This window comes from Vulpes lagopus, chromosome 18, assembly GCF_018345385.1.
Source record: "Vulpes lagopus strain Blue_001 chromosome 18, ASM1834538v1, whole genome shotgun sequence".
NCBI classification, from domain to species: domain Eukaryota; kingdom Metazoa; phylum Chordata; class Mammalia; order Carnivora; family Canidae; genus Vulpes; species Vulpes lagopus.
Window position 1 is genome coordinate 43,357,805 of NC_054841.1, and position 1,098,740 is coordinate 44,456,544.

The 1,098,740-nt window shown below is 43.3% G+C and overlaps 7 protein-coding genes and 1 long non-coding RNA gene across 20 annotated transcripts in view; 6 read left to right on the forward strand and 2 right to left on the reverse strand.

Annotated features, from left to right (window-relative positions):
• Positions 1-7,245, forward strand: part of SCP2D1 (SCP2 sterol binding domain containing 1) — a 13,509-nt gene extending 6,264 nt beyond the window's left edge. For both annotated transcript variants that reach the window (XM_041732344.1, XM_041732345.1), the window contains exon 2: positions 6,439-7,245. In XM_041732344.1, the coding sequence (XP_041588278.1) occupies positions 6,485-6,955 (471 nt within the window). In that variant the 5' untranslated portion in view covers positions 6,439-6,484 and the 3' untranslated portion in view covers positions 6,956-7,245. The remainder of the gene's footprint in view (positions 1-6,438) is intronic.
• A 148,707-nt stretch (positions 7,246-155,952) lies between these two features.
• On the forward strand, positions 155,953-156,974 carry LOC121477874 (cyclin-dependent kinase 16-like). The gene has a single exon (XM_041732399.1). It carries the CDS (start codon positions 155,953-155,955, stop codon positions 156,739-156,741), a length of 789 nt encoding a protein of 262 aa, XP_041588333.1. The 3' UTR covers positions 156,742-156,974.
• A 54,949-nt stretch (positions 156,975-211,923) lies between these two features.
• Positions 211,924-213,145, reverse strand: LOC121478103 (26S proteasome regulatory subunit 10B-like). Its single transcript, XM_041732937.1, is given in 2 exon segments — positions 211,924-213,094; positions 213,097-213,145. Coding segments are annotated over 2 exon segments (1,167 nt in total). The 5' UTR covers positions 213,116-213,145; the 3' UTR covers positions 211,924-211,946.
• A 112,692-nt stretch (positions 213,146-325,837) lies between these two features.
• On the forward strand, positions 325,838-807,902 carry SLC24A3 (solute carrier family 24 member 3). The gene is made up of 17 exons (XM_041732814.1): positions 325,838-326,492; positions 390,150-390,278; positions 615,933-616,009; positions 677,486-677,560; positions 680,753-680,837; positions 681,215-681,318; positions 746,047-746,121; positions 756,098-756,123; positions 762,542-762,595; positions 767,251-767,384; positions 769,189-769,349; positions 770,128-770,398; positions 777,239-777,405; positions 778,560-778,674; positions 779,995-780,107; positions 802,578-802,643; positions 805,987-807,902. The coding sequence occupies exons 1-17, from the start codon at positions 326,048-326,050 to the stop codon at positions 806,134-806,136; spliced, it is 2,247 nt and encodes a 748-aa protein (XP_041588748.1). The 5' UTR covers positions 325,838-326,047; the 3' UTR covers positions 806,137-807,902.
• On the reverse strand, positions 760,670-762,531 carry LOC121478049. The gene is made up of 3 exons (XR_005984408.1): positions 762,377-762,531; positions 761,572-761,719; positions 760,670-761,158 (listed from the first exon to the last, which is right to left on the reverse strand). It is a non-coding gene; the product is annotated as an uncharacterized LOC121478049 (long non-coding RNA).
• Positions 807,903-836,319: 28,417 nt separating the features above from the next.
• RIN2 (Ras and Rab interactor 2) lies at positions 836,320-1,066,200 on the forward strand. Of its 9 annotated transcripts, none has more exons than XM_041732119.1 (14): positions 837,499-837,576; positions 889,114-889,240; positions 936,685-936,770; positions 959,055-959,147; positions 1,001,025-1,001,125; positions 1,022,780-1,022,972; positions 1,026,175-1,026,286; positions 1,029,688-1,029,760; positions 1,035,599-1,035,690; positions 1,038,941-1,040,140; positions 1,052,999-1,053,304; positions 1,055,138-1,055,269; positions 1,060,868-1,061,031; positions 1,064,323-1,066,200. In XM_041732119.1, the coding sequence occupies exons 3-14, from the start codon at positions 936,714-936,716 to the stop codon at positions 1,064,644-1,064,646; spliced, it is 2,847 nt and encodes a 948-aa protein (XP_041588053.1). In that variant the 5' UTR covers positions 837,499-837,576; positions 889,114-889,240; positions 936,685-936,713; the 3' UTR covers positions 1,064,647-1,066,200. The 9 variants fall into 9 exon arrangements, with proteins under 9 accessions (XP_041588059.1, XP_041588053.1, XP_041588060.1 ...); XM_041732120.1 differs by lacking the exon at positions 837,499-837,576 and adding an exon at positions 845,575-845,680; XM_041732123.1 differs by lacking the exons at positions 837,499-837,576; positions 936,685-936,770 and adding exons at positions 845,575-845,680; positions 1,001,405-1,001,527.
• A 12,560-nt stretch (positions 1,066,201-1,078,760) lies between these two features.
• LOC121478355 (proline-rich protein 3-like) lies at positions 1,078,761-1,079,859 on the forward strand. Its single transcript, XM_041733370.1, has one exon. It carries the CDS (start codon positions 1,078,801-1,078,803, stop codon positions 1,079,380-1,079,382), a length of 582 nt encoding a protein of 193 aa, XP_041589304.1. The 5' UTR covers positions 1,078,761-1,078,800; the 3' UTR covers positions 1,079,383-1,079,859.
• Positions 1,079,860-1,081,764: 1,905 nt separating this feature from the next.
• NAA20 (N-alpha-acetyltransferase 20, NatB catalytic subunit) lies at positions 1,081,765-1,097,084 on the forward strand. 4 transcript variants are annotated; one of them, XM_041732563.1, is made up of 7 exons: positions 1,081,768-1,081,967; positions 1,086,796-1,086,820; positions 1,087,160-1,087,249; positions 1,089,529-1,089,595; positions 1,090,428-1,090,563; positions 1,095,921-1,096,066; positions 1,096,564-1,097,084. In XM_041732563.1, exons 1-7 carry the CDS (start codon positions 1,081,777-1,081,779, stop codon positions 1,096,647-1,096,649), a joined length of 741 nt encoding a protein of 246 aa, XP_041588497.1. In that variant the 5' UTR covers positions 1,081,768-1,081,776; the 3' UTR covers positions 1,096,650-1,097,084. The 4 variants fall into 4 exon arrangements, with proteins under 4 accessions (XP_041588498.1, XP_041588497.1, XP_041588499.1 ...); XM_041732566.1 differs by having other exon boundaries at positions 1,081,829-1,081,967; positions 1,087,150-1,087,249; XM_041732564.1 differs by lacking the exon at positions 1,089,529-1,089,595 and having other exon boundaries at positions 1,081,765-1,081,967; positions 1,087,150-1,087,249.
• The last annotated feature ends 1,656 nt before the right edge of the window (positions 1,097,085-1,098,740 follow it).

The window sequence follows — 1,098,740 nt, forward strand, 5'->3', positions numbered from 1 at the left end:
TTTTTGGGTGGTCAATCTGGGAAGGATAAGCTGAACTCCTTCATGTCCAGAACTTTCCCTTAATGGGCCCCTCACTACCAGCCTCATAGGCAGAGGCCCCCCAGGATGGGGGCTGATAGGTAGTTGGATAACTCTGCCTTGTATTGTGGGACGTAGTTGGCAAGTTCACTGGGGCCTCATATTAAGTACTTTCATTCAACTATGCTTCCTTTAGTTATCACTTAAGTTTTATTTTTTTAATCTGTACACCCAACATGAGACTCAAACTCACAACCCCAAGATTATGAGTCCAGTGGTCTTCCAACTGAGCCAGCTAGGTGCCCCTCCCCCTCAGTTATTACTTAAAGGGAGAATTTTGGTTTCCATCTGCCATTCCTTGTCTTGGTTCTCAATTTTGTTATAATTCAGAGGGGGAAGAGAAATGATTTATTGGATTTCCCACTGACCCCGTAGTCTTAGTAAAATGTTTTCTGGTTCTTTCCATGCTTGATTTGGGCTAAATCTGTGCACCTGTCCCCCATTTAGCATGTGTCTGACCCCCAAAACCTGACATATATCTAGCTAGTTGTGCAGATTTTACTGCACAGGGGGTGGGGCTCGATAGAGGCTGATGTGGTTTAAACAGGCGTGAAGGAAAGACAGAATTTTGATGGAAATAGAGGGCAGATTGCACAAACCTAGAGGCAGGAAGTTCAAGGAATGTTCAGGAGGGAAGTGTAAAACCATCTGGTCTCCAGGGCTTCTATAGGTACATGATGAAAGAAAAGTCTGGAGAGATAGACAGGGATCATCAACTGGTGATATTTCTCTTCATCTCAAAGTCATCAGTATCTTTGCTCATTTTCCTTTGCTTGCTCTTTGTTGGACAGGAGCAAGGATCCTCTATGCCTCTTTGAGGCCCACCTTCCCTTTCCCACTAGTTCCTGCAGGATCTTGTTTCCTTTTGTATCTCATCTCCTGAGAAGAGCTAACCTTGAAAAGCATTTATCTGTGCCAGACACTTTCTACGGATTATCTCACTTCATCCTTACAGCAAAAGCCTTGGCACTTGTATGCTGTTGTCCTTACTTTGTGGTGGAGAGACAGAAATACCACATGGATGGGCAGCTTGCCCAGGGTCCTACTGCTGGGATCAAAACCCAGGCTGGAGGGAAGTTCCTAGCTGCACTATAGCTTCCTCCCATTTCCCTTGCATTTTCCTGCTCATTTTCTACTTCCCTTCTGCATATTAGTGTGTTCATGCTTCCCTTCTCCTAAGAAACACTTCTTTCCATTGTCCTGTCTCCTTACTTTCCTTCCTGATTCTCTCCCACCCTTTCCAGTGGAACCTTTTGAAGGGTCTGCTTAGGGCCAATGCTTTGCTGCCATCGCTGACACTTTGCTTCTGAAAGATACAGCACACATTAATGGCATTTGTCTGGATTCCCACTTTGGCAGTTATTCTGAAGCTCAGACTCTTTTGACCATTCCTCTTCCTTCCATTCCATCTTAGAGTCTGTCTTGGGATTGCAATTGAGATGTTGGCCAAGGGCCAGTCATCTGAAGGTTTGAGTAGGTCTGGAGGATCTGCTTACAAGACGTCTCACTCATGTGGCCATAGGCAGGAGGCCTGAGTCCCTCAACTCATAAACCTGTCTGTAGAACTGCTGGGGTGTCCTCACAATATGGCAGTGGTCTCACCTAGAGTGAGCAATTCCAGAGAGAGCAGATTGGAAGTTGTAATGTGTTTTGACTGTGTGAACATATTGTAAAACCACTACATGTCTCTTTCTTGGGCAGTTTCAATAGTTTGCATTGTATATTTATGTGTATGTTTTTCTCTCCTAAGCTAAACTGCTTTCTAGACATACTTATTTTTCTTTGTGTGTTCTTTTTTATGTGGTAAAAAATAAATGACATAAAATTTACCATTTTAACCATTTTTAAATGTGCAGTTAAGGGCCATTAAGTATGTTCGCATTGTTCTGCAACCATCACCACCGTCCAGTCTTCAGCACTTTTTTTTATCTTCTTGGGTGCCTGGGTGGCTCCATCGGTTAAGTGTCTAGCTGTTGGTTTCAGCTCCGGTTGTGATCTCATGGGTCGTGGGATTGAGCCTTGCATTGGGCTCTGCACTCAGTGGGGAGTCTGCTTAAAGATTTTCTCCCTCTGCCCCTTCCACCTGCCTGCACACTTCCTTTCTCTCTAAAATAAATAAATGAATCTTTAAAAAAAAAAAAAAAGAACTTTTTATCTTCCTACACTGAAACTATGCGCCCATTAAACAGGAATTCTCTATTTCTTTCCTCCTTTCAGCCCCTGGCAACCACTATTCTTTTTTTCTGTTTCTGTGGATTTGACTATTTTAGGTACTTAATATAAGTGGAATCATACACTATTTGTCCTTTTGTGTCTAGCTGATTTCACTTAGCATAGTGTCTTCTTTTTTTAAAAAATTTTTTATTTATTTATGATAGTCACAGAGAGAGAGAGAGGCAGAGACACAGGCAGAGGGAGAAGCAGGCTCCATGCACCGGGAGCCCGACATGGGACTTGATCCCAGGTCTCCAGGATCGTGCCCTGGGCCAAAGGCAGGCGCCAAACTGCTGCGCCACCCAGGGATCCCAGCATAGTGTCCTCTATATTGTAGCATGTAGGGGGATCCCTGGGTGGCGCAGCGGTTTAGTACCTGTCTTTGGCCCAGGGCGCGATCCTGGAGACCCAGGATCGAGTCCCGCGTCAGTCCCGCGTCAGGCTCCCGGTGCATGGAGCCTGCTTCTCCCTCTGCCTGTGTTGTGTCTCTGCCTCTCTCTCTCTCTCTCTCTGTGACTATCATAAGTAAATAAAAAAATTTTAAATATATTGTAGCATGTATAGGAATTTCATTCCTTTCTAAGACTGAATAATATTCCATTGTGGGTTTACCACATTTTAGAAAACATATAAGTGTTTTTATTATTTTTAAAAATTTAATTCCAGTAGAGTTAACATACAGTGTTATATTAGTTTCAGGTGTACAATATAGTAATTCAACAAGTCTATATATCACCCAGTACTCACAATGACAAGTACACTCCTTAGTCCCCATCACCTATTTCCGCCATCTCTCCACCTACCTCCTCTCTGGTAACCATCAACTTTTTTTCTATAGTTAAGAGTCTATTTCTTGATTTATCTCTGTCTTTTTTCCTTTGCTTCTTTTATACCACATTTTCTTTATCTGTTAATATGTTGATAGACACTTGAGTTGTTTCCATCTCTTGGCTGTTGTGAAGAATGATGCTATGAACATGGATGTCCCAATATCTGTACAAGTGCCTGCTTTCACTTATTTCGGGTATGTACCCAGGAGTGTTACTGCTGAATCATATAGTAATCCTATGGCTAATTTTTAGAGGAGCTGCCATACTGTTTCCTACAATAATGTACCATTCTCCACTCCCGCCAGCAGTACACAAGGGTTTGGCTCTCTCCACATCCTCCTCAGCACCTGTTTTCCATCTGTGTGTATTGTTAACAATGCCAGCCCAGGGCTTTCCATGATCGATGCTCAGCAAATATGTTGAGGGGATGGATATGATGGCAAACTTGAGGATCCTTGATACTCACATTGTCCAAATTCTTGTAGAACTTTTGGTGAAATTTACTGAGGAAAAGATCTCAGGAATTCTGGAACATTTCCTCAGAACACCTGGCACCTAGAAAAGTGTTATCCTGATGATAATGCTGATGGTGAATTGTGGGGAGCCCTTCCTGCCTGTGGTGAGCTGCCTCTCCTTTCTACAATGATGGCTAATTGTTGCCAGATAAAGATGTGGATCCAAGGTTGTGGATTCTTCCATGCAAACAAAAAGCCACAAATCTGGATTTTAAAATGTGAACGTGTACGTCAGTAGCTGTGGCAGATTGCATTATCAGTCCCAGTTTTTCTTGTCTCCCTGCCTCTTGCCCTGTCATGGCCTCTTCAGGGGTAGAGCGTGCTTCCCCAACCTTTGACTTTGCGCCTAGCTCTGAAGAGTTGCTTTTGCTGCTGGTTCATGGACAACAGTGGCATTGAGTCAGGGCCAAGTCTGGGCCTTTCTAACTTGCTGCTCTTGTACTTCTGCCATTACCACAGGAGGGACATGCCTGGCTGGCCCATTGGTTGCAGACAGAAGGTGGGAGATATGTGTCTAGTAGAGCAGCCTAGCCAGTCTCAGCCCAGGGCAGCACACCCCAGCCACCCAAAAGACATTTGAGAAATAACCATTTAATGTTATATGCTGCTAAAATTTTGAGGTGGTTTATTTTGACACATAATATAGCAAGAGTTAATGGATATAAGAACTAATTAAAGCTTAAAGTTATGTATTATAGTGCAGTAATAGCAACTGATAGATATAGGAACTAATAAAAGAAAAAAGATGCAGTATTTCAGGTTTGGCTTGTGCCCTCTGCTTTAGACAGAGCTCATACCAGTAGCAATGTGGATCTGCCCATGCCTCTTTTTTTTTTTTTTTTTTACATCTTTTTGTTTTTAAAGCCAGACTTATTGAGGTATAATTTACACATTTAAATGCATCCCTTTTAGTACATAGTTCTGGATTTTGACAAATGTATACAATTGTGTAACTACCACCATTCTCCCATCATTCTCCTGTACCCCCACAAAAAAAAATTATTCCCTTTGTAGACAAACTCACTTTCTACCCCCAATCCACTGGTCATTTTTTTTTTTTTTTTTTGCAGTTTTGCCATTTTTAGAAGGTCATATGAGTAGAATCATACAGTATGTCATCCTTTGAATCTGGCTTACCATAATGCATCTGAAGTTCATTTGTGTTGTGGAGTGATTCAGGAGATTATTCCTTTGGGTTGCCAAATAGTGTTCCATTCTATAATTATGCCAATTAGGTTATCTAATCTTCAGTTGATGAACAGAAGATAAAGACCTAAGAAAAGATTTGGATTTTCTCCTGTGTTTTTGCTTTAATGGACAATGCTTCTGGGAATACTTATTATATATTCTTCTATTTCTCTTGCATAAATACCCAAGAGGAGAACCTATGAGTTGTGTGCTGAGTGTATGTTTGACTTTTACCACCCTACTAAGCAGTCTTCCACAGCAATGGCAGCATTTTGCACTCCCACCAATCCTGCCACAGGAGCTCCAGTTGCTCCACAGCCTTGCCAACACTTGCCATTGTCAGTCATTCCAGTATTAGTGAGTTTGATGGGTGGGAAGTGTTGTCTCATTGTGTTTAAATTTGCATGTCCTTGGAGACTCATGATGTTGAGCACCTTTCCATGTGTATGTTGGCCATTCATACTGGACTTCCTTTAATGGTAGAAATACTTATAAAAGATCGAATCACATAAAAAGGACACATGTGGACTTAGAACTGTTTTCCCATTCGACATGCTGAGGCAGGAGTGGCAACCTAGTTGGGGAGCTGTGTGAATAATTCAGAAGGAACAACCCTGCCCTGAGGAAAAGCAGATATGGGTAGTTGGTGATAATGGGGCTCAGTTTGCTTTTGGTGACTCACAGCAATTTTATCAAGGATTTCTCACCTCTTCATTTAAAATTCTTCATGCAGATGTCTATACCAGGTGGCCTCAGGGTAAAGTCTTGGTAGTGGGAGCCACTGGATTTTGTTTAACTGCTCCATGTTGATCATACCAGCTCATCCATCAGGTACCAAAGGAAATATACCATACCAGATCTTTTTTTTTTTTTTTAAACCTGACTACACTGCTTACTAGTTGTGTGACTTTGGGTAAGTCACTCCATTTCTCCTTGCCTCGGTTTCCCCATCTGTAAAATGGGAATAAAAAGAGTACCTACTTCAGCGGGTTATAATAAAGGTTAAAAGTGTTAACACATGTACAATGCCTTCAACAGTACCTCGGCTCAGAATAAGGGCCATGTTATTATATACAATTATCATGTGAGGCTAGCAGCATTTTCTATTGATCTTAGGGATATTCCTTTCCCCCTACTCTCTCACTGTGTCTCTGAAGCTTTCTGATGCAAGTCCTGGTGCTGATTCTTTTTCCAGTAAGCATTTTTTTCCAAAAGCATTTCCTGTTCCACCAGCAGCCAGGTAATGCCAAATCTAGCATCAGGATTTGTGCCTTAAGGATTATCCACTTTTAAAGGAATCAGAATAGCTGCTCTGAGTTAGGATTATTACTGGGATAGACAGAGTTCATATCACCAAAGAACCTTTTGGAGCCATTTTCTCTTATTCCCAACATGGGGACCAGAACTTTCTGGGCTTATGAGACCAACAGCCCTGATTGGTTTGGGGTGGTGGTGGTGTGGATCTGCCTCACAATTACCTGAGACCTCATCCTATGTCACATTTTAGTATCTGTTTGGCCAATAAGACTGCAGCACACACACCAGCCTCATTACCTATTTGGGCCTTACCTTTGATGTCACAATCTGACTTGTGGATATTAATCTGGCTACAGCTGCTCACAAACCAGACGGCAAGGTCAAGAGGACCAGCACAGTAAGATGTGGAAGAGAATCGACCATCAACACAAGATCAAAGCAGGGGATGGACCTCAGGCAGGCCAGTTCAAGGAACTGGGTGCAGCTCGGGAACCTGCTGTGCCACACCCTCTAGAGCTGTCAGAATTCCAGAGCTTCCCTGTGTTTGAGGACATTAGCCATCACATCAAAGAGGTGGGGGCCCAACTGGTAAAGAAAGTCAATGCCATCTTTCAGCTAGACATCACCAAAGATGGGAAGATCATTCTGCAGTGGACCATTGATCTGAAGAATGGTTCTGGAGACATGTATCCAGGATCTGCCAGGCTCCCAGCAGACACTGTCTTCACAATCCCAGAACCTGTCTTTATGGAGTTGGTTTTGGGCAAGATGAACCCTCAGAAGGCTTTCCTTGCCGGCAAGTTCAAAGTGAGTGGCAAAGTTCTGCTTGGCCAGAAGCTGGAGAGGGTTTTCAAAGACTGGGCTAAATTTTAAGCATGTAAAATACCAAGGAAATGATCAGAACTTCTCTCCGATTATAATGTTGATTGGAAATCATGCTTAAGCTGAAGATTAAAACAAAAAATACCCAATATTTTTACTCAAATTCTTCCTGTTCAAGTTTGATTAATTTTCCTGCTGATGTGTTAATTTTCAGTAAGGGTTCTAGAGCAGTAAAGAGTGTTGGAGTGTATCACCTAAAATCTTTGTCTTTTTCTTTTTTTTTAGATTCATGTATACTATAACATGCTAGTTTGAAAGCCACACATAGAGAAATGGGTGGTTTTGACATTCATATTTAAATGCTTTCATGATTGAGTTCCTAAGATTTTTTTTTTTTTTTTTTTTTTTTTTGTGCTTTGGGAAAGAAGTGCCAACCATTATTGTGTTGGTTTGCATTCCATTTGGTAACTTGGTTCTTTGAAGAGATTTTACATTTGCAGAGCTCTAACAGGGTGGGCTCCACAGCTATGTGGGTGGAACAAGGCCTAGAGGGGATGAGTTCTTTGTGTATCATGACTTTGGATGGATTTAATTCCAAGAGAATCCAAAGGCTTAGAAGATGTTCTAGGCTACTGGATCATAAACTAGAGCATGCATCACAACACCTGTAAGGATAGTGAAAGCTCAGGTTGCTGGGCTCCACCTCAGGGTTTCAATGCTATAGGTCTGGGCTGGGGAGAACGTGCATTTCTAACAAGTTCCCAGGTGATGCTGATGGGATCACCCCTGCCGAGCACCTGCCCTAGTTCATGTTGCAGCTTTCAGTATTGGTCAAAAGTATTCTGTTCTAGACAAATGAGATGTCACCATTATTTAAATGATATGTTGCTATCATTTAAAGGATCTCCTGGAATCTCATCCTCGCATGGGCCCTTTCTGAAGTGTCAGGAGCTTGTGCTCTGAGCGTGTTACAAAACAATAGGTCATCCTGGGAGATACTCCCTTCTGGGAGCCCTGTTCATACATTAGGAGGACTTAAATGAAGCCAGCTGCAGCCTGATGTGACCTCTGTGGGTGAGTGTGATGCTTGTTCCCGTGTGACCTGTGCATACCTTTACCTTGTATACCTTTATACTCTGAAACCCACATGGAAGGGATTCCTTAAAACAGCCATACTCAAAACACATACCTACCAAATGATCCAGCTATTCCATTCTCAGGTATTTTCCCAGGAAGAAAGCAGGCATAGGTACAAGTACAAAAATTTGTACGTGAGTATTCACAGTAGCTGTATTTGTGATAGTTCCAGACCGTAAATAAACCAAATGTCCATCAATAGGTGAATGGATGAACCAATGGTGCTGTGTCATACTCTGGAGTACTACTTGGCAATAAAAGGGAAGGAATTATTGTACATACAACAGCATAGGCAAATGTCAGATTATGCTGAGCGGAAGAAACCAGGGAAAACCAAGTATGGACTGTGTGGTTCTATTTATGTAAACTAGAAAACCCACACACGGGACTGAAAGATCAGTGGTTGCCAAGAGACAGGGATGGGGAGTGGGGAGGGTTGGGAGGAGGGATTATAATTGACTATGAGGAAGCTTAGGGGTGATGGATACATTTCATTATCTTGATTGTAGTGATGGTTTCATAGGTGTATGTATAGGTAAAACATCAAGTTGTATACTTTACATACCCATGGGCAGCTCATTATGTGTCAATCACTCAGCATCACTGGAAAACCTGCCACATAGTGCAGACTTTATAAAGAAGATTTAAAGCTCTATGTCTTTCTCAGCATGAATCCTCTGACCTCATCGTGTGCCTACCTGTCCAAGCTGTTACTGATTTCGATAGCTCTGCAGAGGCCTTCCTAAGTTCCCCCTGTCAGAAAAAGGTAGAGTCGAGGCTTGTTGCTAACAAAATCTCTCTCAGAGGAAAACAAAGAGGCCCTTTGTTTAGTCCATGTTCAATTCTGTGGGAAGGGACTGAGGGTCCCTTACTGGGGGTTTATGAGTGGGGACATGGAGCACTCCCTGGTATCTTTCCTCATCTGGTCATTAGATGTATGATATGTGTGGTGCTCCTGCTAATGTCCCTGCCCAGGGGAGCAGTGGGCATCTCAGAATCTTCAGATTGATGCTGAGTACTCTTTTTTTTTTAATTTATTATTTTTTAATTGGAGTTCAATTTGCCAACATATAGCATAACACCCAGTGCTCATCCCGCCAAGTGCCCCCCTCAGTGCCCATCACCCAGTCACCCCAACCCCCCGCCCACTTCCCCTTCCACTACTCCTTGTTCATTTCCCAGAATTAAGTGTCTCTTATGTTTTGTCACCCTCACTGATATTTTCACTCATTTTCTCTCCTTTCCCTTTATTCCCTTTCACTAATTTTTATATTCTCCAAATGAATGAGACCATATAATGTTTGTCCTTCTCCAATTGACTTATTTCACTCAGCATAATACCCTCCAGGTCCCTCCACATTGAAGCAAATAGTGGGTATTTGTCGTTTCTAATGGCTGAGGAATATTCCATTGTATACATAAACCACATCTTCTTTATCCATTCATCTTTCGATGGACACCGAGGCTCCTTCCATAGTTTGGCTATTGTGGACATTGCTGCTAGAAACATCGGGCTGCAGGTGTCCCGGCGTTTCACTGCATCTGTATCTTTGGGGTAAATCCCCAGAAGTGCAATTGCTGGGTCGTAGGGCAGGTCTATTTTTAACTCTTTGAGGAACCTCCACACAGTTTTCCAGAGTGGCTGCACCAGTTCACATTCCCATCAACAGTGCAAGAGGGTTCCCCTTTCTCCACATCCTTTCCAACATTTGTTGTTTCCTGTCTTGTTAATTTTCACCATTCTCACTGGTGTGAGGTGGGATCTCATTGTGGTTTTGATGTGTATTTCCCTGATGGCAAGTGAAGCGGAGCATTTTCTCATGTGCTTGTTGGCCATGTCCATGTCTTCCTCTGTGAGATTTCTGCTCATGTCTTTTGCCTATTTCATGATTGGATTGTTTGTTTCTTTGCTGTTGAGTTTAATAAGTTCTTTATAGATCTTGGAAACTAGCCTTTTATCTGATACGTCATTTGCAAAGATCCCCCATTCTGTAGGTTGTTTCTGTAGGTTGTCTTTTAGTTTTGTTGTCTGTTTCTTTTGCTGTGCAGAAGCTTCTTAACTTGGTGAAGTCCCAATAATTCATTTTTGCTTTTGTTTCTCTTGCCTTCATGGATGTATCTTGCAAGAAGTTGCTGTGGCCAAGTTCAAAAAGGGTGTTGCCTATGTTCTCCTCTAGGATTCTGATGGATTCTTGACTCACATTCAGATCTTTCATCCATTTTGAGTTTATCTTTGTGTCTGGTGCAAGAGAGTGGTCTAGTTTCATTCTTCTGCATGTGGATGTCCAATTTTCCCAGCACCATTTATTGAAGAGACTGTCTTTCTTCCAGTGGATAGTCTTTCTTCCTTTATCGAGTATTAGTTGACCATAAAGTTGAGGGTCCACTTCTGGATTCTCTATTCTGTTCCATTGATCTATGTGTCTGTTTTTGTGCCAGTACCACACTGTCTTGATGACCACAGCTTTGTAGTACAACCTGAAATCTGGCATTGTGATGCCCCCAGATATGGTTTTCTTTTTTAATATTCCCCTGGCTATTGGAGGTCTTTTTTGATTCCACACAAATCTTAAGATTATTTGTTCCAACTCTCTGAAGAAAGTCCATGGTATTTTGACAGGGATTGCATTAAACGTGTAAATTGCCCTGGGTAACATTGACATTTTCACAATATTAATTCTTCTAATCCATGAGCATGGACAATTTTTCCATCTCTTTGTGTCTTCCTCAATTTCTTTCCGAAGCGTTCTGTAGTTTTTAGGGTATAGGTCCTTTACCTCTTTGGTTAGATTTATTCCTAGGTATCCTAAGCTTTGGGTGCAATTGTAAATGGGATTGACTCCTTAATTTCTCTTTCTCAGTCTCATTGTTAGTGTATAGAAATGCCACTGATTTCTGGGCATTAATGTTGAGTACTCTTGTGAGCACTTACCTTGCCTGGTCCAGGCACCTCCTTTACAGCCATATTTACAAGCGTCAGGCATAGTTGGGCAGGTGTTTGGGATGTTGTGTTTACGGAAATGGCTTGCCCAAGCACCTTTCCTGAATTGGTCCTAGCCTCTGGGGATTGGCCTTGAGGTGGCAGTTGCTCAGAGACGGGTTGGAGGTGAAAAGGGGTGTGAGGCAGGGAGGGGTTGCAGAGGGTCACATCTAGGCTGCCATCTGATCAAAGGGAGGCCATCCAGATAGGCTGGCCAGTGACATGACCCTTTATGGCTTGTGACAAAAACATGACCAGAGCCAGTTAGATCCTTTTCTCAGGAATTTGGACCTGGGGGGCAGAGAGAATGAGCTACAAGTGAGCAGTGGGAACAGAATCTGTCTGAAAGTCTGGGATGTGCTGTGTGTGGGGGGTGGGTGAGGGAGGTGCTGTGGGGTTGGGCAGCCACCCTGGTAGGAGGTGGAGTGGAAAGAGCCAAAGCTTGAATAAGGAGAGAGATCTGGTTCACATCTGAGAGAAGATTCCAGACCTTGGGAAATAACAGCAAACTCTTTTCAAAAGGAACAAAATTGCTTGGTGCTGGGATGCCATGTGGAGCAGCTGAAAGGACTCAGATTTTGGAATCAGAAACAGAGTTTTGAGCCCTGGGTTATAAGCACAGGGAATTAGCACACCACTCTGTACCTCAGCTGCCTTACCCAGGAATGAGGCCAGTAGCTCTTATGATATCAGGTTGTTGGGAGGCTTCTAGTAGGTCATGCCCAGTCTAGTCCCTGGCCCAGGGGCTTTCCATGCATATGAGTGAGCTCCTTATCTCTTCTGGATGAGAAGGAACAGGGGACTCTCCTTGGCTCCCTACTGCCTCCCAAGAAAGTCCACTCTTGGGGCTTTTGTGTTTTCCTCTGGGGACCTTCTTTCTGCCTTTTCATTGACACTCAGTTGGGGCCCCAGCGGGTCCATCTGGTTCAAAACACACATCTGCATGTTGCTTAGTCTGCACGTGTTTGGTCAGTTTGAGTGAAGATATTTTATATAAAATTGGATTTCTGGATTTTCTTGAAAAATTGGATTATTTGGTCACAGTGAGCCTGTACTCCAGACAATAGCTCGGAAAGCAGGGAATGGGGTGGACTCTCTGGCAACCTGGGGCCTCATCCTCCACACTGCCTCCTTGACTCCCAAGCTAAATTTGGGGGCCCTCTATCCTTGAGCCTGCACTATTGTCTCTTTCAGTAGGCCCTGCTTTGCTGGGGCCCCAGCAGATGTTTGCCTTCATGACTGCACAATACACGGTCTTACTCTTCCCCCAACAGAAATACCCTGTGTTCATTTTCTATCACTGTGTGACAGATTACCACAATTTAGTGGCTTAAAACAACACCCATTTATGATCTCACAATTTCTGCAGGTCAGAAGTCTGGGTGGGCTCAGCTGGGTTCTCTGCTCTGGTCTTGTCTCACAAGGGCTAAAATCAAGGTGTTGGCCAGGCTGGACTCTCACCTGGGTACTTGGGGGAAGAATTGGCTCCAAGCTTATATCGTTGTGGCCTTATACAGTTCTGTGTGGTTGTAGGACTGAGGCCCAGCTCCAGGCACCCAAGAAAGCTCTCCAACTGGCAGCTGTAGTAGACAGTGATAGTGAGACCCGAACATGGACCATAGCAGGTGCTGAGTTTGGCCACTCCAGGAAGGCTCTAATTTGTTTGAGCTTGGACTGTGGGACCAGACTGCCTGGGTTTGGGTCTTGTCCCAGCCTCTTCCTAACTGTGGGAACTTGGGCATGTTGCTTTTATTTTCTTTTCTCCTTTCTTTTCTTATCTATTTGCCAGCATATAGTATAACACCCAGTGCTCATCACATCACGTGCTGTCCTTAATGCCCATTGTCCAGTTATCCCATCCCCCCCCCCACCTCCCTTCTGCAACCTTTCGTTTCTTTCTCAGATTCAAGAGTCTCTCATGGTTTGTCTTCCTCTAATTTTTCCCTCAGTATATATTTATTTTTTAAAATACACTTTTTATAGAGGAAAGCCTACACCTAGGAAACCCTAGGTGTGCACCTGGCTTGGGAAATAGGACATGACCAGCACCCAGGAACCCCCCTCTCATGCCTCTTCCTCCCTCCTCACAGGTGCTCACCATTCTGGCTTCTAACATCATAGGTTTCAGTGTTGCCTATTTTTGTGTTTATATAAATGACTTCTTCCACAGCATTTTGTGTCTGAGACTCATGTCCTGTCATGTGTAGTTACAGTTCATTCACCTTTGAGTGGTGTTTTGTGGTATTTGAATTGTTTCCAGTTGAAGGTATTTCGAACAGCGCTGCTGTGAGCCTTCTTGTAGGTCTGCGTGCCCGGAAGCTCCTTTCTGTCACTTAGTATCTGGGTTTGCCCTGACAGATAGCCATGGCATAGCATCTTGCATGCAGTAGGTGCCTTGAGGAATGTTTGCGGTGAGAATCAGGAGGCAGGACGAGTCCAGAGGTAAGGTAACAGCCCATGTTGGGGTTGGGTGTGTGATTCCCCCAGCGTCTGACCTGCTCCATGGTCACAGACTTTGGACCCTGCTTGCTGGTTTTCTTTCTTTCTTTTTTTTTTTTTTGCTTGCTGGGTTTTGAAGGGAGACCCTCACAGCTGGAAGGAATTCTTCTGAGGCCTATGCTGTCCCACCTCACCAAGAACCCACAAACAGCTACCAAAGATTGTTTTTCTTATTTTTCTTTGGCAGAAAAAATTCTTCCAGACCTGTGACTTGGCTAATCACAAGAAACATCTGTGACCTCCTAAAAATATCTGCTTTGTACCATTTTGTGGAGCACAATATCTATATAGCCCAGCAGTATAATTAAGTTGATGTTTAGTCAACTCTTGAAAACAGTTGGGGGCTCCTAAAGCCCAGCACTAGATTTGCAGGCAGCCAGTGAAACAGGCTGGGAAGGAGGCCCCTGGGGATGCGCCCATGACTTTGGTGGGAGAGGAACCTGGAGTGGCCCTGGACATGGGGGCAGGGTGAGGAGTCATGGGAAATATTGTGATGGAGGGCTGTCGGGCCCACTGGGGCGCATTGAATAATGCTTATTTCCATGTCTCTGTCTGGCAGCCTCTGGAACATTTCCTGCTGAGGAAGATTTCCCTTAAAGAACTAATCAGAAAGTGTCCCATCCCAACATACCTTTTTTTGTCCTTTTGTAGCCAGAGTAGATTAAATGGGGGTACTCGTAGATTTTTCTGGAGATGTTCATGCTTTTTTTTTTCTCCAGGAAACCACATATTTTAATCAGGATTTTAGCCAATAAGGGGGAGGAGTTGTGTGTACTCTCTTTCTCCTCTCACTGATAAAGAAAAGAACATGGCTGAAGAAATTTTTTAAACAAAGGAATCCCCCAGCTTTTCAAGTTTCTTTGAGTCCCTGGTGCCCTCCAAGGCAAGATTGGAAACTGTATGGGCAAGTGATCTCAAAAGTTCTCTGAAACCTGGAGGACCCCTTTCAAACATGGGTGTTTTCAGGAATGCCTTCAAAGCAGAAGCTGATTTGAGGCATGGCATTCAAAGGGCCTCTAGGGAGTTTGATGAGAAGTCTGGAGCTAGGAAGACAGCCCAGAGACTGCACCTCTCCCTTTGACCACCTCCTTTCTTTGGAATCCTGATATTTGCATGAGGAAAAGGGACAACTCATTGATATTGTCAGCCCCTAAGCATGTATTCATTCATTCAGTGATAATTACTGAGCATCTACTGTGTAATGTGTTTACTCAGCCTTGTACTGAGTGTAAAGGATACAGTGGTAAGCACTGGATGGACACCTCCTGTCTTCAGGAACTTCCAATATGGCCCCTGACTACACATTGTGGTGAGGGCTCATAAGGAAAAGCCAAGGGGGTTCTCATAGACTGATTGGGGGCCAGGGCAGGCTTCCTGAAGAATGAGATCAGAGGAGTGAGTGGAAGGTAACTTGAGGTGGGGCAGAGATGAGGTTATTCCAGGCAGAGGAAACGTGCAAATGCTCTGTGGCTAGCAGAATAGGATACATTCCATGAACAGAAGACCAGGCCCAGTGGGCCAGAACATGATGGTCAGTGATGGTTATTGTGAGAAGGCTGGTCAGGCACAAGAGCTATCCAGAGCACTGCCTTCTAGTCTGGGGACAGGACTTTGCTTGTCCTCCTCACATAATCTGAGTCTGAGAAATGCCTGGAAAGATCTGGACACCATGTTGGCTGGCTCTATTGATTGGAAGAGTAGTTTCAGGTGGGGGTGATTCTCCAGGTTGGGTCCAAAGACTGACAAAGCTGGGATTTCCAGAGGATTTAGTTTCTTCCCCTGTCTTAAGATCTGTGACCCCAGACTCCTCTAGGCTCTGTAGTCAACCCTCATGATGGAGGTGGTTCTGTGATATCACTGAAAGGACAGTGATCAAAGACCTAAATATAAGACTCTGCTCCAGGAAACTGAGGGTTTCCTATCAGTGTCTGTAGTCTAATGAATCAGTAAATAGATTCAAGAGGAGAAACAGCTGAAGGAAGAAGGAAATCTACCCACTCTACCCACTTGTATTCCCAGTGGCACCATCTTTTCTCCTAAGTCCAAAGGAATCCCGAGGCCATGAATCTGTGGCCATCCAGTGGTGTGCAGTGGGCAGGCCAGGGAATATGGGCAGTGGAAAGCTGTTGGAGGCTCAGAGAATGCTGAGGATTCCTGGTTCTATGGCTAACCAGGTGTATGATGTCATCCTTTCTTCACCAGTGGGCTTCTTTCTCTTCAAACCGACCATGGGAGCAATGACCCAGAAAATCCCCATTTGCCTTGGATATTTATCATTCTTAAAAAAAAGAGTTGATATTTGAAAATTAACTGGAAAAGGGGAGGTCAGCTCAGTGATAAGAGTGAGGTGTCATCTTGTGAACATTTATCTAGGTGCCAGACACTGCATTAAGTACTTAACGTGTAACATCTTAGGTCCTTGTCACCCCCACTGGGAGACATCCTGAAATTATTCCCATTTCTACTGGGAGGGTGAAGATCTGACAAGGTCTAGGCCTCAGAGACTTGATGGTGCTTCCCCCCACCACTTCCACCACATGTGATTAGAAATAACGTGCTACTGTTGGTGGGAATGTGAACTGGTGCAGCCACTCTGGAAAACTGTGGAGGTTCCTCAAAGAGTTAAAAATAGACCTGCCCTACGACCCAGCAATTGCACTTCTGGGGATTTACCCCAAAGATACAGATGTAGTGAAACACCGGGACACCTGCACCCCGATGTTTCTAACAGCAATGGCCACAATAGCCAAACTGTGGAAGGAGCCTCGGTGTCCATCGAAAGATGAATGGATAAAGAAGATGTGGTCTGTGTATACAATGGAATATTCCTCAGCCATTAGAAACGACAAATACCCACCATTTGCTTCAACGTGGATGGAACTGGAGGGTATTATGCTGAGTGAAATGAGTCAATCGGAGGACAAACATTATATGGCCTCATTCATTTGGGGAATATAAAAAATAGTGAAAGGGAATAAAAGGGAAAGGAGAGAAAATGAGTGGGAAATATCAGAAAGGGAGACAGAACATGGAAGACTCCTAACTCTGGGAAACGAACAAGGGGTGGTGGAAAGGGAGGTGGGTGGGGGGTGGGGGTGACTGGGTGACAGGCAGTGAAGGGGGCACTTGGTGAGATGAGCACTGGGTGTTATGCTATATGTTGGCAAATTGAACTCCAATAAAAAAAAAAGTAAAAAAAAATAATGTGCTAAACCATGAATCAAGTGCAAGATAAACTGACCAAGTTCTGGGTTTTTCTCCATGATGAGTAGTTTGATGTCTTTTGAAATGTTATTATATATAATCTTAGTTATATTTTTTAATTTTTTAAATTTATTTATGATAGAGAGAGAGAGAGAGAGAGAGAGAGAGAGAGAGGCAGAGGGAGAAGCAGGCTCTATGCACCAGGAGCCTGACGTGGGATTCGATCCTGGGTCTCCAGGATCGCGCCCTGGGCCAAAGGCAGGCGCTAAACTGCTGCACTACCCAGGGATCTCAATCTTAGTTATATTTTTAAAGATATTTATTTATTTTAGAAAGAGAGCATGCAAGTGTGGGGGAGGGCAGAGGGAGAATCCTTAAGCAGACCCCCAGCTGACGTGAAGCCCAATTAGGGGCACGGTCCCACTATCCTGAGATCATGACCTGAGCCAAAATCAAGTCAGCCACTTAACTGACTAAACCACCCAAGAGTCCCTAATTTTAATTAATTTTTAAAAAAGATTTTATTTATTTATTTATTTGGGGAGGGGAGAGGCAGAGAGAGAAGGAGAGATTCTTGAGCAGACTTCGTGCCAAGTGCAAGGCTCGATTTCACAGCCCTGAGATCATGACCTGAGCCAAAAGTAAGAGTTGGATGCTTAACTGGACTCAGCCATCCAGGTGCCCTTAATTTTAGTTAATTTTTATGAGAATTTGAGTGATGTGATTCTGAAATCATTTAATATTAAATAATAAATTCTTAGTTTATGATACAAATATAAAATAGAGTATCAATAAATTAAAATTGGTTGGGAATTGCAAAATTTGAAAGCTGCCAAGATAGAAAGGTTTGTAAGTTGTGTTTAAGATACTGCCCATGGCAGGGGTCAGGTTGAGCTGGTAAAGGGAAAACCCACCATCCTTTGTGAGGGTCTTGCCTTATGTGAGCTGGGATTTACATGGGGTCTTCAGGAAAGCATCTTTCCAATAAATACAACTTTCATGTAGCAAATTATTTTTAGGGAAAAAAAGAACCCAAGTGCCTGCCTCTGAACTGCATGTGGCCATGCTAGGGACTCACTTTGCCTGCTGGATCATCTAGGGGAAGAGAAACTGAGTAGGGGTATAAGGCTATATAAGATCAGTGTGGGGCCAGAATTTGAAAACAGAGTTATTTGATTCCAAGTGCCTTGTCGAGATTGGTTTAGGGTTCTTGACTTCCTCCCATAGAATTGTTTAAAAAATAGTGGTGCCAGGTGGACCAATTGGTTAAGCCTCGGACTCTTGGTTTTGGCTCAGGTCAGGATTTCAGAGTTATGAGATTGAACCCCATGTCAGGTGTGGAGTCTGCTTGACATTCTTTCCCTGTCCTCCCTCTCCCTCCCTCTTTACTCCTCCCCATGCACCCATACTCACTCTCTCAAATTAAATCAATCAATCAATCAATCAATCAATCTTTAAAAACAAATTGTTTAAAAAAACGAAAATCAAAGAGCTAGACAGGACTTTGAAATTTACCTGGGCTTACCTTTTGGAATGGAATAAATTGAGATCCAGAGAACTGAAAGGAAGCAAGGTCATGGGGTAATTCCAAGGGGTTTGCCATTCTTCCAGGGAGTCTTCTGAAAGTGGACCTAAGTTCTATTTAAAGCTGGTTCCCAGCCTCTCTGTGTGCCATTAGGAGGAAACTTGCCCTCTCTGGGATTCAGTCTTGCCTTTCTCAGGGAATCAGATGAGTTGGATTAGGTGGACCCCCATTTTCCAGGCAGCCTCAGAGTTCTTTAACTCCAATCCAGGTGCTTCTTCATTGAGCTACTTCCTGTGTCTCTTGGGAAGAAAACTAGGGTGGTGGAAAAAGGCAGGCCCCGTAAATGATGAAGTGGTGTACACAGTAATGCACAGGTGATCACTTTTTAAAGGGAAGTTTAATAAAGTTCCAATAAATATTTCTTTCACCTCTTATTTTAAAAAATAGCCAGTGTCCGAGCTCAAGAAAATGGACTAGTGACTGATGAATTTGTTCCTCATTACAAAGAATCACCCAAAGATGCTGTCTCATTTTCTTTTATTAATAATAAATTTATTTTTTATTGGTGTTCAATTTGCCAACATACAGAATAACACCCAGTGCTCATCCCGTCAAGTGCCCCCCTCAGTTCCCGTCACCTATTCACCCCCACCCCCCGCCTTCCTCCCCTTCCACCACTCCTAGTTCGTTTCCCAGAGTTAGGAGTCTTTATGTCTCATTTTCATATCCAACATACAGAACACAAAATGGACTTGCACGGACCGATGCATCCCACACCCTCTGGGGCTCAGGCATCACGGTTGGTGGTATTAGTGAACTGGTTCAAGGCATCCAGTTCTGAGCAGGACTCAGGCAGTGGCTTTGATGGGAGCCTCTGGACAAATCCATCCTGTGAGTTCATGGGCACAGGACCTTGGAAAACATTCTAGAATGTCATTGACCAGCTTGGCTGACATATTAATTTGTCTTCTATTTATGTTTTCTTCATCCTGAGCAGTGTTGTAGTATACCATTAGTCATAGAGCTTTCTCACATCTCCTAAATATTCTTTCTGAAATGAGTCCAATGTTTTTGCATGGCAGTGCACCCTTTACTTATAGCCATGAAAGCACAGTGTTACAAGGCATCTCAACATTCTGTGGCTTGAGAGATGCTGAATTATTCTGCTCAATCTGCAGGTTGGCTGTTGGCCCTCTAATCTAGGGTGGGAATGGCTGGGGTGACTTGACTCTGCCTCTTTGGTCCCTATCCCTTCTTCCTCCTCTGACCAGGGGGAGGGGGGCTGCTCCTGCCAGGTGTGTTTCTCCCATGGTGATGGCAAGGAAAGCAAGCCAGCTTTTATAAGCCCGTTCTGATCTCACATGCACATCACTGTGCTAACAGTCCACTGGTCAGAGCAAGTTGCATGGGCCTACCCAGAACCAGAAGGTAGGGAAGTATAATCCCCTATTGGAAGTGGGGGAAAGAGAGTGAAATATTAGGACAAAGATTGTTGTCAATATTCACTATTATAATGTACAGGTTGTGTTTTTTTTTTTTAAACCATGCCTACAAATTCTTCAACATTCCTCCCATCTAAGAGGTGGGATCTAGGTCCCCTGTCTTTGAACCTGTTTGCGGGGGTGGGGGGCTGGTGACAGCCTTGATGGATAGAAAATAGCAAAAGTGATGCTGCATGCTTTTGCCAGTGTCTTGAGAACATATACTCAGCCCGTGTGAGAGGTGCTCCCACCCAATGTTGCTACATAGAGACACCACATGGGGAGACCAGGGAGACCTGCCTGAGGACTCCGGACCCCCAGCAAGGAGTCTGTGGAGATGAACGCAATCACGTTGCATCTCTCTGCAAACGCGTGGGAGACCTGGAGCAAAGACTGTTTGGCAGAGCCAGTTAACCTCCAGACTCTGAGCAAAACAAATGACTGTTCCTGTTTTAGCTGCTGTTTTGTGGTGGGTCATTATGCAGCATTAGACAACCGGAAAATCACGGTTATAATTCACAACAAGGAATGGAACTCGGGAGGAATTGCAGTTCTTCCACTTGCCACCTAGTCTATGCTTGGATAAGGTCTGCGAACCCTCTGTGACTCAGTTTCTCCATCTGTAAAATGGTTGTGTTTCCAGCCTCACGTGCTTGCCGTCAGATTACATCAAACACCTAGCACAGGCCTGCATCATAGCAGGTGTCAGTTCATGTTGACCAAATAAATAACTACTTGCTGTTAAATTTGGCTCACTGGAAGGAGGGAGAAGTAAACACTGCCTGGAAAGAAGATTGGGAGCCACAAAATGGACAAATGGAATGACTATAAAAGAGCTATGATTATGGCTACCAGAGGTTGTGAGTGCATTATGTGTGTGCGCATGTGTGCATGCATATGCTTCAAGTCTTTAACAAGGAAGCTAATAACAGTAGATCTTAAAAGTTCTCATCACAAGAGAAAACTTCATAACCATGTGAGGTAATGGGTGTTAACTTACTGTGGTAACCATTTCAAATATATACATACATCAAATTATCATGTTGAACACCTGAAGCTAATAAAATGTTATATGTCAATTACAGCTCACTACAACTGGGGTCTGGGGGAAGGAAGCTGACACCTTTCAAAGCCTTGAGTGACACATGTGAAATGTGTTTCCCAGGGCTGTCAAGGGAGCTCTTTTTTGTTTGCTGAGCCTGGTTTCATTAAGTTGTGGTGACATACAATATATAATTTGAGCATTGATGCTTTAGTTTCGATGCAGTCTGATGAAGGTGGAAGCCAATGAGTCGGGATTGTCTCCTTTCTCTAGATCCTATAGTCAGCCTGTTTGGGTTTCTCTCTAGTCTCAGCAACCAAAGGAATCTTCCCTTTAAAAAAACTTTTTATTTAAAACTAAGACGACCAACCATGAGACTCCTAACTCTGGGAAACAAAGGGTTGCAGAAGGAGAGGAGGGTGGGGAAAGGTGTAACTGGGTGATGGACACTAAGGAGGGCTCTTGATGGGGTGAGCACTGGGTGTTATATGTTGGCAAATTGAATTTAAATAAAATATTTAAAAAATAAAAATAAATAAAACTAAGTTTTAAGACTTAAAAAATACCTTTAAACATACATGCAGAAGGTGCATACATTGTAAATGTAGAGCTCAATGAATTTTCACAAACTGAATGTATCCATGTAACTGCACCCAGGTCAAGAAACAGAGTATTCACAGCATCCTGGATGTCCTGCTTATGCCCCCTCCCAGTCCCTACCTGATTTCCTCACCAAGAGAAACCCAAATCTCAACTTAAAACAGCATTGTTTAGTCTCCCCAGTTTTTGCTTTTTATATAAGCAAAATCATGCACTCTTATGCTTTTGTATCTGGATTTTTTTTAACTCAGTGTGCTATCTGTGCAGTTCATGAGTTTCTTGCACATTCTTTGGCTTGCCTTTCCCGCGTGCTGCACCATATTTCATTTTATGACTATACTGCAATCTGTTTATCCAGTCCACTGTTGGTGGGTAATTTCCAGGTTTGCTTCCTATCTACCTATCTCCCTAAACAGCATGCAGATTATTTAACATTTTCTGAAACACCTACAACATTTACTTGGAACCTGAGGGTAAGAAGGAAGGTTTTTTTGTAAATTCAAATCCATTCACCACCTCCCCTTGCCCACGCTGCCCACGTGTCTTCATTGGCTCACTTGCTTGGCCAGATTTTAAGGAGTGGTATGTAAGATTCATTTCCTCACCTCTCCCAGCTTTCCCTTCTGACTGCTGACTGGCAGTACCTGAATCCCATTCATAGAGGCTCTTTTTGCCCCCCCTGCAAAAATGCAAGGATGCTATAGGGAAGGCATGTTCTCACAAGAACATGTGAAGGCATGTTCTTCTGTGTCATCTGTCCGCCAGGGAGGAGAAAGGAACTGTGCTTTTCCTGAGAACTGACCCAGGTGAGGGACCCAATGGCGCTTGATATCTGAGGGAAGAGGTTTTTCATTTAAGAAGGAAGAGAGAGGGAAAGTACCATAAAGTGAGGGTAGGGATGTGGACTACGAACTCAGTCTGGCTCATGATTCTGCCTGTGTCTGGCCCATTTTGGGGCACTGCAACTGGGATGAGAGATTAGATCTGGGATCTGGTAAAGCCCAGTACGAGAGATTAGATCTGGGATCTGGTAAAGCCCAGTACAAAATACTGTCTGGGGACGCCTGGGTGGCTCAGTGGTTTAGCACCTGCCTTTGGCCCAGGGTGTGATCCTGGAGACCCAGGATCGAGTCCCATGTCGGGCTCCCTGCATGGAGTCTGCTTCTCACATTGCCTGTGTCTCTGCCATTCTCTCTCTCTGTCTCTCAAGAATAAATAAATAAAATCTTAAAAGCAAAAACGAACAAACAAACAAAATCCAAAATACTGTCTGTAGCCCCACCTGGTCTTAAACTGTACTTTTACTACTGTCTCACCAAGGAGGAAAAGCATTGCAATTAAAACTGTGGCATCCTACTTTCTTATCATTTGGAATTAATCTTTAACTTATTGAAGGAGCTCTTTCAGTCTTAATTACATGAAGATTTTATCATCTATTCCTCTTGAGTGAACATAAAAAAAATGCAAGCACAACAAATTGGTTAACATATTCTAGATTTCTCAACATTAGAGGCTGATGATTCTGGCTCACTTTTGACTACAAGTTGATTCCTGTGGTTCCCTCTACCTGCCTAGCAGTACTGTCCTCAGTATCATCAAGAGCTATGTTGGTGTAGCAGTTCTAGGTGTAATCCAGACAAGGATTAAGAGCCCTTGGCTTTACACTCATAAACTGGCTTTGCCATTATGGAAGGCTAACCTGCTTTCAATTCTTGCTTTGCAGGGGCTGATACACCCAAATTTTACCTTCTCCCCATCCCCACCCCAATCAGGTGCTCTGCTGTCAGCTGCCACTGCTCTGTCAGTTTCGATGCTGGTACTTTTGATAGTCAAGCATGTGCAGACCACAGTTACTACATGACTACTTGCTAGAGGAGGTGGTTTCCAGGAACCTTTGATGATAAGATGAATCCCATCCTCAGGGCTGTTAGAATGGGAAAACAAGTCTGTCTCAGAATCAGTGCTTCTCATGGCTGCCTCCAGGCTGGCTCCCTGGCCCCCCAATCCGAGACCTTCCAGAAGTCTGCTGCCTTGTCATGATCACAGCCTGTGTCTGCACCCTTGACTTTTCTACATCTTCTGAAAATATCATCCATAGACAGATTATGTCACTCCAGTCACCACACTCTTCCAAAGTGAGCCTAGTAACATAACTCAGTGATTGTTCTGGAGCAAAATAGAAAGGCAATGCCAGCCTTCAGACCCAGGGGAGCTGTGGGTGTGTTCATTATCTAGCTGTGAAATGAGTCAGCATCATTTCACAATCAGAAGAGCCTCTGGAGGGTCAAGGGCAGCACCGCTTCCCACTCCCCTCCTAGCGTTCAACACACTGACCCTCCTTGTGGGGTGAGCCCAGTGTGCACTGATGAGGGATGGAGCCTGGGAGAGGAGCTAGAGCCCAGGCTGAATTTTCTGCTTAATTTTCCAGTTTGCCCGGAGATATGCTTTAGGACTGGCAGATGGAGGTTCTATTCTTCAGTGCTGCTCCATTAAAGCATTGCCCCTGAGACTCCTGTAAAAACAGTTTGTGTTGTTTGTATTTTTGGACAGAGGTTCATTCAGGAACAGACTCAGGCAACTCCCCAGGGGAACTTGACTCTTTATTTTGAATGGCTTGGGAGCCTGGAAATTCGATATTCATCTCCCTGACTTCAGAGCTTGCCAGAGAAAGGGTTTGGAGGGTGGAAAGGTGATAGCTTATTTTTCTTTGTAGAGTTTTGTAGTTGATAGCTCGGCAGCATCAGAGCCACAGATGGAGAGGGGCCTGCCTATGCTACGTGTACATTTTAGGCAAATTTAGTTTCTGAGCAAGCTTTCTGGAGGCGTGTGGGAGAGGTCCACTTTCACTAAGGAGAGGCACTGAGCTTCTGGTCCCATTGAAAGGGAAACCATCCTGCAGAGATGAAGAGAAGGCTTTTCCTGGAGCCCTGGAGAGACATAAGTGCAGAGAGGAAAGAAGGAGATGATATGAGGCTGGGGGATGGCGGGAGACTCCACAGTGGGAGTTTGAATAACTGATCTCAGTTCTCCCCTCTGGAGAGATACCCATACCCTTGCAGTGGCCTCATGGATTAGGGGGCTGAGTATTTGCCCTACCCCTTGACTTTAGGCTTGCTCACTTAACTTGATTTGGTTGTTGAGATGTTAGCAGATATGACATGAATGGCTTAAAATGCTCGTGGGCAGGGATTTTGCTCTGTTGCACTCCTCCTGTTCACCATGGTAAAAACATGCCCAGATATTTGCAAGATCAAAGGAACATGCGGAACAGACCTGGACCCAATCTACAATATGTGCCACACCCACCCAAAGTCTACACTCAGTCAGCCAAATCCCAGGCAATCCACTGATATGTCATCAGGGAATAAATTCTTATTGTATGCTGCTGTGTTTTGGGATTGTCTGTTAGACAGCATGTTGTGACAATAGCTGACTAATATGAAAATTCATTTTTATCCTCTCAAAACTTTAGTAAAGTCAATAAACTCATGAAGGGCTTGAGACAAATTATTTTTTAATGGAAACCAGGGAGGGGTTGGGCTTAAATATGAATTACAAGACAGTATTAAAGGAGAAAGAAGCATTTGGAAAAAAGCTCTAGATGAAGAGAGGCCTTAGGGAGAGCTTTGGAACCTCACATGGGCATGGAAATTGGGGCTGAGCAAAGTTTTGCCAGCTCCCCAAGAGGCATAGACCACTCAGCTGTCATCCAGTTTAATAAGAAAGAACACAAGGTAGGCACCAAAAATATGGGTGTATTAGTTAGGGTTCTCCTTTTTTTTTATTTTTAAAGATTTTACTTATTTATTCATGAGAGACAGAGAGATATATATAGAGGCAGAGACACAGGTAGAGGCAGAAGCAGGCTCCTTGCAGGAAGCCTGAGGTGGGATTCTATCCCCAAAATCACGCCCTGAGCTGATCACGCTAAACCGCTGAGCCATCCAGGCTGCCCAGTTAGGGTTCTCCTGAGAAACAAAATGAATAAAATGTGTATATGGAGACGGGGGGGGGGGGGGGGGAGAAAGGAAGAGAGAAAGAGAGAAAGAGAGAAAGAGAGAAAGAGAGAAAGAGAGAGAGAGAGAGAGAATATTAAGGAATTAGCTCACATGATTATGGAGGCTGATGAGTCCAAAATCTGCAGGGTGGGCCAACAGGCTAGGGACTCAAGGAAGAGCTAAGGTAGTTCATGTCCAAAGGCTTTCTACTGGTGACATTCTCTCTTGCTTGGGGGACATCTGTCTTTTTTCTATCTAGGCTTTCAACTGATTGGATGAGGCCCACCCACATAGAGACCAATCGGCTTTACTCAAAGCGCACCAATTTAAATGTTAATTGTATTAAATGTTAATCTTATCCAACAACACTCTCACAGAAACATCCAGAATAATGTTTGACCATATATCTGGGCACTGTGGCCCAGCCAAGTTGATACATAATTTTAACCATCACAGTGGGCTTTAATCTTTTTCTGGTACTGAGGAAAAAAAATCCCATTGGCTCCATGCTGACAAGTTGTAAGTTAGTGATAAGAGGGCCAGCATCCAACCACAGTGCTTTTATTCACCTTAGGATCATATATTCCAGTAGAAGTGACGGGTTATTTTTGAGGAAGCTTTGGATTGGACCCATTGAATTTACCAAGCTTTGTCAAAATACCATTCCTTACATTCTTAAAAATATCTCTTACTGAATTATAGTATACATCCACAAAGTGCACGAATTATGTAGCTTGATGGATTTTCACAAAATGAACCAGGGCTGGATAAAAAAATAAAACATATGAACACCCTGGCACCTCCTCTCATGTTCCTGTCTAGTTACTGCTCTCTTCCTAAGGGTAACAACTGTCTTTCCTTTTAAAACCTCAGATTCATTTTGCCTGTTTTGTACTTTATGGCAGGTGTATTTTTCAAAGATGTCTATACTAATAATGTATCCCATCTTACCTCTTCTGAAAAGGTGATGCTGACCTTTGTCCATTGAGAGGTGGAGTCTCCATTCCCTCCTTTTGAATATGTGTGGACCTGTAACTATGGTAGAACCATGTGGCTTCTGGAATAAAGTTGTAAAAGGCAATATGACTACATTTCTGATTCTTTTGGGATACTTACCCTTGGAACCCAGCGACTCACAAGGCTATGTGTATATGTTCCAACCACAGCCCCAGTTGAAGTTCCATCATCAACCACCACACATATGAGCAAGGAGCCTTCAGATGGTACAGGTTTCAGCTTTCCAGTGTCCCCTTTGCCTCAGAGTGGAGCAGAGATGAGCTGCCTTATGGAGCCCAGCCCAAATTCATGAGCAAACAAATGTTGTTTAAAGCCACTATGGTATCATTTGTTACACAGCAAGGCATAATTACAACGTGATTTATGCATATGGCATCATACAGTATGAATACTTACATTCAACATTATGTCTGTGAGACTCTTCCATGTTGTTGCATGTAGTTGTAGGTTGTTTATTCCTATTGCTTTATAGTATGTGATATTATATGAATACGGTGCAATGTATATATTCACTGTGCTGTTGCCAGACACGAGTTGTTTCTAGTTTGGGGGCTACTAACAAAAGCCAAATATTATAGTACATGTCTTTTGGTAAACGTAAGTATGTATTTCTGTTTGGGTATGTACTTGGAGTTGGGATCATTGTGTCCTAGAGTATGTGTATCTTCTACTTTAGTGGTTACTGCTAAAAGGTTTACTAATACTTTTTCTGAACAAAATATTAAAAACAATTTTCTGCGCTTGTTTATAGACCAACCTGAAGTTTCATCCACTGTAGGGAGGGAGGTCAGATCAGAGGTGTCCTTGTTATCACTAGAAAAGGCTCTGGCTCAAGACTGTTTGATTTATTCACTCTGAAACACCAGGGCCTGGTAGACTTGAAGGAACATAAACTTTAATAGCATCGATTTGCAGAATGGGAACCTCCCTGTGTAGCATGACCTTGGGGTAGCCCTTTCTGATATTCCTTCTTTGCCTTCCCTTTAACATATCTGTGAAGACACAGAAAGTCAAAATGTTGTCTCATCTTTGGAAACTGTCATTGATGCAGTCCAAGGAAGTTAGTTGTGGGTGTTTCATGATTAAGAAGATTTCTGAACCACATACCACAGGCTCTGCTCTCTAAAGCAGATTAGTCCAGAGAGATCCTATTGAAGTAGAAAAGTCTACATTGATCTTCTATGTGCCCCTTAGTGTGCATTTTAAATGCAAATTATACTGGGGGTCTCTGGCTGGCTCAGTCAGTAGTGCATGAGACTCCTGATCTTGGGGTTGTAGGTTCAAGTCTCATATTGGGTGTAGACATTACATTTAAAAAAATCTAACTAGTAAAAAAATAAAAATAGATGAAAATTATAACCAGCTGGCATTGAACCCTCAATGCACAATTGAAGTGATGGCAATGGGAACCCTGACCAAGATCACACAGGCACAGGCAATGACAACTATTAACACTATTGCCATCTGGCCAGTAACAATTGTGAAGATGCCCCAGAATGGTGGCTTTGATTTCAGGGGTGATGAAATGTGAAAAGAATGTGCATGTTAGAAGTGGTACAACATAGCCCTTTCAATATCACTCCCAGCCACAGCTCCTTGCTAGGAGGGCAACTTACCTGTTGTACATGTTGGTTTTTACCTTGATCAGCTTATGATGATTAAAGATTAACTTGAACCTTATTTATGATTCTATTAATGGCTTAGAAAAAGTACCAGACCTTCTTAATGTCTCTGTGTCTGAATTCGTCAAATTGGCAGATAGGGATTTTCCTGAAAAGTAACAGGAAGAAGCATTCCTTGTTCCTTACCACCACCAAAGAGCCTTTGGGATGTTACCAGCAGGGGCTATACCCTTGGGTTTTAGATTTAGGTTATTTGGGCCTGGATATCAAGGTCTGGTACTTTTTCTAAGCCATTAATAGAATCATAAATAAGGTTCAAGTTAATCTTTAATCATCATAAGCTGATCAAGGTAAAAACCAACATGTACAACAGGTAAGTTGCCCTCCTAGCAAGGAGCTGTGGCTGGGAGTGATATTGAAAGGGCTATGTTGTACCACTTCTAACATGCACATTCTTTTCACATTTCATCACCCCTGAAATCAAAGCCACCATTCTGGGGCATCTTCACAATTGTTACTGGCCAGGGAATAATAATGCCCAGGGAATTTCCCAAGAGATGTGAGATATGGACAGGAGAGACAGTAGGACCAGGAAGTGAGAGGGAGATAAAGATTGAGAAGAGAGAAGGTGTGAGAAAGCAGTAGGCCAGGATGGAAGGAAAGAGGAGAGAAGCTATCTATGATAAAGATTGGTGGAGGCCTCAATGGCCACATAGCACAAAATAATGAACTTAAAAGATTCCTGTGAGCTTATAAAATGGGATGATGATGATGATCATCATCATCAACATCCTCCTCCTCCTTGTGTTATTATGAGGATTCATTGAGGTAACAACTATAAGGTTCTTACCTCAGCATCCCAGATGTGGGGTAGAGGGCTAGGGAGACAAATGCTTAATTAATGTAGTGAATGTTAAAATTCTACACAGACAGTGATCTAGGTAATAAAGAACAAATATTCCTCTGATAAATGAACAATAAGTGTTTTCCTCTGGGAAATATTCTGGCTAATTTTTCCATACTACCACATATAAATGATCATTTTTCAAAATAGACTATCATCAGGTAAATGTAATTGAAGCAAATACAATGACATATAAACCACCTTAGAATCTTGCAACACCCCAGGGCACTGTTAGGACTTCCATTTGCGTGGGTAGTACAGTCTGTTGCTCAGAAGCTTGTGCTCTGCCTGGGTTTGAATCCCAGCTCTGCTACTTACTATCTGTGTGCCCTTGGATAAGTCCTTAACCCCTCTGAGCCTCTGTTTCTTATCTGTAAAAGGAAAATAATGGTTGTGTCCATTTTACAGAGTTGGTGTAAAAGCTAAATATGGTTAGATAGGTAAAAACTTAAGCAGGCCTTGGGCACATAGTTAGCACTCAGTACTTACCAGCTATTACATTTGTAGTGGAGGGGTAGGTCAGGGTCAGCTTCCTAAGGCATCCTGGCTAAATGAGTGCTAAAAACCATTTATTCCAGTTCAGACTAAAGGGGATGGAATGCAGATTCTAAATTAGCCCTCAGAGTCAGCCCTCATTGCTGATGCCACGTGTCAGGATGAGGCAGGGGACACATGGCTCATCTCGGAGAAGTTGTAATGAGCACTGAACACAGTTGGCAGGCAGCAGGAAGCAAGTTGTCATGCCAGGATTTGGTCGACAGAAGCAGCAGCTTTCTGAATAGCCACATCAGGCAAAAGATGAACATGTTCTGGTTTCCCAAGGGCCGTGTCACTCTAGCAGAGTGTTACATAATTACTTTTATTTCCTTAGCTTTCCTATCAAGAGACTATTTGTATTTCCTTTGAAGGGCAGCAGCTGCCTCCTGCCTGCAGCCCTGCTCTCACTAGTGCAGCCAAGTGACTTACAGATGGTAAGGAAGTGGGTGTCTGCATATGGGCTTGACCAAGGAGCCACCATCCCAGGCTCCATTGTCCATGTGAGACCTCAAGGTTGAGGTGAAGGGAAAAGGTGGGACTGGCCTACTACACACAGCAGACATGCAGCTAGCTGCTCAAGGGAATTGTATAGAGGCCTTTCTTGTCTGTCCAGCATTAGAGTGACTTCTTTTCTGGGTTTGCAGAATATTCCACCTGCTTCCTCTGTCCTGATGGCTCTATTGCTTTTTCAATGGAAGCAGCTGCTCCTGTGCTTATGGTATGTCTGCATTTCAAAGCTAGTGCTGAGCTAGTGCACAAAAGGCAGATTCCAGAAGCAAAGACTTTCCATGTCTTGACTGTTCAGCTGTCTTCTGAGCCATCCAGGAAGTAGTGGGAACCTGCCTCCGTGTTGCTCTAAATGGGAAATTAGCAAACACAATATGATAAAATTGGCTTAAATTGGGAGGATTAATGTTGAGGATATGAGATGGACTGGAGCAAAAACTGTAATCAGGAACAATGGCAGGCAATGAATGGAGGGACATGAGAACCCCCTGGTGGTGCCCAGAGCCCAGTCCTGCTGGTCTTCCCCCACAGATTCCTCTTCTCCAGGCTTTGAAGCTGATTTTCTTTATCAAACACTTGCTGCTGGCTTCCTTGCACCAGACTCTCAGCCACAGGACTGGGTAAACTTGCGGGGGCAATCAGTCCCACTGGGCTCTGGGTGGCCCAGACCCATGATCCTCCATGAAAGGATGGTGCAAACCCAGTCTGACTGCCCACTGGTCCCCACCTCTTCCCCCAGATGACCTGACTGCTCTTGAAATACACCATCTGTGCCCGTAGGTATCTTTAGGATGGATGCAAGGTTGGTGTGCCTGTGTTGTCTGTGAGATTGGTGAACTGGCAAACTAGCAGACTCAACTGAGAGGGAGGGAGAGGGGAGAATGAGTCTGCAGAAAACAGTGGGATTGGAGCAAACAATGAAGAGTTCTCTTTTTGGCAAGTTTCTATACTTGGGGAGTCCTGAACTCAATGATTGCCTCTGGTCAGAAAGATCCCCGAGAAGCCAGGCCTCACCTCAAAAGTAGTATCATCACATGAGAAACTGCCTTATAAGGAATCTAGTTACAACTCTGAAAAGTCATTGAGCTCAGTACTCCCTGCCTTGAGTCAAACACCTCATTGTGGGCAGTTAAAAAAAATACCCTTCTGATTGAATCAGAATAAGTAGGACAATGTTGTTTAGTCAATTGACCAGGAAGTGGAAGTGGGTAGAGAGGTTAGCTTTGCTGCCCTCTGATACACTATTCAGGGTTTACTACTTGCTTCAACAGGTATAATTGGAAAGAAAACACTATATAAAGAGGTACTAGCTCCGTGAAGAATAGAGTTCTTATTGGTTTTCTATGGGTTCTGTGAAAAATCTTCACAACCAGAGTAGCTGAAAATAACACAAAGTGATTCTCTTAGATTTTTGGAGGTCAGAAGTCTGAAGTCAGCCTTACTAGGCTAACATCAAAGTGTCAGCGGTGCTGGTTCCTTCTGGAGGCTCTGAGGGGAAAATCTGTTTTCTTGCCCTTTCAGCTTCCAGTGGCTGCCTATCTTCCTTGGCTTACAGCTCTTCTGTCTTCAGAGCAAATCACTCCAGTTTCTGCTTTCATCATCATATCACCTTCTTGGACTCTGGCTCTCCTGCTTCCCTCTTACAAGGACCATTGTGATTACATCTGGATCCATGCAGGCAGTCTAATCTCCCCATTTCACACATTTGCTAAATCCCCTTTGTCATGGAGGGTAACACACACAGCTGGACACATTAGGGGGTAATTATTCAGTCAACTATAGGATCACTTGATCAGCCTTTTGGAAAATGAATTCTACATTCAGTTAAGGCTAATGGTTCCAAATAGACCATTTCTCTCAGGACAGTGGTGATGTCTTTAAATTTGACAATACATTTCCTGATTTATGAGGGAGAAATGGAAAGCAGCAAGGTCCTGAAACAATGTCTTTTGGCAGCTCCTTATAGGTTGCACATTTTAAAAGCCAGTGGACATATTGGTGGAGGTAGAGGTCATGCACCCAAGCAGATGGCACCATGGGGTAACATATGTGCAGAAAGAAAAACAAGTTCTCCAAAGTCAGATAAGTCACAGGTCACAAAAAAAGCAGTAGAAGACAGGCCCCATGTCATTGTGGGTAGCCCAAGGTGAGCAGCCAGATGGAGGCCCTCAGAGCTCCTGGAGGAGACTTTCTGCTTCTCCTTGAACACAGCTGGTGGGGTTTTCAGAGGTCCAGACTGATTTGTTTTCTCTCCTAGCTTTAGAGCACTAGTTTTTCTTCTTGTGTTCTGTCACTTGCTCTACTGTCTGCAAATATGTAGGAGGTTTTGTATAATCCATGTCAGAGGGAATTTCACAGCTGTCTGTGCTTAGTCAACAGCCAGCAGACTGGAGAGGAGTGACACAACTGGCTCCTTCCACACTAACAATGCTTTCATGTGCATGACAGCAGAGTTAGCAGATGGCCAAGGAGGGACAGTGCAGATCTGCTTCCTTAATGGGGAGGACCTGGAGGACCTGCTGATTCAGGGTGGGACGGGGAAAGCCCAGAGCCTGCCCAGATAGATTAAAAATAGAAAATGCAACCACTATGGAAAACAGTATGGAGGTTCCTCAAAGATTGAAAATAGAGCTATCACAGAAACAGACCCATAAATACAGAGAACAAACTGGTGGTTGCCAGAAGCAAGGGAGGTGAGGGGGAATGAGCACAATGGATGAGGGGGAGTGGGAGGTACAGGCTTCCAGTTATGGAATGAATAAGTCATGAGGATAAAAGGTTCAGCACAGGGAATACAGTTAATGATATTGTAGTAGTGTTGCATGGTGACAGATGGTAACTACATTTGTGGTAAGCATAGCATAACATGCAGGCTTGTTGAATCACTATGTAGTACCCCTGAAACTAGTGTAACATTGTGTGTCAATGTCACACATGAATAAAAAAAAGAGCTACCATATGATACAATTCTACCCCTGGATATATCCAAAGGAAATGAAATCACTATCTTGAAGAGACAGACACTCCCATATTCACTGCAGCGTTATTCACAGTAGCCAACATATGGAAACAACCTAGGTGTCCATTAATGGATGAATGGATAAGGTGGTATATATATATACAATGGAGTATTATCTAGCCATAAAAAAGGAAATTCTGCTATTTTTGACAGCATGGATGGATCTTGAGGGCATTAGACTAAGTGAAATCAGTCAGAGAAAGATAAATACTGTAGGATCTCACTTTTATGTGGAATCTTCAAAAAAAAAAAAAACCCTTATAGATATGGAGAACAGATTAGTGGTTGTCAGAGGTAGGAGGTGGCAGGTGGGCAAAATGGGTGAAAGTAGTTAAAGGCACAAACTTCCAGCCATAAAATAAGTAAGTCCTGGGGATGTCATGTGCAGCAGGATGACTATTGTTAACAGTACTGTACTGTGTATTTGAAAGTTGCCAAGAGAGCAGATCTTAAAAGTTCTCATTACAAGAAAATAAATTAGTAACTATGGGGTGATGGATGTTAACAAGACTTATTGTGGTGGTCATTTTGCAATATATGCATGTATTAAATCATTACATTGTGACTTGAAACTGATACTATGCTGAATGTTAATTATATCTCAGTTAAAAAATATATGCTTTGGGTAGGAAGTGAAGCTCCCAAGACTCCATTTGGGGCATAAAAAAGAAAATCCTGGGGGAACTGACCAAGTGGATGGTCTCCTCTCTTGTTCTGTGCCCCCACCAAAATCACACACACACACACACACATACACACAACCCTTTTGACCATGCAGGTGGATTCACGGCCATGATTCAACATACGGCATCAGGAAACTATTACTTTCCAAGTGGCCAATATGAGAGAGTGAAGGTCTAGGAGATACTATTTCTGGTCTGAATTGCCCTTATTAAGACCCCAAGCTTTAAGGACCATCTCTGAAATGAAAGCTTTATCTAAATCAGTGGGTTTTGATATTTTTGGGTGTCAGGACCTCCTCAGGAATCCCATTCTCATAGCTGCAGTGTTCAATGGAAAGGGTGTATAAAACCATGATGTTCTGCTTATATCCCACCAAAAGCAGACACTCCAAGACAAGGACTTGAATGCTGGGGGTTTAATTGGGAGGTGAGTCAAAGGAAGTCCAAATAAGGGAATGGGGAAAATTAGACTAAAAAAGAGAGAGAAGCCACGGAAGTGTGTGCTAATGAGCAGGGGTGCCTCTGTGGCAGAAAGGGGCTCTATGCCCCTGGAGACCCCTAAAGAACTGCTTCTCGTGGTGTGATCACTGGACCAGCAGCATGGGCATCATCTGGGAGCTTGTTAGAAATGCAGATTCTCCAGTACCCACCCAAGACCTACCAAACAGTCCCAGTGGTGGGGCTCAGCAATTCATGTTATGAAGCCTTCCAGGTAATTCTGATGTATATTGAAGTTTGAGAACCATTAGTATAGGACATTGTCCTATGGAGAGGTTGAAGGGTGGGGAAGCTGGCATGATCATCCACCAACCTCTCTGCTCTTACTGGTTGAGGTTGCTTGGTGACCTGGATCCCTTACCACTCTGAGTCGCCCTGTGCATGACCTGAGCAAAGTCCCCTGATGCTTTCTCTAGCTCTCAGGTACAGAAAGATACAGATGCTTCAGGTGTATGCTGCTAGTGTACACAGGAGCTCTGCACCACAACTGCAGTTAAACTCTAGAGGTTAGCCAAGGGGCTCTGGATCTACCCCACATACTAAGAATTCAGTGGCATTATACATGTTTGCAAATAGAGGTGCAGGTAGTGTGCACATACATATATAAATTAGATTCATGGTAAGGGCCTAGCTAGATGTCGAGAGGATACTTATGCTCCTTGCTTATTGAAATTATTATAGAGTGTACCCATCCATGGATTTGCCAGTCTCATGCTGTATCATAACATCATTTTACCTCATCATCCATGCAATAATTTGTGTAGAGAGACATACATTTTATTTTTCTGTGAAAAATGGCTCAAGAAGGAGTCATCAGCTAATGTTTGTCATGTAAGTGGAAACAAGGCGAAATTTATTTTTTTAAAAAAAGAAGAGAGACACAAAGAGAGAGAGAGAAAGAGAGAGAGTGAGAGAGAGAGAGAGAGAGAGAGAGAGGCAGAGACACAGGCAGAGGGAGAAGCAGGCTCCATGCAGGGAGCCCGATGTAGGACTCAATCTCGGGACTCCGGGATCACGACCTGAGCCAAAGACAGGTGCTAAACTGCTGAGCCACCCAGGGATTCCCAAGGTGAAAGTTATTAGCTAGACAAGAGAAATACTATCAAGAAATGGTAAGTAATGGTGTCATCTGTGTGTTATTTGGGGTGTTGGGTATAGAAAGGTGTTGCACTGTGGCTTTCCCACAGCGTCAAAATATGCTGCACTGTATCCTTGATGGTTCTCATTTATTCTTCCTATCTAGCATAAGGAGGGAGGTTGGTAAGAATTAGGCAGGGTGCTGGCTCAGAGAACTGGCATACAAGGCACAGTAATTGTCTCAATAGAATTGAGTCACTAAAAAAGAAGCTGAGGCAAAACCCTGCTGTCTGGTCTGAGCCACATGACAAAGACTAGGTGAAGGCTGGTGGACATGGAGATCTGGATGGTTCTCCCAGTAGGACACCTTCCAGGCTTACAATTCCACAACAAATTGCTAGCCCCCTTGGTAGATGGTGGGGCAGGAGTTTCCCAAAGGCTAGATGGTAGCAGAAGTGACCCATACAATGTTTCTTGTTGCCTCACATCAATCTTCATGCCAACCTTTGTCTTCCACTATGGTGGCATTTTGCCTTCTCTGGGAAGCAGGTACTGGGCCTGAGGTAGGAGTGCAGAAGGTTTACTGCAGAGTAACAACTTAGAAAGGAAAAGGAAGGAAGCAAGATTGAATAGGGAGCCATTGGGATCCCCGGGTGGCGCAACGGTTTGGCGCCTGCCTTTGGCCCAGGGCACGATCCTGGAGACCTGGGATCGAATCCCACATAGGGCTCCCGGTGCATGGAGCCTGCTTCTCCCTCTGCCTGTGTCTCTGCCTCTCTCTCTCTCTCTGTGACTATCGTAAATAAATAAAAATTAAAAAAAAAAAAAAAGAATAGGGAGCCGTTAGACCCCAGTGCAGACCTGGAAAAGTCTATACCAGCCAAGACTGCCCATCAGAGGAGTCCCATATTGGATGGAAATGTCTAGGCCCTTCCTTGTATCACTGCCTTGCTCAGTCATTGGCTGGGCATTGACCCAAGAAGAATGTGAATTTGACTTGATAGTCAAGATGGACCCCTGAGGAGTTAAAGCTTGAGGCTGTTAGTAGGACCAGGGACATACTTTGCAGGGCCTGTAAAGTGTAAAATGATAATGTGTAAAATGATAATGAAGGCCCCTTGTTCAAAAACTACTAAGAATGTCAAAATGGTGGTAGCATGGCATTAAGCCAAGGGTTGAACCCTTCCTTCTAACTATGGGATCCTGTGCAACTATGGCGTCACACACCCATGAAATGAGCTCTGGCTGTAGCTGACCATGCTGCTTGCACCTGCATAACATGTCCTACTTTCAAGGGGATCTGACCCTCACTTTGTTGCAGATCAAGACTTTCTGTGAAGTCAGGAGAGGTAACTCAGCCTGTCCCCGGGTGCTACCCACTACACTACAAAGGCAGCCCTCAATCTGTAAAGGGACAGTTCTGCAGTATGTTCTAGGTGGTTCCTCAGAGGGATCCCAGCAAGGCTGGTCTGCAGTTACCCCACAGCAATAATCAACTCAATAAAATGCATTTTATGGGCTTCCTCTTCTTCCATGTTCTATTCTGTCCACTCGATCACCCTGGTGTCCTAAGATCACCTCCCTGATAAACCCCTTGCACCCAAGTCCTTGTCTCTGGTTCTAAAATATATGCCCTTGTTCAGGACTAACTCAGGAATTAATGCTCCTGGCTGAATGTAGCTAGAGAAGAAAGAAGCTGACGTAATTCATAGAATAAGTGATGTTTTTTCAAATATGTGAAGGAAGAAACTAAGAGAAGTAAGTTTTTTTTTTTTTTTTTTTTGAGAAGTAAGTTTTGATTAATAGACTACACTCATTGCTGGGAGCAACAAGGCCTCTCATTTGCTTTGGCTACCACGAGTTTCCTCGTGCCTTCTGAAAGACCCACATTCTCATGGCCAGTCGTCCTTGAGACCATGGGACAACCTTGAATTGAGGCTTTATTGCCAAGTATTGACTATCCCCTTTATGTGATGGGAGAATAACATTTTCTTTAGAGAATGGAAATTGAAATGGGAAATTGAGTAATTTGCAGAATGAAGGAGGGTATTTCCAAAAAGCTCTTAAAATTAGGACTATTGTGGATTAATTTTCTCCTAATCTTATTGAAATATAATTGACATATAATATACTAGTTCTAGGTATATTACATAATGATTTGATATATGTGTATATTGCAGAATGACATAGTATGTCTAGGTAACATCCCTCAGCTCACATGGTTACAAATTTGTTTCTTGTAATGATATATATATATATTTTTAAGAAGTGGAGAGGATTAGAGAGAGACAGAGAGAATCCCAAGCAGGCTTCATGCCCAGTGCATAGCTTGACACAGGGCTCAGTTTCACAACCCTGAGATCATGACCTAAGCCAAAAATCAAGAGTCAGATGTTTAACTGAGTGACCTGCCCAGGTGCTCCATGATGAGAATTTTAAAGAACTACTATCTTAATAACTTTACAATATACAATACATTTTGCTACCTATAGTTACATGCTCTATATGACATCCAAAAAACTTATTTACTTTATAACTAGAAGTTGGTATCTTTTGACCACCTTCACCTATTTTGCCCACCCCCTCATCTCTAGCAACCACTATTCTGTTGTTTGTTTCCATGAATTTGTTTCTTAGGATTCCACAGGTAAGTGTGATCATACAGTATTTGTTTTTCTCTGACAGATTTCACTTAGCATAATGCCCTCAAGGTTCATCCATATTGTCACAAACAGCAGGAGTTCCTTCTTTTTTATGGCCAAATAATATTCCTTCGTGTGTATGTATGTGTGTATATATCACATTTTCCTAATCTACTCATCAATGGACAGGTTATTTCCATGCCTTGGCTATTGTAGAAATGCTGCAAATGAACATGGGGACACGGATATCTCTTCAAGATAATGATTTTGTTTCCTTTGGATATAGTCCTAGAAGTAGAATTGCTGGGTCACATGGTAGTTTAATTTTAATTTTTTAAGGAATATACATACTGTTTTCCACAGTGACTGTACCAATTTGCATTCCTACCATTGGTGTATGATGGTTCCCTTTCCTTTATATCCTCACCAACATTTGTTACCTCTTGTCTTTTTGATGACAGCCATTCTAACAGGTGTGAGATAACATCTCTGATTCTAATTTGCATGTCCCTGATGGTTGATCTGGGTTTGTTATTTTCAATGTGTGTGTATACATTGATCATTCATGTCAGAGTGAATACTATTATTCATAACAAGAATATAGGTTAAGGAGAGTGGGGCTGGGATCATGCTAAAGAAATGAGGTAATTATTGTTATAAATGAATTTTTGAGACTGTGGTGGGTTCTCTGATGAGCTGTCCAGATCCATCTTGTGAAAAGCTAATTCTCCCAGCTTCTGGGCGTGCTGCTGGCCAATAGCCCTTAGCTGTCAGCCCTTGTGGGGACTGGCTGATTCAAAGTCAGTCCTCCTGCCAGGGCCAGACTTCATCCAGTGATTGTTCAATGTAGGGTATGAATGCCTGGCCCTCTGGTTCCTGAGGAGTCAGCTCTGAAGGCCACTTGAGCACTAGAGTTCCCCATGGGATTGGCTGAATGTGAAGACTGTATTACAGCTCAGCTTTTCCCTCTGCCCCATCCTGCTTCCATCTCTTTTCTATAAACATTGACCTCAAGATCCCTCCCTAGAAAGCCTCCTGCAAGCTAATATTCATTCCAGAGTCTGCTTTCCAGGAAACCCAACCCTTAACAGTGACATTATCCATGACATCATGTGTTAATAGCAACTTTCAGCTAGAGAAGTGCTCTGTTTCATTTGCAAATTGGGTTTGTCCTAGGGTCAAACTTTGCTGTTCAACAGCCTTTCTTCAGTGGAAATTCCAAGAAACCTTGATGTTTAGAACACTGCTCTTCTTAAGTTTTCAGAGAGAGGGCTGACGTACACTTCCCAGTGACACATCTGTTCTGCAGCTAGGGAGAGAGTTTGTTTTCTTTTAAATTGAGGTAGAAATTATATACAGTAAATGCAGATTTTAAATGAATAGTTTAATGAGTTTTGACAAATGTTTATGCCTGTGTAACCAATACCATCATGATAGGAAACATCCCCCTTGCCGCCTCCCCCCACAAAGTTTACTTGTGCCCCTTTCCAGTCAATAACTTTACCACCCCTTTCAGAGGCAACCCCTATACTGATTCTATCACCATAGCTTTGTATGTCCCCTTATGCAATTTTATGTGAATGAAATCATATGGAGTGTACTCTTTTGTATCTGGTTTCTTTCACTTAACATAATGATTTTGAGATTCATTGTCTCAGTCAGTTTGGGCTGCTTTGCAAAAATTCCTTTGACTGGGTGCCTAAGTAACAGACAGTTATTTCTCACAGTTCTGGAGGCTAGAAGCCTCAGATCAAGGTGCCAGGGTGGTGAGTTCTGGTGAGAGCCCTCTTCCTGGGTTGTAGCTGGCTGTCTTCCTGCTGGGTCTTCATATGGCAGAGAGAGAGAGGAAACAATGCTCTTTCTCATGTCTCTTCCAGCAAGGGCACTAATCCCGTTATGAGGGCTTTATCCTCAGGAACTAATTACCTCTCACAAGTTCCATTTCCAAGTACCATTACATTGGTCATTAGAATTTCAACATAGGAACTTTTAGGGGACATCAACATTCAGTCACTAGCATTCAAGTCATTGCATATATTATTAGTGCCATCCTTTTACTGCTGTGGAGTATTCATTGTTGGGATGTCCTGTAGCTTATCCATTTTCCTGCTGATGAACATTTGGGATATTTCTAGCCTTTGTTTATTTAAGCACTCCTGTACAAGTATTTGCGCAGGCATGTTTTCATTTCCTTTGGGTAACAAGGAGAGGAATTGGTGAGTTATAGGCAAATGAATGGTTGACTTACAAGAAACTGCTGAACAGTATTTGAAAGTGGTTGCATTTATTTACCCTTCCCAGAGTCAGTTTGGCTATTTGATCATCTCTTGTTTTATAGACTCCATTTAATGCTGGAATAAATGGTGATCTTGTTGTTTGGTTGCACTTTTCTGTCAGGCCCCTCTAATGGTTAGAAGAGAAAGTCGTACTTTGGAAATGGAGAGTGGCCTGAAGTAGCTCACCAAGCACTGGTGAGTCTCATGGTTTATCCTAAAGGGTTCATGGAAACTTGAATTCTACTCCGTGGTGTATCTGTATTTTTTTTTAAAAGATTTTAATTTATTTATTCATGAGAGATACAGAGAGGACAGATACACAGACAGAGGGAGAAGCAGGCTCCCTGGGGGGAGCCTGATGTGGGACACCATCCCAGGACCCCTGGATCATGACCTGAGCCAAAGGCAGACACTCAACCACTGAGCCACCCAGGTGCCCCTTCATTTTAAGCAAAAGTATTGGAGCTACATTCCCTGTCCCCCCCCAGATCCTCTGAGGTATACTCTGGGAATTTAACCTGTTCTTGAGAAGCACCCATCTAGCCACCTCCTTTGTTTTACAAATTGCAACTTACTTGCAGGAAGGTCAGGTAGTTTCTCTAAGGTCACACAGCCATCTAATGAAAGAGCCAATTACTAGAACCTAATTTTCTTAACCAGCAGCCAAGAAAAATGAACTTCTACAGAGCTGGGTCACTCCTTATACCCTTGTCACTCCTTCTTCCTCAAGTAGAGGCAGTGAGAGATTCGGCTGAATGTTCTCTTCTTTGCCAAGGAAAGTTTTGTAGTGTTTTAGATCCATTCTCCAAACTGATGAGGTCATTGCCCCAGTTCCTCTGAAGGGAGAAAGGGCTTTAGTTCTCCAAGCAAATAAAACTCACCTTTCCCTTTAAGTAGCTTCAGGATGCAAGCACATATGAAATTCATATGGAATTCATGTTAATACACCAAAGAGGATGCCCGCAAGTGGCAATAGTGATTAGAAACACAAGCATCAAACTATGGGAAACTGCCCAGAAATAGCAGCTTCGTCCAACCCCCTGATGGGGAGATTAGCATGTAAGCAGGAGGTAACAGTGAAGTGGGAAACATCTGGCTCTGTGTTCTATCTACTGTCGGAGCAAGTGTCTCTTCTTCCCATTGTATACAAGAGTTTAGCGGGAGCTAGCCAGACTCACACCTTGGATGGATTCATATCATGGCAGCTCTGCCGATAGGACTGTGCTGTTTAAGTAAGGGCTCTAAGCTGGACAGTAGGTGTCCCTGGCAGACCCAGTGTACGGAGGGGTGAGTGCCATGCCACGATGCTTTCATCATGAAGCATCTTGTGATGATGGAGAAGATGGGAATTCTATTTGTGAGTCTGCCATGAATCGTATGACTTTGGGCAAGTCATTCTACCTCCCTGGAAGGGTTTCCTCATCTATAAAATAAGAGTTATTTATTTACCCATTCATTCTTCCTCTTCTGAACTCAAAAGACAGTGATTAAGCACATGCTGTGTACCTGGCACAATGATAAGCTCTGGGGACACAAAATAAGTAAGACAGGGCTCATAACCACGGGAACCTCATTACATTACATTATATTAATGCCCTAATTCTTCATCCCACCCTGTATCTAATCTATCTCCTTCATGTTTGTATTTTTAGCTCCTCCCACCTCCCTCTTTAGAGATGGAGCCTATTTCCTCAACCATTGACTTTGGCTAGATCATGGGACTTGCTTGGGGTCACAGAATGTGGTAGAAGTAACAGTGTGCCAATTCAGAGCTTAGGCCTTAAGATGCCTTGGCATCTTTCCTTCTTGCCTCTGCTATTGCCATGAGAAGTACATGCCCAGGCTAGCCCACTGGTTCCAGGAGGAGGATGAGAGACACATGGAGCAAAGCCATACCAGCTGAGGCCAATCTGATCAGCTGACCCTCAGCTTACAAAGAAGCAAGCCAAGCCAGGATCAGTAGAGCCCCTCAGCCCAGATCAGCACAATATGCCTACCTGTTGGTGGCCATAGTTAGCTGTGCAGAGCTCTTGGGCCGTCAGACATGCTCATACAGTGAGATAGTTCTCTGATAGAGGGAAATGGAATGGTGAGGAGGTGGAGGTGGGCTATGTAGGTACAGAGGGGCACTAAGCCCTAGGTGGGACTCAAGGAAGGGCCAAGGAGAAGATACAGCCTTTACTCAGTCCTGGATATAATAAGTAGAACTTAGATGGAGTGGAGGGAGGGGGAACTGGACTAAAGATCAAAAACTGGTTGCTTGAAGTGTGAATACAGTTCAGTTGTATTTTATTTGACCTGCACTGCATTTTGGAATTTTTAAATTTGTTGCCAACATTTAAAAATAGGAAGGTTTCTTATTAAAATACACATTTTAGGGCAGCTCGGGTGGCTGAGTGGTTTGGCGCTGCCTTCGGCCCAGGGCATGATCCTGGAGACTGAGGATCGAGTCCCACGTCAGGCTCCCTGCCTAGAGCCTGCTTCTCCCTCTGCCTCTCTCTCTCTCTCTCTCTCTCTGTCTCTCAAGAATGAATAAATAAATAAAATCTAAAAAAAAAATACAGATTTTACCTTTTCTAGAAAAATGGAAAAATCTGGTGGCCCTGAGCCTGCTTCCTTGCTTGGCAAAAATGTCTTGGAGGGGAGTACTGAATGCCTCTTTAGAAAGGTTGTGTCCCCTCTCATTCTATAGTCCCTTGGTCATCCCACTTCACTCATTTATGAGACTTCCTACTCCTGTAGATATCTGAGTCTGCATATCCTTGACATGATCATCTTCATGGTCCCTGCTGGTTCAAAGTCACTTATTTCCTTGACTCTGTCCATTTGAGGCTATCTTTGTGCTTTTTGCCATGGGTTTATCTTTTTTTTTTTTTATTTCCAAGATTTTGAATCAGTCTTTTTACATGTGTCTGTTCTTTTTTCATATCTTTTTAAAATTAAAATTTTGAAGTAAGTATATATTCACATGCCATTGTAAGAAATAATACAGAGAAAGTTTGTGTACACTTAATCCAGTTTCCAACAATAATAATGCCTTGCAAAAATATTACAATCAAGATTTTGATACTGATACCCACTCACCCATCTTGTTTAGATTTTCCCTGTTTTGCTTGTACTCATTTGTGTGTGTGTGTGTATGTAGTTCTATGTAATTTTATCACATGTGTAGGTCTGTGTATTTACCACTGCCATAGTGATACGGAGCATTTCCATCTCCACAAAAACTCCTCATGTTGCCTTTTACAGCTATACCTATTTTCCTTCTGTTCCCTGGCCCCACCCCTCCATCCTTACCTCCTGGCAAACATTAGTCTGTTCTTCATTTCTATAATGGGATTTTATAGTATGTAATCTTTAGGACAGACTTTTTTCACTCAGTATGGTTTCCTGGAGACTTGTACAAGTTGAGGTGCATATCAATAGCTCATTCTTCTTTACTGTGAGTAAAGAAGCTTAACTGTTCATGTTGAGGACATCTGGGCTATTTTCAGCTTTTGGTCATTATAAATAAAGCTGCTGTGAGCATTCATGTGCAGATTTTTGTATGAACATATATTTTCATTTCTCTGGGAGAAATGCTCACGAGTACCGTTTCTGGATCATATCAGTAATTGCATACTTAGTTTTATATGAAGCTATCAAACTGTTTTCCAGAATGGATGTGCCATTTCACATTCCCACCTGCAACATGATCCAGTTTCTCCATGTCATTGACAACATTTGATGTTGTAACTCTTTTTCATTTTAGTAATTCTAGGTTTGTAATGATATACCATGTGGTTTTGATTTATGTTTCTCTGATTGCTAATGATGTTGAACATCTTTCAACATGTGCTTTTCAATGTGTGCTTTCTTTGATCTGTGTATGCTCTCTGGTGAACTGTCTGCTTTTTAAGGAAGCAAGTGACTTGATTTGGCTCCTGGAGTCAAGGTGGATTCAAATTTTTCTACCTTCTTCAGCCCTAAAAGCCATAATCCCACGCAGCAGCAGGCTGCTTTCTTTTGGGCAGTCTGCTTGGAAGCCCCATTCTTGCTCCTGGCTTCAAGCTATGAACCTGGAATCTTGTCTCTGAACACCTTTGTTCCAATTACCCTAGCTGGAAAGTCCCAAACTGTGCCTGGGAAAGCCCGTACTGAAAACACTTCCTCTGCATTCATCAGGGCTCCTCAATTCTTCATTCCATAGCATGTGCATCCTTGTTTTCCAGCAGAACATAGATATCATGTTCTCAACTCAAAATCGTGCTTAAGTGTGTTTTTTTGGTTCTGTGCCCGACAGCCCTTTGGGTGATAAAAGGTTGGGTGGGGATGCTCTGCATGGAGAGTGGGAGTTAGGTTGGGTTACTCTAATGGACACTGTAAGTACCTCATGTCCATATTTTCTCATCCCATCCCAGAGATCACTTGCAGGTAGTTCTTGTACATAACATGGCTTCTTGTGTCTCTCTGCCTCAGGACTTCTGGGTGCAGGTGTTTATCTATTCATGAACAAGGCAGACTGAAAGTGTTGGGGAGTTTATGCTCACAAGCAACTCTCAACCAAAGAGCAAATGTTGGTGAATTAGTACCCCCTACTTCTTCCCCTCTCAGTAGTACAAGTTTGAGGAATGTTCTTCACAGACACTGAGGTTCCCTAGCAGGACTGTAATGATATACCATGTTTATACACAAAGGCCCAATGTCCCAAATGTATATATCAGTATACATTTCCCATAAAAACAAGAAAATCCTCTTACATAACCACAGTAAAATTTTCTAAATCAGGAATTAATATGGTTATAATATTGTTGGCTAATCTGCAGATCTTTTTCTTTAAGATTTTATTTATTTATTCACTCATGAGAAACACAGAAAGAGAGGCAGAGACATATAGGTAGAGGGAGAAGCAGACTCCCTACAGGGAGCCTGATATGGGATTCGATCCCAGTACCCTGGGATCATGACCTGAGCCAAAGGCAGACGCTCAACCCCTGAGCCACCCAGGTGCCCCTAATCTGCAGATCTTTTTTTTTTTCAATCTGCAGATCTTATTCAAATTTCTCAATTTTCAATAGTATGCTTTACATCAAAAGAAACATTTTATTTTTTTTAAATAAATTAATTTTTATTGGTGTTCAATTTACCGACATACAGAAAACACCCAGTGCTCATCCCGTCAAGTGTCCCCCTCAGTGCCCGTCACCCATTCTCCCCCACACCCCGCCCTCCTCCCCTTCCACCACCCCTAGTTCGTTTCCCAGAGTTAGGAGTCTCTCATGTTCTGTCTCCCTTCCTGATATTTCCCACACATTTCTTCTCCCTTCCCTTATATTCCCTTTCACTATTATTTATATTCCCCAAATGAATGAGAACATACACTGTTTGTCCTTTTCCGATTGACTTACTTCACTCAGCATAATACCCTCCAGTTCCATCCACGTTGAAACAAATGGTGGGTATTTGTCGTTTCTAATGGCTGAGGAATATTCCATTGTATACATAGACCACATCTTCTAAAAGAAACATTTTCTGATTCGGGTTCCATCCAGGATAATGCATTGTGTGTAATTGCTGTGTCTCTTTAGTCTCCTTTAATCTGAAACAGTTCTTCAGTCTTTCTTTGGCTTTCACAGATGAACTTGATCTTTTCTTTCTTTCTTTCTTTCTTTCTTTCTTTCTTTCTTTCTTTCTTTCTTTTTTCTTTCTTTCTTTCTTTTTCTTTCTTTCTTTCCTTTCTTCTTTTTCTCTTGACATTTTTAAGAATATAGGCCAGTTATTTTGTAGAATGTCCCTCAATTTGGGTTTGTTTGATGTTTCTCATGATTAGATTCAGTTGATGTGCTTTTGGGGGGAACACCCCAGAAATGATGTATGTCCTTCCACTGCATCCTATCAAGAAGGAGATGATATCCATTATTTCTATAATTTTAATGTTAAAACTGATTGTTTTATAGAGTAGGATCTTATAAGGGAGTTACCAAGTAGGACCTCTGTATTTTCTTTTGAGTGAGGATTCAGGTGCTGTAGCCTGGTGGAATCAGATTTCCTTTAGAAATTCTCTCATTCTCTCATGCATAGCATGCAGATTATTTGTGCCTTGAGGGCAGGTCTATGCACATGGAAGGTGATGGCTATGCCCACGTATTAGGCCTGAGCTCTGGTCTCAGGAATTGTGTAGAATAAGAATTCTGCTCTCTTCCTCAGCCTCTTGGATTCAGAGCAGCTGGGGAAAGAGGTGATGGGGTAGAGACAGTAATGCTATGTCCCTAAGGCAATTTCTGTTCCACTCAGCTCTGGTCTAGGCATATTAGGCTCACAAATTTGATTGGAACTATGCCTCTCCATGTAGGTTTTAGCTTCTTTGACTATAGACCAGGCATTCCTGCTGCTATGTCTCAGTGGTTTTCTTTTCTTCTTCTTCTTCTTTTTTTTTTTAAAGATTTTATTTATTAAAGAGAGAGAGAGAGAGAGAGAGAAGGAGAGAGAGAAAACAAGCAGGGGGAGGGGCAGAAGGAGAGGGAGAAGTGGACTTCCCACTGTGCAGAGAGCCTGATGTGAGACTCCATCACAGGACCCTGGGATAAGGACCTGTGCTGAAGGCAGATGCCCAACCGACTGAGCCACCCAAGCACCCCTGTTTGTGGTTTACTAATGCAGTGTTGGGTGTAGCCATTCTTAGCAGAATATCATGTGAGTTTGGACAATTTACTTAAACCCTTAAAATTCAGTTTCTTCATCCGTAAAATGATAATTCTAATATATACCTTCTAGAGTAATGAGGTAAAGATGATATAATTGATATAAAATGCAGCATAGATCTGGAACACATAAATGCCCAATAAATGCTATCTATTATTGCTAATGATGATAAATTAAAAAAGCCCACACTGGGAGTTAGGGAATCTGGGTTTGAATCCCAACTCAACTTTTTCCCAACTTTGTGACCTTGCATGTCTCCTACCCTCTGAGCTTTGATTTTCTTGTCTGTAAACTGAGGATAATCCTATCTTTCCTGGTTGCCTCATTGGGCTACTGGAAGGATGAAGTGGGCCACTGTGTGTGAAAGCCATTTATCCAATGAAGAACTAGGTAAACTGAGTAGACCCTGGAATTTCCTCTTCTACACCAGTCTAGGCTCTATACCCATGAGGAGGTGCTGGGCTGTGTTATAACTAGGTATGATTGTTGGTCTAAGGCCCATCAGTGAAGCCACTGAAAATCTTGCCTTGTCCCTTCCCTGAGCCCTGATTCTCCCTAAGTTTGGCCCCAAATGGGGTCCTTGGCCCCTTGGTCACTGGCTAGTTGCTTACTCTGGCATTGTGTCTCGGTAGGCTCATTTCCTATGTGGGTGGCTGCTAGATCATGGGGGGCCTTGGGCCATACAACTGAAACTGTTCTGGCCATTTGGCTGCCCCTGGAGTAAAGCAGACTCCTCCTTTCATCTCTGTAATTGATACTGTTAAGCTTCTTCACAGTTTTTTACAGATCATTATATCAGTTGTTCTTAGACTCCACTACACATTGCTATCACCTGGGAACTAAAAAAAAAACCACTGGGTAAAACCCAGACATGAGTCTTTAAAGCTATCCCAGTGCTTAAAAATGGAGGACTACTGCTTTAGACTAAATTTTTCTCCAAACCAGAATTTTAAGGCTGTGGGGACTCAGAGGCAAACTGCCCCACATGGATTTGGACCTTCCTCTAGTCCAGCTGCAGTTATATATTATCTGGGTAGCCAAGGGACCAGCATATAGTGGAGTGGGACATCCCCTTAAGGGCATTGCAAAACAGTTTGCAAGGATATTGCAAAACAATAACTACTATTTATCAGCCTTTTGCCAGTTTTGACTCTACATGATTTGGGCCTGATGGCTTGAACTGGGAATCTTTCATGTATAAAAAGTATGACTCTGATCTGCAAAGTGATTTCATAATTCATTCAATCCCCCGTGTGATTCTGTGAGTTGGGGAACTCATATAAAACTAGCTTAGCAACTGGAAAGACAGATTCGGGTGATGGTGACTCGATGAACAGCATTAATTGCTGAGTGGTGTTGTGTCCTAATCTAGGTCCTGTTATTATAGTTTTTACTCAGCTACTTGTGTCTCCAACTTTTGTCACATTTTCTATAATTTCTAGCACAAGACTGGGCATATAGTGGGTATCTATTGTGACTGTTAAAATAATTTTTATCAAAATGACCAACATTTGTAAAGCATCTTATGGATTGCAAAGAACATTCATATCCATCCTCTTTCTATTAAAATGCTTGCTGACAGGGTGCCTGGGTGGCTCAGTTGGTTAACTGTCTGCCTTTGGCTCAGGTCATGGTCCTAGGGTCCTAAGATAGAGCCCTACATTAGGCTCCCTGCTCAGTGAGGAGCCTGCTTCCCCCTCTCTCTCTACCCTTCCCCCTCAGCTTGTGCATGCTCTTGCTCTCTCTCTTAATAAATAAATAAATAAATAAATAAATAAATAAATAAATAAAATCTTAAAAAAAGATAAAATGCTTACTGAGGAGTTATGAATAACTGAATGGATATATGGTTTGAAACAGTGGTTAGATGTTTGTACCAGCATCTTTTCTAACTCCTTGAATATTCAGAAGGGCAGTTTCATGGTTCTTGCCCATGGATGGCCTGCATCTCTAGTCCAGTTAAGTTCATGCCTTGGTTCTTCCTTCTTAATTCTCATTCTTCCCAGCATTCATCCTGTAACATCTCATGGAGTGGTAAACCTACATCCTAACTGGCTGCTCAGAAAACACTTAGGTTTAATCATGCCTCTGCCTCTGACTACCAGCATGAAGTTAGGCAAGTAATTTCTCTGGGCTTCAGTATCTGCATGTGAAAAAGAGGAGAGCTGGACTAGATTGGTGGCAAATACAAGGGAATTATATGCATCTCTCCTCACCCAGGCACAAGCCAGACACTGCTAACTGATTGTACACCTTCTTGCCTACTGTGTTTGGATACAGGCTCAGATCTTCTGAACCAGAATGCCAGGCAGCCATTGAACGAGTTAGTTTGAGGATGAAAACAATTAGCCATTCTGGCAGTGGATGGTTTCTGAGTTCCCTTCTAGCTATTCTTTGTTCTCTGGTTTTAAAAGGTCGAGACTACAGGGAGAGCATCCTGTAAGCTGTTATGATCCTAAGGGTGGAGCTGGCAGCTAACTTAGGATGTCCAGGGCATTGACGGGGCTCAGTAATTTCTTTAAAGCAGTGTTTCCCAGGTTTGGTTGAACATTAGAAGCATCTTGACAGCTTTTTAAAAAAACCGAGGTAGAGGTATATCATGCATATGGTAAAGTGCATACATTTTAGGTGTGCAGCTTGATGGATTTTTACATGCATATATATCTGTGTAATCACTATCCTAATCAAAACAGAACCTTTCTAGCAACCCCAAAGGAGACCTTCTATCCTTTTTCATTAATATCCCAGGAGGAACCACTATTCTGCTTTCTCCTCCACAGTTTAATTTCTCCTAATTTTGAATTTTATATAAAGTGTGTGGCCTTGTATCTATCTTCTTTTGCTCATCTGAATGATTTCAAGATTCACCCATGCTGTTGATTGCATTGGTAGCTAGCTTAGTTATATTGCCAATTAGTATTTCATTGCATGAATGTATCATGCATTATCTATTTTTCTATTGATAGGTTTGGATTATTTCCAGGTTTGCACTGTTGTGAGGAGAGCTGCTCTGAGCATTCCATACTTACCTTCTGGTGGACATATGCTCTCATTTCTCTGGGAGTGAAGTAGTTTGTTGGGTCTGATGGCACAGGTAACAACAGCTAATGTTCATTATTATTTGCAGATTCTGTATTACGAATTTGCCTATTTGCTAAACTATATTTGTAGCTCCAAAAGTTGATACCCCTGCACTTTGGCAGTCATTTGTGGGCATGTGCAGAGTGGCAGATGATTTGAGTTGCTCTTCCCAGCCGAGGTTAAACAAGGGAACTGCCTTCTTGTTTCAGCTCTCATTCTGAAAGCAACTGTCATTTTCACTATATATTTAGTGCCATGTTTTTTTTTTTTGCATTTCTGTGCTTTTTGTTGGTAATTTCCATGATTAAAATGGCCCCAAGCCAAATGATGGAGTTCTGTCTATGTTCCTAAGATCAAGAGGCTGTGATGTGTGCCTTATGGAGAAAATATATGTGTTAGATAAGTTTCATTCAGGCATGAGTGATAGGGCCATTGGCCATGAGTTCAATGCTAATGCATCAACTATATATAAGTTGTCTTTAAACAGAAACATGCATAAAGCAAGGTTATGTATCAATTGGCTGACAAAAATGTTACAATGAGGCTCATGGAAGCCTAAGCCTGTATTTCCCCCAAGAACAATGGTTCAGGATTTATTAACTCAGCATTCATCAAGACTTTATATAACATAACTACCACAAACAATGAGAATTTACTGTATGTTCAACTTTAATAAATACAATTCAATAATTTGCTAACGTGATTATATCATCTGAGGAGCTTTAAAAACTCCCCTTCGTCAAGCCACATCTAGACCAATGACATTAGTATCTCTGGTTGGGGAACTCAGAGACAGAGGTCTTAAGGCCAGTCACTGTCAGTGATAGAAATATTAGGAGAGAAGACAGGGTAGTCACAACAGGGAACGCAGCCTGTATGTATAGCTATTATCAGATGAATAGTTGTTGCTTTCACCTGCATGTATTCTTTTGGGTTCTCTTTATTAAATGTTTCACACTCTGTATGGTTCATGCATTTAAAAACATACAATCATGGGAAAAAAAACAATCACTCGCCTGGAAGATAAATGACAAGAACCATCCCCATAGCAAGGTGCAACTCTAACTCACAGGCCTGGGCTTGATTATAAAGAGCACACAACTGCTTGGCCAACAGAAATAAAGAATTACCCACCAGGCATACATGCATTTTGAGCAAAGGGAGAACAGTGAAGTCATGCAGCATTCAGAAAGTTGCTGAAATGGGAAGCAAAGGTGAGGATTCATTTCCAAGTGCTAAAGAACAGCTCTGTGTTAATAGGAAACCAATATCTCCTGTCAAAGCTAGCAGTGTCAATTTCCACCAGAGGCTTCACAAACTTAGCTGAAAAAAAAAAAATCAAAGTTACAGTATCCCAAGAGGATTAGCTATTGTTGAAATACTTGGGTAAAATGGTGCAAATGTAAGATCCACTCCTCCTTTACCAAGACAACCAATAGCTGCTTAAGTACTTTCTTTAGCTGGGTTTCTGGTACCACCTGAAGATATCCAGGTATCTGCATCCAGGGTGGGAAGCCCCAATCATTATACTCATGATCGAATTGGAAATTGCTGAAGGTCTGTCTGAGTTGTCTAATAGTTCTCAAAGTGTGGTTCCCAGACCACCACAACAGTACCACCTGGGAACTTGTTAGACATGCAAATGTTCGGGTCCTACCCCAGTAGGGTTGCCAGATAACATACAGGATGTCCAGTTAAGTAAGAAATGCAGATAAATAATAATGATTTGTTCAGATAAAAACAATGATTTTTATTTTTTTAGTATAAGTATGTTCCAAGCAGTATTTGAGATTGAGTATTTATAATATTTGGGATGGGGTGACTGAAATTCAAATCTAACTGGGAGTCATGTATTTTTATCAGCAAATCTTATGACCCTACCGACTAGACCTATGGAATCAAAAACTCTGGGGCTAGGGCTCAGCAAAATGTATTTTGAAGAACCTTCCCAGTGATTTGTTTGCACGTTAAAGCTTAAGGACCGAGGGGGACGGGCAAGACGGCGGAAGAGTAGGGTCCCCAAATCACCTGTCCCCACCAACTTACCTAGATAACCTTCAAATAATCCTGAAAATCTACAAATTCGGCCTGAGATTTAAAGAGAGACCAGCTGGAATGCTACAGTGAGAAGAGTTCGCGCTTCTATCAAGGTAGGAAGACGGGGAAAAAGAAATAAAGAAACAAAAGGCCTCCAATGGGGAGGGGCCCCGCGAGGAGCCGGGCTGAGGCCGGGGCGAGTGTCCCCAGGACAGGAGAGCCCCGTCCCGGAGAAGCAGGAGCTGCACCAACCTTCCCGGGAGGAAAGGGGCCCGCAGGGAGTTGGACCAGGACCCAGGAGGGCGGGGATGCCCTCGGGCTCCCGGGGACACTAACAGGCACCTGCGCCCCGGGAGAGTGCGCCGAGCTCCCTAAGGGCTGCAGCGCGCACGGCGGGACCCGGAGCAGCTCGGAGGGGCTCGGGAGGCAGCTCTGCGGAGGGGGATGCGGGGCGGGAGCGCGAATCCAACAGCGCAGGCCCCGGAGCACAGGGCGCCGGGACACAGCCCAGGAACCCGCCTTCCCCCGGGACAGGCAGAGGCCGGGAGGGCCTAGGGCAGCGAGGACGCTCCTGCCTGGAGCTGAGCAGATCAGCGGCCCCGCCCCAGAGCCTCCAGGCCCTGTGAGAGCCCTGGAGTTACTGCGGGAGCTGACTCCAGGGCTGCAGAGCTGGCCCCGCCACTGCGGTTGTTACTCCCGGGGCCTCACGGGGTAAACAACCCCCACGGAGCCCTGCACCAGGCAGGGGCAGAGCAGCTCCCCCAAGTGCTAACACCTGAGAATCAGCACGACAGGCCCCTCCCCTAGAAGACCAGCTGGACGGACCAGTTCCAGGGGAAGTCAAGGGACTTAAAGTATACAGAATCAGAAGATTGACTTACCTCACTTAGCATAATACCCTCCAGTTCCATCCACGTTGAAGCAAATGGTGGGTATTTGTCGTTTCTAATGGCTGAGGAATATTCCATTGTATACATAGACCACATCTTCTTTATCCATTCATCTTTCGATGGACACTGAGGCTCCTTCCACAGTTTGGCTATTGTGGAAAGGGAATATAAGGGAAGGGAGAAGAAATGTGTGGGAAATATCAGAAAGGGAGAAAGAACATGAAGAGTCCTAACTCTGGGAAACAAAATAGGGGTTGATGGAAGGGGAAGAGGGCGTTAGGTGGAGGTGAATGGGTGACGGGCACTGACGGGGGCACTTGACAGGATGAGAACTGGGTGTTACTCTGTATGTTAGTAAGTTGAACACCAATAAAACATAAATTTATTATTAAAAAAAAAGGAATCAGAAGATACGCCCCCTTGTTTTTTTTCTTTTTGATTTGTTTGCTTCCCCCACCCCTTTTTTCCTTTCTTTCTTTTTCTTCTCTTTTTTTCTTTTTTTCTTCCTTTTTTCTTTTTTCTTTTTCTATTTTCTTTCCCTCTTTCTCTCCTCTCTTTTTCTCCTTTCCCCAATACAACTTGTTTTTGGCCACTCTGCATTGAGCAAAATGACTAGAAAGAAAACCTCACCTCAAAGAAAGAATCAGAAACAGTCCTCTCTCCCACAGAGTTACAAAATCTGGATTACAATTCAATGTCAGAAAGCCAATTCAGAAGCACTATTATAAAGCTACTGGTGGCTCTAGAAAAAAGCATAAAGGACTCAAGAGACTTCATCACTGCAGAATTTAGATCCAATCAGGCAGAAATTAAAAATTAAAAGAGACAAAATTAAAAAGAGACAAACAATTAAAAGACCATGAGGATAGATGAAGGGAAATAAACGACAGCCTGAGGAAGAAAAACCTACATTTAATTGGGGTTCCTGAGGGCGCCAAAAGGGCCAGAGGGCCAGAATATGTATTTGAACAAATCATAGGTGAAAACTTTCCTAATCTGGGAAGAGAAACAGGCATTCAGATCCAGGGAATAGAGAGATCCCACCCTAAAATCAATAAAAACAGTTCAACACCTCGACATTTAATAGTGAATCTTGCAAATTCCAAAGATAAAGAGATCCTTAAAGCAGCGGGACAAGAAATCCCTGACTTTTATGGGGAGGAATATTAGGGTAACAGCAGACCTCTCCACAGACACCTGGCAGGCCAGAAAGGAATGGCAGGATATATTCAGGATCCTAAATGAGAAGAGCATGCAACCAAGAATACTTTATCCAGCAAGGCTCTCATTCAAAATGGAAGGAGAGATAAAGAGGTTCTGATACAGGCAGCAACTGAAAGAATATGTGACCTCCAAACCAGCTCTGCAAGAAATTTTAAGGGGGATTCTTAAAATTCCCCTTTAAGAAGAAGTTCAGTGGAACAATCCACAAAAACAAGGACTGAATAGATATCACAATGACACTAAACTCATACCTTTCAATAGTAACTCTGAATGTGAACAGGCTTAATGACCCCATCAAAAGCACAGGGTTTCAGACTGGATAAAAAATCAGGACCCATCTATTTGCTGTCTACAAGAGACTCATTTTAGACAGAAGAACACCTACAGCCTGAAAATAAAAGGTTGGAGAACCATTTACCATTCAAATGGTCCTCAAAAGAAAGCAGGGGTAGCCATTCTTATATCAGATGAACTAAAATTTACCCCGAAGACTGTAGTGAGAGATGAAGAGGGACACTATATCATACTTAAAGGATCTATCCAACAAGAGGACTTAACAATCCTCAATATATATGCCCAGAATGTGGGAGCTGCCAAATATATAAACCAATTAATAACCAAAGTGAAGAAATACTTAGATAATAATACACTTATACTTGGTGACTTCAATCTAGCTCTTTCTACACTCGATAGGTGTTCTAAGCACAACATCTCCAAAGAAACGATAGCTTTAAATGATACACTGGACCAGATGGATTTCACAGATATCTACAGAACTTTACATCCAAACTCAACTGAATACACATTCTTCTCAAGTGCACATGGAACTTTCTCCAGAATAGACCACATACTGGGTCACAAATCGGGTCTGAACCGATACCAAAAGACTGGGATCGTCCCCTGCATATTCTCAGACCATAATGCCTTGAAATTAGAACTAAATCACAAACAAGAAGTTTGGAAGGACTTCAAACACGTGGAGGTTAAGGACCATCCTGATAAAAGATGAAAAGGTCAGCCAGGAAATTAAGGAAGAATTAAAAAGATTCATGGAAACTAATGAGAATGAAGATACAACCATTCAAAATCTTTGGGATTCAGCAAAAGCAGTCCTGAGGGGGAAATACATCACAATACAAGCATCCATTCAAAAACAGGAAAGAACTCAAATACAAAAGCTAAACTTACACATAAATGAGCTAGAGAAAAAACAGCAAATAGATCCTACACCCAGCAGAAGAAGAGAGTTAATAAAGATTCGAGCAGAACTCAACGAAATTGAGACCAGAAAAACTGTGAAACAGATCAACAGAACCAGGAGTTGGTTCTTTGAGAGAATTATAAAATAGATAAACCATTAGCCAGCCTTATTAAAAAGAAGAGAGAGAAGACTCAAATTAGTAAAATCATGAAGGAGAAAGGAGAGATCACTACCAACACCAAGGAAATACAAACGATTTTAAAAACATATTATGAACAGCTATACGCCAATAAATTAGGCAATCTAGAAGAAATGGATGCATTCCTGGAAAGCCACAAACTGCCAAAACTGGAACAGGAAGAAATAGAAAACCTGAACAGGCCAATAACCAGGGAGGAAATTGAAGCAGTCATCAAAAACCTCCCAAGACACAAAAGTCCAGAGCCTGATGGCTTCCCAGGGGAATTCTATCAAACCCTTAAAGAAGAAACCATACCTATTCTACTAAAGCTGTTTGGAAAGATAGAAAGAGATGGAGTACTTCCAAATTCGTTCTATGAGGCCAGCATCACCTTAATTCCGAAACCAGACAAAGACCCCACCAAAAAGGAGAATTACAGACCAATATCCCTGATGAACATGGATGTAAAAATTCTCAACAAGATACTAGCCAATAGGATCCAACAGTACATTAAGAAAATTATTCACCATGACCAAGTAGGATTTATCCCCGGGACACAAGGCTGGTTCAACACTCGTAAAACAATCATTGTGATTCATCATATCAGCAAGAGAAAAAGCAAGAACCATATGATCCTCTCATTAGATGCAGAGAAAGCATTTGACAAAATACAGCATCCATTCCTGATCAAAACTCTTCAGAGTGAGGGATAGAGGGAACATTCCTCAACATCTTAAAAGCCATCTATGAAAAGCCCACAGCAAATATCATTCTCAATGGGGAAGCACTGGGAGCCTTTCCCCTAAGATCAGGAACAAGACAGGGATGTCCACTCTCACCACTGTTATTCAACATAGTACTGGAAGGCCTCGCCTCAGCAATCAGACAACAAAAAGACATTAAAGGCATTCAAATTGGCAAAGAAGAAGTCAAACTCTCCCTCTTCGCCGATGACATGATACTCTACATAGAAAACCCAAAAGCCTCCACCCCAAGATTGCTAGAACTCATACAGCAATTTGGTAGCGTGGCAGGATACAAAATCAATGCCCAGAAATCAGTGGCATTTCTATACACTAACAATGAGACTGAAGAAAGAGAAATTAAGGAGTCAATCCCATTTACAATTGCACCCAAAAGCATAAGATACCTAGGAATAAACCTAACCAAAGAGGTAAAGGATCTATACCCTAAAAACTATAGAACACTTCTGAAAGAAATTGAGGAAGACACAGAGATGGAAAAATATTCCATGCTCATGGATTGGCAGAATTAATATTGTGAAAATGTCAGTGTTACCCAGGACAATTTACACGTTTAATGCAATCCCTATCAAAATACCATGGACTTTCTTCAGAGAGTTAGAACAAATTATTTTAAGATTTGTGCAGAATCAGAAAAGACCCTGAATAGCCAGGGGAATTTTAAAAAAGAAAACCATAGCTGGGGGCATCACAATGCCAGATTTCAGGTTGTACTACAAAGCTGTGGTCATCAAGACAGTGTGGTACTGGCACAAAAACAGACACATAGATCAATAAACAGAATAGAGGACCCAGAAGTGGACCCTAAACTTTATGGTCAACTAATATTCGATAAAGGAAGGAAGACTATCCACTGGAAGAAAGACAGTCTCTTCAATAAATGGTGCTGGGAAAATTGGACATCCACATGCAGAAGAATGAAACTAGACCACTCTCTTGCACCATACACAAAGATAAACTCAAAATGGATGAAAGATCTAAATGTGAGACAAGATTCCATCAAAATCCTAGAGGAGAACATAGGCAAAACCCTCTTTGAACTCGGCCACAGTAACTTCTTGCAAGATACATCCACAAAGGCAAAAGAAACAAAAGCAAAAATGAACTATTGGGACTTCATCAAGATAAGAAGCTTTTGCACAGCAAAGGATACAGTCAACAAAACTAAAAGACAACCTACAGAATGGGAGAAGATATTTGCAAATGACCTATCAGATAAAGGGCTAGTTTCCAAGATCTATAAAGAACTTATTAAACTCCACAGCAAAGAAACAAACAATCCAATCATGAAATGGGCAAAAGACATGAAGAGAAATCTCACAGAGGAAGACATGGACATGGCCAACATGCACATGAGAAAATGCTCTGCATCACTTGCCATCAGGGAAATACAAATTAAAACTACAATGAGATACCACCTCACACCAGTGAGAATGGGGAATATTAACAAGGCAGGAAACAACAAATGTTGGAGAGGATGTTGGTGGGAATGTGAACTGGTGCAGCCACCCTGGAAAACTGTGTGAGTAAGTATGATTTTGTATAGTGTCCCTCTTCATCTCTCACTACAGTCTTCGGGGTAAATTTTAGTTCATCTGATATAAGGATGGCTACCCCTGCTTTCTTTTGAGGACCGTTTGAATGGTAAATGGTTCTCCAACCTTTTATTTTCAGGTTGTAGGTGTCCTTCTGTCTAAAATGAGTCTCTTGTAGACAGCAAATAGATGGGTCCTGATTTTTTATCCAGTCTGAAACCCTGTGCTTTTGATGGGTTCATTAAGCCCGTTCACGTTCAGAGTTACTATTGAAAGGTATGAGTTTAGTGTCACCATGATATCTACTCAGTCCTTGTTTTTGTGGATTGTTCCACTGAACTTCTTCTTAAAGGGGAATTTTAAGAATCCCCCTTAAAATTTCTTGCAGAGCTGGTTTGGAGGTCACATATTCTTTCAGTTGCTGCCTGTATCAGAACCTCTTTATCTCTTCTTCCATTTTGAATGAGAGCCTTGTTGGATAAAGTATTCTTGGTTGCATGCTCTTCTCATTTAGGACCCTGAATATATCCTGCCATTCCTTTCTGGCCTGCCAGGTGTCTGTGGAGAGGTCTGCTGTTACCCTAATATTCCTCCCCATAAAAGTCAGGGATTTCTTGTCTCTTGCTGCTTTAAGGATCTTCTCCTTATCTTTGGAATTTGCAAGCTTCACTATTAAATGTCGAGGTGTTGAACTGTTTTTATTGATTTTAGGGTGGGATCTCTCTATTCCCTGGATCTGAATGCCTGTTTCCCTTCCCAGATTAGGAAAGTTTTCACCTATGATTTGTTCAAATACATATTCTGAAGCCCTGTCCCTTTTGGCGCCCTCGGGAACCCCAATTAAACGTAGGTTTTTCTTCCTCAGGCTGTCGTTTATTTCCCTTCATCTATCCTCATGGTCTTCTAATTGTTTTTCTCTTTTTCCCTCAGTTTCCCTCTTTGCCATCAACTTGTCTTCTATGTCACTCACTCGTTCTTCCACCTCGTTAACCCTCATCGTTATGACTTCTAGTTTGGATTGCATCTTATTCAATTGATTTTTAATTTCTGCCTAATTGGATCTATATTCTGCAGTGATAAAGTCTCTTGAGTCCTTTATGATTTTTTTCTAGAGCCACCAGTAGCTGTATAATAGTGCTTCTGAATTGGCTTTCTGACATTGAATTGTAATCCAGATTTTGTAACTCTGTGGGAGAGAGGACTGTTTCTGGTTTTTTCTTTTGAGGTGAGGTTTTCCTTCTAGTTATTTTGCTCAGAGTGCAGAGTGCCCAGAAACAAGTTGTATTGGGAAAAAGAGAAAAAGAGAGGAGAGAAAGAAGGAAAGAAAAGAGAAAAATAAAAAAGAAAAAAGGAAGAAAAAAAGAAAAAAGAGAAGAAAAAGAGAAAGAAAAAGAAAGCAAAAAAAAAAAAAAAAAGAGGGTGGGGGAAGCAAACAGAAATCAAAAAGAAAAGAATCACACGGGGCTGTATCTTCTGATTCTTTATACTTTAAGTCCCTTGACTTCCCCTGGAACTGGTCCGTCTAGCTGGTCTTCTGGGGGAGGGGCCTGTCGTGCTGATTCTCAGGTGTTAGCACATGGGGAGCTGCTCTGCCCCTGCCTGGTGCAGGGCTCAGTGGGGGTTGTTCACCCCGTGAGGCCCCAGGAGGAACAACCGCAGTGGCGGGGCCAGCTCTGCAGCCCTGGAGTCAGCTCCTGCAGTAGCTCCGGGGCTCTCCGTCTGCAGTGCCTGGAGGCTCGGGGCGGGGCCGCTGATCTGCTCAGCTCCGGGCAGGAGTGTCCTTGCTGTCCTGGGCCCTCCCGCCTCTGCCTGTCCCGGGGGAGGCCGGGTCCTGGGCTGTGTCCCGGCGCCCTGTGCTCTGGGGCCTGCGCTGTTGGATTCGCGCTCCCGGCGGTGCAGCCCCCTTCGCGGAGCCGCCGCCCGAGCCCCTCCGAGCTGCTCCGGGTCCCACCGTGCGTGCTGCAGCCCTTAGGGAGCTCGGCGCACTCTCCCGGGGCGCAGGTGCCTGTTAGTGTCCCCAGGAGCCCGAGGGCATCCCCACCCTCCTGGGTCCTGGTCCAACTCCCTGCGGGCCCCTTTCCGCCCGGGAAAGTTGGTGCAGCTCCTGCTCCTCCGGTACGGGGCTCTCCTGTCCTGGGGACACTCGCCCGGGCCTCAGCCCGGCTCCTCGTGGGCCCCTCCCCCTTGGAGGCCTTTTGTTTCTTTATTTCTTTTTCCCCGTCTTCCTACCTTGATAGAAGCGGGAACTCTTCTCACTGTAGCGTTCCAGCTGTTCTCTCTCTAAATCTCAGGCCGAATTTGTAGATTTTCAGGATGATTTGAAGGTTTTCTAGGTAATTTGGTGGGGACAGGTGACTTGGGGACCCTACTCTTCCGCCTTCTTGCCCCTCCTCCCTAAAGTCTATTTTTAAAAAGTCACCCCACATGAACTCATATACTGTGTTAAAAGTGTTTTATCCCGGCCCTTGGAGTATAGAAGGCTTCTTGGACCCTTGTTGATATTTTCAAGTTTGAAATCTAAAATCTAAAAGAGTTTACACCCATAAATATGAGGACAGTAGCATGTACTTTCTTTCCCTATTCATTTGTTCCAAAGGAAGCTCAGATACAAAACTAAAACAAGGAATCATCTAGTATGCATGCATCTGATTAAGGCTTCAGAAACAGACTTGTTGGATTGCAGGGTTTATCAGTTTATGTGGACAGAGGAGACAAGGTTGGGAATTGACATTACGAAGACATAGCATCTACTGTAGTTTTGTTTTCCCCAGAGGATGAGTCTGAGACAGAGGGTTAAGTCCAATTCCTTTATTTGGACAATGAAGGGAACCCCAAAAGGAGAGTTGAGAAGAAATGAAAGAAAGGGAAAGCAACCAACAGAGTGTGTCATCACCTCAGCCAGTCCTCTGGGCAATTGGGGCTTCAGTCTACTGAAGCAGACTGGAACCTCAGTTCCAGAGCCCTGTGGTAGGTCAGGGAAACAAGGATGGTGATGCTGAAGGGCCTCAGGGGAAGTTTTGTGGGTAAGAGAAGAAGGGTCTTTCAGACAGAACAAATGGTATGCTGAGAGGATTGGAAGTGGGGAACGGTGTGGTGAGTCTGGGGGATGATGTCTTATCTGGTCACCCCATCATCCTGTGGAATCATGGGCTAGAGAAGGGGCAGGGGGCAGAGGGACAGGCCACTGCTGGTCAGAGGGTCTTACGTGTCTGGACTTTGTTCGGGAAGCAAGGGGGGGATGGAAGGTTTTAAATAAGTTCAAATTTGCCTTTTAGAAAAATCATTTTGGCCAGTGTGGAGGTGGCTGGGAGGGGCAGTGGTGGGGTGGCAGTTGGGGTAGAGTATTGCAGGGACACAGCGGGAGGGAAGTCAGCAGGAGGTCACGGAAAAAGCCCTGGGTAAGCAGGTGGACGGCAGCAAGCAGAGGAAAGGATGCAGAGTTTGCTGAGTGAGAAGGACTCTGGGAGAGGGGGTGGTCGTAATGGCTTCACTTTTAAAGTAACAGCAACAAACACGGCGAGGTGGTTATTGTTTTTCTGACTTTTTCATGTTGGTGCAATTTCAGATTCATTGAAAAGACGTAAGAATTTTTTTCTCTGGCTGTTGAGAATAAGTTACAAATGTGTTGTCCCTTTGCCCCTTTATTCTTACCCCTTTAGTCTTCAGAGTGTATTTCCCAAAAGCCAAAACCCTCTTATAGGACTACCATGTAATGATAAAAATCAGGAAATCAACCATTTGTAGAATACTATTACATGCGCTATAGGTATTATTTGGATTTCAGTTTTTTAATAGAACAAACCAATCCTGGCTCAAACATTGCCTTCAGTGGTTGTGTCTCTTTAGTTTCCCACAGCCAGGAACAGTTCCTCTGACTTCGTCTCTCATCACCTTGACATTTTTTTGAAGAGAATGGGCCAATTATATTTAGAATGTCTCTCATTTTGAGTTTGTCTGATGTCTCCCATGCTGAGATTCAGGTTGTGCATTTCTGGTATGAATGCATGGGAGTGCTTTGTGTCTCCCAGAGGATGGTGGTGGGAAGCCCTGATGCTGACCTGTCCTATTGTGGGGAGTGATCACGTTGATCACTTGGTTAAGGTGGTGCCCTCCAGGTGCCTCCATTATAAAGTGGCTATTTCCCCCCTTACATTTCCTACATATCTTGTGGGGAGATACTTTGAGACCAGGCAAATGTCCTGTTAGTCCTAACTGCCCCCACCCCAATCTTGGGATTACATTTAACCCACACTTTACAGAGGCTGAAATGAATGTTTGGAGAAACAGCAACTTGTCCAGCTGGTGAGGTTAGCAAGTAAAACTCAAGTGCCAATTTGCTGACTCCAGATCACACTTCTTTATCTTCTCTTCTCTTGGCTTAACTCTCAGACTCTACAACCATCCCTAGAATAGCAGATCTGCTAGGGCCTCAGGCCCTCTCCCCTCAGCTCTTACACTTGAACCTCATTTCCAGAAGCCAGCTCTCAGTGCTTTGTGCAGCCACCAGCACCTGCTCTGCCACCCTGTGCCCACCAGAAGTGCCAGGGGAATAACACCCCTAGGAGCAGCCCTCAACTAGTTCCTGACCACTTGAGCACACAGGGGGTTGTCACACGAGTTCCTCAATGACCCTGCCCATTAGGTGGAGAGCTCTGGGGGATGAGTTCTGTGCTGTTTCTCAGATGTTCCCAGCAGGATGAAGCTGTAGGTGCCATGGCAGTGACCTGCTCAGTAACTTAAACTTAGTGGCTCCCTTCATCTACCTGTATCACCACCCCCATTGTTTCCAGGGGTCACTTCCTAAATAAAGTATTTGCACTTAAATCTTTGCGTTGGGGTCTGCATCAGGGGGGATCCAAACTAAGACTCTCTGTGAAGTGTTCTGTTCCCTCACCATTCTGGTCCTCTCACAACCCCCTCTCAGTGTCCCTTCAAAATCAGAATGATTTTTTTATGGGGGGGAGGAGCTGAGGGAGAGGGAGGGAAAAACAGATTTCATATTGAGTGTGGAGCCCAATGTGGGGCTGATCACCCTGATCCAAAACCAAGCGTCAGATGCTTAACCAACCAACTAAACCACCCAGGTACTCCTAGAATAATATATTTTTTAAATCCTCAATAATGGACACAGCTTCTGGAATGGGGTTTGAGCAGGCTAAGGTGGGGCATGCTGAGATCTCAAGAAGGGATTGGGAGTGTAACAGGGCAGTTTGTATCCTTGCTAACCTCCATGGAGCTGATCCAAGGCTAGATCTGCTTGGACAGTCAAACTGAGACATGTTTGACAACATGAGTGTGCAGGCAACTGGGACCAACTGAGACCACTCTGCCCAACAGACTGGCCCTTGTATTTCCTTTTAGGAAAAAGTAGTAAGCAGAGTATTAAATATCAACTTGGCTTGAAGCTCTGATGTGGGAGTGTACATGTCCTTTGGGACAGTTAGGTGGGGCTCCCAGGAAGCAGGCTCTGAGATGATAATCCACACAAGTGTTTCATTCTGGCAGGATTCTGGAGAGAAATTGATAAGAGTTAAGGCAAGGCGGGGAGGGAAGAAGTGAAGGTATAATTTTGGGTTATGGCCAGCCTCAGCTTGATCCTGTGGTTCCATCTCAAGCGGGGCTTGCATAATTTACACCAGGATGGGCGCATAAACTCTAAGGCCCTTTTTACCTTTTGTGTGTGGGCAGTGGTTCTGGTCATATACAGGCCCTGAAGTAGGTTGCAGGTGTGAGCAACAAAGGTAAAGGAACAGAAATGGGAGCTGGGCACAGAGAAATGATCTTTTAGCTCAGGCTGTCACAGCAAAATACCACAGACTGGGGAGCTTAACCAACACAAACCCATTTTCTCACAGTTCTGGGGACTGGAAGTCTGAGCCTAAGGTGCCAGAAGGTTGGTTTTCAGTGAGCTCTCTCTCCTTGGCTTGCAGACATCTGTCTGCCTGTGATATTCTCGGTTGCCCTTTCCTCTGTGGCCATGTGCCCCTGGGATCTCTTCCTCTTCTTACAAGGGACACCTGTCTTACTGGATGACGGCTTCACTCTAATGGCCTCATTTAACCATACCTACCTCTTTAACAGTGATGTCTCCTAATTATAGTCACATTAGGAGTTAAGGCTTCAACCTGTGGACTTTGGGTGGCACAGTTCAGTCTGTACCAAATGGTGAGAAAGATTTGAAACCATCTGGTTAAAGTCCCAACAGTGTCTATCAGTAAACACCTCACTGTACCTTCTTTATTGGTACTTTACATTGTGATTGTGGAGTGAACATCTTGTCATTGGAATTCCCCAATGCAAGAGCTGTCCCACCCCATTCCTGCACAGTTGGCCATTAGCGTGTTCTCAGTCTTCAGTCATCTACAGGGCTGGGTTAATTTGTTAGAGCGGATATGACCTCTGAAAAGGCTGAGGGCATGGTCTCATTTTGCAGGTGCAGGAAACTGAGGTCCGAACATGCCAAATGCCTCCCTGGAAGTCTACCATCCTCATGATAGAGGAGGCTCACAGTCCAGGCCTTTAGACTCAGCAGGGGATGAAAAGCCATAGTTTCATCGGATGGTGCTTCTTTTTCTGTGTAGAACATGTGGCTTGTCTTCCCCCATCAGATTTGGGAATTTGCTTCTGGCTGCCAGGGATGCAACATTTTTCTTGGTGTTAAAGGTATTTATACCAGTATGTGACACCAACTGGCACTCTAGACAGTCTCTGCAAGTAAGGTGCTGCATAAGCAAACAGGAGCTTATGGAACTTTCTTGACAGGTTGAATTTTTATAAGCAGGTTTATCTTAATTGAGATTGCTGAGTCACCAAGTTGGAAGTGTGTTTTGCTCTCTTACACAATGTCTTTGAGCTGGGAGGTAACTGGAGGTCAGATTTCTGGGGCTGCAGATGGGAAGAGACTTGATGATTGGGTGAGCTGGCTGCACAGGGTGGGCCAGGGTCAGCAGTTCATTCACAGGCAACCCAAAGGACACCTCTTGAGAAATCCTTTTCCCTTAACCAGCTGGTTCACACTCAGCCTGGGGCTCAGCACTAGCCCCACGCTTGAAAGAAGCAACTTGTATGATAAACAACATGCTCATGCGGGGCTGTGGTTTATGGGGGCTTCTGTCCTGTGGGGGTAGAGGGATGTCATCTTATCAGAGACTGTTGTCCAACCCTGTTGTCCATGGCCAATACTCAGTGTGAACTTTTTTTAATGATTTGTTTATTCATTTGAGAAAGAGAGAAAGAGAGAGAGAGAGAGAGAGAGAGAGAGAGAGAGAGAGGGAATATGGGAGGGAGAGGAAGGGGAGAAAGAGAGTCTTTAAAATTTTTTTAAAATTTAGATTTAATTAGCATATACTGTATTATTAGTTTCAGAGGTAGAATTCAGTGATTCATCATTTGCATAAAACACCCAATGCTTATTACATCAAGTGCTCTCCTTGATACCTGCCACCCAGTTACCCTATCCCCCCACCTCACTCCCCTCTAGCAACCACCAGGTAGTTCCCTATAGTTAAGAGTCTCTTTTGGTTTGCCAAAGACTGTTTTTGTCTTATATTATTTTTCCTCCCCTTCTCCTATGTTCTTCTGTTTTGTTTCTTAAATTCCACAGATGAGTGAAATCATATGGTATTTGTCTTTCTCTGACTGACTTATTTCACTTAGCATAATACCCTCTAGTTCCAGGGTTCTTGAGTGGCTCAGTCAGTTACACATCTGCCTTCAACTCAGGTCATGATCCCCTGATCCTGGGATTGAGCCCCAAATTGGCCTCCCTGCTCAGTGAGGAGTCTGCATCTTCCTCTCCTTCTGCCCTTCCTCCTGACTTGTACTCTCTCTTACATGTGTGCTCTCTATCTCAAAATAATAGTTTAAAAAATACCCTCTAGTCCCATCCACATCATTGCAAATGGCAAAATGTCATTCTTTTTGATCGCTGAGTAATATTCCAATATACATATACCACATCTTTATCCATTCACCTGCATTCATCTGTTGATGGCACACCTGGGCTCTTTCCATATTTTGGCTATTGTCCATATTGTGCACGTTGCTGCTATAAACATTGGGGTGCATGTGTCTCCTCAAATCACTATGTTTGTATCCTTGGGCCATTTGTATATCTTCTTTGGAGAAATGTCTGTTCATGTTTTCTGACCATTTCTTGACTGGAGTTTTTGTTTTTTGGGTGTTGAGTTTGATAAGTTCTTTATAGATTTTATAGATGTCATTATCTGATAAGACATTTGCAAATATCTTCTTTCATTCTGTGGGTTGCCTTTGAGTTTTGTCTACTGTTTCCTCTGATGTGCAAAACTTTTTATCTTGATGAAATCCTAGTAGTTCTTTTTTTGCTTTTGTTTCTCTTGTCTTTGGAGATGTGTCTAGCAAGAAGTAGGGAGAGAGTTTTAAGCAGACTCTGTGCTGAGCCTGGAGCCAGACACAAGTCTCTCTTTCACAACCCTGAGATTACAACCCTAGCCAAAACCAAGAGTCAGACACTCAACCAACTGTGCCACCCAGGTGCCCCCAGAGTTGGAATTCTTTACAGGATGAGTTGGTCACCTACCTAAAGAATTGGGACTTTCTTGGTTTTAAACTATAAATTCCTACATCCTAGAAACTCCCCAGCCCTGGTTGGTCACTCTATTTAAGCCAAGAAGAGGAATACCTTCACATTGGAATTATATTACATTCCATAGTAGCCCATTACATCTCCAGTGATCTCTAGTTTACAATTTGGCTGGAGGTCAATTCTAGAGTATGGCCACCTCTACCTTTCCATGGCCATTTTCTTCATAGAGTCACTTGTCTCTTCCCAAAGAAAGCTCTTTCCCTTCCACCTTACTTTTCTCTTCTACCCCAAGCCCAGGCTAGGGCTTCTCTGGGCAGACAGAATCCAAAATGGGTTCTCACAGGGCTGCCATCTGGGAGCAGAGCTGGATTGGTGGCTTCTTTGCGGTGGTGGTCTCAGGGTAGGCGACTTCTTAGTTGGTGGCTATCTCCCAACCCATTAAGAGGACCTGTGGAGCTGCAAGACCTTTTCCACTTGCCTGGAAGTGACTCAGCAACTCTTTTGCTGCATTCTGTTAACAAGATGAGTCCCTGAGGTAAGGCTAGGCTCAACAGTAGGGAATGCAGACCCCACCTATAGGAGTAGTGCTGAACAATTTGCAGACATGCTCTCTAACCATACCAGGAATGTCACATGAATTTTTCACATTTCCTATGTTTATGTAGATATTTTGGTGGAAACTTGGGAGAAGCCAACTAGATGCTATTTTTATCCAGTGGAGAATCCAGTTTTATCATCATACTTAGGGGAAGACTCTCCTCCCTGCTGGTTGTTTGTTGGATCCTGGTGTGTGCTCTTGAAAGCAGAAGGGAAGCAGAGTGCAGGCCACACCAGAGGGCTTTCCATTAGCCAGTTAGACACACTTCCAGAGAACAGAGGGAAGTTGGGTGCATGGTCTACAAGAGGACTTATTTAAGTCTGGAGTGGACCTGAGATTTTGCATTTTAACAAGCTATAAGGTGGTATTGATTTTGCTTGTCCATTGACCACACATTGAATAGGAAGGGGCTAAACCAAGGGTCAGCAGGCCTTATGTCTTTGTGGGCCAGATCCTGCCAGGAGTATGGGCCATAGGCTAAGAATGTTTTTTTTGTTGTTGTTGTTTGTTCGTTTGTTTTTCAAGGGTTATAAAAAAAAAACCAAGAAGAATGTGTGACAGAGACATAAGTAGTTTACAAAACTCTTTGGGTCTTTGCAGAAAATGTTTGCTGACCCCTGATCTAAGCCATACAGTTTTCTCTGTGATGGAGGCATGGCTTTTCTGCTCTTTGGTTTGTTCCAGCATGTGGTGGGGGGTGCTTTAGTCTTGGACCCTTGAGACACTCTACATTAGGCTACCAACTCAAAGATGGCTGAGAAAACTCTTCTCCATTTCTGCCCCATGATCCTTGAACTTCCACCCTGTGATTTTTCTCATCATAGTGTTTCTCTTAGTACTAGGTCAGCCTTCAGTGGGAGTGTCCAGCCACTCAGCTCCTCCAGGTGCTGGAAAGGGGCTGGGTTGGGCCAGGGGTATGGGTGGAACTTCTAGGACCCTCAGGGTGGAGGAGGCATGGGGAAGAGGTCCTTATGAACTTGAGATGTAGTTTCTGAATGACAAAGCTAAACTTTCACCCTGCCAGGATTAATTTCCAATGCTTCTATCTCTTATATGTAGCTGTGATAATCGTAAAACAAGGTTCCCAAAATTTTTTTGATACTCCTCACATTGAGAGGTAGGTTTATGTTCCCCTCTCTTCTATCTGGTTCTATCTGGTCAGAACACAGTTGACTTCAGTTTTACAGCCCAGGGAGTTCTCTCTGCCTCTTGGGATACTCCCTGTTGGAATTCAGCTGCCATGCTGGAAGGAAGCCCACATAGCCTTGGAGAGGCCAAAAGGAGAGAACCAAGGCTCCTAGCCACAAGGGGCTGAGCTCCCAGCTGACAGGCAACCTCACCTGGAAACAAGGGGAGTAAATCATTACAGTGGACCCTCCACCTCCGACATGCAGCAGAGATGAGCTGTCCCACCACACTCTGCCCAAATTACAGATTTGTGAGCAAAACAATTGGCTGTGGCCGTTTAAGTCACCAAATTCTGGGGTGTTTTGCTAAGCTGCAATCAATAGCCAGTAGATTTAAACTGAAAGATCATCTTTTTATGGGCCTAAGATCACATGACGGGCTCTTAACTGTGCTCCTAAACCTTGAGATGTCAGGACCCAGGAAACTTAGGATGACGGAGAGAAAACACAGGCCTGCCCTGCAGTAGATGGATGGGTAGAGATCACTTTGATTAGCATGCACATTTTGTAATTTCCTGCCTGCTTTTGGGCTGACTTACTTAAAGACAAGTGGAAAATGTTCTTGTCACAAAAACAAGGCAAAATAACCTCCTAACAATGTGCAACACTACATAGAGAACATTAGAGGAGATTCCATCTGCCAGTATCTCCACCAGGGGCAAATAATTTCATATATACTGTTTTCCCTTCATAAATGGAGTTGTGTAATGTTTTTTCCCTCCTAGTATTCAGAGATTTGAAGCATGCTTTATCATATCCTAGTGTTCCTTGCTCTGAAACTGATCTTTGGATATTCATTTGAGAAGAGACCTGTTGTACATGCATTTTAGGGGTGTGTATTCAGTTCAAAGTGAATTCCCTAAACTATGCTCCCTCACTGAGGGGTGAACTGTATTCACCCGTATGATCCCACCTGTCAGCGCACAGTTGATTGGATTGGTGGATGCAGGGAGGCATTGAGCCCAAACTGTGTTTGTATCTCTGAGGGTGGCAGGGAAGGGGGTGTTCAAAGAGAAGAAAGCAGTCATGTACAGAGAGAAGCAGGAACTGGGAATAAAGAGAGAGTCCTGCCAGGGCTCTCCAGGACTCCATTTCAGCTGTTCCTGGCCTGACTGCCATTCTTGCTCAGGATGCTCTGGTTCCTAATGCTGAGCCTCCTGTGTTACTTGAATCCATTTCTGCTATTTTCCACCACATTGTTGCATACAGAATTACTTCCCTAGGATAATTCTCCTTTATAGATACAAAGTGGGCTATGAGACATGATCTGGGACCACGTTTGCCCATATTTGCTGAGCCCTTGGCTAGGTTCAGGGGAGACAGAGATGGCACAGCATCTGCTGTGTGTTCCATCTGCTCAGTCCCTGTGAGTGTGCAGAGAACTGCATTGTGGGAAGATCCTCCAACCCTCACAGGACAAGATACCATAGCAACCATGGATGCCTGGTCCCAAGTGTACCAAACATTATTGTCTTTAGTTCCAAAGAAGAAAATGAAAAAGCCCCCCAAATTTGTTGTATCCCTTCAAGGGTTGTTGTTTTTTTTTAATTGAGGGAAAAATAATAGCACAGTCACTGAGTTCTTTTTTGTAAGGTAGATTTGGGGACTTAGAGACCTTTTGAGTAGATGGAGAAGCCCAAATAAAAACACAAAAATGTAACTAAAGTTCTAAGACTGGTGCATGAGGCCCAAGTAATACTTTACCAGAGGGGAGGGGGGTAGGGGTATGAGTTAACTAGATGATGAGGATCAAGGAATGCATTTGTTGTGATGAGCACAGGTGATGTATGGAAGTGTTGAATTATTATGTTGTATACCTAAAACTGATATAACACTGTATGTTAACTGGAATTAAAATAAAACTTAAAAAAAAGGTTGCCATCAGTGCCAAGGGCAGAGGTTGATGGATAAATTAATGAATTCACCAAACAAGTGCCTACTATATCCCAACACTAACCAGGCCAAGGGAGTCTAGGTATGTGTAAGACACAAGTTTCTGCTCTGTGCATCTATGTGGTCTCACCTTCCATTTTCAGTGTCAACAAAAATGCATGTGCTTGCCATCCCTTTGCTAGGAGCTTAGAGAAGCAAAAGGAAGTGTGAGATACTGCTCATCTCCTTCAGGGCCTATCATCCCAATGGGCTAAGAAAGCATATATAAAATAATGAGCTCCAGCACAAAATGGTGTGTTCAAAGTCTGCATGGGTGATGCAGGTGAGACCTTTCTGTGGGACTCAAGAGGGAGGGCCCAGTGGGCTGGAGTGATCTGGGAAGGCTTCATGAAGGAGGAAAGTCTTGTCCCTTAAATAAGGGAATTTTTGCTGGACAGAGAGATGGAAGGAGGGTGTTCCAAAGGGAGGGTATTGGAGATGACACAATTTATTCCTGTCTCAGCAGCCAGTTTGGCTGGATCCTGGCCTGGGGTTGGCAGAATGTGTGGAGTGCTAAAAGCTGGAGCCCTATATAGAGGTATAGCCATAGTTGGAGTGAGAAGTGCTAGGTATTTTCATGAGTGTTAGGGCATTCTTTAAATGACCTAACAAAAAAAGCTGTAGTTGAAAGTCTGGAATCACCTTGCCTTCTGGCTCTGCAGGGTTTTCTTCCAGGGAACCAATTTTATTGTTTGATATGATGGAGCTCAGGACACGCTAACCCATAGTATGGCACCTTGGCCTATGGAGTACCTCAAGCTGAAGGAGTCTGAGAAAACAGTAGAAGGAGGGAAGTCACTGTGACCCCCCCAACCCTAACCACCCCTCACCCTTCTTCCCTGAAATATGTCATAAAACTTCCATGTGAAACATCCTTCCTGTATCAGGAGGAAGCAAGACATTCTTATGACCAGAGACTTGGATTTAGGGAGTCAGGAAATCTTACAAACAGATCTTAAACTCACCCTTACCTTTTTAAAAAAATTTTTTTTATTGGAGTTCAATTTTGCCAACATATAGCATAACACCCAGTGCTCATCCCGCAAGTGCCCCCCTCAGTGCCCATCACCCAGTCACCCCCCACCACCCACCTCCCCTTCCACCACCCCTTGTTCATTTCCCAGTTACGTGTCTCTCACGTTTTGTCACCCTCACTGATATTTTCACTCATTTTCTCTCCTTTCCCTTTATTCCCATTCACTAATTTTGTATTCTCCAAATGAATGAGACCATATAATGTTTGTCCTTTTCTGATTGACTTATTTCACTCAGCATAATACCCTCCAGGTTCAACCACGTCGAAGCAAATGGAAACTCACCCTTATCTTCATGATTACCCCTTCACCATTTACTATCCCTAACCTAAAACCCTGTATCTTGTCAATTCCTCACAAATGTATTGTTTTTTTTTTTTTTTTTTTTTTTGTCTAAAAGGCATAAAAGCATCCTGTTTCGGTCATTTCTTCAAGTCTTCATTCTCTAGTGAAGGCTCCCATATACATGTAAAAATTCAATAAAATTTGTATGCTTTTCTCTGTTAATCTTTGTCAGTTTAAATTTTGGACCCATCCAGGGACCCTAAGAGGGCTGAGAAAAATGTTTTCCTCCCCTATAGATGCCAATACTATTTAAAGACATCTCAGTGACTGAGGATATATGATTGGGGAGGCTGTGGAAGAGCAAATGAACCTGGCCTGAGCAAGGCCACAGCAGTGTTCAAGAAATGGTGTTGAACTATATTCACCCAAGAGAGGAGACCAGGGTAAATATATTGCTCAGGGGGCTCAGAAAACCCAACTGTCAAAGTTCACAAATCTAACCCTATCTGCCTCTGTGTTCACCATTCATTGCATCCTGAGGGCTTTTTACTGCAAGTACCTTCAGCTCTCCACCTGAGGGCATTCTCTGGTATGCTTGGTCAAAGATGGGTAAGTGGAAGTTAATACCCCTGGAAAAAGCCCTCAGCAAGCCATGGTGGTATTTGATAGGTTAATGCCCCCACTTCCTCACCACTGTCCCAAGGGTGGGGCAGCTCTGCACCATGTTCTACACCACCTTGATTGATCCTCAGTTGCCCATAGTAGTGTCCTGATCTATCTCACATCCTTTATTCTGGCTGGTTTCTTTTCCTGCCTCATTTCTCCATTCCTTTAGTGGTATTTTTGGAACTACCTCCCAAATAAACTAGGTGCACTCAAATTCTCATTTCAGGGTCTGTTTTTAGGGACTCCAACCTAAGACAAATCAATCAAAATCACATAACTGGTATTCTGCATCTAGACATTCTCTTTTAGCAGAAGGGAAACTGGAATCACTGCTTATTGGACCATGAGCTTTAATTCGTAGCCTTTATTAGGGAAAGGACTCTCTGGTCTACTTGTCCAGATGTAGACGGTGGCTTGTTGTGGGATGTCCCTCAAGTCCGTCCTTGCTCTAGGCCACCACCTTCACTTTGAGTGTTGTAGTATCTTCAGGTTTCTATCAATCAAGACAACATGCAGGGACAGTTTGTGAGAATCAGCTTTGCATTGTTTGGTAGCTCTGCAGATGGAAGAGGGTGCATGGTCACTGTGTAGCATTTGGAGGCAAGCCCAGATCTAGGGATAGAGGATAGGTGGCAGCAAAGTCTTGGTCATATATATTGGAACTTAATATCCTCTCTTCCTTATGTTGGAAATGAATTTCAGGCTCACCACTCTAAAAGTTTTAGGTTTTTTTCTAGTCATGACTGTTTTTGAACAAGCTGACATCTGCATCCTTGAATTCAGCACGCTCTATGGCCATAATGTTTCTGAAACTGTTTATGCAGTCAAGTTGAAAAATGTAAAGCCAGGAAAGAGATGATTCCAATAAAAGCAAATTAGGGAAGACTCTTAAATCTTACAAATCCATTTGTCTGCCAATAATTTTTAGTGCATGTGAGTAAAGTCATTGGTTAACTCTCAGTGACTTTTCTTAGATCCTTTTTCTGAGCCTGACTCTTCTGTGGTTCCTTACAGAGGGAAGTCAATGGGACTGAAATGTTTTCTAGTAACTGATCCCCAAGTAGGCAAATTAGACCAAACCAGAGAGCCTATAAAACATCAAATGTGCATCAAAAAAATAGGAAAGATGTAATTATCTATTTTAAAGATCAATAAGTGATTCTGAATAACTGATAATATTCATACTATTGTCCTTTAGGTAACACAGTCAATAGTAAAAAGAGCTGTGAGAACATTTTTCTTGGGCAATTTTATTCCTGCTAATGTTTTAAAATTTCTCTGTAATATCACAGTTGAGCTCCAATCGCAGCTTGTTTGAGTGAGATGGGCCTTCATAACCACAACCATCATTGTGAAGTCTTTCTTCTTGTTATGTTCTCTCTGGACCTATGCTTATTGAAAGGATGACTTTGAGGACAAAGCTAGCAGTGACATAAGTAACCAGTCTATCTATAATTAGTTTTCATGGTGAGTCAAGGGAGCTTAGGCAGCCTTTTTCATCCCAGACAACCCAGACGTTCTAGAGTTAGAGAATGTACCCGGCACCAGAAGTTCTTGATACCATACTAAGAAGACAAAGGAGTCTCCCCTTGGGGGTGGTGGGAACCTTTGATAAAGGATTGAAATGACTTATCTGGTAGAGGAGGGGATTGGATCAAGGTACCAGAATGAGCACACCTGCAAACCATGCCCCCATCTGCACTAAATCTCTAGAAATTATAGAAAAAGACATAAAACACATCCATTTTGCCTCTGTAAAATGTCACGTATTGCCTTTGATGGACCTGAAATTATAAGGAATGCACAAAAGCCAGTAAGGAGATGAGATCAGGTTGAAAGTGAAATTCACCAATCAAAACATGTGCAGGTGAAGATTCTTTAGAAGATGAGAGCAGTCATGGGTATTGCACGAGGGCTCCAGCAGAGCTCAGAGCTTGAGGATATCAGGCAAAGAGAGAGGCCCTTGGGGTCTGCTGACCAGTAATTGATAGGGTATCGCTAGAGCAGCCAGATGGGTTGCCCCTTATCTTTGCAAGCAGCAGCAGGCAGGTGGGAACAGTAAGCATACGTAATTGGGAAAGAGGACAGTGTGCCAGGTAGATGCTGCTGCCACAAATTGACAAGCTACTGACATATACCATCTTGATATGAAGTATCTCCCAAACACCTTTAGTATTTCCATCAAATTTGTGATCAAGGCAAAGATAGCACAGACATCACTACTATTGAAGGTTATACTAGAGGCTAATGCAATAAGAAGTAAAAATGAGATATTTGAAGATGATATGATTACGGAGAAAAATCAAAGAAAATTGAGTGACAAGTTATTAGAACTGCTTAGATTTCTATAAAGTGGGCTGATGTATGATCCACCTAAAAAGTCAAAAGAAGGTGCCTGGATGGCTCAGTTGGTTAAGCATCTGCCTATGGCTCAGGTCATGATCCCAAGGTCCTGAGATTGAGCCCTACATCAGGGTTCCTCCTCAGCAGGGAGCCTGTTTTTCCCTTTCTCTCTGCCCCTCCCCCTGCTTGTGCTCTCTTGTGCCTGCTTTCTCAAATAATTAAATAAAATCTTAAAAAAAGAAAAAAGTAAAAAAAAATTCATAGACATTAGTAATAATAAATTAGAATATGTAACTCAAATTGTGATTCCATAACCACAAAACTAGGAAATACCTAGTAATAAATATAACAACAAATATGTAAGATCTACATGAAAAAATTTACAAATCTTATGAAACGTCACTGATAGAGATCTGAGTTAGTGAAGAGCCATATTGTATTTCTATACTATTTGTCAATTCTCACTAAATTAATCTATAAAACACAAACGGATTTTTATTTTTTTAAATTTTTTTTATTTTGGGGCCCTTTATTTATTTATTTATTTATTTAATAAATTAATTTTTATTGGTGTTCAATTTACCAACATACAGAATAACACCCAGCGCTCATCCCGTCAGGTGTCCCCCTCAGTGCCTGTCACCCATCCCCCCCCACCCCCGACCCTCCTCCCCTTCCACCACCCCTAGTTCAACAAACGGATTTTTAAAAAGCATAAGAGGGAATGCATTATAGATTCTTGCTGTATCCACTATAAAAAATATATCATGATATGTATTACATTTATATTATATACAATAAATTAAAAGCCAAATGCATAAGTTGAAGCAGAAAAGTATTAGAAGAATATATAAGAGCATTTGTTAATAATCTTGGGATAGAGAAATTTTCTTAAGCAAGACACAAAATGCAAGGAGGGGGAAACATAACTGATAGATTTTAATAGATTACATCAAAATGAAAACTCCTGTATAAAGAGTGGTATCATAAATCCATTCAGTTGCAATAGGGTAACAACCAGCAAATATTTGTAATATATGACAGTTAAATGATTAATATCTGGATTATATGAAGCACTCCAAAAAGCAATCAGAAAAAAGATAAAACAGTGCTATATAAAAACGAGCATGTCTGAATCACAGAATAACCATACACTTAGAAGTGCAGACAAAATATATTTTACTTAATTTCTCTATGCTTGATCTTATCTCTTCCATTGGAATCCTATAATTTTGTGCACTCTAATAAGCTTACCATGAACTGATACATTAAGTAGTTTATTTAGGTAGATGCCAGTCTCATTTGGATAAGTTGCCTAGGCTTTCTGATTTCTATCTCTCCCTCCTTGCTCACTAAGATGCACCTGAGTGTGGGGTGAGTCTGTGGCTTGTGTGGCCTTGTGATGATAAGAACAAGAAGAGGATTTACAGGGTGCCTGTGTGGCTCAGTTAAGTGTCTGACTCTCGATTTCAACTAAGGTCATGATCTCAGGGTCGTATTGGGCCCTGTGCTCAGTGGGGGAATCTGCTTGAGATTTTTTCTCTCCTTCTCCCTCTGCTTCTCTCTTCTCTCTCTCTCTCTCAAATAAATAAATAATTCTTGAAAAAAAAGAACAAGTAGAGGATTCATATGTTGACTTCTGCATCCTCTCTCATGTTGCCTCTGTTTGTGGATTGTGACAGTCCTGGTGCCACCTGTCCCATGACCAAGTCTTTGATTTCCATTTGCATCTGTGGCTAAACTCTGCATTGATGTCTTGGGTTCTGGTCTCTCTCCCAGCTGGGTCAACACCTGTGGCCCATTCTGGCAGACCAGACCTCACTGCTGCCTTCATTATGGTCCCTCTGAGGTCTACCTATGTCCCCAAGCCCTGTGGCCCATCCTGTAGCTCTTACCTATGAATAAAGTACTTCCCCTCATCAGTGACCTCCTCTCCCTTTGGCATGCTCCCCAGCTAGGCACCCAGATTCCTTGGCCCTCAGAGAGGCTGTAAGAAACTCTGGGTTCCATCAGTGCCACGGGGAGGGTTGCCAGATAAAATACAGGCTATCAAGTTAAATTTGAATTTCAGATGAACAAAAAATAGTTTTTAGTATAAGTATGTCCCAAATATTGCATGTCTTAAAAATTGTATGATGCATAGTTACACTAAAAAATTATTCATTGTTTATCTGAAATTCAAAGTTAACTGGGAAGTCTTTATTTTGCCTGGCACTTCTTCTGGCACCTTGCACACTGGGTTGAATTGGTTGTGCCAACCCCTGCTGGGACTGGGGTTGAGCATGAAACCAGCCCTTTCCACAGCATGGAAGGGAAGGGAGGTTGAGGTTCTCCCAGCTTTTGCTTTCTCCCCAATTTATACACACGTTTCTACTCCTTTACCCCAGAGCAGTTGAACTACACACAGGCACCTCTTGACAAGCTACTGGCCTCTCCTTTGTTCTCTTCCAGGTCTGCACCTCTTTTCCTTAAGCCCTCCAGGCTCTTGATAAGTTAAAGGAGGGAGATAAAGGGGTTGAGTAAAATCTCTTTCTCTCTGCCCACAGCCTGACTTTAGAACCCATTATCTTGCTTTGAATATCAGAATATGAATATTAGTTCTTGGTATCTCTGCTGTAGATAATTCTAAAATCCCTCCCTGGAGTCCCCAGGCGCAAGTGTGCCTGAATTCCTCAAGCTCACTAGGGAAAGTCCACTAAGGTATAATTTCCAAGAAGTTAGAAACATGACTCATACAAATATAAAATGAACATATGCCAAAGGTTTTATTTAACTCATTAATTCTTAAAGGAGTTAGCCAGTTGTTAGAGCAAGTTCAAATCAGAATTTGAGTTATAGAAAGTTATATCCTCTCTGGGACAAAATCCATTTATACTGTTATGGACAGGAACCATTTACATCGCTGCTACTTGTCTTCGATTTCACTGCTACCCTTACTGGTGTGTAAAATAGCCTAACCAATGGAAAGTTAGCCAGAGGAACACACCTCAATAGAATTAGATAATCCTTGGAAGGTCCTCTTGGCTATGTCCAAGTTGCCATTGAGAAGATATCCAGTGATTTCTTGCTCGCTCCCAAATCCTGAGCAATTTTTCCTTAAAAAAATAATATTCTCAAAAAATTTAAATATTACAAATATTTAATTTAAAATATTTAACTTAATAATAAGTTCAAAGAAGAGGAATTATGAATGGTGAATTAATATAAGACTTTTGTATTATGCTCAATCTCACCAGCATATGCATTGGAAATCCATAATAAAACAGCATAAGAATATTCATCAGTTGATATCCAGTTAATATGGAGAAGCAAAGATTCCCATGCATTGATGTTGGAAGTGTAAATTGGTTATGTTTCTTTGAGTACAGTTTGATAGTGTCTACTGGAATTTTAAATGCATGGGTGTTTAACCCAGCAATTTCACATGTAGGTATATTTCTTAGAGAGACATTCACAAACATGCAAATAAACAATCATGATAATAACATCATTCATTCACGCACCAAATGTTCATAAAGTGCTTATACTGTATGACAAGCTCAGAGATGCTAAAGATAAATCAATGAGCAAACCAGGCAAAAATCCCTGCCCTTGTATTCTCATGGGGGTAGAAGGACAGTGATTAATTAATATAAGGAATATGTAAAATCTGTAGTATTTCAGATAATTAATATAAGGGAGGAGGAAGTTTTCCTTGATCCTCTTAGGTTCCCTGGCTGGTCTGAAGATTAAAGTGACAAAGGTTAACAGGAGAAAAAGCATATGTATTTATTTAAAATAAATTTTATGTGACATGGGAAACTTCATTAGGAAATGAAAACCTGAAAACCTGTGTATTTTTTATGTTAGGTTTGATGAAGAGGGGATGGTCATGGAGGAATATGGTAGGTTAAGGAGTAGGAGCTAAGCATAGTAAACTGAGGGAAAAACATTGTTAAATTCAGATGCTTCTTGCTATTCCTCTGTCTTTGGAGATAAGAAGGCTCCTTCCTCTGGATATAGGGAGGGTACCTCTCGTGTGAGGATTTATGACCTGTTCCAGGGGAGATGGTCAGAGTGACCTTCCTGCTTCTACTGTTATCTCAGACTCATTCAACTTAACATATTCAAGATGTGAAGTTGCCTTATTCTGGGGTAATGTGTCCTGAACCCCATCAGGAGAATTAGAAGCACTTGGGGCGGGGGTGGAAGTTTAATTTATTCAAAATTAATAAGGTGGTTGGCATGGATCTCACTGAGGTGAGATCTGAGAAAGCCTTGGAGGTGAAGGAAGGAGTCATGCGGATATCCAGGGGAATAGCAAGAGGAAAGATGCTGAGCTGGGAGTGGTGGGCTTGGCATCTCTGAGTAATAGCAAGAAAGCCCATATACTTGGAGCAAGGTGGATGCAGATAGGGCACTTCTTGTTTCATTAAAAAAAAAATAGCATTTATTTTAAGAAGCTAAAAATAAACTAAAAAATATTTGATAACTATGGTCATTGACTTTCTCAAACTCTACATGATAATGCTTCCATCTCATTTTTTTTGTCATAAGCAATTTGTTGTACTGATGTACAACAAAATTTTAAAGGTTCCAAAAAGTTTAAAGTCAAGTACCACTTAGAGATAATTATTATTCACATTTCAGTGTATTTACTTCCTACCACCCCCTCATGCATATGCTGTTAAAGAAAGAAATTATTCTGACACTTTTTTAAGATGGTAGAGAAGATTCTACTCAGGACTATTGTAATAGGTGACAAGGCTATTGCCATAGCAGACAGAGATTGGGCTCAACTCCAAATACAGCAAGAACAGGTAATGGTTTCTCACTAATGAGCAGAATGTGAGGGGTCAGTGGGTGGAAAACATCTGGAGGAGAATCAAAGGTAGAGTGACTCTTATGACAGGTCAGGGTGATCCCATGTCACAATTCTTGCTAAGAGTGGGCCATGCAGGCCCAGGCAAGGACAGGCCCTGATGTCAAGACCTAATTGAGAGGAGCCCAACTGAAGTTTGCTCAAGGAGAGCCTTGTTAGTGCAATGGAGAAATGAAATATTTATTTGGAAAGACCCTAGCCCCTCTTCCATCTCTTGCCATATGAGTGCTCTCTGGCAGAATGGGGAAAGCAGAGAAACAGGAGGACAGGGATAGTAGATTCTGAGTAAGCCAGTGAAGGTTAAGTAAGCTGAACAGAAGGCAAACCCTACATGCCCTAAGGGAACAGGAGAAGGTTGTGTCAGACAACAAGGATGGGAGCTTGGATATTATATGCAATTTCCCCATAATACTGCATGATAAAAAGTGAAGCTGTAACATTAGGTATTGGGAAGCACTGATTTTGACAGATAACCGAGTAGGGAGCTCTTAATTAGCACCTAATGAAGTTAGCCTGACTGTTGAGACACAAGATCAACTTTGTGCTGTGAGGCAGGCAGCTTGGTGTTTAGTTTGCTATTCAGGTACCACTCTATTGTGTAACCTTGAATAAGTCACTCAACTTGCCCAAAGCTTTACTTTCTCTATCAGTGGGTAAAGTGAATGAGTGGAATTGGTTCATTTGTAAGCATCTATGAGTCTATAAAATTAAGGTTGTTGTGAAATAAGATCTGTGCTTTCCCCTTGTCTTGAGCAGCCTCATCCCATTACACTTTGGCAAATGTATGTGTCTTCCCATTTCTTCAGAGTGGTGGCTGGCTCTTTGGCATCTGTTTGTTCCTGTGGTCTCTAGAAGAGTTCTTTCTGTTGTCGCATTGCACCAACCTCAGGGTGCTCAGAAAGAGCAGACTAGTGATTACCAGGATGTGCTATGGTGGTCAGAATATGGAGTCTGGTCTAGGGTGAACCTGAGGGAAAGGATTTTTTAATGAGTTTGTGTGGGCAGCGAGATGGTCCATGTGGTGGTAAGTAGAATTTAATGGAGATGTTTCCTCCTTTCTCTTCTTCCATTCTACCCTCTCCTCCAGCCCTGCTCCTCGCCAGAATTGTACTACTTAACTATCCTTACTGATAAAGATTAATCGTAATCATTCAGCTCGTGAATGATTACAAAGAGAAATTGCATGTGCGTCACCCAAGGTCTTCTTCCAAACCTTGCTGGAAACTAAGCTGTGTTTTTATGACTTCTGTGCTTTTCAGGAACTCTAATTATACCCCCTTTGGTGACCATTACGGTGCTTTATATAGAACAGTAAAACAACGTGGCGCATTAATCTTTGCGAATGACACAGTTCGACAACACCTTCATAAGCAGCAGGCTCTGATGCAAACATGGGCAAATGAAACACAACTTAAGCTTACCTGCAACACTATTGTTTTTTTTTTTTTAAGGGGGTTGTATTTTTTTTTTTTTTATTCATTTATGATAGTCGCAGAGAGAGAGGCAGAGACACAGGCAGAGGGAGAAGCAGGCTCCATGCACCGGGAGCCTGACGTGGGATTCGATCCAGGGTCTCCAAGATCAGGCCCTGGGCCAAAGGCAGGCGCTAAACCTGCGCCACCCAGGGATCCCTGCAACACTATTGTTTTGCATAGCTTTCCCACTGTGGCCCACACAACACTTTTGAAGCATCATGGACAATGCCAGCTTTGTCCCTAACTCCTGGAGGTACGGAAAAGGGGCTGTCACAAATGGCCAGTTTAGAGCAGGATGTGGACATTTGACCTATACTCATGGCCCCCTCTGCTGCTCTCTGCTCTGGGCCACTAACTCTCTGCTGGATTATTGCAGTAGATTTGTGACTGGGCTCCCTGTTGCTACAGCTGCCCCTAGAGTATATTTTCAAATCAGCAGTTAGAGGAATCCTTTGACAATGTAAGTTAGATCATGTCACTGATCCTCACTCCTCAAAGCCTACCTAGGCTTCCCATCCCATTCTGAGTAAAAGACAGTCTTTACAATGCTCCAGTTACTTCTCTGCCCCCTTTCCTAGCTCACTCTGCCTGGAAGAGTCTTTGCATTGGCTGTTCCCTCTGCTGGGAATTCTCCTTCCCTCCCCTCCTTCAGGCTTTTACTCAAATGATGTCATTTCAGTGAGGTCTTTTCTACTATAAAGATGCACATTTATCCCTCACACTTCACTACTTCTTCCCTAACACTTATCAACATCTAACATGCTGTTTTTAAATTTAAGGCAAACAATTCATTGGTTATGGTGATTTTCTTTTTCTTTCTTTTTTTTTTTTGGTTATGGTGATTTTCAAAATTGTGCATTTTACATACTGTATTTAAATAAATAAATAATATATCTATATTTATCTCACAATTGACTATTGAATAACATGGAGATTAGGGGTGACAACCTGCTATGCAGTTGAAAATCTGCATATAACTTTTAAATCCTCCCAAATTAAACTACTAATAACCTATTATTGATTGGAAGCCTTACCAATAATGTAAATAGTTGATTAACACATATTTTGTACATTATATGTATTCTATATTTTATTTGTAGAATAAGGTCAGCTAGAAAAAAGAAAGTACTATTAAGAAAATCATAAAGATATAAATTAAATCATTGTTTTCTATCTAAAACTAATAAACTATTATATGTCAATTATATTTCAATAAAAATAAATGGATATCTTAACAAATCAGAAGGAAGAGAAAATATATATAGTACTGTATTATATTTATTAAAAAATGCACATATAAGTGGACCCATGCAGTTCAAATCTGTGTTTTTCAAGGGTCAACTGTGTACTTACTACTATTATTATTTACTCTTTGTCTTCCCCAAGTGAAATAAGCTACCTGAAGTTGGGGCTTTTTGTCTGTTTTGTTCCCTGTTCTTGGGATTATACCCTTTCAAACAGAGCTCCACAAACTTTAACATGCCCAGGAATCATCTGGAGATCTTTCTAAAATGTAGATTCTAATTTGGTAGCTTTGGGATGGGAACTGAGAATCTGAATCCCTAATAAATTTAGGTGGCCCACATCTGGAATAGCCAGTCTGGCATCTATGTGGATTCCCACCTACAGGCAGGGCCACCAGTTGTTTTCTTTCCAAAGCCAACCAAGTTCAAACTCCTAGGGTTGGGTTAATAGTATAAGAATCATTGGGAGATTTTCAGCTGGATTCCTGAGTGCCTGCCTTGAGGCTGTGTGATTTAGTAGGTCAGAAGTAGGGCCTTGAGATTTTGTTCTGTAAAGCGCTCCAGGTGACTAGAATGTGCAGCCAGCATGGGTAACCACCAATATAGAGAAATGAAGAACTTCTTGCATGTAGAGATGTGATTCTGATTTTGCCAAATTGTCATCTAGAGAATACAAAATGAATATTGATGTCTTGATTGAAAATTTAAAAATTCTCTTTTTTCTCATTTGCATCATTTGGTTGGCCTCCAAAAGAATGTAATGATTTCAACAGAGAAAAAAGGAAAACATGGGATGCCTGAATGGCTCAGTGGTTGGGCAGCTGCCTTCAGCTCAGGTCATGATCCCAGGGATCTGGGATCGAATTCTGCATTGGGCTCCTGCGAAGAGCCTGCTTCTCCCTCTGCCTATGTCTCTCTCATGAATAAATAAATAAATAAATAAATAAATAAATAAATAAATCTTTTTTTTTTTTTAAGGAAAATGTGTGTAATCAACTCCAAATATACCCATTCTTTCCTTTAAAGTTCTATTTAGAATTATGAAAATAATACAAGCACATGGTAAAGAATTCAAACGATAAAAAGGTATGCAATGAAAAGTAAGCTCTTCCATCCTGGATTTCCAGTCTCATTCCTTGGGGGAAATGATTTTCAACTGTTTCTTGTGAATATTTACAGAAAGTTACTAGACATATACCACCCACACACTTTTTTTTCTTGTTAAAAAAGGGGAAAGCACTTTGTGCCAGGCTTTTCCTTATCACTGTGTATCTTGGATGGCCACATATGCTAATTGTATTTCCTAAGACGGCCACAACCCTAAGTTGCCCCTGATGCACCACCCACTGAGATGTGGGATTTGTGATTCATTCCTTGGAATCTGAGTGGGCTTGTGACTATGTTGGGAGTGACACTATGTTGTTCTTAAGGCTAGATCATTGAGAGTGATACAACTTCCACCTGGTCCTTTGGGATGCTCACACATGGAGCTCAATCACCAAGAGAGAGCTGTAGAAGCCATGTTTAGGTTTTCTGGCCAACAATCCTAGGCCTAGTCTGAACCAACAGCTAGCATCACCTTCCAGAAATGTGTGAGAGTGAGTGTCAGATGATTCCAGCCCCCAGCCTCAAGCCACTCCAGCACAAAGCAGAAAGGAACTGCAAAAAAATTGGAGATTTTTTTCCTGATCCTGTTTAAGGGTGACAAAGCAAGAATTACAGAAGGATGCTATAACTTGAGTGACATTTGTGGGTGACCTTGAGTAAGTCATTCTGTGTGAGTTATGCTAGGTTAGGCAGTGCAGCAAAAGCAAACAAATTTCACATCTTAAAACTTCACATCATCAGTGTTTATTTCTCACTCACATGACAATTCAAGGAAGAGTATGTGGCTCTCTTCCACATCATGACTCAGGGATCGAGTTTCCTTCCATATGGTGGCTCTTTTACCTTTGAGAGCCTCCTTGGAATCCTTTACAGTATCCTCTTTGTTCAATTAGCCTATAAGTAAAGAAAGAGAATATGGAGGATCACATAGGAAATTGTATGGCTTGACCTTCAGTGAGCTCTACCATTTCTGCCAATAATCTATAGCCCAAGACCCAAACATATGGCCTCATCCTAACTGCAAAGGAGTCTGGAAAAGATGGTCTTCTTGACTACTCAGGGAGCGCATCTAGCTGGTTTCTGACACATAGTGCCTCAATTTCCTTTCTGTGGTTGAGGATAATAATAATACTCACCTCACCAGCTAGCTGTGAGGACCAAAACGTAAGAAGTTGTTTTAATTCTCAAGAAGTTGAAAGGACTGTACACATTTTAAGTGTTATGGCATTTCGCATCAGAGAAATTACCTGAGGTGATAAACACTTTACATCACCATTCTGGGGTCCTTGTGGATAATGGGCAATGATAAGCCATTGCCCCTGCCTCAGGCTGCCTTATATCCTCAGGCTGTCTTATACCTAGCACTGGCAACTATTGCCCTATACCAATAATTGCTTCACCCTGGTGGAGAAACAACATGTTATACAAAGCAGCTCAACAACATGCTATTTAAGCTCAAAGAAAGAAATATCAGGAACACAGTTGGTCCTTCACCAGGCAACATTCAAGTGGGACATTAAGCAAAGATGCACTTGTTCTTTCTATCTTCAGCTTTGTACTATGCTGATGGCCACCAAGGCTCTGTTTCCATAGCAGCATATAAACTTCACATAAACAGGAGCATGAGAAAGATTAAGTAAAAGGAGCTGAAAACAAATAACATCCACAAGTCTTTTTTGCCCACTTCTTCAGTAAGGTACTTAAACTGGGGGAAGCCCAGTCTTTTCATCAGTATAATGGAAATAATAACTGAGCTGCCCAGCTTAAGCACTGTTGAGAGGATCACTTAAGGAAACGCTCTGGACAGAGCCTTACAAACTGCGTAAAATGTATAGTGTAAGGTGGTGCACAATGGTGCTTCTCCTACTATTGCTTGAGAAGCAGTGGGCAATGGCCTTATTGTATAACTCTAAAAAATTACAGCCACTTTACTGATTATGAATTTTCCATATAAAACTTGGAAAACACAGGAAGGTATCACTATACCTTCTGTTACTGAGTAACTTCTATGTCCCATTGATTCACCTTCATGGAATGGGCAGTAGGATCCTGTCTTCCTGCTTGAATAACAAACAGCTGAGCAAGCTTATTAGATTTGAAGTACTTATGCTGCTTGCATTATCTGTTTATTTCCAAAGCAAGCAGCTCAGCAGTTTCATGACATGTGTCAGGGTCTGAAAAGTGTCCATTTCCTTTGGCCCTATATGTTTCTTCCTAAGAATCTTTACTGAATATATAAGCACAGCCCAGATTTAAATATCCAAAGATGGCTGCTGCAGGGTTATTTACAAAAGTGAGAAGTTGAAAATGTAAACACCTGTCATTAAAGCAATGATTAAGTAAATCATGGAGTATTCCTGCAGTAGAATATAATGGGATTCCCTAAGAATAATGTTTAAGTTATACTTATAATGATATGGGAAATTGCTTATTACATAAATATTCACAAGATGGTGAATGCTATATAGTTTTATCTCCACTGGGTTCAAAATATGTGGAAAAAGGATGGGGAATAAATAGGTCAAAAGGAACTGCATTACTTCTAGATGGTAAAATTATGAGAAAGTTTCTTTTTTTTTTCTTTTTCTTTTGTGCATTCGTTATCCCCATCACCTGCTTTGCCATAGTACTTTTAAAAGTTTCTACATGGACAAAAGAAGTTTCTTTTCTTTTTTTTTTTTTTGAATTTTTTATTTATTTATGATAGTCACAGAGAGAGAGAGAGAGAGGCAGAGACACAGGCGGAGGGAGAAGCAGGCTCCATGCACCAGGAGCCTGATGTGGGATTCGATCCCAGGTCTCCAGGATCGCGCCCTGGGCCAAAGGCAGGCGCCAAACCGCTGCGCCACCCAGGGATCCCCAAAAGAAGTTTCTACATGAAGCAAGATTAGAAAAAAAAAGTAAAACACTGAGTTAAGTTTAAAACTCTGCAAATTATAGATTCCTCTCAAATGGACATTCCCTATCTCAATTCCTTTTGTCTCACTTGTTTACAGTTTCATTTGCCTTTTCTTATAAATGCTTATGTAGCCATTGGTGCCATCAACACTAGGTGAAATTCAGTTCCAAATATGTAAAGACTGGAACCAGCCACTCACCAAGCTTTCATCTACGGAGCGGATCTTCAAAGGAACTAAGAAGTAAGCGGTTCTCATATTGAATTTCCACCTTCAGGCACGGGTCAGAAAGCACAATCAAATGTTTTCCATAATGGCAAGCGTATCTTTCACAAACAAGATTAAGAGGAAAAGGAAGTATTAACATGGATCCAATTATAGCTGCAGCCTGTTGGAGTAATTAACCCTCATGAAGAATCAGGTCAATTTAGAGGACAGGTTTGTTGAGGATGCAAGCAGACTTGGTTTCCTTTAAAATTTGATAATCCCTGTGAAGGCTCACCGGAATGAGTTTCATATGAATGGAGACTGATTATCCTTTTGAGGAGTTTGCATGGAGGATAGTCAATGAAACAACCTACAAGTGAGATTTCCATCATCAGAAGTGTAGTGTCCAGGGATCCCTGGGTGGCGCAGCGGTTTGGCGCCTGCCTTTGGCCCGGGGCGCGATCCTGGAGACCCGGGATCGAATCCCACGTCGGGCTCCCGGTGCATGGAGCCTGCTTCTCCCTCTGCCTGTGTCTCTGCCTCTCTCTCTCTCTCTCTCTGTATGATTATCATAAATAAATAAAAAACATTTATAAAAAAAAAAAAAAAAAGTGTAGTGTCCATATGGGACAAAGTATTTCTGGGATCATCTTGCCTACCTCACCTGTTCTTGCTGGTTTCCCCTAAAGGCCTCTGGAAGATTGTCACATATGGAGTGACTTCTGAGTAGAAGCCAATAAAGTCTGATGCGTACTATCCTTTTGTGCCAGATACAAACACAAGGATATTATTTGTTCTGAATGTATTTCATGAGACCTTGCAGAACTCTTAACAACTAGAACCCTACAGATATTCACCTGGCATCTTTCCTGGTGAGGAAGAAGAGTCAAGCACAGATTTCTCTTATTAGAAATTTCTTTAAAACTCAAAATTTGGGTTGTGCTTGGAGGGTAGAATTAGTGAATGCAATGGCAGTTGCTGATTTTAGGAATCTCAGAGATATCCACACTTGAAAGGGATCTTTAGGTTGAACACATTTTGTTGTCCTCTCATCTTTTGTGACTGTCTGATGTTGGTTCATATATCAAGTAAGGCTAGTATTAAGTCTATCATGTGGTCTTGAACTTTTCTGGGAGTATTTGTTAAGAAGGACGTTATACATGGGTTAGTTTAGTTTTGCGACCCGACCACAATTTATTAGTGCCAATAAGACTTTCATTTCCTTGTCTCTCATGATGTGGTTCCTGGCTGTTCGCTTTGCATTTCTCCCCCTTTGTCCCCATGAGGAATTTACCAGCTCCCCTTACCTTCCTGGGCTTGTTCTCAAACTTCCCTTGTATCTGTCTGACCAATTCTGGGTAAAGGTCCTGCCCTTCTTGTTTGGATCCCAGAGCTTCTGCGCACATAAGTTCTTGCCAACCACTCCTGCCATGTCTCCTGTCATGAAGTCCCTGCATGGTGACCTGACATATACCCCTGCACCCTCCAGATCCTGGAGACCAGCTCTGCTTTTTCAGGATCCGTGCCAAATATTAGAGCCCTGACTTTGAGCCCAAGTCTAGCCTTTATTGCGCCAACCAATTCTAAATCTCACTATTTTCCTATCCCTCCTGGTCGGGGTGCCTACAGAATGGTTGTCATCTCTGCTATTTCACTCTGTCTCTCCAGTTTTCAAATATTTTTCTGAAATTCAGCATAGCCTTGACCTACCCTGACAACAAGATGCAGGGAGATACTTGCCCCTTGTGTAGAAGCTTTACAGGTGACTCAGTCCCACCCCTCAGATCTAAGAGATGAGGAAAACTAACTCAGTATACTTCCACCCAGAAAAGTAGATCAAATTGAAGAGTGGATTTTCTGAGGTGGAAAACCTTTCTCAATGACATCAATTTCTTGCCCCCAGCTTTCTTGAAGTATAATTGACAAATAAAATTATATATATTGAAAGTATATAATGTGATGATTTGATACATAGATACATTGTGAACTGATTACCATGATCAGATTAATTAACACAACTGTCACTTCATATACTTATCTTTTTTATGGTGAAAACATTTAAAATCTACTCTCTTAGCCAATTTCCATTATACATTATTATTATTGTGGTCACTATGCTGTACATTAGATCCCTAGAATATATGCATCCCTAGATTATATGCTGTACATTAGATCCCTAGAATATATGCATCTCATAACTAAAGTTTTGTACTCTTTGACCAACATCTCCCCATTTCCTCCACTTCCTAGCTTCTGGAAATCACCATTCTATTCTCTGTTTTAATTAAACTTTTTTTTCCCTTTTTGTATTCCACATATAAGTGATACTGTTCAGTATTTGTCTTTGTCTGGGTTAACATTAGCTTCTGCTTACTCTGTGTGAGCAAGACTGAAACTAGATTTAGAAGCAGATAGATCTCCTTGCATGACAGGCAGGTCATTCAGGAAGGCAAGACCAAATTACAAGGATGGCCTTGCAATCTCTGGTGTTTGGAGTTGTACTATCGAAATATCCTCACCAACATCACGTGGTTTCATAGTCAACAGTGAAACATGTGCCCCTTCCTAAATAGAAAAATGAAGCCCGGATTATACGGGGAGAATATCCTTCATGTGTGGGGTAACTGGATCACATAGCTCAGATCTTGTCCTCAAATGTGACCTTTTTCTTGAAGATTTCTTACTCATGTTCTGGCCTGAGTAGGGACACAACTCTTCCCCTTAATAGTATAATTGGAAAAGTCTGACTCTCAATAGAGCTTTCCTAAAGTTTTCTGGATTGCAGAATGGAAATATACACTGAAATTAACCACAAATTAGATAATCTGGCTATAAAGTACAGAGTTTTCTTGTTTTGTTTGATTCTTGGGATGCTTTGCATGGGATATATTCTTGTTGGACCCCAGCTATCTGATGTATCAAATGCTGGGTAGTTGTTTAGAAAGTCAGTGGATGAAATTCAGCAAGGTCCATCAATACTTTGAAATTGCAACTGAATGTGTGCCTGTGCATTTTTCTGGGGATTGAATCTACAACTTTCATGGGATTCTAAAAGATTCCTTTGTATTTCTAAATGGTAGGTATTATCTTAGCCTCCATAACTAAGTCCCACAAACCTGGACATCTCAAAGTTAAGAGATTAAAAGTAGGAGACAACGGATAAATCCTCTCTCCAGTTTCCTTCCTTGGGTGATTGGCTCCAAGAGCAACCATCTCTTTTAAGGGGGATCAAACCACACTGCTAGCCAATTCAAAACACAACTTCATCTGAAAGAGTACCCTAACATTTGGGATCATGTTTATTCTATTTATTTATATTTTTTTAAGATTTATTTATTTTTTTATGATAGAGAGAGAGAGAGAGAGAGAGAGAGGCAGAGACACAGGAGGAGGGACAAGCAGGCTCCACGCCGGGAGCCCAATGCAGGACTGGATCCCGGGACTCCAGGATCGCTCCCTGGGCCAAAGGCAGGCGCCAAACCCCTGAGCCACCCAGGGATCCCCCGGATCATGTTTATTTTAGAGCCAGCCTCTGCCTGGCTGTCAACAAGGTCCCATACGAACAAAAGTTTCTTATTTTACAACTGTAAAAACAGGAAATGGTTGTTTAACGATATCACATCTTTTTCTCCCTGGATTTCAATTGAATTGGGTTTTTAGAATGTTTAGCAAATTTTGTTTTTATAGACACCCAGTGGGGAGAACTTTAACTTTAATCCATTTTACATCCTCAGAAGGTTAAAACAATTAATATTGTGGAAATAATACCACATATAGTCCCAGGGATAGCCATGAATATAAAATGATACATTAGTTTAATTCCACCAATGAATGGCTTATTGTCTATGTCAGCAAATGTGGGTTCGTGGATAATTGGCAAAATTACACAGATGCTTTCCCAAAGAATCCACATTGGGCAAGGAGGGGATCAGTGGCAAAGTAACTAGTTCTGACTTGATTGATTAAATGTTGATAGTGACTGATAGGGTCCTTGAAAACTAAAATAACAGTTTTGAGTTCCCATTGGAAGAATGCTACCCTTGGGATGGAGAGGCCAGAGTTATGCTGTTGTACTGGGTACAAAGTGTGTAAACTTAGGTGAGTTACCTGGTCTGTCTGGATTCTCACCTGGGTTCTCATCTGAGAACAAGGCTCTCTAAAATCCAGTGCAGGGGATCCCTGGGTGGCTCAGAGGTTTAGCGCTGCCTTTGGCCCAGGGCGTGATTCTGGAGTCCCAGGATCGAGTCCCACATCGGGCTTCCTGCATGGAGCCTGCTTCTCCCTCTTCCTCTCTCTCTCTCTCTCTGTGTGTGTCTCTCATAAATAAACAAACAAACAAATAAATAAATAAATAAAAATCTTAAAGAAAAAATCCAGTGCAGCTCTGACCTCCATGAGTCTATTGACTGTACAAGTTTGAGTGGTCCTAAAAAGGCCTTACTTAACACATGGCATTAAGTATGGGCAAAAGGAGCCAGGGACAGGGCACCAGAACTACGGGTTGGGGTGATGCTAAAACAAATTTCAATGGTTGAATTGAAAAATATTGGGACAATGATGATTTTTTAAAAAATTTTATTTATTTATTCATGAGAGACACACACAGAGAGAGGCAGAGACAGGCAGAGGGAGAAGCAGGGAGCCTAATGTGGGAATCTGAGGATCCCAGGATCCCAGGATCATGACCTGAGCCAAAGGCAGACACTCAACCACTGAGCCACCCAGGTGCCCTGCAACAATGATGATCTTATTTCACTCTCTGGGTTGTTCAAGTGGACAGTCCAAAATTTATCCAATAATTATATAATTTCCCATCTCTCTTTGGCTTCATGAAGGCAAGCAAACTTGAGCTGATCTTCAGAAATAAGAAATAATAAGCACAGTTGTTTATTAGGGCCAGATTTTCACTTCCACTATCATCTGTTTGCCCCAGTGCACTCTCTCCTTTACTCATGGTAGTGATCTGAAGTTGAAATAACATTTATATGCTGGACAACTATGGAATGAACATAGACTAATATTTCTCAGGAGGACTCAGATTCACTCAGTGTCTGCCTTCAGAGACAAGGCACAAGGTCCCAAGCTAGGAAAGTATTGTCTTTCTAAATAGCTCTACATGGGACCTGGGTAACGGACATGCAGAATGGTCTTCACTTGAAGACATTAGTCAGCAGTTTAAGCAGCTTGCACATAGTCCAGTGACAAACCTGCTTCTCTCAGTTCTCACTTGATAATTATTTGCAAAACCTGTGGTGATTGAGCAAAAGCTGAGTGTCCCCACTTGCAATGCCTACTAGCAAACTCAGGTTTGAACTTTAGAAATGTTTTTGATAGAGAAGATTTACAGTGATCCCATTAAGACTGCGAATCAATAGAAGGCACCATTTATGAATATTTCCCAATGGGGCAAAGGAGAGCTGAGTATAGAGCAGTGAAGAGACATCCGGATGAAAATAAAGCTCAATAATTTTATCCCTCATGTATTGAATATTTTGCTTAGCCAGTGACCTAGAAAGTCATGGCCGGAAAGGTGATATTTCAGAATGATTCAGAGTGAAATGATTTCTAGTATATACTACCATCAGAGACAAGTTTTATGATAAGCTTGACACAAATGCAAATCAGATACAGAAAGCCTATCCTAAATGACTTTAAAGGGAAGAAGAGTTCATAAATAATCAGGATATGTAGTGATATGGGTAGAGGTATTTGAGGAGGTGTGAAGAGAAGGGGCCATGATACAGTGGTGGAAGTTGCCAGAATCTCCATAAGATATTGCATAGGAAACTATAAGCTCAGCTTGGTTGGAAACAAGGTTGAAAGGGTAAATTGGATTCAGGACCTATTTGTGATATTTTTGTTGTCACAGGCTGGGACAACTTTAACCGTTTTAAAACTAACATGGTGGCCTATTGTCTCATGGAGAGCTGTTAGAGGCCCTTGTGGTCAGGGGGCTCTCAGGAGGCCATATCCCAGCTGGACTGTCTTTTGAAATTTTCGAGATACTCACTGAACCTCCTATATAAAAAAAAGCCCTACAAGGCATTACAAGAAATCCTAGGAAGGATCACTTCTAAGAATCTTGGGGTGTAGCAACAATTGTAAGTATCTTAAAAAAGATGTAAAGATAAAGAAAATAGATGCTGAACAGGCACTTGAATGTTAGTAGTTTCTGATAAAACTCTTTGAACTAGGATAAGAAGGATGAATACTTAATTTGATAAAGAGGATTACAAGGGACACTTACTGTTTGGGGTCACTCCATGCCTATTTTCTAATTGGCTTAAGCCAATTAGTATACCCTGTCTTCTTGGCCATAGTGACTTGTTTAGGAATGCGTAAGAGACTGTCCATTGGGCCAATGTGACATAAAGATGTTTCTTCTAGCCCCTGGGAAGGCAGCTACCTGGAAGGATGTTCTTTTTCTGTGAACAAGAATACATACAGCCCTGAGAGGCCTGTAGTGGCCATCTTGGGACCAGGAAGGACTGGGCCTTGGACCTAAGACTGAGGAGAGGGATGATTGGTTGGAACAAGCCTCCCCTGAACCCACTGTAGCTTTTCATTTGTTTCATAGGCCAATTTGAGTTTACTTCTCTGTTACTGAAAACAGTTGAAAAATTACTAATTGATTAAACATCGATCTTAAATTAAGAAGAAACGTCACATTCCATGGAGAAAACTTAGAGACATTCCCACTAAAGTCAGAAACCAGAGAAGGTTCACACAGTCCATTCTGTAATTCAACATTGTTTTACACTGCATTAGCCAACAAAGTGCAACAGATTATGGAAAATGAATTTTGGAAAGGAAGACTTACAGATGATATTATCATCAGTTACACATCAAACTATTTCCATTTAAAAAACTTAAAATAAGCAACCAGAAAACTATTGCAAGGGAGTTGACATATATGGCGGGAAATCAAATACAGGAGGAACAATCTATGATTCTCCTCTCTACCAGTAATACTCAGCTATAGAATATAATGAAAAATGAGTTCATAATTGCAACAAATAATATGTGGAACCCATACTTAAAAATTACAGCATTTAACAGAGGCAGACATTTCAGAAATATATTTGAATAATACACAATGTTAGTGGGGGTGCAGGCCCACCAAACATTGCTATCAATTTTGACAAAAATGGTATATTCATTTTTGGAACTCGGTGAGACAATGAATACCAAAAGCCTTAACAGCTTAAGAAACAAAACAAAGTACTTTGTTTCTTATCATTTATTTGTCCAGAAACCTATCCTAAGAAAATTATAAGATTTGTTTAAAGATTTAATTCCAAGGAAATGTTTTAAAAATACAAGAAATAATTAAAATTTAGCATAAAATGGATTAGGCAAATTAATTCTGATGTATTCATACACAATGGAATTATTGAAAACATGCTATAAAAGTGTGTTTGTTGGTTTAGAAAGACATATATGATACAGTAAATGAAAAAGCAGTTTGCTGAGCAGTATGTACAGTGTAATCTCATTTTATTATTTTTTAACTTTTTGCAGTTTTAAGTTTTTATTTAAGTTCCAGTTAGTTACTATATAATATAATGGTTTCAGGAGTAGAATTTAGTGATTTGTTCACTTATATATGACACCCAGTGCTCATCACAAGTGCACTCCTTAATACCTATCACCCATTTAACCCATCTCTCTCCCTACTACCCCTCCAGCAATCCTCAGTTTGTTCTCTATAGGTAAGAGTCTGTTTTTTATGATTTGCCTCCCTTTTTTTTCCCTATGTTCATCTGTTTCATTTCTTAAATTCCACATATGAGAGATATAATATGGTACATATATCTCTCTGACAAACTTATTTCACTTAGCATAATACCCTCTAGCTCCATCCATGTAATTACAAATGGCAAGACTTCATTCTTTTTGTGGCTGAGTAATATTCCATTGTATCTATACACCACATCTTCTTTATCCATTCATCTGTCAATGGACATCTGGGCTCTTTCCATAATTTGGCTATTGTGGATAATGCTGCTGTAAACATCAGGGTACCTGTATCCCTTTGAATCAGTATTTTTGTATCCTTTGTGTAAATAACTAGTAGCGTAATTGCTAGATTGCGTTGTTCTATTTTTAACTTTTTGAGGAATATTCATACTGTTTTCCAGAGTGGCTGCACCAGTTCGCATTCCCACCAACAGTGTAAGAGGGTTCCCTTTTCTCCGCATCCTCTCCAACATTTGTGGTTTCCTGCCTTGTTAATTTTCCCCATTCTCCCTGCTGTGAGGTGGTATCTCATTGTGGTTTTGATTTGTATTTCCCTGATGGCAAGTTATGCAGAGCATTTTCTCATGTGCGTGTTGGCCATGTCTGTGTCTTCCTCTGTGAGATTTCTGTTCATGTCTTTTGCCCATTTCATGATTGGATTGTTTGTTTCTTTGCTGTGGAGTTTAATAAGTTCTTTATAGATCTTGGAAACTAGCCCTTTATCTGATTCGGCCACAGTAACTTCTTGCAAGATACATCCACGAAGGCAAAAGAAACAAAAGCAAAATGAACTATTGGGACTTCATCAAGATAAGAAGCTTTTGCACAGCAAAGGATACAGTCAACAAAACTAAAAGACAACCTACGGAATGAGAGAAGATATTTGCAATTGACGTATCAAATAAAGGGCTAGCATCCCCTCACTTTCAATCTGCAGGTGTCCTTAGCTCTAAAATGAGTCTTTTATAGGCAATATATAGATGGGTCTTGTTTTCTTATCCATTCTGACACCCTATGTCTTTTGATTGGAGCATTTAGTTCATTTACATTCAGAGTAATTATTGATAGATATGTATTTAGAGCCATTTTATTACTTGTTTTGTCATTATTTTGGGGGATTTTCTCTTTCTAGTCTTTATTGCTTTTGGTCTTTCTTTCCTACTCAATGAGTGTCTCCTTTCATATTTTTTGCAGGGCTATGTACAGTGTAATCTTATTTTAAAGCAGAGGTGGCATGACAGAGGTAGGAATGGGAATAGAGAAACTGGACCACATGTCCTAGGGGATGTCATTCGGCAGCGAGGCCACACATGAGTCTCTAGAAGGTGACAATTCTAAGAGGGAGGACATGGAGAGAGAGCCAACAAAAAGGAAGCTACCACTTGCTTCTGTTTCATTCTTCTCCCTTGAGGCTCCACACATATTCATTAAAATACATCTGTTGTCACTGGATTTCCTGTAAAAGGCACATGGACTGAATTTTGCACTATTTCCTCATCTTCCTACCAGCATTGGTTTGGGACACTTTCCTGAATTCTGAAAAAAATGTAGATTTCCATCAAAATTCAGTGTTTGTTTGGTTTGGGACAGATAGAGGCAAGGGAGGGAAAGCAGCCTGATGCCTGGAAATCTGACGAAGAATAATTATCCTCAATGGGGCCTGGGTACAGATTAATCAACAGTGGACAATATGTAGTCCAGATGCAGAGCTGATTACTTGACCTTCAAATCACCCCTCCACACTCTCCACCAAAAGTGTCAAGGGATAGGTTGGGGTCCCCAAAGCTGAGTGCGTGCATGCATCCCCCCAACACATACCAGTTGCCCACACACATACTAACATGCACATGTACATGCAGACAGAGACAGGTGGTATACATGATAACCTGGGGGTAATTTTTATTTTATTATGTAATCTATACATAAGATCCAGGACCTTCAATGGCCCAGTCTCAGTACTTTGTCAATTCAAAGAAACACAGTCTAGCAAATAAACATAATACAGAAATAAATGTAATCCTAATCTTTGTAAGCATCTGCCAAAAGAATGTTACAGGGCATCTAAGTCTTAATTCATAGCAATTTTTAGAAATTCCTTCCGTGCTCCTCTGTCTTTGTCTCATACCCCAAGATCGTACTCCTGATCCCCCTTTTGTGCAAACTCTCTTCTCTTGTTCTTTCTTTCTCTATTTCCTTCCCATCCCCTCCAGGACTGTGTCTTTCTGTCCTTCCTTCTTATTAAAAGAAGCGAGAAGTTAAAGAGTGGCATTGGGGATGTTCTTTGAAGAATGCAGTGATAGAGAAAGGGAGAGAGGGTATGAGCAAAGAGAAGAGATGGGGAGCTCACAAATTGCCTCAGAATCCCAGAACCATGGGCTTTGGAGCCGGAAGGGTGATCAGGAAGGTGCAGGGCCACAGTGCAGCTTGAACAAAGCTCACCAAAGTGCATGTCATGGGACATACTCTCTAATATCTCATGTGAACTGGACATAAACTGCAGTGTGGCAAGGACACTCTAGAGGCATGAACAGGGTGATTTGGGAGGTGTGCACAGAGTGATTTAAGAACACAGAAGACAGAAGAAGGACTAGTGGAGGTCAAGGAAGGTTGCCTAGAGGAGGGTAACATGGAGGCAAGACAGAGATGTATGACATTAATTAGGCAACTGGGGGCTTTTCCAGGTAAAGGTAGGAAGATGAGGATGTTCAGGGCAAGTATTATTTGAGTATAAAGTATAAAGGAGGTAGTGATGGGAGAGGTCCCCAGAGAAACAAGCTTACAAAACAAGGGAAAGTCTTGTCAGTCTGCTAAGTAGTTCAGACTGTGGCCTGTGGGGGACTTTTGGAGGTTTTCCACAAAAAGGAGTGTAGCTAGACTTGCACTATACACACAGCTATCCAGGGGCATGTGGGGAATGCAATGGGCAATGGGAGAGGGGTGAGAGAAGCATGGAACAGCATACAGATTTAACTGGGGGGACAAACTCTCAGGGCTTGGAGGCAGAAAGTAAGAGAGTAGGAAGGCTCAGGGATAAATCTCAGGTTTCCAATTGGGGGCACAAGTGGATAGTGAGGTTTTCAGTGAAAGGCAGGGAAAACAGGGCAGGTCCAGCTGTGCAGGGCAATGTGGGTTTGGTTTTGGCCATGTTGGCAAAGGTGTGGCACAGTGTCAGGTGCAGAGTCTAGCAGAGTGCAGAATATGAGCACAGGGAAAAAAGAGAGTGACAAACCAGGAAACAGACTCCTAGCTAGAGAACAAACTAATAGTTACCAGAGGGGAAGGGAGTGGAGGGATGAGTTAAATGGTTGTTAGGTATTAAGGAGGGCACTTGTGATAAGCACCAGGTATTATATGTAAGTGTTGAATTACTAAATTGTATACCTGAAACTAATATTATATTGTAGGTAAATTAACTGGAATTTAAATAAAAACTTAAAAGAAAGAAAGAAGGAAAGGAAGATAGGAAGGAAGGAGGGAAGGAAGGGGGGATGGTGGAGGGAAGGAAGGAAGGTCAGCTGGGGTCAGGCTGGCCATGGGGATGCAGAAGCAGCCACTGTTGTTGAGTCCAATAAGGAGTATGGAGGAGCAATGGGTAGCGTGGGTTGCAGGAGAGGACCACAAGAACACCAGCATCTAGGTGTGGGTAGAAGGAGAGCTATCCACTGCAGGGCAAATAATAAGTGTGGCAGCTGGGTGGGCAGTAGGGTGAGGAGGAGTGGAGAGAGGGCACCATAATGCTGGAGGGGCTGCTAGTTCAGCATTCAGAGAAGCTTCAGTGCCTGGGGGAGGATCAGGGTAGGGCTGGGACTCAGTCTGGCCATGGTGGAAGATGACTGGGAGGAAGATGGGGGAAGAGCTGTTTTAGTGTCTAAACATGGACTAGAGAAGAGGGACCCTAGTGGGACATCCCCTGACGTTAAGAGTTCAGGTGCTAGAATTGCACTGCCTGAGTACCGGCCCTGCCACTTGCTGGCTCCATGACCTTGGGCAAACCCTAGTTGTGCCTCAGCTTCCCTGTCTATAAAACTGCAGTAAAAGTACTGTTGTAATGATGGTAAAATGTGTCAATAACTATATGTTATGACAAAATACATAGTAAGTGCTACATCAAAACAGCTATTACTGTATTACATATGGCCTGTGTAGAATATATATATAGTATATAGAATATAAAGTATGTATTAAGCAGTACATATAGTATATATATGATATATACTACAAATATGATTATATATGTAATTATAATAAATACTACCATTATAATGTACTATTTAAAATATTATCATTATAATATAGCATATTATACACAATAATACACATACTATATAATATATTATGTATAAGATATTAAATATCTTATAAATTTATACATAGATAAATTGTATATATTGCTGGTAGAGACACACTGCATATATTGATATCATAACAGGGATTATTATTGTCATTATCATAATTATTGTTAAAATCTAGTTAAGACTCCTAATTCGGGGAAACGAACTAGGGGTGGTGGAAGGGGAGGAGGGCGGGTGTTGGAGGGGAATGGGTGATGGGCACTGAGGTGGACACTTGACGGGATGAGCACTGGGTGTTTTTCTGTATGTTGGTAAATTGAACACCAATAAAAATTAATTAAAAAAAAAAAAGTAAAATCAATCGATAAATTTCTTGTAAGTAATATGAAAACTTGTAAATGTAAAAGTCATTTGAAAACTATTATAATAAAAATATTTAGTAATAAAAAAAAATCTAGTTAATGGTATAGATGCTGAGGTAAGTAGAAAAATAGAACAACAGAACTTGAGAGCCTAGGAGTCTGGCAAATGTTGATGCTTCATATTGTGACTAGGAATAGATGATCTGACGAGTGCGTGTGTGTATGTGTGTGTGTGTGTGTGTGTGTGTGTATGTGCACATACAGGTAAGTAATGAATTTGGCTTTAAACATGAAATCATAGAAAGAGTTGATAGAGACATAAGCTAGCTGGTTCAACCTGCTCATTTTACCAATGAGAAAAGTGACTCCAGTGCTTCACTGAGCCACCTGAGGTCATGGGGTCATTGGGGGAGGTCTCCTGCCTCCTCTCTTCTTGCAGGAGCTGAATTTGGGTAGAATTCAGCAGACATGGTAAGCCTGGAGGTGAGGGTGTAGCCCTGCAGGAGGCTTCTCCACTGGAATTTTTGTTGTTCTTCCTTTACTTAAGATCCAGCCCAACCTTCTCTCCCGCCCACCTTGCCCTTCTCCACTTTCCCTTACCATTTTGGCATTTAAAGACCCTATCCTCTGTCATCCAGGGGTGCTCATATTTGCCTCTGGAGAGACTCCTGATAGAAGGCTCTGAGAACTCTTAAAAATATTAACAGATGAATGCTTCAAAAATCTAACATAATACAGGAAAGAGCCAGTCTTGTCCTCTAACTTGGAAATGGGGAGTCACTGTGTCCTCATGGTCAATTTCCTGGGAGAAATCACCTTGAAGATGAAGGCAGATGATGAGCTGCTGAAGAGCTCCAGAGCTGTTTTCTTGGCCCAATAAGTCCCAGGGATTGTTTAGTATCTCTACCAAAGACCCTATAGATGACCAAAATGTATTCTCCATGAATTTCTCACACCATCTTGGCTTGAAAGAAAAGAGTAATTTCAGGTAGTTTATGATTCTAGAGGTGTTATGAAAGACGTCATCCAGATTTTGGGATATTGTCAGAATAAATTAACCACTGCCTTTTCTTTTCTTTTTAAAGATTATTTATTTATTTATTAATGAGGGTCAGAGAGAGAGGCAGAGACATAGGCAGAAGGAGAAGCAGACTCCCAGCGGTGAGCCTGATGCAGGACTTGATCCCAGAACCCCGGGATCATGACCTGAGCCAAAGGCAGACGCTCAACCACTGAGCCACCCAGGTGTCCCTAACCACTGCCTTCTCTTCCCTGGTACATTGTGAGGCAACATGTGATGGCTGCACCTTTGTCCTTATGCCATCTTGACCTTCCTCGCCATGCCCTGTTCTTCTCAGGGACCAGGGGTCTTTTGTATGCAGTCCAACAACTGAAGTGAGAGCCTAATGAATCTGTCCCATCCATTCAGGCTCTTTACTCAAGAGTGAAAGCACCAGAATCTTGACTAATTTCCCATTCAGTCCTCCCAATATAGATACCTTTTCAAACTTAGGAGTTTATGGAGCATTAGTTTGGAGTGATGGAACCTGCTCCAAAATGTACTAAACAGTTAACTAAAAAGACAGCTACACAAAAACCTGAGGAATGCTTTAACCATAATGAAATTGAAAAATAAAAAATTTCAAATTTGGGCAGCCTGGGTGGCTCAGCGGTTTAAGCGCCTGCCTTTGGCCCAGGGCATGATCCTGGAGTCCCGGGATCGAGTCCCACATTGGGCTCCCTGCGTGGAGCCTGCTTCTCCCTCTGCCTGTGTCTCTGCCTCTCTCTCTCTCTCTCTCTCTCTATCATGAATGAATAAATAAAATCTTTAAAAAAAAATTTCAAATTTGATTAAAGTTAAAAAAATACATCCATACACAACAATGTAATATTGAGCTTAAAAAGCCTCAAAATTGTGTACACTGTGACACACTTTTAATAAAATTAAAAACAACTAAAATGAAACAACAAACTTTTAGAAACACATATGTGTTAAAACGGTATGTAAAATAAAGTAGATGTGAAACCTGTGGCTACAACAGTTGTGAAGAGGTAGGGGATGGATTGGGGGGAGAAGCATGTGGATAGATATGTAAATTAGATATTGTATTTTGGGTCTTGTGTTCATGATGTATTCACACCTATGAGTTATAGTCTATTATTAAAATAATATAAATTATAATAATATAAATTAAAATGTACCAGACCAATTACAAAAATGTTGATTGATCTAGTTAACACTCTTATGCCAGATTCTGTTCTAAGCACTTTATGAGTAGTTGATAATACTTAAGTCACTGAATTCTCAAAACAACCCTGTACAGTAAGTATTAGTATTATTTCCATTTCCATGAAGAAACTGAGGCACAGAGAGGTCAAGTAACTAGCCCAGCATCACAAAGCTGAGCTGGAATTCTAACTCAGGCTGTGCATCTCCAGAGTCCTGCTCCTAACACCAATGTTATGATTAATGTACTTGTATGAACTCAAAGTCTATAAAGAAAGGTGAGCAAGGTAACTGAAGGAACCAGTTTCAGGTGTGAATAACCACAGGAGGGATTCCTGGCTTTAACCTGGGCACAAAGCAGATGGTTTCAAGTAGGACCATCATTCAGTTGGTTACTGTCTCCACGTTCCCAGGCAGAGTATTTGCACTTTACAGGTCCTTTCTGGATTAATTCTAATAGTGGGAGTTTTGGCAACATGGCTGGCTAATGTGGCAATGTATTGATTGGATTTCCTTCATGTCCCAATGCTGAGCCAGCTGCTGGTTAGATGGAGTTAGTGCTTTTCTTTGTTTTGCCTCAAGATTTATCATCTATTGAGCAAATATTGACTTCTCGAATTAACTTGTAATGTCTCCAACAGAATTCAGTATTTGTTTGATAGCATATCTGGTGACTGAGCACAGTGAATAGTCTGCCATCAATAGGAAGACCCGTGATGGAAGCCTCCTTTTCTCTTATTTTCTTAATGTTAATAATATATTTTAATTCATCATATACAAAACACCATTTCAACATGAAACCAGTATCAAAATTATTAAGATATTTTACATTACATTTTGAATTAAATCTTTCAAATTCGATGTATATTATATACTTTTATATCACGATTTCTTTTAACTTTATTGAGGAATAATGAACACGTATAATTGTATACATTTAATGTGTACAATGTGATGATTTGTTATACACATACGTTGTGGAATGGTTACCAAGATCAAGATGATTAACACACCTGTCACCGCACACAGTTAACTCTTGTTTGTGTGGATGTGGTGAGACTGTTTAAGATCTACACTTGGCAACTTTCAAGTACACAGCATCACATTATTAACTGTAATCCTCATGCTGTGCATTAGGTCCTCAGAAGTCATTCTTGTTATAACCAAAAATGTATACCCTTTGGCTTATATCACCCATTTTGTCTTCTACATGGCCCTTGGCAACACTCGGCAACCATTCTATTCTCTTTCTGTGAAACCAACCTTCTCTCTCTCTCTTTTAGATTATTTTTATTTTTTAAAGATTTTAAAAATTTATTCATGAGAAGTACACAGACAGAGGCAGAGACTTAGGCAGAGGGAGAAGCAGACTCTCTGCAGGGAGCCTGATGGGGGACTTGATCTCAGGACTGTGGGATCACGACCTGAGCCAAAGGCAGATGCTCAACCACTGAGCCAGCCCCTCTCTTTTAGATTCTACATGTGAGTGAGATCCTGTAGTATTTGTCTTTCTCTGCCTGACTTGTTTCACTTAGCATAATGCCTTCAAGGTCCACCCATGTTGTTACAAATGGCAGGGCTTCCTTCTTTTATACATCTGGGTAATACACACACACACACACACACACACACACACACATTTTTAAATCACATTTTAAGCCATTTGGTTGTTGATGGACACTTAGGTTATTTTCATGTCTTGGGTATTGTGAATAATGCTGGGTATTGTGAAATGAACATGGGAGTGCAGATATGTCTTCCAGATATTCATTTAATTTCCTTCAGATAAATACCCAGAAGTGGAATTACTGGATCATGTGGTTTTTAATTTGTTTTTAATTTGGGGGGAAGTTACCTCCATACTGTTTTCCACAGTGGCTGCATCAATTTACATTCCCACCAATAATGCATCAGAGTTCCCTTTTCACCACAGGCTCACCAACACTTGTTATCTTTTGCCTTTTTGATGAAAGTCCTTCTGACAGGTGTGAGGTGATACCTCATTGTGGTTTTAAGCCTCCTTTTCTTTTAAGTCAGAAGTTCTCTATTCTCTAAGAGTGATCTCCAGAACAGCAGGGCTAGCATTCTTGGGGAATTTTTTAGAAATGCAAATTCTTGGGCCTCTCTTTAGTTGTGCTAAATCTAGAGCTCCAGGGGTGGGGTCCAGCTTCCAGCTGGTGGTGTGCAGGCAAATGATTCTCTGGGAAAAAATGCATATATTTATGTATGCAAATTTATTATAAGTTTTACTGGTAAATAGAATATGTAGCAGATGATTTACAAATAATTATAATAATGAAATAGTCAATACTCCTTATTTTACTTTTGAAGTAGGAAATTGATTTTCACAGAATACTTTCAGTGGTCTTTGCCACACTTTTGTATCAGAGACGACTTATGGTTGCAACTGATGAATGAGTGTAGTTCCAACATGAATGTTTGCTGGTATTTTTGTTTACATTGCAGGGTAAGATCAAAGCAAGACAAAGGAAGATATATGTCAGACTATTTCCTTAAAAAAATCTTTTTTTTTTTTTTGGCTATTCACAATGTAATAGCTACAGGCTGACATACATCTAAGCTTAATCTGTATTTTTAAGCTTTTCTCCATCACTTTCTTAAGTCTAGACAATCAATGAAATAACCCAAGTCCAGACGTGTAGCATTTGCCTACTGCTGTGTGGCCATGTACCATGGCCAATTTGAAGCCACATGACACCGCAAATGAGGAGCTAGGAAGAGAGGTGTAGCAGCTTGCCATGTACCCTGTTTCCTTCCTATAGAGACAATAGACATAGACCTCCTCCAGGACAGACATAATAGAAACATGAAGAAGTTCTTAGGAAATGCCTTTTTGTTAGTTTTTTAAGACATAAATTTTAATCATAAATTTTTATGATTTATTTTTTAGTGACAGCTGTGTTTCACAATTGGCTTGCAATATTCCTGAAAATTTAACCATCAGCTCTCATGAACTGTTATGAATCATTCTAGTAAACCACTGAGCCCAGTATTGCATGTTTCAATAAGCCCTTCAGGTGATTCCAATGATGCCAAATTCTTTTTTTTTCTCTTTTTAAAAATTCAAGGAAAATTTACATACAGTGTTTCAGGTGTACAATATAGTGATTTGACAATTAGATACACTACTTGGTGCTCATCATAAGTGTACTCTTTTTTTAAAGATGTATTTGTTTATGAGAGAGAGAGAGAGAGAGAGAGAGAGAGAGCGAGCAGTGGGAAGGGTAGAGGGAGAGGGAGAGAAAGAATCTCTAGCAGACTTCTTATTGAGTGAGAAGCCTAACATGGGGCTCCATCCCATGGGTACTGAGATCCTGATATCATGACTTGAGCTGAAATCAAGTGTTGGAATCTTAACTGACTGAGCCACCAGACACCTGATAAGTGTGCTCTTAATTTCCTTCACCTATTTCACCCATCCACCTCCCCTCTGGCAACCATCAGTTTGTTCTCTACATGTAAGAGTCAGGTTTTTTTTCTCTTTGTTCATGTGTTTTGCTTCTTAGATTCCACATAATGAGTGAATTCATATGGAATTTGTCTTTCTCTGACTGGCTGTTTTCACTTAGCAATGATGCAAAATTTTGAGACCCACTGGCTAAGCTTTGACGAGGACAAGAAATGCAGTTAGCTGTAATTAACCTGGTGCCACCTGCTTGGGTCTGGCCAACCAAATGTTGTACTTAAATGTTTAAGCAAGTTCAGATTTTGGGAGGAAGTATGTCTAAAGAATAAGATAGGAATGAGAAAAAGTTCTAAGTTTGAAGTTTTGATTTCTTTCTTTCAGATTTGGCCCAGTTTGGTAAACAATTAATAGATATCCAAATAAACCTTAAACCAAATTATAGCTCAGTTTATCCTCTTGAGCCAAAACAAAATGATAGCCAATGAAACTGTTCAAAAGACATTTCTCCTAGAGTCTTAAAGAATTGATTGATTGATTCAATAAGTATTGATTAAACTTCTATAATGTGCCAACCACTGTTCTGGATATTAGTGATGCAGGACACAGAACAAGATAGATAAGGACCCTCATCTCAAGGAGTTTATATTATAGGAAGTAGAGAGTAGACAAACAAAACAAGTAAAAGTCAGATAAGCAAGGTAACTACTAGAACTATTTCATGCTACAGAGTAAATAGAAGAAAATCATGTTGTGGAGGGTGATGTGTGAGAAGGTACTATTTTTTGGCTCAAGTAGTCATGGAGGGTCTCTTTGAGGAGGTGACAGTTCAGTGAAGAACTGAACAGTGAAAAGAATCCAACCATGGAACTACCTGGGTGAAGAGCATCCAGGCAGAGGGTATGATAACTGTAAAAGTCTTGAGGTGGGAACAAGTTTGATGTGTCCAAGGCCTGCCTGGCAAGGAAGACAACATGTCTGGAATAGTGTGAATGAGGAGAGGATGATAGGAGATGTGTCAAGAGGCAGGCAGGCAGGGCCAGATTAGGTAGAGCCTTTTAGGCGACAGCAAAAGTTTGGAATTTTATTCTAAGTAGTGTTTGGGAGGCTTAAAGCAGGGCAATGGTTGGGTTAATATCTGCTTTAGAAAGATCACTGGCTGCTGAATGGAGAATGAGCTGTGAGAAGTAAGGGTTAGAAGCAGTGAAAAGCAATGGGAGATTGTTGGAAGAGTCCAAGGATCAGATAACATGGCTTGGAGTGAAAATAGCCAGGTTTGGGAGGCATTACAGGGGACAAGCAGATGGCCTGGCTAAGAGGTTGTGACAAACTCTAAGAACAAATGGGATCATAAATCTTACCATCTTTAAGGAAAGTGGACTAGAATTTTTTCTAGCAGTCGATGCCTGCTAATCTCATACCCATTTTGGTCCACTTATCAGTTTCTACCTTCCTTACAGAATCATAGGCACAGTGTTTAAAAAGGTGGTGCCTTCTCACTTGGGTGGGCCACTGAGAGAGGAGGCATCCATCCAAACAGACTCCATGGAGATGAAGTATAATCTTAAATCTATCCCCAGGAGCTTAGGTCAATAAGGGCCAAGCAGGAGTTAAGAATGAGATCACCCCGGGATCCCTGGGTGGCGCAGTGGTTTGGCGCTTGCCTTTGGCCCAGGGCGCGATCCTGGAGACCCAGGATCGAATCCCACATCAGGCTCCCGGTGCATGGAGCCTGCTTCTCCCTCTGCCTATGTCTCTGCCTCTCTCTCTCTCTGTGACTATCATAAATAAATAAAAATTAAAAAAAAAAAAAAAAGAATGAGATCACCCCAATAGCTCCTTGTGCTTGAGTGTGTGTGTGGGGGAGCAGCTGTTACCAGTATGTATTTGCAGCATCCCCACCCTTCTTATAATGGGTGGGAGTGCCCTGCATGGGTCTAGAGAGCTTCACCTTTCCCATGCAACCTGGCCAGGTTTGTATGTGCATTTTGCCCCCAGTGGGTTTGGAGGTTCTGTCCATCAGGTTGCTTAACCTGTGGTTGACCATAAATATCCTTTTATATATAGGGAATAGGTATTGTCACTGGGGGATTCACAGGTATTCTCAGTCTGATGCTCAGGCCTTTACTATGGTGTACACTCTGTCAACTATTCAGCACATACTTTGTATTCACTGATTGAAGAAAATTACGAACACTGGAACACCTTGTTTATCCAGGATTCTCTGAGAAAATGGCATTCCATATAAATGCATTTTTCATATATGCCTTTAAATGTCAAGGCAACTTTTTTTTCTTTACTTATTTTATTTTTATTTATTTTTTAAAGATTTTTAAATTTTTTAATAAATTTATTTTTTATTGGTGTTCAATTTGCCAACATATAGAATAACACCCAGTACTCATCCCATCAAGTGCCCCCCTCAGTGCCCATCACCCAGTCACCCCCACCCCCTGCCCACCTCCCCTTCCACCACCCCTAGTTCATTTTCCAGAGTTAGGAGTCTCTCATGTTCTGTCTCCCTTTCTGATATTTCCCACTCATTTTTTCTCCTTTCCCCTTTATTCCCTTTCACTATTTTTTATATTCCCCAAATGAAGGAGACCATCGAATGTTTGTCCTTCTCTGATTGACTTACTTCACTCAGCATAATACCCTCCAGTTCCATCCACGTCGAAGCAAATGGTGGATATTTGTCATTTCTAATGGCTGAGTAATATTCCATTGTATACATAGACCACATCTTCTTTATCCATTCATCTTTCGATGGACACCGAGGCTCCTTCCACAGTTTGGCTATTGTGGACATTGCTGCTAGAAACATCGGGGTGCAGGTGTCCCGGCATTTCATTGCATCTGTATCTTTGGGGTAAATCCTCAGCAGTGCAATTGCTGGGTCGTAGGGCAGATCTATTTTTAACTCTTTGAGGAGTCTCCACACAATTTTCCAGAGTGGCTGTACCAGTTCACATTCCCACCAACAGTGCAGGAGAGTTCCCCTTTCTCCATATCGTCTCCAACATTTGTGGTTTCCTGCCTTGTTAATGTTCCCCATTCTCCCTGGTGTGAGGTGGTATCTCATTGTGGTTTTGATTTGTATTTCCCTGATGGCCAGTGATGCGGAACATTTCCTCATGTGCTTGTTGGCCAATGTCTTCCTCTGTGAGATTTCTGCTCATGTCTTTTGCCCATTTCATGATGGATTGTTTGTTTCTTTGCTGTGGAGTTTAATAAGTTCTTTATAGATCTTGGAAACTAGCCCTTTATCTGATACGTCATTTGCAAAAATCTTCTCCCATTCTGTAGGTTGTCTTTGAGTTTTGTTGACTGTATCCTTTGCTGTGCAAAAGCTTCTTATCTTGATGAAGTCCCAATAGTTCATTTTTGCTTTTGTTTCTCTAAAAGTCAAGGCAACTTTTATGTCATGAACATTTTGAGCATTTTGGAAGGAAGGCTTTCTAAAGCAGATGAGCCTCTTAAGCAGAGTGTCTACATGATTTACCTTCTCTTGGTGACTCATGTTCACCCAATGTGACCATCAATCACTCCTTCGTACTGTACTGCAGTGACGCAGTGACTCCATGCCCAATGAAGCTAACTATTGTGTGAATTCCTTCACTCCCTTACTTCCTATGTGGAGAACTAGACCTCTGTTGAGGGTTTTATGTCATTAACACTTATTAATGGTACCCACAGTGAGGGTACAAGCAAACCCTTCACTGTTTCTTGTTAGAAAATTGGTGCTTTTAAGGAGATAGTTTTTATTTGGGAGGTTTTTGTCTAAATTAGGTAGCTTGCTGTACTGAAAACAGATGTCTCCAAAAGCCATGCTTATGTTTTTGTGAGTAGTATGCAATATAAGTGACCATATTTCTGTGCTACTAATTAATACAAAAAATTTTAAGGGGGGTAGGGCAAGATGGCAGAGGAGTAGGGTCCCCAAGTCACCTGTCCCACCAACTTACCTAGATAACTTCCAAATCATCCTGAAAACCTATGAATGCGATCTGAGATTTAAAGAGAGAACAGCTAGAATGCTACAGAGAGAAGAGTTTGCGCTTCTAACAAGTACAACTAGTTTTTAGCCACTTTGCATGAGCAAAATGACTAGAAAGAAGAACTCACCACAAAAGAAAGAATCAGAAATGGTACTCTCTCCCACAGAGTTACAGAATTTGGATTACAATTTGATGTCATAAAGCCAATTCAAAAGCACCATTATAAAGCTATTGGTGGCTCTGGAAAAAAGCATAAAGTATTCAAGAGACTTCATGACTTCAGAATTTAGATCTAATCAGGCCGAAATTAAAAATCAATTAAATGAGATGCAATCCAAACTTGAGGTCCTAACGATAAGGGTTAGTGAGGTAGAAGAAAGAGTGAATGACATAGAAGAGAAGATAAGTTGATGGCAAGGAAGGAAGCTGAGGAAAAAAGAGAAAAAACAATTAAAAGACCATGAGGAAAGGTTAAGGGAAATAAATGACAGCCTCCCAAGGAAAAGTCTACATTTAACTGGGGGTCCAGAGGGCACCAAAAAGGACAGAGGACCAGAAAGCATATTTGAACATATCATAGCTGAGAACTTCCCTAATTTGGGGGAGGGAAACAGGCATTCAGATCCAGGAGATAGAGAGGTCCCGCACCTAAAAATCAATAAAAACTGCTCAACACCTCGAAATTTAATAGTGAAACTTGCAAATTCCAAACATAAGGAGAAAATCCTTAAAGCAGCAGGAGACAAGATCCCTAACTTATATGGGGAGAAATATTAGATTTTTTTAAAGTATAAGCTTACAAATGCGGTTTATTTATTTACTTTTGGCATATATATACAATAAAAATTTTTTATTGGAGTTCAATTTGCCAACATATAGCATAACACCCAGTGCTCATCCCGCCAAGTGCCCCCCAGTGCCCATCACCCAGTCACCCCAACTCCCCACCCACCTCCCCTTCCACTACCCCCTGTTCATTTCTCAGAGTTAGGTGTTTCTCATATTTTGTCACCCTCACTGATATTTTCACATTTCCTTTCCTTTCCCTTTATTCCCTTTAACTAATTTTTATATTCCCCAAATGAATGAGACCATATAATGTTTGTCCTTTTCCAATTGACTTGTTTCACTCAGCATAATACCCTCCAGGTCACTCCATGTCGAAGCAAATGGTGGGTATTTGTTGTTTCTAATGGCTGAGTAGCATTCCATTGACCACATCTTCTTTATCTATTCATCTTTTGATGGACATCAAGGCTCTTTACAGTGTTTGGCTATTGTGGACATTGCTGCTATAAACATGGGGGTGCAGCTGTCCCGGCGTTTCACTGCATCTGTATCTTTGGGGTAAATCTCCAGCAGTGCAATTGCTGGGTCATAGGGCAGATCTATTTTTTAACTCTTTGAAGACCCTCCACACAGTTTTCCAGAGTGGCTGTACCAGTTCACATTCCCACCAACAGTGCAAGAAGGTTCCCTTTTCTCTGCATCCTCTCCAACATTTGTGGTTTTCTGCCTTGTTAATTTTCCCCATTCACACTGGTGTGAGGTGGTATGTCATTGTGGTTTTGATTTGCATTTCCCTGATGTCCAGTGATGTGGAGCATTTTCTCATGTGCTTGTTGGCCAATGTCTTCCTCTGTGAGATTTCTGTTCATGTCTTTTGCCCATTTCATGATTGGATTGTTTGTTTCTTTGCTGTTAAGTTTAATAAGTTCTTTATAGATCTTGGATTCTAGCCCTTTATCTGATATGTCATTTGCAAAAATCTTCTCCCATTCTGTGGTTGTCTTTTAGTTTTGTTGGCTGTTTCTTTTGCTGTGCAGAAGCTTCTTATCTTGATGAAGTCCCAATAATTCATGTTTGCTTTTGTTTCTCCTGCCTTCATAGATGTATCTTGCAAGAAGTTGCTGTGGCCAAGTTCAAAAAGGGTGTTGCCTGTGTTCTCCTCTAAGATTTTAAGGGAGTCTCACATTTAGATCTTTCATCCATTTTCAGTTTATCTTTATGTATGGTATAAGAGAATGGTCTGTTTAATTCTTCTGCATGTGGATGTCCAATTCATAGGTTTACAGGATGATCTGAGAGTTATCTAGGTAAGTTGGTGGGACAGGTGACTTGAGGACCCTACTCTTCCTCCATCTTGCCCCACCTCCCCAGAAATATTAGATTAGCAGCAGCCTTCTCCACAGAGACCTGGCAGGCCAGAAAGGGCTGGCAGGATATATTCAGGGCCCTAAATGAGAAGAACATGCAGCCAAGAATACTCTATCCATCAAGGCTCTCATTCAGAATAGGGGAGATAAACAGCTTCCAAGATAGGCAGAAAGTGAAAGAATATGTGACCACCAAACCAGCTCTGCAAAAAATATTAAGGGGGACTCTGTAAAAGAAAGAGGAAGCCCAAAGAAATAAGCCACAAAACAGGGACTGAATAGGTATTATGATGACACTAAATTCATATCTTTCAATAGTAACTCTGAACGTGAATGGGCTTAATGATCCCATCAAAAGCTGCAGGGTTTCAGACTGGATAAAAAAGCAAGAGCCATCTATTTGCTGTCTACAAGAGACTCATTTTAGACCTAAGGACACCTAGAACCTGAAAATGAAAGGTTGGAGAACCATTTACCATTCAAATGGTCCTCAGAAGAAAGCAGGGGTAGCCATCTTCATATCAGATAAATAAGTTTATCCCAAAGACTATAGTAAAAGATGGAGAGGGACACTATATCATACTTCAATGATCTATCCAACAAGAGGACCTAACAATCATGAATATTTATGCCCCTAATGTGGGAGCTGCCAAGTATATCAATCAGTTAATAACCAAAGTAAAGACATACTTAGATAATAATACACTAATACTGGGAGACTTCAACACGGCACTTTCTGCAAATGACAGATTTTCTAAGCACAACATCTCCAAAGAGACAAGAGCTTTAAATGATACACTAGACCAGATGGATTTCACAGATATTTACAGAACTTTCCATCCAAATGCAACTCAATACATATTCTTCTCAAGTGCACATGGAACTGTCTCCAGAATAGAGCACATACTGGGTCACAAACAGATCTCAACAGACACCAAAAGATTGGGATTGTCGCCTGCATATTTTCAGGCCATAATGCTTTGAAACTTGAACTCAATCACAAGAAGAAATTTGGAAGAAATTCAAACACGTTAAACACGTTTAAAAAGCATCCTGCTAAAAGATGAAAGGGTCAACCAGGAAATTAGAGAAGAATTAAAAAGATTCATGGAAACTAATGAGAATGAAGATATAACCATTTAAAATCTTTAGGATACAGCAAAAGCAGTCCTGAGAGGGAAATACACCACAATACAAACATCCCTCAAAAAACTGGAAAAAACTCAAATACACAAGCTAACCTTGCACTGAAAGGAACTGGAGAAAGAACAGCAAATAAAACCTACACCTAGCAGAAGAAGAGAATTAATAAAAATTAGAGCAGAACTCAATGAAATAGAGACCAGAAGAACTGCAGAACAGATTAACAAACCCAGGAGTTGGTTCTTTGAAAGAATTAATAAGATAGATAAACCATTAGCCAGCCTTCTTAAAAAGAAGAGAGAAAAGACTCTAATTAATAAAATCCTGAATGAAAAAGGAGAGATCACTACTAATACCAAGAAAATCTAAATGATTTTAAAAACATTATGAGCAGCTATATGCCAATAAATTAGTCAATATAGAAAAAGTGGATGCATTTTTAGAAAACCACAAACTACCAAAACTGGAACAGGAGGAAATAGAAAACCTGAACAGGGAGGAAATTGAAGGGGTCATCAAAAACCTCCCAAGACCCAAAAGTCCAAGGTGAGATGGCTTCCCAGCTGAATTCTATCAAACGTTTAAAGAAAAAAGAATACCTATTCTACTAAAGCTGTTCCAAAAGATAGAAAGAGAGGGAATACTTCCAAACTCGTTCTATGAGGCCAGCATCACCTTAATTCCAAAACCAGACAGAGACCCTACCAAAAAGGAGAATTATAGACCAATATTCCTGACGAACACAGGTGCAAAAATTCTCAACAAGATACTAGCCGATAGGATCCAACAGTACATTAAGAAGATTATTCACCATGACCAAGTGGGATTTATCCCCAGGATGCAAAGCTGGTTCAAGACTCATAAAGCAATCAACGTGATAGATCATATCAACAAGAGAAAACACAAGAACCATATGATTCTCTCAATAGATACAAAGAAAGCATTTGACAAAATACAGCATCCATTCCTGATCAAAACTCTTCAGAGTATAGGGATAGAGGGAACATTCATCGCATCTTAAAAGTCATCTATGAAAAGCCCACAGCAAATATCATTCTCAATGGGGAAACACTGGGAGCCTTTCCCCTAAGATCAGGAACATGACAGGGATGTCCACTCTCACTACTGCTATTCAACATACTACTAGAAGTCCTAGCCTCAGCAATCAGGCAACAAAAAGAAATAAAAGGCATTCAAATTGGCAAAGAAGAAGTCAAACTCTCCCTTTTTGCAGATGACATGAAACTGTACATAGAAAACCCAAAAGCCTCCACCCCAAGATTGCTAGAACTCATACAGCAATTTGGTAGTGTGGCAGGATACTAAATCATTGCCTAGAAATCAGTGGCATTTCTATACACTAACAGTGAGACTGAAAAAAGAGAAATTGAGTCAATGCCCTTTACAATTGCATCCAAAAACATAAGATACCTAGGAATAAACCTAACGAAAGAGATAAAGGATCTATACCCGAAAAACTACATAACACTTCGGAAAGAAATTGAGGAAGACACAAAGAGATGGAAAAATAGTCCATGCTCATGGATTGGAAGAATTAATATTGTGAAAATGTCAATGCTACCCAGGGCAATTTATACATTTAATGCAATCCCTATCCAAATACCATGGACTTTCTTCAGAGAGTTGGAACAAATCATCTTAAGATTTGTGTGGAATCAGAAAGACTCTGAATAGTCAGGGGAATATAGAAAAAAAAAACAAAACACCAGAGCAGGGCGGCATTACAATGCCGGATTTCAAGTTGTACTACAAAGCTGTGATCATCAAGACAGTGTGGTACTGGCACAAAAACAGACACATAGATCAATGGAACAGAATAGAGAACCCAGAAATGGGCCCTCAAGTCTATTGTCAAGTAATATTCGAAAAAGCAGGAAAGATTATCCACTGGAAAAAGGACAGTCTCTTCAATAAAGGGTGCTGAAAAAATTGGACAGCCACGTGCAGAAGAATGAAACTAGACCATTCTCTTATACCATACATAAACATAAACTCAAAATGGACGAACGATCTAAATATGAGATAAGAATTCATCAAAATCCTAGAGGAGAACACAGGCAACACCCTTTTTGAACTTGGCCACAGCCACTTCTTGCAAGATACATCCACGAAGGCAAAAGAAACAAAAGCAAAAATGAACTATTGGGACTTCATCAAGATAAGAAGCTTTTGCACAGCAAAAGATATGGTCAACAAAACTCAAAGACAACCTACAGAATGGGAGATTTGCAAATGCATTTGCAAATGACCTATCAGATAAAGGGCTAGTTTCCAAGATCTATAAAGAACGTATTAAACTCAACAGCAAAGAAAAAAACGATGCAACCATGAAATGAGCAAAAGACATGAACAGAAATCTCACGGAGGAAGACATAGACATGGCCAACAAGCACATGAGAAAATGCTCCACATCCCTTGCCATCAGGGAAATACACATCAAAACCACAATGAGAAACCACTTCACACCAGTGAGAATGGGGGAAATTAACAAGGCCGGAAACCACATATGTTGGAGAGGATGCGGAGAAAAGGGAACCCTCTTGCACTGTTGGTGGGAGTGTGAACTGGTGCAGCCACTCTGGAGAGCAGTGTGGAGGGTCCTCAAAGAGTTAAAAATATAACTACCCGATACCCAGCAATTGCACTGCTGGGGATTTAACCCCCAAGACATACAGATGCAGTGAAATGCCTGGACACCTGCACCCCAATATTTATAGCAGCAATGTCCACAATAGCCAAACACTGGAAGGAGCCTTGTTGTCCATTGAAAGACAAATGGATAAAGAAGATGTGTTCCTTCTTCTCTTCTTATATACAGTGGAATATTACTCAGCCATTAGAAACGACAAATACCAACCATGTGCTCCAACGTGTGTGGAACTGAAGGGTATTATGGTGAGTGAAGCAAGTTGATCGAAGGACAAACATTATATAGTCTCATTCATTTGGGGAATATAAAAATAGTGAAAGTGATTATAGGGGAAAGGAGAGAAAATGGGAAATATCAGAGAGGGTGACAGAACATGAGAGACTCCTAACTCTGGGAAACGAACAAGGGGTAGCGGAAAGGGAGGTGGGCAGGGGATTGGGGTGACTGGGTGACGGGCACTGAGGGGGGCACTTCAAGGGATGAGCACTGGGTGTTATACTATATGTTGGGAAATTGAACTCCAATAAAAAACATACAAAAATAAAAAAAAATTAAATTGGTTCTGATTCGTATAAAGCAAAGAGTAAAGAGGAGTCCTCAGGATGAAAAAGTAAGATGCCTTTTGTATCACCCAAGCAGAAACCAAGTAAGAAATTTGACTAGAGAAGACCAGGAAACTCCAGTATGTAAAATAATGTCAGTGAGACCCCTTTCCCAGTGTTGGGCCCATGCTACTCTTTCCCAGCCATGAGTGGACCCTGATGGGGAGCTTTGGGGCAAACAGTCACAGCTGCAATGCACACAGATTTTTTTTAGAACTGGTTTGTGTACTAAAGAGAACCTGGCTGATAGAGGAGGTTTCATCATGGAATCTTCTAGAGATCTCACTTCCTGCTACAGTGTTAAGAGCTGCCTTCCTCTAGTATTTGTGGTGGGAAGAATTTGATACAGTTATTTACATGAAACCATAAGTGGTGTCTTTCTTTTTTTTTTTTAAGATTTTATTTTTATTCATGAGAGACACACACACAGAGAGAGAAGACATAGGCAGAGGGAGAATCAGCCTCCCTGCGGGGATCCTCATGCAGAACTCCATCCCAAGACCCTGGGGATCACGACCTGAGCCAAAAGCATCTGCCACCCAAGTGCCCCAGGGGTGTCTTTCTTACAGTCCCCGGACCTAGCAAACAGAAAGCTACTCCAGTACACTGATGATGTCCTTATCTTTAACAACAGTTAATCCTCCATCAGTAAAATCACAGGCAGCACAGCAAGAAATTTCTTCTGATAGTCCAGATACTGGAAGTGTAGGTGGGAAGGTTCAGGGCTGCTTTTTGAACCAAAACAGAAGAGAGATGAACCAGAAAAGTGTCCACATTTGGCCTGTTGTTTTGTTTCCTTTGTTTGGGGGAAATAATATGATTATTTTGTAATATTTATACAGAGATGCAGGTAAGATTGTCATAGTCTATGTCACATCAAACTGAAACAGCTTCAGCCTCTTCTTCTATATTTCTGTGATAATTAGCTCCATGAGCTACAAACAAAGCACACAAGGGTTGAATAGGATGAGGCCATCTGAGCTTGGGTAACATGTGCTTTTCTAGGGGAGGGAAGGAATAGGGCTGCCTTGGGATGTTGGCTCTTACTTGAAGAGAAATCCATGGTCCAAAGACTTTTCCTTTGTTCCTTGTTTCTTCACCTAGACCCAGGGGACATGTACTCTGTTTGTCCTGAAGGGGAGGCTGTTGGCAAAGTCTTGTGTCTTGTAAGTGGTCAAACTGAGCCTTCTGGGTCATTATTGACAAAGATTTGTGGACAGCCTCTTGGGTAAGATCCTGTGCTTGGCTGGGAGGATGATGCATAAGATCTATGGGGCCATCCCCTCAAGGGGCTAGTTTGGTTAGACAAACAAAGAGGAATCAAGACAAAACCCAAACAACCAAACAAAATAAAAAACCCTAGAACAGCCACCAGCCCACCATTCCTTTCCCTCTCACCCCTGCCATGTAAGCATATTCATTTCATTGCTGACCTTTTTTCTTTTACATGAATGTTTGTTTGGGGAGGGCACTGTGGATTTCTTGAGTTGGAGATTATTAGCACTTTATGACCAATGAATATGGTCAGATCTCTCTGTTTTCTAGGTGTAGGGAATGCTGTCTATAAATCACAACCATCCAGCAAATGCTTTACAAAGAGCTTTCTGAACACCCCATTTCATTTGTGGAGGGGGAAAAATGCCTGCATTTGACTTCTGGCTCCTAATCTTTGGTTGACAGAAACCAGGAAACTTCTCAATTTCATATGTTTACTTCAAAATACCCTATCTCAGCCAAGTGTCTGGCTGCCTCATTCTATAAATGCAAGGCACCACCATCATGCCTTGTGTTTCTTTCCTCTCTCCCTATGTTGGCTGATGCTTGTGTCCAAAAGGAAGGTTTTCAACAAATTGCATTCTGAGTGACTGACCTGGTTTTCTGCTGGGGAGCTGAACGCTAAAGCCAAATGGATTTGACCAAGACTTACTTTGCTGGTTTTTTAAAGTCTCTTTTAGAAACAGCCTTGGACATGTTTTATGAGAGAGATGAAGAATATTTTTTAAAGACAATGGTACAAGCCAGAGTCACAGCAAAGAGGTTTTAGAGTTGGGTGAAATCTCAGGTTATCTGTCTGAAGCTTTAGCTATTCAAGAAGACTCTTTTGCAGTATCTGTTGAGACCAAGCTTCTAGGTTCATAAAACCACAGACCTCTGAGTGATTGGAGCTTGTCTTTTGATTATACACCTTGATATTTGTTTTGAGCTTGAGTCTCAGAGAGCCATTTTAACCTGTCTAAGCAAGGACCCTGGTATCCAAAGTGAGATATAGTCCTGTGGATTTCGTAATGATACTTGGTGGTGCTGGGGTAAAAAATGGTGATCTGTAACCTCCTGATTGTTCTCAAGGACACCAGTCAAGACTATTACCATTTCAGCTGACCTGGCTGACCTCAATGGCTTTCAGATGATTTCTTGGACTCTAGCCATTTCTTATTCCAATACAACCACAATGGTTTTCCAAAGCCCCCCAGGATTATCATGATACTTTCCCCAGTATAAGCACTTTAATGGCTCCCTTTTATTTTTCTAAGTAAACTTTTTACTTCAGAATGGTTTAAAATTTATTTTTTTCATTTTTTTTAAAATTAATTTTTATTGGTGTTCAATTTACCAACATACAGAAAAACACCCAGTGCTCATCCCGTCAAGTGTCCATCTCAGTGCCCGTCACCCATTCCCCTCCAACACCCGCCCTCCTCCCCTTCCACCACCCCTAGTTCGTTTCCCCTTTATGTTCTGTCTCCCTTCCTGATATTTCCCAACATTTCTTTTCCCTTCCTTTATATTCCCTTTCACTATTATTTATATTCCCCAAAAGAATGAGAACATACACTGTTTGTCCTTCTCCGATTGACTTATTTCACTCAGCATAATACCCTCCAGTTCCATCCACGCTGAAGCAAATGGTGGGTATTTGTCGTTTCTAATTGCTGAGTAATATTCCATTGTATACATAAACCACATCTTCTTTATCCATTCATCTTTCGATGGACACCGAGGCTCCTTCCACAGTTTGGCTATTGTGGACATTGCTGCTAGAAACATCGGGGTGCAGGTGTCCCGACGTTCCATTGCATCTGAATCTTTGGGGTAAATCCCCAACAGTGCAATTGCTGGGTCGTAGGGCAGGTCTATTTTTAACTTTTTGAGGAACCTCCACACAGTTTTCCAGAGTGGCTGCACCAGTTCACATTCCCACCAACAGTGTAAGAGGGTTCCCTTTTCTCCGCATCCTCTCCAACATTTGTTGTTTCCTGCCTTGTTAATTTTCCCCATTCTCCCTGGTGTGAGGTGGTATCTCATTGTGGTTTTGATTTGTATTTCCCTGATGGCAAGTGATGCAGAGCATTTTCTCATGTGCATGTTGGCCATGTCCATGTCTTCCTCTGTGAGATTTCTCTTCATGTCTTTTGCCCATTTCATGATTGGATTGTTTGTTTCTTTGCTGTGGAGTTTAATAAGTTCTTTATAGATCTTGGATACTAGCCCTTTATCTGATACGTCATTTGCAAATATCTTCTCCCATTCTGTAGGTTGTCTTTTAGTTTTGTTGACTGTATCCTTTGCTGTGCAAAAGCTTCTTATCTTGATGAAGTCCCAATAGTTCATTTTTGCTTTTGTTTCTTTTGCCTTTGTGGATGTATCTTGCAAGAAATTACTGTGGCCGAGTTCAAAAAGGGTGTTGCCTGTGTTCTCCTCTAGGATTTTGATGGACTCTTGTCTCACATTTAGATCTCTCATCCATTTTGAGTTTATCTTTGTGTATGGTGAAAGAGAGTGGTCCAGTTTCATTCTTCTGCATGTGGATGTCCAATTTTCCCAGCACCATTTATTGAAGAGACTGTCTTTTTCCAGTGGATAGTCTTTCCTGCTTTGTTGAATATTAGTTGACCATAAAGTTGAGGGGCCACTTCTGGATTCTCTATTCTGTTCCATTGATCTGTGTGTCTGTTTTTGTGCCAGTACCACACTGTCTTGATGACCACAGCTTTGTAGTACAACCTGAAATCTGGCATTGTGATGCCCCCAGCTATGGTTTTCTTTTTTAAAATTCCCCTGGCTATTCGGGATCTTTTCTGATTCCACACAAATCTTAAAATAATTTGTTCTAACTCTCTGAAGAAAGTCCATGGTATTTTGATAGGGATTGCATTAAACGTGTAAATTGCCCTGGGTAACACTGACATTTTTACAATATTAATTCTGCCAATCCATGAGCATGGAATATTTTTCCATCTCTTTGTGTCTTCCTCAATTTCTTTCAGAAGTGTTCTATAGTTTTTAGGGTATAGATCTTTTACCTCTTTGGTTAGGTTTATTCCTAGGTATCTTATGCTTTTGGGTGCAATTGTAAATGGGACTGACTCCTTAATTTCTCTTTCTTCAGTCTCATTGTTAGTGTATAGAAATGCCATTGATTCCTGGGCATTGATTTTGTATCCTGCCACACTACCAAATTGCTGTATGAGTTCTAGCAATCTTGGGGTGGAGGCTTTTGGGTTTTCTATGTAGAGTATCATGTCATCGGTGAAGAGGGAGAGTTTGACTTCTTCTTTGCCAATTTGAATGCCTTTAATGTCTTTTTGTTGTCTGATTGCTGAGGCGAGGACTTCCAGAACTATGTTGAACAGCAGTGGTGAGAGTGGACATCCCTGTCTTGTTCCTGATCTTAGGGGAAAGGCTCCCAGTGCTTCCCCATTGAGAATGATATTTGCTGTGGGCTTTTCGTAGATGGCTTTTAAGATGTCGAGGAAAGTTCCCTCTATCCCAACACTCTGAAGTGTTTTGATCAGGAATGGATGCTGTATTTTGTCAAATGCTTTCTCTGCATCTAATGAGAGGGTCATATGGTTCTTGGTTTTTCTCTTGCTGATATGATGAGTCACACTGATTGTTTTACGAGTGTTGAACCAGCCTTGTGTCCCAGGGATAAATCCTACTTGGTCATGGTGAATAATTTTCTTAATGTGTTGTTGGATCCTATTGGCTAGTATCTTGTTGAGAATTTTTGCATCCATGTTCATCCGGGATATTGGTCTGTAATTCTCCTTTTTGGTGGGGTCTTTGTCTGGTTTCAGAATTAAGGTGATGCTGGCCTCATAGAACGAATTTGGAAGTACTCCATCTCTCTCTATCTTTCCAAACAGGTTTAGTAGAATAGGTATGATTTCTTCTTTAAACGTTTGATAGAATTCCCCTGGGAAGCCATCTGGCCCTGGACTCTTGTGTCTTGGGAGGTTTTTGATGACTGCTTCAATTTCCTCCCTGGTTATTGGCCTGTTCAGGTTTCTATTTCTTCCTGCTCCAGTTTTGGTAGTTTGTGGCTTTCCAGGAATGCGTCCATTTCTTCTAGATTTCCTAATTTATTGGCGTACAGCTGTTCATAATATGTTTTTAAAATCGTTTGTATTTCCTTGGTGTTGGTAGTGATCTCTCCTTTCTCATTCATGATTTTATTAATTTGAGTCTTCTCTCTCTTCTTTTTAATAAGGTTGGCTAATGGTTTATCTATCATATTAATTCTTTCAAAGAACCAACTCCTGGTTCTGTTGATCTGTTCCACAGTTCTTTTGGTCTCGATATCACTTAGTTCTGCTCGAATTTTAATTAACTGTCTTCTTCTGCTGGGGGTGGGGTCTATTTGTTGCTTTTTCTCTAGTTCCTTTATGTGTAAGGTGAGCTTTTGAATTTGAGTTCTTTCCAGTTTTTGAATGGATGCTTGTATTGCGATGTATTTCCCCCTCAGGACTGCTTTTGCTGCATCCCAAAGATTTTGAACGGTTGTATCTTCATTCTCATTAGTTTCCATGAATCTTTTTAATTCTTCCTTAATTTCCTGGTTGACCTTTTCATCTTTTAGCAGGATGGTCCTTAACCTCCACGTGTTTGTCGTCCTTCCAAACTTCTTGTTGTGATTAAGTTCTAATTTCAAGGCATTATGGTCTGAGAATATACAGGGGACTATCCCGATCTTTTGGTATCAGTTCAGACCCAATTTGTGACCCAGTATGTGGTCTATTCTGGAGAAAGTTCCATGCGCACTTGAGAAGAATGTGTATTCAGTTGAGTTTGGATGTAAAGTTCTGTAGATATCTGTGAAATCCATCTGGTCCAGTGTATCATTTAAAGCTCTCGTTTCTTTGGATATGTTGTGCTTAGAAGACCTATCTAGTATAGAGAGAGCTAGATTGAAGTCACCAAGTATAAGTGTATTATTATCAAAGTATTTCTTCAGTTTGGTTATTAATTGGTTTAAATATTTGGCAGCTCCCACATTTGGGGCATATATATTGAGGATTGTTAAGTCCTCTTGTTGGATAGATCCTTTGAGCATGAGATAGTGTCCCTCTTCATCTCTCACTATAGTCTTCGGGGTAAATTTTAGTTTATTTGATATAAGGATGGCAACCCCTGCTTTCTTTTGAGGACCATTTGAATGGTAAATGGTTCTCCAACCTTTTATTTTCAGGTTGTAGGTGTCCTTCTGTCTAAAATGAGCCTCCTGTAGACAGCAAATAGATGGGTCCTGCTTTTTTATCCAGTCTGAAACCCTGCGCCTTTTGATGGGGTCATTAAGCCCGTTCACGTTCAGAGTTACTATTGAGAGATATGAGTTTAGTGTCATCATATCTATTCAGTCCTTGTTTTTGTGGATTGTTCCACTGAACTTCTTCTTAAAGGGGAATTTTAAGAGTCCCCCTTAAAATTTCTTGCAGAGCTGGTTTGGAGGTTACATATTCTTTCAGTTCCTGCCTGTTTTGGAAGCTCTTTATCTCTCCTTCCATTTTGAATGAGAGCCTTGCTGGATAAAGTATTCTTGGTTGCATGTTCTTCTCATTCAGGACCCTGAATATACCCTGCCAGCCCTTTCTGGCCTGCCAGGTCTCTGTGGAGAGGTCTGCTGTTACCCTAATATTCCTCCCCATAAAATCAGGGACTTTTTTCTCTTGCTGCTTTAAGGATCTTCTCCTTATCTTTGGAATTTGCAAGCTTCACTATTAAATGTCGAGGTGTTGAACGGTTTTTGTTGATTTTAGGGGGGGATCTCTCTATTTCCTGGATCTGAATGCCTGTTTCCCTTCCCAGATTAGGAAAGTTTTCAGCTAGGATTTGTTCAAATACATATCCTGGCCCTCTGTCCCTTTCCGCGCCCTCGGGAACCCCAATTAAACGTAGGTTTTTCTTCCTCAGGCTGTCATTTATTTCCCTTAATCTATCCTCATGGTCTTTTAATTGCCTGTCTCTTTTTTCCTCAGTTTCCCTCTTTGCCATCAACTTGTCTTCTATGTCACTCACTCGTTCTTCCACCTCGTCAAGCCTCGTCGTTAGGACTTCTAGCTTGGATTGCATCTCATTTAATTGATTTTTAATTTCTGCCTGATTGGATCTAAATTCTGCAGTCATGAAGTCTCTTGAGTCCTTTATGGTTTTTTCTAGAGCCACCAGTAGCTGTATAATAGTGCTTCTGAATTGGCTTTCTGACATTGAATTGTAATCCAGATTTTGTAGCTCTGTGGGAGAGAGGGCTGTTTCTGATTCTTTTTTTTGAGGTGAGGTTTTCCTTCTAGTCATTTTGCTCAGTGCAGAGTGGCCAAAAACAAGTTGTATTGGGAAAAGGAGAAAAGAGAGAGAAGGAAAGAAAAGAGAAAAAGAAAAAAGAGAAAGAAGAAAAAAAAGGGGAAAAAGAGAAGAAAAAGAGAAAGAAAAAGAAAGAAAGGAGAAAAAAAAGGGGATGGGGTGGGGGAAGCAATCAGAAATCAAGAAGAAAGAAAGAAAAAAAAGCACAAAACAAAACAAAAACAAAAAACAAAAACAAAAACAAAAAAACATGGGGGAGTATCTTCTGATTCTGTACACTTTAAGTCTCTTGACTTCCCCTGGACCTGGTCCGTCTAGCTTGTCTTCTGGGGGAGGGGCCTGCTGTGCTGATTTTCCGGTGTTAGCACCTGGGGGAGCTGCTCTGCCCCTGCCTGGTGCAGGGCTCAGTGGGGGTTGTTCACCCCGTGAGGCCCCGGGAGGAAGCCACAGTCGCGGGGGCAGCTCTGGGAACCTGGAGTCAGCTCCCGCAGTAACTCCGGGGCTCTCCGTCTGCAGGGCCTGGGGGCTCCCGGGCGAGGCCGCTGATCTGCTCAGCTCGGGGCAGGAGTGTCCTTGCTGTCCTGGGCCCTCCCAGCCTCTGCCTGTCCCGGGGGGAGGCCGGATCCTGGGCTGTGTCCCGGCGCCCTGTGCTCCGGGGCCTGCGCTGTTGGATTCGTGCTCCCGCCCCGCAGCCCCCTCCGCGGAGCCGCGGCCCGAGCCCCTCCGAGCTGCTCCGGGTCCCGCCGTGCGCGCTGCAGCCCTTAGGGAGCTCGGCGCATCTCCCCGGGCGCAGGTGCCTGTTAGTGTCCCAGGGAGCCTGAGGGCAGCCCCGCCTTTCTGGGGATCCTGCTCCAACTCCCTGCGAGGCCTTTTCGCCCGGGAAGGTTGGTGCAGCTCCTGCTCCTCCGGGACGGGGCTCTCCTGTCCTGGGGACACTCGCCCCGGCCTCAGCCCGGCTCCTCGTGGGGCCCCTCCCCCTTGGAGGCCTTTTGTTTCTTTATTTCTTTTTCCCGGTCTTCCTACCTTGATAGAAGCACGAACTCTTCTCACTGTAGCATTCCAGCTAGTCTCTCTTTAAATCTCAGGCTGAATTCGTAGATTTTCAGGATGATTTGAAGGTTTTCTAGGTAATTTGTTGGGGACAGGTGACCTGGGGACCCTACTCTTCCACCTTCTTGCCCCTCCCCCTAGGTCTGTGATACATTTTGAGTTCATTACTGTGAAGGGTATATGGTCTGTATCTAAAGGCATTTTATTTATTTATTTATTTATTTACTTACTTACTTACTTATTTACTTATTGATGTCCAGTTTTTCCAGCACCATTTATTGAATAGACTATCTTTGCTCCATTCTTTTGCTTTCACTCCTTGTCAAAGATCAGTTGATTATATTTATGTGGACCTATTTCTGGGCTCTATATTTTGTTCCATTGATTTGTTTGTCTATTATCTCACTAATACCACACTGTCTTGATTACTGTTGCTTTATACTAGGTCTTAAAATTGGGTAGTGTCAGTCCTCCAAGTTTGTTCTTTTCTTTCCATGTTATATCGGATATTCTGGGTCTTTTACCACTCCATATATACTTTAGAATCAGTGCCAATATCCACAAAATAACCTACTAGGATTTTTATTTGGATTGCATTGAATCTATAGCTCAAGCTGGGAAGAATTGACATGTTGAAAATTTTGAGTCTTCCTATCTATGAACTTGGAATATTTCTCCATTGCTTTCATTCTTCTTTGATTTATTTCATTAGAGCTTTGTAGTTTTCTTTATATAGATCTTGTTCATTTTCCTTAGATTTATACTTAAGTATTAAGGAAAGTGCTAAAGAAATAGTAGTGTTTGTTTTTTAAATTTTAAATTCCACTTGTTCATTATTGATATATAGGAAAGCAATGGACTCTTACATATTAACTTTGTATCACCATATTCTCCAATCTTGCTGTAGTTGCTTATTAGTTCCAGAAGGGTTTTTGTTGTTGTTGTTTCTTTAAGATTTTCTATGTAAATAATAATGTCACCTGTGAACAAAGAGAATACAATTTCTTCTTTCCCAATCTGCATATCATTTATTTCCTTTTCTTGTCCTTGTCCTTGTATAATAATATTAGTTAGAACTTCCAGTATGGCATTGAAAAGAAATGGTGAAAGGGAATATCTTTGCCTTTTCCTTGATCTTAGTGTAAAGTTTTGAATTTCTCAACTTTAAAAATGATGTTAATTGTGGATGCTTTGCAGATATTCTTTATCAAGTTGAGAAATATTCCCTCTATTCCTAGTTTGCTAAGAACTTTTTTTTTTCAGCAAGAATGAATGTTTGTTTCTAAGAGCAGCAAGTGTGTGCAGATACATTTCCCAACCTCATTCCAGCTAGGTATAACCATGTGAATAAGTCCTGGCTATTAAAAACTAAGCAGACTACCAGGTAAGATTTTTAGAATTGTTCCTTGAAGTAAAGGAAAGATGACCAGGGGATGTCTTTTTGTCTTTTTTCTCCTTCCTTTTTCCTATGTATGAAATGTAGATAAGATGACTAGAGATTAAGCCATCATTTTGGATCATGAGGATAAGCCATATATAAAGATGAAGGTCATCTGATAAGAAAGTGGAACAGAAAGAGCTAAGGAACCTATGTCTTCAATGATTTTATACCACATCTGTTATACTCATTGTAGACAACCAGTCTTCTGGATTAGGGTCTGTAATGGTTCTTCATTGTTATATAATAAATTACCACAAATGTACCAGCTTAGAACAATACAAATTTATTATATTATAGTGTCTGTGGGTCAGGAGTCCAGGTATAGTTTAGCTCATCTCAGGGTCTTGTCAGCCTTCAGGCTGTCATCAAAGTGTTGGCTGGGGCTACAGTCTCATCTAAGGCTTGGTTAGGGTCCTCTTCCAAGTTCATTGGTTTTTGGAAGAATTAATTTCCTTATGTTGTGGGACTTAAGTTCGTATCAGCCAGGGACCACTGCTAGTAACTAGAAGCCACTTTCAGCTCTTTGCCATGTAGCTACCATAGGTAGTTTGCAACATGGATGCTTTCTTCAAGGACAGCAGGAGCAAGTTTATGACATCTAATCTCTCTTTGGTCTATTATGATGGAGTCTTACATAATCTAACCTAATAAAGAGAGTGATTGTACTATCATATTCATACTAAAGGAGAAAGGGTTATACAAGATGTGTATGACATGAGTGGGAAACTTGGGTCCATGTTAGAATTATGTCCATCACAGTTGACAACCACCAGTATGCCAAAGAGTGCTTAACAATACTTGTTGGTTGGTTGAAAAGGTGACTTTTTTGTCTTAGACCTGGCTTTCTGGCCATTCTATTGCTCCTTTGCTGCTGGAATTGTTATAGTCAAGCTCCTCAGCTCCAGTTCAGAGAACGGGTGCTACAGGCAGAGTAAGAGTTAGAGTTTTCTCATATTTATGAAGAATTTAGACAGGTCAATAAGAATAATTATAAAAACAAGAGCCATTAAAATCTTCCTAATTCATTCTATGAGGCCAGCATCACCTTAATTCCAAAACCAGACAAAGACCCCACCAAAAAGGAGAATTACAGACCAATATCCCGGATGAACATGGATGCAAAAATTCTCAACAAGATACTAGCCAATAGGATCCAACAACACATTAAGAAAATTATTCACCATGACCAAGTAAGATTTATCCCCGGGACACAAGGCTGGTTCAACACTCGTAAAACAATCATTGTGATTCATCATATCAGCAAGAGAAAAACCAAGAACCATATGATCCTCTCATTAGATGCAGAGAATGCATTTGACAAAATACAGCATCCATTCCTGATCAAAACCCTTCAGAGTGTTGGGATAGAGGGAACATTCCTCAACATCTTAAAAGCCATTTACGAAAAGCCCACAGCAAATATCATTCTCAATGGGGAAGCACTGGGAGCCTTTCCCCTAAGATCAGGAACATGTCAGGGATGTCCACTCTCACCACTGCTATTCAACATAGTACTGGAAGTCCTCACCTCAGCAATCAGACAACAAAAAGACATTAAAGGCATTCAAATTGGCAAAGAAGAAGTCAAACTCTCCCTCTTCGCCGATGACATGATACTCTACATAGAAAACCCAAAAGCCTCCACCCCAAGATTGCTAGAACTCATACAGCAATTTGGTAGCGTGGCAGGATACAAAAATCAATGCCCAGAAATCAGTGGCATTTCTATACACTAGCAATGAGACTGAGGAAAGAGAAATTAAGGAGTCAATCCCATTTACAGTTGCACCCAAAAGCCTAAGACACCTAGGAATAAACCTAGGTGTCTACCTACCTAACCAAAGAGGTAAAGGATCTATACCCTAAAAACTATGGAACACTTCTGAAAGAAATTGAGGAAGACACAAAGAGATGGAAAAATATTCCATGCTCATGGATTGGCAGAATTAATATTGTAAAAATGTCAGTGTTACCCAGGGCAATTTACACGTTTAATGCAATCCCTATCAAAATACCATGGACTTTCTTCAGAGAGTTAGAACAAATTATTTTAAGATTTGTGTGGAATCAGAAAAGACCCTGAATAGCCAGGGGAATTTTTTTTTTTTTAAAGGCTTTTGTTTCTTTCTTTTTTTTTTTTTTTTATTCATTTATGATAGTCATAGAGAGAGAGAGAGAGAGGCAGAGACACAGGCGGAGGGAGAAGCAGGCTCCATGCACCGGGAGCCCGACGTGGGACTCGATCCCGGGTCTCCAGGATCGCGCCCTGGGCCAAAGGCAGGCGCCAAACCGCTGCGCCACCCAGGGATCCCAGCCAGGGGAATTTTAAAAAAGAAAACCATAGCTGGGGCATCACAATGCCAGATTTCAGGTTGTACTACAAAGCTGTGGTCATCAAGACAGTGTGGTACTGGCACAAAAACAGACACATAGATCAATGGAACAGAATAGAGAACCCAGAAGGGACCCTGAACTTTATGGTCAACTAATATTCGATAAAGGAGGAAAGACTATCCACTGGAAGAAAGACAGTCTCTTCAATAAATGGTGCTGGGAAAATTGGACATCCACATGCAGAAGAATGAAACTAGACCATTCTCTTGCATCAGACACAAAGATAAACTCAAAATGGATGAAAGATCTAAATGTGAGACAAGATTCCATCAAAATCCTAGAGGAGAACACAGGCAACACCCTTTTTGAGCTCGGCCACAGTAATTTCTTGCAAGATACATCCACGAAGGCAAAAGAAACAAAAGCAAAAATGAACTATTGGGACTTCATCAAGATAAGAAGCTTTTGCACAGCAAAGGATACAGTCCACAAAACTAAAAGACAACCTACAGAATGGGAGAAGATATTTGCAAATGACGTATCAGATAAAGGGCTAGTTTCCAAGATCTATAAAGAACTTATTAAACTCCACAGCAAAGAAACAAACAATCCAATCTTGAAATGGGCAAAAGACATGAACAGAAATCTCACAGAGGAAGACATAGACATGGCCAACATGCACATGAGAAAATGCTCTGCATCACTTGCCATCAGGGAAATACAAATCAAAACCACAATGAGATACCACCTCACACCAGGGAGAATGGGGAAAATTAACAAGGCAGGAAACCACAAATGTTGGAGAGGATGCGGAGAAAAGGGAACCCTCTTACACTGTTGGTGGGAATGTGAACTGGTGCAGCCACTCTGGAAAACCGTGTGGAGGTTCCTCAAAGAGTTAAAAATAGACCTGCCCTACGACCCAGCAATTGCACTATTGGCGATTTACCCCAAAGATACAGATGCAATGAAATGCCGGGACACCTGCACCCCGATGTTTCTAGCAGCAATGTCCACAATAGCCAAACTGTGGAAGGAGCCTCGGTGTCCATCGAAAGATGAATGGATAAAGAAGATGTGGTTTATGTATACAATGGAATATTACTCAGCCATTAGAAACGACAAATACCCACCATTTGCTTCAACGTGGATGGAACTGGAGGGTATTATGCTGAGTGCAGTAAGTCAATCGGAGAAGGACAAACAGTGTACATTCTCATTCATTTGGGGAATATAAATAATAGTGAAAGGGAATAGAAGGGAAGGGAGAAGAAATGTGTGGGAAATATCAGAAAGGGAGACAGAACATAAAGATTCCTAACTCTGGGAAACGAACTCGGGGTGGTGGAAAGGGAGGAGTGCGGGGGGTGGGGGTGAATGGGCGATGGGCACTGAGGGGGGCACTTGATGGGATGAGCACTGGGTGTTATTCTGTATGTTGGTAAATTGAACACCAATAAAAATAAATTTATTATTAAAAAAACAAATTTAAACCTGATATGAAGCTCAGGGGCATGGTCTTACAGGATGGTTATAAGTGAAAAATGAGGAAGCTGATTTATAGCTGATTTGCAATGATTGATTATTATAATGGGATTTTCAGATAGCAGAGGATTCATTGAAAGTGACTGTCTCATACTAGTTTTAGGAAGATGATTTAAGCTCTTTTATGATGATCCCAAGCATATACAAAAAAAAAACAACAACTAAGTTTTGCTTATGTTGATAAAATAAGCTCAATTTAATTTTTGCTTATACGGGCAAAATAGTTTTGTCTTCTCAAGGAATTCTTACACCTGGTCTCCATTTTGTACTTAATTTTAACAGGATACAAAGAGACATCTAGACAGGTAAAAAATTTAACAAAGGTCCAAAGTGTGTTTTTTCTATAGAATGAGTCACCTCAAGTTCTACCCAGGTTCCTGGGAAGCCCCAATCTAAGAAAGCACTCCTATCTATACAGTGAGGCCAAGTCTGCATCTTTGTCTTCTGCTGTAGGTGCACAGACTGGCCTGTAAATGCCCAGGGGTCAATTTATTTAACATAAATTTGTTTGCTAAGGCTGTGGGACCTGGGCCAAACCCTGATCATGAGATTACCTTTAAAAGTCATGAAACTCTTTTAAAAAAGAACTGAACCTCAGAGAGATGCTTTGATTAAAAATAGGATGAAATCTAGATTTTCTCCTTCTTAACCATAAAGATAGCCCCCAAGACACCCCAAAATGTTTATCCATATCCACCTGGGTTTTTCCAATCTTAAATTATTTCCCAGTTCCAAGATCCTTTACCTCAGCAAATTCTCAGGCTGAGATGAATTGGAGAGGGCTGCACATTTCTCAACATTCATCCCGTGGAAAGGTAAGGTCTGTGCTCTGCCCCTTAAATCTGGGCTGGCCTTAGTGACTTGCCTATCCAAAAGGATGTGGCAAAAATGATATTCTGAGAATTCTGTGCCTTAGTCATAAGAAGTCTTACAGCTGCTGCCTAAGGCACTAGGAACTCTCACACTTGGGATGCTCTTACTTAGAAGTAGCCACTATACTGTGAGAAGCCCACACCACAGGGACAAGCCACATAGTGCTTCAGTGACAGCCCCAGCTGACAGCTGGCATCAGCTGCCAGCCATGTGGATGAGGCATCTTGGACGTCCAGCCCAGTTAAGCCCCCAGATAACTACAGCCCCAGCCACCATCTGACTGCAACTGCAGAGGAGATCCCAAGCAAAATCTGTCCAGAATAACCTAGCCAACCCCAACCCACAAAAGCCTGAGAAATAATAAATTATTGTTTTAAGCTACTGTATTTTTGTGTCAGTTTTAACCAGTATATGGGTAACAGGAATATAAGCACAGGGAAACCTAATGAGAACCAAGTTCCCTGACCACAGTGAGGGGCTAGTTCCTCTAATCCAGCTGCCCCATCCTTTGTGGCTCTTCATATCTCCTGGGGACTTGTGGGATTCTTAGGGACTCAGGCTGTACATTAGGGTCAGGAGTGCCTGTGGAGACTCTCAAATCCAAGAACCTCATTGTACAAAGAACCTGAAGCTCAGTGAGACAGAATGAAAAGTTGGTGACAGAGCCAGAGCTACAAATGGGCTCTCTTGTCCCATGATCCAACTATATATGCTGCCTCTCCATATATTCTGGAACAGAACAGGCAAAATCTCTAGCAGATTCTGCCAAGCATAACTACTTTCCTGGGAGAATTACTCTGAGAACCACAGGAATGCTGCTTGCATGAGACCTCTGAATTAATCTGCTCTCTACAAGCTCATCATATTGCCTAGAAAGGAGGATTGCCAAATGATGCCCTTTAACATTCACTCATTATACCTGTTTTGAGCATCTACTTTATGCCAAGAAATGAGTTAGGCTTAGATATAAGGGATACAAGCATGAATAAAATAAGGTCATTTCCCTAAAGCTATCAGCAAGGTCAGATCACAGACACAATCTGCTACAATGCCATGAAACAAGTTTTCTAACAGTAATACCATGAAGTACTATTCAGTCATACATGGCACACTTCTAAGTGGTGGCACTTGAGCCAGCTTTGAATAATCAGTAGGAATTGACAAAGCAGGTATGGCATAAAAATCCAGGCAGAAGGAAAGACAAAACAAAGGTATGAGGGAATCAAAGTCCAAATCATCTTCAAACCTTCAAGTATTCTGGATGGTAATTGAGTCAGAGTCATGATAGAGTGAGATGGAAATAAGAACCTGAGGTTGGGCAAGGCAGGGCTTCCACGCCTGGAAAAACATTTGGAATTTTATCCTGCAGGAAAAATCAGATGCTGTATACCAATAACAAGATAGAGCTATATCTCACAATGGAGACTAGGCAGTAAGGAAAACAGATGGAAACTGTGTATTAGCCTGCTTTTGCTGAGTAACAAACACTCCAAAATCACAGTGGCAAACAGCAATAAACATTTACTTCTCACTCTCACACCTGTGTTTTATCTAAGTATAAATGACCTCAGCTGGGATTGGCTAGGCTTAGCTCCAGACTGTGAGTGGGGTCCAGGTCTACCTCATGCATCTCTCATCCCTCTTGGACCAGAAGCTACCCAGAGCATTTTCTTCCAATAGTGAAGGCAGAAGTGCAAAAAAGGAATCCCAAAGGCACAAGAACTTTCCAAGCCTCTGCTCAAATCACCCTTGTAAAAATCCCAGTGGTCAAAGCCTTACTTCAAGCCTTACTTGACCAAGCCTTACTTCAAAGGCCATCCACCTTGGTGGCAGAAGATGAGTGAATAATTCTATTACAGAGGAGTAAAGAATTGGGACCAATGATGAAATCAACCACAAGCCAGGAGAAGCAGAAAGAAAAGAGACTCGATGGGAAGACCATTGGAAAGGCCCAGGGAGGTATAGAAGAAAAAGCACACAGAAACAACAAGGTGATTTCCAGCTAAGCAACCAGCTAGTACATGATCAGCTGGGTGAGGTCAAGAACGCAAGCAAAGCTCAGACACGAGATGGGGTTAGTAAGGCATTCTAGATGTAACTCATTTGGTCATTGAGGTCAGGCAATGTTCAGTAGTCAAATGAAATTTTATGTGGAGGCTCAAGGGAAAGACCTGGGTTGGTGGCAGCAATGTGAGAGTTGAATCTAGATCTACCTTTTACAATATGGTAATAACCAGCCACATGTAACTATTTAAATTAATTAAAACTCAATAAAATTCTAAATTCAGTTCCCTGAATGTAGCTAATGTAGGATTAGCTACATTTCCAAGGCTCAATAGCCACATGTGGCTAATGGCTACCCTGTTAGGCAGCATAGATATAGGACATTTATATCATCACAGAAAGCTCTACTGGACGTGGCTGCATAGTGACTGAAGCCACGAGGAGTTAAGATAGAGGAGGAAGAGACTGGATGGCTTGTAGGAAGAGTGGTGATATTTGAGTCAAAAGACAAAATGGTTTGGGTAATGAGAACATCTACAGAAGGTTGTTGGAACGCTGGGGAGCCAAGCTACTCTCCCTTGCCAGGAGATCCCTCCTTCAAGCACTCAGTAAAATATAGACACTAAAGACCATGTTAAATTCACTCCCAATACCAAATATAGCTAACAACTGAACTAAATCTGAACACTCACTCACTTGACATTAGATGAGCACCTAGCTTATACTGGGAGCTCATATTACAGAGAGAAATAGAGCAGGGTTTCTGCCCTCAGAAAGCTTACTGTTTGACTAAAAAGATGAGATAAACAAGAAAATATGAGTGCTTCCAGAGTTAGCTACCTGAGATCTTGGTCCAGTCTCTGCCTGCCCTAGCCTCTTGGATAAATCCCCCCAACTTACTAAGCCACAGTTTTCTCACCTGGGTAAAACAAGAATGTTTGTCCCCATCTATTAGGGTAGAACTATATTTCAGCGAACAGACTTCAGAGATACAGGTTGAGATTTAAACCTTAATCTCACCATTTACTAGCTCTACGATCTTCAGCAACTTTCTTAAGTTTTCTGTATCCAATTTCTCCACATGTAAAATGAGGATTGTACAAGGCATAGATGAAACAATGCACCTAAAAGTCTCTGGGTTAATGGTAAATACTTAATACATAATACCGTCATTGTTTAGCTCCATTCTTTTTTGCTTGCCCATGCTGGGGAGTGCTGCTGGCTAACTGGGGAAAGACCTTGGAATCAAAAGAATGTAGGTGCCTGTTTGCGTTGGCCAGGTTCATCTATTTAAATTCCACCTCCCATCTATCCCTTAAACAAACCAAAAGAAATCAATTGAGAATTGCATTCTCCATGGGAACCACTTTCTCTTCTGACTCTCACTACACGGCTCACCCCCTCTCAGATGCAGCCCAACCACACTGAGTGAAGCCTCTCTCCTTTCTCTCTCACCACCTTTCATCCATCTCGGAGTTTTTAGCAAGTTCACAACTCACACCTGACTAGTAGCTGGGAGCAGCCCACTCTCCTAGGCTCTGATCCCTGAAGAGCCACCCCTAACCTAATCCACTTGACCTGAGAAAGTTTATGATCTCCCAGTTCTAAGGCTATAAGCAAAACCATAATAACTGCTCCCACACCCACCATCTGAGGGTACACATCTCTGCCTTCCCCATACGTCATCCAGGCCACAGGCAAATACTGTGGACCTAGCTTATTCCTGGGGGATATTCTTGAGATATTTCTGTAAAAAGTCTGTGTCTAGTAGATTTGAACAACCTGGGAAAGTGGAAGACAAGAAAATCCAGAATTGGCACTTCCTGAAAATCTAAAATCCTAAAAATTCCTCTCTGTCATGACTCCTTATATACTTAAAGCTCAGCTCCCAGTATTCACTCCTACATCTCCCATCTGGAGAATTTGAGGATGTTTGTATCGATTTCTACATTTACAGGTTCTACTCCCACACTCAACATCAGAGTTTGACATGCCCACAACAAATGTTGTGTGACAACACAACACAGCTTAACAGTTTATACCCTTGCTACTCTAAGTGTGGTCCTTGGATCTGTATCATCTAGAGCTGGTTAGAAATGCAGCATCTTAGGCCTCACACTCAATAACTTTTTTTTCAAGATTGTGTTTTAAAGATTTTATTTATTTATGTGACAGAGAGACCATGCACACATGGTGGGGGAATGGCAGAGGGAGAAGGAGATGCAGGCTGCCCACTAATCAGGGAGCCTGACACAAGGCTCAATCCCCAACCCCAGTATCATGACCTGAGTGGAAGGCAGATGCTCAACTGACTGAGCCATCCAGGTGCCCCAAACTGAATTAGGGAGACTGGGTGTCTCAGTTAGTTAAGGGTCTGACTCTTGAGCTTAGGGCTATGAGTTTGAGTGCCACATTGGACTCCATGCTGGATATGGAGCCTACTTTAAAAAAAAAAAAAGAACTTCTGAATTAGAATTTGTACTTTAGCTCCCAGGTGATTCATGTGCACATTAGCATTGATTTGAATACAAGCATCGACTTCAGTCTATCTGGGTTCGAAATCTGGCTCTGCTACTTGCTAGTTGTGTGAACCTGAGAAAGTTATTGGTTTCTCTGTTTCTGTTTTTTTTTTCATCTGCAAAATGGGGATAATGATAGTACCCACTGCTTAGATTTATTATGAGGATTCAATTAGTTCACACATGCAAAGTATTCAGCAAACCACCTCAGTTATTGGTAAATTTTATTTTTTTCTTTTTTTTCAAAATTCTTTTTTTTATAATAAATTTATTTTTTATTGGTGTTCAATTTGACAACATACAGAATAACACCCAGTGCTCATCCCGTCACGTGCCCCCCTCAGTACCTGCCACCCAGTCACAGCCACCCCCGCCCTCCTCCCCTTCCACCACCTCTAGTTCGTTTTCCAGAGTTAGGAGTCTTCATGTTCTGTCTCCCTTTCTGACATTTCCCACACATTTCTTCTCCCTTCCCTTCTATTCCCGTTCCCTATTATTTATATTCCCCAAATGAATGAGAACATACAATGTTTGTCCTTCTCCAATTGACTTACTTCACTCAGCCTAATACCCTCCAGTTCCATCCACGTCGAAGCAAATGGTGGGTATTTGTCGTTTCCAATGGCTGAGTAATATTCCATTGTATACATAAACCACATCTTCTTTATCCATGCATCTTTCGATGGACACCCAGGCTTCTTCCACAGTTTGGCTATTGTGGACATTGCTGATAGAAACATCGGGGTGCAGGTGTCCCGGCGTTTCATTGCATCTGTATCTTTGGGGTAAATCCCCAACAGTATACAATTGCTGGGTCGTAGGGCAGGACTATTTTTAACTCTTTGAGGAACCTCCACACAGTTTTCCAGAGTGGCTGCACCAGTTCACATTCCCACCAACAGTGTAAGAGGGTTCCCCTTTCTCCACATCCTCTCCAACATTTGTGGTTTCCTGCCTTGTTAATGTTCCCCAATTCTTACTGGTGTGAGGTGGTATCTCATTGTGGTTTTGATGTGTATTTCCCTGATGGCAAGTGATGCAGAGCATTTTCTCATGTGCGTGTTGGCCATGTACATGTCTTCCTCTGTGAGATTTCTGTTAATGTCTTTTGCCCATTTCATGATTGGATTGTTTGTTTCTTTGCTGTGGAGTTTAATAAGTTCTTTATAGATCTTGGAAACTAGCCCTTTATCTGATACGTCATTTGCAAATATCTTCTCCCATTCTGTAGGTTGTCTTTTAGTTTTGTGGACTGTATCCTTTGCTGTGCAAAAGCTTCTTATCTTGATGAAGTCCCAATAGTTCATTTTTGCTTTTGTTTCTTTTGCCTTCGTGGATGTATCTTGCAAGAAGTTGCTGTGGCCAAGTTCAAAAAGGGTGTTGCCTGTGTTCTCCTCTAGGATTTTGATGGAATCTTGTCTCACATTTAGATCTTTCATCCAATTTGAGTTTATCTTTGTGTCTGATGCAAGAGAATGGTCTAGTTTCATTCTTCTGCATATGGATGTCCAATTTTCCCAGCACCATTTATTGAAGAGACTGTCTTTCTTCCAGTGGATAGTCTTTCCTCCTTTATCGAATATTAGTTGACCATAAAGTTTAGGGTCCACTTCTGGGTCCTCTATTCTGTTTATTGATCTATGTGTCTGGTTTTGTGCCAGTACTACAGTGTCTTGATGACCACAGCTTTGTAGTGCAACCTGAAATCTGGCATTGTGATGCCCCAGCTATGGTTTTCTTTTTTAAAATTCCCCTGGCTATTCGGGGTCTTCTCTGATTCCACACAAATCTTAAAATAATTTGTTCTAACTCTCTGAAGAAAGTCCATGGTATTTTGATAGGGATTGCATTAAACGTGTAAATTGCCCTGGGTAACATTGACATTTTCACAATATTAATTCTGCCAAACCATGAGCATGGAATATTTTTCCATCTCTTTGTGTCTTCCTCAATTTCTTTCAGAAGTGTTCTATAGTTTTTAGGGTATATGTATATATCCTATAGATATATCTATATCTATAGTTTTATGGTATCCTTTACCTCTTTGGTTAGGTTTATTCCTAGGTATCTTATGCTTTTGGGTGCAATTGTAAATGGGATTGACTCCTTAATTTCTCTTTCCTCAGTCTCATTGTTATTGTATAGAAATGCCACTGATCTGGGCATTGATTTTGTATCCTGCCACACTACCAAATTGCTGTATGAGTTCTAGCAATCTTGGGGTGGAGGCTTTTGGGTTTTCTATGTAGAGTATCATGTCATCGGTGAAGAGGGAGAGTTGACTTCTTCTTTGCCAATTTGAATGCCTTTAATGTCTTTCTGTTGTCTGATTGCTGAGGCGAGGACTTCCAGTACTATGTTGAATAGCAGTGGTGAGAGTGGACATCCCTGTCGTGTTCTTGATCTTAGGGGAAAGGCCCCCAGTGCTTCCCCATTGAGAATTATATTTGCTGTGGGCTTTTCGTAGATGGCTTTTAAGATGTTGAGGAATGTTCCCTCTATCCCTACACTCTGAAGAGTTTTGATCAGGAATGGATGCTGTATTTTGTCAAATGCTTTCTCTGCATCTAATGAGAGGATCATATGGTTCTTGCTTTTTCTCTTGCTGATATGATGAGTCACATTGATTGTTTTACGAGTGTTGAACCAGCCTTGTGTCCCGGGGATAAATCCTACTTGGTCATAGTGAATAATTTTCTTAATGTGTTGTTGGATCCTATTGGCTAGTATCTTGTTGAGAATTTTTGCATCCATGTTCATCAGGGATATTGGTCTATAATTCTCCTTTTTGGTGGGGTCTTTGTCTGGTTTTGGAATTAAGGTGATGCTGGCCTCATAGAACGAATTTGGAAGTACTCCATCTCTTTCTATCTTTCCAAACAGCTTTAGTAGAATAGGTATGGTTTATTCTTTAAACGTTTGATAGAATTCTCCTGGGAAACCATCTGGCCCTGGACTTTTGTGTCTTGGGAGGTTATTGATGACTGCTTCAATTTCCTCTCTGATTATTGGCCTGTTCAGGTTTTTCTCTAGCTCCTTTAGGTGTACGGTTAGCTTTTGTATTTGAGTTCTTTCCAGTTTTTGAATGGATGCTTGTATTGAGATGTATTTCCCCCTCAGGACTCCTTTTGCTGAATCCCAAAGATTTTGAATGGTTGTATCTTCATTCTCATTAGTTTCCATGAATATTTTTAATTCTTGCTTAATTTCCTGGTTGACCCTTTCATCTTTTAGCAGGATGGTCCTTAACCTCCACGTGTTTGAGGTCCTTCCAACTTCTTATTGTGATTTAATTCTAATTTCAAGGCATTATGGTTGAGAATATGCAGGGGACGATCCCAGTCTTTTGGTATCAGTTCAGACCCAATTTGTGACCCAGTATGTGGTCTATTCTGGAGAAAGTTCCATGTGCACTTGAGAAGAATGTTATTCAGTTGAGTTCGGATGTAAAGTTCTGTAGATATCTGTAAAATCCATCTGGTACAGTGTATCATTTGAAGCTCTCGTTTCTTTGGACATGTTGTGCTTAGAAGACCTATCGAGTGTAGAAAGAGCTAGATTGAAGTCACCAAGTGTAAGTGTATTATTATCTAAGTATTTCTTCACTTTGGTTATTTTTTTTTATTTTTATTTTTAAAATTAATTTTTATTGGTGTTCAATTTACCAACATACAGAACAACACCCAGTGCTCATCCCATCAAGTGTCCACCTCAGTGCCCGTCACCCATTCCCCTCCAACACCCGCCCTCCTCCCCTTCCACCACCCCTAGTTCGTTTCCCCGAGTTAGGAGTCTTTATGTTCTGTCTCCCTTCCTGATATTTCCCAACATTTCTTTTCCCTTACTTTGGTTATTAATTGATTGATATATTTGGCAGCTCCCACATTCGGGGCATACATATTGAGGATTGTTAAATCCTCTTGTTGGATCGATCATTTAAATATGATATAGTGTGCCTCTTCATCTCTCACTACAGTCTTCACGGTAAATTTTAGTTCAACTGATATAAGGATGGCTACCCCTGCTTTCTTTTGAGGACCATTTGAATGGTAAATGGTTCTCCAACCTTTTATTTTCAGGTTGTAGGTGTCCTTCTGTCTAAAATGAGTCTCTTGTAGACAGCAAATAGATGGGTCCTGCTTTTTTATCCAGTCTGAAACGCTGCGCCTTTTGATGGGGTCATTAAGCCCGTTCATGTTCAGAGTTACTATTGAAAGGTATGAGTTTAGTGTCATCATGGTATCTATTCAGTCCTTGTTTTTGTGGATTGTTTCACTGGACTTCTTCTTAAAGGGGAATTTTAAGAGTCCCCCCTGGTTTGGAGGTCACATATTCTTTCAGTTCCTGCCTGTCTTGGAAGCTCTTTATCTCTCCTTCCATTTTGAATGAGAGCCTTGTTGGATAAAGTATTCTTGGTTGCATGTTCTTCTCATTTAGGACCCTTTATATATCCCGCCAGCCCTTCCTGGCCTGCCAGGTCTCTGTGGAGAGGTCTGCGGTTACCCTAATACTCCTCCCCATAAAAGTCAGGGATTTCTTGTCTCTTTGTGCTTTAAGGATCTTCTCTCTCTCTTTTTTTATCATTCGTCTTTGTCAGTTTATTTATTTGTGTATTTTTAAAAAATAAATTTATTTTTTTTTGGTTTTCAATTTACCAACATACAGAATAACACCCAGTGCTCATCCTGTCAAGTGCCCCCCTCAGTGCCTGTCACCAGTCATCCCCACCCCCACCCACCTCCCCTTCCACCACCCCTGGATAGTTTCCCAGAGTTAGGAGTCTCTCATGTTCTGTCTCCCTTTCTGATATTTCCCACACATTTCTTCTCCCTTCCCTTCTATTCCCTTTCACTATTATTTATATTCCCCAAATGAATGAGAACATATAATGTTTGTCCTTCTCCGATTATTTCACTCAGCATAATACCCTCCAGTTCCATCCACGTTGAAGCAAATGGTGGCTATTTGTCGTTTTTCATGGCTGAGTAATATTCCATTGTATCCACAATAGCCAAACTGTGGAAGGAGCCTCGGTGTCCATCTAATGGATAAAGAAGATGTTGTTTATGTATACAAGGATCTTCTCTTTATCTTTGGAATTTGCAAGCTTAACTATTAAATGTCTAGGTGTTGAATGGTTTTTATTGTTTTTAGGGGGGGGGGATCTCTCTATTTCCTGGATCTCAATGCCTGTTTCCCCTCCCAGATTAGGAAAGTTTTCAGCTAGGATTTGTTCAAATACATATTCTGGCCCTCTGTCCCTTTTGTCGCCCTCGGGAACCCCAAATTAAATGATGTTTTCTTCCTCAGGCTGTCGTCTATTTCCTGTAATCCATCTTCATGTTCTTTTAATTGTTTGTCTCTTTTTTCCTCAGTTTCCCTCTTTGCCATCAACTTATATTCTATGCCACTCACTCGTTCTTCCACCTCGTTAACCCTCATTGTCAGGACTTCTAGTTTGGATTGCATCTCATTCAATTGATTTTTAATTTCTGCTTGATTAGATCTAAATTTTGATGTCATGAAGTCTCTTGAGTCCTTTATGCTTTTTTCTAGAGCCACCAGTAGCTGTATAATAGTGCTTCTGAATTGGCTTTCTGACATTGAATTGTAATCCAGATTTTGTAACTCTGTGGGAGAGAGGATTGTTTCTGATTTTTTCTTTTGAGGTGAGGTTTTCCTTCTAGTCATTTTGCTCAGTGCAGAGTGGCCAAAAACAAGTTGTATTGGGAAAAGGAGAAAAAGAGAGGAGAGAAAGAAGGAAAGAAAAGAGAAAAAGAAAAAAGGACGAGAAAAATAAAAAAAAAAAAAGGAAAAAGACAAAGAAAAAGAAAGGAAAAAAAAGGGTGGGGGAAGCAAACAGAAATCAAAAAGGAAAAAAAAATACCACGGGGGAGTATCTTCTGATTCTGTATACTTTAAGTCCCTGACTTCCCCTGGAACTGGTCCGTCTTGCTGGTCTTCTGGGGGAGGGGCCTGTCGTGCTGATTCTCAGGTGTTAGCACTTGGGGGAGCTGCTCTGCCCCTGCCTGGTGCAGGGCTCAGTGGGGGTTGTTCACCCCGTGAGGCCCCAGGAGGAACAACTGCAGTGGTGGGGCCAGCTCTGCAGCCCTGGAGTCAGCTCCTGCAGTAGCTCCGGGGCTCTCCGTCTGCAGGGCCTGGAGGCTCCGGGGCAGGGCCGCTGATCTGCTCAGCTCGGGGCAGGAGCGTCCTTGCTGTCCTGGGCCCTCCCGGCCTCTGCCTGTCCCGGGGGAGGCCGGATCCTGGGCTGTGTCCTGGAGCCCTGTGCTCTGGGGCCTGCGCTGTTGGATTGGCGCTCCCGCCCTGCAGCCCCCTCCGCGGAGCCGCTGCCCGAGCCCCTCCGAGCTGCTCCGGGTCCCGCCGTGCGCGCTGCAGCCCTTAGGGAGCTCGGGGTTCTCTCCCGGGGCACAGGTGCCCGAGGGCATCCCCGCCCTCCTGGGTCCTGCTCCACCTCCCTGCGGGCCCCTTTCCGCCCGGGAAGGTTGGTGCAGCTCCTGCTCCTCCGGGACGGGGCTCTCCTGTCCTGGGGACACTCGCCCCGGCCTCAGCCCGGCTCCTCGCGGGCCCCTCCCCCTTGGAGGCCTTTTGTTTCTTTATTTCTTTTTCCCCGTCTTCCTACCTTGATAGAAGCGCAAACTCTTCTCACTGTAGCATTCCAGCTGTTCTCTGTTTAAATCTCAGGCCGAATTCGTAGATTTTCAGGATGATTTGAAGGTTATCTAGTTAATTTGGTGGAGACAGGTGATTTGGGGACCCTACTCTTCCGCCATCTTGCCCCTCCTCCCCAGTTTTAAATTTGAAAGCTCCAGTTCACAAATTGTTCTTATATGCCCAACAAACTCTTACTAAATACTATTCATTGACCTGATGTGTTTAATTTTATCATTTTTGGATTTTTTACATAATTAACTCAGTTTCTCAATTGGAACCAGGGTCCACAGGTATACCCTGTCACTTCTATCATCTAGTTTTTATGAGATTTGACGGGAGATACTAACTGAAGCCCCCCCTTTTTTTAAATGCTTGTTTTTTATTTTTTTTTAAGATTTTTATTTATTTATTCATGAAAGACACACACACACACAGAGGCAGAGACACAGGCAGAGGGAGAAGCAGGCTCCACACAGGGAGCCGGACGTGGGTCTCCATCCCGGGACTCCAGGATCACACCCTGGGCCAAAGGCAGATGCTAAACCGCTGAGCCACCCAGGGATCCCCAAACTGAAGCCCTTTTTGAAAAAGCCCAAGAGCCTCATCTTCCTCTGTCGTTAATTGTCATTTGCCTCATTAGACTGAAATCTCATTGAGGGTAGGAAGTGAGTTTTCCTCATCATCTTTGTGTCCCCCTTCCATCCTATTTGTACAGATAGACTCTCAATGATGTTTATATCTGGGCTGGATGAACTTAAAAGCTCCAAGCTGATCTAATGACTGTTTTCTTGGGAATCCCTTCATGAGTCTCTGAATGGCCTTGAATCCAATGCTCTGAAGGAAATATTTTGCACTTAAAAAGGAGAGGGCTATCTTTTCTCCTTTGATGGATTGGTGTCTGGGCTAGGGTGAAGAAAGATGACTCACTACAGAGGTCAGGGTGGACAGGGAGGGGAGGAAGTCTTGGATGGTCATGCTGCTTGGGGAACCACTCCAAGGCTGGGCTAGTCTTTCTCCTTGTCTGCTTGTAGTCACTGGAGTTATTAGGTTCAGTTGCACATGGCCCTGACTCTCAACTCTTAGAAGCATGGAAAGATGGTTTGAGAATAATCCAGGTCCAAAACTTGCCATAAATTTGTCATGGTTCAATTTCCCTTTTCAGGAACCACACTAAGTATGTATATTTGTGTGTATTTGATGGAAGCCTGGGAATTAGATAACTCTAGGACAGTTGGCTGTTCAACCACATGTCCTTGGCCCCACTAGGGTGTAAATATCAGTGGGAAAAAAATGGAAAAGCAATAACTAGCCCCTGTAGAGGCAGCACTAATCCTGCCACTGCCCTTTCCCTCAAACTAGTAGTTGGTTCATCTCTTAAGAATGACCAGATTTGCTGACACATTGTGCTTCGGTGACAGACAGACAGGCAGACAGAAAGAATGACCAGATTGAAGGGTTCTTCCGTGTGTGTGTGTGTGTGTGTGTGTGTGTGTGTGCTGTTCACTGGTGAGGACTTGAGGCAACAGGACTGAATATTTCTGGACTGATGAAGCCAGACAAAATGGAGGTCCTGAGCCTTCAGTAACGGAGTCTGTCTTCGTTTGAGTTTCCTCTCAAGAGTAGAGTTTGAGACTAGGGCTTGGGTGCAGGTAGTTTTTAGGAAGGTGATCTTAGGAGGCAGGAGGGAGGAACCAAGGAAGATGAGATGAGGAAGAGAAAAAAATCAAAATGAAGGTGTATTACTGTGAGCATCAGGGCTCTGTTTTGCAAAGACCTCTGAGAAGCATAGAGAATGCCCCCCTGAAGGATAAGTGGCTGGGGCACTTGTCCACTGGTCCCTTGCTTCCCCATTGGTTGTGGGTAACCCTTGGAATGTTGATGTCCCTGCCATCTTGGCTGCTCTTGTGCTGAGCCTAGAAAGGTCCCACAGTGTTTTAGAAGGCTCTGAGAGAAGAAAGTGGACATACAGGTGGGATATGCTTGAGGATGTGTTTGTCAGTGAGAGGTAAAACTCACAAGGAACTGTCCGCCAAGAAGGTTAGAATCAGGGGTGAGCTAAGCAGATGTGATGTAGGAGATCTTCCACTTTCGACAGGGGTGACTTCTGATGTTGTCTTGAACCACAAGGATTAATGGGCCCCTACAACTTACTCATTGAGAAGCAACAGGAGCAATGGGTTAGGTGGTAGACTTGATTAATTCAGGAATGTTTAAAATATAATTGTTGCTAATTGGAAGACCTACCACTATTTGTCTACTCCTGGCTCTACTTTTGCCAACTTGAGGTATTTTCTCATCTGAGACCAAAAATATACTATTAAAAACACATGCTTTATACTTACCTTAAAAAAGTTTTACAATTTTTCCACTTCATTTCTATAAGTGGAAATATTTGAAGAGATAATGGCCAAAAATTATCTAAAATTAATGAGAGACCATAAGCAAGAGGCTCTGTGTACCCAACTAGGATAAATATAAAACATACATACACACATACATGTGCACACCATAGTCAAACTGCTGAAACCTAGAGATAAAAACTTGAAGGCAGCCAGAGATAAAATAAAAATTATATAAAGAAGAATAAAAATAAAAGCATTTCTTCTGTTCCATTCTCTCTCTCTCTTCTTCTCCTCTTGGGAATTCAATTTATATGTATGTTAGGCTGCTTAGTATTGTCCCACAGCTTTTGAAAGCTTGTTCTATTTTTCACTCTCTTTTTTTCTTTTTGGGATTGAGTCTTTATAATTTTTATTGACCTATCTTTAAGTTCATTGGTTTCTTGCTCAGCTGTGTGCAGCCTGCTGATAAGGCCAGAGGAAGAATTAATCTCTAAAATTGCATTTATATTTCCAGCATTTCCATTTAACTCTGACTTACTGCTGAAATTCCCTGTTAGTTCATGTTTCTATTAAATTCATCAGATTCATGTTCAGTGTTTCCATTAGATTTCTAAAATTTTTTTTAATTTTTATTTATTTATGATAGTCACACACACACACACACACACAGAGGCAGAGACACAGGCAGAGGGAGAAGCATGCTCCAAGCACCGGAAGCCTGACGCGGGATTCGATCCTGGATCTCCAGGATTGTGCCCTGGGCTAAAGGCAGGCGCTAAGCCGCTGCACCACCCAGGGATCCCCATTAGATTTCTTAACATAGTAATCAGTCATTTTAAAATCTCTGACAGTCCTAACATTTGAGGCATGTGAGTCTGGTTCTGTTGGTTGTTTTATCTCTCTACGTTTGTTTGCTTTTTTCTTGCCTTTTGTGTGTGTGTGTGTGTGTGTGTGTGTGTGTATCTCAAAATTTTTTATTGCATGCCAGATATTGATTGTAGAAAAACAGAGACTGAAGTAAACAGTATTTATACCCAGAAAAGGATGTGTCTCTTCTTTCAGGCTATCAGCATGGGTGGTTGAGTTAGTTTATATAGGAAGTGAGCTGGGTTTTGATTTTGTTTCTGCTGTCATTTCCTTCAGTACACCATAGACTTCATATTCTTCTATTGGTGAGGTGCTGTTATCTTGTGCTTAGTGTGGGGATTCAAATGCTTGCAGTGGGGGAAGGAGTGGGGGGGTTGTCTTAGTGTTCCTGTTTCACATTCTGCTTTCAGTAGTAACTGTGTAGTCAATTTCTCCAAGATCTTGACCTCCCAAATAATAGACACTTTGTTGCTTGTTACTTGATGCTCTTGCCAGGAATTGGGGATGGGAGGTGTCTCACTTTCCTAGTCTAACCTCAGGCTTAGGCAGGGGCTGTGTACCTGAGTCTCAGAGATAGGGGGTTTATCGGGGTACCTCCCACTTCCATGGAAACCAAGCTCTGCAGGGTTTATCTGTGTTGGATCTTGGTTGGGAGGGAGTTTTTTTGCCCCTCTTCAGCAGTAGGAAATATCAGGTTTGTACTGGTGTAGTATTCTGAGCTCAAGAGCATTTCTTTCCCATACCTCAGCAGCTTAAGACTGTTGTTTTATCTGAAGGAGGGTCTGGGAAGTGTGTAGGGTATTATGCTTACACTGTAGTGGCAGCAGATCATTACTTGCACACATGCACCACGTTGGGGGCATTCATTCTAGTATCTTCTTTTGCACTGGTCTTTCCATGTGCTTCTGGTGAAGGCCCATGACAAAGAATCTGTGAGCAACTTGGAACTGTTTATGTCTGGGACTCCCAGTATTTCTAAACTGATATTTTGGCCCATACTTGACTTTTTATGATTCACTAAAATTTTAGCTGATTTCTTCTTACCTACTTTTGTGGTGACCTCCTTTGTCAGTCTGTTGTGAGCTGACAAAGGCTAAACAGTTTGTGTGATCTTTCTCTCCTTGGAGGGGTTTTAATCCTTTGGAATTTAGTTCACTTGTTTGCCTTGTGACCTTAACTCTTTGATGAGCTCAAAAGAGTTATGTTTTTGTAGATTTTCTGGCTTTTTCTTATTGTTAGAGTAGAAGAAGTGTTCTCTTGTGACTTTATACATTTTTTTTTTGTGGAAGTGGGACAGCTATTATTTGAATGTCTATTATATGCAGGAAACTGGGCCAGGCTCTGTTTGTTGACTTTGCACCATGACTTATCCTTTTTGACATACCCCTCTTGATGGACAACTTTTTGATTTGTGGAAAAGTCACTTCCTGGGTTTCTCCCTCAACTTCAAACATCACAGTCTTTGTAAGAGCAAGGACCCACCCTGATTCTGTACCCAACATTCTGGGATACCACCCTGGCCCTGGCCCAGCATCACTTGTGTGGGAGGGGATGGTGGGCACATCTATTTTACTATCTAAGGGTAGTGTGGCAGAGTAGGAGGAGATCAGGTATGTTGTCAGAACTGCTAACTCCATGAGAATGTTGACCACATGTTGGGGCTGAATTCAAGCAAATCTCCTCAAGTTCTCATCTCCTTAACATTAGAGGTTGGACCAAATTTCCTTAGAATTGATACCCCTGAGACAATGGTGGACTAGTGATTCCTGGAGTTTGGGATTTATATGCACATGCATGTCTTCTCACTCAAGAGGGGCAACTGCTGTCATGTGGGGTTATAAGAAATGCTCTGTGTTAAAAGTGGTGCTCAGATTTGGGAAGGAGGAAATCATTGATGAGCTTCTGTGGTTTTCAAGCAGGACACCCTTGTCCTCCACCATTTCATCCAGGTCATCTCAGACTTCACATAGCTTATTTCTTGGGCATATCAGTAGTTACCTGGGGTCCAGGGTTGAAGGGAAGAAGGTGAGAACTTTTTGGGAGATGTAAGTGTTCTGCATCTTGATTGTGGTGATTATTACATGCACATTGTGTGTATTTAGCAAGACTCATCAGACACTTCTTATTAAAATAGGTGAAATGTGTGGGGTGCCTGTCTGGTTCATTTGGTAAAGTATGATCTTAGGGTCACGAGTTCAAGTTCCATGTTGGATGTAGAGTTTATTTATTAAAAAAATAAAATGGGGGATCCCTGGGTGGCGCAGCGGTTTGGCGCCTGCCTTTGGCCCAGGGCGTGATCCTGGAGACCCGGGATCGAATCCCACATCGGGCTCCTGGTGCATGGAGCCTGCTTCTCCCTCTGCCTGTGTCTCTACCCCTCTCTCTCTGTGTGTGTGTGACTATCATAAATAAATAAAAAAAAATTAAAAAAAAAATAAAATGGGTGAAGTGTGTTGTACGTAAATCATACTTCAATACAATTGATTTAATAATTGAAAATTGCTGCTTCATATTAGTGTTTCTTAAATTTTAAAATATCCATGCTCCTTTTGATTAGGCTAGCACCTTCACACTGTCCTTTAATTACTTAGAAATTCAAAATAAATTAATTGTAATGGGAAAGAGCAAATAAAAACAATAGTAATTTTAGAATATGCTCTGTAAATTTGGAGGTAAGACTAATAAGATCTAGGTGCCCTGCTTCAAATTACTCAGAGTTTGTATTTGCTTTTTATTGTATTTACTTAATTTTGTGTGTGCAAGTGTGCATGCATATGTATGTGTGTGTGTGTAGGAAATACATAGTATTGATATATTTGAAGTTCCCTTGGCTATAACCATTTCATCCCAATCTCATTCTGACCTCTGTCCTTGCCTTTGTTCCCTTTCTTCCTGGAGGTAATAGTACAAAAATTTGGTGGACATTTTTCCTGTCTATTTTTTTTGACATCTTTTTATATACTTATATACACCTAGCAACAACTCATAATATTGTTTTGAAATTTTGTCAATTTGTGCATTCAGTTTCAGAATATATAGATCATTCTGCAATTTCCTTCTTTCAATCAAAATTGTATTTTTGAGACCTACTCATAATGATATGTATCTAAACCTAGGCAATTTCTCTTACTGTTGTGCAGATTTCCATTATACTAATATACCACAACTTAGTTTATAATTTTCCTTTTTTTGTTATTGTTAGAAACATGTAACATAGCCTTCCTTTTACATGCAGAGGGTTTCTCCAAGTTATACATACAACTGGATTTCCTTGGTTATGGGACTAGTTGCTTTTCTAACTACACAGTGCATCCCAAATTCCACGCAAAGATCCTGATGTTCACAATTTCCCCTTTCATTACTTTGACTCTATTGAAAATCACTTTCTAGAACAGGTGTTGGCAAATGTTTTCTTAAGGGGCCAGGGCATAAATATTTCAGGTTTTGCTGGCCAATAGATAAAACTGAGAATATGCTGTGGGTATTTATATAACCATTTAAAAAAAAGCCAGTAGAAAAAGTAAAAACCATTGTTAGCTCATAAACTCTGAAAAAGCAATGACTTGGTAGGATTTGGTAGGATTCATGCACTGTAGTTTGCTGATCCATATAGACGCTTACAGTTCTAGATAATTTTCCAGTTCTAGTATGAGTTTACTACTTAATAGATCAATTAATCCCTCTGTTAGCCACACACACACACACACACACACACACACACACACACACACTGTAAGAAGTTAGGTTGTTGGCATATTGGCATATCCATACTTCTGATTGAGGAAAGCCCTGAGGGAAATGGTATCTTATTTCTTGCAAAGTTGCTGTTGCCCTTGGTTTTTAGAAGCAACAGTTCTAAGAGTGGCTTCATTTTCTACCTCCAGGATGTTTCAAGTTTCTGTGCCCCCTCAGCTGATGGTGACTAGACACACAACAGTGATGCTTCTGTTTTCATGCCTGTTTGTAGTTTTAGGAACAAAAAGGTACAATCTCCTACATACCCTGTGACTCTCTTACAAGGAGTGTGGTGTATGTACTGGGCAGGGTCTCCGTGATCTCAAGGACAAAAACCTGTGAGGTGTCTGGAGGAACAGTAGAAGGCAGAACCACACAAATGGGCAGAATTCTGGAAAGCACAGACATTAGGAAGCATCAAAGGGTTTGACTTCCTGTTTCTTTTTTGACCATGATGTTCTGAGGGGGTAGGAATGGGGTATAGGCAAGATTGATCTGGGGGAAACATCTACCCCATGTTGTTCCCCAAGACTACTAGGAAAGCAAGATTAATGGAATAGATGACAATAAAAAACGACTCAGATTAAGTCAGTTTTTCATAAGACCCAAATCCTAAGTAGAATTTGGCATAGCCAGTTTCTGTCCTTCCAGTAGGACTACATTCAGATTCACTATGACAATTGACCTCCAAGCTGCTCTACCATATTTGGGCAAGGCATCCTTAGAGTTTCTTTCTCCAGTGACCTTGAAGGCATTCTCTGGGAGGTGGGGGACTATGTAATGTTCCTTACCGGCACAAGAATAACCATTTTGTGTGTTGGGCAAGGAGATAACAGGGAGGGGCAAGGAGGGAATTTGCTTGTGTGTGTATGTATATATTGGCAGTGGAAGGGGCAGATAGAGAAACTGTCCCTTTTCAAAATGCCAAACACACATAGAAAACACTCTTTCAGATCCCAGTGCCCTCTCCAATTCTATCAGTCCACCTAATTTGGACTGGCCCAGCACTGCAGTCTTCCACTTCCACCATTACCTGCCTCTTATTAAAGGTTTCTATCCATCTCTCCACCCTCCATTTCACTCCAGCAAACACGCTCCCCACTTCGGTGTCAACCACTCTGATCAGACAGAACCCAGAGAAGATAGGATGATAAAGAGGAACAATTCATTGATGTTCAGGATCTGATTTCCCGAAGGGGTGCCCCTACCCACCAAATGTCTTCCAGGCCCTGAATCTGAACGATGGGGCTTATGCTGTGGCTGAGGTAGGCAACCCCATGAATAGATGAATGGAAATAGGAGAGCTAGTAGATGAGGTAAGGCTCCATGCTTTGTTTTCCAGAACTCTCTACCTGTGCCTGGGGCAGGTAGCTGTCAGAGCTGGTAATCAGTGCAGGTTTTCGACCACTGGCTTTATGATCTATTGACTCAAACATGCTGCCTTTTATCTGGGTCAAACAGCTCATCAGTAAAGCCCCACAAGCCCTGGAGCTCCAGTTTGCTGTAGCCCACACAGAGGGCTGCATCAGACTGTTTGTACCTCTGCAATGTCTTCTAAGTGGTTCTGTGGATAAAGGTATCTATCCCCTGCTGAGATGGAATGATGCAAAGGGAGGAACTCACAGGTAGGATTCCATAAGAAAACAAAGCTCGCTAGTGAACCAACCATCCACAAGTTTAAATATTTAAATCCAATTTTTAGCTGAGAGGAGAATGTGCCATGACATATCGCCAGGCTCTGGTGTTAATTCCCCCGCTCTATAACATGGAGTGTCTCTTGTCCCCTCTGACCTCTCCACACGCTGCTCCCTAAGCCACATACATGCATCTCCCTCCTACTCTTCGGCCAGTGAATGCTCATTCATGGCTGGGGCACCACTCTTAGTGCCTTCCTGGGCTATCCTGCCACTGGACTCTCTCTCCTGTCACATGAGTTGGAATTGCTCATGCATTCACCTGAGTCCTCCACTAGTTCAGAAATAGTGTCTTCACTACTGTCCTCACAGCCCAGCACTGTGCTTGGGACAAGGTTGTATGGAGCCAAAATGACCTCTGGAATAGCCAAAGGCACAAAGACTCAAAGAGAAGACCCCCCAGAACATCATGGTCAGAAAAGCAAGAGTAATCATCAAATGAGGTGGCACAGTGTGCCATGGTGAGGAAAGGCAGGAGGTCAGGAGCTGAGGACATTGAGGACAGGCCTTGGGATGAGTTCTGGTGACTGGAGTTTTAGATGCAGACTGTCAACCATGCCAAGGTGTCTTCACTCATTCCCTACTGGCTGACTGAGGATGAGGAGGTCAGGCAGGGGGTTCAAGGTGCTGGGATGGCCAAAGGCTCAGTACTGGGCATGTAGGATCCTAAGCTGGTACTAGAAGCTCAGGGGTTCTGGGCTTCCAGGACAAGTCCAGAGGGTATACAAACCCAAGACTAGCTCCAACATGGACTTTCCAATAACTCAATCATGTGGGACAGAGTAGGGGATGCTGGACACCAGGCATATTCAATTCCTGACAGGGTTTATCCAGGGCTGGTAATGTGCAATGCAGGAGCCAGGACCCCTACGGTGGAAGAAGATGAGGATCAGAGGGTTTCAGGGTCCAGGTGAACCTGGAGAGAAAAAATAGAAGGCTTTTTAAAAAATATATATTTTTATATTGGAGTTCGATTTGCCAACATATAGCATTACATCCAGTGCTTATCTCAAGTGCCTCCCTCAGTGCCCGTCACCCAGTCATCCCCACCCCCCCGCCCACCTCCCTTTCCACCACCCCTTGTTCGTTTCCCAGAGTTAGGTGTCTCTCATGTTCTGTCACCCTCACTGATATTTCCCACTCATTTTCTCTCCTTTCCCCTTTATTCCCTTTCACTATTTTTTAATATTCCCCAAATGTTTGTCCTTCTCCGATTGACTTACTTCACTCAGCATAATAATAGCAAGGCTTTTATTAGCTAGTTTCCCCCAGACCAGAGTCGCTGGGACAAGGACACCCTATTTTGATTCTTCTACATTCCCTTGTCTCCCAGGCCTGCTATGAAGAAGACCCTGAAGAAGTTTTGATTGAACAGATCTAAAATACAGTCCAAGAGGAGAAGAGGCTGATTGAATGCCCAAAGACCCTGAGGCTGAGGGCACCATCAGTGACCGGTATTCCCAGGTAGATGCCTGCCTCACCTGAGCCCCTATGAGCAGCAGTAGCCCACATCCACAGAGCACTTTCTATCTGCCAGGCACTGCGCTCCAACCCTTACATACTTTCTTTCATTTAGTCACCAGTGTCTTTGGAGGTAGGTACTAGAAACATCCACATTGTACAGATGAGGAAAACTTGAAAGTCTGAGGATGTAGTTTGTCCCAAACCTCCATTCTTTGAGAGGGGTCCCTATGGGATGCTTACCTTCATTTTACCTCTTCCTGTGAATGGGCAGCTTGTCCCAAACCTAGTGCTGGTCGTACTGGGTGAGCTCACAGCAGGATCTGTGTACTTTGGAGAGCAGAGCTTCCCAGATTCAAGACCTCATGGAACCCAGCCTTCATTTTACAGTGAGAGGAAATGCCTGCTCTAAGGTTTCTCCAGCTGGGTCTAGAGCCCCTCTAGGATTCTAAGACCAGAGATGCATTTATTTCATCACACTGCCTCTCCTGCTGACAGAAAAGCAGTTTCTAAAATAATTTTGCAGGCAGCTCTGGTGGCTCAGCGGGTTTAGCGCCATATTCAGTCCAGGGTGTGATCCCGGGGACCTGGGATCGAGTCCCACATCAGGCTCCCTGCATGAAGCCTGCTTCTCCCTCTGCCTGTGTCTCTGCATCTCTCTCTCTCTCTTTCTGTGTGTCTCTATGAATAAATAAATAAAATGTTTAAAAAAATAGAATAAAATAATTTTGCTTATGCAACCCATTTTCTAGGTTGTATTTTCCCAGATGAATATCTTGTGTGTGTGTGTGTGTGTGTGTGTGTGTGTGTGTGTGTGTGTGTGTAATGGATGCCTTATAGAATTGTTATACAATGTTTAGTCTAGGACAAAAAGCTAATTTTTGGCAAGAATTCTATAACTATTAGAAAGAACTTCTTGGTTGGACCAAGGGCTGGGCCTTGGGAAAGAAGGCTGAGGGAGACTGAGGCAGCCCCGCCTTCCAGATCTGTAGCTGCCCATGAGCCTGAGGTGAGGTCAACCTGGCAGTGGTTTCAGGAGGCCTGCTCTGTCTGATTCCTTGGGTTCACAAATCCTACATACTTATTCCAATATTTAAGGCATTGTCCAGTAAAATGATTTTGACTGCTGCTGGAAAGACCTCTTTCTTTCCCAGAGTTTTGGATGTATATAATTATCCAATTTTAAAAAGTGAGAGTGATATTTTGTCAGCGGGGTCTGTGGAAGGAAGGAACAGGGTCACGGTCACTCTCTGGCTGGCTGTCCTTTCCTCTCCGTCCCACATATTCATCCCTGCTGTTGGCCTGGGAGAGCCCAGGTCCTTACCTAGCTCTCAACCTTCTCCTTCATGGCCCTAGGATGTGGTATCTCTGTCCTGTCATATTCGTCCTCTCTCAGCCTCTGGTTTCCAAGAAACAGAAAACTTGATTGTCCCATTTCTTCTAGTTATCCATATATGACAGGGAGCCATTCTGAGGTTTTTATTCTGAGTATTCCCCAATGTCATCTGTCTCTGCAATTAACCTGAGAAATGCCCAACCTTTCTGTCATTTTCTGACCAATGTTTCCAGGCCAGGTCTCATTCTCTCTGGGACCTGAGATTGAGTGGGTATTAGGCAGGGTCCTCCCTGAGGACATCCCTCCCAATAATGCCCCACTCCTCTGCAAAGCCACAGTGGTGCCCACATAATAACACCCACAGAAAAAGGAAGCAAGAGGCAGTGGTGATAAAAGTAAACATGTCATGGGTTTCCAGACCTGATTGCACCACCAGATACACCTGCAGGGCTTACAAAAATACAGAATCTTGGCTCTACATTAGTTAGCTTTTGCTGTGTAACAAACAGCTTCAAAACTTAATCCACTTAAAACATCATCCACTTTTTAACTCATGATTCCATGGGGGGTTCTTTTGGTCTATGCTTGCTCACCTGATGTTGGTGGGGTTCCTTTAGGCACTGTGGTCCACTGGCAGGTTGACTGAGGTCTGGCTTATCTAGGAAGGCCTTCCTTGTATCCACTAGGGCAATCAAGGTTACTGGACCCCATGTCTCTCAGCTTCTGGCCAGCCAGCTCAGGCTTGTTCACATGGAGCCACAGAATTCTGAAGCACAAGCTCCTTTCCTCCTTTCAAGTCTCTGCTTGTGTTATTTGCTCATGTCCTATTGGTAAAGCTAGTTACATAGAAAAGCCCAGAGTCTTTGTGGGATGGGACTGCTCAAGGTCATGGATATGAGAAGTGTGAACAATGGAGGGAATTACTGCAAACATCTACCACAGACTGAATTTTGAGGGTGGCCCCAGGAATCCCTAGTTTTAACCAGTGCCCTGGGTAATTCTCACATAGGAAGTCATTTGGAATTCGTTTGGAATTCTCACATAGGAAGTCGACCACTGAACACAATGATGAGTTGTGAATTCAGAAGCCTGCTGAGGCAAGGAGAGTAACATAAATGTTTGACATCACAGGTGTAGGGCAGTAGGAGATGTTCAGTTTGGGCAAACTGGATGGTCCCTGAATGGGAGGAATTAAAATTCAGTTTCCTTAACATACTGACTTGGCCAAACCACTTAGGTCCAAGTGGCATATGGCTGTAAGGCGGTGGCCCTGTTTTATCATGATGACTTCCCAAAACTGTTAGAAAAACAGGTAGCCCTAGAAGAAGGGGCCCCACATCAATCCACAAAGACCACTACTGGCCTCCCAGTTGTCCACTTATGCAGAATAGCTGGCACTCAGGAGGCCTCCCTCTCTCACTCTCATCTTAGACTCAAGCTCACCCTCCTGATGAGATATTCCCCAAGCAGCTCCCACTTTATTTGCCCTTCCAGCACTTCTCACCATGTGTTTTCTGTTTATGGATTTATGCCCCTCTCTCCCAAAGGAACATAAGCTCCAGGGACTATTGTCTGTTATTACCACTTCATCTTTGTATCTTTTTTTTCTTTTTATTTATTTTAGAGAAGAGGGAAGTTCAGAGGGAGAGAGAGGATCTCAAGCAGACTCCACACTGAGCCCAGAGCCCAATGTGGGGCTTGATCTCATGACCCTGAGCATGAGCTGGAACCAAGAGTCGGAAGCTCAACTGATTGAGCCACCCAGATGTCCCTTGTTTTGTCCACTTCTGGACCCTCAGAGCCTGGCACTCAGCAGGCACTTAATGAATTTTCTTCAATGAATGGAACTCCCTTGCTCTCATTTTTCATTTTAATTATCACTGTTTGTTGTTTAATGTCTGGCCTCAGGAACAGTGTCAGCATGGCCTCCAGTGTCTCTCCCAGTGCTCTGTGCTTGCCTGTGGATTGAAGTGTGTTGGAGAGACAGATTCCTCCCACACATGCCCACACATTCCCCCCAAACCATTCAGACTGTAAGAGTTTTCTCTTGAAGATTCTCAGATATGGATGAAATCTCCCCATTCTCTGTGAATCAGGCCTCATCTGGAGGTGGAGCTGGGAGGATGGGAGGGACTGTGAGACTGGGGAATGAGCAGGTGTTTGGAGACCTTTGCTTTAGGTGTTCCTCCACTCAGAATTTATTATTATTATCATTATTATTTTTGATTATTATTATTATTATTATTGTTATTATGGTGAGGACATTTAAGTTCAACTCTCAGCATTTACAATTATACAACACAATGTTATCAGTTGTAGTTGCCATGTTATACAACAGAGCCTCATCTCAGAGCTGAAAGTTTCTACCCTTTTACTAACCTCTCCCTCCTCCTTCATTCCTCTAGCAGAGGCAACCACTTTTGTACTCTCCATTTTATGAATTTGTCTTTTTTTTTTTTTTAGGTTCCACATACAAGTGATACCATGCAGTATTTGTTTCTCTATCTGGCTTATTTAATTTAGCATAATGTCCTCAAAGTCTATCAGAATTCCTTCTTTTTCAGGTTTAATAGTATTTTGTTGCATATATGTAGCTCCTCTTTATGCATTCAACCCCTGATGCACACTGAGGTTGTTTCCATGTCCTGGCTACAGTGAATAATGCTGCACCACCCGGTCTTTAGAACACAGACCATTAGGACCAGAAGGACTACACTTATGAGAGAAATGGAGGGGGAGATGTGTGTGTGTGTGTGTGTGTGTGTGTGTGTGTGTGTGGCCAGCACGGAGCATGCAGCTCAGTGCATCATGGTGCCTCTTACTTACTTGGGGAGCATCTGACTTTGCTCCCCCAGATCTTACAGGGGAGAAAATAGAGCTTCAGAAATGTTAGAAATTCTACCCACAGTCTCAGAGCAATTTGAGACCCCACCTTCCCACTTCTCAGCCCATTGAAATCCTACCACCCTGCCCCCTTTTATCCTAAAGGGGTGAGCAAACTAGATTTTTCCTTACCAAACCAAATTCCATCTTGACTGTCCCTGAAGTAAACAATATATATGGGCCCCAAAATGCTTTTAGAAAAAGAGAAAAAGATTTAAGCATTATATAAATAGAAACTCCCAAGAGGCTGAGGTTTGAATTTTTCAAGAGTGAGACAGAACTGCTCCCCCCTCACCCCAAATGGGCTTTTGATGAGTTTGTTTAAAATACAGGGGAGCAGGAGAACAATGTGGCAGGACCCAGTCTCTTCAGAAATGTGGTGTTGTTGGAGCTCCTGTAGGGTATTTGGAGCAAATCTCCTGCAGCACATATCTGGCTCTCTGTTATTGCTTAGACAAAATCATCCAACCACTTGGGTTTGTATCTCTCTAGAAGCAGGGGGGGAGCAGCCCAGGCTGTTTTAGATCACAGTTTATAGGCTGGAGATATGGCACTTTTTCAAGGGCCAAACGTTCGAGGCAGATGAACCGCGTTCCCACTTGGAAATGCAGGACTTATTGAATGAGAAATCTCACATAAAACATGAAAATCGAGCAGTTCCAAGTATCAGAGGAGTTGCAGATCCAGGTCTTTTTCCGATATGCCTCAAAACATGTCCAGATGGTTCACTGGAAAAAGCATATTGCTTTGTGATGCCAAGAGATGGGCCTGTAGGGGTCTCCTTTAGTCCAGTCCAGGTGGGGTGGGTGGCATCACTAACTGGGCCTGGACCCAAATGACACTTTTTCAGAGGAGATGCTCTGTGCTTCATTTGTGGGACAATGGGTGTTCCACCCCAGCCCCATCTCTTTCCTGAGGGTCTGGCAGGAGTTTCACAACGTGAAACAGTTCCTGTTCCAGCTGCTCTGTGGCCTGGTCTACTGCCACCAGCAGAAGGTGCTACACCGAGACCTCAAGCCCCAAAACCTGCTTATCAATGAGAGAGGAGAGCTGAAGCTGGCGGATTTCGGCCTGGCCCGAGCTAAGACAATTCCAACGAAGACCTACTCCAACGAGGTGGTGACACTGTGGTACCGGCCCCCCGACATCCTGCTTGGCTCCACAGACTACTCTACCCAGATTGACATGTGGGGTGTGGGCTGCATCTTCTATGAGATGGCCACGGGCCGGCCCCTCTTCCCAGGCTCCACAATGGAGGAACAGCTGCACTTCATCATCCGCATCTTGGGAACCCCAACTGAAGAGACGTGGCCAGGCATTCTGTCCAACAAAGAGTTCAAGACATACAACTACCCCAAGTATCGAGCCGAGGCCCTTTTGAGCCATGCATCCCGACTTGACAGTGATGGGGCTGACCTCCTTACCAAGCTGCTTCAGTTTGAAGGTCGCAATCGGATCTCCGCGGAGGATGCCATGAAACATCCATTCTTCCTCAGTCTGGGGGAGCGGATCCACAAACTTCCTGACACTACTTCCATATTTGCACTAAAGGAGATCCAGCTACAAAAGGAGGCCAGCCTTCAGTCTTCGTCAATGCCTGACTCAGGCAGGCCAGCTTTCTGCGTGGTGGACGCCGAGTTCTAAGCTGAGTTCTAAGCCACAAACCGAGGCCCCAGCAGACAGCAGCAGCTGGAGGGATTCCATTCCCCTCACAGGGCAGCCCCCAACTGCATCCTTCTTGCTTGTTGCCTGCCTACCTGCCTGACTCATGCTCGCCTGCCCACATGTTCCCTGCTGCCTGTCTGAACACCCGACCATTGGCCTGTCAGCCCACCCATTGGCCTGTCTGCTGGGTGCTAACAAAGCTCTCATCGCTCCTTAAAAATATAAATATATATATATATATATATATATATATATATATATATATATATATATATAACTGAAGCCTCCCCGCGAGTCCTGAGGCCTGTCTGTCCCTGTCAGAGCATCCCAGAATGTAACCCAATCAGTCTGTGTTGCACCAGGAGGGCATTTGCTCAACCCAGCTTCCCAAGTGTCTTAGCTTTTAAGGCCAGTGCCCAAGGCCAATGAGATGCTGATTCTCCAGAGGAGTTGGTGGGAGATAAAGTAGCCTTTTATAGGTGCCTCTCAGAGGTGTCAGGCATCTAGTGGCAGCTCTTGAGAGGCAAGGCTGGGAACAAGAGACCAATAGGGGTAAGCCAAGGATAAACAGTGGTATGAGTGAAAGCTCAGCCCTACATCCAGTAATTTGGGAGCTGAGCAGAAATTGGAAATGCTTCTCTACTAAAGAAAGTCTACTTCGTTGTCTGAAGAGCTGCCAATAGGACTCATAGGACTCATTGTCAACCTCAAAAACAACTTTCTGAGCCCAGTGACAATTACCAAGGGAGGCAGAGGCACCTTCCAGCTTAATGGGGTTATTTCCCATTTTTACCTTCCAATTTATATGTGCAACCAGACCATGGTTCTGAATTCCAGGTCTACCTTTCCAACTGCCTATTTGGCATCTCACATTTGCCATATCCAAGACAGGTTCCTAAGCCTTCTTGTCCGCATCAGACCCTTTGTGTCTTTCCCATCTCAGTCAATGGCAATTCTACTCTTCCAGGAACTTGGACAGAACATCTTCCAGTCACTCACGACTCTTCTCTTTTGTTCACACTGTACACACAGTTCATCAGCAAGTACCAGTGACTGAACATTTGAAACATACCAGAGTCTGCTCGTGTTTATGGCCCCTACAGCCACCATTCTGGTCTGGGCCATTGTCACCTCTTGTCTGAAGTATTGTGGCAGTCTCCTAACTGCTCAGCCATGTATTTCCATCTTTCCTCAGCAAGCAGAGGGATTATCTTAAAAACATAGGTCAGGGGCACCTGGGTAGCTCAGTCAGCTTAGCATCTGCTTTCAGCTCAGGTCATGATCTCAGGGTCCTGGGATTAAGCCCCAAGTCTGGATCCTCGCTCAGTGGGAGAGTCTGCTTCTCCTTCTCCCGGCTCGTGTTCTCTCTTGTCTCTTTCAAATAAATAAGTAAGTAAGTAAATAAATAAATAAATAAGTAAATAAATAAATAAAATCTTAAAAAAAAAACCCTCTAGCTCAGATTGTGCCATTCTGTTCCAAATCATCCATGACCTTTCTTTCTTTTTAAAATTTTACTTTTTAATTTAAATTTAATTAACCAGCATATAGTATACATCATTAGTTTCATTTTCTAACCACAGTAAAATCCAAATCCTGACTGTGGTCCTGTATGCTTTGGCTTACCACCTCCTCTCTGACCTCCTTTCCAACCTGCTTTCCAAGTCCCTACCTCGGGACCTTTGTGCTTGCTGCATACTTCCCATTGAGCTAACTACATTGGAGCAGTTAGATGATGACACTGTGGTGCCTGTCCATACCTTGCCCCCTGTATACATTTTTCTCATGTGGGTTGATGGCTTCCTGGTAGGGGCACCTCCCACCCCAGGTGGTGTGCTCAAACTTGCATGAGATAGGCTGGTGATTTGGAAAGTACCTCAGCTTCCTTATCCCCAGGATATGGCAACTCTGAGGCATGTTAGACATGGCTGGAGGGCCCCACTAGGATTGAGCCCCAGTTGCCTGCAGTGGTACCTCACTTGATAACACAAATGTTGTTTGCTGCCTTCCCTTCCATGTCTTACTTCCTGATGATCCTCTGTGTTTTCTGGGTAATCTTCCAAATAAATCACTGGCTTTCAGGTCCTCATCTCAGGGTCAGCTTCTGGGGATGTGTTAAGGGAATGACTTCAAGCCTCTGCTGGTAGGAGATTCATCCAGGAAGACAGTCTGGATGGAAGACCCTGTCCACACCTGGTGGCCGAAAGCTCAGTGTGCAAAGTCCCACTTTCCCAAAGAGACTGCTGCTCATGGCTTCCATGTGGACAAAAGGCTATGGGTCTTAAAATGTGAAAACAGACACAACGTTGAGGCCAAGAAAGAAGTCTTCTTATCATGCCATGTGTGCTTTCTCTCTACTCTCCCCTCACATGCCAGTGGACCATTCTCAATGGAGTAGAGGATTTATTTTACATCATCCAGCAAGAAGGGAAAGTAACCCCAGTTCTTAGGGCCCTTGGAATTTTAGGACCTGGATTTGTCAGACTGTGCTCGTCAGCTCCTTGGGCATCTCTCTCTGCCTTCTGTCGTCTTTCTATGAGATCTCTTCAGCATGAGACTCAGGGTATCCAGACTTCTTACAGGGTGACTCAGAGCTCCGAAGATGTGTGTGTCAAGTTGGAGAGAGCTTGGTGGAAACCATGTCATCTTTATGGCTGGGCCTAGGATATCACTCAGCATCACATCCACTGCATCCTGTTGGAGGAAGTGACAAAAGTCTAACCATATTTGGTCTCTGTTGCCATATAGATCTTTGCTCTTAGGTTCTTTGGTGGGATATTCCTCATGGCTAGAAGCTTCTAATCTGCAAAAGACACTTCTGCAGGCCACCAGGGGCATTGGCCAATAATGGTGTAACGGGGATCTTGGCTGGACTGGAGCTGGGCCATGTTCTTCTGCAGGGAGGTCAGGCTACCTCCCAGCCCAAGTGTTTGCATGAGTTCCTAGACATACATTGTGTCCTAGACATACATTGTGTGCTTGAAGGAGGGAGAAGGAGAGACAGAAAGACAAAAGCAGGAAGGCAACAGCAGGGGCTGGTTCCCTGTCTGGCATACGGGACTATTTGGGACCCTGGTGGGAGACCCTGAGACAAAAGATACAAGTAGCTGTGCTTCAGAGTCCAGGTGATGAGGTGCAGTCTGGCATTGAGGAGCATGGAATCTTGCCTGCTCTGGCACCTTGGGTATGGGGCTCTGGGAGCCCTGAGAGGTGGGGTGTACCTGGGTATGTCCATGGAGGGCATTGACAGTGACTGCCAGGAATCTTAAGAAGGGGCTGGAGAAGAACAGGGGGATATTTATTCCTTTGCATCTGTAAACACCATTCTGGGCACATCCCAAAAGGATGGGAGGAGATGGGGGAGAACCTGTGTCCTTGTGTCACCAGGTACAGAGTTGGAGCTGGGAGGAGTCTGGGAGTGACATGAGTGTGCCCTCCTCATGTTCATGGTCAGGTTGTTTGGGGAGGGTTATAGTATGGTAAAGAGACAGTCGTATCATAGCCATGTGCAATGAATTGTGGTGGCAGTCGTGTGTGCACATGAGCAAGTGTGTGTGTCTGCATGTGCATAGCTAAAAAATGAAAGTCAAAAGTGGAGTGGGTAAGGTCAACATGTTTACTGAGTGCCTCAGTTGTTTGGCTGCACACTTTGATACAAATGACCACTCTTCCATGCTGTGGCTACTACACTAAAGAAGTAGTCATTTCTGGGGCTGGTGGGTGAATCTCAGGAAAAGAAAACAGGATGGGAATTTTTAGTTGAAAAGAGACCATAGGGCTTCAGTGTTTCACTAAGGAAGACATGACACTCCTGGAGACATCCTGGGGACCTCGGAGCAGTCCTGGGCCTACTGGGAAGGTACTCACTATTTCAAGGGCATGAATTTTTAACAACATTCACGGTCGACTTTGTAATTTCTTCAAGGCAAGTCATCAGACTTATAAGTGCTACAGTGTCCCATGGAGTTTATCATTTAAGAAAAGCCTTTCCCCCTTTATTTGGAAAAATACTTATTTACTTTTGAAAATATAAGAAAAATCTGAATAGGCAAATAAAATAAAATTACCCCAAATCTTTTTTTAAAGATTTTATTTATTTATTCATGAGAGACAGGGAGAGAGAGGCAGAGACATAGGCAGAGGGGAGAAGCAGGCTTCATGCAGAGAGCCCGACGTGGGACTCAATCCCGGGGCCCCAGGATCACGCCCTGAGCCAAAGGCAGACGCTCAACTGCTGAGCCACCCAGGCATCCCAAATTACCCCAAATCTTAACACTCAGATATGTCCACTATTAATATAATATAGTATTATAATATGGTATAATAATATAATGGTATAGTATAATAAATAATATATAAATAATATAACATATATTAAATATTTTAAAATATTAGATTATAAGTACTTGTGTTTCTCCCCTCCTTTCCTGAGAAAGGAAGCCTTTATTTTGCTGGGTAGGGAGATATGAGGGAAAGAAATTTGGACAAGTGAAAGAGGCCAAGCTGATCTATATATGGAGGGACATGGAGATACCCTAAGGAAGAAAAGATAAGAGATGGGGAGGAATTTTGAAAGAGAAAGAGAGAAAAGGAGAGAGCTAGAGAAGGTAGGGAAGGAGAAGGTGGAAGGAGGAGGGGAGGAAAGAGGAGAGAAAGAGAGAGGGAGAAGGGGAGAAGAAGGGAATGGGGAGGGAGGGGAGGAGGAGAGGGTTAGCAAGGAGAAGACACAGTGGTGAGTGAGGAGGAAAGGCACGAAGGCTGTGAGTTTCGGGGGGATGAACAAGATCAAAAGGAGAAGGAGAGGTGTGTATGTAGCTGTAGCGTAGAAGCAAATGTTGAGGAAAGGGTGGTAAAAGAAAATTTTTTAAAGAAATATTTGTCACCATACACCATCAGAAAGATTTAGTAAAGAAATGCATTCCTCTTCAATTATGGCTTGATAATTGAAGACTTAGTTTTTAAGTCTGAAGATAAGCCAGTTTTATTTGGGATATTTATATCCATCTGTATAATCCCATATCATTAAAAAAATCAAAGTAAGGTCTTCTTCTACATGTTATTTTATAACCTGCTCTTTTCACTTAAAGGTATGTATAGAACATAATTCTTAATGACCACATAATACTCCATGGTGGGAATGTACAATAATTTAACTCCTCTCTCGGCTATTTGAATCATTTCCAATTTTTCTTTTTATATTCTAAGCAATATAGCGATGAATAACTTTATAAACTAATCTTCATGCACTTTTATGGTGATTTACATATATGATGATGTCCTTAGGATATATTTCTTTTTTTATTTTTTTTCTTAGGATATATTTCTTGAAGAAGATTTGCTGAGCCAATTGGAATATAAAATCTTATTGCTTTTAATACCCATTACTGAACTTCCTAACAGAATGGATAACTAATTACTCTCTTATTGGGTGGATAACTTCTGAACTATTTTTTTTTTGAACTATTGATCCTAAACCATCTTCCCTTTGTTCTATAACTACATCCTGAGGGTAATTCAACTAGAATGTAAGCTACAGGAAGGTAGCAGTCCTTTGTGGCTCTATATAGCATGGATCTTAACATATAATAGGAACTCAGTAAATACGTTTGAATGAAAAAATGATTGTTGGACAGATGGATGGATTCAGACTCTTCAAGGTCAAGGTTTCTACTTGTCTAAAGCCCTTTGATGTCTGATATACTGCCAAGCACAAGGTAGGTGCCTAGTACTAAATACCCTAAGGAGGATGGTCTCAGTCTAACCAAACTGCTAATCTGGAAGTAAGTAATTTCTTCCAATCTAAGAAATCAGATTATTCACTTGAAGGTCCCTGATTCCAAAAGAAATAATGAACCCAAGAATAAATTGTAATCCCTGGAGGATTGGGTCCTAATCTTCACACATCCTGCATCCTAATGACCTCTACTGATAAATTTCTTTTAGGGTGGACCCAACTTAAGTAAATCCTTATCGTCTTCCAAAAACAGATCAAGCCACCTTTTGGACATTCCTTTAAAATGTTGAGTTCTGAGGGTACCTGAGTTGGTTGAAGTTCTGACTCTGGATTTCTGCTCAGGTCATGATCTCAGTTGTGAAATTGAGGCCGGTGCTGGCTCCTTGCAGGATGTGGAGCCTACATAAGATTCTCCCTCTCTCTCCACCCCTCCCACCTAGAAAAGAAGGAAGGAAGGAAGAAAAATAAAATGCTGGTTGTGAAGACTGAGGAAGAAGATGGATGGGAGGCATCTGGCACAGTGCCAAGCACAGAGTTGGCTCTCAAAAATGGCAGCCATTCCTGTGATTAAATCATTACCATCACTCTTCAGCATCACCCCCTGGTCTCATCTACTGAAGGAAAAAAAAATAGATAATACTGTATTAGTTTTTGAGTTTAATCTACTCTGTGCTGCTATGAGTTTGGTGTACTTTTTCCTTTTTTCAGTTCCAGAAACTGGGGCTGGAGAGGTAAAGTGACATTCCTGCTATCTCACAGTTGTTAGTGGTCCATCTGACTCTAGGCCAGCATGTGTGCCAGGTCAGTTTTAGTCATTGGGCAAACTCAACCCTTTGACCAATCTGCAGAGATGAAGCTCAGGGCTGCCTGGGTGCTTGTTATGTTCCTGAGGAAGGTGGTGGGCATTTTCGTTAGAGTCCCTCTGACAACAAAGGAGGCAGAGGCCAGCTAGGTTTAAGAAACTCCACTGAGGTCAGCCAGACAAGTTGTGGTAGCTCAGGCCACATGCTGTCTATGAAAAGGAAGCCAGTACCTAAAGATTCTCTTGCCAACATTGGGAGGAAGGACGTTCCTGTGAGGAAAGACAGTGTCAGGATTTGCTGCATCAGGTTGGAAGTAAGATGAACAAATGCTTGTGGTGAAAGTGAAGCCATACAAAAGAGTCCAGGTGTTTGTTTTGTTTTGTTTTGTTTTGTCTTCATTTGGTCTGGATTCTTGTGCTTCTCAATCAGCCCCTGTGCTGAAAGAATGCAGGGAGCTTATCTGGCTGGGCACAAACATGAATTCTGTCCTCCCAAACCCCACCACCTAGATCCCCTTTCCATTTTTGTAGTGATGCCAGTGGCAATGGAAAAGGGAAGTAGTTCAAATTGATTGGGTTTTACTTTGAATGTGCAAATTTTTGCTATTGGGGCCTTTGCTGTAAACCTGATCTCAAAGTTTAAACAGGGCTGTGCCTACCCTGGTATGCAGGGTAAAGCTTGGTATCTTTAGTGGGGGAAAGGGCACTTTGGTGTCCTCATGTCAGCACTCAGATCTTGGTTGCTGTGGGAGGAGATTACATATGGCATCACTGGCTTGTCTAGAAGACTGTGATATGGCCCCAGCAGAGCAAAGCTGGGATGTAAGAGGGGCATGCACGTATCCATGCAAACACCACAGGATGGTTTCTTTTCACAACTCTTCAATCCTGACCTTTGTGTGTCTAGATACTTGAAAGATGGCATCTATGTGGCAGACACCATGCTTCCAGGCTTTCCAAGACTGCCAGTGTGACTTTGAGTGAGTTATTTGACTCTGTGGAACTTCATTTTCCTTAAGTATAAAGGGAGGAACAGTGGTGTCCTAGGTTATGATAATACCTGGAAAAGTAGCCAGCATTTATTTAGTAGGTACATGATACGTTCCTAATTCCATCTTTATTTCTTTAGCACTAGTTTCCTTTCCAATGCCCTGGACCACCTAACATGGATGCCTTCCAGATAGCTGATTGTAAGGACAGTCATTGCAATCTGTATTGGTTTGACTTGCTCTCTTTCCTAAGGCATCCAAGGTCATCTTCTTAGGAAGTCTGAGAGACAGACCTCAGACTGTGTTCATTCTTTTCCAGATGGAAAATGGAAAAATGTGGTCAAGCATCCAAATGTTTGGTCTATAAAACACTCAAAACGTTCAGATGTTTGGTATTGGGAGGGCAGCATGCCATCTAAGCATGTGAGTGTCATAAAGTCACGACTGGCCCAGCCATTGGAATCTTTGGTTTTAATCAGGTAATCCAGGAGAAGTAACCCAGGCTTTGTGGTTTGACTCATTTCTTCTTTTCCCTAGAAAAAATTGTATTTTACCCTTACTCCAGAGGTTAAAAAAGAAGATTGCTTTGAAATTAGTTGATTTGTAGTGGCTGGATGCGATTCTTAGAAATTATAAATATCTGACTTTATGAGGATTCAAATTTGGATACTGGCTGCTTTTTTAGACCAAACTTGGTCCAAAGGAAATTCTGAATTTACCCTAGAGAAAAAAAATTATTTGTTTTCAAGATGATATAGGGTCTTTTTTTTTTTAAAAGCTAGATCTTTGTGTATACGTTAAGTGAGAAACTTTCATTTTTTATCTTCCTTAGAATATAGTCTTAGTTTCGATGCTGTTCGCAAATGAAAATCATAATATTTTTTTTAAGATTTATTTATTTATTTATTCAGAGAGAGCGAAGAGAGAGGCAGAGAAGCAGGCTCCATGCAGGAAGCCCGACGTGGGACTGGATCTCGGGTCTCCAGGATCACACCCCGGGCTGCAGGCGGCGCTAAACCGCTGCGCCACCGGGGCTGCCCTGAAAATCATAATATTAAATATTTCTCTGAAAAGCAGAAACAGAATGAAAGTCCTAGCATCAAAGCTGCCTTCAACCATGGAGTGGAAAGAGTGCTAAAAATGTGTGATCTACCTGTGGCAGGTTGCTTGCATTGGTGGTCTCAAGCTTTCACTCCTGTCATTGTGAACATTCTGCCCCAATCCTTAACTCCTGGGTCTGCCATGTGACTTAATTTGGCCTGTGGGATGTTAGCAAGTATGACATAGTAGAAGCTTGAAAAATGCTTATACATTGGGGCTTTCTCTTTTGCACTTGAGCTAGCTAAGTGGAATATTACACATGAAATATAGTCACATCTTCCCTCATCCCAGCTGATGCCATAATGACAGATATGGGAGCCTACCTGAAAGTAGTCACAGCTAACCAGATGCATAAGCAGGACTGACCAAGACTGTCATAATACCCCAGATGATCCACAGAGTCAGGAGCAATAATAATGGTATAAATAAATATTAAAATAATTATTAATGATACCAATAGTTATTATTTTAAGCTATTGCTTTTTGGGATATTTTGTTATAGAGCATTATTGTGGCAATTGAGAACTCATACATTGCTGTACACACAGCCCTCTGCTCTGAAAACAAATGGACCTACCTGCTTCAGACTAGCTGTGTCACAAGGTGCATATTAATTTATCTTTAAGGTCACTATTTTCCTCACCTGAAATATGGAGAAAATAAATCCTGTCTTGCTGAATTGTTGATCAACTATGAACTATTGGTTCATTGGTATGAACTACTAATAAATAGTCTCATTAATTAATAGGGACTCTTGCCCTGCTTTTATCTTTATCAAGACCAAAGGGAGTCAGCAAGGCAGTTGATGTCTCATTGGGTCAGTGTATGGTTTTTACAGAGATTCTTTTTAAATCCTTGGGATGAACCCTCCCAGAGAGAAAACACTGAGATGTACTGCTTGGAAAACAAAAGAAAATTTTCAGACAAGAAATAACTTTTAAATCTGGGATACCATTTTGACCTCATATATATATACATTTTATCTCTGAGAGAGGATAGGGTAGCGGCCAAGGAAACCCAGCAAAATATCTAGACTAGTTTTTAAAAATCCTGAACTTCTGGTTAACCATGCAAGATCTACTGACTGTCTCTTAAGCAAGGATATTTGTGTTGCAGAGGACAACTTACATAGTTTTGGAAGATAATTTCCATTGTCTCAGTGGGTTTATTGAAGTGGATACAAGGAATGAAGCATCTAGAGCTCAATGCCCAGTTGATAGAGTTATGTAACTGGGCCTATTTTTGGGACCCGTCTAGATTTGTGTTTCTGGCTAAGAGATAAGAGAGCTGACCAGTGAGAAATAAGGCCATGTCTCCACTATGTTCCACTATATTTCCATGCGATGAGAGCTCTTTATTCCATAAATACTGTTCAACACAAGTTTCTATACCTCCATGTTCTGTAGAATTTACCCAGCATCAGATCCTGCCTGAACATGCTTAATGAATGACTGTTGGATGCATAAATGAATGGATCAATGAATGAATGAATTCTCCCTTGCTACAAGATGGTGGTCTTGGGGTGCCTGGGTAGCTCAGTCGCTTAAGCATCCAACTCTTGGTTTTGGCTCATTTACCTCATAATCTCAGGGCGTGTTCGACGTGACGTCGAACTCCACGTTGGGCTCCATGGTTAGGGGGTAATCTGCTTGAGATTCTCTCTCTCCTTCTCCCTCTGTCCCTCCTGCTGCTCTAAATAGATACATACATAAATAAATCCTTTAAAAATGATAGTCATCCATAGAAATGGATGAGATAATTAATCTTAAGGTACGTACACAGAAAGGGGCTCTAGCCACCACTTTGTCCAGTTCTCTCAAGTGATGAGGATGTTGGAGAGTTGATGTAACTTGCCCTGGGTCACCAGGCAGGTATGTGCAGACTTTGAAGATCTACCTAGGTGCAGGAATCCAGCACTCCTGTGCCATGTTGGCACTCTTGCCATTCTGGTCTGTTGGTCCCTCTCCCGATATTCTCTTTTTATATAACCAAGTTATAATGTGTGGCCCAGGCAGTGTGCTGGGCTGGTAACCAGATTCCTAGCATTTTAACTTCACTGTATACTGTTTCCTTTGGAAAATTCCTTAAGTTATCAGAGTTTTCCTAAAGTCCTGGATTTCATAGTTATATATATTAGTATACTTATAATTATTATAATACAATATATAAGATATGAGTGTGCATATAATTATTACATAGATATTAATACAAATATGTAGACATAATATCTAACCATTGCTCAAAATGACTTTCTGTGTCAATAGTTAAGCTACTCTCATCCCACTGGTGTGCCCATTTCCATGGTAACTAATGCACTACAAAGTGGGGACACAAGGAGGAACTTGGTGTGGAGGATTAAAAAAAACAACACCACATATGAGCATAAATAAAATGTACCATTGGATGGGGCACAGGAGAGGTCCATAATGTTTTTATTTGATGCCTGCATAGGAAAACCCTTGTATCTGACTTACAGCTTTGCTCTTCACTCATAGTAATCAGAGCCTCTGTAGCGTCCGGGGCACCAAATCCTCTCTACAAATGATGTAGGGGAACAGAGAGGTACTGGCATAGGACTTGAATTGAAATGTTAGGATTTTAAATTTTCCATTTGTCTGGAGTCTTAAAAGAATGCAAAGAAGTTCCAGTTTCCCTCTTTGAGCAGGTGCTTGCCTGGTAACTCTGCCTTGCAAATTAGCACCTGCCCACAAGCCTGGGCCTTGTTGGAGAGTAAGCCAGACTCAAGGAATGAACTGGGGAACTACCATGACTATAAGGAGCTGGGGTCCCAGCTAGCCCAATCGGGACTTCTTTCTTCTTTTCCTTTTTTTTTTTTTTTTTCTGTTATGTTTGGATTTTTCTCTGTCAGTCTGCCTTTTTTTCTTTCTTTCTTTTTTTTTTGTTATTTATTTCTTTTTTTTTTAAATTAATTTTTATTGGTGTTCAATTTACCAACATACAGAAAAACACCCAGTGCTCATCCCGTCAAGTGTCCATCTCAGTGCCCGTCACCCATTCCCCTCCAACACCCGCCCTCCTCCCCCCTTCCACTACCCCTAGTTCGTTTCCCCAAGTTAGGAGTCTTTATGTTCTGTCTCCCTTCCTGATATTTCCCAACATTTCTTCTCCCTTCCTTTATATTCCCTTTCACTATTATTTATATTCCCCAAATGAATGAGAACATACACTGTTTGTCCTTCTCCGATTGACTTACTTCACTCAGCATAATACCCTCCAGTTCCATCCACGTTGAAGCAAATGGTGGGTATTTGTCATTTCTAATTGCTGAGTAATATTCCATTGTATACATAAACCACAGCTTCTTTATCCATTCATCTTTCGATGGACACCGAGGCTCCTTCCACAGTTTGGCTATTGTGGCCATTGCTGATAGAAACATCGGGGTGCAGGTGTCCCGACGTTTCATTGCATCTGAATCTTTGGGGTAAATCCCCAACAGTGCAATTGCTGGGTCGTAGGGCAGGTCTATTTTTAACTTTTTGAGGAACCTCCACACAGTTTTCCAGAGTGGCTGCACCAGTTCACATTCCCACCAACAGTGTAAGAGGGTTCCCTTTTCTCCGCATCCTCTCCAACATTTGTTGTTTCCTGCCTTGTTAATTTTCCCCATTCTCACTGGTGTGAGGTGGTATCTCATTGTGGTTTTGATTTGTATTTCCCTGATGGCAAGTGATGCAGAGCATTTTCTCATGTGCATGTTGGCCATGTCCATGTCTTCCTCTGTGAGATTTCTCTTCATGTCTTTTGCCCATTTCATGATTGGATTGTTTGTTTCTTTGGTGTTGAGTTTAATAAGTTCTTTATAGATTTTGGAAACAAGCCCTTTATCTGATATGTCGTTTGCAAATATCTTCTCCCATTCTGTAGGTTGTCTTTTAGTTTTGTTGACTGTATCCTTTGCTGTACAAAAGCTTCTTATCTTGATGAAGTCCCAATAGTTCATTTTTGCTTTTGTTTCTTTTGCCTTTGTGGATGTATCTTGCAAGAAGTTACTGTGGCTGAGCTCAAAAAGGGTGTTGCCTGTGTTCTCTTCTATGATTTTGATGGACTCTTGTCTCACATTTAGATCTCTCATCCATTTTGAGTTTATCTTTGTGTATGGTGAAAGAGAGTGGTCCAGTTTCATTCTTCTGCATGTGGATGTCCAATTTTCCCAGCACCATTTATTGAAGAGACTGTCTTTCTTCCAATGGATAGTCTTTCCTCCTTTATCGAATATTAGATGACCATACATTTCAGGGTCCACTTCTGTGTTCTCTATTCTGTTCCATTGATCTGTGTGTCTGTTTTTGTGCCAGTACCACACTGTCTTGATGACCACAGCTTTGTAGTACAACCTGAAATCTGGCATTGTGATGCCCCCAGATATGGTTTTCTTTTTTAAAATTCCCCTGGCTATTCAGGGTCTTTTCTGATTCCACACAAATCTTAAAATAATTTGTTCCAACTCTCTGAAGAAAGTCCATGCTATTTTGATAGGGATTGCATTAAACGTGTAAATTGCCCTGGGTAACATTGACATTTTCACAATATTAATTCTGCCAATCCATGAGCATGGAATATTTTTCCATCTCTTTGTGTCTTCCTCAATTTCTTTCAGAAGTGTTCTATAGTTTTTAGGGTATAGATCCTTCACCTCTTTGGTTAGGTTTATTCCTTGGTATCTTATGCTTTTGGGTGCAGTTGTAAATGGGATTGACTCCTTAATTTCTCTTTCTTCAGTCTCATTGTTAGTGTATAGAAATGCCACTGATTTCTGGGCATTGATTTTGTATCCTGCCACGCTACCAAATTGCTGTATGAGTTCTAGCAATCTTGGGGTGGAGGCTTTTGGGTTTTCTTTTTTTTTTTTTATTTTTTTTATTTTTTTATTTTTTTATTTTTTTATTTTTTTGCTTTTGGGTTTTCTATGTAGAGTATCATGTCATCGGCGAAGAGGGAGAGTTTGACTTCTTCTTTGCCAATTTGAATGCCTTTAATGTCTTTTTGTTGTCTGATTGCTGAGGCGAGGACTTCCAGAACTATGTTGAACAGCAGTGGTGAGAGTGGACATCCCTGTCTTGTTCCTGATCTTAGGGGAAAGGCTCCCAGTGCTTCCCCATTGAGAATGATATTTGCTGTGGGCTTTTCGTAAATGGCTTTTAAGATGTCGAGGAAAGTTCCCTCTATCGCAACACTCTGAAGTGTTTTGATCAGGAATGGATGCTGTATTTTGTCAAATGCTTTCTTTGCATCTAATGAGAGGATCATATGGTTCTTGGTTTTTCTCTTGCCGATATGATGAATCACATTGATGGTTTTACGAGTGTTGAACCAGCCTTGTGTCCCAGGGATAAATCCTACTTGGTCATGGTGAATAATTTTCTTAATGTGTTGTTGGATCCTATTGGCTAGTATCTTGTTGAGAATTTTTGCATCCATGTTCATCCGGGATATTGGTCTGTAATTCTCCTTTTTGGTGGGGTCTTTGTCTGGTTTCAGAATTAAGGTGATGCTGGCCTCATAGAACGAATTTGGAAGTACTCCATCTCTTTCTATCTTTCCAAACAGCTTTAGTAGAATAGGTATGATTTCTTCTTTAAACATTTGATAGAATTCCCCTGGGAAGCCATCTGGCCCTGGACTCTTGTGTCTTGGGAGGTTTTTGATGACTGCTTCAATTTCCTCCCTGGTTATTGGCCTGTTCAGGTTTTCTATTTCTTCCTGTTCCAGTTTTGGTAGTTTGTGGCTTTCCAGGAATGCGTCCATTTCTTCTAGATTTCCTAATTTATTGGCGTACAGCTGTTCATAATATGTTTTTAGAATCGTTTGTATTTCCTTGGTGTTGGTAGTGATCTCTCCTTTCTCATTCATGATTTTATTAATTTGAGTCTTCTCTCTCTTCTTTTTAATAAGGTTGGCTAATGGTTTATCTATCTTATTAATTCTTTCAAAGAACCAACTCCTGGTTCTGTTGATCTGTTCCACAGTTCTTTTGGTCTCGATATCATTTAGTTCTGCTCGAATTTTAATTAACTGTCTTCCTCTGCTGGGGGTGGGGTCTAATTGTTGCTTTTTCTCTAGTTCCTTTATGTGTAAGGTGAGCTTTTGAATTTGAGTTCTTTCCAGTTTTTGAATGGATGCTTGTATTGCGATGTATTTCCCCCTCAGGACTGCTTTTGCTGCGTCCCAAAGATTTTGAACGGTTGTATCTTCATTGTCATTAGTTTCCATGAATCTTCTCAATTCTTCCTTAATTTCCTGGTTGACCTTTTCATCTTTTAGCAGGATGGTCCTTAACCTCCACGTGTTTGTCGTCCTTCCAAACTTCTTGTTGTGATTAAGTTCTAATTTCAAGGCATTATGGTCTGAGAATATGCAGGGGACTATCCCGATCTTTTGGTATCGGTTCAGACCCGATTTGTGACCCAGTATGTGGTCTATTCTGGAGAAAGTTCCATGTGCACTTGAGAAGAATGTGTATTCAGTTGAGTTTGGATGTAAAGTTCTGTAGATATCTGTGAAATCCATCTGGTCCAGTGTATCATTTAAAGCTCTCGTTTCTTTGGATATGTTGTGCTTAGAAGATCTATCTAGTATAGAAAGAGCTAGATTGAAGTCACCAAGTATAAGTGTATTATTATCAAAGTATTTCTTCAGTTTGGTTATTAATTGGTTTAAATATTTGGCAGCTCCCACATTCGGGGCATATATATTGAGGATTGTTAAGTCCTCTTGTTGGATAGATCCTTTGAGTATGAGATAGTGTCCCTCTTCATCTCTCACTATAGTCTTCGGGGTAAATTTTAATTTATCTGATATAAGGATGGCTACCCCTGCTTTCTTTTGAGGACCATTTGAATGGTAAATGGTTCTCCAACCTTTTATTTTCAGGTTGTATGTGTCCTTCTGTCTAAAATGAGTCTCTTGTTGACAGCAAATAGATGGGTCCTGCTTTTTTATCCAGTCTGAAACCCTGCGCCTTTTGATGGGGTCATTAAGCCCGTTCACGTTCAGAGTTACTATTGATAGATATGAGTTTAGTGTCATCATATCTATTCAGTCCTTGTTTCTGTGGATTGTTCCACTGAACTTCTTCTTAAAGGGGAATATTAAGAGTCCCCCTTAAAATTTCTTGCAGAGCTGGATTGGAGGTTACATATTCTTTCAGTTCCTGCCTGTCTTGGAAGCTCTTTATCTCTCCTTCCATTATGAATGAGAGCCTTGCTGGATAGAGTATTCTTGGTTGCATGTTCTTTTCATTTAGGACCCTGAATACATCCTGCCAGCCCTTTCTGGCCTGCCAGGTCTCTGTGGAGAGGTCTGCTGTTACCCTAATATTCCTCCCCATAAAAGTCAGGGACTTTTTTTCTCTTGCTGCTTTAAGGATCTTCTCCTTATCTTTGGAATTTGCAAGCTTCACTATTAAATGTCGAGGTGTTGAACGGTTTTTGTTGATTTTAGGGGGGGATCTCTCTATTTCCTGGATCTGAATGCCTGTTTCCCTTCCCAGATTAGGAAAGTTTTCAGCTAGGATTTGTTCAAATACATATCCTGGCCCTCTGTCCCTTTCCGCGCCCTCGGGAACCCCAATTAAACGTAGGTTTTTCTTCCTCAGGCTGTCATTTATTTCCCTTAATCTATCCTCATGGTCTTTTAATTGCCTGTCTCTTTTTTCCTCAGTTTCCCTCTTTGCCATCAACTTGTCTTCTATGTCACTCACTCGTTCTTCCACCTCGTCAAGCCTCGTCGTTAGGACTTCTAGCTTGGATTGCATCTCATTTAATTGATTTTTAATTTCTGCCTGATTGGATCTAAATTCTGCAGTCATGAAGTCTCTTGAGTCCTTTATGGTTTTTTCTAGAGCCACCAATAGCTGTATAATAGTGCTTCTGAATTGGCTTTCTGACATTGAATTGTAATCCAGATTTTGTACCTCTGTGGGAGAGAGGGCTGTTTCTGATTCTTTTTTTTGAGGTGAGGTTTTCCTTCTAGTCATTTTGCTCAGTGCAGAGTGGCCAAAACCAAGTTGTATTGGGAAAAGGAGAAAAAGAGAGAGAAGGAAAGAAAAGAGAAAAAGAAAAAAGAGAAAGAAGAAAAAAAGGGGAAAAAGAGAAGAAAAAGAGAAAGAAAAAGAAAGAAAGGAGAAAAAAAATAAAAGGGTGGGGTGGGGTGGGGGAAGCAATCCGAAATCAAGAAGAAAGAAAGAAAAAAAAAAGCACAAAACAAAACAAAAAAACAAAAACAAAAACAAAACAACAACAACAACAAAAAAACACGGGGGAGTATCTTCCGATTCTGTATATTTTAAGTCCCTTGACTTCCCCTGGAACTGGTCCGTGTCGCTGGTCTTCTGGGGGAGGGGCCTGCTGTGCTGATTCTCAGGTGTTAGCACTCGGGGGAGCTGCTCTGCCCCTGCCTGGTGCAGGGCTCAGTGGGGGTGTTTACCCCGTGAGGCCCCGGGAGGAAGCCACAGTGGCGGGGGCAGCTCTGGGACCCTGGAGTCAGCTCCCGCAGTAGCTCCGGGGCTCTCCGTCTGCAGGGCCTGAGGGCTACCGGGCGGGGCCGCTAATCTGCTCAGCTCCAGGCAGGAGCGTCCTTGCTGTCCTGGGCCCTCCCGGCCTCTGCCTGTCCCGGGGGAGGCCGGATCCTGGGCTGTGTCCCGGCGCCCTGTGCTCCGGGGCCTGCGCTGTTGGATTCGCTCCCGCCCCGCAGCCCCCTCCGCGGAGCCGCCGCCCGAGCCCCTCCGAGCTGTTCCCGGAGCCGCGCAGCCCCCTCCGCGGAGCCGCCGCCCGAGCCCCTCCGAGCTGTTCCCGGAGCCGCGCAGCCCCCTCCGCGGAGCCGCCGCCCGAGCCCCTCCGAGCTGCTCCGGGTCCCGCCGAGCGCTGCAGCCCTTAGGGAGCTCGGCGCACTCTCCGGGGCGCAGTTCCTCTGTTACAGTCCCAGGGAGCCCGAGGGCATCCCCGCCCTCCTGGGTCCTGCTCCCACTCCCTGCGGGCCCCTTTCCACCCGGGAAGGTTGGTGCAGCTCCTGCTCCTCCGGGACGGGGCTCTCCTGTCCTGGGGACACTCGCCCCGGCCTCAGCCCGGCTCCTTGGGGCCCCTCCCCCTCGGAGGCCTTTTGTTTCTTTATTTCCTTTTCCCCGTCTTCCTGCCTTGATAGAAGCGCAAACTCTTCTCACTGTAGCGTTCTAGCTGGTCTCTCTTTAAATCTCAGGCCGAATTCGTAGATTTTCAGGATGATTTGAATGTTTTCTAGGTAATTTGTTGAGGACGGGTGACTTGGAGACCCTACTCCTCCGCCATCTTGCCCCTCCCCCCCCTTTTTTCTTTCATTTCCATCTTCCGTTGGTTTTTCTTTTCTGTAAAGGCTTCTAGCACCCCTTCTTGTGACCCCTTACTTTTGGGCTGCCCAAATGGCTGTTCTCCCTGGTATTCTGCTGTGGCAAGCACTTGCCTCACCCTCCCTGTGACACCACAGCTCCCGGAGAACAGCAGCTCTGCCTTCTCCCAAGTCCCAGCACATGAGCAATGGCTGCCTCATTTGTTAGCCTGTCAGTGGTCCTCAAATTTCAGCATGCCTCATAAACTCCTAGGTTTCTGGGCTCCCACTGGATAACTTCTGATTCAGTAAGTCCAGGGTGGGTGGAAAATTTGCAATTCTAACAAGTTCCCTAGGTTATGCTGCTGCTGGTGTTCCAGGGAGCACATTTTGAGAACTATTGGTTTGAGTCAAGCATAGACTCTTGATCAAATGAATCTTGTGATTCTCTTTATCTCTCTATCCTTTTTAAAATTAATTAATTAATTTGAGACAGTGTGCATGAGAGGGAAGGGCAGAGGGAGTGGTAGAGAGAATCTCAAGCAGACTCTTTGCTGAGTGTACAGCCCAATGTAGGGCTTGATCTTACAACTCTGAGATTACAAGCTGAACCCAAACAGAGTTGGACACTAAACTGGCTGAGCCACCCTTCTCCCCCTCCTTTTTAAGCAGTGCCTCCCAGACTCATCTTGCTGACAACCCATCAAGGGTCCTGGACAGTCCAGTCCTCCACCCTAGAGCATGGAGGAGCTGGAGGTGGGGAGTCATCAGTGTTGATGTGTGAGTCAAGGCTTAAAGAGGCTGGAGTGAGTATGGAGACTTACCTCCTCTGTTTCAAAAGTACATCCACAGGATGGCTGTTTTTGCATGAAGAAAGTGCTGAAAGAGTCTCATCTCAACTTTCCATGGAGTTTTTGGTAACCAAGTATGTGATTTTACGGGGATCATCTTATCCTCAAAAGAGAGCCCTATGGCATCTCCGAGAACATGAAGGAGTTCATAAAGGCTCATGTCTGATTTCAGCCACTATTGTAGCTTCAAGGATATATGTGCATCCCAGATGCATGTGCGTGCATATGTACATGTGTGAGTGTAGTGTGCATGTGTGTGTGTGGGAGGGTAGTTAATGCCCCTAGAGCAACTCTGACTCCAGAGGGTCCAAAGCTGGTGGATAAATGCCTAACTGCCTCCTTTCAGGTAGATCATTCTGGGGGGCACTGTGTATGGTTCCCAGTGGGATTGAACCCCTGTGGCTATCAACAACCTCAGTATATACCCTATCATTGACCTTTCCTCCTCTCTTGTCTCACTCTTTTTTTTCTTTCTCCCATCCGCACCCGCACCCCCCGCCCAACTCCCCCCAGGGCTTGCCCCCTCCCCGCACCCCTCCCCCACTCTCCCACCCACCTCCTCCCCACCCTGCCCCACCGCGCAACTCCCTGCCCCGCAGCCCTCTTGTCTCACTCTTAAGATTACTGCCTTAAGTAAATAATCTGTGTCTAAGTCCTTGTCTCAAAAGCCCTTACTTCTAGAGAACCGCAAATTCAGATAGGGGACAGGGTTTGTTAGACCTCTGGCAAACAGCCATGAACCTCCATTCTGCTGCCTTTAGACATATCCCCAAGTCCCCAAAAAACCACTGAATGATAGAGAAGGGCGGCAAAGACCACAACAGTGGTTTGAACCGGGTGTCATGGAAACCAAGAACTCCATGCAAGGCGCAGGGGCTTCTGTGCATGTGAAGGAAGGAGAGGCTACAGGAAGACCCCTGGCATCAATGGGGGTAGTTCTTCACTATCTGTTTAGGGTATGGGATTTCCAAGTAAGAACTTTGTAAACATGATTCTGCTGCTTAAAAATGCTCCAAAGTCACTGGATTAGGGTATAGAGCCCTCCTTAATGAGGGTGAAAGCTTTTCTCCAAAGCTGTTGTGAACAGCACTCTCCTCTTCATGTTTCTGCTCAGTATTTGTGTTGCCCTTGGCCATAGGAAGTGGGTGGCACATCTTTGGGAGCAGGTGGGAAGTTGAGCCTTTAGCTTCATATACTACCTTTCTTTGTGATGGAGCAGGTGAGCAGGTAGGAAGGTATGGGTCCTGATGATGGCCATATATGGAGCCAGCCATCCCTGTTGGGTGAGACCAGGAGAAAAACCTCGCGATGCTGCCTCCCCAGTATGCTTGTTCACCTAAAACCAGGTTAAAGCAGTTTTCAGGGACAATAAGGAAGAGGTAGAGAAGTCACAAAAATGTACTACACTGCTGGAACTGGGCTTAGAGAAAAGTCTGAATCCATAAGGTAGAGAAGGATTGGAACTTTGTCATGGTGGATCTGCTTTGCTTACTTAGAAATGTGCACACTAAGGTTAAAAATATATACCTCACAAAAAATATGTAGAGGATGTGAATGAAATTGTAAAGCATTGGCCAAGGAGGACCTCTCTGGGAGGTAGATCTCAATGTCCTTCCATTTCTAGATGTCAAGTTCCTTCAGGGCAGTGCTTCTCAGAAATTAGCAGAAGGGTATTGGCCTGGCTGCCTGGACTCCACTCCTGGATAGTCTAATTCAGTATGTCTGGGGTGGGTCCTGGCATGTAAATGTTTCTTCTATGTTCCCTAGGTTATTTTGAGGTGCAACCAGGCTTGAGAATTTGCACTACATTAGGGCATACTGGTTTCATTTGTAGGTCATTCATGTCAGGAGCCACTGTGGCCAATTCCAGCATCTTGAAGGCTGTGGGGCAACCAGCTGCGTGTACCCTTCATCCTCTGGTGCCTGGGAGACACAGCAGCCCTCGTGCTCACAATGCAGGGAAGGGGCCAGAACTCTCTGATGGGAGCTTCCTGTGATGGGGACAGAAGAGCTGGTTAAAGCCCAGCTGGACTGAAATAGCTGCCAGTGACCTTGCTTGCAGTTCTTTCATGTCATTTGAAATGTCTCAAGTTCTAAAGTTTCTCAGGGGAGTAATCAAGGCAACCCGCTCTCCTTTCTTCTATAAAGCCATGTACATAACCTCCTCCCTGATGAGATGTTCAAGGACATGTCTGCACTTAGTCCTGTTTCATTTTGGAGAAAATAGAAGCGTGGACCAGGGAAGGCTTTGCTCAAAGTGGAGGTGAGGTCCCAGGGCATGAAGAACCAAGAAGGGAGGGGGAGAGGAAGGAGAGGTCTGTGACGATAGGGAAAAGGGGTGTGGAAGGAATGAAATGGATAGAGAAATGGAAAAAGAAATGAAGGAAAGGGAGCATGAAGAATGGAAAATTGGGGGATGCCTCGGTGGCTCAGTGGTTGAGCATCTGTCTTTGGCTCAGGGCATGATCCTAGGGTCCTGGGATCGGGCTTCCCACAGGGAACCTGCTTCTCCCTCTGCCTGTGTCTCTGCCTTTTTATGTGTCTCTCATGAATAAAAAATAAAATCTTTTTTAAAAAAAGGAATGGAAAAATGGAAGGCAAGTGACACCGGTAGCTTATTCTAGATTCCACAGGCAGGAACTACAGGGCAGGTACTTTTCTTCTGTATCCAGGTAGGATATGATATCTGCCATTCCCTCTAATTCATGGGGGTGGGCAGAGCTCCAAAAGTGCCACTGACTAGCTGGATCACAGTGGAAAGTACTTTGATCCTTGCCTGCTATATGCAATACCTAGATACTGGGAGGCAAAATGGAAGGAGAGATGTAGGCACCCTGCTTTTTAAAGAAAGGACTGAAATAAAACCAGAGTACAGCCTTCAGTCATTGCTGGTGCCATTATGAACCCAGAGGATGGCAAGTCTATGTGGACTGTGGATAGATAGCTGCCCTCTGTCAGCTATTTCCTTTTGGGACTGTGTTCCTCTCCTGGTATTTGATTCATTGCAGGCTGAAAGATATTTTGCTTGGGATTAGCCATGGTAGCCATGGTTATCTCTTTAGCAATGACTTATTTCTTTTTTTTTAATTAAATTTTTTATTTAAATTCAATTTGTCAACATATAGTATAATACCCATTGCTCATCCCATCAAATGCCTTCCTTAGTGAGCAGTGAATTATTCCTGACTGCTGACTCTCCACATGTTCCTCTGCTCTGAGGGGGTATCCAACTGGCTACCTGGTTCATCAAAGGTTTTGGGTCATTGCTGTTCATTCAATGCGTATGTATTAAGCATCTCTGTTGGGCCAGACACTGTGTTGTTACTGAAGATGGAATGGTGAACACATTCTTGTTCTTTTGGACCTTATGCTCTAGCACATCAGTTGCCAACCCTGCATGTACATTACAGTCACCTCAAAATACCCCTGCCCAGGCCCTGTCTCTGACTTACTGTATCAGAATCTTCAGTGGAAAGCCAACAAATTCCAAGGCTCACCCAGCCTTAAGCTCCACTGAGAAAGGATGCTCTCTAAGCATTAGCAATAATTCTAGGATCCTAGAATTCTACCTTAGTCCCTCAGTGGGGACATGAAAAACAGCTGATTTCCCATTTTTGCTCCTATTGATGCTGAATGCTCCTCCTTCCATTGACCTAGGCTCAGTGCTCAGACCAGCCATGGGTTCAATTTCTGCAGCTTCAACACCATTTCCTGGGTTTAGCCTCCTAACCCTGAAGCTGGAGTGACCTCTAGCTGTCACTAATTTTTGTGTGGCTTATCAGCTGTTCCATCACCCATGTAACTAACTCCCTGTAATGAATTCCTTGTTTGAAGTGTCTGGGGTGGCTTCTGTTTCCTGAAGGGACACTGACATGCACAAAGTAAAATGTAATGGAAAGCATCTATAAAGTGGCAGATTCTCCTATCCCTTATGAGTGAGGCATTTGGTGTACAGGGATGCAGAGACCAAGGTTGCTGGGAAAAGGGTGTTCATATCCTGCATCTGAAGCATATGGCACAGAACTTCTACCAGGTGGTCCGTGGCCTACCTGCATCCAAACCACTTGGGGAGGGCTTCCTGGCTGCCATCTCCAACCTGCTGAGTAAAATTATCTGGCTGGGTTCAGAATTTGTCAATTTAAGGAAGTTTCTCCAGAGGTTGATATGTACCCTGATACATTTAGCTATGCTGCTGTAGAAAGCTACGAATGACCTGAACCTCTCAGAGTCAGGTGTGCTTCTTCAGGGTCCAGTTTCAGTTCCACCTCTAACTTGTCATCTCTCAGAGCAGAATATCTTCTCACCATATGGGATAGCTCCATGAGGAACAAGTGACCTGTGTTGGCAAAACACCAACTACTGTGCATCTCTCTTGAAAATCACGGCATTTTGGAACTGGAGGAGAGGTTCAGTATATGAAAGCAGTGTGGCTTGTCAGAGAGAAAAAGACGTGAAAACTTCAACTCTTTGAGGTCTGCATTACAATCCATGCTCAGGAAACTCGGCAGCATATTGACAGTAACCTTTTCTTGTAGAGGAGCTGTGAAAAGTAAATGAGAGAATAGCTTTCAAAATCCCATCACATAGGAATGCCTGGGTGGCTCAGAGGTTGAGCATCTGCCTTCGGATCAGGGTGTGATCCTGGAGTCCTGGGATCGAGTACCGCATCTGGCTCCCTGCATGGAGCCTGCTTATCTCTCTCTGCCTGTGTCTCTGCCCCCCCCTCTCTCTGTGTCTCTCAGGAATAAATAAATAAAATTAAAAAAATCATTGCACATAGTAGACATCAAAAGCAGTATATCCTTTCCCCCTTTTCTTCTTTCCTCCTTCAAATTGATCTAAGAGTCCAGCAGAGGAGACTGAGATCAAGAACTACCTGGGCTTCCACTTGGCTTAGTGATTCCTACTTCTCCTTCCTGTCACGGTAAACTGAGAATTCTGTTGCTTACTATGGATATTTCCTTCTTGTAAACTCCAGTGACCCTTACTACTTACCATTGTTGTTTTCCTTAGGTATTTATTGCTTCTTTTCCCAAGCATCTTTAAGATAGGAACTGCGCTCCCCATAGCTTGAAAGCATCTTGCTGGGGGGCGCCTGCATGGCTCAGTCTATTACTGCAGCTGGCTCTTGGTTTCAGCTTAGGTCATGGTATCAGCATCCTGGGATTGAGCCCCACATTGGGCTCCACACTCAGCAGGCAGTCTTCTTGAGTCTCTCTTCCTCTCCCTCGGCTCCTTGCCATGCTCATGCTCTCTCTAAAATAAAAAATCTTAAAAAAAAAAAAAACCATCTTGCTGGGAACATCATATATTTTCACTTATAAATAAGGATTTATTTCAGTGACTCATTCAGTGATGAATACAACCTCTCATATAGGGTTCAATTTGCAAAATGTGTGTCCCCGGAAGTGGAATAAATTATCAGATATTATGCCTGCAATTCAAATAGCTGCCATTAGGTTACAGTATAGTGCTGTGGGATGCTGTTGACATAACTTGGCCTCTCATCAGGCTTAGGGCACTGATGTGGCAATGCACTTGATCTGATACTGGGGGAAAAGACCCTTTATTAAAACAACATTGTAAAGCACTTACCTAATTATCAATTAGCTGCATATCCTATGATTTCTCTGCCCACTTTTTTGCCCCTGGCTCGCAGTTGGTATTTTAAATTACATCTTTTCACTCTTTTCTTCATTTATATTCCATCCACATCTCCAAATAACTCTTGTCGTGCTATGGCCCTTAAATTTTTATTAAATGCCTATCTGAGTTCACTTACCTTTTAGAGTGAGGTATTTTTTCCTATGTTTTTTTAAACCGTATGAATCATTTACTAAGGTTCTCTTCCTTTGGAATAAATGCCTAATCAATACAGTAATATCCTTTCATTTTCCTACAAGAAAATTCCAGACTTTGTATGTGGAAAAGCTATAGCTATTCTGTACTACTAGGCTGTTTTTATTCTTTTTTTTTTTTTTGGTATATTTTTTATTGGAGTTCAATTTGCCAACATATAGCATAAAACCTAGTGCTCATCCCGTCAAGTGCCCCCCTCAGTGTCTGTCACCCAGTAACCCGACTGCCACACCCACCTCCCTTTCCACCACCCCTTATTCATTTCCCAGAGTTAGGAGTCTCTCATCTTCTGTCACCCTCACTGATATTTCCCCCTCATTTTCTCTCCTTTCCTCTTTATTCCCTTTCACTATTTTTTATATTCCCCAAATGAAGGAGACCATCGAATGTTTGTCCTTCTCTGATTGACTTACTTCACTCAGCATAATACCCTCCGGTTCCATCCATGTTGAAGCAAATGGTGGGTATTGTCGTTTCTAATGGCTGAGTAATATTCCATTGTATACATAGACCACAACTTCTTTATCCATTCATCTTTCAATGGACACTGAAGTGTGAACACACTTTGGCTATTGTGAACATTGCTGCTATAAACATTGGAGTGCAGGTGTCCTGGCGTTTCACTGCATCTGTATCTTTGGGGTAAATCCTTAGTAGTGCAATTGGTGGGTCGTAGGGCAGGTCTATTTTTAACTCTTTGAGGAACCTCCACACTGTTCTTCAGAGTGGCTGCACCCGTTCACATTCCCACCAGCAATACAAGAGGGTTCCACTTTCTCCACATCCTCTCCAACATTTGTTGTTTCCTGTCTTTTTTTTTAATTAACTTTTATTGGTGTTCAATTTACCAACATACAGAAAAACACCCAGTGCTCATCCCGTCAAGTGTCCACCTCAGTGCCCGTCACCCATTCCCCTCCAACACCCGCCCTCCTCCCCTTCCACCACCCCTAGTTCATTTCCCCGAGTTAGGAGTCTTTATGTTCTGTCTCCCTTCCTGATATTTCCCAACATTTCTTTTCCCTTCCTTTATATTCCCTTTCACTGTTGTTTCCTGTCTTGTTAATTTTCCCCATTATCACTGGTGTGAGGTGGTATCTCATTGTGGTTTAGATTTGTATTTCCCTGATGGCAAGGGATGCGGAGCCTTTTCTCATGTGCTTGTTGGCCATGTCTATGTCTTCCTCTGTGAAATTTCTGCTCATATCTTCTGCCCATTTTATGTTTGTTTCTTTGTTGTTGAGTTTATAAGTTTGTAAGTTCTTTATAGATCTTGGATACTAGCCCTTTATCTGATATGTCATTTGCAAATATCTTCTCCCATTCTGTAGGTTGTCTTTTAGTTTTGTGTCTTTTAGGTTTTTTTTTCTTTTGCTGTGCAGAAGCATTTTATCTGGATTAAGTCCCAATAATTCATTTTTGCTTTGGTTTCCTTTGCCTTCATAGATGTATTTTGCAAGAAGTTGCTGTGGCCAAGTTCAAAAAGGGTGTTGCCTCCTCTAGGATTTTGTTGGATTCTTGTCTCACATTTAGATCTTTCATCCATTTTGTTTATCTTTCTGTCTAGTGTAAGAGAATGGTCCAGTTTCATTCTCTGCACGTGGCTGTCCAATTTTCCCAGCACCATTAATTGAAGAGACTGCCCTTTTTTCCAGTGGATAGTCTTTCCTACTTTGTTGAATATTAGTTGACCATAGAGTTGAGAGCCCATTTCTGGGTTCTCTATTCTCTTGCATTGATCTATGTATCTGTTTTTGTGCCAGGACCACACTGTCTTGATGACCACAGCTTTGTAGTACAACTTGAAATCCAGCATTGTGATGCTCTGGTTTTCTTTTTCAATATTCCCCTGGCTATTCAGGGTCTTTCTGATTCCACATAATTCTTAAGATGATTTGTTCCAACTCTCTGAAAAAAGTCCATGGTATTTTGATAGGGATTGCATTAAATGTGTAAATTGCCCTGGGTAGCATTGACATTTTCACAATATTAATTCTTCCAATCCATGAATATGGACTATTTTTCCATCTCTTTGTGTCTTCCTCAATTTCTTTCAGAAGTGTTCTGTAGTTTTTAGGGCTTAGATCTTTTACCTCTTTGGTTAGGTTTATTCCTATATATCTTATGCTTTTCGGTGCAATTGTAAAGAGGATTGACTCCTTAGTTTCTCTTTCTTCAGTTTCATTGTTAGTGTATAGAAAAGCCACTGATTTCTGGGCATTGATTTTGTATCCTGCCACACTACTGAATTGCTGTATGAGTTCTAGCAATCCTCGGGTGGAGTCTTTTGGGTTTTCTATGTACAGTATCATGTCATCTGCAAAGAGGGAGAGTTGACTTCTTCTTTGCCAATTTGAACGCCTTTAATGTCTTTTTGTTGTCTGATTGCTGAGGCTAGGACTTCCAGTACCATGTTGAATAGCAGTGGTGAGAGTGGACATCCCTGTCGTGTTCTTGATCTTAGGGGAAAGGCCCCCAGTGTTTCCCCATTGAGAATGATATTTGCTGTAGGGCTTTTTGTGGATGGCTTTTAAGATGCTGAGGAATGTTCCCTCTATCCCTATACTCTGAAGAGTTTTGATCAGGAATGGATGCTGTATTTTATCAAATGCTTTCTTTGTATCTATTGAGAGAATCATATGGTTCTTGTGTTTTCTCTTGTTGATATGATCTATCACGTTGATTGCTTTATGAGTCTTGAACCAGCCTTGCATCCTGGGGATAAATCCCACTTGGTCATGGTGAATAATCTTCTTAATGTGTTGTTGGATCCTATTGGCTAGTATCTTGTTGAGAATTTTTGCACCTTTGTTCGTCAGGGATATTGGTCTATAATTCTCCTTTTTGGTGGGGTCTCTGTCTGGTTTTGGAATTAAGGTGATGCTGGCCTCATAGAACGAGTTTGGAAGTATTCCATCTCTTTCTGTCTTTCAGAACAGCTTTAGTAGAATAGGTATGGTTTCTTTAAAGGTTTGATAGAATTCTCCTGGGAAGCCATCTGGCCCTGGACTTTTGTGTCTTGGGAGGTTTTTGATGACTGCTTCAATTTCTTCCCTGGTTGTTGGCCTGTTCAGGTGTTTTATTTTTTCCTGTTCCAGTTTTCGTAGTTTGTGGTTTTCCAGAAATGCGTCCATTTCCTCTAGATTGACTAATTTATTGGCATATAGCTGCTCATAGTAAGTTTTAAAAATCATTTGTATTTCCTTGGTATTGGTGATGATCTCTCCTTTCTCATTCAGGATTTTATTAATTAGAGTCTTTTCTCTTTTGTTTTTAAGAAGGCTGGCTAATGGTTTCTATCTTATTAATTCTTTCAAAGAATCAACTCCTGGTTTTGTTGATCTGTTCCACAGTTCTTCTGGTCTCTATTTCATTGAGTTCTGCTTGAATCTTATTAACTCTCTACCTCTGCTGGATGTAGGTTTTATTTGCTGTTCTTTCTCCAGTTCCTTTCAGTGCAAGGTTAGTTTTTGTATTTGAGTTCTTTCCAGTTTTGTGAGGGATGCTTGTATTGCAATTGTATTTCCCTCTCAGGACTGCTTTTGCTGTATCCCAAAGATTTTGAATGGTTGTATCTTCATTCTCATTAGTTTCCATGAATCTTTTTAATTCTTCTCTAATTTCCTTGTTGACCCTTTCATCTTTTAGCAGGATACTCTTTAAACGTGTTTAACGTGTTTGAATTTCTTCCAAATTTCATCTTGTGATTGAGTTCAAGTTTCAAAGCATTATGGCCTGAAAATATGCAGGGGACAATCCCAATCTTTTGGTATCTGTTGAGACCTGTTTGTGACCCAGTATGTGGTCTCTTCTGGAGACAGTTCCATGTGCACTTGAGAAGAATATGTATTGAGTTGCATTTGGATGGAAAGTTCTGTAAATATCTGTGAAATCCATCTGGTCCAGTGTATCATTTAAAGCTCTTGTCTCTTTGGAGATGTTGTGCTTAGAAGATCTGTCATTTACAGAATGCACAGTATTGAAGTCTCCCAGTTAGTGTATTATTATCTAAGTATGTCTTTACTTTGGTTATTAACTGATTGATATACTTGGCAGCTCCCACATTAGGGGCATAAATATTCATGATTGTTAGGTCCTCTTGTTGGACGGATCTTTTAAGTATGATATAGTCCCTCTTCATCTCTTACTACAGTCTTTGGGATAAACTTTAATTCATCTGATATGAGGATTGCTAGCCCTGCTTTCTTTTGAGGACCATTTGAATCGCAAATGGTTTTCCAACCTTTCATTTTCAGGCTGGAGGTGTCCTTAAGTCTAAAATGAGTCTCTTGCAGACAGCAAATAGATGGCTCTTGCTTTTTTATCCAGTCTGAAACCCTGCAGCTTTTGATGGGATCATTAAGCCCATTCACATTCAGAGTTACTACTGAAAGATATGAGTTTAGTGTCATCATAATACCTATTCAGTCCCTGTTTTTGTGGATTGTTTCTCTGGGCTTCCTCTTTCTTTTACAGAGTCCCCCTTAATATTTCTTGCAGAGTTGGCTTGGTGGTCACATATTCTTTTAGTTTCTGCCTATCTTGGAAGCTCTTTATCTCTACTTCTATTCTAAATGAGAGCCTTGATGGATAGAGTATTCTTGGCTGCATATTCTTCTCATTTAGGACTCTGAATATATCCTGCCAGCCCTTTCTGGTCTGCCAGGTCTCTGTGGAGAGGTCTGCTGCTTATCTAATATTTATCCCCATATAAGTTAGGGATCTCTTGTCTCTTGCTGCTTTAAGGATTTTCTCTTTATCTTTGGAATTTGCAAGTTTCACTATTAAATATCGGGGTGTTAAATGGTTTCTATTGATTTTATAGGGGGAATATCTCTAACTCCTGGATCTAAATGCTTGTTTCCCTCCCCAAGTTAGGGAACTTCTCAGCTATGATTTGTTCAAATATGCTTTCTGGTCCTCTACCCTATTGGTGCCCTCTAGAATCCCAATTATACATAGATTTTTCCTTCTGAGGCTGTCATTTATTTCCCTTAACCTTTCCTCATGGTCTTTTCATTGTTTTTCTCTTTTTTCCTCAGCTTCCTTGCCATCAACTTGTCTTGTATGTCACTCAGTTTTTCTTCTGCTTCATTAACCCTCATTGTTAGAACCTCCAGTTTGGATTGCATCTCGTTTAATTGATTTTTAATTTTGGTCTGATTAGATCTAAATTCTGCAGTCATGAATTCTACTGAATCCTTTATGCTTTTTTCCAGAGCCACCAGTAGCTTTATATTCATGCTTCTGAATTGGCTTTCTGACATCGAATTGTAATCCAAATTCAGTAACTCTGTTGCAGAGTACTCTTCTGATTCTTTCTTTTGTGGTTAATTCTTCTTTCTATTCATTTTGCTCAGTGCAGAGTGGCTGTATGAGCAGCCTGAGTCAAGAATATCAACCATTACCTAAGTAAATTTCACCCTGGATGATTCTGCCGAGGTCAGAGACCAGAAATTAAAAACAAAGATCAGAAGAAAATAAAACAAAAGGACCACTAAAGTGGAAAACAAATTTTAAAACAAGTAATAAAAAATAAAAGGCCAGAATCCTAAAGGAGTAGAGAAGAAAAAAAAAAAGAAATAAAAAGAAAAAAGAAAACAAAAAGGGAGAAGAAAGAAGTGGGGGAATGGGAATTGGTGGTGGTGAAGAAGTTGTAGTGGAGGGAGAATGTAGTCTACCTTAGGGGTTCTAGAGGGTACTCCTCTTGTTTTTGAGTATTTTAAGTTCTGTATTTTAGAAGATGCTCAGTCCCAAATTTATTTAAACCAGAAATACTTGTAGAGGGCTCCAACACTGACCACCAAAACATAAATGAGAGAAAAGAGGGGGGCAGAATGGGAATGAGGAATCTCACAGAATGAACCCGCACAGTATACCCCTTGGTTCTGGGTGCACACTGGTCATGTTTTAGAAGGTATTAACTTCCTCCATTGTAGAACAAAATAAGGCAGAGAAAACAAAAAACACAAAACAAACGAACAAACAAAAAACCCCTATATCTTGTATATCTCCCAAAATTAAGCTGAGTACGTTGAAGGGAATCTAGAAGTGCAAAATGTATCTAGGACCTGTAGTTGTAGAAATATGAAAGTTAAAAAGCAAGAATCTTAAAAATGAAGAGGTAGTAAAATATTATAGTTAAGGTGAGAAAAGAGAAAAAAGTTAGGAATTGACAGTCTGATATAAAAACGAGTTGTACTGGAAAAAGGAAGAAAAGGAGGGGTACCCTCTGGTTCTATATACCATAAATCCCTCGACTTCCTCTGGAGGTTTCCAGCACTGCTGAGTCAAGAACTTGCTCTTCCCCTGTCCTTCCAGCTGGTCTTCTCGGGGAGGGGCCTGCTGTGCTGATTCTCAGGTGTCTGCACCTGGGGGTGATGCCCCGCTCCCTGCCAGTGTGAGCTCTTTACCCAGTGAGGCCTCTGTTCCCTAGGGCCCCGCTCCATCTCAGGCACAAGGTGACACCAGGAGGAACGACAACACTGGCGGCGGCCAGCTCTCCAGCCCTAGAGTCAGCTCCCGCAGTAACTACCGGAGCTCCCAGTCTGCACTGGCCGGGATGCTTCCAGGGCGGGGGGCGCTGATCTGCACAGCTCGGGGGTCCTGGTGGCAGGAGTGTCCCGCTGTCCGGGGCCCTCCCTGCCTCCACCTGTCCTGGGGGGAGCGCAGGATCCTGGGCTGTGCCCCCCACCCCCCGCGCCTTGGGATCCGGGGCCGCGCAGCCCCCTCTGCTCAGGGCCCCCTCCTGAGCTGCTCCCGGGCCCTGCCGCCCGCTCCAGCCCTTTACCGCGCTCAGCCCGCGGTGTGCGGTGGCTCTCCCCCGGGTGCACCTCCTCTGCTAGTGACCCCGGGAGACCGGGGGCTCCAGGCCCCTCCTGGGGTTCTGCCCGAGTCCCCTGCGAGCGCCTTTCTGTCCGGGAAGAATCTGGTGCCGATTTTTAAAGTTCCTGCTTCTCCGGGGCTGGGCTTCCCTGTCCCCGAGGCTCTCACCTTGGCCTTAGCCGGCTCCTCGAGGGGGGCACCTCCCCCACTTGATTCTTTTTAATTTGATTTTTTTGTCCACCTTCCTACCTTGTTAGAAGCAAAAACTCTTCTCTCTGTAGTGTTTCAGCTGTTCTCTCTTTAAATCTTAGGCCGAATTCGTAGGTTTTCAGGATGATTTGAATGTTACCTAGGTAAGTTGGTGGGGACAGGTGACTTGGGGACCCTACTCCTCCGCCATCTTGCCCTATCCCCTGTTTTTCTTCTTTAATATTTGAAATGGAGCAAAACAGAGCATGTATAGAGAGAGCATGAACTTTTTGATATGTGTGACCAAGGGTTTCTTCATAGTGGCCCCACAAGAACTTTGGATTAATGAGACACACAACTGTAATGGTTTTCCTAATACTTGCACATAATATTATTACAAGGAAAACCTCTCTATCAAAATGCAGTCTGAAAATTTTTTGAGTGTGAGAAAGTGTGTGTGTGAGAGGGGGGATGAAGTTCAAGTACAGAAGTCAGTGTCTGCCCATAAATGCCTTCATGCTTTATGGAGCTCATTCCTTATCCTACCATCCTTGAGTTCTGAAGCCTGATCCTCTCTCTGCCTATTTATTCCTTGGGACATCATCTCTAAGAGAAGAGAGAGAATCCATTTCTCATGCATGAAAACACAAACATCATTTACATGGTGCCTGGTAGAAAGCCCCAGCTTTGAAAAGCTTCCTGTTGAAAGGAGGGAAGGCTAGTGAAAAATACCAATAGGGATACTAATAGCGGATGCCATTTTGTGGCAGCTGGCCTAGGAGTTTTGTATACATTATATCCCAGCCCCATTTATCATCCCATTCTCTTGCTATGTAATAAATCATCCCAAAACTGAGTGTCTTAAAACCCTAAAATAAGTTTTATAAAATTTAAAAATCAATTTTATTATAGCTCATAATTTTGTGGATCAGAAATTCAGGTGATGAAGTCCCAATAGTTCATTTTTGCTTTTGTTTCTCTTGCCTTCATGGATGTATCTTGCAAGAAGTTACTGTGGCCAAGTTCATAAAGGGTGTTGCCTGTGTTCTCCTCTAGGATTTTGATGGAATCTTGTCTCACATTTAGATCTTTCACCCATTTTGAGTTTATCTTTGTGTCTGGTGTAAGAGAGTGGTCTAGTTTCATTCTTCTGCATGTAGAAACAGTCAGCAAAACTAAAAGACAACCTACAGAATGGGAGAAGATATATGCAAATGACTTATCAGATAAAGGACTAGTATTAAAGATCTATAAAGAACTTATTAAACTCAACAGAAAAAAAAACCTCAACAGGTTTTTCTTTAATAAATAAAATATTATTTATTACTGTTTTTAAATAAACAGTCCAATCATGAAATGGGCAAAAGACATGAACAGAAATCTCACAGAGGAAGACATAGACATGGCCAACAAGCACATGAGAAAATGCTCCGCATCACTTGCTATCAGGGAAATACACATCAAAACCACCATGAGATACCACCTCACACCAGTGAGAATGGGGAACATTAACAAGCAGGCAACCACAAATGTTGGAGAGGATGTGGAGAAAGGGGAACCCTCTTGCACTGTTGGTGGGAATGTGAACCGGTGCAGCCACTCTGGAAAACCGTGTGGAGGTTCCTCAAAGAGTTAAAACTAGATCTGCCCTATGACCCAGCAATTGCACTGCTGGGGATTTACCCCAAAGATACAGATGCAATGAAACGCCGGGACACCTGCACCCTGATGTTTCTAGCAGCAATGTCCACAATAGCCAAACTGTGGAAGGAGCCTCGGTGTCCATCGAAAGATGAATGGATAAAGAAGATGTGGTCTATGTACATAATGGAATATTCCTCAGCCATTAGAAACGATGAATACCCACATTTGCTTCGACGTGGATGGACCTGGAGGGTATTATGCTGAGTGAAATGAGTCAATCAGAGAAGGACAAACATTATATGTTCTCATTCATTTGGGGAATATAAAAAATAGTGAAAGGGAATAAAGGGGAAAGGAGAGAAAATGAGTGGGAAATATTCGAAAGGGAGACAGAACATGAAAGACTCCTAAATCTGGGAAACAAACAAGGGGTGGTGGAAAGGGAGGTGGGCAGGTTGTGGAGGTGACTTGGTGATGGGCACTGAGGGGGGCACTTGGTGAGCACTGGGTGTTTTGCTATATGTTGGCAAATTGAACTCCAATAAAAGATTATTAAGAAATAAAAAAAAAAGAAATTCAGGTGAGGCTCAGGCATCCAATTATGCACGACACCCATCAGTTCAAGTCATTTGATTGTTGTCAAGTGGTGGATGGCCTGATCTGGAGGGTCTAGGTGGCTTTATCCTTTATCCAGGGACTTGATGGTATGGCTGGAAAGCTGGACGCAGCTGGATGGTTGACCAGAGCACCTACACAGCACCAGTGTGTAGATTGGCGCTCTCAGAAAGAATGTTCCAAGAGATCCATAAGGAAGCTGCAATGCTTCTTCTGATCTCACCTTTCCATGGAATCTCCAGAACATAATTCTCTGCCATGTTCTCTAGGTCAACAAGTCACTAAGAAAAGCCCTGTTACAAGGAGGTGGGAATTAGTTTGCACTTCTCTCTGGGAGGCATAGCAAAGGGTGTGTGGACATTCCTCTCTCCCTTACCCTTTTTACATTTCCTTTTATGTAGCAATTATCACCTCTGACTTACTATATAATTTACTTATTCATTAGGTTTACTGCTTATTGTTCATCTACCCACACTTAAACATGAGCTCCACAAGGGCAAGTGTCTTTGTCTGTTTTCTTCACTGGCATGTCCTAAGCACCTAGAATAGTGTCTGAAACATAGTAAGTGCTCAATTAATAATTGTTGGATACAGAATTATTTCATTTAATCTTCTTATTGCCCTTCAAGAAAGGAACTAGTATTATCACTATTTCTCAGGTGAGAAACTGAGGCACAGAGATGGGAAGTCACTTGTTTGAAGTCACACATAGCTAGTGCATGGAAAAGCCAAGACTTGAACCTCAATCTCTCTGATGTACTTTTAGATAAAAAACTAATTCAGGAAAGGAATCCAGCACACAAGAGAGCAGGCAAAGAAATGTACTCATGGATTTTCCTTACTTCTTAAGCCAAATCGATGACTGGCTTAGGATCCATGGTTTTCCCTTGAAATGGTTTATCTTATGTGCTGGCTTCACCTTCTTTTTACCAGACAGACCTATGGGAAGACTGCTGTGGAAAATTGAGTGTGGGGTGAGCTTGTTGCCTCTCTCCCAGCACTGCTGGCACTGATAGTCCAGGACTCTTGGATGTGGAAAAGGCTCTTCATTTGATTGTGAAATCAAGCCAGGCTCAACTGTGATGAGCAGCAGCTTTCTGCATTCCTGTTGAATAATTTTGTGTAATATCCTCCTGGCTATATTTAGACATTACACATGGTCTCTGTTGGTTAAGACAATGAGACAAACTAGAGGACAATGTCACAAAAGCCACCCCATGCAGGCAGAGCCCAATGTCTGCAGTCACACTGCCTTTCTTTTCCCATCCCCCCTCTCCTCCCATTGCAAATTTTATGTTCTGCCACCCACACCCTTCCCCACACCCAGACATCTCCAGGGAAAAGCCAACCTCCCTGGACACTTTTATTTTGTCATCTCTGGAACCGCTTCAGTGAAATGACATCATATGACCTTGTCAAATCCTATGAAATCTTTTCCTATCTAAATATAAGTATTTTGGTACATGTGATTTCTTTCAGGATGGAGGGGCCGGATTCTGGCAGTTGGAGAAGTTCTCTATGGCTTGTCTTGTGGTTCTCCTTTGTCCCAGCTCTGTCCTCCCGCCCCCATCCCCGTTGTTTCCTTTGCTAGATGTAGCCCCGTGTGGGGGCCAGCCTGAAAGTGATGCTTGGTGATGTGGGGCCCCTGTGGGCAGAGCAGAGCTGGGCCATACCAAGTGGAAGATGAGAAGCATGGCTGAATGGGGGGTGTGTGTTGTAGCTGGGGTCGCAAATAGGGCCTGCCCTAGGGTGGAGCCCTCCCCTGAGGGCAGAGCCATGGGTCACACTTTTTTTTTCTGTCACCATATTCCTCTCGGCCCACTTAAAAAAAAATTGAGGTAAGATGAAATTCACCACCACTATTTCTAGAACATTGCCCTCAGCCCATGGAGGATCCTGTACCCATTAGGACTCATTCTCCTCCCCCAGCATGTGGCAAACCCTAATCTGTTCTATGACTGTGTGACTCTGCCTGTTCTGGACGTTACATGCAAGTGGACTCATAGAGTGTGTGTTGGCCAGTTTCTTGTTCCCTCTTTTAGGGTGACAGTGAGCTCAGGTCAGGGGTGATCTGCTGATATTTTCTGTCAGCTGTCTGAGGCTTCCCACGAGCGACACTGGAAGCCACTCAGTGGCTGCTCCTGATGCTCAGGAACAGGGCCTAGGGGAGGATGCTCCCTTCCTCCATGTTTTGGATGGACAAGTCAAAGGTACTTGGTTGCTCATGGCAGTGACCAGCTCAATAAGGCACCATTGGGTGGCATTCATCCCCTCTCAGGGCTGCCAATTCTCTTCCATGAGCTGACTGCCTCACCTCTGCAAACAACAAACTGAACAACAAAAGCAACTTCCTGCCTGTGAGCCCTTTCTCAGGCACTGCTTTTTGGGGGGTGATGGGGAGGCAGGCCCCAGAAAGGAAAACTCCCAGAAAGAGACTTTGCAGCCTTTGGACACAGCTGTCTGGGCCAGTGTGGATAGGCAGAGGGGGTGAATGCAAAGGCACCGGGGTCTTTCTTGCTTCTAGCCTAGCTCTGCTCCTCAAGGGACTCTGCATAGCCCTTCCCATCCCTGTGCCTCAGTCTCCTTATCTGTAACATGGATCAGTAATACGTACTACCCTATAAGGATACAGTGAGGTATCTGTGACCAGTGATGCATGCAGGGCCTGGTCATAGCAAGCGCTGATGGAATTATCAGGCCCCTTGAGCTCCAATACTCTACTGAGCAAAACAGATCTCCAGCCTCGCCCTACTTGAACCCTCCCTGTACCCAACCATCTAGAGCTGTGCTGTCCAGGCGGTAGCCACATGTGCCTCTTTAAATATAGCAATTATTTAAAATTAATTAAATAAAAAATTCAATTCCTCTACAGCATTAGCTGCCTTTCAAGCACTCAATGACCCCACATGGCTAGTGGCTCTCACATTGGTTGGCACAGATACAGGGCATTTCAGTTATCAAAGAAAGTCTTTTAGACGGTGCTGCTCCTGATGCTCTGAGCTATTCATTCTTTAAATCTTTCCTGTCCTTTCCCACCCCCATGCCTTTGTTCGTGGCCTTCCTCCTGTCTGGATTGCCCATCCATTGGCTATTTCCTCTCCCCCAAATGTCAATATCCCTCTGGAAGTTGAGGGACCTCCGCGCTCTGATCAGCATCAGCCCTGGGCTGTCAGGGTCAGCTGGCAGCTGGCCCTGCTCCATGCTGCCTAACCTCAGCTGCACTGGGGTCCTGGCTGCCACTGTGGCTCACGTTCTGCTCCACATGGGTTTGTTCTGTGTGCCAGGCTGGGGTACAGCAGCTGTCATTGGGAGGGTACTGTTCTCACAGTGATGGTAGATGTCCAAGAGGCTGGGGACAGACACACTGTCACTTCTGCTCCTATCCCATTAAGTAAAGCAAGGCTGTGACTGAGCCCAGATCAGGGGCAAGAAGTCTCCTCTGCCTTATGGGAAGCACTTGAAAGTTGAAAGACCAGGGGTATGGATACAGGGAGGAACACAGAATTGGAGCCAATTGCTTTATCCATGATTTAGGAAGCCACTTTCCCTCTTTCAACTTAGTGACTCAGCTGTCAGTTCTTGGACTTCCAAGGGGGCTCTTCCTAATTCTTTTCCCCCCAACTCTGTTGGTGCCCCATGGTCACGATGACTCTTTCTCCATCTCCCTCCACATCACACTTCTGTGGACACCACTATCTGTTTGATTGTTGGGCTCTCAGCTTCCAGGAATGCATTGCCTAAAAATATGAATCGCTGAGAATTAATACTTCCGTCAAGATATTTGCAGGCTGACCCAGGATCATATTTACTCAGATCAGTGAGTCTTTACCGATGTGTTATAGGTGATGTGAGAGGTATTTGGGGGCTCTGTTTATCGTCATCTCTTTGTTGATAAACAGGAGCTCAGGCCAAGGACATTTCTCCTGCAAGGAGCTCATTAGGGCACTGGTCTGGGAGTCAGGAGACCTGGAGTGGGCTCCAGCCCTGTCAGGTCACCTTTGGAAATGTTCCTCCCCATCTCTCAGCTCCAGTTGTCTTATACGTCGACTTATATGTCTTATACATCTGTCCCCTGATGGCCCTGAGATATTATGGTCCTGAATCCTCATTCTGTCCCTGGTTGGGCAGCAGTTGGCCTTGAGAGGATGTGCCCTGCTTTATGATTGCTGTGTCTACAAACTTTTCCAGCCTCTGACTCTTGTTCTCTGCCAAAGAAGCAGACTTCTATCAAAAGAATTTCAGGGTCTACTTTTCCCAGAAGGTGTGGTTGTAGAGACCCCAGAGTGGACTGGGCCATGCATGGACACTACTTGACCTAGAATTCATTGACCTTCATCAGAGTGGGAGAAGACCTCACTGGGCATCGGTGCCATTTTGTAAACTGAAGTCCAACTCAATCAGATCCTAACCATGTTCCCAGGGCAAGTTCAGGATTACCCCCAAGGCACTGGGCTTTAGCAATACAGAAGGCCCTGAAACTGGCTTCCAGGCCTTGTGCCCATCCCTGCTACACTCACTCAAGTTTCAGAACAATAATGTTTCATTTTTTGCAGACAAATCCTGGGCTTTTCTTTCCCAGGAATCAAACTGACTAACATCCAGAATGATTCGCTACTGGTTTAGAAGTTCGTATTTGGAGACAAGGATGTTTCTGAAAAGGGCCCAGAAACAGCTGGAGAAAATAATCTGTTTCATTGCTTGCCTTGGACAATAATGGAAGCAGGCAGAATGACCCATGGCTTCTGGGGAAGACTGCTCCCTGAAGGACCCTTACCTGGGCAGCACTTCTCCAGCAGCATTTGCCTGGATCAGGGTGTCTTCATCAGGCTGGGAACTAGATGGGAGGTTTGGAGAGGGAGGTTGGGGGAAAATGGTTTGGGGGATGCTGAAGGATGCAGGTGCTTTGGTCAGACAGGTGGATGCCAGAGCGGGGTACATTCAGACTGAGACCACTGGAAGGAGCAGGAGAGGAGAGGAGGCAAAGTATTATCATCTCAACATGTAATCTATATAAAGGCTTTTAATGAGCTATTTTATTCTTTCTTTTTTTGCACAAAGTTGTTGAAATTTGGTGTGCATTTCACCCTTACCAACACATCTCAGCTGGGACATGTCACATTTCAGGTGCTCAGCAGTCACATGAGGCCATGGCCTTCATACTGGACAGTGTAGTTCTAGAGGCACCCATGGAGTTTGATGGAGGCTGGGTGGGAGCACTCCAGAGAAGCCCCCTGGTCAGAGTTGACTTCAAGGACAAAGTGCCACCAGAGCGGGACCTCCAGACACAAATGCTGCACCACCAAGTTTAAACCCCAGGGGGTGTTCTTTTCCACAAAGTGCTTTCAGGGAGCATCTGGTGACCCTGGGGGTTAGGCAGGCAGAGAAGGAGGGAAGGGTGTGCCTGCAGAGGAAATTATCATAGGGTAAGGGCACAGATCCTCCAGCACTGCCACCTGTTTGATGGAACTGCAAGCACCTGCCATGGGGAATGAGGGGGCCAGTGGGGGTTGGACTAGGGAGAAGGGAGAGCAGGTTATGGCAGGCTTCGTGTGCCACTCCAAGGAGACGGAGTTTCATTCTACTGCTGATTCGGAGTTGTGATGAGGTAACATTGACCAGGGCTTGCTTTTCAGTGGACGACTCAGGCAGCCACAAGCAAGCTGGGGAGGAGCCGAAACAGAGGGAACTCTCACATAAGCAGGAGAGAAATGTTGAGGGGCTGGGCTGGGGCAGAGGGTGAAGGGGAGCATGGGTGTGCAGCAAAGAGATCCAGGACCTGACACTGGGGGGGTGGATATCAGATTAGAGTGAAGCTGAAGGAAGAATCCAGCAGGCCCCCATCTGCAAGGGTATGTGACTTTCCTGCAGAAATCTCCAGCTGTCTGGGGCAGAAGTAGAGGGTCAGGACTTTGGGGCACACCATGTCTGCTTCATAGAAATAAAGGCACTGATTTGACACCAAGGGGCAGCTAGAAGCACCTCAAATCTCCTTGCCACTTGCGTTATCTGCTCCCAGCACAAATGATCTGCCTTCCTCTGTCCTCTCATCTCCCTGAAGTTCCAATGAACATGCCGGTTTCTTCCCATTTTTAGTTCTCCCTATGGCCTGCTGTTGTATTGGGAACATCTTTCCATGGAGTCACCTGGAGGTACCCCTTCCAGAACACCTGTGGTAACGAGAAGCATGCAAGACAGCTCCAGCATGGCTCCTTCTGGCTGAATTTGCCACGTGTAGTGACAGTCCTGGTTCCACTCACACCAAAGCACTCCCCTGCTGTGAGGGGTTTGAGATTCCACATTCCCAACAAACTCCCGGCAGCCTTTGCTTGGAGTATGAGAGGCCAGAGCCAGGATCCTCAGCCTTGGCTGTTCATCACAGAAGCAGCTAGAGAGACTGAGATGCCCAATGCCTGGCTGCACTCCACACCAATTAAAGCAGAATATCTGGAAATGGGACCCAGCCTGAGTCATTTTTAAACATTTCTACTGCTCCCTTGGAATCCAGCCATATGGGAAGAAGTGTACAGTCTCTAGCTGGAGAGAAAGGGGCTGGAGTGTGAGACACCAATGTCAAAAGAGAGGCCACAGAAAGGAGAACCCAGGCCCAGATGTGAGCCATTGCAGCTAAGGGCTCAGAAACAATTGAGCCTGACCAGCCCCAGACCAGCTGCTCCAGCCAACACCACATGGAGCAGGGGTGAGCTGTCCCCACAGAGCCCTTCCTGGATTCCTCACCCATAGCATCATATTTTTAAGTCATTAAGTGTTTTGTAAGCCACTAAGCTTGGAGCAATTTGTTACACAGTCGTAGCTAACTGATACAACATGCAGGACCCTGGGTGTCTTCCTTGAGAGTAGGACCTATTTTGGTTTATAAGCCCTCCAAGCTTAGCATTTAAGTTGAAATTCGGAGAATACTGGAGAAATGCTGAATACCAGGGAAAGGCCAAAGTGAAAATCACGGTGTTGTCCAGGCCAATTAAAGTCAGGAAGTAGTTTGTTGTTTGGACATATATTCAGTGAAAATCAAAGCAAAATAGACGAGGCTCCCTTCCTTCCCTTGAAGAGCAATCATCCTTCTGCTGGCTTCAACTGACTCTTTCTGTTTCTCCCCATTTAGTGCATTCCTCATGGTTCCAGCTTCCAGACATAGCCTGGCCATCGGAGCAGTGATCAGTGAGGGGTAAATGGCTTCGGGGTCCACAAGATGCTCAGCTTGGCTTCCTGTGATGAGGCTTTCCAGAACTCAACTCCACCACAGTTCTGGGTCCTGTGCTTTTCCCAGGGCCTGTGGCTCACCCGTCATTGCCAAAGATGCCAAGACTGGGGGCCTCAGACCTCCCTGAAGGTGAGGGATTGGTGAGTGCCCCAGGTGGCCCAGGGAAGGAGTGGGCAGCAGAAGTCCAGAAGAGGAGCATTCCCACACCCCACCAGGCAAATATGGGAGGCTTTGAGGGTAGCAGCTCCTGGTCAGGCCGGCCTGACCCTGCTCTGAGACATAGGCACAGCTTGGGGATGTGGTATTGGAGATGCGGCCTTAGCTCCTCTCAGGGGGTCTTGTCAGGGCTCTTCTCTCAAGCCCCAATGCCTGCTGCTGCCTCCAGAATCATCTCTGCTAGCCATGAGGAATGATGGCCCAAGGGCTGGGCTTATGGTTGGAGGGGCGGGATCTGTCCTGCTCTCTACCCCAGGGTGGATCTAAGGCTGCAGCTTTCCTTTGTCTTTTTCCAGCAGGTTCATATTTTCTTCCAGAGAGCAGTCCTAAAGAAAACACCCACTTGGCACCTCATTGGCCTCCAGCCAGTACCAGGCGCTGGGCCGTGTTCCGGGTGGACTTTGAAGACCTCTTGGGAACATGGAGGCTACTGGGTGGTACTGTTCAAAGTGGCCCACGGGCTGGAGCCAGGCCATGAGCTCTTTGGTACCAGCTGGTGACAAGACGAGCATTTAGAAACTTTCATGGCACTTAAACATTGCTGTGACATCTGTGCCTGTGGCTTTGTATTTTACAAAAGTATTAGTTCACGATGGACTGGGCGGAAATGGAATAAAACAGATCCATCACTGTGGAGAAGAAGTGGTGCCCCAGGAAACTTGGGCCATGTGGACAGCAAGAGAACTGTTTCTGGGAAGCTCCCATCCACCGCATGCCCTGGGTTTTATGCTTACGAAGCCGTGAGGAAGGTGTTCAGTTCCCCAGTGTTTCCACTGGCTCAGGGGTCAGCCCTCATTCTCTGAGGTCCTGCCATCTTTGTGGCTCTCACCATATGGCTTTCAGGCCAGCAGTGTCAGCGAGACGGGAACCTTTAGAAAAAGGCACATTCTTAGGTCCCTCCTGAGACCCACCGCATCAGGACCCCTGGGCCCAGCAGCCTGCTTCCACAAGCCCTCCAGAGCATTCTGGTGCTTGCTTAAACATGGCATTAGAGAGGCTTTTATGCTGTGCTTCCTTTGAATGGGTCACTCTTCTTCACAACTATATTCTAAGCTCTTTGAAGGCAGAGGTCCAGAATTCTCCTTCTGCTGCAACTCCCACAGCTGCTAGCCCAGCATTGAGATTGGAGCTGAATAGACCAACCAGTGATATATTCTTTGTCTTCAAGTTCATCGCAATGGCTGTGCCCATTATACAACTGGGCAAACCAAGCAATGGAAGGAACTCTATAAGACTGATTTTAGGGACCAGACAGTGGAAGATTTGGGGTGATAATTCTCTTCTCCTTTCTCCTTGGCATTGCTTCTGCCAGGAGCCAGTTTTGGCCCTTTATAGGGCCTGCCAGGTCTTCTAAACTAAAACAAAATATTGAGGGTATACTGGAAGGAAGTGACTAGCTCTGTTGACAGTTTGTGCACCCAGAGAACCCTGACATCCGTGGACGTCATTGCTCTCTGCAGGCAAAACAGGCAGCTTGGGACATTTCTCATGTGAAAGGATACTGAAACCATCTGTTCTAGAACCTCCCACTGGCCCCGAGGTCATTAAGTGGTATTGTGGCACATCTCTTCAGAGCACTTAAGGAGTGGGATCCCCCAATCCTGGTGGTGGCAGGGACTCCAATGGCAGGGTGGGAGGTGGGCCCCTGTGGCCTTGCTGCCCCCCTGGGGTCGGATCTGGGGGAGTGAGCGTACCGTCTTGATCTGGGTCTCTAGCTCTGTCCTGCTGATGGCCTGCTGAAAGGAGGGACAGAAGGAGGGGTTTGGAAAGAGTATATCTGAGCTGGAACATTTACTGTACTTACCAAATGACAAGTTATGGTAATATGTCAGGAGAGGTCCTGGGACAGACCTATGGCAACAGCTGGCTTCTGTGTTGAGGACTCTGACACTGCACTGGGGCCTGACCCCAAGTTCTCACTTCTTCTTCCCATAGAAGACGGCCTTGGACTTGGGCATGTCATGGGTGCTTCTAAAACAAGGCCTTCTTGGCTCCCCAAACCCGTGTGGTCAGCACAGGAGAGTGGGCTGTCTCTGGCAGAACTTGGGGGAAAGTTCCATGCAAACCGGGCCTCTTGGCAGGGCGGCTCTCATGTCCTCCACCTCTGCACTGCTTCCTTCTATGAAGGTTGTTAGGTTTTTTAGTAACTAAATGGAAATGAGACGGCCAAGGCAAGCGAGGGTCCAAGAACAGATTTTATTGCAGGCACCCTCGGGCGAGGTTCCACGACTCACCGGGGGGAAAGAGTGAGTTGGGGAAGTCACGCCAAGACAAGGTGGTAGGGGGTTTACATAACGTTGTAAGGCAGAACGGTTTCCTATTGGTCGGCTCATATGCAAAGGAAGGATTGCAATCCAACCAGTCAGAGTGACCCTCACTATGCAAAGGGAGGATTGCAATTCGGCCAGTCAAAGGTGACTTCCTCCTCTGGGGTTTGAAGGGCATTGGGTTCGGCTGGGGAAGTCCAAAGGAGAGGTCTAAGGGTCTGCGTCAAGCTGTCAGCAGGTCATTGGTCCATTGACGTCCCAAGTGGAGGTGGTGACAGGAACCTCAGCCATTTTGGGGTATCTGCCATCTTGAGGAGTTTCCCTTCCCGCCTGGCCCCAACAAAGATATGATGCTCTTGGGGCACCTGGGGGGCTCAGTCAGTGAAGCGTCTGCCTTTAGCTCAGGTCATGATCTCAGGGTCCTGAGATCCAGCCCCACTTTGGGGGGAGGGTCCCTGCTCAGCAGGGAGCCTGCTTCTCCTCTCCCTCTGCCTTGTTGCTCCCCCTGCTTGTGCTCTCTCTCTCTGTCAAATAAATAAATAAAATCTTTATATATATATATATATATGTATATATATATATATATATATATATATATATATATATATATTAATGCTCTGTGGCTCCAGACAACTCTTCTGGAGGAGGTAACACCCAAAAGCAAGTGTCCCTCAGACTCTGTGTTTGTCCCCTCCTGCTCTGCGTAGTGTGGGGAACAAAGTCAGGACATCAAGTATTGCAGGGCACTTGTGACTCACTGCTTGCTTGACACTGTTTTCTTAGAATAAAAGGTGACTCCTACTCTGTCTCTAGCTGACATCCTGCACTCACCTCCCCGCTGGGTCCTTGCTGATGTGCCTGTGGTGATTTCTGCAGAGCACCAGGCTCCTGCCTGCCTTGAGGCTCCAGAGGGCTGTTACTTCTGCCTGGGTCATCCTGTGCTCATATTTCTATGCCTGGATTCTTTGTCCTATTTCAGTCTGAGCTCACACGTCATCTCCCCAGAAGTGACCACATCTTGTGACCACCTTAGTGTCACTTGCCTTCCTTCATCTGCCTCTTCCATTGCCCTAGCCCTGGGCACTCTCATATCCTTCTTTATTTTCTTCACAGCACTTGCCACACTCTACCTTTTCTTCCACATTTGTGAGAATGCTTACTGCTGTCTACCTCCCTGGGATAAATACTCTAGGGAAGAGGGACTGCATCTGGTTTATTCCCTCCTGGATCCCAGTGATTTCATCCATGGCTGGCATCCTGGGATTGTTGCTGGAATACATGGTGAATTTGGAGATGAGAGGCTGTATTAGCTTTCTGTGGCTGCTGTAACAAATTACCACACACTTGATCACTTTAAATAAAATAAATGTATTCTCTCATGGTTCTGGGGTCCAGAAGTCTGAAATCAATTTCACTGGGCTAAGGTATTGGCAAGACCATACTCTCTCCAAGGACTTCCAACATGCTGTCTGCCTCTTCCAGCTTCTGATGGCTGCTGGTATCCTTGGCTTGGGGCCTTACACTCCAATATATGTCTCCATCTTAACTAAATTGCCTACTCTCTTATAAAGATCCCTACGATTGCATTTAGAACCCACCATAACCCAGATTAAGTGATTCCTCTCAATATCCCTAATTTAATCATACCAGTTGCCACATAAGTTCATCTCCGCAAGTTGTAGTGATTAGGAGCTGGAAATAGGATTGAAGTCAGCATTGAGCTCACGATGGATGGAAATCACAATGTGGCCTAGCTTACTGCACAAAATTGTTGGCAATACCCAAGGACATTTGCAATAGGGTATGCATTGAAATGAATGATTCCTTTAAAAAATTCATTCTTAGTGACTTCTAGAAGAATGCAAGATGCAACACACAAGTGAGTTATTGCACTGCCAACCAAAGGTGCTTGTATATGGAATATGGAATGGTGCAAGAGAAATTTGTTCTGGCCTTGGTTTTCTGGGTGTTGCTGGGCTGGTGGCCTCTGCTGGTGTCACAGCCATGCTTTGACAGCAGCAGCTGCTTGAACTTATGGGTGTTTTGCTGAAAAATTAGATAAAACTAAAACAATCTGAGGGTTGTAGCCTGCTCACAGTTTTGCAAGCTCAGCAAAGATAACCAAATTTGCTTTGTGTGCAGAATACCATTCCCTCTCTGACTGGAAGCTCATGGTATCTTTTCAATAGAAGAATCCAGTGTCTAACTTAATGACAGAGGTAAAGGATGGACGGGCAAGGAACCGAAGGCTCCTTGGGAAGGAGGTCAGGGGAGAGAATATGGAAGATTACTGTAGGGCTCTTCCACCCTGAATTGCCTGTGAGTCTGGGTGTTCTCTGGGCAGCAAAGATATTTTAAAGCTGCCTTAGTCATTCTAGTGTATAGGCCATGCACAAGATCTCTATGTAAGGCTCTGGCTAGGACCAGGCTATGATTCCATCCAGGCACACTGGACGTGATGGTCTTGGGTTTGAGGGTTCAGCCAGGTCATTGGATGGAGAGAGCAAATGTTGGGGGTCTCCTTCAGTGATTTTATGTATAAAACACACTGCTCCAAAAAAAAACCCACACAGCTCACCAGGTGGTTCATGTATAAAACAGTTGCAACTCAGATTTCCAGGGCTCTCTGGATTTGGGGAGCTGATGATATGGCCCCCGGAAACAACCTTGGGCTTGAGCAGGTTTTGCCTCCCAGCCCCTACCAAGGTCCCACCGAAGATCTGTGCTTTTGAAATGTTAAAGTGCACATGAATCATCAGGAGATGTTATTCAAGCACAGATTTGGATTTGATAGCTCTGGGGTGGTGTCTGAGATCTGGCATTTCTCAAGGCTCCCAGTGTTGCTCCTCATCCTCAGGCCCCACTATAAGGAGTAAGGAACACAAATGTGGTTTGGCTTTGTAGATCACTGCCATCAGGCTTTGTCCAGGAATCTTCTGGATCTCAGTGCTGCTACTTCTACTTGGGATTGAGTGGCTTCTGGAGAGGTTGGTGAGGCCCACTGTCTCTACTTCCTCATCAGTCACAATGTTACACTGCCTGGTGCTGTGCCCTGTTTTTCCCCAACGTGCTCTCCTGACTCCCCAGAGCAGCAGGTCTCAACTATGGCTGCCCATTTGAATCATCTGAGGAACTTAAAAAAAAAATACGGATGCTCGGGTCCCACTCCCATAAAATCTAGTTTAATTCATCTAGAATTTGGCCTCCCCGCGGGGATTGTTAAATCTCCCCAGCCCATTCTAACATAAAGCCAAGGCTGAGAACTGCTGGCCTTGAGCAATGGCTGTTAAGTGCAGAACCCAGGCAGAAGCAGCAGGATCTCCAGGGAGTTTGTGATAAGTGGGAATTCTCAGGCCTCACCTAGACCCACTGAGTCAGGGATCTGGGGTGAAATGTGGCAATCTGTGGTCTAACATCATTCCTTGTTATTATGATGCACCTTGACTTTCTGGATATCCAGGTGGCATAAATAAAGCTTGTTTCTTACCCACCCACTGCTGAGGAGCACAAAAGGTAAGCACCGTGGTGTTTTCTTGGGAAGCCCTGAGCAAAACCAGTTGTTCCCGAGGAGGGGGGCTCCTGGGACTCTGCGAAGCCAGGAGTAGGGTGATTCAGTAGGGTGATTCAGTAAGCTTCTCAGGCCCCACACGTTTGGGGGCTGGCTGCTCTGGCTGCCTCCACAGGCCACCTTCCAGCCCCAGATGTACCAGCTATTTAAAGTCTCAACTGAATAATATTTTCCATCTTGTGGCATATAGACTTTACTTAGGAGTCCTTTGGGGCTTCTAGGGGGTTCATGTTTCTCAGCTTATCTATGGCTGTCTGGACTCGAGTCCCCGTGACAGATCACTTGTTTCTGTTTTCTCTTCCTAATTGGGGGGGCGGTGGGAGGAAGGAGAAGAATGACCTGGAATGTCCCCTGCCCTTGCAGGAAGCTTCCCAGAGTGCATGAGGGAGGGTGAGCCATTGCCCAAATTCACAACACTCATCCGTGACAAACTCAAATCTCAAGTATAAATATTGGGCCCAGCAGACTCATCGTCCCGGACCCAACTGTGGCTAGGGGAGGCCTCTTGACCTCCTCTACATTTCTCCCTCATGGGCTGTGAGCCTGCCACCTTGGGGATTCATTCCAGACTTAAGGTCAGGTGATTTAACTGCTGAGTGACAGGAGGTCCCTGCCTGCTAACTAAGGTGTAGGGAGTTGAGTCTGCAGAACACACCCTGTCAGGCGTGGCACCCATCAGCCTCCCTGGGCAGGACAGGAAGAGGCCCAGAATGCCCCTTAGGCTCCCAGCAGACCTAGCTGATGAGCCCTGTTCCCAGATCCTACTAGTCTGTTCAGGCACGTGGGGGAGATGGCCTGCTTTCCAGACACCCTCAAAGAGGAATCATCTGCTTTCAGGATCACTGTCTTCGGGTAGTACCTGGGACAGGCCCTGAGCTGGAGATGAGGTCTTAGGTACAGCCCCTGGGGGAGCAGGGTAGGCAGAGAGGGCAACTGGCCTTCTACATCATCCACAAAGTCCTCAGCCATTCTTGGTAAAAGCAGAGGGGCTGGGCTTTATATTTCCTCCATTGCCAATTTTGGGAAGGGTGTGAATGTGGGTGAGGCACACAGGTGGGAGCTGCCAGCCAGCGCTCAAGTGGCTGGGCAAGCAGGTACCTTGGCCTGATGGAGGGGTCCAAGTGGGAACACAGCACCCACCACAATCACATGCCAGTTAGCCAAGCTCAATCAAGGCTAAGAGTGGGATTTTCCTGAGGGGCTGTGTTGTGGGAGGGAGCAGAACCAGCATGGCCATGAACAGAGTTTAAAAGTACCTGTGCGGGATCCCTGGGTGGCGCAGCGGTTTAGCGCCTGCCTTTGGCCCAGGGCGCGATCCTGGAGACCCAGGATCGAATCCCATGTCGGGCTCCCGGAGCATGGAGCCTGCTTCTCCCTCTGCCTGTGTCTCTGCCTCTCTCTCTCTGTGTGACTATCATAAATAAAAAAAAAATAAAAAAAAATAAAAGTACCTGTGCTTGACTCAGTCTCACTATTCATTAGCTGTGGGGCCCAGGGAAGGCTACATGATCTTTCTATTACTCAGTTTCTTCAACTGTAAAATGGAAATACTATTGGCCTTTATTTCGTTGTGAGGACGGAAGGAATTATCATCATGTGGAGAGAATTTAACTCAGTGGTTGGCAAAGTGCTTAACAAATAGCATTTTGTTCCTGGAAAGGGTTTGGTGTGCTGAGGAGCCTCCCTGAGTATAAAGAGTGCTGAGTCTGAGGACAAGAATGACTTTGGGGTAGGAGAAGATCAAGAGGGTGTGCCACGTGATAGAATGAGCACTGGGTGTTATATGCAACTGATGAATCACTAAACTTTACCTCTGAAACCAATAATACACTATATGTTAATTAATTGAAGGTAAATAAAATACATTTTTTTAAAAAGAGGAAGTGTCCCTGCTTGGCACACATATGCACACGCACACACACCACCCCCAGGGAAAGACTGCCATGCCATGGCAGGAATGTGGAGAATAGTAGGCATCTGTGCTCAAAGTTTGGGTTTCTACATGAACTTGTGAACCTCATGAAGTGACTAGAACTCTCAGGGCAGGGCAGGGCAGACCTGAACAGGCTCCCTGTTGGTAGGGCACCAGCGAGGCTCTTCAGAAGTTAGGCAGATGTATGGAAGGGTTCTGAGGTGCCCTTCCAGGCCTCCTGGAACTTTTCTGGGCTCCTGAGATAGATTCAGATTTGATAGTGCCTCCAGTGGGGAGGACATGGAGAGTTTGGGCTGTCAACCTAAGTCTGCTAGGGACATGGCAATGGCTGAGAACCAGATGGGGATGTGTAGCTCTGAAGACACCTAGATGCTATGCCCACCTCCCTACCCCTTTGGCCACCAATTTTAGAAGCTCCCCAGAAAAGAGGAAGGTGAGGGAGAAGTTCAGTTTCAATCTGGAATGACTGAGTGAGTTTACCTTGTAATGTAGATAAATTAAGTTTTCACCCTTGGCAGGAGGAAGGGGGGTAAAAAGTAAGGACTAAGTTACATCATCACACTGTTGTAGAAAGAAGGTTGCTTTGGTGCCCCTGCATTCTGGACTGAGGGTTCATACGTGCCACCTTTAGGTCCTCTTTGGGTCTCTTGAAACCTATCACCCACTTGGCATTCCCACTTCTGAAGGTTTTTGCAGACCCCATCCAAAGGACAGAGAGCAGTATGTTTTGAAGTCACATACGGAAGAACATTTTACCAATGGTAATGCACTGTAAATCTAAGAGATGGGGATAATGAAAATGCACAGAATTTGTCCAGAAAGAGAAAAGCATTAAACTTAGAAGAGATTATCCTGAGAGGAAATTCCTAGTGCTACTTCAGATCGTCTCAGTCACCGTGCCACATAAACTCTTAAAAATCACTTCCGGTAGCTGTTATATATGGCATAATGCGGTGGTTAAGTAGATCTTGAGCAAGTCATATTGGCTAATTCTTATGAGTGTAGAGCTTTTCTTTCCTGTTCTTCTAAAAATTTAAATCCCATGGACATTGCCTTGGGAAGCTTCCAGCAGGTGATAGGTTCCATATCCAACATAAGCCTGTCAAAAATCCCATGCCTACAATGTTAGAGCTCATGTTTCCAAATGTAACCTTTCTTTCATTGGTTGATGTTATTTGGGCTGTATCCATATTTTTGCAATTGTGAGTAATGCTGCTGTGAACATTTTTGTACAAGTGTTTGTGTGGCTATGTTTTCACTTCTTTGGGTATATACCTAGGAGTGAGATTGTTGGATCACATGGTAATTCTGTGTTTAACCTTTGAAGAACTGCCAGACTGTTTCTCAAAGTGGCTGTACTGTTTTACATTCCCTTCAGCAGTGAATGAGAATTTTGATTCTTCATGTCCTTGTCAATACTTATCTGACTTTTTAATTATAGCCATCCTAAGTGAGTATGAAGTGGTATCTTATTGTGGTTTTGATTTGCTTAATGATTAATGATGTTGAGTATATTTTCATGCGCTTGCTAATTGTTTGTACATCTTCTTTAGAGAGATGTACAAAGAGCCTGTTCAAGTTCTTTGCTTGTTTTTATTTTTTAAACTTTTTTTTTTAAGATTTTATTTTTAAGGGACGCCTGAGTGGCTCAGGGGTTGAGCACCTGCCTTTGCCTCAGGGTGTGATCCCGGATTCCCTGGTTTTAGTCCCACGTCAGGCTCCCTGCAAGGAGCCTGCTTCTCCCTCTGCCTGTGTCTCTGCCCCCCGCCCCCCGTGTGTGTCTCTTATGAGTAAATAAATAAAATCTTAAAAAAGGATTTTATTTTTAAGTAATCTCTATACCCAACATGGGGCTTTTAACTCACAACCCCAAGATCAAGAGTCACACGCTCTACCAACTGAACCAGCCAAATACCCTTTTTGCTTATTTTTTTAAAGATTTTATTTATTTATTCATGAGAGACAGAGAGAGAGAGACAGAGAGAGAGAGAGGCAGAGACACAGGCAGAGAGACAAGCAGGTTCCACACAGGGAACCCGATGTGGGACTCGATCCCCTGACTCCAGGACCAAACCTTGGGCCAAAGACAGGCGCCAAACCCCTGAGCCACCCAGGGATCCCCTCTTTTTGCTTATTTTTAAAGTTAGGTTGTTTCCCTTTTGGTGGTTGAATTGTAAGCATTCTGGATACAAGTTCCTCATCAGATAAAATGAAGATGACCTTTGATGCACAAAAGTTTTTAATTTTGACAAGGTTTGATTTATCTATTTTTCTTTTTTGCCTGTGCTTTTGGCAACATATTTAAGAAACCATTGTCAAATCCAAGGTCATACAGATTTGCCCTTATGTTTTCTGATACGAATTTTATAGACCTCTTACATTTAGATCTTTGATCCATTTTGAGTTAACTTCCATATACGGTGTGAAGGATCCAACTTCCTTCTTTTGCATATGGATATCCAGTTGCCACAGAACCATTTGCTAAAGACTAGTTTTTCCCTGTTCCGTAGTCATGGCATCCTTGTTGAAAATCAGTAGACTGTAGATGTTTGGGTTTATTACTAGACTTATTATTCTATTCCATTGATCAATATATCTGTCTTGATGCTAGTACCACACTTTGTTTTCATTACTGTTGATTTGTAGTAAGTGAGAGTTCACAAAATTCTTTTCCCCCCTCCCAAAGATCATTTTGGCTATTCTGGGTCTCTTGCAATTCTATATAAATTTTAAGATCAGATTTTCCGTATTTGCAAAAACACTCCTTGGAATTTTGTTAGGGATGGCACTGAATCTGTAGATCACTGTAGGAAGTATTGCCATTTAATCTTCCAATCCATTAACATGGGATTTCTTTCTACTTATTTAGGCCTTCTTAAATTTTTTCACTTTTATTATCTTTTACAATTATGTACTAACCTTTATTGGTGCTTTTTGTTTGGATAAAAATTACTGTGTCTGTGGCGACTTGCATTTGGCATGAAGAACTATCATAAATATTTTCTGTAAGGTAATCTACTAACAAGAACAAATTTGCTCAGTTTTTAATCTGACAATGCCTTCATTTTGTCTTTATTTTCTTTTTTCTTTTTTTTTTTTTTAACTTTTATTGGTGTTTAATTTACCAACATACAGAAAAACACCCAGTGCTCATCCCGTCAAGTGTCCACCTCAGTGCCCGTCACCCATTCCCCTCCAACACCCGCCCTCCTCCCCTTCCACCACCCCTAGTTCGTTTCCCAGAGTTAGGAGTCTTTATGTTCTGTCTCCCTTCCTGATATTTCCCAACATTTCTTTTCCCTTCCTTTATATTCCCTTTCACTATTATTCATATTCCCCAAATGAATGAGAACATACACTGTTTGTCCTTTGTCTTTATTTTCTAAAGAAAGCTTTGCTATCTTAGGATTCTTGGTTGACTTGTTTTGTTTTGTTTTGAGTACTTTGAACACATTATCCTACCACCTTCGGACTTCCATGTTTCTAATGGGAAATTAACTATTAATCTTATTGTTTCCCTTATAAGTAATGAATCATTCTTTTCCTCCTTGCTGCTTTTAAGGTTTCCTCCTTGTCTTTAGCTTCCAGAAGTTTTACTCTGATTTGTCTATTTCTGGATCTCTTTGTATTTATCCTATTAGGAGTTTAATATTCTCAATGCATAGGTCAGTATTTTTCAATAAATTTGGGAGCTTTTTCAACCTTTGAATATTTTTTCTACTCCTTTCTTATTTTTTTCACTTCTGGTCCTTCTAAGACATGTATGTTGGTGTCCTACATTTCTCTGAGATGTTTATTTTTCTTCATTCTTTTTCTCTTGTTCTTCTTCAGATTGCACAATCTCTATCAGTCTATCTTCAAGGGCGTTAATTCTTTCTTCTGCCAGTTCAAAGATACTGTCAAGTCCCTCTGCTGAATTTTCATTTCAATTATATCCTTCAGTTACGAATTGCCATTTGGTTTTTGTTATGATTTCTATCTCTTGATTGTTATTTTTTTATTTGATGCAACATTATCATCATGCATTCCTTTAGCTCTTTAATAATCATAGCTTCCTTTAGTTCTTGAACATATTTAAAATGGCTAATTTGAATTTTTTCTCTTAAATATGACTTCTGGTCTCTCAGGTAGTTTCTATTGCCTACTGTTTTTTTTTTTTTTTCTGGTGTATGGGTCTTATTTTCTTGTTTCTCTGTATATTTTATCTTTTTTTTTGGACACTGGACATCTTAGATAATACATGGCTGCAATTCTGGATATTGGTTTCCCCTTTCCATGGATTGCTATTATCATTACAATTTTTACCTGTTTAATGATTGGCTGTATTATTTTAGTGAAGTCTATTTCCCTCTCCCTCCTCCCTGCTACAGCTTGAAGCCTCTGATGGTGCTTCTTGGGAAAATATCCTTGGGGAAGCCCACAGTCACTCTGGAATGATACCAGTTTTGCATAATTTCAATTATTTTTTAACATTTGTTAGGTTTGCTATATAACTCAGGTTTTGGTGTACCTATATGAATGTTCCTTGTGCTAGAAAATAATGTTGTATGGGAGTGTTCTATAAATATCTATTAGACCCAGTTGTTCAATGGTGTTTTTCTGTTCTTCTCCATCTTTGGTGATTTTCATCCTAACAGTTTTATCAGTGACTGAGAGAGGAGTGGTGGAATATAAAACTATAGTGTGTCTATTTATCCTTTCTGTTCTGTTTTTGCTGATAGGTATTTTGATGCTCAGTTATTTGATGTGTACACATTAAGAATTATTATGTCTTCCTGATGAATCTACCTTTGATCATTATATAGTGTTCCTCTTTGTCCTTGTAAGTTCTTTGTTCTAAGGTCTACTTTGTTTGATATTAATAGAGACATTCCTTCTTTCTTTTAATGTTTACATTAAATATCTTATTCCATCCTTTTACTAATATTCTACTTATATCATGTTTGAAGAGAGTTTCTTGCAGACAGCATATAGCTGTGTACATGCTTATTTGTTTTTCCTATCTATTCTGACAGTATCTTTCACTTTTAACTGGTGTGTTTGAACCATGTATACTCAATATCATTATTGGAATGTTGGATTTAGGTCTGTCATTTTATTATTACTTTGTATTCATTCCTACTCTTTTTCATTCCTCTTTTCTGATTTCTTGCCTTCTTTTGGGTTATTTGAACATTATTTAATACACTATTTAAATTTATCTATTTTGACTGTGTCTTTGCTTAGATATTTTAGAGGCTGCTGTAGGATTACAATATACATATTTAGTTTTTCACAGTTCACTTAGAATCAATATTTATTACTTTTAGTGAAATATAGAACTCCTTACTACTAAATAGATCTTCCTCTTTATGTGATAGTTGTCTTATGTGTTACATCTACATACATTGAGAATCCCTTGAGAAAATGTTATAGTTAGCTCAATTCCCAAGGTCTGTGAAATACTTTTCTATGGTCAGATTCATGTATGTACATCTTGTGGCTGAGCTCAAGAATCAGAACCAAACTATGTGGTCACTTTCCTGAGCTCTACTCTCTGTAACCTCCTTAGTAGTTTCTTTTCTCCCAGGGGCTCCCCTATTTTAGTCCTCCAGACAGAAACCTAGGACTTTATCTCACTCTGCACACCCTTCCCCCAAATGCACCCTTGTCTGGGGTCAGGTGGCAGGAGGGCAGAGAGAAAAGAAGTAATAGGGGTTCACCCCTCCCACAGGATTACAGTCCCTCCAGTTGGTGAGAAAAGCTCTCTCCCTCAGAGTCGTGGGCTCTGTGGGCCTTCACTGATGTTTCTGTTGGTGCCACCATGGGCACCAGGCCATTTAAAGCTGGTATTTAAGAGAATGGAAAAAAGAACAAAAAGGGATAGTTTCCATGCTCTTTCTGACTGTTAGAAGACTCCTTTTCCACTTTATTTTTTTAAATGTTATTCATACTTATTTTTATTCATAAGTTTTTAATGAGATCATTACCAATACATACATTATTTTCCTTAACTTTATTTTTACATTAAGCCAGTATCTGTCATGCAACCATCAAAAACATCCCAGTAAATTATACAGGTTTGTAGTCCAATTTAGACTCTAGTTTCTTAGAATCAGCCACTTTTATGACTGCTTTCATGAAGTCTTCCTGTACTACAAAATCATGATCAGCACGAATTGCAAACATACCTGCTTCAGTACAAACATTTCTCAGGTCTGCTCCATTAAAGCCATCTGAAAGCTTCACAGTCGCCTCATAATCTATTTCACCATGCTTTGTAATGGGACCTGCATGGATTTTCAATATATCTAATCTTGCTTGTTCGTTTGGCAAATCAATATGTATTTTTCTATCTAATCTTCCTGGACGAAGCAAAGCAGGATCCAGTGTATCTGGTCTGTTTGTAGCCATGATCATTTTAACTCTATGTAGAGTATCAAACCCATCCATTTGATTCAGTAACTCCATTAAAGTTCTCTGAATCTCTCTATCAGCTGAAGTACCCTCAGAAAACCGACGACCACCAATAGCATCTATTTCATCCATAAAAATAATGCATGGTTGGTGATCCCTGGCATAATTAAACATTTCTCTGATCAAACGAGCACTTTCACCAATGTACTTGTCTACAATAGAACTAGATACAACCTTTAAGAAATTGCAGTCTAGCTGGCTAGCAACAGCTCGAGCCAAGAGTGTTTTTCCTGTACCTGGTGGTCCATATAACAAACAGCCTTTTGGAGGTATTATTCCTACACGCTGGAATAATTCTGGGTTTGTAAGAGGTAATTCTATCACCTCTCTTAATTCCCGAATCTGTTCTGATAGTCCTCCAATCTCAGAATAAGAAACATTCCCAGGGTCCTCATGAGACACGTTGTAGACCAACGGATCCACTTCTCTTGGCAAATATCTCATGATAGTTAGTGTAGTCATATCCAAAGCAACTCTTGTTCCTGGCTTCAGCTTACTTTTGTCAAGCTGTCGACGACAACCCACAACATATCTTGGTCCATTTGTAGCTTTAACAATGAATTTTTCTTCAGTTAGTTGCTTAAGTACTTCACCCACAATCTGCCCAACACTTTGTAGGGCCTTCAGATCATTTTCAGACTTTTCATACTGCTTGGTAAGTTCTTTTAATTGTTCCCTTAACTCCTTGAGACGGCCGTCGATCTCCTTGTGCTCCAGCAGCTTCTTGCGGTAGTCCTGAAGCCCTTATCTCTTGGGTCCGCCATGATGAGAAGCCATCGCTCATAGGGGATGCCGGGAATCCCTTTTCCACTTTAAAGCCAAAACTAGAGGTTTCTTCTAGAGCTGTTCTGTCTATACCTATGCCCACATCCAGGTTTTAGGCTGCAACTTAAGTCTACGCCAGAGAGTACTGGAGGAAAATAAAATGGAAAATCACTGTGAGTTCAATGACATTTGAGTTCTGTACTTCTTCCCTCATCTCCTTGGCAGTGTTTACTTTTTGTGGTCCTCAAATAGCTGCTCCTTGCATCTGTACAGATTATAGCTGCATTCGGTGGAGGCAACACACTGGAGTATACCACCCCTCCATCTTACCCCGAACTGGAACCTCCTCTGGGTTATTTATTTATTTATTTATTTATGCCTTTTGGAAGACACTTTCATACCTCCCTCATCACTGAGAAGTACTTTTGTGATCCCCTTCCTCTTGTACTGCTCCTTTACTCCTGAGACATCCTCCAACAACTAATACATTCTAGTAAAAAAATCTGTGGTAAAGCTCAACTGAAAATATCATCAACCTTAGAAACTCCTCTGCCCACAATGCAATAAAAGATCCAGACCCTTTCCCCTGTGATTGTTTGTTAGCCAGGTTCTAACTCAAACATTTGCTGATCAAGAATGACATAATTGGCATGATACTAAAGATGGAGGCCTTATTTACCATTGGACATTTACCACTTCTTTATACAGACAGTACAAACAAGATAAAGATGATGGGATGCAGTTGAAATCCGCCCAATCAAAATGATAGGAGAGAAATATTCAACCAATATTTGTTAAATTAAAGCCCTGATGTTTATAGCAGCAATGTCCACAATAGCCAAACTGTGGAAGGAGCCTCAGTGTCCATCGAAAGATGGATAAAGAAGATGTGGTTTATGTATACAATGGAATATTACTCAGCCATTAAAAACGACAAATACCCACCATTTGCTTCAACGTGGATGGAACTGGAGGGTATTATGCTGAGTGAAGTAAGTCAATCGGAGAAGGACAAACAGTGTATGTTCTCATTCATTTGGGGAATATAAATAATAGTGAAAGGGAATATAAGGGAAAGGAGAAGAAATGTGTGGGAAATATCAGGAAGGGAGACAGAACATAAAGATTCCTAACTCTGGGAAATGAACTCGGGGTGGTGGAAAGGGAGGAGGGCGGGGGGTGGGGGTGAATGGGTGACAGGCACTGAGGGGGGCACTTGAGGGATGAGCACTGGGTGTTATTCTGTATGTTGGTAAATTGAACACCAATAAAAAATAAATTTATTAAAAAAAAGTAAAGCAGTGTAATTGGTATAACCTTCTTAGAAAGGAATTTGGAATAAAACCAAAAAAATGTTAAAGCATTTGTACATACTTGGGAATTTATCCCAAGGAAATAACTAAAAATGAAGCTATATACTAAAAAGGTACTTACTAAATAATTATCTCTAATAGCCAGGCATTGGAAATAACCTCAGTGTACCCAGACTAGGGAACATTTCATTAAATTATAGTACATAAATAGTATGTCATGGAATATAGTCATTCAAAATGAATATTTTGAGCATTATGTAGGTGGATACAAAAATGGATCAATTATCTATTGCTGTGTAATTTTAACACTAACTAGACCAGATTAAGCTTCTTGGTCCTGAAAGGGACCAAAAAGCTATGGATGCTACCCAAATGAAAGGGAGAGGAAAGGAAGTTTCAACAGAATGTTTTTGAAGCCTGTAATTAAATAAAAATACATTTCATGTTTGTATTTCACCCAGCATGTTAAAAAAAACCAAACACCTCCACTAGTAACATGTACTTTTCTATTACCACTTTATTCAATCCTTATTAGAGGTTAGTAAAGGTTTAGTAGAGGTTTTTTTTTGCGGGAGGAGGTTGGGTGTTTCTAAGTATGCAAGCATATAATCTTCAAGTGAAATAGATTTTGCCTCTTTAATATTAGTCCTGAGTATTTTATCTTACAGCATTAGGAAAAACCTCTAAAATAATGTTTAATAGCAGTAGTGTTATAATTTTCTATATCAGAATCCTTAAAATAATTTATTATATGAATAATGCAAAGAAGAAAAAAATTTGATTACAACAAATGATATTTAGCAAATGTTAAAAAGGTAAAAAATCCACATTCAATCTTTAGGAAAGATCTAAGCATAAGTAGAATAGAAGGGTACAAAATATGACATTTTCTCAAACTAACACTATTTTGTACACCACTACAAAAATATGTTCAAAATAGTCATTTAAAATATCCCTGGTAGTGCCTGGGTGGTTCAGTGATTTAGTGTCTGCCTTTGGCTCGGGGCATTATCCTAGGGTCCTGGGATGGAGTCGCACTTCAGGCTCCCCACAGCGAGCCTGCTTCTCCCTCTGCCTGTGTCTCTGCCTCTCTTCCTGTTTCTCTCATGAATAAATATATAAAATCTTTAAAAAATATCTTTGTACCATAGCATAATATTTATGTATCATAATTTGATGAAGTTAGTTCAAGGATTATTGTGTTAAATTGAATATCCTTAGAGTTCTCAATACCTTTCTTTTCCCTCCCAGATTCATCTTTGATGCCATGTCATGAACTCTGCTTAACCTCAGATCATAAAGACTTTCCTCTATAGTTTCTTCTAAAAGTTTTATAGTTCCATGTTTTACACTTAGAATTATTATCCATTTTGAGTTAATTTTTATTAATTAAGGTATGTGGCCTAGGTTAGTATTCAATTTTTTGCATGTAGATGACAGATTACCGCTTTTTGAAGACTGTCCTTCCTCCATTGGATTGCTTTTGCAATTCACTATTGCTTCTCTCAGTTTCCCATAAATTAGCGGCCATTTTGGTGAGTCTGCTTTTGGACTCTCATTTTGTTCTACTGCCTTAATTACCATAGCTTTATTAAACATAAGTCTTAAAGTCAAGTAGTATGAATCCTCTAATTTGTTCTTCTTTTAAAAATAACTTGGCCATTCTAGTTCCTTTGCCTTTTTCTATGTATTTTAGAATCAGCTTGTCTACATCTGTAAGAAATTCCAATGGGATTTTGCTTTATATTGCCTCTATATTGGTGGATATCAACTTATCCACCAAAAGAATATATTCAATTGGGAATTTAATCATAATTCCTAGAATAAATCCTCCATAGTCATGGTTCATCATCCTTTTAATATACTGATGAATTCAATTTCTCAATGTTTCATTTATAATATTTTTGCCTCTGCATTCATAAATAAAGTTGACTTAGAGTTTCTTTATTTTGTTTTATTTATTTATTTTATTTTGTTTGTTTATTTATTTATTTATTTATAATAATAAATTTATTTTTTATTGGTGTTCAATTTACCAGAACAGAATAACACCCAGTGCTCATCCCGTCAAGTGCCCCCCTCAGTGCCCGTCACCCATTCACCCCCACCCCCCGCCCTCCTCCCCTGCCACCACCTCTAGTTCATTTCCCAGAGTTAGGAGTCTTTATGTTCTGTCTCCCTTTCTGATATTTCCCACACATTTCTTCTCCCTTCCCTTATATTCCCTTTCACTATTATTTATATTCCCCAAATGGATGAGAACATATAATGTTTGTCCTTCTCCGACTGACTCATTTCACTCAGCATAATACCCTCCAGTTCCATCCACGTCGAAGCAAATGGCGGGTATTTGTCGTTTCTAATGGCTGAGGAATATTCCATTGTATACATAAACCACATCTTCTTTATCCATTCATCTTTCGATGGACACCGAGGCTCCTTCCACAGTTTGGCTATTGTGGACATTGCTGCTAGAAACATCAGGGTGCAGGTGTCCCGGCATTTCATTGCATCTGTATCTTTGGGGTAAGTCCCCAACAGTGCAATTGCTGGGTCGTAGGGCAGGTCTATTTTTAACTCTTTGAGGAACCTCCACAGGGTTTTCCAGAGTGGCTGCACCAGGTCACATTCCCACCAACAGTGTAAGAGGGTTCCCTTTTCTCCGCATCCTCTCCAACATTTGTTGTTTCCTGCCTTGTTAATTTTCCCCATTCTCCCTGGTGTGAGGTGGTATCTCATTGTGGTTTTGATTTGTATTTCCCTGATGGCAAGTGATGCAGAGCATTTTCTCATGTGCATGTTGGCCATGTCTATGTCTTCCTCTCTGAGATTTCTGTTCATGTCTTTTGCCCATTTCATGATTGGATTCTTTGTTTCTTTGCTATTGAGTTTAATACATTCTTAAAGATCTTGGAAACTAGCCCTTTATCTGATATGTCATTTGCAAATATCTTCTCCCATTCTGTAGGTTGTCTTTGAGTTTTGTTGACTGTATCCTTTGCTGTGCAAAAGCTTCTTATCTTGATGAAGTCCCAATAGTTCATTTTTGCTTTTGTTTATTTTGCCTTCGTGGATGTATCTTCCAAGAAGTTACTGTGGCCGAGTTCAAAAGGGGTGTTGCCTGTGTTCTCCTCTAGGATTTTGATGGAATCTTGTCTCACATTTAGATCTTTCATCCATTTTGAGTTTATCTTTGTGTATGGTGCAAGAGAGTGGTCTAGTTTCATGCACACAAAAGTCCAGGGCCAGATGGCTTCCCAGGGGAATTCTATCAAACGTTTAAAGAAGAAACCATACCTATTCTATTAAAGCTGTTTGGAAAGATAGAAAGAGATGGAGTACTTCCAAATTCGTTCTATGAGGCCAGCATCACCTTAATTCCAAAACCAGACAAAGACCCCACCAAAAAGGAGAATTATAGACCAATATCCCTGATGAACATGGATGCAAAAATTCTCAACAAGATACTAGCCAATAGGATCCAACAACACATTAAGAAAATTATTCACTATGACCAAGTAGGATTTATCCCCGGGACACAAGGCTGGTTCAACACTTGTAAAACAATCAGTGTGATTCATCATATCAGCAAGAGAAAAACCAAGAACCATATGATCCTCTCATTAGATGCAGAGAAAGCATTTGACAAAATACAGCATCCATTCCTGATCAAAACTCTTCAGAGTGTAGGGATAGAGGGAACATTCCTCAACATCTTAAAAGCCATCTACGAAAAGCCCACAGCAAATATCATTCTCAATAGGGAAGCACTGGGAGGCTTTCCCCTAAGATCAGGAACAAGACAGGGATGTCCACTCTCACCACTGCTATTCAACATAGTACTGGAAGTCCTCGCCTCAGCAATCAGACAACAGAAAGACATTAAAGGCATTCAAATTGGCAAAGAAGAAGTCAAACTCTCCCTCTTCACCGATGACATGATACTCTATATTTTGTACATCCTGTATAATGTTTTGCCAGTATGGCTAAGACAGCTTCACTGAATGCATTTGGAAATTTTTTCATCTTTCTCTGGTTTGGAATAGTTTGATATACAAATTATCTATATTTTTTATAGTCTTTCTGAGGCTCTGTATATCTACAAATATTTTTTTCTTGACAGGTGATTGATTTTGTGGTTGCATTAAGATTCTTGGAATATTGTCCTCATTCAGTCATCTTTAAACATTTTCCCATAGTCTTACCTCTGGTGTTGCAGACAGTGTCTGATGCCAGCCTTTTTCCCTTTGAAAGGAATCTGTCATTTCTTTCTATAAGCATGTAATATTTTCTTGAATTGGAATTCAAGAATTTCATCAGGAATTGTTACTGGAATGGGATCCCTGGGTGGTGCAGCGGTTTAGCGCCTGCCTTTGGCCCAGGGCGCGATCCTGGAGACCTGGGATGGAATCCCACGTCGGGCTCCCGGTGCATGGAGCCTGCTTCTCCCTCTGCCTGTGTCTCTGCCTCTCTCTCTCTCTGTGACTATCATAAGTAAATAAAAATTTTAAAAAAAGGAAAAAGGAATTGTTACTGGAGGTCTGGATTTCTTTTTTTTAAAATTATGATTAATTTTACTTGGGACTCTGTCATTCCTTTTACCTGAAGATTCAACCTTTTTTTCTACCCAACCTCCTTTTATGGTTTCTTTTTTTAAATTTTTTTTTTTATGATAGTCATACAGAGAGAGAGAGAGAGAGAGAGAGGCAGCGACATAGGCAGAGGGAGAAGCAGGCTCCATGCACCGGGAGCCTGACGTGGGATTCGATCCCGGGTCCAGGATTGCACCCTGGGCCAAAGGCAGGCGCCAAACTGCTGCGCCACCCAGGAATCCCCATCTTTTATGATTTCTTTATTACTTCCTCATCTGTTCCCTTTTCCTCTCCTAGTAAAACTTTATTATTCACATTCATGTATCCTGGACTGTCTCCCAAGTCTCTTTTCTTAATTCCTTAGAATTCTACATCATTTATAAAATACTTCTAACACTTGACCGTCCAAAATAGTAAGTTGCTTCCAACAAAGAATATTCTTGTCTCCATTAATTTATTGAATTTGTGATTTCAGAAGTAAGTATTTTATTTTTTTTAAAGATTTTATTTATTTAGTTATGAGAGACACACACACAGAGAAAGGCAGAGACACAGGCAGAAGGAGAAGCAGGCTCCATGCAGGGAGCCTGACCTGGGACTTGATCCTGGGTCTCCAGGATCACATCCTGGGCTGAAGGCAGCGCTAAACCGCTGAGCCACTCAGGCTGCCTGGAAGTAAGTATTTTAGTCCTAGATATTTTTTTGTTGTTGTTCTGTGTTAAATTGAATGCCCTTGGGAGTTCCTATTTGCCTTTTGTTTAAGTTCATCTGCTTCTCCTATTAGCTCAATTTTAATCATAATCACGTGTTCCCCTTGTGAAACTTAGTCTTCTCCCCCAGGTTGCTAAATTTCCTTAACTCAGAGGTTCTTGACCTTGGCCAACATGATAATCACTCCAAGAAGGATTTTAAGATCCCAGTGCCCAGGGTGCAGAGAAACCAATTAATGAAGAACCTCTGGGGATGGGATTCAGGCACCAGGAGGTAGCTTTTTAAAGATCCTCAGGGGACACTGCACTCTTAAATGGTTCTCATTTTATTCATCTATTTATAAGTGTATATTCCCTTAGAATTTGTGGAGGTAATAGCTTGGTGTCTCAAGCATAGTTTTTTCTCTCATGGGGTGGTGGTGAAAAGCCTGGATAAGTGTTCCTACTGCTGGAAAATGGGAGGAAACTCTCTGTTCCTAGGTCTCTTTGGAAATGAGTGACAGCATTTCCCCATCTACAGGGACTTCTGTCAGTGCATTTCAGTGTGCACCACCCCTCTAGGTTCACAATAATCTGTGGACTAGAGAGGCTTTTGAAAGACCACAAGCATCAAGATGAGCGGGGACAGGCAAAGTCCTGCTGTTTAAGGGTGATTTTTGGTTTCACCTTGCTAGTTGTGTCAAACAAGAGAAGTAGACAGGCATGCATGTAAGCAGCCATCTTGCCAGAATCCCCATTAAGATTCTTCTTGGTGATTAAAACTTTATTGCAATTTAGATTTTTAGGATCAGATGGTTAGTGTAAATGTCAAATATCCATAGACTTAAATTGAGCTCAAAAAATCTCATGTATACACATAATGTGGATGAATCTCCAATGCACTATGCTGAGTGAAAGAAGATAGACACACAAGGTAACATGTAGTGTGATTCCATTTATATGACTCTGGGAAAGACAAAGACAACCCTTAGGGACAAAACTGATCTGTTGTTGCCGGGGGTTAAGAGTCAGAGGCAGCGATCATCTACAAAGGGTCACTGGAGGAAAACTGAGAGGGGATGGAACTCTTTTATATCTTGATGGTGGTAGTGATTACATCATTACATGCATCTGTCAAAACTCAGAACTGTGCACTAAGAATAGTATATTTTACTGCATGTGAATTGTACCTCAGTAAATCCTCCTGGAAAAAAACCTAACATACCTCTCCCACAGTACTGAACATTTTTCAGATCCCCCAAAGGCTCAAAGACCTCTCAGCCTTTGTCCATTCTATTTGCTCTGCCAAGAAATTCCCATTTAATCTTTATGACTTGGATTAGATGTTACCTTCCCTGGGAAGTCTTTCCCAAGACTCCTCCTTGTGCTTCTCTAATGACTCCTACTCTCCTAACCCTCCTCCTGTGGTATTGCAGGAGCTTATCTATGTATTTTTATTCCCTGGTAGGTTGTAAGTCAACCAAAGCAAGGATTTCATCTTATTTATCATTGTGCCCCCATATATGACTCAGTTCTGATTATTGAACCTGTAACTTGGCTAAGCCAGGTAGCTGCCAGCCAGCCCGTGTACCTGTTCACTAGGAACTTATGTTTTCAGGAAACTTCCAGGAAGCATCTAAAAAATCAGGAAATATCCTAGAAATTACTTGCAAAATCCTTGCACTAGAGCATGTGTGCTCATCTGTGGAGCTCACAAGGCAGACAGCCATGCCACTGAGTTTTCAAACATAAAAGGTACGTGTCTAGAGGAAGATATTTTGAGAAGACGGAAGTGAGTTCCCTGAAAATCCAAGGTCCATAACACCTCATTCATTTTTATAGCTGCAATCAACAAGAAAGCTTGTTATATTTGCCTTCTTTGCTTGACAATATAATTTTAGAGACTGATGAACAATGTTTTTAGCACTAGAATCAATACTTCTGATTACAGCTGCTTTTGTGCTAGTGTCTTGCCAGTGGAAATATTGCCAGGCAAGATGGGAAGGTCTATGGGAGCTCCATGATCATGATTTTTTTTAGCTCTCAAAAACTGTCTGTTCTAATCAAAAGCTGCATTTATTTTGAAAATTTTTAAGTCCTGAATAGGGGTAAGAGAAGAGAATTGATAGCTTTGAGGCACTCATAATAAATCTGTTGTGCCTGAAAAAATAAGGGCCCATCCACCCAATTCTGCTTCAGAATCACATTTCTTTTGCTTGGTTCCAAGCCAAAGGTGTCTTGTAAAAGCTCCTAGAGTAGTTGTCCTTTCAGTCTGTGCTCCCAAGGGATTCTTGCTCAAGATGGAAGATAGAACACCTCCATTAGGAGGAGAAGCCTTTGTAGCCTCAAGCACACTACCAAATGAGCAAGAAATGCAACATTGCTTGCTTGTCTTTAACTGAATTAATTTCTCTTTTTCATTTGGCTCAGTGGTGGGACCTTTCAATTGATCATTTCAGGGTTTCTCCTCCTTTTTACCTCCTGCATCTAAGTTCTAGGAGGCTACAGAGGGCCAACGTATCCAGAGGTGAGGGGGAAGGAAGACTGTGCTATTGTGATTTATAATAAGAAATACACATGTTGGTTTTTGCTCCTGGTTCCTGACATGGAGCAATAAACCTTGTTATTTCCTAAGTGATAAGAGCACTAAGAGTATCTCTTACTCTAATATTTGGTCTTTGAGCTTGGTTCTTGTTCCTGATGTGTTGTGATTTCCTGGGTGATAGGAATGTCTTTTGTTCTATTGAGGTGACTCTGGGTGGGCTCCTGGATGGCTCCTGAATGGGGGGCTGGTCATTAGAAAGAACAAGCCATGATTAGAAGCTTGGAATTCTCAGCCTTACCCACCATTCTCTTGAGAAGGGAGAAGGGCTGGAAGTGTAGTTTATGATCCATCACACCTATGTGAGGAAGCCTCCCTGAAATCCCAGTAGTATAAAGTTCCAAGAACTTTCAGACTGGCAAACATGTCCACACCCAGAGAGTGATATACCCCAACTCCAGGGGGACAGAAGCTTCGGCACTCAGGCCCCTCCCAGCCTTATTTCTTTATCTGGTGGTTCATCTGTACCCTTTATTATGTCCTTTTTTTTGGTATAATTTTATTGGAGTTCAATTTGCCAACATATAGCATAACACCCAGTGCTCATCCTGTCAAGTGCCCCCCTTAGAGGGGCCATCATCCAGTCACCCTGTACCCCCCTCCCCTTCCACTACCCCTTGTTTATTTCCCAGAGTTAGGAGTCTCTCATGTTCTGTCACCCTCTCTGATTTTCCCCACTCATTTTCTCTCCTTTCCCCTTTAATCCCTTTCACTATTTTTTAATGTTATTTGTATGAGTTAAACCATATAATGTTTGTCCTTCTCCGATTGACTTACTTCACTCAGCGTAATACCCTCCAGTTCCACCCACGTTGAAGCAAATGGTGGGTATTCGTCCTCTCTGATGGCTGAGTTATGTTCCATTGTATACATAAACCACATCTTCTTTATCCATTCATCTTTCGATGGACACCGAGGCTCCCTCCACACTTTGGCTATTGTGGACATTGCTGCTATAAACATTAGGGTACAGGTGCCTCGTATTTTCACTGCATCTGTATCTTTGGGGTAAATCCCCAGCAGTGCAATTGCTGGGCCATAGGGCAGATCTATTTTTAACTCTTTGAGGAACCTCCATACAGCTTTCAAGAGTGGCTGTACCAGTTCACATTCCCAACAGTGCAAGAGGGTTCCCCTTTCTCCACATCCTCTCCAACATTTGTTGTTTCCTGTCTTGTTAATTTTCCCCATTCTCACTGGTGTGAGGTGGTATCTCATTGTGGTTTTGATTTGTACTTCCTTGATGGCAAGTGATGCAGAGCATTTTCTCATGTGCGTGTTGGCCATGTCTATGTCTTCTTTGGTGAAATTGCTGTCCATCTTTCGCCCATTTCATGATTGGATTGTTTTTTTGTTTTTTTGTTTTTTTTGCTGTTGAGTTTAACAAGTTCTTTATAGATCTCGGATACTAGCCCTTTATCTGTATGTCATTTGCAAATATCTTCTCCCATTCTGTAGTTTGTCTTTTAGTTTTGTTGACTGTTTCTTTTGCTGTGCAGAAGCCTTTTTATCTTGATTAAGTCCCAATAATTCATTTTTGCTTTTGTTTCCCTTGCCTTCGTAGATGTATCTTGCAAAAAGTTGCTGTGGCCAATTTCAAAAAGGGTGTTGCTTGTGTTCTTCTCTAGGATTTTGATGGAATCGTGTTTCACATTTAGATCTTTCATCCATTTTGAGTTTATCTTTGTGTCTGGTATAAAAGAATAGTCTAGTTTCATTCTTCTGCACGTGGCTGTTCAATTTTCCCAGCACCATTTATTGAAGAGTGGATAGTCTTTTCCAGTCCTTTTTTCCAGTGGATAGTCTTTCCTGCTTTATCATATCCTTTTATAAACTGGTAAATGTAAGCAGTTCCCTGAGTTCTGTAAGCTACTCTAGCAGATTAACTGCATCTGAGGAAGGGGTCCTGAGAACCTTTATTTTGCAGCCAAATCAGACAGAAGCTATGGGTAACCTGGGGATCTACTCCTTGCAACTGGCATCTGAAGTAAGGTTGGAGCAGTCTTGTGGAACTGAACGTTTAACTGGTGGGATATGACAATTTCTCCTGGTAGATTGTAGTTATTTTGTAGGACACCCAGCTGGTGTCTTAGAGAATTGCTTGATGTGGGAAGAAACCATAGATTGGTGACCAGAACTGAATTGTTTTATGTGAGTAGTAAAAGAGAGACCCAGGAAAGAAACACTCAAACAGGAAGAACTGGGTTTTTGCCTACATCGGTGGCTGAGTTTTCCCTTTTTTAGAAGCATATTTCATTTTCCATTTCTCATATCTCTGCCACACACTTCATCCCATCTGGCGCCTTGATCACTGATTCATGCAGGTTATTGCCTTCCCATTCCTGTTCCTCCTTCGTCCTGTTCCATCTCTGTATTCTCCTTCAACCAACTACTGGATCTCTTCTGTGTCTCCCTTTGCCATACAGAAATATTTTCAATTTTCCTATCATTGTGCAAGAGATCTCTGAGGTTTTCTTGGTCCATCTACTTAGATACTCTGTGAGAGAGCTCTGTGTTTCTTCCTGTTCTTATAAGAGTGCCAATCCCATCAGAGTGTCCCAATCTCATTACCTTACCTAAAATTGTTAGGCTCCCAAAGACCCCACTTCCAAATGCCATCACAGCATCTCCTCTGTCTTAGGTCCTAGAGGCATGGAGCAAGTCTGTGTAATTCCCAGATCCATGAGAAATGAGGTACAGTGTTCTTGGCTCCCTGAGGTTCCAGCTACTACCCCCAACTCCTAATTTACTCAAGTGGAGGCAGATGATAGATGGATTGTGGGATCCAAGTCCCTGTCTCAAGGCAGCCATGAGACTCTATCTAGGCCACTAGATGCCACACAAATATATATATATATATATATATATATATATATATATATATATATATAGTCAAACCATGTATATGGTTTAAAAATGAAATAAAAATAAAATATGAAATAAAAAACTAGTTTAATGGTAGCAATTTCATGCTAAATGGAATTAAATTGAATAAATACCTACCAAATCACAATCCACAACTTTCAATCTGCCAACTTTGCAAAGATTTTTGTTAAAATATTTCTAGCAAATTGTATTTCTCCTTGGTGACCTTTAGTTGTTCTTGTGAACTAATCAAAAGGTATTATGCTTGTATATTTTGAGCAAATTGTTTCTAAGGCACTGACACTCTTCATTTGGAAGACTGTTTAACAGATTACAAAATGTTTCCAAGTCTTTAGAATGTGGACAGAGTAGACTTTTTATAGATAACATACATGAGTTTTAAAAAATCATATAACGTTGAGAATGTATCCAAATATCTTTTATAAAATGCTGTCTTCATGATGCACATTTCTTTAAAAAATTTTTATTTTCCCTCTTTATTTAAGTGTCATCTTCACCTTGAATGGACAGGTATGGCACTTCTTTTAAAAAGAAATACTCGTTAGATAGCAGAACAGTGACAGTCACTTGTCATCTCAGGAAAGGGCAGCAAATTTGAAACTCTCGTCTTTTTGTAAAAGAAAAGTATATAACTCATCTTAAATCTGTCACATCTTTTAAGTACTTTTCTGTGACATAATTTATAATCTGTATGTGGCAAGAAAAGTTTCAGTCAGCCCCTTACTTTGCTCAGGATACTATATGACAAGATGCCATGGACTGGGTGGCTTAAACAACAGAAATTCATTTCTTACAGTTACAGGAGGTTGGAAAGTCCAAGACCAAGATGCTGGCAGATTCAATATCTGATGAGAGCCTACATGCTGGTTTGTAGATGGCCACCATCTTTTGTGTGCTTACATGGCGTCTCCTTGATGTATGCTCATAAAGAGAGATAGAGATAGAGAGATACATACAGAGAGAGAGAGAGAGAGAGAGAGAGAAACAGAGAGACAGAGACAGCTCTTACATCTCTTGCTTTTCTTACAAGCACACTAATCTCATTATAGGGGTCCCACCTTCCTGACCTCATCTAAACCTAATAATCTCCCAAAAGCAGGCCTTACCTCCAAATATCACATTGGGGATTTATACTTCAACACATGAATTTTGGGGAAGAACATTCACTCCTTAACAGTCCTCTTCTATTATAAATAAAGTATTGTCAAAATTCTACATGATATTAAAGGTCTTAATCTTATAAATTTGCCAACATCCTTGATAGTCTATAGTCTTTGGCACACTTTTGGTTGCAACATATTTGCTGCAAGAGTTTGGTTGTGAATGAGGCAGTGAGTGAATGTGTCTCACATGTAGTAGTATCTTGGCAGCCTTATCCCAGAAATTTTTTTTAATTTCACAAATCCTTGTATTTAATAAAGAATTCAATTGTTGAGATTACATCTTTCCTTGCTCATCTTTACTATAGTGACTCACCAAAAGTACTTTCTGTGGATTTCATTATTGAAGCCAATCTGGCAAATCCCATAAGGTAAAACTTGTTAGAAACATCTGTACTTAATCTGCTCTGCATGCTTGTTTTTTTAAAATATTTTATTTATTTATTCATGAGATACAGAGAGAGGGAGAGAGGCAGAGACACAGGCAGAGGGAGTAGCAGGCTTCATGCAGGGAGCCAGATGTGGGACTCAATCTTGGGTCTCCAGGATCATGCTCTGGGCCACCCAGGCTGCCCTGCATGCTTGTTTATTTATTTATTTTTTTAATAATAAATTTATTTTTTATTGGTGTTCAATTTGCCAACATACAGAATAACACCCAGTGCTCATCCCGTCAAGTGCCTCAGTGTCCATCACCCATTCACCCCCACCCCCCGCCCTCCTCCCCTTCCACCACCCCTAGTTCATTTCCCAGGGTTAGGAGTCTTTATGTTCTGTCTCCCTTTCTGATATTTCCTACCCATTTCTTCTCCCTTCCCTTCTATTCCCTTTCACTATTATTTATATTCTCCAAATGAATGAGAACATATAATGTTTGTCCTTCTCCGATTGTATGATTGTTTAAATGCTTGTTTCTTCCATAGTGTTTTCTGTGAGTATTCCAGTGGTGTTTGCTGACAAAGGGATGCATTTTAGCTTACCATATTGTATTCTGTGCATTATTTCAGTCGTTTTTTTTTATCACTGTAGGAAGACACGTGTTCTTCCAAAGCTATGTGACTTTTTGTCCATCACTAATAGATTTTTGAAATTTTGTATGGTACTGGGCATGGACTTTAAAAATCAATGAAAAATTAATATTTGTCTTCTCAGTTTTGATACTATTAAAAATGTCTTGCAAAACATGATGGCTTCATTCAGCCATTCTGAAATTAATGAAGCTCCACAGACAATGATTTGAGTGATTTTTCTGAATTCTTCTAGGGAAGGTGCAGAGCTAGTTAGTACCTACCATTCTAGATGCATAGGGAGAAAGTAATCTATTACCTTCAGTGAATGTTTTAGGGAATTAATTTATTGTCTTGGAACTCCAGCCAATAAATACTGAAAAAATCTTAAGACAAAAATATAATTTATGGTTAATCCATCATTAATAATAATATATATAAATATTTATTTTAAACTAAATAAAAATCACTACTAACCCTTCTGCATTATAGAATTCCCATCCTTCCTTCTGGATCCCTGGGGACATGGCTGGCATATGGATCTATTCAAGACCTCATGTCATTCCATATATTAACTATTAGAAGGCTAACATATTTTCTATGTTTTTGAAAAAAAGAAAATACAGGTTTAAGTATAAGTTAAATATTTTATTCCCGTATCCCCAAGGAAGTATCTCATTTTGGAGATCAACGGTTTAGGAGCACAAATATCACTGTTTTGTATTTATTTAATCTTTTTTGATTCATCATGCCAGTTTGCAGTGAGAATTAGAAATTGAGAAGAAGAGGGTGATTATGACATCTAATTTACATAATAGCAAATGCAAAAGCTAGACGTGAAATCCCAGGAATCTGAGGTTGTTTGTTCTATTTATTATGTAACATTGTTGCGACAGAACTAATTCATTGGGGATGCCCCTGTAAAACAGCTGTAGCTCCTTTATTCAGGTAACAGAATGAAAGGCGGACAAACCCAACTTGGCACCTGAGCTGAGCCCTGCGGAACCCACCACAGGCACAGCTGGCCTGCAGATCCAGGAGTAGTATCACAGTAAAATAATGGGAAATAAACTTCTGAATGCAGTGTATGAGTGTGTTCAGCATTGATTTCAGCCTCCAGCCTCTTGTTTTCTTCTACCCTAAGTTCTATGAAGACATTAACACAGAGCACTCAGGTGCATATATACATTTTCTGAGCAGTTTTCAGAATTACTTGGTTATGACTTAGGTCCAAAATATATTAGTGTTTGGCAACCATGTTGGACTATGAGCCAGTCCCCAAATACACCTTAAAAATTTATTTATTTATTTATTTATTTATTTATTTATTTATTTATTCATTTTAAAGGGAGAGAGAGCTTGAGTGGGGGAAGGGCAGAAAGAGAGAGAGAATCTCAAGTAGAGTTTGTGCTGAGTACAGAGCTCAATATGGGGCTCTCCTCATGACCCTAAGATCATGACCTGAGCTGAAACCAAGAGTCAGACTCTTAACCAATTAAACCACCCAAGTACCTCCTACCACTTGCAATACACCTTATTATTTCTCATTATTCATGTCTTTGGGGTGAAAAATATGTCATTCTGGGTTTGGTCAGTAAAACAGACTCATTATGTTACAAGAAACAGGAATTGGGGTTTATGTGAATGTGGAAGTAGCTGAGGGAACAAGTCTTCCCCTGAAGGCTGTAGAGGAAAGATGAGAGATATAGTCACTTGTCACTCACAGCTGGAAAGACTGGAATTCTCAGAGGTGTCTGAGAAATCACCATGTGTGCCTGCCAAAGTGCAAGCTTGAGATGAGGTCTGCTAGAGAGCCCCGTTCTACAAAACTGCTGAGTTTAACAACATGCCTTCCTAGGAACTACTACCTCTGCTTTTACTTCTGCCTTCCCATGCAGCTCTTCTTGGTAACGAGATTTATTCATTCAAACCAGGAGCCTCTCAGGGAACAGAGTGCTAAGAAACATGGCTGCTGATCTTAGGTGGGACTCCTGGTGGTGCCAGTTGTGACCACAGACAATTCAACAGAAAGACTGATGTTTGCTGTGTGTTTTCTCTATGCCAGCTACCAGCTGAGGACTTTGCTTACCCAAGTCTGTTTAATTCTTGTAATAACACAGAGGAGTAGCAATTCTTCCAGATGCTCAAATGCTAAGTGACTGAGATAGGATGGGAGCTCCAAAGTCCATGCTCTTAGCATCATAGCTCAATGTAGCTCATAACCACCCATGTGGTTCCCTCCTTGCCACATGGTGTTATCAAGGGTTTTATGTGTCTCCTCTGCTGGATTCCAGGTTCCTTGGAGAGGGGGATCTCTCATCTTTGGTTTTTCAATTAATTGGCATTTTTTTGTATATTTTAGTATTGCATCTGTGTGTAGTAGGAATTCAATAAGTATTTTTTAAAATTTTTATTTAAATTCAATTTGCCAATATATAATATAATATCCAGGGCTCATCTCATCAAGCGCCCTCCTTAATGCCTGTCACCCAGTCACCCCATCCCCCCACCCACCTTCCCTTCTACAACCCTCAGTTTGTTTCCTAGAGTCAGGAGTCTCTCATGGTCTGTCTTCCTGTCTAATTTTTCCCCACCAGTTTCCCCTCCTTCCCTTATAGTCCCTTTCACTATTTCTTAAATTCCACATATAAGTGAAACCATATGATCATTGTCTTTCTTCAATTGACTTATTTCACTCAGCATAATACCCTCCAGTTCTAACCATGTTGATGTAAATGGTAGGCATTCGTCCTTTCTGATGGATTTTAAAAATAAGTATTTTTAAATTAGATTGTTTAGATCTAGAAACAAAAAGCCAAAAATGTGGATAAGAAGGTGGATAGTTGTACTCACCAATAAACACGATGCTTTCTTCTTGCCATTTAGGGTATGTGTATTTTGAATCAAGAATTCTTGCCTCATTCCCCAAAGCCATTTTCTTGAGAGATATGCATCTGGTTTGTCTCCTGGACTCCATGCAGGATTCCATTCCAGCCAAATGTAAGACCATCTTTTACTTACTCATTTAATTAATTCATTTTAAAAGTCTCACCATCTCTCCTGAATTTGCTTAGGAATACGGAGAAAAGAACTGCAATGGAACTGAGTATTCTCGGTTGTGGTCCATCCTCAAACAGCACATAACTTCCCTATGATTTGATGGAATATTTGCATTTAAGAGAAGCATCTGTTAGCTGGTTTCTGGAATGTGCTTTCAATCTCAACTCATCCAGTCTGTCTCTCCCAGCTTCTAAAAATATGATCTTATTTTTACTCTCCTTTCAACTTGAAACGGACACAGAATACAGACATCTCATACCATTTACAACCAGAAGGCTGTCAGCAGAGGCGCTTGGGGGAAAGCATGTTTAATCTTGAGAAGGAAACAGAATGTATACACACCCAGCAAACTGACATGTTTTACCTTGGCTCTGGCTTCTTCCGCCTCCACGTGTGGTAGCAGCTACCAAGATTTAGCTATGAATCTCCATCATCGTCAGAGTCTTGTTGATGGGAATAATTGCTAAGGTTTTCCTGCTTTGTAGACTCAGGGCCAAGCCAAGTTACCAAGTCATCATTAGCCTGGGCTGCTGGTTCAAACCTGTTTGCTGACTCCACTTGGGGTAACTATTTCATGGCCAGTTTACTGGGAGGGTAGTAATCGAAAGTACAACCTTACTCCTTGTTATTTTCTTCCCTTCTTCTGGTCCCTTCCATCCTTACTCTTTGGTCTTTGGTGCATGACACAGTCACCCCAGCTCCTGTTGGTCCTTGCAGTGGCTGGGAGGTCAACGGACATCAATCACAGACAAAGTCATCCCTTCTTAGACTGTGGACCATATCATTGATGCACCCGGGCTTCTGCCTAAATCGCATGTCAGAAGGAATCATTGGCATCCCTAAGGGCAGAAGTGCGTGCTGCCTTGGGCTCTAGGAGTTGTCACTTGCAGGCGTCACATGTCCTTAGTAGAGTCAGACAATTCAATAACTATCAATATCCTCCCCACACCCAGAAGCCAGACCCCTATAGCAAGAAATTATGCATGTGCTTTTTCCCTCATAGCCTTTGAGAATGGCCAAAGCACTCACATTTTCCAGTGACTTGAAGAAGGAAGAGAAGCCATTTTTACATTTTTATAGAGTCACTGCTACTAGTTATTCCTCCTTCTCCTCTTCTTCCTCCATCCCTCTTTTCCTTCTTCCTCTCTTTCCTTCTCTCTTTCCCTTCCACTTCTTTTTTCTTTTTTTAATGACTTCTAGGTTCAAAACTAAAAAGCCCATAGGTTTTCATGCATAGGTGGAGGTGCATTTGGTATGAACACTTTGGTATGCCACTGTTTAATTACATCTAACAAAATGGCACCAGTAATGCATAAGATTCCATGGCCTTTTTAGTTTTTATTTGTAATATGATCCAGGAATTTCACTCCTAGGAATAAACCCAATAGGAATGCATACATTTGTGCATTAAGAGACATGTACTAGAACGTTCTTAGCAGAGTTATTTATAAGAGCCCCAAACTGGAATAACACAACTGTTCATCAAGGGTAGAATTGATGATTGATTTGTGTGATATGCACACAGTGCCATACAACGGCAGTGAGAATAAATAAAATACAACTATTTAAATAACATGAATGAATCACACAAATGTATTGTTCAGCATAAGAATCCAGGCACAAAAGAGTGCATATATTTTTTCTGAGTCCAGTTACATAAAGTTTGGAAACAAGAAACATTAATGTATGGTGTTAAATGCAGGACGGGGGTGGTCTGAGTCTGGAAGAGGTAGAAGGAGGCTTGGGGGTAGAGGCTGGCAATGCGCTATTTCCTCACTGAGGGCTGGTTCCAGTTGTATGTTCAGTCTGTGTGGGTTCACTGAGCCATACACTAGTCATTTGTGTACTTTCCTGTATATATGGATCATACTTCCATAATTTTAAAAGATATGAAAAACAAAAATGTAAAGTCCATGAAAACAAAGTTTATGTATGTGTTGTTTCTCCCCACCAGCCCCTGACAAATTAGCTATCCGCAGAGAGGAGTGGTTGGCAAGCACCCCACTCATTCTCTGGACTTGGCAAGGTCCTCTAGCTGGTGGGTCCCAGCTCCTTTCGCCAGTCCTCCACCCCAAACTCACATTTCCCCCCTTCTGTCTAATCCACTTCACAGATGTACATCAGCCTCTCCTCCAAATTTCCCCTCCACCGGGATCCCAAAGGGTCCTGATTCATTGCCCTAATTGCTGTCCCCTGCAGTTCTGGGCCTTAACAGGTCCAGCCCGATGCATCAGTATCTCTGGGTACATGTTGAGGGCCTGGAAGCAGAAACATAGCTCTCTCTGTCTCTCCATATCCATGTGCTATCTGAAATCGTCATGTTACTTAACTCTTTTGGGTGATGGCATTGAACGGTCCTACTTACATGTTAAAATGGAAGTAGCATATTTATAATCCCCTCATCAATAAGACTTTTCTTAAGGCTTCCTGTGAGCTAGAGGACCTTCAACCAACACTTCTTGGGGAAAGGTCATCAGATATTTGACCTTAAAGTTTTGAAGAATGGACGGAACATTTTGTTTTCTTTTTGTGTTTAATATTTGTATTCTTGACATAAAGTGTGGGCATCAGAGATTTACCTAGTGCAATAATTTTTCAAACTGCTTTTTTATCTGGCAAATTCTTCAAATGCTATCTAAATTAGAAGCATAAGCACTTAAGGCAGATTAGGGTAGAGTTCTTGACCTTTCTAGGGGTTTCTGTGTTCACATCAGTATGGAGGCTCTGATGTCCCTGGTCAAGATGGCAGAGCCATATCAAGAATCACCTTCCCAAACCAGAGCTCTTATACCTCTTCGTCATGAGAGGGGTTCTGTTTTCCTGTTTTGCCTCAATGGCTGCAACTGGCATCTCCTTCTGTGAGTTTTGAGTTCTTGAAGCCTGGTCCCTCCTCAAATTTTGTAATCTTTGTTTTAGGCCTAGGATTTTCCTGTTAGAGCCAAGTGCCGGGAAATTAGGGCGTCCCACAAGGAACCGGCTTCAAAGTTCAGAGATCCTGGAGGAGGTTCTGTGCAGATAGGGGACAGGAAGACCAAAGGGGCTTGGAATCTGGGAGAGTGATCCAGGCTTCCATCTTCTGAATTAGTTGCATGAAATGGGTAAAATTGGTGTACAGTGAGTTTCATCTTTGAATACACTATTTAGTCCATTAAAGCGTATGTATACATATGTGTGTGTGCGCGCGTGCGTGCGTGTGTGTGTGTGTTGTGGTCAAAGCCCCACTAGCCAAAGACTCCAGGAACACGTTTGGAGGAGCAAAGTCAATTTCATTTAACTTTCTACAGCAGGAGAAGGGGAAGGCCCACACTGGAAGACCTGGGGTATCTCAGGAAGAGGAAACTGAGAGAAGCTTCCCATGGGATATAGGGCTTCTTGCGTGATTCTTCTTTTTTTTTAAAATATGTTTTTATTGGAGTTCAGTTAGCCAACATAGAGCATAACACCCAGTGCTCATCCTGTCAAGTGCCCCCCTCAGTGCCCATCACCCAGTCACCTGTCCCCCTGCCCACCTCCCTTTCCACTACCCCTTGTTCGTTTCCCAGAGTTAGGAGTCTCTCATGTTCTGTCACCCTCACTGATATTTCCCACTCATTTTCTCTCCTTTCCCCTATAATCCCTTTCACTATTTTTTATATTCCCCAGTGAATGAGACCATATAATGTTTGTCCTTCTCCAATTGACTTACTTCACTCAGCATAATACCCTCCAGTTCCATCCACGTTGAAGCAAATGGTGGGTATTTGTCATTTCTAATGGCTGAGTAGTGTTCCATTGTATACATAAACCACATCTTCTTTATCCATTCATCTTTCAATGGACACTGAGCCCCTTCCACACTTTGGCTATTGTGTACATTACTGCTATAAACATTGGGGTGCAGGTGTCCTGCCATTTCACTGCATCTCTATCTTTGAGGGGGTAAATTCCCAGCAGTGCAATTGCTGGGTCATAGAGCAGATCTATTTGTAACTCTTTGAGGAATCTCTACCAGTTTTCCAGAGTCGCTGCACCAGTTCACTGTTCCCACCAACAGTGCAAGAGGGTTCCCCTTTCTCCAGAGTGGCTGCACCAGTTCACTGTTCCCACCAACAGTGCAAGAGGGTTCCCCTTTCTCCACATCCTCTCCAACATTTGTTGTTTCCTGTCTTGTTAATTTTCCCCATTCTCACGGGTGTGAGGTGGTATCTCATTGTGGTTTTGATCTGTATTTTGTTGGGTGATCCTAAAGATGGTTTAGGGAAGTGGAGGCTAGTTTGAGGTGGGATGTTTTTAGGATGTAGGAACAACTCTGTTGTTGAATGTCTTGGCAATTGTTATGTAGGAGGCAAAAGGATTAAAATGGAGCTAAAGTTGTCACTGGTAAAAGAACAAAGGCGAATTATTAATTACTTTTGTGGTTGCAGAGTATCTTTATCTCTAATGAGGTTTAGATATGATTATGGAGAGGTCTTGTTTCATGTAGTATCTTTGTCTGAATATTATTTATATTCTGCAAAAGCTGTTTACACTCAGTTGGTAGCTCTAGACCCTATTTGCTGCTTGATGTCAACTGGAATGGCTTCTCTTTAAACACACACAATACACTCATACATATAGTTATGTCCAGACCCATATTCATATTTATATAATGTGGGCATCATTAATTGAGGTAATATATTTCCAAGTACCTGGCATGGTTGTCTGAGATATGCAATCTGGAGAGACTGTCTTGCACAGAGGCTAATCACAGGCAGGCCTGGGGTTCTACTCCCTTAACCAAATTTCTTCATCAAAGTCTCAGCTTTCTCATCCATAAAATGGGAATAATAATAATATCTATGACATAGCTCTATGAGAAGTTAATGGGCTTATACCTACAAAATGTTAGAACATGCCTGGGAATAAAATGAGCATATACCTGGATAATCACTAAGGTGGGGACTGGGATGACTGGGCCTGAATTTTGGCAGTGGGGCATGATGCCAGAGCCTAGTTCTCACAATTACATACTGTTCCCTGGTACTTGGCAGGGAAGGCAGACGCCTAACAGAGATGTCTGTGTCCCTATGAAGGCAAAGCACTGCTCCCACCAAGACAGGAAGGTCCAATATAGTTAACTTGTCATGGGATAGCTGACTGTTATCATTGGCTGAAGCCAAATGTAAGCCAGAGATGTATTAAGGTCATCATTGCTGTCCAAACATGTCACTTTCTAGGGAGAGCTATTTAGAAAGGGTAGAGAGTCACATGTTGGATTGTGAAGTCCCTAAATCTAGGACCCCTGCTCTGAGATTTTCTTACTAGTCTGTGATATTTTCACAGTTCCATGCTCCTCTCCTTCTGTCACAGTGGAGCCTTCCTAATAGTATTTTCCATCTTGGTGAGAAAGTAAGCTGCTCCATGCCCTTTCCAGGAATGTTTGCATTTTAACATTATTGTTTAAAGTGCTACTGTGTCAAGCATGGCTCATTCCTCTGGGACCACAAAGTTGGAGCTGTAGGAGCTGAGATCATTATTTGATTTGACTTCATGACTCTTGAGAACCACACCTGGAGTAGCTGGCTTGCTTCCTGGGTGGATGTAGAAGCCCTGTGTTGATTCACAGAGAAATTTGGAGAAAGCCTGATTTGCAATAATTCTCAGCAAATTTCCATAAGATAAGCTGAGGAAGAAGAGCATGGCACTGAAGTCTGGAAATCCTGGATTCAAAGTCAGGTTCTACTAAGTCCTAGAGAGAATGATTTTAGGCAAGTTACAAACACTCAGAGTTAGCTTCCTTCCTCTGTAAATTAGGAACAATTTAGAGTGACTACCCCCAAGGTTGTTAGGAAGTTAAATTTGATTGTGCACGTCTATCACAATAAAGTTCCTGTGGACATCAGCTATGCTCCTTCAGTCCCACCCATAGCCCTGTGATGCACCAGACCCCGCCAGCCACCTCTGCATCATCCTTGTCCCTTGTCAAAATACAGAGTTGATGGTTGATATCTTGTTAAGGGGTCTCAAGGTCTGAGCCTCCCAAGAGGAAGCCAGACATAAAAAAGTAGAGATGTTAGGTAAAGCTGTGTTTTTTTGCCAGTGAAGCCCACTACACCAATCTGCAAAGATGTGGTTCATTATTGTCAGGATGATGCAAATAGTCTTAATGACATGGCAAGGACTCTGAGCAATGATTCTTAATAAAGTTTCCAGGGCTAGGGTCAAAACCACCCACTGCTTGGGTTTATTCATCTCCTTCCCAAGCTTAGCCATGCATATCCAAACTGTATTTGTGGTTCCTAAATCCATCTGAAGGGGGGATTGTTTCGTGATTTTCTATCATGAGCATGCTGGCCTGTAGCTAAGACATGGGCCTGCCTCCTCCAGCAAGAAAAACAGGCCAAGGTGGAGAGAAAGCAATGAGCTGGTGTTCCTCAAGGAATATGAGCTAATGGCCTGAAACAGCTTGAACTGAATGATTTCTTTGTGCACCACCCACAGTTTATTAATGTGTTAAGAGGATTGGTTCTGTGCCCCTTCTAAGGAGTTAAATGATCGCAAACTTACTCTGCCATGAACCTGTCTCTGACTAGCAGAGCCTCATGGAGAGCTCTCTACTTTATTTTTTTTTGAGCTCTCTACTTTAAATATTTATAATTCTCTTCGTAGGTTAATAACTGATACTATGCCTAGCCAGCAGCCATCCTCTGTCTTTTTTCCTTACTGGAAGAGGTATCACTCCAACATCTGCAGAAGGCCAGATGCTCACTTTCCCAGACATCCTTTTACTCAGACATGGGCATTGACCCAGCCTTGACCAATGGAACCAGAGGAGCACTCAGCTAAGGGTTTGGGAGAAGGGTTTTCCTCTGTATTCCAAGAGTAGCACAGGGGAAGAATCACCCTTCTGCCTGCACTGAGATTGTATATGTGAGGATACAAAGTCAATTATCTAGTGTCTGAGAAGGAAAAGCCAAGATAATCAGAGAGGTCACACTGGAGCCTGGACATGAATGAACCAGCCTTGGAGCTGCCTACCCCTGAATGTCCTGCCGCATGAGCTTATCCACACACTTTCAGTTAACTGTGGCAGACACTGCTATTTATGTAAAAGTATTCACCCACATTCCTTGCTAAATGAATCACAATTTTATTTATTTGGAAGGAGATTCCCTTAGCCTCTTTGCTGGGTGGGTGGATGGGGGCGCAGTATCGCACATACATTATCCTGAATAGTAGGATGTAAAATAAAGACTTCTGGAGGGCTCTGAGAAATATTCTTTTCTAATAAGAGAAAAATATGTGAGCAGAAAGGTCTGCCACCTTCTTCCCTTTTGAAAATAGTTATTTGAGGTCACAATCACTGAGATTGTAGCCATTCTCTTAGGATTGACAGAGGTTCAGAGAGAACTGTGGAGGAAGCATCAATGAGTGGCTGAACTGACCCCCAGCCATGTGCATTTAGAGTTTTCAATAAAAACCATTTAGTATTATTTGATTTGTAGCCATGGGTTGGGCATTTCCCTGGTAAAGAAGTGTTGGATTACTTAGGCCTACCCCAGGGCCCCAGAAGACTGGTGAAGAGGGAGGGATAGGTTTTAGGAGTGATGCAGATTAGTTTTCAGGTCCAAACAAAAGGGATGCACACCATGTTCTTAAAGAGGAAGGGGGAACTGGAATAAACCAAAATGCCTAGTCAAGTGACAGAACGGTCCCCTGGGTTCAGGGACCTGAAACCCAAGGCTGCCTGGGACTATAGCCTGGCCATGGAATGTGACACAGAGTAAGTGACATCCCAGAGGACCACTAGAATGGCCAAGGACAGGAAGACTGGGGTTTTAGCTCCGCCAAATCTGGGGCTGGGCACCTAGTGACCTGGGGGCTGCATCACAAATGGTGGGAGACTGGAAGCAGCTGTTGTTTCCAACAGGCTGGACACAGCCACCTTTAAAGGAGTAGATCAATGTTGAGGTGAATTTCAGTGAATTGCTGATGAAGGCTAAGTCAGTGACCATTTTATCACCCAAATCTATAGCCCTGGACTGTGCCACCAGACTAGTATGATCTGGGAAAGTGATGGATGCCCCTGTGTTTATCTTCACCTCCCCCGCTAGTTTGTAAACATCTTGGAGGCAGGAACTTTAGTTATGTTTCTCTGATTGTCCTGTGTGTGGGCATCAAATACTTGACTTTTTAAATTTAATCAACAGATATTTATTGAGCCCATACTCTGCCCCAGGCACTAGGTCACATGCTGGGGATTCAGGAATGAACGTTCATCACAGACAGGTTTGTGCATCAATGCAGGCTAACAGATAATCCCTAGGGGTGCACCAGTGGTGCCTCTGCACTGATCTGTCTTGACCCATAGAGGCTAGAAGAGGAGGCCCTTTTGAAAGAGAGTACCATCCATCCATGGAGGCACTGCAAGGAGTCTGAGGGGCCAGGCTCAAGACATCATCTAAGACCTAGGAGGGAGGCAGAGATGGGAACACAACTCTTTGTGATTATTTTTGAGTGGTATGCTTGGAGCCGGATTTTGTTTTTTCTTTCTTCCCAAGGCATTCTGCAAATTGGAAAATCACTCAGTCATGCTAATTTTGACAGCGTGAGACCCTGTCAAATTACTGCAGTGCCTGTGCTCTGGGGAACTCTGCCTTTTAAGTTGCAAAATGTCTTCTTTTACAGTAATGAACAACTTTACCAGCATAAGAATGCATCAGAGCGTTCCCAAGAAAATGGAATAGGCTCTTTCCCAGGGGCAGCTTTCTGCCTCTTGCTTGCTCTTCGCCTACCTTTGTCTAGAGGAATTATACAATGATTGGACTTTCCCTAGTGATGGAGGTGGTGGAGGGTGGGATCTACTCAATATATGAGCCAGAGCCTCAGATCATAACCAGTTTCTCAGTCCTTAAGCAATTATGGCCAAAGAGCTGATTAAACAGCTCTGGGTGTTGAGAAATAGCCACACTCTTTTATTTCCTTCTCAGTTTTGTCAGCCTTTTACATTAATTAACTTCTGTGCTTGGTTGCTTTATAATGAATAGGAAAATCAGGAGTCTGTTTTCCCCCTTTTGTTTGTGGGATTTGCTACCTGCAGTGGGATGAGCCCAACTTTGCCACCAGGGACTAACTGGCAGAGGTTCTGGAGTTCCTGCATGATGTAGAGGACTTGATAGTACTTGTTAGTGCTTGTTAGTGTTTGGACCAGGAGCAAGTGGAGTTATGAGGCTTGTAGGTATGAGCTCCAAAAAGTCAGAGACAGAATTAACAGTCCTGTGGTCTTATTTATGTGAGGCCACATGATTTGTTGTTTAAGCTTCTCATGGAATTGCCTCCTGTGAGTGACTGGCTACATTATTTCAGAATTATATCTTAAATGCTTAAGGAAAACATCAAAAGCAATAGATTTAATGGAAAACCACTTCTCTCCAATCATTAACTGTTCAGTTAACAAGATTTTATTGAGCATCTGTTAAGTGCTGGTCAATGTCTGTATCCGGGAAAAGTAGAAGGCAGACTGGCCAAGAGTATGGGGCTATGCTAAAATCAGAAACACAAGAAACAATACATGTTGGTGAAGACGTGAAGAAAAAGGAACTCTTATCCACTGTTGGTGGGAATGCAAACTGATGCAGCCACTCTGGAAGACAAAATGGAGGTTCCTTAAAAAATGAAAAATAGAATTACCATATGATCCAGTAATTCCACTATTGAGTATTTACCCAAAGAATATGAAAATACTAATTTGAAAAGATACGTGCACCCTATGTTTATTGCAGCATTGTTTACAACAGCCCAAATATGGAAGCAGCCCAAGTGTGCATTGATTGATGAATGGATAAAGAAGATGTGGAATACATATACAATGGTATATTACTTGGCCATAAAGAGGAATGAAATCTTGCCATTTGCAATAACATGGATGGGGCTAGAGGGTACAATGCTAAGCAAAATAAGTCAGTCAGAGAAAGATAAACACCACATGATTTCACTGATATGTGGAATTTTAGAAGCAAAACAAATGAACAAAGGAAAAAAGAGACAAACCAAAAAAACAGACTCTTAACTATAAAGAACAGGTTAGCAGAGGGGAGGTGGATGGGGGAATGGGTGAAATAGTGAAGGGGATTGTGAGTACACTTATCATGATGAGTTTTGAGTAGTGTAAGGAATTGATGAATCACTATATTGTACACCTGAAATGAATATAACACTGTATGTTAACTATACTAGAATTTAAAAATTAATATTTTTTTAAAAAAAAAGGAAAAAAAGAGTACAGGGCCATGGAGTTAGACATGATTATGAATCTTCACCCCACTACTTCCAGCCTGTGACCTTGGGCAATTTATTTCATCTCTGTCCATGCTCCTTAGTGACCCTCACCACAGGGTGAAGGATTCTGGATCATAAGTCACCCCACAGAGAGGAACTGCTCAGAGAGCCAGTTGACTTATATCACACTGTGGTGTGAGTGAGAAGCAAAATGTTATGCTGAACCACTGAGATTTTAAGCTTTGTGTGCTATCACAACAGAATCCTAGCTGACAGTAGCTGTAATGGCCATTCTTGTTCTCCTGACCTCTGCCTATTTGCTGCACACTCCTCCTCCAGCCCTCCTCACTGCCCCAATCCTCTCCCAACTATTACCCATAGTCTACCTCCTCTGCTTCTTCTCTCATTTCCCTACTCTTCTATCCATTTTTCATTGCGGTGAGCACCCTGGTGTCTCTCATCCTACCATATCCTGGCAATCTCTATGCCAGGCAGATACCCATGTCACAGAGGTGATACTCAGAAGACAGAGGTTAGAGTTGGGTAGGGCCAAGGAAACACAAGGACATACCCCACCTTCTGTCTCACAGTCTCTGAATCAGAAACCAGGCCTTCCCAGAAGAGGCAACCTTGCATAATCCTACAATGTCATGAAACATGGTAGCCTTTCATGGTGGAGCTAGCCCAGGGTGGAAAGGCATTCATTTTACAGATCTTTTGAAATAGAAAAGGATTACTTCAAGTGTGTTCTAATAGGCTTCTAGGCACCCAAGGTGCTCTGTGAAGGTTGTGGGGGCAGAGTTAGCCTGGACAATATCATACAAAGCATTCCCATTTTGAAATTTCCCATGCACATCAGCACACTAGGGTTTTGACAAATCTTATGATAAAATCACCTCTTTAACATGGTTTAACCAAACTTATTCTACTCTTAGACACATCCTCTCTTTTTGCTCATTAGCATTGATAGGAACAAATTTATAGAAATGGTGAAATGGAGCACAAACACTTATTTTCACAGCCTCTGACCTTCACAGCATTGATTGGAGATATATTCCAGGAATTCTATATCGATTGTTGGGACAGTAGAGAAAGTATAATTCTTTAAGATTCCTATTTTAATTTAAGTGATTTTTACAGTTTTACACTATTGTCTCCTAATGATGATTAATATCACATCATATATCTAAATTCAGTAATTACCAATAAAATGAAGCTATTTTTCCTATTAATGTAAGAGTATCAGAACTTTTCACTTGATGGGGAAGGGGATGGCTTACTTTTATGCATCTAGTTGTACTTTACTTTTCACAAAAATAGGCTCTGAGAATATGTATAAATCAAACTTTTAAAAATAGCATCTCCCTTCCTCAATGGTTTACATTATCAGTATTGCTTTAATCTTAGTTGATACCAGTCTATTTTAATTCATTTTTTCTGTCTTTGGCTGCCTAATATTTTAATCCATTAGCTAATAATCACTAAACTGCTAAATACACAAAAAACCCTAGCAGGTAATCATTAAATAAGTGAACATTCTCTACAGATGCCTTTTGTAGCTTCGGATACAGAAACTTTAATATTATAAACATTTAATAAATACTATCTAAATGAATAAGTAAATTTGTTCTTAAACTTAGTGTCAAGTATATCTAAATATAGGACTATTTGAGCAAAACCCAAATTTATGTCTGCAGTCAGAAATGTATATCCTGGTTGGAAATTACTTCATATTTTTAGAATAAGTGAGAATATATGCAGAAAAAGTAGACATAAAGTTTTACAATGATTGCTAAAGTAGTTCTGGAAAGCAATTTTAAGTAGAAACGGTGTTATGTGGTGACGTTGGGGCAAGAGAGATGAATTATACCAAGATCTGTGTAGAGAGCAGAACAAGAAAGATAAGTTGCATTTCTCTGAAGCAACAAGACGTGCTGCAATGTCCTGTTTTAAATCATTTTATTCTTTGTGTTAACTCTACATTGCACAATGCATCCTGCCTCCTGTTGTGTGTGCCCAGCTCAGAATCATTTGGACAGGTCCTGGTGTCCATCAATAGCCTTTGGTGTTGTGTGACACCATGCAGCACTGGCCTGCTGCCCCAATATGGCCCTTCCTGTCAGCTGTTGACAAATCCTGCTTCTCCAGGTAATGCCCATCCTCATGCAGGGTGGGAACAAGGGCAGGCGTCACTAATGGCTTGGCTGTGACAACTGGCAGAGGCTCTCTTGCCCTGCTCTGCCCTGCCCATCAAACCTGGCCACTTCTCCAGCCTCCATTATCTGAGGGAAATGGAAGAGATTTCCTGCTTGCGCAGGTACCAGCAACCTGCTAGGTGGTTGGAAGGAGGTCCCTGCTGGCGGATGCCGTGTTACATGGGAGTTGCTTATTTAGACACAAAGTCTAGATAGATACAGGAGAGGCACTAGAAACTAGGCACTAAAGGCTATTTACCTGGCTCAAGTATTTCTCGCCAATGATGCCTGGAAGGATTCTTTTATTTTATTCTTTATATTTTCTATTAGGATATAGCAAACACAATGTGCCTAAGGTACATTTAAGAATGTATGGTTCTGTTAAACCTTACATGTTGTATTCTGTAGAGTCAGCTCAGGCTGCTGTAACAAAGGACCACAGACTTGGTGGCTTAAACAGCAAGAATTTATTTTCTCACTGTTCTGGAGACTGGAAGTCCGAAATCAAGATGCCAGCAGTCAGTATCTAGTGAGGCTCTCTCTTTGGGTTGCAGATGGCCATCTTTTCAGTAATTCCTTGCATGGACAGAGAGAAAGAGAGAGCCAGTGGCGTCTCTTCTCATAGGGATGCTAATCTTATTGGGTCAGTGCCCCATTCTTCTGATCCCCTTTAACCTTAATAACGTTATAAAGGTTCTATCTCTGATGCAGTCACATCGTGGGTAGTGCTTCAAGATATAAATTTTTTTGGGAAACACAATACAGTCCATAGCACAAGTATATATCCCTGTGCAAACAAAACCCAGATAAAGATTCAGAACCCTGGGACACCTGGGTGGCTCAGCGGTTAAGCGTCTGCCTTTGGCTCAGGTTGTGAGCCTAGGATTGTAGGATCCTAGCCTAGGATCGGAGTCCTAGGATCAAGTCACTCATCAGGCTTCCTGCATGGAGCCTGCTTCTCTCTCTGCCTGTGTCTCTGCCACTCTCTCTCTCTCACTGTCTCTCATGAATAAATAAATAAAATCTTTAAAAAAGAAAGATTCAGAACCCTGATTGCTACCCAGAAGTTCCCCTCCTTGTCACTCACCCCCACAAGTAACCACTATTCTGACCTCTATTTCTATCAAAATAGAATCACATCATATATGAACTTCTGTACCAGGCTTCTTTCTCTCAACATTATGTCTGTGAGATTCATCTGTATTATCGTGGGTGTTCACAGTTGATTCCTTTTTATTGCTGTGTAGTATTTTGTTATACAAATATACCCCAAGGTATCCATTCTTCTGTTGATAAAGCTGATTTGAATGCTCTTAGGTATGTCTTCTGTTGGGCATGGATGCATTTTCTTTGGGTACATACTAAGAGTGGAATTACTGGGCATAGAGTTAAGAATTGATTTTTAATTCAGTTAACTTAAGCATGTGTGAGTTGGCATGAGTGACATTTAGCTATAAATAAAACATGAGTGTCCCAGTTTCAATCAATTGCAAATATAAATGGAAGTTCATTAACATCTCAGAGACATGATCCCCATAGACTGCCTGGCCTTGAACCTTTGCTCTGCCACTTAAGCAAGGCTACTTAGACCTCTTTGCCTCAGCTTCCTCATCTATAAATGATTGATAAGGATAATAGTAGTTACTTACCAATAGTAGTCTGTCTATTTGATGCCCAGAGAAGATTGTTTTAATATTCCCTCTTCTAGATGACAAATTAGATCCCAGTATCAGCTATGTCGTCATCAATAATAATCATTCATTCCTTAATTTATTCTTCAGTTTTTAAAATAATTAACAATTTAAAAATAATTAACATTTATTTTAAAGGTGTTATTCAAATTTGAAGACATATTTCATGGATGAACTAACATTTTCACTCAAATAGAACTAGTGAGTCTTAAATGCTGCACTCAGTTTCACCGTTTTAAGTTTTAGTCATAAGTAGAAACCCCATATGGACACAGAGGATGGAATTGACTCATGTTCTGTCTCCTCACAATCACTGTGCCATCCTTGTTTCATTAGAATCTTCTGGCTACATGCAGACACATGCAGGACCTCAGGAGTCAGAGACACAAACAGACCCCCAAGCCCCAAGCCCCCAGAATCCCCAACAGTTATGGACTTACTCTCGAAGTGAACATGTGGCTGAGTCTGCACATGTCAGAGGCCAGCTCTAACACTGGGAACTCTCCAAATTACTTTCCTATGTAAAACAATGTTTATTAAAAGGCCAGTAATTAAAATGTGCTAATTTGAAGCTTACATGTGTAATATTAAAACTCAGTGGCAATTATTTTGGACATAGACAGATATTTGGAGAGAAGTGTTTTATTGTGGAAACTCTTTTGAATGGCTAGTTCATTGTAATAATTAAAAAGGAGGTGAAGGGGGCACCTGGGTGACTTAGTGGGTTAAGTGACTGACTCTTGATTTCAAGTCAGGTCGTGATCTCAGAGTTGTGAGACTGAGCCCCTAGTTAGGCTCCACACTCAGTGAGCAATCTGCTGGAGATTTTCTCTCTCCCTCTCCTTCTGCCCACCCCACCCCCCACTGTGTTTCTTTCTCTCTCTCTCTCTGAAAAAAAAAAAAAAGATGATGAATCTCTGGTTAGTGTTATTTCGACTCAACATTCTCTTCTGACAATGTATTTGCTTAATTTTGTGCACCTGGGGCAGAGTTCTCTACCACTATGTTCTTGAGACTCTCTCCCATGGCCACCATGAGTCATTCAAAAAACATGTACTGAGCACAATGATATCTAAGGCATCACTGGCGACACAGCCCAGAGAAGTGGGCAAATAAGGGCCCCTGACCTCAAGGAATTCACGTTCTGGGGAGTAGAGAGAAGATAATATAAAGTAAATGAATAATTATATCATTTATCAGGAGTGATAATGTGGTTAACACTAATCAAAAGGGTTAAGGAGGACAGAGAGAGATGGGTGGTTGTCCAGTTTTTGGTGGATAATCAGAATGCTTCTCTGAATAAGTGACATGTGGGCCATATGGACTTCCAGGAGACAGAGGCCCAGGCCAAGGGCCCAGGACATGCCAGACCCTAAGGGGGAGTGTTCTTGGGGACAGCGAAGAGACCCATGTGACCAGCCTTAGGTCAGAGAGCAAAGAAGTGGGAGATGAAGTCATGGAAGCAGGGCTGGGCCAGGGGCAAGTCCTTGTTGCCACAGTGGGGACGTCGAATGCTACTCTGAGGGAGGTGGGAACTCAGGGTCTGAGATTGGAGAAGACGAAGGACATGTTCTGACACACTTTAGCAGGATCACTGGCTGCTGTGCTGAAGACAGATGCATGGCTAGATGAGAGGGGAGGTCAAGGACAGGAGTAGATGTCTCTTGGCAACAGCCCAAGAATGACCAAGAGAAATGAAAGTGGCTTGGACCAAGGACTAAGGATGGATGTGGGAGAAGTGGATTGCTGCTGGGGTGTGTGTGTGTGTGTGTATGTGTGTGTGTATGTGTGTGTGTGTGTGACAGAGACAGATGACTGGTTAAGGATGATCATCTCTGAGACCTTTGGCCTTGCCTCTGGAAGGATGAGGGCACCATTGACATATCTGAAGAACATCAGAATAACGTCTGCTGGACGTGTTGGTTTGAGGTGCCTCTTAGCTATTCCAGCAGGGGAAGCTCTGGGCTAGGGGTAAGATCTGAGCTGTTGTCACTTTAGTCCGTTTATACACTGTGCATAAAGCCCTGGGACGAGCAGCAGTCACCTCAGAAGTGATGAGAAGGAGGGGCCCCAATGATTAGAGAATTAGGGCGGGGGGAGGAGGATCCAATCCTGGCAACTTAGAGGAGTGGCCAAGAGAAGGTGCCATCCCAGATGCTTGGTGAAGGAGGAAAGAGTGGTCCTGTGTCAGGTGCTGATGGGGCAGAAGGAAAGGAAAGAGGTGACACCTGACCACAGGGTTCCGGAGGACTGAACGAAGTGGTGCATCTGAGATAGGACCCGGCCCACACAAAACTCAGAGATCATCACCATCCCCAGTATGGCCTAATGATTTTATGGTTCTTAACATTTTACTAAGTGTTAGTATAATAATGTTTCTCTATTGTTTACAAGTCTTGGGATGTCATAAGGATGCTGCCTGTTAGGGGGATGATTAAAGCCTTTCTACCATTTGAACAAGACAGAAGAATTTGGGTACCTTCTTTACTGTGATTATTTCTGGTGGCTCATTACGCACTGGCAAGGGCTCACTCCCTCCAAGTATAGCAGCTGAGGTTCTGTGTTGCTGGTATGTTTAGTTCTTGTGTCCTCTGTGTAAGCACATCGTGTGAGCACATTTCCGTGCTCTTTATGTTTTGTGTTGAATGTGGTCTAGCTGAATAAACTGCAAAGTGCACCTCTTTTCCTTGGCTGCTCCTTCTTAGCACTGATATTTCCTGTCAGATGAGTATGCTCATTTATTTGAGGACATGGAGGTAGCCCCGACAAAAACAAATACCCAGGTGTCAATGACGCATATCACACAAATACTCCAGGGGCAATGTCCTTGGAGGGCCTCGGTCCCTTGTATGGGGCCATGAAGAGTTACTCCTGATGCCTCACAGCTGGGACCCTGCATCCACCAGGTACAGGGAATGGTGGACAGCAGGCTGGTCACTTATTTCCATCAGACAGGGAGAGCAGGAGGCATCTTGGTGTGAGAGTAGAGTCAAACTTTGCTGTTCCCTCTTCCTGTGAGCACAACAAGCTACCCTGCTTGGCTCTGTCTAGGCTTCTGGCCACTGCCATGCTCACCATCTCCACTGGTGCATCTTTAGAACAAAGAATATGGATGAACCCATATCCTCTCAAGCCCAGGGGACAATCTCGACTCTTGAATACAGCCTTTGGAAACAAATAATAGGCGTCATGGCTATTGGCTGCAGTAACACTTTGTTATTTGAGATCCAGGGACAGAAACACCGACTAGTTGGAGCCCGTGACATAATAGAGAGAAGCTTTAGGTCATTTATCTGTTCACGTGTGCTTCTGTACCTGAAACAGACTGCGAGACTCCTGGCCTGCATACTGAACGTGACTCTGCACCCAAATGCCTGCTTCATATCCCCACATGCATGTTCAATAGTCATCTCCAAGCGAACATGTCCACGACTGACCTCTTGGTCTCCCCTACTCTGGAAGTTCTCTCCCTGTGGCCTTCTCTGGCTCAGTAAATTGCAACTACATCACTGCAGTGGCTCCTGCCCAAACCTTAGAGTCACTATTGACTCCTTTTTCACTTTTCTCATATACTTCAGAATAAATCCAGGATCTAGTCATGGTCTTAAGATGCCTGAGCTACCTTTCTTGCTCACCTGGAAGTTTCAGTATCTTCATAACTAATCTCACAGCTTCCATCCTTGCTTCTGTCCACCTGTGCTCACCCCCCCTTGTCCATTCTCCAACCAACAGCTCCAGAATGATCTATTTTAAATATAACAGATAATACCCATTTCCTGTGTAAACCCCTCTGACTGTTCTCATCTCCCTCAGACAACCTCCAAAGTCCTCACTGTGACCTTCAGGCTCTATGTGATCTGGCTCCATTACTCCCCAACTTCATCTTCTGGTCTCCTTCCCCTTCGTGCCAACTCCATCCTGGCCACTCTGCCCTCCTTGCTGTTCCTGGAGCATGTCAGGCACAGCTGGCCTCGGGACCTTTGCTCCTGCTGTTCCTGGTTCATGGAGCACACTTCCCCACTATTCACATGGCTCACTTCCTCTCTTTTGCTGGTAGGGACTTGCCTTACACCTGATGTCCAATTCAGCCTCTGGACCCAAACTCCTCATAACCTACACTTCCACCTATAAGGCTTTACTTTTCTCTATACGACATGTTCATCAGATCTGCTATGGCACTGAGCAAAGTGGTTAGCAGGTGAACCCTGTTAGATCAGGTGTCTGTGCAGCTGGATTTCATTATAGAGCAGCTGAGTAACCTTGGGAAAGTTGGCTATCCTGTGTCTCAATTTCCTCATCTGTAAAACAGGGATACTCGTTGTACCTAGGTCATAGTGAGTTAAGATGCATATAGTCTTGTATAAGTGTTGGCTATTCTTCTTATAATTATTAATTTTTTAAAATTTATTTATTTATTTATGATAGTTACACACACACACACACACACACACAGAGGCAGAGACATAGGCAGAGGGAGAAGCAGGCTCCATGCACCAGGAACCCGATGTGGGATTCGATCTCGGGTCTCCAGGATCACGCCCTGGGCCAAAGGCAGGCGCTAAACCGCTGCGCCACCCAGGGATCCGTTATAATTATTAATTTTTAAAAAGATTTTACTCAGCATAATACCCTCCAGTTCCATCCACGTTGAAGCAAATGGTAGGTATTATGCTGAGTGAAATAAGTCAATCGGAGAAGGACAAACATTATATGGTCTCATTCATTTGGGGAATATAAATAATAGTGAAAGGGAATAGAAGGGAAGGGAGAAGAAATGGGTAGGAAATATCAGAAAGGGAGACAGAACATGAAGACTCCTACCTCTGGGAAATGAACTAGGGGTGGTGGAAGGGGAGGAGGGCGGGGGTTGGGGGTGAATGGGTGATGGGCACTGAGGGGGGCACTTGACAGGATGAGCGCTGGGTATTATTCTGTATGTTGGCAAATTGAACACCAATAAAAAATAAATTTATTATTTAAAAAAAACAATACTTCCTAAATATGTATAAGACATATTTTCAAATATATTAAGATACTACTGTGGATGAAGAAATATAAATTCATATATTGTGGGACTCACAAAAAAAAAGATTTTACTTATTTATTCATGAGAGACACAGAGAGAGAGGCAGAGACACAGGCAGAGGGAGAAGCAGGCTCTATGCAGGGAGTCTGATGCGGGACTCGATCCCAGGACCCCAGGATCATGACCTGAGCCAAAGGTAGACGCTCAACCACTGAACCACCCAGGTGCCCCCTCTTCTTCTTATAATTATTAATTATTTGTATTGTCTATCTCTACTCATGACAGTGTAACATACCATGAGGGCAGGATGTTTTGTCTGTTTTGCTCACGGCTGTATTCTTCATGCCTAAAATAATGCCTGGCATATGGTAGGTGACCAATTAATATGTATGGAATAAATTAGTAAAAGATAAAATACAAAAAGGAGGCAATTCATTATCTGTTACTTTATAAATAAAAGTCTATTTTATGATGTGTTTTTCTGTGGTGTGTTTTTCATATTTTAAAAAACTCCAAGTATAGTAGAATAGGGCATCCTAATTGAAATTCAAAACAATTCAGCAGAATTAACAATAAAAATAGTGAAAATCCTTTTTCATATTATCCTCCTCCTTTCCCCAGAAGTATATCCAGTGAAGTTTGCTTTGTATCATTTTTGAGACTTTTTATCTAATTATATATATATGTGTTGTAAATAAATATATGGTTTTACTTCATTTCAGTCTTAAATAAAATGGGAAACTGCAGGAATGTGTAGTCTTATGAAGTCAAGTACATCAGTCATTTCCTTCATGGCATTGGGGCTTTTGTGTCTGGCATAAGATCTTTATAGCTTCATATTTTTTTCTTTTTAATAAATTTATTTTTTACTGGTGTTCAATTTGTCAACATATAGAATAACACCCAGTGCTCATCCTGTCAAGTGCCCCCCTCAGTGCCCGTCACCCAGTCACCCCCACCCCCCTTCCACCTCCCCTTCCACCACCCCTAGTTCGTTTCCCAGAGTTAGTTAGCAGTCTTTCATGTTCTGTCTCCCTTTCTGATATTTCCCACTTATTTTTTCTCCTTTCCCCTTTATTCCCTTTCACTATTTTTTATATTCCCCAAATGAATGAGACCATATAATGTTTGTCCTTCTCCAACTGACTTATTTCACTCAGCATAATACCCTCCAGTTCCATCCACGTCGAAGCAAATGGTAGGTATTTGTCGTTTCTAATGGCTGAGGAATATTCCATTGTGTACATAAACCACATCTTCTTTATCCATTCATCTTTCGATGGACACCGAGGCTCCTTCCACAATGAAATGCCGGGACACCTGCACCCCAATGTTTATAGCAGCAATGTCCACATATTCTTATTTTTTAAGACATTTTTTTCCCTTCAGAGCTTTTAGAATTTTCCTCTTTCCCTGAAGTTTAGAAATTTACCAGTAGAGGCCCGTGATTTTAAAATTATCATGCTTTGTAGGTTTTTTACAATCTCAAGATGCATGCCTTTCTTCAGCGCAAATACTCTTATTCCTATTCTTCAATTATTTCTTCCTTTCTGTCTTCTCTGATGCTTCCTTCTGGAATATCAGACAAATGTTATATCTCCTGCATGTCTCCTGCAATGTTTCTCCTGTATTTTCCATCTGGTTGTGTCTTTTGGCTCTTTGTTTTGGCTACAGAGACTCTGATGAAGAAAGGAAGTCCGTAAGTAAAAACATTTCCTGGTCTGCAACATGGTTTATCTGCTAACATATAATGTCTTCTGTGGGATGAGTGTTACTCAAGAAAATAGTCATCTTTCCATCCCAGGGAGACTTTATGTCAGTTGGGGCTTCTTAGCCCTTGAAACTTATGTAAGATTGCCTTGAATCCCCAGTCCTTGGCCTGTTGATCCCAGGATGTCTGAGTTCCAGGGTGTGCTCATGCGCTGATAGCCTCCTTGGTCTGGGCTCATTGTTTTGTTGCCTAAAATACTGTTCTTCCATGTGAGTGAGCAGTCGAGAAACTAAGCCCTTGCTTCAGTTTAAAAGTTATCTTTTTGCAAAATTGTCAGATGTTACTAAAGAACTGGTGGAGGGGAATTGCCTGATGGATGACGCAACAAATGATTCAACCCTTCACACCCTAATCTCTTTCCTTGAAAGTCCATTCCAGACATTTAGCCACCTAGGGGTCCTCGGTGACCCATCCTCTCTGCAGCTTCACTGACCCCTCACCCCTCATTCTCTCCAAATTTTCCCCTGTGTAGGCAGGGTCACAAGCCACCTTCAGCTCCTGGTCACACAGCAAGCATAACCAAGTGCTTCCACATCCAAGGCAGACAAAGAGCTTCCCCTAATAGGATCTCTTCTCTTTATCAGGCATTTTGGGTTACAAAGACAGTATTTTTTTGTTTTTTGTGACTAGAAGCTATGTCTGGTGATTCTAAACGAATGATTTTAGCATTTCACAGATAGAAGAGACCTTACAGTTTTCTAGCAACTGTAATGTAATTAATTACTTTTCTAAGTTCTATGTTTGTTGCCTTGTAACTTCCCACCAAGTACATTTTTTACCTATCAGAGAACCCCTCCATGCATAGCTGACATGTTTAGACAGTTTTCACTGTTTATATTCCACTGAAAATCTGGTTTCCTGTTGCTTCTAGTTTTTTCCCCAGATGAGATACAATCAATAGTATGTGGCAATTGATCAGTGATGGAGAGTAAGTCTGTGGGAAACAGTAAGAAATGGTAAAGTTCTCTAGTTGACCGGAAAGCTGGTATATCTGTTAGGAATTTGGCTAAGTAATGGTAGATTTAAAAAGTAGAGGCCTGTCTGTCTCATGTAACAGAAAGTGTAGAGGTGGACAGCCCACACTAGTTCAGCATACTGAGACATCATCATTGACCAAGTATCCTTTATGCTATTCCCTCCTTACTGTGTGGCCAACTAGAGCCACAATTGCAAAATGGCTGCAGCAGCTCCAGCAATCACCTGCTTATCTATCATTGGCCAAGGATGTTTGCATGACCCTCTTGGCAGTGAGAGAGCCTAGGAGATTCAGTTTTTAGCTTTCATAGGTTCCATTGTAGAGGCAAGAAAAGGAGAGAAGATTGTAAATAGAATCTGGATGAACTAAACCACAAGGTCTGCCACATATTGTAATAGCTTCTAGGGACACAGGAGGAAGCATGTACTCTAGTGAGGAAGGAAGATTTGGTTTGGGGCATATTGAATTTGAGCTGCTGGCAAGGTTATCCCAAAAGACTGGTGATTAGATACACTCCAGTTTGATCATTCCTTACCATTTAATATTCTTTAATATTTAAAAAGTAGTATAGCTAGAAACCATTGAATTGTGGCTGCTTATTTATAAACAGTTTACAGGACACAGCCAGGAAGTAAAGAAAGAAGTCGAGACACAGTTGAAGCTGACTAGCTTGTTTCATGTCCTTGGCCTTTGTAATTGGTCAAGGTTACACATGAACCAAACTGGACCAATAAGACTAATTTCTAAGACTCTGTTGGGGACTGTTGGAAAGGGGAAATGTATTTTCCACTTAGATTGTTGATAGAGCTGCAGATGACCACTTGGCTAATCTATGGCAAGACAATGCTAAAATGGTACTGTAGAGATGACCCTGCATTCACCACATGGCCAATGGACCAGACCAGATGGTACATGAGACAAGAAGGCAGCTTCTCCCAGGCACAGGTAGTCACGGCAAGACTGGGTTGTGAGTCTCTGTGGTACAGAAGCTTTCCTAATGCAGTGATGTCAAAATAACAAGAATGAATATGATTTAATTAGAAATTTTATAATATCTTACAAATGTTTGACCATTTTTACAGAAGGCAGACTCCATGCAAGATTTGAGAAAAATAATACACAACAGTATATATTGTGGTATTGCTTTTAACAATAAAACTTGGCAAAATGTGAACATCCAACAGCAGTATTCAAAATGTGGATATCCAATTCACATGTAAAGTGGATGGATGAATTATGGCATGTCCATGGATAAGCATGTTAGGTAGCCTTTAAAAATTATGTGCCAAACAATTTTTAGTGATAATGGAAAAATGCTCATAATGTTGATACAAACAGTATAATTCTAATGTTTTTTTTTTCTAAAAAGCCTAATTTGCGGATAAAAGAGATTAGAATGAAATATATCAACATATAATGTTTTTCTGGATGAGGAGACTATGAATAATTTTAATTTTCTTTTTATCCTCCTGGTATTTTCCAGTGCTTGCTTTCTTTTTCTTCCTTCCTTCCTTCCTTCCTTCCTTCCTTCCTTCCTTCCTCCCTCCCTCCCTTCTTTCTTTCTTTCTTTCTTTCTTTCTTTCTTTCTTTCTTTCTTTCTTTCTTTCTTTCTTTCTTTCTTTCTTTCTTTCTTTTTCTTTCCATTGTTTATTTATTTGAAAGAGAAAGAGGGAGAGAGAGAGAATCCTCAAGCAGACTCCACGCTGAGTATGGAGCCTGACATGGGGCTTGATCCCAGGACCTGGAGATCATGACTTAAACTGAAATCAAGAGTCATTATTTCAAATTTATCCCCACAATTCAGCTGTCTTTCCCTAATTATAGCACATGGAATTTTCCACAGGGAGTCAGGGTTGACTCATGTGAGATTCATCTTCATCGCTGGGCTTTAGACTCTTTAAGTGGGGCCCTGGGCCCTCATCTTTCCTGACCCCATGCTGACCTATCTGGGATACACTTGAAATCTGAGATGTAGTTGCTGAGTTGAATTACAGTGTGCAGCCCAAGTCTGGTGTTAAATCTGGAGCTGGAAGAGAAAAAAAGAAACAAAAAAGAAGCCAAAAAGTTATCCTATAGAAAATGATCTCCAGGCAGGATGTGAGAGTATTTTGTTTTATCTCTCTGTGCCTCACTCTGTGAAGTGGAAACAACAGAAGCACCTTCTTTATGGTGTTGATATGGAGATTTCATGAGTGAGTGGAGGTGAGGAGGTCCTCGTTAAGGGCTCTGGGCACATAGGAAGAGCTGCACAATCATTTGCTCTTTCTCTTAGATGTTCCAGCTCATTTGGGCTCTTCCCAAATACCTGCCAGTCCTACTGTGGGAACTGCCTTCTCCACACTCCATACCTGTGTACCCGAGGCTGTGCCTGGGCGCCTCAGTACCCTCTCCATCAGCTCGGAAACTTCTATATCCTCTGGGATCATGAACCCCCAGAGAGTGGGGATTTCTTAAACTTTATATTCCCTTCCCTACATTGCACCTGGCAGGTACTAAATAAAGCATATTTAATTAACTTTGAAATAATGTGTTTCCTTCTCCTTTCAGGTGCCCTGATTGTTCTTTTTAAATCATAGCATCACACAAACTTCAGTGTGAACATTCCCTGCTCTTTATAGGGCCAGTTCCCAGAGAAAGGTAGACTCAGCTTCCTGACTAGGGGTAGGACTTTGGGAATGGAATGAGAAGTCATTGATCCCAGGCACGCAGTTGGGCCATGCGAAGGATACCCTGGAAGGCAGACCCAAAGCTGGGATTCTCTCATTGCTACCCCTCCACCCAGAAGCTAATCTCCCATGTAGAGAGGAAGGTGTACACTTCTCCATTCCTATTTCCAGCCTGAATTATTTTCTATGATCCACATGAGGGTGGATTAGCCATGTGTGCACACAGCTCCTGGTCACTCAGCACATGTTCTCGTGAATGAATATTTATTAATCATAAAATTCTTTCATGGCCCGGGGCTGCTCAGTTACCCTCACCCCAGTTCCCCAGCAGGTTTATAGGGAAGTGAAGCCAATTTTTAAAATTATTCATAGCTCTAGAGTCCTATTTGAGGTCCTTTTTTAGAGTCATAGTTGGGGAGACTTACATGCTGCATTCTAGAGCTGGAATCAGGAGTTCGTTTGGTATCCATGCTCGACACTACTTCATACAGGTCATCACACAGGAGGTGTTCAGGAAGCACAGAGCCAGCCCCCGATTCGAATTTTGTCTGTCCAAGTCAGTTGCCAAGTTACATCAGGCAACCACATTCATTTGCTCGGTCTGAATGTTGTCCTCCAGCCTAGGGAGAAGTCAATCTCTCACAACCAATCTGTTGTGATCTGCTTTCTCCCTTCCTGGAGCAAGGTGAGAATTCACATGTAAATGATTCCTAGCATTTTTCAAGCATAAATGTGAATTGGCAATAACCCATTTGCCATATTGATTTAGGAGCCTCTGGAGAAAGCTTCCTGTTTAATCTGCAAGGAAAGTCTCCACGTTTGATCGTGGGGTTGCTCGTCATTTCATAATGGCATTGGGGCATATGTCTTGCTGACATATGACTCACAGGCTGAATTGCCTGCTACCAGATATCACAAATAATACTGCTATTCAAAAGACGAGGGATGCTATCGGCAGGGCTCAGTAGAGATTTTTAAAATTAAAAACCTTATTTATGTGTCCTCCAGAATATTCCAAGCCCCTCCAGGAGGAGATACAATACTCTTTGTTTAGCTGCTGAGGCGAAGGAAACAAAAACCACATTATGTATAATATCCCTGAAGCTAAATTATAATATTTACCTCCGCATGTTAACTTGACATGCATAATTATCTGTGCTTAGAACAGAAAATGGGGGATCCCTGGGTGGCGCATGGGATCCCTGGGTGGTGCAGCGATTTGGCGCCTGCCTTTGGCTCAGGGCGCGATCCTGGAGACCCGGGATCGAATCCCACATCAGGCTCCCGGTGCATGGAGCCTGCTTCTTCCTCTGCGTATGTCTCTGCCTCTTTCTCTCTCTCTCTCTCTCTCTCTCTCTGTGTGACCATCATAAATAATAAATTAAAAAAAATTTAAAAAAAAAAGAACAGAAAATGGAAGAAAAGGTTCAGTGAACACCCACCTGGGTGTCGTGAATGATGTTCCAACAGAAACAAAAGTTGAGGAGGGGGATTTAGAGGTTGGAGGAAGCTGTGGTACTTGAACATCCTTAAAGTGAAGAAGGAGCAAGACCTCAGGAGAATCATTTGGAGCATAAGGATCTCTCTTGTCTATCCCATCGGAGATGACTTGTGTCATTATTTCCCCCCTCTGAGCCACCAATGGTGTCCTGAATGCTCCTCTATCAAAGATCAGGAGAAAATAGCCCTGATCCAATGAGACAAGCTCAGAAAGCAACTGGAACCTTTTGGCAAAGAACTGAGGCCAATTCAGTGGGCTTTGTGATCAGCTCCAGTTGGGTTGGGCAGCTGGGGCTTGTGGCAGCACATGATGTAGTGCTTCACTCACACCCCCTTCTCATCCTGGTAAGGTTCACTCCCAGCAGCCAGCACCTGTACCTCTCCCATGATAGACCATCCTAACCTTGTGTCAAGGACACATGGGAACACATAGTGCCTGGGAATTTAACTTCTGTAGTGGCAGTTCTCAACCTATGACCAATGGTGTACATGTGTAGATTCTCTGGTGATCTTGTCTTACCCTCCTTACACCCACAATTTGGACAACCCTGATGCATCTCCTGAGCTCCCTTGTGAGAGTGAGCCAAAATCCCACCATAGGACTTTGCTGGATGCTGCACACAGGTCTCAACTTCCCATTTCCTTACCAGGTTTCCTGGAATTCTTCTTAGCAAATCACTTTCACATGAATCCATGGATAGTTGCATGAGAAGCATTCCCATGTGCAAGAACATGAGACTGGACTATTCTGGCCATATATGGTTGGAGCAAGGAAGAGGGTCTGATTCAAAGCAGCCAATTAATAGAATGACTAAGCCTGAAGAGGTCTGCCTAATGGTACGGATCCTTGATGTCAAATGGTTACCTCAGTCGTATCTGTGCTTATTCAATTCAAATGGGAGATGTACAATTAGTTGGTAACCCTAGGAAAAGCAGAAGCAGCAATGGCAAGCAGTTGTCTCACCAAAATGGGGAAGCACTGGACTAGTGATCCGTGGAGTCATGGGACAGCATTATATTGTTTGAACTCATTTTACCCTGAATGGCTTCAATCCTGCATTTTTCTAAGGCCAGTCTCTAAGGCCTGGTTGTGGGGAGACGGAAACTATTTTCTGTCCTCTTTACTTGCTTATACATTTTTTTCATACCCTTTCATTCCCTACCCCACCTCTCACTGACCAATATGACCATGTTTCTGAAAAAGCTTAAATAAGTACAAAGAAGGATATGAAAGAAAATTCCCACAATTCTAGGTCCTAGAAATAGTCCATAGTCCCTATTAACATTTTAACATTTAAAAAAAGATTTTATTCATTTATTCATAAGAGCACAGAAAGAGAGAGAGGCAGAGACATAGGCAGGGGCAGAAGCAGGCTTCCCGAGGGGACCCTGATCCAGGACTTGATCCCAGGACTCTGGGATCACAACCTGAGCCAAAGGCAGACGCTCAACCACTGAGCCACTCAGGTGCCCCCCCCCCGTAAATATTTTTAAACTTATATAATTATGTGTACATATTTTACAAAGTTAAGGTTATATATCTCCAGAGAATATTCTGATGCCCTGAAATATTCTTTAAGTACATGTCTACCATATTACATAATATCTCAAAGCAGGATAAATCATAACTTACTAAACCAATCTTCTATTGGACACTTACGTTGCTTGCAGATATTTACTAGCATAAATATTGCCGCAATGATCTGTGCTTATTCAATTCAAATGGGAGATGTACAATTAGTTGGTAACCCTAGGAAAAGCAGAAGCAGTAATGGCAAGCAGTTGTCTCACCAAAATGGGGAAGCACTGGACTAGTGATCCAAGGAGTCATGGGACAGCATTATATAGTTTGAAATCATTTCACCCTTACACGTGAACCTTGATACTCATCTCTGAATGGTAGACTTACAGGCTCAGGAAATATGAATTTTCTATGAGCCTTCTTTTTTTTTTTTTAAAGATTTTATTTATTTATTCATGAGAGACACATGGGGGGGTGCAAGAGAGAGAGAGAGAGAGAGGGAGGGAGAGAGAGAGAGAAGCAGGCTCTATGTGGGGAGCCTGACATGGGACTTGATCCCAGGACCCCAGGATCACACCCTGAGCAGAAGGCAGCTCTGAGCCACCCGGGCTGCTGGTCCTATGAGCCTTCTTATGGCCCAGTCCATGGTTCCTACATCAAGCTACACACTGGGGTCCCTGGAGGCCTTCAGAAAGTACAGAAGCTAGACCCTACCCTCAGAATTCACGATTTGATGTTTTTTGGGGGGGGGCAGTCAGGGCTAGGAATTTAAAGATTTTTAAGGAGCTTCTCAGGTAGTGCTAAGATGTGGGACTTACCCCGCTTCATTGTTTTGAGGGCTGCTTTTAGCCTTAGAAAGGGAGAGATTTTATTTTATTTTATTTTATTTTATATTATATTATATTATATTATATTTTTTAATAATAAATTTGTTTTTTATTGGTGTTCAATTTGCCAACATACAGAATAACACCCAGTGCTCATCCCGTCAAGTGCCCACCTCAGGAGAGATTTTAAATAGTAAAGAAGGCCTGATGTGTGTAAGGAAAGAGAGTCACTGAAACATTTCCTTTGTTTTATGCTCAGATTTTGCGGCCAAGGCTGATGCTGGTGACTGGCTTGAAGGTGCCACATGCTAGGGAGCATCCAGGTGCCGACTTCCTACTCCATATGATCTCTCCACCCCCGCCTCCTGCCCCTGCCATCCACCCATTCTCCCAACCTCCCTGTCTCCTGCTGCAGGGCCAGTGGCAGCTCCATGGAAGTTGAACTTGCTAGCAGTAGGTTGCTGTAGGTCATCGTAAGGCTGGTCTCTTGGATCGGCTGGTGTCCCCTTTGCTGCCATTCAGTCGGCCCAGCTGCCCCAAAGGAAAGGGAATGATTTCTTCTGGGCTGGATATCCCCCGTACACTCTCCCCAGGTCTCAAGCTTTCCCATGGTTTTAAACCTTGAAGCCAGCTCTGATGTTGAGGTGATTTTGGAGGCATGCCTTCACAGCCCAGTCAGATCTGCTTCTTCACTACCATGCCTGGTCCTCCAGGAGGATATCTGGAGTTGCTGGCGACTGGCTGGACATCTCTCTCTCTCCATGCAGCTAGCCTGCACTGCCACACAGCACCATGTCTCAGGGTAGTCAGAATTTTACCATCTTGGCTGGCTTCCTCCACAGTGTGTGTCCCAAGAAACCCAAGTGGAAGCTGTAAGACTTTTTGTAACCTAGTCATGGAATCTGCATAGTGTCACTTCCATCACAGTCTGTTGGTCAAAAGGTGAGTCACAGAGCCAGCCCAGATTTAAGGGGTGGGACTACACAAGAATGTGAACACCACTGGAGAGCCATCTTTGGAGATGACTTAACCACAGCCACCTCACAGGATTGAGTGAGGTTATTAGAGGTGTCAGGAGAAGGTAGCTCCCCCTACAGGTGATATTCACATCATTCTTCTTTCCTTTCTTCCTGTTCACTGGACTGTCATTTTTCCAGCAAATTCTCTTACACATTTCAGACGGAGTGGTAGTAGGATGAGGTTTAGGCAAAAAGCAAGAGTGACCTCACCCAAAAGTCAGGGAAATAACCTTTGGCCCCGAAATCCAGTGCTTCTTTTTCAGTACCATGTCCTCCCCAAACAACCCACTGGCTCCCTGATGCCTTATGAGTGAAGGCTGAAGTTTCTGAGACCTGATATACCCAAGAAGACAGAAATACCAGGGGCCTAGGAACCAGACTCCCCTATAAGCCAATAAGGCTTCTGAAAAAACAGTATCCAAGGGAAGTTGCCTTTGTGGAATCCAATGACCATGTTATTAATGGTGGGTTAAGGCAAAACTGTGACTTCTGAATTATCCAATGGGGCACATGGGAGATATGTTCTTCAGTAAGAGTGCAAAAATCTTTTGTAGGAGCAAAAAAAAAATTTCTAGTTTAATCACTCACTCCCTAATCTCCCAATCCATTCCCTATTAGAGGCCCTTAAGCCTTTTGTGTATGTCTAGTCATTCCAATGGAGCCAGAGACCAGACCTGGGTATATTTCAAACTTCTCAGAGTAAGAAATCCATTTAGTGTGGTACTTCCTGTCATAGAGGTCATGTTTGACCTTGAGTGAGCGTCTGGTTAAGACCACTCCATGGACAGTTCCAAGGGGGAACATCTAGAGTCCTGAAGAGCTTAAAACTTCTGGTCACCATCTTCAAACTTGGCCCCTAAACCTGAGCCTTGGAGATCTTGCCAAGCACTTCTAGTTCAAATTTTAATCATGAACCCAGATTTTAAATCACAGTGCCAACCACATGGCCAGGGTGACACACAGAAGGTAAGCAAAAAATACTTGTTGCATCAATGAATGAATGAATGAAGTCTGGAGATATAGTGACTTGGGTAGGTTCACACAATGAAATAGCCAAGTTGTTTCCTTTTCCCTCTCGTTGTCCCTTGGAAGTACTTAGTGTGAGGTTGATATAACTCTTATGATGCCAATCTCTCTCGTATCCCTGCAGGCCCCTTACTTTTCCTGTCAGGCAATATGCTCCTCAAGGGCAGATGTTTGCCATGTGCTCCTCCATACCAGGTATGGAGCCGGGCTGAGCATCTTACATATAGTAAGAGGTCAACAATGTGTGTTGCCTCTGACGCCATAGGTTCTGGGACTTTGAGTTGGTATCTAGGCATAGGTTCTGGGACTTTGAGTTGGTATCTAGGCATACACATGCACACACACACAGAGTCAATTCTTGTTATTTGTGGTGGTGGCTATGTTCTATAAAGTCATCATGTGTGCTGAATTGGCCACTACTAAACCGCTGCAGGAAAAGGTGCCTGCCAACCTTTGGTCACAACACAAAGCAATCTAGAGCCAGAGGCAGACAGTCTGAGGTCTGACAATGTGGTCCAAACCTGATCTACCGCCTTGACATTTTAACTTCCTGAGCCAGCAAATAAGTCAGTATGAGTGAGTCACCTTTTTTGCCATTTCTATGTGAACCAGTCCTGATTAATTTACCCACTTATAAAAAAGAATGCCTTTTATTATATTCTAGAAATGAGATACAACCAATGTTGCTTTATCTCCAATGATAAAAAGCTCTCTACCTAATGAGGCATTTTATAAAGATAACACTTATGCAGTCAACCTCCCTGACACATGGGCATACGGAAACATTTATTGTGCTCCAACTGTGCACTGGGCACTGGAGTATGCTTTGGAGATTACAAAATGAATACAAAAAGCCTAAATCTTAAAAGATTTTATGGTTTAAACTCTTTTAAACATCTAAGATTTTTTTCTTATAATGAATAAGGAAAAGATAATTTTCTTCTTATTGCTTGTTTCACTTAGTTATTGCTACAGGAGAAAAACAATCATAGAATCTTGATGACACACAATAGCAACCTGCACATGGGCTGAGGTGGCTTGGAGAACCCCAGCTGGGCTCATTCTTCTGTCTGAGGTTGACTGGAGTTTGACTGGAGTCTAGACTGAGCTTCACTGGGTAGCTCTAATTCTTGTAGGTAGATGAGCATGTTTCAGCATCAAGCTACAATGGCTCGTGGCGGGAATATGTGGGAAATACTCCACCCATTTATCATACTCCTTAGACTAGTGGTCTAGCCAGGAATGTTCTCATGGTGATAGCTGAGGTCTTCTAATCCGTAGTTCACTTTCACCTTGTTCTGTTGGCTAAAGCAAGTCATATAGACAGGCCTAAAGTCAAGGGGGGCAGGAAAATAATCTGCCCTTTTAGTGGAGAGACTGTAAGGACCTATAACGTGAATGTTGAGGGGTGAAGAATTGGAGCCAATAATGTGATCTACCACACTCATTTATTGGTCTTCGATCTGCCTCCAGAAATCCACTAGAGCTTAACACAAGGGAGAATTGTTCACTTAGAGTGGCTTCTACATCTGCTTTGGGGTTGCCCTTCAGATGAACTTAGAGATCTTGCTAGGGGTCTATCCTTTCTGGATCTCACCATCCTTGAATGCGAAGCACGGCAGAAGCCATCTGTCTGTGAAAGGGCCAGAAAGCTGTCGCTGGTGCCTTCCTGATGTGCTTTTATCATGAGCTCCCTGGAGGTGGGGCTCTGCATCATTCCAAGCTGCATTCTATAAATCGCTAGGCTCCAGAGGAACCAATATTAATGCAGTGCATTAGGTATGAGGTTACCTTGAATTTGTGGACTCCTTTCCAAAACCATCCTGAGAAACTGCATCAGGCTGGTTTTGCTCATTCCTTTGGTAGGACTGTGATCTGGTAATAGGATTAGACAGGCTACATTATTGCCTTTAATGTCTTGCTAGAGAGAGATTGATTTTCTTGAAGTGAAGAACGAGGCATCCTTTCCATTAAGCAAATTAAACTGCTTAGGTCAGAAAGGCTATAAGAAGGGCCAGTGGTGTGCTGATAAATGTTTAACAACCAATTCTCTGGATGAAAAACCCCTAATTTGTAGTATTTGTCAATTTCTGTGGTCTAAACACTCCCACGATGGCTGCTTTCAAGCTGCCAACATGGTAATTTCCATGAACACAGCCTTGAGAGGAGATGCACCTGAGCGGGTCTGCTCTGCCACCCTGCTGCCTGCATGGCTGTGCTGTTGAGATGGGAAAATGGGTTCATTTCCCTAGTATTCCTTGAGGGAGAGGAGGTGGCATTTGTGTCCTGTTTGTTTAACTTTCTTGGAAGTTAAAGTCAGCACCAAATCAGTCAGGATGAATCCAGAATGCTGACAAAAGGGTTTTGCTGGGATGGGGCTGCAAAAAAGTAGTAGTAATACTGGCTACCTATTTTTTCCCCTGGTGTCTACACACCCGGCACTGTTCTCATTACTTGGTGTGCATCAGCACCATTTTCACCACAACCCTATTGGAGAATCTGAGGCACGAATAGTTAAATGGCATGCCCCAGGGTATGCTAATTAAGTAGAGACTGAGATTTGAACCCAGAGTCCTTGTTTGGTCCTGAAGCTCTCCTGACACCCTCTGAGGAGCCGAGGAGCTTCAGGATGGGACTGGTAGCTCCTGCTCGCCTTCACATGTACTGCTCCCTTCTTCAGCTGTCCTAGTCCACTTTCTCCATTTAGCAAATGAATACTTCCCCTGCAAAATGCAGGAACGAGAATCATCCTCTCCAAAGATGAGTATGTATCTGCCTGCCTCTGCTATGATTCATACAGACCCAATCCCAGGCTACATCCAATGATGAGCAAACTGGGCTCATACTAGCCAGCTCACAGGAGCCATTTGGCAAATCCTCAAGAATTCTGCATGCCATTATTAAAACTCAATTATATAAACTCACAATGAAATGTATTATGTTAAAAATAAAGAGAACAAATACTGGTCACTTGTCACTTCCTAATTATTTTACTATAACCTATGTTCTTGGGGTTCTTTACATCTGTAGTATCTACATAATAGAAAAGCCTATCTCATGGTGGCTAACTATGCATCTCTTCCGGACCCCGTTGAGTGACATCACATTGGTATCTTGAAATCATTTATGGCGAGAATGTTTATACAATGGAAATGAGCAAATGCTGCAAAATAGGGTTTGGTTTGCTGTTTTGTTGATTGGCTAGGCTCTAACAAGTGGTGGAGAAAATAGTAATAAGGCAGATTAAACTTAAAAGCGTGTCACATTTGTAATTGCTATGTTGTGAATAGCAAAAAAGCTTAAAAAGACATTTTTCCCCAATGTTTGAAACCTATTATTCATTTCAGGAAAGAAGTCGCTCATATCGATGAACAAAATGGCATTCCAGCATATAGCTTTGTACCACATTTGTCTTATTAATGTGAGCAAAAATATCAACTAGCAATCACAATAGAACTGTATTCATATGTCAATTGCAACCACAGGTACAAGAGTTAGACAAAAATCAATGAAAGCAGCTTTCATTTTTATTCAAGATGGGGGACCAGGGACCAGATTTACCCTCCTACCTAAAACCACCACCAAAAAATGGATAGCATATGTGCAAAATGGTTCATTGTACATCAGAAAGGGTAGTGAAAAAGAGGAAACATATGATTACCCACTTTGCTGTCTGAAGAGATTTCATGGCAGTGAAACAGAGGAAGGTGCTGGTTGGCAGGGCTGGAGAGACACAGAGCCTGTGGGCTCTCTGAGTTGAAGAGATGGAGGTAGAAGTCTGGAGAGGCCAAGGGAGTGGTCCTTGCAGAGTACCAGGGAAGAGAGCTGTTAGCGGGAGCCCTGAGGACATCGTCAGAGAGCATCCCTCCAGTGTTCAGCTGCCTGCTGGTCAGCATGATAGCTGTGCAGGACCTGGCCTTTACCAGAGTTGGGTTAAAGCCCGCAGGGTTATCCATAAATAGTTGTTACAGACTCTCTACCTTGGTATGATGGACTAAAATTTACATATGATTAGTTCAGGTTGGATGTCTCCTTGCACATTATAAAATATGGTAGATTAGGTTTATGTATCAGTACATGCCCTTTAGGCCATGAAAAAGCCACAACACATCTGAGATGCAGCATTATTAAAGAGAGAGGTAAAACAACATGCAGTAATTTGCAATATATCAATAGCTAAAGAAAAAATATATATGCAAGATGCAGGTGTCTATAAACATACAGATGTGGGGGTCAGCCTGGGTCAGGTAGCTGGACATGAGGCTGCTATTCCTCTGGATTCAGAGTCATGGACAAGCTGGACAGAATTCTTATTTCTCCATGGCACTTATTTAAAAGCACTTACTGAGACTTGTGATGATGATATTAGTGTGCACAGGGATGGACATTGCCACCCAGGTTGGGAGCACAGAGTCCCAGTACTGCAGCCTCTGAGCATGAGAGGGAGTAAGTTGGCTTTTATCATTTCCCTGGAGTGTCACTCTTAGTTCTTGGCTGCTAGAAATTATGTTTGTATAATGCCTCTAAATTCCAGTCATCAAATTTGTGTGTAAAGCCACAGAGTCACACAGAGACTGTAAATCCTACTGCTACCAAAACTACCTTTTTTTTTTCTGGGCTATGCGTCAACTGTGCCATATGCTTTTCTACCATACATCATCTCAATAGGGGTGAAAGGTTACTCAGGCTTAAAATACAGGCTCAGAGGGAAAGTTACTTCCCAAGATCTCCCACAATCTCCCAGTGATGTCTGTCTTACTCCAAAGCTTGCATTTTTAACTTTCACATTACATAATGGTTCTTAAGGAACAACACTAGAAACCATTATTATTTGTAAAGTCTTTTACTGTTAATACACCATCCGATTTAGTCATTTACACATGCAAAACCAAACTGTTGTGTAGGTACCTCTAACCCCACTGTATAGGTGAGGAAGCTGAGCTTTAGGCAGGTTATGTGTCTTGTACTTTTAGGGGTACATGGGATATAGCAGAGCTAGGAGGAGTGTTCTTATATAAAAGCCTGGATCAAGTTTGGTGTGGTTTATTCAGGAGAATATTAGAATACAGAATTGTTCTCAACAGCAGTTGGAGAGAAAGGGGAGAGGTTATCTCAAACTCTTGCGATGTCCACAGTGCTGTTGTCACTCCAGTGAGCCACTTGGAAAGGACTCTTATTTTACACCATATTCAAAAATCAACTCAATAGATTAAATACTTAAATATAAGTATAAATAAATAAAACTCCTAGAAGAAACCATGGAGAAAAACTTCACGACACTAGTTTTGGCCATAATTTCATGGATATGACACTAAAAGCACAGGCAAATAAAACAGAAATAAATATCAAACTAAAAAGCTTCCATACAGCAAAGGAAGTAATCAGTGGTGAAAAGGGAACCTATGGAATGGGAGATAATATTTGCAAGCCATCTATCTGATAAGGAGTTAATTTCCAAAATATATGAAGAATTCATACAATAAAAAACTAATAACCCAATTAAAATATGAGCAAAGAACTTGAAGAGACATTTCTTCAAACAAGACAAATAGCCACATATATGGCAGATGAGAATACCACTGAACCACCAACGGCTCCAGCTGACAAGTGGCTGAGTGTATGAAAAGATGCTCAACATCACTCGTCATGAGAAAAATGTCAATCAAAAACACAATGAGATGCCATATCCTACCTGTAAGGATGGCTATTATCAAAAAACAAAAGATGGCAAATGTTGGCAAAGACGTGGGAAACTGGAACCCTTGCACACCATTGGTGGAGATGCAAAATGGTCCATCAACTATGGAAAATAGTATGGAGGCTCATCAAAAACTTAAAAATGGTGCTATCATATGATTCAGACATCTCACTTCTGAGTACTTATACAAAAGAATTGAACTCAGGGTCTCCAACAAGATATCAGCACTCTCACGTTCACTATGGCTGGGAAGTGGAAAGAAACATTCATATCCATAGACAGATATACAGATAAAGAAAAGGCAGCATGGACACACAATGGGATACCATTCAGCCTTACAAAGGATGGAAATCTGCCTTTTGCAACAACATGGATGGATCCTGAGGACATTTTGCTAAGTGAAATAAGCCAGTCACAGAAACACAAATACTACATGATTCCGTTTATAGGAGTTATCTAAAATGGTCAAATTCCTAAGGTCAAAGACCAGAATGGTGGTTACCAAGAGCTGGGTGGAAAGGGAGATGGGAAGGTGCTAACTGATAGGCATAGAGTTTCAGTTATGTAAGATAAGCACATTCCAGAGATCCACTAACAGCATTGTATCTGTCATCCACAGTAAGGTATTGCTCCCTTAAAATTTAAGAGGATAGAGGAAGGAAACACAAGGACTCACCTACTCAGATCTGGAATATTTTCTTTGGCCTCCTGCTTAAAAGAGCTGGGCCTCCAGGTTCAGATGGTCTGGGTTACAGTTCTATTATTGCCTCTTCTGGCCTGAGTGGCTTGAAGCAATGTACTTAATCTCTCTGAGCCTCAGTTTTTCCAAATGTCAACTGGGAATAACTGTGCCTCATAGGGCTGTTGGAGGTTTAAACGGATGATCCATGAGATCAAGCATCTAGTGTGGTCACTGTTTGGGAGAGTCTTGTTTCCACAGTGTGTTTGGGCTGAGCAGGCTCTGCAGGCCAGAGAGAGCAGAGTCACCTGCTATCTTGTGCATGGCATCCATGGGAATGGTGAGTTGCTGAGGGGCAATGGGAGGGGTGCCAGCAGCTGGCAGTATCTTCTCTGGCTGCATTTCTCTGATGGATGATGGGGGTCTGTTCTCAGAAATCTGTATCAGGTGATGGATGATGGGGCCCATTCTCAGAGGTCTGTAATCCTGAGAGAAGGTGAGACATCCTACCAAGCTGGCATGTGTGGGTGTGGAGGCACGTGAGCTACTAGTGCCAGTGTGTCCCCACCGTCTTCCTGAAGGTCTGACTGTGTGACACCCCAACTCCACTTCAGTGACAGTGTGGTGTGTTTAGAGCTCTCCTCTTTCTCAGTGAATATAGCTCAGTGAACATTCTCTACCCCATTAAACACCCAGGCTTCCATTCTACCTTCTGCTTTTTCAATATCACATGTAGTCCTTGATTATTTTAAGGAGTGAAATTATTCAGCTGAAATTTCTTTGAAGAATACTGCAACTCAGAGGTGTTGGAAGAACTGAATAGGGAATCCCAATTATTTTTATTCAAAAGTAATAAGGCTTTAGGTATTAAAAAAAACTCTAAGCTTAATCATTTCCATTTTGATTGGCTTCACACTCCTACACAAACACATCACAGACATTTAGATCCTGCCAGGGAGTACCTTGGCATCATCACATAATATTCTGGGAATCTGGATACCTGAGTTCTGATTGTGGCAATGATTCACTCCTTGGTGCTCTTGGGAAAAACACATTACACCTCCCAACTTACTTAAGAGGAGGGACTTGGGAGCACCTTTTGTTAAATCTCTCTTATGTTTTTAAAAAATTAAATAAATGCAAAATATTTTTTTGTAAGAAATGGAATGAAAAATGCATGAGGTCTTATACTCACTACCCAGTTTAAGAATTGAAATATTAACAATTTATTTAAAGCTCCTGCAGATGCTCCCTTGTTCTACCCACCTCTGACCCCTACCCAGAGGCAAATCTTGAATTTTATGCTTATGGCTACTTTGTTTTTATTTATATTTTTATTACATATGTAAGTATCCCTAAGCAATGTTCCGTTCTGCATGCCTTTTTACTGTACAATTTGGTTCATATGTACATGTTCTGCTGAGACTTGTTTTGCGCCCTCAACATTGTTTTTGAGGTTTTCCCATTTTGTTTTGAGTTGCTGTAGGTCACTTGTTTGCATTACTCTGTAATTGTCTGTTGGATGGTTATGTCATTTGCCATCTAATTTTAAGGTTTTTTTTTCCCCCTTTCTTCTTGCTTTTTTTTTTTTTCTGGATTATTTTCCTTCCCTGGCCTCACTCCACTCCTTTCTAAAAACTCCTTCAATTGATTTGGAAGTTCTGAACTCCACATTTATTCTCTGTGACTTCCTGTTTTTCCATCACTCAGAGAAGTCTTTCTGGTTCTGAAGGGGCCAAGTGATTATATCAGACACCTGGATAATCTCCCTATCTTACGGTCAACTGTGGCATCTAATATGACAGGATCATGGCAGTGAGACCTCATCATCCTCACGAGTTCCATGGATTAGGGCAGAACATCTTTGGGGTGTCGTTTTAGAAATTATACCAATATAATGCTTGTGACAATTTGACTGATAGAGTAGGTCAGAAAGGCTCTATCTAGGGCTAGGTCAAGAGAGATGGCCCAGCCTTCCTCCTCGCGCACTGGTATACCATTGCTTGGAGCCCTAGGGTACTATGTAAGAAGCCAACTATCCTGAGGCCACCATGCTGTGAGGAAGCTCAGCCGCACATAGCGATTCCAGGCAGGCATTCTGGCTAGCAGTCCTAAATTCTGTGGCAACCCAGGCCAGGCCCAGACCTGGCAGAAACTGGCCTTAGGTTACTCTAGGGCCAGCTACTGAGTCTCTCCCAGTCTTCAAGTTCCCCTGGTTGAGGTCCTGGACATAGAGGAGCCAAAACAAGATACCACTTTCGCACTTTGTTCAAACTCCTGACCCATGAATTGGAAAACATAATAAAATGATGGTGTTGCTCTCTACATTGGGAGTAATCTATTATGCAGGAATAGTAATGGGGCAAATCCAAAGGTAGAAAAGACATTCAAAAATTCTCACTGACCCTTACTAAAGGGCTGGATAGGGATAGGGAGCACTGCTGACCAGAACCCCTTCCCCAGGAGTTCTAATATGTGGTAGAAAATTCCAGGAGCTAAACTCATTTTTAAAATATTTGTTATTTACAGTTACTCTATGCTGGACACCAGGAGAGGTCCTGGGGGTGTGGGTGCTAGACAAGTCCCCTCACGGGGCTTGAACTGTGAAAATCCAAACATATCCATTCAAGATAATTTTATGTAATTGCAACAAGGCAAATGAAACCTTCAGGTAATGATAACTCCTACAGCATTGAGTGAGCCTGAAGGAGATGAAGAGGAGGCCACTTTTGATTGGGCAGTGAAGGAAGTTCTGTCTAAAGGGGTAGCAGGTGGGCTCTGAGTGTGTCACTTCTGCTATCACACTTGTTTTGAAAATGTGAATTTGTGGGGCACCTGGGTGGCTTGGTGGTTGGTTTCCTCTGGCTTAAATTCTCTTCTTTCATGTTGCATCAGGACCTAGTCAAGTCCTCAATGGCTGACTAGAAGACATGTGGCATTCATCATGGATGGCATCTTCACCATTACCGGATCCCACCCCTACTCTGAGAGGGGAAAGGTTTACCCATATTCACAGTGGTGAAGCTGGGACTGGAAACCAAGTCTAATTTTTAATTGATTGATTGGCAGTGTGGATAAAGGCATACATTTTCAATTTTCTGGGATGGGGGGGGGAGCAATGTCTTAGTTACTAAATATTTAATAATACCCACATTGAAGGAATTTGAAGAAAACATGGTCTTTACTGCCAATATTTGTTCATAAGCGTTACAAACTCCTTTGGCTATATACTGGAAATTTTCCATTGTGGTGTGATTTCCACTCAGAAATGTTTAAGTCCTTGACTTTCTAATGATCTGAAGGACAAAGCGGTGCCCTCTCTTTGAACTCTCTTTGATTGGCATTCTGTAGCAGTCCTGAGAAGTTTTTTTTCTCAGCACTAGGATGAAGTTTTAACAGGATTGATAGGTAATTGGTAGAGGGACTCCTGATGACCCACAAATGGTTGAAGACGAATAACAATAGCTTTATCCTCTAGATGGGGCAGATGAGGCAATGGGAGACAGGGAAATGATTGCACAGTAGAGTTCCAGGTGTCCTATGATGGCTCAGACATAATGCATTACCTCTATTCCTATTCCTTCCTCCCACCGACTCACTTGCTAGGCTACTCCTTACCCAGATTGATAGAGACCAGCATTCTCCAGGGTAGCTCTCTGTTGAAGCAATAAAAGGTGCTGATGAGCTCTTCCTTGAGCATTTAGTTTCTTCATATTCTATGGCTACCGTTCAGAGTTTCCATGATGAAACAGAAGTCTCTCTTGGTCTTCACTGAGGCTCTTGCTCCTTAACTGTTAATATTCCTCCTTCTTCAGAAGGGTGGGAACTCATAAGGATCTTTGCTCAGATCTGCCAAGCTCATTCTGTCATTACAGCTAGTCTTCCTGCTCATCCATCATCTGAATCCCACATATCTTTTAAGGCCTGAATATTTCCTGATTTCTCCATGATTATTCCTCCAACTATTCCAACACACTGACTCCCTCATCCATGCATTTCTGTAGCCCTTATATTCAACTTAGAAATTTTTCATTTGGAAAGAACAGACTGACAGATGAGTTCAAGAAAAACAAAATGCAAGTGGTATATGGGAAATTTATATAAGAATACAGAAAGAAATGGCAGAATAAAAGGGCTTCAGGATGGGTGTGAACTGGTCAGTTCTAAGAATGGGGTCCGCCTCTACTGCCTCTCCAACTCTTTTCCCTCCTTCATCCCCTTCCTTCTCTACTTCTCTCTGTTATCTTTATTCAGTCCTTCCTTCCCAATATCCTGCCTCTGAACTTTACTTTATCATATCTTTGATGTGCAAATTGCCCCAGATGGCTCCCCTGTCCTCAACTCTCTATGTCCATTGGCACCTACAACTGACCAGGAATCCACCTCTTGTTCTCTTATTCTAATTCTTGGGACAAGAAGATTTTAGTTGACCCATATCATTCTTTTGAACAAGGGCCCACAGACCATGAGTCTGGACAGTCAATGGCTCACTTCCCTTGGGTCAAGTGTCTATCCTGGTTCAGTTAATTGTGACCCCCAAAATTAGGGTGCACAGTGTGATGCTCATTGATCTGGGCAAGTGGAAGGAGATTTCACTAAAAAAGTGTCTGCAGAGTGGGGGATAAACTGGCATCTTTAATACAACTTAAATTCTGTTTCACAGGCTGTAATACTTAATGGTCCTTGTAATGCTTCATATGTCTTAGTCCTATCTCCTTTATGAGATGGGTTCCTGTTGTCCCATCTATCAAACAGTCCCTATTTGACCCACATTCTTCACAGTATTGTTGGAGGAGCAGCAGAACTGGCGTCTGCTTTAAATATGAAATGCCAATCTGAGTGTCCAATAAAGAGCACTGATGAAATAAATTACATCAGGACAGTACAATGGAAAACTGTTCTACCATTAAAATGTAGTAGCATCAGAATATTTATGTGGTGAGATGTTTAAGACACTGTTAAATGGAAAAAATGAATTCCAGAAGTATATACACTTATGATTCTATTTTTGAGTGCACATGTACACACACACATATTCATCCTCATAATTAGAAAGATGCTCACCAAAATATCAACAGTATAACCTGGGTGGGGAAATTATTGATGGTGTAAATTTTACCTTGTTTTCTGAGTTATATTTCTAAATTTTCTGCAATAAGCATTTATCACTTTTGCAATAAGAGAAAGAAATAATAGTTACCAAAAAGAAACTAAAATGTAATGCAAGACTGTTGTTTCCTTAAGGATAAACTGGTTTTTTAAAGATCTCACTGCAATAAATAATTTTGTGTCCCTTTAAATTCTATGTGGAAAGATTGTATGTACATATATACACATCTATGCCTGAATGTGTGTGCATGTAAAAATATGATTACCTGTCACATTACATTGAATGGCTTTCTTAGGCTGAGCTTCATGGAAGGCAGTAGTTTACATGAGAAGCGATCCCAAGAAGCACTGGTAGGACAGGAAGAAAACAGAGAATGCAGAGAGCAAGCAGCATGTGTATTCAGTGAGCACTGGGCATTCCATCCCCCTGAGGACCTCTAAGAGTGGGACAGATACACCTCAGAGTCACCCTGCCTGAGGAGTGAGTGAGCTCATGCATTTACCCACTGCTCCTATGTGCTATTGTTTTAAAGGCCTCTCCCAGAGAGTGTCCCTCTGGCACTTCTGGTCTCCACGTACCCAAGCAGAACAGGCTCCGGGACCAGGGAAGCCCTTTGGTTTGGCAGACATACCAGTGCCTGCAGTTGGAAGGCATTGTGTTGACACGCACAAGAACAATATGTGTCAAGGGCATGTGGCCTGAGTCCCAGCAGCAATGACATTCTGCTTTTTTTGATAAACATTACCCCAGCGGATCTTGCTTGCATTTCTGTCCTTGTTGGCCTAAGAACACAGCAGGAAGGGAACACAAGTGTTTGAAATGTAGAAAGTCTGCAAGGGAAATCCCATGACTGTGCTGGTTTGCTACCCTATCACCCACCAACCGCCTGAATGTTCATGTAGAAAGATGGCCACTCTGGTGATGCTGGGAATATTCAAAACAAAAGTAATGAAATCCAAATTTCAACATGAAGCCACTATGGCCAGTGAAATTGAAGAATGCACCATGAAAACATGGTATCAGAATGTAGATATCTTTACTTAATGAGTTGGGCAAGGCCTTTTCATTTTTTATGATGTGTTTGAACTCTTCTGTGTATAAGGCAGATTCCATCAACCCCAGTCTATAAAATCCTTCACTGATGGGGAAATACAAATCAAAACCACAATGAGATACCACCTCACACCAGTGAGAATGGGGAACATTAACAAGGCAGGAAACCACAAATGTTGGAGAGGATGTGGAGAAAAGGGAACCCTCTTACACTGTTGGTGGGAATGTGAACTGGTGCAGCCACTCTGGAAAACTGTGTGGAGGTTCCTCAAAGAGTTAAAAATAGACCTGCCCTACGACCCAGCAATTGCACTGTTGGCGATTTACCCCAAAGATACAGATGCAATGAAACGCCGGGACACCTGCACCCTGATGTTTCTAGCAGCAATGTCCACAATAGCCAAACTGTGGAAGGAGCCTCGGAGTCCATCGAAAGATGAATGGATAAAGAAGATGTGGTCTGTGTATACAATGGAATATTCCTCAGCCATTAGAAATGACAAATACCCACCATTTGCTTCAACGTGGATGGAACTGGAGGGTATTATGCTGAGTGAAGTAAGTCAATCGGAGAAGGACAAACATTATATGTTCTCATTCATTTGGGGAATATAAAAAATAGTGAAAGGGAATATAAGGGAAGGGAGAAGAAATGTGTGGGAAATATCAGAAAGGGAGACAGAACATAAAGACTCCTAACTCTGGGAAACGAACTAGGGGTGGTGGAAGGGGAGGAAGGCGGGGGTTGGGGGTGAATGGGTGACGGGCACTGAGGGGGGCACTTGACAGGATGAGCACTGGGTGTTATTCTGTATGTTGGTAAATTGAACACCAATAAAAAATAAATTTATTGTAAAAAATAAAATCCTTCACAATTCATTTTATGATGTGTTTGGAGTAGCACAGGGTGAATTACTTGTTGATGATTTGTCCTTTCTTTTCAACACCTCAGCTGGGGATCATCCTCCTAGAAACAGAATTGCTAACTTGTTAGAGACCTGTGACGACTGTTTGCTAGCAACATCAGTATGTCAGGACAAATAAAGTATTATGTATTGGGACCAAAGGAGTAGAACTCTGGACATCAGAAGCTCTAGGAGAAACATTGACCTTAGAACTAGAACCATAAATTTCTCATTTTATGGTTGAGGAAACTGAGGCTCAAGAGCACCCAGCTAGCGTGAGGTGGATCTGGAGTAAAACTCTACCACCTCCTATGTGACGGCCTGGGCACGAGAGGTGGCACATACTGGTTTGCTGGTACTAAATACTGACCATATCTTTCTGTGACTCACGTGATTTGTCCCATCAGACTCTAGTGGTGGACTCTGATGGAATCTCCCTTTCCCTGGCCACGGATGCTTTGGCAGTAATGTCACCCTCTCTGGCATTTCTGGGTGTGTTACTCTTTTAGATTCTCCTTCTTTGTCTCCTTCAGGAAAAACTAACCAATTTTTTAAAGAATATTGCCAATCATGGCTCCTGGGTGGCTCACTTGGTTAAGTGTCCGACTCTTGATTTTTGCTCAGGTCATGGTCTCATGATCTTGAGATTGAGCCCCACACTGGGCTTTGTGATCAGTGTGGAGTCTGTTTCTCTTCCTTTCTCTCTGCCTCTCTCCCAACTCATGCTCATTATGTGTGTATGTCTCTCTCTCTAATTTAAATAAATAAGTCTTAAAAAGAAAGAATATTGACAATCAGCCAGAACAAGTTGTTCTGGGTTCCTTATATAATATTTTGGAGTGCAGTGGAGAGAGAGAGAGAGAGAGAGAAGAGAAGGAGAAAGAGAAGAGATGGTTGGAAGCCTGCACACTTATGCTCAGGCCCTGGCTTCTTTCCATCCCATTGAAGGCACTTGTGAAGACATATGGAATAACGTGTATGAGGAAACCACACCAGAGTGAGGTTGAACTCATCGGAGATGAAACGTTCAAAGAAAGAAATTCATCAGAGATTAAATGTTCAAAGAAAGAAAGGGGAGTTGGTCTCTTTGAGGATTCCAGCAGGATATCAGAAGTCTAGGTGCAATGTGTCAGGGCTAATACGTGGGCTTGTGGAGGGGAGACAGGGGCCTACCATCTGGAAAGGACAAGATGGATGAATAATCTAGAGCCTTTGCTTGGCTGCATGTGTGTGCAAATGGGGCTCAGAACTTTTAGGTTATTAACTAAGAAAATAACCTTTCTCAGCCTCCATGCATTCGTTGGAGAAATTGAAATGATTTGCCCTGCCTTTTATTTCTGGATGGATTAATTAGGACAAAATAGAAAAAGCACATAGGACAGTGCCAAGATTGTAGTACATGTTCAACAGATATTGTTTAGCTCTCTGTATTTATTATCTATCCATCTATTTCTCTAATGCATCTATCTTCATTCATCACCATCAGCAATAAACAAAGTTATGACCAACAGACACAATTTCCTGTTTCATCTCCTTCCTGAGGCTCTAAATTCTCCTCTTTACATCCTGCTGTGTGCTTGTGCTCCCCAGAGCATTTCAAGCCGAGTTTTAGCTCACCTCCCACAGCTGCTCCTTCACTTGCTCTGCACCCATGTAGCCATGAGGCTCAGTCCCTTATTCTGGCTTCCACCACCCAACCACTCATGCAAAGTCTCTCAATGCAGACTTTACCGAAGGTTCAGGGGAGCTAAGGTGGGCCTGTGCAGTGGCAACACTGGGGCAGACTGCTTAGTACCTAGTAGCTGATACCCCTTTTTTTTTTGTTAATTACAGAATCCCAATTTTATGTATGGTGCTCACATGCTCAACTAAGAGTAATCATTTCCTCAGACTTCATAGCTGAGAGTGTGGTACAATTTTGTCTAGCAGGGCAAGACTTGGCTTTCCTAATACAGACTTACTCCTTTGCTTTTCCATGTTCTTTCTTCCTGGAAGGTGAATGTTATGTGGGGAGGTACAGCAGCTACTTTGTGACCATTAAAAAAATAAAAATAAAAAAGCACATGGGAAGGAAGACAGAAAGACCCTTTGTTCTTGTGGACATTATACAACAGCCAAACCATTTCAGAATTGTCAACTGTGCACTTACTGCCATGAGAGAGAGAGAAAAAAAAATATTCCTGTCTGTTTAAGCCTGCGTCAAATGCTATCCTAATAAAGACAAATGCTCTCCTAAATCAAAAGCTAAGCTTCTTCTTCTGTTACACTGGCCTCTGGTTGTTTCAGTGAGGGGTCCAGTTTCCCAGTACTTTCCTCATCCTATTCCTCATACAATTTCTCTACGATTCCTCATCCTATTTCCTCCACCCTTTCTTCATACTATTTCCAGTTCCACTCTGGCTAGAAATTCCAAAATTTCCTTGTGCTTTGTTATCCAGAGAGATTCAACACTTTTTACACTTTATTCCCCAGTCTCTTTGCTTCCTTAAAGCTTTTGGAGACTTTCAAGGAAAAAGAACCATACTACCATGCATGGGAACCCTTTGGAAGAGAGAGTTAATTAAAGCCAGTATTATTCTATATTATATGTATTAGATAAACTGGTAAGATGAGATTTACTATGATCATATTTTTAAAAAAATATTTGTTATTTATTTAACAGAGAGAGAGGAGAGCGAGCAAGCACAACAGGGAGAGCTGCAGAGGCAGAGGGAGAAGGAGGCTCCCTGCTGAGCCGGGAGCCTGATGCGGGACTCCATTCCAGGACCCTGAGCCAAAGGCAGACGCTTAACCAACTGAGCCACCCAGGTTTCCCCATGCTCATATTTTTAATTTTTAAGTGAACTTGCTCCCTGATTGGACAGTTAGTGTGCAGAGGGGCAAAGAGGATTCACGTTCAAAGAAAAGGACTAAGGAAGGATATCAATTCTTGGCTCTGATAGACAACCAAGGAAATAAAAAGGTTTTTTTTAGTAAGGAAAAGCAAACCCTCTGTTTCCTTATGCAAAACCTGACAATAATTGTGTTTGAAAACAGAGATATATATTCAGGGATCTATGCTACTTTAGACATTGCTTTATATAGCTGCATTTTGCATATAATTAGGAATTATAGTTATCAATATACAGGATTCTTTTATTTTATTTTTTAAAAGATTTTATTTATTTATTTGAGAGAGCGAAAAACAGTATGATCAAGGTGGATGGGGAGAGGGAGAAGCCGACACCTGCTGCGTAGGGAGCCCTAGGTGGGGCTCGATCCTAGGACCTCGGGATCATGACCTGAACTGAAGGCCGATGCTTAACCGACTGAGCCACCCAGGTGTCCCTGGATTCTTTTAAAACAAAGATTTTCAGGCTACTAAATTCATGGTAGATGATATATCTGTTTCTCTTGGTTCCACGCTTGACAAAAAAATCGTCTAATTTCTGGACACACGTGTAGGTATTAGATGTCTCTTCTCCCAGGATGGGAGGGAATTTGAGGGCAGAAGGGCTGGGCTGCTGTCAGAAGGTGGGCTCTGTGTGACTCCTGAGGCTGAGGACCTTGCAGCCCTTGTTTACCGCTGCTAGTAATGGCCAAGCTGGCTTTTCCTGAGCACCTCCTCTGGGCTGCACCTCTGGTCTCGGCAGTTCTGCCCAGCACCCCCACACAGAGAGCACCCTTTGTCCTGGCCCACCCGGATCCCAGAGGGGCCATTGACTTTTTCAGGTCATTGGTAAAGCGGCTCAAACCCAGGCATGGCAGACTCCAAAGCCTTTTAATCGCCATGGTGGGATGACCTGTTTGTCTTTTAGTTTTATTTTCTGACCACCTTTTTTATTTCAGAATACTTTGATGTGTGCAGATGAGCTATCATAGCTCGGTCCCCATAGGCTTCTCACTACTGGCCTCCCCCTCACCGTTAACATCTTAGACTGCCTTTCTTTCTTTCTTTCTTTCTTTCTTTCTTTCTTTCTTTCTTTCTTTCTTTCTTTCTTTCTTTCTCTTTCTTTCTTTCTTTCTTTCTTTCTTTCTTTCTTTCTTTCTTTCTTTCTTTCTTTCTTCTTCCTTTCTTCCTTTCTTCCTTTCCTTCTTTCTTTCTTTTTTAGCATTTCTTCCCCACTTTGAATTCTAGGTTTCACCTTTTGGTCTATGAAAAAGAAATAAATTCTCCGTTTTCAGGGTCTGGTTTTTTCTTTCACTATAGCCTGTCCTATACCTTCTTTCAAAGGAGAGGCAGAACTTGAAACATGGAAAACTTACTTCTTTCAAGAGGTGCACTCGGCCTGGCCCGGGGACAGAGAAGGGTGACGAGGTGCCCTAGCCGCTGGATGCCTGGCCTCCTGTGGTCCTGCTGGCACCTGGGGGAATGCACACAAGTCTCCACCATCAGCAGGACCTGTGCAGAGTTTTCCAGGGGGAATGCCAAGGAGCTGCTTTTCTGGAACAACTTTGTTTGCTTTAGATTTGTTTGTACCAGCTTTTCAACCCAAGACAAAGCTGTGTTCATGACCGCTAGAGTAACACCACTTTGTTCTTGCACTGTTTATTTAAGATGGCAAAGCTCTCCCTAAGGGCATGGGGACCCTGGGTCTCCTGATGAGGCCAGTATGCCAAAGACCCTGTGCAGTCTGCCCTGTCCCTTGTTTAACAAACTCTGGAAGAAGGTAGAAAACTAGACCTGCCACTTCATCCTGGTTGCTGGTTCAGCTCATTCAGCTCTGGTGGAGAGAAGCCAGAGTGTTTTTACATTGTACTGTCCCCCCCCCCCCGCCTCCATATATCAGTTACCTCCCCCAAGAACAGCTCTGATTTTTTTTTTTTTGCCAGGTTGCAATTTCGCACAATCACACATCCCAGCAGAGGCAGTGGGTCTGGAATCCATCCTTTAGCTGGAAATGCAATCCATATCGTCATGCCTTAGCCTGGCATCCAAGAGTTCCCCCATCCTATGGGGGAAAGATATACACCCTTCTGTGTATATATTGACTCACTTGGGATAAGGAGGTAAGGTCTAATGCCTTGATACCAGGGCCTGGTAGCAGGGATGACCATGGGAGGGGTTGTGGGAAGGGCATGCAAAAATAGGAGATTCTTACATACGTGGGTGCTTTGAGGCACAAAAACACCTTCAGAGAAAGCAAATCTGTAGGGCTTTGTGGACTGTATTTTCATAGAGCATTCACCTAAAAAGAGCAAGAAAAGTTGGGAGATTATCCAATGTATTTTCTCCTTCCTAATCACACCTAAATTCTTTATTTTTTTTATTTTTAAAAAAGATTTTATTTATTTATTCATGAGAGACACAGAGAGAGAGAGAAGCAGAGACACAGGCAGAGGGAGAAGCAGGTTCCATGCAGGGAGCCCGATGTGGGACTCGGTCCGGGGTCTCCAGGATCACGACCTGGGCTGAAGGCAGTGCTAAACCACTGAGCCACCTGGGCTGATCACACCTAAACTCTTTAATCTCTTCCCAGTGCAGAACCCTATTCAGGGTTTGATTTCACGACCCTGAGATCATGACCTGAGCCAAAATCAGGAGTTGGACACTTAGCTGACTGAGTCACCCTGGCACCCCCAAAATCCTATTTCCTTAACAGTTCTGTAACAGGAGGATTCCACTCTCTCCTCATCCCACTTTGTGGTATTAACAGTTCACTAATAGTTAGGCAAACCAAAAATGGCTGAAAGCTTTCATTGGGCAAACACCAGAACTCATCCTCTGTAGGGTACACAGGGAAACCTTCATGATTTGAGATACATGACTTCCACCAGATCCTTTTACTTCCTACTGAAAATAGAGCTTGCCCTCTTAAATAATAATGTTAATGTTAACCTTAAAAATAAAACTTCCAGGTATTTTACCAGCAGAAGATTTTATTTGGGAAGAACAAAGAGCTACAATCCAGGACAAACTAGCTACAGTGAAGCCACAGGCAAGTCTGACAAACAAAAGAGAGGAACATTATTTTATGGAGAAGAAAGAAGAAATTGGGAGGGGTTGAACAAAAGTCCATTGGAAAGAAGCAGGAATTCAGGGTATGATGATTTTTCATTGGCCAAATTGCAGGGATGGTTGATTTCTTCTAGGAGATGCAAGGTGAAGTGCCTGGGTGGCTTAGTCGGTTAAGTGTCTGCCTTCAGCTCAGGTCATGGTCTCAGGGTCCTGGGATGGAACCCTGCATCGGGCTCCCTGCTCAGTGGGGATTCTGCTTCTTCCTATGCCTCTCCCCCTGCTTGTGCTCTCTCTCTGTGTCAAATAAATAAAAGGAGATGCAATGTACATGTTTCCCTGTTGGGGCCTGTAATTGGTTCTTTCCTATTGAGATTCTCTTTTTAGGGGTCTGTAGTTGATAATTCTTCATGTAATTGATGTAGAGTAATACGCTCCCCCTGCCAACCTCTGCCTTTAGCATATTAGGTCCATACCAGGCTTCCAGATAAATGGAAGTGTGTGTGTGGGTGTGTGTGCATGTATGGGCACAGGTGCACACATATATATGCATGCATGTGTATATGTAAGTGGCACTTGTCTCCAAATGGCATGTTTTGGTGAAAGCATGTGAAGAGGCAACAAGACTCTTGAAAGCAAATATACTTGTAGAGCATATGATCATCACTTAAGAGTATCTGCTACATGCCAAAGAATTAATCAGTGGTTGGAATCCTCACACAGCCTTCAGAGTGGGCATTGGTGGCAGGTGATATTTGAGGGATTGATCATAGCAGATGCTTCCGTCAGTGCTCCACCCACCACCTGGAGGTTTTGTTCACCTTTTTCATGCACACCCAGTGTACATTCACCTCCATCAAACAGTCCCTGTGTGTCTGTTGGAGGACTTCCCTCCAGCTGCTAGGACACACTATCCCTGCATGTGGAGACTTGGAAGTTCTTGGAAAGTGTATTTTATTTTGTAATCTCACAACATGTGGGCAGATTTCACAAGAAGCAGTGAGATGGCAAATTCAGACCATTGCATTTTAAGACAATGAGACAATCTATGTTCACCACAGCTTGCAGTCTGTATTGTGACAAATGTAGACACCTGCAAAACTCACACCCCCGTCAAGATAATGAACATGTTTCTCAACATAAACCTTCTTTGTAAGCATCCTTCTCAATCAATTCTTACTCTCCAAGACCACAGACAACAGCTTTCTGACTTGTGTTAATATCATTTAATTTAGCCTGTTCTACATTATGTTATCCCTTGTGTCTGTTTTCTTTCTTCCAACATTATGTTTGTAAGATATATCCACCTCATTGTGTGTAACAATAATCCTACCATTATCATGGCTGCATACTATTCCATTGTATGAACCCCCTACAGTCTGTTTATCCATCCTTCTGTTAATGGACATTTGTGTTGTTTCCAGTTTGGACCATCATGAATAAAGCTATTATGAACATTCCCATACAAATTAGCCTATAGACCAATTATTTTCTTCCATATCATTTTTCTTCCTTTCTCCTCTACTCCATTATGTGCTTGGGGTGTTCTTTTGACAATTCTAAATCAGAGTTTCCTTGACTTGACTTCAAAAGGTCCTGCATTTACATTGTAGCATGCTGAAACATTTGCAGCTTAGAGGAGATGGGACTTCCTCTGCCTAGACTCTGGAAGACCTGCTTAGGAGTGGCGAGGAGAGAAAGAAAAGGCAGAGATATGCAAGGGTCAATGGACCCCAGAGGAAGCAGACAGGACTCAAGGGGGCCACATGGCCAGGGATGAATGAAATATGAGCAAAGGGCCTTGGAATTGGTCCAGAGTCTTGGTTACAAACAGAAACTGAGCTCAGTTAAATTAAGCAGCAGAAGAATTTATTGATTGAGTATTGAGTAGCCAATAAAATTTAGAGAAAAGCTATGAAACTATAATCAGAAAGTGGAAAGAAGCTAATAGAAGGCTACACACTTAGCTACAGTCATATCAAAAGAGCAGCCAGGACAGGATGAGATGTGAGTCCTAAATGTTGGAACTGACACTATGACCTTTGCCAACTATATGGATCCATGCAGGAGCTGATGCCACTGCCATCTACACTGGAACTCAGGTTGCTAGATGCTGGAGCTTTCTTATTTGGAGTTATCACTGGCACTGGAACAACATAGAATGCTCCCTCACCCTTGTATTGACTAGAATAGCTTCTAAGGAATCCCTGCCTCCTTGAGACTCCATCTCTAGACCCAAGAGCTGACTTTTCTGAGGTCAGCTCCACACATCACTTAACAGAGAGTGAGCACCTGATCTTCTATAATTTACCTAGTAGAAGACAAGTGCTATCATACAGTATGGATTTCCATATAGAATGTGGGGTGCAGATGCTTGTCAGAGCAAGGCAGTCCAACACCAACCACAGTCATCTTAAGGGGCCTTGTTCGAGCACTGGGAACTGTGAGTATGCCACTCATATCTGACTCCATTCAACAGGCACCACCCATGACCTGCACCAGGGTTTTCATTGACTGTACTTGGATGTCCAGTGAGAACTTTCCCTCAACAGTCAGTGGGTCCCCAAGTACCTGCTAATCAGGACTGATGTCTGCTTGGGCCCAAGGCTTTGGTATGTTTTAGGCCACCCACATGGATCCCTCTCCACCTGTAAATCCAATATTTGGCAGTGGGGCTCAGAGGTCCTAATGGAATGGTGGAGACAGAAGGGTAAATATTACTTGAGTTGAAGAGGTTTTCCTGAATAGAGTATCAAGATTATTTAAACTTTTAATGATAGGGGATATTAAACACACAAGGACCTTCAATCTGTGGATAAGTCTGCCCCTTCTATACCCCTAACCATATACCTCAGGCATTATATAATTTCATTTATAAATAATATAGTATATATCTGCGATATCTGAGGGCACACAGTATGCCCAAGACCACCCTCACTTTGGACACCCATTGCAAAATTAGAGAGGGCACTGGTTTATTACAGACAAAGGATTAAAATCAGTCAAGGGTAGAACTACATAGATCAGAGTCCAGGAGAGTTCCAAACATGGAGCTTCCAACTGTCTTCTCCATGGAGTTATGGACAGCCTAATAGTCCTCAAATTGATGTGTGGCAATATATACAGAGTGCTGGCAATCAGGATAGTCCACTTGAGCCTTGGAGTCCAGAATCTTTACTGGGGCACCCTGGTCAACCGCCCATATGGCTGACCTCAGTCCTCAGCCCCTCAGGAGATGAGTTAATACAGCATGCCTCAAAGCTCCATAATAATTCATATTGTTAGACTTGTTAGTGTGGCCAGCCCAAACCCTAGACAAAGACCCTCCCATTTACCCATGATATTCAAGGGCTGAGAGATTATCTTTCAGAAGCTGAGGGCAAAAGCCAGATATCCCTTAGGGCAAAGTTAAATTCCTGACTACACAGTATCTCTGAATAAATATAACTTGTGAAAAAAAACCATAACCATGATATGATTATTGAACGTAAAAAATGTCCAATTATCCCTTAATAGCATCAAATATGTAATTAGTATTCAGATTTCCCTTTATTTCATGAATTACAATTTTTAACAATTGTTTTTGTTTGAATTAGGAACCAAACTAAGGACTACATGCTGGTTGATAGGTATTTATTTATTTAAATTTTTTTCTTATTAAAATATTTTATTTATTTATCCCAACCTCACTGAGCTTCTCTCCAGTGGCAGAAAGAATGGAGGTCTGCTTAATTCTACCATTCTGCTGCTGTATGGCTGAGAAACTAAAGACATAGAGAGGCTGAATGACTTGCCCAAGGTAACACAGCTGGTAAATAGTGAAGCTGCAATTTAAACTCAGGTTTGTTTCTTCCCAAAGTCCATACTCATTCACTCCAACCTTTTATGTAATGAGTTATAGACCTGTAATTAAGAAGGAGAAGGAGATTGTAGGTCAAAGATTCGACTTAGTGGGTTTTTTTTTAGATTATTTATTTGAGAAAGAGGGAGAGAGAGAGGGAACAAGCCGGGGGAGAGGCAAAGGGAGAGGGAGAGAGAGAAGCAGACTCCCCACTGAGCAGGAAGCCAGATGCAGGGCTCCATCCCAGGGCCCTGGGATCATGACCTCAGCTGAAGGCAGATGCTTAACCAACTGAGCCACCCAGGTGCCTGTGGTGTGTGTGTGTGTGTGTGTGTGTGTGTGTGTGTGTGTGTGTGTGTGTATGTGTGTTTTACTGTCCAATTAAAAGGCAGACTCAGGGGTAGCCCTGGTGGCCCAGGTGGTTTAGCGCCGCCTGCAGCCCAGGGCATGATCCTGGAGACCTGGGATCAAGTCCCACATGGAGCTCCCTGCATGGAACCTGCTTCTCCCTCTGCCTGTGTCCCTGCCTCTCTCTCTCTCTCTCTCTGTCTATAATGAATAAATAAAATCTAAAAAAAAAAGGCAGGCTCAGGGCACAAGTGGCCTGGGTGAAATGAAACAGATGGCTGAAGCTGGTGCTGCATAAAGTGCTGCTTCTCTAGGTGAGTGAGCCATTTGCAGAGTGACCACCATGAGGCTTCAACAGGACACACAGCAGTTAGGACAGAGGTGAACTCTGTACTCAGCTGGACTTTGGTGAAAGGTACATTTTTAAAAATTTGTAGCTGGGGAAAACTGGAAAAACAAAAACTAGGAAATTCAGAATTACCGAGGAGTGCAACCCTTTTCTGTAGTGACAAGTGACAAAACGAAAAGTGCAGGTGGGCCTCACACTTATTTAGCTGTATTGACAGTGTGAATCTTGAGAACCACTGGACACTCTGGGCTTTAGAAACACCTGGAAAATGTACTCAAACCTTGAAACATCCTCTGTAGGCTATCCTGGGTACTGGTCCCCTAACATGGGGACTAGCCATCAGGCTGGGGACCTGACTAGCCTGACTGCCCCATAAAGCCCATGTTCTGAGGGTGGGCAAAGCACCTGGTGTCGGGCAGAGCCTTTGCCTCTGAGCAGATATGAGCAAGTGAACACAGCCAACTGTTGGGGTGGCAAACTGTCTGAATTACCTGCATAATTTCAGGTCTCCTGTAGCACTACATGGTTGAGGGAGTCAGGCAATGGGTTTGTATTTGTGCTAAAAAAATGTCCATCAACATAAAAATATATTGATGGGAATAAATAATTCTTTCCATGGTAAAATGATCAGAGTCTTTGGTCTAAGCTTCATTGTCATCAATATGCTTCTGGGAGAGGAGCACCTGGGTGGCTCAGTTAGTTAAGGGTCTGACTCTTGATTTAGGGTCAGGTCATGATCTCAGGGTTGCGAGATCAAACCCCCTATTTAGTCCCACATCAAGCCTGGCGCCTAGCCTCCCATTGGATTCCATGCTGGGCAAAGAGCTGCTTAAGTTTCTTTCCCTCCCTCTCCCTCAGCCCCCATCCTCTACTAAAAAATATGCTTCTGGGAGAATAATGTTTTGAAAGTAAAAAATCACTAAGATTTTTATTTCTATCCCCTGTATATCATTCAGCAGACATTTTGCAAAAACAACCAGGTGAAAGGGGAGGGGGAGATGCCCCTCCGGGAGGCAGGCTTTGATATAAAGATGTCCTGGCTGACAGGAAGTGGAAATGGGAGCCCCCCAGGGACTTGTGGGAAGGAGAAGAGGTGGTGATGAGGATGATAGTGAGATATACTTCTTTTTCTTTTTAAAGATTTTATTTATTCATGAGAGATTTCATTTATTCACTCAGAGAGAGAGAGAGGCAGAGACATAGGCAGGGGGAGAAGCAGGCTCCATGCAGGGATCCCTATGTGGGACTCAATCCCAGAACTCCGGGATCACGCCCTGGGCGGAAGGCAGACATTCAACCATTGAGCCACCCGGGGGGCCCAGTGAGATACACATCTTGACCCTCCTCCTGCCCAAAGCCAGGTGGCTATTTAGAAGCAGAGGGACATTGGTCATGTTTCTCACTTGGAGCATTAGGTCCTTTGATTAAGCAAAGGGGGAGAAGAGACTTCAATATGAGTTTAATTACAACAAGCTAAAAACTGCAAGCAGGTAATCAGCAAGCAGTGTATATTGGCCAGAGTGAGGCACTGGGGACTTGTGGTAACTATGGCAAACTAAAGACCATGTGTCCTGTCCAACGATGCTCAGATTTATTTTTTAAAAACAAAGCAACACATTGTGCTTACCAAACAGAGGTGACTATGGCAACATTTAGGTTGCCAGTTTGCAGCCTCACTTTAATAGCCAATGTTTTAGAATTTTTGAGATGTAAAATGTACACATAATTTTAAAAATGATTTACTGTTGGGCAATAACTTCTTTTTATATTTGTTCTTTCATGTCCTTATACTTTTTTGAAACTCTCAGAGGTTGTAGGGTCATAAGAACTCCAGACTACCTTAGGAAAGAATTAGTTACTATTAAAAGATGGGCCAAAAGATAGGTGAGTTCACAGCCTTTGAAATTTCAGTCTGGCATTTTCATTCACCAGGAGACATGGGCTGAGGGTCAGTTTTGTGGATATTAAACTAAAGTGCTTCCCTGTTGATCCTTGAATGAAATAAAAGGCTGAAAGACAAGCACCACGAAAAAGTTAGAAATTGTGTGTAAAGGACTCTCAAGATCAGAGAGGCCAGTTGGTGAATTTGGCAGTCTGTTTCCACACTCAGGCCGCTTTGAGCTCTGTAGCTGTCAAGGCCCTGGTCTGAAACTACTTAGAGATGGGTACAGTGGTCCTGGACACTTTGGGTCTCCTCATCTTAGGGAGAGGGTTGAGCATCTGAGTTGTACGAAGTAGTTGCAAATTTTTAGTTGGACACATGGAGTTCTCTGGCTGATGTACAGGATATATTCAGGGGGCTGTGTGTGGATGCTGAGTAGCCAAAGGGGTGGACTGTGCCAGCCACAAAGCTGTTGTGTCCCAGATCCCTTCTATAGTCTGCTCTGTGGGTTGGGCCGAGACCTATCTCTACCCAGTCAGCTCTTAGGCTTTGTCACGAGGGGCATGAGCGGGAGACTGCAAGGCTGGGGGGAAAAGGAGTTGCTCTTCCCTATGTGCTTCTTGCTCCTGTCAACAATGTTCCACACTTCTCTCCACAGCACCATCAATAGTTTGTTCCTATAGCAGTTGTGTCTAGCTGGCAGTTTGCCTGATGCCCACAGAAGCAGATTTCTTATGTCCCTCTCAGAGATGTGGACACCGGTTGGTCATTGTCCTCTCCTCTGAGGTCTTGGCCACGCGCCACAGGGACACTCCTCCAAGATCAGAGACATGAATGCCAGCCACCTGATGTCCCCTCCTGAGGAGTATGAGTTTCACCTGTGTGGGATCTCTCCTTGAAGCATCTACATTTTAGTAATTCCAGCCTCTTCCCTGTATTCCTCCAGCTCTGGGGGTGTTTGCTGCTTCCTGTGGGTGTTCCTCCATGCCACTTCCATGATCTTTTTGACTTTTCAGTTCTTCAATACCTAGTAAACAAATTCTTTATACTAAGGCCTCCTTGTGAAGTGAACCACTTTAGTTTCTATCTCCTGACTGGACCATGATTAATAAGATGAGCATTCAGAGTTAGGGAGTGATGAACAATGCAGAATTGCCTATGATTGCAATTCTGCATGTATCTATGCCTAGACACATCTGGCCCCAGGGTAGTTCCTCTGTTAGGGGTATTAAGGATAAGCACAGAATACAGACTGGATTTTAGAATTCCTTGAGCAGACAAAACCACCTAAGCCACATAAGTGAAATTTAATTTAGCTTTTTGTCAAAACAAGTGCAACTTAACTTGGGCCACTTATTGTAAATGTCTCTGATAATCAGAAAATAAGCATAAGTCAGTCTATAGACTTGTTGAGTCACTATGTTGCACCTGAACCTAATGTAACATGGTGTGTTACCTATATTTCAATTTTAAAAAATTGAGTTGTGCTGTAAGCAGAAAATACATACTAGATTTCACAGATCTATCATGAAAAAATGGAAAAAAAAATCTCGTTAATAAGGGCTCCTGGGTGGCTCAGTTGATTAAGCAGCTGCCTTTGGCTCAAGTCATGATCTCAGGGTCTGGGGATTGAGTCTGGTCTCCAGCTCGCTGCTCAGGGAAAGTCTGCTTCTCCCTCTGCCTTCCCCCCTACTGCCTCTGCTCTCATTCTCTCTCTCTCTCTCTCTCAAATGCATAAATAAAATCTTTAAAAAATCTCTTTAATAAATGTTGAAATCATAGTTTTGCCAAATAGGTTTAGCTAAAATGAGTTATTAAATTTACTTTTATAAAGAAACTTAAGTCATCTTCCTAAAAAGGGTGATCACCACCATAAAGAAATTCTGTTTTAATAACCGACCATGCAAAGGTTAAACAACTTCCTCATTTTCATTTAATAAGCTATCCTGCAACATTCTGTTCTGAGCTTCATATTGGATTTAAACTTGAAAGCTCCCTTTTTCAAGTTTGCACAATTAACTCTTAATAAATACTATTTATTGATTTTGTGGATTTAATTTTATCATCTCTGGGTTTTTTGACAGGGGTGATGCTGGATGTTTCCCTGCCTTCCTTCCCATCTGCTGCCAACCTTAAGGGGGGTAGGTCAATTCTTCCTAGTAGGAATGCCCTCTACCCTGCTCAGTCTCAGGGCGCCAACAACCCCATCGCCCCAGACAGGGAAGACATTTTTCTTTTCATCTCAGTGTAAAACCTATCTTCCCAGGTGATGCGTTCCATCCAATACAGACCTCTTTGCAGTGATTTAGAGTATGAAGACTCTCTAGATAAACACTCTACGTGCTAAAGTGTGAGTTTGTTTCCTGCCTGTAATAAGACAGTTGTACTAGAATATAGTGAACCAGTATCCAGATGCACTGTGTTATCAAGGCTTTAGGATATTAGGGGTTGGATGGACCATCCAGATTATGCTGGGTTCTCCCAGCCCAGAGAGATTGTCATTTTCACATTAAGTGTGAAGTAAAAACAGGTTTCCTTATTCCCACTCTTTCTGACCTGCTCATAGAAAACTATACATACCTTCAGAAGTACAGGCAATGTTATGGAGCAGTTTCAATTCATACAGGGAATATGTGCATTTATCCCAAGTAAGCAACAAATTCTATAAGCCCAGCTCTGCTAGAAGTCAACTTTACATTCCCTAAAAGAATACTTAGCCCCTCATTCCCAACAGCATTCAGGTGAAAGGTGATCCCATCCTTATGCCAGAGAATACTAGGTGAACACTTGACTTTTACACACCCTATTTACAGCGCCACAGTGTTAATTTTCTCTAAGAGTAAAATCGTGTTCCACTACTTCTTACAGAGTGGCTGAGACCTTAAAATAACTTTTTTTTAGGGTTACAGAATGAAGAAAAGTGTTATTCTCAAGACTGGCTATAGTTTGAGCCACCTAGTATGGGTTAAAGACAGAATTCCTTTCAGGGGGAGTCATTCTGCAATTTAGGTAAGTAATTGTAATGGGTGTGTGTACTGGGTTGAATGGGGTCCCCCAAATTTATGTTCACCAGAACCTCAGGATGTGACTTTACTTCGGAATGGGGTCTTTGCACATATAATTATTTAAGATGAGGTGATAATGAATTAGAATGTAGACTAATTCAATAAATGGTGTCTGCATAAGAAGGGAAAACAGAGCCACAGGGAGAATGGTGTATGACAACAGAGGGAGACTTTGGAGTGTTGCCTGCAGAAACTGGAAGAGGCAAGAAAGGACTCTCCCTGGATCCTGGAAGAGGCATGGCTCTGCTAACACCTCAATTTTAGATGCCTACCCTCCAGAGCCATGAGAGAATAAATGTTTATTGTCTAAAGCAAACTACTTGATCAACATTTGTTACAGCAGCCCTAGGACACTAATATAAAGTGTTGATTTAAAATTTTTTTTATTAGAGTTCAATTTGCCAACATATAGCATAAAAACCTAGTGCTCATCCCTTCAAGTGCCCCCCTCAGTGTCCATCACCCAGTAACCCCAATGCCACAGCCACTTCCCTTTCCACCACCCCTTGTTTGTTTCCCAGAGTTAGGAGAGTCTCGTGTTCTGTCACCCTCACTGATATTTCCCCCTCATTTTCTCTCCTTTCCTCTTTATTCCCTTTCACTATTTTTTATATTCCCCAAATGAATGAGACCATATAATGTTTGTCCTTCTCCGATTGACTTACTTCACTTAGCATAATACCCTCCAGTTCCATCCATGTTGAAGCAAATGGTGGGTATTTGTCGTTTCTAATGGCTGAGGAATATTCCATTGTGTACATAAACCACAGCTTCTTTATCCATTCATCTTTCGATGGACACGGAGGCTCCTTCCACAGTTTGGCTACTGTGGACATTGCAGCTATAAACATCGGGGTGCAGGTGTCCTGCCGTTTCACTGCATCTGTATCTTTGGGGTAAATCCCCAGCAGTACAATTGCTGGATGTAGGGTAGTTCTATTTTTAACTCTTTGAGGAACCTCCACACAGTTTTCCAGAGAGGCTGTACCAGTTCACATTTCCACCGACAGTGCAAGAGGGTTCCCTTTTCTCCGCATCCTCTCCAACATTTGTTGTTTCTTGCCTTGTTAATTTTCCCCATTCTCACTGGTGTGAGGTGGGATCTCATTGTGGTTTTCATTTGTATTTCCCTGAGGGCAAATGATGCAGAACATCTTCTCATGTGCTTGTTGGCCATGTCTATGTCTTCCTCTGTGAAATTTCTGCCCATATCTTCTGCCCATTTCATGATTGGATTGTTTGTTTCTTTGCTGTTGCTGTTGAGTTTAATAAGTTCTTTATAGGTCTTGGATATTAGCCCTTTATCTGATATGTCATTTGCAAATATCTTCTCCCATTCTGTACGTTGTCTTTTAGTTTTGTGGACTGTTTCTTTTGCTGTGCAGAGGTTTTTATCTTGATGAAGTCCCAATAATTCATTTCTGCTTTTGTTTCCCTTGCTTTTGTAGATGTATCTTGCAAAAAGTTGCTGTGGCCAAGTTTAAAAAGGGTGTTGCTTGTGTTCTCCTCTAGGATTTTGATGGATTCTTGTCTCACATTTAGATCATTCATCCATTTTGAGTTTATCTTTGTGTATGGTGTAAGAGAGTGGTCTAGAGTCATTCTTCTGCATGTGGATGTCCAATTTTCCCAGCACCATTTATTGAAGAGACTGTCCTTTTTCCAGTGGATAGTCTTTCCTGCTTTGTTGAATATTAGTTGACTATAGAGTTGAGGGCCCATTTCTGGGTTCTCTATTCTCTTCCATTGATCTATGTGTCTGTTTTTGTGCCAGTACCACACTGTCTTGATGATCACAGCTTTGTAGTACAACTTGAAATCCGGCATTGTGATGCCCCCTGCTCTGGTTTTCTTTTTCAATATTCCCCTGGCTATTGGGGGTCTTTTCTGATTCCACACAAATCTTTTTTAAAAAAAGATTTTATTTATTTATTCATGAGAGACACAGAAAGAGAAAGAGTGAGTCAGAGACACAGGCAGAGGGAGAAGCAGGCTCCATGCAGAGAGCCTGATGTGGGACTTGATCCCAGGACTCCAGGACCTTGCCCTGGGCTGAAGGCAAGCACCAAACCACTGAGCCACCCAGGGATCCCCTGATTCCACACAAATCTTAAGGTGATTTGTTCCAACTCTCTGAAGAAACTCTATGGTATTTTGATAGGAATTGCATTGAATGTGTAAATTGCCCTGGGTAGCATTGACATTTTCACAATATTAATTCTTCCAATCCATGAGCATGGACTGTTTTTCCATCTCTTTGTGTCTTCCTCAATTGCTTTCAGAAATGTTCTGTAGTTTTTAGGGCCTAGATCCTTTACCTCTTTGGTTAGGTTTATTCCTATATATCTTATGCTTTTGGGTGCAATTGTAAAGGGGGTTGACTCCTTAATTTCTTTTTCTTCAGTCTTATTGTTAGTGTATAGAAATGCCACTGATTTCTGGGCATTGATTTAGTATCCTGCCACACTGCCGAATTGCTGTATGAGTTCTAGCAATCATGAGGTGGAGACTTTTGGGTTTTCCATGTACAGTATAATGTCATCTGCAAAGAGGGAGAGTTTGACTTCTTTGCCAATTTGAATGCCTTTGATTTCTTTTTGTTGCCTGATTGCTGAGGCTAGGGCTTCTAGTAGTATGTTGAATAGCAGTGGTGAGAGTGGACATCCCTGTTGTGTTCCTGATCTTAGGGTAAAGGCTTCCAGTGCTTCCCCATTGAGAATGATATTTGCTGTGGGCTTTTTGTAGATGGCTTTTAAGATGCTGAGGAATGTTCCCTCTGTATCCACACTCTGAAGAGTTTTGATCAGGACAGGAATGGATACTGTATTTTGTCAAATGCTTTCTCTGCATCTATTGAGAGGATCATATGGTTCTTGTTTTTTTCTCTTCTTGATATGATCTATCACATTGATTGCTTTACGGATGTTGAATCAGCCTTGCATCCTGGGGATAAATCACACTTGATCATGGTGAATAATCTTCTTAATGTACTGTTGGATCCCACTGGCTAGTATCTTGTTGAGAATTTTTACATCCATGTTCATCAGGGATATTGGTCTATAATTCTCCTTTTTGGTGGGTTCTTTGTCTGGTTTTGGAATTAAGGTGATGCTGGCCTCATAAAATGAGTTTGGAAGCATTCCATCCCTTTCTATCTTTTGGAACAGCTTTAGAAGAATAGTATTGTTTCTTCTTTAACCGTTTGATAGAATTCCCCTGGGAAGCCATTTGGCCCTGGACTTTTGTGTCTTGAGAGGTTTTTGATGACTGCTTCAGTTTTCTCCCTGGTTATTGGTCTGTTCAGGTGTTCTATTTCTTCCTGTTCCAGTTTTGGTAGTTTGTGGTTTTCCAGAAATGCATCCACTTCTTCTAGATTGCCTATTTTATTGGCGTATAGCTGCTCAGAATAAGTTTTTTAAATCGTTTTATTTCCTTGTTATCTGTGGTGATCTCTCCTTTCTCATTCATGACCTTATTAATTAGAGTTTTCTCTTTTGTTTTTAAGAAGGTTGGCTAATGGTTTATCTATCTTATTAATTCTTTCAAAGAACCAACTCCTGCTTTTGTTGATCTGTTCTACAGTTTTTCTGGTCTCTATTTCATTGAGTTCTGCTAGAATCTTCATTAATTCTCTTCTTCTGCTGGGTGTAGCTTTTATTTGCTGTTCTTTTCCAGTTCCTTTAGGTGCAAGGTTAGCCTGTGTATTTGAGTTCTTTCCAGTTTTTTGAGGGATGCTTGTATTGCAATGTATTTCCCTCTTAGGACTGCTTTTGCTATATTCCAAAGATTTTGAACAGTTGTATCTTCATTCTCATTAGTTTCCATGAATCTTTTTAAATTCTTCTCTAATTTCCTGGTTGACCCTGCTCTTTAACCTCTTCGTGTTCAAGTTTCTTCCAAATTTCTTCATGTGATTGAGTTCAAGTTTCAAAGCATTATGGTCTGAAATTATGCAGGAGACAATCCCAGTCTTTTGGTATCTGTTGAGACCTGATTTGTGACCCAGTATGTGGTCTATTATGGAGAAAGTTCCATGTGCACTTGAGAAGAATGTATTCAGTTGCATTTGGATATAAAGTTCTGTCAATATCTGTGAAATTTATCTGGTCCAGTGTATCATTTAAAGCTCTTGCTCTTGGGAGATGTTGTGCTTAGAATATCGGTCATTTGCAGAAGGTGCCGTGTTGAAGTCTCCCAGTATTAGTGTATTATTATCTAAGTATGTCTTTACTTTAGTTATTAATTGATTGATATATTTGGCAGCTCCCACATTAGGGGCATAAATATTCTTTTTTAAAAGATTTTGTTTATTCATTCATGAGACACACACACACACAAACACACACACACACAGAGAGAGAGAGAGAGAGAGAGAGAGAGAGGCAGAGACATAGGCAGAGGGAGAAGCAGGCTCCATGCTGGGAGCCCAACATGGGACTTGATCCCAGATCTCCAGAATCACGCCCTGGGCTGAAGGTGGCACTAAACTGCTGAGCTACCCCGGCTGCCCTAGGGGCATAAATATTCATGATTGTTGGGTCCTCTTGTTGGATAGATCCCTTAAGTACGATATAGTGTCCCTCTTCATCTCTTACTACAGTCTTTGGGATAAACTTTAATTTATCTGATATGAGGATTGCTACCCCTGCTTTCTTTTGAGGACCATTTGAATGGTAAATGGTTCTCCAAACTTTCATTTTCAGGCTCTAGGTGTCCTTAGGTCTCAAATGAGTCTCTTGCAGACAGCAAATAGATGGGTCTTACTTTTTTATCGAGTCTGAAACCCTCTGTCTTTTGATGGGATCATTAAGCCCATTCATGTTCAGAGTTACTATTGAAAGATATGAGTTTAGTGTCATCGTAATACCTATTCAGTCCCTGTTTTTGTGGATTGTTTCTTTGGGCTTCCTCTTTCTTTTACAGAGTCCCCCTTAGTATTTCTTAAACAGCTGGTTTGGTGGTCACATATTCTTTCAGTTTCTGCCTATCTTGGAAACTCTTTATCTCTCCTTCTATTCTGAATGAGAGCCTTGCTGGATAAAGTATTCTTGGCTGCGTGTTCTTCTCATTTAGGACCCTGAATATATCCTGCCAGCCCTTTCTGGTCTGCCAGGTCTCTGTGGAGAGGTCTTCTGCTAATCTAATATTTCTCCCCATATAAGTTAAGGATCTCTTGTGTCTTGCTGTGAAGGATCTTCTGTTTATCTTTGGAATTTGCAAGTTTCACTATTAAATGTCGAGGTGTTGAATGGTTTATATTTATTTTTTTTGGGGGGGGGAGCTTCTCTATTTTCTGGATCTGAATGCCAGTTTCCCTCCCCGGATTAGGGAAGTTCTCAGCTATGATTTGTTCAGATATGCTTTCTGGTCCTCTGTTCCTCTCAGCGCCCTTTGGAGCCCCAATTAAATGTAGATTTTTCCTTGGGAGGCTGTCATTTATTTCCCTTACCTTTCCTCATGGTCTTTTCATTGTTTTTCTATTTTTTTCCCTCAGCTTCCTTCCTTGCCATAAACTTGTCTTCTATGTCACTCTTTCTTGTACCTCTTAACCCTCGTCATTAAGATCTCCAGTTTGGATTGCATCTCATTTAACTGATTTTTAATTTCAGCTTGATTATTCATTTTTAAAAAAGATTTTATTTATTTATTTATGAGAGACAGAGAAAGAGAGAGAGAGAGAGACAGAGAGACAGAGACACAGGCAGAGGGAGAAGCAGGCTCCATGCAGGACGCCTGACGTGGGACTTGATCCCAGGTCTCCAGGATCACACCCTGGACTGAAGGTGGCACTAAACCGCTGAGCACCGGGGCTGCCCTCAGCCTGATTAGATCTAAATTCTGCAGTCATGAAGTCTCTTGAATCCTTTATGCTTTTTTCCAGATCACCAGTAGCTTTATAATTGTGCTTCTGAATTGGCTTTCTGTCATCGAATTGAATCCAAATTCTGTAAGTCTGTGGCAGAGAGTACTGTTTCTGATTCTTTCTTTTGTGGTGAGTTCTTCTTTCTAGTCATTTTGCTCAGTGCAGAGTGGCTAAAAATGAGTTGTACTGAAAAAAGGAAGAAAAAAAGAGAAAGAAAGAAAAAAAAAAGGACGTGTATCCTCTGTTCTATATACCATAAATCCCTGGACTTCCCCTGGAGCTTTCCAGCACTGCTCAGTCAAGAACTTGCTGTTCCCTGTCCTTCCAGCTGGTCTTCTGGGGGAGGGGCCTGCTGTGCTGATTCTCAGGTGTGTGCACCTGGGGGAGCTGGCCCGCCCCCCCGCCCCGCCAGGTGCACGGCTCAGTGGGAGCTGTTTACCCCACGAGGCCTCTGTTCCCTGGGGCCCCGCTCCATCCCAGGTACAACGTTACACCAGGAGCAACGGACGACACTGGTGGCAGCCAGCTCTCCAGCCCTGGAGTCAGCTCCTGCAGTAACTACCGCAGCTCCCAGTCTGCACTGCCGGGATGCTTCCAGGGCGGGGGGCGCTGATCTGCACAGCTCTGGGGTCCTGGTGGCAGGAGCATCCTGCTGTCCTGGGCCCTCCCCGCCTCTGCCTGTCCTGGGGGGAGCGCAGGATCCCGGGATGTGTCCCCCGGTGCCCTGGGATCCGGGCCGCAGCCCCCTCTGCCCAGGGCCCCCTCCTGAGCTGCTCCTGGGGCCCCGCCGGGCGGTCCAGCCCTTTACCGCGCTCAGCCCGCGGTGTGCGGCGCGCTCTCCCCCCGGGGCGCACCTCCTCTGCTAGTGACCCCGGGAGACCCTCCTGGGGTTCTGCCCGAGTCCCCTGAGAAGAATCTGGTGCTGATTTTTAAAGTTCCTGCTTCTCCGGGGCTGGGCTTCCCTGTCTCCAAGGCTCTCGCCACCGGTCCTTAGCTTGGCTCCTTGCGGGGCCCCTCCCCCACTTGATACTTTTTATTTTTATTTTTTTCCTGCCTTCCTACCTTGTTAGAAGCACAAACTGTTCTGTTTGTAGTGTTCCAGCTGTTCTCTCTTTATCTCTCAGGTTATTTGTAGGTTTTCAGGATGATTTGAAAGGTATCAAGGTAAGTTGGTGGGACAGGTGACTTGGGGACCCTACTCCTCCACCATCTTGCCCCCCCCTTGTGTTGATTTTGAAGATAATGTCCCCTTGGGAGTAGTTTTATTTTTTTAAATAAAACTTGGAACTTAAGTGGTTTTAAAAGTTTAAAAATACCAATAAGAAATATACAAAAAACAAAATAAAACAAATAGTTTAAAAGTAGAGCTCTGAATAGTAAGACAGGAATTTTGAAGGTTTCTTTTGCCAGTGATTCAATGAGGAAGGTGAGAGTTCAGGCAGAGGAAAATGCGGAGGGACAGGTGAGCACAGGAAGATAAATGCCAAGAGAAAATCTTAGGGTTCACTTTCTCCTGGAATACTCCCTGACTTAGGATACAAAAGTAATGCTTTTTAGTTAATGAACTAAAAACTGAAGAGTTATGATATCATGGTCTCATGTCAATGATCAGAATCAAGGATATGCCATTGAAAAGAAACTAGCAAACCAAAGTTGCTAACTCCAAGTATTACGGGACCATGTACTACACTACCATGTCTAGAGGGGGAAAATGTCTGGCCAGACCATCTGTGTTCCTTCTCTTTGTCTGAGTGTGTTTGCTGCAGAAGAGATATTGTTACACAAGTGAACTGCAAATAGAAGGCATGAATCTCTCTTTCTATGCACTTGTTGCATGTTCTGTCAGAGTCCTTGACTCGTCTAAACTGACCCATCTGGGCCCTTAGGTAGGAAGAGTAATGGCCCCACAAATGTGTCCATGACCTAGTACCCAGGAACTGTGAATATTACTTTACATGTCAAAAGGGACTTTACAGATGTGATTAAAGTTGTGGACCTTGACATGGGGACATTATACTGGATTATATCCAGATGGGCTCAATCTAATCACGCAAGTCCTTAAAAGTAGAGTACCTTTTTAGCTGTGGTTAGAAAGATGCAACATTGCTGGCGTTGAAGTTGGAGGAGAGCCATGAGCCCACAAATGTGGGCAACTTCTAGAATCTGGAAAAAACAAAACAAAATAAAACAAACAAAAAAGCATTTTTCCTATATTAGTCTGCTGAGGCTGCCATAACAAAATACCATAGACTGAGTGGCTTATACAACATAAATTTATTTCTCACAGTTCTGAAGCCTAGAAGCCTAAGATCAAGGTGGCTGCCAGTTAGGTTCCTGGCTTATAGGTGGTGTCTTTTCATTTTGTCCCCATTTGGCCTTTCCTGGGCATGTGTGCATAAGGTGAGAGATCTCTTCTTCCCTTCCTCTTCTTATCAGGTCACCAATCCTATTGGATCAGGAACCCACCCTTATGATCTCATTTAACTCCACCTTCTTAAAGGTCTATCTCCAAATATAGTCACATTGGGAGTTAGGGCTTCAATATATGAATTTGGAGGGAACACAGTTGAGTCCCTACCATTCCATAAAGGAGCCCTATTCACACCTTGATTTTAGTCCAATGTTTTTAAATTTTTTTTATCAGGCTCCTAGCTCAGGAGGAGTGGCAGGTAGAGAGAGAGAAGGAGAAGCAAGCTCCCCACTGAGCTAGGAGCCCAATGTGGGTCTCAATCTCAGGACCCCAGGATCATGGCTTGAGATGAAGGCAGACACTTAACCAACTTAGCCACCCAGGTGCCCTAGCCCAGTGTTTAGCTACATCGTTTGTGGTCATTTGTTATAGCAGCATTAGAAAACTGATACAGACTCCTATCCATCTATTTGGCATCCTTTCATCTTTCATGGACTGTGTTTGCAAAGCAAACTGAATTACTATGTGCCAGGCATTGCATTATACAAAGTGCTCCTTGTCCTTAAGCACCTACAAGGGGGCTGTGATTATCCTTACTATGGATCAGTACTATAAGCCCTTGGAGGGTGAAGATTCTGTTGGTCATGACTCTGCTGGTTCAGTCTAGTGCCTAAAACATAGTAGATAGTAAGAATTTGTCAAATAGAACAAGGAAGGAGATTGATGTTCAAAGAGATCAGAAAGGATGGCTTTCTCAGGATCATGGGATGATATGGATCCAAACCATGTAAATGGAGATCATACATTTTCTACAAGATGTAAGCCCTCAAATTGCAGTACATACATATAAAGCAAGAAAAGATATATTCAGTCAGTTCCCAATGTTGCAGATTGTTTTCATGCACTATTTCATCTAGGTCTTGAGAGGAAGACATTAACAGTATTCACTGGATGGATGAGGAATCCAAAGCTCAGAGAGATTAAGAAATGTTCTCAAAGTTTTGTGAATTTTTGTGGCAAAAATGATATCAAAACCCAAGTCTTTTAGGCTTTTGCAAAGTCAACATTTTTCCAACTGCCTCACCCTGGAAATATATTATTTATTTTCATTTGTCTGCGTTTATGAGTTGCCTAGGAAGGCAGGATCTATTGTTCTTTTTAGATCTTCTGACTGTTCATTGCAACCATGATTTTTTTTTTTGAAGGCAGGAGCTACATCTCCTTCTTTTCTTTTACCCCCCGTGGCAGCCCATTCCATGTAGCATATCACACATGCAGATTCTATTATTAACTGGCAGCAGACTTCTAGCTTCTGGATCTCAGAGGTATGCTTATACTAATTAGAGCTATTTCAAAATTTTAGAACAGCTGGAAGTATTTTGTTCCCAAGAGTCACTCAGTGAAGACATTTTTTTATGTGTGTGTGTGCTTGTTATTCAAGAGATGCTATGTAGGGGCTAGAACAAAATCTACCTGGAGGCACTGTGTATGGCCTGGTGGTTAAATGCATGGGCTCTAAAGTCAGACAAATTTGGCTTTGGATTTCTGTATTACCATTCATTAGCTGTTGGGCTTTGGCAAGTTATACCACCTCTCTGCACCTCAGTTCCACGTCTATAATCGTTGTTATTTCCCAGGTTTGTTTGCTTTTGCCTTGTTTTTGTCCTCTTTTGGGTACAGATGAAGCAAAATGAATCTGATAAATCCAAAGAGTAATGTATGATGGATCTAGAAACTAGAAGATATGGATGGGCAAGGGGAATGGATGTCTGAAACCAGTGGGATAAGATAAATAAGTGTTTGATGCAGAGACCTCCTCCAGATTTTGATAATGTTGGAGAAGTAGCTTTTACTTGAAAAGCAAACTAGAGAGGTGGAAGAGAATGCATTCTGGATGGTGCTGAATGCTATGTGTGTATGGAAGATCTGATTGTGTGCTTACGTAGCATGCATTCTTCCCTCCTCTTATTAACAAGCTCTCATTTTGTTCTGATTTTGGCTGACTGTTTTTGTGAGGTGCGGGACTCCCCTCAGACCCCTGGGGGTGCATTTCTCCACATCCTTGCCAACACTCGTTATTTCTTACCCTTTTGGCCGAGGCTGTTCTAATAGGTATTCACTCAATAAGCAGCACAGAATAGCTACACTCAAAGGGATTCTCTTGCTTTTCAGACTCACTTAAGAACCTTAAAATATGTCTTGATATTTTTTTCTTAGCAGTTTTAGGTATGCCATACTGAGAGATCATCTATCTACCTAGGAATTGGAGAGCCTGAAGAAGGCAGTGTAGAGAAAACTTGGAAAATAGAGGAGAATGGGGTGGGGGAAGTGACAAGGAGGGGAGAATGAAAAGAAGGGTCAAAGAGGGAAAGGCAAAGAGAGAGAAAGTATAGCAGAGAAGAACATGCAAGAACTGGGAAATGATGACTTCTTGACTTTCCTGTAGATTGCCAGACCCTTGCTCATGGGACCGTGACGTTCCTGTCCTTGGAATTTGGGAGACAACCTGGATCTTTAAAAACATCCCCATATTTACTTGTTCAGGCATCTCAACTTAATTCCTATTATTTCTCACGAAAAAGACTTTCTGGATACTCCATCAGCTCACTTTGGGGACTAAGTAGACTGGCCTTCTCTTCAGGTGGTTGGCTCTCTACTTTCTTTTAAGACACATAGGACTTTAGTCAACAAAAAATTTAGGGGCTTTCCAAGTCCTGGCCACAGTGTATAATCTCAAATTCATAGTCCAGTTTAGAAAAAAAAAATACTCAGTGAACATTGCTAAAGGGTAGACATCGTTTCAGTTGTTTTAAATTTTTACTCCTTGATTAAACCACAACTAAAGAAAGTAAGGTTCTGGATGCATCATTCAGGTTCCTCCTAATATTTATTTTGCTACATAGCATGTTGATTTGATGCTACCAATCTATACTTGTGTATTTTTTACTTAAATAAGAAATAGGGTCTATGTGGTTAATGGGTACCTTGCTTATTATTGTGGGTTCGATTGTACCTCCTCATTCATATGTTAGAGTGCTAACTCTGAGCACCTCAGAATGTGACCTTATTTAGAAATATGATAATTGCAGATGTAACTAGTTAAATTAATATTAAATCATTAGGGTGGACCCTAATCCAATATGCCTGGTATCCCTATAAAAAAAGTGAAATTTGGACACATATAAAAATGGAGGCAGAAATTGGGGCTATACATCTACAAGGCAAGGAACACAAAGATTGTCCACAAAGTACAAGAAGCTAGGCAAGAGGCAAAGGACATTCTTCCTCACAATTGTAAGAAGGAAGCAACCTTGCCAATACTTCAATTTAGGAATTCTGGCCTCCAGAGCCATGACACAAGAAATTTCTGTTATTTAGTACCCACTTTGTGGGTACTTTGTTAGAGCTCCCCTAACAAACTAAGACTGTTAATCCAACACTGGCTCTTTACACAGGGATGGCTAATGGTGGTCTCTAGTAGAGACTACACATGCATATTGCTCTGCTCAGTCACAAGTGTTCATGATGACAACTTCTCATGACCTGTTCAACTTGAGCTTAAGTACAGTCGTGAGTGTACTTAATATTGCATTACTGCCACTCACTCACTAGGAAAGAATGGCTCAGGTGTGACAAAAAAAGCATCAATCACTCACCTGAAAACTTTTATTCATTTAGAAATGCCAATGGGAGGCTGCCATCTAGAAAAAATCCAGTCATGCTTGAAGTGGGGCCTGTTCAAGAAAATGGTTGAAAGGTCACCAGATTTCTCAGTGGGTTATTTCCCACTCTTTGATTTTTATCCAATAGTCAGAGTAGACTTTTTCTATCTTCTCACATAAATACATAGCAAAATAATTCTTTGCACTAGAGAGGGACTTCCAGCAGCCCTTAGAGGGTCAGGGGCTTGGACTTCCTATCACAGTAGAACACAGCCCTCAGCATGCCCCTGGTGTGGAAGAAGTATACTGCTCTCACATCTTGTGATAAGGGCAGACCCAGCCATGTTCCTGGGTTGGTATAATCTGTGGTCTTGGCCAACCACTATACTGCTCCTCCAGTGCCTTCCATGCAGTGGACATTTTTGGTTACTTTTCTTAGGGTGGGCCTTAATTCAATTTGACTACAGTCCATAGAAGAAGAAGAAGAAATCAGGACATAGATGCACAGCGGGAAGACCATGTGAAGACACAGGGAGAAGACGGCCATCTACAGGCCAAAGTAAAAAAAAAATAAATTTCTGTTGTTTAAGTCACCCATCTGAGGCACTTTGTTATGGCAGCCCTAACAAAGTGATAGAGTGCAAATCAACCAGTAGCTTTAAGGAGTAGGGTTTTAACCTGTTCTTATCAATTAGGGTATTCATATTCCCGTGAAAGCAGTGACTGGTTTACTTGTGAGAGTAATAGATTGAGTATTTGACTTTAACTTTCACCTGTATTTATACCTTTATTATGTCTTCATTGTGTGCAGAATGTACTTTCCTGTCCCTTGATGGTTGTCTTGGTCATGTGACTTCTTTTGACCAGTAGCTTTGTGGGTAGAATTAACAGGAGATCAGTTTTAAGCAGAGGTCTTAAGAAACTTTCTGTTTTCACTTCCCCTCTTGAACCCCTGTCATTTCCATAACAATAATGAATTCAGCTAACCTCAGATCCTAGGAGAATCAAGGACAGTGAGGCAAAATCTCCCTAGCTTGAAGTAGAGCCACCCAGGCCATCCCAGCCTAAATCATCAGTACACCCCTACCCAGCCTATAAGCATGTCAATGAGCCCAGATGACATTAGCAGAAGTTCTAGACAACCATCAGACACATGAGTAATACTTAATATTAAGTGACAAGAGATTCTATAGTTGTTACACAGCATCTGTCCAATAGCTAACTGATACAATGAACATGTGACCTGAGATGCTCAATCAAAATTGAAGAGGTTTTTTTTTTCAGTGCTGGGAAAAGTCAGAGAGAAAGTTTTTTCTCTCTGAGATAATGTGGCCATGGAGTTTTGGCTGTGACCTTGTAATACTCAGATTGTAGATGATACTAAGGAGATAGAACAGAGAAATGAAAGGAAATTGTGTTCTTATTGGTGTTTTTGAGTCATGGATCAAGCTATATGAAAGTCTTGGATTACCTCTGAATTTCCCAGTTATATGAACAAAGAAACTCCCTTGTTGTTAGATTTTTCCATTACTCCAAAAATACAGATACAGAACTTCTTATTTCAGCTCCAACATGTAAGGACCTTGGAAGTAATCCTATACTTACAGTGAGAAAAATTCTGAACAAACTGAAAATAAACAAAATTTTCTTGGAACCATCAAGGATTTGAGATCAGAAGGGAATCCACCACCCCAAAATATAGAGAGATAGTAAATAGAGAAGCTTCTCACCTGGAGCAGAAGCCACTGGAGCCATAAATAGGTAGGAACAATTAAGTGGTGATTTTTATGAGTTGCTGGAGGCTGAGGGTGGACTAGCTAGACAGTGAAAAACTACTGGAGTCTAAGCTCTTAGGGAACCCACCACATACCCTTGTGGATCTACTTCCAGGAACTCCACCAGGATCTTAATGGTGAAGATCCAAGAAAGATCCCTCATGGCTGTGGCAGAAGGAGAGGAGAAGTAAACCTTGTGAGATATGCCCAGAGAGTCCTCCATAGCAAATGCTTACTCTCAAAACCCAAAAGGAAGAATTCTGCCAGAATATGAGGGGAGGAAGAGAAGCTAAATAACACTTGTGAAAGTCAGGGCACAGGAACATGGGCCTACTAACATTTTTGTGTGTGTGCAGATTTATTTGTTTATTTTAGTGGGGGAGGCAGGGGCAGAGAGAGAGTCTCAGACTCCCCACTGAGCATGGAGCCAGAAGTGGGACTTGATCCCAGATCCCAAGACCATGACCTGACCCAAAATCAAGAGTTAGATGCCCAACTGATTGAGCCACCCAAGCACCCCAACATAGACCAATTAAAAGCCTGAGATTTAATCCAACAATTATGGCATGCTTTGTCACCACATCAATAGGACTCTAGTCTAACAACACTGGATTATAGCCAAGAAACCTTCAAGGCAGAGATTCTATTTAAGGAGCCCAAAGGCAACAAGAGAGACAAAAACAAAAACATTAGACATTTGAAGTCTCTGACATCTACAGTTACAACAAACATTAAACACAGCCGAACTCTTAGATGAACAAAAAACCTTACACTGAAGGTTTTACCTCAGTACTTATTACCCAATACGTCATGCCTGGCTTTTAATAAAGTATTACAAGCCACCATAAAAGGCAAGAAAAAAAAACAGAGCCTGAAGAGGAAAAAGAAGCATTAGAACCAGACTCAGATATGACACAGATTTTAAAATGGTTAGACAGGGAATTAAAAATAACTATGACTAATATGTTAAAGGCTGTAATGGAAAAAAGTAGACAACACATAAGAACAGATGGATAATGTAAGCATAGAGAAGGAAACTATAAAAAATAATCAAAAGGAAATCTTACAAATCAAAAGCACTGTAATAGAAATGAAGAAAACCTTTGATGGGCTCATCAGTATACTCACAATAGCCAAGGAAAGAAGCAGAGGTTAAAGATAGACCAATAGAAAATTCCCAAAATTGAAATATTTGCAAAAAGAAGGCAGAACAAGATATCCTAGAACTGCGGGGAAATTTCAAAATATGTAGCATATAAATAGTTGGAATACCAAAAGAAAAAAGACAATGAAGATAAAAAATTGGAAGTAATAATGACAGAGAATTTTCCAAAATTAATGACAAACAAAACTAGAGATGCAGGAAGCTCAGACAACACCAAGATAAATACCAAAGAAATCTACACTTAGGTATATAATATTAAAACTAAATGAAAGCAATGAAAAATCTGGAAAGAAGATGGGGGTGTGAGAAGGACCTTGTCTCTGGAGAAACAAGGAGAAGTACAGAGAACTTCTCATAAGAAACCCTGCAAGACAGCAGAGAGTGGAGTGAAATATTTTAAATGTTGTAAGAAAAATGTGTAGAATTCTTTGTGTGTGTGTGTGTGTCTCACATATTTGAGTTTATTTTTTTCCTGCTTTTCTTTTTTTTAATAATAAATTTATTTTTTATTGGTGTTCAATTTGCCAACATACAGAATAACACCCAGTGCTCATCCCTCAAGTGCCCCCCTCAGTGCCCATCACCCATTCACCCCCAGCCCCCGCCCTCCTCCCCTTCCACCACCCCTAGTTCGTTTCCCAGAGTTAGGAGTCTTCATGTTCTGTCTCCCTTTCTGATATTTCCTACCCATTTCTTCTCCCTTCCCTTCTATTCCCTTTCACTATTATTTATATTCCCCAAATGAATGAGACCATATAATGTTTGTCCTTCTCTGATTGACTCATTTCACTCAGCATAATACCCTCCAGTTCCATCCACGTTGAAGCAAATGGTGGGTATTTGTCGTTTCTAATGGCTGAGTAATATTCCATTGTATACATAAACCACAGCTTCTTTATCCATTCATCTTTCGATGGACACTGAGGCTCCCTCTACACTTTGGCTATTGTGGACATTGCTGCTATAAACATCGGGGTGCAGGTGTCCTGGCGTTTCATTGCATCTGTATCTTTGGGGTAAATCCCCAGCAGTATATCCAGCCAAATTATCTTCCAAAAGTGAGGGAGAAATAAAGATTTCCCAGTAAAACAAGAATGGAGGGAATTCATTGCCAGCACACCTGTCCAGAAAGAAATGTTTTAAAAAGTTCTTCATGGAGAAAGAAAGTTATAGAGATCAGGAATTTGAATCTTTATAAAGAGAGGAAGAACAGCATAGAAAGAATAAAAGAAAGTAAAATCTTTTAAGATTATATATCTCATTCTTTTTTCTCCATTTTCACCTACCCTTATGCCCAGCCTCTGGCAACTACCAGTCTGTTCTCTGTGACTATAAGTTCAACTATTTTTTGGGAATCCAAATATAGGTGAGATCACATAGTATTTCTCTATTTCTGCCTGACTTATTTCACTTAGCTTAATACCCTCCAGGTCCATCCATTTTTCTCAAATGTCAGGATTTCCTTCCTTTTTATGACTGACTAATATATATATGGCACATCTTCTTTATTCATTCATCCATCAATGGATAGTTAGGTTGTTTCCATGTCATGATTGTTGTTAAGTAATGCTGCAGTGAGCATGGGAGTGCAGATATTTTTCAAAACAGTTAATTAATTCCCTCCGGATAAATACCAGAAGTGGAATTGTGGGTCATATGGTAGTTATATATTTAATATTTTAAGGGTCTTCCATACTGTTTTCGATAGTGGCTGCATCACCTTACATTCTCACCAATTGTGCACAGGGGTCCCCTTTTCTCCACATCCTCATCAGCTCTTATTATTTCTTTTCTTTTTGATGATAACCATTTTAACAGAGGTGAAGTGATATCTCACTATGGTTTTGATCTACATATCCCTGATGATTAGTGATGTTGAGCACTTTTTCATATACCTGCTGTTTTTCTGTATGTCTTCTTTGGAAAAATGTCTATTCAAATTCTCTGCCCATTTTTAATCAGATTGTTTGTTTCCTATTAAGTTGCACAAGTTCTTTATATATTTTGGATATTTGAGCCTTATCAGATACATGATTTGCAAATATTTTCTCCCATTCTGCAGGTTGCCTTATTTTGTTGTGATTTTCCTTTGCTTTATCCAGAGCCTTTTAAGTTTTGTGTAGTTCTTATTTTTCTTATTCTTTTTTTAAAAAAGATTTTATTTATTTATTCATGAGAGGCACAGAGAGAGAAAGAGAGGCAGAGACATAGGCAGAGAGAGAAGCAGGCTCCCTATGGGGAGCCTGATGTGGAACTCGATCCCAGGACTGCGGGATCACGTCCTGAGCCAAAGGCAGACACTGAGCCACCCAGGTGCCCCTATATTTCTTATTTTTAATTGATCTAAAGGATAACTGTTTAAAATAATAACAATGTATTGAGTGATTGTAACATATGGATACATGAAAAGAATGACAACAATGCGAGAAAGGATGAGAGGGAAGAGCTAGGAACACTCTGTTGTTCTAAGGTAGCTGCACTACATGTGAACTTGATATAGTGTTATTTGAAGGTGAGCTTAGATTAGTTGTAAATGTATATTTCAAACTGTAGGACAACCATTAAATTTTTTTTGATGAAGTGTAATTTGTATGCTGAGAGGAAACAAAATGGAATCATAAAATGTTCAATTTAAACTGGAGAAAGGAGGAAAGAGAAGAAAGAAAAGAAACAAAGAGTAAATATGTTGAACAGAAAATTGTTACAAACATGGTAGATATTAATCTAACTATATCAATAATCAATAAATGTGAGTAGTCTAAATACCCAAATGAAAATACCAAGATTGTCAGTGTGGATCGAAAAACCAAACTCAAATATACCTTGTCTACTAGAAACCCTCTTAAGGATAAAGACTTGGATTGGTTGAAAGTAAAGGGATAGAGAAAGATATACCATACCACACTAAAAAGAAAACTGGCAACTACATTAATTTCTGACAAAACTGACTTCAGAATAAGGAAAGTTATCAGAGATAAATTGGGGGGGGTGGATTACAGAATAATAATATACAGAATATATTATACAGAATATAATATACAGAATAATAAAGGGCTGAATTCTCCAGAAAACATAACAATTCTAAATGTGTATGCACCAGCAATACAGCATCAAACTATGTGAGGCAAAACTAATAGAACTTCAAGGAGAAACAGACACATCCACTATTATAGTTAGTGACTTCAACATCCCTCTTTCAGTAATTGATAAACAAAGCAAGCAGAAAATCAGTAAGAATATAGTTGATCTGAATAGCACTATCAATCAACTTGACGTTTATAGAATATTCAATCCAACAATAGCAGAATACACATTCTTCTCAAACTCCCATGGCTCTTTCCCCAAAACTGACCACATTCTGTGTTGTAAATCACACCTTAACAAATTTAAAAGAATATAAATCATATGAAGTATGTTCTCAGACCACAATGGAATTAAACTAGAAATTAATAACAGAAAGATGGCTGGAAAAATCTTAAAATAGTTGGAAATTTTTTAAAAAGTACTTCTAAATAACACACAGCTCAAAGAAGTCTCCAAAGAATCTATAAATATGAAGAATGAAAAACAAAATATAACATCAAAAATAATACTCCTCACTGCCCATCAAGTTAGATTCCCAGAGAGTTGCTTGTGAGAGATACTTCTTTTATCTGTTTGTCTATCATCTATCTATCTATCTATCTATCTATCTATCTATCTATCTATCTATCTATTTTTTTTTCAAATCTATCTATCTATCTATCTATCTATCTATCTATCTATCTATCCATCCATCCATCTATCTATTTTTAAGTAATCTCTATGCCCTTCGTGTGGCTCGAGCTAACTACTGTGAGATCGAGTCACATGCTGTACCAACTGAGCCAGCCAGGTGCCCCAGGAAAGATACTTCAATGAAACGGTACTTAATCTAAATGTAAGGATATGATTCAAAGACATGATAAGACCCCTTCAAGATGGCTAAGGGCATTCAGACAGGCTTTGATGGGTCTTAGGAGTAGGTACACTGTAGCTGAAGACTTCAGAGAGCTCTTGGAGAGTGAAGGAACGCATCCAGCTTGTTCCATACAGAACATTCAAATGCTGTCTGTTTTTGATTATAAACACCCCAGCAAAGCTGTAAAACTTTTCAGATCATAAATTTAAAATATTCTAAAAATGACATCGTGATCCTCAAAAGATCTGAGCCTCTGGTTGGCTAGTGCCCACTTGGGAATTTTGTAGTTTAAATTGGGCTTACCAGTAAGTGCTGGCACAAAGCGTAAGGATGCATCATAGTTTTGCTTTGACCTCAATATTGGGCTGTAATCTGCTATTTGGTTTTGCCTTATCTCAATCTTTGAAGTCTAACTAGCCTAATTTGTCTATTTCACCACTCTATTTTGCAACCTGATCTTCTATTTGATCAATGATCATCTGATTGCACAGGGAACACATATCTAATTGGAAACAATGCCAGGAACAGGAAAAGACATGTCCTTTAGATTTATCTTTAATATTCGAATATTTATTTCCAAACATAGGCAAGCATTTTAGCATAACTTAGAGTGAAAAGTCTCCAAAATTTGAAATTTTGCTAAAGTATATGTTTATTATTTTAAGACTAAAGTGTTATACTAATTAATGGTAATTGTGAGGCATTACATCTATGTATAAAAGTAATTAGTGTCTTCAAGTATTTTAACAGGGAAAGAGATTAATAATTATTATGAAGTTTTAAAAGAGAAGGTACTACTAGCTAAATTACTTTAATATATGACCAGCCATCTCATCCTTCCTGAGCAGACAAATGTTAATAAAAGTTTGAATAATATTTGTAATTGGTCTACTTGAGCTGCCATAACAGGATACTAAAGATAGTGTGGATTAAACAACAAAAATTTATTTATTTCTCACAGTTCTGGAGCTGAAAAGCCAAGATCAAAGCACCAGAATAATTGGCTTCTAGTGATCCCTCTCTACCTGGCTTGGAGATGGGCATCTGCTCATGTGTCCTCTGTGCCCATGCTCCTGATGACTCTTGCTGATCTTATAAGGACATCAGTACTATTGGATTAGGGTCTCATTCATTACCTCATCTTAACCATAATCACTTTCTTAAAGATCCTATATTCAAATATAGGATGAATATATTCATCTTGGGGTTTAGAGCTTCAACATAGGAAGTTGGAGGGAGGGACACAATTCAGTTCATAACAATAATGATAAGGTAAAACAATAAATAATGTAAGTGATATACTAACATCCATAGCATTAAATAAGATTAACTTTGTGATATATATTATTTTTCAGCTATTTCATGCCACATGAGGTATCAGAAAAGTCTTATGTGGAACTTCTTCAAATCTTATGATAAGTTAAAAGCAGAACTTCAACTTTGCTACCTTAAGATTCCACAAGGAAGAAAAAGATTCAAAACCCTGTAATAAACCATCTTCACTCAAAATGTAATTTTAAAAAGGGAGAGAATGAAGAAAAATACTTTGAAGACTGTAAATAAAAATACCAAGTAACAGAATTCCAAGTGCTTTAAGAAAACAACTCTTTATAATTTTTAGTTAATAGGAGTTTAAGGTTAAAGCAAAAATAGTTCACAGTAGTTGTTTTGGATGGAATTCATTCTCAGTAATAGATGAAGCTATAGATCCTATGTGCAATGTTGCTTTTAAAAATTGGTTTTAAAAATATTTTACTCTTCAAAAGGTGTCATAATATTATTTAATGTGCCATTTCTGTACCTTGCATCAGGCATTTGGATATATAGGATCACAGTCCCTTCTTACATTTGATAGCAATGGTGAATGATTTACTAAAGATTTTCAGTTTCTGCTAGTTAACATATGAATCTGCTGAAGAACTACTTATAGAATAGAAATTTGATGAAGGAAAGGCCCTGCAACCAGTGATGGAACATACGTGGCCAAGGTCAGGAGTGACAAGGAGCTCACAAGCATGCCAAGTTTTATTCACATCCTCCAGTTGTGTGTTCAGAAAGCAGTAAAGCAGTGTAATGAAGGGAGTTACTGGTCAGTTGTAGACAGATTGTGGGCCATGTCCACCGTCTTCTTTAATCACAGGCAGACTACAAAACGTGTAAGAGATTACAGGACTCTTGTTGAGTTTTAAGAGTTTATGTATAATTTGCATGACAGTGTTTTATCATGAGTCTTGCAAATATTTTCTCCTAGTCTGTGGTTTGTTTTCTCATTCTTTTGACAGTGTCTTTTGCAGAGCAGAAGTTTTTGATTTTAAGGAAGTTCAACTTATCAAGTATTTTTTTCATAGAATATACCTTTGATATTATATCTAAAAAGTCATACCCATAACCAAGATCACCTAGATTTTCTTCTATTTTATCTTTTAAGAGTTTTATTTCCTTTTTACTTAAGTCAAGGATCAATTTTGAGCTATTTTTTGTGAAGAGTGTGAGATTTATATCTAGATTTCTTTTTCTTTCTCTCTCTCTCTCTCTTTCTTTTTTTTTCATGTGGATGTCCAGTTGTTGTAGCACCATTTGGTGAAAAGACTATCTTTAGTCCATTTTATTGCCTTTGCTATTTTGTTAAAGATCCATTGAATGTATTTATATGGGTCTATCTCTGAGTTCTATTTTTTTTCCTACTGAAACATTTGTCTATTCTTTTGCAAGTACTGCACTATATTAATTATCATAAATTTATAGTAAGTCTTGAAGTCTGGTATGATCAGTCCTCCAAGTTTGTTCCCTTCTAAAATTATGTTGGGTATTATGGGTCTTTTACCTCTGTATAAGAGGTAAGCTTTAGAATCAAAATTTCAATATCCATGACATAACTTATTAAGATTTTTAAAATTGGGATTGCATTGAATCTAAAGATCAAGATGGGAAGAACGGACATCATGACAATATTGAGTTTCCTATTTATGAACATGGGCTAGCTCTTTATTTATATAGTTCTTTGATTTCTTTCATCAGAGTTTTATCATTTTGCTTGTATAGTTCTTCTACATATTCTGTTAGATTTATGCCTACTTAATTTTTTGAGTGCTGTAAGTGTATCATGCTTTTAATTTCACTTTCCACTTATTCATTGTTGGTATGTAGAAAAGCGATCAACTTTGGTATATTAATTTTGTATTCTGCAACTTTGTTGAAATTACTTACTAGCTCCAGGAGATTTTTTGGCCTATTCCTTCAGATTTTCTACATAGACCATCATATCATCTGCAAAACAAAAACAATAACAAAAACAAACCAGTTTTATTTCATCCCAATCTGTTTACCTTTAATTTCCTTTTCTCATTTTATTACATTAGCTAGTATGTCTATGATGTTGAAAGTAGTGAGAATGGTGAGAGGGAACAGACTCGCCTTTTTTCTTATCATTGTGCGAAAGCTAGTCTCTCACTTGTAAGTATAATGTTAGCTGTAGGATTTTTGGTGATATTCTTTATTAAGTTGAGACAGTTTCTTCTTTTCCTAGATGACAGAGTTTTTATCAAGATCATGTGTTGGATTTTGTCTTTTTTTCCCTCTGCATCTATTGAGACAATCATATGACTTTTTTTCTTTAGCTTGTTGATGTGAAGGATTACATTCATTGATCTTTGAATGTTGAACTGGCCTTGCATACTTGGAACAAATCCCACTTGGTCATGATGTATGGATCTGCTTTGCTAATGCTTTTTTGAGGATTTTTGCATCTATGTTCATGAGAGATATTATAGTTTTCTTGTAGTATCTTTGTCTGGTTTTGTTATCATGATAATGCTGGCCTCATAGAATGAGTTAGACAGTCTTCTCTCTCTTTCTATCTTTTGGAAGAGATTTTAGAGAATTTGTATAATTTCTCCCTTAAATGTTTGGTGGAATTCACCAGTGACTCTAACTTTAGTGCTTTCTGTTTTAGAAAGTTATTAATTATGTATACAGTTTCTTTTATAGATGTAGGCCTATTCCAGTTGTCTATTTCTTCTTGTGTGAGTTTTGGCACATTTCAAGGAATTGGTCCATTTTATCTAGGTTATCAAATTTGTGAGCATAGAGTTGTTCATAGTATTTCTTTATTCTCCTTTCAATATCCACGGGGTTAGTAGTGATGACCCCTCTTTCATTTTTTGATATTAGTAATTTGTCATCTTCTTTTTAAAAAGATCAACCTTGCTAAAAGCTTATGGATTTTTGAAAAATTAGCATTTTATTTTGTTGATTTTCTCTATTGATTTCATGCTTTTAATTTCATTTATTTCAGCTGTCTTCTTTATTATTTCTTTTCTTCCATTTACTTTTGATTTAATTTTCTTTTTCTAGTTTCCCAAGGTGGAAGCTTAGATTATAGGTTTTAGGTCTTTCTTATTTTTTAAATATATGCGTTCAACGCTATAAAATCTCCTCTAAACAGTGTTTTCCCTATATCTTACAAAATTTTAATAAGCTGCATTTTTCGCATTCATTTCATTCCAAATATTTTTAAATTTTTTTCTTGAGATTTCTTCTTGACCCATATGTTAATTGGAGTTGTGCTGTTTAATCTCCAAATATTTGGGGGATTTTCCAGCTTTCTGTTATTGATTTCTAGTTTAATTCCGAAAGTATACTTTATATGATTTCCATTCTTTTAAATTTATTCAGGTGTGCATTATGGCCCAAAATGTGGTCTCTCTTGGTGAATGTTCCATGTGGGCTTGAGAAGACTGTATATCCTGTTGTTAGATGAAGTAATCAATGGATGTCAATTATATCCAGTTGATTGATGGTGTTGTTGAGTTCAACTGTGTCTTTACTGATTTTCTGTCTGCTGGGTCTGTGCATTTCTGAGAGAAAGATGTTGAAATCTCCAAGTATAATAATGAAATAATGAACTCATCTCTCTCTCCTTGCAATTCTATCAGTTTTTGTCTCATGTATCTTGACACTCTATTATTAGGCATAAACACATTAAGACCTGTGATATCTTCCTGGAGTATTGACCCCTTTATCATTATGTATGTCCATCTTTATTCCTGGTGACTTTCCTTGCTCTGAAGTCTGATCTGCCTAAAATTAATATAACTACTCCTGTTCTCTTTTTTTTTTTTTTTTTTAAATTTTATTTATTTATGATAGTCACACAGAGAGATAGAGAGAGGCAGAGACACAGGCAGAGGGAGAAGCAGGCTCCATGCACCGGGAGCCCGACGTGGGATTCGATCCCGGGTCTCCAGGATCGCGCCCTGGGCCAAAGGCAGGCGCCAAACCGCTGCGCCACCCAGGGATCCCTCCTGTTCTCTTTTTGTTAGTGTTACCATGGTATATATTTCTCTATCTCTTTATTTTTAAATCTCTATGTATCTTCATATTTTAAGTGTGTTTCTTAAAGGCAACACATAGCTGAGTCTGGCTTCTGATCCTTCCTGACAATCTTTGTCTTTTAACTGATGTAGACCATTGATGTTTAAAGTGGTTATTGATACAGCTGGATGGATATCTACCATATTTTTTTTATTGTTTTCTACTCACTGCCTTTGTTTTTGTTCTTTTTTTTTGGGGGGGGGGTTTCCACTCTGTTACTGACATTTGTGATTTTTATTTAGCATTTTAGATGATTCCATTTTCTTTGCTTTCTTAGCATATCAGTTAATACATTTTTCCTCATTATTCTAGAGGTGAACTATACATTTATAACTAATTCAAATTTATTTTCAAACAATGCTATATGGTTAGTGCAAATATCTTATAATAACAAAATTATACGAATTCTTCCTCTCCATCCCTTGATCCCTTGTATTATTGCTCATTGCCGTAGTTCACTCATATATATATATATATATATATATATCAGAAATTGGATCTACATACAGATACAGCATCAAAGAAGGAATAAGTGAAAGTAAAATAAACCCTTTCATCTTTCTTATTCTTAATTGATCTAACAGGTGGCAGCAATTTCTACTTCCAGAAATTTAGAAGTCCTCGATAACTGTGTATCACTATGAGTGAGGATGTGATAACTCTTTATCTTGGAGAGAGAAAAGAAACTGGGTTTTTTTTTTTTGTAAAGGAGGAAATGAAGGCACTTGGGGGTTGTAACATCCTCCTAATCCTGCAGATGAGTGGAAGGGCCAGAAATAACTCTAGTTCCTTTGAGTCCTGGTTTTAGGCTCAATTCACTTAGAGTTCTGGAACCAGAGACTGTTGATTAGGAAGGAATAAAAGTGATTTGCTGTGCCCTTGTTGTAACTTCAGGGTCTCTGAAGTTTCTTTTAAGCACAATGAGAGAAGAATGCATGTTTTAAGAACAAAAGAAAACAAAACACCTCTGCACCATGACATTTTGAAGTTGGTGGCCACCAGTAGCATCATATCCAAAAGATCTGACCAAAGATTTCTTCATGGAAACCATTTGAAGTAATTAAAGACAAAATTATATCTATCAAATACTTTGTTAATACTAATAGAATATGGATGACTAAATAAAAAACACAACCTGTTTGATTATAAATAAATACCTGAGCTTGAGTTATGTACTTTACTAACACTAGGTTTGGGATCATACAGACAGTTATTAGTTCTTCTTCCCCTCTTATTTTTTTATTAAATTTTTTAAATTATTATTTTAAAAGATTTTATTTATGTATTTGAGAGACAGAGCGTGAAACAGTATGAGCTAGGGGAGAAACAGATGGAGAGGGAGAGGCAGACTCCCCACTGAGCAGGGAGCCTGATGCAGGGCTCCATCCCAAGATGCCAGGATCATGACCCCAATCGAAGGCAGATGCTTAACCTACTAAGCAACCCAGGTGCCCCTCCCCTCTTATTTTTTAAGCATGCTTGTTCTTTTAAAGACACAACGCTGAATTATAAGCCTGTATTCTTTGACTGGCAGAATCATATCTATGGACAGGTTGTGAAATCTGATCTAGGAGGTCTTGAAGTTGGGTGTTGCACTCCATAAGTAGTTCCCTGGGATACCAAGACAGGATGGAAGTGCAACTTGTCTTCTTCTCTCCTCCCCTCCTGGTTTGTTTGAACACAGCTCGCCTCCCTCCTCGTATTCCCACTTTATTCACAAACACTCAAGTCTCCTCTAATAATTATTCAAGGCTTCAGGGAGATGGTAAGTAACTTTTAGATAAAAATGGTTAAATAATGGGGTGCCTGGGTGGCTCAGTGGTTGAGTGTCTGCCTTTGGCTCAGGTCGTGATCCCAGAGTCCTGGGATTGAGGCCCACATGGGGCTTCCCGCAGGGAGGCTGCTTCTCCCTCTGCCTAGGTCTCTGCCTCTCTCTATGTGTCTCTCATGAATAAATAAAATCTTAAAAAAGTGGTTAGATACCACACTAATCATTATAGTGGATAAGATCCACCAATGGATATTAAAATGTAAATGTAAAATGTAAAATGTAAAATATTAAAATGTAAAAATTTGAAGTGAAACAAAATTTCACCTCAAAATAGTTTTCACCTTCAAAATAGATTTTTTAACACATTAAAAACATTCATTTATTTATTCATGAGACACACACACACACACAGAGAGAGAGAGAGAGAGAGAGAGAGAGAGAGAGAGAAATAGAGACACAGGCAGAGGGAGAAGCAGGCTCCATGCAGATGCCTGACATAGGACTCAATCCCGGGTCTCCAGGATCACACCCTGGGCCAAAGGCAGTGCTAAACTGCTGGGACACCTGGGCTGCCCTCAAAATAGTTTTGAAGTATCTCCCCCCACCCCCAGATATTAACTCCAAGTGATTAAGGTTTACGTCACCAGGAACAAAACACCTTGACATCATAAACCCCTGATAGATTCAATATCATTTCCTTGCCAAAAATGTATAAACTCATGCAAATCATGAGAAAATGTTAGACAAACCTAAATTGGGGAACACTCTGTAAAATAAACCATCAGTACTTTCCAAAAGTGTCAAAATCATGAATGATAAGGAAACACTGAAAAATTGTCATTGATTGGATGAGATTAGGGAGACATAATTAAATACAGTGTAGGATCCTGAATAGGATACTGGAACAGAAAAAGAGCATTAGAAGAAAAAGTGATAGTTTGAGCAGGGTCTGTAGTTTACTTAATAGTGTTGTATCTGTGTTAATTTTGTAGACTTATTTCCATAGTATAGGTAGACAGTAAAAAGATAACATTAGAAGATGTTCATGGGGATCTTTTGTACTGTTTTTGCAACTTTCTGTATGTTTAACATTAGCTCACAACAAACAAGCAAAGGAAAAAACAGAGAGAGAAACCAGAAAACAGACTGTTAACTGTAGAGAACAAGCTGCTGGTTACCAGAGTGGGGTGGGTAGTGGGTAGGGGGAAATAAATGATATGGATTAAGGAGGGCACTTATCATGATGAGCACTGAGTAATGTACAGAATTGTTGAATCACTGTGTTGTACACCTGAAACTAATATAACCCTGCATGTTAACTGTACTGGATTAAGATGAAACAACATCAGAAAAAAACTAGCTCAAAACAAAAAGTTAAAAAATTCATTGCACTCAATTTTTAACACTTCAAAGGATTATTTTTTCCGTTCCTTTAATTATTTTGTCATCCTACTCAAAAACTTGGTATTTTCAGACATAAGATTCTAATGAGAATGTGACTAATGAAAATGATGGATGGAAACATTTTGAAAGAAAATAAAAAATATTATACCAAGTCAGGGTTGTATTCTCAAATTCTCATGCTGCTTTTTGAAAGTTTAATTTATACCCTGTTTTGTGTTTCAAATGCATTCTAGTGGTGTTATGAACTGACATAGTTTATGATAGGTATGGGATTTAACTTAGAAATTCTTCTTTTGAATATTTTCTGGAATGGAAGGACTTACTATTTACAGCTAAATGTTTAATGATGTGGCTGAAATTCTTATTCCTTGGGGACTTAAGAATATCTTGCTTGTAGATTACTTTAAATGTTTAACCATTTGGAATTTGGCTTTGTTGGTTTTCCTTTTTTAAGAGGTGTTTAAAAGCAAATGAGAAATTGCAAGTTCAAAAAATAAAATCTTGAGTGTTATAATTTGTAGTAAGCCACAAATACGGGTAGTTTTGAAGTCCTAGAGGAAGTACCGACCAAATCGATGTTTCTCCATCTTTCCTCCGCATAGGAATCTTGAGTGGATTCTGTTAAAAAGCAAATTTTGATTTAGCAGGTGTGCAGTGGGCCCTGAGATTTGCATTTCCAAGCAGCTCCCGAGGGATGCCATGTTCCTGGCCCATGGATGACATTTTGGGTAGCAAGGACTAGAATGGTTGGAAAGGAGATGGTGCAGATGAGTCCTGTCTACCTCAGGTATAAATTTTCAAAGAAAGGATCTAACATTAAACAAGTGACATTTAAGTACCTGAAGGCAGTACAACCATAATAAAAATTTGAGGAAATCTCTCCAGTGAATCCAACTCTGGAGACAGAGTGTGCTACAGGTGACTCTGCAGTCACTTCAAAGTCAGATGTTGTCTGAGCAGGAAGGGTGGAGACTGGATTCAGTCTGAGATTAAGTTGAACCAATCAAGGGCACATCCGGTGGGAAGGAACCACTTCTTTCAGGGGGTCAGAAATCCCCCCAATGTCTACCACTGCCACCAGGGGGCGTGCTGCCACCGCTTTTCAAGGTCAGCTTGCGGACTGTCCCCTGCCCTTGGGGTGGCTGGTAGCCTGGGGGATGAAATGAGAAGAGGAAATGGATTCAGGGCTGTACCTCGTGGCCCAGCCCACTGTCTTAGAGCCTGACCTCGGGTCTCTCTGGTGACAAGGGCTTGGTGATGGATCATGCATTTACAGCTCTTAGGGTGTTACACTTGGCAGTTGAGCTAGGCTTGAAGTGGACTCTGATCCACAGTTAGATTTCTGGTGTTGGGGAAAAGGGGGTTGCTGTGATTACTCTCATTACAGATAACATAGGGTTACTCTAGTGTGAGGAGCAACAGACTTTGGGGTTTCTTTCTTTGGGCTGTTCTGGATTTTCAGAAGGCTCCCTTGCTGCCAACACCCTTCTGAGGAAGGGTGTTGGCAGCATCTTTCTAGTTATCAGCGAGGACACGGAAGAAGAAGGAAGAAACACCTGCACATTATTAGGTCTGTGGCCAAGTTAGAATCTCGAGTCCAGCTTCCTACCCCAGCCAGCTAAGGTCGAGCACCTGGGTGGGCTGCCCCTCCTCTGCCATCCTTGGGCTGCTCAGATATAGGCCTCAGGTCATAGGGCAGCCAGGAAATGCTGGGCAATGCCTGGAGCCCCCCACCTAGCCTTCTGCTGGGTACCCCAAAGTCAAACCATGTCAATTCCTCTAATTTAAGTCAACTGTCTTAACTACTTACTCACAGATTAATTTTTCCTTATTTTTTTAAATTAGAAAAGAATAGGACATGCTGATGCCAGAAAAATAATTCCAAAAACATAAAATGGTATGATATAAAAAGTCCCTCTTTATTCACTGATCCCCACCCAAAATCATGTAATCCCACCTTCAGAAGTAACCATTGTCAACCATCTAAAAATAGATATATTTCATATTATAGAAGAGTAATTTTTATATAATACAAGTATATTTATATGTTTATCTATTTCATATATTTGCATCTCTCTATATAAGTATAGAGAGATCTATATATTTTATATCCATGTATATTTGTATCTCTATATATTTTGACATCTATTTGTCTATCCAGAGACACATGGTTTTACTTAACTTGATAAAAATGACATAACACAATACATAATACAGCTTGCTTTTGCTACTTAAGATGTACACCATATCTATGGGGATGAGGTCTTGAAATGTAAAAATGATAAAACCTTTTGTAGATCTATTTTCTTGATTAAAAATATGGGACTGCTAAGCCTAGTATTTATATACTTGTATATTATATGTTAACAAAAATAAGCCCCCTGAGCCCTCCCTGCTATACTAAGGGTCCTATGTGCCCAAGTTTATATCAACAAAATACAAAATAAAACTAGTGGGGTTTATGTGGGTTTTTTTTCTGAATGATTCTATTTCTTTCTTTCTTTCTTTCTTTCTTTCTTTCTTTCTTTCTTTCTTTCTGAGAGCGAGTGCACTCATGGGAAGGGGCAAAGGGAGAGGGAAAGAAAATCTCAAGCAGACTCTGGGCCAAGTGCGGAGCCCAGTGTGGGGCTTGATCTCATGACACTGAGATCATGACCTGAGCTGAAATCAAGAGTCAGCCGCTTAACCGACTGAGCCGCTTAGGCACCTGTGTTTTTAAATGATTTTGATAGAACTAGCAAATTGCTCAAATTGTGAATACTCAATTTTTGTCCTCTAAGGATTTAAAATTTGGAACTCTCTCTTATGTCTATGGCTCTGGATTATTTTTCTTTTATAGGAATCACTTCCAGTTTTGATACCACTCGTGTGAAACAGAAGATAGATATAGCCATAGCTATAGGGTATATTTGTATACCCTGTCTTTGTTTTTTCCAAATATCCAAAACAAGTCAATTAAAAATATTGACAAAAAGGGGTGAGGTAATATATTTTTCACTTTCAGATTTACCCTCCAGGGTCCACCAGAAATACATGCCAACCTGTATTGTCTAGAACAGCAGATCTCAAATCTTAATGCAGAAGAACCCCTGAAAGCTTGTGAATACTGCAGATTTCCAGGCTTCCTGAATCCCGTTTCCCTTGAATGGGACTGAGAATTGACATTTCTAACAAGCTCTCTTGTACTTTTTAAGTCCACTGACATTTGATTGAAAGGCATCTCCATTGCTCTGCCACAGACTGGGTGGGAATCTCTCTTGATGGTACCTATTCTACTTTACTCTCAGAAGAATCAGATGTTGAATGAAGGCACGAGAAATGGGTTGTGCTTTTTCCATTAAAAGTTGCATCCAAATCTTAATGCACATCTGAGGGATTCTTCTAGGCTTGTCTTTAAAAGCTTGGCCCCTGAAGTTTGCTGGTTGACCTGTTGTCCTGCAGTTACCCTGGGGTGGTGTAACCGGTTTGAGAAGCAGCCGGTGACTGTTTCAATTTCAGCTGAAGTTCCTTATAAAACTAGCCAATCTGGGAGGTCATTTGTCTCTGATCCAGAGGCAGTTGTTTGGTTATTCTTGGCTTACACTAAACTTGGAAGGGAACTGAAGCATCAGGTAAAAAAAAATCTACACCAACTCAGCATGAAAAAAAAATCACAGCTCTACACACCAGTGTGGATGGATCCCATAGAGACAAGCGTCCATGTACCTGAAGTTCAAGGACAGGCAGCAATGACCTGCGAGGGGTTATTTTCAGGGGTTATTGCCTGCTGGAGGATTGGTGCAAGGAGCCTTCGGGGGGTGGGGTGGTCAGGAAATGTTCTAAGTCGTGATGTGGAACCCATGTAGACTGTACATACATATATACATATATATGTGTGTGTGTGTGTGTATATATATATATATATATATATATATATATATATATATATATAATACCTACTTAAAAAAAAAAAAGGATGGATGGCACAGTCGGTTAAGCATCTGACTCTTGGTTTCAGCTCAGGTCATGATCTCTCAGGATCGTGAGGTTGAGCCCCATGTCAGGCTCTGTGCTCAGCTTGAGATTCTCTCTCCGTTTCCCTCTGCCCCTTCCACTTGCACGTGTTCTTTCTCTCTCTCTCTCAAGTAAATAAACAAATCTTTAAAAAAAAAAAAAGATTTTATTTATTTATTCATGAGAGACACACACAGAGAGAAAGGCAGAGAGACACAGGCAGAGGGAGAAGCAGGCTCCATGCAGGGAGCCTGAAGTGGGCCTTGATCCCAGGTCTCCAGGATCACGCCCTGGGCTGAAGGCAGCGCTAAACTGCTGAACCACCTGGGCTGCCCTAAATAAACAAATCTTAAGAAAAAAGGATAATGGGCAGCTGTGAACATGTAAACTTTTTTCCACAAGGGGAAAAAATCTATAGCCATATCCATGTAGCAAGTCAAAATTGACAAACAAATGCAGACAGTTGGGCAAAAGGAAAATTTAAAAAATGGAAGCCATCATACAATAAGCTGTTTCTTTTAACTCCGGTTGTAAACTGAACTCTTTTTTTTTTTTTTTTAATTTTTTTTTTTTAATTTTATTTATTTATGATAGGCACACAGTGAGAGAGAGAGAAGCAGAGACACAGGCAGAGGGAGAAGCAGGCTCCATGCACCGGGAGCCCGACGTGGGACTCGATCCCGGGTCTCCAGGATCGCGCCCTGGGCCAAAGGCAGGCGCCAAACCGCTGCGCCACCCAGGGATCCCTGTAAACTGAACTCTTAAAATAACGTGAGCCCTGCCTTGCAGACTTGGTGCTCTGAAATGCCTCAGGATGTGGAGTGTGGATTCACACTCTTACAGGGGTGATTATTTTGTGTTCTTCAAAACGCTGACAGTTCAGGGAGAGTCTAAAGGAGCAGTGTTCCTGGCTTTCAAGAAAGGCAGCTGACAAAAATGGAGAGGGAAACAAGAGTCAGGTTTTCCAGGAGGAAGTTGGGATTTTGTCCAAATCTGGGTGACTGCATTGTGCAGGGTGACACGTCTGCAGGTGAAGAGCAGCGGGTCAATTTGCTCAGTGCTGTAGTTTGCCATGGTCAAGCAGTGGCAGGAGGCCTGGGTGGTTGTCTCTAGGCACATGGAAGGGGTATTATACCTGAAGACTGTTCCAGAAGCATTGCACAGGAGAGTTTCTCTCCCCATCTGCCAACATTTGGCCTTACGGTACTTAAAAGTTTTCTGTGAGGGGCACCTGCCTGGCTCAGTTGGTAGGGCATGTGACCCTTGATCTCAGGGTGGTGAGTTCAAGACCCTCACTGGGTGCAGAGCTTACTAAAAAAAGAAAAAAGAAAAAAAAAAGTAAAATAAATGTAAAAAGCTTTTCTGTGAACATCTAGTGGTCTTTCGTCTTTGCTTGGGCCATGTCTCCCTGTGTTACGGTGTAGCTGTGGTGAGCACCTCACTTGCACATGGCTTTCTTCTTGGATTTTCTCATTTCTTCTCTTCCTTCCTTCTCAATAGGTGGTTTGTCTGACATAACTGGCACTGTTTGGTGTTATGGAGATACAACCTTGTTTTGTTGTGGAGACTACTCTGCCAGGTCTGGGTGCTGTGGGTGGGGGTGGTGGGGGAGGCTGGAGACCTGGAAAGAGCACAGGGAGGCCCAGATAAGGTTGTCTGGGCACAGATAAGGCCCCACTCACTGGCTGATGCAATAGCTCTCCCAGGCTGAGCATCAGCGCATGTGGTCACAGGAGGCTTTTAATTCTTTGTTATAAAGGCAGAGCTAGGAGAAAGATGAATCACTTCTATGGCCCCACATTAGGCCCAAAGTCTCTGCACAGAACGGAAACTGGAATGTCGACGGGAGGTAAGAACAGGGGGTATGCCTGGTAACCCCCAACACATAGCCCAGGGTGAGAAAGCCCCTGGCTCATTCCTGGAGGGATGAAGGCCCCAGCACATCTTGGGCAGATGCCCCTCTTTCCAAGTAAGTTAATCCTCAGACTGATGATATAGCAGGGCCTGGAATTTTCTCCCTACGGCTCCTTGCACAAAAATGTGAGATCAAAAACACACAGATTAGGAAATAGAAGGCAAAAGCCACCTCAGGATTGATGATGGTCCTGATGGTGAAAGATAAGTAGCACATTAGTTGTTTCAGTTCCCTGCCTTGAGCAAAATTCAGTTTCAAGATGAGACAGCAATAGGGCGGGGTGTGTGTTCTGAAAACTAGGAGAGACCAGGTAGGACAAAAATAATAACTGTTTTTCCTGGGAAGAGGAGCCCCCTGGGGTCTGCCTTCCTTCCCTGGTGGTGCTGACAGAGGACCTAGGAGTTGGCTTTCCCCCCACGCCCCAAGTGTGCCTGTTGAGAAGAGGGGCTTCCCTGACTCAGGACGGAACCTTCCCTCTCCTTCCTGCAGAGAAGCCATCCCCTCTTGGTAGAGTGCAGCAAGGAACCCACCTGCTGAAGGCCTTATCAGGCTGGGGAAGAGATCTCTCCATTTTTCCTCCCCAGGTGGCGACTGGCTGCTCAGGGGCCTTTTTGTTTTATCTCAATATCCTCTTTGCTCTGAAATGTTACAGTGAATTTTTAAAAAGATTTAATTAATTAATTAATTAATCAATTCATTCATTCATTCATTCATTCATTCATTCATTCATAAGGGACACACAGAGAGAGGCAGAGACACAGGCAGAGGGAGAAGCAGGCTCCCTACAGGGAGCCCGATGCAGACTCCGACTCCATTGGACCCCGAGATCATGACCTGAGCTGAAGGCAGATGCTCAGTCACTGAGCCACCCAGGTGCCCCTGTCACAGTGCATGTTAACTGAAAAGTCATTTCTGTGTGCCCCGGGAGTCGTCTCTTTGTCCCCGGCTCTCCCTCCTGTCCTGTTTCTTTCTCTCACTGCAGGTGCTGGGAGAATCTCTGGGGAAGAGCCAGTTCCTGGTTTCTCCTGCCTTGCTCCGTCTTCGATACCTCTCCCATCACCAGATTACACAATTTCTTGTGCCTGTGGCCATTTCCCCCTGAGCTCATGTTGTTCCCTAATTCAATTAGTTCTGGGTTCCCCCTTTCACTTTTATTTTCCCTATTGACACTCAGTACCTTCCCCAGTTAGCTGAAGGAAAGTCAGTGTGTTCTGCACTCCTAACTTTCCACGTCTGTGTCTCTGAATGTCTGAGGGAGGTAACACCACTGGAGGATTCGCCCCCCACTCCAGCCGGGAGGAACTTCCATAGTTGTAAATCCTCCTCAGTACCTGGGAACCAGAGCAAAAGGACAACCAAACTGGCATTATAGGGACGGCTCTGTGTCTGGGAAGATGCCAAGCTGAGAACAGGAGTGAAGACATGACACGCCCAAGGAGCAAAAGTCTTCCAGTCTCCGTGAGTGAAATGGTCCCTCCGTGGAAAGGAAACCACCTTTGAAGGTTTGCTTTGTCCTCTCCTGTGACCCTGCTGACCCCAACTGCTGTTTGGGGTGATCTGAGAGGCTGTGGGCTAGGAGATCACCCACAGGTGGGGACACACTTGGACACTGGGTGCTCCCAGATCTAGGAGTGGAGAAACCTCCTTCCTGCCCACCTGTCTAGATGTCTGCTGCTACGTTTCCCCGCAGGATAGGATTCCGTGGAGACAGTCATCCAGACAGACCTCGGGTTTCTGAGTGATCCTTTTCTGACCCTGCCCTTTGTTTTCAGCATCTCCTTACGGCCCTTTATCAGCCATCCCGCCCACAGACCCAGGGGGGCACCTGGAAACGCGAGGAGGGATGGTGGGCGGTTCTGAGACCACTAGGTGTCCTCTGGAAGTGAGCGAGCACCTTCTGCGTGGCTGGGGCCGGGCCGGACTCCAGGGCAGTCACCACCTTAAGTAGGTGAGGGCAGGAGCAGAACTGGGGACAGGGGAATGGGGGAACTAGGTTCTGCGACCTCAGGGGGTAGAGGCGGGCTGATGCTCCCTTCGGGAAGCCAGGGTCCTCCTCCTGGGGTTGGCGACCCTCAGGCCGCCTCACTCGCGGACAGTGCGGCGGCACCGCCCCCCCCCCCCCCCCCAGCTCCTTCCTTCAGCCACAGCACTGGATTGGGTCCAGCGCGATCCGGGAGTGAAGTGTGAGCCGGGCGAGCCGGGCCAGCCAGAACACCCCCATTGAGCGGTCCGGGTCCAGGTCCAGAGCCTGGCGCGAGGGGATCCCCACAAGGGGAGGGGGCGGAGGGAAAGCCAGGAGGCCCGCGGGAGGAGGCGCGGCCGCCGGCGGGGCGCGCGCAGCGGGCGCACTCGCGGCTCCTCGGCTCCGGGCGGAGGGTGGGGAGGGGGCCGAAGAGACCCTCGGTTTCTCCGAAGTTTCGGACGATCCCTCCCGCCCGGAGACCCGCCTCCCGGCGGCGTGCTCCCCCCAGGCGGCCGTCCACGCCGCCCCCTCTGCCCGATCGCGCGGCCGGAGGATCGCGCGCGGGGTCGGTCGGCAGCTCCGGCTCCTCCGCGCGGCCCCCTCCGCGGCGCCGGCCAGCGCGGCCGCATCCCCGGCGCTGCCCCCCGCCCGCGCCCGCGCCCGCGCCCGCGCCCGAGCCCGAGCCCGAGCCCGAGCCCGAGCCCGAGCCGCCGCAGGCTGCGGGAGCTGCGCCGGCCGTGCTGCAGCCTCGCCCGAGCTCCAGCTCCCGGCGCGCTCCGGCCCCGCTCGGGCCCGCTCGGCCGCGGCTCCCGCCTCCGGCCCCCGCCCCCGCCCCCGCCCCCGCCCCGCTCCGCGCGGACATGCAGTGAGGGCGCGGGCCGCCCCGCCACGCGCTCCCGCAGCCCGGGAGGCCGGAGCCCGCCCGCCGAGCCGGCCAGCGCGGGCCCTCCTCCCGCCGGTCCTTCCCCGCTCCTCCCCCCGCCGCCCCCGCCGCCCCCGCCGCCGCCGCCCCCGCCCCCGCCGCCCGAGCCGAGCCGAGGCCGAGCGCGGACGCCGAGCGTGGGAGCCATGGCGCGCGAGGAGGACCGGGACCCCGAGCGCCGGGAGGCGGCGGCGCGGGCCAGCGGCGAGCAGGCGGAGGAGGAGGGCGGAGAGGGGCTGAGCGACAGCGACGACGAGGACGAGGACGACGAGCCCGGCAGCGGCCGGGAAGAGGCGGCGGCGGCGGCGGCGGGGGGGGCCGCGCCGGAGCGCAGCGAGGACGCGCGGCTGCAGCGCGCGGGGCTGCCTCCTGCCGCCGTCCCCGCCGCGGCCGCCCGCGACAGGAGCGGCCGCCGCCCGCCGGGGCCCCCGCCGGGGCCGCTGCCCGGCCGCCCGGGGATGCCGTCGCCCGACGACGAGGACCGCGAGCGCCGCCGGAGCCGCCGGAGGGACCTTCTGCTGAGCCAGCTCTGCTTCCTGGCCTTGGTGGCGCTGCTGCTCTGGTCGCTGTCGAGCATGCGGGAGCACGACGGTGAGCGCTCGCGGCTCGCCCCGAGTGGGCGCTGCGGCTCCGGCAGGCAGCTCGGGGCTCCCGGGCGGCGGGGGCGAGCCGGCGGGGGGGGGGGGCTCCACGGCTCCGCGCTGCCCGTCGGGGGGGCGAGGCGAGGACCGCGGGGCGAGCCGGCTGGGGGGGGGCGAGGCGAGGACCGCGGGGCGAGCCGGCTGGGGGGGGCGAGCCGGCTGGGGGGGGGCTCCACGGCTCCGCGCTGCCCGTCGGGGGGGCGAGGCGAGGACCGCGGGGCGAGCCGGCTGGGGGGGGCGAGGCGAGGACCGCGGGGCGAGCCGGCTGGGGGGGGGCGAGGCGAGGACCGCGGGGCGAGCCGGCGGGGGGGGCGAGGCGAGGACCGCGGGGCGAGCCGGCTGGGGGGGGCGAGGCGAGGACCGCGGGGCGAGCCGGCTGGGGGGGGGCGAGGCGAGGACCGCGGGGCGAGCCGGCGGGGGGGGGGGGGCTCCACGGCTCCGCGCTGCCCGTCGGGGGGGGCGAGGCGAGGACCGCGGGGCGAGCCGGCGGGGGGGGGGGGCTCCACGGCTCCGCGCTGCCCGTCGGGGGGCCGAGGCGAGGACCGCGGGGCGAGCCGGCGGGGGGGGGGGCTCCACGGCTCCGCGCTGCCCGTCGGGGGGCCGAGGCGAGGACCGCGGGGCGAGCCGGCGGGGGGGGGGCTCCACGGCTCCGCGCTGCCCGTCGGGGGGCCGAGGCGAGGACCGCGGGCCGCCCGGCTGGCCCCGGGAACCCTTACCTGCGCCTCTGGGCCGCGGCCGTCCTACCCACCGGCCCGAGCGGGTGGGGGGCGCGCGGTGGTAGAGGCGGACGGGGCCTCTCACCCTAAAGAGGTCCCCAAGGCCAGCAATAAAGTTGTCCTGCTAAGATTCAGTACCTGTGCAGGTAACCAACCACCTGTACACCTCCGGCTTGTTGAGGGCCCGAAGGGGACCGCTTGGCCGGTGAACACGCTCTTCTGCAGTGTTCCCCGAATGGAACAGGCGGTATGGACCAGACAGAGAGCTCCATACTCGCTTTTCCAGAACAGGTGCCCGGAACTTCGGGTGGGTAGGAAAAAAGTGTCCGCCACCTGGCTGGGGTTTAGGAATGTGCTTGTTGGCTTTCACTGGCCACTCACTGGGAAGACTGATTCCTTTTGTGCACTTGCATTTCTGGAAGAAATCTTTTAGATTCCACCCCCCCACCCCCCCTCACCCCCCCGCAGTGGGTCTGCCCTTTACCCACAACTTTTGTCTTATCTTTGTCCTTGGCTTTTCTTGAGCTAAAATAGACCTTGTGGAGAAATGTGCTCCGAACACTTGTCCACTGAAAACACTTTGGATTTTGGGGGGCAGCTGTCTAAATAACAGAGGGGAAGACTTGGAAGAATAACTGTTGTAAAAACGGTTTTATATCCCAGCCGTTCAAGTGGCATGGTTCGTGGGAAAACAGCCATAAAAATGGTCGTGAGAAAAAGCCGTTACAAATACGTGCCTTGGTGTTCAGATCGATGCAGCTCTGCTACCAGGCGTTATGAAGTGCAGAATAAAAGCATTTTGATAGTGACAGTAAGGGGCTGGCATCAGTTGCAAAAGGGATCTCCCCCAAATTTGGCTGGTCGCAGGCTTCATGGGGAAAACAGATGGTCGGTCTTGGTTCAGGTCTTAACAGACCTCTTGACAGCCTTCCTCATATATGGTAATATGAGAGAGTCTGCCCGGGTCTTCCGTGGAGCCGTCGGGACTCCACAGCTCTCTCCCTTTCTCTTGAATCCCAGCTCAGCTGGTGATGGGGAGTGACATCAGGAAGTGGGCTGTGCTAGGGAGGGAAGCTGGACCTCTCTCAGAGGGCAGTGCCAGACCTGCCACAAGCAACTACTGACTGATTCTCACGAGGAGGGCTTTATTTAACCCCCTTTTAATCTTGATTTTTACAAGTGCAAAAGCCAGTCTGTACTTGATGCCACCTCTGGAAAGGACCATGCCAAGTCAATTACATGCCAGCCATTTTTCCTGCGTGCCAGGGCTCTGTGAATCTCAGAGTTCCTCCCGCTGTTGGGGTATAAAAGACATTTTTCTGGATGGAGATATAGTTTTTTTTTTTTTTTAATTAACTTTTATTGGTGTTTAATTTACCAACATACAGAAAAACACCCAGTGCTCATCCCGTCAAGTGTCCACCTCAGTGCCCGTCACCCATTCCCCTCCAACACCCGCCCTCCTCCCCTTCCACCACCCCTAGTTCGTTTCCCCGAGTTAGGAGTCTTTATGTTCTGTCTCCCTTCCTGATATTTCCCAACATTTCTTTTCCCTTCCTTTATATTCCCTTTCACTATTATTCATATTCCCCAAATGAATGAGAACATACACTGTTTGTCCTTCTCCGATTGACTTATTTCACTCAGCATAATACCCTCCAGTTGGATGGAGATATAGTTAAGTCCATCATTGGCAGGGGAGTGCCTGGGCCCTGGGAAAGCCGGGATGTTCAGGGGAAAGGGGGGCGGGGCAGAACTCTGCAAACTTGGAACCTGGTGACTCAAATGTCATTTTGAAACGGTTTCCCAAACAAGTGCCACCAACGCAGTTCCAGCTCTTTCCCTGGTCCCTTCCCTTGATCTCTCTTCTCCCATATTCTTTCTGCCCCTCTCTCCCCTCCCATAAATGTAGGGCTTCAGAAGATTCTCCCCCACCCCAGCAACTGGAGGGGAACAGTGAAAAGCCAGCAGTGGGAAGAGGGGACGCCATCCAGCCATTCCAGTTGTAATTCTGTCTCCAGTCACCTTTTCTTCAAGTAGATACTCATAATTTCATTACGTGATACCTAGCCAATTCTCAGCAAGGCCCAGGTTTTTTGAGCTAATTTTAAGATAGAAATTAGCGTGTGTGAAATCTGCAAGTGATCATTTAGCTTGGGGGGTTGTCATTCAGCATACTTAAGCATCTGAATAGTGACTTTTACCTGGGTGCTCTTCTACGTAAGGGTCCTTTTCAGTATGGATAAAAAGTTTAGAATTTAGCCTTGTTTTAAAGACACTCTGTCTGGGAGAGGCTGAGTGATCCACTTAAGGTCACACAGCAATTGAGGAGTAGAGGTGGCCTGGCTCTTGGATCCCACCCTTGTTCCCTGGTATTCATGCCACCATCTGCCTGTAGCTCTGTAATGTTTATATAACCACTTGGGGGGTACCTTCTTAATGATCAAAGGAGATATTTTTATTTATTCACCTTGAAATCCATGCAGTGATTAAATGTAACTTCTCAGAAGCCTGTTTTCTAGCACATAATTGATCTATCTTTCTCTCTCTCTCTTTCTTTTTTCTTTTCTTTCTTTCTTCCTTCCTTCCTTCCTTCCTTCCTTCCTTCCTTCCTTCCTTCCTTCCTTCCTTTCTTTCTTTCTTTCTTTCTTTCTTTCTTTCTTTCTTCTTTCTTTCTTTCTTTCTTTCTTTCTTTCTTTCTTTCTTTCTTTCTTTCTTTCTTCTTTCTTTCTTTCTTTCTCCTCCTTTTTATAAAGAGGACAGTTCTTTGACCAAACCAAAATAGAGTGTGGTGTGGCAGTTGGGTTACATGGTGTTGTATAACATTTCCGATCATATGGAATATGAGCTCCCTTTCTTCACATCTGATCAAACTCCAGTATAGCTTCCTTTCTGCTGAAATGGGTCACCAGCATTATTAAAGGGAAGGTTAGTGCTGGAGTCAAGACAAGGGTTAACTCTCACGGTAACAAAAGCAATAATAATAACTGGAACTTGGTAAACCTTTAAGTGCCAGGCGCTGTGCTAAAGTAAGTACACTTTATGCGCATGGCTTTATTTAAGCCTGCATATACTCTGTGTGAACGCTCAAGCCTTCAGCGGTAGAGAAAGCAAGAGGTCCTAGATGCTCTAGTTAGTTGTTGCTGATAAAAATCTCATTTTTATCTGTTTTCAGAGTCAATTGAAATAAGGCATCAGATTTGCTAATGAGGGTTTTCTTTTTTTCTTGTTTTTGCAGCGAGAATGGATTGCTTTTGTATGTTTCGAGTGGTTCAAAAGTGTTTTTCTTTGAAGTAAGGAACCTGGTCCTCTTTTTATTCCAAAAGTCATGTGAATCAAGCCCAGAGATTCTAACTTGGGAGTGATTATAGACATCTTCTCTATAAGGGGGAAAATATGTAAAACATATAGCTTAAAGAAGTTTATATATATATATATTCTGGCCCAGTTACTATTGCTAATAAGAAATCATTCCACCCAAATGTAGTGGTATAAAACTACCTTTCTTTTTTTCTTTCTTTCTTTCTTTCTTTCTTTCTTTCTTTCTTTCTTTCTTTCTTTCTTTCTTTCTTTCTTCTTTCTTTCTTTCTTTCTTTCTTTCTTTCTTTCTTTCTTCTTTCTTTCTTCTTTCTTTTGCTCATGGATACTTTGGGTCAGGAATTTGGACAGGGTACAGTAGGGATGGCTTGTCTCTGCTCCATATCTGGGGCCTCAGCTGGAAAGAGTGAAAGGCTGGGTGACTTGACAGCTGGGTCTGCAGTCATCTGCAGGCAACATTGCTCCCATATCTGAGGTTGATGCCAGCTGTGGACTGGACCCTTAGCTGGGCTGTCAACCAGAACACTTATGTGGCCTCTCCATATGGCTCTGTGTGCCTTAGTTTGAACTTCCTCGAGCACAGCTGCTGGGTTCCAAGATGATGAAGTGGAAGTACACTGCATTTTCCTGTCTTAGCCCCAGAAGTCACATGGTCTCACTTCCACTGTTTTCTTTCTGCCAAGGCAGTGGCAGATGTCAACCCAAAGTCAAAGAGCTTGGGGTGGGAGAGCATAGATGCCACCACTTACTCAGTGGAGGAGCATCCGAGTATGCTGTGAAGACAGCATGTGGGCATGTGTGTTGATGTTTAAGATGGGTATACGTGTTGTGGCCGTCTTTGGAAAGCCAGGGGTCCAAGGAATAATAACTTCGAGATCAGAGACATTTCCCAAGGTGGTAAACAGTGAATAATACACACGTATTTGAAATACCTTCCAATCATGATAACATTGCAGTGCATCTGAAATCAGGTGGTATTTGGAAAGAGGGCTGCGTGCATGTGGGAACTGCAAATTTCAGTTACAGTTGCAGATCTGAGAGGCCATCTTTAGCTTTGTGGCTTCCCCCTCCTCAGAGAACAAAGGTCACGGCCTCTTAATCTCTTGTGTGGGTTACAGAGATGCCTCGCTGGATTCTCCAGCTTTATCTTCCCTCTCCACCCTCCCTTCCATGCTTCACTGCCTGGGCCTTCTGCTCCTCAAAGGGGTGATATTTCATCTGGCCCCAGGCCTGCCACACCTGCTGGTTCCACGGTCATCATCACAGCTAGTTCATCCTTCACGGACAGGTCCAAGATCTTCCTGACCTGATTTGGTCCCCCGTTTGGCTCTCTGAACACCCACAATTTTCCCTTCCTAGCATTTATCACAGTTGGTTATTACGTATTTATTTGGCTGTGGTTTGAGTAACCTGTCCTGTTCACCAAATGCTAAGCTCCAGAAGGTTAGGGACCCTTTGATCTTTGCTCAGCTTTGTCATCTGTGTCACCTGCCCAGAATAGATGCTCAAAAGACACTTGTTAGGTAGAGAAGCTGTTTTGATTTCTGAACTACAGTACCCATGGTAAAAACTAGCTACCATGTGTCAGGAGCTCAGTCACTGGCATACAATTTAATTTCATGATTTATAATTCTTCCCCCCATCCATCAAATTCAATATTGTTACCCATTTTTCATAGGCTACCATGGAGCTGTAGGTTGAGTGCTTTGCCTAGTGTCATCTACTTAAGTGGTAGGATTTGAATGCAAGCCCACTTGTATCTGAGCTGTATGCCACTGCCTTCCCTAGCCTCAGCTTAGGAGGACATGAATAGAAAATGGGAATCACGCTGCCTTTTTCAGTCTTCTGGGGAGAGTAAAGGAGTAACAGAAGGTTGCTTTCATAGAAGCAGTATTTTAGAAACACATTGCTTTTCAACCTTTTCTATTTTCTGCCTAAGCATATATAGATGTGTCTCTCCTGGCTTTTCTTAGCTGCTCATCAACCCAGATTTTTCTCAAAGATTTCCTGTACTTGCAGGCCTTGAATCCTTGTGGGAAGATTTCTTTTTTCTTTCTTTCTTTCTTTTTTTAATACCCCAGAGGGTTGGCAAAGCCAAAAGAATTGCAAAACCAGCCGTTTGCTGAGAATTCCAAGGCTTGGTGGAAGTTGGCTGATAGGACAGGATTTTGGCAACTCTCTTTTTCCTTGAGGATACAAGGAACTCTTGTTTGGCAACTCTCACTTTTCCTTGAGTGATACAAGTTTTCTGGGGGAGTAATAGTACACAGACTCTTGTATTGGAAAGACTGAGGTACAGAAAGTTCAGAAGGCATCCTTGAAGTCACATGGCAAACGAGTGATCCCACTAGGAAGGTAATGCAGGTTTTTCTGCTCTTTCCCTGCCTTCACTTTCTGCCTTCAGAGCTTGTTTGGTATTGACCTCTGTTTATCTTTGCAATGGTTTGAAGCATGGTATTCTTCTGTAGGATTTGAGAATTTGATGTATTAAGGGTCCAGTGGAAGAAGGTTTTCTCTGAATGAAGTGGTTGGTGGTGGCACTATCTAGCCAGTTACAATTATAGAGTCATAAGTTCTTAGACATGGATGGCATCTCTTGGACTCTCTCCTGGAAGGTGCACTTGTCCTGTCCTCGTCCTCATCCCTGGGGGCAGTGATGCTCTTCATTGTTGGGAGTCCTGGGGGCTTCATCCTCCCTTGTTAGCTTTCCCACCCCTACCCCCACCTTTGTAAGTAGTCCTTTAAGAAACTCTTCAGTGGCATCTCTAGAATGAATTCCTGCCTGGACCCTATTGGTATAAGACCCAAGGGCCTCCATTAATTCACTGAGTACACATGTGGCAAGCTTTTTGTGAGTTACTGGGGGAATAGTGGTATCTGAGCAGAATATTGTCCTTGTGGTAGTTTACACTTTAGTGGGAAGAGAGGTATTGAACAACTGATTTTCAAGAATTATGGGAGAGATGAATGAGAAATATAGAGGAGGCGTTGCTGGTAAGGAGAAACTGGAACTTGGAAAATAAAAGGAATTAGGTTGCTAATGAATGGGGGACAAAACAAAATTATAAAAAATGGGCAAAAGATATGAGCAGGCAGTTCACAAAGCAATTGCAAATGATAAGTAGAAAAAATCCTTAGTCTTAACAGTAATAAGAGAAATCTAATTTTAAAGATTTATTTATTTGGGGGGGTGCTGAGGGAGAGAATCTTCAAGCAGACTCCCTGCCAAGCGTGGAGCCTCACATGGGGTTAGATCTCATGACCTGAGCCAAAGTCAAGAGTTGGACACTTAACCAGCTGAGCCATGCGGGCACTCCTCAGGGAAATTTAATTTTAAATTAAAAAATGATGAAATACAATTTTTAACATCAGATTGGCAAAAATGAAGATGTATTATAATGTCCAGTGTTGGCAAAGGTGCAGGATAGGTGGCTTCTTTCATTTACTGCAGGCGAAATCATAAATTGGCTATATAAACATCATGGGGAATTGCAGGGTGAGGACCTTTAGGGACAGACTCCAAATGAAGCCTTGGCTAATTTTTAACGAGATGTATAGAAAGGGGAATGTTGGGATTAGAAAGGCAGTGCATAGACTTTGGAGCCTTGGATAGATACTTGACTTCCCCAGACTCATCCATGACTGTGGAGCATGTTGGTCATGATCTAGACTAAAGACATTAGTTGGGAGTTCCAGCAAGCAGGGGAAAAGGCCTTTGTCATATCTGGAGGCATTTTTACCATTGCAAAGTGCTTATTTGAATATGAAATCTAGCCATTATTCCTTGCTTGTCAATCACACTTTATTTCTACGAGAGTGAGAATAATTAATGTCTGCTCATTTGTGACCTAGTTGGTGAAATTTCACATTTGCAACCTGACTTATTTCTCTCTTCATGTTTCCCTCTGTGCTTCCACATTGTTTGACCACAGCAAACATCATTTTCGCTTGAGTGACATACCATGGACTCAGAACCTATTGCAGGATAGGAAGTAACAAGCAGGTTTCTTGAGGAGGACTTTGATGTAAGAACAAAGAGGGTGGAGAGGATGGGCCACCAGGAGAAAGGGGGTGCTACAGGTTGACATCAAGAAGTCAATGGCACCATTTTTGAGGAACACGAGATAATTACTTTTGGATGTTTTGATTTTGATTACTGGTAGGACATCTAGGTGGAGTATAGCTGATCATTAAAGGTCAAGGTTCAAAGCAGTTGCTACAAAGACCAGAGAATAGTATGCATGAGGGTGAAAATTGTCTTTTTGCGTAGCTCCGTGGGTCTCCATCTTCTCTGCACATTGTAAATACTGGGGAACTTTAAACTCAACTTAGGTCTGGGTCCTGCCCCGAAGATTCTGACTTAATGCTTCAGGGTGTGGCATGGGCATTGGGATTCTTTACAAGTGAGGCACACGGTTCCAGTGTGTAGACTGGGTGCCCTGGGTTAGATCAGTGGTCAGCATTTACCTTATCACGGCCACATCATAGCTGAGCTGTGAAGTCCACTGGGCTTAATTTTTCTGTCCTAAGCATGAATGAGTATTTGTCTGCTTTGTTTTTTAAGCCTGCACCGCTAATTTAAGCCCAAACTTTCCTCTGTCGTCTTCATTTTCTCTGCCTATGTACACTGCCATTGGATAGTCTATCCAGGTCTCTTTTTGAAGAAATCTTTCTCGGATTCTTCTGGCTTGTTCAAGTCTGGACAGGTTGCTTGTTAAATCTGCTGCCCAGCTGTCATTGTGTGATCTCCCTTCAACTTCTTCCTGCCTGTGGGTTTTTTCCCCCAGTTCCCCCTATATTGAAAGGATCCCATGTAAGTTTCCTGTCTTTCTTGGCTTATCCCTTCATTTGTGGTATGTTTCTAGGGATCACATACTCCAGGTGCCTTCTAAGACGGGGGATGTGGAAATTACAATACAAAGGTTTGAGACATTGTAAATTTGAAAATACATTAACACCGGCCCCACATTTTGAAGGTGGGAGTGGATCAGGAATTCAGACTGGAACACAATTTCCACACAGTTTTGAAAGCATTGCTTTTATAACTGGAAGACATTGTCTTATAACTCTTATAACTTGCCCCTGAGAAGTCTGATGCTATTCCACTTTTAATTCTTTTTTATGAACCCCCCCGCCAAAAAAAAGAAAAGCATGTGTGCTTTTTGCCCCTCTCCTAATGTTCAGGTGTATCACAGTTAATTCAGTGGTTTGGTTCTGTTTTCACGCATTTTCCTGGGCACTGACCTGGTCCTTTTAATCTGAATGCTAATGTCCTTTGGATCTGGAGATCCTAAACTCTCCATCCTAAACTTTCTCTTCTCTCTGAATTGTCCGTATTTGGGTGTTTTACTCCTGAGATTGAGCTTCTGATTTTCTTATCTCTTCTCTCCTGTTATTTTTCTCATCCTCTTACTCTAATTCCCATAGGTTGGCTAACCACGTCTTTTAATTCTACTGAGCTTTTAATTTCTTCCATCATGTTTTTATTTTTTTATTTTATTTTTTTATACTTCATTTTAAAATATTTTATTTTCCAACATACCTGCCTTTTTTTTTTTTTTTTTTTTTTACAATATCTGGTCCTATTATGATGATTTTAAAAAGGATTTCCTTTTTTATTTTATTTTATTTTTATAATAAATTTATTTTTTTATTGGTGTTCAATTTGCCAACATACAGAATAACACCCAGTGCTCATCCCATCAAGTGCCCCCCTCAGTGCCCGTCACCCATTCACCCTACCCCCCCCTCCTCTTCCATCATGTTTTTAGTTTCTAAGGGCTCTTTTTTTTAATCCCTGTGAAAGATATTTTTAGTAGCAACCTGTTCTGCTTCATCAATACAGTATCATTGCTTATATCCTGACTTGGTTTCTCCAAGTTGCTGTTGTCTATGTGTTTCATTTTCCATGTTATGTGCTTTCTATGAAAGTCCAGTGATTCTTAGCGTCTGTTCGTATTTATGTGAAGCCATTGACATGATGCTTGGAAACTGTGCAAGGAGAAGGATCTGTTGACTGTTTCTCTGTATGGTGATCTGGCTGCGCCATGTCACTGGGTAGTGCTCCCATGTCTCTAAGTTCTGGATCTTTATCATTGAGTGGTCAGATTTCTCAGACAGGAGATGGGTCACCCCGTGTCTGGAGGGAAATCCATTGGGAATCCAGCGGGAGAGGAAGCGGGGTTTTAAGGGGTGTTGTTCAGTGGAAACATTTTCCAAGGCTCAATGAGTTGTCTCAAGGGTGGTTATGAGTATGACAGAGCCGAACAATTTATTTTGATACATTGCAGGACCATCCTGAGTTATTTCAGGCTCCCTTCCTCCTGCCCTCCTCCCCTCCCTTCCTGCCTTCCTGCTGCCTTCTTCCTTTCTCTAAACTCCTGTACACTCAAAACTGATAAAAGTTGTTGCCTCCTGGGAGGGCTTATCCTCAGGGGTAGGGGGAAGGCATAGTTTTCATCATCTTCTTAATTTTAACTGAAATTTTTATGGAGATAGCTGTAGATTCACATGGCAGTTGTAAGAAATAATGCAGAGACCCCTCGTACGTTTTCCCCAGTTTTCTTCAGTGGTAACATTCTGCAAAACTCTATTATAATATCATAACCAGAATAGTGCCATTGATGCAAGCTACTAATCTTATTCAGATTTTCAAGTTTTATTTGTACTTATGTATGTATATATGTGTGCAGTACGTGTGTGCATTGTGTATGTATACAGCGTGTGTGGTATGTGTTTATGTGTATACAAGTGTGTGTACCTGTGTGTGTGTATGTGCTCTATACAGCTTTATCACCTGTGTTGGTTGCCATAACCACCACAATCAGAATATTGCACAGATCCATCATCCTGAGGGTAACTTGCATCGCCCTTTTCATAACCACACAGACTGTGTACCTTTTTATGTGGAAGGAAGAGTCTAAGTAACTCCTGTCACCTACTCCAAAAGTAAAGTTAAAAGATTATAACTTCTTGAATTAAAGGCAATTTCACTACCAGTCATGTTGCTCTACACCAAAGGCTGCTTGTAAGTTGGAGGGTAGGGAGAGGAGTGTGAGGTCAGTGGACATTCATGAGATTGGGGAGTAGAGATCTTGCTCAGTTGTTGCATTCTTTTCTTCCAGGTATGGCAGTGTGTGCTAAGTGCCAGATAAAGGCCGCTCAGGGCTGGTGACCGATTTCTCTAGTGGATAATGTTGTCTGTCATTTGCACAGCATTTCTGAATGAGCACTCCATGCAAAGTTTATCCAAGACGCTTGTACATTTAGGCGGGTTAGTCAAGCTTTCTGAAATACTGTTTCACTGTTATGTGTCCCCTAAAGTATCAGAGATGGAGATCTTGGGGGACCGTGGTCTCTTAACATCTGACTTTATGTTTGAGGAACCTGATGTGAAAGAGAATCACAGTCAGGGCCAGGACCCCGGTTTTCTGACTCTTTGCTTAGTAAGTACTTAACAACCCCCCCCCCCCCCCCAGGAAACTGAGGTTAAAAATATATTTAATGCAGATGGACTCAGTGGAATTATTTCAAATTCTGAAATATTTCTGAAGTGTTGGAATCTTGCTGGGAATTATCTGGCATGCAATGTAGTCACTAAAAGGGGGAAAATTAGGGAATTACAGGGGGAGCTACTTCTTTTAACAAAAGATTTGTTTTTTTTTTTTTTTTTTTCAGAAAATACTGGCTCTTAGGACACTTGTAGCTTGCTTCAGGAGAAAATGAACATCGTTGGTTTACCTTCCATCTGGGTAGTCACCTCCTACAACCTTGAGAATGATTGGTCATTTCAAAGATGAATGCCCATGAATTTTTCTTGTTGGGAGCTTTGAATTGACAAGATTTCAACATTTTTCATACCTAGTGTTGCAATTTTAGTCTGTGATCTGAACACCACTTCCAAACAAAGAAAAGCTTCCTAGGACCTTAACACCTTAGGTTTTGAAAATCCAATGATCATCACCTTCTTAGTGGGATTTCAGTGTGGTCATTTGAAATTGCAAGTGTTTGTTGGGGGGGGGGTCAATGCAGAAAGAAAACTCATGGTACCTACTTCAATAAATCTGGATATGAGGACAGGTCAATTGCGGTATTTTCCAACATTGTGGTATACTTCCTCCCATATACATTGCAAAAGTTGATAGACATATAAAATGTCTTGGATACTGCTTTTGAAACTAGAAAAAATTAATATACAATAAAATTGATTGACGGTCAGGATGTGGAACAAAAATGTCACCACCCCCCCAGAAACATCCTCAAACTAACCCTTTGTAATTATACACTTCCTCATCCCTAACCCCAGATACATTCTCTGTCAACATGGTTTTGTCTTTTTGAGAATGTCATACATATAGAATCCTCCAGGAAGGAATCTTTTGATTGGCTTCTTTCACTTGGCAGGATGCCCCTCAAATTTGTCTACATTGTTCCATGTGTGGGTAGTTCATTCCCTTTATGGCTGAATAGTATTCCATTAAACAAGATGTACAACGTGTTTATATATTTGCTTGTTGAAGAACATTTGGATTGTTTTTAGTTTGGTAATTATGAATATAGTTGCTGTAAACATTCAGATCCATTTTTTTAAAATTTCTTTTTCTCACCTTCCAGTACAGTGTTGAATTTGAGTGGATGTGCTTCCCTCGTCCTTGATCTTAGGGGGAAAGCCTTCAGTCCAAGTATGATGTTTGCTGTAGGACTTTCATAGTTGAAAAAGTTCTCATCTGCTTATAGTTTGTTGAGATGGATATTGAAATTTGTCAGGTGCCTTTCCTACCTCAATTGATATGATCCTATGATTTTTCTTCTTTAGACAGTTAATATGATGGATTACATGGGTTGACTTTCAAATATAGAATCAGCCTGTGTACCCTGGAGAAGCCCCACTTGATCATGGTGTGTTTTTTATTTTATTTTCCTGGATTTGAATTGGTCACATTTTGTTGAGGACTTTCACATCTGTGACCACCCGAGATATTGGTCATAGTTTTCTTTTCTTGTACTATCTTTGTCTGGTTTTGCTGGCCCTGTAAAATGAATTAGGAAGTATTCCCTTATTCTCCATTTCCTGGAAGAGATTGTGTAGATTTAGTGGATTCTTGTTTTTAACTTATAATAAATATTTCTTCATGGCATCAAACTTCAAAAATAATTTTTAGTGTCTGCATAATAATCATACTAAAAATCACAATATTTTTCTTAGTATTTATAGCAAGTTGTATTTATTGAACACTTTGCATGCTTGAGGCACCATTTAAGTGCTTTCATCTGTATTGGCTCCTTGAATCTCCACAATATCCAGTGGAGTAGGTACCATTATAATCTTCGTTTTACCAACAAAGAAAAATAAGACAAAACATGTAAGTAACTTGCTTAAAGTTTCTATGTGTCCAGATAGTATTTGAATTCAGGCTGTCTGAGTCCAGACCCATGATCCTATTACATTGTATTCTCTGGTGATACAATAATTTATTTATTTAGGTCTCCATTTGGGATATTTAGGTATTTTCTGTCTTCACTTTGAGAATGTTCTTGTGCTGAAGTCTTTGATAATCAATGACAATTCCTTTAGGCTGGATTCCTAGAAGTGCTATGTCAGTGTCAAAGTGCATGCCTATTGTAAAGGCTAATATCCTGCTATGTAATTTTCAAGGAATTTGAACAAATTAGAAGTTCCAACAGTAGGCTTTGAGAGTGTTCAATTCAGTGTTCTCTGACAGAATTGAATATTATGATTATTTTACATATTTTAAATTCAATTTGATTGGGAAGATATAGTATTTCATTGCTTTACTTTGCTAGCAAAGCTGAATGTTTAAAAAATCTTTTTGGCCATTTATATATCATGTAAGAAAAACTACATCTGTTCTCCATTTTTTTCTAATGGGATAACTGTTTTTCTTAGTGATTTGCAAATCTCTTTATATATTCTATATATTCATCTTTTATCCCTATGAAGCTTTGCCCCCTTTTTTTGGCATACTGAAAATTGTCATTTTTATCTGGTCAAAACTATATCTCTTTTCTTTTGTACTTTTTCATTGTTTTATTCTTACAATCAGAATCTCAAATGTGTGTTCATTCCACATAATCCTTTATGTCTTTTCCCTCCAATTTGTGTGATTTAATAGGAAAAACCCCATCTTTGTTTCATTTGGAACTTATCTGAGTTAAGATGAAGATTTAACTTGAACAGATGAACAGATTTAACAGTTAAATTGTTTATTCAATAATCTTTCCTTTACCCGCATGTTTGTGGTCTGACCTTTATTCCATGCTTGTTCTCTTATGTGTCAGAAGCAGTTGTTGTGATGTCTGTTTTGTTCTGTTTTCTCATTAATTAATTGTTGTAGTTCATTAACATATTAATTATCTGATACGGCAAAACCCTTCTCCTCTTGTTCTAGGAAAAAAAATTATTTGCTGTTATCACTTGTTTATCCTTTCAGGTGAACTTTAGAATCTCTGTCGAATTTTGCTCAAAAGCCTCTGGGTTTTGACAAATCTATAAATAATTTGTGGAGGAATGACATTTTATAGCATTGATTCTTTTCATTCCTAGTGTGCTTCTTCATTTGATCAAGGCTATAAAACAAATCTGTCAGGGTTCATAATTATTTCCCTATTTCTTTCTTACGTTTATTTGTGAAAACTATTTTATTATGTATTGTGACTGTTGTTTCATTCTTTATATCTTTTCTTAAAATATTTATTCTTTATGATTTATTCTTAATTCTGTTCTTTATGTTTTATTCTTAAGTTTTAAACTATGTAAGTAATAATAAACACAAATTTTTTAATACAAACCAATACCTTATATTTTCCAATAATATTCTATTAAATGGAATTTTTGTTTTTTATTTTTTTTTTATTTAAAATCAATTTGCCAACATAGAGTATAACACCCAGTGCTCCTCCCATCAAGTGCCTTCCTCAGTGCGCATCACACAGCTACCCCATCCCCCCCACCTCCCCTTATGCAACCCTTCATTTATTTCCCAGAGTTAGGAGTCTCTCATGGTTTGTCTCCCTCTCTAATTTTTCCACTCTGTTCCCCTCCTTTCCCTTATAATTCCTTTCACTATTTCTTGTATTCTGTGTATGAGTGAAACCATATGATGATTGTCCTTCTCTAATTGACTTATTTCACTCAGCATAATACCATCCAGTTCCATCTATGTCAAAGCAAATGGTGGGTATTCATCTTTTCTGATGGCTGAATAATATTCCATTTTTAAATAAAGATTTTTGTTTATTTATTCATTAGAGACAAACAGAGAGAGGCAGAGACACAGGCAGAGGGAGAAGCAGGCTCTCTGCGGGGAACCCGAAACCTGATGCGTGGCTCCATCCAAGGACCCCAGGATCATGCCCTGAGCCTAAAGCAGATGTTCAACCACTGAGCCACCCAGGCATTCCTGGAATTTTTATTTTTTAATTTTTTTTATGATAAAAGTGCTCAACAAGGTGGGTTTATTTTTTCTTTTCTGTAAGTTTTTATTTTATTTTTTTAAAAGATTTCATTTATTTATTCATGAGACACACACACACACACACACACACACACACACACACACACACAGAGGCACAGGCAGAGGGAGAAGCAGGCTCCATGCAGGGAGCCCGACGTGGGACTCGATCCTGGGTCTCCAGGATCACACCCTGGGCCAAAGGCAGGTGCCAAACCGCTGAGCCACCTGGGTTGCCCCAAGTTTTTATTTTAATTTAGTTAATATACAGTGTGATATTAGTTTCAGGTGTATAATTTAGTGATTCTACACTTCCATACAGGTGCACTTGGAGGGGATTTTTATTTTTTTATTTTTAATTAATTTTTGAAGAGAGAGAGAACATGGCACGTGTACAAGTGGGGGGGCGAGGAGCAAAGGGAGATGGAGAGAGAGAATGTTAAACAGGCTACATGCACAGTATGGAGCCTGATGTGGGCCTTGATTTCATGACCTTGAGATCATGATCTGAGCTGAAATCAAGAGTTGGCTGCTTAAAGGACTGAGCCACCTGGGGTCCCAGATGGAATTTTTAGATTGATGTTATAATTGGGGAGTTTTTACTGGTGGTTCTTGGTAATGTTAGTTGCTTTTCATTATGCTATGGAAGTTTCCTTTAATTAATTATTTTCTGAAAGGTTTTTTTTTTTTTTTAATCAGTCATGGTAGTTGTATGGGGTCAAATGTCTTATTAACATTTATTGAAATGTTTAGCATAACATATCATAAATGTCCATGTGAAGCTGCTCCTGTGGTAAACCCCAGATAGCCATGGTATTTTTCCGTTTAATAGGATATCGGATTTGATTTGTTCATGCTCATTACAGAATTTTTGCTGTTATATTCTTGACAGATATTGACATACAGCTTCTCTGCCAGGTTTTGGTATTAACAATACGCTAACTTCAGAAAACTCATCGATGATTTCCAAGTTCTCCTATGTTCCAAAATATTTTATGAAGCATGGGTATTATTTGTAACTTTAAAATTTGAAAGAACATTTATATAGTACTGCCTGGCTTTTACTTGGCCCGTAGCAATCTTCTTTTTTTTTTTTTTATTATTTATTTATGATAGTCACAGAGAGAGAGAGAGAGAGAGGCAGAGACACAGGCGGAGGGAGAAGCAGGCTCCATGCACCGGGAGCCTGATGTGGGATTCGATCCCGGGTCTCCAGGATCGCGCCCTGGGCCAAAGGCAGGCGCCAAACCGCTGCGCCACCCAGGGATCCCCCCGTAGCAATCTTCTTAAAATTAATTTGGAGAAACTTTTCAGTTTCTACCACTACTTTTCCATGGAGCTACTATGTTTTCTCAGAAGTGTCCATTTCATTAAGATCTTTTAGATGAACCAAATTATGCATTGCATTTTAAAATTTCAACTTGTTCTGTAATTGTGATTATGTAACACTTTCTAATTACTAATGTGCGTGTTTCCTTTTTCCTTGATCAGAGCTGACTGTATTTGGCTTATTTTATTATTTTTGGAAGATCCATTTTGTGTATCTTTAACAGTTTTGCTTTCCCCCTGTTTTCTGAATCAATTATGGATTTAATAGTTCTTTAAAAATCTGCCTTAATTAGTTTGTTTTCTAATATCTTGAATTAAGTGCTTTATTTACATATTTTTATTCCTTCTTGCTAATGGTGCATTTGCCTTTGAGGGCAGCTTTAGACTCTCACCTTACGAGTTTCAAAGTGTCAGGTAGTGATTATTGTACTTTTCAAATAGTCTTGTCATTATAGTTTTATTTTTTTCTGTAATTAATTATTTAGGAGAGTGATTTTTAATTTCCAAGTTGTCAGGGTGCTTTTTGTGTCTATATTTTTAAAATACCAATTTCTTTTTTTTTTTTTTACAATTTCTTTTTTAAAAAGATTTTATTTATTTATTCATGAGAGACAAAGAGAGAGAGGCAGAAACATAGGCAGAGAGAGAAGCAGGCTCCATGCAGGGAGCCCGATGTAGGACTTGATCCCAGGACTCCAGGATCACGCCCTGGACCAAAGGCAGACACTCAACTGCTAAGCCACTCAGGCTTCCATAAATACCAATTTCTAATTATCCTTCAGTTTGTCTGGAGAATGTGACCTTTGATTGTGGTTTTTTGCTTCAGTCGTTTTTCTTTCTTTCTTTCTTTTTTTTTAAATTTATTTATGATAGTCACACACAGAGAGAGAGAGGCAGAGACACAGGCAGAGGGAGAAGCAGGCTCCATGCACCGGGAGCCCGACGCGGGATTCGATCCCGGGTCTCCAGGATCGCGCCCTGGGCCAAAGGCAGGCGCCAAACCGCTGCGCCACCCGGGGATCCCTTCAGTCGTTTTTCTTGGTACATGAACTGTTTGTGATCAGACAGCTATTTGTCTGTCTTTCATGTCTGTCATCCTCTTGTTTCATCATTTACCTCTTTTTGTCATTTCCTCTTCATTATTCAAGAGTCTTTACATTTTCCCCCTCCTCTTCATTGGTTTTATTTTCAGCACTTTGGGTCTCCTTTATTGCCTTTTCTTCCATTTAGGTTTTGTTCGTGTATTTTCATCTTTTTAATGATTTCATATCGTGTCCATCCCCATATTAGCTAGCTGCTTTTGTAATTTTAGCCTTTCTGTTCATTTTTTTAAAATTTTTTATTTATTTATGATAGTCACACAGAGAGAGAGAGAGAGGCAGAGACACAGGCAGAGGGAGAAGCAGGCTCCATGCACTGGGAGCCCGACGTGGGATTCGATCCCGGGTCTCCAGGATTGCGCCCTGGGCCAAAGGCAGGCGCCAAACCACTGCGCCACCCAGGGATCCCTTTCTGTTCATTTTTAATTTTCTTTTGCATAGCCCATGTTTCTTTGCATGCCATTGAGATTACAAAATAGATTATTTCTAAAATTTACTTCTACCTCCTTTAACAAATTATTTTTGGAAGCAAAGATCCAGGGGCCTGTGAAGGGGCTCTTTTATTTCTCCAGTGGACTCAGCCTGTCGTATGGTATAGTGTACGGTTAGTGTTAGCATGTCTTCAGCTGAAAGTCTAGTTGCTGTTTGTTCATGTCTTAGCCAAATTCCCTGTGTTTATGTGAACTTTTCTGAGGTGACTCAGCTTGCCCGAGAGGAGATCTCCTGGTAGTTTGAATATTTAGATGGAGCTTTATTCATATACTTTCAAAATCTATTGCCTACTTCATATCTTCCTGTGGTTTTGTCTGTCTCTTCTCTTTTTTGTTATTCTGCAGAAGGCAATATTCCCCCATCCATCTACTCTTTCCCCTGGTTGCGTTGCATTTCCAGGAATTGGATATCTGCATGGATGGATATAGAAAGTTACATTCATGGGGTGGGGGTATACTTAAAAGCAATTCCTTTCAGCAGCATGGTTATGAAATAGGGGTTCACACCTGGTTTCAGTGTGCCATAGCCCAGCTCTCACATCCCACAGCCCACCTGTCATGTCCCATTCTTCTGTTTCAGGGGCTCATCCACACTCCATGAATGTAGGAAAGGGTGAACCATGTACTGTTGACTGATGATCATAGCATCCCAGGATACCTGTTGAAATTTCAGCTTTACATTTTTAGTTTGTTACCAAGAAAAATAAATTTAATTTATGGATGTAGGGATTCAGGAACAGCTAATCTATCTAACATAACTTCCTGATCAGTGTTTTTTCTATGTCGCATCTTTTTCACATATTTTATCTCACTTAATTATCTTCGCAGAACAATGGATTATATGATATTATCCTCTTTGGTTTAAGATGACTTACTCAGAGTCACTCAGATAGATGATGGTAGTTTCCACTGTGCTGAACATCTCTGAGGAATGTTTCCTTCCAGGGAGTTCAACAGAAGCTACCCTAGCTTGGTAGGCAGAATATGGTCCCACTCCCTGTCGAAGATGCCTGTGTCCTAATCTTGGGAACTTGTGACTCTATGGTGCATGGCAAGGGGGAATTAAGTTCATTAATAAGCTGCTTTTGAAATGGGAGAGTATCCTGGATTATCTAGGTGGGCACATTGGTTTTTTAATTTTCCAGATTTATTTATTTATTCATGAGAGATAGAGGCAGAGACATAGGCAGAGGGAGAAGCAGGCTCTTCATAATGGAGCCCGATGCAGGACTTGATCCCGGACCCTGGGATCATATCCTGACCTGAAGGCAGACGCTCAACTGCTGAGCCACCCAGGCACCCCCGGGGGAGCCCATTGTGATCATGGGGCTCCTCATAAGTGAAGGAAGGAGGAAAAAGGGGCAGAGTCAAGGAAAGTGAGGGCAGAAGCAGAGGTCAGGGTGGTACATTTACTGTCTTTGAAGATGGAAGGGACCATGAGCCAAGGAATGTGGGCAGTTGCTAGGAGCTGAGAGAGTGAGAGATGGGATTCTCCTATGGAGCCTCCAGAAGGAACACAGCCCTGCTAACACTTTGAGTTTAGCCTACTGAGACTCCTGTTGGATTTCTCACTTTTAGAATTTTAAGATTTTGGTTTGTTTTAAAGCGACATAGATTGTGGGAATTTCTTTTTGTTTTTTAAAGATTTTATTTATTTATTTATTTATTTATTTATTTATTTATTTATTTATTTATTTTTTTAAGATTTTATTTATTTATTCATGAGAGACACAGAAAGAGAAGCAGAGACACAGGCAGAGGGAGAATCAGGCTCTTCGTAGGGAGCCCAGTGTGGGACTCCATCCCCCGACTGGGATCATGCTCTGAGTCGAAGGCAGATGCTCAGATGCACTGAGCCACCCAGGTGTCCCGATTGTGGGAATTTCTTGCCACAGCATTGGGAAACTAATACACTTTGAGTATCAGACTTTGTGGTCTGACTTTTTGCTTTTTTTTTTTTTTAATTAAGTTTTGTTTATTTATTTGAGGGGAGGAGAAGGACAGAGGGAGTGGGAAAGTGAGTCCTAAGCAAACTCTGTGCTGAGTGTAGAGCCCGAGGTGGGGCTCAATCTCATGACCCTGAGATCATGACCTGAGCCAAAACCAAGAGCTTAACCAACTGTGCTGCCCAGGTCCCCTGTGGTCTGATTCTGAGAGGCAAAAACAGGAAGTCCTAGAGTGATCCACTCTGTGTGCACATCACACAGGAAGTTACCTGGGCAGTTAATGTGTCATCATTTGATATGCCGTGTATTTATCTTCTCACCGTGCTGATGCTATCCTCCTAGGGAGAATTTCAGCTCCTGGGAGTAGGAACTTCATCAGTTGTGTTCACCGTTTTATGCCCAGTGCCTGGTTTGTAGGAGAAGCTCAATAAATATTTGTTAGATTATTCCTTTTTGTCCAGATGATACTGTGCCAACAAAATGGCATCTCAGTTGCTTCTTTGATGGAATACTGCCAAATGTATAAATAGTAACAAAAATAAAAAGAAACTGAGTAAAATGATTAATTTTCAGTGTTTTTTTCTAGTGTTTAGTTATATGTATAATTTTTTTTTTAGAGTTAGCAGATACCCCTCTCACTCTCATATGATCCTCTCATAAAATAAGTGGTCATCATATGATAAATACAGTGTTGTATGTTACATTTCTGATTGATAAGTATGATGTTCCATGTTGCATTTTGTCACCTAATGTATTTTAAATAATGATAATTGTTAGTTCTTGATAAGTATCATTTCATGGGCTGGTTGGCATTCCATTGAATATTTAGGATATTCTATTGAATATATAAAATATATGTATTTAATTGCTTATTGTTGTTTAAAATATTATAGGTTACTTAAAGTATCTAATTGTTACTAATTAAACACCCTTGTGCCTGAGTCTGTTACAAGTCACTGTACTCTCTAGTTATTATTGTGTTCATAGTAATCGGGCAGATCTGCCAGAGCCACTGGCAATGTCTATGGTTATGGGGCTTCCACATGTTTCTGTATAGAGCTCTGTCCACTAGGTTGTCTGTCTTATTTATTTTTTTTAATGATTTATTTACTTGAGAGAGAGAGAGAGAGAGAGAGAGAGAGAGAGAATGAGTACCAGTGGGAAGGGCAGAGGGAGAAAGATTCTGAAGCAGATTCTATCTATACTGAGCAAGGGGCCCGAGGCAGGACTTGATCCCAGGACCCCAAGACTATGACCTGAGACAAACCTGAAAGTTAGACGCTTAACTGACTGTGCCAACCAGGTGCCCCTGTCTTAGAGTATTTCGAATAGCTTTTTAATTTCTATTTACTCTGAGGGCATTCTCTGCCTGGTATCAAGTGTCCCCACCTTGTCTCTTCAACCTCAGATTGTAGTTCTTTGTAAAGTTGTTCCTTGTTGGAAAGCCCTAAAACCTCTACAACAACTGGAGGCAAAGAGACGGTTAATGTGTCAGTGATGGCAAGGAAGTACCAACTTAGAAAACACATCAGGAAGTTCTGAGAATCCAGTGTAGGCATCTCTTTAAAATACATCACCTGATGACCTTCCCTTTTATAAGTAGACATTTAGTTTTTCCTTCTCTTCCCTTCTTGACAATCTCTTTGGTTTCCAGACATGCTGATTTCTTCTCCAATAACAAAATAAAAAGGAAAAAATGTTAACCATTGACTCCATTTCACAAGAGCTACAAAAAAATCCAGGGATGGGGGAGGGGATCTCTCCAGACTTCTTTTGATTGTACAAGCCAGCAGTGTTAACTGAATTACAAACAACAGCTCTCAGCCTGGGGGTGGAGGGTGGGAGTGGGGGGAGAAAGATGTCTACCCTGAGGCTGATCTGGAAAGTTGTTTTGCCTAAGATGGCAAAAACATCATCTTTCGATCTTGAGCCAAGAAAGCCATAAATGGGCATATCTTTGTCCTGCCTGGCAAGGGATGCTCCTGGAAGCTTCTGGGGTGCCATAGTGTTTCTTGATGATCCTTCCCTTTCGGTGTTTGCTTTTCCAGTGTTTTCTCAGTCCATTGGGAAGTTGAGTAGGAAGAAGGGAAGATAAGAGGAATGAATGCTTGTCTGGGATCACTGTCTTCCGATGCACATTCTGAGTATCAGCGCAGAATGAGGGTTTATTTTAGGAGACATCAGGAATGATATCTTTTATGTTGATATTGTACAGGACTGATCTGTATTGTTCCACCATGATGGACAGTAAAACTTCATGATCCTCCTGCATCTTTATAGTTTCTGCTGTGAAAACATTCATGGGTAAGAAACTTGGCTCATCCTGTCCATAGTAGTACTAGACAGTAAGTCTGGAGATGGGTTCTAGTTTCTCTTCTGCTAACTTGCTTGTTCCCAGTTTCCCATCTATAAAATGTGGGCGTTTGTGCTACATTGTCTTTGCGTTGGAAAACACTAAAACTCTCAAATTTTATCATTAATTTAAAATTGCTAGCCTCCTGGAAGATGTTGGAAACCTGCTTCCTTCTAAGGCTGATTTACAGCCAGAGCAGTATAGTTTTGCTTCTGAGCATGCCCTGAATCATTATTCATTTTTATTTCATAGAATCACTCTTATAAATGTGATTTTCTGTTGGTTTCACCGAACCATTGAGATTGCACAGCTCGATGGATTTCTTCAGCATGTCATAAATTTTTGCTTGAAGTAGAAGCCAGTGGTGTTCAAAGCAAGATCCTCAGATCCCTTTGAGATTGCTAGATATGCACAGTGAGGGGCCCTAGCCCAGCCTCTTGAATCGGAATCTTCGGGGATGGGAGCCAGGAAACTTTGTTCTAACAAGGTTTCTTACTGTATGTGAAAGAAGGTTGAGAAGCATCTACAAGCCAGGGCAGCAGATGGGTGCTATGGTTTTGCCCTGTGCATATGAACATACCCCAAGCATATGGTCTGCTCCTTGAGTGATTCTGCTTCCGACAGACCTAATAGGCTTTATCTGAAATGCCAAGATAGAGACCTTTGTATTTGTGGAGCTTGGGCTGCTCTGTCAAGGGCCTGTGGGGGTTGAGAGGGAAATACAGACTTTCTTGGGGTAGAGAGGAGGATGCCTTTTCTTTAAGGGGTGGCACCCATTGTCCTTGGTACCCCAGGCTTACCTCCACATGTGGAATGCTCTAAAAAGAACCATAGGATTTTTAGAAAGGGGACAGCAGCTCTGACTGGTAGGGTTGGGATGCAACACACACCAGAGGTGGCTCATGCATTCACCTTTTTAAATTAGTGGTTATTCCTAACTCTGGGAAACGAACTAGGGGTGGTGGAAGGGGAGATGGGTGGGGGGTGGACGGACACTGAGGTGGGCACTTGACGGGATGAGCACTGGGTGTTATTCTATATGTTGGCAAATTGAACACCAATAAAAATAAATTTAGAAAAAAATAAATTAGTGGTTATTAGGAAAGTAATTCATGGTTACTTCCTGCTTATGAAAACTTAAGACCCCACAGATAACAGTAATGTCTTCTTTGAGCACCCTGTCCCTGACCCCAATATTTATAGTCCTGTTCAGGACCACTGATCTGGCTCATCCTACTTATTCTTATTCAACAATGTGTGTTGGGGATTGACCCACCTCCTCCTTTTCCATGCCAGGATGGTATCCCAGGATATCCTGTGCATGCTTAGATGCATTTCTTACCCTTCACCCGCCCTCCTCTTGTCACAGGGAGCTGCTTTCCCCAGCCCCAGTGCCCTTTAATTTCCAGGCACTCTGGCCACTGAGTACAGGATGGAGAGAGAAGAGCATCTCCTTTGCCTGCCCTTCCTTCCCCTCCCACTGTACTTCAGGTGGCCTCTCTCCATGACTGCATTCATGCTGGAAGCCGCTCCTTTCATGGGCTGGCTCCCCACCTCTAGTAACACCCCCTACTCCCCCTTGCCCTTCCTATCCCCTCTTCTCTAATCACTTCCTGCCATCAGCCATCTCTGGGTTGCCCCACCAGCCGGTTCAAGCCTCTAATTGTGTAGTCTGTACAGCCTGGGTTCTCCTGTATGACTTTCTCTCCATCTGAAATACCCGATGTGCTTGTTCTCCTCACAGTCTCATTCACATGGGTGTTATCAGAAATGATTTTGGTTTTTGGCTCTTCCCGCTGTATTGGACATATCATAGAGGTGTTTCATTGTTTTTCCCATCAGAAGAAGTGCTGGAGTTGAACATTCTTACCCATAGCTCCTGTGCGGAGCTGGGGCCAAGTAGTGAGATCACTACGTCAGTTACTCACCTTTGGTATCTCTTTGAATACGTTCTTGATCTCAGGTGCCTGTACAACCTGACAATACATAGTGAACTGCTCTGTAGAGAGGAACTTACTAATTGTTACGTGCATGAATGAATGAATTCCCATATGCCAATGGAGAAAGCATTGCCTCATTGACTTCACATGAAATACTCTCCAGGCCTTTTGGCTCTGTTCCATGGCTGTTCTCTTTGAACAGAGTACAGGTTATTTTGGGGTCCCCTTCCATGGAGAAGCCAATCCAGACTCCAGCTAAGCATGGATCTCCAGGTGCCCTGTCTTGGTTTGGGTGAAATGACTGCTACAGAAAAAGTTCCTCAGTTTCCTTATGATGGGGTTTAGGAAACTAGGCATCTGTTGATGGTTCTGGAGGGTATTGTGACTTTGAGGGTGGGTGTTGATGTTGATAATGAGCGATGGAGGTTAAGAGGAAAAAACGGGGGAAGTGAGCAGCTCATGCCCACAGATGATTGGGGTCTTCCTTGCTCCCCAGACAAGCAAAAGGCTGGCTCATATTTCATTGTACACTTCTTTACTCCACCCCAACAGTGTTTTTAGACAAGAAGAGAACTCAAAATGAGCGTCAGGGGCCATATTGAAAGGCCAGCAGATGTGACAGACAGAGATGTGTGTGTGGAAAGGAAGAAGGGAGGGTCCTCTGGGGATGGTGGATGTTTACATCTCACTGTCTCCAGCTTTATAAACCTGCCTTTTCTCTGTTTTTAACAGTCAAGCTGGTAGAGTTTCCCCTCTTCTTCCTTAGGCTGCCATTCCCCAGTGAACTAACTGCCCAGACTTCAGACACTTCCAAATCCTGCAATTAACTTGAAAAAGTAAGATTAGTTCTACTTTATAGTGCTTGGCCTGTAAATGATGATAATGAGGAGTTAGGGCCACACAATGCACAGTTGATGAGCTCAAGTCCTCGTAAACACATTTGGCAGTGATCACACTGTGCCTCCTTCTCCGAAGGATCCTTTACGTTTTGAGTTGAGAGACCCTCCCAGTTGCAGAAGCTGCATCTACTACTTATGTTCCTCCCAAAGCCAAGCTCTTTCTTCAGTGGAAGGGGATGGCATGACACGGGGACTCAGAGTGCCCTCTGTTGCAGGCCTGGTGTGGCACTTTGGGGTTTGGTGGTGGATAGAGTGGTCAGGATTTGGCCTGCCAGCAGCACTGTCCACTCCTCTCCTGCCTTCGCCCACTTTGTCATCTGGAGGTCATCGTGGAAAGGGATTTCATGAGAAAGTACCTTATAAGGAGGCCTGGCATGGGGTCCCTGTAAAGTCATGGGAATCTGTACTCCCTGGGAGTCACCCCTGCTTATGTCCCGTGCAAGCTCAGCCTGGTTCCAGGCTCTGCAAGGCATCAGAAAACCAGCAGGGCCAGGCTGGAATTTGGGGTGCAGATTCTGTCCTGCATATACTCTCCTTACACAGTGCCCTGACCTCTAGTTCTGTGTCACGTCACTATGCACGCATTGTCATTTGAACGAGACATTGACAGACTGAGCATCTGTGTGTGGCTGGACTCAGATTACGACTAGCCCCCAGTGAGAGGAAAATTGGTAGAGTGGAGAGATGTGAATCACACAACTGTCCTTCAGGACTCTGGTTTGGTCCCCTTTTCACCAAATCACACCCACAGCTTTCTCTCCCAGCCTCGCCTTGCTCTCTGATGTAAGCCAGAACCTGCGTCTCTGGCGTTGATTGATCCCTAGAGCCTGAGCCCCTCTGACGTTTTCCTGCTGACTTTTCTGTTTTCAACCCAAATAGAAACGACAGAGATGGTTTCCGCGGAGAGAGAATAGGATTCATGTGGTTACTTTTAAAAACTCTTTTGGAAGTTTAATGTATACACATACATACATATACGCACATACCAAGGAAAGTGTATCTATCACAAGTGTTTAGCTTGATGGATGTTTACAAATGAACAGCAGCTGTCAGATCAAGAAGCAGAGCAGGGCCTGCACCCCTAAAGCCCCCTCGTGGTCCTTCCTAGCCACCCCCCAAGAGTGACTGCTGTCCCAGTTCCTAATGACATAGATTAGTTTTGCGTTTTTGTATGTTACCTTCATGTAACCTGTGTAAACATTCTTTTGCTGAATATATATTTGTGAGATCCATCTACATCATTTTAACTGGTTGTAGATTACTCACTATTGTTGCTGTTTCATATTTTATTATGAAAATTGATGGGCATTTGGGTAATTCTTAGTGTCTATCTATTGGTCATACTGTTCAGTGCATTCTCAGATCTGCCTGTGATCACGTGTGCACATTTCAGTGAGGTCCATACCCCAGCGTGGAATCACTGGGTCTTAGGATGTGCCTACATTTGCATTTTGCAGGTCCTAATAAATAGTTTTCCAAAGTGGGAATACCTATTTAAAGTATACCTTGGATTTTAAAGCAAAAAAGATAATTGAGTTTAAGCTTCATGGTCACATCTGGTTGGATTAAAGGTTTCGTGGCAAATCATAGCTAAGAGAGAGTGCAAACCTTTGGGATGGAGAAGTTGCTGGCATCGTGGCATCTTTACGCTTGTTTGGTGTTGGGTCCCTGCAGCAGGCAAGAGGTGGCCAGACAGGCGCATGTCTTGCCCTCTCTGAACTGAAATAACGATAATTATTATCGTTTTTAACCATTCTCTGCACCTCCCTCTTCCTGCCCCTCTTCTTCATGGACTTTTCTTCTCTGCTCTCAGAACATTTTCAAAAAGGAGTTGTATCTGCATCCTTGACCACCCATGCCCACATTCGTGCACACACAGCCCTTGCCTGTGGGAGGACCAGCTCCTAAGGTAGAAATGCAGTCAGGGGAAACAGCATGAAGAAGAGTGTTAATTCTACTGGAGAAAGTGTGATCACAATAACTGCAGCTCTTCAGAGAAAAGCTTATTTAAGAAAAAAAGTAATAAGAACAAGTCTTCCCAAAATTACTGTGCCTGAGGCCAGGCCTGTATGAGGCAGCCCTGCTCTTGCTCTTATGCTCTCCTCGCATGTTCGTGAAACGGCAAGCCTGTGTGAAGCAGGCTGGCCCGCAGAAGCAATCCAGAGACACACACATGAAAATAACAGGGCGGTACATTCTCTATATAGTGCATTGCCTTTCTAGCCAGCGCCTCCTGTGATTGGGGATTGCACAACCAGCTTGCTCCCCAACCTTGGGTCTGGCCTGAGAACCCCCCTCCCACTGACTGCTGTCGCATGGCTTGGAGTGAAGGGACAAGAATCTGGGCACCCATCTGGATGCTGTCCCCAGCTCTCCTCAGGGCACTTGTTTGGGGGAATGGAGTGGAGGCATATCCAGGGACCTCTGCAGAGACCCAGCTGTCAGCCAGATGTCAGGATCCTACTGTCAGCTCTGGAACCCCAGTGTCTCTGTCGCGGTGGCAGTGTCTCCTGGGAGCCAGTACAGTGAAGGCTTCTGTGTAGAAGCTCACTGGACACCACCCAGGGGGCCTGTGGGCAGCCTTGGCACTAGTCCAGTGGCTGTAGGTGCAAAGGGATGTCCTGAGGAGTGGTACCAGCCTGGTTGAAAGTGAACATGCTAAGCAAAGGCGGGTGACCTGGTGGGGTTGTGTATCACTGTCACTGGCTCCTCTCTGCCCCCTGGTCTTGCAAAGTCCTCTCTCCTTGACCACCACAAAGCCCAGGGCTGTGTGGCCACCTTTCTCAGTTCTGTGTCCTGCTCTTTGAGCATAGTAGGGTACCCTGGGGGTAGAACGACTGGGGCCATCTTTTCTCTGCCCCCTGAGAACTAAGAGAGACAGCCACTCTAACAAGGTGTGAAGATGGTAGTTTTGGTACCTCCTGTTACCATTTTCTTCTATCCTTAGAAGATTTGTTGATTCATAAAGCCGTATTCATTAAGTACCAATCTTCATTTTTCCCTGAAAATCATCAAAGACTCATGTGACTGCTTCTGGGGGCTGTGGTCACCTTGCAGTACCTGGGCTGCCACCCGGGTTTATATAATTGCTGCTGAGAGCAGAGGCTCGTGGCATTTCCATTAGCCATCACAGCCTTAATTGGAGTAGATGTGAGGGTTCTGTTCTGACAAAGCACAGTGACCCTCAGTACCACCTTGTCCTACTGAGAGACGAATGCGGGCTTTGCAGTGTGAGTGTGCATTGTCAAAGCAGAGTGTTCCCAGTGTGCTGGGGGCTCCAGGGCCAGTGACACTCTGTTCAGGGTAAATGGAACGACATGTATGCAGATGTGCAGACCCGCCCAGGGAGACCAGGGAAGCCAGCATAGGTGCTACTTGCCTGCGGTAGCTTGTCCTCCTTGGGAAGGACTAAATGGATATGGGGTCCTAGACCTCCTTCCACTAAATGGATATGGGGTCCTAGACCTCCTTCCACAGGGTGTCCACTGTCTCTGGTCGGCAGAGCCTGGTTCCTGGGCAAGTGAGTCACTGAGGCGGGGAGGCAGGATAAAGCAGAGTAAGCTAGGGGGAAGGCCAAGATGGGATACAGTTTCTGCTGGGGTCCACTGATCCCCCAGGGAGCTCCCCAGCACAGCTCCGTCCCAGGGTCGATCCTGTCTGGGGCAGGGTCAACCATTCACTGGTCGCTGGCTGCCGCTGGCATGAGAGGAGCAGAGGTGGCCTGCCAGGCAAGGCGGCTGCCCTGGAGGAGAGGGAGGTGTAGCCAGCACTTGCAGCAGCTGGGGTGGTGCCTGTGAGGTGCAGGGGGTCTGAGTGGGCACCAGCGAGGAAGCGCCATGCTGCCCATGGGTCTGGCCCGTGACGAGCTGCTACTGGGCTTGGCTCCTTGGCCCCACTGATGGCAGAAATGAGGCCGGAGCGCAAATGTAAAGGCACAGGCAAGGCTTTGTTGGGGCAGCAGCTGCAGCTGAAGGGAGACACAGTGAGGACAGTGGTGCCAGGCTGGCACTCTGGACGACAGCCCAGGACAGTGAGGGTCATTTTACTGCAGAGTTTGAGGGGGGAAGGAGTGATGCATAAGCACATAGAGGGCGTGGAGTCCAGGAAGGTGGGTGCACAGGTGCAGGGGGCACACCTCTTTTTTTTTTTTTAAGATTTTATTTATTGATTCATGAGAAACACACACACACAGAGGCAGAGACACAGGCGGAGGGAGAAGCAGGCTCCATGCAGGGAGCCCGATGTGGGACTCAATCCCGGGACTCCAGGATCATGCCCTGGGCTGAAGGCAGGCATTAAACCGCTGAGCCACCCAGGGATCCTTGGGGGCACACCTCTTATATTTCATTTGTACGAACCTCTGGGTGTTTCTTTTAGCAGGAAAGTGAGGGGAAAAGTTGGTAAAAGGTCAGATTTGGTGGCTGTCCTGTTTCAGTTCACTTTGAGCCTGTTTAGGCTTGCTCCATGGTCTGTGCTCAGCTTTGCCAGAAAAGTGATAACAGCCAGCAAGGAGTGCCCCAGGTGCATGGGGACTTGTTCTTAAGGTCCCTGTCTCAGGGCCACTACCTCTCCCAACTCCACCCCTGGGAATGGGCCCCCTCTGGACCTGCCAGTTTGGATTATGCCAGTTGAACAGGTCTGTGTGGCCCTGCCAGCACTTTGCAGCAGGTTTTGGCAAAGCAAACAGCTTTATGTGTTTGGATCCAAGAAGACCATGTAAGTGGGCAGAGCCAGGCTTCCAAGATGTGACTGTGAGAATAAGGGTTTGGGGGGCTCCAGATGTTTGGGGAGGTGTTCCTATTTGAGATCAGAAAAAGATCATTTTTTTATTGGTATTTTTGGGCAGCCACGTGTTCTTGCCTTGTCTGTGTGCTCTGGGGCACCAGGATCCATGCAGGTTGTCAGTGGGGCCTGGAACCTCCTTCCGTTCTCAGCACTGTGCTGTTCGTCCCTACCACCTCTGTTCAGTCCCTGCTCAGGCCAGGGACCCTTTCTCAGAATTGTCTGGCTTCTCCACAGACCACTGCATTTCTCCGTTTCTCCATTCTTGAGGTGGAGTTGTTGGTTGGGAAATTCTCTCCTGGTCTCACTGGGGTGGAGGCGGGCAGGCCAGGTCTGAATTCCAAAAAATGAAAATATGCTTCTAGATTGATTTGCTGAGCACATCTGGGGGATTTCCTAGGGCTGGCATTGACGAGTAGATAACAGTGATTGAAAACTAGCACTTCCATTGGTCTGTGTTAGTGGCTTGTGGAGACATAGTGGCATTTTGAGCTGTGTCCCTTTTTGGCCAAGATGCTTCTTCCAGACTTGTAGTGGTGGCTCTGAATTCAGAGCTTTTGGCACACTTAGCTCTCATTCAGGGCAATTGCAAAGAATAGTGAATCAACATCCCCAGACAGTGAGGGTCATTTTACTGCAGAATGGCTGCCCTTTGTCTTTCTGGCAAAAGGGTGCTGAGAAATGAATGTTCAGGGCTATAGAAATGCTGAATAATAAGTGAACTTGATCCCATCAGGCAGCAGGGGCTGAAAGGCTCCCTCTGATTGACCCAGTTATACCTTCAGGGTCCCTAGACTGGTGCTGTGGAAAAAGTGATTGTCAAGTGTATCTCACTGTGGACTTTCATCTCATTAGTGAGTTGTAGGTTTTGAGAATAACTCAAAGGATTTCCTGCAAAAGTCAGAGGAGAGTCGGTAGGCTGTGGGATTGTGAATGGGTGTACTGGAGACCCAGATCCAAGAGGAAGATTAATTTACATGTAGAGGGAGGGGTGCTGGCCCCTGATGGGAATAAATAAAAAATCCAGTTCTTATAGGCAGTTCACCTTCATTTATTCTTCCATTCATTCTTCATCTGTTGAGTCAACAGCCAGTGAGGGATGAATGAGGTCAGTTTTGCTGGCATTGTGTTTGAGAAGGCCCAAATAGATTGGGGTTTGGACAACAGAAGTTTGGGCTCTGGGAAGGAACAGTTCTCCACTCATTTCCCAGGACCAAACTGCAGGTGGCTGGGATTGCAGCTGACATTTTCTAAACATTTCCATGTTATCAAAAAACAAGGTCAGTTTTTTTTTTTTCCTAAGATTCATGGGGGCAAGTAAGTTCCCTCACTGCTTACTGAATGATTTTCAGAAATGGTAAACCTCAGCTCTCATACAGATATAAAATGAACATATGTTAAAGATTTTATTTAACTTATGGAGGAGGAAACTGGTAAGATGTGAGGAACATTTTAAAGGGGAATCCAAAGAACAGACAACTTTATAGATCAGGAATATTGAAATGAATATGCAAATAGAGGTAAAATTGGTTTCTTCCACAGTAGGGAAGAGAAATCAATTTGCACATATAGATAATAGATGTTGTACATCACTGTCAATTTACACAATTGTAAAATAGCTCAAGGGCCATGAAAAGTGAGAGATGACTTGGAAAGATGTATTCTAGACAATGCTTGGTTTTCTGTTGAAGTGCAGATTTCCCCCTATACTCTTCTTAGAAAAGTCCAGTGTTTTAAGCATTAAACTTGCTCCAAAAGTGTCTTTCTTTCTTCTTTTTGATATACAAGTGGCAATGATAAAAGGATTTTTTTTCATTTTTGGATGCATTATGGTTGTTTTTATGATTCTAAGGCCAAGCTCATTACTTTCCAAATAACTTCAAGAGTTATTTTGAAAGAGAATTACTGACCTCTTACTCTGTGTAGTTTCCTAAGACCTATATTAATGAGTAGAAGGTAGGATTTATAGGAATTATGTATATGATTTGTAAGATATTGGGTATATGAGTAGCATGGAAACAGTGAATCTGTGAACTGGAGATGAATTGGCTCAGACAACAGGGAATATTCAAAAGCACAGTGGGGGATGGGAAGCAGGGGATGAGGACACTCCTAGAAGCATCTAGATAATTCCAGAACACAGTTCCTGAAAAAAATACTTGGGAATTTCTTCATGCATTACTTCTCAAGGTCTGAAGACTTTTTTTTTTTTTTTTGATATCTGATGATGCCCCCTCACAACCACCACCTTTTTTATTTTTTTATTTTTATTTTTTATTTTATTTTTTAATAAATTAATTTTTTATTGGTGTTCAATTTACCAACATACAGAATAACACCCAGTGCTCATCCTGTCAAGTGTCCCCCTCAGTGCCCGTCACCCATTCACCCCCACCCCCAGCCCTCCTCCCCTTCCACCACCCCTAGTTCATTTCCCAGAGTTAGGAGTCTTTATGTTCTGTCTCCCTTTCTGATATTTCCCACACATTTCTTCTCCCTTCCCTTATATTCCCTTTCACTATTATTTATATTCCCCAAATGAATGAGAACATACACTGTTTGTCTCAAGGTCTGAAGACTTGGAATTTAATGGAATTTAATATTTTTCACAATTCCAAAGAATCTAAAATCCTAGATGTTTCAGTCTCGTTTGCCTTTCTGAAGTTTATCCTGAAATGATGTGTAGTTGTTATGAAAAATGGAAGGACTACAAAATTTATGGTGGGATTTAGCTTATATAGCCTCTTCTGGTTTATTGTGAAAGTATTTCTCCATGACCCTGTGGTAGCCCTTGACATTGCTGACCCACCTCTCATTGGAAACCTGTCCCTCCTTTTCTTGACCCTCTATAGTTCCTGTTTTCCATTGCTGGGATTAGTGTCTGTTTTTCACTGCCCTCCCACCCTTCTGACCCCTTCTCCCTTTGTTTGTAAGATGCCACTGAAGGCACTGTACTCCTCTTTTCCAGCTGCCTCCCCCTGGACACTGCATCCTCATCTAGAGAATGGGTTCTCACCTTGGTTCAGATGGTCATGATCCTCATTCCACTCCAGGACACCATACCCACATTTCCACCTGCCCTGGATGTTTCCACCCACATATTCTTACACATTATACTCAGTATGTTTGAAATGCAAGTAATCAGATTCGTTTTAATGAAATGTAGCTCTTAAAAAAAAGAAGAAAGAAACTTAGCTCTTTTTTTGACTTCTTCTCCCAGTCACTTGCCAAACACTGTCAGTTCTTTCTTCTCAGTATCTCTATAACTGGATATATTATATATATGTCCATATAAATGGACATATTCTTTCATGTCCATTTTTACACCATAATCTAGGCCTTTATCCTCTCATCACTGAGTTGTTACCCCCGCTTCTACATTATCTTAATTCAGTCAGTATCCCTTTAGTGCCTTGTGAGTAGATACCGTGAGCCAGGCCCCATTGCAGCTATCAGGGGTCCAGTGTTTCTCAGTCTCCAGAAAAGATGGATGTCAATTAGATGCTTACACTACTAAGTGTATGATTATAAGCTGAGATAAGTGCTAGAGGAAAGTGGTGTAAGAGCATGTGATGGGAAACCCTAAATTAGCCTTCAGGGCCAGACAAGCCTTCTTGGAGGAAGTGATCACTGAGAGCATTGAGGAATGAACAGCAGCTAAGTACATCAAGGCAACGTGAAGAGCATGAGTTTATCAGAAGAACCTAGTGTTTCCCAAGTCTTGGAGGTGGTTGGAGGCCTGCTGTATTAGCAAGACTGGTCCTGAAACACCCATATGCTAAGGTGAAGTGAGTGAGGACAGAATGATGAGGGATGAGCTGGGGGCAGGGGGTGGCAAGGGCAGGTGGATACTAAGTCATCCTACAAATTCAGGTGTCTACATGGATGAACGTTGAGGGCATAGGCTAAGTGAAATAAGAGAAAGACACTGCATGATCTCACTTATATATGGAATCTAAAAAAAGTTCATAGGAATGGAGAGTAGAATGGTGGTTGACAGGGGCTGGGGAAGGGGGCAATGTGAGGTGCTGGTCAAAGGGTACAGACTTCCAGTTATGAGTAAATTCTGGGGATCTGATGTGAGTATACTTTACAATCCTGCATTATATACTTAAAAGTTGCTACAAGAGTAGATCTTAAATGTTCTCACCACACAGATACTTAAGGTAATTATGTGAGTTGATGAAGTATTAACTAATGTTATTGTGTGGGAAGCATTTTATAATAATACTAGTAGCAAATTATTACTTTAAACTTCCACATGTTATGTCTGTTATATCTCAGTAAAGCTGGGGGGGGGGGATGGAATCAGGTGTCTATCTTCAGAACCAAGGGGAGTCTTTGAAGGGTTTTAAGCAGGAAGGGAACAGCATAACCAGATAAGCCTTTTCAAAAGGTCATTATGACTGCTGTTTGATATCCAGAGATGTCCAGAAGACAAGATAACCTGAAAATCTTCTTGATCCAAAACAACAGGAAATGCTGGATAATATCACACTGGAGCTGCACTTATTAGGAAGTAAGAGATATCACTGGATCTGTGAATAAAAGGGAAGCTGCATACTCAAGGAGCATGCTGTCCCTGTCTGCTTCATCTTCCCTAGTGGCATTTGCCCATTTCAGTAAGCAAAAGATGTGACTTTGTGACTATGCAGGGACAATAGACAAAGCAAGGAGAGTAAATGGATTGGGGAAGTAATCTGAGACTCTGACATGAAGGAGGAACCCTTTGATCAGTGAAAGGGGGACCATGCACTAAATCTGTTCCCCACAAAAGAAAATGCTAGGAAATTTATCTTTTTTGAGCTGGGCTCTGGTTGGGGCTGGGATAAGTCTTCTGCAAAGATCTCTTATTGTGGACAGTGCCCCAAATGGGTGTGGAAATCTTTTTTATACTATTTTCATGGTCCTGGAACCCCATGGCCAAGAAATTAACATAGTAAGAAGTCCCACACTGGTAATTACCTGGGGATTCCTAGAAGAAGCATGACAGTTTTCTTTGATATTAGAAGTAGATTTAAGCCTTGAAGATTTTCGTGTGATTGTATTCTTTTATATATGTTGCTGTATATATATACACCCAGATATGGATACATACACAGATGTATACACACATGCATATATTCAATATATATATACATATACATATGAAATTTGACCATATTTTAGATTGTATAAAGCAATTTGATTGTGTAAGTACATGATCAATTTGGGAAGGTGATCAGTAAAGCATTTTAACTTATTGTACTTTTGCTGAAGAGAGTGATGTATTGATTACAACTTAATTTTATTAAGTTAAATGTATATGTTAAATGTGTATGGGGAGTTACCAAAATACTATGAATAGGGTATAAGATTTCCTACCCAGTAGAGGAGAAAATTGGCATGTAAAACCCTTTCAGTCCAAATATGGGAGAAAAGAACAAATAGAAGGAAAGAGTAAGAGTATATAAAAGATACCAAATGAGATGGTAGAAACATCTAAAATATATGAATAATAGTAAATGAAGACGGACCAAATTCATGACAGATTGCTAGTTAAAAAAATTTCACCTTTATGCTGTTTTCCCTAGCAGACACATCTACAACATAAAGGCACAGATGGTTGAAATAAAAAAGGATGGGAAAATATGAAGGCAAATACCACCTAAAAGACACCATTGGGTTGTATAAGATTGGATATTATTATCCAATAAAATATATTTAAAGGCAAAAACTATTATTTGGGATTAAAGAGATAGTATTTAATGGTAAATTAAATTTTATCTTTAAATTTAAATTTATCTTCCCAGTTAACTGGGAAGATAGAATAATTCTAAACTTCTAAGCAGTTAAAAACAGTCTCAAAATAGCATAAAGCAAAACTGATGGTTTTTCAAGATGAAACAGACAAAAATGACAAAGTTATAATCATATTGAGGGATAGTAACACAATTTTCATAGTAACCCACAGATCAAATAATAAAAGAATCATTAAAGATACAGAGGATTTGAACAAAGTTTTGATCTGATGGACAGAATGTTATAATATTCTATACAATATGTAATACATACTATTTGCAACATGTATAAAATGGAACATAAATAAAAATTCACCTTGTAGCAGGCCATGATACAAATCTCAAAAAGTGTCATGGAATTGATATCACACGGATTAAATTTTTGAATACAGAGAGACATTTTTAACCTTGTTAAATATACACTATATTACATTATATCATAATACATTGCATTTTATTATATTGTGTGAGAATAAAGGGATATTAAAATGTTGTTAACTGTCAGTTTAAGAAGGAGGAAAGAACAATAAGTGTACTCAAATTAAAAGGAAAGAAATAGTAAAAAAAAAAAAAGAGTAGAATATGAGAATATGTATGAAATAAGAAACTGAGTTATAATCAATAGAATTACCAAAACCAAACTTTAGTTCTTACAAAGAACAGTAAAATACACAGACTCGTTGACAAGTCTGGCCAGCACAAATGAATGGTGGTAGGCATGAAAAGGAGGACATAGGGGATCCCTGGGTGGCTCAGCAGTTTAGCGCCTGCCTTTGAGTCAGGGCATGGTCCTGGAGTCCTGGGATCGAGTCCTGAGTCGGGCTCCTGGCATGGAGCCTGCTTCTCCCTCTGCCTGTGTCTCTGACTCTCTCTCTCTCTCTGTCTATCATGAATATATAAATAAAAAAAGATCTTTAATTTTTGTCCTTCTCCGATTGACTTATTTCACTCAGCATAATACCCTCCAGTTCCGTCCACGTCGAAGCAAATGGTGGGTATTTGTCATTTCTAATGGCTGTCATTTGGGGAATATAAAAAATAGTGAAAGGGAATACAGGGGAAAGGAGAAAAAATAAGTGGGAAATATCAGAAAGGGAGACAGAACATGAAAGACCCCTAACTCTGGGAAATGAACTGAGGGTGGTGGAAGGGGGTGGGTGGGTGGGGGGTGGGGACTGGGTGGCGGACACTGAGGTGGGCACTTGATGGGATGAGCACTGGGTGTTATTCTGTATGTTGACAAACTGAACACCAATAAAAAATAAATTTATTAAAAAAAGGATCTTGGGATCCCTGGGTGGCGCAGCGGTTTGGCGCCTGCCTTTGGCCCAGGGCGTGATCCTGGAGACCCGGGATCGAATCCCACATCAGGCTCCCGGTGCACGGAGCCTGCTTCTCCCTCTGCCTGTGTCTCTGCCTCTCTCTCTCTCTCTCTCTCTCTCTCTCTCTCTCTCTGTGTGTGTGTGTGTGACTATCATAAATAAATTAAAAAAAAAAGTCTTCTCTCTCTTTAAAAAAAAAAAAAGATCTTTAAGAAAAAGGAGGACATAGGTACAGTTATGGCAGAAATGAAAAAGAGTGACTCTCAGTATAGTGGGAAACTCAGATGAAATTGACTTTCTTTAAGAAAGATATAACTTAACAACATGACTGAAGAAGAAATTGAAGACCTGAAGAGATTTGTTATATTAAACATTTTAGTATTATTTAATCAGTGTAAGATGTTTATTTGTTTAGATAAATTAATGTAATTTTCCTCATGAACGTATTAAAAAGGATTTAAAAAGTGACCATCTCAACAGATACAGAAAAATATTTAAAAACTCACACCACTATCTACCACCCTTTCAGTTCCTCTCTTGAGAAATCAGACCAAATAGGCAGTAAAGTATATCAAAACCTAACAATAAATAGGTGATCGTTAATTAAGAAACATTAAAAACCTTTTCTTTAAAGTCAAAAATAAGCAAGAGTTCTTTTTATCTTTTGTGGTCAATATCTTTTCTGAGGTTCTGGCTAATTGTAATAAGTAAAAAAAAAATCATATTAAAAGTAGTAGAGGTAGTCCAATGCAAAAAATAAATTTATTTACAAAGGCTATGATTTTCTAATTAAAAAATAAACAGAGAGATTATTATAGATTATTAGAATTAATGAGAAGGTTCTTCCAGATTGCTGGATATGGGATCAATATACAAAAGTTAATTCTGTATCTGTACATTGGTCATATCTCAGTAGAACACTGTATACTACTTAGGAAGCAAAATCAGTGATGATCTCATTCAGGTACTATCTCTCTCTGTGGGGTGGCCCCTGATCACACAGTCTTCCTACTTAGGTCCAGAAACCATTCCTTGTACATCGGTCTGTCCAACCTCCTACCCGTCCTTACCAGAGTTACTACCTTGGTTGCCTGGCTTAATAGTTTTGTGACTAAAAAAATAAAAAAACCTAAAAAAAGTTAAATCCAATTTCTGAAATGTCTTCAGCTCTTTACGCAGATCTACGGCTTTCTCAGTACATTCTCTGCAGGCAAGGAAGTCATTGCCAAGGTAATAATTTTATGGTTGAGAATATGAGGCCAGAGCTATTGAAAATTTCATTCCTCAAGGCAGAAGGCAGTTACCAACCCATTCCACATGGTAGCCAAGGGCCACATGCAATCTGGCGAGCACTTGAGATGGCCTTTGAGTGTGAAGCACCCACTGGATTATGAAGACTTAGTTCAAAGGAATGTGAATATCTCATTCATAATTTTATATTGATTATGTGTTAACAGTAATATTTTTGATATATTATGTTAACTAAAATGGATTACTAAAAATTAACTTCACCTTTCTTTTTTTACTTTCTTTGTCTGAATGCTAGGGAATTTGGCATATATGTGACTTGCTTTTGTAGGCATTTTCTTTTGGCTGTTGAGCAGGGTTCTAGGTTTCTCATTCCTAATGGTGTGGTTTGGGATGAAAGCTTCATTTTCTCTGAGTGCTTAAGTCGTCTTCTTTGTAAATAGGGGTAATAAGTGCCTTATGTACCTTGAGTAGTTGAGAACATTCAGTGGAGAAACCCATTCCCCAAAGAAGTACTTGATAAATGACAAAGCTCTATAGCTTTGGATGGATGATTTTATTTCTTGTTTGGCAGTCCATCTTTGTTACAGAGCATAGCATAGTTCCAGAAATAGAAAAAAAAAAAGGACTTGGAGAAAATTGACCACATTGCTGGTACCTTGCCTATTTATTGAAGCCCCAGGGATCAGGACCAACTTCTAGGCAGAAGTTTGCTATTTGTCTTCTTTATGGGCTTCTGCTTTTAGAATTCTGTGTGCCTGACATCCTTTTAATCCTGCCATGGTTGTACAAAATCTTAATACTCAATAAAAAATTATGGTGGTTTTGTAAACTTTGAAATTTTTTGGTTACATCATTAAAATGTGTCAGTATCAGTTATATGTGTAAAATGAAGTGAAAAATAATAAAACTAAAAGTTGTGTAGTACACTTAATTTGTTTTTAGAAATATCAATGATTAAAGTGCTTTATTTTTTTATACATAAAAAACTTATCAAGAGAAATTTAAATAGTGCTTAGGATACAGCAAAGCATCTTTTCTGGACCATGGAAAGTTGTCCTATTACTTTCTAAATTTGGATCAGCTTCCAACGTTTTCCAACGTTCCCTCCCTCCTTTCCTTCCTCCCTCTCTCCCTTCCTTCCTTCCTGTAGAGAGGAAGAGAGAGAGAGAGAGAGAGAGAGAGCAAGTGAGAGTGGGGAGGGGCAGAGGGAGAGGGAGAATCTTAAGCAGGCTCCATGCTCAGTGTGAAGCCCGACACGGGGGCTCCATCTCACAACCCTGCGATCATGACCTACGCCGAAATCAAGAGTCAGATGCTTAACCAACTGAGCCACCCAGGCACCTCTTTATCTTCTGTTTTTAAACTGAAGTACAGTTGACACACAATGTTACATTAGTTCCAGGTGCACAGCATAGTGATCGGACACACTGGTATGTCACTTACGCTTGCCACGATGAGTGTTGTCACCGTCTGTCCCCATACATTATTATGTATCATTGACTTTCCTGGGCTGTACTTTTCATCTCCCTGACTTACATATTTTATAACTGGGAAAACAGATAAAAGAGATTAAGAGGGACAACATTTTATTTTTTGAACTTCCACCATTGCAGAGTATCTCTAAGAGCTCCTTCAATGTGAAGGTTTTTGCCAGCATTACTTCCTTAGAATCATCTTCATCCTTTTGGTCATAACCACTTTCTTCATTTGTGCTGATGAATTTATTTGCACTGAGCTCCTCTGGCTGTGCATCTAGAGTCTCTGGATCACACTATTGCTGAGCCACTCTGAGGCTGGCTGTTCCTTCTACAATGCCCTTTTATGCTCTGGCCACGTTTGCCTTCCAGCGCTATCACTTCTCATTCTTTTGCTGCATTTTCATCTTATTGGCCAGTTCCATCTTTCATTTATTCATCTTACCGAATGTCATGTGGGTTTATTACTGGGAGACATGGGGGAAACATAGCCACATGATTTGCAGTCTCTTGGCAGACCGAGTCACCAATGCAGTGACCAGTCATGATGGATTTCAAAAGCCTTGATGTGTTGGTCACTGATCATGGTGTGTGTGATATTTACATAGCAGTCACGGACAGGGGAGCTAGCAGTGAAGTTTGCACTTTTAGCAGTTCCTCATAGTCTAGTATGTCATGGTAACAGAAACTTAAACTGTTGTTGGGTCACTGCTGGTTTTCAACTAAACTCTGGTACCTGGAACTAGCGCCTCTCGTAACTATGCATAATAAGGTCTTCTGTTCTTGGCACACCAACCCCTCAACTTTTGTCTCTTGTCCCTCGTCTGATCTGAAAGACTACCTTTCCTATTTGTAGGTCTCACATGTTACCTTGAGGTCATGCCAAGTGTGCAGGGGGAAATGTGCTGGGCTCAGTGTTCATTAGGTCATTGGACAGCTATGCGCTCTGTAACCGTCTGTGCTGGGCACTGTGCTAGGCTCTGGCATATTTGCTGGCAACTGAAAGTGCCTTAAATTGCTCTCATTTTTGGTTTTTGGCAGCTAACTTTCCAGCATATTTTCCAGACCACCACTTATACCACTTTCACAAGGTTTTAAAGTGACTTCTTCCTTGCACAAGTTTTCACTGTCTGGATTGTCGGGATACACATGCTGTCAGGGCATCAGGTTCCTGAGATTAGTATATGGTCTGCATCTTGGCATGCCAGACAGGACAGTCCCTTTCTAAATACAACAGTCAACTAATAGACATAGTCTAAACTTGCATAGTTGCTGCTTAATTATTCAAAGCATGTTTCATCAAAGCCAGTCTCATTTCTCAGCATCTTCTTTCTTCAGTGTTTTTAATTCACCTGGGAATTATGGCTCCTCTACTCTAAAGAGTGTGTGAGGGTTTATTTAGAATCAAATGTCTCTTCCTGGAGTGTTAAATTCCACTGAATAACTGCTTCAGCCGGAAGAGAGGTGTGGCCAGAGGGAGAGGTTCATGATCTTAGAGCTTTAAAATGTTTTTAAAATCCTTTTGAGATTCTTTGCCATTAAATTCATTGAATAGTTTTGGCGAATAATATATTTCTTTAAGAAATCCAAAGAAGGTTTTATTTATTTATTTATTTATTTATTTATTTATTTATTTATTTAATAAAACAGCTCTCTGGCTCTAGTGGTGATGGGAACCAAACACTTACTGAGCTCACAGTGTGCCAGGAACTTTTCCATATCATCATTCTTAATCCTCATAATAGCCTTATAGGATGGGAACCATTTATCTGCATTTATGCAGTTGAGAGACCTGAGGCCTCAGCAGGAAAAAAAATTAAGATGTCCAAGACTTAACATCTGTTAAGTGTTAGGGTTGAATTTTGAGTTTGAGTTTTTCTGATTCCAGGGTACTTATCACTTTCTGTATAGAAATGGTTGTAAATGCCTGGCATATTGACCACCACTGACCTAGCCAGATCCCATTACAGACATTACCAATTGATAACCCATTTATTCTCTCTGCCTTATTCTCTGCTGCTGCCCATAAAGATGCTGAATGATACTGAGAATGGAAAAATTCTTATCCCTTAAATGAAAGGTCATGTGAGTAAAAAGCTTTTAAGGATGCTTAGACTTAGGCAGGCACTTGTACAGCTGGTGGGCAGCTTTCAAACCAGTTCGGCCACTCACTACTAAGGACCAGAGAGAAGTGTACCCCCCCTTCTAGCATTTTCCCTGTGTTTTCTATATTTGGGATTCTAAGAGAGAGCTAAAGTGTTCCCCGTGGAATAGGCACAGACAGTAAGAAAAACAATTATGAATTTAAATTCTGTCTCAGTTTGGGTTTTCTTAAAAGTAGACCCTCACACCAGGACTTGGGCTCAAGAGGTGATCCAGGACTTCTTTCCAGAGAGGGCATGAGGAAAGTGAGACAAAGTGGGGGAAGGGCCAACTCAGGGTGTCTTCTTAAAGCAGAACATTGCTGTGAGCAACTGGGGTCAACCCTAAATTTCTGGGAGGCTGTGTGGGACAAGCCACAAAGGCACAAAGCTGGGATATTTATCCACCATATCCACTCCCCTGCTGGTGGACAGCTGCTCACACACACTCTTCTCCCCCAGAATTAAATCTTCTGCACCTCTCGGTGGCCTCTGCTGAGCAGCCTCCCTTGGTGCTAGGGAAAACCCTCAGGCCAAGAAGCTGGCAGGTGCAGTGCTGCAGTGGGAAAGTTTTGAGTGGACCCTGCACTAGGATACTCTATCCACACAAGGGCCCTGGGGCCGGCCTGGAGTGGAGCTTCTCCAGTACCTGCTCCAGCTGATATCAGTTATGTCATTTCCCCACATGCGGGGTTGAAAGTTAAGCTGATCCCACTTCTTTCCCTTTAGAAAGTCTCCCAGATTCTTTATATTCCAAACGCCTAATGTCATGGGATGGATGGACCCCAAATGGCCTATCTCTGTGGCCAGGCTGCATTCTTAGTGGTTGTAGTCCAGCAGTGTGGATTTGAAATTTATGGTGGTGGTTGATTCCATCAAAGACAACACAGAGTGCTGTGTGTAGCTCCTAATAAATTCCTTATTATCTTTTACAACCATCTCCGGCAAGCATTGTTCCTCTTGATGCAGCAGGCCGTGTCAGCCAGGGTGAATGTTATCCCAGACAACCATGAATCGAAGACCAGTGTTGAGGCCAAAATAAGTAGCTTTGAAATGGAGCCAAACAGTCTTTCACCAGTGGCAGGGGCAGATCCAAGGCCCTGCAAACTTTGCCCTGATGGGACCCTTAGCTTTGAGAGGCTTAAGAAGTTGCAGGTAGCAAAAATCTCTGCCCCCAAAGCTTGGAGCAAGAAGGAAAATGTCATGGTGGTGACAGGGTAACGATATATTTGCGGTAATAGGCGCTAATTAACCCAGACAGCTGATTTTAATCATTGCTGTCATCTGGTGAAATCAGCTAGCTGACAGAGTGGTTCAGTTTCATCTTTTCCAATAGGCAGATACTCAAGAACTATTCTAACTCTCCTATTTTAGCTTAAGAAAAACCAGCCTAAAATGAGAATGAAGAGTACATTTTCAAGAACCCCCTTACAGTTTCGCTTGAGTTGTCTTGGGAAATTTTTTGCTGTGTGGCTTTGTGAGGATCATGTGAACCAGGCAGAGAACAATTACACGTTTCCTGTTTGACAGTTTGTGTGTGTGTGTGTGTGTGTGTGTGTGTGTGTGTATGTGTGTGTGTGTGTTTAATGGAGATCCCAGGATAAACAACTTTGGATCCTCTAGTAGAGCCTCCAAAATGGGGGAAGGGTCAATGTATACTCAGAACTAATGTGTTGTTAGCTGTCTGTTAAATTCTGAAGAGATCCATGAAGCAGTGGTACTTGATTTCACAGTCTCATGGTAGGATCTGTATATGCATTTAAATTTATAGAATTAGGGGATCCCTGGGTGGCGCAGCGGTTTAGCGCCTGCCTTTGGCCCAGGGCATGATCCTGGAGACCCGGGATCGAATCCCATGTCGGGCTCCCGGTGCATGGAGCCTGCTTCTCCCTCTGCCTGTGTCTCTGCCTCTCTCTCTCTCTCTCTGTGACTATCATAAATAAATAAAAATAAAAAAATTTAAAAAAATTTATAGAATTATGCAATGGGTGCTTTGCCTCTTGGAGTGAAGCAAGGTCATGTGGAAACATCTGGAGCAATTCATGGATGCTTGGTCTTCCCATGGGATTAGGCAATAGTGCCGGTTCAAATATGCCCCCAGGCAGAGAACAGAATGGTATCATTTATAGAAGGCATCCTGGCATTTGCCTGGCAGTCTGTGGGCTCATCTGCCTTTTCCTATAGGAATGGGTGGAGGCAGGAGACAGACCTGAAGTTCAATCTCCAGCTTCCATCTGGATATCCTGGGGCCCAGATCATGTCCTGGAAATCTCCATCAGTGGCCCAACATGTTGAGTGTAAATGACCTGCCACTGTTAGTGTTAGAAGTTTGTCATTTTTAAGGCATTTCCACTATTGGAGAGGTATGGAATTATTTCAGACCCCAGGATGTGATGACTGTGTATGTGGTACATACTAATGAATCCTGCGCCAAGCATCACCCTGACCCAGCCCCAGTGTTGCCGCCAGGGCCTGAGCTCTTCTGAGCACTCAAGTTGGAATCCTCTGAACTTCCCAGACCCTTAAGCCATGGAGTCTGGCATTCACTAACTGTTTCATGGTTGTGGATTTTGAGTCATCAGCATCTTTACTTGTAGGATCCACGTCTATACATCTTTCATGGTCTCCCGAGATGCTGTGTAGAGTTGTGCCTCTCTGCCCTTTGTCCTTCCAGGCTCTCCTTCTCATGCCACATTACGCTTGTTGGGTATCTACCACAGGCCCAACCGAATTTGTCAGCGAAAGGAATCAAGAGAAGTGTAGGAAATGTTCCTTTCCTCAAACAGCTTCTGGCGTGGCTGGAGAAATGAGGCATTCACATGTGAGAAAGACGCAAGATCTGACATTCCAGAATTAAATGTGAGCAAGAGCAGCCTGGAAGTGGGAGGGTGAGGAAACAGGGCTTGGGGGCAGAGAGGGAAGGTGTCACAGACAAGGAGGGAGGCAGGCTGACCATGGCTCTAAGTGTGGTATGAATGTAGAGGATGGGTAGTAAGAATGTGTGGTTTGATAAGCCAGGGGCCTCGCTGTCCTGCCAGGAGGTGGGGTGAGTGACAGTAGGGCATGTGGGAACTGTACTGAGGGCCAGGGAGCTCTCCTTGCCCAAAGTGGAGTAGATACTCTCCTAGGTGTCCACAGGGTAGAACTTTGGGATTTTAGGCTCATTTTGCTTGCCAGGTCTTCCAATTTTTTAAGAGAAGCTGGAAATCTAGCTTTTTCAATGACATTGGATGACTTTTCTAACACTTTCTGAACTGACATGTCTGTGCTGCCCTCTGGCTCCACTATAAATCTGGCCTTTGCCATCACAGTGTGCAACTTCTTCAGGGTGACTATGCCTAGGAGCCTGGTATCCCCCCATGGCCACCTGGAACCAGAGCCTGGCTGCCTGTGTATGGCCACCCGTAGTGCCCTGAGGGTTCCCAAATGGGTCATGGGATCCTGACTTCATCTTCAGTGCAGGAGGAAGAGTTCCCTTGTGGGGAAGCTGCCTTTCCCATACTCAGTGGGCTGCTCACTCTCTTGTTGGACTGGGATTTCAAGAAGCGGGGGGTGGGGGGGTGGGGGGGTGGGGTGGGGAGCATAGTTTTGGGGACAAAAGCAGTGAATCCAAGTGTTGTAGTCTGTCATTCCTTAGCAACAAACTCAGCATGCCTCCCACTTTAATAAATCTAGACCTTTGTGGCTCATACGACAAGCGTGATGACAAGTAATAATAACTCATAAGAAAAAGGAAGTTTTTTGTTTGTTTGTTTGTTGGGGGGTCATTCCTGACTAATGCCTCTAGAAATCTAGGCAAGGGTGGCCACAAATATTCTCTGAAGCTGGAGGGTGTGAACCCAGAGGTGGTACCTCATCGGCCAGGAGGTCTGAGGGGGTCCATTGAGGAGGAGGAGGATGCTCCACAGGGAGGGCCTTGGGCTCCTTGGATGTCCCAGGCTTCTCGAGGGCACGTGGTGGTCAGGAGCCTGGACTGGAGCCAGACTGCCTGGGTTCAGATGATTGCTATACTACTTCCTAGCTCTGTGACCTTGAGTAAGTTACTTAAACTCTTTGTGCCATCTATTCATCTTCAGCTGCAAATAATAATAGTAACAATAATGATACCTCCCATACACTGTTGTGGGAATTAAAGCTGTGGGGAAATTAAAGCTGCTCTATGTGAACCATTTAGAAGACTGGTGCAAGAAGTGTCTGCTATTATTATTTTTGTTACAATACCTATACACATACAGAAGAAAGATGCACCTGCCCTTACCTGTAAGTAGTAAATGCCTTTGACTCCCTGAGTGGGGACCCACGGGGCAACATTATTTATAAGCGATGGAAGTTCCCTGACTCTCATTAACCCCGCAGACCTCTCCTCCTCAGATATGCCTCTGTCTCCTCTCCCGAGCACCCCATAAAGTGGGGGATGTATGTACCATCCCACTGTCAAGGAGTTTTGGGGGAGTTGAGTAGCTTATTCACAGTGACCTGTCAGTTTAACCTTTGTCGCCTTTCACCGGTTGTTGCTTTTGGGAATCAGCTCATCTGGAGGGTGGAGACGGTGGGTTTGAGCTCTAAACATCTCAAACCTAAGTGTTCCCAGGCCCATCCAATGGCACTGTGCTTCCTTCTTCTCGCTGACACTTTGGGCCACATAGGACAGAGATGAAAGCCCAGCGGGCTCTTCTCTCAACAACACTCCAAACCCAGCTGACCGTCATTCTGTTTTCAGCCAGGGTACAGGCCCAGAGGGACAGCGGCTGGGCATCCAGCCCCAGTAACCCCCCAAAGAAAGCAGAGTCTAGCCCTGCACAATACCGGAGTCACCAAGCACTTGAAATGTGGCTTGTCCCAATGAGACATGCCGTATGGGTAAAACACACAATGGCCTCCGAAGGCTTAGTACAGAAAAAAGAATGTAAAAATAGTTCACTAACAATTTTTATCAACACAATGGAATATTATTCAGCAATTAAAAGCAAGGCAGGCCTGGTGTGGCAGTCTATAACATGGATGAGCCTTGAACACATTTATGTGAAGTCAAAGAAGCCAGTCACCAAAGACCACATACTGTATGATTCCATTGACATGAAATGTCCAGAGTAGACAGATCCTTAGAGATGGAAAGTACATGGTGATTGCCTAGGGCTAGGCATGAGGGTAATGGACAGTGACCGCTAATGGGTGCAGGGTGTCTTCTCCGGGTGCTGAAAATAATCTAAAATTACATCACGCCAATTGTTGCATAACTCTGTAAATGTATTAAAAACCATTTAGTTGTACACTTTAAATGGGCGAGTTTTATGTCAGGTAACTTATATCTAAAAAAGGTGGTAAAATAGCTTTCATATTTATTACAGGGTGAAATGATAATATTTTTGATGTATCAGGTTAAGTAAAATATATTAAAATTAATTTTGCCAGTTGCATATACTTTTTTAATATGTTTGGGGAAAAATGTGAAATTGCCTAGGCATCTCACAGTGTATTTCTGTTGGATTGTACTACACTGCACATTCTCGAAGGACCTTACCAGTTCCAAAATTATATTCTTCCACAAAATGATCCCCAGGTTTGGACTTTCTGATGACTCATCTGGTACTGTGGCTAAAACCCAACTTGAAAGAAAGTTCATTTGGGTCTTTTTTTAAAACCATTTACAAAAATAGGTTTTTAAAGAGAAATCCTGGAAGGAGGCACAGAGTCACATCAGGTGAGCCTGGGCACTGAGATTGTCACTCTGTCCTGTCCCCTGAGCCACCAAAGCCATCTATAACTGTGGATGGGGCTGTTTTAAAAAATTTACAGTCTAAAAAAAAAAAAATTTACAGTCTAAGCTGGAACAATGGTTTTCTCAATCGATCCTCCTCTTGGAAAGTTGACTCTGGGACCAGGGCGGCCCAGAGGAAGAGGTTTAATTCCCTGATTGGCAATAGGGCTTAATGGGAGCCAGTGCCTGGATTCCTCACACCCTTATGGCCCAGCTGGAGACAATGGGAGTGTCTTTCATTCCCCCAAAGTCTCAGTGTCAAAACACAAACCTTGGCCCCCAGTGTCATCTACAGGGAGGGCTCTAGATGACCTCAGGAAGTGTCTTTTTGCTTTAGTTTCTCCAGGAGCTGTTATTCGCCAAATGCTGGTTGTCCAATGCCCTCATCAGCCATCACTTACTCAACGAGGAGCCTATCCCCTCGCCTAGGGCCTTATGGTTGTGCTCCTTCCACACTGCCCCTCACTGCCCGAGGGCTCCTTCTGGCTGCTGGATCCTGCTGGCCCCATCAGAGGCCACTTTGCTGCCTTTTTCTGAATGCTGTAGGGAAATGCCAACTTCCAAGTAATTTGTCTTTGTGGGGATACTTGACTCCTGCAAAAACAGGGAAGTATCAGAGTGCATTTTTAAAAAAGCCCCTGGAAGTGGCTTGTATTACCCCTGTGAGGTGGTTTTTCCCTTTTGCTCCATCAGCTGACCTCTGGAAGACTGGCAGTCTCTGAGCCCTTGTCAATTTCTGCATTCTTCAGCACCCAGTCTTGCATAGGTCCTTGTTCGGAATGTTATCCCTAAACTCCTTTACCTCTCTTTCCATCTCTTCTCCTTTAAGTGGTAACTGAAAGGGACCCAGCTGCTGGAGGCTGGTACCCCTGTCCCACCTGTTCCTACCCCTGTCACCCCTGTCTGCGATGGGCTGCTTTCTGCACGCTGAGCTCTTGCTCTTTGCAGCATCTGGGCAAGAGCATACGGAAACAAGAACTTTCCATAAAAACCTGTTTTGACATTTCTCCAGGGAGCAAGGTAAAAGCAAACTTCTTTAGTTCCTGGGCTTCTTATGAAATAATCGTGATCACAGAGAAATAGTAATAGAAACAGTAATGATGAGGGAGCTATAAGAACAAACACTTTCTTCTAGCTTTTCCACTGAGTATGAGCTTCCCAGAGATCCCCAGAGAAGAATAAGCAGACACTAGAGCTTGCACAGGGGGATAAAGCACAAGAGACAGAAAATTTGGCAAAGGCCAGTGTCTATAGAAGTCCACAGAGTGGTTTCTGGGATGCTAGGCAGATCATATGGAGGCCTTATCCTGTCTTGGCAATGATGCACCAAAGAAACATGTCCTGTCACCAGGTTTCCATTTTAATATTAGCATAGGGAAAGGGCCCGTATCATGATTAAATTAGAGTCAGGTACATTTTCTTGTAACAGGGATATCCAGAGGAGGGATTGAAAATAGAGCTGCTTAAAGATAATCTGCCTCTGGGTTTCCCAGGAGAGGACACTCTGCCAATGTGGCTTCGCTACTGAGGGAAGGCCTCTAGCCCTTTGATGAGAAGATACACCAGACTGTGTGTCCAGAAGAAGGAAGGAAACAAGTGTGTGGCCAGCCTCTGGGATGTCCTCCCTCTGATGTCTGGATGTCTCAGGAGCCAAGGCTCTGGCATTCACAAGTGTTGGTTCTGGAACAGATGGCTTCCACCCACTGGACACCACCAGGACATTCTCTTCTTTGTGACAGGTGTTTGCAGTGCATTTGGCCACTGTGTCGGTACCACTCCAGTCTGGTGGTGACAGTGAGGTCCCTGAGGACATTTAGGCTTGGGGGTACTGTTTTGGAGGCAGAGCAGTTCTGGGCTGCAGCACCTCCATCATGCTTCAAAAACAGCAAGTGATCACAGCCCCCTGCCCTGTCTGAAGGGGTGCCTTGTCCACATGGATCTTGGCCACATTGCCATTATCTTTCTTTTTCTCATACCAGATACTATTAGAGGGATGGTGTTAGTATTCATGTGTCTCTGGTACCTTCTTTAACATTATTTCCCTTCTAAATTTTATATGAAAATACGCAACCATAGAGCAACATGGAAAGAACACTTAGATACCACTTTGACTCTACCATTAACTTTTTACTGTATTCACAACTTTTTTTTTTTTTTTTTTTTGGCCATGGTGAAACAAAACAGAACAGCACAAACAGCCCTATCCCTCCCATGTCTCAGATGGAAACCTGGATGGGAATATAATGCAAAAGAGCACCTTAGTGAAACTCAGGCAAAAATCCAGGTGTTCTGAGTTTAGGGCAGGCCTAGAGAAAGGAAAGGTTCCCAGAGTGGGAGCTATAAGGTGTGGGTGCCAGGGCAGGCTCTGCTGCTAAAAGGCCTGCGTCTCCCAGGGGATCACTTTCATTCTGCCAGGACAGTCTTCATGCTGACCTTGGACGAAGTGCTCTCTGTAGTCTCGTCCAAGGCAGGGGCTACACATGTAGTGTGGGACCTTTGGCAGATTATTGGCTTTGATTCTGAGCTGTTGGTTTCTCATTTGGGAAGTGGAGATAGCAATACCCACTTCACAAAGCTGTTGTAAAATTAAGTGAGGTATTGAGATACTAAGAGAATGCCCTGAATGATTCCTGGGTTGCACATATCATGAATATAGATACACGTACACCTTTGTATGGTGTCCAGCACATGATGCTCACAGGAGGCCCATTTATTATATCAGTGAAAGTACCTCTGCTCTGTATTTAGAAACAGCAGTAGTAACAAGAGCAGTAGTTATTGTAGAGTTAAGGAAACCCGAACCAAAGACAAAAAGCGCAGAGAGAAAAAATTTCTCAGTTCACACCCTGAGCATCCTCTGCATGCATCTGTAGAAAGAGCTGTTACATTTGCCTCTGTGGATGAGAATTTTCTGGTTTATTGCTTCTCATAAAAGACAGAAGCCTTGGGAGCACTGTTCCCTCCAGCCCTTTGGAGAAGCCCTCTGGGATGGATGGACACATTCCCCTTACTCAGTGACTTTCCCGTTTGTCATCTGGCCGTAGCAGCAGCTCATGCCTGTCATTGGAGGGGATGGGATCGACTCGAGAACACACAGCTGCAGTGTGTTCCTAATTGAACACTGAGTCAGGGCGGCCCTGGAAGCAGGAGGTGGTGGAGAAAGGCTTTCCTATGAGTACTTCTGGAGCCTCCCACCCCTCCTGAGGCTCATCACATGCTGCCAGCTCCTCGTAAATTAGATGACACCATTCACAGCACCTTTCATGGCTTCACTGAACTTTCTGAGGCAAGGAATCCTCTCAGAGAGGCGGAAATTTATTCCAGGACTACTCCTGTCTACTGTTTGGGGCTGAGAGGCAATATTGCTGACTGTTGTTGTTAGGCTGCCATGATGGGCGACAAGGGAATGGGTAGGAATGTGCCAGTGCCACCACTTACTCCATCAGGTGGTTTGACCTGATGGATAATGGAGCCCTGAGGTGGGGAGGCAGGACTTTGCAATGAGCTTTCACTGCTTTTATTAGGAAGCTTTGTGTCTAGGTAGGCTCCTCTATAGAGCAATTCACATGTGTAGGGCCAGCTTCCAGGAAGAAGTTCTTGAGTGGTTAGAAAGTTGCACAGCTATGGTTTGAATGAGTTTGGTATTTCTCATGATGGTCATTATCTTCTTAACAAAAGGCTTAATCCAATTTATCAGTCATGGCACTTCCTGCTGTTGGAAATAAAAAATTGAAAATGCCTAACATGTCAAGGGATATTTTTTGGAGGGTGTATCTGCAGATAGGCCTATCGGTGGACCTGTGATGTCATCAGGGCCCCACTCTTTCCCTCTCCCTTTTCTTCCCTTCCTTATGTGAGTTTCATCCTAAGGCCAGCTTCTCCCTGACAGAAAATGGCTGTAGAGGTTCAAAGAGTTGCCTCTTCACCCAGAAGGAGAGAGATATAGGACGTGAGCAGCTCTGTCTGGAGAGTGAGAGGCCTTCCTTCCCAGAAGCTGCCAGCATACCTCCCCTCACATCTCACCAATCTCAGTAGGGCCAGCACCTACTGAGCACCAGTCCTTTTGGTTGTGGGCACCCCCGCCTGCCAGAGATGAGGTGGAGTTAAGCTACCCTTTCTCCGTAACTTGCTACTGCTACCCAGTGGGGAAGAGTGGAAGGGGTCTTGAGAAAAGGACCACCGTGTCTCCATGATATCTAACCTGAGGAGCATTTACTGACCTCACCTGCTATGCTGGTGACCCATCTGCCCTTCCATGGCCCACTCATCCTTCTGGCATGGGGTGACTCGCACGTGATTCCGGGAGTGATGGGCATGCTCCTCTGTTCCCAGAATCCCTTGCTCTGTCACCACCTCTCCAACTGTGTGCATACATGTGTCCTTTTGTTCCCCTCCTGTCTCTTGTTTTCTACTTCCTTCACTTTGAGAAACAGTGGAAGAGGCCTTTTCTTTTTTCTTTCTGGCACCCTTTCAGAAGGCTTACTGACCTTGGCTTATGGTGGCTATGACAGAGGAGGTCTCTCTAAGCATTTGACCTGGAAGGGCCTGGTGTCGGGCAGAGTGTGTGGGCTGGAGGGTGGGGCGCAGACAGGCATGCATGGAGCAAACTGCAAGGAGTGTGGTGAGAGGCCACTGGGTAGGTACTGAATCTTTTTTTTTTTTTAAAGACTTTATTTATTCATGAGAGACAAAGAAAGAGGCAGAGACACAGGGAGAGGGAGAGGCAGGCTCCCTGCAGGGAGCCTGATAAGGGACTTAATCCCAGGACCCCGGGATCATGACCTGAGCCAAAGGCAGATGCTCAACCACTGAGCCACCTAGGTGTCACCTAAATACTGAATCTTGATTGTCGTCGCCAGCGAGCATTTCCAGGGGGGAAATTATTGGCACTCTTCTTTGGTCATGACCCTAGAACAAAGCCTGATTCTTGAGGCAAATCCCCAATCCTTGGACGTGTAGTTGGCGGGCTTCACTGGAGATAGGGTGAGGGAGGTGTTGCTCTCTGGCTGGAAGGTGAGAAGCCATCTTGCCCATTCCTCAGGTAGCAGGTGGAGGCCTGAAGGTCCCACATGTGTCAGCCTGTCCTAGTCTGGCCATTCATGTGTTTCCTCCCTGTCTTTCCTTTCTTGGTGCTGGATCTCTGACTCAGGACTGAAACCTGAGAGGGAATGAATGGATCCTATCTTTCTTTCCACTCAACCTTGGGCCATTTCTATCTGATGGCTGGCTTCAGTTTCCAACTTGGAAAGGGATAAGCTGTGGGCCAGCAGATAGGAAAAAGTGAGCAGAACCAAGTGGCTTTGTGCTTTAGTGAAAACCACCCTGGCCGTCCTCTCTTTGGTCCTATCCCTCTCATTGTGAAGCATCAAGAGAATATTTTAGTTCTGGTGTCAAGTTCTCTGATGTGAGAAGAGGGAGAAAACAATTATTGGCACATCTCCATGTCTATGGCTCTAGACCAGTCACATCTTCCCACTTGCTTCAGGAGGCATTCTTTCCAGGATGAGGCCAAGGTTACCTTCGGTAGCTGACATAATTTGGTGTCCCTTGAGACATCCCTCAGCCTTCCTCAGGTTCTAGCCACAGCTTGCAGTGGGCAGTTCAGCATGACTCCAGACTCCTGTTGTGACGGCCCTCAAGCATGGCTTGGGGTCTTTCCCACTAGGTGGAAACTGACTTGGCCCACTCAAAGGTGCAGCCCAGAATTTGCAGGGTTTCATGGTCCTGGGGCAGCCCTCAGCTGGTGGGCCATGGGAATCACAGCCCTCTTTCTTCACGTAGGCATCTCAGATGCATCTCCAAACTTCTAGTGGATTTGTGCCCTAGTTGCCAGCAGAAGCAACCTCTATAAGTGTGTCCTTATATATCTTATGTCCCTTCCCCTGCTTTGCTTTCCACCCTCCCTTGCTCCTCCTACCTGGGATCCCTTTCATAGGAAACTACTTGCACTCAAGTCTTTATTTCAGACTTAGCATTTGGGGAACCCAAACCAGGACATCTCCCAACATGGTAAACACTGCATTGCCTTCTAAAGCATTACTGTAGTGTCACAACAATATCTGAAGCTTTTGTTTGTTTGACTATCATCTGGCCAAGAGTGACAGGATATTCTGGAGGGTGACAGGCTCCCTCTTTTCACCATCAGTGGCCAGCCTTCATCCCTTGCAGCCTGCACTTGAACCCCTATGCTCCAAAGCCATCTCAATTCCCAGACAATTTCATGGTGCTCCTATTGCTTTATTAATCTGGTTCATAGAAACCTTTGGGAGACTCCATTCATGGTGAGATGAAAGACACTTATACAGAGAAAGGAACGGGCTCTCCATTTGTCAGTACACCCCCATGGACACCGTGAGGATGAAGGCCAGGGAAGTTTTGAGAACTGGTGTGTGATACAGATGTGGAGGTTTTCATATTTCCTTCCCACCCTTCAATAAGTCATACAGCCCATCTTCTAAGAGGGCATGACTCTGAAGGATTGGGACAGATGTACCATGGGGCTCTGTCAACTTTTGGTCAGATGACTCTACCCTGGATTTAAAAACATCCAAGTTCAAGGAACTTTATTTTTTTAATTTATTTTTTATTGGTGTTCAATTTGCCAACATATAGAATAACACCCAGTGCTCATCCCATCATGTGCCCCCATCAGTGCCCGTCACCCAGTCACCCCCACTCCCCGCCCATCTCCCTTTCTACCACCCGTAGCTCGTTTCCCAGAGTTAGGAGTCTCTCATGTTCTGTCTCCCTTTCTGATATTTCCCACTCATTTTTTTTCTCAAGGAACTTTATAGAGGTTGGATCATTCATACCTTTCAATTTTTAGATGCAGCAACTGACATAAAGTGGCTTACCTTTTCCACCAGCCTAGAGCTAGTTACAGAACTGGCACTAGAATCCCAAGTCACCAAATGCCCAACATGGTGAATTCCTAGGACCACAAGCCTTGGGGTCCTTGGAACAGACCCACTTGCTTTATTTAGTAGGCAATGGAAGAAGATGGAGCAGTTTTGAAAAAAGAGAACTCTGAGACCAGCTGCTGGGGCTGGATCTTTAAAGCTTTTCAGAGGATTCTGAAGATGGATGTGGGGAGGCAGATGTGGCAGGAAGCATCTCAGGGTCCCTGCATAGCACCTTGGAGGCCACAGCACCACCTCTGGCTGTGGCTTATGTAGTGCTTACAGAGGTGCTTTTCTGTTCTCTGAGGATGTTAAGAAGTCCCTGCATTTCTGACTTCAGAGGTGGTGAGACCAATCTGGAAACCGTGTACTGGGAGCCATGCCAGCACACAACAACATCTGTGAATGAGTTAGAGTAGGAGATTGCACACAAATAACCTGTATATTTATTTATTTATTTTTAAAGATTTTATTTATTTATTCATGAGAGACACAGGGAGAGGCAGAGACATAGGCAGAGGGAGAAGCAGGCTCTTCACAGGGAGCTGGATATGGGACTTGATCCCAGGGACTCGGGATTGTGCCCTGAGCTAAAGGCAGATGCTCAACTGCTAAGCCACCCAGGCATCCCCAAATCACCTGTTTAGATGCAGCCTGTCATTCAGTGTGAGTCTGAGTGGGGGGTCCTGGATTCTGTATTTCTAGCAAGCTCCCACGGGATGCTCATGTGACTGGTCCCAGGACCACTATGAGTAGCAAGGCTATTATGAGAACAGTTTTGTCCAGGAACCTGGAAGATCTTAATTTCTGGTTCAGGTTTGCCGCTAAAATTCTCAGTGTGTCATTTAAACATGAACCCCTCGTCAAAGGGCATGACCCCTGAGGGATGATACAGAATCACCCGAGGTTCTTTCCTGGGGATTCATTGATTACTCCCAGTCCCACCCAGCGGCCTGACTGAGATACTATGACACTGTGGCTATCCAGCATCTCCTGAGTTCTAGGCCAGGCAGATATGGTGAGGAGGAAAAGAAAGAAAGGCTGGATATTCCTGGACCTTATGTATGGGTTGGAGGGTGAGGAGGAGCAATAAAGACAGGTTATGATTCTGACTGTGACAGGTGATCTGAGGGAGGAGTGGGAGCTTGTGGTGAGAGAGGCCCAGGAAGGTCAGGGGAAGCTGCCTGGAGGAAGGGCTTCTCTGGAAGCAGTGAGGGACTCAGAGTCTCACAGCCAGGCCTGCCTTGTTTGCACCATGGCAGAGTCTGTATCTGGGGCCGGTTTGGACTCTTGGCTCATCCCTTTGGGCTGGATGCCCTGGGCCATCCTTTGTCCCCATGGGCACTCTTGCAGGGGCTCAGTCAGCCTCTGTGGGCCTGGAGTGGGTGTGTGAGCTGGGCTGTGTAGGGCTCGGTGTGAGAAGGGAAGAGGGAAGGTGCAGCAGTGGTGGGGACTTTTCAGGGGAGTAGAGAGATGGCTGGGTTTTCCTTTCTCCTCCTGTGGGTTGGTTTGCACCAGGACTGGTCATGGGACCAGTCTTTCTGATGCAGGACATGACTGGGCAGCAGTCTGCTGTGTGCTCCGTGCCCTCCTTTTCTCTGTTGGAGGCCCCTGCTTTCCTGCATCCTCAGTCCCGCAGTGGCAGACAGGGTCCAGTTCCCTATGCCCTGCAGGTTCCCTGTGTGTGTTGCCAGAAGGACTGCCCCTTTGGGCATGGGTGCAGTGGCTTCAGCTCCAGTGTGCCCAGGCAGCTCCTGATTCTCCCGGGCTTGAGATTTGCATTACCATCCAGCCCTCAGGAGGTGCCCATGTGTGGCAGGAGACCTCCAGAGGACAGGGCATCAGCGGCAGTGCCCATGTTGGCGTGGCAGGTGGTTTGGGGCTCCTCTTCCCCTCTGAGTGAAAGGGAGGCCCAGGAGAGGTACCTTCTAGGCTTCAACTCTTGTAAAGGTGTTGTGCCTCGGTGCTGGGAGGTTTTAATTCAGTGTGAAAGCTACAACTTGCCATGCATGGTTGGAGCGCAGGAGAGGGGAGAATTTGACCCAGTGCACCAGGTTTTCAAAGTCCCCCACCCACCAGACAGCGTGTGTAAGCAGCTAGAGAGACGAGGAGTTTATTTTTTATTTTTTATAATAAATTTATTTTTTATTGGTGTTCAATTTGCCAACATACAGAATAACACCCAGTGCTCATCCCGTCAAGTGCCCCCCTCAGTGCCCGTCACCCATTCACCCCCACCCCCTGCCCTCCTCCCTTTCCACCACCCCTAGTTCGTTTCCCAGAGTTAGGAGTCTTCATGTTCTGTCTCCCTTTCTGATATTTCCCACACACTTCTTCTCCCTTCCCTTATATTCCCTTTCACTATTATTTATATTCCCCAAATGAATGAGAACATATAATGTTTGTCCTTCTCCGATTGACTTACTTCACTCAGCATAATACCCTCCAGTTCCATCCACGTCGAAGCAAATGGTGGGTATTTGTCGTTTCTAATGGCTGAGTAATATTCCATTGTATACATAGACCACAGCTTCTTTATCCATTCATCTTTCGATGGACACCGAGGCTCCTTCCACAGTTTGGCTATTGTGGACATTGCTGCTAGAAACATCGGGGTGCAGGGGTCCTGGCGTTTCATTGCATCTGTATCTTTGGGGTAAATTCCCAACAGTGCAATTGCTGGGTCGTAGGGCAGAGTTTAAATAGTATGTGGTCTCCCTGCAGCAACGAGGTGCTTGTATCTGCTCTTCTCTGCCTTTCTGGAAGCTTTGAGGCAGTGGAGAGGACCCGGTGCACAGCCCATTCAGCCTCTGGCTTCTTCCTCTGCTGGTGGTTTTGGAGAGCTCGCAACCTCCCCGCGGTTTGTGTTCCTTTCCAAGGACCAAGAACAGTGCAGAGACACACTCTTCTTTAAGCTGGAAGATCCATGTGAAAATCCATGTGCAGAAGGTGGCGCCTTCTTTTCTTCCTCTTCACCCCCAGAGGGTGAGAACCACTGGGCTCACCCTCGAAAGACTCTGGGACTGGGGTCAGGAAGGGGGCCATGTGGATGATGCTGCTGGGGGCTGGCACATTCGCCCCCACTCACCGAGTGTGCAGAAGGCGGTCTGCTGGCTGTGGGCTTATGCAAACCTGACCTCCAACCCTGGGGTGAAGACCCAGGGCGCGGAGAGTGGAGACAGCTGTGTAAACTGCAGGGTGGGGTATTTATAGCCATGGTGAGGAGCGCTGAGCCAGCCTGGAGAGCCAGAGCCAGCCACTGTGGCCATCGGCTCCGTCTCTTGTTCTCTGTTCAGTGAACTTTCTGGAGGTTATTTCTTCAATGTTGCATTAGGCATTCCAGACTCAGTTTCTTCATCTGCAAATGAGGGCGCTCTTGCCCTGATCCTCTGGGTGTTTCAGAGTGGTGGCTCTCCCCATCCAGTGTTCAAGAAGAAATGCAGTATTCCAGTTTTCAGGGAAGGGAGAGTTAACACAGCCTCTCAGAGGGAGCCTGCTGACCCCTTGAAGCCGTGTCCCCTGGGCTCCCGGAGCTCCTGGGACCAGGTGAGATGCTCTGGGCTTTGGAGTCAGATCTGGGCTTAATTCCCCGCTTGACCTCCAATGCCATCAGCAACAGCAGTGAGACAGTGGAAACGCCCCATGAGAGCTCGGAGTGGCTTGGTGCCTAGGCAAGGGGCACACGGGACAGTCGTGATGCTGCTACAGCAGACCCCTCCCATCTGTTGCCTGTCTGTGTGTCTGCGGGAGTCCCCCCCTCAGAGAGCAGACAGGCCCCCTCTCCAAGGGACCCAAGGCCAGTATTTGGAAAGGATGGAAGCCGTGTGGGATCAGGGTACACATAGGAGAAAGCGTGTCCATCTTAGGGGGAATGCCGGGATGTGGGGCACCCGGGGAAATCCATTCTTGATTTGTGAAAACTTTGAGTTCTCCAAGACCCCATCCCAGGGAGGAAGAGGGGGGTGCAGAGAGAAAGAGAGAGAGAGGCGGTAGCGGGGGAGGTGGTAAGAGCAGAAGAGGGTGAACACACAGCTCTGTAATGGAAACTTGGCACCCAGCCTCCACTTCTTTCCTTCCTTAGTGCAATGTGGCTTGAGTCTCGGGTTGAGAACGTCTTCCCCTTTCGGCAGGCTCCCCGGCCGGATTGCCACAGTCTGAGCCTGTCCCCCCTTCTCAGAGCCCGCGGTCCTCCAGGCTGCCTCTGCTGGTGACACAGGACCTGTGAGCCTCCTGCCTCCCTCCTCACGCGCCCCCTTCCGCCCCCCGCCCCCCGACTAATTAGGCCAACATGCAGCTTCCAGGGCCTGGCAGAGTAGGAGCCAAGAATGTGGTGGACAGGCGCCAAGTGTTTTTGTTGACATTGCTCAAGTGCAGTTTTGTGGAGCAGCCTCTGCTGGAGCAGAGAAGCGCAAGCAAGCTGGAGATGAGAAGGGAGTGCAGTGAGAAAGCCAGTGTGGGTGCCTCTTCCAGCGCCCTCTGCCTACCCCCTTCCCACCCCGGGGCCACCCTCTGCCCCCCTAGTCCTGAATTCAACAATAGAACCCTCCAGCTCCTGACCCACAGGCCTGGCTTCAGCTATAAACCAGCCAGCCACACCAAGTGGGGCGCCCCATGTTCACTGGGGTTTGGGGAACCATTCTCTTTTCTGTTGGTGGTGGCTTCATGCAGTTTAGGGAGCCTATCTTCACCCCTAACCTGGAAGAAGGTGCAGGCCGCATTGTTGATCTGCCTTGCAGTAGCTGAATGCTGCAAGCAGGTACACTTCATCCTCTTCAGGATCACCAGACCTGGGTTCACATCCCCATTCTGCCCCTCGTTGCCTGCTGTGGGACCTTTTAACCTCCTCTTTCTTTGGTTTCCTTATTTGAAAATGCGGCTGATAGTTAAATAAGGCTGCTGGGATGCCTGGGTAGCTCAGCGGTTGAGTACCTGCCCCTGGCTCAGGGCATAATCCGCAGTCTCAGGATCCAGTCCCATGTCAGGCTCCCTGCCTGGAGCTTGCTTCTCCTTCTGCCTACGTCTCTGCCTTTCTCTCTCTGTGTCTTTCATGAATAAATAGATAAAATCTTAAAAAAACAAAAAACAAAAAACAAAATAAGGCTGCTGTTAAAACGAAACATGAATGGAACAGAAAGTTCTTTGCACGTGATAGACATTCAGTAAATGGAAGCCATGACAGCTATTAAATGGTAGTTGATGTGGCTGGCTATGGATTGGCTCTGATTTTAGGCCAGTTTCTTCTCCTGTGACTTATTCGCTCCAACTGTAAGTCTAGCACCAACTGCCCCTTCCTCCCTTACCAGGATTTTGTGAGGACAAATGGAATGGAGTATAATATTGTCATACTTGGTTCTCTGTGGGAAGGAAGTGAATGCAATGCTTGCTGTCATCACTCTGATTTTCTCAGACTCTGGTCTCTGCATTAGCAGATCCATGGTTAGTGGTCAAATATATTTTTGTTAAGATAAAAATTTGTAGGTTTTGGAATCTGGAGGTGCCACCTTAATAGTCTCTAATGCCTGAAGATATTGAATCATTATGTAAAAAAAAAATCCTCTAATTTTCTGCTACAATAGCTGGCTTTACTTTTACATCTCTTAATTGGTATCAGCTTTTCTTTCAGAATTAGAGAACCATGGAAACTTGGCTTAAGAAAGAACTTTGGAAGTCATTGGAAGGGACACTTGCTTCTTTGCAAATCTTTGGAATCTTCCTAAACATTCGGATTGCAGTACCACCAAGCACTTTTCTTTGACCCAGATTATGAGAACAGCAGAGTGGCCAATCGATTGGTCCATAGCCACTCTATCTTTGGATCATGCTCTTCCCGTATCTCCTCATTCTTGCCTCTTTAGCGCTCATGGGCACCGTTCAACTTTTAGCACCTGTGTCTCATTGTCTAACGCCTTTTACTGGGTGCTAGAGCCCACCTCAGACACGTAAGTGGCAGGTTAGATGTGCCAGGGAATTCATGTCCCCTGGGAATTGCCTTCAACCCGTGGGAGACCAGGAGTAGGTGGATACCTACCTAAGTTTCCTCACCTCCAGTGGCTAATAAGATACTTGTCTACCCTGACCCCCAGAGCTTTCCAGGGGAGTCAAGCTCTAGTTTACATTTTAGCGACTGGTTCGAAGTGTACCACCTGTTGGCTGGCTCCCGGTTCCCCATCCTATTTTCCTGTTCCCCTACATGAGCTTGCTGGGACCACCCCCACCCACCATAGGAAACATCTGTGTTTAAATCCGCATTTCAGGGGCTGCTGTAGAAACCCAGCCTGAGACAAATGGGATGTCTTTCTCCATGCTTATAGATAATTTGTGACAATACGGGACTGTATTCACATTTCAGGGCTGCTTGTTGGATTTTCAGGCCACTGAACTTACTGTTTCTTCATAACTTTTTGAAACATTTTTCTCTGCTTTTTCTCCATTCTTAATCCTAAGAATTAATTATGGGGGTGAACCAGATAATGACACGAATGCCTTGCTTTCACCTTGAATTGTCTTTGGTATTGTCCTCTCAGTTGTGGCTGAACTGATGTATGTGGCCATCATGTAGGCTTTTGCCTTTCAGAATCTATATTTAGATTTAGATGTAGAATGTGGAGCATTCTACATTTTTTTTGTGAATATGCCTAGAATATCTGTTCTGGCTAATATGTATAAGTTGTAGTGAAATATGTTGATAATTTAATATCTGAGAGCAGATTCCCTTTGATTGAGGAAGACTGCAGTGCGTGAATTGCTGCTTTTACCTGTGTCCTATGGCTTAGGTGAGATGCCTACAAACATTGTGACTTCCAGAAACTTCCATGAGTCCTACTTTATCCATCCCCAAAGCGGGAATAGTTATTTCAACACATACTTACTGAGCACCTCCTCTGAGTGATTTGGTGTTAGAGAGACAACAGCGGACAAAGTGGACAACATCCCTGCATCCTCCTGCTTTCCCAAGCAGTGTCATGAGGTTCAAATCCAATCATGAAGGTGGAATCATTTGGGAACCTAAAGTCACTGTGGAAATAGAGGAATGAGTATGATGACATTCAGCTCCTCATTGCCTGTTTCAGAACACCACACTGATGTGGCTGGGTGGGGTGCACTCTTTGGCCTTTTATGAAGACCACTTGGCCCCTGAATTAGGCCCTTATCTTGTACTTAGATCCACTGTCTGGCCACTGCAAGTCTGGGCACTCAAGGGGCGTCCCTTGCCTCATGCCACATCTTACTTTAGTAAGATGGTGGCTAAGTCACCAGAAGGACCATCTTCGCTTGCTGTCTCTACCTCCCAGTGGCCGTCTCATGTCTAGCTCTAGTGTTTCTTTGCCTTCATCTTACTCGATTTGTCCATAGGGGTCAAGGCCACTGGCCACTCTTTAAATTCCCTTTCCACTGACCTTGCCTTAGGCCATTTCCCATCCTATTTCCCTTTCTTTCATTAGCCACTGCTGAATTCTTTTATCTTCTTTGCTATCTGACAGAATATTGAGTTCTCCACAGACTTCTTCTCTTCTCCTCAGTCCCTTCTTCACTTCCAGAAGACCCCATGCATCATGCTTCATATTCTTCCCTGTTTGCCTCTGACTCTCCTGGTGCTGACTGTAGCTTTGCCCACTCTCCTGAGGTGTCTCCTTCTGTACACATGCAGGCAGCTCACCTCCCTTTCTGTGCTTTGCAGATACTTCAAGCTCAACAAGTCCTTAATGGAACATACTTGATTCTTCCCTCCAATGTATCCTTCATCTTCTGTTCCTTCTCCTGGCATGTCAGGCCCTCCAGTCATCTCAGCGGGAGACCCCAGCACCATTAGCCTGCATTCAGTGATTTGATGTGTTCACTGTTGTGCTTTCATCTCTTGTTTATGAAAGTCCTGTTATGTGGCATTCGCTGGCCCAGACTCTAGGGATGTTGACATGGTGTCCTAGCTGGGGCAACCCTCCAGAAGCAGAGCCTGAGAAAGTGTGCAGTTGTGGGAGGTTTATCTGGGAAGAGTAGATGCTGGTAGGCCAGAGAGAGTCATGCTGACTTAATGGACCTAACTTTGCCCATCTCTTCCCAAATCTGTGTTCAGTGAGGTCACGTTGGTCATATTGAAATTAGCCATGATGAGAGTATTTATAGTATGGAAGTTGGCCAGAGGTTCCAAACTAGGAACCTAGTTTGGAACCTCTGGCCCGGAGAGTTAGTTGTTAAACATTTATCGGCATGTTCCTGGGAGTGAGGAATTAAGGCAGGGAAGGACAGCAGGTCATAAATTGTAGCTTTATCAGGAAAGTTACACTGTAGACAATTGGAGCTTAATCCCAGTGGAGAGAACTCTGTGATCCAGTTTAGAATACACACCTCATAGTCATCCCACTGGGGCGGTGAGGTGATTCTGCACCACTTCCTCCCAGTCCATGGCTGAGGGTAGCATCTGTTGGGCCCAGTAGGATCCAGCAGTCAGTGGAAGCCCTCAGGCAGTTAGAAGTAGTGTGGATGGAGTATAATGATAAGTTCCAGGGTTGGGGGTGGGAGGTGGGTAATAGGCTCACCATTGAGCAAATGATGGCTAATTAGGGCACCGGACATCCAGCATCGGTAAAGGCTAAACCCCGGCTGTTAGTGATGTGCGGTTGTGATCTTTTTCTCCCCAGACCTTGACTTCATGGACCTCCTAGGGGAAGACAGACAATGGACGGTGGGGAGGAAGTTAATGCAGGTGAATGACACTCTGACTTCAGAAGATGCAGGACCCCGGAGCAGCAAGAACTGCACAGAACCAGGTAATGGGAACAGCTGTGCTGTGGGCAGTGGCTGCTGTTTTCTCTGCTGTGGCTAAGGAAGAGCTGGATGCCATGCCTTCCCTTGGAGTTCTCATCCAGAGAGATCTTAGGGACGGTTAGGGCAGGCATCTAAGAAACCAAAAGGTGACATTCCTGGGGACAATTCAGGTGTGATTCTACCTTTATATTCTTTTTCTAGGACAGGGGTGAAAAGGTAAGTCAAAGTCACTGATCCTCCTGACTCTGTGCTGATATCAATTGTGGAGGCTGGTGCTCTCTCAAGTGGGAAACTAAGTCCGGAGCATACTGGGTGAGGTTGTTCTGTGGCCATCTTTGCTTTGATCCCTAGAACCAACTCTGGCTGGTTTTTAAGCAGGAGCCTTGTGTCTGTCTCAGTAAAGACATAGGGGTTGAACCCCTTACCTATGTTGACCTTGTCAACATGACCCCTTACCTACAGCCTTGTGTCTATCTCAGTAAAGACATATGGGTTAAACCTCCTTACCTTACCTCCTTACCTATGTTGTTGGTCTTCTTGGGAGAAGTGAAAACTCATTTCTTAGTTGTTATATTTGATATGTCATGTCTTTCCTCAGAAATATAGGGTACATTTTATCTACAGTATATTAAACTTAAAAGGAAAGCAAACAGAAAAGGAGTGAAGGGGCTTGGAATTGTACCAACTAGCTCACCAAGTCTCAGGAAATGGCGAGCACCTTCTGCAGGGATGAGGGTCTTGCTAGTTTAGACCAGAGCTCAGCAACCTTGTCTCACAAATGGCCAGACAATAAAAATTTTAGCCTTTGTAGGACATATACCATGTCTATAGTTTTTTTTAAAACACCTTTTACAGTCCTTTATACACTTAAAAATCATCCTTAGCTCACAGACTGTACAGAACAGGCACTGGGAGGTATTGGCCTGTGGCTCTGCTTTGCCAACCCTGACTTGGACTGCTTGGCTCTCTGGGGCTTACCTTCCGTGTGTGGTGGGGACTTGGGCCCTATGTGTGCCCGCTCTGAGGGGTGAGCAGCTCAACCATGTGTTGATCTCACATCCAAAGGCCAGTATTCATTTTTAGGGTCATGCTGGAAAGATAGAAACAGTCTTCATTGCAGCCCAAGGAACCTTAGACCTTTGAAAACAGAAGGTGCTCTGTGAAGTTCTGTGTCTACTTTTTTTGGGGAGGAAGGTGGGTAAAGGTATCCTTTACCAGCATACTGAGAATTTTAACAGTCTATTCCCAAGCAGAGCTGGAGAGAATTAAAAATAGATTACCAGCGCCGCCTACCCCCCCAAACCCACAAGAACCCACAATGCTACATAATCTATGTTCCTCAAGCTGGAGAATTCAGGGGTCATGGTGCCTATTATTAAATGCTTTGAAGAAACACTCTTTAAGGTTAGTGAAGCACATGACTGCAACATGAGCTAGAAGCCAAAATGGGTGTGATGGGTTTGAGCACCACATTGAGCACACAGAGTCCTTTGTAGAGAGATGCGCCAAGAGCCCTGGTTGCTGATCTGGTTGTGTAGCCAAATATTTTTCAACATCCTCCTATAACTAAAAGACAGATGGTGAGTGAGATATCAGAAGTCAGGAAATACAGCATTAGGGAGTCCAGTCGTTACCTTTGGTATACCTTTGGAATGAGAAAGAACGGAGTCACACACTGGACAGTGACTGGTTGAATTCAGGTTGAGTTTAGCCACCATGCTGTTCCCTGTTGGGAGATGAGTGTTGGGGGAGGTGATGCTGTCTCTGTGAGTGGCATTGCTCACTGTACCAAGAAGTGTCTTTCTCAGAATGACAGGTATAAAAGAATAAAGCACATTAAAAGCCATTGCAAGAGAGGAAATGACTCAGCTTCCAGATAGAAAGGAAGATGTTCAGGTTTTTAAAAAGAACACAAGCCCAGCACCTACTGGTGTTGGCAGGGAAGGCATAGGGGGAGAGGGGAGGGAGGGCTTCTAGAAGGCAGCAGAAGGAGTGAATAAGAGCTCATAATGCTGCTTAGGGCTAGTCCAGAAAAAATAAAGACCCAGAAGAAACATTCTTGATTTGTTTGCAGGCTATGGGAACTGGACTTGATTTCTGAGGCCCTTGACTCTGAGCCAGATGCTACAAGGAAGGTGATAGTGTCCCAAACAGGAGGGGGTCTTTTTTAAGTTCTGACACATCAAGGGCCTGCCTGGAGTCTCTGTTGTTCACCAAGCCTGCTTTGACCACACCAAACTGCTGTGACCATTTTGTTTGCCAAATGTTTTTGATACAAAATGTCTCTAACTGTGCTGTCCAATATGGACACTCAGTGGCGACTTAAATTCAAATTAATTCAAATTAAATAGATTAAAAGTTCAGATTCGCACCTGCACTGGTTACATGTCAAATACCTAATAGCTGTATGTGGCTCATGGCTACCATATTGGAGAGCACAGATCATAGAACATTTCTATCATCATAGAAAGTTCTATGAACAGACAGGTCTAGAACTTCCATGTATCTTTGGACATACCTCCCATCTCTCCAGTTTAATTGCCAACACCTCAAAGATATAAAGCGGGCATGTAGATTTTGAGAGTCCCATCTCTTCCTGTGTTTTGAGGTCACCCTCACCTGGATTTCACTCCCAGCTTAGAAGCTGTGGGCTTGGGCAAAATAGGCTCTCTGAGCCTCTGTCTGCATCTGTGAAAAATTGAGATAATCATTCTGATCTTTCATGACTGCTGTGAGAATTGGTAATGAAGTAATAAAGTATGACCAGCCTAGTGCCCTTGTGTGGTAGTTCTATAGTTAGAGCTCACTCATGAATTTCTCACTGCTGCTGTCTATTACAGGTAGGTTGTGGAACTGCCTTCTCCAGCCCCTCCTCACAGGACTGGGCACACTCAATCCATCTGGTTCTGTCAATAGGCCATGTCCTCAGGTGGCCCGGGTCTGAGCAGTCAGGAAGCTGGGCTGAGAGGTTCAAGCACTATTTTCTAATACAGACGAACTTGAAAGGTCTCACCACGGTAATGAGCACAGCACCTCTGAGGAATGCTCTCTTTCTACAAGAATATGGTCAAAACACGACCACACACACACATGACCCCCGGTAGCCTTGGTGCTCTTTCCAGAATGCTGTTGGGAGTCTGCTTCTCTGTCTGCAAGGAACAGATACTTTACGCAAAAATGTTGAGAGCTAAAGCACTCATAAGGTCAGGATTTGGAATTTAAATTCAGTAATATTCATCTTCCCTACCTTTAACGTACTGAGAGGGCAGAACTAAACTGGACTGAGCCAGGGCTCAATTGCCAGAGAATAGCCTTAAGAGGTCAGAGCAGCCCTGTAGGCAGTGAATATTGCTTGTCCTGGTTGAATGCAGTGGCGTCTACTCTCAAAAGTCTTAAGTGTATGGTCTAGGAAGTGAGCCATGTGGTTTCTGGACCAGTTTCCCTTCTGCTTTGTGATGATGTCAGCAGAGCAAGAGTCTACTTCCAAAGATGATGCATTGGGGTTCCCTCTGTGCTCAGAGGGGGTGATTACTTACTTGGGGACCCGAGCATTTGGGGTGCCAGCATGTGCCATGGCCATGAGGGTAATGGTACCAGGGTCATAGGCAGGAGTTAACTGGGCTCTTGTCATAAGGTACACCTGGTGCTACCTGTGATGTCACTGAGCTTCTCAGACTGTGTCCTTGGAACCCCTGGCTTTGGGAGCCATTAGAGTAAGTATATTCAGATCCTGGAGATTCAGTGACCTCCATCCTGGTTGTATCCTCTGTGCAGGATAGGGGGCTGGTTTGCCTCTCAGACGTCAGCTTCCTCATCTGTCAACTTGACCTGCAACTAGTTCATCCTTACTACTCCTTCTACTGGACAAATCCAGTAGTTCCACAACACTTCAAAAGAGAGATTAATTTTCATGAAAACCTCCACTCCAAGATTCCCTGCTCCTCTTTCCTGAATAATTTTTTTGCATTTGCAAAATTCCATGTCATACCTCACCCCTCATTGGACCGACCCTCTTTCCCCTTTCCTATTCTCCTCTGCCCCATCTCCCTCTCTCTTTTCCTTCCTCTGAAAACCAGGTGCCCAGAACCCCCAGCCAGGGGTGAGGATGCAGGGTGCCCATTATAGGGTCAGTGCTGTCTTTGGTTGGTATGACAACATGAAATGACACACTCTTCATATGATAGCTGCCACTTTAAAGATGTGTGTTTTGCAATATTTTGGATTTTTAAAAAATGGCATTCTTCTCTTGCCCTTACAAGACATGGTTTTGGTGGAAATTGGTAAATTTTTTTTGCCTCCAGAACTGTAGGAAAGAGACTAAGCTCTGGGCTCTAATTTTTCAGCAACTATTCCAGTCCTCTGCAAATTTTTAAGGTTGTTTTCTTAGCCTGACACTGCCGATTTCATCTAGAGCCGGGAAACATTGTTTTTTGGCAAAAAACACTTGAAACTGTTTACTCAGATGACCTATTAAGTGAAATTTAACTTTGAATAAAATTTATCCATGGAAAATTAAGTTAGCTAAATGTAATATTGAGAGTGGTGGACAACTGTAGCAGAAATGAACTCTTTGTAGTATTTATTTGTAAACTTCGCAGAATTTTATTTATACACTTCTCAGTCTGTCTCCAGAAAAATCTATCATCTTTTGGTTTTTTAGTTCTTTGATGTTTTAAGGAAATGAGCTTTTCCTCAGAGTGCCTCCTTCAAATAAACTTTGAAAGAAAGAGCTATTTAAGATGATAGCCTTCGGCATGGGCTTCACTCTCAGATCACTGGATGTTCGTTTGAAAAAGAGCTTATCTCCCCCTCTCTACCTGCTTAGTTGGGTCTGAGATCCTTGGGCCTGTGCTGTAGGAAACTATGGGGCCTTCCAGGATTGTTTACTGGATCAAGTGTCTACTGGATTGTCCAGAAACTACACAATCTGAGTGTCAAATATGAATTATAGTAGAGGAGGGAAGCCAGAGGTCCATATAAGAGAAGCAATATGGGATAAGTTCAGTGGGTGAATGTGGCCACAGATCAACAAGCAGCAGACTGGTTCAAGGTACAGGTCATGAAGAAAGTTAAGTTTGGCGTCCTACTGTTTTTTTGTTTTGTTTTGTTTTTTACTTTAAACCATAACATCAAGGCCAGTTGGTCTAGGGAAGTGGCCTGGGAGATGGGTGAAATAGGTGATAGGGATTAAGGAATGCATTTGTCATGGTAAGCACTGGATGAATATGGAATTGTTGAATCGATATAGGTACACCTGAAATTAATAATATACTGTGTGTTCACTAACTGGAATTTAAATAAAAGGACAAACAGTGTATGTTCTCATTCATTTGGGGAATATAAATAATAGTGAAAGGGAATATAAAGGAAGGGAGAAGAAATGTTGGGAAATATCAGGAAGGGAGACAGAACATAAAGACTCCTAACTCGGGTAAACGAACTAGGGGTGGTGGAAGCGGGGAGGAGGGCGGGTGTTGGAGGGGAATGGGTGACGGGCACTGAGGTGGACACTTGACGGGATGAGCACTGGGTGTTTTTCTGTATGTTGGTAAATTGAACACCAATAAAAATTAATTAAAAAAATCTTAAAAAGATAAAAGGCCAGTTGGTGTATAATTATAGGGCTGGGCCTGACCAATCTATAAAGCATGGAAAGTCCAGATTTCTCATCCTTCACATGAAAAAAAAAAAGATCCAGAGGAGAAGAATGACTTGCCTGAGGTCACAGCACTTGTCAGAGCAGAGTAGAGGCCCCCCCACTGTAATTGCTATATGTAGATACTCAATATATAATGATAATTAGATTGAAAGCCTGACAACTGCATGATTTAGAGTAGCACTGTCCTGTAGAATTAGAATACAAGCTACAGATACAGTTTTACATTTTCTAGTAGCTACATTAAAAATAAAAAGAAAGTGAAATTAACTTTAATCACACATTTTAGGGGTGCTGAGTGGCTCAGTGGGTTGTGTTGGACTCTTGATCTTGGCTCTGAAAAAAGTCCATGGTATTTTGATAGGGATTGCATTAAATGTGTAAATTGCCCTGGGTAGCATTGACATTTTCACAATATTAATTTTTCCAATCCAATTCAAATTGAAATGAGCATGGAATATTTTTCCATCTCTTGTGTCTTCCTCAATTTCTTTCAGGAGTGTTCTGTAATTTTTAGGGCATAGATCCTTTACCTCTTTGGTTAGGATATTCCTAGGTTTATTCCTAGGTATCTTATGCTTTTGGGTGTAATTGTAAATGAGACTGACTCCTTAATTTCCCTTTCTTCAGTCTCATTGTTAGTGCATAGAAATGCCACTGATTTCTGGGCATTGATTTTGTATCCTGCCACGCTACCAAATTGCTGTATGAGTTCTAGCAATCTTGGGTGGAGTCTTTTGGGTTTTCTATGTACAGTATCATGTCATCTGCAAAGAGGGAGAGTTTGACTTCTTTGCCAATTTGAATGCCTTTGATTTCTTTTTGTTGCCTGATTGCTGAGGCGAGGACTTCCAGAACTATGTTGAATAGAAGTGGTGAGAGTGGACATCCCTGTCTTGTTCCTGATCTTAGGGGAAAGGCTCCCAGTGTTTCCCCATTGAGAATGATATTTGCTGTGGGCTTTTCATAGATGGCTTTTAAGATGCTGAGGAATGTTCCCTCTATCCCTACACTCTGAAGAGTTTTGATCAGTAATGGATGCTGTATTTTGTCAAATTCTTTCTCTACATCTATTGAGAGGATCATATGGTTCTTGTTTTTTCTCTTGTTGATGTGATCCATCTATCATGTTGATTGCTTTATGAGTGTTGAACCAGCCTTGCATCCCGGGGATAAATCACACTTGATCATGGTGAATAATCTTCTTAATGTATTGTTGGATCCTGTTGTTAAGTATCTTGTTGAGAATTTTTGCATCTGTGTTCATCAGGGATATTGGTCTGTAATTCTTCATTTTGGTGGGGTCTTTGTCTGGTTTTGGAATTAAGGTGATGCTGGTCTCATAGAACAAGTTTGGAAGTGTTCCATCCGTTTCTATCTTTTGGAACAGCTTTAGTAGAATAGGTATGATTTCTTCTTTAAATGTTTCATAGAATTCCCCTGGGAAGCCATCTGGTCCTGGACTTTTTTTCTTGGAGGTTTTTGATGACTGCTTCAGTTTCCTCCCTGGTTATTGGCCTGTTCAGGTGTTTTAATTATTCCTATTCCAGTTTTGGTAGTTTGTGGTTTTCCAGAAATGCATCCATTTCTTCTAGATTGCCTAATTTATTGGCTTACAGCTGCTCATAATATGTTTTTAAAATCATTTGTGTTTCCTTGGTATTGGTGGTGATCTCTACCTTTTCATTCGTGATTTTATTAGAGTCTTTTCTCTTTTGTTTTTAAGAAGGCTGGCTAATGGTTTACCTATCTTATTAATTCTTTCAAAGAACCAACTCCTGGTTTTGTTGATCTGTTTTACAGTTTTTCCGGTCTCTATTTCACTGAGTTCTGCTCGAATCTTTATTAACTCTCTTCTTCTGCTGGGTGTAAGTTTTATTTGCTGTTCTTTCTCCAGTTCCTTTAGGTGCGAGGTTAGCTTGTGTATTTGAGTTTTTTCCAATTTTTTGAGGGATGCTTGCATTGCAATATATTTCCCTCTTAGGACTGTTTTTGCTGTATCCCAAAGATTTTGAACGTTGTATCTTCATTCTCATTAGTTTGCATGAATCTTTTTAATTCTTCTCTAATTTCTTGGTTGATCCTTTCATCTTTTAGCAGGATGCTCTTTAACCTCCACATGTTTGAATTTCTTCCAAATTTCTTCATGTGATTGAGTTCAAGTTGCAAAGCATTATGGCCTGGAAATATGCAGGGGACAATCCCAATCTTTTGGTATCTGTTGAGACCTGATTTGTGACCCAGTATGTGGTCTATTCTGGAGAAAGTTCCATGTGCACTTGAGAAGAATGTGTATTAAGTTGCATTTGGATGTAAAGTTCTGTCAATATCTGTGAAATTCATCTGGTCCATTGTCTCATTTAAAGCTCTTGCTTCTTGGGAGATGTTGTGCTTAGAAAATCTGTCATTTGCAGAAAGTGCTGTGTTGACATCTCCCAGTATTAGTGTATTTTTATCTAAGTATGTCTTTACTTTGGTTATTAATTGATTGATATACTTGGCAGCTCCCACATTCGGGGCATAAATATTCATGATTGTTAGGTCCTCTTGTTGGATAGATCCTTTAAGTACGATATAGTGTCCCTCTTCATCTCTTACTGCAGTCTTTGGGATAAACTTTAATTTATCTGATAGGAGGATTGCTACCCCTGCTTTCTTACCATTTGAATGGTAAATGGTTCTCCAACGTTTTATTTTCAGGCTGTAGGTGTCCTTAGGTCTAAAACGAGTCTCTTGTAGACAGCAAATAGATGGCTCTTGCTTTTTTATCCAGTCTGAAACCCTGCATCTTTTGAACCCCATCAAAAAGAGTTCAGGGCGCCAGAGTTCAGGGCGCACTCTGAACCATGTTCAGAGTTAGTATTGAAAGATATGAATTTAGTGTCATCATAATATCTATTCAGTCCCTGTTTTTGTGGATTCTTTGGGCTTCCTCTTTCTTTTACGGGGTCCCCCTTAATATTTCTTGCAGAGCTGGTTTGGTGGTCACATATTCTTTCAGTTTCTGCCTATCTTGGAAACTCTTTATCTCTCCTTCCATTCTGAATGAGAGCCTTGCTGATAAAATATTCTGGGCTGTGTGTTCTTCTCATTTAGGACCCTGAATATATCCTGCCAGCTCTTTCCAGCCTGCCAGGTCTCTATGGAGAGGTCTGCTGCTAATCTAATATTTCTCCCCTTATAAGTTAAGGATCTCTTGTGTCTTGCTGTTAAGGATTTTTCTCTTTATCTTTGGAATTTGCAAGTTTCAGTATTAAATGTCGAGGTGTTGAATGGTTTATATTGATTTTTTTGGGGGGACCTCTCTATCTCCTGCATCTGAATGCCTGTTTCCCTCCCAAATTAGGAAAGTTGTCAGCTACGATTTGTTCAAATATGCTTTCTGGTCTTCTCTCCTTTCAGCGCCCTCGGAACCCCAATTAAACAGATTTTTCCTTGGGAGGCTGTCATTTATTTCCCTTAACCTTTCCTTATGGTCTTTTAATTTTTTCCCCCCATTTTCCTCAGCTTCCTTCCTTGCCAACAACTTTTCTTCTATGTCACTCATTCTCTCTTCTACTTCAGTAACCCTCATAAATAAGACCCCCAGTTTGGATTGCATCTCATTTAATTGATTTTTAATTTCGGCCTGATTAGATCTAAATTCTGCAGTCATGAAGTTTCTTGAATCCTTTAGGCTTTTTTCCTGAACCACCAGTAGCTTTATAATGGTGCTTCTGAATTGGCTTTCTGTCAGGAATTGTAATCCAATTTCTGTAAGTCTGTGGCAGAGAGTACTGTTTCTGATTCTTTCTTTTGTGGTGAGTTCTTTCTAGTCATTTTGCTCAGTGCAGAATGGCTAAAAACGAGTTGTACTGGAAAAAGGAAGAGAAAAAAAAAAAAGAAGAAGAAGCAGTATCCTCTGGTCCTATATATTGTAAATTCCCCAACTTCCCCTGGAGCTTTCCAGCACTGCTGGGTCAAGAACTTCCTGCCCCCTGTCCTTCCAAGCTGGTCTTCTGGGGGAGGGGCCTGCTGTGCTGATTCTCAGGTGTGTGCACCTGGGGGAGCTGCCCCGCCCCCTGCCAGGTGCACGGCTCAGTGGGAGCTGTTTACCCCGTGAGGCCTCTGTTCCCTAGGGCCCCGCTCCATCCCAGGTACAACGTGACACCAGGAGCAACGGACAACACTGGTGGCGGCCAGCTCTCCAGCCCTGGAGTCAGCTCCTGCAGTAACTACCACAGCTCCCAGTCTGCACTGGCCAGGATGCTTCCAGGGCGGGGGGCGCTGATCTGCACAGCTCAGGGGTCCTGGTGGCAGGAGCGTCCCTGCTGTCCTGGGCCCTCCCCGCCTCTGCCTGTCCCGGGGGGAGCGTAGGATCCTGGGCTGTGTCCCTTGGCGCCCTGGGATCCGGGCCGAGCAGTCCCCTCTGCCCAGGGCCCCCTCCTGAGTTGCTCCTGGGGCCCCGCCGGGCGGTCCAGCCCTTTACCGCGCTCAGCCCGCGGTGTGCGGCGCGCTCTCCCCCGGGCGCACGTCCTCTGCTAGTGACCCCGGGAGACCGGGGGCTCCAGGCCCCTCCTGGGGTTCTGCCCGAGTTCCCTGCGAGTGCCTTTCTGTCTGGGAAGAATCCGGTGCCGATTTTTAAAGTTCCTGCTTCTCCAGGGCTGGGCTTCCCTGTCCCCGAGGCTCTCGCTACCCGTCCTTAGCTTGGCTCCTTGCGGGTCCCCTCCCCCACTTGATACTTTTTTATTTTTATTTTTTTCCTGCCTTTCTACCTTGTTAGAAGCGCAAATTGTCTCTTTAGTGTTTCAGCTCTTCTCTCTTTAAATCTCAGGTTGAATTCGTAGGTTTTCAGGCTGACTTGAAAGTTATCTAGGTAAATTGGTGGGGACAGGTGACTTGGGGACCCTACTCCTCTGCCATCTTGCCCCACCTCTCTCCTCAGCTCAGGTCTTGATCACAGGGTCATGAGTTCAAGCCCAACGTGGGGCTCCACACTGGGTATGGATCCTACTTAGGAATATATATGTATGTGATATCTATATTATGTATTTTATATATAATAAGTATATATTTAATAAACATATTATGTTAAATTATATATATTCGTATTAAATTACTTAAATATATATTTAACCAAATATACAAAATATTAAGAATGAAAAACCTCAAATCACCTGGTTTGAACCTAAGAAAGAACTAAAAATTTTTTAAAAAGTCTTAAAATCTGTTCTTTATGTACTAGCTTACATAATTTCACCAGTTTATCTCTGTAGTTATGATTTTCATTATGAGTCAGATAGTAGCTGTTGACACTCTTAAGTGCAACAAGTTAGCAACTTACTGTTATCTGCTCTTTAATTTGTATAAAACTCTTTACTGAATTAATTAGATAGGGAAATAGTAGCTGTTGTTAACAAATATGTGCTGCAGATTTGGTAGTTTAACATAGCAGTTTATTTCTTTCTTGTGGAAGGTTCTGATCTTTGGGTGGCCCTATTGCTAGAGGTGGTCTGTGTACTCTGAAGCCTTCCATTTCAAGGCTTTTCCATCCTTATGCTTGGTTCCCAAGGGTGTTGTGTTTCTCTGCTTTCAGAGGCAAAGCAATAGAGGATTGTCTATAGCTGAGTTTGAGCAACTAGAGTCTCACTTCTACTCACATTCCACCGGCCTGGGCTCAGTCACATGACAACTCCTCACTCCTAGGGAGGCTGGGATTTCTATGTTACCAGAATGCCCTGGAAGAAGAGAGAGCAGATCTGGTGAACAGCTAGCTAGTCTCTGCTACCTCATTTCCCCTCAGACTTATTTCTTTCTGAAAAAACAGGCTTCCAGTTTTCCTTTATCCTTATCTTATTACAAAAACATTTTTAAGACTTCTACAGAAAACTCAAAACCTAGACTGATATCTGCTGAGGTGGACTTAGCTCTTGGTTTGACCTTCATGATGCTCACTTGATCAAGGTGACTCAATTCGACTCTCTTCTCTCCTTGGGAGGGTCACAGGTGAGGTAGGAATTGTCCCAGTTGTGCCAGTTTGCAGATTACATCTCTTCTTTCTAAATATGAGAACTATAGGGAAAATGATGAATGTTTGATGCATGAAGTCATTGGCAATAATGCGAGGACTCAGGTTTCAGAGGAAATCCTAGATCTCCGTTCCATCACTTTCGTCCTTTGGGATGCCAGGTGAATGTCTTAAATTCTCTGAACCTCATTTCCACCATCTGTAAAATGCAGATTAAGATGCCTACTTCACAGAGTTGTGGTAATCATGAAGCAAAGTAAGCTCCATAGACAGCTGAAACCTCAGTCATCGTATGTGCTTATTAAATTCTAGCTGTGTTATCTTTATCCCAGAAATATAATGGAAGGCAGGCCAACAGAGGTCACTTGTAGGGACTTTGCCAGTCTAAGGCACACTAGGACTGGTGGGATTATGAAAACTATTTGAAGGATGGATGGCTTATTGAGTGCAGTTCTATCCCAGATGTGTGAAGGAGACAAGTCAAGAGATTAATCAGGAGGCTTCTGACTAATGCCATCTCTAGGCCTCAGAGGCCACAATATAGACACACAGATAAAGAGTACAGAATTTTCTACTTCACACTAATGAAGGGTTTAAAAGTCTCCAGTTCCAGGAAGAAAGGGCCAGACGCTATTCATTTCTTCTAGCTTCGGCATCCCTTTAGGACTTATTTCTTGAGACTTTCTTAAAAGCCCCATTCTTTAGAAGTAGCCCGGGCAGATCAATCTGGTGAATGGTGCATAGAATCCTCCCAAAGCAGGTAAAGAATGATAAGCTCTGCTCTTAGATGCTTTTGTGGGTCTGCCTATTTGTGTAGGGCTTTAGATCTTCAAAGCATTTTTACGTTAACTAGCATAATCAGAACATGTTTGGCTCTTGAAAGAAGAACACCTGAAGGCCAGGAATGACTGTATTGTTGATAGATAAATTAGACCTAGATGGAGGCAAGTTGGGTTAAAAGAATTGAGCATTCATGGTCATAAACGTGGAAAGAAGCTTAGAAATTCTTGATTCCAAACCTCTGTTCTCAAGCCAGGGCTCAGTGAATGATGGTCTTAGACCTAATCTGGTCTGTTGACTGTTTTTGTAAATAAAGTTTTATTGGAACACAGCCATACACATCCATCTGTGTGTTGTCTGTTGGCTGCCTTTGCTATATGAAGGCAGAGCTGAGTAGTTGCAGTACAGACCTCAGGTCCCACAAAGCTTAAATTATTTACTTGGTGGTCCTGTACTGAGTACTTGGTGGTCGCTCCCTGCTCTAGGCCCTGGGACTGGTGTCTCATGTGGCTTAGATGAGAGGTGAAGGCAAGGATGATATCCCCACTTCTCTTTCTGCTCTCCCTAACCCCTCCGCTAGATGATGCCTGTGCCATATTAAAACTAATATCCCATTAAATATTTTTAATATCACTCCTGGGCTGGGGGCCTGTGACTCAGGTACTCCCTGCTTTCTGTTTTCCCTCTTATGCATAGACATGTAATCAACAACCTTCAACGTTGTCTGTCCACATGTTAGGGATCTGTTTAAAGTAGAAGAGTGAAGGAGTCTTGAAAAAACCACTGGTCTGGACCACCTTCTTGTTCCAGGGTGCCTGGGTGTCTGGACCACCTGCCCAATCTTTATTATACTTCGAATTGCTTCCCTTCTGGGTCAGAGGCTGAAGAACCCATGGGGGCAGGCTGCTGATTAGCACCATCAGCCCACACCACATGCAGGCACTTTGCCCAGGGCTTGCAGGTACACCCTAAGCAGTGAGCAGTGAGCTCATGTGTGTGTGGAGGCCACGGGCATGGGATGGGGTGGCTGGGAACACCTCCCGTGGGGTCAGCTCCAAGGGCAGTCACCTCCTGAGACTGGTGCACCCGTTGGCTATACCTGCATGGCCTTTGAACAATGACTGCAACAGCCACTTCTTGTGGTTGAGGAGCCCATGGGCCCTGGCTCCCTCTCCAGTGCTGAGGAAGTTTATTCCTGCCTGCCCCCCAATTCCTCAGTGGTGCCGCAGTACCCCTGAGGGTGACCTGGTGACTTTTTTCTTGGATTCCACATTCCAAAGTGATCGTGTGCCACAGATAGACTCATTTCATGCATGAAGCCAGGACTAGAGTCTAGGGGCACGAAGGGACATCTCCAGGGTCCACCTCTAGTTGGCAGTAGAGTGAGGACGAATGCTGGAAAGCTGGCCTGGGAACCTGCTGGAGAGGAAGAGAGCTGGACTGAGGAGCCCAACAACCAACCAACCAACCAACCAACCAACCAACCAACCAACTAGAGGGAGGATATCAGCCAATTTTAAGACACCAAACCTGTCTTGCTATAGGTTCTTCATTCCTTCTACATTCCTCGTGAGCCACACAGTTGTTCATTTTTAGACTCCATCTTGGGGGTCCCTGGATTTTGTTTCTAAGATTTCTTTCCCTGAGAAACACCAGGATGGAGTTTCACCTAGCTGTATTTTAAAATGTACATCTGGGGTGCCTGGGTGGCTCTGTAAGCTAAGCATTCAACTCCTGATTTGAGCTCAGGTCATGATCTCAGGGTTGTGAGGTTGAGCCCTGCATCAGGCTCTGCATCTCTGGGATAGCCTACATAAGATTCTCTGTCTCCCTCTCTCTCTATCTCCACTCTCTCTTTCTCTGAAAAAATAGAAAAATAAAATGTATGTCTGCGGGGATCGGGCGGGAACGTACCTGCCTCGCCTTTCAGGGGATCTAATCTTGTGTTGTAGACCTTGGTTGGTTGCTGAGTGTTTGCCTCTCTCATCCACTCCCTCCCTCCTTCTCAGACCCCTGGGCTCTCTGACACCTCTGGGCTGACCTAGGGCTGATGGTGGGCCTGAGGCCAGGGCCTTGAGGTGCTGACTGCCCCTCCCTGGGCACTCTAATTCTGACCTGGCTGAGACACACTCAGGCCTGGAGTGGACTCAGAGCTTCAGGGTAGGATGAGGCCCAGGTGAGACCTCTTCCCAGAGGCTCACAGAAGCTCCCCTGGACCTCAGATATTTTAAAACAGGCTCTGTGGACTAATCAGGGCAGTGTGGTTGAGGGCTGTAGTGAGGGCATATCTGGGTTGTGTACTGAGTGTGCCTTCCGCAGACCGCACACTTGGGTGTCAAGGCACCAGCCTTTTGCTTCCTCCTACCTTCTACCTGGGCTGATGGCCACCTTGCCAGTCTGCATTCACTGGGATAGGCCCCATCTACACCCATTACAAAGTTGACATTCCACCTTGGACAGTAAGGTTAAATAAGTAGATGTCTGGATTTTCATTTTGGTGCTTCTGACGTTCCTGATATAGTTTCAACCATTAGCTTGGCTGAAACTTCTATAATGGAACAATAAAATCCCTAAATTAAAGATTAGCAGCCGTTTTTAGAAGCGGATTCTGAACAAAATAGACATGAGCCCAGCTCAGAGGCTTGTCCAGCCCTGCCAAGACCTTGGTGCACAGAGCCGAGCCTGGCTCCCCAGCCTGGAGCCAGCAGTGGAGTCTGGGGGCTCACCCAGTGTCCAGACCATGGGGATCAGGGCCACTGAGCAGAGAGAGGGAAGAGAACAAGAGGCAGAGGATGGGAGACAGGCCATTCTAGAAGGAGCACAAGACTGGGGTCTGAGGAGTCAAGCTGGACTCCATTAAGCTTCCATCACCTCAGTCACCAAGAAGGCACTCAGGATGCTCACCCTTCCCTGGGATTATTGAGAGAATGGGGAGATAGGGGGTACCCAAGTTTTATAATTAGAAAGTACTTCTGGGTAGAGGGTGGAGGTGGGGATGCAGACCAGGGTTCCTCAGACCTAGAGATGAGTCCTGCTTTGACGCCAGTGGGCTAAGGAACCCTAGACCAGTCATGAAACCTCACAAAGCCTTGGTTTCCTCCCTTGGGAAGTGGGATAATTCAAACAGAAAGGGTTGCTGTGAAGAGTCTTTGGAATAAAGTATGTAGAGTAACATACAGCAGATGCTCAACTCATGAATGGATGTCCATATTTCGAGTACCTACTATGTGCTATGGGGTTTCACACACGGGCCTCAATCAGTGATGCATAGGAGATTGTGGTTATTAATCATGCATTAATTTAGTGCATTGAGATTTCTACCGTGGGAGGAGAGTGAATGGATCTGACACATACTAATATCATGCAGGTGCACCTCATTTGATTGTACTTCACTTTATTTTACTTCACAGATACCGTATTTTTTTTTTTTTTTTTTTTTATAAATTGAAAGTTTGTGGCTTGGATGCTGAGCAAGAAGTCTATGGGCACCATGTTCCCAATGACATTTACTTGTTTCATGTCTCTCTGTCACATTTTGGTAATTCTCACAATATTTCAAACTTTGTAATTATTATCTTTGTTATGGTGGTCAGTGATGACAACTAGCTTAAAGCTCAGATGATGGTTAGTATTTTTAAGCAATAAAGTATCTTTTAATTAAGTTACACATTTTTTGGCATAATACTATTGCACAATTAATAGACTACAGTAGAATATAAACATAGCTTTTGTATACACTGGGAAACCAAAACATTCACATGACTCACTTTACTGAGACATTTGCTTTATTGCGGTGGTCTGGAATTGAACCTGCAATATCTCTGAGGAATGTCTATAATACCTAGGCAGAATGTAAAAATATTCTTAATTGTCAAGTCCTCCATACTGGTACATGAACAGCCTGTTAGCATCAGCCTCAGTCTCCCAGTGGGTCTTTCTTGGGGAATAGGAATTCCAATTAGCTGCATTCTTGTTGATCTGTCCTGGGAAAATCCAGAGAAAAATCACTGGTAATGGGAATTTTGGTCTTAATACACTGAGATGTGAGCTTGGCTTTACAGAATGGACATCATAGGAGGAAGGAAGAGGGAGTGAAGGGCAGTAAGAAGGTGGGAAAGAAGCTGGACTTGTTCTCTGCTTCATTCTTGTCTGAGTTTCACCAGGCGAGTCTGCCCTTTGGATGTAACTTTAAGTGAAATCATGAGAAAAGAGGTGACCCATGTTCCACAGGCAATGATCCTTTCGTATTCCAGAAACTGCCTATGCCATATTCCACTGCCTGTGCCATTTTAACCACAAGTACTAGACCAACTTATTAAATTAAATTCTAGTTTAATACTGAATTTAAAGTAAGGAAAATCATAACACAGCTTTACCCATCCCTCTAATCAGATGTTTTTATCCACTGACCCTAGTTTCCTGCAGAACATTGATTCCCCTTTGTAGGAATCATTTTGTGTTTGTGGCTCACAAAAAGAGGTTTCCTTTAATGAAACTTAGCACACATACTTTGATGCCTGGTGTTTCTCAGGGATGCACAGTCTCTCAATAGTAGCCATTATGAATCTAGAATGATTGTCTTTTCAATGCCACAATTTCATGTGTTGTTTTTTGACAAATTTGCACGCCCTCTCTCCCCATCTAGGCTCAAGAACCTTATCTTCAGGTACTTTTTTTTTCCACTCTAGCATTTTATTATAAAAATTTGCAAACATACAGAAAAATGGAAGAGAAATTTACTGTGAACACTCACAGACTCAGCACCTAGGTTCTGTAACTTGTGTTTTACTCTACTTGCTTTCTCACATGTTTACTCATCTGCCAACCCTGTATCCATCCATTAATCTGTCCTATTTCATATGAGTGGATTTCAAAGTAATTTGCAGAAATAAATGCACTCCCTCCCACATAGTTTAACATGCATATCATTCACTAGAGTTTATTGTTTGTTTACCCTTCTTTTGGGGTAACATACATACCCAATGAAGTGAGTTCTGACATATGCATATGGCAGCGCTCTCAAACTTTATCAAGATCTAGGACATACATCATCCCAGGAAGTTCCTTCATGCCCCTTCTCGGGAAAACCTTAGCCTACCCCTCCCATAACCACTCTTTTGATTTCTATTACCATAGATTAATTTAGGCCTGTTCTAGAATTTAATTTACAAGAATCATAAAATATAAACATTTTGATATAAGGCCTCTTTGTTAGTACACTGTTTTTGAGATTAATTCATGTTTTTGTGTGTAGATACATCCTTTATGTGCACACACACATGTTGACAAACCTCTCTGTATATGGATTATACATACTCACATGACAAGCTTATGTAAATGTTAATATGTTGGGTATATTTCTCTCTAGGAAATGCTTTGCATATTCTGGTCACTTTTCTTAGAAATTTATTTTAGATCAACTTTCAAAGAGAACTTTATGATGTCTGGAAAATTAGTAACAATTTTGGTTGACCAGGTGCTGGTTATAGCCAAAAGCCAGTTATCTCTAATTCCTCTCTCACTTCCCTCCAGAGGAGAACCCTGGACTGGCCTCAGAAGCCTTCCGGTTGTAGGAAGACAAGGGGGAGGGGGCGGGGAGGGGCATTTCCCTTGTCTTTAAGGCTTATGGATGCAGTACTGCACATTCAGTTACTCAGTTACAAAAAGAAGTGGGAGAAGCAGAAACATGAAGGTGGAAAAAAACGGTCTGGCTCACTGAGTAAATAGCCATGTGCGTTCTGCTGTGGCAGCTGCTTCCAGGAGGCCTGTGTGGCATTCTTTCTTGCTGAAGCTGGGCATGCTCCTCTTCACAAACAGCATCAGAAAGAGGCATTCTCTCTCCAAGTATCTCCTTGGGGACTAGATGTCTAGTTAGGGAACAGGATCAGCCCTGCATTAAAGTGGGATCTGTGCGTGTGTTAGTGTCTTTGGAAAAAAGGTGAGACAGTCATTTTCCCAAACAAGTTCTGCCCCTGAAGAACCCTTGGTTGGTGCAAATCTTCATTTGTTTGTGTTCCTTGTCCACTTGTCTGTACTTCTTGACACATAAGTTGATTTGGAGTGGGTAATTGAGTGGCACAAGCGAATGTACAACAATGAACACCCTTGGTGATTGTTAATTTCATGTCGTAGCCATCAACTGCCTTGACTTAGTTCTGGTTCCCTCAGAAGCCAATGCTGAGACAAGAGTCTGGGTACCTGTAGTTTATCTGGGAGGTGATCCCAGGTAGCACCAGTATGGAGTAAGGGAAGTGATCTAGGGGAGGGAGGGCAAGGAGGCCAACCACTGAATGTCATTCAGTTATCACTGGGGACAACAGGGTATAGAAGACACCTCTGAGCTCTCCCACCCCAGGGTGAGGGAGCTGGGCTATATATATTTCAGCTCCCATCACTCGTACCCAGTCTTCCCCTCACCCAGGTGTCCATGACCGGAGACAGGCCTGAGGTGAAGGGGAGCAGGTGCAGGCTGCTGGAGGTTGGGCCCCGTGCACCCAAGTGCTGAGAGGAGGGAAGGTGAGTGGGGCACCAACCATGGTTGCTAAACACTGACTTTCTTTCCAACTACACGGTTTTGTGTTGTAAAACAGTCTGGAAAACAGGTTGGAAAGCTCATCCTAAACCAGGAAGAGTGTGTAATGGCACTTTGCACTTCCTCTGGGTGTGCATGGGTCTGTCTCACAAGATGCTGGCACTCAGATTCACACCGTTAGTTTTCACTGTGTCATAATGTGTGTTTGTACAAGAACTGACTGCTTGCCAACCCCTGGTGCCCCAAGCAGCAGGCTCAGCTGGATGAACCAAGGAAGCATTTCAGGCCTGGGTGGGAGAGCAGAGGGCCTTCATGAAAACCAGGAAACATGCCTTCCTTCCTCATTCATTTTTGATTGCTTCTACACACATGTTAGACTTCTAAGGACCCCTGGGAAGCTCAAAACATGTCAAAATCAAAAAGAGAAACCCACCAAGGAAATCCTGCCTAGGCTCCTTCCATAAGAAAACAGAGCCTTTTCTCACCAGGCAGATCTTTTTATTTTGCAATCAAATAAAGTAAAAGAGTTGTTTCTACAAGTGTTGCTGGGGCCTTGGGCCTGGAACTTATGTAAATCCAGGGAGAAGACTCAGTTTAAACTCTGAATAGAAATGGGAAACATGGTGTCACTACCAACATGTGGCCCAACTTTAGTCTGTAGCATGTGTATTATTTGGGGGGAATACACTGGCTTTTCTGGCTTTGGAGAAGAAAAAAATACATCCATATTCTCAGGCAATCATTTAATCCCTCACTGGGCTCTATCTTGTGTCAAATGGAGTCCACATTTCACACCAAATCATCTTTCAAAGTGACTCAGTATGTTTAAAGTAGAGTACCTTTTAGCCCTGGTTGTTAGGGCCTTTAGGCTTCAAATTTCAGAGCCCCCAAAAAGTGAGATTTCCAAAGTCTTCTGGAGAAAACACATCCAACTGAGTAAGGCTCTTAAACCCAAAGCCTGGCACAATGGGAGGTAGTTCCCACCTGGAATTGGAGGCACTTATTTGTTTTTAATAATAAATTTATTTTTTATTGGTGTTCAATTTGCCAACATACAGAATAACACCCAGTGCTCATCCCGTCAAGTGCCCCCCTCAGTACCCGTCACCCATTCACCCCCACCCCCCGCCCTCCTCCCCTTCCACCACCCCTAGTTCGTTTCCCAGAGTTAGGAGTCTCTCATGTTCTGTCTCCCTTTCTGATATTTCCCACACACTTCTTCTCCCTTCCCTTATATTCCCTTTCACTATTATTTATATTCCCCAAATGAATGAGAACATACACTGTTTGTCCTTCTCTGATTGACTTACTTCACTCAGCATAATACCCTCCAGTTCCCTCCATGTTGAAGCAAATGGTGGGTATTTGTTGTTTCTAATGGCTGAGGAATATTCCATTGTATACATAAACCACATCTTCTTTATCCATTCATCTTTCGATGGACACCAAGGCTCCTTCCACAGTTTGGCTATTGTGGACATTGCTGCTAGAAACATCGGGGTGCAGATGTCCTGGCGTTTCATTGCATCTGTATCTTTGGGGTAAATCCCCAACAGTGCAATTGCTGGGTCGGAGGGCAGGTCTATTTTTAACTCTTTGAGGAACCTCCACACAGTTTTCCAGAGTGGCTGCACCAGTTCACATTCCCACCAACAGTGTAAGAGGGTTCCCTTTTCTCCGCATCCTCTCCAACATTTGTGGTTTCCTGCCTTGTTAATTTTCCCCATTGTCCCTCGAAGGCTATGGGATGCAGTTTTTAGCCAGGGAGGAAGTATTGTACCTCATGGTGTTTTAAATCATGATCACAAGTGCTTTGATATTCTTTGGGTATGGGATAGGATCTCATTCTCCTCCTCTTGAGTATGACTGGCCTTCATGACACACTTCTAACAGATAGACTATGGCAGAAGTTGTGTGGCTTCCAAAGCTACATTATAAAAGGCAATAAAGCTTCCACTCAACTCTCTCCCTTGGGACAGTTGCTCTTGGAACTGAGAGGAGTCCTGGGCATCTTGGAGATCACTTGCAAGTGCTCCAGGTGACAGCCCCAGTCATGGTGCTGTCTGATTGCTACAGCCAACATTGACAACCAGACATGTGAGTGAAGACACCTTCTGGATGACTCCAGTCCTAACCACTGTTAGACTGCAAGCACATGACATCCCGAGTAAGAACTGCCTAACTGAGCTGCATCATCCCTGGAACCACAGAGATAAAAACAGTGATTGTTGTTTGGGATTGCCAGTTTGGGCTGGTTTGTTATGCAGCCATGGTGACTGATACACTCATATGCTTACAGCCGTGTTGCCAAAGAAGTTCCAGGGCCAGAAGGATCTCTGCTATTCACTCACTTCTTTCATCTGGTGCTGTGACTCACTTCTTGCTCCCTGGGAAATCAGTGTCTGAGGAGAAAAGACAAGAGTGGGCATGTTTCTTGGAGTCTCCAGCTTACTACCAGCTTGGAAGCCTTAAGACACATGAGGCTTCTAGCTGTTTCAACCTCAGTAGGTTGGGGATTGAGGGCCTGTTCTAGGTCTGGCTGTAGGCACTGGGGCAGAGTGGTGGGAAGCAGTGCTGCATGTCCTCCAGACGCTCTGGGATTCTGTGGCTGCCTCTGCACACCTGATTTGCTTTTTTGTCATGATCTCCCTAACCTGGCTTCCTCCAAGGGAAGGAGCCTGATAGACGGTGCATGGCAGCACGGCCCTACCGTCTCTTCCAGTGTTTAGTCCCATGGAGGGTGGGTCCCCTTCCCACTTCTCTGTACTTCTCCTTCAGCCAGGAATGGCTCTACCATTTCTTCACTGTCTCAGGAGTGATGTGAAAATGCATGTGGGAGAACTTTGAAAGAGCTTTGCAAGGTCTTAAGAAACCAGAGGGTACTTTTAAGAGATTTGCAAACAATTACTAGGTCAGGCAGGAGCAGCACACCTGTGTGGTGGTTTTATCTTCTCCAAAGACCATAAGTTAAGAGTCATAAACTCTCAACACTCAGAGACTCTAAAAATTTATGTGGCCCAGTATCCCGTATAACATCCATGTTCTCTTTATGGCCTTGCCTGAAAGTGGTTCTCTGTCTTGTCCTTAGATATCTTCAGTCAGGGAGCTCATCCCCCACCTCCTTTTAGAGGCCTTTTATTCCCTTGGGCTGCTGGGATCATTAAATTTGTCTTCCTTATGCTGAACGGAAGTGATCTTCCTCTTAGTCATTCAGAGTTCTGTAAAATAAATCCTCTTCCTTTTCTGCTTGGCAGCCCTGGAAGGTTGAGTATCAAGGCCTTTTTTGCTCAGGCTTGACTAAACACATTTAGTGTTTTTAGCTCCTCCTTCCCACCCCCACTTCATATGGCATGATTTGAAGACCCCCCCCCCACCATTCTGATTACTTTCTAGACCAACTCTGAAAAAAATCAGTCTCCTGTCATCGTGTTTGAACAACATGTGAAGAATGGGACTTGATTCAGTCCATTCTCAGCTGTGAGGTGGAATTATTTCAGATGCACATCCATCTAATGAAAACCCATTTGCAGAATTGCTAAGCTAGGATTTACATCCATAGGTTCCTTCCAGAGACAGAGTCGAGTGTCTGCTTGGATTCAGGGCTGGGCTAAATGCTCTGCCTACAAGTCTCCTTAGTTACAACCCCCTTATGAATCAGGTATTCCTTGAGCCCCTAGGGATGGCTCCCGAGCTGGAGTTAAAACCCAGCCTCACCCAGGTGCCCCTTCCCAGCACCGAGCTCCCCTCTACATTAAACGTCAGGCACAAATGTTGAGTTGCCACATGATTTCCACAAGTACTAGTCCTTGCCTGCAGGTGCTAAACCCTGTGTGGGCAGGCACCAGGGCTGTTTTGCTCACTCTTCTATCTCCAGGGTCCACATAATAACCCAGACATGGACCCAGACATGGTGGTTGCATCTCAGATATTTGTTGATGTTAAATCTTAGTTGACTGACTGAATGAATGAATGAATCTTTGTACTTGTAACTTCTCCTTGGCAGTTGTTTTCCACCCTCCCCTACCACCCAGTATTTCATTTTGAGACAATAAAAGATGAGTACAGGTCACTGAAAGGGGATATACAACAAACTTCAGTGTATTTACTGTTAGAATTAATAAATGTTTAACATTTTTATTTACGTCCGATCTCTTTCTATGTTTAGGAAATACAACATTGTTGTATAAGATCAAGTTAACATTCTTTTTTCTGCATCATCAGGTCTTCTTTTTTTATTTTTTAAATTTATTTTATTTTATTATTTTTTTTTTATCATCAGGTCTTCTACCTTCAGAAGCAACCATCATCCTTATTTTGGGCATGGTTGACCTGTGTTTAGTGTTTCTATCTCATGTAGATACTTGTATGCAGAAGCAATAGCGTGCTTTCAAATGCACATGAGTGTTATTTGACTATATTAATATTCAGTGATGTTTTTTCCCACTCATATATTTTTGAGATCTATGTGTACATATGCAGTGGTCCATTCATTTTAACTCCTTTTTTTTTCCATTGTAAGATTCTATTGGTGTTTATTTAGCCATTCCCCAGTAATGCATATGTGGCTCATTTTTAGTTCCTGGCTGTGGATAGTTCAACTCATTATCCTGAGTTGTCAGGCAAGGAGATGTAGAGGCAGTGGTGAAATGACCCATCTAAAGTGCCGCAGTCTTAATAGGTAGTAGAACCAGAGGACTGGGCTCTATCTTCTGACCTCAGGCTGTGGTCTTTCTCACTGCACCACAGCTGTCTCCCTTTGGGAAAGGAGATGACATGTCATAGGAAACGTGGGAAGGCTTTATATCCTAAAAGCTCCAGGAAGGGAAATGACCATTTTTAGAGATAAGCGTAAGTGTCTGATGCAAAAGGAGGTCACCACCACGTGTTTCAAGGAAGAGAAAAGAACTGTGTGTGATATTGGCTCTTGTGTCTTTTGTCAGGCATCTGGTAGCCTCCTGAAGAAACAGGTCAGGATAAGTGTTACAACCACCTCAGAGCTGGCCAAATTTCACAAAACCAGCAAAAGGCTGTGGGTGTCCTAGGGGTTAACATCCTTTTTTTCCCCCCATTTCAAGTGAGAATATATAGTGTCACTGTAGAACCAGTTTTAAAACCAGTTAACATAAAAAGATACTTTTCTGTCCTTGTTTCTCTCTAAAAATTTGGTATTTGAAAACAATCAAATTATACAAGTTTAGTAAAAGATGTTCAAGTTTCTGAGACAATAAAGCCCTTCTTGTCCTTTCTCCAGAAATGGCATAATGGCTTTAAGGCCACCTGGCTCTGAGACTCGCAATTGAAAGCAAGCCTCTGGGGCAATTTGTGTAACTTCTTGGTTTCCTCATCTTTCAAAGAAGATGATGTCTATAACTGCCTCATTACCAGTACAAATTTTTAGGGAAGTGGGAGCCTCAGAGCTCCTCACTTGCAGGAGCCCTTCCAAGACCTTCTATATAATTTTTATTCATAATTTGGTATGCTTTTTCATGAAGAGGATCCACCAAGTTGTGAGAGCTTCAGCCCCATGTGCTCTGGATTCACCTCCTTGAACATCAGATGGTTATAAAGATGCCCTATTGCATCATTAGTACACAGTGATTGTTAGCTATCATTAGGATAATTATTTAATTAATAGCATGCACCTTGAATGTAACCTCATGCCTGGAACTGAGTGGGGCTCAATTAGTAGCAGCTTTAGTTATGCTATTCTCATCTCAAATTTGGCACAGTTTGGTTTTTATAGTGTCTTTCATCTTCAAGGATAATGTGAGGAGGACCAGAGGTAGCCATCCTGCCTGGCCAGTGGCCCCAGATTCTCTGTGATACAATAGACAAAAATCCCTTTAAGGCCTTAAAAGTTTTCTGCTCATCTTCTCCATCACTTGGCTCCCCTGAATGGTCTAGTTGACCTCTGTGTACCATGGTAAGATGAACAATCAGCTTGGCAGAGACACCGAGAGGTTGACCTCATCTTCTCCCATGCTTTTTTCCTCAAAAGACCATGAACATGAAAGTCCCTCAACTAAAAACCAATGGCAAACAATTTTACAGCAGAAAAAAATGCTTATAAGAGAATGCTGCTCGCTAAACAAAAGCTGAGAAAAAGAGTGTCTTCAAAGGAGATGAGATTGCTAAGGACAGGGCAGCAGTGCTGAAAAGTCTAGTCTTAGACATTCTCAGAGCTTTGGTTTGTAAATCCTCCACACTCTTATCCCTTGGATCAGGAGACACCTGATGGCTCAGTGATTGAGCATCTGCCTTTGGCTCAGGTCATAATCCCAAGGTCCTGGGATTGAGTCCTGCCTCAGGCTCCCTGCAGGGAGCCTGCTTATCCCTCTGCCTGTGTCTCTTCTTCTCTCTGTATTTCTCTCATCAATCAATAAATAAAATCTTTGGGGGAAAAAAAAAACTTGGATCAGGGTATTTGGGCCACATCTGAATTTTATGACCTGATGAGTTATTTTGTTCTTTCCTTCTAGAATGCAAATTTAGAAACACAACTGTGTTTCTAAATTTAACTTTTCCTGTTTTGGCTGATTGGAATATTTGTTCACAGAAGACCTGTGTGGGATGAGAGCAGCCCTCCCTGGGGCATTAAGCCCACCATGGGCTGTCACATCCCTGAGGAAAGAAGCCTGGGAGGCATGGCCTCACTAGCCCATGGGGTTAATGGCTTGTGGATGTCACCTTTCTTTTATTGGGAATGACATAAGTATATGTGACATAAATAATAAATATATTTATGTCCCCCCCCCCCCAAGGTTAGTTTCCTTGGCATTCTGTTACTCAGTCTTCTCGTGGCACCCATTTTTCTTAGGAAGTTCTGAACACTGACTCTTTCATGAGGAAATGTGAAAGATGGTTGCTCTCAAGGCATAATTTTGAAAGCCAAGTCTGGAATCTTTCTAACCTCTTTAAACTTCTTCTCAGAGTATTTGTTTTTTTTTTTTTAATAAATTTATTTTTATTGGTATTCAATTTACCAACATACAGAATAACACCCAGTGCTCATCCCATGAAGTTCCCCCTTCAGTGCCCGTCACCCATTCACCCCCACCTCCCGCCCTCCTCCCCTTCCACCACCACTAGTTCGTTTCCCAGAGTTAGGAGTCTTTATATTCTGTCTCCCTTTCTGATATTTCCCACACATTTTTTCTCCCTTCCCTTATATTCCCTTTCACTATTATTTATATTCCCCAAATGAATGAGAACATACAATGTTTGTCCTTCTCCGATTGACTTACTTCACTCAGCATAATACCCTCCAGTTCCATCCACGTCGAAGCAAATGGTGGGTATTTGTCGTTTCTAATGGCTGAGTAATATTCCATTGTATACATAAACCACATCTTCTTTATCCATTCATCTTTCGATGGACACCGAGGCGAGTCAGAGTATTTGTAATTGAGGCACCTGAACTACAGAGAAGGTGAGGGATTTGTCCAAAGTTACGCAGCATGCAGAGATTGGATACCAAGCCCTGATGTGGTGGCATTACTGCTCTTGCTTGGACTTCTAGCCTTGGATAAGCTTGGCTGTTTGCCCCTGCTACATCTACTTTTGGCTGGTGGGGTTAAAAAGGATCCCATGTAACACATGTAGCATTGGTGCTAATGGAGGTGCTTCCCATTGACCGTTCATTGAGCTTTCCTTTGAGGGGGTGGTATCTGGACCTTCCAATGACTGGAAGCTTCCTGAGCCAGGCTCAGTCTGTTCTCTGCCTTGGTGAGGACTTTGGTTGGAGTGAGATTGGGAGCAAGATGGCTATAATGAGGAGAAGGATTTACAAAACAGTTTGGTATGGAAACAGCAACTGTGATTTCTGTAAACTGGATTTTGGTCATTGTGGGAACTCGAGTCCTCTCATCTCAAGATGGGGATATAAATGACATAACTGTGTTCTAGTGAAGAGTAAATAAGATCATATTTGTAATCACACCTTCTATTCATGGTATAGCAGGTATACAGTAAATGCTCAGTCAGTGGTCACCCCCTTTGATCTCCCCATTCTTTGTCTCTGCAATGCATGGAGTAGACTGGGTGATCCTTAAAGTGCCTCCTAGCACTAAAATGGAATGATTTTATTGTGAGGAGATGTAAAATCTGTCCTTATGTAGATGAAGAGCTTCCAGAAATGTGAAAAGATGGCAAGCCCCTCAGTAAAACGATGTATCTTGTTTGTGAGGTACTTTGCACAAGATGATTCACCCCAGGACACCCCCTGAGGTCTTGATCTTGCAGTTTATTTTCAGTCCTCAGGGCCTATAACAGGCTTTGGCGCAGTGTGGGCTCTAGTTGGATATTGGGTGAATGAGTGAATGGATGGCATGACTGTCTTAGTAGCACTTGAAACCCCAGCACCATGATGTCCACAGAGCTGGAAAGAGAAATGGCTGGCACCAGTGAAGGGCAGGGCTTTTGATGAGGAATTGGCTTCAGTTATCAGTTCTCCTGCTCTAGGATCCACTGGTCTAACTTAAATAAAACAAAAAGCTAACACTTGCATTATACATCCTTAAAATGTGTCCCATTTTGCAACAGTCTGGCTTGTTTGGAAAACAAAATTAGGAGGAGAGGCTTCCATGACCACCTAAGATTGGGAGACATGGCATCATATTCTTGGAGGGACCTAAGACAGTCCTATCAAAGCCTCAGAGAACTGCATGAAAGCTTGTCTGAATTTGTTTAAGCTCATGTTTTCCAGACCAAATGGGGAACAGAACCCCATTCTGGTATTTTTTGTTAACTTCCTAGGAATCTAGGATTGGGGAAAACACACCTGGGGAAATGCCCGTTGGTGAAGATGAATTATGTTGCAAGTCATACTTTTTATGCAAGACATGCAGTTCCAAATTTTCAAAACCAGGTGGTGGTCAGTCCTCTGACACACCTCATGCTGGGCAACCAATTAAAATTGTAGACGTGCATCTTCAGTGCCCTGGGGAACTCTGAACCAATCATACATCTGTGGTGACCAAGCAGATGCTGGTGTACTTAACTGAACACAGCACAGGAATATTTGCATTTTTTCCTGTGCCTGGTCCTACCAAATTAAAAAAAAAAAACAAAATACAAGTTTTCAAAGTGAAATATATACAATGGAATATTAGCCATCAGAAAGAACAAATACTTAGAATTTGCTTTGATGTGGATGGAACTGGAACGTATGATGCTGAGTGAAATAAGTCAATCAGAGAAGGACAGTCATCATATGGTTTCACTCATACGGGGAATATAAGAACTAGTGAAAGGGATTATAAGGAAAGGAGGGAAAACTGAGTGGGGAAAAATGAGAGAGGGAGACAAACCATAAGAGAATCTTAACTCTGGGAAACAAAGGGTTTCAGAAGGGGAGGTGAGTGGAGGGATGGAGTGACTGGATGACGTGTACTTGATGGGATGAGCACTGGGTGTTATACTATATGTTGGCAAATTGAATTTAAATAATTTTTTTTTAAAAAAAGTGAAATAGCACCATCTTTCTTTACTATACTTCATCTCATATCTACCTAACACAGAGCTTCCCCCACAGGAGTATAACAAGGGACCTTGGGAAGCTTTCAGATGGGGGTGCAGGTACATGAATACCCAGTCAATCCTTTCCTCCCTTCAAGCTTGGCCATTGTGTACATTGAGCGTGGATTATATTAAGCCGATCTGACTTCCATGCTGTGAGATTTTCTAATGGGCAGATAAAGAAATGCTTTGAAAAGAGATCTCTTTCAAGGTGTCTTGGCCCACTTTGGTGTTACCAGCCCTTCCATCATTAGCTTCTTTGACTCCACAGCTGTTATGTGTCGCTCAGATGACCCTTGCAAGAAGAAAGCTCCTACTCAAACTGGGAATGGCTCCATTTTGAAATTGCAAAAGGCTGAAGATGCTTTTGTTTGCAGTCCCCAGACACTAGCTGATGGCAGGTGACATCTGTGGTATCTCCCAAAAGCAGATGTTAGAAAACCAAATCACATGGAGTCCCCCTGGCCATTTCATTTGCCTCATTGGCTGGGGATTTATTAGGGTAGATTTGATTCATGATGCACTCTATGAACCTTTATTAAGTTATATTTTGTAATTAAAATCTCTAAAATCAGCTGTGTCATTTGGGATATGGGCAAGAGAACTATTAAACAGGACTGCAGTGGGGGGCTTCACTTATTGTTAAGGAACCCGTGTGTTACAACCTTAACACCTCATTTATCTGTATCATTGAGAAATCTTTCCATCTCAGTGGCTACTGCTGATAGCAGTCTTGCACATCTAGAAAGTCAACAAATGTTTGTTGAATATGGTTGAATGAACTAAATGAAACATCCTTTCAAATGCCAGTCATTTAAAGAAGTGGTAAGCATGTGATTTATGTCTTCCTAAAGTAAATTCTGTACATTCTTGCCTCTTAGACACTGCACTGAGTGTGGATTGGACTTCTTTGAGATAAATTTAGGGCATCATTTTGTTAAGGAAAGAACAGTAGTTTTGGTGTCAGGCTGACTAGACTGAAAATCCAAATGCTCCCATCTTCTAGCTGGAGACCTTGATCAGATTTTCTAATCTCGATGGTTGGCTTCTTCATCTGTCCGGTGGAAGGTGGTGCCTCACTTAACGGCATTGCTAGTCTAGTAGACTAAATTAACTAATGTAAATTAAGTGCCCAACTAGGTGGCTAGCACATCCTCTAGCCTTTTGATACTCAAAGTGAGGGTCAGTGCAGCAGCTTCAGCATCTCCTGGGAGCTGGCTGGGAATGAAGAATCACATCCCACCCAGAATGCTGACTTGGGGGGTGCCTGCTGACAGGCTCCCCAGGTGATTCCTAAAGTTTGAGAAACACTGGCCCAGATCTTCCCTTTTCTCTCCTATTTGGAGGAAAAGCAATGAACCAGCTTTAGTAGTTAAGGCGTAGGCTTTCTGGAGGGGTGCCAGATCCTACCTAAGCATCATGAGAGTGGCCTAAGGAAGGATCATAGGAACTTCTTTCTGATTCTTCTCCATGTAGGCAGGTTAATGTGAGATAGCCTTGTGCTGTTCATTTCTCAGCCATATACAAGCAGATGTAGAATCCTCCTCTGGGGGATATACAGACAAGAGAGGTCCCCTTCCCCCAGGAGCACTGGGCAACCACGTGTGCCCCATGCATCGCATGGTCCTGGGAATGATCCTATGTCATCTGGCTAGGATTGGGCAGTAGAGCACTGTCTCTGTTAAAACATCCAGCCTACCCAAGTCCTGACCCTGAATAGCAGGGAGGGTCCAGCAGGTCCCAAGGGCCTAAAGCAAAGCCAGGTTCAAAGTCAGAGGCAGCCCGTGGAGATGGGCCTGGCCTTGCTTGCTCCTGACAGAGCTGGTTCCCCCTCCCGGCTACCTTACTTGTACTCCTGACACCCAGCCACTGATTATGCAGGTTCTTGAATGGACGGACTCTTGCTTTCATACTGCCCCCTTTTAATATTTTTCACTGAATTCTAAACTCCTGTTACTCAGAGTGTGGTCCAAGGATACAGTGGGATCAGAGTGCTTAGGAGCTTGTTGGCCACCCAGAAGCCCAGGTTCACCTGGACCCACTGAATCTGAATGTGAATTTAAGAATTCCAGAGGATTCATGTGCATGGTAGAGTTTGACAAGTGCCAGGCTAGTGTGTGCTCAGTAAATACTAATTTTCTCTTCCTTTGTTAACCATTATGTATAAAATAAAAATCAATAAGTGTCCCCATGAGAGCTTGAGAAGTGAGGAGCAAGATGTCAGGGCAGAAATTTTATGAAAACTCTCTACCCTCTCTAGAGCAGGCCAATTCTCTGGAAGGCTGGGACCGCCCCACAATTGACCCGTGGCTACCGGGGGAGGCACCTTACTGCTCCCGCCCCTATTCTTCCTTGTGGGTGTCTGCAGCCTGGGCAGGAGACAGCAACGCTTTGTGTTGCAATCGTTCGGGCAGCCAGAGTATAAACAGTGCGATGCTGCCTTCAGTTTTGTTACGTAACTTCGCTGGGGAGTCATATTTTCCAGATGTTGTGTATCAACATGCTCCCTGCTTCTTGCACTACCTGTTTCTTTAGCCATGTTCAGCTTTTCTGGGGAAAGGTTAAAGACAAGCTCCTAGGACAGCCCGGTGCTTTACATCTTCCAGGAAAGATGCCTTTTTTGAGCTCATTCTAGGTTGTGTTTATTTGCTTTACTGGAGTCTCTCTAAAAACATTTTTTTTTCTTCTCTGTAATCTTCCTCCTTCCCTGCTTCCCCTCTTTCCTTCCTTCTTTCCTTCCTTCCTTCCTTCCTTCCTTCCTTCCTTCCTTCCTTCCTTCCCTTTCTTCCTTCCTTCCTTCCTTCCCTTTCTTCCTTCCTTCCTTCCTTCCTTCCTTCCTTCCTTCCTTCCTTCCTTCCTCCCTCCCTCCCTCCCTCCCTTCCTCCTTCCTTTCTTTCCTTCTTTCCTGAAGAAGCACAGTTTGGGGCCATTGGAGCCTTGGTTTCCATTACTCCCATGTATGTGTGGACTTGAGTTTATATCTCTGAGGAATTTGGGCATGAACCTAAACCCATATTCAAGGGCCCAGGGCTGGGGGAGAGCCCCCCAGAGTTGCAACAGGCAGCTTTGGGACAGTGGGGGCCAATGGTAGTTTGTCACCATGTGATGAATCACTCTGGGGCCACACACAGGAAATCAGAATGAGGAGACCCACCCATCCTCCCTGAGCTTTCTTGCTGGTCCAGGCACTCCTCTGGTGGCACGGAGGCTTGGAGATAGAAAGGACATAGTTTCAGCCCTCAGGAACCCCATTCTGAATGTTGGGGGAGAGAAAGCAAGCTGCTTCCACACAGAGTGTTAAACACCCCACTGAAGGTGTGCACGTTGGGTTAGGTGGGGGTCCCAAAGAGGGTCAGACAGATGGGAGGATGCTGGTAAGGAAAGGCTTCCAGGAAGTGGTAGTGTTTGAGTTGATGAGTATCTCCAAAGGAAAGTGATTGGATTATGTTTCCCCTGGGAATGGGGGACTGATGAGACCAGGACAGCTAACATACAGTTGTATGTTAACAGCAACACACAGAACTCCTTTCTTTACACTGTGGTCAGCACAGAATTCATTTTGCAGTACTTGCTTCCTATCTCTCAAAAGGATTGCACAAAAGTAATATGGCTGCAGTTGCCTAGTATAAGCCTTGGTCTATCTGGGAACATGGCTGCCTGTGCCTGTGTGTTTGTTACATGGGAACTTTTCCGTATGAATTCTCTCTTTTTTTGTCTGCTGTGAGCAGTGACTAATTTTGCACCCATTTCCTGCTCTCATTCTAATTAATGTTCCGAACATTTAGAATAGCAAATGGAAGGGAGCCGATAATATAAGAACAATAAATTCAGGGGTAACTGGAAGGAAAATTGGATATGAAAATTGCAACGTGAACCAAAATGGCATTTGATTAATTTGTGAAGGTGACGAGTGTATTTTTAAGTGTCAGTGGATGTCTCTCAGGTCAGAGTATTGGAAGAGTTCTCTAGGAATGTAAGACACAGGGCTCTGTTTTCCCCTCAGTGCAGGACTTCATTCTTGCTTCTAAGAAATCTGTCTGTGATGTCAGCAGGCTGCCCCACATGTGGACAGGAAGAGGGGAAGACATTCTATGAATCCACCCCAAGCTCCAGTAATATGGAAGCTTAGAACAACTTAAGTATATATAGGTTTTATATTAGTCTCTTTGACTTTTTAAAATTACAATTCATTTAAGAATACAGACTTAGCTTAGATAATCCAAATTGTGTATACTGAACTATGTAGAGAAGAAGTTAAAATCTTCTTTACCCGCACCTTGCCTCTTCCAAATATGTGCTCCAGGAAGATGGCCATTTGCAAACAAGAGCAGGATTCCTCATGACTTCCATTTATTCACTCACAAGTATGCGTATATAGATTATAATAATGTAAATCATTAATATCCAAAATATGTAAAGAACTCAACATCAAAATATAAAACCCACAGATGATCCAATTAAAAATGGCCAGAGGACCTCAATAGACATTTTTCCAAAGAACACATCCAGATGGCCAACAGACATGTGGAAGAATGCTCAGTATCACTCTCATCAGGGAAATGTAAATCAAAACCACAGTGAGATATCACTTCACAACTGTCAGAATGGCTAAAACCAAAACCATAAGAAATAGGTTCTTGTCCAAATTGGTGATCTGGGAGGACCCTGAACTCACCCCTTCCATGGAGCACACCAAATTAAACCTTGCTATAGAAGAGTTCCTTCTAAAGAAGAGAGCTGAGGGCTCAATAAACAGTGTCTTCACAACAAATGACAGAGAAGACCAAGGGAGAAGAGCAAGAAAGACAGACATGGTGGATGCCCCAGGACCCCCAGCCCATGCCAGCCACAATACCAGCCCACCAGCGGGAGTCAGCAGGCACACACAGCCTGCATAGCGGTTGACCATACACGAGATCATTCCTTTAAGTCTAGAAATAGCTGGTCCACCTCAGCCACAGAAACAAACACAGAAAGCCAAGCAGAATGGGGGAGACCAAGGAGTATGTCTGCTACTAGAGGAAGAACAAGAAAAACACTCAGAATAAGAACTAAATGATTCAGAGATAAACAGTATACCCAATAAAGAATTTAATGTTCCTAAAAATGCTCAGTGGACTGGAAAACCACAAGAAATAACGTTGGTGATGATGTGGAGAGAATGGAACCCTCATGCACAGTTGGTGGGGATGTAGACTGATGCAGCCACTGTGTCAAACAGTGTGGAGGCTCCTCAAAAAATGGAAATTACAACTACCCTAGGATCCATTAAGTCTACTATTGGGTATTTACCCAAAGCAAATGAAAGCACTGATTCAAAAAGATGTATGTCCCTTCATGAGTATGGCAATGTTATTTACAGTATAGGAGGAACCCAGGTGTCCTTCTAAAGATGAACAGATGAATGGCTGAAAGAGGGGTTTTATAGATAGGTAAATAGATAGATAGATGAATATATATAATGAAATATTACTCAGCCATAGAGAAGAATGAAATATTGCCATTTGCACCAACATGGATGAATTTGGAAGGATGGATAATGCTAAGTGAAATGAGTCAGAGAAAGACAAATACCATATGATTTCACTCGGCTGTGGAATTTAAGAAAGAAAGAAAGAAAGAAAGAAAGAAAGAAAGAAAGAAAGAAAAAAGAAAAGAAAAGAAAAGAGACAAACCAAGAAACAGACTCTTAAATTCAGAGAACAAACTCACTTTGGTTGTTGCCAGAGGGGAGGTGAGTGGGGGTGAGTGAAAATGATAAAGGGGATCAAGAGAACACTTATCTTGATGAGCACTGAGAAATATGTAGAATTGTTGAAACATCATGTTATACACCTGAAACTAATATAACAGTTAATTATACTTCTGTTTAAAATAAAGGAAAAAAACCCCCACAAACAGGATAGATCTTACACCTTACTTTGCTATTTACACCTTACTTTGCTACTTGCTAACCTTTTGCTCCTGATATTTTTTGTTTTGTTTTGTGCACACCTTTTTGTTTAGATTTTTTTTTTTTGAGAGAGAGAGAGAGCGAGAGAGCGGGCAAGTGAGCGTAGAGCAAGGGCGGGGGGGAAGTGGAGAGAGAGAAAGAATCCTCCAGCTGACTCTACCTCTAGCATGAAGCCAGATGCAGAGCTCCATCTCAGTCTCTGAGATCGTGACCTGAGCCAAGATCAAGAGTCAGATGCTTAATGGACTGAGCCACCCAGGGGCCCCTTTTTGTCTGCATGTTATGTTGACACGTGTGATGGGGAGAACAAGTTTTATTTCAGCAATCGAGCGAGGGAGTTGCTGCGCACTCATGTGGTCGCCCAGGGTCTCAGAGCTCCGTGGCGGGCTTCAGTTATGCCGTGCAGTGTGGGTGTTGGTGCTTGGGGGTGACTGCCCGGTGGCCCCTGGAGCTGGCACAGCCCGGCCAAGGTGTCCCGGGTGCCTCCCTCGCATGTGGTCATGCTCCTGCCAGGTTTCCCCGGGGCCTTATGGGGGACTGCGGTCTCAGGACCAACACAGTGAGGGCAGGAGTAGTGTTCTTTGGTGTTTTCACTGATCTCTCCCTTTCTCTTTGCCTTCTTTTATGCCTACTCCTTCATCCCCTTGGAAGAGACACAATGAAACAGAGGGTGTTTCAGGTGCTGCTCCTCCACCCTGAGGTAGAATGAAGTTAGAGCCTCCCAAGGAAGAGCAAGGGGTGGCTGGTTCTTTCCAGTATGCCCTGGGCTCTGCGCCTGCACACCACTGCCTGGGCCCCGCAGCCTGAGCCAGTCTGGAACCCAGACCGGTTCTGGGCCATGTTCAATTCCAGTATCCCCACTTGCCTCTCTGAGGCCTTTCTTTTCTTTGTTGACCCGGCAAGTGAGATCATAACTAAAAATCTGAGGCATTAAATCTACTGTGGCTGCTAATTCCAGGTGGACACACAGCAGCTTCTGTTTTCAGAGTAGGTCCCAAGGATTCCTGTGACATCGAGTGAGGTTCTTTTGTGCTTGAGCCTCATCTCCCACCTTTTTGAGGCTGGTAACAGGGAAGTGTCTTGATGACAGTTTAATCCCTCTGTGCAATCCTTTTGTGCAACGTGCACAACCCTCAACCCTTCACTGGGAGATTATATATTTTATAGGGTGGGCAGAGGGACCAGGCATGCTGGACATGTGGGATGAACTGTAGAGTTTCAGATATGGGGGTGCAGAAAGGAGATTCTCCTGTGAGCATTTCCTGATACAGCTCATGGACCAATCATTTTGATCATTTACCCAGCTCACGCTAGTAGGTTGGGGGACTGTTGATGGATGACAAAAGCCTTTGACTTGAAGATTCTCTGCCCCCAGGTTTTTCTCTGCCTTTATCGCAGGGTCCTGGGGCTGTAGACAGGGTCCTTCCAGAGGCAGTATTTCCTGAGGAAGGTTGGAGTAAAGCTGTTTCCTGGTCCTGTTCTAAACCATCTTTCCTGGTGTTCTAGCCACTTGTGGTTCTTACTGAAGAGTAAGGGTTTTCCCCATCTGCAGGGTGCAGGGAGCTGCAATGGAAGGGTCTTGGCTGTGCAGGCAGCCACACCAGCATGCTGCCCATCCTCACAGTCTTCCAGAAAAAGAGTTAGCTAAGGCTTATAATAACATACCTTAGCATTTACCAGGCCTGTGTCTGGATGTGGGCAGGAGGCCTGATGTTTCAAATGTGTGATTTACAAGGGATGTCTGCAATGCACAGAATTACAGTATCACCCTCTTCTCTGAAAACACTGTGTGCTTTGGTGTTTGGTTGAAGGCTACGTATAAAAAGTATTGAAGGAGAAATTTGCTTTGATTTTATGGGTCATGGGGCTTGTATGCTGGCAATCAAGTCACTTGCTTCTAGGGTACCCACATTCTGCCCCAGCTCAAAGAGGTCATCTGTTTTGTTTCTGTCTTCCTGAAAAGAATAGACAGGTCTTTTGTACTCAGTCCTGCTCACCCTCATAGCCATATCTGTTTCTAGCACTTTCACACAGATAGGTCAGTTTCCTGTGGGCCTAGTAGAGTTGTTTTCCCCTTTTCTACCAGACTAGGAATGTTTTAAATGAGGAATGGAAAGGAGGCTCTGGGAGGTAGCCTGGCAGTGTCCTCATTGCAGGTTTTCCAGAGCATGACCATTTTAGGAGCAGCCATCAGGCTGGGTGTCAGAGACTCCCACTCAGGTACAAAGTAGGAAAAGTTCATTGAGGGGTTTTCCATCAGGCACCAGATAGGAATAAAATGGAATGTTCTGGAAAGAAGGGGAGTCACAGTTCCACCCCAAGCAGGCTGAATGGCTGGAGGCAGATCCTTTACCTGGCAGGGCTGAGGCCTCTCCCTCCTCCTGTCCTGGCAGTTATGTGGGATGGTGTACCATGCTGGAGATTTTACCAAGAACACATACGCTCACGATTTTTATGACCTGTATGGATCCAGTGGCTCTGCTGGTAGGAGGGTCACTACTCTGAGAGTTTTAATACCATAATCAGAGTTCACAGTTCTTTTGTTCACTCATGCATGTAAGTTCTTGGAAAGTGCTAGCGTAAGGGGCGTTTGCAAAGATGCGGCCCCAGGTCCAGTCTCCACATACTTGCTGTGTAGCTGGAGAAAGAGAGAAAAAGAGAGGGAGAGAGTGTGGGTGAAAGAGGGATGAGACAAAGCCTCAGACACAACCAGAGGAGGTAGGTAAGCTTGTCATCAGGACTTATAAAAACAACCAAGGAAGGGTGTTGGCCTGCAGCCACCTTGGGGGCAGCGCACTGTAAAACACCTGTATTTGTGCCTCACGCAAGCAAGTGTGGTGGTCCACTTGACAGGACAGGGTTTCCCTGTTTAATCTGAGCTATGGTTCATAAATCAGTCAAATAAAAAAAATTCAATCTTAAAAACATCTAGCAGTTCAAAAACTCTGGGATTAAGTTATGCCAATGGGACCCATAAATCAGCTAGAAGCTAAGTCATTCCGATTAGCTTCTCTGGGCAGGAGGGAGGAGGGTCAAGGCCAGGTTGGCTGGGGGAGGGGTCACGGGGAGGGGGAGATGTGGAGAGGACCTCACCTGGCCTGAGGTGGCCCTTGCAGAGGAGGCGGTGGGAACGGCCTCAAGGTCTTTGCCTGGGAGAGGTGTTAGGTATTCCCAGATCTCTTTGCAGAATTTTTTTTTTTAAAGATTTTTAAAATGTATTCATGAGAGACACACAGAGGCAGAGACACAGGCAGAGGGAGAAGCAGGCTCCATGCAGGGAGCCTGAGGCAGAGCTTGAATCCAGACCCCCAGAGATCACAACCTGAGCCAAAAGCAGACACTCAACCACTGAGCAATCCAGGCGTCCCTCTTTGCAGAATTTTACAATGTGGAGTCCCCTTGATTTCCAAGTGATGAGTGAGTGTGGGTCCTCCCCTTCGTGGGTATCAGGACCATCTTGTTTCTGTTTCTCCTCAGTCACCAAGTGATGCTTTTATTTGTGCTCTATTTCCCACAATGATTCCTCTATGCCCTGCTGTATTTAGAGAAAAGAGGCAAAAGGGAAAAGAAACTTTTAGGGAAGAGCAGCCATGAAAGGCCTGTGGGCCACTGCCCCTCACTCTTGTGACCCTAAATGATAGAATGGATTCGGATCCCCAGCCACACCTCAGACTTGCTTTGAACACCTGCCTGTAGAAAGCTGACGGGAAGGAGCTGCCTTTCCTCACTGAGCTGCTATGACAGGGACATGCTCCTTTGGGGGTCCCTTTTGTTCTCTACGAGCTCTCCCTTTCTTGTCGGGGAAACAGAATTGCTTTTCTGGGTGAATGCTCCCACCTTGTGTTTTGGGTCACCTCTCTTCTGAGGAGCGCAAGGCCCTTGACATGTGAGTGACCTCAGGCACCCTAGCTGGTGCAGTAGCAGCTGGATTGGGGCCTTTCAGGAAGCAGATGTTGCCTTCACTCCGCTCCTGCCTCTTCTGCTCTTCCACCTAGTGCCCGCGAGCTGTATTCCACCTGCTGCCCCCTGCATTCCTTTGCTGAGAGGCTATCCCTGATGTCAGAGTTCACTTTGCTCCATGAGTGGTAGGCTAGAAGGGCAAGGAGTCGGTGACCCCTGGAATCAGCCCTCACCCAGTGACTGATGGGAGCTGGTGCATCGCCTTGCTGGTGGGATGCCCACAGTGGGCACCTGCTTGATGACACAGGCTTTATTGACTGCCTTCCCCCTACGTCTCAATTTCCCATTCACTACTTGCACGGAAATTTTTTTTCCTGAGTGTCTGCTCTGTGGAATCTTTAACCAAAACATTTGCTTGCATCCTTTTGTGCGGGTAGGTGATGGTGTATATAGGGAAGAAGTGATTATCCATGGTGAGCACAAGAGATGCCCAGAGCAAGGCCTGGTGCTTCTGCCTGCGGAGCCATGTTGTTTCCTCACCACTGGCATTGATGCTCATGGCTTTTCCAGAAAAGCCAAGTTAGCTCCCTCAAGCCCATTTCCTGAGCTTAGCTGCTCATAGTACCAGACGTGAAATCAAGAGTGGAAGACACAGGGTGTGCTTTTCCAGGTACAGAGTATTCTGGTATTTGAATAACTGGTACATCCATTTCTGCTGGTGTATATCAGCTGGCCTGTGCCTGTTTGATGGTGGGGTCGTGCACCACTCACACATAAGGAAGTGGTGCACAGAGCTTGCCTCCTGAGCTGGGGGTTGGGTGGGGAAGGATTCCCAGAGCTCCGTCCTGCAGACTCCCAGGAGTAGTTGTCCTGGGCCTGCCTCATGCCTGGGCAGCTGTAGGCATGAATTGGAAAGGTCCACCCAGCTGGCTCACCTATAATTACATTTGCTTAAATCTGCCATCATGCCAAGGCTGGAGCCAAATGTGTTTCAACAGAAACTGCGCCAGAGAAGCACCAATGCCTGTGTTCTGTGCTGCAGTCGTTCTGTGGCTTTGTTTTCCATCAGGTACAGAATGGTCAGACTTGATGTTTGGAGAGGCAGCGCATGTATGGGGTTTTTTTTTTTTTGTTTCAATCAAAATATGGTGATTTACTAACATTATAAAGGTCGAGTTATGAAATTAACATGAGGGGATGCCCGAGTGGAACTTAGAAGATTATTTCCACCTCATTTAAGAGATTGTTGCTGAATCACTGTTCTGGAGCTCTTGGGTTTGGACATCTGCTCATTTTTCTGGGAGAGATGTTGTCCCTTGTTTGGTTTATGCTGTGGTCATTCTTCCTGGAGTGAGCTGGTCTTACTGACGCTGTGCATTTCTAGCTCTGTGTCAACATCCTATGGAGGTGGCATCGCATTTGCATGCTACCTCTGTCCTTATATGGACATACCCAGGCAAGTGTGTTTACCGTGTATGTTTTTCTACAATACCAACCCATTTCTCCAAGTCTAAGTGGACACTTGTATGTCCTACATATTTAATTCAGTACTGACACTGCCTGAGGATAGTATCAGATCCTGCAGCTGAGGGCTCAGTGCCACAAGACTGTCCCCACTTCACATGCCTGTTGCCAAGTCCAGATTGTCACCTATGCTTCTCACTGACTGGCTGTAAATCAGAGGTACCCACAACCCCTTCCAGAGTTCAGTTAATTTACTACAACTAGAATTTAATAGAACTCTGAGGAACATTTACTTATGTTTCCCAGTTTATTAGAAAGGATATTATATATGTCAATTATATTTTAAGAAAAAAATTTAAAAAGATATTGCAAAGGATAAAGATACAGACAGGTGAGGAGGTAGGTAGGGCAAGGGCCAGAGGGTCTTTTTTTTTTTAAATAAAATATTTTATTTATTTATTCATGAGGGACAAAAAGAGGCAGAGACACAGGCAAAGGGAGAAGTAGGTTCCCTGCGAGGAGCTCGATGTGGACTCGATCCTAGGACCCCGGGATCATGCCTGGAGCCAAAGGCAGACACTCAACCACTGAGCCACCCTGGTGTCCCTAGAGTCAGAAGGGTCTTGTGTGCAGGAGTTGTCCCCATGGAACTGGAGTCTACCACCTTCCCAGCATATGACCATGTTCTCCAACCTGGGAGCACATCAACTATTGCTGTTTAAGAGTTTTGGTAGAGTCTACTCTGCAGTCCCCGCCTACCCTTTCCAGGAGGTTGGTGAGTAGGGCTAAAAATGTCAACACTAATCACTTGGTCTTTCTGGTGACCATCCCCATCCTGAGGCTTGCTGGGGGCCCCACCCTGAGTCATCTCATTAGCGTATACTCACGTGTGTTCAAAAGGGGCTTCTTAGGAATGACAAGACATTCCTGTCACTCAGGAAATTTCAAGAGTTTTGGGAAAAGAAAAGAAAAAAAAAAGAAAAAGAAAAAAAAGAAAAAAAAAGAAAAAGAGAAAAAAAGAAAAAAAAGAAGAAAAAAGAAAAAGAAAAAAAAAAAAAGAGTTTTGGGAGAGTTTTTGCCAAACCAGGGACAAAGACTTTTTAATATATATTATGTCCAATGTCATATATGTTTAGTCTTTGTGTCTTGTGTGTACGTGTATAAAACACACTCCTGTGTGTGTATGTGTATAAAACTTGTTTCTTTTTTTGGCAAAATTACTTGGAAGTAAGTTGCAGGTAGACATCAAGACCCTTTGTCTCTAAATACTTGGGACTGATCTAAGAATAAGGGCACTGTATTCCTATCCACAAATACAATACTGCTTAAGAAATGGAACAGTCATGTTGGAAACTTTTGAAATGATACAAGTGAAATCTTTTTTTTTTTTTTAATTTTTTATTTATTTATGATAGTCACACACACACACAGAGAGAGAGAGAGAGAGAGAGAGAGGCAGAGACATAGGCAGAGGGAGAAGCAGGCTCCATGCACCAGGAGCCTGACGTGGGATTCGATCCCGGGTCTCCAGGATCGCGCCCTGGGCCAAAGGCAGGCGCCAAACCGCTGCGCCACCCAGGGATCCCTGATACAAGTGAAATCTTGATCAAACTACGATGTGAGTATCATAAGCATGCAAAATTATTAGTAATTTATTGTACACACATTTACCAAATTACTGGTATACAGTGATCTCTAGGCGTGGAGCTAGGGAAGCAAAGGGCAAAAGGAAGACTGAATTGGTGAATATACTGGAAATATATGAAGGATAGAAAAATAAATTCAAGGAGGTTCATGCTAAAGGACTTCATTCTTGGAAAAGTAAAAGCTTCTTCTACTTCCAGGCCGTCAGATAATCCGGGAATTAAGACAGATCATCGTAAGGAGTGAGATGGTCTTATTCCTTGGGTCTCTAAGACATGTGCTACATTTAAATGTGTTTAAAATAACTAAAAGTGTATGTCAAAGGAGAGCAGTGGCTATAAAGTTTTGTATAGTTCCCTCCTGGTGTTAAATAAATACAGTTAATTTTCTGACCCCCAAAGTAATGTCAATAATGGCTAAGAAACTCCCATTTTAATATTTCTTCCAGTTGTCCCCAAAAGTGTTTTATATTTTCATATTTTAAATCTGGGATCTAGACAAGGTTATGTTTATCAGATTATGTTTATCTTTAATCTGCCTTATTTTAGGACTTTTTTCTTTTCTTTTCTTTTCTTTTCTTTTCTTTTCTTTTCTTTTCTTTCTTTTCTCTTCTTTCTCTTCTCTTCTCTTCTCTTCTCTTCTCTTCTCTTCTCTTCTCTTCTCTTCTCTTCTCTTCTCTTCCCTTCCCTTCCCTTCCCTTCCCTTCTTTTCTTTTCTTTTCTTTTCTTTTCTTTTCTTTTCTTTTCTTTTCTTTTCTTTTCTCTTTCTTTTTTTTCGCTTTTCTTTTCCTGCCATTGACATTTTGATGAACTGAAGTCTGTTAACTTGTAGAGTGCCCCACGCTCTGAATTTGTCCAGTTGTCCCTCCCTGGTTAGGTGCAGGTTGGACATTTTCAGCAAGAATTCTGCCTAACGGGGTAGCCCCGGTGGCGCAGCGGTTTAGCGCTGCCTGCAGCCCAGGGCGTGATCCTGGAGACCCTGGATCAAGTCCCACGTCAGGCTCTCTGCGTGGAGCCTGCTTCTCCCTCTGCCTGTATCTCTGCCTCTCTCTCTCTCTCTCTCTCTCTCTGTGTGTCTCTATGAATAAATAAATAAAGGTTTTAAAAAAAAAAAGAATTCTGCCTAAGGGGTGTGGTGACAGTGTATCACATTGGGAGGCACGTGATGCCAGTGTGGTCCACAATTCATTATGATCAGTACCTTATGGTATCTCCCAGACTGATGCTTTGTATCTGTGTGACTATCCTGCTTCCCAATAAACTTATACCCTATGTGGCTTTAGCATCTGTAGATCATCCTTACCTAGATCAGTTTGCAAAATGGTGATTTTTCTATTCGATCACTATTACATTAGGTGGCATTCCTCTCTAAAAAAAGAGCCCTTCTGCTCCATTTAGTATCACTATGGATTCTTTTTTTGTCTATTCATCATCATATTTTTTTATGCTCAAATTGTCCTAATTTTGGCCCTAAGAGCCCATTCAAGCTGATATATTCACTAATGACTTGCCACACTCACCTTACCTTGTTCTTTCCAGCAGAGTATTTCAGACTTTCAAAGACATGCGGTTTCTCTCTAGCCTGCACCTACCTCTTCTGTGAAATCCAGTTAGACTATCAGTTTTCTTGTGATTACTAGCAATGGTTTTAAAACTCTGGCATTCCTTTGTGTAGGCTCCTGCCAGGCCTGGGCCCAGCAGCCACAAGCTCGTGAAAGTTAGCAGATCCAAGCTGAGCCCTTCTCTGAGCTTGTCCAGATTAATTCACACTGTCAACTAGAGCTGATGAATTGATAGTAAGACACAAAAAAACAGGGACATAAAGGAACCTATTTTGGGTGAAAAGTATTTTCCTTTGAGGAGAAATATAATCTCCTTTATCCTTCAGGCTTAGAAAAGTTTGAGAAGGATATTGTGAATAGAGTGACCTGGAGTGACTGAAGTTTGACCTGAAGTTTGACTTTAAGTATGCTAGTGGATGTTTGGAGTGTAAGCAGGTGTATGACATAAACTTTTGGATGGCCCAGCCTAAAACGTTCTAGACTTCTCCTAGGACTGGAAGCTTTCATTGAGGGTAATTGTTTCTGGCAAAGTTGATCACTTCTTTTACATTGAAGACTTTCTTTGGTTAGTGCACCTCAAAAAGGAAATGGGATCAGGCCCTGTGGAGTCACTAGGACTAGACCTGGATGTTGAGGTGACCACATACCACAAGACCAGCAGTACTGTCAGCCTGCCTATTGGAATGCCCTCTCTATCCACTTGCTCCCTCACTGTGAAGCCCACCCACATCCCACATAGATGGGTTCTCTGAGGTTAATACGGAGGTTGAAGCCTAATGGGGGCTTTTGCTACCATTTACACATGTTCTGCAACTTTCTGCCAGAACAGTCCTGGAAACCATACTTAACTGCACAAGAAACTAAAAGCTTGTGACTCATTTGCCAAGATGGCAGAAGAATTGGATTTAGCTGGAAAATTGCTCTTTTTCCCAGCTCAGTTTGAAACCACTTTTTTATTGCTTTGCAGACCATTTAATTGATCTTACTGTTATTCACACCATTGCTAGCATTTCAAACCAGTCTACTGAATTAAGAATATTTGCTTTCAGTATGTCATAGATGGGAAGAATACCTGCCTTGCGAGATGGCTGAGAGGCAGGTGAGATCAGACCCAGAAAGTTCGTAGTGCAACACCTGGTGCAGGATAAGAGCTCAGACACCGGTTTTGATTATGGAACATATTTGGTAGCTGTGATGATCTGGCCTTGGAACACTTCAGCATGAAAAATGCTCTTCCTAAGTTCCTAAGTAATTCCACTTATTTCAGTCATTGGAAATCTCCTGGCTGACTGCTAGAATGGATAAGTTACAAATGGATGTCAGAGGGCACATGGGCCTGCCCGTTCTCCTCATTAGAGCAGAGGAAGTTAGCCAGAATGCTGCTTTCCTTGGTGTTAAAGCTGCACTCGGATCAATTCGAAACTGTTTTTAGTTCCAGTGATATTCTCTTGTACTGATCATAACTGTAGCGAGATTGGGCTGCAAACATATTATCCATTATAAACCCTTTGATGTTTACCAGGGGGCATTTTTCACTGCTTTAATTGATGGTTAGGAAGTTCTGTTTTTGAGAAACTGGCTCTCTCTGATTCACACCAGGAGGTGTTACCATTGCACAAACTCCCGAGTTCGCCAGTGCTCCTGGTCACAGGGCTCTGTGGTGGCGGCTGTGCTAGTCAGTCACCCTCTCCCAACTCCACACCATGATGGTTTGATGTTTTCACTCATCCATATAATTGGAGAAAATCAAGTTGTTGGTGCTTAATGAGGTGCCTTTAGGCTGTGTCTATAGAATGTCAATTATGTAGCAGGAAATAGGGGAAAAGTCAATTATCTTATTTTCCCCAAGAGTTCAACACAATCTGATATTTGCATTAATATTGTGACACATGCTGTCCTGGGGAATGTCTCAGACTTTTGTTTGGTGACTTAATCCTCCTGGTATGTTCACTTTTCAATCTTCACCCAGGCAGCTGACATTCCAGAAGCATAGCTTTTCTCTGTTGTGACAGCTCTTGGAGGTGAATGGAAGATGGGACTTTTTTTTTCCCTTGAAATGACACCTTCTCATTCTTACTCCTATTCATCATTCTCTTGCATTCCTGAAATAGCTTAAGTGGCCTTTGGGTCAAAGTGTCACCTCTTGCCCCGAAAAGAGAGAAGGAGCACAGACCACAGCCCTGAGTCTGCAGGTTCTGTTCCTGCCTCACCCCAGCATGGGAGATGAGGCCTGGTTGCCTGGGCTGTAGGGATGTATTTCCCTCTGAAGGTGGTGTTCCTCTTGAAGCATGAATTCTTCCTTAAGCCAGGGCCTGGGAAGCCACAGGATGGTATGCTCCAAAGGGATGACTAGGGGGTTGTTTGAAGAGGGATATATTTTTTACCAAGAAGTGGGCAGAATGGGGAACCAAGGAGCGATGAGAAAGCTTTCAGAGAGTAGCCATGGTGGGGGCCATCACCAACACTGTGCCTAAGAGGACAAGGAGGGGCAGGGACACCCCCACACTGAGATGAGGGCTTTGGAAGGAGGACTTGATGGGAGCTCTGGGCCAGGAAAGAACTAGAGGGAAATAAGTGTCCTGCTCTCTCAACCTTTAATCTTCAGCCGTTGGCCAAATCCACCTGGAAACCAAAGGCCAAGGGATCTGGGTTTGGCCTTTTATGGCACAGAGTAAGAGTGGGGGTGGGGCTTGTGGGTTGTGGGTCAGGAGGGACAGGGGGAGAATCTCCAACACATTCGGTTTCCTTTTTTTTTTTTTTTACACAGAACAAAGCTTGTTTCCTTTGTTTTACAGAAATGGATACTTCAGAAAGCCAGGAAAAATAAATCCTGCCAATAATTAGGTACTGTTTAGAGATTCATTAGAAACAGACTTTGCACCAGGAGAGAGATGTGGCCTGACCATTTTATGAAGGTTTATTGTTCCCTACATTTATTTTGATTAACATTTTTTTATGTCTTTAATTTTATTTTTAAAATATCCTATTAATATTTAACTATACACAGTATTGGATCATATTGTTCTGTTATGATTCACACAATGGGAAGATAATTTCTTTTCTTTTTTTAAGAGAGAGAGAGTGGGTACATGGGTGAGGTGGGGGGATGATCAGAAGGAAAGGGAGAGAGAGAATCTTAAGCAGGTTCTGCACATGCCCAGCGTTGGGCCCAACAACTGTCAGGCTTTCACGACTGTGAGATCATGACCTGAGCCAAAATCAAGAGTCAGATGCTCAATGGACTGAGCTAGCCAAGAGCCCGAGGAAGAGGATTTCTAAAGGCCTTCCATCTCATGATTGCCGGAGTGCTAGATTAAGGGAAATACCTGGAGTTTTTCCAGCTTTTGAGGTCATCGTTGGCTCCTTCTGTCTTCCCATTTCGTGGCCAGGCTGCAGATGGATGGAACAGCAGCGCATGGTTATAGTTGCTTTGTCGCTGAAAGCCATAGCACACTGGTCACCATTTACCATGCAAGAGCCCCCCAGGTAGAGCGCTCCCAGCGGGTGGAATGTATGAGGTGATGTGGATGTGTAATCACAGGATTTGTTACCTGCACAGACTTCTTCAGAATGAGGAAGAGAAACATCAGTGTGTGCCCTACCCAGATGCTGCTCAGAGTCTCAGGGTGAAATCTGTTGCACTCCAATCTCAGACTTCACTAGAGTCTGTCACACCGTTGCCAAGCGGAGCTTGCTTTGGCACATGTTCTGCCCTGGATAACTACTTATTCCACTTATAGATGGTCTTTGTCATTGTAATATCTTTAGGATGGTACTGATTTGGACTTGTCTGCCTCCCTGGCCTCAGGACCCTCCACTGTATCTTGGCTTACCATACTTTAATAGTTTAAATGTATATTCCTTGTTCTGTCCACTTTTCTATAAGATTCTATAGAGACACCTTCAGTTAGTATATATTTATTGGGCACCCACTACATGTCACCCACTCTGTGTTCTGGGACATGAGGAAGAGGAACAGAAAAGCCAAAATGCCTATCCTCTTGGAGCTCCCATCCAGGCTGGGAGCAGGGGGTGCTCAAGACAAACAGCAAACAAAGACCAGTAAATGTAAAGTTTGCTAGAAAGTGCTAGATGGTGTGAAGACAATGAACAAGGTAAAAAGAGACCAGAAGTGGGGAGAGTGTAGGGTGGGTTGCAAATTTAAATGAAGGTAAAAATCTTAGAGAAGATGGTATTTCATTCATCTCTGAAGAAAGTGAAGGAGGGAGCCATGGAGATATCTGAAGGTGAGACTTGCAGGCAGAAGGACAGCAAACAAAGTCCCTGAGGTGGAAGCATGCTGCATATGTGCATGGAATGGTGCAGAGTCAAAGTAGCTGGAGCAGAGTGAAGGAGGAGGAGAGGATCAAGAGGGAGGTTAGAGAGGGGCAGCAGAGCCGGATCACTTAGGGCCTTAGAGACTAATGGAGGTCTTTGGCTTTTCCTGTGGTTGGGGAGCTATTTCTTGGTTTGAGAAGTTATGTGACCAGGCTTATGTTTTCAAACAATCAACTGGAATGTTGGGTTGATAATACAGTGCAAAGGTCAAAGGTAGAAAATGAAATCTTAATAGACTATTAAAATGGTTGTGGCTCAGAAAAGGTTGGGAACCAGGTAGGGTATGAGGAGGCATCAGGTCCTGGCTACAGTCTGAAGACAACAGTGGTGTTTCCTGAAGGAGTAGATGTGGATGAGATGGAAATAGAAGAATCCAGGATTCTTGACCTGAGCAGGAGCAGGTGAGGCAGCTGGTACAGCAGGCTTTGTGGGGGAGATGATACGGTGTTCTGTTTCAGAAATGTCAGCTTGTAGATGCACATGAGGCACCCAAGTAGAATGAATGAGTAGGAGGCTGAAGTGTGCACCTGTAGTTCACTTCACAGGTTAAGGCTGGAAATCCGAAACTGAGAATTCTGTAGCATGTAGAAGCTTATATTTACAGCCACGAAGTGGAGGAGATGCTTCATGCAGTGACTATGGACAGAGAGGGGCCCTACTGGGAGCCAGCAAAGAAGGCTGAGAGGAGTCACCAGGCGCAGGGGAAGGGAGCCAGAGGCTGTGGTCAGTCTTCAGAGCCCAGCACCTGGACAGGAGGGAGTGAACAAAGGGGTTGAACGCTGCCCACACAGCACACGTCTTTGATGACATACACAAGAGCAGGTCTCGGTGCTGGTAGAGACAAAAGTCTGATTGGAATGGGTTCAAGGAAGAAAGGAGGGCAAGAGTTGGAGGCAGATCATATAGGCATCTCTTTTGAGAAGTTTTGTTACAAAAGAGTAAAGAGAAATTGTATAGTATCTCACAGGAAAAGTGAGAATATCAAGAATTTTTACTGTTTGGAAAAAAAACAACCCAAGAATATATTTGTATAGTAATGGAATGTCTTTGTTCATCTGAATATATTGACATTGCAGAGTCTCTTTCTTTTTTACGTAATACATTTACTCTACTACTTCATTCCAAAGAGGTGCATTCCCCTCTCATCAGTAGATGGAAATAGTCCTTATTCCTATAAGAGACACACCATACGGCATCCTTGAGCTCCAGTTTTGTTCATCTGTTCACTGGGTACATGTAAACCATATGAAAGTGCTCAATGGATAAGCCTGTTATATTTGTACCATATAATATTTGATTGTCATATTCCACTGGATAGCTACGAGGGCTATTTTGAGTATACTGTTACTGAATTTGTTATTTAATTTACAGGACAGTGGGAGGTGTAAAATCATTCTTTGCGGGAACAAATAAAACCTCTCCTTCTAGATTTTCTATTCCAGAAATAGCTCTTCCCTTTCGGAGCTAAATGACTGAGGTCAATTAATTTGTGGTCAAAAACATGTTCATGAAACCTGAGTTTGCTGTCTGGCTCATCCCTGTCTGCTTAATACATAGAGAGTGCTATCCTTTTGCCTGTCTTCTTTGAAGATCAGGGGTTTGACTGTGGCAGCATACATTGAATCTCTGTGATCTGATATATGTGAGATCTTACTTTCTTACTTGTTCTAGCTCGGAGCCCTGTCATATTACTGGACACCCCCTTGAGCTGGTTGAATCAGTGTTTTGATAATCTAGATTCCCTAAGCATGATTTTACTTAAAAGGACTCCTTAATACACATCATAGACCATCTTAACACATTCACTGTAGCATGATTCTTAAGATAACAACCACATCACACACTTTTATTTTGAAATACAATTAGGCCTTAACAAAGAATTGTTTTAGCTGTTTGTGGGGACGAGGTGCTAGTATCTCTTATCCAAAGATTTCCCTGGGCAGGGCTGGCTGAGGGGTATGAGCATTGTCAGACCCTATGTGGCTGGTTTCACTGCTCCTGAGGAGGTAGACAGGGACTTTACAGAACTGTGGCTTGGCCAATTAGATGACCCCCAACTGTCTAGAGCCTCCATGTGGGATGCTACAGACTGCATGTTTGTGTCCCCACAAATTCATACATTGAAGCACAAATTAGGTTTAGATGATGTCATGGGGTTAAAGCCCCCATGATAGATTTAGCACCCTTATAATAAAAGGAGGAGCTCAGAGCCCCCTCTCTATGGTGGCCAGGAATGGGCTCTCCAGACAGACATTGAATCTGATGGCACCTTGACCTCAGACCTCTAGCCTCCAGATCTATGAGAAATAAATATTTGTTCTTTAAGCTCTCCAGTTTATGGTATTTTGTTACAGCAGCCTGAAATGACTATAATGCAGAGGAATGCTTATGTCTCCATTAAGTCAAACTTAATGGAACAAAAGGCACCTTTCAACCAGCTAGGGACTTAAAAATATATTTAAAAATTAGCTCTCTTAATATAGGACCCAGCTTGAAGGGGCTCTGCTGGGACAAATCTGGGACAGTTTGAGTCCCAAAACATATAAGGACAAGAATGAAGTTAAAAAAATAAAAATCCATGATCCAATACTTATAATAAATAGATAAACCAGTAAAGAAAGAAATCTGGGAGGAGGGAAGGCTCTTGCTTACATTTGAGTGCTGAGTACTGATTGGTAAATGTAGAGAAGGTGCTGGATGGGAAGATCATAATTTTGCAGTCATCACAGTAAGGATTGAACCAGGTAAAATTTACCAGTGGTTGCAAAATCCAGGGACAGATTTGATGAGAAAGAAGATATTTGCCCACTCTTAAACTATCTCCCCAGAAATTTCTAATAAGTAGCAAGAGAAACACAAGTAACTATAGTGGATTAAATCCAATGGTATATTAACTGAAATCACCTTAATCAAAGTGAATGTTATTGATGAAACCAGGTGGTCATATACCCTGTAGAAGTGATACCCCAGAAGGCACTTTTGCCTCCATGGTGTTTTCACCAGGAGTACATAACCCAAATACAGTTATGAGGAAGCACCAGAAAACACCAAACAAGGAATTTTTCCTTCAAAAATGCTGATGTCATGAGCAATAGGAAGGCTGATGAGGTGCCCCAGAGTAGGGGAAACTGGGAAGATGGTACAGCTAAGCATGGATTTTGACCAGATCCTGTACTGGGGGCGGGGTGTGTGTGTGTGTGTGTGTGTGTGTGTGTGTGTGTGTGTGTGTTCTGGTGGACATTACTGGGTCAGTTGCCAATGTTTGAATACAGACAGTAGACTAGACAGAAGAATTATATTAACAGTAGACTTAAGAGGTTCATGAGTGTGCCATGGTTATGTGAAAGACTCATTTTGTTGACAAATAAGCTGAATTGTTTTAGTGTATAGAGGCATGGTGTTTGCAACTGACTGCAACAGTTCAGAAATAGTGATGGATGGATGGAGGGATAGATTGATGAGGATAGAAATTATGTAGATGGATAAACAGAACAATAAAGCAGATGGAGCGCAATATTGACAATAGGGAAGACGGTTTATGGGAGTTCAGTGCACTACTGCAATTTTTGCATAAGTTTGAAATTGCTCCCAAAGAAGAGTTAACGATTCTTGTTGGAGGATTGATGGACCCATCCGTTCATGCAGGATTTATTGAGCATAGGTTTCCTGTGCAGTGAGGCATGCAGACAAACCCCTGGCTCTCAGGAAGCTTCTGCTCAAGGGGGAGATGACAGAATAGAGTATGAGTACAGCGAAGAGCCACCAAAAGGTGTCAGATGGTGATCGATATTTCAGAGAAGGGAAACAGGGTCATAAGGTGGTGATTGGTTCAGTGGGAGGGGTCCTCTTTATATCAGAGGCCATGGCAGGGAATGGTAGCCTGATTGAACGAGTCAGTCCTCTATCTGCCTAGGGAAGAACATCCCAGGCTGAAGGAGCAGCCACTGCAAAGGCCCATTGGCAGGAGGGAGGTGGCATACTTGAGGAACAGAAAAGGACATTGTGATGGGGTGTTAGGGACAGGGATGAGGAGTTGGAACCTGGGGCAGGGCAGGACCATCTAAGGCCTACTCAGCCAGAGTAGGGATTTCAGATTTTATTCTAAATAGGAGAGGGATCCAATCAAAGGTTGGAAGAATGGAAGAGACATTAATGAATTCATGTTTGCAAAGATCACTGTGGTGCCCTCATGGGGTATTACTTGTAGGGGGATGCTGATGAGGGAGGAGGCCTCCAGGAGGGACCCAGGAAGACAGCCGCCCTCTCCATCCCCCACTGGTGTGAATGCTTGTGGGAATCCAGGGCAGCTGTATGAGCACACTGTTTGTTTGGTTTTTTGTCTTTAATACCAAAACGGATCTTGAGTGCAGTCACTCAGTGCTTCTCAGCAACTCTAAAAATTGACCAGATTTCTTTTTCCAACATTACTTTGACACATGCCAAGAATGGCAAAAATGTATCTCTCTTTTATTTATTTATTTATTTATTTATTTATTTATTTATTTATTTATTGCTCTTGAGCTACTTTCAGGCCCGAGTTGGGGAATAATAAATAGAAACCGAGAACATGACTAAAGAGGCCCAGTTCCACAGGGAGAAAACCACTGTGAGGTTCCAGAGAGGTATTAAGAGTCTCACCAGAGCCCACAAAATAGGAGGTGTCAAGGGGACATAAGCCCCATGGCCACTCCAGTGCTACCTGGAATATTGTAAAAGAAATAAAGACTGTAGCTTTTCTTGCTCATGGTTTCCCACCACTGCTTCTGCCATCTGCCACCAGTACCCTTTCAGGAGTTTGGAATTCTGTGATCTGGAGAGGAGCCTAAATAGCCCTGTCTCCCTCCCTGGTGTCAGGTGAACTGTAGTTTTTCTTTAGCTGACTGAGGGGGCCCAGGAATGGGGTTCTTAGCTTGTAGGTGGATGTTTTGTTGAGGTACATCCTGCCAGAAAGCAGAACTGTGAGGCTTAGGGAAAGGGTCCTTCAGTGAAATGATTGATTGATTCTTTAAAGAGTGGGAAGACTCTTTGGAAGACCCTTGGAAGACCCTTTAAACTACAGGGGTGTGTGTGTGTGCATTTGTGTGTGTGTCTAGAGGTTGGGGAGATGCACTGTGGGACAGTGTGTGTCCCTGGAAGAGTATTGACCTGTGATGTCAATAGTTCTGGTAGATCTTTTGATGGTTATACACAGTAGTGCTCTTTTATTTTGCCTCTGGATGTGTTTAGCAGCATTCAGGCACTCTTCCACTATAACCAGGGGGCTCAAATTAGGGTCTGGGAAGCAGATTCTGGTGGGGGCTTAAATGGGTTAAATGGCCCCAAACACATTCAAAGTGTGTGGGGGAAGGTGGGAGACTTGGTTCATTGCAAAGAGCAGCATAGGAAGAGGAGGGTAGTCTTTTACCAAAGTGGTTTGTGGCATTAATAAGAATCAGAGAAGTAGGGAGGAATGGTTTTTTTAAAAAGAATACATTTTTATGTGTGAATTTGCACTTTATTGAGCAAACAAAACATTAGAGTCTAGTCTTCGTGATCATTTTTAACAGTGTAAATAGATAAACTGATAATTGAACATGGTAATCTTTTTGAAAAATGGAAAGGAAGAAAGCAACACTAGTATAACTATTGCTTATTTTCTATATGCTCAGTGATAGTAAACGATCCTTCAGTGAATATGACTTTGATTTTTGGATGTAGCCATCAAGTCACTGAGCAGGAATAATATATGTGAGAGAGCTGACTGCTCATTACCATTTTGGAGAAAGAATACAGGAGAGATAGTTGTACAATCCTGTGAACATACTAAAATCTGTTGAACTAAACATGTTAAATGGGTAAATGGTATGATACGTTAATTACACCTGAATAAAGCTGTTAGAAGTATACAGGCAGACAGATTTAACTATGAAGAAATCAAATTTTAAAAAGCCATACAGGAAACAGAACATACAAATGGACACTCATCATCTCCATGGGACTTGGACCACTTATTTTAATGATTTGAAGTGGGCCCAAAGGTCCTTAAACTGAACTATGGGAAAGCTTCAGAACCAGAGACATACTGCCTTCCATATTCTCAGTAGGGTCAAATGGCTTCAAAGAGTGGTTTGATTTTTGGAAGCAATCAGAGTGACTCCAAGGTAAGTTTAACAATTAAGCATATGATGAAGCTGAGAAATATCAACACAGTAAAAATAATAAAGAATGCTATAAAGAAAGACGACAGACATTTTCTTTTGGGGCTCCCATTTATTGACTCCATTAATGACCATCTTCTGGTCAGTGAAATTAGCTAGTTTTCAGACACCAACATTATAGGCCAAGGGAAATGAAACTGTCTTATGATTAGTGAACGACTGTAGCTAATTGTCTTGGTTGGGTTCCTCCGGAAGCCAACTGGATTAAGCCAGGGAGGGGAATGTTTATGGCAGGTGATCACTGTGGGCATCTGGGACTCACTGTCACCAGTAACATTCCTCAAAGTTGCCCAACCTAGCCAACTTTGTCTCATCTGTCACTTGTTGAGCACTGCTTTTGGGGGGTTTGTTGTCTAGAATTTGTTTGCTGGGATACCCTGCACTTGGGCTGAGCGTGCTCTTCTAGGGAGAAACACAGAACTCAGGCAGAGTTAAAATTGCTAGCAGCATCTACTATGTTATTCTAAATCAGTATTGTTTAATAGAATCTTCTTCAGTGATGGACACGTTCTGTAAGCTGAACCATAGCCACTAGACACTTTGAAAGATGACTAATGTGACTTGGATATGCTTCATTTCCAAAGCTTCATTTGCTGTCTTCTTTCTGTTGAAGGTAAATATTGTATATTTTTTGTCTTCTTTATAAAGCTAAACAGCAATAACTGAAGATATTTGCATACCTGACTTCAATCATTTACAGAAATGAAAGGCATGGTATCTGCAGTGGCCAGTGTGGCTAGTGGCTACCAGCTGGGGCAGTGTAAGTCTAAATAGAATATTAGAAAATGAATCTCTCAAAGGCTTATAGTCTCAAAGTCTCAAAATGAGGTATCAAGAGGACTAGAATAAAATGAGTAGTACATTTTATCTAAAGATGTATTTTCATGGACTCTTTAGCCTTCTGCACTTTGAACAGATTTTCATCTGTGCTTAGCTGATAGGTAGGACTCTGTGTGCTCAGCCAAAGATAATTGCTAATTAATGCAGTTCACATTTTTCAGTGCCTGCTGTAGGAAAGTTCGGTGTCTCTGAATCCTAGCTCTGTTAGGGTGGCTAACATGCTAGAGCCTTCATTGGTAGGAATCCGTGCCTGCAGGACTGCCCAAGTGCTTGACTCAGCCCAGGTCAAGACTGCTAGGGGTAAATATTGTTGCAAGGGGGTTAATGGAATTATTCATTTGGTTTGATACTTATAGTTGAAACAAAGTCATTTGGTTTGATGCTTGTAATTGAAACAAAGTGGTAGGGCAATTTTGATTAGTCTTTTTAGCTCCTTTGTATTGGCCAGCTTTTTACTTGGGGATGATATGTTTGAAGATATTAATCAGATCACTGGGTTATAAAGGCATTCAGAAGATTATTCACACCTGTGTCTGAAAAGCACCATGAATCATCAACAATTAATTTTTATTGAAAACAGGCAGCGGCATTATAGACTGTAAATGACAAATATGTGGGACATCTGACTTACTGATTTTTCTCCCTTTCTTTGCCCAAGGCAGACATGGCTAATCAATCACAGTACTCTTTCTTGTGGACCCAAAATATAGCCTCTGGGTCTTTGCATAACACAATGCTCCTGACATATACCGCAGGCCAACCAAGATTAGCATGTGCAGTAAGAAACAATGAGTCATTTCAGTTCTACCTGATAGAAAAGAATGAGTGATTCAGAAATCACTTATATGTATGAGATTGTAATACAGTTGTGGTTTGGGTTTTTTTTTTTTTACTCTCAGGATTAAAGGTACTAACATTATAATTTATGCCCCCCACCCCTAGCCATAACCCTTGGGCCAAGGCTCAGCAAACTACCTGTTTTTGCAAAGATTTTACGTGATGCAGCCACACCAACTGTGTGCACTGTCTGTTGCTACTTTTTTGGTTTAGTAGTACATTTGAGACTACATGGCCTGCAAAGCCTAAAATATGTACTATCTGCCCCCTTACAGAAAAAGTGATGCCATGTTAGACTCTTCTTTTGAGTTTTGTTCAGGGAGAAAGCCTCTCCTTCCTGTTGGCATAGGAATAGAGTTAGATTAGCCTGTGCTTGTCCCCTCTTGCACTGGGTGAAGCTGATGAAGCTTATTGCTCATGAAACTTACAATCTGTAAAATTTATATGAACTTGATATATGGCGACAGTGCAGAGTTGTTAGCCCCAGCACATCATAATTAATTACAGAGATTGAACTTCTTTTTTTAAATAAATTTATTTTTTATTGATGTTCAATTTACCAACATACAGAATAACACCCAGTGCTCATCCCGTCAAGTGCTGCCCCCCCAGTGCCCGTCACCCATTCACCCCCACCCCCCACCCTCTTCCCCTTCCACCACCCCTAGTTCACCTCCCAGAGTTAGGAGTCTCTATGCTCTGTCTCCCTTTCTGATATTTCCCACACATTTCTTCTCCCTTCCCTTATATTCCCTTTCACTATTATTTATATTCCCCAAATGAATGAGAACATACACTGTCCACTCTCCTGGGGTGCAGGTGCCTGTTAGTGTCCTGGGGAGCCCGAGGGCATCCCCGCCCTCCTGGGGTCCTGCTCTAACTCCCTGCGGGCCCCTTTCCGCCTGGGAAGGTTGGTGCAGCGCCTGCTTCTCCGGGACGGGGCTCTCCTGTCCTGGGGACACTCGCCCCGGCCTCAGCCCGGCTCCTCGCGGGGCCTCTCCCCCTTGGAGGCCTTTTGTTTCTTTATTTCTTTTTCCCCATCTTCCTACCTTGATAGAAGCGCGAACTCTTCTCACTGTAGCGTTCCAGCTGGTCTCTCTTTAAATCTCAGGCCGAATTCGTAGATTTTCAGGATGATTTGAAGGTTATCTAGGTAATGTGGTGGGGACAGGTGACTTGGGGACCCTACTCTTCCGCCTTCTTGCACCTCCTCCGAGATAGAACTTCTTAAGCATACTCTGTAAGGATGTGAACTTGGGATAAGTTGGCTTTGGTATCGCATTTTGGATCTGCCACTTAGTGCATGGCCTTGGGGGAGGTAGGTTCTGTGAATATCTGTTCCCTCATCAGTAATATTGTATTATAAAATAACAATCCTTGTTGTGGCTATAGAGATAACATTGCAGTGAGGAATAAATAAGAAAACGAGCTAAAACACACTATCCTAGTGCCTTGTACATGTTAAAAGTCTATAAATGGTAGCTCTTCTTGCAGCAGCATTTTAGTAAATAAGGTTTCAGACTAGAAGAATGGGCCTGTTCAGAACAAGCCCATATCTGCCATGTGAGAATCTCGGCAAAGAGTCTCCATTCATATCTTGGGAGCCCTGTTGTATCAGTTAGCTATAGCTGTGTAACAAGCCACCCTAAGACTCAGTTATTTAGAACAATAGCATTTACTATGGCTCACGAGTCCATGGGCAAGCTGCATGATTGTGCTGGATCAGGCTCAACTGATCTCAGCTGAGTTGGTTCATGTGTCCATGATCATTGGTGGTCAGTGGGGGAGGGGGTTTCTGCTGGACTAGGATGATGTCATGTGTCTTGACAGTTATGCTGAGAAAGTGGCACAGCATCATTTCCACCACATTCTCTTGGCCACATCAAGTCACAAGGACAGCCCACATTTAAAGGATAGCTCTTCCAAAAGATGGGTCAAGCTGAAAAATCTGTAAATGGATGAATGAAGAACTAGTACTTTTTTTTTTTTGCAATTGATCTATCACATTGGCCACTTGAATATGATAAAAAATTAAGAAATTGCAGACATCATGCCTTTCATTCAGATGAATTTTTTTTTAAGATTTTATTTATTTATTCCTGAAAGACACAGAGAGAGAGAGAGGCAGAGACATAGACAGTGGGAAAAGCAGGCTCCCTGCAAGGAGCCCGATGCAGGACTCGATCCTGGACCCCGGGATCATGACCTGAGCCAAAGGCAGACACTCAACCGCTGAGCCACCCACGCATCCGTCCCTCAGATGAATTTTTAAAGTCAAGTATCCACATATTTTCAGCTACTTCTGTTGGCTTGATAAAGAAAACAATGAATATACAATTTTTACCTTTGATAGAAGTTAGAAAACAAAGCTTTTGATGAGGAAGTTCCATGTGGCAAACCCAGGATTTTCCTTGCCACATCGTCTTTGCTACAGACTTTGGCCAGTGGAGCGTTTGAAGTGACAGGATATTAGTTTGGAGCTTGCCTCTCACAGTTTGTTGTCTTAGGGTCAGCAATCCTCAGGGCCTGTTGGCTGGCCATGTGTAAGATTTCTTTGACATTTGAGTAAGTACTGCGACCCTTGGATTCTTTTAGGAAGGACCCATCAAGTCTCCTGTTTCTCAGATTTATGGAACTCCCTGAGGCCATGTCTGCACATTGCCACTAAGGCCACTCAAGAAGCGAAAGTCATGACTGGACAGTGCACTGTCTTGGCCTCTGGAGTCAGGCCACTGTGGATGCTCTGGTGGTTTGGTCTCTTGGCTATTCAGTTTCTATCTGGGGTTGGACTACCTATTGAAAACATGAGGAATTCAAGAAATTGGGCTCTGGAGCCCAACAGAACATCGAGACCTGGCTCTATTGTGTGTAGGTGTGACCTTGGGTGAAATGCTGACCTAGAGGGCTGCAGGTTCTACATTAATAAGATGGGAGTGTCATGGCCCTTCTGATATGGGGCTGTGAAGATGACCCAAGCTAAAGCTTGTGAGGCATCTGACTTCAGTTTGTGGAATAAACACTCACTTGGTGATAGCTCTTATTATCAAGACTATTTTAAGGGGTCTGAGTCCACCGTAGTGTGAGGGCCTGGGCGATTTTTGAGTCTGACCTACATGCCTGGTTTTGGCTCTTTGAAGGGGTCTTCGCTGCCTGTCTTCTGCTGCCTCTGGAGGGCTCAGTTTGAGTGGAAACATCCATGGTTGCCATGAAGATGTAACTTTTGATTTACACAGTGCCTTTCCATATTTTGAAGGGGCTAGCTTCTCCTCAGCACAAGGGACACTTGCCAAGCTTCTAAAGAGCTATAAACTTGCTGAATCATGGAAAGGCGTTCTTGGACACAGAGCTTCTAACAAACCAGACCCTGTTTGTAATTAATTTGAATGTTTCCAGAGCTTCATGTTATACCCTCCCTGTTGTATTTCCATGGGGAGTTCATTGGGCCGTAGCTATGGTTTGGAAAACCATGCACAGCCCTCATTTCTATCCTGTGGGCTACATTTTAATGGAGGGCAGTGATTTCTTGGTCTCAGGATACCTGTTTTCATTTGTCTTTTTTTTTACCTGCTCAGCACCTGTGTGGGTATTTGCCCTGCAGAATGGAGCTTGTAAATAAATACATTTGATGAAAAATACCATGAGAATATTTATTCTTAAACTGTCTCTGAGCCCATCTAACAATTTATAGGGAGAACAAAATGTCAGTTTACTCATTTAGCTGTTCAAAAATTCTGATATTTGCTGTTTTATAAGTACAAGTAATAGGAAAAGGTTAGGAAAACTGAACATAAGGTATGGCTGTGTTGGAAGAAGCAGAAATTGTTAAACAAATACTGGAGTTCACATTTCACTTGGCTCCCACCTGGTGTTCCAGAGGGACTCCACCCTGACTTACCTGCTGGGTAGAACTGTATTCTTAACTCAGGGCCGTGAGGTTTGCCAAGTGCTGAGGGCTGAGGGCCAGCACCATGAGCAGGAAAGAGGACAGAGCTGAGTGGGGATGGCCCTTGTCAGGTCCTGACCACAAGCCGGGTCACCTGGCTACGACTCTGAGATAATGACACTCCAAGTGTTTGATCAGTCATGTTTAGGCAGCAGTTGATTGGGTAGACGGAGGCTGAGGAGTTCCAGGTGGGAAAAAAGTGAGTTTTGTGTAATCTCCACAGGACTTTCTTGTGACGGTTTGTGAGGCAAGGGATTGTGATGAAGTGATGTCCTAGCTAGGACCTCATACCCTTGCATGTGTTTTGCAGCCTGTCTGTCAGTGGGACTTGGGGTGTGTACAAGACCCCAGGGGTGGTCTCAGATCCATAGGTTTGGGAGGGTATTAGGGGTTGAATTGTGTACCCCTGTCAAAAAGATATGCTGGCTTCCTAATCTCCAGTACCTCAGTATGTAATCTTATTTGGAGATAGGGTTTTTTCAGAGGTTATTAAGCTGAAATGAGTTCATTGGTGTGGGCCCCAATGCAGTATGATGGGTATCCTTTTAAAATGGGGGGGCATTTGGACTATATAGGCACACTCAGGAAGAATGCCAGGTGAAGATGAAGAAAGAGATAGGGGTCAGGATTCCTCAAGCCAGGAAATGCCAGAGTAGCAGCAGGTTCTCCCTCAGAACCCTCAACAGGATTCCACCCTGCCAGTACCATGATCTTTGACTTCTAGCCTCCAGGATGATGACACAGTAAATTTTAGTTGTTTAAGCTACCCCATTTATGATACATTTTTGAGGCAGCCCTAGCAAATGAATACAGCTAGCATGATGACAAAGGGCATGGGTGTTTTCACCCGCCGCCCGATTGTCCTGCTTACCCTACCCCTGCAGCCTCTCCACGGAGCACAAATGGTGGGGAAAAAGCAGCAGTGATGGAGCTTGGGACCAGATAGTTCCAGGTCCTCTCAAATGAGGCTGGGAACCACTTGGCAACTGAGATTTAGGTACCTCTAATAAACACCCAGAAATAACATGACAAGGTCCAGGTTTCTGCCTCTTGTCATCTAGGTTTTCTGTTTGTAATAAGAATGGTCAGGTAAAAAGTGCAGTTTTATGGTGTGAGTCAGTGAGAGGGTTGCCAGGGCATCAGGTAATTGATGTTCAGGCCACCATCTTCACTTTCACTGAAGGAGGGTCTTATTGGAGCTGAGGCTCCAGAGGGCCAGAGAACTTGCACAAGGTGAGTGATAGGACCAGAGTTCTAGTACAGAACCCCCATTTGCAGGGTTGAGGACCTCCCCACTGTTCTGTAGGATGAGCGCACATTCCCTGGCTAGCGTCACTTGAAGAGTTCTGAAGATACTGATGCCTGGACTCTCGCCCTGAGGGGATAATGTAATTGGTTAGGGAAGTTGGTCCGGGCATGGGGATTTTTCACATCTTCCAGCTTGTGGTGCACCACAGTAGGCAAACCCACAAAGTATTTTAGCTTGAAAATTTTAAGTCAGCTTATAGAGAAGTTCTCACAGAAGTCGCTGAGAATCACCTGTGAAATTTTTCCTTGAATACAGATTCTTGGGCCCCACCTGGGCACACTAGATTAGAATTTCTCAGAGTGGAGTCCAGGAGTCTGTTTGTTATGAATGCTCTCAAGATCATTCAAGGATCATATAGGTTTGGGTTCTAGAGTTTATTCTAGAGGGATTCTAGGGCATGAAGGGCTCTGTTGCCTTCCCATAAAGCTGGTGCTGTAACACCTTACCTAGTGACCTAGGGAGCAGGGCCGTGTGCTCACTTCAAACACTCTAAAGGTAAATATTCCAGTGCCATGCTAGGAATGATCCAGGACTTAAAGATGGAGTATTCACTCCTTCACTCAGTAACTGGGTATAACTCCATTTCACCTAGGAACCGTGCTTTGGAATTTTACAGTTTCGTCCAAGTCTGCCAAATGGAAGCTGTTCCCATTCCGTAAGAAAGCCATAGAAGGCAGTCTTTTTGAAGACCCTTGGCAGATTTCTTTCTTCTACAAATGAGGAAACTGAAGCCCATAGAGGGTATGGTTCTTGTCCAATCCATGCGAAGAAAGGAGAGTATAGGATTGGAGGCTCCTCATGCCAGCTGTGACATTCTTCTCATTGTCTCTGTGGTCTTGACTCTGCATCCACTGACCGCATCTCCAACAGATCCCTATTCAGGTGCGGGGCCTTCCTGCACGGGTCACAGGAAAGCTGTTTTTGGTGAGGAGCTGTGCTAGAACCTGGGGCAGTCTGCCCATCGAGAGCAGAAACACGTGACACACTTTGTGGCTTAGGGCAAGAGGAGTGCATGTTTCCATTCAGGATTGTTCTGCGGAGTGAATGATATGGCCTTCTCTGGAAAGTTGTCCACACCACCTGGAGAGCCTCCTGAATCTGCATCCTGTAGACCTGTGCATGTCATCTTGCATGTGTCAGGGGCCATGTATCCTGGGGTGGTTCACTGTTCCCAGTGGGAAGATAGCATCATGTGGTGGAAATGAGCACAACACTTGGGCTTGGGATCCTAAGGTTTAAGTCCCAGCTCTACCCTTTAACTTCACTGGATAAACTCATGAGGCTGCTGGGCTTCCATTTTCTCATCTCTAATAATAATATATGCTTTGGGGTATAGCCAAGCATTAAAAGCACTTTAAAGTTTTATAAAATATTAGTTATCACTGTTATTACTGTTTTTAGAATGTTAGTCCGAATTAGGTTTATATGGAAATTCAAGGTAGGGCACCAACTTCAGTTTGTACCTACAAGAGCAGTTAAGTACCAATTTCCATTTGGGGGCCTGGATTTCTCTTGCCTCCAAATGATTTGGTAATATAATGCCTTATACAGTGAATTAAGCTGATTATCTCCCTGTCCTCTTGAAGCTTAAAATCCAAGACATAAAATAAAGGCAGTGACAAAAGTGACTGGGCCATTGGCCAGAGCAAAGTCATTAGTTCATCCTTCTTTGTATCTTGCCCAAGTGCTATGGGAACCTGGGACAGAGCCATGGCACCTGTGCTCTGCCCTAGATATGCATCAGTATAAGTTTATACTGAGCTGGACATGTTAATCTTTGGATCAATTAGATGGTAAGATTTATGATCACATTCAATTTTAGACCAATCGTACATTAGAATATTAATAATCATTAAAAATTGGGTAGCTGGGCAGCCTGGGTGGCTCAGCGGTTTAGCCCCGTCTTCAGCCCAGGGCCTGATCCTGGGGATCAAGGATCGAGTCCCACGTTGGGCTCCCTGCATGGAGCCTGCTTCTCCCTTTGCCTGTGTCTCTGCCTCTCTCTGTGTGTGTCTCTCATGAATAAATAAATAAAATCTTTAAAAAATTGAGTTGCTGAATACTGAGTGAGGTAGTGACATACAGTAAATGTTTTAGGTACAAAAAGCAAGTTACAATATGGAAACATATGTATCAAATGTTAAGAATGGGTTTCTTATGGCAGAAAGAAGATATTTTTATTTTCATCTTTGTATTTTTTGGCATTTTCCAAGGAAATGCTAATTCAGTCTGATATATGTTGCCTCACAGATAAGGTAACACATGAGTTGGGTCTTAATGGATGTGTAGGAGTTTGAAAAGGCATAAAGGCCATCTTGGGAAGTAGGAGTAGCATTTGTGGAGGCATAGGAGAAAAGCTTATAACTGTTCTGGAAAGGGTCAGTAGTTCAGACTAGACCATATGGTCAGCCAGTTGGGGTTTGCACCAAGGTCTGGCTGGGAAAAGAGAAAGACTTGGGAACATTGGGAAGCAATGTTGGATAAGTTCAGTGAAGCCAGATTATGGAAGACCTTAGAGGCCTGGTGATAGATTTCTTACCCACAAAAGGAAAAGGGATTAGAGTGTGATTTTACAGGTGTTCTATGCTTGGTAAAAGTATTGGAGCATAAGGGAGTTTCTTCTGCCATGTTTTTCAAAGTCATTGGGCCCTAGACCTCACCTGTAGCCAAAACTGATGTGGAAGTATTTTGGATCTCTGTTTTGCCACAGGCGTGAAAATAAGCCCTAGCACTCTAAGCCTGGAAAGAATCATGGCAGACTTTACTTTTAAGCATTGGTTTCTGGGTTGGGGAAAGCAGCCAAGTATCTGTGGACACCTGCTCCTCCAGTGAATAAACAGGAAAGTAGTCAATGGAGAGAGCAGTGAAATTATTGAGGCCATAGTTAAGGGTATTGCCACATCATTTAGATAAATGATTTGCCTTTTAAAATTTAATTATTTATTACCTCATTATATTTGAAGCTTAACAATATGGTTGAAACATACACCTGGTTGGGTTTCTAATGGAACTACCACTCCATTTCTGAGCAGTGTGTACAAACATTCTGAATCTCAATTTCTACACCCAAAGATAGAGTGAAACCGGTTATGTACACATATATACATAGTTTGGTTTTGGGTTGGGTTTCCTAAATATCAGATTCTGAGAGTAGGATTTAACTAGTTTATTTGGGAAATGACTCAAGAGGTACAGGAGAGGTACAGGAGAGGGAAGTGACACAGGCAAGGGATAGAAGCCAGTAAATGAGGTAATAATAAATAGGTAACTTTTTTTGGCAACATGGTTTCATCCTCTGGGGACCACAGGGAGCCTACATAAAACACACGTAAGATTGATCTCAAGGAATGAGGACACCAGAGAGCATTTAAATGAACTCCTGTATACCATTGATTGAAGGTTACTTCTGGGGGAATGGACTCTCCAGCACTCCTGCCTTCCCTACATAATGGGCTAAATATGCTCTGTGGCCAGAGAAAGCCCTCAGAAATGGAGGAGTTAGTGCCAAGGGAATAGGGGTTGACTCATTTCTCCATGCCATATATAAGGTTTAAGAATAAAAGTAATGCCGAGAAACTAGATGCTCTTCCCCTAAGATTAGAACAAGTCAAGGGTATCTGCTTTCACCATTTCTGTTCAACAGCCTCCTGGAGTCCTAGCCAATGCAATAAGATAAGAAAAGGAAATAAAAGGCATACAGATTGAGAAGGAAGAAATAAAACTGTCTTTGTTCACCAATGTCATGATTGCCTATGTATAAAATCCTAAAGAATCAATAAAAAAAATTTGTGGATCTAGTAAGTGACTCTAGCAAATTTGCAGGGTATAAGACAAAAGTCAAAAGTTGACAAAAGTCAACTGCTTTCCTATATACCAGTAATGAATAATTGGAATTTGATATTAAAAATACCATTACTTTAAGAGCCAATAATGAAATACTTAGTTATAAATCTAACAAAACATGTTCAAGATCTATAGGAGGAAGTCTAGAAGACTCTGATGAAAGGAGACAAAGAGCTAAATACATGCATGGAGAGCTATTCCATGTTTATGCATAGGAAGATGCAATAGTGTTAAGATGTCAGTCCTTCCCACCTTAATCCTGACTAGCTTCAGTGCAATCCCAGTCAAAATCCCAGCAAGTTATTTTATGGATATCAACAAAGTGACTCTAAAGTTTACTTAGAGAGGCAAAAGACCCAGTATAGCCTACTCAGTGTTGAAAGAGAAGAACAAAGTTGGAGGACTGACACCACAAAGCTTCACCCTTATTGTAAAGCTAAAGTCATTAAGGCAGTGTGATACTCTCCTAAAAGGGGCACAGTGTGTGTGATTTATAAATAAATGCATGCATACATACATAAATAAATTTCTGTTTTGGTTTAAGTAGATATTGGTTAAAGAACAGGTAAATAGACTAATAGAACAGAATGGACAGTCCCCAAATTGGAGGCAACCAAGATGTTGTTCAATATGTCTGTGGATAAGCAAACTGTGGTACATCCACGCAATGGAATATTATTCAGTGATAAGAAGAAATGAGATATCACGCCACAAAAAGACATAGAGGAACCTTAAAAGCATATTGTTAAATGAAAGAAGTCAATTTTAGAGGGTTATATAGTGTATAGTTCCCACTATATGCATTCTAGAAAAAGCAAAATTATAGAGAAAGCAAAAAGATCAGTGGTTGCCTGGGGTTCCAGGGGATAGAGACAGGGAGGGACAAACAGCTGGAACATTTGCTCATCTATGTAAGATGTCCCAGGTGGCTCAGTCAGTTAAGCATCTGACTCTTGATTTTGGCTCAGGTCATCATCTCAGGGTCCTGAGACTGAGCCCTGCTTTGGGCTCTGCACTGGATGTGAAGCTTGCTTAAGATTCTCTTTCTCTGTCTCCTCTGCCTCTCCCTTGCTTTCTCTCTCTAAAAAACATTAAATGAAAATCTAAAAAAAAAAAAGATTTCTAGGATGGTGAAACTATTCTGTGTGATACTGTAATGCCGAGTTCATGACATTATTTGTCAGAACCCACTGAACTGTACAACATGAAGAGTGACCCCTTATGTAAACTGTGGACTTTAGATAATTAAAATATATCAGTACTTGTTCATCACTTGTTACAAATGTACCCCATTAATGCAAGTTGTTAATAATAGGAGAAATTGGGGTGAGGAGGGGATGTATGGGAACTCTGAGTTTTACCTTCCACTCAATTTTTTGGTAAACCTAATCTCTCTACAAAACTGTCTATTAATAAAGGAAAAAAAGGGGCACCTGGGTGGTCAGTTGTTAAGCATCTTCAGCTTAGGTCATGATCTCAGGATGCTGAGATTGAGCCCTGCATCGGGTTCCTTGCTCAGCGGGGAGTCTGCTTCTCCCTCTCCCTCTACTTCTCCCGCTTGTGGTCTATTTCTCTCAGATAAATAAAAAAAAACTTTTAAAAAAATTTAAAAAATCAAGCCAATAGGTAGTTTGGAGTTTTAGAAATATTAATATTTGTAATTATAAATTAGAACAGAGTCCAGATTTTTCCCATAGAACAATGATTCCAATATGAAGATGAAAGGGAGTCTTTATAGGAATCAAAGACACCATGTTGGTGATATGTATGGTGTAATAGAGGACCCCAGGCTCAGGAGTCACACCTGCCTCAGTCCTGTGCCAGCCTGTCTCTTAGCAGCAACAGGACTGCAGATAAGTTATAACTCAGATTTGTTATCTACAAAGTGGGGATGGTAAGACATACTCCGTGGGATTGTTGTGGAGGTAAAGGGAGGTAATGTCTGTAAAGTGGTTGGACAGCTCAGTGCACGGAGCTCAGTTCCTGCCAGCCTCGCCCTGCCTCCAGACCTCTCAGAGTGCTGTACAGAACATTTCACTTTGATTCAAGCAACGGTTGTACCATCTTTGGCTTATGTCCTGTGGCTGGGCTGCCAACTGATGACATACAGCTACTCTGGCAGGTCACAACAAACAAAGTGGTAATTGACCTTGTTCCCCCCCACCCCTAGGACATCTGTTCATGCTCTGCTAGAAGCCAACTACTCCCCATGTGGGGTTTCAGTTTCAACCTGTGGCACTCTAAGCATTCTTTATGGGCTGGCAAAGGTGTTTCACACTTCAGATGGGCCTCTTGAGGACAATTTGCTTTCTACAAGGAGGATTGGGAATTCCCAGCTGATGGGAAGGTTCTGTTCAGTCTCATTTTGGTACCTCAGATAGCCTCTCCCATACGTGCATATATGGCCAAATCTGGATGAGTGATCAGTATGTAGGGCGTAAGCTGTCACTGGATTGGAAAGTGCAGGCATGGGTTATTTCCATCATCTCAGAAAGTTCTGCTGTACAGCACAGGTATGGAATATTTGTGTCTCTCACTAGCTGTCTTTTTTTTTTTTTAATCCCTTGCATGTATTGGTGCTTTGCTGTTTTTGCTGCCACCACTACAGTTCTGGCCCTTGATGCCTATTAACATGTTGACAGACTGACAGAGATATCCTTTAGCAAGTCTGGTGTAATGCTATACTTCTGGTTTCTCAATCGACAGAGTGACTCCTCTGCTGGGTACTCAAGCCCTTACCCAGGATCCTAGCTGACCTGTGCCACTTTATTGCCTCCCACTCCCCAGGATTACTCAGAGTATGTGACATGTATGCACCAGGCTCTTGGTATTTTGGGAGCTTGTTGGTCCCCTCCATGCCACCATGCTAGGTGTCATTTCACTCTCTACTCTTAGAGTGATCTCCCTCCTCTCCATCTGTCCTGGCCAGGGTCTTCTCCATTATGTGGGACACTTCTCAAATATCGCTCACCCCTCAAAGAAGGCCTGCATACCCACTCAAGCAGAGACAATTTTTCTATCAGAGAAATGCTTTAAGTTTCCCTTCCTTATGACACTCAGCACATCTTGCTTCATAGGAAATCATCTGTGTGCATCACCCATCATCACTTCCTCCTGGAAATATATCCCTTCAAGGACAAGTGCTCTACCTCCTTCATCTGTGTAGGCTAGCCCGGTACTTTGCTGAGCAATGCATATTTGGTGAATTGTAAGACCCTCCTGCCAAGAAACATTCTCCAAAGTCATTCTTCCATGTTCTTTCCTAAACCACCATAAGAGCAAGTCTGCATACTTACCCGTCTCCATGTAGGGAGATCCTGCAGAATCTCTGTCTCAATCCCTAATATCTGTGCCTCTAGACCAACTTTTAGCCACACTGGTCATGTGTCCCCTTTTGCACATTAAGGGGATAACATCATGTACCAGACACTACTGATGCCCAGCTTATGTTCCTCAGGCCTTAATATGTCTGTACTGCTCAAGCTTCTCTTTTTTTTTTTTTTTCTCTTTTTTTTTTGCTCAAGCTTCTCATGACTTAAATCTGAATCTCTTTGCCTGAGGATTTTTGGAGTTTTTCCAAATCCTGGGGAAACTCACTGTGCTCCACAAAGTCAACCAGAAGTTCCAGGGGATGAATATCCTTGGGAACAGTCTTCAGCTGAGAACTGATGTGGGTTAGTATATAAATACCCCTAGCTACCTCTCCCATCTGGTGGTACATACAGTAGATGGTTTCTCAGGGTTTCTCTGGAGGATAAGTTTCAGTTGGCCATAGCATCATTAGCTTGATGACTTAACCCTTTGTTGGCTGCCTTCCTTCCCTGTCCCACTTCCTCACTATCTGGATTCCCTTTACCTCCCAGTAAACTAGCTGCCTTGAGTCTTTGTTTCATATTATGCTTCTGGGGAACCCAAGTTAAGATTGAATGACTACAAAGTAGTCTTTATCACTGACAGTCTGGCTTGTTTGGTTTTCTTATTCTTTAGTTTGCTCTGGTTGGTGTTTTGTCTATAGTTTGTCACCTGTGAGGCAAACATCCCTAAGCTCTTAGCTGGAATGTTTGCCTTACTTATGTCATGGGACTAATCCTTGTAAGTAATATGTTCAACCAGGGAATCAGCAGGATGAAGAATGTGCCTTGAGAATGTGGGCACAGTTGGGCCTCTGTAGAAGTTCTGGAGAAAAGGTTACAGAGATGTTCTTGGCTATAGTAGCTCTCTACCTAAAGCCAGAGATTACTGAGAGTTATCAGCTCTGCTAGGAATAAATTCAGAGGTAGGGAGTTTATATATGAAGAATGCGGAATACTCTTATAATGTTAAATATAATTTTGTCCTGAAGCTGGTAAAAAGAACATTTAATTAGAATAGAATTTGGTGGAAGATATGAAAGTTACTTTGCAAAGTTCCAGACTTACTTCTTTTCTTTTACAGTCTTATATCTATCTGAATTTCTGCTTTCCTGTCCTCTCTTTCTATGCTTTTCCTCCTTTTCTCTCTTCCTCTCTTTTTAATATTATTATTTGTGCTATTATGTATAGACAACATTAAGGTGTTTTTAAAAAATTCATATGCAGAGATAATTTGATTTAACTGTTTAACATTTGAACTCATTAGAATTTCCTAAATAAAAAAAGGACAAATTTGTGGCACACGTGCTGCCAGATGCCCTCCGCTGATCTTGCCAGACATCAGTAATCAATCGCAGCACCCTTTTCAACCCACAGCTCAAGGAAGCCATTGCCAATTGATTGGTATTAGCATAGGAGATGAAATTTTGTAATTTAATGTGAATGATTATATTTGGGGAGACCAATTTAGACACACAGTTGATATGCCTGCTCTTTTTACTTGTCCTTTGTTAGAAGTCAGACGAAAGAATGGTTCTAGGACAACTTCTTCTTGGGCTCTGGGAGTTGTGTGTCAGTCTTGGGTGCAGCCCTGTTTAAGTTTTTCATTAGCTTGGGAAAAGTCCAGGAAAGATAAGAACCACAAGCTGAGTTTTATTCAGGAGCAGTTGAATAAAGACCTTTCAGGTCTTTACCAAGGGTTTCTTATCTGTTCTCTCCCCCCTTGATTTTACACATATCAGTGTCACTGGTATTCCCCATAAACTACCTCCCATGTCCCTTGGTCATTGACATCATCCCTCCTCAGATGCTTTGATGTTTGGCTGGCCCTGTGATGGTCTTCCAGGGCTCAGGTCCAGGGCCGGCCTCCAGAATCTGTTGAGGAAGGCAGAGAATTCCCCACATTCATACTTCACTGGTCTTCTCTGGAAACCTAGTCTTGGCAATGTGGGTATCTCTAATTGCTGCTCTCCAAGTTTACACATAGAGGTGGGCTAACTCCTTCATTCGTGTGGGGATCACTTCTCTCTGCCCACCTTTCTACCTGACGGTCTTTTTTGAAGTCAGAGCTCATTCTTATTATTCCCTCTCTGTCTTATCTCTGCATTGTGGGTCAGCCATGGGACTCAGTTGCAGTGTGTTCTCTATGTCTGCATGTAGGACTAAACAGGACACCCATCCCTCTGAGTCTCTGGCTGTGACCACCTTTCCAGCTTCTCCTGTAGTAGACATGCCCTCATGTCCCAGTTTGACAAACAACCTGGAGAACTTCTCCAGTGTCTGCTGTGTAATCCAAGTAATTAAGCTTCTCATAAGCACCCATGCGTATCAACAGGGGTAGTCACATTTGTCACTGCAAGCCTCCCCAGAATGCCTCTCCTGGGGTATTTGTCAGCATCTTTTATGCCATTGACACTCTGACTAGAGGTTTGGCTTTGGGTAGCTCTCTCCTGTACACATCTTAAGGCTTCTGAAAAATATGTTTGGTTGCTAAATTCACCAGTTTCCCCCGGGTGATTGGTTTGGGACAGGCTGAATGCCATCATCTGCAGAGATTCCATGGGTTTAAACCAGCACAGAATTCATGGAAAACCTCTGTGACTGTTCATACTCCATTGATCAGAGAGTGTGGTTTCAAAAAATCTTATCCTTGTGTAGTTAACACATAGGGAAGAACATGGTGCCTCCGTGTTGTGGGTTTCTAGGAGCAGAGCCTGCTATGGGGATCATCCCATGAGCATGTGTTTTACTGAGGGAGAGCTCTCAAAAGAAGTCTATGAAAGAGAGAGAGAAGCAGGACATGGCATGGGAAGGGGCCAGAAAGGATGTCCTCTAAGGCAGGGTTAGCCCTGACCTAATCCAGTGTGGGGCGGGTTAATTCTGTAGCTGAAATCATACCCAGAATTATCCCTCTTGAGTCAAAGGCCCTTAGGTTCTGTTTACATAACTCATTCCTCAAACACCCCCAGAGGCCTGGGGAGCCCAGACTTCCGGGGGACAATTCTGCAGACAGACTCCCAACATTAGCCCCAAGAGCTAGGGGGACACAGTACTGGCCACTAAAGATCTTGGCTGGCACCATGGGCAGCGGTCACCCCAAGTATTGTGTGGGAAGAAGGAAGCTCACGTTTATTGAAAGGCTGCCATGAGTGAGTATGTGTGGAGAGCCTCCACATCCATCTCCTCATTTAATTCTTAAAACAGCTCATAAACAGGGATGCCTGGGTGACTCAGTCGTTTGAGCATCTGATTCTTGATTTCAGTTCAGGTCATGATTTCGAGGTTGTGAGATTGAGCCCTATCAGGCTCCATTCTCCATGAGGGGTTTCCTTGAGATTCTCTCTCTCCCTCTGCCCCTCCTCCAGCTCACAGGTGTTCTCTTTCTCTTTCTCAAGTAAGTAAATCAATCTTTAAAAAACAACCCATAAAAACAGCATTGTTTGCCCTCAGTGGGGTTCAGGAGATTTCTAAGGTCAGGAAAATAATGAACAGAGGAGTCAAGATTTGAACCCAGGCCCCGCTTTTTCAGTTTCTCTCCTCAGGGTCCCAGTTACCTATCTTGAACCTCATGGCCAAATTGTTGCCTATGCCAGGGACCCCTGTTTCAATATGTCAGTTCTCAGTCCTTCATGGGAGAAATTCCATACACCAATTTCCTAGGACATTTTCCTCAAAACCATTTTTTAAAACCTCGAAGGTCTTTTTTCAGTCCTCTTTGCCTTTATTTATACAGTTGTGCATTTAGAAATCACACTTCTTTGTCTGCTTCCCGTACAAACCCACAACAGATTCAAACCACCAGTTTGGGCAGTGGGTCATCTATAGGCAGTGGGAGACTGAAGGTCTGATATGAAGGGAGAGAGTATAATCACAGCAATCAGAAAAAAAATTAAGTCTTGTGCCATTCAGTATAGAAAAGCCTGCAGCTTAACACTGTAACAGGCCCTAAGAATACCATTATATTACATCCTAGAATTAAGTGGAATTTATTTGCTCATTTTTTAAAAGATTTTATTTATTTATTCATGAGAGAGAGAGAGAGAGAGAGAGAGAGAGAGAGGCAGAGGGAGAAGCAGGCGCCCCACAAGGAGCCCGATGTGGGACTCAATCCCAGGATCCCAAGATCATGGGCTGAGCCAAAGGCAGATGCTCAACCACTGAGCCACCCAGGTGTGCTCATTTTTAACAGGCCTCTATTGAGTTCCTACCATGTGTCAGATACCATGCTAGAGATAACAGGGGTTATCGCGACATGATCCTTGTCCATACAGAGTTTGCATCATTAAAAGCTGCTTAAAGCAGAGTACAGACAAGAGCAAGAGTCTTCTATCACCTTAAGCAGAGTAATAAAAATATATGCCTGCATAAACTCATGAAATTATGCTCAGCATTGTTAGTCACTGGGGAGACAGAAAATAAAACCACAGTGAGATACCGCTGCACACCCACCAGCATGGCTCAAATGTCAAAGCCAACAACACCGAGTTGCCAAAGATGTGAGGTAACTGGACCTCTAATATATAGTTAATGGGAATAGGAAATGATACAGCCACTTTGGAATTTCATATATGTTAAGCATACACTCAGCATATGGCCCAGCCATTGGGCACTTAGCTGTTTACCCAAAAGAAATGAAAACGTGATTAGTAAAAAGACCCACACACAAATGGTCACCACAGTTTAATGCACAGTAGCCCCAAACTGGAAAAACTCAGCCACAATCAGTAAATGGGTAAACAAATAGGGCTGCATGAATGTAATGGAATACTACATAGCATTTAAAGGAATGAGCACTGAACATCCTTGAACACATCTCAAAAATGTCATGCAAGACGAAGAGTCCAGACATGAAGGCATACATACCGGATGAGTCCAGCTGTATAAAATTCTAAAAATGCAAATGAATCTATGGAGTCAGAAAGCAGATCAGTGGTTACATGGGGGTCAGGTGTGGAAGAGACACAGCACAAAGGGGCACAAGGAAATTTCGGGGGTGATAGAAATGTACACTTTAAATGGCTACAATTTATTGCAAGTAGATTACACTTCAATAAAGTTTTTTTTTTTTTTGAAAGAGAGAGAGAGAAAGAAACATGTGCTTGTGTAGGGTTGGGGAGGGCAGAAGGAGAGGAAGGGAGAGAATCTTCAGCAGGCTCCATGCGCAGCACAGAGCCTGATCTGGGGCTCAATCTCATGACTTGAACCGAAATCAAGAGTTGAATGCTTAATGGACTAAGCCACCCAGGTGCCCCAACATTGATTTTTAACAACATCCAGCAGCATGTCTAGTACATCAAAAGTGCTCAATAAATGCTGGACTCCATGAAATGTGTGTATATATGTGGTCCACTGCGTGCTGGGTTTCCACCAGCCTCACTCCTCAGATAAGTCACTTCTCTGGTGGGCAGCAATGAGGGATAGAAGCTCCCCACAGTCTTCCCTGGAGGGCAGAAGAAACACTGACCCACCTCCCTCTCCTCAGTGAAGCAGACAAGGTTGCTTTCTGCCTGAAGCAATTGTGTTGTCTTTTCCATCTTGGCATCTTTCGCCTCCATTCAGATTTCCTGAGGCCTGGCCACACCTCGGGCCTGGCTGAGTCAGAAAACCAGCTGGTTCCTCACGCCTTTCCACCCAGGCATCCTTCTGGCCTGCAGAGGGAAGCTGCACGTGATTCCAATCATCAAATTAAAGACTCAACCTTCACTTGGGTTTCTGTTCATTTTGGAGGCACCCCTCTGTGCCTTTCTCCACTAGCTCAGTTCTTGTGTTACATTTTGATCTGGTTTCAGAACACTTCACAGGAGAGCCCCTGATTAAAATCCAATAAAACTAGGCAGAGAGAAGATGGGGTAAGAAGGATGGCACACTTGAAAATAGCTCAGCTTAATTCCTGGGCTCTGCCTTTTACATTTGCTAAGATAAACAAGTGCCACTTGCCTTTCCTTAAATTGAGATCTGATTTCTATCTCTGAGCTCTCCAGCCTGGAGCTCTGGGGTCCCCCAGGAACCTTCCAGAGCCACTGACCCAACTCCTTGGAAACCTCCCAGTCCCTCCCCTCCTCTAGGGGTACAGAATCCCCTTGGCAGTCTAGGGAAGGATGTTGATTTAAATACATTGGACAAAATACACAGGGCAACAGAATCTCAGCTACACTGAAATACAGTTACCAGCACAGTGAGTAAACAACCTGGTGATGGAGTAATAATCCATGTGTTTCTTTATTCTCACATCCAATAGCAAGATCTCGTGGTGGGTCTAATCACTACTGTTGTTTTGAATTGCTGATGAGCATAAATGCTACCTGGAGGTATCTGCCACATTGCAATGGGCTATAAAGTACTTGACAGCTATGGGTGATAGAGTCAAAGAAATTGCTATAATACCATGTGGCTTGCTGCCACAGTGGCGTAAGAAGGAAATGCTACATTTCAGTTAGAAGTCAGTTAAATTTTTTTTTTCCTCATCAAGTCACGGGTCCCCTAAATTCTACCCACAGATCCCTTGGTTAAGGACCCTTGAGACTAAGGCCAAATTTTGTCTCCTGCCAGGCCTTCCCACTGAAATGAATCATCTGTCACCACTGCTGCTGGCCAGATAGGTAGGCACCTAAATTGAAAAAAAAAAAAAAAGTGACAAACTATTTCAGACATGAAAGCATATAGGGAATAATATAATGAGCATCCATATATCCATCTGAGAAATAAACTATTGCAAATACATTTGGAAATCTCCTCTGGACGTCTCTCACTGCTCGTATTTGCATTCCGTTCCCTGCCTCCCAGGGGCAACTTTTGTCTCGAGTTGGGTGTTTGTGGTTCCTGTATGTATCTTTAGGCTTCTACCACAAATGTACATATCCATAACCAATATCAAGTATCAGTTGCATGTTTTTGAACCCGGTATAAATGATTTCTCACTAGGTGAGTCCTGCAACATGCTTTTTGCCCTCGATGTTATATGTTTGAGATTTACCCGTGTCAATGTATGAATCTCAGTTCGCTTTTTTTTTTCAAAGCTGCATGGTATCCTGTTGCCTGACTACATCATGGTTTAGTTAGCTCTCCTCCTGTTGATGGACATTTGGATTGTTTCCAGGGTTTCAACGTGACCATGCCGTGTTGAACAGTCTTCCGGGTGTCTCCTGCTAAGACGAATTTCTCTAGCTGTGGAATGGCTGGATCATAGGGTATGTGTATCCTTAGTGTTTAGGGATTCTACAGAGTGTTCTGCAGCTTGGTTGTACTAATAGATTTACATTCTCACCAGCAGGAGATGTGAGTCCCTATTGTTCTCCATTGTTGTAAATACTTGCTATTGTCAGACTTTTTAATACATGCCAGTCTGATGATGTGTCTCAATGTGGCTTTAATTTGCATTCCCCTGGTTTCTGGCTGCAGTGAGATGAATGGTGCCCTCCAAAGATATCAGGTCCTAACCCCCTGGAACCTGTGACTATTACTTCATGTGGTAAAGTTTTTGCAGATATGATTCAGGATCTTGAGATGGGGGGATTACCTTGGATTATTGGAGTGGGCCCTAAATGCCATCACAGGTATCCTTATAAGGGAGGCAAAGTGAGGTCAGATAGACACAGAGCAGGAGGTGATGCAGAGTTGGGGGCGGAGACTGGAGCAATAGGCCATGAGCTGAAGAATGCCAGAATCTACTAGAAGCTGAGAAAGGCAGGAAACACATTCTCCCTGAGAGCCTCCAGAGGAGGTGTGGCCTAATGACACCTTGATTCCAGCCTTCTGGTCCCCAGTGCTGTGAAAAGATACATGTCTGTTGTTTTAGGGCCCTAAATATATGGTCATTTGTTACAGCAGCTCCAGGACACAAATACACTGGTCAAGTTCAACTTCCATTTGCAAGTTTATTGGGCATTTGTAGGCTTTATTCTGTGAATTGCTTAGTCATAAACGTCTGTTTTTTTTTGTTTTTTTTTTTGTTTTTTTAGTAACTGAGAGAGAACTTTACAAGTTCTGGATATCAATTCTTTGTTAGTGTTACATTTTGTTTATGGCTTTTTCTTTTGTTTGATGGGTTTTTTGTTTGTTTGTTTGTTTGTTTGTTTGTTTGTTTTAGGGAGCAAGCGAGCACAGGAGTGAAAGCGGGGGAGGGCAGAGGGAGAAGGAGAGAGAGAATCCTAAGCAGGCTCCATGCTCAGTGTGGGGCCCTACAAGGGGATGGATCTCATGACCCTGAGATCATCACCTGAGCCAAAATCAAGAGTTAGATGCTTGACTGACTGAGCCACCCAGGCACTCCTGATGATGATTTTTGATACATGGAAGGTTTATACGTTAAGATGGTCAAAAGCATCATTTTTTTCTTTATGGTTTGTGCTATGTCTTGTGTCTTGTTTAAAAAATCCTTTACCACCCTGAGATCAGGTATACATACATCTCCTGCTATTATCTTGTAAATATCTTCTGCTATTTAGGAACCTTCTTTTGGGTGAGAGACCACAGCTGGGGAGTATGTGTCAGTAAAGCCTCTCAGATCTTCCAGTGAGCCTGCTGGGGACTGCTGGCCTGGAAACTGGTGTGGCCCTACCTTGATTTTCCCAGATGGCCATGCAAACTATTTTGATATTCAGCCCTCATAGCTGTACCCACTCCTACCCTTTTTGTTTGTTTGTTTTTAAGTAAGCTCCTTGCCCAATGCGTGGCTTGTACTCCCAGCCCTGAGATCAGGAGTCATGTGCTCTCCCCACTGAGCCAGCCAGGTGCCCCTATTCCTGCATTTTGTAATCCTCACTTATAACTGGCTGCTTCTCAACTACCACGCCTGTAGGTCCAACCAAAGTACATTTGCCCTCTGACTCCACTGTGAGTTGTTCACTCATGCTATTTTTCCCTGTGTTCCAACTATATCATTATTTTGTTCATTGTTTGCAGTGCCTGCATTTCCAGTAGTAATAGTGTTAGTTTTTTTTCCTGCCAGTAATCCATACCAGGAGCCATGACCTCAAATGCCTTCAGGATGAGGCAGGTAACATAAGAGGGAGGAAGTGGGGGTGCCACCTAGGGGGTGGCTGCAGGGGGCAGATCCCACCTGAAATCTAGTGTTGTCCACACATATCCCACCTGCCCACCACACCTGGGCACATCCCTTCTGTGTACATTCCACCTATCTGCCACACCTGGGCTCTGGACTCCATACTTAATGGCCTGTTATAGACTACCACCATATAAGCTTTGGTCTCATTTTGGGAAAAGAGAAGTAGAACCTCCATCAAGTGAAGTGACTCCTTCTAATTTCCCCTTTGTGACCTTAACCGAGTCACTGACTACTCTGCATCTTTCTTGAGTTTTAAAATTGGATTACACCGTAGCTTATCCCCAAGGTGCATTTGAACTCATAAAAGTGTCTGATAGCACTTCAGAAATCCAAAGATGTCCATGTTCACAGACTTCTATCTTCCTTTTTAAAAAATTGTGGTAAAATACACATAAAATTTACCATTTTAACCACTTTAAAGTATACAACTTAGTGGCATTTATTCTGTTCACCATGTTGTGCAACCACCACCTCTTGCTAGTTCCAGAACGTTTTCGTAACCCCAAAGGATATCCTTGTACCCACTTGTAATCGCTCCCTACCCCTCTTTGCCCCTAGCCTCTGGCAAACCCTAGTCTGTACTCTGTATCTATGATGGATTTGCCTATTCTAGATATTTCATATAAGTGAAATAATATAATATGTGACCTCTTGTGTCTGGCTTCATTTAGTACAATGTTAACAAGGTATGTTACATATGTACATATATATAAGGAATATATTGTTGACCCTTAAACAACAGGGTTTGAACTCTGCAGGTCCACTTATATGTGGATTTTTTATGGTATAGTACTATATATGTATTTTCTTCTCTTTATTTTCTTACCAATATATTTTCTTACTCATAATTTTTCTCTAGCTGACTTTATTATAAGAATACAGTGTATAATGTAACATCAAAATGTGTGTTAATCAACTGCTTATGTTATTGGTCAACAGGAAGCTATTAGTAGTTAAGTTTGGGGGGAAGTCAAAAGTTATACACAGATTTTCAACCACTCAGGGTCATTATTCCAACACCCGCATTGATCAAAGGTCAACTGTATATATTACCATGCATAAATACTTCATACCTCTTTGTGGCTGAACTGAATAACATTCCATTGTGTGGCTATATCATATTGTGTTTATCTTTTAAACTTTTAAATTTCAGAACTTATCTGTTCACCTGTTGATGAATCTTTGGGTATTTCCCCCTTTATGCCTATTGTAAATAGTGCTGCTTTGAACATTAGTGTACATTTTTTGTTTGAACATCTCTCTGGTCAATTTTCTGAGCAACTGCTGTTTTTCATAGCAGTTGTACCATTTATGTCTTTCTGAATCCATTGTTTTTCCATGAAAAATATTTCCTATTCTTTCAGATTGCCCATGTTCTAAGAGGCTTCTGTCTCTGATGCATCCTTCATTTATGCCTACCCAGTGATTCAAGGAGAAATTGGTTATGAATGGCCTACATGGGGCTCCAGCACCTTCTCTACTCACTGAGGGCACCATTCTGGGAGCACCCACCTTAAAAGAGAGCAGTCAGCCCTGTGCCACTGACTCACATGGGCATCTGAGTGTGAAGGGAACAGAAGGACCCTTCCAGATTACCATGTGGTGGAAGGTGAGCATGTCCTAAGCCCAGGAGGGATGGTAGTAGAAATATGAGGCACTTCTATAGATTTCTGTCATCTGGTGCCTCTTAGTCCTCAAGGAGCAGGTGCCCACCCCTGCCTGCTTCAGCAAACTTAATGAGTAGCTAGTAACCTGGAAATCTATGGAAGAGGTAGTGTGTCTTCTGGCAGAGGTGAATGTACTGGCCTTCTACTTTCTGACTATATATTTGGAGACAGTACTGGTGCTTTAGAGAGCGCTTAGTTTGGGTTCCCACCGAAGTCCGCAACACAGATATGGGTGCAGATAGATTGTTTGGGAGGTGATCTTAAGGACACCAGCAGGGGATGATGCCAATACTTTGTTTTGGGGAAAAGGTTGTAGAAGAAGAGTCTATCAGATATTGCTGAAGAGTCAGTATCTATATATTAGGTCCAGCTAAAGCCATCTGATGGTCAAAGTCAGATGTATGAATGAGAAGATCTTAATACCTCCACCTGTAAATGTCGCAACATCTCAACATGTGAATGTCTCAAGTGATCCTGTGAATATCTCTACACATCAGCATGTGAGAAGTTCAACATCCAAATCTGTGAATATTTTAATATGTCTACCTGTGAATGTCTTAATTTCGGAACTTATAAATATCTTAACACCTCATTGTGCAGATGTCTCAACATCTCAACATGTGAACATCTCAACATCTCAATATACAAATGTCACAACATCTGAACCTGTGAATGTTTTAACATCTCAACATATGAATGCCTCAACATCTCAACATGTCAATGTCTCAGCCTTTCAACATGCAAATGCCACAAAACTGAACGTGTGAATGGTACCTCAACATCTCAACATGACAAATGTCACAACATAACAACATGTGATAGGTCGACATACAAACTTGTGAATGTTCCACATCTTAACATATGAGTGTCTCAGTCTGTGAATCTGATTGTCATATCTCTACATGCAAGTGCCTTGATATCTCAACATGTGATTGCCAACATCACAACATGTAAATATCTCAACATCACAACATGTGAATGTCACAACATCACAACTTCAAACAGATGAATAAGCCATTATCTTCTTTCTAAAACAAAATCAGTGTTTTTATTTTTAAGTTTATTTTTAAAGTTTTTATTTTAATTCCAGTTGTTAACATACAGTGTTATATTAGTTTTAAGTGTACAATATGGTGATTCAACAATTCCATACATCACCCAGTGATCATCAAGACAAACACTCCTTAATCCCCATCACCTATTTCCCTGTCTTCCCCCCACATCCCCTCTGGTCATCATCAGTTTGTTCTCTAAGTTAAGAAGAGTCTGTTTCTTGGTTTGTCTCTCTCTCTCTTTTTTCCCCCCTTGTTTATTTATTTTATTTCTTAAATTCCTCTTAGGAGTGAAATCATACAGTATTTGTCTTTCTCTGATTTGTTGCACTTAGCATTATACTCTCTAGTCTTTGCAAATGGCAAGATATCCTTCTCCCTATGGCTGAATAGGATTCCATCATAGATATCTACCACATCTTCTTTGTCCATTCATCATTCAGTGGATATGTGGGCTGCTTCCATAGCTTGGCTATTGTAGATAATGCTGCTAGAAACATCGGGGTGTATGTATGTTTCTCTTAATGCCAATCTCACAGAACCTAGTGAAATACTAGCACACAGAAATTTTAACTCCTGAAGAAATTCTCCTCTTTTACAGATCAGCGCTAGATCTTACAGATGGAGAGAGAGCTACTCAAGCTTTATAACAGTCCACTAGCACTCTTATTTATATGGAAACCAGGATGTTGGCAATATCAGATACTTCCAAATCCTTTTTTGGGGGGAGATGCCTCTCAGCCTCATGAAAAAGACAACCCGAAGCCCCATGCATTTTCCTGAAATGGCTTTAGAATTTCTCTCACAATCCCACCTAGATATATAAAAACAAGGTCACAGATTACAAACAGAACCTCTGACTTTTGTAAAGTGACAATTGACAGCAGGGGGAGGAGAAAGAAGACCGGTAGAAAGTAGGCTCCCCAGGAATGTGAGTGACTGGGGGAACTTTCTGGGGCAGTACTCATGGTCTGCATCTTGATAAGGTTTTGGGCTACACAGATGTGTTCATTTGTCAAACTTAGTGAATGTTCACTTAAGATTTGTGCATTCCATTGTCTGTAAATTGTTTCTCAATAGAAAAATCCCATAAATATTGATACCACACACATGCTGAAATTATTCAGAGTAGTGTATCTGCAATATACTTTTAAATGTGTTCTTGAAAGGACAGATTGATAATAGATAGATGGATATATGTGTGATCAAACAAGTGTTTTATAGTGTTATATAAGTATCTAGATGGTGGGTACATTCTTTCAACTTTTCTACACATTTAAACATTTTCATAATAAGGTATTCTGGAAAAAAGTAGGCTTGGAGAACTAACAAGTCTAGCCATTTGGGGCTGCCTTACCCACATCACAGACTCTGAAAACATTGCCCAATTATATCTCATTTTCATGCCTGATATTCATTAATGTCCTGGATTATTTTTAGAAATCTTAAAATTCTGATCCATGTGTATTTAAGACACACACACACACACAAAAAGAATGTAATTACTCTTGGAAATTTTCCATTAAAATTTTTTACATTAAAAAGAGTTCAATTCTTAATTAGGGGTGAAGTTTAGATACCTGGAAAATGTAAGTGAAATCACTTATTCCCTGATGATGCAGAATACATGAGATATCATTTTGAAAAGTTAGTGAATGCTCACATCATCTTACCTCTGACTTGGTCTCAGGGTTTTCAGGGCATTTTTACCTGTGTTGCTTCAGGACTTTAGGGAAAGGATTTTGGGGCTGCAGTCACCTGACTTTGGGTTCTGTCTAGTTCATCCATTTGTTGAGTGTGTGACCATGGGGACATTTCTTGATCTGTTTGAGCTTGATGTTTTTATGTGACAAGTGGGAATGATGATGCCTAAAATACAGGCTCTTGTACAAAATAAATCAAATACAGGTTTTCTTCACCATCTGAAAGTGTAGAGCATTTCTGTGAAAACTTTTGTAAGCTCAAGTGGCAAAGTGAAGAAGCAATTACCATTGCCTTATAAAAAAAATGCTTAAGCATCCCCAGACCCCCAAAATAACCTCTTTGGCTTTTCCGGTACCAGTACCGTAGGACATAACTTGCTAAGGGATGCACAAAAAAAGTTGAGATAAAACGCAGATGCCCACAGACACAGGTCAAAGCTCTGGCGGCTTGGTGCTGAGACTGAGTGTAGCTCCCGGGGGAGGCGCTGGGCGGCGCTGCTCGTACAGCTCGGCGTGTGCCCTGCCTCTCTACAAACAAATGCTATTTTCACGTTTCGCCTTTCTTCAAATAGTGAAAACCCTCTTTGGATGTCTATCGGTCAGCAAAAACAGGTATTAATGTCAGTCTTTCATAAAAGTGAAGTGGTTAATGTGAATTTTCGAAAAGCAGGGGATACCTGTCATGCAGGCAAAGCACGTTAAAGAGACTGACACATATTAGGTTCTTAGTCAAGTGAGGTTCTCAGCCTTATGAAGTCCCCATGAAATTTCTGTGCAGCAAGATGAATATTGTCCTGTGCATTTCCCAGAGAAGATGACTGGCGTTTGTGGAAGCCCGGTGGCCTGTAGACCCCTCACCATATTGGTATCCCAAAGTAGATGGAGGACTCAAACCAACCTATGTGAGTCCATTGCTGTTTTTTTCCCTTCAGCCAGTGGTGGTGGGTCAGTAGGGCAGCAATGGCCTCCCAAGGAGCTCTGGGTCTTTTCCAAAACATTCCCCTTTGCTGCCCTTCCTTTGGCCAAAGCCGTGGAGTCTCCCCATTTAGCAGTCAAAGAACAGTGTTACTTACAGGATCGTTCCCAGGAGACCTCGAATCTGCCCCACACCTGGTTGTCCCGGACAGCCTTCAGCAAAGATTTGCCTATCTCTTTAGGTCCACCATCCAGAATTGGCTACTGGCCTTATTGGCAGCCATAAAGGAAGAAAAAAGTGCCCACATGAAAATAGTGTCAGCCGTTTGAGTGTTCCAACAGTGCTGAAAGAGAGAGCCCAGCATGTGTGTCTGCTGGGGGATGCCCATTCAGGGTGTTTTGTGGCAAGATAGAAACCATGGTAGGAACAAAGTGCAGTCAAACCAACCCCTGGGGAGCAGTCACAGCCAAAGAACACACACTCTCATGGGGCTTATTGTTTTTAGAGCCTGCTAGAGAATTACAACAGACTGTTCGGAGCCTTAACAATCGCTTATTTTGTATTGGATGTTTTAGAAAAGCAAAGGATTTTTTCTTTGTATGTGACACATATGCCAGGAAAAATAGTTCCTGAAGAATGAAAACATCTCGAGGGGTAGTTTGCAACTTGAGAGGGGCAGTCGGGCCCAGTTGCAAAGATGCCATTTTCTCCCAAGCAAGGGGTGTTCAGGGAGGAAACAGATGTGGCCAGGCAGATGGGCTGATGTCAGGTTACTGGTCTTGAGTTAGGGCCCAGCTGGGTCTTCAGTGGGAGCTGCGGGTGCAGCAGTGACCCAGCCCCTGGCCACAGGGACATGGGTTCCGGAGCAGCTAGGTCCAGAACCTAATGGGGAACAGGACGATGGGAGTTCTACCCTGGGCTGATGCCCTGCAGCCTGGCCTGGTATCCAGCTAACCTCGAAACCGCGTGTTGCCACAGCACGGTCAGGGTGCCACCCAGATCCCAGTTTTTCTGTGGGCAGTGCTATCATCTGCAGGGCTGAGAATCTGCCAGGTCAGGGGCTACAGGGGAGTAGGCACAGGGAAGCAGCAGGAGAAATGAAAAGAGGAAATAGCAGGAAAAGCCCAACTTGCAGACTACCCAGGGCTGCGTGGGGCAGCCCCTGCTGGAGACAACACAGATGGTTTCTCAGGGCTTGTGTACACCACCTACTAAGAAGGATGCTCACCACACGGCTCCTCGGTGCAGCCACGTGGCCGTGCTGGGTGCTGACAGATGCTCTCCTAGGAGGCCTTGCATTTGACACCAGTGACAAGTTAAGGATGAGAGGGATGTTCCCCTAATGGCCCCTTCAGCTTGACTTGCCTTCCAGGAGTGCAAGGAATCATTAAAGCAGTGAGCATTTCTCAAAGAGCAGTTCCTGGACCACCAGCATCAGTTACCCCTGGGAGTCCGTGAGAAATGCACGTTATCTGGCTCCTCCCCAGACCTACTGACTCAGCAGCTCTGGGGGTGAGGCCCGGAGAAGACTAGTGCTAGTAATCCTTGTCTTTGGGAGGTAGTGCTAGAGCCCCCAGTTCCTCCTGGAGGCTCCATCGCATCCAATACCAGAATACCAATACACATTGCCTACTGTGTTGTTCAGGACACTGCCCTGTAAAAATGAAGATCCTTGTTTTTGTCTTTCTGATTTTTCCTTGACATGTAGGCCCAGGTATTATTTATTATCTGGTTTTGCTCCCTGCCTCCAGGCAAGGACTATATTTAAGCCAATTCAAACTTTGCAGGTCTTAAAAATAACTCTCTGCTAACCCCTTCCAGGATTGGCAAGGCTTCCTTTCAAACAGGAAATCCATCTTTTTCTACCTGCCCAACCCTCGTGATTAACGCACTTTTGCAAGCTGCAAGTCAGTGGGGTGATTTTGTGCATGTAAGGGGGTACAGAGTCCTGTTTTCCCCTTCCATTGCCAACAGTCCTCATTTTCAGTTTTCAGTGTGAAAGATTAACTTCTTTAAAGGCAAAACAGTTGTCAGTGATCCCTCATGAATAAACCCACCTTCAGTGAGTTCATCTTCAACTAATTGTTCCTAAAAGTCATCCCAGGCTTCTGGAAGTAAAAGTTACTGTGACTGTTTTGAAGAGTGACTTTTAAATACTGCATGCCCACGGCATACATTTAAGCCAATAATGATCTCCAAAGTGAATTACTCTCATACTGAGAGGTGGCCTTTAGAGACCTGGCTTTTCTTCTAGTTCCTTCATTTTAATGGATTTCTTAACCATGAGTGTGCGTTCTAGTCTCTCTTTGCCTACTGCTCTGCATCCATCCTGATGACCAAAGTCCTATGACTTCTTTCTCTCCTCCAAACAGCACCATAATAAACCAACTCTCCAGCCCTGGAGGGTCCCCCGAACCATGCCTTTTTCCTTCATGAATCCCTGAGTAATAATGAGGTGGAATCTTTGGTCTCAGAGAGACTTTTGGTATAAGTCAAAGTTAAAATTTAAAATTTTTAAATTAAAACTAATTAAGGAAAAAATTGGGACCAACAGTCAGACCCCGTATTGAGGGGGAATGTTTCTGCTTGTTGAGAAATGAAGAGTGGAAAGTATGTGGAAGGTATACGGTCAGTAGAAGAAGGGTAAAGATGGAATGCCTCCCATTTCTATTTCTCCATCACCCAGGTGTTCATCCTCTATACCTGCTCTGAGCCCAAGCCTTCTCTCCTTTGAAATAGGTGGGGCCATTGGCCAGCCCTGCTGTCTAATAGAACTCCCCAAGACAGAATGTTCTCTGCACCGTTCAGTGCATCTACTGAGCCCTTGACAGGTGGCTAGATTGACTGATGAGCTACATTTTGAATTTTATTTCATTCTATTTAATTTACTTTTAAATGGCCACATGTAGCTGATGGCCGTCATGCTGGGCAGCACAGAGCTGGAGGGAAGGAAATGAAGTTGCCCCAGCAGTGCCTGCTCCAGATAATTCCTCTGGACAGTGGTAACAAGGACCAGACTAACTCCCCGAAGAGGACTTCATCCCCAAATTATTAAACCTGGAAGCTGAGAAAGGAGAAGATCATTGTTTTACAAAGGAATTGAAATAATTGAGGCTTGAAATTTTCATTGAGGTGAAACAGAGCCTTCCTTCATTAGTAACAAGTAGGCTTAGGATAAAAGCAAAGGCCTAAGTAGGAAGCCCTACATTTTTCTTTCTTTCTTTCTTTCTTTCTTTCTTTCTTTCTTTCTTTCTTTCTTTCTTTCTTTCTTTCTTTCTTTTTTAAATCCTGTTTCATCAGCCAGGGATTGCAGAAAACTCTGAGTATGCAAAGGTTTTTTGTTTTGTTTTGTTTGGGTTTTTTTGCCTAAGAAAAGGGTGGAGTAAAAAAAAAAAAAAAGGGTGGGGATCCCTGGGTAGCAGAGCGGTTTGGCGCCTGCCTTTGGCCAAGGGCGCGATCCTGGAGACCCGGAATCGAATCCCACATCGGACTCCCGGTGCATGGAGCCTGCTTCTCCCTCTGCCTGTGTCTCTGCCTCTCTCTCTCTCTCTCTCTCTCTGTGTGTGTGACTATCATAAATAAATTTAAAAAAAAAGGGTGGAGTAGACAATTGTCCAGTTAGATGCCCAAGCTCTCAGAACCTGGTGGTCTGCTTGCCTTGAGTTTTACCATGTGCTGAGCCACATTTTGGGAAGGGATAAGAGAGGGAATGAGAACCAGCTGATTGAATTTGTTGGCCAGGGTCAGGAGAGGGTCTGGTGAAAGGTGCCTGAAACATCCCATGGTCAGGAAGATCCCACAGAGCCCTGCACCCAGTACTATTTGACATTGGAGTGTTGGCAGTTTTTGTCTGAGAAAACTAGTTCTCTTTTGGAATGCTCCTTAGTAATGATCAACCAGCATCCATCATGGATGTGTTGAGTAACAAGCTCCATGTTTCATGCTGTGAGCTTCAGGAAAAACATCATTTATTACCACAACATATAGTACTATAGAGTAAGAAAGATAAAATATCACTGTTGCACAAATGGCAGAAAAGGTAGTTATGGAAGTGTTAATTTTTCAGTAAAGAACAAGTGTGTAAGAGTGTGTGTACAAATTTAGGTGACACATTGGTGGCAGCAAGTGGGACAAAAAGTTTATTAGAGGGATGTTGGGTTCCTTTTGTTTATTTTTTTTAAAAAATATTTTACTTATTATTTGGTAGAGCGTGCACAAACAGGTAGAGCAGCAGGCAGAGGGAGAGGGAGAAGCAGACTCCCCACTGAGCAGGGAGCCCGATGTGGGGCTCCATCGCAGGACCCTGAGATCATGACCTGAGCCGAATGCAGATGCTTAACTGACTGAGTCACTCGGTGTCCCTGATGAGTTCCTTTTCAACTGAGAGCCATCTTGCTGGTGTCTTTGCTCAGGACAGTCCTGTAGTGGTGACGATGAATGCTGACACTTTAAAACAGACAAAGTAGGGCCTGAGAGAAAACAGGGCAGACAGAGTTAAAAACAGAAAGGCAAGGTCCACAGACTGCCCTGGGAACCTGGCACCCGTATTTGCCTGTCCCTCCCCTTTATGTTGGCTCTGAATCACGGTCCTTCTTGGCACATGCCTTTGGCTTGGTGTCTCTGCAAGCAGCACTCTCCAGCTAGGCTCTGGCTTCTGGGCTGGTGTGTGCCCTCTGTCCACACTCTTGGCTGGCACCCTAGCAGTGGTCCTGGCAGTGGCCCTCTTTTCTGCTCAGTGCCCCCCACCCCCATTCCCTGTGCCATCCCAGGCCCATCTGCTTCACCTCTCTCCCTGGGGCAAGCAGCCGTGACAGCTGTTGGCCCCAGTTCCCAGGAGTGTAGCCAAATGATGGTTTATTGAAAGGAAAGCATTTAACAAAAAGTTAAATCTATTCTGGAACAAAAATGAGGCCCATGGTTTCTCAGCATCCAGAGTTTTTCAGTCCTAACATGTTGAAAGGGCACAGCAGCCAGCCTGAAGGAGCTCTTGCTGGCCAAATCTGGGACAACTTGAACATCAAAATAATAACAGTAGCAGGTAATTTATAATCTATAGAATTAAATAAGAATCTGTGAGTCCACATTGAATGAATGAATGAATGAATGAATGAGATGGAAATAACTCTTCCTGTGAATAGGAGAAATGATGGAATTAGAAAAATCCCTGTATGGCAATGGTCATAATAATTGATTCAATCAAGAACCATAAATAACACCATAACTAGTGGCTACTTGTTTGATAAGCAGGGTATTTACATTGTCTCAGAGTGCATCCCCATGGGATACTTATTAATGCCAAGGATGAAGTAGTACCTTTACAGTGGAGGAAAGTGGGTTGACTGACTCCACCTAACCAGAGGAGTGATGGGGCACATTGGGATTGTGTGCTTCGGGATGCACTGCCCTGAGAAGGACACAATGTCATTTCTGGGGGCTCCTTTCAAGAGAAATCAGCAGGAAAACCCAAACTGCAGGGCTTTCTACAAAATAATTGGCCCGAAAGGACATAAAAGACAAAGGCAGAGCAAGAGTGAGGAGCTGTCCTCATTTAGAGACAAAGGACACAGGACAGTTAGGTGCAACGTGTGACCCTTTGATAATATCCTATGAAGAATTTTTTTCTTTTCCTATGAAAGATATTAATGAGACAATGAGCAAAACGAGTAAGGTCTGTGAGATTAGGTAATAGCGTTGCAGTCATTATTGGTTTCCACAGTTTGACAGTTTTGCTGTGCTTACGAGAATGTCCTCGTGCTCAGAAAATACACTAGACCAGGTGGATGTGAAGGACATAGTACCCAGAGTGACTGGAGTGGGGCACAGAGGAACTGTGTGGGGTGACGGGGAGCTCTGACTCTTGACCAGCTTGTGGATTACAAGAGTGTCTACATTTGTCGAAACTTCCTGAACCATACACTGAACATCTGTGCATTTTCCCACATGTAAGTTATGCCCTGCTGAAAAGTTCAGTCAGAAAATAACTATTTTTTTAAAGATTTTATTTATTCATGAGAGACACAGAGAGGCAGAGACACAGGCAGAGGGAGAAGCAGGCTTCCTGCAGGGAGCCCAATGCGGGACTTGATCCCAGGACCCCAGGGTCACGCCCTGAGCTGAAGGCAGACGCTCAACCACTGAGCCACCCAGGCATCCCAATAACTAAAATTTTTAAAAATATAGTTCTAAAATTGTTCAGTGTGTAAAGCCATTGAAATTAGTGTAAATCTTTCCAAATGGCTCCTTTGAAATTCCAAAATATTCCCTGATCTAAGCATGTTCATTTTGTTTGTTTTTTTTGGTTATAAGTATATTTTTTTATTGGAGTTTGATAAGCATCTTAATTTTTTAAAAAATAATTTGCTGCTTCATGGTCATATATTGTTTCTCCTCATACCGTTTGGCACCATATGGCCACAAAAAGTATTAGCCAGTTGTTTTGATAGCTGGTATCTTGGACTTTATATAACAAACACACTTCATCCTGTTTGAGACCTGGTGGACAGGAAAGACATTTGCGTTTCTAGAGTGGGAGCAGCAGGAGACCCCAGGTAAGAACCTTCCAGCACTCACAACCTCAGTGGAAACTTTTTTTCCACCGTAGGAAATGCTCCTGCCACCCAACAGGCTGTGGAATGGCAAGCCTGGGTTTGGAGCGGACAGTCTGGTTTTTGGAGTTTCTTTATTTCCTATTAAGGATCCCCAGCCAGCTTCCCACCTTATTTGCAGAGGTTGTAAAATGTATCTGTTGCTTCTTAAATCACCCTCCTATACCAAGAAGCCTTAGGATGTTGTAATCCTTCTACCTCCAGAGCAGATGGAGTAAATATGTCATGCCACCCTCCATTAGGGAGAGAAGTCAGGCCTCCGAACCAAAAGCAGACTTGTGGTCTGGGAGGCAGGGTCAGGGTCTCACCCTTGCAGTCTCTCCCTGGCTCTGGCTCTGATTGCTTGGAAAAAGAAACCCACCTCTCATGTCTGGTTAGCACATGGTGTCAGGGGTCTGGCAGGTCACCGTGGGGGGGTCCCAACCTTTATCACACACTGGAGACACTCAGGCAACATTGTAACCCTTACTGCAGGTGACAAAATGAGCTCAGAGATATCAGGTGCCCTAGAACCTGGGCTTCCTTCCCTCTTATCCGAGGATCTTTCCAGCATATCACATAGTCTGTCTTGGTGGAGGTCTCCTTGGAAGTAGACCCCAAATGAAGACTTGAATGTAGGTCATCTGTTTGGGAGGAGACCCAGGGAATGGAAGGAAGCCCTGACAGTAACTTGCCCTTCTGGGGACCCTGGAAAGCACTGCAGAACCTGTATGGGAGCATTTTTCCACCCATGGGGATAAGTAGCAGGGGTACATATAGCCCAGCTCTCATTACTTGTTCTTTGAGGGTGGCTGGGAGCGGGGTTGTGTTTATTCCTGGTGCATCTCTGTCCATCACACATTTGGATGGAGTGATGCTGGTGCCAATAGGTGGAGGTGGGACTGGCAGGACTGAAATGGTAGAGACTGAGGAGGTATGGCGGCAGGGGCACAGTGTCTGTCAGGCTACCTTCCAAGCATCAGATCACATGGAATTGACTTTGAGAGCTTTGAGGTTTCCCCTAGATACTGAGTTGGATGTTGGAGTGGGCTCACTCTGCGGGCAAATGCCTCCCAGTGCCTTTCATTAGGGGTAACCCTCACTGTCCCCAAAATGTGGGGCAGGAACCCTAACAACATCCCCTCCATGCCTCCTCAGGTGGGATAGCCCCAGGCTGCCATGCCTGCTGGTGATGTGGTGATGTCCTTGCCCAGTGCTGTGTCCCAGTGTCACCTAGCCATGGCAACCCCTCAACGATGCTCTGGGAGGCTGGAGAGCACATTGAAAACAAAACAACAACAGAGGTTCTTGTGGGGAGAAAGGCTGTGAACTTGGCCTCATTAGTGCTCCATGGCAGCAGATCCAATGATCTCCCTCATATGCGTATTGTGGAAATGGTGAAACAAACAAAAAACATATCGACCAACAGACAGCTCAGCCTGGGGGAAGAAGCTTCCAGTCTGTTTACTAGCGTGGGATTGTACTGTGGTGAGAAAATCGGGGTCCCCATGTCTGTGCCCCACTGATCCTTGTTATTAAAAAAAGACACTTAGGCCAGGAAGTAAGAGTCTCCACAGAAACATTAGGTCCTGCAAGGCTTTCACTGCATGTGCTCAGCACCATCAAGAAGAGGACATGGGGAACCACCAGCGAATTTCCGCCTTTCTCTGTGGTGGCCACAGATTTAATCAGGTGGCATCAGGAGGCAAATATTTGGACCTGTCTATGGAAAGTTCTTTTGCTCCAGCATTTCCTGTGGTGGCCTGGGGCTGATTGGGACCACAAGGGAAGTGAATTACATAGAGAGGGCACATGCCTGACTTATTTACCAAAAAGGAAAGAAAGAATTCCTTTAGCTTTGTGATTTTTTTTTTTGTCCCTTTTCATTGAAGGGAGATCCTGGCAATTAGCGCCAGTCAGGAGCCTATGGGTTGGCTCCCTGCCTTTGCCCCACTTTGTCTTTTCAAACGGATGCTTTTCGGTCTGGTTTTTGTTTGCTGCTGGTGTTCTGTTCCTGAGAGAGGATCTGACTTATACAACCTAATTTCTCCCTCAGCAGACCCCAAGGGAAATCAAGTCAGAGTCAAAGACCTCTTGTGGGGGTCCTTGCTCTGTCCTGGCCACATTGACCCTCTGCAAAGGCAGGGCCCTAAGCTGGGCAGAGCTCTTCCTGAACCTGGTGGGGAAGTTGGGTGGAGGACCATAATGCACCATAATGGTTTATGGCATCAGAAGTTCAGAACACCAGAAAAGAATGAAAAGAGAGAGAGAGAGAAAGAGAGAGAGAGAGAAGAGTCAGAAGATAGGGCTGTGTGACCTCTGAAACCCAAAGGGAGAACCAGGGAGAACAGGGGCAAAAACCAGGGCCCAGGCAGAGGGCATGGGCCAGACCTGCTGTCAGCCTTGATTAGGTCACTTAACTGCTCAGAACCCTAGTGGGTCTCCCTTGTATCTTCCTTGAATGCTGGAGACATCTTGGGAGACCCTCCGAAGATCACCAGTGATGCCATGAGAACTGCTCACACTCCTTATCTCCAGGGTTATCTGCCTGTCCCTCTCTGGATACATGAAGCCAATAAACTCAGACTGCCTTCTGAAGTATCAGATTTATTGGAAGGTTTGAGAGAGAAGAATCACTTGTTAGGCCAAAAGAAACAGTGGTATATTATGCTCTTCATATAAAATGTGCTTGAATTATAAAGACAGATGCTTGAACAATAAGGGCTGGAAATGGATTCTGTGCCTACCTTAAACCACTTTCTACAAGAGCCCAGTCACTGGCATACTTGTCCTTTTTAGGGACATCTGGTGGTACATTAGAGAAGCCACCCCTTTTCTCAATGTCTTGGAGATCAGAATAGCCCTGTGTGCCTAAGTGCTTAGAAGTATAGAGCATGATCCAGCTCCATGGCTTTCCAGCCGTTACTTTTGTCTAGGATGGTGGTTAATTCCCGAGGGACACTGCCTACTTGGAAGATCTGGTTGTAGGAACTTTAAATTCTGACTTAGATTTTATGTGGAATTTGGAGGCACTCAGAGATCCATTTCAAGCACACTCAGTAGACTACTACTGCCTGGATCCTAGCTTAAGACTTTGTCCAGAGGAATATCGGTAAGGGGAAAGACTGGGAGGGGAAGAGTTGGGATGCTGGTGCAGCAGGTTGTATTCACAGCCTCGAAAGTTTTAGACAGAGTGCCTGCTCCCTACACACCCCAGCAAGTGGGATCCTGACTATGGGATCAGGCTCCCCTTAGGTGCTCTGTGTAAGACACACTGAAACAAAGCCCATGCTCCTCTCTTCTCTGTCCTGGAGCTCTGGGCACATGTAGGTTCCCAGCCCTCCCTGTAGGCTTGCAAGAGTTTGTGATTTCACAGGGCTTTCTAAATTGCACAGTTATTTACAGAATCATCCGACTTAATTCTTACTGTAGGCATGGGGGTGAGTATAATGGCATCATTTTCTTGATGGGGAGTTTTGGTGTAGGTTTGTGAAGTTAGGAGGTATTTCTCAAGGGATGGGGAGCCTCAGTGTAGGTTAGGGAAGTTAGGGGGTATTTCTCAAGTGTCCTGCCACTGATCAGGCAGGACACAATGATGCAGTGACTCCCGGCCCTGCCCATATCTTTTACCCATACCCATCAGGGCACTTGGGTTCTTTGATGACTTTCTCTGGCCACCTCAGTGTGCTTTGCCTGCCTTTGTGGTAGACCAGAAGTCAGAGGAATGAATGCTTCCTGAGGCAGCCCAAAGCCTGCAGCAGGTGGGAGTTGACTTATAAATACCCCAGATTCCTCAACCCTTGGAGGAGATAACTGGCCTATGCATTTTCCCCAGAATTCCCTTGGGGTGGGATTAAAAAGCCCTTTTCCCACAGTGATAACTGGCTTGCCAACCAACTGGCCACCTTCCCTTCCAAGTGTCACTTGCACACTCCCCTGCTGGCTCTCCTCTACCTCACAAATTAGCCACTTGTGGCTGCATCCTTGTCTCAGAGTCTGCTTCTAGGAGAACCTAAAGTAATACCCAGATTCTTGGCCACCAGATCCTGGCTTTTCCCATCTGGACAGCAGTGCTCTCACTTCCTTCTGGTGTAACAGCTTCCCAGACTCCTGAGAGAGAACCCAGCTGTGTTCTGAGGGCTAAGAACAGCCTGTCAGTGCTGTGGTGCATGGCATATAGTTGGTGAATTTTCTTTCTTTTATTCTGAGGAGAAAGAAAACTGATTGGCACTCCCTGGTATGTCCCCCCATGCACCCCTAGATCAGCGCTGTTTCTTATCCATACAGGGAAATTGTCTGAAAGGGAGATGGGAAGGGCAGAGACCCAGGAGAAAACCCCACTGTCAGAGCTTCTGGCCAGAGAAGACAGATTGGGCCCAGAGAGGGACAGAGTTCACCAAGTTACTGCATTTTCTGCATGTTGCCTACATTATGGGAGGAGAGGAAGTGCCATACCAGACTCCACAGCAATGTCCTAAATCATGGCAAGTGTGTTGTGGCCACCTCTGTGGGGTGGCTTGGAAATGAAGCCATGTATCAGACCAGGAGGCCAGGCTGCCTGGCCCTCACTTTGGTGAAGAGAGGGGGCACTACTGAGGCATCAGTGGGGGTGGGATTCTGCAACTCCTTTGAACATCCTAGAGAATCAGAGAAGTTGAGAAAAGCATGTCAAAATTTCCTGAGAATTTTTGTCTGCATTCGGCAAAGGTGAACTAGAATTTGTCATGTGAGTGAGGAGGGACTTTTTAAATAAAGTAAGATCTCCAAAATTCATAACCCTGTCTGGAAGCTTCTCTTGCATATCTTAAAAAAGATCAAAATAGAGAGATGTGAATAATAGTGAAAGGGAATATAAAGGAAGGGAAAAGAAATGTTGGGAAATATCAGGAAGGGAGACAGAACATAAAGACTCCTAACTCGGGGAAACGAACTAGGGGTGGTGGAAGGGGAGGAGGGCGGGTGTTGGAGGGGAATGGGTGACGGGCACTGAGGCGGACACTTGATGGGATGAGCACTGGGTGTTTTTCTGTATGTTGGTAAATTGAACACCAATAAAAATTAATTAAAAAAAAATAGAGAGATGTTGAGGACAGCCTGGCTTTCTTATTTAAAACTGTTTATCAAAAGTTGACTTATTCTAACCCAGTATGAGAAGTGTGTGTGTGGGGGGGGGGGGGCTGTGTGGGAGGAATGTGTGTGCGTGCACATGCAAGGGCAGGCATTGGGAGAAAATCTACGAAGGTGAGGAAAAGTGGCATATTAGGATATTTTCTGAAATACACTGTGTACCACAGTTTGTATTTCCCATAATATTATCATTTTATTTGTAACTTTACTTATTATTGATGAAACTCCGAGTCTGGGAATGATGTTTTAGGTGCTAGGTGCCATTTTCAACAAGAAACCAAAAAGTGGAAGAAGAAAAAGTGGAGGAGTATCTATCTGTGTTCAAGGTTGCTACTTGCTGGTTGTTCTGGTGAATGGTAGTGTAGAAAGGATAGATAGAAGAATAAATGGAAGCAATCATACGAAATGAGGCATGGGATTGATCTCTGGATTGCATATTCCCTGTTCTTTCTGTGTGTCCCTAGCATGGATAATTGTGGGCAGGCTGTCATTCTAGCCTTCCTGGGAGGCTGTTCCCAATTTATTCTTTCACTCTCTGCCATGAGGAAGCCAAGGGAAAAGATTATTCCCAGAACCAGAGTGTTCCAGGTTTTCTGAAAGGTCATTACCACCTTTTTTTTTCTTTTGGTAGCTCCCACCATGGCAGAAATGTTTGGATGTCAACCCTGTCTTTTAACCGCTGCTGCAAGCTTACTCCATTTATTTGAGATAAAACTTCCCTCCTGGTCCAGTAGCATTCAAGGCTGAATTGGCCATGAGACAGAGGACCCTGTGTTCCTAATTATTTCTGGATGAAAAGTCCTGTAGGCGAGTGGAGATTCAGGGCAAGGATGGCCAGGTGGAGCAGTCACCAGTGTGCAGTGGATTGTAGAAATGGAGAGATAATTAAATTAAGAGTGCCAGGTGCAAGCATTGAAAAATAACCGTGGGTGTTAATTATGCAATCCGGCTTTACAGTCCAGTGTTAGCAGAGGAAATGCCACGGGCCGGTTTGTCACATGGCGGCTTGAAAGGCTTGGAGAGACACATTCATGATTTCTAGAGAATTTGCCAGGGCTGCCTACTTGGGATTCTGGTGGAGTAAGATTATATATTAGTTGGAGTGTGTGTATTTTTTTCTATTTTACACTGAGCCAAGGTGGACACTTGGTGTGTGGGGGTGGGGTGGGGGTTAGGTTTGATCCACATGGAAATCTGAGTGTAGTAGGGGTCATGGTGGAGCATGATGTTTCTGGTGTAGGCACTTCTAGAAGTACCTGTTCTCTTCCCAATTTGAAATTATTTTGGTTTTTGGGGTCTGGGGCAGTATGTCCCTGTCAAGAAGATGAAGGGATAAGTTGTGACATGTTCTTACAGGAACCACAGCACAATAGTCACTGCATTTTGAAGTTCTAGATCAGGTGAGACTGAGCTATGGGAATGCATGGTGGGGCTGTAGTTGCACAAGGGAACTTTATAAGGTGATGGGGGAATGTTCTGTGGCTTTCTTGGGCTGAGGGTTAGATGATGTGAACATTTTCCAAAATACACAGGGCAGATGCTTACAAATCTGTGCATTTCATTGTGTGTAAATTGTTCCCTGATGAAAGAAATGTGAAGAGACCTTCCAGCGCTCCACCTGTTTGAGCCCTAATCAGTCTACCCCACGTCTCGTGTTCACCGTCTCCCGACCACCCAGCCTGTCCTTGTCCACAGAGCTGTTCACAAAAGCCTCTCATTAGAAGGAAGCCGAGTCTAATGCGGGGACAGCACACCGTGGCCCTTGGGCCTAATCTGCTCACTCTCATTGTTGTAAATACAATTGTATTGGAACACAGCCATTCCCGTTCATTTACGGTCCTCCGTGCCTGCTCTCATGGCTCAGTGACAGAGCTGGATGCTGTCGCAGAGGCTGCTGGTCCACTGGCCTGAAATACTTAGGTCTGTCCCTTTGCAGAAAAGGTTTGTAGCACCTTGGTCCAAAGGACCATTTCTTTTTTTTTAAAGATTTTATTTATTTATTCATGAGAGACACAGAAAGAGAGGCAGAGACATAGGCAGAGGGAGAAGCAGGCTCCCTGCAGGGAGCCTGCTGGGGACTTGATCCCAGGACACTGGGATCATGACCTGAGCTGACGGCAGACACTCAACCACTGAGCCACCCAGGTGCCCCTAAAGGACCATTTCCTTCGGAGCTTCTCACTACAGCTCTGCATGGGTGGAGGTTGTGGAGGTTTTGGGCAGAGAATGCTGTCCTGGAAGGGGTCGGGTATAGCTGTGGAGCTGTGATAACAGTTTGGATAAGTCACTCTTTGTCCCCTGGACTTTGCTAGGCACGCATGGTGCCATGGATCTCCATTGGAGTACAGCTTGGCCTATATAGAGTTTTAAAAAAAGTTTTCTGGGTCACTGCGTTCAGGGAGGGAGAAGTAAGTAAGGTCTGGAAACTCTCCGTGGCCAAAGCAAGACTCCTGTTTTAAACTCAGCCTTTGGCTGTAAATGATCCCTGCTTAGAAAATGAAAGTCAGCTAATGGATTTTCACAGAAGTAGATGTAGTCTGGGGAGACCTGGTCAGTGTGATGGGTTGCGTTCGTTAAGTAAATGAAAGAACTAATTGAACGTAGGAACTGATGTCAGAATTCGGGTTTGCATTTGGTGCTAAACAAGCCATTTTGTTGAAGATACTCTTTATATTGCTTATTTGTCGAAGATACTCTTTTAAACTGTTGTCAAAAAAGGTTTACATCCCTTTCTCTCCTCTACTTTCTCCCCAAGATAAATGCTTGTAACCCGGCTGGTGGTCCCTGAAGGGTCTGGTATAGTGTGGTACATGAGTCTCAAAGCTTGGACTTTTTTCATTTTACAGTTGTTATTTCTTTCATCCATCTGGTTTTCCTATTCTGTGGGCACCAGTGATTTTTTAAAATATTTTATTTATTTATTTATTTATTTATTTATTTACTTATTTATTTATTAGAGAGAGGCAGAGACACAGGAAGAGGGAGGAGAAACAGACTCCATGCCAGGAGCCCAGTGTGGGACTTGATCCTGGGACTCCAGGATCACGCCCTGAGCCAAAGACAGATGCTTAACCACTGAGCCACCCAGGCATCCCTGTGATTACCAGTGATTAAAGGGTTAGGTCTTAAGGACGAGGGGTCAATAACTTTTGTAATGAAAATAACTAAATGTGAAGTAGATTTCTGTTCTTAAAAATGTGTGCGTATATATATTAATGATGCATGATGTAGAAATATGTAAATGATACATGTATATGTGATGAACATGTCAATGACAAATATAATAAGGATACATCTATGTAACTGGGGCCCTACAAAATCTGGGCAGTGCTTCAGGGTTACATTAGGCTGTTCCTTTATAGCCTCAGGTTGTAGGACTGCAAGCAGGTGGTGCAGAATTGCAGGAATTGACAAATTGCTGTCTAACCAAGAGGAAATCAGAAATCCACAGATGAATTGTGAGTCCTGGAGATGTGTTCCACGGAGTAGAGAATTACCGATTTGATCATGTGTCCTGCACTATGGGGTTCATTCATTTAGTCAGTCGCATATACTTAGGACCTCCTAGACGGGATGTGTCTCATGTCAGTCGAGGTGAGAGGACACAGGTGTGAGCTCATATTCACTCACCTCGCAGCTACCTCTGTTAACTGGGAAATGTCAAAGATCAGATGCTTGGCAGAATTAAGCCAGTCACTCTCTGCTGCACGGTAGTGTCAAAAATAATTACATCTCTATGAAGGCCTCCCCTCCTCCATTTAGATTGCTGTGCCTGACAGTGAGAATAGCACCACTACCACCAACACACACAAACAAAACACAAAATGGCATGCACGCATGCACATACACACCATAATCTGATGTTTCTTTTTATAGTTTTTATAAAGTGTTTATTTTGTAAGCATTCTTATAGGAGTGTTAACAATAACCCTGTGATACAGACAGTGACTGGGTAGTATGTATATGCATTCATTCATTGATCCATGCATTCATTAACGCATCTTTATAGATCACATTGCCATCTGCCAAGAGTAGATGTTTGGTACTGGGGAAGTAATAGTGAACAAAAAAAAAAAAAAAAAAAAGGAAAAAAAGCTCAATTCTTGCTCACAGAGAACTCACAGCATCATAGGAGAGACAGATAACCATCAAATAATATTGAAATATATCCTGCCAGTTTAGACAAGTATTATAAATTATTCAATGCCATAAGATCACACTGTGGGCCTGGGGGTTAGGAGATACTTCACAGAGAAGAAAGTGGGCCTGGGGCTAGAACCTTGACCAGGTGAAGGTTGAAGGAAGTTGTGCCAAGGGTCCTGTGGTCCAAAGGAACAGAGTATGGAAGAGGAATTGAGACAAGGCTGCAGAGTGGGAGAAATGGAGAGTGTAATACAAGATGGCTCCAGTATGGCTGAAGACATTGGCAGTGACCTGGCAATGCAGGGTCCTTGTGGATTATGTTAAGGAGGTGAACTTGAGTCCAAGGATGGTGAGCAGTTGTTATAGTGTTTTAATCAAAGTGGATTTACATTTGGAAAATGGACATTTGGATTTACATTTTGGAAAGTTCCCTCTGGCTGTGGTGCTGGTGTGGACCAGAAAGGGAAGACTCAGCTTGGAATGAACACTTTCTGTGGATTTGTTTTTCTTCTTTCACTTTTCCTCTGGGTTGTGGGGCTCTGGGATGATTTAGTCTCTGATAGTCTCACAGCAGAAGGACTGGTCATAAAAAGGTCATAAGCAGAAGGAAAGGTGGGATAAAATATTCTAGAAAGGTATTCCTTGGTCTGTGGAATGAATAAGAATGCCATCTGCCAGCAGCAGTGGGCTAAATGGGGGAATTATGGTGCTAACAGCTAAACTGATGCCTAAAATGATTCTATCCACCAAACCCTAGCTATAAAGAATAAGTTCCTGTTTTAAACTAGTTTTTCCTTTGACATCCAGAATGAAGTGTAAGAGGTTTCCCTTGACAGCAGCAACTCTTAAGCCATAGAGCACTGGGGAATGATTTCTGAGTCTTTGAAATAATGATCCAGGCAAAGATCAAAATAAGTAAGACACATAGGTTACCCAGACACTAAGTAGGGGGAAGAAGTATAAAAGTGCTTAACTCAGCGTTCTGCACAGTAGTTAGCTATTATTATATGTCTATTATTAATATCAGTACCACTATTACCAATAGGAATGTCCTGCATTACTCTCTCACTTTTATCATTCATGCATTCATTCATTTCAACACTTTTAATAAACATTATTGAGAAGCAACTATACTGGGTATTATTATATAGGTGTTGGAGACATAGCAGTGAGCAAAAACTACATTCCTGTCTGTGTGTAGCTTACATTCTGGTTCAGGAAGGTGAATAAGTAATAAAAGCCAAATAAATAAGTGCATTATCTGTCTGATGAGAGTAAGACCTGAGAAGAAAAATAAGGGAGGAAAAGAGGCTGAAGAATGATGGATAAGATGGTCCAAGCAGTGTCTTTGAGCCAAGAACAGAGTGGAGGGCGTAAACTCTGCCAATGACTAGGGAAACTGAAGAGCCGGTGCAATAGTCCTGTGGCAGGGAGTGCTCTCAGGATTGAGGGAGGAAGCTAGCGTGGCTTGGGGAGTGCTCTCCACAATGTTCTCCATCCAGGCTTCCATTCTTACCTAACTCTAATCGCTAATAATTGGAGTGGGCTCCTCTTTCAGGTGGAAGAGGTAAGCAACTCTGATAGAAGTGACTGGCACCTACTTTCTTTCAGTATTCTTTTTTAGTTACTTGGGACTCTGATTCCATCTCCTTCTCACCGTTTCTGCATAGGTAAGACCTGCAGCCATTCATATACTAGGCAGAGGTTCCCAGAAGAAATGTCTTGAGAGGTCTAGCAGGTCAAGAGATTATTGTCTCCTTTCTGCCAAATTTCAAGATTGACAAAGATCCCACTTGCCTGGCAGTATGGTCGCTGGAGGGGCAGGTGTCCCATTAAACATGGAACGCAAAAATAAGCAGTGGGAATTGACATGCTGAAGTAGACATTGAAGGAAATCCATCTTTGGATGAAATGGAGCCACTCAAGTGACATTTGGAATGTCTGCTCTGCGTTTGATAGATGATGTTCTCTACCATGAGCATCCCTTCCAACATTAACGTGGACATCTGCTACGTGCCTGTTCTCTGATGGGGTGGGAAGTATTCTTCAGTGTGTCAGCATCTTGGTAAACATGTCAACAATTTGTGTGATTCACTGCACGTGTGTAAATGCTATGACTTTGGCTGATGGATTGGTATGCGAGGGCCCACACACGTGGGAGAAAATGCCACTTCTTATCTGTGGGTGGACATGCAGAAACACAGAAGTTCTCCCCAGGATGATAATTACACAATGAACAATGTGTTGGTGAAAAATTCCAGAAACTCGATTACTGTTGATGGTGATAATATGATTAATTAAAGCCAGTCAGGAGTTAGTCTAATTTACTGTGGTGGGAGGAAAGAAAAAAAAAAGTAGGTTTAAAAGGAAAATAAAGTGAGTTTTATTTTTTTACATCTAAGAGTCAGAATGATTAAAAGTAAGCAGCTTTCTCATCCTTTTAGAAGGGAACCTGGAAAGGCTGTTGTCTTTGCTCCCAGGGCCTGGCAGCTGGCAGACATTCACATGTCCCTCCTGACTCAGGAGCTGTCCAGGCGTTGGTTTGACCAGTCTGTCTGCATGGCATCCCTCCCTGGCCTTGTCAGGCAGCACAGAAACCTCCAGAGTGCATGCAGACGAAATAATCAGACTGCCTAGATGTGAAGGGGAAGAAGAAGGTTTAATTCCAGCTTCCCTCCATTGCTTGTTCCGTCCACTCCCACCTAGAAATTAATTTGTGAACAAATAGCATTTTCAGACTTGAAGAGGATCAATCAGGAGGCTGTTGGCTGCAGCCAGGCTAGGTGATGGGGCTGCAGCTTGCTAGAATGCTCTGATACATTCACTCGAGTGTCTGCCCCATGTCTCTATGGCAAAGCCTGCAAAATTGCAACCATTCAGTTCTTGCAATTACCACTGACTCAGCTGCCAAAACATATTTTCCGTCCATTTCTGACAGAGGCTTCTGTTTAAATAGAGAGGAGGAGAGATGATCTCTTTTCAAAGTGATTCCAGCCTTCTCTGAGTGCAAGTGGTAAAGTCACCAAGTCCAATTGGAATGAATTGATTTATCTTTTTTGGCAGCCCTGATCAGCAAGCACCCTCCCAAGAGGCTGGGCTATAAATGGGAGGTAATCATGATGATATACATATTTCTCTGGATGCTGCTTGGCTAATCCAGTCCATTTTCCATAGATATTATCACTTCAGACAGCTGCTATTCCATTGCTGGTCTTGAATTTTTTGTTTAACCCTGTACTTCAAGAAGAGAAATCTGGTGGTTTTTTAAAATACAGTCGAATTGCCAGAAAAGATAGAGGAGGAGCTCATTCTCCTTTAACATTTTTCTATAGAAGTTTTATTCTTTCACCTGGACAAAAATGTAATGATATGTGAAATGACATAAGCACATGCAAAACATGCATTTTGTAATCAGTTCACATGCATGTACTGATGTTCTGTGTTTATACTGCAGATCTACGGAGCCTCAGGTTGTCATTTTGCCTGTTTTTCTTGACCCGCTGGGTTAGAGGCTTCACCGTGCTGAAGCTTGGTATTTGTATGACCCCCTCATCACCCTTGCTGACTCCTGGTTAGAATCCTTGAGAACTGTTTGCGTATGGTGTGTTTACCCACCACCTGCTTGCACCACAAAGCTAAAAGCTGTCTTAAGGTGTTATGACCTCAGCACTTTCAGCTTTTCAGTTCTTTGTCTTCATTTTCCTTCTCTACCACCAGATCTAAAAGCTCCATGGAGTTTGCTATGGTATCTTAATCATCTCTGTGCTGCCTCCACTCCCAATAGCATGGTTAATATAGAGCGATTAAGTCAAACGTTTGTCCTTCCCCAGATAGCCAGTGGCTCAGTTCATTTCATCGGAAACTTTCCTGACCACCCTAACCCAGATTGTATTTCCCATCATTACAGGCACCTTCTAGGTCTGCTTTGTCCTGCCTCATGGAATGGATGGAGCATCACCTCTAATATCACATATTTATATGTTAATTTTTCCCTGCCCTCCTACTACAAGTTTTATGAGAAGTAGGGATTTGTTTGGTTTATTGCTGAATTTCCAACTTAGGGCAGGGTCTGAAACATAGCAGATGCCTAATATGTATTCAGTAAAAAAAAATAACAGCTCAATTAAAGGAAAAGAAAACATATAAATCACCCATATCCAGAACTAATATCATACTCAGTGGTGAAAGATTGAAAGCTCTTTCTCTAAGATTAGGAATAAGACAAGGATGTCTTCTCTTGCCACTTCTACCTCGACAGAGTACTGGAAGTCCTAGCCAGAGCAGTTAGGCAAGAAAAAGAAAAATCCATCCAAGTTGGAAAGGAAGAAGTAAATTTTTCTTACCTTACAGATGATATGATCTCTATGAAGATTTCACAAAATAACTATTAAAACTAATAAATGAATTCAGCAAAGTTAAAGGGTACAGAATTAACACGCAAAAATAAGTCATGTGCCTATACATTAACAATGAACAACTCAAAAAGGGGATTAAGAGAACAACTCCATTTGCAATGGCATCAAAATAAATGAAATACTTAGGAAGAAATTTAACCAAGGAGGCAAAAGAATTGAAAACTATAAGACACTGCCGAAAGAAATGAACTAGGGGTGGTGGAAGGGGAGGAGGGCGGGGGGTGGGGGTGAATGGGTGACGGGCACTGAGGGGGGCACTTGACAGGATGAGCACTAGGTGTTATTCTGTATGTTGGTAAATTGAACACCAATAAAAAATAAATTTATTTAAAAAATAATAAAATAAAATAAAAGATATGAATGAATGGAAAGACATTGTTAAGATGTCAGTACTGCCCCCAAATAATCTGCAGATTTAATGCAATCTCTATCAAAATCCTGATAAGCATTTTTTGCAGAAATAGAAAAATCCATCCTAAAATTTATTTGGAATGTCAAGGGACCCTGGGACCCTGAATAGCCAAAAAAATTTTTTGAAAAATATGAACAAAGTTGGAGATCTCATACTTGATGATTTCAGAACTTATATAAAGCTACAGTAGTCAAGACAGTGTAGTACTGGCATCATGACAGACATATTAACCACTAGAATAGAAGAGCAAGCCCAGAAATCAACCCTTGCATATATGGTTAAATGATTTTGGCAAGGGCATCAATACCATGCAATGGGGAAAGGACAATCTTTTCAACACACAGTGTTGGGAATACTGGGTATCCACATGCAAAAGAATGAAGTTGGACCCATACTTTATACATACATAAAAATTAGCTCAAAATGGACCAAAGAGCTAAATGTAAGACTCAAAACTATACAAATCTTAGAAGGAAATATATGGCAAAAACTTCACAACATTGGATTTGGCAATAATTATTTGGATATGACACCTAAAGCACAGGCAGCAAAAGTAAAAATGGGTACGTTGGTCTTCAACAAAATTGAAAACTTCTGTGCATCTAAGGACGCAATCAGCTGAGTGAGAAGGTAGCCTATAGAATGGAATAAAGTATTTGCAAATCATGCATCTGTTGAAGATTACTAACCAGAATATATAAAGAACTTCTACAAGTCAAAACCAAAAAAACAAACAACTCAATTAAAAAATGAGCAAAGGACTTGAATAGATATTTCTCCAAAGAAGATATACAAATAGCAAACAAGCATATGAAAGATACTCAATATTGCTAATGACTAGGGAAATACAAATCAGAACCACAATGAGATACCCCCCTTTTTTAAAAAACAGGTTTTGTTTATTTATCATGAAAGACACACAGAGAGGCAGAGGGAGAAGCAGGCTCCTTGCGGAGAGTCTGATGCAGGACTCGATCCCAGAACCCCAGAGATCATGACCTGAGCCAAAGACAGATGCTTAACTACTGAGCCACCCAGGTATCCAGAGATACCACCTTATATCCATTATGATGGCTACTATTTAAAAACGACAATAGAGTATAAATATTTGAGGATGTGGAGAAATTGGTAACCTTGTGCCACTGTTGGTGAGAATGTAAAATGGTGCAGCTGCTATGGAAAATGGTACGGTCATTCCTCAAAAAAATTAAAAATAGAATTACCATATGGTCCAGCAATGCCACTGCTAGATATATATTCAAAAGAATTGAAAGCAGGCTCCCAGAGAGGTATTTGTTTGTTTGTTTGTTTTTTTAATTAACTTTTATTGGTGTTTAATTTACCAACATACAGAAAAACACCCAGTGCTCATCCCGTCAAGTGTCCACCTCAGTGCCCATCACCCATTCCCCTCCAACACCCGCCCTCCTCCCCTTCCACCACCCCTAGTTCGTTTCCCCGAGTTAGGAGTCTTTGTGTTCTGTCTCCCTTCCTGATATTTCCCAACATTTCTTTTCCCTTCCTTTATATTCCCTTTCACTATTATTCATATTCCCCAAATGAATGAGAACATACACTGTTTGTCCTTCTCCGATTGACTTATTTCACTCAGCATAATACCCTCCAGTTCCATCCACGTTGAAGCAAATGGTGGGTATTTGTCGTTTCTAATTGCTGAGTAATATTCCATTGTATACATAAACCACATCTTCTTTATCCATTCATCTTTCGATGGACACCGAGGCTCCTTCCACAGTTTGGCTATTGTGGCCATTGCTGATAGAAACATCGGGGTGCAGGTGTCCCGACGTTTCATTGCATCTGAATCTTTGGGGTAAATCCCCAACAGTGCAATTGCTGGGTCGTAGGGCAGGTCTATTTTTAACTCTTTGAGGAACCTCCACACAGTTTTCCAGAGTGGCTGCACCAGTTCACATTCCCACCAACAGTGTAAGAGGGTTCCCTTTTCTCCGCATCCTCTCCAACATTTGTTGTTTCCTGCCTTGTTAATTTTCCCCATTCTCACTGGTGTGAGGTGGTATCTCATTGTGGTTTTGATTTGTATTTCCCTGATGGCAAGTGATGCAGAGCATTTTCTCATGTGCTTGTTGGCCATGTCCATGTCTTCCTCTGTGAGATTTCTCTTCATGTCTTTTGCCCATTTCATGATTGGATTGTTTGTTTCTCTGGTGTTGAGTTTAATAAGTTCTTTATAGATTTTGGAAACTAGCCCTTTATCTGATATGTCATTTGCAAATATCTTCTCCCATTCTGTAGGTTGTCTTTTAGTTTTGTTGACTGTATCCTTTGCTGTGCAAAAGCTTCTTATCTTGATGAAGTCCCAATAGTTCATTTTTGCTTTTGTTTCTTTTGCCTTCGTGGATGTATCTTGCAAGAAGTTACTGTGGCCAAGTTCAAAAAGGGTGTTGCCTGTGTTCTCCTCTAGGATTTTGATGGAATCTTGTCTCACATTTAGATCTCTCATCCATTTTGAGTTTATCTTTGTGTATGGTGAAAGAGAGTGGTCCAGTTTCATTCTTCTGCATGTGGATGTCCAATTTTCCCAGCACCATTTATTGAAGAGACTGTCTTTCTTCCAATGGATAGTCTTTCCTCCTTTATCGAATATTAGATGACCGTACATTTCAGGGTCCACTTCTGGGTTCTCTATTCTGTTCCATTGATCTATGTGTCTGTTTTTGTGCCAGTACCACACTGTCTTGATGACCACAGCTTTGTAATACAACCTGAAATCTGGCATTGTGATGCCCCCAGCTAAGGTTTTCTTTTTTAAAATTCCCCTGGCTATTCGGGGTCTTTTCTGATTCCACACAAATCTTAAAATAATTTGTTCTAACTCTCTGAAGAAAGTCCATGGTATTTTGATAGGGATTGCATTAAACGTATAAATTGCCCTGGGTAACATTGACATTTTTACAATATTAATTCTGCCAATCCATGAGCATGGAATATTTTTCCATCTCTTTGTGTCTTCCTCAATTTCTTTCAGAAGTGTTCTATAGTTTTTAGGGTATAGATCTTTTACCTCTTTGGTTAGGTTTATTCCTAGGTATCTTATGCTTTTGGGTGCAATTGTAAATGGGATTGACTCCTTAATTTCTCTTTCTTCAGACTCATTGTTAGTGTATAGAAATGCCATTGATTTCTGGGCATTGATTTTGTATCCTGCCACGCTACCAAATTGCTGTATGAGTTCTAGCAATCTGGGGGTGGAGGCTTTTGGGTTTTCTATGTAGAGTATCATGTCATCGGCGAAGAGGGAGAGTTTGACTTCTTCTTTGCCAATTTGAATGCCTTTAATGTCTTTTTGTTGTCTGATTGCTGAGGCGAGGACTTCCAGAACTATGTTGAACAGCAGTGGTGAGAGTGGACATCCCTGTCTTGTTCCTGATCTTAGGGGAAAGGCTCCCAGTGCTTCCCCATTGAGAATGATATTTGCTGTGGGCTTTTCGTAGATGGCTTTTAAGATGTCGAGGAAAGTTCCCTCTATCCCAACACTCTGAAGGGTTTTGATCAGGAATGGATGCTGTATTTTGTCAAATGCTTCCAGAGAGGTATTTGTACACTCATGTTTGTAGCAACATTACTCACAGTAGCCAAAAAAAAAAGCAACCTAAATGTCGAAAAACAAATGAATAAACAAAATGTGGTGTATACATATAATGGAATATTATTCAGCCTTTAAAAGGAAGGAAATTCTGACATATCCTACAAAATGGATGAACCTTGAGGACATGATGCTGAGTGTAATAAGCCAGTCATAAAAAGAAAAATATGTATGATTTCACTTACATGAGGTATCTAAAAGAGTCAAACTCATAGAAACAGAAAGTGATATGGTAGCTGCCAAGGACTGGGGGATGAGGGAGGGGAGAATAGTCATTGAATGGGAACAGAGCTTCTGTTTTGCAAGATGGAAAAGTTCTAGAGATTTTTTGTACAACTATGTGAATAACTTAACACTAATGAACTGTACCCTGAAAAATGGTTATGGTGATACAATATATGTTATGTGCATTTTACCACAGTTTTTAAAAAATTGCTTATAATCCCCACCATAATAGACCATTCTTAACATCTTGGTATGTAACTATGTTAGGTTTTATACATTTTTTCCTATGTGTGTGTGTGTGTTTGCAAATGTGTACATGTATACACACACACCCCAACACACCCCAACATACCATTTGTTGTGTTGGCCTGAGGATGTTGTAGTCACATGGAGAAATACAGATGAGAGGAGAACAGACCTAGAGGCAATTGAGTAATTACGGTGAAACCTAGTTGTACTCTAGTAATTAAATGTTAAGAATATTGAAGCACTGTGGCAGCAGAATAGGATGACTTTGCCAAGGAGGAGACATCTAAGTTAGTTGGGTTTTAAAGTATGCGTAGGAGTTTTATGGCAGAGAAAGGGGATTAGGGATTGCATGTGAAAAGGCATGTAGTTGCAAAAGGCAGCAAAGAGCTTGGACAACAGTGACTAAGTCTATTGAGGTGGTGGGAGTATCGGGAGAAGGACGCAACAGCAGGGCCCATGCCTAGGGAAAGTGATTCAAGGACATCTGGGGGCTTTAATCTAGCTGTCAGCCAACAGAGGTGTCACCCCTCCCTGCCCCAGAGGTCTTTGTTTGTGTGTTTGTTTTTTTGATAATAAGTATGACATTTGGACTGTATGACATTAAAATGAACAGCACGAATCTGTCATCACTGCAGGAGTCGCAAAATAACCCTTGAAGATGACCATTTACTGCTCTGAAAGAGGAAATTACCCATAACCTGGTGTTTCCAGAGGACTAAATTTTTAATGTGTATGGGGATTGACACAAAGTGTAGTCTACTTTTTCTGGGGCTTTTCATGTCTCATATACTTAAAAATAGACCACGCAGTGAGTCCAAGGATTTGTTAATCTTTATTATCTAGAATTACACTATCTAATAAAGATATAATGCAAGACACATATATACTTTAAAATTTTCTAATAGTTACATTAGGAACAGGTGAAATGAACTTTGATAATATATTTTATTTAACCCATTTTATTGCTAGTTGAAATACCATTTCAACATGTAATCAATATAAAATTATTGATGAAATATTTGTATTCTCTTTTTTATACCAAGTCTTCAAAATCTAGTGTGTATTTTACACTTAGAGCATGTCTCAGTTCAAAACCACTACCATTTTTAGTGTTCAGTAGCCCATGTCATTGGTGACTACTGTATAGGACAGAGCAAGACTAGAATATGCCATGGTTTAAAAGAAATAAATAATAGCCATGTATTCTCTAAAACATGATCAGGATCATCACCCTTTTTTAAAGACATTGCTCACAGCACAGATCAAATTACTTCTCTGGCATTTAGGAAGGTTTAAGCTGATGGAGTATAATTTTCACTGACACTCTCATTTGCCAGGATCATATGGTGTTGCAAAAAATATGCAGTCATGTCAAATCATGGTAATTAGTGCCAGAAAAAAAAACTTGTCAGGGTTATGCATTGCAGACTCTATCACCTCCACTTGCCAACCTTGCATACGGATGTTCTTTTGCATTTTCATCCCAGCCAACAGAACTGAGTTCTGCTTCAGGACACATACACATGGCCTGTATTAGTATGGGTGGGATTGAATTTAGAAGAGAATTTAGCCTGAAGGGTAAATGAGAAAGTGATCATTAATGTCGCTGAATATTTGAAGTAACAAACATATGAGGATATATTAGACATTGGATGTGTGTTTGTATGGATATGTACATTTCAACCCAGCTCAATAGAATTAATCCTTTCAATCTCAAGGTAGGCACATTCTACCCACTTTACAAATTTTCTCTCATTCTACATCTTACATATTTTTAACATACAGATTTGGAACTCTAAAATAATGCATTATCTTTTTCTCATTAGCAAAATTTCTTCCGCAAGCCGTATGTTTTTCTCTCCTCAAACTACAAATGATTTGTTTTTCATTGTTACCAGTTAGTCTTGCCAAAGGTATATGCAATAATCATTTGAGATGCATATTGTGAAGCTCAGTCCTCCAATCAAGATAACAAACTAGTTGGAAACCGCAGCAGTTGGAAGGAAAATAAGACCTGGGCCCAGGAGTTTAGCAGTGTTTTGAAACTTTGAATGAAAACAAAATCCTAAAAACAACTTATTACACAAGAGACATTTGTTGTCTTTAAAAGAAGGACTGTTTTTTTTTTCCTTATTTCTTATTTCATTTTACCTTGAAAGTATCAGGCTTTCTTAAGATGTGAGTGATTATAAAGGGAAAGATTGTGCTTTAAAAGAAATATGGTTGTTAAACAGATAAGGGGAATGAGGTGAACGAATCTAAAGTTGAGCCTGGAGAAAACAGTGAGGCTCTTTACATCTGTTGTAAAAGGTAAGAGATTTTCAAAAAAAGAACACCAGCGAGAACTATTTTTGTGATGATGAAAGGGCTATTCCAGGGCACCTGGGTGGCTCAGTGGTTGAGCATCTGCCTTTGGCTCAGGTCGTGATCCCAGGGTCCTGGGATCGAGTCCCACATTGTGCTCCCTGCATGGAGCCTGCTTCCCCCTCTGCCTATGTTTCTGCCTCTCTGTGTGTCTCTCATGAATAAATAAATAAAATCTTTAAAAATAAAAAGGGCTGCTATTTCTTGATACAGTCTTATGAGAACCCGGAAGATGGGAAGGAGGAGGAGTATTACATCAATATCTTAGAACTTCACAACAGGAAGTAAGATTCCAGTAGGAAATGAAATGCTAATAGGAAATGAGAAGCCCTATTTTAATGTCAAGTTTTGATTGTTACTAGCACGTAAAAATACAGTAGATTTTTGCATATTGATCTTATTCCTGCAGCATGCTACATTCACACTTAGTTCTAGTAGCTTTTTGTGTATTATTACATTAGATTTTCTATGTAGAGGATCATGTTGTCTGCCAATAGACACAGTTTGACTTTTTCTCTTCAATCTAAGTGCCTTTTATTTCTTTTTCTTACCTTATTGCACTGGCTAGAACTGCTGTAATTTGAACAGAAGTAGAGATAGTATACATTCTTGTCTTGTTCTTTACTAGGGGAAAAACATTCAGTCTTTCACCATTTAGTATCATATAAATTATAGGCTTTTTCTAGATGTCCTTTATCAAGTGAGGAAGCTCCCTGTGTTTCTAGTATGCTGGAAGTTTTTATCAAAAATGGATATTGGGCTTTTTAGGTGCTTTTAATGCATCTACTGAGATGATCATGTGGTTCATGTTTTTAATTTGTTAATATAATGAATTATATTACTTGATTTTTCAATGTCAAACCAACCATGACTCCTAGGATAAATCTCACATGGTCAATAAATATTATCTTTTTTACATATTTCTTGGTATGCTAAAATTTTATTTATAATTTTGCATCTATGTTCATACGTGATATTGGTCAGTAGTTCCTCTTTTTTGTAATGTCCATGTTTGGTTTTGGTGGTAACAGGATAATACTGGCCCCATAATATAAGTTGCATGGGAGCTGGAAAAGTTTGTGTAGGATAGGTATTTCTTTCTTAAGTATTTGATACAATTGCCAATGAAGCCATCTGAGCCTCCAGTTTTATGTTAAGGATTTTAACTACAAACTCAATTTCTTTAATAGATAGTTAGCTGTTCAAATCATCTATTTCTTCTTGAATGAGCTTTAGTAGGTAGTTGTTTGTCAGAGAACTTGTTCATTTCATCTAAGTTGTCAAATTTATTGGCATAAAATTATTCATAATATTTACATAATATCTCTTAAACATGTATATATAGGCATATATACATACACACACACTCTACTTATGTTACCTCTCTCATTCCTTATGTTTGAATAGAGGATTATCAGTTTTATGACCTCTAGAACCAACTTTTGGTTTCATCAATTTTGTCTATTGCTTTTTTATTTGTTTTGTTTCATTTATTCTCACTCTGCATTTTATTATTTTCTATATTCTACTTTGAATTTAATTTTCTTTTCTTTTCTTAAAGATTTATTTATTTATTTATTTATTTATTTATTTATTTATTTATTTATTTTAAAGAGAGAGAGAGAGCACATGCACATAAGCAAGCCAGAGGAGGAGCAGAAGGAGAGGGGAGAAAGAATCCCAGGCAGACTCCATGCTGGGCCCAGAGCCTGACATGGGACTTAATCCCAGGACCCTGAGATCACGATGTAAGCAAAAATCAAGAGTCAGATCCTTAACTGACAAAGCCACACAGGATCCCCTGCTTTTTTTTTTTTAAACCACTCTATTGAGGTAAGATTGACATACAAAAATCTGTACATATTGAATGGATACAACTTGTTGAGTTTGAAGATAAGTACACATCTGTAAAACCATCACTCAGTCTATGCCATAAACATATCTATCACCTGCAAAAGTTTTCTCCTGCCCTCTTGAAGTATTTATCATTATTTTTGTGTGATCAGATCACTTAACATAAGATCTGTCCTCTTAGAAAATTTTAAGCGTACAATATAGTATTCTCTTTTTTTGAGAGAGAGAGAGAGAGAGAGAAAAATGCTTGAGTGGGGGGTGGGCAAAGGGAGAGAGAGAGAATCTCAAGCAGGCTCCACACCCCACATGGGGGCTAACTTGGAGCTGAATCTCATGATTCTGAGATCACAACCTGAGCCAAGATCAAGAGTTGGATCCTGTATACAGGCATCCCTATACTATAGTATTCTTAACTGTAGACTGTATGCTGCAAGGTAGATCTCCAAGACTTACTCATCTCACATAACTGAAACTTTGCTTCCACCCTTTATTAATACTTCCATGTTTACTCCTGCCCATAGCTCCTGGAAGTCATTTATTTACTCTCTGCTTCTGTGAGTTTGACTATTTTAGATACCTCATGTAAGTAATGTCACACAGTATTTGCATTTCTTTGTTAGCATAATGTCCTCTAGGTTCCTTCATGTTGTCTCAAATGGCAGGATGTCCTTCTTTGTTAAAGCTGAATAATGTTCCATTATATGTATATGACATATTTTCTTTTTTCATTCATCTGTCGCTGGACCTTTATGTTGCCTCCTTGTCTTGGATACTGTGAATTATGTTGCAATGAACATAGGAGTGCAGATAGTTCTTTGAGATCATGATTTAATTCCCTTTGGATACATACCTAGAAGTGAGATGGCTAGATCATATAGTAGCTCTCTTTGGGGACTACAACAAAGTAAAATGCATCTGTACAGCAAAATAAATAATTAACAAAATGAAAAGGCAGTCTATGAAATGGCAGAAAGCATTTGCTAACTGTATATCTGCAAAACAATTAAAATTCAAAATATATAAGGGAACTCCTACAATTCAATAGCAAACAAACAAACAAAAAACAACACACACACAAACTGTACAAATAATCAAATTTTAAAATAGACAAATGAACCAAGACATCTTTCTAAAGAAGACATACAGAGGCCAACAGGTATATGAAAGGTGCTCAACATTACTAGACATCAGGGAAATGCAAATAGAAACCACAGTGATATCACCTCACACCTGTTAGGATGACTGTGAATTAATAACACACACACACACACACACGTGCGCATAAAGGTAAGTGTCAGCAAGGATTTGGAGAGAAGGGAACCATCATGCACTATTGGCAGGACTGTAAAATGGTGCAGCCACTCTGGAAATCAGTATGGAGGTTCCTCGGGTTTTTTTTGTTTTTTTGTTTTTTTTTTAGGTAAATTCCAAAGTCATGAGTTTGAGACTTTTCTTCTTTCTCAACATAGATATACAGTACTATGTATTTCCCTTACCTGGTAGCATTCACAAATTTTGATACAGTGTTTTTCTTATCACTCAGTTAAGAGTGCTTTCTAATTTCTCTTTGTGTTCTTTGACATATAGATTATTTAGAAATGTATTATTTTGTCTCCAGGTCTTTGGAAGATTTTTCAGATAACTTTCAGTGATTAATTTCTAATTGAAACCCATTGTGGACAGGAACGAACTTTGTATAACTTAATTCCTTTCAGATTAATTGAGACTAGTTTTATGGCCCAGAATATGGTTTATTTTGATAAATGCTCCATGTGTCCTTGCAAAGAACATGCTTTCTGCTGTTGCAGGGTGGAGTGTTTCACAAATGTCACTTAGGTCATGTTGGTTGATAAGATTGTTTAAGTCTACTGTCTCCTGCCTTATTTTCCATCTACTTGTTATATTAATTATTGAGAGAGGGACGTTGAAATGACTCTATGCTCTGTTTTATTTTAGTTTCTATGACTATATCTTGAAAGTCACTAATCTTTTCTCTGAAATGCTGAATCTGCCATTAATCCTGCCCAGTTTGTTCTCATCTCCAATGTAGTTTCCATCCAGAGAAGCTCAGTGTGAATCTTGTTAACATCTTCCACGTCTCTATATAACTTTTGGAACTGCGGAATGCAGTCGTAACAACCGTTTTAATGTCTGTCTGCCAAGTCCAACATCTGTGTCAGTTTTTGGTTGGTTTTGACTGATTGCATTTTCTCTTCCTTCTGGGCCCTATTTTCCTGCTCTGTTGCATTACTGCTAATCTTTGACTGACTGTACAGACACTGAATTTTACCTTGTTAGGTGCTGGGTATTTTTGTATTCCTATAAATATGCTTGAGTTTTGTTCTGGAATTCGGTTAAATCATTTGGAAACTGATCCTTTTCGATCTTGCCTTTTTGGCTTCGTTCGGCAAGATCATGGTAGTCTGCGCTCAGTAGGGCTCATTGTTTCCCACTGCTAAGGGGAGACCCTGCTGTGTACTCCACCCACTGCTCCATGAATCTTGAGCTGCTCCAAGCTGGCCGTTGGGAATAGGCACTGTTCCCAGCCCTGTGTGAGCACCAGGCAGGCACTGTGACCTCTAATTCTTTTGAGTGGTTCCTTCTTGGCTTTGGGTAGTGTGTGCTGGTCAGTACATGGCTGAATGCTTGAGGCTGGTCCTCTGCAACCCTCCAGGAGGTTCCTTCTTTGCAGGTCTCTTCTATCCTCAGTACCCTGTCCTGAGAACTCTGGCTGAGCTGTCTCCTCGGTTCAAGGTATCTGCCAATCTCTCTCTATATCCTCCCTCCCTGTGTTGTGACAGCCTAGGAACTGTCTCAAGGCAGCAAGCTGGGGTTGTTTCTAGGGCCCATGCCATTTGTTTCCCATCTTTCAAGATCACTACCCTTCCATGTCCAATGCCCATTGTCTTGAAAACTGTTACTTCATATATTTTGCACATTTTCCTGTTTGTGTCAGGTAGGAGGATAAATCTAGTTCCTGTCACTCAATCTTGGCCAGAAGCTTGATCTTGGGCAAATGTTTAACTCTGTGCCTGAGTTTCTTCAGCTTCCACCCATATTCCATAGGGCTGTTGTGGAAAGGGAGCAATGTGAAGCACTTAGCTGACACCTGGCACATGTTAAACCCTCTTCCTATTTTGGGAGGGAGACTGGGTGGGGTCTGAAGGGACAGTGGCCCCTGATACAGCACCTAGAATGTCAAGAAAAGCTCTGAGGTCAGCAAGGAACTGAAGAACTAGTCCACAGAAGTGGGTGGGTGCCAACAGTGATGGTATGAGTTTCTGTCTTCTTGTAGGGTACTCATGGAGAGCCAAGAACCGTTCAAGCAACAAATGGCCCCCAGGTGGCTGAGGTGACTATGAAAGATTTAGAGACCCAGGGGATTGTTGCATCTGATGTCTATCTCAGGCTTGGGATGAAGTAGGGCCCTGTCTTAGCTCAAAGTGCTGTAACAAAAATACCACTGACCAGGTGGCATAACAGGCATTAATCTGTCACAGTTCCAGAGACTTGAAGTCCAAGACCAGCATGCATCATGATCAGGTTCTGGTGAGGACTCTCTTCCTGGTTTCCAGACAGCTATCTAATTTACTGTGTCCTCACATGGTAGGAAAAAAATCAAGAGAGCTCTCTGGGGTCTGTTTTATTTGTGCACTAATCTCATTCAAGAGGACTTCACCCCATGTCCTAATCACCTCCCAAAGGCCCCACCTCTTCATATCATGACATTGGGGGGCTAGGATTTCGACATACAGAAGTTGGTGGGGGACACTGCACACACATTTGGTTTATAACAGGCATCCACTCAGGTATCTGTTGGAAAGTAGTTTAGAGCCTGAGAGAATTAACAAAAGCTCACAGATCATTGGGAATCATTGACTTTGGACCCTCCATTGGGCTGATGAGAATACTGAGACCACTGGGCATGGAAAAAGCATGATGTGATTTGTCCCACAGGATTTCCCAAAAGAGATTGCTTAGGAACCAGTTTGGGGGTAGCTGCTCCCGGGATCCTGCCCAAAGCCACTCAGCCTCACCGGTCCAGGGCATGGCTGTCTGGTTCTCACTGCCAGCCCCTGCACTTCTTTGTCTGAGGGCATTCTTTGGCTGGTGATCCATGTTTTGCTCGTCTAGTGGAAGCTGAAAATGTGGGAAATAATGCCCTTGTCTCGGAATCAGCAAACTTGTGAGAGTTAGTGTGTAAAAACCCCAGCTCTCTTGCCTCAGAAGCAAATGGCTTGTATCACCTCCTGCAATGCCCCCAGGAGATTCAGTCCTGGCTGGTTGGCCATAGTGGTAGCTGGCTTTATCACACACCTTTAATTGAAAGCCGTGATTCCTAATCTCATTCCTGTATTCCCTACTGGTGTTTCCTGGGCTCACTTTCCAAGAGCATCATTTTCCCTTGACTCTTTGTGTCAGTGTCTGCTTCTAGAGGAACCCAAACAAGGCTGGAGGAGGGGCTGCATGAGGACAATTTATAAGCATCAGGAAAGGCAGGAGCTACTAAGGCAGAAATCCCTTTTTAATGTAATGTTATGAAAGAGGGAAGAAGGAATTACAGCTCTAAAGCTCTAATCTAAAGATTAGACAGAAGGCTGGGAGGAAATGATCACAAAATAATCAAATCCTTGGTGATCTCAGTAGGAATAAGCCAGAAAATGAAGAGACTCCATCTCAGGAAAGCAGATTTGCTTAGGCTTTCTCTCCAGCTGTTTTCCCAACAATGATATGAAAAGAGACAGATGAATGCAGACATTGGAGCTATTCTTCAACAGCCTAAAGTTTTCTTCAGAAACAAACGAACCCGGGTCTCAGAAGCACAGAACTGTTGAGAAATCAGCCAAGGATTTTAGCCCAACTCCATAGAGTTAGGACACATAGGGAATGAGGCCAGATCCTCAAAGAGGGGTTCAATGGGCCCACAAGCCAGGCCCACAAGCACAGCATCAAGAGGCCAGCCTTGAAAGGAAGTGTTGCCGGCAAAGATCATGAAAATAATGAAAACAAACAGAACATTTAAAATCCATTGGGCAGAAGGAACGGATCAGAGAAGTTTCTTCTTTGACAGATGAAAGCTTTTAAAATCTCACTTCTGTCCTTTCAGAAAAAATCCATTCTGAATATCCAGCTGTAGCTAGTTCCGGTTTATGATGTTAGGAAGGAAGGCAAAACCCAGACAGAGAATGGTGTGGTCTGAAGTGACCCAGAAATATGACATGTGTTGAGCTTAGCAGATGCTAGCACAGTGCTGTCCAAAAGATGGTGACAGGAATGGTCTCTGTCTACACTGTCCAGGACAGTAGTCACTAGCCACGTAGGGCTGTTGAACACTTGCTTGGAAGGTGATTATTGTTACTGTGGAACTGAATTTTTTATTTTATTTAATTTTAATCACCATAAGTTTAAATAATCACATGTGACTAGTGACTTCCATATTAGACAGCCCAGGTCTGGAATAGGTACCCTAAGCCATTCCCAACTTGCCACTAGCCCATCACTTGGAGATGCCACATAGGACAGAGCATGAGCCAGGGGCCATTATTGCTTCTCTACCTCTCTATGAGGTATGAGAAGTGTGATCCTGGCCTTGTCTTGTCCAACTTCTTAAGGTACGTGGGATCCACTCACACAGTAATTAACTATGATGCAATTTATACAACTCCCAGGCAGCATCTTAATGTCTGTTAAATTTGTCACTGATTTATTCATGCATTTATTTATTTAAGATGTAGTTACTGAGTAAGACATATGAGTTCAGGCCTGAGGACAAGGTGGTGAACATAACAGACCCAGTCTCTGTCCTTATCCTCAGGGAAATGATAATCTAGCAAAAGGAACAGTCTTCAGACCAATGATCACATTGATTTATTTAATTTTAACTTTCGGTAGTGCTATAATAAGTCAGACAGAGCTCCATGAGACAAATAACAAGGACTTTGATCCATCTGAGGATAGCAGGATGCAGAGGGAGTTATTTTGGCAAAGATGTAGCCATAGGTGGCCAGGGAAGGGCATTCCAGGTAGTGAGAATAGTGGATGGAATTTGGGGTATCCTGAGAGCCATAATGTGCCAGTGTAGCTAGATCCAAGGAATTATAAATACTGTTGGGTGGGAGAGCCTGTAGGAGGGAAAAGAGTCAAGTGGTTTTAACAACCTTTTATTACTGTTATCAGTGGAATCCTTCAGTCAAACAAAGAATTGTGGGAGCTCTCATGATAAAGCAGATGAGGGCAAGGTTCATGTGTATCTCATGCACGGAAGCACCTCTGCTAATCTTTGGGGCTCAACATAGCATAGTTGGAAAATATTGCTGGATCAACTCCTTTCTTTGCACAGATGAGGAAAACTGAGAATCAAGGCAAGTGTGTGACTTCATTAAAATCCCATAGTTTGATGAGGGCCAAGGGAAACCAGCCTATGGTCACCTATCTCCACTCCCTACCACCACATGTTCTTTCTGCTTTACTACAAAGGGAAAATCCCCATTACTGGGGATTCCTCGGTATCTCTTTCAGTAGTTGGTTCTGTTTAGCAAATGTTTTTGAGCATCTCTTGTATGTGCCAGGTACTCTCCAGGGAGCTGGGAATATATTAGTTAACAAAACGGGCTATAGTCCTTTGTGGAGCTTACTTTTTGTGTGCTTATATTCAGACAACGAACTGTTGGGCTGGATCAGCCGATGGCTTTTCTCCTTGTTGAAACCCTTAGGTTCTTAGGACATAGCAATACAGGCAAATAAAAATGCCTTTATTGACTTACCATGGTGGTGCAGGTAAAAGTGGAAGAGTCAGTGGTCACTGAGGGCCATTGAGTACAAGGTACCAAATAAGTAGACCTTTACTAGGCATTACCAGGAAACAGGAGCCAAAAGGGGGTCCTGGTTTCACCCTAATTCTTTCTCTGCACTTCTATTCACCTCCCTCCTCTTGAATTTCTTAACTTGCCTCAGCCCAAGCTGATGATTTACCAAGCTGATGACTTGGGCATGAGTTTTCATTCTGTTCCATGCAGACTTCAGTGTGTTATGGCATGGTGCTGAGGGGCTCAGAAGTCAGGTTGGTCAGTAGTAGCCTGTTGCAGGTACAAGCCAGTTGTCTTACAGCACATGCCCCCTCCCAGGAATGATAGGAATGATAGTGCAGTTGGAGTAGTATAAGGGGCTACCCCCTCACTGAGCTCGGTTGCTTTCACCCGACTCTCAAGCAAGATGGTCCTGGACTCCTGCTTTCTTTCAAACCTATTTAGGGGTGACATAGCTTTATTTTGTATTTTGTCTTTCTTATTATTTCTTAGTTTATATATTTTTTATATATAAGTATACATGCTCCACATTCAGCATGGAGCCTAACATGGTGCTTGAACTTACTACTTTGGGGTCAAGACCTAAGCTGAGATCAGGAATCAGACACTTAAACGACTGAGCCACCCAGGCGCCCTGACATAGCTTTATTTTTAAGAGCCCGCTCAGTTTCTTTCCACCTGTTCTCTCAGAGTACTGAGAACAGAGGTAGCAGGCAGAATGGCAAATCCCAAAGGGATCCCTTCCTGGCAGTGGTCCTCTGGCCTTTGGGTGAGCCTTTGCTGGCATGACTGTCCCTGAAAGTCAGGAATCCCCTTTGCTCCTCTGTCCGCCAGCTTGTCTGGAGTCTTAATTCCAAGATCAAATGTATTTTACTACAATCCTTGGTCCCTGTGTCACTGAGATGGCCCACTCCCAGCATCCCCTCCAGCAAGGAGGAGGCACTCAAGCAGCTGCAGGTGTGGTAACCAGGCCTTGGGATTCCCCCTTCTGTCCTTCTTCCAGGCTCTTCCAGAAAACCAAGGCCCACCAAAACCACTAGACTGTCTTGATTCCATCTTCCAATTCTGTCTGTGAAGTAAAGTTTATAGCTAGGAAAATAGATTCATGTTTGAGAAAACAATATTTGGAGGAGTTTTCTATCAGTGGACTCCTAGCTGCTTCAGATTCCTTTTTATTTTCAGGCAAGGGCACAAATGAATCATCACATGCCATTGGTACCCTGGCCATGTGCATGGGGGCATAATTGAAACATACAAGGCAGAGTGACAACTTGGGATTGATGGCCATGGTGGAAGCATAATTTCAGCTGCATCCACCTTCACAGTGGGTGATTTCTCTACATTTTCATCAACAATCATCCTGACATCAATAACCTAATTCCTGGGAGTATATTTGACATCAGCACCGTTTTCCAACTGGCTTAAAACAGAGCCCCAAACCTTTGAAGTATTTGAGGAATTTAAATTTTATTTCTACCAAGGAAAATTACCTAAAGGTGCAGCTGCTTGGGCTGATGGGACTGTTCTGGCTGGACAGTGTAAAATTATGGTGGTTTTTTTTTTCCTTTTTGTAGAGGGAACTTTGGGTGGGAAAATGGGACTGTATAAATGCATAGATTTGGAAATATATTCATGTTTGTTCAGTGAATGATTTCCTGTGCTGAAGGATTATATTAATAAATACTCTGTCAGCAAATGGAATTTCAAAAAGGAACCTCTCAAAAATCTGATTTTGAATTGCTTCATAGAATTCACTAAAATCTTGTGCCTGCCTTTCTTCTTTAATTTGATTGCTTTGGAAAACTCTTAGAACTCAGCCTGAGAGGCCTGATGGCCTTCAGTGATATTTGGGTGGCCCAACTCAAAGTACTCATATTTTAGTAGAATGTCTAGTGTTCTTAAATATATATGATTAGAGTGTGTGCAGGGTCGAGGGGATTTGAATGTTAGTGCCAAATCATAACCCCATCTGGAAGATTCCATTTTCTTTGAAATTCCACATGAGTATCCTTGTACTTACATGTGAGAACAATTGTGAAATTAGGATTGGCACAGTTGATTTAGAAATGGTGGGGCTTGGAGCTCAATTTTACAGCTTTTCTGCCTCACTTTTCCTTTAATATAGGGACTAAGAAAATTGACTTTTATATCTTTGTCCTGAGATTCAGTCAAATTCCATTCAAAACTGTTTTTTTGAGAGCCCTTTCTATGCCAGTCCATTTGAACAAACTGGTGCCTGCATTAACTGTCCTGATGGCCCTAGTAGGAGATAAAGGCCACATGTGATGGATTTATTACAATATAGAGACATCAGTGGAACAAGAAGAGTAGGGACAAGTATAGGGGTATAACAAGAAGAGGGAAAGGCAGCACTAAAGAGGAAAGGATCAACTTTGAGGGTCTGGACACAGCAGGGATCTATGGCATTCTTTGTGTCCTCCGTGGCCAGTTGAGTCCCCCTGGCTGGAATGAAGCAGTGCTATGGTTGGGGCATCCCAGTGCATAGGTGGGGATATTCAGTTGCTTTCTCTGTTGTATGTGAGAGAAACCTCCCATCCCCTCTAAAGATATGAATGAAGTGACAAAGATAGAAGCATCAGCCTCAGGGAAGCCAGAGGCGATGGATCCAATAAGAGATAGCGGTTGGCTGATGTGGTACTCTTGGGTCCCCCTCACAGACAGGCATCACCACCTATCATGGCACTCTTTTCTGTTGGCCTCCGACAAGACGGTAAACCAGGCCCTGGCTTCTGGTTGGTGAGGTTGACCAGAGGACCTGTTTCTGAAAACTGGGTAGGAACATGGTCATGAATTGGGTTTTTTGGTCCAGAGACAGCAGAGTCTCCCAAGGACCAGAGCCAGTTCTTGTCATTGTGTCTGTGGGCAGAGGGCAGCCATCTTGGGGGAGGTCATTTGGGCAGTGGTGTTGAGAGGCTGCCTAAGAAGGCCCAAGGGTGGTTTGTGGCGATCAGTTGAAATGATGGAGGTGGAGGGAAACTTGGGGATGAGTGCCAACATGAGTTGGAAGGTGTTTGTTATCCTTAGTTTCTCTGTGTCCCAATGCCATGTCCCAATTTCTGTATTCCTCTTGGGAGTCAAGGAAGGGGCAGGTTGCTCTGATGGCGCACACTCCAGCTGCTTCAGGCACTAATGGAGGCCACCTGGCAAAGTGGAGCTGCCTTTCATGTCAGAAACAGAGAAGGGAGAATAACAACAAAGTTTTCCTGGCTTTAGAAGAGAACCACAGGAAAGATGAGCAGGAAAAGATCTTCGAGGAGAAAAAGTGAATCATAAAAGGGTCTATTTTAGGTGGCTGGTACTGGTGATTAATGTCAGGCATGGGAAGAAAAAAACAGGACAAACCAACCCACCACCACAATAATAATGAGAGTAATCCTGTGTAGATGTGTCAAAGTCGTCCCTTGTGTTTTATGTTAATCTATTTTCCCTTTCTCCACCATATTAGCTGCTCAACCTTCCACAGCTCAGCAAGGAAATGTTGGCAGTGGTGTGTTTCTTTTGTGGTTTCTGCACCCTATAACTACCTAACCACCCCAAAATAGTTTGGCAGAAATTGTAATTGAGACAAGAGTTAAGTCCTTGCACTTCTTTCTGCATTAAGGGGGGTGGGAGTAGGACAGGGGTGGAGACTGCTACCCATTCCAAGGGAACATAGTAGTTTTATGGGACTAACCCTGTAAAACCAGTTCCTTCTTTGAACATTCTTTCGGTAACACTTAACAAATACCTACTGTTTGCAAAACACCTCTAAAAATAGAAGAGGAGGAGGAGAACTCAAAAAAAGAAAAAAAGAAGTGGGAGAAAAATGTTGAGTACTAATCCTTTTAAACTCAGATTCGGGAGGATTTTTTTTATATATATATTTTACTTTGTCTATTAAAGAAACACATTCTCATTGAAGAAAATTTCTAAAGCACTAAAAGTAGAAAGGAAATTGTCATCCTAAATTTATCTCTCAGAGATATACCACTAACATTTGGTACATTTGTTGTCATTGTTACATCTTTAAAAATTCTTGGGCAGCTTGGGTGGTTCAGTGGTAAACCATGCTAAAGCGCCGCCTTCGGTCCAGGGCATGATCCTGGAGACCCGGGATCCAGTCCCATGTTGGGCTCCCTGCATGGAGCCTGCTTCTCCCTCTGCCCGTGTCTCTGTCTCTCTATCTCTCTCTCCACCCCCTGTGTGTCTCTCATGAATAAATAAATAAAATCTTTAAAAAATTCTTTATAAATATGGGTTTTGTTTTAAAGATTGTTTATTTTGGGGAGGATGAAAGGCAGGGGGAGAGGGAGAGAGAGGATCTCAGGGAGACTGCTCACAGCATGGAGCCCAACTCGGTGCTCAGTCTCACGATCCTGAGATCAGGACCTGAGCTGAAACCAAGAATCAGATGCTCAACCAAGTACACCACTCAGGCACCCCTATAATAGTGGTCTTTTATGGCTGCATCATATTTTCACCATTTTCATATGATATTAACATGTGCAACAATTTTCCCATTTTTATTTTAGAATTACTTTCAGTTTTTTTAAATTCCAGTATAATTAACATGCAGTGTTGTATCAGTTTCAGGTGTACTGATTCATTCTCAGTTTTTCAGATTATAAATCATTGTCTGGTGACCATTCTTTGTCAGAATTGGGATCTCCATCCCCTTTCATGTCATCAGGAGAGATTCCTTGAAGCAAAATGCTAGCCAAAGGTTTCTGGATATTTTCAAGATTTAAGAAATTCTCTGGATATTAAAGTATGTCCATATAATGTGGCAAATAATACATAGAGCATTTCGCCAAGGAAATGAGATTGGCTTTCATGTTGTCATTCGTTCATTCATTCATTCATTCATTCATTCATAAGGAAACGTTTATTCAGCTTCTGCTTTGTATCTGCACTGTTCCGGACAAAGTGTCATGGTAATGAACAAAAGAAACTGGGTTTAGCTAAAGGGAGAAGACAATCAAAGAACACATTAAAGAAGCAGATATTTTCAGAGAGTGTTGGCTGAGGAGCTCATTGAGAATAACCAACAGGGAGGGGAACCTATAGCTTCTTTAGATTATAGATCCAAAGAGGCCTTTGAGAAAGTGACCTACAGGCTGGGCCTTGAATGATGAAGAGACTCCTTGCAGAGACCTGAGGGTTAACCTTTCCAGGAAGAGGAGCAACAGGTGCAAAGACCTGGCATGGGCCTGCTCTGTGAGAGTCAAGGGAGTCAGAACCAAGACTGGAGGGGAAGCTGGGGCCAGACTCAGTGGAGTTAAGAAAGCAAAAACATGAGCACAGATGTTGATGTTGAGGAATCTGGAGGCAGGATGTACCCCATCAGGTGAAGACTAGGATATGCAGCTTTTGTCCAGGGTACATACCCTAAGAGGAAGGAGAACATTCTGTGCCTGTTCTGACCAATAAACTGGAAAGGGTTCAGGGCATATTTGTGGGTAAGACATTGAGTCAGAAGGATTGCAGCCCAATTAAATTCAAATGTTTGTTTGGAGAAGGGGTTGAGGGAATAAATGTATTTCCTTATACAATTATAGCAAAAAAGGGAAAACAACCAAGTGTCAAGCTAGGAAAATGATGCAATAAACCATGATAGATCCATAGTATAAGAATAATTTGCCAGTATTAAAAATCATAGCTATGAAGAATTTTAATAGCATGGAAACATGCTAATGATACCATATTAAGTTAAAAAAGGTCTAAAAGTATACATATACATAGTAGCACAGTTATATAAAAAATATATACATGTGCAAAATATGTATGGACACAGTGGTTTCGGATGTTAACAATGAAAGTCTTGGGGTGGTAGGATTAGAGTTATCTTTCATTTTTGTCTTTATAATTTTCTGCATCTTCTAAGACTTGAGTGATACAGGCATTACATTCTCTGATCTGAAAAATAAAATGTATAGATGCTTTTTTGAATTTGAGAATTCAGATGAAACTCATTGCACAGGTATTCAGTTATAGGACAAGAACAGCCATAATAAGAATAGGAGTGTTAGTTAGAAAAATGTTGCAAAGAGCCACAGGACAAAGGAAGTGCCTTATAAGGAGCCAGGAGACTTTATCAAACACCTTACTAAAGGCCTAGAAAAAAGTACTTACAGAAAAGCAAAGAGATGTACCCAGAAAAGGAAAAATATAAATTGCCACCTTGATAAAAAGGCATTAGATGGTGTCCTTGAAGAAAGTGACCCACTGTGTGATGCCCTCCCCCCAGCCAAAATAAAAAACAACAACATGGAAAGAAAGAAGGAAGTCACTGCCTTGCTGTGCATCTCAGAACACATTGGAGAGAAACATGAAATGCTGTGCTCCATTCTGAGCTACTCCATCCTGGACTTAGGCCATTCCACTGTAAGAAAGAAGGCACAGAGGAAATGGGAGTGGGAGGTGAGGTGGGAGAGGGAGTGGGAGTGGAGACAGCTGTGGGTTTTATTTTAATATTTAGTCAGACTCCATGAGGCACACCTGCTCTTCTTCCAGGTCTGAAATCCAAGGTACGGAGCAGGCAGGCCCCTTGCCCGAGTCTGATTTCCAAGCCCAAGAAGGTTAAGCCACTTCTTACTGGGTAGTTGGGATGGTGAGGCACATGCAACCCCCAGTGGATATGGTAGAGTGTCCCCCGTGAGCCAGGGAGCAGGGGCTTGGGGCCATGGGAAGAGAGATGGTCATTAGAGGACAGACTTAAAGATGGACAGCATTTGGTGTGGAAAGACAGTAAGCATGTATCAGATCATGAGTTCACAAAATGGCAGAACTTTGGGGAGTATGCTGCTTCATCCTTGGTTCTGTCAAGTCTTTGTATTCCAAGAAGGCAAAACCACATCCAGTTTTGCTCTCCACCACAGCTCCAGCATGAAGAACACCATCTGGCACATGCTAGGTGGTACACATTGATAATAAGGGAATAAAAGAATCCAGTGAACCACGAGTTGAAGGTACCTCAAGAGCTAACACTATGCACATGAGAAAATGCTCTGCATCACTTGCCATCAGGGAAATACACATCAAAACCACAATGAGATACCACCTCACACCAGTGAGAATGGGGAAAATTAACAAGGCAGGAAACCACAAATGTTGGAGAGGATGCGGAGAAAAGGGAACCCTCTTACACTGTTGGTGGGAGTGTGAACTGGTGCAGCCACTCTGGAAACCTGTGTGGAGGTTCCTCAAAGAGTTAAAAATAGATCTGCCCTATGACCCAGCAATTGCACTGTTGGGGATTTACCCTAAAGATTCAGATGCAATGAAACACCGGGACACCTGCACCCCGATGTTTCTAGCAGCAATGTCCACAATAGCCAAACTGTGGAAGGAGCCTCGGTGTCCATCGAAAGATGAATGGATAAAGAAGATGTGGTTAAAAAAAAAAAAAAAAAGAAGATGTGGTTTATGTATACAATGGAATATTACTCAGCCATTAGAAATGACAAATACCCACCATTTGCCTCAACGTGGATGGACCTGGAGGGTATTATACTGAGTGAAATAAGTCAATCAGAGAAGGACAAACATTGTATGTTTTCATTAATTTGGGGAATATAAATAATAGTGAAAGGGAATATAAGGGAAGGTAGAAGAAATGTGTGGGAAATATCAGAAAGGGAGACAGAACATAAAGACTCCTAACTCTGGAAAATGACTATGGGTGGTGGAAGGGGAGGAAGGCGGGGGTTGGGGGCGAATGGTGACGGGCACTGAGGGGGACACTTGACGGGATGAGCACTGGGTGTTATTCTGTATGTTGGTAAATTGAACACCAATAAAAAATTAATTTATTTAAAAAAAAAGAGCTAACACTATAAACATCTTCACACACAATTCACTCCTTTCTGCAAATAGCTATTGAATATTTTCCTGTTAAAGGTACCATCTTCAAAATAGAAACAAGTCCATGATCAATTTGACTGAATCAGTATGCCCAGAGTGGGCTGTGAAAGGGAGCTAAGGTGGATGATCTTCCTGGAAACATCTCTGCCCTTTAAAGATGGAGACTAGTTCCCCTGGGCATTTCTTGGACCTCAGCATGGCCATGCATTTGTGGATCTGGTTCCTGAATCTCTTCTCTTCCAGTCTTGGCCCTTCCTCTCTGCTATTTAGGGCAGTGTCCTGAGCAGAGCAAAAGATGGACAGTGCTGACTCTGTACGTTGACACCACTTTATTTCTCTAGCGTGATTCTGCAGACTCCTCTGGTGTCACATTAGTTGGCAGGGAAATAAAGTCAGTATTTTGGAAATGTCAAGACATCTTTGAATTCTACCTTGGCTCTCCCCGAACAGCTTGGTGGTAGCTTTGGCCCAATTTTAGGGTCTGCATCTTTCAGGGGCATCCAGCAGCAAGAAGTTGGATTTCTCAAGCAGCTGAGGCTCTGGCTGTCAGAACAATCTTGTTTTGATGCATGAAAGAGTCAAGCAATCTTGAGGTGGAAGTGACAAAATACGTAGGAGCAATGGAAGGTCACTTGGGGAGCATCTCATTTGCTTCCCCCCTCCAAAGGTTTGGCAATCTTTCCATCAGTTTGAATAATTGTGAGTTACGGTTTTGAGAAGTGAAAACCCAAATGGTCCCCTTTAGCAACCTTCGAGACCATTAATCCCCAGTGGCTCTGCACTGTGGCGTTGGCCACAGGGACATGAAATTTCCCTTGACACTTCCGAAAGAGTGGAATTTTGTTTCTTACATATTTGATGAACTATAATATCTCGTGTTCATCTTGGGACCTACCAGGGTGTAAGAAATTCACAATGTGAGCTAGAAAAGGTAGTCAGCCTCCATTCCCTATACTTGTTTTTCAACATATTTTGAGCTCTGAGTATGCACAAGGTCATAGCCTCTCCTTCTGCAACAATTGGGGGAACTTTTGGAGATATTAAACTACGGTATTATTGATCTAGGCAGATTTCAATCCCAGAAACTAGGAATTTAGAGCATTTGACCTGTGATTTTGCTCAAAATTCATCCAATGCATCTTTGTTTCTAGCCTAATGAAATTAAGTCCAAATGAAATTATTCAGGGAGAAGGAGCAACACAGACAAAGAAAAATGCTCTGGCTTGGGTGGTAAGACAGAGCCAGAAAGCTCATGGAGAAAATTTTTCTATAGGACAGGGATGGGAAAATCCTAATATTATGACTATTGAATTTCTGTCATAAGTGTAGTGCCAAATTGGAAAAGAAAAGAGGAAGAGGAGGAGGAGGAGAAGAAGGAAGAGAAGGGGAACCACCCAAAGGCAACAGCATGGCTGGCCTGACCTGATGAAATCGTTTCAGAATCTCTCACAGCACAGTATAGGAAGCTTACATTGGATCTCCTTTGGCTTAATATCTTGCAAGAAAGAAGGAAACGGGTCATATGCTCACAGCCTGAATCCCCTGTACTTCCCAAATGTGGAGTAACGGTTTGCAAATCATTACCTGATCGTCTTCTAGATGAAACTCCCAGTAACTGGCCAATTCATATTATTTGGTAGGTCTTCTACTTTTCTGTAATATCTCTGTTGAACACGTTGTGATGTTTTCAGTATAAAAATAAAAGATAATCAGAATTGGGACAATGACTTAACAGGGGAAGAACCTTGTCACCTGCCACTTGTCTTGGGAATGCACCATTGGTATGAGTGATCTAATTAGGGAAGTCTACACATTTCTATCTGGAACACTCCCTCAGTCTGTTAGCTTCTGAAGTAATGATCAATTCTTTCACCTTTGGCCACCGAATTAGTAATTGAGCGAGGTCAAACCCAGAAGTCTAAGAATGGGGAGTTGGCCTGAACCTGTGGTAGTTATATTTCCATAGGTCAGACCCTTTTCTGAACACAAAAGAAGAAAATGGGAAAATGATGCCTCATTGAGAGCCTTGGGCAAAGCTGAAATGCAATGGGTATTTGTTGTAGCCATAAATAAATGATACCATGCCTTGAGCTCTCTGGTCTTGGTGACAATAGAAAAATGCCAAGGAACTGGAGAAAAAACTGAAAGGATAGAGGAATTTCCTAATTCTTCTTCAAGAAGAAGAATACCAAGTTCCAGGTCAGCCCTTTGGGCTGCCCAGAGGTGTGACCAGTCTTTTCAGAGTTCTGCCCAAGAAGCTGCCTGAAGTTGTAGGTCACAGCTACATTGATTACCTCCTCTGGCTGCTGCTTTTGGTTTATGTCAAGGATTCTGACACATAGTCATCAGCGTTTACTTTACCCTTCATTCACCTTTGCCGCACATACTAATGATGATGTTGTGATTTGTAACTTCCTATTCCGAAGCAAGCGAACAGAAGGAATAAAATCTCTGTGACATTCTACCATAGCTCTGTAGAATAGGAATATTTTAGTACACATTGCTGCTGGAGTTGCAGAACATAGATGTACTCACTGAAGGAAAGCCCAACAGAAGCAACCCAGAGGTTTGGCTTCATCACATTTACCAATTTCTCTCCAAAACACTTTCACATTAGCAGAATTAAGGGGTAAACGCCAACTTGGAAAATGTTTGAAATAAATGGGGCAGAACAAAAAGATTAATATTCTTACTATGTAAAGAATTCACGCAAATCGATAAGAAAAACATTGAGACCCAAAATAGATACCCAGGTAAAGGACAAACAAGTCTCCAAAGAGTAAATGCAAATGGCAAATCAACATAGGAGAAAACGTCCAGTCTGGCTGGTTTTTAACAAAATGCAAATTGAAATAGCAAGGGAACAGCTTCTCCCCTATCAAATTAGCAGATCAGATTCTATGATGATGGTCCAGAAAAAGGTGCAGTGAGACAGAATGGTATGTGCTACTCAGGAAAAGCACAGACTTTTTGGAAAACCATTTGTCTCTACAGGTCAAGAGCTTTAAATGTGGCTGGCCTTTGACCCAAGATCAGCTTCTAAGGAATGTCTGTTGAAGAAGTCATCAGAAACTTGGATCCTTGTTTATGTATGAAGGCATTCATAATGGAAGTATATTTGGTTTATTTAAATACTTACTAAAAAGAGCCAAAGTGCACCAAGTGATGAGAATATAGCTCAGTAAATAAGGCTGATCTGTTCCATGAACTATACATCCATTAAATGTGAGGAGTAAGACAACTTTTACATGGTATGGAAAAACTCTGAAGATAGAAATCTATTAGGGACACCAGGGTGGCTCAGTGGTTGAGCATCTGCCTTCAGCTCAGGGTGTGATCCTGGGGTCCAAGGATCAAGTCCTGTGTTGGGATCCCTGCGGGGAGCCTGCTTCTCCCTCTGCCTGTGTGTGTGTGTGTCTCTCTCTCTGTGTGTCTCTCAGGGATAAATAAATAAAATCTTTTTTTTAAAAAAGAAATGTATTAGAAAAATAGGAAAATATCATTACATATGATTTCATCTGTATTTTTTAAATGGGAAGACAGTGGGAAAAAGTACCAAATCCTCACCCCAGTTATCTCAGGGTAATAATATTATAGAACTATTATATTCTTTTTAAATATCTCCCCCCAGGTTTTCCAAAAATAGACAAATAATAATGATCTCTTATAAGTGTCGTATAGCATACATTCCATCTGTGGATGACTAACCCATAAATTACACAGTGTATTTGATCACTTGGCCTTTCTGCCTTGACTGTCAGAAAGTGGAGACCAGATTAAATGCTCAACCAAAATAAATAACAGCCTTGACTGTGTATCACTTCCCCCCCCACCTTTATATTACTTTGTATATTTTTTTATTTATTTTTATAGTGTGTATCTTTAATTAGAAACCATTTTAAGTTCTTTTTATTTTAAAAATACTTAGCAATTACATTACTGATACACACAAACATTATTAATACATACAAACAGGAGACTTTAGAGTTAATGAAAAGCATTTAACACCTTTGGAGAGAGAGAAAGACAGAGAGAGAGTGTGTGTGTGTGTGGCTCAATAGTCCAGGCACATCTGGGATTTTTTTTTTTTTTTTAGTGTAGTTGACACACAGTGTTACATACAGTAGACACATTTAGTTATAATGTGTCCTCTAGCAAGAGGAACATGTGAGAAGTTGTGTAAAGATCCTAGCAGAGTTGAAAGTATACACACTGGTAGGTAGGTATGCTAGCACATGCATAATATGCATACCCATGTGAGCGCACACACCCCTGCTCACATGCGCAAGCACACACACACACACACACACACACACACACACACACACTCTGCTAGACCTTCCTTATTCAGCATATTCTAAACTATAGCCACATCCTTGATGTGCTACTTCAGAACTGTGTAACCTCTATGCCTAATCAGAACTGTGTAGAATCTGTGCCTTTAGTTCATGGTCTGAGTGACAGAAGCCACTTAACAAGGGTACCATCAGCCTTTTCCCTTCCTGGAGGAATTCTGTCTTTGTTTACATAGTGTGACAACATCATATTACAGACCCCAGGCCAGTCCCCATGTATCTTTGCAAAAAAGTTGAGGTAGAAATAAATGCTTCAACCACATCATTCATTTTTCCTAAAATAAACAAAAGAAACTAAAAAGGATTCAGAGTTCACCTTAGAAAAAAGGTTAAGATTGAAACAGCCTTTCAGAACTAATTCTAGAGCTGTCTGGGAACTAGTGCTCTGTTGAGGTGAGTTGTTTTAAACCTGTAGGTGTTTCAGAGAATCTGCTGTCAATGAATTCTGTCATCATATGCCCTTTCCAGAAGGGGAAGCAGAGGGTTTACTGTTTCAGCCTCCAATTAATGTATTAAATTAAAAGGAAAATCCTCCAAAGCTCTTTTCTATTTTGGATCTTGTGTACCTTCTGGATGGGAAAGGTGGTTCATTGTGATAGCCAAGTGTAGATTTGTGGGGTGTTAGGCCTGGGTTTGTGAATTTTTTCAAAAAAAATTGTGTATATTTAAAGTAGAAAGCATGATGTCTTGATATACATAGAGAAATGATTATTATATTCAGACTCATTAACATGTCCATCCCCTCACATACTTATCTTTGTTTTGGAGGTGAGAGTACCTGAGATCTACTGTCTTAGCAAATGCCCAGCATACAAGGCAGGATGATTAATTATAGTCCCTGAGCTGTACAGCAGAGCTCCAGAATTTATTCCTTCTGTGTAACTGGAACTTTGTACCCTTTGAATTATAGCTCTCCTGCTTATCAGCTCTGTGAACTTGGCAGTGATATTTAACTCCCCTGAGCCTCAGTTTCCTCGTTTGTAAATACAAACAAAAAACGCAGCTCATGTTCTTTGGATTTACTCTGTGCTAGGGCTGGGTGGCATATTGACTCACCACAGCCTCCACTCCACCAGGAGGGCATCTTGTGGACTCCATGGCAAAGAAGGAAATCCAGTCATGAAGAAGTGAAATCGTTTGCTGAAGTTCACGTGGCCTGTGAGTGGCAGGGCCTAGGTGGCTGTTGGAAAGCCAGGCCCTGGAGCCTTGGCTAGTAACATCTATCTCAAAGGATTCCCCTGGGAATTAGGTGAATTTGGGCAGGTAAATGATGATTGCCCTTTCACCCTCAATTCCAGACAGTGACATCCAGAGGAAGTCATACTTAGGGAAGGAAATGTTTTAACACACTGCCCCACCCTCACCCTCACCATGCAGCTTGAATAACGCTCTGATCTCCAGTCAGGTGTTCCTTTAGCAAGTCAGAAATTTCCATTCAGTATTTCTCTAAAGAGTGTTACAGAAACTTGATCATACCTGGGATACGCTATAAAAACAAAAGCACCTCACCCCAAGATATGCTTCCTAATCTTCAGAACCTATAAATATTACCTTTATATGGCAAAGGAATGAGTATTAACCTTCAATGGCCAAAGATGTTAAGGGTTCCAAAAGGAAGAGATTATCCTGGCTTATGCAGGTAGCCCCCTAAATATCATCACAAGTGTCCCTATAAGGAAGAGGAGACAGTGGCTGGACCCACACAGAGAAGGAGGCCATTTGAGGACAAGGACAGAGATTGGAAGCTGGAAAAGACAAGGAAATATTCTCTTCGGGAGCCCGTGGAGGGAGTGTGGCCCTGTTGACATCTTGATTTTGGACTTTGGGTGTCCAAAACTATGAGAGAATAAGTATGTGTTGCTTTAAGGCTCCCAGTTTCTGATGATTTGTTACAGCAGACCCAGGAGGCTAATACAGTGCGCCCCATTCCTAACAGGCTGAGGGTATTTCCTTTTATTTCTGTAGAGGCAACCACGGTCATCCTCCTGTGCTTACACAGATGGCGAGAGGATTTGCCTAGGCTTCTGTAAAAAAGAATGCCATCCTCAGACATGTCAGTTGAAGATATTGTAGAAGTGAAGGTGTTCAGGGCATCTGGGTGGCTCAGTCAGTTAAGCATCTGCCTTCGGCTCAGGTCATGGTTTCAGGATCCTGGGATCGAGTTCTGCAACAGGCTTCCTGTTCAGGGGGGAGCCTCTTGTCCCTCTCCCTCTGCTGCCCACCCCCAGCTTGCTCAAGCTCTCCCTCTCTCTCTCAAATAACTAAAATCTTTTTTTAAAAAAGAAATTAAGGTATTTAAATTATATTAAGATGTGAGTTCTATACAATGTTTTGCCTGTCCACTTTGGAAAATGTTGGGAATTTTGCTCTGAGTATCTGAAGATCTCCTTGTAACATCTTCTAGAGTTGGGAGCAAGCTTCTGACAGATGATGCCACAAAAAGCTAATATCCCCATTTTACTGATAAGGAGGCTGGAAGCCAGAATGTCTAACTAAGTTACTTCAGCAGATGATTGAAAGAACCTTCTGTGTGGATATGGATAATTACTTCCTAAGTAATTATGAAATGTATTATTTGAGCTTTGGAAAGAATGGTCATTTGATTCAGAGAAGACAAATTCCACTAATTTCATTTGCATCCTCAGGTATTATTGAGTGTCTACCATGCACCGTATCTACTATCACTGTATCTCAGCAAGCATGAGGGACTCAAAAGAAGTTAAAATCCCAGTCTCTGCCAGAATGGGATTGATTTGGGAGATGATCTGTTGGCACATAGAACAAGTCAGATCCAAGACAACTGTTTGAATATGAGAAACCGATACATAGATGAATAATTCAGGGAAGGGAGTGTGTGGTTCTAAGACCACTCGATTGACAAGTCAAGAACTTGCTGCACGGCCCAGCTCTGCCATGAAGACCCTTGTGGTACCTGGACAAGTTCTCTCACCTAGATCTTGGATTCTTATCTGTAAAATGGTAGGACAGAGTGGGCTCCATGATTACTGAGGTCCCTTCTAGCTCTAGTAGAGATCCCAGAAACTAGTGGAGCTAAGAGATAGAACATTATGTCACACCAAACAGCAAAGCAGTTACTGAAGTCTGTTTGGGTCACGTCAGTGGGATTCAGAAGGCAATTTGGGAGGTTCCCACTGGCTAAAGATGTGATGTTCTGAGCCCCACGTAGAAAATAAAGCCTGAGTGGCTGCACCATTTCACATTCCCACCAACGGTTCCCTTTTCTCCGCATCCTCTCCAATATTTGTGGTTTCCTGCCTTGTTAATTTTCCCCATTCTCACTGGTGTGAGGTGGGATCTCATTGTGGTTTGGATTTGTATTTCCCTGATGGCAAGTGATGCGGAGCCTTTTCTCATGTGCGTGTTGGCCACGTCTATGTCTTCCTCTGTGAGATTTCTCTTCATGTCTTTTGCCCATTTCATGATTGGATTGTTTGTTTTTTTGCTGTGGAGTTTAATAAGTTCTTTATAGATCTTGGAAACTAGCCCTTTATCTGATACGTCATTTGCAAATATCTTCTCCCATTCTGTAGGTTGTCTTTGAGTTTTGTGGACTGTATCCTTTGCTGTGCAAAAGCTTCTTATCTTGATGAAGTCCCAATAGTTCATTTTTGCTTTTGTTTCTTTTGCCTTCGTGGATGTATCTTGCAAGAAGTTACTGTGGCCGAGTTCAAAAAAGGGTGTTGCCTGTGTTCTCCTCTAGGATTTTGATGGAATCTTGTCTCATATTTAGATCTTTCATCCATTTTGAGTTTATCTTTGTGTATGGTGAAAGAGAGTGGTCCAGTTTCATTCTTCTGCATGTGGATGTCCAATTTTCCCAGCACCATCTATTGAAGAGACTGTCTTTCTTCCAGTGGGTAGTCTTTCCTGCTTTATCGAATATTAGTTGACCATAAAGTTGAGGGTCCACTTCTGGGTTCTCTATTCTGTTCCATTGATCTATGTGTCTGTTTTTGTGCCAGTACCACACTGTCTTGATGACCACAGCTCTGTAGTACAACCTGAAATCTGGCATTGTGATGGCCCCAGCTATGGTTTTCTTTTTTAAAATTCCTCTGGCTATTCGGGGTCTTTTCTGATTCCACACAAATCTTAAAATAATTTGTTTTAATTCTCTGAAGAAAGCCCATGGTATTTTGATAGGGATTGCATTAAACGTGTAAATTGCCCTACGACCCAGCAATTGCACTTTTGGGGATTTACCCCAAAGACACAGATGTAATGAAATGCCGGGACACCTGCACCCCGATGTTTATAGCAGCAATGTCCACAATAGCCAAACTGTGGAAGGAGCCTTGGTGTCCATCGAAAGATGAAAGGATAAAGAAGATGTGGGGCAGCCCGGGTGGCTCAGCGGTTTAGCGCCGCCTTTAGCCCAGGGCCTGATCTTGGAGACCCCGGATTGAGTCCCACATCAGGCGCCCCATATGGAGCCTGCCTCTCTCTCTGCCTGTGTCTCTGCCTCTCTCTCTCTCTGTCTCTCATGAATAAATAAATAAAATCTTTGAAAAAAAAAAAGAAGATTTGGTCTATGTATACAATGGAATATTCCTCAGCCATTAGAAATGACAAATACCCACCATTTGCTTCAATGTGGATGGAACTGGAGGGTATTATGCTGAGTGAAATAAGTCAGTCGGAGAAGGACAAACATAGTATGTTCTCATTTATTTGGGGAATATAAATAATAGTGAAAGGGAAGGGAGAAGAAATGGGTAGGAAATATCAGAAAGGGAGACAGAACATAAAGACTCCTAACTCTGGGAAATGAACTAGGGGTGGTGGAAGGGGAGGAGGGCGGGGGGGTGGGGGTGAATGGGTGACAGGCACTGAGGGGGGCACTTGATGGGATGAGCACTGGGTGTTATTCTGTATGTTGGCAAATTGAACACCAATAAAAAATACATCTATTATTAGATAGATGTGCATGGATGAGTATCTGTAATGATACTTGAAAGGAGAACTCATTGATCACCTTTGGAAGATGCCCGGTAACCAACTCCTTATTTTGAAATCTGGTAAATACCAAGAAAGAAACATTTATTTTCTCTTTCTTATAAAACTGTATCTCAGGTAACCAAATAGTTGATGAGAGACATTCTCTTTATGAAAACATTTGAGCTAATAAACAAGGAAGGTGTGGAAAAAATGAGAATGTCACCATGTTGTATTCCCCAAATGAAAGGAAGGATCCAAGCTAAGATCATTGGTGGTCACTGCGATCACAAAAAGAGTGACATCCAGGCACATTGTGCCTCCAAATAGAAATACCTGGGAGGTGGTATGGCCAAATTCCCATCTCTGTTGGCACAAACCAGACAGTAAAAGTCCAATTTCTCATTTTCCTGGCTCTTTATGATAGGAGAGAATATTTTAGGTTGAGGCTCTGTTTATACTGAGTGTAAGGACTGGGGATCTGGCATAAAGGCTTTTGTAAGTGATTTAATTACTTAATGAGTGACCCAGTGCCTTCTCCAAGCAAAAGTTCCTGAATCTCTGCCCAGAAGGGATGTTAGGAGGTTTAACCCAGAGTCCATCCATCAAGTGGGCTGTGCTGCAGCCCCACTGGAACCCAGCAGGGAGGGACACAGAGGAGCTGGGAAAGGAGAGCTCATTCAGGGCTGGGCTGCTGGCAGCTGACCTTTCCTACCTCTCCCCACTGCAGACAGTGAGTGAGCTCCTCCTGCAGTGTCACCTTTTGCTTTCACAGGCTTTTAGAGGCTTGAGGCAAGCCAGGCTCAGAGGCGTTAACTCAGAGTCTCACGACGACGTAGTTTGGGTGTGTCCCCCAACAGCCAAGCCTGAACGAGGGATCCCAGGAAGCATGGTGAGGGGGTGAAGAAGTGAGACAGGTGCACCCTTGCACGGTACATTGGGAGCCAGCTACCCCCACAGGCACCCGGGGCTCGGGAGACAAGGAGGAGGGAGTATTCTTCCACCAGTCATTTTCTCCCATTAGCTGAAGGCTGTCTCTGGGGGGCCAGTCCCTGAGCATGCTCTCTGGCCAGAGAACCCCTGCAGACAGACTTGAGGAGCCATCTACCTGTAGGGCAGCTTTCTGCAGGTGATCTTCAGGGTGAGTGGAGTCCAGCAGAACCAGCCCCAACACTGTGGTGGGAACTGCTGCATTAGATCGGTGTTGGAGGGTCTTTTGCATAGACCTGGAAGTCAGGGAGAGAGGACCGGCTGACAATAGCTGGACTTGCTTAAGTCCCCAGGTGTCATGTGTTGATGGAGCAGGCCCATAGTACTGTGCTGAGGTGATTCTGACATGATGTGCCACATAAAGAAACGGGGACACTTTTTTGCTCAGCGTGCCGGCAGGAACCTGGCTTCTGACCCAGGCAGTACTCCCAAGTTCGGCATCTTTTGTGGCCATTTCTTAGGGAGAATTCTGCTCCTCACCTGGCAGCTTTGGTGGTAATGCTTCCAGTGGATCTCAGCCTTGACTGCCCATTACAGTCATCTGGGGACCTTTCAAATGACGGATGCCTCTGTCCCATCGCCAAAGTGACAGGAATAATTGGTCTGCGGTGCGTTCTGGCACAGAGAGCTTTAAAAATCTCCCCAGGTGTTTCTAATGAGCAGCCACAGCTTATAAGAAAATTCTAAAAGCTGAAGCAGGAAGTCCCTATTGCAAGCAAGTATTATTTTAGCAATCAAGAAGGAATTTCTCACTTGTTTATGAAGCTCCACCCACTGAGTCCAGGAGAAGTTGAGACCCAATAGAGAGGTGTGTGAATAAGTCCCTTTGCCTGCAGGCCTCTGATGGATTAAGAAAGTTCATGAGTGTAATTGGTTAGTGGTTGATGGATAAGCAATTTGGAGAGATTCGCTATTGGGAGCCCCGTCTATCACCTCCTGGCCATGAAAGCCTGCTTATCAGCTGTGCCTCTTCGACTCCCCAAGCCTCTGTTTCCTCATCTCTAAACTGGGGATCTGTGCACCCAAGAAAACTCACATAAACCATGTGCCAACCATCCTCAGGGCATGCAAGGGCAGCCCCTGCCCCACATCCAGCTAAACAGGCCTAGGGTGCCCATGCCAAAGCTGCTTTCATATAGGTGTTTGTTCTCTGCAGTGCTGGGCAGCCAGATGTCAGGTGAAGGAGACTGTTGAGGACCCATATCCAGGAGAGGAGATCACATTTCCTCCAGCTTTTCTGGCTGCCCTCTGCCCAGTCCCAACTACAAATGCAGAAAGCCAACAGCAGGGCAAATGCTATGTGATGTAAGATCTCCACTCCATCTGAAAGAGATGGCTGTAATTAGGACAGAAGAAAATGCAGCAAGGCCATTTGCAAACTTTGCAGGATGTTTTCCCTCCCAAAAAACAGCTAAGCAGGAGCCTCCCCACCCCCCCGCCCCCACCCCAGAGGTGTTTTTAATGGGCCTAAGCAGCAGGAGGGCTTGCAGAATTGTTTTCTCTGCTCCCAGGGTTTCAATTTCTGTTTTGGTGTGGGCACTGAACGGTATTGGTCTCACAGAACTCCTTTTGTTGTTATTAACAACACTGCATCATCCTGAGTTTGAGCAGAGGACAGGCAGCCAGGGAAGCAGGAATCCTGATATTTAGCGAGCAGCCTGTCCACAGACATTCCTGCCCAGCTCCCACAGTAAGACCAGGCCTGTAGATGTGTGAGGGTGCCAGGTCCCAATGGTGCAGTCACAACTTGAAGCCAGTTCTATCTGGGAGCATACTGTTTAGTGCAGGATGCTGGGTACATCAGCAGCTCATTTCGTATTACATGGTGCATGATTTAATAGAAATAGGCATGGAGTGTGGAGGGAGAGGTGGGAAATGCAGAAAAGGTGTTTGGCCAGCAAAGAGTCTTGTCTGAGATGAGTTTAAAGGAAAAATAGTTACAATATGAAAAGGAAGGAAAGAATCTTTAATGGTGGAAGGAACCGCATGACCTGTGGTAGAGCTAGGAGAATAAGCATGGTGTGATGGAGGAACAGCAGACAGAGCAGTGTGGCTATACCAAGAGGGCCAGGGCTGGGGGTTGGGGGAGTAAAGAGAGAGGTAGCCAGGGGACTGAGCCGAGACCAAACAGCCAAAGCCATTTGCTAAGTCAGACTCTAGACTTCACTCTGTGAGTGCCTGAGGAAAGTCTTTCTCTCCAACATTTTATTTTATTTTATTTTATTTTATTTTATTTTATTTTAGTTATGTATATATATAGTATAATATATATATATATATTATTGGAGTTCAATTTGCCAACATATAGCATAACACCCAGTGCTCATCCCATCACGTGCCCCCCTCAGTGCCCATCACCCAGTCATCCCTACCCCCCACCCACCTCCCTTTCCACCACCCCTTGTTCGTTTCCCAGAGTTAGGAGTCTCTCATGTTCTGTCTCCCTTTCTGATATTTTATTTTAAAACTTCCAAACCTACAGAAAAGTTGAAAGAATAGTACAATAAATAACTATGCACCCTATACAGGAATTCTCAAATTGTTAACACCTGTCCTATTGACCTTCTCTCTGCCTTATTATTCTTTTTCAGAATCTTTGAAAGTAGATGATAGACATCATGACTAAATAATTGAGTCTGGTGTCCAGGAAGAAAGGACATTCACTTTCCCACCTAACCACAATGCCATTATCACACCCAAGGACCGAACACTGGTGTTACAAATGTGTTATCCAACATCCAGTCCATAGTTAAATTTCCTCAGTTTTCCCCCAAAATGAACTTGATAGCTCTTCTAGCCTTTGCCTAGAGTCTGATCAAGAAAACATACTGGCTCTTTAGTCTCTTCCACAGTGGAATGTCCCCCACCTTTAGTTGTTTTGTGTTTCTTGACATTGTCATTTGTTCAGAGTACAGGCCAGTTGCTTTGTGGAATGTCCCTCAGTCTGGATCTGTGTGATGGTTCACTCATAACTAGATGAAGGTTAAACATTTTTGGCAAAAGCACTGCTCCTCCCCATTGCACCACTTCCAAAAGCTCATGATGCCAGCCTGTCCTAGCATTCTGGGCTAAATTGTTCACTCGGCTGTCACCACAGTCCCTCCATTGTAGGGAAACATCTTCTTCTTTATAGCTAAGGATGATTTTGCAATTCTGTCTTCTCCTTCCCCATTTGTAGATTGGCATTCTCTCTCCGCCACACCCCACTTTTGAAAAATCATCATTTGAGGCTCATGGGATTCATTGTTTAAATTCAGTGTGTTAGAAAAAGCCATTATGTTTGTTCATGTTCAAATTGTCCCAAACTGGGCCAGTGGGAACCTCTTCAAGCCAGCTCATGTGTCTTTGATGGGTCCCCATTTGACTTCGAGTACTTTGGGGCTTTCTGCCTCACTTGATACTTTTGTGTTCTACGCTTGGGAATGACCACTTCTCTGAGGAGCCCTGGTTTCTTTTAGCGAGGAATGCTCATTGGAAATCATGGCCTGGGTGCAAGCTTTGCTCCACAACTACAGAAATGTTGTTTCTAGGCCCTTTGAGTGGGGGGAGTGCTAAGGAATATGTATTTTTGAAACCTTACAAGTATATGCAGATAACACCAGTTCATTACAAGATTCTCTTTTCCCAAGTTGCGTATCCCTGCATGGATCTCCAATTATATGAACTCGTATACTTCTTTGCTCTATCCTGCAATATCCACAGTCATTCTGGACTATTATACTAGCAATGCCACCACTAACAGTAGGCTTTCTAAGTAAAATGCAAGATTTCTTTGCAATTATTTTCCCTTTTGGAACATAACTTACCAAGGGTATGTAAGCGGAGTACCCAAATTTATTTTATTTTATTTTATTTTTTTTAAATTTTTTTTAATTTTATTTATTTTATGATAGGCACACAGTGAGAGAGAGAGAAGCAGAGACATAGGCAGAGGGAGAAGCAGGCTCCATGCACCGGGAGCCCGACGTGGGATTCGATCCCGAGTCTCCAGGATCGCGCCCCGGGCCAAAGGCAGGCGCCAAACCGCTGCGCCACCCAGGGATCCCTAGTACCCAAATTTATTATCTGTGTGTGCAGCTGTATTACCAATGTATACAATTAGATGCGTTTAAATACAATTTCCAGTTTTTTATCTTCAATTTTATTTTTTGGAAACATGTATTTTGGAAATTTTTATATGACTAATCTCCTAGGGATGGGCACTTGGTCATGCTCAATATTTTGCTAATATAAATAATGCCGTGACAAATGATTTTGATTTGGGGACATGTATCTTCCAGGTGAACTCCTGCACATGGGCTTCCTGCATCAGAGAGCAAGTGTATGTGTCATGTCGTGAGATGCTGCCACGTTTCCTTTGTACTCATTTGAGTTTTCAGTAGGTTCTGTTGGAGAATAGACTTGAGAGCAGATGAGGTGGGACATAGGTGGTCACTGTGGCTGTCCGGATGAATGATGGCTAGTGCCTCATCCAATGGCAATGAGACCAGAAAGGGAGATGGGGACTGTTTGGGGGCTTAGCTCCTGGTTGGTTATGGGATGGAGGGAATAAAGGGACTCCGAAGTGCTTGAACTACACAGTAAGGAGGCAGTTCAGTGTCCACACTAAGGCAGGGAACAGGAGGAGGAAGAAGACGTGTGTGCACACGCGTGCGCCTATGCATGTATGTGTACATGCATAGTTATGATGGTGTACATGGGTACATGTGAATGAATGTGCTTGTACCCATGTATGCATACATACATACACATGTGAATGTATTAGGGAAACAGATGTGCAGAGGCCTGGAGCGCAGAGTGGGGCTAGGCTGGCAGCAATGAGCCACTGGCATGATGAGGACAGCCAAAACCACGCCCTTGGCTGAGGTCAGTACGTATGCTCCTGAGTGTCCCCAACCTCTGGCCTCACAGGGAAAACAGGGCATTTTACATTTCTCAGATGTACACGTGGACCTGCTGCCTTAGACTTACCTCGTGGTACTCACCTGGAAGGGTAACTGGAAGTTGAGGGAAAAAGTATAGTGAGCACAGTATGTGAAAATGTAACTGGCAACTATTCAAAAAACTGGATTTGATGTTTCTGGGCTTCTCAGACATCACTCAGGCTTTAGCAGCCTCTTCAGGGGCGGGTGGATGCACACTGGTCTGACCAGAAGCCTGATGACTCTCATGAGACAAGCTGCTGGCCGGAAACTTTAGGAGCCATTCCTCTGGTGCTGCTGTCTGTTCTAGACCATCCTAGGCCTGTCCTGGGCTCTTCTGGGCTGACTTAGGCACGATAAAGATCTCACTTGGAAAAAAGTTATTTGCCAGAGGCTGAGAGCACTAGAAGGCAGTGGGAATCAGTTCACAGATAAACTCCTGTGGGCTCTACAAAAGTTCCCTGGAAAGGGGTCTTTATCCTCCATCAGGAACCATGCCCTTCATTTCTAGAGGGTACTTTATGTTTGGCTAAAGGTGCAGCCTGTGGATTCATGTGGAACTTCAGTAACAGTAGATAATCCCCATTTTTAGGAGCCTATCAAAAATCCCGTTCTTTATACGCATGTAACAAATGAGCACATTTGCCGTGACACGTCAGGGATTGGGCCTTACTGTGCTCCTTATTATACTTCAGTTACTCAAATCATTGAAAAATTCTTTCAAGCACCAGCTCAGCAACAATAAAACACAACCCCCTTCGGTTCACTCATTCCAGTGCAATCTTTCTAATACGCTCTCCTGCCTCTCTATACTGGGTCCAGGGCCCATTACGTAGCTATTTCTTATAACTCAGTAGAATTCATATAAGCCTTAGCCCAGCCTGGTTGTAATTACTGTAGTTTCTGTTTGCTCTCTCCAGGTTTGGCTGCCAGTGGCCACCTCTGTTCCCTTCCGGTTTGCTTCTAATAGGTCTTTTCACATCCATAAAATCCAGTCATTCTCTTTTGTTTGCTGGCTTGAACATCCAGTGGGCTTGGACACAGCTCCCAGTCTGTAATAGTGTTAATACAGTGTGTTAAATAGGAGTCACGAGACTCTGAGAGACTTCTTGAACATAAATGCCTGACTAGTGTTCGTGGCACGATTAGCAAGGGGTGAGAGAGTCACATTGAGAGCGAGGATGTGGAGCAAGTGTGGCTTCTGGAAATTTTTTTTAATTTGTATTTATTTATTCATGAGAGACACACAGAGAGAGACAAAGACACAGGTAGAGGGAGATGCAGGCTCCATGCAGAGAGCCTGATGTGGGACTTGATCCCAGGACTCCAGGATCATGACCTGAGCCAAAGGCAGGTGCTCAACCACGGAGCCACCCAGGCGTCCCTGGAAATGTTCCTTTTCCTCAAACTGATAAAAACCTACAATGCAACTGATTAATTACTGGTATGAATTCTCTCCTTTGAGTGGGATGGCATGGGCAAGCCCTCATTGTTACTGGGAGGCAGAAGAGAAGGTGCCACGGATTGGGTTCTGAGTTCTTATCCACCCCAGATTCTATCACTTCTGGACCACAGGGACTTGGACAGGTTAGAAATTGCTTATCTTCCCGTCTCCTCCCTACAAATGGAGCTATGACCTGCCTTGCCCAGGTGGTATCTGTGGAAGGGCTTTATATAAGCAGCGTGGTCTACATACACAGAATGCCGTTGCCTGCAGTTTGGGGATATTTTGGATGTGTAATAGACAAGTTATGGTATTCCAGTTGTGACTTTTCTCAGCTGTAGCAAACGTGAGACGTGTTCTTTCCATCTTCAAGTTCCTCCTTCTCCTTTAGGGATTTCTTTTTAACCTCTCTCTGCCCCTAAGAACTTTAAAAGGAAATAGAATACTGTTCTTTAAAAATCTGAAATAATCCCCCCCTACCTCCCCACCCTGCGGTGAGCTGCAGTTACCAGCGGCCAGAGTTTCATTTCTCTGAAGGTTACCCATTGTAGGAAGCGTATGAACCACATGGACAAAAGCCAACAGCTCAGCTGTCCCCCCACTGTCCTCACCTTTATCTCTATTATGCTCAAGAAAAAAATCAAGAGGCTGATGGATGCAGAGGGCTGGTAGGAAGCTGCTGGCATTTGACCACTTTTAACATGCAGAAAGGCCAGTTTCCAATGATTTAACCTAATGATTTCTGGAGAAAGGGAATGACACACATGGTTCAGGGTTAGTCAATCAATACTGCAGCGCAATGCTGAATTCATTTTTATGGTTGAAAAAAAATCTATGAAATAAACCGCAGGAGTACCATGTAAATAAATGCAAAGGTAATAAATACACACATGGCATCTCAACTACTCTCTTCCCTGCCTCCTGCCCCCTGTTCAGTAGATGCTGTTCTTGCTTGGGTCCAGGATGCAGCCACACATTTGTGTGGAAGATGATGGGAAATTGGACTTGAATTTACTGTGTCATTTTAATCTACTGCCCCCTTTACTTGACAGTGAGGTTCATCAAGGGCTTCTTTGAAGCCCTCCCGACCTGGTGAATAAGTAATGTGCTAGGGTGGGGTGGGGTGCATCCCAGGGGCTCATAAGTAAACTGTCACAGGAGAGTGGCAGGGCGATTACTCCATCCTCATTCCTGGCTGGCCCATAAAAGGCATCCTCCATGTGGCTGATTATGAGCCCGCCATCTGATTTGAAGTTATGTCACCCTAAAACAGGGAAAATTTCCTCCAAATAATCTCGTCTTTAATCCAGAACTGCAGCAGGGAAAGCCTTTCCACACAGTTTAGAGGGAGTGGATTAAATAGGAGGGCAGCTTGCTGCTTCTGGCTGCTGGAAGGCACTTCTGGGGTGCCTGGGGGTCTGAGGTCCCAGGGAGGGAGGCAGGCTGGGGGATGGGGAGGGGCTCTGTTTGGTCTCTTTCACCTTCCCCAGGTGCCCTCTCCTTCCTGCCCCTTCCCCCCTACTCTCCCCAACCCCACTACTCCCCCACCCCTTCCTTCCTGAACCTCTCTTAATCCCCTCCCCCCACCCCCAGCCTTTTCATTGAGCTAAGAGTCCCTGTGGCTCTTGCTGGAGTAAAGACCATTTCTGGGTTTAAGTCCTAGAGCTGTAGCGTCTGCTGGCCTGGGTTTTATAGGGATATGCCACAGATACCCTTGTTTTGTTTTCTGGGCTCACTGAGAAGAGGAAGTTTTCCTTCCTCTTTAAAGCAAAGAAGGAAGTCTAAAGGGGGTTCTCCTCTGGTCCTCTGTTCAGGCAGGTGCTACCTCTAGTCTGACCAAGAACCTGGAACCCAAAGAAAGGAAATAGGAGCTGGGAGGGAAATTGGGTGAGAAGGAGGAAGAGCAGAGAGGGAGGGAAGGGAGGAGGAAGGGGTGAGGGAAAGGGGAGAAGAGGGACAGGCCATTTTCCCAATTGATTTATGTGGAAATGAAAAACAGAACCCATACTCCAGGATTTCTGCAGCCTTCAGGGAGAGAGCTAATGGGGAAAAATAGCGCAGAAAAATGCAGCTGATCCATGGTAGCAGCCCTGCTCCCTGGATATGCCCCTGCCCTGGCCTGTGACCACACACACGTATGCCAGCACATGTGTACACATGCACAGACACACACATGTTCTCACACACACACAGCCACGTGCACAGGCACACACATGCACACCTACGCAGACATGCATACCTGAGTACATGTACATGTGCACTCACAGGTATACACAGACAAAAACATTACCACACACATGCAGCCATGCACACATACACAGAGAGACACACTCGTGTAAAGATGCACACACACACAGATACATGCCCACTATCACACGGGCACAGGCACACACAGACTTTATACGTACACACACACTCATGCACATATACACACAGACACACAATCATGTGCACACATGCACATGCACTCACATAGGCACAATCACCCCCTGCCCCATTCTTCCTGTTTTGAATCTTGACCTCTGTGGTTATCTTCACCCTTGATCCAGGGGTGGGCTCTCCACTGGATTGTGTCCTCTCATCCTCTGCCTGCCCTCAGGACCTCAGGCCAGTCTTGTACTTCTGCTAGGCATGAACAAGGAGTACTTTGGACTCTGGGGTGGAGTGGAACACAGCCTTGATACACCTGCGCAAGTTTAAATTGACCAGTTAATTAATGGGAAGAGAATGTTGGCATGAGTCTGGTGAGGCTGTGGGAGTACCCTTGGCTCAGCCTCCATTAAACACCCCAAGGTCATCATGGAGAGCCTCTGAGAAGCAGATGCCAGGATGGGATGAAACCTGCAAGAACTTTCCTAGGGAAGTGCCTGTAAGGAAGGTGGAAAGGGGAGAAGTGTCCTGTGGGATGGCCGTGCGCCCTAGGGAAGGTTCTGTAGAACTGTCACAGAATCACCGAGCCATGGCTGGCCCTTAGGGAAGTCCCACACCTCCTGGAGATGGGCCCACCTTGGTATCTCCACTGATGTGGCCATGGATCCCATCAACCTGTGGTCAGTGGGTGAGTTGTGTCAGGTGCATGACGACAGAGACAGGGAAAGAAGTTGATTGAAACTTTGCACCAAGTCAGAAGCAGTGACCTGACTCTCTTTTGTACTGATTTGAAACAGAAAATCAACAGTTCAAGAAATAGGTTCCCTTTTAAAATAATGATGTATTTAGCCCAATAATCCTTTGCTAATAAGGTTTCTGAGTTCAAAGGGTTTTCTCTGCATGTCCAGCTTGGAAACATAGAGGAACCCCTGTTATCAGCACCAAGGAATGCCAGGCCTTCAACTGCGCAAGAGAGTTCCTGGGTTGGAAATAGAGAGGTCTTTCTGGACAGTGAAGGGAACTTTCAACATTGCACAGGGTTATAGAATCATTTCATTTTAGGGTCTTTAAAAATCAGGTTTGAGGTAGGTTGAGTGATCCTGTCTGAGGGGAGATACTTTGTCATTCTAACTTCCCAATAACCCCACTCCCCTCATGCTGGTATGGTGACGGGAGGTAGGGTCCTCACATGGAGTACAACCATATAAACACAGCCTGTAGCAAAAGCTAACCCACAAGCTGATATCCTGAGAAGATTGGTAGTCGCCTGACATCATTTTTATGAAATTGGAGAGGTTTACATGTAGTTTTAATGATTGTCCTAATAAACAATGTAAAATCTCAGAATTAAAAAAATACCAAATCAATCATAAAAGACAAGAAAAAATGCCTGAATATTTCCTAGTCTTTGGTGGTTCTTTTTCCGTGACCATTTTTAAAGTAACCCGTAGAACTTTTTCTCACTGCCTGCAGGAATTCAAGTAGAGGAAAATAACCCCATGAGAATTCCAAGCGAAGGTCTAATTCCAGCACTACACACATATCTCAAGCCGCAAGACGTTCATAAGTGAAGTGATAAATCAACAATAAACTTGAAAGGAAGTTTTCATCTGGGAGCTGGGGTTTCTGGTTTGCCTGGGGTACAGGTTGTGTACCCACTTGGCTGTGTGGCCTCAGCTACTGAGGGGAATGATCTGCTAACTCCTAGTAGCCAGATGCCTTATTCAATGTGCCTTCACCAAAGCATCTTCAGCATCAATTTAGTGCCATAAATTATGAGCATTTAAACCCACGTGGAAGTTGCAAGCTTTTCGTGATGAAAAGTGACGGTTGTCACTCTCTGCAGCTTCAGTAATTTTAGAAGGGGTATAATACCATTCTTCAGCTAGTTCCAGTGGAGATACAGATATCTTATCCGGTGTGAATAGCTATCTTTCTGGGAGGTGCTCCTGCTCAGGATTTAATGGAATGTGTGCTTTCCTGATGGTACATCACATGGCACATTTCAAGTTCTGTGTGGGGCAGTAGGGCCCCACATTTTATAAGTAGACTAATGACACATGACCAGATCCTTATACAGAAAACATTTACATTTTATATTCAGACTTTGGGAGTTGAAACTGGGTCAAATCCCAGGGAGCTCTTCCACAAACTAATGAGGTCAAAAAATCCAGATCCTCAGAAATCATGCTTGCAGTAGTTTTAATGAATGTTCCATGGGGAAAATGCACCAAGATTTTTTTGTTTGAATCAAGCAGTGACTAAACTTAGGTCACATTGGGTAAATTTCCTCCAATATGCAAAGTATTAGACTTGCATCTTCATTATCTTTGATTCTTTTGATTCTTTTTTCAGTCACAACTGGAGGGTTTTTGTCTTCGAAAAGCATGATGAGGCCACCCAATTTTTTTCTCCTCTTGTAGGACACGGGCTTGGAGCTTGGTGAGAATGACTTCATAGAAATTCCCATCTTGGTTTAAAATATAATCTGTTCAGAGAAAAATGTGATGTAGGGCAGAGCGAGCAGATTAGAAGCAGACTGCCATTGGAAAGGCTCATTCCTCACAGTTCTGAGAGAAGGGGACATTCCACACTGTGCAGGACCATCTGGGGAGGCACCAGGGAGGGTGGAGAATCAGAGGGCAAGGGCACACCTGGGGGCAAAGGCTTTATTGTGATTTCAATGGAAGGAATGGGTAAGGTAGGGTAAGCAGGTTTAGGATTTGCTAGTGTGGATAATTTCAGTATAGCAGTAGAATCAGTAGATTCAGTAGAAGCAGTAGAATCAGTAGATCCTGGGGAATAGGGGCTGCCCTAAGTTGTTTTGTGCCTGGCCCTGGGTCCCAGATTAGGGCAGGTGGACAGTGGCCCAGAGTGTGACAGCATAGTAAAGGAGGTAGGCTTTGGATTGACTGGTTTACACTTGAAAAGTACACTCCTTATTTACTATTCATCATTCATGGGTTTACTCAAGGAATTGGCTTCCCCTGAGAGAGGCAGTCCCTCCAAGGTCAGTGGGGCCCCAGATATCAAACCATTAGAATTTAGAAAATAGAAGACATGATTAATGCTCATCTCCAAGCTGAAAATCCTGTGGTTTATTAAACAAGACAAGTAAAGATTTAGGACTGCATCTGTGCTCACAGAAACCCTCATATGAGTGAAATCTTGGATATTAAAACCGAGAAATCAAAGAACCTTATTCTCCCATGGAAGTCCATGGCCTGAGTGTGCACCAGCCCCTGCTGGTCACAAAGTCGAGAGGCTCTGGAAGGCTCTGTCCAGAGAAGTGGGCAGCTAAGCAAGCCTGGAGACAAAAGGGAGCCCAGCTCTGAGTTTGAGGGCATGATGAGAACAAATTTGAAGATGTTTTTTTTCAGATGGCCTCAGCCCAGGAAAATTTACACTGTAGGAATAATATTGCTGGATAAGATGGAGAGTTTTGTAGAACTGCAGCCTGGACCATTAGCATTGTGGACTAATGACCTTGTTTTGGAGACCTTGCTATTTGCTTAGAAAGATGGGAAGGTGAGCTGTTGGTAATTCCTGCAGTGTAGCCACAGTATCTACCCTTCTCTCTTCACCTGCCTTCAGCGGCTTGCACAGCTGCCTCTTGGTGGTTATTTGTTCTTGGCTAATTACAGACGGAAGGGCTTTTACAGCCTTACAGCTAGGAAAGCGAGGAACACACTCTTTTTCTTTTTTTCTAAGAAAAATGAAACTCGTCTCATGCCTAATTAGAGAGTCCTGGATGCAGGGGAGGAAATATGCTGACCGCGCAACCCCCAGGGGTTCCTAGGAACCCCTTTCCTTCTTGCTGACTGGGGATTGCACTGCTTATGGAAGCTGTATAACCACCAGCCCCCAGGCCAGGAGTCCCCTTTCCTTTGTGTGGCCACGGAGCTCTGGGGATGCTCGCATATCTTCCAGCAGGTGCTATTTGAGCAACTGATCCAGTTACTCTGCTATTGGATTTTTGCCAAAAAGTGATTACAAGATGCTGCCCTCTCTATTTGGGATAGACTGTAATCGAGAGATAACAGACTCCTAAGTCCAGCAAGCCCAGATGCAAACCCCGGCTGAGCTGCTTAGCAGCTGGGCAAATTTAGGCCCATTACTCAATCCCCTTGTACCTGAATTTCCTCCTGTGCAAAATAAACGTAACAGCACCTACCCTGTAACTTCACAGGCAGGTCAGATGATGCTGTTGGTGAAGGCCCTACCGTGTCGTAGACTTACTATTTTGTATATTTTTAACATTTCCACCCCAACCAACATACCAACTGTATTTTAATAAAAAAAGATATTTAGGGATGCCTGGGTGGCTCAGCAGTTGGGTGCCTGCCTTCAGCTCAGATTGTGATCCTGGGGTTCTGGGATGGAGTCCCACATTGTGCTCCCACAAGGGGGCCTGCTTCTCCCTCTGCCTGTGTCTCTGCATCTCTCTGTCTCTCTCATGAATAAATAAATCTTTAAAAAAAGATATTTATTCTCAGGAAGGGAGACAGAACATAAAGACTCCTAACTCTGGGAAACGAACTAGGGGTGGTGGAAGGGGAGGAGGGTGGGTGTTGGAGGGGAATGGGTGACGGGCACTGAGGCGGACACTTGACGGGATGAGCACTGGGTGTTTTTCTGTATGTTGGTAAATTGAACACCAATAAAAATTAATTTTAAAAAAAGATATTTATTGTCACCATTTATATTCCATGCTATCGCAGTCAGTACAATTTCAAGGCAGAATATGTTGGGAGGAGATGGATCTGCCCGCTGAAGATATCAGGAACCCAGCATGATCTACTTGGCTTGGTGCAGGGTTCACAGATGGCTGCTGGTTCCATTGGGGCATTTCAGGGCAGTTAGTAGTGCCCAGAGTACTCCGGGGTTACACAGCTATCTGGCCAGGCACAGAGTGACCCAGTTGTAGGCCCCACTCGCTCCTGACAGGCACGGGCCGGAGGTGACTGCCATTTTCTCAGGTGTCCCATGAAAGTCTGTGACAGCTTTCTTTATCCGTAGGATGTCTTCTGTCTGCAACAGTCAGTGGCTACAGGAGAAACCTAGAATAGCGAGAAAAGTTTTATTCTACCACACTGTAATGGTTGTCCGTCCCAGTTCCAGGAATGAATGGGAAAGATGACCCGGATGTTCATTTTGATCACCTGAAACCCCCCGTATCTAGTGACATACTCGGATATAAGATCTCCTTCCTATAGATGCCGACTGGTGCTTGGTCTGAGCAGAGGTCTGCGGTCTTCCTCAGTCCGAGAACACAACACACATCCGCTCACTCAGCCCACATACTCTATATGAAGTGCGCATTATGACATCATATGCTGACACCATAGCACTTGTATCTGCCCAGATGAGGAAATTGAGGCCCAGAGACATTCAGTGCCTGGCCTCAGTTATACAGCTGGGGAAAGGAAGCTGCAGACGTGGATTTGCGCTGAGCCTCTAATGGGCCTTCTGTTTGACCTGCGACTCTTCAGAGGTTGTGAGTGGTCTCCTCTGATTTCTTGTCTAAGAGCCCAGCCTAACGGCCCAAGCAGAACTTCAGCTTCTGCTCTTGGCACTGTGGGGCATGACTCTCCTTCTTTCTTAGGGTCTCTGAGACTCCCACACACGTGGGAGAGAATGCCTACTCTCCATGGGGAAAGAAAATCCATGTGCTCACTTGGATGGGAGGCCCTGCTGTCAGGAACTTTGTGGCCAGTGGCCAGCTGCTGCAGCAAAGGCCCCTGCATGATCGGATGGCCACACCTCTCATTGTATTGGCCTCATTCTCCCCTGAAATTCTCCCCAGCCTCTAGAAAGGGACCCTCTTCTTGGCTCCAGTTAGGAGAACCCCAAGAAAAGGGCACTGATTGGTTACAGCAGTCACAAGAGCCAGTGAAGCGAGGGTGTATTTTTGGTCCAGCCCAGACCACATTCCCACCTTTGACCAATCACTGCAGCCAGAAGAGTGGGGTCACATCAGAAGATAGCAGCCCCCATTTTTGGCTGGCAGGATTAGAGGAGGGGTGAGGGATGAGATGTCCCCTGAGAAGAAAGAGGTAAAGTTCCAAAAGACAGAACAAAGAGATGGGTAGACAGAATAACAACGTGAGCAGCAGATATAGAAACAGTCCTCAGAGGGTGTATTAGAATGAGACCAACTGAGGGCATAGCCCTCTGCCACTATGCAGCAGAAGTTTTGGCAGTGGGATATTGGGGGGCTTCAGAAGGAGGAAGAGGGATAGAAGGTGTGTGTGAGGGGGAAGCACGGAGGAGGGGTTGGCTCATATACTCCAGCTCTAATAGTCTTCCTTTGCTGCTCAAACTAGCTGAGCCTACTCACCACAGGACCTTTGCACACAATGTCTCCTCTTTCATAATGCTCACATTTTCACACTAACTGTAGCTGCCTCTTTTTTCACCCTTCAGATCCCAGTTTAAGAATTATTTCCTCTGAGAGGTCAATCTTGAGCCCTTGAGAAAAGTGAAGTCCCTCTTTTTCCTTCTCTTCCATAGATCCTTCTTTCCTTCAAAGCACTTTAAATAAATTTTAATCATTTATTGAATTATTTCTTTATTTGCTTCATGTCTGTGGATTGTGTCTGTTAGCTCCCTTGTATATTGCCAATACTTGGCAATCAGTAGGCATTCAATAAATATTAGAGGAATATTGTCCTTGTATGAATGGTGGTTTTACGGAGGTTATCAGAAGCAAATGGGCTGTGCCAATACATAGAGGAAAGAGAGGAGAGCCTGAGAGTCAGAAGTCAGCAGGAAGCAAGAAGGGACTGGGCCAATATGATGCCTTTTCATGTGGGGTGAGAGTTTATCTATGAACGTGAATGTCTAAGATGATGATTCCAGTGGGCACCTGGGTTATGACAGTGTGACCCCAGCTCCATGGTTGGGGTGACTAGAAATGGGTTTTCAACTGGCTGACAGATGCCAGGTGGACCATGGTGCTTTGTGTGCTGTGGGCTCTCTTCTGTCTCCACTCTCCTCTGCCTGCCTTCCACTGCTTTTGGGGTATAGCTGTTGGCCATGCTTGCGCTCACATGATTCCAGAAAATTCCTCACAGCCACTTCAGCACACGACGATGAAGGCATGTTAATGAGCCCACCCAGGGACCTGCTGTGTTTTCAGGGCACACATCTAACTCCCAAACCACCCAGTGAGATTCCCCTGAAAGGCTCTGGCACTGGTGCCCTGAGCAGTCTCCTCGCTTCAAGGTTGAACCCAGTGGCTCCTTGTTTTCAAAATGTGAAATGATCATTGAGAAAAAGAAGCCAGTTGAGCTTGGTGAGTCCCCACTGTCTGGGCACCAAGCACTCTGCTATGAAAGGAAAATGCCGGCTTTTGAGCACACAAAAGGCAACTGGCAGTTGGGAGAAGTGGTTTTCACTACTTTCAGGTAGGATAACTTGAACTTTTAAAAGACCTTCGGGGGCAGGGCAAGATGGCAGAGGAGTAGGGTCCCCAAGACACCTGTCCCCACCAACTTACCTAGATAACTTTCAAATCATTTTGAAAACCTACAAATTCAACCTGAGATTTAAAGAGAGAACAGCCGGATGCTACAGAGAGGAGTTTGCACTTCTAACAACTACTGTTTAGCCACTCTGCACTGAGTAAAATGACTAGAAACAAGAACTCACCACAAAAGAAAGAATCAGAAACAGTACTCACTGCCACAGAGTTACAGAATTTGGATTACAATTCCTGTGAGAAAGCCAATTCAGAAGCACAATTATAAAGCTACTGGTGGCCCTGGATAAAAGCATAAAGGATTCAAGAGACTTCATGACTGAAGAATTTAGATCTAATCAGGCCGAAATTAAAAATCAGTTAAATGCGATGCAATCCAAACTGGAGGTCCTAACAACGAGGGTTAATGAGGTAGAAGAAAGAGTGAGTGACATAGACGACAAGTTGATGGCAAGGAAAGAAGCTGAGGAAAAAAGAGAAAAACAATTAAAAGACCATGAGGAAATGTTAAGGGAAATAAATGACAGCCTCAGAAGGAAAAATCTATGTTTAATTGGGGTTCCAGGGGGGGCGAGAGGGACAGAGGACCAGAAAGCATATTTGAACAAATCATAACTGAGAACTAACCTAATTTGGGGAGGGAAACAGGCATTCAGATCCAGGAGATAGAGAGGTCCTCCCCTAAAATCAATAAAAACCATTCAACACCTCCACATTTAATAGTGAAACTTGCAAATTCCAAAGATAAGGAGAAAATCCTTGAAGCAGCAAAAGACAAGAGATCCCTAACTTATATGGGGAGAAATATTAGATTAACAGCAGACCTCTCCACAGAGACCTGGCAGGCCAGAAAGGGCTGGCAGGATATATTCAGGGTCCTAAATGAGAAGAACATGCAGCCAAGGCTCTCATTCAGAATTAGAAGGAGAGATAAAGAGTTTCCAAGATAGGCAGAAACTGAAAAAAATATGTGACCACCAAACCAGCTCTGCAAGAAATATTAAGGAGGACCCCGTAAAAGAAAGAGGAAGCCCAAAGAATCCACAAAAACAGGGACTGAATAGGTATTATGATGACACTAAATTCATATCTTTCAATAGTAACTCTGAACATGAATGGGCTTAATGATCCCATCAAAAGCTGCAGGGTTTCAGACTGGATAAAAAAGCAAGACCCATCTGTTTGCTGTCTACAAGTGACTCATTCGAGATCTAAGGACACCTAGAGCCTGAAAATGGAAGGTTGGAGAACCATTTACCATTCAAATGGTCCTCAGAAGAAAGCAGGGGTAGCCATCTTCATATCAGATAAAGAAGGTTATCCCAAAGACTATAGTAAGAGATGAAGAGGGACACTATATCATACTTAAAGGATCTATCCAACAAGAGGACCTAACAATCATGAATATTTATGCCCCGAATGTGGGAGCTGCCAAGTATATCAATCAATTAATAACCAAAGTAAAGACATACTTAGATAATAACACACTAATACTGGGAGACTTCAACACAGCACTTTCTGCAAATGACAGATATTTTAGGTACAACATCTCCCAAGAAGCAAGAGCTTTAAATGATACAATGGACCAGATGAATTTCACAGATATTGACAGAACTTTACATCCAAATGCAACTGACACATTCTTCTCAAGTGCACATGGAACTTTCTCCAGAATAGACCACATACTGGGTCACAAATCAGGTCTCAACAGATATCAAAAGATTGGGATTGTCCCCTGCATATTTCCAGGCCATAATGCTTTGCAACTTGAACTCAATCACATGAAGAAATTTGGAAGAAATTCAAACATGTGGAGGTTAAAGAGCATCCTGCTAAAAGATGAAAGGATCAACCAAGAAATTAGAGAAGAATTAAAAAGATTCATGCAAACTAATGAGAATGAAGATACAATGTTCAAAATCTTTGGGATACAGCAAAAACAGTCCTAAGAGGGAAATATATTGCAATGCAAGCATCCCTCAAAAAATTGGAAAAAACTCAAATACACAAGCTAACCTCGCACCTAAAGGAACTGGAGAAAGAACAGCAAATAAAACCTACACCCAGCAGAAGTGAGTTAATAAAGATTCGAGCAGAACTCAATGAAATAGAGACCAGAAGAACTGTAGAACAGATCAACAAAATCAGGAGTTGGTTCTTTGAAATAATTAATAAGATAGGTAAACCATTTGCCAACCTTAAAAACAAGAGAAAAGGCTCTAATTAATAAAATCACGAATGAAAAAGGAGAGATCACCAACACCAAGGAAATACAAATGGTTTTGAAAACATATTATGAGCAGCTATATGCCAATAAATTAGGCAATCTAGAAGAAATGGATGCATTTCTGGAAAACCACTAACTATCAAAACTGGAAGAGGAAGAAATAGAACACCTGAACCGGCCAATAACCAGGGAGGAAACTGAAACAGTCATCAAAAACCTCCAAGACACAAAAGTCCAGGGCCAGATGGTTTCCCAGAGGAATTCTATCAAACGTTTAAAGAAGAAACAATATCGACTCTGCTAAAGCTGTTCCAAAAGATAGAAAGGGATGGAATACTTCCAAACTTGTTTTATGAGGCCAACATCACCTAAGGAGTAGGTTCCATATGCCAACAAAATCTGTACAGAACTATATGAGATATAAGTCATTCATAAGTGTTTCACGGGTACATCTCTAAGGAGAATCCAGCCAAATCTACCTGTTTGGGAGGTGCTATGCTATTCTCCCCATATAGCTTTATTTGTGTGTGTGTGTTTTTTTTTCTACAGAAGAAAAAATTAAATAAAAACAAGAAACAATGCAGGAGCAAAGATTTGGTGCCATGCTCCTACAGGCGTTCAAAGTGAAAGATGAGTGAGTCTTGACCCTCAGACCTGGGACAGCTGCCCAATGGGATCACATGTCTCGCTTGACACAGGACAAGGTCCCAGATCTAATGGAAGCCACAGTATGCTAATGGGCCGTCAGGCCTGCTGATGACCATAGATGCAGCGACGTTCACATGGAAAGGTCTCGTTCTTTGTCAACTCAGACACTCAGGTCATGAGGAATTCTGTTTAATGAGTTTTGATTCATTCAGAGATCTCCGAACTTACAACACAGATCAAATCCACTAGCTGCTCTGACTTAAGTAGATATAATTTATGGGCAAACAAAAAGGAAGAATGTGAGAAATTTGGAAGTCCTTGGAAGGAAATGAGTTCTGATTTGTTTTTGGTGAATTCTGGCCACAACTAATCATTATTCTTGTGGGGTCCTAAGGAGTAGATGCCATGATGGAGACATGAACATCTGTATGGTGGAGAGGAGTGCTCACTTAGAGGCAATGAGCCCAATTTTTTTTGATCTGTGTCGTAAGTTCGGAGATCTCTGAATGAATCAAAACTCATTAAACAGAATGCCTCATGATCTGAGTGTCTGAGTTGACAAAGAACGAGACATTTCCATGTGAATGTCGCTGCCTTCTTGGGGGGGCAGGAAGGGAGAGACAGGTTGAAGTAGCACTGGTTTTTGCATTTAGCCATCTGTTGGGTGGATGTGTATTGGAGGGGGTGACGTTGAAGGGGGTAATGTTAGTGGCTGGGATCTAATTGGTAGATGTAAAGGTTTATTCCTACATAAGAAGAAGTACACATTCCTGTGAATTTATTATATTTCCCTCTTTCACGTACAGGGAAAAGAATCAGACCTAACTTTGACAATAATCTTTGCTAAAATACATGTGAATCCTTGAGCATTAAAGTCAGACATCACTGTGGAATTTGTATTTTCTTCCTGTTCTGGTAAATTTCACTTATTTCAAAGCTCAGAAATACCACATTTAAATTTAAGAGCAACACCATCCCCCATACTTGACTTTCAGCATACCAGAGCCATCTGATCACCTGCCCTCCCCCACACTTGCTGAGCACTGTTTGTCAGGTGATGAGGCTCTTGCCTGTAATCTAGGAGGGAGCTGGTGGGGGGGGGCGTGGAGAGAAAAGGGATAAGAGTCTAAGGAGCTGTTACATCTCTGATTCTGGTAATCCTCCAAAGTCCTATGAGGAAAATAATAACCCAGCCCTACAGGTTGCTTACTGAGGGCCAAACTGTCTTCAGTACCACTAACTTGGCTTCTAAACTGTGAGGCCAGAGAGAGATGGTGGCCACAGTTGCCATTCCCACATTGTGCTAAGCAGAAGAGATCTATGTACTTGAAAAAAGGAGGAGAGGCCTGGCTGAGTTACTCTTTAAAAAATGAGTTGAGGGAATCCCTGGGTGGTTCAGCTGTTTAGCGCCTGCCTTGGGCCTGGGGCGTGATCCTGGAATCCCAGGATCGAGTCCCACGTCGGGCTCCCTGCATGGAGCCTGCTTCTCCCTCTGCCTGAGTCTCTGCCTCTCTCTCTCTCTGTCTCTCATGAATAAATAAATAAAATCTTAAAAAAATAAAAAATAAATAAAAGTTAAAAATGAGTTGAGTTTCAACAACCAGAGAGAAGTCCAGGTTCAAGAAGCAGTGTCAGAAGAGGTAGGAGACAATGGTGATCGTGCCCAGAGCTCTGCCAGGTATTGAGGAGGATGGATGGAAGGTGAAGTCCAAGGCCCCTGGGGAGGAGGGCGCTATTACCAGCGCAGCACTGGACTCAGACAGGAATTTCAGCAGATGGGCCTGACAGGGATATTAGGTGGTTGTGTTAACAGCAAAGCCACTGGCTCTCTGAGTGGGAAGTAGGCTGGATCCTGAGACTCTGCTGGACATCATGTTGTATACCTATAGCGCTATTTCAGACCAGACTGTGCAATAATGCTTGAGTCAGGCCATTTTGAAATCAGGGTTGGAAGCCTTAGCCTTCCTGCTGTCCACTGAGCCAGGCTGACCTCTTTCTGGGCTGTCCTTAGCCCAGCAGTAGGAGCCTGCTTCTAATCTCAGCTCTGATGCTGACAGATTGTGACCTTGGTTTTGTCACCTTCATGGGCCGTGGCATCCCTACCTGGAGACTGGAAGTAGTGACAGTCAGTTACTCACAGCCAAGTACAGGAACTTTACAGCCTACTGCAGATGAACAACTCTTGTTTCCAGGTGAGGGACCCTGTGCATCCAGTAGCCAAGGAGCCAGGGTCAGGGAGGGCTGAAGTTGACGTGGATTCACTCAATTCACAGTCCCTACTTTATCAGGTCATATTTCTTAGGATCCCAGAAGATATAAATACATTTATAAATTTAAAATATGTACACATGTAATATATAAGCATATATACTTAATGCTTATTTAAGATAGTTTAATAGCCTTTAAATTTAAAGCTTTAGGTTTATAGAAAATGGGTGGAAAACAGCAGGCACCCCTTCACTTTCACCTTCCAGTTTCCCCCTCTGTTAACATCTTGCATCACTGTAGTTCATTTGTTATAACTAATACAACATTACTAGCTAATGCGTAGTTTAGAGTTCACCCATGGTGATGGGCAGGTCTATGAGTTTTGTCGAACGCATAGTGTCATGTATCCATCATTAAAGTATCCTACAGAATAGTTTCCCTGACCTAAAAATCCTTTGTGCTTTGCCTCTTCTATCTCTACCTCCCCCTAATCTCTGGGAACCACAGAGCCTTTTACTGCCTCCATAGTTTTACTTCTTCCAGAATGCCATGTAGTTGGAACCATGTAGTAGTCTTTTTAGATTGGCTTCTTTCACTTAGCCAAATGCGCTTAAGGGTTCTTTCATGTCTTTCTGTCAATAGCTCATTTCTTTTTTTTTATTAGTTCATTAAATTTTTTTAATTTATTAATTTATTTATTTTAGTTTTTTAATTATTTTTTATTGGAATTCAATTTGTCAACATATAGCATAACACCCAGTGCTCATCCCGTCAAGTGCCCCCCTCAGTGCCCGTCACCCAGTCACCCCAATCCCCCGCCCACCTCCCCTTCAGCAACCCTCCATTCATTTCCCAGAGTTAGGAGTCTCTCATGGTTTGTCTCCCTCTCTAATTTTCCCCACTCAGTTTCCCCTCCTTCCCTTATGGTCCCTTTCAGTATTTCTTATATTCCACATGAGTGAAGCCATATGATGTTGGTCCTTCTCTGATTGTCTTATTTCACTCAGCATAATACCCTCCAGTTCCATCCATGTTGAAGCAAATGGTGGTTATTCATCATTTCTAATGGCTGAGTAATATTCCATTGTACCTATAAACCACATCTTCTGTATCCATTCATCTGTCGAAGGACACCAAGGCTCCTTCCACGGTTTGACTATTGTAGACATTGCTGCTATAAACATTGGGGTGCAGGTGTCTTGGCTTTTCACTACATCAGTATCTTTGGGGTAAATACTGAGTAGTGCAACTGCTGGGTTATAGGGTAGCTCTATTTTTAACTTCTTAAGGAATCTTCACACTATTTTCCAGAGTGGCTGCAGCAGTTCACATCCCCACCAACAATGCAAGAGGGTTCCCTGTCTCCACATCCTCTCCAACATCTGTTGTTTCCTATCTTGATTATTTTAGCTATTCTCACTGGTGTGAAGTGTTATCTCATTGTGGTTTTGATGTGTATTTCCCTGATGGCATTTGATGCAGAGCATTTTCTCATGTGCTTGTTGGCCATGTGTAAGTCTTGTTTGGTGAAATGTCTGTTGATGTTTTCTGCCCATTTTTTGACTGAATTGTTTGTTTTTGGGGGGTTGAGTTTGATAAGTTCTTTATTATTTGTTTTTTGGTAAGTTCTTTATAGATCTTGGATACTATCCCCTTATCTGATATGTCATTTGCAAATATCTTCTCTCATTCTGTAGGTTGTCTTTTAGTTTTGTCAGAAAACTAAAACTAAACTAACTAGTTTTGTTTCCTTTGTTGTGCAGCTTTTTATCTTGATAAAGTCCCAGCAGTTCATTTTTGCTTTTGTTTCCCTTGCCTTTAGAGTCATACAGCATTTCAGCAACATGGCAGGATACAGAATTAATGGTCTTTTGTCTTTATCACTGGATAACATTCCATTGCATGGATGTACCAGTTTGTTTATCCATTTACCTCCTGAAGAAAATCTTAGCTGCTTCCAAGTTTTGACAATTAAGGATAAAGCTGCTAAGAACATTTATGTGTAGATATTTAATTTTTCAGTTCGTTCCGGTAAATACTAAGAAGTAACTCCTACTGGATTATATGGTAAAGGTATGGCCATTCTAATAAGTGTATAGTGGTATTCTTGTTGTTTTAATTTTCACTTCCTTAATGACATATAATATTGAGCATCTTTTCATATTCTTATATGCCATTTGTATGCCTTCTTTTGTGAGGTATCTAGCCAGGAGTCTTGCCCATCTTTTAATCAGGTTGTTCATTTTCTTATTGTTGAGTTTTAAGAGCTCTTTGTATATTCTGTCTAACGGTCTTTTATCAGACAATCCTTTGCAGATATTTTCTCCCAGTCCTTGGCTTGTTGTCACATTCTCTTGAAAGTATCTTTTGCTGAGCAGAAGTTTTTAATTTTAAGGAAATCTGGCATATTAGTTATTTCTTTCGTGGATCATACCTTTGGTGTTGTTTCAAAAAAGTTATACCCCAACCCAAGGTCACCTGTGTTATCTTCTGAAGGCTTTATAGTTTTTCATTTTGTGTTTATTAGATATTCATTTTGGGTTAATTTTTGTGAAAAGTGTAATGTCAGTGTCTATATTCATTGTTTTGCATATGGATGTCTAATTCTAGCCCTTTTTGTTGCTAGAACTTTCTCCATTACATTGCCTTTGTTTCTCTTATCAAAGATCAGTCGACTGTATTTGCATGAGTCTATTTCTGAATTTTCTAATCTGTTCCATTAATCTATGTGTTTGTTCTTCCCTCAATAGCACACTTTCTTGATCGGTATTGCTTTCTAGTAAGTGTTGAAGTAGGTAGTGTCAATCTTCTGTCTTTGTTCTTTTCTAGTAATAGTTGACTATTCTGGGTCTTTTGTCTCTTAATATAAACATTTTAATAATTTTGTTGATATTTGCAAAATTATTTGCTTGGATTTTGATTGGGGTTGCATTGAATCTGTAGATCAAATTGAAAAGAACTGACATCTTAGTATTGAGTCTTCCTATCCCTCAACATAGAATTATTTCTACACTTATTTAATTCTTTGAGTTCCTTTGTCAGAGTGTTCTAGTTTTCTTCATATAGATCTTGCATATGTTTTCTATTAGATTTATACCTATGTAGTTCTCTTTTTTGGGTACTACTATAAATGTTACTGTGTTTATAATTTCAAATTCCAATTGTTTATTGATGCTATTTAGGAGAACAATATGATTTTGAATATGAACTTTGTGTCCTGCAAGCTTGCAATTATCACTTATTAGTTTTTGGAGTTTTGTTTTTGTTTTGAATCTTTGGGATTTCTTACATTTAATCTCTGAAAAAAGACAGCTTATTTCTTCCTTCACAGTCTATATGCTTTTTATTTATTTTTCTTGTCTTATTGCATTGATTTCGATTTCCAGTATGTTGAATCTGAATGGTGAGAGGTGACATGCTTGCCTTGTTCCTGATCTTAGGGGAAAAGCACCTAGTTTCTCAACATTACTCTTACTGTTAAATCCTCCACATGACATGGAGTTGTGGGTGCTCTGTCCATACTCCCTTGCCACCCACTCTAACTTGTGAGATGGTTTTCTCTGGCTACAGAGCAGATTCAGTCCATATCCAGGAAAGGCCAGGAATGCTAGGAGTTAATAAAGCTAGGAGTTAATAAAGCTAGGAGTTAATAAACCTATTTCCTCACCATTAAGTATGATGTTAGACTTTTTGTAGGCGTTCTTTACCAGGTTGAGGAAGCTCTCCCCTATTCCTAATTTGCTAAGAGGATTTTTTTTCCCCACTATGAATGGATGTTAGTTTTAGTCAAATGCTTTTTTTGTTTTTATTAATAATGATCATATGACTTTTCTTCCTTGGCCTGTTGATATGATGGGTTACAGTAGTTGATTTTTAAATATTGAACCGGCTTCCATACCTAGAATAAATCCGACTTGGTTGTAATGTATAATTCTTTCTATACATTTTTAGATGAGGTTTGCTAGTATTTTGTTCAGAATTTTTAAAAAGGTTCATGAGAAATGCTCTGTGTTTTCTCTTCATATAATTTCTTTGGCTTAGTAGTAAGGTAATACTGGTCTTACAGAATGAGCTAGGAAGTATTTGGTGTACTTATATTTTCTGGAAGAGATGGTGGAGAATTGTTATAATTTCTTCCTGAAATATTTAGCATAATTCGCCAGCGAACCAACCTGATCCTGGAGCTTTATCTTTTAGAAGCTTATTAATTATTGATTTAATTTCTTTAATAGATACAGGCTTATTCAGATTTTTTGGTTCTCCTTATGTGAGTTTTGGTAGATTTTATCATTCAAGAAATTGATCCTGAGTTACCTGAGTTATCAGATTTTATCTGAGCTATCAATTTGTAAGTAAAGGTTATTCATGATATCCCTTCATTATCCTTTTATGTCCCTGAGATCAGTGGTGATCCCCTCTTTCTGATATTAGTAATTTGTGTCTTTTCTCTCTAGAGAAAATCTGGCTAGAGCTTCATCAATTTTAATGATCATTTCAAAGAACCAGCTTTGGTTTTATTGTTTTTTCTCTATTGTTTTCTAGTTTTCTTTTTCTACTGTTTATTTCTGCTCTAACTTTATTATTTCTTTCCTTCTGCTTACTTTGGGTTTAGTCTGTTTTTCCTTCTCTGGCTTCCTAAAGTGGAAGCTTAGATGATTGACTTAGAATCTTTCTTCTTTTCTAGTATATGCACACAATGCTATAAAATTCCCTCCAAGAACTGCTTTTTGTGGCATCTCACAAATCTTGATACTTTTTTTTATCATTTTAACTTGAAACACTTATAAAATATAGAAAAGCAACAATATAATTTAACATATTCTGTGTAATCACCAACTGAAAATGACTTTGGCAGTAACCTTTCATTCTCTTTTTAATAAAAGTTAACAAAACACTACCTGTGATTTGGGTGTCTTGACCTTTTTACCAGTCCTGATCTACTCCCCACCCACCATTCTCAGAAACAACCACTGTCATGAAGGTGATGAGTTTCTTTCCAACCAAGTTACTTCTACTGACTTAGATGACAACCTCGATTTGTCTTACATCAACAGTGTGGACCCCATGGTGTTGGAAAGGAGAGCAGTCAAGACAGAAGATAGCAGAAGCGGGATTCATAGTAAGTTCTCTAGACTGGAATGCACAGATGTGTATAGATGCACAATGCATCCATCTTAGTTTGGGTTCTTCTAGAAACAGGGCCAGGGGCAAGGATTCAAGGATAAGTCATTTGTTTGGCATGCAGCTTGTGGAGCAGCAGGGTTAGACAAGGAAGGAACGGACACATCATCAGGGAAGTTGTAACTGGTGAATGAAGCCCTGGCCTTCTGGCATATGGGAGGTAGCACAGAGCACACAGGAGAGATGAGGAAGTGAGATGTTCACCACAACTCCTATCAGCCAGTGAGTGAGGGGGGGCTCTGGGGTCCATTTAGCCCCTGGAACTTCTGGCCATGGACAGAGTTGTCCCTGACAACCAGAAAGAGCAGTTGGGCACAAAGGTGTAGGTGCTGGCAGGCACAAGAAGTTAGACAGGTGTGCTCTGCATTGGTCAAGTGAGGGGGTGTGGGTCATCCACTGACAGCACCTATTAAAACCTCTCATAAAATATCTTTTTGCTAAAGCTTAGCTTCTTTAGTCATTACATACAAAGAAAAAAAAAAGAGAATATGCTGTGTGCCATGTCCTGGGATCTTGTTCCATCCTTGTAAGAACACTGTGAGGAAGGTTCTCACAGTTGTAAGATGTGGAAAATGGGGCTGGCCAGCCTTCCGCACTCAGCAGTGGCTGATGCCAGCACCGGAACTCTGACTCACCTGTCAGGACCCCACGCTGCCTCTCAGAGAGTGTGGCTCCAGTAACCCTTAAGAACATTCAGCAAAGGGAAGGCTGTGGTAGGAGAGGAAACTTATTTTGAGCCAACTTTGAGAGGGCAGCATACAATGAGTGCTGGGAGCCTTTTAATTAAACACTGAAAACCACAGGAGATTGAAAGTAAGCTGCTTCAATGGGAAAGCTAATATTTACAGATTTAAAAACATGTAAAAGTCTGGAAATGCAGGTCTCTCGTTAGGGGTGATATAATTACCAAGTTCTCGTTTCCTAGCAATAAGGACAAAGATGTCAATTCTTGGTGCACAGTTTGCTTTCAGGCGGGTCTTGGATTTGGTTGCCGACTAAGGCCTGTTGCCAGGGGACTTGTCTTTGGGTGTTCTGTTGGAGGCAAGTGTTCCAGGCCATCACTCTGGAAAGGATGGAGTTACTCTTATTCTCTGCATTCAGGTGACATGGATGAATCATTTAAGCAGCAAGTAATGGAAGGGAGACTATCCTTTAATGACCTTGACTCATCCTACCAGAATGTCTGTCTATGGGGAAGATTCTTGGGCTAAAACACAGAAAGATGTCAGTTTAGCCACTAACCAGCTGTCAGACTTCAGACAGGTCCATGGAACTCTCTGGATTTAGTGAATTCAATCCATCCTGTTCAGCTCTAACAGCACATGGCAAACAGGTGGATACATGGATGAAGCCTACATCTGAAGCCCTGTGTGCACTTACAGTGCTCAGTGTCTGCTACTAGTTCGTGCTACCTTGTGTCATTAAGTGGGTCCCCCTGGGCCAAGCCTGGTGGTTCCCTATAGGGCTCCATTGTTACACATTTTCCCTGTGGCTTGGGTGGGGGCCCTGAAAACATGCACACCTATGTAGGGACCCCATAAAACTGAAATTATGGGCAGAAATACCTTGTTGAATTCTATAAGATAATTGTAGCTTCTGTAATATGAAAGATCTCAAATTTCAGTGGCTTAGCACCATGGAAGGTCTTTTCTTACTCTGACAAGATCCTATGCAGTATCCAGCAGGCACTGGATTGAATCCATACAATGATTCAGAGACCTAGGGACCTCTGCCTTCAACTCCCCATCTGCTGAGACCTCAGGTATTCCCCTCCACCTGGCAGATAGGGAAGGAGAAAGGGTGGAGGACCACAAGGGAGTTTTGAAAGGTCCAGGCTTAGAAGTGTTGCATTTCACTTTAGCCCGTGTATTATTGGCCAGAACTCAGCTATGTGGCCACACATTGAAGTTGAGGTGGATGGGCATGGGTTTTGCTGCAATTTTAGCCAACTCTTGTTTCAATCATGTGGGAGCAGAAGCAAGATTAAAAAGGTCTGAGAGCCTTTAATAAGGCTGCATATCTTAAAAGATGAAATGTGGTGGAAATTAATATCTGAAGTCTGGTGCTTAGTTCATGAAAGCCTTTCCACAGAAGTATGAGATGGAAAATGTGTGGCTGAAGAGCATCACACTTGTAAATGGCCCTAAGCTTCCTTGGGTCTTCCCTGTATATACTAAGTAGCTAATGTTTGTCAAGTGCTATGTCAAGTCTGTGTGGCAGGCACTGTACTGAGCATTTGTGTACATTATCTCATTTTCACAGCCACCCTTGGAGTTGAAAGTCTCCTCATCCCCACTTTACAGGTCAAGAATACAGGGCTCAAGGAGATCAGCTAATTTGCCCAAGGTCACATGGCTGCTATGGGGCTAATGAGATTCAGATCCATGTCGGCCTTGTTCAGATTTCATGTCTCTCTAAAGGATTAGATTTCTGAGCCAGAGTGGAGTAATCCTGCTCTCCTCCATGCTAGATAGACACCCTGAGATATGCATGGTTGCTCTCAGTGCCATACTCTGGCAAAGGGTGAAGGGCGAGCTCAGAGGCGAGGGGCAGGTGGGGTGTCAAAGCCCTGTCCTGCAGGCTGGATTCCTAGTGCTGTTTGGTCTGGAGAAAGGGCATTTTGGGTGGCACTCCCTCTGCTTGAAGGAATGAGAATCTCAGTGGACTATTTCTTAGAGCCCTGAGCATTAGGTCCAGGGCCCACACAGGTGAAGTTCTGGGAGGCAGAGCTCTATTATATATAATGAGCGTTTTTTGCATTTTTAAAAAATACAGATACAGGAAGATGGCAGGGTCGATATTACTGAAAGTATTTGGGCCAATGCTGGACATGATTTGCTGGTGGTGTTTTGAAGGAACTCAGACACCCCTTGGGGGTGATGAACATTTCTCAGTGATGCTGCTCCAGGAAGCCCCAGTGGTGGATGGTCCGCTTTATCCCTGGCATTTCCTTGGGACACCTTAGTGAACTTAATTTCTGCAATAGATTTAATGTACCTCACATCTCCAATGATTAGCACAGAGTGAGGACTTAATAAAGGCTTGCAAATGAATGAATGTATCTTGGTTTGGGAGGTAGGGACAAATGATTTCTTGGGTCCCTTCCAAGCCCAGAATTTCATACTTCCATGCACAACATGAGCCCCCCTCCTCCCAGCACTAGGCAGTGCATTTAGTTCCTCCTGCCCTGGCTGGTTCTGAGTCCTGGGCAAGGTCCACAGCACTAGTTAGCTCCCCCTCACAAAATGCAGGGTCTGAGGTCACCACCAATCCTGCACAGGCTAGGATGCTGGAACCTAGTCTCCAGAGCCTTGGCTCACTGCTAGACACAGTGCCAGACTCAGTGTTGTGAGATGATTTTCACATTACTAATAACAGGATCCATACTGAGAGTGGCCACATATTGGACACTTACTTTGCACAAATAACACACCGTTACTTGGCATAGTCTCTTCTAAATTGTCTTTATGATCTACATTTTCCAACATGAAAACAGAATCTTAGGTTTCAGAGAAGATATGTGGCAGATCCTGGACGCGAGCCTAGACCTCCCTCGCATCACGTTTCCCCTGCAGATTGTCACACAACTCCGAGCTTCTGTGAAATCACACTATCAGACAGGTTATGATTTGCCCTTTCTCCCCAGAAGCAGCCTTTAATGGTTCTCCAGGTCAAGGTTGTGTTTATGCTAACGGGTAATTGGAGGAGGCCCCCACTGTCACAGGGGTGTGAGGCTGGTTGGATTCAGACCCCATTTGGGTCCAATCTAGGCCTCATCACCTGGCAGCATGTCACCTTGAAGTGACCCTTATGCCAATCACACAGGCAGTTGTCAATAATTCAATCAGATAAACCACGCAGAGTAACTCAGTGCAGTCTTGCCACCTCGCAAATTCTCCATAAATTATTAGTTTTGGAGCAAGAGTGAAAGGCCAGAGATCATTTCTCCTCTTCTGATCTTTACATTTTTTTAAGTTTTAAGTATCCTATTTTATTTTATTCTTTACTTTTTATTTTAATGTTAATTCCAATGCCGTTAACACACAATGTTATCTTAGTGTCAGGTATACGGTGTAGTGATTCACCAATTCCTTAACGGAGGGAAAGCCACACTTTTCTGGGCAGGGCTTGTGCAGTAGAACAGCCATCCTTCAGCACCCCTGTGTGGGGAGCCCTGGGTTGGATACTGCCCATTGCAGAGCATTGCAGATACTCTCTGTGTTGAAACTTTATTGGAGGGATGCCTGGGTGGCTTAGTGGTTGAGCGTCTCCCTTTGGTTTAGGGCGTAATCCCAGTATCTGGGATGGAATCCCACATTGGGCTCCCTGCATGGAGCCTGCTTCTCCCTCTGCCTGTGTCTCTACGTCTCTCTCTGTGCCTCTCATGAATGAATAAATAAAATTTTAAAAAAGAAACTTTATTGGAAAGAAATATTAAGTAGAAAATAAGGGGAAATTAAATGCCATTATTATTATTATTATTATTATTATTATTATTATTGAGAGAGAGTGCATGCACGAGCATGGGGGGGGGCAGGCATCAGGAGGGCACTATAGGCAGAGGGAGAGGGAGAGAGAGAGAACCCCAAGCAGGCTCCACACTCAGCACGGAGCCCAATGCAGGGCCCGATATCATGACCCTAAGATCATGACCTGCACCGAAATCAAGAATCTGATGCTTAACCAACTGAACCACCCAAGGGCCCCAAAATACCGTTCTATTTTAAATAACGTTAATATTCATGCATTCATTCATTCTCTCTTGAGTGTCCTCACTTTTTCCCAAGGAGCAAAGCTCAGGGGCCAGGCCTCAAGGTGTAAACAGTCTGGGGAGAGGGTGCAGTGGTGTGTGTCAGTTGGAAACGAACCACTGTTGTGGTTCAGAGGACCTGTGTCTCCCCAGGTTAATGTGATCGCAGCACAAACCTTTCCTCTGGCTCAGGAGAGATGACGAAGCTTCGTGACATGATGGGGATCCCTGCCACTAAGCAATGGACTGGATTCACTCCCAACATGCAGATAACAGTAAACTAGCGGCATCCAAACTTGAGGCAACTCTCAGTAACAGATAGGACTGCATCCCCTGTGCTTGGTCCCTCTTTTTTCTGCCCTAACTGCCAATCTGCTCCCCCTTCTGGTGCCACCTCCCCAGCCCTGTAATAAGCAATAAGGGCTCTTACTGGGGGGTGAAGGAGAAGATGGAGGGGACGCAAAGAGGAGGAGTGTGGGTAGAGGAGGGAAGCCCTCCCTCTGTGCATTGTCACTTGTCACATTCTGTGTCAGAAGATTGTCATCTCTGTACATGCCCACACCCTTCACCGGATGCTAAGTTCCTGAGGTTAGTGACCACTTTTCTTGGGACCCCACTAGCCCATAGAACACATTTGTGCAGACTGGAAAAAGGCCCCCCTTATTCTAGTCACAGCCTTGTGGTCACTGGCATAGTGAGCAAATGGCACCTTGGTTCAAATTTTTTTGAAAATGCCTTTTGGAAGTCATTCCTGGAGTTCATGCTAGTGTTCTGTTTCTTGGGTGCTGATTACATGGGTGTGTTCAGCTTGTAAAAATTCCTCACACCTGCAACTTACGATTTACATACTTTCCTTAAATGTATGTGATACTTCAGTGACACTTACAAAAACATTAAAAGAATAAGAAACCACGTTTTTAAAAATACTCTTTCCTCCATCTCAGCTTGGCAAGGGCACCCAGTTGCTTCTTCAGCCAGGGTCCTTTGAGCACTGCACACCCTGTGCAGCTGTGCATGGCTGCCCTGACCTTGCTCAATGTCTTATGTCTCAGGTGGGCTCCCTGAAGTTATTAATGGGTGTCTACTTGAGCTATTCATCGGTTGTATTGAGCCTCTGTGGCCCTCTGAGTAGAGACAGCTGTGTGTCTCCACAGCTCGGCTGTGTAGCCCAGTGGAGAGGTCACTTGTGCAAACTTGAGAATTTTGTCACTTGAGCTAATCCTGCTTTTGCAAGAGCAAATCAAAGGTTAGCCAGCAGCTCCCTGTGCATGAGACATTTTGAACGATGGCTGCAAATGCATGTAGGGTTGGGAGATTCTCAAGGTCACTGGGGAGGTTGCATTTTCAGCAGTTGATAAATGACTTTCAACTGTCTCTTAGTGACTCTATCCCTTTCTGGTGCTGTTTTCCTCTTCCCCTGCACACTTGTCACAAGAGTGGACTACATGGTCTTTGTCATGCAATGGGAATCTCAGATCTCAGACCACCAAAAGCAAGTCAGACTTCAGCTTGTTTTTTTTTTTGTCTTCCTTCCTAGCAATGCTCAAATGGGCTTTCAGCCCCAGTAAAGTAAAGATTTACTAAGAGCCTCCCTCTCCATTCTTATTTGCTTTTCCTGACATCCTCAGTCTGTGCACATAAGACAGGATTCTCTGCGTGGCTATTTTCAGGAGCCCAGACCACATCTCATCACAGTGCAAGAATATAATTCAAAGAAGCCCAGCTCTGCTCTGGGGAAGCATTGCGTGTGAGAGATAAGACCCTCGGGGCTTATCCCACAAGTGCAATAGTTTATTTCAACCACAAACCAACAGTTGAGATGCCAAGGGGAAGAGATGGTGTACTTTTTAAAGAACAGGGTTAGAATTTTCCAAGGGGGGGAGGTTTACAATTTATCAAAGGTTCACATCAGAACCTACTATCTGGCCATCAGGCTCCCAGGAGTATTTCTGTTTTAATTGTATTTACTACTGCCAATGGCAAAGTTTAAAAAATGGAAAGCACGTGGCTGATGTGGGACCTGAGGGGTATGTGTGTGTGTGTGTGTGTGTGTGTGTGTGTCTTGGAGAGAAGTGAGGTGGTGGGGAGATATATCATTAGAGAGGCAGGGAGGATGTTGAGAAAGGTGGGATACTCTGGAGGCTTAACTGGAAAAATTGAGGTACTCGGGGGGACTGAGAAATAAACAGAGGATAGCAGTTGACCCTCCGTGAGAGGACCCACTGGAAGACTTAAGTTCTGCCTGATGGCAGGGCATCATAGAGCCCTTGTGTCACACACCCTGCCCAGCCCTTTGGAGAGAGAATGAGCTGATGCACATGAGGAACATGCTGTCCACCAGAGCCCTTTGAGAGCCTGACCAAGTGTTGGAGGTCCTTGGCTGCTGGTATCAAATGAAAAACTGCCAGATGTCCCAGGAAACCTGAGGAGCAATGAGGGGTAGCAGGTTATGGTGGAGGAGAGGAGCCTGGAGACAGGTGGCGAGCATTCAGGTTCTGATTGAAGCATATTTGCAACCTGTGCTTTAGATGCTCTCAGTCTCTCTGGCCGGCCATTGCCCTCCGTATGCCCAAGCCCCACCTATCTTTCATGCAGGACCCCTGTGTGCTCTCACTCCCCCTCACCAGCTCACTTCCAGCCCTGTTTTGTCCCTGTCCAATGGAGGCATCAAAAACATGCTCAGGAGAAGGATTTGAGGGGCTGAGAGTATTCCCAGGCTGCCCTGTCCACCTTAAAAAAAGACTAAAAATACACCTGAAGGCTTTTCTTCCTGCAAGCATTTGGAAGAAGGATCACCAGCACCACCGACAGGGCCATTTTCCATTTTACAAGCCACTGTCTCCAAATTTTAATGAATTACTCCTTTCAGAAATCTGACGACCTTGGTAACATTACCGTCTTCTAGTTCAAAAGTAGAGATGCCAGAGATTACCAAGTGTACTCAAAGCCAGTGATTTAGATTTAGAGACAGGTCTAATGTAATTGAATATTTATGAACCCACGGTGTGGGGAGAGGCTTGGCAGCCACCTTGTGTGCTTCCCAACCATCTAGAGAGTCGACTGTTACCAGGTCAGTGAAGGGAAGGCATGTCTGTGTTGTGTGGTCCCCAGCCTGTGACCCCCTGATTCATGATGGATTAAAGGTTCACTGAGGGCATCTTTTGCAGTGGTGATTTATTTCCTGTAGGATTTCCAGGTAATCAGGACTATGAGATAGATATGGGGAGGGAGGGGGTCTTGAGTTACAATATGAGATCTGTAGAATTTGTTATTATTTCATTGGAGGCCAGAGACAGATAACTGGACATGAATACAGCTGGTATGTTAGTAGCTGGTGGACAAACTGCTTCAAAATGTGATTACTGGGGATACCTGGGTGGCTCAGTTGGTTAAGCATCTGACTCTTGATTTTGGCTCAGGTCATGATCTCAGGGTCCTGAGATAGAGCCCCACATTATGCTCCACACTCAGCAGGAAGTCTGCTTGAGATCCTCCCTCCACCCCTTCTCCTCACTCTCATGTTTAATCTCTCTCTAAAATAAATAAATCTTTTTAGAAGTCTGATTAGGGCATCTGAGTCGCTCAGTCAGTTAAGTGTCTGACTTTGGCTCAGGTCATGATCCCAGGGTCCCGGGATTGAGCCCTGAGTTAGGCTGCTGCTCCGTGGGGAGCCTGCTTCTCCTTCTCCCTGTGCCTCTCCATCGCAGCTTGTGCTCACTCTCTTGCTCTTCTGTCTCTCTCTCTCAAATAAATAAAATCTTTTTAAAAATTTTAAAATGTGATTAATAATGTCAGTGTGGGGAGGGGTCCTCTATCATGGGATGTCTGCACTTGACTCTCTGGCCAAAGTTCAACATTTTCACAAATGATAGTGAATTAGAAAAGTCAAGCCATAAAGAATTTCAGCGAAGACATAAAAGGCATAATTATCACATTTGCAAGAGACCCGAGGGTTGGAGTGGTAACCACAAAGTGTAACGAAGAACTGAGATGCCAGGATGCCTCCACGGCCTGCAGAAGGGGGAGATGAAATTTAATTGGGATAAAGTGCAAAGTCCCTCTCAGAGGCCCAGAAACCTGCTACATGAGGTGGGGTATGGGGAGGATGGTGACCTCTGAGTGAAGAGCACTTTCTGCAGAGTGCTTGAACCTTCTGGTTTTGCTCCTGTGCATCTGATCCTATAGGGCTGAGGACTTGTGTTACTAGAAAGAACCCAGGTGATGGCACTGCTGTCAGACTTCCTTCTCTTCCTGCCTCCACCTCCCCCTACCACCTCAGTTTTGCTCTGTGTGCCTGGATTTCAGCAAGGGGATTTTGAACGCCCCCTTGGAGACTTCCTCCTTGTATCTCAAGGCCGTCTCTGAGCCAAGTATTTGTAAGTAGAGTGGAAGCACCATTATCCATCACTGAATGGCTGGCTGTGAGGAGAACCCATCAGCCCAGTAGAGTCAAGAGCCTGAGAGAGAAGGCGGGGGGCAGGGGGTGGGAGCTGACTGCTGGGCAGGCAGCTGGAAATGTCACTGACTCTAAGATTCTGCAGTTATTTTTTATTTTCCCTAGAGCTGGCTAAGGGTGTTGGGTCATTGGTGGGTTGATTAATGAACTATGGGAATTCTCTCTCCCTTGTGGTGCTCTCTGGTCAGGGCTGTGTGCTCAGCCTGAGCACAGAATGAGCTGAAAATGCCTGGGAATCAGGCCCCCGGGAGCAAGCTTCGCCGGTGATGTACAGGAGTTAGCAGGTCTGTGCCAGCTTCCCTGCCCCTTTGTGGAGCAGTTCAAAGGCCATTCAGCATCGTCTCTGAGAGCATCCTTGGTGGGGTGGCCCACTGTGGTCACCAGCTGGGGACTACACCCTTCCCTCCCCATGTCCCCTGCCCACACCCTCACTGCTGCTTCCTGCCACTGCTCCCCAAATCCACGAATCATCTCAGGGTCAGCTGCTGGGGGAACCCAGATGAAGATAGAGGCTGAATAATCAAAACCATATTTGTTTGGGAGATGAAAATGATAAGGGTCATTGTCACATATCAATTCCTGAAGTGATGGTTAGTGGGCACCTATTGCATATGAGGAACTTTTTTACACTAATGAGTGAGCTGTGAGTTTATAGTGCGCTGGGGAAGGTCAAGTATGTACATCCCACCCTGAAAGTTCGCTCACAGCCAGGCAGTGCCATGTCTCCTGAGAATCCTGTGTTCTACTCTTCTGCTCCATCTTTATTCATAAAACTTTTTTTTAGCCTCAAAGGAAGAGTCCTTAAGAGAAGACACACAGGAGGATGCTGTTGCTTTGGGCCTGCAATTAGGAAACGTATGTTTGTTCCCTGCATCCCATTCTTCTAACCTTGCCACATGGGCTTATGATGGCCAGCATTTCAGTGACCACACTCTCCCTTAGATTGTCCCTCCACAGCTAGCAGTGGCTCAGACATCCTCTGTCAACCTACAGATCCCAAACCCTGGTCATAAGGCAGGGCAGGCCGTGGGCAGAGACTTTAGGTTGGCAGGGGTGGGCGTGGGCGACTTTGACCTGAGAGCCAGTGCCAAGTCCCGGCCACTAGCCTGGGTATGCAGGGCTCCCTAGCCTCTGGCAGGCACATTGTGTCTGCAGACACAAAACACGACACCAAGACTATGTGCAGAGCCTCCCCATTAATGTCTTGGAAGCTTAAATATTATAGCCTAAGTTTTCTCTTGGGATTAATATAAGGGGAGGCATGTGCCAGATATGGCTCTTCCATGAGCTCTCTGGTGCTATAAAAAGAAACACTGCAAAGGGCATCCAGAAAAACGTCTCAACCCAAGAAAAAAATGAATAATGCAGCACTTACCAACATGTGGCCTGGGATGTAAAGGGAAGCCCTCGTGGCATAATCCCAAGGTCTTCTTGGAGCCCTACGTTTATGACCAGAGCCTCCAGTGGAGGCAGGGAGAATATGCAGGAAGGCAGGGTTCTGGTGCCTACTTGCTGTGTGACCTGGGGCAGATCCCTTTACTGCCTTGGGCTCTAACTTTCAATAGAGGGAATGAGACTGGGCCACTTTCAGCCACTTTTTGCATGATACATATTCTGCCTATAATATAAATTATTCATGGCCGCCTTCTTTTTAACTCAAAATGAAAATGCTCTTATTAAATTCTATTTGAAAAAATGTGTACTCTGACAATTTAGATGTTTTACTTCACCAAATAGAACATGAATGAAAAAGTCAGCGCTACTTTTTTACCCTCTGAAATGTTAATAGCTTGGTGTATTTGAGACGTGGTCAAGTGGGCAAAGCTTCCCAGTGTTGTACCATAAAACTGACTCCCTGGGCTGTCTTGTAAAGCCTGGAAAAGTTATGCATCCTGATGGCCGCAGATCACTCATCATACGATCGACGTCCCCTTTGAGGACAAATACTCTCTGGGCCTGTGACTCTGGCCTGCTGTTGTCCCATCTGGAGGAGGGTGAGGGAATCAGCTGGGAGAACAAGCAGGCAGTCCCCAGAGAAAGAACCCCATACAGCTTCTCCAAGGAATTTCCTCCAGCTCATGGTAATCCAGAGCGGCAGCTCCAGCCATAAAGCTGGGAGGAAGCAAAAGCCTCAGGACTAGGTGCCCCCAGAAGAATCTCACAGAAGCTGGGGAGCAGCAGTGGATTTGTTCCCCAGATTTTTTCTCCAGAAAATCCAGATTGTGCACACTCTGCAGTTACGTAGTTATCCTTCTATATGTGACTTCTGCACACCTGGGGTGGCGGGACTGGCCAAGAGCTGTGACACCACAGAGGTCCAGGTGTGTTCTGGACTCATTCATTCTACATCCTATGAGAAGGAGTGGCTCCTGGCCTTCCTGTCACACACACGTACACACACAGACATGCACACACATACACTACACACATGCGCACGCCCATGTGTGTCTCTATCCTCTCCATTCTTGGTCTCACTTGAATAAAATCAGAGTCAGCCTTCCTACACAACCTTTAAGTTAGCTATGTAAACATTATTTTTAACCAGCTCCAGCCTTATATTTGGCATTAGTCCAAGCTGTTCTTTTTTAATTTCAACAGAACAGCTTTTTTACATATAAAATGTATCATATTAATTCCCTTTTAATGTATAGCCCAGTAGTATTAAGCACATGCACACTGTTGGGCAATTGTCACCACCATTCCATCTCTAGGACTTTTTTCATCTTGCAAAACTGATACTCTGTCCCGATTAAACAAATTCCTCATTTTTCTCCTCCTCCCAGCCCTTGGCAGACACCATTCTGCTTTCTGTCTTTTCATGAACTGGAGGAGTCTGAGTACCTCGTAGAAGAAGAATCATATGGTTTTTGACTTTTTGTGACTGGTTTATTTCACTTAACATAATGTCCCCTACGTTCATCCATGTTATAGCATGTGGCAGGATTTCCTTCTGTCTTAAGGCTGATTAATATTCCATTGTGTGGGTAGGCTACATTTTGTTGATCTCAGACTGGTTTTCACTGTTGAACAGTCTCTTTCATGTTGATAGACAAACTGCAGTCATCAATGTTTGAAATAAGAATTACATTTAATTTGTGAGGAGGTGGAGAAAATTGGTGAGTTTTTGCTATGTGAGCTTTATCAAGAAGGCACTTACCTTGATGGACTTGAGAATTGTTACCTGTAGATGCTGGAGAACTTGGGACTAGTGAACACATTTGCCTTGGCTCATGAGAGTGGTTAAAATAGTGTGTTTTTCAGAACTCACTTCTCTCCTCCAGCAGGAACCCAAGGGTGATCAGAGTATCCTTAGATTTTGGAGGATTTAGGTGTGTAGAGTGCAAGCATGGTGAGTGATAGACCAGTCTTGGTTGACTTGATTGGGTTGAAAAAGATGGTTTATAAGTTGGGTTGCTTTTAATAGAAAGCATATAAGTGCCAATATATTTACAGAGATACTGATCATAACCCTGAACATCCAAGCCAGACTTGTTACAGTTTCAGCAACTTCTTCCTAGCATCAGTCCCTTTAAGGCTCCATCAGGTAAAATAGCCAAGTATAAATGGATTTCTTGCAATATTTCCTCATATTAATAACCTACTCATTGCCATTCTTCATATCTTTCAGTTGTGAAAGGAGTGGGAACTTGGGCCTGTGCCTGACACATTGTTGTTTTAAGTTCTGGATACATTTGAGACACCATGTAAATGTTTATTGATTTTTATTACACTGAATTGACATAATGCAATATTAAATAGACTCTTAGTCCTGGATGGAACTTTAGAGAGTGGTTGTTCTTCTATCCAAATACAACGTGTGAGCTTTGTTAAATATTTAATAAAATGGTCAATAATGATTTCTTTTAATAAAACCAATGTGATGTCTTGCTGGAAGTTGAATGTAGATTTGTGTTCTTCAGTAGTTGAGAGAGACTCAGGGACCCCTGGCAGTATCTTCCTGATACCAGCCACCCCCACCCCCACCCCAGTACCACCAAGGCTGAGAAATGGCAAATGCCAGATGACCCTGCAATTTCTGTTCCTTAGCCCTGCCAGCTCTCAAACATTAATTTTGCACACACGAATAATCTGGCATCTTGTTTTTCTACAGCTTATGACTCAGAAGGGCTGGGGTAGACCTGAGGTTCTGCATTTCTAACCATCTCCTAGGTGATGCTGCTGCTACTGGTCCCACCAGTCTGCATAAGCAAGGCTTTTGGTAGCTCAAGGTTTGTATAAAAGGAGCAGGGCTCATGGTCAGGTGAGTGAGGCATCCAGGGGACAAAATACAAGGGGCCACTGGCTCTCAGTGTTATTTCTCAAAAGGTACCTAGGGTGGCCCTTCCTCTCTGGGTATGCAGGTGCAGGGCTGCCTTGACCCTGGGGGCCTCCTTACGTTCTATGCCCCAAGTTCCTATCTCACCCCATGCTAGTCCTGAAAGGAAGCTTTTGGTCCAGGGCATTGGGGGCATGATGTGCTGCTCTAAGCTGAGTTACCCCAGGGCTCAGTGCCCATTTGATAAGAGATTCCCAGTCCTCCTTGTTCCCTGAGCTGATCCTGGACAGCTACGTAGGCAAGTAGTTGACCCGCCACCTACCCAGGTCAGGGCAGGACTCCCCCATAGCTCAGTCTGTCCTTTTGCTGGCTGGCTGGAGCAGTCTTTTAAAAAGCAGGTTTTCTCCCAAGCACTCCATGATGTGATGTGTGCAATGCCCTCCAAGGCAGCAAGCTGAGGGGATATGGTGTGAGTCTATGTGAGGGCCATGGCTTGAACCCACGTGGATTTTTCACTTGCTGTGTCTTAACCACTTGCTCAGCTGAAGCAAGAATGATGGAGCATGCTCAGTGTATGCTGTCTTATGTTAAGGTTTTTCTCTCCAGGTGCTTATCATGGGTAATGGGCTCTCTCCCATATGTTAGCAGCATGACAAGTCACTGCAAAGCCCCTACACTTTCCTCTCTGCGAGCCTCTGACTCTCCAGTGATATTAAATGATCTGAAGGCAAAAGAAGAGAGGGATGAGTCATTAACCAACAACTGCATAGCATAGGCTCTGGTGGGTGGGTGGCAGGATGTGCATTTCCTGGTGGAGTCACATGACAGAGAAGACCAGACTTTGGTGGTTCTCAAGCTAAGAGTTCATTTCTCAGCCCATAGAGAGACTGACAAACCTCTTCTCATCTCACTCCCAGGTCTGCTGGTCGCTGAAAAGGATGAGGTGAGGCTAATGACTTCCACACCTGGGGAATGCCCTCAACATCCCATACTTTTCCAGATGCTGCTTCTCTTTTCACACTGTGTTCGTTTCCCAAGAAGGATCATGGGGTGCTAACTCTGAGTTCACTTCATTTCTCTAGATGGTCTTGGATAAGGGCACCCTCCCAGGGCTTTGTGCCCTGACACACTCCTGGTTCTTTTCTCTTCCATACTTTCCTGCTAGCAGTCACTGAGTGATCCTACAGAAATCCAGATCCACTCTTATCTGAATATGCCAAGGGCACATGCAGAGCCCAACAGTGTCACTGATGGAAGCCAGATTAGCTGAAGAATAAATGGTGGGAAGCAGAAAAAGAATAGTAAAATGTTTACAGACAATGGATGGCCAGGGGGGTCTTGGGAGTTCCAGTACTGGAGGCATTTATAACTGAGCTTCAGAGAGGTGGAGAGGAGTCCTCCTCAACCAAGCTGTTGTGGCAGGGGAGTTGTGTGAAAGGCACTTCTTGCTTCTTGTTTTCTGGAGCAAGGAACCAGCATGCAGAAGGTCATGGGCCTTCTACATTCCCTGGATCCAGAGGTGAACCTGAACCTCCAGGAATAGGTGCCATCCTTCCAGAGCATTCACTTGGGTCCTTTGGCTTCTGGAGCACAAATGATGTGCTCTCCCTGCATTCAGGGGGGCTGGTGGAGGGTTAAGTATTTTGGCCTAATTCCTTGGGCTTCAGCCCCTGCCCTGACATCTGGGCCATATGTCTCATACTTCACCACCTGTAGTCTCTTGCCTTGGCCCCACTCACCATGGAAGTACTTTACACCAATGATTTTTCCTTCATAAAATATTCCCATTGCATACTATTGAGCCTGCATCTTGGTAGATGATGGCACACCTCTCGCCACAGCCTCCTGCTTTTGTGGTAGTCTCAGTGCTGTTCCTCCAAGACTCTCAGTCCTCTCCTCCAGGCACTTGGATGTCATCCCCATACCCTTGAAGCCAGGCGTGGTCATGTGGTGTGTTTTCAGCAAAAGCGCTGTGTGTTGTCGCATGTGGGAGAGGTAAGAGCCAAGGGTGGTTCATCACATCCTCCTTCTTTGCTTGGCTGATTGTAGGAGCAAGGGTTGAGTTGACGCCTCCTAGAGTAATTTCAGAGAGTACAGCCTCCTACTGACCAACACTGGGCATGTGGTATGAATGAAAAGGAAACATGTGCCGTATTGAGCTGTGAGATCCCAAGTTGTATGTCACTGCAGTGTAACCTCACCTACCCCGGGTGGTGCATTGTTAGGTGCAGGATGACCTGCTCACAGGTAACCCAATCTCTCTCCATTAGGCAAATTCAAGTTCCTGATCACTTCGTCCATGCTCTTCCTAGAGTGACTTGTCTCCTGACTACTGTGGGCTTGTTTCCTTCCTCGGGTCTGGGCTTCTACAGGGCACTCCAGGCACTCCCTAAAATGTGTTCGGAGAAATTCTTCAGGTCAAGTCTGTTAGAAGTGCCCATCTCCCTAAAAAGGTCCCTCTTGATGTGAAATGGTGCAGCCACTCTGGAAACCTGTGTGGAGGTTCCTCAAAGAGTTAAAAATAGACCTGCCCTACGACCCAGCAATTGCACTGTTGGGGATTTACCCCAAAGATACAGATGCAATGAAATGCCGGGACACCTGCACCCCGATGTTTCTAGCAACAATGTCCACAATAGCCAAACTGTGAAAGGAGCCTCGGTGTCCATCGAAAGATGAATGGATAAAGAAGATGTGGTCTATGTATACAATGGAATATTCCTCAGCCATTAGAAACAACAAATACCCACCATTTGCTTCAATGTGAATGGAACTGGAGGGTATTATGCTGAGTGAAATAAGTCAATCAGAGAAGGACAAACATTATATGTTCTCATTCATTTGGGGAATATAAATAATAGTGAAAGGGAATATAAGGGAACGGAGAAGAAATGTGTGGGAAATATCAGGAAGGGAGACAGAACATAAAGACTCCTAACTCTGAGAAACGAACTAGGGGTGGTGGAAGGGGAGGGGGGTGGGGGTGGGGGTGAATGGGTGACGGGCACTGAGGGGGGCACTTGACAGGATGAGCACTGGGTGTTATTCTGTATGTTGGCAAATTGAACACCAATAAAAAATAAATTTATTATAAAAAAAAGGTCCCTCTTGTTAATTTTCAAGCAAGCACCTCTTAGCATTGCCTTGAAAAGAAAGTATCCGTGTACAGAGTTGGGATTCTGTTTGAAGAATTCCATTGTTAATTAGGGGGAATCACTGACAAATCCCCTACACCATCACTTGTGATGTTCTCAGTGTTGAGAAGAGCAGATCCATCTTCTCCAATGGACCACTTTCCAGGTCTCCTAGGGCTAGCATCTCAGCATTTTTGTTCAGCTTACATGTTAGGAATGCCTTTCCTTGTCAACATGAGGAGAAGTAATCCATGGCTTTTAAAAATTGTGTGGCATTTCCCTGCATGGAAGTTCCATATGTATTTACATAGGCGGCTCCTGTGAGGCACTTGGTTCACTGACAGGTTCTCCAGGTCATAAACACCACTACATCCTTGTCTGCCAACCTTGCCTTACAAGAGATTCCCAGAATGCTTGCTGGATCCAATAGGCTGGTATTTCCCCAAGTGAGGTGGTGTGCATGGGGGCAGCTCCCTCTGCCAGAACACACGCGCCCACCACAGCCCCTATATTATTAAAATTTTAGTCTTGATGGAATAACGTTGAAGGCGAGTATTCATATATTTGTGTGGAGAAACCCCCAGAATCCCTCCACCAAAGCATTGGTCCCTCATCATGGTGTTTTTCTAGTAGTAAATACCAAGATACAGGAGAACATTTTATGTCTTTTTCACAATTTATTCTGAGACAGCTGCCCGGGGGGAATGTAGAGCATGAATTAGATGTTGGAGCAGGAGAAGGGGAGAGAAGAGGGATGTGGACCGTCAGCCATGGTGGGTGCCAGGGTGGGCTCAGCCAGGTCACAAGATCGGGGGGCCCTCCTTACGGCCCTGAGTGTCCTGCTGAGAAGCTAGGACACGCATACAGGAACCCTGGACCCTACTGCACATGCAGACTTACACGTTCAGGATAAAATCCATCTGCTAGGGGTGGCATGGAGAGAGAATTAGGGCTGAGAAAGGCAAGGGGAAGGAATGCGAGCAGCTCATCCAGGCCTGGTGGAGGTCTCGTGGGGAGGAGGCTTAGCGCAGACTGCACTGGCTTTTGTGGGACCCAGGAAGTTTAACAAAATCCCCTACCCCTGGACAAGCGGAGCAGGACTGACGCTATTTTGGGCTGCACCCACCTTGTGCTGACCTGCTTATTACTTAGGGCACTGCCCCGCCCTAGTCAGAGACCAGGGCACACCCTAACCGGAAATCCAGCTCAGTGGACCAGCATGACTGTGCAACTTTCTGCATATCCCATTGGCCACTGGCCCCTATAAAGTTGCTAAGCCTCTTAGTCTCGGGGTCCAAGTCCCTGCTCCGCTGCGTCGGGTACACTTGGACCCAGGCTCGGGCTTGTAATAAACCCTTGTGTGATTGCATCGGTGTCGGCTCCTTGGCGGTTTCTGGGATTCGCGATCTTGGGCACAACAGCTTTGTCATGCAACTCTCTCCCCAGATTGCTGGGAGGCAGCCCCAGGATGGGTGGGAGGCAGCCCAGTGCTGGCTCTGTCCACTATTACAGCGCTGCTGAAAACAGAAGGCTGTTTGTACGGCATCCACAGGCCTGGACACTCACTCCTGACTCGTGAAACACTGAGAAGGAAATCGCGACATGCTGTCACCAAGGCCATTGGGAAGTTAATGGTTTTCTATTGACCTTTTTACGGGTTTTTCCACTGCAGTGGAAGTTTCTTCATCATGTGAGCTGTCAGGGCCTGCCCGGCCTCCTGGCCAACCCTGGCTGCTGGAGGTGGGCTTTCCTGCCTCCTCAGAGCTGCTGCTGTGGCTTGCCTATGGCTTACTCACCTTCCTCTGTGATCGCATGCATGTGTGCACCCCCGCACCTACACCGGCACACAGGTACACACACACACTGCCAGGGGATGTGTGGATGGATATGAGCCTATTCAAGCACATGCCCAGAAAGACAGGAGCAAAGAGAAAGTGATCCCAGGATCATTGGGAAAGGAATGATCCTGTGGAGCTCTGTCTTGTGGAGAACGCCACTTGGAGAACTCATGTGCTCACTCATTTGTTTACAGTAATTCTTCCTCCTGGGCCTGGTTTCTGGGGAGCTGTTTGTTAGTACTCACTCTTGCTAAAATTAACAATAACAATGGTACATTCTATGTACCGAGTACATTTGTTTCAGGAATTTAAGCCTTCCTTTTTAGCAAGCCTTTAAATATATTGAAGCTATTGGGGGTTGGGGAGGAGAGAGTGTGCCTCTTTTACAGATTAGGAAACTAAGTAAGGCCCACAAACACACCATGATTTCCTCCGCTCTTCATCCTATCTATTAGAGAAAATATAATCCCATATTTTCACCATGTGTATAAGTTTGGATATGGGTTTGGGTTTGAGCATAATGAGGGTAATGTCTGAGCGTAATGTCTGTAAAACGTCAAATGATGGCATCATTTCAGCCCCTCTACTGCCACCTACAATAGGTCTTTTGATCAAAAAGTCTCATTGCCACAGGAAAGATGCTGTGAACCTCTTCTAAATGGGGATTAAGTAAAACATGCCACAGAAAAGAGGACAGTGAGCATCTGTGATGCCTGAAGAGACACGGGGAAAGGAGTCCAGCCAGAACCACCTCTTTTTTCAGCCTCTCTGCAGTGGAGGTGGCTTGTGGGTGTTCTGTGTTTGCCATGGAGAGCAAAACATAATCCCTACTTGAAGGGGGAAGCCTCTTCTTAGGCTTCTGGAATATTGCCCTGGTCACCCTTCCCTCAAAAAGTAATAAACTATATGCATTTCCTGATTAGAAACAAATGTCAAAGTGTCCACATGATGGAAGTCTCCGATTTCCACGGCTCTGATCTATCGCAGCGGGAGCTCATGAATCTTTAATGGCTGGCCTATATTTAGGGGCTTTCAGTTTCTGAGGGTGATAAAAGGTTCTGCAGAGATGGAGTCCTCCTAGTGCCCTGTCTTCTGCCAAGGCTGTTGCCTATTTAAAGCATATTTTGTCTTTCTAATGTACAGAGATTCTGCTGACCATAAGAAAGTATCCTGGATCTGAGATTATAAGTCCTTCCCCCTCCAAAAGTGTTGATTAATTTAGGCAGCAATATGGTAATGATTGTCTGTGATGGGTCAGGCCTGTGCTAGGCATGGTGGTGAATAAGACAGGGTGCCTGCTCCCTGAGCATATATTCTAGTCAGAGGAGATGGACAACACACAAGAAAACAAATCAGGTAATCATGGGCTGCAATAATTGCTGTGAAAGAAATAAGCAGGGTAGTATGACATGTTCTAAGCACAGAAATGACATAACCTGATTTGCATTTTGAAAGATCACTCTGGCTGCTTTGTGGGAAGATGGATCATAGGAGCACAAACATGAAAGCCAGGACAGCAATTAGGAGGCTGCTTCAGTGGCCTAGGGAAGAGATGGTGACGGTGATAAAGGTGACAAGAAAGGGCGAATTTGCAACATATTTGAGAGCGCAAGAGAGAGAACTGATTTGGACAGGACGGCAGAAGAAAGAGACGCAAGAAAAACTCCTAAATACGCAGCTCAGCAACTTGGTGGATTGTTGTAACATTCCCAAGGCAGAGGAGATGGAGGTGTGAGTAGAAGGGGCAGGTTTGGGAAGAAATATTGAGTGTACTGTCATCTAAATGATCTAAACATGCAGATGTGCATAGAGTTCTGGCAAGAGGTCAGGCCTGGAGATACCCCTTTTGGAGACATAAGCTTATAGGTGGTATTTGAAGCTATGGACTGACCTGGAAAGATAGCTCAGTGAGAGAATAAGCCCTCTGATCCGTCACCTCTTAGAATCCAGTAGGAGAGGTACAAGTGATGGAAACCAAAGAGTGGCCCATGCGGAAGAGGGGGAAAAAGGTATGGCATCCCAGAAGCCAAGAGAGGTGGGGTGCCACCAGGGACATGAAGTCAGAGAAGCACTCAGTGAAGTATCCTGTACCACTGAAGCCCAATAGCAGTCTTGACAAGAGCAGTTCTAGAGGGAGCCAGAGGATGTGAAATGAGTTGAATGAGTCAAAGAGTAACAGAGTCAGCAGAGCAAGGTGAGCAAGTTGAATTTACACTTTCACAAGATTTTCTTTGGAAACTGAACAAAGAAATGGGATAGCAGCTGGATATAGGATGCTAAATAGGGGAAAGATTGTTTGTATTTGAATTTTATTTATTTTATTGAAAGAGAGAGAGAGAGCAAGTGATCAGGGGGAGGGGCAGAGGGAGAGAGAGAATCCTAAGTGGCCTCCTCCTTGATGAGCATGAAGCCCAATGCAGGGCTCAATCCCAGGGCCCCAAGATCATGACCTGTGCTGAAACCATGAATCAGATGCTTAACCAACTGGGCCACCCAGGCGTCCTGGGAAGGATTTATTTTTAAGTGATATCTTTGGGTGGAGATTCTATAGCATCTTTGTTTGCTGTTGGGAATGATGGAGTAGAAAGGGAGAGTTTATGTTTCAGAGCAGAGAGGGGAATGATAGAGGTAATGCTGCCAAATCAAGGGTGACACCCAGGACACATATTCACCAGTCTTCCTTCTAAAGCAGCAGGGCTGTTCCCATTGTCATAGCAGGCAAGGGAGAATATGGGTGTAGGCACAGGGAGGCTTGGGGATTTGGCGAAGGAAGACAAGAATTTGATTGCTCGTCTTTTTTTGAACATAGGGCAGAGGGATGAGCTAGTGGAGAGGTCGTGTTGAAGAGTACCCCAAGGAGCAGGGAACAAATTCACATAGAAAATGTAGCCCACTGCTTGGCTCCCTAGGCCACCCTTTGAGTTTCACCTCACCTCTAAGGTGAGGCCTGCCAGCCCAGGAGTGTCATTTTCTCTGGCCAAGAAAGTTGCTTAGGTATGGCCCAGAATAGGTAGAGAGTTAGATTGAACCACAGTCTAGCATTGTGCCCCTTGAGTACTTTGCAAGACCCGAAGGGCAAAGAAGTGAGGGTATTTGAAAAGGCGGGATGAGAAGGATAGATAATGATGGCAGTGAAGAAGGGAAGGTAATGGATAGTGAAAAGGGAGTCATGGCAGTTGGGGTTCTAGATTAAGTGGCCTGGACAGCTTGGTCGGGGGGTCAGAAAGGGTGCTTGAAACCAGGATGTTGGATGTAGTGACATTATTTATGATAACAGGAGTTAAGACTTAGCAGGGGCAGAGTATGAAACTTGGGGGTGATGAGGTCAGGAAGGGGAGAGGTCAGGGCTCTGGATGGTTGTCTGCCTGGATGTTGATGTCACCACAATTATGACAGGAGCAGAGATGGAGAAACAGGGATAAAGCTGGAAGTCGAAGAAGGAAGACAAGACATGGTTTGGAAGCCCCAGTTGGGGAGCTTTGATAGAAATGAAAGCTATCTGGAATGTTGGAGTTTTCTCACTGTTTGGGCTTCAAGCCTGTGTTTCACTGTGTGCTGCAGAAGCTTCTTGGAGAACAACATGTCCCTGAGCTTGAGGACTCCCAGCTGCCCCAACCAACTTGCAGTGCTGAGGAATGAAAACACCTGATAGTGCTGAACTGGAAGTGCCCCCACGTGGATGCCTCTGTGCTGCATGGCCAAGTCCATGGTCACCTAGTGCATTCACCTGGGGACCTCAGGGAACCAGAGGACCTGCCCAGCTCTGCCAGTATGTTCCCATATGACTTTGGACATGTGATGCCACCTCAGTTTGCTCTTGTGTAATAAAGAGAGTAAATGCACTCCTTGATCTAGAGGCATTTTTGCTCTAGCCTTCCGTGATTTTTCACATCTGCACCTGCCTGAGGCCTCTCTCTAGAGTCTTGAGAAAAACCACACACTCAAGTTGTTTACAGTGATAAAGGACACCATCAGTTTATGAATATTAATAGGCCAAGCCCAGCGAAGCATGTCACCTTGCCACCCTCACCTCTGCAAGCCTAAAAAGATTCCTGTGCAAGAGGGACACCAGTCACACTGCTGAGGAGTATCTGTCCACACACACATCCTCCCTGTAACCTTAGAGGTGCTCTTGAGTTGGCCAGGGATGCTTGCTTGAGGAGCACGTGACAAACCAGGTCGCTTCCACAGTCTAGGGCTATATTCGTGTCTGTGGAGTGGCCCCAGTTGGTCCTTTGGGGAGTCCGGCTCTACCTGTCTTTTCTAATAGGGACTCAGACTAGGGGCTATGCTGTGCTCACAGAGGTTAACCCAAACATCTTCCCTTTCCTTTCTGTTCTAGAACTGCTGAGGTATTGGGCTCCCCAGAGTGGCTTGGCATATGGCTCAGACAGTGCCCAGGTTTAATTTAAGATAGGGGTCCTGGTGGGTCCCTGAGCAGGGCTCTTACCTCAATGACTGCAGGTATGGGATATTAGGGCCAGATTTCCTTCTCTGAGAAGGCAGTGGATTGCAATTAGCAGGCCCAGCTGCACTGCTTAGAGTGAAGAGAGGGCTCTTCTCTCTCCTGAGTAGCACTTGCTCAGACCCAAAAATATGGATCACGTCATAATCTGGGAGATGACTACTCAGCTACGCAGTAGTTAAGTGTGCCCACTGAGTGTGTGTACATGTGCACGCATGCATACACACACACAAGACTACTCTTGGCCAATGCTGAACTTAATGACACAAAATCCCAGAATCAGACACAAAGGAAGACTGACCCACTCTGTGTTGCCTATGCCTTGCCCAGGACTTGAATTAGATAAATCACATATGCACACATTTCTTCACTGCTTTGTTTATTCTTCATTCACATGTTAGTGATGTCAAACCCATATAGCCATTCATGGAGGTGCATTCAGGGGGGTGCAGGCAAGGGGAGGCTGCACACACACACACACACACACACACGGGTCATGGTGCAAATGTACTAAGTGACATGTGATACCTACCTGCAAAAAATCACGGGAGCTCAAAGCAGGTTGAATTTCTCCTAGAAGGAGGGTTCAGGAAAGGCTTCAGAGTGAGGTGGCATAGTGCTGCCCGTGATTACAGCAGGCAGGGCCTGGGGAAGGGCAGGAGCCCAGCACAGTACGTGTCAGGGCCTTGGAGGGCACGTCAGGGATTCTCTGCCTTTTGTGGTGTTTCCGGCTCAGGGTATCTTTGGGAAATTTGAGGGAGACACAGAGTAAAGGGGGGAGCCTCTCTGCTGATGCCACAAGTGCCCTTCTGGCTGGTGGTGTCTGCAGTTATGGCATCACCGTGAGGCTTCTTGACGAGGGATCCCAGATTTGCCTGGTCTTCGCTCTAGACTACTGTTCCCGTCACTCAAGAATGTAATCCTGAAACATACACAAAAACTGCTTCAAATTTCAGCCCTAATTAATATGCCATTAAAATCAAGTCTGACACCAATTTCTTGCTTAGGGTTCACTGCTAATGCATTTCTGCTTTCCCTCTGGAAGGCAGAAGGCCAAGTGCTATCTCTATAAACACTTCTGGGTGGTGACTGCATTTATGTAACTGGGAGTGTCCTGACAAATTGGTACTCTAAGATGGAAAAAAGACCTAGTTTGGGATTTGTAGCCTTTTTTGGTGTAGGCTTTTTTGGCCCCACAGTGGCCAGTGTTACAGTAGAAACAATTTAACCAATGTCTTGTAAGATTTCTGAATGTTTGGCATACAGCCGGGGGCCTGGCCCAGGATGGTCCCAGCCAGCCCATCGTTGGGTGGTTGGAAGGGTTGCATGAAGAAATGAAAGTACATGAAGTAAAGTTGGAAGAGTTTCCTTTCCTTGGTGTCATGTTATCTCTGATAGTGTGCTGTATCCAGAGTTGCTGCTTGCCTACATGTAAAATAATAAAGTTGATATTGTTTAAGCCAAAAAAAATGTTTTTTAACTGAGCACATGCAGCCAGTGTATTTACCTATGCCCAAATTTCAAAGCGCTTTTTTTAAAAATACAGCAACATCTGAAAATTTAAAATAATAGTCTGTAAATCTCTGCATAACAGAGATTATTGCTGTACAAAGGAAAATGCTGCACACTTCTTTAAATGCCAGGGAGTCTTGGGACTTTTTAATTACTCAATTTTGCAAATATTTTGCTTACTGTTTCTTTAAAAATTACTCTTGTATAAAACAATGGTTCCTGGGATCCAGGAATCCCTGGAAGGAGCCGCTGGGGTGAGAGTTTAGGGAGTTTGAGGAGCTTTCAGCATATTCTTCAGTATGTCCGTTACTTAGAAGGTGATGGCCCGTCACTTGCCACATAGCTCTGTCATGCTTGTCATCAGGGCATGGATGGTCAGGTCTGTGGATCCAGCAATGCATGTCCAAGTTGAGGACACATTTAAAATCAGTGCAGACATAGTCTGTAAATGGTCCCTGATTCCTGCTAGAGATGCCGAGCTACCTCTGGGATAGCAGGCGGGACCTGGGCTCTGCAAGGAAGGTCTACAACAGGTTTCTGATGATGACAGTGACAATGATAGTGACACCTCAACACTACATACATAATATGAGAAAGGAAATCAAACGAGACAGAATCCAAGCTAAAGGCAAAGCTCATTCCCTCCCTTCATGCACAAGGCCACTCTACATGTTGATGCTTGAGTCACAGGGTGCTACACATGTTCATCTCACCAGGGCTTGAAGGACATCTTCCGGGACCGCATCAATCATGATGGTGGGGTTTCTCAAAAAGCTGATCTCCAGCTCCTTGTGAACTGGGGGAGCCAAGGCCTCTCTACCTGGCCATCCCAAGGATGGAAGGATTTTCTGCAGGAGGGAGGGGATTGTGGCTGGCTGTCTCCTGTCCTGTTGCCCATCACAGTGAGGTGTACCATCCCCTCCCAGTCACACCTGTTCACACCCATGGGCACACAAGCTACACAGGCCCTCACAGGGTCTCCCTGGCAGCTTTACCCTCATGCGTGGAGAGTGAACACTACATCTTCATACAGTTAGTATATAAATGAACTATATTCTCAGGAATATGATCATTTCAGTCTCAATACAGTTGCTATTTGAGGAATATATTCTCTTCAGTGAATTGTGTTCCTGAACTAATGGGATAATTTCTTTCTTTTCTTTTCTTGCTTCATCTTCAGGACTTTAAAGCACTTGCTCTTTAGAACTCTGTGGCACAAGATAGACTAATTATTATTTATTTAGATGATAAAGATGGGAAAACTGAGCCACAGAGTTTATGGAATTGGCTAGGGCAAGAGCTCAGATTGCTAACTAACAATCTACTCCAGTCTGCCAAGGAGAAATAATAATAATAATAATAATAATAATAATAATAATAATAATAATAATAAATAGTGATAGCCGTAGTCCTAACAGTGACAGATGGCCTTCCTTGAGCACTTTCTGGAACTGTGCTCTGTCCTTTATGTGGCTTTTCTTCTTTCATCCCATAACAACCTAGGACACACATGAGTACTATTATTATTCCCATTTCCAAAGTCACACAGCAAGTCGCTCACCCATAGCCAGGCAGCTAGGGAGCTGGGAAGCCAAAATCTGAACCAGCTCTCCCTGACCTTACTAACTGCCTTATAGTAAGTTCCATGTAGGTCTTGGAAGACCTACAAGACCATACGAGACCTCTCTAGGGGAGCTGTTGTCACTGCCACTTAGGCTGAGCTAGCTCCTTTGCAGATGCTGGTGGAGAGCTTGGGGAAGTACCCTCAAGGTGGCGCAGAAGCAGTCAGGTTGTTGCACGCCTTGGCACCAAATACCTCTCCCTGTCCTTTCCAATCAGATCAGTCTGTAATTCGATGGCTAGGTCTGCAGAGACTTCTAATTAGAAGATGAATTTTTTTAAATGAACTTTTATTAATTCAGCAATCTGATTGAATGCTGAATTGTCATTTTTGCTAATAGAGAAAATGGTTTGGTTTATTTTCCAGAACAGTGAAAGTCACTCAACTTAATTAAACTGTCTGAGGAGATTTTCTACTTGTCTTACTCAACACGGGCTAGGAGTGCGCTTCATAAAGCCTGTCAGCCACAGTGGCAACTCAAGTGGAGCCTTCCTTTTGAAGTTGGAGTGGATTTGGTGTCAGCTACTTCTAAAATTCCCTGTGTGGTCTCCAGTGGCACCCACCTGAAGCAAAGTGCATGATTGCTACATGACTTCAGATTATTGAGAAAGCCCCCAAGTCCACAGAGGATTCTCCCACCACCCCTGGGCAGGATAGCTGGGGAATGGCGGAGAGTAGCATTTATTTACCGATGGCTTAGAACTTCATAACCCAGATTTTAGACTCTGTTAGGGAGCACCATGAAAAGAAAATTATTAAAAATTCAGATCTGCTGAAGAAAATACTAACTAAATTTGGCAGTACGTGAAAGAAGAATTTCTCACAAGCAAGTGGTAGTTATCTTAGTGATGCAAAAAATAAGTAATAGTAGACTATCTACCAATACCATATTTTATAAAGATGAGACTCCATGGGGAAAAAAATCATGTGAAAAAAAATATTTGATGTTGCAGCGAAGGTCATCCCTCAATGTCAAAAAGACTCCTCTCTCTCTCTCTCTCTCACTCTCTCTCTCTGACACCAACAGTCAACAATGGAGGTGACCAGGAAATATACATGATACATAAAAATTATATCCATAACATAATATCCACTATAGCCATTTTTATTTAACATATTTGCTTTTTAAAAGTCCTGGTGAATAGCTATTGTCAATAGAAAGATTAATGTTATTTACAGATGATATACTTGTATACCTAGAAAATCATAAGAATTTACTGATAAGCTCTCAAAATTAGTAAAAAAGTTTTAAGTGATCAGACACAAGACAAATATGCAGAAATCAATAGCTTTCCCAAATAATTACAGTGACTAGTTAGAAGATACACTGAATCTCTTATTCAGATAATAGCAATAAAAGAGAGGTAATATAATATATTAAGTAGAATTGACTGTAACAGTGCATACCTCTATAAAGGAAATCTCAGCAGGTATCTAAATACATATTAAAATATTATTTTAAAGTAGATATTCTTGGGTAGAACATGGAAACTTATTTTTAAATTCTCAGTCCAATTTAACTTAAAAATGTATAGGGCCTGTTTTTGGATTTACCTGAAGACTTAAAAATATTTTGAAGAGCCATGAAGGAACATTTTTCCCCTCCTCTATACTGAAATGTGTTTCACATTTTGTTAGAGCTGCAGCATTATACCAGGAAGATGAGTGGTACACAGTAAATAGCCCAAAACTGACATCAGGATAGGATCCTAGTCTCCAACAAAGGAAATAGCCTTGACTGAGATGGAAGGGAAGGATTTTTAGCAAAGTGCGTGGGGAAATTGGTAGATTACTTGGGAAGACTCAAGTTAGAATCCCACCTCACTATATATAGTGAGGTGGGATTCTAACTTGAGTTTTATATATATATAAAACCTCCTTGCTCTTTCACCACTTTCTTAGACCCAAGCAATCCACTCACAGATGGGAAAAGTATGAACCATCTGCCCTTCCAGCCTCTTTCTTGCTAGAATTGCAGCTAGTTATGTGAATGTACCCAGAACCTCATTTTGAGAAGCAATTGCTGTAAATCCAAGATGCTAGTGGTTAATAATGATAAGCCTGAGCTTGCCTTGGATGCAAATCCCAGGCTTGATTAAAGAGGGATAAAGGCAGTCCTGCTGTTCTTACTACTTAGCAAATGACTTCATTTTTCTGCTGCACAATATAAAACAGAAGGCTAAATGTAAAATGCAAAACTTTAACTCCTAGAAGATAACACAGGAGAAAAATCTAACTGGCTCTGGGATTGGCACTAACTTTTCAGATAGAATCCCAAAAGCATGATCCATGAAAGAAGATGGTAAGTTGGACTTTATTAAAATGAAAAACTTGTTGAAAGCTACTGTTAAGAGAATAAGAAGACAAGCCACAGGCTGGGAGAACATCTTTGTAAAGCATGGATCTGATAAAGGGTTGTTATCCAAAATACATATAATTCTGAAACCCACTGCTGGAGAGGGCTGGGTGAATGTATGTGGAATGGCAGCTTCTCCACAGTGGAGACGGTGCAGCCTTCACAGCACCAAGAAAGGAGGAGGCAGGGGTACCATCATCCAGTGGTGGGAATCCTGAGCACAAAGAATTCCACGCCCTTGGAGGAGTGATGCCAGCAGTACAGGCTTGTTAATCTACCTTTTCTCTGTATCACTGTCCAGACTCTTCTGGGCACTGGATGGGATTTTTAGGAGCTGAGTTAGGCAGAAATGACAACACAAGATAAGTGCTCATTTCCTTCCTGTGGATGAACCCCTAGGGTGTCAGCTGGGGCATGGACTGGCACACAGCCATGGAGCATTTAGAACACTGCATTAAGGACTCTGGTCCCCACTTGGTTGACACTTGAGCTGAGCCATCATTCTTATCTGGGTGGAAGTGAGCAGGAGAGATTGAAAAAGGAATGTTTATGGATGGAGAAACATGCTTGTAATGTCACAAGCAGGTGGACCTCCTAAGACTCTTGGAGGTACTGAGGGGAAGGAGAGCTGAAGGGTACAAGAAATTTGGCAGGAAATAGGCCTCCTGACTGGGAAGGTGGCTGGACATGGGCATGGGGCAAGTGTGAGGAGGCCAGTTGATTCTAAACCTTCTGTTCTGCACCTGTGTAGGTGTTGCCATTGGCAGAAATAATGAATGCCAGAGAAAGATGCAGGTGTTTGCAGCTGGAGGGACCTTCAGAGAGCAGATTGCCAATTTAGTTGAAGGGGAGCTAAGTCCGCAAAAAGGAGGGATTTTAATAGCAGATAAATTAATTACCTGGAAGTATTTTTGAGTTACAGAGTTTCTTTTCTACAGTGGATGTGTGTGCTAAAAAAAACTCTTAACCCAGAGTTAAGAATTACAGGTACCACAGTTCTGGCATCGGGGAGGGTTTTCAGGCAACAGGTCAGGCTCCTCCTGGCCAAGCCGGCCTTGCCTGTCAGAAGAGTACCACCTGCCATGTGCCTAAAAATCAAGGGTCTCTGACATCACAATCAAAGTAAATGGCTTGATTATCTTCTTCGTTCTCTGTCAGCTTCTCCCATTTGCCAGACTCCAGACTTCTACATGAATATAGAATAAACTCTGTATACACTGGATACTGTATGTAGATTGTAAATGATCTGTATAATATAAAACCATTTAGACTTAAGCTGAAAGAAATTAAATAACTAACATTACACCTTGAAGCTATTGGAAGTGAATGAAAGAATCTAGTTGTCATTTTTCACAAAGGACAACCTATAGAAAAGATTTTTTAAAAGCCTACAGAGAAACAGAATCCCCAGGTGTCTGGATATTAATTACCTCCTTTAGAAGACCTTCAGGAATCCAATCCATGGGGTCAGCAAGAAGTTCTTGTTTATTCTCTTTTATTGCCATCTGTCTCCTTGATTATTTGTAGGAATTTCAGTTAGTGATCTAAATCCAGAGATTGTCCATTGGAGGCAGGAGCCAGGGATGACCTCGTATGGCTGCTTTGGGTCCTGTCCCAGCTTTTCTGCATTTGATAAATGATACACCCCTCCTCCACCTCCTGGGAGAAATGAAATGTAGGCTTAGGGCCTTATTGATTTTCCATGACAACAGAAGCATCTTTAGGACTCTATTTTTATTTCAGAAGTAGCCTTCTGACCTGGTTCAGGCCTATAAATCACCTGACAAAATGTATTGCTGCTGTGCTTCTTGGCATGACCATTTGTGCCATGGCTATTGCTTATATATAACGTAGAGAATATCCTTGGGGTTCAGGTACACCCCTTTCTTCACTGGGGAGCATTTCTGAACTTTAATTTCAAAGATTTTTTTTGGAGGTGAAGTGAAGGGACCACAGCTCTTGATCCACTATGGTTTGAGTCAGATTCAGAAAGCTACAGTGTGCCCCAAAGATGACTGTACTCCTGGCCACCAGCAGTATTTCTGAGCCCGGTTGGGGTCAGGATGAACATTTCCACTAGGAGCCTCTAGCCTCCTTTACTGCTCTGTAAGAGCCATCTGTGGGTAAGTTCAGGCTCAGCAGGCCATTCCCATTATGTGACAAGGAACTGTAAACCATGAGTACCTTGAGGGCGGGAACTGAATGAAGTTCAACTGTGTCCCAAAACACAGCCCCGTGCCTGGTGCCATCAACTCCTGTTGGCTGAGTGGGGGCACAGGTGGCATTGGTTGCCAGCATCATGACTCCTTAGGGCATTGTTGGTGCCCTGGCTGTAGAACCTTCGTTTCCTCCTTTGTGAGTCCACTCTGCTGTCTTGGAGCACGTGATGGGTTTCTGAGGTCGGTATGGCGTTCTCCCAGGCTTTGGGCAGGCCTGAGCTAGGTTTGCTGACTGGCTACCCCTGAGGGGAGAAATGATCAGAGTCCAGAGGGGGTCGCAGCTCGGGTGGCCTCCGTGCTCCTAGGCTAATGTAACGGCACACCTGGCTTCCATTTCTGCCAGGGTCCAGTGGGTTCAGACCTCTGTTGGGGAAAGAATGGCCACAGTCAGGTCCTTATGTTAACTGCTTGTTGCCAGAGTCCTTCACTCTGTCCCTTTTGCCTGTAGCTCTTATTGGCTTTGTAACTGCTCCTCCTCCATGTTTGTGGAAGAAGCCACCAGCTCCTGCCTGGCTTTCCTGACGTGGCTCTTAGGTGTTCCAGATGCCTTCTGTGCTCTCCATTCTCATATGGAAAGAGAATGTTCTACTCGTTTCTCTCAGTCTTAGCTTGGTTCCTCAGGGAGCAGATGCTGGGCCCAGATGCAGATGCTAAAGGTTTACCTGGGAGGCGCCCTCCCACTCCGGGAACTTGGTGGGCAGTGGGGACATGAGATGGGTGAGGAAGATGGGACTGATCATCAGTGCAAGGCATGTCAAGACACAGATGGGGCTTGGTCTCACTAGGGAGCTCTGGGAGGTGGTTTGTAACCTCTAGCACCCATCTGTCACTGGCTAGGGCTGCCCTTGGACCATTAACCCCCAGTTATCTGGTCTGTCCCACTGTCCCACCTACAAGATGGGAGAAAGCACCTGGGTGGAAGGTCTCAGACTCTGGCACGAGGGCTGTGAGTGCTCAGGACACGTGGCTGGGACAGAACACTAGCTACACTCAGGTTTTGAGGCTCATCAAAAAAAATTCCAAAGGGCTTTGGCTTCCATACCTGCAGGTTCAGCGCACTGGGGCGAGCTGCCCAAACTCTGTGAGACTCACTTCTTCCCTCAGAAAAGCAGGAACAGTTGTGGCAGACACTCCTATGTGGTTGTCAAAACTAGGAAGTGCATGTAAAGCACATGAGGCCTGGCTGAGAAAATTCAAGGACATTTTACCTTCTAATGGCACCATTACCATACCTGTCTTTCACTGATTGTTTCAGACTGAAATTTGCTCATTGCAGTGCGATCAGGTGTCTACAGAAAACAGACAGCAGGAAGTTGCAGTTACTAGGAGACCAGGTTGGGGGTTGAGGACGAATATCTGGCCTTAAGATGTGTGAGATAAGGAAAGTCATTTCTCATCTTTGGGTCCATTTTCTCATTCGGTAATTGTGACGAGAAGAAGGTTCTAATCATTAATGAGTCTGTGGAATGGCTCCTCACGGAAGACTATGCTTTACTTCCTACTGATCTTTTTGCCTCCCAAACCCGTTTTTACACACCTTAATGACCTTGCCTTGGGAACCATATTTATGTCACTGGACACACAGCTGTCTGAATTTCCTTTTCAAAAAAAAAATGGTGCCTGATTTGAGGTGCACTATTGTCCTACCTTATTAGGGATTGCCCAGCAGGTTGCCGAGCTGACAGATGGTGTGGTACTTAGCTCTACACTTGGCTCTGTGCCTTTGTCAGACAACTATCCCACTTAGCTCTTGAGCCCCTGCTCACAGACAAGTCCAGAACATTCCATAGACCTCACACTCAGCTACATGCAGGTCCTGGAGAAGGAAAGATTCTCAAGAGGAGCATTGACTTACCTGAGCTCCCTGGGTCAGTGGACTCAATCTGAGAGCTGCATTTTTTGTTCAAGAACAGTTGGGTCATGGGAGACCTATCTTTCCTGGCATCAAGGCTCTGGTGTTCTCCTAGAAGGCTCTGAAACAGTGCAGCTGAGTTTATTGATGTAAGAAGAATCAGTAGAATTCAACAAATGCATATTGACCACCCTGTTTAATAAAAAGCCTCTGAAAATACTCTGGGTTCTTGACAGGAACATTAGAAATGCTTACTTTTCCTACTACTTACCATCTGCTTGGACTTGTAAACTTTCTTTTGGCTACATAATCAGTGAAAGAGCAGTCCTTTATGGAGCATACTTAGGCATTGCAAGGGGAGCTTGGGAGTCAAATATGCATGAGAAATAGGTCTGCCTATGAGGAGTAGCTCGAGAGGAAGAAACAGGTATTTGAGGCAGCACCTTCAAAAGGAGGTGCTACATTGCCATGCCTTGGCTGTGTGCACAAAGTATATGGAAAGAGATACTAAGATGATAACCAGTATTTTAGCATTTTACTTATATTAGTACTTCACACAACTCTATAAAGTACAGGAGGAAATAGTCACAATTTTAGGTGAGAAAATTGAGGCCCAACATTGCCCAGGTGGAAAGAGGTAGAGTGAGAATGAGAGTCTGGAAGGTTTGGCTTTAGACCTTACTGAAAATCCATCCTACTGATATGACAAGAACCTGAGGGGAATTGTGAGGAGGGGCTGAGAGAGCTGGGCCTGCGGTGAGGGTATCAAGGGTCAGGAAAATTTGGGCTGCCTCTGATTTTTCACTTGGGTCCCTACCAATCCATAAGGTGGATTCAGGATGAGGGCCCAGAGGGTAGCTCTGAGATGGGGGAGAACAGAGTGGATCTGAGTCATGATAACTGAAGTGAGTCATTGATGGGATAGTGGATAAAAGGTCCAAGGGTGGGGGGCCTGGGCAGCACAGTCAGTTAAGGCATTGGACTTTTGGTTTTAGCTCAGGTTGTTATCTCAGAGTCATGAAATCGAGTCCTGTGTTGGGCTCCATGCTCAGGTAGAGCCTGCTTGAGACTCTCTCTCCCTCGGCGCCTCCCTCCAGTGTATGCTAGAAATAATAAATAAATAAATAAATAAATAAATAAATAAATAAATAAATCTCTTAAAAAAAAAAAAAAAAAAAAAGGAATGTCCATAGGGGCTCCCTAGAGAAGTCAGGAAGGTCAAGGCTACATTTCGGTCTACCCAGAGATGATAAATGAGTGTTCGCCAGGTAACCTTCCCACATGACACTCTTCTTTGGAGAGGGGTGCTAGGGCCTACTATATTTGCCCCTGCTGTCTAGTTCTCCTCTGAGCTCTAGACTAGCTAACACCCGTCCTGGAAAGCCACACTCCACATGTCCAAACTGCCCTTCTGATCGTCCCCTGTGCCTGGTCCTCCTCCCAGGGTCCCGTTCTCTGAACACCCACCCATTGCTGACGACAGAAATCTAGACATCCTCCTAGAGCCAGCCTCTCCCTCACACCCTGTGTCATCCACTAACAGACAATGAGGCTATATCTCTTCATGAGCTCTCAGATCTGGCCACACATCCTCCATAGCACTGCCAAGCACTTCATCTCTCCTGAAGTGTGCCATAGGTCGCATGGCCTCTGTCCCCTTGAGTGCTCTCACCACACAACAGCCAGAGTGATCCCTCTTAGTCACGTAAGGTCATCATGCACCCCCTTTTAGAAAATGCATGAATAACTTCCCATTGATCCAAGGGCCAAGGACAATACTTCTAACCTGGCCCCCCACCTCTAATGTCTGGCACTTCCCTCTCCACCTCACCTCTCTCCTTGAATTGCACAAACACGTGTTGGCCTCCCATCCCCACTCCAGCATTTCTAGGCTTTTTATCTTCCTCTACTTATTTCCTGTTTCCCTCCTACTTTTCTTCCCTCCCTCCATAGTCAAGGGAACTACAGCCCTCCTTTCACAGGCACTTAGAACCCTAGGGAGCATCTTCCTGTGCTCATCACAGTTGAAATTTTATATTCCCTAGTGAACTTAAATTATCAATTATGAGACAGCAATCTCCCAGTACTCCAGTGCCTGGCAGATGACAGGCACATAACAGACTCAACAGATGTTATCTGAATGAATGAATGAATGAATGAGAAAGAAAGAAGAAAGAAACAAACAAACAAACAAACAAACTTGGGACAGTCTCACTTCTCTCCTATTTGGAGATTGTTCTTGCCTTCTGAGAGGACAGAGCCGCACTTTGCTGATATATTCTGGACAGCATGAACTCCTCTGCTGAGGAAGGACCCTGGCCAGAGTTTGAGGACATGGCTCAGCCAATGCAAGGCTCTGCAACCATGTGCCCTGGATTGAATTGCAGAGTTTATGATTCAAAGTGAAGACCAACTTAGCAGACAGAAGGTGTGCTGAGTTCCAGCAAGGCACTGTGGAACCAATCTCCACCAATCTCCTTGGCAGATTTTGCCAACCCCTGTGGGATTGCCAGGGTCTTCCCATCTCTGAAGCGTGGCAGAGCCAGCCCAACCTTCTGGTTGAACTCACGTGTCAGCACACCTTCTGTCTCCACCACAGGGATTGAGGCTCTGCAGCAAGAAATTACCTACTAATCATTAGCTTGTTTGCTCACAATTAATGACTGCTGAGGGCAGGCACTTCAGGGCCAGTGATCAGTCCTGATTCATTGATCAGCCTGTCCTGCTGACCAGGGACTCCAGGAAGCAAAGCACCTGCACTAGGTCACCGATATTTTTCCTCTTACCTGTGTAGCATGGAATTGGCATTTAACAAGCAGTAGCTCCTTGGCAGATTTTTGACACCAAGTTGGGCTTTCCAAAGCAGTGAGAAAGGAAACCAAAAAAGAAAAAGTTATTTGCAGCTGAGACAAAAGGAAGAGATGCTAGAGGCTGCCTGCCTAGGATGCTGGGCACAGAACTGGCAATTACATTTCAGTGGCTTGTGGGACTGCATGTGTATAGTTTAACCAAACCTAAATTTTAGATTTGGAGTATTTTGGCAAGATCTTAAGAGTAGGTGGCATTGGTATCTGCTGTACCAGCTGTTTTACTTGCACTGATGTTAAATGATATTCCAAATGCCCGAAAGAGCCACCTGCTTTGTGCATGTACCCGAATCATGTAGCCGGGAGCAGAAGAGAAGCTGCTGGTCACCATGGCCAGGGGCCTGAGCCAAGTGCCCTGTGGCCAGAGCACATGTACGCACCATATTAGGAGCTTTGAGAGGGGGTCTCTCTGCCCATGGCCCAGCCTCTTGAAACTGCCAGGCCAGGTTGGGTCCACACTGCTGCGGCCGGTTCCCGCTTTATTCTGAGGTCTTAGAACGCAAAAATCCCGGAGCATGATAGGAAGCTGAGGACAGATTCAGCGATGGACATAAAGACTGAAGAGAGAGGATTCCTGGAAACAGGCTCCAAGGGTGTTGAAGGGTCATCTGGAAATAAACGGCATTAAGCCATACTGGAAGAGTTAAAAATAGAATTACCATTTAATCCAGCAATCCCACTTCTGGTATTTATCCACAAGAATTGAAAGCAGAGTCTCAAAGAGATATTTGTACACCCCGTGCTCATAGCAGCATTATTCACAGTAGCCCACAGTAGCTCAGCTGTCCACCGACAGTTGAATGGATAACCAAAGCATGGTATGTACATACCATGGAATATTATCCAGCCAGAAAAAAGAAGAAGATTCCAAGATTCCAACATGAGATATTCCTAACTAATATCCTTCTGGATATTAGGCTGAGTGAAATAAGCCAGTCACAAAAAGACAAATGTATGATTGCACTTGTATGGTATGGGGTACCTGAAGGGGTCCAGTTCAGAGAGGGGAGGTATACTGATGGTTGTCAGGGGCCGGGGGAAGGGGGAATGGGACGTTATTATTTAGTAAGGACAGAGTTTCAGTGTTACAAGATAAAAAAGTTCTGGGGATCTATTGTACAACAGTGTGAATGTACTTAACACTACTTAACTGTGCAATTACAAATAGTTCATTTATATTAACTATTTCATGTTATATGTGCTTTACAATTTAAACAAATTAAACCTTTAAAATTATATGGAAAGGTGTACAGTCTCATCACTTATAAGCAAAAGTGCAAATCAAAACTCCTTCAAATGACAATTTCCCTGCCTCATACTGGCAGGGGTCAAAAAGCTAGATAATTCACTGCTTTGGGAAGCAGGCACTCTCATACATTACGGTGGGTGTAAAAATTGGCACAGACTCTTTGGATGATATTTTATTCCTAATAAAGTTTAAAAAATGTGCATTGCTTTGAACAATCAATTTCCCTTCTGGGAGTTTATCCTATAAATATGCTTGTCCAGGTCCACAAAGGAGTGTGCAGGGAAATGCTGCAGCCCTGTTTATAGCAGATGACAGGAAGCAATCTAGGTGCCCATCACTAGGGCACCACCAGGGAGATGGGTCTTTCCTTTGCACCAGGCAGTAAATTAGGTAGCTGAGGTTGATGTACCCACACAGAAAGATTTCCAAGATGTATTAAATGAAAATAGCAGCATGCAGACCACCATGTTCAATTAGGTACCATTCGTGTGAAAAGAAAGGTGGCCGGATTTATGCCTTAGTACTCACATGTACATAAAAATATTCATGCCAGGGGCCCCAGAGAGACTGGGCACTCTGGTGTCTCTGAGCCTGGAGTTGGTTGACCGGAGACATCATTCCTTCCTTATGTCTCCTTATCATTCCTTATGTCTTCAGGGATTACCCTTCCATAAACTCATGTTCCTGGTTCTCAACAAGTACCTGCACATATACCGTAACCATCCAAACACAGATGCGCTTTCAGAATTGGCCGTGATCATGAAGGCCTGAGGTCTAGCAGTTTCTCTAGAGGCTTATCTGGGCACAACTCTGCGGGCTGGACCACTGGGATTCACCTACTTTCAAAACATGCCCCCATTACAACAATCTTTGGGTTTCCAGAACCAGACTGAAATCTTCACAACTAGAGATACACGTGGTGACTGTAGGTCAGGATCTTTTATCTCTAAAGAGTGTCCCTAACTTGTCACACCAACTACCAAGTGAATTTATAGGAACAAGATGTAGTTACTGATTTCTGGAAATATTTTCTAATCCCCAAGGTGCTGATACCACTCTGTACTAAGCCTCTCAGAACGACGTCTCTTTGTGGTTAGCTGCCACTTCAATTTTATTGTCAAGTGCCCTACAGAGCTGTGTTCTGTTTGTCTTTTCTTGATGAGGCTAGATATGTGGGATGCTTCCTTCTTCAAATTTAGGCTAAATTGAGGGATGTATCCATAACCTTCTCTGCATGTTTATGTCACCACATGCCAAACAGACTCTAATGTCCTTATGCCCCCTTCTCCAGAGACTGATGGGAATAGGAAGGCATCACCAAGAGGGACTTTAGAATAGAGAAGAAAGAGGAGAAGCTGAGTGGGGAAGAATCAGAGAGGGAGACAAACTATGAGAGACTTTTAAATCTGGGAAACAAACTGAGGGCTGCTGGAGGGGAGGTGGGGGGTGCTAGGGTAACTGGGTGACGGGCATAAAGGAGGGCATGTGATGTGATGAGCACTGGTTGTTATACTCTCTGTTGGCAAAATGAATTTAAATTAAAAAAAAGAGAATACTAAGCAAGAGAAATTAGCATGGCCTGGGTAACGTGACTATTCCTATTTACTCTGGCATCCATCCCACAGATACAACTGCAATCATGGGACTTCAAGCAGTGCTCACTTCCCTCATCTGGGCCAAGCAGAGGCCAGAGGGCAAGTGCTTTGGAGCACTGCTCACCTCTGAGAACTGATTGTACTGCTTCCTTCCTGCCTTGAGCCCTTGGAGGACTAGACTGATGGCATCCACAGGGGCTCTCCGCACTGGACAGTGTTTCGTTAGAGAATTCCATGGGTCGATTTCTGTTGTACATCATCCTGTGGTGCAGTGAGGATTTACTAGGTTCTCAGTCCCTTTCTCAGGAGACAACTGAGTAAAGACACAGCTCCCTTTCTCCATAGGACTGGCTCATTGACTCTGCAAGCTTTTCTGTTTTCTCAGAGGCTATGACTTTTCATGTTTCAGAATCCTGAGTTAAGATCACAGGCTTTAACAGCGAGTATCTCATTTTATTTTATATTATATTAATTATGATTTCAGAGAAATCATGACTACCCAATTACATAATGTGTGACTTGAGAAAATTAAATGAACACCATAGTAATATATTTGACAGGGGCTTGTAGCTTCTGTTTTCAGTTCGTAATTTACATTTGCTAAATACCTGAAGTTTAGACCTAGTCTAAACATTTACATATTTTGCTCTTTTGTGACCTCTTTTTCCCAACTTATTTTTTTCAAAAGAGGTCAAGCGTCTTTGGAAGCAAAGTAGAAGCGGGGTCTTGTCCCAGAATTCTCTTGATGACTGTTCAAAGTCACCAGGCTGCTTATCAGTAGAGTTTTAACTTGTGGAGTTTAATAGTAGCCCTGAGGATCTGTGGGTCCTGAAATGTGTTTTGAGCATGGGAGAAAAATCAAATTGTGTCCAGAAAAGTATTAGTACTGAGTGTATTTTATAGCATGTGGTCTTTTTATTTGGTGGCTTGAATGTTAACACATAGAAGGTAGCTCGCTCTCTCGCTCGCTCTCTCTCTAATGTGACATTCCCTTTATCATACTGAGTAACAGAGTTTAATGTTGGCCCATTGCCTTTCTGAATTCAATGTAAGATCCTGGAACCTTTGAGGAGAACGTAGTAGAAAATGTCTTTGGGGATAAAGTCTCTATCATTTGTGTATATTCATGTGATCCTGAACGGCTCTATTTTTTCTAACTTTATAAACTTCCAAAGACTGCCAGGGATCACAGAAACCATGCTTCCTGATCATCAGTGGCCCTGGACTGGCCACATGAACAGTTGCCAGTTCACTCAAACTGTCCTCTTGACCCCAAGGCCACCTCTCCTCCCATCTGTCCCTAGGGACAGTAATGAGATGGGATTCACAGCTTGTGGCCCTTTGGGAATTGAGACAGTGGCTCTTGGTCTACTTCCCCAGGACAGAAACTCTTCTGAGACTCGTGAGAAAGCCAGCAGTTGAAAACTGTCTCCTAACCCTCCCTCAGATCCTACTCCATCCACAAAGCCCAAGAGAGAGGCAGGTCGGAGCCTGACGGTCCTATTGACTTTGTTTGTTACTGAACTACTTACTTTTTTGGGGAAAGAACTGAGTGTTATGATTCAAGTATGTAACTATCTTAAACAAAGGTCCAAGACCTGGACACCTGCTCATGGATGCTAAGGACTTAGTGATTGACACTGTCAGAGCTCTTAAGATCAGGAAGTAGGCTGAAGATTCTATTGAAGACGCTAGTGTTGAAAAAAACTTTGTTTTTGGGTTTCGTTGTTCCATATCCTACTTTCCAGGCCCCATTTCCCTTTCCTGAGGGACACAAGATTGCATGGGCTCCAGGTGTTTTTTTTTTTTTTTTTTTTTTTAATTTTTTTTTTTTTATTTATTTATGATAGTCACAGAGAGAGAGAGAGAGAGAGAGACAGAGAGACAGAGACACAGGCAGAGGGAGAAGCAGGCTCCATGCACCGGGAGCCTGACGTGGGATTCGATCTCGGGTCTCCCGGATCACGCCCTGGGCCAAAGGCAGGCGCCAAACCGCTGCGCCACCCAGGGATCCCAGGCTCCAGGTGTTATACTGTATATTGGCAAATGGAATTTTAATGTTAAAAAATATATCTGGAAAAAAAAAAAGATTGCATGGGCTCTTTGCACAAAACAACATGGGCTCTGCCTTGGGGAGCACTTAGAGACTGCTCCCTCTTGTTCTTTGCCTTCCCATCAGAGGGGTTAAGAATATGCATGTGAGGATGTTACATAGGTGAACGACAGGCTCTGGAGCAAAAAATTATCTTCCTGGTAGCAGTGATGCCCCTGCCACTTTTCAAACTCAGATTGTCTCTGTTTTTCTTTTCAGTGAGCAGAAAGCCTTTTATTCCTATTTTAAAATATGGAACTTTAATAAGTTCAGTTTTGCCTTTTCTGCACTTCTCATGCATTGATAACTCAGTTATGTCAATAGTCATTTGGAAGCACAGGTACTTGGCCCCACCGTTCCTCAGGGAGGATGGGGCCTTTGTGCCAGCCTTGTATTTGGGTGCCAGGGGTATCAGCACCAAGTGCCTTCCCCCAAGTCCCTCCCTTGAGTTGGGCAGGACCATCCCAGCAGATGGCAGTAACTCCTTCCTGCCCTTCAGGTGTGGTAGTCCTTGATCTGTGTTCTCTTGGTCATTGTTTTCTCCTGTGCATTGATCCCCCTACCCTTTCTTTTAGCTGGACCGTCTGTGTTAGCCACTTCAGTGCTCCCTTCTCTAGAACTGCCTGCCTCGTTTGCCTCATTCTCCAGGTAGCTGAGCAAACTGTCTTCTGCACCCACAGTAGTAGCCTCAGGGCCAAGTGCTTGATGGACAAAGGCAGCCTGATGGGGGCTGAGCCCCTGGTCACTCTGGCACACATGTCCCCCACCTGCCCCTCCTCTGCTCCCACTGTCTCCAGAAGCAGCCCCAAAGTGAGGGTTTGTGTGCTGTCACTAAGGATGGATATTCTAGTAAGGGAGTGGGGCAGGAAGAGGACAAAAAAGAACCAAAGTGAGGTGTAACCCCCAAAAGTCCTGCCCAAAGTGGCCTCTCCTGAACCCATGGTGGCTCTCAAGTACAGATTATGCCCTCTCCATGTCCCAACCTCAGGCAAGTTTGCGGCCTCTGTTAGGGACCAGATAAGGGGCCTGGACAAGGGAAGGGTAATGTGGTAGAACCCAGACTCTTCTGCAGGTGCCTTAGGGCCATCTCAGTGCTGGCTGCAGGAAGCCGGAAGCCCACACATGGGGTACACATCAAAACAAAGGGATGGCAGGTTTTCGCTGGTGTGTACTGTGAACCAGGAAAGAGGCATCTTTGTGCCTTCTTGCCTTGACAGACTTATACCTGTTCTTCCTTATCTTCTGGACCAGATGGTTTTTTTTTTCTCTGAATTAGGACAACATTGTGGTTAAAAGTGTGGGTCTCAGGATCAAAGGAGGCTGGGTTTTAGATCTGGCTCTGCCACTTAGGAATCTTGTGGCCCTGGGCAAGTTATTTACCTTTGCAAAGTCAAATCTTTGCATCTGTGCAATGGTGACAGTTCCATCTGTCTGCCAGGATGTTCAGAGGACCATTTGAAACAATGTGTGCAGGGCTTAGCACTGGGACTCAGCCCAGGACACCCGCTCGATACATGAGAGGTCTTAGAATCATACATCTTTCCCAGTTTGAGAGCAGAGGAACTACAGGGGTTAATGCTTCTGTAGGATCCTCACTCACTTTGGACCTTTCACCCTTGAATTCTGATGCCAAGGTGTCCACACCTTAGTTGCTTGTATCCCATAGTAACCTGTTTGCCATGGACAGTTATTTCTTTTATATTTTTTGTAAACTCACTTTTTTTTTAAAAGATTTTATTTATTTGAGAGAGAGACAGAGAGAATGAGCAGGGAGAGGGGCAGAGGGAGAAACAGATTCCCGGCTTAGAGCAGAGCCCGATGCAGGGCTCAGTCCAGGACCCTGAGGTGATGACCTGAGCTGAAGGCAGACAAGTAACTGACTGAGCCACCCAGGCACCCTTAAGCTCACTTTCAAAGAAAAAGAATTTTTTTTGACTCCCAACAAAAATTTTTTTTTAATTTTAGTAAATCATAATGTCAACTTTCCCAGCATTGTAGAGAATAAGATTACCCAAGTATACAAAGTTAGGGATTTATTTTTATGCTAAAAATCCCTGTGGCTAACTGTCCTTGTCTGTGAATATATCCAATTATGGTCACTTACTCCTGAATTATTGCAATGCGCAAATGATAAAATTCATTTGTGTTAGAGGGTATGAAAAGCAGTCATGAACAGACATCTGCACATACATATATGGTCATCATGTATGGGCACTGCTCTTCTCAATCCATTCCGAAATTGTATCAGCAGAACAAGACTGCAAAATAGACACTACTGCTTTAAACATATACCAGAAATACCCTGACAGTACAAGTTTGGGTAAATTTCAGTGCTCACAAGAAACAAAGGTTTCCATGCCACTATGAATGCAGAATTAAGGAATTTATTTTTAAAGGTGATTTTATGTATCTTCCATAAATGAACACAGGTATTTTTATAGTAACATTAAAACAAGCATCATATAACCATTGACATAAAGTTTGTTCTTATGTGGCCCAATACCGTTTCACATATCCCCCAAAACACACCGGGCATTTCCGCTGAAAATACTTTATGCATCAAATGCCATCCAACCACAGCAATGGACCCCAACAGGCCTAAAGCCCGGGGAATAGTCACAAGTATGTTATTCCTCATTTTTTGCAATAACGTTTGATATTTTTGATTGCTAGTGTCTGACTCTAGGTAGAGAATTAGTTTTGGACCTTAATGTTGCTAGTGGGGCTGGCAGGTAGCTCTTGGAATTATGTGGTTTGGTCTGGCCTCATCACCATAGTGATAGGAATCAACATGAGTTGACCAGGTGACCAGCTGGGGGGAAGCTTTACAGGTGGGAGCTATTTATTTATGTCTCAGTGACTCACTGAGAGGGATTCCCATCCGGAGTGGGTCACACCAGCAGTCAGCATCCCACATGTCACCTCTGATATCTCAGTTGGGAGGACCTGAAAACCATGAAACATAGTCTACTTTGGTTACCTTGGAAGAGGCACATGATGTAATCATTAAAAGAGAGAGAGAAAGAAGCAAACAGGGTAAACGCTGCCTGTTTACTTAGTGAACATAGCGCCTGGTGCAGAGTAGGTATTCCAGAATTTTTACTGAATGAATATAAACCAAGTACTGAAATCATTCTGCATAGTAGTCAGGCATCCACTCCTGCAAACAGCATCCACTGTTTTCTGCACTCTTTAAAAGCAGGTCAAGGATAAAAGAATAAAGTAATCTGGAAATGCCAAGTGCTGTTGGAATGTGAGGGAGTGGGTGGAGGGGGCAGGAAGAGGAAGAGGTTGTGGGAGTTTTTTGGGGGAAAGTGGGCCAATCAGAAAGCGGGAGGGGTCAGGAGCCTGAGTTAGGGGTCCAGTGTGGGGAGCACACTTATCATCCCAACTGGCCTCCTCCTGCACCACCCAGCCCTCCCACCACCGAAACACTGAAATGCAGCTGATGAGGGGCGGGCAGCAGGCGGTCCACTGTGCTGCCTGCCTCTTCAGGTCCTCAGAAGAGATGTGGTTTATTGGGAAAATGCTCTCTTGGGCGTGCTTGCTGTACACTGTATCTCTTGGCTGTGGCTCCTTTGGCCTGGCTTGCTGCATTCCAAGTTAAAATAGCTCACGCTCCTTCCGGGTGGGAACTGGGAGCCTCCCCAGGGCTTGGGGTGTAGATCTGCATGAAAGAAGAGAAAATCCGTGGCTGCTGTTCTTTGATGGGCATCTCTCTGTGCCTCTCATCTTCGACCAACCAGTCCATCGTGTGACAGCAGAGATGCCACCTGTATCTGAATATCTAGACCTCGGTGTGGCCCATCTGCTGTCCCTCCCACTCCAATCAATCATGCTAATGGAAAGCATTTTAAACATTTTTCACCCTTGCCATGACAGAAAGCAGTGTTTCCCTCTAGACATCAGGGTGGGAGTCCTGCAGTAGAGAAGCACTCCTGTGGTGATAGGGCTGTGTCTTCAAGAGCTACAAAATTAGCCCAGGAAAGCTTTGCAAACATGAATCTTTGGGGCATCTCAACAAGGATGCCTGGTTTTGTCCAAACTCGTTACTTTCCAAGTGATGGAATCATCTGGGAAATAAATTTCTTATTAAAATATAAAACTTCCCAAAAAATCCATCTGCAAACTTCAAAGGGAGATTTGGGGGAAGGAAATCCTACTTAATTTTAACTATTCCACGGATGTTTGTAGGAGGTTGGAGGGAAAGAAAATCATTTCTTGGTGCCAAATCTTAATCTGGTTCCGTGCTGTGGGTCAATTTCCAGGGCAAACTGCCTGGGCGGCAACTTTTCTCAGGCCGGGCGCTCAATTTGGAACAGAAGGAACTAGAACCCCTGGTCTAGCTCTAGGCTGCGGTGCTTTGGAGGGATTAAAAGAGGCCAGGCTTGTTTAAGCCATTCCTAAGTACACAGGGATTCACCTTTCCCAGCTAGTGTACATTTTCCATTTCAGTGAGGTGCCCCATTCCCTTGGAGTCTTAGAAGCAAAAGCCAGCCCAAGGGGCTGTCTCAGATGGTGTCCCCAAGACAGAGATTCTTGTGTAGGGGATTTATGGATGGAGAGTTCTCAGGAGAAGGCCTGCAAGAGAAGCAGGATCAGGCAGGAGTCAGCAAAGCTGTGTTCTCAGCGGCAGACCAGCCTCAGCCTGATCCCACAGGACCATGGCATATGAATAGCAGCACGGAGCTGTCCCAACTTGAAGCAGGACATTGGCTGAACCCCACTCTTGGCACAAGGACCTAATCTTCCAGGCATTTAGGGTGAGGTAGCACCCATATGCCAAGAGCAGTTCTCAGGGAGAAGCACGCTGAGTGATTGGACCAGCGTTCTTGCCACCAGGGGCGGCAGGGTGCGGCGGGGGGCAGGGGAGGCAGTCCACCAGCCTGGTTAAGGAGGTCGTGCACATGCGTCAAAGTGTCCGCTCCAGTGGTACACGGTCACCCTGTTGTCCTGCTTGACTTCGCACAGATTGGGTGTTATAAAACCCCAAGCTTTCGTTACCTTTACAAGGACACACCATTCAGCAGTTTGAGAGATTCACCTCCCTTTCCAAGCCATTATACCATAGCAGGTTTTAAACGTGTTTTATAGAGGGCTGGGGAGGGGAGTGGATGCATTCATAAGCTAACATAGCTGGGCAGACATTATTGCCTCCCCCGGCATACAGCACCACCAGCCGCGGACGTAGCCACTCAACTATTCAGCCAGGCTTGTTAAAAATGAGGGCAAAAAAAGAGCTGATTTCATTTTTTTATGGTAGTATAGTTCCCCCCAGGAAAGGCAAGGTTGGCCAAAATGTGTGTGGTGCATACCTTTCGTGTGGAAGATGTTTTCAAGACTTCACTCCCTAGTATGCACCTAGTCTTGCCCCTGATCACCTCTTAGGCTTCTCCCCTTTTCTCAGGTTCTTGCCTTTCTATTATTTGGAAATGGTCACAAAAAATTACAGCCTTTCCCATTCTCAAACCCATGCTGCCACTTTCTTTCACACACACACACACACACCGGCAGGTTCTACTACACAGCTTCTCCACAACACCCCAGATTTGAGGCTGGGTGTTCTGTTGTCACCTGAGTCCATTTCCACTTCCAGAGGCACATCCACAAACTCTCTTCTGTTGACTGTTTGGATCCAAGCTTCCTGGTAAGAACAGTTTTTTTAAAAACGACGTGACAGGAGAACATAAAAATATCTAGAATGTGTTCAAGATCAGTGAAAACCCCATAAGAAGACATTCTCATTGCCGGGTCTTGGTTCAGACAAGTCAGATATGCCCCTGGGACACCCCTGGCTCCCATCAGCTGGCACCAGGAATGGAAACTTTGGCCACGGGTAGTTGTTTCTGTGGCTTCTCCACTCACTGCCTTACCCTCGTCCCACTCCCCTTCTCACTGACAATTTCCCAGAGCATGTCCCGTCTAGCATCAGTTGTCCTAAACATGAGCCAGCTCATCTGTATGCAGCAAGGACCCAGAGGCATGCTGTGATCTCAGAAAAAACGCTCATCCACTGAGTTCACATGGGCCCCCTAGGAGTTAATGGCTGATGAGTGATGTGTGTCTCTTGTTCGGGACCCTGTCATTTGAAGGGAAAGGATAGAACACCATACCCGTACCCACAGGCGTGGGGAACAAGTTGCTGCCCACCGCCTACCCTCCAGCCTCCACTCATGTGGTCTGGACCCCAATCTCTGTGGTGACTTAGTGTAAGATTCCTTTGGGATGATCAAGGGAATGTTTGTGGAAGAAGCAGCATTTGTGTGGTTCCTGGGTTAGCCTGGGTTCCCAGAAGCTGAGCCTGGCTTGAGTGTTCAGGCGAAAGTGATTTTGAAAGTGCTCCCTGGAAAAACTGGTAGAGAGTGTGTGGTGGGACCAGGGAGGGAGGAGGAAGGGGAAGGATATAGTGTCAAGCAGACTCGCAGTGGCCACTTTAGCTCAAGACAGCCCTGGGTCCTGGCTGTCAGATATAAAAGCACCCAGGGAGCAGGGAGCGACAGGAGGAATGGCAAAGGGATTTGCAGGGAGGGAGTCAGAGCATGAATATGGCTTCAGTTCCCTTCTAGCAACTTCTAAAGGAGTTCATAGGAGCAATAACTGCCCCAGATTAGTTCTTCCCCAGTGTCTAAGCCTCACTGTGTTGTAAGTTGGAATCTTTTGGGAACCCTGAAACTAACTTTTCTCTGCCTTACCCCTGAGGGTCCTGACATACTAAGCAGATACTGGGGTACCAGCATCCTATGGCCACAAAATGTGCACATGATAAAATGGGGCTCAGGGCACAGATAGATGACTTCAAAAGGTGACAACATGCTTTCCATCAGGATGTATCACAGGTAATGGGAAGATCTGAGTTAACTCCTAGTTTTTGTAGTCTATAACAAATGCCAAGATGCAAGTAGACATTCCCAATACTTAAATAAGGCAGAACTCCGAACCAGTTCCCTTTGGGTAGAAAGGGCTGGAAAACATTTGGTCTGAACAGGAAGCTCTAGGTGGATAAAGCTGTCCACCACAAGGCCTGCAAGTGGAGCAGAATCCCAACACATGCCAGATCTATATTCTCTAGCCTGAGGTTTAGTGAAAGGCTACTCAGGAGCACTGACCAATTTTAGTCTTGGGTCCCATGCTGGGTCCTAATGCAGTCATGAAATTGAATGCAACCCCATGAGCTTCCTTAGATTCTGGGTGAAGTCTTTTCCTTTGGAGAAAAACAAAGCTGGGCTTTGCATAAGTGCATGCGTGATCTCTCAGAGTCTTGAGCAAACATGAACTAAGCCCTGACTCACATTGACCCCAGGAGACTACCCATCATGTAGAAGAAAGGGCACTTGACATAGATAAATGTGGTCCCAGGACCATTCTTGCTAGACCTCAGTTTCCCCTTCTATAAAGCATAGAGCTCTTGGGATGGCCGTGAGGATTAGGAAAGATCATGTAAGGGAAACAGTGATATGTTAACACATTAGTAGCTATTCATGTTTCCTCTGGAGAACATGAGTGTCCATTTGAGGAGGAATGCTTTGAAAAGTACCTACGTCATTAGAACAGAGGGCTCTGCCCCTTCCCACCTCCGTCCCTCCATCCTTCTCCCTATCCACTTGGAATGCCTCCTCTGCAGCTCTGTAAGCCCTTCTTTGAGGCTTCACACATCTCACTCACCGATGCAGTCTTTATCCACCATGCTGGTTCATGCCACTACTTTTCTTCCTGACCCAAATACCATCCACTGTCTGGTTCATCTTCATCTAGATAAAGATATGTTCTGAACGTGGCCACAGATGTGGTTCTCATTTTCAGATAGTGGCAGGTTGCATCTTCCAAAATGACTCCAGCAATAACCCCAGGACCATGTGCTCTTCCAGAATCTTGTTCCTCTCCCTGGAAGTCAGCCATACTTTTGTAACTACCTGCTGCGTGACTTCCCAGGCTTGATCATAAAAAGCCATCCTTCTCTACCTCTTTGTCTTGAAACTTGTGCCTTGTAGCTCTGAGCCACTATAGGAGAAGTCCACATGCCAAAGAGACCTTGAGAGCAAACCATGTGGAGAAACCACATAGAGAGACAGAGAGGCTGAGGAGTCTGAGTGGTTCCAGCCTCCAGGTGTTTGAGTCTCCCCTGTACAGGTGTCAGAAAGGCAATGAGTAACTGTCATGTTTCCACTTCTGTAAGTTATTGCAGTTGCATGAGTGGCTACATAAGAGCTACTTACTCCTGCATTCACATACATACATGCTTAGGTGTTTGGGAGGGTATATAGCCTGCTTGTTACCATCCTCCAATTTGTGTATTCGTGCACTTAAATCTGGCTTCCTCAACTGGTCTCTGTACTTCACAAGGGCAAGACTGTGTAGTATACTTCCTAGTTATCCCCTGCCAGAGTTAGAGCAGCATGGCAGATGGATAACCACTGCACCGTGCATCCTTGAGTGAAATTGACAGGGAAACATCTGTGTGCACATCTGCGTCCCTGGAAAGCTTGCTATCCTTACAGTATTCAGCTGTGATCATGAAGGAATCAGAGTCTCTTTGGTACTTGAATCTTTCTCAAAGGAACCCTGTTTCTTTGGAAAGAACTGTTTGCCTGAAATCACTGAGAAGAAGCCAGCTAATTTGCTTCTGTGTCACAGACTCAGGGAGAGACAACACTACTCTCCCCAGCCCTCCCACCTGTGGCCACTTGACAGCCAGCCTCTTGGAGGAGATTAGGCAGGACCTTGTTTTGTGGGTCCAGGACCCCTGGGGGATTTGCAGCTTCCATCTTCGGACTGAAACACAGCCCCTTTGGCTGTCTTCTCATCTTAATGTTACCTAGGAGATTGGAGACTTTTTATGCAGATATCTGTAAAGTCTGGTCCTGCTTATTTGAACTATGGCAAGAAACTTAAACATTGGAGTCTTTCATAGAAGAATAAAGTTATTTGCATCCCTCACCAAAAACAACAACAAACCATATATTTCAAACATTAAAAGGGTCATTTTAAAAAGATTATTTTAATAGATTTTTCTCCTTAGGTCTATATGAAATGCCCTGAAATTCAATGTTTATGTGAGGAAAGATCGAAGGAAGTGATAACACAAACTTTTCCATCATCTGAAAGTGCTAAGTCGTCTTACCGACCCATAGCATAACCTCACTGTCCGTGCAGCTCAGTATGCCAATATCTTCAAGTACAAGTTAAACCAGTCTTTGGATGGTGGGGATGGCAAAGGGGTCTTCATTTTCTCTGACTGGCCTTTTCTCAAGTGATATCAAGATTTGTCCTGGTTTATGACAGTAAATACATAAATTTGCATCCAGCTTCTGTGACATGCATAATGACCGAGGTTAATGCATCACAAAGTTTGTTACCTCTGCATTTTTTTTGTTCTCAAAATTATGATGTTGATTTCTTTAAGGTTTTCTTTGAATGTTTTCAATTCCTGCAATCCTACAATGACATAAAAGCACTTGAAAAGACACGAGCTAGCCAGCAATGACACAGAATCCTAAGTTTGGGGTAGTGGGGGAGAGCAAAAAGTCATTGGCTTGTAACAGGGAATATGATGGGGTTCTAGGGCAAGAACAAGTAGACCTCTCCCTCCTCCTTCATGTTTGCCTTTCCACTTTACTTTGAACAGAAATTGTAGTATTTATTATTTTGTTCTTGACTCATTCAGGAATTTAGCATAATTTTCCTTTTCTTCCTTTTAAAAGAATTAAACACTAATATGTTTATGTTCTTTATGTAATGGCCAGATTTAGCCAGAGGTTTGTTTGGCTGCCTACCTTTCTTTCCTGTTTCTGAAACTTCACAAATTTGTCTGGACTTGAAAGGCACTTATTAAACACCTACCTTCTATTGCTGTGAATTTCAATTTGCCAACTTCATGTAAGATGTCAAAATTTGACACTTAAGGGAAACATAAAAGAGAGCCTCCGGACTCCAAAAGAAGTAGAACATGATTTCACTCCCTGGGCAGTAAGTGGTTTCCAATATCCTTTGTCCCCTAAAACACATTCTTGCCTCTGAGCCTTTGGGTATCACCTGTCAGAGACATCAGAACTGCCACAGATACTTTTTTGGGTTCCTTGACCTTGAAATATTTGTAGTTGAGGGCTGTGGAATGCTGCATCATCTCTTCCTATAAGCTCTGCTGTATTGAGGACCCTCTTCATCCAGGCCCTGGTTTATCCATATAAGTTAGTATGCAATTAGATTACCCCAGCCCTTTATCAAATCTTGCTAGCCCATTCAAGTGACTGGTCACTTTCCCCAGGCCTTTAGTTACTACTGGGGCACATGGTTCCTTCAGGATGCCTTAGTTCTATGGAGAACTTAATGTAGCTAATAGCAAGTTTGGGGAATCTTTAATGTGAGTTTAATGTCCTGTAAATTTTTTGTGATGGGTGATGATGTAGAATATATTCTGGACTTTAGACTTCCATTCATAGTAGAGCAGCTTGCATTGGATTAATGCTCCTGTAGGAACAATTATGGAATCTAGACAAAATAAAGGAAAACAATTGTTTAAAAACTCTGGAAAGGGAGTAAAGCAAACAGAGACTGGAGGAAGTATGAAATTTGAAGGACGGAAACCACACCTACCGACTTTTCCCCTGTGAAACTCCCTAGTATGTACAGTGCATGGGTGATAGAGCCAGAACAGAAAGCAGTGACCTTATTGGGCTGAGGTCTCCGAGATTAGAGTTTGGAGTGCCTGCAGGAAATAGAAATTCAACACTCTTCTGAGAAAGACAACAGAATCCAGAGTCTCCTCTGCACATCATCTGTAAAGTCAAATATGCAATAACAAATGACTAGACACATATCAAGTAGATTCTAAATTCTTTTGCTTTAATCTTATTGGCTCCAAACTGTAACTAGTCTTGCTCTGCTAACTAAAAGATAGCACAGTGACCTTTTTGAGAGATCTCTCCTGTTCCTACCCTTGGTCTATATACCCTTAAAAGCCTAGTTTGGAGAACAAAGCCAGTTGTGAAAGCAGAAGGCAGTCAGTCAGTTTCATTCAAAGCCATAAAAAGAAAAGAAGAAGAAGAAGAAGAAGAAGAAGAAGAAGAAGAAGAAGAGGAAGAGGAAGAAGAAGACGAAGACGAAGACGAAGAAGAAGAAGAAGAAGAAGAAGAAGAAGAAGAAGAAGAAGAAGAAAAATTGATATAGGAATCACTTTTAGTCTCAAATTAATTACACTTTTTTCTTAATTTTCATTCAGGTGGAGCCATCATATTTGGAATCTAGACTTTGAATGCACGAACTTTGTGATCCAACAAAAAACCCTGTTTTCAGACCTATCCTTAAAAGAGTTTCAGATATGTTGGCAAATTGAATTTAAATAAAATAAAATTTAAAAAGAAAACTGTTACTGAAATAGTTTCAGATGTAATTAGAAGATTGTTTTGACCCCAAACTATAGGTATCTAATATTTAATATATGGCAACATAAAAAGGAAAATGATTTCCTCAGGTAACATGTTAATTTTTCTTCCAAGGAGAAGCAGAGGTTGCCAAGTACTAAGTGAGGAGTAAATACAGCTTGTATTTTGCCAACTGAATTAGCCAGTAGTTTATCTGTTTATTTACATCTCTTCCTACAACTAACTGTGAATTTTTTTAGATATTTATTTCATTGTCCTAAGCCAGATTTCAAGCTACTATACTATGGGTGTGTAACAACCTAATACATCTGCTTTAATATATTTGATATCTTTGGAAGATTGTATTTTAATACTTTGAATGCTCCCCAACCTTTAAATAGATGCTACCCAAAGAGAGATACAGATCAAAGGAAATTATGGCAATAATCATCATTATTAGGAGCAAGGAGTGCCAGTTATTCTTTCATTTTAGGAATTTGTCAGCAAAGATTCAGTGAAGGATAATAAGAAGCACATGTGTCCCCATTCCCATTCCTATGACTATGGCAGACATTGTTAATAGATCAAGTTCCTTTACCACACTATACCCTATCTAAGAGTCAACCTAACAGCCAGTCAAGTCATTACCAGTCAATTGATGAACATGTGAGATGAGATCCATTTTCTTTCTCTGAAACTGATGATCATGGAATATCATCAACGGTGAAAGAGAAAAGATAGGTTTTAAAAGGGAAACAGAGAAAAAACTTTAACTCTGCTTTTCATAAAATCATTCTTTTATCACCTTTCCATCTGTAGACCAATAGAATACTGAAGGTTAATTCTAACTCTGAAATTTGATGGGTTAACATTTTTAAAAAATCACTGATTTTGGAGTTTCCAGTCATTTAGCATGCACAGTTCATCTCTGCTATAAAATAAAGCTGTAAAGAGTGAATCTTGTCGATGTATATTCTTATGCGGAATTACTATATTCAGAAAGAACTGTTTTAATTGCATTTGTCCTAAGAAAGATTTTTCATGCACACTCATCCCCTCCAAGGGTGCTGAGGAGGAGTGGCCACTTCTGTTAACAATGCACATTCCCTTAAGGAGCTCTGTAGTGGATTTCTGTGTGCATCAGCTTGTTGGTCTGAATTTCTCTGCATCAGTAAGCAGACATGAGAGTATGAGAGATACAATACCTGGGCCAGACCCCAGCCCATCCATCTACATGTTCTCTGACATCAGCACCAAAGGACATTTTGAAAAACAGAGCAGTCCATGAAAGGCATAAAGTTCTGACCACCACAGGGCTATTTACCATACATATTCTACTTCCCTTATTGAGAATTCATTACTGACACAGTCATGGTAAACCCATATGAGCAACATATACAGGTTATAGGCTCTTGCCCCTACAAATAGGCCTCCTTCTTTGTGCTGCCATGCTTGTGGCCTGAGAACACTAAATTAGTCATGGGATCACTGTATTTTCTACAGTAGCTACTGGCTTGGAAACATGAGCAACACTGATGCCATGACTTTTTATTATTGATAAAGAAATATGTTTCCAGTTCATCAAATTACATTTCAGTGCCTTGCCAGGCCAAAAGTCTATGGTAACTAATGATTGGGGTTCTTTAGTTGCAAAGAATGTCTGTTCTCTTCCAGGAGAAAAGCTTGTGGGATGATTTTTTAAAATCTCCTGCCAATATGGATATGAGAAAAAGAGCTCTGAAGTGGAAATCAAGGAGCTTCTCATGGGTGTATTGGATCAACTTCAGCACCATCAAAAAGGGACAGATAGTCTTCCAACCTGCATTCAAGACTTAGGTGGTTCCATTCTGCTGTCAACAAAGCACAATGCATCATTCTCCCATAAATGCATGGAAATAAGGCCATTGAAAACTACTGCCATTATTGGGGGGGGGGGTGGAATTCACCTGAATATGGATGAGTCCTCTGCTGGAAAAACTAATCTTTGTTGAAATGGAGAGGTGCAAAAGTGCAAAATTCTTCACATCTCTTGTCTAAATATGGGTTCATCAGAAGTAGGCCCTGAGGCAGATTCAAGTACAGGTTTATTTGGGAGAGGATCCAGATAGGGGAGTCAGGAAGTAAGACAGGGAAGGGAAGGCAGCCAATCAAAAGAGTATTATAAAGCCAATTGTCACAGTGAGCAATGAGAGCTTAATCTAGCTGAGAATGCTAGCAAGCAGTGCAGGACACACCTGAGAGTTATCTCACCCAGGTGGTGAGGGAGCTGAAGTGTTTATATACCCACCCTTTCATGAGGCTTTGGTTGAGGGCTTTACCCAGGGGAAAGAGCAGTGTTAATTCTCCAGCATATCCAGCCTGCTGTATCTGAGCAAAGAACTTTCTCTTCTCTTTGGGGAAAGCCCTCAGGCAAAAAGATGGACATGCTGGTAGTTGCTTAGCATCAAGTGGTAAGACTCCAGGAATATGAGCAGGGCATTCATGTCTTGGGAAACACCCCTTGTCCATATTTCTCCTCTACTATTTAATAAGGTAAAAGGACCTATCATTTGATAATTACTTGTCTGAGTCTAGGTACTGCATATTTCGTAAACATCATCATAATTAATCCTAATAATAATCACATTAACTGGTATTGTTTTCATCCTCCCATTTTGCACATTAAGAAATTAAGACTGAAAGAGATTAAAGAATTTCCCCAAGGCCACAGAACTCTTAAGTGGTGAAGGAGGGCTTCAGGTCTAGGTCTTTAAGCTCTTGTAAAATCCTGGCTGCCTATGGTAAACAAATGTCACCAGCAAGCATTTGGCTGAAACAACCTTCCTCAGCAAATTTGATTGGTAGTATCTTTTTGATTGACAGTTTGTCCCACACTGAGGCTCTTGGTTACCATGACCTGTGGTTATATCCTCCTTCATAGAGATGCTGTTCATGGTCTTATTTCTATGTGCACATCAATCCATTTGAATCCACACTTTGTTTCTGGCTTTCGAAGGAAAGAAATTGTGCCTTTGGAAGTCAAGGGGGAAGAAAAGGTCAATTTGCCCTTTCTGTTACAAAAGAATCAACATGCTAGAAATTCAGACCCCAGTTATGATCTCAGCTCCTCCACTACCATCCGTGTGAACTTGGGCTTATTACATGCCTTCTTTGGGTCTTGGTTTACTTATCTTTGAATCTAGAATAAAGATTCCTATCATAGAAACCATGAAAAAGTGAAAAATAGACATTTGCAGTTCGATCTTTACATATTGGGTTGATTGAAGAGAGAGCTGGCTCCTCAGTGACCAGGACTGTGCATCCTTTGCCTTTCTATAACTGCAATTGAGTATGGTAGTCGGTGCGTGCTAAGGGCTGAGTGTGTGTTTATTTGCACATGATTGATTTGTTAGTACATCTCCCAGTGTTGTTGAGACACAGATTCTAAAGACGACCTGCCAGCAGCCTGTAGTTCTCTGGGACACCCTGCACTCACCCATTGCCATATATGTCCCACCCCCGCCCCTGCACTTTTGTGGCTTGCTGAGCCTCACTGAGTGTAAGAGGAGGGCACCAAAATGTCTCTGAAACTTTTCCAGAGACTAAATATTTAGAAAGTTAAGTTGAGAATATATCCATTTTCATGCCGATTCTTTTATGGATAATTTTGTTCAGGGGACTTCCGTTATGACATATGTGTTCATTTAATCAACAAACACTTTTAATTAAGTGACTCTTCTGTGCCAGGCACCTAGCTAGGCACTGCAAACACAGAGAAGACAAGGATAAATTCCCTCCAACCTTAATCATCCTCCCCCAGTCCAGTGGAAAAGACAGAAGAAACCAAAAATTGATGAAGCAAGGCCTCATGTGCAGAAGGCAGTGGGGATGCTGAGCACCATATTAGCAATCATGTTACTCAGGGTAGGCTTGGCTACACTGAATAACAAACAGCCCCAAATCTCAGGGGCTAAGAAAATAAACATTTTATTTTTTATTCATGCTACATGTATAAAATGTGTGTGTTGGGGAGAGGAGGCAGATTCTGATATGAGTTGCTCTGGGACCCAAGCTGATGAAAAGTTCATCATGACCTATGTTTCCACGAATATTTAGACAAGAAAATGCAAGGTGATGGATCAGACACTGGCTATTAAAGCCTGCCTAGAAGTGTGACATAGGTCATTTTCTCCTATTTCATTGACCAAAGCAAGCTGCATGGTCCCACCTACCCTAAAGGAAACCTAGAAGTGTATTCCTTCCAGGTCTCCAGAACAAAGAGAAATAGGTTATTTATGAACAGCCCAAGTGGCCACTCCCAGTTGCTGGGAGTTTTACTGAACTATTTCTCCTAACATCATTTCTTAATTAATAATTCTGTCTTGTGTTTATACAAAAACCATCCCCTGGGAGAAAGTCCCTCTAAGTTTGTTCACACTTGTCTTCACTTGATATTTATTTTTCTGTTTCATGGCTCCTGGCCCAGTGGGTACTGGCCACAGAGAAAAATGCAGGGTTCCTGTCCGCAGGGAGCTCACAATATGGGAATCAAAGGTGACTGCAGTTGGGCTAGAAAACCACTTGTTGGGTACTTACACAGGACAAGGGCCCCACAGGAAGAGTCTGGAAGGTTTTGTGGGAAGCCAAGTACCACCGCAGCTGGCTGACAGTGTTCTCCCAATGTTGACACCAGGGGAAGAGGAGGCAGGAGGCTTTATAGGGTGGAGCAGATGAAGGTGTCTAATGCAGAAGCATGAAGTCACCATCATGCATGGGAGAAGTTGGGCAGTGTCAACCCAAAATTCCTGGGGCAGCTCCCAAGAGGCCAGTCAACAAGATGCATGAGGTACTTTGTTATGAAGAGGCCCCTGGGATGAAATGCCAGTGTTCTATTCCTTGCACTCAGATGTGTTAAGCTAGCTGAGCTTTTGGTTCTTCACCTTGGGGGGCTCCATTTGATCAAAATGAGAGCATAGGTCTACAGATACCATGAATGTCCCTGTTACATTTTTTTCTCCAAATGAAAGAGAAAATACCCTCCATCCCTTGCAAACCTCCATTTGGACTCATCAAACTCAGGCCTCAGGAAAGCAGCCAGGAGAAGCAGGACAGCTGACTGCTTGCTGTTGCCTTGGTAAGGGGAATCCACTCCCTTCAGGGCTCTGTGGTTTCTATGGGAACAGCACTGCTTGCCTTTGCTAGCTTCCCTGAGCTGGCAAGATGTACTAAGAGGAGAGAGAAAGAGAGGAGCAGAAAGAGACTTCGAGGATTTTGAAGGTATTTGGGGAACCTTCCACTGGATGTGTAGCTCTTCTCAGCATGCACGTGGGCTATTTGGCTCCAACACAACCTGAACACAGGAAGGCATGTACCGAGAGGCACACATGTTCATGTAGCTCCCTTGGACTAAACACCACCCTGGAGAAACAGATGCCAGTGCAAAGCAGGCAGGAATTGGCAGTAGGTGGATTTTGACTCCCAAGACGAGAAAAAATTGTACTTGTCCCCAGGCTGGACCAGCATTCCATCATTGTTATAATTACAAAGAATTTCAGTATGTGGCCCAGGAAGATGGTGGGAGGCATTTCACTTACTCTGCCTGCACTCTTCCCAGCCACCCTGCAAAGCTGGCATTCACACACTCATTTTACAGATGATGGAAATGAGGCTCTGAGAGAGGAAAGGATAACCCGTGAGTAATTATATATATAGGTGGGATCCAAATCCACACCTGATTCTCTACACTGGGCCCTTTTGCAAAATCTAACCTACAGCCCAAGGACAATGTGAGGTTCCTAAAGATGGTAACCATCCACTCCCACCTTGACTAAGAAATGCCTCTAGTTCTTTGGATTTGGGTGTCAAGAAGTACACCCAGATGGAAGGCAGCTGGGATGACATCAGCTTTGCCATTAGCTCTTCAGGAGGCTCTAGCAGCCCTACCTTGTTTTATAGATGAGGAAACTGAGGCCAAGAAGCACTGAGAATAGTCTTCTAGTCCAGCGTGCCACCCTGTGTCTATAGACTCCTGTCTTGGACAGCTGCAGCTATTCTGAAAACCCATTTCTCAAGTGTATTTGGGGCCTCAGAGTCTGTGCCCACATTTGCTTGGCCTCAAGGAAGTGAGCTCAGCTGCTGCTGCTGGCAGCCCTTTTCTTGACCTGTTGGGCCAGGTGGACAAGACAGACATACTCTCTTCCCAGTCTGCATCCAAGGTCTGCTTCCTTTAGTGTTCTGACACTTATTGGATACCTGCTGTGTGCACTGACAATACCCTGAGTTTAGCCTGGAGGGAACAATGAAGAGGAATTGCAGGACATTTTTCAGATGGCAAACAAACATTCAGGCAGTTTCTTGATGTACCTGTGACTCTGTCTGGGGCCTTCCCTGGTCCCACGAACACACTGACTTGGCCAGTGCAGATCTGAGAACTGTTAAGGGTCAGTCCTAGGTTTAGGACAGCCTTCAACAGTGATGGATGCGCATGTGTGCACAACACAGAAACATATTCTACACCATCTCTCAGAGGGGCCCCAGCAAGTCTGAGCATACTGTATCAACCCTTTCCTGGTTTGTCTCCCTCTTCTCCTGTAGTAAGATCACTTCCCACATAAACTGCTGACATTCAGATCTCTGTCTCAAGGTCTGCTCTTGAGGGATCCAACCTCACACATAGGCTTGTAGAACCTATGAAGGAAGGCTATTGCATGGAGGGCAAGAAGAGAGGGCCTCCAGCTCAAGTTTTAAAAATCTTTTGTGACTTCCATCAAAAGGTGATGAACCTATAGGAGGAAAATAAAATGTATGCATCCCTCTTTGCAAATTGTGCATTAAGTCTTTGAAATTATTGTTATAATTTCATCACCAGCCTGATACATGTTTTCACAGGGGACCTGTGATGAATAAGTGGCCGGGATGGGATCCACATCAGAAGATTCCCGGGGAATACTTAACTTGGTCATTCTTTCCACATTGCTGGAAACCACCAAATAAGAATCTTGTTGTTCTTAAAGCAGATTGATTTGAGAACATTTAGCTGACTCTCCTCTGCCTATCCCACCAACCTCCAACACACCTACCCCATATCACAGCCACTGAGCAGCCACATTCAGTTTCATGAGGAAGTCCGCCAGTGGCCTGCTTGGCCAGGACTTCGGACAGCGCCTTAGCCCTTCCTGAGCCAGCACTGGCTCTGCAGGTCCCACCTCATCCAAGGGCATAGCCCCCAGCACAGTCTTCTCTAAGAGCTCCAGCCAGGTCCCAGGGTTGGCTGGGCATCAAGACCTCTGCCAAAAAAAAAAAAAAAAAGACCTCTGCCAAGACCCTTCCCCAGTCAAACCATGAAACCTAGTGGGTCCACTTATTCACGGTCATTACACTCATCCACTTGGCTGTTTGTTGAGTGTCAGGTGGATTTAAAATCAAAATGCCTGGATTCAGAACATAATGTATCACTTACTGACATTGTACCCTTGATTGAATCATTACACTGTGGGCCCTGTGTCACTTCACAGATGAAGCCACAGAGAAGCAGGGAGGATGGAGCCGGCACAAAGTGGACACCTTGCAGATGCAGAGTGGTGGGGTTGCTGCACCATGGACTCTGCTCCCTTCATACACTACCCTCCCATTTTTGCTCAAAACCACATTATTCCTCATGTAGGAAGCCTTCAGAGCAAGCAGTAAAGAAGTAGGTGTCTTCCACATGTCGTGACAGAACATACCACAGCTCCCACTTCCATACCCACCTCTACTCCTCATTGATGACAAGTGGTCCCCACGTGCTTGCTTTGCATGGCACTCATCACAGGGTGGCTTCAGTTTCTCAAGAGTGATGGATGTTGTGATCCATACATGAACTTAACATACTAGTCCTGCCTCTGATTCTCTAGGGGTAGGAGGGCAATAGGAGGGTCACATTTAAACCTTGGACTGGCCAGTGTGGAAACGCTGTACAGCAGCTACACAGAGAAATGTAAAGGAAAAAAAAAACAGCCTACCTTTTCACTCTGGTTCATGGGGCAGAACATAGATCTAATCAGATCCCCTATCTGGAAGAAGTCCCAAGAAGAAAGAGGCCACCTAGCAGAGTAAGATTGATAGATGCTAGGAGCCAGGCAAGCAGCAGCGAGGGGCGTTCCCAGGCCTGCATCTGCTGTGTGCATGCCCCTGCTCTGCAGCTCTCCAGCTGGGGATCCTCCGGTATGAAATCTATTCCTCTGTTCCTTGGGTTCTTGTCTACAAAATGGGAATGAAAGCTTTCTGTGAGGACAAAATAGTGGGTGTGAAGGGCGAGGCATGGTACCTGCCAGGAGCAGGTGCTCAGTGAATGCGTCATCTTGCACAGGTTTGTCATTGGCCATCAGTCCATCAGAGCCTTCACCAGACAGCCCATCCCAAGCCCCACCTCCCTGGGCACTGAAAAGGAATGTCAGAAAGGAGAAAGTTGCAAAGATGTGGATGGTTGTGGTGGTTTTTTCAGAATCAAGGACTGGGACACATGGTCTGGGCAAGTCCAGGTGAACGCGGGAACCAGTCGGGTCTGAAAAGTCTCCAGCCCACCCTGCAGAATCTTTCTTATCCTTGCCTTTGCCCTGCTCCCCACCACAAGGGCGGCCCATGGAGACTTTCAGTGTCCTGGGTTTGGAAAGTGGACAGAAAGGGACATTTCTCATTGTATCCATACTGAATAACTTGGGGAGGGGAAAGCAATGTGAGAGCCATGGGATGGTTATTTGGACTAAAATTTAATCAGGTAAGTTCAAAGATAAGTTCAAAGGAGAAAGTATGAAAAAGCATGTCCTAAGAGTGTAAGATATCCCATGTGCACAGGGAGAGCCAGGAGGTGGGGAGGGAAGGACAGACAAGGCATGACTAGGGACTGTAAAGGCTAGGTCTCTCCATGTCCAGCCTGCTGTGGGCCCTGTTGCCAGCAGGGAGGTTTCAAGGAGGAAGTAGAAGGCTGGAGGGCTTCCTCTGGCTCTGCTCATGGGACAAGAGCACAGCAGCCAGAACATGAGGCTAGAGGGAAGATGCTAGAATGGAGACACCTCAGTAAAGTGGCTAGAATCCATGCAGTGCTTGTTCTCTGAACTCTTGTCCCTCCTGGTAATTTCCAGACTATAGTGTCATTTGATCTTCCAAGTGAAATCCTCCAGGCTTGCTCTCATTTTTCTCATCTATTGATTAGGAAGACTCAGTGTAGCCTGTCTGGAACAACTCTAGCTTGGAAAGCCACTTAGGGGGATCGTGACATCCCTGTCTTTCCTTATCTCCCCCATTTCATCAGATGAGGGATCAGACAGAACTAGCAAGCATGGTGACACTAGTGACATGCACAGGTGACTTGTGCCTAATATGCTAGGTGCATACTCTGGCCACCTCACCACCACCACTTCCACAATGTCTTTATCCAGTGTGGCCCTGGAAGCAGAGAGCAGAACTTTTTCAAGGAATAGTTAAAGGCTTGTGTCTTGGGCAAATCCTGTGGCCAAAAAGCTGCAAACCAGAGGCATGTTCCGTGCCGTCTTTCTGGGTCTGCAGCAGGACTGGGCCCCAGGTGTCCTGAGCCATCACCCACTCACCTGTTAATGTCACTATCTTTGACTCCCTTCCTTCCCCGGCCTCCTCCCCTTCCTCACTCACGGTGTGTACAGGAATCACCTCCAAATAAACTATGTACCCCCAAATCCTTGGCTGAGGGGGTCTACTTTGGGGAGAAACCCAAAGCAAGACAAGTGGCAAGCAGATGTCATCTTGTACATCCTCCCCATTGGCTGGTGCTGGTTATCCCGCTTGTGAGCTGGAGGAGGACAGAGAGCTCATGGAGCTCTGAGACAAAGGCTGCTTTCATCAGCTGGCCACATTTGTTGAAGATGGGGCTAAGGGTAGGGTAGTCTGCACAGCTTCCCACAGAGCCTGGTCTGATGTGGCTTCCAGAGAGGAGAGCCATGGGTCCCACAGAAGGCCTTATGAAAGCCCTGGCCATGAAGCTGATTGAATTTTATGAGAGGCAGAGAGAGACCATTTGGGGATGGGGGATATCCCAGGCTAGTGGTATAATCTGTCAGATAGAGATATAAAAAGAAAGTAAATACAAGTTTCGCTCAAGGAATGGCAAATGATCCTGTCTGGCAAGAATATGAGAGCACATGTAACAATGCTGACTGTCAAATTTCCAGCAGTGAGAGCACAGTAACTGCTCAGCTAGTAATTGAGTGACTGAGTACATGCAAAGTATAAAAGGGCAGAAGAGAAGTTCTGGTGGGGAACAGCCAGGACCAGCTTGGCCCTGCCAGTGTACAGACTGGAGCTTTTATCTCATAGCAGGGAAGGTTTTGAGAGCAAGGAGAGGGGCACGAGCAGCTCTGTACTTAATAACCCAGTTCAGTGGTGGCAAATGTGGGTCAAGTTCCAAAAGGGAATGAGGGGCAGCCTGGGTGGCTCAGCGGTTTAGCGCTGCCTGCAGCCCAGGGTGTGATCCTGGAGACCCGGGATCACGTCCCACGTCGGGCTCTCTGCATGGAGCCTGCTTCTCCCTCTGCCTGTGTCTCTGCCTCTCTCTCTCTGTGCCTCTATGAATAAATAAATAAATAAATAAATAAATAAATAAATAAATCTTCAAAAAAGGAATGAAAGAGCAGGAGGGTATTATACCATTCCAAAGCCTAAGGCCCCAAGCCAACACAGTCCTGGTGGGAAGGAAATAAGGGATAATTTAGAGCAGGGGCCTTAACCCTGTGTGTGTCAGGGACCCCCTTGGTAATGAATGAAGCCTACAGACCACTGCTCAGAAAAACATTTCTTGATGCAGGTGATAAAATATACTAGCATACAAACAGGAAACTGATCATATTGAAATGAAGTTGTCAGAATATTAGAAAATAAACTTCCATGCAGTTGGTTCATGTAGTTCTTCACTGATACTTTAAAGCACAAGGGGTGATCTGAACCTGCCCCCTCCCCCATGTTGAAGTGGTGAGTGAGAGCTGCCATGAGTGTAACAGTAGAATGTATCATGAAAACACCTGTTGGAGGAAGAGTCCCCGGTGCTTCTCACACTCCTGTGGTTTGTTGCCTATCTTCTTACCTGGAGGAACCACTAAATTCCAGTTAGAGATATGTAAACATTAAGATGGTAAATTTTTTCTCATCCAAGTGCAAGGATTCTGTGTTAAAATGAGGACTGAGGGGATCCCTGGGTGGCGCAGCGGTTTGGCGCCTGCCTTTGGCCCAGGGCGCGATCCTGGAGACCCGGGATCGAATCCCACATCAGGCTCCCGGCGCATGGAGCCTGCTTCTCCCTCTGCCTGTGTCTCTGCCTCTCTCTCTTTCTCTCTGTATGACTATCATAAATAAATAAAAAATTAAAAAAAAAATTAAAAAAAAAAAAAGATTTAAAAAAAAATAAATAAAAATAAAATAAAATGAGGACTGAGGACACCGTCCCAGACCTCCAGCCCTGAAAATATTGTCATCTCTTCTGAGCTGCTGTTCTCTCTCCATTCTTCAGCCCTGCACGAATTCCCCAATGACATCTTCACCAACGAAGATCGAAGACAGGGGGCGGTGGTTCTCCACGTGCTATGCGTAAGTACCCCTCTCGGGGCTCTGCCTGGAGGGTCCAGAGGGAGGCCTGGCCAGTGGTGGGTGATCAGTGAGGTGCACACCTGGCATGGGTGCCCTGAGCCCTGTGAAGGACAGTCTCCAGATGTGCCCTCTGGAGAAGGCCGCAGGTTCCTGAGCTGGAAGACCTGTACACCTGCACATATTCTTCCCTTCATTTCAGAGCCCATTTCTGGGCTCCACTGTCAGACTTGCTCTCTTCTCCAGTGCCACTCTCTTGGGGAACCCTTTCCTAACCAGCTTCTCTAAAATGTCATCACTTTTCCCCTTACTGGGCTTTGTTTTTCTCCATGCCATTGATCACTATCTGACATAATATGCTCTCATTGTTTGTTTATTGTCCATCAACCTCACTCACACAGAAGCCTCAGGAGAACTGGGACTTTGTTTTGCACATGGCTTCTTTCCCAGACCTGTCTGTGGCATGGGGTAGGGACAAAGTATTTGTTAGATGAATGGATTTCATGTTGTGTCATGAAATGATGCAGTGTCTGACCTATAGATGCAACCAACAGAAGTTTGTTCTGGTTTTTGTGTGTGTGTGTTTTTTTTAAGATTTTATTTATTTATTCATGAGAGAAACACACAGAGAGAGGCAGATTCACAGGCAGAGGGAGAAACAGTGTCCCCACGGGGAGCCCAATACAGGACTCGATCCCAGGATCCTGGGATCACGCCCTGAGCTGAGGGCAGATGCTCAACCACTGAGTCACCCAGGCGCACCTGCTCTGGTTCTTAATATCCACCACTGCCCTAGTGCTTCCTCAGCAGACCCAGTGGATGGGAGACCTTCAGTTTTCCTTGTCCCTGTTCAGAGAGTTTGTGGAGGGTGTGTCACGCGCGCTGGGGGTGACAACCGTCCAGGGATGAGGGTAAGGGAATGAGGAAAAGAAAAGAGACATAAACAGAGTGGGAGCAGGAGGGACATGTGGCTGGATTCAGCCACAATGCCAACTTTATTTGTATTATTCACTCTTTTATAAAGCAGGGTTGTTTAACAAGCAGGATATTTTAAGCTTAGTTCTCCAGACATGTCCTTTCACAGTAGATAGCAACAGTATGCGCCCTTGAGCCACAAGCCTTCAACAACAAGGGTGAGACAGGTGGGCCGAGGTTGGAAGAGTCAACAGAGAGCCATTGCTAGATCCATTAACCCCTTCCTGGCACACGGCTCCCAACAAGGGTGCATGTATGAAAATCTATCTAAGGAGTGGCCACAGGATCAGAGAGACCCAGGCCAAATTCTGGACTAGGTACATCACTGTGCTTTCCTGTCTCTATGGTATTCACCCTCCTCCAGAATGCTCTTAATTCCATTTTGGTTATTTATTGCTGTGAGACAAATTCTCCAAATTTAGTGATATAATCAATAACCACTCCATGTTGTTCATGGGTTCTGTGAGTCAGGAGTTCAGAAAGGTCACGGAGGGAATGCCATGCCATAGGACCTGGACGTAGGAGGGAGTGATTCAGACAGCAGGCAGTGACACCAGCCCCTGGGGCCAGAGATTCTCCATTCTCACGTCTGCTGTCTGGGAGAGTGTGAACAAAGAACCAGCTCAACGAGGACTGTTGGCCGGAGAACCTCTGTGTGGCCTCTCTGTCATGGTTCTGTGTGGCAGCCTAGGGCTTGGAGAAGGATACTAGGTGAACAAGGAGAAAGCACTGTGGCCTGTAGTGCCTTGGCCTCAGAAGTCACACACGTCATTACCACCAGATTGCATTATAGTCACAAACCCACCCTGACTCAGACAAGGGACAAAGACCTTACTTTTCAGTCCATACCCAGAGAGGGCTGATGGGCACACCCTGGTCTCTGGAGGCAGACCTGGCATGGGTTTGAGCCCGGTTCCACTGTGCTTGTTTTGTCTGTGGCTTCTGACAAGATGTTTAGCCTCCCTGGACAGAGTAGCTGCCCTAAGCCTGACTCCCTTTACAGTAGAAGCAGTCAGCTCGTCAGCTCTTTCTCTGCTTGTCCCAACCCCTCAGAAGCCTCCCCTTGAAGAGAAGGCATGAGAAGTCTTTCTTTTTTAGCAAAGACATTCTCTGAAAACCTCACATAAAATGGACTCTTTGCTATCCTCCCTGCCCTTAAGGAGAGTCACACAATTTTTTTAAAGATTTTATTTATTTATTCATGAGAGACACAGAGAGAGAGAGAGAGAGAGAGGCAGAGACAAAGGCAGAGGGAGAAGCAGGCTCCATGCAGAGAGCCTGATGTGGGCCTCGATCCCGAAACCCCAGGATCACACCCTGAGCCGAACGCAGATACTCAACCACTGAGCCACCCAGGTGCCCCACATGCAGAACAGTTAATGTAGATGCCAGCTACTGCTGCTGGCACTAAGGAGGCTCCCCTGTCTCCGGGCTGAGGAGACCTAGTCATTGAGCTGGACCCAGAAGTTCCCTGTAGCCGTTAGCACCCGGAGGCCTTTGTCAGCTGAGACAGGAGATTTCTACTCCCAGCACAAACAGCCTGAGCTTCCATCCTTCCAAGGTGGAGTTGTCACCTGCAGCAGGTAAGGCCCCTATTCCCACCTCCCCTGGTGGGAATGCCTCCAACAGAAGGCAGAGCACAGTGTATTTGCTTTGGCACCTCGTGAGCCAAGAGTGTCCATAAGGACTCCGGTCTCCATGATAATACAGTTCTCAGGGGAGGGACATGAAGGCAAAGCAGACAAAGACAGGTAAATCCCCCTTAGATGATCCCTTGTGAGAGTGCACACGAGCGAGCAGGTTAGCACTTTGTCATCACTAGTATCTAATACCACAGGGAGCTCCAGCCCTGGGCCCCGCATAGACACAAGGAGTCCAGGGACCAACGTCAGCATCTGCCCCTTTAAGACCACACTCTTGGCACATGGACATTTGCAATTCTCTGTTCAAATGGCCTATGCCTGTATGGGCCTCTTCCTTAGATCTGCCTCTTGGAGGGAGGAGCTTGAACTGGCTGCCTGGAGCATATACATACACACATGTGGTGCAGGGTGGAGCCAACCTGAGATGGGGAGGGGGTACCTCTTATGTGGCAGAGGCATAGGGCAGGATGGGCCTGCTGGTGCCCTCCCCCAAGATCAAGGGCCAAATCTTGTGTTATCCTGCCCTCAGGGATATAAGGACAGAAACCTCATGAGGAAGCCTTTTTGTACAGTGTCTGGCATGTTGAACAACAAAGTTTGCACAGTTTAGTGCAAGAATGAGAGGCTCTTTTTATCCCCTTCATGTACCATGAAGCTCTTAAGAAGTTCAGGAACTGTTAGATGAACATCCCTGGATGTCAGAAGGAGCACTGCCAGGGCCAACCTGTGGCGTTTTGGGGGCCAGATGAACGCATGAGTCAAAGCTGCAAGGAGCTTAGTGTAGATTCCCCACTCTTAGCCACCTGGAAAGCATTTCTGAGCTCCTGCATACAGCTGTGCTGGGCTGGACCCCTCCAGAAGCCCAAGATAGAGCCTCACCCTGCACCAGCCCACAGCCTTATGGGGAAACCCACTTATGGACAGCTCCTGCCACATGCTAAGTGCTGGCCATGATCTGTGCTGTGTGCTGCGGGAGAGCCAAGGAGGTACAGTTGGATTGGATTAGGTTGGCATTCTCCAAAGATGGGAGAGAAAGAACTCTAGGCAGGAAAGGGAAACCCATGATCAAAGACCCATAGACTCAAGAGTGCAGGACATCTGGGAAGGTGGGAGGCAGGCCTTTCCTGGGAAGCACCATGAGGTGACTCAGCTGCTGAGTTGGAAGTGAGGGTAAACAGATCTCGCCTTCCCTCCTTGCCTACAGAGTAGGGACGGGCATGGCCAGAGAGAACCCAGCATGGTCTATGCTCTAGTCAGGTGATGAAGACCCAGGCAGGCCACAGAAAAAGGCTCAGGGTCATTGGGCAGAAGTCTCAGAGTCCCAGTACCCCAAGAACACTCCAGGCCTGGGAAAAGGGATCGAGAAGCAGGTAGAGGGTACTGAATGACATCTAGCTGCCTCTGGGCCCCTGAAGAGCAGGGTCTGCCCATCTATGGAGGTGAAGACTTCAAAGGTGTGTCCTATCACCCCAGAGTGTCCCAGGAAGAGGACCATGGGGCTGTCCTTTCACTGGGACTCACTGACAGCCATTTCGGATCTACGCTGGGAAACCCCGTCCTTTCGTATCTCACTCTGAAACCTGATTAACGTCACATTTGCCCTCAAACTCCAACTTCCCCATTCCAGACTGGCCCCAAAGGTTTTTCTTTTCCTGTGGGGCTCCGTAAAGCTCATGGCCTTCAGCCCTGGTTGGCCCTTGCTCTGTGGACACGGATGGTTCTGAGGGATGCCACAAAACTGTCTTTTAAGTCTTAGCTATCACAGCTTGTTTCTCTTTCTCCTTTACTTTCAGTCAAATACTTTCCTCTTGTGTGTGAGCTTCGTGAAAATCAAATAGCCATTTCTAGCTAAACTTTCCAAATGCTGTAGCTTGAATTTTCCCTTGGATCTTTCCGGTTTTGTAGATTTCAGAAACCCTAAATTCTGGGATTGCCCTAAAAAGTATTTCTATTCCTTCTGACTATTCTTCATGTATGGGTTCCTTACTAGTGTGGAAATCCATCATTGGTATAACTTCATCAACAGTAAATATCCCCAAGAAAATACACTTGTCTTAGAACCTGCTTTGTAGCCAAATTATTATAATGTTTAGACCCTAAAAGCAGTATCCTCTGTCTGTGAGGAGATTTACAACCTATAAACTCACGGAGGCTGCCCTAAATAGAGGAAGAAGCCTGTGAATAATTGTGGATTTAGGAATATCTTGTGAAATTTGCTAATTATCCCACTGGGAGATAGTTGAATCTTTGAGATTATAAACCAAGCTACACATTTTTTCATCTAGTAAAAGAAACTTTAAATAATCAATATTTTAAATTCATTCTCAAAATGGGTCTGTCCTTCAGAAGTCCACTTCCATTGCAGAAATAAATACTGTCTGTGTACCTTGTCAGCTTTCAAAAATATTCTTCCTAAGCTTCAAGCCTTCTTTTCCCATTTTTAATGTAGTTCCCCTCTTCCAGCAGACAGATATTTCTACATGTGTGTGCATGGAGGTGATATAAAGGATCACACTTCTGAAAATGAAGCGATAGCCCTTACGAAGACAAATTCCTGCTAAGTGAGTCTGGCTGGAAGAGGGGCTCCTTAACTGGTCCAGCAGCTTAGACCCATCCATGGACCAGCCAGGAAATAAATAGCAATGAGAATGTTTCTCATGTCCATCTTTGTATTCTAAAACCTGGGTATGGGATGCCTGGGTGGCTCAGCGATTAAGTGTCTGCCTTCAGCTCAGGGTGTGATCCTAGAGTCCCGGGAGCCTGCTTCTCCCTCTGCCCATGTCTCTGCCTCTCTGTGTGTGTGTCTCTCATGAATAAATAAGTAAAATCTTTTTTAAAAATTAAAGATAAAACCTGGAGTGTTTTTTATTTTGTGTTTGGAGAAGACCCTCGGGAAACTTGGGCGTCAACTGTGCATGCAGAAGGGACTTCTCCATCGAGCATTAGGGCAGCCACCATGGAAGCCACACCAGGCTTCCCAAGGCAGCGAAAAGAATGCACGGGCCACTGGGGGCAGGTGTCTGGCATTCTACCTTAGGCCCACTCTGTCCAGTGGTGGAGACTCCCTTTTCCACATATCCATCTTCACTACATGCTAATATCCAGTGCCATTTTAGGGGCTTAGGTGTATTCACAGGAGGTGGGCTCTACATGAGGTGGGGCACTTCAGAATTACAGGCAGGATTTTTCTTTCTTTTTATTTTAATAATAAATTTATTTTTTTATTGGTGTTAAATTTGCCAACATACAGAATAACACCCAGTGCTCATCCCATCAAGTGCCCCCCTCAGTGCCCGTCACCCATTCACCCCCACCCCCCGCTCTCCTCCCCTTCCACCACCCCTAGTTTGTTTCCCAGAGTTAGGAGTCTTTATGTTCTGTCTCCCTTTCTGATATTTCCCACACAGGCAGGATTTTTGTGCTCGTTGATCAAGCCAGGGCTCCCCCACATGTGGAGGTTCTCCAGGAATGGCAACAAGGGCCATCCCTGTGGCGTCTCTGTAGGATGGTATCTGGAGCTGGATCCCAAGTGTGGGGATCTTCCCAAACCCCCAGCTCCTGTCCATATTTCTTTCCTCCTAGCCAATGGACTTTTTAATCTGGTCTAGGAATTTAAGGGAACCTGGCTCTGTGAGCCGGAATCCAGATTCCATCTTACTCCCAGATCCGCCTGCTTTTTAAACTCAGAGAATTTGCTAATTTCTGTCTTATGGTTCCATTGAGACCTGCTTGCTCTCCAAAGCTGCAAAGCAAACCAGTTGGCATCAGAGGAAGGCCCTTGGAATACAGGTGCTGCAAAGTGAGGGAGATGTGAGGAAAGGGAGCTAATCAAATACGAGGCTCCTTCTGGAATTGTGTTCTTTCTAGGTGATTCCATATTGCCTCAATGTTGCTGTGTTCCCAGGGCTCCCAGCAGGCAGAGCACCTAGGTGACCTGGATGTGTCCATCCCATTCCCCCTTTCCACCTCATCTCTGTTCCATGCTGGCACCTCTACTCTGCTTGCTCCCTACCTGTACTGTTCACTCTTTCTTAATTCCCAGCCCCGGAGTTGGCTCATTTCTTCCTCTGACCATGGATCACCAGCCAGCCAATGGGTTGCCCTCCCCTGGGTCAGGTCTTAACTAAGTCAGCCTGATTGAAGCACAGGCCTCCCTCAGCAGGTGCAGAGGGAGGGGCAGCTCCTTCAAGAGGAGTCTGGGCTCTGGGATTCCAACCCCAAACCAACCCCCTCCACCCAGAGCGATAAGTGAATGCTGACTTATTTGGATGTGTTCTTAGAGCGTCTGGGTGGGGGGAACCCACATTCCAGGTGGGAAGGGCTCCCTTATGCCTCTGAGCATTCTGTTCCCCTTTCAGTCCTGGAGGAGGAAGCTGCCTGGAAGGGGTCTCACCCAAGGATGTCATTTCCTTGTGGCCTGAGCTGCTTCCAGTTCTCTCTGCTATTTAATTTTAATATCTGGAGTAATTTATCTGGATGTGCTCCTCTCCCTGGGGCCCAGATTGCTTTTGTTAAGAGCCAAGGAATAAACTCTTTGCTGCAACGGCCAGTTATTAGGGGGCAGAAAGGCCAGGCTACCAGCAGGAGGTGGAGGGGGCTCCTACCTCTGCCCTCCCCTCACACCAGCCTTGGGAAGAGGCAGCTTTGCATGTCAAAGCTCACAGTCCACCTCCGCCCCAGGGTGATCTTTGTCTCTCAAAGTCTGTTCCTTTGCATTTTTGGCTCCGAAACAACTCAACTTTTGTCCACTAGCCCTGTTTAATAGAACTTTCCGTGCTGGTGGAAATGCTTTCTGCCTGCATGGTCCAGGAGGGCAGCTGCTGGCCTGTGTGGGGCTGCTGAGCACTCAAAGTGCAGTCAGTGTGATTTAGGAGCGGATTCTTTATTTTCATTTCATGTTAATTAACAGAAATTTAAATAGGCACTAGTGGCAGGGAGCTGCCCTAGAAGGCCTTTATTATTTTTTTAATAAATTAATTTTTTATTGATGTTCACTTTGCCAACATACAAAATAACACCCAGTGCTCATCCCGTCAAGTGCCCCCCTCAGTGCCCGTCACCCATTCACCCCCAGCCCCCGCCTCCTCCCCTTCCACCACCCCTAGTTCGTTTCCCAGAGTTAAGAGTTTTTATGTTCTGTCTCCCTTTCTGATATTTCCCACACATTCCTTCTCCCTTCCCTTCTATTCCCTTTCACTATTATTTATATTCCCCAAATGAATGAGAACATACACTGTTTGTCCTTCTCCGATTGACTTACTTCACTCAGCATAATACCCTCCAGTTCCATCCACGTCGAAGCAAATGGTGGGTATTTGTCGTTTCTAATGGCTGAGGAATATTCCATTGTATACAGAGACCACAGCTTCTTTATCCATCATCTTTCGATGGACACCGAGGCTCCTTCCACACTTTGGCTGTGGTGGACATCACTACTAGAAACATCGGGGTGCAGGTGTCCCGGCGTTTCATTGCATCTGTATCTTTGGGGTAAATCCCGAACAGTGCAATTGCTGGGTCGTAGGGCAGGTCTATTTTTAACTCTTTGAGGAACCTCCACACAGTTTTCCAGAGTGGCTGCACCAGTTCACATTCCCACCAACAGTGCAAGAGGGTTCCCTTTTCTCCACATCCTCTCCAACATTTGTGGTTTCCTGCCTTGTTAATGTTCCCCATTCTCACTGGTGTGAGGTGGTATCTCATTGTGGTTTTGATTTGTATTTCCCCGATGGCAAGTGATGCAGAGCATTTTCTCATGTGCATGTTGGCCATGTCTATGTCTTCCTCTGTGAGATTTCTCTTCATGTCTTTTGCCCATTTCATGATTGGATTGTTTGTTTCTTTGGTGTTGAGTTTAATAAGTTCTTTATAGATCTTGGAAACTAGCCCTTTATCTGATACGTCATTTGCAAATATCTTTTTCCTTTCTTTTTATGTTGTCAGCTTGAAATCAAGAAGCAGAGACAGGAAGAAAGAGGTGCTGCTCCCTCACTCCATCCTCTTTTTTTTTTTTTCTTTTTGTAGTGATCCTTTCTTTCTTTTTTTTTTGTATATATATATATTTTAATTTCTTTTTATTGGAGTTCAATTTGCCAACATATAGCATAACACCCAGTGCTCATCCCATCAAGTGCCCCCCTCAGTGCCCGTAACCCAGTCACCCCAACCCCCCACCCACTTCCCTTTCCACCACCCTTTGTTCGTTTCCCAGAGTTAGGAGTCTCTTATGTTCTGTCTCCCCCACTGATATTTTCACTCATTTTCTCTCACTCCATCCTCTTAAGGGCTAGCCTGAGTTTAGGAGTTCAAAAAAATGGGATGCAGAGAAGGCATTGCCAGGGTCCAGCGGGATGTTTGATGAGGAGGAAGGACACCCAGATTAGGAATGAGGACATTCATGTATCACCCACAAGCTCAGCACTTTGGAGTAAGTCATAGAACTTCCAACCTCACTTTCCACATCTGTAGAGTGGAAGTGCATAGTTGGTGCTCAGTAAATGGTAGGGTTTTCATCTTCACCTTCTCCCCATCCCACACCCCTCTAAGGGCAGTTCACCTGTGATTAAATTGTTACAAACAACTGTCATGAGACCAGAGCCAGACCCATTGGGAGACAGCCCTGTCCTTGTGAGCAGCCAGAGGGGGTGTGTCAGGGAGGCTTCCCTGCAGCTGATGTTTGGCCAGGCCCTGATGTCTGGGAGAGAGGCTGCTGTGGGGGTTTTGAAATTTAAAGGAACCTATACGATCTGGTCAGCAAGGTCCCAGCTGCAGTTCACTCACTGGGCAGACATGTTTAGTTAAAGGATTTCACCCTGGAAGAAAGAAATTATTAGAAGAGCTTGTGGAATTTGCTGTTTACTCTTAGAAAAGTGCTGAGCATGTCCTTAATTTGTCAGTGTCAACACAAAGCTAAAACCGGCATTTAGAGAGGATTATTAGCACAAAGAGTAAATTATTATGTCTCAATAGATCATCAGTTATCCCCTCCCGTCCTCACTCCTGGGATGCACTTCAGAAGGCCCAGGTTGAACCATGAGATCCCTTGGGCTCCCTGGGAGATGGACTTCCCCAGGACCCCTGGGCTGGATACAAAGCACAAAGATGGGTTAGAGCACGCTCTTGGAATGAATTCCATCCGCATTCCAGTCCTGGTTCTTCATTTATTAGCTCCATAGCCATGGGCAAGCTGCTGTGCCTTGCCAAGCCTCAGTTTCCCTCATGTCTCCCTGGAGGTGAATACAGCACCCACCTCATCAAGTTGCTCCAAGGAATACAGGAAGGCAGGATGCCAAGCTCCCACAGAGTGTCTGGCACTGTGTAGATCCTACCCCACTTCTGGCCCATTAGTACTCGCAACTTGCATGTGCCCAGCCACCTTCCAACTTCTAAGCCCCAGGCTTTTTCTGGTCCCCAGAGCCCCTTCTACCAGAATGCAGGACAGCCCAGAAGTAGCCCTCAGATGGAGTGGGCTTGGTGGGTGGAGCTCTACATTCCCTCATGCCTCACTGGGGCTAAGTGAAACCTGTGTCCTGCGTGGTCTACCAGAATTGCTGGAGCAGGAAGAAGCTCTAGGTGGCCAGCGGTGCCATGCTGAATGACACCTGGATTAGCTGCCCAGTGTTCCCCAGCTGCTTTTCCTGCTTGTCTGCTGCTGCCTTCTGGGAACCGCCGCTTCCAGATGAAACTTGCACTGGGATCCTGGGATCCAGTTCTGCTTCTGGGGCACTGGTGGAATGGATACAGTCTACCCTTCCTGTTCAGGAAATGAGGTCCCTCTCTACAATTGGAATTGCAGAACTCAGAGACTCTGGTCCCTTTGAGCCACCCACAGACCAAAGGGTGACATGACTTCATCTCCTATCCCTGTGGTTCATGTCATATAGAAAGAGCTGGGGAATGAGCTTTGGAGCAGGCAATATGAACTTGGCCCCGATGAAGAGCCCCAGGCAGTGAGCTTGCACACGACTTAGACACCTAATGTTTACCCATGGAGGCTGGACACCTACAGCCTGCTGTATGCTCCTCTTCTTATTTATCTATTATTTGCTTCACTCATCCCCACTGTCTCTATTTTTTTCATTGATTTTGTTACGTGGTAAGTAAATTTTATTTATGTGTTCCTCTTAGATGATTTTGCCAGCAGTCACAAGTTGTACACAGTGGCTACGTGTTGACTATTTGAAATTTTGTAGTAGTTTTTCCTTTGAAAAGTGTAAATAGCAGAGCAAAGTAAACAACGAGGTACTGCAATTTGGATGTATCTTGTGTCCTGGTTTGGAGAGCTAGCATTTAACAAATATTCAACAAGTCATTCTGGATACAAATGGTCAATTAAGGGCTCTAATTTATCAGAAAATACTCTGTGTATTTTCAGTGCTGATGCCCAGTGGTGTGGATCTTTGTCAGTAGTTTCCTGATAAGTCTGTTCTCTGGAGAACCTCAGTATAAGATCCACTGTTTATCATGCTTTGAGCCAACAGAATAAGTGCTCTCTGGAGGGAACTTTGTTTTTTATTTCCTCCATCTATCATTCCTCCCACCCTGACCCTGCCTCCGGTATGATGTAGAGACTCCAGATGGGAGTTCCAAGTTTAACCAGAAAACCTGACCTTAAAGCCTAAAAGCTTCTGAAGCCTGTTCCACAATCTGAGGAGCCAGTTTCCAACCCAGATCTATACCAGAGGAGCTCCTGTGGCCAAGACGCGAGTCTCAGGCAGGGATCCCCCCAAAAAGTTGACCCTGAGACAAGGAGTCCAGGACAGGTGCTTCCTTTGAGGGATGATGCTGGGAAACACCGTGTAGAGGAGGTGGGGGAGAGAGGTGAGGCCAATTATACAATATGGTCACAGTGCCTGGAGGATAACCCCAGGGGGGCTGGCGGAGCCTGGTGTACCTGCCCCTCCGATTACTCTAACTGAGGTGTGGGGATCTTGTGGGGACCCTGCACTTCCATGGGAGCTGAGCTGCTCCAAAGCCCTGATCAGTAGATGGCAGCTGTATGGTTGGTGTGCCAGAACCACGAGTGCCAAGGACCAGGGCAGGCACCGACAGTGTCTGCCGTGACACAAACCAGCCAGGCTGCCCCAAGTAGGAGCGGACTTGCACCTGTGCCCACATCCTGACCTAATCCTGCAGATCCCATCCAGCAGCCTTCCCTGCTTTGTCTCCCCAGCAACACCTTCAGAGTCAGATGCCAGCAGGCGTCCTCTGCATGAGTTCACCCGGGCGGGAACTCCTGAGGCCAGTTGTTTGGCAGACTGTCCTGGAGCTCTCCATGGGCTATGCAAACCCACTTGGGTTGATAGGGAGCCGAGCAAGCTGTTGTTGCTCTCACTGAGTGAACTGTGTGGAGTGTTCTGGTGTCTCCAGAACAAGACCTGGCCACACTCTCCTCAGGTGGGCAATGTCATTCTCCCTTCCCCCACATGGCTCCTGTCTTGTCCTAGAGCATTTAGTCCTTTCCACGCATTCCCTCCAGCACTGTGGAGTTAACTTGAACTTAAACTTGACTTTGAACTTGACCAAATTCTGTTAGTTCTGCCATTTCTGAAAATTCGTGCGATGGTTAAGAGGGCAAGCCCTGACTCTGCCATAGACTACCTGCATGGCTGTTATGACTCAGACAGCCTCAGTTTCCTTATTTGTATGTGCAAATGAGTCTAACAGCTTAGAAGTCCTACTGCAAGGTAAGAGGAAGCAGGTAACATGCTTGGTCCAGGGCCTCAGGTGTAATAGGAACAAGAAAACGATAGCTATCACGTTACTTTCATTGCTCTACCTTGAATCAGTCTTTGGTCCCCTCTTGTCTGGATGGTGGCCCTCAGAATTATCTCCCTGGCTTCAGACTATTTCCTTTCTATCAAAATTCAGCACTATGCACACTATACGCACCAGATCACCGTCTTGAGTGCAATGTCTTGGTCACGCTCAGAACTCTTCCCCCCGTCAAATCCCCCACCAGCAAAGGGCTAAGCAGGCTTGGAAGGGAGGGGATTGAGTGTCAGAGTCAGACAACCTGGGTTCAGATGCCAGCCTCACCGCTCTTTTTGGGTACATTAATAGCCTTGGGCAAGTTAACTTCCTTCTCTGTGCCTTAGTTTTCCGTAGCACAAGGATAACTACCAGCTTCTGAGATGCTATCTTAGTGCTTAGAGCACAACCTGGCACTTAGGAAGTGCTCATAATTGTTAGTCATTGTCTTAACAATGTCCTAAATATTGTTATTTCAGAGTCTCCCCACCATCCCTGTGTCAACCACTTTCAGTCTTTTTTTCTTCTGTATACTGGCATATTATAGCTTGGCAAGAACAGATTCTTCACTGCCCAAGTAATCCCAGGAGCCTTTATGCCCCTGGTTCCTGGCCAGCTCCCCATCATTTTTAGTCTCCTTGTAATTCTCCTATGGGCTCCAGCTGTATGTCATCTCCTTGCAGCTTTCTCTTACTTCCCATAAGGACACGGGGACTTCACATTGGCTCAGATCTGCCTCCTAGGCAGCCCTCTATTAGTAACGTGCATCTTACCTCTCCCCCTTTTCCCATATGAGTGTTAGCGAGCTGGGACCATGCTTTACATTCCCATAGCACCCAGCATGGTGCCTTGCATGCAGGAGTTGCTCACTGAAAGTGTGTAAGTAAATGAGTGTGTAAGTAAATGAGTGAGTGGAATGGGCTTAGTATCTTAGCGCACTAAGCTGTTAAGAGTTAAGCAATGGCAATAATATGATGCTTTCAAAGGCTCTGGGGTTCATCAATCCTGAGTTAAATGAGATGGTCTTTTGAAGATAGATCTTCATTGAGAGAAGTGTACTGAGTTAAACGCTCAGGACACGGTAGTATCCAAGGCAGGAATGAGTAAGTTAAGACAAGAACTGAGAGGCTTCCTACTTGAGTGGCATGCCTTTTTCTCCAGATGTCCATGCTGCCCAGGTAGCTTGCGCATTACAAAGATCAGTGACAGCAGAGACCTTCCCCCACAGAGATGTGTCTATTTCACAGTGAGTCAAAGTCGTTTCTGAATATTTGCACAAAGACATAGCAACCAAACAAACATCATCGTTAATGATAATCACAATGCTCTCTAACTCTGTTAAGCTAAATTCTTTCTCTCAAGTTTTGGCCTTGATCTACTGGCCATTATTTCAGCAACAAAAGGCAGTGCCCACAAGTGAAAGGCACTCAAACATGTTATCAGTTAAGAATGAGCAGAGGTGGGCTTTGGGAATGTGTCTTTGGTTTCCTAAGCCCATTCAGCTTGGTGGACCTAGTGATGAGAAAGGCCTGTTTGCCCCAGACACCAGGATTCCACTGGGAACTCTCCCTTTCCCTGAGATCCCAGGGAACTTCTTGGTCTCTTCAAAGGCTCCTGAAGATTTTCTGGAACTGTTCCCATTGCTGCTGGTACTCTCTTTTCTTATGCTTTGAGGACCCCCAAAGATAACTTGCCCTTCCTGTGCTTACTAGCTGTTTCACTGGGGAATTTGAAGCCAGTTACCCTGGTAACTGGACATTTGAAATAAACTGTCAACCATCAATTCTCCCACTCACTGTAAACCAGGCCCAACATGGCACCACTTACCCGACTCTTCACCCTCGTAAAGGTATGGGTCCTTGACAACCTATGTCACTCTCTTCAAGGGTTTTATTTCCTAAGGTTCTCTTCACATTTCTCCCATCAATTCTAGGAATGGTTTGAAAATAAATTTCTTGGGGACAGGCTTTTTCACCTATAAATCTCAAAGCAAGCATGCAAATTAGGTCCAAATGTGGCCCTCATTCGTGGGCCTTTGGTTGGAATGCTTTTCATTGATTCTCCTGATGTATCCTTAGCACCTTGCCAGTGAGTAGATTCCAGATGTACTCATGGAATCTGTCCTGTCAGCTATTTCATTGGTGCTCTGATGGTTCTGGTCTTATGTACAAAGGTAGAAGCCTAAGGATCTATTTTTTCCCTTCCTGAAGTTATGAGAACTGTCTTTTCCTTTGTGCTGGGGACTGCAGGGATTAAGGCAGACATGTATTTTTGGCAGTTAGTGTAACACTTTTCAGCATCTGAAGCTGTGATGTGACCAGCAATTTTGGCATTTGCTGGGCCCTCTCATCCTCTCCTGGACACAGGCCCAAGTTCATTTGACTTCATCACTTTTTTTGGTTTTACAGAGTTGGCTTGAGGCAAGATCCATTACTTTCCTCAGTAGAGGGCAGGGCCTGGAGAGTGATTTATCCCCAGGCTATTAGGCATCAAAATGGACATTTTCAACACACAGATACATATCTATGAATTTTGTTACCCTTTTTAGAAAGACAATTGGAAATAATTTTTAACATATTAGGCACAAATACTTAAAGTGGGATTCTGGAGAAAAGAAGGTTGTGTGTGTGTGCTTGTAATATCTCCCTTGGCAACTCATCATGGGTTGACATGGAGTGAGAATATAGTTTGAATTGGAGCTATGAATTTCTAAGAGACAGCTGCTTTCCAGTCTCCCCTGTAACTGATTTGCCACTTAGTTTGGCCACCTCAGCAGTTGTCACCACCATCCACTCCCCCTGTTGCTCAGCTGGACTCAAGAATCAGTGTTGATTCCTGTCCTCCCCCCACACCATCAACAAGTCCTGGCCATTCCATCTTCAACCTGTGTCTCCATCCCATCCCTTCTCTCCACCTCCTCTGGCATGGCTGTCATCAAGGCTACCATCTATCATCTCTCAATTGGGCCAGGATCTCCCCCTCCGGTACACATTGGTGTCTTTTAAAAACATACATGGGGATCAGAAGTGCACTTTTTGGCCTTTCGGACCTCTCCAAATTCACTGCACCCGAAGCACACTTCAACCCCACATATCTGCCTCCTATTCCTCAAATGTTTCAAGTTCATCAAACCCCCTGATTGTACTTGGACCCTCTGTGCTACTGTCTCATGCAGATCATCACCCACATCTCAATCCTGGCTCACTTGTGAATATTCACTGATGACCAGCTGCCTGAACATTCTGCTACACTTTTTGCTCTGGTGGCAAAAAGTTTTCTATACCAAAAATGGCAAAAAAAAAAAAAACCCAAAAAACAAAAAAAGGGAATTGTCTTGTCTCCTTTCTTATAATAAATAAACAAGTCATCTCAGAGAGAAATCTATTCAAACTAGAAAGAGCTCAGCATGACTGAAGAGATAATTTACCGTGTCATCCCTTATCAAATTACCTGGCCCTCTTAAAAAAAAAAAAAAAAAAAGAAAAAAAGGAAAGAAAAGAAAAAGAAAAAAACTCTTGGAAAGGAAGGGAAATGCTCTTCTGTGAATGTATTCATATAACATGATTTAGTGATGGGGTTGGCGTGGAAAAGCAGCATGGAAAGGGAAGGGAGGAGAGTGTCTTGCACTGTAAGGCATGGAAATACTTCAGTATTTCCCCACTGTGATATTTCTAATAACAAGATGCAAAGAAATCCTGCTCGCTGGGTGTCAATAAGTTAGCCAATGCTCCTTTGGATGTCTTCAAATCCATTGCGTGCCAGGAGTTCTCTCTGTCTTTGGGGTAATTGGGTGTTGACACTGGGACATGGGGAGCCGTTCACCAAAGGAGGGAGGGTATGGCTGAGCAAGGATGTCAGTATCTTAAGCTTGTTGAGTTCCATGATGGTTCAGTGGTGGGGGGCCTTCTGTCCAGAACTACCAGTGACCAGCTCTGTGAATTTGAATAAGTCACTTGCCCTTTGGGATCTTGACTTCTTCAACTTTATTTATTTATTTACTTTTTGCTTCTTCAACTTTAAATGAGAAAAATATTCTCAAGGTCCAGTCTGATTCCCAAATCCACCCTTCCCCCACAAAAAGACTCCGAGAACCATAGTTTGTACAGTAAAAGCCCCCAAGTGACTTCCCCATGATACAGCCCCTTCTGAGGAGCCTGGAAACACGCAAGAGTCTTGATATTGCCCAGCTAACACACGACAGGCAGTCATTGGGAGCTTCAGCCCTGGGGTATAACCAGGTATTCTCAAAGGCTTTGTACCTTCTTGTCATGGGAGAACGAGCATGTCTCCATGGCCCTGGGATTAGATCAAGTCACATGACCAGCATGGGCAGAAGAGAGGCCCATAGGGCTCTATACAGGGAATAGGACTCCTGTAAAGAAACAAGAGCCAGTGCCCCCCAAAGTAATTATTAATGGCTACAGGCAAGATGCCAGGTGATGCCAGACTCAGTTTGCCAGTGGCCCACTGCATCCACATCACTTCTGTGCCAGCCCACAGGCCCTAGGTTGGGACCAGAGTAGACAGGTTACTGCTGTAAGGGGGCCACCAGGTTTACAGGACAGTGATGCCCATTGTATTTTTTAGCTGTAGGTGGGCCTAGCAGCAGTCAGGTGCATGAGAGTTTCCCTGAAGTTCAAAAAAGCAATCAACCAAGTCATTAGGAACTTATCTTCTACTAAGAGGCTTGCAGGGGAAGGTGGGAGAAGGAAACGTGACAGGTGTGAATAAATAATGTACAAATCCAGCTGTCCAGTTGTTTTGCTCACAGACCAAGGAGAGAAAGAGGAAGGGAATGGCACTGATGGGAGAAGTGTGCTGGGGTCTTCTGCATACCCTCTCCTCTGATCCCTCCCCCCACCTGGGTGTCTGTCACCCTCCCCATTTTATAATTGAGTAAACCAAGGCCCAGAGGATTTGTCCATGGGAACAAATTTCTTACATCACGTTTAGACTAATGCATGCATAATACCTCGGGCTCAATCAAATGAAGAAATACTTACTGGGAGCTTTGTAAATGACCAGTGAAGAATGAACACAGGGTGGGATAGATAAGCATTGTCTTCACCCCCAAGAGTTCTACAACCTGTAAGATATGAACTGGGAAACATTACCCAGCAATGAAAGGCTAACAGTGTGTGCATTAGTTTGTCCTGCCATGTGGTGTTCTCATTCCCATTTTGCCAATGGAGGAGTAAGGCTCCAAGATGTAAAATGACTTGCCCCATATGATGTAGGTATTATCTTCCTCCATTTCACAGGTGAGGAAACTGAGGCACAGAGAAATTAAGCAACTTGCGGGACACATAGCTTAGGAATCCAAGCTGGAGTTTGACCCCAGGTCTGAAGGCTTCAGAGTGGAGGTGGCAGCGGAGAGAGCTCCTGTCCCATGACAGTGATTGAATGGCAAGTTTGGAAGGGACTCTAAGCTTGATCGATGGACATGATGTCTGATCAGGGTTTTCAGCCTTTATTCTAGATATGGCTTTAGATACAACCCCCTGATGCCTATAAGCTGCCAGAGAAGCTAGGGTGTCCTGGAGAATGGACATGGGGCCTATGGCCATGCTCTCAGGGAAGTGTCAGCCAACCTCAAGTCCAGTACTAAGTGGGCTGGGATCTTGGATAGGCTTTGCATTCCTCCGTATCTAGACCCCTGAGTGACCAGGGTCTGTCCTCAGCACTCCTTTATCTACACCCCAAGGAGAAGGCCACTAGGCCAGACTCTGATCACCACTTGGGCCTGGGCCCTGCTCTGGCCCTTTGCTTTGTCTGAGCAGCTGGGCTGTGTGACAGAACAGGAGCTGGGGGCTGGTGGTGTTTGCTGGGCTCAGCCGGCTCTATCTGTTACCCTCATTTGTCTGAGATTCCGGAAGCCTTTGAATAGCACGCGTGTTAATTACAGAATTCCCACATATATTGATGAGAAACAGCTACATAAATAGCATAGCTTGGTATTTACGAAGTGCCAGTTTTCTGTAAATATAGAATTTTGGCAATTACTGCCAAACAGCTCGTCCACCTTCTGGAGCTAGCACTTGTCTTATTTCAGCTCTTTCCAGGAGACACGTCACGTCATCTCCGTGGCCAGTCTGGTGGCGTCAGCAAGCACAAGTCCATGAAGCAACCAGGCAGTCTGGAATCAGTGATCCCCAATCTATTTTGGAGTGGGGATTCCTTTTTGACGGCCACGGAGGGTGTTGACCACTCCTCCACCATCTATGCACAGATGCCCACCCACATTTCCAGTAAGTCAGGCTTCTCAGTGGGCCTGTGGTCTACAGATTGGAAACCAAGGCTCATTAACTGACCCAGAGCAGCATCTCCCACACTGTTGTCTCCGAACACTATTTAAAGGAAGATCACCATGGGTATTATGCGGAAATAATGATTCTTTAATCCAGTGTTTAAGAAAGGCTAAGGTACTGTGTGTTTATTTCTGAATGCAGGATTTCCACAAACTCTAAATATGCTGATTTGGGCCATAGCTCTCCATATCAGAAGTACAAGAGCAGGGCTTTCAAGACTGACCACAGAATTCTCCTTTCCGCAGAGTATTTTATAGGTATTTGCAAAGCATCCTACGTTAAGTAATAATGACTAACCATCCTCAGGACTCATTAATTGATCTTGGCTCAGCTCTCAGAGGAATGGTATTGTATCAGTTAGCTTTCACCATGTAACAAATGATTCTACATTTTAGTGGCTTACACCAAGGCCCATTTATTCAGCTCTGGTTCTGTTAGTCAGCAGTTTGCGCTGAGCTCAACTGGACGGTTCTTTTGCTCCTGGCAGGCCTTCCTCATGCAGCTGTAGTCAGCTCTCAGCAGCCAGATATCTTGGCCTTAGGCAGTTGACCAGCTGTCAGCTGGGGCAGTGAAAGCAGTTTGGCCACACAGCATATTAAACTCCATTAAGCTAGCCTGGGTTTATTCACATAGCAGCTGGACAGGATTCCAGCAGAACAATCAGAAGCTGCACTACACTCACCACTGGTACAGTGTCACCTCTGCCACATTCTGTTGTTCAAAGCTATTCACAAGGTCAACTCCCATGAATTCTAAGCCAGGGAGAAATGGACATGAGAAATGGAAGCTTCTAAACATCTAAGAGTACTTAGAGAGGTGATTTGCTTGGGAGTACAGGACCGGGGTTATTGTTGAAGCTTTCTTCCAAAGAAAAAGAGTTTTGGACCTAGATCGTGTGTTCATGGGGTGCCAAGGGGGAGGGCCGCTGATGAAGATTACACAACTAAAACAACCCTGCAGTCCACTCCTCCATGCTCCCACTAGATGGGAGTCCAAACTTCTCTCTCCTAATAAAATAGTATTCTTAGGCATCGAAGCCCACTGATGAGAGATGACCAGGAATATCCCTTTAGTCAACCAGAGTACAAACTTAGATTTTTTTTTCAGCGTGCTGCAGCGAGGAAGAACATGCCTGGAGGAGCTTTGGGAAGGTCTTTGGAAGGGGGAAGTTAGCCTTGGGCCACATGACTCTGAGGAGGGATGGAGGGAGAAGAGGTGGTGGGATCCCAATAGGTGGGATGGGGGTTATTTGGGGCTTGGGGTTCAGTTTTGTCTATGTGCTGTTAGACGCATTGCTTAGAATTTATTGGTGTGTGTGGAAATGTCAGAATTCTATTGGCATCATGGTGATTTGGTTGCTGATGGGTAGATTTTTATATCAACACAGGCCAGGATAGAAGCTGGTAAGTAAGAGACTTAACCATGTGCTAGCCTCAGCAGTGCATGGCTCTGGGCTGCTTCATCATGTTGGAGGCATGGCGATCTCAAGAGTGAACCCCCAAATGGGGCAAAGAGTTAAGCTAGGAGGTTGCAACCTTGGCCCTCCCCTGATACTTCCTGTTGCCTAAGGGAAACACTACACAGGTGGCCATTACTCAAAGGAGCCCTTATCCACCCTTAAAGCTGCACTTGGATTGGAGGAATGACTCTTGGATTATCCTTGGGCAAGCCATGTGACCACCAATAGTAAAACCAGTGAGTGGCTGGCTGCCTGCCCCTACCAAGCTCATTAGGCTTTCAGGGAAGTTTGTAGAAAATCATACCGGGAGTGTTTTGAAAGCACATCAGCACACATGGTGCCTCTGGATAACTGACAAAGGACCAATGGCAAAATGGCACCCCTTCCTGGGTAGAACATGCCAAACAGGGCATGGGACTTAACCACAGAGTGGAGGCCGGCAACTCACACCCCTCAGCTGAAAGCCTTATGCAGTGCGCAAACTGCACAGCTGTTCGCAGCAGTCTGCCTTCTTTGGAAGAAAGTTTTCTGGTCGTCATTTGTTGCAGGGTAAAGAGTGTGAACGTTACTCAGCTTAGTTCAGGACTTTATGTGAGATTATTGTTTGTTCTAGCTAATAGCACTTAGTAAAGAAGATTCTTTAGCCCACATCCCTCAGTCAACAAATATACAGTTGATTCTCATTAGTCACAGATTCTATATTTGCATATTCACCTACTTGCCAAATTTTTTTTAAATATGCTCTTTTTTTTAAATTTTTATTTATTTATGGTAGTCACACAGAGAGAGAGAGAGAGAGGCAGAGACACAGGCAGAGGGAGAAGCAGGCTCCATGCACCAGAAGCCCAAAGTGGGTTTCGATCCCGGATCTCCAGGATCGCACCCTGGGCCAAAGGCAGGCGCTAAACCGCTGTGCCACCCAGGGATCCCCTACTTGCTAAAATTTATTTGTAACCCCGAAATTAACATTCACAGTCACAGACATGCACAGTGTGATGGCTCCACGTGTACGTTCTCAGCTGAGGTCGCACAAGGCAATGCTCTGCCTTGTGGTCTCAGCCGATACTGTCAAGAAGCATCCTCTTCACATTCTACTTAGTGCCAGGCTTTTTGCATTTTTGTGCTTTTTGTTGGTGATTTTGCTGTTTAAAACTGCCTCCGAGCATAATGCTGAAGCACTGTCTAGAGTTCCTAAACACATGAAGGCTACCATGTGCCTTCGGGCATGAGTTATAGTGGCTGTTGTCTGTAAGTTCAACGTTAATGACTTGACAGTATTTAATTAAGTGAGGTGTTTTTAAACAGAAACACACATAACGTAAAGTTATGTGTTAGTCATTTGATGAAAATTGTGTGACTTGGGGCCCACAGGAACCTAGCCTTGCATTTCCTCTGTGAGGAGTGGTTCAGTATTCACGAAGACAGTGTTCACAGCGATGTTAGAGGACAAAGCCACTGCAAATAAGGAGAATCAGGAATGTGGCCACTGCCTCCATGAAATTCACCAAGTCTTCAATGCCTGTTAATGGAGCGGGAACCCCAGCCTTCCTCAGCAGGGAACAGAGAGCAGGGGCAAGGAGCAAAACAGAAGTGTATCAGTGAGCTCATCATTTTATTTCAAGCATTTGGAATTGCCTGAAAGGCAGAGACACCTGTGTTCATGTGCTAATCCCAAGATACATTCAACATCCAAATATTAAAGCAATCAGGATTGTCTGCGTTAATGTTCCTCTCCATTAATGCAAATTTGAGAGTTAACAGTATTCTCATTTGCATTGTAAATTTTGAAACTGGGTCTCTCTCTTTAGTTAATATACTCCAGATTCCTTCATCCCCGTAATGATAAGGTATTCTCATACAAACGAGCTTTTGGGGGCACCTGGGTGGCTCTGTCGGTTAAGCATCCAATTCTTGGTTTTAGGCTCAGGTCATGATATTATGAGTTGTGAGACTGAGCATCAGGCTCCATGCTCTGAAAGGAGTCTGCTTGAAGATTCTCTCCCTCTGCCCCTCCCCTCCTCTCAAATGAATAAATCAACCTTTAAAAAAAAAGTTGGATCTTTGGTGCAAGAAGGCCATTTCTCCTACTTTGTTCTTTGCCCTAAATCATATTTGCAGAGCATCCTTTTTTTAAAAAAAAATTTATTTATTTAGAAGGAGAAAGCATGCAAGCAGTGAGAGGGACAGAGGGAGAGAGAAGCAGATGCCCAACTGAGGGCAGAGCTTGACGCAAGGCTGGATCCCAGGACCCTGATATCATGACCTGAGATGAAAGCAAGAGTTGGATGCTCAAATGACTGAGCCACCCAAGCACCCCTTTCAGGGCACCCTTACAGACAGTCCCTGAGAGAAAAGGCTACTTGGGAAATGTGACATGTGCTCTGCACAATTGTCGTTCGTTTTTGTCTAGATTAGGGGCACTTAGATTTTGCAGATTGTAACAGATTTTCTTGTTTCTAATTTCTCATCTGACTCTGTATCTCTGCATCTCTTCACTCTTCTCATTCCTTTTATGTCCTTTCCCTTCTTGCTTGGCATTTTCAAGATTACTTTTCCTTGTTATATGCCTACTTTAGTAGCAAGAATTTCATTAACCATGAACAAAAAAAACACCAATTCCCCAACTGTGTCTGTCAAAGAGACTTCATGAATTGTCACTTCTCTTACTCCTCAGCATGTTCATGTCCTCCTCCAGGTTCAGGAGTTTGGTTCTAAGTAGAGAATCCAGTTCCAGCCTCCTTGCTCATCCTATCTCCCTAATGTCCCTTCCCAGACTTTTCTCTTATTTTCCTTTTATACCTCTGTATCCAGTGGCACATTCCCCAACCTAGTAGTATTTTCAAATCATGATAATATATGTGTGTGTGTGTGTGTGTGTGTGTGTGTATTTCATCAAAGGATGCATATCCAGAATATGTAAAAACCCTGTTATATATCAAGAAAAAGATAGCAACCCCATGAAAGGAAAAGTACAAAAGTCTTCAAGCACTTTCATAGAAGAGAAAATTCAAATGGTCAATAGACATATGAAAAGTTGCTCAGTCCATCATTCATCAGGGAAAGGTAATTTAAACCATAATGAAGGGAACGCCTGGGTGGCTCAGTGGCTAAGCATCTGCTTTCAGCTCAGGGCGTGATCCTGGAGTCCCAGGATCGAGTCCCACATCGGGCTCTCTGCATGGAGCCTACTTCTCCCTCTGCCTGTGTCTCTGCCTCTCTCTGTGTGTGTGTGTGTGTGTGTGTGTCATGAATAAATAAAATATTTTTAAAAAAAAACCATAATGAAGTACCATTCCACATCTACTGGTGTGGCTGAAATGAAAGATGGACAATCCCAAGTGTCGACAAGGATGTAGAGCCATGGGAACTCTCCTCGGCCACTGGTAGGAATATAAATTGATGCAGTCACTTTGTGAAACTACTTACAGTAATTACTGAAGCTGAGCAGCAACATGGAGTTGCTCAGTGACCTAGCAACCCCGCTCCTGTGTTATCAACAGAAATGTAGATTATGTGTGTACCAGTGGCACTAGAATGTCCCTGAAGCACTGTTCGTAATAGCCACACACTGGAAACTACCCAAACACCCATCAATAATGAGAGAAAAATAAATCCTGCTATGTTCACACTATGATAATGATCCACACTGATCTCTAACTACTTGCAACAATGTGGTTGAATCTCACACACACAGTATTGAGTCAGACACAAAAGAATGGTGACTATGATGCCATTTATATTAAAGTACAGAAACAGAAGTCAGGATAATGGATGGCCTTAGGCATTGTTGACTACAAGGGGGCTTTGGGGTTGCTGGTCATGGTCTATTGTTTCTTGATCAGATTGCTGATTCCATAGGTGTATTCACTGTATAAAAACTTATTGACCTATTCAGTTATAACATGTCCATTCTAATAAGCAGGGAAACGTAAAATGAGAATCCCTGAGTCAGTGGTGAAATGGTGGCTGTAGCCACACCAGAGCAGTTCAGAGATGCTCCCTGCCCTGCTCAGGCTAGTTCTAGGCAGCCGTTCAGGGTGTGATATATACCATATTCCTTGTAATCTGCCCCATTATACAGATGAAGAAACTAAGACTTGGAGAGGACAGAGGGCCTGTACAGTGTCATTCAGGGGCTACATTCTTTGCAGGGCTAGAATTGGAACCAATTCTAGAACTTGCCTTCCAAAGGAAGGACCCTTCTACCCTGAAGAGGAGAACAGGGTGCCCACTTGGTGCTCCTAGCTAGGGTCCTGCTCTGGCAGAACCAGGACAAGCCAGAAGCACCCATAAGCCTTCCACACAGTTGTCTCTGCTTGAGTGCCCATTTTCAATGCAAACGAATTCTGTAATCTGCCTTGAAAATGCAAAAACTGTTACTTTACACAAACATGAAACCAGAAGGTTCTCAGAGGCCAGTAACACCAACTCCTCCACATCTTACATTCCAAACAGTATGTGAGGGATGAAGCCAGCGCCAAAGTGAGGAGTAAACATCACATGTGTTACGGGTGGGTGGATAATGTTGCATGGAGACTGGCAAAGCGGATTTCCTGACATTCAGCTTCTATAGCAGTACTTCGGGAATGGGCGCACTTGCGTTTGATTGGCCTTATTTCCAGAATTATCTTCAGAAATGAGAAAGGATCCTGAGGAGAACAAAGCATCTCCCTTTATGGCATGGTCCTAAGTCTTGTTACACTCACCAAAGATCAATGACCAGTGTTCACAAAAAGAAAATCAATCTGTGTAACACTGCCCCTGCAAGTGTATTTGAAATGTATGAATGCTGAAGTAATTTAAAAATTACAGAGAATTTAGTACTCATGTCCTCCCTGTGCCCAGAACTGGCTTCTTGTGGGAAAACCCCACAAAACCATCCTGGGTGAGAGCCTGAGACATTGAAGGCTTGAACCCCAGCTATTTGAAGAAACGCCCACATGTACAGCTCACATCCTGATTTTATAGCAGCTATTTATTCTTTATAGTGAATATATTTCACTTAAACTTTTCCATACAATAGACCTTTTAGGCTAAATCCATGATGGAAACTTTTCAGATGGAAAAGAAAAACTTTTGTGCAAGATAATCATAGTAATAATGGTGATGATGGTGGTGCACTAAGGAGACACTTCTAGAAGACATTGGCACTGCCCTAATCCTCCTCCACCCCATATGTGTTTTGTTCTTCGGGAATTGGTGTCCTGATGCACCCAGCTCTCTCTCTCTCTTTATCTTTCTTCCTTCCTTCCTTCCTGTGGTCAAGCTAACATTTTCATGCACAAGCACCATTAAGTGTTTACCCCTAGGTTAGGACAGGCTCTGCAGGAAGAGGATTTGGGGGTGTGATCCAAAGACATAGGACCTCCCCTCCCCCACCTGCCTGAAATCACAGACTCCTCACATCTCAGGATTAGTCTTAGGATGCATGGGTCTCATCTCTTATCATTTATAGGGAGACCTGTAGGATGGGAGCTGTGTGTGGTCAGTCTAGATGCGTTCCTCTTCTCCCATGTTATCCTCGATTGCATGTCCTTGACTGCAGCAAAATAGTCAACATGTATCATGATGCTCCTACTGCAAACAGGCTGCCAGGCCTGGGGGATGAGAGGTGACAGGGGTGGGATGAGGAAAAAAGCTTCCAGTCCTACCCACCAAGAGTTTACTCTCTGGCAGAGATCCCAGCCAATGGCAATTCCAAATGAGAATCCAAAGGACCATATGCAGCAGAGCATTATCACATCAACCAATTTGGGGACCTGCAGCCAGACTGGAAGGTGGCATTGGGAGGGGAGATGAGGGTTTCAAAGCAGAACCCTAGGAGACATACTTGAACTGGGTGCTGATTGTTGAGGCCCAAGCAAGAATTGCATTCTGATCTATTGTTGAAAACCTAGTGCTTGTAAAGTTGGGAGATTGTACATGCATGTATTTATTAGGTGCTGAAAATACATAAGTGAATAATCGCTGTTTGGGATCAGGGTAAGCCATTGGTCATCTTTTTCACAAACTAAGCCTCCTGTTTTCAGACTTCCTCTTACTGAGAATGCAAATGTCAGGTATGGTTCCTACATTGAGGATGGTAAATTGGCTAGAACCCAGGATCAGTGCTTCGAGGTGAAAGCACCCCTGTTTTGTTTTTGAAGGTGCGAACATTTCACTTTTCCTCTTGTTGTTGTTCCTTATGACTGCAAACTCAACATTAGAGATAGGGTAAAATCTGAGTTTGAGCCAATTTAGGTTCCTGGACTCAATTCCAACATGTTGGGAAGAAGCCAGGTGATGGGGGCTCTTACACAGCAACCAGCAATTCAACTCAGTTCTGACGCCTCTACCCAAAGACAGCATCTGAATCCACAGGTTAAGGGCTCAGTCCTTACAAGACTGCACCCCTTCCCCACTTCAGATATCACGCACAAGCCCATGGTGTCTCCTGTGCTTCTGAACAACCAGTTATAAATCGGAGGTCCAGGAACCCCACCTCCTTTAAGTTCAATTAATGTCCTAGAGCAGCTCGGGAACTCAGAGAAACATCTCACTGATTAGATCACTGGCTTATAAAAGGACATAACTCAGGAACAGATGGGTGGAGGAGATGCACAGGACAAGTATGGGGAAAGGAGGCAGAACCCCCATGGCCTGTGTAAGCACCCTACTCTCTCAAATCTCCATGCGTTCACCAAGCCAGGGCTGGTGCTGGGGATGCAAAGGTGAATACAAAGGCTGTGTGATAAGCCGTCTTGCAAGAGCACTGGGGAAGGAGTCCACCCCACATACACATTCCCTCCCTTGCAATGGGAAGTCCTCACAAGCTGTGAGAGGAAGCACAGCATTTTGTGTTCTAGGAAAACCAGTCACTGTGCTTTGTGGATATCAGGCAACTGATAAATGTTGGTTGAATTGATAAGTAAACCAGGTTTCCAGGAATAGTCTGTTGTGCTATTCTTGGCGATGAGAATGGCAGAACTCAGCATCAGAATCCAGTGCTGCCTCAGGCAGAATTTATGGCTGTAAGTAGGGAGGTTGATCTTCACATACATTCCAGAATGTATTCATTGAAGTGAATCATGCCCTCTTCAGAATGGTAACCTGGGAGGCCACACATTTATTCCACTGATGCTGTTATTGTCTTGAGTATTTTTGGAACTTTTCTTTTTAGGGTGAAAATTTTGGGAGTTTATGAGTCCCAATAGAAAGTCAAAGTCCTGGTGTTACAGTAGTATTTTGCTTGAACCACAGATGTGACTACCTGGCCATCTACTTGAACTCAGATATTTTACCTCTGGAGGGTTTTTGGCCAAAATCAAACCACCCCTGAGGACCTCATTTGCTGCATTGAAGTTGTCAGAAAGGACCAGCTGCAGGTTCTGAAAGCAGTTCCTGAGGACTGTAGTAATAGCACAGAACCCCTTCTTCAAGGGGTTCAGTTCACTAAGAAGTGTTCAGTTCACACTTGGCCCTAAAGAAGACAGCCAGGTAACATGATGCTGTAGCTTCCTGTGGAGACCTAAGAAAAGAACAGCATGGAATGTGGACATTTTTCCATTCTCTGTCTTCATTCTGAGATTCCAGCCATCCAGGCTTGACATAGCAATAGAATCAAGAGGGTGCTTGAAGGGGAAAAAAAAAACAATAAAAACAATATAAACATTGAAAAGACACTTGAGGGGCACTTGGGTGGCTCAGCGGTTAAGCATCTGCCTTTGGCTTAGGTGATGATCCCAGGATCCCAGGATCAAGTCCCACATCAGGCCTGCAGGGAGCCTACTCCTCCCTCTGCCTATGTCTCTGCCTCTCTCTGTCTCTCATGAATAAATAAATAAAAATCTTTTTTAAAAAAGACACTTAAAATTCTAGTGCTTGTGCATAGATGTGCCAGGGAATTTTGCCCCTGAGACATTATTCTGCACCAGACTAAAATTCACAAGGTTCAAGGTTGTGGGACAGGAGGCTGGTAGTCATAACCCAACACCTGCTCCTCCTGTTTTGGGCATGTCTTAGCCAGGGACAATAGCAAAGTTAGGAATTAGGTATACCTATAATACCCACCAGTGCAAAACTCTGATAGATAATGCAAACCCCAGGTTCAAGAGCAGCTTCCTTCTCTCCTGGCCATATCGAAGATTCCAGTTTCCAGAATGGACCTGACTACCCCTGTGGGACAGAAAGAGAACAGTCATTCATTCAGAATGAATCAACAGCCTACCTGCCAATAGCACATGCTTACCAGAATCTTGAACTCGTACATCAGATTCCTTGCAAGAGACAGCGAGAGGAATGGGGAAGAAGCACAAGTATGGGAAGGGAGTATGGATGCTTCCTGCTACCACCAGATCCAAGGATTAAGAAGAATAAAGTTACATGGCACTATGGACCATAATATTCACAATTAAATTCATAATTAAAAGAAAAAATTTCATACTTAAAGAAAAACTTGGTAGGAGAGAGACCCAATGGGTTTTAAAAACAATCCCACCTGTTTGTTACATCTTGTATACCTACTGGGTTCAAAGTGGTGAAGGAGAAGGGGGAAAACAGAAGAAGTGGTTAGCTATAGTGAATGACCACTGGGTGGTATATGTAACTGATGAATCACCAAATTCTACCTATGAAACTAATAATACATTATATGTTAATCAAATCAAATTTAAAAAAACTAAAAAAAGTGGTTAATGATGCAAAATGCTTCTAAAGTAAGTGGGAAGACAACACATAATTATATAAAATTACTAAACTCTGTAAGAGCAGATATGAGTTAGTGAGCAGTTCAGACCGCAAGGGCAGACCAGGTCTGGAAGAAAGGAATTCCCAGTTTCCCTGTGGATGACAGGCAGTGCGAATGCTCAGCTGCCATCAGAGATGCTCTCCCTGGAGTCGGCTGGCCTCGCTTCCACGCTTGTACAGAGCTGCCCCCTCTATGCAGATTGTGTTCGATTAAGACCAGATAAAAGGGCTTCTTTTTCTGACTCTTGCTCCCATGTGGAGTCAAAAGGAATCAAACATCTAGGTCAGCCACACTTCCTGGCCCTGGGAAGGCAGTGATGTCATTAGCAGGTCTCCTGAGACAGAGTTGGTGGTGCAGGGGTCTGGGCTCTGCTGTTTTGCAACCTCGCCATCCCTCAGTGTATTCATGAGGCCACCTGCTCCCCACTGGAGGATGTCTGGAGTGTATTTCTGCAGTGCTGGGGCAAAATGCAATACCAGTTTGGAACCATTACCTTTTTGGGTTCCTGGAGGAGACCAAGGATTTATTTAAGCATTGTCTTCATTTTACTGAGACAAATTAATTGACAAGTAGGGTGCTTTCATTTCCTTGGAAATAAATACCATTCTTTAAAACCTGTGAATCAGGTAGCTCTGCCCAGGATGCGGCTGGGAGAAGCATTTTGTGGCTGGCTAAGAATCCTTCACTACACTCTTCCTACACTCCTGATCTTGTGCAGGAACCTGGAACCAAGATTATCAGAGCTGAGAAACAAGTTTTCTGTTACTGCCAAGAACCAGGCCACATTCTCTTGATACCACATGATACAAACCCTTTCCCTACCCCCTCATCTTTTTTTTTTTTTAATTTTAGCAATAAGTTACAAACTAAATTTCATCAATGTGTAAAACAGACTGGCATCACAAAAGTTGGCTGGAAGTACTCAAACTGCTCCTCCCATCCCATCCCTATCCCCACCCCTCCCCCCATCCCATTCCTATCCCCATCCCACTCCTATCCCACCCCCAACAAGGCAGCTCCATAGAGACTGAGACTGAGAGCATAGTTTGCCTTCATTTTCAGGGATGACAGATTAGTGATTTTATGGTCTTTTCCAATTTGGAGATTCTCTGATTCTCTACAGCATAGTCACACCATCCAACCATAGGAGTAAATCCCAGCCTTGCCTCCCAAACCTGGCCCTTTTGTGGCCTCTCCTTTCTCTGAGAGTGGAATTGCCCTTTCTACCATGCTGAGCCTGGAAACCTGGTACCATAACCCTTGGTGAAATCACCACGGCCTGCTGCATCCTGGCTACTCAAAGTTTGGTCCATGGACCACCAGTATGGGTGTCAACTGGGTGCTGGACAGAGTGCAGAATCTCTGGCCCCATCCCAGATCTATTGAACCAGAATCTGCATTTTACCATTACAATGGGAGAAGCAGTGGCACTCAACTCTATCTACTTTCCATCTCTACCACCCATTAACCCATGGGCTCTTGCCTGGACCTTTGCAGCCACCTTTCCTCCAAGTTGGACAGTTCTCTGGTGCCATTCATACCATGAAAGACTCCTCCATGGGATCTGGCTGAGACTAGCATCCCCCCTCTGCCCCTCCTTCTCCAATCACCTACCCTCTGCACCTCAGGGTGTGTCCAACAATCCTGAGCTTCTTCCATTTCTTCAGACAGCCATTCTCTCTTTGGAAGGTTAACTACTGTGCATTCCTAAGATCTCAGTAGAGTGGCCACCTCCTCTCTGTAATATCTTCGGACCCAGATCAGATTACATCCCTTTTGCATGAACCAGTAGCACTCTATGCCTTTCCTATGATAGCTGTTATCACAATATGCAATTATACATCTATTTATGGGATTGTTCAGTTAACATTTCTCTCCCTACTAGTCTCTGGTCTCCGTGTGGGTAGGGATCATGTCCATTTCACCCATCACTCTATCCCCAGGGCCTAGTTCAGTGCCTGACATATTAGAGATGCCCCACAGGCAATAAGCTGAACAAAAGAGGACTGGTAAAAAGGACTAGACACTGAATGATTCTAGGTATGTGACACTTCTAAAAAGGGGAAACTAGAAAGAGAGAAAGAAGCTCACTAGTTGCCTGCAGATGGAGGTGGAAGTAAGGAATGGCTGCAGATGGACATGGGGGAACTTCCGGGGGTGGGGGGAGGATGGAAGTATCCTAAAACTAGACTGTAGTGATGGTCCCAATTGTATAAATTTGCTAAAAATCACCAAAATACACAGTTAACAATGGATGAGCTTTGTGGTATGTAAATTATAACTCAATAAGGCTGTTCAAAAAAAATGAATGCAATGAAATGAACAGGGATCTCATGGGTGACTGCAGGGACATGGCCGCTGTAATATCCCCCTCTCTCCTTCTTCCAACTAAGAGATGTGCATGCTCAGCAGCAGCTGGGGGAATGACCAGGCCAAAAACAACTCCCTCCCTCACCCTCCCCTTGCCCAGAGCTGAGCTCACATACAGATGCTGAAATTGCAGTTCCTTTGATGGGGTCCCAGAACCAGGGTAAGAGAAGATTCATGATTTCTAATAACCATTGGCCCTGGTTGTAGCTCTGTCCTCTCTCTAATTAGGCAAGTCTCCTTTGGACACAGCCCAGAAATCAGAACATCCTTATAGTTATCACTGCTAAGTTTAGCAAAATAATCAGGTATTGGGAGCTATGGTACAGGCAAGGCTTTTTGCCCCCAGATTATCAAAAATGCCCAACCAGTGTTAGTTATGTCAAAATTCTTCTTTTGATGACATCTTTTCTCCTCTGAATTTACATGGTTTTCTCAATTACCATACAGATCAGCTCGGACCCTGTTCATGAAAGAATGGGGACCTGGCCTACAAGTCAGGCTGCCATGCAGTCCTTCTCAGCTCTGATTGGGTCGCTAACTACTCTGATTTGTTTGTGCTCATTCTTACCTGGTGTTGCATATCTAAAACATTCCCTGTGTTTACAAGGACCACATTTGGCACACATTAGCAAGCTTCATCTCCATTGTTAAATTGTTTGTTTTCATTTACCCTAACACTATAAATAATGTCTTTGGAAAATTTGTGTTATTAACTAGGAATACATTACTAAGTTTTCTAAATTTCAGTGATATCCAATATTCAACTTCTCTAATCATTTTCATTCCTTCTTATCAGGGAAGGTGTGTTGAAGAGAAATACAAATAAAGGCTTTGGGTTGCCAAGACAGCATTTACTAAATTTAGCCTTGACAAATTTCTGCAAGTTACTTTTGTCATGCTATTCTAGATGAAACCTAAGAACTATAGCAATTTCCTTTTATTCCTCACTCCAGACTTTTCTACTTTATATATATCTTTTTGGCTCTTTAAAAGGCAACAGATTAAAGAAAAAATTTAGATAAAAAACATTTGGTCTATTAATGTGCCATTTGAGAAGCCCCAAAACACACATAGCATCACTGAGCTAAGTTGTATTGTGTCCTGTAAGGCTTGACATTTCTTGTAAAGAGGAGGGGGAAAGGAAGATCTGTTGAGAGGAAGTAGCTGGCAAGTAGTTTTGGAGGGTTTCCTTGGTTCATGCAATGAAACAAATGAACAACTAGCAATTGAAAGGAATTCTACCTTCTTGACTTATGCACAGCAACACAATTACAGCTAGAGAAAAATGGAGTTTGATGCGTGGTGTGTGTGCACAAGGAAAATGGAAAATGCATTTCTATATTTTGAATTTAAGTTAAAGACTAGCAGCATGATATCAAAATGAAAGTAGGTTCTTGGCCAATGTATTTTCCTTTTGTCTTTGCACAAAGAGATTTAGTCCCCTGGCCTTCTATTTGTAGCTGGATTCATCTTTCTATTGGACCTGAGTAGAAAGGTGATCACTAAGTCAGTTGAGAGAGGAAGTGCCTTCAAAGTTGCAACCAATTTAGGAACTGTATTCAAAAAGTTAAAAATTAATTAAGAGCAAATTAGAATAAAAGTGAGAGTAGTAAGTATATTTGACCCAAGTTGGCAATGAGGTCTGAGAGCAAATTAAATCCTGAGAGTGATGTGGGGGGTAGATTACATAAAGCACAGACCAAATAGGCTTAGGCTCTGTGTGGTTCCAGTTGTGTCCAGCTGTAGGAAATAGAAAACCCAACCAGCAATGGCTTAAACTCATAGGTGCTTGTTTTTCTCAAAGGAAAAAAGAGTTCAGAGGAGTAATTTAAAGGGCTTGTGTAATGACTTTGCAGTGTTATTAATGTGCCAGGACCCTTCCATCTTTCTGCACTGCTTCTCTTTGGTCCACATGGTTTCAAGATTGGAGGCTCCACTGAGAGAAAAGGATTGATGAATGTGGGACATTAGATGGAACACAACGGGGAGGCCGGAGGCACTGATCAGAGAGGAAGGCATGAATCTGAGACTGGGAAGGGACAGGAGGTATTAATAATGACAGTGTCTACTCTGGTATGATTATAGAGGTGAATATCTGAGTTAGAATGGAAGACAAGACCCTCTGAGAGGAAGAATTTAAGACACCAAAAGGATTGAAAAGATCATGTGCATGTATAATGAAATCTCTGAAAATTAAAACAGAAGTTGAATTATTTTAACATTCATTTTTGTTCATGCTTCCCCATCCCACATCTGTATGAGCCCCCATTGCCCTTATGATGGGTATAGAAAAATAAATTCCTGAGTAGAGTTGCTATGACATGCCATGAGTCTTGTTTATTCTTCATGTGCTGTGTCCTCCCAGCATCCTTTAAAGACCACGTACTGCCCTGTATTGGAAGTACAGGCGATGGTGAGCTGGGGTGTGCCCTGCTTCTTCGAATCCTGGGGACTGAAGCACTCCAACGCATGGCTGTTCCCCTGCTTATCACCCGCCCTGGGGGACATGCTCAGCTTTTCCTCCTAATGAGTCCTAGAATCCATTCCAAGAGGCTGCTTCATTACCTTCTTTCCTCCTTCTCTTCATTCCCTAGAGGCCCAGATAGCCTGACCTTGGCTGCTTGATACATTCTTGGGGCTCAAATTATATCAAAAGCCAAAATGTGAAATAATAAAATAAAAACAAAAACCCGACAGTCGATTTTGCTGACCAGGCAGGAAACTGCTCTCACTTCTTTGCTTGCTTATACTTGTTTATTTGCCCAGAAACAATTTTCAATTTAGTTCCCTCTCACCTAAAAAAAAATGTCTCTTTCCTTCAAGATCTACCTTTATGGAAACTTTTTCCCCCCTCTCCAAATTTCTTATTGTTGGTATCTTCTGGGAATATTCCTCTCTCCATGAAGAAACAGTTGGGGCAGTTTGTTCTTAGGCTGTAGCCGGGAATGAAAGGTAAGCTAGTGCTTCTCAGCCTCTCCCATCAGACAAGAGCAGCTCTTCTTCCACGCCCACAAATATCCACAGACAGGCCAGTTCTTCTTGTTGTCTCTAAGCAAAACTCAGCCCTGTTGTGTTGCTGTCTACACACTTGCTTCCAAATCGGAGGAGAGACCAACAGTGGCATTCTACAGACTGGGACTTTATTCCAACACCAAATCATCCAAGTCTTTAGAGGGTAGCTGCTCCTCTTTATGCACCATGGCCATCTACTTGGAGACTTAGGAAACTCAAGGCTGTACTTCTCCTTTCCCCAAGTAATGACCTTCCTTTCCATTATTCTGTACACTGACAGGAGCCATTCCTTCCCTGCTTACCAGCTGGATCTCTGGGCAGCAGCGAGAGGTGACTATAATTTCATTATGAAATGACATCTGATTAGCTGATGCCATTTACTTTTTATTTTGAGGTTAAACATTTCAAAAGATCTGGGGTTTTTTCATTCTGTCCCCTCTTGAAATCCCCTGTTTTGATTTCTCAGCTGCCTCCACTTTGCCTGAACTGTAATTTTCACTAACGTGAAACTTCCTCCCCAGCTACCTTGAGTGTCAGCTTCTGAGAGCAAGAATGGACGGGATTGGGGAACTGCCTATGCCTGTGTCATCTTGCTTCATCAGAGGAAGAGAGAGGCTGAATTTACCAAGGTCAATACATCCCAATTGGCAGGAATTTGTCATGTACAAAATAGTAGGCAAATGCCAAGGGGTGCAATTCTCAAAGCTTGCAAAGACTCCATACTGGCTTGCCTATACCTATTTGCCCTTCCTTCCTTCTTTCCTTTCTTCCTTCTTTCCTTCCTTCCTTCCTTCCTTCCTTCCTTCCTTCCTTCCTTCCTTCCTCCTTCTTTCCTTTTTCTAATACCTGTAGTGTTATTTTGCTAAATCACAAGCAATTTATAGCAAACGGGTGGCTTGTGTACCTGAGAATGCACCTGTGTGCATACTTGCTCACCTATGTGTGTGATGAATACAGATGGTGGGTGGTATTGACAGAACACCGTAAAAGCTATGGGGGGGGGTTGTAGATTACAGTTACTGTAAAGGTAAATCACTACATCACAAGAAAGTAAGGCAACTTTCATGGTGACGGGGATACACTGAGCTCAGAAATGTGAAATCTCATGCATCACAGGGTAGACCAGCCTCTCTATTAAACAGCTGTGTAAACTTCAAGAGGCTGGAGTCCAGATGGGAATAATCCTTATTTCTCTGTCAGCCCCTCAGAATGTGTCTTTGACATTGTGGGTTCTAAGTAAATATTTAATAACAGAATGACTGAGGGGGTACATGAAACTAATGCTGATAAAACCATTTACGAGCAGTGATGCTGTCCACATCAGCCTGCTGTGGAATGGCAACCTCAGGCCCTTTAAATGATGCCAGGAAACCCCCAAGATCGAGTGGATGTGCTGAATGTACAGGTCTAGCTTAGAATGCTTCTAGTGATATACACCTTGAAAATAAATTATTTGGGGACAAAGAAGAGGAAGCACTTGGTGAGCCACACAAGCCGGTGCATACCTGGGTGACTCTGAGGAAGACTGTGCAGGCTAGTGGATAGCATGAGGATAGTAGGAAGCAGGCGGTACAGCCAGTAGACAGAATGTGGGAAAGGAAGGAAGTGATTCAGGAAACACAGAGAACGAATTTAAGATGGCAAATGCAGAGCAAGAGGAATGGAGCCAACAAGAACAAGGTAATTTAAGAAGAAAAAAGCTGGAGATAGGAAATAGGGCATTCTCTGCACTGTCCAGCATGGTGGCCACCAGCTACAGGAGTCTCTAGAGTGTGTGTGAAAGATGGCAAGTCAAAACGGGGGTGTGCTGTAAGTGTAGAACACACACTGGACTATAAACAGGATGAAAAGAAAGAATGTGACATATCGTATTGATATGTTCATATTGATATTCAGATTACATATGTTCAGTATTCAGATTACATATTGAAATAATAGGTGGGTATGTTCAGTTAAATACAACATTTTTAAATTAACTTTGCCTGTTTTTTTTCTTACTTTTTTTGAACTAAAAATTTTATATGCAGCTCACATATTTCTCTCGGACAACTCTACTCTAGACACGCTTCTAGCAAAGTTTGGGGAGGAGAAGGAGGGTGGAGGAGAGAGAATGTTGTGAGAGCATAAATCACTTAGAGGTCACATCTTTGCTGTAGGTCATTGGGCAAGTTACATAACCGCTGTGTCCTCATCTGTCAAATGGTGCCTACTGATAATATCTGTTTCATGGAGTGGTCATTAACCATGCAGAGCCTCTATGGGATTCCTTACATGTAGCAGGAGATCTTCAAAAAATAGTTGCATTATTCCCTTATTTTCCTTCAACCAGAGTAAAACACCTGGAGCTCCAGAGGCAGCAAGGTGGAAGTACATTAGATATTAATAAATTCTGAATATGTATTTTGACTTTCTGAATAGTTTGGTTTGCAGCAGACTGGGCAAGTGAAAAGAGTAGTAAATCCAGTGGAGAAACCAAACAGAGGCAAGGAAGGACTGCACCCAGACAATGATGCAAAGCCATTCTGATTTGAAGGGAGGCTGGGATGGCAACAGAGAGTCCTGAGAGTAGGCAGGGAAGCAAGGAGGGTATAAAAGTGCCGTATCCAGTTTTGATAAAAGCTCACCTGGATTAAGGAGATACCATTGTTCCTCTTAAGTAAAGAAGCATTCTTTTCTAACTCTTTGCAATTTTGAATAGCCAGCTTGCAGTTAGCCATAGCCTGAGTCACCAACAACATTAATAACATCCCCAAATAAAATTTAGCATCCCTGAAAAAGACAATAAAACCCATGCTTATTGTTCTACTCCCAAGGAGAAGAACGCATGTACCTGCTATTATAAATAAGTCAGTTGTCAAAGGGACATAAAGTAACAGCGAAAAAAAAAAAAAGTAACAGCGAATGTGAATGTCCCACAATCCTGGTGAGGCTGGGTGGGAGCAAAATGAACTTATTTCAGAGGCCCCTGGTGATGATTAGACACTTCTTAAATAAAGGAAATTGAAACCAAGGATCACTGATAAATGAGAAATTCTGTACTCCAGTTCCAATATATTGGGTTCAAAGTTCAAGAATGGCCATGGTTCTCCTGTTTATTCCAATGAATGGAAAAGAAAAATAGACACATGGATAACCTAGGACAGTAGATACTTGTCAGATTGCTTCAGGCAGTATTCTAAAAACCCGTGGTCTAGAAAGATTTCAGGAGACCCACTTCTACTGCAGGGGCACCAGAGAATTGCACCATCCCCTTAGGACCATCCTATCTCCTCCCTTCAGTGGGCCTCAGTTTCTCATTTATAAAATGAAGACCACTAGCGCATGAAATGACATCATCAAGCCAGTTCCTTTATTTTATCATGGGGAAAAGAAGGCCCCCAAAGTCATCTTGTAAGTGACTGGAGGGGATTGTGAACTGCTCTGCATTTTAAAGGACCCCTCTCCTCTGAGGAGGAGCAAATATACTACGCAGAGAAATTCAGCAACCTAAGCTGAGTAAACGCTGATAGTCACAGAAACACACAAAACAGATACACCACAAGCATCAAAAGTTACCTGTTACTCATCTCCTTCACTGTGTGCTTTAGGCATAAGGCAAATCCAAAAATAAAATTCCTTTCATACTGGCAAAGCATTCTAGTGGGAAAATTGGTCATGTGTAATAATCAGTTTGTCTTATTAAATTGTCCTCTCCCCCGTCCCTATCACCAAAACTGGTATAGAATTCAGAGCCAGCTGCATAATTTCACCATTGAGTTAAGCCATTTAAGAAGTGTGGGATTTCTTCCGGCAAACCCTAAATAATTATGTTGCATTGAGAAGGAGGCATTGTTTTTAGCCGGAGTGTAAAAATGTTGCTGTAGTAATCAGTGTGTTAAAAAAAGAAAAGACAAATTCAGCTTGGCAGCTCAAACAAAACATGTGTAACCTGCTTCTACAGCAGGTTTTTGTGACAGGGAGTTAGGACACCTTTCCCCAGACTCCCAAGTGACTAGGTTCATGTAATCCTTCCTCTGTGTAGCGTCTTCTCTCTTACTGCACAGACAGGTCTGTGCTATATCCTTTCTGACCTCAAAACCCAAAGTTATAAGTCAAGTTAGAAAATACCAGGTAACCATTAGATCTACAAATGGCTTATGGGAGCTGAATATTCCCTACATTTCCCAGAACCCATTAAAAAAAGTCTTCTTTTCATTCTTAGTGGCCCAAGAAGTAGGGTCCTCTCCATGGTCTGACTGCTCCTTGGGCCTCTGCCACATGCTACCAGCAAGATGCCCAGGCCCCCTGGGCTTATCCAAAGCCGGAGCCCTTTCAAAATCTCCAAGCAGCTCTTCTCTGACACAGCATTCTTCCGCTTGGCTCAAGTTCCTGGATAACCTGGAAGTTTGTAGCTCACACAGTCTGAGGGCATAGTAGCTCTTCTCTCCCAAGTCTTTTTTGTTTGCTCTTCTGTGATGTCAATGTCTTGATTCTTCTTTGGCTCTTATAATACAAAAGAGGCCTCTTCCACACTCAAACACTTGTGAAATCCTCTGTCCCATTTATCAATATAGCAAGTCCTGCCTCTTCCTCAGCCATATCTGTCCAGGAGTATACTGGAGATGGCTTGTCCTAGCTCACAAGAGCCAAGATCTCTCCCTGGCTTCTCCAGGTAGCCTAAGATTGGCCATGGTGGTAGTATTTACACCATGGAAGTTGACAAATGCTATCCATCATGACTTTTCTCCCAGAGGGTCAGGCATTAAACACTTACCAGCTTATCACTGGGTCCATCTATTGGCATTACCACCTCAAACTCAACACCTACCCACTTCAATTTTCCCTAAAGATGAGTTTCTTCTAAAAAAAGACACATAAAATTTGAATGCTTAAAGATATATTCCTATTGTTGAAGTTTTTTTTTATTCTTAACAGTAATATTTTCCTTTTTGAATGAAGTCATAAGCAAAATAAATATATGTGTATGTATATAACAGAGAAAAATGGAGTTGAGTTGAGTTGAGTTGAGTTGAATTGAGTTGAGTTGAAGCATGACCTAAGGTAGGGGATGGGGAAGAAAAATGAGGACCAAGCTCCACATGCTTACCATTTCCTTATCTTGGGCCCCTTGAAGAAACGTCATACTTTCTGAGCTACAGTTTGAGAAATGTGGACCTGCTTACTTTTAAATCACTTCAATTGAGGTATGATATGTATGCAATATATGTGTGTGTGTGTGTGTATATATATATATATATATATATATATATATATATATTATTTTTTAAAACTTTTTATGGGACACTTGGGTGGCTCAGTCAGTTGAGTGTCCAACTCTTGATTTCAGCTCAGATGGTGATATCAGGGTCCTGAGATTGAGCCCCACTTTGGGCTCTGCTCTCAGTGCGGAGTCTGCTTGGGATTCTCTTTCTCTCTCCCTCTCCGTCTGCCCCTCTCCCTACTTGTGCTCTCTAACTCTCTCTAAAATAAATTTTAAAATCTTTTTAAAAACTTAAAAAATAAAAAATATTTTTATTTTGAAATAATTTTATGCCTACAGAAAAAAACTGCAAAAAGAGTACAGAGAATTCCCATATGCCCTTCACTTCCCTTCCCTTCATGATAACATCTTCCATAACCATGGTAAGATCAAAACCAAGAAATTAACATTGGCATGATGCTATCAACTAACCTCCAGAACTTATTCCAGTTTCATCAGTTTTCAGTAGCTCTGATATATGACAGATCCTTGGTCTTTATTTTTCATGACCTTCACAGTCTTGAAGAATCCAAACCAGTTTGGATTTGTTTTCTCATGATTTGATTGAGGTATACATGTTCAGCAGAATACTGCCATGACGTTGTATTCTTTTCAGCATCTCCTATCAGGAGGATGAGATGTTGATATGTCTTTTTACCAGTGATATTAAACTTCATCCCTTAACATAATGTTTTTGATATCTATCTGTGCAATTGTATGTATCCATTGTACATACAAGAAATTTATCCTTTTTTTATTGCTTAGGAGAACCTCGTTGTACAAGGGTACCATTTGCATATCCATTTGCCCATTGGTAGACACCTGGGTTGTTTCTAGTTTATTATGAATAAAGCTGCTATGAATATTCATGTGCAAGTGTTAGTGTCTACAGATGTTGGGTAAATACCTGTGAGTGGTATGTATTAGTTGGATTTTATAAGAAACTGCCAAACTTTGTTCCAGCATGGCTATACCTTTTTACATTCCCACCAGCAAGGTGTGGGAGTTCAGTTGCTCCATTTTTTCACCAACACTGGATATTGTCAGTCTTTTTTACTTCAACCATTCTAGTAAGTGTGTAGAGGTATCTCATTGTGATTTTTATTTCCATTTCCCTAATGACTAATAAAATTGAGCATCTTGTTATAAGCTTCTTTCTCATTTATTTACCTTCTTTGATGAAATGTATGCTCAACTATTATGCCCATTTTAAATGTTTACCTTCTTGCTTTTTGAGTTGCATTTTTTATATATGTGGAATATAAGTACTTTATAAAATGTATATTTTGCAACTTTTTTCTCCCAGCCAGTGGCCTGCCTTTCATTTTATTAACAGTGTCTCTTGAAGAGTAGTTTTGTTTTTGACATGTTGCATTTTATCAATATATTTACTGTCTTGGTTTTTCATTTTATATTCTATCTGATAAACCTATGTGTAACCTAACCTCACAAAGATTTTCTCCTACATTTTATTGCAGAATGAATTTCAGGCATCAATAGCTCCTCATATTTTTTTGTTCAATTTTAATACCTACTTCCTTAACTGCAAATTCAGAAACAAATTCTTTTCCACTCATTAAGCACACTATGAATCATTAATCCTTTGGACAGTGAAGGAGTGCTTATAAGCATGATGGCAAATTTGATTCTTTTGTTACCATAAATGCTCATGTGTTGGCTTCTGTGAGGTACTTTCTACTCACACTCTTAGTTTGGGTATTCCCCAGAAACAAACCCTGAGACAAATCTAGAGTGAAGACAGTAGTGTGCTGGTCAATATTTAACAACTGATCCCCTGAGGGTGGGGAGTAGCCCTGATTTATAACACTTGCCAATATCTATGGTGTAAATACTTACACCGTGACTGATTTTAAGCTATTGGTACATCAACAGACATGCAGATTTCCTAAAAATTTAATTACTGGCCCTTGTGAGCTGATACAGGCCTGCTTCAGTACACCACCAGGTGCAGGCAGGTTATTTGAGGATGCAGAAGTGAGGGAGTAGGGGGAACAAGATAGGGAAAGGAAGGGAGCCAACAAAGGGGCATTAAAGAGCTGGTTACCCCTGTGAACAACTGGGCTCAATCCCAGTGAGGACTCAGAGAAATGGTGTAGACTCTGACTCAGAATTGTCCCAGTCAAGGTGAACAGGCTAGCTACTGATTCACAGATTCCTTCTTCTGTATCTCTTTTATTGATGATGGTCCCTGGGTTGTTAAAGCCTGGACTGTTTCAGGCCACTCTCTGCTCATGGGCTAAGGAAAGTTCTCTAGTACTGGTGGCTTCCTCAGGCAGAAAAGCAAAGAGAGCCACAGATTAGGTGGGGAGCTGCCCTGGGTAGGAAGCTGCATGTGTCTTAAGTTGCTCATTGTCAGAGATGGGGCAAGGGTCCATATACCACATATGTTTTTCTAAATACTGAATTCCCAGTAGTCAGCAGCACCTCCCATTAGGTCCACAGTAAGAGGCTCAATTCCCTGCCTAGTGCAAACTTGGGTAACCCTTTCTTTATTGGCTCATATCAGTGCATTTAAAGTCACCACCAGACCAGACTCAATGACATTGTCATTCCCTATAGGAGTCACAAGGTCAGTTCCTCTGTTCAGTTGGCCTGTTCTGTTTAGAAAGGGAAAGGGGGAGTCACTTCCTTGTCAGTTCTTAAAAATACAGAAAATGTTAAATATGAGTAATAGAATCCAATCAAATAATTTCCTCATTCAGGCCACTTACTAAATGAATTTCTATATGTGAGAGAAAGCCTGGTCTTACGAACCAATAGACAAGTCATGTTCAAACACTTTCTTTTCTCCAGATTGTCTCACTTGTGGTGACGTCTTGAGCAGCTGTCTCCATTCTCGAGGTCATCCCACTGACCTTCCCTTGTTGGATGTCTGACCTAACGTTTCTGTGGTTATGTAGATGAGAGAAAGTCTTATCATGACAAATAATGTTTTCTGAAATGCAAAATCCAGCCTTTTTCTTGGGGCAAAAAGAAGTTGGCTATGGCTCTGTCTTCTCTGCCGGGGGAAACTTCCCACAGATGGGGAACAGATGGGCCTAGATTGAGGCACCATCTGCTTTTCAGTTGTAATTAACATTGGATCCAGGGGTGGATTGGATTTTACCATAGCGTTGGCCATCCCCTTTGACCACCAGGGAATCCTAAATCATGTGTTTGTTGGAATGTGAAACTTGGGTTGGATTGCTTCAGATGGGCAACAGCTCTTATGAGACAAGAAAAGGAAGCCAGGCTGTGCAGCAAATCATTTCTATGTGCCTACTTCCATGCCACAGTGGCCACTACAGATGCAGTCAAAGAGGAAGGGACTTGCTACTCTTTTCTTGTGATACCTTGATTCCATTTCAGTTCAACTGGCCCCACTTTTCTAACAAGTTGATTGAAATAATCCTCTGGCAACAATAATATTATTCAGCATTTATTGAGTGCTTGCAATATTCCTTCCATGATACTAAGAATTTTGCATGAATTATCTAATTTCAAGACAACCGTATGAGATAGGTGCCATTATTTTTCCCACTTTACAAACAAGGAAAACTGAAGTCTTAATGAGGTTTAAAATACTCATTTCAGGTCACACAACTCAGAAATGAACCCAGGCTATAGATTTTGCTTTGTAACCATGGTTAATCACAGCATCCACCAACTTATTTATATTAGAAGAGAGCAAAATTTCTCCCATTCCTGTTTTGTAAGTTGCAGAAGAGAACTGCAGGAACTCAAAGATAATTAGTGTCCTTCAGTTCCTTCAAAATCACCTTGTGGGAATGTATCTCTCAGTGTTTCAGTGTGGTCTAGCCCCCATGCCATTAGATGATCTCCTAGATCCTTAGTTGTGACTCTGCTTCTTACTTTTTCTGAGCCCTGGGAGAAGCAAGTGAAAACATGATTATATTTTAGCTTTCTGTCTTGAAGCCACAGCTCATAAAGTTGATGTCAGCATCTACAAACTGCAGCAAGAGTCAGTCCTTCTCATTATCAATGACATTGTTCCTCCAACAACAGAGAGAATTTCTAGCAGATGGTCTGAGAGCATCTTTGTCTTGAGCCCTGATGGACTTTGAAGGGCACACTAAGTGAAGAGAATGCAAGAAGCACATCCAAAGACTAGCAGTCATTTGTACTCTTGTCCAGGGACACAGGATTCCCCAGAATACCCCCTGAACATCAAGCCAGCCTATGTCAGCCATGGATAAAGGAGTCCTTGTGCCCAGCTCGGCTAATTGTCAAGAGAGATTTTGAGCCTCCTAGTTAAAAGTCCATTGTAATCATTTGGTAATTATTTTAATGGATTGTCATTGAAGTGTGAAGTTGGGAAATACTGTAATATGAAGCTTTGGTCTGGCTTCGTTAGCTGCACTAGATCTTAAGCAGTAAAATGAAGATCAGAGTTTAATAAAAAAAAAAAAAAAAAAGATCAGAGTTTAAGCCCCACACCAGCCTATTGGCTTTGTTCATTTATACACACAGTCCCAGACTGGACCCCTACCCACAGGCATCCATTCGTTAGCCCTTTATACCATTCACAAGCAATATTAGGCTGGGGGTGCTAGATGACCCAGTAGAGCCCTTCCCCACTAATGGCAAATCGACTTCTCTTCCAGTAACATATCCTGTGATATGGAGTCAGCTATGGTAATGGGTCACAGTAAAGACATACAGTTAAGGAAGTAATCCCAACCTGGGAATGTTGCCATAGCTTTCAACTGGGTGCCCAAAGCTAGATTGCAGGGCAGCCATCTGGGCACCTTCTCAAGAATGCCAATCTACCAAGAGCACTAAAACAGCACTATAGTAAATGGGAAAGATGGCGCCACTTAACTCAGGCTTCTACATAACAGAACCAAAGGCAAATAGATTGATCTCCTGCACCCGAAGCAAACAGCCCCTTAAAGAAAAAGGATGTTTCTGTTTTTTTGCTACTGCTTTCCTTTTTCAATTACACATACTCTGTAAGTGCTCATATCATCCCACCAGCTGAAATTTTAAAATGGCACAGAGCATGATATCTGCCAACATTGAATGAAATGTGTTGGGATCCCTGGGTGGCGCAGTGGTTTAGCGCCTGCCTTTGGCCCAGGGCGCGATCCTGGAGACCCGGGATCGAATCCCACGTTGGGCTCCCAGTGCATGGAGCCTGCTTCTCCCTCTGCCTATGTCTCTGCCTCTCTCTCTCCCTCTCTCTGTGACTATCATAAATAAATAAAAATAAAAAAAAATTTAAAAAAATGAATGAAATGTGTTTTATTATCTAAATATTGAATACTAAAACTTCTAATTCGCAACAGGAAGTTGCCTATTTTAGAGTAGTTCTTACCAAAGAAACTCAAAAGAGATAACAATTACAGAAAAATGGGGGAAGATTTTTCAGAATATTTTTCAAGACATTGGCTTTGCTTACACCAGTAGAAATGAATTATTAAGAGGCTTAATTTATATATATGTATATATTTTATTAATAGAAGATTTGTTTTCTCCTCTCTTCTCCACTAAATAAATGTTGCATAAATATTTAAAGAACATGGGTTTGAAGAGGTGCCAGATTATGAGCCTGGCTGAATGACCTGTGTCTCAGGCCGATTCTGTGTTTGGAAGTGCTGGTTACTCGCCCATGATTGGCTTGTAGTTCCACTGTTTGATGTTTTTTGGCAGTTGCAGTGCCCACTAACTCCCAAGACTGTTTGGGGAGAGAATAATAAGAAAATGAAAAAAAGGCAAGAATGCAAATATCTTGATAACTTCAACCAGCCTGGTGTCTTTCAAAGGCATAGTGTTGTGCAATAAGGTTAGCTCTAACTCTGGCATGAAAATCCCTACCCTATTGTGGTTTTCTTCAGAAGAGCTTGGCACAGGTTATGAATAAAAACCTTGAGACAAGAAGCAGGTTTCTTACCAACCTTGAAGTGAAGAGTTCCACCATCTTGTAGAGAGTTAGGAAATCTTAAAATTTCAAAGTCCTCCAGAAAAATTAAATTATCTAATATTTAGTATATCTCTAGGGGAGAAGTCACTGTCCTAATTTTCTCAAACAAGCCTGAAGAGGAAGAGGCCACTCTTGGCAGACAAGCCTGTTGTCAACCCATCTCTATGTGGCATTTTGAAAATTCCCACAGGGTGTGCCACTAGGCTTTAGTGGGGAAGGATGAGGTGGGGCTGTCACTGAGAAATGGGAGAGGAAGAAAGAGAAGAAAAAGATCTTAAGAAACCTTCAATACAGTGAGCATTCTACGCCTTCATATTACTCTTCTCTTGCCCCTGAAAGCAATTGGAGCTAGAGCCATGAGCTCTGGCTTGGATTAGATTCATACAAATGGGACTTAAGTCCAGTTTCAGTTATTCACTGGCTCTGTGATCTTGGGATTCTATTCCCTCTGCCTCAGTTTTCTTGTCAGAAAAGTGGGAATGACAACAGTTTCTATTTTGTGGTGTAGTTGAGAGATTAAGCTTTAAAGCAGTTCTAAGCCTGTGTTCAATACTCAGTAAATGTCAGCCATCATAATTATCACCATCATTATCTGTCTTTGCATCACCATCATCATCATCATTGTCTCTATCACCATCATATCATAGTCACTATCATCACCATCATCACCATATGGTCAAATGATTATCACCATCAACATCACCACCACCATCACTGTCATCATCATCACCACCTTCACCATAATTACTATCACCATCATCATTATCAATTATCATCATCATCATTACCATCACCATCATTCATCATCACTTACCATTATCATCATCACCACCACCATCGCCACTACCACCATCATCATCACCGTCATCTTCATCACCATCACCATAACCATCATCACTATCACCATCAGACCATCACTGCCACCACTTGCCATTATCATCACATCACCAAATAACTATGTCTGCTGTCATCATTATCATCATCACTATCACTATCACCATCATCACCACCCTGACCACCAATATTACCATCACAATCACTAGTATCACCATCATCATCATTGTCCCCATCATCGTCACATCATAATCACTGTTAACACGATCATCATCATCTCCATTACAATCATCATCACCAGCATCAAAACCACTTTCATCATTATAGTATTCACTTACTGGAGTCAACAGTGACTCTTGTTCAAAGCAGATAGTCTGCATTTATGCACCCAAATATCAGCCACCCAAACTGACCTTTGCCTATTTCTGCAGCCTCATATTTCTGCTTTCTCGCCCACAATCTACACTGCAGAAATAGTGAAAATTTATAATTTTAAGCACAAACCATGTTAATTTATGATACCATGCTTTTATTCATGCTGTTCCCTTATCTAGCCACTTCTTTCCTGACTTCTTTGCCCGGCTTCTCAGACATGATATACCATCTACTCCTCCCAAGAGTCCTACCATACCCTTCCTCTCACTCTCTAAAATGTAGGTTAGGGATCCCTGGGTGGCACAGTGGTCTGGCGCCTGCCTTTGGCCCAGGGCGCGATCCTGGAGACCCGGGATCGAATCCCACGTCGGGCTCCCCATGCATGGAGCCTGCTTCTCCCTCTGCCTATGTCTCTGCCTCTCTCTCCCTGTGTGTGTGACTATCATAAATAAATAAATAATTTTTAAAAATAAAAATAAATAAATAAATAAAACGTAGGTTAAATGTCCTTCCTCTAAGCTCATGTAGAATCTTGTGAATAGCTCTGTGTTTGGCTTCACTATCAAATGCTCTGCTTACATATTTAGCAGACATGTTGGTGTTGCATCAGACTAACCTGAGTCCTCCATACTAGTTTGTGGCTTTTGGATGCTCTACTTTTTAGGGATCATCCCTGTGACCTTCTAAGATCTTGGGCTGCTGGAGCTACTACCCCAGGGTGCACTGAGTGGCAAGTGCCTTGTAATTTGCAATCTATGGGGTGGCACATAGCCACTAATGGCTGGTTGGTACAGAAGTATGAAAGCCAAGCTCATTTGTTGCAAAGCAAGACAAAGTCCAGAGTTCTCTGAAGGATCAGGCTGAGGCTAGGTATCACCTGGCATCACACCTTTCCTTAGTTTCTTCTCCTTCCTTATCCTGTTCTACTACTATCTTATCAGGCTGCCATTGTATATGGATTCTCACCTGAGGACTTACTTTTGGCAAACACAGCCCAGATCCAAGAACCCTTTTCTTTGGACCAGTTGATACTACCTGAGCGCAGATTGCTCATTCACAGTAAATGTCATGTTTAAATGAATGGATGGAATCGCTGCCAGTCAAGTAGAGCATTTTCCATCCTCAGTTCCTGGAATCTACTGGGAGTAGAGACCATGTGATGAAGTTTGGAGGATTTGAAATTACACAGTGATAGATTTGAGTGATTGTTGATTCTGCTGATAAGTTTTGATTCTTATTTCTTCCAGATCCCTGTTCCCTCTTCTGTAAAATGGAGACTCTAGACGGCCAACCTCTGTGGGTTATTAGGAGGGTGAAATAAACTAATACATTTTACATTACATGAGCCTAGGGCCTAGCCCATAGAAAGAGCTCATTCCTTCATTCAGGCATTCATTCAAGAAACATTCCAGAAACAATGTCAGGCACTGATATAAGCCAGAGAATACAGAAGTGAACAAAACTGTCCCAAACCTCTGTCCTGGTGTGCCATCTAGATGTTGTTGATGTTTTCATCAGCACAGACTCTGGGCCTGAGGTTATGGGTCACCTCTGTGTGGGACTCTTGAAGTTTACACATGAGTTCAGTCTTTCAGCCACCAGGTAGTTAGCACCTATCTCCTGGAACAAACTGGGAAGGAGGTGGAAAGATGGTGCCTGTTAACTTGGATTTCCACATGAGGCTAATCTTAGGAGACAGCAGTCATAGGTCCTCATCTGAGCCCTGTTGGGAACCTTGAGATTGAGCATGAAACTGTGGGAAGATACCTGACCCAACAGTCCAGGGATAGGAGTTTCAGAACAAGCCAGGCCACCATGGTAGAGTGACTACAGGAAAGTTATTTAGGTGCCTAGAGCCTTATTTTGCTAATCAAAGAATTGGGCAGCTGGACCTGATCTGAGATCACCATTCTGACTGCTGACAGACTTCATTTGGTTGGCTTTACAGTTGTTGCTTTACAATTGTTGAATTCTATCATTCATTCATTCAGTACTTATTGAGCATATACTATGTGCCAGACTATACTAGGCACTTGGAATACATCAGAGGATGAGACAAGCAGAGACCATTATCTTCACAGAGCTTACATTCTAAGGAAGGAGGCAGACTGAAAGAAAAAAAAACAATCATAATAAATAAAGTGTTTATTATGCTGAAAGCCAATCCATACAGTGGGGGAAAAATAGTGGAGCAGGGTTTGGACATCGAGAAGGGAGGAGAGGCATGTTGCAGGGTGAGGGGGTAGGTTCAAAGAGAGTGATATTTGAGCAAAAGTGAAGGAAGTGAGGGAATGAGTTACATGGATGGCAGGGAAGAGAATGGGCTAGTCAGTGCAAGGCCCCTGAGGTGCAGCAGACCAGGTTTATTCATGGGACAGCCAGGAAGCCAGAATCAGGAAAGGAGAATAAGAGGTGAAGCCAGAGTGGCTACATTAGTTTCCATTACTCAGAATCAGGAGATTTTACCTAAAGTCCAGATTTGCAGCTTCTCTCTTAGAAAATTGAAAGCTCTCACTACACCAAGCACATTTTCTCATGCAATACTGGCTGGGGCAGAGCACAGGCTGCCAACTTAAGATGGGCCTCCACTGTCCAGCAAGCCACAGACCCTACCTCACCCACTTCTCTTATTCCTGCATCTTGTGGACTCCTGTGGGCAGTTGAGACCATGGTGCCAGGCAGCAGCCTGTGACAACACCAAGGTACCCAAACTCATCATCACTCACTGAGTCCACCCCTTCCTTCACAGTCATTATTTCTCTTAGCCCTGACTCTGTGCTTATTCTTGTGTGAACTAAACAAAAACTCTTCTGGGGAAGACTTTGAAAAGGAAGCTTATATAGATGTAGGAAAATTATCATTCCTGTTCTGCAAATGAGGCTCTTCCTTTGGAAGGAATTCATGGACTTCACAGAGTTTGTGTGTGTGTTTGGGGGAAGGCTGTAAGGGAATAAGAAAACATTTTCCTCTTCCACTCAGACTTGTCTCCTGTCCTGACAGCAAGGCTTCGGGGATATTTTATTTACTTTTTTTTGCCAAAAATGAATTTATTAACAGAACCCCAGACTGTATTGTGATCACACCACCTCACACACATTCAGATGGCTACAGTCAAAAAATAAAATAAAATAAAACCCAGAAAATATCAAGTGTTGGTGAGCATGTGGAGAAGTGGGAACTCTCATGCACTGTTGGTGAGAATGTAAAACAGTGTAGCTGCTTAAAAACAGTATGAAGGTTTCTTGCAAAACTAAACATAAAATTACCACACAATCTAGCAATTCCACTACTGGGTATTTACCCAAAACAATTGAAAGCTGAGACTTGAACACCTGTGTTCATTGCAGCATTATTCACAATAGCCAAAAGGTGGAAGTAACCCAAATGTCCAAACATGGACGAACAGAGAAACAAAATGTGATACATACGTACAAGGGATTGTTGTTCTGCTTTTAAGGAAAGAAATCTGACATTTGCTACAATGTGAAAGACCCTTGGGAACATTATTATGCTAAGTAGGACAGGCCAGTCACAAAAGGATGAAAAGTGTCTGATTCCATGTCTATGAGGTCCCTATAATAGTCAAATTTATAGAGACAAAGTAAAATGGTGATTGCCATGGCCTAGGAGGGAGGGGGAATGAGGAGTTAGTGTTTAATAGGGACAGAGTTTCAGTTTGGGAAAATGGAAAAGTTCTCAAAATGGATGGTGGTGATGGTTGTACAATAATCTGAGTGTGGGGGATCCCTGGGTGGCTCGGCGGTTTAGCTCCTGCCTTTGGCCCGGGGCCGGATTCTGGAGTCCCAGGATCGAGTCCCACATCAGACTCCCTGCATGGAGCCTGCTTCTCCCTCTGCCTATGTCTCTGCCCCTCTCTCTCTCCCTATCATGAATAAATGAATAAAATCTTAAAAAAAAAATAATCTGAGTGTGAATGTGAATATATGTAATGGTATTGCACTGTGTACTGGGAAATGGTTAAAATGGTAAACATTGTATTGTGTGTATTTTAAAACAATAAAAAGTTAAAATTAAATTTGAAAAATCAAATATACATAATATGTATTGTATATCTATATAGAGAGATGGAGAAAGAGAATGATCCATTCCCTCTCAGAGAAGTTGGCTCTTCTCTTCCCCAACCGAGTTTGCTCTCTTATTTGAGAAAATGCCAAAAAAAAGAACGAAAGAATGAAAGAATGAGGAAGAAGAAAAAGAAAGAAAGAAAGAAAGAAAGAAAGAAAGAAAGAAAGAAAGAAAGAAAGAAAGAAAGAAAAAGAAGAAGAAGAAGAAGAAGAAAGAAAGAAAGAAAGAAAGAAAGAAAGAAAGAAAGAAAGAACCTCAGGAAGCAGTTCAGCCTGTGACCCCACAAAAATGGGTTGTGTCAGGAAGCCTCTATTGGGGTTCAGACCTAGCCAGCCAGACACACCTGTCCCCCAGCCCCCCAGCAATTTTGGGGGTCCTATGGGGTACAGTGTGCATGGCGATCTAAATGTGTTCTCTTTCTTCCTGGTCACAACTTCCTACTTGTATTTTTATTTTCCTTATGTTTTGATGCTTTACACTTATTTGTGTTTAGCATTATTCTATTGTTTCTGTTTTTATTGTGAGTCTTCACAGATCCCCAGTGGAGGGAAGGAGGGAGTGAAGGCTGATGTCTTTGTGAGATGAACTGTGGTTGGCTTTAAGAACCTGTTTGTGTCCCCTTTCCACCTGCTTCTCCTCTGGCCACTCTCTCCCACCACTGTTCCTTTTTCTTCTTTGCAACCTTCCCCAGTTTTCCTAGATGGTTATTCTCTGTCAGCACCCCCACTTGTGTTGTCCACTCTTTTCTGCCCCACTCTGTCTCCAGACGGCCAGGCTCTAAGGCCTATATCCCTGGAGTTTCCACGCCCCTAGAGAAGGATGAGAGAGGTCAGAGCATTTCTTCCCTGCTCCATCTTGGCTTTCCAGACTCTGGCAGCAGCTGCTTCCTTCACCTTCTGTGGGAACCCACCTGCTCAGCAGCTCATCCCCACTTACTGGGCTGCAGCACCACAGTTCCCTCCTCTTGCACTTTCAGGCCACTTGACGGGAACAGATTCCGGTGTTGCTAGGCACTGAGTGCCTTGCTTTCTCTGTGGATTCCCTTAGCCCTGCCTGTGCTACTATAAGCAAACATTTCATCAGACTCTCTGCAGTTAAAAAAGGAGTTCTTTCTGGTTAAATCCTTTTGAGTGACCCTCTGCTTCCTCCGCAGACCCTGATAGATGCACAAAGCCTCCCCACTATTCCAGATTTAGCTCTCTCTCTCAATGGGTCCCACTTGGGGCTGGTAGAAATTGACCAGGGAATTCCTGGACCACCTGCATCAGAACCACCTGGTGCTGATTAGAAATGCAGATCCCTGGGCCCCAACCCAGACCTGCCAAATAGATCTTCTGGAAGTGGGGCTGGGGGACCCGCATTTTGTATGCGTTTCCCAGATGAGTCTCGTTACTTTAAAGCACACAGAGATCTAGAAACCTGCATGATTCTTTGTTAATATGTTAAACACAAGATCTAGCATCAGATCTCATAACTATTTTTGAAGTAGTGACAAATAATGCATACGGTCTCTGCAGTGCTTGTCATGTGATATGAAAGGTCTGTGATTTCCATTGGGGACATATTTCCAGGTCTTGCCAATACTACTGTGACTTTATTGCCTATATTCTTAGTGGAAGGAAATGCTGAATTCCACTCAGAGGCTAGAGAAAACAAAGATGCAATCCCTGGTGGGGTAGGGAGTTCAGGGACCCCTGGTTAAGAGCTCCCATCTTATAAGAGGCCTTCAGAGAAGGGGATTTGAGCCCTACCACAGGTTAGAGAATTAGATATTCCTTATACAAAGGGCAGACAGTTCATTAAATAAAGAGACCTCTTCTCCTGAGATGCTGTGTGGTATGGTGGTTAGGAGCATGGATTTGGGAGGCAGGTCTCCTGGGTTTAAATCCTGCCTCTAGCACCTACTAACTGTATAATCTGAGCCAAGGTTACTGAGCTTGATTCTCACCTGTGAGGCTGGATTAAATCCAGGGTCCCATCCTGTACTATTGTGCAGGTCAATGGAGGATGAGTGTGCCTAGCACCAGTGGGCTTCCTGTAAGGCCCATGTGGGCATCAGCTCTGCTACACAAACCTGCCCCCAGAACTTTCCTTTAATGAATATGGAGGAGGAGTGGCAGTTATCCTCTGCCACTTTTTTGGAGAAGCTGACCACCAAAAGAAATAAATGACTTCCTCAGGGACTTATGAACTAGTATCTCATTGTGGACACCATAGAAGAGGCATCTGGGGAAAGGGAGAGAGAGAGAAGAAATTGAGTGAGAGAGAGAGAGAGAGAGAGAGAGAAGAGAACTCACAGGAAAACAATTGTTCTTCTCCCACCAAAATATTTCTCCTGAGACGACAAATGTCTCATTCCCAAGCCTCCAAAATAGTCACTCCACTGTGGTGACTTCCAAGAACACAGATCAGCTCTGGGCCTTATATGGCCATCATAAAACTCCTTGCAAATAACATAATTATAGGATTTATGCTAATAGAGGAGAGACATTAACAAACTCAATTCCTTTAGCATTTGAGTTCCTACAAGAGAAACCCTTTCAGTTGACAGTGGTTTCAAAGACCTTCACTAGGGAATCCCTGGGTGGCTCAGCGGTTTAGTGCCTGCCTTTAGCCCAGGGCACGATCCTGGAGTCCCGGGATTGAGTCCCACGTCAGGTATGGAGCCTGCTTCTCCCTCCTCCTGTGTCTCTGCCTCTCTCTCAATCTCTCTCTCTCTCTCTATGTCCATCATAAATAAATAAATCTTTAAAAAAAAAAGACATTCACTGACAAAACCATCATGGGGATGCAGCTAAGGGCTAGCATCCCCATTTTGTGTTGGTCTCTCAACCTACAGATAGTGATGGTCTCTTCTAGGGGTGCCTGGGGCACACATCTGGGCCCCTGCTACCAGCAGCAAGCCCTCACAGACATTTTCCCTGGCAGAAGCCAATGTTGCAGCTGAGTTGGCCTTTGTGATCCTTTCTATGAATGCAAGGCATTCCTCAGCTACAACCACCAGGGAACTCTGGAAAACAAAGATTTATTACTTATAGGTTCTAGAGGGTACACGGGACAGCAGAGCCACGCAGTGGGGGGCATGGTGAGGGAGTGCGGACCTGGGGCTCTGCCTCCACTGGGGTCAAGGATGGCATGCCTAGGTTTTCATAGGTTTACACTTTACTGGTGAATTTAAAATATAAGAGTGGGAATTAGGGCGTGGGAACGGAGAAGCAGGGTCACTCATGCGGTCAGTCATCTAGGTCACCCAGGGTTTTCTAAAATGGAAACTTCATGGTGGGGCAGCCTGGCTCCTTTTCTAGTTGTGTAGCTGGCAATGTGTTTATCTGAGATGGATGTCTCTGAATTGCATGCCCTTACACTAGTCCCTCTGGATTTTTGAAAAACAGTTGTTTCTGAGAGTGGCCCATCTTGATTACAAACTGCACTTCATTCTTTCCATAGTCTTCCTTAACATCCTTCCTTCTTGTCTTAATTTGGGCTCTCCCAGAAGCAGACTCTGAGACAAGGGTTAGAATGCAAGTGGCTCTCTGGGGGTAGACAGAAATGTCAGTAGTGCAGTGGGAAGTGGGGCAGAGAAGGGAGGATTGCTAATAAAAGATGGCTGGTAAAGCTTGCAACAGTGTGGGTACCTGAAGCTTAGTCATCTGGGGAACCCAGGGAGAGAGCTCGGTTCCTCCAGTTAGTCCACCCAGAGGGCAGGGGAGCTGGGTTACTGATACACCAACTCTCATCAATCGTTGTGGGAGGGCTTCTAGGGATGATTATACTCTAGCACATCCTGACCACTTTGTGTAAGGTTATATCAAAAGTCTTCGAACAAATTGAGACATATTCTGACATTCAGAAGACACCAAATTAATAAGTCCCGAAGAATATGATAGAGCCCACATTGTCATCTGCTACATTCCTTTCCCTGCAACTCCCCTCCCCCAATCTTCTTATGCAAAATGCTGGTCTGGCTGTGAAGCTCAGAGTTTCTCTCTCTAGTCCCCAGAGAGGGTGTTTCCAGGAGAATGTTGTCTGTAGCGGTAGCAGAACCCAAAAAATTTGTGTGTATATTGGTCCCACCAAGGCATCATCGGGCTATCAGATACTAAGCCTTTAATGGGGGGGAAATGATCTTAAAAGAAATACCACCCCTCCCCCAAGTTTAATCATGTATTATCACTTGAAACTATGAAAAAGACAAAGAAGGGAAAAGGAAATCTTTTTTTGTTTAGTATTCAAACCATATTCTGTGGGAGATTTAGAACAGTTTTCACCAAGGCCAGAGTTCCATGGATCTTCCCTAGAAATTGCTTGTCCAGCACCACCTTCATTGAAATTAAAAACAGAGCGACATGAGTGCAGATGATGTAGTAAAAGGAAATTGTCTGTGAAAACCGCTGACTGTAGATGCCACATAAAACAGCAGGGTTAATGTCACGCTGTTCAGAGACATTTGCCCTCACGACTCAGAAGCCCTTATGTATATTGACATTTCAGCTGGAGCCTGTTCACCTCCATTAAGCCACAGGCCATGATAATTTCCTGTTACTTTAGGTGCTTTCCAGTTTAACCACTATGGTCAACGTTTCTCTAGTTTTATTAGTCCCGCTCAGCCTTTGAAACCACCCGATGAGATGGTATTTATCTTCCAAAATCCCAGGTCAGTGGCTACTTCCTCTGTGATGCCTCCTCTGGCCTCCCTTGGATAGCCTTGCCCAGAAGAATGAACCATCTACGTCCAGAAATCAGATAAAGAGGGGCTCAGTCGGTTGTGTCCCACTCATGATTTTGGCTCAGGTCATGATCTCAGGGTCGTGAGATTGAGCCCCGCGTTGGGCTCCATGCTCAATGTGGATTCTGCTTGTCTCTCTCTGCTTCTCCCCTGTTTGCACTCTCTCGCTCTCAAATAAATAAATAAATAAAATCTTTTTTTAAAAAAGTATGGAAACCTGACTCATGGCCATTGAGGCAAAAGGGGGTTTATTGTTCATTTTCTCACATAATAAGAAGTGCAAAGGAAGATGGCTTCTGGCATTAGAGCCACTGGTGAATGGTATCCTTAGGGATACTTAAGGGATGGCTGAGCCATCCCTTGCATGTTTGTGTGTACCTTCTTGCTTGTTGTTTCATGGTCATACGATGGCTGCTGCCACTGCAGACATTCTGTTCAACTAACTGCAAAACTAGAAAAAAGGGTCACATTAGTTGCATCTGTCCCTTATTCTCATGGCCCAAACTGCATCACGTGATCATGTCTAGTTCCAGGGAGACTAGAAAAGCTGAGTATATTGTCACTCAGAACTTGGAAGTTAACTTCTCATTATTGTTTTTACCATGGCTGTTTATCATCTTGGCTGCATCTGTTGCCGATTACCATAATAATACCGTATAACAAATGGGATCAGAATGTCAGTGACATACAACAGTAAACATTTATTTAGCTTGTGGGTCTTTGGGGTTCAGCTGAACTTTGGGGATCAGTTAACCCATGTCTGAGAGTTAGCTGCTTGTCAATTCATGATCTCTGACAGCCTCAGCTGGAACGAGAGCATCTTGGCTGTGCTCCACACATCTCTTGTCCTCATGGCATTATTGTTGCTGTGTCAGGTGCCTGGCCACCCCCAAACCTCTTTGCTCCCCTGTTTCCACGTATGCCCCATGGTAACCTTGTAAGCTAACTTGAGAGCATGGTGTGATTGGTCTCACACTGAAGGCTAAGCAAGGTAAGGAGAGTCACTCAAGGTCATAGTAGCTTGGAAGTGTCCATTGTGGGATTTGATGCGAGCTCCTTGACCCCATTCTGGGCTTCCTCCAAGGCTCCAGGCTGCCTCTCCTTCTGCAGCTGCTGTGCTAGTCAATGCTATGTAGGCATTTCCCGTGATGGCTTCCAAAGGTGACACCAGCTACTCTGTGGGCACCACCCTGGTTGGCCTCATTCATTTCATATAAATAGGGCCTTCATTCTGTGCAAGGCTGCCCTGAGATGGGGTGGATATGAACGTGAGAAGAGCACAGCTGTGGCCCTCTTCAAGAGAAGAGGCGCCAGGTACATGAGCCTAAAACACGGCTCACAGTCCAGGCAGCACGTAGTCAATGCCAAAATACAGATTCTCGCAGTGAGTTCCCAGGAAGGGAAGACCCTGTAGTCCTGAGCTTGGAGTGGAAGCTGAAACAGACCCCTCTTCCCTTTTCCTCTGCACACACCCCTCACTCATCATTTCCAGAAAGCATCCCGCCATTTACTTGTCCTTGTTGCTGCAACCAGCCTACAGGCTCAGATTCCAGGGTGTGGGGCAGCACATCTGTCATCCCAGGGTATTGGCTCACCTCAAACATTTTTGAGGGTTTAAATCTGTCTTGTATTTTTTAGCACACCTTGTAAAAATAATAATATTAAAAAAAGAACATCACTCAACGGTTTCAACATCTGGAAGTTTATCCTAGAAATGCAAAAAGATGTATCTTTAAAGATGTTCATTGCAGCAGTGCTGATAGACCATTTATTTGTAGAAGAAAACAGGAAGCCATTGCAAATGAAGAGGTAGCTAGGGTTTACTCCTGTTCCTGCTGATCACATTGATACATATGGTATATTTGTATGTGAGTATAGAATCAAAATAAAGCTTTTAAAATAAAAACCTGGGTGGCTCCGTGGTTGAACGTCTGCCTTTGGCTCAGGTCGTGACCCTGGGGTCCTGGAATCGAGTCCTCTGTCAGGCTCCCCTTGAGGTGTCAGCTTCACCCTCTGCCTGTGTCTCTGTCTCTCTTTGTGTGTCTCTCATGAATAAATAAGTAAAATCTTTAAAAACAAAATAAAATAAATAAAATAAAATAAAAACCAGTAAGAAAAAACATCAGTGAATCTGGCCAGCAGCCCCCAGAAGTGGATGGCTAGGATTCCAAAATTTGTATTTGCCTCCCTTTGTGTAGTTGGAGAAGTTAGCTTATTTGTAGGCCAACTGAAAATAGAGGGTCTAGATTGGGCAGCAGTTCAGGAATGGCCTCTGTCAGGGGAGGCAGCTGGCCTTGGCAGGAAGGCTCGGAGGGTCCTGGGGTCACACTCCAGGATTGCCATTTGCCATCTGTGCATCCTTGGACAAGCTACTGTACTCTCAGAGGTATTTGGGACATGGGACTGTTAACTCCCTGCCTCCCCCAGGAGTTAGAAAAATTACATGGGACAGTCCTTATAAAGTACTGGAGAGTACCTGCCATTCCTGGCCCAACAAATAGTGGCAAATGTTAATAGTATTATTATTAGTCATTATCACCAATTATATTATTACATCCTTTGGAAATACAGGAATGGCTAGATGAATGTGAAAGTCCCTCACTCTAAAATATTCAGACCAGTTGTATTGATGGTACTATCAATATTAGCAGGCTTTCTGTATCTTCAAGGTGGACTTTGTACATTCGTTTTGTTCCTTTGTTCTGTTTAGTTTCCTTTTATTTCTTAATAGATCCTTTTTTAATGCATTTTTAGGTTCAGAGCAAAAATTGAGTACAAGGAAAAAAAATTGAGTACAAGGTATTGATTTCCTTATCCTTCCTATCCCCCTACATGCACAGCACCTCCCCTCATTAATACCTTGTTCTATTTTGTCTATTTTTCCAATAGGAACCTGATTTCCAGTAGGTAACAGGGCAACAATTAGAGTGGAGTTTCTCATAAACAAAGTGGCAAGCCAAGAGGGGCTCTATGGCTGGAAAGAAGCCCCATGGCCTGGAAGGCCCCTCCAGAGGCACATCTGATCGAGGGGGGGGGCATCCCTGTCTCATACTCCCTTGTGCATGGAAATTAACCTGATAGTCATCATCTTTGAAAGCATGGAGAGCATGGAAGATCTATTCGTGTCCCAACCTAATCCAAGTGTTGATTTGCAATACGTTAGATGGAGCTTCTTGCCTTACAACAGAATCAATATATAATGTTGGAACACAGTCTTAAAAAGACGATTTATAAACTTGGCTATTTCAGTGAGTTGAGTATGGCAGCTGTAGACAGCTTATTTAGATCTTGGTGAATTCACAAATGTGCAATTCTGTATTCCAATTACTGCATCTGGCCATCCTTTGAAGAAATGATAAAGCCCAGATATCATTGGATCAGCCAAGTCATACAGCAAAAGGGGGGTTGATTCCATTGCAATTTAAAAATGTATATTCTCACTCATCCATGAACTGTAAATACAGCATTAATTTTTTAAAAATTGACATTTTCTTCCCAAAAAATCCCCAGACAAATAATTTTGATTATGAATAGACCAATCAATAAAAATTATTTTTAAGACTTCTCAGCATGCCAGACATCCCAGGCTCCTTGGAGATTAGAAAAGTGTAATACAGAGTCCTTGCTCTAACATCTCCAGCACCTACAAAATACAAATTCAAGGTGGACAAATCAGAAAATATAGATAAGAATTATAAAAACAGAGTCACACCAACAGCGGGAGAAACTATTTTGATCAATGGCTTACAAACTCTTATATGCAAATATATTTACGCAAGCATGTGTCTATATATGTATGTGCTTATACAATAGATAATAACCAAAAAGATTATACACGCTGTCTCATAATATTTTTCATTTAGCAATGTACTATAAATGCCTTTCCTTGTTGTTAACTGTGGACTTAACCTCTTTTAGCAGGATTTCATTGAATGATGAACCACAGTTTATATAACCAATCCCTAATTGTATATTTTGTTAGGTTTTGATGATTTATTAAAGTCAGCATTTTGGAATGCATATCCACACTGCATATGTTTTTGTGCACTCATCTGATATTTCCACGGAATCAAGTGTTAAGATATGTTTTGGAATCTTACAGCTTTGTTAGAGAGCCCAAGCACACATGTGTGAAAAAGAAAACGAGTTCATAGAGTGGGGGAGGTATGGCTAAGTTAGTGCAACAATCAAGAGTCAAAGGCCAGAGAGATCATTTCATGCTTGGGTTGCTACAGAAGGCTTCATGAAGGACAGATACAAGTGACAAAAATTCTGTTCAAGCCATCTTACATGTCAAAGGCATATTATTGGCTCAAGAAATTGGAAAGTCCACTTTGGTTTCAGACTAAGCTGGGTCCAGAGTTCATGTGGTATCACTGACCACCAGTATGTGTGTGTCTGCATGAATGTGTTTGCATGTGTGCATCTGTGTGTGGGTCTGTCTACCTGTCCCATCCTTTGGTTGGTCTTCTTACTATGTGAGCGGCATTCTTAGGCAAGAATGCCGCCCCCAGCAGCTCCAGACTTCAGTGGTGTTTACATCTCATAAGGAGAGAGCCCCTTTCTCCCAGCTTCTCTGTCAGTCCCCCCTTGGCCTCTTGCATACTTTTGGCCCACCCACCACTGTGTAACAGGGTGGGTGTCCCGGTTGCTAGCCTGGGTCATATGCCTGCCTGCACCCTGTGCTGAGGGAAGTTGGGAATGTATGACTGAAGGTCTATCTGGGAGAGTGGTTCTCAAAAACAGATGTTGTTGAGAGATCAAAACATGAAATTGATGTCATAGCTGAACATACTGGAACTTGAAGGATGAGCAGCTGTAACCGGTCAATGCTTTGGGCTGCAAGTAGCAGGAAAACTCCAAATCAAACTGGCCTAAAATGCCATGGTACAAAGTCTGGAGCAGGTGTGCTCTAGCACAAATTGCTCAATGGCTTGATGACACCATTAAGTTTCTCAGGGTCAGCTTCATCTCATGTCCGATTTCCCTCAGTAAGGTTGCCAGGAAGCCAGGACTTGCAGCTTCCTTGTCCATAATCAGTGCTGGAGTTATGGACAAAGACTGACAAAGACTCTAAAACTTTCCTGCTATCTCTTCAGGCCAGCCCAGGTCATGTGTCCACCCCAGAACCAGTAACTCTCAGTGGGAAATTCTGCACACTGATTGGCTAGTCAGTATCTACTCCTGGAGGAAGGGCTGGGGTCACCTTCCAGAGGATATGGTGGATATTGGAATGAAACTGGAATCCCATTAGGAAGGAGTGGAGGATGGGTGCTAGGTGGCCAACCAACAATGCTATCCAAATAAAATTTATTAATTTGATAAGAACCTTGGGAGTTAAATAGGTAGAGAGATTATTTATGGCCAAACGGTAGAATTCCATGGTTTTTCCTGGTCATAGCTGACAGGAAACAAGATTTCAGAGCCTGTCCTGGAGAGAACAGCACAGTGAACAACCTCAGCTGAAGTTTTTGTTTATTTATTCCTTCACTGCATGTATATTTATCGAGCAACTACTATGCACCAGGCACTCTGCCCAGTGCTGGGATAAGTAAGATAGATAAAGTCCGTATCTTTGTGGACTTCTAGCGAGGAAGACAGATGACAAGCAAATTAATATGTCAAGAAAAACAAATCAGGGTAAAGTGGATAGAAAGAAATGGGAGGGGGGAGCCCCAGTCCCCTTGCTTAGGTTGACATTGAACCATGGACTTGAAGGACATAATGGAGTGAGCCAAGGTCATCTGAAGGAACTGTGTTTGGGGCAGAGGAAACAGTAGGTACAAAGGCCCTACTATGCTATGCAGGCATCCATAGTATGTTTGGTGGACAAGGGACAGAGTGTTAGATACTGAGGTCAGAGAGGAGGGGTGAGATCGCAGAGGGCCTCCCAGGCATCACAGTCTTTGTCCTTTGAGTAAGATGTTGAGTCCATGATTCCAGAGGGCATTATTGAAGCAGGGGGGTAGCCAGTTCCTCCCCCAATGGCTCTGCTTTCACTCTGACTTTAACTTTTCTTTCCCTCTCTTCCAGGCCATGTACATGTTCTACGCGCTGGCCATCGTGTGTGATGACTTCTTTGTCCCCTCCTTGGAAAAGATCTGTGAGGTGGGTGCCCTGTACTCTCAGCATGTCTGAGTGGGTGGTGCAACTGTGCTGCCCCAGGTCCTTCCCTGAGGTCCTGGGGAGCCCTCCATGCCACCTGGGTGGGAGCAGCAGGCATAAGCATGCTTCTGAGCAGTGAACGATATTAGCACAAAAGCTCCATCAGTCCACTTAGAATATCAGGGTACGGTCCCGTAGTTGGGCTTTAACCTGTACGACCAGCTCTCCCTACTCCATTTGGCAACTCGAGATGCCAGTTGTCTTCTCCTTGCCTGTTTTCTTAGCCTCTTTTAAATCCTTCTCTTCCTTTCTCCCCCTCCATTCCTCATATTACTCTCCCTTATTTTTTTCTGCATCTGTGACCTCCCTTGTGGGGTCCTCTCAGAGCACGAGGTCTTCAGCTACATACCTCCATCACCCTGCCCTCTGTACATGTGCAGAAATGCTTCAAGCAGGGGCCCGAGAAGTGAGAAGATGAAAGAACTGGTCACAGGGAACAGGAAGGGGACCCTGTTCAGAATCAGCCCAGGGAACCCCAGGTTGAAGACCAAGTGACATCCTTTTCATCAGAAAATATTCAGCATAATTTAGAACCCTTTCATCCTCTTGCCTCTTTCGTTTCCGTGTCTGTTTTGAAATGCAGTTTCCTTTATCTGGAAGCTTTCCACTTTATTTTATTTTTAATTCAGAATCTGGTTTTCCAAAATGATCTCTCCCAGACACACCTCCCATCTGGGACTCGTTTCCTCATGTAGTTCTCAAACTTGGTCATCCTTCCCCATCCCTCCCCCTCCCTGCCAGTGTCTGATTCTTGAATTCTTAGTGGGCAGCAGGGACACCCGTTGCATTTCTGTGAAGTGCCCAGGTGATGCTGAGGCTGTTGGTCCAGAAACCACATTTGGAGATCCTCTAACTTAAGCAGTTTCTTCTACATCCTGGATGTCGGTTTGGGTTTTGTCCTTAAAAAAATAAAACTAAAAGAGAATTGTGTCATAGGAACCATGGAGGGGCCTTGGGAGGAAGTTCCTTTAAAAGAAAAAAAGATTTTATTTATTTATTCATGAGAGACATAGAGAGAGAGACAGAGACACAGGCAGAGGGAGAAGCAGGCTCCCTGTGGGGAATCTGATGCAAGACTCGATCCAGGACCCCAGGATCACGACCTGAGCTGAAGGCAGATGCTCAACCACTGAGCCACCCAGATGCCCCAAGGAGGATCCTTTATTTGGTAGAAGGAGAAGGAGAGCAATGAGGTTGCATCTGAGATGGACAGTGGGTATGTGCAGAAGCCCCTTGTGTAAAGCAATGTAAGCTGAGCACAGGATCACCTTACATAGTAGGAGAAGAAGCACTGAAGCACCCATAACTGGGGTCATTTGTGATCTCTGAAATACCACCACTTGGTGCTCTGTTCATTCTACAAAGCAAACTACTCTCTCTCCCACACAATTTTTTTATAGGAAATTTATAACCCACTCTAGAAATGGAGGTATTCTTGTCAGGAGGTGCTCTACTCCATAGAGGAAATCCATAGCACCTGCAAGCATACTTCTTGGGGAGGAAATGGGACAAAATAGAGTGTAGTCCTGGCCATCTGTGGCCATAGGGCACAGAACAGCTCCAAGGTGATGGCAACACATTTCAAGGAAGGATATTTGTGCAAAGCAGAGTCTGAGCCCCCAGGACCAAGGGAGGAGAACCTGGGACTGGAATGGGCATGTCAGGGAGCCCTGGGGAAAGCAAGGCTGGTTGCATCAGTAGTTACCAGGGCTCGATGGGGAGCTGGGAAGGCTCTTGACAACTCTGTTCTGATAGATAAAGGTGCCAGAGGCAGGAAGACTTCACCCCCTGCCCCAGCTGGTGGGGATTCTGAGCATCCAGCAAAATGCTGCCAGGGCCCCAGTGAATTAGGGATGAAAGACGAGGGGATGTAAGGAAACATGGAGAAAGAAGCAAAGTCTGTGGATGAAGGAGAGAAAGAGGAACTAGAGATGAGCTCGGGGTGTGGACTCTATACCTCATGCCCCATCAGGGAGCCCTAAGCTGGCATGGAAACAGTAGTCTCGGGTTCTCCTGGTAAGTCTTGGCCGACCACCAAGGAGCGTGAGCTCTGTTAACCTTCAGGGACTCTCTTCCCCAGGGGACTCACCTGCATCCCTCACAGCCATACCTTTCTACTTGAGGAATCCATCTTAGAGTCTTCTCAGAACCCCACATGAAGTTGAGCTGTTCCGTCCAGAGCCAGGAATCAGCAGGATTCCAAATCAGAGTGCTCGAGTAAGGCTCCTATTGCAGTCTGTTGCTGGTCAGTGGAGCCAGGGGCCTATGCCAAGGCCCTGCTGCCCCTCCATGGCTGAGCAAGGAAGTGCAGCGGCCTGCGCCACTGGGAAGAGGGTCTGTGTCATTCAAGACTAGCATCTCCAGGCTGGGACCCATCAGGGAACCGGCTATTTACTGACAGCCAGCAGCTTACCTTCTGGGTAGTGATTGGATGCAGAAAGGCTAAACATGCTAACCAGCCTCTAGTATATATTTGTCTTGTCCTCTTGCAAATCACCTTTTGAACTAACTGACAGGGTAACCCAGAGTGTTCGTTGTATAGGACATCTTGGTAGGGCTCCTCATCCTTCCCACTCAGTCTCAATCCCACCCCCCATTCTTCCAACCCCAGGGCTTCAAGATTGCATTAATGATGAGCATCAGGTTTCAGGAGGGTGACCCCTCCACCCCTAAAGCCTCTGTAACCTCCTAGCATCAAGACTTTCAAACTGATTACCATGAGCCTCATTTAGCCTATTGATAAGCATAAATAGTATTGAAAAAAAATCCGAATGTTTTACATAAAAATGTGGTTTTGAGCACCTCTTAAGAAATAAGGATATTTGGCAACATGGAGGGAACTGACTGGCATACTCTTTAGAAAGGAGGCAGATGCCCACTGTGCCTTATGCTTGTATGACACCTGGGGCTTCTTGGTTGAGGATTCCTAGATCTTGTTAAGAACCTTTAACCCATAGAGATTTGCAGCCCCCTCCCTGATCCTTCCCCCAAAGAGGAGGCCCAGAGGAGCAATGGCCCAGCTGGGGGCTGGGGGGAGGGGGAGCTACACCTGAGCTTGGGACCTTGAGAGTCATGGTCGCCTCTGTTTCCAGGGCAATCCCAACTCACCTGTGCTTTGTCCTTACTCCTCTGCAGCGCCTGCATCTCAGTGAAGATGTGGCTGGGGCCACATTCATGGCAGCAGGCAGTTCGGCCCCAGAGCTGTTCACGTCCGTCATAGGTAGGTGATGACCTGGGGACATCTCAGCCCTGCCTTCTCTTAAGGACAAGGGCTGTGGGGACAGACAGCCTTCCAGTGGCTTGGCTAATAGGAAATGAGAATCTCAAGACTCCAGGGAGCAAAGGCCACCTTCCCATCCCACTGTGGTTACTGTTATTATTTTAAGAGATGCTTTCCCTTGCATGAACGTGTCCCAGGTCCTGTGCCCAGGCTCCCATGGAACAATATCCCCAGTGCAGAGTTAAAACTCTCTCCTGCCCTTGGCTGCTTCCTGTAGACACTGAAAACAATCTAATTAACACTTGTGAAAACTCCCTTATGCCCACATCAGAAAGCAACTGGCCACAGCAGCCAGGCTGACATTAGGTCTGTTTCAGGGGTCTTCATCACCAAGGGTGACGTGGGAGTTGGGACCATCGTGGGCTCTGCAGTGTTCAATATCCTGTGCATCATTGGCGTCTGCGGGCTCTTTGCTGGGCAGGTAAGGCTGATAGCCGAATGCGGCATGGGGTTGGAGGGGACAGCAGGGAGGTGAGGCAGGAGTGGCATCAGCATGGGGGCCAGTGGTCTCGGGCAGCGGTGACATGGGGTCTCACACCCCAGGAGGCCGGCTCAACTGGAAGTAGAAACAGTCAGGCCCCATTGTTTGGTCTCCGTGTTGATGGCATACAGAGCGCCGGGCCACATAAATAATTAACCAGCTTCAAGGTGCAGGCTGCCAATCTGAAGGTGTTGAGCTCATTTTGAATGTCATGATCTGAACTGGAATGACCTAAAACCATTTAATATATAGCTTTGCCTCAGTGGCAGTAGAGTAAATGAGAGAGAGAGAGAGAGGAAATGACAGGGTTTCGTTTCTTTTTTTTCTGCTAAAAAGCATTCTCAGCTGTCACAGTGTAGGACAGTTTTGCTACAGCCATCAAGCAATTCAGGTACATGGCCACTTTAGCTTACATTTGGGATCACGAGGGGCTTTGCATGCCTGCATTTTATCTATGGAGACTGTTCTACTGCCAGGGAGTGTCATGGGGTCTGGTGTCTATATTGGAAATCCTCGGGAAGATGCCCTGAAGTCACCTAAGTGTGAGGCTTGCTGAGAGCCCAGGCAACGTGGCAGCACCCAAGGGTTTGCCAACTCTGATGTCCCAACTCCCTCATAGGAACTTTGATCCTGAGCTCTGCCTTGACACCCAGAATTTGAATATCTTCTAAGAAAAGCACCTTCCAGAAGCCCATTTAGGGTACTCTACTTGCAATATTGAGGAACATGGTGATGCTAACTAGCTCCCCCACTGTGGAGGACACCGCAGGGTCCTGCTAGAGGTGGCTGGCTGATTTGAAGGCTAAAGAAAGCTCCTTTGAGCCTTCTTCCACACCCTGTTCTGGGCCCCTGTGCTGTCGTCCAGTCAGCTGGCCATGGGCACCTACCTCTCACCCTGCCCATCTTTCTAATGCAGACTGGAGTCTATGCAGGAGGCATCTGGCACATGGTTGCAGTTCTCCACCGCCTGTTTCTAACTGCCATTGATTTGTGAGGGCTGCCTGGTGGGTTCACTGCTTGTGAGTGACAGGCAGAGGGACACCTCGATCTCACCTTGAATTGGCTCCAGAGCCCACAAATGGAGGGTTACTTCTGGGGCTCCTGGATGGGTGCATCCATACATAGTGGTCGAGCGCCACCCAACTTGCCAGACTGACATTTGCCTTTTTTCTCATCCTTGTGATCCATTACCTCTTTTCTTAGATTTTGTGGACCTGCAATATGGTGGTCTCTAAACCTCTAAGAGGTTTAGACCTCTTAGAAATATAGCCAGTGCCTCCCAAAACAAAACAAACAAACAAACAAAAACTGACTCTCCGTCCTTGCTTTCGGGGCCATCTGCACTTGGGTGGATCTCATCTGTGTCAACCGTCTTCTCATTGCCCTGCGGAGAGGAATAGTCACATCCTGCAGAAGAGGCTGTTGCTGTTCACACTCTCTTAATTAACATTGTCACCATTAGCAGTATGATTATTAGCCTGGCCGTTATTCATGTTGTCATTAGTTCATTAGTCATTTGTACCTGCAGCTTGATGGAAAGGTGAGCCCAAAGGGGGAGAAGTAACATAAAGAAATGAAACAAATGACTGGGAGGTCTCTAGTAAATGCAGGGAACTAATTACATATGAAGTGGCTTGCATTCATTAGTATTCATAATTTATTAGCAATGCAGTTAATTGCTGGCTTGGTTAGAACACCTACTTAAAAGGCAGATTGCTTCCTGAACTTCAGCACATGCTGAATTCCAGGCACTTGGCTCCCTCTGAAAGGTCTTTGCAACCTCATCTCACAGCCCTGCACCATTGTGGAGGGAAGTAGCCACCATGATGTTGGTAGAAGTCGCCCAACATGATGATTCTGGATGCCAGCATTTCCTTCTGTTTTTCCCTGTCTTGTGCCCACTTGGAGATTGCTAAGACCATCTACGTCTCTGCTTTCAGGTGTTTGTAGAATCTATGATGTCTTTGCAGAGGGAGCAAAATTATGTTTTGGAAAGAACATGGGTCTGGAAATCAGGCCTGGGTTTGAATCCCGATTCTGCCATTTGCTGGCTGTGAAATCTTGGAGAAGTGACCTTTTCACCCCTCCGAGCCTGTTTTCAAATCTATAAAGCAAGTGGATATAAGCCCACTTTCCACCTAGCATCACCATGAGGATGAAACATAACATGTTCAGCATTAAGCAGGAGTCAGCCCGCATGGTAAATGCTCAATAAAAGATGCCATTATCAGCTCTCAGAAGAGTAACAATCCATGCAGTCCTCAGCTCCAAATCCCATCGTAAGTCACTGTGATCATTTGGCCAAGAAGTGGACAGAATTTGCTAACTAGTGAAACAGTCACAGGGTGCCAGATGGGGAAAGGAGGGAAGGTCAGGGAGAAGTCTTCTAAAGGAAAGTCCAAATGAGGAGATGTTGATAGAAGAATGATCTTAGAGGACTGGGCTTCACCTCATGCTAGCTCATCAGTGGGAGGGAAAGGAAAAAGAGGTGAGAAACGAATCCTGCCTTATGTACGCAGAAGCATTCCCAGGTGGTGGAGTAGGTGCTGTGAAACACCACAGCAAGGGATGGATATTGGAAATTGAGCTGATTAATAAATCCAATCATGGGTCTCACTTAGCTTGGTTATTTATGTGGCTCCGCACTTTCATTTGACTGTGAGAATTCCCCACGAGTGCCCCTGGGCCTCTTTCTAATGTATTCTGGCCTGAAGGGCTGCTCATGACCAAATCTGTTACTCATCTGAAATCAAAGTAATTAAGCAGTAAGGTTTGAGTTCCTGTCTCAATTAGGGTTCTGATGAATTCGATGTAATTAAATGTCTGCCGTATTTGCAGTTTGCAAACATACCCGGCGTTCTGGTGTTTGCCTAAGGTGCTTTGGGGAGTTTTATGGGACAGGAAGAAAATTGCTTCTTAGAAAGTGGCTTTTAGAGAGGCTCTTGGCATCCCCACAAGACATGTACAGGGCTGTGGTCCTACAAGCTTTCTTTATTTTAAAACAAAAAAATAAGGCAGCCTGGGTGGCTCGGCAGTTTAGCGCCTGCCTTCACGCCCAGGTTGTGATCCCAGGGTCATGGGATCAAGTCCCGCGTCGGGCTCCCTGCATGGAGCCTGATTTTCCCTCTGCCTGTGTCTCTGCCTCTCTCTTTCTCTCTGTGTCTCTCATGGATAAATAAATACAATCTTTAAAAAAATAATAAAAATAATAAAAACAAAAAAATAATAAGAGAGGGAACACCAAACTCTCAATGCAACAGACTAATGTATTTTACATACTGTGTTGCAAAAACTTCATGCCAGTTTTGCAAAACAATGAACTTATGAATTTAAATCCACCATCCAGAGCCTCTTAGGCTTTAAAGACATAACCACAAAGAGAGAGTAAACAGTTTAACTGCATCCTATATTAGGATATTCATATTCCAGTTATTACAGACCGGCAGATGGCTCCACTTTATAATAAAGAACTCTAGCATCAGCTCTCCTGGCATTCTAGAAATGTGCCTGACATTCTCTGGCAAGGGCCATCTAACCTTAGCTGATATCACCTTTGTCCACATTACACCCTGTCCGTGCTGGCCCCTCAACACAAACCCAAAGAGCACCCAGAGGTTGCACATCTGAATTGAAACCTGCCATCAGTTTGGTTTCCACGGAAGAATCTAAGCAGTGTTTCCAAGGCAGGTAGTTTATCTGAAAGGTGATCCCAGGACATGCCAGAGAGGGGGTAAGTGAGACCAGGCAGAGAAAGTTACCAAGGAAAGTGTGTTAGCAAGTAAGTTACCACTGTGAGCAGCTGGGGTTTACTTCTGAGAGAATGGGAGACTGTCTAGAACACAGGTCTCCAAGGTATCCAATCCAAGAAGGAAGATGGGGTGTTTATCCACCAGCCTCCACCAATTGTTGGTAAGGACTGCTCCTGCTAGACATGGGCAGGGTGGACTTCGGGAGAAAACCTCCAAGCAGAAAGACATAGAAGCTATAGGCCCTGGAAGGACCTGAAACGGTAAAGGTAGGAAGACATGAGTGTAGCCTACAAAGCATTCGCTACAAACTCGACTTAAGCCTTTAAAAATAAGCCACCTAGTTGGTCTCATTTTCGACTCTCCGTAATGAAACACAAGCTTTAGCACTAGGCTGATTCTTAAAGAGTTCAGGACCAGGATGTCTTGCATTTAGGGAATTTCCTCCAGTGCTAAAAATAACAGCTACCATTCTAGGCGCTTGCTGCTTCCAGTTAGGACACAGAAGACCTTGGGTCCCACAGGAACACCAAAAACCAATGTGGGTAATATAAAAATCATACTCATAAATGGGACTACTGGAGAATAGTGGAGGCAGGAGAGACCTGATGAAGTGACTTCCAGAGAGAGAAGCCCTTTGTCAGTGAGCTGAGTCCTGCCTGGTCTGGATGCAGGGAGAGCAGAAGTCTGTGAACATCCAGAACTTTGCAGACTAGAGATGAAGCCAACCGGGCTCCTGGTGGTGCTGGAGACAGCTAGGATGTCCTGGAGTCTGAAAGATGATCATGTACAACAATAATTTGCTTAACAGAGGACAGTAGTCCTCTCCACCCCACCCCAAATGCGCTAGTGAAAACACAAGTGAAGGCAGAACTGAGAAGCAGAAATTCCATCTGCGCCATCTCTCACATTCTCCCAGCACCTGAAATTGAGGAATCCCAAATCGAGTCCTTTGATCTAAGAGACTAACCCTTCCTGCCGAAGCTGGGTGGAGGACGTGGGGCTGACCACAGTGACCCACCGTCCAGTCCCAGTCAGATGAACACTTGCTGAAATCTGAATAATCACGTCCTCGCTTTAGCCAGCAGATGAGAGCAGAACTTGAAATTTCTAGGGGAGGAAAAATCAGTATCCTCAGTTCTCACTTTTCTTCTATATATGATTCCCAGGATGCAGTAATAAAATCCAAAACCTGTTTGAAGGCAGGAATAGGACTCATAACCAAGGAAAAGCAGCTGCAGAAGCAAACCACAGATGATACAGATACAAGAATTAGCAGAAAAGAATTTAAAATATCTATCTTAAATAGGGACAGATGGGAAAAATAAATGAGTGGATGGGGAATTTCAGCAGAGAAATGGAAAAAAATAAGAAAACTCAGATTGAAATTATATATATATATATAAAATTCCATATATTTATGTATATATATATATACATATATATATAATATATATATATCTCCAACCCCAGCTCTCATTTATTAAACTTCCCCAATGTGCAGGCATCACAAGGTGCCTTACAAATATTTGTAGAAATACACCTACTGAGTTATAAGATAGTATTAGCATCACTTACAGCAAGGAAAAGTGGACCTGGGTACAGGAGGCGCTGCTTTGAGCGGGCAAAGCCTGGATTGGAACCCATGTGTAAAATTCATTCTCCTTCCTCATGGGGAGCCTATGGCTGAAAACTCCCAGATGTTATGCTTGCATTATTATGGTTATCTCTAGCATTTATGCGTTCTCTAAAAGTGGGTGGTGTAGGAGCTGGGGGCAATGCAAAGAAGGGACCTATCTGCACAATGGTGGTGCCCGGGGATGGGTGATGGAGGTACTTAGCCCAGCCAGTGCTTGGCTAGAAGCTTCTCTAATAATAGATAGATGGCATCATCTACCACCAGACTTTCACTTCCATTAAACAGATGGAGGATTCAGACTAATAAACATGGTGAGAGACCCACAGACCACCCCAGCCTACCCTGTACACCTTGGTCCCTAGCTTATTGTTCTCCAGACAAAATCCAACTCATCACCTACCATGTTCCAGTTCTGAAGAGCATCCAGATTCCCCAAGACACTGGGGAACCCACCAGCTGAGACCGAGAAGCCCCACACACATCCCTGAAAACAGGGCCTGGAGTCCTGCCATTCCCCCTAGAAAGGGAGATGAAAGTGCACAAGGGAGAGTGAGTGGTCCGTGGAGCACTTGAGGAGCAGGTCCCACCAAAGGCCTCGCTCTGGATGCAGGATGCTCTAGTACTTGATCCAATGAGTAGGAGAGGACAGTTTGTGCTGTGGGAGTAAACCAAGGCCAGGGTCAGGTCTATCTGGAGCAGTCACTGCATCCGTCACATTCCAGTGAAATAAGAACTTCTCCAAGTGACAGCTGCTGGGCACCTGCCTCAGGAAGACTTTGCTAGAAGGCAGATCCCCAGCCCTCATTTGAGACCAACTGAAATCAGAAGAGCAGATGTACCTGCTTGAGCCCCATCTGCAGGCTCAGCTCAGCTTAAATTTGTGGACCAAGCTTGGCCTTGGGCAGGAGGCAGCCACTGTTGGCCAGCTGGTCCAGGCAGCATGAACTGTCTCCTCTTGATGCCCCAGTTCTATAACTGGCTGTCTGCCCTCAGTGTCTCCTGGTCATTTCTTTTCCCCAGCCATCCCCACTGCCCCTTCAAGGCCAGGTACTGACAGGACCCCATACCTGATCTTCCCCTGACACACACTTGTTCCCAACCCTGAGTTCCATTAAAGTCACCCACCCACCTCTGTGGTGCTCAATCTTGATGGCCTCTGCATCCTCATCCCAGATCTCTTTGTAGGCTTTGACTTTGGCTTACTGCACTTGTCCCTGGCTTATTTTGCCTCCTTGTTCAGGGCTCCAGCCCATTTTCTGTGATTCTCTTATCTCCAGCCTTCTCTGACTCCTTCCTTAGACTATCCTTTGAGGCAAAAGGTGACTGTAGCTGTTTCATGACTCATAAACACACACCACAATGACCAGAAGAGAAGGAGAATGTCTCCCTACCTACCCTACTACTCATCCCCCACCTGACATGATCAAACAAAAATCTGATGGTCACCTGACCACCCCTGAACCAATCCCAAAGGAACCAGAGTAACCCTGTTGGCTTAGGGTAATCCAGAACTACCCATCCCTTATCTTCTTCTCCCCAGAACTAAGAATGTGATCAGTTCTACCCCAAATATATAGCTTCTGGTCCTTGACAGTTATCCAAAACAGATGAATGACCAAATGACAACTGCAGTATCACATGCTGCCTCAGTGGCTGCTTCCCCCTGACTGATATAACACACCTGACAGATCTGTCACAGGTCTTTATGTGAATACAGGCTTTCATTTCTTTTGGGTGGATCATACAGGAGTGCAATTGCTGGGTTGCATAGTGAGCATGTTTGTAAGCAAATGCCAGCAGTTTTTCAAAGTACCTGAGCCATTTTGTATTTCCCACACTATGTGAGGATGCAGACACTCTGCATCATCATCAGCACTGGGTATTATTTGTTTCATTTTGTTTCAATTTTAGCCATTCTAGTGAGGGTGGGTGGCATCACTATGGTTTTTCATATGCATTTCCCTGACGAGTCATGATGTTGAGCATCTTTCCACTTGCTTACGTGCCATCCAGTATCTTCTTTGATGGAGACTCTGTTCAAAGCTTGGCCCATTTTTTAAATTGAAGTTTTGTCATTTTCTGCCACTGTTTCAGGCATCCTCTAACCATCACATTGGACTCCCCTCCCCAAACCCTTCTGTCCAGTTCACTTCCACTTTCACTAGAGCCTAGGGCCATTAGAAACTATTTAAAGTGGTCTTGGCCATGCTTTATTTCTTTCATTGCTGGCATGTGGGTTTGCAAAAGAGGTACTTAGAAGTGGTACTCTTAAGTTGTATGGGAGAAAATACAGAAGTCACCTCTCTTCACCCAGCTTGACTGTGTGTAGCAGTCACTGAGAGCTGAGATGCACTGTTCCAGAAATGTGAGGAGGAAAGCAGACATCTCTGGCAGCCGGAGCTGGACATTCCTCCCATATAATTCTCACGTTGCTCTTTGAAAGTGAACAAAGGGGATGGGGTTTCAGATCAGCTCCATCCTTGGAGGGGCTGTTCTCAGGGTTGGCCAAGACTTTCAATGCACAAGGGGACCAGAACCTTACAGCCATCTCAGCTGGACACCGCACCCCCCATCCGCCAAAGAGAGTCCATCTTTTCAACACAAATGACATTTCTTTCCATGATCCTGCCCAAGTGAACACAGTGTCCTCCACACTGCCTCCTGGTGTAGACGAGTGGGGCTCTTAGTAGGAATCTGCCCTGTGGGCTGGTGCCAAATTGAATCAGAGCCAAACTCCCCCTTAGTGAAATCACAAAAAAGAGATATAAGCTGTGAACAACCAGCCCTCTCCCCGACCAGCAACTGAAGCTGGATATCGATGGTAAATGTAGGGAGGATAGAAGCATCTCTGACAGACAGATACTTGTTTTATATAGTATTTCTCTTCAACCAACACGCTTTAGGTCCTTACCCTGTGCCAGGCACTGTCTTGCCACTCTGTGTATATTAACGCTCCTGGTCCTCACAACAGCCCTATGACGAGGACGTTGTTTTTAGAAAAGAGGAAACTGAGCTCTGAGAGGCTGAGCGGTATGTCAGCCACAGAACCAGGCTTTTAGGGTTGCAGGGATCCAGCCAGCAGCACCAAGGTAACTAGCTCTCTCTCAGGCCAAACTCAGAGAGCAGGTTTAGCCCCTGCCTTACCCAGCAAGCTCCCTCCATGTTGCAGTCATTCTCACCATCCCTCGAAGGATCCTCAGATGCCCCTCACTCCCAAATGGCATGTGCATGTGGCAACTGCAGAGCTTAACGTTCTTCTGGTGGACTCTGGTGTCTTGGGCCTGTGCACTCACACTTGGGCTCCAGGGGGGTGCAGGCACCCCAGCACTTGGCACAGAGAGCCCCTCACCAAGACACTTGCCCTTTATTCAGTCAGAGCCTGCAGCAGCACTAGGGGAGGTGAAGAATTCTAATCATGACCTTCTAATTCCACCCCAGACACAAAGTCCTGGAAAGCTCCCCATGATATAAGAGCACACAGAAGGGTAGCAAGTCATGAAGATATACCTGTAGTGAGACAAAGAAGGCCTTCTGCTGGGTGGCCATCAGAGTCCTCCCTGCTCTTAGCTCTTATCTCCTCCCCCCACCACCTGGCACGCATACAGAGCATTGCATGGGCAATGAACAGACCAGATTTCATGTTTTGGATCCAAGCAGCTATGGTCAGAGTGCCCATGGCATGAGCCATAGCCAGCTCCTGACACTGAGAATCCCCAGGACTTACAATCCTGGGCTGCCTGCACAATAACGGTAATTAAAGGTAGCTTGTCTCTTTGTATTGTCATCTGTCAGTTTAAAGCCAGGGTAATAATCCATTGATTATCATCTAAGAGGAAATGTTTATTTTATATTCCTTCTTTGGTCAGTCAGTTCATTGAATGATGCAACATATGTTTACTGAGTGCCTAGTATGCACTGAAGAAATACTAGTGAAACAAAATCACATTCTAGCAGTGGGCTGTGGGATGTGAAGTACCCAACAAAGATGATAGATTGCTAGATTAGATAGATGACAGGCAGGCAGACAGACAGACAGAGTTTGAGATAGCGAGGGAGTGAAATGTGGAGATGATATATTATGCCAGGCGGTGGTTAGTGCTGTGAAGAAAAATAAAGCAAAGTAAGGGTCACAGAGAGGAGATGGGAGAAGAAATACCAATTCATAAAGGGTTTTCAGGAAAAGGACCTTTGAAACTGTTGATAGGTTCACGGGGTGAGAAAATACTCCTGTATTCCACTCCATGAAGAAAATGGCACCATCTAAAATGAAGACTCTGGTTCTGGGCACTGCTTTGAACTGTTAAGTCTCTCTGAGCAGAGAGAGCATGACCCCTAAGCACAAGACAGCTTCTGCCCAGAGACAGTGTAAAAGGCTGGTCTCCTAACCTCACAAGGTAGAATAAGAAAAACACCAGTGGCAAGCGCAGCAGGAAGGGGTGTGTGCAGTGACCACCACCATCCCCAGCAACCCTGAGCTTCAGGAGGAGGCTGCAGGCTGCAGAACTGTAGGGAAGCTCTACGTCACCTCCCTGAGCCCAGGCAGCTCACCTGTAGGGCAAGGACACCTGCGGCACCAAGCTGCTCTGTGGGTTTAGTGGAATGATGATCAGTGACATCGGCAACGATGACATCAGTCACCAAGTGGGCAGTGGCTCAGTGCCCGAAGCCATTTTCTGCCAGCAAGTATTCATGGCGACTCCATATGGAAATCTGAGAAAGAGCAGTGGGTGTTCAGACAGGTACAAGTGTGCCATGTTTGCGGGTCAGGAAAAGGGCCTGTTTGGAGCCTAGGGAAGGCAGAGTGTGGCTGAGAGAGAGCTCTGGTTGGAAGCAGATCCTGGTGAGGATTTGGGTGAAATGGGGAGCCACTGGAGAGTTGCAAGCTATAGAGTAACATTACCTAATTCATACTTTGGGAAATTTACTCCTACTACCCGGGGGTAAAGGCACCCTCTGGAGACAAGATGGTGGCAGGGAAACCAGCTCGGAAGTCTATGGTGAGGCATGAGTTGAATTTGGGGCAGTAACAATTATAAGAAATGGTTGTCAGATGTCGAATATTTTTGGAGACGGTGCCAAGAGGATTTGCTGATGAACTAGAAGTGAGGGTGACAGAATAAGATAAATCATAGAAGATTCAAGATTTTTGTCTTGACCCATATAAATGGGTCCTGGCAATACAAATGAGTACAAATCAGTCATGAGAACTGAGGAGGGTTAGTTTTTCAGAGAATAGCCAGCATATTATCTAACATATTCTAAAGTCTACCCTGGTGTGTCAGATCCAGAAACTTGGTAAGGAGGCCAAAATAACATTGTGGGATTTTATTTTATTTTTTTTTCAATTCAAAGCCTGATCAGCCATCTATTACTCACCAGCCACTTTGCTAGGCAGCTTTTGTCACACACAGCCGTACTCAGCCTGCCTGAGGAACCCAGCCCAGCTGTCCTACAGAGCCACTGCCCCTGCCGGTGTCACTGCAAGAGAAAGCCCTGATCAGCTCCATCTAGGACCTCAGATGTAGTGACCCCGGAGTCCTGGATTGCAATGTCCATCTCATGTTACCCTCAGTCTCTGTGAACTTGCAGCTGACACCTGGGAGCTCCATAGCTCGCTGGTAGTCATGATCTTGCATTTGGTGAAGTCAGGTAAGAACAGTTGAAATCCCCAGCATTTACTATGATGTGGCTTGACTCATGATTTTCTCTACCACTTCCTTTCCCCTACCTACCCTGGGTCCGGACAGAGCTGGGATATTTTATCAGATCATACTAGGCTGCGGTACCATGGGGCTGTCTTTATTCCAGGTTGTCTGAGTTCCCAATGAGCCCTGTCTCTACTTGCTAACCCGTCAGGACTCGGTTTGCGACTTTAAAACAGGAGAAGCAACCAAGGAAAATTTTGTGGATTTCTTTTTTGCCTTTTTTTTTTTAATATAACAAAACACTTTTATAGTTCACTTTTTTCTATTCCAGGCCAATCTCCTTTTATTTATGTGAAGTAAGACATTTATGCCCTCCTGATCCAGCTGCTCTTTCCTGCAGGGGAAATATCACTCTGCATTTAAATGGAAACCTTAAGACTGGACCTGAGCCTGAATCTCCAAGTGAGAAATAAACAAACGTCATTAACCTTTCCGGATAGCATGCAGACCGGTTTGGGGCAACAAGAGAGCTCATGTACCAAATGTCTGGCTTTTACAGTCAAATGGCATAGAGGTTGGCCTGGGGCTTTCCTCCCCTTGACTCAACCAGGGGACGGCTTATGTTTGCGCAGCAGGAAGGGGCACTCTCTTTCCTGCAGTGGATATACATGAGCTGCCACTCTTCAGAAGATAGGGCAAGAGAATAGCTTGGGTGTGCTTTATTTGTTTGTCATTTTTTTCCCCAACTCAAACTGTGGCTGCAGTTGGGGCGTAGAAAATCAGAATTAGGGTCCTTGATGCAGTAGCACCCAGTGCGGGGATGCAGGGCGAGGTCAGCTGTTAACAGCATGGGACCCCTAGCTTTCATCATGTCAAGATCTTGGTTATTATACAGTAAACCTTGTTTTTTGCACTCTCTTGCTCTGCCTCTGATTACTGTGACACTCTAGAAACATGGGTTCTGGGCTCCCCATAGCATCTTTGTCTGTTTTCCTTTTTTGTTTTTTTAACAATATGTAACATTCTTCTGCTTCCAGTTACCATCTATTTTGAATTTCAATTAAAGATAGTTTTAGGAGCGCCTGGGTGGCTCAGTCAGTTAAGCCACTGCCTTGCGATTGAGCCCTGCATTGGGCTCCCTGCTCATCAGGGAGTCTGCTTCTCCCTCTGCACCAACACCCTTTTTTGCTATCTCTCTTCTCTCTCTCTCTGTCTATTTCTCAAATAAATAAATATTTTTTAAGCTGACTTTTAAAAAAATAGGTTTAGTATTAACACCTCATCTTTATTGGGATTTCATCTGGGTTCATATAAAATGTTCTAGATCTAGATACAGATATCAACTCAGTTAATGCTTCCATCAGCCCCATGGAGTAGCTGTTTACCTCATTTTATAGATAGGAAGATTGAGCCCAGAGAGCGAGGTGAGGAAACTTGTCCCAGAGCACACATCCAGGAATAGCAGAGTTGGGATTCAGAACTAGACAGTCCCGTTCTAGAATTTGTATTCTTAATCACTGTGGAACAAAACCCAGCAAAGCAAAGCCATGCAGGGAGGTCTCTCTTGGTAGAAGGTTATAGAAAAAAACACGATTTGTGATTGAAGGAAGAGGCCACCCCAGATTGTCAGCTCTTCTCTCTAGTCTAGAAGTGTCTACACATATGGAATTTCCTTTAAGGCTTTCTCTTATAGAACTTTCTATAGAAAGTGCTGAGACCAGCAGCCTAGTTGGGGGGGGCGTGGGGGGGCTGTCTCTGAGTGAAAAACCAGATGATGGCTCCTTGCAGAAGCTGAGACTGTTCTGAGCTGCGTGTATACACGCCTGACTACAGCAGGTAGTGAAATGTGTTGTGGGACAAAATTGATGTCAAGACCCTTTCTAATGCCCCTGCTATTGTGCAGAGACTGTCCACAGCACAGAGCAGCAGAGGCTTGCCCTCCCACTGTCCCACGTTGCTTGGGGTTGCCCCTGATTGATTCGTGCAGCCCATTCTGCCCTTGGCCTACATTTTTCCTTTTAGAGGAGTCCACTCTGTTGCCGGGAAAAGGAGGAAAGATGGAGAAGGACAGCCAGGTGGGGTCTTACTTGCCCTGAGGAGGCAAAGCTCAGGGGTGTCCCTGGTTGGTTTCCTGAACAAAGCTGTAGACCAAAGTAAGGCAGAAAAATCTCTTGCTTTTATCCAAGTGATAGGTTCAACTTCTGGCCCTCTTCAGTCTTCTGTTGCCTTTAGATCCTGCTGTCAGACCCTGCCAGCAACTCCTGGATGAACCCAAGTGTGATTTAGAAGTAGAAGACTCCTTATGATTAATCAAGTTTCTGGCCCTGATGTGGCCAGGATTGGGGCTTACTTCACTAGTCCTACATGATCCTGGCCCAAAATTCTGTGGGGTTCTGGTCTGAGCACTCCTGGCCATGCCACAGCATCGGCCCACTGAAGGTCCCCAACTGATGAGCCAGGCCCCTGGTGGGGGGTGCATGCTGTTGGCTATTTATGTTTTCAATTTTGCATTCCCTAATTTCTCTCCTTTTCCAAAGAAGAGTGGTGTGAAGAAGTGGGGACCATAGTCGGTATTTCTGAGTTTGTTTGAAGGCTTTTGGTGCTCAGATGTCAAGCAAGCTCCACCAGAGACAGAAATCAGTGAACCCCATAAGTAGACCAGAATTGACTTTATATTTGTAACCAGACCCTGTGGACAGTCTAAATATCTGTCTGCCCAAGTGGGCTGGCCGGTGTCAAACCACTTAGCCACTGTTTCAGAGGGAAGTCCTTTCTCTGTCAGAAGGAAGGAGAGGGTTCCCGGAGCTTTCAGAGTGTCCAGACACATTTTCCCTTTAGTTCTTTTCTTGTTGTTCATCGAATCACTTATTCATTCTGGAATTAAGTGTGATATTGGCAGCCTTGGAGCTATGCATGCTCATAAACCAAGAAAACTCTGTGAATTCCTGGGGTACCAACTGCTGCTACCTTGGGGCTCTGCTCCCACTGAGCCGGGTATGCAAGTGAGCCCCATCATTCCAGGTGTGGAAGAATTTCCAAGGAAGGCCTGGGGCTGCAGTGGCATCATCCCACAAAAGGCAGCCCCACACAGCCCTGGTATGGTCCAGCCACTTATTTAATCCGTGATCATTTACTGAGTGGTAGTTCTAGTGCTTGGGAAAATGATGACAAGACTGAAAGGGCCCCTGTTATTCCAGCCGAGGGAAGACAGATGGCAAATAAGCACCCATTAAATCAACAAGGTCATTTCCAATAGAAATAGTCTGAAGATACTAAGACAGGTTAACCTTGGTGACTCATGGAGAGTAAAGGGCTGGAACAGGACCGCCTCACGTGCCACAGGGAGCAAAGGGCTCTTTGGGGCTGAGGCCAGATGGGCAAAGACCTAGAATATTTCCAGGCAGAGAACTTCTACACAAGGGCCATGAGATGGGAACTATGGGGCAACTTACAGGAACAGAGGAAGCCAGTGCTTCTGGAGAGGGAGGACCCAGATGGCAGAGCTAGGGGTGAGGCTGGCCTGGCTCCTGAGGGTCCCGATGAAGGGTTTGGTTGCATTCAGGACCGTGTTCTAGGGAAATACTCGGGAGCACTTTTCCTGGTGCAACATCACAAAGGGTGGAAAGAATCAGAAATCTGCATGTTAACCAAGGTCTGTCAAGGCATTAGATGGTTCTAAACCAGGTTCATGCCACACGGGCAACATCTCTAATACCACCCAAGTGTGAGTCCCCACCCTATCTGCCTTTGGGTGTTGGCTCCAAACCCAAATTGCCGCCTCTGAGGAATTTCTCCAGTGACTCCCCCACCTTCCCTCACCTCTCACCAGCTCTGTATCCTCACATCAGAACAACCCCTTTTCGCTCAGCCTTTGTTCCATTCCTGAAAGAGTATGCAGTCCATTAGCCTTAGCCACCTTCTCCTCTTCGTCTCATTCCAAATCCTTTTATCCTCCAAATTCCCAGCATCCCCCTCTTCCAGTGACCATTCTGATTAGCGAGTCCCAAGTCTGAGTGTTTGCCTCCCCCACTCAGGGGTCTATTTCCCCTTCCTCCCACACCCACGTTGGAATACTTGGTCTGACCAAGGTTTATGCCACTTCCAGGTGAAAGAGTTAAATTGGGAAGCCATTTGGGTGCTGAAGTATTGGAATTTGCTTGAGTGGTTTGGTGATTTGTTATGAACAACGGGTCAGAATATTTGAAACCAGAACTGTCTATAGATTCATGCAGCCCATTCTGCCCTTGGCCTACATTTTTCCTTTTCCTTTAGAGGAGCCCACTCTGTTGCACGGTTTCCCTGCGAATCAGTCTGGTGAACATGCCAACATGCTATCTGTCTCTCACAGTTAAAGAGTCATCTCCCAGGTATTACTTTAAGGTTGTAATGTGACAGATTTCTATTCAAGCTGAGCTTCCCCTACTTCCCAGACTCTCTCTGTGGTGCCTGCATTGAGTGTACCCTGTAGTTTTCATCTCCCCCAGACTAAAGTTGGCCTGTATCCTAGTGAGAGGCAATGGGTTTTACTGAGAGCAAGGCACTACACGTGCATTTTCTTGTTTATCCCTCCTAATAACATCAGGGTATAGTTACCCTTAATTTGAGAAATGAAGGCAAATATTTGACAAATATGATAGCCAGCCTCCAAGGTGACTTCCCACTTCCTGGTATTCAGGGGTCTTTATTCCCTTCCCACACTGAACAAGGAAAAGCCATGTAATCAATAGTATATTGTGGAAAAGGCAGTATGTGGCTTTGGAGGCTGGCCATAAAAGGCACAGTAGCTTCTGCCTCCCCTTCTCTCTTGGGTCACTTGTCCTGGGGGAAGAGGCAGCCATGCTGTGAAGACACTCAAGCAGCCTTGTGGTGAGGTCAACGTGGGGAGAAGCTGAGGCTTCCTGCCAACACCACCAATTTGCCAGCCCTGTGACTGAGCCACTTCGGAAGCAGTCTCTTCTACTCCTGGAAGTCATCAGATGACTGTGACCCCAACCAACATCGTCCTGTAACCTAATGAGACCTTGAGCCAGAATGACCCAGATGAGCCACTTCCAAATTCTGAACCCTCAGAAACTCTGTGAAATAATAGCGTTTTTGTGTTCAGTTGCTAAGTTTGAGGGTACTTTGTCACAGAGCGTAGATTAACTAATACAGTAAAAGTTATTCCATCTGACAAAGGACAAAGCAGGCTCAGAGGCGTCAGGGATTTGCCAGGAAATGGCAGAGCAGGCCCTCAGCCCTGCAGCTGTTTCACAGAGAAGTCCATGCTCCCACCTCCTTGCACAGCTGCCTGGGGCATCTGACTCCTGATAGGCAGATAATACCGGGTGAGAGCAATCGACTTCACTGACTTCATCTCAGTCCTGCAATGGCCTTAGGTTTGGGGAAACCCAGGACCACGTGGAATGGTTAAAGACCAATTTGTATGAAGTGCCTGACTGAGCAGATTTAATTAAAGTTCCATACTCTCACCCAGTTCAACCACAGCTGTCTGATGTTTAGACTTTCACCCTGTGTTTATTTCTAGTTTTTTCTCTACAATTTTTTACATCACTTCAATCTACTGCCCAGTCTGTTTCCAAATAGAACTTTTACTAAGCTTTCTCCACAAACAAAGATCTTTTCTTCTTTTCATTTCTTTTCTCCTTTCTTCTTCTCTTCCTCCCTTCCCTCCTTATTCATCCCTTCCCTTCTTTTTCCCTTTCTTTCTATAAAATGTAGCTTTGGTGCTAGAATGTAACAAGCAACATGTGAGTTTCTGAAGCTGGCATCAACCGATTCCTAGTATTGTTAGCAATTTATACTGACTGCCATTAAGAGATACAGGTCCAATTCCATGAGCCTGCCATTGGAATTATCACCAGATTTGTGCATCCTTATTTTGAAAAGATATTCTTATATCTTAACATGCTGTCCTTATTTTGAAGATATTCTTTCCATCACAGGCTTTCTGACATCCCCCTATGGCATCTCTGTTTAAAGACCTGATATTTCATCCTCTTCTCCAGCAACTCACAACCACCAAATTGTCAAAGCTTCAGTTTTCCCTGCGAATCAGTCTGGTGAACATGCCAAACCAAAAGAAAACTAACATACCTTAATGGCTTTGAAAAGAAAAAGGAAATTCTACCTATCAAGCTGCTTTTTTCCCAGATCTTCCACTGGATGGTGGCTGGAAGCAGCAGCAGGAGGTTTAGTGGGCTGTGAAAGAAGAGGCTGCCTCTCACCTGTTTATGCTCCAAACAGCTATGCCGCCCTCTGAAGCCTGTTCTGACACCCAGTTCGAATTCCTGCCCTGGCAGTCATTGTTCCCAATGCCTGAAATCATCCTCGGGTTGGGCCTCCTGATGCCCCCAGCTGGGCTTTGCTGTTTGGCCCAGCAAAGGAGAGCTGGCCAAACTAGCCAGCCCTCCCACTCTTTCTGTCCCTGACATAGAGTGGGCCTTGACATCATACCTGGGGCTCCGTGTTCAGCAGAATAACTCTCAGTAACCCTTGAGAGTTATTCTGGGGTGCAGATGAGGATGGGCTGCCTGCTTGGGTTCCACATGAACACACTGCTCACTGGTGTGTGTGGATTTTCTTTTTCTAATTACTACCTGCTGAGTGCTTAGGGCTTCCAGCATGGGGGAAGGGGACTTCTGTCACTTAACAGAGCTTCTTACAGCAGGGATGATTCTTGCTGAGAACAGTTCAGGCAGTGCCCACAGAAGTGATGGCAGTTGGTATTGATTTTATTTTTTATTCCAAAGCTCAGAGTGTTTAAAAATTATTTGGTGCTGAAATGCAGAAACACATTCCTTATAAGGGATTTCAAGCTCCAATGAAGCTCTAAAACTTCTCTGTAAATTTGAATCTGAACTATTACTTTGCAAATTGCATTCATCTGACTCTGAAGAGTGAATTTTTAGAGCCCAGGAAAGTATGCTAACTAACCTCTTCTCTGTCCATAAATACCAATAGAAAACATTTGTGTGTCCCTTTATGGGTAGGAGAGAGATCAGAGGGGGCATAGGGCATATAGGACTGAGGGTGGAGAGGGAAGAAAGCCAAGGAAGGTCATAAACCCCAGAAGAATGACCAGGGCAGATGGGTGGGCAGATGCTCAGAAGGGGGTTGTTCACACACAGCTAGTACTGGTCAAACTATGAACTGAACCTCACTGTTGTGCTTTGGGTCCAGCCTCCCTTGGCCATTCCAGTGTGTATGTGCTTTAAATCCTGGTTCACCTGTCAGTCCTGCCATTCTGTAGCCACCCCCCCCCCCAGGCTCCTTCGTGAATTAATGAACAGACATGAGGGTGTAAAGGAGGGATGGATAAGTTGAGTGGATCCAGATAGTTATCTTCAGGGAAGGCACCAGAAAAATGAGTCAACTCAAAGATACTCTTTGAGAACCTGTCAGATATGACTCGCCTCCTTCTCTGGCCTCCACTCCCCAATACACACACACACACACACACACACACACACTCACTCACTCACTCACATACCGATAAAGTGATTTACTATAAGGAATTGACTCACATGATTATGGAGGCCCAAGATCTGCAGGGTGAGTCAGCAAGTTGGAGACTCCAGGAAAGCTGATGGTATAGTTCCAAGTCCAAAGGCCTGAGACCCATGAAAGCCATTGATGTAAGTTCCAGTACAAGTCCAGGTCTGAAGGCAAGAGACCAATGTTCTAGCCCAAAGACAGGTGAAGAAACATTTCTTTCTCAGTCCATTATTCTCTTCAGGCCTTCAATGGATTCAGTGAGGCCCACCCACACTGGGGAAGGCAGGAACCCTTGCAGACATGCCTGGAAATAATATATAACCAAATATCAGGACACTCCGTGACCCATTCAAGTTAACACATAAAAGTAGCCATCCCACCATCCCACCTGAGTTCTTCAGGTGCAGTGTGTGTGTATCTCTTGGATTCTGTCTCACATTTTAAGCCTCAGCCTCATGGCAGATACCCCACATCCAGCCTGTTGTCAAATCTGATTGATGCCTCCATCACAGCATTTCTTGTGTCTGTCTTTTCCTTTCAAGTCCATTAACACCATCCAATGCAGAACTTGATTCCTGGGCAACTTGACTGCCAGAGTCCCTTCACCCCTGTCTTTCTGCCTTTTAGCTTCTCTTCCTCAAATCTATTTTCACATCGACTAACCTTCCAGAATCTCCTCTCTAATGTCATCTTTTACCTGCAAGATCCACCTTCCATGGTCACATCCTGGTAGCTATTTCCCATTCCTGGCTATCTCTCAGCTACCCACATTTTTAGCAGAACCAAACAGCTTGGTGTCTATCTCCCATTTTTGTACCTCTGGACAAGTGTGTGCATACATATGTGTGCATACATATCTAGCTGAAATGCCTTTCTCCTCTCTTTTCACTCCACACCATCTCCCAATTCTGAAAGTTCAAGTCATTTTTGTTCTTCAGGGCTCTATTTAGTGTCCCCCCTGCAAGAAGCCTTCCCTGATTTTACCAAGTGGACATATCTCCTCTTCTTTGAACTCCTGTAGCTGTCTTTCAATTTTGTTATTGAAGTGCGCAGATGATAAGCTCTAGTAAACTCCTAAACTTGGCTGTCCAAATGGATTCTTCTGATATTTGCTTTCTGTGGTGATGGTGATATGGGGGGTGAGGGTGTAAGGGAAATAGGTGCATTTTTGAGTATTATTAGCAGTATAAGGTTTACATAAACCTTTAAGGCGACAAGCAATGTGAAATTATAGGTTGGTAAATGCCAAATGAATTATACAGTTTTCCAGATCCTAATGCATTATTCTACAACATGAGTTTAAATTGGTCCTTTGGTATCTTTGCTGTGTCTTATGTCCACACACGCAGCTCAATGAAGAAGCATAACTAAGTCAATAGCTTTCCTTTGCAGATTAGTAACCACTTGGTCCATTTGTCGGGAAGGATTTTATAGTCTCTGTGAAATCACCATATAACAATAAGATTTTAAAAAGAAGAAAAATGATATTATATTTTTTTAAGTGGACAAAGAGTATAATGTATAATGGAGCCAGGGGTGCTCATTGATGTACAGGATACATTACCTGAGCCCCTGCTGTTAAGCAGTTTGCATAGGGAAGCAGAGTTGTGAAAATACACAATGTTCATTAGGGAATTGAGCACTTGAAAAAAACAAGCCCCCCTTATATACCCTTCCCTGCTTATAACAGTAGCATCTTTCCACCTGTTATATCAGTCTTTTTATCCAGTTAATGGCTATTTGTTGAACAATGTACTATCCCACAGAAATGCAAATCTCATGAAGTTGATGTGTTGGAGAATTGCTTATACCCCCCACACAAAGACACTACTAAATGAAGGTCTCACGACTGAGAATGAACATAAGAATGATGACAAAGGTTCTATATCATTCCAAAGAAAATGACTCCAATAGTAAAGGAGTGGGATTGGAGACTTGGAAAACTGGATGAAATCCTTGAATATTTCCCCCCAAACTCTCTTTGTGATTATGGGAAAGTAGACCTGAAAGAGCATTTATTGTTGGGAAGCCTGGGTAGCTCAGTGGTTGAGTGCCTGCCTTCGGCCTAGGGTGTGACCCTGGAGTCCCAGGATCAAGTCCCACATCAGGCTCCCTGCATGGAGCCTGCTTCTCCCTCTGCCTGTGTCTCTGCCTCTGTGTGCATGTATCTCTCATGAATAAATAAATTAATTAAATCTTAAGAAAGAGAAAGAAAGAAAGAAAGAAAGAAAGAAAGAAAGAAAGAAAGAAAGAGGCATTGTTATCTCATGTTCTTCCACTGCTCTATGGGAAAATTATACCAAGGAGCAATCAACAAGATCCACCACCACCACCCCCATTCATAATAGCAATCAGTGTATGGTTGCTCTTAGAACATAAATTTTTAAGGAAACGTTAGGTCTCTGCATTTTATTTTTCAAGGTAAAATCTCAATGCAGCATTTTTTTGTGCAATTTTCCTTTATTTCAGGTAGTCCTATATGAAGTCATCTTTCTCTCCTTCTGGTTCTCCCCATGTTTATTATATTTAAATAACAAGAGAAGTGTCTGTCTCTGTAAAAGGACTTCAAACAGCATTTGGTTTGGGGGCCTCTGGATTTCTGTAAGTCAGTGGAAGAGGTAACAGTAACTGAACTTTGTGGTGTTTGCCATCAAATGGAATAAGCATTTGCTTATCTTGATTCCCAACTGTGGATCTGTGATTTATACTCACTAAGTCAATATGCCAGTGTTGGATCACATACCAGGAAACTCAGGTGGAAACTGTTCATTCGCTCAGTTCCAAAGAAAAAAATTTTCCTGGAAGTTGGTGCTTTTTTCTTATTTTTTCTTTCCGTTTTCTTCTCTCCTTCCTCCATCACTACCCTCTTCCTTCTCCCCTTCTTTTTTTTTTCTTTTTGAGTTTTGTTCTGTTGTTTTTTGTTTTTGTTTTTTACCAAATATTATTTCACTTATGCAGAAATAGATTGGGATCTTCTAGCTACTCTTTCTGTTCTTCAAAATGTAGAACTTGAATACTGAAAATGACCTTAATGATGAGCTAGCCCACCCTGTTCATCTTAAAGATGAGAGAACTCTGGCTAGAGACTGAATAGTAGAGCTGGATCGGGCCCCTACCCCATTCATTCATGGCTCTAATCCATATTCCCTAAGCCACACCCTGCTTCCTGGTGGGAATGGCCATGAAGGGTAATGACACAGAATCTAGGGACACCAGATGTTGGAACCTTTTCCCCTATAGTCAAATTTGTATTTTCTAGAAGTAGACCTTCAGACAAATATTTAAGAGCAAGTAATTTATTTGGGACTGGATCCCAGGAAACCTGAATGAGAGAGAGGCAAAGGAGACACAGAAGCACCCAACAGTGTGCTGTCAAGCAGGCTACTGCCCTAGACAACTGGGACTCAGTCCCATGGGAAAATTCTGGGAGATGGTGGGGAACACGTGCATCAGGGTTCTCCCCCAGGAGTGAGAGAGTGGAGGTATGTACACACCTACTCCCATTAGTCACTGGTAAAAGACTCCAGCCTGTCCCATGTGAAGGCAGAGCAGAGAATGTCCTGACATAGTTGATGCTGGAAGTTGGAAGTACAGCCTATGTGCATGAAAATGGTTGATGCTGATGAGATATGGGCAGGAAATGAGCTATGTCTCCCACACATTGTATTGCAGAAACCCACCAGAGAGAGGATGGGATCCTCTTTCCTGCTCTCAGGGAGGAAGATACTGGTTTTGCAGATGCTAAATTCCTTTTTCAAGAAGGATAGGAGGAAGGGGGAGCTAGAACACATGACCACTCTAAATTTAAGTGGCCCCTTCTCAGCAAGAAACCTTTGGGACAAGTCTTACCAACACACAGAACCTCTGCAAATTCAGTAGGTTTGTGGATAAATTTAGGATAAAAGACCAGTCTTAGCCAGTCTGTCTCCACTGCAAGATTCTACACTTCTCTGCCTATTTCTCCATCTTTAAAATGTTGGTTAAATACATCACTGACCTGGTTCTCAGGACAGAGAGGAAAGGAAGTAGTTGCAGTGTGTTGAGAGATTCTTTGAAAACAGTGATCTGTCTGAAACCTCATCTGAGATTCCTGATATCTCAGTCATGACCCCCACCTCCAAGCAGAGTGGCCTGGACACAAATGATTACTGCCATTTTCACCCATAAAGCAGCTGGAGGAATGGATCAACAGGAGAAAATTTACCTGAGCATTCTTTGGACCTTTGGGATTTGAGGTAGTTTATGCCCCTTCAGCCATCCTCCACAAATCAAAACTTCTTCCGGAGTGAAAAGAGTAAGAATGTAGAATCTGAGGTTTCAGAGGGGGCACATCTCTCAGTACAAATTTTCTTCCAATATAGTATCCCTTGAATAGATTCTTGATCCCACTGGAAACCAGCAGGTGCCCCTTCACTTCCCTGTAACTGCTCTCGTAAAATCATGGTGCTAAATCTGAAGCTGATTCACAATCTTCTCAATTGCTGGAACAGCAGCAAGTGGTTCACTCCTGGAGAGACTTCCTCTTCTTGGCTTCTGGGCTCCAAACAGCCCTGGCTCACCTCCCTACCGCTCCCCCTCAGTCTCCTTGGTTGATTTGTCCTCATCTCCTCACTGGACAAAAAACAACAACACTGTCTTCTGACCAGTTCTCTTTTCTCTCCACACTCACTTCTGGGCTTATAGCTTTAAATGTCATCCACATGCTGATGATCCTAGACCCTTGCCCCCAGTCACCTGTGGGACAGCTCAAATATGTTCAGGCCTGGGCTCCTAACCTCCTGCAAATCTGTTCCTCCCATGGTCTTATAAGTAAATTGTGTCTCCATCATTGTAGAGGCTGGAAGAAACCTTGGAGTCATCCTTGGTGACTCCAGACCCCTAGAACCCATGTCCAGGCTATCAGAAAATTCTCTTGGATGGACCTTCAGAATGCATCCAGAATTTGGCCACCTTTCACCACCTCTGCAGCTGTGGTCCTGGGTGAGCCACCATCGTCCCTCCTTAGGATTGCTGCATAGGCCCGTGGGTGGTCTCCTTGTTTTTCCCTCATCTCTTCCAGCTCTGTGCCCCCACAGAGCAGCCAGAATGACTTGAAGGTCTAAGGGGGAGCATATTACCACTCTGCTTAAACCCTCCATTAGGGTCCTGTCACTCTCAGAATAAATGGCTTCCAGGACCCTCTGACCTCATCTCCTGGAACTTGCCCCTCCTTGGCCTCACTGGCCTGCCCACTGTTTCACAAACACATCCCATGCCCATGCCTTTGCACCTGCTCTTTGTCCCCTCAGGAACATCCCTGCCCCAGACATCCACACATTCACTATCACACGTCCCTCAGGCATTATTCAAATGTTAGCTCTCCTTAGAGCTTCCTCCATCATGGTGCTGAAAAGTTCACACATGTCTCCACCCAGAACTTTCAGTCCCCTTAATCTGCCTCATTTTTCTCCATAGTATATACCATCATTAATATGCTACATGATTTACTATATATTTATTTATTATACACCTTTCTCCCATGGGATGTAAGTATCACCAGTGCCTATGGTGATAGGCATATCACCTCCTACTCTATCCTCAATGTTGCTTCCTACTCTATCCTCAATGCCTAAACAGTGCTGGGTGTCTGTTTGGCACTGAACTGATGGAAGAACAGACATCACAATCAAGTGTCCATCCATCCTCAATGGCGTATCATTTAGTGATACAGAGCTTACAATTTTGCAAAGTTCTCCTACTACAAATTTTTGGAAGACTTCTTCCTTATGGTATTCAGCTCAAATGTCCCTCTCTAGAACATGTGGCAACTGGTCCTATCTCTCTGCCTCATGTGTCAAGACAAAAGAGATCTCTTCCCTACTTAATCAACAATGCAAGCCAGATCTCAGATGGACCTTCAGGCTTCAGTTCAGAATGGGAACTCCTCCCTGGCTTTTTCAATTCACCAACCCCTCTTCTGGAACCTGGTCTCAAGACACTTGTCCTGCCTTAGGATGTTAACCCATAGTCAGTGTCTACACCCCAGAATGGGATCCAGATCAGAGGTGTACTGTTCACTAAGTGTGTAATAATCAGTGCTGAGCACAGGAAGATATCACCTCCCACTTAGCATATGAGATGCACCTTCAGGCAGCTGGAGCCCACATTGGTCTGTGTGGCAGTTGGCTCTCTCTCTCTCTCTCTCTTTAAAGATTTGTTTATTTATTTGAGAGAGAGAATGGGAGTGAGGAGTAGAGGGAGAGAAAGCCCCAAGCAGACTCCATGCCCAGCATGGAGCCCAATGCAGGGCTCTCATGACCCTGAGATCATGACCCTAGCCAAAACCAAGAGTCAGGCACTCAACCACTGTGCCACCCAGGCATCTTGGCTCACTCTTGACTCATGGGGACTCTTGAGCAGTTCAGTCTCCAGGTATTTTTCCCATGCACCACCCTGTCTTATATTTAGGTATGAGATTCTTTGCATTCGTTCCTCCCATACCACCCTTGTTTGTCTTGGCACAGGCTGCTAACATCATTTTAAATCATGATTCTCTCCTGCAGTGCATTCTTGCCTCCCAGGTGTGTATGTCCACAGATCTGATAAGCAATTTCAATAGTATGATGAGGATGGAGGCAGTTTGCCTCTGGTGAGTTTCCAGGGAAGATTGGTCTTCCTCCAACTCATAGAGAGGAGCGTTGATGAGAACAGGGCTGCAGCAGGTGGCCCAGCACTGCCCACCATGAATGTTGATCATTTCTATAGGTGGCAGCCTTGTGAATGGGCCTCTTCTATTCCCAACTGCAGGAAAGTAATTGACTGACCACCCTGGCTACTGTGTTCTGAAATCCATTACTGCATTTGGGCCAGGGCAACACTTCCCACTGGCTGCTCCCAGGGATACTAAGTATTTCTGGGAGACCCAGGACTCTGATGCCTGAGCCAAACTCTTATGATTTAGACTTAAATCCAGAGTATAGACCAGCCTCTAAGATACTTCTACAAGCAGAACTGGCTGGATCCTCCCTTGAGTCTGGGAACCACCTCTGGGGTCTACAGTCAAGCAAAATGTGCTTTTGTATTCTTTGCCATTTTTGTAGAACTATAGGGATTGGCTGTAGTGGCATCTTGAAAAGATTGAGAGTGTGATTAAGTGCTTAGAATATGGAGTCACTCTGCGGGGCCTGAATCCATTTCTGCCACATGCTCCCCACATGACAATAAGCAAATTATTTAAGTCTTTTGTACCTCAGTTTCCTTATCTGTAAAGTGGGTTAATAATAATAGTTTTTACCTTGTGGAGTCACTGTAACAGTTGCATGAATTAACACATGTAAAGTGCCTAGAATGGCACCAGGTATATAGTAAACATTCAATAAAAGACCTGCTGGGATACATGTCCCCATACAGTATATTTCCCCTAGAAGGCCCTTCCTGCAGGGCTTGGCCCAAACCCTTCCTCTCCTCGGCAGCTGTCTCTTATTGCCACAAATCCCTTGACACTCGTTCATGCAGACATTGGTACTTACCATATAACCTTGCTCTCGATCCCATTCTGCTCCTCTCACCCACCATGCACAATTTACTGTGGGTTGCCAAGCTGGTCTGTGGGCACTGGAAGAACAAGCACTGTCTCCCATACCTCCGTTTCCCATCCAGTGCGCAGTACACAGCAGGCTCATATTTATCAAAGACCCAGTGCAAATGTAGAACCAGAGAAGTGCAGTCACACTTCGAGGCCCCTCTGGACTCGGATTCTGAGTCCCTCTGGCCCCTCTGGACATGGATTCTGAGTAAAATGCCACCTGCTCTGCAGCTGCCCGTGACCTTGCTTCTGTTGACCCACATGGATCCTGACTTGGATCACTGCTAAGAGCATGAAGACTGGTCCTGAATAGTGAATCTGAGTTAGTAGGAGAGTTCAAGGCAGATCAGATGAGCCACTAGGTGTAGCATCTAACAACCCAAATTGAAATTTGCTGGTGGTATGTGTGTGCATCTGTGTGTTTTGATTAGTGGACCTTTTTCTGTTTGCTCATCATCCAAGTCATAATCCCTTTTTTTAAAGCTATAATCTTTTAAGCTTTAATTTAATTACGAGGTTTGGAGCTTCATCCTCACAGACCTTTATGGGATAGAAGATCATTCCCACCAAATGGTTTAATTCCTTTTCCAGTTGGTTTTCTTGTTGTTCTGATCAGTTTGGCTTATGCTTCTTTTTGGGTCCTACTTTAAAATCAGGGCCAGATCAATCAGAACTCTAGGCATTTTAAATGAATTAATTACATGCTGCCACTGGCTGGGTCTTCTGCAAGCAGACACTGAAACACAGTTTTGGGTGAAAGATGTCTTTAGGGATTAATACCTGTGAAGGGAAGAGCTCTCTCCCTTCACAGCCTGATTTAAAGTCAAGCTGCAATACAGACTCTCCAAAGCCTTAGCTAACCAGGCAGAGTTCTGGAACAGATATGGCCCACATTGGGCCAAACTTTCCAGCCTATATGCCACTGCCTCTCTGTCAGTGGATGAGTGCCACCCAGAACGGATGTGACCTCAAGCAAAGCTGCTGTCTGCAGACCCAGCCTGGGAAGATGACAGCTGGAAGCCACTTGACCACACCTTTGTGGCTGGGCAGCCAGTCCTTCCCTGAAAGGGGTTGAGCATCACCTCTCCATGCCCACCACATGTGCTCCAGCAGAGCCATCCCAGGAGCTCTGAGCACTCACATGCACCCAGTCAAGGACAGTGTGTTGGAGAAGTATGGTGATTCTTGGCCACATTTTAGCAAGTGCTCTGACCTTGCAGTTCCCAGCCCTCTGTCCATCTTGAGACAGCTGACCTAGACCTGCCTACCAATCCCAAGGCCACGCAAACAGTGGGCACCTGAACTAGAAGGGAAGTTTGTGTGTTCAAAACACCTTGAAGGAAATGGGTCCCAGGGAGGGCCTGGTTATCAAGAGGGCATTGAAAAGCCTAAGAGCCATTTAGGAATTTTGACCGATTGATGTTGAGCCACATCCATAAGGATGTCAGCTCCTTTCCAGCATCGCACTCCTGATGGAAATGGCCCCAGCCTTCAGAGCTGGTAGTCCTATGGAAACTGCTTTCTTCAGGCAACTTTGGAGTGGACCCAGCCCTTCGTCTGGACTCCAGACTCTGATGAGATTTGAGAATACGTCATGGGGAGTCCCTGGTGAGTTCCATGCCAGTGTATTTGTGCCCGACCCCAAGTAGTTAAGAAAACATAACCCTAGAGAGTACTTGAAAGTGTTACCCAGAGATGATGTTGGGTAAGAAGCCCACAGGACTATGGCAGCTATAGACATACATTTATGCTCTTCTTCCCAACACCCTCCATCACTGGCCAGTAAGGTACAGAAGCAGACTCTCAGTCTTGAATCAGCAGGGCTTTGAGATGTTCAGTGGAGGTGACCTTGGCATGGAGGCCTTCTCTTCTCACATGCAGTACACAGGACATTGACCATGACATTTGTTTCAGGGCAGATCTGGGAGGGTAAATTGGTTAAACCAAGACTTGACTGTAGGAGAGCAGTGTTGGGGCTGCCATTCTGAGGTTTAGAGCAAGGGAAGTCTCCTGGGAGAAGTCTGCCATCCAAGGTCTGTACCCTGAACTACCCACCTGCCCACATACTCTCAGTATCCATTGCTGACTCCATATACTTTCTGCCTCTCACAGCAGCAATTATAAAAAGAGAGATTTAATAAAAAGAGCAGGGTGTCCCAGCAGGAATTTCTGGTGCCTGGTTCAGCCAAGGCCACATGTTATATAACTGCGGGGTAATGAAGTCGGGGAGGCTCCGAGAGGCCCTGTGACTTCCCTTTTTGATCTCCAACTTCAAGCCAAATCCCAGGGAGCTTTAAATCTCCCCTCATCCTATTTTAAATAATCTCATTTCAAGTGAGAATTTTCCCCCCTCATTTTGAATTGCTTTCTCCTACCATTTTCATTGAGCATCTACCTTGAAACTTGCACGTAAGGAGTGCCAGCCTACTTTAAAACACATTGATTACTAATGGTGGGGGAAGTTGGGGAAGAGGATCACCAATAGAGACCCCCACTTCCCAGACCCCACAGTAGAATGGATGGGAATGTGGACCAGGGTCTAAACCAGATATCCAGGTTCAGATTCCCATGTCACCATACATTAGTCTACTAGGGCTGCCTAACAAAGTACCACAGACTAGGGGGACTTAAATAACAGAAACCTATTTGCTCACACTCGTGGAGGCTGGGAGTCTGAGGTCAAGGTGCCAGCTGGGTTGGTTTCTACTGAGGCCTCTCTCCTTGGCTTGTAGATGGCCATCAGTCTTCTTGCTGGGTGTTCATGTGGTCTTCCCTGGATGCATGTCTCTGTCCTGATCTCTTCTTAAACAGACACCAGTCGTATTGGATTGGGACCCACCCATAAGACCTCTTTTTCCTTAATAATTTCTTTAAAGGCCCTTTATCCAAACTCAGTCACATTCTGAGATACTGGAGATTAGAACTAAAACATATGTATTTGGAGGACACAATTCAGCCCATTGCAACCATATACCAACTAGGTAATCTTTTCTTTTTAAGATTTTATTTATTTATTCATGAGAGACACAGAAAGAGAGGCACACACACACACAGGCAGAGGGAGAGGCAGGCTCCCTGTGGGGAGCCCGATGTGGGACTCGATCCCAGGACCTGGGATCATGACGTAAGAGCGAAAGGCAGATGCTCAACCACTAAGCCACCCCGGTGCCCCCAACTAAGTAATCTTAAGTAAGTATTGTTTATGCCTCACGTGCCTCTGTTTCTTCATCTGAAAAATGAGCACAGTGATAACGCCTACCCCACAGAGCTGTTCTGAGGATTAACTAGGTAGATACATCTCAAATTAAGTCTCAGCTAGAACATTGTCAGGAACTGTTATTTCAGAAGGAAGCAGAGCAGATTCTTAAGACACAGCTTTTTCATTCTAGTTATCTATCAGGACAAGGCATGCCTAACTCTCTCCTCAGAACTGAAAGGGTCTGTGGTCAGCTATTTTTACTCTTTGAGAGTACTAAATGGCTCAGATTCCCACAAACCAAAATGTAAAATCATGTCAGGGTAGACCATCAGGGCAGACCAGAGCTCCCAGCCAGCTCCTCAGCATTGCTTCCTGGCACCCATACTCCATGCCACTCCTGCCCAACTGTGGTGGCTTAAAACGTGGCAGCAAATTCCTCTACCTTTCTCCTATCCAAAAATAATAGCTTCATTACGTTTTCCTTGACTGTGGACTGCCTAGTGCTTCACTTCTATAAAATAGAGTGAGATGGAAGTGACATTGCCTGGCTTTCCAGATTGGATCACAAAAAGCAATAGGGCTTCCCCTGGTCTCTCAAGTTTCTCAGTACACAGACCTTTGGAGCCCTGACTGCCATGAAAGAAGCCCAGCTACCTGAGCTGCCAGGCTGGAGAGACAATTAAAGAATAGAAAGAAGCTAGAGGAGGCCCAGATTTCTTACCTCAGCTATTTGAGTATTTCCAGCCCAGAAGTAAAACATGAGAATAAGCAATCTTCATATGATTGCAGCCTCCAATCCTCAAGCCACATCAACCAATGCCAGCTACAGTGGATGAGCTCTCTCCATGGATCTATAGGATCTATGAGCATGGGAATGGTTGATTTATGCCACCACATTTAAAATAACTTGTTATGCAACTGACATATCTGGAGCACCTGCTTAGCTAATATTCAACCACTTTGGGCAGCCTTTGTGTGGGGTGTTTCTCCAGGCTGCAGCCCCTCCCTTTGGTATATTAGGTTACAGATCTATGATAAGGCGCTCTAGGTCTGATTTGGGTTTGGATTTGGGTTATTGGAAACTGACAGAAGGAACTTTTATTTATTGCCAATGACAGCTCATAATCTTAAAAGAAGAATGGTTTGGGCAGCCCAGGTGGCTCAGCGGTTTAGCGCTGCCTTCAGCCCAGGGCGTGATCCTGGAGACCTGGGATCCAGTCCCACGTCAGGCTCCCTGCATTGAGCCTGCTTCTCCCTCTGCCTGTGTCTCTGCCTCTCTCTCTCTCTCTGTCTCTCATGAATAAATAAAATCTTTAAAAAAAAGAAGAATGGTTCTGGTTATGGCTTGCCATACAAATGATAAATCATGGGTGCAAATTAAATTATTGCAAGGGAATATCTTAACTGAGAAGAAAGTTATCAAAAAGGAAAAGATGAAAGGTGGGAGATAACTATGGTTTTAGGGCACTTTATTCTGCAGAGAAAAAAAGACCATTTAGAACCCACCAAAAGGGTCACAAAACCCCTCTGTTACACACACCCCTGCCCCCCACTCCCACTCCACAAAGGCCCTCCTTTGCATTTTCAGGGGAACTAAACCGGTGTTCCTTGGTTGACTCACTCCACAATCCCCAAAGTTAATTCAGCAACTGGGAATCCCATCAAAATCTGCCTAGCCTAAGGGTGTCTCGGTGCATCCAAGCTATAATCCTGCAAAGCCTCCTCACGTCACCTTGACTAGTTAAGCAGATCTTTTTATCATCAGGGCAGCTTCTAGCGTGTTAGAAATAAGATTAAATGATGATTCTCTTCCCTTTAGGATAAAAGAAATGATGAATTGGGGAGTCTTAAAAGTCTATGCACTGTCAGTCTTCTTTGGAGTGAGTCTTGAAGAGATAGTGATTACATTTGAGCATCTCAAGTTCAAAGCCCTTAAAACCAGTACATTCTGCAGTGTTCTGTCATGGGAAACCGTATAGATGGTGAGAGATTAGGCATTCTTGAGAAAAAGAGATGAGAAGAATAAGAACTGACATCATCAGAACCTTGGCATTGAAGCTTTGACAGCAAGGCAAAGGCTCATCTGGGGGGCAAACAGCTGCAGTGTCCATACCAGCTGTCATCCGATGTCACTGGGACACCCAGCACATTAGTGAAGGAAATCAGATGAGACCCCACCTACTGGGACATGATTGGATCTTCTGTCTTGTGTCTGCAGAGTAACTGGATGGGTAATTCACTCATTCCTTACCTGAGAAATGAGATGTGAGCTTCTATTATAGTGTGAGAAATCAGAAGGGAGAGTATTTGTTGAGCTGGGAAAAGCTGCAGCTCTGGCCTTGTTCTGAGTCTGTTACATGGAGAAAGAAATGTTGAGCTTCCCGGCTCCTATGATGTCTGCCACAGTAAATGTTGCCAAAGCCCAAAGACATTTTTCAAGGGGCCTGCCCTGGTGTCCTGCAGAATGACAGTCTCACTGGCTCTGAAAAGATTTCTTATCCAAAAAGTACAAGTTTAAGAGCTGCTGGTCTCTTTCTAGTATTGATTTGATTTGAAAGGAGCCTGTAGGGTTTTTTCTTCTCTTTCTTTAGCAGCTAATTGCAAATTCATTTGCCAGACTCTTCACTCTCACCGTCTGGAGGTAATAAAAGGAGGCAAAGAACATAATTTCTTACAACTTTTCCCCCCAATTCCACCAAACTTCCTATTTTTAAGGATCTCTCTTGATAGGCATCTGCCCAGTTGTGCCTTCCTCTGGCAGCAGTCCTACAGGGATGCTTGAGTGGATTGACATGACTAAACCAATAGAGTCTAAATAGGTTCATTTTTCCCTGAATCTTTCAGCTCCTTGAATAGTTATCTCCACCTGCTCCCTCACCAGTATCCCTTAGCTCTTAGACTTAATTTCCTCAGCCATGTATATGGTAAAGGGTTTTTCTTTATTTTTTTTAACTAAGGATACTTAATGTTGTTCACATTGTTCACATGTAAAGAACTGGATTTTGGCCTTCTTTCTCAGAGTGTGTTGCTTCTGGTCCCTCAGGAAGAATATTTAGTTCTCAAACATGTAGTAAGATGAAGTGTTCATTTTTACTAGGACTCACATTCCTTAGGTATATCCTAAATGTCTGTTTACTTCTAGACTAGTGTTTCTCAAAATTTATTGTGCAGATGAATCACCAGGGATCTAGTTAAAATGCAGATGCTGATTCAGAAGGTCTGGGGCAGGGCCTGAGACTGCATTTTTAACCAACTCCTAAGCTGCTGCTGCCCTACCCCAAACCACACTAAAGAACAAGGCTGTAGGGCATATCCAGTCTTCTGCTCTTACTGCCCTGTCCAGATCTACCTGTTCCGTTGCCTTTTCTTCAGAAATTCTCCTCTCAGCTGGTTGGCTCATGGCAGATCATTACCATGAGGCACCGAAAACCAGTACTGTCAACATTCTTGGTTGCAAATTCAGACCTGTGGCTCTTATCAGGCCTTCCCTCTAATGTCAAGCATCCATTGAACTCCATCTTGCAGCAAGGAGGTGATGGGTTCCCAGGGGCTCCCTTATGCAGCTCCTACAAAGTTCCTACTGTGTACTTGCGAAGTCAAGGAGGCAGAAAGGGTACCAGATGAGCAAACAAGATGAGTACTGAAGCACAGGATTGCATTGTGCCAGCACCACAGCCTTCAGGAAATTGAGAAGGGCCTTTAGAGCTTGAAGCAGGATGAGAAGCAGGAGCTACATGCTGAGATATGCCAAGATGGTGACCAGAACGAACACCTGTTCATTGGAGGGATGGAATGGGGCCATTAAAAGGCTAACTTGCAAAAAAAAAAAAAAAAAAAAAAGGCTAACTCGCTGGTTAGCTGCAAATCTATACAGATTTACAGGAATACAAAAAGGGGAAACTGAGGCAAAATAGGTAATGTCTAGAGTCTCTGAGTGATCTGTAGCATTGCTTAAATGTCATCAACCAGCAGCCGTAATTCACTCTTTGAGGAAGACCTTCTGATCAGAAAGAGCTGAAAAATGAAAAATCTGTTTCAGAGAACATGGTCCAGAACATTCTCCCTCTCATTCTTGAAGTCCGTGTAGACTTCTGAGGAGGCCTTTCGCAATACACCCCACTTTTGCCTAAACTGGTTAATAGCGCATCTGAAAGCAGACTTCACATTCCAACCATGCTGGATTATTTTCCAACCCTGGAGCACAAAGAGGAGTTCAGATGAGTTCAGTTATAAATGTTTTCTGCTTTTTGTTTTGGTTTGGTTTGGGGTTTTTAAACAAGAGGAGCCACCAAATGTTGTTACTGGATGTCTGAGTCTCTAGTCAAGCAGGAGAAAGGGGTTCCTATCAGCGACTGCTGCGTGCTCCAGAACTTGCCCAGGAGGCTTGAAAAAAAACTACAGGCCCATTTCACTAGTGTCCATTTTATTTTGATGTTGGCAACTCCTTTGCCATAAAACCTTCCTCAGAAGGAGTGGTTCTTGGCTCTGGAAATTTAACCTCCATTACTTTATGTGCTGACCCCAGCACCTGGTTTGCTCAGCTCTGAAACAGCTGCAGGAGGGATGGCAAGCCTGTGTCCTTTTTGGAGAGGCTTAGCCTTTCAATAGGCTTCACATTTTAATGAGTAATTTTTATGAAAGCTTCATATTGTAGTGGGGTTTGGCCAACACACTGCCCTCTAGAATTGTGCTGCTCAGTTTAGCAATCACTAGCTACATTTAAAATTAAATTAAATTTCAAGTGTGATTTTAATTAATTAGAATTTAATTTAATTTTGAAATCTGGTTCCTCAGTCATATCAGTTACATTTCAAGTGCTCAGTAACCACATGGTAATAACTGTTACCATTTCCATCATCAAAGAAAGCTCTGTTGGATAGCTGTTTTACAAGCTAAGCACACACGTTGTCTTGATACCCAGTGGTGGATGGGAGATGGGCCTTCCAGAATGTGAGCAGAACTTCTGGAGAAGAAGAACAAATACATGTCCCTAAGAAGAGAGACCACATCTGTATCACCCTGTGGGGCTGAGCTAACTACCAACAGGTACAAACACCTGATGGCCAGTCACATTCCTGTGGCTCCAGAGGATGAGGAGGAGTTGAAGAGCATACTTTATCCTCCACTAAAGCCCCCTTTTTTGAACTGGCTTAACAACTCTTTCTCTTGTCAGGACTCAGGACACAGACTTCCCTCAAAAAAGCCAAGGCCTTCATGAAGTCTCCTCAGGTCTCACCTCCTACTACTTTTCTTCCAAAACTTAGTAGCTGTGCCTGCAGCTCTTGTTTTGAGGCCCCTTTACTTGGCATCTGCCTTTATGCTAGTTCCTCTTCTCTGATGCTTTGGTAGGACTCTCAGCTTGGTTTGATCTTGATGTGGCCTTTGAAGATCGTTTTTCCAAAGTTTCTCAGTGACTGTTCTGCAGGCAGTGGGCCCAGAATCCTGAAGCCCAGGCCTAGAATAGTGCCTGAGGCACTCATCTATCAGATACGCTCTCTGTGTCAAAATAAAGCTGTATGTTTGAGCCAGCTATTGCTGTGTAACAAACCACCCCTAAATCTGTTATAATAATCATTTATTTCATATATATGTATATTGAGATATATCTATATATATGTCTCAATCTGGGTCCCAGATTGAGACAGCAGCAGCTATCAAGGGAAAGTCTTCTTGTGGTGATGGCAGAAATACAATAGAGCAAACAAAATATGCTCTTCATTCTAGGCTCAAAACTGATGAACCCTCACTTTTGCACTCATTCCAACATCCAAAGAAAGTACACTCTACCTTTTATAAAAAGAATTGCAAGTTATGTGGAATAGAATGTAGATCCCAAGTGAAGAATCAGAGCTCATAGTTCAGAATGAGACACCACTAGACCACTTATCCAGATTTTAAGAGAAAATGAGCTGGTTAATCAGTCATACAGTTCACACTCATTGAGTTCTGACTCAGTAGATAAGTCCTGGATAATATCAGTTATCTCTGGCTGTGTAATAAATGTATAGAAAAACTTAGTGGCTTAGAACAACCATCATATATAGCTGATAATTCTGTGGGTCAGCAATCAGAGCTTTGTTCAGTGAGATGATCCTTCTGGTCTGGGCTCTCTTGGCTGTATTTGTTTAATGTCTCAGGCTGGGAAGGCTGCACCTTACATTCTCCAGGAGGCTAGCCCAGGCTTGCTCACATGATGATAGAAGAGTTCCCACTGAGAGTCAAGCTCAAGGCTTCTAGAGTCCAAGAGTTGGAGCTGGTATGCATCCTCTAACTCAAAGAAAGAAGCCCAGATTCAAGGAAGGGAGCAGGGAATAGTTTCACCTCTTGATAATAATAAACAATCTTGGCTCCCTTGAGCAGTCTCTTAGATGGATCTGGCATATAAGGCTTACTTCCACATTCAAACTTTACTATATAGAGGTATCCTGAGGAGTGCAAAGTAAAACTGTGGGTAAAATTCAGAGAAGGATATGCCTTTTTCTTCATTCTCCCCATACAGTGGGGAGATACTTGATGAGACAATATTAAAGGCATATTGACATTATATCATATATTATGATAGCAACCAGTTATTACAATTCCCATGGATGTCCATCCTCAGGCAGTAGCACCTGTCAAGTCTTTTCTAAGAGATGAAGTTGCAGCTGCTAATAACAGCTGTCCACAACAGCTGTAACAATAACACTAAACCTCAAGTTTCTCTAATTTCATTCTTTCTGGGATCCAAAGTGACCATAAGCACGTCTTGTGTCATTGATCCTTACGGAGGTATATTTATTCAGGAACAGTTGGCCACAAGTGAATGCAAGTAATAAATCCTTAAAATACATATCTTTTCCATGGAATCCTAGTTTTCTGCTTCATCCCACCAAGAGTTTTAATGTAACACTCGCCTACTTCAGACATTTTAAATCTATTCATCTGGTTGAAATTTATTTTGAACTGCTCTTTCTCCACCGTTGGTGAATTCTGTCTTTCTTCCCATTTATCTGTGGGATAATTTGTTCATTTTCCATCACTGCTCAGGCAATAGTGCATATAACTGTTTTTTTTAAGATTTTATTTATTTAGTCATGAGAGACACGGAGAGAGAGAGAGAAGCAGAGACACAGGCAGAGGGAGAAGCAGGCTCCATGCAGGGAGCCCAACGAGGGACTCAATCCCTGGTCTCTAGGATCACACCCTGGGCTAAAGCAGCGCTAAACCGCTGAGCCACCTGGGCTGACCCTGACTCTTATGTTTGCTTGGCAGATGGATTGAAGATGGATAGAAAAGCACAGAATGAAAACTATTAAATGTTCTTTGGGAGAAGGGATTATGATAAAATAGATAAGGGAGCAATAAGCTGTAAGATTCAAAAAAGGAAAGAATAAGGCATGCCTGACCAACATTATTTTAATTGTTCCACTATATCAGCTAGCAGAGAAAAGAATACCATGTTGCCTTCCCTTAAGAATAATGTTCAGCTGAGTAATTTGTGAAATATTTATGTGTCACATTTGTTGAACAAGTATAAGCACTGAGCCATGATGAGTGACAAGGATTTTATAAGAAGACATGTATTAGCACAGGTAGAGGCAAATTTGATGTAACTTTAAGGAAAATTTTAATCAGCTGCCAAGATGAACAGATATCTTAATGAAAAACCTGAAAAAGTGTGAATGCTCATATCACTAACAAATACAGAAAAGATCAGAGTGACATTAGCAAGAAGATGAGTCCTTCCCCATGGAGATACTGATTTAACAATAATATGGACCAAATATATAAACCATATAAATGTCTTTGTGAGAACATCAAAAGCCAGTTGAGAAATTACAGTACCCCCAGATGAGTGTAGAGTCAAAAAGAGATACATTGAAGTAGGTAGGAAAGTCCACTGCACTTACACATGAAACTCCATCTCACTCCCAGCATGTGCATCATGGCTGGAAGAAAACTCCCAACTCATTCTCTCTCCCTTCAGAGGGAAAAGAAAGATGGAATACGTGCCCAATGCTCTGGCTTTTCAGGTGACTCTAAAGAGTGGTTTCTATCTTACTTGACTCAGAGCACTGACAGGAGAAGCTTTGGATGCCTGGGGGACACTGAGAACAAAGGTAAGCCTCTTGACTTGGGACAGCATCAGAGAGATTGCAGTACCACAGACAGACACCAAGGGAAGTTGATCAGTAGAAACAGACACGTTTTTTCAGCTGGGAAATTATACACACAAACCCAGAGAAGACACAGCTCAGAAAAGGTTTGAAAGACCTATTGAATCTCTGGCTGGGCTGATTGGTAAAGATTTTCCCTACATGAAGATAATCCATAAAGACCAGAAGAAGTGGCCATTCTTTTCAAATATCCAAATCTCAACAAAAGATCACAATGCATACAAAGAAACAGGAAAACATGCCAGTCCAAAGGACCAAAATAAATCTCTGGAAACAAACCCTAAAGAAATAGATATCTGTGAGTTATCTGACAGATAATTCAAAATAACTATCATAAGGATGCTCGTTGGGACGCCTGGGTGGTTCAGTGGATGAGCACTTGCCTTTGGCCCAGGGTGTGATCCTAGAGTCCCAGGATTGAGTCCCACATTGGGGTCCCTGAATGGAGCCTGCTTCTCTCTCTGCCTGTGTCTCTGCCTCTCTCTCTCTCTGTGTGTATCTCTCATGAATAAATAAAGAAAATCTATAAATAAATAAATAAATAAATAAATAAATAAAAATAAAAGCTGCTTGTTGAGCTAAAAGAGAACACAACACACAACTAAGTGAAATCAAGTAAATTATGTATAAACAAAGTGATATCAACAAAGAGAGAGACACTATTTTAAAAATGCACAAACTCTGGAGCTAAAGAATACAATAAGTGAATTGAAAATTTCACTAGAAGAGCTCAACAGCAGACTATCAAGCAAAAGTATCAGCAAAGTTGAAGACAAGTCATTTGAAATGATCCAAAGAAGGAGAAGAAGAGGGAAAAGAGGAAGAACAAGAAGAATAAGATGAAAGAAAATTGGAGAGAGCTTAAGGGACTTGCCATCAAGTAGACCAATAAAGCATTCTGGGAGTCTCAGAAAGTGATTGTGGAGGGGGCAGTAGATGATGTGGGAGTGGGCAGAAAGCCTATTTGAAGAAATAATGGCTAAAAACTTCCCAAATTCAAGGATGGAAATGGACATACAAATTCAAGAAGCTGAAAGAACTCTAACCAGAGTTAACCCAAAGAGGCCTACACTGACATATATAATCAAACTATCAAAAGGCAAAGGCAAAGGCAGAGTCTTAAAAGCTGCTAGGGAAAAATAACTCATCATGTATAATGGGAACTCTAATAGGATTAGCCACAGAAACTTTGCAGGCCAGAAGGGAGTGGAATAATATATTCAAATTTCTTATCTGAAACAAAATAAATAAATCAAACTGCCAACCAAGAATACTGTATCTAGCAAAAGTATTTTTCAAAAATGAGGGAGAAAACAAGACTCTCAGATAAGCAAAAGCTGAGAGAGTTCATCATTGCTATACCTGTCCTATAAGAAATGGTAAAAGGAGTCCTTCAAGTTGAAATGAAAAGGTGCTTGATAGCAATATGAAAGTGTATGAAAATATAAAGCTCTTTGGTAAAGGTAAACACACAGACAAATAAGGAATCCTGTAGTACTGTAAAGTTGGTGCATAACCACTTTCAATTCTGGCATAGAATTTAAAAGACAAAAGCATTAAAATGACTATAAATTATTGATGAGTGGAGAGAAATAATCTCAGAAGCTCTATGTGGAAAGCCACTTTGATTTATACTCAGAAAAGTTTCTGAGTGAAGTTGTCCAGCTGGAGATGAGGTAAAAGCATTAGATAAAGTCACATAATAAAAGTCAGATAGTGTGTGACTTTGAAGGTACATCTGTTCAGTAATAATATTAACAGCAGTACATTTTGTGACAAGATGAAGCTACCTGAATGCTCATGAGGACCCTCCATGTTTGATTTGAATGATCTGGGTTGACTTGTGATATAGGACATGAATTTGCTCCGTTTCCAGAATCCTCAGGTCATTTGCTGCTTATGCTGACCAGGTAACTCTGGCTCTGTTTTGAAAGACACTCTGATGATGAAAATAAATAACAGGTTAGGAACCAAGGAGATCATTTGAGAAAGAAAATGACCAAAATTCTGATTCTGGAACAGAATCCCAGAAGAATAACAAAATATATCTGTCCTGAAATATTCTCTAGCTAAAAGATGTTTTTTCTACAATGAGATGCAGTTTTCCTTTTTTTTTTTTTTTGACTCAGCAATATTTAATCTCATTTTCTTATTTACCTTGTTTTTCATATCTATGACATAAGCCAAACTCCATTAAACCAAAAACATTTTTAAAGCATCTAATCAGACTACAATGGAAAAAGACTAACTTGCTGCATAAGGCTAGCCAGGGAAGTATTCCCCAGGGTGAAAACGTGCCACAGAGCCAGAAGAGCGAAGAGGGGATGGGTCTTCATGGACAGTGCTTGAAAATGGCCTTGTGGAACTTTAGGTGCTGATCCTCAAAGAGGTAATTAATTGTGCAGATGGAATGTGTTAGCTGCTTAGAAGTAAAAGCTAAGTACATTAACAATTATGTAGAACATAGTCATCATAACCATGTCATTATGTGTGTGGAATGTGGATTTTTAAGTATTTTTTAATAAAAAATATTACAAGTGATGAACCAAACATTGTGGTGTTTTACAAAATAATGTAGGCACGTATCCATCATGGAAAGATCAACATAAAGTCAGAATATACCAACTCTTCATGATGTTTTTGAGTCTGTAGGGTACTAACACCTCTTGCTCCTCCCTCTGTCACATTTCAGACCATAAGGAAGAGCAAAGGAAATAAATGGTGGGAAAATCATTCTGTGTGGCATCTGTTTGTATAGGAGGGCAGGTGAAAATTATGAGCTTAAAGAATTTTGCAGCTATCTTTCATTCTCTTACAATTAGTAAGCCTCTCTGTGGGCAGTGCAGGGACTGTTGGACCATACTTTTAGGTTCAAAATTTAGTGTTACAGTATACCTTTTGACCAAAAATGAGTCCCAGGTTCTTCCATAAATTTGGGCATTGGGTACTGAGTCAATCCACATGGCCTCCACCCTGAGCCATGCCAAAGCTTCCCTCTGGGTAGGTGAAAATGATGTAGGCTTCAGACATGATGAAACTTGTACTGAGACATTGTACTGAGAGAAGGAAGCCAGACACAAAATGATGACTGCCATAGGATTCTACTTCTATGAGGTACCCAGAGTAGTCAAATTCATAGAGACAGAAAGGAGGATGGTGGTTGCCAAGGACTATGGGGAAAGAATGGGGATTTATAGTTAATGGGTACAGAGCAGAGTTTATTATGGATGTACAACACAGTGAATGTACTTAGTGCCACTGAAGTGTACACTTTAAAATAGCTAAGATGATAATTCTTATGTTGTATATATTTTACTGCAATGAAAAAGTTAAAAAAAAAAAAAACTTGGGACATCTGGGTGGCTCAACAGTTTGGTGTCTGCCTTTGGCTCAGGGCATGATCCTGGAGTGCAGGGATTGAGTCCTGCATCAGATTCCCTGCATGGAGCCTGCTTCTTCCTCTGCCTGTGTCTCTGCCTCAAACTCTCTCTCTCTCTCTCTCTCTCTCTCTCTCTACCTCCCTCTCTCTCTCTCTCTCCCTCTGTCTCTCATGAATAAATAAATAAAATCTTAAAAAAAAAAAAAAAACTATGTGGGCTTCAGGCTCTGGCAAATGGGGATCTGGACCTGATCCTGCCTCTTGTAGCTATGGCAAGTGTCTCCACTATGCTAAGCCACCATTTACCTCTCTGTAAAATGAGAGCAACCATATGAGCCTGCACAGGATTATTGGAAGAGTTGGGAGCTGTGGCAGATTCATTAAAGACACCCTGCTCCCCACACACAGCCTCAGGCACAGGGCTCTAGGGTCCCAGTAGGCTTAAGTAAAGTTGGACATTTTTTATCTCTAGGAAAACAATTTGAACTGTACTCTGATTCAAACTGCCCCTTTATATAGCTCCTGAGCCCAGCTCAAGGTGTGAAGAGCAGCTATACTGTGGGCATCAGATCTGGGCATATAGTCCTAGACTAGTCTTTTAAAAAATGTTCAGCCTGGTCCTGCAACTCCTTGAGCTCTTCAGATTTGACAGCTGGGCCATGGAGACTGCCTCCTATTGCAGAAGCTTATCTTCAAAGTGAGTTGTAAGTTCCTGCAAGATAGGTACTTGCCTTCAATTTTATTTTTATTGCTTGAGAAAAAAAATAGTTTTATATATATATATAATGCTAAGAAGCATGGGCTTTTGAGTCAGTCAGCTGGCCCCATTACTGGGCATACAAAACTTATTAGCAAGTTACTATGATCCTTGGTTTTCCATGTCTGTAAAATGGAGACATTACGTAGCACTGCATTAGTCAGCTGGGGCTTTCCTAACAAAGTACCCTGGCCTGGGGACTTAAACAAAAGAAATGTATTTCCTCACACCTCTCGAGGCTGGAAATCTGAGATCAAGGTATAGACAGGCTCCTTCTGAGGCCTCCCGCTTTGCTTATAGAAAACCACCTTCTCCTTGTGTCCTCACACGTCTTCCCTCTGTGTCCCAATTTCCTTTTCTGTAGAGACACCAGTCGCAGTGCATTGGAGCCCACTCTTGTGACCTCAATTTTTTTTGTATTTTGTATTTTATTTATTCGTGGGTGGGGGGCGGCAGAGACACAGGCAGAGAGAGAAGCAGGCTCCATGCAGGGAGCCCGACGTGGCACTCCATCCCAGGTCTCCAGGATCAGGCCTTGGGCTGAAGGCGGCGCTAAACCACTGAGCCACCAGGGCTGCCCTGTGACCTCATTTTTGACATAATTACCACTTTCAAGGCTCCTTTCTTCAAATATAGTTGCATTCTGAGATTCTGGGAGTTAATACTGCAACATACAGATTTGGAGGGGGTCACAAATCAGCCAATAACAAACATCCATCTCAATGAGTTATGTGACTAATTAAAGCATGTAGAGAAAAGCTATTAGGATGGTGCCTGGCACTCATAAATATTCCATAAAATGCCACTGTTGTTGCTGCTATTGTTTTTAAAGGAAGTTGGCCAACATTCCCTCCCACCCCTTTCTATATCTGTTGTAAAATAGTTCACATGTTTATAAATTTTTTTTAAAAAAGCTTTCTATGTCTTCTGTTTCCTTTTGGGTTCCCTACTTATTTTTATATGCGTGGTCATTCCTGAGTCCTAAGACAGCATTGCCACAGAAAGGTATGCATTTTCAGGCTTTTGCTCCAAGGCAGTGGTATTTATATGCTATTTAAACGGAGGCTACTTATTTCTTTGAAATGCTTATGACCAAGGCCTACCTGAGTCAACTTTTTCAGTGCAGCAGTGTTGGCTTTGATTCTCACAAACCACTTTTAATTTGGTTCACTCATTCCCTATAACTCCTGGGATCCAAAGTTTTATCATTCATAGAAAAACTGAGAAATGAGTTGTTCATTTGTGGGTCCCAGTCACCTAGCTGGCACCAGGAACTCTGCCAGGGAAACTCCACTTCCTCTAAGGAAGAAGCGAAGGGCCTTAGAATATGTGGATCTAGAACATTTATCCAGGGTCCATCAAGAGACTTGTGCCAAAGGCGAGAGGAGCTTTAGTCACAGTACCTCAGAATCAGTAACATTCCAGTAGCCGTCAACAGTCAATGGGTAAACAAAAGGAATACTGCTCAGCAAGAAAAAGGAGTAAATTATCCATACACACAACAACCATAGATGAGCTCAAGGAGCAGATGCAAAGATGAACATACTGTGTGATTCCACTTGTAGGAGACTCTAGAACAATGAAAATTAATCTGTGGTAACAGAAATCAAATGAGCTGATCAGTTGGGGGATAGATGGTGTAACTGACAGGAAGAAAATGAGGACACTTTTATGGATGATAGACATGTTCTATCACTGAGCCAAGGTGGCTCAGTGGTTGAGTGTCTGCCTTCGACTCAGGTCGTGATCCCGGGGTCCTGGGATCAAGTTCTGCATCTGGCTCCCTTGCAGGGAGCCTACTTCTCCCTCTGCCTATGTCTCTGTTTCTCTCTGTGTGACTCTCATGAATAAGTAAAATAAATTTTAAAAAATAAAATAAATGTTGTATATCTTGACTGGTGTGGTGGTTAGGTTACACAGACATAGAAATCTGTTTATAACTCACTAAGCTATACATTTAAAATGTATGCATATAATTGCCTGTAAGTTAAGCTTTCAAATTTTATTTAAAAACCAATCAATAGATAAACAACATCGTGCTCCATGCAGTCTTCTCCAAATTAGAATTTGAGGTTATACTGACACAGCCCTGAAGCCAATTGGCCTTTTTGGCTCTCATTACATTGTTGTGTGCTTTACCCACAAAGGGCTAGATTGGAAATGAGAAAGTGAGGCTGAAAGCTCTCGAGCAGAAAGCCATGGAACATTACATATCGGAGTAATGCATAAGCGACCAGAATGCCTGGAACAAATAACTTTGCTGATCCACTGTAGAAATTCAGCAAACTCAAAAGCCCTCTAAATTCCTCATTTTATTCCTGAGGACTAAAATTAGGTTCTCGTAATTATTTGCTGACTAACATTCTGTCCAGAGCCTTTTAAGAAAGAATTCTTTTTTTTTTTTTTTAATTTTTTTTTTTTTTTTTTTTTTTTTTTTTATTTATGATAGTCACAGAGAGAGAGAGAGAGAGGCAGAGACACAGGCGGAGGGAGAAGCAAGCTCCATGCACCGGGAGCCTGATGTGGGATTCGATCCCGGGTCTCCAGGATCGCGCCCTGGGCCAAAGGCAGGCGCCAAACCGCTGCGCCACCCAGGGATCCCTAAGAAAGAATTCTTATAAATTATCAGCAAACGTTCTGCCTGGGTTTCAGCGCTTTCAATAGTGAGCATTGCAATTTGCCAGTAGACACTGTGCAACAGAGAATATTAACCTGTGCCATTCCCTGTTCAGAATTCAGAAAAATTGGGCACTGCTTCATACACAATCTGCTATATATATATTTGCTATATATATTTGCTATATATATTTTACTAAATGATATGACTAGCAAATGGATCTAAATTCACCATATGTATATGGAAGATAATATCACCGTCTTTGCCTATCTCATGGTGGTTTGGTAAAGAAATAAGAAGTTGTACTAACTTGAGAAGATGAGAATCATAGTATTATGTCACACTTTTATGTAGGTCCATAAACACCTACCTGAACATCAGTGAAATTCCTGATCTCTTCTCTATGTGGTATGATTTCTGTCCTCTTAAAGCAAGTCACCTTAGACTGGTATTTTCTCCTCCCTCCCCATTAATATAAATCCTCTGTGCTCCCACTCCATTTTTGCTTTGGCCCCAGAGGAATTTTTTTATCTCTCATATGCTTGGAAGATTTTGTTCAATTACATGAGTAGGAAAAGAGGACTTAATTGGAAGAAAGAGCTGCATACCTGCCAAACACCTCGAGCTGGTTTTGGTTCTCAATGGAGAAAGGGAATTGAGAGGTAGAATCTAATGGAAGCAATCCTTAAAGATATGAAAATCCTGGGCATGTGCAGAACTGACTGTCCCAGGAGACAAAGCATGTCACAGAATCAGGAAGACCCTTTTCCTTAGCTCTGAATGAAATCCAACACTATGCTGACACTTAGGACTTTTGGTAAATCAAAAGACAGAAACTATGGCATGCACACTAACTTTTTTAAGGCACAGAGTGGCAGTAAACTTTTTTTCTAAAAAGATTTGCAATAAAGCAGTTACAGAAACTGGAAAAAGACAGAAAAAACAGAGTGCAAGTTGCATGACAATTATGGGTTAACAAGTGGGCCAGTACCACACCTGAAACCTCTTTGGAGTACTCTTAGTTTTGTAGGAGCACTTGGGTAGTGGGGCGGGTGGCGGGGGAGATGAGAGCCAGCTCTTACTGAGTTTATCCAATCAGGACACATGAGACTAGCTCTTTGATGTCTCTATTCTGCTTTCTCTTTTTCCCTCTCCCATTCTCTCCCTCTTTCTTGTTCTCTTTATCAAGGTTTATTATGGGTGGCTATATGTTCAGAGCTATTTCCAGATTCATTTAACATTCTGGTTTTTCATCTGGTAAATAAGGAATCAGGGCTGTATCATGGACTAGAGTCCTTCCACAGTCACCAAACTATGATTTTCTGAATAGAAAGGCAGGGAACATGGTTTACAGAAGTGTACTATGTAGTTGCCCAAGGTGAGGCTTATATTCCCTGCACCTACTTACCAGGAAGAATGTTTAAACATGGTGGGGTGGGGGAGAATGTGAAAACTGGAATCTTACATTTCCTTCCCTATGTAAAATCATGGGTTGGGTTCTGGCGTGTATTTCTTCCAGATTCCATTCTGACAGGAGGTGACACGAAGGAGTGATGAAGGGCACACAACCCTAAGTAAGATCTATACGAAATCAGTTCTCCCAGTTACTAGTTTTGTGGCCTTGACAATTAACTTTATTATGCTCTTACTCTCAACTGTAAAATGGAGATGGTTTACAATATGCCCTACATCAGAAATTTGTAGCAAAGAGTAAATGAATTTCCATAACTTTTTGAAAGTGTCTAGTACATAATTTATACAATATATTACTTATTTATACAGTATAAATACAATATAATTTGATTCATACAGTATAAAATGTATACAGTATTTTAAAAGCTACAAATTAGAGCATGTGTCACATTGAAATCATTGTCTGCTTATATTTCTAATGTTACCTATTAAGTCTGTGCATCCAAAGAAGACTAGACCAAATAGCACATGATAATAAATATTTTATTAATATTGGACAAATTTTAAGAATCTAACCAAGATAAAAGAAAATTAGTCAATTTCAAGGCCTGTGTTAGTAGAAAAAAAGACATTTGACTACATTTTTAATATTTGTGCCTTTGTTGTCTCACAGACACAGGCTATTTCTAATTCATTACTGGCTATCAAATGTACCCATTTTTCTATGGAGGACCTGTCTCTTCCTCTGAACCACCTCATAATTGGTTCTCAGGAGGGTCATTTACCAACCTCCCCCTGCCATCTACAAGCTTGTTGAATCAACAGTTGTGACACACAGAGGGAATGAATCCATTATTATTTCCCAGAGACCAGAAAGGCATGCCAGAGTGGTCATGCCAGAGTGAAAGGCAGTTCACTGTCATGAACTTCTAGAGGACAGAAGTCAGATGCAATTGTTTTGATCCAGAGCAGGGAAAAATCTCAATCTGGAGCACATGTAGGAAAGAGTTCAAGTAGAATTGGATCCACTTGAGCTCTCAGAGCTTTGAGCATAGAATCAGAAGGTGTGGTTTGGGCAGAGGTTAGTGAAGGAGGAATAATTAGGGTAATTAATTAAATGACTATCCTTATGCTTCAGGCATCTATTGTTGTGTGACTAACCACCCCAAACTTAATCATGTAAAACAACAACCTTTTAAATCCGTTCTCCAGGAGTTTGGACAGAGCATAGCAGTGATGATTTATCTTTGTCCCACAATGTCTAGGGAAATATTGGAAATATTAGGAAACATGAAGAAAGTACGATGTCACTGGAAATTCTGAACTGATTAGAGGTGACTTACCTGGCTAAAGCTGGGATCTTCTGGAAGATTCTTCACTCACATTTAACCCTGGAGGCTGAGCTCAGGACTGTTATCTAGAGTACCTACATGTGGCCTCTCCCTATGGCTTGGGCCTTCTCACAAATGGCACCCTTGGGCTATCAGATAACTTTCTTGGTAGCTCCAGGATCTCAAGTTTAGTGTTCCGGAAAATAAGGCAGCCATTTTATGGCTTCTTATGACCTAGCCTCCAAAGTCATATAACGCCACTTCTGTCATACTGTATTGACAAGCCCACCTGGATACAAGAAGAGAGGATATAGATCTCCAATTCTTGATGGTAAGAGTGGCGAAGAATTTGTAGCCATGTAGGAAAACCACTCTACTTTAGAACAAATGAATCTTCTGGTTCTTTCTCGTATCCATCAGTTAACCAGTATCTTTTACAAGGCAGCATCAGAAAAATGGTCTTTATAGCAAGTGAATATAGCAAGTGAATATCTGGCTTATAATTTCTGCTATAGTTTATGGCCAAGAAAGAAAAATCTGAGATATCTCTGGACCCTTATGATGTCTAACATTATAAAAGAATTCAACAGGAAAGAAGGCAAGTAAATCACACTCAGGTATTATATCTCCTCTTTATTTTGCCTTTTGGGGGCCCTACAACACTGACCACATACCTTCAACTGAAACTTGCCTATCTACACATCCTGTATACCTTCAGAGAGCCAGCAATCAACTTTCTCATTTAGAGGACTTTGGGAAAACAGACATGTACATCTGTGAAGAAAATTAATGCTGGTTGCCAGATTACTCAGCCACTAGTTCCTGTGTAAGAGTGCAATCCCAAAAACTGTCAGGCATTTGAGAAAACTTCCCAAAGGAAGGATCAAAATTGATAAACAGAAGAATTTCCACCAAGTAACCAACAATAATTCAGGTGATAGAAATAAAAAGATTTTTAATTTGTATTCTCAAGAGGTCCACAAGGATATTAGAGTCATAAATTCAGAATAAAAAAAAAAGAAAAAAGAAATTGTTTTTAAAAATTTATGATGTAGAAGCTGCCTTCAAGGAAAAAATATATAATGTGACTTCCAAAATGTAAAAAATTTGAAAAGGACTGAAATAATAGAATTGATATGGCAATGACAAAAACAAAGACTAGAGACATAAGAGTAGTGGCATTTGGAGTAGAAAAAAAACATGATGGAAAAATTAAGAAACCTGGAAGATCAAGTGGGGCCTCCAATATGAAATTTAGCCGGAGTTTCAGAAGGGAGTACAGAAATTAAAGGAGAAGAATAAATATATAACAATAAATAATATATATAATAGGAACAATAAATATATAATAATAGGAACTGTCCTCTAAGCAGAAGGAAAACACAAGTCTACATATTGAAAGAGTTGACACAGTAACAGACAAAAAGAATGAAAATACATCTATACCTAGAAACATCTGCATCAAATGTTGAAACATTGAACCTAGAGATCTTAACATTTTCAGAAAGGGAACAGGTCATGTACAAAGGAATAGAATTGGACTAACTTCAGACTTTAACTGGCAACACTAGATGCTAGAAAATGACAGAAATATACTTCATTAGGGAAGATAATAAATTTAGACCCAGAATTTATAGTTAGCTAAACTATAAATCAAATGGGAGGTAAGATTAAAATGTAGTTCATCAAAATAAAGCTCCAAAATTTTACCTGTCACATAACCTTTTTAAGGAAGGTTAAGAGCACTTAAGAACGTGCTCCAGCAAAATGAGGGTAAAACCTAAAAAAGAGGCTGGCAAAATTAACACAGAAGTCCAGTAAAAAAAATTCCAGAAAGCAAGCTGAACAAGCAGGTCTAAAAAAGAAAATGATTAAGATTTTCAAAAAGAGTTCTGAGGTCTCCAAGAAGAAAAATGTAATTAATTGCAAGTCATATTAAAAAATGTGCTTTGGGGTGCCTTGGTGGCTCAGTCAGTTGGGCATCTGACTCTTGATTTAGGCTTAGGTCATGATCACAGGGTCCCGAGATCAAGACCTGAATCAGGCTCTGTGCTGAGCATGGAGCCACTTGAGATTCTCTCCTCCTTTTTTCTCACTCTCTTTTGTGTCTTCACATGCTGGTAATATGGGGAAGAAGGCATGGTGAGTCTCCCAACAAGGAAAAAAAATGTAGTTTCCAACCCCAAGACAAAAATCTATGTAAGAATAGTACTGAGAATATATAATGCAAACTAAAATACATAATCTCATTTTTTTAAGGATGATGTTTAAAATGATAAACTAGGGGCAGCCCTGGTGGCTCAGCGGGTTTAGTGCCACCTTCGGTCCAGAGCGTGATCCCGGAAACCCAGGATCGAGTCCCACATCAGGCTCCCTGCATGGAGCCTGCTTCTCCCTCTGCCTGTGTCTCTGCATCTCTCTCTGTGTCTCTATGAATAAATAAATAAAATGTTTAAGAAAAAATAAAATAAAATGATAAACTATTTCATCTTGATGAGAACATTATCTTTTGAATAGCAAATGGGTGGTGACTTCAAACTTCTAAGAAAAGATTACATGTTTAGCATGTTCTTTGGCTCTACAGTGAGCAATATTCACTTACTAGTCATCCTAATATAACTGCTATTTATTGTCTTTCTACATTTACACTCAACCTTTAGATAAAACATGGACAACTGAAAAATGATGATAGATCAGAATGTGAATGATTTCATGCTGACAATGTAAAAATGCAGTTGTACTTGAAAGAAGTTTTTTTTTTTTAAGATTTTATTTATTCATGAGAGACACACAGAGACAGATACATAGGCAGAGGGAGAAGCAGGCTCCCTTCAGGGAGCCCAATGCGGGACTTGATTCCAGGACCCCTGGATCATGACCTGAGTCAAAGGCAGACACTCAACCACTGAGCCACCCAGGTGCCCCTAGGGAGAAATTTAAAGCAGAAGGTGGGATATGAAGGCGGCTCAAGACAAGAATGTGAGCTCTCTTCTCCTACCTAATGCAGAATCAAGACATACTCCCAAAAGCTAATGGAATGTGAGACAGAGGAGGAAACCTTCAAAGATTTATTAGCCTTAATAATAATTATATAACTTTCAAACATTAGGAGTGTAAGATGATGTAGGGAATAATATAAATGAGCTAAATATTCATTTTTTCAATAGATGATATCTAAAGTGGGTAAATCTAGAAAGAATTACTATGATCCCTTTATTTGGCATTATAGAAATAAGAACTAAAAGAACCTGAAAGGAAAATGATTAAAAGTGTATACTGCTGAGAGGTGGGAGGAATGAGGCAGGGGACAGTTGTTTTTCATTAATAGAGCCTGTAAGTACTACTTAGTTTTTTAAATATGTGCTATTTAATATCCTTAATGGGGATATAAAGTCATTAACATAACTCCCTGAAGAATTAACTCAATATGGGGGGAGGGGAGGTAGGCAAGAAGCACAGCAGTAGCTGTCATTTTATTATAGAGACTTTAATGTTGTGCCAGGTAGATTCTAAACCTGGTACATGTATTAGCACATTTAATCCTGGCAGTAATCCTTGATGGGGGTGCTGTTATCATCTCCATTTTGAAGATGAGGAATGGGAGCAGTCTTGAAATAGCTTGCCCATGGCTATATATAACCAGTAACCACTGGCTAGAGCTCGGGTTCCAATTCAGGGATGCTGGCCCAGGGTGCTATCTCTTCACTCTTTGCTCTATGCTCTAGCAATTCAGGTGAGATTGTTGTTTCCTCCCCTTTCCTTTTTTTTTTAAATAAATTTTTAAAATTTATTTGAGAGAGAGAGGCAGAGCATGAGCAGGGGGAGCAGCAGGAGAAGGAGCAGCAGACTCCTCACTGAGCACGGAGGCAGGTGCAGGGCTCCATTCCAGGACCCCAGGATCATGACCTGAGCTGAAGGCAGATGCTTAACTGACTGAGCCACTCAGGTGCCCTCCTTTTTTTTTTTTTTTTTAAGAGATTTATTTATTTATTTTAGGCGGGCCAGAGAGGGGCAGAGGGAGAGACAGAATCCCAGGCAGACCCCCCGCTGAGTGCAGAGCCCGCTGCAGGGCTGGATCTCACATCCCTGAGATCATGCCTTGAGATGAAACCAAGAGTCCCATGCTGAACTGACTGAGCCACCCAGGTGCCCCTTCCTCACCTTTCCTAATGACACATCAAAAGAAATGAAGCCTCGGAGGTAGAAGCAAACTATTTCATGGTAGCTTTGTGACACCTAAAATAACTCAAAGCAGAAATGTTAAGAATGATTACTTCCAGTGAGTGAGCGGGGAATGGGGAGGTGGAAGGCACAGAGGCAAAAAACCTTTACTTCCATTCATGCTCAGTCTACTGCTTGATTTTTTTAGACCATGAATCATCAATTTTATGTTTTAAAGTTTATGTTATGCAAAAGTTTATATTTCAGTGGACTTTTATTTTAAAATCAGAAGTAGGAAGACATTTATGAAAACTCAAATTTATGTTTCTTCTGTCTCCCAAGATTGGAGATAATTTGTATAAATGTGTGTGATTTATGCAACCAAATACACCCTTTGGAAATTTGATTTAAACATTTTATTACTTTAAGTGTTTGTTTCATCTGAAGGGAAATATATTAAAATTTTCTTTCCAATGCTTCTATCCAATTTAAAAGCTCCAGATGATGATTAGACTTTATCAGTCTTGTGACAATAAAATGAAGCTGTATGATCCCTGAGGCTGGTCCTAAAACTCTGCAGAGCTTCTGCTTACTCTCTCAGGACCCTTGCATTCAGAGCCCTGAGCCCACGTTGACAGGGCGTGTCTGGCTGCCCTGAGGCTGCTATCCTGTGAGGAAGCCCCAGCCACGTAGAGAGGCCATGTCTAAGTTCTATCAGTAGCCCCAGCTGAGTTCCCAGTCCACAGCCAACAGGAACCACCAGTCATGGTGAACAAGCCTCCCAATGACTCCAGCCCCTAGCCTTTGCGTCTTTCTGGCTATGAAGTTAAATCCAGCAATCCTAAACTTTTTGTTTTACACAGATGTGACTCTCAAAGAGAATTTTTATTATAAATCCAAAAGAGATATTAAAACAAATCTACTTTATAAGCAGAGTGATGGATGGCAAACACTAGTAGTGTGTAGACAATGAAATATTCATAAGGAATATATGAAATTCCTTGTCATTTCTCAAAACCTCACACACAGAGGTTGGTGTTTTCTTTTATGTGGTATGGGACTGGGGGAGTGCTGGGTAGTTTCTCATTTCTCATTATCTGGACATCTGTCAGACTAACAGGTCATAGCAGGATGGGACAGTGGTGTCAGCCCCTGCTGGATGTTAGAATCACCTGAGTATGGGGGATCCTGGGTGGCTCAGTGATTTAGTGCCTGCCTTCAGCCCAGGGCATGATCCTGGAGCCCTGGGGTCGAATCCCACATCGGGGTCCCTGCATGGAGCCTGCTTCTCCCTCTGCCTGTGTCTCTGCCTCTCTCTCTCTCTCTCTCTCTCTCTCTCTCTCTCATGAATAAATAAATAAATAAAATCTTTTTAAAAAAAAAGAAGAAGAAGAAGAAGAAGAAGAAGAAGAAGAAGAAGAAGAAGAAGAAGAAGAAGAAGAAGAAGAACCTGAGAATGAAAACTTCCAGTGGCCAAACCACAGCACAGCTCACCTAGGGTCTCTGGGGGTGGGACCCAAGAATGAGTGTTTCATGAGGCTTCCAGATGATTCCAAAAAGCAACCAAGGTTGAGAACCAGGCCTCTCTGACTCTGATTCAGAAAGTCTGGGGTGAGCACAGAAGTCTGTATTTGTCCAACAGACCCAGGTCATTCTTAGGACCAGGTAAGTTGAGTCATGACCTGCAAGGGGCTGACAATGTGGGCTTCGCAGGTACTCACACCTAGTTCAAGATGTGGTTCAATCACTTTCAAACAGTGAGCCATGGGTAATTGTGTAACCTCATTAAGCCTTAGTTGACTCATCTGTAAAATGGGAATATTGAAATATTGGAAGGCAAAAAGCATGTAAAGTACTTGACATACTCTTTGGTGCAGAAGAACCAATTTTAAGACGTTGGCTATTATAAGGAAAGGCTCCACTGCAGACCTCTTAGGAAACAACCCTACTATTGGCCCCTGGAGGTTCCAGATTGTTCAGAGAGGCCTTTTCTTGCCTAGAAATGAGATAGGATACTCCAGATAAAGCCACAACTTGCAAATGCTCTTTGTTTTGAATGCACACATATCCAAGATCACTTTCACCTGCAGATTAAAGGATTTTCTCAGACATTGTTGAATGGATCCTTGCACGTTGCTGAGGTTCTGGTGTGGGTAAATATTATCATTCAAATAAAGAAATGTGGAAGAGCATAGGCCACACTCCCGATCACACAGCACAGGAAGGGTGAAGCTGGGGAGAAGCTCTCTGGAAAGTAGGGAGAATGAGAGTCAGGGAGGAGGGTGCAAATGGAGGGGGAGGGTGCCATCCCCATTCTTGGCAGACATCTATAGTCCACCCCTTGCCTCGGCTTCCTCCACATGTATCCCAACTGTGTACTTTCCCACATTGAGCTTTGATTACATTTCTCATTCCATGAACAGCTAAGGTACTAAGTGCTCTCCACTTACACGATCATCTGCAAAGTGAGAAAATTAACCTAACTACTAGATAACCTCTTCCCAATCTTTTGGCAAAGAACTATTCTTCGGCTCTTTGGGGAAGAGGTTTTGTTTGGTTGGATGGCTGGTGTTACTGGCTACCCCCACCACCACTCCTTCCCTCAGTTCTCTGCTTTATTCTGTAATGCAGATGAGGCCGGGATGTGTTATTGATGTTACCATGTTTTAATTCTTGATTTCTTTAATTCTTGATATCTTTAATGTGGGGAGAAAATATCTTCCAAGCACTTATTAAAGAAATGTTCTTGTGTTCAATTTGCCCTGGCTGCAGAATCAATTCATGAACGTCACCTGCTGTCCCTACCCTGAGTCACAGAAATTGCATAAAATAGATTGCCTGACAGATCAACTGGAACTGGATGAGCCACACAGACATGGCAACCAGTATTTTTTTAGTATGAAAATATCACAGCACTGCATCCACTCATGAGTAGGGGACAGGAGCTTCCTTTGCAACTTAACAGCCCCCACGGTGGTGAACTCCCACATCTCCTTTGAACACATACTCCATGATAAGTCAGATTAACTCTGATATTGCAGAAGTCCTAACCTCTGTCAAACAGTGAGTATAAACCTTAATTTTTAAAGTACACAATCCACATTGCCTCTCCTTGATAACTTGATGAAGCCAGAGAAATATGGACCCTTCCAGAGAAGAAAGGAATGCCTGTAAATCCATACCCAAGCCTGTGGGCTTAAAAAGAAAAAAAAAAAATCTGGCTCTCCTGTTTTTTTGTCCTCTTTGTCTTGAGTGTTTTAATGTTCAGAGACTAGAGGGAAATGGTGTGTCTGCCCCCCATGATTGCACTAACCAGCTTTCTGTAGCAAAGACAACAGCAGCTTCTGCATGTGGCAGCATTATAGGCACCAAACACTAATGTAATCATGTGTATGGTTTTAGCCAGTGTCTTACTTCCAGAAGCCTAACTAAAATACATGGTCTTAGCTGTCTGATCTCTGAACTCAAGTGATATGTATGAACTTCCTTTTTCATCAACACTTCAAATGCAGAGAAGCCCCACAGCATTTTGGGGACCCCACTACCAATGATGATATGTCATAGACCAGGACACTGAGATGATCCCTCAAGCTTGAGATTGTCCTTCGAGGTTTCATCATCAATGAAGTGAGGAAATACTTGCTCGTATGTTTGGCCACTACCCCCAAATGGTATAGATTTAAAAATAAATTCAGCACCACTCTGATTTGGGTTCTTTATATTGTCTTTTAGCAGACGGAATAGGAGAGTGTACCAGCAAGCCAGAATTCTCTGACATGTTTCTACAAAGGGACATTACAAAGGGGTGATTCCCTCCAGCATCTTCAGCAGGCTCGATGCTAGAAATTGACAAAGTGGGAAACACCATACTACAGAAGCATCAGGTGCTTCTAATTTGCAGCTACAGCTCAAACACATCCAGTTGCTCTTTGGTGCAAAAATCCTAAGTGGCAACTCATGCCCACAGCATCGTGTCCAGCCCCACTGCCTAGGATGAAGGCCAAGGGCCACCCCATCAGCCGCCTGCTCTTTCCATTTCAGGTCCCCAGGTGTGACCCAGACTGGGAAATTCTCTGTCCTCTGGGCCAGCACTTGTCACACTGTCACGAACACCTGGGGGTCTTGTTAAGATGCAGATTCTGATGCAGCAGGTCTAGACTGGGGCCTGAGAGTCGCATTTCTTACAAGCCATTTGGGACCACACTGGGCTTGAATAGCAGGGGGCTGCCTCTCCAGCCAGAAGACTGACGCCCATTCTGCATGTACTGGGCTGAGGTCTGAGAATGGATGTTCATGAGCCACTTCAGTTCTTCCTGGAAAATGATATAAATAGAGCCAAGTTTCTCTCCACGATAATGGATGAAACAGAAGCACACGTAATTGAAATCGTCAGAGAGCCCCAAACTGTGCTTTTGCCATTCATTTCAGCCCCCTCCATCCGAGTGTTTATCCGCACACCCAGAGGGAACCGAGAGCCACCTCACCTCCCACTGCCCTTCTGGCAGAGGGAATATTAAGGAAATGAGGAAAAGCCAGGAACCAACAGAACCTCACAGCTTCCTTCCCAAAAACCAGATGAGAGGAGTCTGTGAACTTGAGTGAGAAAAAAAAAATTACATCTTTATTTTTACTGACCACATGTATTTATTAGCATTTCATTTCATGACTCATGTGGCACCAAACCACAGTAGCAGTAGCAATACCTGGTGACTTTGTCTCCAGCAGAAATACAAGTTATTTCCATGCTATATTACAGCTGTTGCAGATTGTCTTACTCATCACTACGTTGAAATGACTAACTCTTTTTATAATAAGGAAGCTTCCTGGCTCTTGTTAAGAAAGAAGTACATATATTACTAATATCTTCCTTTCTCAGTGTTTTGATAACCAGATTTCAATGAATCGGTTTCTTTGTAGTTCTTTGTTATTTATTTTATATCTTTTACTACACAGTTCTGAAAAGGAGTCCATAAAGCATGAAGGCCTGCATCACACAAAATGTTTAAGATCCCCCAACACAATGTTGGGATGTGAAGAAATGGCAGCTGGTTCATTCAGCATTGTCAACACTAATTAAAATAATTCTTTTAGGTCAGGGATCACAAGTGCATATTCCTGCAGAGCCTAGGTATATAGAAAAATGAGTGAAGTGATCCACTTTAAGAAAAACAAAGAGAGAATAATATATGGCAGCTGACTTTTGCCTTTGGAGTTAGGACAGTGGAGTCAAGAAGAATGTGGCAGGCTGAAGAATGAACATCTTGTCTAAAGGAGGCATCCTGGGACGCCTGGGTGGCTCAGTTGTTGAGCGTCTGCCTTTGGCTCAGGGCGTGATCCTGGGGTCCTGGGATCGAGTCCCACATCGGGTTCCCTGCATGTAGCCTGCTTCTCCCTCTGCCTATGTCTCTGCCTCTCTCTCTCTCATGAATAAATAAATAAAAATCTTTAAAAAAAAATAAAGGGGGAATCCCTGACAGCTCCACAGCGATGTGAGAATACCCCCAGGTTGCCAGGTCTTCAGATTTTTTCCAAGAAAAGCCAAAAGTCTTAGTGCAGTGGAAATTCGCCCCCCACCCCAAAAATCACACGCACAATATTGTAATGCATATCTTGGCAATTCCTGCAATTAACAAGAAACGAAGGAGGAAAGATACTCTGAGCAGGCCAACCAACCAGAATAAACAGCAATCAATATCCATCATGAGATAAATAGACAATATAGGAAAAATTCAGCTTTCCCTTTGCCTTAAGAATGTTTCACAATCACTAAACTTCCAGTTTTGTATTTAAAGAAGGGCAAGATAGTTACCTTAACCAACATCCAAAATTTCATAAGGAGGGTTATCAGATTTAGCAAAAAAAATAGAGGGCAGTCAGTTAAATTTCAATTTCAGATAAGCAACAAATATATTTTTAATACATTTCCCGGTAATAGTTAAGATTATACTTATATTTTTTTAATTGCTGTTGTTAGCTGAAATCCATATTTAACTGAGTGTCTTGTAAATCTTATCTGGCAGCTTCACTAATAAGCCAGTGCCAACTGTGATGGAGTGGTTATTATTTAAATGAATATGTAATACTGACAACCAGCATTGCAATTGCATTTTTGTTTTGTTTGGGTAGCATTTTTTGGAGTACCACATGCATTCAGGAAAGTGCATATATCATCAGTACCGCTCAGTCACTTTTCACAACCAAGCACAATCAGTAACCAGTACCCTCATCAAGAAAGAGAACAGTCCTGACCTGCAGGCGCCCCTCATGCCCTTTCAGACTCTATCCTTGGCCCAAGGGAAACACCATTCCAGACTTAAAACAGCATAAGTTTGGGGCGCCTGGCTGGCTCAGTCAGTAGAGTATGCAACACTTGATCTCTAGGGTGGTGAGTAGAGATTACTTAAAAATAAATAAACTTAAAAAAAAAAAACAGCATAACTTAGTGTGCTCTGTTTTCAAACCTCGTGTAAATGGGTTTGGGTTGTTTTTTAAGCCTACAAAACTGTGTGTTTACAGGGCGCCTGGGTGGCTCAGTTGAGTGTCTCAGATTGAGTGTCTGACTTCAGGTCAAGATCTCAGGGTCCTGGGATTAGACCCCACATTGGGCTCTGCACTCAACTGGGAGTCTGCTTCCCCCTCTCCCTCTCACCCTCCCCCTACTAGTGCTGGCTCTCTCCCTCTCTCTCTCTTTCTCTCTCTTCTCTCTCTCAAATAAGTAAAATCTTAAAAAAAAAAAAAAAACTGTGTGTGCATGTGTGAGAGAGAAAGAATGCTTATTCTGATTATTGGATTATTGTGTAAATCCATGTTTTGGGGGATAGCAGACACTGCTGTTCCACACGTGATCCCTTGTCCTTGCCATTCCAGTTTCCACCAGCCTGGCTTCCAGCTACCAGGACCTACATTTCTCTGCCTGAAGGTTCTCCTTGGCCACTGCCCCTGGGCAGGAAGTGCCAGGGAATAACACTCCTGGGTACAGCCCTCAACCAGAGACTGATGGGAGTGGGTGGATAAATACCCCAGCTCCCTCACCCCAGGAGTGAGACAGGGGAGGGGCGGGTTCTCCCTGGCTTCCCAGGACTCCCCACCAGGAATCAGGATTGCACCCCAGTTGCATCTGCCATAACATGCTTCTTGTCTTCCTTCCATCTCCTGTCTCACTTCCCCCAGACCCTGGCACTGTTTCCCTAGAACCATCTCCCAAATAACCTTGGTACACTCCGTTCCTTGCCTTGGGCTCTATTTCTCGGTGGAACCAAGCTAAAATGTCCAGTGACATGAAATTACCCTCAGTACCCTACATTTATTCAACAAACTTGTTGCCAGATGCAGTGCTCGGTGCCCTCACAGCAATGCCTGGTGGTGAATGCAGACTCTACACCTTGTCCTGGCATGGGCAGAGGACTCCAGAAGCACAGCAGGCCACAATCCTGTGGCCACAAGTCTGGGATGTTCTTCCCTAAGGCAGAGCTAGCTGACTCCTTATGAATTCTGATGTGTGTGATAACAGTTGGAGCTACTACATTTTGAAGACTTGCAAAGCGATAATTTACATTTAACACGAAAACGACCCACGTAATATTTTGGATGATTGAGAAGGCAGTCCAGAGTTCTGGGTGCTCCAGGGCATGATCAGCATCCGTGGCTCATGTTCAGTACAACCAATAAAGGATGTACTGTCCTGGTATGGCCTCATTTCTATTTAAATATATCTCCAAAGCATCTTGTTTACTTGTCACTTGTTTTTTTCACAGAAATCTCAAAGTGAGAGTTCTTAGAAAAAAACCTAAAATTAAAAATATAAATTTATTTCCATATTCATGAAAATTAATAAGCAAAAGTTCACTGTATTTTGCAAAAGCATGGTATTGTCTTTTTACATGGCCTGATTGTTACTCTCCATTTCTGACAATAAACCAGAAAGCAAGAGCTATTTATATATCAAGGGCTTTTCCCAGGATCGAAGAATTTAAAAAGTATGCTTGAATAATACACAGATAGCACCAAGCCTTTCCCATGGGAGGAAAATCTGAGTCAGGCCCTCACCCAATCTCAGCACCACTGGCCATTCTCAGTCGGGTGGGGAACACCCCAGAGCCCCATCCTTGCTCCACATCGTGTGGCTGCCTTTCCTGAGATAAGAATTGGCTGTAGAAATGTCCACAATAGCCAAACTGTGGAAGGAGCCTCGGTGTCCATCGAAAGATGAATGGATACAGAAGCTGTGGTCTATGTATACAATGGAATATTCCTCAGCCATTAGAAACGACAAATACCCACCATTTGCTTCAACGTGGATGGAACTGGAGGGTGTTATGCTGAGTGAAGTAAGTCAATCGGAGAAGGACAAACATTATGTGGTCTCATTCATTTGGGGAATATAAATAATAGTGAAAGGGAATAGAAGGGAAGGGAGAAGAAATGGGTAGGAAATATCAGAAAGGGAGACAGAACATGGAAGACTCCTAACTCTGGGAAATGAACTAGGGGTGGTGGAAGGGGAGGAAGGTGGAGGGTGGGGGTGACTGGGTGGCGGGCACTGAGGGGGGCACTTGACGGGATGAGCGCTGGGTGTCATTCTGTATGTTGGCAAATTGAACGAACACCAATAAAAAATAAATTTATTATTAAAAAAAGACTAAAAAAAAAAGAATTGGCTGTAGAAATTGTGTCAGCTCAAAAGCTTGGAACAAAACTCATGTTATGATTTTTCAAATCCCTTTTCCATGAAATCTGTGTGAAATAACAGCATTTCTGAAATGATAGTTGTATGTTTTATGTCATGTAACTATTATGCTGTTCTGACTGCTTCAATAGTTTTTCAAAAAAGCAAAAGCACTTACAAGTTGAGGATATTTGTGCCTTTTAAAACGTGTCTGCAATGACAAATTCTGCTGTTCATAAAGAAAAATCATTATATATATTATATTGTATTATATATATTTATACTATATATCTCCGTATATACTATGTGTGTATATTAACATAATATGTGAATAGCTGTATATAGACTTATAATATATATACAGAAAATATATCATTTTATCATGAGCAATTACTTTCAACCTCCTAGGAGGAGCCAGAGTTATCAGTCAACATTTGAATAAAGGAGAATGTGTTTTCCTCTGTTTTAGAAGGGTAGTTTTTTGGGGTTTTTTTCTTTTGGAATTATTGCCACTCTGAAACTAAATGAAATTATAAAAAGGAAACTAAAGCTGCATATTTAATAGAAAAAGTGTGAGATGCACTCCAGAAATAGAAAAGATGATCAAGAAATATCAAGATGAAATTTCAGTTGGGAGGGGTTCCTAGAACTAGGCGGAAAATAGAGCGTCTGCCTTTAATTTATGGGGAGAGTTTGGAAGCAATGGCCTTCTGTAATCTGCACCATCTGTATTATTGATTAATGGGGTCAAGGGCAGAATTATTCACTGCTGGTTTTCTCCCAGGAGCCCTGTTCTGGTCTCTTCACCAGATTGACTTCTCGGGCTTCCTTGCAGCCATTTTGCAAAGTGCTAAGGAGGTATAAGTGCCTCCCCTGCTCTGAGTTGAGTGACACCTGCCAACAGATGACAAAGAGGCTCCCATTTTGATGCAGAGGTGATAACATGTCTGTCTCCGCCAATAAATGTGTTCAGGATCAGAATCCATTGGTTACTGGCGTCCATCTAGAGATAAGACATTTTTCACGGAGAAGCAAAGGGAACCACTTAGACTCCACACACCCCAATTTGTGGAAAAGTGAAACATTCAGTCATCAAACAATGAGCTGTATTGGTGTCTGCTTATTTTAATTAAACTAGCTAAATAGAGGGACACCAGGGTGGCTCAGTGGTTGAGCATCTGCCTTTGGCTCAGGTCATGATCCCAGGACCCCGGGATCAGGTCCTGCATCAGGCTTCCCACAGGTCTGCTTTTCCCTCTGCTTATGTCTCTGCCTCTCTGTGTCTGTCATGAATAAATAGGTGAAATCTTTAAAAATAAATAAATAAATAAATAAGCTAGCTAAATAGTTTCCAATTTGTTTAGCAGACCCCCCCTCCTGGAATATATCCATACCATATCCATATCTGTGGTCCTTATGGTAACTCCTTTCTGCTTGGATTACTTGGCCTCAATCTCTTTAAAACAATATACATTTTAAATTGAGCTGTGGTCACTGCTTTTTGTTTCTCACCTTCAGTTTTTCCCTCTGGCTACCATCTCCAACATACCTGCCTAAGGGCTTAAAGTAGTGGAGAAAAGATGATCTCCATGTGCCACAATCACAAATAGATATCTGCCTTTCATCTCTGCCTGCAGTGAGGTATTGTGCCGTAGTACAAGGGGCAGGGGCTTGAGACCCAGGCTTTCTGGTTCAGATCGCAGCCCCTCCCCCCAGATTGCTGACCAGCGAGGGCGACAGTGCCCACCTTATTAGGTCACTATAGGATTGAATGAGATAGCCCTTCCAGATCCCTGGGTTTGCAGAAAGTGTCAGGTAAATATTTGCTGTTGTGATGAGTGGCATCGCAGAAGGGTAAGGTAGAGGTAGACAGGAGGTCATGGCCACAGCTCTCAATAGAGATACCACAGGCTCATCACTGGTGCTTTAATTCCCTCTAGAGTGTGGAAAGAAATTATTCTCTGGTTTGACTTGTCTTCCGGTTCATTGCTTCTATAGAAAAAAAATTGGTTTCCCTCAAGTGTGGGCTCTGAATCTGAGGCTAAATTTGATGATGGTCCCACAATTGAAAGCTATTCTGGAGGATAAAATGATCACTACTCAGCCAGGGTTGGCAGGTAGGCTCAATGCAAGGTGTTAGCTCTTGCAGCAGTAAATCTAAGTGGATAATTTGTATTATACTTCCTTATTTTTTATTTTTACTTAAGTTATATACTCACAGAGCTTAAAGAGACAACCAGTTATAAAAAGCTTGTTATGAAAGACAGCTCTCTTCCAGTCCACCAGCACCATTTCCCATTGTTTTGAGGCAACTGTGTTTTTTAAATGAGGTATAGTTGATGCACAATGTTTCATTAGTTTCAGGTGCACAGCATGGTGATTGGTGGGTCAGAGTCCTCCAGTAGCTCTTTGAGAAAGGATTCATGGGAAGTAAAGTTTTCGAGACAATTGCATCTTTCTTATTATTCTTCTCTCTTAATGAATAGTTTGGGCACAGAACTTGAAGCTGAAATCATTTTCCTCTCTGAGTTTAAAGACGTAACTCCATTGTCTTCTAGCTTCCAGTGCTTTTGTGGAGAAATAAAATGTCATTCTGATTTTGATCCTTTGTATGTAATCCCATTTCTTTCTTTCTGGTGGTTTCTAGGACCTTTTCTCTGTGCCAGTATTCTGAAAATTCACGATCTGCTTCAGTGTATATCATCATTCACTGTGCTGAACTCTCAGCTGGCTGTTTTACTCAGGAAAATGCACATCCTTAACTTCTAGGAAATTTTTTAAAAATTATTTATTTGACTGTTTTCTCTCTCCTGTTGTAACTTCTGTCTTCACGTGCCAGGTTCCCTGTGCCTGTTAAACTGAGGGAGGTACAGTCAGTGGCCTGCTTGAAGTGAAGCAGATAGTTTGTGGATTAAATTTTGAAATAGTCTTGCCGTGATCCTGTCTGCAGACCCTCCTTCACCCCCACTTCTAGAAATGTGCCCACTGCCACCTAAGTGACCTAAGTTCTTCTGTTTTCCTGCATCCAAAATTTTGTTCCTCTGATCAGCTCTTACATTCTCATTTCCTTGGGGGTTTACACCTTTTAAAAAAATAAAAATCCCTACTATTATCTTGTTCTGGTATAACAAGAAAGAGCAGAGATCATGGTGTGTATCTAATCTGCAGTCTTTAAAAGCCCAAGTGATTTTCTAAGGAAATGCAGAATTGATATTTGCCACATGTTTAAAGTCCATTTTCCTAATCATTGTACACCAAATAAATACACACAACCTTTTATGACCTGCTGGAAAATAGGCAGTCTAGCCCAATGTAAGCTATTCCATAGGTGACCACAGATTCAAAGAGTGTACAGCATAAGGAGAGAGCATGATAAGAGGGTAAAGGATACTTTCCATTCCTTCTGAAGTGATTTCTGTGGCATGAGCTCTCTTCTCAACAATCCCCTCATCTGTAGCTTAGATCTACAAATACAAAACCTAATAAGGCAAAATCAGCAACAGAAAAATACCTAAGTGTCCCTATAACAAGTGGAAGAATGTGTTCGTGGAAAGAGACCTCATTACTCATTTATGGTTCTATTTAAGTCATATCTTTCATGTTATTTGAATCCAGCAAGCCTCTTCTGGCTTCCCTTGGCCTGATCTTTTCTTTAGAGACTGGCATAGTAGTCAGGGAGAGAAGAGACCCCAAATGTTGCCTTGGCCCCGAATCCCTTTTTCCTACTGTCTTTGGGACAGCATGTGGCTCCATTGGCCCAGCTGACAGCTGACATTTGCTGTGTCCTCCTTCACTTCTGAGGCCAAGGGCAAAGGCAGCTAGACAGGCACTGTGGCCATGGGGTGGTAGACACCTGTCTAGGGGGCTGGGAGAGAGTTGTGAGCCACAGCCCAGGGCACTCCCGACATGGCTCTGCAGACTCTCCCACCCTTCTTTGTGGAGTCTGCCACAACTGACCCATTCCACAAAGCAAAGAACAAGCAGCAGGTATCCCTCAAGAGGAGACTTGGAAGGGCTTACCAAGGAGAAATCGGAACCAGAATCTTAACCTGGTGTCTGCAGCACCCCCATCACAGCAGCCTCTCCTGCCCACAGCCCAGCCCGGCACTCTCACCTGTCTCTGTCTCACCTAGGGGCTGGCTCCTCCCGCAGGAGGTCTGGACACACAGGCCAGGGCTGTCGTGGCCTCCAGCAGTGTGTCTCCTGGCCTCATCACAGCAGAGCCAACATATCCTTAAAGGGACATAGCCCAGCTGCTGAGCAGAACATGTTCTCCAGATAAATATGCAAATCAGCATTTTAAAAATTCTGATGAAACCAGGAGTCAGGTGCTGACAAGGACAGGCCTGTCATAGAGGGGAGAGAAGGGGGCTGCAGACTGGGCTCATCCAGGCCCCTTGTGAAGGGCAGTGGCTGCCCAGCCCCTCAGTCCATGAGCCAAGGCTGCAGCAGACGTTAGAACATTGACAAGGACATAGGGCAGGTGACTCCTCCATCCCCTTGACATGAGGGATGCTAAGGTTGGTAGGTTCCTGGGATACAACAGGTCTTTGAGTCGGCTTTGCTGAGCCTTCCTCATGTGGCCCAGCAGCCTGAGACGGCCACCTGACCATCCCTCTCTCCTTCACAGGGGTCAGACCCCAGGCATGATTGGGTGGTGCTCCTAACCTCCCCAACTCTCCTCATCTTCTCTCGTGAGTGCCTCCCCCTCATAAAATTGTTGCAAGTTTGATCCCATCTTGGACTCTGCCTTCCAGAAGATCCAGACTAAGATGCCCAAAGACCTTCAATAACTTCCTGTCGACAGGCTGACTGACCGGAACCAGCACAGGAGACAGAAATACTAAGTTGCATTTCCGAATATCCTGTTTCTTACTGTCTTTTCCCCCCTTCCTTCAGGTTGTGGCTCTTTCCTCCTGGTGCCTGCTGAGGGATTCAATATACTACACGCTGTCTGTGGTTGCGCTCATCGTGGTAAGTGTGTGATGCGCACCTCACCTGAGGGTCCTTGCCCTTTGACTCAACTCATCTTTCTCACAGGTGGAGCCTGTGGGCAGCTCCTCTGCACAGAGCACGTTCAAGGTCTCTGATGACGAGTGAGTGGATAGATGCCTGTCATGGAGGTGGCCTCTTGTGCTTCCGGCTGCTTTGATCACCCAGAACCCCAGCTTGGTAGTGGGGTGCTCTGAACAAGCGTGTTGACTCTGATGGTCTGGTCCTGTGAGAGTCCTCTGCTGTTTTCCTGTGACCCTCTGAGCATCCCTGCTCACTTTCTCATGGGCTTCTCTGGAACTGTCTTCAGTGTCAGTGTCCCCGGGTTTGGATCTTACCTCCTCCCTCCATGTGCTCTCCCAGGACAGCACCCATGGCCATTACCACTCATGGTGGACACCTCCACACTGCTTTCTTAGCAGTGGCATCTCCTTGAGGTCCAGTCTCAGAGAAGCTCCTCTCTACTGGACAGCTTCCTGTCCCAAACTCAACGTCTCTAAAATTAGCATGACCTCCCCAAGATTGGACCCTTTTTTCTGTATTTCAATCCCCATTTGTCTCCTAGCTACCAAACCTGTGGCTGATAATAAGCTGACCTTTCCCTGAATTCCATCATACCCACTTGGCTTAATTGTAGGTTTCAGTCTTGTAAAAATCTCCCCAGTGTGTCCCTTCTTAGCCAATTTTAGTTGAGGCTTTTTGTGTCTTTGGGCTGAACTGACACAGCCTGTCACGGGTCAGTTTTACAAGAAGCATCGCTGCCACCCACCTTCTCCTGCTCCCTCAGTCAGTCCTCAGAGCATTCCCAGCAGTAGCTCTACAAAGAACACCTGTGAATGCCAGTCCCTCGTGGCTCCATGTCACCTGTGGGGACAAATCCAAACCCCTCAGCTTGACAAGCTGAGTCATCCAGAAGAGTGGTGAATCAGAAAGACACAGAGTTAGGACATCTGACCCCTAATTGTGGTCCCCTCCCTTCTTGCTAGCTCTAATGACCTTGGAAAAATCAGTCTGAGTCATAGTTTTCTTACCTACAAAACAAGAACAGATCCACTGAAAGGTTGACTCACCTGTTTACAAAGTACTTACCTGTAGGTTATTTAATTATCAAGATCTATACAAATAAGTTGAAAGTGATGTTCAATACAAGACTTTCTACAAGGAACCAGTAGATACTTCAGCCAACAGCAGTTCCTGACAATGAAGATCTTGGGTTGACAACCACGGCCCCCTCATTCCAGGGGCCACTGATAATTGGAAGGGTCAAGACCTGCCCAAGGCGTTCGGATACACCATGTCAGAACCAAAGACATGCCTCCTCTGTTGAATTTCCGGTTGGTAGACCTAAGGACACGCATGGATTCTATGTTCTCATTCTCAATTACTACCTGTGGGAAAGGTATGATCATCCCAAATCTAGAAGATCCTTCTGTTCACGCAGCGCAGATTTCTCAAACACTTGTTGCAGAAAGCTTTGTCCTGTGACGTAGGAACCCACGTTCATCACCTGCACCCTCTGCTCTCCTGCCTTTAGGGTAATTTGGGATGGTTTTTGAAAGTTACTGTTTCAAAAGGCATGATTTGGGGATGGCATAAATGGACACAACTCTCTATTTTGCTGAATTCTGGAAAGAGATGACTATTCCAGAAAGGTGAGGCAATGAGGCAGAAAGCAAAGACTGAGATCTCCCCAGAGCATGGATTCTGCATGTCCACTCTCATCTGTGAATGGCCTGCACTGGCTTCTTTCTGTGTTCTCAGCACAGACACCTCCAGACTCTGTGTGAAATAACTTGTCTTTGGTCAGGTTTATCTGGACATGCTCAAGATTTAAAAAAAAAAAAAAAGTAATTGTTGCTAGTGATGTGAGAGGAAGTAAAGAGTTCTTGCTTCCTTGGGCTGCAGGTGACACTCACTCAAGTGGGGTCTTTGGGCAAAGCTGTCATCCGCCCCATGTGTGGTCTGTGAATCACAGAGCTGAGCCAGTTGAACATGTAGGCTGCCGCAGCTCTGTCTTCCCCTCAGATGGCAACGAGATGCAAAAGCAAGTGATTCTCTGCCGTTACCTGCAGATTTGGACTGTGTCTTTACAGCCCAGATGTCAAGGGCAGATTTTTCTGATTTTGAGAAAAATGAGATTTCTCCACTGTTAGGAAGTAATGGCAGACATAAAGCTTGAGTCCTCAGGGTTTGGTCTCGGTTCTTCTTATTTTAACCGGTGTTCCACCACCATCAGTGGGCCATGGAAACACCTAGCATGATTATCCAAAAAGTGCAACCCAGAACTTTTAATCCAGTAAGTTCTGGTAGGACCCAGGAAGTTCCACTTTAACCAGGATCTGCCCTGCCCCTCAAGTGACTCAGATGCACCACACTCACTTCAGGAAACTCAGCTGCAAATACAGCTGGACACCATTTCCTTGGGTGGTGGTAATCGCTTCCAGAGGAAAGATGGAGATTCTCCAACACAAGGCACCATGGCCGCCTGTTTGTCTGGATTGCTGACTGCTGTTTATTCTACGCACATTTTCACAGGAGACTTGAAACTGAGGTGAGGAATAGAACAGTCTTCTACACAGAAGCACAACATTTAGCACAAATGCTAAATGTCCCCATATCTATCCCAGGGCCCAGCTCCAGGCTGCTGCTCAAACCCGCTGTTTGTTTTTGTCAGGGTGTCCTGGGCTCCTCTTTTCGTGTATTCCCCAAATATCATGGTAACAAAATCACTTTTCTTCTGGCCTTCTTTGTATAATATTAGGTTTCTCTATTGGACCCTGTAGTGGGCACTTAAAATTCCTGCATTTAAAAACCTTTCTCCTATCCACAAATAATTACCAACCAACCGTACAATTTATTTTATTTAACGTTTTAGGGTCTTTTTTAACCTCTCCCATTTTTATGGTTCTGAAATGTTCAGAAGACAGAACTGCCAGTCTCCAGAGGTGATGCAATAAAGAACTTGTTTACCCAGAGGGCAAGTCAAGACTAAGTGGACACATCAGAATCACCAGATGTCACTTCTTTGTACACCCCTGTGAGAGGCCCCACAGCCCCATGCAGAGGAGCCCCAAGGGTGAACCATGGGGCCTGGGGACCCAGAGAACGGGGGAGATTGCTATCATAGGGATGCTCATGCCGCTGGGCCAGGAGAGCACGGACAGTCGGGATTACCTGGTCTGAAGCAGGCTTGACCTGGACAAGACCAGAACGCAAACACACAAGAATGAGACAAGCACACACGCTCTGAAACCAGCAGAGCTTAAGACCGTTAACTTAGAGACAAGGGATTCAGTTCCCTTGGGCATTTGGGTTTTACCTACCTTGACTCTGCTGTTTTCTGGTTGGTTTGTTGTCTTTAAGGGAGAAAGCAGAAGAAATTAGGGATGGGTTATTGTCAAAAGCAGTTATAATATCAAAAACATGCAGGGTGTGTCTCTGTCCTTCCTGCCCCACCAGGTATCCCCCTTTAGCCCTGGTGACATCCTTCCTGTACAGTGAAGCCTCAGCCTCATGACCCGAGCCTCTCTCTGCAAGACATGTCACCTTTCAGGTCCTGAAAGCGTTCTGGGTTCTTTGGAGCATGTCCCTGTATGCATCTGCCCAGCAGATAGTTTGCACATCCTTACTGATCCGCTTGCAGCTTCGCTCCCATAACGGTGACCCACCCTGGACCTCCCATAACGGTGACCCACCCTGGACTGGACCGATGTCCCACCCCCCACCCCCCACCAGGCAGCTCTGCCTAGCCCTACTCTTTCTCCAAATTCCAGCAGGCCCCACAGCCTCTCTTATTGAAATGTTACTGTAATTTACATAATCATGTAATTTACATAAATGCAAATGATTCATTACATCCTCAGTCTCACAGCTGCCCTAAAAAGGAATACTTTATTTTTACTCTTCATCTCTGCTTTGAGCCATAGGAGAAGGGAAACCTTCTGGGGGGAGTGGATAGGCCTCAGAGACAGTTTCACTGGCTCACAACTCAGGTTTGGGAGTGCTGCCTACCTGGAGAGAGGCCAGGTGAGCTGTGGCACCAGTTGGGGGACCTCAGGGCCACCTGAGCACAGACACAGCAACAAAGCCCATCCAAGGTAACCCTTCCCTCTCTTCCTCTATAGGGCTGATTGCAATCGCCCCTCTCTCGAAGGGATTTTATGGGGACAGAGAGAGACAACCTGGCTGGCCCAACTGCCAGAGATGGCCTGGGCAGCACTGTCCTGCAGTGTAGCCACTGGACACATGTGGCTATTGAGCTCTTGAAATGCAGGTAATGAAACCAAGGAACTGAATTTTCATTTAATTAATTGAAATTTAGGTAGCCACATGTGGCTACTTCATATCATACTGGATAGCACAGTTGTAGGGAGCAAATCCATCCCTGGAAAATATAGGCACAATCTTACAGGCTTCCCTAAGTTTTAACAAGCAGAGACTTGATACTATAGGACTGAGTACTATGTCAGGTCTGTCCATGAAGAATTTCCAGTTGAGTAGTCATGAGGCCCGAGGAAGTCAGGGCTTTTTCCAGGGTCAGGGACCTGCAGTAGCTCAGGTTTGCCAGGGCAGGTGTCTAAGATGGTACATCTATCTCCATTCTAAACCCCTCCCCACCCCAGCAAAGAATTTGGATTTCCCCTCCAATAAAATCTGCCTCTTCATCTTTGAAATCGTCCTGATTTTCCCTCACCCACCATGCAGCTCCCCAGTAGAGAGGCACGCCTGCTACACTTATTTACATTTTTAGACTCAAGGGAATAGCTCCTGCTTTCCCTCTCCTGGTTCCTCTTTTCTTAAGACAGCTGAATGTAAATGATCCAGAAGTTTCTTGCTTTCTTTCTTTCTTTTTCTTTCTTTCTTTCTTTTCTTTCTTTCTTTCTTTCTCCAGAAGTTTCTTATGTCACCCTATCTGTAAGAGAAAAGACATCTCCCAGTAGCTGATGACTGTCCTTCTCCCCCACCTCCATGCTGGCCTCCAGGGCCTGCCCCTTTGGCTCAGCATCCTCTCTTCTCAGACCCCTTCCTTGCAGGGTGTTAGCATTTCTCTCCAATTGATCCAGCAACACTGAGGATCTTACGCTCATGGTACCTCTGTTACATCTCAGCTCTCCTTCTGGGAAAGATGAAACCCCTGTTACATCTTGTCTGCTAGGAGATTCTCAGAGGGAATGAATGTGAGAACTATTAAGTTCCTTAAACAAATCAACTATGGTCATACACAGAGTCACTGTGTCATCACCCCTGCCACTGAGAGGAAGAAAGGCATGCTCTAAAGGCTGTTGGGGTATACCAGGAAGCTAGGTCTTCCTTGTGTTTGCTCCCAGAGCAGGAAAGTGGGTCAACCAGACAGTGGGATGCACAGAGGACCCTTTTCTGTTTCACAAGGAAAACAGCTTGGGAGTTCCAGTTATGGACCTGTGTTTGGGTTTGCATGCTGGGCAAACATTGCCTTTTTGGTTGGACAACTGTCCTCCCCTGAATCCTGAATCCATCCCCTTGTCTGTTTTCCTTCATCTCGTGGCCTGCCCCTGCATATTTATATGAGATGACCAGCTCTGCTCAAGCCCTGCCTTCAGGTCACCTTTATCTCCTAATCCCTGCAGCCCCCACCACGGTCTTGGGCCTGCTAGAGATCCTGAGGTCGAAACTCCTATTTAACCTTCAAGTGTAAACCATACTGGGGCTTAGCAGCAGCTTTCCAGTGTGTTCCACTGGATTCCTCTCCCCAGAAGGAAAGCCATGGCCTCAGCTAAGCCATCTGCACCCCCAGACCCCAGAGCTGAGGAAGTCCCAACTCCTTGTGGGCACATCTCCTGAGAGAGCCTCCAACTGCCGAGTGAGAAGTTGGGGGGCAGGTGGGGGTGAGGGGTGCAGATTCCATTTCCAGCTATGGAGGGAAGATTCTTCCAAGATTTTAGTCTCTTGAAAAAGAATGGTGGCGTTGATCTTCTCTTATGACTTTTGCTGTTTCAAATTCTACTGGTGCCAGTGACTATAACACAAGCTCTGGAAATCTTAGGTTCTTTAGTGAGGCTGATTGTGCTCCTCTGTGGTTACAGCGTGTACTAAGCCAGTCCATAGACTGCCGTGCAACTTGGGGACAGCCACCTGCTTCCCTGCTCCGAAGCCAGCCCGGCTGTCTGCTGCCCACACACCTGGGCCCTTCCTGGCCTGTGATCCCCCGGTTTTTCCGTCTTGAGGATGCCACTACCTTTGCGGTTCTCTGGGATGCTCTGTCATTCAGGGATTCACCTGCCTGGTGTAAGCCTGTGTCTCTTAGAAGAATTCTAGAGCAGACACCAGGACTGAGAGCTGGTTTCCATGGTAGCCAACTGTTTCTCTGAGGCTTAAAGGAAAAGAGTGGTTTGTTTGTTTTTTCAAATTAGCTCCTGTATGTTCACATTTGGCTCATCTGTGGAACACATGGAAAGCTTAAGAACGAAGCCAAAGGTAGCTTTGGATGAACCACACTGGGGTCCGAAAGCAGGTGCCCTGACCTGCCAGGTGCAGCGAATCTGGGACCCAGATACCAGTCAGCACCACCTGCGTGTGGTCACTGGGGGCGGTCGCAGGGTCTGGCACCAGACGCAACCAGCCAGCACAAAGAGCTGCCTTCCCAAGCAAGACTCAGAAACCCCCCTGGGATCAGGATGAGTCAGTGCCGAAGGCCACACAGCAGGTCCCTTGGGGTTTGAGCGGCGGCATGATTTGATGGGCCTGCCTGTCCCCGCCTGTCCCCAACTGAGAACGTGTCCTGCCTCCAGGACGTTGGCTGAAGACTCCTTTAGGAGGCCACCTGTCTTGAGGTGTTCACCCTCCTACCGGGAGGTTTAGCGGAGCCTTGCCTGGACTTGATTTGACTTGGTGCCCGGGCCCTGCTGCCTGGGCGGAGCGCTCGGGCGGAGGGCAGGACGTGACCACCACCTAGTGGTGACCGCGAGCAAGTGGGGGCGCGAGTGCTTGTTTGAGACCAGCACCTACAGAGGTGATGCAGGGGTTTTTCTACCCTAGTAATGCCGCCGTGAGGGCCGGGACAGTTGTTTCGTCCTCTTTTACCCACAGATAGGGCATGGAAATACAGAGGAACGTGCAACATTTGTCTTAAGAATATAATATAATGGGGTGTTATATGTTGGCAGATTGAATCTAAATTTTAAAAATGTAACATGCAAAAAAATAAAAATAAAATAAAATAACATAATATAATATAAAATAATAAGATAAAATAAATCTGTTAGCAAAGTTACAGATCCATTCCCTGAAACCATCAGCAACAGCAAATGAGAAAGTCACCTGTCCTTGTCCTCTTAGGACTTTTCAGACAGAGTGATTCCAAAGCCTGTCAGGGGGTCCAGTGCCATACTCCCCCAGGGGAAGTTCTGTGAGCAGTGTCAATTTCCTCATTTTCCATCTTCTGAGTGGAGGATTATCAATGACTCGGCCTCATCCAGGTGCCACCACCAGAGGCATTCGTAACTCACCACCCACCTTCTTTCCTACCACAGATGAGCCTGTTTCCATTTAGATTTTCGTAAAGACCTGACTTCTAGTTCCTTTTCTCCATTTTACTGTTGTTGTTTTTTTTTTTTTTTTTTGAGTTCTCTAATTTTTCCACCCAGTCCTCTTAAAGAAGTCAGATAAATCCCAGGCAGTGTAGAGTTGTTAGCCACAGGGCAGCTGAGGGCTCCTGGCTCTGACCAGTCAGTGAGGGGGTGCCATGGTATCAGTTAGTTGGAGGCTTCCAGATTACCTCCATTTGTTAGTACTTGTAGCAAGACCATTGGTATTTCTCTGTCCTTGTTTGCCTGCCTCACCCACATTCCTACCCCCTGGCCTCAGCTGCTACCTTAGCTTCAGACTCACGATGCAGACTCACGATGCTCTGTCCTTAGTTGTGTATCTAGTGCAGACCCCACTATTCCCTGATTTATTGTGTCCTCTGTAAATTCCATTCTCATCTTGGGATCCTTTGCATAATTCAGCCTCTGCTGATTTTTCCCCATTGACATGATCCCTAAAATAACCAATCGCTAAGGACTTATTGATCTGTGCCATCGCTCAGATGGCATAGAATAAGGGCTTCCTGAAAGCTGCCTTTATATTATACAGTATTGCCTGCCTTCCCTGATAGATGAAAATTAAATTGGCATTTTAATAAACTCTTTACCAGTATCTCATGCTCTCTTAAGCGGCAATGAATTGATGGCTCCAGCACACAGACTGATACTAAATTAACTTCAATTAATAGAAATGTTTTCCAACTTAAATCATTTGTTCTGTTTCCTGATTTCTTGATAACAATTTTTTTTTTTTAAGCTGGTGATGGTACAGAAGGATCTGTGAGTGCCTTCCGGGGGTGGATGGCATACCACCCAACGTGGACCTCGGGATGGTTTCCTTTATTTCTTTCATTCTCTTCCTATTCTGGTTTGACATTTTCATCCAAATGTCAACCTGTTGAATCCCATAAGAGTCACAAGGCTGCTGAAGCCAACGTCTTTTTCAGTGTCTTGTCAGGAAGTGCAAGCTACAAATGAGCAGGCCCCCTTTCTTCTCATCTTGTCTTTGCACCTTTGGGATAATTGGACAGAGGTCCTTTCTTGTGCCTTCAGAGCTGCACCTGCCCGGCTGTGTGGTTTCCTCTGCCTCTCTCATAACTACTGGTTATTATAATCTCTGGAGACTGAAGCAATGCCCGCATCTTTTGTTGAGTTTTCCACCTCCGTGTGGGGGTGACCCGTTGCCTACAGATATTTCTGCCTGACGGTTTCCAGAGGGCCACGGAGCCTGAAAGAAAAGCGCTCTGAGGTGGTCTGAGCCAGACCAGTCAGATCCCTTGAAAGTGGAAAAAGCCAGCAACGAAGAAACCCTCAGCTTCCACATGTTCTCAACAGCACACCGTCTGGGCACAGAAATGGTCATGGAAAGAAGACTTAGGTCAAGAGCCAGGCCTGAGTTCTAGAACCAACTCTGCAGCTAACTGAGTATCCTCAAGAAAATTCCTCCTGTTTTCTGTGGCTCTTTTTCCAGTCTAAATCAAAGGACCAGGATTATACTACTTTTCCCTCAAAGTGAGAAGTGATTTGGGCTCGGGCTTAAGTGAATTCAATCCTTGCTTTGTATTCCCTTTGGACCTTAGCTGATCAGGGGTGGAAATCTCCTTTTGGCATGTGTACATCTTCCAGCTGCCCCTGACCCTTGCTAATGTCCTTGAACATGACCACAGGGCAGGCCTGTGGTCCCAGGCATGGCAGCCCACGGTGCCCAGCTGGGGTTCTCAGTTGTTCCTGTCACTGCACTGATTTTGCACCTCTGCACATGGCAGCAGCAGTGCTGAGTCTCTGCTTCTGGTTGGAATGCAGAGTTTCCTTTGAAAGTAAATTCTTTTAAGGAAACACGCAAAAAAACAGGTCAACCGAAAGAAAAATATTGAGTACATAGAAGTCCCGAGGGCTTGCCTAAAAGCTTCAAGGTGCTGTAGAGTGCCCAGAGACCTGCAGACGTCTTCCAGGAGGCCCCCGAGTGGCTGATGTTTGGAAACACCTGCCAGAACCGCCATCCCCTTACAGATCTAATTCGACAGTGCATGGGGCTCTGCAAGCAGGGTGGTTGTGCTTACCTCTCCCCTCACCATTGGACAGAAGCTACAGGAAGGATGGGATGACCCAGTGCCTCTCCTCTCCATAGCAAGCCACCCCAGCCTGCCACCTCCTGCAACACCTCCTTCCTCTAACATTAGCCAGAAACGAAACCAGCACAGATGGAAGCTAACCTGCAGATTGTTCGTGTTCCAGGCCAACCCCAGTCTGATTCCCACCAAACAAGCTACATGGGTAGATAGTGTACAGTGGTCAAGTGTGTGCATGTGCATGTGTGTGCGCGTTGTGCGTGCAGACACTGCATGTATGTATGTGTGTGTGTATCTAATTGTCCTTTTTGTTTTTATTTTTTACAGTTCATTTATGATGAACAAGTTTCCTGGTGAGTATCTCTTTTTCTCTTCCAACTTCCCCTTCTTTGTGTTGCAGAGTCAAATATATTGAAGACCAGAATCAGGATTTAGGACAGAGGGGAATGATATGGCAGCTTGGAAAAGCTGGCACCTCTTGGGACCCCTCTGTGGACCTCAACCAAGGAATTAAATTAGCTTTCACAGAGCGGAGACCTTTTTCCGAGGGCTGGTGGGGCAGGGGGGAGAGAACCTTCCATTCAGAATGCTGATACTTCACCCTCTCTGTCATCCAGGTTAGACTGTGACTTAGCTGTGCCTTTCTGCACTCAGCCATTTGCTGGGCCCTAGTTAGGATCTGACTAATCTTTTCAAATCATATCCAAATGCATTGGCATATTCCAAATACCATGTATGTCTCAGGAACCAGAGATGGAGGCACTTCCGTTATTTTTAACCCATTAAAGTTCTGCCTGACATTCCAGATGATCTTAAACCTCTGAAAAATCAGTGATTTTTTTTTTTTGATAGTTACAAAACTTTAACCAAATTACATGGATGGGGTCACTTGCCTTTAGACCAAGTATCCAAATCCCCATTTTTCAGGGTGGGTTTTGAGCAAGTCAAATGTGTTTGGAATGGAAATAGAGACTGGAGTGTTGTGCATTCTTGCTACTTCTTACCACCATGGTAATATTTAAAGCTAAGAATGAGCCTTTGACACAATGAGCGCTAGTTCTTTGCTGGAATGCCAGCTCTTTGTTTTAGGATCTCTGATTTTCAAAATTTCGGCATGGTAGAGGAATTTGCCCCATTGATGGTAAATGTTATTCACCGTGCCCAAGTATTAAGTATGCTTTTGCCGATCTCTCCTCTGTCTAGGAGGGCCAAGGAGGACACGCTAGGAGAACTCGCTTTAAGACACAGAATCTTTATATCAACCCATAAAAAATAAGAGAGTCTGCTTGAGCTGTGACCAGCAGGTTAAAAGAGACTAAAATGTCTGGGAGCACCTCGGGTCAGAGGTCAGGGAAAACCTCTTCGTGGGATCTGCCTGGACGTGGTCATCACCAAGTGGAGTGGTGACATCTCCCCCCACCCCATGTCCTTTGGGATTAAGTGCAGCACAGGAAAACTTGCAAAAATATTCTCACTCAGACCGACGGCACATTTAGGACAACCACAGCTCTGTCTCAGCAAACAGTAGGTGCTTAAATGTTGCTCAGTGCTGCTGCTCTTAGCTAACAATGCTGCCATAAAGACAAGTTATGATCACAGTTGATCTCAGAAACGTTTCTGCCGTTTTGGTGCAGAAAAATCTTAAGAAAGGATATTTATGGGTGGTTTACTGTTGGTTTTTCTTGGAGAGGGCTGTCTTTTCCACACCTTCCTGGCTTTGCTGATGAAAGCAGGCCTATTTCAGTCCTTACCCTCAAAATGTCTTTTAGGATATTTCAGATGGTATGGAGCAAGAAAGGAAGGGACCATTTTCTCTGCATTCCAAAGGCCAAATCTCCTGTAGACGTGACAAGATTCGAACCCCAGGCCTGCACTCAAGGGCTCAGATTCTGAGACTCCCACATGAATAAGGAGACTGGGTATTTTTCATACCCGGCCAACCACAAGCATTTGTTTTGCTGAAAGGATGTGTCTGGGAGCTGACTTCTCTGCTTTTCTCTTTAATGCCAGATTCTTCGACCTGTGCAGTTAGACCCAGGAATACCTTAAATAGTGAGTTCCATTCCTTGCTGTAGAACATTCCATCAGGTCCTAGTGATTTCAGGGGAGGTAACCCAATTCATTGCACATCCTCAAAAGGAAACGAATTTCAGTAGTGTTTCTTTTGAAACAAGAGTACTCTGTGGAACAAAAGGAGTCTTGTTGAGTAAAATTTGCAAGGGCAAGTGTTCCCCATCAAACACAGCTTGGATGCCTTTACCACACCTGAATCAGCATTCTAGCATTCTTTTTTTTTTTTTTTTAAAGATTTCATTTATGAGAGAGAGAGAGAGAGAGAGAGAGAGCAAGAGAGCACAAGCAGGGAGGAGAGGGAGAAGCAGGCTCTCCATGAGCAGAGAACCTGACATAGGACTCGATCTCAGGACCCTGGATCATCACCTGAGCCAAAGGCAGATGCTTAACCGACTGAGCCCCCCAGGTGCCCCCTGAACAGCATTCTGCAGTGGGTCACAAGCAGCCAAGAAAGGGGCAGGCAGAAGGCTTTTTTTTTTTTTTTTTAAAGAAGGCTTTTAAAACCAGAAAACCAGCTTAGTGGATTAAAGAAACAATGGCTTATTTTTTTTTACATAACAAGTACCCCAGCTATTGATGGCACAATGGCTCCAGCTTTTCTTAGCCTTTCCCTCACAGTCTGGGAGGGCTACTGGGGTCCCAGGGACCAAGTTTGTTTTGAAGGCAAAAAGGAGGAAGCAACCGAGTAGGCCTTGACCAATGGCCAGGCAGGATAGCACTCCAACTCTTATTATTTATCCCAGGGGTGGCCCATCTTCCTTCAGATCCAGCAGTCGTTGTTTGCTGTCTCGACCTCATAGGTTTCTATTAGCAAGCAAGATGCAGGGGAATATATGTTTGGTGCTTTTCAGTTAGATGACTACCCCCAAAGACATTTAAAATAGAAAGCATCAGAGATCCACTGGTTAGGATGAATGTTCAGGCTGAATCCATAATGACAGCGCAGCAAGACCCAGAATATTGCCAGAAGGAATATGGACTATGTCTTCAGTGAGTCTGAAGGCCTGACAAGAAAACAAAAGGTCTAGGTTGATGTTCTTGTCTCTTTTTTTGAGCCTCTAGCTGTAACTTTGGGAGAGGTGGGTGTGTAGCACCTGGGACCAGCATTCACTGTCCTGGACCACAGTTAGGAAAGCAGAGCCATGCCTTCTGGGTGAGCACAGAGAGGACCAAGAAAGAAGCCTCCCAAATAGAAAAGAACAATCTTTAGCAAGAGAACCGGGGCCAACTGAAAGTGGTTCAAAACACAAGTTTGCGGGAACGGAAAGACCAAACTGAGATCATGCCACAAGGCCAGGTCCTCGGAGGACAGTAGATAGGCTGTGGTCAGGAGAGGCAGATGGAGATATGTCCCTGGGGGAACAGAGGGGGACAAGAGCTGTGTGACTTTAGAGGTCTGCTGTGGACTTTCACCACTGCTTCCTAAACACCTCCTGCGTGCCAGGCTCTGTTCTAGAACCAGATATAGAACACAAAATCAAACTCGGCCCCAAACCTGGGGCTCTCTGGGACTACAGCAGAGGCAGATGGTTGATATGTAATCATGGGGCTTTGGGAGATACAGCAGGGCCAGGGATGGGGACCCTGAGACTTTGAAGAGCATTAAACCAAGACTAGATTAAACAGGCCCCAAAGCAGAGAGGACAGCAGGTGGCTAGTGCTGAGGCTCACAGAGCCTGGTGTATTTCATGCAGAGGAAGCACTGGGTGAGCCCCGAGTCTGGGCACCAACCAAGGAAATCTGAAATGTTGGCAGAAGCAGGGAACCCCCATCTCACAGCACCCCCCAAAACACAACAGAAGAGAACTTTACTTGAACATTGCAATGAAAGGGCTTGTTTTGAGAGGAAAAAAAACAAAGTTTAAAGGGATTAGAGGGTCTACATCTACCTTTGTTTACAAAGTGCTGGACTATTTCATTGGTGTGGATCTGTTTCCTAGCGACTTCTCACTGAGCCTACTAAAATGCATCCACGGTTACATGTCATCCCTTCAGATCTCGAGTATTTCTTCCTTCAAAATGAATGCTGTGAATAAACTTCATTTTTCCCAATTAACTTTATGCCACATATACATTGGTTTCAACAAGGACCATATTCAGGAGGTGTTTTGCAACTGAAAATTGATTATAAAGGAAGTCTCAGCCTGCACAGATGAACTGAGGGCTGCTCTGCGTGGGGAGAGGGGATAGTGGGCCGCCAGGGAGGGAAGGGGAATCTGCATCAAGGGGTCCGCTCTAAGTTTCTGGGAAACAAGAAACCAGATAGCTGAGGCAGGGGTCAGGTATGAGGAGTGGTGTCTAGTGACTGCTGGAAACAGGCACTAACAAGCAATGAAAAATAAATAAACAAGGTAATCACAGACTGGCCAGTGGATTAAAAGAGCATATGCAGGGTCATGTGATAGAAAGTGAAGGAGGAGTAGATGGGGAAGACTTCTTGGAGGAGGTGGCATTTGAGCCAGCATTTGCAGGATAAAAGGGGTCAGCCAAGGAGTGAAGGGAAGAGTATTCTTGGCAGAAGGAACAGTAAGTGCAAAGGCCCGGAGGAGAAGGAAGGAGCTTCTGGCGTGTGCAAATGAAGGGAGGCTAGTGTGATGGGACGCAGATGGGGCATGACAATTTGAAGAAGCCAAAGAACTGGGTTTTACAGAAAGGGGACATTTTCTTTTTTTTTTTTTTTTTTTTTTTTTTTTTTTTTTTTTTAATTAACTTTTATTGGTGTTTAATTTACCAACATACAGAAAAACACCCAGTGCTCATCCCGTCAAGTGTCCACCTCAGTGCCCGTCACCCATTCCCCTCCAACACCCGCCCTCCTCCCCTTCCACCACCAAGGGGACATTTTCTGTTTTTTCATCTCAAGTATGTTGGAAAGCAGTTGAAGAGCTTGAAACAGAAGAATGATATGATCCTGTAGCCTCATGGAAAACTAGGTCAGGGGTTGCAGTCTAGGTGGACCAGCAGGTAGCCACGACAAGGGCAGAAACAAACCATTCAGGAAATATTTGGACGGATGTGGGGCAGGGTAAAGATTTGGAGCTTCTAGATTGGGAGCTTGACCAGGCGGGGAGTGTGCAGTTGACTGGGACGGCGGAGCCTGAAGCCAGGAAGTAGGAATTCCGAATTCTGCTCTGACTTTGTTCTGACGTGCATTTCGCCTCCACGTGGAGAGGCCCCGTTGACGGTGGAGAGAAGCCCCGGTGCCAGGATGCCGGCGGGATGTGTTCGGCCCGCAATTACAGCGGGACTAGATGACATCACCTCGGGAGGACGTGTAGGCAAAAAGAGAAGAACGTCCTGTATTTAGAGGTTCACCTGAGGAAGTGGAGGAGGCAGAGGGAAGGAGAAGAGAAGTTAGGGGGATGACAGGAGGGAAACCAGCAGTGCAAGTCTCGGAAGTCAGGACAGAGTGTGGCATGCAGGAGGGCAGGCAGTCAGCCACGCCTGAGGTCACTGGTGCCCCAGACCAGTGTGTCAGGGCACGGATGGCAGTGGATGCTAGACTCGAGGAATTTGTGAGTGACTGGGAGGTGCTGCAGGGCAGTGCATGCAGTGCTTAGAGATGGTTTGCTAAGAGAAGCTGAAAAATGTGGTGGAGGGCGAGAGATTTGCACCCCCTGATTTCTTCTCTGAGTAGTGGCAAGAGCACTTTCTATCCCAGATACACGCACACAGTTTGCAAAGTGACTGAGCTGATGCGCAGGAGCCCACTGTGTAGACGGACTTACTGTAACATGTAGACCCAGCCTCCTCTGACAACTGTCTCCTGCTCTCCAACACTTCACGGCCATAGACACGGCTGCAGCAAAACCCCTGTGTGCAGCCTTTATACATTTGACCACGTATTTCCCAAGGGTCCGTTTTTTAGACAAGCAACTTGAGAAAAAAAAAAAGAATCAGGAAGGGGAGACATAACCTAGAATTTCTTCATAGGCCGTTGTGCAGTAACCTTTTCTCGAAACCAGAATTACTCCCCAATTTTACAGCTAAAAGGGGAACCTAGAAATCAAATTCCCTGGTTTCGAAACTGAAAGTTACTCAAATGAAGAAAATAGAAGTATTCAAATTATCAGAAGTTCAAGGTACAGTCCAGTACCTTGATTTCATTACTTTTTTCTTTCTTTCTCTTGACTATTTCCCACTTGTCCATTCTTATCCTTCCTGCTGGTACCTTCCGTGCTCCCCTTTCCCCTTCCCTTTTCTCTCTCCTTCTCTCTCCTCTATCCCCCTGCCCCCCCCAATCCCTTCCCCTCCCTCTCTCTCTCTGTATGCCTTGTTACTCCTATCTAGCAATCCTTCGGTCACCCCTGTCAATTCCTCTAGTTTGCCCTTTGTAAATATATCCGAATACTGTTCGTGAATGATTAAACTGAGGACAGATTTATAAAGACAGGCTATATTCAGCAATATTATGGGAGACTTGTACTCTCACAGAACTCTTTTGGGTGAGTGAATAACAGAAGATCCTTTTAGGTAGAGAAGGAAAAGAAAGCCCATGGAAAGCTGTGTGCAAGATAGAAAATGTCTACGAACCAGGAAGTATTTGCGTACGTACGTGGTCTGCACACGTACCTCCTCCTTGCCCTGCTTGCCAGGTTTACCTGCCCTTCACATCCCGTGGATTTTTAGAAATAGTCTGGTGCGTTGCACATCTGCCTGTGGTGACTTTCTTAACTAGCCGTTCTTGGTTTTACGCAGGTGGGAGTCTTTAGTCCTCGTGCTGATGTATCTCATCTATATTGTCATCATGAAGTAAGTAAAATGCCTTGTTGGTTTTCTTTTCCAAAACTCTTTCCTACATTGAACACCACGAGATAATGTGGAAAGAGGAACGGGGGCAGGGTAGGTTTTCAGTGCAGATGATCATAGACTCATTGGTTCCCTCCGCAACCTGCTGTGAATCACTGTGGTTCTGATTAGTTGCAATAGCAAAGCCCCTTCCAACCCACATGTGATGCAAGCTGTGTTTAATTTGCGACATCTCTCTAAATCCTGTACCCTCTTTAATACCTGGCAACTGAGCTTTTGGCTGTTTTCACTCTCTTTCATAACAAGAAAGGAAGTAAAACTCACTAAGTTATGCTTCTATATAGGGTGACAAAGATGGGACCAGAGTTAATTAAGAGGTGTCTAAAACCAAGGATGGAATCTCTACAGACTTCCATTATTTGTATCATATTCATCATCTACCACTATGTAACAAATGACCCCAAAATGCAGTGTTTTAAAACTACAAGCATGAGTTATCTTCTTAACAGCTTCCAAGTTAGACATCCAGGAGCACTTAGCCAGAGAGTTCTAGCTCAGGGTCTTCCTCAAGATTTTACTTAAGAGGTTGGCCAAGGTGGCTGTCATCTACTTAACTGGGGCTGCAAAATGAGCCACTTGTCCTGTTGGTGAGCTGATGCTGGCAGTTGGCTGAAGCCCTAAGTTCCTCAGCAAATGGGCCTCTCCTTAGGTTGGTTGAGTGTCTCCACAGCACGGGAGCAGGTGAGCCAAGAGAGAGAGAGAGCAAGAAGGACCCTCAGTACCTTTTATAATCTGGTCTCACAAGTCACAAATCATCATTTATGCCATATTCTTTTTTTTTAAGATTTTATTTATTTATTTATTCATGAGAGACACACAGAGAGAGAGAGAGAGAGGCAGAGACACAGGCAGAGGGAGAAGCAGGCTGCATGCAAGGAGCCCGATATGGGACTTGATCCCGGGACATGACCCTGGGACTCCAGAATCACACCCTAGGCCAAAGGCAGGCGCTGAACTGCTGAGCCACCCAGGCGTCCCATTTCTGACATATTCTGTTTATTAGAAGTAAGTCTAGCCCATGATCGAGGGATCTGCTTAACTATTTGAAGGGAGGAATGTCAAAGAATTTGCTGGTATATTTTAAAACTACCACTTCATATGTTCTTTTCCCCCCTGAAGTATGGGGAGCTTACTATTTGTATCAAGAGTTATATTGTTGGTGTTTCCCACACTCTAAGGCAAAATGTAAGCACCATGGCTGGGAACCTGCTCGTTCATCTTTGTACCAAGTACCATTGAGGTGAGGAGCTCATAAATAATGCAGAGACATTTCATGCTGCAGCTGCTGGACCTCATGGGAACTGTTCCTTTCATTCTAAATTAACCCATCCTTTGCCCAGCATTTGTGACTCCCTTCTCAGGGGGCAAGAAAGTACAATGCGATCAGAAATTGCCAATTTGGACATGTCAGGTAGCGGTCTGGAATGTGACATATCAGATTGTCTTTGCTGTTAAAGTCTGGCAAAAACTAATTCTGGCCACTAAGACCTGAGACACTGAGAGACCTGTCTTGAGAAATCAGTGTGGCCGTTGGCAAACATTACCTGGACAGTAAAGGTAGGAGTTGGCCTATGTGACATCCATGGTGGGCTATAAGCAGTCTGCCGCCAGTCCACCCAATATGGCATCCAGCTTTCACCTCAGGAACTATCCAGTGGTCAGTGTGAACCTGATATCTGGGTCTTGTTATTGGAAGAGGGTATTTCTGAAGTACCTAGTGTGGGGTTACAATGGGAAAACTGATGAAGAAATCACATTATTTACCCCTAACATCTTCCATTTAAAAATACCCATTGATGGGCTCCCATGAAAACCAGAATTGGCTCAAAGGCCTTTCAGAGTTTCTAGATTCCAAGGGGAAAACCTTTGAAGGCATCTTGCTCCCCTTTGTCTCAAATAGCAAAACCATTAAGGAAACCAGTGCCATATGGGGAGGTCTCAACAATACACACATCGTCTTTCAGTGTGTTTTAAATTTGATTATTTCACCCATTTTTTTTTGTTTTTTGTTTTTTGTTTTTTACTTTTTGAAGCCCTGAATTTGCATTCCCAAAGAGTCAAGAGTCCTTTTCTTCTGCTTTGAAAAGGTGAATCAATTATTCCAGAAGAATTGACAGAGTGTCTGCTATTATGCCCAACATTGATCTTCGGTTTTGAATCTGAATTTAGACGATAGCATGTCCCATAGTGCATTCACTGAAGGTTTCACAGAATAAGGAGGGCTTACACAAGAACTGGTCTAAAGAGAAGGAAAGTTGAGGTACTTTGCTAGTGTGCATCTAGTGACCACTGCACCCCTCTATCAGGCCATTATAAAACCCAGGGGTTACTGGCAGGGCGTGTGGACATTAAGATAACACAGTGAACAATTTCTTTCCTCTCCCCCAAGCTATGCCCAGTGTGAAAGCTAATGAGGTGTGTTTCTGCTGATCCCTCAACTTTACCAGCCTTCCAGCTGTTCAAACCAGCAGGATACAAATAAAACAGGGAATGGCAGTTACTGTGCTCACAGAATTTTCTGCATACATTCTGGTCCCAAGTTTTAAATTTTTTTTTTTAAATTTTAATTTATTTATGATAGTCACAGAGAGAGAGAGAGAGATGCAGAGACATAGGCAGAGGGAGAAGCAGGCTCCATGCACCGGGAGCCCGACGTGGGATTCGATCCCGGGTCTCCAGGATCGCGCCCTGGGCCAAAGGCAGGCGCCAAACCGCTGCGCCACCCAGGGATCCCTGGTCCCAAGTTTTAAATTGAAATCTCTGCTCTTTAGCCATCCCTGTCCTCAATCAGAGGCTTTAATCATGGGGTTTTATAAAATCTGATTTATAAAATTGCACACTCCACAATAAAATAGCTTCAGGGTGCAAGCACAAAATTGAAAACATTCAATTAAAAAATTTAAAACTGAATAGCAGCAGTTAAAAACAGCATATATTAGAGTTGTCAGCTGCCTCCTGGGTGGATGACTTTAAACATTCTATCTGAAGGTCAAAAGAGCAATTTCAGTTTGGCCAAGTAGATGGAAATCTTAAGGGAGCATGAGGCATACCTGGCCTCGGTGAGGATTGATTTGTGTACATCTGGGTCTCTTCTTTGGGATTTGGTCCCCAGGTGGTCCCCAGACCACCATTCTGGTGGTTGAGGTCAAGAGATTCACATTCAGCCCTGCCTGGTCACAGCTTCACACTCCACCACTTGCTAGCAGTAAGACCTGGGCCAAGTAATTTAGCCATTTTGAATCTCTGTTTCCTCTCTTACAAAACAGGGTTCATAACACCTCCTGCAAAGGTTGTTTGTAAGCATGAAATGTGACAGTATAGTTGAGTCATTAACCAATATCTGATTTCAAGAAAGTTCATATAATAGTACTAGACATAGTGTTATTACCTTGTTATCCAAATCCAAATAGATGTGTAACACACAGTTGTGCTTTCAAAGCAAAGCCCTGTGCAAGTTGGTATCTCTGTTGGGAAATGGATTCTGAGTCAAGATGACAGAAATACTGCCTCTCCCCCATAGCTCTATCAGTGGGGCAAGACATTCTTTAGTCTAGAAAGTGGGGAGACCTTTTTATTAAGAATTTGAATATTTTCTCTTTTTTTAAGATTTTATTTATTTATTCATGAGAGACACACACAGAGAGAGAGGGGCAGAGACACAGGCAGAGGGAGAAGCAGGCTCCATGAAGGGAGCCCAACATGGGACTCGATCCCGGGGTCTCCAGGATCATGTCCTGGGCTGAAGGCAGCGCTAAACCGCTGGGTCACCAAGGCTGCCCCAGAATTTGAATATTTTCAAAAGCCAACAGATCAGTATGACAACCTCCCATGCTCGTCCATCAGCCCTGATAGCCACAGCCCACACCATTTCCTTCCCTCCACATGATATGAAGCCCCAGACAGCATCCCAATTCATCTATAAAACTCTCAGTCTACATCTCTAAAAGGACTCACCTTTCACATAACACCACACATTATCGCACTCCAAATTAATCACAGCCCAGAATGGTTTCTGAAAGCCAACAGCCCACCGAACCTGGAATTATGGCCCAACACTTAAACAGAGATTCATAGGACCCCAACCTCTGATCTTAGAAAGCCAAGCACCAACAGACCCAGAGTGCCAGCCAGCCTGTAGCACACAGACTGTGATGCACTGGGTAGCATGGATGTAATGCCTGCTCCTTCTCCCACCCAGCACATCCCTGACAGCAAAGGTCCTGGAGACGTGGCTGAGAGAAGGGAGACCTTGCCCATCCTGCTAAGTCTCATCACGGCCCTTCCATGCATGGACTTCAAGCAAGGGAACTCAATCCCAGGGTTTCTCTGCTCACCTAGAAAAGTTGCAAAGAAGGCAGTGTGTCTCTACTTACTTATGTGCTGTTGGTTTTATTTTCACTTAACATAAATCAGAAACTAGGACAGACTGCATTTTGCTGTGGGGAAATGGGAGGACAGGATAATAATAATTATAACTTGAGGCACAGAGTCCCCCACAGTGTGCCTAACCTCAGAGCCACAGGGCACAGTGGGTGAGGGCTAGGAGATGGGGGAACAGCAAACACTGATGGACTCCTTCTGCTCATTACTTTGTTCAGATATAACGCTTGCATCCATCAGTGCTTCGAAAGGAGGACGAAAGGCACTGGGAACATGGTCAACGGTTTGGCCAACAATGCTGAAATTGACGACAGCAGTAATTGCGATGCGACTGTGGTGCTACTCAAGAAAGGTAAACTCAGACAGCCTGGGTCCCAGGAGGAGCTCCGGAGGCTGCCTGGCACCCACTGTCACGGCCACCCCTGGGGTGCTGAGGCTGGCTTGGTGGGATGCCACCTGCCCCAGAGGAGACCGAAAGAGAGGAGCTCACGGGCCTCCTAGTCTCCCTTTGGCGACATCCTGGGGCAGTCATACCTGGTGATGAGCCGCTTGGGAAAGCTTTGTGGAAGTTCTTGGGCAAAACATTTGCTGGCAGTGACACGGGGTAATTAGGACACGATGGTATAGGAGAAAAGACCAGGGATCTTGAGGTATTGACTCTGTCACATTTTGGCTGTGTGACCATGAAGCAAGTTAACTTAACCTCTCTGAGCTTCAATTTTCTCTTCTGCAAAATGAGGATAATTTTTGTAATGAATAAAGGAGATAAAATATGTCAAATACCCAATTAATGATAGTTGTTGTTAGTACATTTTTATGTCCACATTTACTTTCAGGTTACATTACCTCAGTTTCCAAGCTATAAAATAATGTTAGAAAGTTACCACTCCCTCCTTTTTTTTTTTTCCAAGGTAATTATTTTCAATAGATTCTCATTAAGCAGTTGATAAACTAACAGAACTAAGATAGTGTTCACTAATAAATAATATTCATTCTTAGAGGAACACAGAAAGTTATCATTTACTTTTGCCTTAGAATGTGTTTGGCTTTTCATTCAATTTTTTTTTAACTTTCTCCAAAAATGTGTGGATTTATATCTTCTTGGTCTCATATGGTTGCTCTGCAGGAAAAAACAGAAAAAGAAATTAGAAAATGTATAGGTTATTTTCAAAGTATATGTCTGAGTTTGAAATCTGTGGGTAATTACTAGAATTTGGAAATCGATTATTTGATACACTTTTCTAGCTATGTTTAGCAAAAAGATGAGTATTTAATGACATCCCACATAAGGATTTCACTTATTCTGTTCTCTTCTGGACAGTTTATAACCATAAAAAGAATACTCTTAGGGAACTGAGAAAGGCTACCTCATATTAGTCAGTGTTTCCAGAGATCATTTCATGCTTTAGCAGCTTGGAAAACCAGAGTGACGACCAGGAGAGTGTGTGGCCAGGGACCTGTGAGCTGCATGCTCATGTTGCACATTTGTAGAGAGGGGGCCTGGCCCTTGCTGAAACGTTTTTATCAGGCCTGCCAGCAAATGTTGTGTAACAATTTGGGCTGCTCTGGACGTTGGGCCTCTGTAATGTGGCCAGCTCACCTACCCACCCCTTTGTCAGCCTCGCTCATAGGCTGGGCTATGACAATGTACACGTTCCCCCACAAAGCCCTCCACTTGCAGCTTTTAACAGCTCAGAACATTGAACATTGTTGACATTTGAAAGGCATAGAGGATTACTAAAGATTTTTGGGGTCTTTCGTGTGCCACAGGTCTGGGGAATGCGGGAAAAATCCTTTAAGGAGACAAAGGAATTCGCTTATGTTATCACTCATTCTTACCATGCCAGTGAATGACACTTAATTGTTTCAAGTCATTTCAAAAGAGCTTCAGTGAGCCTAATGGAAAGAAGAGTTTGACTATTTTCCATATGTTGCTCACTAGAAACCTCCTTGGATGGATGGATGGATGGATGGATGGATGGATGGATGGATGATTGGGTGGATGGAAGGAAGGATAGACAGGTAGATGTGTGGGTGGATGGAATCATAAATGAATAGGTGGGAAGGAGGGAGAGGCTAAGGGAGAGAAAGCTAAATGTCTCTTTTCTGCTCCTAGCCTCAATGTTATCTTTATTTCATGTTTTTAATTTCCCTAGCTAATTTTCACCGCAAAGCATCAGTGATTATGGTAGACGAGCTGCTGTCAGCCTACCCTCACCAGCTTTCTTTCTCTGAGGCTGGACTTCGAATAATGATCACCAGCCACTTTCCCCCCAAGACCCGACTCTCCATGGCCAGCCGCATGTTGATCAATGAGGTAACTGGAAAAGCACACTCTATTTGCCACTGTATAGGAGTGGGAGACTTTGGGAAGGGGGGAAAGTTTCTTGGTCTGAGAACAGAAATACCAAACTCAATATTTAACATCCCTTAGCTATTTCCCAGAATCTTTGCTCATGAGGCCAGCTGTGCATCCTTGTTCTTGTTCTTCCCTCGATATGTCAACAGACATGATCAGGCTCCCAGTTATATAGAAAAACTCTATTTCCTTCTACCTGCCTTTTTCTTTTCATCTTTCATTTGGGTAAAGCCCTCTGATGTGAACTTGCACAGAGGTAATTGCTGAATCAAGGTTGCCTTACTTTAAAGTAATTTCATCTTGGACCTGAATTTTTCGGTGTATCCCTTTTTCTGGAGTGGCAGCCTTATTGATACACTAGCCCAGACACATTTGTGTGACTTTCTCACGTATTGACCGAGGGATGCCTACAGTCCAGAGAACAAAGATAATACTGCAGCACACAGGGAATCAAGAACACTGGTAGGAAAGAAAGGTGTATCTAAACTGCATACATAGGAAATTTCCTCTAAAGGGATTTGCAAGTTCCAGTGGGTCATGAAAAGTTAATCCTCCCTCCCAGAAGGAGGTTATCTGAGTTCTTCTCACTTTGAGGAATCCCTAAAGACTTCACTGCAGAATCTCCTGGAAGCATCTTCTTGTCAGATGCCTGAAAAAGATCCCACTAGCCAGTGTTCTAAGTGTAAGCATCTCCGGTACCTCTGACTGTGTTAAGAATGTGCCTTTCTCTTTCCAGAGACAAAGACTGATAAACAGTAGGGCCTACGCCAATGGAGAATCTGAGGTGGCCATCAAAATCCCAATTAAGCACACTGTGGAGAACGGGACAGGGCCCAGCAGTGCCCCAGACAGAGGCGTGAATGGGACTCGGAGGGATGATGTTGTTGCCGAGGCTGGTAATGAGACAGAGAATGAGAATGAGGACAATGAGAACAATGAGAATGACGAAGAGGAAGAGGAGGATGAGGATGATGATGAAGGACCATACACGCCATTCGACCTCCCCTGTAAGAGGTCCTATGTTCTAGGCTGGGGTTGGGAGCTGCTTTGAGGCCACTGAGTAGGTGTCCTTGATTTTGGTGATCTGTTTGACAATTCAGAGAACTATATATGAACATGGTAATATTTATATTATATTAACTTCTACAGTGGGCAAAACTCTGTTTTAGAGGATCCAAAGATGAACAAGATGGGAACAAATGATCACTGGTTGAAATGTGGGCTCTTTGACCAAATTTATAATTTGTTGGCCCTTTGTGAAGGAAGACCCTCTCTTAGATGTTCCGTGGGAACTTTTGGTGCCAAGGAGGAAATGCACGTGACCTACGTTGGGAAGGCAGCTTGGTGCTCAAGGGAAGAGGTGCTTCATCCACCTTCACCCATCCCATTACATTTGGCTGGGGGAGCTGACCAGCCAAGGCCAGCCTAGGGGGAAACATGCACACTTCCCAGTTGGCCTTTGTTCTTTTGCTCACGTCCTGCCCCTTATCCCCATTCAGGTTTCTTCTCTCCCATGACCTGCTTGTTTCTAAGACGGACACCACAGGAGATACAGACCTGGGCAAAAAGCATCCTGGCCCCAGCTAAATCTCACACAGTGATGCTAGCCAAGGGAATGTTCCCTGGTATCTTGAAGGGGAGGCTTAAGACATGTGTAGCATTCAGGACCCCAGCCACCAAAGCAGTGTCCTCCCTTGACTGCTACCCAACAATGAGTTGGCCATTCCAGAGACCTTGTCTCCCCAGCCCACCCTTTAGTGGAACAGGTGGACCAAGCCCAAATAATTCTACCTATTTACTACACTGTGCAGAAGCATCCAACTGTTTCAGGAAAGAGCACCCTGGTCAAGTGTAAGAGGCTTAATTAATGTGTATGACTTTTCCAGGAGTTTAAAATTATAGGAGAACTGTGAATTCTGGGGAAGGATTGCTTGACCCACTTCAAAAGCCATTTAATGATAGGATGTGGATGTGGATGTGGAGTGTCAGAGATCTGTGTTCATTTCAGATGTAAGGCCTTTCTGTCATGCAGGGATTAGCAAGTGAAACTAGGACCAGAACTGTTCCCGTGTCCCCTCAGGGCCCCTCAGATCTCAAAACTAACTAGAGAATATTCCCTCGGATCCTATGCCCCAAATTCCCAAACCGCCCAGCCAGAGTTAAATCATTACTTGTTAGCAGCTTATCTTGATAGAAAAAAAAAAAAAGCATGCTGGCTCTTTATCCATTTTGCCATCTTTGACGCCTTTTCTTGGTGACTTTCTTCTCTATGGACCAGAACAAAAAAAAATTTTAAGAATTAAGTAACCAGGCTGTTTCTCCCTTATGCACTTTTGTGTTCCTTTTCTATTGCTGTATAACAAATTACCACAAATTTAGCGGCTTCAAACCACACCTGTTGATTAGCCTCCAGTTCTGTAGGTTAGAAGTCCAGCACCGCCTGGCTGGGCTTCAGAGGCTCCGAAGGCCATACTGGAGGTATAGACAGGGCTATAGACTTTCCCAGAGGCCCCAGGGAGAATCACTCTCTAACAAAGGCAGATTATTGGCAAAATCCAGTTCCCTGTGGTTGTATTGCTGAGCCCTGTTTCCTTGCTGGCTGTCACTTGAGGGGGTTGCTCACTGCTCCAGATGGCGTGCATTCAAATCAGCAATGGCACCTCTGGTCCTTCTCACATATCTGGTCTCTTGGACTGCCCCTTCTGCTTTTGAGGGGCTTGGACCAGGCCCACCTGCATTCCCCCTGTCAGGAGGCTAATTTGGCTACACAGCATAGCACAGTCACCTCCTCTTCACAGGTTCCGAGAATCAGGGCACAGACTCTTGGGGGCTTACTTCTAAAATTCTGCCTAGCCTGGCCTACGCTTTCAAGAGTTCACCATTGGCAGCCCATAACCAAGCTCCAAAAAAATGCCTATTTTGCTGAAGTGTTTCACTGATTAAAGAAGCTCTCAGGCCAGGTGAAGAGTCTATAAGGGGCCAGAGTCGGCCCCCCAAAGGCCAGAAGCCCCATGCACACCGCCCTCCCCCCCAGGCAGACGACTAAGGACCTGTGAGTGATACCAGACAACTCATCTGGTTGCCACAACTGGGTCTTATTAGTGGGACAAACGGGTCCCTCTCAGGTCAGTTGTTTCCTTTTCCTCACCTAAATGGGATGGATGCCAGACCCAACTACGAGGTTTCCAGGTATCTTGTAGCTGTTGTTTGCCTCCCTTCCTCGTCTCTGTGGTTAGTTGCAGATGAGGAGGCCTGGGGCTTCCAGCCACGTCATCTTGTCTCCTTGTGTGTGAAGAGATGTGGTTGCAGGTGTGGGCTCAGGAACCCCACCTGAGACATCCTGTATCCTTTGGAAGCACGGGGCCTGCCACTCCTTGGGGCCTCTGCTTCATTCCAGGGCCCCAAGCTACCGAGTAAGGAAATGGAACCAACCAGCCCTGTCACCTGGGCATCCTTGATAAAATGCAAACTCTGATTCGGGAGGTCTGATGAGGGGCTCAAGATTCTGCATTTATAACAAGCCCCCAGGTGACATTGGTGCTGCTTTTGTCGGTAGGCCACACCTGAGGCAGTGAGGGGGGTAGCCCCTTGGAGTCACACCAGCAATCTTCACAGTTCTCCTGAGTTTCAGGGGAGCCTCATTCAGAGCCAGGTGCTGCCTCTGAAATGGAGAGCGAGTTTGTCCAGCTATGATCTTCTGTTCCCACCAAAGAGGCCAAACCCCTTTCCCAGACTCAGGAACTTCCATCTGAGGCTAACAGGCTGAGTATCCAGCAGGCCCTCCCTTGGGCAGGCGGACTCCTCACAGCAGTGAGCGGGCCAGCAGAGGCCACTTGAGGAGCCAGAACTCAGTCCAGGGAGCCCCACATTCGGTTCCTCTGCCCTCAGTTCCTTTGGCCTGGAAAAGCTCTGTCCACATAATGAGATCGTTTTTCCCTCTCATGGTAATCCTGCAGGTGCATGGCTTTCTGTGTTTATGTCATTCAGCTGTAGGGCTTTCTTCTTTCCAAGACTTGACTATAGTGAGTATAAGTAACGAATAGATAACTATGTGGAAGTATGTAAATATAGGCATATAGAGGATGCATGTACACACAGACACATATATTGTGTGTGCACATAGTGCACATACATGTGCAAACTGGAATATAGGTATGTGTGCATATATGTGCAGTGTGCACATGTATGGTTGGTATATTGTATACATATACATGTTTATTCATACAAAATATACATTTTTATGTTATGTTGTATGCTTATATGGTATATGCACAGAGATTAGCATATCTGTGTTTTTATATGTGCATGAAATGTACATATAGGTTAAATTCATATATATTTGTATATACATCTAGGCATAGTATATGTGTATGTACATAGATATATATATAAATTGCACATGTATTCTTATCTCTTGCATGAGGGAAGCTTTACTATCGGCTGACAGAAGTAGAAATGTTTACATATAGGGGCTCCTGGGTGGCTCAGTTGCTTAAGCATCCGCCTCTTAATTTCAACTCAGGTCATGATCTCAGGGTCGTGAGATTGAGCCCTGCGTCAGGTTCCATGCTGGGCATGGAGCCTGCTTAAGATTCTCTCCCTCTCCCTCTGTCCTTCTCCCTCCCACCTGCTCACGCTTTCCCTCTCACTCCAAAAAACAAGAAAGAAATGTTTATATGTGTACATAGACAAACATACTTTCACAGAAAAAGACTGCAAAGAAGCACACAAAAATATGAGTATGTTTATCCTAGGTGGAATTATTTTTTTTTTCTTTTTTTCTGGATTCTCCATCCTAAAACACTACACTTTTATTGCCTGTGTGGTTAGAACAAATTGATATATTTAACTCTATGTCCATAATAATGAGTGATGACTTTTTCTTCCCAATAGAATTAAGCTTCTTTATTAGCTCAATAAGGGATACAACTTAAGAACAGGTCTTCTGCTTTATAGAGCCAAGTCACACTCAAAGGGATACTGTAATGCTCAGAGTCCCCGCTTCATGTCACTGGCTTCATCTCCCAGCTGCTGGCTGCCTTCCGAGAAATCACATAATCACTGGTACATCAGGTTCAAGCACAGGGAGTCTGATTTTCCTAACTCCCTGTTCTATCCTCAGCACCTGGAGCAGCACGTGGCACAGACTGGCGGGGGCGGTATTCAATGAATATTTGTTAAGTGAAGGAATAAACCTGCCCCTGGTGGAGGGGGTGCTCTGTTTGGACCACACAGCAATGGAAGAAAAGATGGCAAAATGTCCAGAAACACTGTTGATTCAAAGAGAAAGGAAGCCATTCTACCCCTTTATTCAGAAATGGAAATTTAGGTCAGCTAAAATGTGCACATATATTAACATCCCTGTGCTTATATATGTATATAATATACGTAGAGGTAAATACACATGACATATGTGTGAATTATATACACCTATGCATAGTATACTTTGTGCATATATTCTTTGTGTGTGTGTGTGTGTATATATATTCTTATCCCTCGCATGAAGGAAAGTCTTACTGTTGAGTAACAGAAATAGAAACATTTACATGTGCATATAGGTAAAAACACTCTTCGGGAGGAAAAAAAAGACTGAAAAGAATACCCCAAAATATAAGTATGTTCCTTTTCTGACTTCTCCTGCTCCTCATAATCACTTAAAAAGCACATTTCTGTATCAGTTGGTTTGCTGAAGGAGTTATATTTGTTACGTTATGTTTAAAGGTAGCTTCCAGATGATACTGATTGAATTTCTACTGTAAGTTTGTGGCTGTTACAATGACTGAAATAACTGAAAGAAATAACTGAAATAACTGAAAGAAAGCACATATATCATGAAACAGAGAAAACTGTTTTCTAGATATAAGGCCCCTCCAGGGTCAAGTCAGAATTTTCTAAAGCAGCTGAGAGGAAAATCTCAAAATCCATTGGTGCTCACATGTACTGCTTGCAGCTTTACTTAATCAATATCATTTTCTAAGCTCCTGCAGTCTTAAGTTCTGATTTCTTTCCTTTTTTTTTTTTTTTAATTTTCTGGAGAATGACAAAGAGCCAGATTGCAGTTATTTCTCTTCCCATTTGAGTATCGCTTTGTAACTTTGATGGGTTGTGTATTTTAAACTGGGCCAAGTCTCTCTGTGTGAGGGCATCGGCAAGACTGGAAGGTCAGTGAGGGTATCCCCAGAGCCTCAGATGGATAAATGATATCACCACAGTCCTGGATTTAAGAGCCTGCAGAATCAGGACGCCTATGAGATTCAAGGGTCTTACTGTACTCTGGATTCTACTGCATTTGGAAGCCCCTCACAGAAAACATCTGATAGCTTTCTTGCTCTGAAATCCAGCCAGACAGTCCCAATGTTGTCATCCATCCATTCCCATCTTCATATCCACATAGCAGCTAATTGGAAAAGTGCTGGATACTGGCATAAAATTACAAAATAAATTTCATTTAACATTTTATTAATCACTGTGCAAAGTATAATTTTAAAAATGCCTCCTTAATTCTGGTAGGAGTATAAAATGGGACAATCATTTTGGAAAAGTGCTTGGCAGTTTCTTGCAAAGTTAAATAAACACCAACCCTGTGACTCAGCAATTCTACTCCTGGGTCTTTGCCCAAGAGAAATAAAAACATACCCACAAAACAAAGTGTACAAAAATGCTCATAGCCACTTGAGTTGTAATACCTGAAAACTGGCAAGAACTCAAATTCCCATCCACAGGAGGATGGATTAACAAATTGTGTATTCATAGGATGGAACACTACACAGCAATTAAGAAGAATGAATTCCTGACACACGCACGAATTAACCTCAAAACACATATTGACTAAAAGAAGGTGGTTGGCTAAAATCACATAGTGTATGATTTTCTTTATTTGAAGGTGGATAACAGGAAAAACTAACCTATGACCTTAGAGGGTAGAAGGTTGACTAGAAAGAAGCTGGGGGAACTTTCTGGAAGGCAGAGATGTTATCTCCATTGAAGCAGGGAGTATATACAATATACAATACATATTTCTTACCAGAGGTATTAGCACTTAAGCAGGATGGTAATAAAGGCTAGAGGAGAATTGATATGTTTATCAGATCTGAGGCTACAAGGAACTCATGGCAATATAGTCACCAAAATAAGCATTTATGGGTGTCTGAGACATAGAGTTCAGGCAACACAGAGATGATAGATCAGGTCATTACCAGCCGATCCATCACCTCATCCATAGCAACAGGTATTTAGAGAGCCAGAAATCAATGACTAATTTGCAAATTCACATTAGCTTGAGATACAAAATCCCAAGCAACCTTGACAACCTTGAGATCTTTCAAATCCTCTTTCAAGATTTTGGGGAGTTGACAGACAATGTTGAGCAATTCCACTAGGTGGCGCTGTGACCACTGACACTTTATAATCTGGCAAGATCTTTGTTATCTGTGGGGAGAACAGACCCCAGAAAGACTGGTGGTCTTCCAGCTCCCCTCCCCGACCTTCACCCACACCCCACACACTCCTCTCCCTTTGTGTCTGAGAATCTTCCTCATCCTTTCCCACCTGGCCCTATGTGCCAAACCATCCTCCCAGCCCTGCATACTCAGAAGTGACTCCTCTGTCATTTGGGTGCCTAGCTAGCAGGTGAGCAGTGGATAACTGTTTTTATCCTGCCTGATTTTGTACACCAGGTTTTGTCGCTGGTGGAAAACTATTTGTGTCTTTTATGAAAAGAACAACATAATAAGGCTTATTTCACAGGTCATCAATTAGGATACAAATGTCTAGGGAAAATAGCATGGAGGGCTGGTAAAACAGAGAAATAAACTCACTAAATTTTTTTGCCTTTCCTATTTTCCCAGCTGGAAAACTGGAAACAGTGAAGTGGGTGTTCACCTGGCCACTGAGTTTTGTCTTATACTTCACTGTACCCAACTGCAACAAGCCCCGCTGGGAAAAATGGTTTATGGTGACATTTGCTTCTTCCACATTATGGATAGCAGCTTTCTCCTACATGATGGTGTGGATGGTGAGTGTATTGAGGACCCCATGGCATTGCTAGATCTCTTTAGAGAGAAAAAATACACTCAGTCAGAGGGGAATAGGAAGTGTGTTTTCAGCCCTATAACTGTCAGTCAGCTATTGCCTCAATAAGCAGCATACCAAACAACCCTTAAACTCAGTGCTTTCGAATCACAAGAAGTTCTCCTCCTGCTCACATATCTGCAGGTTGAGTGTGGTTCGATGAATCTTAGCCAGCACTGACTGAGCAATTCTGCTTTAGGCCACAGCATGGTTGTGTTTGATTCAGGCCGTGGATGGGTTTCATGTCTACTCCATATGTTGGCTCATTGTCCATGGACCTGTGGCTACCTGGGTAATGCTCTTCTCATGGCAGATTGTTTGAATGCCAGAGGGCCAGTGGAAACACTGCCTTGGCCTGTGGCTTCTGCTCACTCTCAGTGGAGTGGAGAAACTATACTCCACCTGCTCTAGTGAGAAGAATAGCAGAGCCACAAGGCAAAGAGCATGAAGGAAAGACATGAGGAATTGGGGAGTCATAATCCCAGCTGTCATAGCCACTTCCTCTAACTGAGTCACAGTTTTGTCAACCAGAAAATAAGGCCCTTGGACCAGGTACCATCAAGGGTCTCTTCTAAAACTAAAACAAGGATTCAAGGACTGGCATTGATTGTGGGGTTATGGCTCAAAACAGCCTCTGCCTGAAAGCCAGTTTAGGAAACACAACCCTCCAGAATTCATTGCCCATTTCTGACTTTTCTTTTGAACTAGGGAGCAAACCTAGTCCAGTGCAGCACGGCAGCCATCCATCTTGGGTTTCCCAGGACCATCCTAAGTTCAGATATTCTGTCCTCAAATCACCTTTTCCCAGGAACTGTTTCTTCTCTCTCAAGCTTCCTGCCTCACCTGAAAGGAACACGCATAAATGCCAATCTCTGGTTGGAAAACATGGATTCCATAATTGCACCCTGGTCCCCTGACCTGCAGTCCCAGTCTGCTCCACTCAATGTTCTTTGCCATCTACACTGATATGGAGAGCAGACATTGCCCCCTGGGCAGACCACTCAGACTGCAGCCTTCTGTTCTTCTTGGACCGAGGATCCACTAGCAGGTAGAGCTGGCATCAACCCCCAGCTCACTACCTCTTCCTGCTTCTTCCAGGTCACAATCATTGGATACACACTGGGGATTCCTGATGTCATCATGGGGATCACTTTCCTTGCAGCTGGAACCAGTGTGCCCGATTGCATGGCCAGCCTCATTGTGGCCCGACAAGGTGGGATCTCCAGTTACATGGGGCGGGGATAGGGAAGAAAGGGGTCTCCTCTGGGTAGGGGGAGCTTTAGCGGATCCACGTGGCAATTATCAAGGATGATGGGTGACTTCAGTGCGCTGTTGGTTAAAAAGCTAACTGGAATCAAAAGAACAGAGGAAGAAGATCTACCATTAAGAAAGGCAGAGATGGGGACACCTGGGTGGCTCAGTGGTTGAGCGTCTGCCTTTGGGTGTGACCCTGATCTGGGGATCAAGTCCCACATCGGGCTCCCCACAGGGAGCCTGCTTCTCCCTCTGCCTATGTCTCTGCCTCTCTCTGTGTGTCTTCATGAATAAGTCAATAAAATTAAAAAAAAAAAAAGAAAGAAAAGAAAGGCAGAGACATTTCTAGGTAGCATGCAAAGCCCCATTTGGAGCTTGTGTTACCATCCTTCTATTATTAAAAATAGTCATAAATGTAATGATAGCTAACCTTTGCTGAGTGCCACACATCAAACAAAGCAGCTTAGGGACGTTATCTTATTTAAACAACTCTACAGAGTAGAGAAAATCAGACCCCATTTGATGGATGGGGAAACCAAAACTTAGAGAAGACAGACTCCTATGGTCTACCCAGCTGCATGACCCTGGTAGTGGTGGTTGCCACAGGTCAGTCCTCAGTGTATGGCAGAGCCTCCCCTCCTTCAAAACCAAGCTCACAGATGGATGCCCCTTCCAGATGGCCATGCCCTTCGCCAGCACCCATTCTAATTTATGTGACTGATTTGTGCTAGATTGCATTTGTTTTCAACAAACACAGTGTGCAGCTACAACACTTAGCACAGTGTCCCCTAGAAGTCCTCACAAAATTCCACTGCTTACATTATTTTTCTTAATAGTGCTCAACTACTTAGAAAAAGAATTAAAGACAGTGTAGAGCAGTTGGGAGATGGTACTAACATATGAGTTGGTGAGCTCATGAAAGGCTTAATAGCACTGTCGATTTTGTCCTTTCTATAAGGATGCTTCAGAATTTGGGGAACTATATTTGGCTTTTGCAAACATTCACATTTAGCTAATGATCATGTTGAAAGGTCAACAGTTCAGTGGAAGGTGCATTTCATTCTATTCTGACCTGTTCTATTCCATCCCTTTCTACTGAAAATACATATTCTATTGAAAATAAGGGTGGTGGCCTGGGAGGGAACCATCTAGCAAGCGAGCTAGCAAACCTGCTGCTAAGTCTCTGGCTGTCAGATCAAGGGTTGAGAGAGTCCTTTTGGAAGGCCCCTGTACTAGCCTCAGATCCCCTCTTCACTTAAGTGACCTCTTTTCTTTGCAGGCATGGGAGACATGGCTGTGTCCAACTCTATTGGGAGCAATGTGTTTGATATCCTCATTGGCCTTGGTCTCCCATGGGCCCTACAGACCCTGGCTGTGGACTATGGATCCTACGTGAGTTGGTTTTGCCTGCGATTCCTCTTCAAGTCTTGGGCTTTGGGGACACTGTTTTCAGGGCAAAGGCGATGTGGAAATACTAATTGTTGAGAGTTAAACTCTTCCTCATTGAAGACCTTCCAAAATCAGGCTTGTGGGGAAATTCAGACCTTGAAAACAGGATTGGCAAACTTATTCTGTGAAGGGCCAGATAGTAACACTTTGGGCTTTGTGGGCCAGATGGTCTCTGTCACAACTATCCACCTCTGTTGCCCTAGCTGTAGACAATGTGTAAATGAGCGAGTGTGGCTGTTTCAATGCAACTTTCTGTACAGAAACTGAAATTTGAATTCTTTATGATTTTTACATGTCACGATCTGTGATATAGGATTCTTTTCATTCTTCTTAACCATTGTAAAATAGAAAAATCATTTTTAACTCATAGATGATGCAAAAATTGGAGGTTGGCCACATTTGGCCTATGGACCATCATCTGCCACCCCCAGTCTGGTGTGTTTGCTTTGTGGGCAAAATAATTTCATTCACGGAGGAAGGGACAAAAAATCAAAATGCCCTTCCTCCCTCCCAGAGATCTGATGACAGTCAGACCCCGAGATGATGGCCTCCATGCTGTTTCTTGAGGCTAAGCTGATTGTGATTTCAGATATATGTGTAGGTGAGTGACACAGCGGGTATGGCCCTCTTTCCCAATTTGTTAAAATATTCCCCTTCTGCTGATGGCAACTCTGTCTAAGACACTGTCTGAGGACTGACTGAGGAAGACGCTGCAATTCAAGATTTTTGCACAGGAAGACACAGGAAAAAAAGAATAATGTGCTCCAGAGTTTTTACACCCAGCCCAGTGCTGGTTCTCTAAATGTGCTACTGAGCATTACCTTGGTCTATCTACACAATTTGTTGTTAAGTAATTGTGTATCCTGAAGAAAATATGATGGCCTATTTAATCAGATGATGGTTGTCCTCCAAGCTCCTTGGTGAATGGCTGTTTCAACTAGGGAAGGTCCAGCCAGATGCAATGAAATTGAAATCCATGCAGAAAGTCCACGTGTTTTTGGTTCATCTGAAGTTACCTCTTGGCTGAGAAATTTCACCAGAAGGTGAAGATCAGCACAAGGAGATGGAAAGAAACAGAATGTGTTCTAAGGAGTGGAGATCTCTCTCCTCTGTTGTCAGTGACATTGGGGAATACCATGGTGAGAAAGACCACATTCCCTTGGGGGAAGGCTTCTCTCAGGAGAGAACTATGACATGAAATCTGAATGAGTAGAGAGAACAGCCATGGGGAAATTGGGGCAGCATGGAGCATTCCAGGCAAAAAGAACAGCAAGTGGAAAGGCTTTAAGGCAGAGATGCAATTGGCATGTTGGAGAGACAAAAGCAAATCCAGTGTAAATGGAATAGAGTGAGCCTGGGGGAGGGTCCCCATGCTTCGAGAGGCAGTTGGGAGATTAGGCGGGGTCAGATCATGTGAGTGCTCATCAGACAATAAACAAATAATGATATCCAAACTTCCATGACAATACAATACTGATTTAGAAAATGATGTCTTTGGTGACTTTTATGAGAGATTCAGCAGCATGAGTTTTAATCCTGGACCCTAAGCCCAGGGATAAGGACCACTTAGCCTTGGCTATTTGTAATGTCAACAGATTCCCACCAGAAAGGCCAGTTCTTCAACAGCCCCAACAGTGCACCCTAAACATTACACCTCCAGACTACTCTCTGTCTTAGACATTGCATAAAGCCAAGCCAGTGCCCCTCAGAGTCACTGTGCCTGAATCTCCTCATCTTTCCCCTCCTACTAAAGACTACTCTGCCTCAGATGCAGACATCCCATCCTCTTCCCATTGGAAATTATGTCCCTTCTTTCAGGTATGTCTCATTCAGAATTCCTTTCTGGACCCTCCCCACCACCACCACCAATGGCATCTCTCTCCACAGCCCTTGTTTCTATTTCACTCACAGCCCTTGTCCTAAATCTTGAACTTGCTTCATGTTTTTAAGTGATGCATGTAAAATAGACACTGAAGAAATGTCCTCCAAGTTGGCCACTGAAAGGACCAACTGGGTGGTCACAGGGTTCCAGATAATCTTCCTAAGATTTTATGAGTGACATTGTTGTCCATCAGGCAATTATGAAGGGACAAACATCAACCAAGTCCACGAGAGTTTGATGTATATGCTAGAATGTAAACAGATAGTAGTATGATATACAAGTGCCAGATAGGAAGCTCCAGGACACTTGTTTAACTGTGCATCAAGGATAGAGAGGACATGCAAGTGTCAGTGGACACTAGCAGACTCTAAAGTCTAGGGTGTCAGGTTGAGAGTGGAAGCCCAACAGGAGGATTTGCTGGATAACCTTTTACCAGAGCTGCTGAGTTGCTTTATCTGAGACATCCACCCATACCATAGGGTTTTTCTCTCTGCCACAACAACCATCCTGGAGCACATTGACCAATCCTGCCTCTTTGAACTCCTTTTTCTGAGCCATGTGTGGACTCTCCCAGTTAACACACCATTCCTGTACTTAAGGTGAGGACAGTATTATCTATTATACTGAATATCTTTCATTAAAGTCACTCTTCCTTAAAATACAAGTTCACCTTGATTCTGTCTTGCCATTCCTCACATCATCTCTCGGGTTTTTCTACAGTCAAATCATCTTAACTTGACTTTGTTATTCCTTTTTTCTGATTAGAAAAATAGCACATGCTCTTCATCAAAAATTAGAGAAACTCTAATTATAGAATACTCTGGAGCAGTGCCTGCCCAATAGAACTTTCTATAATGATAGAAGTGTTCTATATTGTACTGTCATATAGAGTAGCCAAAAGATCCATGAGACTATTTAATAACTTAAAATGCGGCTGGTTCAAGTGAAGACCTGGATTTTTTATTTTAATTTGATTCTAATTAATTTCAATTTAGGTAGCCACATGTGGCTGTGGCCACCCATGCGACTCTGTTGGGTCAGAGGATGCAATAAAAAGTATGCACAGTTCAGTCTATAAATATCAATTGTTAATATGTCAGTATATTTTTCTTTCCACTTTGGTTTACATAGCTGAGACTTCACTGTACAATTGTGTGCATTGCTCTTTTTTTCACTCCTTAATATAGCAAACATGTTTTTCTTAAAATCTTACTAGAAACATCATCTTTAAAGGCAACCTCATATTCTTATTACACTAAAATTTACGCAACCATGCTGCTGCTGTTAGATACATATTGCTTCAAGATTTTCATGGTTATAAATAATGATACAATACACATCTTTGTACATTGATCTTATAGATTTTAGAGATCTATAAAAATTATACATAAAACTGTATTAGCATTTGAGGTTATTTTCCCAGGGCTAGAGTTGTTATATAGAATATAAGCACTTTAAAGCTCTTTACACATGCCTAATTATTTTTCCAAATGACAGTATTCCTTACATTTAATTTGTCTTTACTTCATTCCTGAGATTCAGAGGACAGCTTCATGGCAATCTTCTATTCTTTTTTTTTAAACACGTGCTTTACCTCGACATTCTGACCACAAGAAGCTCCATGAGGGTAAGCTTCCCCGTGGCACATAGTATGGGGCATGTACATACTTGAACTATGAAAAAAGTGTTGAATCGACTTACCTTCCTTTGGAAATACTAGTCGTGACCCTCTGTCAATGGTTAGTCATACTCAGGCTTGGGTGTATCCCTCCCTCCACAGGCTCAAGCTTTGCTCTATGAAATATTCTGTCTCCCACTTCACGGTCCACCTTTAGATTCCATCTTCATTGGCACCCCCAACTCTGCCTGTCTTCTGTGCCCCTTAACCCAAATCAGAGCACTGGGTGTGGATCTGCTGGAGAACTCAACAGATCCTGGTGTTCCTCTGTTTCATTTCCCCACTTATCTCTTATTAAAGTTATGAATTTCAACTACTTTTTGTTGCCTCTGGTAAAGAGACTAGCAAGCAGCAAAAAGATGGAAAGAAACTGTGCTCTAAATATACTAGAAATTTGATCCATAAATGATAGACTTTTACTACATGGACTCTCTCTAGTGGGGAAATGCACAGACAGGGACAGGGGATGTACATCCTTCCTGTGTCCCTAAGACCCATTGTGTTTATTTTTTCTTTACTGTGGTTACAGGGCACCTCATCTAAGGTGAAATCAAAACCTTTCCAAATAAGAACAGCAACTCAAAACTCATTCTAGAAGCAAACCAGTTCCTCCCCTCCAGCTTTGAAATCTCCCTGACTGAACATGGATATCAGACCTAAAATTCCAATTCAGCAAAGCATATTGTCTGCCATAAATGAGTCCCAATGATCTGCCCTCTTTTCCTGTCCTTCTGACATCCTCCCAACACTCTTCAGAGAGCAGAAAATTAAGCATAATTCTCATTCAGTAACACCCACAGCCATGAAAACATATGCTTTTCAGGTCCCAGACTTAGTGACAGGGTGAAATCATGGAGACAAAAATTCAGGCCCTATTAGATGTTTGGCCCAAATTCACGTTTTCCATCTGTAGATGACATAACTGGGTCACTTTGGTCATTCTGCTGGGATTGTGCAAGGAGCACATCTAATTCTGTGGTTTAAGATTGCCTTTAACTGAAGTGGAGGGGAAAATACAGGACAAGTAACAGGCTACTTCTGTGCTAACAGCCATGACACACAAGAGAGTGCTCCTGGGGGAACTTTTGGTCAAGAGACTGGAGAAAGACATGTCGTTGCATTTTCATCCAAATGTTGCTATTTCTGTACTCAGTTCCAGAGGGGTATTCATTTTATTCCCAGAATACAAACGTCCAATGCAGGCCTCTCTTTTGAAAGCAGAAATTCAATAAAGTAATCTATAAACAGTTCATGAACCCCAGGGAAATCAAGATTTTTATATATATATATATCTTCTATATATATATAGAAATCAAGATTTTTCTTGATATATATAGAAATCAAGATTTTTATATATATATCTTCTATATATATATATAGAAATCAATATTTTTCTTGATATATATAGAAATCAAGATTTTTATATATATATATCTTCTATATATATATAGAAATCAAGATTTATATATATATATCTTCTATATATATATAGAAATCAAGATTTATATATATATATATATATATATATATATATATATAAATATATATATATATAGTGTGAGGTAGGGGTCCAGCTTCATTCTTTTGAATGTGGACATACAGTTGTTTCAGAACCATGTATGGAAAAGATTTCATTTTGAACTTTTAAAATTCGAAGGAAAATTTTTGTTAACCTATTTTTTAATTTATTTTTTAAATTTGAAGATAGTTGACACACAATATTACATTAGTTTCAGGAGTACAACTTAGCGTTTTGACAAGTTTATACATTATGCTTTGTTCAACACAAGTATAGCTACCGTCTGTCCTATTACATCACTATTACAGTATCATTTACTGTATTCCTTATACTCTTTTATTCCCATGGCTTACTCATTCCGTAACTGCAGGCCTATATCTCCCATTCCCCTTCACCCGTTTTGCCTAGCATCCCACTTTCCTCCCCTCTAGCAATCACCAGTTTCTTCTCTGTATTTATAAGTCTGATTCTGCTTTTTGTAGTTTATTTCTTTATGAGATTCCATTTATGAGTGGAATCATAAGAGTATTTGTCTTTCTCAGTCTGACTTATTTAACTTATCCTAATAACCTCTAGGTCCATCCATGTTGTCTCAAATGGCATGACCTGATCCTTTGTTATGGCAGTATAATATTCTGCTATATCTTCCTTATCAATTCATCTATTAATGAACACTTAGGTTCCTTCTGGGTCTTAGCTATTGTAAATAATTCTGCAACAAACATAGAATGCATATATCTTTTTGAGTTAATGTTTTTGTTTTTTCTGGGTAAATATCCAGTAGTGGAATTACTGAATCATGTGGTATTTCTACTTTTAATTTTTTGAGGAACCCTCCCCATAATGTTTTCCATGGTAGCCACACCAATTTACATTCTCACCAACAATGCACAAGGATTCCTTTTTCTCTACATCTTTGCAAATACTTGTTAATCTTTGTATTTTAGATTTTAGCCATTCTGACACAGGAGAAGTGATATCTCATTGTGGTTTTGATTTGCATTTCCCCAATAACAGGTGATGTTAGACATATATCTTTTCATGTGTCTGTTGGCCATCTGTATGTCTTCTTTAGAAAGATGTCTACTTGTTTTTTAGTAATATGCACAACTTAGGAGATATTAGGAAGCCCATGATGTATTTAGTTTAAAACTATGTGGTCTAGAATCCTATATTTTATAAGTAGTAAAATCTTAACTTAAGGAAAAGTTTTGAGCCTGAGTCAAAACAAAAAAGTAAATGGTCAAAAAGCAGGGAAGTACAGCCAGGTGAGCTGATTTAGGGAGGGACAGAGTAATAAAACCAGCCTCAGATCCTAGCAGCATTCTTTAAAATGCTACATTTTTTTTTTTTTTTTGTATTTTAGTCAGATAGTTTGATCTCTTTGGTTGGGAGGGCATTCAACAAAGAGGAAATCCCATAAGCAAAAGAATATTTCAAGTCCTGACCACATGCCTAGCTCTCTAGCCCTTTCATGTGCTGCCCAAATACAGCCTCACACTGCACATTACATCATCTGTTCTCCATGTCCCTGTTGATCCATTCTCTTTCCTACATTGTCTATTATGTACCCACATCATCTACTTGCTATTAGAATGTAGGACCATATCCATTTTGTGTTTGCCATTCACACTGCACACTTTGCCATCTTGCACATAGCAGGACATTTTACTTGTTTAAATAGAAAATAAATCCTGGGCAGCCTGGGTGGGTCAGAGGTTAGCGCCGCCTTCAGCCCAGGGTGTGATCCTGGAGACCCGGGATCTAGTCCCATGTCGGGCTCCCTGCATGGAGCCTGTTTCTCCCTCTGCCTGTGTCTCTGCCTCTCTCTCTCTTTGTGTGTGTGTCTCTTATTTATTTATGAATAAATAAATAAAATCTTTTGAAAGAAAGAAGAAAGAAAGAAGAAAGAAAAGAAAGAAAGAAAGAAAGAAAGAAAGAAAGAAAGAAAGAAAGAAAGAAAATAAATCTTATTTCCTCAAAAGTAGGGGCAAGCAACTCCCTTGTGCATCAATAACTTCTGAGATAAATAAATAAATACACACATACATACATACATACAAACTTCTGAGACCTTTGCCATATTTCAGCTCAGGTAAAAAGAATTTATATTTGTAGTGGTGATTCTGAGTCATCAAGAAAAAGTTGGGAAATATTCTCATCAAAAACAATTAAGTTGCTGGCCTATAGAGAAATGCACTTTAATTTTCTGGGAGACTTTACTTGTAAAGAAAAGTAATGGTAGACCAAAGTAGTGACCTAGGATTTGGCCCAATCAATCTCTGTCTTTTGGTTTTCCTGGAAGCCAGGGGTCCCAGAAAATGGCCATCTGGAACCAGATCACCTCACAGAAGGGATACAGGGGCTGCTACGAGAGGCTTCTTTTGTCTGCTCCAGCTCACCTTTAGGTGTCAGCTTGGATGTCTAATGTGATCTCCCAAGCTTGGATCAGATGTCGTCCCTGTGTTTTTGAGCAGCTCCCATCAAAGCTTACCTTTGCTCCTTTGCCTGAGTCTCCCCCAGATAGGTGATCTCCCTAAGGGCAAGAACTATTCTCATCTTATGCATTTATTGTTTCCTCTATGCCTGGTAGTGCCTGGAACTTAGAACATGCTCAACAAGTGTTTGTTGGATGGATGGATGCATGCATGGATAGATGGATGGATGCACGGATGATCCTAAATTTCCCACCGTGGGTAGAAAACATGTGAATAGAACAAAATGAAGGAAAAGGATGACCTGATAAAAGAGCAGAAGGGAAGATAACAGCAATAAGAATAGTTTAAGGGGCGCTTGGGTGGCTCAATCAGTTAAATGTCTTTTGGTTTCAGCTCAGGTCATGATCTCTGGGTTGTGAAATAGAGCTTCATATCAGGCTCTGCACTCAGGGTGGAGTCTGCCTGAGATTCCCTCTCCCTCTGCACCTCCCCCTACTTACGCACTCACTCTCTCAAATAAGTAAATCTTAAAAAAAAAAAAAAAGGAATAGCTTGATATTCATTGAGTACCTATGTGCCAGGCACTCTAGGGACACCATGCCTGCATGGCTTCATCTAGTCCTGACAACAACTAAGTAAGGCAAGGATTATTTCTTCAATCAACACTGTTGTTTGTGCAGCTGCTAAATGTGTCAACAACTTGGAGAGGTGCTAAGAACACAGAATTACAAGAGAGAGGAGACCCTCCCCCTTAGAATATGCACCAGGTTGAGGGGGAAGTCAGACAGTTCATGAGTGACAAGTACATGAATGTGCTAACTTGGGAGAGCAAAAGCCTCATGAAGACAATGATGTGATAGGGTGAGTGGCACACATCACTGGATTCATTGGACAGGGAGGTGGGTTCTGTGTGAAGAGCAAATGATTAGAAAGAGGGCAGGAGGAGCATTCTAGAAAGAGGGGACTACAAGTGCCAAGGCACTGAAACATGCTGTGTCTGAGAATAGAAGGGAAGGAAGCCAGGCAATAGAAATGCAGGAGTGAGGTGGGCAGGAGTCATGGGTTTCACTCTTTGTGCATTGCTATCCCAAGTCCTCTTCTGCAGGTCAGAGAGGTTGTCACAGCCAGAAATAGGCAGAGAATATAGTGAGACTTTTTTTTTCTTGCCACAGTAGGAAGGAGGAGACGATTGCCAAAAACAAAGAGCACCACAATGCCACCATGCATGGTTGAGGACACAGGAGCATGAGGGGCATCACTGGGATGGGATTTTAGACCAGATACATCTCTAAGTTTGAATCTCTGCTAGAAGAGAGGACAGGATCTGCTCTTAGGCTTAAGTGAGCTCTGCAGCTTTACATAAAGAAGGACCTGGAAGGAATAAACAACTCCTGACCCCCAGATTCCTCACTGCCCAGGCCATGATGCCTTATATATGTCTACAATGGATTTCTGACTAAAGATTGGAGGAAACATTTTTGATCCTTCCATGAGGATTACACATTTTTCAGTCCCTGGGTCCTACCTGGTTTTCATCAGGCCCCCCCAGCCCAGCCCCCAATGCCCATCCACATGTGTAGGGCATCTGTGTAACCTCATGACATGATACCCAACTCACTTGGAAAAATAGTTCCAGGTACATGAAAAAGCAAACTTCAGGGTTTATTTGCCATGAGCATTTTGCCTTCCCTCTTCACCTCCAGCTTTTTCTGGGAGAGAGAGGCTTCATTTCTGTAAGGACACTCAGGGGCCTCCTTCCATTTAGCATGACAATAACCCCATGACATCTCTCTGCATCTCTCCCATCAGAACCCAGAAGCCTGTGGGGGTTTAATAGTCTCTCCTGCCCTCACAACGGACCTGCTGACAATTCTGAAGCAATTTTTCCATCTCTACTACTTGGAGTTTCTAAGTCATAATTATTGGGTAATTACCATCAAGACAGCTGTTTTGTGCATGGTATTAGGTTCAGGCATTTGATAGTGAGGAATAAATGCAGTCTTACAGATTTTGACATTTCTTAGCACTTGTGGTTTGCTCAGAAGCCAGCTAGCTACCTAAGTGCCTGAAATATTTTTAAAACTCAGAGTTTGGGAAATGAGCACTTCTTGTCCCATTTTGAACTAAGAAAGTCACCAGGCAAGCTCCAGGAAGCCAGGACAAAACTCAGATCTCTAAGCTAAGCCTTAGAAATGCAAAGCAAATCCACAAAGTAATAGAGGGAGGAAGAGTCTATTTTTTTTCCAAGCAAGAACCCATCTAACCCCAGAATCCACAAAGAGAAAAAGAAGAGGTGATCAGAAGATTCTTATCCTATACTTTCTGCCCAGTTCATTCTTTTTCTGATCAAACATTAACTGAATGCTTACTGTGTGCTAAACTGGTAACCACCATTGGGAATACCTCAGTGAGCAGGCAGACACTGTCCTGTGCCCTTGGAACTGCAGCCTCTGGAAAGAGACAGTTATACAAGCAATTCCAAAACAAAGTGTGATGCATGACCTCCTAAGGGCTAGTGGTGCAGGAGTTGCATGGTATGTGGCAGGGGTTGGGGACCTCCAATGCTTGTAAGGAAGTGATGCTTATTCTGAGAACCTGAGATTTCGGGAGCCAAGCGGTAAAGAATGTAAGAGGAATAGCTTGTAGAAGATTGAGATCCAAGAAAGCTTCATACTCAGAAGGACCTGAGAATAGCACCTGGGATGGGAGTTGGGGGGGATGTGGGAGCAGGAGGGATGTGGCAAAGTGGAGGGATGAGTGGCTGGGATGAAACAAGAGACAGAGAGGGACCATGTGCTAAAGGATATGGTGAGCTAGAGCCATGGCAGTAGGAAAATGAAGGGTATGAGGGAGGGAGTGTTGTGATTATATGCGCCTTTTAGAAAGAAGATTCTGACTACTATGTAGAGAAGGGGTTGGAGCCAGATCAGACTGATGATAGTAAGACTGGCTATGAGACATTTGCAGGAGAGAGAAAACATAGTGACCTGGACTAGGGTAGCTGTATAAGTTAGCTATTGCTACCATAATGCTGCATAACAAACCATCCCCAAACTCAGCAGCCTGCCATACATTAGCATGTATTTCTCATTCATGCATCTGTAAGGTGACAGGTGTTGGCTGATCTAGGTTTGGATCCAAACTTCAGACGGAACTATTCCTTGTGTCTCTCATCCTCTTTGGACCACTGAATTCCTGAGACACATTCCTTCCAGGATGAAAGGCACAAGAAGTCATGTCAATGATGGAAATACATTTCAAACCTGTGTTTGTGTTAAATCCACTAATATCCCATTGGCTAAAGTAGATCACATGGCCAAACCCAAATCCAAGAGGCAGAGAAATGCTCCTGTCTACCACAAGGCTGTGGAAAGGAGGTGGACACAGAACTCTAGTACAGGTGAGAGGAGTCGAGATCAGTGGCCCACTCCACTTCAGTTATAGCAATAAAGCAGAACAATAAAAGGCACCAGAAGGAACTGCAGAATAAAAATCAGCAGAACTTGGTGGTTGCTTTAGCGTCAGCCCCTAAATACATGTTAAAGAGGAGATGATTTGGGACTAAGCAAGGGTCTGGTCATCCAGAGATTTTGTTGGCTGTTGTGAAAAGTTTGGATTGTGCTTTAACTGCCATTGAGGATTCAAACCAGGTAAAGGTATGATTCACTTTATGTTTTAAGATAATATTTTATACTGTGTGAAAATGCATTATGAGAAGGCAAAGAAGAGGAGGACAAGTCAGGGAGCTGGTGACAAGATGCTGACGACATGAGATAAGGTAGAGTGAGAGTAGAAAGGGATAAAAAGAGATTTTTCAAAAGAATTGACGAGGTTTTCTGATGGATGTATGGAGGGGATGAGAAAGAAAAATTGAAAGTAATTTCTAGTGCCCTTTATGGAGATGAGGAAGACAGGTGGTGGGATGGGGAACATATTTAGGAGGAAGTAACAAGGGGACAGATTATGTATGATATGTGTGAGGGTCATCCAAGTGGAGATGTCAGGTAGACAGTGGGATAAATGGGCCTGAGTTCAGGGCTGAGGTCTTGGCTGCAGGCATAAACTTGGAAATCAGTAGCTTTAAATGGTTTTCGAGGCATAGAGCTCATAAAGGAAGTAAAGGTAGATATAGAAGAGAGCCCAGAACTATATTCTGATGTTAGGTTGGGAAAAATAAAAACATCTAGTGAAGGAGGCTGAGGAACAGTCAACCAGAAAGTGGGGCTGTGGAGCCAGGAGAATGTTTCAAGGGTGGTACGGCCAAGTACATCAAGGCTTTCCTGAAAGCTTTTCTTCTAAGACCAACCTTCAGCCAACCATTTCCTCCTCCAAGAAGGCTACTCCTGCCAAATTTACTCCCTCCAGAATCCCATGGGCCTGTTATCACTGATATGCAGGAGCTAGATCTCTCAACTAATGCTCCCCAGAACCCAGGAAAAGGCCTGGGCCTGTGTGGCATAAACCAACGAGCTAGTCAGTTCTTAAGTACTTCCACATCCTTCCTTCTCATCTTTGGCAGTAAGCTTTCCCAAATCAGGTTCCCAACATCTGGATACTGCTCCTGCTGCCAGGTCCAGCTTTCCTTTGTTCTGATAATCCCTTTCCCAACCACGAGCAGACAGTGGGGCACTGAAACCTCCTCTTACAGGCTCACCAAAAGAGATTGCATGACTCTTTGTAACCCCACCTTCAGTGAGGCCATAATGGTGGCTTACAACCAGCCAGACTGGAGCATTTGCACCATGGAAGGGAACAAAATGCCAGAATGCCAGGGCCAAACTGTTACCACAGCATCTGGATAGGGAATCTGGGGACTGTTGGCCAACATCTTACTGAATGGTTCTTCCTGAGGTTGTCCTAGCAGAGCTCCTGGGAGCTACAGTGATGCTACCCAATCCCATTAAGGGAAATCTTGTGTTAAATTTCAGGCACTGTGTCAGAAAAATAAGGTGATATTTGGGGGAAGGCAAGGTCCTTACAGATCCCCTGTGGATGGGCTTACCTGGGTTGCCTAAGGCCTGAAGCCTATTTATTTCACTACCCCAGTTTAGATCCACCCCCAAACACCATTCAATCCTGAGACAAAGATTTGAGGTGAGGCAGGTATTGAGGAGAGGTGGGACACTCCAGCGGGGAAGCGGGGAGGTGAGATGGGTAAGGAAGGCAGCCAATAGCAGTCACGGTGACTACAGTTGAGCCCATGAGGTTGAGGGGCTCTAGCAAATGGTGCACACTCCTATCTCAGAATGACCCCATCTGACGGGCAGGGGAGCCTCGTATTTATGTATCCATCCCAAGAGTCACTGATACAGGGCAGCTTGACACTTCCATAGTTCAGGGACAAGCTCTCCAGGCATAGATACTAGTACTCATTGTGGAGAGGCAGCTGATCCCACAAAAATGATAAGAAGGAGTACTGGGCCATGCGGTCTCAAGGGCATTGGCCACACTGACATCTGTAGTTCTTACAGCTTATTCAGGGTGACAGTTTATTCAGGATGGTTTCAGAAATGATAGGCAGGAAGACTAGGATGCCACTTTTGAGGGCTATTAGTAGGTGAAGAGAATTCTAGCATTTTCCACGTGCCCTTCAGGGTGCAAGGAAGAGTCTAGAATTTACTGTCAGAATTCCAATTCTCAGTCTACACTAATCCCTTACCAGCTCCTTGGTTACGTGTGATATTGTGATGTATAGTAAGAAATATGTTTGATCTTCATCCCTGTTTCTAGAACAGAGCTCCTAAAATTTCTGGATTTTTCCAAAGAGCTATAGGTATCTTCTTTTATGCTAATGAGGTGACTTTTGGATCCCACCTAAGGATGGAGCTGGTTGTCAGGAGAACCAACCATGTAATTAAAAGGCTGAAATTTCCAGTCCAAACCCTGACCTCCAGGGAGACGAGAAAGGCTGGAAGCTGAATCAGTTGCCAATAGCCAGTGAATTAATCAATTGCCTCTGCAGTGAAGCCTCCAAAGGGACAGGGTTCAGAGAGCTTCCAGATTAGTGAACATGTGTAGATTTGGGGACAGCGGTTTGCTGGGGACAGTATGGAGGCTCTGCTTCCTTTTCCAATACCTCACCCTGTACATCTCTTCCATCTGGCTACTCTTAAGTTATATCCTTATATAACATACCTGTCATCTAGTTGGTAAAATGTGTCTGCTCTAACAAACTAGTCAAACCCAAGGAGGAGGTCCTTGGAATCTCCAATCTAATATTGAAAAAGACAACCAGAGCCGGGGGCATCACAATGCCGGATTTCAAGTTGTACTACAGAGCTGTGATCATCAAGACAGTGTGGTACTGGCACAAAAACAGACACATAGATCAATGGGACAGAATAGAGAATCCGGAAATGGGCCCTCAACTCTATGGTCAACTAATATTCGACAAAGCAGGAAAGACTATCCACTGGAAGAAAGACAGTCTCTTCAATAAATGGTGCTGGGAAAATTGGACAGCCACGTGCAGAAGAATGAAACTAGACCACTCTCTTGCACCATACACAAAGATAAACTCAAAATGGATGAAAGATCTAAATGTGAGACAAGAATCCATCAAAATCCTAGAGGAGAACACAGGCAACACCCTTTTTGAACTTGGCCACAGCAACTTCTTGCAAGATACATCTGTGAAGGCAAGGGAAACAAAAGCAAAAATGAATTATTGGGACTTCATCAAGATAAAAGCCTTCTGCACAGCAAAAGAAACAGTCCACAAAACTAAAAGACAACGTACAGAATGGGAGAAGATATTTGCAAATGATGTATCAGATAAAGGGCTAATTTCCAAGATCTATAAAGAACTTATTAAACTCAACAGCAAAAAAATAAAAAAGTAAACTCAACAGCAAAGAAACAAACATAAAATGGGCAAAAGACATGAAGAGAAATCCCACAGAGGAAGACATACACATGGCCAACAAGCACATGAGAAAATGCTCCGCATCACTGGCCATCAGGGAAATACACATCAAAACCACAATGAGATCCCACCTCACACCAGTGAGAATGGGGAAAGTTAACAAGACAGGAAATAAGAAATGTTGGAGAGGATGTGGAGAAAGGGGAGCCCTCTTGCACTGTTGATGGGAATGTGAACTGGTGCAGCCACTCTGGAAAACTGTGTGGAGGTTCCTCAAAGAGTTAAAAATAGACCTGCCCTATGACCCAGCAATTGCACTGTTGGGGATTTACCCCAAAGATACAGATGTAGTGAAACGGCAGGACACCTGCACCCCGATGTTTCTAGAAGCAATGTCCACAATAGCCAAACTGTGGAAGGAGCCTCGGTGTCCATCGAAAGATGAATGGATAAAGAAGATGTGGTTTATGTATACAATGGAATATTCCTCAGCCATTAGAAACGACAAATACCCACCATTTGCTTCAACATGGAGGGAACTGGAGGGTATTATGCTGAGTGAAGTAAGTCAATCGGAGAAGGACAAACATATGGTCTCATTCATTTGGGGAATATAAAAATTAGTGAAAGGGAATAAAGGGGAAAGGAGAGGAGATGAGCAGGAAACATCAGTGAGGGTGACGGAACATGAGAGACTCCTTACTCTGGGAAGCGAACAAGGGGTGGTGGAAAGGGAGGTGGGCGGGGGGATGGGGTGACTGGGTGACGGGCACTGAGCGGGGCACTTGGCGGGATGAGCACTGGGTGTTGTGCTGTATGTTGGCAAATTGAACTCCCATAAAAAATATACAAAAAAAATAAAATTAAATTAAAATAAAATAAAATAAAACGAATCTCCAATCTATAGCTAGTCCATCAGAAGTACAGGTGACCTCTGGACCTGTATTGTCATCTGGGGTGGGGGAGGGCTGTCTTGTAGGATAGAGCCCTTCACCTATGGGATCTGATGCTGTCACTGAGTAAATAGTGTGACAGCAAAAAAAAAAAATTTTTTTTAAAGAGTTAAGTTGTAGGATACCCATCTGGGGTCACAGAAATGCTTGGGTGTGTGGGGAAAACCCACACCCACACATGAATGGGAAATTGGTGAGCAGAGTCTTACCTTGGCCAAGTGCTGAACTCCTAGAGCATCAGTTGTGTCATCTTAGCATGAGAAAAACAAAACCTGCCCTACCTACCTCCAGAATCGCCACTAGAATTCCATGAAACCCTATATTTGTGAGAGCCTCTGGACAGGATGGGACTCAGGCACCAGATGTCATTAAAGTGCCTCTTCTCTGTAGGCTTATTCACTTTCTCACCACATTTAATTGTTCAGGGGAAGAGATTCCCTCCCGGTGATATCTTACAACATCAAACCAAGGCTAGACACATCAATTTGGAGCCTACACCGACACAGGTGTTCCAGTTACCCAAATCTTAAAATGGAAAGTGACATGAAGCAGGTGTTCCAGGTCATACATATTTAGCAAAAATCCAGGATCTTCTTATTTTTCCTAAAAAATTGGCTGGTTGTGTGGAGCTGATCTCAGATCAGGGAGAGATTTTAAACTGTAGTATGGGGGAAGTGAGAATCTTTGAAGCTGGCAATTTCTGACCCCCTAGGGTAAGATTTAGGGAACTATTTATGAACCACGTGCACACATAAAACTAGGTCTGAATGGGTGTCTGTGTGTGCATCCAGATGAAAAATATGCATGCATTGTGGGCTAAATTCCTGTTGACTTGGCAACCAGCCAGCCTTCTGTTTTCTCTGCAACAACTGCCATGAGGAATTAGAGAATGAATTCACATATTTTGAAGGCAAGAAATAAAAACAGTATTAAATGTCAGGGCAGTTGGGCCTTGTATGCTCTCTGGTGGGCATTGCCATGAAGATTTTCTGCATTTGCACTTAAGGGACCCTGCTTCAGTGACTCAGGAAGCAGGGAAACCATTGTTTAGATCAACACTATGCACAGCAGGGGCTCTCATGCCTTTTGCAAAGGTAGCCCAGAAATGAGAACAGTCTGTGCTATTGTGTGGCTTAACATGCCCCAAGAAACTAGTTTTTGAAGGGGTTGAGTTAAATTTGCTGCCCTCGGGGAAACTTATTGGGGTGATAGAACTGTTTTATTTTTTTTTCATGACTAGTTCGTATTTTATTGGACTGTTGATTTCAGTGCTTCTGTGATGTCAACCTAACAAAGGACTAAATGTTTAGTCGAGGGGATGAAGCCACCCACAAATTTGAGCAAACTTAAGGTAGTTGGAATCAGGGAAAAGTCTACTGAAGGGAGGTCCTTGGTTCCTAACAGTTCTAAAGATTTAATGATCAGTTTTATGGAAAAATTCGAAGTGTCCAGATGTCCTTTAGGCAGGAGAAACAGGAAGGACTGGAGGACGTAGGCAGTAGGGGCAGACCGTCTGCAGCACGGACGGCTGGGCTGCAGAAGCCGCTTTCCCGTCGGTCCGTAGGACGAGGATGCTTTCCTCAGACAAGGGATGGAACTGTTTTATATCTTGTTGAGATGTGGGTTACATGGGAACATACATGGGCATTGATCAAAACTTAGCCAATAGTAGGGATTTGAGCCTTTACTATATGGAGATTATGCCTCAAATTTTTTTTACCAAAAAAAAAAAAAACAACAAAAACAAAAAAACAAACTATTTCGGTGCCCCCTCACTCTGTTCCCTAAAAAGATCAGCTTAGGGTGCCCAGGTGGCTCAGTTGGTTAAGTATCTGCCTTCCACTCAGGTTATGATCTCAGGGTCCTGGGACTGAGCCCTGCATCTGGCTTTCTATTCAGCAGGGAGCCTGCTTCTCCCTCTCCCTCTGCCATTCCCCCTGCTGGTGCATGCTCACACTCTCTCTGTGTCAAATAAATAAACTCTTTAAAAAAAAATTAAATATAAGCTTAAAGCCCCCCCCACATCCGTCTCCTCATCCAGCTCTGCACTCTTGTCCCTTGCCACTCAGCCTCACTGCCTCCAACATGCACATGCACTCACATGTGTGCGCACATACGCACATACATCCATGCACAAGCATACACATGTGCTCAGCTTATTTAAGCACACAGTGTATGTAGACTAGTGGAAAGCTAGGTACTGCGTGGAAGGAGGAAAACTTGAAGACCTGGGCATCTGCTGTCAGAACAGTGGGACTAGCTGGGAGCTAAGAAGACTACCCAGGCAAGGTCAGCACACAATCCGCATCAGAAGTGGGGATAGGGCCAGTGAGGGCTCAGTGAACTTGGAAGAGACAAAAGGACTTAGGGAGGGATGAGCAGAATAGAGGTGGGGCAGAAAGGAGGTACGCACCCCATCACCCCATCTGACCAAACTGAGATTCCAAAAGGGAGACGGTGGTATGTTAAGGTGGGGAAGGTGAATCTCTCCTGTTTGGAGAGGCTCCCAAGTGCTCAGCTATAGAGAGGAGATGCTGGGGTGTGAAAGACTGTTTGAGGCCCCAGCAGACCCCCTGGCTATCTTCCTTATCTTCATTCCTGCTTCTCCTATGAGTGAGAGGGGCCACTGTAGGTCTCTTTGCATTGTGTTTGTGAATTATAAAATCAATGCATGTTAATGGCCCCAAACTGGAAGCAACCCAGATGTCCATACACAGTAGAATAATTAGACAAATGGTGATATATTTATGCTGTTACAAAAGGAAATGAGCTATTGATACAATGAAAAACACAAAGGAAATGAAGAAATCTTTAAAAATTATGCTGAGTAAAAGAGAATACTGGTATAAAAGAATGCATATTATAGGGCTCCGTTTATATGAATTTTCTTGGCTGGGCTAACCTTAGAAGAAGTGACTAATGCTGGTGAGACTGATGAGGAGATAACAGAACTTTCTGGGGAGGATGGAAGTGCTCTGTATCACGGCTACAGTTTGGGTTACACGGGTATATACATTTCCCAAAACACATTGAACACTGCAATTATGATTTGTGGATGTCACCACACAGAAATTGTATCTAGAAACAAAAGACCTGTGAACTAAATCCAGCCCTTCGGTAAAATGGTACAATAAATGGGTATAATTCTTTCCATTTTTCTGAATGCTTGAAAACTTTCATGATAAAATGTTAGGAGGAAAAAAATCTATACACATTCACAGAAAAATAAAGTGGAGAAAAGGGACAGGGAATATTGGATAGGATTGTATCGCCTCTGGAACACCATCTGGAAAGTGGCAGCCAGGGTCTCCCTGCTCCCAGCCTCTCTCTGACCAGTCCCCTCTGCTCCATTTGACTTCTGCAATGAAATGGATTCATCGTCTGTTCAATGGTTATGCACTGAAGCATGTGGTCTGTGCTCAGCCCTGTGCCAGACAGAGCATAAAATCTGACATGGTCCCCACCCTTGTGGTGGTTGTTATCTACCGACCCTTTGATCAGGGGACTGCTGAGTGGTGAGTTTATAAAAGAAGCATCCAGGGGTACCAGAGAAGGGATTAGATGGCTCATGAGTGAGTGGAGAATAATGGCCCAGACACATTGAGAACTCACTGCTCACTGTACGCTAGGTCCTGTTCAAGCTTTTTTTTTTTTTTTTGCAAGTTGCTTTATTTTTTTAAATAATAAATTTATTTTTTATTGGTGTTCAATTTGTCAACATGCAGAATAACACCCAGTGCTCATCCCGTCAAGTGCCCACCTCAGTGCCCGCCACCCAGTCACCCCCACCCCCCACCTTCCTCCCCTTCCACCACCCCTAGTTCGTTTCCCAGAGTTAGGAGTCTTTCATGTTCTGTCTCCCTTTCTGATATTTCCCACTTATTTTTCCTCCTTTCCCCTTTATTCCCTTTCACTATTATTTATATTCCCCAAATGAATGAGACCATATAATATTTGTCCTTCTCCGATTCTGTTCAAGCTTTTTAACATGGATTAATTCAGTTAATCCTCACAACCACCTCATGAGGTAGAAATTTACTTCTCAGAAAACTGAGGCTTGGGGAAGTTAAGTCCCTTTTCCATGATTGTAAAGCAAGTGAGTGGCTGAGCAGGGATTCAGAACGGGTTCGGTGAACTGGGTCTGAAGCCCATGCTCTAAACCAGGGATCAGCAAACTTTTTGGAAAGGGCCAGAGGGGAAATACAAGTTTTGTGGGCCACGTGGTTTCTATCAAACTTCTTGACTCTGCTACTGCTACATGAAAGCAGAAGTATACAATATGCAAATTCACGAGCTAAGCTCCAAAAAATTTCATCTACAAAATCAGGCAATGGGCCAGATTTGGCCCGTGGCCCATAGTTGGCCAAATTTTGCTCCAAACCAACTGTAGTCTCCAGTGATTGGGAGATGTTCTAGTTAGACCCAGGGGCATCTGAAGGAACCATTCCTGATTGCCATGTCCGTATGCAGGTGGGGGTTCAGATAGCAAGGAATACATCTACATTCTGAGACCCCAGGTCTGTAATGAATGAAAAAAACAAAAATTACCCCTGGGTGCAATCCATTACCAAAGGAAGATTGTAGAGGAAAAGGTGAAAATGTGAAAAATACTCATAAACCCCACCACGTCAGTTGTCTTTAGCCTTTGGAGCCAGATTTAGAATTTGAGAAGCACCACTCTTAGACATTTTATGTCAATGGAGGAAGAGTAAAGCTCCAAAGCTCTAGTTGAATATGATTCATTTTGAAAAGACAGAAGGCTTAGCCAAAGAGAATTTTCCTGCTTGGAGCTTGGCTCTCACTAGCTCTTTGGTTTCCTAAGGGCAGGAAATCACTTTACGCAATTCTTATTGCTGACAAGGATTCAACCCTGGAGCTCAAAGGGTGAGTGGGGCTAGGATTGCATTGACCACATGCTTAGAAGAATCCATGCAATGTTGATAGTTAAGAGCTCAAAAGGGTATCTGAGTGTGTGTTCACAGTTTCAGGGTGAGCCCAAGGACTGTATGAAGAGGAGAGCCTCAGCGGACTCTTCCTCACTCTGCACAGCGGCTGCCATCTCACTCTGGAAGCCCTGCTTCTGCCCTTCAACTCTCTGGTCAGGGTACATGTAGGATTATTGTAGGTTCAGTATGGACAGAATACTTTTTCAGTAGAAGGCATTTGTGATATACTCCTGGATACTGGCCTCTTTATACCTATCCTGCTGATGGAAGGAGAAAATCTACCTATAGCCAGATGGAAAGTCTGCAGGAAGATAAGCTACCAGCCGGACAAGAATGGGTCTAAATCCCTCATTTTTTTTTTACACTGATTTAACCAAGTCAACCCATTTCTTCAACATCACAGAGATATGACTGAGTCATTTGCTCTTAATAAGGCATTCAATGGCTGGGAATACTTTCCCTGGAGTTCAACAGATGGTTGGCTCACATGGATTGTGCTGGCAGAACAGAAGAAGGTCCAGTGAATTCCCTCTATGACAGACATTGCATAAGGAGATGTGTTATGCTCCTGGGTCCCCACACAAAAGTTTTGACTATTAAGGGCATGGAGTTTTCTGTCACTAAAAGGTAAACCGAACATACTCACCTACAGAGATACCCACATGTGCCATTCCTACACCCTAGGGGTGAACTGGTAAAAGGGTGGCAAGGGGTGCCCTGAACCATGTCAGAATGGCCCCAGACCACTTCCACTCATAATCACCACTCAGTTCTCTAATGAAATGATCAACCTGCCTTGCTTTTCCTTCCTGTGGACACAGGCGAGCCTTTGACTCCCAGCTGGACAGTGTACATTGGTGGGGGCTCTATGGCCTCATTTCCAAACCTCAATGCAGATAAGACTTTCCAAGAGAACTGGTGAAAATGAATATCAAAGTCTGAGCCCCCAAATCTGTACAGATCAGAAATAGATTTAGCCTCAGTACTTACTCAAAGTCAGTGGTTCTTAAACTTTCTCATGCATCAGAATCACCTAGGGGTTTATTAAAACACATGGACGCACCCATCCCCAAAGTTTCTCATTCAGGAAGTCTGGGGAGGATGCTGAGATCCTGCATTTAAGTGCCCAGGTGATGCTGGTTCAGGCAGGATGCTTTGAGCATGGCTGCTCTAAGGCATACCTCCTATCTCGGGGTAGCTGATCTCATGACTTTGACCTAGGTCAAGGCAGAAGGGACATCTTCCCTACACTATGGAAGAAACGCTATATAATCTTTTTTGGCCTGGTTGGCCTCTCAATATTCCCTACCTGCCCTGCCCAATACTGCAGCCAGTAATCACATATGGCTCTTTAAATAGAAATCTGAATTAACTGAAGGTAAGATTAAAATTTTATCTGGTGTATGAGCTACAAGTGGCTAATGGCAGCCATATGGGACAACACAGTTACAGGACATTTTTATCACGGCAGAAAGTTCTACTTGACAGTGCTATTTTATAAGAATTCCAAAAATTGTTTCTCTCTTTCTCCTCAATGTTTGGCAGCTAACCCCACTCTGAAAGACAAACACAACAAAATCCTCTTCTGAATATCAGGAATGGGATGTTAACTCTTTCCTCTTCTTTGCTTGCTCACAATGGCAAGACTCATCCACCTCTTCCCATCAAATTTGGGGGGAGTTCACAGACAACTGAATGAAAAAGAGATAAAAAGTTTAGTAATATTTTTCAAAGTATGGCTCCCATCACTCATATCATGAGATTTACCCTAAAAGTTGTATGTCAAGAATGTGCACACTCCCTGGAAATCAGGTCCACAGGGAAGTGTTGTGGGCAAATGAGAATCAGGCCACACACAACAGAGAATTCAAGTGGCCATGGGGCAGCCCAGGAAGCACTGCCTCCGGAGGGAAAGATGGGGTTGGGTTGGGAGTGAACGACACAAGTGAGCCCCCTGACTGTCCTAGGAAAGTGCACATCCCTGCTGCCAGTGGCAAAGCACTCCTGCCAAAGCTGCCTATTGTTTGCCATCCTAAAGGAGAGATTTGACCTGACCACTACTCAGAGTTGGCTTGAGTCCCTGCACTGAACAAGTGCTTTTTGGAAGCCTAACTGTGCATCTTTTCTTACAGATTCGGCTGAACAGCAGAGGACTGATCTACTCCGTGGGCTTACTCCTGGCCTCCGTCTTTGTCACGGTAGGGCTAGAGCTCCTTCCCCTCTCCAGTTTCTGTGTTCCATCACCCTCCCCACCCCCCGATCCCACCCTCGGGTTCTTTGGCTACAGTTTGTTTGTACACCACATGGGCTTGGCCTCTGGGTGGATGGGGATAATCAGCCTCCAGATGTCCCATCTCCTTCATGGCTGTTTCTTTTAGAAGTGGATCCTAGCAACTCACTAGAAAGCCTTTCCGCTTTATGAAAGGAGCCAGCCCTCCTCTGAGAAGTGTGGCCCTGCTTCGTGTCAAGCACAAGCCATTTTATCAAAAGCAAAAGGGAGATCCCACTTTTTCTGCAGGATTAGTAAAGAGAAGGGTAGATTTCCAATTAATTATCTTTTCCAGGTTAATAAGCATCTCCATAAATCCATGGGTTCAACCAATATTCAGAGACTAAAAATACATTATTTTATTGACAGTGTACTTTTATGCCACTCCACTATCTTGGCCATTGTATCTTTTTGTATAATCTGGCATTCCAACTCAACTGACATGTTGGGGTAGGAATAGATTCACAACAACACATGGACTGGTCCACATAAAGTATCTGTTAATATACAGGAATGTGGTTGAATTATCATATTAGAAAACATTGAGATGCAATGTGCCTTTTCCTGAAATTTTCAAGGAAACAGTCATTGAATTACACTGGCATGTGCTAGAGAATAGGAATTCAGAAGGGCAGGCAGGAAACTAGAGGTCATAGACAGGATCAGGCTGTGAGTCAAATGTCAAGGATTTACTAAAGCTACACTGCCTTACCCAAAGGTGGGAATCTGTGCAATTCTTTTTTTCTGTAGCTTAGGAGATTCTATGGGTCTTGTGTGACTTAGGGTTATGATACCTGTCATAGCCACACATAGTGCTCAATGCTCTGCATACACTTTCCCATTTGGAGCTTGCCACACACCCCTCGGGTAGCCACTACATCAGCCCCATTATACAGGTGAACATCTGAGGCCTTTAGAGAAATTGTCACCGAATGAATGAAGGGGCAAGCCATCTGACATCAGAGGGCATACTTACAGCTACATCTGTGCAACCTGTAAGAGGTGGGGCTAGCTACCACCTGGGATGTTGAAGTGGGGTTACTGGAAAGTGGAAGAGAAGTAGGTTTGTTGGGGGTGGGGAAAGACCAATGTCAAACATCTTGAGCTTCCAATGCCTGTTTGACACATAAGGGAAGAGGTCGAGAAAGGCATTGGAAAGATGAGTGTGAGTTCAGGGGACACATCCAAGCTGGAGACCCCAGAATGTGGATGGTATTTAAAGCCTCAGGAGATGAGCATAGACAGACAAGAGAAGAGCCCAACATCCGAGTCTTGGTGCCCTCTGGTCAAGATGATGTTAGGGAATGTCAGGGTGATGATAATAAAATGCCAAATGAAACAGAATGAGCAGTCGGAGAGGCAGAAGGAAAACCAGCAGAGTATGGCATCTGGAAGCCAAGTGGAGAAGATGTTTCATGGTGAAGGGAGTGATTGGCTCTTGTCACAGGAGTGAGTCCTGAGCTTTGGCCATTCGGGTTAGAAATACTAAGTTGTGGGTGCTCCTGAAAAGGGTAGTTGGTGGGGCAATGAGGCAGAAGATTGGGTAGAACAAGCTAACAGAGAATGGAAGGACAGAAATGGACACAGCAGTATTTACAACTCTTCCAAGTCATCTTACTGTAAAGAAAGAAGTGGGAATCCAGAAAAAAAAATGTAGTTGTTTTTTCAAATGAGATAACTAGCAGCATTCTTGTATCCCAGTTGGAATAATCCAGGGGTGGAATGGGGATCAGATGGAGATGGAAGGGGGCAGCTGCTGGGGCCAGGTTCTCGAGTGTTGGGGGAGGCGGGATTGTGTACATGTGTGGAGGTGTGGGCCGTGGGCAGGGCTGTGGGCTGCTGGTCCTCACTACCAGGAGAAAAGGCGAGCAAGTGAATCTGGTGGTGGAGCTCTAGGGACAGGAACACGGTCAAGTGCTAAGGGTGAAGGTTAAGAAGGGGGTAAAGGGGTCTGAGAAGAGAGGAGAGGCTGGAAACAGTCATCCAAGAAAGGGAGAGACTATGCACTTAGGGAAATGTGGGATGATTGCTATAAATGGCCCCCTTCGAGGTTTGTAGGCTTGAATTTAAAGTGAGACCCTTCGGCAGGTATGGCCAGGCAGTTTCCTCCAGGCTGGGTCAGCAGCATGGAAGCAATGTGGTGTAGCTGGAAACTAAGCTGGAACCGAAGGCTGTGACTTTACCACAGGAGGACAAGAGCACTAGAGAGAGGCCAGTGAATGGCGATGGATGTCCAGGGTGGTTCTAGTGATTGCTGGTGGAATTCCCGCAGGGTAAGGTGGGATGGAGGTGGGTACAGGGGGTGACGTGCAGTGAAATGGTGGTGGTAGCCATGAATTCTGGGGTCCTGTAGGTCTGTGGAGTTGCAGGAGGAAGGGTAGAAGATGGACCAAGCAGGAAAGAGGAGGTGGCAGTCAGAGAGCAGGATGTTTGACGTGGAGAGGATGGAGTTGTCTCTGTTCTTGCTAACCACAGGGGTGCCATAGATAGGAGTGACAGTGAATGGGATTCCTCTGGGGGAGGAGGGGAAAGAGACTGGGTTTGCAGCGCTGACTGTAACCAGATGGGATGGCTTTGGAAGGCTTTAGATTCTATGCTTGGTGCTTTTGGGGAAGCAGCAGTGAGGAGCAAGGGGGCACAGCTTCCTTGCCCCCAGGCATGGGAATGGAAGAGATGCGACCACTGCCTGCCAGGAGATGTGTCCTCAGGAAGAGCCAGGGACTACTTGGGGCAAGAAGGTGAGGAGTCAGAGCCAGCGATGCGGCATAGAGCAGTGCTGGGCTGCCATCCAGGGTGAGGAGTGGTGGCCGTTCAACATGCCTATGTCGATTGGTTCCATCATTATGATTTTTAAAAGTTTTTTTAAAGTTCTGACTTCCCAGGGCACGTGGGTGGCTCAGTCGGTTAAGCATTGGCCTTCAGCTCGGTTCAGGATCCCGAGGTCCTGGAAACGAGTCCTGTGTTGTGCTCCCTGCTCCGTGGGGAGTCTGCTTCTGCCTCTCCCCCTGCTTGTGGTCTTGCTCACTCTCTCTCACCCTGTCAAATAAATAAAATCTTTAAAATAAATGAATAAATAAAATCAAAGTCTGGCTTCCCTTCTTGATTTTTGGTGTCCTGATCTTCCAAAATGTGAGCGAGGAGCTTGGGGGGCTCAGAGACCATCAGTGCCTTGCAGGGTCTGCCACTGGCGACCCCTGGCCCGGCCACCCCAAAGCCCCCCTCCCGGTGCCGCCTCTTCCCGTGCCCTCTGACCCCAGCTGTGTGTGTTGCAGGTGTTTGGCGTTCACCTGAACAAGTGGCAGCTGGACAAGAAGCTCGGGTGCGGGTGCCTTTTCCTGTACGGCGTGTTCCTGTGCTTCTCCATCATGACGGAGTTCAACGTGTTCACCTTTGTGAACTTGCCCATGTGCGGGGACCACTGATCCGCCCGGAGGCCCGCCGAGCTTCGGTCCTCCTTTTCTGTGCAATACGAAATCCAGCCGCACCCCGAGTCACGGGGGCCCCCCACCCCGGCGCCGGGGTCTCCGGGTCTCCCGCGCGGGTCACGGGCCTCCGCTCCTGCCTCAGTGGCCCAGGCTGTCCCCGCCCCTCCACGCTCCCCCTCCTCCGTGGCCTCCGCCCGCCGCCCCTTCCTGTCTCCTCCGTGTGAAGACTCTGACATCCGCGTGAATTTACAAGCTCCATTTTTGAACAGTGACTGAGATTCTAGAAAAACAAAACAAAACAAAAAACTGGCTGCTAACTGGCCCAAGCCAGGCAAAACTTATTACAATCCCTCCTCCTTTTTTAAGTTATTGGATGGAAGACACACCTAATTTATGACCCGAGACTGTCAAAGGAATAGAGAGGAGAGGGTACATACTGATGGTAGGGAGTGTTCGGGATTTCGTTGTGTTTTGAGGTGATGCCTAGGTTACTGGATTTGGGAAGGTTGTTTCACTTTGGGGGTGGGCTTCCCCCTTTTCTTCCTTTTCTTCCAGAGATGGAGAGCTTCTCTTGCATCTTCTTTCCCTGGGCTCTGGATTAGCAGACGATCCACAGATGGTCCCCACCATGTCTTCTGGGATCAAATCCCAGGCACGGTGGAAGATGCATGGATTTAGTGCTTAGTAGAGGAACATGTAGGCAAGGCCACCAGGAACAGCTGCATAAGGTTTCATACCCGAGGATGCCTCCCTGAAGTCCTCTAGGCGTTACCTAGGGGGCATGAGGCTTTCGAGGAAGAAGACAGCTTCCCACATATCCATTAGGATCATCTTTTTCTCACTGGGTTCCTTCTAGTCTCTCAAGCAATAGTTCTAGCCTGCCTGAGGCCTCCGATGAGGGGCCCTGGTTACACTCCCCATCCGTGAGGTGCCAGGCAGTCAGCGCCAGAAGCTTCCCAGCCCGTGAGTCCCTGAGATGCGCGCTCATCACTTGGTATTTGGGGTGACAAGGAGTGAGCCAGAGGCCACCACTGCTTTCGTGCAGGAGTTACAGACACTGGTTTCTTGGAAAATGGAGAGAAGCACACTTTGCACAGACGTCGTCAATAAAGTCCCAATTTGCCACTCGGTATTGAGTACACTGGACCCTGACAGCTGGCTCCTGGGCCAGCGTCCTTCCTCACAGGACGCCTCCACCAAGCTGCCCCGGCTCCGGCCCTCCCATCCTGGAGGGAGGGCAAGAACTGACACCTTTGGAACCGCAGAATGTGTTCAATGCAGACTCGCTCAAGGGCATAAGTTATTGTGAACATTGTTGCCAATCACCGCTCAAAAGCCCTGCTAGATTTTGTATGATGCTGAATTATTATGCCACTAATTCCACCGAGTTAAGACCCACCCATGCTTGTTACACTTGTATTTATTGAAACTGTGGATTCTTGCCCCTGCTGCCCTTGTATTTACTTTAAGCACTGATCACTTATCATTCATTCAGTATGGTTTCCCCCAGTCCCTTGTACACATTCTGGTATGAAATGTAAAATTAACCTGCTACAAATTGGTTGAATGTTTCTGTCAATGGTGCAAACGGAGGCCAGCGTAAGCCGATGGGGCACCTGCCTGAAGGAGGAACAGGAAAGGAAATCACCAATTTGGGCTCTCAGAGCTGAGACACACGTATTGATTCTGTTGCACATTTTGCACTGGTTTATGGAGATTGTTTTCTTGGACGGATAGTGTAAAATAAACTTCTCTGTTCTGTATCCTTCCTTGAGCAGCGCGCTTTACTTCCTCTCCTAGAGTGTTGCCTGTTTTAAACTACACTGACCAGTGTGTGTGGAAGGAGGTGGCCAAGTATTCCTGCTTCTACACTTTCTGGGTGGACTCACCTGGAAAGCTGGCAGTTGTCTGGTGGACTGCAAGTATGAAGTCGCCAATCGTGGGTCTTCTCTAAATCTGGCAGAGACTTTGGATCTGTCATCCTGTAGAATCCATGCAACGCTCTGCTCTGTATTAGGAATTCTTTCAGCTGACGTGGGAGGAAGGGATTCCAGCACTGCTGATAATGCTCAGCAGCATTCAAGTTCTTTATCCTGTCTGATCTATGTTTCAGTTATGAAAATTCAGACTTCCCTAAAGCTAACTCCTCGAGAGTGACATATGGTTACAATAAGCCATCTATACTAAGCATGACTCCCAAGAAATAATTACCCCGATCTAAAAGTAGACCAAGCTTAGTGAACAAGCCAGGTTTCCACCTGAAGCCACAGAAGTCATGTATAGGAATCAGAAGAAAATTACCTGTAAGTCACAGCACCAACTTTTATTAACTGTGTAAAAAAACATATTCCCCTTGGGGCATCTGGGTAATTTAGTTGGTTAAGTGCCCAACTCTTGACCTCAGCTCAGGTCTTGATCTGAGGGTCATGAGTTCAAACCCACATGCTGGGCATGGAGCCTACTTAAAAATGTTTTCCCCTAGGTTGGAGGGAAAAGATACTTAGCTTTGTTTTGAGTGTTGACATCTAAAAATGCTTTACAACTATATTTGTGCATTTTATAAATAGACACTGGACACAGACAGGGTATTTTCATTATTCTTGTTGGTGCTTTTTATACTGGTCTTAATTAGCTTTAGTCTTAGGCAAAACATTTGATCTGAAACTTAATTTTTTTTCAAGCCTGCTTTTTATGAAATCTTTAGAAATCGTAGCACTATGCTAAATTTCTCCAAGAGAAAATCCTGGGATAAGGTAAAGTTCCCATGCATAACGATTGCTAACTAGGAACTGGGAAGGTTTCCTATATGGAATGAGCATTTAGCCTATTTCTGCTCAGATCCGTGCCATGCATGATTGTGTCTTGAATTGTGGACCGAGAATGTGGTTCTAAGTGAGCTGACTCTTCAGTAATGCAAAATTGCCAATGTTGCTCTTTTTACTGCTCCCCCTGTCCTAGGATTTATTTGGGAAGGGTTAGGATGGATCTGAGGGTAGAACTTTGACTTAATATGCTGTACCTAACAGTAAAACCAGAAAACCCCCCAGCAGCTTTCTAGAGTGCTGGTTTGTTGACTCCCCAGGTTCTGGTCTTGTGCACAAGGGGACAAAGGGAAGATCCCACAAGGAAGAACTGCCAGAAAGACCTCTTGTTATGGAAAGTGTATTCCCGACCATGCGATGTCCTGCTGGGGGCACTGCCAGCACACACACCTGTTAGGTGGACACTGAGAAGCCATGACAAGAAGTTTCCAGATGGCTCCTGCCCCCTTCTCAAGGAAAGTTCTGGCCCTACCTCTTTAGGAGTAGTACACTTTCAGAGGCACATGTTTCTTATCTACCTCCAAAAAGACCTGGCTGGAGGATAGGTGGGTGAATGCTGCCCATTCTGTTTTCCTAAGTCTGTTGCTGCAGATGCTTAGAGTTTACAGCCATAAATTCGAGTGCTAGAGATTTGAGATTCTGTACATCTCAAACAGCAAACCTGAACTCACTTTAAGCACACAGGCTTCAAAGAAAAGCCTAAATGTTTAAAAATGGGAGAGAGAGGTTATAATATTCTAAGATCCAGACAGTTTTGAATTGTGGTATGTAAAATAGGAATAACATTCAATTTGCAATAAGTGTGATAACATAGCCTTAGAGCTTGACCTAAGTGATCATGAAAATATTCAGATTGTTGGGAAGGATCAGAAGTGGGAAAATAGTGTTGGTGATGCTCCTTCTAAATTTCTTTATGTTCACCTTTTCAAAATAGAATAATTGTCCCATTAACAAGCTAATTATCTGATTATTCTGACCCAGAATAATTTTGATCAGATGGGACATTTTGAAGTTGATAGGACATTTCCATGCTGAATTTTGTGTAGGCTCATACTAATTACTGAGTCTCATTTATTTTTATATTTTCTGCAGTGGCTGCTCAGCATACACACACACATACACACACACATCTATCTGACACCAAAACTCTCTATGAAAATAATCCAAGAGATCTTTGAGAACTTTCCAAATATCCAGCTGTCTGTTACGGTACAACTTCAGGAGGAGTGGGGTGGGTTCAACCAATGTTTCTCTGATAATTAAAAAGGCGTGTGTCCATTGCATCATCCTCTGGAGACGTGGGGCACTTAGAGAAGCCACTGACAAGCAGAGGATTAACAACATGCAAAAGATAAATGATGTGATGCCCCAGAATTGATTTCAATTGAGCCAATGCGTAGTTTTGAAACCCAGTGCAGAGCAGTAAGACTCCACCAAAGTCTCTCAGATGGCTTCCTGTTGCACTCAAAACATTTATTTCCTTAATAAATTGTGGCCAGTAGTCCCATTAATTTTTTACTGAGCTTTAATTTGGCAGGACACTCTTACCAAATTGTGGAGACTTTAAACGTGAATAGTTGTTTCTACTCATTTTCGTTTTCGTCTTTGTCTTTGCAACAGGTGGGAGGGAAGGAAAGACTTAAGACAATGTTGGTGTGTATATGCCACTTAAGGCTTTTCCTGCTAAAATTAATTTACATAAATATATGCATATACATGTACATTACATTTCTTCTTAATAGAACTTCAAACTTACCCTGTTTGTCAAAAACTGTATTTGGTGATATCACGTATTCTGGTTGGTTGAGACAATTGATCTAGTAACTGATTGCAGAAAACTGCATATAAAAGTTGGAATGAAGTGTGGTGAGGAATTTCAGAATCCTGGCAGTTTTGAGGAGTTCTGAGCCATGCTCACAGGTCACTGCTAAAAAAAGATGCATCCATGCACAAGGGTGCTTTCAGCAGAAAGCTAATACTTTTAAATTCCTGCAGAAGAAAAGATGTACTCTCTTCACTTTTGTATTTCCTTTTTGATACATAAATCATATATATCATCTCTCTCCCATGCTTGATGCAGGGTGATACATTCAGATGCCCTGTTAATTCTCAATTCTCTAACAGCAATGGGTTTGAACCAAAATGATCACTGCTATAGTTTTAGGAGAATTTATTTTGTCAACTTTTACTGGTCCAAACAAACAGTTCCAGAATATTTAAAAATCTATTGTCATACCAGGTTGTATATTCCTTCCAGTTGCTTAAAAGTCAAATACTCTATTCAACTTCATGTATGAGAAAATCCATATGCCTGATTTGCTGGTGGTCTAAAATCCAAGTTTTCCAAATTTAAGCACACATCAGAATTACCTGGAGACTTAGTCAAATATAGATTTCCAGCTCGGTAGGTCAAAGAATTTGCATTTTTCACCAGCTCCCAGATGCTACCACTGCTGGGTCTGGGTACCATTCTGAGAACCACTGGTGTAAATAGTATCCTTTGTCCAGAAAAACAATACCAGCCTCTACCTATATTATTGGTATGCAGCTTATGCAAAACACAGGCACAGACATATACCATTTCTTTCATTCTTCCAAAATTCTTTTTTTCTTAAAAAAAAAAAAAAAAACTTTTTTCTTTCTACTTCCACTGAGATCTACTCATGGCTGAAAGCAGGAAAAGAAATTTGAGCAACTTCATAATATACATTCTTTATCATTCTGCAGCATGGTTTGCTCCCTGCCAAAAACAATCTTTACATTAAAACCAAACCAGATCAAAGTCAATGATTTAAGATGAGACGAGGGAAATCCAAGATTCTAGGTGGAGTTACTAGGTGAGTAGAGATGGACACAGGCAACCACCAATTCATTCAAGGTGAAAAGAGGTTACTTATAAACTCTACAAGAGAGGAGCCCCTGGGTGGCTCAGTTGGTTGAGCGTCTGCCTTTGGCTCAGGTCAGGATCCAGGAGTCCTGAGATCAAGCTCCATATGATGCTCCCTGCTTAGTGGGGAGTCTGCTTCTCCCTCTCCCTCTGCCCCTGCCCCTGTTTGTGCTCACTCTCTCTCTCTCTCTCTCTTAAATAACTAGATAAAATCTTAAAAAAAAAAAAACTCCAACAAAAGAAATTAATGGTAAATACAGGAGAAATGTCCTACACATGAACTCTCATTCACACATTATAACCACGTACATCTAACTTTCTAATCTAAAAATGCAGAGACACAGGAGGAGGGAGAAGCAGGCTCCATGCAGGGAGCCCGATGTGGGACTCTGTGGGACTCGATCCCGGTCCTGGTCCCCCCCCCCCCCCCCCCCCCCCCCCCGGCTGACGGCGGCACTAAACCGCTAAGCCACAGGGGCTGCCCAAAGTCTTCCTTTCCATAAAACATTTTATGCTTACTTAGCCTATGCCAGCATAGAGGCATTCTGCCCAAAAGCAAGGAGATGTTCTAATTCCCTAAATCTCTGCGCACTGTAAACCTCTCTTCCTAGAGGGAGCATCACAATAATAAAACATGCTCCCAGGGTAGCAGCGTTAATGTGAGACCTACTCGTGTCACGTTACAATGCAAAGTTTCCTGTTTCCTGAATGCAAACACCCCTCGGTCCTGAAGGCAGCTCTTTAAATTTGAGGCAGAATTTAATCCACCACCTAAATATTAACTAACAACACGTCTTAGGAGGAAAACAAGATGTTTGAATATATAAAAGAGATTCATGCCTAGACACTCATTCATCTGTTAGAAATGAAGCAAATCTGTTGTAAATGAAGTAAATCAATCCATTGGTGGCACTAGGTTTTAATGTGCCTTGGATGAACGTGGTAACAGAATTGCTAACATTATTCTCAAAAGGAACCTAATAGATTTCCAAATTTTAAACTACATTTTAGTGTTTGTTTCAGAAAGATATTATGTCCCTTTAGTATTTTAACATGGGTTGGCTGGCTACACAGAAAGGTTCACACTTTTTTTACACGTATGAATTCTGGAACAAGACAGCCTTTTGGTGCAAGCGGTAAGCTTTCCCCTGAACCTCATCATGGAAGTTGATGTCATGTATCACTGTTACTCCTGAGAGTCACTGGCTGTGACTCGGTGGTCTGGAAAACAATGAAGACCATCTCAAATATCACCTGATCCCTCTCTCTCCTCCTGAGCTTCACAACTGTCCACGGTCCTGACTGTTCCCACTTGGCATTTTTTCATATGTCATTGTCACTCTGGCCCAACTTCTCCCTTCTTCTGGCTCGAAGGTGGCCAGAGGTGGGTTTCTCAGAGCTTCTCATTTTCAACTGAGCAGTGATGTGATGTACACCATCCGAAGACATCAGAAGAGCAAGGAGAGGTCATGGGATAACTATAGGTTATGTTTACCTGCATAATCATAGGTCCTGTGATACCTGAAATAAAAACTGGAACATTTTTAAATTGAATTATAGTTGGCATACAAATTATATTAGTTTTGGTTGTAGAGCATAGCGACTCAACATTTATATATATGCATTATATATACATTACAAAGTGATCACCATAATAAATTGAGCTACCATCTGTCACCATAAAAAGTTGTTACCTATAATTAACTATATTCCCTATGCTGTACACTGTGTCCTAATGTCTAAAAGCAGGGAACATTCAACCGTACAACCTTCGAACTCTAGATAATGACATGGTGGCTATAATAGTAACTTTCTTCCTGTAAAAGCCCTAATTCAGAGGAACCAGCAAGGTCTGGACCCAAGGACAGAAGTCCTGGCCTGTCCTGTCACATGGGCATCTGAATTTCTCCTACATGACTCTGTAGAATTGCATGCTCACTGAGGTCCCTGCCAGTGCAGACATTGCATTAATTTGGACCAGAGAAAATATGATTTCCCTCTTGAAATTAATATATATGTTACATAAAGACAGCAAGCTGGGTATGAGTTTTGAGATAAAAGAGTTTGCAAGTTCATGCTGGATGCTACAGTTCCCCTGTAATTGGAATTCCATCTTTACTGTTGCTGGGATTTTTTTTAATGTATATAATTTGGATAGCATCTGTTAGAAAAATCAAAACTCTTTGACAAAGTCTCATCCTTTTTCATGCTCAGAAATCATTTTTAGGGTTTCAGAGACTAAAAACACATTCATTTTAAAGAAAAAGTGGTATAGCTGCTTTTTGCTGGCAATGGTTGGAAATACATTTATCCTTTCAAAGCATCAAATGTAGCATGAGTTCTGGACCTCCGAAAAAGTCCAAAGAATTTACTGTCTGTGGGAACAAGGAGTTCCACAGGATGCATAGACTGCTGGGCTTTCAGAAGCCAGAGCAGCCAAGCCGTGTTGAGTGGCTCTGAACAGATGCCATGTGTCAGAACTTTCCAGTAGGGCTGGTGGAATGTGCTTAATCTGCTGGCCTGGAAAAGAGGCCAGGCACCTTTGATGAGGCCATTTTAACATATATCAAAGTTGGAAAACTCTTCATGTAGTTGACTTCCCTTGTACGTGTAAGTCAATCTTGGGACAAAGACTATTTTAAATACAGATGCAATGAAACACCGGGACACCTGCACCCCGATGTTTCTAGCAGCAATGTCCACAATAGCCAAACTGTGGAAGGAGCCTCGGTGTCCATCGAAAGATGAATGGATAAAGAAGATGTGGTTTATGTATACAATGGAATATTCCTCAGCCATTAGAAACGACAAATACCCACCATTTGCTTCAACGTGGATGGAACTGGAAGGTATTATGCTGAGTGAAATGAGTCAGTCGGAGAAGGACAAACATTATATGGTCTCATTCATTTGGGGAATATAAATAATAGTGAAAGGAAATAGAGGAGAAGGGAGAAGAAATGGGTAGGAAATATCAGAAAAGGAGACAGAACATGGAAGACTCCTAACTCTGGGAAACGAACTAGGGGTGGTGAAAGGGGAGGAGGGCGGGGGATGGGGGTGAATGGGTGACGGGCACTGAGGGGGGCACTTGATGGGATGAGCACTGGGTGTTATTCTGTATGTTGGTAAATTGAACACCAATAAAAAATAAATTTATTATAAAAATAAAATAAAAGTTACAATATGTAGAATAGAGAAAACAGTGCAATCATTGCAATGATAGGTTATTCATTCTTGTAGGTCTTATGACCATCAGAAGGTCAGAGCTAGTATTTATCTTTGCTCACACTTAAAGTTCATGATTTGATGCGGCACAATGACGAAATCAGATAGTATCATGAGGCAAAAGTGCTTCATGTCACAAATGTATATTAGGGCTTGGAAGGGTTGAGATTGAGGGAGTAGCTGCCAGTCTCTGCACCCATCACATGTTTTCCTTGGGAAAAAAATGAAAATGCTTAGTTCAATGCTTACTAAATTTTGGCAGTTTTGTCCCAGAGAAAAATCATGGTCATAAATGATAAAATCTGCACAATATATTAATAAATATTAACTTGGCAGATTGTTTTTTTTTAAATTTTTTTTTATTTATTTATGATAGTCACAGAGAGAGAGAGAGGCAGAGACACAGGCAGAGGGAGAAGCAGGCTCCATGCACGGGGAGCCTGATGTGGGATTTGATCCCGGGTCTCCAGGATCGCGCCCTGGGCCAAAGGCAAGCGCCAAACCACTGCGCCACCCAGGGATCCCAACTTGGCAGATTGTTAAGGAGATCTCTGGGCATTTTTTGGACAGGGACCATCAAACATGTTTATGATGGTCCAGCATGATGAGGGATAAACAGCCGAGGGAGATTTACAATCCAGAAGGCATAGCTACATAGATTCTGCTGAGGTCACATGTGCTCTCCATGACATGTCTTAGGGGCCCTTGACATGTCTTAGATCTTATTTTTAAATTGATAAGTATGGATTACACAGGTATAATATCAAACATGTCTAGTCCCCAAGGTATTTTCAACCTGATAAAAGATCATCCTTGTGGTAGCAGATGGCCAACTGCCCAAGGAAAGGACATAAGTGGTTCAAACAACATGTAAAAGGTGAGGACGCCGCAGAGATGTGTTGGGGTGTGTGGACATGTGACTCTGCTCAGATACTCACATTTATGTTGTCATTTGGGTCATGTCATTACTGTAGGACAAATGCCTGTTCAGGCGAAAGGCCTAACTCTCTCTGTCCTAATTGGTGCTGTTTCTATACAGTTTTTTTTCCACACTCTCCATCCAGTTATCTGAATGTCAGTACATGAGTGTAACACAGAAATCAGAACACTTTGCTTTCAAACCTTTCTAACGTGGATTTTCTTAATTGATGCATCTAGCATAGAGCATCTAAAATCTCACAAGCAACCTCAAGTTATTCCTAACAGCCAGGAAGACACCAGGTGGAGAGAAAAATCCAACTAAAGATGAAATTGGTTAACAATGACTGTTTTCACCATTTTCATGGGTCTTCCAGGCCCAGCACCATCTATGTCCCAGTGAGAGGGGGCGTTAAGGGGGCAGCAGATACAGAGTATCTTTAGAGGAATACTGATGGGTGTAAGAAATGTGTTAACTTCAACATGTTATATTTCCCCCACTTGACATCTGTGAATGAGGCAAGTTTCGATTTAGGGACCTTGAAACAAAGAAATGTTAAAAGGATGCCCAATTTACCTTCAGTGGTTGCAAAACATCTCTTCTTGCATGAGAACTGTGTTACCAGAGTCAGCAGGTTCCTGGGCCTGATAATGCAGAAATGAGACCTGGCCCAAATGTCTAAGGCACAGGCAAGGCTTTACTGGGGCTGTGGCTCATCTGGAGCTGAAAGGAGACAGGCGGCGCCAGCAGAGGGCAGTTAGTCTGGCCTCTCCAAAGTGGAGGCCGCGTTTATGCAGAGAAAATGCTCACTCAGGTTCCCACCCCCCGTACAATATGCTAATGAGGGAAGGAGAGGCGGGCCATACGTTCTGATTGATTGGAAGAGCCTCGTCTTGATTGGTCGAAATTGGCAGGTACCTCTCCGGGCAGCCCGCCGGTTGGTGCTTTTCAGAGCTTTTCAAGAGAAGCAGTTTAACAGTAAGAGCAAACAGAAAGCGACCCAGGTGCATAATGGTTTTCACTGACTCTCAGCTCCACTGGGCAGAGGCCCCAGGTTCTTAGTCTCTATTAGAATTCTAAATAATAATTTTTAAAGCCTCAGTCTTGTTTCTCAGAGACATCATCTGAAAATGCAGGCACTGAAAAAAATCTGTGTGTAGACATAACCAAGGGATCTGCGGGCTGCTCAGAGGCAGCCCCTACACTCCACCCCTCCTGCCGCGGAGAGTCCTGCATTTGACAAGCCCAGGAACATGTCCTAACCCTCCTCACTCTGCGTGTCGCTGCAGATCATGGTATCGAATTCCGGCCTGAAGCAGTGACTCCTCACCCTGCCCCCACGTTAGAATCTCCTGGGTGCATCTAAGACTACCAATGCCCACCCCACTCCCACCACCACCCCTTCCACACTTCTGATTCGAGTACTGGTTACCTGTTTCCGGCTGCCAGGTGTTTCTACATGTGTCCATGGTTCACAACCAGAGCCCACGGAAAGTATAATCAGACTATTTGTGATATTGTACAGATCTAAAAAGAAATGCAGATCCATTGGTTTTTGCTACTCAAAGTGTGGGTGGGCCTTAAACTAGCAGCCTGGACTAGAAAGAGATTTTTGGAATTCTTAGAGAACAGCATGGTCAGGTAGCATGTTCTGCAGTGATAGAAATGTCCAACATCTTTGCTGTCCAGTAGGGTAGCTGTTAGGCACAGGTAACTGTTGAGCATTTAAGAGGTGGCTCATGCAACTAGGAATAAAATGTTTAATCTTTTAAAATTAATTTAAATCTACATTTAAAGGGCCCTATATAATTAGTGGTTGCAGTATAGGGCAGAGCAAGTCAGGAATTATTAAGAGGCCCACTGGGCCTGACAAAGATTACAGTTTCTTCCATAGTATAGAAAAGTACCCCTTTGCTTCCCCCTCAGTCAAGAGGCCTGCTGTCCTAAACTAGGAGCTATGCCTTAGCCAGCTGTTCTCAAAGCCTGGTTGCTGAGCCAGCAGGAGCAGCATCACCTGGGGGCTTGTTACAAATGCAGGATCTCAGGCCCCACCCAGACCTTCTGAATCAGAACTTGCATTTAAACAGGCCCCCAGGGGATCCCTAGGTGGCGCAGCGGTTTCGCGCCTGCCTTTGGCCCAGGGCGCGATCCTGGAGACCCGGGATCGAATCCCACGTCGGGCTCCCGGTGCATGGAGCCTGCTTCTCCCTCTGCCTGTGTCTCTGCCTCTCTCTCTCTCTCTCTGACTATCATAAACAAATAAAAAAAAAATTTAAAAAAAAATAAAAAAAAAAAAAAAAAAAAAAATAAACAGGCCCCCAGAATATAAATAATAGTGAAAGGGAATATAAGGGAAGGGAGAAGAAATGTGTGGGAAATATCAGGAAGGGAGACAGAACATAAAGACCCCTAACTCTGGGAAATGAACTAGGGATGGTGGAAGGGGAGGAGGGCGGGGGGGTGGGGGTAAATGGGTAACGGGCACTGAGGGGGACACTTGACGGGATGAGCACTGGGTGTTATTCTGTATGTTGGTAAATTGAACACCAATAAAAAATTAATTTATTAAAAAAAATAATAAACAGGCCCCCAGGTGGGACACCTGGGTGGCTCAGTTGGTTAAGCATCTGCCTTTGGCTCGGGTCATGATCTCAGGTCCTGGGATGGAATCCTGCATCGGCCTCTCTGTGGGGAGCCTGCTTTTCCCTCTGACTAGATCTCTGCCTCTCTCTCTCTGTGTCTTTCATGAATAAATAGATAAAATCTTTTTTAAATAAATAAAACAGGTCCATGTACATGATTTGTACAAACATTGACAAGTGTAAGTTTGATGAAGCTCTGCATGTGGATATCTGCTCTGACCTCCAGAAGACACAAAACCATTTGCACAGATGCCCTCTACATTGTCACTCAAGATTGTCACCGGTAGCAGCGTATATTATAAGAATTGCCAATTGAGGTGGGGGCACCTGGCTGGCTCAGTTGTTTAACTGATTTTGGCTCAGATCTCAATCTTAGTGTCATAAGTTCAAGGCCAGTGTTGGGCTCATGCTAGGCAAGAATGTACTTTAAAAAAAAAAAAAAGAATTGCCAATTGAGGATAGGCACAGATTATGGAGAACTCATCTGAAATTGGGGGTGGATTGATGAATTTGGAGGACAAAGGGTTATATTTTAGTTCCAGTAAATTGGGGGTAAAGGAAAAACTATAGAGAATTGAAAGGCCAAGATTTAATCCAGGATGTATCTCACCTCATCTTGAAATTCACCGCACTCTTTAGATGTGGATTCACGGTGGATATGCTGCCAGATGTCTTGCTAATATTGGAAATTCCCACATTATACTGATTGACTAAGCAGGACTGTCTCCCATCTACAATAAAACTTGGAGCCGATTCTACCTTTTGCCTTCTGAAGTCCCACAAGATTTTGCTTCACTTGCAAGATGAGAGATCCTCCTTTACGGCTATTAAAAACAACAACCAAAAAAACTCAACCAACAAAGTCATTGCATAGCAAAAGGAGGCAGGAAATAGAACCAGGAGGAGAGTGGTTTATGTAACAGTAATTTTTTGTAATAAGCATGGGAACAGGTCCCACCGGGAGGACATTTAGGCTGTAATTTTTGAAACGAAAATTGGGACCCAGATGGATAGTGGTAAGGTTCGAAGCTAGGAGCCAGCACAGCCAGGAAGTGGAGTAGCAAATGACTCAGCCCACAGGGCACAGGAGGCTGGGATGATTACTTCACCCAGGGGAGCACCAACAGTCATCTGTTGTGTTGGTAGTGTTGTGTAGTCATCTCGCTGTGAGCAAGAATAAATATTGGTCTTTTCATAGCGCATGAGAGTAATTTAATCACAGTACTGCATGCCAAAATCTGGATATTTAACACCAACAGCCCCCAAACTTTACTTAGGGTTGAATATTACTTGCCTTGGGACCTCCTGTCCCCATACTCATTTCCTCACTTAGCACCCCCAATCCAAATATAAAATTAAATAGCTGGGAATTGGTTTTAAATGCCTCTTCCACAGCTGTTCAGACCATCCCAAGTCTGAACTAGAAATCAGATTCAACTATTTTTTAAAAATATTTTATTTATTCATGAGAGACATAGAGAGAGAGGCAGAGACACCGGCAGAGGCAGAAGCAGGCTCCCTGCAGGGATCCCAATGCAGGACTGGATCCCCGGACCCTGGCATCAGGCCCTGAGCTGAAGGCAGACACTCAACCACTGAATCACCCAGGCGTCCCAGATTCAACTATTTAAAATTAACATTCATCGTTTCCCTCCCCTCCTTATACAAAAGCTATTTTTTTTTAAGATTTATTTATTTATTTATTTATTTATTTATTTATTTGAGAGAGAGAGAGCCCAAGCACAAGCAGGGGGAAGGGCAGAGGGAGAAGTTCGATCTCACAACCCTGAAATCAAGATGTGACCCAAAACCAAGAGTGGGATGCTTAACCAACTGTACCACCCAGGTGCCCCCCAAAATCTGTTTTTTAAGACTATCATTACATAATTTCATTTGCAAATAAGCACAAGATGAAAACAAATGAGGTGTTTTATTCTGGCATTTTATATGATTCTACTCACATACAAGAGCAAAGCAGTTGAGAAGACTTGATCCGTGGCTTCCTCCCCCAGGACCTACAAGGTCCTGGTACCAGAAAACACACCACTGGGACTTTGACAAATAACTTCTTATGTTCTGCCGCCAAAATAAGGATACAGATAAAAAGTCCAAATATGTGTCAAAGTCTCTATTCAAAAAAGCTTTTCAAAATTACTCTTCAGCAAAGATAAAATAAGGGAATAAATATAGGTTGAAGATATATAAACTCACTAAACGGAGACTAGTAAGAGGGTAAAGCTGGTCTCAAGAGTGTGGGAGGGTGTGGGGACTTGGAGGTATACACAAAGATCCTGAAGAGAAAAGTGATAAGTGCTCCATATAAGACCAGTTAATGAGCACCAGGGCCACCAGACCTAGAAACTATTTGCCTCTCCTCAAATAAGACCCGCAAGTTAATGTTCCGAGCTTAATCAATAATAGTGAGTCAAACAGGCACATTCCTCAATGTTGCTCCATAATCCCTGAATGGACTTGTTGAACAATGTCTCAGTATGACACCAAAAGGACAGACTGGCCTGAACCCTCATCCCAACCCTCTCTTGGCCTTTTTTCCAAGTGCTGGGTAATGTCATGGAACTCCAACTGGTTTCAACTGAATCACTCACTATACATGCATGTTCACAAGTGATCCAGGTAACAGGCCTGAGATTCCTATAGTTTCCTAGCCTTTTCATTAAAAGCATGGCCTTTTCCTCCCCTAAAATGTCCCCTTTGTAGCTATCCTCCCACACATGGTACAAGATATTAATTCAAAGGAACTTCATGCAATAGCTGGGTTCCTCTTGCTTGCAAACATGCCTTTGTGCCTGTTACATGATACCGACATTTCATCCAAGGCAGCAAGAAAGCATAACAGGAGACATTCAACTGAGCATGTTCTCTCCCATAAGCAGGTGAGAAATGAGGCAGGAATATTTGAGTTGAATTAAAAGTTCTTTTCTCTCTGAGCGTAATACATGCATGAAACAGTGTAAAATTGAAACACTTCTGTGATTTAGCATTCATTTCTATTTAGGGAGGACTCTACAGTTTAAGGAAAGAAATAAACTAATGAATTATGAAGGTAAAAGTTCATTCTCAAACACTACATTCCCCTCAAATAATTTTTCACCCTAAAGTAAGATGATAAGAGAAAAATCTTTGGTTATCTTTTTAAAAGAGATAAACTGATTTTTTCATGCTTCTGTGAATATTTCTCTATATTTGTCTTTGCCATGTATTGTAGACAAACACTATTGTGTTTGTCACCCTTTCTCTACTTGGATACTCTAATTAGGAGCTTAGGAGTGGGAGCATATATTTTTCCACTTTTTGAGAATCTAAGTATTCATAAGCCTGTTTTTCAGTATTTGAAAAAGTATTTGTAAACCTAGGGAAGTTTCTCAACACTGTTGTTTAAAGAATAACGAGACTCACCATATGTTACTATTTGAATTATTTCTTAATTTACTTTGATAATCATGGATTTAGTTGTGTCTCCTGCCCCCAAAAATCTGTTCAAGTCCTCTCCTCTGCTACCTGTGAATGTGACCTTATTTGGAGAGAGTCTTCACAGATATAAACAAGATGAGACCATACTAGATGCACGTGGGCCTTAATCCTTATAAGAGGGAAATTTAGACACAGATGCCCAGGGAAGATGCTATGTGACCACAGAGCCAGAAGCAGAGTTATACTGCTACCAGCCAAGAAATGCCAAGGACTTCCAACCATCAGGAAGCTGAGACATTGGCATGAAACAGATTCTCCCTTGAGCCCCCAAGAAGGAACCAACCCAGATTGGTTTGAGACTTCCAGTCTCCAGAGCTGGGGGAGAATAAATATCTGTTGTTTCAAGACACCCAGTTTGTGGTCATTTGTTACGGTGGTCCTAGGAAACCAATTCCATGATGATTCAGATAGCAACATAAAAATAATACCAAGTTTATAAGCACACTAGGTCTCTTTGACTGGATCTTAACTTGTTAGGAAAAGTTATAAGTATTGGAAAATTGCACAACACTGTTTCTGTTCTCTGGGTCCTTTTCCCGGTGGGGCCATGGTATAAACAGGACAAATAGGACTCCCCAGTTTTGCCACCTCTGAAACAGTATTTCTATGAGACATCCATTCCAGGTGATACCTGGAGATGTCAAGGCCACAGGGCCACTGCCCATCACCTACACACATTAACACTCCCTGAAGTCCCAAAGATAGGAACAGATCCATCCATGATTCTGCCAGAGGTAGTGGTTGGTCGTTGGTTTATGAGATGAGGCTTAGACACTGAGTGCGGGGGGGTAGAGGTGGGAAATGCTGTCTAATGGGGGTGGGGTATGCATGAGAGACCAAGACTTCTACAGCTTCTACTACCATTTGCTCTTATGTGAGTGGGCTGAAGGCCCATGCCAGAGAGTGGACAGAAGATGGAGGAGTGTTCTCTCTGTGAAATACCACCTCCAAGGGGTAGAGGCTGAGCCTGGGGCCAGGGTGGGACAGTAACAGACAATCTCAGGATGAATGGGATGATCGCAGCCCCAGCCTTCAGACATCTGGAAGGCTAATAAGGACACAGGCTATGCAGCTACTGAAGTGTGCGATGGCCACTTCTCACTCCTATGTGCACCAAATGTCCACCCAAGGGGTCTTCTAGCTTGAGAGAACCACTGTCCTCAGCAGTCATTTGCCTTCATTAGCCATGGTTTTGAAGACCAGCAAAAGAAGAGCCCAGCAGATATGATTCTCTGAGACACAAGCATGCCAGATCTGCCCTCAAAGGAGACCAGTGGGGGAAACCACGTAGTAGTCAATCCCAGGCTCTGCCATCACTGTCCCCACAGCAGCCTTGAGGGTATATTCCAGGAGGCAGTTGGCCCAAGTGTGGCATGTTTATTCACTCTGGCACCTGCTGAGACATGCTCTTTTTCTCTACTTTTCTTCATTGGTCCATGCAGGTCCCTGCTGCCAGCTGGCAGGTGTGATAATTCCATGGATCTGTCTCAGGTCCACGAACCTCTGTCTCCTCATGGATATTTATTCTGCTTTCGTATCATGTCGAATGAGGGAGGACCCTGAAATCCTCCAACTTTGAAAGAAGATGCAGGGATCTATGACTCCTCCCAATCATAACCTGGACTTACCAGGAAGCAGAGCATTTACGCCTTTCCTTCAGAAGGCTTACCTTAGATGATACCTGATCAGAAGCATCCTGGGTTGATTCTTCATTCGCATAAGTAGCATCATCTTCAGGTTCCTGGTGCATCTTATGTGCCAAGGACAAAGCGCACTAGAATATAAGAAATGTAAGATGTGTCCACTGACCAGCACCAGGCACATTCCAGAACTACTGGACACTTAAAATGCATACAGCAACTAAACAAACAAAAGCAGAAACATACCCATAAAGACAGAAAACAAACTGATAGTTAATAGAGCAGGAGGTGAGTTGATGGGCAAAATGGGTAACAAGGAATGAGAAGTATAGCCTTCTAGTTACGGAAGCATAAGTCACAGGGATGGAAGGCACAGCATAGGGAATACAGTCAGTGGCATTGTAATAACATTACATGGTGACAGATGTTGGCTACACTTGTGGTGAGCATGGTCCAATATATAGAGCTGTCCAATCACTACGTTGTACACCTGAAACTAATGGAACATTGTGTGAACTATACTTCAATTTAAAAAAAAAGAGTTCCTACATTAAGCCACCTTATTATGTCCATCCTTCACTTGATATTCTGAATAAACAGTGGGCTAATTGAAACAATCCAAAAGATATTGGAATATTCCCAATAATTTCTATTCACTAGAGAAGTGATGTCATAGCTTACTTAAGAGCAGAACACATGGGAGACACCTGATGTTACTTCTTCAAATCACCACTGACCCCTATGAGAGCTAGTTTCCCCAAAGTGTGAGTCAAGGACCCCCAAGTCCCATCTTCTAGGGTCCCCTTTTCCTTTAATATCCAAACAACATCTCTGAAAGTAGAGTTCCATATGGTAGACTAATCATATACATTTACTTCCCTCCCCTCCCCACGCCCCCCTAAAATGCAAGTAAAGGCGTGGAAATTGGAATTAAATCCATCATAACAAAGAGATCTGTATGAATGTCATCAGAAAATTTGAGCCAATGATAAATTTACCCAAGACAAAAACAGATGAGAGGATGCAGGTGAAGAGGCACCTGGGTGGCTCAGTTGGTTAAGCGACCAACTCCTGATTTTGATTCAGGTCTTGACCTCAAGGTCTTGGGATCAAGCCCCACATCAGGCTCCCTGCTCAGTGGGGAAGTCTCCTTCTCCATCTCCATCTGCCTCTCCCCTCACTCATGCTCTTTCTCATTCTCTCTCTCTCTCTCTCAAATAAATAAAATCTTAAAAAAAAGAGGATAAAAAGGTTTTTTTAATTTTAAAAAAGAGGATACTGTTGGATAAAACAAAGCAATGAATGAAAGATCCAGCCCTAGACATATTCCCATGAATTTTGCAACTTGGAAGATAAAGAAAACTTTCCAGAGGAAGAGAAAATCAGATCAATTTTATGAAGGAGATTCAGACTAACAACGTCCATTAGATAGGTCTCTTGTCAACAACACCAGATGGTAAGGTACAATGAAGAAATAAATGCCTTCAAATGAAGAGGGAAAAGTATTTTGAGCCCAAAGTGTCACTGTTAATCAAAATATCAATTAAGCACCAGAGCAAAATAAGTCTTCAGACATATACAGATTCTGAAAGTTAGCTTTCCAGAGCCCTTCCTGAGATAAAATGGGGGCAAACAAAGAAGGCCTGAAATCTAGAAAATAGTGGATCTACCCCAGAAGCGCAAAGAAAGAGCCTTGGAACAATAGTTCCCAGTAGATCTAGAAAAGAAACAATTCAGATTAGAGCAGAAATACAGAAGTCCCCGGAAGCATGGTTTCAGAAAGTGGATTCCCTGCAGCAGTTAGCCTAACTGAAAATCTGGACATTTCAGAAAACCAGTGTGAGAGTAAATGTGCTTTGTTGACAACATGAACAATAAAAAAATAAAAATGGGGGATCCCTGGGTGGCGCAGTGGTTTGGCGCCTGCCTTTGGCCCAGGGCGGGATCCTGGAGACCCGGGATCGAATCCCACGTCGGGCTCTCGGTGCATGGAGCCTGCTTCTCCCTCTGCCTGTGTCTCTGCCTCTCTCTCTCTCTCTCTCTCTCTCTCTGAGTATCATAAACAAAAAAATTTTTTTTAAATATTTAAAAAAAATAAAATGGAAAGAAGGAAAGGAGGAAAGGAGGAAGGCACAGAGGGAGGGAGGGTAGGATGAGAAATCAGGAACTTTGGGAGGTTCTCAAAGAACCATTTAAGAAAATAAAGCTGAAATATGAAGTCAGCTGAAACACAGCACGATCATAATTTTGAAGAATTGAAGGGATGCAAGAAGAAAATTCATTTTACTTTGATGCTAGAGACATCTTCCTTTAAATGTCACAGGAATGTGACATTCTGTTTGATTATTTAGAGAAGGAAAATAAATCTTAGCCCACTATGAAGCTGTAGAATGAACCTCAGTTATGATAAGGTTAATGTGGTTGGTTGTTGTTCAGTCTTTAGAATTAAACAGTAAACAAGGTCTAGAAAACTGAATTATGATCATAGAGCAGGATGTACAAGCAAAAGTAAAAATGTATCTGATAAAGATGATGGAGGAAAAAGTTCTATCCTGGAGGTGGTCAGAAAAGCCTTGTCCTCTCTGCAACTCCTCTTGCCCTGTATCTGCTGAGCTGTTTTCCATTGTTGCACAGGCCATACACACACAGTTCCTCTGCTCCACACCTTTGGCCTTGCATCCTTCCCTCTACTTCCAGCCTAGCTGAGTCTATGCTCAGGCTCCAGCTCACATTTCAATTTCCCTGGGCTGTCTCCTTTGGCAACCCCAGTCTACAGTGAGATCACTGTACATTTGGGAACTGCTTTACAGACTCAAACTGACTTACCAGACAGAGTATTTGAAGAATGGTCTCTTCATACTGCTTATAAAATCAAAACACATGCAAAATGTGGTAGCAAAGGGAAATTTCAACTGTTCATTTGGAAAACTTTCCTAAAAGCAAGGAATCTGATCTATCTTTGAATTCACATTCTTGGTTATTTTCAACTTTTGGAGCAAAGGCAATGCAGATCTTTATTTTCTGGCTACCATTTTTTACTAATTACACTAAAACTGGGCACCTACCCCTTTCCTTACTGGGAAAAGAGGACCAAGCACCATTCTCTGTAATCACCTTGCTACCTGGTTGTAGAATCAGTGGTCCTCATCCTCGGCTACGTGTTGGGCCACACTTCACATTAATTACATCAAAATCTCTGGAGGTAGGGGCTTGGGCATCAGTGTTTTTTTTTTTAAAGCTTCCCAGTGATTCCATGGGGTGCCTGGGTGGCTCAGTCGGTTGTGTCCAACCCTTGATTTCAGCTCAGGTCATGGTCCCAGGGTCCTGAGGTTGAGCCCCATGTCCAGCTCTGTGCTCAGCAGGGAGGCTGTTTGAAATTTTCTTTCTCCTTCTCCCTTTGCCCCCTCCACTGCCCTGTTCATGTGTTCCCCTCAAATAAATTTAAAAAAATTTTAAAGAGCTTCCCAGTGGTTCTAGCATGCAACAAGGCTAAGAACTGATTTAAAAGCTGCTACCTTTAGAACAGTGACTCTTCGAGAGCTTTGGCTGCATATCAGAATCACCTGGTAGCTATAAGCTGCTCATGGGAGATCCCTGGGTGGCTCAGCTGTTTAGTGCCTGCCTTTGGCCCAGGGCATAATCCTGGAGTCTCAGGATCGAGTCCCACATCGGGCTCCCTGCATGGAGCCTGCTTCTCCTTCTGTTCGTGTCTCTGCCTCTCCCTCTGTGTGTGTGTGTCTCATTAATAAATAAATAAAATCTTTAAAAAAGATTTTAGGACCATGCTCATGCCTGGTCCTACTCTAGAGATCCTAATTTTATAGGTAGGAGGTGAGACCTGGGTGTTTGAATGGTATAAAACTCTCCAGGTGATTGCAATGTACTGCCTAGGTGGAGACCCACTGCCTGGCATGTAACACAGCATTAATAGTGAGAGTAAATTAGGTAAGGGACCCCATGGCAGGAGCCAGAGACAGAGGAAGCAGTGGAAACCCCTTCCCCCATAGAAATCAGCCAGAAGAATATGGATGCAGATGCTAGAGATGGACAGGGCAGCACAAAAGCCTGCTAAGGTGAGGAGTCAATCGAAAGAGGGACACAGGGACCAATGGCGCTAGGGTACCCCTTTCCCCTAGACTCAGGGGCCATGGAGCATAGTAAAGGGGAAATGGCTTTCTCCCAGTATTGCTCCTCCTACTGCTTTAAAGGTGAAACCTGGTGGGGATGTTGTCTGGTGGAAGGCAGTAAATGGGAATGACCAGCAACTGTTTTTCAGGGCCTGGGGAGCTGCTCATGGGGCCCATCCTTTCCTACATTGGTGGGAAAACTCCTATGCAGGATGCAAATTCCCATGATCTTTATCCCTGGAGTTATGTCCTGTAATCTTCTCCTAGTCCGTTTGGGCAGGACCTGTGATTTTCTTCTAGCCAACAGAATATGAAAGCTTGTCATTCCTGTGATTATGTGTGTGTGTGTATCTTCATCTTACAGAGCATGTTAGAGATACTGCCTGCTGACCCTGAAGACACAAAGCGGCATGTGAACTGCAGGTGGAGAAGGCCATGTGCCATGGAGCCACAGAGAGTCTCCAGGAGCTGAAAGAGTGAATATACCAATGGACAATGGCCAGGCTGAGTGTACAAATAGAACTCTGACCCCAGCCTGCAGCAACCAACCCAGGAAACCAACCTATCATCTACAGTACCCGGCCCAGGAAGCCAGTCACTGTTTATAAAGCAGACTTGTAAGAAGTCAGACTACGATCTCTAGCAACTGGTCCAGGAAGCCACACAATAGTCCCTGTAATGATGGTCCCAAATGACCAGAACTTGATTTATAACTGACAGCTTCCTAATTTTGTTCTTGTTTCCAACTTGAGACCAACCAGAAAAGCCAAACATGTGCCCCTAACCAGTCACGCAGGATGCTGTCTGCTAGCTGGACACCTCCAGTTCTCCAGGCCAACAGCCTGCAATCAGGCCACACCTGACCTGAAGACTTCCCTTTTTCCCCCAATACACATCTTTGCAACTTCTCTGCCTGCCTTTGAGTCTTCACCAAACACAAATAATGGTGACCAACTGCCTTGCTCTAGCAAGTTCTGAATAGATAGCCTTTGCCTCGTCTCACTTGGTTAGACTTAATTTATTTCCCCAGAACTGAGAGCTTCAGGCACACAGCTGCAAGGAAGTGCGTTCTGCCAACAATCACGGAAGCTTAAGAAGCAAACCCGGATAAAAGTTCGGAGGTCTCAGCTGAAGCCACAGCCCCAGCCAATCCCTGGATCGAAGCCTTGTGAGACCCCAGAGCAGAGAACCCAGCCAAACTATACCAGAGTCTTGACCCAAGGAAACTGTGAGATGATAAGCGGGTGCTGTGTTAAGCTACCACATTTGCGGTCATTTGTTATGTGGAAACAGAAAACCAGTACATATATCCTTGAGCTCACAAGAAGCGATAAAGCCTGGAGCTAACCTTTGGCCCTTCCCAATACACAGACCAGTTAGAATAGCCAGTACTCTCAGAATACCATGCATGCTCAGGCCAAAATATTTTTTGTCTGAGGAGTACGGCAGCTGCAAAAGGACAAAATGTAACAACATTTACTACCTGAAGGAAGGCCAGAAGTTGAGCGCACAAGATGGAGAGAACCCCAGGCTAGAGTATGAAGACTCTGCGAACCATGAGAAAGAATTACAGAAATGGTGATGCCAAAAAATGTAAATAGGCATAATAAACATATTGAGAACATAGGGGAAGAAATTGGCCATATGAAACAAGAATCAGAGATCACACAAGTGGGAATATTAGATATGAAAGACTATTTTAATATGGAAAATGATAGTGGTGGAATATAGAGGTGGAATAAAGAACAGACAGACAAAGTCCAGGAAGCACTGTGCGGGAGGATGTGATCCAAGACCTCTCCAAGAAGGCAGCTAAGGAAGATGGGAAAATTAAAAGTAACAGAAGACAAAAGTAAACATGCAGATCCAGGTGGCAGGAGATCCAGAAGGAGAGGAGGAAAGACTTGAAATAATGTCCTTAAATTCCCTAGAATTAAAAAAAGATGATAGTCTGCACATTTAATGGACACCAAGAATACTGTAGAAGAAGAAAGATTCTTGGACCCTATTATGGTGGAATTAAAAGCATTAAAGGCAACACTATTATTTTTAAGCTTCCAGATTACCAAAGCAGATCACCTTTGCTTCCTTGCTTCTTGCTTGCCATGGAGCAAGAATAAAGTTGACCTCAGACTTCTCAACAGCAGTCTTAAGCTCAAGAAGACAATGGAATTCTATTTTGTGAAGTGTTCATAAATACAACTCTGAACCTAGAACTTTATAATTGGCCAGACTATGCCTGAACTGTGAGGACGAAATAAAAACATTTTCAGGCATTTAAAGTCTCCAAAGGGGGGATCCCTGGGTGGCTCAGCGGTTTAGTGCCTGCCTTCAGTCCAGCGTGTGATCCTGGAGTCCCAGGATCAAGTCCCACATCGGGCTCCCTGCATGGAGCCTGCTTCTCCCTCTGCCTGTGTCTCTGCCTCTCTTTCTCTCTCTCTCAGTCTGTGTCTCTCATGAATAAATAAATAAAATAAAATAAAAATAAAGTCTCCAAAAATGTGTCCTGTGCTAGAAGTGCAGATGTGCAAAGGACCAGAGAGAAAACAGCTAAGGGCAGAGTCTCTGGGGCTGGATGAGGCTCAGTGTAGTGTGTTCAAGGAACCAAAGGAAGGCCAGAAGTTGCCGCACAAGAGGGAGTTAAAGAGAACCCCGAGCTACAGTATGGGGACCCTGCGAACCATGAAAAAGATTTTAAATTTCTTCTAAGAATAGTGGAGTAGCTGGAGGGGTGATCAGGAGAGGGACAGGATCCCTTTCCCTTCTAAATACACCATTCTTCCTGCTGTGCATAAAATAACCAGTAGGGGGCAGGAGTGGATGCCAGATTCCAGGCTTACTGCCTTCGTGCAGTTGATGGCTTGGCCTGGGTTGGGGGCAATGGAGGAACAACTAAAGTGTGACATTATTATCCAGATACAAGGCGGGGGGGGGTATGTCACAGAACACGCCCAGTGCGTCCTACCCTCATAGTGCAGGGGAGGCAAACGTTTCCTCTATCCTCTTAGAATCTCTGGCAGGGCCCGAGTATGAAGTCGTCGACATGAGACAGAAGCATACACATTTTAATTTGCATTTGCATAGGAGCCTACCCAGGAAAACGAAGCGCCCCCTCTACACCCCCCAGTGGTGAGGCCTAAGTGCTTATACAGTAGGCTGAGCAAATCAGTGCTTAAAAAATAGAGGGGAGAAGAGGAGAAGGCGCAGGGTGCAGGGGTTTTCACACGGTGCAGGGGTTTATAAAACCCCAAAAGCATCAAACATGGTGACAGAAATTAAAGCAATTTTACCAGGTGGGTTTAAAAAATAAAATTCGATTATGGTATACATTGCTCCAAAAGGACTCATCTACAACAAAATGATGCAGAAAGTTTTACAATAGAGGATAGACAAAAATGCCTTGGTTGAATGCACACACAAAGAAAGCATGACTCATGATAGGAATTTCTGAATCAATCGAAGCAAACACATTGAAAGGAGGTTTATAATAAACTACACAATCCAGGGTGAAAGTACAGTAACAGGAGTATTTAGGTACTGGGTGATAGTGCGAAAATGCCAGAATACAAATAATTGTAAGTCGTAATAGATCATACAGGTTGTATTGTAAATGTAAATAGGTTGTAAATTCTAAGAAAAATATCAGAACTCCAACTGAAATGGAAGATTTTTTTAGATTGTATTTATTTTTAAAGATTGTATTTATTTATTCATGAGAGACACACAAAGAGAGGCAGAGACATAGGCAGAGGGAGAAACAGCCTCCCTGTGGGGAGCCCCATGTGGGACTTGATCCCAGGACCCCTGGATCACACCCTGAGCCAAAGGCAGATGCTCAACCCCTGAGCCACCCAGGCGTCCTGATTGTATTTAGTTATTTTAGAGAGAAAGGGAGAGGGAGAATCTAAAGCAAACTCCGCACTGAGCACAGAGCCCAATGCAGGGCTCTATTCTGTGACGCTGAGTTCATGACCTGAGCCAAAGTCAAGATTCAGATACTTAACTGACTGAGCCACCTAGGAGCCCCAAAATGGGAGATCTTACACATCCGTCCTAAGTCCATTATATTCCAAAAGGGGAGGAGGGGAGGAAGCAGGATATAAATTAGGAGACTGGCAAATAAAAAAGTAAAATAAATGACACCATGAATTAGAATAAATGTAAAAGATGAATTAACATTTAATTAATTGGCATTCAGGTTCACTAATAAACAGTTTTTGAACACCTGCTCTATACTAATTGTAGAACTAGGTTATGCGGTGTTTAATATGCCTTCCTTTCTGATAAATACAGAACTATTTTTCAAAATGGATTATATACTAGATCACAAAGAAAACCTTTATTAATCTCAAAGAGCAGAAATTATATAAGCAACATCCTTTATCCACAATGCAATAAATCTGGAAATTAATGACAAAAATTTAAAGAAGAAAAACCTTAACACTCAGACATTTTTAAATGGCCTAAATAATAAGGTCAGAGGGAAAATTACAATATTGGATAATTATATGTAAGTTCACCTTTACACTTATACTTCTAAATCTCTGTATATCCAATTTTATATATAAAATTAGTGCTTTTTTGATTAACAAAGTAATACACCATTTTAAATGCTGAGGCTTGCCATGTACCTCTTTCTGTGAAGAACCACCTCCCTCTACATGAACTGCATCTTTGGAAAGGGAATTTATAACTACCATCTAACTAATAGATAATTCCTAACACTAGGAATTGGTTAACTATCCAGTGGATACTCTTTTTTTTTTCTTTTTAAAGATTTTATTTTCAAGTCATCTCTATAGCCAACACGGGGTTAGAGTTTACAATCCAAGATCAAGAGTTGAACCCTCTACCAGCTGAGCCAGCCAGGGGTGCGGACACTCTCTACTTATTTCCCAGGGTGGCGTTGGGGATGGACCAAGCTAATGTCACCCTGTACCAGTGCAGACCCATGAATACAGACTTGCCATCATTATAAGGATGATTGTTCTAAGGCTCAGACCCTGGGATATAGAAGTGCTCTTTTCAAGTCATTTTCTGTGCAAAAGACACCTCTACTTCTACAACAGAGAAGAGTAATTGCTGAGTTTCCAGCTCTGGGCAATGCTTTCAGAACCAGTGCTGCTGGGTTTACTTTAGAGGAGAAATACCTTCATTACAAGTGACATTTTCTTGTCTAGTGGGTCCCAACTGACCAAAGTGCCCCTAGAGCATTTGTGATCTCTGCAGCTAACTAGAGGGGTCATTTCAGTCCCCAAGAACCTGGGCTAGGAAGTCAAACCTGCTAAATGCGAGATAAGTCCATGAGAGGGTCAAAAGTTTATTTATTTTTAAAGAGTGTATTTATGTATTTGAGAGAGAGTGTGTGTGAATGTGTGCATTCATGCAAGAAGGTGTGGAGTGGAGGGGCAAAGGGAGAGGGAGAAACAGTCCCCCCACCACCACTGAGCAGGGAGCCTAACATGGTGGCTTGATTCCAGCACCCCCAGATCATGACCTGAGCTCAAGGCAGTTGCTTAACCAATTGAGCCCCCCAGGAGCCCCTAAAGTTTGTTATTTTAATGTTGTTGTTGTTGTTTTTCTTGGAGTTTTTTCTGACTACCTGGTTGTTTTTGTTTTTTTTTTTTAAGATTTTATTTATTTATTAGAGACAGAGAGAGAGAGAGAGAGAGAGAGAAAAAGAGAGGCAGAGACACAGTAGAGGGAAAAGCAGGCTCCACGCAGGGAGCCCGACATGAGACTCGATCCCGGGACCCCAGGATCACACTCTGGGCCAAAGGCAGGTGCTAAACCGCTGAGCCACCCAGGGATCCCCATGACTACCTGTTTTAAATCAATTTTTTTTAATTTTTTATTTATTTATGATAGTCACAGAGAGAGAGGCAGAGACACAGGCAGAGGGAGAAGCGGGCTCCATGCACCGGGAGCCCGACGTGGGATTCGATCCCGGGTCTCCAGGATCGCACCCTGGGCCAAAGGCAGGCGCTAAACCGCTGCGCCACCCAGGGATCCCTGACTACCTGTTTTAAATTGTAGCCTTCCACCACCCTATTTCTCTTCTAGGGCTAATTTTTCTCCATGGCAGGTATCATCAACCTTGCTACATATTTTCCTTGTCTGCTTTATTGCCTCTGTCTCTGCATTAGATAGAATGTGAGTTCATGAGAGGATAGCATTTTGTCTGTTTGGTTTATTGTTCTAGCCCCACTGCCTACAATAGTGCTTGAAATATAGTGGCTTACTCAATAGATAGGCTTTTGTTTTGCTTTGTTTTGTTTGAGAGAGAGAGAGAGAGTGAACACATGCATGTGCACGTGCATATGGTGGTGGAGAGAGGGAAAGGAGGAGAAAATTTTAAGCAGGTTCCACACCCAGCAAGGAAATGGATGTGGGGCTCAATCCCATGATGTTGAGATCATGACCTGAGCCGAGATCAAGAGTTGGACGCTTAACCAACTGAGCCACCTAAGCGCCCCCAGTAGATAGTTTCAGGTGAATAATCTCCAAATCCATCTCTACAGTAAAAGAGGTTTTCCCGAGGGAGGACAGAGCCAAGTAAGCTCCAAGTTTTAAAACAGATTGAGCCTGTAGGGCCATCCATGGGGCAATGTCCACAAGAGGAAGGACATTTTCAAGAGGGTGAGTGAAAAGAGAGAAAGGGAAAGGAACGGAAGGAAAGGAGCAGAGGCCATATACCTTTGACATTTACTCGGGGAGTTTTGTATATAAAATGAAATCCTCTAGGGGCAGAAGGGACAGAAGAGGGAAGGACAGGGAGCCAGGTTGGCCTCATTCCACCTCTCTCGTTTACCAATATATTCAACCTCTTAGGAATTTCTCCTGTTGTTCTAACCTTCAAAATCAACAAGGATCCAACTAATTCTCACTCTGTGCACTGCTATGCCCCTGCTCTGTGCAACCTTCCTCTCCAGCCAGGGTTATTTCAATAGCTCCTAACTTGTTTTAACTTTGCCCACACAACTGGCTCCCTGTATGGCATCAAACTAATCTTTCAGCAATATAGATCATGTCACCTCCTGCTCAGACCCTCATGAGCTTCTACCTACCCCCTCAGAGCCCTTGACCTTAATGTTCTTCTCAGGTATTCCTGCCTCACCTCATCCAGGTTCTTGCTCAGATCCCATCTTCTCAGCCAGGCCAACTGTGACCTCCCCACATATTTCAGTCTACCCTCTGCACCAGACACCAGCACTCCTCAGCCCGCTTATTTTCCTTTTCCTTTTTTTCCCCTATTGCTGACCTCTTCTAACATTCTAGGTAACTATTTGCTGATGCTCACAATTTACCCTGTCCCTAGCTCCTACTTCCCAGAATGTCAGCTCTAGTAGGGCAGGGAGGCCTGATTTGTTCCCCAAGGTATCCCAAACAGAAGAGCAGTGCCTGGCACATATCAGGTGCTCAATTAATTATTGAAGAAGAGCAGTGCCTGGCACACATCAGGTGCTCAATTAATTATTGAATGGGTGACTTGGAACATGAAGAGAAGTACAGTGGATTATGATCTCCTGGGAGCTGAGCTGATTATAAAGGATAAATCTTGGGATTATACAAGGCAGGAATCACAAGGACCAACACCAATGCAATCCTCCTCTCTGGCAAAGGGCCTTTTTCTGCTACTATCCCAAACAGGTGTCTGAGGCTCTTTTTGTGTCTCTGGCTACTTCAATAACTCTAACACCATTAGCAATGTCTCCTCACAGTTGCTCTCCATGGCAGGAGAGTGAGAAAATGCAGCAGCTCACCCAGGACAGGCCTGACTCCCAAGAAAAAATGACTGCTGCTTCCTGGCAGAGCACCAACCCACAACTCCCAGGCAGTCCCTGTCGCTGTCCCTAGGATCTAGTTTTGGAATGTTGGTGAGTCTGGAGCCAAGGCCAAGAAAGAATTCTTGAGACATTTTTGGTGCAAAAAGGTGATTTTATTAAAGCATGGGGACAGGACTGGTGGGCAGGAAAAGCTGCTGTCCTGGGGTTTTGAGGGGTGGCTGATTATAAACTTAGAGGCTGGAGGAGGTGAGGACTAAGGGGGGGTGTGTCCAAAAATGCTAAAGAAGACTCTCAGGATGCTGGAGCCTGGCCATTGTCAAGCTAACGTTGTTTTTCCTTCTAGTAAGGCACCAACAGGAAGACAGTTGGGAGTTTCCGGGAGGGATGTTCTACTCTTCCTATCTCAGGTCCCTGTCCATGGGCTTCAGGTCATAAAGAAATTTAATTTTGCTTACTTTCCCTTCTGCCTCTCTGTTTTCCACATCACTGTGGAGGGGAGGGTGATGTGAGGGCTCCAAGGAAATGGAGTTTTGAACATCTGAAAGTTGGGCTATGGGTTAGGCTAAAGCTTCTCCCTCGCATTCTCTCTGGCACGGGTGAGCTGGCTCGTGCAGGCCCGGGGTCTTTATCAGCGAACCGTGTTTCCCTTCCCTTGGCTCCAGGGCAGCCAGGAGCGCCCGGGGTCTCCCGCCCGGGGCGCGCGTGTCAGCTCGTGCTTTGCCGGCCGGTGGCTGAGAACGCGGCTCCGGCTCCCGGGGGTCCCGGCGGGGACGCAGCAAACATCCCGCCGGGAGCGCTTCGGGGCCGGGGACAAAGGGCCGGAGCCCAGGCGGGCTCCCCCGGGGGCTTCCCCGCCCGCTCGGCCGAGCGCGGGGTGGGCCCGGCGGCGGGGGAGGGGCGCGAAGGAGCCGGAGGAGACTGCGAGGACCGAGCCCAGGTCCCCGGAGCGCGGGGGAGCGGGGCGGCGGCGCCGAGGCTCGTCGGGGGCCGCTGCGGCCGGGCTCGCTCTGGGTGAGACCAACCTTCCCGGCCCGGACCTCGCCCGGTGGCGCGGGGCTTTCGGCCACTCGCAGGCGCCTCGCGGGCACGTCCCGAGGAGGGGGGGGTCGCGGCGGGCAGGGGCGGCGGGACCCGGGGCTGCGCACGCGCCCTCCGCGCCCCTCGCCTCACCCCGCAGCGCCTGCTCCCAGGGCGCCCGGGGGGGCCGGCGGGGGGGGGCCGCGCCGGAGCAGGGGGAGGGCGGGGGGGGCCGGCGGGGGGGGGCCGCGCCGGAGCAGGGGGAGGGCGGGGGGGGGGCGGCTGGGGGGGCCGCGCCGGAGCAGGGGGAGGGCGGGGGGGGCGGCTGGGGGGGCCGGCGGGGGGGGGCCGCGCTGGAGCAGGGGGAGGGCGGGGGGGGGGCCGGCGGGGGGGGGGCCGCGCTGGAGCAGGGGGAGGGCGGGGGGGGTGGCTGGGGGGGCCGGCGGGGGGGGGGCCGCGCCGGAGCAGGGGGAGGGCGGGGGGGGCGGCTGGGGGGGCCGGCGGGGGGGGGGCCGCGCTGGAGCAGGGGGAGGGCGGGGGGGGCCGGCGGGGGGGGGCCGCGCTGGAGCAGGGGGAGGGCGGGGGGGGGGCCGGCGGGGGGGGGGCCGCGCCGGAGCAGGGGGAGGGCGGGGGGGGGCGGCTGGGGGGGCCGGCCGGGGGGGCCGCGCCGGAGCACGGGAAGGGCGGGAGGCAGACACAAAGCCCGGCCGTGCCCTCCCCCCGCCCCGCCTCCCTCCGCCCCGCCTCCCTCCTCCTCCTCCTCCTCCCCCTGCTCCTCCTCCCCCGCCCCGCCCCGCCGGGGAAACCCAGCCCCGCGCCGGTCGGCTGCCGCCGCTCGCCCCCGCCTCCGAGACCCGCGGGGGGGGCCTGCGCGAGGTAAGGGGCGGCGGCCGCGGAGACCCCACCCCGGGAGGCTCGGGGCGCGGGCGGGGGCGCGGAGACCCGGGCGCGGGGCGCACCCGCCGCTCGGAGGGGAGCTGGGGCAGAGAGCGAGCGGGTGTCCTCGGGGAGCTGGGGCACGGGCGGGGGCCGCCTGGACAGGGCAGGTGACCTCGCGGTGCGGCGAGGCGACCGCGGGTCCCGGCAGGGTCTGGAGCATCCTCAGCCGACCGCGGCGGGGCGGGGCGGGGCGGGGCGCCGGGGCTCCAGGTGCGGGCGCGGGCGCGGGCGCGGCGGGAGCTGGCGGGGACCTCGGTGGAGCCCGGCCTGCGGGGTCGCCTGTGGGTGGCGAGTGCGCCCGGCGCCTGGGAGCGCTGGAGGGAGCGGAGGTCGCAGCCCCGGCCCGGGCGCCTCGTCCGTGCACCTCCCCGGCCGGGTCCGCGGCTTCCTCCTCCCGGGGCGGAAGACCCCACGGGAGGGTCGGCGAGTCCGACCTGCGGGCTCGGGGCTGTCCCGGGATCGGCGGCTGCGCAGCAGGAGGAGGAGCCCGGGTTCCTGCCGGGAAGGGCCGGGGCCACTTTCCCGCCCCCTTCTGGGCTCGATCTCCACCCTTGGCCCCGGCTCCCCCCAGCGCGGTGTCCGCCCGCCGGCCGCTGGGCGCCCCTCCACGGGCCGGGGACGGCAGGATTTGCAGAATCCTGCTTTAAAGCCTCAGATTTGCTGCCAGGAAATACGGGGCGAGACCCAGCCCCGGCCCCAAGGGGCGCCTTTCTTCGCAGAGATCTCAAGTCCTTTGGGTTTTCCTAATTCCGCCAAGGAGGCTGCACCCAACCCGGGTGCACTGTGGAGTCGCGCTTTCTTGCGGGCCTGATGGTTTCCCGAACGTTGGGGTTTCTTAGGAACGTGCTGTCATCAATAAGGAAACCTCAGAGCCCTCTTCCACCAACAGGACTTTGTGAATATTGAGCAAAAATAAACACTTGGCAGTACTCAGTAATAACATAGTATTTTTAGGCAGTATTTAAAAAATAAAGTTTAATGTAAAAAAAATCCACAATCAACAAAATACCGGCATTTTAAATAAAGGCAGCTTTTGTTATGCCCCTGCATTATTGTGCAAGGGCGACCCTGGTTTCCAATCATCCTTGGTTTGCCTGGTCCCCACCTGGGGGTTCAGGAGGTTTGACAATGGCCTGCAGCAGATTAGGCAATGCTGGCTTTGTAAATGGTCTTTTTTTTTTTTTTTTTTTTTGACTGTACAGCTTTTATTAACTTTTTACCTAGTTCAAATATGGGAGAATATTTTGATAGGTGTTACAAACAAGTACACGTTTTCCTTTGGCCTCGGGTTCCCATATGTTTCTAGAACATCTTTGCATTCCCTGTGCTGGGGTCCTGGGGTGCCTCCATAGAGGGCACCAGGGGTGGGGGTGGGGGTTGGGTAGAGCCAGGAACGGTAAAGGGCCCTTGCATTTGGGACTGGAGAAGCCTGGTGGTTTACAGGGACTGCACTCAGCAGTTGGAGGCTGGGGACATGAGAGAAGGGCTACCTGCCACTGGGACCTCCTTTGTCTGGCGGCATTGTGCAGCCAGGTTAGCTAAGTAGAGAAGGAGACCTAAAGGAATCCACACTTGACCCCTGTGCACAGAGAGATGGGAGGAGCTTGACTCTCTCTAGAGCTCTGGTATGTGCAGTTTTGTGAGAGAGAGCTTCCCAGCAGCCCTTCTATCCCCACTTAAGGCCTCTCCTCCCCTTCTCCAAAGCCAAGGGCCACTACCCACTTCAAAGAGGAGTTCAGTTCTCCAGAATCAACCTCTTTACTGGGCTGAATCCTCTTCCTTGGCGTGGAGGAGACAGATGACTTACTTCTCTCTGTGTGAGGGCATGCAGCATGGGGAGGTCAGCCTTAATGGGGCCCATTCTTCGCATATTCCCCAACTTATGGCATCTTGGTGTTATGTCCCCCTCCCTGTATATAGCCTGTGCTCCTAATGAATCTTCAAGATTCTAATGGTTTCAGCAGGGAAGGTTTTCCTGACTTCCCTCCTTTCCCTGATAAAACACTCCTTCAGTGCCACCACAATTCCTTGTGTATCACTTATGAGTAGTATGCAGGGGACCCCACTTGCCCGCTGTGAACACGGTCAAAAGCCAGATCCTAGTCTCCTGTTGCCTAGCCTCCAACACCTGGGTGGGAGTGGGTGTTGAAAAGAATGAACAAAAGTAGTCCTTGGTTAAATGCATAGGAAGAATTCCATCCTTTGCAGATCATCATACTTTTATAGCACGTCGCAGAATGCTTTTACAGATAACATCTCAGTTGTTTTACACCATAGTACTATTAATTCCGTTTGTTAGGTGGGAAAACAGAGGCCTGGAGAGGTCAAAGCACCAGAGCTGGGACCAGGACTGAGATGCCCAGTAGGCATCTCAGTGAACCACAGCTGACTTGCTAGAGGTGGTTGTGCTCCGAAGTACGCCCCAGACAGTGTCTGTCTAGAGCAGGGTTTAACCAGGTTTTGTTTTAGGGTGCAACTTTACTAAAGAATTACGATAGATAGATGATAGATACGTACATACATAGCCACCTGGGTGGCTCAGTTGGTTAAGCATCTGACTCTTGATTTCAGGTGAGGTCGTGATCTCAGGGTCATGAGATTGAGCCCTAAATGGGGCTCTGCATTGGGTGTGGAGCCTCCTCAAGATCCTTTGTCTCCCTCTCCCTCTGCCCCTCCCTGCTCATGTGGTCTCTCCATCCCTTCCCCTCCAAAAAAAAAAAAAAGAAAGAAAGAAAAAGAAAAAAGAATTACTCAAGAGTTACAGTGATAGAATGCATTAGAAAAATGTTAATGTTGAGCAGGGTTTCCTCTGCAGGACTTTTTAGTGCCTTTATTATATTGTGCACTGGGACTCTTTAGGATAATGTCATAATATGGAAATTTCATTTGGCCACAGAACACTCTTTCTCATGAAGCATCTTTAGGGTCCAGTGTTCCAAGGAGTCTACTTTGGGAAATGTTTAGTTCACCGCAAATGCTTTTTTAGTTCGCCTTCTGACATCTAAGCAATTTCCAAGGAGCATCAGTGCTTCGGATAGCAAAACATCAATATTCTGGACATTAAAAAGGCACAATAATCCCCTCCTCCCTCTTGTAAAGTGTTGGTTGGCAGCTGCTTCGTGCCTGATTAACAGGAGTCAGTTTTCTAGGGTTTGGTCAGATCTGAGGGAACCGAAGGAGTCGAATAAACAATGCAAACAGGCTGTAGGGAACTTGTCTTCATTCTGCTTAGAAGCTGGCAGATGTAAACCAGCTTTCCCTGAGTGTGCCTTCAGTGCTGCTGGGTATGTGGAATGGCTACATAGGGCGTCTGGAGCTGAGACATATCTTGCTTGATCACCTCCATTGAGCAGGAAGGTGCACCCAGGGTTTTCAGTTGTCTCATTTCCTCTCTCCCTGGGAGCAGTGTGGTGGTTTCTGTAGGAGGTCTACATTTACTCTGGAAAGGTAGCTGCTGGATATGGAACAAAGCACTGCTGATGGCAGCTGCCAGCCCACAAATACCCATTGTTTGAAATCTGATGATTTTAAGAAAGAGTTTGCCAGCAACCAGCTCTTCCTCACTTTTCACAGATGGGTAACCCTGGCTGTTCAGGCCTTTTTTTTTTTTTTTTTTTTCTTTTTTTGCGCTGAAGGGAGGAGGTGAACAGGGGAAGCTAGAGTTCGTATTTCAGGGTTTCAAGGGAGAGTGTTGGGCTAGCAGGACTAGCAGAGGAGCCCTCAGAAAGGTGACACCACCATCAGAGAGGGCACAGCCACAAGCAGACATTCAAAGGTCTCCAGGGCTGAATGAATTTATCTCAAGATTTGTTTCACAGATGTTTCCAAAGCATGAGAAGGAGGTAGTCTCTAGGACCTCTTGATTAGGGTGGTATCACAGAAGTCAAGGAAAGGGGTGTTTTGATCATTTGGCTCCACCTAGGTTGTTAACGTTCCTGGTTCCTGCTTGGGCTCTGGAGAGTGTGGAGAGAGGGAAGGTGTGATCTTGATCCTCTTGTGGCCTCAGCCCAGGGAGGAAGGTGAGAGCTGTATGTGTGGGACCTGTGGAGGACAGTTTAGGATAGTGTCATGTCCTGAGGAATCAGACTGAAGAGATGAAGAGAGTCTGAGTCCTTCCAGTCTTGTAAGCCTTGCCCCGGCTCTGCAGGGAATTATGCTCTAATGTAAGGTGAATCTCAGATTCCTTTGTCTAACAGGAAATAAGGGGAGGTCTTCATGGGAAAGTTCTGGAGACTATGTAGGGCCCATAGAGTGGCTAGATCAGAGGCCAGGGGACTGGAGTGATTCCACCCCTGTGCCGGTCAGTCTTTGGCCAAGGGCTGCCCTGACCCTTCAGCCCTCTTTATATGCAGTCAGAGCAGGTTGCATCAGCCTGAAGCCATCCTCCCACAGAAGTGAGTGCTGCTCTCGGGAGGGAAAATGGTGGAGGGGCCTGAGGGCACACAGGCAGACCACTGGCTGCACCTACTGCACTCGGTGATGCTTGTTCTTAACCCCACAGACAGGGGAGGGCACACAGTTGGGAAAAATTAGCCCCCTCTTCATTTCTTGTGATGGTAGGAGGAGCAAGAGTTCCTTCCTAACCCTCTGCCATGAGGCTTATCCCTCTGTGGCCCGTGAGTGGGCACACTGGCCCACCAGAAACCATCTTAGATGCTTCCTGGCTGTGCTTACTTCCCACAGTTATACTGCAGACTAAATGTCCTCAGAGCATATTGGAAATATTTGGTGTAATCACAGGATGCCTGTAACTTTGTAAATGTCCTTCTTGGACATAGTTAGCTCACTGTGTCTACGATCATTGGCTCCCAGTTCCTTGAAGACTAATGAAGTGTAGGATGGAGGACATTGAGAACTGTGCATCTAGGAAGCCAGAGAACATTTACATCTGACAGAGAATTTCTTACATCAGGAAAGGGCAACCTATACCCTCGCTGTCCAGGCCAGTCGCATGTCACATTCTTACCCTTTAAATACACGTAAACATCTGAGGGCATATGCGCCTCTCACCTCCATCCTTTCTGCCCCATGACCACCATCATCCTCTCCTATTTCTGGTGGGTGCACGACCCTGCCAGTTGCAAGCGACCCTGCCAGTTGCAAGCGTAAGATGGTGGGATATGTGATTTGTTTCAGACTAGCCAATCAGGGATCCCTGGGTGACGCAGTGGTTTGGCGCCTGCCTTTGGCCCAGGGCGCGATCCTGGAGACCCGGGATCGAATCCCACGTCGGGCTCTCGGTGCATGGAGCCTGCTTCTCCCTCTGTCTGTGTCTCTGCCTCTCTCTCTCTCTCTCTCTCTCTCTCTGTGTGTGTGTGTGTGTGACTATCATAAATAAATAAAAATAAAAAAATAAAACTAGCCAATCACAGGCAGCCTCAGAGGGAAAGTGCACTATTGCCAGGGGTTTGCAATGTAACATGAGATCCTACCGGTGATGTCCCACCAGTAAGAACTCCATGCACCTGCTCTTCTGAGTATGCAGCACCTGGAATGGTGGTTGAGACAGAGAAGTCAGAATAATATGGCAGGACCCTGTGGAATCTGAGGAGACATTAAACATTATGGTTCAGGATCTCAAGAGATAAATCATGATAGGGTGTGATTTGGATGATCGCTATAAGATAAAAAATCTCTTTTATTTTTTTTTCTAAGGCACTTTTCATTTAGTGTAAGAATCAAGAAACCATTAAAATCGCAATTGCAAGAGGAGAAAATGATCAGCTGTAAGAATGAAAGAAAATGAATAGCACGATGGTGTAACATTTTAGCTACTATTTTACCATGAGTCCATGTAAACTTGTGGACCTTAGCTGGTCTTTTTTTTTTTTTTTTAAGATTTTATTTATTTATTCATGAGAAACAGAGAGAGAGAGAGAGAGTGAGCGCGAGCGGCAGAGGGAGAAGCAGGCTCTGTGCAGGGAGCCCAACGTGGGACTGGATCCCGGGTCTCCAGGATCACGCCCTGGGCTGCAGGCGGCGCTAAACCGCTGGGCCACCCGGGCTGCCCCCTTAGCTGGTCTTTAATATGGAGGGATTCTTTATCGCATCCCATGAATGATGATACAGCAAAGCTGTGAAAGGCTCCAGGGAAAGCTGTACTCGATTCTGCCAGAGAGGAGAGGAGCCTGGTGTAAGAACCAAGACTTCATAGTTCTCAGGGCTTATGATGCTTTTATAAAATAAACACCATTCTAGAAATAGTGGTACAAATCAATAAACGTAGCAAAATAGCTGTTGAAGCCTGATTGAACTGAAGATACTTTATAACAGTATGATTTAGTATTATTTAATTTAACAAATCTGCCTTTGAGGGACATTTCCTTTTGGTGGATGCTGGAAAGACTGACCAGAATATGATACCATTTGCTTTCAAACATTTTAATACGCCATACAAAAAGCCCAGCACAGAAGCAAGGAGAGCATCTTCTGACCAATAAAACATTTTCTGATAAAACTATTCAAAAGAAAATCTCTGCCAATGAACATTGGTGAGGAAACACAGTTTGCCTTGCCCTCAGTCTTGAGGAGGAATTAGGAAATCTTGTTTTCCTTGCAGAGTTGCTTTGGCTCAGTCACAAACATGCTCTGCAATCCATTGGCCCTGCATCCTGGTCACTGCCCCTTATCTGCATCTATTCACATCTGTCTCCTTCCCAGCGTGGAATCCATGGCCGGGGATTAGAATCCTTCCTCTGCATATACTTTCATTGTCTTGCCCTCTGTCTCAGAAGACTCCCCTGCCTAAACCCAACCCTGGCTGAGGCACACCTTCCCTAGTCGGTGCCCGCACCAGGCAGGGGGACGTGAATGCTCCATTTTTCTGAGCCCATCCACTCTCCTGCTCAGATCAGACTTTGACAAACTTTTTTTTTTTTTAATCACATCCATGTGTATATAGGAGTGATATGAAGTTTGGGGAATGAAAGCTTACTATGATATTTCCCATTCCCTCTGATCTGTCCTGTTTCGTTTTCTTAAAATGTCCCAATGGCAACCTTCTAAATCGATTTCACAACCTGCTAATAGGTTTTGAAAAAATATGCCTTGGATTATTATTTTATTCAGATTCTTCTCTTCTCAGACCTCCCAAACCCTCAGTTGATGACCTTCTTATTTCACCAAGAAACTAGAATTAATCAGAAGAACCTCCCTCACTCCTGGCTTAAAACGAGCACCACACCTGCACCTGCGTCCACATGCTGCCTGACTCTGCCACAGAGCATTAACATCTGTGCTCCAAGAGGGGGTCCACCCCTCCACTGGTACAGCAGATTCCGACTTCTCTTGCATCCTCAAGGACATGACTCCAGCAGTTGTCCCCCTGTCTGTCCTGGATCATCAGGTCTCCACCACCCCCCTCTGGGTCATTTCCATCCAGGCACAATCATCCTGCAATATTGCCCATCTTTAGAGAAGCTACCCTGACCCCACTTCCACCGCCAGCACCTGCCTCCTCAACTTGGCTTTATAACAGAGCCTTCCATTCTTTCCCATGTTCACTACCATGAAGATGTTGCCCGCTGAACTGATCTCATCAGGGTCCCCCACAGCTTCCATATCGGCAAATCCAGTGGCCAGTTTTTGGTCCCCATCTCCTTTGCTTTTCCAGCAGCATCTGACACAGTACCTGAACTTCCTTCTTACAAACACTCGGCTGTGAAAACCACACTCTCTCTTGCTTCTCCTACTTCACTGGGGGACTTCTCAGCCTTCTTTGCCAGCTTCTTATTTCATTGATCCCTACATATCAGAGTGCCTTGGGGGCTTGGTCCTGGGTCTCTTCTCCTCCCTACTGATACCCGTGCTAGGTGACTTCATCCTGCCCCGCTGCCTCATGTGTGCGTATGGTCTCCAGGACAGTCAGAACCTTTTAAAAACATAAGTCAGAACCTTTCCTGTCCCTCTCGTTTCCATCTCATTCAGAGCAAAATCTGCAATGTCCTTCGCCACCCGCCAGCCCCCCTGTGCTGTGGGCTCTCCTGACCATACTTGCCCATCTGCCACCCACAAGTCCAGCCACACCAGCGTCCTCGCTTGAGTAAGTAGGCCTGCGCCCCTTGTGCCTGCACACTAGCTCTTCCTTGGCTTGGGATGTGCCCCTTCCACATTCCCACATGACCCGCCCCTCATTTCCTTCTGGTCTCCCCCAAATGTCCTGAGAGAAGGTGGCCCTGACCTCATAATAAATAGCAAACCTCCATCCCACCCTCCTGACCCACTCCATCCCCATGCCCTGCCTTATTTTTCATCAAGCATTTATTCTCACACAATACAGATTAGGAAAGTCAAGATGTTGTCTGTTTTGTCCTCCTCAACACCTAGAATAGCACTGGCATATAAATACTTGTTCATAAATACTTGTGATGCCACATTTAAATCAAAAAGGTACCTGAAGTCTTGGGCAGTGTAGCTACAGAGGCCAAAATATCTTTTTATGCTAAAAATAAGAATGTGCCTTGTTCTGAGGAAGCCTTCACCAGTTGAAGCAGGACACATTTCACACTCAGTTCCATAGCGCAAGGTCTCATGGCTCACCCTCAAGAATCAGGAGGGAAACAGGCTACGAAACTCCTCCCTCTTTTTTTTTTTTTTTAAGATTTTATTTATTTATTCATGAGAGACAGAGAGACAGAGACACAGGCAGAGGGAGAAGCAGGCTCCCTGCGGGAAGCCAGATGTGGGACTCAATCCCAGGACCCCAGGATCACGCCCTGAGCCGAAGGCGGACGCTCAACTACTGAGCCACCCTGGTGCCCCTGAATCCTCCCTCCTCATCCTTTGCCCCAAACCCCAGGAACAATTTCTTCAAGGGAGATTTTTTTTTAAAGTACATGTCATATTCAAATTAAGTTTAAGATAAATTTGGAAATTTAAATGTAACCCACGTCTGAGGGATGGCTCTGGGGGACAGCAGTGCTCTGAAGCTAGCAAAGGGCCAGACTCCTGAGAGTCACTTAACTTCTGAGGAGAAATTGCTCCTGCAAATGCTGCTTGTAGACAGGTTTTCAACCCTCACGCCTGGCTGGTGGAGCAAGGCAGGACCAGCCACATTACTTGTGGGCTCAATGCAAATAGAAATGGGAGCCCCTTGCTTAAAAATAATTAATAATTTCAAGGTGGTATCAGCAGAGCATTAAACCAAGAGTGGAGCCTTTCTGAACACAGAGCCTATGTGGCTACATGGGTCATGCACCCCAAAGCTGGCCCAGGCGCTCTGCAGAGCCCAGGTTGCATGAGACATAAGCTTCCCCTTGCAGGAGTTCCCTGTCAGGAACAGATGAATGACATCAGCTGGGAGTATGGGAGTGCCCAGCATGTGGCAGACTCTGTGCTCACCTCACACATGCTGACCTCATTTCGGAATCTTAACCAGTCTGCCTGTGAGGTGATCACCTCATGTATCATCCCCTTGGTATCCATGAAATAGTTTTAATATCCCTCATTTTTCATATTGTAGAAACTGAGGTGCAGAGAGATTAGGTAACTTATCCGTGGTCACAAAGAACAGAATGAAAGAGCTACAATTCAAACCAGGTCCTAAGCTCTTAGCAACTACCCTGTAATATCTGTACAGATATCTCCATGCAGAAAGATGAAGGTGTTTCCTAGTCCTAGGGCTGCCCTAACAAGTACCCCAGACTGAGTGGCTTAGAACAACAGAAATTTCGTACCTCCTGATTCTGGAGACCAGAAGTCTGAAAGCCAGGTGTTAAAAATAACGTCATGGGGTGTATAAAAATAAAATAATAAAATTATTTTCTGTAGGCATTTTCAATTCCTTCATGTGCAACAGAGGCAGAAGACAAGGAAAAATCGTAGCTTTTCCTGACTAAATATTCCTCTCCCATCTTCTGCAATTTCTGGCTCGTGATCTTTTCCCCACTTCTCTCTCTGGTTGCAAAAATATTGCTTTTATCATTTGCAGCTCCAAGAAAAATACAATGTGCCCAGTCCACATTCTTATCTGACTTCCTCTGGAAACATAGGTCAGGGTTGGTTGAGTGCCTTGTGCTGCTCTATGGCTCTATCCTCTCGAGCAATCCCCAAGCTCCCTTTCCTGCTTCAATGAACTCTGCTTGGTGGCTGGGGTCAGGAAGGGAGAAGTGACACTTGAGTTGGGTTTAGATACACTGTTTTAGCTGAATCCAGGAGCATGAGCTTTGCCTTGACCAGTTCTCTGTGAGAAAAAAAAGAGGGGAGCCTGCAAAAGCCTCCAAATCCTGCCTGTGAATGAGGGTAGTTATTCTAAAGACAGAACCCAAGGGTTAGAACAGAAGAACCCCTATGGAGGCTGGTGCTGGTCAGCGGAAAGCAAGGGCATGACCATGAGTTTCATATAAAACTAAATTTAGGGGCACCTGGGTGACTCAGTGGTTGAGCGTCTGCCTTCAGCTCAGGGCGTGATCCTGGAATCCCGAGATCGAGTCCCACATCGGGCTCCTTGCATGGAGCCTGCTTCTCCCTCTGCCTATGTCTCTGCCTATGTGTCTCTCATGAATAAATAAATAAAATATTTTTTTAAAAAAGCACCCTAAATCTATCCCTTTTGAATTCTATGTACATAATGAAATATCAATCATATAATATTATATAATGCATTTTATTATTTTATTTTTACACACCCCATGATGTTCTTTTTAACAGGGACTGTGATCACAGTCCCTTGTATTATTAGTCTCTGCCTATGTGTCTCTCATGAATAAATAAATAAAATATTTTTTTAAAAAAGCACCCTAAATCTATCCCTTTTGAATTCTATGTACATAATGAAATATCAATCATATAATATTATATAATGCATTTTATTATTTTATTTTTACACACCCCATGATGTTCTTTTTAACAGGGACTGTGATCACAGTCCCTTGTATTATTAGGAATTCTGAGGTTCTGTTATTCATCTCCCAAACTCAGTCATCTGGTCTCTGGCACACCCTAAGTCAGCAGTAGGTGAAGCAGTGGCTCATCTAGCACCTGCTTCTCAAGAGGCTCTGGCACCCAACAGTGCCATCAGGAGATCACTGAAACTAGCCACGGAGGTAGAATGGACAGCACATCTCCAAATCAATAGTCAAGGACCACCCACTCTGCCCCTTCTTTAAGCCATCAACGACCATGCTTGGCATTTACCCACTCCTGAGAGGGTGCTAAGGGCTCCCTGCCCTGGCTGAATAGGGCAGCAGAGAGGCATTTCCTCCTACCAGGCACTTAAGTCACACAGTCAATGATTTACTACGGAGAATGCCTCTCCTGATTGTGTGCCTTGGTCACCATTCCCAGATACGTGATCAGTCTCTACATGTGTTATGGGTTGAATTGTGTTCCCCCCACTCCAAGCCCCGCTGAAAAGATCCACAGGAGTCCTAATTGCCAGTACCCAGAATGTGCCTATATTTGGAAATAGGGTCTTTGCAGAGTCAGTCAAGATGAAGTCACGAGCGGGTCCCTCCTCCAATGACTAGTGTGTTTATATAAAGGGGACACCTGGATAGGTGACTGCAGGGAGGGAAAGTGATCTGGAGACACAGGGGGAGAAGGTCCTGAGAGGATGATGACAGAGGCCAGGAACGCTTAGGTCTATAGGCCTAGGGAGGGCCTGAGGCTACCAGAAGCTGGGAAAGGGAAGGAAGGAACAGTTACCTCTGCCTCCTTCAGAGGGAGTTGACCCCTGGCTTTCAGACTTCTGGCCTCCAAAACCAGGAGGCAAGTAATACCTGTTGTTTTAAGCCACTCAGTCTGGGGTACTTTGTTAAGCAGGTCAGCAGTCATCATGTGACCCACCATTGTTTAGGTGGGTGTGGGGCTTGGCATGCAGGAGCCTTCCATCCCAGCCTGCAGCTCTGCTCCTGCCCTGGCTGTAAAGTGATGCCCGGGATCCGGTTTTACAGTTTCCCTCTGAAATAGAAATGCTAATGCTAACATGTATTTCTGTGATGTTTATAGTTCATTCAAGACTTTACCTAGCATTCTTAAGCCTCATTCCTTTCTGTGCCCTAAAGTCTACCAGTAATGTCTTTGAGGTTAATTGGTGATAAGGGAAAAGGGGTTTGGGAAGGAGGTAGAAGTGTGAAGGGGAAGGTCAGGGAGGGAAGGCTCTCCACGCCCCTATTTGTAAGGCTCTATTGCTGGTGGACTACCAAATTCTCATCTGTTTTTTCTTATTTATTTATTTAAATTCAATTTAGTTAACATAAACTGTATTATCAGTTTCAGGGGTAGAATTTAGTGGTTTCTCAATTGCATGTAATACCCATTACATCACGTGCCCTCCTTAAAGCTCATCACCCAGTAAGCAACCCAGTTTGTTCCCTATAGTTAGAGTCTCTTATGATTTGCCTCCCTCTCTGTTTTCATCTTATTTTATTTTTCCTTCCCTTCCCCTATATTCATGTTTTGTTTCTTAAATTCCACATATAAGTGAAATCATACGGTATTTGTCTTTCTCTGACTGATTTCACTTAGCATAATAACCTCTAGTTCCATCCACATCATTGCAAATGGCAAGATTTCATTACTTTAGTGGCTTAGTAATATTCCTATATCTATCTATATCTATATCTATAGGAATCTATAGGAATTTATAGATGTATATATATATAGATATTCTATAGATTCTATAGATTCCTATAGATATAGATGTGTATATGTATATATACATATACATATATATCTATATATATACATATATATGAGTTGGGTTTAGATACACTGTTTATTTTTTATTTTTTGATACACTGTTTAGATGTGTATATGTATATATACATATACATCTTTATCCATTCATCTGTTGATGGACAATCTTGGCTCTTTCCATATTTTGGATATTGTGGATATTGCCCCTGTAAACATTGGGGTACATTTGCCCCTTTGAATGACAATTTTTGTATCCTTTGAATCAATACCTGGTATTGCAGTTGCTGGGTTGTAGGGTAGTTCTGTTTTAAACTTTTTGAGAACCTTCGTATCATTTTTCCAGAGTGGCTGCACCAGTTTGCATACCCACTAACAGTGTAAGAGGGTTCCCCTTTCTCTGCATCCTCTCCAACATCTGTTGTTTCCTAATTTTTAATTTTGGCCATTCTGGCTGGTGTGAGGTGGTATCTCATTGTATTTCCTTGATGCTGAGTGACATTTCATGTGTCTGTTGGCCATTTGTATGTCTTCTTTGGAGAAATGACTGGTCATGTCTTCTGCCCATTTCTTGACTTGATTTTTTTTTTGTTTTTTTTTTTTTTTGTGTGTGTGTTGAGTTTGATAGGTTATTTATAGATCTTGGATACCAGCCCTTTATCTGATGTGTCACTTGCAAATATCTTCTCCATTCCACAGGTTGCCTTTTAGTTTTGTTGACTATTTTTCTTTGCAAAACCTTTTTATCGTGATGAAATACCAATAGCTCATTTTTGCTTTTGTTTCCTTTGCCTTTGGAGATGTGTCTAGCAAGAAGTTGCTGTGGCTGAGGTGAAAGAGGTTGCTGCCTGTGTTCTCCTCTAGGATTTTGATGGATTCCTGTCTGACATTTAGGTCTTTCATCCATTTTGAGTTTATTTGTGTGTGGTGTAAGAAAGTGGTCCAGTTTCATTCTTCTGTCTGTGGCTGTCTAATTTTCTCAACACCATTTCTTGAAGAGACACTTTTTTCCAGTGGATATTCTTTCCTGCTTTGTCAAAGGTGAGTTGACCATAGAGTTGAGGATCCATTTCTGGAGCCTCTATTCTGTTCCATTGATCTATGTGTCTGTTTTTGTGCCAGTACCACACTGTCTTGATGATCACAGTTGTATAATATAGCTTCAAGTCTGGAATTGTGATACCTCCACCTTTGGTTTTCCTTTTCAACTTTCATTTGGCTATTTGGGGTCTTTCCTTGTTCCATACAAATTTTGGGATTGTTTGTTCGTGCTCTATGAAAAATGGTGATAGTATTCTGATAAGAGTTAGCATTGAATGTGTAGATTGGTCTGGGTAGCATGAACATTTTAATAATATTTTTCTTCCAATCCATGAGCATGGAATGGTTTTCCATTTTTTGTGTGTCTTCTTCAATTTCTTTCATAAGTGTTCTATGGTTTTCAAGAGTACAGATCCTTTACCTCTTTGGTTAGGTTTATTCCTAGGTATCTTATGGGTTTTGGTGCAGTTGTAAATGGGATCAATTCCTTGATTTCTCTTTCCTCTGTCTCTTTATTAGTATATAGAAATGTAACTGATTTCTGTGCATTGATTTTTATATCCTGTGACTTTGCTGAATTTCTGTATTAGTTCTAGCAATTTTTTGGCAGAATCTTTTGGGTTTTCTACATATAGGGTCATGTCATCTGCGAAGAGTGAAAGTTCGACTTCTTTGCTGATTTGGATGCCTTTTATTTTGTTGTTGTTGTTGTTGTTGTTGTCGGATTACTGGAGCTAGGATGTCCAGGACCATATTGACCAACAGTGGTGAGAGTGGACATCCCTATCGTGTTCCTGAGGATGATATTTGCTGTGGGTCTTTTGTATATGGCTTTTATGATGTTAAGGTGTTTCCTCTATCCCTACATAATGGAGGTTTTTAATCAGAAAGGAAGCTGTATTTTGTCAAATACTTTTACTGCATGTATTGAGAGGATCATTTGGTTCTTGTCCTTTCTTTTTTTTTTTTTTTTTGTCCTTTCTTTATTAATGATTGATTCGCAGATGTTGAACCACACCTGCAGCCCATGAATAAATCCCACTTGGTTGTGGTGAATAATCCTTTTAATGTACTTGGGTTCTATTAACTAATAATATCTTAAGAATTTTTGCATCCATGTTCATCTGGGATAAGTCTCCTTTTTAGTGGGGCCTCTGTCTGATTTTGGGATCAAGGTAATATTTGCCCCATAGAATGAATTTGGAAGTTTTCCTTCCATTTCTATTTTTTAAAACAGTTTCAGAATAGGCATGAATTCTTTAAATGGTAGGATTTCCCTGGGAAGCCACCTGGCCCTGGACTCTTGTTTGTTGGGAGATTTTTGATTACTGATTCAATTTCTTTGCTGGTTATTAGTCTGTTATTGTTTTCTGTTTCGGTTTTGGTAGTTTATATGTTTCTAGGAATTTACCCATCTCTTCCATATTGCCTAATTTGTTGGCATATAATTGCTCATAATATTCTCTTATAATTGTTTGTATCTCTGCAGTGTTGGTTGTGATCTCTCCTTTTTTTCATTCGTGATTTTATTTATTTGGGCCCTTTATCTTTTCTCTTTGATAAGTCTAGTTAGGGTGTTTATCAGTCTTATTAATTCCTTCAAAGAACATCTCCAATTATGTTGATTTGTTCTTTTGATTTGTATATATCATTGATTTCTGCTCTAATCTTTATGATTTCCTTTCTCTTACTGGACTTAGGCTTTATTTGCTGTTCTTTTTCCACCTCCTTTACATGTAGAATTGGGTTGTATATTTGAGACTTTTTTTGCTTCTTAAGGAAGGCCTGTATTGCTATATATTTCCCTCTTAGGACTGCCTTTGCTGCATCCCAAAGGTTTTGAACTGTCATGTTTTCATTTTCATTTGCTTCCGTGTATTATTTAAATTCTTCTTTAATTTCCTGGTTGACACATACATTCTTTGGTAGGGTGTTCTTTAATCTCCATATTTGTGGTCCTTCCAAATTACTTCCTGTGGTTGACTTCAAGTTTCATAGCATCGTGGTTTGAAAATATGCATGGTATGATCTCAGTCTTTTTGTACTAGTTGAGACCTGATTTTGTCACCCAGTATGCTTGTGATCTACTCTGGAGAATGTTCCATGTGCACTTGAAAAGAATGTGTATTCTGCTGCTTTAGGATGAAATGCTCTGAATATATCTGTGAAGTACATCTGATCCACTGTGACATTCAGAGCCCTTATTTCCTTGTTGATCTTTTGCTGAGATTATCTGTCTATTGCTGTGGGTATAGTGTTAATGTCCTGTACTATTATTGAATTATTATCAATGGGTTTCTTTAATTTTGTTGTTATTTGTTTATATTATTTCACTACTCCATGTTAGGGACATAAATATTTACAGCTGTTAAATCTTCTTGTTGGATAGACCTCCATTACTATGATATAGTGTCCTTCTTCTTTTCTCAGTATAGTCTTTGGTTTAAAATCTAGTTTTTCGGAATGCCTGTGGCTCAACGGTTGAGCATCTGCTTTTGGTTCAGGGTGTGATCCCAGGGTCCTGGGATCAAGTCCTGCATTGGGCTCCCCTCAAGGAGCCTGCTTCTCCCTCTGCCTACGTCTCTGCCTTTCTCTGTGTGTCTCTCATAAATAAATAAATAAATAAATAAATAAATAAATAAATAAATAAAATCTTTTTTAAAAAATAAAAATAAAATCTAGTTTGTGTGATATAAGAGTGGCTACTCCATCTTTTTTCTAATGTCCATTAGCATGAGAAATGGTTCTCCACCCCTTCACTTTCAATCTGGGGGTATCTTCCGGTATAAAATGAGTCTCTTATAAGCAGCATATTGATGGGTCTTTTTTTTTTTAATCCATTCTGATACCCTGTGTGTGTGTTTTTTTATTGGAGCATTTAGTCCCTTTACATTTAGAGTGATTATTGAAATATATGAATTTAGTGCCATGGTATTACCTGTAAAGTCACTGTTCCTGTAGATTGTCTCTGTTCCTTTCTCATCTCTGTTCCTTTTGGGCTCTCTCTCTGCTCAAAGGATCCCCTTTAATATTTCTTGCAGGGCTGGTTTAATGCTCACAAATTCTTTTAGTTTTTGTTTATCCTGGAAACTCTTGATCTCTCCTTCTATTCTGAATGACAGCCTTGTTGGATAAAGTCGTCTTTGCTGCATATTTTTCCCATTTAGCTCATTGAATATACTGTGCTGGTCCTTTCTGGCCTGCCAGCTCTCTGTGGACAGGTCTACTGCCAGTCTTATGCATCTACCCTTATAGGTTAAGGACCTCTTGTTCCGAGCTGCTTTCAGGATTTTTCTCTTTATCTTTGTATTGTGCAAGCTTCGCTATAATATATCAAGGTGTTGATCTATTTTTGTTGATTTTGAGGCCAATTCTCTGTGCCTCCTGGACTTGAATGCCTGCTTCTTTCCACAGATTAGGAAAGTTCTCAGCTATAATTTATTCAAATAAGCCTTCTGCCCCTTTCTCCTTCTCCTTATCTTCTGGAACTTCTACAATACAGATATTTATGGAATCACTGAGTTGCCTCAGTCCACCTTTGTCATCTAATAGGTTTCTTTCCCTCTTCTTTTCAGCTTCCTTATTTTCCATCATTTTATCTTCTATCTCACTGATTTGCTCTTCTGCTTCATTCATCCTCATTTTTATGGCCTCAACTTGAGACTGCATCTTGGTAATAGTACTTTTAATTTTGGCCTGACTAGATTTTAGTTCCTTTATCTCTACAGTAATGGATCTTTAGTGTCCTTTTGCTTTTTTCAAGCCCAGCTAGTATCTTTATAATCGTTTTAAATTCTAGTTCAGACATCTTACTTGTATCCATACCCTGGCAGTGAGTACTACCTCCTTTTAGTTATTTTGGGGTGAATATCATCATCTCATCATTTTGTCTAGGAAAGAAAAGAAGAAAGATAAAACAAGAACAACCACAGAAAAAATGCCAACACAACAAAACACTAGATTCTTTTTTTTTAAGATTTTATTTATTTATTCATGAGAGACACAGAGAGAGAGAGAGAGAGAGAGAGAAAGGGAGAGACACAGGCAGAGGGAGAAGCAGGCTCCATGCAGGGAGCCTGACGTGGGACTTGATCTCGGGACTCCAGGATCACACCCTGGGCTGAAGACAGGTGCTGAGCTGCTGAGCCACCCAGAAATCCCCAAAACACTAGATTCTGAGTGTGTTTTTAATCTGCTTATTAAAAAGAAACTAGAACCCAAAATAAGAAAGAAAAATGTGTGTGTGTGTATGAACATAAAATAAAATAAAAGGAAATGAAACAAAAAATAAAAAATATGTATAAGATATACATAAAAATTAAAATTAAAAAATATTTGAAAAGTAAGAAAATAACTCAAAAGATAATACTGAAAGACTTAAGAGGGCAGCCCAGGTGGCTCAGCAATTTAGCATCTTCCTTCAGCACAGGGCAGGATCCTGGAGACCGAGGATCGAGTCCCACGTCGGGCTCCCTGCCTGGAGCCTGCTTCTCTGTCTGCCTGTGTCTCTGCCTCTCTCTCTCTGTGTCTCTTATCTATAAAGAAATAACATCTTAAAAAAAAAAAGACTGAATAATAGAAAAGAAAGACAAAGAATGCTATATACCATTTTCCCCGAGAGCCTAAGCTTTGCAGCTCTCTGCGATCAGTAAACTTGGTGTGACTGAGGTGGCTTTTGCTGGTCCTCTGGGGAAGGCAGCTGGTTCTCCCTTATTCTCGGGGGGACTTGCTGTAGTGGAAATACGCCTCCCGCTACAGGGAGGCAAGGTTTGGTGTATGCAGCTCTGACTCCACTATGTGATGCTCTTTTGTTCCCTGATGGCTTCCGCGCCAAAAGGCAGGATGGATATGGGAGCACCTGCTCTCCAGCCCCCACTCTTCAGTGAGCCCTCACGGAAGAAGAGCAGTCAGACACTCCTGTGTCCCCAGTTTCCATCAGCACTCTGTGTTCCCCCAGCCTGTGATTGAGCGTTTTTATCTCAGGCACGCTGCTGAGGCTCGAAACTCCAAACTACGGACCCATGCGACTGAGCCCGGGCCGTCCCTCCCCGGCGAGGGCGAGGGACTTCACTAGGCTTCCACCTTTTGTACACCCCTGCCCGGAGAGCAGTGTGTGAGGGGGCAGTGGTTGGCTCGTGTTGGTGGCAACACCAAGCACAGAGCCCACGCCTCGACTTGCTGTTCTCAGCCAGCTTCCTGCTCCAGAACTTGGCCACTCCGCCACGCTCAGGCACCCCCATTTTTTGTGTGTGATCCCAGGTGTCCTGAGGCCGCTTGTCCCACCTGGCATTCTGCTCTGCTTTGCCACCTGAGTGCCTTTAAGCCAGGGACGTCCCCCACTGTAGCAGACCTCTAAAAGTTATGATTTTGAGCTCTGCTGCTTATAATACTTAGTGGCAGCCTCCTTAAGCCCACTCTCCCCTCTCTGCCGTATCCTTAGAAATATCTCCCCAGATTCAAGTCTCCATACCTCCTACCTTTGAAATGGTGGTTACTTTTCTTTTTTTAAAAAGATTTTATTTATTTATTCATGACAGACACAGAAAGAGAGAGAGAGAGAGGGGCAGAGACACAGGCAGAGGGAGAAGCAGGCTCCATGCAGGGAGCCCGACATGGGACTCGATCCCGGGTCTCCAGGATTACGCCCTGGGCCAAAGGCAACGCTAAACTGCTGAGCCATCTGGGCATCCCCTGGTGGTTACTTTTCTGTGGGTAGAGTTGCAGCATATGTTTTCTCAGATCTCCGATTGATTACTCATGTGTTCAGAATGATTTGCTAACGATCTCCCTGTAATCCAGGGACCAGAGAAAACTAGGGTCCCCTACTTCTCTGCCATCTTAACTCCTCCTCCCGCCAAATTCTCATCTTTTATTAACAAATAATTTCAAATAAAAGATTAGTTATAGTTCTTCTTCTTCTTCTTCTTCTTCTTCTTCTTCTTCTTCTTCTTCTTCTTCTTCTTCTTATTTATGTAGGCTCCACGCCCAGCATGGAGCCTAGTGTTGGGCTCAAACTCATGATCCTGAGATCAAGACCTGAGCTGAGATCAAGTGTTGTACACTTAACTGACCGAGCTATTATTTTTAATAGTGACAAAATATAACAAAATTTACCATCTTAACCATTTTTAAGTGTATGGTTCAGTGTCATTAAGAACATTCATATTGCTTTGCAACCATCACCACTGTCTATCCACAGAACTCTCTTAACCTTCTGAAACTGAAACTCTCTACTCTTTACCTCCTCACCCCACCTCCTGGCGACCACCATCCTCCTTTCTGTCTCCGTATATTAGACTATTTTATGTACCTCACCTAAGCAGTATCATAGAACGTTTGTCTTGTCGTGACTGGTTTATTTCACTTAGCATAATGTCCTCAAGATTCAACCATGTTGTAGTATGTGTTAAAATACACTTCCTTTTTAAGGCTGGACAATATTCCATTGTGTATATGTATACATACCACATTTTACTTATCTACTCATCTGTTGATGGGCACTTGGCTTGCTTTCACCTATTGGCTGTTGTAAATAAGGCTGCTGTGAACATGAGTGTTCAGATAATCTCTTTGAGACCTTGTTTTTCATTCTTTGGACAAGAAGTGGAATTACTGGAACATATGGTGATTCTGCTTTTTTAGTCTTTTGGGGAATTATTCTGCTGTTTTCTATAATAGCTTGCATCATTTTACATTTCTAACAACAGTTCACAAAGGATTCCAGTTTCTACACATCCTCGCTAACATTCGTTATTTTTCTCTTTTGATAGGAGTCATCCTAATGGGTGTGACTTGATGTCTCACTATGGTTTTGTTTCCATTTCCTTAAAGATTAGTGATGTTGAGCCTCTTTTCATCTGTGTGTTGGCTATTTGTATACCTTCTTTGGAGAAATATTTATTCAAGTTCTTTGTCCATTTTTTAATCCAGTTGATTGTTTTTGTTATTACTGAGTTGTAGGAATTCTCTCTATATTTTGGATACTAATCCCTTATCAGCTATGTGATTTGCAAATATTTCCTCCCATTCTCTGAGTTGCCTTTTCACATGGTTTGTGTTCTTTGAGGTATAGATGTTTTTAATTTTGATGTAGTCCAGTTAAATTTTTTCTTCTTTTGTTGCCTGTGCTTTCAGTGTTATACCTAAGAACTCATTGCCAGTTCCAATTTGTATTTTCTTCAAAGAATTTTATGATCTTAGCTCTTATACTTAGGTCTTTAATCCATTTTGAGTTAGTTTTTGTATGTCATGTAAGGTAAGGACCAACCTCATTCTTTGCATGTGGATATCTAGTTTTCTGGACACGATTTTTTGAAAAGATTGTCCTTTGCTCATTGAATAGTCCTGGCACTCTTGTTGAAAATCACTTTGCCGTTTACGCATGGGCTTATTTGTTGTTTTTTTATTCTATTTTTTTGGTCTATATGTTTGTCCTTATGCCAGTACTACACTGTTTTGATTACTGTAGTTTTGATGTAAGTTTTGAAATTAGGAAGTCTTAAGGGTTTTATAAATTGTTTATTGGATCTAACCCCACATAACCTGGAGATTCCAGGAAATGACTATTTAAAACCAAACCCTCAAGTAAACTGGAGCCTTCTTCACTTAGCAGAAACATTCTCCAATATTCTCTAACTTTGTATTAGTTTCCAGCTAAAAACTGACCTTCTTTACCATAAGGAGGATTTCCTGTTCATGTGAAATCGTTCATTTTCTTTGGTGCAGTTTTCATTCCACATGAATTCAGGTGGAGTAGAACCTTACTCTGTGGCTTCCTTGGGCTTTTACTTTGCCTTTTCTTTTTAAAGTAAAATTTTACTTTTTTAGAAACAAATAACAACAAAATTGGATGTTGGGAGGCTTGAGACCTATGATTACAATCAACATGTGCTACAATCTAGCCCTACAAGGTGTGATTTTCCTCCAAATGTAATGAAATTCTTAGAAAGGCAAATAATGCTACAAAAGCTCTATTTAGGGACACCTGGGTGGCCCAGCAGTTGAACCTCTGCTTTCGGCTCAGGGTGTGATCCCAGGATCCAGGATCGAGTCCCACATTGGGCTCCCTGCATGGAGCCTGCTTCTTCCTCTGCCTATGTCTCTGCCTTTCTCTGTGTGTCTCTCATGAATAAATAAATAAATAAATCTTTAAAGAAAAAAAGAAGCTGTATTTACAATGGAAAACAAAATTATGTTTCTGTTTGGAACCTACCTGAATATATTTTCATTTATTGGGAAAGAAAAATAAAGTTTCCTGATACAGAAGTGATTAACTTTAGAAATGCTAAGGGTATTGCCCCTAAGCATTTAGAAATCTATGAACTTTCTACACCAGTGTGCTTCACTGCCAGGTGTTACAAAAAAGGGGCAGCATGCAGTGACCAAACAAAATGGTGAATTCAAGTTACATGAGCATTTATGTAGACAAAGAATTTTCAAAAACAGATATGCCCTAAAACTCAATCCTACCACCTAACTTTACAGAAGGGGAAACTGAGTCCTAGAATAGTTAAATTATATGTCCGAGCTCTTATAACTTGCACACTTAACATTTTGGGGCTGCTGTGCTGTGTGGGTCCTTTATTTAGCTGTTGCTGAGGTGAATAACAGTTATGTTTGATTTTAATCTGAAATCATTAGTTGCCTTTTTATTTTCTTTCTGAGGAGAAAACAATCTGATCTGGAAGGAAAACTATTTCATGTGTTTATATTTTTCTGAGATATGTGATGTTGCAAATTATACTTTTTTTTTTTAATTAATTTTTATTGGTGTTCAATTTACCAACATACAGAAAAACACCCAGTGCTCATCCCATCAAGTGTCCACCTCAGTGCCCGTCACCCATTCCCCTCCAACACCCGCCCTCCTCCCCTTCCACCACCCCTAGTTCGTTTCCCCGAGTTAGGAGTCTTTATGTTCTGTCTCCCTTCCTGATATTTCCCAACATTTCTTTTCCCTTCCTTTATATTCCCTTTCACTATTATTCATATTCCCCAAATGAATGAGAACATACACTGTTTGTCCTTCTCCGATTGACTTATTTCACTCAGCATAATACCCTCCAGTTCCATCCATGTTGAAGCAAATGGTGGGTATTTGTCGTTTCTAATGGCTGAGGAATATTCCATTGTATACATAAACCACATCTTCTTTATCCATTCATCTTTCGATGGACACCGAGGCTCCTTCCACAGTTTGGCTATTGTGGACATTGCTGCTAGAAACATCGGGGTGCAGGTGTCCCGACGTTTCACTGCATCTGAATCTTTGGGGTAAATCCCCAACAGTGCAATTGCTGGGTCGTAGGGCAGGTCTATTTTTAACTCTTTGAGGAACCTCCACACAATTTTCCAGAGTGGCTGCACCAGTTCATATTCCCACCAACAGTGTAAGAGGGTTCCCTTTTCTCCGCATCCTCTCCAACATTTGTTGTTTCCTGCCTTGTTAATTTTCCCCATTCTCACTGGTGTGAGGTGGTATCTCATTGTGGTTTTGATTTGTATTTCCCTGATGGCAAGTGATGCAGAGCATTTTCTCATGTGCTTGTTGGCCATGTCCATGTCTTCCTCTGTGAGATTTCTCTTCATGTCTTTTGCCCATTTCATGATTGGATTGTTTGTTTCTTTGGTGTTGAGTTTAATAAGTTCTTTATAGATTTTGGAAACTAGCCCTTTATCTGATACGTCATTTGCAAATATCTTCTCCCATTCTGTAGGTTGTCTTTTAGTTTTGTTGACTGTATCCTTTGCTGTGCGAAAGCTTCTTATCTTGATGAAGTCCCAATAGTTCATTTTTGCTTTTGTTTCTTTTGCCTTTGTGGATGTATCTTGCAAGAAGTTACTGTGGCCAAGTTCAAAAAGGGTGTTGCCTGTATTCTCCTCTAGGATTTTGATGGAATCTTGTCTCACATTTAGATCTCTCATCCATTTTGAGTTTATCTTTGTGTATGGTGAAAGAGAGTGGTCCAGTTTCATTCTTCTGCATGTGGATGTCCAATTTTCCCAGCACCATTTATTGAAGAGACTGTCTTTCTTCCAATGGATAGTCTTTCCTCCTTTATCGAATATTAGATGACCGTACATTTCAGGGTCCACTTCTGGATTCTCTATTCTGTTCCATTGATCTATGTGTCTGTTTTTGTGCCAGTACCACACTGTCTTGATGACCACGGCTTTGTAGTACAACCTGAAATCTGGCATTGTGATGCCCCCAGCTATGGTTTTCTTTTTTAAAATTCCCCTGGCTATTCGGGGTCTTTTCTGATTCCACACAAATCTTAAAATAATTTGTTCTAACTCTCTGAAGAAAGTCCATGGTATTTTGATAGGGATTGCATTAAACGTATAAATTGCCCTGGGTAACATTGACATTTTTACAATATTAATTCTGCCAATCCATGAGCATGGAATATTTTTCCATCTCTTTGTGTCTTCCTCAATTTCTTTCAGAAGTGTTCTATAGTTTTTAGGGTATAGATCCTTCACCTCTTTGGTTAGGTTTATTCCTAGGTATCTTATGCTTTTGGGTGCAATTGTAAATGGGATTGACTCCTTAATTTCTCTTTCTTCAGTCTCATTGTTAGTGTATAGAAATGCCATTGATTTCTGGGCATTGATTTTGTATCCTGCCATGCTACCAAATTGCTGTATGAGTTCTAGCAATCTTGGGGTGGAGGCTTTTGGGTTTTCTATGTAGAGTATCATGTCATCGGCGAAGAGGGAGAGTTTGACTTCTTCTTTGCCAATTTGAATGCCTTTAATGTCTTTTTGTTGTCTGATTGCTGAGGCGAGGACTTCCAGAACTATGTTGAACAGCAGTGGTGAGAGTGGACATCCCTGTCTTGTTCCTGATCTTAGGGGAAAGGCTCCCAGTGCTTCCCCATTGAGAATGATATTTGCTGTGGGCTTTTCGTAGATGGCTTTTAAGATGTCGAGGAAAGTTCCCTCTATCCCAACACTCTGAAGGGTTTTGATCAGGAATGGATGCTGTATTTTGTCAAATGCTTTCTCTGCATCTAATGAAAGTATCATATGGTTCTTGGTTTTTCTCTTGCTGACATGATGAATCACATTGATGGTTTTACGAGTGTTGAACCAACCTTGTGTCCCGGGGATAAATCCTACTTGGTCATGGTGAATAATTTTCTTAATGTGTTGTTGGATCCTTTTGGCTAGTATCTTGTTGAGAATTTTTGCATCCATGTTCATCAGGGATATTGGTCTGTAATTCTCCTTTTTGGTGGGGTCTTTGTCTGGTTTCGGAATTAAGGTGATGCTGGCCTCATAGAACAAATTTGGAAGTACTCCATCTCTTTCTATCTTTCCAAACAGCTTTAGTAGAATAGGTATGATTTCTTCTTTAAACGTTTGATAGAATTCCCCTGGGAAGCCATCTGGCCCTGGACTCTTGTGTCTTGGGAGGTTTTGATGACTGCTTCAATTTCCTCCCTGGTTATTGGCCTGTTCAGGTTTTCTATTTCTTCCTGCTCCAGTTTTGGTAGTTTGTGGATTTCCAGGAATGCATCCATTTCTTCTAGATTTCCTAATTTATTGGCGTAGAGCTGTTCATAATATGTTTTTAAAATCGTTTGTATTTCCTTGGTGTTGGTAGTGATCTCTCCGTTCTCATTCATGATTTTATTAATTTGAGTCTTCTCTCTCTTCTTTTTAATAAGGTTGGCTAATGGTTTATCTATCTTATTAATTCTTTCAAAGAACCAACTCCTGGTTCTGTTGATCTGTTCCACAGTTCTTTTGGTCTCGATATCATTGAGTTCTGCTCGAATTTTAATTAACTGTCTTCTTCTGCTGGGGGTGGGTTCTATTTGTTGCTTTTTCTCTAGTTCCTTTATGTGTAAGGTGAGCTTTTGAATTTGAGTTCTTTCCAGTTTTTGAATGGATGCTTGTATTGCGATGTATTTCCCCCTCGGGACTGCTTTTGCTGCATCCCAAAGATTTTGAACGGTTGTATCTTCATTCTCATTAGTTTCCATGAATCTTTTTAATTCTTCCTTAATTTCCTGGTTGACCTTTTCATCTTTTAGCAGGATGGTCCTTAACCTCCACGTGTTTGTGGTCCTTCCATACTTCTTGTTGTGATTAAGTTCTAATTTCAAGGCATTATGGTCTGAGAATATACAGGGGACTATCCCGATCTTTTGGTATCGGTTCAGACCCGATTTGTGACCCAGTATGTGGTCTATTCTGGAGAAAGTTCCATGTGCACTTGAGAAGAATGTGTATTCAGTTGAGTTTGGATGTAAAGTTCTGTAGATATCTGTGAAATCCATCTGGTCCAGTGTATCATTTAAAGCTCTCGTTTCTTTGGAGATGTTGTGCTTAGAAGACCTATCCAGGGTAGAAAGAGCTAGATTGAAGTCACCAAGTATAAGTGTATTATTATCAAGGTATTTCTTGAGTTTGGTTATTAATTGGTTTAAATATTTGGCAGCTCCCACATTCGGGGCATATATATTGAGGATTGTTAAGTCCTCTTGTTGGATAGATCCTTTGAGTATGAGATAGTGTCCCTCTTCATCTCTCACTATAGTCTTCGGGGTAAATTTTAATTTATCTGATATAAGGATGGCAACCCCTGCTTTCTTTTGAGGACCATTTGAATGGTAAATGGTTCTCCAACCTTTTATTTTCAGGTTGTAGGTGTCCTTCTGTCTAAAATGAGTCTCTTGTAGACAGCAAATAGATGGGTCCTGCTTTTTTATCCAGTCTGAAACCCTGCGCCTTTTGATGGGGTCATTAAGCCCGTTCACTTCAGAGTTACTATTGATAGATATGAGTTTAGTGTCATCATATCTATTCAGTCCTTGTTTTTGTGGATTGTTCCACTGAACTTCTTCTTAAAGGGGAATTTTAAGAGTCCCCCTTAAAATTTCTTGCAGAGCTGGTTTGGAGGTCACATATTCTTTCAGTTCCTGCCTGTCTTGGAAGCTCTTTATCTCTCCTTCCATTTTGAATGAAAGCCTTGCTGGATAAAGTATTCTTGGTTGCATGTTTTTTTCATTTAGGACCCTGAATATATCCTGCCAGCCCTTTCTTGCCTGCCAGGTCTCTGTGGAGAGGTCTGCTGTTACCCTAATATTCCTCCCCATAAAAGTCAGGGACTTTTTTTCTCTTGCTGCTTTAAGGATCTTCTCCTTATCTTTGGAATTTGCAAGCTTCACTATTAAATGTCGAGGTGTTGAACGGTTTATGTTGATTTTAGGGGGGGAATCTCTCTATTTCCTGGATCTGAATGCCTGTTTCCCTTCCCAGATTCGGAAAGTTTTCAGCTAGGATTTGTTCAAATATGTATTCTGGCCCTCTGTCCCTTTCGGCGCCCTCGGGAACCCCAATTAAACGTAGGTTTTTCTTCCTCAGGCTGTCATTTATTTCCCTTAATCTATCCTCATGGTCTTTTAATTGCCTGTCTCTTTTTTCCTCAGTTTCCCTCTTTGCCATCAACTTGTCTTCTATGTCACTCACTCGTTCTTCCACCTCGTTAACCCTCGTCGTTAGGACTTCTAGCTTGGATTGCATCTCATTTAATTGATTTTTAATTTCTGCCTGATTGGATCTAAATTCTGCAGTCATGAAGTCTCTTGAGTCCTTTCTGGTTTTTTCTAGAGCCACTAGTAGCTGTATAATAGTGCTTCTGAATTGGCTTTCTGACATTGAATTGTAATCCAGATTTTGTAACCCTGTGGGAGAGAGGGCTGTTCCTGATTCTTTTTCTTGAGGTGAGGTTTTCCTTCTAGTCATTTTGCTCAGTGCAGAGTGGCCAAAAACAAGTTGTATTGGGAAAAGGAGAAAAAGAGAGAGAAGGAAAGAAAAGAGAAAAAGAAAAAAGAGAAATAAGAAAAAAAAAAGGGGGGGAAAGAGAAGAAAAAGAGAAAGAGAAAGAAAGGAGAAAAAAGAAAAAAAAAGGGGGGGTGGGGTGGGGGAAGCAATCAGAAATCAAGAAGAAAGAGAGAAAAAAAAAGCACAAAACAAAACAAAACAAAACAAAACAAAAAACAAAAAAACCAAAAACAAAAACAAAAAAAACCAAAAACAAAAACAAAAAAAACCAAAAACAAAAACCACGGGGAGTATCTTCCGATTCTGTATACTTTAATTCCCTCGACTTCCCTTGGAACTGGTCCGTGTCGCTGGTCTTCTGGGGGAGGGGCCTGCTGTGCTGATTCTCAGGTGTCAGCACTCGGGGGAGCTGCTCTGCCCCTGCCTGGTGCAGGGCTCGGTGGGGGGTGTTCACCCCGTGAGGCCCCGGGAGGAAGCCACAGTGGCGGGGGCAGCTCTGGGACCCCGGAGTCAGCTCCTGCAGTAGCTCCGGGGCTCTCCGTCTGCAGGGCCTGGGGGCTCCCGGGCGGGGCCGCTGATCTGCTCAGTTCCAGGCAGGAGCGTCCTCGCTGTCCTGGGCCCTCCCGGCCTCTGCCTGTCCCGGGGGAGGCCGGATCCTGGGCTGTGTCCCGGCGCCCTGTGCCCCGGGGCCTGCGCTGTTGGATTCACGCTCCCCCCCGCAGCCCCCTCCGCGGAGCCGCCGCCCGAGCCCCTCCGAGCTGCTCCGGGCCCCGCCGAGCGCTGCAGCCCTTAGGGAGCTCGGCGCATCTCCCGGGGCGCAGTTCCTCTGTTACTGTCCCAGGGAGCCCGAGGGCGTCCCCGCCTTTCTGGGGATCCTGCTCCAATTCCCGGGGAGCCCCTTTCCGCGGGGAAGGTCGGTGCAGCTCCTGCTCCTCCGGGACGGGGCTCTCCTGTCCTGGGGACACTCGCCCCGGCCTCAGCCCGGCTCCTCGGGGGGCCCCTCCCCCTTGGAGGCCTTTTGTGTCTTTATTTCTTTTTCCCCGTCTTCCTGCCTTGATAGAAGCGCGAACTCTTCTCACTGTAGCGTTCCAGCTGGTCTCTCTTTAAATCTCAGGCCGAATTCGTAGATTTTCAGGATGATTGGATGGTTCTCTAGGTAATTTGTTTAGGACCAGGTGACCTGGGGACCCTCCTCTGCCGCCATCTTGCCCCTCTACCCGCAAATTATACTTTTATAACTAAGTTATCGTTAGACAGTTGGATTATTTTAGTTTGTTGCTCCTAGTGTGTTAGCTGCTCTACTTTCAAACTAATGGTTTTCTTTTATTTTTTTTTTCAAATTAAACAAGTAAAAATTTAAGTTAAAAAAAAAACAGCATCATTTATGCTCTTTTTGCTATTGATGTCATAGGGGATGGTGTTAGATGAATAAAACCTGGCCATAAACCATTCTGAGTAGAATGATCCAGAAAAGTTGGACTCTGAATGGAAGGAAGTCTTAAAGACCTTAAGCAATTAATTTGGCTGGTCAGTTTCTTTCTATGTGTTTCTTTTTATGCCCAAAAGTGATCTATGATTTTTTTTGAATGTCTAAGTTGAATAGAGCTCTTCTAATGAGAATAAAATAAAAATGCTGTTATTGAAAACAATAGTTCCCACTGTGTTTGGGAACTTTATCTACTTTATTCTCTTTGGGGCCCCGACATAGTTTAGTGAACTAAGAGCCATGATCTCCATTTTATAGATAGGCAAACAAAGGCTCCGAGAAGTTAAGTCACAAAGTTAGTAAGTGGTGCCACAGCCAGGATTTGCCACCAGGAGTAGCAGAGTGGAAAGCCCAGCTTTTCCAGGACACATCCGAAACATGCTCAATCCACATCCCTGATGCTTAGCGGGGCAAGGAGGACCCAAGCCCCAGGAAATACACAGGCCCAGTGGCCAGTGCTTGGGCCACACCAAACAATGGAATATGTGTGCTGTGGAAATCTGGAGGAAGGACATCCCAAAGAGCTGGGAACTCAGAGGATCCTTTGGGGTGCGAGGGAAACTGAAGCCCAGAGAAGCCACAGACATTGCCTGTTAGAGTCAGGGACTGGGTCCCAGGCTTCCCGACTTTTCTATGACCTCAGGGGTTTCCCTTCTCCCTCTTCACAGCCAAAGACCAGCAGTGGAGAATCTGGATCTAGGATTGAGGGAAAGTTACAAAGTCAGAAAGTAGAAACAGCCAAAAGAAAATGGTAAGTACCTTAAAAGAGGAAATCAGCTGCCACACAGCTGGTCCAATGAGGGCGCTAATGGGAATATTTTGGAGGATCCATCCACTCATATCGCCCCAAGGCTGGAAAAGGAGATCTGGTGATGTTCTTTGCAATTCTGCAACCAGAGAAGAGTGTCATGCCCAGGAGGGCACAGCAGTGAGGATTAGAGAGGATCTGATTCCTGGCTTCTCACTGAAATCCTTAACAAATGCCAGCTCTTATGTGTCAGGCACTCAAAGCCCAGAAAGAAATAACAATAACAACAACAACAAAAACAGTAACAGTAGTTAATCTTTGCTGAGTGTTACCGTGCACGGAGTATTACAGGGGCAAACCTAAGGGTTCATGTATTGTAAGGGATTGGGATAGATTTGGAAAAAGAAAACAGCAAGATCAGATGTTAAGGAGCAGTGTTCAAGGAAGCTTGCAGTTTGTTTTTTCAGACTTGTTTCTAAGCAGAGCCTGGGCCACAGTTCATAGGTCAGTAGAACTGAACCAGACTGGTATGATTAACTTGTTCAGGATCCCAGGACTAAAAGACTGGAAAGCCGGGATTTGCAGAAGAAATGCAATTCCACATTCCAGGACCCATGTTGCCTCCTATGATGAAAACCATTCATTGGGGCCACCCTTGTCAAACTGTAGCTGAACAGGGCAACTCTCTTGGGTTCTGCCCAGGTCATGATCTCAGGGTCCTGGGATCGAGCCCTGTGTGGGGGACTCTATGTTCTGCATGGCCTGCTTCCCCTCTCTCTCCCCCTCTGCCCCTCCCTCCACTCATGCTCTGTCTCTGTCTCTCTCTGAAATTAATAAATAAATCTTAAAAAAAAAACAACACGTATCAACAGCTACTGCTGACAGCACTCAAGTTAATGCAACTGATTTGGTTTTTTATTGGTACCAGCATATCTTGTGCGCCTAGGGAAAGAATACAGCAAAACTGAAGTCTGCCAAAGCACAGCAAAACCAGCTCAATTCTGGAAGTCAGAGTGTTTGTCCTAAAGAGGCAATGTGGCTTCTGTGTTAGTAATAGTATCATTACTGCATAATACCTTCTATTTCTGATTATGAAGGTAATATTCACTTGTGTACAGTTTGAACAATTTAGGAAAATATAAAAACGAAAATACAGAACACCAAAGCTCATGGATTGAATCCTTGGGCCCTAATGTAATGTGATTCAGACCATGAATTGTTAATGAGGGAGATGTTCCTTGAGAAATGTCATTCACTGTGCAGGCGGCTAGGTCACTTGAAAGCTTTGTATGCCTAGAATTCTGTTCAAAGGAAAGCAGATACCTAACTCTGGGAAATGAACAAGGGGTAGTGGAAGGGGAGGTGGGTGGGGGGTTGGGGTGACTGGGTGACGGGCACTGAGGGCGGCACTTGTGGGGTGAACACTGGGTGTTATGCTATATGTTGGCAAATTGAACTCCAATAAGAAAATACAAAAAATTAAAAAATAAATAAAATAAAAGGAAGCATTAAAATAAAACGGTCACAGTCATAACCTAGGGCCGTTGGCAGAGGCCGTTTCTTGTAATGGTCATGAAATTTGTGGTTTTGAAGAAATAGTGCCTCCCTGAGAGTACACTCACAGGGGGAGATGGTGCTTCATTCTCTTCTGGGGTGTCACGTGCCCTGCCACACTCTGCACTCTGCACCTACTCTCTCTTACACAGAGCAGACCCAGTGTGAATGAATGAGGGGTGTCACCATGAGGCCACCATGCATCAGTGCGCTGTTAGGTGAGATGTGCAGTGCTCCAGGAGATGGTGCTGAAACCAAAGGCCAGAGGGAGAGGTGGTGATTTAAGTCTATGTTCTAGAGCAGTTGTACCTCCACTTGCTTCCTAGCTGTGGTTATCTAGGCAAATTAATGAACCTTTCTGAGCCTCAGTTTCTTCATATGTGAAATGGGAATAAGAACAGCCTCTGCCACGAAGGAGAGTATCCAAAGAGTTATGCATGTGTAATACCTCACTTTGATTGACATGTTCTCATGATTTGCCCTGAAGTAAGGACAATAATAGAGGTCCTGAAGGGGGAGGCAGGGCTTTTATTCATTTGACTTCATGTCTTCTCCTGCTAGAGAGATGGAAGAGTGGTGGCAGGTTGGTTAGATAGTTGCATTTGTTAGGAGAGACTAAACAATAAACCTCCAACTTTCAGGAACTTAACACAAAAGTGAGTGGTCTAGCCAGTGTGGCTGGGATGGCTCTTCCCCAGGTGGTGACTCAGGTAAAAAGCCTGTTCCCACCTTGTAGAATGTCAGCTGGGAAGACACAGTTTACAGGGTCATAGCAGAGGAGAGGGGGCTGGAGACGGCATGGGAGGGTTTTAAATATCATGTGTCGGGGGGAGGTGGCATATACTGCTGTCCACCCATATGAAGCTGGACAGAACCCAGTCACATAGGCTCTCCCGAAATACAAGAGCCTCGAAATAAAAGGCACATGGGGAGGCTTAGTGGCTTCTACCACAGGGGCTACCGTGTTGTAAGTAGTGATGTAGAACTTGCTTATTATATCATTGCCAAGAGAGCCAAGACTGATCATGACTTTGATTAGGTGACTTTCTAGAGGTTGGAGGAAATGGCGTCCTGACTTTGGGGATCTGTCTAAACAGCAGCCATGTTGCAGCACTCAGGACACCTTACATCTACGGGTATACCCTTCACCATGCTTTTAGGAGGCTTAGAGGACGTGACTACAGAGGAAGATGATGTGCTGTTTGGTTTCTTCCCCAGGAAAAGTATTTCCAAGTACTCATCTGCAGCCAATCTTCCTTAACCCTGTGCTTGCACCTACGATGCTGCTTAGAGCTAACACGTACTCAACAAACATTATTGATGACTCAGCTAATCAAAGAAAGATTACATCGTTCCTGATAGATTGGTTTCTAAGGTAGAGTGATGCAACACATTTTAAATAAAGCCCTGTAAAAAATCCGTTTAGTTCTTTGAGGTTTTAATGCCTAAATGGTTAGCCATTCTTTAAAAAAAAAAAAAAAAAAGATTTTATTTATTTATTCATGAGAGACACAGAGAGAGAGAGGCAAAGACATAGGCAGAGGGAGGAGCAGGCTTCTCTTAGGGAGCCTGGTTAGCCCTTCTTTTCTAGGCTCTGCATGTGACCAGAACCCACAGGCCCAAATAAGACAAAGTAGATATCTACAGGAGAATTATTTATAAAATATCCTATGGATTAATCACACTAGATTGGCTTGTCTTTCTCACTAAACATCTTGAGGGAAGGGGCCAGATGGAGCTTGCCTGTTTCTTGCTGTGGGCCTGGCACCTAATCCGATGCCAGACACGAAATATGTATCTTAAAATGGTGATTATTGTAAATTTAAAAAGTGTAAAAATAGCTGTTGATTTGATTCACTGATCTCTCCAAGAATTCCAAAAAGCAGTGATCCTGCTTATAAATATTCATCTTTTTCTCCTGCAGTCTAAATGGTTCCCTTGGTTTGTATGAGGCATGAACTTTGCCTGGCTTCTTCTAAAACATGACGCAGGTCAGCTGTCCTTGTCTTAACCGTTCCAGTGGTGCCCAGCTGGCACATGACTGTCCTTATCTCTTGGCCACTGGAAGAGTATTTCGTAAGCCCCACTGCGTGCCCGGGCCCTGGGACGGCACCCCCCGGCCCTCGTGCGCAGGAGCCTAGTGTGCCAGCCAGCTTTATGAAAAAGTGAGGGAATGGTAAGATGCCCTTAAGTCATTTCCACTTCTTCACATATGACCTCTCCTCCTGTGTGCAACCTCACCAAGAATTCACGACAAAGAGGCTACCAGTGGCCAGTGTGCAGTTTTCTAGAACCCCCCACGGTGGCAGTGGGGGGAATTCTGTAGAATTCAGCCCATTCTGCCTTATTTCGCTATCACATCCTAAGACAATAAGTATGTCTATTATATTAGAGTGGGAGTTAGGCCTTCCGTGTTTAGCAGGGTTTATATTAATGTGGTTTTCTCAAAATGAATTCCTCCTTGTCCATTTATTCCACAAATATTTACAGAGAAGTTACTATGTACACAGGCCTTAGCCATGGAATGCGGAGGGGCCACCTCACCACTGTCCCTTTATAAACTCAGCCCAGTGGTCCTGGAGACAGAGAGTCCTCCAGGCCGTGCCCTGTGCACTCCCATTAGGACCTTCATATGTGCATCCCTGGACCCTTACATCCAAGACTCCTCCCCTTCTTACCCTGCTTGGATCAGTGACCAGGATCAGAGAACCAGGCTGTCTTCCTGGCTCTGAACTGTCCATGTGGAGGCTCTGAGAGGGGGAGGTCTCAGACTGGGTTCCCCAAGGAGCGGGCCCTGAGCAAAGATTTAAATGTAACTAGTTTATTTGGGGGAGAGGGGCAGCCCTGGGAAGCATCTGCAGGGGAGTAGGGAGGTGAGCTGGGAGGGAGGCAGCCGATCCAGGGTGCATCAATCAAATCAGCCCCGTGGATAAGGGCTTACCCTTGCCAGAGCATAAACTGTGAGTCAGTTGTCCTGCCCATTAGGTGGGGGGTAAGGGGGCTGGGTATTCCTAGCTGGCTCCCAGAAGTTATGGATGAGGCCTGAAGGGGGTTGGGGGGGGGGGGGAAGCAATTCCCAGCACTTGAGGCTAGCTGTGCTCCTGGCACAGGTAGGGTCTAAAGTCTACCATGGGGGCTGGGAGTGGAAAGCCGTATGTCTCTGAGTAAAGGTGGCACCTGGAGCAGGAGGGCTCTGCTAGAGCTGAATTTCAGACTTGAAAATCTCAGGGCAACTTGAAACATGAGTGCTTCTTTTCCAATGACTTCTACTACCTACAATTTCCCTCTGGATGGCAGATGCTGTCAAGGGCTCTACCCTTTGCTGATATAGTTGGAGCAGGTTGGCTGTTTTGGTGATGGCTGACGATACATAAGAATAAGAATTAGCTTTGGGGGTCCATTAGGTCGTCAGAAAGTATTTTAAGCATCTGGTGTTTTGTGTGTGAATGGTTGTTCGTTATTACAGAGTTCCTTGGTTAAAAAGTTATATATACTGTTGCACTGAGACATTCCTGCATTGTGAAAAGTAAACAGGTCTGGGTAAAATGGATATATTTTTAATGCAGTAAATAGCATTATTATTTAAACACACAGAACTCCCAAGTTGTAGTAGAATAATGGTGATTGCTTACATCCAAATCTTTGTATATCTTCTCCCCCAAATCACCCAAATCAACAAACAGAGCAAATAAAAGCATCTTTTTACACATGTCCTCAGTATTACTAGGAGACATCATTTTACACACTTCAAGTTACCTGTAGAGTGAGAGAAACACCCAGGTCCAGCCGGGTGGCTCTGGAGCCCACCCCCTGTCAGGACCACTGCATAAACAGTGGAGAACAAGTGGAGAAAAGGACAGGAACTGAGGAGCTTGGGGTGATGCAACCCCAAGCTCCAAGGCAACATCACTCCTAGAAAGTCAAGTCCCATCCCCATTGGAAGTATTTGAACGCCAGTGGGACCCGCGGTGATAAACCTGGGAATGATGAGGCTTCAAGACAGAAGTGGTGGCCTCGGAAGGGCACTTACCACTTGGAGACTGGGCAATATGGAGAGAGAAAAATGAAAGCGATAAAATTAAGAGCCCCGCAGAGATCAGTGAATCACAAATGCAGAAGAGACCCTCTCCCAAAAGCTGCGCTGTTCCATAAGGAAGCTGCACATCACTAAGTTAACAGCAGAGGGCGAGGTTGAATCAAGAAACCTAGGTAGCCGCCCAAGCCCTGTTTCCTGACTGCATGAACCCCTTGCTGGTCCAGAAAAGACAATATTGTCGGAGGAGCAGAAAACAGCACACAACATGCAAGCAAAGCCGCAGTCAGAAGAAAGTTTCAGAACCAAGCCTTTCAGAGGATGAATGTTGTCACCCCCTCTAAACATACACACACACACACACACACACACACACACACACACATATACACCCAAAGCAGAAGAAAACAGTACAGTATTTTTCACACATATATTCATATATGTGTGTATATGCATGTACGCACATATACATATATATCATACATCTGTGTATATATGTACCTACATACACAGCTTTGTGATATATATATATATATATATATATATATATTCTAAATAAAAAATTAAAAAAATCAGAACTAAAATGAACAGAAACCTGTAAGACGTGAAATGAGAATTGGCTGAACTTGGGAGAGGAGATGAAGGATTTCGGTTTGCGGATGCTAATTGGACAGCAGACTGACCAATAACCTGGCACCTGAGAGTTTCCCATTTTCCGTCCATGGTTCTTTCTCTCCTGAGCTCCAGGCCAAAGTAAGTCTTCCTTGCTGGCAACTGAACTCCCATCCAATGGGAAACATTTTGTCAGACCAATCTTGTTGATAGTTTTAACTTTCCAAGTTCTCCATTAAATATAAGTGTAGGAAATGCCCAAAATCTTTCCTAAGGCAATTCAGGTGGTGTTTGTTTGTTTGTTTGTTTGTTTGTTTTTAAGATTTTTGTTTATTTATTTGACAGAGAGAGTATAAGCAGAGGGAGTGGGAGAGGGAGAAGCAGGCTTCCTGCCGAGCAGGGAGCCCAGTGCGGAGCTTGATCCCAGGAAACCAGGATCACCACCGGAGCTGAAGGCAGGCGCCCAACCACCTGAGCCACCCAGGCATCCCAAACACTGAGTAGGCTCCACTGAGACTTGAACTCAGCTGGATTCAGAGTCCAGAGTGCTAACCATTACACCATGGAACCCCATGGTGGTACTTGTTAAGTAGATAAATGTTTTGAAGGACAGCTTCATCTGTCTTGGTAAAACGTCAGATTTTCAGAGAGAGCAGACTTTTCAGAGATGTTTCCAAATTGCAGTGAATGACAATAAATTATGCCATATTTTGCAGTTCACAAAGTAATTTCTACATACTATGTTATCTTTGGGTTGCATGTTTAAACAAATGTGATGGTTTCCTCCCCCTCCTCTGTGTAACCAGAAACAGCTTAGCAATGCTTTCTCTTGGTTTACAGATCTGAAACAGCTTAGCAATGCTTTCTCTTGGTTTACAGATCTGAAAAATGAGAATGGCACGGGTTCCCTCATATGTGACATTTGCAGTGCATGACTAACTTTAGACTGTGGGACAGATTGTATTTTTCCAAAGGGGGCTACATTATTGCCCAACCCACATGTTCTCTTAGGCAGCTCCCCATCTAGAGGAAAGACTAATCCCTTCCCCATGGATCTGGGTACATTTGTGTCTCCTTGTAACAACAGAATGTGGCAGGAATGATACTGTATTAGTCTTTGGATCATTTGGAAGAGGTAGCGCAGTTTCCACCTTGCTTCTTGGAACAGCTGGAGCCCTGAGCTGCCATTTAAACAGTTAGACCATCCAAGGCCACCATACTGTGAGGAAGCTTAAACTAGCCCATGGGAAGAGACCACACGGTCTGAACCTTTAGGAACCTAGTTGACTATAGGCCAGTCTCTGACTCTGCCAGCTGTGCCTCCCCCACCCCACTGCCCTTTGTTCCAGCTCCAGCTAACATCTGGCAGCAACCACATTTAGAACTCTTGGCCAGAACTGCCCAGCAAAGCCCTTCCTCAATTCTAGACCCTCAGAAACCATAAAGATAATAAAATGATTGTTGTTTTAAGTCACTAAGTCTTGCGGTGATTTACTCTGATATAAGAAACAACAATTATGAACGATGCCTCAAAAAATAAGGACTCTTTCTATACCTAATACTCTGCTGTAGGTTGTTTTGGATAATTTTTAGAGAGACAGTTGATAGACCAGAACATATTTCTTTTGAGAAGAATTGTGGACTTGGGATCCCTGGGTGGCGCAGCGGTTTGGCGCCTGCCTTTGGCCCGGGGCGCGATCCTGGAGACCCGGGATCGAATCCCACGTCGGGCTCCCGGTGCATGGAGCCTGCTTCTCCCTCTGCCTATGTCTCTGCTTCTCTCTCTCTCACTGTGTGCCTATCATAAAAATAAATAAAATTTAAAAAAAAATTAAAAAAAAAAAAAAAAAAGAATTGTGGACTTTTCTAGATTTTGCATATAAGCTAACCCTTCCACTCAGAAACAGTTGAATTATTTTCAGGTAATTATCTTTTGTAGTTGCAGAGCTTTACCTATTGCTTTTGGCAAAAGTAAATGATGGGACAGCATGCTGGAGAGAACTGTTCACTTTGTTCTCAAATGTGATAAAACTTTAAGAAAATGGGAATTAAGAACATGACTGCCATTTTTAAGGCTTTCTGAGAAGGCCCAAGTTCAGTAGCTTTCCTGTTGGCTGCCTGGTGAGCAAATATGTCCAGTGGCTGAGGCCATAATAAAGAGAAGAGACCTCGAACAGAGGGCTGGGGCAAGAAGATTTGATTCCTGATTTCATAGTGGCTGTGTTGTGAGTCAGACTACCTGGTTTGGATGCTGGCTCCCTTGCAGAATGGTGGTGTGGCCATGGGTAAATAAGCCCATTTCACTGTGCCCCTGTTACCTCATTTGTTGTTACAAATGTTGTCACAAGGATTGAATGAAATAATACCTGGGAATGGCTGAAGACAATGTCAAGCATGTAGTGAGTATTCATTGCTCTCAGGATTTTAAGGTCCAAATCCAGAGACCTAGATCTAGTGAAAGGAAGGATGAAACACAGGAACTAAGAACCATCAAAGATTAAAGTTTGACTCAGATGTGTGCTTAGTGGTGACCATAGTACTACCCATGTGGTAGATAGGACAGTTCCAGACCTGTGTGATCTTCCAAGGTGATGGTCTTTCCTGAATAGAAGGGTGAAGTTCAGTCATCAGCAAAGTATACTCCCTTCCTGAAAAGTCCAGATAACCTATCAAGTTTTCTTTGTAGAGTTTAATATTTAAATTTAAAATACTGAAAGCAAACTAGGATTAAAAGGCAACCACTTTGGGGTGCCTGCATGGTGCAGTTGGTTGAGTGTCTGACTCTTGGTTTCAGCTCAGGTCGTGATCTTAGGGTCAGGGATTGAGCCCTCTGTCTGGCTCCATGCTCAGTGCTGTGTCCACTAAAGTTTCTCTCTCTTTCTCCCTCTGCCCCTCCTCCCATGCTCTCTCTCACTCTCTCTCAAATAAATCCTTTAAAAAAAAAGTTAACCATCTTAACTGGCTATTTACCAGAGCAGTAAGGCAAGGAAAAAGAAATTAAAATTATTAAAATTAGAAAGTAATAATTAAAAGCGTCATTCAGAGATTAATACACAAGCAACAATTAGCAAAGTTAAAAAATATGGTTTATCATATAAAAAGTACCATAAAAATTCCTAAGTAATAATTTAACACCAGGTGTGCAAGAATGTCACACCAAAAAGTACAAAACATTGGGAGAAATTAATTAAGTTCTTAAAAAATAGAAGCATGTATGAATTGGAATACTCAACACTTTAAAAGTTGTCAGTTCTTCCTTAAAGGACCTATAGACTCTTTGAAATTTCAATTAGAGTCCCAGTAGGGGTTTTTCCTGTATAAGTAGACAAGATGATTACAAAATTGAAGTAGAAATGAAAAGTAATTATAACATCCAAGGCAATATTTAAAAATAACAACAAATCTGGAGGTTTCATATTACCAGTTTTAAGACTAAAACTAAATAATTGAGATTGTGGCATTGAAACAAAGATAGACTAATAGATCAATGGGACAGAAATGAGAGTCCAGAGACAAACCTACAGATATGCAGTCACTTGTCTTACAAGAAAGGCTACCCCACAATTAAGTGACGGAGAGGAGGTCTTTTCCACAGTTGACATGAGGTCTAGTTGTGTATTTGTAAGGAAAAAATTGAACTTGATCCCTATGCCATACACCAAAATTATTTCAGATGGATCATAGACTTAAGTGTTAAAACTAAAACTATCAGCATTCTAGAAGAAAACATAAGAGGACATCTCTGTGACCTTGGAGAAGGCAAAGATTTCTTAAAAAAGAACTGATAATAAAAGAAAAAGATGGATAAATTTGACTTCATTAAAATTAATTTTGTTCACTCAAAGATGCCCTTAAAAGAGTAAAAAAGCGAGTCACAAACTTTGAAAAGATATTTGCAATTCATGCATCCAATCAAGGACTCAAATCCAGAAGTATATATATCAGACAACCCACTTTAAGAATGAACAAGAGACTTGAGCAGACACTTTATAAAGGAGGGTACTAGAATGGACTAAATACATGAAAAAATAATATTCAACCAGAGATGGTCTCATCTCAACCAAATAATGTTCTTACCAGAGAAATTGAAATAACGTGATTAGTATATCATGACACATAGACCAAGATGGCTACAATTAGCCGAGATGGCTGCAACATACAAAGTTAATGAAAATGAGAGAATTTTAACTCTCTTATATTGATGGAGAGAATATATATTGGTACAAGATTTTTGAAACAATGTTTGGCTATGTTGACTAAGCTGAATACACATCTATGCCACAGAGATTATACTGTGAAGGCTAAACAACAGAAATGAGTGTTGTGTCCACATGTATTTATTTATGATAGCCAGACTTCCGTTATCTACATAATGATGGGAAGGAACGAACTACTGACACATAACAACATGGATGAATCTCGCAGACATAATATTGACTTAAATCACAGAAGTACCTATTGCATGGTTCCATTTATATAAAGTTCAAAACAGGCTAATCTAATCTATGCCACAAGTCAAAACAGTGATTATCCTTTGAAGGTACTGAATAGGGAAGGCTTGAGAGAACCTTCTGGAATGCTGTGAAAATCATCAAGCTATACCCTTAACAATCGTGTACTTTACTGTAATAAGCTACACCTCAATAACATTTCCTCTTCCTTGTCTTTTGTTATGTAACAGTCTTTGAATTTTCTTCCTATTCTTTTATGGTCTTTCAATCTCCACTATCTTCTTTTCCCTCATTTTGCACAAAATTCTTTCCACAATTCCCTTGGGGTTTTTGTTTTGTTTTTGTTTTTGTTTTTTGCTACAATATGTGTCTTGGTCATCTTACTTGTGGCCTCACCTGTTTGCTCTCTGTAGGGGACCCTCACCCATATATATCTTTTGCTCCAGTCTACCTCCTCCCATGGGTCATAGAACTGATGGGGACATCTATTATAGCACTCACCGCCATATGCCTCAGTCCCCTCAATGGTATCCCCTTCAGTTGTTGTCCAGCCTGTGCTTCAGTTTCCTTGATGATGAGGCAATCACCTCAATGCCAAAGTGCTGTCCAGGGAGCCCTTACCTTGACTTGGACTGTGCCTTTCCCTCGTATCTGTCCCTTGGTTCTTACATCTAGCTCTTTCCTGTTACTAGTCAAGTCTGAATCCTCTTTGACAAGATACAAGGAGTCTTCCTTGCTTTTCCTTTTCTTCAAGTCAAACATTCAAAGCTCCTTCAAACTTTTCCCCAAACCATGGTCACACTTTTTATTTCTCTCCTCTTCTGGTCAGACCCCAATTTTATCATGGCACTCAGAATTAAATAGAAGAGTTCAGGGTGATCTGACTTCTCTAGACCATCATCCCCTTCATTGTAGATGCTCTTTTCTGGATATATTGTTATCCATTTATCTGTGTTGGTGCTCCAACTGCCTGTTGGATTTCTCAACCTGGAGAAACCTCAGACTTGAGAACCTAATACTCACGTTTTGCAAAAATGAAACAATAGTACATCTATCTACTCAGAGCAGTGATTCCTCTATCTTATTAAGGCCAGTGGGTCACGTTGCTTTCTTCCCACACAGGCGATCAGACCTAAGCTTAGCTTTACTAACCCTGAGGGCAGCTGTCAATACTTTCTTACATTTTCTCTTCTTCCTTACATTCTCTGTTTGCATATGTGGATTGGGAGAGGGGACTGCTTATCCTGATGCAGATTATTGGTTTGTTCCTATTCATTTTTCAACTGGTATTGAACTTCTCTGCTTAGACTCACCTTATCTAAAAATATAATAATCATGTACCTGCCCACACTAGCCCCTTCTCCTGACTTCCTTATCCTCTGGGTGTCTGTAATGGACGATGCTTCCTTGTATTTGGCATAAGAGCTCTTGTGTCTGCTGCCTTCTTTCCAAGTTGAAGTTTATAGTTCCCTAACTCAGTTCTTGGTTATCTGCCCTAAGTTGTCCTTCTACCTCCAGCATCCACCGAGACAGAGATTTCAGGGGCTCCCGCAGGTTTACCTCATGCAAGGAAGCCCTCCCCTGAGTTCATACCTTGGCCTGACTTACCTTTCCCTCCTAACCCTGTTCCCCTGGGGCCAGCCCAGGTTATCATGCCTTTGCCTCCAAACATCTGCTTTTAGCCAAATGGTTCTGTCTAAACTAAATGCTTTTCCTCATGCTCCCCCAGTTGAATCTGCACCCATCTTTACCTCCCCTTCAGATGCCTACTTCTAAAAACAGATCCCTCTTTGTGTCCTTACAGTGTCCATCTTAGACCTGGAACAAAATTCAGCAAATGTGTGTTAAACTGAATAAATACATGGGTTCCTTGCCCCTTTGATTAATCGGCAGAATAGAAATAAAAATAGTTGAAAATTACCATGGATGTATATGTGGTTCCTAGAAATATTAGTCATTTCTTTTTTTTTTTTTTTTTTTTAAAGGAGTTTATTGGGACGCATGGGTGGCTCAGTGGTTGAGTGTCTCCCTCCAGCTCAGGACGTGATCCCAGAGTTCTGGGTTCCAGTCCCACATCGGGCTCCCTGCAGTGGACCTGTTTCTTCTTCTGCCTGTGTCTGCCTCTATATCTGTGTGTCTCATGAATAAATAAATAAAATCTTTTAAAAAATAGAATAAAAATTAAAAATTTTTATTTATTTATTCATAAAAGACACAGGGAGAGGCAGAGACATAGGCAGAGGGAAAAGCAGGCTTCCTGCAGGGAGCCCTATGTGGGACTCAATCCCAAGACCTCAGGATCACACCCTGAGCCGAAGGCAGATGCTCAGCCACTGGGCCACCCAGGAGTCCTGAAATACTAGTCATTTTTGAAGATGAGAAAAGGTTTCTAAAATAATAAACGTATTTATAAGAATATTATTCAAAATAATTTGTGGATCTTCCTTACTTTAATCAAATGTACTTAAACAAAAGTCAAGGTTTTAGATTGTTGGAGGTCAACAAAATTCTTAGCTTGTCCTTTGAAAGAAGACATTCCAGAAGGGAGAGAAAATGATGGACCTGGAAAGAAGATATGCCTCACACATGAATGTGAGTACACAGAAGTGAGAAAAACTTCATGTAGATCACTGGATAAGGAAAATTAGCCAGCATGTCCATTTTGAAATGATCTGAAGTAATTTGAAGTTCTCCGTTGCACAGAAGACTTTGGGAAGGTCATAAAAATATATCAGATCGAATCCTGGTTTTTCACATGTACTCTAATATTTACCAAAAACTGTTATCAAAAAATATTTCTCCAATTGTTAATATTCCTAGAACTGTCACCAAGAGATGTTCTATTGGGCAATTTACTATTCTTGTGCAAATATCAGCATTTGGAATGACTTTTCAGTACAATCAGGGCCTTTAGTCTACTTTTATTATATTGTGCCCTTTTCAGACAAGAAATGGGTAAGGGATGGAGTCTTCTAAACTTCCTGGAAATGTGGATGTTTGAGAATCACCCCATACTTCCTATCTTAATTCCTTCCCTCTTTCCCCTATCAGTTTTCCTCGGACACTGTTGTATGGTTAGGGTAGGTCAGGGAGACAGGATCCCCTTTAGGGTCAAGGCCAGAACATAGGACAGAGTCAACTTAACAGTATGAGCTGAAAGAGAGAAAGAGAGAGAGAGAGACTACTCATTGTAGGTAGAGGAACTGTGCTGGGAGGGTCTTCAGAGATTTCCTCTACCAGAGGGGAAACTGGACTTCTGGGTGCTCTCTTTTGCTTTGCTTTTAGATTCCACCTGTCAGGAATAGCCATCCACATCAATTTAGCCAATTCTTATTTCAGCAACAAGATTTACATTTGTCAAAGGCATGAGAGGAGTATATAATATGTTTAAACATAGAATATGCTATGCACTAATCAAATACGGCCTGATGTCTCAAAGTGTTATTTTCCATGAAGATTTAAATGAGCCAGATTCATCATGGTCTTCAGAGAGAATCGTGCAGATCACACAAAATCGTGATAATGATAATACAGTGCAGTAATCCATGCAGTGAAAAAGGCATATAAAGTAAGATGCATGAAGGAAGTGCAGTGAGGACTCCAGGAAGTGAGGGATACATGTGTTCAGGAACTCTGAGCAGACTTGGAGCATGATGGCAAGGAACAGCAGATGGGGCAATGGTGATTAATGAGGCAAAGATGAATCTGGGCTTTGCCACTGACCAGCTGATGGTGCTGACCATGAGCACCTCTTCCAGCTATAAAATGAGAATTAAATGCTGCCCACTTCATAAAGCTGCTGTGATGGTTTAAGGGAGTCACATGAAATGTACTTAACACAGTGCTTTGCCTGTAATAAATTAGTAATAAATGCCAGCAATTGCCTGCTATAGTTTGAGAGGATCTTAAAGGATGGACAGGATTGTAGCAAGATAGCTGTAGACAGTAAGGTGTTTGGGGCTAAGCAGCCACTGTGTCTGTGTGTGTCTCTGTGTGTAAAGTGCACCAGACAAGGGATAGGGGATATCCATGTGGTGTTAGTGACTAGTAAGGTTTTGAGGGCTATTCCATAAGGAAATGCTGTCCAGTAGAAATATAATGTGATGGGGCACCTGGTTGGCTCATTTCGTTAAGCATCTGCCTTCAGCTCAGATCATGATCTCAGAGTCCTGGGATAGAGCCCTGAGTTGGGCTCCCTGCTCAGCGGTGAGTCTACCTCTCCCTCCCTCTCTGCCCCCACCCGTGCTCATGCTCTCTCTATCTCAAATAGATAAAATCTTTTTTAAAGGATTTTATTTATTTATTCATGAGAGACCGAAAGAGAGCGACAAAGACATAGGCAGAGGGAGAAGCAGGCTCCCCAAAGGGAGCCCAACTTGGGACTCAATCTCAGGACCCTGGGATCACGACCTGAGCAAAGGCAGACCCTCAATCTCTGAACCACCCAGGCGCCCAATAAAATCTTTTTAAAAAGAAATATTATGGAACTTAGCCACAGTAACTTCTTGCAAGATAAATCTATGAAGGCACAGAAAACAAAAGCGAAAGTGAACTATTGAGACTTAAGATAAAAAGCTTCTGCACAGCAAAGGAAACAGTCAACAAAACTAAAAGACAACCTACAGAATGGGAGAAGATATTTGCAAATGACATATCAGATAAAGGGCTAGTTTCCAAGATCTAGAAAAAACTTATCAAACTCAACATCCAAGAAACAAAAAATCCAATCTGAAATGGGCAGAAGACATGAACAGAAATCTCACAGACGAAGACACAGACATGGCCAACAAGCACATGAGAAAAATGTTCCGCATCACTTGCCATCAGGGAAATACAAATCAAAACCGCAATGAGATCCCACCTCACACCAGTGAGAATGGGGAAAATTAACAAGGAAGGAAACAACAAATGTTGGAGAGGATGTGGAGAAAGGGGAACCTCTTGCACTGTTGGTGGGAATGTGAACTGGTGCAGCCACTCTGGAAAACTGTGTGGAGGTTCCTCAGAGTTAAAAATAGACCTGCCCTACGACCCAGCAATTGCACTGCTGGGGATTTACCCCTAAGATACAGATGCAGTGAAACGGCAGGACACCTGCACCCCGATGTTTCTAGCAGCAATGTCCACAGTAGCCAAACTGTGGAAGGAGCCTCGGTGTCGATCGAAAGATGAATGGATAAAGAAGCTGTGGTTTATGTACACAATGGAATATTCCTCAGCCATTAGAAACAACAAATACCCACCATTTGCTTCAACCTGGATGGACCTGGAGGGTATTATGCTGAGTGAAATAAGTCAATTGGAGAAGGACAAACATTATATGGTCTCATTCATTTGGGGAATATAAAAATTAGTGGAAGGATAAGAGGAAAGGAGAGAAAATGAATGAAAATATCAGTGAGGGTGACAAAACACGAGAGACACCTAACTCTGGGAAATGAAAAAGGGGTAGTGTTAGGGGAGGTGGGCAGGGGGTTGGGGCGACTGGGTGATGGGCACTGAGGGGGGCACTTGGCGGGATGAGCACTGGGTGTTATGCTATATGTTGGCAAGTTGAACTCCAATAAAAAATAAATAAATAAAAAATAAATTTAAAAAATTTTAAAAATTAAAAAAAGAGATAGTGAAAGGTATTTAAGGGAGAGGAGGGGAACTGAGTGGGAAAAATTAGGGAGAAAAACCACAAGAGACTCCTAACTGGGAATCAAACAAAGGGTTGTGGAAGGGGAGGTGGGTAGAGGGTTGGGGTAGCTGTGTGAGGGGCTCTGAGGAGGGCACTCAATGGGATGAGCACTGGGTGTTATAGTGTATGTTGGCAAATTGAATTTGAATCTTAAAAAATGTAAAAAAAGAAAGAAAGAAAGAAAGAAAGAAAGAAAGAAAGAAAGAAAGAAAGAAGAAAGAAAGAAAAGAAAGAAAAGAACTATCATGTGAACCAAACTTGTCATTTAAAATTTTGTAGTAGGGGATCCCTGGTGGCTCAGCAGTTAAGCATCTGCCTTTGGCCCAGTGCGTGATCCTGGAGTCCCGGGATCGAGTCCCACGTCGGGCTCCCTGCATGGAGCCTGTTTCTCCCTCTGCCTGTGTCTCTGCCTCTCTCTCTCTCTCTCTGTCTCTCATGAATAAATAAATAAAGTCTTTAAAAATAAAATAAAATTTTGTAGTAGTTATATTTTAAAATGTTTTTGAAAATAGGTGAAATTAATTTTAATAACATTTTCTTTAATATGTCAGTTTCAACATGTGAGCAATGTAAACATTTTTTAATGAAGTGTTTTCCTTTTTTTTTACTAAGTCTTCAAGACTTGGTGTGTATTTTCTACTTAAACACATCTGAATTCAGACTCCCCACATTATAGGCGATCAATAGCCATGCAGGCCTAGTGGGTGCTGTGTTGGACAGCCTGGACATACGAGGTCTTACTCTGATAATAGTAACACAGTTATCTTTGCAGTCTTTCTCTCTGTCCTCCTCCCTAAAAAGAGAGATGGCACTGCCTTTCTCCAATACAGTTAATTTAAGGAAATAGAAAAGAGAGGGAGAAAACACACTCCAGGTCACCATCTTTCACAGCTGACCTAATCCTGAGATATTCAGTAATAAAAGCTCTTTGGTTAAAGAATTTTGGGAGATACCGAAACAGAAGTTAACCCTTCCAGATTATATTCACGTAGAGGCTCTTGAAATCTTGCAACAACAACAAAAAACCTGTTTTACTTTGTGTAACTCCATGTTTCCCAGTTCATTAGGATTATAGAATAATGTTTTCTTTTAACACTTTGGTAATATTGTTTGGCAGCCTGTTTTCTTCAATCTGCTTTTACCTTGAGGATTTCAGTTTTTAAATACTTCATAAAGGCTTTAGAACTTCCAATGAATATCAGGTGTGTGCAATCACACCAAATAGATGCTTAACCAATATTTGTTTAATTAATGAATAGTGGTGATCAAGATACTCTCCCATAAATTTAGCTTTTTCCACAGAGCAATGAAATTAAAACTTAAGACAATTTAAAGTTGTCAAGGTGAAAAACACTTTAGTCTTCCCTAAGAGAAAATCTGGTCGGTTTGGCAACCAATGTAAGTTTGAAATGAATTTGCATTTGTTTAAGGAACACCACCATGTTAAAGTTCAATGACCAAGTGAGAACAGAAGCCCTTTGCTGAGGGAATGCCTCTGTACAACCAACACAGCAAGGGTGGGACAGCTTCCCAGGCCTTTCCAGCTACTTCACCCCCACCAATGAGAAGTGTTCAGTTATACTTTTCTGATACACAGATGATCTCTATATGGCTGGTGTTTTATGTTTCTGTATGTAAGATTTTATAACATATATCCTATATGTCCACCATTAGCTTGGTTCAATATCTATACTTCTTAGGTTTGGTGAGTTACTTTATTTTTCTAAGTCAAAGGCCCTTTGGAAGTTGGCTAATAGCATTTTGCTTGGCAGATGTTTTCCCCCAGAGGCTCAAAACGCTTTGTCTAAGCACTTAGGGATGCTACTGCAGCAACATTAGTGAAAATTGAATATTGGCTGCAACATTTAATTCTATTTTGCCCAGGTGGTGAGAGCACCAGATACCTAAAACCATGGGCTAATGTTCCAAGCATGGTAACTGAGACACCATAGTGACAGCAGATCTCCTTCTTCCAATGGCCAGATGTGTTTGTCAACCTCCCTAGTACATTATTTTGTTAAATCAAAATTGGAAATTTGGCCAGAATGCTAGAACTCAATCAACAGTATTAATGCAGATTCCTACCTAAGGCTCCATATTGTATGATGCAGGATGGTGCATGAGCAAAGAAAAAATTAAGACCAGCACCCCTGTGCTACACATGTTGAAACAAGTCATTAAGTTTGAGGTCTAAGTTTGAGGTAAGTTTGGAGGTCTACAATGTAATCATTTAAAAGTTTTTCAAATGGATGAATATACAGGCATATGTGCATACTAGAGGGAAATATATATGGGGTTGGCCTTTCCTGTTTTGTTGAATGAAAGATTTGGATTATAAAGGTTTTCAAAATGGGCATCTGTAAGTATGGATTTATTCTCCGGAGTTCACACATCCTCTTTGGGAATTTTTGAAATATCTATATATTCTGAGGATAGTGTTTATTAGTTAGCTATTCTAGGTCATCTAAGGCAGTGTTTTTCAAACTGTGGGTCATGATTCCCTAAAAGATTGTGAAATGGAATGTTGGGCACCTCCAGCCTTGTTGGTTTTTTTTTTAAGGTTTATTTATTTATTTGTTGGAAAGAGACAGAGACAGAGAGTACATGCTAGTTGGGGGGAGGAGCAGAGGGAGAGAATCTCCAGCAGACTCCATTGAGCCCGATGTGGAGCTTGATCCCACAACCCATGTCATGACCTGTACCAAAACCAAGAGTCAGATGCATAACCGACTGCACCACGCAGGGGCCAGTAGTTCCACTAGAGAAATGTGAAGGGAGAATGCAGACAGTGGCAAAGAGACTGGGATAATTTGAATTGTGTGAGCATTCCACTTGCCATTCCACTCTGTGAGTGAATTGTCTGGAGTCAGCATGATTTGGGACCGGTGACTGCTGTTTCCCCAGGTGATCCATTTCTGGGTACTTCCCATTACTGCAAGCCTCTCCACACAACAAACTGCATGTAAAGATAATTAGTTTCCTTGTTGCTTTTTAATCTTATTTTTTTATAATTTTTTAATTCCAGTAGTTAACACACAAGTGTTACACTAGTTTCAGATGTACAGTAGAGTGATCCAACAATTCTATATGTATATGTACACACATATATATATATTCATTATACACACACACACACACACAAACACACACACACCATATCTTTATCCATTCGTCTATTGATGGACATCTGGGCTGCTTCCATAGTTTGGCTCTTGTAAATAATGCTGCTATAAACATAGGAATGCATGTATCCTTTTGAGTTACTGTTTTTGTATTTTTTGGGTAAATACCTGGTTCAATTCCTGGGTCAGAGGGTAGCTACATTTTTAACTTTCTGAGGCACCTCCATACTGTTTTCCACTGTTGCTGCACCACTTTGCCTTCCCACCGACACTGCAAGAGGGTTCCTTTTTCTCCACGTCCTCTCCAATACTTGTTGTTTCTTGTGTTGTTAATTTTAGCCATTCTGACAGGTGTGAGGTTATACCTCATTGTAATTGTGATTTGCATTTCCATGATGATGAGTGATGTTGAGCATCTCTTCATGTGTCTTGTTGGTTTTCCGTATGTTTTCGAAGAAATGTCTGTTCATGTCTTCTGCCCATTTTTTTTTATTTATGATAGTCTCACACACACACACACACACACAGAGAGAGAGAGAGAGAGAGAGAGAGAGAGAGAGAGAGGCAGAGACACAGGCGGAGGGAGAAGCAGGCTCCATGCACCGGGAGCCCGACGTGGGACTCAATCCCGGGTCTCCAGGATCGCGCCCTGGGCCAAAGGCAGGCGCTAAACCGTTGCGCCACCCAGGGATCCCCTTCTGCCCATTTTTTAGTTGGATTTTTTTTTTTTTTGGTTGTTGAGTTTTATGTTATTTATATATTTTGGGTACTGAGCCTTTATCAGATATGTCATTTGCAAATATCTTCTATTCTGTAGGTTGCCTTTTAGTTTTATTGATTGTTTCCTTTATTGTACAGAAGCTTTTTATCTTGATGAAGTCCCAGTAGTTCATTTTTGCTTTTGCTTCCCTTGTCTCAAGGGACATCTAGGAAAAGGTTGCTAGGGCTGATGTCAGAGAAATTACTGCCCTGCTCTCTTCTGGATTTTTAAGGTTTCAGGTCTCACATTTAGATCTTTAATCCATTTTGAATTTATTCTTTGTGTATGATGTACTAAGAAAGTGATCCAGTTTCATTCTTTTGCATGTAGCTGTCCTGTTTTCCCAGTACCATTTGTAGAAGTGACTGTCTTCTCCCATTGTATATTCTTGCCTCCTAGGTCAAAGATTAATTGACCATATGTGGATTTGTTTTTGGGACTTCTATCCTGTTCCATTGATCTTTGTGCTTTTGTTCCAGAACCATGCTGTTTGAATTACTGCAGCTTTGTAGTATAACTTGAAATCTGGAATTGTGATATTTCCAGCTTTATTCTTCTTTTTTTTAATTTTTTTTAATTTATTTATGATAGTCACAGAGAGAGAGAGAGGCAGAGACATAGGCAGAGGGAGAGAAGCAGGCTCCATGCACCGGGAGCCCGACGTGGGATTCGATCCCGGGTCTCCAGGATCGCGCCCTGGGCCAAAGGCAGGCGCCAAACCGCTGCGCCACCCAGGGATCCCCCCAGCTTTATTCTTCTTATACTGATGTAGGGAGTTTGATAGGAAATCTTGAGCATGGAATAAGCAAGGTACAGGATGGCTCATGGTGAACATTTATTTGGAAAAAAAAAACGTGTATATCTGGGTGGGTTGGGGAAGAGAGAGAGAGATTAAGTCTTTGAATGCACAGAAGTGATCTGGAAAGATATAATCCCAAATTATAACAGTGTCCACCTCTGCCAAGGATGTGGGCTCCAGTTATGATGGCCAAAAGCCCTTGAGCTTTGACCTAATATTTGTGTCTTGTTTCTATTTGTTTGTGAGCAATTTGACTGCATTTGTGTGCTTAGGTAATTTCTGAAATGTTAGAGCATTGATAAAAAAAAATGAAATAGGGGGATAATTTGGAATTTCATATTCAGGTTGGTCCCATCTCCAAAGTCCTAGACGGGAAGATGGCATGACTCTTTAAATTTGTAGAAGCTGATATGATGCAAGTGGATAATGAAAAAACTGACACTTAACTGAAAGAGAATACAGCTTGGCTGTTAATCAGCTCCATTTTTTTAAGTGAAAGAGTATTTTGGAGTTTCAGAAATCTGAGCATTGGCATGGGGATTTAGAGAACATCCTGGTAGAGAAAGGCCCTCTTTAAGTACCTGGCCCAGAGATGGGAATGAAGGCCAGAAAAGGAAGGGAAGGCCATTCAGTGTTCTCCCAGCTGTCATTGCAGCATCCTTCCAGAACTCGACAAGATGAGTCCTCTATGCGGTTGTTCACAACATTATTAAATTGCTTCCAAAACTCTAAACAGCTGATTCTGTGTGTTGTAGATGGAAACAAGAGATCCAGACTTCTGAACTACTGGAAAAGAGAAAATGTGCAAGCCCTTTGGGACTCTGGGGAGGCCAGGGCTGAACTGAAGACAAAGAGGAAGGCAGGGACATGCTGGTGTGAAGGGTATGTAACATCAAGATTATAAGACCCAGCGATTTTTCCTGATTTCCAGGTTCCACTGTGCTGTCATAGAGATTGTGTGCTCCAGCTTGGTTATGTTGGTATGGGTGTGACTTCTCTGACAGGGGCAGCTGCTTACCTGATTCCAGGTATCTGAGGGATTCAGTGTATGCTGCATTGGCCACATAAACCTGGATGGTTATGGAGAACATAAACTATAGCTGCTCCCATCTATGGGGCATGGACTGACTACGTGCTAGGTGAGGCTTTAAGCACTTTAATGGATTAATTCATTGAATTCCCACACCACCACCATGAAGTAGGCATGGCTATTGTCTCCATCTTAGAAATGGGGCCACCAAGGAGCACAGAGAAGCTGGTTGCTTACTGAGGGGACATTGAGATGGTGAGACCTCATCCCAACATGAAAGCCTTACTCTCTCTGCTCTCTCCCTTTCTCATACATTTCTTCCTAACCCTACTTTTTACTCTCTCCCTCTCTCTCTCTTTTTGTTTTTGTTTTTTTTTTATAGGATTGTAGGTGTCTCCATATGACAGGGAATTAGAACCAGAGGGATGTCAGTATACATCACTGGCAGATCTTATTTTCCCAAAATGGCCACAACAATATTGCTTAGGACCTTGCCATGCTCCCTCAGACAGGGAAGTCTACTTTCCCTCTCCTGGAGTCTTGGTAGAACTCAATGACAGAGAGAAGGTAGCAGAAGTGACACAGAGTGACTTCAAAGCCAGATCATCAAAGATAACATGGCTTGTACCAGGTTCTCTCATTCTTTAGGCACCTTTGTCTTTGATACCAGCCACTGTTGGCTATTCCCACAGAAAGGCAATGTGGAGGGGTTCCAGCCACCAGCCCCACCTAAGGCCATGCTGATATGTGACTGAGACTTTGGGTGGCTCTAGTTCCCAGCCTTGGAGCTGCCCCCAGGGATGCCAAGTAGAACAGAGACAAGTTGTCCATAATGAACTGTTCCTGTTCAGCCCTGCCCCTATAGCAGATTCATGAGTAGCATTAACATTGTCATCATTTTGCACTGTCTCACACTCACTACAATACCATTTAAGGTAGATGGCATTACACTCATTTACAAGTAAGGAAATAGGGGCCCATTTTGATTATGTGACTCACCCAGAGCCACACACTGAGCTGGGATTTGAATCCAGGTCTACTCTACCCAAGCTTGTGAGATCCTCCACTGCCCAGCTGTCTATTCCTTCTGGATCAAGAGCTAGGGCCTTTGACACAGCTGCTTTCAGAGAAAAATTTGGCATAAGAGGACAAGACAGTAAAACAAGAGAAGCAGCTTTACATGATCTTGTTGTGACTCTGTTTCCTTAATTTGAATCTCAGATAAATGCTGCCAGTACTGACTTAGACCTAAGGACGATCTCTCAGAAAGTCAGCTATCTTCTTTCCATGAGCTTAGATTCCATGGGATCTGCTCGTGTCACATGAGATACTTTTCCATATCATGTAAAGTCATTTGTATGACCAGATACTTCTATGTCACCAACATTGCTATTTTTTGTTTGACTTCTGGCTGCATGAGGCCAGGGATTGGCCTGTCTCCTGTTTCCTCCTTGCCTCACGTTTACTAGCACAGATTCTGACTGCCAGTAGACCATGAATAAAGGCATGAGAAATAAATATCACAGAGCATCAAATATGAATTATCTTGGGATGCATGGGTGGCTCAGCGGTTAAGTGTCTACCTTTGGCTCAGGTAGTGATTCCTGGGTCCTGGGATCGAGTCCCACATTGGGCTCCCTGTGGGGAGCCTGCTTCTCCCTCTGCCTGTGTCTCTGCCACTCTCTCTCTCTCTCTCTCTCTCTCATGAATAAATAAATAAAATCTTTAAAAAATATATGAATTTCCTTGACGATGATGACAGTAGGGTAAGGAAGTACAAAATTCCAGATATAAATACTGACATCTTATCTTGCTGTGAAAGATTTGTGTTTTGAGGTCAGAGGTTTCCTTTTCACTTCCATTGTCTTTCCTGTTAGGTAAAACATCTTCATGTTTGACTTCTATAAAAAAAATAACTTCAATGAAATGCAACAGTCAATTAACAATAGCAGGAACTGGCAGGGCTCTGAGACACTATTTCACTGTGTTGTTTATCCAAGTGGAAAATATTTTCAGAAGTACAACACTGGGGAATTGATTTGGGTGCAAATGTTGAAATACGACATGTGGCTTCTGCTTTCACTCTGGGCAGCCTTTACTCATAGGAATGGTGGCACTTGTACTTGTGTCTTTCATCTTGTATTTAGTTATATGCATGTCATTGCAGCCGCTCATGAACTGTGAATAGCTCTGATCTCTACCTTGCCCAGAATGTCCACTGTTTTACCCTACATTTAGTACGTGTAGAGCTCCAATAATATTGGAGGTGGCAGCAGGACCAGAATATGAGGATTTTTTTATTATTATGAAGGATCAATAAATGCATGCAGAATATAAGGCAAGTTTAAGTCTTTAATCATATTTTTTATGGCCCAATTCATCAGTTAGCTTTTGCTGCCTTAAAAAAACCCACCACCACCACCACCCCGTGCCAAAACGTATTAGCTTAAAATGAAAGCATTGAGTTAGTTTAGGGTTCTACAGGGTGACAGTTTGGATCGGGCTCTGCTGGTCTGGCTGGCTCAGCTGGGCTGACACATGCATCTTCCATCAGCTGCCAGGTAGGATAGTGGCCTCACCTGGGATAACTCACCTCTGTTCTGCGTGTATCTCATTGCCTCCCCCCTTCCCCACCATACATTAAGGATCCAAGAGAACTAATACACCTGGCTTCTTGAGGCCAGGGCTTGGAAGGACACAGGGTCACATCTGCCAGGTTCTATTGGCCAAAGCAGGTCATAGGCCAATCCAGATTCAGGAGAAGAGGAATAGACTCCAGCCCTTGATGGGAGGAACTGCAAAGCTGTCTTGCAAAGGGCAGGCATATAGTGGAGAACTGTGGTCATCTTTGCAACCCACAACACCACGTGAAGTGCCAGTATTGTGCCGAGGGAATTAACAATATTACAATAGAGAATGGTTGAGAGGAAACCACGTGCATTGACTGACAACTTATGAGAAAAATGGCAGTGGGCTGAGAAGAGAGGACAGCAGGAAGAAGCTGAGATGGACACAGGCCATTTATTTCTCTGTTCCCTCCCGCCCAGCCCTGTAAAAGGGGAATTGAGAGGGAGGTGCGTGTCAGAGTGCAGGGGCCCAGTTGGTAGGAAAGGCTCTTTGCTTTTGCTGTTCCCTGCCCTCCCATTAGCAACTGGGGGGTGGCAGGTGATGAAGGTGTGGCTCTCTCGTGTCTCCCTAGAGGGAGCCAGCAGAGAGGGAGGGGGAAGGGTCAAATGATCGGGTCTCCTGAATCTCTTTGTTCCCATGGAATTTCAGGAGGGCTTCAGCTTATGAACACTTGGCCTCATGAAAATACTATCGAGTTCACTGTCGCATTTCATCGTCACAACAGCTCCATAAGGATGGGATCATTTTTATTTTCACTTTACAGATGGGAAAACTGAGTGCTATGTGGTTAAGTAACTTGTCCTGGATCGCACTTGGACAGTGACAAGATGGGGTTCAAAGCCAGACTGTGTGATGGCTTCCATGGTGCACTTGGCTGAACCCCTGAACCCTGCTATGCCAACATGGCCTGCGGGTTTGACAGAAATGGCGGCCCCAACAGAGATGTGATCAGAGCACATGGGGCGTTCCCTCTTCCCTTCCCCTGACCTCTGTCTGGATCTCGGACTGAGGAGCATGCTATAGAGGGGTAGGGCTGGTGGGATGACATCACGAATGGAGAATTTGGCAAGCAGCAAGTAAGCAGCTACCTTTGGGAAGATCCCCCCTCCCCCTTGGGGAAGCATTTTCAAGCCCAACTGGGTGATCCGTCTCCGTCTCCTGGCTGAGTTCCAAGGCCCTAGAGGTGCAGTTTGAGTGCTCTATTTTGTGGTACCCAGAGGGTGCTCTGGTAGGGTGTAGAGCAAGCCTGCTTCTGCTCACCAGGCCAAGATCGTCAGGCCAGTGCGGAGCCCATCTGAAAGAGCTCCTCTGCAAATACGTCTCATGCGTTGGCCGGCACACGGAGGAGCTGACTCGTATCTTCCACTGGACCCACTCGTATGTTCTCTAGTTCTCCAGTTCTCAGGCTTCTCCTCCCTCCAGGCTACAGAATCTCACAAATTAAATATAATCGGTGGAGAATGCCTGTTTTCCCTCTTGCTCTCCTGGCTCACTGTTTAAAAGCTCGTGCTGCCATCCACTGGCTAAGAATTTTAAAGTGGTTTTGTGAAGAATTTCCCTCTTTTCTCGTCACTGTTTTTTCTTTCTCGTATTTTCCTCAATCCTGCTGGTTCTTTCCAACATGCGGAAGCAGCTTAGAAGCCTGATAGTAATAAGGATGAGTGAGTCTTGTTGGAAAGAGTAGCATTTCTTTAAGACTTACTATGAGTCAGGTCCTGTTCTAGGTACATGACCTGTTCTTTCCTCACACATCCCTGAGAGGTAGAGAGGCACTGTCTTTGTCCCCATTTTACAGATGAGAAAATGGAGAGTGGTGAAGTTGTCTATGTGTCACAGTGCCTGGAACGCTCGAGGGCTCGATGATTAGTTTTTACTTGTCAAAATGAGCCATATCTTAGCTTCAGTCAAGAATTTGTGTTCAATGATGCTTAGACACACAGTGAAGGAGCGGGTGGGATTGGGAAGGGTGGGAGGCCATCGGGATGTGACCATGAACAGGTGACAGTGAGTAGCTGAGGCTCAATCCCAAAAGGGTTCTGTGACAGATGGTATAGGATGGATACATCTTGGAATTACCTGCCAAGGGAACAGAAGCTGAGGGATTCTTGGAGAAATCATGAGGATCTTTTTAAAGTAATTTTGGGCTTCATCCTTGTATCCTGCATGTTGCCACCCATTTGTCCAGGGAAGGAAACCAGGAAAAGCTATTGTGCGTTATCCCCCTTGGCTTCCCATACTTCCCCCTTTGTTCTCTGCCTCAGCTGTCACTTGCAGCATACCATCCCCAAACTCAGTGGAAAATTGATAATATTAATTAATAATACTTAGCTCATGCAACTAAAGGTTGGCTGGGGTTTGGTTTATCTGGGTTGAGCTTAGCTGGTTGGCTCGCTTCTGGCATAGGTCCAGCTAGGCCTGACTTCTCTTGGCTGAGATATAGGTTCAAACCTGTTCTACTGGAGTGCATTCTAAGTTATGCTTGTGGGCAGGTGCTTCCTGAAGAAGGCTCTTCTCATGACCAGACAGAGGCACAGGGGTGCAAGTGGAAACCCAAGAGGCCTCTTAACGGAGACTTCTGTATTATCTTATTGAGTAAAGGAAGTCATATGTCCAAACTCAAGTTAAGAGGCAGAAAGGTATATCCTGCCTTTACTGGGAAAGTTTCTACTACTCGCCTTGGCTTAGAATCAATAAGGCACTCTACTGTGCTTTCTTTGCCTGCCTCTAAACTGTACAAATACAATGTGAAATTTAAAAGTTTTGCCAGTGCCAGTTTTAGTTATCACTTTGGGCAAAATCCCAAATCTTTAACGATATTATAATTTGTTACTAATGGGAGATGACATGGTTATTAAAAGCTGTGCACCCTAAGGTTCCAGAAGCCTCTTTGGCAGTCTCAGACCTCAGCTGGGGATTGTTGCCTTATCTTGTACTGTGACTGCTCATCCCGGACTCACAAAGTGTTTGGAGTCCTTGAGATCTTCTATCCCAGTTACAATTTGTACCACCTGGCCAGCTGCCTCAAATGGTGAGACCTAGCATCTGCCCCTACCAGTTGCTCAAGCTTAGAATGAAATAAGAGGAGCAAGTGGAATGATTAAGTTGTCAGTTATATTGATGTGTGTATTTTCCTACATTTTAGGAGAAGGCTGGAATCCTGTAAGAATCTCATTTCTCTGCTTTTCTCAGTACCTTGGCTCTCTCGTCTGGCATGACTACAATTTGGCTGGAAGGAGAAGAGGCAGAGCTTTTATGTTGGTTGGAATTTGCAGCCATAAATATACAGGACTTTTTCCAAGTTAGCATGGAAAAGACTTGCCGTGTTATGCTTTCTGTGAGTTATAAGTCATAAAGCATATGCTCAGGGTGGCTTGACTGTTGTGTTCTTGGCCCTGTGAAGAAGGTCTGCAGAAAAAAAACCTAAGCCCTGAATGATTAAACGTCTTTGCAAACACTCATAAGTTATTTATACTGTGTCCACATACTGGGCAAGCAAGTGAACGCAGGCCTTAATGCTAATGTATTAGCCATGGCACCTTATTTGTCCCTTTAGAGCATTCAGATTAATCCATTAGTGAAATCATGTGCCTCATTAATACTAAATCAAAATGTCTGTGAACTTAGTGGTTTGTTTCTGTCTTTATAAATGCACAAGGTGGAGCAGAGAGTACCAGCTATGGGAGCCAATTACTAAGTGTCATTTCTTAGTGGGAAGGATGGTGGGGGCAGTGGGTAAATGAGACAGGAAAGAGAAAGCAGTTGTGTTAATGGGCAGATTCCCACTGTGGGCAAGGAGGGGCTCTGTCCTGCGGGTTTGCTCTGGGAGATGATTCTACCTCAATTCAGAGTTGCTTCACCAAGTTGTGAGGTCACTGGAGTATTCTATCCACTTCTGTTGGTGAGGACCATTTCAGAGGGTAGTAACTCCCTGGTCTTCTGGTCTACCCAGTGGTGAGTCAGGTATGCTACTGTCAGAATCTTCAGCAAGAGTGCCACTGATACTTGCTGTGAAAACTCTAGACTCGTAGGAGGATAGTAGGTGCTGAGGGGCTATGGGTGAGGCACTGTCAGCATCTGCTACAGGGCACTTCACAGATTTTCGGGAAAGGAAGAAGGGAATTTGTAGCTTTTGAAACCAAGCACAGCAGAAGCTAAATACCTCAAAGGCCTTTGGGCTGAATGAGGAAAGGTGAATATTCTTTTGCATGGCTATTTATTTACATTTTGGCACAGCCATATAATGAAACATTATACAACCACTAACAAAAGACGGAGAGCTAATGAGCTGATAGGAAACTCTTTTCAAGTTATAGTTTTGAGCAGGAAAAAAGCACAGTGTGGAACAATATGTAGAATATGCTGGGTTGGGGATCCCTGGGTGGCTCAGCGGTTTAGTGCCTGCCTTTGGCCCAGAGCACGATCCTGGAGTCCCGGGATCGAGTCTCATGTCAGGCTCCCAGCATGGAGCTTGCTTCTCTCTCTGCCTTGTGTCTCTGCGAGACACATAAATAAAATCTTAAAAAAAAAAAAAAAAGAATACGCTGGGTTTTTCATGCAAACACTTTTATTGGTTTATAATTTACATGTCATAAAACTCACCCATTTTAAATATATAAGTGTGTTTGGGTAAATATATAGTTTTCTAGAAATTCCATGTAAATGGAATCATACAATATGTAGACTTTTATGTCTGACTTTCACTCAGCATAGTGTTACTAAAATTATTCACATCATAGTATATGTCAATAGTTTGTTTCCTTTTTACTGTGGAATAGCATTTCATTGTATAGATATATCACTTTTTGTTTATCCATTCTACAGCTGATATATATTTGGTTTGTGTTTAGTTTTATTATTCTGAACAATGCTCCTTAGGAACATCCACATGTAGTCTTTTTTTTTAAAGATTTTATTTATTTATTCATGAGAGACACAGAGAGAGAGGCAGAGACACAGGCAGAGGGAGAAGCAGGCTCCTTGCAAGGAGCCCAATGTGGGATTCGAGCCCAGGACTCCAGGATCACACCCTGAGCCGAGGGCAGACGCTCAATTGCTGAGCCACCCAGGTGTCCCCACATGTAGTCTTTATGTGGACATATATTTTAATTTATCTTGGGTAGGCCCTTAACCAGCAAAATTTCTGGAACATGTGGTAAGTACATGTATAGTTTTTTTAAGGAACACCAAACTGGTTTCCAAAGAGACTGTACCATTTAGTTGCATTCCTACCAGCACTGCATGCGGGGCCAGTTTCTCCATATCCTAACCAACAACTGGTATTGTCAATCTCTCTGAGATTAGTCATTCTGATAGAAGTGTAGTAGCATCTTATTTTGGGTTTAGCCTTTCCTAGAGACTAGTGATGTCAACCGCCTTTTCATGTGCTTATTTTCCATTCGTCTATCTTCTTTGGGGAACTGTCTACTCAAATATTCTCTCATTTTTGTTTCTCTTCTTATTGATTAAAAAGGATTCTGGACTGTTGTAAATTTTGCTGTAAGGAAAATATTAAGGTCAATAGTAAGGTCAATATTATTTCCAAATAGAACGTTAAAAAAAGAAAAATCCTATACCCCCATCAGTGTTCCTATGCCCCATCAGAATGGTATACTCAGGAATTGTTCCATGGTGTTTCATCCTCAGGAAAAAAAATTAAAGGGAAGGGAGAGATCAAATTTTCAAGCTTCTGCCAGAAAGTCATTGTCTGGTAAAAACACAATGGATCTTTATTAAATCAAGACATACTTCCTTGACTACTTTTTTTCTGTAAATGGGAAATTGGTGATTTACAAATGTCCAGATGTTAGATAAAGGAGAAACATGAGGGATCCCTGGGTGGCTCAGCGGTTTAGCGCCTGCCTTTGGCCCGGGGCGTGATCCTGGAGTCCCAGGATCGAGTCCCACGTCGGGCTCCCAGCATGGAGCCTGCTTCTCCCTCCTCCTGTGTCTCTGTCTCTCTCTCTCTCTTTCTATGTCTATCATAAATAAATAAATAAATAAATCTAAAAAATTAAAAAGGAGAAACATGAGCACGCTTATTATTATCTTCTTTCTTTCTTCTGTCCCTACAGAAGTTACTCAGCTTCCTCACCCTTTTCCCTCCATGTATGGGTAAGAGACACTTGTGATATGTCCTCCTGCCAGTGTAGAGCCAGATCCTGGTAGCAGAGAAAAGAGCAGAGCTAGTCCACTCTCGGGCGTGGGAACTTGTGCGTTCCCCAGTGGTGCTCCCACACTCTCTCCACGCTGACCCTGATTGCTCACAGCCAGTGCATCCATGGAGTTGCCTCTCTTTCACTTCCCACAAAATCCACCACTTCTACAATTTCTCACATGTCAAAAGTGAACTAAATACATTCCATAGCCAAATGTATTGAGTTCAAACAGAAATTAATGGGCCAGTTACCACCGCCTTCAGCCCAGGGTGTGATCCTGGAGACCTGGGATCGAGTCCTGTCAGGCTCCCTGCATGGAGCCTGCTTCTCCCTCTGCCTGTGTCTCTGCCTCTCTCTCTCTCTCTCTCTCTCTCTCTATCAATCTCTCTCTCTCTGCGTCTCATGAATAAATAAATAAAATATTTAAAAAATATATGGGCCAGTTACCTAATAGCAGATGATGTAAAGAACAATGAGATGCAACAGAAAAATATTCCAGTCCACCTGCCATCTCCTTGACTTTCAGCAGGTTGACTTGTACTTCCTGGCTTTCAGTTTTTCAAATATTTACTGTGTACCAACTCTCCATTCTTTCATTCATTCATTGAATCTTTAAGAAATCCTACTATGCATCAGACACTTTGTGTGGCTAGAGGGGGTTAGTAATAAGCCATCATGACAAAGTGCTTCCACCAAAGTTTCCCACCCTAGTGGGAGAATTAGATAATACATAAGCAAGTAAATACTCAACGTATGTCAGGTTATAATAAACATTACAAAATGAAATGAAATGCAATCAGGATGTGGAGACAGATCAGTTCATAAAAATTCTGGAAGGATGTACTACAAAGGATTAATAGAGCTAATCATTTAAATTTATGTATTTTAGAATTTATTTTCGAACTTTCCTAAAACAAACTTGTATTGCTTTTGTAATAAAAAGGTTATACTAAAATTGCAGAAAAATATGAGATTTCAATGTCTACATGGTTAATCAGATCACTTGTATTCCAGTTTTATACCAAAAGTATTGAGAAAAGTCAACTGGAAAATAACACATAGTCTTTATTATCTGGGGGTGTGGTTTCTGCATACATTAGGAATTTTGATATCTGGAAATACAAGTTAGGAAGGCTTGAACCAGGCTGTTTGCTGGAGGCCCAGCTCCATGGAACAGATGCCAGCATGTTTGGTATGTGTGGGGGGGGTGGGGGTGGTGATCACACTGTTGGTTCCTCCTTCCTTCCTCTCTGCTTTCTCTCATGTCAGAGTTCCACATGCCTGGACTCTGCCTTTTCATTGGTTGCTGCCACTCCCCAAAGGGCTGACATTTTAGTTCGTAACATCACCACTTAGATCATAACAACCACTGGCGATAATAGTATGGTCACACAACGCCCCCACCCAAGACACCCACCCAAAACCTTCCTGCCCTACACTGTCAAATCATTTGATTTCTGGTCCATACCAATTTCAAAATCCATTTGGCCATCTCTGGTGGCAGAATAAATTAAATCCTATCCAAATATGAACTTCATTTTATGTTTTGTATACTTGATCATGTTTTCTTGTAACTAATTCAGATTCATATTTATCTACTTAAGCACTGACAAAGAAACTCAAAATTTATGCCTACACAGATTATTCATTGGCTTATACTTCTAAGTCTAAACTCTATGGCTCTTCTCATAGTTTCTAGTAATTTCCATTGCTTCAAAGTGATTGATCCAAATAGCTTAGAGGCTTGTTTTTTGTTTCTCTGTTTACTTGCTTATTGATTAGGTTCTTAGGGACTCCAACCTTCACTCTCTTATTTTGTATTCCTAGGTAACTCCTTACTGAAAAATCAAATAATGCTGCTACAGAGAATGCTTATAGTAATGAGGCAAGAATTTTATCTACAAAGATAAAGTATACTTTAATAAAAGTTAACATCTTAAAGCTTGATAATATTTAACAAAAATTGAAGAAGGTGTCTAAAGGACTATTTGAGATTGAATGAAGAATAATATATTAGTTCCTTTTTTCTCGTAACAAATATCAAGTTCACTAAAAATAATTCATTTCTTTTTATGTAACTACTTTATGCATTATGCTAGTTCCATTTTGCCATGAGTAGATCTATTAGGCCTTGTTTTGAAAATCTGCCCTCTTTTTCCTTCTTTGGATTTTGAAAGAGCAGAAGTTACACTGACATGCTCAGTGTGATATTTGCTGATGTGTGAGTGTGTGTGTGTGGTTTTAATTTTTGTTGTTTTTTTTTTTTTCTCCCTCAGCCTTTTCTTTTAGTTAATGTGAATCATATATTTTCCACTCCTGACCACTGTGATTCATGGCCATCTATTTCCTCCGGAGCTCACTGGCTCCACAGAGTCCTCTGGGAAACTGATTAGTCACCACCAAGCAAGGCACCTTGCGTGCCCCTGGACAGCATCTGCTCCAACAACTATGTCTTTTAGAGGAAGATGAAAGTCGCTATAGCATCTTCCTTTGGGGAAGTAATAGGGCATTAGTTCAGGGGTTTGTATGCACTCCTGGGTTCATCTTTACAATTTTATGGACAGACATGTTGGATATTATAGAAGACAAATGTCTCATTTGTTTAAGGAGCTTTTCAGGCATACTTCTGGCCTCAGGGACCAAATACAAGAGTTGGTCATGGCCCCTTGCCCATAGCACCTGTATATAGTGTTTTTTGGATGGGTTGAGTCTTAATATATTAATGCAGTTTTGAAAAAGTTGGAATAGATTCATTTATGTCAAACATATTTTTATTTAACCCACTTGGGTCTAACTTTAGAAAGTTTCAACCAAAGGATTTTTCTTCGTTGGTCAGGCCTGTGAAGACACTCCTAAAGTCAGACCTTAATCATAGCAATTATTGTTTTTAGGTTTCGACTTGCATTTATCATTGCTGATTGACAGTTTGTGGCTACCTATCAGCAGGATACCATTGTGATTTTATCTCCACTTGATACCACCTGACCTAAGGGCACTAGAGCTGCTATCTCTGCAGTTGGAAGAACTTTAATTGTCTTAACCAGAGCAAAGCCTCTTTAAATGTAAGGAACTAGAACAGTTGAAGAGCAGAAACAACTGGTTAACCAGGTAGATAGGTTGAACACAGTATCAGAAAGTCCATTTCTGGGTTCAGCCCTGGGTGGCATTGGGAAACTACTTTTGCCTTGGTAGGCCTTAGGCTTCCTATGAGTCCATTAGCATAAAGAATTAGAAGTGGAAATGCAACAGAAAATAGTGCACCCACACAAGGGTTAGACATAGGTGACCTGTAATCAGAACTGGGTCACATGATAAAAAATCCTGACCATATATCAGATGAACGCAGAGAAATATAAATCTTTAACCTTTGCTGTAAAAAAAATATTTCAAGTTCTATCTACTGAGACCACAGAGCTCTTGTCTGGATATTCCACTCTTGCCTGTCCTATTGATCATTTGGAAGCTCTGGGGGGCATACAGAACATAGTCACCTTCCCATTTGGAATTAGAATCTAAGTGTTGGCCTACTGTCAAAGATAGTTCTGGAGAGCCACATTGCACCCCAGCTCTGATGTTGGCCAGCAGTGAGAACCTGGGTAGGTCATTTAGCCTTTGAGCCTCATTTTCTTCATTGACAGAATTCATTTGGGGCCAACTTTACCTGAAGGCTTTGGGTACTATATTGAAAATGGTTCTTTTTCTTTTTTTTAAAGATTTATTTATTTATTTGAGAAAGAAAGCAAGATAGAGAGTGAGCACCAAGCAGGAGGAAGAGCAGAGGGAGGGGGAAAAGCATACTCCCTGCTGAGCAGGAAGCCAGACCTGGGGCTCAATCTCAAGATGCCAAGATCATGACATAAGCCAAAGGAGACGCTTAACCAACTGAGTCACCCGGACGCCCCTTAGGAAGGGTTCTGAGGTACTCCATCGGGATATGTCACCACAACTGATTATCAGTGTCCATGATGCCAGGGAGAGACTAAGTCGGCTATCTGCCATCCACACATTCAGTGATCCCTTAGCTTCTTCCTGGTGCTAACAGCACTCTGAGATGTTGCAACTTCTGATAGGTCCAGAAGGCCATATTTGTTGCTAACTAGCTAGCCTGAACACTGCCCAGAAAACTTTAGAGGCCCAGAAACCCAGGCCACCACAAAGGGAGGCCCGGGCCTTAGATTGTTTGTCCTAATTGGATTCCGAGCTCGGTTTCCTGTGTAAACCACAGTGCCAAGACATTGCTCCACCCCAGGAGCTAGTGTCTGGTAGGAAACTGGAATACTCCCTGCTGTTAGGGGATTTGTAGGCCAAGGAAAATACACTCTTTTTTCCAAAGGTGCTTTGATTGGCTTAGAACTAGAAAGAAAGTGAATGGTCTCAAGTGGTGATTCCCATGGATGACAGGACTGCAGCTGGAGGTCCTGGGTGCCTGACCGGTCGGTCCCCTTCACCAACAACCAGTTGAGTCAGGGAAACTCCGATAATCTGATTTTCATAAAGCTTTTTGTTTCAGTTTCCATTCCCGCTGCAGTGTTCTGTTTTAATGATCTTGTCACTTCTGGCTCTTACAGTAAGGAAGAGTTTGTTTCCATGTGAGTCAAATAATGTTTGTTCTCTCCAGCCTTTTATTTGTTTCATCTTTTAGACATTTTAGTGGAGCTTAATTTAGGGGACGAACTGGACACGTAGTGAGCTGGTTCCAGAATATTGCTGTAGGCAGAACTGCTGGTGCTCGTTTGGAGGAACCCTCTGGCTTTCTACCTCATATTTCATCCATGGCATCCACTGGCCTTGCTGCATACCCCCTACAGGTCTCTGTCTCCATTGCCTGCCTGTATCTGAGCTGCAGACTCATCTCTCTAACTCTCTCTTGGTCATCTCTGCTTTGAGGACCCACTCCTCATATTGAGGTGGCCCAAAGTCGAGCTCTTTTGGTCCTCCCACTACACTGGCTATTTTCCTAGGTGCCATATTTTGGTGAATTGTACCAGTCCACCAGTTTCTTAGAGCTGAAACCTGAATGTTGTCTTAGACACTTTTTCTTCTTCCTACTACCTGCATGTATTAAATCCTATACACCCTAAATAGATCTCACATGCATCTATGCCCCACCCTTTATATTCATCTCACACATAGACTACCCTCACCTGGTTGGCTCTCACGTTGTCACTCTACTATTAAGAAGTATTAAAAAAAAAAAAAAGTATTCAGTGGTGCCTTGTCATCACCCACAGGGTCAAACCTAAGTGTGTTTGCATGGCCTACAAGACGCTCTTCTGTCCAGCCTCAGTTCCCCTTCCACAGAATATGTGGGGGCTCTTAGCAATAGTGAACAACACTGGATCTGTGGTTTCTCCAAAGCACAATGCCCCTCACTTTATATGGCACTTCTTGTGCTTTTCTGTGCATTTCTTATGCATTTCTCTGGAACCCCTTCCAGAGCCTACTTATCCTTCCAGGCTCAACTCAGAGGTTGCCTTCCTTATAAAGCTCTTCTGGTCTCCCTCAGAGGAACTTACACTTCTTCCATTCCTGTTGCAAGGGTCACAAATCTCAATTTTAGCAACGGTCTTGTGAGTGTCTCAGTGCAGAGGGAAGTATTTTAATGGGCCTGTTATTTCACATTGACTGCCTGCTATATTGTAGGTACCCAATCGTGGTGCTTAAATAGAAGAATGGTTGAATGACTTGTGGGCCAAGATACACCCATCCTCAGGGCCTCGGTTGGGAAAGCAAGACCTAGAAAGGTGAAAAGCAGGATTGGAGTTGGCTCATTCCTCTCTCACGTTTGTGGAGGATATTTTCACAATATGTAGGAACTTGGTCTCCAGGATCTTCAGGCCCACAAAGTCCATTCTATTCTGTGTTCCATCCTTTAAGGTGGACCCAAGTGTATTTTATTCTAGGTGGCCCAGAAGTCTGAGCTTCCTGAGAGCTTTGCAGATGAGTAATGCTTCAGGACAGGTACAAAATACATAAATACATAAAATAACATAAAATATGTTAACTAGCACATCAAATTGTGATATCACCATGATTATTGCTTAGGATGGGTTAGATTTATTTGTCTTTAAATAAGTTGATTTTTAAAAGTGAATAAATAATAGAGCAGTATTCCATGGATGTGGCAAAAAGTAATGCAGGAAGACATAGATTTATGGTATATCTAGTTATAGTCAAGTATCCTTCAAGGCTCTTCTGGTGCCAGAGCCCTTCCAGGGGCCTGCAGGCATTTTGCATTAGTAATTTTGAATTCTTTCTTATATACGGGGCTTCCAAAATAGAATAAACCTGACACTTGTATCTACCCCTGCATGAGTTGGACTTTATAAAAGTTATAGGATCTTCTTAGAATCTCAGGAAGAGTTGTTTCTTGGGTTTTTGGTTTTGTTATTTTTTGTTTGTTTGTTTATTTTTTGTGGTTTTTTGCAAGTGCTGGCTGTCAGAGACACAATAGGAGTTGAGAAGAAAAATCGTATCCCAGTCATGTCACCTGGTCCCATTCTTCTGAAGCATGTTACAAATGCCCCTAGAGGTAGCCCAGAAATTTTTTAGGTGGTACTCAGTTGAGCATTTTCTATACTTTTATTTCATTGTTCCTTTTAATCTATACTTTGCAACATAATTATCACATCAAATACATAGCTACTTTTTATATAAATTTAAATTTTAAAAAGCTTAGCCAATTTAAAGAAATTCCTTAAGCCCATCTGGTACACAGTAATGGAAATTGTTAGGGTGGTACATAAATGACTGATGTTCAGGAAACATGGACTTAGAAGATTTGACATTTCTTTGTACTGTAACCCATTTGTCAGCTTAACCTTCACTCAACCCTTATCCTGGTTCAACTTATTAATAAACATCCTGAACAGGACAGGCATCCAGGGATCTGCTCCAGTGTGGTTGCAACCCATCAAGTAGGGCTCTCTGTGTGTGGAACTTCACTATTGTACTGTCATCCTCTTAGGCATAATTTTCCATCTTGCTTGAAAGGTGTCATTATTTGTTGGTTCCTTTAATGAAATTCAGCTCCATGGGTAACAGGTTCTTAGTAATTTCCTAGTCTAATGGTCCTACCAAAAACATGACAAGTATGGCTAAGCTGACACAATTTGTTTTGGAAACCCAAGCTGACACCTGAGGATGAGAACTTTGTGCCAATAATCCCAACCATAGTCATGAGTAAGATGGCCCTCCAGCCCACAGCTGCATAGCTGCAAAAGTCCACTGCCTTCTCTGTTTGTGAAACCGGAGGTCAATATTAGCCACCAGCCTTGACCCAGCACCTCTTCAGTTTCCTATGAATGCTTGAAGATAACCACAAATAATCTCACATGCATTTTGTTTTTACTGTAGCCTGGCATGTGATCCCACCAGTTTGGGAAATGGAAATGCTTATGGACTATCCAGATACTTGAGGATTCATTCCTGCATATTAATGCTGGCTTCCTCATCCCACTCTTATAGTCTTACCTCATTCCTTATTTGTTCATATTACAGGCATTAAATACTCCAGTCGACACAAAATTGAGTAGGTTTGCTTCTCTTTTATTCTGCTGCCAATCAACATTATCTTGTCCCAAACCTTTGAAAAGTTCCTTTATGGTTTTACTTAGCTGTGTTTTATTTACAAGATACTCCTTCTTCACATTATACTTATAGATCTGCCTCAGTAGATGGGATTCAGTTATGACTCTGGAACCTGTACCTATATTTTGTCCTTTCTGGTGTGAGCTCATTGCAGAGGCTGTCTGCGCAAATACACCAGCTTGTCATGATTCTTCTTCCTCTAGTTATGTGCTTACTTGTGTTTGTGGTATCAGAACCCCATTGCCAAGAACTTCCCACCCTACTTGATGTGAATGAAGACATTTTTTATAAACTCCAACTCACCTTTAGTTTTTGAAATCTGTGCTCATAACTACAAAATTCCCAGCAGACTAGGTTTCTCCTTCTGAGCTGAATTGAAGGTAAGGACAATGTGCGAATTCTCTCTCTTGGTGCCCGTGACTGCTACTTCTCCCATCACTTCCTCCTTGTGATTGGAAGTAAGACGAGAACAGCACCCCTTTCCTACTGCTTGCCCAACCTCCCGAGGGTAGAGTTTGTCGGTGCGGTAGGTCAGGAGTGTGTCATATACAGTTTTTTTTTATCACAACGATGCTATAAGAATGTGGGTGCACAGTTGAATTTCCCATCAGTTTGGTCTTCAGTCTTTCTTCCTGATTTCTATGGCAGGAGTGAATTACTCATTTCCTGCATTTGACTGGGGTTGTGGTGTCCTACTATTCCAATAGCACTGTTTTTCATTCATCTCCATTATTTCCCAACATGAAAACTCATGCATGGATGGATGTATAGATTTGTTCTTGACTTACAGAGACAGCTTACTGACTCTCCAAAACAAAAGAAACAGAATCCATTTCTTACAAACAACACATGACAAAGTATGCTCTACCTTTGTCATATTCTAATTCAGAGTCTCATTCCTTGTGGTCTCACTGACTCCTATGAGGTTCTCTTGAGCTGATCATATCCTCCTCTCGCCCTAGATCTGGGTTTGCTTTTCCCTGACTCTGCCTTATGTTGCACCTGGACTAGCCCAGCTGGCCCTGTTTTCTTAGCCCCCCTTTGTTAACTGGCTTCCTGCCAGGTTTGAACAATGTAAAGTCTTGATGGATATTATGGGTGGAAGGAAGGGAGAAACCAGGGCAATTCGTGTACTAGTGACTCAGATATGTGCCTCAGCAAAATTACAGGTCACCTGGAGTCATCACTGGCAAATACTTGCATCTGAAAATGGCAGGCCCATAAATGGTAAGGACTACAGAAATGACCAGTCACAGGATGAAAAGAAGCATTGGTGAGGGCTTCATAAAGGTTATAATTGATCTGGGTCTTTTTTTTAAGATTTTATTTATTTATTCATGAGAGACAGAGAGAGAGAGAGAGAGAGGCAGAGACACAAGCAGAGGGAGAAGCAGGCTCCATGCAGGGAGCCCGACGCGGGACTCGATCCCAGGACTCCAGGATCACGCCCTGAGCTGAAGGCAGGCACCAAACCGCTGAGCCACCCAGAGATCCCCTGATCTGGGTCTTAAAGAGTCCATGAATGTTTTTCTGGCAGTCATGACCAACATGCTCAGAAGAGGAAGAGTAAATGCACAGTTATGGAGAAAATTGGGATTCATCAGGTAAGATTATAGAACAGAAGGCGTCAGTCATGAAAGATGAAACAGAAGAAAATATGTTGGGTCCAGCATGTGAAGGACCCTCTAGAATAACCTTGCTAAAGAATTTGCAATTTCTCCTATAGGCAAATTCCCTGTAATCGTAGAATTCTAGAATGGGGAGGGACAAGAAGATGAAACTATATTAGGACAACTTCATTTAGAATCTACTTCATGTACCAGGCTTCTACAGAATATCATATATGATGAAAGTGTGTTGTGGCTTAGAAAGTTCCAAGTGCACTGTTGTGGTGATAGGAATGTATTGGTCAGGATATTTTGAGGCATACAACTGAATTGCTTGTGGCTGGCTTATGTAGGAAGGGATATTGAGGAACAGAGTTCTCAGAATCATAAAAGGGTCAAGAAGTGGGCTTCAGGCTGAGCTTCCCAAGTGACTCACAGAGTGACACAATGGTCAGCTGGTGAATCAGAAGATCCCCAGTTACTCTCAGGGCCACACTAGCTCTGACACTGACACTGCCTCTGTGCCTGCATCCCTCAGTTCCTAGCAGAGCTTTGCATGAGCCATTCTGCTTGGAGCAACCTAAATCACATGACTGCATCCCAGCAGCTAGGAGGCCAGGAAATGAGGGTTTTGCTTTATTTTCACATTCTATGTTAGAAAAAGACTTACCGTGTAAGACATTATCAAAGTGTGGGGAACCTGGTCAAGAGATTTGAGGCATACACAAATGACAAGTGTCCAGTTTAGGAAGGCACTAATTTTTTTTTATTTTACTTATTTTTAAAGATTATTTGAGAGAGAGAGAAAGAGAGATAGAAAGAGAGCAAGTGCGGGGAGGGTCAGAGGGAGAAAGACTCAAGGAGACTCCATGCTAAGTGTGGAGCCCAGTGCAGGGCTCAATCACACAGCCCTGAGATCATTACCTGAGCTGAAACCAAGAGTTTGCTGCATGACTGACGGAGCCCCACGCACTAATGTTTTAAAGGGAAAGTGTATAAGATGTCTATTTAGGCTGCTCTAGTAAAACACCACAGTTATAAATAACAGAAATTCCTTTCTCATGGTTCTGGAGGCTGCAAGTCTGAGATCAGGTGCCAGTATGTTCAGGTTAGGCCTTCTTCTGGGTGGCAGACTTCTGTTGTATCTTCACATGGTGGAAGCATGAAGGAGCTCTGTGAAGCATCTTTTATAAGGATGCTAATCCATTTATGAGGGCTCCACTCATGATCTGATCACTTCCCACCTAGTATCATCACCTTGGGCATTAGGTTTCCAATATATGAATTTGGAGGGACACAAATATTCAGACCATAAGAGATGAAATTTTCATTTAAAAATGTCATGTTGGGATGCCTGGATAGCTCAGTGGTTGAGCATCTGCCTTCGGCTCAGGGATGGAGTCCTGCATTGGGCTCATGCAGGGATCCTGCTTCTCCCTCTGCCCATGTCTCTGCCTCTCTCTTTGTGCATTTCTCATGAATAAATAAATAAAATCTTAAAATAAAATAAAATAAACCCCCTGAAATATGCAGGTGCCAACTACTCTCAACAAGATAACATCCTTGCACTCAGAAGTGGTTTCATTCATTTAAAAACTCAGTGTAGGGGATCCCTGGGTGGCTCAGTGGTTTAGTGCCTGCCTTTGGCCCAGGGCGCGATCCTGGAGTCCCGGGATCGAGTCCCACGTCGGGCTCCTGGCATGGAGCCTGCTTCTCCCTCCTCCTGTGTCTCTGCCTCTCTCTCTCTCTCTCTCTCTATCATAAATAAATAAATCTTAAAAAAAAAACTCAGGGTAAATTTTATATCAAAAGAAAAAAACTGGAAGATGTTTGACTCTAGTTAATGATATACATAATGAAATATTGAGGAACAAGTACAGGTGTCTATAGTTTTCTCTGAAATACACCAAAAATCAGATGGATTGATAGAAAGATGGATAGATGGATAAATAGGTGATAAAACAAGCACTGTAAAATGTTAATGGTAGAATTGCAGTGGTATGTATATAGGTGTTCACTGAAAAAAATCCTTCTATTTTGCTCTGTTTGAAGTTTTTATTATAAAATACTGGAAAAACAACTAGGTATGGTCTTCCTAAGAAGGGCAGACTTGGGAACTTTTTATGAATTTATTTCCAAGATAAGGTTAAGCCCATGAGGTACTGAAGATCCTACCACTGTAATTTCCCTGATAACGGGATCCATCATTTATTCAGCATTTACTGAGTGTGTTCTATGAACATGTCTATGCAGATGTTCCAGGAAGGATAAAGAAATATAAGAGCTTTATTCTACAGGGTTTTTTTTTTACAGTAGATAAAATATACAAAACATTAGGTATTAATATTTCAGATCACATCACCCTTGACATAGATTTTTAAATTGCATTTATTAGTTCTACTATAGAGAAAATATTTCAGGCAATTAATAATAACAATAATAATAGCAGCCACTTAACACTGTGCTCGCCTCATGCCTGGCCATGTTCCAAGATCTTCACATGTTTTCATACATTTCATCCTACACTCGTGTGGTCATGAGAAGGTGCCTTACAGACTTCCAACTAATGGGGGTGAGATTGACCAAGGAGTCAACTTCTGCACTTGGTAATCTATCCCTGAATTTCCCAGCTAGGGACTGTGCCCTGCAGGGATATTAAGGCAGGTCCATTCCTAAGAGACACAGAACTCCTCTGACTGCCATCGCTGCCTCCATGACTCTGGTGGCCTTCTCTGACTTCATGGTGATCAAGGATGCTCCCCCATCTTCATGGCTCTCCCAACTTCCCCAGGCTCCCTTTCCATTTTCTTCCACAGGCATTTCCCTTCATAAAATCTTCACACAATTGATCCTGTCTTGGTGTCTGCATCTCCAAGGACCCAGACTAACAGAATGCTGTCCTATGAGTGGTATTATTATCATCTCCATTTTGCTGGAATTCTGACCTGTGTCTCTGATAACTTATTTCTAAAAAGAATGATACTCTGGGGCAGATCTTAAATGTTCTGAGTTGGGCAGGCAGCATCTAGGGTCTATAATTAATAATAATAATAATATTGACAACTCGTATTAATAGTGCAGGCGTGGTGCATTGCATAACTCAACCAGTTTAATCCACACACCACCCCACCTTGTGAGTAGGTATTATCTCCACCTGCATCACATACCTGCTAAAATAGCTGGGTCCTCCCTACTGTGACTCTGCTTTAGTATTTTGCTCTCCACTTGAGGTGCAAGCCATAGATACTCATTTTAGAGGAATTGGAAGATATTGGGCACCGTCATGGCTGCCTCACTATTATTACTAATATTTATTGCTTATCCTATGCAGATATTTCCCTTGAAGCTTTATTTGTCCCCATTTTACAGATATGGTAACTGAGCCTCAGAGAGGTTAAACTAATACTAAACATAAAGCATGTGTGTGCACACACAAGCACACACACAAACCCATGTGCACAAATGATAAATTAGAGTTGGGTTTTTAACCAGCTGGGGCTTCTGACTGAGTCCAAAGCCTTTACATGTAATAGTGGCAAAAAAGGAAATACTTGAGAATGAATTTAACTCAAAAACCATGAGGAACTGTTCAAAGAAAATTAAAATGCCTCAGGGGAAAATAAAAGCACTGAAAAATCAACAAATTTTAGCATTATCTCTTTCCTAATGTTGGCTGATTTCATAAGTAAGAAACAGCTTTTCATTGTCAGCCCAGTTTGCATGTTTGTACTGGGAAATTTCAACAGTTTCAGATTAACTGCATATCTTTTCTATCCTGTGGCTTTTTTTGTGGGTTTTTTTTCTGTTCATAACTTGTGCAGATTTCACCATTGGGATTTTAGAATTTTTTATTGATTTATCTGAATTAATTAGAAGTTAATTATATTATCTTTTTCACATTCCTAGCAACTGTCAAACTATCCGTTACTTTGCCTTTTGATTGTATTTATGACGTGTGTTGATGTACAGAAACTTAATTTTTAATGTAATTAGGTTTATCAATCTTTTCCTTTTTAATTCTTTTTATTCCCCCTGGAAGGGAGTATATGCTGACAATGATATCCCCTATTCAGAGAAGAGAGAGGTAAATGTCCGCATTTTCATCTGGTTTTATTATTTGTATATTTAATTCTATAATATCTGGAACATATATCGAGTGGAGAGGAGAAGAAAAACAAAGACTTTATTCAGCAGGCGGAAGCAGTAACTTTACAAAAAAAAATCAAGTTTTGTTTTGTTTTGATTTGCCAAAAATCCTTCAGAGATGTTAGCTTGAAAATAAAATCACATCTTTTTTCATTGGGAGGCTATTTTTGTGTTTTAATATGAACTAACTAAGACCATTACTTTTTTTTAACTTTCAAAAAATTGAGGTATGATCCACATGACATAAAATTTGCCCTTTCACAGCATACAATTTAGTGGTTTTCAGTATGTACACAAAGTTTGGCAACCATGACCACTATCTAATTACAGAACATTTCCATCAATCCAGAAAGAAATTCCATAACCATTAGCAGTCATTCCCCATTTCTCTTTTCTCCCAACAGCTGGCAACCATTAATCTACTGTTTTTCCCTGTGGATTTACCTATTCTGGACATTTTCTATACATGGAATCATATAATATGTGGCTTTTTTATCTGTCTTATCTTGCTTAGCATACTGTTTTTTTGAAGGTTCATCTATATTGTAGCATATATTAGTACTTCATTCTTTTTTATAACTAAATAATATTTCATTGTATGAAATACAATGAGCCATCCGGGCTGCCCAAGGAATCCCCTTCTATTCCTCATTTGTTACCTCATTTGTTCAGTGTTTTTTATCATGGATTTGATTTTATCAGTTGCTTTTTCTGCATCTATTGAGATGATTTCTATTTTTGTCATTTATTTATATATTACATTGATTTTTTTTAAAGATTTTACTTATTTATTCATGGTGGGGGAGAGGCAGAGGGAGAAGCAGGCTCCATGCAGGGAGCCCGATGTGGGACTAGATCTGAGGTCTCCAGGATCACCCCCCCAGCTGCAGGCGGCCCTAAACCACTGCGCCACCGAGACTGCCCTATATATTACATTGATTTTTTTTTAAAGCTATATTGGGCTATAATTGACAAGTAAAGCTAAGATATTTAAAGTGCACATCACAATGATTTGATATATGTACACATTCTGAAAGGATTCCTCCCATTTAGTTCATTAGCAAATCCATCACCTTACATATTTATCTTTTTTCTTTTTTGGGGTGGGAACATTTAAGTTCTGCTCTCTTAGAAAATTTCAGTTATACAATACAATGTTATCAACTATAGTTATGTTGTACATTGGACCCTCAGACCTTATTCATCTTATAGCTTAAAGTTTATACTCTCTTACCTACTTTTCTCTAAATTCTTCCAACCCCCAGCCCTTGTCAACCACTTTTGTTTCTATGGGTTTAACTTTTCTTTTTAAGATATTGCATATAAGTGATATGTAATATTTGTCGGTCTTATTAATTTCTCTTAGTGTAATGCCCTCAAGGTCCATCCATGTTGTTGTAAACAGCAGGATTTCCTGTTTTCGTGATTAGTATTCCATTGTATAAATAAACCATCTTCTTTATTCATTCATCCACTGAGGGAACTTAGGTTGTTTCTACACTTTGGCTATTGTGAATAATTCTGCAATGAACTTGGGAGTAGAGATATCTCTTTAATATTCTGTTTTCATTTCCTTTGGATATATATCTAGAAGTTGGATTGCTGGATAATGTGGTAGTTCTATTTTCTAATGTTCTTTAAGGAACATCCATAGTGTTTTTCATAGTGACTGCGCCAATTTACATTCCCATCAAAAGTGCACAAGGGTGCCCCTGTCTCCACATCCTTGTCAATACTTGTACATTGATTGATTTTTGTATGTTGAACTAAACTTGCATTCTGGAGATGAATCTCCTTTGGTCATGGTGTTTAAACTTTTTAATATGTTGCTGGATTTGGTTTGCTGTTATTTTGTTGAGGATTTTTATAGCTATATTTATAAAGGATATTGATTTGTAGTTTTCTTGTGATAACTTTGTTATTGATATCACAAAATGCAGCTTCCTAGAGTGAATTAGACAATGTTTCTCTTTTTTTGGAAGAGTTTGTAAAGTATTGGTGTTAATTCTTTTTAAGCGTTTGGTAGGATTCATCAGGGAAGTCCTCGAGTCCTAGGCTTTTCGTTGTGGGTGGTTTTTGTTTTTCTTTTTTTTAATTACTAAACCAGTCTCTTTATTTGTTATAGGTCTATTCAGATTTTCCATTTCTCCTTGAGTCAGTTTCAGTAGTTTGTGTCTTCCTAGGAGTTTATCCTTCCATCTAGGTTATCTAATTTGTTGGTATATTATTGCTCATAGCATTCTCTTGAAATTCTTTTTATTTATATATTTTTAAGATTTTATTTATGTATTCATGAGAGACACACACAGAGAGAGAGAGAGAGAGGCAGAGACACAGACAGAAGGAGAAGCAGGCTCCATGCAGGGAGCCCAACATGGGACTCGATCCCGGGTCTCCAGGATCAGGCCCTAGGCTGAAGGTGGCGCTAAACCGCTGAGCCACCAGGGCTGCCCCAAAATTCTTTTTATTTCTGTAAAGTAAATGGTGATGTCTCCTCTTTCATTCTTGATGGTAATAATTTGACACTTTTTTCTTTTTTCTAGTTCAGCATAACTAAAGATTTGTCAATTTTGCTTATGTTCTTAAGGAAACAACTTTTTGTTTATTTTTCTCATTTTTTTCTATTCTCTAATTCATTTATTTCTATTTTAGTATATGTGCTGCCGAAGCGAGCACCATTTATTTCTATTTTAATCTTTATTTCCTTGCTTCCATTTGTTTTAGGTTTAGTTTGCTACTTAAAAAAAATTCTTGGGTGCCTGGGTGGCTCAGTGGCTGGGTGTTTGCCTTTGGCTCAGGTTGCGATCCCAGTGGGATGGAGTACCACATCGGGTTCCCCGCAGGGAGCCTGCTTCTCCCTCTGCCTGAGTCTCTCTGCCTCTCTGTGTGTTTCTCGTGAATAAATAAATAAAATCTTAAAAAAAATTCTTAAGGTGAAAAGTTAGGTTTTGGATTTGAAATCTTCTATCCTTTTTAATATAACCATTTTATAGCTATAAATATCTTGCTAAGCACTGCCTGAACTGCACTCCATACCTTTTAATACATTGTGGGGTTTTTTTCATTCCTCTCCAAGTATTTTCTAATTTGCTTTATGATTTCTTCTTTGATCCATTGGTTATTTGAGCATATTGTTTAATTGTTTAATTAAATTGTCAATTTAATATTAGGAATTTCCCAATTCTCCTTCTGCAATTGATTTCTAATTTATCTGTTGTAATCAGAAAATATACTTGGTATGATTTTAATCTTTTTGAATTGTTGAGGCTACTTTTTATGGCCTAGAATATGATCTGTCTCAGAGAATGTTCAGTGTGCACTTAAGAATGAGTATTTCGCTGCTATTGGATGGAGTGTTCTACAGATGTCCATTTGATCTGCTTGGTTCATAGTGTTGTTCAAGTCATATATTTCTTTATTTATCTCCCAATTCTGCTACTCATTATTAAAAGTGAGTGTTGAAATATGCAAACTGTTATTGTTGAATTTCTGTTTCTCCCTTCAATTGTCAGTTTTTGCTATATTTATTTTGGGGCTCTGTAGTTAGGTGCATATTTATATTGTATGTCTTCTTGACATACTATAGACTGGCCATACATAGATTGACCATATTATTTTTATAAAATATGCTTCTTTGTTTCTAGCTGGCAACAATTTTTGTCTTAAATTCCACTTTGTATGATAATAATATAGCTCCACCAACTTTCTTTTGGGCACTATTTGCATGATTTAATCCCCCCCCCCTTTTTTTTTACTTTCAAACTATTTGTGTCTTTGAATTTAAAGTGTATTTCATGGAGATCGTATTAGGGTTCTTCAGAGAGAAATAGAACCAATAAGGGATAGATGGATAGATGATAGATGATAGATAGATAGATAGATAGATAGATAGATAGACAGATGATAGAGAAATAGAACCAATAAGGGATAGATAGATAGGTAGGTAGGTAGGTAGGTAGGTAGATAGACAGACAGACAGACATAGACACAGCTATGGATACAAAAGGAGATTTATTTTAAGAATTGGCTAGTGTGATTTTAGAAGCTGAGAAGTCACAGTTTGCAGTCTGGAAGGTCAAAAACCAGGAAAACTGGTCATGCAATTTAGTCTTGAGTCTGAGGCCTGAGAACAGGGGAGCCAATGATGTAAGTTCAAGTCCAAATGCCGTAGAACTGGGGGGTAGGGGCAACTTTTTTTTAAAGATTTTATTTATGTATTAATGAGAGACACAGAGAGAGAGAGAGAGAGAGAGAGAGAGGCAGAGACACAGGCAGAGGGATAAGCAGGCTCCATGCAGGGAGCCTGATGTGGGACTCGATCCTGGGTCTCCAGGATCAGGCTCTGGGCTGAAGGTGGTGCTAAACCGCTGACCCACCTGAGCAGCCCAGGGCAACTGTTTAAATCCCAGTCTGAGTTTGGAGGCCCAAGAATCAGGAGTACCAGTGTCTAAGGGTAGAAGAAGATGAGTGTCTTGACTTAAAACTGAAAGAGCATATTTGTTCTTCCTCCACTTTTTTGTTCTATTCGAGCCCTCAGTGGATTAGATGATACTCATCCATATTGATGAAGATGATCTTCTTTACTCGGTCTTCTGGTTCACATACTAATCTTTTCTGGAGATATCGACATACACACATCCAGAAATAATGTTTTGCCAGCTATCTGAGCACCTCTCTGACCAGTCAAGTTACATACAAAATTAACCATTACAGAGAACATACTTAGTTGACCTTTAAGCAATGTGAGGGTTAAGAGGGGCTGACCCCTCACCTAGTCAAAAATCTACTCATAACTTTTGACTCTCCAAAAATTTAACTGCTAATTATTATTGGCCTTAATGATAAACAGTCAATTAACACATAGTTTGTATATTATATGTATTGTGTACTGTATTCTTACAATAAACTAAGCTAGAGAAAAGAAAATATTATTAAGAAAATCATAAGGAAAATACATTCACGGAACTGTAGTGTATTTATCCCCACCCAAAAAAAATCTGTGTATCAGTGGACCAGCACAGTTCAAACCTGTACTGTTCAAGGTCTGCTGTAGTTGGATTTGTACATTTCTTCTGCCAATCTCTATTTTATTGAGTGTTTAGTCCATTTACAATTAATGTAATTACTGGTAAGATTGGATTTATATCTGCCATTTTGTCATTTGCTTTCTACATGTCTCAAGCGTTTTTGTGTCCCTCTTCCTCCATTATTGCCTTCTTTTATGTTAAATCAATATTTTCTAGTGTACCTATTTAATTCTCTTGTTTCTCTTTTTTAGTTATGTTCTTAGTGTTTGTCCTGGGGATTAAAATGACTATATTAGAGATCCCTGGGTGGTGCAGCGGTTTAGCGCCTGCCTTTGGCCCAGGGCGCGATCCTGGAGACCCGGGATCGAATCCCACGTCAGGCTCCTGGTGCATGGAGTCTGCTTCTCCCTCTGCCTATGTCTCTGTCTCTCTCTCTCTCTCTGTGTGTGTGACTATCATAAATAAATAAAAATTTTAAAAAATGACTATATTAACTTGTAATAGTCTAGTTTGGATTAATACCACATTAATTTTCACAATATATAAAAATGGTCTCTCCTTTGTGCTAATTATGTCATATATATTACATCTTTATATGCTATAAGCCCATCGACAAAGTTTTATAGTAACAGTCTTATGCAATCAACTTTTTTTTTTTTTTTAATTTTTTATTTATTTATGATAGTCACAGAGAGAGAGAGAGAGGCAGAGACACAGGCGGAAGGAGAAGCAGGCTCCATGCACCGGGAGCCCGATGTGGGATTCGATCCCGGGTCTCCAGGATCGCGCCCTGGGCCAAAGGCAGGCGCCAAACCGCTGCGCCACCCAGGGATCCCTGCAATCAACTTTTTAAATCAGATAGGAGAAAAAAAATTCAAACAAAAAATACATTTGTACACTCCTTTACATTTTTCTATATAATTACCTTTAATGGTGCCCTTTATTTCTTTATGTGGATTCAAATACTGTCTACTGTCCTTTCATTTCAGCCTGAAGGATTCCCCTTAGTATTGTTTTGTAGGGAAGTTCTGGTAGCAATGAATTCTTTCAGTTTTTGTCTATCTGTAAGTACTTTAACTTCTCCTTAACTCTTGGAAGACAGTTTTACTAGGTATAGAATTCTTGGATGACAGTGCTTTTCTTTTGGAAATTTTGAATATTTTATCCCACTACCTTCTGACCTGCGTGGTTCCTGATGAGATCATATATCCAGGTCAACAGATAGGAAGTAGCAGAGTTGGCTACTTTCTCATTTCAGTTTTCATTTCTTCACCTTTCATAAAGAAGGAACAAGAGTCTAGGGATACTCTCGAACTTTAGATGCCTGGAGGAGCCCTGAGTCCTGGAAGAACTTGAAAATCTAGTGGGGAGGGGGGAACAGAGAGAGAGAGAATTAATTATACATTAAGGATCCTGCAAAGAGGTATAAATTACTAGAAAGGGTAATGTCTACTTCTTTAAATATATTTAAGAAAGAAAAAAGGAGGGCGGGAGAGAAAAAAAGAGGGAAAAAAGAAAGAGAGAAAGAAGGGAAGAAAAATAAGTTGGGCAACAAAGAATACATACCATATGGTTGCATATATATAAAATTCAGACAGGCAAAACTAAAATATGAGGATGGAAGTCAGAATAGTGGTTTCTTTGGTGGTGTTAGCTGGAATAGGGCAAGATAGAGGTTTCTGGAAGGCAGATGGTTTTTTAATCTTGGTGTGCAGATGTAGAAATGTATACAGATTTATAGAGCTGTCCAATTAAAATCTGTGCATATATGTCACACCAACCCCAAAATTAAGGGAAAAAATAATTTTGGAAAAATATATTCCAAACTATAAATAGTGAGGGGGTAGGAAAAGTAGAAGCATGGGTGGAAACAGGATGAGAAATGTCTCTATGTCCATCTGTTTTGAAAAAAAAATTTTTTTGCAATGATTGTGTATAAGATAAAAAGTATTTCTGTTTTGGAAAAATGTTAAATGAATAAGTAAGTGCTGGTGGGGGGGATGCATCCAATAGGCAATTTAGTGCTAGGAAAAGATGAAGATGGAGTAGAGAGTCTTTGAGGCAGTGGATGCTCTGAAGGGCAGGGGAATTTCACAGCACTTCAGGGAGGACTGTGGTTGTAGGCACTCCTTTCCCACTGGGCATCATCCTGGGGCCTGGAGCTGGCTGTTTCCATTCAAGTCTCTTTCCCCTTTCAGAGGAAATCATACTCCTAAACATGGAAAAATGTAAACTGATGGCCTGGATAAGTCTATTGCAGGCAGTTTGACACTGTTTGTGGCCTGGGAGAATGGATAACCCAGCAGGTCTTGACACACCTATATTCCAGCATCTGTTTTTCCAATGTGTGATATAGCTCTGGGTTCAGGGCTGATGCTGGGGGTGCCACCCCCACCCATTCCATAAACTGGATCCTGGTAATCTCCCACAAGCCTTCTCCTCTAGTCCCTGTAGCGCTATACAGTGACCTGACAACAGAAGCTGGTCAGCTTGGTGGGCCTGTGAGACTTCCACCATCATTTTTTTAATCTGAACATGAGCAGACCATCCTGTTTATTAAGAGCAGGATTCCAGCAGGAACTGTTGGGTGAGATTGTTTTCCCAGCGGGATGGGCCCAATTCTAATTCTGTACATGTGCCTATACTCATCACCTCACTGATGCACCTGACATGTGTTCTTTTCTGCCCTTGTCTGCTTTAACCAATGTCTCACTACCACATGATTTTCATGGGAGGAGCAAGACAACAGGTAAGGAAAGTTGCTGTGCACAGTCCCTCTGGTTGTGAGGAAACTTGTGAAGGAAATACAATAAAGGCAAATATGGGAAGGGGCCTCCTTTCTTGTGACTGTAAAGATAACTGGCCCTGTACATGCTTTAAAGCTTGCCCACAGCTTTCATGAGCTAGATCCCTAGTACTGTCCCAATCCTGCTTTGAAATAGGAACTATTGTCTGTGTGTTACAGATGAGGAAATAAAAATTCAGGAAGTTTCAGTCACCTGCCCAGAGTCACAAAACCAGTTCAGCAGTGTTGCTGGGCATGTCTCCTGGCTCCTGGCCTAATGCTCTTCCTTTGGTCTGCTGTGCCATAAGGAATTGTTGGACTAGAAGAGGCCCTGTTCTGGCTTCTCTTCTAGGCCTTTCTTCTCATGTCTCAGTACCCCCATCCTTCCTACCCTTCCCATTTCTCCTGTTATGAGGGTATCAGCAGGACCTTTGCCACTCATCCTCTGAAAGAATCATGTATTTTTATAATGAACATGTATTATTTCTTTTTTTTTTTTTAATTTTTATTTATTTATGATAGTCACAGAGAGATAGAGAGAGAGGCAGAGACACAGGCAGAGGGAGAAGCAGGCTCCATGCACCGGGAGCCCGACGTGGGATTCGATCCCGGGTCTCCAGGATCGCGCCCTGGGCCAAAGGCAGGCGCCAAACCACTGCGCCACCCAGGGATCCCTTTATCTTATTTCTTAATCAAGGTAGCAAAACCATGCCACAAACTAATATTTCAAGACTGTCATTTCAACTTCAAATTTCATAAGCAAAGGTGCTGAAACTCAGACAACATGCTTGGTCCAAGGTTATACAATATGTCACTGATGGAACTGGCTGAGTCCAGATCTCATGGTTTTTGTCCCCATGGCTCTTCCTCTGGTGCTATGCCTTGGCAAGAAAGCAGTCAGGCTTATCAGTGCTTACCTGGGCAAGAGTTTGGAGTTGGCTGTTTCTCTGTCCCTCATAAGGGGTCTGAGTTTCCTCTATGTGACATGGAGCTGGCAATGTTTGGGGAGACACAATTCGAAACAAAGAGCTATTTGTTTTCTTGTTTTTTTTTTTTTTTTAGATTATTTATTTATTTATTCATGAGAGACACAGAGACAGAGGCATAGACTCAGGCAGAGGGAGAAGCAGGCTCCATGCAGGGAGCCCGACCTAGGACTCCATCCTGGGTCTCCAGAATCACACCCTGGGCCAAAGGTAGCATCAAACCCCTGAGCCACCCGGGCTGCCCTGTTTTCTTGTGTTTTTAATGTACAAACACACATCATCATTCCCTTTCCATAAAAAGCCCTTCCCCACAGTTTCCAGGAATGTTTTGAAATTGTTGACACAGCTCATTCATAGGTTCCTTTCAAGGTTAAGTTGCCATGCCCCTTAGTCCAACCCCAAAATACTTATGAAAATGAAAATGCCAAAAAAAAAAAAAAAGAAAAAGAAAATGAAAATGCTTTTACATGCCTGGTCACACCTTGAATTGCTAGGAGAGCATCTCCATCAAGGATGGTCAAGACTCAGATCCATACAGTTGCATTCCCTGTGGCCCAACAGTGCTTTTTCCCTGTAGATTTCTCAAGGTCCCATCGGGGCCCTTCACTGTGCTTGGGCACATCCAAAGTGATCCATCAATACATATCTTTTTGTTTTCTAGGAACTCACAAATTTAAAATCTTAAAATGTGGTTAGGGTATTTTTTTTGTTGAGGAACACCTGGGTGGCTCAGTGGTTGAGCAGACACCTTTGGCTCAGGTCATGATCTTGGAGCCCTGGGATCAAGTCCCCTGAAGGGATCCTGCTTCTCCTCTGCCTGTGTCTCTGCCTCTCTCTGTGTGTCTCTCATGAATAAATAAAATCTTAAAAAAATAAAAACTTAAAAAAATTTTTTTTTAATTTTAAAGGTATTTTTTGTTGTCGAGAGTTGGCACATAAGTCAGATTCAAGAGAGTTCTCATCATCTCTGACATGAGACTTTTGGACCACTTCCTTCTTCTCTGTCTCCTCCCATTCCCTAAGAGGTCTGTTCTTCATGGGCATTTGGTCATATGGCCCTATTCAAGCTTCCGAACATAGCAGGCAAGGACTTTCCTTAAAGAACATTATTAGGGGTTTTTTTGGCATTGCCACCTTGAACATGAATGGGCTTTTGTTCTTTCAGTTCTATTGAAGTTACTCGACTGTACGTACCTTCACCTGGAGTTGGGGCTCACAGATGTAGCCTCAAGGGCTTTGCTGACATACAAAAATAAAAATGAAATGATAATTTAAACCAGAAGGTAGAGGTTTTTTTTTTTTTTCTGTACTAGTAAGTGTTCATATTTATCTTAAGTATTTGGCATGCCCTCATTGTGAAGGGGCTTAGCATGTGATGAAGATTTCCTTTTCAAAGATCAAAACGTTTGGGAGCTTCCTGCTGTGGAAAATCAGGGGGAGACTCTGCACCTCATGTGGAAAGCAGGGCTCTTAGAAGAATGGGAGCACATGGAGCTTAGCTGGTGTTTGTCAGGACCTCCTCTGTCCCTCTTCCAAGGCAGGGTCCTGTCAGGGTTGTTCCTGTGATGTAAGTGCTAGCAATGGAGAAGGGAACCCAGGAGAAGCAGGATGGCACAGTGTTTCAGAAAGCCTTCTGAAGGGAGGCAGGGCTGGAGAAGGCAGTTGACTGAGTGAGGTTCAGAAAAGCAGAAAGGAGTCAGGGAGAGTAGAACACAGCACTGTCCAGGGCTGGAGGCACTTAGTAGAGGTGTATGTAGAATTTTTGCAAGGAGAGTGAGCACAGTCTGTGTAGTTCTAGAAGGTCTACCAGGGTACCCTAGGCAATTTTAATAATTGCTTCAGAAACTTTCTAACCTGGAAAAGGAATAAAAGTGTCTCACTCGGCCAATTGTATTGAGACCAGTTGGGGCTGCCTGTGAGTAGACTGGGGGGGGGGGGTGTCTCAGCTGAGCATCTCACACCCACCCCCTTCAGCCAACACAGCTTGACTTGTATCTGGTGAATTTCCATCTAGAATTTCACTTGAAAAAAGAGATATGCTGCAAATAAAAATGTTGGAATTCACCAAGCCATTGTCACACCTTAAATATATGGAAACTGAGGCCCACAGGAGGGAGGCAAATCATTTCTAGATGATACAACTCATCAGACACATCCTCTAGATGAACAGGGCTTCTCCATTGTACATTTGGTCAAAGACAGCTCCTCTTACAGTCGATCTGGGGATCTCATCCAGCCACACCCCAGCATGTTCAAAAATAAAATGGCAAGCAGCATTATAGAAGAGAAACACTTTATTTGAGTTTTCTTTGAGAAGAACAAGTCTTGTTAGAAGTAGAAAATTACTGACAAAATCCCTTTCAGTCTTCAAGATGTTTCAAATAAAAGGTGTTGACTTTCTAAAAACTACATTTTTTAGTTCCATATAACATTGCAATGAAATGTCATAGCTCATTTGTAACACTGTGTACAACAGGATTCAGATAAATTAACAAGATGCAGGGTACAAATAGCTTAAATGGGGATGCCAAGAGAATAAACTTAGTCTTTTGATTGTCAATCGTATTTAAACCCTCAAGTATGTCAAACTCCAATGCCACAATAATTTAAGAGAGAATAACTCCAGAAATGATGTTGATGGAGTATTTTTCCAGTTTGGCTGGTAAGACTGGAAACAGTTCGTAATTGCAATCCTCTGCTCTTGGGAGCTACCCACTAAACACTTCATCGTCTCAGATATTTAAAGGATAAAAAACATCACTTGCCTCTGAATCTGGGGTCAGTGATTCTGCCAAGATATAAGCTAAGGATCAAAGCCCCTCAAGATTGAACTGAAACCACTAGAATATAATCTGAAATGTAATCGTTCTTCTGCTAAGTTTTTCTCTACTGCCAATCGCTTGGAACTGTTACTCTCAACATCAGCCTGTCATAATTCCAAAGTTATGTCTGTGTCTCAAAGTTATGTCTACTGCAGGATGCACAAGCTCAAAGGCCTGGTAGGCATGTAAAAAGGTACATGACTGGTGTATGATAACTGAGAATGGTAGAGACTGGCCAACTGGGGACCCCCATTCCTTCTCTGGGGGAGGAGACATCCGCTGTTCCATCCAGCAGGCTGTTTGTCACATGGGAACGTAGAACCTGTGTTGCCAGCCCTTGTAATTTTTCAAAAGATGCCAGAAATTCAGATTTGTTAAGTGTCATGTCTTCATTTTTCAACATTGGCAACAATTCAGTTTTTCTTTTGTTTCTTTGTTTTTGTATCACTGGGCAGCCCAGAATTAGTATTCAGCCCTGCAGCCAACCTTTTTTTATTGCTAAATAGAATAATGACATTGCTGAATTGCCCAAGATATTCTTAAGGGATGCTCATCAAGTCCTCTTTTTTTCTTCTGTCCTTCATCTAAAGCATTGTTTGCAGTTTGTTTTAGCTTGTGTGTTAGCATCATCTTCCCCACTCACAAAAGTCCAAAGGGTTCTGATAGTCCCTCCCCACCAACTCATTCTGCTCTTTCTCATGAAACTGTGAGTTCAGGCAGTTAATTCTTCTATCTTCTTTGTCCTAGGGATAAGTTACAAGCACAAGTTGCAAGATTTCTGAATGTGATTTTCATTTCACATGTTAAAGAACAGGGAAACTTATGCCAAAAAACGCCCATGCATTTGAGGGAGAGGAGCCCAGGCTGGCAGCTGGGAGCAGCAAGGGGTTGGAGGTGTTGGGGCTTCAGCTTTGGAGAGCCAGAGGGTGTTCTAGAACTGTGCTGTCCCACATGGTCGTTCCTGGCCACATGGGATTGTTGAGCACTTGGAATGTGGCTTGCACAAAATGAGATGTTTGTTTTAAGTGTAAAACACCGGATTGGGAACCAGTATGGAAAAAAAGAGAACACATCTCATTCTTTATATAGATTACATGTTAAAATGATAATATTAAAAAAATAATAGTAAAATAAAATAAAATGATAATATTTTAGATATGTTAGGGAAATGAAATATTAAAATTAATTTTACCCATTTATTTTTGTTTTTTAATCCGGCTAAAAGAAAATTATTATATTCTACTATTATATTCTACTGGAGTGGTGCCTTAGAACAGCAGTCTGCCAACGTTTTCTGCAAAGGTCCAGGTAGTAAATATTTTAGGTTTATCAGGCCATAAAGTCTTTGTTGTAACCACTCACTCTGCCATTCTAGTGCAGAATCAGCGATAGACAATATGTAAATGAATAGGTGTGGCTGTGTTGCAATAATCCTTAATTTACAAAAACAGGTGGAGGCACATTTGCTGACTCCTGCTTAATGAGAAGATAAATGGGAAGGAGGAGATGGGGTCGCTTCTTATGGTCCCGTGGCTTGATGTTTGTTGGTCTGGACGCTGGTTAAATGGGTTTGTCAGCTTTTTGAAAGTTCATCAGGCTGTTTATGTGTCGTTTGTGTATTTTTATAAAAAGCTGACTTAAGAGCCAGAGAGATATATCTGCTCTTGTCAATCACTGACAGTCCTCCTCCCACTTTAAAAGTGACATCATTTTTGCCCATTCTCCCCTGGTAGTCAACCATTTAGTTGCCCCACATAATCTGGCTTTCCCCCCAAGTATCTGTAACTCTGTCCTACTGTACATTCATTCTGCAAGGCGATCCTCCTTCAAGAGAATTGTACAGGGGCAAAAGTCAAGCCCCTGGCCATTTGGGGAGATGTAAGGGGACATAACCTTTTTGTCATGTAAATATAGACAGTCAGCAAAGTATGATCTTTCCTTCTGGACCTCGCTGCTAACCAGTGATCAAGCACTTGTGCGGGCCTGCTCAGATCTAAGGAGAGAGCCGAGAAGACAGGGGTGCCGAGGTGTGGGCACAGGAACTCAGCACACACCCAGGTTCCGTAGCTGAGAAAAGATCTTTCTACCACCACCACCCCCCCCCCCCCAGCTCTTTGCTCCTGTGCGGCCTCAAAGTTGCAGAGAGAGGGCTTCCAGAAGTGGAAACATTTTTAAATAAATCTTTTAACTTTTCGCCTGTGGATACAGCTGCGTTGACACAAAGCCACATTTGAGGCATGATGTCTCAGAAGCCTGGCACCACAGAGTGTTTTTCTACTGGGACCCGTAATGGCTGGCTTTTAAGAGTGGTCCTGTGTTCAGTGTTATCAATGTGGTGCTTGACTGGGCCTTCAGCTGACCTCCGAAAGGAAATAGTTTTAAAAGGAAGAATTTTAAGTCTGCCAAGAGTCAGATAATGGCACAGCACAGAAAAAAAGCAAGGGTTTTGTGTGTTTTATATGAAAATACAAGTCTCTTAATGCCTCAAAACAGCAGCCTCTGGAAAATGTGCAGCTTAATATACCAGGCTAGAAATTAGAGTTTTAAAGATCAAAACTTTCCCTCTCTGTTCCTTGTGATTTACTGGAAAGAAACAAGTTCTTTCCTACTGAACCTCTTCCTACCTTTATTTTTGGTTTTGTATCAGTGACTGTACTCCTTAAAGTAGATTTCAGAGCAGTCTGAAAAAGTCCATGCCATGTTCATAGCCTCATGCCTGAGAAGCTTTTAGCCTGGATGGCCTACGAAAATGTGCCTTGGGGAAAAAGGCCATTGACAGTCGGTTAATTTTATACAATCAGCTTCTCTGCCACCTGTACATCCTTCTTTTTGCCCAAAGTGTCATCTAGTGAGGACCCTGGAAAATGAGAGGGTGGGTTTGTTCACCGTCTCAGCACATCAGGCCTGGCTCAACGAGGCCGATTGTTTCTCCTTCAGGGGACCATTTGTAAGGAGAAATGCTGTGGACTCCCCTCATCGGTGTGGACTCTGGCTGGATGCTTGGCGGGAGGACAAAAGCCAACATTGCAGATCACTGTAGGGGAAATGTGATCTAGAGTTCTCCCAAACCAGTTGGGCGTGATGGTCACCTTTCTGTTTGTAGCAGCCCCATGAATAAGTGGAGCTGCAGAGAACAGCTCAGGCTCCTAGTAACAGAGGCCTGGGAACCTTGAATTCAGCGGGATTGCCATGCACATTTTATCACTCACCATGTGCACCTGGCACAGTATGTCCAGTTACAGGAAGCTCTCAGAGGGTACACACTGGGGTTCGGAGTGGCTGGCCAAAGGGATTTTGTCTGCACCACAGTCTGACTCCGCACTCCAGGCCTGCTGGGAACTAGAACAGTGAGAGACGACAGTGAAGCAAGGAGGGCAAAGTGTGAGCCCGTGGCAGATGAGATGAAAGTGAGGAAGGGACTCGGATGGCATGGAGATGATAGCGGGCCACACAGGTCCAGCCCCAGAGGGAGGAAGGATTTTCAGTTTCAGTAGTTCTAGACACAGGGATGTTGGAGCCAGGTTTAAGGGAGAAGATTGGGGCAAGTTTCTAGCCACTGGAGAGGCCAGCTCAGGTGCCAGAGATCCAGAGGGACAAAGAACCTTGGGCTCCCGAGAGTTCCAGAAAGGGGTGACTGCATGTCGTTGGTGGGCACTGTAGTGACTGCTGGGACAGTGGGTTAGTGAGTTCTCGTCTCAATAATGCTGCCAGCAGAGCACCATCCAATGAGAGGTGAACAACCACCGGGATTTCTTCTTGCTCTCCTGTCTGCAGGTGGGCTGGAGCTCAGATGATCTGGGCTGCACTCAGCGGGGCTTGTCTTCAAGCCATACATTGGGTCAGACCCTCCATGCATCGCTCATCTTCCTGGGCTCTCTGGGATGTGTTCTTACAGCTACAGCAGAGGCAATGGAATACAAACCCAACTGCACACGAGCTTTCAAAGCCAGTGCTCACATCATTTATTCTATTGACCAAGGCAGGTTACACAAACAAGCCCATCAGCAAAGGGGCAGGGAAATATACTCTGCCTTTGCCTCTGCTGAAGGGAACTGCAAAGTCATGTGACAAAGCGTGGGTAGAGAAAGGAGTAAAGAATTTTGGGAAAAAATTGATTCTTTTCCAACATGTGTAGGGTTTTTTGTTTGTTTTTTTAAGATTTTATTTTTAAGCAGTCTCTCCACCCATCATGGGGCTCGTACTTGTGACCCTGAAGATCAAGAATCACATACCCCACCAACTGAGCCAACCAAGCACCCCCAGCACATGTAGGTTTTGATCACTGCTCAGGATGGATTCTACTAATGGAACTCACACAGCTTATAATTACATGAGAATGCCAATTTAATCATTTGTGATGAGAAACTTAAATATGTTGTGGACTAGTAACTCCTGTCATCCATTTAGTATATTCTTTTCTGATAGGAAAGCTACTGAGAGCATCAAATAATCATTCCAGTTTTGCTTATGAACGTGGAGACAGAGCAAGGGGCATTGGTTGGGGCCTGGTCTCCAGTGGAGACCTCCATCTCCACTATAGGAAGATTCCTGCCAAAGGGGTAATTGGGAGGATTGCCCCCCTTTAGGTGGAGATGGTGCCAACTTACTTTTTTGCCCTGCTCATTTCTAACCTCTTCTGTGATCATTAATAACCTACGATCTTTCTTAGGTACAAAGTAACTGACTCAACCATAGCTTTAGAAATGATAATGAAATTATTCCACAGTGACTACCAGCTGATAAACATAAGGAGAATTAAGACATTTTCCAAGACTTCACAGCCACCCAAGTACTGATCATTGCTTAGGACAGGTGCTTTACATTTTCATTAATAACTCTGAAATTACAATGAGCATTTAGAATACTTGTTGGCCATGTGGGCATGAAGTGTGTGCATACAAACTGTGTCATTTCCTGAGTGCATACAAACTTGTTTGTTATCCTTGGGGGCCTCACTGGATACTGATAGCCTCAACATTTCAGTCAACAAAGCACTTAAGAACCACTTGAGGAAGAAATAAGAGTCTAGCTTGTCTGAAAATCTTCCATTGGCCCTTACGCATGATAAAGAAAATGCCAGCATTAGACTTGCACATTTGATGTCAGAAACCGGAGAGAAAATCCAAGAGACAATAATGGAACACTCTTAAGAGGTTCTGCACAAAAATGCTCTTCAAAGATTAGGCTCTGGATATGAAAGAATTTTAGTATTATATTAACCTATTTGTTTATGCCTTCCTTTTAAGGTATGCAGAAAATGATCTATAACAGCACTGTGTGTCTAAATTAGGCTTCTAGCTTTTAAAGGCTCGTTTAATAAGAATAAGATAAATTCAAAAGGATTAGAAAGCATTGTGTCATGGTTTAATTGGCAATGTTTGTCCTACTAAATGGTATGTAATATAATGGTGGTCTTACCATCAATGGTGATTTAAATGCTGTCAAATTTGATATTTTTCCACTAGAGCGTACTACTGATTGTTCATCAAAAATGGAACTAGAACCATGAATTGAATAACTCCAGACCCACAGGGTGGCTAATAATGAAGAAACAGGAAGAGAAACCACTCTTTGGCTTTTTAAAGCCTTTACATATACTGGAGTACTTTAGCACTATCCATCCTCGTTTTTTAAAAATTATTTTATTGAGGCATAATTTTCATGCAGTAAAAGTAAAATCTTAGATGTAAAGCTCAGTAAACTTTATGCAGACAGAGCTCTGTAGCATACTACAACTGTAGCTACCACTCAGATCAAGGTGTAGAGTATCTGTATCACCCAAGGTAGTTTGTCAATAGTGCACCCAAATAAGAACAGCCATTATTCAGATATTTGTCATGATAGATTCATTTTAGCTACTCTGTGGCATAAAATACACACACTTTTGTGATTGCTCAACATGTTTTTGAGATTCACCCATGTTATGATATATATCAATAATTTGTTCCATTTAATTCCTGGGTACTTATGCATGATATATGAATATACCACAATTTATTTGTCCATTTCCCTATTAATGGGTATTTAAGTTGTTTCAGGTTTGAGCTACTATGGGATTAAGATACCATGAATATTCTTGTGTGTGTGTGTGTGTGTGTGTGTGTGTGTATACTCATATAGATATATGTCTTTTTGCAGACACATGCATTCATTTATCTGAAGTAGCATTCCTTATGATCCTGCAGGCATAGATATCAGTAGACATTACAGTTTTCTAAAGTAGTTGGACCAAATTTCACTCCCACCGGCAGTGTATGAGAGTTCCAGGTGCCCCGCATCCTTGACAACACTTGATGCGGCAGTCTTTTAAATGTTATCTGTTCAGCTGGTTACATGGGTATATCCATTATGGTTTTAATTAAGATTTTCCTGATGAATAACAATATCAAACACCTTGTAATATACTTTAGAGTATATTTGTATGTTTTTTTTAGTGAAGGGCCCATTCATGTCTTTTGCTCCTCTAAAAAATTTCTCTTATCTTTTTCTTACTGGTTTTCAACTTTAAAAAAAAAAAAAACATATTCTGACCATAAGTTCTATGTTAGATGTATGTACTTAGAATATCTTTTCCCATCCTATGACTTTCCATTCACTTTTTAAAGATGTGTTTTGTTAAAGTTTCTAATTTTAATAAAGTCAAATTTATTTTTTTTGCATGATTATATCCTTTTAAAATGTTGTTGCTGTTTTTAAGATAATTTCTGCTTTTTATGTCCTGGTTAAGAAATCTTTGCCTACTCCTTACTTCCCTGGTCTAATAACCCGTTTCCCATGCCAGTTCAATTGCATGCCAAAGTCAATGTATTTTCTTGAGAATAGAAATCAGGTCAGGTTAAATCTGAGTGAAGCAGGAAATGTGCCAGAGTTAAGTTAGGAAGGTGAAATCAGCAGAATAGATTGAAGCAGAATAGATTGCAGAATAGATTGAAGCAGAAAGAGGCCCAACACAGGTTTTTGGTCTGAGGAAAGATGAATTCTAGAGGCTTTGTGATTGGGTGAGTAGATAATTTGCTGTGTTGCTGTCCAGCCCATGTTGTATCTCTTAGAGTATTTTGAGAGTCTTGTCAGACTCCTTCGTAACATTAAACTCTTCAATGTTCACAGTTTCTGATTTATTGCCTAGAAACAAAAAAGTTGACAAACTTCATGTTTTAGCGACATGATATTAATGTCTAGTGGCCATAATTTTTCTTCTAAGTGCTCAAAACCCCTTATCTTAATAATCCTTTCTTGACCATATTCAGGAAATAAAACCTCCACTTAGAATAACATTTGTCCATCCCAAATCCTCTCACTCTTCTCCCACTTTTTATAAGTTTTCCTAGGATTCATGGGTAGCTCAGTGGTTAAGCATCTGCCTTTGGCTTAGGGTGTGATCCTGGAGTCCTGGGATCGAGTTCCACATTGGGCTCCCCATAGGGAGCGTGCTTCTCCCTCTGCCTGTGTCTCTGCCTCTCTCTGTGTGTCTCTCATGAATAAATAAATAAAATCTTAAAATATATATATATATAAGTTTTCCTAAAAAAGATCAATGTCAATAATTCCATAATCTCATCTGTTTTCCTACAGTCCTGGGTAAATGTTTGGGTTTACTTGTCATAATGAGACCCTGGCAGGTCCTGGACAGAACTTCCCAGGCTGAAAAGAAAAAAAAAAAAAAAAAAAAAAAGAACTTCCCAGGCAGAGAGGGACGAGTGCCAAGTGGAAGTTGGCAGGATGCACAGGACATGGTGGGAAGAAGATGGGGCAGCTGTAGACTCTGTGGGGGACAGAAATTTATGTCACAAAGTGGGCTTGAGATCAGTAGCAGCAGCTGAGTTGAGACCCCACAGCTCAGGAGATGAGCTCTGAAGGCCATGGTTCTGTGAATCTTTCCTGGGAAGGAAGAATAGCTGTGAGGTGAGAACATATCTCCCTGCCAGCATATTCCAAGAGTTTTATCCTTAGAATGTCGGGATAACAGAAATGGAGCTGAGTTTCCTAAGTGATAGTTATTGGCAGGATCAAGATGGGAGTAGCCACTTAACATCTAAGAAGGTGAACTGAATGAGGCTGCAGAGATGTCCTTGGCTGTCCATCCTCAAGACACGGTAGATGAGCATGGTGTAGTAGAAAGAGAGGACTCTTGGGAGTCAAACATATCTGCCTCTAATAGTGGCTCTACTACGTGCTAATTGTAGGACACTAAGCAACATGATACTTCTATCCTAAGAATGGCAAGAGGATCAAGTAAGGCAGTATGTATAAAATGCTGATTTTCCCATTTTCCTCCTATTTCTTCCCTATGCTCCACCCAATGGATAGCTGTCAGTCCTTTGTCGTTCTTGCCCACTTTGGAGTACTGGGTCAATGGAACAGTCACGATATTTTGTAATAAAACCTCCCCTTGGCTCCCAGGTAGATCACCCTAATATATGATGACAGCCATCATGTTGTATAAATCTGCTAGGGCTGCAGTGGCAAGATACCATAGACATAGGTGAGTTAAACAATATAATTCATCTTCCCACAGCTCTGGAGGCTGGAAGTCCAGGTTCAAGGTGCTAGCAGGACTGGATTCTTCTGAAGCCCTCTCCTGGGTTTGCATATGGCTGTCCCCTTGCTGCCTCTTCACATGGTCTTTCCTCTGTGTGAGTGCGTCACTGGTGTCTCTCCCTATATGACCTAATCTCTTTTTATAAGAACCTTCTGGGGGATCCCTGGGTGGCTCAGCAGTTTAGCGTGCCTGCCTTTGGCCCAGGGCGCGATCCTGAAGTCCCGGGATCGAGTCCCACATCAGGCTCCCTGAATGGAAACTGCTTCTCCTTCTGCCTGTGTCTCTGCCTCTCTATGTCTATCGTGAATAAATAAATAAAATCTTAAGAAAAAAAAGAACCTTCTTATAAGGTCAGATGGATTAGGGTCCAACCTGACAGCTTTATTTTAATTCATTTTGCTTCTTTAGAGGCTCTGTCTCCAAATACAGTCACATTCTGAGATGTGGGCTTTAGGGTTTCAATATACAAGTTTTCAGGGACAAAATTCAGTCCATAGCACATGTCTGTGCTGACAAATCCCACACTTGTTTCTCCAGCATGTACACCCCCCCCTCCTTAAAAACCAGATCCATTGATGTACCTGTTTCCAGATCTTTCTTCCTAGAAGTTCTCCTGGCAATCCAAACCCAAAAATTCTAAAATCCAGCTCATTATATTTCTCAAAATCCTTCCCTTCCTTGCTTACTTATGAATTCATATAAAAGGAGCACTATCTCATATGAGCCTTACCAATTTGTTGAATCTATTTGAATGGAAACATCAAGAAGAGCAGCAAGGATGTGCAAGAGGAAGGATAATATAAAATGCAGCATGGTTTAAGCGTGTAGCCTCTGGGGTCCTCACTTAGCTCTACCACTTACTTCCTGTTGCCTTTGAGAACATTATTTCACATATTTACACCTCATTTAAACCTTTTTAGTATGCCAGTCTCTTCTGGATGTTGTCAGAATTATATGAGTCTGTGTGCCCAGTCTGATACATTGGGCCTTATCTGTTCAGCTCATACCAACCTGACTTCTGGCTCCTAGCATTTGCATCTCTCTGTCCAAAGAGAGCAGGAGAAACACTCGATCAATCACTGAAGAGTATTGGTGTATGAATACCCCAGCTCCCTCACCCTTTCAGATGGGATCACTCTAAGGCTTGTTATTGATACTGTTTGCCAGAGTTTCTCTATGAAATTAAACTCCAGTGAAATTGGCTTGAAAACCATCCTCTCCTTCTGTGTCTCACTCCCCTTTCACCAACCAGTATTTCCTGGGATTCTCTGCCCTAGAAATTGCTTGCTCTGGGATTCTTTTCTCAGGGTTTGCTTCTGGGGGAACCCAGCTACAGAAGTATGCTATGCTTAGAATATGTCCTCTCAAAAATCATGTTGAAATCCTGATGCCCAAGGTGATGATATTAGGAAGTGGGGCCTTTGGAAATTGCTGAGGTCATGAGAGTAGACCCTCATAAATGGGATTAGTGCTCTTATAAAAGAAACCCCACAGAGCTCCCTAACCTCTTCTTTTATGTGAGAGAATACAACAAGAAGTCTGCAACCAGGAGAGGGCCCTCACCCAACCATGCTGGCAGCCTGATCTAGCACGTCCAGCCTCCAGAGCTGTGAGCAATAAATTCTTCTTGTTTATAAGAACTGTGATACAGACAGTATGTAAAAGCTTGGCTCAGTGCCTAGCACCTAAATTGCTCAGAACTGTTGTTTCTGCCATTATCTAGTTGTTCAGCAATAGAAAGCAAAGATGCCCCTGGTGGGAAAGCAACCTTCTCCATGCTGCAGGGAGAAGCTCCATGTGGCCATCATGAGACTGTCAGAGCCCAGTTGATAATGGTCAGTTTATAACCTGTGCAACTTCTCAGTGGGGGTTCTAATGGCCCCAAGGAGCCAAACATTGTTTTGGGGGTAGACAGGGAAAGACAACAAATGTTAGTCTTTCTATGTATAAATCACAGATAAACTATGACATAGAAATAAATATACAGTATATTTGTAACATGAAAATTGAATAGGAGGATCATTAGGAAAAAAATGTCAGAAAGAGCTCCCAGGAGGGGAGAAATGACAAGGACAAGAACTCTGCTGGTTCTAACAGGCAAAAAAGTTACTACTGACGTTACTCTGGCTGTGGATCATACTGGGTGGCACTGTTTAGTTTGCAGGGTTCATGTCCTCTTTTCTGGAGCAGGGAGTTAACAGTTGAACTCACATAAAGTTGTTTAGTTATGTTTGCCCAGGGAGGCACCACCCTTTTGGCAAAATATCCATCTGTTTGTGGTTAAGATTGTGCTGGTTCTTATTACAACCAGACTTGGTTACATTTCGAGAACCATAAGGCTTGGCTCTGAGGAACAAGAGGACTGGTTCATCCAACATGGTGTGCTTTGAATCTTTCCTTCTGACTTCTCCAAAGCTTCTCCTCTTTGCTGGCAGCACTGAATTTGGCAAGAAGAAAAAAAAAGACTGACTGCCTTCGTTCCAACTCATGTCTTTTTTGCCAAAGTATGATTATTAAAAGAGTTTTAAAAATATAGCTTTCCTGCAGACATATAATGAACCTGGCTTAAGGATTTATTTCACTTATTGGGAAGGCATCGGCAGCATGGTCAGGCTAGTCGAGGTAGGATATAAAAGGTGAATATGTATAAAGGATTTCATTCAAAGCAAGTCGGCTGAAATATGCTCATCTATCTTAGGTACAAAATTAGTTACCATTGTACAGGGCAATCAAACCATAATCTCTGGAGTTGTTCTCTACTGGACAGATGTCACTTGTGAATTATATCTGCATGATTATATCTGGATGTTTTGGGCAGTTTTTCTTAAATTATCATCCAGATTCACCTTGACATTTTCTATACCAGTCTCTATGGCCAACAAAATCTTATTAACAAACTTCAATTCTTCTATTTTTCTTTTGAGTATCTGAAGGGCTACCTGAAAAACTTGAATTAACTCATCCCTTTCACATCAAAGGCGCCTGGGAGCTGGGTGCATTCAGTGGTTTCCTGTGTTTACAACACCTTTCTATGCCTAGGCATCTGCCTATTTCCATGGTATAAATGCTCCAGCCGTGGGGAATCTCCATCTACCAATGTTATGTCACTGAAGGCAGATTTGAGAAGAAATGTATACAGTCACTGTTGTGAGTCAGTATTTTCTAGTCCCAGTACATCTTTGAGTGTGTACTATGACATACATTTCATGGATTGTGGGCATGGTATTCAAATTGCTTTCCAAGGATGTAGAATTATGGTCACTAAGTAAATGTCTCTGAAGAGCCTAGAAGATCAGCTGATCTGATGGTCCTGAAACTATAATCTCTAGAATGCTAATAATATTCCTTAGGGATGCTTCACAGGTCATGCAAACTTTAATTCAAATTTCTTTTTCAAAGTTATATTTTTAAAAATATAATGAAAGAACATGCATGCATACACATGTAGCAAACTTATAAAGAAATATGTGGGACTCGTGAACATCAAGTATAGAATTTTTGTAACCTCCTGAGATAGAAAAGAGGATATGATGGTAAAGAGTTTGCAATGGTTGTGAGTACAGAGGTGTGTGATACTATCTTTAATGTTCATTGTATATCTTTTTTAAAAAAGATTTATATATTTATTTGAGAGACAGAGAGAAAGAGAATGCAGGGATGAGGGGCAGAGGGAGAGGGAGAGAGAAATCTGTGCTGAGTATGGAGCCCAGCGCAGGGCTTGATCTCATGGCCCTGAGATCACAACCTGAGCTAAATCCAAGAGTCAGATGCTTAACCAACTATATCACCCAGGCACCCCAAACTTTGTTGTATATCTTAAATATCGTGTAACAAATTCACAAGACATGCCCCCACAAATACATTTTATATCAAATTTAAAACTTCTGAAAAACACTGTCAAATTTGCTACTGGGCTAAACTTATGTCCAAGTGGTAGAATAAAGCTTTCTCTTGCCTTCTCTGTTTAATTACACATTTTCCAGTGTTGCATGGGGGAGCTTTAATGGTCAAAACGTTAAATTGTCACTGAGAATCTTGTTTTATTTTATTTTGTATAATGAGACTGTATTTGTATTTTTAAGTTTTCAAGCAATTTCACACTTTTCATAAAGATTTACTTATTTATTTTGGAGAGAGTGAGAGAGTGTACACACACGCCAGTGCACTGAGCCAGGGCACTAACGTGCCAGGAGTGGAGGGAGAGGGAGAGAACTTCAGGCAGACTCTGCACTAAACATGGAGCCCGATGCAGGGCTTGATCCTATGATCCTGAGATCATGACCTGAGCCAAAATCAAGAGTCAGACACTTAACCAGCTGAGCAACCCGGGTGTCCTGAAACAATTTCATATTAAATAAATGTTGCAAAGAGGACAAAGAAACAAGTATGTCATTTATTTATCCAGATTAGTAAATTGTTAACATATTACCACATTTACTTTATCATTATCTGTCTCTCCCCTACACACACACACACACACACACACACACACCACCTATTTCTAAATGATTTGAGAGGAAGTCACACGCCTCACGTCTCAGGACTACTTAATACTTCTTTACTTCTTAAGAACCAGGACAGAAAAAAAAGAAGAAAAAAAAAAGAACCAGGACAGATTCTTGTTTTGTTTTGTTTTTTTGTTTTTTGTTTTGTTTTTGTTTTTTGTTGTTGTTGTTGTTAAACCAGGACAGATTCTTATGTCAGCACCGTATAGTTGTCAAACTGAGGGCATTTAACAATAATGTAATACTTTTATCTAATCTATGGTTCGTATTCCAGTTTCCCCAATTATCTCAATAATGCCATTTTATAGCGATTTTATCTTTTACTTTTTAGACTCAGGATCCTGTCCAAGATCGTGCATTGCATTTAGTTATCATTTCTCTTTAGAGCTTTCCAATCTGGACCGGATCCTTTCCAGGTCTTTTAAGACCTTGACATTTTATAAGAGTTCAGGAGCCTGTTGTTTTTGTAAAGACCTTCCGTCTGGAGCATCTGATGTTCCTTGCAGGTGGATTCAGTTCATGTGCTTTGCTGAGAATGCTACAAAAGGAATGCTGTGCCCTCTCCAGTGCCTGCTATCAGGAGGCCCACATGGTAGGTAACTCTGCTGGCTGTCTAAGGGGTGCCCTCCAGGTTTTTCAGTGGGAGATTTTTTACTAAAATGAGTGAGGAGTCCAGGGGGACTTATTTAGGCTTTCCTGGACCATAGCTCCACACTTGCTCTGCAAATGTTAGTCAGCGGGGTGAGCCAACCTGCTTTCTAAGCTGTGCTGCATTTTTGTGGCCCAGGGAAGGGGCAGCATCAGCAGCCTGCCATTGCGGGCGCTGCAAAAGCCGTCAGTGTCTGCATGTCTGGCTTGTGGTACCCTAGTGCTCAAAGAGCTGAAGGAAGTTCCACAACAGGAGTCTACACCAAGCTGGGCCTCCAGAATGGTGGCTGAGTGCGGTTGATCCCCAGTCTAGTGATGTCATATTTGTACAGTGTGGCTTTTCTGAGGTTTCCCTACTTTCCCGTGCAAAAGAAAGATGGTCTTTTCTCTGAGCCAGGGCTACTGAAGTGCCAGGCCACAAACTGTGGATGACCCAGCCTGGGACAGTGTGGCCTTTCACAGAAAAACAGGAAATTAGAACATAGGCACTTTCCACGTATTGGCTAAATCATGAGTTTCTCAGTCGGTCCATGTGGCTTAAATAAGAGAGAGTATGATACTTTAGCTAATTATGATGTATTTTATTAAATAACATTTATTTTAATGAATTTTATAGTGTCCAGAGCTGTTTTAAGTTCTCGCACAGATTTGCACAGGAGGGATCCCTGGGTGGCGGAGCGGTTTGGCGCCTGCCATTGGCCCAGGGCGCGATCCTGGAGACCCGGGATCGAATCCCACGTCGGGCTCCCGGTGCATGGAGCCTGCTTCTCCCTCTGCCTGTGTCTCTGCCTCTCTCTCTATCTCTCTGTGACTATCATAAATAAATTAAAAAAAAAAAAGATTTGCACAGGAATTCATCACACACAATTTCACTGGGCCAAGGGGGTATGATGGTGTGGGCAGGGCAGATGTTAGAATCTCGTCTGTGTTTTATAGGCATGACCATATTCCCTAACTCTGAACGTTAGAGAACATGCAGGGCCTGTGGGTTATAAAATAGAAACATGGAATTATAATGTCATGGGAGGCTGTTCGAGGGGCTATGGTACCCAGAGAAGGGAAGGCCTTAGGATGCGGGCCAAGGAGGGTTACATAGAGGAGGCGAGGCGATCCTTGGGTTGAGTCTTGAGAGGCAAGGAGCATTTACACAGTGGTGAATGGGGCATTTTAAACAGAGAGACTTGGGACACCTGGGTGGCTCAGTAGTTGAGCATCTGTCTTTTGCTCAGGTTGTGATCCCAGGGTCCTGGAATCGAGCTCTGCTTTGGGCTCCTGGCAGGGAGCCTACTTCTCCCTCTGCTTCTGTCTCTCCCTCTCTCTGTGTATCCCTCTTGAAAAAATAAATAAAACCTTTAAAAAAATAAAAAAACAAACAAGGAGACTTGCAGAGATCCAAAGCTATGGCAGGTGAGGGTGGCCTCATGGTTTGTGGGGTCAGAAACAGGAATAAAAGTTTGAATCAGGGGGGAAGAGCCTGCAGTATACACTGCATTAAAGAGCTTGGACTTCGTGTCCTAAATGTCAGGGTTAGCATCTCATCTCAATTAGATTTTGTGTTTCAGAGCAAGCAGGGTTTCTCAAACATGAGGCAAGGGTTTCTGGGAAAGAAGACCCTCACTCACCCTTCTGAGGGACCTGAGCTGTCTCTGGATATTTAGATGTGGGGGTGTGAAGGCAGGAGCTGCTGCTCTCTTTTCACTACCACGGGGCACACAGAGCACACACAGCCCTGAACACAGGAAGGCAGAACCGAGACATAGAGGCAAGCAAGGGAAACACGGCCCTGTGGAAATCATGGAACCACTGGATTGGCCCATGCTTCGTGCGGCCTAGACATCAGTATATCCCTTGTACTGCTTAAAGAGTTTTAAGTTTTTATTTTGAAATGATGCCAAACTTCACTTAAAAAGTTGTAAGAAGAGTTCAGACAACCCCTGTTTAACATTTATGCAAATTCACCGATCTGTACCTTTTCACCCCTTTGGCTGTACCAGTCGAGAGCAGGTTGTAGTCCTCCCATCCTATAACTACTTACTACTTCCATAGGCTGTTTTTAATAGCAGGGGTGTTCTCTTCATTCCCCCAGTCCGATCATCCAAGACTGAGGTTAAATCATTGATCGGAACTATAGATACTAATTTTTAGATGTTCCCAATAACATCCTCTATAGCATATTTATTTCTCCAGTCAAGGGTCATGTGTTTTTCAGAGGTTCGCATCTTTTTAATCAGGAATGACTTTTCAGCCTTTCTTTCTTTGTCTTTCATGACATTGATGTTTGTGGAGAATCTGGGTTTTTATTTAATGTCCCTCATTTGGGGTGTATATGCTGTTTCTTTGTGATTGGATTCAGGTTTCACACCTCCTGTTGGAATGCCCTATAACTGAGGTTATATTCTTGGTGCATCACATCAGGAAGAATGTAGCATCTGTCCACCCTCAGTAGGGATTTTAACTCTGATCACCTGGTTGAGCATCTTATGTAGTTTCTTCTCTATATAGTTACTATCATTTCTTATGTAACTAATGAGTAGTCTGTAAGGAGACATTACTGTTTATTTTTAAGCCAATTTGAATTGTATTTTCTGTTACTTACAACATAAAAGCTCCTCACTGATTCAAGGGCCTATTTATATTGTGGGATTAATTGCTGATGACCTTGGTGAAACAAGCAAGGGATTATGATGAGAAGAATAGGAGTTTCTTAAAAGCTTTAATTGTGGTCAGGTGGGAGCAGAGCTGGACCAAAGTGCATAAGCATCTCAAGAGGATGAATCAAAGTCTTTGACTTTATTTTGGAAAAAAAAATTTGTATCGATAAAAATCACATCCTCTGTAACAAGTCTTTTAATTGTGGGAAATTTGCAACAATTTGAAAATAAGTCTTTCAGTTTTTTCATTAGTCTTAACTGGATAATATTAGTTATACTCACAAAGGGTAGCAGTTATTTACAGGGACACCCAAACTTTATTCAATATATGCGGGGTTTTTTCTGGATTTTATATTGGCAAAAATGTTTCCATTAATTGTAAATTCAGTACCAGCTGAGCAGGATTGCTAAAACAACTAGGGAACCACACTCTAAAACAAGAATTCCAGTATAGACCATTTCCTGGGAGGTGATCTCGGGGAATGCCAGTAGACACAGGAGAGATGGGGAAGGAAACAGTCATTAAAGCGTGTTATTAAGCAAATGTGTGTGTGTGTGTGTGTGTGTGTGTGTGCAAGCGCACGTGCACATGTGTTGGTGCTATTATGTGTGGTGTGTGCATGCACATGTGTTGTGTCCATGTCTATGGTGTGTGTATGTTCACATCCATCCATGATTGTCCGTGATTGTCTTGGCATGGCTGCCCCCAGAAACAGACAAGGATAAGGATTCAAGTGCAAATAGTTTTTTGGGATTTGGAAGGGATGCTGTTGGCAAGTTTGGAAGTGAGAAGAAAAGATAGTTAGCCACTAAATAGTTTGTTACCAAGCCAGCCCCACAGGGGCACCTGAGGCCCAATCTCAAGAGATACACCTGGGAAAGAGTGTAGAGCCTGCACATCAGAGCTCTCCCACCTGAGAGATGAGGGAGTTGGGACAAGGTGGGGCAAGTCACTGTTGCATCATGCATGGTGGCTTCATAATCTTATCCTCCCAGGATTGCCAATTTAGTCCATTTTCAACTCAAGGTTGGACAGTGTGACCAGGAGTGATCACCTGCAAATGTCCCCTGGGAAAATGCTCCACCAGGATAGGGCAGTGCTAGTCAGGAACGTTCTCTCTCTCCACTCATGTGGAATCTTTGAGATCTCTGTTCTGGAGGGAGCAGTGCCAATCTACATACACATCACTGCTGAGATTAGAAAATTGGGCTGGAAACAGATCAAAAAGGGACCCTGAATACCTAACCAGGGAATATGGATTTTCGATTCTAAAAATTGGCTTGTGAGCAGGGCAGCAGGATGCTGGAAAAGGACGGTCCCTTTGGTATAGAATGTTCCTGTGGCACGGAATGGAGCAGATGCAGACAGCGGGGCTGCACAGAGCTGCAGAAATCATTGAGGCTGCCGTGGCCCAAGGTCTGAGTGGTTGTGGAAAATGGGAAGGAAGATGACAGCCATCTCAGCAAGAAGACTCTGCAGAACTGCACAGTGATTGATGTGCGGAGTCAAGCAAGGTTTCACGCCTGGTGCCCTCGTTAACAGAAGGGTGTGGGGACTTCAGAGGAACGGAATGTTAAGTGGAAAGTCAGCACTCAACATTCAGAGCTGCATTTCAGGAGAAGAAGCCAAAAGGAGTGCTGCTTCTTGGACTTTTTTGCAGACAGGTATTTCTGAGTTCAGAAAGCAGGAAGAGGACTCAGCAAAGACTGGGTTTTGTTAGCTTTGCTTTTTTTCTAAATTGGAACCAGACAAAATACATAGTTGCAATCTAGAAATAGTGCACAAGTCTGCCAGCTGAATGATTTGACTTCTGTTTCCTCTTTGTACACCTTGATGAAGTAGCAAAAGGGATAGAAAATAATTAGAAACAGGGAGCAGGAAGGAGAAGGAAACACTCAGGCCCTAACTGAGCAAAGAAAGCCTTTGGTTTGTGGAGAAGGCCTTGGTCAAAATAGAAGCTTCCAGCCAGAGGGGAGCCTCACATTTGTACATAGAAGTGCCATGTAACATGAGATGTCATAACAGGCAAGAAATGGGGATATATGGGTAAAAACCCTTTATAAATCAAAGTGCCATGTGCCAGCTGGGCCACTGTCCCCAGAGTCATGGGCATTAGCTATGTTATGTCTGGACCCCACCACTTGGGTGAGGCCAGTGGAGACAGAGAGGGAGATAGCTTGGCTCAGTACTGAAGCAGACATGAACTCTCTCTCCTGGCTTTCACACAAAGGCTTTCAGCCATCTAGAGAAGAGCAAGAGGGTAAGGTCTTCAGGGAGATAAAAGCATTAACCTCCACTCTTCGTTTTTGCTGGAGACCTATTACAGCCAGAGAGGGAGGTCTTGTTTTGCCAAGATAATCAGCTTTGGGGGGATCCTCAGGCATGTTACCCAGTTTCCTATCATCTGCAATAACCCAGGGTCAGGAGAAACTGATTGTAGAAGGTCATAATATATCCCCAAATATACACAGCCCAAAACAAGTGTGCATTTGGAGGATTGATCTCAGACACAAGGCTGAAGTATTTTTCAAAACCTACTGGGTACGTTTGGACCTCCAAGATGACTATGCTGGCAGGGGAAAGGCAGCTGGTTTAGAACTGAGACAGGATTGGTGGAGGACCCTGAGGTGGTAGACCCATAGTGAGGGGCTATAGTATTTTAGAATTAGCCAAAGGGAGAGAGAAGGTGGAGGAAGGAGTATAACAGCCAGGATGCTTTTAAGGAGGGAGTGTAACCTCTTAAACTGAAATTAAGAGCTAGAGAGGAATTAGGAAGCCTTAGGGCTGTTGAATACAAGCCTGTCTCTCTTCCCAAGTGCCACCAGGGTGTAAGTAGGGCCACTTGGCACTGAATCTTACACTTCTGCAAACCAAGGTCAGGTGAGCGTGGGCAAAGATCAAACCAGTAGTGGACTGTATCTATTCTCTCATTGGTCCTAACATGATCCAACATGCCCAAGACCTGGGCAAGAGGGTCCTCTGTCCTGAGCTATGCATTTTGTTTCACTCCAGCTTCATCACCCCCTGTGGCATCAAGGGTTATGCCAGCCTGGAGCCTACATCTCCCTTCCCTTCTTGCTCTAGATGCACAGCACTCTGGAATCCCTGCCTGCATGCTCCAAGCCTTGTGGCACAACCTGCACAGGTTGGAAGTTTGGACAGAGAATTCAGCATAGACAGGAAAGCTGGGTTGTCCACAGAACTGTCAGAAGAGAAGGGTAGCCTTCTGGGGTAGGTTCAGGTTTGCCCCATGTCCCCACAATCAGTACAGAACACTGAAGAGTCTGAAAATTTCAAATCGAAGCCTGACCTTCCAAGTCCTTATAAAGGACATTTGTCTTGACAGGAGGATAGAATGCATTTTAGTTAACAGTTTGTAGTCTTGATTTATAATTTTTAAAGATTCAGACATATAGTATGTGAGCCTGCGAGCCTATGACCCTCCATTTGTCTTCTTAACCCAGGCAGGCCCCGCAATATTCATGCCCACCTAGCATCCCATTAGGAGGCATTAGAGCCCAGACGCAATCAATAGCTCAGTGCCTCCACTATCCACTCTAGAATCCTGATCTGTGCAAAAAATGAAAAAGCTGAGAAACATGATTGGATAGCAAATTGCAGAGAACAAAGTGGGTCTGTGTGTGATAGAAAGGAAAGGCCTCCATATCATAGACTCTGGTGGAAAAATCCAACAACAGAGAGAACATATGGGTTGCCTAAACCAACATCCTTGTGTTCCAAAGTAGCATGAAGAAGGATTTATTTCAGTGTGTTATATGGGTTGACAGCATGGTGTTTGAGCTTATCTTGTCATTCTTGGAGTTACAGTTCATCTTATCATTTATGCTCTTGATGAAGCCATTTCTTATAAACCCTTCCTTTCAGCCTTGATGGCTTCTCTGTAAAATCTCATGCACTTACTTGTCCAAGAAACTGAGCATATACATGCCAGTCACTGTGTCATGTATTAGAGATACTATACTGAATAGAGCAGATGGGATCCCCAATGTCTGGTTGGCTGAGGGAAGATCTTTTCTTCTCTTCTCCTCTTCTCCAACGTGTAAAGAAACAGAGCCTGTTAAGTCTAAAATAACAGCCTAAACATAAAGCTTCCGTCAGGTTTTCCTGATGGGATCACTCACCTTGGTTGAGATGACAGCCAGACATGTCTCATGTCTTACTAGGAATGAATATTGTAGTTTCATTTCAGTCTAGAGATCTAGTTTCTTACTTTGCTCTCTTTTATTACCTCAGTGTATGAAGAATCAAATGAAAGCAACCTCTTCAGAGACCACGGGGTTTAGAATGGGCCAAGGAGTCACGTCTCCCTGCTCAGTAGAGCTGATTGTCTGATTTTCATGAACTTTGCAAGTTTGTTGATGTTCGGTGGTGACTTGAGATTGGCCGTGATGAGAGTATTTACCCCATAAAATAGGCTAATGATAAAGCTGGGGGCTTTTAATCCTCCCAGAAATCATTGTTAAGCATTTTCCAGCACATCCCCTGATTAAAGGGGCAGGTAGGTGTCCTCACAGTGAAATGGAAAGTTTGGAAAGACATCAATATGTACAGGATCCAAATGAAGGAAAGAGAAGCAAGTCAGGACAGGAAATTCTAGGCATTATGTGCCCCGGGGGCTAGTTTAATCTATAGGGATGATGTCCTTCTTTTTGTCCTTCAGTGGTGGTTGTCGTGACATTTTAATCTAGGACTATTTTATTTTATTGTGGCAAGAATACTTAACATGAGCCTTGCTTTCTTAAAAACATTTTTATGTAACCATTGAGATTGTGTGTATGTTCTTTACTCTGTGATCCACTAATGGCAGAGGCTGTTAGTAAACCAAACAAATTAGAAGAATAAAGAACATTGAGATTGGAATTACAGTAGTCTATTGCTGAGCAACAGAGTATTCCACAAGTTCAAAGGAGAATTGCTTCCACTTTTCTCACTGATTATCTAAGAAATACAAAGTATCCAGTACTGTAAACAATTCATAATAAAGTAGGTGAAGCGGCACTGAACATCATTTGTGATAGATCCAAACCTGACTTATGAATTGCATTTGTTTGGAATTTGGAGAAGTGAAATAAACCTTGGTCTGAGCAAAATTACACTGGTAGGAGAAAACCTTACAAGAGTTTAAACTATGCAAGTCATATTTGTTATTTTATAAAAATGTGCAGACTCATTGAATAATCTTGCAAAATGTGTATTCAAACTTTAACCCAGGGAAATTGGAACTTGATAAAAATTATGAAAATAATTACTGCCACCTTATGGGGCAGGAATGTTAAGCAGTAGAGTTTCATGAAGACAAAATTCTTTTTGCTCAATCACATCTTTAATGTAAAGTTTACAGGGAACCCTGGGTGGCGCAACAGTTTAGCGCCTGCCTTTGGCCCAGGGCGCCATCCTGGAGACCCGGGATCAAATCCCACATCGGGCTCCCGGTGCATGGAGCCTGCTTCTCCCTCTGCCTATATCTCTGCCTCTCTCTCTCTCTCTCTCTCTCTCTCTCTCTCTGTGTGACTATCATAAATAAATAAAAATTTTAAAAAAAAGTTTACAAAGAGCAGAATTCATCCCTAAAAACCATTTTCCTTAAAATCAAAATTAAATGGATAACCATGTGGAAAAGTAAAGACTCCCAACCCCCTACCTCCCACCATACACAAAAATTAATTTGAGGTGGATCATAGATCAATGCATAAAAACTAAGACTATAAATCTTTGGAATGAAACAGAATATTTGTAGCTTTAAATTCTTACATCAGAAAAGAAGAAAGGTACAAAATTAAAAGGAATTAAAGAAAGCTTTAAACATTTTAACTGTGTAAAAAACTGACCAAGGACTTAAGATGGCTTAATGGAGTGTGCTCCAGAAAATATTTTCTCCATGGAAATGGTCAATATTGGTCATTCCAATTCTGGTGGAAATATTTGTGCTTGTTTAGCATTGAGTTAAAATGTCCTTGAAGACACAAAGACCAGATTAAAATAACAGGGTAAAAACATCTTTACGACAATCCACAACTATTTCATGATTAGAGAAGCTGAATCAATTCCATTTCATTCAACTCAGGAACTTAAATTTTTGAAAAGAGAGAGGTAGGGGCCCCTAGGGTCTCAATCGGTTAAGCATCCTCCGATTCTTGATTTGGCTTAGGTCATGATCTTGGGGTCATGAATTTGAGCCCCCACATCCAGCTCTGCCCTGGGCATGGAGCCTGCTTAAGATTCTCTCTCTCTCTCTGCCCCTCTTCCCTCTCTATAAATAAATAAATACATGCATGCATAAATACATAAATAAATAAAATAAAAGAGGTAAACATATGACAAAGCCTCCATTCAGCCTTGGAGTGTTGATATAAAAAGTAGAAATGTGCCTTTTGTTTGTTTTCACCCCCAAATTGAAGCATCTTCCCTTTGATGGTTCAAAGGCTTCCTTGTCCTGTGTTTACCTAAAATGTCCCCACCGGAGGTGACACCAGCAAGTTCTTCTCTGATTTGATAGGACTTTTTCTTTATCAGTGTGTGCCTTACTTTATTCCAAGATCTTTGGATGAAATATTTGATAATGGGATGCCTGGATGGCTCAACGGTTAAGCATCTGCCTTCCAGCTCAGGGTGTGATCCTGGAGTCCCGGGATCGAGTCCCACATTGGGCTCCCGGCATGGAGCCTGCTTCTCCCTCTGCCTGTCTCTGCCTCTCTCTCTCTCTCTCTCTCCCTGTGTGTGTGTGTGTGTGTGTGTGTGTGTGTGTGTGTCTCATAATAAACAAAATCTTTTAAAATAAATATAAATAAAATATTTGATAAGATGATGAAAACATTTCATCTGAAAACTCATGGTTATCTTTCTGAAGCTATTCTGGTCCAGTATATTTGATGAAAAGGAATATAAATCCACTCAAAGTACTCAAGAAAAGGGAGCATTTATTGTCAAGATATAAGAACCTTGGCACTGCCAGGCCTGGTGGGAATTATAAGGCCAATGGCCTTAGGTCAAGATTCTCAGTTGCACATGTGCATTCTTCCTTCCTGGCCCACTGTGAACCAGTAGCCCTGCGTATCTGCTCACTCAGGATATATGCTCTCCATAAATCAAGTAGGCATATGGATCCAAATCCAACTTTCAAGCATAAGCACCTGCCCTGTGACTCTCAGCTCAAAATCTTCAACAGAAGATTCTACTTCATCCAAGAACAGCCAATGAAATAGTAGCCGGGGACAGTTGTAACATTACCAGTCCAATCATCTGAGGGGATGGGGTGAACAGAATCACTCACACTGCTTATCAGGTAGAACATGGGCAAGGCAGGTGCTCTACAAGGGGTGTGGCTGGGTGGGGCAAGGCATCTGAATGAGGGGAGCAGAGGCAGTGTGAACTAAAAGAGCTTCTGTCCCATCTAAAGAGAACACTCAGAGTCAGCCAGTTGTGGCCATGCTGAATGACAGCTCAGTGTGACCAGAGAAGCTACATATCTACATTTTATGCAAAATGTCCTGATTTTTTAAAAGTTGCCAGTTGTAGCAGCCACTGTCAAGCTCTTCCCATATCCCTTGGGTACTTAACATTTCCATGCATGCCGGCCTGATTTCCAACTGCCAACTTTGCTTAAGGGCTCTCTTTGGCCACTAGAGCCCATTTTACCCACACTAGGGGCATGGTGGAAATGCTGTTGAATTAAGACTTCCTAGGAGCAGCTTTCAACCAGTGACTGGGAACATTTGGTCATCTCCTCAGCTCCCTTGTCCCTCAGTTGAGACTACTCTGAGGCATGGTCTATACGGGTTTCCAGTGTTCCCCAGAAGAGTTGAAGTCCAGTTGCCCAGTGGCTACATGCTTGGTCATGCACTTTGTATTGGCTGCTCTTCTTCCCCCATGTCACTTCCCCTCCCCACCTGGTGTTTCTTGAAGACACTTCTAATAAATTATTGGACATGAGTTGTTGACTCAGGGTCTCTAGAGACAGCTAATTCAAACTTATTTTTTTAAGTGTATTACTCAGTCCATTAAATCTGCAGTGTAGATTCAATTCAATAGCTGAGCTATGCTCAAGAGAAGCAGTCACTCATTGGAGTAATAGGGATGTCTACAGGGATATGGAAGAGGGGGAGCCAGGAAGCTAATTCTTGAATGGTCCAGGGGGTCAAATGAAGGCCTTGGGTAGGAGGTGAGAGAGGCAGTTTCCCATCCAAGAAAGGCAGAAATTTCTTGGCAGTTGAGCTGCCCACCTATTGCCCAAGGTGGCATGCATTGCCATTGGTGCAAGTGTCCACACCTTGACCATGTGAGCACCAGCAAAACTAATGCAGTGTAGATTTTGCGAGAGGCTCTGTGAGGCACCAGTTTTCCAAGGATGGAAGGGCTTGACCTTCAGTGAAATTAGTCTCATTGTCAGGCTGGTCTTACAAGTGACAGAAATGCACCTTGCTTTAAAAAAAGAAAAGGAAAGAAGAAAGAGAGAAAGAAAGAAAGAAAGAAAGAAAGAAAGAAAGAAAGAAAGAAAGAAAGAAGAAAGAGAGAGAAAAAGAAAGAAAGAAAGAAAGAAAGAAGAGAGAGAGAAAGAAAGAAAGAAAGAAGAAAGAGAGAAAAAGAAAGAAAGAAAAAGAAAGAAAGAAAGAAAGAAAGAAAGAAAGAAAGAAAAGAGAGAGAAAGAAAGAAAGAAAGAAAGAAAGAAAGAAAGAAAGAAGAAAGAAAGAAAGAAAGAAAGAGAAAATTATTTTATGATGCTTGGCTACTTTTGGGAAAATTGAGGTATTGAACATTGCCCCCCCCATTTTATTTAAAAACACAGTTAAAGGGGAGGGGCAAGATGGCGGAGGAGCAGGGTCTCCAGGTCACCTGTCCTCAGCAAATTACCTAGAAAACCATCCAATCATCCTGAAAACCTACGAATTCGGCCTGAGATTTAAAGAGAGACCAGCTGGAACGCTACAGTGAGAAGAGTTCGCGCTTCTATCAAGGTAGGAAGACGGGGAAAAAGAAATAAAGGAACAAAAGGCCTCCAAGGGGGAGGGGCCCCGCGAGGAGCCGGGCTGAGGCCGGGGCGAGTGTCCCCAGGACAGGAGAGCCCCGGCCCGGAGGAGCAGGAGCTGCACCGACCTTCCCCGCGGAAAGGGGCTCCCCGGGAATTGGAGCAGGATCCCCAGAAAGGCGGGGACGCCCTCGGGCTCCCTGGGACAGTAACAGAGGAACTGCGCCCCGGGAGATGCGCCGAGCTCCCTAAGGGCTGCAGCGCTCGGCGGGACCCGGAGCAGCTCGGAGGGGCTCGGGCGGCGGCTCCGCGGAGGGGGCTGCGGGGCTCCGGGAACAGCTCAGCGGCGGCGGCTCGGGCGGAGGAAGAAGCTCCGCGCGGAGGGGGCTGCGCGGCTCCGGGAACAGCTCGGAGGGCCTCGGGCGGCGGCTCCGCGGAGGGGGCTGCGCAGCTCCGGGAACAGCTCAGCGGCGGCGGCTCGCGCAGAGGAAGAAGCTCCGCGCGGAGGGGGCTGCGCGGCTCCGGGAACAGCTCGGAGAGGCTCGGGCGGCGGCTCCGCGGAGGGGGCTGCACCGCCGGGAGCGCGAATCCAACAGCGCAGGCCCCGGAGCACAGGGCGCCGGGACACAGCCCAGGATCCGGCCTCCCCCGGGACAGGCAGAGGCCGGGAGGGCCCAGGACAGCAAGGACGCTCCTGCCTGGAACTGAGCAGATCAGCGGCCCCGCCCCAGAGCCCCCAGGCCCTGCAGAAGGAGAGCCCCAGAGCTACTGCGGGGGCTGACTCCAGGGTCCCAGAGCTGCCCCCGCCACTGTGGCTTCCTCCCGGGGCCTCACGGGGTGAACAACCCCCACCGAGCCCTGCACCAGGCAGGGGCAGAGCAGCTCCCCCAAGTGCTAACACCTGAGAATCAGCACAGCAGGCCCCTCCCCCAGAAGACCAGCGAGACGGACCAGTTCCAAGGGAAATCAAGGGACTTAAACTACACAGAATCGGAAGATACTCCCCCGTGGTTTTTTTTGTTTTTTTGTTTTGTGCTTTTTTTTTTTTTTCTCTCTTTCTTCTTGATTTCTGATTGCTTCCCCCACCCCCCCTTTTTTCTTTTTTCTCCTTCCTTTCTTTTTCTTTCTTTTTCTTCTCTTTTTCCCCTATTTTTTTCTTCTTTCTCTTTTTTCTTTTTCTCTTTTCTTTCCTTCTCTCTCTTTTTCTCCTTTTCCCAATACAACTTGTTTTTGGCCACTCTGCACTGAGCAAAATGACTAGAAGGAAAACCCCTCAAAAAAAAGAATCAGAAACAGCCCACTCTCCCACAGAGTTAAAAAATATGGATTACAATTCAATGTCAGAAAGCCAATTCAGAAGCACTATTTTACAGCTACTGGTGGCTCTAGAAAAAACCATAAAGGACTCAAGAGACTTCATGACTGCAGAATTTAGATCCAATCAGGCAGAAATTAAAAATCAATTAAATGAGATGCAATCCAAGCTAGAAGTCCTAACGAGGAGGCTTGACGAGGTGGAAGAACGAGTGAGTGACATAGAAGACAAGTTGATGGCAAAGAGGGAAACTGAGGAAAAAAGAGACAGGCAATTAAAAGACCATGAGGATAGATTAAGGGAAATAAATGATAGCCTGAGGAAGAAAAACCTACGTTTAATTGGGGTTCCTGAGGGCGCGGAAAGGGACAGAGGGCCAGAATATGTATTTGAACAAATCCTAGCTGAAAACTTTCCGAATCTGGGAAGGGAAACAGGCATTCAGATCCAGGAAATAGAGAGATCCCCCCCTAAAATCAACAAAAACCGTTCAACACCTCACATTTAATAGTGAAGCTTGCAAATTCCAAAGATAAGGAGAAGATCCTTAAAGCAGCAAGAGAAAAAAAGTCCCTGACTTTTATGGGGAGGAATATTAGGGTAACAGCAGACCTCTCCACAGAGACCTGGCAGGCCAGAAAGGGCTGGCAGGATATATTCAGGGTCCTAAATGAAAAGAACATGCAACCAAGAATACTTTACCCAGCAAGGCTTTCATTCAAAATGGAAGGAGAGATAAAGAGCTTCCAAGACAGGCAGGAACTGAAAGAATATGTAACCTCCAAACCAGCTCTGCAAGAAATTTTAAGGGGGACTCTTAAAATTCCCCTTTAAGAAGAAGTTCAGTGGAACAATCCACAAAAACAAGGACTGAATAGATATGATGACACTAAACTCATATCTATCAATAGTAACTCTGAATGTGAACGGGCTTAATGACCCCATCAAAAGGCGCAGGGTTTCAGACTGGATAAAAAAGCAGGACCCATCTATTTGCTGTCTACAAGAGACTCATTTTAGACAGAAGGACACCTACAACCTGAAAATAAAAGGTTGGAGAACCATTTACCATTCAAATGGTCCTCAAAAGAAAGCAGGGGTTGCCATCCTTATATCAGATAAATTAAAATTTACCCCGAAGACTATAGTGAGAGATGAAGAGGGACACTATCTCATACTCAAAGGATCTATCCAACAAGAGGACTTAACACTCCTCAATATATATGCCCCGAATGTGGGAGCTGCCAAATATTTAAACCAATTAATAACCAAACTCAATAAATACCTTGATAATAATACACTTATACTTGGTGACTTCAATCTAGCTCTTTCTACCCTGGATAGGTCTTCTAAGCACAACATCTCCAAAGAAACGAGAGCTTTAAATGATACACTGGACCAGATGGATTTCACAGATATCTACAGAACTTTACATCCAAACTCAACTGAATACACATTCTTCTCAAGTGCACATGGAACTTTCTCCAGAATAGACCACATACTGGGTCACAAATCGGGTCTGAACCGATACCAAAAGATCGGGATAGTCCCCTGTATATTCTCAGACCATAATGCCTTGAAATTAGAACTTAATCACAACAAGAAATATGGAAGGACCACAAACACGTGGAGGTTAAGGACCATCCTGCTAAAAGATGAAAAGGTCAACCAGGAAATTAAGGAAGAATTAAAAAGATTCATGGAAACTAATGAAAATGAAGATACAACCGTTCAAAATCTTTGGGATGCAGCAAAAGCAGTCCTGAGGGGGAAATACATCGCAATACAAGCATACATTCAAAAACTGGAAAGATCTCAAATTCAAAAGCTCACCTTACACATAAAGGAACTAGAGAAAAAGCAACAAACAGACCCCACCCCCAGCAGAAGAAGAGAGTTAATTAAAATTCGAGCAGAACTCAATGATATCGAGACCAAAAGAACTGTGGAACAGATCAACAGAACCAGGAGTTGGTTCTTTGAAAGAATTAATAAGATAGATAAACCATTAGCCAACCTTATTAAAAAGAAGAGAGAGAAGACTCAAATTAATAAAATCATGAATGAGAAAGGGGACATCACTACCAACACCAAGGAAATACAAACGATTTTAAAAACATATTATGAACAGCTGTACGCCAATAAATTAGGAAATCTAGAAGAAATGGACGCATTCCTGGAAAGCCACAAACTACCAAAACTGGAGCAGGAAGAAATAGAAAACCTGAACAGGCCAATAACCAGGGAGGAAATTGAAGCAGTCATCAAAAACCTCCCAAGACACAAGAGTCCAGGGCCAGATGGCTTCCCAGGGGAATTCTATCAAACGTTTAAAGAAGAAATCATACCTATTCTACTAAAGCTGTTTGGAAAGATAGAAAGAGATGGAGTACTTCCAAATTCGTTCTATGAGGCCAGCATCACCTTAATTCCGAAACCAGACAAAGACCCCACCAAAAAGGAGAATTACAGACCAATATCCCTGATGAACATGGATGCAAAAATTCTCAACAAGATACTAGCCAATAGGATCCAACAACACATTAAGAAAATTATTCACCATGACCAAGTAGGATTTATCCCTGGGACACAAGGCTGGTTCAACACTCGTAAAACCATCAATGTGATTCATCATATCAGCAAGAGAAAAACCAAGAACCATATGATACTCTCATTAGATGCAGAGAAAGCATTTGACAAAATACAGCATCCATTCCTGATCAAAACCCTTCAGAGTGTTGGGATAGAGGGAACTTTCCTCGACATCTTAAAAGCCATCTACGAAAAGCCCACAGCAAATATCATTCTCAATGGGGAAGCACTGGGAGCCTTTCCCCTAAGATCAGGAACAAGACAGGGATGTCCACTCTCACCACTGCTGTTCAACATAGTTCTGGAAGTCCTCGCCTCAGCAATCAGACAACAAAAAGACATTAAAGGCATTCAAATTGGCAAAGAAGAAGTCAAACTCTCCCTCTTCGCCGATGACATGATACTCTACATAGAAAACCCAAAAGCCTCCACCCCAAGATTGCTAGAACTCATACAGCAATTTGGTAGCATGGCAGGATACAAAATCAATGCCCAGAAATCAATGGCATTTCTATACACTAACAATGAGACTGAAGAAAGAGAAATTAAGGAGTCAATCCCATTTACAATTGCACCCAAAAGCATAAGATACCTAGGAATAAACCTAACCAAAGAGGTGAAGGATCTATACCCTAAAAACTATAGAACACTTCTGAAAGAAATTGAGGAAGACACAAAGAGATGGAAAAATATTCCATGCTCATGGATTGGCAGAATTAATATTGTAAAAATGTCAATGTTACCCAGGGCAATTTATACGTTTAATGCAATCCCTATCAAAATACCATGGACTTTCTTCAGAGAGTTAGAACAAATTATTTTAAGATTTGTGTGGAATCAGAAAAGACCCCGAATAGCCAGGGGAATTTTAAAAAAGAAAACCTTAGCTGGGGGCATCACAATGCCAGATTTCAGGTTGTATTACAAAGCTGTGGTCATCAAGACAGTGTGGTACTGGCACAAAAACAGACACATAGATCAATGGAACAGAATAGAGAACCCAGAAGTGGACCCTGAAATGTACGGCCATCTAATATTCGATAAAGGAGGAAAGACTATCCATTGGAAGAAAGACAGTCTCTTCAATAAATGGTGCTGGGAAAATTGGACATCCACATGCAGAAGAATGAAACTGGACCACTCTCTTTCACCATACACAAAGATAAACTCAAAATGGATCAGAGATCTAAATGTGAGACAAGATTCCATCAAAATCCTAGAGGAGAACACAGGCAACACCCTTTTTGAACTTGGCCACAGTAACTTCTTGCAAGATACATTCACGAAGGCAAAAGAAACAAAAGCAAAAATGAACTATTGGGACTTCATCAAGATAAGAAGCTTTTGCACAGCAAAGGATACAGTCAACAAAACTAAAAGACAACCTACAGAATGGGAGAAGATATTTGCAAATGACATATCAGATAAAGGGCTAGTTTCCAAAATCTATAAAGAACTTATTAAACTCAACACCAAAGAAACAAACAATCCAATCATGAAATGGGCAAAAGACATGAAGAGAAATCTCACAGAGGAAGACATGGACATGGCCAACATGCACATGAGAAAATGCTCTGCATCACTTGCCATCAGGGAAATACAAATCAAAACCACAATGAGATACCACCTCACACCAGTGAGAATGGGGAAAATTAACAAGGCAGGAAACAACAAATGTTGGAGAGGATGCGGAGAAAAGGGAACCCTCTTACACTGTTGGTGGGAATGTGAACTGGTGCAGCCACTCTGGAAAACTGTGTGGAGGTTCCTCAAAGAGTTAAAAATAGACCTGCCCTACGACCCAGCAATTGCACTGTTGGGGATTTACCCCAAAGATCCAGATGCAATGAAACGTCGGGACACCTGCACCCCGATGTTTCTAGCAGCAATGGCCACAATAGCCAAACTGTGGAAGGAGCCTCGGTGTCCATCGAAAGATGAATGGATAAAGAAGATGTGGTTTATGTATACAATGGAATATTACTCAGCAATTAGAAACGACAAATACCCACCATTTGCTTCAACGTGGATGGAACTGGAGGGTATTATGCTGAGTGAAATAAGTCAATCGGAGAAGGACAAACAGTGTATGTTCTCATTCATTTGGGGAATATGAATAATAGTGAAAGGGAATATAAAGGAAGGGAAAAGAAATGTTGGGAAATATCAGGAAGGGAGACAGAACATAAAGACTCCTAACTCGGGGAAACGAACTAGGGGTGGTGGAAGGGGAGGAGGGCGGGTGTTGGAGGGGAATGGGTGACGGGCACTGAGGTGGACACTTGACGGGATGAGCACTGGGTGTTTTTCTGTATGTTGGTAAATTAAACACCAATAAAAGTTAATTAAAAAAAAAAAAAAAGATTCTAGAATAAAAAGTACAAACAGAAACCAAAAAAAAATAAAAAATAAAAAAAAATAAAAACACAGTTATTAGGGGTATCTGGGTGACTCAGTCAGTTAAGCATCCAACCCTTGATTTTGGCTCAGGTCATGATCTCAGGGTCCTGAGATTGAGCTCTGCATTGGGCTCCATGCTGAGAGGGGAATCTGCTTTGGGATTTCTCTGTCCCCCTCTCCCTCTGCCCCCCTCTACCCCCTGTTCTTGTGCGCTCTCTCTCTCTCTCTCTCTCAAATAAATAAATAAATAAATCTTTTTTAAAAATGAAAGAATAAAAATACAGTGATTAGTAAGAGGATGGGGAGTACAGTATTTTGCTTCTGATTTCTTCTCACAAACTAGTTTCCCTTTTCAATGAAAAAAATCATAATCTTAAAACTGTTTAATAAAAAAGTTTGACTGTCAACTGAGGGAAAATCAGTGCTGGACAGTGATACAAGGGAAAAAAATGCTTAAAGGAAAAACATTTTTTAAAAATTCACATAGGTTGAAAAAAAATTCATGTAATTTGATTGGTCAACCCAGAGCCTGGAATAGAGTTTTTCTGTCCAGCTTGTAAAATCCGTGGTAATACAAAGATAATTATGGAAATATTCAGAGACCTTCCCTGGATCCAGACACAGAGCCGCCCCACTGGCTTCTACCTCTTAGTAACGACGAAAAGCATTCACAAGGCAGACCTGCCGTCATCAGAGCCACTTAAGGAACCAGGCAGAAAGGTGATGTGCACTTCTCGGGATTGGCCTTGACTTGACAGATCCCCAGGGGTGAGTCACTTTATCCTTCTTCAGTCAGTTTGGCTATAAAATAATTATAATAACGAGATCTGTTTACCAAGAGCTGAAGTCCACTTTGCCTCATCTCATGCAGCTGCTAGGAAGGAGAAGAAGAAAGGTAGTGATTAGAAGGCTTTTGCGGCCACCTGTCAGAGTGGCTCGGCGTTGCAAACCCATGCCTTGAATAGGTGAAGCCTCTTCTAATTGTGAGTAGTGGATGCCAGTGCAAGTGTCCTTCTGCTTCTCCTGTGGGTCTGCACTTGTGACCTGAGGCCAATAAGGAGGAAGGGTGGTTTGACTAAATAAATGGAGGGGGGAGAGGAGGGCACGGGAGGAAGGTGGCTACACCACGGTCCCTCCTGTCTTGCCAAGATCTGGCCTGTGGCCCAGTAGCGCAAAAGCTGCAAGAGTGCCAGGGTCTCAGCCCAGCCCCGCTGATCAGTGACCTGGAAGCTAGCCACTAGGTGTCCGTCTGTCTCCCTGTGGCCAGCCTGCAGCCAGGGTCTGGGCGGCGGGGCCTCAGTGGCCGTCCTCGGGGGCTCTTGATAGAATGGGCTCCACAGCCCGACCAGGCCTGGCCAGGTAGCTCAGTGAGTCCTTTACGCTGAAAATCCAGGACAGACCTTCAACATCAGCAGTGGCTCCTGGGGCCACACGAAAAGCGACAGCTAGGTTTACCCTCAAGTGGTGGAGGCTGGTGTTTTCAGGGAGGGATATTCACTTCCTGCCTTTGTCCTTTAGCTTTCTGGAGCCACTGGCTTCGTTTACATTCCTTCGGTGGTGTTATTGAAAAGGCTTGGCAGCTCCCAAATGTTTACAGTGTCCCATTAGGGCTTCCCCCCCACACTTACTTTTTTGTTGTTTTTGGGAGGTTTTGTTTGTTTTGTTTTGTTTTGTTTTGTTTTTTGCTAGCTAAAGCTAGCATCTGGAAAGATCCACTAGATGGACACAATGGGCTCATTTTTCAAGAATCCGCTTTACCAGGAAAGGAGCAAGCTCCCAACATATAAATCTGGAGGAATTTTACAACCTCTTAAAACTACTGCCCCCCCCCCTTTTGGTTTCTCTGTCTAGCCTGTTACTGGGATGGTTTTAGGACCAAATTGCTGGTGTAATACCTCGGGACAGAGAGGGGTGTGGAACCATGAATAGAAAGAAGTTATCCCTTTAAGTTAGCTTCAATTTCTATCCATGTTGAGTTAACACATTAGAGGTTATGGTTTAGGAAGGAAACTGTTGCTACAACAGGAAGGACCTCACACCAGAACTTCTTTGGGGTCCTTGAGAGCTTTTTTTATTTATTTTTTTCAATGAGAACAATCAGGAAAGCACTGTCTGCTTAGATTTTATTTAACGGGAAGGACCCACTGTTGCGCTTGGCCACCTGCTCTTGTTGCCTGCTGTCACCTCCCTCCTAGAGCAGCCCTTTGAAGAAGGAGGGAGGCAGCCTGCATTTTCTTGAAGAAATGCGATGGGTCTATCTGCTTCGCATGCACAGAATCCAAACTGGATGTTCCACCAAGGGAGGTTGAAGCGCGGGCACGCAATTTTCAGGCAAGCTAATTAAACTGGTAAACTTCTGGAATCCAAGTTGCTCCGTCTCTATAGGCAAAATTCCCTGCCTGTCATGGCTCATCAGAAGGGGTTTGTGGAAATCTTCGGAACAGAACAAAGAGACTTAGGCCTGGATGAGGAATGAAATCTTGGCTCTGGCCAGGCAGCTCCTCCCCTGCTGTACGATGTCAAATCCTTTGCCGAGAAAATGCCTGAAAGGAAAAGAATTACATATGAGGCTTGGTTTTGAGAGGCGTCCTTTGTTGATGCGTGTGCTTCCACATGGAAAGTTAATCATGTGCTCCCCAAGGTTACAGTGTGGCTCCTATTCCCCTCTTGATTCTGAACACAGCACTATGTTTTCCTTCTGGAGTCGCTCCAATCTGTGGATTTTGCTAATATGCGATGAACTTCAAAGGCCTGGAAGCTGGGGCTGCATTCAGCTGCTGAGTCCGAGAACCTAATGCTCTGAGGTCAGCAGAATTGCAAAGGAAAGCTCACCAGTCTTCTCAGGAGGCTTTAGAGTGTTGGCCTTCATCCCAGAGGGATAGCAAGTGGAGAGAAACACAGGAAAGGCACCTCCAAACCTTTAAAGTGACTGAACCTTCACTAATATAGGTGAAGGTTCAGGAAAGAGGGATGGGTGTGCACTGCATTATTATCTCCCTAGATGGGATTCCACAGATCAGTGGAGCCCGCTGTGGATGGGAACACAGAGGCCAGTCTTAGGGCCAAAATGAGCCTCTTTCCAAAGAGCATTGCTCGCTAATGCACATGTAGTTCTCTGCTAAGTAATTACACTTTAACACTTGTTGACAAGTCCCTTGGAGCTGCTGGCTCCCTGTCTCCTAGCGCATAATGAGACAGCTTTAGCAAACTGGCAGCAGTGACCGTGGCTTTGGTGCCTCCCCACCCCCACCCCCACCCCCGCAGTTGAACCCCTTTTAATATTCCTTGATGTGGTGTGACGTGTTTTCACTTTACTGTCCTTACACCGTGTTGGTCATAATCAGGACGAGCTTTATTGTGGGCATGTTGTGGTGAGCGGAAGAGATCATGAGTGGGAAAACAGTTTTGTTCCTGGCCCACTCTCCCTGGGTAAGGAAGGTTCAGGAATGCTACCTAGGTCCTCGATGCACACTGCCTGGGATGCGGCCAGCTGCCTGGGTGTGTATGTATTTTACTTAGACGTGGACACTGAAGGCTTTGTAGCCAAGAGGAAGGATTATTGGGTTTTGATGCTCAAGTGAGGGAAATTCCAAGCTGAAATGGCCACAGTTATGATTCAGAATCATATCATGCCTTTACATTTTTCTGTGCATTCCAAAGTGCCCTGCCCCCCACCTTGGGTTATCATGGAGCTGTTTCCGGGTTCTTCCTTACACAGACTCATCTCTGTCAATGGGGACAACAGGATTTCATCCCCATCTCTGATTTCTAAGGAGAAAATAAAGGGATTTCTTCCCAGTGCCCTTGTGTTGACCTTGCCTGGGGGAGAGGGCTAGCAGAGCTGATGATGACCTCATCCCATTCCAGCAGGATTTCCTGGGACATGCAGGGCCTCATTCTTCTGCCGTCCCTCTGTGTTGAGCCACATTAAGTCCATAAGCTTCAGAGCAGATTACGGTGACATCTAATATCGGTCCCTTTAGGACTCGAGCGTGAGGTCAAGCAAACACACAAAGCAATCATTATACTTTCCGCAGTGCCAGAGACCTTGTGCGTCAGCTGAGGAGCGGGAGGTGGGGCAGCGAGGTGGGGCGCAGGCTAGGGACTGTGCTGTCTGGGGCAGGAAATCAGCCTGAAAGGGGATGGAAGGGCTTTGGTGGGAAATAAATGGCACTGTGTTGTTGACGGAAAAAGATCTTGGCAGGACTGTTGTTGTGAGTGTTCTGTGGCTTAGAAAGGAATTTCCTACAGGCTGGACTAACCATTAATAATGTCTCTACCTTCAGGAGTCCCGGGCGTGCAGTAGAGTGTCGCTGGGGGAGATGTCAGCTTGGACCATGGGCGCCCGCGGTCTGGACAAGCGTGGAAGTTTCTTTAAGGTAAAAGGAAGCCTTGATTGGGATTGCTAATGGGCAGACTCACTCACTTTGCAGGGCTGCATGGGGAGCTGTGGAGTGGAGGGAAGCCTGCTCTGAGCCAGCTCTGGGGGGGGGAGGGGCAGCGGTGGGAGCTTGCCTGAGCCCAGCTGCGAGCTGTTATGGGGTTTTATAGTTTACAGTAGGTTGGAGGTTTTGTGACTTAGTGCTTCCAAGATAGGCCCAGGACCCAAGAGCTGCGAGATGCCACCCTGTGTAAAATAATCAAGGCGATCTTTGTCAACTGCTCAGCTGTTCTTTTGCTGCTGGATGGTTTTATGATAGAAGCCGAAATTTGCATTCCAGTGAATTGGTGCCATAGGCAAGTGTGTTTTACACTCTGCTTGATTGTATGAGTCACTTAAGTCCTCATTACAAAATAACAACAGTAAAACAGATTCCTGGGTCTCACCCTAGACTGATTGAAAGTTATTAGCTGGTGTATTTTATCAAATACCAAGGGGCCTCTTGTGATCAGGCAAGAGAGAACCAAAGCAGCATGATTAGAACTGTACCACTTTCCAATTTGCATATTGATATTAATGGGTTAAAAGCACCTTGCTAGCTTAGTGAGTGAGATAAGATTCTAAGTGGGTGTTTGATGTACTCTGTGTGTATGTTGTAAATTAAGACTTGGCGGTCATTTCAAATTTGCACTTGGGCATTCATTTCCTCTTTATGGCTTTTACTTTGTATCCTTTCACCTCACCCTTAAAGTAATGCATACTCATTGTACAAAATTTGGTAAACACAGAATCATGTAAATGACTACAAAATGGAGGTAAAAGGTACATTTGACATCTGTCATAGGCAGGTGTTCAAACACCAGACCTTTTTCCTCAAAGGAGGAATGATATAGAAGCCTTTTAGTTAATGAGGAAAACTGACAATGTTTACTGATTATTCCATCCTGATGAGTTGTAAGTTTGTATTAACTTGCATTTATATGCTTCTCATTTGCAAAAGACTAAATCTGATTTATTGCATCAATTTTGGACTTAAAAAAAAACCATCAGAAGAGCCTGTTGATATAGTAAAGCTAAATTCAATAAGCTGACTACAGTAATGACAGACATTACCACAATACAGTCCCACTGGGGTGCAGGTGGGAGCACAGGAGGCATCTTTATAGGGTCTATGGGTCTGGATGCTAACCCTTTGAGCTGCATTTTTCAAGAGAGAATTGATTAGATTTCAGCAGAGTATGTGACATCATAGTTCAGGATTGGTGGATTCAGCAAGAAACTGGTCTTGAATAGAGTCTTGGTGAGTTAACTATTGTTTGATAAGCAGGCTTTTCCCAGGTGAGCATAGTGTTTGCCAGGACAAATTGTTTTATAGGAATTTCCTGCAGCAAACAGCAAAGTGATTTATTGGTTTAAAGCCTTAACATCCTGGGCAAGAATATCCTGGAAGAAATAGTTATGTTAACACAGATGGTCTCAATTCTTCATCCTCATAGTTATGTGATGTGGACTTATCAGTCTCCATTCTTGATCCATTTACTCAAGTTTGAATCAAACCCATTTGAGCCAGACGAGAAGCTCTTCAGGTCCCCTGTAGACCAGCTATTAAAACCACCAGGCTCCTGATTCATCTCCAGTTCCTGAATCCCATATATGGAGATACTTATTTCATCCTGGTAGAAGGGACAAGCCCACCCCATTCCTTAACCTAAAGCACTGTCTACATCAGCATAACTATTGGCTGTTCGGTAACTACCACCCTTTGCTCAGGAAGTACGGTGGGCCTGAAATCTTACATAGCAGTTGGATTTTATAGTCAAAACCAAAGGAGAAAATTGAGTATGATCAAAATCGCCTTTGAAAATTCCTGAGAGAGGGTCCACATTGGACTCAATATTACCTGTTAAGTCCATGGTAGCCAGTGTGTCCTGCAGTTCTGGGGAAAACTTTAATTCTTTTTTTCCCCCCATTGGACAGCAGGTAAAACAGTTAACTTATATTTCTGGGCTATGTCCTGTGAAAGAATCAATCAGGCAAGAGGTGAGAGGCCTGCCTGACTCCCTTGAGGACAAGTCCTGTTTCATCTTCCTTGAGTCAAATGCCCTTGAGGAAATGGCTGGCAACATGGCCTGTACTACTGGACTTGGTGTTGTCTTTCTCCTTTTTTTTTTTTTTTAACCCAGTGCTTAAATTGTTTAGTTTGCTTAAGTTACATATTCCAAATAAATGGTATAGTTACTTTGTACTTCTTTTCTTTCTAGACATTGTTATTCTTTACTATGGTTATTCTATCATTAATGATAGAATACTATTATTATTAGTTATTATAATATTAAATAAATATTGTTAGTTATTATTGATGATTTCATAATTTAGGCATGTAGTTATCAGTAAGGATGAAGTCAGCTGCCCTTTGGACATTTAATGCTGACTCTTTGGAGGTTCATCTTAAAAATGCTAACATAGAGATCAGTTTGCTGGGATGGTTTGTTGCTTAGCACCTTCTGGCACCCACTGGCTCTTCTTTCACTTTTCATGCTTCATTTCAATTCACATTTATCAAGCACCTGAGATCAGCCAGGCTCTGTACTAGTCACTAGGGAAATTTCAACCAGAAGTCATCCCTGATTCCATGGAGCTTTCAGTCTGGTAAATGAAAAATGAATGCCTTGATCAAATAATCACAATGCTAAACACATAATAATATCAAAAGAGACAGCAATGCTTCATGTGAGAAGTAAAAGAATATGTACCTCTGAGAATATTCCAGATAAATCTTCCCTGAAGAAGTGTCCTTTGATTTGAGAGATGAAGTTGACTCCATTTTATCTCAGAAGGTGAGGTAAGGCACCCTTGTGTCTTGCAACTTATCTGAGTCATTTCCGTGAGCCACGATAGACAGGAAACCACAAATCAAAGCTTGCCACCAGTGGTTAGCAACTCTGGTTTAAGAACACAAATTAGATAGGGGAAGATAATGATGAAAAAGAGGTCTGGTGGTTGTTTTCCAATTATCTGCACTTTACACAGAATTAAATGAGCCCTAATCACCAGAAATGGATAATATGCATGTGAAATTCAGCTGTGACTCAAGAATGTAACCAGGTATGCTCACACTTCATGAAAGTGTCCTATCTGTTCATAGGACATCTCTAGTAAATGTGAAGATCAGCATGGCAATAGCATAAGAGAGTCATTCCAAAATTTAAGTCTACCCCACCTCCCCATGGAGTCAACCTCAGCTTTCAAACCAAAGGCCATTTTCTCAGAAAAGATTTCTCTGGAACATCACATTGGGTTACATATTCCAGAGCCCCATTTGCTTCTCATACGAAGCATTATTTTCTCTTATGACTCATAACATGCTTAATATTATGACTATTTGGTTGGCTACCAAAGATTGAGCATTGTAGGATGGTTGACAATGTCTGGTGGTTACGGTTCATGCAGAATCACACAGATGATGCTCGTAATCTATCTGCAGTACCACCAAACGTATTTATTTGTTTGTTTCCAAACCATTCCATTCATCCACATTGACATTCGAGATCTTCCAGCTATGCTTCCCCCTTCTTCTGCCACCAGTCCTGCCCCTGTGGCATCTTGGGTCTGTTCCTGTGGTCCAAACCTGCTGATGCCCAGACTCCAGGCTTTGCCCATCCCTCCTCCTCCCCCTCTCTTTCCACCTCTCCCTGCTGGGCTCCCAACTACCCTTCCAGGCTGACATAAATGCACTTTATCCAAAGGAACTCACATGGTCTAAGTTGGCGTCTACCCTTTTCTTTTTTTTGTCTGAAGATAAAATTGTGGCAGAAGGCCTAGCTGTAGTACCAGGAAGTAAACTTCCATTCATAACTTGACTTCTGCCATGAGCAATTTGCTCTGTCCTTTTGACACTGTGTCCCTGACCCTGAGAGGGAGTTTCTACAGCAGAGGACAATTGAAGAAGAGGACCAGTGTGTATTGCCGTCGACAGTCGATTTCTTTTTTTTTTTATGTTTTTTTTAAATTTTTTATTTATTTATGATAGTCACACAGAGAGAGAGAGAGAGGCAGAGACACAGGCAGAGGGAGAAGCAGGCTCCATGCACCGGGAGCCCGACATGGGACTCGATCCCGGGTCTCCAGGATCGCACCCTGGGCCAAAGGCAGGCGCCAAACCGCTGCGCCACCCAGGGATCCCGACAGTCTGATTTCTTCCAGGAATGCTTGGGTGAGCCTGCGCTGCACCACAAGTTGGTAGAGCTCTCTGTTTCTCAGTGATTGCTACGCAGCCTCCCTTTGCCTCTGGGACAGGGGAACAGTTTGTGTTAACTGATCAGGAAGAAAATGCTTTTGACAACAGAGACCCTGCCATCTTGTGCCTCCCTGGTGCTCATTTGTAGGGAGATGCCCTGAGCGTGGGCTCGCAAACCAACTGGAGGCTGCGCGGGCCCTGCTCAGCAACAGAGGCTAAATTTGAGAGGTGTTCTTTTGGTCATTTGGAATAGTTTGGATAACAGGTGCATCGTGTTCATCTTTTCAGACAGTCCAGAGAAGCCATAGAAGAGAGAGAGCTCTCTGGCACCATAGAGAATAGAGTGTGACTAGCTCTGAAGAAATCTGATTGCTGAAACCTGCCTCTACAAAACAGATAAAGCAGGGGTGACGATTACCTTCACTCCAACTCCCTAAGTATCCATCCCTCCTCAGCATTTGAAAAACTATTCTCTTTTCAAAAATTCCATCTGCAGGCAGATTTTTTTTTAAGATTTTATTTATTTATTTATTCATCAGAGAGAGAGAGAGAGAGGCAGAGACACAGGCAGAGGGAGAAACAGGCTCCATGCTGGGAGCCCGACGTGGGACTCCATCCCGGGTCTCCAGGATCACACCCTGGGCTGAAGGCCGCGCTAAACCGCCAAGCCACCAGGGCTGCCCTGCAGGCAGATTTTTAATCATCCAGAGCTGCCACAACAACAGAGCTTGGGTGTCCATGATTTCCAGCATTCAAGTTTCCAGACTATTCTTCATGTGGAGAGTCATTTCTTTGCATACACAACCCAAGACAGCAATTCACTGTTGGGTGGCAGCGGACAGAGAGAGCAAGGGCTTGAAAAATAATGGATGGAGCCAAAATCACAGTTTAGTCAGTAATTTCATTAAACATATCTTCCCGTGGATCTGTAAACGCTCACAAGCCACAGGCATGAGCGCCACGCCCTTGTCTCCTAGCCTGTGCGCTGAGCAGTGAATAGACATCACCTCACGTGCTAGGCGTCCAGGGAGGCACCATGCCACAGTCTGTAATCACGAAAGGACTAAGCACTGCAGAAAAAACAAAACAGAGATTAGAGATTCGGTCGGAGTAGATGACGTATTGATAATTATTCATACTAATATTGCAGAGCAGAGCTGACGTCAGTATTTGGTGTCTCTTTTATTTTCCTGGACACTTATACCTGGAGAGGCCTTAGAGCAGTGCTGTCCCATAGAAATACAAAGTCAGCTATGGGGGTCTTTCTAAGTGTTCTAGTAGCCACATTTAAAAAAAAAGTGAAAATGATTTTAATACTATATTTTATTTAACTTAGTACCTCTAAAATATTATCATGTAAATATGTAATCAATATAAAAGTATTAATCAGGTATTTTACAGTCTTTTTTTTTTTTTTTTTTGGTACCATGCCTTTGAAACACAGGATATATTTTACACTGAGCACCTCTCAATTCAGACTAGCCACATTTTGAGTGCTCAGTCACTATGTGTGGCCGGTGAAGAATTACATGTGATCTGGTCTAAACTGCTTCCTATTACAGATGGGTAAACTGAGGCCCAGGGAGGTTGAACTGCAGCTGGTTAACCTATGGGAAGGAGGGAATTGGAGTTGTCCTCCAGTTGTTGTGCTTTCCCTGAAGCATCCCACCCTAGGTAGCGGCCCCCCCCCACCCCCCGGGAGATCCAGTCTGATCCCTTCCTGCCTGTTCTAGTGAGATTTGCCAGGAAATTCCTTCTGGAGAGGTCATGGGGACAGTGACCCCTCTTTGGAAGAGCATTTGGCTTTTTTGGGATACTCCCGTGCATCTCTCACCATCTGCTCCAGATCCCTCCAGGAAACAGATCAGTCCCTCGGGGCATGACTTTCTAGGAATGTCATAAACTTGCTGTATTGTGGACAGCAGTTCCCATTTGTGTTTTCAAAAAGCAATGGGTTTCGTGGTTTAATGGGGTAGTTTTTCCAGCACATTCTGGCCCTTCGTTTCTGATATTAAATATTGCCTTTGGGGCTGCAGTACTCTCTCACTTGCTTTAAGGAACTTTTTTTTTTTTTTAATCCAGAATGAAATAAATTTCCCTGGTCCCCCTCAACCATATATTTCTCCAGGCTTACTTGTAACTCTGAGTTTCCATTATTAGGGAGACGCCAAGGAGGGAGATGTAGATTTGAAGGACTATCATGTCATTGTATAATTTTCAGAAGGTTAAAACAAGACTCATATGTGGAATGATCATCTGTCAAAGCTTTATTCACCCCATGCATTAAAGCAAGAAAACACTATAAAGCTGGTCCAAAGAACATGTTGACAAGTGTTATATCTGTAGTTGACTTAAAAAGTCTTTCTGTAATAAATTTACTGGGTAAAATAAAAACTGGTTAAAGTCCTACAAGCAATAAAACTCTAACCATTTTTAATCTTTATTATTTAATTTTTATTATTATTTAATTTTAATCTTCTAATCTTTTTTTCTCCTGAACAGAAATCCCCAGGCTGACATGTAACCACCCAGTGCCCAATTCCTTCCTAAGTAGCACATAGCAAAATCAACAGATACACCCCCCCCAGATAATTAAATAACCTTTAGATGACTTTATTAAATAATACCCAAGCATAATGCTCAAAAACCAAAACAAAATTTCCACCTGGAAATTTTAAGACTTTCTAATAAAAAACTCTTGGGTGAAAGGGGAAATACAAAATGGATTTATAGAATTTCCCAAAAAAAAAAAAAAATCAAACACTACCTGTCAGAATCAATGGCATTCACTTAAAGCAGAGAACAGAGGAAAATTCACAGTATTAAGCACTTTATCAAAAAAAAAAGATATGTGTCACCCACCTTTTTGCCTTATTTTCAAGGGCTTTTTTTAAAGATTTTATTTATTTATTCACAAGAGACACAGACAATGGCAGACACAGGCAGAGGGAGAAGCAGGCTGCACGCAGGGAGCCTGATGTGGGACTCGATCCCGGGACCCCAGGATCACTCCCTGAGCCGAAGGCAGATGCTCAACCACTGAGCCACCCAGGCATTCCTATTTTCAAGTTTTAAATAGTGTTTCTTATTCTGCTGAAACAGCCTATTTCCTACCTTTCTACAACCTTCTTCCTCCCTTGTCCTCAGCTTTTTTCAACCAGGATTTGTACCTTGAAGAGTGAATTTCTTCAGTGAGGTTGTAGAACTATGGGAAAGCTTGTTCTGAGTTGATTGATTTAAATACTTTAGAAGAAAAATTTCCTGTTCACTGAAGAATTGTGTCTGTATTAATAGCACTGATTTCTGAGCTCTTTTTCATAATGTTAAAGCCTTAAGATGATGTTTTGGATACTGCTCTGACACCTAAAGTCACCTCCCAGAGGCTGACAAAATCCTTGCACGTGTGTCTGTCACCAAGTTCACCAGACTAAGGTGAAATATATGGAGCCTAATTTCGCAGGATAATAGTCTTTCTAGCTTCTTTCCATGGTAAGCAGAAAATCACCTTCAGAACAGAATGTGAAAGCTGCATTATCTGTTGCTATGTAACTAATTGCCTCAAACCTCCATGACTTAAAGCAACAAATATCTATATCTCACCATTTCTGCAGGTCAGGAATCTAAGTTTGTATAACTGAGTGCTTCCAGGGCGAGGTTGCTAGGAGATTGCAGTCAGGTTGTTGGCCAGGCTGCATTCTCATCAGACTGTTTGAACAGTGGGCACCCTACTTCCAAGCCACCTGGCAGGGCTCCATCCCTCTCTGCAGGGCTGGCCTCAGGCTGAGGGTGCTGGCTTCCCCCAAGGCGAGTGATACAGGAGAAGACAAAAGAGATGCTGGCTAGAGTCTATCACCTAATCTTGAGAGTGCTGCCCCATCACTTCTGCTGTGTTCTGCTCAATGGAAGCCCGTCGGGTAGTCCAGCCTTCACTCAAGGAGATGTCATCTGAAGGTGTAAATACCAGGATGCAGAGTTCTCCAGCTATTTTAGAGACAAAAATGTAGGAAAATAATTTAGTCAGAAACCTTCAGGGCCAGACAGAATGACAGGAGTGATGTGAAATGAGTGGGCCTACCTGGTGTTGGGCAGGTAGTTTTTTGGTGGGAAAACAACTGACTGGAGAGCACCAGGCCCTGCCGGGAGGGGGACGCTGCTTATTCAGTTTCAACCAGATGCTGACCCACAAGAACGAATGTAGGTCCTCTGATATTTTTCAAGAGAGGCCAGAAATTCTCTTTTTTGTCTCTCATGAATAAGTAAAATCTTTTAAAAAAATAAATGAATAAAAAATAAAAAGTACAGTGAGGATGGAAGAAAATGTTTCTGAGCACAGACTTTGGCCTGGGGACTGTCAGTTTGAACTCCTATTTAGTTAGCTGGGAGAAGGATCAGCCAGGTGGAAAGTTCAGTCTCCCAACACTGCTGACCCCCCAGGAGGCCCTGGGGGTGTGCAGGAGAGATGGATACCACAGCTGCTCTTTCTTTTGTGCGCCTCACATTCAACAGTGACAGACTCTATGAATTCTAGCTGAGCCCTGAGAGGCAGGACCAACCATGGATGGACTGAGGGATATTCAGGGAAAGGAGCGGCAAGTTTCTCCAGGCCTTAAGACAGGGTCTTGGGGGATCCCTGGGTGGCGCAGTGGTTTGGCGCCTGCCTTTGGCCCAGGGCGCGATCCTGGAGATCCGGGATTGAATCCCACGTCAGGCTCCCGGTGCATGGAGCCTGCTTCTCCTTCTGCCTGTGTCTCTGCCTCTGTGTGTGTGTGTGTGTGTATGTGTGTGTGACTATCATAAATAAATAAATAATTAAAAAAAAAAAAAAAAAGACAGGGTCTTGGGTCAGCCATGATTACCAAGGTATGTAAGGACCTTAAGTTGCAGAGACTCCTCCTGCTACTTTTAGGAGCAGCTTCTCACGTGTAGCTGATGGAGTGCTGACAGTCCGCTGTCCCAGATGTTAAAGGTATCAAGAGAGGAACTAACATGGGATACAGTCTTCTTTCTCCTTTATCTTATCTTCTAAAAAGGACAATGGCTTGCCAAAAATACCCCTCCTTCCTTCCTGTAATTCCAACTGGAGACTCATGTTGAGTTAATAAGTAGCACTTAACTGGAAGAATGTCAGATGATTCACTAGTCATTCACATTAGTATAAACTAGGACTTTATGAACCACTAGCTGTAGTCAGCCTAGAGAAGAAATTTGAGTTCATGTGCACTGAGGAGAAGGGGGTTCGAATAAAGCAAATTGGGGTTTCTGAGGCAAAGGATGGACCTTAGGGACCCCCTGTGGTGGATGAGGCAGCATGGGCACCCATCACCCAGAGTGGAGAGGGAAGGGCATCAGGAAGTAGTAGGTGGAGATACAAATAATCCTACCTTCTCGATAGTCTCCAAACACCATTGCCCTGAACCTGGGGACTGAGTGGTTCCACATGGGCCCTTTATTTAGAATATATCTTTTACTGCCAAAAGAAAATGCTCTGTTCACAAAACTCTGACACCATATGTATGGGCTTTTCCCACACCAGCCCATTCTCCAGTTCTCTGTGGACACCCGCTGGGTATCCAAGTGTGACATTAATTACTCCGGGTAAGCACAGACCTCGCAGGTTGAGGGCTCAGGCCCACAAGACTGTCCCTACTTCAAACACCAATCAAAAGCAGTGGGCTCCCAGATTCTCCAAACTTCTGTCCAACTTGGCTACAAATCAGTGGTTCCCCCAACCCCTCTTCAGGTTGTTCTTTACTAGATGGGCTCACAGAACTCAGGGAAACACTTTATTTCCTGTTACGAATGTATTATAAAGGATACCGATGGACAACTAGATGAAGAGATACATGGGACAAGATCTGGCAGGGTCCTGAGCGCAGGACCTTATGTCTGTGTGGAGTTTGGGATGCACCACTCTCAGCCTCACCAATCAGAAGCTCCCCAAACCCTTGCATTTAGAGTTTTTAATGGAGACGCATTACGTAGGCATGGTTGATTAAATCACTGGCCATTAGCAATTAGCTCAATCCCCAGCCCCACTTCTTTCCCCATTCCAATGCTCTAATCACAGGGTTTGGTTCCCCTGGCTCATCCTGAAGCTACTCAGGGGCTTGCAGTGAATAACAAGACACTCCTAACATTTCTATCACTTAGGAAGTTCCAAGGGTTTAAGGGCTCTGGGTCTGGAGGCCCAAGGGGAATGATAACCATCACAGACAAAGACAAACCCTACAGGTGCAAATCTTTCCCCTTAAGGTGGCACTGCTAATGGGCACATAGGAGTTTTTGATGACAAATCCAGCAGTCTGAAAGGCAAAGCTTAACCCCATTAGCAATGTCCTGGGACATACAGATGCTGACATTATCTTTCAGGCCAGTGTCAGAGTAAAGGAAAGAAAGTGAAGAATGTTTAGTTAAAATATGAAGTCTTGATCTGATGTCTTGGGAGGAAGCAGTCTACCTCCATGGCAGCTGCCTCTCTTTCTTGTCAATTTGATTTGGAGGTTTGCATCATCTGCGCAGGGCCAGATGTCAGGTGGAGCCTTCTTTGAGATGTATATTCAAGGTGTAAGTTCCTGAAGTCTGGCTGCCATCTGAGTAGTGAGGAGGACCTGGTTTAATTCCTTCCAAGGAGATTCAAGGGCAGTCTCTATTTTTACTGATTCCAAATCAGAAAAGTAGGAGTAAATTGGAGAGTTGTAACCAGATTTTCAAGGAAACTAAAAGAATTCAGGATCCAGTCCAAATTGTTTTGCTGGACTTTTTAAAAAGTTTATCTTATTTACATCTATTCAGTTTACTTGTTCTTCACAATTATGTTTAGATTACCCACAAAAAGCTTTATAAAAGATTAGACAAAGTATTAAGTTATTTTTTGCTGACAACTCTTAAAAATGACATGAATTTATTTGATTAGGAAACCTAGGTAGGCTAAAAGCTGTATGTCTAATTTACTGAAAATTATCCTAGACCACATGAACTTGAAAAACATTAGTATTAGTTCCTATTATATTTCAGAGAGTTAGAAATGCTTTATTTATAAGTGTTTCTTTTTAAGTCAAATAGAGCCATTTGCAAAGTAATTTTAATGTCATTCAGAGGTAGAAAATATCACATACGTACAATAGACACACACAAGCATATAGAGGCCTATGGCTATTGTTTTTAAATTTTTAGACATGAAAAGGGTATGATCATAAAAACTCAGTAGCTTATAAAAAAAAAAAAAAAAAAAAAACAGTTGGATCCAAACTGTTTTCTGGTCAGGGGAATAAGCTAAGTTTACCTGGTCAGAAGGCTAACAATATTTGTGGAGAAAACAGGATTTTTCACTCATCTAAATTTTAAATGACCTTTCCCCCTTTTGTTTCACTTCCGATAAGAATTACTTCACTGAGGCTTAGCTTTTAATGTCTTCATTTCAAAGTCAGGGAGCAAATGCAGGTTCCCCCAAGAAGGAGCTTGGTTTCCTGAAGCTAATTTACAAACCTTTTGAGATAGAGGGGAGGTTTTGGAGTTGGTAAAAAGGAACAGGTGAACTTTGAATGGCCTCCAAAGCTGCATTTCTAGTTTTGTAAAGATCAGAAAGAGGACAGTTGTTTTTGATTCCTCAGAGAACTGGGGTGTGGCTTGGATGTTAAGGACTGCCACACCCATCAATCCATGTCAGAATGTATTGTCTTGGCTTTGGTTTTAGTTTTCCTTTGGCTATGAAGGGGAAAACCTAGCAGTTACCAGGAAAGCTCTGAGTGTCATTGAGTTTGGGAGGAGTTCACCGAGGGCCCTCCTTCAAAGGTAGATATGGGAGTGTTTATAACGTCATGGCCTTTTGTTTATGACCCTATAGAAGCAGTTCAGACAGAGGATAACTAGGATGAGTATTCAAATAAAGGAGGATATTAGGTCAGTCTTTTGTATATAGTTCTTTGTATCAAGTACCTCTTGTGCCTTTTTAATTGGTCAACTTTCAACGAAGCTACTTTGGAAATTTTGAAGCTTTTTTCTTTAAGTGCACCTCTTTTTTTAATCTTTTTTTTTTTTTTTTTTATGATAGTCCCACAGAGAGAGAGAGAGAGAGAGGCAGAGACACAGGCAGAGGGAGAAGGAGGCTCCATGCACGGGAGCCCGACGTGGGATTCGATCCCGGGTCTCCAGGATCGCGCCCTGGGCCAAAGGCAGGCGCCAAACCGCTGCGCCACCCAGGGGTCCCTTTAAGTGCACCTCAAACGGTCTTGCCTAACTGGAATGTTTCCCATTATGGCCATCGTAATTCTAGGCTGTAACTCCCTTGAGGGCTGGCAGCAGTTTGGTAGGACCCTGGCCGCAGATGAGGCTTAATCCACATTTCTGTGCAGTCAACTCTAGCCTCAAATGCGGTGCAACTCACATTTCTGTCCAGCCTTATTTTGGGGTTCCTAACCTGACGTCACCTAACCAGTTCTTCAGGACACAGAACAAGCTTAGTAAGATCGTGCCATTTTTGCAGATATTTGTCGCTGGTAGGGCTACGGTTCTCAGATATAAAATAAGCAGGTGTGCTGGAAGGTGCTATACTTAGCTCTTTGGATTTTCAAGGATTTCGCTTAACCATATTTTATCCGCCCAAGGCCTTCTCCTGGACCCAGTTCAGCTCAAATCAGATCCAGTCAGGTCCTGGACCTAGTTGGGTTTTTACACTGGACCCAGTGGCTCGGCGCAGCCAATCAGATCGAAAGGCTCTCAGCAAGGGGCGGGACTTAACCGGCCTGGGAAGCCTGGAGACACCTTGGGCTCGGAGGTCAGTGTCCCGGACGCCACAGGAGGTTCCCCTCGGGTCCCATCGCTGCCACCGAACCTGTGAGGGGACAGAAATTCAACTGAGTAATCTAAAAGGTCAAATCGGCTCTATTGAACGATTCACGAAGCAGGTGGCACCCCCTCTAGCCCATCTAAAGGAGCCCCGTGGAGCTGCAGCCAAGGTTTTTCAAGGTAGAGGGTGCGAAAAAGAAGTTATTAGCAAAGAATCCGTTGCTTCAGGCAAGCTTGCCCCCAGCTTGCCCTCCTTAGGGGAACACAAGGGGTCTGTCAGTAGATTTCCCAGTACTGCCCGGAAAAACCTGCCTGTTGACTGGCTGAGGGATACATCCCGCCAGGGGCTGGGGCTGGGGGTGAGGGGGCAGGTGAGGAATCAAGTCTCCATTATATGGGGCCCTTAACATAAGTGACTCCATTTAGGACCTGTGGTTTTCCTTTTTAATAACATACATATCAGGAAATAGTTGGTACTTGAAATACGGTCCCTGGCCGGGCAGTGCTGGCATGGCCCAGAGTTCGATAGCAAGGCAGCCTCGACTTCTGCAGTGTTCTCAAGGTGTGGTGTTGGCCTCCAGCATCAGCTGGGCCTGGAAACTTCTTCGAAATGCAGATTGTTGGATTCCACCCCAGACCTAGTGAATCAGACACTGGGGGTGGCGTCCAGCCGTCTGCGTTTTAACAAGCCCGCCAGGGGATTTGAGTTTGAGAGCTGCTATACTCTATATTTGAATGAGTAGACAGGACAGTACAAAAAGCATGGAAATGTCTGCATTCTAGAGCTGATTTCATGTTGCTGTCTGGAAAAAGGAGAGTATCACCTTCCCAGCTGGGCTGTGAGCATCCATCAATGCAGACATAGTGTTTTCATGATGACAGTCACACCCCTGTGGTAGGTGTTAGTGTCATTGCCACTGTCTGATACAGGTTCTGGCATTGGGGTTTTTTTGCCTGCTTCCCCATGACACCTCCACATATATTTGCTCCCTCAAAAGCAGCTGCACACAGACACACTAGTGAAGAAGACCCACAGAGGCGGGATGACACAGCCATGAAGAGCTCTGTAACAGACACAGTCACCCCACCAGGCCCCCCCACACTGGCTGTGGCCATTTACCTGTAGGTTCTCAAACTTTCTCTGAGCTCAGATTCACAGATGTGGGCTCCTCCCTCCTCAGCGAAAGCCTGGGGAGAATGAACTCAAACTGTGTCGTTGGTATGCACTGCCATTTGCCAGAGGAAGAGAAGAACTAGTAGAAGCAACATGACTTTTACTAAAGGCCCAGCTTTTCAGGGAAGTCAGCTGGTTTTGTTGTTGTTGTTGTTGTTGTTGTTTATTTATTTATTCATGAGAGACACAGACTGGCAGAGAGAGAAGCAGGCTCCATGCAGGGAGCCCAATGCGGGACTTGATTCTGGGACCCCCGGATCACGCCCTGAGGCAAAGGCAGACGCTCAACCACTGAGCCACCCAGGCACCCCGGGAGCCGACTGTTTTGATGCCACTCCATGGGTGCAGCCCAGCCTTCCTCTTTATTCAATGACTTTTTAAACTTTATGTTTCTTTTCAGAGATGGCATTCCAGGCATTATTCTAGGCACTTTACACCCATTCACTTACTTAATCCTCTCGCTATCGTATGCCCATTCTACAGATGAGGAAACTGAGGCATGGACAGGTTATGATACCTGCCTAGGGTCACACAGTTTGTGGATTCTGTAGTGGTTCCGTGGTGATGGCACTTCAACTGGGAAGGAATTTCAGAGATGGGACCTAGCACCCTTGGGGCTTTAAAGTGCTGACCCTGTGAAATGAGAAATGGGCCCCTCCCACCCTCCCCACTTTTCAGATCATGGTCCCTGTAGTGGATGCTTATTTGTTGAGATGTGAACCCGACTCTGCTTTCCATGCTGCGCACCCACAGCTGTCCCTTTTGGAGAGCCGCCTCTCAGAGTTTCCTGCCTTGTACAGTGAGCATCGTTCTTCTCAGAGACCACCCTGAATACATCCTTCACCTGAATTGGGTTTTGTAACTTGCTGCAGCCAGGGAGAAGACACCAGAAGAAGCATGGGGGTAGGAAGGGAAGTCTCAGTAAGAGGGACTTGGGAGGGGTTTGTTATAGGATTTGGCTTTGTATTGGCTAGTTCTAAGGAACGAAGGGTTGCAGAGGTGGAAAGAAAAATCCAGGATACCTAGCTGAATCTGAATTTCAGATTTAGCGTATATAGAGGCAATACATTCTATGCAATACTGGGAACATGCTTATACTAAAAAAAAAAAAAAATGATCTATTGTTTTTCTAAAATTGAAATTTGACTGGGCACTCTGTATTTTATCTGGCAACCCTAAATGAGGATTTGAGTGTTATCAGGAAGCTAGGACAATTTGGTTGATTGAGTAGCTTAATAATTTTTATCTAGAAGGCAGGAGGAATGAAGGAAGCCAGAGGTAGCTGCGGTGAAGCAGCCAGCACTCAGTGTCGGAAGAGGGGGCCATTTAGTCATTTTTGTGGTTTGGGCATCCTGTGTTCTGTCTTGTTTCAGACCTGGTGGCTAGTGGCTGTGTTAAATCCATGTGTTGACATTCTGTGTGCATTATTAATGTTCACTTGGAAACAAGCCAGAGGCATTGCTTACTTTTGCATTCAACTTCCAGATTCTGTGGTTATTTCAGCATGTCCCCAGATACTAATGTCTCAAAGATGCAGCTCACTTGAGGTCTGCTCCAGGACAGCCAGTTCAGTTTAAGCCACCGGTTCTCTGAAAGTATTTTTTATTGTTACACCATGGGTGGAGGTGGCTCCCTACAATGCACGGGCTGCCCCCCACAATAAAGAACTATCTGGCCCGAAATTTCCATCATGCTGAGGCCAAGAAATCCTGGTCTTCCATGTATATTAGGAAATAATTCATTTCTGAGGTCTCTCTGACTATCTCTGGGGTGTGCCTTCTGAAACTAAAGGAAAGGAAAGCAAGAAAAGTGTGCATGTGTATTTAGCACCCACTATCCTGAATTGGCATCCTGTGGGACTAGCTTCGTGCCTGGTCTTTCTTTAATAGTAGGTGTTCAATAAATATGCTGAATGCATGAAAAATGTCTAATGTGTATATGTGTGTATGATATATGCATTATTCATTTATTCAGCACCCACAGTGGCAGGGCTGGTCCTGGGTACTGAGTATGCAGAGATGGGGGAAACATAACAGAGAAACCTGAGCTTGAAGGATGGGGAGGAGAGGCAGGGCTGCCTGTGAGGATGCTTGGGGAGGACTGGCATGCTGGCTGGACGAGGAGTTGGCAGTTAGTGCAGTTGGACACCATGAAGGGTTTTGAGGAAGGGCAGCCCTGATGGCTCAGCGGTTTAACACTGCCTTCAGCCCAGGGCCTGATCCTGGAGACCCGGGATTGAGTCCCATGTCAGGCTCCCTGCATAGAGCCTGCTTCTCCCTCTGCCTGTGTCTCTGCCTCTCTCTCTCTCTCTCTCTCTCTCTCTCTGTCTCTGTGTGTGTGTATGTCTCATGAATAAATGGGTGAAATCTTTAAAAAAAGAAAAAAAGAAAGCTCACTTGGGATTAGTGCCCTGTCTGTATTCCATTAACCAAGAAAACCGAAGTGCAGCCCAGATCTTGCCTGGGGTCCCTCAAAGGACCCTGAGCCACCTTCCGCTCAGCCCACTTGCAGCTGGCTTGCTGGTAGTACCCTGCACCTTGTCCATGTATCCAGGAGCTCCCTTCCCTCCTCACTCTTTCAACACTCATCCCTGAGTCTCCTGATCCCCTCTGGTTTTCTTTGCCTCAATTCCACCTTCTCATCTTTATTGTGCACAGTGTCTTGGTCTCTCTGGAGTCTTGAGCTTTGTTTTCTCCTTTTTAATACCTTAGTTCGAAACCGCACAGCAAACATGAGGCTGGAGCTGACACCTCAGTTTTAGAAGGCGGGAAAGGAAGAGAGACTGTAAACTCTTACTTATTTGTTGTTAGGCCTGCCCCATACTTTTGAAATAACCCCTGTACCTGAAAGATGTGGTGGGAACTGGAGAGGAACAGCAGAGGGAAGGTGACAATTGGGACAAAGTCAGCAAACTGTGACCCAGCAAACACCTGTTTTGATCATTGGGACACAGCCACACCTATCCCTCTATGTATTGTCTACTGCTGCATCCGTTCACAGCTGCGGAACTGAGTTCCTATAGAGACTATTGCCTGTGAGTCCTAAAATATTTTTTAGAAAAAGTCTGCTGACCGCTGACTTGGGAGATAATTGCATTTTTGCCACCCAATTCTCAAAGTCAGTCTTGGGGATGGGTAGCCATGTCTTCACTAACAAATGAACAGATGCATGCACTGCCCATAAGAGCTTGGTTTCTGAGGGCTGGGCCCATTCTCTTTTTTGAATCATACTGCCTGCCTTATATGGGTTGTCAGAAACAGCTAGAATAAATACACTGGAGATTTCAACCTCCGATACATACAGGGGCCAGGTGGATTATGTAAACCAGTAAAACCAACCCAGGCGAAAGTTGATAAATGGCAACAACAATTTGGCTGTTAGTACTAGGAACACTAGGGAATGGTGGAGACTGCAGCAAACCGAAGAGTAGATGTCCCACATCAAGAGGGTGACATCACCAGGATACCACAGTGTTTCTAATTTTCAAGAAGCTAAAAGCCTTTGAACTTTTAAACTTGGGTTTTTGTGTAGATCTCCTGATTTTTGCATGAAATACACTTTATGTTTAAATGTTGGAAGCATTTTAACCATAAAGGATAGGACAGGCCCATGTGAGCAAGTTGGACAAAGCATAGCTGAGTATCTCTGTAGGTCACCAGGGACCTCTGATACCTGACATACACTTTGGACTGACCATCAGAGCTTCCTCACAGCTCTAGATAAGGCAGCAGAGGGTTTTCCTGGGCACTCACCAGGAAGAGTTCTGTATCAGCCATCAGCCCTGACTTCCGGTCAAGCCTTCAGCTGGACACTCAGAGCAGCCTCAGACTCCACTTATCTGCAGAGGGAAGGAAGTGCCCACGAGTCAAAGAGGATACAGAAGTCAGGAAGGCTGAGCTCCTAGAGGAGGAAGATGGGTTCTAGGAGAGCCCCAGGGTCTGAGAGGAAGCTACTAAGTTCATCCTGGGTACAGCCAATACAGGCTTTCCAGGGGTGCACATGTCAACCTTTTCCAATGTAATGAAGCCCAGTTTTACTTTTAGTACATCAAAAATGGGTATCCCCTCGACACAAATCAAAATTACAGTGGTAATAACCTCACACCTGTCAGAATGGCTAAAATCAAAAACACAAGAAACAACAGGTGTTGGCAAGAATGTGGAGAAAAAAGAACCCTCTTGCACCGCTGGTAGGAATGCAAACCGCTGCAGGCACTCTGGAAGACAGTATGGAGGATCCTTAAAAAGTTAAACACTACTATTTATACAAAGAATACAGACGCTAATCCAAAGGGATACACGCACCCCTATGTTTGTAGCAGCATTACTTACAATAGTCGAAATATGACAGCAGCCCAAGTGTCCACTGATCAGTGAATGGATAAAGATGTAGTGTATATATACAATGGAATACTATTCAGCTGCAAAAAAGAATAAGACAAATACGATATGATTTCACTCATACGTGGAACTTAAGAAACAAAACAGATGAGCAAGTGGGAAAAAAAGAGAAAGAGACAAACCGAGAAACAGACTCTTGGGGCACCTGGCTGACTCAGTCAGTGGAGCATGCCACTCTTGATCTTGGAGTCATCAGTTTGAGTACCACACTCGGTGTACAGCTTATATAAAAAAGAACGAAAGAGAAAAAGAAAAGAGACTCTTAACTATAGAGAACAAACTGATGGTTACCAGAGGGGAGAAGGGTGGGGGGATGAGTTAAATAGTTGATGGGATTAAACAGTGCTCTTTTCATGATGAGCATCAAGTGATTAAAATAAGAACTTTAAAAAAAAATGGGAGAGGTACTGTGGAAAAGTCATGGGTTTGCAAATCTGAGAATCCTGGCTACCAGTACCAGCTGCTTGCCAAGAGAAAACTCTCAGAGCCTCAGTTTCCTCTGCAAAATGGGACTAAAAGTCCCTGCCTGTCACACCAGGACTATGTGAAGATTAGATGATATGATGTATAGTATAGTACCTGCTGCAGAGAAGGCCACTCTTTAAGTGGTAGCCAACATTGGCTAAAGCTAGCAAAGTGTATCTCTTTACCTTTCCTAAGGTGTGTGAAATGGACTTGCTGAGACTTCCCCAAAGTTAGGACAGCTTCAGCTTCTCCACCATCACATCCATAGTGCTATCTTTTCAAGACCTGACAAGAGTCATCCAAGGATTATGTTAGGTTCTCTATGTAGGACCTCTAGAAAGACTTTGGACATCAAAGCAATGGGGGAAAACGTAACCCACTAGAAACTAGAATAACGCTGTGGGATGAATTTCTCGTTCCCAGCATGCAAGTGAATGAGGTTTAGGAACAACTCAAGTAACCCAAAGACATCATTTATGACTAAGTACAAAGCTAATCTAATCAAAAAGGCAGAAATTACTCCCAGGCAGAAGAGATGAATGTTCCACCTTCCCTTCTACTTGGAGAGATTGTAGTCATTTGTTGAGTACCTACTGCAGTTGACCCGTGAACAGCTTGGGTTTGAAATGTGCAGATCCATTTATACATGGAGTTTTTTCAATAAGTGTATTATAGTGCTGTAAATGTATTTGCTCTTCCTTATGATTTTCCTAATTACGTTTTCTTTTCTCTAGCTCACCGTATTGTAAGAATACAGTATATAATACCAAATGTTAATTGACTATGTTAAGGCTTCCAGTGAACAGCAGGCTATTAAGTTTTGGGGGAGTCCAAAATTATACTTGGATTTTCAACTGTGCAAGGGAGTCAGTGTGCCAACCTGTGTTATTCAAGGGTCAACTGTATTTGAAGGAGCCAGACTTGAGATGTGGGCAACAGAAAGAAATACACACAGGGATCACTGTGCTTGCTGCCATGTTTTTGCTAGGAATCTACCAGGGAACATAAAACAAATACACCTGTCACCAGAGCAGTCCATTCTATAATCTCCTCTGGGCTCCCTTCACTGTCTCCTCCACCCCAGACACTTACCCCACAGTCTTTTCCTGCCCTACCCCCAAGACCATATTAAATGCATTTACAGTTTCCCAAATACTGAAAAATTTTGATCCACCACCCTTTATTTGTAATTCAAAATAAATTTTTATTTTTCCCGAGAGACACGAAGTTAACTCTGATGAAAGAGTTAAATTTCTGATGAAATTTAAATTGTTTCCTTTCTGGAAACATGGTAGCCCGAGTGCTGGGTGAGGCCATCAAAGATGAGCATTTTTTTTTATTTCTTTTTTTTTTAATTTATTTCCTTATAATATCTACATCAATGTGGGGCTCAGATTCATAACCCTGAGGTCAAGAGGCCCATGCTCTATTGACTGAGCCAGCCAGGGGCCCCAAAGATGAGCATTTATGAGTATGTGTGTGCTTCCAGGTGTTCCTCGCTGCTGGCCTGGGCTGACTGTGGTTGGGGTTCTCATGCCCACGAATGTGCTGGGCAGCTTCCTTATGCTATTTCCCTTCTATCTTCCCACCAAGTTACTCCTGCCCCTTTCCCAGATGGCCCCATAGATCCTACAGGTGGGGGGATCCTAAGCTGGCCTTCTTACCAGGCATGTGTGGTCCCAGGGCTCAGTAGGTAGCTCAGCAGGCCTGCCCGGTGGCCACTGCCCAGTTGGCTCCACTGGGGCCTCTGCTGGGTGTGGCTGTCATGCACAGGGGCCATGGCTCAGCCAGGTGTCCAGGCTCAGCAGCCTTAGACAGGAAGAGGTTCAGTCTGCCTCAGCTAACTTCCTCTGACTTGTGTTCCAAAGGCACAGGAATGTAGATTTTTGAGGACAAGGAACATAGCTTACTGAGCTTTCCAAAGGACAGATTTCCCAACAATAAGAATGTGATAGTGAGCTTTGGAGATGTGCTAGCAGGAATTAGGGAAGTGGTTCCTGGCAGCTGGGTTTTCATTCTTGTGTACATCATTTTAATATTTTTCCCCCTTCAGGCTAGGTAGAGTAGAAGAAGGAGGTTATTGATATAATTTACAGAAGAGTTGTAAGAGTAGCACGAGCAATTCCTTGTATTATACTTTCATGTATGTATGTATAATTTCATGTATATATATATATGTATATGTGTGTGTGTGTGCGTGTGTGTGTACTATATAATTTCAAATATCCATAGAAGTTGCAAGAATAATACCAGGGACTATACCCATTTTCCCAGTTCCAGATTCCCTAGTTGTTTATATTTTGTCCCATTTTCCTGATAACTCTCTTTCTCTCTTTATTCTTTCTTTCTTTTCTTTTTTAAGTAGGCTCCTTGCCCAACATGGGGCTTGATCTCACAAACCTGAGATCAAGAGTTGCATACTCTAGTGACTAAACCAGCCAGGCACCCTTTCTTTCTCTCTTTCTTACATATATACATGCACAAGCAATTGTATAAATATGTAACTATTCCATAAATATATGTTTTGCCTCTCTATATATGGTCATATATGCAATATATTTTCTGACCCATTTGAGAACTCAGTGGAGACATCACACCCATTTAAACCCTTCCATGTGTATTTCCTAGGAGCAAGGACATTCTCTTACATATTCACAGTAAATGTTCAAAACCAAGCAATTAAACATGGCTACAACACTGCTCTAGCCTGCAGTCCATTATCAGTGTTTGGTGATTGCCCAGTTATGTCCTTATGGAATTTCTTTTCCTCTCATTCTGGATTCATCCCAGGTTCACATGTGCACTTAGGGGTCATGATTCTTGAATCTTCAAATGACATCATTTTATTCACTTTATTATTATATTTTTAACTTTTTGTTTCAGTGTGACATACATGTAGAGAGTGCTCACATCAGTATCCAGCTTGATGAATTCTCACAAAGTCAACCTGCCTGGTGCTGGTTCTAAATGGTGCTTTATGTATGATGTCAAAAACATCAATCCCTTGGTCATCAGAATAGATGATTCTCAGGAGGTGAGCCCAGTGCATGGATGTGCAGCCAACCATGGCCATGGGGCAGGTGACGTGGGCTGGCAGTGGCATTGATCAAAGGACCTGCAGGGCTCTCTCTTCAGCTCTTACTTCCTCACCCTGCAGATGTCTGTGGCCCCCTGCTCCCTTTTCAGAGTATCCACTTGTATTTTGGTGATTAAATTAAGCTGAACATTAAAAGCAGATTCTAGTGTTTCAGACTTCACTCTAGAAGTCTTCCTCCATCCCTTTCATTAACTGACCTAAACAAAAGTCTGGCCATAGACAACTTTCTCATCTGAACCAAAATGCACTGTTACAAACAGGACAGGAGCTGCAGACATTGCTCATAGACACAAAAGAGAGACACATGGGGTTCCACCCAGCTCTCCTGCTCCAGGCCAATGCTTCTTTTTTTTTTAAAAAAAAGATTTTTATTTATTTATGAAAGACACAATGAGAGACAGAGGCAGAGACATAGGCTGAGGGAGAAGCAGGCTCCCTGCAAGGAGCCTGATGTGGGACTCCATCCCGGATCCAGGGATCATGCTCTGGGCCAAAGGCAGATGCTCAACTGCTGATCCACCCAGGTGTCCCCAGGCCTATGCTTCTGTGAGCGGGCCAGGTCTTTCCCCTTGGGCATCTTAACTATACTACCTGATCCCAGAAGGCCTGTCCAACATGAGAAAGAATCCCAGGATTCTTTGCTAGGATTATAGTTCCTAATCTATGTGTGTGAACAGCAAGCCTTTCTTGTCCATTCCTGAGTGTCTGGTGTCATCAGGAAACAGGAGACGTCAAGATGTGGAAGAGGCACGGCACAGGGGGCTGCTTTTTGTGCCTCCCTCCCATCAAGAGGCACCACCTGAATGTGCCTGCACACGGTTAGCCCTTAGTCCATATCTATATGGGATCAGTGAAAACACTGTCAAGAGGGTTACTCTGCTTTACATTTCATGCCTCTCTTGGGCATTGCTTTAGGTGATCATTACCTTCTTAGGGGAACCCAGAGTTTAAAGAATGCTGCTGGGTTACTATAGATCATTTCCTCCAAAGATGGTTTCTACAGCATACATTTACAAAAACTCTGATACCCCGTTGTCTGACTATAGATTCTGAGGCAAAACAAACACAACATAAAATATACAATTTTAACTATTTTCAAGTGAACAGTTTGTGACATAGAACAGCTCACAGTGCTGCATTCACATTGTTGTGCCAATATGACTACCATTCAAATCCAGAACTTTTTCATCTTCGGGAGCTGAAACTCTGACCCTATTAAACACTAAGCCCTCCTCCCAGCTGCTGGTAAGCACCATTCTGCCTTCTGTCTCTGTGCATTGACTATTCCAGATATCTCATATGAGTGGAATCCTACACTATTTGTCTTTGTGTGTCTGGGTCATTTCGTTCAGTGCAATCTTCCTCCAGTTGTAACAAGTGTCAGAGTTTCTTTCCTTTTTAAGAAACAAGCACATTCCGTTGTCTGTATATACCACATTTTTTTTATGCATTTATCCATCGATGTCCATTTCGGTTACTTCCCCCTTTTTAGCTCTTGCAAGTAATGCTGCTACAAACATGGGTCAGATTCTGTTTTTAAAGAACATGCTCTTAGTTCTCTTGCCCTGAATCAGAATATTAAAACTTTTCTAATTAGGGGCACACAACCCACAAGGGGTGTGTGTGTGTGTGTGTGAAGGGTCCAGGCTAGGGCTGAAGTGAAACCCAAGTCTGTCTTGCAAGATGCAGCTCCCTGTGTTTGCTAGATAGGAGGAGCCAAGGTCTTTAGTAACAGTGCAACCTATTTAGTGATCCAAAGGGTCAGGTAGGTTATGTCGAGCAAATGCAAGTTGTTGGCATTACTAGCGTCTGTGACCACTCACCAGGCATGTGTTCCTGTTCCGTATTTCTGTCTTACCTTCCCTATCACATTGTAAACCTTTTCCGGGACAAGGAAAATGTCTTATACTTCTTTACATGTCCATTTAGCCCAGTACCCTAAAAGGAGCAGGTCTCCAGTAAATGAGTTGACAGTGACTCACATTTTTACTTTACTTAAATCCAAGTTAGTTAATATATAATGTACTATTAGTTTCATGGGTAGAATTTAGTGGTTCATCATCTGCATATAACACTCAGTGCTCATTCCATCACGTGCCCTCCTAATGCCCGTCCCCTAGTAACCCCATCCCACCACCCACCTACCCTCCAGCTACCTTCAGTTTATTTCCTAGAGTTAAGAGTCTTTTATGGTTTGCCTCCCGCTCTGTTCTCATCTTGTTTTATTTTTCCCTCCCTTCTCCTCTGTTCATCTGTTTTGTTTCTTAGATTCCACATGTGAGTGAGATCATATGGTATTTGTCTTCTTCTGACTTATTTCACTTAGTATAATACCCTCTAATTCCATCCATGTCATTGGTAAGATTTTTTTGATGGGTGGGAAATATTCCATTGTATGTGTATCCTACATTTTCTTTAACCATTCATCTATCGATGGACATCTGGGCTCTTTCCATACTTTGACTATTGTGGACATGGCTGCTATAAGTATTGGGGTGCATGTGCCCTTTGGATCACTATGTTTCTATCCTTTGGATGAATACCTAGTGGTGCATTTGCTGGATCATAGGGCAGCTCTATTTTCAACTTTTTGAGGAACCTCCACACTGTTTTCCTGAGTGGCTGCACCAGTTTGCATTCCCACCAACAGTGTAAGAGGGTTCCCTTTCTCCGAATCTTCGTCATTATTTGTTGTTTCCTGAGTTGTTAATTTTAGGCATTCTAACCAGTGTGAGGTGGTATCTCATTGTGGTTTTGATTTGTATTTCCCTGAGGCCTAGTGATGTTCAGCATTTTTTCATGTGTCTGTTAGCTATTCATATGTCTTCTTTGGAGAAGTGTCTGTTCATGGACAGTGACTCACTTTTCTGATTTACCTATCTACCCATGCTGTGCATTGACATCATCAGTGTCCCAATGTGTACTTTCCCACCATCAGGAAGATTGATCTTTGCAAATTTGCACCGAACAGTTGCTGTTGTTTTATCTGTAGCTCAATTAAATTAGTGGACTGAATTATTAATATAACAATTGCAAGAATTGATTTCACCAGTATATATTAGGCATCCCTTATGTGGCCAGTTGGACAAGATGCCGAATATGCTGACATCAAAAGCATTGGTTTTATCCTCTGGGTTCCCATTAGAACCTTGTTCCTTGTATGGGCTTTCAGTCAGGCCAAGGAGTTTGTTAGAAATGTGGAATCCCAGGCCCTACCCCAGATCCAGGAGTCAGAACCTGCATTTTAATGAACTCCCCAGGTGATGCATGTGCACGTTCCACTTTGAGAAATACTGGTCTGGTGGATATTTTCTGTTAGTTTTATTTGTAGTGGTGATAAGAGAGTTGCAAACCTCTTTATCAGTGTGTGTGTGTGTGTGTGTGTGTGTGTGTGTGTGTGTGTGTTAGAGGAGATGAGACCAGGTTAGCATTGAAACACTGTGTCCAAATCTGGTCACACAAACTAAACCAAAACAGCCTTGAAATCATCTGCACCCCCATATACCCATTATGTGGGAATACTAGGGAGAGGTAAAGGCCCTGAGGGCTGGTGAAAGCACCTGGATGTCTAACGTAGAAGAAATAGCCTAAGAGGTTGTGCTGTGAATTTATAGCAAAAAGAAAAGCATTGGTTGGGTTTTCCAGTAGCAGATTCAGAGACAGTATGTGAATACCAGTAGACTATTTTGGAGGTGATCACAGGGACTCAGGTAGAAGAGTGTGACAGAGAAGGGAAGGCAGCCTCTGGGGCTTGGTCTTGGAAAACTGTGTAGTATCAGTGTAGTCCCTCCAGGGGGAAGAGGCTGGGGTATTCATGAACCAGATGTCACCCTGCTCTGAGTTCCTCTGGCCAGAGTATCCACAGGCCTTGAGGAGAGTCTTCTAGGTATTTGCAGAGGAAAGCCATCACAGGCTACAGGAGCAGTGGCCTCCCAGGGTTATGGGCAGGGCACTAATCATACCTGCTAGCATATCCTATCTGAAATCCTGAGTCCAGGCTGCCTCCATGGACCTATGCATCAAAGCTCCAGTTCCAGATGAGGAACAAACAGAACTTTGGCATTTTAACAAGTTTCAAAGCCTCAGTGATTCATTGCCTCAGTTTTATTAATCATCTTCACAAGACCAAAATGACCGACCTTCACATTTTCTAAAAGTCCAAATTCCCTTTTCATAATCCCTCCACCTTCTTCCTTCCCTAAACTAAATAGATGTGCTCAGAGTACATTATCATACTCAATTTACAGAAAATAAGTTTTTAAGGTTCTATTTCAAAATTTTCACTTTAATGTTGCAAGTCACAAATTCATGCTTCCTCTTCAGTTCTTTCCCCTTTGAATCTTTACTCCATGCATTCCTAGTGGCTTTTTCGTGGTTTTGTTTTTATTGCAATTAAAACCAAGATTCTGCATACAGCAGTTATCGTCTCCAGAGGCCATGTCAGCATCCTGATAAGTCAGCATTTCTTTAAGAGTTTCTGCAGAACATTGCTTCACTGAAATAGTCATCAGCAAAGAGTAGTAGGGCAGTAGGCCTGTGGAATCCTGCAGGCCCCGTTGTTTTCCTGGTGGCCCACTCTGCACAGCAGCATCTTAAAGGTTCCTAGGAGCCCACCATGACTTTGTTCAAGTGAATGTTTAACCTGATTTCATTGGATGCTTCCAGTGTTAAGGGGGCAGTCACCCCATTTGGAAATCCCACCTGCTCACATCTTACACTGATGGTATTGGGCAAAAAAACACTTGGGGAAGTGCTAATTTGAACATATCCCTGGACTCTCTTGGCATTTGACCTTGGTAAGCACTTGGAATGGGTTGAATAGCAACAGTGGGGCACCGGAAATTATAGCTCAGAGCTTACTCCCTTTTTTGTAACTAGAAAAAAAAAAGAGAGAGAACACTTCCCTATATATAAACTGATGTTTTGGAATGAGGAGGGCCTTCTATTCCATACTGAGGTCAACCCTGGCAGGCAGCTGAGAGGATTCATCAAAAAAGTTTGAATCCACCTACACTGTGTAGGTGTGGTGCCACTCTTCTTGGTAAGGCCCTGGCCTCAGGAAATGAGGAATGTAATTCCGTACCTCAGCCATGGCCATTGGCAGGATATCTTATTTCCTTTGTTTTATTAAGGCCTACACCAACCAGCTGATGTATCACTGGCTCTAGGTTTGGCAAATCTAAGTACCTGTCAGCAGAGTAGTAAATCACAGGGCCCACATGCTCTCAAGAAAATTTGTCTAATTACTGTGCGGTTAACTCCAGGCTCTACATATGAATCCCACCCATTGAATTACTCTTTTACTTCTATTTTTCCCGAAATGAAGATAGCTATTTTTCCTAAGGGAAGAAAAATATGCTTATTGCAGAAAAACTGAAAAATATAAAGAAGAAAGAGAAGATTACCACCACTAATTGCTCCATCTGGAAATGAGCCCTGTGTTTATGTGCTAAGGCATCTGGAATCTTGCTCTGTTATATTACACAAATCCATAGATAAATATATTACATAAATGGGCTCAGAGAATACATGCTGTTTTGCATCCTTTCTTCCACTTAATAATTTATCACTATATTGATATACTGACATGTATTATACATATCAATAAATATATAACAGAATCACCATTTTAAAATTTATTTTTGAGATAGAGTTGACATATAATGTTATGTTTTAGGTGTACAACATGGTGATTCAACAATTCTATATAGTACTCAGTGCTCACCATGATAAGTGTAGTTATCACCTACCCTTATATCACATTATTACAATATTATTGACTATATTTCCTATGCTGTGCTTTTATCTTCAGTACCTTTTTATTTTATAACAGGACGTTTGTACCTCTTAACCCTCTTCATCTATCCCACCCACCTGTCCACCCACCTCCCCCTGACCACCATCAGTTCGTTTTCTATATTTAAGAGCAACAGAATCGCTATTTCATTAACTGTGCAGTATTCTAATATATTGCTATACCACACTTTAACCAGTCCACTGTTGTTAGATATTTAGTCCTTGTTCACTATTATGAATGATACTGCCTCGAACATCCTTTACTATATGTCTGATTATTTCTTTGAATCAATTCCTAGAATTAGAAATGCTGAATCCAACAGTTTTCATACATAAATTGATGATGTATACATTCAGATTGTCTTCCAGAAAGGGTGAGTCATTATTTCTCCTCCACTGCTTGTAGAAAGCCCAGTGAAGCTCAGTAGGAAGCTAGAGGTGATAAAAGGGAAGTGAATGTGACAACATTCATGCCACTGCACCCTGAAATGCACAGAACGATGGCTGGTGATCAACAAGAATTTGAGTCAGAAGAGGCATTAAAAATTCATTGATTCCTTAAATTACACATGAGTAAAATCAGATGGTATTTGTCTTTCTCTGACTTTTTTCACTTAGCAGTATACTCTCTACTCCATCTACATCATTGCAAGTGGCAAGATATTGTTCTTTATAATGATTGAGTAATATTCCACTGCATATATATACTACATCTATTTAATGCTTGAGGAAGCTGAAGTCCAGAGAGGTTAAGGAACACTTCCTCCCTCATGCACACAGAAAGCCTGGGATCCACAATTAGCCAATGTCTTAGAATGGCCCTGAACTTCAGAGATAATTTCCAAAAGTCAAAACCGTAATTCTCATACAAATACTTAGTGACTGTGTGTCAAAGATTGATTTAAGTCATTAAAGAAAAAATCAACGGGATGTTAAAGCTAATTCCAAATGGCAGAGACTGATAAATAGTCATTGGACAAAAGAATCCCATGTTGAGCCAGCTGTTACATCCACTGTTAGCCAGCTCTGTGTGTCTAACTTTGCAAGGTTAGATGTAAGCTTGATACTGCTAATATTCAACAGTTTTTGGCCTTCAAACAATTGCAATTTCATTTGGCTCAGCCTAATACAAAAGTGGCTAAAGATGTCCAGGGCAATAAAATTAAAACCTTTTTTTATGTTTTCTGCCAAAAAAATATCATTTGCAACTTAACAATCTTCCACGTGTTCCGCATCTTACTGTACAGAGTTTGGGCTTTAATCAAAAGAAAAGACTGAAACAAAATGATGTTCCAAGTGACCCTTAGGTAGGTTTCTTATACAGTGCCTAACTATGACTTTGAAAGAGAACTTTTTTATATTGAGTTTTGCATAGTTTTGTTAACTGTAGGAACAAACCGTTTGTGGCTGAACTGATGTATGGATGGACAAGATTGATCTCCGTGGTAAATCCACCCAAAGCTCCGTTGGCCTTGGAGGTCCTCTGAATGCTTGAAGGCCAAAAGGGCACCACATTCAGATTTTAGTGCATATTTCCCATGGCAATGGGCTTCAACCTTTATGTTTCTCAGTGATCAGGGGGCAGAAGAACCTGCTCAGGATGCAGAAATCTGCCCTTGCCAGGCTTCCAGCCATGGTCAAGGTAGAATGCCTTCCATGAGAGCCCTATCACCTGGACAGGATGCCAGAAGGAGCCCAGAAGGCCTGAGTGCCTGCTGGTCATCTCACCAACCCCCATTTTGTAAACTCCAAGATGCTAATCCCCCACACAGCAGGTTTGTCATTGACAAGACAGCCAAACAAGCCACTAAAAACCTCAGGCTTCTCCAACTTGAGCTCCATGAAGGCGTAGATCAGTACATTTGAGTTCCAAGAGTCACGGATTTCTAAATGTATCATCTCTGAAAACATTTGTATGCTACAGTCAGTGGTGTGTCATAATTATAATTGGCAGCTCTTTTTTTTCTTGATGACATATAAAATAAGAGTGTGCCTTATAATTAACAGTACCTTCAATTTGATACAGCATACTATGTCTTTGTTTTTCTTCCTCCTCGCAGAACCTAATGCTTACTACATACTCTATAAATATTTTGTAAAAATATAAAGAATCAAATGCAAAACCGGATTTAAAATACAAATGCTGAAACTGACCAGGACTGTAGCAGACATCAGTGCTGACTCTGAGAACTCTGTCCTTTGTGGCCCTTCTGCCATTTAGCTTATTACTTAACGTTAAAACTCAAAACCACAAGCAGTAGGATGGTGATAATCTGTGACTTCTGAGTCCTTGAAGAATTTAACACAATACTGGTCTCAGTCAACTGACCAAGTAAATTAGGACCTCAGCAGAATGACTGGTCAAGATGTGGCCACACAAGTTGCTTCCATGTTTCATATATTGAACTACCGACACTGTGTCTCTTTAAAAAACTCCCTCCCACCCTCCGCCACGGATACACTAAATTTAAAGTTACATCAATGTTTGCAGAATCATTTCAAATATGGTGAAAAACAAAACTCAAAAAACTCTGAGCTCAGCCTCTAGAAGTTGCACAGAATGAGCAGCACCTATACCAGCACGGTCCTCCCAGGCCCTCACAGACTCTGTGTACTTAGTGTTGAATATCTGGTGATGTAGAGCCAATTTGGGCTTCTCTTACATGCCAGTAGAAGCAGTTTACAACTTAGTCATTAGAGGGATCATGTTTTAAAGCCAATGGCTTAAAAAAAAAAAAATAAAGCCAATGGCTTCTGCTCCATGAGAACTTAACAGTGGATCAGAAAAGAGTGCATTCCAAATTGAAGCCACCACATAGATAGTTGTTGATGGTGAATGGTTGAAAAATCTTGGACAGTGCCTTTTAATGGCTATTACCATGTCAGTCACTTCCCCACCAGGTCCAGCTGAGCTTCTCATGGACTGGCTGGAGCTCCACCCACTCCGTGTCCTGATTTAGCCCTGGTCTAGGAGGAAAATGAACAGGGAAGTTATCAAGAGGAAGGCAGAGGGGGAAGAGCACTCATTCATTCAACAACTCATGTGTGCCAGGGACTGGCCTGAGCCCCAAAGATACAACAGAGAGCAAAAAGATGTGGTTCTTATTCTGGAAGTAACATCTAGGTGGGAGCATCTGAGAGAACCTCTGGCTCTAGGAATAACCCACAGGCAGGAATATCCACTTCAAATGGTGGAAGAGGCCAAGAGTGAAGGTTGGGGGCTATCTTAAGTCTGATTCCTCAGAAATAGGTGCAGAGCTAAAGATTTGTATCAAAGTGGCTTATCAGGAAATGCTCCCAAGAGAAACCCAAAGTGGAGTGGGGCAGCAAAGAGGTCAGACAAGAGTCCAATTTCAAGCAAAGTCCCTCAAAGAAAACTTTGGCTACATCTTAAAGGGAGCTTGGGGACAGTATAAGTCTTACCTCTTAGTTATCTCCATCAGAGGAGAAGTAGCTGGGGCATTTATACCTCAGCACCTATCTGTCATTAGTCAAGGACTGACTCTGGGTCCTTTTTGGTCTCTGTGCCCCAGACAGAGCAGGTTCTGGCTATCTGAAAGCCATGCTTTGGCAAGGGCCTTGGGGCTGGCTGTGTAAGGCCAGGTTCCCTTCTCCTGACCACTCTTGAGAAGCATTAGGGTTCCCCCTCTGGTGGAAGCATTGGTCTCAGGAGAGGCCACTGTGCTGCCTGATATTGGTACGGGTTTTCAAATCTAAGAAGGTCCGAGAGGCTAAAAGCTATGAAAACCTGATCCTTCAACATCTTGAAGTATACCCAGAAGATATCAATGCACACAAAGGATACCAGGTCTTGAATTTCTTGGAAATCTCCTAATTTCAATTGTTTCTATCCACTTTAAGAACACTCATGCTTGTTGGGCCCCAAGAAACCCCATGGAATTGAAGTGCCCCTAGGGGCATAGCATGTGGACGTCTCTCTCATGAGCATTGTACAAGGAGCTGTGTTCCCCAACAGATACAGTCAGCCAACACATCCTGCTACCTTATTCCCACTCTGTACTTCCAGTACCCTCTGATTTTTGTTATGATGAGCAATGTAACCTGGTAAGCCTGCTCCCCACCAACAAATATAAAAATGTGCATCTGCTGTGGGCTTTGCTTGCATCACCTCCATGGACTCTTAAACTGCCCCAAGAGGCAGGTCTCAATATATCCTCAATTTACAGATGAGGGAATTTAAAGAGTCAAATGATTTATTCAAGGACCCATTGCTTAAAGCTGCAGAGTCAAAGGAATTCCAAGCCAGTCATTTAGCCAAATTCTGCTTTTAAATATTAGATTTGTTCACTTGTGTTTGTTTCCTCTAAATACTGCTATTTAGGAAGCACAATTCGACTGAGTAAACTTGAAGGTCTAATTGGCCAACAGTTTCTGAATGGGCCAGCATCTTGACCAGCAAGTAGAAAGGAGCTCCAAGGAGCAGTACAACATGGGAGACCTGCAGAGGCAGAAGGGAGTAGGGACAGGGACATGATAAAGAAAAGAAAGATTTGTTTCAGGCTGGGTCACCTTCCTCTTGGGGAAGGGCTTGGGTCTGTCCTTCAGTTTACATTACCACTGTTGATTAGGAAATTGCGGACTGGCTTAAAATACCACTCCTGGGAGAGTTTGGAGCTGCAGTTAGGTTAGGCATTAAGTCCTGGTTTGCGACATGGGGCTTTGCACAAGTGACTCCATTTGGAGCCTCATATTTCTGTTTTTAACACTGCTCTTTTTTTACTTTGAGCTAAAAACAAAAGGTTATTAACATCAAACCATTTGTTTCACTTTACTCAGAGGATAGTATGGGGGTGTGTTGCTTATCACCTTTTTCTGTATGTAAGTATGTGGATGTATTTTTTTTCTCTTAACTCCAAAGTAGAATAAAAAGATAGAGGAATAAAACGATAATGAATGTTGTTTTTTAGTAAATAGGAAGGTTCTGGCTATGATCAGGGGATTTTTTTTTAAATTTATTTATTTATGATAGTCACAGAGAGAGAGAGAGAGGCAGAGACACAGGCAGAGGGAGAAACAGGTTCCATGCACCGGGAGCCTGACGTGGGATTCGATTCCGGGTCTCCAGGATCGTGCCCTGGGCCAAAGGCAGGCGCCAAACCGCTGCGCCACCCAGGGATCCCTCAGGGGATGTTTTGAATCAGCAAGGCTAAGATGAATTATTGCAAAAAAGCTGTTGAGTTCATTTGCTCTCCATTTGGAATAAAGAAATCAAGGGCAGAGTTCTGTCTTCTGCCTCACTGGTCATCCCTAACCTTTGGGCATGTTTGAAGGTGACAGCCCTCTGGCACATTCCTTAGCCTGTAGAAGGCACCTTGAGGCAGATATAGCCATCCCAGAGTCCAAGGTTTAGGGGTTTGGAGAACTAGCATGGGCCATATTAGAGTTATCCCTCCCCTCCTTGTCCTTACTTCATACCATACATAAAATTATACTCCAGATAAATAAAAAAGCCTACTTATAGTAATATATTATATGTAAATGGGCAAAACTACATGTCAGTCTCAGCAGAAAAGAGGGGAAATTATTTCTAACTTGAAGATAAGAAATGTCTTCCTAGAGGTGCCTGAGTGGCTTAGTTAGTTAACTTCCAACTCTTTTTTTTTAAAGATTTATTTATTTATGATAGACCGAGAGAGAGAGAAAGAGAGAGAGAAAGAGAGGCAGAGACACAGGAGGAAGGAGAAGCAGGCTCCACGCCAGGAGCCCGACGTGGGACTCGATCCCGGGACCCCAGGATCCTGCCCTGGGCCAAAGGCAGGCGCCAAACCGCTGAGCTACCCAGGGATCCCAAACTTCCAACTCTTGATTTCAGCTTGGGTCAGGATCTCCGGGATTAAGCCCCACCCACATCAGGCTCCATACTCAGTGTAAAAACTACTTGGGGTTCTCTCTCTCCCTCTCTCTCTACCCCTCCGCTGCTTACTCACTCTCTCTCTAAAATAAATGAATAAATCTTTAAAAAAAAGAAAAGAAAGAAGAAAAGAAATGTCTTCCTAGACAAGTCAGTAAACAAGAGCCATAATGAAAAAATTTTGATTCTACGAACATTAAAAACTTAAGAGATTAAAAAACAAAAAGAAGTATGAAAGAAAATCTTTTAAATAAAGAGAAAAGCCAAGAAACTCCAAGATGGGCAACAGATAAATGAGGAACAATTACAAATGAACAACAAAAATAGAATCCGAGCAAACCACATTAAAACAATAAGAAGCCACTTATACTCATCAGATTGGCCAAGCTTGAAAGTTGATAAAATCAAACACTGATAAATGAAAGGAACACTTCCAAAGATAATGGAGCAGAATAGTTTGGCACAGCCACCTGGAGAACAATGTGGTGCCACCTCATAACCTCTTACATGAATGGAGCCCAGCATTTTCTGTGAGGTTCCACACAGTACACAAAGATGTTTAACACAGTCCACTTGTGACAGCAAAACACTGGAAATGACCTAAATGTCAAAATAGAATGGCTACATGGTATATCCTTATGTATATCCCCATGTGGTATGCCCCTAAGGTGGAAAACCATTCTCACTTAAAATGAATGAACTAGGCAGAATGGCTAAAAGAACAACTCAGGAAACAATAGATGTTGGCGAGGATGCAGAGAAAGGGGAACCCTCTTACACTGTTGGTAGGAATGCAAACTGGTGCAGCCATTCTGGAAAACAGTAGGGAGATTCCTCAAAAAGTTGAAAATAGAGCTACCCTACAACAGAGCAATTGAACTATGGGAGTACTATTCAGCCATCAAAAAAATGAAATCTTGTCATTTGCAATGACATGGATGGAACTAGAGGGTATTTTGTCAAGCAAAATAAATCAGAGAGATAATTATATGATTTTGCTTATATGTGGAATTTAAGAAATAAAACAGAGGAGTATAGGGGAAGTGAGGAAAAAATAAAACAACGAAATCAGAGAGGGAGAAAAACTGTAAGAGACTCTAAACTCTAGGAAACAAACTGAAAGTTGCTGGAGGGGAGTTGGGTGGGGGGATGGGAAAATTGGGAGATGGACATTAAGGAGGGCACGTGTAATGAGCACTGGCTGTTATTATGCAACTGATCAATCACTGAACCCAACATCTGAAACTAATAATATACTATATGTTAATTAATTTAATATAAATAAATTTTTTAACGCAAAAAAAAAAGAAGAATGAGCTAGGGCTTCATGTATCAATGTGGATAAATCCCACATTTCACTGAATGAAATCAGGGAACTACAGGACAATTCATCAGTACAATTCCACTGTGTAGAAAAAGCACAGAATGATACCATTCAAGAATGGTGTACACAAAACTGCTACCTCTGGGTAGGTGAAAAGGATTATGGGTAATAGTCAAGGGAGATTAGCTTTAACTACAACAATTTGTGTTTTTCAATGAGAATGTATTCATATATTATGTTTACAATTACAGCTAAATTTCAAAAATATAAATGCAAACACTCTTGGGGGATGTGACACACAAAATTTAGAAAGCAAAAAAATAACAGGGTTTTGAGATGCTCTACCATCATTTTCTAGACAGTCTTCTGCAAGTGGAAGGAAGGAGCCTTCATTATTTTGTCGCCCCCGTGGCGACAGTTCCTGGGGGCAGAGATCATCTGAAGGTTCGAAGGTCAATAAGGAGCCCATTAGTTTACAGACTACTTTAGAGGAGCCCCAACATGGGATGTGCCCACCAGACCATGATGCTCCCCCAGCTCAACAGAAACAGACAGGAAAGGGATTATTTGGGTAATGTGGTTTTTCATGACCTGGAGGTAGGTCTAATCCCACAGGGTTGATGGGACTGTAAAGGTGCATCACACCCCAAGGCCAAGTTGATGCACTGGAGGACTAGAAATTCCATAGCTGAGAGCTAAACACTTGACTTTTCCTATACCCTAGGTTTCAAGTCTTTGCCATATCTGCAGCACATCCCTTTTCACACCATGATAACATTCCTAGTTTGACTTGCCATTTGAAGAAGGCTGTATCAGAACTTGCTCGGTAAACACTTTCTCCTTTTAATTCTGCTCGGCCTTCAAGAGAATTTTTCTCCTTTATCTAACCCTAAAAGAAAGAACACAAGATTTGGAGTCCCTCCCCTTTCCCTCCCTCTAGTCTCCTGTGCGAGCAGGAATGGTGGCATCAAGACTTCTGTCCCTAGTCGGGGAAAAGAGGCATCTAGTGGGCAGATGTTGAGATTAGAGACTTCTGGGCAGCTGTCAAAGGACTTTGGACTCCACAAACACTGGCCTTTTGTAGGTCAGGTCTGCCCCAGTAATGAAATAGCCTCTTTCCAGGCTGGGAGATGTCTGTGTCTATTTGAAGTATCTCCTAGTATCACTCTGCTTCATGGCAATGCTCACAGTTAATAAAACAGAGAGAATTTAAATATGAACTGTGAAGCATTTAGGTGCTTGTCACAGTGTGTTTTCATCTCACCATCCTTTTTAACCCTCCAACAGTGCTTCTCCCGGGACGCCTGGGTGGCTCAGCGTTTTAGCGCCTGCCTTTGGCCCAGAGTGTGTGAATCCTGGGATCGAGTCCCACATCAGGCTCCCTGCCTGGAGCCTGCTTCTCCCTCTGCCTGTGTCTCTGCCTCTCTCTCTCTCTCTCTCTCTCTCTCTCTCTCTGGGTCTCTCATGAGTAAATAAATAAAATCTTAAAAAAATAAAACAAAACAAAACAGTGCTTCCCCCTAGTAGCATAAGCCTTTAGCATCAGGGATCTAAGGTGTGTGCCCAGATAGGTCCAGGACCCAACCAACAGGGTGTCAGAATGGGATTTGAAGGCAGCCCAAAGTTGTTGCACTCACCACTGGTCCGTGCTGCCAAACCACCAGGCATTTGCTGCACTAGACATCCTTGAAATTGTACAATGCTGTTTGCAGTGTGGCCCCTCAAAGGAGGTTCCCTCCTACGGGGAGATTACCAGAATGATTACAAAGTGGTACAAATTAGTGTAGACTCCCACTCTCGCCCGGGACACTGCAGACCCAGCCTTGCCCAGGCAGAGCCCTGGGTGTGATCTCAGATCACAGAGGAAAAGAACCTGGGCCTTCCTGGGCCTTCCTGATCCCTTCTCCTGCCAGTTGGCCTGGATGCCAGTTAGCATGAAAATCACCCATGTGAACCATTTAGGTTTCCTGTGCTTTCTTATGCACCAATGCTCATCTGTGAGGGAGATGGAAGGACAGAGGTTTCTGAATAGAATGAGGGAGGGGATCCAGATACCCAACTCCTGGCTTGCCTTCCTCTCTCCTGGTGTACACAGCAGCCCTCTCTGTGCCTGTGTGGGGATGTGAGCATGCAACCTCTGTTTCCCTGTGGAAGATAAAGAAGTACAGACAATGCCCTGGCTTTATCAGTGTGGACTCCATGATGCCTAGTGCTTGTCGGTGTCTGTCATAATTTGGGGACTTCCTCATGACTTGTAGTTTTCTGGAAATGATACAAATACTGTGCTTTTGATAGAACCACTGTCTCACTAATTTGGTGCCTTGGAACCTGGTGTCCTGTCTTACTCTGATTGCACAGAATAAGAGCCAGTTGGCTCTGTGGCTATCTTCCCAAGTGTCCACACATGTCCTGGGCAGAAAAATAGGGTTGTGAAGAGCAGTGCTTGCTTGGCAGGTGCTTAAGCAGCCCCCTGTCTTCCAGGAATTCTGGACAGGCACAGGGATGAGGTGGGGTCTTGGGTTGTGTAGGCAGATTTGGAGAAATTTCTATTGCAACACCAACTTTGATAAAGCACTTAACGTTGAATCTGCTGTTGTCTTTAACATGGGAAAGCTTAGTTTAAAACTGCCCCCTCTGTGGGTGGCAGATTATCTCTGTTTATCCTCAAAGATAAACAGCATTAAGAGCATAAGAGATGAGATCAAATATCTATAGGTATTAAAAACAAACATACATGTATCTGGGAACAATGTGGGGAACATCTTAAATCCAATCATTCACACCAGGGCAGACCTCAGGGAGGAACAGATGTTTAGGGATGACTTTTGCTGGTGGAGGGGCCTGCTGGGTATAATGACATCATTCAGAGAGTCTGTGCCATCAGATGGGTGAGCTAGGGCCAAATAGAAGATGAGAGTAGGTGACAAAATCCTCACCCGGTTGGGAAGGCTCTCATAGCCATGCAACCAGGTGCACCCTGTGTCCTCATCCACCTTTCTATCACTGAACTTTCCTTCTATATTTCAGGTAAATGGTGTTGTTCATCATTTGCCATCCGAGTGCTGCCAAACGAGAAACACAACTGCTAGGTTCTTTGTGTTTGGTTAGGTACACAGAAGGAAGCAAGTATGGCATGTGGAGGTCTAGGGATGCTACTGAAGGTGTCAGCAAAATCAGCATCAGGAGGAGCAGGCTGGCCAGAGAAGGCTTCTTCTGGGGAAGGCTATTTTTACGTTCAAATAAATATGGTGGCCATGAGAGATGATGGTGCCTAGAGACCTGTCTCCTTGCTGGGGATGGGAATGCTTGCTCCTAGTTTTGCCTGAGGCTGTGGGTGACCCTTCTGTGTGTGACTCCCCTGCCCAGGACCATAGCCATGGCCCAGAATGGGAGGATGACCCAGCACAGAATGGAGGACTTCAGCACAGACACTCAGACTACACCTTCACTTGTCCCACTCACTTCCACCTTCTCGGTCCTTCCAGCCCCTTCCATTTTCATACACATCCACCCTTTTTATTTTCCCAATAATTTTGATTATAAATAAATATACAGAAAATCACAGAGTGCTAAACACATCACTCAGCTCTGTCACATGTTATCATTTTGCCATTCCATTTTAAGAAATAAAATCTCAAAAAAAAAAGAAAGAAAGAAAATCTCACATGTAGGTGGTTGAACCTCTTTACCTATGAACATCTTCATCCATTCTCCTCCAGAGGTAACCACTATGCTGGACTAAGATTATAGCCCGTATATCACACACTGGAGTAGTCTATGTGTGTATTTATAAACACTATTGAATTATATAGTTTGGGATAGATTTAAACTTTATATACTGGATGTAACCCTTTTCAAGTGTTTTTTCTTCTATGAAAAGTTTTTAGCATTTAGTTTATATATGTGTTTATACTGCTAGCTCTGGTTCATTAATTTTAACTGCTATATAGTATTCCATACTTCAGTTTACTCATTCTTTTATTGATGGACATCTAAGTGCTTATAATTTGGTTTCCTTATGAATAATGGTGCAGCAAATATTCTTATAAAGGTCTCCTTGCACCCATGTGCATAGATTTCTCTAGAGAACATATCTAGGAGGTCTGTGTGTCATTGACTCTACAAGACATTGCCAAATTGCTCTTCAGAGGGTGCTCTACAAATAACACTCTTCTAACAGCATTTTGGATTCTTGTTTCCCCACATTCTCAAATATTGTCAAACTTTTAAATTTTTGCCAGTGGGATATGTATAACAGGGAACTCCTGGTCATTTTCTCTTCCACATCCCCAGTGCTTCTAGAATGTTCACCTACAGCTTGCATCCCAGACACACTTTGGGGACACATTAAGCATGGAGGACTTGGCCGGCCCCCCTTCTTCTGATGTCCAAGCTTTGGGATCGTGCAGAGCTATGTGCAGGGACCTTTTCTCCATCTCCACTTTCTCCTCAGATAATCTCTCCCCGTCACAGGGCTTTGGAATGCCAGCACATATGCCAGTGACTTCCATATGTATAAATATCTCCATACTGAATGTTAAAAGCCACTTACCAAATATATTTAATGGCCAATAAGAAAGTCAAGACTTAACTGACCCAATATCCAACTTGATTTCTTCCTAAAACCTAACCCTTACCCATGTCAGTCAAGGGCACTGCCACCTATCTGATAATCAAGTAAAAAAATGTAGGAGTTGAGTTTGATTCCTCTCTTTCTACCACTTCTACATTAAGTCAATCAGCTTCTATAAATTTCTGTTTTAAATTGTTCTCAGATTTCCCCCCTTCTTTCTAATTCCTCTGCTACCACCTTGGTGCAAGCCACCTGGACCACTCTTGCTTGGATCCCTACAGTTGCCTACAAACTGGTCTTGCTGCTTCTCCTCTTGCCCTTACAAACCACCTCTAGCCAGTAGTCAAAATGATTTTTTGGAACATACAATAAAGAAAATGCCTTTCTCTCCTAAAGCCCTTTTATGGTTCTTAGTGTAGAAAACTCAAATTTATAGATACTGTGATCTAGAATGCCAATGAGCCTCTGGTCCCCACCTGCCTCTCCTGCCAGTGCGCCCCGCCCCCCCAGCCTCTGGGACTTTCTTTATATGGAGGGGTCTTCTCTTGATCTTTTCATGGCTCCCTTGTCATTTAGGGCTCCATCACTTCCTCAAAGATCCACCCTCACCATCCCAATCTACCTACCCTAGAGTGGTGACAGCTTAGCTGCCTCGTACAGCATCACCTTGTTCTATTTTCATCCTGGCACTTCTCCGTGTTCAAGGCTGTGGTCTCTGCTCCACCAGAATGTCATCTGTATGAAAACTGTTAACCTTACTCTGTGCTTGTAGCATGAATTGGGTCCTCGTAAAGGTTTGTTGAATTAATGAACGAATAGATGTGGTCAACATTTTAGAACAGCCTGTAAGCTCAAATGAAGTTTCTGCCAGAGCCTGAGTGGGATAAAAGCTGCTTGAGGCAAGACAACACTTGTCTTTAGCTACAATAGTGATTGTCAAACTTTATGGTCCTAGGATTCCTTTATCCTATTAAAAAGTATGGAGGACCCCATAGAGCTTTGTGTTCATGATGGATTATAGCTACAGATGCTTGCTGTATCAGGAATTAAAATGGAGAAAATTTTGAAAACATTTATTTCAAAACAATAATAAATCTGGTACATGATGACATAAATAATATTTATGTTAAAAATCGCTATATGTTTTTAAAAATTAGTGGGCAGCGACATACTTGGAGAATAGCTGCTCTACACATAGAGTGCCTAGTTAGCACCAGAAAGGATTCTGTTTGAGGAGTAGTGAGTAGGTGGGCTCAAGAATTTAACCAGCCTTCAGGGACAGATGTGATCTCTTCCCAGGTATGTGGTTTTTTTTGTTTTTTTTTTTCCCAGGTATGTGGTTAAAGGATGCAAGCCCACATGAGCCTTCTGCAAGAGGAGGGCACATCTCCCTCTCCATTCCTCCTATAGTTCACTCACTCTGCACCCCATGCAGCCCTCTCTTTTCCCTTTCCTCTAAAAGTCTTCTTTATTAAACAAAATAAATAAAAAGCACAGACTAGGATGAGTAGTAAGCTTAATGTCTGGAAATTTATTGCAAACTATATATGTATTTTTAAAATGCTTATTTCTGGAGCACCCAGGTGACTCCATCAGTTAAGCTTTTGGCTCAGGTCATGATATCAGGGTCTTGGGACCAAGCCCCACCCCAGGCTCCCTGCTCAGCAGGGAGTCTGCTTCTCCCTCTCCCCCACCTCATGTGTGCTCTCTCTCTCAAATAAATAAATAAAATATTTTAAAAAACAAAAACAAATAGGCTTATTTCTGTAGCCAGACAGTGATTATATACATTTTAATTCAGGGAATTCCTCTTGAGTTTTGACTTTAACAAAATGAATGTGGAAGCCTGGTTTTACCCAGATTTGTTTATTCCTCTTTGTATTCATGTTGAGAAACCAAATTGGGTGTCATATCCTTTTTCTTAGGGCAGTACCGAAACCTAAGTTCTTCCTCTTTTTCTTTTAGAAAAAGCTGCTCCCACCCTCTTTATTTTTTCCCCTGGGTAGAGGAAATTCACACAGCCAGGATTTAAAAAAAAGAAGAAAAAAAAAAGGTGGTCTTCTCTGTGCTCCTACTGAAGTGGCTGAAGCTCCCTAAGCTCTGGGCACGCCTCTTTCACTGCCTGACGTCACACTATTTTTGTCTTTGAATAGCTCATTGACACAATCGTCTCGGAGATCGGAGAACTGAAACAGGAGATGGTGCAGACAGATGTCAGCCTGGAAAATGGACTGGAAGCCAGCGAATCCCACAGGTGACAGAGACGATCAGGTGCCGGGTGTCAGATGGGGGCTAAGTGGACCCTAGCAGCTACGAAGACTGTGATCTCAGTAGTTCCTTAAAAGTTTGGGAACTGGGAGCGTGGTGTCCTCTCCCAATGAAGCACTCTGTAGGAGGTGGGAGTGGCCTAGGAACCAGTTGTCTGTTTATTTTAATCACTTTGAAGGCACTTGAACTTTACATCCTCTCAATGCCTCCTGACACCAGAACCCGGAAACCTAAAGTTCTATCTGTTGTATCCACCTACTCACAGTGATGGAAACAGTAACGCAGCAGGATCCTTCGCGTGCAAAATAGAATTCAGTGTAGCCCGTGTCAGTCTCCAGAAGGTTTAAAGGGGAGCCCTAAAGAGGATGGACTCATTTTGCGTTCTCAGGTCAGAAAAATCCCTGGCGTTTACCATAGCCATTAGCCTAAAATGTGACCTAGTGTGTTGGAGGTTGGATGTGGTTGTAAATAACTAAGAAAGGGGGGAGGGCAATATGCTATGCTTGTCTAAGCATGACGTGTTATGTTTCGATCACACTTGATCTGAGTAAATTGTAGGCGACTGGCCTTTATCAGGAGAATGGGAGTGCAGAGGTCACGATGGGGTGGTAGGTTGGAGGAGGTCACTCCAACCTCATCTTAGCTCTTGAATGCTGCAATTCTTCGCTAGCAAAAGGCAACAATATAATCACTACAAAGTGACAAAGACTCCTGGTGCTTTGGAGGCCAGATGCATTATTAGCTTTCCCCTCTTTCCCAGGAAATGGGTCGAGGCAGTGTTGTGCCGTGTGAGGGTGAGATTCACGGAGTGAGTTTTGCTTGCAAGTCATGAGACATGCAGGAATCCAGCAATGGCAGGCGAACCAGGTGCCGCTGGTTGCCCAGGCAAGTTTCAAACCAGCCCAACTTGTTCCTTGCCTTAGACTGCCAGCGGGAGCAGGCAATTGCCAGGAGGCACTTTGCAGCTAGAAGGTGGTGCTTTAACTCTCCTGTGTCCCTGGAAGAACCCTATTCCTCCTTCGCTGTGGAAATGTGGCAGGCCCTCCATTTCCTTCCCTTCTCTACAAAATGACGGGGTAGACCAGATGGTCTCCAGCTCCTTGCAGCAACATCCTGGCATTCTCTGATTTCCCTGGACCTTGATGACTAATTTTTTTTCTCCACAAACTAAACAAATGCACAGTGATTTTTGTTTAAAGACTCTCCACCTCGCATTCAAAATAATGCCAGACTCCCTGGAAATGGAATTTTAGCCAGGGGATTTCCCTTTCCCCTTTGCATTCTTGAGCTAAAATTACAGTGGGAGTCCGGGTTGGTGAAAAGGGACAAAGAACAAAGCTTTAGTGGCTTGATTTCTCCTGCAGCCAGGGAGCACAACACTGCAAGGTAGTCCCCAAGCTCTGCAGATGACAGACACCAGTGGCAAGGCCCAGGGATGTTAGGTTTGCTGGAAGACGTGATGGTATGTCAGGTCCATCACATCACGATCTTGATGTCTGACTGCAGTAGATACTGGGCTGGGAGAGTTGGGCTGCCATCTCGTCTTTAACATCTCTTTTTCTTTTCAAATTTAAGAATGACTGTAAGCATCCCATAATAGCTATGTTTTTCAGATTAATGTCACTTATTCTTGAATGCTATGTTGGTTAACAATGAATTTGTGAAATTTCAGACGCATTTTACTTGGTGGGTTTTTTTAGTGGGAAAGAAAGAGAAAAGGCAAGATTGTCTTTATTGAACAATGAGTACGGTGTTTACCACATGTCAGCCACTGTTCTAAGTGCGTCACAGCTGGCATCTCATTGAGTCTCCTAACTAAAGATAGGAGATAAAGCTAAAGATGAGATAAAGCTTCAGTATGGCCCTCATTCTACTGATGCAGGACCTGTATGATTAATGAGGCTGTGGCTTCTGTGCTAGGGTCTCTCACTGATTTTGTCAAAACAGGGAGTCGTGACTTTGCTGCTAATTTCTCTCTTTTGCCTGATGATGTCAGGGTGTCCAGAGATCAGAGAGGTAGGGTAAAGGGGACCTTCCATTGTTTCCAAAATAAAAGTAGAGCAGAACTCTGGCCACAAGGAAACAGCAGGTCAGCCTAGCACAGAGCAGCCCAAAGGGGATGAGGGAGAGAGCAGAGTCACATCAAGTGAAACCCCTGTGGAGAGAAGAAGCGTTCCACCACCTACCCCCTGGACCTTGGCTGGGCACGTTCTGGTGGCTGCACAGATGCACTGACATCACCTTCCTTTGGGGCTTCCTCAGTGAGTGGGAGCTGTGGTAACAGCCTCACCTACCCCAGCCGCAGTCACCGCAAAGTATCTGTGGTCTCTTCATTTGTTGAACACTGGGTTAAGTGCCACACTGGTGCCCTACATCAGGAATGTTATCCCTCTACCTGCATTGGCTTTTGGTTGCTCCTTTGTGGTTAATATTGAGATAATATTTAACATTTTCATGTGTCATGGACCCTCTTCTCCGAATAATATTTTAAATGCATAAAGTAAAATATGCAGGAGGACACAGAGAAAACAATTCTTCTGCAGTAGAATGATAGAATTCTCCAAACGCATGATTTCACAGCATAGGTACTTCTTTATTAACTCATTAAATAACAAAGCCTAGGGACTACTGTCATCTGAAAGCAAAGACGGCCAGAAACAGTACTTCCTCACCAACAATGAAATGTTTGGGGTTTCTGTTGGTGACAGCATCAGCAACTACGGGAACTCCTGGGATTTGTTGTCTGCATTCAAAATGGGAGGAAGTTAGCTTCAGAACGTGGTTAGTGAAAGTAAAGATGTCGCTTTTCTATCCAAAGGTCAGTTCTTACCTCCTGACCTATCAGCGTCATCCCACACAGTTGATCTACCTCCCCTTCCATGGACACTTGATTGGCTTGGCTTTGGGACACCATACTCCCTGGTTTCCTCTCTCCTCGCTCGCTGTTGCTGGTGGTCTCCAGCTGGTTCCTTCTCATCTCCCTCCCTTCCTAACCCCAGAACACCCAGAGCTCAAGCCTCTTCTCCCCAGCCCCGCTTCTCTCTCCCTCTAACCTTGAACGAAATGCTTAAAAGTCTCTACGCCTCAGTGAGCACATCGGTGAAATGAGGATGATGATAATAGAGGCTGACTTAAGGGTGGCAAGAAAGATTGAGGTTTTTTTTTTAATATTTCATTTATTTATTCATGAGAGACACACAGAGAGAGAGAGAGAGAGAGAGAGGCAGAAACACAGGCAGAGGGAGAAGCAGGCTCTATGCAGGGAGCCGGACGTCGGACTCAATCCCAGGTCTCCAGGATCAGGCCCTACGCTGAAGGCGGCACTAAACCACTGAGCCACCAGGGCTGCCCAGATTAAGTGAGTTAATAGCTGTAAAGGACTTTGCACAATGCTGACAGTGGACAAATACAGCATGCTGTTGACTAAAAAGAGATCTGTAAAGTAATTTCTTAGTTAATCCCATCCAGTCTTGTGGCTTTTATACCCTGTGTATATGGACAATTCCCAATTTATATCCCTGGGTTGGTCCTCTTTTGAATCCAGGTGTTTGCAGCCAGCTATCCATTCAGTGCAGCCTTTGGCATCTCAAGCTTACAAAGACCAAGACTGAGCCCTTGGTTTCCTTTCACAAACCTGCTTTCTCCCTGGTCTTCCCCATCCCAGTGACCATGCCTGCAGGTGCTTGGGCCTCACAGCCATTGCTCTTGCCTCTCAGTCTCTCATATCCGTGCTCCATCTCTTAACTCCACACCTTGGCAGTTCTACCTGTAAGATCCCCCAGCAGCACCACTGCAGGAGATGCCTGCCCAGTGCCTGTACTTTCATCCATCCTGCCTTCCCTGGGCTGTTATTTAAGCAGCACAGAGAAGGATCTGACTTTTGTTCACCTAAATCCAAGTCATGTCACTTCTGTTCAAAGCCCTTCGGTACTTTTTATTTAAAACCAAATTCATCTGGGATGCCTGGGTGGCTTCAGTTGGGGCAGGCACAGGTTGAGTATCTGCCTTCAGCTTGGTTCATGATCCCAGGGTCCTGGGATCGAGTTCCGCATCAGGCTCCCCGTGGGGAGCCTGCTTCTCCCTCTGTCTGTGTCTTTGCCTCTCTCTGTGTCTCTCATGAATAAACAAATAAAATTTAAAAAAATCACCATGGCTTTTGAGATGCTCCGGGATCTGACTCCCCACCTCCCCCCCTTGCCCTCTTCTCTCACAACCTCTCCCCTCTCTGTCCCTCTCTCCAGCCCCACTGGCTCCTTGCCCAGAAGGATCCTACCCCCTGGCCTTTGCACTTATTGTTCCCTCTGCCTGGAATGCCCTTCCTCCAGGAAGTATTCACCTTTGGACCATCATTTCTTCTGTTACTTTAGCTGACTTCATTTTTCTTCAAAGAACTTGTGCAGATTTGACATATATGTTCACTTGCTTAAATTGTGCATTTTTTGCCTCCCAGCACTTGGAAGGAAGTTCATTGAGAGCAGAGGTTTGGTCTCTGTTCAATGCTGTTTTTTCAGTGCCTTAGAATAGTGTCTGGCATATAGCATACACTCAATAAATATAAATATTTGAATGGACAAATGAAAGATGCCAGCCCTTTGGAGATTCTAAAGGTACTAAAGCATCAGAAGCCTCCTGAAAAGAAAAAAAGAAAAAAAAGAAGAAGAAGAAGGCTCCTGCAGAAACAGAAACAAGACATTACCCTGTAAAGCAGATAGGGGACCCCAGCTGGTGCATAAAAAAATAGAAATTTGAAAATGTGCAGTGGGCCTTAAGTTTGCTCCCTAGCAAAGAAGAGAGACCAGAACATCTTCCCGCCCTGTGCCAGTGATGCTTTCTCTGTCACTTCTGGGTTATGAGCTGTTGTAAACATCTGCCAATAGAGGAGCATCTGATCAGATCTTCTCTATACCCTCTGCTAGTGTTTTACCAAAAAGAAGCTAGGAAGCCAGAAGAGAGAGCAAGGATTTCTTGTTGCTGCTCTCTCTAAAGGCTATTGATTTCCTCTTTCTCTCTGCTTCATTTCCCCCTCAAGACTAGAGTGTGTGTGTATGTGGGGGGGAAGCTTTGTGCTTTTCTCTCTCTCTCCCATGATTTTGCAGTTCACTTTTAGTTGGGGCAGGCACAGTAGGCATGATGTAGGTGGTCCTCCACCCTCATTGCCATCTGGACCCATCACCTCTAGGCTAAGACAAATCTCTGAAGTTTCCTTCGTTGTCAGGTAGAATAGAGGAATCAAACAAAGCAACTTCATAAGATGAGACTCAGGCTGGTTTTGCAGGATGCTGGGGGCCTGGTTGGATCAAGTCTTCAAAGGCTGAGGTTACTTTTGTTTGCCTCTTCCTCTCCTACCTTCCTCACTCCTACTGCCACCTCACTAGTACACGCCAGCCTGAGTGGACCCATGGGGATGAGACAGGGTCTTAAAAGTCTACCCCCAGGGGATCCCTGGATGACTCCGTGGTTTAACACCTGCCTTCAGCCCAGGGCGTGATCCTGGAGTCCTGGGATCGAGTCCTACATCAGGCTCCCTGCATGGAGCCTGCTTCTCCCCCCCCTTCTCCCGGCCTGTGTCTCTGCCTCGCTCTCTCTCTGTGTCTCTCATGAATAAATAAATAAAATATTTAAAAAAAAAAAAACTCTATCCCCAGCCTCCCCTCCCCTGCCCCGAATCAGATGCATAGAACTCAAAAATTCCTTGGCCAGTGCTGCCCAATACTATAGTATAGCAGTTGGTCACCACCACTGACTTCTTCTGCAAGGGTCTGTGTCCCCCAGGAAGTTCTCAGCTTCCCAACAGCTACACAATGCTACCAAACCTGCATTGCTACCAAAAATGCATTGCTACCAAACCTGCAAAAAGCTCAGATTCCTGGTCCCTAGTACAACCCTTCACTTTTTCCAGCTGACTGGATGTTAGAACAGAAGGTCAGAAAAGGAGATTAGTGGCTTACAGTCTGGGGAAGAGATGCCCAGTGTTCTACTCCAGTAAGTCTCCTGAAGTGCAGCAGAACTTCAGGAGTGTATGTAGCATACACTCAATAAATATTTGAATGGACAAATGAAAGATGCCAGCCCTTTGGAGATTATAAAGGTATTAAAGTATCAGAAGCCTCTTGAAGAAACAAGACATTACCCTGTAAAGCAGATAGGGGACCTCAGCTGGTGCATAAAAAAATAGAAATTTGAAAATGGGCAATGGCCTTAAGCTTGCTCCCTAGCAAAGAAACTCTGAAGAAACTCATTCTCATTTAGTGCTGCCTTATAAAAAAAGAACTTTCCACCAAACTAAAACATGATTTAGAAAAAGCACACAGATAAGTATACAGCTAGGTGAATTTTCAGTGGTAAACATACCACATAGCAGCACCCCGCAGGTGCTGTGCACCCCAAGGGTAACCCTTCTCCTGACTAGTATTGCCATAGATTAGTTTTGCCTGTTTTTGAACTTCGTGTCACTGGAATCATATAGCATGTGTTCTTTTAACTCTGACTTCTTTCGTTTGATGTTTTGTGTAGTATTTCATTGTGTGAACCCAACATAATTGGTTTCTCCATTCTACCATTACTGGATATTATTTCCACACTAGGGCTATTTTGAATAATGCTACTATGTACATTCTTGTACATGTTTTTTGGTGACACCCCTCAGTTAAGAATATAAGAGTGCAGTTGTTGAGTTGTACAGTGGTTAAATATTCAGCATCAGTAAATGGTGCCCACGAATTTTCCAGTTATTATAGTCATTCATTCATTCACACTTCCACCATCAGCTATGAGAGCTCCAAATGCTCTGTTCTGCTGGTCTACTCTTGGTATTGGCTGCTTTTTCATTTTAGCTATTTGGAAGGGTGGGTGGATTTAGAGCTTCTGGAAACATGATGGATGAAGACCGGTAACAGTACCTGTATGTTGTGACTCAAGTTCTGATCTCAGTGCTGTGGGAGTCAGGAATGGGAACTTTTTCGTTTTAACGGAGCATTATTTTATAATTCTTGCATGCTTAAGTTCAAGGCTAAAGTAATGGGGCATGTTAATAGCCATTTCTTTGGGTGATATTTATGGAAAGCATGAAGTTATGGAAAGGATTATTTGGGAGGAGAAGATGAAAAGATAAAACAATCCAGAAATTATGAGAACGGCGTAAGTACATATGTACCTTTTATTGTTTGTATTTCTGCTTATGAATCTTAGATCATAAACTTGTAGCAGAAAAAAAAACACTAATGAAATTCTCCCCATGTCTTGGATTCTTTTGTTTTATGCTGTACTTTGTTCAGTACTTACATGCGGAAATATTCAACATCTCATGAATTAATTTGGCCAAGGCTATTAGCTGCATCATAACTAAGAAATGTATGTGTATAAATCTAGTAGAGCTATAGTTGGAGTTTTAATTCTTCTCTGCAACTCAGAATACATCTGCATCCGATGCAATTTCCCATATTTAAAAAATACATATGTATTTAAAATATATATCTCAACTACAGTGACTTCAGACATAGAATTTAATGTCACTTCAAATTATTTCTTTCCATCTTTTCCTTTTGAAAGGAAAAGTGATACAAAGATACACTCAGATACAAAGTGATCATTCTTCATTAATCTATACCTGCTTTCTTCTGAAGATTTTGGAGAGTATATTCATGTGGTCGTTGGGAAGCAAGGTTAAGTCATCAGATGCAAAAATCAATTTGCATTTTGTCTTCTCACAGCATCTGTGTCATGGGTACTGATAACCAGCAAAACAAATATTTCCTCTTTTGCCATATCTGGAAAGCTGCATGCACCACAGGCCATTGGTTTAGAGCTGAGGGCCTATCCTCAAGTCCCACAGCATCTGAGAGTGGGCCACTCTCCTAGAACCAGTCACACCTGTCACAAAGGTTGGTTTTCCTCTTTCCTATGAGCTCCCATGGGAAGCTCACAATAATCACTGGCTACAGAGTGTTGGATATATCTTGCAGTATCTTAGGTCCCTGGAAAAGGGTGTTTGGTATTATCAAAATTTATGGTTTCTTTGGGAAACCGAGGAAACCTGGCTGGCTCAGTCAAAGAGCATGTGATTCCTGATCTTGGAGTCATGAACTAGAGCCCCATGTTGGGTATAGAGATTACTTAAATTTTTCTATCATGCTCATTGAGGATATTCTGCTATGACTATCTTGATTCATCCCCCAACACGCCCCCACGCCCCCGGCAAAACCCTTAAACTGTTTCTTGATTTGAAGCCACTGCTGGGTGTTTGGAATATGGTTTCAAGGAATTCCATGAAGACTGACCAACTCTTTGCTTATACTTTTACCAGTGTAGCTACAATTAAGTTCAACTTCAAGAAAATATGTATTAAGTATTATTTGTTAAAATACCGTGGAACACAGTGGAACAGTGCAGGGAGAAAGTATTGTTTTTTTAAGGCTATTTTTATATATATTTTTATTAAGATTTTATTTACATATTCATGAGAGACAGAGAGAGAGAGAGAGAGAGAGAGGCAAAGACACACAGGCAGAGGGAGAAGCAGGCTCCATGCAGGGAGCCTGATGTGGGAGAAAGTATTGTAAACAAGTATCATATAATGCAATGAGGATATAATAGTGGAGTATACTAGATATCCTGAAAACTTGAAGAAGGAAGCAGGTTATTCCAGGTAGGAGATGGTTTTAGGTAAGATGAGTCCCCCCACTTTAACCTTAAATAAAGAATCAGGTAAGCCTCCAGATCAAAAATGCTCCAAACACCTCTTTAGTCTGTTTTGGTTGGTGACATCTATTACATTGGGGAAGGTTTTCAAAAAGGACATTCAAGATTTATTTTTTTGCTGACCAAGTAGAACATGTACGTTGTAGAAAAAGAGTAATGTCAAAAAGAAAAAGATTACCATGAACCCACTCCCAGAGAAAGAACCACTTTTGATCGTTTGCCTATCGTATTTCTTTTCCTTTGCGTGTACCCCTCCAATGTTTTTCTGTGCTCTTAAATGGCAGATCATGCATGATTTTCACAGATTTAACCAGGAGGTTTCTGATGGTCCTGAAAATGCACAGCATGTCCTAGAAATTGATTCCATTTATGTTGAGGGATAGCGCCTTCCAATTTAGTTGCTGGTTTCCCTGCCCACAGTACCCTTGGGTGCACAATTTTAAGATGGCATCCTCTGGAGTTAAATACATTTTACCTTTTACAGACCTTGCCTCACTATTATATTGTAGTGCATTCTGCCACGAAATATGTGCTTGGTTAGGATGCAGTTGAGATTTAGTCCAACTAACTAGTTAACTAGTATAACCAAAAGCACTTAAACACAAAGAATTGCAAATCCATGAAATGACTGCCTTTCCCTGAAGCCTCGTGCAGGCCACTGCTCAGGGTCAGAGGTCAGCAGACCAAGACTTAGAGCCTGCCTGGCTCTTTCTCCTGTTTTCAGCTTTAAAGGCAGCCAGGACAACATGTTCTTTGTTTCTATTTCTTAGTTTTACAGGAACCAGTGAAGGTCCCTGCCAGCATTGGCTCCTTATCTGCCCTTTTCATCTATAGCTGGAGACTGAATGACAGGAAGTTCATAAGCCATAAAAGTCACCAGATCTTTCTCCTCTATGAAAATCGCAGTGCCTCCTCCTGCCTGGAGGCAGACATGCATTTCTGTTCCCATTTTCTGCCTTGTTCACTCCTCCTAGTCCTTAGTAAAGAGAGCTGAAAAATCACTGAAGGCCCTGAAAGTTCTTCACATACGCTCTTAGAAATCCTTTTGAGGAAACTAAGGCCTCCTCCCTCGGAAAGCAGAAGCCCATTGAGTGTGGGAATAAAACCTGCAACCCAAAACATATTAGTCTCTTTTCTTTTAGAGTTTTAAGGGACAAAGAAAGGCCTCAAGAGATTAAAATATCAACTTGTATGCTAGAGGAGACCATATGGGTCAGAGAGCTGGACCCCCGTTCCATCAGTGTTTCTATCTAGTGTTTTGACCTTGAGTAAGCTAGAGAGTCTCTAATAACCCTGGGACTCAGATAAACAGGCAGTGATCCTTATAGGGATAGCCTCTCCTCCAGGCCTTCCCCCTCACTTTTCCCATCTCCAGTGTTGGGTAAAAGTTTCCTCAGCTCACCTGGCAATTTTTCTATCAAGCAAGAAATTAGCCAGGGCCCCCATGTGTAGCCAGAATGAATTTGAGCCTCCCTTCCTCTCCAGACTTAAATATTTCAGAGTAGGGGTTTAATTCAGCTTCACAAATTCTAACAAAATGTTTTCATGATTGAAAGTAGGATATCACTGGACATCAACTAGTAGGTATTTTTGAAATGGCAGGTTTTCTGGGAATTTTGCATTTGCTCTATGGGTATATATATGTGTGTGTGTGTGTGTAACAAAAATTGAAACTGGTCCTTCTGCCAACAATTCTTATCAGATGGATCTCTTGTGTGAGCAGTTGTTTTCTCTGTCTCTCCACATAAGGGGCCTCTTCTACTTGTATATTTTCAGAAACCATTGATGGCAGACCCCTCACTTCTCTCCCCCAAAGATCAAGGAAGCCCTTGATTCATCTCACACCAAGCCTGGCATGTTGGCCACTGCTTGATATCTGGGGTATATTCGCTTTCCTTTGATATGTAGATGAGGATCTACTGTAACAGCAAGGTTGTGGTGGACACAGGGTTCCCAATTTCGTCTGGTCCTTAATTCTCAAGATAATTCCTGCATTGGCCTCTTGTTCCTGGAAGCCTGAGCCTTTGGCAGTGCCATGCCCCAGGCTGCACCTTTCTTGCCTTTGAGACCCGCTGAAGCAATCTCATGTGAAGAGGCTTTGTTAGGCTGAAGTCTTCACATGGGCAGAATAAGGAAGGAGGGCCTCCATTAGTGAAATATCAAGAGAAAAAACTTTTTACCCTTTCTTTTGCCACATCTGAAAGTTGAGGATTGCAAGTGCTAGAGTCCAGGTTGGGACTAGACCCTAATGGTGGATGAAGAATGCACCAGCTACAAGGACCCACCCCGGGCCATCTGCAAGAAGGTTGCCTTTCTTTCTTTTTTTGAATTTCTGGAAATTAGGGGATAGTGAAAGAGACATCCTGGAAACTCTGCTGAACAGAATCTTTACTCACAGATCCCAGGACATTCTAGACTCTTAGAGTCCATTCTTTTTAGACTTTGTTTTAGTAACAGATTCCTTTTTCTAATAAGACTTCATCTTTAGAGACAGGGGAAACTGAGTCTGAGTGACATGTACTGACAAGCCAAGGCCTCACAGATAGGAAGAGTCAGCTGAGGCTTTGATCCCAGCTGACTACAAGTGCTCTTTCTACCAAACCATACCAAAGCACTGGAGATTAGAAGGCTGAGGGGAGGCCAGCATCAAGCTTAAACCATGCATGCCTTACAAAACCTAACATCTTGATGTTGATTCACATGTGCAGGAAATTCGCATGTTGATGCATCCTGACTCCAGGTAAGTGAGAACTTTGCCGAGAACTGAATGTTAAAGTCCCCATAGGTGTGCGTGTGGGGTTACCATTCTGGATTTTTCCATACCTCTACGAAAGGCAGCTATACTGCCAGTACTCTTTACTCCTATCTTCTCTGTGCTCAACCAGCTGGTACATGTCAACCCATTTTGTTGAAATTAAATTTCATTCTCAGTGTTGGGACAAGGCATTCTGTTTGGGGGAACCTTAAGTGAAGCATGTATGACTAATGCTCTGTGTCAGTGGGCATCAGCTAAAACTCAGTATTGACTTTTATATCCAAAGCCCACCCCTTGCCAGCTGGTGGGAGGTTGGAGGGCCTGTCCATGAAATAAATTCATGAGCCATGAGGAAAGAACACTTTAGATTTGTTGTTCTGGAAGGATTTGGGCTGCTTCCTTTTCTTGCCCCAGGCCATAAGATTCCCAAAGGCCAGGAGGATCTTGGTAGCTGTGGTGATTTTTGCCACCCATTTCCTGATAAACAGAGAGAAAAGAACCTTTTGTCTTTTGAGACTGGGGCTGGGCAGCCAGATTCTATTGTTGGACCTGGCTGAGGGAAGGCCTGGATCAGATGTTATACATGGGGGACCCAGAAGGAAGCTAACGGAGAGACCTAGTGCCCATGATGTTTCTCGTTGCCCACTGAGCTTCTCTTCCTCATTCACAAGGAATAAACCTGTTGTTTGCAGGTGAGATCTGAACCAGTCCCCCCAGTCCCCCATCATGCATACAGCAAGCATATGATCAATGCCTGCCTGGGGGTGAAGCTAGGCTAGTGAGGGAGTTAAGTATAATGCAGAGTAAAATGGGGTCAGTGGCCCAGAGGTGCATATGTATACACAGTGGGTGAAGGAATTGAATGTGCCAAAAAATGACTTGCAGCTGCAGGAGATAGGGAGGGAACAGGATCTGACCTTGGTTTTGACAAGGGAGCTGGAGCCAGTATCCATTGGGCACTCAGAATAGCCTGCACTCAGAGAAGAAGGGAGCTGAACAGTGGCAAATAAATACTTTTAGGGGATCATCTTCCCCCTTGAGTCCAAGAGCAAGCCTTGTAAACATTAACGTAGGCAAAATATTATTTTTTTAAATATTATTTTTTAATCCAGATTGTCTCAGCCCAAATTCCACCCATCATGCCACATTTTTTCTCTTATTCTTACATCATCTTCCCTATTATTAACGTACCTAACATTCTTCTTTGAATTGACTCACCTTTGACATATATTTTTAAAAGTGTATTCAGTAAACCAGTCATGAAAAGACAAAAAGTGTATGATTCCACTTACATGAAATACTTAGAGGAAGTCAAAATCATAGAGATAGAAAGTAGAGTGGTGGTCTCCCAAAGTGGGGGGAGGGTATTTTTTTTTACAAAGCTTGGGTTTCAGTTTTGCAAGAGGAAGAGAGTTCTGGAATTGGATGGTAGTGATGGTTGTACAACAGTATGAATATACGTAACTCCACTGAACTCTCCGTTTAAAAGTGATTAAGATGGTAAACTTTATGCTGTGTGTATTTTTCCACAATAAAAAAAAATGGGGAAAAAAGTAAATTTAATATCTCTGCATCATTGAGAACTACACTAAATCCAGTAGCTATGTAAGTAAGTCCTGGACATTAAAATAAAAACAGTGCCTCTGTGTACTGACTTGGTATATCCAATATTCTTTGGGAAATATTACCAATTTTAATAAGCCATAGAGAATTTATAAAATATCAGAATTTTCCTACCAAATATGGTTTTGCTTTGTTTTTGAGTTCTACACTTTGTAGCAGGACTGCGGTGTTTGGTAGAGAAACAGACGGTGTGATGAATCTTAAGCCAAATTAAGTCCTGGACAAAAGCACCTTGGAAGCCAAGACTCTGCTTTTGTTGTTTATTTTTGTTTTGCTGTGTATTATTGATAGGGTCAGCATCCTATTGATTATAATTAATCTCACTGATTTGTCATGACTCCTAGAAACTCCTAGTTTAATTAGACACTTACCATGTAAAGCAAAAACTTTTAGTTTTCTTAAAGGTTGGGAAGGTCCACTGGTGACCTTCAGGGACCTGGCACTCAGGCTGCAGGAAGAGCACTGAATTTCCCTCAGGGCTGAGTTATCAGGGAGCATTTTGCTGGAAATCCAGGTAAGACCTGGCTGGAGGCTGCCACTAACTGCTTTGGATCCAAATCTGAGGTGACCTTGGGTTCCTCAGCCCCAAGTTCGTTGCCAGGATTGGCCTGGAAGGAACAGGGAAAGCAACCACAGGATTCCCCTTCCAAGAGAGAATCACCTTCCACACCTTTCTAAAGCCTGACATAGGAGGCCAGGGGTGGAGCCTGGAGCCAGGAACTAGGAAGTAGAGAAGGAGACAGAAGTCAAAAGTGAAGCTGTATTATAGAAGGTTGTGATAGTCCTTCCTTCAACCCATCCTGCTTACTTCATCATCTAAATGACTCCAGATGTTCCAGTTTACAAGGCCATTAATTCTGTAAGTGGAAACAAAACAGAACACCTCAATAAAATATAAGAGTGGCTTTTCCATGAAGGTAGACTGCATTTGGTAGTACCAAATCCCAGGCAGACAGAATAATGTTTGTGGGGAGGCACGCATACTCACATATGCCAACATGCTTCTGCATGAGCCAGAGAACCATGAAGTGGTTTAGGAGAGCATTCCTGACTTAGAGTCACTGCCTGTGTTATTTAATTCCAGAGGACTCACCATTGATTTGATGAGAGGTTTTTAGAAGTTGTTAATTAACTAAATCCATCTCTTTTTTAGTTGAACTATGATCTAACAGCCTGCTTTAGAAAGAAAGATTCAGAGTACATTTTAAGTATTTAATTGAAACAGTGACTGTCTTTTAAAAATAATCAAGAATATCTTATCAAAGATGTTGATGTAAATTGTCCATTTAAAAAATATAATTGCTCAGAGACACCTGAGTGGCTCAGTCAGTTAAGCATCTGCCTTTGCACTCAGATTTGGGATTTTTTTTTAAGATTTTATTTATTTATTCATGAGACACAAAGAGAGAGGCAGAGACACAGGCAGAGGGAGAAGCAGGCTCCCTATAGGGACTCGATCCTGGGACTCCAGGATCATGCCCTGGGCTGAAGGCAGATGCTCAACCGCTGAGCCACCCAAGCATCCCTGCACTTAGGTCTTGATCACAGAGTCCTATGATTGAGCCTCACGTCAGCCTCCCTGCTCAGTGGGGAGTCCACTTCTCTCCCTCTGCTCCTCCCCCTGCTCATGCTCTCTCAAATAATAAATAAATAAATAAATAAATAAATAAATAAATAAATAAATAAATAAAGTCTTAAAAGTTTTTTTAAATATATAATATTAAATAAGTAAATAAAAATTAAATACATAATTGTTCAGCTTAATGAAGGTGTGCTTATAACATGCACAGGGAAGGCTTGACTTTTTGTTGTTTGTATTTCTTGTTTTGTCCCCATGTGCTGAGCATAGAGCCATCCAGAGCACTGCACCTTTGCTGAGACCCATTAGTCAAATGGAAGGTACCACCATGGGGCCCCTGGGTGGCTCAGTTGGTTAAGCACCTGCCTTCAGCTCAGGTCATAATCTCAGGTTCCAGGGATTGAGCCCCACATTGGCTCCCTGCTCAGCAGGGAACCTGCTTCTCCCTCTGCTATTCCCCTTGCTTGTGCTCTCTGGCTCTCTCCCTCTTCCTCCCTCTCTCTCTCTCTCTGTTAAACAAATAAAATCTTAAAAAAAAAAAATAAAAGGAAGGTAGCACATTGTTGCTGGTAATTATTTGGCATTATGCCTTATATCAAGTCTCCTAAAGCTACATTTCTGCTCTTCAATGGCTGAATTAAGATTCTTTACGTGTAGAAGGTTGCTGGCTATATTTACTGCACCAGTGTTTTTCCCCACAAAGACAACCTACATCAAAGTTTTATGTAGTTTATATATTGCTTTGTTCTCAATGTCATTTGTTTGAAGAAAGACTGGATTGTAACGTGAAAGTATAGTTCTCCTATGTGATGTTTGGGACCATGGTCATTGGCAGGTGCAATGATAGGTCATGATCCTTGGGAGTTCTGGACTAGGACAAGAAAGAGCATCACTTGGAAACTCTGCTGATTATTGGTTTCTCTGAGGTGAATTTGATTCTGTGTGACTTAATAAAAGTAGATCTAGTATCTTTCTGTCTATCCTACATTAGAACATGCTTTCTGCAGTCACTTGTTCTTGCCCCTGTCTAGGCTACTAACAGCTGGTGCTAGGAATGAAGGGAATATAACCAAGTGGAAAGGTTACTCTCATCCCATACTCAAAAGAGCCTTAAATTGGTGCAACCAGAATGTAGCTGGAGCTGGAGAGCCCTGTCCCCTAGAGTGGGTGTAATATCCACCAAGCTGCTTCAGAGCCACGAGGCCTGGGTCATTAGAATGAGGGCAGATACAGTATGTGATTTGCCCATAGTTTGTTCTCTGCCCCTAGAAGCACCCTACATTTATGGGGCATTCTGTGGTCTTCCCAGTATTTTCACAGGTGGATATGGGTCTTACTGAATCCATACCAAAGCTTTATCTCTCCATGAAAGCAGGCATAGATGCTTGGAAATAATAGTACTAGTTGTATAAATAAATGAATTTTACACTCATAAACCCAGGGAGATAGTAGACATTTTCCTCCACCTATTGTTTTGAGAAATTTCAAATGTTATAGGAAAGTTAAGAATAGTACTGTCCACCTAAATTCACCAATTATTGAAATTTTGCCACATTTCCCTTACCTCTATATTACCTGCACTCCCCTATTTTGGAGGGGAATGGGAGGCTGACCATTTGACACTTACTTTCCAACATTTTCATACTTTGACCCTAAATTATTCAGTTTGCATCTCTTAAGAACAAGAGCATTTTCCTACATAAATAAAATCATCACAGGAAATTAAACATTAATACAATATTATGTTATATGCCCTTATTCAGAGGTCTCTGATTGTCCCTTATTGCTTTTTTTTTATTTTGATGCCATATGTGATCAATTCTGTGCACTCAATAGAGTTATCAGATCTCTTTATTCTCCTTTTATAAGAATCCTTTATTTTTAAGGATAAAAATCCTTTATTTTTAATCCTTTAAGCCTTTATTTTTTTTTATGTTTTTTTCCCACAGCCTTTTATTTTTTTTTTTTTAATTTTTTTTTTTTTAATTTTTATTTATTTATGATAGTCACAGAGAGAGAGAGAGAGAGGCAGAGACACAGGCAGAGGGAGAAGCAGGCTCCACGCACCGGGAGCCCGATGTGGGATTCGATCCCGGGTCTCCAGGATCGCGCCCTGGGCCAAAGGCAGGCGCCAAACCGCTGCGCCACCCAGGGATCCCACCCACAGCCTTTTAAAAATATTTCGTGACATTGATATTTTGAAGAGTTCAGGCCAGTGGTTTTGCAGGAAGTCCCTGAATTTGGATTTGTATGGTTGTTTTCTCTTGCGTAGATTCAGGTTAAGCATGTTCGGAGGCAGGAGGATGACCTCGAGGTTATTATAACCTTCTCAGAGCATCATATCAGTGGCACCTGATGTCAGGTGCCTGATTATTGGAGGTGTTAATGCTGATCGCTTGATTCAGATGGTATCTCACAGGGGCGCCTGGGTGGCTCAGTCAGTTAAGCATCTGCCTTCAGCTGAGGTCACGATCCCATGGTCTTCATGGTTGAGCCCTGGTGTCAGGCTCCCTGTTCTGCACGGAGTCGGCTACCTCTCCCTCTGTCTCTAGCTTGCTCTCTCTTAAATAAATAAGTAAAATCTTTTTTTAAAAAATGGTATCTCGGGCAGCCCCTGTAGCACAGAGGTTTAGCGCCTGCCTTCGGCCCAGGGCATGATCCTGGAGACCTGGGATCGAGTCCCATATCGGGTTCCCTGCATGGAGCCTGCTTCTCCCTCTGCCTGTGTCTCTGCCTCTCTCTCTCTCTGAATAAATAAATAAATAAATCTTTAAAAAAAGGTATCTCACAGATTTCTCCATTATCAGGGTACATTTCCTCTTCCTAATAAGTAATCTGTAGGCTGAAAATTGGAGACTGAATATTCTCTTCCACCTGCTGATGTTAGCACCCATCCAGGATCTGGCTTGTATCAGTTCTACACCATGGTGGAGGTGTTATTTACCACTTGCTGATTAGAAAGACGAAGCTCGGAAGGGGAGGTATGTCTCACCTGCCAGCTGGGGCTGGCTGACCCCGACCTTGTCGTCATTAGAATCTCCTGAATTACATCACAATGATGTCTGGTTTACGGATCACTCATTCCTTGTTTCTCCCCCCATTCGGGATGCAGACGTCTGTTTTCAGAATCACTGGTTTCTATTCATCTCATCAGTTTCTGTTTTAGGTTAATTCCCCAGAAACTGAGCCTCATGTAGTGATTTACTGAGATGGGTCTTAGGAGCATCCTGTGAGGGAGGGAGTGGTGCAGTCCGGGATGAGTAGGAAAGCAGGCAAAGCTAACAGGGCAGGCAGCCCCGATGGCCCAGCGGTTTGGCGCCACCTTCAGACTGGGGCGTGATTCTGGAGACCGGGGATTGAGTCCCACATCAGGCTCCCTGCATGGAGCCTGCTTCTCCCTCTGCCTGTGTCTCTGCCTCTCTCTCTCTCTCTGTCATGAATAAATAAAATAATAAAATCTGTAAAAAAAAAAAAAAAAAAAAACAAAGCTAACAGGGCAGTTGGAGTCTCCCCTTGGCCTGATCCCACAGGGAGCTCTGCCTCAGGGACAGCACCCCAGAGTTGTCTCACCTTCAGGCACACAGGCCGTTCCTCTATTCCCTGGTTCAGTGTATTAGTAGCAGTGCAGCTGCTCCCAGGGGAGGACATAACTTCCCAGATGTGACCGGGCCCAGGGGGCAGATGACACCCGTGGTGCGGGGTGGGGGTGGGTAGGGACTGGTCTAGTCTGGTAAAGGGGAACTGGGCAGGGCACCAGAAGCCTGCAGTTCACACTCCTTGCCCTCATTAGCTCTTTCCTGAAGGTTGTCTTGTCTCTGATAAAGGCCAAACTGCCTTGTTTCATTCTTCCTTTCAATCTATCTTATAATAATATATTATAAACCTCAGATATCTGACTGTTAAAGAAAGGTGTTAGCTTGGTCGTTTGCAAAGACAAGATCTAATCTATGGTTGCTCCTTTATGAAGCCCCACGAAGCTTATTCACTGTCTTCCTGTCTGGGTCCTGGCTTTTTAGGCTGAGATGGGTTGTCAGGACAAAGACTCTTTACTTCTTGAACAACTGAGGTGCACAGAATGTGCCCTTCTAAGGAAGGAAGACATGGCAACATATTTACTCACAGCACACATGAGTGTTAGGATTGCTGTATTAGAGATTCTAGAATTTTCTCTTGGTAAAATATCACTAGCCTGAGATGGCAGGGATGAAAGGCTTACTTAGATTTGGAGAATTCTCGGTGGTATGTTACTACCACCCCCACCTCCCACCGAAAAAACCTCACTGCACTTAATTGGTTCTGAGTTCAAGTACACATTTTGTTCCTCATGCTCCTCAGACTGAGGCATCAGCAAGTCCTGGAGCTCATTAGAAATGCAGAGCCCCACCCCAGAGCTGCCGAATCAGATCCTCTGGAGCTGAGACCAGGAATCTGTAGTTTAACAAACCCTAGGAGATTTCTCTCTCAGGCTCAAGAGCTAATCCAAGGCAATGGTTGTAAACTCGGCTGCAAGTTGAGATTGCCTGGGGAAATTTTTAAAATTCTGATGCCTGTGCCCCATCCCAAAGTGTCTGATTTATTTGATCTCAGGTGCAGTCTAGCCATCAAAACATGCTTAAGTTCTCCAGGCAGTTTTGCTTGGCAGTCAGCGTTGAGAATCACTGCTCTAAAGTTGCCTCATTTACCTCACATGAAAGGAATTCTAACACCAGCTTCATTTTGAAGAGTATGTTCTTATAGCTGCAAAGATTCACTTCAAAATACCTAGAGGCCCTGGAATGGCATTTGCACAATGAGAAACTGCTCTTTTTTTGGCCCAGACTCTCCCATCTGGAAAGTTGTAGCAAATGTGAAGGAAAACTTTAAGGGGAAACAAAAATGTAAATCTTGAATGGAAGCACGAGATTCTTCAGAGCTGAAGAAAGTCGAACATGCATGGAAGACATTAGGTTGTGGGTCTCTGCCCAGCCCATGCGCTCTCTTTGTGGGTATTGTTACTGAGCCTGCTCACCCAAGGATGATCTTCTATATTCAACTCCAGCTCTTAGGAGTGGAGTGGGCCAAATGGGAAGAGTTCACTTTTTTTTTTTTTTAACGTTTTCCCACTCTTGGCTATTTGACTTTATCATCATCATTTGCAATGTTAAAAACTTCATTCAGGCCACACATTTGGGTTTCTTTCGATTTAGAAGTTTGAAGACCATTTGAACCCCAATGTGAACTTGACTCTTCAAATGTGAGTGATCAGGTTTGATATTTTCCACTGGCCGCTCCAGGACCGGTGTTGATGACTGGCTCAAGGACAGCCAGGACATGGTAGAGGAAGAGAGACACCAGAGCCATGCACTCTTGGGTTGGAATGCCCACCTGCTCACTCTCACCAGAGGCATATACTTGCCTTGGGCAAGTTACTCAAGAAATCCGGGTTTCCCTGTCCCTCTACCCCACCCCGCCGTTTTTTTTTTTTTTAATTTAAAGATTTTATTTATTTATTCAAGAGAGACAGAGAGAGAGAGAGGCAGAGATGCAGGCAGAGGTAGAAGCAGGCTCCATGCAGGGAGCCCGACGTGGGACTTGATCCCAGGTCTCCAGGATCACGCCCTGGGCTGAAGGCAGTGCTAAACCACTGAGTCAACAGGGCTGCCCCACCCCACCTTTTTTTAAACACTGGATTCCTGGTACCTGCCTTTGGGGGCTATTATAAAGGAAATGAGAGAATATTTGCAAAGGGCCTGGCACACAGTAGACACTACGTAGATATGTGCTCACCTGTTTTCGTGATCTTTCTTGTTACCTGCAAAGTTGGAGGGACACCAGACCTCTTGAATTTTTAGCTCTGCCATTTCATGGGTGTTTATAATTCTGGACAGCCCAATGCCTTCTTGAGGCCTCAGTTTTCTCATTCATAAAATGGGATTTAAATACTCAGGCACAGGATTAGTGTTGGCACCAAAGGCAACTATGCAAATCAATATATTTTTAAATTGAGATTTCAATCATACATCATACTTTAAAGTGTGCAATTCAATGGTTTTCATCACATTCACAGAGTTGTACAACCATTAGCACATCTTGGTCCAGAACATTTTCTTTACCTCAGAAAGGAACTCCCTGCCTATTAGCAACCACTACCCATCCTGCCCTCACCACTAGTCCCAAGCAACCACTAATCTTTCTGTTTCTCTATTTTTGTCTAGTCTCCATATTTTGTATAAAGTGTAGTCATACAATATCTGTGTCTAGCTGCTTCCACTTAGCATGAAGTCTTCACAGTTCATCCCATTTTGGAGCATGGATCAGTACTCCATTCATAAAAAGAATGAATGATTATTATGACTGAATAAAATTCCCCTTTTTATTTATTCATTCATTAGGTGATGGAAATTTGGGCTGTTTCCACTTTATAGCAATTATGAACTAATGTTAGTATGATCTTACGAATAGCACAGCATTATTCAACTGTGAGATTGTATTACAAATAATATTAGTAATAAACATGCCTAGATGTGTGAAAAGAAATGAAATCCAGTTCACTTGGGTACAAATGAGGGTGCATAAATGAGTGTGAATGTTTTGGTTTTGCTTTGGCGCATGCCATGGTGGTGCTTATGAGATATGCTTCTCAGTCATAGAACCTCGTGTTACCAGATTGAATGCAGCATTTAGGGTCCTGCACTTAAATTGTGAAATGATTTATGCCAGAAGAAAGACTCAGCAGCATTCAATTTAGAGCTTTTTGAAAACTGGGTTAGAAATAGAAGGTCTGTTGGGTCTGTGGAGTATTCTGTTTAATAGTATAGACATGGAGTGAGAGCTAATGTGGCATCTACCTTCAGAAAGCTTCTGGGTTAGAGGGGAAGACAAGTGAGGTGGTGATGAAAGATGGCTGATGTGCTAGGACAGGCCTAGCCTAGAGACTGTAGGATGGTTTCCTCATCAAGGAAATGGGACTGCAGCCATTTGACCCCTGCCAATTCTCTTTCTCCTAGCATGGTGAGACACAAGGATGATGGCTATTCCAAAGAAAAGGATATGAAGACCTGTCCGCGGGACTCTGGCTATGACAGCCTCTCCAGCAGGCTCAGCATCTTGGACCGGCTTCTACACACCCATCCGATATGGCTGCAGCTGAGTCTGAGTGAGGAGGAGGCAGCACAAGTCCTCCGGTCCCAGCCTCCGGGGGTAAGACTCAGAATCCTGGGAAACAGGTTGAGAGAGGCAGGGCTGCTGCTTCCTTAAAGAGAAAGACTTGGAGTTCCAGTAAGTTCTTCCCAGGCTGTAGGGATCACGGCTTCCAGTGTGCACCTGGGTTGCAATGCAAGGGGATTGTGGGATGTCTGAGGTAGCTCCAAGGAAAAGAGCCCTTCACGGTTTGTCTTTCTGTCTTCATTGGCTCTGTTACCAAGGGAGGTCTAGGACTTGGCAGGATGACAGGCATCTGAGTAATGAGGAGGGCCCTGGACTGGCATCTTGGGCCTCAGAACTGAGGATGACCCTGGTTGCCGGGTCTTTAGTTGCCCTTGCTATTTGCATCCTGAGCCTGAGATCCCTGCCAGGGTCCAGCCATTCAAAGAGGCACTTCCAAAGTTCAAAAGTTCAGTGTCGATAGGCTTGTCTTCTCTGGCTGCTGATATGATCCCATTTCCTTGGGCTTCATCAGTGGCTTCCCACAGGGCTCACAGTCCAATTTTGTTTCTCCAGCTACTGCCTACCCAACACCCATCTCTTAATCAAGACTATTCCACAACTCTGTAGAGGTTCCTCAAAAAATATCACTCAGTGACTGGTGTATCCCATGCTGCTCAAGTGGTAGGCACTTGCCCCATGTGGCTATTTAAAATTACATTAATTAGAGGCACCTGGGTGGCTCAGTGGTTACACATCTGCCTTTGTCTCAGGTTCTGATCCCGGGATCCTGGGATCGAGTCCTGCATCAGAGTCCTCACATAGAGCCTTCTTCTCCCTCAGCCTGTGTCTCTGCCTCTCTCTCAATCTGTGTCTCTCATGAATAAATAAACAACATCTTTAAAATTAATTAATTAATTAATTTACATTAATTAAATTACATTAAAAATTCATTTCCTCAGTGGCACTAGCCACAGATGTCTGGATGCTACCATATAGGATGGTGCGGAATATCAAGTTTCCGTCACAGAAAGTTATACCAAACAGTACTGTGTACCACGTCTACTTCCCAAAAAGAATAAATACAATAAATCCACAGATAAAGTTAGACTCAGAACAACTCATGATAAGAGATAGAAACTAAGAAATAGATGAAGAAGCTTGGGGAAAAGGGGCGGGAGGGGGGGGGAACCTCCCTCCATCCTAGCTAGCTGAGAATGTTGTAGCAATTGAACACAAAATAAACTTGAGTTTCTTATCAGCCAGAGCCTCTCTGTTATCACTTTTTGACTTATAAGTGAGTCTTTGTTTCTCATCTGACAGAAATAGAGGGGACTGAGACTCCTGTTGGATCCTGCTCAGGGTGACGAGGTGCAATATTTGATCATCCTTGTGGAAAGTTCCGTGGCCAGCATATGCCCGGTCCTTTCCTGCAGCCTGGATCTGTATGATCAGTACCCACATCTGTGCTGCCCCCTCTTCTTGGAAGTTGAGTTGTCTGCACCTGCATTTCTGCACCGAAATTCTGAGGAGGGAGGTTGCCCTGTGTTGCCAGGCAACAATTCCCTTCCTTCCTGGCTTTCTTCCCAGTGCCGGGCACATCCATTCCTGCTGAGACCTGTGGGGCACGAGTCAGGAGAATGTTCTGTGTGCCCATCTACTTGATCCCTGGGTGGGACCTGCCTGACGAGTTAGGGCAGGCTGAGGGCAGGCTGAGGACAGGAGCAGGATGGAGCAGGAGAGGCCAGAGTGAACCAGAAGCCAGACGCTGAAGGGAAGGAAAGCGGGTCTGAGAGGAAGGAAGATTTGAAAGTCCAGCCGTGGTGGCATGAGTCCTTGGGGTGCCACCATCCTTAGTTCATCTATGTCCTAGGGTAGGAATCAGCAACCTTTCTATAAAAGGCCAAAGTATAACTATTTTTGGCTTTGTGGGCCATATAATCTGTCACAACCTCTCAAGTCTGCCTTGCAACCACACGCAATATGTAAATGAATGAGCGTGGCTTTGTTTCAATAAAACTTCATTTATAAAAATAGGCAGCAGGATAGATTTGGTGGCCCAAGATTGGTGCTGGGGGTTGGGTTGGTTTAAAGCACAGGTCTGGGGCAGCCCAGGTGGCTCAGCGGTTTAGCGCCACCTTCAGCCCAGGGCTAGATCCTGGAGACCTGGGATTGAGTACCGCGTTGGGCTCCTTGCATGGAGCCTGCTTCTCCCTCTGCCTGTGTCTCTGCCTCTGTCTCTGTCTCTGTCTCTGTCTCTCTCTCTCTCTCTCTGTGTGTGTGTGTGTGTGTGTGTGTGTGTGTGTGTCTCATTAATAAATAAAATCTTGTAAAAAAATAAATAAATAAATAAAGCACATGTCTGAAGACAGTATTAGAACCTGGAGGGAGATTATCACAGATTGGAGTGACTCAGGTAAAAATGGACCTGCAGTTCCAGCGTTGGCTTCAGTAAACCTCAGAGCATACCTCCCCACCTCCCTGGTGGGGCAGACATTTTTATCTCCAGCAATAGTTACCCTACCTGGTCTTGCCATATCATCCTGTATTCCAAGAGAAGCTAGCAAGTCAGATTTTAATTTTAAAAACCTGCTTTTTTACTCGGAAACAAATTTTCTTTCTTTTTTTTCAAGATTTATTTATTTATTTGAAAGAGAGAGATAGTGTGTGGGGAGGGGCAAAGAGAAGCAGACTCCACTAAACGTGGAGCCTGATGTAGGGCTCAATCCCACGACCCCAAGATCATGACCTGAACCAAAATGAAGAGTTGGACACTCAACTGACTGAGCCATCCAGGCGCCCCACAAATTTAATTTTCTCTCATAAATATACCCATGAGCCAACTTAACCAGTGAACTCCCAATTCACCTCCTGTGGTTCAGCCATGTTACCCATGTTTAGAATCTGGGTTTCATCAACCGTAATGCCCGTAAAAGACAAGGGCTAAAGAACATGTAACATGAACTATAAAACAATCAACAAACCGAAAATGCTGCTGCTGACTAAAGGAGCTCTTAGTCTCATGGGGAAGAGTCTGTCAAAGGGGAAGTAGGATTCTTTTGAAGCCAGTTATCAAAAGAAGGCAGCTGGTTCTTGATAGTCCCTTTCACTGGCAATAAAGTGTCCCAGGTTGAGCCCTGCAGTTTAGTTATAAAGGACATTCTTGCCATGGATGTTGGGTGTGCAGGAAACCATATGCCCATATGCCCATGTTCTTCCAGATACTTCCTAAGCTTGAGGTTTTTTCTCCCTCTGCTAGATCTTCCTCGTTCGAAAATCCACCAAAATGCAGAAGAAAGTTCTCTCACTTCGTCTGCCTTGTGAATTTGGAGCCCCACTCAAGGAATTTGCCATAAAGGAAAGCACATACAGTAAGTGGTCACCTGATGGTGAAGTCCTGGTTGATGGGAGGAACTCAGGTCTCCTGAGCAAGTGGAAGTGGAAAGTAGCTTGCCCTTTGCGACAGACAGATATGAGTCTGAGTCCTGGCACTGATATTTATTCATTCAGTGACTGGGCAGCTAGACTATACAAGGAGCCTTGGTTTTCTTATCAGTATAATGGGGTGATCGCAACATCAGGGAGCTGTTAACAGTTTTATTGAACACAAGCCTGTGTGCAAAGTGTGTAGTCCACTGCTCAGCACATGGCAGGTTGGCTTTCTTGCCCCCTTCCCAGTTAAGTAGAGCATGGATTTGGTTCCTAGGTCTGCTGATGACTAACCACACGACAAGCCACAACAACTGTGCCTTTTTATGGGATGTCATGCTAAAGCATGTGCCTGGACATCTTTGTGAATAATCCTTGAGCGGACATGTTGCCTCCAGACAATTGCTGTTCAGTCTTGTATGAAACACAGCTAACTGGAGGCAGAATGAAGCCCTTTGAAAAAAATCAACTGGTGGAAGTTTTGAAGGGAGAGTAGTGGCATTGGTCTTCTCTCTGTTCTGCACTCACTGAAAATGTAAAGACTTGGGAGGCCATGTTTTAAATATAAAAGGGAACATGCAGTGCTGGTGTATTGCGAGCCTCCAAGAAAGGATCCGTGGCAATCTGTGCTCCAAAGGGGAAGGCTTCATTGAAATCACAGGTTAGCAAGCTGAGAAGTGAAGGCCAGGAGAGGTGAGTTTGGCAGCTCATTGACTCTCTGAGACCAAGACTGAGACCAGAATTTTCCCTTGCTTCCTGATTTCCACCTAAGCAAGCCTCAAGCCCTGCATTTGAAGTAATAGAAGGTACTGAGGTCAGTTTAAGGGCAGATAAGAGATTACACCCAACCCAGAGTTCATAGTCTCGCTGAGCCAAATTGCCTTCATGGAGCCTAGAGAAGACGTTCCCCACAGAAGTGAAACCTGCCAACCTCTTTGTCGTCAGCCTCAGATTTGGCTGTGAACCTGGGCCTTGTGATGTTTTTCCTCTGGGCTTCACAAGGTCACTGATCCCGGGAGAACCTCCACGAGTGGCTTATATCAGTTTTATTTGCATTAGGAAGTAATCACAAGATAGATGGTAAAACCTCTGTTCTAAAGACCATGGATCAAATTTTAAGTGAGGGAAGGCAATGCTGAGGTGGCTTTTGGAAGTCGCTAACCGAGAAGTGCTAGATATAACTGATTTTTATATCTCTTCTAATTTCCAAAGTTTAGCGTGATAAATTAGCCTGGAAGCCCCCATTCTCTGCCCCCCTACATTAAGTACAGTTAATATTTGTACTTTAAAGCTTTCTTGGTGTTTATCTTAGATTCCTCCTGGCTGAAGATTTTTTCTCCCTGTTGTGTCAGGACTTGTATCAATTCCCTACTCCTAGCCAGGGGACTTAATGTGATTGAAAAAACTAGTCTGAACAAATCATTCACCTGTAACTAGTCATCACGTCTTGGTCCCACCATGATGGCCTCTTTTTGGCCGGGCTCTGGCTTCTCTGTGAATGGAGCTGAATTGAGAAAGGAAGAACTTATAAGAAAAACACAGATATTTTGTCAGACTGTATGGATAATATGGTTTAGTGACAGAGACCGGCTCATATTTGTAGAGACTACTTTCACATGAATTATTCCATTTTTAAAAATTTATTTTATTAGATAATAAACAGGTTTTACTGGCATAAATGGTATTATGACAATCAAAAGTGCCCCCCCCCCAAGACTAAAGGCAAAAGGAACTGCACATGAGTACTCTAGTTATAAAAGTTGCTTCCCACAGTGGTACAGGTTAACAATTCTGAAACCACTGCACATGTATACTGGAGTTTACCAGTTAAGTAAATGATGGCAGGTGGTGGGAGCCGTGTTTCTTACCTTGGACATGGGGGTTACAGAGCAGTAAGAGCAGGAAACTAGAATGATCCTTGTGGTAAGGATTAGTGTTGGAGACATGAGCGAGAACTCATGTCTCTCTTAGTATGGATAAGGAAGGTTACATATAGGGAATATTTATAGTCAGATGTGTTTACACAGGTTAGTATACACACATATCTCTTTCTTTGGTCTGCCAGCTGAGACAGTAACACCTAAAAGAAACAATATCCCAGGAGCGGCCAGCATACCTAATGCCAAGATCTTCATGTTTCTTTGCTTGTTTACTTTAAAATTTTTTTAACGTAAATTTGACTTAGTTAACATAGAGATCAGTGTTGATTTCTGGAGCAGAATTCAGCCATTCATCACTTACATACAGTTACTCCATTTTTTAAAATTTCAGTTCCTACTCCTACCATCTGGGAGAGAGGGGAAAGTCCTATTCTTGTCCATTGTACATATGAGAAAAAGAAGGCTCAGAGAGGTTCACCTACCCTACATCAGTTTCCTCCTACTTAATTAATTAATTGTGCACGTGTATGTTTCTATTTCTGTCGGTCTGTCATGGTGTATGTGAAGAGGCACAGGTGTGTTTAGGGGTGCTACAGAGATACTAAATAAACAAAATAATACAACCTAAGCAAATAACAAGCAACTTAAAATTGATTGCAGAACAGAGGAAATCTTCACAAAGCAGAGGATATTTGAAATGTTTTTGGAAAAGCGGCTGAGTGGCATTTTGGCTGACGTGATGTGAGGAGTGGTTGGCAATTCATAATTATTTAAAGTCAAACTGTTCAGTGTCCTGCCGCTTGAAAGATGTGCAAGATGGCTCCCCATCTTGCCAGAACATGGTCACTGGGAAGCTTGTGCACTTGGTGGTGGCAGCAGTGGTGGGTGGGGACACTCTAAGTAAATGGGTTTTAGAATCTTTCGTACTGAACTTAAACAAAAGCTAATTTCCTGGAACTTTGTGTCTTCCTCCAAGATTTGTACTCCTTTTGCCTCGTGTCTTAACCAGAGGTGGCCTGTTTTGTAAAAGAAGAATGTGACTCAGTAGGTCCACCCAAGAAGGGTCAAGGGCAGTGAGGGCTTTTTCCCCAGCCCTGTTGTATGTTCATGGCCTCTCATGCCAGCCTGACTGGCCCCTCATCCCCTGCCCAAATTTGTGTTTGAATTTTTTAAAGAAAAAGATAGTTGTGCAATTTGAGCCCATGCTGATCTGTTTACCGAGCACCAGAGCATGTGCTCCCAATGAGTCAGGAGCTGAACTTCAAGGCCACGCTTTCTTTACTGGCCTGCTTTCTGAGTGACACTCATCCTCCTCACATCTGGTTCTGATAAGCCACAACAGTAGTTGATTTGAGAGCACAGAGATGGTCCTGCGCAGATGGCAGACAACACCAGAGGGCCTTCCCTTTCCCAGAATAATGCTCTGGGTTACTCAGATGGTTTCCGAAATCTCTCTTTTGCAGCCTTTTCCCTGGAAGGCTCGGGAATCAGTTTTGCAGATTTATTCCGGCTCATTGCTTTTTACTGCATCAGCAGGTAAGACCTCATCACCTCTTACAAGTTCAAGCACCTCCTTGGTGCGTACAAAATGAACGGCCCCGGGGCTTCTTGATTGAAGTAGGGCAGAGGAGTCTGGGATGCCTGCCCCCTATGAGATGACTCTGAAAGGATTGGCTACTGGAATAAAATAGTCACCAAGTCCCCTCTGCCAGGCTTCAGATCAAAATAATTACCCTGGCCCCTCCAAATTAATATGCCTGTGTCCTCAAGCTGTTCCCATGGCTCTTTTCACCTAGACCCATCAAGCAGGGGAAAAAAACATGCATAGACACATACATGCACACACAGAAAGGGACTCATGATGTAAGCCTGTAACATTTAAAGATCACCAGTAATGTTTCTGAAAACTCTCTGAGGGATGGAGTTCATGCTAGAAATGTGGGCTCCTTAACCCAGCCCACAAGTGTTGCATCACTGTCATACAGGCCCACTTGCGGTGCTCATGCCCTTTTTGTAACTAAAGCAACTGTGTTAGGCTACAAGTAGTTCAGCCCCAAATCACTATGTTAGGAAGCGATGGGGAGGCTGTGACTTGTTGAAGGCTCCCCCCTTTTCTTTCTTTTCTAGCCATAATAGTTTTTCAAATGGAGTGTTCTTTTGGTGATTCAGAATCCATACTCTTCATCTGCAGAACCTGACATTGCATCCATGTAGGGCCGCAGAGCTCAGTTGGCCTCCTTGGCTTCTCTATGTGCCTGTTGGAGCCAATAGAGCCCAGACAGGCATGCGTTACCAGGTTGTTTCCAAAGATCTTGTCTCATAGCCATCCTAATCTGAAGCGGTCAAGCTTATTTGGGTTTCCTTTCCTTCTTGTTAATTTAAGGGTCAAGTTAGTTCTCAAAGACTGAGTTATACGTTTGTTGTACGTGTTGGGTTAGACCCTCCCAGGGGCAGGCAATGAGCTGTCACCCCAGAAGTCACCTGTCTGGTGAAGCCAGTGGCCTGAAGGTGGAGAAGCACTTCCAGTGGGGGCCTCCAGCACTGATTACCTGGAGGAAGAAACCAAGGGGCTTCATCTAGAGTTGAACCTCGTGGGCAAGAGCCCTTCGCCTGTGTGAGGATGAATATCTGCTGCCCAAAGGAAAGAAGAGGCTAGGGCAGAGGCCCCCACCGTCCCTAGGGATCCACACCTGGTCTGATTTGAGGCCAACCAGTTTGGAAAGTGAATTTCAACACTAACCTATTGGTCAGAGGTGAAGTTGGCCGATGCTTACTCTTAAGCATTGGCTTGTTGATTGTCCTGTTGTTGTGAAAGATTATTACATTTATCAAACAGTATTTGGCATCAGCACACAAAAGATACTATCTCTCCCCTCAGTATTCATAATAGACTGGCATACCTGCTGTCTGGGGATATTTGGTGGTTGAAGGAGATAAAGCACACAGAAGCCTTCTCTAAACTACAAAACATGATACCAATATAAGGTGCTTATGGACACATTGCACATTGACATTTTGTTATCAGAGCGACCTGAGATTCATTTTCCTGTTTGTTTTTCCCCAAATCCAAAGGTTCTTAATGTTTTGCTTCTCCTCTAATGCTTTCGGTTACTCATTTACCTAAATCAGTGTTCTCAGTAATCAGTACTTGATTTGACCCAGTCTCACCACAATATTCTTAAAATGTTGTCCTTCGTTATTGGTACATAAATATATTCACATGGAGAAAGTGGTTGTGTTGTCAGCCCCAGTGATATCCCCAGAATGCATATGCACAGGTGCACTAGCTAGGGAGTTCATGAGTCAGTCAGCATGTGGTTTGACACATCAGGAAGATACATGAAGAGTAGGGGATGAGGACACAAATGAGATGCAAACCTTGGCCACCAATGCCAGGTAGCTCCCTGTCAGTTCGGCATCATCAGTGTTGTGGAGAGCACTGCCTTGCAAACTTTTATGCATGCTAGCATTACCTGGAATCTTGTTGGAATGCGGATTCTGATTCAGGGGGTCTGGGGAAGTGCCTGAAAGTCTGAGTTTCCAACGGTCTCCCAGGGAATTAAGCCAATGTTGCTGGTCCTACAATTATACTTTGATTAGCAAAGGGCGGCTAAAGGAAAACACATTTCTTAATTATCAGTGGTTAAGTATGATTATCATTTCAGGGGTTTTCTATATATATGCCAGGCACTATACATACATTATTTCTGATCCTCATGGCAGCCCTGAAATTAGGATCATGAATACACCATGGCTCAGAGAGTGAGGCACTTGGCTGCAATCATTCAATAAGTAGGTGGCAGATAATAGATTTATACCCAGGCCTGTCGGGATGCCTGGGTGGCTCAGTGGTTAAGCGTCTGCCTTCTGCTCAGGGCATGATCCTGGGTCTGAGGATCGAGTCCCACATCAGGCTCTCTACATGGAGCCTGCTTCTCCCTCTGCCTGTGTCTCTGCCTCTCTCTCTCTCTCTCTCTCTCTCTCTCTCTCTCTGTCTCTCATAGGTAAATAAATAACATCTTAAAAAAAAATAAACCCAGGCCTACCTTGTTGCCAGAGCCCACATTTTGCCATCATACAGCACCCCTCCATGGACCTTGGGGTCCAATACACCTGGGTTCCTGGCCCCCCCTTATTTCCACGTTAGCTCTGTGAGTGAGTGTGGGGACCTCCCCATCTGTCGTATATCCTGTGCTCCTCATCCATGAAATGGAGGACATCAAGCTTCTTCCCAGGGGCCCGTGTGGTCCTACAAGAGTTACAGTGCTTGTGCCTTAGTAGGTACTCAATAAAGTCAGTGTTCTTCCCTGACATACAGAGAAAAGTTTAAGAAGTAGATAATATGTGTATTAAAACTCTTGAGTGAAACATTTATACCTAACCTGGCTTTATTTTGTCTGTTACACAGGTTCTAGAATCAGGGCCCCTTTCTTTTTTTTTTCTTTTTTTAAGATTTATTTATTTATTTATGATAGACATAGAGAGAGAGAGAGAGAGAGAGAGAGAGAGGCAAAGACACAGGCAGAGGGAGAAGCAGGCTCCATGCGGGGAGCCCAATGTGGGACTGGATCCCGGGGCTCCAGCATCGTGCCTGGGCCAAAGGCAGGCGCTAAACCACTGAGCCACCCAGGGATTCCCAGGGCCCCTTTCTTTAACAGGATACAGATGACAGGGAAGTGATTGCATGTGTGTGTGTGTGTGTGTGTGTGTGTGTGAGAGAGAGAGAGATAGAGAGAGGGAGGAAGAGAGGAGAGAGAGAGAGAGAGAGAGAGAGAGAAGATGCTATGTTATACCCGTAGCTGCTACAGTGGAAGAGGACTCATGTATAACATCTAATTTTCCAGTAGATCAAAGCCTAAAACCACTCATTAGTGAAATACAGGTGTGGTTTCCTGTCATATGTGCCATTAAGAAAAATCAAAACTAGCCATGTGATGTTTAGGCTTTAGGTACTGCATTAGACAAGGTAAAAGTTGAAAATAAACATAGGTTGGTTTTGTCATATGTGGCTTTCCCCCAAATTGTCTAAAGAAAGATTTTAATTAAGTTTGTACAGCCATAGAAACATATATTTATGTGATGCTTTGGCGTTACAAACTTCTACTTCCCATTAATCTTCCTTTAAGATTATAATCTGAGTCATTGCCTCTCCCGGGTCAGGCAGCAGCTATTACAATCACTGCCATTCCCTGAGGCTCTGCCTGCTTCATCCAGAACAGATGCAAGTGGCCAAGAAGGAGGTGCTCACAACATCTGAAGCCAGAGGAAAGGGTCCCTGGAAACAAGGGGTGACCCAGGCTTGACACCTCAGGAAAGAACAGCCTCTTGACTGCCAACATCTAGTATTTATGTGAGCAGTATATTAGAGCCTATGCGACAAATTACATTTTATTCATGTTTTGCTCTTTTCATTGACCTTACTAATTTGTTATTCATTGTCAATAGCTTCAGGGGTTCCAAAATTCTCCAGTCATCCAGATTTAATCTGATTCAATTTAGAATGTTGCCTAATCTTACTGTAAACAACGAGTTATTTGGGATAGTCATTCTCTTCAATGGAAATTTTCACAGCATCTTGTGTAGACAAAATACAGGTGGAAGCTCCAGGTATTGTCCCTCACTTACTCCACCTCAGCCATGATGTCCTACTTGCTGTTCTTCATACCTGCCAGACTCTCTCCCACCCCAGGTCCTTTGCACCTGCTGCTCCCTCTGCCTAGAAAGTTCTTTCTTTCACAGTGTACTCCCTGGCCCCTTTTAGATCTTCAGTCAGGTTCATGGGGCCTTCTCTGGCCAAGTCTCACTCTTGAATACTCTTTGTTATTCCCCTTTTGCACATTTTTAAAAATCTGTGGCACACATCCCGTTCTCATGTATTCCACAAATTGTGTGTTTGTTCATTGTCATTTGGTGTCCACTGGAGTGAAACTCCATGCAGGCAGGGTCTTTTGTCTGATTGTTCTCAGCACCTGGGACAGTGTCTGGCACATCATAGATGACCATAAACATTTGTTGAGTGAATGAATGAACTATTTTAAGGATTTGCTTATTTATTTGAGAGAGAGAGCATGAGCAGGGGGAGGGGCAGCGGGAGAGGGAGAGAGAAAATCCTCAAGCAGACTCCCTGCTGAGTGCAGAGCCTGATGCAGGACTCGATCCCAGGACCCTGAGATTATGACCTGAGCCTAAACCAAGAGTCAACCGCTTAACCAACTGAGCCACCCAGGCACCCCTGAGTTCTTTTTGGGTAAGACCAATACCACCACTGAAAAAAAATTTTTTTTGATAAGTCACCATTGTTATTTCATATTCATTCATTCATTTATTCAAAACACGCTTTCTCCCTGTCTGTACGAGGCAAGGTGTTGTGAAAGCCCACAGGGGTGGGCTAGGGGGGTGAAACATCTAGGGGGTGAAACATCAATGCTTATCCCCTGTATATGAAAATAAACAGAATTTCTTTAGGTCTGCTTTTGCCCTTTAGGAGAAAGCAGGAGATCATGGTCCATGCATTTAGTAGTGGTGACACTATGCCCTGGCCATGGAGAGACCCTGGTGCCAGCTCAGCTCAGCTCCTTCCTGTTGGGCCTATTGGTCTGCGATGTTGAGTGTGTGTGTTTGTTGGTCTACACACGGTGCCATGCTGCTTGGGGGCAGGGTTGTTGCATAAAGTCTTTCCATTTGCCTCCCTACTCAGAGCACGGTGCAGGGGTGGCCGTAGGAACATTGCCTGGGAGTATGGCAGAAATGCCTAGTCTCCAGCCTCACCCAGCCTCCTGAATCAGAGCGTGCAGTAAAACAAGACTCCCAGGGATTCGCGTGCATGTTACAGATAGGGAAGCATTATCTGAAAACAAGAGCAAGCTTTGCCTTTAGCACACAAAGCACAGGGCATGGGCTCTAGCTGGAAGATGTCAAAGTAAAACCTACAGATAATGGTTGAGAAGCTGCCACGTGTAAGGAAGTGAGGTCATAAACCTTAGTTTTGGATTACACATTCCTACTCAGTGAGTTGGGGCCCAGTTTTCAGAACATGTAGCAAATTAGTACACAATGTTTTACATGTATATCCACCAACAGAGGGATTCTGATATTAGTGCTTAGATACAGTATAGCTACCCAGGAGGGAAACTGGTTCTCGCTACAGACACCAAAACCAGTCAGCCTGTCTCTCAGGCTGTCCCGAGTGTGTTACCACAGGCAAGAATAGCAGCCCTGTGGTCTTGTCCCCAGTAAAGACAGGTTCGGTCAGGCATGATGTAGTGTCTCCTTGGGACATTTCAGTTTAAGCTAAAACATGCCTAGGGTGGAAATGCAAACCAAAGATAGAAACAAGACACATAATTACAAATATTCTCTTTTTTGAAAAATCAGGGACGTTCTGCCGTTTACCTTGAAGTTGCCTTATGCCATTTCAACAGCCAAGACTGAGGCTCAGCTTGAAGAACTAGCCCAGCTGGGACTAAGTAAGTGGGTGCCCCCCCGCCCAGGTCTTTCTTGAAATGAATCTATGGGGCATAGTCCGTGTCAGGCTGGCTGGTGATACATTGTTCCATTGAAAAATCATCCCCATCTCCATTGGGAAGCTTGGCCTGCAGGCCCATGAGCTCCCTGATTCACACCTGTCCAGAGTCTTTTTTCTAAGCCAAACATTGATGACACTCAGAGGAAAGCACCTTGTTTGCCCGGGTAACCCCCACATCTCCCCAGCATCTCCACCTACCCTAAATGTCCAAGTCCTAATGGAACATAAACTTTGTCATGGGTCGTGTCTTTCCTTCCTGTGGTGTCTTACTGGGGAAAAGCAGTGCTTGGCAGAAAGGGAAAGCACACAGTACACCTCACGTGCGAGTTTTGTTCTGGAAGAACACATGGGCATTGACAGCACTTCTGTGCTTTAAGGAATCTGACCGTGCAGGCATCTAGCAGAACATCTGCCTCACTTCCTCTCTTGCTGTTCAATTTCAGTCCTGGTGTTCTGGGCCACATCCTTTATCCTGCCATGCATCCTTGCTCTGGCCAACTGGGCACTCGCTACCCCCTCCGGCCCCTTTGCCAACACCTCTAAACAGAATATTGTGTTTCTGGACAGTGACTGACAATGGATCAGGACATACAGTTCACCCAATTTCACTTCCTTATCCCATTGCCATGTGGAATTTTTGTGGGTTTAACTTTTGAAAACAAACAAACAAACAAGCAAGCAAACAAACAAAAAAGCTTTCCCTCTAGATTGGAAGGAGCAATTCTCTTAAGATTTTTAGGGCTTCAGTCTTCCAAAAGATTAACAATCAGGGCATAGTATTTGAATGGAAATGTGAGATTCTGAAATGCAAGTACGAGACCTCCTAGGACCTGTGAGAAGCCTGGAGGTAGATTCAGACTCCCTTCTCAAACTTAGATTGCTGCAAGAAAGTTTCCACATGTGTCTGAGGCCTGTCTGACAGGCAGTTAGGTAGTGGGATTGGGAAACCGATTCCTGGTAAAAATACCATGATAGGATAAATGTCCCTTCTGAAAAGTTACGCCATCTCTTGCAATGAATGGAGTTTCAGATGCCTTAGGAGAGAGCTTAAGACGTTTCCCGAATTTAAGTGACTATAATCACTAAGTCTCAGGCCTCTTGAGGACCTGCACCAGGTGACCTCGATCCACATAACACCTGGTTCTGTGGTCAGCGTGCAGTGCCTACTTTATGCCAGGGCTGAAGCACCGGAGTATCATGGTCAGTGCTTGTGTCCTGCAAAGATAAACGCAAAAATGCCTTGTTCTGGTGGCCACGGACCAAAAGCAAATGAGGTCTAATTAATATAAACTCAGTTTGTAATTGTCAGTGTACACATTATTCATTTTATGAAGAGGCAGCCCTTTTGAAAATGCTGAACTTCATTTATTTGTCCTTCCGACCAATGTTTCTGGAGGATCTGCCATGTGGCAGGCTCCCCATCAAGGGCTCAGAGGTTAATAGTGTCCGTCCCTCCCTTCCCCCACTACCCAGGTCTATGGTCCATATGGGAGAAACACTTACATGGGAGCTAAATGTACTGAGCATATAAAGTCTAGTAGTGGTGGCAGTAGAAAGCCTAAGAAGGATCCACAGGTGGTGGGAGCCATTCCACCAAGATATATACTGGGGGATAGAAATGCACATAAGGCAAGGCAACGTGTGATTTCAAATTTTCTAGTAGCCCCACTAAAGAAAATTAAAAAGACAAGTGAAATTAATTTTTATGATTTATTTTATTGAATGTAATACGGCTGAAATATTTCAACATAGAAACCATATTTTTTAAGTATTAATGCAATAAAAGCAACATTATAAAAACATTCCTGAGATATTTTACATTCTTTTTTGTCATACTAAGTGTTTGAATCCAGTACATAATTATCCTCACAGGGCCTGTCTCAACAGGCATTAAATTTTCATCAGAAACACATGGTCTGTATTTAAGATTTCACTAAATTTACGGTTGAAAACTACATTCACCAACCCTAGTTCCAAAACTACTTAAAAGTTAGTCAGTAATCAAATTGCACATCTGTTTTAAAATTTAATTGATTGACACGAAGTGAAATTTAAAATCGAACGCCTCTGTCACAATCGCTGGATTTCAAGCACTCAGTGGCTCTTGGGTGTTGGATGGCACAGAGCCAGAGAGAAGGAAAGGAAGGGCAAGAGGAAGCAGCTGACATGATGACAATACCAGGCATATTTACAACACAGAGAGGACAGGACAAGGTCTCCCAATGCTAGCCTCCCCACTGTCCCCCATGGTCAGCCATTCTGGGCCCATAGGAAAGAAACACATTCTAGGCAAACACAACAAGGCAGAGCTGTAGAGAAAGAGAATAGAGCTGTTCCAAATGGAAATCACAACAGAGACATTTACCACCATCACTGTCTCCCACGATTTGTGTGGAAACCCGAGTCCCATATGTAGGTGACATAGGGCATTGCTGCGGTAAGCCATGTGCCCTGCTCCAAAGAGTGTTGAGTGCATGTAGCCAAAGTCAGGAGGCCTAGAATTTAGGGAGTGTGGGCAGCTAACCACTAAGATAAATGGTTGAACTTGCACTTAGCGTTTGCATAGGTTGGCTGTCCTTTTTTTCTGCTGATGGGTTCCATCAGTGTATTTTTCCTCCTTTTGGGGTTTTAATGCTGAATGTGTAAAACCCTAAGCAGATTGTGTAACATCCCCCAGGCCCAGCTGCCGGTCCTGCCCACTAAAGGGGGAACTTGCCAGGTCCTCTGTGGAGCGCATCTCCAGGAAAAGTGGATTGGAAAGGATGGTTTGCTTTGCAAGGAGGCTCAGATTTTGTACAGCGAGTCGGGGAGCCGCACGGCCTTTTCCAGGCTTCTCCAGTAACGATTCTAGTCCTTTCTTTCCTCACCTGTGCAAAGCCTGGGCTGGCTTTGTCTGTTGGCCAAGCCTTTTCTCCAGGGCTTTGAAGGTGAAAAGCCCCTGGAACCTTCCTGTGAGCCCACAGCTGGGCCTGGCAGCATTTCCACCCTTTCCAGTAAGGGAGTGCAGTCAAAGAAAAAAAAAAAAAGAAAAAGAAAAAGGAAACACACACACACAAAGACAACACCCAAGCGTGGCGCCTCCCCCTCCAAAGACATGTGTTGTCATGCAAGTGTGCTTTTTTTAATTTGTGAAGGAATGGCCCTGAGAGTACTGTATTTACATTCTTGTGTTCACTGATAATGACTTTCAGATTTTTGGAGCTCTCCAGCTGACAACAAACCCCCAAACCCTCCACCTCCCCATAGGCCTCCCTCCTCAGACGGTGTCTGTCCTGCCTCGCGTCAGCTTTGCCTTATAAATGGAGTGCATTCTATAAAAACCAGGACGCCTTCGGAGCTGGAGTGCAGCCAGACCAACGGAGCCCTGTGTTTTATTAATCCTCTTTTCTTGAAAGTGCACAGCCAGGACCTCAGTGGGGGCCCGAAGCGGCCCTGCACAAGGACTCCCAACGCGAATGGCACCGAGAGGCCGCGGTCCCCCCCACCCAGGCCCCCGCCACCCGCTATTAATAGTCTGCACACAAGCCCTCAGCTGTCCAGGGCTGAAACCCCGGCGAGCATGCCAGAAACAGTCAACCATAACAAACATGGGAACGTAGCTCTGCTTGGAACGAAACCAGCCCCCATCCCTCCACCCCGGCTGAAGAAGCAGGCTTTTTTCCTGGACGCGGAAGGCAGCGCGAAGACCTTGACCGGAGGCCGGCCTCGCCCGGGCCAGGAGCGCCCTGAGCCCCAGGAGCCCCAGGAGCCCCAGGAGCCCCAGGAGCCCCAGGAGCCCCAGGAGCCCGAGCCCGAGCCGGGGCCCGGCACAGCTGGCCGGCCAGGTAGGGCCCCGCCTGCCGAGGCCCTGGGGGATTGCACAAGGGCCGCGGGCCCTGAATCACGGCCCCCGTGGCATGGAGGCGGCCAGAGGCTGAGCGACATGAGCCTTTCCACTTCCTCCTCCGACTCGCTGGAGTTCGACCGCAGCATGCCCCTGTTCGGCTACGAGGCGGACACCAACAGCAGCCTGGAGGACTGCGAGGAGGAGAGCGACCAGGAGACCCTGGCCCCCCCGATCAAGTCCAAGAAGAAGAGGAACGGCTCCTTCGTGCTGCCCAAGCTGGTCAAGTCGCAGCTGCGCAAGATGAGCGGGGTGTTCAGCTCTTTCCTGACCCCCGAGAAGCGCATGGTCCGCAGGATCGCCGAGCTGTCTCGGGACAAGTGCACGTACTTCGGCTGCCTGGTGCAGGACTATGTGAGCTTTCTGCAGGAGAACAAGGAGTGCCACGTGTCCAGCACGGACATGCTGCAGACCATCCGGCAGTTCATGACGCAGGTGAAGAACTATTTGTCTCAGAGCTCGGAGCTGGACCCCCCCATTGAGTCGCTGATCCCCGAAGACCAAATTGGTAAGTCCCCACTTTGCCTTTTTTGTTCTCTTCAGATACAAAAAGCCCCAATAACCTCGTAGGACAGTACACCCTATTGGAGTTCCCTTGGATGAAGTTCTCTCTGGACTTCTAAACAACAGCATTGTCCCTGCCCTCCACCGTTCCCTGTGGCACCCGGGGTCCTGAAAGCAGCCCTCACCTCATGCACCTGCCTCTCTGGCTGCAACCCAGGCTTGCAAGTGTTTGAGGGAGCCACTGATGGGAACTGGCAGGATGGTTCTGTTCTGGGATAGAATTTGCCTTCTGAGGGTCCAATTCCCCGCCTGATTTGGTGCTGGGTGTGTGACACAGCGGGGGAGCGTTTCCCGAAAGCGCATCCCCTGGCAGGCAGTGTACGCAAACAGAAAGGTGTCTGTGCTGTCTTCTGATAGGGTCTTTCTTCTGCTTTGTTTGGGAAGTATGCTTTTCACTGAGTGTATGTTCAGAAGAGTGCAGACATCACAGCTGTGCAGCTGGATGAGCTTCCATAGTGACCACAACTGTGTGACAAGTTAGAGCACAGTAAGCACAACAGACCCACATCTGGAAGCCCCCTGAGACTACCACCCTGTCCCCCTTCTACCAAAAGGGTAACTGCCCTTCTGGCTTCTGATGGTGCAGAATTCCTGAAGCAACACGGTTTGGGAGTAAGGAAAAAAAGGAAAAGACAAGTTTATTTTGTAATCTTTCAAATAAGTAACATATTTGGTGGTCACGTGAAAGGTGTTTTCTCTGAAATCAAGGGGAAATATTTTCTTTATAACCTCACTGAAGGGCTGAATTGCTAATAGTTACTTTGGCCAAGGAAAATTTGAATTTGGCAAGGCATCTTTTTTTTCCAGGACAAGAGGGTTGCAAGGATTTTTTTTTTTTTTTTTAATTTTAGAAGGTTGACTCTAAAAGGTTCATTTCAGAGACCTCATTCACTGGGCAGCCACAGCCAAAAGAGCTACCCAATATTTCCAGGCAGTTCATAAAGCTAAACCCAGATTTCTTTCTGATTGGGTCTGTTTGTTGAAAGTAGTAAACAGTAGGTGGTAGAGAGTGGTCTCTCTGTCCCTCTCTCCCTTCCTTTCTCTCTTTCTCTCTGTCTCTTTCTCCTTTTAGTAAGTTTCAGCAGCTCTTTGATTTTCTCACAAAGGAATCAAAGCCTTGTTTGTTTTCTCCTGGTTTGAGCCTGGTTGACGGGGGCGGGGTGAGGGCTGGGTGTTGCTGAGGAGAGAGGCTGGAAGGAATGCGCCCTGGTGGTGTGCTTGGAACTGACAAAGGTTTCTGGGGAGCAGAGTAGCCACAGAGGCCATCCTGTCCCCTGTCCCAGCAGAGCCTGCCCCTCAGGGGACACCAGCTCACATGCCATATTGACAGGGACCCTGAACCAGTGGAAGAAGCTCCCTTGAGGGAGCCCGTGGGGGGAGCCAGGCGGGTGCTGATGTCAGCACCGAGCTATGTGGCCACAGCGCCAACCAGCCCACAGAGACCAGGCTCCTGAGGCAGCAAGGGCCTTCCCTTCCTTCCTGCGATAGTAAGCGCCAGAGTGCTGTTCCCCGGACGCTCTTCTGCCAGATTCTTTTGAAGGGAAGCTCAGATACGGTGCTTGCTCTCAGAGCTCAAGGGCTCATTTTCTCCAAAAACAAACATACGCTTTGCTGCTTTGGAAGGATGCAGCTTTTAATTTAAAATCTAAGGTCAATGACAAGGAGGGACGTTGACACATATGGAGCCTCTAATAGGAGCCGGGATTCACCAGCAAGGACCTAGTAGGTGCAACATGTGGGAGAGGAGGCTCACCCTTTGTTGAGACAGCTCAGACTAAATTTTTGCATGGAGATGTGGGTGTGGCCAGCTAGGCATTGCCTCACTTTTGCCTTGTTTTGGTTTTTAAACTTCCGCATTAAAGTGGGCACCTCCATGCCTCCAGTGAAAGCATCATTCTGTGTTGAAGGTATAGTGAGTGTGCTGGCCTTTTGAAATTAAGAAGGTGGAGCAGCCTGGCTGACTCAGAGGTTTAGCGCCGCCTTCAGCCCAGGGCCTGATCCTGGAGACCTGGGATCCAGTCCCAAGTCGGGCTCCCTTCCTGGAGCCTGCTTTTCCCTCTGCCTATGTCTCTACCTCCCTCTCTCTCTCTGTGTCTCTCATAAATAAATAAATAAAATATTTTTTTTTTAAAAAAAAAGGAAATTAAGAAGGTGAACCAGAACAGAGGTCAACCCGAGAAACTCAACACTTGGCCAAATGGAAAGAAAGAGGTGACCCTAATGATCAGAAAGGTGATCCCCTTCAATGTGTAAGTCACTCGATTAGGACTCCGACAAAAGAACTGGACTTAGTCTAATTGGCTGTTTTACATATTCATAAGTGAAGTGCTCGCTAGTTTACTGTAGACTTGTTCATATAGTCACTCCTTTGAGCCTCATAACCGACACAAGGTTGGTACATTTATGTAGATATTGTTCATATTTTGAAAATTCAAGAACAGAGGCCATGATATAAAAACTGACTTGTAGAGGGTTTCACGGCTGATACATAGGGGAGCTTGGAGTCAACCCAGATCTTTTCTCAGTTGTTTGCTCATGCCCACCATTTCTTACTTCCTGGAGGAAGTAATTAACTTTTAATGTATTCACTCCAAATGGATTCACTTTGAATGCCATCTCTGGAATACCAAGACTCAAGTTCATTTGGAACAGGTGTCTGCTAATGCTCCTACGGCCTTTCAAGGATGCCAGTCTAGTCCTGTCCTCCTCTCCCACAACTTCTGAAGGTAATAGCTCTGCAAAAGGAGGTGAGAGTTTACATTTAAAGCCTGCATATGCAGAATGTCCATCCTGAAATCATGGCAAATGGAGGAAGCATTTCACTGGCTTAACCCATGTAGAATTAGAGCTGTCATTCATATGTGAAAAACAACCTGATGAATGTATTGTGTATATATTTAGTATATGGAGGTGGTGCTCATTTGTCTTCTTCAGTGATCTAGAGGAGAGCCAATGAAAACACCAAGCAGCTCCTACTCACTGCCACTTCATCCATGTACTCTTGTCACAACCCATTAGATCAGCACTTTCTAGGTGAGTATAAAATGATAAATAGCCAACCTCAGAAATAAAAAAACTACCATTCTAAGTGGTTGTGTCCTAGTATGGAGAATTTACATTCTGTTGAGACTACTTTTTAAAGCATTGTCACCCAAAAGCCCTGCCATGTAGAGGGTCTTGAATAAATATTAGTTAACTGACATCAGCTTCACTTTCCTGGTTGGGGAATGAAGCCAGTGGGGATGAGACATGGTGAGTTCCCGGGTAACTCAGCTTCCTGTTCATTCCAGGACCACATATCGTTTCCCTTCTTGATTGCTCTCCACTCATCCCCTTCCCCCACACCCTACAAAGTGGTACATGAAAACAGATGGTTTGACAAAACTGTACACACTTTCAGGTCCTACTCAAAAGTCTCGGGATCAGTAACTTCATCGACAGTGAGGTATACTCATTACTGGTGTGTCCACCCTATAAAGTAGAGACCAGGTTTGACATTACTCATTATTTCATCATGAGTTCCTCACTGGTAAGCTTACACATCATACCAGTCTTGCTCCAGTCCTTTTCAACCAATAGGACAGATTAGTTCAAGATTTCTGATCATAAAAATCTCTGCTCAGTAGAATTGGTTTCATTTTTGAGGTTAGTATTTTGATTTTATTCAAGCAAAAGAATCTTTATTTCTGATCTGATGTTAATCTTGGGAAATCCCTCTGTTTTCAAGTTTGTTTCAAGAAAAACAAAATTTCTCCAACTCCAAAAATCTTGGTAATCCCAAATTTTCTATTTCATTCAAACTGTCCCCCACGGACTATCAACAATAAAAAGAGCCAAGTGTTTGTATTCCTAAAAGCCAAGAGCAAAAAAAACCAAAACAAAACCAAAAGCAACCAATAGTGTTCTGCTTTAATTGCTATATACTAACACATGTATTCTCTCTGAAGAACATTTTAATTATTTAAAGAAAAAGTATCTTTAAGCTCAATTCGTATTCATGTGATTTTTTTTATACCGAAACAATAATGAAAAGTGGTTAGAGAGCAGAGAGTGTAACATGAATGAGAAAGGGGTTTTAAAGTGATCCCCTAGGAGTTAAACAATTACAACTACGTTGCTTCATAAAGCTGCCTCAAGTTTCAATATCTAGTGAGTGTGACTTGCTTTTTCATTTTTAGTTCACCATTTGGTTCAAGCCCTTGAATTATTTATTTTCTGCTCTTTCTTAGATTAAAGGTCATTCTGAGAGATGTGACCAGAACAGCATGTTAGTGCCAAGTGGAGATTAGAACCTTGAATCTGACTTTTGATCTAGACCATGTGACCATAACACCTGCAAGGAAGGAATGTCCTTGTACAGTTAGCAAAGGGCAGAAAGGAGAAAGATTGACCTCTTGCAAGATAAAAATGCCTACATTAGTTTTGAAAATTAATTTAAATAGAAGACCCCAGGAAGCACCTCTTTTTTCCTATGGGGCATCATTTCTTGTACAGTTTTTACTTTAGGGCATCAAGAATTGGGTTAATTGTGTCAACTAAAAGAAAGGTCACCTTGGAGTTAAGGATCTGTGTTAGGAGTCCCTGACTCCATGATACTCTGTGCAAGGAAATGGGTAGCTCAGAAATTCAGAGTAAGAGAGCCCTTGTTAACGAGGTGAGGACTGAGATGGCATCATAAAATAAGGCTCATAGAGATGTCTGCACTAGAGTGTTTTCTGAGTATATCCTGAGAATCTTCCATCTCAAGAGAGAGGTCAGCCCCCACCCCAGGCAGGAAACATCACCAGGCAAAAGAGGAATCTCACAGCAGTTGAGAGCGTGAGCAAGGGGACACTTGAAAGGCTGTGCTAATTGAAATGGAGGCATCAGAACCTTTAAGAGTTGGACGCGTCTTCTGCTACTCCACTCTCGCCAACAGAATGGGCTGTCTTACCAATAGATGGAGCCCTCACCATCCAGGGACACCCCAGGCTCGCCTTGCTCCCCCCGTCTGTCTACAGGCCAGGGCAGGAGCACCCCTCACCTGACCTCTAGGGACAGTGTCCACTTTGGAGACTCTCCCTTACTGGCCAGACTTGGAGGCTTCTTTTAGAAACCAGAAGTCATAGCCTGCTCCCTCTGTCAGATCCAAGAGTATGTGTTAAATGCATACTGTGTTTTTAATAGAAGCAACTGAAAGCCCCCATAATCCCTCATGGGGTGTGTGGTTCTTGATGGTTTATGGAGCAATTTTATGCATTGAATCCCCTTAAATCCCCTTAATGCCTTGGGGGGGGGTCCCATTATCCTCATTTTTAGAGATGAGGAAACAAAAGCTTAGCAAGGTCACGCCAGGGTACAAATGGGACTGAACCAAATCATGTAGCGGGCTTTTCACTTTTCACACCACCCAGGGCAGCTCCACTGCCTTTCGGGGCTGTTTAATGAGGAGAGAGGAAGAGTGTGCTGGGGAGGTCACCATAGCAGAGGGGACCTGCTCTCCAGAGGCTGATTTATCATTGATGTTGTTACCCTGAATTTAACAACTTTAAATGCTGGCCCTTCCCTCCACCCCCCTCCATTCTCTGTTCTGCAGGAGCAGTACACTAAGCACTGCCCGCAACCGAGGGGTGAGGCTAGAATTCAGCCTCACCTCCCCAAGGCCAGAGGAGCTACATAAATTATTTAAAACTTTTCTGTAAGGAAGATTAGGTGCTTCTCCAGTGCTTTGAGGTTTTTTAAAATATATTAATTTATTTGAGAGAGAGAGAGAAGGAGTAGAGGGAGATGGAAAAGGAGAGAGAATCTCCAGCAGACTCCCTGCTGTGCATGAAGCCTGATGTGGGGCTTGATCCCAGGACCCCGAGATCATGACCCGAGCCCAAACCAGGAGTCAGACGCTTAACCTCCTGAGCCACCCAGGTGCCCCCTCCACTGCTTTGGTTTTTACTGTCCTTTTGGTAGAAGGTCCTGAAATCAGGCCAGCAGATTCCATACATGAACAATGACATGAACATAACCTATACTTTCCATAACTCCTTTTCTTGAAGCACACCAAAATGAACAAAAAAGTAAATGAGTCACCACCCAGCGCTTGGTATCTTTATTTTGGGTGGGATTTTCCTTGAAATGAGAAAGCACCCTTGGTTATTTGTGGGCCAAAGCTTGCATTACTTACAAAACTTAAAGCAAAACTCAGGTTACAGGACATCCTGCAGGGTGATAGGAAGCTGTGTAGGGATGGAGCCGACTGCCCCACAGCTGGGGGATGGCTTCATTGCCAGAGTCCCACCTCCTGTATTCTGCAGAGGTAAGGAGAAAAAACACAATTTTCATGTAGGGACATTCCAGAAGGGTTTTCAGTTCAACTCAAAAGTCACTTTCGGAGCACCTGCTACCTGTAGGCCTCCAGCCGGGGACTGCAGCTGGCTCACGTGACTGCCCCCAAGTCTGGTGCTTAGAGCAGAGAGGTCTAGTTTGCTCTATGCCATGGCAGAGGCCTCAGAGAACACCAAGAACCCAGGGAGCAGGAAGGAGGCAGACAGGCAAGGCTGCGTGGGAATCTATGTTGGTAAAGGCAAGGATCCCACCAGCCGCAGGGAACAGCATGTGGAAAGGTGCAGAGGTACAGCTGGGCTGCAACACTGTTGCCTTCAGTGAGAATGTGGGTTGCTTCTTCAGGAGGATATGGAGCAAAGAAGGAAAGGCAAAGCAGGGCTGCACCCCCAGAAGCTGAGTCTTCAGGGTGGTAGAAAGCATTTTAGAAAAATCACTCCAGGTAAAGATTGAACTCTTTAATGATCTCTGTAGCCCAGGTACCAACCAATTGAATCAGATGCCAGCCATAAACACCTGCAGGCCAGTGCAACAAACCAGGAGGCCAGGGGCATGGGGTAGACAGACACAGCAGCACAGCAGTGTGACCCGGCCTTCCCAATGAGTAGATCAAAAACTGTCAGCAATGAACCGAATCCACCCTTCATCTCTCACACTTGCTCATCCAAAATGGGGCTCGGGGCTCTCCAACTCTAACTTCCTCTGAAAGACACACCACTGCCCAAGGTGCTCAGCTCGTCTGTGAGTCTAAGCTGTTAGACAGGGGCCAGAGTGAGACTGTGACAAAACAGGCAAGCTCAGGGCAGGCATGGGAGCCAGACTGCACATCTTCTGCCTTTGTATGTCTCTGGGGGTGTAAAGGGCTGAGGAAGAGTAAGAGGGCATGAGAGAAAGAACAATGTACAGAAAGCCAGGCAGCTTTTCGATTAATTTATCAGTGCTTTCAGTTCCCATTTCAAACCGAGTAAACCACAGTTAACACAGAAGAAAACAAAACCAAACAGACCTGAATCATTAAAAAACCTGGAATCCCAATCCCAAGATATACACCTCGCATTCAAAAATAACAGGAAGCCAGTGATTCTTGCCATTTACAAGGCGACAGATACATACGAAATGCTCACCATGTGGGATCTCACCCTTCCCGCCAACAATCCCACTGGGGAGCTGTAAGATGAGGAAGCTAAGGCTTGCAAAGGTCATCTTCTTACCTCAAGGCTACAGAGTAGAAAAGGGCTCATTTGTTCTTCACATGGAACCTGAGAGCCACTTGAACACCAGCTGGTCCACTTTTTAGGAGTAGTGTGTACAGAAGATCAGCAAAGTTCTCTTGTGGCTGCCTGGGTGTCACATCCCAGCTCTGCTAAGACAGAACAGATAAATTTCTCAGCTGACGGCAGAAGTGTGTGGTGGTTCAGAGTACATGCTCAGGTGAGACTGTTGGGTTTGCAGTCCCAGTTCTGCTGATGATGAGCTGTGTGTGTTTGGTCACGTGTCCTAACATCTCTGTGCCTCCATTTCTACACATGTAACACGAACTAGACACTGTTGTGCCTGCCTCCCTGACACCCACTTACCTGTTCGATTGCCAAGTGCCAGGGCTAAGATATCTTGCCTGACACTTTCTCACGCCACCAGAACTCTTGTCCCAGGCAGGTGAAACAGCTGGGAGATTAATGCCCCCTTCACTCCCACGGAGCCTGAAGAAGCAGGTTTATAAATACCCCAGCTGCCTCCCCTCTGGTGGGACAGCCCTGAGGCACGCTCTACACTGTGTCTTGGACCTCCCTCAGGGTGAGCTGGGTAAGCTCCGGCTGCCCCCAATACTAACTGGCTTAATAAAGTATGTGGCGGGGATCCCTGGGTGGCGCAGCGGTTTGGCGCCGGCCTTTGGCCCAGGGCGCGATCCTGGAGACCCGGGATCGAATCCCACATCAGGTTCCGGGTGCATGGAGCCTGCTTCTCCCTCTGCCTGTGTCTCTGCCTCCCTCTCTCTCTGTGACTATCATAAATAAATAAAAAAATTTAAAAAAAAAAAAAAAAAAAAGTATGTGGCATTGGCTGCCTGTGTCCCATCTCACTCCCCTCCTCACGTGCTAACAGCGCTTCCCAGGATCACCTCCCAAATGAACCACTCACACTTGAGTCCTCTTCTCAAGGTTGGCTACCGGAGAACCCAAGCTAAAACAAATAGGGATTATGTACTCGTTTCAGCTGAAGGGTTGTTTAAATCCTAAATCTGTGTAAACTATGTAATAGTGCTAGGAAGCTGAATGAACACCGGCAATGTCAATAATAATCCTGAATCCAATTAAGCACCCAAAGGAAGATGGGTTAGCACAAAAAGAAAATACTGAACTTGTTTCACTGTGCTGGTACAAGGGAGGCCCATGGTGCCACCTGACTTGTTGGCAGCAGCCACCAGCTTGCACTTCGTCTCCACCACCCACCCTGGGAGCCATTTGACTTCTAAGCTGCGTGTGCATCTGCACAGCGAGGGCTAACATACAGTGGGGGCCCACCAGTGCCATCCCCTTGAAGAACTGCACGGGCGGAGCCCGATACATTGGAGCAATTACACATGTGCAACTTCACAATGTGAAATCTCAAACATGAGCTGCAATTTATCTTTCCTACTAGAAAAAATAAATACCCAGAATGTCAGAACTCAAACAAACCAAGAGGCCATGGGACCTCCTCTTTTATCTTTGTCAACTAACTTTAGGTTGCAGCCTGTACATTTTGAACATTAGGTCGTTTAGATTCTGGGTACTGTTAGAATCTCCTGGAGAATGTCAATTATGATTCTGTTTTGGTCTGGCAATCATTAAGGGTCCTGGTTCTGTCTCGCCTTCCTTTGGACAGTGAGTCAGATGGCAGTTCAGAAGTTCGAGGCAATGACAGAGGTGAAGCGACTTGGCCGAAGCCACTTAGGAAGATAGAGCCCGGCTGGCTGCCAGGCCTCCTGTTGCCCGGTTGCCTTCTGGGCACTTCACCTTAACCTTCGCCTCGCCGCAGTGGGGAAGCAGAAAGGACTCACACCAAGCTGACGCATGAGCCAATCTTGTGACGGTTCCCTGTCGGAACTCTGACCTTCTCTTGCGATCGGCTGATCAGCTGATCCTCAGAGTGAAGCCACAGAGACAGAGCGTCCATCTCCCATTCCCAGCCAGGAGGGACGGCTTCACAGCGCTGGCGGGGCAGGGGAAGGCTTCCTGTAGATGACAGCGCCGGATCTCCTCGAGGCAGGGAGCAGCGCCGCCTCTGGCCATGCTTTTTACCATCGGAAACAATTGATAGGATCTATATGAATATTTTCAGAAAATGTGCTTCCAGTTTTGGTCATTCAGCTAACAGGGCAGGAGTAAGGAATAAAATCCTGGAAAAGAATGTAAAAGAGACCAGTCTTATTTCTAAATTATGACCTTTAAAAAGTATACTTTAAAGAAAAAAAACCATCTAACACTGGTCTTTTTTTTTTTTTCTATTTTGAATTTTAAGAGTGGATCTGGCAGTGGATCGCAGGTTTTAACTGTCCTATCAAAAGATTTCCACAGCATCATTCCTGAGGGTGGGAGTCTGTGGCACAAAGACCAGTGTCCCTTCCCTGGTGTCAAAGATGAGTTGCATGAGGGTCCCCAGGAGCAGCACAGAACCTTATGTAGATGATTCAGGTTAGTGCTCTGGCTCTGAGGTGACCAGGCTCTCCTTGAAGTTAAAATTTGCCCTTGGGGGTCAAGGTGAAAACCTCAAGCTGATCTCAACAATTTAAGCAGTTGTTTTCTGTCGGCTTGATTTATACATAATTACTGTCGCTTGCATTCATAAAATGTGCAAATCTTAACTGCTCAGCCTGGCAGATGTTCACGAATGAGCACATACATGTAGCCCCCACCCAGATCCAGATACAGAACATCTCCATCTCCCCAGAAGGGTCCTCCCACAGCCTCATTTATTCCTAGGGGTTACTGCCATCCTGACTTCTGTCATCATAGATTCAATTGTGCCTGCTTTTGAATTTTATATAAATGACATGCTAAAGGAGATACTCTTTTATGCCAGGCTTCTTTCACACAGTGTTCCATCTGTGAGATTCATCCAGCTGTATCTGGAGAAGCAGTGTGCTGTTTTTCATGGAATAAATCTTCCATTGTCTGAATTCCATTCTACGAAGATATCCTTGTCTCCATTCCATTGAGATGGACCTTTGGATGGTTTCCAGTTTGGGGCTATCAAGAATCATGCCGCTATATCCATGTTCATGTACAGTCCTAATTAATGATGAGCGTGACTTCTACCCACCCCCCCTTGGTGACCTCATTCTAACAGGGTAGTGGTCACTTAACATGAATGGTGCTTGTGTAACCTTGAGATAGAGTGTAAAAACCGGCAAATGTTTATAAAGCAACCTGAACTTGAGAATTAAGAGGTGATTTACTTTGGAAAGCAACGTGATTGTTTAAAATACTTGTGCAGCCTCAAGCAAGCCATTAGATATCTCCAAATCTCTGCTTCCTCAGTTGTAAAACAATAGTATTATGCAAAAATAAAAGAATTGTTGTAAGAATTAGATGAGCTAATAAACTAAAGCACATAGAGCCTACCCCAGCTGAATGCTCAGGTGTCAATTGCTATTACTGGCTTTTCAATGTAATGATCACTTAGAGTAAAGTCAAAAATGCTAAAACATCACACAGGTTTATTAACACAACAGAACCAGTGTAGACCAAGTAGTTTGTTTCAATGCCAGATATCAAATGAAAATGTTGTTCTGTTTTTCTTCTTTCTCTATAACCTCTTTTTCTTCAAAGTAAGTCCTCGTATTTACTTCTGTAGTTATAGAAAGCTCTAAATTTAAGCAGAGTTCTCCTGGATAGAGGTGGAGGGGAAGGAAAAAAAACAAAGTTGGGCTGGAGAAGCAAATCATTGTCAGCATTAACTTTGGCATGAGTTTTAACTCTCGGTTATGGGAAAATCATTTTTGGTGTTTGTGCATCTGGCTTAGATTTCTCTTTGTTCCCGACCTTCTAATAATAGGTGGTAATTTGGATGCAATGTGATCTGATCCAGGGTCAGGAATTCCCAAGGCCAGAGAGATAATTCAACTATTTCCACGTTTATAAGGAAGTAGATCGATGGGCTTCTAAAAGGGAATCACATTAAAGTCTCAGAGATGAGGTCTGGCTACCCAGGTAGCTTTGATGAGGACATGCAAACATTTGAGATTGGAAAGCTGATGTTGAAAAAGCAGAGAGATTGTTATTAAGTCTTCTTGGGTCTGGATCTCCAGATTTTATGGTCACATTACTGTCGGCCAAGAAAGCTACTTCATTGGGCAACCATTCAAAGAAAGAAGGAAAAATAATGCCTTCCACACCTACAGGTATTTCCAAACTCTGACCAGAAACGCATTTCAAAATTTTTTAAATTTTTATTTTGAAATCATTTCAGACATACAGAAAAGTTGCAATCGTGTCTACCCTTTACCCCGATTCCCTGAATGTTAGTCCTTTGTCATGTTTCATTCTTCTCCTTTCTGTTTGCTTACACACACACACACACACACACACACACACACCTGCACAGGCTTGGGCACACACACACACACACATACACCCTTCTTTTTTTGAACTATTGCAGACATTGTGTCCCTTTAACCCTAAACAAAAACAGAAACATCTTGTTACAAATTAACAGATAAAGTGTTCACACTAGTACTTAACTGCAGACTTCATTCAAATCTCAAACAATGTCCTACTGATGCTCTTTATAGCAAACAAAATAAAGAATTTTGGGTCCAGACTTCAATCTAAGATAACATGTGTATTTAGGTGAATTTATCTTCTCTGGAAATATTTGAAGAAATCTTGACTCTTCCCAATTAGCAAATCTTCCCTTTAACATATTTGGGACACCTGCGTGGCTCAGTGGTTAAGCATCTGTCTTCAGCTCAGGCTGTGAGCCTGGGGTCCTGGGATCAAGTCCTGCATCAGGCTCCCCACAGGAAGCCTGTTTCTCCCTCTGCCTATGTCTCTGCCTCTAACTCTCTCTCTCTCTCTCTCTCTCTCTCTCTCTGTCTCTTGTGAATAAACAAAATCTTTTAAAAAGTAAAATAAAATATTTACTTACCTGTCAACTGGATGATCAGTGGAGGGACTGGGTCAAAAGAATGCCTTTTAGAATATTCACCTGTGCGCATGGGCCAGGGGGCATAAAAGTAGTTAAAACAAATCTATTTCATTGTATTGACTGCAAAAGGAACTGTAAGAATTTATTAGGGAGACTCATTTTCCTTGGCTTTACCGAAAAACGTGTTGGAGTGTGAGGAGCGTGGGGCTGCTAGGTTTTGCTGGTTGGGCAGGTGTGAAGTTATAGCCTGTCCGCCCTGAGGCCAGTACAGAATTGCAGCTGTCTATTCTGAGAAAGCCGACCTCGGGTTTCTTCTTCCTTCAGACAAGGGTCACAGTAGCTGCATTTTCTTTGACAGATGTGGTGCTGGAAAAAGCCATGCACAAGTGCATCTTAAAGCCCCTGAAGGGGCACGTGGAGGCCATGCTGAGGGACTTCCACATGGCCGACGGCTCGTGGAAACAGCTCAAGGAGAACCTGCAGCTTGTGCGGCAGAGGAACCCCCAGGAGCTGGGGGTCTTTGCCCCAACTCCTGACTTTGTAGACGTGGAGAAAATCAAAGTCAAGTTCATGACCATGCAGAAGATGTATTCACCGGAAAAGAAAGTCATGCTGCTGCTGAGGGTCTGCAAGCTTATTTATACTGTCATGGAGAACAACTCAGGTGAGATTACCCAAAGTCCAAGCTCCTTGCACGTCCCACCGGGGCCAGGGACGTGGCTGGTGACATGGCTGGTGACACATCAGGCTTTTCGATTCCAGATTTCGCTTTGTTTCAATCTCTTGGTTTCACCAAGCAGCTCACAAAAATACAAGTGTTAACACTAGTATCTGGCAAATCCGTCACTTGTAACAGGTTGGTAACACCAAGAAAAGTAAGCAATTGAGGCAATAAGATTCTTTTATGATACCAGTTGATGAAAGATTTAGTTCAGGGCAGTAGATACAGATTCAGTCTCTGGAGACTGAATTCATATCCTCCCTCTGTGAATGATTCATTACCTATGGGGCTTTGGCAACTTTGATCTACTTCTAAACTGAAGTTTCTACACCTGTTGTTGAAACTGACCCTGTCCTTTATAAGGTGGGGATTAGATGAGGCAATGCAGGCATAGCCCCAAGCATGATGGAAATATCAGCAGTTATTACTACATTCTGGCCAGCGATGGTTTGTGTAGATGATCTATCTAGGTCCAGCATGTGCCAAACAGAGCATTCAGTAATGATGTGGCTTCATTACAATTATGTCATTGGTTCTCCCGTTTTTGCTACAAGCTGAAGCAATGTAATTGAATTCGCAAAAGAATCACATGGTTCAAAAGTAAGTCCTCGTATTTCCTCAGTTCTGCTTCTTATGAGACCCACGAGTGACTGTGATTCTTAGCTAGTGATTGGGGCCTGTGTAGGTTTCAGTGAGCCTTTAATCAACTTTTCCTCATGGAGAAGCAACAGAATACACAGGCTGATTAACCTCCACTTGGGTAGACAGGAATGTGTGTGCACCTTCTACGGTGTTGGGCAAAGACATTAAAATGTGAGCTCTTGAGCTGGTCATGGCAGCGTATGAACATCACCTCTGAAATTTGCAAACATATTTCACATACAAGAAGTATATTTTCTGTAGTTCAGACAAGCATTGACATACATTCTAAAATGGTGTCTGCATAGGATTATGTTCTTCTGATGCACAGTTTTTCAACCTTAGCACTAATGACATTTAAAATGGATAATTCTCTGTTGTGGGAGCTGCTTCCTGTTTGGAGTTTATTGGCATCCTGGATGTCATTTGCACCCCACCCTCTAGTCATGACAGTGAAAAATGTCTCCAGACAATGCCAAATTCCCCTGGGTGGGGGCTGGGGGTGGCACAGTCACCCCAAACTAAAAACTCACTAATGTAATGAAAAGTAGCAATAAGGCCTAAGACATTTTTGTCATATATTAATCATATGTAATCTATTCGACATATACTGAATTTGCACATTTAAATAAATTAACTGTGTGCTCACATTGAACACAGAGCAAAGTTTTTTCCTGGTCTGAGCATGTTGATTATTAATTTCCACAGAAACCAGAAGGGAAAAAAAAAAAAAGAAAGAAAGCAGTAGGGAACACATTAGAATTCACAAAGGACTAAGGTAATAAGTGGATACTTAGTAAATGCTTTATGATATTACTTGCTGAAAGTTAAACTCTTTGCAAGTACTCTGTTCTGTAGTATAACCTGATGCATATCATGAAAGCATGGAGAAAATCTTTCATGTATTCATTGACTCATAGACATTTCATTCTGAAATTGTAGTTTGGGTTGGTCTCTGACATGAGCAGCCCGGAGGGTCACAGGCTGCTTAGGATTCCAGAAACACCCACCTCTGTTTATGAATAGCACATTTCCCCAGATGACTCCTAGCTATCTAATAAAAGCAGTATGCGTGGGATATGAAAGAAAGAAGTGTTGGTAAAAATATTCCCATCTTCCCCTTTCTTCTGATCCCAGGGAGGATGTATGGAGCTGATGATTTTTTACCAGTCCTGACCTACGTCATAGCTCAGTGTGACATGTTGGAACTGGACACTGAAATTGAGTACATGATGGAGCTCTTAGACCCATCACTCTTACACGGAGAAGGTAACAATCACTTGATGACATGGGAGGAATTGGGGTACCTTTTTTTGGTTTTGTTTTCATCTTGTTTTCCTTTTTTTTTTCCTCAAAGATTTTATTTATTTATTTCAGAGAGAGCATGAGTGGGGGCAGGGGCAGAGGGAGAGGGAGAAGGAGAAGCAGACTCCCCACTGAGCAGGAAACCTGGTGTGGGGCTCCATCCCAGGACCCTGGGATCATGACCTGAGCCAAGGGCAGATGCTTAACCAACTGAGCCACCCAGGTGCCCCTTACTTTTTTTTCTTGAAGTGAAATTGACATAGCATCAAATTGGCTATTTTAAAGTGAATGATTCAATGGCATTTAGTACCTTCACAGTTTTGTGCTGTCCACCACCTCTCTTTTACCCCAAATAAATAAGAGATTTTCATCACCCCAAGATAAAACCCCATGCCCATTCAACAGTCATGTGAGTGCCTTTTTGACATTATAAGGGTTAACCATATTTTTAATTTCTTTTTCGATTTAAAAGAATGTGCTTTTTTCTAGTTATAAAAGCAATACATATTCACTGTAGAAAATATGGAAAAGTCAGAAAACCACAAAAATAGAACCCACCCATAAATATACTTTACCTAGAATGGTTAATTGCGATAAAAAATACCATTCAATAGAAAAAGTGCGTATTTTAAAAAACAAATGGTTTCCTTGAGAAAGAAGGGAGATATAAACTTTTGTTAGAGAATATTTTCACTACCAGATGAACATCCTGCTGTTCAACCAGTGAAACGGATGAAGGCTGGCCTTTTGTTTTCATCTGTTTAAAAAATGTTGTTTTCAAGATGAAAACAGCATTGATTTTCTTTTCTATTTAAATAATTGTATCTGCTCACTGTTAAAATAAAACTGCAGTGGAGTACAATCTGAGCAGTTTGCTTTCAACTTACCTTGTCATTTCAGTCTCCTTGTATCTGCCTGACCCTGACATGTCTTAGCAGAAATTCCTTCTCCTTATACATCGGTTAGGTATTTTATCCTGGAAATAATTGGGATGTTCACCATTGTGTTGCCCAGCCTTGAAAAGCAGAAATAACTGGGGCTCTTATGTGAGCTGTCCTTTTAAAGGAGAACGCATCAGGGTCTTTGCATTGTGAATCCTGTTAATCCATTTTCATGAGCCCAGATAGACCCTAAGTGGTGAATTGGTGCATAGAACTGGGTTTTTTTTCCCCCCTTTCTCTGCTGAGTTTTAGCCTGGCCTTGAGTAAAAAGATCCATGTGCTGATAGGCTTCTACAGGGAATGCATCACACTGGTATTTTCCCTGGAGGGAGACTGAAGGATATTGTCACCCCTAGAATGTGTCCCTTAGTCCCCTAAGTCCTCAGTGCTTGGCTTTTTTTTTTTCAGAGGGTCTGTCCTCCCGGGAGACCCTGGAGGTACGAGGTATACCCTTCCCACCCCTTGAGGGATAGCGCTGACTCAGGATTAGTGATGAATATTTTTTCATCCTGTCCCTCCAGCCTAAAGAGATATCAATGAACCTCTTTGATCCCTTTACCCCCTCCCCCATCTACCCATCCCCTCAGTAATATTCACCACCCTGGAACCAGACATTCCATGATGACCCACCAAGATCCTGCCTGGAGCTTCCCGGCCTGCTTTGCCTTGGCATTTAAAAGGAGAGGGGAAAGATTGTGGTTTTGTCCAACGACTAATAGAAGCATAGTTTGTCTCCATGCCCTGCTTTACTTTCTTCTATTGTTGTTCTTTTTTTTAAAGATTTTATTTATTTATTCATGAGAGACACAGAGAAAGAGAGAGAGAGAGAGAGAGAGAGAGGCAGAGACACAGGCAGAGGGAGAAGCAGGCCCCATGCAGGGAGCCCGATGTGGGGCCAGATCACAGATCCCCGGACCACATCGTGAGCCGAAGGACTCTCAACTGCTGAGCCACCCAGGCGTCCCTCCTTTCTTCTGTTGTATTTTTATTACTATTTCATATGCATCTGAGCGTTGTTTTAGTTGTTTTGAGCCCTAATCATGCTTAATTCTAGAAATGAGTACATCAAACTCTTGGAGCTTTGGGGAACGGGCATGTCAGTTTCACTGAGAAAGTGACCATTCTATGTTTCAGGCAAACACATGCTTACGTCCTTCCTTCGTGTACTTGTTTTATTTTCTTCTGTTTTGTTTTTCACAGCAACTGGAAATTATTTAATGTATTTCATTTTAGCCTGTCTTTATATAATAAAGAGTTGATCAGTTTGTAAATATGTGATTTAAACCATGGTTGACTTACAAATGTCACTGCAATTTTTTAGAAAACATAGTCCCTGATATATGTTAAACACCTACTCAGAAAGCCCGGGTGAGCCAGTGGGCATGTGCTTTGTGTAAAGATGGAAGAAGTAGGGCAATCCATCATTTCTTTCAGGTGGACAATTTACTGTCCTAATAAGGAAGGGAGCACAATGGAAATACACCTGAACTGTTTTATTGCAGTAATTTTTCATATCTGAAATTGTATTATTTAATATTTTGAATAAGATTTTAAAAATAAATGGCAAAGATATTAAAAAAAAAAAAAAGGACGTCAAAGGGACGGAGACAGCCACTTCCTGCCACCGTTCCCAGCGATCCCCCAGAGCGAGGCACTGCCCTGGGCACCGTTTTGGTGACAGATGGGCAGGTGGCTGTCCTCACCTCCAGGAATCACGTATGAAAGAAAGACAAGGACCCAGAGAGGGAACGGAGGGGGCAGCCGGTGAGCTTGCGTTTCAACTAGAGCCTGCCTCCACTTCACTGTGTCGCTCCTTGGCTTCTTGCCTCGGGACAACTGGCAGGCGGACAGGTTGGCGGCGGTTACAGACCGGGCCCGGCCCGCCCATCACGGATCTGAAGCTACGCAGGCCAGGCCAGGAGGAAGACGTGCGTTACCAGCCCAGTCCTCTGCGGCCTGCCCGAAGCCCTCTTTGCTTTTCGGGGCAGCAGCCCACATCTCTTTTCTGCTGTTTAAGCAGCTAGTTTCATTTACAGGAAAGGCGTCATAAAATCCCTCTTCAGTGCACGGCTCTTGTGGCAGGGTTAGAGTTTTGCTGAAATGTAACCCTTCCTCTAATTGCATCCACATGTTTCAAAGTGTGGTCAACTTTGGGCTTCCAGAATTTTAAGCTTTCTCCTTAATGCCCGGAACAGATCAGAGCTATGGAGTCTGAAATTTGACTTCCAGAGGGAACACCCTCCCTCCCAAACTTGACTGCACTTGGTCCCTTCAAGTCCCAGTTCCAATACTAATACCTCCACGCAGCCTTTCTTGAACACTGACGTCCCTGTTGATTGCACTGGAAAACCTCTCTGTAGCATTTAAATTCTGCCCATTGAATTTCACACTCAGCCATGTGCTGATTTGTTCATGGGGCAAATATTTAGTAAAAGTCAGCTATTAATACAGAATTCTGTACTAACATGTGGGAGGTTCCATAAGGAACTTGCATCCCCATGGTTGGGCCATTAAGCTATGCAGGTGACTCTAAGCAGGTATCCCATTGTATGCATGGGACCTGTATTGCCCAGAGTGGGCTAGATGATGCTGTGATAAATCATAACTCCCCCATATCTCTGTCAGTGACCTGAAAACCACAAAGGTGTGTTCCTTTCTAAGTTGCATGTCTGATGCAGTTTGCAGAGGGCTGTGCTCATTTCTCAGATGGTGGATCAGTTGCCACCTCAAATTTTTCTTTTAAGATTTTTATTTATTTATTCATGAGAGACATAGAGAGAGAGAGGCAGAGGGAGAAGCAGGCTTCCTGCAGGAAGTCCGATGCAGGACTCGATCCCAGGACCTTAGGATCACGTCCTGAGCCAAAGACAGACGCTCAACCACTGAGTCACCCAGGTGCCTACCACCTCAAATGTTCTCATTTGTTGACCAGAGAGAAAATTCTTCAGAGTCTTACATTAGCAGCTAAATATTTTGGCCATTAACAAAACTCATTTAACCACAACTAACTTCGAATCCTCCATGAATAAACCCACTATACCTGTTTTCTTTAATAAATTCATAAACTTCTGTAAAGCAGGGACTCAGATTCTGTTTCTTACAAACCTACCCCCTGCTCTATACCAAATTTGGGCTCACAATAGAAATTCAGTAGATATTTTGACAAAAGTGTCTCTCAAGTTAAAATATGCTGAGCCCGGGCCCCTGGGTGGTTCAATGGTTGAGCATCTGCCTTTGACTCAAGTTGTGATGCCAGGGCCCTGGGATCGAGTCCTGCATTGGAGCCTGCTTCTCCTTCTGCCTATGTCTCTGTGTGTCTCCCATGAATAAATAAATAAATCTTAAAAATAATAATAATAAAATATGCTGAGCCCAATTAGGGAATTTTTAATAAACATTGGGGGCGCCCCCTCGTGGTCCACTAGCGTGGCGTTTACAAGTTCCACCAAAGGCATCTAATTATAGTTTAGGACAAAGTTCTGAACCCACTTACAGGCATCTTATGGTGTTGCAAGTCTTTTAATACTCGCTAAACATAAATAATTCGTAAATGCACTCACTTTCTGTCACTTGTGAATTATTTTTTCCTAAATGTCATGTTACATTAGCCCCCAAGAAAGGGTTTTTTAAAAAGGGAATCAGAGGGATCCCTGGGTGGCGCAGCGGTTTGGCGCCTGCCTTTGGCCTAGGGCGCGATCCTGGAGACCCGGATCGAATCCCACGTCGGGCTCCCGGTGCATGGAGCCTGCTTCTCCCTCTGCCTGTGTCTCTGCCTCTCTCTCTCTCTCTCTCTGTGACTATCATAAATAAAAAAAATAAAAATAAAAAAAATAATAATAATAAAAAAATAAAAAGGGTATCAGAAAGGAAGAAGTTTGAAAAACCCATGTTACTGTGAACACACTTGTATCCTGTGCAGTTCTTTCAAAATGTAGAGTTTACTTAAAACTTAGAATATATGAATTCCGAAAAGGAAAACCTGAAAGTGAGTATTGCCAAGACGTGTGTGGACTCCTGTTCCTAAGTAAATGATTCAGGCCTGGAGTGCTTGACCTCACCACGCTCCAGCGTCTCCTTGCCTCCATCAGACCTAGTGCCCTGATCTTTCCCAACAAAGCACTTCCACAGTCGCACTGAAATAAGGGCAGCCTGGGTGGCTCAGCAGTTTAGCACCTGCGTTTAGCCCAGGGTGTGATCCTGGAGACCCAGGATCGAGTCCCGCATCGGACTCCCCGTGTGGAGCCTGCTTCTCCCTCTGCCTGTGTCTCTGCCTCTCTCTCTGTGTGTCTCTCATGAATGAATAAATAAATTTAAAATAATAATCTAGAGATTTTATATGTCTTGCCCCAGTAGAATGGGAATTCCGTCCAGGCGCCCTCAGCCTGGCCCCACAGCGCCCCCCAGCACTGGCACAGGCGGTGGGGTGGGGTGGGGGGGTCCCCAGTACATGCATAGGATGAAGAGATGCATGGATGGAGGAAGGTAGGAAGGACTTGAACTTCTGGTCCCAGGAGGAAACCCATATGAAGACAATAGGAAGCATGACCTTGCTTCTGCTGTCCTCACCTGTCATCACCAGCATATAAACTCCTGGAAAACTCATTCTTTCTGCCCTTTCCAGGAGGTTATTACTTGACAAGTGCCTACGGGGCACTTTCTCTGATAAAGAATTTCCAAGAAGAACAGGCTGCTCGACTGCTCAGCTCAGAAACCAGGGACACCCTGAGGCAGTGGCACAAACGGAGAACCACCAATCGAACCATCCCCTCAGTGGACGACTTTCAGGTAAGTAGCTGGCAGGGGCGCCTCGGGGCCCGAGTGCCACCCAGCCCTCCAGGGAGGCACACACAGCACAGCGCACAGCCTCAGGGCGCCTGAGGTCCCCCCTTTGTTAGATCATCCGGCGGAAAAGGGATATTTTAAACCACCCTCTGACCTTGTTGTTTCACTTCTCTGTTTTCTTTGAATTAAAAAAGAAAATACATGGGGGTTTGGTGCAAGTTTTGCTGCCATTAAGAAAACAAAGTCAGGGGGCAGCCTGGGTGGCTCAGCGGTTTAGCACCGCTTTCAGCCCAGGGCCTGATCCTGGAGACCCGGGATCGAGTTCCACGTCAGGCTCTCTGCATGGAGCCTGCTTCTCCCTCTGCCTGTGTCTCTGCCTCTCTCTCTCTCTCTCTCTCTCTCTCTCTCTCTCTCTCTTTCTGTCTCTCATGGATAAATAAAATTTATTTTAAAAAAAGAAAGAAAAGAAAGTCAGATTAAGTGGAGATTTCTCTCAGAATGTGCAGTAGGGATGTAGAACACCTGAGCAGACAGGAAGTTAAAAAGAAGGAAGCTCTTGGCTCAGGCGGTGGGTATTTTATTTGATTCGGCCAGTGGAGTGGGAGTGTTAGGCATCGTAGTTGACCTGGTGTCCCTGAGAAGAGGGAGAGGTGCAGAGATGTGTTCTCCATTCTTTTTCTCCATCCGCCCCCTCAGAATGGAAGACATCAGAATCCAATTGGCAGCATCAGCTCTACAACCAGTTGGTTGGGACCAGAGTTTCAGAGTAATCATCTGAGCCAAATCCCGCCTAGATCCCCATCCAGAGTTTTCCATGGCCATGAGCTAGAAGTGTGGCCAAAGAGCTGGTTTCTCAGGGAGGAAAGGCAGATTAAGGCTGCAGACTTCTTGCCCAATACAACTCTTGATTTGCTCATAGTCAGTGACATTATGAATAATTTTGCAAATGTCTTTGAATAGTACTTTCAATGTTTCGAACAGAATTATAAAACCTGGCTATATTTTGTTGCTATGTGTCACGTGGTGAATTTCCAAGCAGGGCAGATTAGTCTCTGTGTCTGGACTCTCCTTTTTTGCCTTTTTGTCTTCTTGATGCTCTGAAAATACTCAGAGGTGTCTCTGGTTCAAAGTCAGCTGTTGTGGAAAGGCAAGATTAGCAAGTCTTTCTCCAAGATAGCACTATTCTCAGAAATACATCCCCAAGCACAGAACTACAAAGAATGCCTGCTGCCTCCCTCTCTCATCCCCTTGAAAGGGTTGTTGAAGAGCCATTCACGTGTCAAGTGATTTAGCACATGCAGGCTCTTGGGATACTGTGATATGGGCTGGTGTCAGGAAGATTTCTGAGGTCCTACAGCCTCTGAGGAGAAGAACAGAGGAAATGAGAAAAGCTCATGTTTCCATTTCCCCGCTGGCCACCAGCCCCTCCTCCATCTGGAGCTGCTAACGGGAGACACTGGCCTCTGTCCACCTGGGATACGCACACCTTTTTTTTTTTTTTTTTTAATGGGCAGAACCTTTATTTCCTAACCCACTCCTTGGATCTCTGTCAGAATAAAGAACAGAGGCACAATAGGTAGAATGCCAAGTAAACCCTTCTTAAGCAATCCAGAACCCAGCTGAGACCGCACACCTGTACTCTTCATAGCAGTCCCTTTTCACACACCAGACAGAAGGGGAAGCCCGACAGGGAGGCCCACTTGCGCATATTCAGGTCTTGTTGGGGATGTTGAGCAGTTACAAGAGGCTCTTCAGAGAAGGTAAAGCCATTCTTATTCTTAGATAGTCATGCCTGGAAAATAGCTTGCTCCGCAGATCTTCAGGACCAAGTGTCTCGAACCCTTCTTCGGGGTCGTGGGCCACAGCTGGAGCTTGATATAACCCAAGAAAGGACTTGTCAGTGCTCAGCTTGGTTGTAAAAGGGAAAACTCAGAAGCAAAGCTCCACTTGGAACCCCTAAGTCAGAGGCACAGACACACTCAATGGTCTCCTCACACTGGAGAGACGGCACACAGCATGATGGTGAAAACGCCAGAGCACTGGCCTTCCCACTTACGAGCTGAGGCAAGTTACTTAGCTTTTCTGTGCCGCAGTTTCTTCACTGAGTAAGTGGGGATGGTGTAGACTTCATTACAAAGTTCTCTTCAGGAGTCTGTGGGTTAATGCACACCAAGCGTGTGAGACAAATGTTGGGGGCAGTGGGCTGGGAGAAAATGGAACATGTGTGTACAAACTCAGGTGTTCAGATCCAAGGTTGTCAGAGCTATCCAACATGTGCAGAGCTCACCGTCCTTCCCAGGGGCCTTTCCTTCCATCCGCCAGTAAACCCTCAAGGTAATCCTGTGGGACTCTGGGCTGAGTGCACCTTCCCTCCACTCCTGAGTTGGGGCGCCAGATTTGGGAGAGGGAAACATTTGTTTTCTGTCCAAGCATTCTCAATGTTGTCTGGTAATCTCATTCCTGACAAAGTGGAAAGTGAGAAAGATCCCAGAGAGCCTGGCACAAGTGTCGGGTTCTTTGCAGCTTGACCAGGCTCTGTGTGCGTGAGCTCACACTAGGTTTACTGTGTGCCGAGGTGGCCGGTGCCCGGTGCTGTTGGCAGACCCATGCCTGCAAGAATTCTCTTTTATTTCCCTGCAACAAAGCCTTGTTGCAGAGCCAGCATTCTCCTTTGCTGACTTTTTCCACATGACCCTCCCCTTGGAGCCTCAGATTCGTCTGGACCACATGAGGTTGCCACTTGGGGAGGTGAAAAATGTTCAAATATCAGCTCTATCTTGTGGTCCTGTGTAATAGTCTTGGCCTTTGTTTAGGCTTCATTAAAAGTAGTCCAAAGTGAGTATAGCACATGCTCTTGTGTCCTTGTGTTTTCAAAATGTTATCCTGTTGACTTCCAGTGTGGACTCTTTTGCTGGCTGGTTTCCTTTTCAAGCTGGGAATAAACCCGGCACAGGATCTGGTTCCCGTCCTTAACCAGAGCTTTCTTAACCAGGCTCTCCGAGGGGCACTAAAAGATCAGAGCAGGGCTGCCAGACTTCCTGCTCCTTGGATCCACACCACATCCAAATACAGCAACCCAGTGCCTATAGAAGTTGTGCCTCCATTGTCCAAAATCAGGTCGGCCTCTGTCCTCATCACACCTGAGGCCTCACGTCCTGACGGGGGCTGTCCTGACAGGCCAGGGCCTGCAGCAGCTCACGAGATAGGCCTCTCCCTTGCATTATCACGCTGGCCTATTGCTCCATCTCACTTCCTCTTCTGATGGGTCTCCAACATCTCTCTTTCCACCTGCAGAATTACCTCCGAGTTGCATTCCAGGAGGTCAACAGCGGCTGCACAGGGAAGACCCTCCTCGTGAGACCTTACGTGACCACTGAGGACGTGTGCCAGCTCTGTGCTGAGAAGTTTAAGGTGGGGGACCCTGAGGAGTACAGCCTCTTTCTCTTTGTTGATGAAACGTGGCAGCAGCTGGCAGAGGACACCTACCCTCAAAAAATTAAGGCTGAGTTGCACAGCCGGCCACAACCCCACATCTTCCACTTTGTGTACAAGCGCATCAAGAATGATCCTTACGGCGTCATTTTCCAGAACGGGGAAGAAGATCTTACCACCTCATAGAAGAGACGAGATTCCCTGGTGGTGCGTCCAAAGGGGGAGGTTAGGAACCTTGCCTTCTGGCTTCCACGTGCTTGTGCTTGAAAAGCAGTCACCTCCTCGGTTCAGTGACTGAGCCATCCACAGGCTGACTTGGCCAAGGGCATCATCTTTAGCTGCATTGTCCAGGCAAGGTAGCTGAGGTTCATGAGACAGTAGGATTCTCCTTCAGGGATGGGAGAATTGCATTTGATAGTTTAAGTGTCCCAAGATTGTGTGCCTAACCCCAGCCAGGTTCTAAGTTGGCTCACATGTATGTATATGTCCTGAATAAACGTTTAAGGTACAAGCTCTTCTCTTATAATTCAACGGCAGGCGTTTGATAAGACTGTCTGATGCAGTGCATCAGGTATGTCTCAGTTCTGTGGATGGCTCTGTCCTTCCTTCCTTCGTTCCTTTTCCTTTCTTTGCTTTCTTCTTTTTTCTTCTTCTTCCTTTTTTTTTTTTTTTTTTTTTACAAAGAGCCTTTGTGTTTTATATATTTCATAGAAATTTTTATAGCAGTTGCAGGTAAACTGTCAGGAACTGGTTTTTAAAATATTTTTGTAACTTTAAAATATTCTATAATTATGCATGTGATTTTAACATTTAATATTCAAAAAAAATCTCTTGCTGGATTTGAGAGTATCGCATTTTTAAAATGTCTCTCTTCTGTAACTGGATGTTTTGGCAACTTTGTGGGGAAAGACTGCTGGATTTCTTAAAGCAATGTATTACTGACACTGGCCACAGAATGCCTTTGGAAATCTGATGTACTGTTACCTTTTTCATGCTCAGTGGTATTGTGTTCTTTTGTGTTTTAACCAAGTGATGCTGAGGATCAGGAGAGAAATGAATGTAGAGAGAGGTTGTGACAGAAAAACAGACTCTAACAAAGGACTAAGCGGTGTAGTCTGCTGGTTCAGACTCCTGGAAGGAAGTGGTGAAAGGAAATGGAAGGATCCACTTCCTCTGAAAATACTGTAAATATGCAGTGAGATTTGGCAAAACCTATCCAATGTTATTTGCTTTTGGAAACAATTCTGAAAACCCCACAAGGAGGAAAAAAAATAAAGAGAACACTTTCCCCACCTTTTCCATATAAATCAAAACTAACAGCATCAAATTATTTGGGGGCAGAAACCATGTGTGTATAATGTGACTTCCATTGAATTAAGTAGGATGCTGTTTCGAAAAGAGTTTGCAATGCCACCAAAAAGCCCATCTGTGTTATAAGAATGTATGGTGAAGTTAACCTCATGTCTTATGAGACCTGTTTGGGAGTGTACAAAGTATGAGGGTCCTGTATCAATATGACACAGGTAGTCACAAGAACATGTCATTGTACTGTGTAAAGATGCATAGTCATCTAATTTGGTTGGCTTTGTACCCTGTACCTTTTTTAGCTTTTGCTGTACATCTAGAACCCTCAGCACACACTGTGTGTTGTACTTCCTTTTGTAAATGATTTTTTAAATGGAATTTTGCACATAATACATTGTAATACTGTATGATAATCATGTGTGAAGACTTTTGAAATAGTGAGTTGTGCTTTTTTGTCTTCAAGAAGTAGAGTATAATCATGCACCACACAATGTCATGCAAATGTGAAATGCACGCCAGCGTTTGCAGTTAGATAATCCATAGAGAGGAAATGGAAAAGTTTGCATTTCTTCAGGAGCCCATATACTGATGTGAGGCAAAAGTCCAGGAGCAGAAGGAAAATATAGTGTTCCAATCTGAAAGGATTTCCAGTGTCATCTAAGACAGTCTGTGGCTTAGTCGGACCTAGAGAAAAATCACTGTTAATCAGAAGGGCCCTCAGACCACCCCCTACCATTCTTATGTGACCTCTGCAGTGTCCTGTCCAAAAGGTGAGTGAGTGCTCTTTCAAAAATCCAGCAGGACAGGCAGTCTTTTTTACCACCGTATTCCTAGTGTTGGAGCCATCCTGGCAGATAACAAGCGCTTGATAAGTCCTTGTTTTTTGTTTTTTAAAGATTGTTTATTTATTGACAAGAGACACACAGAGAGAGGCAGAGACACAGGGAGAAGCAGGCTCCTCACAGGGAGTCTGATGCAGGACTCGATCCCAGGACCCCAGCATTGTGCCCTGAGCCGAAGGCAGATGCTCAACCATTGAGCCACCCAGGAGTTTCTGATAAGTCCTTGTTGAGCGAACAAACTTTCTAACCCATCAGTAGGATGGATACTTAAAGATCAGAACAACAGTTAAATGAATGGCCTGCTTTTTATATTTACAATGAATTAAAAATGAGGACAGTTCAATCCACATAGCTGTGCTCCCTACCCTCCAAATTTAGGTCACTTCTCCTTGTCCTTAGGAATCAGTGCACAGCCATTTAAAGCAAACCCCAACATCTGAATGGGAGCAGCCTTCAGTGAGATGAGAGAGATCAAAATAGGAAAAATTTGTGTGAGCAGAAAAAACATCACAAGACAGCCCCTGGTTTTGTCATTGGGCAATGCTTCCCTGCTAAAATTACAACATCACATGTGTCTTGACTTTTTTCCCCCCACGCAGACATTTCTCACTTCTCAAATTGCCAGGAAACAGATTTTGGTGAAGTTTGGAAGGAATAAGAGGAGAGTAAAAATATACATGATGAGTGGAGGGAGAAGAGAATGTATTTCCAAATCTAAAATTATGTTATAAAAGTTGAATGCTAGCCAGAAGGAAATACATATATATATATGTATATATATATATATATATATATATATATATAGTAGGCAGTGCCAAATATTCTCCCCTCAGGGACACAGAATAGAAATAGAAACTTGATAAAGCAGTTCAGTATTATGTGGAAGTTACAACTTTAGATCTATAAGAAAACAAAAGGCAGGAAACCCAACCGTGAATGCGTTCATTCATAAATATGACTTTACTTCCACTGGGCAGCTCTTATCTTCATCTGGAAGAGGCTAGAACTGAAAGCATCCTGGTTACCAACAGCACTGCGGGGTCACTCCCTGAAAGTGGGAGAAAAATGGCACAGTACATGGGACACAGTATTTGAATCACCTGGCCGTATCTAATAGTGAAATCCTAAAAATCACCATTTTTCAGACCATGTTCATAATGGTGAATTTGAAACCAAAAGTGTTGTTGATTATTTAGTTAACCCCAACCACGCTGGAAATGTGAAAAACTTACATCATGTTGCAGATTCATGAGCAGACAATAAGAAAAAAAAGGGAGAGGCGGAGGGAGGAGGAGGCTCTTTAGTATTTGTCAGAGAACAGGTTTCTATTGGGAAAACATCTATTTTTCTCCAATATCAAAGGATGGGCGGCAGGTGGCACAGACTTGTCCCACGTGAACACCGACTCTGCCAGGAAGATGGAGCTGGGAAGTGTTTGAAGATCACTGGGAGAGATCCGGTAGAGGTTGGATGGAGCAGAGGTTGGATGGAGCGCTCCGCACAGACTGCCCTCGAGCCCCAACGCAGCGGGGAAACCTGCCCCCCCCTTGGCTTGAAGGCAGGCAGCTGGGGGCCGCGGCGGCCTCTGGTCTGCCTTGGAAGGTGCTCCTGGCTGCGCGGGCCCTGGGGTCCGAGGCCTGCACGCGGCGGGCGTTTGCAACTGCATCGCAGAAATGAATCGGAGCATTTCTCTTGGCCGGTGCCAGCCCTTCTGTCCCTGTGACCGCCCTGGCCCTCCCGCGGGCGAAGGCCGCTCCCCTCGGTGGCCGTTCTTGCTAAGCCGTCCAGGGGGGCCGTACGGTGAAGCCACGCCTGAGAGATACCGTCCCGGTTTAGATCAAGACGCAGACCTGAAGATACAAACACACCTGCGAGAGAAGACCTTTCCCAAGGCCACCATCACCCAACAGGTGGAGGCTCTGCCTCTTCCCCAGCTGGCAGAAGCCCCGGGGATCGGCGCCTCTAGTGTGCCATCACTCCAGGGAAATAGGAAGCAAATCACAGAGGCCGCTTTAAATTTTCTAGTAGCCACATTTAAAAAAGGAAAAAGAAATAGGTAAAATGAAGACCAATATATTACCATACTCTGAATAATGCGTTTGAAAAAGATGGTAGATTTAACTCATGACATCCCAAATATCAACAATTAATTTAAATATTAAGTTAATATTTTATACCCTCTTTGACATCTGGTGTACATTTGACACTCATTCCACAGCTCATTTCACACCAGCCACACGTGGCTAGTGGCTCCCATGTTGAGTAGCGCAGTTCTAGCATATTAACTAGGAGTATTTAAAAGCTAAAAAATATGAGCGTGTGTGTATAGAAAATTTAAAAAGCATCCACCTTGTATCCATTGCAAAACACACATGCACACTGTCGAACAAGCACTTCTTACTGGCTGGGGTCGTAACAGCATCCTGGCTCATCCGAGTGCCACCGGCCAGCAGGAACTCATCTGTGCCACATCAGAACACTGCCTGGCACCCACAAGCATATTAAATATTAGTTGCTAATATCTTTACATATCATTAATGATCAATTTCTTTAAATTTTTTTCAGTGCTGTTCTTTGTACTTCTCTGCTTCTGTTATTACCTGTTGACAAGTTTCTTATGAAATAGAATAAAGGCAGTGTGCCCATCTCAAAGGTTTAAACAAAATATATTGGGGTGAGATGCCTAATGTGGGAGGAAAAAAATAGAGTGGATGCCATCCTTGAACCTGTTGATGCTGATGAGGGGGGTAGTGGTGGCCACTGTGCGTATGCAGGCACCTGTGTGTGCATGTGTGCACATATGTGTGCAAGAATTGGGAGTGTTTTCTCAGGATTCCTTTCTGGTTCAGAGTATCAACAGGGCCCATAGCCAGTAGGGATTTTTTTTTTTTTTTTTTTTTTTTTTTTGCCAAGAAGGGTGAAGGGGAGAAAGGGAGGCTTGTCAGCTTCCAATCTGAGTGAGATGCTGAGAGGAACCATCTCTGCCCGCACAGAGTCTACAGCAGCCCTTCCCAGGAAGGAATTATTACTTAAGTAGAAGCATAACTCTAGTCAGTGATTATTTCGACAGCTTCTCCACATTTTATTTATTATATTCACTTATTTATTTAGATCTTTATATAAGCATGTATATCATTTAACAGGATTATGCCTAAAAGCATTATGCTGTACCCAAAAGAATAAGGTATTTGATGTGAACCTCTTGATCTCTGCTGATCATGTTTCCCATCTCTTGCTCATTCTACAAATCATGAGAAAATGGACTTGCCTATCAGATTGCACTTCCAGTTGATTTTCTCTTCCTCGCTTGGTTTCACCTTTGTAGTCAAGAGACATGCATATACTCTGAACAGAAAGAATGAAAACCTGCAAAGAACAATAAACTGACAAAGACTCTTCAGCCAATCAAAAGTGGATATATGTGAACTAGCTAGGACACTGGAAATATTGGTTTTTTTACTGGCACAATACTTGGCAAATTACAAAATCTCATTACACAGATAGTTTAACATTTTGCTGCAAAATTATAGTCCATGGGCCAAGCATCGCATCTCCTTGGAGCTGGCGTGAATATTGGGCCCCTCCCAGACCTGCTGAAGCCGAACCTGCATTTTAGCAAAATCTGCATTAGTTCCAGGCATGTCTGGGGCAGTGACACTTGTGTAGCTAATACAATTAAACAAATATATTTGTATTGTAGGGGAGGTTCCTGGGTAGCTCCGTTGGTTAAGTGTCTGCCTTCACTCAGGTCATGATCCCCGTGTCCTGGGATCTAGCCCTGCATCACATCGGGCTCCTTGCTCAGCGGGGAGCCTGCTTCTCCCTCTCCCTCTGCTACTTCTCCTGCTTGTGCTCTCTTTCTCTGTGTCAAATAAATAAAATCTTAAGAAATATATATATAAATGTAGGTGTGCTGCTGTTACCACACTGGAGGGAAGAAGAAAATGGCTGTGAGGCCCACTTTATTTTCTTATTTTTAAAGATTTGTTTATTTATTTTAGAGGGGCTGAGGGAGGGCAGAGGGAATCTCAAGCACACTCCACACTGAGTGGGGAGCCTGATGCGGGGCTCGATCTCACGACCCTTAGATCACGACCTGAGCCAAAACCAAAAGTTGGACACTTAACCAACTGCCCTGCTCAGGTGCTCCAGTGGGGCTCACTTTATAAAAGGGCAAACTAAAATCACCTGCATTATCACAAAAGGTTCAAAAGGCAGATGTCGGGAAATAGGTATTTACCTCAAGGTCACTTATTAAATTCTTGCTTTTGTAGGAAAGAGACCGGAAGGGTCTGGAGAAAGACTGAAAAGGAGGTGGGTTGATGAAGTCAAGTTTACTGGTTTTGCTGGTTTTGTTGGATGTTGTCTTCTTTTACCTCTGACCTTGTGAGAGCAAACAAAAATTGGGAAGGCTCTTTCTGTCTGGGCCAGCTGTTCGCACGTGTGTGTGTGTGTGTGTGTGTGTGTGTGTGTGTGTGTGCAGGGGCAGCATCATGTAGTCCAGAGAATTTAGTCACATTGTCTGCATGTGATGTAGGAAGTTGATGAGCTTTTTTATTCTCTGGAAGGACGGCATTCCTTAGGGGGCCATTTTACTCATCAATTTTGAAAAATGTGGAAGATATATTTAATTAAATATATTTGGTGACCAAGGAGCGAATTGTTCAAAGTGTCTTTGGAAGAGTGAACTCCTTTGGCCTCACTGGCCAGTGATTGCAGAGGGAAAGGACCAGAAGAATTGGAAGTGAAATGTTTGAGGCTTCCATATCCTTCAGATTCTTCTGATCTTCATTTCTCAGGGCAATCATTCCCAACAATACTGGGCCCTCCTGTGCTTTCCTCCATGACATTGGTTCATTCACATGACTTTGCCCTGTCTTTTTGGGGGAAAGGAGGAAGGGTTTGTTTTTTTAAAAAATAAACAATGCACAGTTTACAATGTCAAATATCCCCTGGTATGTAACAGAGAAGCTCCCCACAGCCTGTTTCTGATGCCTCCTCCTCTAAACAACTTCTCCAGCTGCGTCTTCCGTTCTTTATCTCCATATTCGTAAAAGCATATGTACATGGATGTTTACTGATTTCTTTTCCAACGTTAGACATTACTCAGTTCCTATTACAACAGGTGAGGATTTTATCTCTTATATCATGTTCTCTCCTCACCGTATATACATACACACGCATGTTTTCTTCTCCAACCTCCCCAAATAATAACAACATAACACTTTGGACAAACTGATGTTTTTTTATTATTATGACAATGTAAACATTGTAGAACTAACTTACAGTGCAGTTGTATTCCTTTTTTATACAAATCTTTGTTTTTCTTGGAGTTATTTCCTTTTCCCCCCCTCTGTCTTGCTTACCTACCATTAATTTATCCTTAGCTTCTATTCCACAGCTGAGAAATTCCTTTTATTTTTTATTTTTTGAGAAATTCCTTTTAATATGACCCAATAATTTGGAATAGCCCATCATTTCCTGTTTTATTTTTATCTTTCATGGACATATCTTCCTAGAACTGACTTCTTGTTGTAACATGAACCGTTTGGTCTTCAGGACTCAATAGAGCTGTCAGCCTGAGAATTTCCTTTCCATTCTACAGAGTTAAATAGCTTATATATCCCATATCCCTTTTTTGTCTTTTTCTTCACTCATTTTTTGTTGTTGTTGTTGTTGTTTTCTTGAAGCACACCATCCAGAAGAATTGGAGGTGAAATATTTGAGGCCTTACATATCTTCTAGTTCTTTTATCCTTACTAGTGCTTGATGGTTTGGCCGGCTGCAGAATTCTACAATTCAATTAGAAATTGTCCCTCACAATTTTGAAGAATTTTGAAGATTAGAAATCATTTTCCTTCATTTGACTTCTGGCTTTCAGAGATGCTGTTGACAAGTCTGATACCATTGATTTCTAATCCTTGTTTCTGTCAAGGTACACGTTGTGTGTACCTTACGTGGTTGTCAAAATGACCAAAGAATTATATCTCATTTTGTCTATAACATCAGCTAATCTCCTTCCACCTTGACTATGGACCCAGCCATATGACCTACTTTAGTCAAAAGGACAATAGCAAACATGAGACAAGTAAATGTTTGAAAAGTGCATTGGGCAGGCCCTGTCTTGCCGCTGAGAACCCTCTCATCACCCTTGTGAACAAATCTAGACTCATTTCGTGAGAGTCTGGAAGACAAGATATGTGAGTCGGGCAGTCTTAGGCTATGCATCCTGTTCAGACCAAATTACCCAACCAACCCACAAATTGTTTTAAGTCACAAGTTTATATGGTTTGCTAATTAGCGAAACTGAACTAATACACCTCCCTTCCTTTTTTAAAAAAAATTAAATTCAAGTTAGTTAACATATAGTGTAGTATTGGTTTCAGGAGTAGAATTTAGTGCTTCATCACTTACATATAACACCCAGTGCTCATCCCAAGTGCCCTCCTTGAAGCTCATCATCCATGTAGCCCATCCCCACCCATCTCCCCTCCAGCAACCCCCAGTTTGTTCTTTATATTTAAGAGTCTCTTATGGTTTGCCTCCCTCTCTATTTTTATCTTATTTTATTTTTCCTTCCCTTCTCCTATTTTCATGTTTTGTTTTTTAAATTCCACATAGGAGTGAAATCATGTATCTGTCTTTCTCTGAATGACTTATTTTGCTTATCATAATACACTCTAGTTCCATCCATATTGTTGCAAATGGCAAGATTTCACTTTTTGATTGCTGAGTTATATTACTGTGTGTGTGTGTATGTGTCTGTGTGTGTGTGTGTGTGTGTGTGTGTGTGTGTACACCACATCTTCTTTATCAGTCATCAGCCTATGGATATTTGGGGTCTTTCCTTAATTTGACTATTGTTGCTGCTATAAACATAAGAGTATATTTACCCCTTTTAATCAGCATTTTTGTATCCTTTGGATAAATACCTGTTAGAGCAATCACTGGGTTATAAGGTAGTTTTATTTCTAACTTTTTGAGGAAACTTCATACCGTTTTCCAGAATGGCTGCACCAGTTTGCATTCTCACCAACCCTGCAAAAAGGTTCCCCTTTCTTCACATCTTCACCAACATCTCCGGTTTCCTGAGTTGTTCATTTTAACCATTATGACAGGTGTGAGGTGATATCTCATTGTGGTTTTGATTTGTATTTCCCTGATGCCAAATAATGTTGAGCATTTTTTTTATGTGTCTATTAGCCATTTGTATATCTCCTGTGGAGAAATTACTGTTCATGTCTTCTGCCCATTTCTTAACTGAATAATTTGTTTTTTGGGTCCTGAGTTTGATAAATTCTTTATAGGTTTTGGATACTAACCATTTATCAGATATGTCATTTGCAAATATCTTCTTCCATTTCATTGATTGCCTTATAGTTTTGTTGATTGTTTCCTTCACTGTGCAAAAACTTTATCTTTGGGCATCAGAGTGGCTCAGTTGGCTGCGTGTCTATCTCTTGATTTCAGCTCTGGTCATGATCTCAGGGTCATGAAATTGAGCCCTTGTTGGGCTTCATGCTGGGCATTGAGCCTGCTTGGGGTTCTCTCTCTCTCTCTCTGCTCCTCCTTCCCTCACCCCCAATTTGTATGTGTGCTCTCTCTTTCTCTTAAATAAAAAAGAAGTTTTTTATCCTGATGAAGTCCCAATAGTTCATTTTTGTTTTTGTTCCCCTTGCCTCTGGAGATATGTCTAGCAAGAAGTTGCTGCAGCCGAGGTCACAGAGGTTGTTGCCTGTGTTTGCCTCGAGGATTTTGATGGATTCCTATCTCACATTTAGGTCTTTCATCCATTTTGAATTTATTTTTGTGTATAGTATGAGGAAATGGTCCAGTTTCATTCTTCTGCACGTGGCTGTCCAATTTTCCCAACATCACATGTTGAAGAGACTCTTTTTTCCCATTGGATATTCTTTCCTGCTTTGTCAAAGATGAGTTGACCATAGAGTTGAGGGTCCATTTCTGGATTCTCTATTCTGTTCCACTGATCTATATGTCTGTTGTTGTGCCAGTACCACACTGTCTTGATGATCACAGCTGTGTAATACAGCTTGAAGCATCACAATACATCCTGCTTTGCTTTTCTTTTTCAACATTACTTTGGCTATTCATGGTCTTTTCTGGTTCCATACAAATTTGGGGATTGTTTGTTCCAGCTCTGTGAAAAGTGCTGGTATCATTTTGATAGAGATTGCACTGAGTGTGTAGATTGCTTTGGGTGGTATAGACATTTTAATATTTGTCTTTCCAATTCTAGAGCATGGAATGTTTTTCCATTTCTTTGTGTCTTCAATTTGTTTCAGACGTGTTTTATAGTTTTCAGAGCGTAGATCTTTTAACTCTTTGGTTAGGTTTATTCCTAGTTATCTTATGGTCTTGGGTGCAATGGTAAGTGGGATTGATTCCTTGATTTCTCTTTCTACTGCTTCCTTATTGGTCATCTACTTTGCTTCCATTTTCTAGAATCTTTATAGAAACTTTTAGAATCTTCTCTTTGTCTCTACTATTGGGAAGGTCAGTGATGTGGATTTTTTTTCCCTCAACTATTATTGGAGACTCCATAGTCTCTTTTACTCTAGAGACCCATATTTTTATTTTTTATTTATTTTTTAAAGATTTATTTATTTATTTATTTATTTATTTATTTATTTATTCAGAGAGAGTGAGAGGCAGAGACAGAGGGAGAGGGAGAAGCAGACTCCATGCAGGAAGCCTGATGTGGGACTGCATCCTGGGTCTCCAGGATCCCACCCTGGGCTGAAGGCGGCGCTAAACCGCTGCACCACCAGAGTGGCCCGAGACCCATATTTTTAAATTCTGAGAACATTTCTTATACTGTTACAATTATCATTTCTTTCTCTGGAATTTTTCTTTTTATTTTTATTCTGGAATTCCTATTATTTGAATATTGGATTTACTAGATTGAGCTGCCTTTTTTAGCTTTAATCCCTACTTTCTGTCTTTGTTTCTTATACTTCCAGGGCAATGCTTCAATTATTGATATTTTCTATATAATAACATATTTGCAATATCCAAAATGTTTTTTTGCCTCTGAATATAATTTTTATAACATTTTGTTCTTTCCTTCCATGGATACAGTATCTTCTTACCTCTCTGTGAATATTATAGTAAGATCTAATTTAGTGTTTGTTTTCCTGTTTATCCGGTTCTTTTTTTTTTTTTTTAAGATTTTATTCATTTACCTGAGATATAAGGAGACATAGCTAGAGCAGAGGGGAAGAGACAGAGAGGGAGAGAGAGAAGCTGGTTCCCTGCTGAGCAGGGCTTGATCCCAGGACCCAGAGATCACGCTCCAGATCATCACCTGGGCTGAAGGCAGACCCTTAACTGACAGAGACACTCAGGTGCCCCTCTGTTTATCTAGTTCTATTTTTGCTTAGTTGTTTGGATCGCTGCCTTTTGGGTTAGAGGCTCTACTCAAATGCTCAGTGACTTAACTATTCATAACTAAATGTAAAGCGCCACAAAATTTGTTGGAAATCGTGTATATTGGGCAGAGCTCGAGAACTGATGTCCCTTCTCTTGGAAGACTATGTGGCACTCTGCTCATTTTGCCAGAGGACTGAAAACAATGTGAATATTTGTGGGGGTTTTCTCTTGGGTCAGGCAGTTTCCCTACCAAAAATTCTCTAATATCCTTCTGGGGGCGGCAGGGCAGGGTTTAGTCTAGCTGCCAGCCTTCTGGGAGCAAAGCAGGCAGAGTTTGCAGGGGTTCATCATTCAGGAAGCTGGGTTTTACTTAATCCCCGTTGTCGGTAGGGTGTCTTAGCCTCACTCTTCATGCTGCTGCTCTGAACTCAAGGACACAGCTTCCTGTGCCTCTCCAGAGAGCAAGGGTCTCCTCCTCTCCCTTTCTGCTGCTTGGCTTGTTTAGGTCCCCGAGCCTCCCTGGATTCTGCCTGAGGAGTTAACTGCCTGGCCTCTTGGCTTCTCCTCCCGCAGTTGCTGTCTTCTGGGCTTTGTTCTAGCTGCTCAGTGAGTTCATCAGCATCCATAGCTTTGTTGCCAGTTCTCACTAGCTATTGTCTCTTCCTTCCTCCTTTCTCCTTGTTCTTATGGATTTATACCTTGAAAAACAATTATTTTTTTTTTGATTCTCACTTTAGTGAGGTGTTGGTAGGGACTAGAGGTATACATTCTGTCCTGTTTAATGGAAACCTGTAATCGGCTCTTAATATGAGTGGTGAGCACACTTGAAAACCTGGTTAGCAGAACTGAACACAGATCATTATATTGACGATCAGAGTCAGTGCATCCATCCTGCTCAGTTATTATTTTATAAAAACTAAATTTGTTATCTGAAGGCCACCACCCACCAACGCTGTTTTATTGTCAAGCGCATCGCCTAGGATTCAAGCTACATCTATTCACTATGCTCTTTGTCCTTTCCTCATGATCTGAAGGAAAAGAAACGAGCCACAAGAGATGACACACCAAGCCATTTTCCTGCTTAGATGTGGAATTCTCCCACAGTGGGTGTGCACCTGGGTCAATACTATTTATGCAAGAGCACGGGTGTTTTGTCTCAATGAGCAGGAAAACATTTTGTTTTGTGATACAAGTGATAAAAGCTTGTAGTTGTTTCCAACTAAGCAGTAAAAGGAATTACACAATGTAAAATGATAAATAAAAAGTTCTATGAGTCATCTTTAATGTGGGGAAAGTGTGCAGCCAGCACAGACACAGTGTTTTTCCTGCATGTTAAAAATAAAGTTGAACGCACTGAAATAAATATCAGTAACAGCATGTCCCAGAAGCTCCAAAAACGGTGAGACTTTATGGGATTCAGTGTAGTTCATGCTTTTTATTGAGATGGTGGAAACAATGTACAAACTGCTGATTTTATTTTTTACAGTAAAAAATCTTCCGGCAAAATTCACTCTCTTTAGTGTATGTTCTATGAATGTTGACAGAAACATGAATGATCAGTCCCAGAAAACACTCCCATGATTCCCTTCTGCTCCCCTGACCTCAGCCCCTGGCAACCACTTATCTGTTTTCTGTTCTTATAATTCTGCTTTTTCCAGAATGTCACGTAAATGGAATCATACCATACACAGAATTTTGACTCTGGCTTAAACATTTGTATACAGGTTTTTATGTGAACATGAATTTTCACTTCTCTGGGATAAATGCCTGGGAGTACAATTGCTGAGTTAAATGGTAGTTGCATGTTTAGGTTTTAAAGAAACCACCAAACTGTTTTCCAGAGAGGCTGCACTATTTCGCATTCTTAGTGGCTCTGTGGGAGTGATCCAGCTTTGATTCTTTTTTTTTTTTAATTTCAGTGTTTGCTGAAATTCACTAGGAGATGCAGTCCAGAGTTTCAGTAGGCTTAAAATGTATGCACTGCTAAGAACCTCTTACTCCTGGAAGTGTTATGACAATGACACTCCAGCGTAAACTAACTCACATACAAAAGGGAAAACAAAAGTCACGTTGGCCTACTCTTTTCCTCCAGAAACTTGAAACACCAGAAAACAATGGAGTAATGATGTTTACAAAGTCTTCACCTTTAATTTTTTAAAAAAGACTTTATTTATTTATTCATGAGACACAGAGAGAGAGAGAGGCAGAGACACAGGCAGAGGGAGCAGCAGGCTCCATGCAGGGAGCCCGACGTAGGATCACGCCCTGGGCTGAAGGCGGCGCTAAACCGCTGAGCCAGCCAGAGATCCCAAAGAAAATGTTTCTTGTCCACAGAAATAGAAACGCATCATACATGTCCAAAGATGCAATAGATCACCGCTCTGTGGATGCTGACCAGCATCACATTTATTTGTACATACATTTCAGCATTCCTGATTGCCTTGTGCACTTTAGTTTTTTTAAAAAAATATTTATCAGAGAGTGCTCCAGCGCACGAGTGGGGGGAGGGACAGAGGGAGAGAGACTCCTCAAGCAGACTCCTCACTGCACTCAGAGCCCAATCCCAGGACCCCAAGATCATGACCTGAACCAAAACCAAGAGCTTAACCGACTGAGCCACCCAGGAACCCTGCGCTGTGCACTTTAAATTCTAACAACCAACTGGCTCCTTCACTAATTAATGAATTACGATCTTTGTCGTGTGCTCATTTTATATTTGTATGAAAATCACAATTTTACCTTTTCTAAAAATTATCTTTTAACATTCATTCTAAATGGCACATTAGGTTTTGCTGACAGGAAAATGCCTCTAAAATATCTCCCTGTGGGAAAGAAGCAGAATCAGCAGCAGCAGCTGCCGCCACAGCAGCCCCTGCTGCCAGAGCGGGAGGAGACTGGAGATGAGGAGGATGGGAGTCCCATCGGACCACCCAGCCTTCTGGGCCCTCCCCCCATGGCCAATGGAAAACCTGGTGACCCCAAGTCAGCTCTTCACAGAGGTCCTCCAGGATCAAGGGGACCAATGATTCCACCAGTGCTGAGCGTCCCACCTCCTCCCAGGGGCAGAGGCTCAATCTGGGGAGGCCTGGGCCCCAGGTGCAGCCCATATGGTCATGGCTGGTGGGGGGCCAATACTGAACCTCCTTTTCCTGGACCAGGCCATGGGGGTCCTTCCAGAGGAGGCTTTCACAAAGAGCAGAGAAATCCCCGAAGGCTCAAATGTTGGTCTCTTATCAAAAATACCTGCCCGCCCAAGGATGGCCCCCAAGTTATGGAAGACAAATCCAACCGCCCTGTCTGCCGACACTTTGCCAAAAAGGGCCACCGTCGATATGAGGACCTCTGTGCCTTCTACCACCCAGGCGTCAACGGACCTCCTCTGTGAGACTGTGCCTTCCCATCCAGGCTGGAAGGAGCCCTCTGACCTAGCGGCCATACATTTCCCTGTGGCCCTGTGACGGCTACTGTGAGGCTGTTCCATCCACCACCCTCAGTCAGTGACACCCACCCCCATCTGCCACCTCCCCCATTTGGGGTCCAGAGTTTTGTTTCATCAATGGTGCCCAGCATGTGGGCTTTCTTCCGATCCAGCCTCCACAGACTCGCCTTCAGGACCCCACCTTTGCTCTCTTCGACTGCCTCCTGGATCCTCTTCACCTTCGCCAATTGACTGCTGAACAGGAAACTTCTTTGGTGCTGGTTCTTGTGCACCTGTCCACCCAGCCCTCAGTACTGCCCTCCATTCCTAAGAGCCCTGGAGCAGTTTCCTACCATTCCCTTCTTCTAGCTGCTTGTTTTAAGTCCTTTTTATGTGACAAACCCTACCCCCAAAGTTGCCAGTTGCTCTGTGAAACTCACCAGGTTGACCTGGAGTCAAGTACGGATGACTGGTGCAGAGTTACTCCCTGAAAGGCCACTCTCCCTGCTTTTGGATTCTGTAGATCAGTAGCATGATCCCCACCGCTCTGGTCTGTGATCACTGTGCTTTGTGAAACTGTGCATCCCCTCATACATAGCTTTCCTCAGTGTCTGTGGCATCATTATGACTTCCCAACACTAGAGTTAAGTTTTTCTGCCAAAATGAGTGAGGCTCTTAATGCCCTCCTGACTTTCCACACCTCCCAACATGGGAGAATTGTGAAACTTTCTGCAAGACTGCCTCCCTGGTCTCCCTATTCTCCTAGTGTCAGTTTTTTGTGGTTTGACACAAGCCCATGAGATGTCCTCTAAAGCCTCTTACGGGCTATCCGATCTCCTCTCCAGCCCACTTTAGTTAGAGTACGTCATTGTGAGGCCACCAGCCCTTTCGTCTGAGTTCTGTGAATCTCCACCTGGCCTACCCTTGGGTGGAACCTGGATGGTACTGTCGCCCTCGTCTAACCTTCTCCCCTACATCCCTGGCACTGGTTGTTTTCTGTGAAAACAGCAGTGAACAGGTTCGGTTTTGCACTGGCCCTAAGGAAATGGGTCAGGAGTTGTGTGGGCAAGAGGGAAGGATGAGAGCGGTTGGAGAATTGAGAATGAATTTTTTTCTTTTTAACATTTTTTTATAGTAGTAATAAATGCAGTGGAAACAAGCAAACAAAAAACAGATTTTTCTCCCTGTGTAAATACCTGGCAGGCGGTAGATGAGCTCATGAGGTCATCTTCTGCCCTCCAGCGCATTTCTAGGACAAGTTTGCATGCTCCAGGATCTAGGACCTGTGTGTTTACACTCACCTATTGTTGAGGTTTTGGAAACAATGCCTGCAGTTGAGCTTGGATCCTGAGAGCCTTCTGATGGGCTTTTCCTCATCTGCTCTCCTCCTTCCATGCCTGGCCCACAGCTCTGGGCAGGGGGCTGCGGAAGATCCCCATGGAGCAACTGGCATCCCAAGGCAGTTAGATGTGAGGGCTTTGGAATTCATCTCTCTTCCTGAGGAGTTACGTGCAGAGGACCTCTGCAATGTGTCCCTCAAGACCACCTCAGTAATTGCTTAGCAAAGGGGTGAGGCGAAAGAACCTCCAAAGCAGGCAGGAGAGTTGTTGGCCTCTGGACCTGTGCTGTCCAATACGGTGGCAGCTGCTACCCATGGGGCTATTGAGGGCTAGAAAGGTGGCTAATGCCACTGAAGAATGGAATTTTTTAACTTCATTTGACTTTAACTGATTTACATTTAAATTTGAAGACTGAGGTTCCTTTCAGTTATTTGAAAGCTCAGTATGATTGGAACCATTTGAGTACGCAAATCTACTTTTTGACTCTACGTGTTATGTATACATTTGATGAAATCTAAAAACAGAAGAAATATTTCTGGTGACAAATCGCCTCCCGGATTGAAATATGCTGCAAATGTAAAATACACACCAGATTCAAAGACTTAGTAAATAAAAATTAAAAAAAAATCCAATAGTATTCTTTAATTGGTCACACGTAAAATGACAATATTTTTGATATGCATGTACTGTGACACGATTCATCTCCCCTGTGTCTTCATGTTTGCAAACGTGGTGGTACAAGATCTGAGGTCCCCTGCTGGGTGGCCCCGCCCCGCCGGGACAGGCCCCTCTGGACCAGGGTTCTCCCATCCTGGTCCACTGCCTTCCGCATTCATTGCAGACCAGCCCAGGGGTCCTGAGCCCCGCCTTTCTGCTGTGATTTCCCAGGAGATCACGCCACTTGCTTCCTCCAGTCACCCCCGCGGAGGGTTGAGGCTCTGAAGGGTAAGCACACGCCCACCCGCGCCGCGACTTTACAGGAAGAATCCTTCAGCTCCAGATACGGCCGTCAGAGGGCGCCATGCCTCTGCCCTGGTTGCCAAGCAACTCGTGTCCCGGAAGCAGTTCTCCGTCCCGCACCGCGGCGGCCGCGCGCAGGACCATTTCCGGCGGGACGGGCGCGGGGTCGCAGGGAGCCGACTTGGGCGGCGGCGGCGCGATGACCACGCTCCGGGCCTTCACGTGCGATGACCTCTTCCGCTTCAACAACATGTGAGTGCGGCACCCAGGGCCAGTGCTGGTGGCCGCGTCCCCTCTCCTGGGCCGGGGCCCGCGGAGCCGCCGCCGGCCGTCCCCGGCACGTCCCCGGCACGTCCCCGGGGCGGCGGGGCCGGAGCCCGGCGGGGGGCGGGCCCGCCTGGCTGCAGCTTCCTTCCGCGGCGCGGCGTGCGCGTTGGGCGGGGGCAGCGCGCGGTGGCCCGCGGCGGCGCGCCGGGGGGCGGGGCGGAGCAGGGGACCGAGCCGGGAGCGGGGCCGGCGGGAGCCCCCCGTGGCTCTGTCGCCTGCGGCCGGGTCCGGGCGGGCGTCGGCGGCCGCTGCAAGGTCAGCATCCAGGTGTTCGCTGAGCACCAGGACGTGGCGCAGCCACCTGCGGACGGCCCGTTATATCGCAGTAAAGCCCGGGACGCGGCCCCGCCCGCCCCCTTCCTGTTTCTGCGCGGAGGGTTCTGCCTCGTCGCTGGGGCCGCGCGTCCGGCCGGAGGCGAAGGGGCGTGCGCTGCTGCAGGCACGCCCTGTGCACTCCCCAGTGAGGGCAGGACTTGCGATGTGCAGGTACCAGTTTTGTTTTGTTTTTTTGTTTGTTTTTTTTAAGAAAACAGTTTATTAAGGAAGTTTCTGAACATTAAAAAAAGTTGACAGAATTTTACCCGTAACACCCGAATAGACACGCCGCCTGGGTTCTACAGTTAACATTTTGTTATGCTGACTTCATCACATATCGGTCCGTCCATCAAGCAAATATCCGTCCATCCATCCATCGCATATCTGTCGGTCCGTCCACCCACCAGTCCAAAGTCCACTTTAAGGACGGCGGGGCAATGTGTGAAAACTGAGGATCAGGGATCCCTGGGTGGCGCAGCGGTTTAGCGCCTGCCTTTGGCCCAGGGCGCGATCCTGGAGACCCGGGATGGAATCCCACGTCGGGCTCCCGGTGCATGGAGCCTGCTTCTCCCTCTGCCTGTGTCTCTGCCCCTCTCTCTCTCTCTCTCTGTGACTATCATAAATAAATAAACAAATTAAAAAAAAAAACTGAGGATCAAGTGGTTAGGACTCAAGTTTTAGGAGGACGGGAAGAACTTGAGAGGAGATGGCTCTTATCCCCTTTCAGAGGGGATAAGCTTTGAAGGATGGATAAAATGTTGACAGTGATGAGGAAGTTCTGGAGAAGGAAGCAGGGGTGAAAGTGAAAGGTTGCATTTTGGGCAGACAAATGCGACGGAGCCACGGGTTTCTCTCACTGAGCCATCCGGGGAACTGGTGAGGCTGGACTTTTACTCGGTTGTTGGAGGATTCAGACTTGCCTGTTGGGAAGGATTTTCTAATGGGCCTCTTTCAGTCAAAGCAGTGTAACTTGTGGTGCCCCCCCATGGGTACTGGCACATTTAATCCTCACAGTTCTCTGAAGTAGGTGCTCTCATTATCCCCATTTTTTGTATGAGTAAACTAAGGTAATGAGAGCTCAAGAGCATTGCCCCAGGCGTCTGAGCTCCATGGTGGGAGTGAATGAAGCAAGGAAGCTAATCCAAGGAGATTGGCCCTACAAAAGTGTTGGTTCTTTAAGACTGGTCCCTAACCACCTGGAGACACTTTGGAAATGCATATTCTCAGCTGTTTAAGGACCAGGGCTCTGGAGCTTAAGCTCCTCACAGTTATATGAATGTGAGAAGATTACAGGAGTTTTACCAGACAGGTAAGCCATTTAGGATGTCTTGGTAGGAGCCCGGAGATGATGACTTGACAAAGGTTTGGGTTTGAGAGGTTTGTCCCTGGGAAGGGACAGTGTGCCTTGGAGCTTTAAGAGTAGACAGGGCAAACCCTTAGTTTAGTTTAGTTTTGTTTTTTTAGAGAGCAAGCTCGCACCATCCCTGCAAGTGGCCAAGGGGAGGGGTGGAGCCCTCATAATCCCAAGATCATGACCTGAGCCAAAATCAAGAGTCAGGCTCTTAAACCGATTGAGCTACCCAGGCACCTGCAAAACGTTGTTTTAGCTGAAGATCTAGGAAGGCTCAACACTTATATGAAAATGAACAGTGTAGAAGAAAATAAGCAGGAATATAATAAAACCTTAGATTTCAAAGAATTGTCTAACTTCTTAAGGCCTCTTCAGAATATGCCTTTGGGAACTCTTCTTCCTTCCCATTTCCTCCCACTCCTCACTTTGGTTAGGGTACTTTCATAGAGAATTCTGGGAATTACTGGATAAGAAGTGATTGCAGTAGGAAGTGAAGATGCAATAGATCCAAATAATTATGTATTTTACTTTTGGAAAAACATTTGCATGCCTACTGTGCTCAGTGCTGGAGACTCAGCAGGGAACAAAACAAAAAATGTTTTCTTTATGGAATTTACATTTTAGAGTGGAAAAAAATAAGGAAGTACAACATATAGAACTTAGTGTTCAGTACAAAGAAAAACATGAAAACAGGGAAGGGAGGGATGCCTGGGTGGCTCAGTGGTAGAGCCTCCGCCTTCAGCTCAGGGCATGATCCCTGGGTCCTGGGATCAAGTCTTGCATCAGGCTCCCTGCAGGGAGCCTGCTGCTCCCTCTTCCTGTGTTTCTGCCTCTCACGAATAAATATATAAAATCTTAAAAAAAAAAAAAAAAACCCACAGGAAAAGGAAATAGGAAGTGAATAGGGATTCAGCTTTAGGTAGGATGTTTAGGAAGAAAGACCGAGGGCAGAGAGGGGGTGAGTCCTGTGGATATTGGGAGAACTTCCAGGCAGAGAGGGTAGTAAGGGCACCAGGTAACTCTTCGTGAGGGGAGGCGCAGCGAGTGTGGGTGGAGTAGTGAGAGGGTGGGAGTGTTGAGGAGATGAGGCAGTCAGTGGCTAGATCTTGGAGAGGCCCTCCTAGGAGTTGGGCTTCTCTGCTAGGTGCATTGAGACACCCAGGTGGAGAAGTCAGGTAGGTATCTGGGCTGAAGATTGCAATTTGGGGGGCCACACTATACAGATGGTATTAATAAAACCAGGAGGTAGAGGTGATGCCAGTGGTGTAGTGAGTGTGGATAGGAAAAAAGAAGTTCCGGGACGCTGCCCCAGGGCATCCGGTGTTGAAGGAGACCTAATGGCCCACTCTGGTGGGAGGAAAAGCTGATGGTAGGGCTTGGAAGCTGAGTGGGGAGAGCATTTCAGGTGGAGGGAGTGGGGAGCCATGTCAGGAGCGGCTTGCTGATGGCTAAGTGTACAGCATGTCTGCGCAACTACCTCCGGAGGAAAGAGAATTGCGGGAGCAGGGGTCCTGGGCATGTGTGCACACAAGCAGGCGGTGGAGCAGGAGGCAGGAGAGGGAGAAGCAGAGAGCCTGACGTGGGGCTCCATCCCAGGACCCTGGGATTGTGACCTGACCTGAAGGCAGACACTTAACAGACTAAACCACCCAGGTGCCGCAAAGCAATGCTTTTCTAGTTGCTAAATTGTGTTTTTGAAAGTAGAGTGACTTTTTGTTTTTAAGTTATTCATATTAACATGTAATTGATTTATTATTTTATTTCTTTTTTTTAATTAATTATTTATTTATGATAGTCACACACAGAGAGAGAGAGAGAGAGAGAGAGAGAGGCAGAGACATAGGCAGAGGGAGAAGCAGGCTCCATGCACCTGGAGCCCGACGTGGGATTCGATCCCGGGTCTCCAGGATCGCGCCCTGGGCCGAAGGCAGGTGCCAAACCGCTGTGCCACCCAGGGATCCCTTGATTTATTATTTTGAAATGTATATTTAAAATTAAATATCAGTAGATATGACACACATAAACAAGTTTTTTGGGGTCCTCAATAATTTTTGAGCGTAAAGGGGTTCTGGAACCCAAAAGTTGGAGAACTACTGGCCTAGAGAAGTGCCTTGGTAAGGATCCCAGAGAAGAATTTGCATATATAAGAGGAAGATTTGCAGGTGGCTGGTTTTGATCCTGGCAAAATAGCGGTTCCATTAATTGAATAGGAAAGTAAGGGGCAGAGCTCTCTGCAGACAGCTAGAGAGGTTCATTTTAAGAATTGCTGATTCAGGAGTGTTGTGATCAGATATGCTGGTGAGACAGGTGCTGAGCAGCCCCAGAGCCAGGTCAAAGAGTTTTCCTCCAGAAGTTAAGGGATGGAGTGGTGGGGAAGAGGAGGTGAGAATGTAGAAGTGTGTGGAGCAGACTTACTCAAATGGTGAGGGCCCACACTGAGCAGGTGAAGGCCCAGAGATGGGTGGGAAGGGCTGCTGTCAGACACTGCAGGGAGCTAGTTTTACTTTCTGTGAGTTAGATGCCTGGTTGGGCCCCAGTTCCATTAATGATTTCTAAATGATGCCATTTAGAAAATGGAAGGTTTTGATGCAGACGCACTAACTACTTAACTATAAAGTAATTTGTAAGGAAGAGTTAAATGAAAGTGTATAGTATCTTTTTAGTGGCTGTGATGACCCGGTTTAGCCATTTGGTAGCTGATGCCATCTTCCTTAGCCCTAAAGTTGGTTTTATTTTTATTTTATTTATTTTTTATTTATTTATGATAGTCACACAGAGAGAGAGAGAGAGAGAGAGAGAGAGAGAGAGAGAGAGAGAGAGAGAGGCAGAGACACAGGCAGAGGGAGAAGCAGGCTCCATGCACCGGGAGCCTGACATGGGATTCGATCCCGGGTCTCCAGAATCGCGTCCCAGGCCAAAGGCAGGCGCCAAACCGCTGCGCCACCCAGGGATCCCTTCTAAAGTTGGTTTTAAAGTTGTGGATGTAGCATGTTTTGTTATCTTTGTGCATATTTTTGGTTTTAGTGGCTTATTTAAACTGGTTTTGTCAACACTGCTTACTATTGACATTTCTTTTCTTTCTTTTAGTAACTTGGATCCACTTACAGAAACTGTATCCTTTAAAAAAAAAAAGTTAAAGGCTAAGAGTAAGGAAAATGGAGAAACTAAGGAAAAAATAGACTTAAAACTTACAGGCCAAGAAACATAAGCAACATTGAAAGCAATGTAAAAAAACAAACTAGGAATAAGAGCTGTCTTACATCTGCCTGACCAGGTGGTAACAGAATGACGTCATAAATGTACCTTGCAATAGGTAGTAAGTATGGCTCCGTGTAACAGAATGCAGCAACATCAGCTGACTGGAGCCCAGCGGGTGATGGGCAGTCTGTGGTAGTTTCATGTAGTCGTCGGCGACCTGGCTGTGCACTTTAACCACTTTATCACTCCCAAGGTGGCCTTGGCTGCTTTCCTGTCCCAGATAGCTGCCAGAGCAAAGAGCATCAAGTCCATGTTCCTGGCAGGAGGATCAACAGAGGGGAAGGTAAGAATGACCTTCCCCTTCAGGGGTACCTTTAGGAAGTACCACACAGGCCCTCTGTATCCCAATGACCAACATCTGCTTCATGCCACACTCACCTAGCTATAAGTTTAGGAATGAGCTCAGCTTTAAATTAGGGCTTGCTACTTAAAGTTAAGAAAGGATTTGGGGATAATAATTAGCCATATCTATCATGTTCCCCAATAAAAAATGGACAAAGATATGTGAAGTTGGATGCTCTGGGTTCTGTTGCACTAATAGACAACTCCACATTCTCAGTGGCTTAAAACAAAGTTGGCTTTCTAGCTTATATTCCATGTCCATTGCAAGGTAGGAGTGTAATATTAACTGATAATCTAACAAAAGAGGGCATATAAGAAGCTAATGAAATTAAGAGTTCAGTCTCACCAGTCAAGAGACGTGGATTAAAACCAAAATGAGATGCCATGCTTTACCTTTCAGATTATCAAGGATTTAAAAAAATGATAAAACTCATGCTGATAAGGGTAAGAGAAGCATCCTCATAAATTGCTAGTGACAGTATAAATTGCTAGTCTTTCTAGAAGGCACTTTGACAGTGTAATACATAGTAAGAACTGCATTTCCTACAAACTGAAAGTAATAGTAGAGTCAGTTAGATGTGGGATCAGCAAACTAAAGTACATGGGCCAAATTTGGTCTGCTGCCTATTTTTATTTTTGTAAATAGTTTTATATTTTGTAAATAGGCACAGCCATGCTAAATAATTTACATATTGTCTGTAGCTTTGTCCATGGCTTTCATAGTTAGAGTAGTTGGAGCAGAGAGCATAAGATCCATCTAGCCTTGAATATTTACTATCTGTCTCTTGATAGGATATGTTTGTTAACCTCCAAGTTAATCATTATAAAAACATTTATTGCAGAATTATCAAAAATTTGGAATAGCATTCATACACAACAATAAGGAAATGTTAAATTATACTGTATTCGTGAGGAATTTTAAAAGATTTTCGAGAAACTGAAAATAACCCATATTGTTCACGCAATGGAGTATACTGTACGGTATTAAAAATAAACTTTAGGTGGAGGTAACAACAGGGTTATGTATCAGAAACAAAGCTGAGTGAAAAAGCAAAACACTGAAGTATTCCCTTTGTATTTCAAAAATGACCTTTTAAAGAGCCCTCCATGTTTAAAGAAAAGGTTTCTGAATGAGAGAAAAATTTACACTGTATAGTAAGGTAAAGAATTAGGATGCAAATCAACTTACATGGTGTGTATCTAGTTACACTTATAATTTACAGGAAAAGTCCCATAATCCAAGTGGGGCCATATTTGAAAGTAACCTACCAGGTCTTCGTGGTTACTGAGCCAGAGGAGAGGTGGTTATGGTGTGTGCAGTGGCTGAATGACAAGAAGACTGGCTGGCCTGCCATGTTAAGGGTTATGTTGGAAGAGTGCTCAAAATAGTGGCTGTCTTTCAGATGAGAGTGTGAAGATTTACTAGTGAACAGATTTTCCAGGAGCTTTAAAAAAAATTGTGATTGGTGGTGGCCCCTCATGGACTTGCATCAGCCGGCTTACAGAAGGAATAGAGGAATGAGCACATGGCAGTAAGGACACTGGGGCTGAGGAGTTACTAAGGAGCAGATTGTTCAGGCTGTCACTCTTAAGTCACCTTTTATTTGTAGTACCAGATATGGAGAATTTGAGTCAGCACAGGGGAGATACTCAGTAATTGTTGACTCTGGAAGTAATTAACTTCTAAAGTTATTTTCATAGTCACATGGCTGAAGCTAAAAGTAGGGTAGTCATTAATTTCGTAGTGCAATTACGGGTCAATGTACAAATGTACTGAGCATCTACTTTGTGCCAAGGGATAGAAGCACAGGGATAAGCACCAGGGTAGAATGAACAGTACATGACATATCCAAAAGGGAGAGCGCCAGTAAACAAGTGATAAGTGTTGTGCAGAGATTTAGATACAGTGTGATCAGTATGGATAGAGATGATAGAACTTCAGAGTCCTGGTTCTCTGCTTTGTTAGATGGTGTTGTCTGCACTATTTTTTGAAGTTACATATTCAGGCAATTTTGTTATAAATTATTAGTGCTAACCTAAATATTTAATGTACTGACTAAATATAGAAATCACACACACATGAAGAGCTGGGGATAAAGTAACAATATACTTTTTAAAGGAAACTTTCTTCACAATACTCCTTTTATGAAGAACTCTACTGTCCATTACTTTCCATACTCCTTAACAAGACTCTAGTATGGGATTCCTTTTTACTTACAGTACCTCGCCCACTGGCCAGAGTACTTCATTGTTGCGGAGGCACCTGGTGGAGAGTTAATGGGTTATAGTAAGTATACCACTAGAATTGTTTTGGGTAGGCAGTTGAGATTTTTTTTTTTTAATATTTTATTTTATTTATTCAAAGAGACAGAGAGAGAGAGAGAGAGAGGCAGAGACACAGGCAGAGGGAGAAGCAGGCACCACACAGAGAGCCCGACGTGGGACTCGATCCCGGGTCTCCAGGATCACGCCCTGGGCTGCAGGCAGCGCTAAACTGTTGTGCCACCGGGGCTGCCTGGCAGTTGAGATTTTAACATAGGTTTCAACCAATTAAGTTGATTGCAGAAGTGGAAATACAATCATGATGCCTATAATTTTATTTCCTTTAACCATTAAATGGTTGCTGATGCTATGTTTTAGGCATTGTGCTCTAGGGCCCCAGGGGATACAGCAGTGAAGTAGACAGATAATGGTTTTAGGATTCTTGGAGCTTTCATTCTGTGTTTATGTTACATTTTCTACATGGTTTATTTGGTACATAATGCAGGGATTGTAGCATCTTCACTGATTAGTAGCATTACTTAATGAAAATTTGAGCTGTGGATTATCTCAGTTTTGTGTATACATACCGACATAAAATGCAGATATTTAAAACATACATAATCTGGTTCTGTGTTAAAAATCAGTTGTGTTTTTAGTGTATCATTCTTTTTTTTAAAAGAAACCTTTCTCTAAGTGAGATTCAAATAAGAGCACTAATAACTGCTAAGTAGATGACTTTGTTCCTTAAAAATTAAAACTTTGTCATTAGTTTCCTTTCTAATAAAAATGTAACCAATAGTCTATATTCATGTATAAATCCATGTGTTTAATTACTGAGTGTAATCTTTTGTTGGCAGTTATGGGTAAAGCGGAAGGCTCAGTAGCTCGGGAAGAATGGCATGGGCACGTCACAGCTCTCTCTGTCGCCCCAGAATTTCGACGCCTTGGTTTGGCTGCTAAACTTATGGAGTTATTAGAGGAGATTTCAGAAAGGTGGGATACTGCTTTTCAAGTATGAACCCTAACTATTTGATATTTCTCATAGTGAAAATTTTAAGATTTTTTTCCTGTTCAGGCTGAATATTGTACTTTATTGTTTACAGGATTTCATTTTCTACAGTATTCACATATTCATAGTAGTAGTATTGTCTCTATCTTGCCACTGAGGAATATTCAGGCAAAATGGGTGACCTGCCATGGGCTTATATCTTGGGTAAGAGGTGCAATAAAAAACTAGCCCTTAAGGTTTCCTTTAGTGTTCTTGACCCTGTGGCAGATGTTCCCAAATTTTCTGTTAACATCACTCCTGGCTTCTCAGTGATTTTCTTTTTTTCATAGTGTCCCTAAGGCAAAAAAAAAAAAAAAAATCCCTCAGTTTAGATTTAAGCTGTTATGACCTGTTTAGTATTTGTGACCTAACAACCTAGTAGCTGTTTAGGAAAAAAATAAACACATTGAAAGAAAAAATATTTTTATTTCATTGTTAAATAACTGTGTTTACCTACTAATGAGATGTGTGTGCCTTTTTGGGCATTACATGACCGCTCAACCTTGGAAACAGATTGGACACAACCACCTGCATTCTTGTTTCATATTGACTTTCTTGTGGTATTGAGTTTTAATCATGGGACCTGCCAAAACTTGGCTTCATAAAAGATACTCTGTCATCAAAAGGAATGTAACACCATGTAATGCTGCATTTGTGAATTATATCAAACTGGTATTTTGCCAGTGTCTGACATGTACGGTTTGTGTTTTCCCCAAACGTTTGAAATATCCTATAGCACCTCTAAGAGTTTGGGCCACCTTGGAGCACTCTGGAGCACAGTTTGGGAAGTACCAGCATTAGGGCTTTAGAAAAAAAAAAGACCTGTTGTGTATGTCAAACACCCTCATTATTAATGTGAGATAAAAGTAATATAATTAAGGGATGCCTGGGTGGCTTAGCGGTTAAGTGTCTGCTTTTGGCTTGGGGTGTGATCCTGGAGTCCCGGGATTGAATCCCACATCGGGCTCCCTGCTGCATGGAGCCGGCTTCTCCCTCTGCCTGTGTCTCTGCCTCTCTCTCTTTCTGTGTCTCTCATGAGTAAATAAATAAAATCTTAAAAAAAATATATATATATATATAATTAAAAGACTCCTGCCAGCTCCCATTCTAAGAGATTAAGAGATGTGTATATAAGTTTAATCAGTTGTCAAGCTGCCACTTATTTTTTTTCTCTACTCTTAAATGCCTAGAAGTATATAGGAAAGGGAGTATTTGCTGAGAAGGGCTCTTGAGGCTTTCCACTTAATGGATTTAAAAAGGTAAGTTTTAAAGAAGTAACCATGGCCTGAAAATGCTCTGGGCCAAGTTGGGGGCAAGACAAACTTGAGCTTATTCAGGGAAGAGAGAAACTTGTATTAGCTGTAAAAGAAATCTCTTCTGGTCTTTGAAAAGTTTTAGTTTGTTAATGGCATTATCTTGTTGAAAAAAGGTGTTTGGCATTATTATATAGTGGACAGGGAGTTAAAAAATGGGTTCTAGTTAGCTGTCACCCTAGACATACGATTTAATGTACTTATAGATTATCTTACAGTAGAAAAGCTCTAAGCTGCCTTCCTTTTCAGTTTCTAAGTCTTCCTTACTTTGGAATTGTTGCTAAGATTTGTGTATGTGTACATATATATATACCTATCTACATACATACATGTATTTTTAACCGTGTATACATTTAAAAACCAAGAGAGAAAAAGGAAATTAAAGTGGTAAAACAAGGCTGAAACGAGATGTTAGCTATGAATCCAAATATAATCGGTAAATACAACACTAAATGAAAATGAACTAATTACTCCAGTTAAAGACTTGAAGACATTCTGCTAAGTGAAGCCATTCACAGAAAGACAAATAATGTGTGATTCCAGTTATACAAGATAGCTAAAACAGATAAATGTAAGAGTAGAATGGTGGTAGCCAGAAACTGGGGAGAGGGGGAAATAAGTTACTAACCAGCGGGTATAAAGTTTCATTTAAACAGAATAAATAAGCCTATTTATTCTTAAATCAGTCTCTTGTACAACACTTACTTGTAGTAAACAATAGCATACATTTAAAATTTATTAAGAGGGAAAACTTCATGTTAAAGTGTTCTACAACAGTAAAATAAAGACAAAGACGGTCAGAACTATATTCCATTTGCATGAAGTATATGTGAAGATTAAAGACAAAGATTGAAATAAATTCTTAAAATTATCATGCAAATTATAACCAAAAGACCGTTGATACGCTTAACATAGTCGTATTATAGTTCAGTAATTATCAGAGTAAAAAAGGGTCATTGCTTATAGGTAAGAAGATACAGTGCCATTAGAAGGTGTAATAATTACAAATTTTATGTACACAGTGACATAAATTCAAAGTAAAAATGCAAAAATTGATAATACGAGAAATAAGCAAATTGTTATTAATGGGAGAGTTGAACATGCTTCTTTCTAATTGATAGAACAATTAGACAAACTGATTAAAGGCAAAGAATAAGGGTGAGTGCTTTTTCTGGGGCAGATAAATATTTAGGCTTTAGAGACCAGCTCATGTCTCTAGTGTGTGTTTGTATATGTGTATGTGTGTATATGAAACACCCCTTCAACATTTTAAAAACTGTTCTTAGCTTGAGAGCAGTATAAAAATAGATTGCGAGCAGACCCATTTCCTTAACAGATTACAATTAGTTGGCAAAAATCTAGAAAGCTATGGCTTCTCTAGCAAATTGTACCAACTATTCTAAGTAGTAATGACTATAAGTTCACTTTTACACACACAAAAAAATTCTTCAACATTTTTTAAGGCTAGAATAACATACATATATAAGAAAACTCAAGCAATATGAGAATGAAAATCTGAAGAAGATCTATCAGTCTATAGATGCAAAAGTCTTAGCATCTAAAATCTTAGCAAAATGGATTAGTGTATCACGGGAAGAAAAGTTTTAACATAGAAAAATCTTTTAAGTGTTTTCCACCATATTAACAGGTTAAAGGAGAACATGTTATCTCAGTATGTATGCAAAATGCTTTGATAAAATCCTATTGGTTAAAAACTTTTAGCAATGTAGGAAATAAAAGGGGAGAACTTCCTTAATCTAAAAAAACAAAACAAAACAAAAAAAACTCTATCTACCCAAAACCTGTAGTAAATATTAGCAGTGATGCATTGAATGCTTTCTCTTTGAAGAAAGGGATGAGATAAGGATGCCTACATTCAGCCCCTCTTTGGTAATTTACTGGAAATCCTAGACAATACAGCAAGAAAAATCAAAGATACGAGGACTGAGAAGAAACAAAGCTCTTATTTTATACACATAAGATTGTACAAACAAAACCACAAGAAGCTACAAATAAATGTTTAAAAGCTAAAAAGAGTTGTTGGATAGTATAAATTAAATTTCATTTCTATACAAACAGTAAAATTTAGGAAAAGAGGCCAGTTTACAAAGGCATCAAAATACATTAAGCCCTTTGAGAAATATCTGACTTCTCTGTGTAAGACTTCTCTAAAGTCTTTCCTGAGATACAGAAAAAAGGACCTATCTTAGCAGACAGAGAATTACCTCAGTGGCATGGAAAGCTAAACTGGTATTTGATCCATGGAGCCAGTGTAATTGTAATAAAAATCTCAAGTCTTTTTTGTGAAACTTGTTAAATTGATTCTGAAACTTACGGGGGGGGGGGGGGGGAGAGAAACTTACAGGGGAATGGAAGGAAGTAAGATTGTCTGAACAACAACAAAGTGGGTGGGTTTGCCCCTCCAGATATCAAGCTGTAATGAGTAAGCTCTGTATCAGTGCTGGAGTACTTGCCTAGACCAGTGGAAGAGAACTGAGGAACAGATGCAAGGATACATGGATTTTGACATACCTCAGAGGAGGCAACTGCAGAGCGGCAGTGAAGGGATATGCTTTTCAGTAAAGATGGTGGCACAACTGGATAGCCACATGGGAAAAAATGACCCAGACTATTACCTTGTACACAAATCCGTTCCAGATTAAAAACCTAGATATGAAAAGCAAAACTCAAAAGCTCTTTTAAGGTAAAATAGAGTATATCCAGGACCTCAGGGTAGAAAAGAATTTAAGCTACTAAAAGTCTGTAAGGGACAGGCTCGTATGCAAATTCATTGAAGTAACACTGTTCATCAAATGATATTAAGTCAGCCCACAAACTGAGAATAGATTTACAACAATCCTTTACACAATGTCAACAATCCAGAATACAGAGAACCACAGATGGGGAGAGGAAAAAAAAAAAGTGTGAAAGACCGACTAATAAGGACTGAAAAAGAAAAACCTAAACGGCCTACAAAACTATATTTAGCCTCATTAATTGACATGAGAAATGTCAATTAAAATGACTCTGAGATACTTAACGAGATTTAAAAAAATAGTCTGATGTACCAAGCCTTGGCACTCTGGGAATGGAGTCTTACCCTCCTCTGGGAGTGTAAGCTGACTGGAAAATGGGTATTACCTAAAAAACCTGAAGTTACCCCTATGAACCAATGATCACACTCCCAGCTGTAGACCTTAGATATTATACCATGAGACAATAAAAATATTCATAGCAGCATAGTTTATAATAGAAACCGGGAATGTTTATCTGTGGGACCATAGACAACTTGTATATCCATCCATACAATGGAGTGCTAAACAAAGGGAAGGTGAGTAAGATCTAGCACTCCAGGCTGACTTGCATATTACTGAGAAAGGCAAATCACCACAGGACATATAACACAGAAAGTTCATAAATAGGAAAAACTATACTAGCTGATGAACCTGCAACAAAAACCAAGGAGCCAATGAGAGTAAGAGTCAGGACTTGGAGACCTCTGGGTAAGGGGGATGACTGTCAATGACCAGAGACCCGAGGGCTTCAGAGCTGCCAGTGTCAGGCAGCCAGTGTCCTGTAGTTACACTTGGGCCATGGCTACATGGGTGCTTGCTACTGTTCAGAAACCTTTAATTTGTACATATGGGTGAAAATATTGTATCACTAGTTGTTAAAATGAGCATGTAATTTATTGTGATATAAAATATTCAGTAAATTTTTTTAAGAGGCAGAATTATGGTTTTAAATGTTTTTAAAAAGCTTATCTTTTAAGAAAAGTACAGGTTTTAAACTGTTAGTATGCCAACAGAAAATCATCTCTTTGTACTGCCATATATCCTCAGTAATAAAAATTGGTATGAGGTAATCATCTGCAAAGTCCTGTTACTAGCATTCTTTGAATAGTAGTCAAAGCCAACTAAAAACAAGTGTGTCTCACATTCTAACTCTCTTTTTTTCTTTTTCTTTCTTTTTTTTTTTTTTAATTAAAGAAAGGGTGGATTTTTTGTTGATCTCTTTGTAAGAGTATCTAACCAAGTTGCAGTGAACATGTACAAGCGGTTGGGCTACAGCGTATACAGGACAGTCATAGAGTACTACTCAGCCAGCAATGGGGAGCCCGACGAAGATGCCTATGGTGAGCTCCCTTCTGTGGCAGTATCCCCATAAAGAAGCCAAAACGTAAAAAAAAAAAAAAAAAAAAGAAAAAAAAAAGAAGCCAAAACGTTTACATTCATTCTACACACTGAAGTAGTCCTTTTAATACATTTAAAAGAACCATATTTGTTGGACTTAATATTTTAAATTTGAGCTATAATATTTAAGTCTCCTTTAACTTGTCTTTATGAACCTATTACGGATTAACTTACATTAACCAATGGTTAATTACTATCAGTTGTTTATGTTAACGCATGTTAATTTTACTAAGATTTTGTCAAAAGAACATTGATAGGAAGAGCTGAGTACTTGTGACTGGGAGTCTCTCTTAAAAACATGTCTCTGAGGACCTGGTAAACGTGGGGGTGGGACAAACCTCTTATGGGAACTATATATATAAATATATACACACATACACACTTTGATATAAGACATTTTGGTAGTTGGGTACTTATATTAAATTTTGCTTCCTAACAGATATGAGAAAAGCACTTTCCAGAGACACTGAGAAGAAATCCATCATACCTTTACCTCATCCTGTGAGGCCTGAAGACATTGAATAACCATGAGCAGTGGTTCTTAGGCTGATGCTCCAGATATTTTATGGACAGTATTATTTTCATTGGATGATCTTGGAGCTGTATTAGGAGAAAAGTAATTATTTAGGTCTTACAGACTTCAAGAAAATACAGGTTATAAACTTAAGTCTCATTGTTTCCAGTTAGCAATATCATACCTACTAAAGCCTTTCACTGTAATAAAATTCAATCAAAAAAGGCAGCTAGGTCAGATGGAAACATTCCACTATTTTGGTTCATAATATTCATTATGTGCTAGGGAAAAAAAACTTGCTCCAGTCTCCTCCTAAATTCTGTGCCTGAGAACCACTGCTGCATATGTATTTTTTATTTTGTATCAAACTGTTAATTGAAGCTTTAAAAGCATATATGAAATGTATAAATCTAAAATGTATAATAAAATGCACTGTTGACTTTGAATGTGTTCTGGAAGCTTGTTGGTCCTTTATAAAATTGGATCAGGATTGGGGCATCTGGGTGGCTCAATGGTTGAGCATCTGCCTTTGGCTCAGGTCATGATCCCAGGATCCTGGGGTGGAGTCCTACATTGGGCTCCCTGTGCTTCTGCCTCTGCCTGTGTCTCTGCCTCTCTCTCATGAATAAAATCTTTGGGAAAAAAATTGTTTTACTATTCCTTAAATTTTTTTTTTTCAAAATATAAAAAGATACTGAGATTTCTTTGAAGGAGAAAAAGGACCTAATTTCTACAGAAAGGCAATAAAACTAGGTCACGGGCTATGCTTGTATTTTCATGTATAGTTTTACTTGTAATACGTACCTGAAAATATCCAGAGAGTAAAAGAAGTTGCTGAAGAAGAACCCATAGAAATGATTATTAAAAAGCTTTTGCCCCTGAAAGGACTTATTCTGGTGTTGAGGTTAAGAGAAATCTTTTATGTTCTCACCTGAGAAGATAAACTTTTTCCTTCATGCATTTCATGCTGGCACTTGGCCAGAAAGTGGTGTTAAGAGGTTACATTGGGAACGTGACCATTAGTTTTTGTTCTTATGCAACATAAATGGGACAGAATTGCAGGAAGACTGATTAGTCACTTATATTAGCATTTTGACCTGCTTTTATCTCACCCTTGGACTCTGCACTTAGCCAAAGGGTATTAAAATCAGAAATGCTCCTCCTGGCCAACTAGACAAGACCTCAGTAGTCCACAGTTAGGACCCATGTGACACCGGTCCAGACCCTGAAGCACTGAGGGTGAACACAGATGTGCCTTTGATCCTGGCCATCCTAGTTGCCTCTGCCCTCAAACACTAGCTGACTTTCAAGATACAATTTAGGAATGTACTGACTAGCTTTTTTTATTCCTTTTTTTTATTTTATTGCTTTTTTTAAAATTCCGTAACATTTTTGTAAATTTATTAAGTTTACCCAATTAAATCTGCAAATAACAAGTTTGCCAGTTGCCCTTCCAGGTGAAAAAATACTCTTGAAGATGACAAGTCAAAATAGCTTGGGCAATTAAACAGGCTTGAGAAATCAGGCTAGATTAAAGAAAATACTCAGATCAGTTAATTAATTAAGCAAATACTCTTTGCTTGGTATGAGTAATGTGTCAACAAACATGTTCTCATCTCTCTGCTACTTGGTTTTTGTTTTGTTTTGTTTTGTTTTGGCACTATAGTTGGGCTATCTTTGGTGTTTTTCACATGTTCTAAACCCAAGGGTAAGTTAAATGTGTCCTGTATTACAGTAGCTACTTTCTGCTGTAGCACCCTAGGGGATGTCTGTAGGTGTGCCAGGTAGCAGTGATTCTCTTGTCCAGTAAGGATGGGAAACCCGCCAGCAGCGCCACTGAGGGTTCATGATGCACAGCAGCATACCCGAGGTTCTGAGAAGCTGAACTGTAAAGAGATTTGATTAACAAAGCTCAAACCTTAATCTAGGGTTTCCCAAACTTCCTAGAGTAAGTGACACTCTTTTTCACAGCACATGTTTTACTATTCCTTAAGCCATTACAGGGCTCAGCCAGTCGGGGAACCTGATTAAGCCATAACTGAAATTTGACTAAACTTTTTGGTAACAAAAAGATCTTGTCGGAAACACAGTAACTATAAATT

Excerpts from the sequence above, each read along its gene's own strand:
- LOC121477874 (XM_041732399.1), top strand. The coding sequence starts at position 155,953 with ATGCTCTGTGCTTCATTTGTGGGACAATGGGTGTTCCACCCCAGCCCC.
- SLC24A3 (XM_041732814.1), top strand. The coding sequence starts at position 326,048 with ATGGCGCGCGAGGAGGACCGGGACCCCGAGCGCCGGGAGGCGGCGGCG. Across the intron at positions 677,561-680,752 it reads CCTTGGAAAAGATCTGTGAG|CGCCTGCATCTCAGTGAAGA; the intron begins GTGGGTGCCCTG and ends ACTCCTCTGCAG. Across the intron at positions 770,399-777,238 it reads CACGCCATTCGACCTCCCCT|CTGGAAAACTGGAAACAGTG; the intron begins GTAAGAGGTCCT and ends CTATTTTCCCAG.
- RIN2 (XM_041732119.1), top strand. The coding sequence starts at position 936,714 with ATGCTACAAAAGGAATGCTGTGCCCTCTCCAGTGCCTGCTATCAGGAG. Across the intron at positions 959,148-1,001,024 it reads AGCGTGGAAGTTTCTTTAAG|CTCATTGACACAATCGTCTC; the intron begins GTAAAAGGAAGC and ends GTCTTTGAATAG. Across the intron at positions 1,040,141-1,052,998 it reads GATCCCCGAAGACCAAATTG|ATGTGGTGCTGGAAAAAGCC; the intron begins GTAAGTCCCCAC and ends TTTCTTTGACAG.
- LOC121478355 (XM_041733370.1), top strand. The coding sequence starts at position 1,078,801 with ATGCCTCTAAAATATCTCCCTGTGGGAAAGAAGCAGAATCAGCAGCAG.
- NAA20 (XM_041732563.1), top strand. The coding sequence starts at position 1,081,777 with ATGCCTCTGCCCTGGTTGCCAAGCAACTCGTGTCCCGGAAGCAGTTCT. Across the intron at positions 1,081,968-1,086,795 it reads CTCTTCCGCTTCAACAACAT|TAACTTGGATCCACTTACAG; the intron begins GTGAGTGCGGCA and ends TCTTTCTTTTAG. Across the intron at positions 1,096,067-1,096,563 it reads GCCCGACGAAGATGCCTATG|ATATGAGAAAAGCACTTTCC; the intron begins GTGAGCTCCCTT and ends GCTTCCTAACAG.